We start from the raw sequence: 1,153,433 nt of genomic DNA, 5'->3' as shown, positions 1-1,153,433 counted from the left end.
GGCACAGATCATCTCATGCAGACCCAAGTACTATTAATCAGGAAAGAGCAACAGGCTTTCATACTCAGCAACACCTTCAGACTTCAACACTCGCTTTTCAGTGTCAGAGGATGCTCGGGCTGCTCTTTCATTTAATCATAGGTACCACAATGTAGTGTCTTTTGCCGGTCTTGGATACTCTGGTGCACTGCCTTTCCGTTGGAGCAAAGAAAAGGGGTGTGTGGCCAAAACTCAGGCCAAGGGGCTCAATGGACTGCCTACTGTCAGAGGTTACCAGCACATGACAGGTGAAAAACTAAAACCTTAAAATAACTGGAATCCTTCTCTTTCGCTCTTTTGCACTGAAACTGGTTCTGTGATGTCCAATGCCGTCTGATGGAGCAAGTACGATTCTTTGGAGATACCATGGATGGCGCTCTGGCGATCACTGTCCAGCCTTGCTGCTTTTCTGGGTGCTGAGACTGTCACTGATGGGAATTAGCTTTTCATCAAAGGTCCGCAGGTTATCATGACTTAATCCCGCAGAACCTAGTGACGTAGGAACTGGGACACATTTGTTATTTTCCTTCAATTTAGTAGAAAAACAGTTTGTTTTTAACAAGAGGATTGCAAGCAGGTGGCCTGCAATCTGCGACGGAGTGGCCATACGCCATGAGACAATTCTGGTCTAGAACACACTGTCATTCTCATAGAATACAAAGACAAAGGCAATAAGCAAAACAGTGCCTCTAATTTCTTCAATTGGGTTTCCATGTGAGAGCATATCCTCTACCATCTAAGGGTAGATAACTATATGAGAATTTTATCTAAATGGATGTCCTCACACATAGTGACATCGTCTAATGGGGTAAACACATTTTTTCTCTCAATGATTAAGTCTAGGTGTTCCTAAATTCCTTATCTAGAACATCTCAAAAAAGAAATCACATGATACAGATTATCAGGGACATGTAGATACCTCCCTTTTAATAACTGTGCATCAAGTGCACTATGCAATACACAGGCTAATGATCAAAATGTGGAAACTTGTCTTATAATAGCATTGAGTCAGTTAACCAGTCCATCATTACCATGACGGTCAGACTGGAAAACATCAAGGTAGGCCTAAAGAAAATTCTTAAAAACCAGTCTAGTCATATAAAAGGGAATTGTACATAATATAGGGGGTTCCTAGTACATTACTGCAATCTGGAAGTGTGAACCTGAACAATACACCTACAATAATAAAGGCTGACTAGTGAAAGGAATATGGAAAAGAGAAATGGGACTAGGTCACAGTTAAAATCCCCAAACGCTAGGCACGATGTGACATCGGTCAGGGGAGAAAAAGAAAAATCTATAGGAAGAACAAGAAATTACTTGAGTGAACAAAAAATCAAAAATAGTTCAGAAATGTTAGCTCTACCGCTGGCTGCTAAACCATATACGGTAATCTCAGCTAATGTTCCAGTTCCTTTCTTCAGGGAGAAATGAAACCTTGTTTCCTTTATGGTACAAAGCCATGCACTACTTAGGAAACCGAACAAAACTGACTAATGTAATATAGAAATTAGGTCACCATGTACAAGAGTCACAAATCTATCATTTTATCCTTACGTCTAATCAGGATACATAAATGTAGGGCTGCCTGTTCCTTAAGGGGAGGGGCAGTACATGACTAACAGCATGTGACACACTTTGATTCTGTATATCTCTTTTTTATTTTCCTTCAAATACCATTAAGGCCAAATTTGACATACACTGATGAAGTGTTGTCTGTCTTTCTGTGAAATTTAGTGTCAAAGCAAATCTACCCAACTGTTTGCAGGATACACATTGTCATATATATCCCTTCACAACACAGGTAAACTTGTAATCGTATCAAAAACAACAACATAAAACAAAAAACATGCAAAAAAAACGCACAAAACGGACAAGTCAAGCCATCAGATATACTTGCTGTATATCAACCACAAAAAACAGAGACAAGACAATAGCATATGTAAATGAGCGGCGACACACACACTTCAAGTCCTTTACTTTATGCACTGTGAACCTGCAGCCCAAAACTCAATATTTGGGCTTGCTTAATTTGTCAGGTTTAAAATCCTCACCCTCCTTTTGACAGCAAATCACCATTTAGTGGACATTTGGCTGTCAAATACAACCCACTATGTCTCTTTTGACACACAGGACCCGCAGGAACAATTCATGAAAGGACCAAATACACAAACATTAAAAAAAAACACATGAACATTTCTTCCCAAAGGCTACGCAAAAACACATCCCTTTTTGACCAACCAAACTCACGTGTCTTGTCAGCCTTAAAATCACCCAGAACAATCCATGAATGATCTGTGGGCAGAAGCAAAAAATAAATAAATACACAACACACAAAAGAGAGACATTTCTCATAACAAACAGACATCAATTATAACTTTTAATCAGAATACAAAACATAATACACATGAACAGACACAAAAATAAATTTCCATTACTTTTTTTTTTTTGCAGAGTTTTATATAGCGCGAACTAGAACTGAACCGAATCAGTTATCAGAGCGCTTTACATAGCACCAGTTACGTTACATGAGGATACACTTTCATTTTAGGCACGGGGAGATTAAGTGATTTGCCCAGTATCACAGGGGGGTTTTGGCGTCGTTACCGAGACTCGAACCAAGTTCCCCAGGTCCGAGGTCGAGCGCCTTAGCCGTTAGGCCAACCCCTCTCCCATCCCGTTACCATCTTGTCAGTCAGCTTGCAACATTAAGCCTTTTTAACTTTCCAAAAGTAAAATTATTTCACTGGGCCACAATTTCCACTGTAAAAAATAATTCTTAATTGGAAAATCGTTCTCACTTAGGCATGTAGCCTTCAAAATTTCAATAAAAAGCTTTGTCTTATTTTCTGTCTAAGACTTAATGCAATGCTTCATTTTCGGTCAAATAAAAGCAACTAGCAGAAATTATTTTTTTAGAGGCAGAGATACAAATATATCATTTCTGCAGAGCATTTAGCATGTGTTGGGACTTTCAAAGAAACCTTTTTCATATTTTCCCTTTGGAATTAAGTTCTTTAATTTTGTGGAGAAACCAGAAACCCTTCCTTTTAGAGGCCTGTTTAGCATGGTTATTCTGCATTTCACAGAGACAAGGCCCTAATTTAAAAGGTCACAAATGTCAACATGACAGCCTCCTTCCATTGTTTACAGGGAAACTAAAGATAACACCTCAGCACTTGAGCAAGCCTCTGCAGCTCTACTAGCCCCCACCCTCTGCTCATTCTGAGGCTGACAAAGGCAAAAGGCCTTCCTAATTCCTCCTAACCTGCAATAATTCACTCTATTTTGAAAAATAATGTCTCCTTTTTAGGCGCTAAAAAAATTATCTCCGTTTCCAGATTATTAAACAACATTTACTGTGAATAATTCACAGAACCTAATAACACACATACCAGTTTTTAGAACAAATGCTTGTTGCAAGGTACTTATTTCATCAACCTTAAATGGATCTCACCGGGTCATTTAAAAGCAAACCCCAAATGGGGACAGCCTGCAAATTTGTATTATACCTAAATGTATACATTTACTGAAGCCTAAAGCACTTTAAAGCACTTATAAATGGCAAAAATACCCAAATTCGACTTTGATATTTGGGGCACTTAAAAATAAATATCCTATAAGTATGTTACATATTAATCATCCTCAGAATGTTCTTTACACATTACAGATATTAGACATTAGACATATCTCATGTAAATCCTTAGAAACATGAGATTTTTACGGCTGCGCTTAGTGAGATGTCATATGCTAATGTCCTCATTATGCAGTGCAACACAACTCAAATTAAATTATAATGCTAGGAGGTCACAGTATGAGCATTAAGCTTCATGAATAGTAAAAAACGAATTTTGTAGCACTTATTTTTAATAATTATTTTTCATAATTTAATCATTATTTTTAATAAACCCAATCATTTTTGATAATACCACATATAAAAGCAAGCTGCATCCCTTATTTCAGACATAAACAGAAAGGGGTGAAACACTCAGGACACACAAGACGGCGCGCTTTAGCCATGCATTTCATAAATAGCGCCAACGCTATTCACTTACAGAAATTGCACTAATGGGAAAACCACATAGACATTTAAACACACATTTAACCCACAAACCAATACTCCGAACAAAAACAAAGGACAGCCCACAGACTGTACTTAAACCAAACCATTTGTAAATACTAGTTGTAAGTCATATTTACAAGAAACGCTTCTCAATTGTCTTTCAAAAGACTTCAAAAACAGCCCTACAGACTGATGTATGTCCAAGAAGCGAAAATACACTCAATGCACTAGCTTTGGCTAGCAGAACACCAAGAAATCGCTCTGCATATCTTCCTTCATAACATTGCGCAGAACAAAGGATACTTATATGTATCATGTCATATTTTAAATCCCTGGGGATACAAAATCACCAAGGAAGAAATATGTTTGTAAATCTAAACCTATTTAGATATTCCCTCTAGGGAAGCCGGCTAATTTACTTCACATCACACTATGGTACCTTCCAAATAAAGCAACACATTCTCATGTGAGCTTTGAAACAGGCATGCCAAAAATATTGCAGAATATACAATATTATAATCAAAGTAGTGCTTAAGGTACTTTTCGTACGTGCACCGTTCAACTAAACCAAATAGAGACAAATCTCCTCATTACCTGTTCTACACAAATTGCAATTCGCATATACAAACCTATACAAATCCAAAAGTTGGCCAACACAAATTCCAAAGTTACAGTCCTAAATTTGCTAAGACCAGGCATCTTATAGCTCACTAATCTAGCTTCAAACTTCAAGGGGTTATCAAAAACGATGTACTCGCAAATATACGAGACCCTCGGCTTTGGTAATTGCAATAACCAAATCAAAACCAAGAAACCAACCCCTCGGCTTTGGTAATTGCAATAACCAAATCAAAACCAAGAAACCAAACAAAGTCGTGGGAGCGACCCACTTGTGCTTCTTATTCTTACTAATCAAAAGGTTATCCAAATTCTAACTGTCAAGTTCTACATGACCTAATGGTCTTTTTTAGAATACTCATGCCAAAAAGGTTCTCAGTCAGGAGTGACATCATGTGGAGGATCAAAATCAGGAAGAGCAGAAATATACTGGGATGCAGAAACAGAGAATCTCCAGAATTCCTGTGCACAGAGTAGTAGAGTCCCGTCCTGTCCTCCTCAGTAGATTTCATTCTTTTGACAAGATCACTCCCACAGAAAGTCACTTCTCTGATGAAGCCCCCCGTTGGGAGCCATCTGAAGAAATGAAATCTTCATTCTCAGGGAATACTTACTAATAGAAAGAAGAACTTGGCACAGAAGCTGCAATATGAAAAGACATCTTTATTAAGTGAAACTACGTCACACAGGAGCCGTAGCAACTGAATGAGGCAGTCTGAAGAGTACAGAGAACAGAGGCCTTTTATATGCTTAGGGTTACAAACTTCAGCATACAAGTAAGGGGCAGTCCTAGCTTTTGCAAGCATGCAAAATACCTAACATGGACATGCAAGGTCTGCCAAACATTAGCCAATAGGACAAACACCCACTATTTACAATTGTCCAATCATAGGTATTATTACGCAAGGTATCGCATGACGACAAACCCATTTTACAGTTGTCCGGCCCATAATCAATCATTGAACAAACCCAACATTCTTCTTTAGACAAACTGGAAAAACCCATAATAAAAAGGACCACAACCCATATCGTAAATAGACCATAAAAGAAGAAACAGAAACAGATAGAAGTAGGATAAGGGATGTTTGTGTGCAGTAAAACTTTATGATGTCCTGTGCTCTGATCCTTAATCTTGATCAGCTAAAGGGCAGGAACTGGTTTAACAAGGTCAGCTTCAGGCAACAGGTTCAGTTCACTCAGGTCAAACAGGAGTCAGCACGTACTCGAGCTAAGGTGTACATGTCCTTAAAAGACTAGTTCAGCCACAATCATCAGCCTATGTGAGGGCAACCACAAAATGGCTGCCATACACAAAATGGAACCCACGGGTTCAGAATTCACAGAACCTCAAAATGCTGTACATGTGCTAGAGGCTGAGGTAAAATATTGTCTCTAGAGTTCCTAAAATAGAAGCTCTGTTCTCTAAGAATAGTTCTACTTTAAGCAGAGTACTTTGTGCCAGAAAAAAGGGTAAATATTTTGGAAGTGAAAAGAAAATAATTGCGCTTTCAGGGGAAAAATAGTTCCAAATGTTTTCAGTAGCTGTGTTTATCAAAAACTGAAGGCCGAATTCAGAGTTCAGGGAACGCTGTGTGCTCATTGTTTTTCAAAAAGTTATTCTCGTTGTTCAGGGGAGAACATCATATCAGACAGACTTGCAAAAAATTGGTCTACAACATCAGGTGAAAGTTCGACCAAGTTTGAAAATGCTGTAATTGTGCATATGTGAGAATGATTGCTATCATCGATGTCAGGATCAGCAATGCTCACAGAAGGTTGTACCTGTTTGGTGCTGCTTTCCTCTCGTACTTCACCGCCACCTACTCGTAGTGGTGAAGTATCAACGAATGCCGTCATCAGAATAGGTAACCACTGGGGACAACACGATGCATGAGTCGTTACCGGACCTAGGAAAGTATCGATATCCATTGGTACTGCTGATGGTAGTGTAAGACAGACATCCAACACGTATTCTTCTCCGCATAGCATACATCGAAGCACAGGTAAGATGCAATCTTGCCAGATTGGTCTGAATGAAAGAAACCAAGTTGTACTTAGATCTCTTAGCCGGGCAAATCCGAGGACTTTAGTGATGCGGTTCCGGTAGCGTATAGCTAGGATCGTTTCTCCCATCGTTGCTGGAGTCTTGTCTGTGGCTTGGCCTGCCATATCGGAGCAGAAGGATCAAAAATAAAATTCCTGCTACGAGTCCCAAAAGAAGAGGCAGACCGCCAAATAACGAATGCACAAAATTCGGGATAATGCCCAGAACTGTTTCAAATGGTGCTAACAGTCCCGAAAAAATTGTCTTAAATACATGTGCGATGCCACTGGTATCAGGCATGTTTAAAATTTGACCTAACTTTTCTACGAAATGTACGGGGCAATTTGTTGATAATAGGGAATGTATCTCTGCCGCTGTCCTTGCAACTTGCAGTTCATACGTCTCTTTGGACGAGGTTAAAGGCACAGTTGTCTGTAAAATAATAGACTTCATTCTGCTTAAAGTATTAATTCAAATAGAAGGGATATTCAAAGAAGGCCATATTGCCGCCTCCATGTCTGGATTGCTGTTTGGATACAATACTTGCATACAGCAAGTGACCATGGAACTAACGCACACGAGATAGGCTTTTCCTGGCACCATGCCACAACAGCTGTGGTCACTTATTAGAACGTAGCTGCTGTTGGAAAGCGGTCTAAAGAATGGCTCTATCTGTGTTGCAGGAGTGCCGTGCAGGTGACATGAAAGGTTATTTGAAGACCCTTCCAAGGATCCATGCAAGTTAATACCTTGACATAGAGGTGTACCGCTTAGTGATTTTTTACAATTGTTACCACTAAGAAATACCTCCTTTTTTCCTTCACTTTAACATTTGTGTGTATAAGGTAATTTCCATGTTGACTTGATGTATCCTTTACCCAACCTTTCATACAGGCCCGCTGGTATATATTTTTGGCAATACTTAAACTGGAAAGTTGTTATTGGGATTGTAATCATTCCATGTATTATCCATTCAGTGACAGGTCTTTCTGACATTGTCAATGGTAATCTCTCAAGTTTTTCAATGCTCAGAATTGTATAGTCTGCTCCTTTCTGTGCCAAACTGATTTGTTTATCAGTAAGGTTAAAGATAGAGAATAATGACGTTGTGTTGATTAAACACCATGGCACGTAGCCTGAACGCAGATTTTGCAACGTCCAGCCAAGCTGTACAATAGAACGTAATTGGGACTGACCATGTTGTAACATTAGCAAGTCCTGCCCTATTATATCAATAGCAAATGATACAATGCTGTCCAGTGAATATATTCTGGAGGACAGAGTTGTTAACCCATTGTCCACTACAGAAAGTGATTTTTCCAAATGAATACGATCAATTTCTTGTATTTTTTCAGCTGTTTCAATTTGTGTTACTTTCCAAGCCACGTTGTAAGCAGCGAATATACCGGCGTATATGAAACGTTTTTGACGCTGTTTGCGTGGTCCCAGTATGAAATCACGCAAGTCAGCACCGTCTTTAAGTAAAGTCAAGTGTTGCTTAATTTCAGCCAGCTTGGATTTTTGTAGCCACTCAAGGCATAGTTTCCCTACACTGTATGTTGTAACTATCCCTGGATGTTGTCTCTGGGAATATCTTGGGTCTGGCCTGTTCTGTTTGAACCCCTGTATTTTGTTCAGTAATCTATCTTGACAGTTACTTGTGTCTGTCGGCCAGTTCAACCATTTTTTCCAATCAGGTTTTGTTCTGTTTTGGTGTAAAATATGGGATATGTCTATCTCCACATCTGTAGTGCTATTACTATCAGGTATGGGCTTCGGAATAGACGGTTTATTTAAGTCTTTTATCTTTGCTAGACCAAGACAGGTTGTTTGCTGAATGGTGTCATTCAGGAATATTAATTGTTCTGGGATCATGCAGGCTCTAAATAATGCTTCTAAACCTTGGACCTGCCATTCTTTTGTACCCCAGATGTTTTTTGTTTCAATGTTGTTTTTCCAGAATTCAAAACTAAATGTAGTCATTTTTTCATAAAATGTTTCAGAATAAATCAATTTAGTATTTGTCAACATTGTTTTTATTCCTGTCTTATTTAACATTTTAAAATAAAACGTGTCTGCATCACTTGTGTTAAACCCTGAGAAGTATGGGAATTTCTCATAAAATGTTTTCGAGCTGCCTTTAGGCGGTGTTGTACAATGTTCCCATTGGTTATAATTAAAAACATTTCTAGGTTGAGCAGTTTTATGCAAATAGTGATGAGCATAGTGATTATAACAGTACATTTCTTTATAATTTGATGAACCCTGCAAATAATCATGTTCTGTTAATTTAGCTGACATTACTAAATCTGACATCATATTATTAATATTTTCAAAGTCCCAATCATCAGAAACAGTACTTGGTTTTACAAAGTCACTTAATGAAACCTTGAACTGGTGTGGATATTTCAAGAGCTCAATCGGTCCATAAATTTCATAATCCGTTTTGTCCCATGCTACCCCACCGGGTATTGGATTGGCTGTGATGTTCACTGATGACAGTTCTCTTTTCTCGATGTGAGATGACTGTTGAGGCTATAGGACCAAGTTGATGTTATGACTTGCTGTGTCCATTGAACTGTATTTTCCTTCAATGAATTTTCCCAAACAAAGAACCATGATGAGCCAAAGCAGGAGGAAAAGTACACCTAACACAATCCAAAATTCAATCCATGGAGAAATCAGATAGGTTTCTTTGAGTTGATGAAAGAGTTCAGTTACTTTGTCTTTGAAAGTTTTTGTTGCTGGCGTTTCTTCATGTTCACTTGGATCATCAGAAAAGTCATCGAAATTGATGAAGTAGCCAGATGCAGTTCTGTCAATTGTTGGAATTGCTTCCGGATTTTCTTTAGTCTTTGGATCTTTCTTTGAGACATTAGTATAGTCCGATGCTACATCATTGTAGACAGGTGTTTCTTGACGAACTGTTGCAATTTGGGTTTCATGAGGCACAAGTTCCATGGCTTTGTTGCATAGTCCTTTTTTATTCACTGCAGGTTTATCAAAAGTGATTAGTCTTTCAGTTTGAACCTCTTGGATTGTAGCAAGATTTGGTCTTCTGCTATTTCTTGGGAGTCCACTGGGCCTACTACTTATTATTGGCCACATGATTGTGGTTTTAACAGGTCGATGGATACAACTCGGTTCTCCTTTTTACCAGGAAGGGGCGGTAGTACTACTGATCTTGTTCCGCTGGCAGCTAGGACAGGTACTGCTTTTCTGTAAGAAGGCCCAAAGTCCTTCTTCACCGCGGTCTTTTCTCTGACCAGATCCCCAATCTTTGGAATTCAGACAGGTCTTGCTGGGACAGGTGGTTTTTCTTCAGTGGCTGTTGGCTTTAGCTTTATATCACTCAGACTTCTTCTTGTTTCATTTAAGTCCTGTAAAACAGCCAAACGGTCTTTGATATCAAAGGCTTTTTCTTCTACCACTGAAGTGTGACTGTCTAAGTCCTGGATATGCATTCTAGTACCGAACAATAGTTCGTAGGGAGTGAGACCTTTTAGAGAATTTCTTGGCAGATTGTTAAGACTACGTTGGACACTTGTTAAATGTTTGACCCACCCATCACCCGAACCTAATACCCTTGTCGTTATAGATTGCTTTATGTCCCGGTTTTTTCTTTCCACTACCGCATTTCCCTCGGGATGGAATGGAAAAGAGTACCGCAATGCAATGCCCATGCTGGCCATGGCCTCCTTGTAAGCTCGAGAGCTAAATGCAGGACCCTGGTCAGAATGTAGCATGCCAATTGCGTATGTGCCGATAAAGACTCGCAAATCTTTTATAACAGTTCTGGCGTCAGCCGTGCGCTGGGCCCACATCCAAATGAATCTCGTGCAGGAATCCACTGCGACCATGATATATTTATAGTTGCCATCCCTTTGTAAGGGACCACAGTGGTCCAGGTAAACACACGCTAATGGTTTATCTGAGATTAGAAGGGGCGTCTGTGCTGGTCGTTTCACTGTTGATACTTTCATTCTTTGGCATATTTCACATTCTAGAACATAGTTCCTAGTTTGTTTTCTCATGCGCGGCCACCAATATCTCTGTTTTAATAACGATATTGTGGCTGAAACACCAGCGTGTGCAGAAGTGAGCCCTTCGTGTGCCGCTAAAATTAGTCCTAATCTGTGTTCCATGTTTGGAATTGCCCTATCCCCCACTCCAGGGATTCGAGCAAAAGGAACATTATTTGCATCAGTTATGTAAGAGTACTTTACTGGAAAGCCTTTCGGGAGTGTTTTTCTATCATCTTTTACTGAAGCACTGACAGCTTTCATTATATCGCTGTCTATTTTTGTTTTTGACCGGGTGATAGCAGCTACGGAAGCCGTTTGCACAGCTGCCTTCGCGGCTTCATCAGCCAATGAATTCCCCGCAACGTGACCGCCATCACATTAATGACTCAGTGTATGTATCACGTGAGTCTTTTGTAGTTCTTTCTGTAAAAGAACTACTTGTTCCCAAAGCGTTTTATGCTTGATTGTGCCACCTTTCGCATCTTTGAAGCCGTTTTGAACCTAGTTCTGCAAGTATTCATTATAAGACTGAACACAGTAATATGAATCGCACACTATTAGTGTGGGGAATTCGCAATCGGTATTTTCAAGCGCCGTCTTAAATGCTAGTAGTTCAGCTCGCTGAGCTGTACAATCTCCTAGAGATTGGGTTTTAGTGACCAGTGCTCTAAATTTTCCTTCGTGCCAACTACCTTTAACAATCGCGCACACAGCACTGTAAGCTTGTTTACCCCCAACCGCGGGTTGTGCTGACCGTCTGTATATATTATACAGCCGTAAGGTTCTAGAGGCAGGATTTCGGTCGGCAGAGGACATTCATATTCATATTGGAGAAATTCTTGTGTTTTTAAATTAGGATCAAATTCGTATACTACGTCTGTTGCAGCAAGAGAATTAACCCATTGTATCCATCTCGGATGTAGTGCTTTAGCATTTGGAATGCTTGCCTTTGTCACTGCTTCTAGGGCAGGTATTGGTGTAACGATTATTATTCGTTTACCTTGTGCTAGGGCTCTTTCTTTTGCTACAGCAGTCTGAACCGCAGTTAGAATTTTTTCAGTAGAACTGAATTTCATATCAGCTTGTGTATACAAGTGTGATTTGTAAGCTATTGGTACCATTTCTCCCTCATTAGAGGTTAGGTACGTGAATCCGCATCTTCCTGGGATGACTCGGATTACAAGGTTGCGTGCGTTTTCGCGAGTTTGCAATTTAGTTTTAGCTAACATGTCTGTTTGCAATGATCTTAAAATTTCTGTGTGTTTCTGAGTCCAATTTATTGGTTTGAAATCAGGTTTTATTAATTCATAGAGAGGTTTAACCCTCTCTGCATAATTTAGAATGTATGTTCTTCCGAAATTCAGGAAACCTAGTATTGATTGTAAGTTCTTCAGTGTTTTAGGTGCTTGGAGTACAGCACACTTCTCTAAGAAGTTGTCTGCTAGGCTTTTGCCTTCACTTGATAATTCATATCCTAAAAATAGGACAGTTAGATGGGCAATTCATGACTTTTTAAAGTTGAATTTGTAACCCTCAACTGCAAACCGAAGTATTATGGTGTTCACTCTTTTCAAGTGTGTCTCCAGGTCATCATCTGTGAGATAAATGTCATCGACATAAGATAATGCCTCATCATCATATATTTGTAGTAACCCTGTTACTCTTGCTGAGAATAATCCTGGGCTATTCTTGAATCCCAGTGGGAGTCGACAGAAGTGTTTTTGCGACCCCATTATTGAGAAAGCAGTCAAATACCTGCTTTCAGGTGCAATGTTTTGACAAAAGAATCCATTAGAGATGTCTAATGTCATTTTATATTTTTTGCGCACGATGTTATTCATTAGTGCTGCACTGTTTGAGTTTTGTACTGCAAATGTTTTGCAGCAGGAGTTCTGGTGTCTGTAGTCCAAAACGAATGTTGAGTTGTGAAGAAGCATATTGATAAACATCGATATTTCTGGGGTTTACTAATGCAGGTAATGTGGCAAATTCTTTTAAACCAATACCTCTTAAACAGTGTTTTAACAGAGAGAGTTTTCTTTCCGGTTCACAATCATCACTCTCTAATACGTCCACATAAGCTAAAAACACTGGTTCCCATATTTCCCATGCCATAGGAGGATCACCTGGAGCAAAAAGAAATGAAGGAGGAGGTAATATGCCTGGCATGGTGGGCTCTAATTACAGTAACATACACTAAATGAATGAAAATGACAGTGAAAATGCGAAAGGTCCAACAATAATAATGAAAACACGCTGTGTGCGTATCACCATAGGATTGCTGTAGGAAAGAATATAAATATGAGTAAACAATTTGTTACTGTGCCTCAAAAGTATATAAACTCTAAAATTATTGAAATAAAATCTTCCTTGAGCTATTAGTTCAAAGGTGTGCTTGTCACCGATGTGCAAGCAAATTTAGTAAGCTGAAGAAAAAAAAACAGAACCTTGAATTTTAATGGTGTGCTTGTCACCAATGTGCAAGCAACAGAAACTAGAATGAAATAGTGCCTTGAATTCAATTGGTGTGCTTGTCACCGATGATCAAACGCCAATATGATGCTGATGTGATTGAAAAAAAAATTAACAAAATGGTTGTCTTGATGTTGCACGCAACAGTGTGTTATGATGTGATGGCGTGATACGTTGAAGCAAAGGAAATGCTTACAACGCTGCGCAGGAACGATGAGTTGATGACGGAAGCAGCTGGATAAAAGGCTCGCGTTCTGGATTCGAGAATGGATGGCGATCAACACAGATACAGGAATTCAAATTGGATCACTGACATAATATCGACGGACATAATATCGAGTATCAAAAATATCGTTGACGAAATATTGACAGACAGAATATCGATTTTGTATCTACAAACAGGTAAGTACAAAAATATCGAGTACAAAATATTGTTTACAAAAAAATAGTTTATAAAAATATCGACTTTATTAAAAACAATGTTAAATTAAATTAATATTAAAAATTAATTACTAAAATATACTTAAAAATACTTAAATTACCTTATAATAATTAAATAATTAATGAAAGTTATAAAAACATAATTTTACAATCATATTTGTTAAAACATATATATATATAGTAACATAATATAATTAAATAATAATCAATATTATTACCGTACGATAGCGGAAATGTCAAAATTACTATTCCCACTCCAGAGAGTGCAACAGTAGGGAAAGCGTTGGATAGCGTAGGGGTAAAAATTACTATTCCCACTCCAGTGAGTGCAACAGTAGGGAAGGCGTTGGATAGTGTAGGGGTAAAAATTACTATTCCCACTCCAGTGGGTGCAACAGTAAGGAAAGGGTTGGATAGCGTAGAGGTAAAAATTACTATTCCAACTCCAAAGAGTGCAACAGTAGGGAAAGCGTTGGATAACGTAGGGGTAAAAATTACTATTCCCACTCCAAAGAGTGCAACAGTAGGGAATGCGTTGGATAGCGTAGCGGTAAAAATTACTATTCCCACTCCAAAGGGTGCAACAGTAGGGAAAGCGTTGGATAGCGTAGGGGTAAAAATTACTATTCCAACTCCAAAGAGTGCAACAGTAGGGAAAGCGTTGGATAGCGTAGGGGTAAAAATTACTATTCCCACTCCAAAGAGTGCAACAGTAGGGAAAGTGTTGGATAGCGTAGAGGTAAAAATTACTATTCTCACTCCAGTGGGTGCAACAGCAGGGAAAGCGTTGGATAGCGTAGGGGTAAAAATTACTATTCCCACTCCAGTGAGTGCAACAGTAGGGAAAGCGTTGGATAGCGTAGAGGTAACAATTACTATTCCCACTCCAGTGGGTGCAACAGTAGGGAAAGCGTTGGATAGTGTAGGGGTAAAAATGACTATTCCCACTCCAATGAGTGCAACAGTAGGGAAAGCGTTGGATAGCGTAGGGGTAAAAATTACTATTCCCACTCCAGTGAGTGCAACAGTAGGGAAAGCGTCAGATAGCGTAGGGGTTAAAATTACTATTACCACTCCAAAGAGTGGAACAGTAGGGAAAACATTGGATAGCGTAGGGGTTAAAATTACTATTCCCACTCCAGAGAGTGCAACAGTAGGGAAAGTAAATACTTCTCATATTATTTTAAAAATTATTAATTAATATCTATAAAAAATAATGAAAAGTAATTACCAATTTAAGATAATATTGTATTGTATTGTATTGTGGCATACTTATATAGCGCAACCTGTCACCACCAAGGGCATCCTGGCGCTTTGACCCGTACTCAATGAAAACAGTAGCTCAGCCTATCCTGGGAAAAAGATGAGTTTTTAGAGCCTTTCTAATATAATAATATAATAATTAATCAATTAAAATTACAAATTACAATTAAATGTTACTATTAGTTACCTATTCAAATTAATTACAAATTAACAATTAATTAATTAACAATTATTTTACATTACTTACTTCAAAACGATATATTTGATGACTATATTCTGTCCATTCGATATTTTGTCCAGACTATATTTTGTACTCGATATTATGTCCATTCGATATTTTGTAGTCGATATTATGTCTGTTTACCATTCAAATTAGTACAAGAACTGATACTTCCCGAAGTTGATAATTTAAAATCCAATTTTCTCGTAAATCGAAGAATACATCTGCCAGATCCGCTGGGTGAGTAACAGAATATGCTTTGCCACATCCGTTGAATGGTTATGAAGGTATCCACTCCAATAGGCTTCACGGAATGAATAAAATAAGAAATAATAAGAGAATCCTCTTTAAAAAAAAATAAAATAAAATAAAGTGGTTTAAGGGCAATAGATCCGTGCCCGCTCGTCGCCAGTGTAGGTAAGGAAGATTCTCTGTAAAAACAATCCAAAGAGGCACTTGAACGCAGAAGGGTTTATTGCAAGTTGTAAGGTCCAAGGTAAATACCAGAATGACCCAACGGCCTCACAGGCTTAACTCCTCCAACCACTCCACGTTTAAACAATGCCCACTCTTCATTTACACAATGCCCCATGATACAGAACGTAATAACACAAGGAGTGGAACGAGGCAGTCACGATCTGCGATAAGAATCACACTTGTGACAGCCACGCTCCAGGAACAACGCTCCGAGCACCCAACACTCCCCACCTCAGGCTCTCCCTATCTCTGACATAATTCAGGAAGGATCTCAAGACCTGGCTCTTCGAATGAACCATAGCGCCCAGTCAGACCTGCTACCCTCCACCCCCAGTGCCTTGAGACCCTCGTGAGTAGCCGTGCTCAGCAAGCACTTATTGATTGATACTTTGAAGATGTTACAAATCAACTCCCACGTTAGCCTATGGGACAGGAAGCCTTTCAATAGTAAAAATTAAACTGGAAGTCTTTCACTATCAGGACATGTAAAGCACACCAGCACATGTCCTACCTTTCACATGCACAGCACCCTGCCTATGGGAGTACCTTGGGTCTACCTGAGGGGTGTCTTATATGTAAGAAAAGGGACGTTTGGGGCCTGACAAGCGGGTGCACTTGCCTGGTCGACATAGCAGTTTAAAATAACCGTGGCCGGAGCACTCCGCTCCGCCCGTGGAGTGTGCGGAGGGAACGCGGAGTAGGTAAATCTCTGCACACTCCGCAGCGGAGTGGAGTTGTCCCATCGCCCGCCTCCACCCCCCTATTAAGATATAAGTTAATCTCTTCCTCGGCATACGGGTACTGTTTGACAGAACTGCGCATGTGCGGGCACCCGCGCATGCCCATTTTTCACGAGAAATACGTATGCCCAGTTCTATCAAGCTGTACCCTTATGCCGAGGAAGAGGAGGAGCGCAGCCCGGGTATGTCGCAGTAAACAGGTAGGTGTTTTTATTACTATTTTTAAATTACTTTTAACTTATATCTTAATTGGGGGTGGATGTGGGCGGCGTAGCAGAGCTCCACGGAGTTTGTTTCTAACTTTGTGGCCCTCGGCGTTGCCCCGTCACGCACACTACACCCAGGGTTAGTTTAAAACTGCATACGCAGACACTGCAGTGGCAGGTTTGAGATACCTTTACAGGGCTAATCATGTGGGTGGCACATTCAGTGTTGCAGGCCCACTGTTAGCATTTGATTTACAGGCCCTGGCACACCCAGTGCACTAGGGACTTACCAGTAAATCAAATATGCCAACTTGGATACACTAATCATAGTAACAATTTACACAGAGAGCATTTGCACTTTAGCACTGATTGGCAGTGGTAAAGTGCCCAGAATACTGAAGCCAACAAAAACATGTCAGGAAAAATAGGAGGAAGAAGCAAAAAGTTTGGGAATAACCCTGAAGAAATGGACATTTCATACAGGTTCCCTATACTTCACCAAGAGAAGGCAGAGGCACCACTAATGCAGAGCAAAGTGCTCTAGAGGTTGAAGAAGTGAAGCCTCTTCAAACAGAGCTCTCACACCAACTACAGATGTCACACTGTGTCTCCAAGAGGAGTCATATTGATGAGCCAGGCAGAGGCTAAGAAAGGTTTCAAGCACTCCTGGAGCTGGAGATTTGGTTTAGAGGCTCCGACTTGCTGGGAGTGTGCACTGTTAGGGGGTGTCATCAGAGGTTTTTCCATCTGCCATCATAAGTACATTTGTAAATTAATGCATAGTCTTGAGTAGTGTGTGCGTAATAAAGTACATTTCCTTTTTAGATGTAAAAGAACTCACTGAGCAATGATGCATTGGGTAATTTGTTGTGTAGCTGCGAACTGGGGTACTAGCACTCAGTGCCTCCCCTGAGTAGGCTTTGGATTGCTCTGCCTCGCTACCCTGAGAGAGTCAAGCGCTACAAAGGGGTACTTCATTCCCAGTAGAGAGAAAGTTGTAGACTTATTGCTTGTAAAGGGTCCACATCCTTCACAAGTAACAGCCCATGTTATTTCAATATTCTAGCCTCAAAACTATCTTCTGGATTAAAATGTGACTGCTCAGACTCACTACTCCAAGAGAGCCAAGGCCCAAATAGGAGGCTCGGCCCTTTTGAGAAGTACAACCGTCTCAAAGTCTCTGCGGTAGCAGTGAAAAATGTCAGGGACTCCCTTGGGAACTACTGAGGAACCCCTGACATTCTAAGAATCTAGTGAAAGGCCTGACAAGATCTGTTTCTTCGTTATCATCTCTGGCAGTGTACTAATTTATGTAATTTCTGGGAAAATATCATGTACCTCTATGTCCTTTTATCAATGCAGCAAGTGAGGACTCCATGCCGAGATGTTTTAAGGCATGGAAGAAGTGGGCAATTACCCAGGGATCCCAACTTTCAGGAGGTCCCCTAGTAAAATATTCTCTCTTTCTCAATCTTGCTCTGTCTCTTTCTCTATCTCTGCCTCTGTGTCTACCTATTCCTAACCCACCACTCTATACCTTTCCACCTACCTCTTTTTCTGTGCCTCACTTATATCTTCTAGATCGCTCATCCTCTTTACCTCTCTCTAATTCTCTGTCCACCCCGTGTAACTTCTGCTGTCTTCTGTGTGTCTCTCTCTCTTCTCCCCTCTCTTGCGACCTAATCTTTCTATACTTCAGCTCTCTACCTATATATATTGTTTTCGCTCTACTTGTCCCCCTGTATTTACTACACCTCTCTCAAATCCACCACTGATGAGGAATTAAATTAGCTTAAAAATGAGTAATAAATGAAATTTTGCTCCTAAGAGGGGTCCCAATAATATGTCTTGTCCAGGACCCCCAAAAAGCTTAAGATGACACTTGCTGCATACAGTTTTCAGTTCTTGTGGCACCATGAAGATGATGACAACATAGCTGCTTGGGCAGTAAATGAAATATACATGATCCCACTAACACTACTTAACTGCACATGCAAGTTGTTGGACTCTGTATGCAAAATCAGGCAGACCGGTGTGTGTGTGTGTGTATGTGTGCGCACGCACGCGCCAGCGCAAAGGGGATGGGACCGGGTGATGACGCAATAATATATTGTCTATTCTTTCCCCGATGTAAAAGTAACTACCCTCTCTATCCGTATTTCTGGAAGATATTTCAGTCGGTGTGAAATGCTTGGGCACATGGGCACTCCCTGGCATAGCTGTAAACTCATTCACACATATATATACTGCTACCAACTTAAGAATCATTGCTTCTCTCTCTACTTGCCTTATAACATATCATGAATTTGTAAAGCACTTGCTCACCCGTGGGCATCTTGGTGCTGAATAACAGATGTTTATTGTTACTCAACTCAATGATGCTCATTTGATCGACCTCACAGGGATGGTAGGCTGGGTGGAACTCGCTTAGATTTGAACCTGTGACCATGAGGTCAAACACAGACCCCTACAGTCCACCAAGTCACCAGCCCCGGCTGGTCTATCCACTCACTTCAGTGGGTCCATGATGATCAACCCCACCCTTTCAAAATGATTCAGAAAAGGGGGTGGTGATGAACAGAGTGCCTGAATTAAGCAGACCACTCTTACCCAGTCCAAAGATCAGGGCTTGATCCATCACCGTTTTTTAGCTCACTGCACCATCCCAGCTCAGAACTTGGCTATATGCAAATTAGTCTGCTCCTGTGCCAGTGCATGATGGGAACAGGGCAAACCAAACTACCAAGCCAATTCTTATACTGGGAAGGAAAGAAGCTTCCGGGGACCGGTTTCTGCCATTTCAGGCGTCGTCGGCCAGGCTTGCTTGAATCCTGATGGTGCAATGAGCAAGGGACTCACATCTGAGTATACCCTTCCACGCTTATGGTGGACAAAATGATTCAGAAAAGGGGGTGGTGATGAACAGAGTGCCTGAATTAAGCAGACCACTCTTACCCAGTCCAAAGATCAGGGCTTGATCCATCACCGTTTTTTAGCTCACTGCACCATCCCAGCTCAGAACTTGGCTATATGCAAATTAGTCTGTTCCTGTCCCAGTGCATGATGGGAACAGGGCAAACCAAACTACCAAGCCAATTCTTATACTGGGAAGGAAACAAGCTTCCGGGGACCGGTTTCTGCCATTTCAGGCGTCTTCGGCCCGGCTTGCTTGAATCCTGATGGTGCAATGAGCAAGGGACTCACATCTGAGTATACCCTTCCACGCTTATGGTGGACAAAATGATTCAGAAAAGGGGGTGGTGATGAACAGAGTGCCTGAATTATGCAGACCACTCTTACCCAGTCCAAAGATCAGGGCTTGATCCATCACTGTTTTTTAGCTCACTGCACCATCCCAGCTCAGAACTTGGCTATATGCAAATTAGTCTGTTCCTGTCCCAGTGCATGATGGGAACAGGGCAAACCAAACTACCAAGCCAATTCTTATACTGGGAAGGAAACAAGCTTCCGGGGACCGGTTTCTGCCATTTCAGGCGTCGTCGGCCCGGCTTGCTTGAATCCTGATGGTGCAATGAGCAAGGGACTCACATCTGAGTATACCCTTCCACGCTTATGGTGGACAAAATGATTCAGAAAAGGGGGTGGTGATGAACAGAGTGCCTGAATTAAGCAGACCACTCTTACCCAGTCCAAAGATCAGGGCTTGATCCATCACCGTTTTTTAGCTCACTGCACCATCCCAGCTCAGAACTTGGCTATATGCAAATTAGTCTGTTCCTGTCCCAGTGCATGATGGGAACAGGGCAAACCAAACTACCAAGCCAATTCTTATACTGGGAAGGAAACAAGCTTCCGGGGACCGGTTTCTGCCATTTCAGGCGTCGTCGGCCCGGCTTGCTTGAATCCTGATGGTGCAATGAGCAAGGGACTCACATCTGAGTATACCCTTCCACGCTTATGGTGGACAAAATGATTCAGAAAAGGGGTGTTGTATAGCTCCTATATATCCTTATATCGTGTTAAGTTAGCATAGGTACATTTCGGATTTAAACGCCATTTTTCCTTTCTTGCAACTTCTGCACACGACCCTTAATTGTTGACTTAGCTTTCAACCTAGTGGTTTGCCGTGGTGTATGTGAGAATAATATGTTATTGCTCTGATATCAGTTTTGTTTAATAAACCATGTCTGCACGGAGAGTGCTGAAGTTTCAGGAGCAACACGATATGGAATTGTTATGAGGTCTGATCTCCACGCCTTCATAGTCATAACACAAGTGCAGCCTTTGCCAACTTGGGCTTGAGGCGGGATTGATATTGCTTTGCACGAGAATTGTTAACACACTTGATGCGGTGCACATGCAGAGAGAGCTGGTGTATGCTGATGTGATTCCTTCATGCTAGGACACTAAGGTATGGGCCCGCCCTAAAACAACCCAAAGAGACCTTCTTAGATAATAATATAATATATGTGTTAGGGAGGGTGAGATATAAGTGTTGTTAACTCTTATTCATTACAGCATGTTAACATGCTGTCACCATTCGCTTTTTATGTCTTAGTAACTATGCTGATAATTTTGCTACTGATAATAAGTATACTTGTATTATCAAAGATACTGCGCCTGAGAAGACGGCATTAGTAAATAAACATTTCAAATGCACATGTGTCTTCTTTACTCCATGTTCTGGTTTGTAATGATAATATAACGAAAGAGTGTTCATGAGTCCCACGTACCCTGAGGTACTGTAAGTTCATGTTCTGGTTTGTCTAAACATTGGGTGTTTGATATGTCCAATGAGACACTGTAGCTAGCTCGGTAAGGGGTGAGTTGGTTGCTAAGGTAAGTTTTGGGACACCCTAATTTGCCGAGGTTCCACTCCTCTGTGCACAGTTCTGTGTGAGTACAGAAACCCTGCAACATGGCGCCCAACGGTTTCGGTGGTCTTATATCATGACACTCGAGTAGTTTATCGTTCATGCCTTAACCCCTTCACGTCCGTTTCCGGAAAACGGGGTGTCGGTGAAACCTACCTATTTTTTGAAATAGGTCTTTATTCAAGCTTGATTCTTTCTTAAACGGTTTCTTTGAATTACTACCCAGTTGTGCTACAAAGTATTCTTTGTGTTTTCTTATTTCCAATTCTGTAATGGCGGCAGCGGTGGCTATTGCGCAGCATAGTCGCGTAGCGGTACGCAACCATCTTCAGACGTACCAAGTCCCAGTAGATGGGATGGCTGTGATTTTCGTGGTATGTGCAGATCCGGCGTTTCCTTACGAGTTGTTTTACTCTTGGGTTACGTTTCCGGCTGTGGACGCTAATTCTGGTTTGTTCCACTCCTACACCGCCTCAGATGTCCCTGCTGAATATACGCCGTACAGGGCATTGGAAATACCTATTGATCATTGGCAGCATCGAGTTTGGTTTGATGGCGCCCTCCCCCACTCTATGTCCCCTGCGAGGTTAGGCCCACTCTCGATTCCAGGTACTAATTGGCCTGCGTTGGGTGGCTTTACCCCGCACCCGAATCACGGGGCTTGCACCCTGGCTGAAATTCGCAGGCTGCATGTGGTTTCCATTTCCGTGATTCGTGCTTTAGTGCAATACATCGGTCGACATCTTCCTGGTGGTCCCCAGGGGGGTGCGGCCGCTCCCATGGAACGAGGCGGTATGCGTCTCAATCCAGTGATGGTAAATTCGGTTTTTGGTGCGCGTCCGGTTGACAACGATGACTTCCCATTCTGGCTAGCAGAGAAGTTTGATCAACTGGAGGCGGTTTTTCCGAATTCTACTCCTGCTGATAAACATAGAATGTTAACGATTACTCTACCGAAGGATATTACTCCTGAACTTGCTGACTGTGACAGCTGGGGAAAAACATTTGCGGCAGTTTATACAAGGTGTTTCGGCACCCCGTCTATGACTGCCCTGCCTGAAATCGTTAGACGTGTTCAGAATGATCACGGTCCAGAGGCAGCGGTTGAATTGGGTATGCGCCTGTGTGGTTCTTTTGAGATTGTAAGTGATCTCATTCTCTCCAATGTTAAAGGAGATGCAGTTAACTTTCAGGTGTCGAATGCTTTGGCTGCTCTGCCCGATGCCGACAAACCCCGCCAGTTAGCAAAAATTGTGGTGGCCGCTTATAAAACGATTGGCCGCACAAGTAGGGGTCTGAAATATTTTCCAGTGAAGGAGAAAAAACAACCACAGGGACAATCTGCAGTGACAGATGCCCAGCCCAAGTCCAAGAAACAAAATTGGCCTAAAAAACAGACACAGGGGAAGCAGACAACGCAGACTCAGGGTACTTTTCCTGCAATACAAGCTCCTGCGCCACCCGAAAAAGTTTATGATTTGCGCGACCGCGCGATGATTAAATCGCCTGATCGTTTTCAGGGTTCTGATCAACGCTCTCCTCGTTCCTTTCAGGACACATCGGCCCCGAAGACCGGTGGAGGTGGAGGGGGTGGACGTGGACGTGGTGGCCAACAAGGACGTGGCCAGTCCCGCCAGACGGACGGCGCAGTGAAGCAGGAGGATTCTACGCCTAGGCGTCCGCAGTTTGCGAAAAAGAAAGTCGCAGCCTTAACAGCGCATCGATATGCCACAGATAGTGAGAACGCGGCTTCGGAATCTGACGTGGGCTCTGACCTTGCTGGACAGCGCGGCGGAGATAACCATAGTCAGAGAGGCGCTGCGTCCACTACTGAGGGTGACAGCGACTGATGTCTACGTTGTGATAGAAACAGCGGATACGAGACTTGCTCCCCCTGAAAGACTATATGAAATTGTCCTGTTAATTGAAGGTGACATACAGCGTACCGTTAAAGGTGTATTTTGGGAGAATCTGTCTTCTACATATGATATTTTACTTTCGGAGGCTGACTGGCCCCCACCTTTTGTGCTCGCGGCGCCGCGAGGGGAGGAGGTAATCCTACCCAGTTTCGCGAACACTGTCTCGAAAGAGCATGCGCAGCATTTTGCAGAAGAGTGGGCTCGGGCTCTCGCGCCGGCTCTGTACCGTAACCAATGTGGTTGGGATAAATTGTCGCCTTGCCACGAAATTCCGTTGCGGTCTCAGCCGCAGCCTCAACCTCAATATCCCATTCGGCGTGAAGCAAAATCTTCCGTCGCGGAAATCCTTGAACAATTGGAATATCAGGGAGTTATTGAAACGTGTGTGTCACCGATGAATAATCCCCTTTTTACTGTGAATAAACCTGACGGATCATATCGTTTGGTTTTGGATTACCGGCATTTAAACTCGCATTGCCGTAACTGTGCAGTACAGAATACCCACGGCTCTGCCCTAGTGGATAGTCTCGTGCGTAAGCGTTTCAAGACAACGCTTGACATATCCAATGGTTTTTATGCCCACAGATTGGACAGCTTTAGCTCCCAATGGACCAGTTTTACAAGCGCTGGAGTGCAGAAGCAATTCCGGCGTCTTCCAATGGGCTACAAGAATAGTCCTGGTGTATTTACCGCTCGAATAGTCTCTATTCTGGAGGCACTCGACCCTGATGCTTTTTCGTATGTGGATGACATATATCTCACAGACGACGATATTTGGGAGCATCTGTGTCGTGTAAATTCTCTTGTTTGCAACTTCGCAGACATGGGTTACAAATTCAACTTTGCAAAATCGCACATTGCTGAACACACAGTGTTGTTTTTGGGCTATGAGCTCAACAATGAAGGTAGAGGTTTGGCTCCTCACTTCTTGGAGAAGTGCGCACAATTGCGCGCACCAACAACTCTGAAAAAATTACAATCCTTACTGGGCTTTTTGAATTTCGGCAGAACTTACATTCCGGAATATGCCCAGCGTATCAAGCCTTTGTATGCTTTGATACAACCAACTTTCTCAAAATCATGCTGGCTGCCTGAGCATTCGGCCATTTTGCAATCCTTGCAGGCTGATCTGCTCGCTTCTAAATATTTACTGACTCGTGATAACCACACCAACCTGGTCATAAGAATAATTCCTGGGACGGTGGGTTTCACTTACCTCACTTTTAATGAAGGTGACACAGTACCTATTGCTTACAAGTCACACTTGTACACCTCGGCTGAGATGCGGTTTCCCACCATAGAAAAGGTTTTAACTGCTGTACAGATGGCTATTCTAAAGGAACGAGCTCTGTCACAGGGGAAACGCATGCTAGTGGTAACACCCTGTCCTCATTTGGAGGCAGTCACGAAAGCGAGTGTACCAAATTCAAAAGCTTTGCACCCTCGGTGGATTCAGTGGGCTGCGTCATTGTCATCCTCGGATGTCATGTTTATTTTTGACGCTTCCTTACGGTCGCAGGAGTACTTGCAGTATGAATTCGTTCATCCTGCTCCTCTGGCGATGCGACCTTTGGAGGACTTCCATTGCATCATTTACACTGATGGGTCGGCGCAGGTTGCGCATGGCTCTAAACATGCCTACGTTTCCGCATGCGCCATTGTGGTCGGTGCTATGTTGAATGATGAGTTCATTTCCAGGGAGGTACACACGTTGCCCCTGGGCGATTGCACCGCACAATTGGCAGAGCTTCGTGCTCTCTTACTAGCTTTGGAGTACGCAGATCCAAGTGTTACTACTCTAATTGTAAGTGATTCTTACTACTGTGTCCAGTCTTACAATGAAAACTTGTTCTTTTGGATTCAAAATGATTTTCATGATTCCAAGGGTAGCACAATAAAACATAAAATGATCTGGGTTCGAGTGGCAGAGCTTAAGGCTTTGTTGCCACTCGTTTATGTGATTCATACTCTCGGTCATCAGCGCGTGGGAGTTCACGCTGTTGGCAACTCGCTTGCTGATGAAGCAGCGAAATCAGCAGTATCTACATACTTAGTTGCAGCAGTTACTAGGTCGAAAACCAAGATTGATAGCGACATCTTGGCAGCGATTGCTGCCTCTGAGAAGGGAAGTAAACATCCTTCGGGATTCCCTTCGAAGTATAAATACCACTTAAGTCCCGAAAAGGTTCCTTTTGTGACAATACCTGATGTTGGGGAACGGCTGATTCCCAACTCTGATCGCAGAACAGTCTTGATTACAGCGGCTCATGAAGGTGTGGCGTCTGCGCATGCGGGCGTCTCAGCCACTGTAACGCAACTACAACAACGTTTCTGGTGGCGGGGACTGTACAAACAGTCGCGTGATTATGTCCTTCTTTGTGACATATGCCAGCAGATTAAACCTTCAACTGCTACGCGTCCGCCTCAGACTCAGTTGTACATTTCTAATAAACCACTAGGCTGTGTTTATTTAGATCACTGCGGTCCATTTTCATCTGATACTGCGTATAAATACATCTTAGTAGCAGTTGACTCATGCACACGCTTTGTGTGGTTATGGCCACATCGCAGCGCTGATTCCCGGACTGTCATCAGAGATTTGCGTATCTTTATAGGGATTTTTGCCTGTGGTACCTTCCATTCGGATCAGGGTCCGGCTTTCGCCTCTAAGGCGTATAAGGATGCCATGACTTCGATGGGGGTCCAAGTCAAGTTTTCGTCACCCTACAGACCCGAGGGTAATAGTGTAGTTGAACGAATGAACCGTGATTTAAAGCAATCTTTGACAGCCCGAGTTATAGGCACTGGCAGAAATTGGCTGGCTCACCTCTATGGCGTGCAGCGTGCTCTTAATAATCTCCCTAGAAGGTCTCTGGGTGGGCGGACCCCATACGAAATGCTCTTTGGCATCAAGATGTTCGTCCCTGACCTTGACGGTCTAGACTCGGTGGTTCGCGCCACTTCCTTTGACGCAGATGAACATTGCAATGTTTTACAGAATCTACAAAAGACGAGAGACACTCTTGCAAAGGAACATTTGCCCTCCACATCGGATGATGCGTTGCAGATCCCGGTAGTTGGCTGGCTACCCCAAGTTGGAGAACTGGTTCGAGAGAAGATCGACAACAAGAAAGAGTTTGGTCCCTACTATCGAGCTCCGGTCCCAGTGCTTGGAGTGAAGGGCACAAGAACAGTCATTTTACCACCACTTCCAGGTCGTAAGGAAAACAGGTTTATTTCTATTGACAATGTCAAGATACACAGAGTGGCCGATTCTTCTTAGCATGACACCGGCTGTTTCCTGTCCTTCCATTGTGAGAAATTCAATTATGCCCACTGCTTCTAATAATGAACCTGAGGTGGCCATCGATTTACCTGCTGTTTCCACTCCATTATTGACTACTTTACCAGGAACTAACCTTTATGAGACAGACTATACATACCCCACTGATTTGTCCATGCCTGACCTGCAAGCTCGTTTAGCCACGGAATCCAGATTTTCATTTGACTCTGCTTCCCTTGCCTCGAAAAAACCCTCTAAAATTGCATTATATGCTAGCCTGTTTAAAAAACATTTTTTGATACCTCCTTGGATATACATTTGGCTGGTCCTTTTTTCAGTTTACCTTTTTATGTCAATTGGTTTTGTGTTTTATTTTTTTCGGATTATGAATGGACACTATGTCGAGGAGAGAACTTGCATTACTCATTTGAATGGAACTTTGGCCCCACTTTCCTCTTCACATTCTACACACAGATTAAAAAGAGACTTGACTTTGGTTAACATCACAGCGTGGCCTGTTCTGGATGGAATCGCGTGGGATGCAGTTCGTTTTCAGATTCATGGTCCAACGGAAGTCGTTAATGTCCCTAATGTACTGAGAGTTAATATGGGGGATGTGGTGAAACAAAACATTCGTTCTGATGATTGGGATGTGAATGCTGTGGAAAGTTTGTTTTCTGATTTGAAATATTATGCTGCTTTTGATGCTGAGGATTTATATTTAGAATCTGCTAATTATGGTGAATTGTTCTGTTACCAACATTATGGCAATCACTTCTTACACAAGACATCTTCCCGAAGGGATGCGGTTAATTTTACTCAGTGGGAACATTGCCCAGCACCAACACAAGGGAGTTCAGAAACGTTTCTTAAAAAGTATACTTATTTCACTGACTTTAATCAGTCCAATCCCGAGTCCTTTTATTTTAAATTTCACAAACAGCCACTGTCCAAGGTTCGACTTACAAATACAAAATTGTTATATTCAAAGGCCTTCCTGGATCAATTAGTTACTGGAGGGTATGAGTTATGGAAGGATACCATAGACCTTAAATCAGTTTGGGGCTCAAGGGCCTGGCAGGTACAAGGCACTGAGGCTTTGCACCGTGCATGTCTCATCCCAAATCATATGTGGTTTTTAAATGAAACCATTTCCCAGACCACGTGCTTTGGATTGGCTACATCTAAAAGGTTAAACACCCCGTCTTTCCCGGAGTTGGAGGAATATGAGAATTGGAGTAATTTTACTAAATTGTCCATTAGAGATATACAGGCTCTGCTTCTGAATTCCTCCTTTAACATTTCCAGTATGACTCCCAAGGGTTGGCTGCTTTGGCACCGTAGTGCTGATTCTTGTCAAAAAAGATTTTTAAATATAACTGACGGGTTTAAGACTGTTAGATCTGATCCCCGTTTTGATTTGAGTCATACTGTCACCTCTTACTCTGTTGGCAAGTTGTGTCAAGCTTGGCTGAAACATTCAACTTTACCTGCGGTTAAGTATCACCTTTCCAAACTGAATGCAGACGTGGATTTGAATGATTTCATTAAGGGCCCAGCTAGTGGCAGGTCGAAAAGGTGGTTATATGGTGTTTACAATGAAATTTGGAAACTCTCACAGATTGAGGCTGCTTCACGCCTTAGGGCTATTGATCAGGCAAATCTTGAGAAAGTGCTTGCAGTGGTTGACAATAGCATTAACGTGCTTTCCTCTAGAATTTACACATTAGATAATATTGTGTCGTCTGTTGTTGATATTGTGCATGATGAAGTGTCTGTATTATACCATGGTCAAAATCAATTACGTTCAATCATGCAGTTTGCATGGACACTACAGACTCTAAAAATGGGTAAAGTTCCCTGGGGATACATGAACGTTTCCTCTTTATTTGCACCATTTAATTTGACAGACAAACAACGCTTGCTTTCAATGCGTGATGCTTCCTTTTCTATGCTCCATATTGAAAGATTGGAATCTTTACCTTTTTCTGTGGCAGAGACCACTGCTGCTACGTGGCTTATCCACGGATTAATAACGCTGCCTTTTGCTTTATATAAGTTTTCAAATTGTATGAAATATGTGCCAATAGGTCGTTTTGAACCCTTAGGTAGCGGTTTTCTTCATGAGGTCTGGTCACTCCCATACACATACAGATGTTTCAAGGATGAACAAGAGGTTTATCTAACAGGGGATGAGTGTACTGAGACGCCAGATCATTCTTTAATGTGCAGACATATACAGTTACACGGTTCATGTAACAAGGACCGACCGAATATGGCTTGCGTTTTACATGGCACGCCAGTTCCTGCTATCATCCCCACATTTAAATTGTTAGAGAATGGTAGTTATTTAATGCTCAATAATGAAAACTGCTGTGGTTTAATTAAAGGTATAGCTTTCATAGTAACGGTTAGTGAGCGAGTTATTTGCTGCAGAAATGTTCTTTATCCTCCCACACGTGAACATAGGGAGTCTTCCATTTGGCCACAGATACCGACCTTGGGAGCAGAATTCAGCGGCATGGCTAGAATAAGAGCTCTATTGTCCCAGAAAGAGGTGGCCTTGAGCTCGGCCCGTGAAACTTTCGTGCTTCACATTGCTAACACCCGCACGGAGGTTCAGGCTCTTTTAAACACTGATTTGCCCTTGCATTTCGGAGCCATGGTCCGTTCTATCTTTAACGCATCCTCCACAACGGGCCTAGCACATTTTTTTAAAGTTGTTAGCGGTGGTCTCGTGACTTCCTTTGAGAAGATTTTTGGAGTCATCCCTGCTTTCTTCCATTCTATTTTTTCATCCTTGTTTGGAGGGTTCCCGTTTTTGCTTGCATTAGCGGCTGGCGCATTGGTGGTTTTCTGCCTTTTTAAATATGGATGCCCTTCCTGTGCAAGACCACGCACAGTTACTACTGACGCGGTTTCGCAACCGCATGCTTGATTATTATGGCACACTGCCGTTGGCGACTCTAAGCACGGCGTTTGGATTATCTTTTCGGTTCTCCTATTTCACCTGTGTCCAGCCTGTATTTCACTGCCTGACCTGTGATTTCCTTTGGGCCATTGATTTGTGTCTCTGCGGACCAATATCTTCTGACGTCGATTTTGATCAACTGATGAGTCCTATCATTGCTCACGAGTTGGTTTGTTCTGACGAAAGGATTATGGCCTTGGCGGTGGCACATGGACTAATGGGTCCCTGGGATGTGTTGTCGGCAGCGCAAAATTTCTTGGAACGGAGTTTTCTTGACAACCCACCGAGCTGTCCTCTGATGGTTATAGAGGATGCGGTGCTGGAAGATCACGTATGTTCCTTTCATCTTTTAAATTGGATGGCTGAACTGTTTTCGGATGAGGACAGTGACTTCCTCCTGGAGGCTGTTGCAGCTTACTTTTCATATACAGTCTTATCATAGACACTGCCTCAAATTGACATGCTGATTGATAGCATTTCCTTGATTTTATTGACTTTTGGTCAAGACATTTTATTTTTTGCTTGCCTATTGGCTTGGGCCACATTATATTTGTGGGCTATTTTTTGGCATTAATTTTTATAATTGAATTTTTATTCATGCTCGTTTATACATGGATTCTGCTCTCATGTGATGGCACTTCTGTTACCTTATTTAGTCCGTTCTCGGATCATGGGGGGGTGTTGTATAGCTCCTATATATCCTTATATCGTGTTAAGTTAGCATAGGTACATTTCGGATTTAAACGCCATTTTTCCTTTCTTGCAACTTCTGCACACGACCCTTAATTGTTGACTTAGCTTTCAACCTAGTGGTTTGCCGTGGTGTATGTGAGAATAATATGTTATTGCTCTGATATCAGTTTTGTTTAATAAACCATGTCTGCACGGAGAGTGCTGAAGTTTCAGGAGCAACACGATATGGAATTGTTATGAGGTCTGATCTCCACGCCTTCATAGTCATAACACAAGTGCAGCCTTTGCCAACTTGGGCTTGAGGCGGGATTGATATTGCTTTGCACGAGAATTGTTAACACACTTGATGCGGTGCACATGCAGAGAGAGCTGGTGTATGCTGATGTGATTCCTTCATGCTAGGACACTAAGGTATGGGCCCGCCCTAAAACAACCCAAAGAGACCTTCTTAGATAATAATATAATATATGTGTTAGGGAGGGTGAGATATAAGTGTTGTTAACTCTTATTCATTACAGCATGTTAACATGCTGTCACCATTCGCTTTTTATGTCTTAGTAACTATGCTGATAATTTTGCTACTGATAATAAGTATACTTGTATTATCAAAGATACTGCGCCTGAGAAGACGGCATTAGTAAATAAACATTTCAAATGCACATGTGTCTTCTTTACTCCATGTTCTGGTTTGTAATGATAATATAACGAAAGAGTGTTCATGAGTCCCACGTACCCTGAGGTACTGTAAGTTCATGTTCTGGTTTGTCTAAACATTGGGTGTTTGATATGTCCAATGAGACACTGTAGCTAGCTCGGTAAGGGGTGAGTTGGTTGCTAAGGTAAGTTTTGGGACACCCTAATTTGCCGAGGTTCCACTCCTCTGTGCACAGTTCTGTGTGAGTACAGAAACCCTGCAACAGGGGGTGGTGATGAACAGAGTGCCTGAATTAAGCAGACCACTCTTACCCAGTCCAAAGATCAGGGCTTGATCCATCACCGTTTTTTAGCTCACTGCACCATCCCAGCTCAGAACTTGGCTATATGCAAATTAGTCTGTTCCTGTCCCAGTGCATGATGGGAACAGGGCAAACCAAACTACCAAGCCAATTCTTATACTGGGAAGGAAACAAGCTTCCGGGGACCGGTTTCTGCCATTTCAGGCGCCGTCGGCCCGGCTTGCTTGAATCCTGATGGTGCAATGAGCAAGGGACTCACATCTGAGTATACCCTTCCACGCTTATGGTGGACAAAATGATTCAGAAAAGGGGGTGGTGATGAACAGAGTGCCTGAATTAAGCAGACCACTCTTACCCAGTCCAAAGATCAGGGCTTGATCCATCACCGTTTTTTAGCTGACTGCACCATCCCAGCTCAGAACTTGGCTATATTCAAATTAGTCTGTTCCTGTCCCAGTGCATGATGGGAACAGGGCAAACCAAACTACCAAGCCAATTCTTATACTGGGAAGGAAACAAGCTTCCGGGGACCGGTTTCTGCCATTTCAGGCGTCGTCGGCCCGGCTTGCTTGAATCCTGATGGTGCAATGAGCAAGGGACTCACATCTGAGTATACCCTTCCACGCTTATGGTGGACAAAATGATTCAGAAAAGGGGGTGGTGATGAACAGAGTGCCTGAATTAAGCAGACCACTCTTACCCAGTCCAAAGATCAGGGCTTGATCCATCACCGTTTTTTAGCTCACTGCACCATCCCAGCTCAGAACTTGGCTATATGCAAATTAGTCTGTTCCTGTCCCAGTGCATGATGGGAACAGGGCAAACCAAACTACCAAGCCAATTCTTATACTGGGAAGGAAACAAGCTTCCGGGGACCGGTTTCTGCAATTTCAGGCGTCGTCGGCCCGGCTTGCTTGAATCCTGATGGTGCAATGAGCAAGGGACTCACATCTGAGTATACCCTTCCACGCTTATGGTGGACAAAGTGATTCAGAAAAGGGGGTGGTGATGAACAGAGTGCCTGAATTAAGCAGACCACTCTTACCCAGTCCAAAGATCAGGGCTTGATCCATCACCGTTTTTTAGCTCACTGCACCATCCCAGCTCAGAACTTGGCTATATGCAAATTAGTCTGTTCCTGTCCCAGTGCATGATGGGAACAGGGCAAACCAAACTACCAAGCCAATTCTTATACTGGGAAGGAAACAAGCTTCCGGGGACCGGTTTCTGCCATTAAAGGCGTCGTCGGCTCGGCTTGCTTGAATCCTGATGGTGCAATGAGCAAGGGACTCACATCTGAGTATACCCTTCCACGCTTATGGTGGACAAAATGATTCAGAAAAGGGGGTGGTGATGAACAGAGTGCCTGAATTAAGCAGACCACTCTTACCCAGTCCAAAGATCAGGGCTTGATCCATCACCGTTTTTTAGCTCACTGCACCATCCCAGCTCAGAACTTGGCTATATGCAAATTAGTCTGTTCCTGTCCCAGTGCATGATGGGAACAGGGCAAACCAAACTACCAAGCCAATTCTTATACTGGGAAGGAAACAAGCTTCCGGGGACTGGTTTCTGCCATTTCAGGCGTCGTCGGCCCGGCTTGCTTGAATCCTGATGGTGCAATGAGCAAGGGACTCACATCTGAGTATACCCTTCCACGCTTATGGTGGACAAAATGATTCAGAAAAGGGGGTGGTGATGAACAGAGTGCCTGAATTAAGCAGACCACTCTTACCCAGTCCAAAGATCAGGGCTTGATCCATCACCGTTTTTTAGCTCACTGCACCATCCCAGCTCAGAACTTGGCTATATGCAAATTAGTCTGTTCCTGTCCCAGTGCATGATGGGAACAGGGCAAACCAAACTACCAAGCCAATTCTTATACTGGGCAGGAAACAAGCTTCAGGGGACCGGTTTCTGCCATTTCAGGCGTCGTCGGCCCGGCTTGCTTGAATCCTGATGGTGCAATGAGCAAGGGACTCACATCTGAGTATACCCTTCCACGCTTATGGTGGACAAAATGATTCAGAAAAGGGGGTGGTGATGAACAGAGTGCCTGAATTAAGCAGACCACTCTTACCCAGTCCAAAGATCAGGGCTTGATCCATCACCGTTTTTTAGCTCACTGCACCATCCCAGCTCAGAACTTGGCTATATGCAAATTAGTCTGTTCCTGTCCCAGTGCATGATGGGAACAGGGCAAACCAAACTACCAAGCCAATTCTTATACTGGGAAGGAAACAAGCTTCCGGGGACCGGTTTCTGCCATTTCAGGCGTCGTCGGCCCGGCTTGCTTGAATCCTGATGGTGCAATGAGCAAGGGACTCACATCTGAGTATACCCTTCCACGCTTATGGTGGACAAAATGATTCAGAAAAGGGGGTGGTGATGAACAGAATGCCTGAATTAAGCAGACCACTCTTACCCAGTCCAAAGATCAGGGCTTGATCCATCACCGTTTTTTAGCTCACTGCACCATCCCAGCTCAGAACTTGGCTATATGCAAATTAGTCTGTTCCTGTCCCAGTGCATGATGGGAACAGGGCAAACCAAACTACCAAGCCAATTTTTATACTGGGAAGGAAACAAGCTTCCGGGGACCGGTTTCTGCCATTTCAGGCGTCGTCGGCCCGGCTTGCTTGAATCCTGATGGTGCAATGAGCAAGGGACTCACATCTGAGTATACCCTTCCACGCTTATGGTGGACAAAATGATTCAGAAAAGGGGGTGGTGATGAACAGAGTGCCTGAATTAAGCAGACCACTCTTACCCAGTCCAAAGATCAGGACTTGATCCATCACCGTTTTTTAGCTCACTGCACCATCCCAGCTCAGAACTTGGCTATATGCAAATTAGTCTGTTCCTGTCCCAGTGCATGATGGGAACAGGGCAAACCAAACTACCAAGCCAATTCTTATACTGGGAAGGAAACAAGCTTCCGGCGACCGGTTTCTGCCATTTCAGGCGTCGTCGGCCCGGCTTGCTTGAATCCTGATGGTGCAATGAGCCTGTCTCTGCTGTCTTAAAGAGGATCACCTTTAATATACATCTGCATATGCATCTGGTTACTTGCCCCTTCCAGACCGAATGGGTCAAGATATGTAATCCCCAGGAGGTACCTTCTTCCCTAGTGCATTTCTGCTCTAAGGACGATGATGGGTAAACCATCATCCTCTGCGACCAATGTCCCATGAGTCCACATTAAAAACCATTCAGTGTGTTATCCATCTGCAACAAAAAAGGCAGAGGAACATAAACATGGCCACATGGAGAGGGAGACAGACCAAACATGGAAACACAGAAACATAAATGAAGGGCAGGAAAGAAACTGTGGCGCAGATTTACAAGCCCCATGCACCTTCGGTGCACCACGTTTCGTGACGCACCGGTGGCGCAGCCTGCTAAGGGATATTTAAGGGATATTTACAAGCACAGGTAAAGTCACCCTGCGTGACTTAACCTGTGCTTGTAAATATCGCCCCTGTTCACGCAGCACTTTGTGTGTTAGGGGTGGGACATGGGTGTTGCTGTGGGTGTTCCCACGTAACACCCATGTCCACTGATGCATTTCCAGATTTACAAGAAATTGTAAACCTGGAATTGCGTCAGTTTGCTACGCCACCCTAGGGGTGGCATAGCCAAGCGAAACGAAGAGAAAAGTTTTCATTTCTCCTCGTTTTTTCCTCTTTCAATGCGCGCTACATTCTACAGCACACATTGAAAGAGGAAAATGCCAGCAGTGATTGCTTTTGTGCAGGAAGGTGCCCCTTCATTCACGAAAGCAATCTCCCCATGGCGCAGGCATCCTTGCACCATGGTGAAAGGGTGACTGCTCCAGCGCCGGCGCATGGCTGCTGTTTATGCGCCAGCGCTGGCGAGAGCACAGGAATGCGACATATCATTGTAGATATGTCGCATTCCTGTGCTATGAAAATGCCGCAGCGTAGCGCAGCCAAAGTGCTTGCGGTGCCGCGCTGCAGCACTCTCTTGTAGATCTGCCTGTGTGTGTAAGGGTGGCGACGAGGAGAGAGACCAGGCATGGTAAGGTGTACTGCTTGTCCTGCGCATAGGCATGCAGCAGTGGATTTAAGAATACACAATCCATGCAGCATCTTGGGGTGGATGATGCGCAATACATCTTGCTGGAGGACGTGAGCTAAAAAGATGCAGGTGGCCCATTTCAATCGATGCGGCTACCACAGGCACGTTAACGGCCATTGCCAGGAGTCCACAATCACACAAAGAAGGCAACACCCCCAGGCCCTTTCACCATATGAATGAAATGCTCCCACATTTTCTGCTTGGTTTGTAGGGTTTCACACTAATCAACCAGTACATAGTCCTGAAATGCACAAGGCATTCTTTTCGGCAGTTACCCCATGCACATACATAGTTTTATATGTCTTGAAGATCAAAAATTGCGACTTAATGTGTGGACAGAGTATCACACGTTTACGTACATCTACTCTTGTCACAAATGCATGGATTTCTTGTGAAATCCTGTTGTCGACAAACCTACAAACAAGTGTACGTTTGTAAAATGTGTAAATTCTGATTTCATTTTTATGTCTGTGTACATAACTTGAATTCGCATGGCTAGAGAAGTACATAACATCAATTTCATGTTGCTTAGTAAAAAGTAGAATTTTTTAATCCAAGAGACAAAAAGGTCAAAAATGTTATCACTTTTGCGTTTTGTGTTTTCATCCCACAAATCTGTGTGAAAGGTCCCAAAAATCTCCACTATTGTTAAAATACAATTGAAATACTCCACGGTCTTGAGTTGAAATGTACTGCATGCTGTAAGGCCCTGAAGACAATCAGCTCAGGGTGTTAAGTTCTTTTCACAGTGATTTTCCCTGATAGTAGAGGCTGCCCCAAAAAGTGGGAGCAAATCTGGGGTACATGGACTGTATATAGGGTAAGCCCATGTGTGGTCTGGTCCCCCTTGGGGGGATCTAGAGATTGTACAAATTTGCAGGCGAGGGTGTTCATGGAAGAGGCTGGTGGGGATGAGTAAAGAAAGGTAGATGCATTATATCTGAGTGAAAGAACATTTTCCAAATCTCTAATAGTCTCTGCATGTTATGATGTAATTGCTGCTACATGCCTTGTTACATTGATAATAAAAAAGATTTTAAAAAATATATACTGTGATTTTCTCTGACTTTTTACCAGAATAGTCTACATGCAAAACTTAAGCTGTTATAGAAAATGTAAGATCACACAAAAAATGAATACTGCCTTCTCTGACAATATCCTTGTTGCCAGTTCCACTTCCTGGATTCTGCTCAGAACTCACCCAGAAGGGGATTACAATTGAATGCATTATGGCCTCCACCCAGGTATGATTCCCCGGTGACCTCTGACTCGTTAATGAAGGAATATTTTCAATGTTTACTGATATGCATAAGCACAAAGGTTCATCCATGCTTTGTTGACGTGTACGTTTTTCCCCAGATGCGCACTGTGACAGATAGCTGTATCAGTCATTAAGACGGGTGCACAGCAGAGTGATGCTGGCAGAGTTCGAGGCATTCCTGGGGGAGTGAACCCTCTTACCAACGGTTCGTGTTTGCAAAAAAACCTCTGTGGAAACCAGTGTCACTGCGGGAAAACTGAGCCTGCCAATCAGGCAGCTGCTGGGTCTGTTTGAGGTGATTGACAGGTTTCCAAATGCCTCGAAGCAGGCCCCTTTATCTTCATTCCGCCTCTGTGTTACAGTTGGTGACGTTAACCCCGGCCATTTATCTACTGGTTTGTCATGTCTGTCAAAAAATAGGTTTAAACTTTTAGCCCCTGTCGAAGTAAAGGACACTTTTTTAGTTATACAACCCTGCTATTTATTTACTGGTACCTGTATCTGTGTCAGATAGTGGCCATGCTTTCGATTTACAAGTTTATCCCCTGTCAGCTTGGAGGATATCCTTGTTTACACAAGGACCCATGCCCTATACTGTTTTCTGGATTTCAAAGGTTTATTGAATTTCGCATAAAAGAACCAGAGTACTGGGTTACAAATAACCCTTTTAAAATAATGAGTGCTAGTATATCTTTTTTCGCTTGGACAGCTTGAAATGGAAGGTAAAACATTGCAAAATATTGACCGAAATAGAGAGTTGCATTGCCCTTATGAATTAAAGAATGAATTACCACTTGTAAAGAGCAGCAGGTGCCCAAAGTGGCATCCCGGGGGTCACGTCAGTGGTAGAGACCGCATTAAGGGTTGAGATGAGTCTATGTTTATAGAGCCTGTGGGTGCGAGGTAACCCTAAAAGTCTACAACACAAAAGACACCTCAATAGCATATCCATGAGTGGGTGGATCTTAAACGGCGTTACCCTTAATAATATGAGGCAATATTATCCAAAGATAAGGTAAAAACCAGCATAACAAAAATATAATCAAATAAAAAAAGCCTGATTCCATTAGTGAGTTGTAGGGTGAAATAAAGAATTCAAATCGATTTGTTACAAAACAAAATTTAAAATGAAACAGCACAGTACAGGATGTTAAAATGCAGGTGCATACAATCATTGCTATAAAGGCTTTCAGTGATAACTGAAACAGAATAAAAGTTAGACTGTAAGGGGCATATTCTCAAGGACTTATCGCCGAGTTATCTGCACTTTAGCGCAGGAAAAGTGGCGAAAGAATTATCACCCCATTCTCCAGCTGGTGCAGTAATAGCTTCTGCAAAAAACATCGCCAAGGATGAGAGCAACAACTAACGCTAATGATATGCAGAGTAGGCGTTCTCGTACAAAAAAAAAACGAAAACACGATGCTATCCAAAAAACAGGCAATGCCTGCCTTTTACTGTTATTAAGCAGGACGACTACCTGCAGTATGAAAGGGAGACCAGCCCAGAGCCACATCAGAAGACCAACACTTGTCATGGAGACACTAATCGTGCGGCTTGGAGACCCAACAGGGACACAACACCGACCACCACCACCCCCATGCCCCCCGACTATCACCGAGGCAGTGCAGGACAGGACAGCGGACGTTCTGAAAACGGCATGGCCCCTTCGCCACACAATAGCAGAATGTGGGGAGAGGTGGGAACCAAGTATGTGTGAAGGAGGCAAGTCAACCATGAATAAGAATGCACACAATGCCAAGTGTGGCGGTGATGTGCTGGACAGACCTCAGTATGCAGAGCACAGACCTGTCCATGTGGACATATACTGCTGGTGCTTGTAGTGTTGTGGACAGTGGGCGCAACCATGTTCGGCGTAGGAGTGTGAATAAATAGGCCCGGGCTCTGGGCATGGTTCACTTCCGGGAAGGCCAACGCGTCTGCCAGGGGGGCTTCCCTCATCCTGCCACAAGGCCACCGTCGTGACCACCGGCCTCCTCGACACAGGCCCCCAGCGAACCCAGTGGCACAGTACTGCAGAGTTATGTCTGTGTTGACTACTGCCTTCGACCTACACTGTGGGCAGCAGGGCTCACAATTCAGATCGAGTCGTTATTGCAAATGACGCAGAATTCAGTAGGCAAAAGACATTGCTCCCAGTGCGGCCCGCCCGGATGACGCATCATCGCTGGCTGTGCACCCCCTGAGCGCTTAAGGTACCACTAACTCTGTGCATCACAAGTCATGCCACATGGCCTTATTGTGGCAGATTCAGTAGGCAAAAGACATTGCTCCCAGTGCGGCCACCCGGATGACGCATCATCGCTGGCTGCGCACCCCCTGAGAGCTTCAGGTGCCACTAACGCTGTGCACCACAAGTCAACACCACGTGGCTGTGGGCCCCTGATGACCTCTGCCTCCGGTCTTCACTGCAGTCAGCAGGGCTCACACACATCCAATCCATTCCTGACCTTCACTGGAATACGCATCATCGCAGGCTGCGCACCCCCTGAGCGCTTCAGGTGCCACTAACTCTGTGCACCAACAGTCAACGGCACGTGGCTGTGGGTCCCTGCTGACCTCTGCCTCTGACCTACACTGTGGTCAGCAGGGCTCGCACACATCCAATCTATTCCTGACCTTCACAGACGACGCATCATCGCTGGCTGCGCACCCCCTGAGCGCTTGAGGTACCACTAACTCTGTGCACCACAAGTCAACGCCACGTGGCTGTGGGCCCCTGCAGACCTCTGCCTCTGGCCTGCACTGTGGTCAGCAGGGCTCACACACATCCACTCCATTCCTGACCTTCATGGATGACGCATCATCGCATGCTGCGCACCCCCTAAGCGCCACAGGTGCCACTAACTCTGTTCACCACAACGCATGGACCCTTTCTGATTGAGTTACATACTGCGGATGCTACAATGTCACCTCAGGCAGTGTGGAAGACCTGGCATGATGATGATGAAGATGAGGCAGGTGTAACACACCCCATTGCAGCTGCAGCAGGAATATCCTGAAGGGGCACAATCATTGACAATTTCGTCACATGAGCATGCTCAGCTCTGGTGCCCCTACCTCAGTGCACCACAAGTCATGGCCCCTTCTGATTGAATACTGGGTGACCTCTGTACTTGCTCCGGCTATCTCCACAATGCTTTGCAGTTGTTTGTGTTATGTTGGTGTTTTCTGTTTCCGCTTTAATAGTGATCACTGTTCAAGTTGTTGCCAGCACCAACCAATTCCTGAGGGTTGACTCACACTCACCCCACACCCATCCAGCACAGGCTTCACTGGATATGTGATCCTGGTAATAAAAAGGGGCCGGTCGCATGTGCCCATAGCCAGTCCACTACCTATCCAAGGGCCATATTATCAAGAAAGGGAAATACATTATCACTGCTTTTATCGGCAGTAAACTGCAGCTAAAGTGGCGATAATGGGCTTGATAATACGCCCTTGTGAATTCTCATAGAAGCCCGGGTTCTGGTGTTAACCTGGGCTTCTATGGGAATTCACAAGGGCCTATTATCAAGCCCATTATCGCAGCTTTAGCGGCAGTTTCCTGCTGATAAAAGCGGCGATAATGTACATTGCATTGAGATGGGCTGTGGAATTCCCCCTCAGCCTTCACCTACCCAGCCGGACATTGGGCAGACATTTTCCTTCGTCTCGCCGCTGTATCTCCCTCCTCGTTTCCCTTTTACCCTTACCCATCCTTGTGCCAATAATCTTGTCTAATATGCTATTTAAATGTTCCGAGCAACCAATGTAACCTGTAACTGATGTAACCTAGAGACCTAGCTATCTGACCGCTGCCCGATGGAGCTACCTTGAGAGCTAAAGGGGAGACTGGCTGTGGATTCCCTCCTCTGCCGTCACCTACCCGGTCGGTCATTGGGCATATTTTCCCTTCCTCTCTCATACCGTCTACCCCCTCTTCCTCTCCCTTCTCACTCCCCCTCTCCCCCTATCCTCTCTATTTGTCTCCCCTTCTCGCTCTTTTAATGTGTCGCATATATTTATCTATACCCCCTTACCCTTCTAAGCTCCATTTATTTGGTCTTCTAGTCTCTTGAAATGTTTATCTAGTAACTGATGTAACGTGTAACTGATGTAATTTTGTAATTTCTGTGGAACCTTATGTAAAACGCTCTGATACCTCCGGGTCTAGCCAGCGCTATATAAAACTCTCAAAATAAATAAACAAAATAAAATTGTGCTGTGTACAGCGGACACAACCATGTCACCTCAGGCAGTGGGTAAGAGCTTGGACATGTAGCTAGGCTGTCCCCCACTGTAAGCGACAATGTTGCAATGTAGCATGCACCTGGAGGGTGGGCTCGCACAAACAGAGTAATGAAGGAGTGCAAGACGGCTCGGGGTCCAGGATCATACATGTCAAGTTTTGTTTGTATCTGTATTGTCGCGGCATTAGCCAAATGCCTAGCCACAATAGTGGGACCAGTTCAGCCAGGCATAAAATCTACATCTGTGTCTGCCCTATCCTTACCATGGGCCTACACTCATGTGGCCCACCACCTTCAATGGCCAACATCACAGTATCATTGTCAGTGTTGTCATGCGCAGACAGGCATGACAACACTGTGCTGTAGGAGTGCAAGTGATGCAATAGTGCAGCACACATTCTTAAATGGGTTTGGGGGAGGGAGGAGTAGCTGTGAGGCAATGTAACACACAGTGATGCCACTCATATGCCACATGCAAAACATGTCAAACATGAATCCCAAAGTCGCACACATCCAAAACCCCACCCCCAACAAGCCACATTACATTTCCTGAATGCAAGCAGATGACAAACTAACATTAGGGATGAAAGCTCCTTTGTTTGAACTATTAGGCTGGAGCACATCTGCACCCCTGACCTCGGAATTGCATGTGCCCGGCACCCCCTGGGAGATACCATAGCAGCTGATGACGACTCCCACACTATGCACAGCCCAAGGAAGGAACAACGTAAACACACCCCACAGACAGAAGTCCTTGCTCGAAGTTATCTTGCATGGAATGGCCTTCACACTTACTCTCACAGCATCCCAGGCGTACAACAGTTGCACACTAAAACAACTCATTGATCCGAGTTGTGGCATTTCATCCACAGAACTGGTGCAGGTCAGAACAGTGCCGCTTCAACCAGAGTGACTGACGCAATGGCAGAACATCCCGGACACATGTAAATGTAAATGTAAATGTGGGATACTTGTAAAGCGCACTGTTACTCTACCCGAGTGTCCTGGCGCTGTAGACCACTGGGGAACCCGTCCTGGCTTTCCCTGTGAGATGGTCCCTTCTGGGTATCTTCAGGGTGAAGCCAGGCATCCCCGGCGTCTATGGGGGGCCGTTGTAGAGATGAGGCAAGCTTAATGCCCAGAGTTACCGAGTGTGTTCCCTGGTTAGAGTAGGCACTGAGGTGAGAATTATCGAGTCCGTTGACCCTGGTCCAAGACCCTGCCGCGTCGGGAATTGAACCCTGGTCCCGGGCCGTTCTCTGCTTACAGGTCTGCCGCCTCTAACCAGTGAGCCACACCACTCCACTGCACATGCACAACCCCTGTCACATGGAACTGTACCTTGCACGTATGCTGTATTTACTGGGGGCACTGCCATTGGCAGTGATGCGGATCAGTTACTGGCAAAGCTTCCGCCTTACCAACGTCAACTGCGTTCAGCTTGTGTTGAATTGTCGATCGTGCATATTTGAGTGGTACATGGATGTCTGCCTATCCAAAAGGATGGTAGATTACCTTGATTTTGACATGTGTGTGCGCTCCCTGTTGGCACATGACCGGGAGTGTCACCGTGATACCTGTTTATGAGATGCCTTGATACTTGGCATACATGCTGGCAGCTGGACCTGGGAGATTGCACAAATCCTCATGTGCAGTGACCACATTGAACCGCTCCCCTATTGGGCTGTAGTGCAAGTTGGTGAAAGAGGGTGGAAGCAGCACATCTGTCCGGATCTGCTAATGGATGGACTTGCCGTCCTGTTTGATGAAATCGACAACAAACTCATGTTGAAAATATTAGCCTATGAAGCTACAATCGCTTTCCTGGAAGAGTAACTACGTACCTGCAGATGAAACACATTGCACATGTCCCGACACCTTGTTGCATCTTGGAGATCTGGTCACATATCCCATGACAACAGTGGACATGGCTGCATTCGCCTGGACTCCGAATACATGAGCGGTCAACAAAGCGGCGTAACACACACCTGTGAAAAGTGAGGCACTCCCCGGGAGTGGACAGCAGTGCTTGGCAACGTTCCTCATTCTGACATTCTGCTGCATTGGTCTGCATGTTGTAGCACTTGTATTCAGCTGTGATGAGTGTTGATTTGAATGACAATGTGTGTCTTAATGCCTATCTGGGTCTCGGCCATACCTGCGCATTGATAGAATTACCCAGAGAGTACCTTTTTGTGGAATCACTGTCCCTACATTCAACCTTACATCCATTCTTGATTGATCATGGCCATGACACATCTGTTTGAATTGGAATGTTTTATTCACATTCAGTGGAGTGTTGAAGCTGGACCAGTACAGGGCCATGCAAACCCCACTTTACATTGTTGGCCCTTGGAGGGCCAGCCAGAGTCCTTTCAGGATTGACAAGTTCATAGGAAGTGGAAGACTACAATCCACAGTGTGATTGCTGTGTCATTGGTAACCAAACCAAATATGACAGCCCATGTCGTCGTCCAAGATGAGTGTCACTCAGTGTATAGGGGACAGTGGGAGATGTTATTCCAGGGTATGATGCAGAGGGCAGAACCAAGCTGAACCCGACCATACCGCGGAGATGAATGCTACCACTTCATTCTTACCACAAAGTCAGATTCATCATCATTTTCATCCTCTGATGTGTCAGGTGCCTCACATGCAGGTGTTGGTGTTTTGTCTGCATCACTGTGTGGCAGTGACACATCAGGGTCCAGCGATGGAATGTCTGCCGCACTGTGTGGCACTGACACTTCAGGGGGAGGATATGTGGATGTAGTAGTAGCACCAGAATCCATCCGTGCCAGGCCTTGTGGTGGCAATGCCACGATGAGGATCTGCAGGGCATGGAAGATCACAGCTACGTCTCACTGGTGTGCAGCCGTGGTAGCCATTTGAGAGGCTTGCATCCGCTCGATGTTCTCCATGATCATTCGTATGTGACACGACTCTTTGCTGACATCGCTGGGGCCACTCTGACTAGACAGTTGTCAGTTGTCAGTTGACAGCAGAGTGATGTCTCCAGCAATGTCAGCCATGGCTTGTTGTAGAGCAAGGGGCCGACAGTTGGTGTCTGTTAGGGACTGTGAGTGGTCCCTGATGGGACTTAGACACCCACAAATGGCATCTAGTTTGGCTGCCATGAGATCAAACCCAACCTGCAGCTGGTCCAACACTTTCGCCTGGCACCCTAGCACACGGCATTGGAAGGCCATGTGTTGGTTGTGGTGGTCCTGGGAGACAGCCGTGGTGGTGGGTGCTTCCTGCTGTGTGGTCTGTGTAGGGGGTGGGGTCTCATGGGTGCCGGAGCTGTCCCTGAGCTGTTGGAGTGCGTCAGTGTAATTGATGGGAAGGTCCTCTTCATCATCAGTGCTGAGCTGTTGGGTCTGCTCTGCAGGAGGTATTGATTCTCCCTCTGCAATTTATTTAATTATTTAAAGAGTTTTATATAGCGCTGGCTAGACCCGAAGGTATCAGAGCGCTTTACATGAGAATCAACAATGTAACAGAACAAGTTCAACAAATTACACAATACATCAAGAAATAGGCAATACAATTAGGAGGGGAGAGAAAGGAGAGAGAGAGGTAGTGGAGGGGGTAGGGGAGGAGAAAAAGGGAAGAGACCATAAGGAGAGACGAAAAAAAGTCTGTCTAAAGGCCGACTGGGTAGGTGACTACCAAGGAGGGTATACACTGCCCATCTCCCTATAGCTAAACCAGGTAGCTCCTTCGGGCATCAGACAAAATAGGTCAGTCTCAATACATTGAGAGAGGAGAGAAGGAGAGACATAACTAGAGGGAGGATGCGGGAGGAGACGACAGGAGAGACAAAAAGAAGTGCAACAATGTGGTTCAACAATATAACAGAAAAAGATCGACAATTACACATTACATCAGACAATCAGCAATACATTAGGAGAGGCGAGAACGGAGAGAGAAAAAGTAGTGGGGGTAGGGGAGGTAAGAAAGTGAGGACAAGGGAAGAGACAACTATAGAGACTAGAGGAAGTCTGTCTAAAGACCGACTGGGTAGGTGACGACCAAGGAGGGAATCCATGGCCCATCTCCCCTATAGCTAAACCAGGTAGCTCCATCGGGCATCAGACAAAATAGTTTGGTCTCAAGTGTTGAGGGAAGAGATTCACTGAGAAACAGGGTGGGGACAAGGGGCAGGGGTAGGTGATGGGAGATGACAGAAGCTGGAAAGAGTAGGAGGGGAGAGGGTTGGGGGAAGAGAGAGGGGGAAGATAAGGTCATGAGAGACGCAGGAGCGTTTGCTGGAAGTCCAGCTAGGTAGGTGATAGTCAAAGGAGGGAGTCCAAAGTTAATGTCCCACATGGTTCGCGAGGTAGCTCCACGGGCATCATACAAAAGTAGCTTTAGAGTTTAGGCCATAGAGTTGAGACAACCGAGTGTAGTGACGCAGGCTCCCGTCACCGCCCACTGGAGTGAACACTGTTGTTATGTCGTCTTCTTCACTTCACTGTGGCACCCCTTAGGCTGTCCCGTGTCAAAGGCGGTTTCGGTTTCACTTTTCCTCCCAGCTGCCTGTGAGGGTGTTCTTTTCTATTGCTGCCTCCGTCACCACTCCTTCAAAACCTCATATGTTGGACCCTAAGTCTGTGTGTTTATTGTTTTGAGTGAGACTGGCGTCACTTTGTATGGCCGGGTGTGTGACGGGTTGGACCTCAAGCACCTGAGCACATGAACCCCCCTTATGTACCGTCTTGCACACTTTCTGGTTGGAAGCCTTCTCTCAATTTTCTCGTTAAGACGCACACATTCAGAGCCCGCTCGCAGTCTCAGTCAGCCTCCCCCTCGCTGCCGCCACCATCTACTCACTGTTGCCCTCCGCGTGTCATACATCTTGCTGCTCAGAGGTGCAGGTGAAGGGGAAATGCAGATTGACATTGTTCACATGTATGTTCACGCATTGTACAAGTTTGCTGTCAGACTGCATGGCAATTTACATTGTGGCTGTTTATGAGGTGAAACCTATTTGAAGCAGGACACTTGGCATTTCGATGCCATCAGGGATGTGAGGTTGTAGTTGTACATTGTCATCTCACAGTTTCCTGCTATGCCAAATGCGAATGGCCATGTTCTAAACACAAGCGTCAGCAGTTGTATCCTCTGTTCTGTTGTGAAAGTATTACAGTTTGCACCACATTGTTGTCAATGTTGGGGTGCTCTGCATCTTCTGTGTGTGTGCTGCATTGTGGGTGAGTTGCCCCTTCTGCTCTGATTTGACTGGCCCTTATCCCTTTCAGGTCATGTGCCTTTCACTTCTGTGCTCATTCAGTGCTGAGATGTTGCAGACTTGGGTAAATTGGGCTCTTGGTCGGAGTTGTGACTCTTGGGCATGGTTTGTCCGCAGATGTGCTATACTTACTAGTGCATGTGTGCCATTGTGCCCATCTCCTCCGACCCCCAGTCCCTGGTCGTTACTCGTTACTCACCCTGTTGCTGTTGGCTCAGGTCATGTTGTGCAGTGTCCGGTCCCCCGACTCCTGCCACCGTCTCCCCAATGATGGCCCCAGGCCGGTCCTCAGTGGGGTTTGTGGGTTTCTGGTTGTCCTCTGTACTTGCTTCGGCTACCTCCATGGTGCTTCTTTGCATCTTTTATAGTGATTTTTCCCGCCTGACTTGTGGGACTTGCAGGCGTGGCGCTGCTTATCGCTGAATTTTTTATCAAAGTTGAGCCTATCGCAACTTTTTTCACATTCGGGTTTAGATTTTTATCGCTGTCCTGGTAATTTTATCGCGAGCATTTGACGCGTTATCGGGAGACTATCGCATGTTACCACCATGTTGTGAATAGGACGTAAACACAGAGTTATTTTCGCTCGATAGACGGCGATATGAAAGATTGCGTTAACCAATTTGGGTGATGATTATCACATGTTCTTAAGAATATCCCCCCCCCCATATTCTAAGCCTCCAATGCGCAACAAAATCAGTAAGACATTAGACATCATCCCCAGTAACTTGGGACTGTCTCTCTAGTGAATAGGTGCAACCCCAAATTCAAGGGTTTATATAGGAAATCGTCTCATAGAACAACATTGAAAGTGCAAATTTATCACGGTGTGAGCAAAAGAAAACAATTTCAGCACATCAAAAAACAGAATTATAGAGCGCTATTCTTTGGTAAGGCTGTAAGACCTAATCCACTTCTGAATATTAGTTCAGCCGCCCAGCTCGACATATTGTCATCTGGAGATGTCAAAACAAACTAGTTACAAAAACAACAGTGAATCATTATTAGTGAATGCAACACTGCATGCAAGGGGAAGAACGTTCAAGAAAGATGCAATATTGAGCCCATGCTGGAGAGTTTTCTTCGAGAACAGCGTCAATAGGAAATAAATAAACATGACTTTGCTTGACAGTGTGCACTAGAAGTAATAAACATTTAAAATGTCATCCTTTTTGAACAAGATAGCATCAATGCCTAGCTGAGGCCTAGTGAGCATTAGCCTAGGAAATGCACTCTAAAAGGTCACATCCAAATCGATTCAAAGGCATTGGCATCATATCAGTGCACACACGTGAATTTGTGTGTAGATCCATTTCGCACAGGTTGTTGATAATGTACAAATATAAAATGTACGAATGCTTCTACACAAACATAATCACTTAAGAGAAGAGGAGGGTGGATGGTGAGTACATCACGGTGCAGAGAGTGAATAGGAACTGACAGATAAGCATTAATACTGAAATATCAATAATGGTTTTAGCCTCTACAACACTATTGCAGTACAAATTAGATGTGACCTAATAGTTACTTTGTAAAATAAAAATAAAAAGTTAAGGCCCAAAGTTTTTGTTAGGACTCCGCTGCCGATGCTACTGATTGACCCGCTGACAGATACTTAGGCTGCTTAGTCTTAGTTCAACCTCTTGCCTCTTTCTACCACTGCCCAAAACTACTTGTTTTCTTTACCTCATTGTTGCAGGTACTTTTACAGCCCTTCTTTTTCACAAGTCACTCTATTCCCTCTTTCCTCTTTCTTCCTCTCTTTCCTGAATTTATATCTTTTGCTCTGGGAGAAAGTATGATGATGAAAAATATGTGCTAGTGCCCAAAACTGAGTGCTGGTGCCCACCACCTGCAACCACCAGAATACATGAAACACCGAATGGTAACCAGGCCTGTAGGTATAGAGGTATGGTTGATCTATGCATTAAATATATGCAGTGATATTAGCTTTTCAATTTCCCCACATGAATTCTAGATCTGCACATGCTTTTAAGAAACCTTCTAGTTCTTTGTAACCTTTGAGGTCATCCTGTGAATGACATGTGGCCTTTTCTGCTCAACCGTGTCTCAGCCATAGGCATCGGACTTCAGGCCATAGCCCTCTGTCATCTTTCTTATCCAATCGGACCCAGTCAGTATGGGTGATTTCAACTCACCAGTATTTTCTCTCCCTTGTGGTGTTCCGCAAGGATCCTCCCTAAGTCCAACTTTGCTCAATATATACGTGACAGACTTAGCACGAGTAATTACATCTTTTGGGATGGGTCTCACATCATATGCAACTGGTGCTTGCAGTGCGTAAAGACGGAGAGGCAGTTGCGGCAAGATTTCATGATGGCATGTTGGCCATTAGTTCATGGATGTCAAATAATAGCCTTAAATTAAACTCAGACAAATCTGAAGTAATGGTCTTTGGTAACCTTGCCCCAGGATGGTCTCAGACCTGGTGGCCAGCTCTGCTGGGATCACTCCCTATCCCCGTCAAGAAGGTCAGAAACTTAGGTGTCATATTTTAAGATAACTTATCCGTTACACATCACGCCAATGTGGGAAACATCCTTTACAACGCAACTTTTACAACGCACTACCATTACAACGCAACTTTTACAACGCAAGTTATTACAACGAATTGCGCTGGGGGGCGCTCTAGGATAGGGAATAGTTTAATTACTATCCAACACCTTCCCTACTATCCATGGGGACTGGAGTTGGAATAGTAAATTAAACTATTCACTATCCAGCGCCCCCCAATGTAAGTCGTTGTAACGACTTGCGTTGTTAAACCTGCGTCGTAATGGCATGCGTTGTAAAAGCATGCGTTGTAGTGACATACATCCCGCCAACGTAGTGGTCTCCTCATCCTTTTACTTACTTTATGTTTTAAGGATGATAGAGAATTGTTACCTTTCCTCCCAATCAGTACTGGGAGAAAACTCATCAGCGCTCTGGTTATGTCTAAGGTTGACTATTGCAATGGCCTTTTAATCAATGCCCAAGAAAGGGTTCTGGGTAGGCTGCAACTGGTACAGAACGCAGCCACCAGGATATTGTCAGGTACCCCGAAGTTTAAGCAAATTTCCAATGTGGTGCAACAGCTCCATTGGCTGCCCATAAAAAGAAGAGCAAAATTTAAGGCGCTATGTATTGCCTACAAGGCAACTCACAACATAGGACCTGAATACCTGAAGAAAGCTTTTCTGGCTTACTCGCCCAGCAGATCCCTGCGCTCAGCAGACACCAACCTTCTGATTGCCCCCAGAACCAAGAAAGCCAATTGGGGTGATAGAAGATTCATAGTGGCTACATCTAAACAGTGGAACTTGCTCCCACTGCAGATTAAGGCCAGCCCTACCTTTCTATCATTCAGAAAACAAGTAAAAACCTGGCTCTTTAAGCAATAAGCGGCCAGCTCTCTACATATCCTTACAGTCCATAGTGCCGAGACACCTATGGTTATTATTTGTGCGCTTTAGAAGTTGTTCACATAACATAACATAACATTTTCTAGTCTATGGTTATGACCAATAACGACTGGCAGCACTAGAGTGGTGGTGCGGGCAAATGGGTGGTGGGTGGGGGACACATTAAATAAAGGAAGTAAATAAAACCACACTTCCTGCACAAACGTCCTCCGCACTCCAGTCTGGTTTTCATCTTCTCGTCTCTGCCTCCGGTTTGGGACCTTCAATGGCTCCCCTAATCAATCCTGGCACTGGTCTCATGCTGTTAATCAGCATGAGAGCAGCAGCAGGATTAGAGGGAGCAACCTCTCTCGGCATTCCCGAGGGCCCTAGAGGTCTGGGCTTAATCTTACCCGGCTGTCTCAAGACAGTTGGGTTAGAGGTTTCAAAGTGCACATGTCTCGCTGACTGTCGCAAGACAGCTGGCTAAAGAGTCATGCGCACTTTGAAGAGCCCAGGCAGCCTACCCTTGTTCCAGCTGTTGTCACTCAGCAGGCCCCGCCTCGTCCTGACGCTCGGTTCAGGATGGATGGGTGAAAAATAAAATGGTAATAAATTAACTTTATTACCAATTTATTTTTTATCTCTGGGGCTTTTATTGAGCATTTTGGTTAGTGGGGTGAGGCTACTCCGCTCAAATGGAGGAGCCACCTTGGTTACGACAAAGAGATTTCCACCAGTTGTAATGTGCAATTTAATCGCAATTCTAACAATCTGCTGGAAAGGTACTAATAGATGTTTCTACCATAAACCCTGTAGGGCAGGTGTTCTCAACCTGAGGGCTGGAAACGTGTGGGGGTTCGCGATGCTCACTTATGGGGTCCTTGACAGTGTTTAGACAAAACATCAAGTTTAAAATTTCGTGAGACGTAAACATCGGAAATGTAATATTGTGACACAGAAATACCATGGTGCACAAATATTGTACACAAGAATATCATTTCTTTGAGACAATCAATATTGTTTTAAAGAATATAAATGTTTTTAATATTGATTTCAGTAATATACTTGTTAAAAATATTGTTATTTAATTACTTTAATGTGTTTTAGTTGTAGTTTTATTTTTAAGTGTTACTGTTGTTTACAAAATGTCATTAATGTTTTTAAAATATAGCTTGTACTTTTGAGGGATTTCGAACTTTTTATTTAATTATTAATAGTAATTTGTAGTGTTGTAGAGACTAGTTGGGTTTGAAGGGGGATAGGGTGGGAAGTTAATTTGGTAATAATGAATTATGAATGAGTTAGAACATTTTATTTGATAATATGATTGATTTTTATTACCCAAATTACATAATACTGATCTATTTACATTATACAGTATTTGCGGGCAGTAAGGTTTGTAGGGCAATAGTGTCGCAAGTTAAGTAATAATTAATTAACATTTAATTACTAATTGTTAACAATTATTTGTATTGATTTTGAGTTATGAAACTTATGGAATACTAATTTATTTTGCTTAAATTCTACTTACAGGCTGCTAGATTTGTCCTGGCTTAGGGCAGGAAGGTAAGTAACAAATAACAATGTATTATTAATTGGAAATTATTTAATTGATTTTAAATATTTAAATTATGGAATAGTTCTTTTTTTGTTATAATTTATGTGTGGGCTGCTAGGTTTATAGAGGTACAGTGTGGGAAGTTAAATAATAATTAAATAACAATAATTTATTAATTGGCAATTAATTATTTTATTGAATAGTAATTATGTAAATTAATTGTTTTTGAAAACATACATATTTATTTTCCATGCTAATTACTAATTTTATATTAAGAGTTTCATATTTTTTGTACATTCACAGGCGTACTCATATGTAATGTGTACTTTCCCTACTCTTGCTTAGGCAGCAGTAGGAATAGTAAAATTAACGGCTTCGCACTTCAACATTTTCTCTACTGTTGCACTGTATGAAATGAGAATAGAAAATGTAACCTCTCCGAATTACAATGCTTCCCCTCTTCGGCGCAGATTGAAGAATGTCCATAAAATATTTAATAAAGAGAGGCCCAGTGATTATTATTGCGTCTGGAACGTTTCAGGGCAATCAGTCAAATAGGGGCTGAGAAAAAGGCGGGGTCCAAAAAAGTGCGTTTCCCATGGTAATTCCCATAGAGATTTTAGTCTCAACTACAGCCCGAATCGGGGAACGGAATTACACCAAATTTGGCAGAAAGGTAGCTCTTTGTCCAGAAAGAACCCTTTTTGTTATTTGGTGTAAATCGGTTCGGTAGTTTTGAGATTTTAAAGGGAATGTCAATTTGTATATAGGGATGCAGATCCTCCGAGGATCCAACAGTCCCTGTGCTGTAATGTGTTTGGCTGGCAACACTTCAAGCAGTTGGTGGCCATCTTGGGACTCCGCTTCAGCTGAGACCCCGCAAAAAAGCAAAAATAAGAGAAGGGGGCAGGGTAGGAATACCCTGACCCCCAGGCCTTTTGGAGGTGTCTCGCAGGAACCGCCACCTGGGGCGCTTCTGTACTATTTAGCCCTTGGGTGGGCCAGGTCTGGGGACATGTAGGCGTACATAAAAATGTAAAGGAGTGGGCACAGAAATAGATGAAAGGATTATTTCTGCACATAGGTAGCTGCCTTTTACAGGCTCCCTCTGTGCAGGAGCAATGCCGACTCCCCCCTTGGTCCCGGTGAAAAGAGCAGAAAGGGGCAGAATAAAGATCAGCAACGAGCCGAAAGAGGCATGTACTCTTTATGGCTTCCCTGTGCACGTACAATATCCAAGAATGGCTCAGATATTGAAGGGCATATCTGCTCATGCAGATATGTCCCACATGGGATAGAGTGCAGCCTGACTTAGGGCTGTAAGACATGCAGTAGGGATGACATACCTATATTTTATGCAGGGTATGAGGGCATGGCACACATGTGTGCCATGTCGACTCTTCAGATATTTCTGCACCAAGGGTGGCATAATGCCTACTGTGGTGTGGTTCCCAGGAATCCCCAGGACCTGCGCATATTGGCTGACCTAAACTGAGGGCTTGGTGTCCCAACCGTTTCCGGACAACCCCACAGGATGTGTCAGCCATTAGACCAGCTAGCTCTACAGTGTCACTACCACACCATATATCCTACAGTGGGGTAGGTAGTTTCTGGCATCCACTGAACATGACAACCCTGATACCTCAGGGATTGTGGAAAACAGTACAGTACTGTTCGCTCAGACACTCATGCTTGCTTACTCTCAGAAAATACACAGGTTGGCAATTAGGACGTTTCAATAAGTATTTATGGGTCCAGAGTCAGTCTTGTGTAAAACATATTACATTCATATAGTGAATAGTAGCTACATTTCTTCCATAGTGCTAACAAGATGAACATAAGGAGGTCAGATAAAAACAGTAGCACTTGCATATTCCTAAAATGCGTTCCCTAAGTATTTTTCCTAACTGTACCTACCCTAGATATGTATGTGTAGCATGTATATGCGTGTGTATGTGGCCAAGAATCCCCTAGGGAAGAACCAGCTCCCTCACATGATGGTTTAGAAGTAAGGACCCCATCTCTGCATCGAGGATGACACCCCTCAAGGGATAACACATAGCATAATCCATAATAACACATAACACGCTTTTTATGCCCCCCTGCGTACATCCACATGCGGTGGAGGCACAAGGGACCCTGTAGGGCCCCCTTTGTTGCCTCTCTGCAAGAGATTTCTTGACGGTGGAACCGCCATGAAAACCCTTGAAAACCCTGGCAGAGGGGAAACTCGTAATATGTTTGGCGGGACCATGGCCCACCTCAGGGGAACGGCGGTTCCCTGGGAGCGGTGGTGGTGGTCCCAGGGCGGTCCAACTGCCCAAGTTGTAATCGAGTGGCCGGAACACCGGTGCAGGAGTGGCTGGGCTGTCATCACTGTGCCTCCTCGGACCACCAGACTCGTAATCAGGCCCCTAGTATTTTCACTGAAAAGTCAACAACATCCACCCGGGACGGACTCTTGGTTTTTTGAGTCTCCCTGAATTATATTCTGTATTTTTCAGTGGTGTGTCTAAAGCTCTCAATCAGGGTACCCTTTACGAGGTCATACTTTTTCCTGAGAATAGTTCCCATGAGAGAGGAGCCCACCTTCTTTTGGCTCCTCTTCTAGCTATGCAGGCCCTCTCAAAAGCAGTGAACCATTTGGCGATGTCCTCACCAGTTGAGTTTTTAGGGATAATCCCTTTTGGGAGTTTTGAATCAAAGGGATCTTCTCTCTCCCTAGGTATAAACAAGCTGCCAACAGAGAAAGGTCCTAGGCTTATCTCTTTTCTTTGTCTTTCTATGTCCAGGAGTTCAGCTTCTAAGTTCATCCTCCTGGTCATTCTTTCAAGCATGAGGTCCTCCTCTGAGGGACCCTCATCTGGTTCTGAGTGGACAGACCCAGCCACCTCCTCAACTTGATCTTCCGAGTCATCCCCAGCAGTCTCATCTTCATCAGATTGAGCTACTAGTTCTGGATGATCTCCAGTTCAAACTCTGAAAATGAAGAAATTGCTTTCTACGTATAATCGTAGCATCTCTAACAACATCATCGAGTGATCATACCTGTGTAATGGTTTGCCCCAGAAAAAAATGTTTCATGCCTGTATTCCTAAGCCATGATCTATGCAGGTTTACAAAGAGACCACATTTAAAGCAACAAATATGTAACTGGGCTGCCATGGTATATTAGAAACTTTCATAATAAAATCAGTGCTGTCCCTGCTGTATGACAGTAAGGCAAGTACATAAGAGAAGGTGGAAATCAAGGTAAATAGACGGGTTTTTTCAGGGACAAACCATTCCACAGGTACAATCCCTCCATGATTCTGTTAGAGATGCTACGCTTTTGCCTAGAGAACAATTTCTTCATTTTAAAAGATGAGTGGTATTGCCAACTTGTCGGGACTGCTATGGGAAGTTGTTTTGCTCTAAGCTATGCCTGTATGTTTATGGGATGATGGGAGGAGCAACATGTATGGATAGAGGAGAATGAAAGGTGGACTAACCAAATCGTTTTCTGGACCAGATATTTGGATGATTTGTTTGTGGTATGGGAGGGTCCAGTAGTGGAACTTCTTGATTTTCTGAAACATATTACACCAAATGCTCCAAATTTGGCTTTCACACAGAAAGTTTATAAGACTCAGGTGGACTTCCTGGGCGTCTCTGTCACAGTGGAAGAAGGTAACATACATACCAGTCTATATCGCAAAGAGACAGCTGGTAACAGCATTCTCCATGCTAAAAGTCACCACCCGCAAAAACTGAAATGGAGTATTCCATATGGTGAACTTCTGAGGTCCAAACGGGCATGTAACACACCATCAAGGTTCAGTGATGAGGAAAGTATGATGGTTTCTAGGTTTAGAGCAGGTGTGTATCATTATAAAATCCTCAATTAATCTAGCAGTAAGGCAGCCCAAACTCACAGACACATCCACTAGTCAAGAAGAAGAAGAAACAACAGGACCCTTATATGGTCTAGTTCATCAGTACGTATAACAGCGAATCATGTGCCTTGAGAAATATCCTCAATAGACACTGGCACTTGGTCAAGACAGATCCAGGTATTGGGAAAGCCATGCCTCCACACCCTTCAGTTACTTATCGAAAGTCAAAATCTTGCTGTCTCTGTACTGACAGTTATGTGGTACTTCCTGTCTCTCCAGCTATTATGTCTGCTGAATCATGATGCCCTTTTTTCCTGTAGTTTTTTTTCCTGTAGTCTCTTCATATATCTCTCCTCTTTGTATCTGGTTTACCATTATCCCTTTATGGGGTAAATACAGTATCAGAGGAATTCTCTTCTGGTAAACCACAGGAATTATGTTGAGTCCTTGATCTTGTATTTTTTTATTTTGTTTTTATTTTATTCAATACATGTTTGTAATGGTCTTTAGGTGGTATTTCGCATGCGCACACATGGTGGAAGTACAAAATGCTCTTGATTGGTTGAGTTTCTGACTGGAATTGTCTACTGTTTCATAAAAGGCTCTACTACATGATTTAGTCTGATTCATTTCATTTCATTTATAGAATGCACTTTAATGCAATCTCAGCCACTTGGCATCTATGGTCTTTTCAATTAAAATTACGTGGGGCACTCTAGCAAAATGATAATTTGTCTGAATATATATTTGCCAATCAAAAAAAATGTCATAACCTCAGGTAGTATTTAAAAAATACCGCCTTGCTATGATAAAAGTTGCTTATTACACTTATTGTGTATGAATCAAACCAAATGGCAGCGAGGACAGGGGATACAGCCTTTAAGCTTTGACTGAGCTTTCACACTTCCCCAACAAATTAACCCACTCAGTTGAAAACTTTTATTATTAAGTGTAACTTTGACTCACCTTTGGTAGCTTGGCCTGAGCAGCTAGGCAAATGCCATTTAAGATCAGTGAGGTGTTAAATGTAAACATTCAAGCAATAAAAAGATACACATATTAAATAAGAAACATATAAGTCCACACCAAGTTTAAGTGAAAGGAAAATGTAAATGTGTTAAGTAACAAACACTGGTGCAGCAGCGTACAAGAATACTGGCCAGAGACCTCATTAGGCCTGTGGGCAGGGGTACAGTTAGTTGATGCATTCTATTTCTCTGTGGTGATGCGGGCTTTGCAATATGTAGTTTTTAAAATATTTGTATTTATTTGTATTCATTTATGTTACTTGTGTATCAGAAAAGCTTGACGCGTGGCAATAAAACGATATATGGAAATTAGAAACAAATTAATATTAATAACGAAAACGTTCTGCCACAACAATATTCAGTTGTTATTTCAGCAAAAGCGTATTCAATTAGCAATGAAGACACTCAACAAAATGTGAGTGCCCCTTTTGGCTCTCGCTATTGCTTTCTCGAGACAAATAAGTATACAATGGCCAAATGTTCTATTACACATAACTTTATAAAAGCTCATTATCTATAACATAATGTCATTTTCAATCCAAACACTAGTCAAATCATCTCTGACAATTTCTTCCAAAAACCCTTAACACTATCACAGCTGGCAAGCTGTCTGACTAAGCTAAACAACAGCTGCTGAATCATGCATTGATTTTAAGGTTAGAAGTTTGAATCTCATGGCTGACTCATCATTTCAATATTCCGAGGTTTGTAAATTGAGTACTATTAAATCGAGTAATAGCTACATCCAATATTTGCAATGATTGGAAACTGCAGACGTTGGCTGAAACAATTTATAATTTCACAGTACGAGCCCTTCTGTAACTTTTCTTTTCTACTTGACATCTCCCACACAGGTAAATTAATTATATTTGACTTTTCCATATTCACAGAAGTCCAATATATTTTAATATATTCTAAAACAATGCTGAGTCTACCGAACATATTCACATACACTTTTAAAACGTATGACAAATTTCGACACCACGTCTTCTTTTAAATATCCTCTATCAACTCCTATCCAGATATTTGAGGTATTTTAAACATAGAATCTTGCCTAAGGATCCATTAACATTAGAAACTGTATAATATTGCCAAGACTTGCTCATTCACAATTCCCTTCTTGTACAATTTTAATTTCACCTACCCATTTACTCATGACTAAGTTCCACTTAAAGCGTGGCAAGGTAGGGGATCAAAGCATATTTGGTGTTGTAAGTTTGGAAACGTTCGTGACATTGCCATATTTGTGAGTCTGTGGCCATTCAAGAACTCTTTTCTTCACCCTAGAAATTATTCGAGATTTACTCCTGCAATTAGCTTGAGTAAAACCCCTGCATTTGTGAATAGGGGTACAGTGTACCCCCACACTTTGTAAAAGTGTAGAGAAGAGGTTGCTTCATCCAAAGAAGGCTGCCACACATGCATACATGGGCAGCCATCTTTGAGTAAACGAAAAAACATTGGTCCAACACAGTAGCGGGTGGTATTCAAAGTATGAAGAGGCCTGGAGAAAATTGCTGCTGGGGCTAGTTTTTCTTGAGCATAGAGTGCGGGTATGGAGGTGGAGACGGGACAGAGAGAGAGAGAGAGAGAGAGAGAGAGGAGAGAGAGAGAATAGTCTTTCATCTGCTCCACATACCAAGGTTAAATGATATACAATCAAAGCATGGTGAGATTGTAATGCCCCTTGGTCGGGACTAATGTAAGAATAGGGAAGAAATACATAGCAGCTTATTGCGACGTTGTGTGGAAACTTTTCGCCTGACACTGTCTCGGATTTGGGACCGACCAACTCCCGCTTCCACCCGACCGATTACGATGCGGCCTAACACTGTTCGGTCGGAGTCCAATTGTTTCCTATGGGAGCCTGTGTTCTGCCTGCCAACTGGTCGTAACACAGGCTCCTATTGGAATATAAGGGGGGTGTGGAAAACACTACACCCTGTTGCAGGAACCCCATTGTGTTAGCAACACAGTGCAGGATTTTACAGGGAGGTCCCTTAGGTACTGCTAGGGGCACCAGAGTCAGTTTCCGACAGCCTTTCTGTGTCAGACAGGCCAACTGGAAAAGGCTGTTGGAAATTGACATCGTAATCGCGAGGTCGGAAACGCTGTCCATAGAGGTGTACGATGCAGTCCAGACCGACACGGAACCAATTCGGAATAAACACGCGGTTTACAATCCGACCATGAACATCGTAATTGGTTGGGCGGATTGTAAACCAACTGAGTCGGTTGAAGGGTTCCGACACATTAAAGAAGATTCTGACTGTTGGGAGGAGGCTTTCCGCCCGTCATCATAATCGGCCCCTTAATATCAGAAAACCGTGAATTGAGATAAACAAATAAAGCAATACAGTTATAAGCAAAGGGCTGACCCAAAGCCCACTCCTTGTATTGTATTGTTCGCAATAGTTCTTCAAAAAATATAAGCGCAACTTAAAAATGTGCTCATGGGAATGTCTCTGAAAAATCCTGAATCTGCACCTGAGTGCTAGATTGCTTTAAAGGTTAGGATTCATTGTGCCCTTTGTGAATTGGACAAACCAAGCTCATCATTAGACAAAGATGTGTAGCCTTAGATAGTGGGCCAATCACTAGACTGTAGGATGAGGCAGACTGTTCCTGACTGGTTGGCACTTCACCCCCTGCTGCTCTAAGCAATTGACATTTCTATTGAGTGGTGTTTTCGTTTCAGTCAGGAACTAACAAATAAAGTGCATTTTCTTTCTGCAGTATAGATTTTTTCTGTTCTTCTCTTTTTCTTTCACTGCTGCAAGGGATTTTGGCGCGTGCCCGGGAGTTGAACGTTACTTGCTGACAGTGCATGGTAGTCTGTTGTTTTCCTGCAAAGATTCCCTCTGTTGTCCCTCTGAAGTCTGGTTGTTGCTATTTCCCTATTCATTGTGCTTGGTAAAAAAACTGATTATGACTTTGGCGGTCATGGTACCACCATTGAAACGGCGCCAGAATCACCGCCACACCATTGGCGGCCCGACCGTCCCATTAAGATGCATGTGGTGAAATATTTACCAAATTAAATACCACCCAATTCAATGTCAGCCCCGGTTAGATTTCATCCCACATATCCATCCATTGAACATTTCCCCTTGTACTGGTTCGAAGGTCAGATAATACTAACCACTTCAAATGGAGCAGCAATCAGGGTGAAACAAACACAACTGTAGTCACACATCAGAAAGTATCCAATAACATCAAATAGTTAGAAAAGTAACGGCAGGACTAATGTGTACCTATGGTGTGCATGATTACATATCTCGCCAGCCAACACAAGATAGTGAATTCGCATCTACACGCATATTGTTTAAGCCTGTGTCCAATTTGCAGACTCGGGAGGGCACACTGGCACCACTGGTGCTGGGAGCTTTTCGTCCCTCATGGCCATCGTGGGTCGGGGTGCACAATAGTGCATATGTACCAGGTAGTGAGGATTAGCTATGAGGCCTGCTCTCCCATAAGTCAATATGGGGAGATAGTTGACAATACTTCGCACTGCAATGATGGATTGCAGTGGAGCAGCCTCATATCGATGGATCCGCTGTGCCAGACCCTTTCCACTGGTAAAGGGTTTTTTGGCATAACCCTTTTAGAAATGCCATTTTTACAGTATGAAATTTCTATGCTCCAAGAGTCTCGGAAATGTGGTGTCTGTCTGCAGTGGACACTTGGAGTCAGGGGACCACATCTGTGCATTCCCCAATCTACAGCCATAAAACATGAGCATCCCACGGGAATGGCAGGTCTCTGCCATTTGAGGGCCGAATTCAATAGACTGAAGAAAGAGGTTGTGGCACTTAGGGGCTGGATCATAGCCCCACTTAAGATTAATATCTGCATTCCAAGGCCCAATGACAGATAGGCCTAAAATGTAGGGGAGACATCTGTGGTTCAAACGGAAAACACCTGAACCACCCTGAATTCAAAGATACACAACAGTATACCTACGGGGGCCATCCTCCAGCAAAGGGTGGGATGCACTTGTGAGGACGTGGGACATGAGATCTCGGTCTGCGTGGTTTACATTTTCAGAGGACTCTGTTGTGCGCTTGGAGGATAACTGACCAAATAGAAACTTGCCTGGGCCACGGACCTGCTGAAGTATGGCCCCCTGAAGTGTGCTCTACAAGGGTCCAACGGCGGGCCTCCTGTTCTTCCAGAGGTCTCAGAAACATCAAAGATCTCCCCCGAGGGACCTACACCATCTAATGGTGACACTTGGAGAGTGATACCCTCTCAAGTGCCCACCTTGTCTACTAAATCCAAACTGGTAGCTTGGTGTGAGCATAGGAGTACGACTTGTGTCTGGAGACCTAATCGTCTAGTGAGTAGCCCCAGAAATCTAGACCCACATTTGAAGCATGTGGTTCCCGTAGTGCAGGGACCATTACACTCATAAGCATCTAGTGATGGTGGAGTAGATTCACCGGTGCGGGACCCTGTGTGGCCCATTTCCTCGATCATGTCGCATTTCTCTCATGTGACACACTGACTGCATGCTCATTGGGCGCGGTTTCTGACTCACAGGGTGCGGCCATCGGAGGTGGGGGTGTACCCAGATGTAGTGCCTCATTTTATCTCATGTGGCTCTGCTGGACTTGCAGCTGTTTGTGTGTGACCGGACTGGTCTGGTGCAACCTGTATCATCATGCACCACATGTTGTTCCTCCTTTCCAGAGAGGTCCAGAATTGCAAATGTTCACTGTGTAAGTGAATGGAATTGCTTGGTACAACTCAACTTGACGTGCACCGGTGATTGTGCCGCCCTACCAGGGAGGTACAGAATTTTGCAACTCATCGTGTTTGACATCAAAAGAGCCTGGTGTGACTCATCCCTAAGCACCTCAGTTACTGTGCCTGGATTGCCTGGACGTGACCCGGATCCTCATGTACAGATTGGGGTGCCTCATCCTACCAAGAGGCTCCCCTGTGTTACTCTCCATTCATTGGTTGGCCCCTTGTTGACTCTCATTGTGCAGACCAACTGCCCTCTCCACACCTCGCCCCTCCTGAACACAACTTGGCACCATGTAGTAGGGAGAGATATTGACTGCATTGAAGAAACGCTTTCGAGACAGTTCAAAGGTGGGTCAAGAGACTGCGTAACACCTTTGTGGCTTGAGACTTGTGGGTGAACTTCCCTAATGGTTTCTAACCTCTCCCTTGTTTACATCTAGCGCCTAGTTAAAACTGTTACATTTGCCACCTGCTTCCTGAGGACCCAGACTAAGTCTGATTTCGGGTGCGTGCGGCCCAGTGTCTGGGAGTTGGGGTTGGTTATCTCCCATCCGGCGGTATAGGACAATAGGTGTGAACTGGAGTATGGAGGGAGGCTTGGGCCACAGAGCCTGCAGAGGGTGAACCATATACTCACTGGGTACCAGTGGCAACACGTTAGGGTGCTAAGTTCTTAAGTGCTTAAGTGTATGTAAGAGCATGCCGTATGGACTGGCTGATACCTGTCATGCTGCTTAGTGTTGTAGAGTGAGTGTGTGTGAGTGGGAGTGATTGTGTGCAGACTGCCTGTGATTCTTTAAACTGGCTGGCAGGGCCTCCTCATACGTTGATTGGTGCCACAAGCACAATACCTTTTGACAATGGGTTTCTTCCACGTGGCTTCAGCCAGTGGTGCTGCTAAAAAGTGTCCTATGTTTTGTGTATGTACATAATCTGAAAATAGTGCACCACATAATGGTGGCTTTCTCATTGTGTGCATACTAGTCAAATCATAACAATACGAGTGGATATAGTAAAGCTAGTAATATTTCTGATTGTGTTTTATGCCCAAAAGTATTTGATGGTCATGTTATAATATAGTATATGTGTGTTAGATATAAACAGTTTTACATAGAGCCTGTGTGAAGTCTCTTTTGTGATGGTCAAAGCATTTATCGCGAGGGACTGTTATGCCTATGGTTTACACATTGCCTCTGTAGTGAGCCTGACTGCTCAGTGCCAAGCTACTCAGTGTTAAGCGGCGTGTGTAATCACCTGCCCTTGATGGCAGTGGTAGTTCTGCCTGGCTGAGGGCATCCCTTTAGCCAATGAGACACTACCAGTTCCAACACTCCAGCACTTGTTCCAAGGTCAGATCCTACTAACCACTTCAAATGGACCATCAATCAGGGTGAAACATACGCAACTATAGTCACACATCCCAAATTATCCAATAACATCAAATAGTTAGAAAAGTACTGGCAGGGCTAATGTGTTGTAAACAAAGGAAATCTTTAACCACATCGCTGCTTGAGAGTTTCCCCTGCTGTGCTGGACAGCAATAAAAACGGGTGTGGTCATGACGAGCTCAGCTCGTCATAAGCACACGAGCACTGTGCTGCATGACGAGCTGAGCTCGTCATGAGCATGGAAGGGGTTAATTTAGCAAAAACAAATAGATGTAGTAAAGTAGAGGCCAATGTGGTCCAGCAGACTGCTGTGCCAAAAAACCTGCCCTTCAGGATGCTGCCAGAGAATCTCCTCACAAAGGGGCATCCATTGGGCATGGCAGGCACCTCGAAGATGTTACTTGGGAGGGGGATGTTTGGGAGGGGTGTCCTTAGGTGTTGAAGGTGGGGGTTTGGAAGAGGAAGGGGGTGGACAGAATTTTAGGGAACGGTGTGGGAGGCAGAAGGTGTGGACTGACATTTTGAAGTGGGACCCTTGAAAGGGGTGGGTGGGTCTGGAATAGGGGTGGATTTGGGGGTGGAAGTGGCCGGTTTGGGTGTGGTAGAAGTTAGAACCTTTGTAGAAAGGTTGAAAGATAGGTTGGGAGGGCAGAGGGTCAGATGAAAGTTTGAATCCTCAGTGTGGAAATTGGGAAGGGCTTTGGGAGTGAGTGGGGTCTTGGAGGTAGAGGGAGTGCCAGTGTCTGAAGTGGTTGGAAATGCTGCAGGTGCATGTGTGTCAGTTGTAAGTGCTGCAAGTATGGGTGTGTTTGGTTCTCAGCTGTCTGTTGGGTATGTGATTGTTTCTGTCTGTGTTTCTTAGGTGTGTATAGTGTGACTGATGTGTCTGTGGATGTTGGTGCAGGGGAAGCGCAGGGTGTATGTGTTGTCACTGCAGATGTGGTGATGATTGTGGGTGTGGATGTCTGTGTTGACTGTATGGATGTGCTGGCCATGGGTGTGCATGTGTCTGTGCTGGGCGGGGATGTGGTGGTGGGGTGTGTTGTGTGCATGTGTTGTTTTCTGTGCTGTGTGAAAATGTGATTGTGAGTGATGTGAGTATGTGGATGTGGTGTTGTCAGTGGTGGGTATGGTATCTGTGCATGTGAATGGCCGCAATTTCTTTTTGTGTTTGGGTGCTTGTGTGTGTGTGTGTTGCTTGGGTCTGTATGGGTGGGTGGGTGGCAATATGTGTGTGTGCTTTGGGCAGGTTTGAAAATAGGGTATTTGGATGGGTATGGGTCCGGGGTAGGAACAAAAGGTTGGGGTGGACGGGAGGCTATGGCAGTCAAGATTTGGACTTGCACCTGAACTCAGGACTTTCAGAGTGACTCCAAGAGCTAGTCTCCTGGCCTCCTGTTCAGAGCCACGGGGACATAAAAGGCTCCCAACGACCCAGCAAGCAGAAGAAATACAGCAATTGACTATAAATAAAGACAACAAATCTGTGTCTTTATAAAGATGGAAAACTATACCTGAAACCATCGAAACGCATCGATGCCGTTAAGAGCACAATCGAAGGACAGACACGAAAAGGGTTAAATACTGATGAAAGCAATGTATTAACTGACATGTTTTTGAGTCCTACCCGATGTGCATTTGTATACGACAAGGATGGTGTCTTACACTTTGTGTTATCTGAATTATGCTGGTCATAATTGTAACTTGTTGGTCATTAATCTCCCTGTGATTTATATGTATTGTATGTGCTTTTTATGGGGGTTTTATCTTTTATAGTGTGACAGTATTGTTAAGCTTCAAGCTGTTTTAACTGGTATACAATGGAATGTGAAGGAGAAATGATTTTGTGATAATAAAGGGTTCTTTTTATTGATTTGAATATAGTACTCAATATGTTGATGTATTGATAATTATTGCACTTGAGCATTCTGAAACTAGTGGGTCAAGGGAATTTTGTGTTTGTTGGTTATAAGTACCTTATTTCCCTTGATAGTCTTAAGGGGTCCCTCTCTACTTTTTTACGTTTTACACTGCATACAGGCTGCAACTTATCAGTGGGACTTACCTGGTTCCTGTCCCTCCCAGTCAAAAGAAGAATAACCTTGAAACTCCTCACCCATGCATACAAGGCTCTTCACAACACCGGACCTGCATACCTGAACAGCCGCTTCTACCTACACGCACCCAAAAGACACCTCCGATCAGCCCAGCTCTCACTGGCCACAGTCCCAAGCATTAGCAAGACTAGAACGGGAGGACAGTCCTTCTCCTACCTAACTGCCATGGTGTGGAACACCCTCCACCTCTGGCAATGTCCCACATTGCCCCAGTTCAGTAAGGACTTCAAACCTGTCTTTTTTGGGTGACCTCAGCACTCAACGGAATAGCCCCCCTCCTCCCAGTGCCTTGAAACCCTCACAGGTGCGTTGTTGCGCTTTGCCAGCCCTGATTGATTGATTGTATCCAACCTGTGCTTCATCAAAGTTGGCCTGAACTTGTGACATTCTCCCGGTTAGATTTCTGTAAGTGGCGCTTTGGGCTTTTTGCCACTATTTTCAAGTGAATCTTTAAAATTGCTCCTCTGATTGGATTTTTGTATACCATATTTTTTATCTGATGCGTTTTTATTTTCCTACTGTTTGAAGTGTTGCACAAATACTTTACAAATACACATACTGTAGAAGCTACCCTGAGGTAATGGTCACGTACAAAATGTGACCCTACAAGCACTGAATAGATTGAGTACTGGGTATCTCAAAAAATGTTAAGGGCTGTCCTCACACAGCACGAGCTGTCATGCTTCATCATAGGTAGTCCTCACTCTCTAAAACCCCAGTTTGATAGAGAGTGAGCCTACACCTGAAGACAGGGAGGCACTTCTAATTTTATAAGTGGGGGCCCGTAATTTAAAAAACAATGTATTACCCCAAACTATATTGAAATCATAGAGTATTACTTGGTATTAAAAGCTGGAATGTGGGGATTAGTGGAACAATGACCTTATCACCACTTTAATCGTCAACATGTTTCTGCCGTTGGATCGAGAGGCTCTGCGGCATTCATCAGGACGAGTCTAGGGCTCCTATCCTACCAGATTGGTTTCAGATATTGCCACTGTGTTAGGGTGACCTTTGTCAACCTCTAACTTAAAACTGGTGTCCTCAGGTACCTGTAAAATAAAAATAAATTCTCTTATTCAAAATGATGTGCTTTTTCAAAAAGTAGGGAATATGAAACATCATACACACAATGCATATGCAAAATTGCACCTGGTTCAGCTCTTGAAGCACAGGTAAGAGCCCTGAACATGTTTGTTACGTAAATCAAAAAATAAACCTTATGTAAAATATGATAATGTCTCTTCAAAATATAAAAATAGGTGTATTTCTTTAACACGTGAGAGATTTGAATTAAACACGTCACATTATAGCACTGCATTGAGGAGTACTTATAAGAAGTGATCATTTTTAAACACGAGCAACTGATGAACTAAGAGGCAAAAGGGTTGTCATGTAAACCTTGTACGTGTCCCAGATTATTATACGGCAGCATCATAGTCTATTAAATCCCACACAATACAGTATTCTGAACTCAAATATGTTAAAGTGCTCTCCTATGTAATAATGAAGAAAAACGAGTTTTGGTGGAATAAATATTTGCCTAAGATCACGCAATTTAAGCAGAGAAGCCATGATTTGTGCAGGTTTTCTTGTTTGAATTTGTACTAATCAGCCACTAAATGGGTATCTATTTGTCTTTCCTTATGATAATGGTTTACTTGTGGCTCTTTATGCATTTTTTCGCAGTTTTTGTAAAGCAGGAACTCAACCTGAAGGTATTGGAGTGCTAAGAATTTTACCTGAGTACCACCTACATTACTCAAGGTCATATTCATTTTTATATGCACAAGGAGATTAAGTGATTTGCCCAGAATCACAGGATGTAGAGCTGACACCAAGACTCAAACCTAATTCTCCAGTTCTAAAGGCTCAAGCTATGGTCGTTTTGCCACATCATGGTAAGAGGGAGGTTGGCAGGCAGAAACCACTTGAAAGCTTGCCTCCTTATGGACTCAAAGTTGCAACAGTACCTCGAGCTGAGCCAGCGCCAGGCTTCAGGCTCAAGCCTGGCTCGAGCTTCAGCTCATAAACTTAAACCTTGCTAGGCAAGTCATCACAGAATGGTAAAAGGCAAGGCCTACAATAAGCCAATAATGCACTTGAAAACTGTTATTAAATACAATGTATTGGTGCTTCAAATAAGCAAACCCTGAGAGAATGTGATGATAATTTGAAAGGACTAGTTGTTTGCAAAAAACAACTTTTTTAAAATCTAAATAAGCCTCTAATTAAGGTAACTGTAACAAACTATGAGAATTATGTATGAAAGTTACAATCTGACCAACATGCAAACCCGGTGCATCCCTATTGGCCAATTCCACACTCATGGAAACAATGACTTCAGGGGTCACAGTATTGATATAGTGATCCAGTCCTAGCAGCGCAAGCCTAAAGTGCCACATCCTATTACTAGGTGCCCTGAGATTAAATAAGAGCAGCTGCAATTCATTACAAAGGCACTGTAAAGTGGCTGCAATATTATTTTGAAAATATTTATTGAGGTAGACCTGACATAGCTGAGATTGGAGTCATCGTTTTTCCAAAAAGATACACTTAAGAAGGACCATTTTAGCTTGTACAAGTGACAGTATTGTAGAAGGACTACAATAGCACAGTCAGCCTCATAGAAGAAGGGCAACATGGCACATAGAAGTATTGATATAGAAGGAAGAACAAGGCATGACATGCAACAAGCAACATCGAGGAAAGGCCACAGCGGCATATACATGTGACAATGAAGAACCAAAATGTCATATTCAACCACATACATAGAAGAAAGGACTGTGATGGCAAATGCAGCTGCCAACATGTAGAAAGACCGGAAACACATCCAACCGTTGAGCAACCAAAATGGCACATGCCACATTTCGGATTTATGTGGGACTCTGAGTGAAGTATTGGCACACCACATCAACTGAGGTATACTGAGGTATGTAAAGTTTGCCAAATGTCATTTTTAATTAACATTCTTTTAGTATGTAGATTATTTTACAAGCCACAAATAATGTTCTCAAAATAACATATTGTGCATTGTTATGTAGTATTCACATTATTATTTAGATTATACTTCGAGTATGAATTTGCGCATAATACAGGAACCACAATCCTTGTCAGGGAAAGGCATAAGCAAACCCCAAGTCAACCTATGCTCAACCCTCTGGTAGATTGGCAGTCGGGTTTAACTTAGATGCAATATGTAAAGTATTTGTGCACAAACACAGAGCCCGTAGAACTATCCAAGGGAGGGAACTAGAGGCTACGGGGTCTTCAGGGTGAGCTGGCATCCAAACCTATCAAATACACACACTGTAGAAGCTACCCTAAAGTAATGGTCACTTACAAAATGTGCGGGGCATCTCAAAAATGTTAAGGGCTGTCCTCCAACATCACTGGGTGTCATGCTTCATCATAGGCAGTCCTCGCTCTGCAAAAACCTGGTTTGATAGAGAGCGGGCCAAGACCAGAAGACAGGGAGGCACTTCAAATTATAAAAGTGGGGCCCATGCAGAAAGTGATTTAAAAACTAATGTATTACCCTAAATTACATTTAATCATAGGGTATTATTTGGTATTAAAAGCTGGAATGTGGGGCTTAGGGGAACAATTACCCAATACCCCACGTCATCAAGAGCTGAATCAGGTGATTGACTCATCCCTCCCTTTTAGTCTGTTGCCTCGCCTACCTCTACTCCTAGCATTGCAGCATTTTCAACTACTTTGTGGGGTTCGAACAGCTGCGGCCCCCACCCTCCATACAAATGGTGAAATACCCCGCATCAGTGCAGGGAAAACAGAAAGGGGCAAACCTCCAACTTCACTTTCAGGACCCAAGTCACAGCCCACCTGGACTCTGGGGGCCCGATTCACAGCACTAACTTAAGACAAAATCCTAAACGTACTACTTTTAGTATTCACAGAAGGCATTTAGTAGTAGTAAAGTTAGGATTTTGTCTTAAGTCTGTCGTAAGTCTATCCTAAGTTTGTCTTAAATCTGTCTTAAATCTGTCCTAAGTCTGTCTTAAGTCTGTCTTAAGTCTATCTTAAGTTAGTTCTGTGAATCAGGCCCAGGTCCCCTATCCTGACACTACTGCTGGAGTAAGTCACAAGAACACTTAGCTTTTGGTCCCATATCCTGACTGCTGCTGGAGTAAGTCACAAGGCCACCTGGCCTCCGGTCCTATATCCTGAAACTGCTGCTGGAGTAAGTCACAAGGACACCTGGACTCTGGTCCCATATACTGACACTACTGCTGGAGTAAGTCACAAGAACACTTGGATTTGGTCCCAAATCCCGAAACTGCTGCTGGAGTAAGTGACGAGGCCACCTGACCTTTGGTCCCATATCCTGACACTGCTGCTGGTGTGAGTCACAAAGCCATCAGGCCTCTGGTCCCATATCCTGACACCAGCCACGCAGTTGGGTGGAAAGAGTTCAGCTACCCCGCCCCTGTCGTGCTTCGTAGCCTGGGTTGCAGGCCTGCAGTTGTGTGGGTGTCTGTCCCTAGTAAAGCCTGGGCAAATTACTGCTTGAGAAGAGTGCATCAGAATAAACATTTTCTTTTCTCTGACAGCCAGCTTATCTTGCTGCTTGCTTGCAGTGTCCTGGAAGGAGGCGACGAGGGGGTCAAAGGTCATTCACAACATTTAGAACAAAAATCTCACAGTGGGGGTTCTAATTGTGCAAGGCAGTGTGCTTTACTAATCACCTTTGTTTTAAAGAGAGAAAATGCTTACCCATTAACGTTGGTATGTGAGACCACAACTGCACGTTAAAGCAAATTTCTGTCATCTTCCTGTGCTTCCAAGCAAACAAAACTGAAATCCCAAATTGTCTTGATCAGTAATTGCATTTAAATAGTGCTTTCTACTCATGTGAGGGGTAATAAGCACTAAATAAATGCTAAAAAGGGAAGAAAAAGTATTTTGGGGCATATTATCAAGGACAGGCGATACATTATCGCCGCTTTTATCGGCAGGAAACTGCCGATAAAGCGGCGCTAAAGGCCTTGATAATATGCTCTATGAATTCCAATCAAAGCCCATGTTAGATGTGAACACATCTAACATGGGCTTCGATTGGAATTCATAGAGCATATTATCAAGGCCATTATTGCCGCTCTTTATCGGCAGTTTCCTGCCGATAAAAGCGGCGATAATGTATCGCCTGTCCTTGATAATATGCCCCTTTGTTTTTTAAATACAATGACCACCCAGAAGTCCATACTATTCTGTCAATAGTAAGGGGCGTGGGGGGAATTTCTGGTTTTGGTTCTAAAAGTTCCAGGTACTGACTAAAAAATAGAACATGCAAAAAGATTATGGTAAAATAGGGATGGGGTAAAGATAGCAAAAGAGGGCCCGCAGGTAGCAGTCCTGATCCTCTGGGGAAATGTTCCTGGCTGCCTGCCATTTTCATTACTTTAATAGAGCAAACCCAGCCCAAAGGCAGGAGAACCAGATTACATTACACAAAATCAGATTTTGTTTTTTTTAGGCACAGGAGAATAAGTATTTTGCCAAGAATCACAGGATGTTGATCAATGCTTGGATTCAAACATCGTACCCCAATTCCAAAGATGGCAGCTCAGGCCATTAGGCCAAATCTCATCAGTTAGTATTGGGGTCAGGGGCGAGTGGAGATCTTTTAAAGTGCAGGGGTGTTCTACCGTCCCGGAGTTTGCCCCATTTTTTTCAAAATGTGCCTCACTCATTCTCATCTCCGCTCATATTTTGACCCAGATTAACAATCATTTTGCACTAGGTTTACATCACAAAAGAGGCGCAAACCTGAACAAAATGTTCTATTTAATTTACTTTCACCCAAAAGTTACCTGAAAGTAACGCAAAGCAGTGCCAATCACTGCTTTGTGGTAATCTGCAACAAGGGGGGCAATCCATAGGTCATACACAGGCGTTTTCATGCAACCATCCAAGGTTTTTGACATAAGACCTTAACTACTAACAATAGTAGACAGTGCTTTGCATAAAAAAATAAACAACACATGAAAGCAGGCATTAAAAAATGGATTTTTTTTTTATTTCTTCTAACTTTTCCCATTTTGCATGTGTACTGGACTGTATAGCACAAATCAGAAGTAGTAAAAGTTTTAAAGTTAGTCAAAGCATAGTATTTTGTTCTGGAAGGGCACACTTCCAGTACGAAACAAATGCTAGACTTTCGTAGACACTTTTGCACCATTGCACAAAGGTGTGTGTGTGGTGCTCGGTAGCCTAATTATGTGCCAGCTCTAGGGAGAGAGAGCAGGATGGTGCCATACCTTTGCAGATATGGTGATTTCCTAATCTCTCTCTCTCTCTTCCAACGCATCAACTTTGAGTGCTGTGCTGCGTTGTGTGAAGGTTTAGTCTCTTTCCCTCACTCACTCTAACTCTCATTCTCTCTCTAATACTCCCTTCTACTCACTGTTACTCCCACACAAATGTACTCATTCTCATTGATTCTCATTATCACTTACTAAGACACTTACACTCACTAACATGCAACCCTCATGCAACAGCACTTGCTGCACTATTGGTAGCTACACTCACAATTCACTTCCACTCCCTCTCATAACGAACAATCAATTACATGTTCGAACACACTAGTACTCCTTAAATCACTCCCTCAAACTCACTTCACTTAATCATGCACACTCCCAAACTCTGATCCTGACTTTCACTCTCATTGACACTCTCAAACACATACACTTTCACTCAATCACTCACAAACGCATTCAGAAGCACATGCACAAACACATAGAGAAATAATCATTTTTTGTACTTACCTGGCTTACTTAGCTGGCAACTTGGAGGCTCCATGGCAGGAGCAGAGCAGTAATATGGTGCTGGGCATCATAACATGCAAGCCATGATTCCCAACCAGGAACCAGGTCAAGCAGCAACTGCAGGATTTAAAGAGGGAGACCCACCTCAATACCCCTCTTAGCTTCTTAATAGGCAGAACCACTGAAATTATGCATCAGGGAAGGGCCAAATTATGCTGCAGGGTTGACTAAATTAAGTGGCATGAAAAGGCACATTATGCACAGGAAACCAGCACATTTTAAGATAGTATCATTTCATTATTTTGCCATTTTACAAATAACACTTTCTGGGCAAAGGTTGCACCTCATTTGTACCAATGTAACACCTAAATATAGCAAGAAGCAGCAGAAAGGTGACAAGTTAACCTTTGGAGTTCTGCTATGAGACATCTCACAGTCCACCGCCCAGAAGGTTCTTGTGGGCCTATTGCCCTTTATTGTTTGGTGGCCAGACACCTAATAGACAGAAGCGGTGGATAGACAATAGACAATGACACTGTGGATAGACAGCACATGGCACTTCCCTCATCAAAACTTTCAGCCACAGCTGCATGGTTTTCCCCAGATTGCTCTGCCCTCATGTGTTCTACCTCTTGATCATCCTCACCGTCTCTGCAAGTGGCCGTTGGTGGTTGCAAAACCGGTAGCCAAAGGGATAACAGTGCCTGCTCCAAACCCAAGACACGTTCACATTTCAAAGGATTCATTCCGGTAAGGGTAGACCCATGGGTTAACACACCTACTTCAGAGGGGAAACATCCTTTACAACGCAACTTTTACCACGCAGTGCTTTTACATCGCAACTTTTACAACGCAAACCATTACAACGCATTGCGCTGGGGGGCGCTCTAGGATAGGGAATAGATTTAATTTACTATCCAACACCTTCCCTACTATCCACGGGGACTGGAGTTGGAATAGTAAATTAAACTATTCACTATCCAGCACCCCAAAGCGCTATGCGTTGTAATGGTATGCGTTGTAAAAACTGCGATGTAAAAGCATGCGTGGTAAAAGCATGCGTTGTAATGTCATACATCCACTTCAAAGACATGGTCCACCTGACTCCGTCCTTTTCAGCGTCCACCTGTTAAAAACTCCCACTTGGTGCTCACAGACAAGAGTTTAAAGTTTACGCGTTTTCTTTAACTTTAACTCTGCTCAGGACAACTCTTTCTGCAGTTGAATTTCTATTTCATTGCCCATAGGTAGCCACCTGGACCTCAGCACTGTTCATCCTACCCTATGTTCCTCTAGTCGCTCTCTCCACATGTTGCTGCCTTCTCTCCTGCTCCCCGTCATCCTCCCTTTTCATTTTTCTCAACTTGCCCTTTTCCACCCCATACATTTCACCTTTGTCTTGTTTCATATTTATCATTGTCTCCTTGTCCCAGCCTGATGTCCCCTGCTCTTTCTATATTTCCTCACTTCAAATGTAGACCAAAAGCACATACCAAAATGGCATAAAAGCAATAAACATCAAGAAGACGTTCCCAAAAATCGCACTCTGAGGAGGAAGACGGGGTACCAATGAGAGGGATAAGATGACAGGGTAAATAGAGTTCAGCAGAATGTGTCCAAACTCTTACAATGCAAAGTCAATTAAACACTTACCATTCAAAAAGGGTAAAGACTGCTCTGTATCAAGAAACTCATTTTGGTGCCTATTCTATTAAGAAGAGGAAATTGGTTGTGCTTTTGGCGTTAGAATGAACACTTTGAAGACATAAATTCCACAGAGAAAAGTAGGTTCTTGTGCATACAGAGAGAGTGAGACTCTGCCAAACTTACCTTATCATCTTTTTGAGCTGAACTCACTCCTCTGTAGATAGAGCTGAGCTCCAGCAGAGGCACATCCAAGCCCGAGCATACATAGTGTGGAACCCATGGAGCACAGACAATGTACACGTAGGTAATTTCTTTTATTGAATTGGAGATGAGTTCCTCCATACATAGCACTGCGACCCTGGGCAGACAGAACTAAGCTCTTCCAAGTATGCAGCTGAATTTGATTGCAGACAGTGGTGAGTCCCTGCGCAGACATAGATTGATGTGAGGCAGTTCACAGCCAGAATTGAGCTCTTTCACCATTCATTCCTATGATGTAAACCCGAGGTTCTGTGGGAACTGAGAAACCAGGACCAGCTAATATTATGTGGGGGTATCACACATCTCTCACTCAGGTAAATCTTCCTGATGGAGAGTGAGGAGGAGAAGGTAGGAGGGATTATGAGAGTGAGAGACAAGAGATTAAGAGAAGTGATTGAAGAGAAAGAAGGACAAGCTAGATAGTAGCAAAACAGAATTAAGAATGTGTCTGAATATGGACCGAATGGTAAGAAAGAAATGAGGAGAGTCTTGCGGAGATAGAAAAGAACAGAGACAGGGGGGCCGATTCCAATCCGGTAAAATTCTCGTCTGTACGATTCGCATCTGGAGCCGTCTCCGTACGACTCGTACACACACCGTACGACTCGACGAGTACGATCCGGACCGGGGTATCAGGACGCGATTTGCATGGTCCACGTCAGGTAAGGGCGATTCGCACCGTACCCCTGTGATCATGGGGGGTACGCACCGTACCCGGGGGGCCGTTCCGTACCTTTTTCGGGGCGAACTCTGCTTTTACGGCTGTTTTCAGCTCCCGTATAGAAAGGGTCGTACGGTGCGTACCCAACACGAATTGTACTTGCCGGTTCAAAAAAAGCAGCCGTGAACCGTACAGATGTCGCGTACAGCGGGTTCCGAGGGAGATTCGTAGGGGGATTTCATTCGTACGGTTCCTGTACGATTCGTACGGAGTCCAGCTCCTGGTAGGAATCGTACTTCGTCGTACGTACGGGGGACGTTGCAGGGTACGATTCGTACGGGAAAAACGCTCCGAACGGCAATTCGGAGCGCTTTTTACTGGATCGGAATCGACCCCAGAGTGTGAAACAGAAACCACCAGAGTGAGAGACCTATGAGCAGCACCACTACAATAATGCTAAGGCAAACTTTGTTATGTTAAGGGTACTTGTAAAGTTCATCTATTCAGGTGAAGGTACGTGAGCTCTGCACTGGCTGGGGGTGCAGGCATTGTGCACTGGCTACAGTTACGGGAGGCCTTTGAGAGTGGTACAGCAGGGTTATGGGGACATACTTTTCCAGAACAATGGGTCTACTTACAAGTCTCCTTCTGACTATATCAATTGAATCTAGTAGATTGATTGACACTGATGTGTACAATGGAGATTATTGATAAGTCATTACATCTTCAAGTAAAAATGCATGTATTACAAGTGTTGGTGCTTTTATTTCACAAAAAGCAGTGGAATTAAACTCACATAATTTTAAGGAATTGTGGAATATGGAAAATATATCAAGGTCAAGTGTGCAATACAGATGTTGAGCCACTGTGAAAAGGATGTACATTGTCCATGCTACTAGGATTATGCAGCTCGGAGGATCAAGGTTATCAAAACCATGCGACAAAAAATGCAAATTATGTGGCACTTTTTCAGGCAGTATTATTTTCATCTGTTTGAGCTGGAAAGAACACTTTTGGTGAAACCTGTATATTTTGGAGATTATGGGGCAAATTCAGTAAATCCATAATTATGCGGAAACTCTGCAGCCACAGAGTCACATAAATCCACTGATCTCACCATTGCCTACTGTTTTATCAAAGGTTTATTTGTGACAGGTAAACAAAACCGCAACATTTTAATTCCTGTCAATACCCATTGTTAGCTGCACATTGAATAAAACAGCTAGTAATATAAAAAATACATAACCGGTAGCTTGTTATTGCCATCTCAGACTTCTGGTGACATTTACAAACCACGGGGCCAAAAATATCACCAGAACCCCTCAATGGCAACATTGGAACACATTACACAGCTACCTACTACGCATGCTCTGATTGTACTTAGCTTTAAACCATTGTGTATAGGCAGATAGGTCATCATCAACCTTAAACAAGCGACAACTCAATTAGGTGCTACCCATGTATAAAACATAAATACCAAAAAAATCACATTTGATCCACTCACTAGACAGCATGAGGAATGTGGCCTAATGGCTATGTCTAAACATCAACAGACCATGAGTTTTCACAAGGAGTGGTGAAATTGAACATTTGAAGCTTTTTTGAAAGTTCTAGTTCATCAACTAAGGAAGGAGATGTCTAGTTGCCAAGCTGGCCTTGATTTCAATCCAGCTTGGCAGTGACTGAAAATTGTGCAGTTCTGGAAAATCTCTTAATGACAATGGGCCATATGTATCAAGGTACCCATTTGCAATTCTGAAATAGCGATTTTTAAGAAATCGCTATTTCAGAATCGCAAATTGGTATGTATGTACAAATTCGCATTTTTTTGCGAATTCTTAGTATTCCTTAATTGCGATTCGCAAATTGCGAATCGCAATTAAGGAATACTTTCCCATTCATTTCTATGGGCCAGGAGGCCCATAGGAATGAATGGGAAGGTATTCTCAATTTTGCGATTCGCAATTTAAAAATCGCAAATTGAGAAGAATTTCAAGGGTGCAGGGGTGTCCAAAAGACACCCTGTTGCACCCCTGAAATAAGCATGGCTGCATATGTGGTGTACATACATGACCTAAGGGCATGTATGTGCGTCACATGGCACTTTGAAAAATGCAAAAATGGGCATTTTTCAAGGAATTCGCAAATTACCACCAACTCGAAGTTGGTGGTAATTTGCGATTCCTTAGGCCAATTTGTATTTTTTAAATGCTTCTTACATTGCATTTAAGGAATCGCAAAATTTGCGATTCCTTAAATGCAATTGCAAAATATGGAATCGTAAATTTTGTGATTCCTTATGTTGCACGCAGATTTGCTTAATACATACCATTTGGCCAAATTTGATTCGCAAACGCCGAAATTCAGCAAATTTCGGCGTTTGCGAATGCAATTTGGCTTGATACTTATGGCCCAATGTGCCTAAAATGTAAAATGTGTAAGATAGTAGTGCAAGTGTGTGTAACAAAAAGATATAAGCCGCCACTTGATGAATACAGTCTTGCATCATTATCCATCACCTCCCATAATGGGCCCCCCCTTCTTTTGGAGCTGTTGGTGAGCTCACCTCATTTAGTGACAACCGGATGGAAGATCTCACGAATTTCTTTATCCTGGTTTATTCCTCAAACCTGTCTATTTCTCTAAGTCTGTGGGAGCCCTTTATTTGGCACATTGGGTGATTCCTTCAAACACATCTTCTTTTCTCTGGAAGCATGTTATCATTATGCAGTTCATGCTACTTTTCATCAGAAAGACACTTTTCCAGTCGGCCATCAGTGCTTTCATTTCAAACATGCACAGGACAGGGTTGGTACCAACCATCTTGCAGACCTCCGATGTTCGCAGGGCTGGTGGACTCTCCGAGCTCCAGCAGTGCTCGGTGTCTCAGAAGAATGCATTTGACGAAGACAAAAGATCTGGCTTTAAAGTGCCACTGCAGGAAAGAACAGGCATTGTCATATGCCTTTTCCATGCGTTAGCGCATTAAACCCAGACCTATTGACCTTCCAACCGTGTAGTCTAATACTGTCGTGGCCTCCAGTGTGTGAAATGGTAGCCCCACCAACACTGTTAAGTACTAGCCCCTCGCTCCCGAAGTTCGGGTCTAGTTGTGGCCCGGTCTTACACTGCTGCTAGAGTAAAGTGCCTCTGCTCAGGAGCTAAAGTGCAGTCTAGTTGTGGGGTGAGCTGTGCAAACAGTGGATGCTTAGGAGTCCTTAGTTTTTGTGGGTCTGTTTTTTTCAGCCTGGAAGCCTCGCTGGGTACAACAGATATCACACTGCAACACGTGGCTATAGATTGGAGTCACAGCAAATCCAACATCAGGTAGGTAGGCAGTGGGGTAACAGTGCCCCCCCACACCCCACATTGCAGTGGGGCTCCAGGGAGTCTCCTCAGCAAAAGTGGCAGTAAGTGGTGGGCTGGAGGTGTGGGAGGTCCCTCCCTGTGCTTTGCGGGGAAGGGGGGGTCAAATTTCGTTACGTCACTGTAGGTAGGGTCAATATTCGCAGCAGCACTACTATTTCGTCATATGCATTTGAAATATTCGCGAATACCCAAAGTTCTTCTTCATAATGCACAGGTATCATTGGATTGTTACCGGCACATTGAATGCAACAATATATGTTTTCCATAATGGGTACCATATTAGGGAACTGTTTTACTACCCTTGACAACACCGCGTTTCAGCATGTGAGCCCTGGAGCCCTCGGCTATCAGCATCAAATGTGAAGTCCAGGAGGGGGTGAACTTTCGATCTGGGGGTCACCGAGGTCGGTTCTCTTTGCCTCCTCCACCGGCTGCCGCCTCTAAGGGTTCCTCTGCTGGGCACAGCACGGAGGCCACCTCGCACCTCGGCCGGCCCCACACTGACAGACACCCTCTCACAAGACTGCGTCCGGAAAGACCCCGGACAGCCAGTGCTAATTGCTGATAGAAAGTAGCCTGGGGCGCCGCGCACCAAGCACACTGTTCGTGAACCACTGCATGGAGCTCGATGCAAAAAATAAAAGCTTAGCTGAGGAAAAAAATGTTTCGCTCAAAAAGGCAATGACTGTGAACAAAGCGCAGGCAGCTTCGACTTCACTATACACACTTGCTGAACTAGGAAGCGTTACCAAACCATCTTCCAGCGTGATGTGCATAACCAGCGCCAAGTCCACGTTCACTACACTCCTCACTGAGGTTTGCATTATGTTTATCCTCTCTCTGACTGCCAAAGCTATTGAAAACGCACGAAGGTAGGATTGACGTAATGCCACAGGCTGTCTTTTGAGCCAGGTATGCCATAAGTGGCAAATAATAAACAATTTTCCAATCCTCGTGCCGAGGTGTGCTGTGGGGGGCAGGGGAGAGGGGCATGCAGGTTTCGGAATCTGCTGAAACCCCTATGTTCTTAGGAAATGTCTGCCTTTTTTAATCTTCTATTTCTTTTACACTGAATAGCAGGTGGAACCGCTGGTTAATCTGACTATAAAATTCAAGTACATACATGCCAATATCTGGAAAGAGATAAGAGGGAGGTTTAGATAAAATCCCGGGAAGGTATTGTCTCTGTTGGGCTTCTATTGAACAGGGGGATCTTTTTGGCTGGGGGACATGTAAAACAGTCTGATTGTTGGGTTAAACAGTGTGATGTCCCACCATAATCAGAAGTGCTGGAAAGAATGGTGGTTCTGTTATTTTACTTCTGGCCTTTAACATTAAAATAAATGTTTACATTGGCTGCATATGCTCAGGTTGTGCATCTGTTTTGTTGCTAAGGATTGGCAGGGATTTGCATTCAGTTTCATTTAGTGATATACAGGGTATGATGCAAGATGCTGCCATTGAAGGCTTCAAGGCCTGGAGTTTAAAAGTAGAAGAGGGTAGGCGAGTATTTGTTGCTGATAAAGGAAGTGCTTGATTACGGCACCAGTACGGTGACACAATAAATGCTACACAGGGCATTTAAAGGTATTTGGCATTTATGTTTTTTGTGGCTGGCCTTCCTATATATCATGGTAAATAAGTAGCACGTTAAAACGCATTGGCTGTAAGCTATTTCCTTAGCTGTTGTATTGGGATCTAATGGGATGAAAGGGACAGTGCCTGTGCATGGGTGGGTTTTCTGAGTGTATTGCACAGTGACAGGGCACAGTGACAGGATAAGCCACGAGAGGGGCTTGGGAGGAGTGAAAAAAACACTCCTATAGAAAGGCAGAATCGATAATTTCACTCAAACTTTTTCATATACCTCCTTCCATGATTTCAGCATCTGGCACACAAAACAGTTTATCAGCAGCCATAACATGTAGCACCCATGCATATACCTTTTAGAATTAGGTATTGTTAGGGGTGGAGCCTAGCATGAAGCATTCCTTCACAGTTCCCTTATCTAAGAACCCGGTATCCCTCCAATAAGTCACTGACACCCCATGGGGCTCTGCAGTGAATAAGATAGGATTACATCTGTGATTATAAAAGCATCATCCCAATTATTTTCAGGAAGAAAAACGAAGTACACCTGAGGCCAGGCTTACATTCCCCCACACGTCAAGAAAAGTGACATAATGGGGAGCTGTAGCTAACAGCCAATAGGTCAAGGGAGCCATGGGTCGAAAAAGTTTGGGAACCACTGGATTAGGGCAAAGCAAGCTGTAGAAGGGGATTTCGGGACACACAGAGAAGTATACTGCAAACTTTGAGAAAGAAAAGGGCACCAAGATCGAACACCTCAATACTAGGTGCTGTTTAATTTATTTTCAACTGTTGGGTGGCAAGCGTTGGATAGCCACTTAGAAGTTTGGCAAAGAGCATATAGTCCTCCAAGTTTTTTATCCTACTTTATGGCACATTATGCAAAAGTGTGCAATAGCGCCATAAAGGTTTGAGTGAGCACAGTTTTGTGTCACTTCAGCATACATTATTGGATATTCTGATGTTTTCCTTTGTTTGATTAGGAACTTCAACAATTTGTTTAGAAACTTAAACTTTCTTCTGCAGTATTTTTTACCAGCTTTTTTGTATCTCCTCTGATTCCTACATCTGGCATTGCCACCCTTTGACATGAAGGTGTAAATTTTCATTTATGTACCACATTACCATTTAATTTTGGTAATCTCGTAATAGTGCCACCTGAAAGCAGAAGTATTAGATTTGTTTTCCTACAACCTGAGGAGCCATTTTGTCCATCAAGTTCTGGCCTTCTACTTAGTCCTCACATTTGTTTTTGTTGCGGTCTCATGTGCTTTCTTTGTTGCTCTTTGCTGTATTTGCATATAGCCATGTCTGAACTGGGGTGGCTGAGTGAACTAAAGAATGGTGATGGATTAAACCCAGATCAGTTGACTGGGGGTGAGTGTTTGATTTGTTCAAACGTTCCGTCCATCATCCCCTTTTGTATTGCTTTGTTCGTCCTAAGTGTGGCAGGGTATGCTCAGACGTGAGTCCCTTGTTCACTTGGCCACTGGATTCAAGATAGCCTGGCTGATGAGGATTATGAATCCGAAACCGGTCCCAGGATGCTTGTTTCCGGTCCAGGGAAGACATGGCTTGGCAGTTCGGGCTGCACTGTTCCCATGAGGCACAGGGTCAGACTGATTTGCATATAGCCGTGTCTGAACTGGGGTGGCTGAGTGAACTAAAGAATGGTGATGGATTAAACCCAGATCAGTTGACTGAGGGTGAGTGTTTGATTTGTTCAAACGCTCCGTCCATCATCCCCTTTTGTATCGCGTAGTTGCTGAAGTGGCTGACACGCCAGATTTTGTGGGGGCAGGACTGGAAGCTTCAGCCCGCACCAGCACACTTGAGGCCAGAAAGCAGGGTCCTGAAATTTGCACCAGTCGGGCGCATAAACAACGGATCTTTCACCCGCTGCGCAGGATACTCCCAGGCAAAGACTGGGCCAAAAATGGGCCTGTTTGCCCCTGGAAGAGGCTGCGCTGGGCCATCGCCCGTGGTTTTGCTGCTAGGGAAACTGTAATTTCGGACTACAAGCCTGTAATTAGCGTGACCTGCGACTTTAATCAGATGTCATTGTCTATTAAAAGCACCCTAGCTAATCTTGTTTTCTGCCCACTAGCATTGTTGGATGGCTAAGCGAAAGCTAGGTCCTAAGATGGAGGAAGCCACTGCCAAAAAAAAAAAGATCAGTACATAGATTGGTATATTAAAAAGGATTGAAGATTCCCTGACTTAAATATATCAAGCTGGAACAGACGAATCTTGGAAGGCCGGCCCTCTTCTCTAATCCAACCGCCATGACTAAATCAGATATAGTCTGGGCTAAAAAAAATTTAAACGCACTGTGCACTGCCAAAGGGAGGAACCCGAAATCTCAAAAACTACTATTAGGGAGTATGTTATGTTACAAACCTCACCATCCTTGGTGCCGTATCTTGAGTGGGTGGATAAACCGAGACAGATTGCCCTTAATTTGGTTTAGACTAGGCTTTGTGAGATGGCACCTCGGTGTCCCCCTTGGGCAGAGAGTTCATGTATATTACATAGAGTGGAATCCAATCTCATATGTAATGATATGCCCTCTGTGGTGAGGGGCGATATGTCCTTTTTGTTGAAGGGTCATAAGAGGTACACACATCCTAGCCCCTTGCAGTACATTGCCGCTGATTTTCGGTGGCACTCATCCTGAAAGGCTGCTATGGTCTCGCAGCACTCTCTGGCCTTTTCCTCATATGTCCTCTTTTGTATCTCTCCGCTGGCATAGTCAGTGCTCGTCCAGACAGAAATTCACACTAGTTCACACAGGTTTTCTCTCCCTCAGTCGGAATCCATGGGCTGATAATGCCATTCTGGAGTTCATCCTCATCTGAATTATTTACTTTTACGCGACCTCCTCTGATGTGTCTGTAAAACTTACTTTTTGGCCCAATTTTTTTGTCCTGAATTTTGACCTTTTGTCCTAAATTTGTGTCCTGAATTTTGACCCTTTGTCCTGAATTTTTACACTCACTGTCCTGAATTTGCACCCATGCCAGTTGGTCACCCTAACAGCCACCTGACAGACCACGGACCAGGGCCGGCGCTAGGCATGGGCAGCGTGGGCGGCTGCACAGGGCCTCGCGCTCAGCCCACCAGCATGGGGCCACGCACTGATGATGTGTCCTGTTTGTTTCCCTGGAGATATATTTTAAAAAAAAGGTGTCGCCTTGCAATTAAGGTCCATTGGAGGGGGCCCCCTCCCTGGGCCTCTCAGGGATGGTGTCTGTCTGGAGGCAGAGTGGAGGGAGACGCTCCCTCAATTGCAAGGAGACCATTCACAGACACTGTGGGGGGCCCATTGTCCAGCATTTTGGCGCCCCCACAGTTTTAACTTTTAGACCACAATCAATTCTCACACCTATCGGGCTGAAGGTGTGAGAAATGCTTGTGGAGTAAAAGTTAAAACTGTGGGGGCGCAAAAATGCTGGACAATAAGCCCCCCACAGTGTCTCTGAATGGTCTCCTTGCAGGGGGCCACTTATCTACATTAGAGGGGCCTCGCACGTTGCCTTTTAGCCCAGGGCCACGCAAATCCTAGGACCGGCCCTGCCACGGACACACCGGCCTTCAGGAAGGACCTGCTCAAAATAATTGCACGTGGGAGCAAGGCTTGGGGGATGTAAGGGGGCCGGCCAGGGCCCTGCCCCCTCCTCCCGCCGTCCAACATCTAGCCGCGAGCCCCAGGTAGAGGCGCGCCGGGGAGGGTATTGTGTCTCGCCTGCTCCGTGGCTCAGAGAGAGGGGGGGGGGGGTGTGAAAGGAAGATAGAGGGGGGGCTGCTGCTCCTCCAGGCACAACCATCATCAAACGGTCCCCTTCCCAGAGGCAGCTCCCGGAGGGCAGGGAAAAAAAGCAACAAGACGGGAATTAGTACCTCACCCGCGCACCCGGCGCGTGAGAAGAAAGGACCTCTCTGATCTGGGGTTTGGAAAATATTCCGCGCTTTTCTGATGTCTCCCTGTCTCTTTCTGTGCATCTCTCCTCATTCCCTCTTTCTCTCCCCCTCCTCCTGTTCCGTCTCTCTTACTTAAATTCCCCTCTTTACTGTTTCGTTTTTCCTCCCCCCTCCACTCTCTCCTGTCTTCCTACCGCCCTCTGTTTCTGTCTTCACCGCCCTCGCCGCTGTGGCAAAGTGGACGGAGCACACAGGTGCCGCGAACCCCTCCGAACCGCGGGGCGAGGCGGCCGGGGCGCACGGTCCGCGCACCTCTTGGAACCGGAGGTTTTTCCAGCCATGATGCTTTTTCTGTACCTTCTCTCCCGATGGAAACGTGGATATGAGCCGCTGGAACAGGCGTGAGCCGGCGCAGAGGGGGGCCAAACAGGTGGCTGCCAACATTTTATATTTTACTTTTTTACCTTATTTCTACTATGGATAATCTGGAGACGCTCTGAGCGCAGGATGACAACCTGGAGCCGGCAGTCCCGGGTGACGCGGTTCACCTGCCCCCCGTGCGACACTGTGAGGATTACAAATGAAGGGGGCCCCGCAGGCTCCGCGGACCCCTGGAGGCCGGAGAAGATGTAGAGCCCGGAGTGCCCACGTACACCAGGTGAGGCTTTCAACACCCCCACTCCTCACGCCCGTTTTCTCGCGACCCCGATTGGTGCAACAGATCGCATCGCCTCGCGCCCTCTGCTCGGGGGCACGCACATTGTGTTAACGAGGCGATGTTTGGCTCATGCACGTGAAGTGCTGTTGGTTTCACGCACAATGTGGTCGTGCTGCGGGGTGCTATGCGGTGAATAGACGCTGGCTTCATGGGACGATGACGAATTGATGATTCGCGATGTTTGGTCCTTGTAAATTGGGTTAAAGAGGCGATGTTTTGTATATGTTCAGTGAATAAGATACTGTTTTGTTCATTCGCATCGTGTTATCGATGCAATATTTTTCGGGCATACTGTGTTAATGAACCGGTATGTTGTTGGTGCACATTGTATTACAGATGAGCTGGTTTTTTTAGTGATGCATGTGTTCTGCTCAAGAAAATGCACATTCTTGTTGACGAAATTGCGCGTGGTTCTGTGACGAGGATCCTGGCTATGCTTTGGACATGGTGCAAACACGTCTATGCAATAACAACTGTGCCGGCATCTCGTGTACATCCGTTGTTGTGCAAGAGAGGATGTCTGCATCAGCCAGACTCTCGCACTCCCCTCCCCCCCTCCCTGCACGCGCACCGGGTAGGAAAGCATGGGTGGGCAGAGAGCAGGCAGAGCCGGGCAGTGGTGCTGAAGATAGCACGGGCTCTGTGACGCATCCAAGGGCTGAGAAGCACAGAGGGGCAGAGAGCAGGGTAGTGGTGCTGAAGCTTGCACAGAGAGCATGGGTGGGTACAGAGCAGGTAGAGCTGGGCAGAGGTGCTGAAGCTAGCACGAGCCCGTGCTGCTGTGACGCATCTCCGGGCAGGAGGTGGTCTCTTGCGGGTGGGCAGAGAGCAGGCAGAGCCGGGCTGTGGTGCTGAAGCCTGCACGCGCTCGTGCTGCTGTGGGGCATACACGGACGGGAGAGCATGGGTGGGCAGAGAGCAGGCAGAGCCGGGATGTGGTGCTGAAGCCTGCACGCGCTGGTGCTACATGACGCACCCGCGAGCAGGAGCGCATGGATGGGCAGAGAGCAGGCAGATCCAGGAGTGGTGCTGAAGCTTGCACAGGATCTGCTGCTGTGACGCATACAAAGGCAGGAGAGCAGGGGTGGGCAGAGAGCAGGCAGATCAGGGCAGTGTTGCTGAACCTTGCACTGACTCGAGGAGAGGAGGACGGGTGGGCAGAGAGCAGGGCAGGCAGAGCCAGGCAGTGGTACTGAAGCTTGCACGGGCTGGTGATGCTGTGACGCATCTATGCCATGGGCAGGAGAGAATGAGTGGGCAGAGACCAGGGCAGAGGTGCTGAAGCTTGCACGGGCTCATGCTGCTCTGCCCGCCTGGAGGAAGCCCCTTGTCGCTCTGTATGACTGACGCCTCCTGCAGGCTGTGCGAGCCCCCACGCCCCCTCCTGCTTTAATGATGCACCTCTGACCGGCGCGAGAATAGACCCCCACCTGCTGCACTGGCGGCCGGGGAGGGGGGCTGACACTGCATCCTCGGCGCGCGCTGCCCGTGTGTGCATCCATCTGTGCCCCAGAACATGGCTGCACTGCAACAGCGGGCGTTAGTTCGCATTGATGGAGAAGAGGCTCTCGCGTGACATCCATGCGCCGTGTGTCTGTTTTAGGTCGTGTGCCTGCGCATCTGTGCGCAGCTGCCCCTGAGCTTCTTTGATGGCTGGTGACTGTACTGCATGCTCGGTGGGGGGCCGGCCGAGGGCCTTCATTTGCACCGATGCCGGCTGCAGACATGGTGCAGCATGGCGGGGAGACGTGTGTGCATAGGGTGTATTGACACCAGGAGCATGCTTGGCAGGACACTGACAGCCCGTGTGTTTATTATCTGGTGCATTAGCAGACGCTGTGTGTGTTGTGCACTGTGGTCGGAGGCCTGGCACAGGTGCTGTGGCGGGCGACAGACATGACACCTTTAATCTGCGCCTGTGTAACCTTTCGTGGCGCTGAACTGAGGGCATAAGACACGCACAGTGTGCAGTAGAGTCGGGTGACAGCCCACTGTGCCGCTGGCCGGAGTGGGGGCTGCAGGAGGTAGAGGGCGGTCGCCAACCTGACACCTTTGATTTGTGAGTGTGGAGCTCATGTCTGGCGCATCCCATGTGCTCCTGTCCAGACACTGCACGGTGTGAAGTAGGGTCAGACATTGCGGCTCGAGGACCTGTGCGTGTGTTTGTATCCGGCCCGTCTCCCCCGTGGCTTCACAGAGCCCCCAGACCCCTCACTAAGTGTGACAGGCGCTCCTGACCTGGGCACGTCACAGTGGCGGGAGGAGGGGTCGCTGCTGCAGAGCGCGTCCGACTGACCTTATGTTTGTTTGAGTGCGCGCGCGCGCGTGCACACTGCTCCGCACTGCCCGGGGGTGACACCGTGACAGACAAGTCCAGGAGGGGTCACCTCACCGGGGAGGGGGCACCTCACCAGGAGGGGTCACCTCAGGAGGACCAGGGACCAGCATGCCTTGGTCACAAGCATCTCTTTGCTGTCAGACGAACATCACATAAAAACTTGGTATTAAAAAACTGCAATCTTTCTCTCGCCTAAAAGCGCGACGTTAGAATATAATCTGAGTACGAACATTGCCTGTCTCTTACATAACACGAAATCCATGTGATTTTATATTTAAACGTTACATAACGGGACGCGAATATGGGCACCCAGTCGAACGTGCAGGGTGAAGTGTGTGTATAATATTGGTTTCTGTTGATGTTTCACATCTGCTGAGGTGGCGTTTGTCCGGTGGAATGCGCCCAGGGCATGTGATTGTTGGCAAAATGTAACGAGTTGGCAGTGCATCTCGGCAGGAAGCGGTGGCTCTGGGGCCCTCGGTGCGGCGCCGGCTCTGGTGCGTCCTGTGGACTCTCCCTGGATGCCTGGCACTACCCCCTGCCCCCAGCCTCAGTACAGCGCCAGCTCTGGTGCGTCCTGTGGACTCTCTCTGGATGCCTGGCACTGCCCGCTGCCTCTGTGCAGCTCCAGCTCTGGTGCATCCTGTCAGCTCTCTCTTCATGCCTGGCACTGCCCGCTGCCTCTGTGCAGCTCCAGCTCTGGGGCATCCTGCGGGCTCTCTCTTCATGCCTGGCACTACCCACTGCCCCCAGCCTCAGTACAGCGCCAGCTCTGGTGCGTCCTGTGGACTCTCTCTGGATGCCTGGCACTACCCACTGCCCCCAGCCTCAGTACAGCGCCAGCTCTGGCGCGTCCTGTGGACTCTCCCTGGATGCCTGGCACTACCCACTGTCCCCAGCCTCAGTACAGCGCCGGCTCTGGTGCGTCCTGTGGGCTCTCTCTTCATGCCTGGCACTACCCACTGCCCCCAGCCTCAGTACAGCGCCAGCTCTGGTGCGTCCTGTGGGCTCTCTCTGGATGCCTGGCACTACCCACTGCCCCCAGCCTCAGTACAGCGCCAGCTCTGGTGCCTCCTGTGGGCTCTCTCTGGATGCCTGGCACTACCCACTGCCCCCAGCCTCAGTACAGCGCCAGCTCTGGTGCGTCCTGTGGGCTCTCTCTGGATGCCTGGCACTACCTGCGGCCTCTGTGGAGCACCAACTCTGGTGCGTCCTGTGGACTCTCTCTGGATGCCTGGCACTGCCCGCTGCCTCTGTGCAGCTCCAGCTCTGGTGCATCCTGTCAGCTCTCTCTTCATGCCTGGCACTGCCCGCTGCCTCTGTGCAGCTCTAGCTCTGGGGCATCCTGCGGGCTCTCTCTTCATGCCTGGCAGTACCCGCGGCCTCGGGCCTCAGACCAGCTCCAGTGCATCCTGTAAGCTCTCTCCGGACGGTGGCACTACCCGCTGCCTCCACTGGATTTGGTAATTGAAGTAGAGAAGCAGTTGGCACCTCGAAAGGTGGTCACCCACCCGAAGGTGCAAGCACAGACCTGGGACAGTCACCCTGCAGTGCAGCCCCAGCCTCTGAGGGACCTCTGAACCGTGTGGCTAATGCCCCAAGCCCTGGCCTTGCTCCATCGCGGGGGTCACTCGCCACAGGAGCAAAACCCCGGGGTCGGACTGCCCAAAGGGTCAATGTGTCACTGCTCAAGGGAGGAGTGTGACATGCCAGTATATGGGCTGTTTTTGGCTTCTTGTGGCCTGTTTTATGACCTGGGGCACCCGTTTTTACCACTGATTTCACTAACATTATTTAGAAACATTGCCTCCAGCAAGCTCAGACACATACAGGTTCCCACACCCCGCAAGACACCTGTATAGTGTGTCTCTACAAGTTCAAAACTATCATTGATTGAACATTTGGGCAATGTTGTTAGCTCCCTGATTCGCTAATGGAGCCCACTTTAATTTGGTGAGTGGGCCTACTTTTTTGTCTCAGTCCAGGCATGCAAAACCCCAGTCCTGGGTCTGAGGGGGACACACAGCGTAGAATAGGGGTGAGTAGGGAACTCCCCCACGGCTGCACCGCACGCGTTCCTGTCCTGGACAGTGTACAGAGAAATCTTAGTACCCTGTCCGGGCGAAGAAGGGGCATTTCCTGCTTCAATAATAAGGTGTGCAGTTTTATTTATATAGAACTTTCCATACCATTTGTAAGGACGAAGAACTTTTCAGAGTCTGGTGTAGTTCAACTTTACCTTTTTTGCAGCCAGGTATCTAGCGCCCAATGTAGATGCAAAGTCAAGCTGAACCCCTTTCTGAGGGCAGGAGTTACTGGGCCCTCCTGTGGGGGTTGAGACCTGTTACTCCAGATGTGCCTGGGCTTGACCTACAATGGATCCTCAGCAACTGGGCCAACCTTGGCTCTCAGTGGTAGTGCAGGTTGAGCAGTCCAACCATTCTCAGGGGGAGTGAGATACAGGGCAGTGAACACAGACTCACCACTCAAACTACTGTCAATAGCAGCGATACATTATTGCCCAGTCAAATACTGTATGACAAAGGTAGTATTTATATATGAACACAAAGTGAAATACTGGCATACTAAAACAATAAAACATGGCTACCCAAGATCGGGGCTCTATTGTTCAATGGGGAACATCGTTTACAACGAAACTTTTACCACGCACTACCATTACAACGCAGGAATTACAACGAAAGTCGTTACAACGACTTTCGCTGGAGGGCGCTGTTGGATAGGGAATAGTTTAATTTTCTATTCAACACCTTCCCTACTATCCACGGGGACTGGAGTAGGAATAGAAAATTAAACTATTCCACTATCCAGCGCCCCCCAACGCAAGTCGTTGTAACGACTTGCGTTGTAATACCTGCGTTGTAAAGGCATGCGTGGTAAAAGCATGCATTGAAACGTCATACAACCTGTTCAATAGGCAGGGCTCTGAGCCCCACTCCCCTTTCACCAGCGGTAGTGGTTATTCCCCATTCACTGTAGGCAACATTCAGGTTATGCTCCACTAGAAGTCCAGAGTCTCAGGATCCCCACTTCTACTCTGAAAGAAAAGCCAAAAGTGTTCCAGCGCCAAAGCTCTATCTGGAAGAAAAGTTCTTGGAGGTTTGGGAGACTCCAGTTTGGTGACATAAACTTCCTTTGTCAGCACAAAGCCCTCTAGGCCGTGACAGCACATTGGAATGAATTGGTGCCAGTAAAAACCAAACCAACCTTTGAAGTAGGGTTCAAGGCTTGTCACTCTGAGGATTTCATGAGAGTACAGGCAGTTCAAATTTGTCGAAAACATGTGACAATCCACAAAAATAGTTGTACATTTCAGTGAGATAAGGGGGAAACAAATCCTGAAACGATGGTAAAAAAAATCATATCTGTGCATGCGCCCAGTGCCAACAATAACCAGAAAAGAACATCAAATCGCATTCATCCATTTTTACATTTCTGAAGGTTTAACAAATACGGAAATAGAAATGTATAGAATATCTCTGCCTCCACTGAACACACATCTCTGTAGCTAACAATATGTGAACCCCTACATTTTCGTTTCTCTTGCATCTCCACCCTCATTCATGACTGCAGCCTTTCTGTATTCTGACGCCCAGGGTCATGTATCCACATACACCTTTCGCCAGGCTCCCTCCCATGCTTCTGCAACTAGCAGCACATATGTGCTTAATACATTCAGTTACAGGTAATAGGAGTCCCTGGGAGCCTGAGTGATTTGGATGGGGGACCTGCTTGCCCAAACTTACAATGCAGGTATCCAAAGCTCTTCCTGCTCTGTAACTTGTCTGAGCTCATGCTTAAATGATTGATTCAGTGCCAGCAGCATTGCAGGCCTCTGGAAATAGCTGCCACCCTGGTCCCTTCTCGATGGCACCAACCATCCCTCCATCCTTTCTTATATTTCTACACACATTTGTCCTACCAGAAAATTCAGCCAGAAAAGAAAATATATGGGCAATTACCAAAATGTAAAAAAATCCATGAAAAAATGACAAACCACCCAAAATGCTAGGGAAAACGAAGACATATATAGGAAACTAATACATTTCTGCTTTGCACAGAAAATTCGGTGTCACAGATTTGGACTTTCCTAACTTTAGGTTAACCAATAATAATTAACCTGTATTCTCTAATTTAAAAAAACCAGAATTTGTCTTGTTCTGTGTTAATGAGCTCAATAGGAGGCCACATATCTTAGGGCGCCACAGTTATACCTTCTGCACTTCTGTGAAGAGAGTCAACCTACTGGAAACATGAGCCTGACTGCTGCCTTGTGGTCTCTGGTATTATGTGAAGGCTACCAAACAGCACAAGCTGTCTGGTTATGAAAAGCCTATTGTGGGCTTACCAAGAGGAACTTAGAACCTGCCCATCGCTTAACATTGGTTGGTTTTATTGATACTCTCATTTGCTAGTTTATTGTTTGATAGTTTTCCTTGTCCAGCTTGTGTTTGTCCCTCCCTTGGAGCATAATCCATTTACCATCCTCTTGACGGATTGACTTGGGTCTTTCCAATACTCAATTTTGTGGAACCTACTTTTTCTTTTAGTTAAGCACTCCATCAGATTGATATCTGCCGCCCACTTCCAACCATGACGAAATTGAAATTATACGCCAATGATATCATGCTTATTATAAAGCCCATGAAGGAGGTCCAAGTAAAAACTTTTAAGATTTTGGAGGAATTTGAAGCATTAGGTGAATATAAAATTAATTTAAAAAAAACAAATTATACAGTGTGGCGGAGCATCTATGGATTTACACCCCGATATTCTTTCTTGCTTAAATACCAAACCTAAGAGGTATCTGGGGGTTTATTTTTCTGAGCAAATAGCTGATTTATATGACCTTAACTTTGCTCCACTTTTACGAAAAGTTCAGGATTTATTTCTTCGATGGAGCCCTCTTTCATTAACCATCTTGGGTAGGGTTGCATTGATTAAAATGTCCATACTTCCACTATTCAACTTCCTCTTCTCGGTGATCCCTTGTCTTTTAATAAGCTCCTTTTTTACCAAATTAGAGTCTATGTTTACAACCTTCCTTTGGGCAAAAAAGGCCCTGCGAATTGCACTTAGCACTTTATATGAAGAACAGGAACATGAGGATTAGCTCTCCCAAATCTTAGGGATTATTACTTCACATATTTTGCACAATATATATCCAGATTTAAGCCGCAACAAAAATCGAATCTTTTTATTATATATTTTATGAATTTAATTTGCAAGGAAAATCAGATCCACTCTCCATTAACAATTTTTAAATCACCCAAATTGGTACGATATATGCTTACAGTGGTTTTTCCAAAAGATGCAGTCTATCTATAGAAGATATTCCATCCCTGTTATCAGTTCCTCAACCCCGCTATCTGGCCTTATCTCATTATCTGGGATCAGAAAATCTTCAGTAGTAACACAAAAATGGGGCAACGCTGGATTACCGAAAATCTCAGACTTTTTGAGGAATGATAGATGGCTTAGCATAGCTGAAGTGTCACATTTAATCATTAATGACTTCCTTCTTCTTGGGTCATATAATATCTTCAGCAAATTCCTCAGTAAACTTGATCTGGCTCAGATATGTGAATGGAAATATGTAGCAGATGAATTATTAGGTGACACTGCATTTAAGAAACCGGGGGAATGGAAAATGGCGTTTTACGCGGTACGGGAAGGATTACCGGATACTTCATTTTCCTGATTGGGAAGGTTGGTGGCTTATCACGGCCACCGCGAACATCGTGCCTCTTTACAGTTAAAGTTGGGCTGTTCACACACTCACTTATAGATATCTTTGGTGTTAGTCTGAACAAATTATTGACGCATGGGAGTTAAGAACCGGGCAATCAGATCGGAGTGATTTAGTATACTCCCGGGAACTAATTAACTTTGTATTACCCTGGAAGAAATAACATTATCAATAATTTGTGCTTTGAGCCATTTTTTCTTATACTGAAGGGGGTTATGACATTCGGTTTACGCGATACTCCAGCAGGAATTTGGCCACAATAGTGTTTTGACAATTTTGATTCATTCAGACGCCATTAGTTCCGATTACCTACCATTGGGAACCTTATTTGGTTTACTCATCATACTTTCTGCCCTGACGAAGTTCCTCAGGTAGGAACGAAACGCGTTGGCTGTTGTTCCATTATTTATAAAGAAGAAAAATAAAATAAATTTCAAAAAGAAACTTTATTGTTTGGTCTGTGACTGCATACCTGGTGCTGCCTCCACGCTTGTTGAAGGGGAATGGAAAAGGTGTTTAACCTCAACCAAGGGTATTGATCTCAAGCAGAAGGGTATCATGAAATGGGCTAAACACGAGGAGTTGGATATTCCAACAAGTATGTGGTCAGCAGTTAACAATCTTAATTTTAGTACATTAAGGGGAGCCAATTGGCAAAGGATGTTGTGTTTTAGTAAATGGCAACTTTATAGAACTCCACTGTTCTTATCTAAAATTTATACCAACCAATCAGCGCAATGCTTCCGCTGCTTTATCCATCCTTCAGCCAATTGGGTGCACATTATACTACAATGCCCCTTGATTCAGGGGTTTTGGAAGGATATTTTCTCTTATTTGGTACATCAATGCAGTATTCCAAGAGGATTGAGCACTTGGCTAATAATAATAGGCTTTGACCCAGACCTTCTTTTTCCAGACAAGCTAGTTAAAATATTATACATTACAATGGCTGTAGCTAGATAACTTCTGCTTCAGAGATGGCGATCAGACCATATAACATCTGTTCATGAATGGGTCCGGAAATGAAACTAGTTAAAAAAAAGCAAACAAGCTTATGCTTTACGAATTGGGGGACCTAAGAAATTTGAGAGAACTTGGGAAGGCTATTTTGATTAAGATCTTTAAATTCAATGTAAAAACTTCTTAGGCGATACCTCCATTATCCCTGATATTTAGGTCTGGCAACCTTAGGATTTGGATTTATTATGTAAACCTCAGACAGGTTTTCTCTGAATCAGTTATATCATCGAATTTTGGAGGATTGATTATGCTCTACATACTTGTTGAGTTTTATTATTATGTTTAGATATCCAAGGTTTAATCCATTATTCAGTTTTCAGTTTTTATTTAAGATTGGAAGTGGATACTGTGTTATTTGTCCTTCATATAAGAATTTAAATATTTATGCTGCTTATCTTTCTGGATTTTAAGATGTCTCTCTCTTGGTAAATTTTGGTACTATTTGTTAACTCTGTGCTATTATCATCACATTTAATGAATTATTATGAATGTATTTATGGATACTAAAATGTTTATTATATGGATTTCAATTTTAAAAAAGCACTCCATCAGAGAACATATATTTTCCAGTTCTCTCCCTCTTGTGTCTCTCTACCTCTTCCCAAAATACTTCCCATCCTGTGTTTTCACTTTCTCTTTCTATCCTGTGTACTTTTCCCTCTGCCATTACCCCATGCTCTGTGTTGCTGCCTCTACCCACTTCTTGTTCGCCTCTCTCTTGTGGGCTTGTCCCCCTGCACCCACTTCTTGTTGGTGTCTTCCTTGTGTGCTTCTCTCCATGTGCAGATCTGTAACCCATATGTTCATGAATCAGTCAGGAAAAGAGCAGGCATTCATTAAAGTAGAAACACTGTGCAGAGTATAACAAATGTACATGTATTAATGTGCGAAAAGACTTTAACAAAGAACCTCTTAGTTCAGACATAAACAACCGGAGACTTGTTTTGTGTTGAGAGTAAAAAATGTTAGCACTATTCATTGAGTACCAAAGCAGTAAATCTTTTGAAGGCAAGCAATCTAGACATAAACTGTGACTTAAGTACCAGGATAGGGAATCAGGGCCTACACAACCACTCACAGGAATGAAAATGTTTAATGGAAAATTAGTGTTAAATTCTGGTCTGCATGGGCCTCTTATGCTCGTGGGACACACGGGCAACTGCCCACCGTGCCCATGCATTAAGATGGTTCTGTAGGGAATGCCATGAGCACGTTTATAACTACTAAAGAGTCTCCTTATTTCCTTTCTGATAATGTTTGTAACATATCTTTTTTAACTGTCATAAAATAATACCAGCTGGGATACCATATGTTAATAATATATTATTCAGTAGGGAATACAGCATCTCCTTCGAGAACTGTTGGAAACAAAGTCACCGCTGGCCGCCATTGGCTCTGGGATGCTTACAATATAAGAGCTCATTACTCATTACAGGCTTCCTGTGGAACAAAAACACTGAGGTCTCAAAGTGCATAGCTTCATGCATGTGCAGCGTATCCAGTCCAGACTGTTTTCCCTTGCATACTGGGATATGTATTACTGGCCAACTTCCTCTTGCATGGAATAGGGAAACCCGATAGAGTGTTGGAAATAGGAGAAATGTTACCCCCCCCCGCCATATATGATACAAGGTGCTATTTCACAGTAAGTTAAGTTTGGATGGGCATGTGTGCATGAGAGATACTGCCCACCCACAGCCCCACTTTCCTTTAGACTTCACTAAATCATGAACGTGAATTATACAGGGCTTAATTTCGGCTGGTGGGGCTCACTGGCACTCATTTTTGGGAACCTGCACTTACTTTTAGGTCTCGCGTAGAAAGTGTATGAGCATGAGACATTTTGTTAACTGTTAGTGGGCTTGTGGTCCTCCAATTACTTATCATTGGTGGGCTTTAATGCCACTATCAATTGCTTACTTCCTGCTGGTCAGTTCTGCAGTCAGCACTTTCCTCTTCAAGCATGTGACCTTCCCTTAGAGCATGGTCCAAATACTTGTGCCCTTATATTGCTTGCACTTTTGGGATCTATTTTCTTTTTTTTGTTGAGCCACTCTACAGAGTGCATCTTTCCTAGCTGTCTCTGCCTTTTGCTTGTTTTAGACTGTCCAGCTTGACTTTGTCTCTCCCACGAGTACTCCCTATCTGTAAACATGCCTTTAAAACCTGTTCATGTCTCATTTTCTGTGTATTCAAAGTCAGAGGTCAACTTTCAGGCTTTATATTCCAAGGGAACTGGGTGCTTACTTTTCTTTCACTGACTTCAAAGTGAGAAAATGTATGTGATAATCCATCCTGCTGAGTACCCATTCCAGAGGACAGACTGTAAAATGTTACCTTGCCAAGCACACAACAAAAATGAACTCTGTTGACATTTCAGAATACCTCAGAATGAGAACAGCAGAAATAAAGCACACATTTTTGTAATTCTGAAGTGTAGTGAAAATAAATATTTTAATACAATCAAAATAATTCAATACACTTGGTGATGACATTTCCACACATTATCATTTGTGCTACAACACTCTACGCCACTTTACTCTTCAACACTCTGCTCCACTCTAGGGCCTTCCACTCTATGCCATGCCACTCAATCCCACTCCACTCCACTGTAAGACACTCTCTACAACACAGCTCACCACTCCACTCCCCATTACTCTACACCCTCCACTCCATTCTACCATTCCAAACTACCAAACTCTAACCCAGCCAATCTACTTCACTTTAATGTACCCTACTCCACCCTAATGCACCCCCACTCTACTCCCCTCCAATCTACCCCACTCTACTCCACTCCAATCTATCCCATGCTTCTCAACACCAATTTACCATATTCCACTCTAACCCGATCTCCTCTACTCCACTCTACCCTATACCAATCCATCCAATCTACCCCAATTTACCCCACTCCACTCTACCCTACTCCAATCCAGTGAATCTAACCCACTCTACTCCACTCCAATCTAGCCCATGCCAATCTACCACACTCCACTTCCATTTAACCCGGTCCACCCCACTCCAGTCTAGCCCAATCTACTCCACTACAATGTACTTCACTTCAAGCTACTCCACTCTACTCCACCCCACTCCATCCTCCCCTACTGCACTCCACTCAACTCCAATCTACCCACTTCAAACTACCCCACCGAATCTAATCTATCTACCCCACTGCACTCTACCCCAATTTACCCAACTCCATTCCAATATACCCTACTGTAATCCACCCAATTTACCCCACTCCAAGTATCCCGCTCCACTGCACTCTACTCCTCTCCACTCCAACCTACCCCACTCTAATCCACCCAATATACATACTCCAAGTACCCGACTCCATTTAAATCTGCCCGCGCCTCCCCACCCCAATGCAACGTTCCCCAATCCACCCCTCTCCACTCTTCTCCACTGTACCCCATTCCAATCTATCCCAATATATCTCACTCTACTCCAATATACCCTGATCTACCACACTCCTATCTACCCCAATCCACCCAATATACCCCACTCCAATCCAATCTACCCCACCCCATTCCACTCCAAACTTCCCCACTCCACTCCAATCTACCCCACATCACTCCAATCTACCCCACTCCACTCCAATCCATCCCACTCGTATCCACTCAATCTACCCCACCCTACACCACTACAGTCTACCCCACCCTACACCACTACAGTCTACCCCAATCTCCCCACTCCAGTCTATCTCACTCTTCCCCACTCCAATCTACCCCATTCGACTCTAAACCAATCTACAATACTCCACGCAACTCCGATCTACCCCTTTCTACTTAAAACCAATCTATCCAACTCCAGGCTACCCCAATCTACCCCACCCCAGGCTACTCTAAACCAACTTACCCCACTCCACGCGAGTCCAGTTTACCCCACTCCTCGCTACTCCAATCTACCCCATTCTACTCTACCCCAATCTACCCCAGCCCACACCATGCACTAACGTTTAGCCATGCTAAACTGCAGACACAATAGAGTACAACATAGTTAAAACCAGTGGTTAATTTGTAAAAAAAATTGGTTCTGGGGCTCTTGTCAGGAGGCACCTTGCACAAGACCATTTCCCCTGTTAGTGCCACCTAAAAGGGAACCTACTACTACCAATAAAAGTGGGGGAGGATGTGGCGCAATGCCCAGAGCTGCCGGCTTCCAAACTGGGGACCAGGTTTGAGTCTTGGCGTTGGCTCAACATGCTGTGATTCTGGGCATATCACTTAATTTCCCTGTGCCTCCCATAAATGAATGTGACCTTAGCTGGTGCTCATGAAAAGTGTTGGTGTTGAGGATTAAGTGCCGGTGCTGAGCAGGAGCAAGTAAGAGTGAGATAAAGGGACAGGCAGTGTTTGAGAGCAGATTAAAGAGTCCTACGGTGAATTCAAGCCTGCCTGCCTCGGTTTTCTGAGCGCCATCATTTAAAAGCACTGGCCGCGGGTTTCTGAGCAGAGGTTTGAGCACCACTACTCATTCTTTCACAAATTAAGCACTGCATTGTATACTCATTTTCTTAAGGCAGGTGTTCACATGTGACAAGACTAGTGGCGCCTAGGCATAAAGGTAAAATGCAGCACTTACTTCTTTAACCACACATTCGCATCTCAAATCATCACTTCGCATTGCCATATGAAGCAGAACACAACTAGCAGAAACCTAGACCTTTGCCGTTAGGCTGCGATTAACCAAGAATACATGTACAGGAAAAGATGAATGTCTGCAAATTATCAACAGTTGTGCTCAGATGAATAAAATAATTTAAGAGCAGCACCTCTGTAAGCAAGACTGTGCCAAACCAGACTGTTCTCAAAGATGCTAAGCAATCACAGACACGTTTTGTTCCATTTACAAGTCATTCCAAAGATGTATGTAAAGTGTGCTGACTGATATCTGCTTCTCCATGGCATTTCTGGAACACCACATGAATAGATATTGGCATTATATTTATTATTATTCATATTATCGTTATTACTGACAATAACGATAACCTAAAAGCACTTCCTGTTTTTTTCATTGGAGCTACGTGTATCTATATCAGTTAATTATAGAAATCCGAGGCAACACCTTTGGAACAAGGCCCACCTTCCTGTCAACCAGTCTTGGATGCACTCCTCACTAAAAATGCTAATGTGATAAAAATAGATTTACACAAGCTCATAATTGCAATATATACCCAGCATTGTGCACCAGGAACTTGCAAGTCCCAGACTTGAAATGTGAGGTTGGAATTAAATAGTAAAAAGCATATTTAGGGTCAGTGCCATGAAGCTGGAGTTCTTGGGCTTTAGCGGCACATTCTTGTGAGGTCATCAATTCAGGCCACTGCTCCATTAAAGCCATATAGCAAGAGCCCTACGTAGTCTCTTGTTGGCATGCATTAGACTGCATTTCCATGTAACATATGGCTTCACCAGCAAGATGGAAATAAACTGGCTTTCAGGCCAGGATGATATCAATTTCTTTAAATAGTATCTTACTTATATTTCATAATTTTTAAAGTTTTAAGCCTTACATATAAACAGCTTCAGCTGCCTGTCTAAGACCAGTTGTCTAAAATAGAGTATAAACAAAGTGGACCCCCCCCCGCTCAAGTTTATATTTAATGAGTTTCCTCTCTATTCTTGTTTTTGTGCCACCTCTGCAGCATTCCTATTTTATCATCCTTTTAACCCACTGAATTGTATCCTTCCAGTGCTGGTGATTTTTTCATTTAGCTTTAGCACTAAGTGGCAGTGCATGGCATTCCTAACTCTTCCCTCTCCCCCTTATTTTTTATTTATAAACTTTTTTAGGTCGAACCTGGGCAGCGCATGCACTGCTCTGCGAGGCATGCTGTATTCAGGTAGGGACTTGAAGCTCCACCCATATTTTTCATTGGCTTGTGTTAGACGGACCGGGAGGGTCGGCCGAGGATAAGGGGAGAGGTCTCCGGGGAGAGCCGTCTCCAGCGAATCGTACAGACAAGTAACTTCCCCCCCACAGACGGACACCACACAAGGATAAAGTTCAACGATACTTTATAGGGAATTCTTCAAGTACGGTAGAATGGTACAAGGAGGTCTGGACTCAGGGGTCCCCTCTATTCTGGTCTCTGTTTGGGAAGAGGGTAGCGGGACAGTCTTGTTACCAAAAAGATGGCAATAGCTCTCAATCCTCGAGCTCGGGGGTGTAGATGAACGGGCCGCGGCGGAGCCAGCAGGTCCCGAGATGGATGAAGGAAGACGACGGTCCGCGGCAGAGCCAGCAGGTCCCGATGAAGGTGGTGGTTACAACGGTCCGCGGCCACACCAGCAGGTCCCGACGACGATGAAGGATAGGGTAGTTCCAAAAGCCGCGGCAGCGCCAGCAGGCAAGACGAAGGTGCACAAGACAGAGCTACGGCAGCGCCAGTAGTCCGTCAAGGATGAGTTCTTCTTTGCGTCTCTCGACTCCAAGATACCACTCCCGTCCTGCTCTGGAGCTGCCCCAGTTATAGGGCTGGTGTGCTTTGATGTCCGGACCCTCGCACTTGGAGGTCGGGAGGTCCGGGATGAGGGGGTTCAGACACCCAGCAGGGGGGTGGAGCCAGCGCCCGGGGAGGCGATGGGCGAGCGGTACTTGGCGGGGGAGAGCCATCGACACCTCTTGCTCCCATTGACTGACCAAGTAGCCCGCTCACCTCCTGGGTGGATGTTGGTGCCGGAATGTCTGAGGCCTGGCCAGGCCCAGGGTTGAGGTCGATCGGGGGCCAGGCGGCCTCGTGGTGGAGTGTCCAAGATGGCGCCCAGGATGGGCGCGCAGGCCGGTAGTGGGTCGGCCTACGCGGTCAACAGGTTCGAGGGTAGGGGTCCCTGCGGGGACGGTGGACGTGCAATGGTGGTGTGTGGTACTTGCATGGCTGGTTCGGGCCTGGTTGGGCCGGGGGAGAGCGGCCCTTCATGTGGCCTGTCCAACATGCGTCCCCCCCAGCTGAAGGCGGGGAGAGTTACCCATTCTCTTGGGGACTCTTCTCGTCGAGGCGGAAGAACCGGGACAGGCCATCTGCGTTGGCGTGATCTGGCCCAGGCCGATGTTCAACTGTGAAGTCCATCCCTTGTAGGGAGATGGACCAGCGTAGTAACTTCGGGTTTTCCCCCCGCATCTGCATCAGCCACTGCAGGGGTCGGTGGTCGGTCTGTACCCGAAAGGGTGTGCCAAAAAGGTAGGGCCGGAGCTTCTTGAGGGCCCATACCACCGCGAAGGCCTCCCTCTCTATGGTGCTCCAGCGTTGTTCCCGTGGTAGGAGTCGCCGGCTGATGAAGGCCACCGGCTGATCACGGCCTTCGGTGTTCACTTGAGACAGGACTGCCCCAATGCCATGGTCGGAGGCATCCGTCTGGACGATGAACTCCCGGCTGTAGTCGGGGGCCTGGAGCACAGGGGCGGAGCACATGGCGGCTTTCAATTGTTCAAATGCAGCTTGACACTCTGGGGTCCAGTTGACTTTCTGGGGCTGATTTTTTGACGTGAGTTCTGTGAGGGGCCTCACGATAGTACCATAGTCTTTCACGAACCTTCGGTAATAGCCCGTGAGGCCCAGGAAGGCTCGTACCTCGGTCTGGGTAATGGGGGGCTGCCAGGACTGGATGGCGGCAATTTTTAGCTGCAGAGGGGCCACCAGGCCGCTTCCCACCTGGTGCCCGAGGTAGGTTACAGACCCTTGCCCAATTTGACATTTGCTGGCCTTGATCGTGAGGCCAGCTTGCTGAAGGGCGTGCAGCACTGCTCGGAGGTGGTGGAGGTGCTCGGACCACTGGTTGCGGAGGGTTAGGAGGTAGCGGAAAACATCTGGGGGGTCCTTTAGAGGGGGCATCTCCCAGCCTTCCTTAACTAGGCTGAGCGGCCCGCGCACGGGGTGTCCATATAGCAGTTCAAATGGGCTGAAGCCCAGGGACTTCTGGGGAACCTCTCGATATGCGAAGAGGAGGCACGGCAGCAGCACATCCCACTGGCGACGGAGGGGCTCTTCCAACCCCCCGATCATCCCTTTGAGCGTGCGGTTGAACCGCTCAACGAGGCCGTTTCCTTGAGGGTGATAGGGGGTCGTGAACCGGTAGGTAACCCCGCACTGTTGCCAGAGAGATTTCATATATTTCGAAATAAAGTTCGTGCCTCTGTCACTGACGACCTCCCGGGGGAAGCCCACCCGGGAGAAGATCCCCATCAGAGCCCGGCCGACTACCGGGGCTGTCACAGTCCGCAGGGGAACAGCCTCCGGGTAGCGGGTGGCGTGGTCCACTAGCACCAGGATGAATCGATGGCCTTGTTTTGTGCGCGGGTCCAGGGGCCCTACGATATCGATTCCGACCCTCTCGAACGGGGTGGTGACCACGGGAAAAGGTTGCAGGGGGGCTTTCAGTTTGCGGCCGCTCTTCCCACTGGCTTGGCACGTGGGGCAAGATCGGCAATGCTGGTGTACATTGTCCCTCATTTTGGGCCAGAAGAAGTGGGTCACCAGGCGGCTATAGGTTTTGTCTTGACCCAAGTGTCCTGCCAGGGGGACATCGTGGGCCAGGTTTAGCAGAAAGTCTCTAAAACGGAGGGGTACCACTAGGACTCGGCTGGCCCCCAGCTCCGCGATTCTTTGCTCACTGTACAGCAGATCATTGTCCCAGTAGACCCAGTGAGTTCCGGAGGTATCCCCTGCGCTTTGGGCTAGCGCTTGCTGGCGGAGTCCCTCGAGGGAGGGACAGGTCTTTTGTTCTTGGCGAAATTGTTCTTGCGTGGGCCCCCCCTCTTGAGGCCACTGGTCGAGGTTAGCGAGGTCTGGAGGTTGAGCTGGTTCGGGGGGGACGTCACGGTCGGTGGTTTCGGCGGGGGCGACCGGAGGCGGTGGCGCCGGCCATTCGAGTTCCTCTGGGCGGGTGTTGGCACGGGCGGTCATGGACCGGGTGGTGACGCACGCCCAGTCCGGGACGCCCAGCATCCCCAGGTGCTCTTTTCGTTCGACTGCTGCCCATGGAGAGCTTTCCAGGTCATTACCCAGGAGGCAGTCTACGGGGGCATCATCTCGGACCGTCACCTTCAACATGCCGGAGACCCCTCCCCATTCGAAGGGGACGCAGGCCATCCGACACAGACTTTCTGAGTTATCGGCTGAACGTACAGGGCAGAGAATGTTTGGTAAGTATTGTTCGGGGGTCACCAGGTGACAGCGGACGGCTGTTACACTGGCCCCAGTGTCACGAAGGGCTTCAGCCCGGCGTCCATTGATGCCCACCCATTGGCTGTACTTCTGGGTATTAGCGGGTAGGGGGACCCGCGGGACCATGTCTCTCCCCCCTAGGCAGGCGAGAGCCATGGCGGCTGGCTCCCATTCTTGGTGTTCCTGTTCATATTCTTCTTGTTCCTCTGAGATCTGTTCCTCCCCCAGGGCAGCAGCGGCTACTTGGCGGGGTCTTGGGCTCTGGTACTGGGGGCAGTTTGGGTCGTTTGCATAGTGTCCGACTCGTTGGCATCGATGGCAGGTAACATTGGCTCGATGTCCCGGTCGCGCTGGGGTGCTGCCCCGGTTGGCCGGGGGGGTGGGGCTGGTAGTGGGGGTGACCGGAGCGTTGCTTCTTCCGCGTCCTTGGCCTCCACCTCCTCGGGGACGGTGCTGACCATTGTTGTTCCGGTTCTGTTCGGAGGACCCATTTCGACTCACTCTGGTGATCTCCCACCGGTCTGCTTCGGCTGCGAGCTGCCGGGGATCCGTTAACTTGCTGTCGAGGAGGTGCTGGCGAAGTTCAATGAAGCAATTGTTCGACAGATGCTCCCATACCATAAGATTGAACAGTTGTTCGTAGGTTGTGACCTTGCTTCCTTTGATCCAGCCCTCGAAGGCTCGGCTAAAGTAATTGACATAGTCCACCCAAGTTGTACCTGGGATGCGGGTGCAGTCTCGGAACCTCTGACGGTACATCTCGGGTGTGAGGCCATAGCGGGTGAGGAGTGCAGCTTTCATATGGTCATAGGAGGTCATCTGGTGGTCCGGGAGTTGCAGCAGGGCGTCGCGGCCCTCATTGAGGAATCTCCCCCACAGACCGGCCCCCCAATCGCTTCTATCGATCCGGTGTGCAGTCATAGCGATTTCATAGGCCTTAAACCATTGCTGGATGTCGTCCTCTCGGAAGTATTCTCGAACTACATCCTTGGGGATGTGTACCTTCTTCTCTGTTGCCCCTGGAGTGTGGGGTTGCTCGGGCACCCCTGCTTCTTTATTCTGTTTGCGTAGGTCGATTTCAGCTAATTTCCGCTCATGTTCATATGCCAGTTTCTTTTCCTCGAGCTCCCTTTGTCTCTGTTTCTCCTCTCTTTCTTCTCGGAGACGCAGGTGCTCTAAGTTGATTTTCTGTTCGGCCAACTTTAGTTCAACGTCCATTTTGAGCCGGGCCATTTCCAGCTCGTGTAGTCGGGTTCTTTCTCGTTCCTGGATCTCGTCTGGCGAGAGACCCGTTCTTCGTTCTTCAGGGGCCATGGGGGTTTGTGCTGCGATGTCTTGATCGGGGGTTCCGGCAGCCCCGGTTTCTGCCCAAGATTCCAGGGCCTGCTTAAAGTCATCTTTGGTATTTAATCCGGTGGTAGCGATACCTAATTCGATACAGAACTGTTTAAGTTCACGATGGCTGTACTCGTCCAATTTCTCCATCTGGAATTTCTCCGTTGATCCGCTGTCTTTAGTTGACATCGTGATTCGCCGTGGGGTGAGCTACTCTCTGTACGGTTTATGCGGTGATTCGGATCCCGTCGCTGGCCACCAATGTTAGACGGACCGGGAGGGTCGGCCGAGGATAAGGGGAGAGGTCTCCGGGGAGAGCCATCTCCAGCGAATCGTACAGACAAGTAACTTCCCCCCCACAGACGGACACCACACAAGGATAAAGTTCAACGATACTTTATAGGGAATTCTTCAAGTACGGTAGAATGGTACAAGGAGGTCTGGACTCAGGGGTCCCCTCTATTCTGGTCTCTGTTTGGGAAGAGGGTAGCGGGACAGTCTTGTTACCAAAAAGATGGCAATAGCTCTCAATCCTCGAGCTCGGGGGTGTAGATGAACGGGCCGCGGCGGAGCCAGCAGGTCCCGAGATGGATGAAGGAAGACGACGGTCCGCGGCAGAGCCAGCAGGTCCCGATGAAGGTGGTGGTTACAACGGTCCGCGGCCACACCAGCAGGTCCCGACGACGATGAAGGATAGGGTAGTTCCAAAAGCCGCGGCAGCGCCAGCAGGCAAGACGAAGGTGCACAAGACAGAGCTACGGCAGCGCCAGTAGTCCGTCAAGGATGAGTTCTTCTTTGCGTCTCTCGACTCCAAGATACCACTCCCGTCCTGCTCTGGAGCTGCCCCAGTTATAGGGCTGGTGTGCTTTGATGTCCGGACCCTCGCACTTGGAGGTCGGGAGGTCCGGGATGAGGGGGTTCAGACACCCAGCAGGGGGGTGGAGCCAGCGCCCGGGGAGGCGATGGGCGAGCGGTACTTGGCGGGGGAGAGCCATCGACACCTCTTGCTCCCATTGACTGACCAAGTAGCCCGCTCACCTCCTGGGTGGATGTTGGTGCCGGAATGTCTGAGGCCTGGCCAGGCCCAGGGTTGAGGTCGATCGGGGGCCAGGCGGCCTCGTGGTGGAGTGTCCAAGATGGCGCCCAGGATGGGCGCGCAGGCCGGTAGTGGGTCGGCCTACGCGGTCAACAGGTTCGAGGGTAGGGGTCCCTGCGGGGACGGTGGACGTGCAATGGTGGTGTGTGGTACTTGCGTGGCTGGTTCGGGCCTGGTTGGGCCGGGGGAGAGCGGCCCTTCATGTGGCCTGTCCAACAGCTTGTGTCATTGTTTACTGTAAACTGTGGTTGTTCATTGGTCAATAGGCTTAGTAGTCCCTACTTAGTACAGCTGTGTCTTATTTTGTAACCTCCCATTGACACACCCCCTGTTACGTTTGTTGCTACTCAGTAGGTTTTAATTACAGCCTCCGAGCACTATTTTCTCAAATCGCTTTGTTCTGCCTCGTTCTGTTGCAGGCAGGACACACTCACTCCTAACGCTTTAAAAAAAGATTAATTGCACGAACGCATTTGCAATGCAGTAGGTCTCACATTTGCAAGATTTTAAACTATTGGCATTGTAAATGACGATGCCTTTTATTTATCTGTTTTAAAAACAACACATCAATAAAAAACATTGTCATTTACAATGGCAATATCTCTAACTCTCGTAAATGCGAGATCTATTGCATTGCAAATGCTTGTGTGTGAGAAGTCAGCAGCTGTACACCGCGGGGCCGCTCATTCGTTGTTACTTGCTCTTGCACCATCACTTTTCCATGTGCCCCTCTCGCTGTGATCTTGCCCATTCGTGTATCTGCATTGGTTACTTTCTGACAGAAATCATGCGAAGACAACTGCTCAAGTGTGCACGTGTGTTCAGGAATGGGCAGTCACATTGAGATTTCTTTTACTAAACAAAGCACAAGCATTCCAAAATGGCCCCTGGAGAGTGCACATATAAGCTTAAACTGCCAGACATCTTGGATTTTTTGTTTAATATACTGAGGTGCCACTTGAATTAAATGTGAATGTAAAATTATTTGAAGGATACATTTTTTTTTTTTTTTGAAGACCTTTATTGGCATCATTGGGAAAAACATACATGGGCCTACAACCAATCCGGCCGGCCATAATTCAAAGACGAGCAAAAGTCAAATGAAGCGACACAAGGCCAGTCGGCAAATAAACAGACATAATTAAACAGTGCTAGAAATGGAAGAAGCGGCAATAACAGCCCAGTATCAGGATCAATTAGGTCATTTTTATAATAAGGGGGCAAGGCTCATGGCTGAGTCACAAATATGGGGAAATCAAGAAACAGAATACACCCACGCCAAAACAAAGGAAGGGGGGGGTGGGGGAGAGGAGGATGTAAGAACACGAATCACCCGTAGCACAAAATAAACGCAACACATATTGAAGAAGCATACAAGTGCTACCAGAATCTCATGTCCCCCACCCGATAACACGCTAACAAAGGCAAGGGGAGCGGAGAACTATATGGACAAAACCCACTTCTCTCAATACGAGCCTGGGAAAGAGGGGGGGGGGAGGGGAGGGAAAAAGGGGGGGAAAGGGTAAGGGGGAGGGAAAGGGGAAAAAAAGGGGGGGGGAAACAGAGGGGAGAAAACCAAGAAGGGACAAAAAGAGGGGAAAGAAGAAGAGGAAGAACAAATGAAGAAAAAATTAAAAGGAAAACACAGTCGTACAAGATGGGCGCCACCCCGGGCCAGGCAACCCGCGGCTCATAGTACAGAAGAATTAGAGGCAGGCGAGAGGAGGGGTATGGCAGTCGCGACGAAGCATCGAAACCAAGAAAAGTGACATAGCAACAGACTATGACCCACTCATGCCTGAGGAGCGAGGACAGAAGCGGCACCGCTATATAGGGATAGAAAAGGTCCATAGAACCAAAGGAAAACATCCAAAAGACCCCGCCCACCCGTCCCACCCCGCACCCCTGCAGAAGGCTACGGCCTACCCTCCAAACAGCGTGCCTGTCGCCCTAATCCGAAACCCGAAATATAGTTAAGAAAGAAAGTAGAAGAGGGAGACAAAAAGAGGAGGAGAGGAGATATGAAACAGAAAATAAAATGTGAGGGAGGAGCCAGAGGATATGAACAGACACATTCGGCTATGACCCTTCCCAACCAACAAATGAATAAGTATCAAATCAGTACTACACCTTCACATACAGCAAAAACCCACAGGGAGGGGGAGGAGGAAGAGATTGTAACATTTCCCCATGACGGGAATACAAGCATCAGTGCAACGGGCGAGTAAACTAGCAAACGATCATGTCATGCAATTCACCCCCAACCCTTCCTAACCACAAAACCAACCCAATAAAGGATAATGTGGAGCGGACCACCCAGTACAAAAAAAGCGTAATGTTGTCCAGAATCACGGCAGTGACATAAATCAAGGAGAGCCTTCGTACGGAGAGAATACAGGAAGTCAATAATGCAAGTCAATTGTAGTAACAACGACAGGGAAGGCAAATGTAAGCCGGAGTCCAGGTGTGCAGGTCGACAATACAAAGGTTTCCCTCCAGGACAAGAGTCCGAGTCCGACGAAGCGGGGGCAAACGGCGGCCCACCACAAGTCCCAGGTGCCCGGGAAGGAGCTGATCTCCGCGTCGTGTGGAAGCCCTCGAAATCCAGGCGGTGAAAAAGCAGAGGGTCAAAAGTCACCGGCCCATCAAGCGGCCGAAGAACAACAGCAGCAACTCCTGGCGCAGCCGAAGGGGGCGAAGAAATGGCGGCATCAGGACAAGAGGGGTGCATGAAGGAGCGGCGGCCCAAAATGGCGGGGAGCCGCATGGAGTCGGTAGAGGCACCGGGGGCCAAGACAGCGTACAGTGACATCAAAGCATCCAGGACATCTCCGGGCGTGGGCGCTCGGGTACACACCCAGGCCTCCGCACAGTCCGGCCGGGAAGGAGCGTCGGCGCAGAGCGGAGCACCCCCAGCGTTATCGGTAGCCATCTTGTGAGGTTCGCCGCCCCACACTCCACCGTGGGCCCCCAAACAGTCTCCAAATGTAGGACTTTACAGATCTCCGGAGGCTCCCAACAACGGCCTCACCGGCACAGGATGGGCAAGCGCCAGATGGGGGAGGGGTCCCCTCCGAACAGAGGCAGGCCCCAAAAGCGGGAGCAAGGCGCGGGGTTCAGGGCCGCCGGACAGGACAAATGCGAAGGGACCCCCTCACACAGTCAGCCCCCATCACATCTCGTCCCCCTCCAGCCGCACGGTCCAGTCATCGGGGCCGGTTCAGGATCTTCGGGGCATACGCACAACGGTTCTCACCAGTGGCTCACTCTCGCGGCCGGGGCCGGCAATCTCTTCTCCGCCGGTCGGGTCCCGCAGGCGAGGTCCCGGTCTCGAGTGCCCGGAGGCCAATTCTCACCGAGGGCACAGCTGCGGACCCACAGCACACCTGATCCTCCAGACCAGACGGTGAGTAAGAGTGGGTCTTTAAATTTCAAATTCTGTATGGAAGTTGTCACGGAACAGGATATAGTACAGGATAGTCGAAGTTAGCTGGAGGGCCGACGGAGCCGAGCTGAAGGATACATTTTTTGCACTCAGATATCACACTACGTGAACCGAATCCTTCCTAGGCACTGGCGACATGATTTGTTATAACCCAGCTCAATGGTGCTCTCTCTACTCACCTCAGAATGAAGAGATGCTGAGTTGATTCTGCGTCCGCTATCTTCTTCCTCTCCCTATCCACGACTGGTGCACAGTGCGCAGGCTCCCAGATGCCAATTCCTATGCTGCGCTCATGCTGGGAATGCTATTACCCAGCATGAGAGGAGTGCTGGGATTGGTCTAAGCAACCTGGTTTGCCACTCAGACAAGGCCTAGGAGCCAGTGTGTTCTCCACTTGGCTGTGCAACACAGCTCAGGTTCGACAAATGATAAGTGCGCATGTCGGATTGGCCTTCTTAAGAGTGGTGGCCAATCCGACATGCGCACTTAGCATTGCCCATCACTCCTCCACCCTGAAGCCCAAGATGGCCCGGCCCGCCCTGTGATTCGGCTACCCTTCAGAGGCAACAGTGAAAAATAAAATGATAATACAATTGTTTTATTATCATTTTACTTTTCACTGTTGCCTCTGCTGGGCAGCAGCAGCAGTGAGGCGATGCTCCTCCGCCATAGTGGAGGAGCCACCCCTGTTTACAACTGTCTCTGTTATGAGCTATTATAACATTGTGTGTTCTTGTGAGTGTTTGTGAGCTGGAGGTGTTGAAAGTGGTACAAGTGTGTCAACTCACCAGAAGGGATATGGCCCATTTTCTATCAGAACAGACCCATTGCAGGGTGGACTGTGTTGGCACTAAATGGATACAAAGGTAAAAAGGCCGTTGATGTGCACTGCAGTGCCAGAACATGGATTCAGAAGTAACAGGCATTGGTGAGTCCAACATGCCTGTGCTGGCTGACAACTTCTTGGCTTTGTTTTATTTTGTCATAGTTTTTGTAAAACCTTACTGGTTGGGAACTGCTGAACCTTCAACCATATTTAAAAATTATATTGGCCAAAAACAAATATATTTTGTTTGTCTCAAGCACACATTGCCACAGTAGCCCTTGAACTGAAGGGAACTACTTTGTGTGTTAATGTGATCCTTGTTAAAGAGCATAATGTTGTCACCCACAGTGAAGTTAGCCAATGAATGAAGTGGGCGGACCCATTGCTCCATGCTCTTTGATGTAGTGGGTGGGAGTAAAATATGAATGACAATACAACAGACAAATGGAATCCCCTATATGTAAAAAAAATATATATATATATATATTTATATATACATAGATATCCTCTTTTTTACTCTCCCCATGCATGTACTTCCTCTCATCTCCTTCCCTTCACCATCCCCCTCACACACACACATGAAACTCATGTACTCACCAGCGCCCGTAAGCGTCAGCTGGACTGCCTTTTCGTTTACTTTTGCCCTGTAAATATTCTGACAGTTTTTGACCTCCTTCACACACTTTTCCGTAGAATTACAATAACACTTGGAATTTGTGACCATTATTCTGTGTGCTCTGCAGAGAGGCCAAAGATTGGATGAACATATTTCCCACTCAAGGGAACTTTGAGAAACTCACACTGCCTTCACGCTCAACGTGCGAGCTCCAAATATGCATGTTATAACGACCCACTTTTGAACTCACCCATACACCTGGAGGTGACTCAGTTAATCGTACCCACGATACGAGTCATCTGTTGAAAAAAACTACAGGAACATAACATTCTGGAAAAAACAAATACTCCAATGGAATGCCAGATTAGTGTAACCATGTGAAATGTAAACATGAACTTCATATTCGACTTGGAATACCTTTTCACAGTTATTGGTGAGAAAACGATCAGTGATTTTGCCTGTAAAAGTTAAGGGCATTGAAAAGGGCCTGATGGGGACCCGTTTCAAAATGAGTTTTTTATTACTGGACAGTCTCAGACCCGTTGGGACCTGGTCCACCTAAAGCCCTGCAAAGAGGGGTCAGGCACGTGCATAGTGTACGAGTTACCCAATTTGCAGTTTGCTTGTTCAAAGTTTTTTTTTTTTCATTTTTCTCTGCATATTGAGATCATTTTTTCATCATAGCGACATACTTTACTTCCTACTAAATCCAGCCAGGAAGGAATAGGTATGCAGATGTTTTCTATGCAAATTTACCTTTTTAGGTTCCACGCTAAAGGCATATTTTGTAAGCATTAAAGTAGGATATAGGCACAAATTGTCTCAAAAGCACAGATTCTCCCATAGATGTAGAACGATAAGGTTTCCAATGACATTTATTTACTTATTTATTTATTGATTTAAAGAGTTTTATATAGCGCTAGCTAGACCCGAAGGTATCAGAGCGCTTTACAAGAGAATCAACAATGTAACAGAAAAACAATTACACAATACATCAAAAAATAGGCAATACAATTAGGAGAGGAGAGAAAGGAGAGAGAAAAGTAGTGGAGGGGGCAGTGGAGGAGAAAGGGAGGATAAGGGGCGAGAAAACCGGAGAGACAGAAGGAAGTCTGTCTAAAGACCGACTGGGTAGGTGACGACCAAGGAGGGAATCCACGGCCCATCTCCCCTATAGCTAAACCAGGTAGCTCCATCGGGCATCAGACAGAATAGTTCAGTCTCAATACATTGAAAGAGGAGAGAAGGAGAGACATAAATAGAGGGAGGATGCAGGAGGAGACGACAGCAGAGACGCAAGGAAGTGCAACAATGTGGTTCCACAATATAACAGAAAAAGATCAACAATTACAGGTTACATCAAACAATCAGCAATACATTAGGAGAGGAGAGAAAGGAGAGAGAAAAGCAGTGGGGGGTAGGGGAGGTAAGAAAGTGAGGATGAGGGAAGAGACAACAGTAGAGACGAGAGGAAGTCTAACTAAAGACCGACTGGGTAGGTGACGACCAAGGAGGGAATCCACGGCCCATCTACCCTATAGCTAACCAGGTAGCTCCATCGAGCATCAGACCGAATAGTTCAGTCTCAATACATTGAAGAGGAGAGAAGGAGAGACATAAATAGAGGGAGGATGCGGGAGGAGACGACAGGAGAGACAAAAAGGGCAACAATGTGGTTCAACAATATAACAGAAAAAGATCAACAATTACACATTACATCAAACAATCAGCAATACATTGGGGGAGGAGAGAAAGGAGAGAGAAAAGCAGAGGAAGGTAGGGGAGGTGAGAAAGCGAGGATAAGGGAAGAGACAACAGTTGAGACAAAGGGAAGTCTGTCTAAAGACCGACTGGGTAGGTGACGACCAAGGAGGGAATCCACGGCCCATCTCCCGTATAGCTAACCTGGTATCTCCATTAGGCATCAGACAAAATAGTTTGGTGTCAGAAGGCGAGGGAAGAGGTTCACAGAGAAACAGGGTGGGGACAAAGGGCAAGGCAGGTGAGGGCAGAGTACAGAAGCTGGAAAGAGCAAGCAAGCAAGTAAGGACAGTGCATTCTTTCTTTGGTTCACTGTCCTTCTGTACTCCGGTAAAATCTTATGAGGTGATTGGAAATTAGGGGTTGAGGTTGAGGTGGCCAGCGGGCGAGCGGAGAGGCAAACAGCAAATAACCCAGGCGGACGTTTGTGGCCATTAGACGGTCAGGCAGGGCACATCATGAGTCAATTCTCATTCTCAAGATCGCTGTGGTGTTCCAGGTTGTTAATCTCCTTTCAGCTCTCTGAAAAGATTTAAAGTAAATCCCAAGTACGTAAATTGTTAGTTGGTCCTCCCCCCCTGGCCATTGCAGATGCCAGCCAGTTTGGTCATCTTCAAGGGACAAAAAAAAGGGAGAGGATGTTGTGTAACTGCTAGAGCTGGCAATCTTGCAAATGGATTCGAGTCTTGGCGTCAGCTCAACATCCTGTGATTGTGGGCAACTAACTTAATTTCCTTGTGCCTACAAAAAATGAATTTATCCTTGTGTAATATAACTGGTGATCATGTAAAGCACGCCAATACCCTTGGGTCAAGTTCGTGCTATATAAAACGGCAAAAAATAAAAAACGCAATCTCCTTGTAGGATATGTTCAAAGTTGGCAGAGACATGGCATATCCATTTAGAGCAGAGGTCTTCACCTGGGGTGGCCTTAAGTGATCTCAGATGGGGCTCCAGTCTCTGGCCAAGAGAAGCATCATGCTTTGTTTTAAGTGTTAAAAACATGAGCGGCGGTAAGCCACCTTGTAATGGGCCATCACAAACAACTTTTGTCTTTTATATCATGACTGGGAGTATATGTAAAAAGGGGTAACAGAGCTTAACTGCAATGTTTACATATGTTTAGACATATTTAAAAATTGTCAATTTAGCAGAATACTTGTGAAAAAAATTGAGGGGGGCCAGAGAATTTCTTTTTGACCGGGGGTGGAGATGGGGCAGCCTTAGGAAGTTTGAAGACCACAGCTTTAGAGAGTGAATGATTACATCTGCTGTGGGCAGCACCGTTGTCTGGGAAGGACATGGTGGAGGTGTGGTGCCTGGTGGGCCTGACGCTGTCTGCACCTGGTTTAGTGCACGGTGAGTGTGGTGAGCCTGCTCAGTTTGCCCAGACCGCTGACAGATTGTCAATCTGTTACTAAAACAAAGAAGCCTGTGCTGGTGAAAATGGCAGAATTGTTTGGTTAATTTTCTGCATCCTCAAATATCATTTATTCACAAAAAGACAGTTTACATGTCTGTTTTACCTATCCTCACAAGCCAAAGTTTGCAGGTGGTTGGCACAGCACTGATTTTTGGGAACAAAGGGGCATATTAGCAAGAACCTCATTAAAATTATCGCTCTTTTAGCGGCAGAAAACTGCCGCTAAAACGGCGATAATGGGCTTGCTAATATGCGTTATAGAATTCCAACAGAAGCCAAGGTTAGATGTCCTGCACATTGGTCAGTGTGGTCCAAAAATGACCATTTCCAATCTGTCCTTTCCAGTCCCCAGACACAAACTGTGAGTATCACTGTCTTAGGAGGATATGCAAGCATGTGTGCCTGAAAAGATGAAGAAGCAGGGACACGAATAAGTGTAAACATAGCTCAATGTGAGACATACTGTGGAATCCGAGTAAAAATGACCGGAGCTGCAACTTTGGAAAATGGGAAAGCATTTAATGAGAACATGTGTGTAAGGCAAAGAGAAAGAGGCAGCATTTGGGGCATTTGTGTATGTCTGAGAAAAATGCAAAGGGTATAAAGATTATGGGGCATGTGTGTACGTCTGAAAGCATGTAGGAGAATGCAAAGAGGATTGAGAAGATTATGGGACATGTGTGTATGCGTGAGCGCGTGTGTGCGAAAGGTAAATATAAAGGGGCAGAGTATAGCATGACAGTGTGTGAGGACATGTGTGCGCAAGACAAAGAGAAATGAACAGAGTTTGGTGCAAGTATATATGTGTGCCTGTGCGTGAGAGATCATGTGTGTAAAAGGCAAAGAGAAAGGAGCAGAGTATGGCACAAAGGGTGTATGTGAGAGCATGTGTGTGAATGGAGCAGAGTATGGCACAAAGGGTGTGTGTGTGGAAGAGGTGTGGCGCCTCGGCCAGGGCGACTGACTCCGGAATCTGGGGATCACGGTTCGATTCCCGGCTCCGGCAGCAGATTAACCCAGCACCATGTGACTCTGGGCAATAGCTTGCTTAATCTTCCCGACGGCCCCCAGCGCCTAGAGACCCTTACGGGTGATTGTGCGCTTTACAAATGTGGATTATTATTTGTGAGAGCATGTGTGTGAAAGGCAAAGTGAAAGGAGCAGAGTATGGTACAAAGGAGGTGTGTGGGAGCATGTGTGTGAAAGGCAAAGTGAAAGGAGCAGAGTGGCACAAAGGGTGTGTGTGTGAGCATGTGTGTGAAAGGCAAAGTGAAAGGAGCAGAGTATGGCACAATGGGTGTATGTGAAAGGAGCAGAGTATGGCACAAAGGGTGTGTGTGAGAGTATGTGTGTGAAAGAAGCAGAGTATGGAACAAAGGGTGTGTATGAGAGCAAGTGTGTGAAAGGAGCAGAGTATGGCACATATGTGTGAGTGTGTTTTTTGTGTGTGTCTCTGTGTGCTAAGTGCATGTGTGTGAAAGTCAAAGAGAAAGGAGTTGAACAGTGCTTTATTTGTAAAAAAATAAGTGCTGGGGTCCTTGTCAGCTGCCGTCGCAATTTACACCACACATTGCCACTGTACTTACACAACTACTAACCCTCACACTGCTACAAGTGTGACAATTCAGACTGATGGAGGTCGCCAAAGATAGTTAAGTATGAGCGAAAGCATCTGTATGTGTAGGAAAGGCAAAGAGAAAGGAACAGAGTATTGTGCATGTGTATGTGTGTGAGATCATCTGCTTGAGATCCGACACGAAAGGAACAGATTATGGTGCAAATGTGTGTGTGAGAGCGTGTGTATGAAATGTAAAGAGAAAGAAGCAGAATTTGTTGCAAGAGTGTGGGAGAAGGCATGGAGGGGATGCGGAGTAGCGATTTTGAGTGCATGTATGTTTGTGGAGAGACAAGAGAGTGAGTATGTGTAAAAAGGAACTTTAGCCAGGAAAACAAGTGAGTATAAATGAATGAATGCGGGAAAAGGATTGAGAAATAACGGGAATATGAAAGCATGTTAATGAGAGGGAAAGCTAATCTGAAACAAGTAAACAAAGTGAGTAGTGTGTGTGAAAGACAGAAAACGAACGAGAGAGAGTCAATAGGCAGTTATCACTAAGGCGTTTATTATACTTTTGTTAAAGCCCCAAGTGATGTAAAGCATTGCATTGATTCACTTACCATGATAAAAAACTTGGGACAGAGGGCAAATCCCTTAGTATGCAGCCTCCTGCTTCGTGATACAGTGCTATTAAATGAGCATCACATACTTTTTTATACATATTATATGTATCTTATTTTGTATACAGTGCCAAACACAACCCCAGCCTTCCTCAAGGCACTGAAGTAAGAGGTAGAGCAACAGCAGAGAAGGGAGGGGGCTGATCACCAGCTGTCCATGATCAGAGCCAATGACCACATCCTCCTGTTCATGAGAAGGAGGCAGGGTGAATGTGAGCATGTGATGTACATGTGGTAAAGGCATCAAGAGTGAGAAGAGTATTTATGAGAGGTAAACAGAGAGGAGATTCAAAGACTTCAGCCTGTAAGGGTTTGCAAAGAGCCTTGTAGTGGAGAAGTGTGGCTCAATGGTTAGAGCGGCAGACCCTGATGCAGAGGTCTAGCCCGGGACCAGGGTTCAATTCCCCGCCTTGGTGGGTCTTGGGCTCAAAATTTCCACAGACCTGATAATTCTCGACTCGGTGCCTATTCCAATTATGAGTCCCACTCTGCAACTCTGGGCAATACCTTGCTTAATCTCCACAACGGCCCCCACAACGCTAAGGATGCCTGGCTTCACCTTGGGGGTGCCCAGGAGTGGACACCTCACAGGGAAAGCCAGGATGGGTTCCACAGTGGTATTTGTACAAGCGCCTTGAGACCCTTGCGGGTGAGTAGTGCGCTATACAAGTATCAATTTACATTTTGTAGCTTGAACCCGGCACTGTGGCACAGGACTACCTGGGGTTTGGCCCAATATGTGTGGCCAGGCTGTTTTCTTAGATAAGGACAGCTTGGGAGCTCTTCCAGGGCCTTTTACTGGGATGTGAAGTCACCGGCTCCTCCTCAGTGCAGAGCTCGCCAAGGCCTCATTCATAATTCAAGCCCACTTGATAAAGCGAGTTAAGTACATAAAATATATCTCCTGTGGCAGAGGAGCACTGGAGAGCTGGGGCTTGGAGATCCTACAAGCCAGGGACCTTGAGAGGAGGCTGGGAGAGTCCAGCCCAGATGCAAAGAATAGCACATCTGTGATGCACAATGATTGCTAATTTCAAGCATAGGTATTACTACGTTATATATTGATGTCATCTGAAGAAACATCACGAGCCGTCGAATCTTTCATCTCTATAATGCTATGAATACCCCAATTTATGATCCCCTACCAGTGGGCACGAGTTAAAGGTCATAGGTGGAAAGGCACGGGTCACAAATGCACTCTGAAATAGAAGTAACAGTATATAATTTCCCTTCGTTATTAACATACCTGTGCTGGCGTGTATAAAAGGCTATGGCAAAGTATTTCCATTTTCTATAAACATTGCAGTGATGTACTCCATAATATCTTTTCAACAAATAGATGAAATTCAAAATATATCAATAACTAATAGAGAATATTTATTTTAGTTCTCTCTCTCTATGCCAGCTAATACTGCAGACTTTAAAACGCTGTTCCTTTCCCTCTTCAAACAGATACGCTTGCTGTTGGATATTTGTCCTTTTGTCTGTAAGTGATCCGCCATTTCTTTAACCATTTCTCTAGGGCTGCCATTTTTTCCAGTTTCCTATATATGGCTGTGAGGGACATCCTTCTCCAGCACCCCCGCGAGTCCAATTAAAAAAGTGGCAATTTTGATGCGCGTGCTTCTGGGACGCGCTCACGTTGTACGTACAGATGCATATTTCGGGTTTGACTTAGTACTGTGATACATTTCAGTCCCTCTGAGCCAGACGCAGTATGGACCGATTGGAGTCTGACACCATGAAAAGAAAATGAGCCCATTCAAGCCATGAATATAGATTTTTACACAGAGACGCTCCAGGATTTTGATTTAAGGAGTGGAAGAGAAAGTGAAAAATGTAAGGCTCACAAAAGAGAATTTTAGCTCAAGGGGATGTTTCATTCAAGGCAATGATTCATGAAAAGCTAATATACTCGCTCACGGCTTCGCACAAAAACATAGATTCTGTAAAATGTAAATCTTGAATATTCACTTATCTATATTCCTGCTTGAAGAAAATTGAAATACTATTATTTAATGGTTGTCTGAAGAATGTAACATGAGTATGTTTGATTTAAAAAGTACGCAGCTTTCAATAAATTCCTTTCCCAAGCATCGAGTCTTAACAAAGTCTTTAAAGATAAGTTATAAAATGGGGAAGAAAGGGCCTTCCAAGGATATAAATTGCACACAATCTTGCCACTGTTATTATTACATTTGCTTTGCACTTCTAGATTTGATATTTTAAGCAAGGTTGAACTGGAAATTAGTCTCATCCTTTTGAGGTAGAATAAAACAACGTTTCTTTTATGAAGGAAAATATGAATATTTATTTTACAATCTTTACACTTTTTGTCATGCCATATTATTGCATGTACTGTGTTCAATAAATGTACATGTTCTTTACAACTTCTTTTATTTAAAAAAAAAAAAACTTGAATACCATATGTAATTGTACGGGCGAGCTTTTAATTTGGACTCGGGGGTATATGTACAATGCAGTGGCGGAGTGTGTTGTTAGCCTCCTGGGCTTAACAACACGCTCTGCCAATTCAGAAATGCAAGGCTGCACCATATTTACAAGAATGTGGTGCAGCCTTGCGGTTCCCCCTGCAATGGCGCTAAGTTTAACAACTTAGCGCCAATGCAGGCACCCTTACACCAGAGTGCAAGAGTCTGGTGCAAGGGTGTCTGTGTGCAGGGGAGGATTGGTTAAGTGTAGGAAGGTGTCCCTTACTGCACATAAACAATCCTACAATGCCATTTTGTAACTTTCATGTGTGCTGCCCGATGCTGCACACATAAAAGTTACAAAATGACATTTAAAAAAAAAGGTTTGTTTATGTACAGAAGGGGACACCTTCCTGTACATACACAAACCATGGCATTTTGCTTTTCCCATGTGTGCTGCACAAGGCAATTCTCCTCATTTCGCCAACTTAATGCCAGGATTTTCTTTTTCTTAATTGTGGCGCTGTGTCCTATGTATGCCACCCTTGTACATAGGGGGCAGCGTCAAATACAATGGGTGTTGCAGTTGAACACCCACCACAACACCCACTGCACGCCCCTTTCACGCTAAACATAGCATGAAAGAGTGCCTTATGTACAAGGCAGCGTTAAACCACGTTAAGTGGCTTAACGCTGCCTGTACATAAGGAAAGGCCCCTAACTCCACGGGAACATCACAAAAAGTGACGTTCCCATGGCGATAGGGGCTTGTACATATGCCCCTGTATGTCTCTTTCTGCGACCACAACTTGTTGTCCCTATAGAGAGAACTCTGTCCAGTGCAACATCTGTCCTATGATACTTTATAGAATGTTTTCGGCACCTGTGAGAAGAAAGGGTTTACAGTTTAACTTGAGACTTAAATATACTCTGCATTGCAACTGAATAAAGACTTTGGGGCAGATTTACAAGCCCCTGGTGCCTCACTTTTTTTGACACAATGGTGGCGCAAACAATGCGGCCAATTCACAACGTGATGCATCTAAGGAAATGCATCATGTTGTAAAGCGCTGCATCACATTATACCTGCACCAGGTATTATGTATGCAGGCTAGGCTTTCCCACGCAAAAAAGCCATGTAGAAATGACACAGTGAAATTTACATTTCACTGCATCACTCTATCCATTCACTGCGTCAAAATCCCTACGCCTGCTCAGGCCAGGTGTAGGGATTTGACGCAGGGCTTTTTGTATGGGACTCACCTATCTGTTGTGGCACATTGCAGGAGTTGTTTCACTTTCATAAGCAACTCCAGGAATTGGTCACTTTTGTGCCAACAGATGCGTCAGTGTTTCTGACTCATCCTTTAATCCTTGCGCCATGGAGCACTGTATTGTAAATACAGCGCATCTATGGTGGTGCAAGGACATTTGGCTCTGGTGCAAGGAAACTGACGCATCTATGCAGATGCGTCAATTCCTTGTAAATCTGGCCCTTTAAGTGGACAATAGGATAAACGGGCCAAAGAGTGGTACATCATATTTTCTAATCAAAGTGAATATTTTATCCTAAATGGGAACTTAATAGTCCTTTCATGTGCCACAGCAGACTCACATAGATTGATTTAGGTGTAATTCTGATGTGGGTGAGCAAAGGGTTCAACTGAGCATAACTTCCGTTTCCATCTGAAGACAGTACCTCGTTTGAGAGTGAACACTACTCATTGGACAATAGTACCTAAAATAATTATGTAACTCAGTAGATAAAAGCAAGTATCACAATGTAAAGGTCTAATCCACATTTTATGCCTTAAATATGTCATCACAGCGATGAGTAAATGTATCGGGCGGTATATGTCAAAATTTAGTAAATGCAAATAAAGTTTATGTTTAAAACGTGAAGACAATACCTATCCTTGAGGAACACCAGATCAGGCAGACAATAGTTGTGATATCCCAGCTAAAACTGAGAGCTGCACACCCAACCCCAACCCCAATGCAAGTTTTGGAGAAATTGAAAAGAACTCTAAGATGTATAATACCAAACGTTGTTAAGTGAGTCAGACACTTTGAAAGATCTTGCTCCCTCTAAGCACTACAGAAGGGAGTAGCCAATCAGCGTGGGAGCAGCAATGAAAGGACTGCATGAGAAACAAACATACAACTGACATGTGCCAGGCATGTGCTCTAGAAAGTAGGACATTTACTTCCAAAGTTAGTGTTTCTTGACCATGCCTAGAACCCAGTAGACTGTGATTGGGGAAAAAATCTATGATATCCCGAACGAAATATGTGATTTTTAAAGAATGAGGTAGCCTGAGCAATTGAACGAGAGTCTGGAAAAATCTGTAGACAGAGAAAGAAAATAGCGCTATCCATCAAGAGCATAGTGATTGGCTGAGCCATGAAGAATGCTGAAAATGCTACCAAGCACTACTGTTGTTTACCTTGATTAACAGTACATTCAGTGAGAGGGCGAAACAAGGGCTTGGGGCACACAGAAGCCACAGGCATGTTTATGTGCCTGTTGTGAGTTAGATTAGGTAATACAGGGGCATATTAGTAAGGGCTGGCGATAGAATTATTACCGCTTTAGCGTCCGTTTTCTGACGATAAGTGGCGATAATTATATTGCAATATCATCATGAACCAGTTCACCATACGGCTTTGCTCCTTTACATGTCATAGGCGCCGGGAAACCCTTTTTGGGTAGCTGAGCGCCATATAAGTGTAAAAAATAAATAAATAAATAAATCAAGGACAGACTAGCACGTGTTTCTTTGTTGTAGAGCCCGTTTTTTCACAGCCTCGACTCGCTAATGAGATGCAAAGAAGGCGTGGCTGTGAAAACAACACATGTAAATATCACGAAGGCAGCTTCGCGAAATTAACAAGGAGGTGCAGCGATAAAAAAAATCGCGCTACCTCGGCCTTAACGCTGGAATTTAACGTCTGTTAAATTCCAGACTGAGACATACTAATAATGGTAGGTGGATTATGCTGATACGACCAAAGGGTCCTATCAGCAATGTTATCACTTTTTTCCATGGAACATCGCTGGAAAACCAGCGATGTTCCATGGTAAACACCGCTATCGCTGAAATATTATCGCCATAGCGCAATGTATTGTTAATATAGCGTTATCATGGCGATAATTTTCAGCGATAGCCGGCGATAATATTTCTACTGCTATGTGGGGCCAGCGATAATTATCGCTGGCCCTTGTTAATATGCCCCACAGTTTCATCCTCCTTTGTGAAAAACTCTTATTCAAATAGGGGTAGGTTTACAACGACAAATTATTCACTGCACAGAACATGTTGGGGTGTCTGTGGGCATTGTTTTCTCCTTCAAAGCACGTGGTGGAGACCGCTGTAACCTTCCTTTCTAGGGGACGTCTCTATCATCCAGCAGTGACTTTTAACTCAAATGTAGGTCTCAGATATAAAGCAATGGCAGAGGTTTCTTTCTGAAACATTAAACGTCATCCTATAAAAACTGGGCGTTTAGGACAGTATTAGCCATTGCAATGGGCTCAATGGGGTCATTGAAAAAAATCACAGATATGACGTCGACATAACCTGTGGTTATATTACAGGAAACTACATCACAATATCATAGGCTTTCAATGATGAGCTGATGTACTTTAAAAAAATCTTTACTGAACATCAATTGATAATGAAGCAACATATTAACAGTGTCTGATTGATCAAATAATACGCATCGCAGCATAGTGTATTTGATCATGTTGAAATATTGAGAGTGCGGCCTGTGAAAGCTCTAAAAGATACTCCTTACATTGTTTGAAAGCAAGACATGGAGTTAAATAATGGAGGCAGGACAGGAACTAGGGAAAAGCTATTCTAGGCATTTAGCTAGTGTGTCAAGATTGCTCCTGATCTGTCACCCAAGCAAGAAATATGTTCAGTGTTCAGGGTGCTGAAGGTATCAAGTTAGTTTTTTTATTTAGGGTGGAATAAACCCTACTCCAGCTGTAGTTGGAATAGTCGGCGTGAAGGCGCACACAATGAGTAGAAAAATAAACTGTATACTGGTTGAGCAGGATCTCAGTTAAGTTATTGGTTTACCAGGAGAAGAATTTACAATTCATCCATGAGAAAATCAGAGAAGAATTTACAATTCATTAAGAAGAAAATTCCCGCTGAATAGGCCGAATGGATCTTTGACGTTGGCCGAGATTAACCAGGAGCTGTATAGTACATGAATATAAACATTTAAATATCTAATCTATTTTCTGTCAATAAAGAGATCATGGTATGAGTTAAAGGATTTTATTAATCAAATATTTTAGTATATCATCTTTATTTAGATCCAAAGCACAGTTCATCAATCTCAATTGTTAGAATCTCATTAGAAAATCATTAAACAATAAATAGGTAATGGATACTTGCACTAAAAGTGCATTGAGGGCATTCCATAAAGGAAAGAATCCCTATTCTAAGAATCAGTCAAAAGTCATAAAGAGTTCTTGTACGAGAGAGTCAGAATAAAGCAGAAAGCTTCAGCATTGAAGTTAGCTAAATAATCAATAATAACAGAACTTCTCCTAAAGACAGATCCCAGAAACTAAGGAGGGTCTCAGAGCAAGTATAAATGGGGAATGCTGAGCCTGGTGTAGCATAGCATGGATATGGACATGGACTGGAGCCGAAACTACTCTAGGCACATGTACGAATATAAACAACACATAGGGGCATATTTTCAAGACCCTATCTCCAACACGTCACTTTCAGTGACGTTGTGATGGCGATAGGGGCCTCCCCATATTTACGAGGCAGAGTTAAGCCACTTGACATGGCTTAGAGCTGCCTTGTAAATAGGGCACCCTCTCAAGCTGTATTTAGTGTGAAAGGGGAGGGCAAAGGGTTTTGCAGTGGGTGTTCCACTGCAACACCCATTGATTTTCTTACACTACTCCCTATTTAAAAGGGCAGCGTAAATAAGAGGCAGCGCCAAAATTGAGACCGGGGAAAATCTGGCCTTAAACAGGCGAAATGAGGAGAAATGCTTTATTTCTCCTCATTTATGCTGTTTCCATGTGTGCTGCCTTGTGCAGCACACATGGAAACAGCAAATTGCCTATGATTGTTCATATGCGGGAAGATCCCCCTTCTTGCACATAAAAAATCATTAAAAAAAATACAGTTTTGCAACTTCTATGAGTGCTGTATTAAGCAGCACACATAGAAATTACAAAACGGCATTTAAAAATAATTGTTTATGTGCCGAAGGGTGACCTTCCTGCACATAAACAATCTTCCCCCCAAAGCAGACACCTTTGCACTACGGTGCAAGAGTGCCTGTGTTGGTGGCAGGCAGCCGAACTCAGCACCAGCGCTAGGGGAAATGCAGGGGTGCGCCGCATTCTGTGAAAATGGCACTTCCCTGTGTTTTCAGAATGGAGAAACGTGGCGTTAGCAATGTTTGCTTAAAGCCACACTTCTCCATTCTGCTGTAAATATACCCCATAGTTTCAAACATTGCACTCTGCAGTCTTTTCTTCTTCAGTCAGCCAATAATCTGCCAATGCTTTCCTAGGAACAGGATCACTCCTCGTCTTCTCACACGAAAACAACAGTCTTCAGACAACAATGTTAATTTTACAACCTATTTTTATCAATTCTAATCTCAAGTGGGTACTTCGTCCATTAAAGACTACTTTCCCAGGTACATTTCTAACCTTCTAAAGAGCAATTCGATTCATTAGCTAACAATGATCTATGTAGAAGTGAAAACATCTATATAATGATAAGAAAATATTTTGTGTAATACACATTCCTTAGAAAGAAAATACAAGTTAGTTGAAAGGGTCAAGATCAAGTTTTAAATGCTGAATCTACATGTATGAACTCTTCATTTCCTCACTAAAGAATACATCCCTGTTCATATGGTAACAGTGTTCTTTGTGTAAGTAGAAATATTATGTGGATATATATAAAAGCAATTATGGAAAACAGGTTCATGGAAAGGTCAAGAAATAAACATTTTAGTTAAGTCTGCATTCTTTAGCAATGTCAACTTTTGATCAAGTAATGCCATTTCAGGTCTAGTTATGTAAGTATGACTGCTTATTACAGTTTCTCACAATTAAATGCATTTATTTTCTTAAGACTACATGTTATTACATTATTTTTCTCTTGACATTTAAACGCTCCTGCAGCACTAACACATATATTTTCTTTGGATGTTGAGCAAACCATGAAGTCGTTTCTTGTGCCAAACACACTTCATATGTTGCATTAAGGTCTTCTTTTACTTAACAATCACCAGTAAGGTAAATTAGCAGCTAATTTAAATGCGTCTTATGAAATGAAATGAAATGAAATGAAATGAAAACAATATTTAATAAAGCGCACTGCTGCCAAGCGGCTTCCTGGCGCTGGGGGACCTGGATCAGAACTCACAGAGGGGAACACAGGGGAACCTAAGGAGGGAAAGCCAAAGAAAAGAGAAAAGTTTTTAAGGCTTTCCGAAAGTGGCTAAAAATAGGAATGGAGCGAAGATGAAGTGGGAGACTATTCCAGAACTGGGGAGCCAAGACAGAGAGACGAGTGCCCCCAGATCTGGATTTACGGAAGCGGGGAATGTGAAGAAGGGAGAGAGAAGAAGAGCGGAGGGTGCGACTGGGGACATAGGAAAAAATGAGGGAAGTGATGTAAGCAGGGGCAGAGCGAGAATGGGCACGAAAGGCAATGCAAGCAAGTTTGAAAAGGGATCTAAAGCGGATAGGGAGCCAGTGAAGGGATTTCAAAGCCGGGGTAATGTGAGAGGATTTGGGGAGGGAGAAAATGAGACGGGCAGCCTGGTTTTGAATGGCCTGTAAGCGTCGGGACTCGTGGGAAGGAATGCCCACGTACAGGCCATTGCCGTAGTCGAGGCGGGAGATGACTAAAGCCAAGATTATGGTTTTAAGCGCGTCGATGGTAAAGAATCGAGATATTTTCCGAATGAGACGGAGGGAAAGGAAACATGAAGACACAACAGAGCTGATCTGGCTGTGCATGGTTAAGTCAGAGCTGACTTTGATGCCAAGGGTACGAACAGAGGAAGAGGGCGTGGGGGGGGGACCGAAAGAAGGGGGCCAATGTGCAGGGGACCAAGGGTTAGAAGGGCCACCCGTGAGGACAAGTTCCGTCTTATCGGGGTTGAGCTTAAGATGGTTAGCGCTCATCCACTCAGAGATAAAGATAAGGGTGGAACTGAACTTGGGAATAGAATCAGGAGAGGCAGACAGATCAAAGACAAGCTGGAGGTCATCTGCGTAATTATATACAGAGACCCCCAGCTTGAGAAGAGAGGAAACAAGGGGACAGATGTACAGATTAAAGAGGAGAGGGGAAAGAGAGGAGCCTTGAGGAACACCACAGGTGACAGGACAGAAGGGGGCAGAGAAACCGGAGAGATGAACAGCCTGATGCCTATCCTGAAGAAAGGATGAAAGCCAGGAAAAGGCCACGCCCTGAATGCCCGCTGCGCAGACACGGCCGAGCAGAATGGAGTGGTCGACCGTGTCAAACGCTGCGGACAAGTCGAGAAGCACCAGGGCTTGGGGAAGGTTAACATCAGCCTTGCCCTTGAGTTCATCCAAGACCGCTAGAACCACCGCTTCTGTAGAATGGCCAGGGCGGAAGCCCGCCTGGTGGGAAGCTAAGAGACCATTGTCCTCGATGTATGAGGAAAGGCAGGAGGTAACGTGGGTCTCTAAGATTTTACCCAAGTAGGGGAGGAGGGAGATAGGACGGAAATTAGCAAGGAGGGAAGGATCTAGACCAGGTTTTTTTAGAATGGGGAGCACAACAGCAGATTTAAAGGAAGAGGGAACAGTGCCAGAGGCCAGTGAGGAGTTGAGGAGAGAGAGGGGAGGACCAGGACAGTTAGTGAAGAGGATTTTGAGGATACGCGCGGGAACACCGTCCAAGGGAGAACCAGATTTGACTTTAGACAGATAGTTGTGAAACAAGTCAGGGGAGATAGGGGGAAAAATGTCAAGGGAAGAAGAGGGGGGAGTTGCAGGGCTAGTGAGGATAGGCTGAGGCACAGAGGGAATGTTAGCTTTAATTTTCGCAATCTTGTCGATAAAAAAGTTATTGAGTGAGAGACAGAGGGGTTGGGAAGGAACCAAGCCAGGGGAGGAACGATCAGAAGTGGCAAGATTGCGAACCAAAGAGAAGATTTCGCGGGGTTTATTCACGGAGAGCGATACTCTCTCCGTGAAATAAGAAGTTTTGGCATTAAGAACTGCTTTTTTATAGTTGGTAAGGAGTTGCCTGTACTGAGCTCGTAGAGGGGGGGAGTACTGACTTATAATTCCCATTGCGTGATTGGTGCTGTTGGACATGAGAAGAAATGTGTAAATGCCCTTTGCTGGCATTTATGCATACATTTTTGATTTACCACAGCAGAAATCAAATCTGCCACAAATTATGGCCAATGAGTAAAGCTCTTTATTTTCCTGTTCCTCTGAAGCCTTGTTGTTTGGCAGCAAAACACCGGTGTGGGATAAGCTTGAGAATTGTGGTCCCGGGCCTTCACAAGGATTGATACCTGGGTTCTGCTACCCATGACCACCATGGGGAAAAAAACCTCTGAGAGGGACAAGCCAGGAAAAAGGGCGTGTCTTTCTGGGTAGCCTCAGAAACTTGCCTTGGTGTTCAGGAGATCACAACTTCAAAGTCTCAACTTCAAAAAATGCTGAATATCTTTTTCCAGTCTACTTCCAAAGTTTCCCATCTTTCAGGAACCGTTTCTATCATAGAAAGCCACATACTGTGGTTGGGGTCAGCCACTTTCTTCAGCTGGGGATGAGGCCAAACTCAAGTCCCAATAGCCTGCTGGTTATTCTTGATAGATGCCTTCCTTCCTCTTTTTCTGATGTGTTTTATGGATGTCTACCTATGATGTCTACCTACGAGAATGGCCTTAAGTTCTGGAGATTTTTTAAGAAAGCAGATCCTCCTTGTTTAGGTGACTGAAGTACGTATTCTGCAGTCTGTTCCCATTTTCCAAGCTTGCTGCAGCTTTCCGAATTCCAGGGAGTGGAAGCCTTAATTTATAAACAAACAATTCAATTCAAATTAAGCTTTATTCGATTACATTATTGATGATACACGGACTGGCTTTTGGCCGATACACAGTACAGAGTCGGTATTAACTGCAGCATTAGATAATTTTCACAGAGCAGCAGATGAAGGGGAAGCAGCCATTTTAGTGCTCTCGGATTTGTCGGCGGCAATCAACACTGTCTCCCTCAGAAGTATATCAGAGAATTTCATGGACGCTGCAGTAGGAGTCAAGTGGTTTAACTCTTTCTTTGCAACACCACATCCAAACAGTCGAGATGGGTAGCTATACTTCAGCACCTAAACAGCTTAGATGTTCCTCTACTGACCCTGCATATTTATTTTTATATATATATATATATATATATATATATATATATATATATATATATATATATATATATATATATATATATATATATATATATATATATATATATATATATATATATATATATATGTGTGTGTGTGTTTGTGTGTGTGTGTGTGTGTGTGTGCGTGCCTCATTTGGCCTGTTTGACCTGCACACTTGGGCTTACTCTTTCCAGTTATGTAGATGGCATGCAGTTGTAGTGATGCTGTAGCAGTTATTTGGTGACAGCGCAGAATAACCTTCAGAGCAGTATGTGAGCCACTGCTGGGTGAATGACAGAAAATTTCCTTCAACTGAATGCCAGGAAAACATAAAATATTTGGACTTCTTCGTTGTGGCCACGTTCTACATTATGAATCAGAATTTCTCAGCCCTTTTCTTTAATGGGCCAGGCATCCAACAGTGGCCCACCCGGCTGAGCAAGTTAGACATCTCAGCTTAGATTTCAACTTGTCTCATTCTGCACAAGTCACCAAGCTAGACAGCACTTGTTTTGCAGCTAGGAGATCTCTGAGGAAGATTCTACTCTGTTGCCTTCTGACTGCAAGAACACTCTGGTTCAGGTAGTTATAACCTGTGGACTCTATCATGGCAATTTGCTATAGGTAGGTTTGCCAAACTACCTGAACGGCTGCCTTCAGGTTATTCAGAATATGGCTACTAGCCTGATTTTAAGGCTCAAGAAGAATGAACTGGTGTACCAGCACCTGGTGAGCATCTACTTGCTACCTTTCTGGAAATGAGTATGGTTTAAATGCATAGGCACAACTCCCTTAGCTTTTATGATTAAAGGCTTTTTTTTCTCAGAAAGAATTTGTCAAGTGTGAACTCATGCATCAACTTTATATCAGGATCAGCATACCTTCTAAAGATCCAAAGGCACCATAGGTCAAATACCGGTGAGAGATCTTTGTCAGTTCCCTCTGCTATGGCCTGCCCCAAAAGAGGCCAGTAGAAGGGTCTAGGGTAGGTCCAGTTGGACCTGGTCACCTGGGCAGTAACAGGGCGAAAGGCCTCTGAAAGCTTGTGCCCTGGGTTCAAGGAGGTCCAATGATCCTCCAGGATTCAAACAGTATGACATTCCTGTTTCTGAATCTTCACAGTTCCAGGAGTGTTCTCATGGGAGGTTCTTGGACTACCAATTTTATACCCAGTGCCAGTCTGTGGTGGAGGTATGGAAAACAGTGGTTCTGTTGGGGATATCAACTGATTTGTACTAGGTACTTAATCCTTGGAAAGTAATATGTTTTAGTCATATAACAAAGTAACACACCAAGACGAAAAACAATTCCTGACAAAACAACTAAATTCCTTTACTTGGTATTTGTGTATATACAAATCAATAAAAGGCAGTCAAATACATAAAACACATACGGCTCTGTGGTATAGTTAGTGACTGTTTGTGATATGTGACAGAGTGCTCTACAAGGGTGACATAAAGTCAGGGAATTGCATAGACCCATTAAGACCAGCCGCGTCCGGCAGTGGGAGGAAATGCAGGGCGGTGACGTGGGGAGGGGGAGGGGCAGGGTGGGTGGTAGTAATGTATGGATTACGGAGTTTTACAGGTAAGTAAACATTTAAATAAATAAAATGAATTTCGTCGCGCGCACTGCATCGCATTTTGGGATGCAGTGTACTCCGTCGGGGCCAGTGCTAAATAGTATCAGCAAAACCCTGTGATGTCACAGGATCTGATGTGTGCTTCGTGGGCAGACAATGTACACGTCCAAAAAGTAGTTTAAATAAGATACTCGCAGCTGACTTTTAATAAAGTTAATTGTATGAGCATCATTCCCCCTCCCACCCTCGAAAGGCCTCAGCTGCAGTGGAAGCCACGGAGGATCCTGTGCGGTCAAACCGAAAGTGAACAGACTTATTTTAGGAAAGCAGATGCCCTCTCTGTTCCCTTTTACTTGCCTGTTGGTGATGTACAATGTTCCGAGGCGAGATCCTTCAGAGCGAGGCAGCAGGCAAAGAACAAGCAAAGAAGAAAAGGCAGCAAGCACGGGGCAAACAGCAGGAGTGAAGAAGCGCCACACAATCAAAAGTAGTATGCAGGAGTTTATGCACCCAAAATTTCGCCCACTTCCTCCATTCTATAATGCTGCCCCCCTCATTGGTGGAACGTCAGTGGTGACGTTCTACGTGCTGATTGGCTTTTGTTCTCCAATCCAAAGGCTCCATTTGAAATGGCTGAAGGATTAACGGAAGCTAATGTAGTTGCGACATTGGACAGTGGTAAACAAAGGTTTTACGGTGGAGTGCGCACCCCCCTGAGATGGGGTCGCGCCCCCCAGGGGGGCGCGCCCCACAGACTGAAGAACACTGCCTTGAACTGAATGTATTTCTTATTAAATGTAATAGTGTAAAACAATGTTAGCCATGTCCCACATTTCCAGTACCTTCTACACTGCCTTTTTTTTCTAAATAGGGCCTAACTTAGGGGTGACTTATAAGTATTAAAAATGTATTTTCAGGCTTGCTAAAAGGTTTACTTTGCCAGGCTGAACTGGCGATTTAAAACTGCACACCTAGTCTGCAATGGCAGGCCTGTCAACATGCATGACAGTGTTGCTTTGGTAGGTGGCACAATGAGTGCTGCAGTCTACCAGCAGCATTTAATTTACAGGTCGTGGGTACATGTTGTACCATGTACTATGGACTTATAAGTCAATTAAATGTACCAATTAGGCGTATGCTATTTGTAACATGTTAAGAGAGGAGAGCACAAGCACTTGACCACTGGTTAGCAGGAAAAAAAGTGCAAAGAGTTCTATGGCCAACAAAACTGGTTCAGCAACAGGTGGCAAAAATCTAGTGTAACCATGCAGAACGGGCACATTTCCGACAAACTCGAACTACACAATTGTCCAAGATGTATGGTTCTGTCTAAGACAGGCCTTTCTTGCTGGTTATACGAGGAAAAACCCTTTTCCCCAAGTTCCCCCAAAATAGTTCTATCCATTAATGTATAGTATTACTCACTTTTGATTTAGTATAGCATAGCACATGTTTGCAGTTTCTAAGCACTGTAAACTATAAGTGCTGCTCTTAAAATATTATCCAATGTAATGTTACCCAAACTGCTGACCTCAGAAAGATGGACTTGTAAATTGGCTTTGCTTGTATTTGAACATGTGATCTGACAACATATGCCATTGCCAAGGTTTAACTCACTGAGCCACCTTGTTGTAAGTCGTTAGTCAGACAGAGCAGTTCAAATTGTACTAAACGCAGGGGAAACTTTTAATTATACTTTGGTGTGCCAGACATGCCTTCTAGGATATGGATTATGGCAACACGGGTGGAATTTATTGAAATCAGAGCTGTAAAATGATTCAGAGTCAACTTTTCCTTTCTTGCCATATAAGACATTTACTTCACATTATAATCAAATAGAGTCTATGAAAGCAAATTCTCACTTGACAAATCTACTTGCAGTTTCTGTCATATAGCTAAGAAAACCTCAAAATCATTGCTTAGGCCCTTTTTTTTCTCACAATTACTCCCGGAGACTGCTGTCTGACTATAGTTGGTGGTCTGTGGCTTGAGGTCAAGCAAGGGATTCAAAGCAAAGTATGTCTGTAAACATACAGAACTCATGAGTACAATTTAGGTGCACCTCTTCAGCATCAGGTGCCACCCAGTGCCTATGACATTTTCATGGGTTAAGATGTTATTACTCTGAATGGACTTAACCCCTTCAAACCACGTGTTCAGGATTAAATTTTTTAGGACCTGTCAGTAGTATAAACTGCAGTGAAATGTTCTTCCTCAGTGTAGCCAGTGGCGAGTTTGGCTCAAGTTTTCAAGATGGCGGTCCTTCAATAACAGGTAGGTATGGAAGTATATATGACTTTGCACTGCCATGAATCGTACACGCACTCTTTTACCAGAACTAAATAGATTGATCTAAGGAGACCACATGGGAGGGAACAATGTATATGCCTTTGTATTAAAAGGAAAGACATATATGGGCCTGATTCACAAAGAGCGTCCGCACTCATGGCTGAGGCCCGCAGTCACGGAGCAATCTCCGCACTTGGAGTTGAATCTCCGCAATGAGAACATTGCGAAGATTCCACTCCTAGTGCGGAGATTCCCCCGCGACTGCGGGCCTCCGCCATGAGTGTGGAGGCCCTTTGTGAATCAGGTCCATAATATGTAGGCACACATATGCACACAAACACCATTCGGGGAGAGGATGTGGCATAATGGATAGAGTGGTCGACCTCGGAGCTGGGGAACCGGGTTTGAGTCTCAGCAGGGACACCCAACATCCTATGATACTGGGCAAATCACTTAATCTCCCCGTGCCTAACAAAAATGAATGTGTGCGTCTGTAACGCAACTGGTGCTCATGTAAAGAGCTCTGATACCTTCGGGTTTAATTTGCGGGATATAAAACTCCCCCAAAACTAATAAATACAAAAAATTATGTCAGCTTTCATCTTCATCTGTGCATTTAGTTATGCTCCTGAGCGTCAGGCAGTCTCTGCATCTCCACAACTGAAGCACTTTCCCCATGAACTTGAATTTAAGTGCTGATCACTACCACAAATGCAATTGTATTGGCAGCCTGAACTTCTTCTACCTCATCATGTGGTGCTGACTCCGACTGTACTTGCTGCTATGTCACTTCTCTGGTTGGTCCCCTGCTTGGTGGGAGCACTTCTTCGCAAACGATTCTTGTCATGGAGAAAGCTTTCCCAAATTAAGTGAAACCCCTGCCCTCTTTCACTCTTCACTGAGAGGCTCCTGCTTTAAGAGGAATGGGGACAGTCCAGCTGAGGGTCCAGATTGGAGATTTGAAATAGGGGTACCCTAAGAGTAATCACCTTGGCACTGGCCGGTCCATTACATACTGTAGTGCAACACGTACAAAACGTTGGCAAAGACAATAGACCTCACATAGGCTTTGCCAGTGCTTGTTCATGATGTGCGGATATGCGAATTGCGTCGAGAAAACATATTGCAAAGGTTCATGGAAACCCGCTAAATAATCTTGTAGGTGTTCACCAACTTCTAAGTCTCCCCAACCCCTCCACTGGGGTCTCACACATTTTTATTGTTCTAAATTACATCTGCAATAAATCAACATTCAGGATAGATGCTGGCAGATAACCTTTTCTGGGCACCTATTTTACACTTAGGTAACATTTTTGTCACACAGGATCCCTGCAGGAGGGCATTTTCCAGACGAATGTAATACCTAATACCAGTTTCCTTTGTTTAAAAAATGTACACAAGAATGAAGGCCCAAGATGCAGTGGCGGCCGACACACATAAAGAGTGGTGTGGTGGGCGAAGGGGGTGTGGATGGGTCGGGGTAGAGGGAGCGCACAGCGGGAGGGGGCTGAATAATAAAAATAAATAAATAAAAGCCTTCCCTGGTGCTGCTGGCCACCGCAGGCTCCTCTGCTTTCAGTTCCTGTTCCCAGCAATCCCTGGGAGAGTATCATGGGCGCTGCATTCCATCCCGCGCACTTCTTTCAAGCAGGGGAGTAGCGTGGGGATTGGCCTGAGCGGGCTGTAGTAATGCTCATTCAGGCACAGGGAGTCTGTGCTGTTTCTCCAACCTGGCTGTAGAATACAGCTGGGTTGGAGAAATCTAAGTGTGCATGTCAGTTTGGCTATCCTAAGACGGCCGGCCAAACTGACATGCGCTCTTAAAAGTGCTCCTACCACTCCTCCTACCCCCTCTCATGGCCCAGCACTAACATTCTCCGAACACGCCGGCTCAGCAAGCAGCTGAAAAATAAAACAATAATAAAATATTGTTTAATTTTTCATCTGCTGGCTCTAAGTCAGTGGGGCGATGCTCCTCTGCCATTGTGGAGGAGCCGCCGCTGCCAAGATAATGATTGGAGTTTGCGAAATTGAGCACAAGCATAAAACATGATTGCAGTGCCATTAATTCCCTATCTGACAGGCGGCTTTGTACATTCTCTGAGATGAATTATGCTTAAGGGTGACAAATGCCGAGCTATTTAGAATTAAAAGTAGGTTAAAAAAAATGATACAAAGTCAATTGCAATGTGCAGTTAGCTATTTTACCTGGATGGTTCACAGTTTTCAGGTGTTTACCAATTAGGATCCTATCCCAACTGCAATGTGAATAAAGGACTGCTTTTGGGTTGGTGGCATTGGTGCAATAATCTTTGTTGGCACTTTCCCATCCTCTAATGACCTCCTTCTCCACGGATTCCTTCACCACCATGCTCCAAAAGTGCCCCTCATCTGTTATGTTATGAGTTTTGTAAAGCGCACAGCTGCCCAAGTTATGGGGCGCGCCAGGGCCGGACTGGGAACCACAACCGGCCATGGCAAAGTGCTGCCGAGCAGTTTCCCAGGGCCGGTGTTGGGCCGCTTTTGGTACACAGGCCGATTTTGCAGCAAACTCGGCCCTGTACCAAAACCGCCCCCCAGAGGCCCAAAACCGGCCCCCCACCCATGCGGCGCACCGGGGGATTGCCCGGTGCCCGCTATGGCCAGTCCGGCCCTGCCCACCGCTGACTGCAGCTGTTGAAGAGGCGACTGAGAGAGAGAACACCGGGCCTATAGTGTCAGTAAGAGATGAGTTTTAATTGCTTTACAGAATGCAGTGTGATTGTTGACTTTTGATACAGACAGGAAGAGAGTTCCAGAGTTTCGCAGCGAGGGCACGAAAAGAGCGCCCTCCCACACGCACTTCTCTCACCCGGCGGATAACAGAAAGATGCTGGCTCATGGATCGTAGTTGACGGGTGGGTGTGTAGAGTGAGAGGAGATTCGCCAAGATGTCAGGGGAGTGGAGATTCCGGATTCTGTGAGCGATGCAGATAGACTTAAACTCTCTGCGGTTTGCCAACAGCAGCCAATGTAGTCTGCGGATGGTGTTAGTTGTAGGACAGGCTCTTGGTAGGCCACGTAGAGTCCTGGCAGCCGCATTTAGTGCCTTTTGCAAGCGGAAGATCTCAGCTTTATTTGCCCCTAGATAAAGTGAACTGGTGAATCTCATCCTTAGTTCCTCTCTCACATTTATTTAAAGTCTTATATAGCACTGCTTGGTGCATAATTTGTCAAATAATGAGTGTTGCTGCCCAGAGCAGGCGGCCAGCGCTATTACATGTCAGTCCTCTGAAAACCTAGACTGCTTAGTCCTAAATCCCACATAGGCCTCTTTAATCCACAGCCAGATACTTCCTACCCTTTTATCTCACACTTGCAGGTTCCTGCTTTTTCCTTTGTAATTTTTTTTTCGTATTTCTCCTTCTTTCCCTTTTGTTTGATTTTCCCTGTCTTGTATAGGAGAAATATCTGATGAGGAAAGCTAAGTGCCCTTTCCCAAAAATTAGTGTTGGTGGTCCCCACCAACAACCACTGGCTCAAATTAAGCACTGGCACTGGTCCTCACAGTACAGGGTGTCAGAGTGCTTTACGGCATACACAAGAATACTGTACAAAGATAATGAAACATACAATGTTAATGTTAATGTTAATAAAACGTATACAGCGCAACGAATACCCTCAGGTGTCTTGGCGCTAGCGGACCAAAAAGTGCTGAGCTCAACTATACTACTACTGGAATAACCAGGATTTAAGCTGTTTCCTGACTTCCAGATGGAGTGTTCTCAATTCAGCTCTTACCGATTGGCATTTTGGAATATCCAGGATCAGTCTTGCAGCCGCATTTTGTACTGCCTGCAACTTCCTGAGGAGGGCAGACTGAACCTTAATGTACAAACTATTACAATAATCAAGTTTGGACAGAACTAGGGCAGTCACTACTGATTTTCTGCAGGATTTAGGAATGAATGACAAAACTTTCTTAATCGTCTTAATCATATAAAATGAAGACGACACTACTTTAGAAACTTGGGTCTTATAATCCAACTTTCCATCTATAAAGACCCCAAGATTTTTTGCTTTATCCACAGGTGTAGGGGGAGGTCCAAGATTGTCCGGCCACCAGGCAGGAGACCAGAAGGGGGAGATATTTTCAAACTATATCATCTCTGTCTTACTCGAATTCAACTTCAAGCAATGGGTGCTCATCCAGTGGCTAAGAGACAGCATACAGTTATGAAGATTAAGAGAATGATTAGTGTCCTTATCCACTGTAGAAATCACCAGCTGAGTATCTTCAGCATATGACGTTGAAATAAGATTGAAGCTTCTAATCAGAGGTGCTAGGTCTGCCACATAAATATTGAAAAGCGTAGGCCTTAATGAGGAGCCCTGTTGGACCCCACATGGGAGAGAAAAAGGTGCCGACCTAAAATTTCCCAGGTGCACTGATTGAGTTCTCTCAGATAAGAAAGATGTCAGCAGGACCAGGGCTTTGCCCTCAATTCCAATTTCTTTTAAAAGATGAACTAAGAGAGAGTGATCCATTGTGTCAAATGCAGCGGATAGGTCGAGCAGCACTAAGGCTGCTGAACCCCCGCTGTCCAATGACAAGCAAATTTCCTCTGTGGTCTTAATCAGAGCAGACTCAGTGCTATGGTTCGGTCTAAAACCAAACTGGCTATGATGTAAAACGTGATTATCCGCAATAAAAGTTGCCAGTTCGGCAACTCAAAACCCATGGGTGGATCCCTTGGGTGGAATGGCCCCTTCATGCAAAGTAATGTAAGGTAGCGCATTGCGTTACTATGGGTTACAAAGCAATGCACATTCCCATTTATATTGCTTTGTAAATACCGACCTGCATTTTGTGCCGGGTCTACATTAAAAATCAAATGCAAATCTGAAGCAAAATATTTGTAAATTTGGGCCTGAATCACTGTGGGGGGCACTGTGCTTAAACTAGTTAGTGTGAGAATTTCTTTATATATATTAAACAGTCAGTCCTATGGACGTACAAGGAGCATTTTAGGGGTGACTTAATAATATATCAAAATAAGCTTTCCACCATGGTAAAGGCACTTTTATTTCCCACCTTTCATGGGGGGCATACCCATTATATTAAATCTGAAACTGATATGGGGTTGCTTTTGTTCCTGCTCAGGAAGGACCTGGCCTGGTAGTTAGGGCTGAACTATTACTGTTGGAGCAGGCTCAAGACTGTTCTGCTTATGGTTGTTCCTGTCCGAGGTGAGATGGTGGGCCAAAAAATGATGGACTGTATAGCGGCTGAGAGTAATTACTATAATTACTAGCCACTGAGATTAATTCAAGCAGTGAACCCATCGCTTTTTTTTTGTTTTCCTCAGTAACCTCTTAGGACCAGGGTACACCCAGTGTTACATTGATCAGCAGTATAGAAGTACACATAGACATGATAGGGTAAAGGTAATGGAAAAGTTGCTCATGTAAAGTGGTCTGATACCTTTGGGTCGAGTTTGCGGTATATAAAATCCCCCCTCGCCCGCCCCCGTACTCAAAGGTACATTCTACACAAACGTTGCAGTAACTGAAGACTGTTGGATTGGGAGATGTCCTCCAGTGTTTGGAACTGCCTCATTTTTTTCAACCAAGTCTTCTGCTTGTCTATTACTCTGAAGTAATTGAAAGGTAGCCCACATCACGTTACTCACATAGACATAAACCCTTTAAAAGCCCAAACCTGGACTGTCCAGATACACAATCATTTATGCCTGGGTGAAAACGTGTATCAACATCTCCCTTGAATATGATTACAATACACTTGTGCACAGCCTTATGCAAAAAGAGCAATTGATGGACAGAATGCAGAACAATGTCATACATTCACCCCAGTACAGAGATCTGGCCTAAATACATTGTTGTTTTGCTCACCATGCCATTCCAGTTTGAACCCAGCCATATGCAAATCAGTCTTGACCCTGCGCCCAATGGGAACAGTCCATTATAGTTATAGTGGGATCACCGTCATCCGCAAGAACACAATCAGTTGTACCACCTCCATGGACACAACATCCTCCAACATGGAACACCTGCCATTCAAGCTCCACAGAAAAGCCAATTTCACCCTATGTGGCACTCACATCTACAGACCAACGGGACTGCGCATGAACTTCACAGACACCATCACAGACTTTGCCCCATCGGACCCCTCTCCCCACCAGTCCTACTCCATGAGACCGCAACCCGTCTTTGTCATGCTCACATCCATTCTGAATGCCTCCACCTCTTCAGCGACTTTCCCAGATGCTTGGCAGATTGCAACTTTCCTCCCATTGCTGAAGTGGACCCTTCAACACTCACCAACTATGGATCGATCTCCCTGCTACCCTTTCCAGCCAATTTCATAGAGAAAACCATCAACAGATTCCTCACCGAATACCTCAATGATCATTATCTCCTCGACACCACTCAGTCTGGTTTCAGACCCAACCACACCTCGGACACTGCTCTTATCACCATCATGGATGACATCCGCTAGACTCTGGAATGAGGGGATATATCAGCCCTTTCTCAGCAGCTTTTAACAAGGTTTCCCCTCCCACCCCACCTCATCCTAATCCAACGCCCACATGACAACGTAATCCAGCGACGTGCAGGCTGAAGGATCTGTCCCTTCCTGGCTGGAAGGATCCCATCAGTCAGCCTGGCACCATAGACCTCGGACGCGTGCAATCTCATCTGTGGATTAGTGCAAGGATCCTCCCTGATCCTCTTTAATGCACACAATCCATCTGGCAAACTCTCCCTCTGCTCTCACAACATTAACGTCCTCTCCTGTGCCAATGACATGCAACTCATTCTCTCCACCACATACAAGATGCTCAGTACCCAGATCAAGTTCAAAGATTGCATGACTGAAATCGGCAACAGGATGAAGACTAACTGTCTGAAGCTGAACAACGACAATACCAAGACCATTGTCTTCTGGAAGAGCACTTCGTTGTGAGGCTCCGACTGGTGCCCAACAGAGCTAGGACCGACACCCACCGCCACCACCCATGCCAAGAACCTCAGTATCATCATCTACAGCAAACTCAACATGTTTCCATGCTGTTACTGTCATATGCTTCTAAACTCGAAGATTTTCAAATAGCTCCCAATCAACACCTCGAAAATCATCATGCATGCCCTGGTCACAAGAACAATGGACTACAGAAACACCCTCTATGTTGGGATCAACAAACAAATCAGCAGCTGCAGACCATTCAGAACTCGGTGTCCAGAATCACTCTGAACCTCCCACGCTGCACCCATTTCACCCCACATTGGAAGGAGCTCCAAAGGCTCCTCATACACAAACAAGCATAATTCAAACTTTTGCAGCACACATTCCATGCAGACAGAAAAACAGATCCAGCAAATGAGCCTTCTACATCGATCCTAAAATGTGGAATGACCTGCCACTACATATCAGAGTCTCCCCCTCACTTCTTGAATCCTGCAGGCAGCTGAATACCTGGCTTTTTGAGTAGTCCCACTAAACCCAAGGTTTGGCTAGGCTCACACCTGCTCAGCACCAGGCTACCCTTCCAGGTGACAGTGCATTCTCTAAATCTGCATAATGTAAGGGCCCCTAGTGGGGAGCCGGTTTTGCACATACTCCATCACCTCTGCAATGAGGAACACCGATCGTAAACAAAGCCTCTATACAGTCGTTTCTATGGTGTCTGCTCTTTCCTCCTCTCCTTCTGGCTTCTAAAATGTCAGTATGAAGTCAGCAATCAGGACAAATGTAGGCACAATTCTCATGGTAATTCCACATTTTTCAGTGCACTTTTAGGGGCACTCTTGAAATACCATGGCATTCTGACGTCCAGAAATTACTGACACCCACATGAAGGGTAATTCCAGGTGTACCAATACCAATGCTGCATTCCTGTTGAACCTGTGAGGAGAGCCCTTTTGTTTAACACTGTTAGTTTGTTAAGTATGTTGATTTCTTTTTCGCTGAAATGCAGCAGGTGAGATCAGTGGGGGCCACATCAATGAAAACGAAAAGCAGCCTCTTGAGAGTTACAGCGCCGTTCATCTTGCAGGCTAATGCTTAATTACCTTCAATTTTGCCAATGCACTCTAAAACCTAATCCACAAAGCGAGGGATTGAAAACACTTTCTGTTCTAAACCCTTCTGTGGGATTTCATAATCCCCCTTCCGGCTTGATTGCATCCTACAGATATGCTTTTTTCCCTGTTTGTTCTCGTTTTCGAGGTGTTGTAGACGTTTTGAGCGACCTTTGCAGATCTTTGCACTATTGTGCTAGTGCTACGCCACCTTCTCTTATGTAGACTAAGTGCCATGAAATGGAAGTGCCAGGTGAAACACTGTCCGCTTTACTAGTAACCTGGGAATGAAAGCCCACTCTGGTGTGGGTCCTGGTTCTTAAATGTAGTCAATGACGGCAAGGCAGCTGCAGTCGATTCAAAGATACCGGTGACTGTAATTATTTCAGCTCAGGCTCCATGGCAGAAGTCACTGCATCCGGGTCCCCCTGCAGGTAAAGATATCACTCAATCAATCAATCAATCAATCAATCAATCAAGGCATTTGTAAAGCGCACTACTTACCCGTGAGGGTCTCAAGGTGCTAAGGGGTGGGGCAAGCTGCTATTGTTCAAAAAGCCAGGTCTTGAGGAGTTTTCTGAAGGTCAGTAGGTCTTGGGTCTGGCGTACGCAGATGGGAAGGGTGTTCCATGCCTTGGCTGCAAGGTGGGAGAATGATCTGCCGCCGGCGATCACTCTTCGGGTGCGGGGGACATGGCGAGGCCATGGTCGGCGGAGCTGGCGGGTAGGGGTGTAGAAGCTGAGTCGGCTGTTGAGGTACACTGGTGGGATGGGGGTGTAGAAGCTGAGTCGGCTGTTGAGGTACACTGGTGGGATGGGGGTGTAGAAGCTGAGTCGGCTGTTGAGGTATACTGGTGGGATGGGGGCGTAGAAGCTGAGTCGGCTGTTGAGGTACACTGGTGGGGGTGGGAGTGTAGAAGCTGAGTTGGCTGTTGAGGTAAGCTTTAATGCTCAGCTTCTCGACAGCACTTTGCAGGTTTGCACGCGGTACTGACTTCATATGCGCGCCCTTTGCCCTTGCAGGCTGCCCCATTGCACGGCATCTCCAAGGTTACCACAATAAACACAGGAAGGCTCATGCCACAGTTATACTCGTCCTGTGGCCAGAAACGTTTTAAGGCATGGGCAAAGTGGGCTCTGGCTGGGGTGGGGGGAGCTGCTCTGTTATGCAGAGTCTTGCCCTGATGACCTTTAATATTTTTCAAGCTGCTTGTTTTAAATACCGTTTTTCCTCGAATTCTTTTTCGATATGGGCGATATCTGAGAGCCTATTACCGAAATTTTGCAGAGAATTTTTGTGTTTATGTTTCATGCAACATCCATACCAAAAAATCACGTATAGAGCAAAACAGGACCTCACACATGAGAACTGGAGTATATCACAGAGATTATTGGCAGCAATATTAGTGAGCTACTGCTGTGTTACAATATTGAAAACACACTTCACTATCTCTGAATATCAGATGTAAACATATTTCGAATTTGGAAGAGTGTGTCTGTCAGTGACCTGGCTAAAGAGGGCATAAAAGAGCTGAAACTGGATAATAAATTCAAAAGTGTTCACAAAGGGGTCCCCCAAAATACGTTTGAGCCAGGGCCCCTCAATCTTTAAGATGTCCCTGCATGTGGCTGATTGTTTCTGTAACACATTATACACATCAGTTTCTTAGAAACATATATTTTTCATAGGAAACAAGTACCATTGTTGGGTAACGCATTTCTGTGAGACAGGCCAGTGAAGTGGATGTGACTAATGAACTGTGACTGTGTTCCAACACAAAAAGTACATCCTTGACGCATCTCAGATAATTCTTTCTCTTTAAAACGTGTATTTTTTTTATTGTTGCATGTCAGAGTGTGCAGGGGAATGGTGTACCCCAGGCAAAATGAATAACACATATATGACTAGTGTGTGTTTGGTGCTGAAACCACAGAAAAAATGTGCGGGCATGAAGGGTCCAATCCAGCAAAGGCTCAATGAATGTGATTAAGAGTTTAGAAAGTGCCACTTACACAAAAAAGTATGCTATCAGCTGAAGATGATGTTTAACACGCCAGACAGCATTTAGAAATCACACCAGAGAACAGGGTTTTCGAATATAGGAAGTGATGGGGCTCAGCTCATTTACGTTGGTATGTAAGACATGCAACAATTAGGTATGGTGCTAACTGGGAAGGGGAGACCCTAGATACCCCTTAATTGGTGGAGGGAAATCCTACCACCTACACAAGTAGAAACAGTCCCGTACACACATACAATATAAAGACAACAATGTGGAAGTAATTTGAAAGCAATTGGAACAAGATTCCATGTTGGTATCCTGGTTTCTTTAAAGAGTTATGATACAAAAACAGCTAGCCGACACGTGTTTCGTCAGAGAAACAATGATCTCCGACTCTTCAGGGCTTGTTTGGTATGTTCCAAGGTCAGTCCTGTCCCCGTACCGGTGATAATTCCAACCCAGTAGGGCAAAAGTCCAAAACACAACAGTAAGTACTGTTTAACGTGCATCCGAGTAGTAGTCTGTCAATTGAGACCAAGGGTGGCGTACACGTGGAGCCAGTGATAATTCCAAGGCCGGCATCAACGTTGGTATTGTATAAGAGGAGTTGACAAATAGTGAAAGTAATCTTAAATGGAAATATAAATTCTGTTGCCGCCAGTACAGACGTACAAAGGGACAAATCCTCCCCACAGCGTCAATATCATTAATGAGTGCGCTGGAGTCCGCGCTACCCTCAATCCAACACAGGTTCGTGCTTTTTAAAAAACTGAATCCAAATGAGTCTACACGTCCTGGCGGCTCTGACTCCGAGAAATCACTTCCCGCACTTCCTGTCCAGCTACTGTCGCCTGTCCACACAGAAAGAGTAAGATGACAATAGTTCAAAAGGAAAGACAGCAAGGTGGAAAACATGGCCTCACCAGTAAAAGACAGAAATAGCGAACTACATTTGTAAGCTAATTATAGTCAAGGTAGAAATGAACTGAAGAGATGATCACATACAGAACAATGAGGTTTGTTGATATATTTATAGGCATGTAAAGAGAGAGAGAGAAAAGCCATGAAGGGTATTGGAAATTGGGTTTTTGGTCCAAGCAGGAACCAAAATAATACTCAGGGTAAGTCACAAACGCACCATAAATTAACCTGTGCTCACCCCCTGGTAGCTTGGTACAGAGCAGTCAGGCTAAATTTTAGAGGCAATGTGTAAAGTATTGTGCAACAACAAACAGTAACACAGTGAAAACACCACAAAAAGACTCCACATCAGGCTAGAAAAGCAGAGCTTAACTTTATGAATATAACAAGACCAAAAAGAGAAACCTCCAATAAAATAGAACCTGAGTTATCCATTTTAAAGAATAAACTGACATGTAGTACTTAAAATCATAAAGCAAAAGCAAAGGTTCAGGCCGACCGCGATGGTGGCAGGTCGGAAACAGGGAGCAACCTTATCCTGCTGTAAAGTACCTTGTGTGCATTGCTGATGAAGACTCGATGCAAGGAGCAGATGAGGCAATGCATGGTCGTCGATCCTTTGGATGTAGGCAATACCTCGGTTCCAAGCCACGCAAAGTTGGAAATGTGGCAAAGATGCATCGAAGCTGTAGAAGATCCACTGCGCCAACGGGGAAGTGCTGTACTCAATCCGTGCAGCAGCTGCAATGCGTCGTTGTCGATGGAGACGCACACAGTTCTGGGCGGCACAACAATGGCTATGTGCGGATTTTCAAAGTTGCAGCACTTTATACCGACTTCCAAGTGCCCAGGCCTGGATTGGCACCACTTGGTAGGGCAAGACTCTCAGATAACAGAGGCCAGGTGCTGTAGGTAGATGGATTGAAAGTCATTAATGTCCATGAGACTTCACACAGGAGGCAGGCCAGCAAGTCTTTGGAGTCAATGGTTCTGGGTTGGAGAGATGCAGCTCCAGTCCTTCTCACTCCCAGGCAATGAGTGCAGCAAGCAACAGGTCAGCACAGCAGAGCTGGAGTCCAGCAGAGTAGCAGTCTAGCAGAGTGGCAGTCCTTGTAGCAGCACAACAGTCCTTCTTCCTGGCAGAGAATCCACAGGTCCAGAAGTGTACTAAAGTCATGGTGTCAGATGTCCAGTATTTATACCCAGTTGTGCCTGTGAAGTGGGGGAGGCTTCAAAGAGATGCCTTTGAATTGCACATAGTCCCTGCCCTGGCTCCATACTCACTACAAGGGGTTATGCAGACCTTGGTGTATGGAGAGGACACAGTTTCTTCAGGTGTAAGTGTGCCGCCCCATCAAGCCAATTAATGGCCCATTAATGCCCATCAAGTCACACCTGAGCTCTCATTGTGTGTGGCTGTCTAGAGGGAATGCACAAAGACCAACTGCCACCCACCACAGATGTGTATTCAGAGACAAGAGAGCACCAAATGGCTCAAGTAAGAAAATTGTAACTTTTTTAAAGTGCCATTTTAAGATTATATTTTAAAAAACACCCCCACCATAAGTTTGGATTTTAAATTGTGATTCCAGAGACACCAAACTTGGGGGTCCAATCTCTTTCCAATTGGAAATTACACTTATAAAATGTAAAAAGGTAATCCTAATTAAAAAGGGTGTAAAAAATATTTGGATACCAACCTCAATATCTCTACCTGCTCTCAATTGAAAATTATCACTTAAATGTAACAAGGTAACACAATCTTATCTTATGGGAGAGATAGACCTTGCAGTGGTGAAAAACTAATTTAAAAGTTTTTCACTACCAGGACATGTAAAACTTCACACTACATGTCTTACTATTTAAATATACTGCACCCAGCCCTTGGCTGTCATTGGCCTACCTTATGGGTGACATATATGTATTAAAAAGGAAGATATGGGCCTGGTGAGAGGGTTAACTTGCCAGATTGACATGGCAGTTTAAAACTGCATAGACATGTTTAAAGGGCTACTTAAGAGGGTGTCAATGTACATTTTATTGTATCGTTAATAAAAACCATAACAATGTATGTTCGTACAATAATAAAAATATGTATACATATGATAAAATTAAAAATCACGACTTACTAATACATTCAAATGATATTGCTTCCATTGCAAGGAGCGAGGAGAAGATAGCAATAAATATTATGGACCGCTAAGGCTAAAGTGCATAACCAGGAAGAGGGACTTCGCCGTCCCCTTTGTCTCAATATAGACTCAACTCCTCATGGCACTTCCCGTTTGTGACCAGACCCCTTAAGCTAAAGTGCATTAACGGCTGGAGTAACAGAAACAAAGGTCTTAAGTGGGTGGCACAATAAGTAGTGCAGGTCCAGTAGTAGTATTTAATTGACAAGTCTTGGGCACATGCAGTTTACTTTGCCACTTGTTAGCAGTGGTAAAGGGCCCAGAGTCCTAGAGCAAACAAAAACAAATTCAGCAAAAAGTGGAGGAGGAAGGCAAAACATCTGGAGGGACCCTGCAGAATGGGTCATTTTCAAATTAGGGCAACTCTGTAATATGGTCTGGTATTGCATTAAAAAGTGAAATCATAAACCACAAGGCCGAAGATGATTGTTTTTTAAATGTCATCAGAACCCTGAGTACATTACCTGTTTTTTTAAATTAATCTATATGTTTATTTAGGATTAGTTCGTTTGAAAAGGCTGTTTTATTTCAATGTGCAGCTAATAATAAACACTCATCGGAGTTATAATGTTAAATCTTTGTTTACTATTCATTAATAATTATTTATAAACAAATAGTTCCATAGCTGCACTGTTTAGTGCATGATTATTTATTTACTGCATTAGCTGCATAATTTGCTCAATTAGCAGATTTCACAAAAAATGTTACTTCTAAATCAAATGGAGTAAAATAATATTGCCAGCAAATAAATGTGGCACATATTTTGCATTATTTGTGCATGGTTTAGTTAGCTTCTACATAATTTGCTCCTTCATGTCCCATAATCCTAGTAGCTCTGACTATGGTAAATCTTTGGAGAGTCGTTTAGGGGTTGTCATTATGATGATGTAATCCATATTTCACTTGAAACTGTGAAGTGTTTCACAATTTTTGTGGTTCCCTGTAAGATCTGAATTTTAATACCACTGTATTCTGTTTAGGGGTGTATGAAATATTAAATTTTGCGGAATTGGTGGAACATTGGTGATTCTTTTTGTCACATGCACGCCAAAGCGATAAGTTGGCAAATGGGAGTGATATTTGGCGTCCCCTAGTGAGATTTTCAGTCAATAGGAGAACATTCAGTGAGATTTTTCCAGCGCGGATGGTTGTGATCATTCATGGTGAGAAGGTTGGCACTCGGGTGGAAAACAACTGGAGCAGCAGCAAAATCAACTTTTGTAGCTGAGCCCTCAAGTGCACCACATGGTGTGGTTTGTGCTGATTTTTCTGTGTGGAACACGCTCCCGGTCCTAAATCATAGCTCGAGCAACACAGCATGCCTATTTCCATCCATTAATGGAACTCCGTGCATTCTTGTGGAGTTTTTTTGTAACTCCACAGAATTCCATGGAGTAAAATTCCATTGGTTTCTGCCCATCACCTAATTCTGTGCAATACTGTGTGTGTGTGTGTATATACACACACACACACGCACACATGTATGCTATACTTTAACCAAGAAAACAAAAAAAAGGCCCCTCTACCAACCTTTCTTTTTAAGTTTTATTCATATTGTTTCGAATTGTGGCTATTGCTGACACTTATCAGTTTTGCTGCCTTGCTGTTGCATAATAACTTGGCATGGTTTGTTGAAATAGCTCCACTTATTGTTTTCTTCTCTCCTATGGTGCACACAAAAGTGGGCATTTGATTTACTACACTCTTTGAGCACCACTCTTTAATTTCTCCAATCACTCTCTATAACAACATTAGGGAGTCAAAATGTCACCAGAGCTGCTCCTGACATCTTGTGGAATTTATTGACATCACTGAACTTTTTTCAAATCTTTCCTTTCGATGCTGATGAGACTGGCACTTGTAATGCATATTGTTCACTCTTCTGTGCTATGATGGTCTTTCATCTGTGTACAGTCAGTGTTTCCTACAATGTGTACTTGATGAACAGGATAGACCAGTGTTTCCCAAACTGTGGGTCGTGACCCACTGGTAGGTCACTAACCAAGCAATAATAAAGATGTTTTATAGTCTGTGTTTATTGTGTCACAAAGACAGAGGTGAAATATCAGGCCATGTCTCCTAACAAATTAGTGCTTACATTCTTTAACATGGAAATTCGTGTTTACAAACTACTCTCACTTTGCAGCCAGAGAAAGAAAAGTAAAGTTAATTATGTGACAATCTTCCTGAGGAACAGGGAATGTGACAGGAAAGGTTGCAGGATGTCATTTTGTTAAACAAGAAATGTAAAATACCTGTAAATGAACTGTACACATTCAGCAGTTTTGAAAGTAAACATGACGTACATCTTCTTGTAATTCTGAAGTGTGATGGAAACAAAGATTTTAATAGGATTAAAACAAATCAAGACACTTTTCTTGGTGATGCACAAATGATAAATATTCAATGAAACACGATTCCACACATTATCATTTTTGCACAATATAGTTTTATCAGTAAACTGTCTGTCTGTGCAAATTTAGTGGACATTTCATTGGAAAATGTGTTGTTTGTAAAATGTGCTGTCTGTAAAATATGTTTTCTGTAAAATATGTTTTCTGTAAATGACAGTGTACTAACCACACAATACTTGAGTAATATTACTAAATGCCCTGTCTCATGTCCATTAAAGCTTTGTTTTGAATTAGATAATTTGCAGTTCATTATTTACATAAAATATCATAATGATCACTTCATGATAACTCAAATCAGCTTTAAAAGTTTGGTAAACTGAGCAAAGTTTAATTGGGTAATATCGAAATCTGTTATTTACAGTTGTAGAGAAGCCACTAAAAGATGATATGTTATAACAACGAATGTCATTTAGAAACCTAATTACAAAATATGGAGTTATTCCTTACTCAGTATATACATAGCCCGTTTAATAATCTATTTTTTTTTAAATAGTTTTTTTTACGCTAGACTAATTCATGTAATTTGGGGAATTTCATGTAATGTTTCTTGCACAAAATTCTTGAAATTACGCCATATACCATTTATTGTAATTTTGCAGCACTTGCAGTAAAAATTTACCACTAATGCCTCAATTTGTGGAAATTTACCATAAACTCACGGGAACAATTGGATGAGAGCAGCTGTTGTTTGTGGTGGTCTTGTTTAAATGCCTACTTGTGTCACAAATTGAAATGAGGATGCATTTCATGATAAAATATAGTGCAAAATGACAGATTTACATTTTGAAAAATTACGAGTAGTTTTATATAAATTTGCCATAATTTCACGTAGTTACACCAAAAATGAGGCGAATTCCGCACGTCCTTAATACTGACAGATGGGAGATGAGAGGTTAGGGATTAAATAATGAAGAATACCATTGAATCACTAAAGATGTATAACATTAAAAAGGAGAGCCAAATCAGTGCATTGAGGGGCAATTAATATTATGAGATCCATAATACTTACTAATGTATTACAGCTGCGTAAAACCAGTGAAGATAGTTTCATCTTCATTCCATATATAAATACTAATTTAGTAAATTAAACATTTGTGGTAATTTTTAATTTACAACACATTTTAGTACACAGCTGTGATCTGCTGTGCCCCTCTTGACTTAATGATTATGTAAAAATAAAAATCACAGCGTCTGTTCTTCTGCTGCAGCATGTTCTCATCTCTTTGAAAGCTGATGTGTTTTCTAAACTCTGCATGAGTGAAGTCTTGCTCTAAACTATGAAAGATTGAAAATCGCAGTATTTCTTGAAGCTAAACAAGACATTTCTAATCCTCTGATTTAATACTATGTGGTTCCCCTGGTGTGCAAGGATTTCACATGGCACTGGTTGCCCTTTGTGAGGAAGATGTGCCTAAGGCAAGATGATTCAGACAGAAAGCAGGCGAGTCTTTCTTAATAAGCACACCATGGTTAGGTTTCAACACAAGCTCAAAGTGAAAATGTGCTCAGCCTGTGGAGGCTACGTACAAGCAAGGAAATGTGTGCAAGGTTCAAGCACTGTCAACAATTTAAAACAGCACCATAAAAGTCCCAACACCCAATAAGAAAAGAAGAGTAACAATTCACAAGTAAAAAAATACTAAAATGATTACTTTGGATGAGGGATCCAAAAATATGAATTTTTTAAAATGTAAGGCAAAAAGCACCTAGAAAAAGTAACGTATCATTGACAAATATCAATTTGAGGTTCCGGGATTCTAGGCTTGATTTCAGGCTGACATTGATGGAGCAGAGGTCATGTCTCCAAGCGGGGTATCAAGGTCAAAGCGTTTACCTTTTAACTCATGGCCTACTTTAGATCTTGGTGAATGGGTTACTCCGTCATATACTGCCCACCAAAATATGAATCCCATAATATATAATCGGATTTATATTTTGGTGGATGAGATTTCCGTCACCATTGTGATGGAGTAAACCGTCCGCCAAGATCTAAATCGGGTTCTTAGTCTACTTTTTGGAAGTCAGATTCCACTAGCCTGGAAAGATCTTAGGGGCTGATTACAAGTTTGGTGCAGTTGAGTAGGCTTTCCGCCGGCACAGCTGTACCGAAACCACACAAGGACTGCCTGCCATATTGCGAGTTCAACTCGTGCGCGGCGGAAGGTCCTCCTCCTTTCCCATGGTGGTCCCTGAAAAACAGTCTCAGCAATGGGAACAGCAAAAAAAGTTCCAGCATAGCATGGACAGTGATGTCCATGCCGTGCTGTAATTTTGTGGGAATACAGACAGGGTGGCTCATGTTGTGTCCCCCTGAATGTATCCCCCATGGCGGGAGGCCATGGGGGCCCTGTAGGGCTCCCTTTGTTCCTCCACTGCCTGCCTTTTCATGGCGGGGCTCCTGTCATGAAATGGCTGGCGGAACTTGTAATATGCTCAGCGGGACTGGACCAGTCCAGCTGAGCATCTTACACTGTGGGACAGCTAGCCACCGCCAGAGAACAACTGTTCCCCGACACAGTCAGTGGTCCTCTGCAGCAACGACTTTCAAAGTCATAATGTGGCAGACGGTGGCCCGCTACCTCGAGTCTGGCGGTCGGAAGACCACCAGACTCACAATCAGGCCCTAAGGCAGAAGCTGGCAAGAGTAGTTACGAACTTGACAGGCAGACACATATCTTTTGATGGCCTGTTCTTGTATCTGTCTCAGCTGAACCATAGGCAGCTTTTGTGCTTGGTTCAAGTGGTAGGGAAATGGTGGTTTATGAAGAAGGGCAGGGGACACACTCTCCCCTTGTTCTACTCGGGTCAAAGGACTTAAAGCCCTGTTCCATTTGTCCAGCAGCCCTGAGGTAATACAGGTGACATACCGTCCGGTGTCCATGGCCTTCCTGTTTAATGGGTTGCAGTGAACAGACACAAAGGCTCTTTCGGCATTTCCAGCATCAGACCTGTTGGCCTGATGCTACTTGGGAACTCTATGCCTACTGCTCCTCTGTTTCTGCAAATAATATGCTTCTGCTAAGGTAAGACAAATTATTGAATGTGGGCATAGCTATCAATAATGAATCAGATGCGGTGGCACCAGGGTGCATGCATGAATGTGAGCGGCCCTTTGATTCCTGACAATAGCTCTCTTTTGCTACTGAGTTCCACATGCAGTAGTGCTGTTAGTGTGTGGTGTGCAGGATATGGTGTGTGTCTCTGCTCGTTTTGATGCACTACCACAAGCATTCTGGCGTATATGGCAGGTGAAGAAATCTGTGACAGACTATGCATCTAAAGGCTGATGAGGCCAAGGCGCAGATTGGGGCACATCAGAGAGAGTGTGGACATATGCTCAACAGGACCAGCACCAACCGAACACTTAGAATGCTGGAACTTGTAGTTTTTGTTTTGTAAGACTGTTGGAAAATGCCCCTCTTTGAAGTTTCACCTCAAACATTTTGCCTTCATCTTCTTATTTGTCTGACCTCGTTTTTGTTGGCTACACTTTGTGCATTCCCTCTAGGCAGCCGCAAACACAGGAAGGGCTGGATGTGACAGAGCACTCATCTACATTCATCTTCATACTGATGACCTTCCTGGGCAGGAAGGGGGAGAGGTAGCTCACACTTCTGAATAGGCTGTGTTCTGTCCTCACACAAAGCACTGATTTACACCCCAGGATTAACCTGGCAGACAGGACTGGGTTGAAAGGGATCCTTGTGCACTTCAGAGAGTTCTTTTGAAGTCACCCTCTACATCAAAGGCACATGTGGGTATAAGTATTGTGTCTCTGACCCCCTGAAATCAGACCCTTTATGTACCTGTAACCAGATGCTCTACATCTGTTTATTGCCAGAAGAAACTGCTGCACTGCCAGGAGGGACTGCCACCCTTCTAATTGCTCTGCTGTGTTTGGCCTGCTGCTTGTTGAGCTGCAGGAGGGACTGCCACTTTGCTACCTGCCTTGTTGTGCTTGCCTGCTACGTTTGTGCTGGGCTGATTTTAAGGAAAAACGAAGGGGGTTTCATCCAAACAACAGATGCCAGGTTGGGCGTGTAAATGCAATAAAAAAGAGAGGGAAAACCTGTCTGTCAATTTATCAGGCCGCTATTTATGTAAGCAGGCAAAAGCTTAGGCCTTAGGTTCTTAAGCTTAGAGTGTCTTAATCACAATGCTTTATACTGTTAGACAATTTTGAAGAACATTTTACTCATCTCTGAGTTAAAAACACATCTATTTCACAACAACTGTGATACTTATAAAGTGCATACATAATTTAAACCAATGTGCGACAAAATAAGTGCAATCATAAATAATATACAAATCTTTAAACAGTATACAAAATTGCACCAGCTGATTGTTAATACAAATAATATAGAGCAGTTCCATAAGGCCATGCAACTGGATCTAAACGACTATCTAGTCATGTGATGTCAACAAGACGCTTACTTCCATGTCCTTATCTATCTAAAGAGTCAGAAATATCTTTGATTTACTGTTGGAAGGGAGCACATTCAGTTCCAGGTCTTGCCTTTTGAGCTGGCAACTTCTCCACGTGTCTATTAAAGGTACTTGCCCCATTGGTGGCCCTTTTTCATATTTAGTGGGGGTGTTGGGGAAGGGGATTCACCATAGGGTGAATATTTTCCACATGGGGAAACAAAAATAGTAGAAAGTGCGTCAGATTTTCCACCTGGTGGAAATTTTGCTTGCGTAAATTGTATGCTAGTGAATACTCCTCGAAAAATGCATTTATCATAATGCTCCATAAGTAACCCTGGAAATCTTTGAGAATTTGCGAAATGTGCTCTATTAATAGGATTAATGCTACTGAACCAAATTTCCAACTCTTTTCCATACCTCAAAATGGGTTGTCAATGCTCGGTATTTAACACAGCCTATCTAAATACATCTACAGCACCACTTCCCACCAATGCCTGCAATACAGCGTCCTTTACTGATAAGCATAGGAGAAGAATCTTAGAGAACTGAGCACAAAACATGATCTGAACAAACACTGAACGTCAGGATGAAATTCAATTAAACCATCCCTAATTGTGACTCTTATGGCTGACAGAGGATTAATTAATGCATATAGGGGACTACATTACAGCCCAAGACCCATGTGTAAACATCACTATCATCACTGCCAGCCTACTGCAAATTAGTTGTAAGAGTTTTTTTCAACCACTGTGAAGCCTTTTCTTCAAGGTGAAGAATAGTAAATCCTACAATATTGTGGCTGTTACTACATTTCTGCTTGCCGGAAACAAAGTATCGTATTGCACACCAGATGCTGCACTTATAAAACAGCCAGAAGCACAAAGCATGTTTTCCCAGAAGGTGTGTCTTCTCTTTTTAGTGTTAGGCGAAATTGTAACTTTGACACAATTACCGAAAATTGCACGATTATGAATGCTTGCATTATTTTGAGTACTTTGGGGCAAAAATTACTATCCAAGAGCATTCAAACATAACACATCCATTATCAATCGGATGTGTTATATTTTCTTTCTGAATGATTTTGATGCATTACAGTTCCTTTCTGATATAAGCGATAGTTAAGGGTTTATATTTTTGTGCATTATTAACAATGAGCAGAAGGCATTTTGGCACTCAAATTTACATGTGCACACTGATGTAGTACTATTGCTCTTGAAACGAGCTTCTTATGATGTGTAAATGTGCATTTTTCTAGTGTTTGTTAAATAAGCCACATTATAGTGCAAGTGTCCTCTTGTCTCTGATGGAAGTAATCTGCCATTCATCCTGATCCCCCATGGCCCATCTTCTCTCCTCGGAAACTCTGCAGCACATGATGTAATGTTTTATTTCGCTGTTATGTTGTCCTGCTCTCAGTAAAATATGATTTGAAACACGCATAAAGCTTTTCCGTTGAATCATTGTGCTCTATTCATACACATAATATATTATTGTTAATGGATCTAGTTATGTTATAGCATCTCTAGTTGACATTAGCATAGAGGGTGCTGTATAAATATTCATGGGGTTGGTTAATGCTTGGGTGTGTGGCATTTATTTTTCACGTGCTCTGCTTTGCTGATGAAATGATACATTTGCTCGCACAACAGTAAAATTGTGATTTCTGTAATTCCATATGCAAAGATAATCTATAATACTAGGGCTACTGTCTGATTCTTTCCTGATTTTGCAGCCCATTTTAGAATAATTTCAGATTTTTACATATTCTGCACTTGAGAGCCTTCATGGCATTGACTCTATGTCGCCTATATTGAATTATGTAATAAAACCCTTTAACTTTCCATTGATTTAGAACTCAGTTATTGAGTGGACCCATTTGATCAATCTCTTTTAGCTAATGAATTGCATTCTGATTTTTGATGATTTGGAAGGTGCCTTAACGCAGGGACACATTGCCTTGTGAAACTGAGCTTTAACACTGTCTCAAAACTAGTGTTTTGTGGAAAATCTGAATGAAGTAAATTTTTGGGTGTCTCAATTTTAAGGCACCATTTTGCTCCCATTCTAATGGATTGGTTTTGGATGTGTGGTAGAACTTTGATATGAGACTTACCAGGTTTCTGGATATATTTGTGAAGTTTTCAAACTTTTGAAGAGAACAATACCCTACTCAAGCCCTTGATAGTCTTTCTGAGTCATCCCACTTGAGGCCTCAAGAAGTGTTCTAATACGCAAAGTGTATGTGGGAACAAAGAGAGCTTCAAATCAGCTCACAGATTACAAACGTATATGATTATGGATTATGAACTGTTAAAATGAGCCTGAGACAAGAAAGATGCACAAGAGCATTGGAATGATATAACAAATGTGTAGACACTCACTAACTTTTAAGTGGAACTTTCAAATGCAAAAGACTATTAACCCCATTGATGATGGAGACAGTCAAATGTGAAGTTGCTTTTAATGTATAGATATATTAAGCATCTATCTATATATTTTTTTTGTAATAAGAATTACATTTGATAGTTTTATAGGTACTCTTCGAGTTAAATGTTTTAACATATTTTCTGATTTTGTGAACTTGGAATTGTCCATAGCTACACTGTAATCTCCCCAGAAATGATAAATGAATTATCATTTGGAGAAATGGTCGGTTCTTGTCCTATTTGGGTAGAGATGCGCTGGGTCATTGAGTTCTGCAATTAATCCATATAATGTTTGTGCATTTGTGTGTGTGCCTGCATATGTTCATAGAGGAGTGTGCTCCTTAGTATGTGGAGTTGTGTATATTGGAACGTGTCTTCACATGGTCTCTCTGCATGGAGGAGTATGCACATTAGTGGGTATGCAGATTTTGTATGCGTAAACAAGTTTGCATCTGTGCGTGTGTCTGCATGTGTGTCTGTGTGCATGGGTGTGTGCACATTAATGTGTGTGTATATGTGCATGTATCTGTGTGTTTCCATATGTGTATGTGTGTGTCTGCGTGTGTGTGTGTATATGTGCATGTGTTTGTGTGTCCACATGTGTATGTGGGTGGGTGTGGGTGCACGTGCGAATGGTGTGTGTGCACATTAGTGTGTGTGCAGGAGTGTATATGTGCATGTGTCTATGTGTATCCATGTGCATGTGTGTGCACATGGTGTGTGCGCATTAGTGTGGGTGGATGTGTGCATTTGTATATGTGTCTGTGTGTGTGCCTGTGTCTGTGTTTGTGCATTAGTGTGTGTGCAGATGTGTATGTGTGAACGTGTTTGCGTGTGTTCGTGTATGTCTGCATTTGTGTCTGTGTGCAAGGGCATGTGTGCACATTAGTGTGTGTGTGTGGGTGTGTATATGTGCATGTGTCTGTTTGTCCACGTGTGTGTGTCTGTGTGGGTGTGTGCAGGTGAGTATATATGTGCATGTGTCCGTGTCCACATATGTGTGTGCTGGAGTGTGTGGGTGCCCATGTGCTTGGTGTGTGGGCACATTAGTGTGTGTGCGGGTGTCTGTGTGTGTCCATGTGTGTGTGTGTCTGTGTGTGCGGGTGTGGGTGTGTGTGCACATTTAGCGTGGGTGGAGGTGTGCATCTGTATATGTGTCTGTGTGTGTGCCTGCATCTGTGTCTGTGCATACGAGAGAGGAAGAGACGCCCGCTGAAAGGGTTACAGTGGAATTAAATGCCTTTTCCCATTGAAGACACTCCTGTGTGAGTGAATGCACCTGGGACATCCTGCGGCTGCATTTCATTTATAGCTGCTGCCGCTTCGCAGAGGACTGGCAGACAGTGCTTTCTGTTTATAATTATGCGGTGCATTGATCCTGCTGTCTCCATTCTGTATTGTCTCGGGACATCGCTGCAAATGGATGATTATACCACAAACCGATTTCCCCAAATAATACAGATAGATGTACTCTGATGTGCTGCATCAACAACGCTTACTGCACAAAGATGTGCTGAGAACTTGCCTCCCACGTACACATGCTCTCGTCAGAAGTAGTGGGATGTCCTTAAAGCACCAGTCAGAAGTAGTGGGATGTCCTTAAAGCACCAGTAGGGGTGCCTCTCCATATATATCTTTGGTATGGCCACTATACTCAGGTCCTTCTCCGGCTTGTCACATGCTTGAGTTTGTCAGCATCCAAGCCGGGGCTTTGATGCCTGGATCTTTCAGAACTGACTCCAACTCCTTTGAAATGCAATAGAAACAAAAATTGTGAATACTATGACTTGCAGGTGCTCCACCACTCCACGGCCCTCATCAATGAGTATTATTTCAGTTTCAGAACGTATTGCTAAGCAGAATTTTTTCCTGGCAGACCCTAATCTGTCAAGGACTTCCCCGGTCAATGCCACTTCTCAAATTTGAGTTTTTCAACTAATGTCTCTGTAGTCCCTCCTGACACTCGGAGATCATGTCATCATTAGCAGGGCCAGACTGGCCATAGCGGTCACCGGGCAATTCCCCGGTAGGCCGCACGGGTGGGGGCCGGTTTTGGGCTCCTGGGGGCCGTTTTTGTTACAGGAACGTTTTTGCAGCAAAATCGTCCCTGTACCAAAATCAGCCGAAAACCGGCCCCAGGAGGAGATGCTCGGGGTGGGGGCAGCCGAGCACTTTGCCAGGGCCGGTTGTGGTTCCCAGTCCGGCCCTGATTATTAGGCCTGGGCAAAATTGTAATTATGCTGGAGTATTCGAAATAATTTCAGTACGCATTACGCTTGGGATGTCAAGTTACCAAAATTACGCAAGTGCACCAGCTTGAGTAATTAAGAGTAATTTAGAGCAAACATCCTACTGCTGGAGCACAGGAACAACAAACTGAGAGAGCTTGTGGCTGCTGGCTAGTGCTGTTCATGTCCTGAAGCATTTAGAGATATTTTTATAACTCAAAATGCACCCCTGGACTCATTTTGGACACAAGGGTGAATTTTATACTAATAAAATAGCACTAAATCCTGGATCATTCATTTTATCACTCATAATTACAAGCAATTTGAGGTAATTCTGCTACAGAGAATTACGCCAGTTACACCTACCCTAGTCAAAAAACTCAGGCGACTGCTCCTTCCAAGTTGCTGGCCTACACAGGGCAACGGCCCTCTTCTTGATATAGCGCTGCACTACGGCGATGGCCCTCACTCTTCAACACTGCCCTCACCAGGCATATAGGGATCGCAAGGAGCACAAATATGGAGTCGGCCCTCTCGAGGTCAAGGCACTGCACAAGGCAGCAACCCTTATTTTTGACTCAGTGAGGCTCTGAGTACAGTGACCCATGCTCTTCCCCACAGCCCTCACCTGGCTAGGTTAGGGCATGAAATCCGCACATGGGCAACAGCCCGATCTGTGTGATGGTGCACAAGAGTAGACAGTCTGATTGATATGGCAGTCCCGATGGACCGGAATCTTATGCTACCCTCCCGGGGTCCACTTGGCAGTGGGGACTGGACATGCTTCCTCCAGTTGGTCTGCATCTCTCACAAGGTCCTCTGGTCTTGGGTCAGACAGAAGCTTGTGCTCCAAGATACAGGTAAGTGTTCTGGATTCTCCTGGGTGATGTCCCTCACCCAGCATGGGAGACTGGCAAACCCTTAGCCCCCAATCTTGGTAATAACAGGCAGAATTCATGCTGAGCTTTGTCTTGCTGATTTACAGCTTCAGTTTGACAATTTGGGAGTCTCAAGATGCCCGTTTTATAATCTGTTTCCAGACATAAATGTGATTTAGTGTCTTTGAAGTTCTTGTTCAGTGGGTTGCTCACTTTGAAATGTTTATTCCTCTCTCTTGTTGTTCCTCCATAGAGTTGTCTATCACAGCAGGAGTAAATCCAACTCTAATAGCCTCAAGCACAGGCCTTCACAAAGGCCCCAGCCCTACTCTGTCCTTCACCTAATTCTGCTCTTATATGGCCGACCTGTCTTGGCCCTGCCCCAGCTCCAAAGGAGCAGATCAAGAGCTTGGGCATGTGGCTCGATAGCTCCCTCTGTTTTAATCATCAGGCAACTAAGCTTTCGGCTACCTGTTATGGCCTGATGAGAATGCTATGAAAGATCCTTCCCCTGCTCCCTTTCCAGATGAGATGGATTATGGTACTAGCTCTCATACTCTCGCACCTGGATTACGGGAATGCTCTGTACCTGGTAGCCCCCCAGTCCACCATTCAGAAACTGCAAGTGATTCAGAATTGTGCGGCCCTCCAACTTCTTCAGATTCCTCGGAGACACTCGGCAAAACAGGCATTAGGGAGCCTTCACTGGCTCCTATTCTCAACAATGATACAGTTTAAGGCCATGTGCCTGGCTCATAGAGCCATTCGGAGGACTGCTACTTGCTTTTTTACTAAGCCCTTTTTGAGTTTTTTTCCGCATTGTGACATTCTCCAGCCTAATCCTTCCTTAGTTCCCAAGGTCCCTTCCTCGTTGCACTGCTCGAAGGATTTGGTTCTGCCCGTTTTCTGTCACGATCCTCTTGCGGAGGATGAGGTGTGCGGCTGCACTGTTTGGATGTTAAACAGTCTCTTGGGGTGTACTTGGTTCGTACTAAACCATTTTGTAAGGTGGAATCTCTTTTTGTGCCCTTTGGCCTAGTCAGCCAAGGTCTGAAGCCTTCTGGTGCGACTCTCAGTCGGTGGCTCAGGTGGGCTGTGGGGATGGCATATGAGGCTAGTGGGGTGCTGGGGCCTGGGTCAGTTCAGGGGAGATCGACTCGTGGTGTGGCTGCTTCCTGGGCTTGTTTTCAGGGGGTGTCTATGGCTGAGATCTGCAAGGCCGCTTCTTGGAGTACTCTGCACACCTTTATGTCCCATTATTGTTTGGTGGTGGGTGGGATGGGGTCTGCTGGTTTTGGGGATGCTGTGTTGCGTTCTGTACAGGTGGTCTGACTTTCTGCCTTGTCCTAAAAAAGAGTGTTAATTGCTCTATGGCGAAGCCGATTCTAGCTTTGGTATCTACTCATGCATTAATGACTGTGACAGGGAGGCCTGACGAGGAGGTAATGACCGGTTACTTACTGGTAATGTTCATTACTCTGAGTCGTAGACCTCCCTGTCACAGTCCTGGTCCCCATCCCTCTCTCCCTGTTGGGACTTCTTGTGCTTGGTGATACAGGAAGTGCTGCAGTTATAGTTATGAGCCGCAGGATGTGGGAGTGGTCGAGAGGGTAGGGATGGGGCCAAGGGAGTTTTGCTTGGCAGTTCTGTGGGGTGGAGCTAATACTCATGCATTAATGACTGTGACAGGGAGGTCTATGACTCGGAGTAATGAATACTACTGGTAAGTAACCGTTCAATATACATTCTAAACAAGTAATTCCTGCCACCATGCAAGCCGTTCTTATAGCTTTCGGACCCTGGTATAGTCTGAATAAGCACAGTTGTTGGAGTGTATGGTTATTAGTTGCACAGGTGTTTTTGTTGGCAGCGCTGGCAGGGGCAATGGGTGGTTACAACTGCAGTGGCCACCTGACAAGGGCACTGGCACATATTGTATTACAAATTAAGCACTGATTTAGTGGAATGTTCTGGCCTGTCTTCTTGCACAGCCTGGTATATTTTTTTAACAAGTTAAAATGTTAACTTTTTTTTTGATTAGACGCACTTCTCCATTACTGAATAATTGACTGCCTGTAGATCTCTCATTGAAGCTGTTGCATGAAAAAAACGTGCAAATATAACCCGTACACCAGGTGGAATAGGAGATATTTTGGTGATGTACTGTACTGCTGGGTGATTGACTCCCTATAGTGGACATAGAAAGAAAGGCGGAAAAGGAGTTAGGGAGAGAAAAATAGGAAAACAGTGACAGAAAGAGAGAGATGGGGTGAAAGGGGACTTGAAAGAGTGGGATAAAGAGACAGGAAGCGTAGGGTGGTGGAAGAAGGCGAATCAAGACTGGGCATACTAGCGATTCAGAAACCTTGCATTCGACAATTCGAGCAGAGGAGTCCTATGAAAAACATGCGAGCCCTGCACTTATTCTTTTACGAATAAAGCAACAGGTGTAAGGTAAGACAGGTGACTCAGTCGAGCCTTTCCGAATGAAAGCTGCTGACTGTCCTGGGGCAGCAGTCGAACTGGACTCTGCTGCTCACTAGTGGTTAGCCATCTTAATGCCACTGCTTAAAATTAATGGAAAAGACAGAAATATGTTAGAGGGATGTTCAGGAGATAAAGGGGGCCAAAAACACACCCAGATGAGGTATTGGGATTTCTGTGCTAGAAAACAAGGAGCTATCATTTTAAAACCAAAACAAGAGGATCACTTGAAGAACAGAACAAGATTTTTCAGCAAAAATCAAGTGTGCTATTGACTGTGATCCTCTGCAAATGTTCCACCGCACGTATGAACAAAGTGGTTGTGCTTTATAAGAAAGGTCACACCGAATATTTACCGCCGCGATTTCAAAATATAGGAAACATAAAAGTATCATATTAATATTATATGAAAGAGCAATGTCACAAGCTTTATTGCATCACAGATGCATTGTATAATTATTGAAAAAGGCGATGGTTATTTTTGGTTCAGAATCCAGTCCGGAGGGAAACATGATTTTTATTTCCCCATAAAACGGTGAAAGGACAGTAAAGGAAGAGATTTATATTCCAAAATAGGATATTCCGAGACCTGCAGAGTCCTTGCACTGCCGTCGCAGTACCTGAATCTTACCTCGGTGCGCTCTGACAGCAAACATTAAAAATAGGAAATAAAAACATTTCTGTAACTGAATACAGATTTTCCAGGACCCGACCTGCATGTCCATAGCAAGTTGTGATTCCCGCGTTTCACTTCGCAGGCATACTTTTAAATGTAGTATCTTTTTAAATTGTGTAACCTTTTAAACTGTATATATTTTTTATTCCTGCCTACTCCTGAACCGCGGCATTACGGTAGTGAGATAGCGCCTTCCGTATCCCATGTTCTACTGCAGTTTTGTATGCTAATTTAATTCTTAGAATGGAGTCACCTTGACTCAAGGTTTAGAAATTCAGCTTATGTAAGCGCCTGACCTTTGCTGCACAGATGTGGTAATATTTATTCATATAATCCTGGCGAGGGCAAACAAGCACAAGTTCATTTTCAATCACGTAGTTTTAGAGCCGGCTGATCCCTGGCCACGAGCCCCGGGTTCTCATAAAGCGTTAAATAGAATGCTCTCTCCCTTGGCACGCGAGCAGCGTTTGTAAAATGGCCGACCGTCCATCAAGGCGCGCTATTATTAACAGCGTATGTGAGCAACTGTGTCATAAAAAGTCGCACGTCACCGCTCTAAAGGAAGTGTTGTTGGCAGAGCTCAAGATTCAGTCTTTCAAGGTGGTGGTCTGCATCCCAAATGGCTGAGGCGGAAATGTGATTTATACACAAAAAGTCCATTAGCTTCCTTAAGTAGCAATATTCATCACCTTCTCTTCCCTCAAGGAAAATGAAGAGAAATACAGTTATGAGAGCAGAGCTCATATATTGTGGCACCAGATGATGAAATAAAGTGTGTTGGTAAATTTGCACTGTGGCGGGAACAGAGAGTGACCAGCGTGTGTCCTGGTGAAGGCGTCACTGGAGTTGTAATTCGTGGTTCAGACATGTTAAAAGGCGTAAGGCTATTTTCAAGGTTTCCTTTCCTACATTTGCCTGCATTTTATGATGTTTTTCCCGTCAACATCCAAGTGCAAAGCTTCCATCTTCGTGAAACTTAATATATTTCTGGACCCACCAGAAGTAAAAATGTGCATTTTGCGTCACTTTCTTCCTCTTGGAGAAATATTGAATTAAAATCCAAAAACAAATTGAAGTTAAGTGACAGAATTATCTTAGTTGATCACATCGTCTCGGAAACTGTGACCAACAGTCCCTCAGCGTTGACCTTTGAACTCTGGTGTAGCTAGCGGTTGTGTTATAAACTGAGAGGGCCATTTGAAGATTGGTTGACTGGCTGGTGTTTGGCAGGCAGCGAGGAGACGCTGCGTCAGTTGCACCACCCTAGTGCATCTTGCTTGGCACCCGGTTGGCGGTCATGTTTTTTTCATTTTATCTTCCTTCAAAGGAAACAAACACTGACGAAAGCTGGACATTGGTATGGCGTCTTGGTGGATATGTCAACATTTTTGTTTCTTCTGAAGATGCAATTGGGGAATTCTTTCTGTCTTTCTGAAAAGTCACACAATTAGGGGTCGGAATTTGCATAGTCTATGGTTAGTGTTCAAAAACTCACAGAGTACAAACAGTAACCCCAACTAAAGGATACTGAAAAAAGGCAGGAAGGAGGAATGTTTTAGGAAGTGTATAAAAGTGATTGGAATTTTGTAGTATTCTGAGTTTAGTGTTTATGTTACTGCACTTCTCTGCATCTAGCTACTCAGCCAGTGTGAGTGTTCCAGGTTAGAATGTGAGTGTGATTGACATGTATGGAATGCTTGTGTGACTGGTATGAGGATTGGCAGTTGGAGTATGGGCTGAGTAGCTAAGAGGCTGCTCCTGGTGGGGCTGCTTGTTCCAGCATAATTCTTCCTGTGAATCTACTTATGGTTAAATAAACCTACTTCTCAACTCTACCTCATCTGCCTCGGCTACATCTCTTCATGTATGTATGACTAAAATACTACATTATTCTTGGCGACGAGGGTGGGATGTCAGTGTTAGTATTTACTGTCTCTTTCTTCCTTCTTTTCTGGTTTTTGTCTGTTTACCCTCTCGTGGTGTGAAGTCCTTCTCATCACTGGGTTCACGGAAAAATATTACTACTGTATACTTTGATTATGAATAGTTTTCTTCTTCGCTCTCTGGTTCTCTTTTGTTTTTTATTTCGAGAGGGAGAGGATGTGTAGTATTCTGAGTTTAGTGTTTATGTTACTGCACTTCTCTGCATCTAGCTACTCAGCCAGTGTGAGTGTTCCAGGTTAGAATGTGAGTGTGATTGACATGTATGGAATGCTTGTGTGACTGGTATGAGGATTGGCAGTTGGAGTATGGGCTGAGTAGCTAAGAGGCTGCTCCTGGTGGGGCTGCTTGTTCCAGCATAATTCTTCCTGTGAATCTACTTCTGGTTAAATAAACCTACTTCTCAACTCTACCTCATCTGCCTCGGCTACATCTCTTCATGTATGTATGACTAAAATACTACAAATTTGCCATGAGCAGTGCAGTGCATTCCACAGAGTGGATTCCCTGCACTGAGAAGTCTACCTCTAGGGTAGGCAAAGAGGGCAATAAACCACACTCAAAATATGAAAACAAGTTAACATTCAGAAGCAGGTCTGGTGTCAATTCCATAAAATGAGGTATTTTTATTTATTTATTTAATGAATTTTTATATAGCGCAAACTTTACCCAAAGGTGTCAGAGCGCTTCACAATGGATACAAGTACGTTACATGAGGAGAATATTACATATTTACATGTTACAAAAACAACGAGAAACAAGAAAAGGTAAAATAAAACAATAGATGGCAGTTACACAAAAACACATTAGGATGAAGATTGTACAGGTGAAGATTACAAATGTACAATAATGAAAGAACTTCCTTGAGAGACATGAAAAGGGGTGTATTAGTTCTGGAAATGTCTTTGGAAGAGCAGAGATTTGAGGTCAATTTTGAAAGTCTGGGTAGAGGTGGTGGTATGGAGTAATGGAGGTAGCAAGTTCCATATTCTCACTGTTTTTTACTGAGAAGGAATGAGCCATCGATCTTTCCCTTTTGAAGCTGGGGGGCTCAAGCAATACATTTTCCGCATTACAAGACGGTCGATAGCCTCCAGAAATTTTCAGTTTATTCGCCAGGTATCAAGGGGAGGAAGTGTGCAAGGCTTTGTGGGTGATATAGGCAGTCTTGTAGATTGAGCTTGCCTCGATGGGAAGCCAACAAAGAGAAGACAAAATGGGTGTGATGTGGTCACTTTTTTTGATCCCAAATATAAAACGAGCCGATGAATGGAGAATGGATTTAAGAGGGGAAATGTGGGATTTGGGGAGGCCAGCAAGAAGAGAATTGCATTAGTCCAATCTAGAGAGCACCGGAGATTGGACCAAGGTTTTTAGGTCATGCTCTGGAAAGAAACGTTGAATTCCCCCAGAGAAGGCGTAGTTGCTATCGTGCGTTCCTTGCAATGGAATTGATGTGGGAGAGTAGATTGAGCCTTTTGTCAAGTATGACACCAAGGGATTTTGATCTGTCGACAACTATATGTTTATTGTTGAGTAAATTCTGTTGATCCATCCAAGATTGAACAGGAGGAGGAGAGAGTGAGGTAGAGAGGAGGAGGTATTCAGTTTTGGAAGGATTCATGAGTTGATGAGCTAACATCCAGTTTTGAATAGAGTTGAGAGTAGAATTGAGGATTGAGATATTGTGTGCGGAAGACACCTTAAGGTAGATTTGAGTGTCATCTGCATAGAGATGGTAAAGGATCCCAGATTTACTTAGGAGATTTCGCAATGGTTCCAAATAGAGGTTGAACAAAGTGGGTGCAAGGATAGAACCTTGAGGGACGCCTTGACCTACCGCCAATGAAGACGAAAGACTGTCCACTATTTTGATCATTTGGCATCTGTCAGAGAGGAATGAGGCAAACCATGTAAGCACTGTGCCTTCCAAACCCATTCTCTGTTGAAGAGTGTTAAGGAGAGTGTTGTGATTAACAGTGTCAAAGCCTGCAGAGAGGTCTAGAAGAATCAGAAGACAAGACTCCCCTGAAACGAGTATACGCAGCGCATGGTCGATCACTTGCAGCAGGGCTGTTTCAGTGCTTCAGTTTTGAATGAAACCAGACTGAAAATTGTCAAGAAGATTATTATCTTACATATGTAGGGAAAGTTGTTTCATTACACATCATTCTGTGATTTTCGCATGAAAAGAGAAATTAGTAATGGGGCTGTCGTTGTTGAGGTCATTTGCATCAGTGGAGGGGTTTTTAAGAAGTGGGTTAACCTGTCCTGTTTTAAAAGCAAAAGGAAGGGAGCCTTGGTTGAGGAAGAGGTTAACCAGACAGGTCTAGTAGGAAGGAGTATGGGTGTGGCAATGTCACTAGGGATCGGGTCAAAAGAATGGTTGGAGGGTTTTATTTCGAGGATACATTTAAGGAGGGCATCTTCAGAGATGACGTCAAAGTTCTGCCAAATGACTAAGGATTTGCGCTCCTCCAGGGGGGGTAGGATGAATGACCTGATCCACCAGTGATTTCACTTTTTCATCAAAGAATAAGGTAAGCAGCAACGTTAAAGCATGTCTGAGAGGAGGGTATTGAATTTTGCAAAAGGCACAAAAATGCTCTTTTACAAGGGAATGGTGAGTACAGCAAAAACATTAGTGTTTGGTGTAGAGTTCTTCTCTAAATTGTATTGTATTGCAGCATTTATGTAGCACTTACTTTCCCTATGTGGGGCGCTGAAGCACTTCCCTACAATGCAGTGGCGGCCGGCACAGGTAAGCGGGGTGAGGCGGGCAGGGTGCAGCAGGGAAGAAGCTGACAGATGTTTAAATACATATCATTTATTTATTTAATTAGACCTACTCCGTTGTCTGTCGACTCACCGTCTAGGGGCTATTTGAAAGGAAAGGCCAGGCAGCAGTTCGAAGTTTTAGGGCAGGGTCAATTTTTCTGTTACACAGCAGGATTTTTGAGATTGTAGGTAATCTGATAGTACAAAAACTGTCAAAGTAAACACAATTATTTGCATGTGAGACAGTGCGATATTAGTCTCTTTTAATGAGCAGTAGAATCAGCAAACATTCCATGCTCTGACAGGCTAACGCCGGACCACTGCTTCAAAATTCTTGCACCGTTTCTGTTCATTTGCAGTGTGAAGCAAACACCACCAATATTTTACCTTTTATTCCATGCCTCCCTTCTTTCCGAAAAGATATCCAATCAATAACTTATCAATTTCTTATTGGCTGGGCGTTAAGGAGAGTTAGTGCATAAATTGCTACATCAATGTATGAATTGGCAAAGAGGTACAATGAGTAAGAGAGGGGAGAGCTAAGAAGATGACCAACAGGTGGCGCAGTGAGTGAAAGAAATTGTTGTGAGTTGCATATAACTATGTGTTGCTGCACGTCATGATGTAATTTGTGCATGATCTGCTTGAGTCCTGAAGTTACATATGCAAATACTCCACAGCAAGGAGTAGTTAATAGGTACAGAATGCCAGCTTCTTCTTTATACCAAATAAATAAATAATAGAAATCTACGGTTTTGCTCTTTGAAGTGAAAGCATTGCTCCAGAGTAAAGTAATAAACAACTCTGCCAAACAAGACATCCATCATAAATATTGCACTGCAAGAGAGCTATATCTGCTGAAGAGTGGCCTTAATGTACATGACAGGGGCTTAAGACACAAGTCAGCTGGGTTCAAAACCTTTCATAGGCACATTAAACACAATGAGCGGTATAAAAAGAAATTAGAACTTTAAATAAAATACACACATATTTATGTACTTATGAGAACTATCCAAGTGATTTATACAGGATTACACTCTATTATTACAGAAGCATTACGAACAAAAACACACTACTCCTTACAAAGTAGCAATCGCCATTAACTGCCCCTGTGCCCTTTGTGCAGTGCCATGAGGCTTCACAGCCAGGTTGGCACAAAATGAATATCCATACACATAAAAAAACAGAACAATATGCCCCATCAAGTTCTAGAAGAAGTACCCCTACAGGCATACTCACATGAAGAAGTATCACTACACGCATATAGACGTGAAGAATTATCCCTACATAGATATACACACAACAGTCTGCTTCATCGTGTTCTAGCAGAAGTATCCATACACGCATATTTATTTATTTATTTTGAAAGTTTTATAGAGCGCGAACAAGTTCCTCACAGATATCAGAGCGCTTTACACAAATATGGGATATAAAGACAAAAGAATACTTAATAAGGCATTTTGTGGACAGAAGAGCAGAAGGTTATCAATAGAGCACAATGCAAGGTAACAAAGGTGCATAGGTGGTCAGGCCAGTCATTTGTAGTATAAGGAAAAATAACGTGTCTCAGGATTTTCTCTTTCTAAATTCATGTGCATTTAGCCAAGAGGATCGATTTTACTTCTTTTTTGAAGGATGCCGTGGAGGAGATAAGTCTGGTTTCTGGAGGGAAGGCATTCCATATTCTGGGTGCCATCCCTGAGAAGGAGCGTTATATGTTTTGTTTTGTGGAATCTTTGTGGTTTCAAAAGAAGATTTTCTGCGCTTCTTGTGGCTCTTGAGCCACCCGAAATTGTCAATTTCTGAGCGTGGTACCTGGGTGAGTTGTGGTGTATAGCCTTGTGTGTCATGCACGCAATTTTCAGGTGTATTCTAGCTTCGTATGGCAGCCAATTCAAGGATTTTAAGTCAGGAGAGATGTGTGATCATTTTTTTGATCCAGTGATGAGTCTCGCGGCAGCATTATTAGAGGCTCTTTGTCGTGTATTTCTATAGGTTCTGAATCAGTCCCCCTATTCCTGACCCTATTCTGGTAAAACTAACTATCAAGTTAACTAACAGTCAGCCCATGAGGCAAGAAAACCCCCATGATGCAGATACCGTTATCTGACGCAGTCACACTACGGCACAGAAACGTGTTATCTGATTAGGTCATAACGCTTGAGATCTAATTAGACAAGCGACATTCCTCCAGCCCCTGATAAGGCATACGACGTTCTCATAACAAATCAAACCTATGACAACCTGGACAATCCGTGCGGCCATTGTTTTGATTTCACAGAGAACTTTAGTAAAGAATGTGCTAACGAGCAAGTCGTATGACATCTTTATTGACGTACCTATGTCCATCCTTACGTCAATCTCGGCACCTTTAAGGTATAAATATTGCCGACCTTGCCCTATGCAAACACACGCGTGGTGACAAGACGGAGCAGCCATACTTGCCGAAGCCGAGAGCAGAAGCAGACCCCGCTGGCAGCAGCCCCGCCTTCCTGACGCGCTGAGAGACGCGCTGCTATCTCAAGCCGAGAGACCCAGCACCGGCGTTTCTGGGCAGCCCTCGCAGGCAGCCTGGAATATCGAGAGCAGAGAAAGAGATACCATTCCTCATTCATCCTAACTTCCAGGTACAGAACTGAATAACCCCTCACAGAGAATTCTTTAGTTATTCACTTGGCAAAAACAAACTTAACTTAAACTGTAACTTTCTATTCCCGCCCACGCATTAGACTTAGGTCAGGTACACGGGGTAAGCGTATTTAGAAACACCAGTTGAGTACGCTTAGTCAAATGTATATGTGTATGTAAATATATTTTAATAATTTTAAACATCATATGGCTCAGAAACCATATCAATGTTTTTACAGTATTATTTTATACTATTGCTTTTAATGTATGCACTTTACTTAACGATAAGTATTGCAATAATATCGATCCATTTCTCTTGTACGAGAAAAGAGACTGATCAATAAATAACATCTTTTATTGAACACGCCCGTCTCTTCCTTTTCTCTACATTCTGATGAGACTAAGAATGCACGTACTGACTGAGTAAAATAATTGCCTTGTGCTCACACGACTCTTGAGATTGACTCTTGATTAGGGGAGAGCAAAGTTGTCATGTTCTATGGTTGTCAGAAACTAAATCCCTTCTTGTCTAATCAGGGGAGTTAATTCCTTCCTTGAACATTCGAGAAAGTTTCTAGCGAACTCTGAGCTTAGCTGGCAAACCCAAAAATTAAGTCTAGTATCGACAGTAGTAGACCTAGTTAACGTCTGGCCTAGGCCTTTACTGCTGTAGGTACTATTCCAATGCGCAGAGCCTATTGGGAAAATAGGAGCTACACTACATGGCGCCCAACGCGTTTGGAAAGGGCGATAAAACTAACATTTAGACATTTAGAGTAACTCAGTCGTGCTTTCTCACTCAGACCCCTTTTTCCATTATACTCCAAAGACGTCTGGAGTGGGTGAAAGGTTATATCCTCCAAAACCTCGCAGGAGGGAACTCCTATGTATGGTTCTTGGTAAAGTCAACGTTGAAGGATAAAAACAGTTCCAAAATATTGTGCATCTAATCTCTGTTTCCATAAAGAAACCTGATCTGCAAACAAACATAATACCATCCTGTCTGTAAAATGGCAGAGAGTGATGATGAAAGAGAGGCAGTTAGATTAGCAACTGAACTCGCAGATGCTGATGCTACCATGCAAGCAGCAGACCCGAATATAACACTCATTCCGGTCATTAAAAGGAGATCTATAACTCTAAAACTTATAGAAAATGGACTGACACCTAGAGGTGGCACAGTCATATTCGTAATCGAAAGCACACGAATATCGGCAGACAGAGGTATACTATTCATGGATACATTTTCCAGCAGCAAATGCTGTAACAAAGTACTTCCACTATTACAAAGTAGAGGAACCTCCTGAAACGTACACTCCTTTCGAGGAGGTGGAAGTACCACTCAAATTCCAAGAGCATTCGCTCTTATTTGATGGCGCCCTAAAACACAATAATCACATTACAAGGCTCGGTCCTTTAGGTAGACCAGGAGCAACGTGGCCGGTCTTGGCCGGATACACACCACACCCAGACATCGAAGGAATGTCTACAGCAGAGCTGTTAATACAGCTAAAACAACTACTAAAAATTCATAGACAATTAGTTCAGTATGTAATGCGGACTTCAACAATTCAGCCAGCGATTAAACTTCCACAGCTGACCCCTCACCAGGGGAACACAAATAAAATTACACCACAGAACATCCAATCCTGCCTAGGTAAAGTTCCAGCTAAACGGGAACAAATACCATTCTGGTTGGCACAGAAAATCACCCAAATAGAGGCGGTGTTTCCTGACACCACCCCATTAGAAAAACACAGGATTCTGACTATATGTCTCCCAATGGGAATCGCACCACACATAGAGGACTGTGACACTTGGGGTACAGTCTTTGCTTCCATCTACACAAAAACGCACGGTGTTCCATCCATTTCGGTAATACCAGATGTGCTAAAACAAATTCAAGATGAATACGGTCCAGAACCAGCTTTAACTCTTGGTATGAAATTACTGAAAGACTTCAAGCAGGTCTCGGCTATATTATTAGCCAACATAAAAGGTGAAGCAGCAAACGTGGCGATCCGCCAGAGGTTAAAAGAGACAGATATAGCAGACCAACCAGCTGAAATTGCCAGAATCATAGAAAAATCCTATGAAGAACTAGGCAGAGATAGTCTAGGTGGAATACCAGTAAAACCGCAACTGACTACAAGTCCAGAAAAAATATTTTTTAATAATAATAATTCACCAAAAAAGAACTGGGATGGAAATAAACAATCCAATCCTAAAGAAAAGAAATTCCAGTCCAGAGGAAGGTCTCCCAGGCGAAAAGAGAAATCTCCAAACCAAAGACACAGGTCACCGCAGAGTGACCCCTCTGGGAATAGATATAACCTTAGAAATAGGGATAATATTAAAAAACCTGATAGATATCAAGACATTGATACACGTCCCTCTCAATCTTTTCAGAATTCCTCGCAGAAATCGGAAAGAAGAGGACGATCAGAAGAGCACGCCAAGTCCAAAGACAAGGAACCTGCTCAGCTAAAAAAGAAATTACAATTTCCAAAAAAGAAGGTAGCCAGTATCAAGGTAGTTAACAATGCCGAGAATACTGAGGACACAACTGAAAAACGGAGAGTGGGCTCAGACAATGCTAGACAGCGCAGCAGAGGTGAGCATAGCTCGCAAAGTCCTTATGAATCATCTGGAGACAGTGGACACGAATGAATACCTTCAAGTGGAAACTGCAGACACCAGAGTTAGCAAGCCCCACAAGATATACGAAATAACATTACGTATAGAGGGAGATAAGACTAGGAAAATAAGGGGACTATTTTGGGATAACCTCTCAAAGGGTTATGACATCCTTCTAGCTGAAAAAGACTGGCCACCAGAGTTTGTCAGGGGGTGCCCTCATGGCGAAGAAGTAATTATGCCTGCCTTCTCGAATCAAATCCCGATTCATAAAAAATACACACTTGCTAGAAAGTGGGCAGTGGCCTTAGCACCTGCTTTATATAAAAATCATGTAGGATGGGATGAGGATTCTCCTCCTCACAAAATCCAGTTAAAATCACAACCTACTGCACAAAGGCAGTACCCAATTAAGCAAGAAGCTAAAAAACAAGTAAATGAAATACTAGATCAGCTAGAATACCAGGGGGTGATTGAAACTTGCACCTCACAAATGAACAATCCTTTGTTTCCGGTCTCCAAACCAGACAATTCATGTCGTCTAGTTTTGGATTACCGACACCTTAACACATGTTGCAAAACCTTTGCAGTGCAAAACTCACACAGTGCTGCACTAATGAATAACATAGTGCGCAAAAAATACAAAACAACCCTGGACATCTCCAATGGATTCTTTTGTCAAAACATAGCACCAGAGAGCAGATATTTAACTGCATTCTCAGTAAATGGCACTCAAAAACAATTCTGTCGGTTAGCCCAGGGGTACAAGAACAGCCCGGGGGTATTCTCAGCGAGAGTAACAGAATTACTACAACTATATGATGATGAAGCATTATCTTATGTCGATGACATTTACTTAACAGATGATGACTTGGAGACTCACTTGAAAAGGGTGAACACCATAATACTTGGGTTCGCTGCAGAGGGTTACAAATTCAACTTTAAAAAGTCCAGAATTGCCCATCTGACAGTCTTGTACGTAGGATATGAATTATCAAGCATAGCATGGTTGACAATTTTCTAAAAATCTAAAATATGAAAAGACGTATCCTCTGCCAATCGACATTCTGCCTCTACGACATTACGCCTGTGTAATCTATACAGACGGACATGCTCAACCCTCCGTTTGGGGAGAACATGCATACAATCCCACATGTGAGATTACAAAAGAAGTGTGGCGCGGAGGTAAACTAAGACCTCTATTAACAAAATCACACTCAGTAGAAACTAATTCAGAACAACAAACTGAAATAATCGCATTGAAAATGGCGCTAGATAATGCGGATCGCGAATTCCCGACACTTATAGTGTCAGATTCATATTACTGCGTCAAAGCATATAACAAGGATTTGCAGACATGGATTCAGAACGGTAACAAGGATGACACAGATGCACCAATAAAGCAGAGACTGCTCTGGGAACAAATAGCTCTTTTACAAAAAGAACTACCAAAGACTCACGTGACTCACTCACTGAGTCATCAACGTGATGGCGTTCACGTTGTAGGGAATTCATTGGCTGAAACAGCCGCAGCGGCAGCCACTAAATCGGCTCCCGTAGATCGAAAAAAGCGTACATTAAAATACATTGACGGTGAAACATTGCTGGCGGTAAAAACGTCATCAAAAGGCGACTGCTCAGCGTTACCGATCAACTATCCACTCAATTATACATACATAATCGATGCAAACTCCGTCCCTTTTGCTCGAATCCCTGGAGTGGGGGATAGAGTGATTCCAAACATGGACAGGAGAAGCTTGTTAATCGCAGACGCACACATGGGCGAGGGTCTCAGACACCTTAAATTAAAAGATTCTCTGGAAGAATTACAATCACGGTACTGGTGGCCAGGCATGAGCCTGCACTACACCATGTTTGTAAAAAACTGCCCAAACTGCAACAGAGATCGCAGTGGGGAGAGAAGCAGTTTAATACCTCGTCGTATCAAGGCAGATAATATCACCAGTAAAAAGAATGGCTTGCGATTAACATATACAGGCTAGTTTCCACTTATAATGTAGATCCACAGCACTCGGCTGACGTCCGGACTATTATACAAGATTTGCGAGTCTAAATGGCATATACGCTAAGAGCATGCTACGTTCGACCATTGTTTTCACTCAGGCAATCCAGCCTGGGGGGGAAACATGGCCGAATGAGCACAGCCCAGCGGTAATCTTCTCACTTCCTTCCTGAGGGTACGGGATGGTGTAAAGAAAAAACCAAGGCAGAAAGCAATCTATAATGGAAAGGATATTAGGTTCGGGAGCTGGGTGGGTCAAACATCTAATAAGTGTCCAACGTAGTCTAAATAACTTGCCAAGAAATTCTCTGAAGGGATTCAGTCCGTACGAATTATTATTCGGAACTAGGATGTTGATCTCTGACCTTGATAGTCAGACTTCAGTGGTAATAGAAAAAACCTTTGATGTCAAAGACCGTTTGGCTATTTTGCAGGACTTAAACAAAACAAGAAAAGACCTGAGCAACATACAGTTGAAACAACAGCCAACAACCACTGAAGAATCACCACCTGTCCCAGCAAGACCTGTCTGGATTCCAAAAGTCGGGGATCTAGTCAGGGAGAAGATCGCGGTAAAGAAGGAATTTGGGCCTTCTTACAGAAAAGCAGTTCCTGTCTTGTCTGTCAACGGGACAAGATCAGTTGTACTACTGCCACTTGCTGGAAAAAAGGAGAACCGAGTTGTATCCATCGACCTGGTAAAACCACAACATGTGGCCGATAACAAACAGTAGGCCAAGTGGACTCCCAATAAGTAGCAGAACACCAAGGTTTGCTACCAGTACAGAGGTCCTAACAAAGAGGCTCATCACATTCGAAACGCCTACAGAAGAACAACAAGGACTATGCAACAATGCAATAGAACTAAGACCTCTGAAAACCCAAATAAAAACATTTAGCAGAGACACACCAATCTACAATGAAGTACCAAGTGACAATGCAAGAAACAAAAATCCTGAACCAATTGGAACAATTGACAGAACTGCATCCGGTTACTTCATCAACTTCGATGATTCCTCTGAAGGCTTCAGTGAATCAAAGACACAGCCATCATTAAAATCCTTTAAAGACAAAGCGAAGGAACTTTTGAAACAACTGAAAGAAACATATCTGGTTTCTCCATGGATTGAATTTTGGGTGGGTTTTGGTGCATTTATCCTCATACTTTGGCTCATCATGGTATTTACTTTGGGACGCTTCATTGAGGGAAAATATGCTAAAATGGACACAGCAAGTCAGAACATCAACTTGATCCTCAAACCACACACATCTTCACACGTCGAGAAAAGAGAACTTTCTTCAGCCAACTTCACAGCCAATCCTATACCTGGTGGGGTAGCCTGGGACAACACTGACTATGAAATTTATGGTCCGGTCGAGATCCTGAAATATCCACACCAAATCAAGGTCTCCTTGAGTGATTTTGCAAAACCAAACTCATTTGCTGATGATTGAGACTTCGAAAGTATTAACAACATGATGTCTGACTTAGTAATGTCTGCTAAATTTACAAAACATGATTATTTGCAAGGTTCTACTAATTATGATAGTATGTATTGCTATAACCATTATGGTAACCATTTTTTGCATAAATCTGCACAACCTAGAAATGTTTTAAATTATAATCAATGGGAACATTGTGCTACACCTCCAAAAGGGAGCTCTAGAACCGTGTATGACAAATATTCATATTTTTCAGGTTTTAACATAAGTAATGCTGAAACATTTTATTTTAAATTGTCAAACAAGACAGGGATGAAAACCATGATAACCAACACAAAATTGATATATTCAGATTCTTTCTTCGAAAAAATGAATACATTTGGATTTCATTATTGGGACAAAAATGTTGATTTGAAAAGTGTTTGGGGTACAAAAGAATGGCAAGTACAGGGTATAGAAGCTTTGTTTAGAGCCTGCATGATCCCAGAACAAATGATATTTTTAAATGACACTGTTCAACAAACCACCTGTCTTGGCTTAGCCAAAATCAAAGATTTAATTAAACCGTCTATTCCAAAGCCAACAATGTTTAGCAATAGCTCTGATACAGATGAAGAAATAGACGTAAACCATATAATAAACCAAAACAGAACACATCCTGATTGGAAACAATGGTTGATCTGGCCCACAGATACAAATAACTGTCAAGATAGATTCCTGAATAAAACACAGGGTTTCAAAATGACCAGGCCAGACCCTAGATATCCCCAAAGACATCACCCAGGGATAATAACAACCTACAGTGTGGGCAAATTATGCCTTCAATGGCTACAAACTTCCACACTGCCTGAAATTAAGCAACACCTAACTTTACTTACTGATGGTGCTGACTTGCGTGATTTCATAATGGGACCACGCAAACAGCGTCAAAAGCGTTTCATAGCAGCCTCTGTATATGCAGCATACAATGAGGCCTGGAAGGTTACTCAAATTGAGACAGCAGAAAGAATACGGGAAATTGACCGTATTAATTTGGAAAAATCACTTTCTGTAGTGGACAATGGGTTAATGACTCTGTCCTCCAGAATTTTTTCATTGGACAGCATTGTGTCTTCAGCAATCGATATACTATCGCAAGACTTACTGTTATTACAACACGGTCAGTCACAATTGCGTTCTATTGTACAGCTTGGCTGGACGTTACAAAATCTGCGTTCAGGCTATGTGCCTTGGCGTTTAATCAACACAACGTCACTATTCCAAATCTTTAACCTTACTGATAGACAAATCGGTATGGCGCAAAAGGGTGCTGATTATACAATCTTGAGCATTGAAAAACTAGAAAGATTACCAATGACAATGTCAGAACGACCTGTCAGTGAATGGATAATCCACGGAATCATAAATATTCCAATCTCAACCTTCAGGTTTCAATACTGCCAAAAATATATACAGGCTGGCATGTACGAGAAATTGGGAAAGGGGTACCTTAAAACAACTTGGAACCTGCCCTATTCACATGCATGTGTCAGTAATAAAGGACAGAAGGTGTTTCTTAGTGGCAACAATTGTGCTATGTCACTAAGCGGCACGCTTCTGTGTAACGGTATTAGTTTGCACGGAGCCTGTGAAGGGAATTCATACAACCTTTCATGTCACCAGCAAGGCGCACCTGCAACTGAAATAGAACCATTCTTTCAAAGACTCTATAATGGGAGTTACATTCTTATTGTAGACCGCAGATGTTGTAGTCTTATGCCCGGGACTCCTTATCTAGTCACTACGACGGCGAAGGTCAAGTGCTGTGGACGTTCTTTATTCCCCAGCTCCTTTCCAGACAGGGAGGCAAGGGCATGGCCCAGTTTGAAAATTACTTCTATTCGAATAGACACTTTAAGCAGAATGAAAACAGTGCTTCTTCAGACGCCTACAAGGCTCACGTCATCAAAAGAAACGTATGATCTACAAGTCGCAAGGACGACTGCAGAGATACATACATTATTATCAACTAATTCCCCCGTACATTTCGCGGAAATCCTGAGCGAAATCTTAAATATTTCTGATACCACTGGGGTCTCAAAGGTATTTAAGACAGTATTTTCGATGGCATTAACACCATTCAAAGCCATACTGGGTATTTTTCCAGATTTCGTCCATTCGATTTTTGGCGGACTTCCCCTGATCCTGGGACTAATTGCAGGAATCCTATTCCTAGTCCTTATTTTTCGTTATGGCAACCCATGTCACAGATCAAACTCTCGCGACAATGGAAGATACGATCCTAGCCATTGGATACCGGGACCGGATATCAAAAATCCTGGGACTCTCCCGGCTTAGAGACCTAAACATGACTTGGTTGCTATCATTTCGACCAATGTGGCAAAGGTGTGTTTTACCTGTACTAAGGTGTCTGCTATGCGGAGAAGAATGCGTGTTAGACACCTGTCTGACGCTACAATCGGATGCGCCAGTGGATGCAGATACACTGTTAGTTCCTACCAAGGTTCACGCTTTGTGCTGCCCTCAAAGGCTGCCAATCCTGATGACGGCATTCCTGGAATCTTCACCACTACGATTGAAGAGTAGTGAAGTTCAAGATGAAAGCAACATCGAACAGGTACGACCTTCTGTCAGCAATGCAAATCAGAATGTCAATGGAGACAATCATGCGCATGAATGCATGGTTACCCCTATTTCCGACTTAGTGGAACTTTCCCATGAAGCTGTTGACAGTTTTTTCGAAAGCCTGAATGATATGATGTTCTCTCCGGAACAGAAATAGAGACTTTTGAGTAAACTCGCACACGGCGTTCCCTGAATTCGGCCTTCAACTTTAAAAATAAAGTCACATGAACAATTTCACTCCAGTTCACGGACAGCAATTTTTTTCAGCAAGCCCCTTAAAATATTTTTCTACATATTTTTCCCGGGACACTGATCTTCTGCTTAAAGTAAGAAACTATTCCTAGAGAACTAAAATTTCTATTTTTAGATACTTTATAGACTTTAGCTGCCCGCTGTGATGTTCACAAATATTTTATTATGTGATGAAATGGTCTCGAACTTCCTTTCTGTATAGCCATATTAAGAGCCATTTCATGTGTATTTCTCATATACCAATAAGCAATAATGCATAAAAATGCGTGTTTACTTTTGCATTTAATTCATAGCTTAAGTGCATACAATATATATGACTGCAATTTTTCAGTATATTTGAAAATTTCGAAATGCATTTATGTATTTTGGGGTGGTAAGGTATACACTATACTCTATAGTATGTTGTACTATGTTATACTATGCATAGATTAGTAGATATGACCATAGTTAGCGTGGAGTGGGTGTCGTGTATTTCTATAGGTTCTGAATCAGTCCCCCTATTCCTGACCCTATTCTGGTTAAACTAACTATCAAGTTAACTAACAGTCAGCCCATGAGGCAAGAAAACCCCCATGATGCAGATACCGTTATCTGATGCAGTCACACTACGGCACAGGAATGTGTTATCTGATTAGGTCATAACGCTTGAGATCTAATTAGACAAGCGACATTCCTCCAGCCCCTGATAAGGCATACGACGTTCTCATAACAAATCAAACCTATGACAACCTGGACAATCCGTGCGGCCATTGTTTTGATTTCACAGAGAACTTTAGTAAAGAATGTGCTAACGAGCAAGTCGTATGACATCTTTATTGACGTACCTATGTCCATCCTTACGTCAATCTCGGCACCTTTAAGGTATAAATATTGCCGACCTTGCCCTATGCAAACACACGCGTGGTGACAAGACGGAGCAGCCATACTTGCCGAAGCCGAGAGCAGAAGCAGACCCCGCTGGCAGCAGCCCCGCCTTCCTGACGCGCTGAGAGACGCGCTGCTATCTCAAGCCGAGAGACCCAGCACCGGCGTTTCTGGGCAGCCCTCGCAGGCAGCCTGGAATATCGAGAGCAGAGAAAGAGATACCATTCCTCATTCATCCTAACTTCCAGGTACAGAACTGAATAACCCCTCACAGAGAATTCTTTAGTTATTCACTTGGCAAAAACAAACTTAACTTAAACTGTAACTTTCTATTCCCGCCCACGCATTAGACTTAGGTCAGGTACACGGGGTAGGCGTATTTAGAAACACCAGTTGAGTACGCTTAGTCAAATGTATATGTGTATGTAAATATATTTTAATCATTTTAAACATCATATGGCTCAGAAACCATATCAATGTTTTTACAGTATTATTTTATACTATTGCTTTTAATGTATGCACTTTACTTAACGATAAGTATTGCAATAATATCGATCCATTTCTCTTGTACGAGAAAAGAGACTGATCAATAAATAACATCTTTTATTGAACACGCCCGTCTCTTCCTTTTCTCTACATTCTGATGAGACTAAGAATGCACGTACTGACTGAGTAAAATAATTGCCTTGTGCTCACACGACTCTTGAGATTGACTCTTGATTAGGGGAGAGCAAAGTTGTCATGTTCTATGGTTGTCAGAAACTAAATCCCTTCTTGTCTAATCAGGGGAGTTAATTCCTTCCTTGAACATTCGAGAAAGTTTCTAGCGAACTCTGAGCTTAGCTGGCAAACCCAAAAATTAAGTCTAGTATCGACAGTAGTAGACCTAGTTAACGTCTGGCCTAGGCCTTTACTGCTGTAGGTACTATTCCAATGCGCAGAGCCTATTGGGAAAATAGGAGCTACACTACATCTTAGGGGTGCGGTTGTCGATATGGCGGGGCCACAGAGGGCGACACTTCCATAATCTACCCGAGGGATAACTAGGGCTTGGACTGTGGTCCTGAAGTCATTGGCTGGGAGAAAGGGTTTCAGCTTCCTCAAGGTATTGATTTTGAAATTAGCTCCCATCGTTGCATTGCTGACATGATGTTGCATATTAAGATTGCAGTCGAGGGTTATGCCTAAAGATTTTGCTGAATCCACGATGATAGGTTGAACGGTGAGTGCAGTGAGATGTTTAAGTCAAACCTGAGCGATGGGGACTTTGGCTGGAGGTGCTATTAGGAGGAATTCCGTTTTTAGAGCGTTAAGTTTGAGATGATTCTCTGCCAGCCCTGTCTGCGTGTTCCTAAGCGTTGTGTTGAGTAGTTTGATGGCATCAGGGGTTTGTATTTTAAGGTAGAGTTGGGTATCGTCTGCCCACATGTGAACTTGCACATTAGATGCTTGAAGCAGTGTGGTGAGTGGTTCCATGACTAGGTTGAACGATGTTGGGGATAGGGAGGATCCTTGTGGGACACCTAGTGTTAATGGAACGGATGTGGACATAGTGTTGTTAATCTTGAATTTCTGAGTCCGGTTATGAAGAAAGGAGGTAAACCACTTGAGTACTGTCCCTGATAGACCCATTCTGATATTCAACAGATCAAGTAAGTTCTCGTGTTTGACCGTGTCGAAGGCTGATGAGAGGTCGAGTAGGATGAGGAGGCAAGTACCGTTCTGATGAAGAATTTGAAGGGCGTCATCAATTATGTGTGTCATGGCTGATTCCGTGCTTTGGCCTGCTCGGAAGCCTGATTGGTGTGAGTTGAGGAGGTCAAAGTGCTCGATGTGTTTTGTCAGTTGGAGGTGTACACATTTTTCTAACAATTTGGCCAAGGTAGGGATATTGGAGATAGGGCGATAATTGTTTAGGTCGGTAGGGTCTGCTGTGGGTTTCTTTAGTATGGGCGATACTTGTCCCACTTTGAGGAAGTCCGGGATGCATCCTTGTTGAAGTGAGTTGTTAATGATTTTGGTCCAAAGCGGGAGAAGCAATGGGATAAAGTCCTTTACAGCGTTTGCAGGTAGAGGGTCAGTGAGGTGATTGGAGGGCTTCAAGGTACTGAGAATCTTGCCTATAGTTTCTTCCGTGTAAGTATCAAAGGACGACCATGTAGCCTTGTTTTTTGCTACGTAAGCAGGAAAAGAAAAGGTTACGTAGTTGGATGCAGCGTTAAAGATCAGAGATTTAAACGGCACATTCAAACAGGACTTCTGACGAAGTGCTTCATAGCACGAAATGCATTGAGTTCACACATGTACGGTTCCCAGGATTCAATGTTAATTCTTATGAGTGACAGAATAAGGCCTGGATTGGCATTTCTGGGAGATTTAAATAATGGAATTACATTGTGTTCGAAAAGGGATTGTTGAAACTTTGGAATAAACATGGATTAAAAATGGATAAATTGGTGTAACTATTGTTATTTCTGGAAAAGAATCCATGAAACTTCCCTTTCGCATAGCAGTAGCAGCTTGAGTCAGAGGGTAGCCGTCCCTCCAACATGGTTTGTGAACTAGAAGTATCTCAATACACATACACACATAAAAGTCTGCTTCATCATGTTCTAGAAGTATTCCTACATGCATACACATAACGGTCTGCTTCATCATGTTCTAGAAGAAGTATCCCTACACACATACACACATAACGGTCTGCTTCATCATGTTCTAGAGGAAGTATCCCTACACACATACACACACAACAGTCTGCTTCATCAAGCTCTAGAAGAAATATCCATACACACATAACAGTCTGCTTCATCATGTTCAGGAAGTGTCCTTACATGCATACACACATAACAGTCTGCTTCATGTTCTAGAAGACATATCCCTTCACTCACAACGTTCTGCTGCATCATGTTCTAGAAGACGCATCCCTAAACACATGCACATATAAGAGTCTGCTTCATGTTGTTCTAGAAGAAATATCTCTACACATACACAGATAACAGTTTGCTTCATCAGTCTGCTTCATCATGTTCTAGAAGTATCCATACACACATAACAGTCTGCTTCATCGTGTTCTAGAAGATGCATCCCTACACACATAACAGTCTGCTTCATCATGTTCTAGAAGACGTATCACTACACACACAAACATAACAGTTTGCTTTGTCAGTCTGCTTCATCATGTTCTAGAATTATACATACACACATAACAGCATGCTTCATAATGTTCTAGAAGTATCCGTGCACGCATACACTCATAGTCTGTTTCATCACCTTCTAGAAGAAGTATCCCTATACACACACACTCACACATACATCAGAGCCTGCTGCATCATATTCTAGCAAGTTGCATATTTTGTGACTGGCAGAATTGCTACCTGGATTAGATTTTGTACCTGAAAATATTTTAGGCCAGAAATTAATCAAATAAACCTTTCTGTTACAGATGCTATTTAAAATGTGTCGGGTGCACTAATACACAGTTTCATGAGCACAAGTAAGGATGATGAAGTAAGGTTGTTTCAATATGTTAGATTTTGTTAGCAACATTATAGATAGTTGCACAGATAATAAAGAATCATGCCAGTCCACATGGACGTTGCACTCCTCATTAGCTGCAAGAAAGGACTTCTTTGGTGTTCCACACTGTGAGAAAACCTCCAGGAATAACCGCACTTTATGCCCTACACCAGTGTTTAATTTAAGTCGGTTGTTGCCGGTGCAGGTCACCGGCATTCATGTTTGTGGACGGGCACTAATGTTTCTGCAACAGACATTTACCGAAAGCAAGAAAGGGAAAAATAAACAGAGCAGAAAGACAGCCACAGAAGGAGAAAGCAGAAATATGTAGGTGTGTAGTAAAGAGATAAAGAGCCAGGGGGTGTCTGGTAGGGAATTAAAGAGGCATGAGGTAGATTTGAGAGGATGCAGCCATGGTAGCAGGTGGGCTGACATTTACTTGCACCGGCTGAGGGATTCTGAGCAGATGTTTGGGTACCGGCACTTATAGTTTTACAAATTAAGTACTGCCGGACACTTCCATGAGGCTGAAAAAGATACTTGAGCTTAGAACGGCTCTCGTTGGTGGAACCAAATTGCTAAAAAAAACGGAAATTTCACTCTTTTAAGTGCATGGCCAGCGCTAAAGCAGCTACATTACTCTTTTGTATGTAACTTTGAAAATCCTTGCAATATACCTGCAAGAACTCATTCCACCGGTTCAAGCAGACCACCCAACTTCCTAATGCCTGTGCTTCTATATCCCTCCACTATGCTTTCCTACCCGGGAAACAACCTTTACAACGCAACTTTCACAACGCACTACCATTACAACAAAACTTTTACAACGCAACATCCATTACATCGCATGCCATTACAACGCAACCATTACAACGCATGACACTACAACGCATACCGCTACAACTCATGTCATTACAACGCATACCAGTACAACGCATAACATTACAACGCATAGTACCCTTAAACTATCCAACACTTACCCTACTGTTGCACCCCCTGGAGTTCGAATAGTAATTTTTACCTCTACACTATCCAACACTTACCCTACTGTTGCACCCCCCTGGAGTTAGAATAGTAATTTTTACCCCTACACTATCTAACACTTACCCTACTGTTGCACCCCCCGGGGTTAGAATAGTAATTTTACCCCTACACTATCCAATACTTACCATACATGCAATGTTATGTTATGCGTTGTAATGGTATGCGTTGTAAAGGTAGTATGCGTTGTAATGGAATGCGCTGTAAAGGTAGTTTTTAAAAATTCGTTGTAATGGCATGCGTAGTCATGGAATGCGTTGTAATGGATGTTGTGTTGTAAAAAATGCGTTGTAAAGGTATGCGTTGTAAAAGTATGCGTTGTAACATCATACATCCTTCCTACCCTATCAGCATATACCATGAACAATATCATGAACAAAACAGGCGACTTGCAGAGAGACTGGCTACAAAGTGGAAGCTTTTAAGAGGATGCTCTGCACCAAAGTGTGTCCGGATTTACTTAACTGTGGCACGTAAATGGCCATTATTTGGTGCCCAGTTGTTTACAACAAAGGTTTATGTAGTGTATTGTACTACAGAATTTATATAGCCCTGCTTACACCGGGGTCAGTTCTCCGATTTGCATCCGGAATAGTGTAGTTAACTACTTCCGGATTCCGGAGTAGCATGCTACTCGCTCGAAAAACGCTTCAATACCCCATCAGGTATAACAAGCACTATATAAATGCAAACTTTTTTCCCTCTGCTATCCTTCTGAATCCAAATAACTTACTAACATATACACCACTCAAATTACTTTCATATTTCACTGTACCAATTCACCACCAATCCTTTATGTGTTCTGGAGTAGCATGCTACTCGCCGAAAAAGTGCTTCAACAACCCATAAGGGGTAGCAAGCGCTATATACATGCAAATCTGTTTCCCTCTTCTATGCCTCCACTATCCGTCTGAATCCAAATAACTGACTAACATAACCACCACTCAAATTACTTTCCTTTTTCACTTTACTAATTCACCGCTAATCCTTTATGGGTTCCGGAGGAGAGTGCTACTTGCCAAAAAAGCACTTTGACGCCTCGTCAGGGGTAGTAAGCGCTTTATAAATGTACTTACAATACAATACAATACCAAAACGAAGGAGACCAGGGCAGAGCTCTTAAGCTGCCACATGCAAGGCACGAGTGTCTGATGCAGCCCTGCATTTTAGCTTCGCATTCTGGGTCTTGGAGTTTTCTTTTTTTCCAATTACAAGTGCAGAACAACTGGATTGGATGAGTAATTTACGCCTGAAATAGGAATACCTCTGCATGGTGACTGTTGTAGGTCTTATGAAATGCCTATGATTCCCATATAATTGCATGTCAGCAAGGCACATAACTTTCATCCTGGGTTTTACTTTACCACATAAGTACCTTCTGCGATTGTAGTCTTTGTGTAATTCCATTAGACCAATGAGTTTGTCACATATGAAAACAATGATTTGTTAAACGGAATCCCAAAGGTGAAGATTATTCTTTCTTCTGACATGAAGTGATATTTTAGATATACTCAAAATCAATCGATCAGGATTTGCAAAGCGCAACTGCTTCACCCGAGAAGGTCTCCAGACGCTGTGGGATCATGCTGATGGATCATGCTGCCTGTACCTATTGGTTGAACATCCAGGTCTTGAGGTCCTTCCTGCAGCAACAAGTGTGTTTCTTTATACACCATGGCATCAAATGAGTTCTTGTTGGTGATAAAAGGAAAATGTGAGAATAGTTCTTGTTAGGTCTTTATCCTGCTCAGACTTCAAATTCGAGCGTATAAATGCCGAGGTGAGGGTGCAGAATTCTAACGCTGGTTTGCAGCCAACAGTGATTGTGTTTGTATTCTGTATATAAAAATATAATAAAATAAATGAATAAAATAATATTTCTTGTTAGTGCGCCAATTCCAGTTCCATCCTTGTTTATTTTACTGAAGAGAGGGAGAGTCAGTTATCCCTGAGGCTTTCACCTCCCTTTCACCTATCATGTATTTTCCATTATTTCCCTTTACTAGCTTGCTTTTCCATCATTTCACTCCACGTGTGTGTACTGTTAATTAATCAATCATCTGTCTCTTGTTTCTGGAGTGCATTCAATCATAAGATGATGTATGCTTGCGCATGGTCTCATCCTAGCTGTGGTCTAATACATTTTTCATTAGATTTTTAACAAAAAATATAAATGGGCCCATGTTCAGCACAATGAGTGGAGCCCATTAGCATTAATTGGAAGGCAAGTTTGTGGCTCAAGAGGGTACGCCTGTGGCTGGGCGGCGCAGCAGATGAACCGCACGGTCTGCCTTGGAGGTAGGCCGCGCACGCGGCTGCGTCACGTAGACGGGGAGCTGTGGGGAGGGTGTGATGCTGATCTCCCAGCTATCCCTTGCTGTCACTACAGTCCCATGAAGGAGCATAGAATTCTCTGAGGGGACCAGTGAAAGGAAGCTGCCGCATTCAGTGTCGCTCCAGCCCATTGCGTCTGGATGTGACTCTGCCCCTAGTCATCGGCTACACATCCGCAGACGCGGCAGAATCTTGAGATGTGTATGCCTGCTATCAGTTCTATGAAATGTACATACTATATGTCCATGCAGAGGCACGCGGTTCAGAGAACAAAGTGCTGGGTGGAGAGGAGGGGGAAAATAAGCTAATAAAATGGCGAACAGTGGGAGGAGAGACAGGGTGCAGGAGACTTATGTGAAATGATGCTTCCCCCCCCCCCAAGCTGAATCTCACTGCAGGAGAACTCAACCATAAGCTTCTCAAATCACAAAATTGGCTCCATTTTAACGTCCGTGTGGCTCTGACTAATAAGTAGTGTCTGTCTCCTATTTTCACTACGCTAGGATGGTTTTTACAATTTTCCATAAACCCCAGATGGATAGCTCTGTATTGCTATAACTCGTGCATTTCAATCACTGCATGTTTACTTGCAGTGCATTACTTTACCATTCAACATTCCTTTCAAGTCAAATGTATTAGCTTGTTCAAAATGTACAGTTCCTAGATGGCAGTAGCCAATTTTGGTGCATTAAATTAAAAATATATATATGTGCAAAAGTGCATGAAAAAAGAAATGAGTTACCCAGTAGTAAATTGAAGTTAATCAAATAACAATGTTAGTTACTTGTTTGATTTAAAAGGAAGGTGAGATTTGAGTGCTAAAAGAAAAAAAATATATCGTTTCCTGAATGCAAACAGTTGAATGACACAGTCATCCAATCAGAATAGGGGAGGGACAAAGTAAGAATATGGATGCATGCCACTGAATAGAAAGTAAGAAGCAAGGAAATGTGACAGATTTCCACCGAGTGAAGAGCAAGGGACTGACATTAAACCAACTATATGAATGTAATTTAATGATTGAGAGACAATAGGTCGTCAGCAATGACCAGAGCTGTCTGTAGGCGAGGCCTAATCAATCAGGAAGGTGGCTGCCTAATTTAGTTCCTCTGCTGCTGTAATAGTCCCACAGCTAGTATTACAAGCTCTGTTTTTGATGCACTTCACTGTATTTTCAAATACACAAAATCGTCTAAGCAATTGACAGATTTTTATCATTGCTTTAAAAATGCGTTTTGAGATAAAAATTTCTGTTTCAGTATCAGAGAAAATATTGTTGCTGTTGTGTTATTATTCAGTTGTCATAGTTGCAGCAGTCTTGAAAAAGAGGGACAATATACTCAACACGTCTCCTCTGGAAAGAGAACTAAACAAATGAATTTAGTTTGTTTTTACTGTAAACAAATGGAGAGAATGTTTGGAAAGTTATCTAGACAGATATTGATGAATGTATCTAAGAGTGGACGCCCTCTTTTGAAAGGAGATCTTTGGGAGAGGGAGGGCCAGACATGTTTATTACAGGAACAAGAGAGACAGAAGCCTGTGGAAAAGGAGAAGAGGTTGTCAAAGTAGGAAGTAAAATGTTCTCGCTCAGCAGCAGAGGAGTGAGTTCAGCTGCTTGAGAGGACTGAGTACAGCTGATTGAGCCGACAGGATAATAACAGGAGCTAATTGGATGTGCCTATGAGCTTGTGCCCAAAAATCATAAATATGGAGTAAAATCTAATTTTATAAACAAATGTAACTAAATAAAGTGCACTAAGGGAAAATAAACAACGAGGCATATTATCAAGACAGGCGATACAATTATCGCTGTTTAAGTGGCAGAAAACTGCCGCTAAAACGGTGATAATGGGCTTGATAATATGCTCTATGGAATTCCAATAGAAGCCCATGGTAAATGTGAAGAACATCTAACATGGGCTTCAATTGGAATTCCGTACAGCATATTATCAAGCCCATTATCGCCGTTTTAGCGGCAGTTTTCTGCTGCTAAAATGGCAATAATTTTAACGCCTGTCTTGATAATATGCCCCAACATTTCTTTGATAACATAGTTGGAGGCACATCACAGAAAATATGATTTAAAAAAAGTGTAATCTGATATGCATTATACATTCATTACGTGTAATGTGCACGTTTCCCAACCGGATTCATGTCCCTAGGTATGCAGAGGGGACAGGAACCACGAACGCCTACCTAGAAACACAATTAATAAAAATTGTTTTCAATGATTTCCTAAAAACACTCTGATTCTGTTATTCTTAGTTCTACGAGCAGACTGTGCCAAACGTTAGCGCCAAGAAGTGAAATGCCCACCTGACAAGCACTTACGATTGTCACTGTAGAGCTCTGATCTCTCCAAGCCATATAGATGTAAAACAGAGGGACTTACATTTAATGTGCTGTTCCACAGCCAGTCACTCTGAGTTCTCTCATATTCTGACTCCTTCCTGAAGAGGGAGAAGATGTGGGCGCCTGGGAAGGTGGGACCTGCTGCTACAGGGGCTGCAGAGTTGTGCTTTATAACCACAATCAAGCAAGGGTGCAGGGGAAGTAAAGGAGCAGAGGGTGATCAAATAAATCTGAAACGTATCCATTCTGTTCTGCCTCAGTTTGGTTAGTGCTTAGAAGTCTGTGTAAGACCACATCAAGCAACACTATGGGGGATATGTACAATGAAGTGGCGGAGCGTATCGATAGCCTCCTTGGCTTAACGACACGCTACGCCACTTCGGAAGCGCAAGACTGCACCATATTCACAAGAATGTGGTGCAGCCTTACGTTTCCCCATGCGATGGCGCTAGGTTTAACAACTTAGCGCCAGCACTTGCACCCTTGCACCTCAGTGCAAGGGTGTCTGTGTGCAGGGGAGGATTGTTTATGTGTAGGAAGGTGTCCCTTCCTGCACATAAACAATCCTAAAATGCCATTTTGTAACTTCCATGTGTGCTGCTTCGAGCAGCACACTTTAAAAGGTGTGTTCATGTACAGGGACACCTGCCTGTACATACACAAACCATGGCATTTTGCTTTTTCCATGTGTGCTGCACAAGGCAGCACACATGGTAAAAGCAATAACAATGAGAAATAATTAATTTCTCCTCCTTACGCCAACTTAAGACCAGGTCTTAATTTTGGCACTGCCTCCTATGTACGCCATGCTTGTACATAAGGGGCAGCATCAAATACAATAGGTGTTGCAGTGGAACGCCCACCACAACACCCACTGCACGCCTCTTCCACGCTAAGTTATGACTTGTACATAAGATAAGGCCGTTATCGCCACAGGAACATCACAAAAAGTGATGGTCCCATGGTGATAGGGGCTTGTACATATGCCCCTGTATTTCTATAGCTATGATAAGTTTAAGAGGCATATTTAGAAGATAATGACACCGTGCCGCATAGCAAGCCATCTTGCTGCGCCAAGCTGCGTCATTCGGAAAGTGCAGAGATATCTCGTATTTACAACAATATGGCGCATCCCTGTCCTAGCCTCTGCACTGGTGCATTATAGGCTGCGCTGCGCCAACGCGGGCACCCTTTCACAACGGTGCCAGGGTGGCTGCGATGCAGGGATGAATGATTTTGTACAGGAAGGAACACTTACCTGCACAAAAACAATCATTGATGGTATTTACTTCCTATTTGTGCTGCACAATGCAGCACACTTAGAAAGAGGAAAAAACAAGGAGAAATAAAGGCCTTTCTCCTCCTTGCGCCACTTTCACGCCTTCCTAAGGCATTAGACTCTGACGAATTCCTAGGTTTGCAAAACCTTGTAAATCTGGAAATGCATCAGAATCCATGGTTGTTGCATTGGAACACCCACAGCAACACCCATGGATTGCCCTTTTCACGCAGAGTAATGCGCGAAAGGGGACCATATCTACAAGGCCATGAAAAGCCACGCAGGGTGGCTTTGCATTGGCCTTGTAAATATGGGCCATCACACTGCACCACCAAAGCGTCAAAAATAGTGATGCTCCAATGGAGCAAGGGGCTTGTAAATATGCCCCTAAGATTTTTGGGCTTGTGGGAACAGGGCCAAAGAATGATATATGTATACCAGAACATGGGATTGTTGAGAGCTCCATCAAAGGCAATGTGGCTCACGGCTAATAATGGCTGGTACAGACCTTCTGATCCAATGTTTTACTTGTTGTTTTACTTGTTTTAATTTAGATCAATCGAACCCTAGAGACTAGAATGTTCTAATAGCCTTACTGCCCAGCTTTATCCATTGTTAAAGCCCCTATCCCTCGATGTAGCACCTGGCCTGTGACTTGGGCCTTTAACGCAGATTATAACTCAGATTCAGGGCCTTTATCAGCTGCGGTATGCTCTATTATGATCTATTAGGAGCCGAAAGGTGAAGCCAGGACCTCTCACGTTGTTTATTATGCCTAAAGCTTGACGTCTATACAGGCATCTACTTTTTAAAGAGCAACTACTTTCTGCAGCATATCAAAGGGCTACTTCAGGGTCATGAAAGCATGAACAGTATCTTTTGAAAGCCATCTATTTCTTATCAGAGCATTATCACCAATGTGTGTATCGCATTAAACGCAGAACATTTGATTTACTCCTTAAATAAATTTACTTTTCGTAATCTTGACCCCCTTTAGTTTTAATATGTTGAAAATGTGGGATCTTTATAAAGGTTGTTTGCCATAGATATGTGGTAAAGATGGATGGGGGTTCTTTTCACATTTCCATTTGTGGTAATATGTACTTTTATTGTGTGGCACTCACATTGGCATCTACTTGAAGTCAAGAAAAACATAGCATCATAAAAAAACGTTGAGATCCCTGCATGTCTGAGTGCATTCACATCTTGTTCCACACTTCCTATAGTGTATCACATAAAAGCGTATTTGACATGATGCGTCATCGATGATATTAACCTGCTGAGTTCCAAGAAAAATGAATAACACCAGAGCACAGCTTCCTAAAGCCAGATATTCTTTGCTTTTTACTCTATTGCATGATGGAATTGCTGATTTCTTAGAGATGCAAGGATTATTCTTACCAATAGGCTCTGGTTTTTGCTCCAGACATAAACTACTGTGCAATGACAGGTACATTAACATGAAGGTGTGGGTTACCTATGAAAACAAACATTGTAAATCATATATTTACATACATGTGCACTACACATTGCACAGTGGGTACATGAGGTATGACTGAAAAAAGTATAATAATACACTGATTCGGAAGGTGTGACCTCATTGCCTATGCTAAACTTTCTGCTACTATGTTTTAGAACTCGTTAGCTGCTTTCCAAGTTCAAGGGAGGATTCCGTGGATATCGAGCATTGATTGGTTGGAGCGATGCCACCTTAATAAATAAGTGATTTATATATTGGCTTGGATCTGGAAATTATTCCCAGGTCTTCTCCTTGGATCATGACCACGAGTCAGGGCAGTGAAGGGACCATGCTCAACCGAACTGGTCATATGACCTGGAGAAGACACTACAAATAATTTGGTGGATCACAACATGTAGATTCACCTTGAAATAATTTAGTTTACAGGGCGATTGACTTGGTGTTCTCTCTTAAGCTGATAGCAGTCATGCCTTGTTCCAGTGATGCAAGCATGCATGCTCAGTACCACGAGAGGCACAGAGAAATTCAGAGCTGGGCAGAGATTGAAGAAGAACCAAGTAGAGTTTATGAAAGAGTGAAAGTCGCAAAGTTGGATACTGTCAGAGAGAATGCATGAAATGTGCCAAAATACTCAACTGACCAAAGGTGGGAGAGAGAGTGTGAGAGGGAAACGACAGAAGAGATAAAGAGCGATGAAGAGAGAGTTTGAGCGTGGACGAAAGGTAAAGCTCAGTCTGGCTATCTTAGTAGTGTGTGCCATTTGCACTGATGATACACCCCTATGAACACCCCCTTCGCAGAAAGGATGCAAAGAATTTACTCTGACCGCGGTGCGCCTTTCCAGTTGCAACAGCTTGTGGGTGTCGGACAGTGCTTAATTTGAGCCGGTGGTTTCCTATGCTCAGCTCCCGTACTTAATCATCAACACAGATGCTTAAGGACACATTCAATTATGGTAGGCACGCAGAGATTGATTTGCCCAGAATCACAGGATGTTGGGCTGATGCGGAGACTCAAACCTGGTTTCCTAGCTCTGAAGTCGGCAGCTCTGGCCATTGCACCACATCCTCTCCCGCTTTCAGGGTTAGTAGTTGGTTCTGTTTTAGGCAGCGCTCACAGGAGAAATTGGCTGGTGCAAGCTGCCTCCTGATGAGAGCCCAGCACTTATGTTTTTTTTTTACAAATTAATCACTGGTGTCGGATGGTAAAATGCGGTTTAGAGAAAGCCCTACTCCGAGCCTAAATATCATGTGATATGTTTCTTGCCAGGTTTTCTACAGGCATATTCTAAGATTTTTTGAAAGGGCTAAGGAAATCTGAAGCCAATTAATATCATAGTATTTAAGAGAAAGTATGTGGTATATTACTCAAATATATAATATGTTATTCTAGTTGGTGAAAGGCAAAGTACTCCTTTATATGCGGTGAAAGGAAGAGGGGTGCTTGTTTAATAGAACACTTCCTTTATTGTGCATTAACTTGACGACCAATTTCACTGAAACATTATACATGTTGTGATAACAAAAATAGTACATTTATAAAGTAATCGGAGCTGCTCCCCTTGTAGCAGTGTCCTGAGCAGGGCACAAGTCGGGGATACACACTGGTACACGGCGTCCACCCACTATTTTCATAGAGTGAGCGCTGTCCCCCCTGCCAAGAAGTTGGGCCCCACAGAAATATGCTGAACTTGTCCCGGTGTACTTTTCAGACACCAGGACATGTTCAGCAGTGCCTGCACCTTGTCTGCTTTCGATTCCCAAAAGCAACGTGCAGGCAGCAAGGGAGCTTTTTTTCACCTCCAGCTGGGCCGACGTTAACTGACTGGAGGTGGCCTGGAACCTCTCACTTAAATGTAAATGCCAGGAGGGGAGGCACACAGCTTGTTACCTCTTCACAGATACTTAAGGGAGGCATGCTTTTGCCTTTGCTCAGTCCCGGTTCATAAGAGATGCATGCACTGTAAGAATGTCAGATGTGTTGGTCTGTCCCAGTATTTACACAAATAATTTTAGTAGCACTATTTTAATTCTTTTATAGCACTACGCCACCCAATGTAGGATGTCAGAGCTCTTTACGTAACATACACATTATGCATTGATAATAAATCATGTACATGTGCAAATCAATGTACAAGATGAGTTGCATGAGACAGGGTTACAAGGTGTAGGAGTCATGTCCTACATTGCTCACTGTGCTATATTACAGGGATTACAATTTATGAACTGCAGGAAACAAAAGGATCTCTGTGTTAAAAGCAGTAACCCACTTTACTATCTACAAAAAATAAAAATCTGTCATCCCCATGTTTGCAGGAGACACAATAACCTCATACGACTTTGATTCAAATCGGGGACTTCACAAAACACAGGCCTCTCCAACAAATACGATAAACTCCAGAGTTATCTCACCATTATTACTATTCCCTGAGATTCACTGGGCACCTTTAAAGCAGATGCCTTAACTCAATCAAATATTTTAAAATATAGACTTTGCAACCAATTAAGCATAACAGATCTACTCCCATGCTTCTCCTTGTTGCCAATTTCTTTGTGGCAGTAAAAAACATAAATGTATTAGTTGAGGCCCAGATTTTGGGTCAGGAATGCACCACTTTTTTGGCACAACCCCAAAGCCAAATCTCATTTGTTAAATCTCATAATGCACTTAAATGTACCCATGAAATACCTGATAATCATATGTGTGAGGTCTTAATATCTGCTGGCACTTCCAGTGATGTCACATGCAATATCACGCTTTGTGACATTATGCGCTGTGATGGCATGCGTCATTATTTCACTTGCATACTGCCTAACCAGGCTAGTCCTGCCACTTCTGTTTTTTAGGACTTGTGCCCTGGTCCTGAACACTACTTTATTTCAATACTCAGGTCCAGAATTTGGAACCAATGTTTATACTGATTTCTCTCGAGGGGTGCTTTCGTTTTTCAATGTCCAATTACTGCACTCCTGTCATTGTTTTAAGTTGTGCCTGACAAAGAGGTGAAAGGTGTCACTGGTAAGCATTGATATTCTCTATTGCTGTCTTTGGACTATAGCTCGCTGTGACGTCACAGACTTCAAGGTATTGCAGATGTGATGCCATCAAATGTAATTTACCAACCTGCTGATGCCCATCTCATACCACACCGATGTTCTTCCTCGCTATCTAGCAATTTTGGAAAAGCTAGATACTGTACCAACATTGCTTGTCTCTTCTCGCCTAGGACTTCCCCCTGCTCAACGACCAGAGTCCGGCGGGGAGGGCAGGCATTTGGGCAGTGGGCATACAGTCTATAGTTAACAGGTCTACGAATGAGGCTGAGCTGTAGGATTTTTTTTTCCTTTTGCTCGAAGGCACTTTTCTCTCAGCCCAACTGCCCATACCGCATCATGTAGCACAAACCAAAAATCCTGGCAGCCCCTTTTCACAGCAGACAATGACATTATGATGGCTGGGGTTGCCAGTCTATGATATGAGCCCTCGCCCACTCTGGATCATCAGTGACCTAGACCCAGAGAACTTGGAATAAGTATCAGAGAGGGACAGAGGCTCTCAGATCTGCTGCTTGAAACTTAAGAAAGAAGAAGGGTCCATGCTGATAACTTTGATTTGCACCAACCAGGCCCTGCATGCTGAAGACTGCGCCTGCTTCACAATCCAGAACTATAGCCCTGTGGACTACCTTGCTTTTGATGGACTAAAGAGTGGACTCCCATCAAGCTACAGGTTAACAGAGCTCACCTGGAACATCACCACCAAGAATCCTTAGTCGTGAGTACTACCAGTGGATGAGTATGGGGTCTGTCCAAGTGCATTGTGGGAATTGAAGTCCCAGACTTTCAAGGACCATCTTAGAGCTTCCAGAGCCTTGGAGTACGGGGTGGAAACTGTGGAACCCCTAAAGGAACTTCAAGAAGAAGTTCCAAAAGTTTGGAGACATATGGAGCAATTTTTGAAAAAAGCTCCATAAGTGGAGCGACTCGACATGGGCAGACAAGCCGGTGACCTTGAACTGGGAGCCGGCCTGCCGTGCAGGTTTAGCCTGCTGAAAAGCTCCGGATGTCTGAGTTCCAGAGTTTGACAGGGAGTGAATGGAAACCCAAGCCAGAGAACCCTTAACGAAGCTGGCCTGGTATAGAGCATCCAGAGACCCCTGAAGAAAAAGCTCAGTAAAAGTTTCTACGTCCGAAAGTAGAAAAGGTGACCGGGACCAAACGCGAGAGCCAAGCTGCCCACCTTCAACAGCACGCTGGATTGGATCCTGGTTTGTCCCGCTGGGAAGCTCTGGAGGTCTGACTTTCATAGGCTTGACCAGGAGCTCGCTGCAAGGCAAGCCAGTGAAGCCCCACCGAATACGGACTGGCTGAGAGCTTCGAGGGACCCCAGGAAGAAAAGCTCCAGAAACGTTTCTAAGTCAGAAGCTAAAACCTTTGACTAAGACCTGTTGCAAGGTGTACCCGCGCATGGCTACATCGCGGTCGGCCTGAAACTTTGACCCAGTCTAGCGTGACCAGATGTCCTAATAGGCACTATAGGTTTCTATGTACTATATGTAGGAATTAGCACACAGCGATTTCCATAGCTTATTCCCTAAATCTACATTGGAGTATGTCCTCCCCAAAGCTAGCAGTGAGTTAAAATCACGCCGAAATCTGCCCTACTCAGAATGGAGGATTGAGGACATTAGTGCCTCGACCCTCAAGCATCCAAAGCCAATACTTGTCCTTCTTTTAGCTTGCATAAATAAAATCTCAAATATATTTTTTTGTATCTCTGTGGCTGAATGGGAGTAATTTTAATGTTATTTTGAAATTAGGAAAACCTACATTTGTTTATATGTTGAATGCAAAATCACAAAGAAATGCAGTCAATATTAGGAATGGTATTATCCCGATAGGTCCGTAATGGACAAAGACAAGGCTCAATGTAGTCATGCTGGATTATAATCTGGGTGATATGAAAACGTGTTCCACAGCTAACACTGTTTTTTGCTCTCAATGCATATACATACTGCACTGAGTCGGCCATTCATCTAGAAGAGGTTGAAGACATTTACCTCTATTCTGTATCCCTTCTAGTCTAGAAGAAGCTCACTCTCTTCTGCACCTCCCTTCACCCTGCGTTTATCCGACCTTAATTCTCGCCAGAATGTCCAGGTTCACGCAGTGCCAGATCAAACCCTGAGAAGGCCCCTAGTCAGTCGAAATTTTAGGGCCCCCCTGCAAACTATCGCCAAATACGTTTTTAATTTTACCAACCAACAATTTTAATAAACTAATTTTATTACACAAAACTAAACATTAAAATTCATTGTTTCTAAACAAAAATATATATTTTTTTATTTTAATAAACCAATAAAACTTTAAATATTCACTTTCCTCTATTTGTTTGTGGTGAAATCTATCAAGATATCTTGGAAGTCTACCTTTTGCTAAACGTCATATTCAGTGGCCAAGTTTTCATACCAATGAGTTTATTTTTTTCTATCTTTCAAAAACAATTTAAGAAAGCTTGATTCTAATTTTCTTTCAAGATCAAATCATTACCATTTCGATCCATTGTCGTGGGGCCCCTAAAATTAGTGGGGCCCATTGGCCGGTGCCTACTTGCTAATCCGGAACTAGTACAAGGTGTCTTCTTGTGTCATTAGCCCTGCTAGGGGCTGTTAGGGCCAAATAGGGACTGTGAGCTAGAACTCTGCCCTATTCACACCTCCACTTCACTCTTCTTTTAACAATGACCCAATCTATCACTCTTCTGTTACGTAACCTATATGCATTCCTTCCAAGGAATCACTAATCAACACCACTTGTCTTGGTTCCTTGATGCCACCGTAATTGATGGGCCGTATTATCACCACTTGCAGGTGGTCCTAGAGATTGATGTTTGTGTGGTTTCTTTTGATTCATTGGGTTGTACTTCAGCATTTTCTGGGTAGATTCTTGGTGTAACTCTTGATTCTTGGATCCTGGTCCCACTCTTGACCATTCTCAATGACTCATTGAGCAAGATGGTCGTTCCAGAAGTGAAACTAACAAAGCGTCAGTGGCGTAACATCTGCCCCCGCAACCCTCACGGTGTGGGCGTGACAAGCTCCAGGGGGCCCCCTCAGCACAGTATCCTATCCTGAGAGCTCCTGATTGAGTCTGGATGGGGCTTCTTCATTTAGTTTGCAGGGGGCCACCTCAAGTGTAGTTACACTAGTGCAAAACGTGAGACTAATTTATGCTGTGTGGACCACGTACAAATAGTGAGGCTGCTTGTCACCCTCTTTTGTGCCTTTGCCCATTTTGCTCCCACTCTTCCACTATGTTACTCTCTTGTGTGTGTTATTTTGCTCTGTGTTCACTTACCATGTGCTCCTCTTTGTAGTGCACTAGCCATTTCTAACAGAAACAAACAAGCTGACAAACAAATTAACACAAGAAGCCCAATGTAACAGAACATCAAAAATGTAATTCTCATTACAAGTCTCACACTTCCAATTCAATAAAGAATCACCAAAGTAGTCGCTACAACATCACAAGTATCTAGTATGCCACTGAATACTATTTTCTTGTTATATCTTTTTATTTTACCAAAGATTTTTGACAATCTTGAGTCTATCATACAAGCAGCAGAGCTCGTTTTTAAAAAGGGACATACAAGGGTAAATAAAAAGTTTGCTTGACATCAGTGGCAGCTGCTGCAGATACGAAGTAGGGGGCAGTGCGGGGACAGCGTGGGGGAAAACAATTTTTTTTAAAGTACACTAACCTTCCTGCTGCCATCCGCCGCCTATGTGATGCTCTGCTTCCACACCTCGCCACAGTGCGAACTCCAGCCCCCAGTTGCACAGGCTCCCAGACTCCTCTATGGCCAATCCCAGGGCTAATAGAAAAGCGATGGGATTGGCCTGAATTGGCTTGTTTTCTGCTTCCAAATGGGACTGGAAAATCAAATAAAAATAATAATGCCTCTGGATAGATAACCACAATATACAGTAGGATGAAGGGATACTTCAATTATCTCTTCCTATAGATATTAATCTCTAGAGAAATCTATACTTTTTTTCAAAAATCAAGAGTCAAATGCAGTTCTATATAGCTTCAAGTGCTCATCATTGAAACACACTTTTCTGTGTTTATTTTACTTTTTTCAAACTCTGAAAGGATGTATTCTTTTTTTCACATATATACAGACATTTACATCACATAAACATATATATATATATACATAATATTTACATAAAAACAAACAAAAAGTGCATTTTTTACTTTTTTTCTCTCTCGTCGCCCTTCTAATCAATAAGGATGCTCCTTAAAGTGCTCCACAATGAGCATTCCTTGATAATAGATCACCCTACAGGAGAGACTGAGAGGTTTATTACTCCAACCTCTGTTATTTATAGTACTCCTAACTAATTTCATGCTGTTTTAATTTTTTAGGGTATCTTCAAATTATCTGTCAACGCATTTCAGCCCCTTTGCTCTCGGGCTTCATCAGGACTAGGGCTCTTGAGTGCACAGTTTTCCCAAAAATCCACCAGTTAGCAGTCGTTTTCCATATACTTAAACATCATCCATTTCTATATTTTTTATATACCGGGAAATTTGAATGAGCGGAATGTTCAAAACACCGTGGTCTCTTCCAAGTTGACCGCATTGGCTATAACGTCCCCTCTTATTATCGGGTTTATTCTGCCATGAAACAATCCGTCGCCATGCCGCATCTAAAACATGCATACTGGAATCCTTCACCGGCTGTTCTCTCCACTCAGCAATGCCCCTCGGGTTGGGGAGAGGGCAATGCATATATCGGTTTGGCTGCCCTGAGACAGCCGGCCAAACCAACATGCGCACTGACAACAGTGCCCTGTGCCCTACCACTTCTGCTGCTGATGAGCCCGCCCTCAAGACTTGGCTTACTGCTCCGTCAGGTAAAATAAAACGACGATATAGGAGTTTTGATAATTGCTTTATAATCATTTTATTTTACGTTTTTATCTGCTGCCTCCAGCAGTTAGGCGATACGCCCCCCATAATGAGGGAGCCGCCCCTGCTTGACATACTTTGTGGTGGTAAAACTGTTGTCAAGTCGACTTTTTGTTTTATTTGCTAATAACAAAATATTTTGTTATCTACTTTGCATGTTGCCTAGCTCGTATTTACAGATTCTTCTTACAGGCTGATTCTCACTTTAGAGGCAAATGAGCTCATAAAAGCATGCTGCTTTTATAGGAAGAGTGATTTTATGTGTCATCAGCCCCCATCTTTTCTCAAGAGATGAAAGAACCTTTGTGAGAGCTCATTAATCAGGAAGACATCCTGATACTTAGGCTGTCAAAAATCCTTTTATGGCCAATTGAGAAGAGGTGAGTCACATTGAACTGTTAATTGATTTCCTCTGACATTAGGTAACTTTGATTGACTCTATACTGTTGATTGTATAGATTGCAGAATGCAGAGTCAGTGTCACTTTTTTTCTGCAGAATGAGCTCTCAGTGCAAAATTCTTTTTCATCTGTTGTTGAACAACTTTCTTTCTTTTTGGGTTGCTTGCATGAATACCTGCTGTTGCAAAAGGTTGCAAAATGTTTAAGTGTTAAAACTCATATCGTTTAGCTAGAATCATTCATGAAAACTCATGAAAAAACCTGCAAACATTGATTTGAACAGATACAAAGTGAACATGCTCCCTATTCACCAGTGCCCAAGTAGATATCGTATCTTGACAGAAGAGCTGTCACTGTTTCTATTGTTTGCCCATCCTCCTTCATAGTCAGTGGCTTTTATCTTATCTTGTTCTGTGTATACTGAAAAAGTGGTTCTTCAAGAAGGCTATTCATTTGCAGTAGAGTGCGTTCGATTTCTCCTCGTGCCGCAGGCATTCGCTTTCCTTTCACTTATGTCTACTTTATATCATGGGGTTTGGGGATGTTTTATGGAATACTTTTGTTGCATAGTTTCCCCTGATCCCTGACACCATCTACATACGGGGCCTAAGCTCCAGTGCTTAGTTTGTAAAATAATAAGTGCCAGGGCCCTCATCAGGAGACTGCAGCAGCTTGCACGACCCATTGCACCTGCCAGCGCCACCAACGACAGTACCAACGCAATTACTATCCATTACACTCTTACAAGTGTGAGAATTCAGAATTTTCCAGGCCTCTAAAGCAATTAGAATGGCTTGGGCAGCAGCTATTAGTCTTTTTCAGTGTATATTGAATTAATAATCAACTTTTGTGCTGTGCTTGTCTCTAAATTAGACAGACATTGCCATCATGTGGTAAACTGTCATAAGTGCTGGTGTTGACAGATAAGTACCCGTGCTGCGCATCAGAACCCACTGCACCAAATTAAGCACTGTTCATCTCCAAAACAAATGCAAGAGTAGAGGCGAAGAGTTAGATCTGTGCATCAATGTACTATTACATTTGTAGGACTCATCAAAAATCCCTGAATTACGCCTGGAAAGCTCAGTAGCTCAACCAGGTGCAGCTTTCCAGGTTAATGTCTGGGACAAATCTTGCAGACTACTATTCTCGCTGTGTGGTAATCTACAAATCCTAGATTTGGTCACATGGAGAATGAAGGCCCCTTTCAAAATGCATGTATTTTTTTCACCAAGGGGTAATCTCTTCTACTACACTCAGTAAATCAGACGGTGATCCATTCTCTTGTCTATTCGAATGGAGGGGGGGTTACGCCAGTGTGGCCCTAGCTAAACTAACAGCATACAGTCCTTAACCTGCTTTTGTATATCAACCTTTACATTAGTGGCACAGAAACCAGTTCTGTGTGTGCAGCTACTTTAACCACCCTGGGCCAATGAAAGAGACGTCGGAAAAGGTTGAAAATGTACTTCTTTCAATTATAATTCCAGGAGACCAATGAGCTTGTAAATCTCTGTAAGTCCTGTTCTACCATTACTCGTGTGGAAAACCGCATGAGCAAGCATGGTTGGTTAGTGCATCAGCCCATTACTTTTGTTCCCAGGAGGAAACATGTGTTTCCTAAAACACAAAAGGTGTTGATTAGAATGCTTTCTAGTGTCTAAATCAATGACAATCAAGTAGGCCACTTTTGGGTTCATCATTTTGTTGTCCTTTATCCACTCCAGGCACGGATCAGCCACATGACAGTATGAAGTGGTACTACTTCACTAAAGATAATCCTGAATTAACTTCCAATCCAGGTCTCCCCTAGGCAGGAACATAAGCAACCTGAGGAAATTGGAAAACTTTACAATGAATTTCCCACTCATTAATATAGAAATGTGACTTAACGTTAACATAAAAATGAAAAATGGAATAGGCGCTAGGAAAACGTGCAAAAGAGAAAATGCTTCTTATTTCTGCAGACATCTCCCATTTCTATTGTTCTTGCACTGCTAGGCCTCACTATTCTTTTAAGAGTAGTCCCTTTAAGAGAAAAAAAGCTTTTTGTAAAAAATTATCAAATGTTATAACTCTAGCTGCGGACCTGGCTTCTTTGTGAAATGTGCTGTTTCCTGAAAATGTTCTTTTTCTTCATACCATATGATTTCACTGTATTTAGATTGTTTCCTCTGCCACATATTCATAATGAACAAGTGTATTAATGAAAGAAAATGCTTGCAGTAGCTTACATTTTGGGATCCATCCAGGACATACCAGATTTAAATGTTTCATTTCATAAACCAGCTCACTATTACAAAATGGGACAGTAAACAGCTAATAGAATAGGCTTGAAAAAAGGTTCTCATGAGAACCTTTGTAGATGTATCTTTTTGTAGTAAGCTGTAGCCACATCTGAGTGTCGTCACGATGACATGGGTATTTACCGTCGGAATCGATGACGAAGATGACATATCATCGGAGGATCTTCCTCCATTGGACGTTGATGACATATTCGCCTGTTTTACAATATGTTTAGTGACTTTTCTATATAGTACATGTTCCTAGCTAGAGAGTTTATGCATTCTATGCACTCAAACCCTGCCATGCCCCTCAGCACTTTATGGTGCTAGCTCTTATAAGCCTAAGTTATTGCGAATGGTGGTTTTCTTTGATTACCCATGCTCTAAGTGAGGGTGCTTTCTATTGCTATGTCAATCATAGCTACGGCTGTGATTCATTCCTTTTACCTGTCTTAACGGTTGCTACAGGAGCTGTTTGGAGAATTGGATGAGTCTCCGGAACTACCCTTTATGGGATGTTCAACCTTTTTTTAGTTCTCTGACTTTGCTAGAGGAATTGCTTGCTCTTTTCGAAAGGGAACTCTTTATTGGTTCTCATTAAGCTAGGATTGGTCCTTTAGTTTAGAGTAGGGACTAAAATTCTGAATGGCACATGCTGTTATTTTCTATGCTTATTCTAATCAAACTTATTTCTGATAATTTCTGTAATTGGATATATTTTGACTAATCTCAACAAAAGAACAAAAATACCGACTAATCTCTTTAAGAGATAATAAACTTGAAACTTCACCACACCTTGCTTTATTGGCTGAACATCAAATGCAAATAATGATGTCTATTTTGTGTGATTCTCCATCCTAATATGGTGGAAAAGATTCATCAACTTAGGAAGGCATGGCAATTCTAGGTTCTCTAAGTAGGTTTTAAGGTGACGCTACTTACAAAAAGTGTTATACAATTTCTACGCTGGCAAATCCCACACCAGTTTGAGTCTTGTTGGCCCTCATCAGTGCACCCTTAGTGCCGAGTTTTGTCTGGCAACAGACATTTTCCAACCAGGGACATAAACAATCACCACCTTAGATGCAGGAAGCAAAATACCACAGCAGATAGTGTGTACACTAGGGGAAGCATGGCCCCCTGCCCCCAAAATAACAGAAGAACGGTAAGGGATGCACTCATAACAAAAAAAAAGTAAAACACAGAAACCGAAAATGAACATCTCGGTCATAGTCTGCCCACAGATAAAAACATACTTTATTTATTTATTTTTAATATACGCCACTCGCCAACAACAACACTGCAATAAAACAGCAAGGTACAGAGGGAAAGTAGCAAAGAAAATTGCAATTTCACCACAGAACAAGCACCTGCAGTCAGTGTGCATTAGCGGATGTCCAGCGGAGAAATTTCTGCGAATCATCCGAAAGGTGCAGCGTGAAGTACCTATTCCTGTGTACAGAGACCTTCACTTAAATTAGCAAAAAAATGTGGTTGCATCCTCCCCTTCCTTACCATAAATATACATTTACTTCTCAAAGCATGCAAAATATGAATGTACGTAAACCTACAAGTTTGTGCCTAAACCTAACTGTAAAGCTGACTGTCGAAACAATGCCATGATGGCTGTTTTTTTCTCAGTCATCAGCAATATGCATCTGGCCGCAGCACAAAGTAGGCTGGGCGACATCTACACATATCTTTGTGCAAAAGAAGTAATGAAGAGCTGTAGAGATTTACACCTGAAGTTGGAATTTAGCAGAGTATCCTGCCAGCGCTGCTTTTTCCCCACAAACTTAGGTTGAGAATTGGGACAGGAAGGGAGAGTACGGGAGGACATGCACAATGAATGGAACATTCACAAACTACATGTTTGCAGGCACAAACACACATTTTACACAAATGTTCCCATTGTTGACATATGGAAAGTAAAGCCAAAAGGAATGTTTTTTGCAAATCACAGGCGATAGAAGTGGTTTGGTTATTTGCACTTCTTAGGAAACAGTAGTTTACTGTGGGTATATTTTCTTAGAACAGTAGTATTCGTATAGAATAAATGGTGCTGCTGGGTTCGAAGAGCACCCTACTACCTTAGGTGCTATTTACAAGTTAGGTCCTAGGACTCCAACTGTGCAAAATATTAGAAAAATGACAAACCCCAGCACTCATAAAATGTCATAACCATGTAAGAGTCAAACAGTCAGGATATTGTATTGAAGAAACAATTTATTAACACATTATAGAAATTGTGTTCTTCTGTACAATCAACTTCTACAAAGATTCTTGCTTCGAAATACAGCCGACACGTGTTTTGTCACTTCGTGACTTTATCAAGCCTGAAAATATTTATGACAATCAACATGAAATTAAGATTGAACATATAATATAAAAGGTAAGATACTAGAGATGTGAGAAGAGAAAGGAAAAATTGGTGGGCGGTAGTAAAAGACATAAATCTCAGAGACAAGCAAAAGTCTTGAAAAAATAAAATGCCAAGAGCATCTGTGATGTGAAAGAAAAATAGAAAGTCGGAAGGTCTTTGGCCATAAAGATAGTGATATGGGCGCCAAACTGCTCTATTCCAGGACAAAATGGAGTCTCGCGAGAGAAGCATGATGATTACTCTGACCAACCTTAAACTCCCCCATCGAATTCTGGTAAAATCTATCAAAGCTACAGTAAAAAAGAGAAGAATGTCCAAGCTATAAATTAGGTGTCTCAAGTCTTGATGCAGATTCCTATATTACTCTATGACGTGATGAATAGGACCAACCTTTGTATCGATAGATAATGTTCAATAGTTATATATTTCCAATAAATGTGTAAAAAAAACTCTTCTAAGGACCCATTGATACTGGAAAGTCCACAGGTAGGGTTTTATCAAGTGTTCATCGGCTAATAAAAGAAAATATCCCCAGTTAATAGAATTCAACCAAATGTATATATAAGTAAGGCTCCATAACCTGAAAGTTGTAGCGGTCGACCAAAGTATGTCACTCACATACTTAAAAATTCAATATAAAGCAATCTTCCACTTCGTACCATAGTCATAATTAATACGAAAACCCTGGTAATGCGTCTCGCTGGAGTATTTAGTAAGAGAAACAGATCTGATACATATATTATTGTCCAAAAGGCATCAAAGCCTACACCAAATGTTATGTGAAGCCTCTTACTCCTGACAGAAGACAACCAAGGAAGCCCTTCAATGGGTGTATCTGTGTAATTTATGCCTAATACCAGTTGCAGTTATCCAGCATAGGGATTCTACCATGTATTATGTGAATATATATGCACCCAAGGGGATGGCTTCTGAAACATGTCAACATTGTAGGAGGTGACTCATTATAGTACACTTCTACACCTCCCCACTTTTACTATTCTCAGCCAGGGAAGACAATAAAGTATTTTTGATCCACTAGCCAGAGAATTTTTAACCATCTCACATTTTCTTTTCACGATCCCACGCACTACACATACTCACCAATCACTTAATAAAGTGCTCCTGCGTCTACGTAAGTCGTAGCACGCCCCATCCCGTAGAGGGGCAGGAAGACCCCAATGATGAAGCATGACACAGAATCAGGTTTCAGTGTGTTAAGGGTATTTTACCATTTTTTTAAACATTCCCCTTCCCACAATTAGAGAGAAGGAGCTCTGATCCCTTTGCACCATTTTCAACGTATGACTACACACTTCTAATAAAAATAAAAATAGCAGCACACACATGGGTGCATATATATTCAGATAATAGATGGTAGAATCCCTATGTTGGATAACAGTATGAAGACGATTCTACCTTTTTCCTCTTCACTCCCTCCTTTGATTTTTTGATAATACCAGTTGCATTCTAGTGTTTGTGAAATTTAGAGCTTCACTGGTCATGTGACTATAGCTTGATGGGCAAGAGCCTGAGATGTTGAGTACAGGCTGAGTGGATTTTGTGTGAGAGTGTCAGGTTCCATTAAGTATCGATTTTTTTTATCAGTGGGGTAACCCATTGGGGTGATTGATCATAAAGCTATTTTTTTAAAGTCAGAAATCTTCTTCATGACATTGCAATTTCTTTCTAGGGTTTGAGCAGAATTATGGTTTTTTGTTGGATTCACTTACTCTTGTGGATTGTCCTAAGGTAGGCTATCCGCAAGACTAACTGTGGCAAAAATAAACAATAGCATATCAATTAATGTTCAATTTTATTCCTCCTACAGCAATATATTTTCCTTAGTTGAGAAATTCCTTGGAATATAGTAATTTGACTCTAAAACATTTTTCTTCAAACTTTACAATTCATTCTTTTACTTAATTTTCTTTTACTGCCTCTGTGTGTTTTGGGTCCAGCAAAGGTTGGATGACAGCCTAAAAACGAGAACATACAATTCGTTTGCATCCAATTCATTGTCATGCCATTGCTTAATGGGCATTTCCTTGTACAAAATGTAATCGATTGTTATATCATTGCAAATCATACAATCAAAAATATATAAGTAATCTGTGTTTTTTTTTAAACTAGTGTTGGGGTGAAAGATAAGTTGATAAGGGTTTAAAATAAAGGGTTACGAGCAAACAATGACAAGGGTTAAGGTTTAAAGGTAAAGGTATGGAAATTGGGTTTGGGAATAAGGTGTTTAAGGTAATGGTGAGGGGTAAGGGCAAGGTACTGGTTAAAGGTAATGGGGAAAGCACTTAAGATTAAGAGTAAGGGTGAGGCCAAGTAATAAGCGGTAATAGATAAGTGATAACAGGATAAGGGTAAAGGGTAAACGATAACGGGTATGGTTTTAAGAGTAGGGGATTAAGGGTATGTATAAAGGTAAGAGGTTCAGGTAAGGGACAGGAAAAAGAGGATAAAGGGGAAAGGGTAGGGAGTTTAATGTAAAGAGTTATGAGTAAGATGTATAAGATAAGGGGTACAGATTAGCATAATTTGTTAAGAGTAAGGGGTTACACAACCATCCACCCTTTTTCAGACAGATTATTGTGAGGCCTCTTATATTATATTGCATTTCTTACTGATGTAGAGGACTTTACCAAGCCTCCTCCATGGGGTTGCAGAGACTGCCTACCCTCATTTACAAAGACGAAAATAAATCTGGGATCCCCTCCAAAAAAATGTCACAGTCGTGTAACCACCACCAGACCTGCACACATTAATACTTTATCTATGAGAATTGTTTTTAGTAGTTAATGAACGGCCAGACATATGTCTCAATTGTAGCATTAAAAATGCTTTCATAAGGGTTTGGGGAAGACATTGGAATCCAATGAAATGGGCCAGTGGACAGAAACAGGGAAAGATATTGCATAGAAGCGGATATGGAAATGTTCCTTAAAGAGTCAGGTTCTATGCTTTCTTCAGAACAGTAAGAGACATGGCTGGTCTAATATGCGGGGGACGCTGTTCCACAGCCCCGATTAGATATTGATAGGGTAGACTGCTGGGCTGTTTCTTTCCTGCAGTGTTTAATAGAGTCTACCAATGACGTGGTTGTGTAAGGATTATGGGTAAATGGTTCCGGGTAAGCGGTTAAGGGTAGGGAGTTATGGGTTGGGGGACAAGCTGTAATGGGGACAAGAATATGGTAAACGATGAAAAAACTGCAAGGAGATGGTAGACAAACAAAAAAGAAGTGAGGAAATGGTAAATGTCCCTCAAAACTTAATGTGGACTGTCTCAAAATAGGATTATGTCACTTTTCATCAAATCATAAGTAATTAGAATATTTGAATTAGACAATTTTTTAGAAAATAGAGAAGTAGCAATTAGGAGTAACAATTGTAAATAATTTACCACTGCACACCTGGGCACTATTTAATTATAGTTCTCAGCGACCAGAAACGATAAACTCTATTGATTTGCATTTAGACACAAGAGAAAGCTAAATGGCCAACTTGGCAAGCATTCAAGAAAATAAATGATCAGGTTCCAGCATGGAAGTAAATGTTGACATTGAAAATGATTACTGCTGTTATGGAATAGGATGTGTAAAACATGCAAACCACTGACAATTACGCTAATTTGTATTGACACTGAATAATTGAGATGCGGCCCTTGTGGCACTGCCCTGCGCCGAAATGTTGTAAATGACAGCCTTAGTCTGTCCATCTTCATTTCCTCCAATGACACACAGCCACCGATCTCAGATGTAATGTATCATTTGCTATCATTTTGGTATCTTTCAGTTGTTACGCCCAATAACCATCAACTTGTGAATATATCAGCAAATGTAATTCTCTTGAATTTTAACTATAATGCAACTATGAGATTTATGGATTGGTTTGACGAATTCCTGCTGCTGTGTGGTTTAGGCATGCAGGGCCCTTCAGAAAAGAGGGGGGTACATTTATTTTCTGATTTCTGCACTGGAAATTTTTCTGTTTTGATCAGTATCCCATAAGAGAAAGTGATTTTCCCTCTTTATTGTGTAGGCTAGTAGTGCACTTCTCCGCAGTGTCTTAGTTTGCGACTGAATTATAGCATTAATCCCACATGAAGGCCCACAGCATGTTTGCATATGGTGCTAAAACATTGATGATTTTCTTTTTTGATGCGGCGTGTAGAATCATTGAAAAGTATTTATCATTGATTACCAAAAATATGGACCTAAGGGATAGCCCTATTTGTGTTCTAATATATTTGACAGTAAATTTAAATGGCTGTTTGTGTATAAAAAAAAGTGTGCGCGCACTGAAGGTAAACGGTACACGTACCAAACATTGATGGTCCAGAATGTGTAAAAAAACAGCTTACAATTATTTGAATTATCTCTCGTAAATACAGATGCAATTGCCCATTTTGATATTTTTTATTGTCTCAGTTGGACACCCCTGCGTCCAATGGTTTTCAGCCTTCTTCATTACAGGCTAAGTTTTCACATAAGGGTTATGAACAGACATTTTTATCCTGAAGACGTTGAGCAGGGAGATTCACTGAGGCTGGCAGAATATACAGCCTTTTCTGCTTTTTTTTCAGGGTTAGAGGGGTGAAAGTCTTTCTAATGTGTTCTAAAAATGTCGCTTCCAGCTTGAGCAGCCCTGGCAGTAATTTTGTTAAATGGATCTTTTTGCAATAAAAAACTGCAGCGCGGATTATCCAGCTCAGTGCTGTTTAAAAAAAAAACAAGATATGTTAAAATTGGATGCCTGCCCTGGTGCCTTTATAATCTGCATTGACTCTCCTGCTGTGACTCAAAGGGAAACAAACGGAGGCAGCGCCATTAATCCACAACATTAGAAATTCGTCTCACAGTGCTGCGTGCAGAACGAGGCCTCGCGCGCTCCGTGGCATGTGACCAGACTGGAAACAGGGGCTCGCGCTCCGTCCGCTGAGGGGGCTGTGAGCTGTGAGGAAAAGAGGAAGGAGATGTGAGGAAAAGGGGGAGAAAAGAGAGGGAAAAATGTAAAGAGGCAGAAGGAAAGAACCTTGGAAATGGAAGAGAGAAAATGGTTAGCCAAGGGAGTAGGGACGGAAAGAAAAAGAGAGGGAGATAGAAAGGGAGAGGAGGGAGGGAAGGGGGGAAGGTAAAACAAATAAGTACGTAGAAGAATGAAAGAGAGCATGGACAAAGTATGAAAGGAACGAAGGGTAAACGCCATGAAGTGAACCTGCACGGTGGAAGGAGGGAGGGTAAACAAAAGGAAGCAAGTGAGCGAAAAACAAAGAAAAGGTCAGAGAGAGGAAGGATAGATGGATGTGAGGGAGCATATGGAAGGGAAACAGGAAGTGAAGGAGAAGGAGCAAAGGAGGAAGAAAAGAAGAAAAGGAGGGAGGTGGAGGGAGGGAAGCAGAAAGCGTAATAAAAGGTAGGAAAGCAGAAGGAAAAGACGTAACAAAGGAAGGAATAGTGTGGCAAAGAAAGAATCCGTGGAAAAATAAAAAATGAAGAATGTAAGAAAGATGTATAGGAGGCAGCAAAGGAGAAGAGGAGACAAGAAAGAGGAGGGGAGATTATGGGTTGAATCAAGGAAGGAATGAGTGATGGAGAAGGAAGAAGAGAATGGGGAGAGAAGGAAGGGAGGAGTCCTGGAGGTAAACTAGTTGTAGACTGGTGTAGCAGCCGCAAACAGAGGAGGAAAGGGGATGTCGTAAGAGGTGAGGGCAGGGGTGGGGCAGGGAAAGATTTTCATATACTTGGAATTTTATTTATTTATTGGTTTTGTAGAGCACCTGAATCACCCCCGAAGGGGTATCTCTGCTCTTTGGGCGAAGCTGCTGGCGGGCTGATGAAATATGTTAAAACAGGGTGGCCTTAAGAAGTTTCCTGAAGCGCAGATAATCAGGGCCTTAGGTGTGTGGGAAGCTGGTTCCAGTACAGGAGAGCGAGGTAGGAAAAGGATTTCCCACCTAGTCTTGCTTTCCTAACCCTGGGGACTTGGAGAAGGGATTTGCTGCCTGACCTAAGAGTACTTGAGGGGGGCATATAGCTTAAGCTTCCTGGAAATGTAGGAAGGGTCTTTTTTAAATCAAGGCTTTACAGACTGTGCAGCAGAACTTAAATTGGACACGCTTGAGAATTGGAAGCCAGTGAAGTTTTTTTAGCAAGGGAAGGGACGGGGTTTTGAACGGAGCATTTGTGATTCAGTATTCTGAACCACCTGTAACCTGCTGAGGGATGACTCATTTACAGAGACCAGGGGCCTTATTTATGAAGGCCTTGCGCCGCCGATGCGCCACTTTTAAAATGGGAAAAAGTGACGCACCGGCGGCGCAGGGCCTTCATAAATAAGGCCCCAGGAGAGCATTGCAGTAATCAAGATGGCTCATAACCATGGTCTGAATGAGAGTTTTTCGAGTATAGTCTGGCAGGAAGGGGAAGACTCGTCGTAGCAAGCCCAATAAGTAGAAGCAAGTGCTTGCAGTATGCACAACATGCTCCTTTAATGTTAAGGCACGATCAAGGCGAATGTCCAAGTTTTTGACTAGGGTTTTGGGGTTAGAGGAAGGGCCGAGGACTGCCGGCCACCAATCCAGGGATCAGAGAAAAGGGGCCTCTCCAAAAAGAATTATCTCCATTTTTCCTGTGTTAAGTTGTAGAAAATTACTTTTCTTTCCAGTCTGCAATAGCAGTCATTCCTTCAGAAAAGGTGGACAAAGCAGATGAGGAAGATTTATTGAAGGAGAGAAGAAGCTGGGTGTCATCAGTATAAGAGATGGGCAGGAAGCCACGGGACCTGAGAAGGTTGGCCAAGGGGGCAATGTAGATGTTGAACAATGTAGGGCTCAAACAAGAGCCCTGAGGGTCACCCTTGGTCAGATCCATCGTGTTAGACCAAAAAGGTCCCAGATTGACGGTCTGAGTGCGGGAGGACAGGAAGCTAGTCATCCAGTGAAAGGCAATTCCACTAAGTCCAATCTCCTTCAGTCTCCCAAGCAAAATCTGGTGTGACAATGCTGCAGAAAGGTCCAACAGCACAAGAATGGTGGAGTGGCCACTGTCTAAGGTCATTCTGATGTTATCCGTGACCTCTAGTAGGGCCAACTCCGTACTGTAATTGGGCCTAAAACCTGATTGAGAGAGGTACAGACAGCCGTTGCTTTTGATATGGGCGGATAGATGTTGATTGATGTATTTTTCCAGGATTGTGTTGATGGATGGTTGTTGATGGAGTCTTCCCTAGTAGGGAAATAATTTGGTGGAGTAGACGTCATAGAACTAGTTGACCACAAGTATTGGGAATGTAACCTAGCATACAGCGATGTATCTCTAATTCTTCCTGCTTTCAATAACTTTACTAAACCCAGTAAACACAAATACTGTACAGCTCAAGGGCGTATTGTCTCATCACTAAACTCTGGGCCAGATGTGCTAAAGGATTTTGTAATTGCAAACTTTTATTGAGCGTGCAAGCCTCTCAATCATTCCTGTGTGGCTTTGCATGGCCTCATAGATATGGAGTAAGACAAAGCAGAGCAAGTCACTGCCTTGACTTACTCCGCATCAAGGAGGTGTTCTTTGAGCATTGCAGTGGGTTTTCCCACAGAACACCCATGGATTTTGACACTGCCCCAGATTTACTTAGTCACAAGAACCTCGGGCAGTGCCAAAACCTTATGCGTCCCCAGAGCAGGCGTAACGAGGAGAAATATTTCATTTCTCCTGATTTTTTCCTCTTTCTATTTGTGCTGCTTTCTGGGTTGTTTATGTGCAGGAAGATGCCCTTCCCTGTACAAAAACAATCCTGCCTGAAACACAGGCACCCTTGAACCATGGTGCAAGGGTGCCCACATTGGTGCAAGGCAGCAAATTGTGCTCCAGCACAGGGGAAAAGGGCAGGATTGCACAGTATTTCATAAACACAGTGCATTCCTGTCCTTTCTCATTGGCGTAGGGCAGCGCAGCAAGAAGACTTGTGGGGCTGCCCTGCGTCAATTCCTCAGAAATAAAGCCCATTGTTTGTGATCACAGAATTCTTTTTTTTTGTAATTTACAAAAACCAATTAGTCAAAAACGTTTTTCTTACTCATAAAATGGATTGTGTGACTCGCACCAAATTTCACTTTGGAAGGGAATTGAGAGAGGTGCTCCTACTAAATTGCAATTCAGTAATGTATATGTCAATAGTTTGCAACTATAAATCCTGGTTGCAAGCCATTGACCAGCTTCCGACTACTCAAAGGAGTAGGTAAGTAATTCACAAAGGGGCAAGGGATTCCCTTCAGGCCTCTTCCCTTTGCAAATCATGTTCCCAGCTTCCACTGCCTGCTCTAACTGATGTTGTCCCAAAAGTGAAAGTATTATTTTTTTAAAGCAGCACTGGACTCTATAAGGACTTTTAACTGCATAAAAATAAGGTTTACAATCTGTGAATGCAAACACAGGGATGGTGGTCAGCTTTCTGTTGCAGGCCACCATGCTTGTGTGTATAGGTAATCGCATGGAGTGCAAATTGAACCTGCCTAATTATTATTTATTACACGGGTCATTTTGCGATGCCCGTGAATGGTAATTTTGCAAATCGAAATATTAGTAAATAGGTTGGTTTGTAAAATCAGCGTCCACTCACAAAAAGTTGATATGCAGTGTGCAATCAGTGAATGAGAATGGACTCTTTGCACACCAGACTCTGCACACTACACAATTCATTTTATTGAGTTTTAGCCATATATCAGAGCCAAGTTGGCCTGCATATATATTCAGGCCATTGCAAAATAAAACGCTAAAAGCAACCAAAACACGGGAATATGTACAGTATATATCCCTCCCCAGCCACCCCCCATCTCAGATCTCCAACAAAAAAGTAGTTTTAATTTGTCCAACAAGGACCACATTCTGGAATTACAGAAAACACCACTTTGCTCCTTTCACAATAGAGAAATTGTACTTCTTGTTTCAATAATCACAGTTTTAAAATGAGGAATAACCTGCTTGCATTGGCATATGCTTATGCAAAACTATGAATTTGCCCTTCCGTTCTTCCTATTAGTCTTGCACCAATTAAAGACATCTATCAAATTGTGGCAATAAATATTGAAAACCCAGGAGGTGGTCTTCATTTTGGTTTCCCCTGTCTGGGCACTTTCATTCAGGGAGCCCTGCCCCTTCATGGCCAATCTGGGGTTTTATGGTGCATTAGCCGGCAGCGTGACCATGGGTCTGGATCTGCACTAGTGATCTCTTCACTTCATCTTTAAGGGGGCACACTCAAGGTTTGCACCCACCCACCTTTTTGGTGCCCTCAGATCCCCTTCAAAAACAAGGACACCTTCAATCCTGCACACAACCCATAAAAACGTTCAACGCCACAGTCACAGCTATACATGTAGCTCAAGTTTCTTAAAGAGCCCAAGTATTTTAAAAGATAATGAAAATTATTTACACATTTATATTTACATTCACGGACTTCAAATGTTAAAAGAGGTGATCAGGAAGGTGGAAGGACCCAAAATCATACCAACATTTACCTTGGATAATCCACAATGAGGGAAACATGAGCAAGTGCACACACTTATATGGGCGCTGGGGAAAGTTGCATTACTTATCCTATTATGGGTTCTGTCATAGAGAAATCCATATCAACTAAGGGTATTGTCTCTTCTGGGCTCTACAGCCGCAAAATCCACAACAACTGAGGACAGACTCTACTGTACTGAAATTGTAAACAACTGAGGACCTGTCCTTTTACAGACTCTACTGAGTGGAGATCCACAACAACTGAGCACAAGGATTCATATGACTCTACTGTAAGGAACTCCAGAACAATTATTCACATTGCTTCGTAAAGTTCTGTCAAAGATTGTCCCTTGTCTGAGAATCTAGGTGCCTGTGGTTAACCAGTGTAAGATGCTGTGTGTTCACTGGTGGGCATCCTGAGAAGTTTGGGGGGCAGTGTGATAAGTTGATGTGCGCTGTGGTCGCAAGAGTAGCAGCACTAGTGGACAGTGGAAGACGTTTAATGCGCATGTGCGCCTGTGAGCAATAAGTGCAGTTTAGGTACACTTGGGTGAGAAGCGTGAGACAACTGGCACTGATAGACAGGAAAGGGCAATGCTATGCTCTTTTTGCTGCCTTGGTTTCATTAATGCACTGGGAATTCAATCCTAAAAATTCAATCTGTCCTACATGCACACCTTTCTTTCAGATTGAGGAGGAGACCCTCCAAGCTCAAGCAACATCCTACACAATAATAAATGCCCAGCCAGGGCACCATTTCCTCCTGCATAGCTCAAGCAATTTTTCAAACTTGCCTGATTTATAGAGAAGTAATATGGCATGCCATCACTCCAACACTGTACTAACAGAAGATGCAATGACATGGTAGGCGCCATGCAATGCCTGATCCACAAGTGCATTGAATGCCCATCGAGTAGGCCCCTATTCAGCAATGTGGGGATTGAAGGACAACAACATCACTAGCTCACTGCATATCACAGTGGATGAGATACTACTTCTCTTACTACTCTTAATAATTATATTCACAGAAGAGGGAACTCCTGGCTGCAAACCACATACTAAGAAACTTGGATGTCTCAGTATGGAATGTTGAAAGTTTGGTCACAATTTCTGAACCCGCTACAAAAACAGAGCCCCCTGAATGGGTAGTTTGTTAACATTGTCACTGTATTTGGAGTTCCACGCAAACTCTGAACCCCAAACAAACGCAAAGTTATTAGAAAATAGTTGAAAGTGCACCTTGCAGCTTTTAAGTGAGCAACTATGTCAGTGGGAGGAAAACTACCATGTTCTCACAGCCATGTGACACAACCGTGCAGATGTTTCACATGGGGAACCCCCAATCCTGGTACATCATTATTATTCATCACTATGGCTTCTCCGAATAATAAATGGAGCATAAGCATCGTGCTTCAGTACAACGGCATTGTAAGACAATTGGCTATTCTCTGTACGGTTTCCATTGCCTGATCCCGAGAGAGGTAACCCAGGTCTTGAAGGGTCATTGCTTGTGTTGATGCCCTCAATAGCAATACAAGCAATAATAGATCTGTCCTATCTTTTTATGCGCAGAGTTCACTTCCCAACTCTCTGCAGTCGTAAAATTACCATTAGTAAAATTAAACTCGTAGTTTGTGAATACCAAAAAATAGTAAACTCACACAAAAGTGTAAGTTTAGCTGTGTGAATCAGACCCATAGACTTCAGTTATCAGTGGGCATCCACAAATGCATGACCTGTGATGTAGAACATTTGTGGCCTCACTATGGGGTCCATTATGATGACGGGCGGACTTAGTCCGCCCGCCATCACATCGGGACCCGGGACCGCCCGCCTTAAGGACGGGGGTCCCGATCAGGGCATTAGGATGCGCCCGCCACAGAGGCGGGCGCATCCTGTATGGGTGCAATTGCGGCGGGCGGAGCAGAAATCTCCGCCCGCTGCCATGTGTAAAGTGCACCTTTTGCTTTTCAAAGTGCAACATGACAGGCACCACGCGGCACTTTGAAATGCGGGGGTACCCCCCATGTGCAACCCCCCAAGCCACGGACTCCCAAGCCATGCACTCCCAGGGGGCCCGCAACGGGCCCCGCAGGGAGTCTCCGCATGCCTTGGTGAAAGCCCATTGTAATATGGCGGGCGGTGTCTAACAGACACCGCCACCATCTTACAGGTTTTCCGCCCCGCTAGGCGACCGGGGCGGAAAACAGGCGGGCGGTGTTTCGCACCGCCACGGTCCCCTCCGCTATCCTAATATGGCGGAGGGGAATTGTGCTGATGATGTCGGGCGGATTTCCTCCACCAGGCTGGCGGTAGCCACCGCCAGCCTGGCGGAGGAAATCCACCCGACATCATAATGGACCCCTATGAGTAGAGAAGTTATTTCCCACAACAATACTGCATTAACCTTATCGATGCTCATGACGGCTCTCGGCCATCATGAGTCACAGTAGACGTGTGCTCATGATGGCCAGAAGCCGTCCGACCGTTGCCACTCCGCCACGCGGGGTTTAAAATAATTGGTGGGCGGAGTTTGAACGGCTCCCAGCCGTCATGAGCACATGCCCACCATGATTTATGACGGCCGGGAGCCGTCCTGCGTACATGAGTGTAACAATTAGACAAAAAGCACATGCCTCTAAACATATTCCAATTTCCACATGAATAAACATGAGTTTGAGCTGCAAAGCTCTCAGCTCATAAAATTCATGGCCGGCGAGCATTGCTTGCCCCGTGGTGTCTGTACAGTCGTTACTGCTTTGCACTGTTATCGCAGGAACCCTTTGTAGTTCTGTCTGGCAGTTACGAAGATGAAAAAATGAGAAATTTCTGTCTTGAGATTGGCATGTGTAAGTGACTAAGGGCAGATGTGCAAAGCTTCCTGTTGGCATTTCATAAATAGCGACTCTGTATGAATCTCTATTTAAGAAATGCAAAAGGATATGTACTAGATTTGCGATTCCCGGGTAGCGATTCCTGATCGCTATTAGGGAATCGCAAATAGGAAATGGCATTGCCTTCCGGCCTACTTGCAAAATAGGAAATGGTTTGCATTTCATAAGTTGCGATCTCCTGATAGGAAATTGCAATTTAAGAAATGCCAATCCAAGGGTGCCTCTGGGCTTAAGGCTCCCATGGAGGCACCCCAAATTTCCTATTGCACATGCAAGCGCATATATGCCCTAGTGGCATATGTGCACTCCATGTCACATTAAAAAATGCATTTTTAAAATTTGCACATGGTTACCATCGACTTCAAGTCAATAAGCAGCATTGCCTAAATGCCTGTTTCACATTTAGGAAATGTTAAGTGCATGTGCTATAGGAATCGCACATTGGTAATCCCTATTTGGGATTCCTAAATCACAGTCGCAATCTGCAATTGCTACTGGATAGAAATCGCTAATTGCTACAAATTGTGGCCCTTTGTACAGCTGAAAGGACCATTTAGCATTTCTCAATGGGCAGAAATAGTGATTTGGCCTGTAAAGAAATGCTAAATGAATTTGTACATCATGGCCAAGGTCCTGTTCAAACCCATCACCATTACAGTAGATGACACACAAAGACATATCTGTCTGATAACTGTACACATTCTTCCAATAAGCCATGCTCTATCATAATATTTTGTTATCCTCTGAATTTGCTTGGAAAAAAGGATACTGGCAACTTGATTTCACTCGCAGTGATTGCAGTGTCTCATCTATATTATGCATGAGCCTCACTCAGCTGTGCTTTCTCTTTTCGTGTACTTTGCATAACTCTCTGATCAATGGCTTAGGGGTGAATTGAAAAACCCACCCCATATTAAAATATAGGGCTATAAAACATTCCTAAAGACCCAGCCTATCCCTAATTTCTTGGACCGAGGTGTCCGCTTTCCTCCAACTGGACCCTTTCAGAAGAGACATCTGCTGGCCACAATAACATAGGTTCGGCCCGACGCGCCACCTTTTTCCAGCTAAGGCCCATATAGAGCCAAATACCATTCTCTAGACCCAAAGTACTTTGAAAGACAATAAACGTACAATAAAAACAGTAATACAAATCGATATAACATAAAAGTAATAAAACATAAAATGCATCTCCCTAGCTCCATGACCATCAAGAAACATCTCTCTTAATACTTCTGCATTGAAGGATAATTTTAAAGTTGTTGTTATAATAATGTTAGACTCTTTCACAGGAAAATCATGATTTGTTTACTTTTACAAGGACCTCTTTCAATCCGCATACCCTAAATTGTAGTTCAGGGAGGACACATTTAGCTTTTCTGCTTGCTCAGAATATCCATGACCTCATCATAGACCACACCCGTCATTGAAATTGTCTGACATAATTTTGCTCTTTAGAAATGTATTTTATCTTTATCAATATCGTCATCATCACTTATACAATCAAGAGTTTTGACAGAGAAGATCAAAGGGGTAAAGTGTGTTAGTGATAACAATAAATGTAATTATGTGATTATTTATTACTTTACCCTCTAGCCACCCAGCAGAAACCCTGATTGCCAACATCCAGACATGTACAAACAATGGCATAATAGTGTATTACGTCCTTGAGTGCAGTATACTATTAAATTAGATTTGTACAAAACCTGGATGTTCACAAACACTTTCTGCATTATGCTCAGCTGTGGCTAATCTCACTACACCCTCTGCCAGCTCAAAAGATATTTTAATTTAAGAGAATTTTAATATGCACATGGATTCACCTGTTCCTTCAGTTTCACCTGCATCTTTGGAACACCTGTCCGAATTAGAATTTCACCAATTGCTTACTATGTCAACTAATCACTTATGAAAGAAATGACCATCTGGACATTAGAATTCCTAATCATTGTTCTTTCTTCAACATCTAATGCCTATCATTGCTTGCACTTGACTATATTGACTTAGAAACATTGTGCTAAAAGAATATTGTATCAAAGTATTAACAGTCAAAATATCGCAGAGCTAAGTATATATTAGTGAGGGTTAAGTTACTATTTTTAAATTCACATCTACGTACATTAACAATACATATAATGTCATGGTTCATAGAAGTTAGTAGCAGTAGTTAACCTATATGTACCTATATAAGCTATCCTTTCACATTTTAATCATTGTTTTTGCTATGATAACCTATGAATTATATTTATACTTATATAGTCCAATACTACAGTCCAATCAGTATATGCGATGCGGGATCCTTCTGTGGTCTCTTCTCCAGATCCCTGGACTGATTATGTCCTTTGAAAAAATGCATAAAGTAGATTCATTCCTCCTTTCAGGTTACAACAGATCTTAAAACCTGAAAATGAAATGCAGTAGCTCATTGAATTAAAACATAGACAAGAGGGGCGTGGCCACGATGGCGTCGGAGTAGGACGCTTTCTCGAGCCTCTCCGGCGCTGGATCTACATAGCACCGAATAGCGGGGTCCCGGTGGTGCTGCCCGGTATCAGTGGACAGGCGGAGGCTGCCGACCCCTGGAGGAGTGTTCCGGTGCCGCCGACGGGTTGAATTAGAGCCTGGGGAACCCGTCGGAGAGGAGGAGAATCGTGGCCTGCGAAGCGGCGGCCTTGCGTATCCCGGGGGCCGCCATAGCAGTGAGTGGTGCCTGCAGTGAGAGGTGACGCCAGAGGCGGGTGATCCCGCGTCCCCTATTGCGGGGGCTGGGTGCTGGCCACACCGGTCGTGCTACTAGCAGCGGGAGTGGATCGAGGGCTGCATAGACGACCCGGCTGGGTGTGGCGGGAGCGCGCCGGAGACTACGGAGCGGAGCCGACCTGAGGCCAGTGCAGCCGCGGTCTTGCATGACCGGTGACCGGCCCGGATTGATTGGACGGCGCTCGGCCTGGCGGGGAGAGTGTTGAGAGCTGGTGGCCCCGCATCGCCGCTTACAAGATCAGCGGAAGTGCCCTGCCTATTGTGGCCCTGCCTCCTGAGGAGTTGCCTGCCGAGGCGGGTCAGTGGACGATCCCGGCGCTATTAGCCGGCGGCGGCCAGGCGTAGCGGTGGCTCAGTGGGCCGGGACCGGCGGGGGGTCCAGTCAGGGAGCCCCTGAGTGGAGCAGCTTTCGCACCAGTGGGCGCAGGATGTAGCGGTGCAGTGGCAGTAAGGCGAGACGCTACCCATACGGAACTGGCCTAGTGCGGGCCCTGGACCTCGGAACTGCTGTGGTCCTCGTCAGCGGCGCCCAAGGCGACGAGGCTACTGCCCGCCCGCGTGCTGGACCCCCCTTGCGACTGCGCAGGTGGCGCCATTTTGGAGGGGCCTTGCAAGCGGCCTTTGGCGACCAGGTCCTAACAGTTCTTGCACTTGGCTTCTGCGGGGGCACTTGCTGTGGAGGGGTCACGCTCCTTGGATTGGGAAGCACCCCGGGCACTAGCGGCACTGGCGGGTTGTTGCTCGCCCTGGGGAGGGTGAGGCCGCTTTGCTGACGGGCGTACCGGAGTGGAGAGACGCCGGTCGGAGAACTATCTCCCAGCTGCGGCTATTCGAGCCTTGTGACGGAGGAGCTGCGGCCACTCGCGGCCATGTCCAACTCACAGCGGAGGGGGGGGGGGAAACGCCGAAGGATGGAGCCTCCAAGTCATCGCAGCAGCCAGCGTCGCCGGGGGCCAGCGGTTCCTCGAGACAATCAGACGACGAAACGCCTGCGACTAAAGCATTCATGAAGGAGCTCTTCGCCTCTATTAAGGATGACATTTCTGAACTCCGTACTCAGTTGGCCTCGGACCTCCGGGAGGTGCGGAGGGACGTGGATGGGATTGGTGAGAGGGTGGCGACGCTAGAGGATCACAACCTCAGCATGGCGAGTGATGTACATCAGCTCCAGCAGGACGTCCTACGCCTCACGGAACAGAATTTGGATCTGCAGACCCACGCAGAGGACTTGGAGAACCGCTCCAGGAGAAATAACATTCGTATCAAGGCGGTACCGTGGGACGATGGGACGGAGGACCTGCGTGAGTATGTGCAGGCCTTGTTTGTCCAGATCCTGGAGGATGAGGAGGTGCGTGACATTCAGATGGACGGAGTGCATAGAGTGGGGTTGCCCAGACGGGGCGGGGGCCCGCCACCAGATATCCTCGTCTGTGTGCATGACTTTCAGGTGAAGGAAAGGATTTTGAGGAAAGCTAGGACCGTCACTACGTTGCAATTTAGAGGCCATCACCCGCAGCTCTACCAGGATCTGGCGGCGACAACCTTGCAGAAGCGGAGGGCCATCCTTTCCGGATTATATTTCGCTGGGAGAATAGACTGAGGCAGCTCAATTCCCTGCAACTGGCGAAGGATCTCCTGGGCATAGAGGACACCGGTCCATCGCAGGAGGCGCGCGGCTCACCATTCCGGAGGCGGCGTCGCTCTTCTTCCTGGCACAGAGTGGGCCCATCCCCGGAGCGGCGGCGACCAGACCCCGCGGCTAGGGAGCAGGAGAGGGGAGCAGCAGTGGCATCGGTGGCCTCCGCCACCATGACGGATTCCCAGACGAGTACTGGAGCAGCTTGACCCCGGCCTCATTGAATGCCGTCGGAGGGGCTCTTGGCCTGAGGTCCCCGGGGTATGATGGTACTTTTGGAGAAGACACCCCGGACCGTGGCCCTGGGGGTCACCAGGTTGACACCCCTGCCCCGATTCCAGACCAGTGGGGGACTTCCGAACCGTGACCTGCTGGAACTGAGGACTACGAGGTTCAGGTTCAGTGCCTTGCACTGCAGTTTGTTGTTCTACTTCATGGTGCACTGCACTGTTCTGGGATGCTTCGATGACATCACGATGAGTATCGTTATAACTGTTATTGTTTTGCATGTCTTTTTCGATGTTATGGTTGCTCTTGTGGGGTGGGGGTTGGGATGGGTGGGACAGTGGTGGCGTCTGTTTGCGATGTATGTGGTGTGTTATCTTCCCTAGACGAGATAGACCTTGGCTTCTCTCACAGGTGCCTCCGTTCGGGCCCCCTCGCTGTACTGGGGCTAGTTGCGAACTCTATACTTGCTGTGCGTTGCTTGAATGTAGATCTGGGAAGGTGGCTGGGTGGTGATTCCCCCGGGAGGGTGGCATCCTGGCTCTTGCGACTGCTGCCTCCGCGCAACTGCTTTCAATTTGTCATATTTCACAACACTCCTTATGTGCCTGGCGCTGGGAGCTTTGATGCTGTGGTGCGATGGGGAGGGGGAGGGGAGAGGGATGAGTGGAGGTGGTTGTTTGGGGCGTGGCCTGGTCCGGGGATGGTCGGTTATTCTAGTGGTCGTGATCAGGGGAGTGACCGGATCGCAATGGGAGACATACAAGGCGAGACTCTAATACGTCAGTATGCCTGTTAGTGTGGGTACATGGAATGTGAAAGGTCTTAATTCTCCACAGAAACGCCAGAAGCTTTGGAAATACCTGACAGACCATCATCTCGATGTGGTAGCCCTCCAAGAAACCCATTTAGCTAAGAAGGATGAACTTAGACTCCGACACAAACATTTCCCCCTCATATACAGGGCATCTGCATCCACCAAGCATAGGGGGGTGGCCCTCATGTTCAAGGCGTCCCTTCATTTTCAGCCCCTGGGAGTGAGCACTGATAAGGAGGGGCGTTGGTTGATGGTGAAGGGATCGCTGTATGGTCGACTCTGCACGTTTGTGGTTGTTTATGCCCCTAACGCTGGACAGAATGGTTTTTTGCAGGGCTTGTTGGTCAAGGTGGGTGATTTTGTCGAGGGGCACCTGTTCCTCCTGGGAGACTTTAACATGGTGTGGGACAGAAGCCTGGACTGTTCAGGGTCACATAGGGCGGACTCTGGGATCTTCTCTGGTGAAACACAAAGACAATTAGGTGAGCTGGGGTTAGTGGACAGCTGGAGGTTCTTACACCCACATACCATGGACTACACATTCTTTTCAAATGTCCATCGCTCTTACTCCCGCATAGATCATGTCTTTATCAGCCAGGCCCTTAGGGGGGATGTCCGCATGTCCAGTATCTTCCCTCTATCTGTCTCGGACCATAGCCTGGTGGTCCTAGGGCTGCATTGGCAGGTGGGGGGGGACGGATGGAGGAAATGGTACTTCCCCGCAGCGCTGGTGCGTGATGAGACGTCCTGTAAAGAACTGCGGAGAGCTCTGAGGGAGTTTATGGCCCTTAACCCTTCTTCCGACACCTCGGTATATGTCACTTGGGATGCCTGTAAGGCCACGATTCGGGGCACTTGCCTCGCTCTTAATGCACACCTCAATACTTTACGGAGGAAGGAGAGGGAGGATCTAGAGGCGGAATTGGCGAACCTTGAACAAGCACACAAGTCTAACCCCTCTAGGATAACCCTGCGGCCGCTGACGGTGGTGAGGGGGAAATTGCGGGCCCATTATAACAATCGTGCTGAGTTCACCCTCCTCCGGCTCCGACGCATATCCTACTCTCAGGGGAACAAGGTGGGGCGCCACCTGGCCCGGCAACTTCGTGATAAACGTGAGAAAGACTATATTGGGGGCATACGAGACCACGCAGGTACTATACAGCACAAGGACGCGGACAAGGCAGCTCTTTTCGGCCGCTTTTACGCGGATCTCTATTCCAGTGACACTCTTGCCCCGGCAGCACAGTCTGCATTCCTGGAGGGCCTCCCGATCCCTCAAGTGTCCAGGGAATGGAATGACTTGCTGTCCTCCCCTATCACTAGGGAAGAGGTGTTGGACGCTATCGGGGCTTTGAAACTCCACAAGGCCCCCGGTCCTGACGGCTACACCGCCTTGTTTTACAAGACGTTTGCGTCGGACCTCTGTGATTATTTGGTCTCCCTCTTCAACGCCATGGCATCTGAGGGGAGAACCTCGGAGACTATGGCCGAGGCCCTGATTACTGTCATCCCCAAACCGGGGAAAGACCATTCAGAATGCGCGTCCTTTCGCCCGATAGCGCTCCTCAATTTGGATGCCAAGCTGTACTCGTCTATTTTAGCTCGTAGATTGCAGAACTTAATGCCGGTCCTTATACATCCTGACCAATCCGGTTTCATAAAGGGCAGGCAAACGCATGACAACCTGAGGCGTGTCCTCCACCTGATTGAAAAGGCTGATAGATTTCATGTGCCGGCAGTTTTAGTGGGGCTTGACGCGGAGAAGGCCTTCGACCGTGTCGATTAGGGCTTCCTCCACCGCACGCTGGTGGCCTTCGGGTTTTCTCCCCATTTCATTAGAATGGTTGAGGCTAATTATAGCAACCCCACCTCTAGGGTGATAGTTAATGGTCATAGATCCGGGTGCTTCCGCCACTCGCGTGGAACGCGGCAGGGCTGTCCTCTCTCCCCACTCCTCTTCGCTCTCAGTAATGAACCACTGGCGCTTGCGATCCGGAGGGACGATCACATCCTGGGCATCCCCTTCTCTGGCGAAGAACATAAGATCACGCTCTTCGCGGATGATGTGTTACTCTCGGTCAGAGATCCCGCACTGTCACTGCCCCATGTCCACACGTTGCTCTCTGCCTTCGAAGAGGCGGCGGGCTTCAAGGTTAACCTCTCCAAATCGTATGTTTTGAACCTCACTCTTCCTCCCGAGGATGTACAACAGGTCCGAGCGATTACTCCACTGTCGTGGTCGACCTCCTCCTTGCTGTATCTGGGAGTGCGATTGACTTCTACCTTGGGTGCGTTATTCCAGGCCAATTTTCCGCCGATGATGACGGCGATCCGCGCGGAGCTGGAGAGGTGGAAGCCGAAGTTCATCTCTTGGTTGGGCAGAATTCACGCGCTTAAGGTGGTCCTCCTCCCAAAACTCCTATACCTCTTTCAGGCGCTGCCCATACCGGTGGACTTGACCTACTTTCGCCAGCTCAAGACCATGATGTTGAAATTTGTGTGGCAGAACGGCCGGGCTCGGCTTTCCTATGCAGTGTTGCGCCATCCACGTGTGGATGGGGGGGTGGGTCTCCCTGACATGCACCTGTATTATAAAGCTGCGCAACTGCGGGTATTGGTGGAATGGTCCCAGCAGCTCTCGGAGAAGCACTGGCTTCACATGGATCGAAGTGTAGCCGGACGATCCATCTGGGATTTGGCCTGGAAACCCAAGGCTGACCGCCCCAAGAATGCGTATGTTAGTACTCCCACCAGCACGGTTTTAAAACTCTGGGACACGGTTAGTAGCGATGACCGGTGGACCACCTTCCCATCTCCGTTCACTCCGATTCATTTTAATCCGGCCTTTCCCCCGGCCTCGACCGTCGGTCCTTTTGACATCTGGAGGAAGGGTGGTTGCAGAGCCCTTACTCATCTGTTTCATGGTGTGTCACCTCTCACCTTCCAGAATTGTATGCGGGACTACGATGTCCCCCCCACTGAACGCTATCGTCATCTCCAGCTCTTGCACTGGGCGACCTCGGCGGGAGTGGTCGACGCTGCTACTAGGCCACTGACTAAATTTGAGGCTTTTATTCTCCGCACTTCTACTATGAAGGGGACGATCTCCTTTCTCTATGGGTTGTTGCTGGACACCGCGGTATCACCCCGCCCCCGTTACATGGGCCACTGGGAAACCACATTAGGTAGGGACATCACTGATGCAGAATGGAGGGCCCTCTGGAGGGACGTAGCAACACATAACCACTCGATTGATCTCAGAGAGGCACACTTGAAAACTCTGTATGATTGGTACCTCTACCCATCTAAGCTACATCGGATCTTCCCGACCACCTCAGACAGGTGCTAGAGGGGCTGCGGTATGCTGGGCGACTTCCGCCATATCTGGTGGGACTGCCCCTCCATCCAACCCTACTGGGCTGAGATCCTTTCTCACATCAAAGACGTGGTGGGATACCCGATTCCAAATTCGATAGAGTATGTCCTGCTGGGGCTCAGAGACCCGATGTTGGAGCACCAGACCAGAGCTGATCAACGCATTATATGGCTGTGCTTGGGAGCGGCTAAGTTGACCCTGGCGGCCGCTTGGAAAAGCCCGTCAGCGCCGGCTATCTTGCTGTGGCATGCAAGGTTGTGGCGACTCCTCAGTATGGAGAGAATGTCTGATATCTTTTTGGGGAATTTTAAAAACTTCATGTTCAAGTGGGGACCGCTGGTCAGGTTCCTGTCCAGGGGCCTGCCTTCTGCTGTTTGCCCTTCAACACTTCGAGCACTACACCTTTTCCAGGTCTGACCGCCGTCACGAATGTTGATGTGAGGTTTGCCTGTTGGTCGCCACCACTGGGGGAAGGGTGGGGGGTTGGGGTATTTGGGGTTGTTGGGGGGGGGTCTTTGTTCTCCACTTTTGATTGCACCGCACATTGCGGATGGACCAGGGGGACACAGCTTCCATATGCGTCTGTATTCTCCCCTGGGGACTCCGGATTCTGCACTATGGAAGGGATGCTGCGAACTGGGCGCTGCTTCGCCTGATATTGACTGATGGACAAGGGCATTGCCCGAGACATTCCATACTGTGATTCCCTTCTACCGTTATGTTCCCTTGGTTCCACAGCAATGCTCTCTGCGCCCCCTGTGTGGGGTAATTTGGCGAATTGTTCCTCTTTCTATGTCTCTTTCCCACCTATCTCTTACTTCCTTGTTTTTCATTCCTTTCTTTCTCAAAAACAAAAATTTGAATAAACATATATTTAAAAAAAAAAAAACATAGACAAGAAAAAATCTGCGTAAAAACTGCAGCTATTCCTGGGAATAAAATCATATTCTAGCAGCATAATGTCAAGAGAGATTAGTCCTTTACTAGACAATTTTCCAGTCAAGTTTATTTGATTTCACCACCAAATGTGGGAGTGAAACGTTCCCTTTCACATCCTGTAATGGAAGTTACTCCAGCCCTTGGCTTGGTTGGAGAAACTTTCTGATAATTTCCACAGTGGGAAGAGGTCAATATGGAGTTTTTGAACGCCCAGAAATGCACATGTTTGAGTAAGTTCACACTCTTATGAATCAAATGCTGTCTTGTACAGCCCACTAACCACCTCTTGCATGGCATTTATGTCTCTGAAATTCTTTCCACTTGTGTTGGAGAAATCTGCAGTAGTAAATTTGTTTACGCCTGCCAGGAATCCTTTTGTAACCGATGTAAAGGAGGTTGTTTTGTCGTTAAATGTTCATGTAGGACCAGAAATACATATTTGAAAAGGGCCTGATGTCTTAAACATTTTCAGTTGGGATGTGGCTGACCATGTTGGCCATGTTAGATTAGTCTTCTGCATTTCAGAAGACGGGCCACCCGCTATTGTGGCTCTGTGATCAATCTGTAGTTTAGTATGAACATTTGTGATCATACTTTGCTTCCTCTTTGAGGTTGGATACATTTTTCTCTACCAAAAGGCCCATGACCCTTTCAGCCTGTATATTTAGCATTTATATGAATGCACTACGCTGATTAATTTACAGCTGGGGTCTTCGTCTGCAGCACTACACAATTGCCCAACGAATATTGATTTACCTTACAGCATTTCTGATCAATACAATTCGCTCTGCTCCTGTCTACGAGATAATGACGATGGATGATCAAGTGGCATTCTATTCAACGGAGCCAAACTGACATCATTATGTTTGAAAGCAGAACCCACATTTATATTGTCAGTTTGAACAGAAATATTCCATCCGTTTTTGACAGAAAGTCACCTGATCCATACAGACAAAAATACCAGGATCTGTTTTGTATGACCTTTGGCAAATCAGGTTGCAAAAACAAAATCATTCTTTTTCTATTTAAGCGATGTATACTTATGTGGAAAAGAGTGGACTAATAGATAATTGTCTCAAGAAATGTGCTTATATTTACAGTGACAGTGGTATTTGCTTCCAATAGAAAGTGGTTGGCAGCATGGGGTGGGTGGGGGATTAATTATATTAAAAAAAGACTTACCTGATGACGCCAGGGTCCAGCTTCTTCCATGAGCGCAGTCAAGCTCCCAGACTCCCCACCCAATCTAGATGCTACTCTCATGCTATTACCCAGCATGAGAGAACAACGAGGATTGGTCTTAGCGGGCTGGTTTGATGCTCGCTCTGGCAAAGGGAACCTGGTCCTCTTCTCCACCCAGCTGTGCAACACAGCTGCGTGGAGAAATGTAAGAGTGCATTTCGGTTTGGCCATCCTAAAATGGCCAGCCAAACAAACATGCGCACTTACAGTGCCCACCACTACTCCTTCCTGCTGCTGTCCCTAGAGGATGGCCTCACTCCCGCCCTAGACTTGGGCCAGTCAGCAGACTGGGCTTAGCCAGGGAAAAACAAAATGATAATATATATTTTTTCTTATCTTTTTATATTTCATCTGCTGTCTTTTAGTAGTGAGGTAATGCTCTCCCGCCATTACAGGGGAGCCACCACTGTCTATTTATCTGTAAAATGAACTCTCATCTCCTGAAACTATCAGAATTCTTCGAATATCCAGAATTGAGATTTTTCTTGTGCATCTTTTCAATGCACTTGTTTTGGAGCCACAGATTTGCCTAACATACCACTAAAAACTGTAACTCCCATTAATTAGGCATGTGAAGGCAAATGACTGTCCAGTGTCTAATGACTGTTGAGCAGATCAAAAACAAGCACACCATTGAACAGGTTAGCAGAGGGAATTAGATTGGGATCAAGGTACAATATGCCAGTTTTGATGGTTTTAAAATGTATGACTGGGTGAACTACAACTCACTAAATGGTTTAAAGACTAAAAGGGCATGAGTAAAACATTGAAAACAACAGTAGGGCAATGGTGAAAAGTTACTGCAAAGAAGATGCTCCTGTGACTCAAAGTATTATTAGAACATTGGAATGTTGAGTGCTCCATTGAAGACAATGGAGTGCTCCGGCTTCTAATTGCTGGTAGAAGCCCGGAGAGCAACATTCCAAAGTTTTTTTTTCATTTCACAGCTGTTGATGTGAACAAAGGCCTCTAGGAGCCCAAGGGGATTTCAACTTCCCTGGGCTCCGAGAAGCCTTTGGTTTTACAAATTAGAACATTCTGCCCTCTAGGGGCGGAATGTTCTAATAGCCTTAGAGCCCTCCATAGCAGGCTCTACTGGTCATTAAAGGCCCGCTCCCTTGTTAAAGACCTTTGCCTTTGGCTCAGGCCTTTAACACTGGAGTGGGCCTTTAATGGCCGCTAGAGCCCGCTATATCGGGTTTTAAGGCTATAATAGACACCTTCAGTATAACTGCAACTGCTGAGTGTGTTCCCTCCACATTGATGAGTATGATGTTATAAACTTTCCAGACAACATTAGCAAATATATGAGAATGTGAGCCATCTGCCCCTTTTAGAGACTTTGGACATTGTTCCATGTACCTGTTACAGACAGGAAGTGTGGGTTATGTGAGATGCTACAGAAACATTATAAATTGGTCTGTTTGTGATATGCATTCGGAGACAAAGTCTACATTTTGGCTTTAATAAATGATCCTGGCAAAATTCAATTTATGTTTTGATTTATTGCTTACAAGGTGAATAAATCAAAATGTCCAGATCGCTCACCCTAATGGTGATAGATCACATTGCAGTACCCGTTACACTCACCCCGTGCTAATGCACCTTTTTGCATCTGACTGCAATGACGTTTTGCTGTCTGGCAAACTTCATTTCACAAACACGCAACAGAGAAGTAGGACTCATAAAACCAGATCGCTGTGATCTATTGAGGTACCGGGGGAGATAACCAGGTATCTAGAACTGCCCTCACACACAGCAAGCCATGTCATGCTTCATCATAGGGCTGCTCGCACACCTCCGCACTAGCCAACGCTTGAGCAATAGTGGGGGGGGGGAGACAATACAGCACATAAAAGAAGTACACAGAACAGGATCAAAAAGTGAATAAAAGGTGCAGAAATAGTGATAGAAAACTAGATCAGGGATGTCCTCTATCCAACTTTAATTATGAACTCCCTGCCCAGAATAAAAGGAAAAGGTCAAAAATGTGACCAGTGGATGGAGGGATGGTAAACTATAATGACTCAACTACCCCTCCACTCTGCAAACAAATGTCGATATGTTTCAACCGAAAAAGGATCTGGGATAGAGCTCGGAGCTCTATCATACGCACGTGTATTCATGCAGGTCACAGCTGGGCACCTGTTTTAATGCAATTGCCCTTTCTAAAGTACATACATTTAAGTCTGAATTGTCCAAAGTCAGCGCGTTCAATGCAGACAGCACCACTCAGGACCAGGGACAGCTGCCTCTCTGTTGCCAAGCTGTGCTTTCTCCAGCACTAGCTCAGACGACGCCACCTTCATTTTGTGCTGTGGCTTGTCCAATTTAATCATTACCCAGGCTTTCTTCAAGACTTCACAAGGAAATAAAGATCCCATGGGTACTAATCCTACCTACTTGGTCCGGGAAATAGGCAACCCTTTTTAAGGAATACTCCCTACAAATGTGTCGGGATGATTTCCATGGGGAACCGAGTTCTTTGTAATTCAACACTCGAACTGGCAGGGGAGTGAGAACAACTCACTATAGTCAAACTTCCATCAAGGTGAGTTGTTCAATACCAAGTTGTTCCTCCCGTCTCCGTGTAGGTCTCCACATTGATGAGTATGATGTTATACACTTTCCAGACAACATTAGCAAATATATGAGAATGTGAGCCGTCTGCCCCTTTTAGAGACTTTGGACATGGTTCCATGTACCTGCTACAGAGAGGAAGAGTAGAATACAGAAACATTATAACTTGGTCTGTTTGTGATAGGCACTCCGAGACAAAGTCTACATTTTGGCTTTAATAAATTATCCTGGCAAAATGTTATTTATGTTTTGATTTATTGCTTACATGGTAAATAAATAACAATGTCCAGATTGCTCGCTCGCCCTAATGGTGATAGATCACCGTTCAGTACCTGTTACACTCACCCCGTGCTAATGCACCTTTTTGCATCTGACTACAATCAGGTTTTGTTGTCTGGCAAACTTCATTTCACCACATAACACATATGCCACAACACACAGACATATGTATTAAGAAAGCGGCTTTTGGTCAGACCCTTTAGCCATTGGCTCCTTTTGTTGAGACTCCTGCTGGCATTAGGACTGTGCGCTGTCCGTCATGTTTAGAGAGCATCCCATGGGGTATCGCAGGTGTCTACATAACTATTCCAATTATTCTCTTGTTAAAAAGTAGTAAAGTTGTGCTTTTTTAAAGCATTCACGAGAAATAGAATTTCTAAAAAAATGGCAAAGCTGCAGCTACAGTGCATGGAGTGCAACCGCTCACTCACCAGCACCGGTAACAGTGCCTCACCCAACCAGAGAACCTGGAAGACCTGCTTTGACCCCCAGCTCACCTTGGACCAGTGGCTTAGCATGGGTTGCCAGTGCCCAAGTCCAGTCAAATATCCTTCCACTTTTCTTTAAAAATGTTGCGCCTCCATGAATGCCCCTAAGAATTTTGCACCTGGGGCAACCGTCCCTGTGACCACGCCCATGCTACGCCACTGCTTGGAACGCATCATCACATTGGTTCAACAGTCACTAGTAGACAGAGTTGATGCCACTGACAACTTTCACTCGCATCCTCGTGGACAGTTTAAGGTTGCCTGCTGGTGTGGCTCCTCATCTGGAGAAGTGTGGCTCACTGGTTAGAAGAGGCAGACCCTGATGCAGAGGTCAGACCCGGGACCAGGGTTCAATTCCCGACGCGGCAGGGTCTTGAGCTCAAAATGTCCACGAACTCGATAATTCTTGCCTCGGTGCCTCCTCGAATCATGGGTTCACACTCTGCAACTCTGGGCAATAGCTTGCTTAATCTCCACTACGGCTCCACTGCGATGGGATGCCTGGTCTTCACCTTGGGGATGCCGAGTAGGGGTTATCTCGCAGGGAAAGCCAGGACGGGTTCCCAAAGCAAGCGCTAAGAAACCTGTCGGTGATTTGGTGCTATATAAATCGAAATTAACATAACATCTAGATTTTACCTAGGACATTGATCATTCCCATGCAACACAGCTGATCAGTTCCGGCAACTCGGAAGGAGTATGATTAACTGACATTTGATTAGTGTCCTCCTACTACCGCCTTCCTAACTGAAATCACGTCCTTTGGTGCTCTAACTACCATTTCAGGCTCCATGGGCCACAGACGCCGCCCAGATGAAGTTGCATCACTTTTCTAAATTCATTGGCAATCTGGTGAAGCAATATGTTTTAATATATTTCTATATATAAATGTGAATAGTGCTACTCTTGACTGATACTCTCTTTGGAAAAGTAGTCTCTGTGCTGTTATGAATATAATTTTACAATATTACACCAAAAGGTTAAGGTCAGTGGCATAGCAAGGTCAGGTGGTACCCGGGGCGGAAACTTTCTTGTCACCACCGGCTTGACAAAATGGCAAAAATATGTGTTTAAAACACATATTTTTGCCATTTTTTCACCCCCCTCAGTGATGACACCCGGGGTGGCATGCACCCACCGCACCCACCTTCCTATGCCACTGGTTAAGGTACTATGGAATTTTCCTATATCATGACCATCCTGGTAGAAGTATAGCTCTTACATTCCAAGACAACCACTGTGCTTGTTGTTAATTCATAACAACCGTGCCCATTTACCCCAAAGAACAATGGGGCATATTATCAAGGGATTAATCTCCGCTTTTTTGGCTTTAAAAGCCAAGAAAGCGGAGATAAAATTATCTCCCTATTACCTAGCTGTCGCTAACACCAGTTAGCGACAGCTAGTAGGAGATAGCGACCATCTTGGGCCCCGCTTTGCATGTCAGAGATATTTATCACTAATGACATGCAAAGTGGGCGTGCCAAGATGTTAGCGACTGGAAACAGTCGCTAACATCGCTATCTCCTATTACCAACATTTGGAGATAGAGCGCTAAGCGCGAATATCTCCAAAAGCTAACACCTGCCATGAGCACTTCTTAGCCATGTTATCCAATGGGAGATGGATAACATGGCTAAGAGCATTAGCTCGGTAATGCATGAATATGGCTGACTTTACAGCGATATTCATGCATTTCGGCCGATTTTTATCGCTTAGGAGATAAACCTTGATAATAGCAAGGCTCCTAAGCAATAAAAATCGCCGCAACACGGCGATAAAATTATTGCCGCTAAGCCAACATAGCGATAATTATCGCTAGTTGTTGGTAATATGCCCCAATGTTTTAAAACGCTATCCAGAGTGATTGCCAGTGTTTAGACTTATCGCAAACATTCCCCCATTACCTTTTGTGTTAATGATCAAAGTAGCAAATGGTACGCACAGACATGGGCCACTTGCTCACTGTGCTACTAGAACCAAGCTACACCCAACTGAAAAGGCCCAATCAGCCCAAAACTAGTCTTCAGTTGCTTGTGGTCCAGTTTGGAGAAAGAGGACCTGTCTTGGCAGCTCGGGCTGGACTGTTTGTATTGGAACAGGACCAAGACTGATTTGCATATGGCTGGGTCTAATCAGAGGTGGCATGGTGGACAAAAGAATAGTGGACTTGAATGCTGCCCTGACCAATTGCCAGTGGTTAGACTTACCACAAGCATTCCTCCCATCACCTTTTGAGTGTTCAACCCAACTCCGCTATGCCTTCACTACATTTTTGCCAGCCTCAGTTGCAACCGAAAACCGAGTCACAGCACATGACATGTTCTAAAATGAATAGATGGCAATATCTGCATTGTAGGTGTCTCTTCTACTAGTATAAGTTTAAGGACTTGAATTAACCAAGTGTACACACTCTGTGTAAGATGTTAACCAGTTCTTCTGAGCACCCACATAGGGCATATTTCTATTTTCGCTAACACCCATGCTAAGATCATTTTTTAAGGCTCTACTTTATTGTTAAGAAACTGAGGTACAGGGAATTGTGTTTTGGCCAAGATCACGCAGTGTGTCTAAAGAGTCAGCTGGAGGTACCTGCCTCCCCTCTCAGTGCTATTATGCCTGAAACGAGTGGTCTGCCATTCTGTTGCTCTGGGGATGCCATAGAAGCATTTGCCTGGTTAGGGAGCTGTTGGTAGCGACCCACTGCAGCCCTCCTTCCTCCTCCATTTCTGCACAGCTCACTCTAACCATCTAACCAACCTTGTCCTACTGTTCAACTGAAGCTTTGCAAGGTAAGAGGCTCTGCAGAGCTCGGCGCTCTATCATACGCACGTGTATTCATGCAGGTCACAGCTGGGCACCTGTTTTAATGCAATTGCCCTTTCTAAAGTACATACATTTACATCTGAATTTTCAAAAGTCAGCGCGTTCACTGCAGGCAGCACCACTCAGGACCAGAGAGAGCTGCCTCTCTGTTGCCAAGCTGTGTTTCTGCAGCACTATCTCAGATGATGCCACCTTCATTTTGTGCTGTAGGTTGTCCAATCAACTGCAGTGCAAAATGTCAATTCCATGGGAAACGCAAAATCTCCTGCCTATCAACATTTGTGAGGCAAGGTCTTTTTGAGACTCCCTGCGAATGGCTGCAGGGAAGGAGGCCTGAGGGGGAAAGCATACCTCCCTCCCTGAATTTTCATTTATTTAATGCCAAACAATGTAACGCGCATTTTCCAAGATGGCACCGGGGCTGCATATAAGCATAAAAGTTGCCATTAAATAAATGGCATTGGGGGACCATGCAGTGGCCCCCTGAACTACTGTCTACTCCCCCTGAAGCATGCAGCTGCTGTTTACAAAGAGGAGGCCAACGAACAATTGTAAACAGCAGGTGGGGGGGTCTTGCTGGGGTTATCGCGTGGGGTAACTGCGAGTGGGAGGGTGGAGGGTAAAATACATTTTTTAATAAAACTTACCTGACCGGTCGTGCGCCGCCTCTGCTCCTGGGCCGGGTCCTATGTTTTCCTGCTTCTGAACAGGAACAGGCATGCTCCCTCACTTGCTGTAAGTCAATCACAATGCTGCAATAGCAGCGTTTTGATTGGTGCGTAGTCTCGGACAGCGCCCAGCCGGGCACCTGTAGGGAGGCCATTTTCTCTATGTAGGAGAGAAAATGTAGAGTGTGCATTACTGCTTTCAGGGTACTCAGAGTGGGGCAAGCCCCTCCTCCCTGACCCCAACCAGGCATATCCTCCTGCCCACCCCCAACTCAGTGATGCAGTGCACGCAAGGTAAATTGTTTTAATTATTTAATTACTTATCTTACTCCTGTCTGTCGTATGTTGGACTCCACTACCCCCCTTTCTGCCCCTCCCCCGCCCCGGCCCACTACCCGCAGCACTCCCTCGGCGAGCCGCCACTGTGCAAAGAACATGTATAATACACACATGCACTACATATGTATGGCACACGCATGCACGATTAGATGAAATGATAAGGAAATGGCTACCCTTATTGTGCAAATGTTGTATGTTCACTTGCAGAATTTTCTGGATCATGCCTGCTCAGCAGTTAATAAGCAAGCACATGCCTGACTGTTGTGAGTGACGTTTGGGTCAGAAGTTTTTTTACTTGTGCAGACTTATGTTACAGTTTGTGATGTGATGTTTGCTTAGTAGTGATTTTACACGTGCGGTCTTAGCTTCCAAACAAGTTGATCCGGGTAAGGCTGGACTAGTCAACAGCTGCTGAAAAGTTAAGCTACATGCATGTTGTCATATTTGCAGAAGTGCTTAATTTGTAAAAAGTAAATGAGTGTGAGGGCATTAGAAATTGGGTTGTAGGTTGACAGGGTTATGAGCCACAGTCAAGCAACAACCACAATTCTAGTCATGGTAAGAAGCAGGCAACCCCTAACTTAGCCTGTCTTCACCCTCTGATTTCTTTTTACCCTGGGTTTCTCCATACAGTTGGTTCACTGTTGAGACTAGCACTGGGACTATACACATTTTTGAACATAACATGACTTAGCTTGGCACAGAGCAATCAGGCTTAACTTAGAGGCAAAGTGCTTGTGTAGCACTTCAAACAGTAAAACAGTGAAAACACCACACAAAAAGATTCCACCCCATATTTGAAAAATAGTGCTTAATTTAATAAATAATACAAGACCAAAACGGCAAAAGTCCAATAAGTGAAACATGAGTTATTCATATTTATAGATTAAATTGTAAAATAGTGCTACAAAGCAATAAGTGCTTGCTTGGGATAACCGGCTGCCCCAGACTGAGGCATAGTCAAAGGTTCAGGTTTACAACCATGGAGAATGGGCCGGATCCAGAAACCCAGTTGAGTGGTGAGCTGTGATGTGGAGCTTCATCGAGGCAGTCTTCAACAGGCTTCAACAGGCAGGTGAAGTCCTTGTGCCGGGGAGAGCGTCGTGCAGTGGAGGTTCCAAAAGCAATGCATCGGTTCTGATCCATACAGCAGAGGCAATGCACTGGTTTTAATCCACACAATCGTGGTGATAAGTCATCTCAGGTAATAGGGTGTGCGTCAGTCCTGGTGATGGAATTGAGTCTGCAGTAGTCTGAGCAGAACCGGAGTTCTGGTGTGGAGCCTGGTGGGGAAGCCTTTGGTACCAGCACCACAGGGCTGGGCCAGGGACTGTTGGAGGGCCTGATTACACCCAATGCCAGGATCTTGAAGATTTCCACCTTGATGCTGGCACTTACCTTCTGAAGGCAATGGGTTTGATCTGATCCATGCAGCAGAGGCAATGCGCCTGTCGTGGCCCATGCAACGGTGACAATATAAGTTGATGCGCCGGTTCAGATCCACAAAAATGAGGTGAAATGCCAGCTCTGATCTGTGCAGCAGCAGCCATGGGTCAGTACGACAGAAGGTACATGGGTTCTGCCCACTTCCAAGGGTCCAGGCCTGGGGTGGCACCACTTGGTAGAGCAGACTCACAGATGGCAGAGTCCAGGCGCAGAGCAGGGTAGAGTCTTTTAGGTCTCTGAGACTTTAGATCAGGAGACCAGCCAGCCAGCCCTTGGAGTCACTGTATCTTCAAGTGATGCATGTACAGTTCTTCTCACCGTGGTAGGGGAACAGCAGGCGGCACTGCAGCACAGAAAGGCAGGAAAGCAGCCGTCTAGCAGAGTGGCAGTCCTTCAGCAGCACAGCAGTCCTTCTTCCTGGCAGAGTCTTCACAGGTCCAGAGGTGTACTGCAGTGGTGTCTGAGGTCCAATACTAATACCCAGATGTGCATTTAGAGTGGGGGAGACTTAAAATACAGGCCTTTGAAGAGTGCAGATTTCTTCCCTTCCTGCCCTAGCTCCAGACTCACAACAGGGGGTATACAGCCTTTGTGTGGGGACAAGACACAGCTTATTCAGCCGTAAGTGAGGCTGGGTCCAGCTTCTACCTCTCATACTGCCAGGATGGCCCATTAAGTTACACTTAATCTCGCGTTCTGTGTGGCTGTCTAGGGGAAATACACAAAGCCCAACTGTCACCCACCCCAGACGTAATCAGAGACAGGCAGCAGGCACCAAATGGGTAAAGTAAGAAAATGCAAACTTTCTAGTACCATTTTCTGAATTTCAATTTAAAATCCAACTTCACCATAAGATGTGATTCCAAAGACACCAAACTTGACAGGTCTATCTCTTCACAAATGGGAATTACACTTATAAAATGGAAAAGAGGTAATCCATCTGTTATCTTCTGGGGGAGATAGGCATTGCAGTAGTAAAAAACGAATTTGAGAGTTTTTCACTGCCAGGACATGTAAAACTTAAAAGTACATGTCCTTCCTAATAAATACTATGCACCCTATTCACTCAGTGGTCCAGGGTCTCCTATAGGGGTGACTTACATGTAGAAAAAGGGATGGTTTGAGCCTGGCAAGAAATGTACACTGCCAGGTCAAAATGGCATTGTAAACTGCACACACAGGCACTGCATTGGCAGGCCTGAAACATGGTTAAAGGGCTACTGAAGTGGGAGACACAATAACTGCTGCAGGCCCACTAGTAGCATTTAATTTACAGGCCCTGGGCACATGTAGCACAATTTAATAGAGACGAAATAAGTAAATTAAATATGCCAATTGGCGATGGGTCAATATTGCCATGTTTTAGGGAGAGAGTACATGCACTTTAGCACTGGTTAGCAGCGTAAAGTGCTCCGGCTCGTAACTTAGGCCAGTAAAACTGAGGTCAGCAATAGTGGAGGATGAAGGCAAAAAGTTGGGGGAAGACCACCCTAAGGGTGTCAAGTCTAACACAGGGCCGTCGTCAGGAGGCCACCTCAGCTTGCACCATCCATTTTCACTGCCAACGCTGCTAATGAAGGTACCTAGACAAGTACTACGCATCACAGTGCTACAAGTGTGACCATTCACACTGTTTGAGGCCCCGAATGGTGTGGGTGATATGCATTTGTTCTTTTTGATTATTAAACAACTGTAGTGCTGCTCATCTCTAAATCATTACACAAACAGCACCACCCTGAGGTAGCTGTCATAAGTGCTGTATTGACAATTAATTGCCTGAGCTTCCGAAACCACCGGCTCAAATTAAGCACAAATCGCAGTCTGTTTTATATAATCTTTGCTAAACAGTTCTTGTAAATGCACAGACTTTATATAGCGCCCTGGTCGTGCTGGGAGATGTTTACTGAGCAGTTAATTAGATGCACTGGCTCGGTTTTGCTCACAGACTGTTCTGAGTGAGGTTTGGGAAGCAGCTTATTTACAAGCACATACTGCTCTTCTTTTCTGGGAAATGTTTGTAAAAACAGAAACATTTTCGTGCTCAAACTCGAGGCGAAATCGTACATTAATTCTGAATTCACTGCCTGGAGACTGTTTGCAGGGAACGACTCCCCCATATAAGATGGCGCCGGTATCATCTCGCATCACATTCTTCAAAATAAAAAAAGGGCTACACATTTTTCATGTCACCTTCGAAAGTGAAATTAGAGGTCACATTTCGCAAAGCAGAGTGCGCAGGTGCTAATGGACGCCTGGCGTGGCTCCTGCGTTGGAGCTAATGCAGTCCAGGGACTTTGCCCAGCGCCATGTTTGTGTCACCGTTGTTTATATAATATTGATATAACTGTAAAGCATTATGTGCTAACACTTGCACACCACGCGCCAGTTGTTCAGTTTTCCCGAAGGTTCTCCCCGTTGCATCTCCGCACAAAACAGCAGCTGTTTTTTACCTCGGCAATAAGAGCTGAATCCGTTTAGTTTTTCCCGCTCTTCCACAAGAAATCTTTTATTTTCTGCTATTTAGGTTCCCCTGATGCGGCTGATGGATTCCCTGTGGTGCTGGCTTCCTTGCAGGTAGCTCACTTGAAAACAGGACAGACTGCGACAGTTCGCTGCGCGCAATTGGCCAACTTATGAATTTTGGTCAATGTTTCAGTAACTGATTGAAAAACAATGATTGTCGCTCTCGTCAAGTGTCCTCGACCAGAAAGAAATCCCATTTTGCAGCCAACAGCAGAACAAACAGCTTGTGAAGCAGTCCAACGCTCGAGGAAAATGGAAGTGTTTTAAGCAAGCCGCGATCCATTAGTAGCATGGAAACAGATCAGGCCTGCACTGTTTTTTTTGTTTTTTTGCAGTTTTATATAACGCAAGCTCGACCCAAAGGTATTGGAGCGCTTTACACGAGCACTACTTACATTACACAAGGACACATTCAGTTTTGATAGGTGCAGGGAGATTAAGTGATTTACCCAGATTCACAGGATATTGAGACGACGCCGACTCGAACCTGGTTTCCCCAGCACCAAAGTCTGCAGTTCTGGCCATTAAGCCCATCTACTGATACGTTTCTGGTGAGATGCAAAATGCGCCTCCACCCAGAACTGATGTCAGTAAAATCTAATACTTCAAGTCCTACCTTATTAGTATTTCTTAAAGACTCATTTTCAGTTACGGTAGTATCTAAATATAATACATGAGATAAAGTACCCCATAGTGTACCTAATAAGCACATTACAAGTCATCAAGAAGTACAGTGCTTATATAGAGCTGATGACTGAGTTCATTTATAAAGCCATGGAACCCTGAGGGGAATTGCAATTCCCTTTCTTTGTGTCAAAGTTTTTTATTAGCATTTCATAAAAACAGAACAGAAATAATATCATAAAGTAGCAGATTCTATAGCACTTTGCAGTATAGAAATATTGATAAATACAATTGTATATAAAAAACGAATGCATCAACATATATAGAGTAATGTAAGTGAGGAATGTCTAAGGATAAAAAATTATATTTAGTACAATTAAAACAATCATTAAATATTAAATATGAGACTACTAGAGTGTCAAGCTTACGTAATGCAAAAAAGGGTTAGAATCTGAAATTATGAAGGTATTAATTTGCTGATACATTAAATTAGACAGTTCATTAAATAAATACATTTAAATATCAAAAAGGTAATATATGGATAAAAATACAAGATCATCCAATTGAAAGTAAGAATGTAATGGTATTGGCTGAGAAAGGCTTATCAAGTGTACAAGATCTTAAACTTTGTAAATGCCGTAACTTGGCCATTGAGGGAGAGGGATAGAAAATAACTAATTATAATTATGCAAAAGTGGCCAAAGTAAAATAAATAGTGGAAGTAGTTGCGGAGACATTTTCTATATTTAGGAAAGGATCCCACACTTGTAAAAACAGCTCCCTTTTAACCCCTTACCTTCTGCCGTCGCCCGTTGGCTGTCGTGAGCACTACCTCCGTAGTGCTGCGCACGTCCAACGGCCGATTCGGCCCCGCCCGCGCAACAGAACGCCCGCACTGCGGCGGAATTACCGCCGCGGTTAATGGGTTAAAGTGTGGCAGAGAGTGTTTCATTACTTATAACTCATGCTCACAACAACATAACACTAAAATCCTTGGTGTCTTGCTCTTTTTATGGTTGAGATAGTATGGTTGCAGGCATGAAGAATAAAAACAAAATCCGTAGTGTGAAATCAAACAGATCAAAAAAGCACGGAGTAATTTGTTGCAAAAATATATTAGAACTAGTTTAATGCAAGTCATGTTTAAAAAAATCTGTATCTCCGAATGTGTGGAAACACATAGAGAGATTCAGCCTTTCTTGTAATGACCCACAGAGTACGTCAAATAAAGATATAGCACATGGACATCATTTAGGGACCTCCAGGGGTTGCAGGTGCAAACCTTGCCATGACCTTTGACCCCTGGCAATGGTTGTGCGAATCCTGGTCTCAGGTGGCCAAATTGTTTCCAAGAACATCAGGGCAGCCATTTTATGCTCACATTTTGTACACTAATAGGGAATAATAGACTATTATTATCAATAGTGTAATAAAAAATAGAGCACCGGGACTTGGTGCAAGACCTACGCTGGTAGCTAAAGTATGTAAAAATGCCTTTAAATGTTAGTTGTGTGCACACTTACTTGCAAGTAAGAGTGTGTTTATGTGAGAGGGACAGCCTTCGTATACATGAACACATGCGCCTTTGGGAGTTTGGGTGAAAGTAAGTGAGAGTCAGTGAAAGATAGCTAGTGAGAATGACTGAGACTGGGTGTCCGTAAGTGACTAGGAGTTAGAGTGAGTGGGAATGAGTAAGTGAAAGAAAGAGTGCAAATAAGTGAGAGTGCGAGTGAGGATGCTGGGTTTGAAAGAATGTAAGGCAGTGTTAGAGAGTGGTAGTAAGAATGACTTGGAGTGAGAATTAGTAAGTGGCTGTACGTTAGTGTATCTGTGAGTGAGAATGAGTGAGTCAGAGTGAGTGAGAACCAGTTATAATGAGTTAAGTAAGTGATTGCAAGTGAGTGTGACTAAAAAAGTTTGAGCGAATGAGTAAGAGTAAATGTGAGTGAGTATGAGAGTGAGTTTGAATGAGTAAGAATATTTGATAGAGTGAATGAGGAAGTGAGAGTGCAAATGAGTGAGAAAACCTGAGGATAAATATTATTCCCTACGACTCTCAAACTGCATGTCAGTAAGAGTTATCTAAAATAGACATTTGTTTGTGTTATATTTTTCATGCAGTTATAATGGAACTTCAACAGTGTCAATTATTATAGTGATTTCATTGTTAAAATGGCGCACTAACTGAGAAGATTTGGGGGTCATAGGTTAAATTTCACTTTCTGTTCTGTCATTAAGGTCAAAGGGTATGTAATGTTACTTCTGCTACCCTCAGCATTTTGGTGAATTGTAGCCCATGATATTGCTGTGTTTTCTCGTTAATTCTTATCACTGTTCATTCTAGAAAAACAGATGAGCAGAAGGAAAGGCCAGTTCTCCTTGTCATTATCTACACTGCAGCTTCAATTATGCTCTGTGACCTGCCTTTCATCTTGGCTGATGGTTCTGTCAACAGTCATCATGATATCACAACTTATCTATAATAAGTTGGTACAGTCGAGCATACGGTATGTTTTTAAGTGGACAGAGGCGTCACAATTTGATTGTAGTAAGGGAAATAGACAGGCTGGTATACAGCGATTGCTTGTTCCCACGTATTCTATGTAAATAACAGTTATTAGATACAAAGGTAGATATTTTTTAGTCTGAACATGTCCATATCATAGATATCTGTATAGCTATTTATATAGATATACATCTACACAGACAGACAGATTACATGCTCAGGTGCTTTGCAAAGAATGCTGTGTTATACAAATGCAGATTTCACATTGATGGTGTCTTGCAGGCAAAATATTTTGCATATTTCATGAAAAGAATAGCATTGAGTGAAGTGCGGATTTCATTTAATGGGAAGCCTGGCCCCAGCCTAATTTCCTCCCGCCAGCTAATTAGTCTCTGTGCATGACAGTGCATGTAGATAATGACAGTGGAACCCCTGTACAAGGCTTCACCTCTGCTGTTTGTTTAATAAGCATCCTCTTTGTAAATGTAAATAAAACTTGAAAATTCAAATTACAGTCAGGACCCCTTTTACCCTTACAGACAAAAGCTTCACAAACATCTCCCTTCTAGAGGATCTGTTTTAACAGAGCAAAACATGTTTACAGTAATCCAAGCTTCTTCATTGCATATTTAATTTTTTTTATTCAAAACTTAACTCATTTTTTTATTCGAACTGCACAACAAAATGTAATATATCAAAATGTATGACATTGTATTTCAAATGGGCCTACATTACCATCCCAGGGCTCTGGGGATGTTTACAGTAACACTTATCCTTCGATTTGATGGTTTATGATGTCACCAGAACACCTAAGTGGCAATATAGAGCCATGTCACATGGTTAGCTAATGTTCTTCCAGTATGTTCCATGTTTTGGTGCCGCACATGTTACATGTTTGGGTGCTACACAAATAAAGTGCCACAAAAACCCATGTTTCACAGGGATCTGTGATTTTTTTTTCAATATTTTGCAGAGACTACTTAAGCAGAGCTAGGCAGAACCTCACCGCTGTTCATTGTTTAATTAGTTTAATTAGTAACCTCTGCGTGAAAGCTAAACCAAAGCCAGAACATTTATTTTGCCAATCAGAGTCCACTGTTACCGCAATACTGCACAGATAGCTTCAAAAATCTCTGAGCACAGCAAAGCATATATTTTTTTTAACATCTCCATTGTTAGCTCTCCCTTCCTGCCAGAAGCTTAACAGTCACCGATTTATATAGCCATAATGTATACATAAGAAAGTAAATTCTATTTTATCTGAACCCCTGTATTCCAAACTACATATTTAAATACTTTGCTTTTTTCTTACAACACACAAAATGTAGGTCAAGCATTTCTCGTACTGTTTTCAATTCTACCCTTTTAGAAAACAAATATTGTTTCGATGATAACTGCTCCAAAATAAAAATGTAATATATAAAATAATTACTGGGTGACATGTATAATGTATTCCTATATTGCCATCTTGGGGTTCTGGTGAAACTCACCAAACAACGTTCGACCTTGTGGTTAATGGTGTCACTAAAACCCCTCAATGGCAATATTGGACCATATTCCACAATTTCTCTTTATGTATCCTCCATACAGACCTATTATAATTTGAACAAGTGTACTAATCAATGCATAGCAGAATAGTCAGACTAATCTGAGAAAGCACTGTAGGCAGCATCACCAATTGCATGTTACAACGAGGGATACAACTCTGTTGTTCCACACAAACCTATTTAAAGTGACTTTAAATCATTGCATGGATCCATCGAGAGCTGCCTCTATGTAAAAACCTTTGATTCAAAATTTTGCACATAAAAACATTGCATCAATTTCATGAGAGTCAAGAGTAGGGAAGCATCCAGTGGGTTGTGGTGCATCCTTAAATAGAGGTCATAAATACCATTACAGCATGTCTCCACATGGTCCCGGCAATGTTTTTTTATAACGAGGTCTTTGAACTCTTAAAGATTGAGTCTGTAGGCTCACACCGGTGCAAAAATGTCAAACTACTTTGCCAGTCAGAGACCTTCTGGCACTAGTAGCTGCTGCTACTGGGCAGAAGTGGTGAGGCGAGAAGAAAAAGGGGCAGAAAAAAATTAAAAAGTTACCTTCCCGGCAGCTGCTTTCTTCCGTCCTCCTCAGGTCGACAAACCAGAAAGCACCCAGGCTCCCAACTCCCCTGACAAATCACAACGCTACTGTGCGGTTTTGCGATTGGTCTGAGCGCAGTGGCTGGCGCTCAGCAAAGGGAATTGGAGCCTGGGCATGTTCTCCACCCGGCTGTACAACACTGTCCTTTGGAGAACATGCCAAGTGCGCATGACGGTTTAGCTGGCCAAAGATATCCAGCCAAGCAGTCATGCGCACTTAGGAGAGTGCCACCATTCTTCCACCTGCTCTGCGGGAAGCTCTGCCCTGCCCCACCCACACCTTCACACTGGCAATAATGAAAAATAAAATGATAACAACATTATTATTATCATTTTATTTTTCTTGTGGGGCGACACTCCTCCGCCTTAGCTGAGGAGCCGCCACTGCCATCAGGTTTTTAAGCTAGGTTGCAGTGTGACACGTGCCTAATGAAAAAAAGACATATCAGCTAATCACATTTTTCTTATTTCATTCAAAATTCCAGTTAACGAAATTAGGATGCATATGATTTGCTATCATTTCCTTATATTTGCCTGAAAAACGGATAAACAGATTTACAGCAAACCAAGTAAGCACTTTTAAGTTGAATCCAGATATTTATTCATCCTCAGTGGTGTAGTTATGTTCAACAGTTTTTACATTAGTACTAGGGAGCAAAAACTCCAAAGGGATTTTGAAAGGGAAAATCAACTTTTAATGTCAATATAACTTTACCTTTCCTTGACCCTTTCTTTATATATTTTTTGTTTACATATGTATCCTAGGAATGCCACAAAGTGGCTTCGTGGTGGTTGATAAAACACACTTGTAAAAAAAAAAACAGACAATGCCGCAATTTCCTGGATCTACCAAACAAAACATTTACAAGAAAGGTTTCCATGGCTATCTCTAAATCCTGCCCTGGTTCGTGAAGCCAGACGGGGAGTTAATTCCACAATTTGGAATCTACACCTGAAGAGCTGAGCACTGCCTTAAATATAACCAAAGAGTTGACATCATGTTGTCAGAAGACTATAATGCCAGAGGAAATCCCTTGGACTTAGAAGGCCTTGTGGGCTACATAAAGTCCCCTGAACACCATTCTCTGTTGAAAAATCAATCTAAGTTTTTTTTTTACATATTTGGTAAAATATTTGGAAATGGTAGTCAAGTAGGTCCACATTTACTAGTTGTACAAAAAAGGTTTTTCCAATGTATTCTAATTTGGTGATCATGTAAAGCACTCTAATGCTCTCGGGCCAAGTCCGTGCTATATAAGAAAATTTAAATGAATGTACAATGCAACATAACAATAATGCCCTGTGTACAACCATCTATCTTCTTTACAATTGTTAATGAAAATTATTAAAATTGCTAAAAATATAACTCATTTTGTGAATTACAAGATTGCTTTTAAATGGAAATTGTTTATACACCTAAAGGCATATTTACGAGCCCTGTTGCGTCGCTGTTGCACCACGCAACGTGGTGCAAGAGCAACGCAACTCAAAAATGAGAATTATGAAGCTACGGAAAGCCACCTTGAGTAGCTTCATTGAGCTTGACTAAAGCAATGCAGTGCAAATCCCTGTCTTGCCTTACTCTCCACCTGGGAAGTGTTCCATGGGCCCTGTTTAAGTGTTCCTACGCAACTCTTTTATTTTTTTATTTTTAACCCGGCGTTCCCCTCCAGCACTCGTCACATGCTCCCCCCGCCTGCCACACCACTTTTATTTGGATTGGTCGCCACTGTAAGTTATCATCGTCAATGGAGAAAATGCTGGCAATTGTTTTCTAAAATACATTACAACATTTTCTTCCATTTGTATAGACATGTCTTGCAAAATAATAGCGGTCCTATAGAATGTATTACTTGAAACAAATGCACTAATAAACATAAATTCACTCTTTTCTCACTGCAGTGGAAAGGCCAAATTCTGTATTATCACAATGTTACTTCTTAATTAATCTGAGAAAGCACTGCACACTGACTCACAGGGTTAACATTTAAATGACTTTACAGAGGAAACAGTATTTTACATTCTGCACAGCTGAATATATATCGTATACAGAACCTGAACAAGAGAAACTATTTTTTAAATAGCATTGCAACTAGAAGGGACATTTAATTTAATTTACGCCAGTGTAATTGAATTAATTTCAGAAATCATGCATTGCTCTTGTAATGTGAAATCACACAGATTATTATGTGATTACTCCAGCTTGAGTAATTAAGAGTAATTTGGAGCAAAATCATACCGCAAGAGCACAGGAACAATGGCCTAAGAGAGAGTGAGCGGCTGCTGGCTACTGCTGGTCATGTCATGTAGCATTTAGTGCTTTTTTCATAGCTCAAAATGCCTACTGTGGCCCATTTTGGATGTGGGAGTTTATTTTGCACACAAAAAATCGTGCTAAATAGTGGTTTACATCTCTTACACAATTATGCTTATCTAGGAGTAATTTTGAGGTAATTCCACTAGAGAGAATTATGCCAGTTATGCCAGCCCCTAATGGACATCAGAAAAACTTACAAGGAATGTGGAAAGTTATGAGTATCAATGTAGTGAGTGTTCCGAAGTGTTTCATAACCGTAACGATGCTGCTAATTGCCCCAATTTGCTTTGGGTTTCTGGGTGCCCTTGTGGACTGGATATTTGATTGTCGCGTGCCCTATGTGGTTGATGCCAGATTGACGCATAGCGTTTTGAAGACATGCCATTAATAAGGTGAGCTGACCTGGCAACTATGTATGAGCATGAGGTGTTGCAGAAAGTGTGAGAGCGCCATTGGCGTGATTGTTGAAAGTGCTCTTTGATTCAAGCCCATTGACCCAATTCAAGTGCACTTGTAAAGAGAGTGACAGTGCCAATGACCTGTGAAACCAGGCTGCTGCTAAAAAGGATTATCCATCATGTTGTTGTGCCCATTCATGTGTGGCGTGCAAACATGTTGGATAAAGTGGATTGCCTTCAATGGAAGCCAGGGTGCAGTGAAATAAATCAAAAAGCACTTAGACACTGGTCGTCGGTCACCCAGGAATGGCTCAATTGTCATACTCAACGGTGCATGGACACAACAGACACAGCTGCAAATACCCCTTTTCTCGACTGCTGCAGCTCTTTTATAATAGATAATATTTGAACGAAAGCTAGAATGATAAAAAAAAATCTTCAGTTGCAAGGAACATACAATTAAAAGAAAGATGCAATTCCAATCAGTTATGCAAAACACATGTATGCCATTCGCATGAGGTAATGCATTTAAACCACAGATGTGTGTGCTTTAACAATAACCAAAAGCAATAATAAACGTGCAATATACACGGAACATGGATGAAACAAGGGCCTGAGTGTATTATGATGGTAGAGAATATTATGTGTAAAAATCTTACCCAAATATGCGTGCAGCACGCACAATACACCAAAATAAGACATGCAATGATTTCTAATGAGTGTTATGTTTCTTAAAAAATATTTTTTTTTATATTTGGTGAAAATAAGAGTACATGTTGTGGATATTAATATATAGAACATTATTGAGCATCTCTGCAGCAAATCGTTTAGTTCCCTGAGCTAATGTGCCAGTTGCACATACAAATTAAAGTGGTGACCTGCTTCTCTGTTGCCGTCCTTACGTCTTTTAAAGTGTACGGCTAGCTGTGTATTTTGTACCTGTAAGTGTTAGGATCTGTAACCATCTGCTGTTGCCTGGCAACAGGAAATTGCCTTGGCTGGAAGCTGTTGGAATGTCACAGTTCCTGGTCCAGCTCCCTTGATTCCAGCTGTTTTTGATAAAGGCGGCACTAAAGAGGAGAGGTTTAACATTCTGAATGATGTCCACAGAAGGTTCATTCATGTTGCATCTGACTGGGGAACTGACTGAGAGGCATCACACTGATGGTATAATTAAGCGTAAGACATAACTGCTACCAGAAAGTCTGACATTTCGTAATGGTAATGTCATCAATCGTTCATTCACACAGAAGGAGCCCTTGTTTAGTTTTACTGTCCCCCCGTTGGCCACCCAACTAACGCTTGCATTGTGCCTCCAGTCCCCGGGTACAAGTGTGGAGCAGGGCACACCTCAGTCATCTTAATATACAGTTGAAAACAGAACTTTCGTCTTTCTGGAAGGTCTGTTTAGGATGGTACACAAAAGAATTCTGAGTAACCCAATAAACCCTTGTAGGCTTGGGCAATGAATAATGTAGCGTAAGGGATTTTGTTTGTATATTGCTTCAATTAATTCGTTTGCAAACAGTCTTGAGAGTTGGTTCTTAACAATCCAGCCCAAATGTATCCGTAGGATAACAGTGCTAATTGTTAATATTGGTTCCAATAAATGAAAACAGAGAGAAAAGAGAAAAAGCACACGGTAAAGTCAATTCATGAAAAAATATTGTTTTCTGTTATGAACTGATTTGCTGATTTGTACACACTTCTGTTCGTGACTTTTTTGCTCACATTGATTTGTATTGTATATCCCCATTAATTCCTTATCCTCTGACTTACAAAATACAATATTTTTTCATAAATTGACTTTACCGTAGGCTGTTTCTCTTTTCTCTCTACGCTACATTGTTTAGGATGGTGGCAAGAAGCCGTTTAGTAACAAATCGAAATCAAATTCCAAAAGAATTCCCACAATCCAACCTGTCTACTTTTAAGGGGTCTCTGTTTGCTTTCCTGCAAAGTATCCCAGAGCACCCTGCTCTTGAGTTGTCCAAAATGTCAGAACCCTTTTCCAAGGATCCAGAGATCCTACATTTCACTGAGGAACTGCCTTATTGAAATGAGCATATCCTCCTGCTAAGCCTTCTGGGACTGGCACTAGAGTCAGGTTTGTCCCAACCGCGAACAGAGACCGGATGACTGTGAAAGATCCCAGTTCCACAGTATTCCTCACACTAGTCCCTGTTTAGGATAATCCTGTGAAAATGGGCAAGTGTTAGGAGGTATATCAGGGGGCGTGGCTTTCTGTTTATGACTTGGTAGGTGTGAGGGTACAATACTCCAAAACCGTTCACCAGAGTCCATTTCACAGACGAGAAGCTGGTTGTGTTCCACATGGCCTGGTGTAAGTCTTCAATGTGTGTAAAATGTACTTAACAGCTCTCCAAAAGTGAATTCCATTTTCAAGTATTCCTCAAACACTTCTGGTTTTGAGACAGTAGCGGCCATCTTAGATTATCAGGTATAACTCTCCTCATGTTGCACTCATGTCTGGTTTCTCTGGTTGTAACCTTAATAGTCTAATGCAAAGCATACGGGGCCCAATTCACAGAAGTAATCTGAGATGAAAGTCTAAATGTTACGACTTTCGGTATTCACAAAGGGCATTTACAAGTGGTAACGTTAGACTTTTGGTCTAAGTTTAGACCAAAAGTCTAACTTCGACCAAAAGTCTAACTTTACTACCACTAAAGTTAAACTTTTGGTCTAAGTTTAGACGAGAATTCTAACTTAGACCAAAAGTCTAACTCTACTATCACTAAAGTTAGACTTTTGGTCTAAGTTTAGATCAAAATTCTAACTTAGACCAAAAGTCTCACTTCACTAATACTGCCAAAAGTCTAACTTTACTACTACTAAAGTTAGACTTTTGGTCTACATTTAGACCAAAAGTCTAACTTGGACCAAAAGTTTAACTTTACTACCAAAAGTCTAACTTTACTACTGCTACCAAAAGTCTAACTTAGACCAAAAAAGTCTAACTTGACTACTACTAAAGTTAGACTTTTGGTCTAAGTTTAGACCAAAAATCTAACTTAGACCAAAAGTCTAACTTTACTACTACTACTAAAAGTCTAACTTAGACCAAAATTCTAACTTTACTACTACTAAAGTTAGACTTTTGGTCTAAGTTTAAACCAAAAGTGTAGCTTAGACCAAAAGTCTAACGTTATTACTACTAATAGTAGTAGTAAAACTAGACTTTTGGTCTAAGTTAGAGTTTTGGTCTAAACTTAGACCAAAAGTCTAACTTTAGTAGTAGTAAAGTAAGAGTTTTGGTCTAAACTTAGACCAAAAGTCTAACTTTACTACTCATAAATGCCCTTTGTGAATACCAAAAGTCGAAAAGTTATACTTTCGTCTCAGATTACTACTGTGAATCGGGCCTAAGTAATTTTTTTACTATACATGTAATACAACTTTCACAGATTTTAAAACTATGCAAGTATTTGCACATATGCAAACATAACAAGCAAACAGAGAAAATTTCAGTATAAAAATCTTTTCACATTTACTTGGTTGACCAGCAGTCTCAGAAGATTAGGTATTAAAGGTGCATGCACTTCAGAACGTCAGGAATAAGCCCCAGCTCCAGGAGTGCTTGAAAATGTAACAAAAATCTCCAGTGGTCACTCTTCCTTGACCTCAAGAAACTTAGGATATCGCAATGCATATTGATCATAAGACATCTGTTGGGGCTTGTCCCTTTCCTGACAGCCTTCCTCAACAAAGACAGACTCTTCCTGAGGTGCCCCTGCTCCTCCTGGAGTGCTCCCAAATTTTTGGAGCACAGAAAGACCTTCTGGATCTGGCCCTTGTTTTTAAAGTGCAAAATATTTCCTTTCCCATTTATTTCATTTTCCCACCGACGCTCTACATGGAGCACCCACACACAAATCACAGCAGGGTGCCAGAAACCACGCGGTCAGGCCAGCTTCTGGCCCACGCACATCTGCTGATGCTGGTGGAAAAGCTGACAGCTGCCTCTGAGCTCTGCTATTATTTGGGATGGGGAAGAGGGAGGAGCCACACTGGCATGCTGGATGTCTGAGGGAGACCCTAAAATGGCCACTCCTGACAGGCTTGGGAGCTCCCAGGCCTTTGAGAAGTTCTTCTGGCAGCCCCCACCTCTAACAGGTTAATGAAACCAGCAGAATGTGACCAAAAGAGTGCTGCCCTCACGAGGGTGGGTGCGGTGGGCGCTAAAAGGCAGATAGATTTAGTCAGTGTAAGGTGGTACCATCCTTAGTGGTTTTAATGGTGTTGCATTGGCTTATTTTGAAATATTTCTGCTTTTATTAATGTGGTGATACCTTGACAAAGCCAGTAGGCTTGTCAGTTCATAGCCTCATAATATTGTATAATATTGGGGGGTATTGTGGCTATAGGATTTAGGGATTGCTAGGGGTGTGAATTGTTAGGAGGGTGTCTCTCTAGACATGACATTTCCACCTGCCAATTTGTACATATTTGTAAATAAATGAATAGTATTGATTAGTGTGGACATAGAAGTACCTTTCCTATTTATAGGTAAAAACAGTGACTGGACCTGATTTATTGGGAGTTCTTTGTTGTGTGCGTATCAAATGTGGTACAGGCCTTGCCTGTACCACAAGGCTCTGCCACTCCACCTTGATAGAGTCAAGTGTTACACCTGCTTACTTAGTTCCCAGTAGATAGAAGGTTGCAGACTTATTACATATGAAGAACACATATTCTTCACAACTAATAACACACTTTCTTACATGTAGTCTAAGTTTTAGTGCATGGATACTGAAAAAAATCTTTCAGTAGGAGAAATTAATAGGCTTTTACGTATGGAATAGGGGATCACCGACAGAATATCAGAAACAAAAATATCATGTTGCCAGAAAGTCGTGCCAAGAGTACCGAGGACCAAAGTATCAAGAAGGTAAATGCAAATAGTTAAGAATAAATTTACTATTTTTAACTCCACATCTATGTACCTTGAAGATACATATATTTCATAAAGTTACATATTTTTGGAATTATATATTGTAAACTTTTGCTTACCTATAAAAACTTAACTTCACTATATTTTTGTTCGCAATATTCTTGACATGATATATTGTCCCATGATATTTTTGATTTCTGATATTCTGTCTAAATACCCAATAAAGAATGGGGACATTGTAAGATTGCAAGCTTCAAAAAGCCAGTGAGGGTCACAATCAAGAGGCTACAGAAGAATCATGAGTTTAAGAGGCTACATGCATTTATATTCAACTGAGCAGTTGGGGGCAACTCTAAAAATTCCTCTCCGCTTCACATCAATAACTGTAGATCACCTGGTAAATCCGTGCAAGCGCCAACGCACCAACATGTAGAATTGGAGGTAAAGACCCCGACATAGGGCTGAGTACCAGTCAGCAGGCACAAACCATCCGGTTCTTTTCTATGGTGGTTAAGACAAAGAGGTCATTCTTAGTAGTGTGGGATAGGCCAGCTCCCACCAACCACTAGGGAATGCTTCCTGGTGTCTGAGTTTCACTACACCTCACTAGCTTTGCTGTAAGTCCCCATCAGACAGACCACTGTGTCAGTTTCACCAACATGTGAAGTCTTTTAAATGCACTGCGTCTAGACATGCCAAATGATACTAATTATTAGTCCATGCAATCAAGTGCATGAAACAAGCAAGAACCATCAACCTCATTAGAAGGGGCAGAGAAAACCAACTTACTAAGAATTTCGCTCCCACCATCATTCTCTACTTGGCGACGAAACTACATCATTAATCTGCCAAAATGGAGAAGGTTGAGCCCTAATCACCATGACATTCAATTACTGTAGCCTATTTGTGACTAAAATACTTAGCCGTAATAAGCACATTAGATCGCTATTCCAGTGTAATAATGTTTTACATTCCAGTTCTGATGTCACAATTAAGGGTGTGAAATAATGTCTAGAGGGGTAATATATTCGCTGTACCGAGAACCTAGCTACTCTCGGTACAGCGAATTTTAAAAAAAGTGATATTTTTCTATTTGTGTTCCAATTGAATAAACTCTCTTTTCTCGTCAAGTGTCTAAAAAAGCAATGAAATATGTTTAAGAAAATCTCTGCAAGTTTAGCTTTCCACTTCCAATGTCACTCATTCATTGCGACCTGCCCTGGCTTCTTCACTACTCATAAACTTTTAGCAAGTGCCTAGAGGTGATTTCATTCAAATTGAATCAATGGCTGTATGATGTATCATGAAATATTACAAGATCACAGAGTTTTTATTTTTACTGCGGGGCTAGTAAGTGCATATATTAATGAACAAGCAGGAACATATAGAGGAGACCGATTGCCCTTTCAGACAACCATAAAAACCTACCTTTAATGTATTTCCAATTCAATTTGAAACTGTGATAATTCTCCCTGAAGGGAACCCATAATTCCTAGAGGCCAGACATTTCTCTTGCTCTAAGTGCAGATTTTTCAAACAATGAAAACTACTGAGCCCTCTAAACCATTCATCAGTGTTGCTGCCATGTTTTCCTTTCACCTTTTGACAGTGCCATTTGTAGCGACCATCTTTACATCAATTACCAGTGAACCATGAGTGTGCAAGGGGCGTGCAAGGCAGCGTGAGCCTTGGCCTGAGGGACATCTCTTTCTTTGTTTCTCCAGACTACTAGAAACATTTATGGCCCAACACACTCTTTCTCCATTTTTTGTCTCCTGTCAAATGTAGTTCTGAAAGTACTGCCAATGCTCATAAGACCATGTCACAAAAAAATCACTGGCAATTTTGCACTGGCCAATTCATTTAGCAGTGCCTTTTCTATGGTTGACCAATAGACGTCATTTAGGGGTCGCCAAGGGTTGTAGCTGCGACCCCTGGCTTGCCCCTTGCTACCCCTGGCACTGCTTTTGTGACCTCTGGCCTCAGAATTGGCAAAATCAGTGACGTGTACACAGGGTCAGCTCTTCCTAGTGGGTAATTGTTGGAGCTCCACTCGCCTGGTTTCTGTCAATTTGTTTTATTATACAAATAGTGAATAATATTATTCACTATTAGTGTAAATACAAAATGGAGTACATTAGCTGGAATCTGACCCTATTTGGAAGTGAAGGGAAGTAAAAAAATGCTGTTAAATGTATGTTGTATGTATGCTTGCTGGTGAGAGTGTGCTTAAGGGCAAGAGTGTGTGAATGTGTTAGTATGTGTAAGCATGTGTATGTGAGTCAAAGTAAAGGTCTAATGCGATGTAACTTCGGCTACCCATGGCGTTTTGGTGAATTGACATCCATAGGTAAACCAGTGGAAAACAACCTTTGTATGTCCAGTGCAAAATACTTAATCAGTGGATTGGTATGAATTACGTTTCAATATTGGTACCAATTTAACTGCAGTTAATGCAAAATTGCCTGGAAGTAGAGAAAATTGATCAGCACCCAGGCAATTTCTCTGATATAGACTGAGACATTTGCAATAACATGGGAAGGCAAAGACGTCAAGTAAATTTAATGAGTATCATAGGAAACAGCTAATTTGCGTTTCTGAATCCTAACATTGAGCCTAGCTTTCCCAGTCCAGATTCAGTTTATCACTTGAAGTTGTCAAAAACTCCGTCCATTAGGTTCTTCCAGTAACCAAATATTTCTTTCAGGGCCTCTTTCATTGTAGGTGCAGGTGAGATGTGATTATGATGATATCGTTCAAAGGAGTTCCGATGTTCCATGAAGGTCCTTCGCGACCTTCACGGAACATCGGAACCCATTCACCGAACATTTTCAACTTACGAGTCAATTCCGCTTCGAAACGAATACAGCTCCTTGAAAAAGGGCATCCACTGCCCGAAATGCATTGGAGCATCGTTCCCCGAAATCTGTTTGTATTGATTCTTACGATTTGAATGAAAAATCGGAATTTATGAACTTATCAAAACCTTGAAAATCAATGAAAGAAAATCCTTTGAACCAATAAATCAAATGTTGTAATCTATTTTGGAGTCTGTCCCTTTCGTGACGAACCCAACGAGTGTGCCCAATTCCAAGGATGCGTTTACTTCTCTTGTAACGCACTCAACCAAATCGTTCAAAGGACGCCATGTTCTCAAGGGATTTTTTACAGACGCCGAACCCTAGAGTTTTGAATGCCAAAAATGAGCACTGCACCCTTTTCATTGTCAATGTTAGAGCTCCTGGGAAGTCTAAATGGCCATAACTAATGGTTGGAAGAAGTTTGGCTCATATTACCCTCCGATGGCTTCTGTAGTAGGACTGTGCAGAATTGAATTGAGCTTGCATAGAGGGTAGGTTGCTGCCTTTCCTTTTTCACCCACGCGAGTGGCGTGCAGCCTTGACCCTCTATTAGCGCTAAACCAGATGCCTAAATAGATGTATTTCGTGTCATTTATTATTTTTAAATTGCCTAGAGCCCATTGTAAATTGTTCCTGCTTGGGTATTGTCCAAAAGGTATTGAGGGCGTCCAGTGCTTTTTGCATCCCCCTCTTGGTGTGGTCCATGATGCCCATGTCATGTGCATATTACATGAGAAATAGGCGCTTCTTGCCACTTTTCAGTATGGGTAGGTTTGTGGCTTTCAATGTTTGCCCAAGGTCTGCAGTATATAAATTAAAGAGCATGGGCGCCAGTATGCAGCCTTGCTTTAGACCCCTATCGATGTAAACTTTAGGTGTTTATGTGTTGTGTGTCACCTTGACTCACACCCGTGTTTGTGAATAAAGGAAAATTATTGGCTGCAGCAATTTATTCGATTGTCCCAGGTGGGTAGGTTATTCCAGAGTATTTGCCTGACAACCCTGTGAAATGCTGCACTGTAATCGACAAAGCAAGCAAAGAGCGGGGGGGGGTTACTGGGCTGAGAAGCCTGATCTACCAAATAAGCCAGTGCCTGAATATTGTCAGTGTTAGATGCTCCTTCCTTGAAACCTGAAAGGAAAAACTGCAGAATGCCTTCATCCCTGACCTTGCTTTCCAGGTCCTGAAGCATAGCACTGGCATATATTTTAGCATATATTTTAACTTCAGTGTCTAGGAAAGCGATAATTCTTTAATTAGCTGGATTTAAGTTGACCAATTTTAAAACAATTGGGTGTAAAATTGATCGGCACCAGGAGTCTGGAACAGTGTCAGTTATAAAGCAGTATTGCTATAGTGGGAAGATCCAAGACTGGCCTGTCAGTCTGTGAGTGCCCTCAAACCTTAATCGGTATACCTTTGGGGTGAGCCCAAACTTAGTGATAAGGGCTGCTTTCAATGGGGTGTAGGATATCTGGTCAGTCACCTAAAGTCAACAGGGTATACTTCCCAAAGCTTGTATGTGCCTCAACAGATTGGCCCCCAATATCTTCGATATCATCCTATACCTCAAAGCTGGGCACCTGGGCTTTAGTTATGTGGACTCCTTAATCTCCTTTGGAGACTGCAGCATCGCTGCCGCCATTTCTGCTGGACCTTGACGGCTGTTTGGCCTTCAAATCCAGCTCCCTTAGACACAGTTAATGAGACACATCATTTTTCTCTCCTCCAAGGCTCTCTCTGCCTCAGCCTTTCTCTCCTCTACCAAGGCTTTTTCATCCTCACCTCTTCTCTCTTTTGCAGTCAGTCTGGCTAGTTGCAGCTCCAGTTAACTCTAAGCCTGCTTGTCCTTCAATTCTCCAGGAGTCACAGTGTGGAAGGATACACTGCTTCCTGCATTGGCTCCAGCAGGGGACTCCTATTCTGTGGGCCCTCCTCTCTCCTCTGGAGCCACTATCATTTCCGTCCTCATCATCCTTCTCAGGGCCATCACCCTCTTGCTCCTCTGGGATGTCCCCCACCAGTGTCCTACCTTAAATTATACAGGGCATCCAGAAGGTCCTGCTGTGTGGACCCCTTCTTCACAGCCAGCTCCCTCTCCTTGCAAAACTCATTGAGTTCCATCATATTGTAGTACGATAGGCAGTTGGCATCTATTTCCACTCTGGCAAGGTATAATATGTGCAACAACAAAAGATTCCATCTTGAAGGTGACGTAGGAATCAAATTTGAAAATTGAGAGAAAAAAGGAAAATTTGAAAACAGCTTGAAATCGTCTCAAATAATTTATCTAGGATCTTTAGTGTAACACAGTATCACAGTATGGTACTACACAAACACAAGACCAAATCCCACCTCTACCACCAATGTTGGAAATTGGGTTACTAGTTGAGAGGGTTGAAATCTTTTTCAGGCAGCAACCCCAATCTCTGTCAGGGTGAGACACGAGCAAACATCAAATGAATCTGTGCTCAATCATCTAGTATCTTAGCACAAAGTAGTCAGTCTTAACTTAGAGTCAACATTATCAATTATTAAATGTAATAAGGTAACCCAATGGTATCCTAAGGGAGAGGGAGGACTCATAGTAATGACAAATGAATTTAAGAGTTTCTCATTACCTAAAAATAAAAAAACGTAAAAGTACATGTCCAGGGTTTTAAATACATTGCACCCTGCCTTCTAGACTGTGTCAGGCTAACCCTAGGGGTGACTTATATGTATTAAGAAGGAAGGTTTGGGTCTGGCAAAAGGTTTATTTTCCTAAATCGACATGACAGTTTAGAACTGCGCACACAGGTTTTGTAATGGCAGGCCTGAGACATATTTAAAAAGGCTACTTAAGTGGGAAGCACAATAAGTGCTGCAGGCCCAGTAGTAGCATTTAACTTAGGGGCCCTGGGCACAGGTAGTGCACTTTACTAAGGACTTACAAGTAAACTGAGAATGCTAATTGGGCATAAGCCAATTACACTTTGTTTAAAGGAGAGAGCACAATCACTTTAGCATTGGTTAGCAGCCGTGGAGTGCACAGAGTCTTAAAGCCAGCACAAACGAGATTTAGCAAAAACAGAAGGGGTGAAGACAAAAGGTTAGGGGGGAAGACCACCCTAAGGTGCACAAGTCTAACAGACTTACATTACATAATTATTAAAATAATGAACATTAATACGCTGTATTTTGTTGAGCGTTTGCTACATTTTAGTATAGAAACAGAGAATCATTGTTTCAGTCAGCACACAGCGATTTAACGAGAACTCAGAGGGCCTATAAACAGTAATTACATACTTAAAAGCTCTCTTGCACTTTATCAAGAAGAAGGCCAATCACATAAAGTAAAATCAGTAGTTTGTCAATGCATACACAACATAAAAAATCATATCTTTAAAATAACCTCTTTACTGCATATACTCTTTGAAATATATAAATAGGTCTTCCTGTCTCTGGCGAGGTGTTTAGATTTATTGGCTATAATAAAAACACTAACCACATTGTACTGAAAAATGGAAACAATGAGATAGAAGTTCACCATGCTGTATATTTTGTTTGGTCATCTCTGTTATGATGCTTTGGTCTGAATAACTATTCATATCAATCATTTGGTTGATTAGTAGTTTGGCTGTTGATTCCCTTTATAAAACCATGAAAAGCGGTAGTGGATAAGGGATAATTACTGCCTTCCATCAAAAGTAATCCTTTGAGGCAGGCAAGTGCATTCAGAAGACTGTTCAGGACCCTAGCATCTCGAAAAGACAGCCTACAATTTCATGCTCTCTGATTAAAGTTGGTGGTTGGGCCCAGTCAACGTTTTTGACTTCACATTTGTACATCTTTTGGGAACATAAAAAGTAACCAGGGAATTATTTTGGGCGCAAAGAAGATTCTTGAGCAACCATTATGCATTTTGGACTGGTCATGGCTCTAGTGGTGCCAGATGTGTGATGCAGGAGTCCTCCGTTGATTGTGGTTGTCATGTGAAAAATGCTGAGAGTTAGACGAGAAGGCAAAATGATGTAGGCTAGTTTCCACTAGGTCCCAACTTGACCCAATAAATGCTTCTGCTTTACCTCTGTATTTTATAGTCTGCATACATTGATTATTTCTTCTCAAAACAAAAATATATCTTGCCCCTATTTAGACACAATGGCTTGTTGGTTAAGCTGACTTTTCTATGCTGGCCTCAGTTGTCACAGTCCTCTTTAAACCAACTGTAGAGTCGCCCTACCACTAGTTCATTTATTTCTTCTGTAGCCTTCCCAGAACCACATTTGTTTATGGGCATCTTCTGAACAGGTCAGTCGAACTTTCAATCCCGTAAGACTTCAAGCTCCCCTGAGACATGCTTCTGCACCATGCAGACAGCATTCACTGCAGGACTCTGGCAAATATGTTTGTTAACCAGGAGAAGAAAGTGACTGACCCACTTCAAGATCTGAAGGGAGAAAATAAGGCAGAGACTGCAACAGCTTGACCAGTATTTATGTGGCTGGCAGGTGAGCTTTCTTGTAGTGCAGCTGCCAGCAGAAGGTTTTATGTTATTTGTGATATTGTAGTGGGCAAAGCATTAATGCTCACATTTAGAACGTCCATACCATTTACTGATTATCCTAATCTAACCCATAAAATGGTCCACACTTTATGTTTCCACTTTGTCTACAGTGCAGTGTACATCATGTCCTGAAGGAGTATCTGACAGTATCAAAATCCCACACAGGTGAAAATATGACATTGCTAAGGACAGGGTTTTCAATAGCAAACAACTTTGTGCCTTCCAACTCCACTTACTATTAACCAGTTTTTCCCTGTTCCAGCACCTTCTGCCAGCCCATCACCACTAAGTCCTATGAAATGGAATAGGCCAAGTAGAACAGACCCATTCTGGAAAAGACTTAGATGATACCATAGCTACTGACATGGAAATGTCAACCTAACAAGCCAATACCAGCCCATAACACTGACCTCCAAGGTACTGTGTGTATTCCAAGTGAAGACCTGGGCTGGTAGAAGTATTCTAAGAACACTCTAAGTAGCCAAGGGTATGTTCAGACGTGGGTCCCTTGCTCACCGTGCCATAGGATCCAAGCTATACCTCAGTGACGAGGCCAAAACCAGTCTGGGGTTGCTTGTGTTCACTTCTGGAGCTAACCTCACCAGGCAGTTTGGGACGGACTGTTTCCATAAGGAGCAGGATGAGAACTGATTTGTATATAGTGGGACTTTGTCAAAAGTGGCCCAATGGGTGAAAGACAATGGGTTGAAATGATAACGCAAGTGATTGCCAGTAGTTAGACTGCTTACAAGCATTCTTCCCATCACCTTCGAGGGATTCCAGTCACAATGTGGGTATCTCCGTAATTCACTTAATCTGGCTCATGCACACAGTTTTTCATACTTACTTATCATCTAAGGTAATATGAGAAACTGTAGTCAGTCTGCCGCTTGGCAGCAAAATTTGTAAGATCAAATAAATAAAGGGTTAAAATGTAAAAGCAGGAGCAAACATGTTATTCAAATAGCATTATTTCCCTATGTGTATGTGTATGTGCAGGATCTGACCTGTAAAGTATCTAAAATAATATCTACATGTGTGACTTGGGAACAATTGTCTCCAGCGGAGCCCTCCCCTGTTCTCGCCCTACCCTGTGCTGCCCCATGACTGAAGTGGTCGATACTGGGTGTCAATTGGGTTGTGTGGTGAATGGGTAGACAGATGGGTAGAACTGGAGATTAAAGTTTATATCCGAATGCACCATAGTATCAATCAATCAATCAATTCGGAACTGTAGAGCAAGACTTAACAACCCGGGGGTATCCAGGCGCTGAGGATGAGCCGATTAGTTGAATAACCAAGTTCTTGAGTGCTCGCCTGAAGTCAGCGAGGGTGGTGGGGGTCCGGGGGATGGGTGGGGTGGATCGTTCCAGGACTTGGCCCCCCTTCTTGGGCTCACAGTTGCGTGGGACGTGTGCAAGGGCTAGGTGGGCTGAGTGGAGTTGCCTGTCAGTCGGTGGTTGGCGTAGGCTGGTTCTATGTTGTGGACGACCTTGAACAAGTGTGTGAGTAGTTTGAAGAATGAGGTGGCAATGTCTATCTGGAGTAGTGTAACTTGGGATAAGTGAGCAGTAGAGAGTTCCTATGTTCCATATACAAGGATGAAGTGGCTCGAGATACCTGTGTAAGTACCGAAGTCAAGGGGTAATGAGCGGAATACCACAGGCTTGTGGAAAACCTTCTGAGAAGGGAGGTGGCACTTAGGTTTTTACAAATTAAGAACTGGTGTTAATGGTGTTCCTTGCATTATAGTCCCAAACGTGTTTCACAGAGACAATTAATAAGTATATATCACCAGATCGCTTCTTCCCGTGATTCATTAAAAATTAAGTGAATGTCAAAAAGAAAGAAAGGGCAAATCCACAAAGGCCACTTGCAGCCTTTCATATTTCGGGAAGGTTTTTATAATCCTGTTTTTGCCCCTGCTCTGTTGTTTTAGTGGGCCCCTGTACAGACTGTGGCCTTGTTGGTCTATTCACAAGAGTTCGTCACGAGACCTGGGCCTGACAGTGGCATAGCCAGCATGTCATGGACCCTAGTGCAAGGAAAGGAATGGGTCTCCTGGCCACTGTTTGAACTGTGAAATACAGCAATAATCAGGGTTCAGCAAGGCCGGACTGGCCGTAACGGGCATCGGGCGTTTCCCCCGGAGGGAAGGGTGGGGGGATGGTTTTGCAGTGGTGGGGGGATGTTTTTGTTACTGGGGGCTGGTTTTGCAGTGGTGCTGCAATATCAACCCACATTAACCCCTTCGCTGCGGGGGGGTAATTGCCTCGCTGTGCTGGGGGGCGGGGGGCGCGCACAGCACCCCCATGCTCATGACGAGCCCATCTCGTCATGAGGCACGGTGCTCCGGTGCTCATGACGAGCCGAGCTCGTCACAGCTGCACCCGTTCCCGTGGAACGCTCAGCACAGCAGGGGAATTATCCCCGCGTGTGAGCGTTCCACGGCTCATGACGAGCTGAGCTCGTCATGAGCACTGGAGCACCGTGCCTCATGACGAGCTCAGCTCGTCATGAGCATGGAAGGTGATAACAAAAGCAGCAAGCAAGCGTTTCCCCAGGCCTGGTGTGAGAAAATTGCAGTGGATGCTCTGCATTCCCAGTCCGTCCCTGGGGTTCAGTGGGCCACTCAGACTTCTAGGCCCCGGTGCCACTGCAGCTGCTGCACCAATGGAAGCCCCGCCTCTGGCTCCTGTTTGGTATGCTGGTTTAATTGTGATATTTTGGTTGTAAATTGATGAACGGAAGGCCCTGGTCTCAATCAGAGTCAGGCTTGTTTGTTCATTTATTTATTCACGATGGCTACACCCAGCTTCTGTGTTCAAATTACAGATTTGATACCTTTGACTGTCTATATCCTGTGATAATAACTTTTTTTTTTGTACACCGCTTCATACTGCGCTTTTGCCATTTCCAAATGAGTCAAATACCAGGTGCTATCATTATCAAATGTAATGGCACTCAATGTGCCAATGTTGAGAATGATGGGTGGCTGAGTAGGCCTCGCTGCGGTTCAGGCTTGAGACCTGCTGATTAGGTCATGGTTAAGTAGTGATTATTCAGCTCACTGAGCCATCCTGCCAGATAAGCTACGCTCTGATTGATTCTGACATTCCTGCAGTGTCGAAGAACGCTTTGCTTTCTTCTTGGTGCTTCTGTGATAGTTGCGAACCCTCTGGAAGCAGTCACTTAATCCATCAGGGATCCTGATGCGTAACTGTTGAGAGAATCATCTGTTATAGGCAGACGTGGCAGAGTTTTTATGATCACCCTTCCTCTCAGGATCAAACGTTTGTCATATTTTTATTGCTGAGACGTCCATTTTTGACAAATGCAAAAATGTGCCCATCGGTTTTTCGGTTTCAATTGCATGAAGTACAATGCGGTAGTTCCCATATTTTGAGTTCAGGTGCCTTGTATCATGCAAACTATTAGTATCATTCATCTGAACAAAGAAGACATCATCAAAGTAGTTCAGCTACAAAAAGCATTCAACTTTCACCCCTACTGCCCCTGCCCTCTCTCCGTGTGAAGCGCTCTGATATCTGTAAGGATCTTGTTCGCACTATATAAAACTTTGAATAAATAAATAAATAAACTGCATTCTTTTATGATCAAGCATTCAGCATTCACCCCTACTGCCCCTGCCCTCTCTCCGTGTGAAGCGCTCTGATATCTGTAAGGATCTTGTTCGCGCTATATAAAACTTTGAATAAATAAATAAATAAACTGCATTCTTTTATGATCAACACATCACCCTGTCAGGCAGGTTCTGCACCCCTTTTGTAGAGTGGGGGCTTTCTCTGGAAAGCCATGCCTGGGAAACCCTGGGGTGCAAGAAGGTTTGCAACTACTAAATGATCAGTAAGATTGTCGATATCATGGTATCATGGTTACATTGTCGATACCCTGCAGTACAAGAATCGGTAAGATTCTCCATACCCTAGAGTATAATAAAGTGTGCTCCTTCTAAGGATCGGTAACATTGTCGATACCCTAGAGTACAAGAAGGTTTGCTCCTTCTAAGGATTGATAAGATTGTTGATCCCCTGGGGTACAAGAAAGTGTGCTCCTTCTAGAGGATCGGCAAGATTGTCGATACCCTAGAGTACAAGAAGGTGTGCTCCTTCTAAGGATCAGTAAGATTGTCGATACCCTGGGGTACAAAAATCTGTAAGATTGTTGATACCCTGGGGTACAAGAAAGTGTGCATCTTCTAAAGGATCGGCAAGGTTGTCGATACCCTAGAGTACAAGAAAGTGTGCTCCTTCTAAGGATCGGTAAGATTGTCGATACCCTAGAGTACAAGAAGGTTTGCTCCTTCTAAGGATCAGTAAGATTGTCGATACCCTGGGGTACAAGAATCAGTAAGATTGTTGATACCTTTGAGTACAAGAAAGTGTGCTCCTTCTAAAGGATCGGCAAGATTGTTGATACCCTGGGTTACATGAAGGTGTGCTCCTTCTACAGGATCTGTAAGATTATCAACTCTCTGGGGCACATGAAGGTGCGCTCCTTCTAAAGGATCAGTAAGATTGTCGATACCCTGGGGTAGCAGAATCAGTAAGATCGTTGATACCTTGGGGTACAAGAAAGTGTGCTCCTTCTAAAGGATCAGCAAGATTGTTGATATCCTGGGGTACAAGAAGATGTGTTCCTTCTAAAGGATAGGTTAAATTGTCGATTCCCTGGGGTACAAGGAGGTGTGCTCCTTCTACAGGATCTGTAAGACTGTTGTCAAGTTACATAACTATCTCTCACACAAGTACTGAAAAGTGTGTATTCAGTGCTTAATAAAGTGAAACATAAAATAAGTGCAGGGACCCAAAGTTTTCTCAGGAACCTGCCACCAGCACTGCTGAATGTCAGCACTGCCAAACACTAAGGGTGCCTAATATTAATGATACCTCATGCCTCTTTCTTCCATCACCCTTTGTTTATTTATTTATAAAGTTTTATATAGCGCAAACAAGATCCCGAGGGATATCAGAGCCCTTTACAAAGGAAGGAAGGAAGAACATAAATTATTGACAGGTAAGAATGCACAACAGGAATACTTGCATAAATTCCAGACAAATAATCGCATAATTCCCAGACAAATGAATCAAAGAAAATAGTACAAGAAACAAGTATGTAGAGGAGCTACGTTAGCAAACGAGATGGTTGCTTAGGGTCACGGCTCCGCCGACCTCCGTATCCCGCCGCAATATCCTGCACATTATCCTGATTTTACGCCTAGCCTCTGTGTACATGAACTGTTCCGCACTCCGATGGTGAAATCCGGGAACTTTTATCGGCCGGTTTGACGAAGTTACATCGAGTTGAAGATTGTGGCCTACTCCAGCGGTGAAACCGGGGCCTCGAGTACTTTCACAGCCGGCTGCAGTGCAACAACATCGGCCGGGAGACCCAGGCTGGGTCCGGTCAATCGGCGTGGAGGCTTTGTTTAAGCCCGAATTTGGCAGCGATCGTTTCTATTGCTCAACATCGATGGAGGAGTGACTCTGCTCGCTGTTGGCTGCGGGTGGGGGTCCCCGTCCCGCGGACCCGGTATTGGGCCCGCCGGGGTTCGGTGGGTCGGGGTCTCTGGCCTGCGGCCCTAACCGGGTTGACCGTGGCTGCGAATAAAGATTGGTCACCCTCCGCATCTGCACGTTCGTGACCCTCTTTGTCCCCCCTGAGGATGCCAGATTCACCCGGGGAGGTGATTGTGATTGGTGTCGGGTGTAAGATTATGGATCGAACGGTGCTTGAGCCATCGCTGAGGTCAATATTGGCAGAAATTAGGGCGTTTCATTCACATGTGGATGTCTTATTGTGCAAATTGGACACGCGCCTATCTGAGATGCTCCTGGCAGAACCGGACCCAGCCTTACTGTTGGAACAGCAATCTGCAGCCATTCAAACCACGGACATTTTGCCTCTGTGCGAGAACCCCGTGAGGAAGTTAGTATTGAAACCATCGGATGGTGCCCTGGAGGAAGGTGTTCCAGAGGTCGTCAGTTTATTGCCGAACCTTCCACCACTATCGACTTTGGAGGTATCGAAAGGCGTTCCCCTCCTGGAGACTTTTGTTCTTGACTTTCCATTCATTTTGTGGTCGTCTTCTTCTTTCTTGGTGACTTTATGACTCCTGGGCAAGATACATTGGGACTGTCCATCTAGGAGGGAGAGCTCTTCTGCGTCTGAAGTTCTTGTGGACTCACTGCATACGAGTTGCCATAGCTTGATTCTTGATGACTCCCTTCTCCTCTATTACTCCTTTGTGTGCCTTTGGGTCTCGCTGGGGGGGGTTTGTGTGCTGATTCGGAAGGGCCAAGGTTAAGATCAACTAGGTCGGGACGGGTTGGAGTGGCTTTTACGGGTGTTCGACCTGCAACTGTTTGATCTGTTAGGCTGGGCGGTGTATTACGGTGCCCCCTAATTTCTTCTATAAGTGTTGTCATACGTTGGTCTTTTAGTGATAGGGAGTGTCTGTTTCTGGTGGGGGGACTAAAGGGGCTAGGAGCCCAAACGGATAAGCCCTCCTCCATTCTTTTTCCTACTTTTAGGATTTTTAGTTATTAGGGGCAACAGGCACGCTGCTAGTGGGGTTAGGCTGTAGCCATTTGCAGGGGTGCAGGGTGGGGGGTTGGAAAGGGTTTTTTATTTTGCCCTTTTTTATTTCTATGGCCTTTTTTTTCCTTCCCTTTCTCTTACTTAAAGGATCAGTATAGCTTGTGAATCATTCGGATTCTTATCTTGTACTTGTATTTAGTGCTTATGCTTTTTATGATATCCTGATTCCCGGGTGGGCAGGCCCTGAGAACTGGCGCTCAACATTGAATGTATATTGTATTGTCGTTTGCATCGATCCATATGCTTTGCCGCCAATGTTCCATTATAGCGGTTCTTACGTGCATATCCTGTCTCTTGCCCTGTCCCCCGTATTCTTCTGTTTGATTGTATGGCACCTGATCCTTTCTTAAATAATATAAAATGGAACCTCTGTCTCATCCTGGGACTCAGTTGTGCATTCTAATACAAGTTCTATCCTGAATCGCTGCCGGACCTCAGGGCTGTCGGCTGATGAGCTGTGTCATACTGGGATATAGGGGGTCTTAAATTTTGTTTAGCGGCCGGCCCCTGCGGTTGTAGGCGCATGCTTGTATTTTTATTGAATGCTACAATAAAGGTTTTTCACAACAAAAAAAAAGAAACAAGTATGTAGCTGGCTGCGAAAGGGGATACACAATGTGGAAAAGAAGTGCATAGATCCAATATCAACATCAAGTAGGAATACACAACAGGAATACTCACATGTTTCCCAGACAAGTGAATCACGGAGAGTAATATGAAAAACATGAATATAACAGTCTACGAAGGGGGACACTACCATCCCGCATATAGTCACTTCTATTTTGAAGGACTATATTGCTTCCCTCATCAGCGGGCTTGATTATAATTTGGTCGTTGCTCATTAATTCTTTCAGGGCCACTCACTCACCACAGTTTCCTGTCTAGTGATTTCTCTGTTCTCTTGCAGGGTATTTTTGATCCTTGCTTTCCCACTTCGGGTCTGTTTTCCTAGCTTTCTCTTCATTATTCTTTCTCCAGTTTCTCTCTCTTGCTCCAGGTTAAAGAATGATTATGTAAACAAGACCCACCACCGGCAACCACTTGTACCAACTAAGCACAACTGGGAGGTCTCAGGCATAACCCGTTATGTACTATGGTTGCCTCTGAGTTAGCAACATAGCAGGCTTATATTTGAGGTACATCAGCTGTACACAAGCAGTCACATCAGTATCAATTCTGACATGGTCTGTATGGCTGGGGCAAATTCAGTCACATGTCTAGTTGATGGCTCTAAATGGGTGTGAGGATGGATATTAGCCTATAGTATGGAAAACAACTATAGTCATCATATGTTAACCAGTGCCTTAAGAAAGCAGGCAAATATGGGGCCGAGTCAGTCATGTGTTATGTTATGTTAATTGTATTTGTTAAACGTGTGAATGACCGAGGGCGTCTTGGCGCTGACTGCAGAGTGCAAAGAAAAAATGGTGAGGGGTTAATCTGTATTAAATAACCAGGTTTTGAAGGTCATTGGTCCTGAAGCAGCATCTGTCCCATATATAGTCAGCATTTTTAACAGCTCAAAGTGTCTGGGCAATGTGATCCACTTTAATACTCCAACCCCAGATCACACTGCTTTAGTAGATCTGGCTTTGTTCCAAAATCTGCAGCCCTATGGCACAACATACAAGCACCCTTTGCATACCTTGCCAGGGGTATGGCACACAGCAGTTTTGAAGCTGTGTATGAGACAACTTTCAGAATAACGCTTTAACACACAAAAGTTGATCATGTCTGCAGTTTGCACCATTTTGCGTCGGTTTGTATCATTCGAGCCTCATTGCAACCCCTTTCAGAACATCTGGGCCTGAGTAACTATCACTGAGACTGCAATCTTCCATTTGTTTAAAAGTCTGTAAATATGTCTGGTGCTTGTGACTGAAATTGCTGAAGTTTTTCTTCTAGAACTTTGTGAGAGTACATCCCGATGATAACAGTGGAATGAAAACTATTCCATTCCATTTCATGTCTGAGAATTTCCATTATCCCTAAAGTAATAGAATTGGCAATGCGGCAGCCTTTAATCTCTGTGTAATCTGTGTGAGAATAAGCAGTAGCGCAGCAGCCATTATGCTCCTTTCAGTCTCCCGGAAAACACGTGTTCAGTGCACCTGTGGCCTTTTCGCTTAATACACGCTCTATGAGAACATCCTGTGGTGACAGTGGTACTGCAGCTGCAGTCTCAAGGCAATCTCTCTAAGGATGTTTGCTCGTTGGAGCTGCAGCTTCATAACCCTCCTGAGGAATTATAATGTCACCAGTGATGTCCTCTATGATGTCATCATGCCTTGTGACTGCTTCTTTTTTCCATTGCTTCTCAACTGACCATGTGATGAGTGATGTAATATGTGTGGTCATAAGCAGTGCAAGGCGGGGGCGTAAGTTATAGTTAGCTCAGGTAACTATAACAGCTGAATCTCACTGGTTTGATACAAGTGAAATCTGAGCCTATTTCCTAACGCCCTTGTAACCTTTGGTTTCTTTTCAGTGAATTTCTTTGGGGTTTTTCTTATTTTAATTGCTAACTATACCGTCCCTATAACCTTTGTTTCAGTGCATGAGTGCCTCAGTGGATGTGTGAGTAAATGTGTGATTGTCTGAATGGGTGTGTGAGTGGGTGTGTGAGTGTCTGAGTGGGCCTGGTAATGGATGCATAAGTATCTCACTGGGTGTCTGAGTGGGTCTGTGAGTGCGTATTTGAGTGCCTGAGTGGGTGTGTGAGTGTCTGAGTGGGTCTGTGAGTTGGTGCCACAGAGTCTGAGTGGGTTTTGAAGTGCCTCCATGAGTGTTTGAGTCAGTCTGTGTGTGCCTCCATGAGTGTATGAGTGGATGAGTGTGTGAGTCTTTTAGTGGGTATGTGAGTGGATGTTTGAGTCTCTGAGTGGGTCTGTGAATGGGTGCATGAGCCATTGAGTGGGTGCATGAGTGTCTGAGTGGGTGTGTGAGTGAAAGTGTGGGTGTCTGATTGAGTCTGTGAGTGGGTGTATGAGTCTCTGAGTGGGTCTGTGAGTGGGTATATGAGTGTCTCAGTGGGTGTGTGAGTGGGTGTGTGAGTGTGGGCCCTCTGCTTTGCCCACTTTTGCTTTGTTTGGTCTTCTTGGCTCATTTTTCTTTTCTGCTAGTTTTTCTGTCCACGGTTTTGCCCTCTTCTGCTCTGTTTTGTCTTTTGTGCTAATTTGTCTACCCTCTCTTTTGCCTTTTCAGCTCATTTTTCTAACTTCTGTGTTGCCTTTTCTGCTCATTGTTCTTCTCTCCGGTAGGCATTTTTTTTCATTTTTCTGCCCTCTGTTTTGTCTTTCCCACTCCTTTTTCTCAGTTTTGCCTTTTCTGCTTGTTTATCTGCCCCTTTGTTTTGCCCTCTTTTGAATATATATATATATATATACTAGCAGCCCGCCCCGGCTTTGCCCGGGGCAGAAGGGGGCTGGGGGCAGCATTTTAAGCCTCTGTGCACCCCCCGCCCCGACATTGCCCAGTCCGCATCCCTCCCGCCTCCCGCCCCGACATTGGCCATACCGCCTCCCGCCTTGAGCCTTGAGCCTCCCGCCCGCCGCCCCCCGCCCTGACATTGGGCATAGCGCCTAGCGCCTAGCGCCTCCTGCCTTGCGCCTTGAGCCTTCCGCCCGCCTCCCGCCTCGGCTTTGTAACTCCCCCCCCAGTTCCCGACTTACCTCATCCGCCGCTCCTCCCTACGCTGGAGTGTTTACCTCTCCACTGCTTGACCGCTTGTCAGCTACCTCATCCGCTGCTCCTCCCCGCGCTGCCACTGCTCCTCCGCTTCTCGCCGCTCCTCCGCTCCTCCCGGCGCTCATGTTCTCCCCTCTTCCTGTTGCTGGTGAACTCCGCTCCTCCCCTCATGCAGACGCTCCTCCCGGCGCTCATGTCCTCGCTCTTCCTGTTGCTTGTGAACGACGCTACTCCCCTCACGCATACGTCGCGGCCGGCGCTACTTGCAAGGGACTACTTTATTTTTATTTCTAAAGATTTTAAACAACGTTTATTTTTTATTTTTACGTAGCTTATGTCCTTCTGCTTGCCCTGAGGTTTTCTAAGATGTCTTGGGTGTTCAGATTGGTGGTGCAGTTTTCGAGTTTACCTGGCTCAAAGTGCAAGTTCTCTCTTTATAATAGTAGTATAGATATATATATATATATATATTTTTTTTTTAACGATCACCCAGTAACTCCTTCAATCTATTTTATCCCAAAGATACACAAAGACTCTGAGAATCCGCCAGGAAGACCAATTATATCAGCCCGAAATGGATTTTTAGAACATACCTCGCAATATGTGGACTATTTTTTACAAGGGTTTGTCCAGACACTACCATCTTATGTGTGGGACACCAATGATTTCTTAAACAAATTTAATAACTGTACTTGGCAAGATAACTACCTTTTATTAGCACTTGATGTGACCTCGCTTTATACAAGCATACAACATTGTGATGGGCTTAATGCACTAAAATACTTTCTGTCTAGAAGAGCAGAATCACAGACACAACACAGTCAGATGGTAGCAGAAATAGTATCATTCAGATTAGACAATAATGTATTAATGTTCAAGGCGGGATTTAGAAGAGGGGTCTCTACTATGGACCAGATATTCCGCCTGAATCTCCTTTATTGGAAGACTGCGGTCATCGAGGGCGGCAGCTTGTAGACGGTATTCGTGGACTTGCGAGCCGCCTTCAAACTTGTACCTAGAAACAGATTATGGACTGTATTGAAGGAGCTGGGTATCCCGCCTGAGATCCTGACCATCCTGTCAAGACTACATCATGGAAATTTCGCATGTGTCAGGTGTGGTAGAAATGGGTCTCTCTCAGACAGGTTCCCCGTTGACAGAGGGGTGAGACAGGGTTGCATGCTTGCACCGACCCTGTTTTGCCTCTTTGTCAACGGGGTAATCGCGCACCTGACCGGGATCGGCGACATTGATGCCCCGAAGTTAAACAGCAGCAGGGTGCCTGCTATTATGTTTGCAGACGACACCCTGCTGCTGTCTAAATCCCCAATGGGAATCCAAAGAGTCCTGAATGGTTTCTCAGCCTTCTGTGTAGAGCGGGGACTTGAATTAATGCGTTAAAAACTAAATTCATGATTCTCAACCCCCCTCCCTCAACACGCCCTAACCCCTTCATAGGCCAAATAAGACTAGAGAGGGTTTTCACATTTGAATATTTGGGCTTAACCATTAATCAGGACATGACGTGGGACACACACCGGACCAGGGCTAACATGAAACTGGCCCAATTAACGGGGGGTATTTCTAGGATGGCAAACAAATCGACCTATAAACCTCTAGGTGCCGCCCTAGAAATTTACAAAATGCAGGCTAGAGGTGCAGTTCTTCATGGAGGGGAATTATGGGGGCATATTCCTGCCTAAAACCTCCAGACCACGGAAAATAACTTTATTAGGCAGTTGGCGGCGCTACCTGCAAGCACTCCGCTTCTTCCGCTGAGACTCGATCTGGGTCTAAGACCTATATCGGAGGAACTGGGTCTAAGACCAGTTATTTTCTGGCGACGCATTTGGAGCACGCCTGAACTTATTGACTACAGGAACAAGCTCCAAGAGATCCTTTGCTCGCCTAAATCAAGAAAAATTCTATGGTTAAGGTATATTAAGCAAACATGCGAGACACTAGGCAGACCCGATCTATGGCTAGATCCAGCTAACATATGCACTGGGATCCCACGGAAACTTTTAGTGAAGGACTTTCATGAGTTGAACTTAAAACTAACAATAGGGAAAATAAGAGAGGGGTCACTGGCAGACTCGTTTATTAAACTAAAAGATTCGTATCTACTAGAATGTGTGCTAGATGACATTCAACTGACTTCACCAGGAAACTTTTTATGCAATGGCGCTATAGCACACACCCCATAAGGTCCTTTACTATTCACTGGGCCCAGTCCATATCTAGCAGTGCCCGTCCTGCCCCCACCATCGGGAAGACGACCTGCATATTTTATTTTTCTGCAAGGCGTACCAAAGACCTAGGAAGTACTGGCTCGTCCCTCTCCTTAAAAACTTGGGCTTTAAACTAAATCTCCCTGCCTATAGGATTTTAAAAACTGACCTCTCACCTCACATTGTGTTCGCGGTAGCTAAATGTTTGACTGCGATGTGGCACATCCGTACCCGCTCTTTGAAACAAGAGCAAACAATGGGATAAATGAACTGTTTTAATGAATCATAATTGTAATGTATAGTGTATGAATTTTCACAGTTTGTGGCCACAGAATGCGTCGACAGAGTTTCGACCACTGGAGACTATGTGGTCATCATCAGGACAGACAGTGGTTTGAGCGTTTTCAGTAACAGTTTTAAAAGCAAGCCATTCAAATTTTGAACGGTAGATGCAGTGCGTTAAAATTTCCCGCAGGTCCTTATACCACCAATCAAGGACAGATAAATCAGCTCGTGTAAAACTATATCTTCATTATGGCAGGAAATCCAACCGGAACCTTTAGTTGTAGCCCAGCGTATGCCCAATCAATCGGCAGAAGTTTGCGGGTCAAAACAGAATAATGTCCTAGCGCTGTTGCACACAACAGATTTCCACTGTCTGTCCTGATGATGACCGCATACTCATCCAGCGGTCGAAACGCCGTCGACGCATTCTGTGGCCACAAACTGTGAAAGACACACTATATTTGTTTTTGTTGTTCTTTCTGTATGTGTAATGTTTGTATGTTAGCCACGTGTTTGGCAATATGAGTTTGTTGTTTTAATTTTGCCAACACGCTTGTTTATGAGCGTTTTATTGGATCTGTAATGTGTTTAATCTGTAAATCATATGTTTAATAAATTATGAACACTTTTTTGAATTGGGTTTGAAATATAGGTTTCTTTTTTCCTTTTCTTCCCCCCCTCTTTTTTTCTTTCTCCTCCCTTTTCTAACCCACATGGATTTTTTCAGTCTTAAATTGTAGTTTGTCTTTGAAACTGTGTACCTGAACCTTCGTTAGGTGTTACTATAATTTGTCCCTGGTTCAGGGGTATTGGACAGCCTCTGTCGTTGTTAATGATTACTAAATCCATGTCAATGGATTGCTCAGATCTGATACAGGGCAATCACAAGAAAGCAAGGACTGAGATCGAACAACAGACCCTCTCACTAGTACCTAAACAACAATAATTTAGAGTGATTATGGAATTTAGTAAACAACACAAGGAAATACGTAATATCAACAAACGTAATTGGCCCTTGGTATTGGATGATCCCATTATAGGAATCTCTTTACCAAACAACATATCAATCACCTATAGTAGGGCACCATCAATGAGAGACAAACTGTTTAAAACAAGCCCAGAGATGATTGAAAGATGCAACTGGCTATCTTCGCATAAAGGGTTTTTCAAATGCAAGGTATGCAAAGCGTGCCAAAAGGGAGTAAACCCAACAACATACACTACCCCTTTTACCTCTAAAAAACATAAAATCCAGAAACTTCTAACTTGCACAACAGAATTTGTGGTGTATGTCCTGGTAGGTCCGTGTGGCTTACAATATATAGGAAGCAGCAAACTCCAAGCCCACAAACGCATTTTACAACATATGCAAGCTATTAACAACCAGGATTACACCTATCCTGTTGCCAGACACTTCAGGGCTCACCACAAATCCATGAGTGAGGAATTGAGATATTACCTCATAGACTCAGTACCAGCGAGTCGGAGAGGTGGCAAAAGAGAGGACAAATTATGCAAGTTAGAAACACGTTACATTCTGGAAATTAATTCCAAACAGCGAGGGGGGCTTAATGTCACAGATTTCTAGAGTTATATACCTGCATCTGGAATAGTACACTAATATACAAAATCTAAATATTGGTGTCACCGCAATAATATCATTATTAGAATAGCTTTTAACTTTTGTACCGGATATTTTAGGTTATTTATATATTTATTGATCTATATGTATTTATATATTTATAATATGGACTTACTCTATTCGAAGTACAGAATAGCCACTAACAATATCTACATATTTTTTAGCAAGATTAGTCAACATCAACATTTTTCACCAAATTTATTTGCACTGACCCACCATCATGACAACAGACCTCTGAGAACCGTTTAGGTATTTATACCATAACTAATTAACTGAACATATATGCTGTGAAAATGCCTGTTTTAATTTCTACAAAGACAAACATATTTTTGAGATTTTACCATTGCAGATGAGCGCGAAATAACTGACTTAGGCCATTTTTGCATCTTTGGTTGAAGCACTCAGTCAAATGATATTAACTCTTTTTAATAATATACTTTGCACAATGAATATTTTTGTGATGAGCGTAGACGACTAGACTGCTGAGATTTGCACATAGGTAACATAGGAATGCATTGATACATTGATTGCTGCTAAAGAATAATCTAATATGTGCAATACAACTTCCCTTAGGATACATTGTGATTAAATATTTATATCCAGTATCAACAGAAGGTCTATGTGAGCAAATACAATTGATTTTACATTTATGTACCTATTTTATCAAATGTTGCTCGGCATCTGAGATTATTGGTTTTAATTTTAATTTTAATGTTAATTTAAACCATTAGGAAGATTGCATTGAAATTATGAACTATGAATCTAGTTACCATCTTTTTATCCATGATGCATTTTATCGTATGTATTGTACCCGACGCACTCTCCAACAAATTTTAAACTACAATAATTGACTATTTTCTCTATTTCCTTCACTGTCTCATCATTTACGTAATTCACAATAAGCACACTGGCAATTTAAAAAGAAAAAAACTTACCGTAATGCTGTCATGTGATGTTGAAACGCATTATGGCGGCATCCAAATAAAACATCAGAAGTAGTTTGAATTTGTGGTCCGTGTCTGTGCTTTTCTTGGAACAATCCGGAGTTTTGGCGGCAAGTGAAATATATATGTCTATATATACATATAGACATATGTGTCGAATAAAATGTTACTATTTTCTGAAGCACCTGGGAAGATGGCTAGGCTGAGTAAAGCAAACACAAGGAAATGATGGACGGAGCGCTGAAACTTTTCAGACACTCACCCCCAGTCACAGATCTGGGTTGAATCCATCAACGTTCTTTACCTCACTTCTTCACCCCAATTCACAGCCTGCTATATACAAATCAGTCTTGACCCTGTTCCTCATGGGAACAGTCCAGCCTTAACTGCTAAGCCAGGTCTTCCCTGGACCCAAAACAAGCATCCTGGGACTTGTGTTGGGGTAACACCCCTCATCAGCCAGGCTAGCTTGAATCTAGTGGCAATGTGAGCAAGTGACCCAAGTCTGGGCCTACCCTGCCAACTTAGGGCGAATAAGGCAAACACAAGGAGATGATGGATGGAGCGCTTAAACTTTCCAGACTCTCACCCCCAGTCACAGATCTGGGTTGAATCCATCATCAATCTTTAGCTCACTTCGCCACCCCAGTTCAGACCCAGCCATATGCAAATCAGTCTTGACCCTGTTCCTCATGGTAACAGTCCCGCCCGAACTGCCAGGCCAGGTCTACCCTGGACCGGAAAAAAGCATCCTGGAACTGGTTTCGGGGTAACACCCCTCATCAGCCAGTAAACATTCTGGTTTAATGCCTGTATTAACATCTCAAAGCTCATTTAATTCAGCCTGTTCTTCAGGAAACGCTTTAAATTCAACAACTTCTATTACAACAAAATGGTGCTCAGGCATGCCAAGCTTTTATCGTTACTAAAAGATGTTAGGACTCTAGTTGTTCATCAGATCTTTGTGGTGACGCTGCAATTTATTACTATGGAGTTAGCTAACAGACTGCTGTAGGTGTTGGAAGTACTTATTTTTCCTGTATTTCACAAAGTTTCCCTGAAATAGAAAGAATCAAGGAAGGTGCCCTCCTTTTATCTTTCTGGAGTATCAACTATAATTGCTGTGACAAAATAAACTCTCTCATTTTGTTAATTTCTACAGGTAATGCTTTAGGTTTTACAGCTATGGGTTAATCAAGATGGCTTCAGGTGCACCACAGTATTGTCATGATACAGAATTTTAGCACTCTAGTAGTTCATTACAACACGGTGGTGAAGCTGCAGTGGAACATTGGGGAGCTAACTGACAGACTGCTGTGGAATACAAGTTTTACTCAGAATATCAGACTTTATTCTAACATGCCTGAGGAGGATAACTAGGGGTGGGTGACAAATTCCGCTCCGCCGGTGAAATTTGTGGAGTTTTGCACATTCTGTGCAGAAGCGGAGCGGGGCAGAGTTTTTCCTTTCGTGAACGATAAGTTGGCAAACGAGAAAAATCATTTGTAAGACCACCTCCCAGTGAGATTTCCCAGCATGGGTTGCTGCAGCTGATCGCTATCGCTTGCGTTGAGAAACCTGCTGCTCACGATGAGGGAGCTACCGCTCGAGTAGAACATCTACTCGAGCGACAGAAAGAAGCAGAGCTCTCTTGCACTGTGAAAGATGCTGTTCGCGCTGATTTTACAGCATGGGACAAACTCCCACACCTAAAAATCAGAGCCAGCAGCGCAACTTACTGCACTTCGCAGCTCAGGGAGCACGGCGGAGTTTTTTGGGCTCTTCGCTGATATCTGTGTAGCAGAACTCTGCAAACTCCGCCTAGGCCTAAAGAGAACATGAACTTATAGAAAATGTGCTCTTCTAGAGCACCTCCCATAACCTCTATTAGAAAATCATGAGGGAAAACAGTTTTCTCTCAAACAATTCTTCAAATCCCAATAGGGGATTAACATTTTTCACATGGTAAAATCAACTGAGCACTCATGAGAATTCCTAAAATAACTATAACACCACCAAAACATGATTTGTCTGTGGTCCTTTTTTCTGACACTCAAAACCTGTCATTCACAACAATGCAATGAGGACCATGACCCCAAGTCCTGCATTGGCTGCTACATCATATGGTCCATGTTGTGGCCAGCTAAGCCAGTAGGACCCTGTGGCATCACTCTGATGTCCCTGGGGATCAGGGTGTGCTCACCCTGTCCCCATATGTTTTTTCATTCATGTTTAAGATACAGTAATCATGTCCCTAAATCCAGTAAATGGCTGGTCAGAAAATACTGTCCATGTAATGGCCAGAAAATCAGGATTAACCAGTCCCCTTTAAGCTGGCCAGTCAGAGCAATATATTTTTACCAACAGTCCAGATATACCTATTTTTAACCCTTCATGACAACCTTGAGCACCTCATTAAACACAAATGTATCTTAAACAGCTGAACATACTTACACCAAATCACAGAATGCACGCTTTCTGAGTAAAGTTCAGATTTTTTGCCAAAGGTGGTCTATTTATATTCAGCTGTTTTTTCTGTTTCTGCGAAAGAATATCATATGGAAATTAACATAAGAAATCTGTGTTTGCTGACCCCTGTTTTTCTTGGACTCTGCTTTATAGATAACACCAAAACTTTTCAGTATGGAAGGTGGAGCAACTTTTTTTCAGAAAGTTTGTTCAGATTAGAAAATCAAAAAATTCTTCCTATGGAAACTCCGACCTATCTATAACTACGCAGTGACAGATATGTAAATCATATAGAGGTGATGATGTTATTCCAAAAATAAAAAAGTCACAGATTTATCCTCAAGCCCATGATTTATGAGTACATGCAGTATGACAACAAGTCTTAGGTCCTGAATGTATGAATCAGGTAAATCGTGGGTGCAAATTGTTTTCCCTAGTGGGTTGTACTAATAAGCAAGTACACAATTTGGACCCGATTCTGATTTGCATCCCCACTTAATGCGAAATAATGTGAACATTGTGTGTGAATTCCCCTGTCCGCAGGTTTGACACCAAAAGTGTGAATAATTTTCACTGATGATCATCAAGCATGTTTTGCTGCAAACTCCAGAGTTGGGAGCTAATTAGAATCCTATTTCAGGTGCAAATGTGATCTTCTGCTTGGAATGGAATTACCATCCCATTTATAATCATTGCCACTGTCTAATGTATTTCTCATCAGCTAAGCAGCTTTCATGTATGAGAATGCTTTTAGGTAATAAATTTATCCTGAGAGACTTCTCAGAGTCATCAATGAAAACTGTTTAATAAGCATTCTCTCTGTGAGAAGTGAAAAGCTCTGAATATTTTACTGCAAACAAGTTTTCCAAGTGGAGAAGAAAGAAGACAATGGTTAATGTGAATTTGCAGTTCCCCTTAACTCATCAGCGGTGAATTGTCCACTTGTACTGTTACTAATTTATGGTTTAGCCTACTTATGTAAATTTCCTTTTTTGGAAATTTCCACGATGAAGGAAACTTTTTTGGGGAAATCCCTAATAATGAGTGTCTTTAAAAACATTCCATGCACACAGCTACCACTCCTAAAGTTACTAATTTTATGTGTGCATTTAGACTCATCAAAACTTTGAGCAAATTCAACCTGAGCACACAAGAGTATTTGATGACTTAGTAATTTCTGTCTGTGTGCATATTAAATATCAAAATCTAAATTTAGAGGGTTCTAAATATCAAGGACAAAATATCGAAACAATATATTGACAGGTTTTAGAAAGGGGGTCTCTAATTGGCAGAGGTAGGTACCTTTGCCCAAATTGGGACCCTTGCTCCTAGTCAGGGTAAGGGGGATGCACACTTTAACTAACCCCTGCTCACCCCCTGGGTAGCTTGACATGAGCAGACAGACTTATCCCAGAGGCAATGTGCAAACTATTTGTACTCAAAACAGACAGTATTACAGTGATAAAACCAGAAATCGATACCACACCAGTTTAGGAAACATAAAGTAGCTTTATCTAAACTCAACAAGAGCAAAACAACAAAAAATCCAACATGCATGTAATTAGAATATGACTTTTCAAAGGTTTCAAGTAACTGGGTCCATAGAACACTATGGATGCATGATTCTACACAAAGTGCATGTAGATGCGTCAAAATTCACAAGGCCAAAGAGGTGCAGAGAGGGGAAGTGTCAAGAAACAAAGAGATGCATCAGGTCCTGAGTCCTTGGGGAGGCGATGCAACAGTTCTGCTGCACGCACGAGAAGTGATGCATCGAATCCGGACTGTAGGGGGAAGTGATGCATCGACTCCAAGACAGTGCTGATTCGCGGGTGATGCGTTGAGAAAACTTGCCGCACAGATGCATTGCATGGAAATCCAGGATGCGGCGGCTATCGATGCGGCGGCTATCGATGCGCCGGCGACGACCATCTGCTCTGCTTCAGTTACTTCAGCTGTAATCCATGACACGTCGGTTCTTGCAGCCGTAACAGGTGCTGGGTCGACTCGGCAGCGGCGCAGTGATGTGGGGATATTTTTCTAGCACGGAGGTGCTGCGTGGGGAAAAACAGCAGCAAGAAGAGCGATGCATCGATTTCTTCAGTTCTTTAGGCTTCTTCCAGCTCCCAACAGCAGGAACAACCTGCAGAGGCCTTCAATTGGAATCGGCACCTCCGGGCTGGTCAGAACTCTCAGTAGCAGTGTTCAGGGGAGCTGGGGGTATAGTCTTTGTGTCCCTGAGACTTCAGAACAGGAGGCCAGAACACACAGGCCCGTGGAGATCTTCTTCAAGCAGGCTCACAGCAAAGTTCCAGTCATTTTTCTTTCCTTGGCAGAAACAGCAACTGCAGGCCAACCTCACACAGCCCACAGCAAAGGGGCCATAGTCCTCCTCACGGCTCTTCAGCTCTTCTCATTGGCAAAAGTTCATCTTGAGTCCAGAAGTGATCTAAATTTCTGGGGTTTAAGGTCTACTACTTATACCCCATTTTGTCCTTGTTCTCTTTGTGGAAGGGTCTCTGAGCCCAGTCCAAACCAGTTCTGTCCTCACTGGTGCAGTATGACCATAGGGGATAGAGACCGCATTGTGCAAGGGAGACAGGCCCCATTCAAGTGCAAGGAAATCTCCTCCCACTACTGTAAATGCAGCCAAGCCCCATTCAGCTCAGTTCTGATTTATCCAGTAAGGGCCTGGCACACCTCAACTCCCCTCCAAGTGGCTGTCTACAATAAATGCACATCCCCAGCCCCTGTCACTCCAAAACCAGACAGTCAATTCACAAACTGGCAGAGTCACACAGAATAGTTAAATAAGAAAAAATCTTCTTTAGTTAAAGTGGCATTTTCAAACACAAAATTTAAAAAACATCTTTACTAAATTATGTGTTATTAAATCGTGAGTTCAGAGAGCATAAGCTTTATTTCTCTATCTTGTCTCAATGGGAAATTATACTTGTAAGATGTTACAAAGTATCTCCTATTCTATCTTATTGGACAGATAGTGAAAAACGAAATTGGTAGTATTTCACTATCAGGACATGTCACACACACAAGTACATTTCCTACCTTTCACATACACTGCACCCTGACCTTGGGGGTACCTTGGGCCTACCATAGGGGTGTCTTACATGTAAGAAAAGGGAGGGTTAGGGCCTGGCAAGTGAGTGCACATGCCAGGTCGGCATGGCAGTTTAAAACTGCACACAGACACTGCAGTGACAGGTCTGAGATACCTTTTCAGGGCTACTCATGGGGGCGGCACAATCAGTGCTGCAGGCCCACTAGTAGCATTTTATTCACAGGCCCTGACACACTCAGTGCACTTTATTAGGGGTTGACCAGTAAATTAAATATGCCAGTCATGGATAACCAATCATGATAACAATTTACACAGAGAGCATATGCACTTTAGCACTGATTGGCAGTGGTAAAGTGCCCAGAGTCCTATAGCCAACAACAACAGGTCAGGAAAAAATAGGCGGAAGAAGCAAAAAGTTTGGGGATGAACCTGTAAAAAGGGCCAAGTCCAACAACAGGTAAGTCAGTCTAGATTTATTATACATAAATCCACATACCACTATGTGACACATATACCTTCAAAGTATGTATATGTGGAGTTAGGAATAGTATGTTTATACTTGCCTATATGCACTTACCTTTCACTATTTTGTTCCTAGACATTCTGGCCTTGGCATTCGTATTTGTCGATATTATTAAAGTCCATATTGAGAAGTACAATCGTTTCTGTTTCTGCATCTGCTCTGCCAATATTGTAACCACATTTGATATGCTAGTGTATTTTCAGGTCCTGAAAGACATTTGAGTAGCTAAAAATCCAACCTCTCCTCTCATTTGCTAACCCCCATCAAAAATACATAAATGGCATATAAAAGAAAGCCAACCTTGCATTGCACATATGCTTCTTTCAATAGTAATTTCAATCTGTATGCATGTCTTTGACTTAAAGGCATGGAGAAATTACATTTTTTCATGGAGGAGAAAAGCTTTTATGTTTATATCTTACGGGTAACTGGAAAATTCATTTGTTGCTCTGTCAGTCATGTCTAATGTGGCTGCCCTTCAAGGCTCTTACAATAAAATTTAAAAGGGAAATATGGCTTTGGACTTGCAATGCTCTAGACCCACTTTATATTTTGTTTACTAATGATTTCTGCATGACCTATAAGAACCACCCTTTTTGACTGAGGTTAAAATGGACCCTATCAGAGTATTTTCAGTATTTTGTGGTGTACCAAAATACTTGGTTGCATGAAAAAATTATGATTTTGGCTACAAAATACCTGGCTCCTAAAATGGCATGGTTCTTCATGTCAAGAAAGACCTAGAGCCAGATTCATCAGTCTTTGACACAACACAAAACAGCAAGACAACTTGCAGTGTTGCACTGCATAAAAGGGAGAGATCGGGAATGCACACAATTTACCAGTATATGGTGCATTTCTGCTCTCTGACCGTGCTGGCACACAATCTGCTGCTAAGGCCAACACAGGCCCCGCTGTTTCATGGTGCACGGGTGCCTGTGTTGCAAGCAGGATTGTTTTTGTGCAGGACAGAACGTGTGTTACTCCGGACTCACCAAGCACTCCCGGGACACTCTAGGTGGCCTTGTGCAGCTTGGTAAATCTGACTTTAGTTTTGTGTTACCCTGGCGACATCTTGCATGAGGCAAGGTCAACACAAAACCAAGATAAATCTGGGCCCTAGTTTTCTAGTGACAGCTTTTCAGCATATTTTTCTGCCCATAATGCATTTGTACAGCAGTCAGCTGCCAAATGTTCCAGTAGAGTTTAGGATCCAGTGATATATGAGAGTGTCATTAAAAACATATACTTCCCAGACACCAGTGACTTTATTTAGGGGTCACAGCTGAGACCCTTGCTTCCTCTTTGAAGCCCATGTCACTGCATTTGCGACCTCTGGCCTGGGGTGGCGAAACCAGTGCCAAGGACACACAGGACTCCGCGTTCCTTATTGTCTGCCTGTTTTTCACTATACTAATAGTGAATAACACAATATTATTCACTTTTAGAGAAATAAAAAATGGAGCACACTTAGGACCTATGGTGGTATCTTTGGTAAGTGAAAATGTCTTTAAAGGTATGTCATATGCATGCTTGCATGTGGTGGTGTGCTTAAGTGAGAGAGAGAACGTGCATATATGTGAGAAAATGTTTCTGTGTGTGTAAGAAAGTGTGTGTGTGTGAGAAAGTGAATGAGGGTCAAGTGGCTATTCTTTGATGCCAGGCAAAGCTCCACCAAAGATGCTACACTGCCTTGCATCCAAGCGGGAGAAATAAAATGCACCATTTCTATTAAGTTACCTTTTTTTTTTTAACTCTTTCATGGTCATGAAAATAAGATATAGCACATTTGCACTGGAGCACTTTTGGTAGCCACACGCCCACGCATATACCCTTGTTTCAGATTGCAAGGTGTGTGCATTCTATGTAGCACAGGTATTGTACTGGAAGGGGTCGCTTACAGTACAAAATCTACGCCTAAAGACATTTTGCACTTCTCTTGTGTGCTGTACAATACAGCATACATGCAAAGTTAGAAAAAGGAGAAGAAATTAAAAAGATTCTCCTTGTTACGCCTGCCTCGAGGAGGTATAGGATTTTGGTGCAAATTCATATCTACCAATATTTGTAGATAGGGAACTGCATTAAAACCCATGGGTGGTTGCGTGGGAACGACCATGCACCATCTATGGAATGCCCCCTTGATACAAAATAATTTGAAGCATTGCGCACCTTTGCGTTACTTTTTTATACTATCCAACACAAAATCTCATTTGTTGTGATGTTAGGTTATGTGGCATGCCTTACTGGAAAAATCACAGTCAGGGGCCATATGAAGTCCCTTCCTGTGATGACTTCGATGTCAAAGGGTATGTGATGTCACTTTTGCTACCCCTGGCACTTATTCGAAATGTGTCAATCACGAGGGTGTACTTTGCATGGAATATAGAATGGATTTTGGAGTACTTGTCTTGTTCTAAATGTAATCGTAGCGAGTGACGGCGCAGTTGATGGAGCTGCGATGAAGATGTATTTAAGCAGGTAGTATTTGGATAGCACAAACCTTGCTAAAAGGCAGAGCAGCACCATCTAGGCTCAAAGGCAAGCATACAGTCATTGAGAGGGGAACCGTGCTGCTACTGCGTCGTGAAGTAGGGTTCTTTAATGAGGTGCGTCTTGCGCTATTCCCTAAATTGAAGCAGGGGTGGGACAGTAGTGGTGGAGAAGGGGTCCTTGGTGAATAAAAGGGTGGTTGTTTTTTTCTTTGCTTACCTTTCTTCCTCCCCATATTCCACACTGACGGTATCTTGCTTGAAGATGTATAGAGAGCCACCAGGGATGGTGAGCTTGTCAGCCAGATAGGTCAGAGGTGTCGGTTGTGATTGCTTTGTGTATATGCCTATGGTATTTTTATAGCGCTAACCTAGGGAAAAGTCAAAAGGGCACGAACATGGTCAAAGCATAAAGTCACTGAGGTAGGTGGGTTAGGGCCAGTTAATGCATTGTGATGTTGTTTTCTTTAAAGAGGTGAGTCCTGAATTCTTTCCTAAATTGGAGCTCTGTTGGGGTGGTCTTGATAGATATGGTGATGTGGTTCCAGATCCTGAACGCATAGATGGAAAAGGCCTGCTGCCTAGTCTGTAGTCGGATAGCTGCAGGTGTGCATAGAACCACCAGAGATGGCGAGCTTGTCTGCAAGATAAGCGGGGTACTGATGGTTTTGTGGGGAAAGTGAAGCCAATGGAGTTCCATCAGGATGGTGGTGATGTGACCATATTTCTTCAGTCCCCGGACGCATGCTATGGTCCTCCTCACTCCAGCTGCATGTTCAACACGATAGATGCTGATAAGGAGTTGTCACAGGTGCCCACTAGAGGCAGGGTGCACCCTTAATGTGGCCCTGCCACTCATAACTGCTTAGTCAAATTACAAGATATAATGCAAATTTTAAACTGATGTATTTGAGAAATTGGAAGCCAAGTCTGTAATAAAAAGGTCCTTACTAACATGGAAAGTTAATAAAGTGCATCAAAATATGTAATAGTTTAAACAGAAATCCATAAAACACTTAAAATGACAGATCTGTTCATAAAATGAAAGTTGATATTCAGCATTAAAATGTGTAGTATTGTTAAAACGAAAATACAGCTATCCTTTCCAAATAAGGCACTGCACTTAAAAGAGATTTCCATGTGTTCTTGAAAAAATACACTAATATATTGTGAACAGGCAATGAGGGATGCATAATATCTGCAGTACCGAATCCATGATATTTCTTATTAAGCAACTGACACTTTTCAGATTGGATATAAGACATTTGTAAGGGGACAGCATGCTTCTAGTTTAGAGGTACAAACTGACTGAGTTGAGTTTCATAAGGAATGAGGAAGTACAGAGCTCACAATTTGTCCAGGTCCAGGACTGAGTAACTTACACAGTCCAGGTTTCTGCTTTGCACTATGGGACTTGTACTCCTGTTTTTATAATTGACTCAACATTCCCCTTGAACAGGCACTTAGCTTGCAAACTTGTAGCTCTCTGTGGGCTTGAAACTCCCTGGTGACTTGCAATATCCTTTTAAAGAAGACGTGTGGGTATTCCATTTGATATAGTATTACTAAACAAAAGATTGCAACATTGGCTATTGCTTACCCACATTTTATATTGTACATGTTCATATTGTGAGACACAGAAAGATTAAGCACACAATCGCTAGACAACAATCAACGCTCGACCGTAATGTCAGCGATTTGAACACTAAAACGCCTCACATTCCTTTTGAGTTTGTAGTGCAACAAAAAGATGTCTGGAAGGTGGTGCACCCGGTTACCAGACGCACATTTTGTTCACATTTGTGCGGAAGGCGGAGCAGGCTTGGCACAGAACGATTTCCATCACAACCAAAAAGTAATATTCTCTAAAGAACACTGGGCCAGATTTATCAAAGTTTAGCGTTGCCCTTGCGCCACGCTAGGGGGCAGAAGTACGCTGCAAAACCTACACCAGGCCATGCAAGGCCACCTTGCATGGACCTGCATGACTTTATAAATCTAGAGTAACGCAAGGCAGAGCAATTAACTTCCTTGCATTACTCTGCGGCAGGGACGCATTCCATGGGTGGAGCATGGAGTTCCTAAGAATCCACCAATGGATTTTGGTACATTCCTAGATTTACCATCAGTTGTAGACCGGGAATGCGTCAAAATGCTGTGCCTCCCCAGGTGAGGCGTAACGAGGAGATATATCTTTATTTCACCTTGGCTTTTCTGGGCCCGGGGTGGACCCCCACTACTGGTTCACAGAACCAACACTCAGGGAATTTTGCTCTCACACATAGGTTTACTTTCACACATTTTGCCACTGTGAAGGAATTTTCAGGTGAGAAACGTGTTCAGAGAAACTCGTACGTAGGTAGGCCAGGGTGGGTCCACCAGCAAATGTTGAGAAACCCATAGTGGTAATCAGTATGTGTGTAATGACAGTTATTGGGCACAGAGTTCTTCATTTGCCAGGTAGTTTCTCACACTGAAAAGATTTGCTTCTCCCAAGGGATGAAGTAAATCCACCATTTCCCTGTGAATGGGGAGTGTCTAACTGCAAAATTAATGGGATCAAGAGGAAGTTGCTTCTTTAAAGGGAAACATATTTTTCCACATGAGAAGCAAAAAGGAAAATTAACGATCTTAGCACAAATTGACTTATGTGTCACATTTCCTCATGCTGATATTTACATCTGTACATACTGTGTGTAAGAATGTACTCAATGGAGCATATTTACAAAAAAATGGCGGAGCGCGGTGCTACACCAAATTGCTATGCTCCAACATTTTTTAAATGCAATAATGCACCGTATTCACAAGAAAACGGTGCACCCATGGGTACCCTAGCGCTGGGGCAAAAAAAAGCTGCCTAGCGCCAGCGCAGGCACCCTGCCGTCACGTTGCAAAGGTGCCTGCGCTGCAGGGGCAATTGTTTATGTGTAGGAAGGGATACCTTCCTGCACATAAACAATCAATAATGGTAATTTGCACATTCTATGTGTGTTGCAAAATGCTCCTCGTATCGCCATTCTAAGACCAGGTCTTCTCTGGTGTTAGTTTTTGGCACTGCCTCAGCCTTTTAAATCTGGGGCAGCGTCAAAAAGCAATGGATGTTGCGGTGGAACACCCACTACAACACCCATTGCATGTCCCTTTGCCAGAGAGGACTGCGGCAGAAAGGGGCATATTTACAAGATGGCGTTAAGCCACGTTGAGTAGCTTACCTCCACCTTGTAAATATGGGAAATGACTCTAGGTCACAGAAGCATCAAAAAAAGTGACTCTTTAGTGTCGATAGGGGCTTGTAAATATACCCCCGTGTTTCTAAATTTGCCAATTGCACTTTGTGACTCGGGCACTATGGGGCATATTTACAATAACTGGCGCATCCCTGCAAATCAGCAGGGATGCGCCAGTTATTGTGCGCCACAGCTCCCCCGTCATGGATGCGCCGCGGTGCAAAAACGGCACAGATGCGTGACACATCTGTGCCGGAAAAGTGACGCATTGCTGGAGTTGCGTCGCAAGCGCGACGCAGCTCCAGCAATGCTCTGGGGGCCCTATCCAGTTAATGCTGCGTCAATCCTTACGCCTGCTTCAGGCAGGCGCAGGGTTTTGACGCAGCATGGGCCTTAAAGTGACTGAGTGAAATCTTGTAGATTTCACTCAGCCACTTTTAGGAGGAGTTCCTGCGCCGGAATGCCCCCCCTTCACAGGAACGCCTACATGTGGCGCAGGGCATTACAACGTGATGCATCTCCCAGATGCGTCACGTTGTAAGTACCCCTGCACCATGGAGCAGGAATTGCGCTGCCGCTGTGTCACAAAAGTGACACAACGGCGGCGTTAATGAGGCGCAAAGGGCTTGTAAATCTGCCCCTATGTCTTTGTTTGTGATCCACATTTGATGGATGATGCCACACACTGGCCTACCATAAACCTGTGTTGGTTGTTTGCAAGACGCCCAGTGTTGCAGTGCATTCTGGTATCAGTAACAGCGTCTCCAGTGTGTCACTCTTGGCATTGTTCAACCTAGGCTGAGAGCGTGCAAAAGAAAACATCCGTGTGCTTCAATGTTATTTAGTGCAATTATATTGGACATAATCAAAAAATACAGATTTTATATTTAGCGCCTCGTACTGCCCTTCTGCCATTTCTAGGCACTGCAAATGACAGGTGTTTCCATTACAAAAATGTAAAAGAACTCGATTTACCGACTGAGAAAGTGAAAAGACTGAGTTGGCCTTGGCAGGATTTGATTGCCCGACATAAACATCACTGCATACGTGTCCAGCAAGCATGCAACTCAAACCGCAATGCTGCTGATGATTAACTAGGGATTTAAGGCTCCTTTTCCGGATCAGGTGGTCAGTGAGGCGTTGTTTTTGTGGTCGAGGTTCATCATGCCGGCGGCCTGCAGACAGAAAGGCTCCCAGCATCCGGGCGCTGCTGTCACCGGCACGTGCCGCCTCGTGGTGGACGGCCTGTCACAGACCCACAGGCCATTTTATGAGATAGGCGCGAGCCTGCCATTGATTGCATTTCATGAAGCCAGGGCCATAAAATGGAGAGGAGGCTGTATGTTTAATCATAGCGCGCGAGCAGCTCGCAGGAGTGTCATCTGCGAGGTGCGTAAATTACTTTGAAGCCAGGCACGGCGGCGCGCGCTTGAATCTGCAGAAAAAAAATCATACTCCAAAGAGAGGGATGCAAAAGCAAGCGATATCTGGCTTGCACATAAAAAAAAATAGTTTTTTTATCGAATGAAGAATGAATAAGCATCGACGCTGTACAGCACATGTGTGGGAGATGACAAATATAACAAATAAAAAAGCGGATGAGGAAATCATGAAACAGAAAAACAATGCTACAAATGACTCATTACTACCGCATTTTAGAAAATCCGTCCAAATAGATGTAAAAGAAAAGGAGTAGATGATTTCTGTAAGAGATCTTTCTCTTACAGCCCAAAAAGACATAACATAACCAGCTGTCAATGCCGTTTTTGATTGTCACTAACCCTATTCAGAACAAGATTTGTATGGTAATTTTGCAATCCCCTCTCACAGGTAGTTCTTTCAGGAAAAATAGTGCTGCCAACATGGGCATATGCTTTATTTGAAGTTTTAAGTCACGTAATGGAGTTTGTGCCTGTGATAGCAGAAGAAGACATCAATAAATAGATGAGCGGAAGCCTCAGAGGATAAACAATATTAGAACATTGGAATGTTGAGCACTCAATTGAGTGCTCTGGGCTTCAAATGGCCGGTAAAAGCCCGGAGGTCCAACATTCCAATGTTTGCTCACAGTTGTTGCTGTGAACTAAAGGCCTCCCGAGGGCATTTCAATCCCCTCGGGCTCCGTGAAGCCTTTGTTTTACAAATTAGAACACTCTGCCCTCGAGAAGCGGAATGTTCTAATAGCCTTCAGCTCGGGCCTTTAACGCTAGAGTGGGCCTTCAATGGCAGGTAGTGCCTGCTGCGGCGAGCTTGAAGGCTATATTGTCACAGAACCAGCTTATGCAACAAGGTAAAGCGGAGCCTATGCAGATCATAAAATAGAAAATAGAAAAACCCAGAGAGGGTGGGAACACACAGGAGACAGGGAATTATTTATCGGAAGGGAGAAGTCTCAAAAACTAACCTGAGACTGAATACCAAATAATCTAAACCTAGGAGCTTTTTTTTGCCTCTCAAAGTTGTGATTTGTAAAAAAAAATGTGCACAAAGTAAATGTTTGTGAGGATGTGCCCTTAAGGCTAGATCTACCGCATTTGGAATTGGGTAATAAGATTTGAGTCTTGCGAGGGCCCAACATCTTGTGATTCTGGGCAAATCACTTAAACTCCCAGTGGCAGAAAAAACAAGCATTTACAATGCAATGGTCTCGGCATTCTTAAAGTTAGAGCTATTGGCATTGCTCATGACATTTTTATTTATGAATTTGTTTTTAAAACATAAATAAATGGCATTGTCATTTACAATGCCAATAGCAGGGCAGGAGAGCAAGCACAACGAACGAGGGCAGGACAGCAAGCACAACCAACTAGGGGGCAGGACCGCAAGCACAAGCAACGAGGGGGCAGGACAGCAAGCACAAGCAACGAGGGGGGCAGGAGAGCAAGCACAACAAACGAGGGGGGCAGGAGTGCAAGCACCACCAATGAGGGGGGGGGCAGGAGAGCGAGCAAGCACTACTAACGAGGGGGGGCAGGAGAGCGAGCACAAGCAACGAGGGGGCAGGACAGCAAGCACAAGCAAAGAGGGGAGGGGGCAGGAGAACAAGCACAACCGGCAATGGGGGGGTGGAGAGCAAGCACAACCAGTGAGGGGGGCAGGAGAGCAAGCAAAACCAACGAGGGGGGGGCAGGAGAGCAAGCACAACCAACGAGGGGGGCAGGAGAGCAAGCACAACCAACGAGGGGGGGAGGAGAGCATGCACAACCTACGAGGGGGGGCAGGAGAGCAAGCGCAACCAACATGGGGGCTAGGAGAGACAGCACAACCAGCGAGGGGGGGCAGGAGAGCAAGCACAACCAACGAGGGGGGGGGCAGGAGAGCAAGCACAACCAACCAGGGGGGGCAGGAGAGCAAGCACAAGCAACGAGGGGGCAGGACAGCAAGCACAAGCAACGAGGGGGCAGGACAGCAAGCACAATCAACGAGGGGGCAGGACAGCAAGCACAAGCAATGAGGGGGCAGGACAGCAAGCACAAGAAACGAGGGGGCAGGAGAGCAAGCACGAGGTGGCAGGAGAGCAAGCACAACCAACGGGGGGCAGGAGAGCAAGCACAACCAATGAGGGGGGGCAGGAGAGCAAGCACAACCAACGAGGGGGGGTAGGAGAGCAAGCACAAGCAACGAGGGTGGTAGGAGAGCAAGCACAAGCAATGAGGGGGGACAGGAGGGCAAGCACAAGCAACTAGGGGGCAGGACAGCAAGCACAAGCAATCATTTGAGGACATACCTGTGTTTGGTGTTTCTGTGGCAAGGTCATAGGCCAACCTGTGTTCCTCTACTCCATCAAAGATGTGGATTTAAGCTATACATCTGCACTCTGCTTCACAAAGACTTTTAGGGGAGGTGGGAGGCACAGGTCGGGTACTTGCATGTAGGGGAAGAGAAGACAGGCACTGACCGCAACTAAAACCAATGGAGTTGAGCCACACATAAAACGAGAATCCAGCATGATTACGCCACTACTTCTATGCCCACGCACTGTCCTGCACACTTCACCTGCATGAGGCGGAACCGGGGGTATGAGGGGGCTGGTCATGTCATGTTGTTGCGATTTGTATGGCGTGCTAATCACCGAGGAGGGTGTCCAGAAGGAGAAAGCTGTGCTAAGAGGAGCCTAGGATTTCCATCTCCTTCTGAAGTGAGGGATGGAGCTGGCAGCTCTGAAGGGGATGAGGAGCTCGCTTCAGGTCTTGGGGGCAATAAAGGAGAAAGCTCGTAGGGGCGCGGATCGTGTAGCACCAGCAAATGTACTGTCATTAAAGCGGTGCGACGGAGAGCCACCTGCGAAATTGAACAGGCGGGCTTCTGTGACTGGCCCCCGGTTGGCAGTGGCTTAAGGAGCACAACCCCTATGGATGCCTCGTTTCAGTGAGGCGGTAAGAAGTAAACCAGGAGGCGAGGAGTTGCCCCGAAGATACCGGAGGCGACAGGTGGCGCTGGCCAAGTGGATCCTGGGGGCGCTGTGGGCAATTGAGGCGCACAGAATGGGTCTGGTCCAGCAACTCAAGCGCTAGTTGCGGCACAGTGACAACCAATATACGGTCGGAAGACAACTGTGAGGTGCGAGTGCTCCGGTGGCCTACAGCAGGCCGGAAAAGTGAAAAAGGTACCTGGGCGTGCCCTACTGTGAAGGAAGTCGGGCGGCTCAAACTGCAGAGCCTGGCTGAGAAGGCATCCCGAACACCTTCCTGAATGCCTGGTCGGAGGCTGAGTGAAGTGGTGTGCAGCAACACTGACACAGAGAGAAGGCAGGGGCCAGCTGTTGCTGGATGTGGACTATGTGGGGGAAACAGCTGCGCATTGGCCTGCCATGCCCTGGGAGGTGAGAGAGACATGATTGGTTGGGAGAGCTGCGTGACACCTTGGTACCTCTGTGGTCGCAGAGGACATCACTGGTTGGGAGCGCTGCATGACAACTTGGTGCCCCTGTGGTCGCAGAGGAGAGACACTGGCCAGGACTGGTGGCTGTAGCGGGAAGGAGTGGTGGAAAGCTGCACATGGCCTACGTGTAAGGGCAGGACCGGAGTGATGGCGATGGGAGCCGGTGGGCCCCTGGAAGCTGCGTGGAGGCCTCTGACATGGGTGAATATCAGCGCTCGGCCCTCAGTTAGGAGGAATACGCTGGGGGAGCTGCACGGCATGTTTGTTTGACAATATAGTGACCCGAGGGCTCTCCTGTGTCACACTGGGGAATACTAACTGGATACTGAGGTGTTTGGTATATATACGTGGCCTGCCAGGAGAACAGGGAATCTGTGCCACAAATCTAAGGCGATGTGTCTGCTCATGCTGCCTGCACGCCCAAGTCGTCCCTCTGATTGGTTAATAAGGAACACCAATCAGAGAGCTGACTTGGGCGTGCAGGCAGCGTGATGAGGGGCTGCTCTCTCCCGATGACGCCAGGGAGAGAAAGAACAGCAAAAACACACCCCTCTATCCCAAAAAGACAGGGTTTGAACGGAGTGATGCCCCTCTCCTCCAATGGCTGGCCTCCGTTTAGGAAGCCAGCCAATGGAAAAGAGGGGCGGGTTCAAGCCCCACTCTAGGAAAACATAAAATCTGGGCTGCGTGACACTGCTGCGCAGTGTACGCTAGGCCGAGACCTAAAAAGTGAATTTGTGTTATGCTCAGGTAAAGGCCTCCAATACCTTTGGGTCGCGTTTGAGCTATATAAAACTACAAAATCACTTTTTGTGCAACCAGTCTCTCACTTAGCAAAGTTTGCCCAAATTGTGAAACTGTTAATTTTGCAAATATCACCAAGTCCAAAGCATGACTGTTTCCCTCAACTTGGAGTCAAAGTTTAAACCAGTACCACTCCTAATTTAAATCTTAAACAGAAATTATATGTCTTTGTAACATTTGTAGAAGATAAAAATGATATATATTTTCTTCATGTCAGAAAAAAAGCTCCTGTTGGACATAAGAATGTTCATTATGTATGTACGTATGTATGTGCTATACATAACCTACACAAAGGGCAATGGAGCACTGTACAGGGTCAGCATCTGATTCTAACACTTGTTTATGGAAAACTTCATTGCCTGGATTAAAGACACTGGGCCTGATTCACAACAATTTCACAAGTGACACATAGGTGCAATTCTTAGAACCAGTATTATTCAGATTTTTAGGAGTACAGACTTATGGTTAGTTCAACAGATGGCTAACTTTGCAGTAGCTGAAATATCTGGTCGATGATGGGAATATCGGAACTCTCCTGGAAAGCCTGTGACAAAAATGGTGAAAACCTTCAAGGTTACACCTTTGTGGGCATGTACAAACATATGCAATATTCTTCTCACCACAAACTGCACTTGTAAACCTAAAATTGGGAGGTATTAGTGGTGCAGAAATGGTGGAAAGTGGCATCGTAGACCTGAAACCCCAGGTGCCGGGTAAAGAACCTAGCCAAAGAAGGAAGGGATTTTCACTCAGTTAGAAAATCAGCAGGAAAGAAAAATTTCTTTCTTGAGTCCCCTCACTCACCATGGTTTCCCCTTGGTGACATGATTCATCATAGGGGCCATCTCAGTTCTCTACGAACTGAAGCGTGCTGCGACTTGCAATATTACGTAGGAGCACTTTTGTGAAGACTATGTGTAGTGCAAAAGTGTAGGGGAGTGGACAGAGGTGAGTTAAAAATACCTTGCTAGTGGGCGAAATATTTTATTGTTGCACCTAGTTTGGTATGTCTAAAAACAGGGTAGGATTCAAGATAACCTAGCTATAATGGGTTAGGAATCCTTAGTATTCGTCAACATGTTTTGAGCATTCCTCAGAGCTCTTCGTCAGGACTACACAGGGACCAGCCCTGTGTACGCCACTCCTAATTGGCCTGAAATAAGGCAATCTAGAAATGAAAATTAAAAAAAACACTGCAACTTATAAGCATGCGTAAATACATAAATATGATCAAGGTATTTTTCACGCAGTATCTGTGAGATAAAGAGAAAAAAAAGTGGCATCGAACATCTCCATGGTTTGTTGTGGGGATGTGGGGTTATCTGGTTGCACTAGACCGGGTCAAAGTCAAAAGTCAATAGTTAAGGCAGACCCCAATGGAGCATGGGAAAGATACAGGGACCAGATTCGTCCTGGGGGAAACTTTACCTTTGCACTTAGGGAAAGTTTTATGAAGAAAAAGTGGTTGGCATAGAGTTGGATCTGAAACAAAGCTCGACAATGGCAGGCTGTTGAAAGTTGTGGTTGTCAACGAAGGCGGGAAAACTCAGAGCAGCCGAAGTCTGAAATCTGTGACCAGGAAGGCCTCGACATTGATGGGCTTCTGTTCTGCATCGGTACTGATGAAGACATCTACATTCGAGCTTAAAAAAATTCTGAAGATAGCTCTCCTTCTGTCGGTCAGACCAGCAAGCTGAGGCCGACCGGAGATTCGATGGCGCGGCTTCGAGGGTGATCCCAGTTTCCATTAGTTCTCCCAGCACCAAGATGACAAAAATTTTCCTAGTCCCCGCTTTTGCAGTCTGGTCAAGAGAAGTGCACTCTAACACCAGCCAAGGATCCAAGACCCTAGGGGCAGCAAGTGGGGGTTAGGAAACACTCCATCAGAGGATGACAGCAAGGTCAGAGGTAGGTCCAGTTGGTACTGGTCAGTGGACAGTTGCAGAAAAAGGGCCTCTGAAAGATTGTTGTGTCTCGAATTCAAGGCAAGCAAGTCCAGTCTTCCTACAAGTATTTCAGTAAGCAGGACTGCCCTTCTTCTTATTCCTCACAAGTCCAGGAGTGTTCTGTGGGTTCACTTTTATACCCAGTGCCAGCCTGTAGAGGGAGAGCAAGTCTTTGTCCACCCCCTGAACTAGTTCTGGCCATTTCTTCTACCCCGAGTGGATTTGGTGCTATCCTGATTTGAGGGACAAAATGTAGAAAGACTTAGGTGTTAGCTACATCTGCAAATGACAAGGTAGTTATTCTTTATCCCCTCCACTGCCGCCATGACGTGTACATTTGTTATAAAATGCATTGGAATACATAGAAACCATGGCAATGAAACGGTTAAGTTGAGGAAGGAGCTGGGCACAGCCCTGCAAGCCTTCCTGTTAAGGAAGGAGTCCTCCTTCCCACTACCAAGGCCCTTTGTCCACTGTCTGGGAGCAATCCACTTCTCAGCACGGGGAGCATCTGGCTTCAGGTGACAACTGGACACTGGCAGGAAAGCCTTTTGGTTTTAGGCAGGAAAATGACAACTTTCTAACAGTGTAAGTTCCAAAATAGTAATATGAAATCTGACCTGACCATTAGGTTGAATTTTAAATTACTATTAAATGTCTCCTTGAACCATTTTTTTAGCTACTCCTAAAGTGAATTCAGCATTTATTAAAGGTAATAGGGTAAATCAATTTTAATCTATGGGAGAGCCAGCCTTGTCACAGTGAAAAACCACCTTGTCGGTTTTTCTCTGGCAGGGCATGTGAAACATTAAATATACATGACCTACTTTTTAAATAACATTTACTCTGTCCTATGGACTTTTATGACCTACCTTAGGGGTGAACTGTAAGCATAAAAAAGGAAGGTTTATGCCTTCCAAGAGGTTTATTGTGCTATATTGAAATGACAATTGAAAACTGCACACATTGGCTGCAATGTCAGGTTTTACGACATGTTTTATAGAGCTTCTTTAAAGCATGGCCCAATAGGTGCTGCATTCCACAAGTAGCATTTCATTTACAGCCCCTGTGTACTCATGGAGCCATATACTAGGGACTTATAAGTAAACTAAATGTGCCAATTAGGGGTATATTAATTCCTACGGGTTTAGAGAGTAGGGCACAAGGCCTTTACTACTGGTTAGCAGGAGTAAAATGTGCAGAGTCCTATGACTAATACAAGCGGGTTCTGCAACCAAAGGCAACACATCTGCGGCGACCCTGCAGAAAGGACAAATTTCCAACATTAATGAATACATTTTTATGTAGCCACTTAATTAATGGGTCTTTCAATTACCCAAATCAAGGGAACTTATTGTATTCAAATAATTAGTCAAACAAAATATATTATATTCAGATTACATCGGAAAACTGATAATCAATTCCAAGTAATATCACTAGAAATAGAAATAATATCGAAGAACTTATAAACACATTAAACTTGCCATAATGTGAATAATGTCACAATAATTGTCAAACCCCTCTCTGACATCATTAAGCAAATAAACATTTTAGATCAGAAAACATGAACATGACTGTTCCAGACATGATCTTCCAGTGGTAGGTAGTCCTCAAGCTTTGCAGGACATTTTAATTGGTATAATCGAAGACCATTGCATCATCATAGTAGTATCCAAGAAATACAGACTAGAGTTATCCGCATCCACTGGTGTTTCCAGCTTCAGATGAACAAAGTGGCCGCAGGACAAGATCAAGAGACGTGCATTCATAATCAATCCACAGGAATTATTGAACAACAAGGCTACTGCTCGAGTTCCTTTCAGAGAGAGTGATCAGTGAGTTTACCCACATGGGTTTTTAGTGGAGAAGAACACCTTGGGTTCAAAACTATAAATAGTATTCAGCAAGTACAATTCTCAGTTTCAACATTTCATTATTTGATTTTAAGATGGAGACATTACAGCCTTTCATTTCTTCAGACTTCGAGGAGAATTCATGACATCCTTGGATCTAGAGGATGTGATCCCAAGTCCTCCCTCACTGCATCTCAGTATTTGCAATCAATCAGAGAGCCTTTCAAAATGGATCTTGGGAAGGATTTTCTTCCAGACTCTGGAATCGCCACATTAGATTGACAGCTTCTTAAGCTGCTGACGACAGAGTCAGCTCTTGCCTGATACTGGCTGAGAGTTCACGAAGATATGGCAGACAAGATTGATGTTTATTCCCTAGACTCTTCTATATTTACTTTGATTGAGGGTGTTTTTCTCTTTGTTCTAGACACCAACCCTATTAGTTCTTACCAGGGTCAGAATACACCTATGAATGGTGACCAACCACATTCTGACATATTGGAATCCTGCTTCTCTTTTCCTAGAGGTTCCAATCTCTCTGACTCCTGAAGTACACAAGGGTTAACAAGGTGGATGACTCCCTTGAATTTGTCACGGAACGAGACTTTGAATCTTCCAGATCGTGTTATCCTTACTAAAGATGCATGTGGTCTGGGGTGGTAAGCCACTCTGGAGAACCTCTCTACTCAAGTGTGCTAGGTGAAGGCACTGTCAAACAATTCTTTGAAAGGAGAAGAGTTAATAGCTATTTTCTTGCCTCTCTTTGTGTTATCTCCCCAAGGACAGTCAGTGGTTATAAGGACCGACAATACAATTTCCAGACCATCAGGTAGGGAACAAGATGGAAGTCTCTTGCCTCAGCTTCAATGCAGAATTGTTTCTGGGACGATGATTATCTTATAGCCCCCAGAGCGATGCATGCCAGGAGGGTATCTATGAGTTGTGTTTTGCCTCCTATTAGAACTCTGGTCTTTTTTCAGGAAATTGTCCTCCCATATGTAGGAAGTTTAGGAATCCTTCGCTAGATCTTTTTGCTTTTGTGAGCAAATTCTTTGCTCCCTCTGTTCCAATCAGGAGTTCATGACAAGGGAGTGTGGGAAGCGGATGCCCTAATTTGTCCTTGGCCCCCAACTCTCCTATTTGCTTTGCCCCATTTTCCTCTGATTCTCTGAATTCTCACAGCATTCGGAAGAAAAACAGCAACTACATTGCAGTGGTTCATCACTGGAAGAGGATGGGTTGCATTTCCCTACTTCATCAACGTTTCATCTCCACGTAGTCGATTTTCCCATTAGTACCTTCTCCTCTCTAATTTCTAGTTTTTCCTCCAGAGGTTGTTTTGAGAGTTCAGTTATCGGTCTGGAAGTTGAGAAGTTGAGGCTTCAGCGATTAGCTCTCTCTTGGTGTATATTGATTGCAATTCCGTCCTTTTGATGCCCTGCTACTCTAAAGTCATACAGCCATCATTTATCCTCTTTTCGTTTTTTGGTGTGATTCCAAGAACCTCACATCTTGTGCTTGTTCCTATTTTATGTTCCTTCCAATACCCCAAGAACGAATTGATGTGGTTCATCACTGTCTACATTAAAACTATAATAAGCCCCCATTCACACATACCTGCCTTGGGTGGATTGGAGGAAATAAACGCTTTGGTCTCTCGACTACTGAGAGTGTTTTCTCTTTCTCATCCCTTTCAAAGATCCCCTGTACCACTGTGGAACTTTAATTTTGGTTTTGACGCACTACAAAAAGCCCAATTTGAGCCTTTACGTTCCTCTTTAATTGGGAATAACATACAGATGTTGGTGCCTATTTCATAAAACTTAATACCCACCCTGTGAAATTCAAGCAGGTTTGACTTGCTGAAACTTAATTGAGGGAGGGATCTTATTGCACACTTATAATTGTGAACTCTGTGAAAACAACTGTTTCCACAGGGATCAGCATTTACCGGGGCTCGTCTAGTCTTCCAAGCAGACCCTTAGTCCATTTCTTCTGGAGATCCTTAGTTGCAAGACACAAGAGTAAACTACTGAATGTGTCATCTATTTCCAACTATGCTTTCATTTACTGATACAGTCAATAAATATTTCTATACAGTGACTACTTTTTGTTCATTTGTACAAGCCCAAAAAATCTATTTTGTCCTTAGACACTTTCTCCAAAATATGCCTGAGTAAAAACATGCCAGATGAAGTTTACCGCTTTTGAGTTTTTTCATGTAAATGTTAATTATCATTACGTTATGTTATGTTAGGTTGTCTTGTAAAGCGCATGGCTACCCCAGCAATGGGGCGTCCCAGCGCTGTAGACCACTGGGGAACCCGTCCATGGCTTTCCCTGTGAGATGATCCCTGCTGGGTATCTCCAAGGTGAAACCAGGCATCCCCGGTGTATGTGGGGGGCCGTTGTGGAGATAAGACAAGCTAATGCCCAGAGTTGCCGAGTGTGATCCCTGGTTAGAGTAGGCACCAAAGCGAGAATTATCGAGTCCGCTGACCCTGGACCACGGCCCTGCCGCGTCGGGAATTGAACCCTGGTTCCAGGCCATCCTCTGCTTCCGGGTCTGCTGCCTCTAACCAGTGAGCCACACCACTCATTCCCCTGCATTCCCCTGTTCTATCATTGCGACAGTAGGCACTTCCAGTCCTCTATCCAAGAGCAATACAGGTTGCTGAAAGAATCGGTTTGCCAGTGAAAAATGTCATTTGTAACCACTGGTGATGACGAATTGTATTACTGACTGGAATGGTCTAGCTAGCAATAAATCAACCTATTCAGCCCTGTAACTGCCTGCCCAGCTGAAGAGCAAATCCTGCATCTAATTCTTCTCCAATGGGAGTTACCTCCCAGCCAGAACATTTTCCCTTACATCAGTCAAGGTTAATGTTATGCACGAGTGATTAAAACAGTATATCACTACCTACAATTAAATATTAAATGAAATGGGTGAAATTCCTGAATCCTTAAGCATGTTGCTTGATGCTATAAAATGTTAAGCATGTTTTTAGGTCTGGTGTTAGCCATGAACTTTTCATCTTACTGAAATTATACATATGAAATACTTATAGGAGCTTTCAGCCAGCAGTCTTCATCCATTGGTCTGTTGTTGTGTAATTCACATATTTCTTCCACCTACTACCGCAAACAGCATAGGGAAGTAGGGCAGCTACTATGAGTGTCTACATGCCTCTCTTGCACAAGGCGCACATCCACACCCACAACTGTTCCCTTCAGTGTTAGGCACTGCTATGGCAATGTGTGGTTTTTGTGACAAAAAATATTTCAGCATTTACCCAATTTACTTTCAATATTATTGATCACCTGGCAGGTCTCCCAACAATAAAGTTTTGCAAAACCAATGACGAAATAAAACAAGTATTGACCAAGCCAAAAGTCTGCCAGCCAGCATTGTACATATTGCCTTTCCAGTGTTTGTTTTTTCTGTGCAGGGAAGGGTTAGTTGATAATGTCATTCTCTTCTCCCTTTATGGTCATCAAATGATCATTGTTGGAAATGGCCCTTTCTAGGGTGCTTTCCCTCAACTTTTTTGCTTTTCTCCCTCCCACTTTTCTGCTGATCTAGGTGCTAGCCTTTGGCCTTTTAGGGTGTTTGAAATTGCCATTTAGTTCCAAAGCGATGTGCTCGCCATATACATTCTGGTGATTGGCATATACAATTGGCTGATTCGAGTTAGCTGTAAGTTATTTGTCTAGGACTAAGACATATACCCAGGGCATGCACCTTTAATGCTCCTCCATGGGCCTATCGCGTTGGTTCTGCCATCCACAGAGGTAGCTCATCGATTGTTTCCACAGGTTTGTCTTGGTGGGCCCTGCATGCGCAGGTTACATTTACTTGACTTGGCATTTAAAAAGCTGCATGCCAAAGTTCTGCATGGCTCTTGCTATATAGTAGGTCTCCCTGGTGAAAAGCTGTGGTGTTGGGAGGAGGTAGGACATGCGTGCGTGTGTGTTACATGTGAGGGTCTTGAATGTGAACGGATGTTGTGTTTGGTACAATGGGGCCTGAATTAGCATGAGGAATGCAGGGAAAGGCTTTTGAGCAGTATCTCCTACGTGCAGAATAGTAGCAGTCTAGTGCTTGATATGAATGAGTTCGTAATGGTGAATCCTCTCTGGTAGTGCAAGTGGATACGGCATTACGTCTGTGGAAAAGTAACTTTGGGAAAGTGGGCATTTCGATGCTCATGGCTCTGGGTGCCTGGTGGCCTGTCTCCAGTTCACATCTGGGTGCTGTGAGGACAGCTACATCTGTGCATTCCTGAAAGATGGCCTTAAACTAGGGGTCAAAGGAAACTGAGGACCCCAGACTCTCGTTACGTGGGTGTGGAATTGGCACCTGCATTCCTAGGGGCAGGGTCTTGGCCCCACTAAATATAGTGATTAAACCTCCCGGGGTAGGATGGCACACAGGATAAAATTTAGAGAGGGCCTGTGCATTTCAAATGTGGCCTTTTGAACTAAGTGTATCTTCAAAAGCCATTGTGGTTATAACTACTGGGGCTCTGGCCTTTGAAAGCAGAGCCACATTTGGAATCATACTGCGTTGGTTTGATGCTGGGACATTGGCACAAGGAATCATTAGGGCTGGAGGGATTGCAACTGGATTATCTGCAGACTTGTGGTAGCCCGAGCTTGTCATGCTCCAGGAAGGGGACTATCACTTGGTAGATTTTGTCTGGACATTGCTGGCTTGCAGCTAAGTGCCAACTGTCGTGGCCAAGGTCCCTGAGTATGCTCCATGGTTGGCTGGTGGACATGTTGGCTGGCCTCCTGTCCACGAGATCCCTGGGACACAAAAGATCTTCTCATTTCCACAAGATCGTAGGGACCTCACAGGGTGCAGCGGAGACGGTTGGAAGTGATAGTCGGTTGGAACAAGGACCGTCCTGACGTACACCATCATCACACTGTGCAGAGGAGTGTGCTCATAAATATCAGCAGCTACCTGAGGTTGCAGGGACATGAGGAGTTTGAAGTGCGGGCGAAGCTTGCATAGTCCGAGGGACCCATGCTTGCTTCCAAGCATGTGGTGTCCAAGGGGTGTTTGGGGATCCTGAGCCAGGAGCTGAGACTGTCTTTAACCTCCAGATCAGGAGGACGACAGTGCGTAACATTGCGGCCTCTGTCCGAAGTTGCTGGCTCCTTCTCCCTGGACAAGGTACTTTCTCCCCACAAGGTACTTTGTTGCGGAGAACATCGTGACAAGGCCGGAGGGGTGTTGTATACCTTGTGGGCACCTACAGCTGCCTTTTGGGCGCTATGGCAGTTCACACCTCCTTATGAGGGGAAACATTTCTCCAGACTTGGAAGAGCGGCAGCTTCCTGGGTTAAAACCTTTTGTCTACAGGGGATCATGATCCTGCCATTGTGCAGGTGCCACTGGCCGGACAAAACTAAGTAACTGCTTCTTTCTGTGTTAGGTGGTTCCGCCAGCAGGTGCAATATGTATCATTTGCTGGTGTAGTTGAATGACTGAGGGTATATGTCATGAGGCGTAGTTAAAGACCTGTGATTGCTTGACCATTCTACTAATAGGAAAGTTTGGCAATTGCATATAACTGTAAAGTGTATACACAATGTGTATCTGATTTTGATTTCAATGGGAAAGCTCTTCAATTGCATAGAAATGTAAAGTGCATATACAATGTGTATCATATTTTGATTTCAGTGTGTGTAATATAAAAACCAGTGTTTTATGCATGTGGTGTGGAGTCTTTTTTGGCGTACGCAGTGTGTTGCGAGGGTGGTGTTGTGCCACTACTTTACACTTGGGCCTTGAGGATAAGCCTGTCTGCTTGGTGCCAAGCTACCCAAGGGTGAGCACAGGTTATCATGCATGTGTATCGTACTCATCCTATCTAGAGCGGTGGGTTCTAACTAGCTTCAATGCGTCTAACAATCATGACCTTGGTTACAGCTGTCTCAGCAGCCTTTGTGAAATAATTCTTTATTAGATTATTATATCCCAGAATTTATAAATGGAAAATGCTGACATGAAGGACATCAGGCTTTGTGGCATCCTACCAATGATGCTGTATGTGGTTACTCACAATTTCTTAGAAAGAAACAGGACATTGACGCCATATCCATAATTTGTCAAGTGATCTGGAAACAAGTCTGACTTTAGGCCTGGGCAGAGTTCATGGAGTTCTTGTCAAGTGACCAAAAAACTTTGCCACGCTCCACTGAGTTCCTCAAGGGGAAGAGTGACATAAGTCGCACTGCTTGTGCTGATTTTTAGTACCGGGTGATTATCCATCACTGTAAAATCAACACAACCTGCACCACGCACGGCTCAAGAGGGCGCAGCTTCTTTCTGCCACTCGAGTTGAGAAACTCGCTGTGAGGTGGTCTAGCATTGCATTTTCCTTGCTCACACTCGCCAACTTAACATGGGCAAGCCACAAGAGGGGACAAACTCACTACGTGCCACTATGCTGAGTTTTTCAGAACTCCGCGCTCTACGCTGATTGTGAAAAACTCTGAAAACTCTGAGAGCGGAGAGGAGTTTACCACCTGGGCCTATCTAACTTCAATCAATCATCATTCAGTGTTCTCCTAAGTACTTCAGGAACAAGGCATTGACAAAATAGGCCTATTATGCACCCTACATGCCAGTAACCAAAACCTGTACAGTTTCCATTATGAAACAGTAAGCTATATCATAATGAAAACTGGGCACAGGGTAAATTCAGAGGACAATGATAATGACATACAGTGCTTTCTCACAAGTGGTCTGCCATAAATAACATTAGAGACATGAGTCTTTACACCCTTGTTTAAAAAAGATGTATGCAGTGATCACGATTAGTATCTGGGACTACTGTAAAGAGCCGAGTAATTGTCAAGAATTACATTTGTTTATTGGTTTCAACCCAAGACTAGCATTTAGCATTTGAAGAATGTATTTTTGATAGCTGATATTTACAGTCTCCAAATTATTTCTAGAACACAGCCCAGTTCTTTAAAATGGCAAACTTTACACATTAGAGTACAGGCATATTTTTTATTTTTTTATAAAGATCTGATCATTGGGCGATTGATGGGGAATACAACAATACATTGCAGTACATTACACATAATATGTATAATTTATAACCACCTTTTTTACATTACAATGTCAGTCACAGGGAGATGGCATGACTTGCCTGGGTTCCACAATGATTGTTCAAGTAAAAAAGCTGGGATTAGAACCAGGTCTTCAGTTTTTTTTTGATTGGCCACATATCTGTTATACCTCAGCTCCTTCCCCTCTTGCATTGGAATTAAAGTAACTGGGTCTGGGTCAAGAATTTACAGTATGATTCATATTTAGTTATTTTACAAAGGAGTGGGTACATTGATATGCAAAGCATATTGATGTAAGTGGGGAACCCTCATACTGGTGAATGGGAATATCCATGAGACATCACCTCTTCCACATCGTGTGAGCTACTGTTTGGCTAAGTCCTTGCCCTTGCACGTGTCCTTGTCCCAACTCGCAGGTTCCTCTCAGCACATTGTTTCTTAGTGCCAAATCCCACCCGTCCTTGAAATGGAGCCAGAGAGGAGCACCGATTAGCATCCTATGACCCCGTTGGAAAGGAGCAACATGCAGGGGAACAAGGTGGTCCTGCTATAGCACTTTGTCACCAGCCGGCAACTTTGCCTTGTTGGCTTCCTGCATCTCCCACTTAAGTAAAAAAGCATAGGATTATCAGGGTGACCTTTTGCAGCAATTGTCATTTAACTCAGGGAGGCACATGGGGTGTTTGACTAGTGCCCTCCAATTTGGGAGACTCATGAAGGGAAATATTTAATGAGGATCTAGACAGAGGTGGTGGTGATTTAGAAGCAAGCAATGCTCCACTGTATTCTAAGGCACTAAATCCAACCTACAGGAACACCAGACAAGGATTTGGTATCTCGTAAACAGACTTGTATGTGTGCTATTTGAATGTGCCAGGGTAATCCATTTGAGCAGCACTGTAACATGACAAATATTACTTTTAAAATATGAAGGTAAAGGCATTAGGCCAGATATGTTTATTGTGAAATGCATATGTCATAGGGATACGCACAAACTACGGGGATAGAAGATATGCATTACAATGAGCCTAATAGACTGTCTTAGGAGGGATAGTGTTTTGCTTTGCGAACGGTTATTGTGTACACATTTGTACTTTTATGGTTGCATTACGGATGGTCGGGCTTAAATTGTCTGATTGTTTATTATGAAAACGTATGATAAAGGGAGTAGGCCTGACATATTTATTGCGAAAGGGCATATGTTAAGGTCAATAGGCATTAAAGATGGATTGTTAGCTCTCAAACTTAAAGCATACAGATACTTTTTTTTCCATGGAATCTCACAGATTGCCTTAGTAGACAAGGGTTTTGGTGTTGGTTATCCACTCTGTCAAACCAAGCGGATAGAACATTTGCACCATAGGAATCCTTTTTAAGCCCTGTTAGGAGAGATACTATCTTGTGTTGCCAACTTTAATATTGTACAATATGTAATTTTATAACTGTATGCATGGTAGTTGCCTTGTGGCAAATCTTATGCTCAGTACTGGAGGCCTCAGTTGGTTATGGTGTTAAGCCAAAGGATAGCAGCTATGGTTGTTTCAAAAGGAAAAGATATTTCTATTGCCATAGGTGTGATCTGTTTATTATGAAAAGTTATGATGAACATTTTAAGCTTCACATTTAGATTGTGAAAAGCAAACGTTAAAATCAACAGACATTTAAGAGCGGATTCTTATTTCTCTGGATTGATTTTCGGGAATGTAATCATCTTTAGACACACAAGCCAGGCATCTGTTCTGGTTTACAGTGCAGAAGCAGCAGCCTTTTTAGTGCTAAACAGCAGTCTCTAAATGTTGAAATGGAGGCACATTGGGATGCCTAGTGATACCTTAAAAACCTGAACGGGTTTTGAGGTAGAACATTGGGCAGCTTTTATCATTCCTGGTTTGTGTTTACTAACTGGTCCACATAAGAAGAGACTTGTTCAAGGGCGTAGTGAGGTCCCTGCTATTCTAGCATCAGCGTGGGTCAGAATTACTTTTTTATTGCACGTTATTGTCTCTAACAGTGATTTGCAGGTCACAAGATGCAAGCTGAAGCTAATAAATATTAAAGGAAAAGAAGGAAAGGAAGGAAAGAAGATACATAACAAAGCTGTGGGGTCAAGCAGAGGTATGCCAAAGGGGTGAAGAATGTGACAGAAAGAAAAGAAATTACTGCAATAACAAGAAAATAAATGAGGGGCTAATGGAGAGAAGAAGAAAGAGAAAATGAAATAAGACTGCAAAAAGGAAAAAAGGGTAAGAAAGCAAGCTCGGTTGAAAGAAGGCACAAGTGAAGAATGGAAGGAAATGAAGTTGGAAAGTAGAAAAGAGAAAAAGAAATGGGAGAAAGAAAGGGAGATAGGACGATATAAAATAGAGGGAAAGAAAGTAAGAAAGAAAAAGTGTGGGAGCAAAAGAAGTAGCAGTAAAGTTTTAAAAGAAAAATAAAGGAGAAAAAGAAAGGTGGAAAGCATGTAAACAAAATGAAATATTGAAAAAGAAATCTGGAAAAGAGGAATTGGAGACAGGGAGCTTAAAGGAAGGAAGGGCAATTGAAGATAGGAAACAGGAAGGGAAAGAATTAAAGAATGAAATGCATAATGAAAGAAGGGGAGAAGAAAGGGCAGGATTATAAGTACGGAATACAAAAGAATGAATGAGGAAAGAGATGAAAGAAGCAAAGATGGAGATAAGGAAAGAAAAATAAATGAAGGGCAGAAAGGTGGCAAGAAAGCGAGATAGGAGGAACAAATAATGAACAGAAGGAAAACAAGATAAAAAGAAGGAATTAAAGAGAGTGGAATGAATTCAAGAAGAAATAATACGAAGTAGAAAACAAAGAATGATACACAGAAAGAGAGGTAACATGATAGACGGTATGAATGAATGACAGAGAGAAATAGAAAAGTAAAACATAAATGAAGAATAATAGGAAGAAGGACCATAGAAAAAAGGATAGTGTAAATTTAAGAAGGTGACATGAGGAAAGGCGGAAGAAAGAAGGAAATGCTGGTAAACATGCCGCTGTTTGGCCAAATTCTGTTAAAATCATGCTCTAAAAACATAAGTTTGCACTATTTGTTCCACGGGTGAGGGAACGATTCTCACAGGCTCGTATAGAAATCGTCAGTCTCTCTCACTTTGGTCACATGTTTAGAGTCATGTGAGTGGCATGACATAAGCCCCCGCAGCCCCCAAGGTGCAGGGTAGCCCCCGAGCTCCAGGGTCCCCTCAAGTTTCGTTACGCCACTGTACCATGTGGTTCTGAGTGGGTGACATTTTGTTTTTTGGCTACTCCTTAGGATGTGCTACAGGATCTCAGTGCTGCATACTGCCAAAAGCGTGTGTATAATGTATACATAAAGCGATATAATCTGATGCATTTATGCCTACTTTATAACTGAGAAAAAGTTTACATTCAACACAGGTTGCAAAATCAGCAAATACTCAGTGCTACTTGGAACCTGAGAACACCCTCCGTTGCTACTGAATACAATGGGGCAGATTTATGTTGGGAATGCGCGACGTTTGCGTCACGCAACTGCGGCGTAAACGTGACGCATCCCTACGACCCATTTACAACGTGACGCATCTAGGCAGATGCGTCACGTTGTAAAGCCCTGCGCCACTTGTGGGCGTTGGCGCAGAGTGGGCGTTCCGGGGCAGGTGCGCCTCGCAAAAGTGGCTGAGTGAAATCTATAAGATTTCACTCAGTCACTTTCAGGCCAATGCTGCGTCAAAACCCTGCGCCTGCTTGAAGCAGGCGTAGGTCTTGACGCAGCATTGTAAAGATGGGGCACCCCCGAGCCTTGCTGGAGCTGCGTCGCGCTTGCGACGCAACTCCAGCAATGCGCCACCTTTACGGCACAGATGCGTCACGCATCTGTGCAGTTTTTGCCCCATGGTGCGCCGCATTGTAAATGCGGCGCACCATGGGTGGCGGAGCAGCGGCGCAAAATAACTGGCGCATCCCTGGGGATGCGCCAGTTATCATAAATCTGCCCCAATGTATTTCTTTTATTAATTTGTATAGTATTTCTACAGCGCATTAGACCGCAAGGTATCAACGCACTATAAACGGAGGACAACAGGCGCACCAGTGGCAGCCCTAGATAAGCAAACCCGAAGTCATACTCCCTAGGTGAAAGCCTAATCTGCATAGAGCCAAGTTTTCAGTAGTTTACAAAACAATAAGTGCGAGCTCAGGCTCCTAATCTGTTCCGGAAGAGAATTCCACAGCCTGGCCGCCGCCACAATAGTTAAGATATTGGCCCTTGTTATATTTAAACTAAGGGTCACAGCTAACATTCCACGCTTAACTCTTGCACCTCGGCACAACATACTCCCGCCTTTATTACCTCCTAGTGTTAAAATAAGTTTGTGTCATATACGGCTCACATAGTAGTTCAACAAACACAATGGTATAAAAACATATGGGGGTGGTCAGAATACCACTGAAGCCACAGCATGTAAATATTGGGGTACGTGATAACTCAATTAAGGCAAACTTTAGCATAATTCATCAATGGAGTAAATGTAGTGCTTAATTTGAGCAGGTGGTTTCTGGAGCTCGGCACCGGCACTTTATTGTCAACACCGGAACTTACGACAGCTGCCACATGTTACGTTAATTGAATTTTTAAAGCGCAACGTTTACCCTAAGGTGTCCTGGCAATGCGCACTGCCTGCTAGTTAGCTGGGAAATTATGTTACTGCCATGTTTTTTGCCCCCTTCTAAAAGAGAGGAGATCTGCTGCATTCCTGAAATAGAACGGCAGAGCATTCCAGGCACTAGATGGGCTGGTGATAAAACTCCTACCTCCCCAACTAACTTTTTTAAATGTGGGAACCTGGACATGTTTTGCTCCTGTGGACCGAAGTGTCCTACTAGGAACATACCATTTAAATCTTTGCCTCAAATGGTCGGGCCTATTCCATTGAGGGCTTTAAAGGTCGTACAGAGGGCCTTGAAGCCCACCCTTTGTTTCACGGGGAGCCAGTGTATTTGGATTAGTTCTTTTTTGACAAAGACAAATTTAGATATCCCTGACAGCCACCTAGCCGACGCGTTTTGTGCGATCTGAATCCTGTTGATATGCTGTTTTGGGGCATTCAGATAGAGGCTTCTGCAGTAATCCAGGCGTGCATAACAAGCACCGTAACCACCATCCTAAGACATAATGACGCTGTTTGTGTAATTTAAAGATAAGCAGAACAACAGTTGATTATTATTTAGATATGCATTTGAAACAACTAATACCTGCTGCCAAGTCATTCATGTTGCTTTGGGGGACTTGAACAGCCTGAACTGTCACACTTGTGTGACAGTGTGATGGTTAGTAGTTTTGTAGGTACAGCGATTGGGAGCGCTGACAGTGGCAATGCATAGTGCAAGCTTCAGAAGGGAGCACCCTGGCACTTATTTTTTTTACAAATTAAGCACTGAGTAAATGTTACTAAAATGCATGTAGTCCATATTGAAATTATATTTAACTGTGTCATCATTGTTTTACGTGATATATTCTAAAAGAGAACCCAAGGATGGTGTTTGTGCTCTATAAAAACAATAAAAAAGACACTCACAAGATAATATAATGATATACTTGATAGAAGAGAGGGGATTATATTCTTAAACGGGTAGGAGACATCTATTATGTTTCCATAGCAGTTAAGAATATGACTCACAACCTAAAAATATAGGGCCAGATGTACGAATGCACTGGTCACAAAAAACATCGCAATTGCACACTGACTTTTTGAGACCAGTAAATTATTTTGGATACCAACCTATGCACTAATAAGTTTTTTACTAAAATAAGTATTCAGAGGGGTTTGCAGAACAACCTGACTAATGAATATTCCTTAGGCAAATTGCAAATTGCAATTTCCTCACATTGGCTACCTCCACAGGAACAGCGGCCTGCAGGAGACAGTAGACTTCTATCCCCGTGGATGTAGTTCAAAATGGATTTTTTTTTTTCAAAGTTGCTGAAAGGAAACAGGACTGCTTTAAAAAATAAAAAGGTTTGCCATTTTGAAAAACTTCAGTGAGAGTTGAGAGTGGTGTTTGGGACCACTGCCTGGTCTCCCTGAAGTCTCCAACATAATTCACAAAGAGACAAGTGGTCCTTCCCCTTTGTGAATCAGTTACCAGCCCAACTTGGAAGACAGTAACTTTTCAATGGTGCGTGACCATGATACGCCCCTTTCAAACTGCAAATCAGTATCCATTTCAAATCCCAATGAATGATTCAGAAACATTTTCAAAATTAGTAAATGGGTTTCATACATTCTGAAAACGTTTTTAGCACTCATAAACTCTCTGATTTAGAAAGGGTGCAGAGTTTCCGCACACCCCAATTTTCCCCATTGGAGCCTGTGTTGTCGGGTGGAACACGGGCTCCCATAGGAGCCAATAGGAATCTGACCGAACAGTTCGATCGCACCGTAATTTGTCGGGCGAAACCGCAGTCCACGAGTCAGTCGGTCCTGATTCCGAGACGGTGTCGGGTGAAAAGTTTCCCCATGACATCGTAATCGGCCCCTAAGTGATTTGCCCAGAATCACAGGATATTGAGCCAAGCTTTCATCCCTACAATATACAAAAGTATCAGTTCACAAATATAATAATGTAGAATTTAAAAAAAAGCTAGAATCTCTTTAAAACTGGGTTGTTCCTTTCTACTTAACTCCCAGACTGTGCCCCCTACTACTTTGCCCTAGATACTACGACCAGTAAGGCATTTTGATTTGCACAGGGAGTGATTTGCCGTGATTTGCCACAGTGCAAGTCTGGAAGGCGAGGTACTTTTACGAGCCTTGAAAATCACTGGACGTGTTGAAGTTGCACAATGTGTGAGTCCGCATACGTCACAGCTCAGAGGCCTGACCAAAATCTGGCCATGGTTTTATTTAGCTGCACAAATAAGTTTGTGAGTAATACCCGAGATGTGCACACAGCTCACCCACGCAAACATTACGTACTCTCCCTTCCCCCTGGTGTGTGTATAAATAGTCTGTGACAGAGGTTTCAATGCAGGTGTGCTGGAAAAATAGCTCAGCCGAGTTCATCCTTTTGTGAGCCAGGCAGAATTGCTGCAGATTACAGCTATTGACGCTAGATGAAGCGCGCCCTACAACTGGATTAAAGCCCCATTAGCCCAGTTTCCAGTAAGACGCTTTCAACATGATTTGTGGTTGTGGTTCTTGCTCGCTGCCAGTTCTTCCTACATAGTGTGTTTACAGAAATTGCTTCTTTCTGACATTGTTATGAAGAATGGTTCTCCATTTACCAGCAGAAGTTTTGATTACAAAAGAATACTATACCTTTGAATTAGTAATTAAGTACTATGTACATCTTTGTTAGACCTGGCACCTTGGCGTGAGTTTCCCTTCCCCTTTTTGCTGATGTGCCTCAGATGTTTTGCTGGTGTTCGATGCTCAGGGCACTGCGCCACGGCCAATCCATGCTGCAGTGCAAGTGCTCCCAATGTAAAGTGTATGTGTAATTGATTTCCCCGATTGGCTTATTTGGTTTACTGTTAGTCCCCAGTAAAGTGCACGAGGAGTGCCGGGGCTTGTAGATACAAATGCTGCTAGTGGGCCTGCAGCGCTGGTTGCGCCACCCACAAAAGCGGCCTCGTAAGATATGTCTCGGGTCTGCCATTGCAGACCCCGCGTACTGTCTCGTACTGTCACGCTGACTGCGCAAGTGCCCACACTTGCCAGTCCCGGAACCTTCCCTATCCTTCATATCAGTCACCCCTATGGTAGGCCTACGGGCAGGGTGCATTGTAAGCGTAAGGTAGGACAAGCCAAGAAGTGTGGCATGTCCTAGTAGTGAATTACCGCCCTTTTGGTTCTCCACTATTGAAGGGCTACCTGTTCTCTTAGGCCAGATGAGCTGTCGGAGCTATTTCACGCTATAGTCCCGGCAGGCTCAGGGAACACGGTAGCAGGTCGAGTTTAGTATGCCTAACCTCAGAATAATAAAATACTTCCTTTAGTAAGGTTTATTTTAATATCCTGTGTTTGCAAATGCTACTTTTAGAAAGTTAGCCTTTGCTCGCCTAACTGTTCAGCCCGCCTCTGCCAGAATGTGTATCTGCTGTCTGGGTTTGCGTGAGTGACAGGGCTGGGATAGTCGGGTGCTCCAGGTGGTGAATGGGGTGCTTACACCAGGATGGGTGGGCGGAGTAGTCCTTGACTCTGAGTAGGGTTGTGCTCCACCACCACAATGCTGGCTCCACCTCCTGCGGAGCGTCTGATGCCTCTGCCCTGCACACTGAAAGAAGACCGCAGCGTCCTGTCAACAAAGTACACCAGAACCGGGTTGAACCAGGCTCAGGCCCCCCGGCCTGCAAAGACAAAGGAAATGCAGTATAAATATAGGATCTCCGCTCCTTACAAATCAGATCCAGTTTTGACCACGACGAACCTCTGCCCGACTAGAAGGACCAAGAGAAGCTGAAGGACGGAAACCAGTCTGTATCCTGTTAGACTGGCCTGCAGTGGTGCCTTGCTGAGAACGGAGAGGAAAGGACCAGAAAGGACTTTGTAGACTTGTGCCTGAAACAATCTCCAAGGGCTTGATCGAGAACTTGCCCCCTGAACGGAACCCCAGGACCATTGGGTTCTATCTGCTTGTGCCCGTCTGCTGTTGGGCCTTAGTTCTTATTCCCTCGCCAGAGTTGTGACTCGGGTGCCTTCGCCCCCTCCCCGGTTGTGACAGCTCGGAACCTGGTCGCCCCGCCGCAGAGAGCCCCGCTCATCCCTGAGCCGCTCTTCGCTTCAGTGCCGGGCCGCCCGCTCTCCTGTCACCTCGCCGCTAATGGAGCGCGTTGTGTGCCTCTCATCTTCTCTAGCCAGAATCTGCACGGAGAGCATTCCATAGCCTCGGACGGTCCGTACGTCGTAACGTACCCGTACGTCATAACGTGTCCTCCTGCATACCAAGGCTCGTGCCGCACCTCAAGAAAGGCCTCCCCATACAGTGGTACCGGAAGCCTGGTGCTGCACCCGTCTGCCCGAGAACGCGGTGCCCCTCACAGATCCACGAGTACGACCCGGCGTGGTAAGAAGTAGTGCGTCCCGCTGGCCTGAACGGCGCCTCGCCCCATGAGCTGCATCGATCCCGGATCGCCGCAACCCTCCACAGTCTAGCTCACCCTGCCTCGCTCCTCGAGGGGGACCAAGCCGGAGAGATCCTCTGGAGAACCTTCGGCCTCGTCCAGGGTCCGCCCTCATCAGTAGCCGCGCCTGAAACGCCTCGGACTTCCACAAGCAAGGTACACTTGAACTTCGTCCGGAGTTCATATCGGATCCAGGGTCCACAACGTTCTTATTTCTCTGTCATCGTACTTTGCTGAACAACGAACATTTAGAGACTAAGTTTGCCTATTGTAATCTGGTGGCCTCCAATCGCTAAACGTTATTTTGGTCTTGTGATAATCCTGCTTGAATCTATCTTTTATATAAAGTTTACGTATTTTTGATACAACCATTTGACTGGTGTCCATTTGTGGTGGGTCAGTGGGTTTACTGTGTATAATCATAAATGCTTAACTTACTATCGCCCTGAGGATTAGCCTTGTCTGCTCACGCCACACTACCTAGAGGGTGAGCAGGGGTTATTCGAAGGAGTAGTTCCCTTGCCCTGACGTGGAGCTGAGGGTCCCTGCTTGTCACAAGTGCATACCTGTGCCAACCAGAGACCTCCGGTTCCAACAATCTTTATAAGACGTATGTGAATCTTAAAATTCCCCGAAATATATAAAGTTATTTTAAGAGATTTTGCAGTGCAAGCAGATAAGCATTGTTTTGCAGTAACCAGAGTCTATTCAGACTAATAGTATAATAATAGGAAGCTATATGCTGAGGAAACGTACCGGGCAAACTCCTAATCTCTGCTGGGGGCTCCTTGGCAGCCCGATCCACCCAGTCTCCTCTGGCATTTGGAGATTTGTCTTGCACAGGTAGCAGCAGAAAAAGCTTCCTAAGACTCCTAAGGAGAGAAAAGCAAACCCTTACTACTCCATTGACGTGCTTTTCAAGAGAAAGATGATTGTCTAGAGTAACGCAGAGGTTCCAAACCTTCTCTGAAAAAATTAGCAGAGTCCGCGTGGGGAGGGGCCAAAGACTGGAGGGCAGAGGCCCAGGAACCTTCCTGGGTGAGAAGCAGAGAAGCTCTGTTTTACTTCCATTTAGTTTCAGCAAATTTGCACTCGTCCAATTTGAAATGTCCGTTCCATAGGCCTGAAAGTTGTTGGTAGTGTCACAGTGGCTGTTATTGAGTGACAGAATCAGCTTAGTATCATCTGCATCATTGATTACAGTGGTCTTATAGGTTTTGAAAAGCAAGATCAATGGCATGATATATACATTAAACAAGACTGGACTGAGTGAGGAGCCCCGTGGTACTCCATGTAGAATATTTCTGAAACCAAAGCAGAAGGGAGGTAAAGCCACGGCTTGGCAGTGGTCTTCTATACATGATTTTAGCCATTTTGACACAAGACTACCAACGCCTACCGAGGCTAATCTATTGAGCAGGGTGTGGTGGTTCACCGTGTCAAAGTCTGCTGACAGGTCGAGGTCGATGACCAAAACCGACTGGCCATTATCCACCATCCTACAAATTCCCTCAGTGGCACATAGTACGGCAGCCTCGGTGCCGTGGCCTGGTCTAAATGAAAATTGCTCATCTTCAAACAGTAAGTCGTCTTCCAACTGATGGGAAACGATTTTACTGACATATCATTCCAATATTTTTATTGGGAATGGGAGGGAGGAAATTGGCTTATAATTAGCTAAGATAGTCAGGTCAGCTGAAGCTTTTTTTCATCAGTGGCTTAACTATAGCCTTTTTCCAGTATGCGGGAACCACACCTGATTCAAGGGACTGGTTACAAAGTTGTAATAGTGGCGGCAGTAACTCGTCCTCCCATTATTCCATTGATTGGGAGGAAAAGGGTCCAAGGAAGATCCGGACCTGATGGATATAAACAGAGTGTGAAAGCCTTCCTTGGACATTAAATCAAAACTGTCCAACCTAGCTTTGGGGATTTCATGAGGCTGAGATTTGTCGTTCTAGAGGCTAAGAGATTCAGAATTAAACATTGTTGGGTGGAATGGTGTCAGAAACAGCATCTCCGCCTGCTGAGAACTGTTAGTATATTTTATGATCGTCCTGATCTTATCCTGGAAGAAGAATGACAAATCATCACACAGCTTCTATGAAGGTGTGATTCTTGCCGCAGACAGGATGGATTTGAAAGGTCAAGAAGAATGTCAAAGATATTTTGAGCATTATTCAAGGCAGCTGAGACTAGACTTCAGTAATAATCAGCTTCTGCTTTCCTGACTTTGTTTTTATAGTCATTTAAAGTAGTCTTCAGGTAGTGCTTATCTTCAACTAAGTAGCGCTCCACCATTTCATTTCAAGCTGCCTACAGACTAATTTAGTCTCCTTTAAAGATTTGTTGTACCATGAGGCAGATAGGCAGGTGCAAGGTTTTTGGACCGTAAGCGGAATCTGTTTTTATCCAGTATGGCTGTGATTTTGCTTTCAAAGAGTTGGTCTCTAAATTCTGATGAGGCCGGTAACAATAGTTAACGACCCTATCACAATTCCCTAGTATTACCCAGAGTATTCAGTGAAAGCTTGACACAAAATAAGAATTACCAGAATTACCAGGGCAATGGGGCCCAGAATTACCCATTCCACTGACACTTACTACAGTTCTAGCAAGATCTGCCTGTGGGGAAGTACATCTTGTCCCAAGGAAAAAGGGATACAAAGAGATTACAATCAAAGAAAGAAGCGCAAAAGGTCAACTGCCTAAATGAAACAAAATCCAAAACTCTAGTAGGAAAATCAATGTGGTAAAGATCGTCTGCCATAAACAATTAGTTTTGAGCCAATGAAAGGTTTCCAGAGCAGAGATGTATGATCTCATTTCTTGAACTTAACACATGGTTTTGCTGCTGTGTTTTAGTTTAGTTTTAGGGCTTGCTTTTTGCAGAAACCTGCCAGGACAGAATAGTGGAAGCCCTTTTGATGGAGGGACAGAGACTTGGCGATGGACTGTCTGTACCTGACTAGGTTGTTGTTATTGTTCAGCAATCTGAGGAATACTTTTCATATGTGTAGCGCTGGACACTAACCTGGAAAATCGCCAAGATGTATTCTAACAACAAGATGCCATGAAGGGAGGAATTCATTTGAAAAAACAATGTTTTTAGACTGAAGGAGCCAAGAAATTATCAGACACTAGGTTATGTTTATTCAACTCTTGGAGTATGGGGAAATATATTATAGGGAAACATGTGAACGGTTCATCTGCTTGCAAAGTTTGCCAGATAAAACTTCCAAAATTCCTAGCAAACCTTTAGAGCCATTCTGTATTTATCTGCTTTGACATTAGTGGCGTGGTCTCACATTTCAAGTTAGTTGTCATATCTACTATGATGAAGATCAATACAAAATGGTCAGGCGATTTAGTCGATGTCTCTTAAGTAATTTTGCCCGGCGTTCAACGCCTCTAATACCTTATGAAGATTATCAAATAAAGAGGCAGGCGCTGGAGACAGGAAGACAGGAAACACGTTTTATTCCGACGGAGCAGAACACATCAGATCGGACAACAAGGTATCGTCTCGAGGTGCTCTCTAACAGCCTCTCTGAGACCTAGCCTTTTATACACTGGTTTACGACATGTGACCGTTCTTTATTACAATAAAGACATTGTGAAGTAGCGAAAGATGACATCCCCGGTACCCCCCCCCCCCCAGTTCCGGCTCATTCCAACACGTGGCTACAGTAGAGGTCCTCACCCCCCATACAATAAGAGGAGGCTATCACGCAGCTGAGTGTTCCGCCGATTCCTTTGGAATGTGTGCGCCTGATCGAATCTCAAGGGGTGGGGAGGTCATGATCAATAGTAGCTCCTTTGAAAAGGGTCGAGTACATACAGTAGTGGGCAATAAACTGCATCCTCAGGCCAAGGGATGACCAGCGGTTCGTACAGACAATCGGGCTCAGAGGAGGGGGTCATCAAAAGAGGGGTATTCATGGAAGCAAAGGAGGTGTTGGTCAGGCGCGGGGTTTGATTTCCAGAGACAGAGTCATGTGGAAGGGGAAGTCATGACTTGTGCATGTGAGAGCGGGGGCAGCCAGGGTGCATGGGGGATGCTTGCAGGGTCAGGGAAGTGCACTGATGATCGATCGTGAACAGGGAGACCATGGTACCTAAAATGGCTATCGTGTATGTTCATACGTGGGTCTGAGGAATGGACAAGATGCGCAGATGATGTTCAGTTCACGAACTAAAATTCCACAGTCCTCCCTTTTAACATGTCTCGCCAGCTTGTCAATTCGGATCTATCCCCATAAGACCACGTATTTCTATCTCATAGAGGGGACTCATGTGTTCAGTTCTAAAGTCCAAAGTCTTAGGGCACATACAGTTAGAAATGAGTGAACACAAAGGTGGCAGACATTGAATACCTAAGCAGCACCCACACAGTACCACGACTGGTATCAGTATAAATGTAAACAACCTCCATCCCCAGTCCTTCAAAGTGTCCCAAAACCAGCTTCCAAGCGACCATCCTTCTTGCTCTTGGTGAACCTCTGAGGATAGTCTGTGGAGGTGTTCAATTGCTTTGTAGACTGAAGGCGAGTTATCTGGCACGTAGGTGCAACAGCTGGAGCCGATGATGCGGCATGCTCCTCCACGGTCGGCCAGAATCACATCTAGAACAAGGCGGTTTTGGAGAGCCACCAGGCGGACTGCCTGAAGCTCAGCCGTGTTTGTTAGCGAGGATGCCAGCCGTGATGTTAATGGTTGTTTCTACTGCCTGAGTCAGGTGTCGGATAGCGCGGCTGTTTGCCATTGGTCCCCACAGAGGAACAAGTCCCTTCGCTGCATCCAGGAACTGTGCTCCAGTGGAGTCGGCTTGTCCAACGTCTCTGGCGCGCTTTTGCCGGTGATGGTAGGCTGAGGCCACATACGTGGGAGGAAGAATGAAGGCGATGTAGCACGTGCCCCTCCAACCTTTCGGGAGCCAGGTGTAAGCTTTGGTGCCACAAACAAAGTACATATTCGGAGAAGCAACAAAGGAAGGGGGATCAACTGAGACCAATGTTCTGGTGATGCGGCAGGAACTGTGACCCACCAGCTGCGTTCCCTGGCCTTCGAGACACACGAGTCCTGTGACATTGATGACAGACAGGGCCACGGTCAGGGTGGCAGCCGTTTGCTTCCGCAGGTGGGAGAAGGTGGGTCTGGCTGGATTGTGGAGCACTTGCATTTCGACTCTTTCTTTGGCAGGGATGTTCATAAGGAAGGCGGAACCTGAGGCCATAGGACAAACGGGGGCAGACGTTCCTCCTGTTTTGTTCAGCCAGAACCCATAGTAGAAGTGTGACACTGTCTGACCAGAAGCGGCGTTGTCCTTGTGGCTCTCCTGCAAGAGGATCAACCAGGCGAGGCAGGAGCCGTGAACTGAGAAAGGAGAAGGGATGAAAGGTATGGAGTGTTCAGTGGCATGCGGGAGCAACCCGCAGATCCAGCAGTTCGTGGCATTAGTAGCAAGGTTGTGCTGGTGCAACAGTTGCACGAAGGAATTGTTCCAGAACTCCTTACGCCTTTCTCGGAGCTGAGGCGAAAGGGAGATCAGGTGATGTTCCTTCATGGTGGTTGGCTGTGCAGTGGTCGGCAACATCTGATGAGCGGGTGTGTTGTCCTCCAAGATCCAGAAGGAAGTCATGAGGAGGAGGCAAAAGAGGAAGACAATGAAGAAGGTGATTGTCTTTGATCTGTGCAAATTGTCAGCCTTTGGGTTCCTATAGTGGGTATTTCCGGTTGCGTCCATCATCTTCTTATCTGGCGCTTCCATCATCTTCTTGTCTAGCGCTTCCATCATCTTCGAGGTGCTCGGTAGTGGGCAGAACCACAGACTCTGTTTAGCTTCTCTCCGGGTGACCCTTGGTTGTTTTAGGCCACCGTTCTGAGATTTTAACTTAGTCCGTGGTCTACTCAGCCGAAGCTCCCCCCTTTCGACGCAGGAAATACCCTTCCCGGGATGGCACAGTGGGATCAGAGAATTTTGCAAGTTCAAGTGCCTCGGTATCAGGATAGCAGTTCAGTGATGGCCGGTCTTTGTTCAGGAGCTCTTCTTGGGCGTCGACGTTTTCTGTCGTGGCCAGGGTCGAGGAGACTTTCTTGAAATGGTGGGCGTGCAGCCAGTGCCTTTTTCCCTCCACTCGAAGAGCCGTCCGAGTGGTGATCAGTACTTGCCAGGGGCCTGTCCACCGGGGTTCCAGACTCTTCGCCCGTTGAAAGTTCCGGACTAGAACATAATCTCCCGGTTGGATATCGTGAACGGGGCCCCTGGAAGCATCGGGGATGGCCTGCTGCACCTGTTGATGAATGACAGACAACGTTTTAGTTAATTTGCACAAATAATGTGACAGCAGGACGTCGGGGACGTCGTGAATGGAGGTTGGTTTGGGGGCAGTCCAGAGGTTTATTGGTCGCCCAAACACCACCTCGTAGGGGGTCAAGTGGTGCTTAGTGGGAGTGGAGCGCATCGATAGCAATGCCAGTGGGAGGGCATCTGGCCACTTGAGTCCTGTGGTGGCCACTATTTTTGACAGTTTCAGTTTCAGTGTAGCATTGTGTCGCTCAACTAGGCCAGCGGATTGGGGATGGAAGACCGCATGGAACCTTTGCTTTACTCCCAGCCCCTTCAAGATTAGTTGGATAACTTCAGCTATGAAGTGGGGGCCATTGTCGCTCCATAAAATTCGACAAAGGCCGTAACGAGGAAAAAACTCTTTCAGTAGTACTTTGGCAGTAGTCATGGCTGTGTTATCACGGGTTGGATAGGCTTCCACCCATTTGCTGAAGGCGCATACAATGACTAGAACATACTTCAAGCCTTGGCATCTCTCCAGCTGGATGTAATCCATCTGAAGGACTTCAAAGGGGTGGTCGGGGGTCCCAAACCCTCCCCGGGGTGCCAAAGTTCCTTTCCCGGGATTGTGTTGTAGGCAGATAAGGCACTGCTGGACCAGGCGTTTGGCTGAGTCAGGGATTTTGTTGTTGTGCCAGACTTTGGAAATGAGTTCAATCATGGGGGCAGAACCTATGTGTGCAGGGGAGTGTGCCATAGTCAGTATGGGGATCAAGTATGAGTCAGGCAGCAACCACTTGTTTGTGTCTTTTGTCCGCCAGCAGCCTTCGTCGTCCTTTAAACCCACCCGTGCCCACTCAGTCTGTTCGTGAGGTGTGCTGGCCGACTGGATGTCCCTAATCGTTTCCCTAGCGTCAGTCCATTTTTCTGCTTGTGACCTGGTCACATACATGCGTGTCGTCGTCCTATTCTCAGCTGTGGTTCGGGCAGTGGTGTGCTGTGGTTCGGGCAGTGGTGTCGGCCAATGCGTTTCCCTGTCCGACTAAGTCCGTCACCTTCTTGTGTGCCTGGCATTTGATCACTGCTAATCGTTCGGGGAGGAGAACTGCTTCAATCAGGGCGGAGACTAGATCTCCGTGGAGAATGGGCGTGCCGTGAGACGTCAGGAATCCCCTTTCCCTCCACAGGAGCCCAAAATGATGAACCACCCCGAAGGCATACTGGCTGTCCGTGTAAATGTTCGCTGTGGTTCCTGCTGCTATGATACATGCTCGTGTGAGGGCAATTAGCTCTGCCGCCTGTGCGGATCGTTGTGTGATGCGGGCGGTTTCAACTACTGTTCGGGCTGTCGTCACCGCATAGGCAGCTGAGGTGGTGCCGTCTGGGAGTTTGATACAAGAACCGTCTACCCATAGTTCTCCATCAGGGTCTGTAAAAGCAGTGTCTCTAAGGTCAATTCTAATTCTGGTCTGTTCGTCCGTGAGGGTCACACAGTCGTGTATAGGGGGTACATCGGGGTCATTTTCAGGCAAGGGCAGCAGTGTAGCAGGATTCAAAGTCGTGCATCTCTTAAGAGTGATATGGGGTGCAAGTAGAGTCAATTCGTATCCCGTCAGTCGTGCACTAGTCAGGTGTTGAGACTTGGTCTGGTTCAAAAGGGTGTCAACTGCGTGGGGTACTAACACCGTGAGAGAGTTTGAAAGTACAATTCCCTCACTCTGACGGATAGAGACAGCAGCGGCGGCTACTGCTCGAAGGCAGGCAGGTAAAGCTCTGGCGACTGGGTCAAGAGTGGCAGAGAAATAGGCACAAGGGCGTTGTTTGGAGCCGATGGGCTGAGTTAGAACAGACAATGCACATCCCTCCCTTTCGTGAGTGAAGAGAGAGAAGGGCTTGGAGTAATCTGGTGTTCCTAGGACGGGTGCCGAGCAAAGGGCATCTCGCAACTCCTTAAAGGACGCTTGGCATACGGGGGTCCAAGGGAGTGGGGAGGGAACATCTTTGGCCAACAGGGAAAGTAGGGGTTTTATGATGAGACTGAAATTTGGTAACCATTGTCGGCAAAAGGAGGTAAGGCCCACCAATGAACGGACTTGCTTCTGTGTTTTTGGGATGGGGGTGTCTAGGATGGTTTGGATTCGGTCGGGTGTAAGTTTCCTCCCTTCTTTGGACAGGAGATGGCCTAGGTATGTCACTTGAGGTTGGCAGAACTGCAGTTTCTTTTTGGAGACTTTGTGGCCATTCTCCGCAAGAAAGTGCAAGAGTTGGATTGTGGCTGTGATTGCAAGAGGAGTGGTGTCGGCCGCCAAAAGGATATCATCGACATATTGGATCAACACCACTCCATCTGGTAGCTGGACGGCGTCCAGCTGTCTTTTGAGGGCCTGGCTGTAGATGCTGGGACTTTCAGTGTAGCCCTGGGGAGCTCTACAAAATCGATACGAACGGTTTTGTAAGGTGAAGCCGAAGAGATAACGGCTGTCTGGATGGATGGGGATAGAGAAAAATGCATTCTTGAGATCAATAACGGTGAAGGTGGTGGCAGTGGACGGGATGAGGGTCAGAATGGTGGTGATGTCTGAGACTACTGGGTACTGTGGCACTACCACTTTGTTGACTTCTCGCAGGTCGATGATGAAGCGGTACGCTTTCTCATCTCCCTCACCTTGCTTCTTAACAATGGGTAGAATAGGGCTGTTGCAGACATTACTAACCACTTCCTCTACCACTCCTGCATCTACCAGGGACTGAATAATCGCTACCAATGCCTTCTCGCCTTCGGGCGATATCCGGTACTGTGGGAGTTTCGGGAGTATGGCGTCTGGTCGAACAGTTATGTGCACAGGATCGATCATCATTCGTCCTACATCCGAGTCGTTTCTGGCCCACAGGTACAGGGGTAGGGTGTCAAGCAAGGTTAGGTCAGCATCAGTGATAGAGTACATATGTCGTGCAGGGCAGGATCTGGACATGCTTGGGTTGTCGTACAGGATGACTCGAACTCCATCTGGGGAACACCTAATAGTAGCTCGGAAATGTTTTAGTAAGTCAATACCCATAATGGCGTCAGGGGAGTTGGAGGAGAGCAGAAATGTTGTGTCCGTGGGGTTGTTTCCTAGGTCAAAGGAGATAGGTACAGACAGGGGATTAGTGGAGGGCGTTCCATCGAAACCTATCGATGTAATGTGTGAGCCAGACAAGGGTGCCCTTGGAATCAGTCGCTTTGATAATACACTACGTGTCGCTCCAGTGTCTACCAAAAATGGAGACTTTGTACCCAGGACCTTAGCGGTGACGTAAGGACCTTGCTGGTCAACACAGAGCTCGACTGGATCCCTCCCTCGCCCTTGGCAGTCCTATGCAAAGTCATGAGCATTGTCGCAGCCGGACTGTTGGCACTGATTCTGTCGGGGGCGGTCAAATGGGTTCGGTCTGTCAGGTTGGTTACTGTTGGTGTCGTGGGTGTGCCCTCGTCCCTGCCCTCTTGTCCTGGGGCCATTTGCCATGTCCCTTGCCTCGTTATTCTTAATCGTTTCTCGGAGGACCGGGCATTGAGACTTCCAGTGGCCAAATCCTTTGCAAAACGCACACTGGTTCTCATCGAGGTCTGTTCGTGGAGCGCCGGGTGTGGGTGTGCGGTCTCTAGGGGGTGGATTTCTAGGGGCATTCGACCGGTAGTTTCTCCTATACTGCTCCCTTCCTCTAGTCACTCCCTGTAATTGAGCAATCATCACTCGTTCTTTTAAGTCCTTTTTCTTTCTCTCAGTCGCCCTCTCGTTCTCGTTCTTTTGGTGTTCGTAATACTGAGCCATCTGAAGGATAGCTGCAGGTTTGGAGGCCCCCCAACTACTCTCGCTTGTCTGTAACTTCTGGGAGACCTCTTGTAATAGCCCCTTTACGTAGTTTTGCACGAATAGGTGTTGTCCGGTTGCGGTGGTCATGTCTTGGCCACTGTAGTCGGAGAACACTGTCTCAAATCGGGAGAAATATTCTGATACGTCTTCCTGGGGTTTCTGACGGCAAGCCGTGACTATCGACCAGTCTACCTTTCTCTCTGGGATCAATGTCTTTAACTTCTGCACTATTTTGTCCGGGAGTTCCAGTATGTCTTTTACAGGTTTCTTACCGGGCTCTCGCTGCCTATCTAGTTCACCGAGTTGATTCCAGGTATGTCCAAACAGATCCGTGTGGTTGGCCTTCCGGATTTGCTTCCACACGTCAGCCGGCAGACATAACCCAAAAAACAAATCAATGTCCGCTAGAGTCATTATGGTTGAGCCCAAGGCTGTACTTAGTTCGGTGTAAAATGCTGTCGGGTTCTTTCTTAAATCGGGCAGGGTTTGCCTAAAGGTTAAAATATCTTGTCGATCCCATGGTTGATAAACCCAGTTGTACACAACCCTCCCTTTTGCATCTGCGTGGTTAATATCGTCGTTTGTTCCCTGACCTCTTGGGGGAACCCAGTAGGGGGCGGCTTCTCTGATAGGCATCATAGTGTTGGCTACTTCTAATGGGGGCTCAGCCGTTTCAGAGACTGTGATCTTAACCTCTGGTTTCTGTTCAGTGAGGTGGCGGAAGACCTCAAGCGTTTGCATGAAGAGGTCCGTCACGTCATGCTCAGTCCCATCTCCAACATCGATCTTTCTATATAGAGCCGTCAGCTTAGCAGGACCCTTAGTTTGATACCTATCCTCATATGCGTTCAGGGTGTGGAAGCTGAACCGTAAAATGAAATGCCGTTTGTGGCTACCGGCATGTGAATTGTACATATCCATCGCATATTCTTCGCTCTCTTTCCGTTCTACCAGTGTCTTTGCTATCTTATCAATCCCATCCCGTTCGTCTTTGCTCAACCTATTTGGTCTTGCCGTTAGCTGCTTGCTAGTCTCGAGTTCATCTGATGTTGTTACCGATGTGGCCGGTGCGAAGGCCGTAAGGGCCGGGGCACTAGCGCTAGGGTCACCCTCGCCCGCACTCAGAACTGGTAGGTGCTGTGCCAGTGGCTGGCAGGGGGCATAAGGAGCGGGCATGTAGATGATCGGAGGACCTAGCAGTAACTCGTCGTTTGCCCGTTGTTTGGAGGGCATCTCTGGGTAGAGCGTAGAGGGGGTCCTAACAGGGCATTGGCCTGTCGACCCTGATTCTTGCGTTTGTCTAACTTCCTCTCTCCTTTTTATCTCTTCATCTAGTTCCTTCGCTGCCAGGTGGGCTGCCTTTCGTAATTCTTTCCCTATTTTTGTTTCTTCTCTTTTCCTTCGTTGCTCTGCTGCTTTGCGCCACATGCCGATACTATCGAGCATAGTGGGTGTTGTCTTATTTATTCTAACAGCTGCTTCTAGCGCTTTTATTTTATGATCCTCAAAGGAACCTATCAGTGGCCACTGACTTTTGGGGTCCTTTTTCGTATATTTATGCCATAACTTACTATAAGCTATAGCGACTAGTCCTTGTTTAATGAACATGTCCTTATTAGGGGTGCCTTCCAATGGAGCTGGATGGTTCATCTCTAATAAGCGGTCCGGGCTGATCCAACTACTGACCAATGGGGAGAAGATAGGCATGACGGGTTACAACGGGGACAAAAGTCTGCACTACCTATCCTTCACTACTTCGCGAAGACTAGACAGAATTTTCTATTCTACAGTATTCGCAAATAGGGAATACCCACAGAGAGAACCAATATCGAACAATTAATGTTCGTTCAATCAAACAATCAGTGGCGAGAAAGAAATAGGCACGACGGGTTACAACGGGGGCAAAAGCCTGCGTTACCTATTCTTCACTATCTGCAAAGGAGGACAGAATACTTTTTACCCTTCCCCGTTTGTAGACAGAGAATTCTCGAGAAAACCAATCCTCGAACAAACAATGTTCGGGCAAACAATCAATCAGTGGGGGAGAAAAGATAGGCACGACGGATTACAACGGGGGCAAAAACCTGCGTTACCTACCCTTCGCTGCATGCAAAGGAAGAGAGAATACTTTTACCCCTCTCAGTTTGCAGACAGAGAATCTCCAAGAGAACCAACAATTCGGAGAGTAATACTAGTATTTTCTAATCAAACAATCAAATATTTCTTAGTTTGTCGTGTTACACGACCTTACCCGGACCGTATGGACAGTTTCTCGTCTTCCGCTTCCAGCGCCCGATCGTCCTCCACTCTCTGTTACTACCGTGGCACTCCTGATGGTTCCCAGTCAGGACCGAAGATCACTCGGGGAGAGGTCTGCTCGGAACCAGTGAAGTTCAGATAATCGGCTGTCAGACGAGGGTCTATCTGACAGGAGCTCTTCCGATCGTTGCAGTCGTTCACTCTGTCGTTGGGACCTCTCCCACCGGATCCACATGTCGCTGATGGGCCCCACACGTTGGGACGCCAATTGATGAAGATCAATACAAAATGGTCAGGCGATTTAGTCGATGTCTCTTAAGTAATTTTGCCCGGCGTTAAACGCCTCTAATACCTTATGAAGATTATCAAATAAAGAGGCAGGCGCTGGAGACAGGAAGACAGGAAACACGTTTTATTCCGACGGAGCAGAACACATCAGATCGGACAACAAGGTATCGTCTCGAGGTGCTCTCTAACAGCCTCTCTGAGACCTAGCCTTTTATACACTGGTTTACGACATGTGACCGTTCTTTATTACAATAAAGATATTGTGAAGTAGCGAAAGATGACATCCCCGGTACCCCCCCCCCCCAGTTCCGGCTCATTCCAACACGTGGCTACAGTAGAGGTCCTCACCCCCCATACAATAAGAGGAGGCTATCACGCAGCTGAGTGTTCCGCCGATTCCTTTGGAATGTGTGCGCCTGATCGAATCTCAAGGGGTGGGGAGGTCATGATCAATAGTAGCTCCTTTGAAAAGGGTCGAGTGCATACAGTAGTGGGCAATAAACTGCATCCTCAGGCCAAGAGATGACCAGCGGTTCGTACAGACAATCGGGCTCAGAGGAGGGGGTCATCAAAAGAGGGGTATTCATGGAAGCAAAGGAGGTGTTGGTCAGGCGCTGGGTGTGATTTCCAGAGACAGAGTCATGTGGAAGGGGAAGTCATGACTTGTGCATGTGAGAGCGGGGGCAGCCAGGGTGCATGGGGGATGCTTGCAGGGTCAGGGAAGTGCGCTGATGATCGATCGTGAACAGGGAGACCATGGTACCTAAAATGGCTATCGTGGAACCAAGATGGCGACCGGAGCAGACGTGTAGTCGCCCGGCTCCACCGGCCCTTGAGCTCCGTAATGGTATCCTGCTTTCCATCCTGGTCGATCCCGTTGGCGGACCGTGTGTGACGCTGCGCTGATTATTTCGATCCTTTCCCGACATTTCAGCCTGCCCGGATACCGGAGATAGTTGTAATGCTGTCCCCCGCCCTGGACCCTCGCCTGCAATGCCGCTCGTCACCGGCTCTTGGAGGCTCAGTAATGGCCGGACCAGCCGCGTAGCGCCTAGGACTTAGATGTGGCGCCTTTTCACGAGATGCGGTCATCTCCGCGCTAATGCCGAGGTCCACCGCAAGCTGTGCCTGGAACGTGATGGCCGAGAGGGGAAGCCCCGAGGGAGCGGATTCCGTGTTCTGAGTTGGAGGTGAGCGGCGTGGGGGACGCAGCGGTCCGGCTCACCGCTGGCTGTCGATTTTTCATCCGGTGCCCTGCCTGATGCGAAGCGGTTCTATGGGATGGGCGGTCGACTGCTTTCGACCCTGGTAGCATCGGAGTCCTGAAGCGGTGCGTGATTGTGCTACACCCTCCCCGGCTACTCTACCGCACTACCGGAACCATGGCCTCGTTTGACCACCCGTGGCTTGGGGGAGTTCGCCCATCCCTGCCCGTGGACGGTCTCATCCTGCCTGCGTTGTGCACCAGATTGCAAGCACCGGCTCTGGAAACTGATACACAGAGATTGCAGCCTCCACCATCTTATGGATCCATCCTGACCGCCCTCCATGAATTCCACTCGGAGGTGCGTGATGGCCTCCGGGCACTGTGTGAGCAATTTGATAACATGAGGTCCGATGTGGGTCGCGACCGTAACGTCTGTTTCCAGCGAGGTGTGGATCTGCCTTTGCCGATTTATGGAGATACAGTGTTTCTCTGTGACTATGGTGACTCTGTACTTGCTGCTGACTCTATCGGCGCCGACGGCCGGCTGCCCTCCAGCTCCGCGTCTGATACATTGTCTCCCCTTCCCTCGGAGCCTGACTCATTGTTGCCTGTAACATCACGTTTGTCTATGTATCCGGCTGCACAACTTTTGGTCCCTTTGTCGGCTTTTATACTGTGGCCTTCGCCTTTTCCCCTGCGGAACCTCTATCTTCCAGATGCCCTGATGGAACTATGTACGGTGAACAAAGGACTCTTTAACGATTGTCGGCGGCCATTTTGTGCTCCTGTTTTGTCTTCTTCTTCCAAGCGGCCATGCTGTCCCTTTGTGCACCGGGGGATGGGCTCTCATGGGGTAGCACGCTTAGAGTTACATCCGCGATCGGGTCAGGGCTAGACTGTTTTTTGTTGCTATTGATTTGCGGGCTGAATGGGATGGGGTTGGAATTGATTATTATGTGTCATGTGCACGCATCGCACGATAAATTCTTCCAGCTGCTTTGATATTGCTAATTGGTTTTGTACTGGTGTTCTCGTGATGGAAGATATATAAGGTGTGGGAATTTGTGGATGGCCGGTGACTCCGGGTGACCTGATATCGAGTGGGCTCCTTCCCAACTTCTTTTGCCCTCCTCCGGTAATATATGTCTCCTTTCTCTTTCTGTTCTTCTCTTTCTTCTTTATTTCGGGTACTCTTTTGGGGCGACAGACACATTGCAAGGGGGGGGGGGGTAGGCCGTAGCCTTTGCATGCTTGTAGGGTGGGGGGATGCTCTTTTGTTTTTTTGGTTTCTATGGGCCTTTTTTTTTTTTTTTTTTTTCTTTATGTTATGAATCTTTTTCTTTCCCCTTTTTCTTTGTGTCCTGATGTTAGTTGTGAGGGGGTGGGTAGCATCTGGCGCACTACGCGTTCTGCGGTTGTCTATCCTTATGTACTGTTATGGTGCCGCCATTTTGATGATGTCTTCATGCCTGTTGGATTCTTGGCTGCGCGCTGCCCACTTTAATTCTGATTGATGTGTTTGGTCCTTGATCCTTTCTAGTCTTTCCTCTCCCTTTCTTACTACCCTCTCTTCTCGTTATTATTTCCTTTCTTCTTTCTATATTTCGGGTGAATCTGGGCGACAGGCACGCTGTTAGTGGGGTAGACCGTAGCCATTACAGTGATGTAGGGTGGGGGGGTGTTTGTTGTTTTAGTTTGTTTTATTCTATGGTCCCTTTTTGCCTTCTTCAGGGGGTGGGCTGTGTCCCTTGGTGTTTACTCCTTTGTCTCGTTAGCGTCTGCGCTTTCTCCTTTCTCGGGGCGGATGGGCTATACGTATGGCGTCCACTTTATTTGTTTGTTGGTATTCTTGTCTATTTTGTACCTGATGTGGACGTGTGTTGTCTTTGGGCTCTGCCCTACTGTGTCATTGGCTTGCGTGGGGGGCTGATCCCTTCCGCCCCCCCCTGTCTTTCTTTTCGGTATATGTTGCATGACGCGCTGGTAGATATGGTTACTGCCTCCTTTATATAATGTAAAATGAAACCTCTTTATCCTGGCGCTTGGCGATGTTGGATTGATGCTTCCATCCTGTATTCATCCTGTCGTACACATTGCTATGTTTTTTGACTCTCCTGACTTTGCGGCCGGCCCCTGTGGTTGTAGGCCAGCGCTTGTACTTCTACCTGTTTTTCAATAAAGGTTTTTAAAAAAAAAAAAAAATGGCTATCGTGTATGTTCATACGTGGGTCTGAGGAATGGACAAGATGGCGCAGATGATCTTCAGTTCACGAACTAAAATTCCACAACTAAGGAGTAGATATGACAACTAAGATAGTTATAAATATTTTTAAAATCCTAAAAACTGTGGCTGAAATCCCTTACCAAGTCCACTTTCCACTGCTGCTACATAAGCATCTCTTGGGTCCTACCTCCTTTAGTAATGTACTGTGGTAATAATTCTGGTCCTCCTTTGAGCTCTGCCCACACTGCCTAAATGCCCTATTTTAATCAGGTTGAATGTAAATAAAAATAATATGTAATCTTTGATTTTTGAAAAACACATTTTATCAGGCATAAAATTTTCACAAAAAACGTTTCCTATTGTCAATTTTGCTTTACAAAGAGAAATCAGACAAGTTATAGGCATTTTTGTTGATTTCCAGATTCTGCCCAATGGTTGGTAGAATCCCAAAAGTCAAACTAATCCTTCCTTGGTTCTATTAATCCACTTCTTTAAAAATGTATTAAATGGACATGTGCTCATGGTAGACGACCAATGGAAAGACTGCCGAATGAAAATGCTAATATTGAAAGAAATAGCATAAGAAGGTTTTGTTGCAATCGCCAACATCTCAGGAGATAAACTTAAGGTCTGGAGAAGAAAGTGATTTGATGGACTTCTTAGTACCACAGAGCAGGGAGAACTATTCTCTACAAAGCCAGAACAAGATGCTGGTGGCAGAGGAAGTGGTCAGATCTTACGTTAGGTGGCATTACCTCTATTTGTTAGTAATTTATGTCCCAGATGCAAGGTTTTACCACCTTGAAGATCAGGAAATAAATATGGCTCTTCCTGTGATGCTGCAATCAAAACTGAATCACATCATCAAGACTTCTAAAGTCCTATTTAATTTCTATTTGTGCTGTAGTGTACAAAGTATTAAGTGAACGGAACTGATGTGCTGAGAGCATTGTATTTCACTTTTGCTGAGTTTTCTGTCCCAAAGCATCATTAAAAGGAAAGCATTAAGACATATTTCTTTAGATTTGTCCTTAATGAAATCTTTGCAGCAAAGTACATCCACAATTCCATTTCGGGATAATAAATTAAATTAGAAACTGGAGAAATTAGGACCTTTGAAGAAAGCTGGGCATCTACAATTTGTAGGCATACCTTACAAAAATCCCTTGGACTACTGATGGAAATCAATACAAAATGTGTCTGTCGAGTTAAACTCTTCGTCTACCCTCACTCCAGAGGATTGTCCCAAAGGCAGATAATCTGCTTGAGTAAATACAACAGATGTATGCGCTAGCATTAAAAAAAACATTGTTGCTCTATCCAGTTTCACAGGGAAAAAAATCCCCTGTGGAGCAACCCCATGCTCTGAAATGTGGGCATCCTTCCATTCCTTATTACCTCCATCAACAAATGTACTACTGCTTTTAGTATGAGTAGTTTTACATGTGCTTCCAGAGTGGCAAACACAATGCAATATTTTTGTAAATATCCACAAACATAAGAGTTTGTGGTGTGCCCCTTGACTCAACAATATTGATGGGACAGAAAATCTAAGAGAGTATATTGAGAATAAAATATCAACAGGTAAGTCTAGATTTTCTATACAGAGGCCGACATGCATGTACCGATGCAGCACATATAGCTTCAAAGTACGTAGATGTGGCATTAGAACTTGTAAATCGCTACTTCCCTATAAGCACTTACTTTTCAATGTTTTGTCCCTTGATATTCTGTCCTCGATAGTATTATACTGCTATATTGATGGTGTAAATATTCAGTAGTGCAATCAGTGTGCAACAGTGCCATTCATTTTGCATGACCACCTGCCCCCTTCCCTGTTTCTAAACCCAAGATTACCACTGTTGAGGGTATACTTGTAATATTTCTGCTGTACTGCAGTAGGATGAATGTCTACAGATGTAAGGATCTCAGAATTTGAAAGTGCACATACTGAAAGTTTGCAAGTGTACTAAATGTTCATAAATAGAAATACATATTACAAAATATAGGTGAGTGAGGGTCTTGGTGATTTCATGAAATATTGAGATTGTGCTTTTCTGGAGGTACATTTGCCCAAGAGGGTAGAGAGATAATATGCTGCATATGTGACTACAGGAAGCATGAGGCAGAGTATGTTTTACACCTTGAAGGGAGGGTTCCCCAGACTAGTTATAGTATTAGCTTTCACTATACTCTAACCAGGCGTGATACCCTTTACAAAAATGAAACAGTGACATGCTCTTGTCTCAGAATGTGCTATACACAAAGGGTTTGTAATCTGTAACAGCATTGAACTCAGCTTTACAGGTGAAGAAAAAGCATATTTTTGGGGAAGAGTCTTGAAAGGACCCCTAATAAAGGCTGCTAGATGTTCCAGGTGGCTTTAAAGTGGACCTTTGCCTAGCCAATAGATATCCTGACAGCACCTGAAATAGTTGGAACACATAGGGGGTCACACGTCCATATGGCAGCATCCTTAGCGCGCGCGTATCAAGAGAGAGAGAGAGGACTAGAAAGCTAGTCCGAGTCCCCGTAGTTTATATGTGTTATCAAAAGAGACTAGCTTAAATATGACCAATATTGTTAGGACTCTGATTAGATTTGTCATGGGCACCTCGTTGGTGAGTTCATGAAGCCCTCACCTACCAACCTGGTTGGTGGCATGCTTCATCATCGGGCCCACCCAGTGACACCTAATGTGTCCCGGGTGTGCTGCGACGCCTGATTACAGCTGAGCTGGAATTTTACTGAGAGTGCAGTGTGAGGTGTAAAATGAAGTGCGAGTTAAAACGGCTTGGCGAGGGTCCCAGTACCCGAGGGTAAATTAAATTTTAATAACTGGGCCCCCGTCAGCGGTTAAAATAAGGCTTGGGGATGTTTAAGGGAGGCGAGTTACTACCTCCTACATCCATCAGTTGGTCGACATGTTTCAGCCAGTGCCTTAAACTAAATCTGGCTTTCCTCAGGACCTTTTTAAAATAGAGTGTAGTGAAGGTTAAAAAGGAGTGTAATCCAGGCTATGTGTAACACTCACTAAGGTGTTTCTCTAAGTGTGAGAGGGGGGATTCCCTTCTCATATATGCCTGTACCGACAACATTGAAGACATAGACAAAACATGTAAGAAGAGAAGAGTCAAATAGGCGTCTTCGCCACATAGTCATATACATAGAATGCCGAATCTTTCCAGCTCTTTCTACCGGAGTACGAGGACGGTGCAACAGGTACAAGGCAGGCTCTGACCAGAAAAGCTGTGAGTATGACAACCTCCAAGCAACAATCTCTGGGTAAGCGCTTTTCCCTCCTTACAGGTCTCTAACTCCCAGTGTATTTCCCTACAGGGTCAACCCCGTACCGCTTCACTCCTGGAAGCATTGGCTGCAAAATCTAAGTGTACGAGTGTTTACTTACGCCCATCACACTTTGTATCTCATGCATATGTGTGATACCCGTGTTTTAGCGACACCACCCCCAATTATTTGCGATAATCACAATAATGGTACCACCAGTGCCATTACACTTTTGCCGACTGTAGTCTACCCACTGAGCACTGTAGATACGGCATTCTATGTATATGACTATGTGGCGAAGACGCCTAAATCGGCCGAAAACTGGCCCTGGCAAAGAGCGCGGCCGGCCCCCCCTCCCCCAGGGGCAGGGGGGTGGGGGGCCGGCCGAGCACTTTGCCAGGGCCGGTTTTGGTTCCCAGTCCGGCCCGGTCTGTGACCCGGACTCTACAAAGGCGAATGGCTTGCCGGCCTGGGAGCAGAGCCTGGGCTTCTCTTCTGAATGTACATGCTGGATGGAGGGGCTCATAATGGAATGTAAATCAATCAATCAAACAGAATTTGTAAAGTGCTACACTGTCAACCCTCGGGGTATCGGGCGCTAAATAATAAGAATGCAGTAAGAAAGGCTGGGCTGTTTCAGCTAAATTCGGGGCTGGCGAGAACCAGGCCCCACACTTCACAGCGGTGCCCTAGCTCACCGTCAAAGGCTGTCTCCTAAAAACTGTGATACACTTTTAAAACAATTTACTGAAATAAAAAAAAGATGTATCTCTGAGTTCATGGCTTGAAGTGGTCCGGGTCCCGCCGGTGTTCAGCACCAGCAGTTCTGAAAAGCAGCTGGTGAGACAGGCCTCTATCGGGATCTCCATATTTGCCTTCCCCTCATGGTGAAAAAAAGTCTTAACTCTGCAGCTGTACCACCCTTCCCTGCCTTTGATGTACTTCAAAGAGACTTGTTATAGTCCTTTTACAGTCTCATCATTTCAGAACTGAAGCGTGTCCAATATTCTATATAATGGAGCCATAGTTGTTGCATATTGAACTTATGCAACTAACAACCATTGACAAAGCCAATATTCCTGGCAGTTGTAGGTTTAATGTTACTTGTTGCATAATGTATCTGGATGCAATGACAGAAGCAGCAACATACAAGTCAGGAAGGCACTATGCTAAGCACAGGTTTTTAGCTTACATGTTCTTAAGCCACGCCCTTAATTAAATCAGCCACACCCCTTTGAGAGACTCCCCAGTTTTTTCATCCCACTTAAAGCCCTGTCTGAGGATAGCTCACAACACCACAGTATCCTGCTGACCAACACCTGATCCTACTGTTCAAGAGCAGTGCCGGCAGAATGGCCCAGTCAGGTAAATTCTTGTAACTCAGAAATGTGGCGATCTGCAGGTCACAAGTTGTGATCCTAACAATGTCAACTCAGCCTCCTAAACTTTAAATTGTGATAAATGAGTACCAATATATTGGGTAATAGTAACATCGCTTGGAAACATCAGTAGTGTGGTGTGAAGTTCTATAGTAAAATCAAGTTATAAGTTTTTTAGATGTGTCGTACAGCTACAAAGGCAAACGTTTCCTACAGTATTCCCAAACTACTGTTTGTTGTATGCAGAACTTTTCAATAAAAATGCTATTTTCAGAATAAAAATGTTCAAAGTTATGAGATTTTTTCTTAGCACTTGTTTCTTAGCTACAATGGGTCCCACCACATTGAAATTCCATGCACGTGAAGGTGAACGCCTAGACCTTGCAATATTTCTGACTTAAACTTTCTATAGGCCAGGGTAAGTCAGATTGCCTTAGTGCTATGGTGCAAACGGGTATTCCCTTCCTCTTCGTGTGCACAGTAACCTCATCAATTCAGATTTATGTTTGGTATTTTCCATGTGAGATCAACCCACCTCCAATTCAACCCATTCATTCAGATTGGGTGTTCCATTACTTTACCCGTACCTATGACTGCGTCAATAGAGCATAGTTCCAGAAAGGCAAGTATGTCTGGAAAAGGCACCGCAGAGGTAACCATACAATCCTGTGACTGTTCAACCTATCCACAATGACCAACCCCTGATGCTCCCCTGGGAACACACATGATCCCTCCCCTGATGGACTGATGTGGGGCAGGATTTTCCATGAAGAATTTCATTTTTTTCCTGAATGCTGATTTCCTCAAGGCGAATGTTTAGAGGATCAGACATGTTTGCCTTCCATGACTCTCATAACTTTATGGAAGCCTCCAAAGGTTCACTAGTAATAGAAACTCCACCTATTTCCGAAGCGAGTGCTAAATAGAGGGTATTCCATCAGTGGAATTGCTGCCAAATGTAAATGTAAATGTAAATGTATAGGCATTTATATAGCGCACTACTTACCCGTAGGGTCCCAAGGCGCTTCGACCGCTGCGAAACCCTTCCTGGCTTCCCTGAGAGATGGTCCCTTAATGGGTATCTCCAGGGTGAGACCAGGCATCCCCGGCGGTCTGGTGGGGCCGTTAGTGAAGACGAGGCAAGCTAATGCCCAGAGTTGCCGAGTGTGATCGCTGATCAGAGTGGGCACCGAGGCGAGAGAATTATCGAGTCCGCTGACCCTGGTCCAGAAACCTGCCGCGCCGGGAATCGAACCCTGGTCCCGGGCCGTCCTCTGCTCTCGGGTCTGCCGCCTCTAACCAGTGAGCCACACTACTTCATAGTGAGCCACACTACTTCATGTGCCACGTTCCTATCCGTATTCTGGTGGAAATTCCACCAGAGGATTTTGCAGAAATTAAACAATAGGAGGATTTTCCGATATAATGTACTCGTAATATTTATTTATTTTATTTTATTTTATTTGTGCGATTTTATATAGCGCGAACTTTACCCGAAGGTGTCAGAGCGCTTTACATAAGAACCAGTTGAAAACATAAGGACTTAGGATTACATGCGTTACATAAAGGATACAAACAGAAAACATTGCAAATGTACAAGAGGTAAAGTCACACAAGGAGGAGATACAAATGGATATACTCTAAGAGTCCCATAGGAATGGTAGATAGTACAAAGGTCTGCTGCATATACTAGTGATTAGAGTTATCTCTATCTACATAGGGAAGGGATACACATGGATATACTCTAAGAGTCACATAGGAATGGTAGAGAGCACAGCGGACCACTGCATATACTAGTGATTAGAGTTATCTCTATATACATAGGGAAGGGATATGACTGGATATACTCTAAGAGTCACATAGGAATAAGGCAAACGGGGTATAGCTCACTTTTGTGATGGCGTAACCAATCTGCCGAACTCTATCCCAGGCCCACATTCTCTATGGCCGTTATTTCCGGGCAATCAGACAGTAGCTCATACCCAATTAAAACAATGGAGGGAGTAGAGGCCGTTTATGGATGCATTCCTGAAGTCAGGTCCAAGTGCATTGTCGGAGAACATTTACTGGCAGCTGCTGCTGTTCCGCTCTGAAGATTCCACATGCACAGTCATGTTCAGTGCTTGTAATTGCTTGTAGCTACCTTTCCAGGAGGATGCCTGCTGTTTCATGCACAAAAGAAGCAGGTACCGAGCCCTTTCATGCTCCATCACATGTGCGCGCCTCCATTTTCTAGAAAGTGTTCGATAAAATGGAGGGTGTTTTTTGCAGCGGAGTGAGTGCTCTGGAGGACGTAAGCGTGCCGCCATTGGAAAGATTCAGAATTGTTAGTTGGTGCACGTACAGGCGAACAAACCTGAGCAAACTTTACTGCTGCATTAAAAACGTTTGGCAGCTTATTTTCTCCTTTTTAGCTGGACATAAACAGAGCTGTCTCACTCATGCTATTCCAGACTTTAATCACCACAAACTAACTCTACCTGAGGGGACCACTGGAAAAACAATAAAATTAACATAAAAGTATAAATTAGGCATCAAACATGGAATCTCATAATATATAGACAGAGCAGTTCAAATACCATCAAAAAGGAAAACCGTGTGGAAATGGTGCCTGACCACACATTTTACTTCAGTAAAAATGCAAAATTAGTGTAGCGCAACTTAAAGAGCTTACAAACGGAATCACTAAGTGCTTAGACAAAGGGGGTAGTACTTGCATTTTATTTGCACTCTTTGTTTGCTTAGATGTACACTTTTTTTATTTTCCAGGTTAGTACACTTAACATAAAAATTAATACCCAGTGATGATTTGCTACCCTGGGTTTTTGAGCAACCATACAGTTACAAAGGCATTATTTCTATGGTTGTTGATTGTTGATCAGTTTATCAATACTCACAATAATACAAAAAGTATCTTATTGTAGAAAATTGGGTTACTGGTCAAGGGAGGTGAAACCCTGCTCAAGCAGCATCCACATCCCTTGTCAGGGTGAAGTCACAAGCAGACCCCAAATTAACCTGTGCTCAATCCTCTGGTTGCTTGGCACAGAACAGTCAGGCTTAACTTAGAGGCAATGTTAAAAGTATGTATCCATCACTTCAAACAAGATTAAGGTGAAAATATAACACAGGAAAAATCCCACACCAATATTTAAAATATTAGTCAATTTTATCAAATAAATCAAGACAAAAACAACAACAATTCAATCAGTAGAACCAAAGAAATGCAAGTTTAAAGATTTCAGTGAAAATATCGCCAACTGTAATTATCTGGTTGCGCTGGACAGGGACAAAGTCAGAAGTTCAGACCGACTATGATGGAGCACAAGCCGGCTACAAAGACTTGGTTAGGCCTGTTGAACACAGCACCTAAATCCTTGTAGCAAAGTGATGCGGAGTCCCTTGTTAAGGATGCATCACATATCAGAGGCGATACGAGATCCAGGAGAGAAGGTACATTGCTCAGCGGCAGTTCCAGGGAGCTGCAAAGTGCGATGCGATGCCCTAGCATGGAGATAAGTCACACAGCGGTGGTTCAGGACTTGCGTTGGGCAAGGTGATGTTCTTGTGTGCGGATGCATCGGCCCTGATGGGCTGCCATGACGTTTCAAAGTCCTTGCTGCAGGGAGGTCCACGCAGCAGAGACAATGCGTCCGTTCTGAGGGCGATGCGTCAAGTAGCAAAGTTGATTTGCTGGCTCTGTGGGAGATGCGCTACTGTGCAGAGAAGAAGCGTTGGTTCTGCTGGATCCACAGAGGGCGGGCAAAGCAACTTCAGGCCCCCTTCAAAGGGTCCAGGACTAGTATGGCAGTACTTGGGAGGGCAGGGCTCACAGATGGCAGAGTCCAGGTGCTGGGTTCAAGGTTGTTGGAAGCCTATTATGTCCCTGAGGCTTCTGATCAGGAGGCCTTCCAACTAGTCCTTGAGTCACTCTGCAGTCCTGGATTTAGAGATGCAGGTCCAGTCCGTCTCACCCAGGCAAAGAGAGCATCAGAGGAGTAGGTCCCAACAGCTGGGCATCAGACCAGCAGAGTAGCATTTCTTTCAGCAGCACAGCAGTCCTTCTTCCTTTCAGAGTATCCACAGGTCCAGCAGTGCACTGAAGAGTTGGTGTCTGAGGTCCAAAATGTATACCCAGCTTTGCCTTTGAAGTGGGGAGAAACTTCTACAGGCTATCTCATTATTCAGGTCTCCTGACTTCATTCAACAATACCGTGAGCTATGGTTGTTGAACACACCCTCAGTTTATTACCACCGTCTGCTCTTTCCCTCACTGGGGTATCTACCCGATACAAGCTGGGAGAGTCTGCCACCTCTTGCCAACTTATACTGTCTCCTCTGTGAGCACACCTCGAGGCAGATTGACAAAGTTTTTGTGGCAAAGCAAAGGGACACAAAGTACCACAAAGCAATAGAAAGTACCATGCATTTTCCTTCATTTGAATGGTAGCTGGTGTACTTCTGTTCTGGGGTTGGTAGAGGAGAGTTGCAAGCAGTTTAATTAAACTTGAGGGTGCGTCCCTACAAAGTACATGGAGGGGTCCCCCTTTGAACTCTCTCAGGAGCTCTCAGGCCAGGTTACTGTGCTGAGGGGGGCCCCTGGAGCTCGGGTCCCCCGCACTGAGAGCCTTTGTTACGCTTCTGGTAGCAAAATGCAAAAGACACATAATTGATGGACGGAATGCAGAACAAATCAAAACCATCACCCCCAGTCGAGAGATCTGTGTTAAATCCATCATTCTTTTGCTCACCATGCCACCCCAGTTTAGACCTGGTCATATACAAATCAGTCTTGACCCTGGGCCTGATGGGAACAGTCCAACCCGAACTGCTAGCCAGGGTAGCATGAATCCAGTGGCACAGTGAGCCCGGGACCCACGTTTGGGCATACCCGGCGCACTTAGAGCGAGGACGCAAAAGACACAGAATTGAAGGAAGGAATACAGAACAAATCAAAACTTTCACCCCAAGTCAAGAGTTCTAGGTTAAATCCATCATTCTTTTGCTCATTTGCTCACCATGCTACCCCAATTTAGACCTGACCATATGCAAATCTATCTTGACACTATGGCTTATGGGAACAGTCCAGCCCGAACTCCTAAGCCAGGTCCTCCCTGGACCGGAAACAAGCATCCTAGGGCCAGTTTCAGGGTTTCACCCCTCTTCAGCCAGGATAGCTTGAATCTGGTGGCACAGTGAGCCCGGGACCCACGTCTGGGTATCCCCGACACACTTAGGGCAAGGACACAAAAGACACACAATTGATGGAGAGAATGCAGAAAAATCTAAACATTCACCCCCAGTCAAGAGATCTGGGTTAGATCCATCATTCTTTTGCTCACCATGCCACCCAAGTTTAGACCTGGCCATATGCAAATCAGTCTTGAACCTGTGCCTAATGGTAACAGACCAGCCCGAACTGCTAAGCCGACCAGGTCCTCCCTGGACCGGAAACAAGCATCCTAGTTTCACCCCTCTTCAGCCAGGATAGCTTGAATCCGCTGGTAGCAAGATGGCGGGTCATATATTTGTTAGAGATGTGGAGGGGAGAATATTGCCATAGGTGATGGAGATAGTGTCAGAATGACTAGTATTTTATAGCCTTGGGCTGGTTATGGCAAGATTATCATAGACTGATGGGGCTGTGGACAGGAAATCATGTACATTTACTATTTAACTGTACAGCACTGGGCTTGGAGGGCTGAGGGAGATGAGCCCACTGTTTGCATGGCCCTCTTTCGACTCCCCTACACCTGCGTGGACGGTCTCAACACAAGAAGGGACATATGCCATATAAAGGAGCTGTTATAACATGGTGATTGCTATCTCTTGTTGTCTACCCGATGCCCCTTGGACTCCTTGGTGTAAAACAGCCTTGTGATTGGCAGCTACACCTCCCTAACTCTATTGGTCACTGCTCAGCTGTGACAGTCTGAAAACCATGGCCACAGGAAGCAGTGCGGCACAAGCATTTTTGTAGCAGGTGGTGATTCCAATGTTTGGCAAATTGTCCGTCAAAGGCCATCAGAACTCTGCTTGTGAAAAGGCTGTCTGAGGGGCTTCACGCCAGCAGAAAAGGGAGTTCAGAACACCCATTGCATTCAAATAAACGCAGCCAGCTGACCATAATCAGAAGCACAGACCGTCTGCCAACAGGCCATCACATCATCAATTAGTAGGAGAGCCAGGGCTTCACAGCGCCAATGCTCTCGACACTTGCCTAGAGATGTAATCAGATGAAAGCAAGAGTCCTATTGGCCAGGCTCCAGCACACTGATTATATCTAGTCTTGTTAGGATGTGGCATAGTAGGTAAATGCTCTAAGTGATGTCAACTTTTTCAATAGGTTTTAAAAGAAAGACAAGTCTGTGGCTATATGACTTTGTAGAATTGTCTTTTGGCATGCAAGCAGACAAATTAGATAAAGAGATGTTTAGGAGACATTTAAAGGCTCGATCACAGAGCCCAGGACAAAGGCACCAAGCTTGTAGCATCAGAAATGATGTAATGAGAAGCCCCCCACCACCATTGTAAACTGTGTTTAATAAATGTCATCACGTACTACTCTCATGTGTAGTACATCAGTGGCATGATGAAATACTCACCAGCCATTTTCGAAACCCCTGCAGAAGATCAATGCCCAATGTTTACAAGATATATAGTGATTATTCACTGATTGTACAATCTCAATTTTAATAAATAATAATGAACGTTCGAAAGCTCTGAAAGTAGACAAGGTTGAATGATCAAAGAGCTAATATTAATTACCTTTCTTCAAATGCTATTTAAAATCCAGGCATTAATGGAGTACCTTTCTATCTACCTATTGTGGATTTTTTAATGGAGCATTAGAACGTTAAAGAGAACATGTAGTAAATTGAAGGCATGGTGTTTGTTGTGTTCCTGGTTATTATACGCTCATGACGCCCCCGGCGCACAACGTTAGGTCATGTGACCTCCTATATTAAAAATGGCACGCACGCTCACTCGGGTGCGGAGCGGAGAGCCAGCAACAACACATTTAGTGTCCGACCACATTATTTCTAGGCCACGTGTTAGGCCTGTAGTCAACCTAGGTGCCCCTGAGAGTAGGGTCCTAGCTGCAGCCCCTAGGGTAACCCGATCAGCCCTGCTAAACAACACCACAATTGGCGACGAGGGTGGTTGATCGAGCCCTCGCCACGTGTGGGTGGCGCCAGCCCCTTTTGTGCGGCGGCCGCGAGCGTGTGTCTCCGCTCGCGGTGCTCGTGCCACACGGCCGCCTACACGCTGTGCGTGCACTCGGATGCAGACTCTCACCGATCGGGCGTGCAGGTGAGCTGGATCGCCGCCCCTGTTGTGGGACTGCCGCGCTCTTCCTCCGTCTGGGAGCCCCACGTGGAGCGCGCCCTGTGGTCTCTCGGTCGGTGGGCCGTCTGGTGGGGCCGCGGTGCTCCTGGATTGGCGCCGCACTCGGCTTCCCGGCCGGTGCGTGAAGCGCGCTCTGGTCTGCCCTGTCCGGACGTCACTCCACCTCTGAGCCGCGCCCTGCCTTCTCACACGCATTGCGCGGACGCGGCGCTCGGCGTCTGTCTGCCGCTGCGTCTCCGTCCTCTGTTGAAGGGCTGCTTGTGGAAGGCCAGAAGGGCCTGTGCACACATTACCCCGGTGACACGGACGCTCCGGCTGGGGGGTGCACTCCCACGTGTGGCGACGGGCTGTGGGGTCCATCACACGGCACGAAGACTACGAGTGACGCTCGACGCCCCGCCTGTCACGGAGGGCCCCACTTATCAACAGTCCCGACATGGCCACAATTCCACCGATCAAACCGTTTGTGGTGGAAGGATCGCCGTCGTCATTAGCCCCCAAGTGGAAGGAATGGGTGGATAGACTCTTGGTGTTTTTTGAAGCCACGAAGGTCCACAAGGAGCAGAAGTGGGCCATGGTGCTCCACTTAGGCGGGAAGGATGTGCATTCCATTGCTAGAACGCTAGTAGAAGCTACTCCCAAAACTCACCACACACTCATCAATGCCCTGAATGCTCATTTTGAACCCATGGCTAATCAGGACTATGAACGATTTGTATTCAGGCAAGCGCGGCAATTGCCCAAGGAGTCGTTGGACACGTACCACACCAGGCTTAAGAGGTTGGCGCTGTCATGTGGGTTTGCGGATGCCACCGAGGAAATACGGGGTCAAATAATTCAAGGTTGTGCATCAGCCAAGCTGAGAGAACGGATTTTAGAAGAGTCGGGTAAGCCGCTAGCTGATATCCTGACCCTTGGGCGTACCAAAGAATTGTCCAAAGCACGAGCTGCTCACATGGAGGCAGCCCTACAAGCACCGGTCAAGGCTGAACCAGTCAACAAGCTCCAAGTACGAACGCCGGCCAAGTGGAACAAGAAACCTACGAGGACACAGGCAGGCGCCTCTGGTTTCCCGTGTGGGTACTGTGGAGGCTCGAATCATCCAGCACCGGAATGTCCCGCTCGAGGGAAGCGTTGCTCAGGATGTGGCAAACTCAACCACTTTGAAAAGGTGTGCCGCTCGAAGAAGTTTCGCAAGCCCCGACAAGTAGTGAACGCGTTGCCGGAAGGCGATCAGAGTCAAAGTGATATGGACGAGGATAAGGAGGAAGAAAGGACGGTACACAAGGTCCACATGATTGGAACAGCCGCACGTCGTGACAGGAAACTTCCACAATGCTCACTCAGAGTGGCAGAGCAGGAAATAATGGCTGTAGTTGACACCGGGGCCACCATCAATCTTATGAGTGCCGCTCTGTACAGAACAATGACTCACCCTCCACATCTACATCCCTCACCCATCACGGTTTTTGCATATGGTCAGGAGACACCCCTCAGAATCAGGGGAAAGTTCCGGACATTCATTACTCATGGGGACAAAACCATCAATGCCAATGTATTTGTTTCAGAAGATGGGCAAGGCATGCTACTGGGATGTCGAGCGGCTGAAGACTTAGGCATTGTCACCTTTGCGTTTGGGGTCCATGAAGAATCGGTGCAGCAACTGATAATGGACTTCTCTGATATCTTCCACGGTATAGGACGCTTCACAGGGCAGGAGATACATCTCCATGTGGACCCGACAGTGCAGCCAGTCGCATTGCGACACCGCCGCATAGCCTTCCATCTCAGGCCTCTGGTGGAAGAGGAACTCAGAAAACTGGAGGCAGCAGGTATCATTGAAAAAGTCACAGGCCCCACTCCCTGGGTATCGCCCATTGTGGTAACAAGGAAGCCAAAGCAACCAGGAGCTGTTCGGATCTGTGTAGACATGCGCCTCCTTAATGCTGCCATCAAACGGGAACGCCACATCACACCCACAATTGATGATCTCATTGGAGAAATGGCCGGGGCCTGTTGGTTCTCAAAACTAGACCTTCGGTCTGGGTACCATCAACTGGTGTTGGACAAAGAGTCGAGAAACATCACGACGTTCTCCACACACGTAGGCGTCAGACGATACACCAGACTCAGTTTCGGAATATCCAGTGCGGCTGAAGTATTTCAACCCCAGGATTGCAGACATACCTGGGGTGATCAATGTCAGTGATGACATCATGGTACATGCGAGAACCATCGGGGAACACAACCAGCGACTGGCCCAAGTGTTCAGAAGACTAAGAGAGGCTGGATTAACCCTACATCGAGAAAAGTGTGAGTTCCTGAGGCGGAAAATAGGGTTCTTTGGGTACACATTCTCAGTCGATGGAGTTCAACCGGACCCAGAGAAGGTCAAAGATGTTAAGGATGCCAAACCCCCCACCACGGTCACGGAAGTCCGCAGCTTTCTAGGGATGGTCAACTACTGTGGAAGGTTCATTAGAGATCTGGCCAATCTGACACTTCCTTTGAGAGAACTTACGAAGGACTCCACTCCTTGGACATGGGGACCGGAACAAGAAAAGGCATTTGAGAGCATCAAGGCAGCTCTATCGGACAACACCACTCTAGCTTTCTTTGATCCCCGAAATCTCACCCTGGTGGCTGTAGATGCCGGCCCCGCAGGTTTGGGCGCAGTACTGATGCAAAAACAGCGGGATGACTTAGATTGGATGCCGGTGGCCTTTGCGAGTCGTTCACTCACGGACACTGAGCAACGATATTCCCAAATTGAAAAGGAGGCCATAGCTATACATTGGGGTTGCAGACATTTTCACCTTTACCTGTATGGAAAACCATTCACTGTCGTCACAGATCACAAGCCGCTGGTGGCCCTGTTCTCGGGGACCTCGACGAAACCACCACCCCGCATAGAAAAGTGGATGCTACAACTACAAGACTACAACTGTAACATTGAATATCAACCAGAAGCCAAGAATCCGGCTGACTATCTTTCACGACACCCCCGGGCTGCCACGCCCGACGAGATAGAAGAGGCTGAAGAAACGGAAGCTTATGTCAAGTGTGTCATGGCCAGGTCGTGTCCACGCTCCATCTCTGTCAGTGAAGTGGCAGAAGCCACCACCCAAGATGCTTGCCTTCAAAGGGCCAAGGAAGTCATGCAGAAACGAAACTGGCACAGGGCAAAGGAGAGCTGGAAGACACTCACACCTGAAGCTCAACGAATCATGGAGAGTCTATACCATGTAAAAGATGATCTGAATGAAGACGATACTGGTTGCCTACTACGAGGACACCGGTTGGTAATACCCTCAGCATTAACGGAACAAGTTGTTCAACTGGCCCACGTTGGTCACCAAGGAATCGTCAAGACCAAGGCACGTCTGAGAGCCAAGGTGTTGTTTCCTCTCATGGATGAACTAGTGGAGAAGACGGTAAGATCCTGCCCTGCCTGCCAGGTCACGGGAGATGTACCGCGGGAAGCACCAGTCATAGTGGAGCCCCGTCCGCAACAACCATGGAGGCAGGTCAGCATGGATTTTGGCAGTCTTCCAGATGGCCGACACACCATGGTGGTGATTGATGATCACTCAAAGTACCCGGAGGTTGAAATCATCTCCAATACAAGCGCTGCAGAAGTAATCCCCAAATTAGAAAAAATAATAGCTGCTCATGGAGTAATGAGAGAAATGCGCACTGACAATGGACCACCGTTTCAAGGCCAGGAATTAGCCACCTATCTGAGATCTCTTGGCGTGCGACATCGTCGGATAACTCCCCGCTGGCCGCAAGCGAATGGAGAAGCGGAACGGTTCATGAGAACTCTTAACAAGGTGATAAGGATTGCGCATGCTAAAGAGCAGTCAGTGGAATTGGCCATATTCACATTTCTCCGAAGTTACCGCCAAACACCTCACACCACTACTGGAGTGGCTCCGGCGCACCTCCTCATGGGACGTGTGGTAATGGACTCTATTCCTCATCACCCAAGCTGGATGCCGAAACAGACGGATGAAGAGAAGATTGCAAACAGCCGGAGGAGAGCGTATGCCCAAGTCAGCCAAAGACGAAGAGCCACAACAGTGAAATTCCGCAAAGGAGATGTGGTGCTATTGAAGAACAGAGTGACCAGTGGCAAGTTCAGGCTAACTTATGAAAGAGGTCCCTGGCGAGTGATCAGTGTAAAGGGCACCCGTGTAATGGCCACCAGAGGACGAGAAACAGTAACTAGGAATGTGTCTCATTTCAAGCATTTTCACGCGGAACTGAATCCAAGGGTGACCCCACATGAAGCCACAGGGCAAAAAGAGAATGACGGATCAATCTGTGGAGATCCCAAGGCCAGCATGGAGGACTCTTGGAGAGATGTATCTTCTGATGACTCTGGCAGTGAAGTAGAAGAAAGGGCCAGTGATGTTGGAGCTCAGGAGACGGTGGATGAGGTACCGAACAGCCATCCACTAACAGATGGGACTAGTGAAGGAACTGTCGCAGGGCGGGAGAGCTCGCAGTACAGCCTGAGACGAAATCCAGAGCCCTCCTGTCGGCTGCAAAATTATTTCACGTAAGAAGGTTCCAATGCGTTTCAGTGACTAGTCTGGTACTTTGTGTCACCTTGAACATGTTGTTACTATTAAGTTGAATCATGCTACACAAGTATGCCAAACGTGCCTGATCAAGTTTGAACTGTTGAACTGAAGAAGTGTTTGTTCTTTGTTTTTCATGTTTTAGGAGGAATGTTGTGTTCCTGGTTATTATACGCTCATGACGCCCCCGGCGCACAACGTTAGGTCATGTGAACTCCTATAATAAAAAGGGCACGCACGCACGCACGCTCACTCGGGTGCGGAGCGGAGAGCCAGCAACAACACATTTAGTGTCCGACCACATTATTTCTAGGCCACGTGTTAGGCCTGTAGTCAACCTAGGTGCCCCTGAGAGTAGGGTCCTAGCTGCAGCCCCTAGGGTAACCCGATCAGCCCTGCTAAACAACACCACAGTGTTGTCATTAAGAATTCCTGATTGGTGTGATGTCCATTGTTTCATAAATACTGTGCCACACAAAGGCTGCCTGACGTTTTATCACCTTTAGTGATGCTTAACTCTGCTCCTTCCTTTAATAATGCTGGCCTGTTGGCTGGCTTGCTGGAGACAGATGTGTTGCTGGGGGACTGGTAAAGAGTGGATGCTGGTCCATTCCATAAATGTCAGGATATGGAACAGACAGTGACAGCAATGGGAAACCGATAAAGGAAAAATACATTATGTTGATGGTATTGCTCCTCATGTGATACTTGTCACATAAACTCAAGCACAAGCTAAAGAAATTAAGTGAAGGTGCTAGGGTGGTGAACTAAGGGTGCCTGTGTGGTGAACTAAGGGTGGCAGGGTGGTGAACTCAGTTAAGAACAAGCAAAATAAGTGCCACGTGTTCCAGTTAGGCCTAGAGGGACACATTGCCATTTTATATATACACAGGTCTTTCCTAAAGTTGCATTCACTTTTACACAATGACTTCTGAAACACATTTGCATCAGTGACAGTCTGGATTAGTTTCTTGGAAACTATACATGCTTACAGAATCAACTTTTTAGGAACACTATCATGCTGCCTTGACACCATGTACTGGGTTTATACATACGTTGTGCAAATGTGCTTGTTGTTGTCGTACACATGGCAACATACCTAACTACTACACACAAACAATGGCAGCCTGATCAAGATCTCAGCCCAAGGCAAGGATGCCTTTTGTTACAAATAAAGAAAAAATTCCGGGTGTTGGCAGAGGAGCGCTTTGTTCTAATTGGCCAGGTCTCTACATGCTGATGCTTTGACCCAGCAGCCTGCTGATATCTCTAGGAGGGGTGTCCAGCCCATGACAACGATGGAGACCTACATTCTTTCCCTTCATGTAACAGGGATTGGATCATTCAGTACGGGGATTCTTGGCAGAACACACACATGCCCTATACACTTCGGTGAGGAGACGCATAGTAGGAGTACACCAGATTCCTATACTGTTTTATATGCTTGCATATGTGCATTGTTTCAGCACAATGGTGATACTTTTCATTCTGTTCACTATCCTAGTACTTCTTGCAACTTTCATTTGCTTCTGTCTATTGATCATTCCAGCACATATATTGTCTACAAGAATCACATTGGTTCAATACTGACACAAATCAGCACATACTATAGATTATGACCCAAACAAACCCTATGGAAGTTTTCAACAACACTTCATCGCAAGACTCATTACTTCATTTCAGTTCACTCTACACCTTTATCCATCCACCACCACATCAGTCCTCCCTGCACACTTCACTCAAAACGTATAAAAATTAAATACCAGTTCACTCTCCAGCAAACACCCCTATCCAAGGAGTCTTCTACAACACAATCGACACACCATTCAACTTCGACACACCACTCCTGCCTACTCACCACAATACACTAATACTACAGACCATCAGAACTGATGAAAGCCATAGGTGCGTGCTCATGCCCCAGCTCTGGTTCTGTTTTCATTGACTGCTTCAAGTCCACAATGTAGCCTGCTGTCTCAAAGATGTTCCTGGCTATTGCCTGCCAGCCAGCATGCCACTGCTCTGCTACTCCAGCTCCTGCTAGGCCAGCCTTGATGCTGCTGTTGAGTGTTGTAGCATGTGCCTCTTAAAGCCCTGGTCTTCTCTGCCAGATAGGAGGCAGCTTGGTGCGGGACTATGAGTTGTATGGCAACAGAGGGAGCAGGCATTGAGGGCTTGAGGTGTACGGGTGACAGAGAGGTACATAAGTTCTGGAAGAAAGGGTGCGAAGCACCCCAAAATAACCACGCTGAAGTCCCCAAGGTCACTGAGCAATTTAAATTACAATTTTTATTTTATGTATGTTCAATGAGAGAGGTCAAATATCAGACTACGGGGGAAATTAGCAAGAACCTCGTTAAAATTATTGCTGGGCATCTAACCTTGGCTTCTACTGGAATTCTATAATGCATATTAGCAAGCCCATTATCGCCGTTTTAGTTTCCTGCCGATAAAATGGCGATAATTTTAACGAGGTTCTTGCTAATATGCCCCTATGTCTTCTGATAAATTGCTGCCTATTCATGGAGCTTGGTGTTTATTTTTTTCTCTCTGACTTCAGTTTAGAGGATTTTTATATAGGGAACTATCTGACAATCTTGCTTCAGTACAGGTAATGGAAAAGAAAAAGAGGTAGGATGTCAGTTTTTGTAGCATTCAACATTTAAGTACCTGTAATGTAAATGTACAAATATTTCAAAATATATCAGCAGTTAGGAAAGCCCAAATGAAGCACATTCTTTGTAAGTCTGAAGTGTGATGGGCACAAAGATTTTAGTTGGATCAAAACAAATCAAGATATTTTACTTGGTGATGTGCAAATGGTGAATTTTTGCTGAAGACAGAATTTCCACACTTTATTATAATAACTGCATGTCAGTTTGAATTTTGTGGCCATTTCTATGGATAATGTGCTGTCTGTAAATGACGGTGAGCTAGCGCACCATGCTTTAGTAATATATTTGCGACAGTGTGCTCCCCGATGCATCACCGAATACTTACCACACCATTAACACTCTCTTGCTGAGTGGGTGTGACTCATTTGCTATACTTGTTCTTTGTGTGTTGCTTGGATTTTTCACAATCCCTATACCTTCAGTAATTTTACATTGGGGCCAGCACGCCAACTCTGAAAACTGTTTCAGCACCACTGGTGATGTGGTGCCCGGTGCAGCTTGTGGACCAGATCCGTAATGAGCTGAGAATTGACGATTCTGTATGTCTGTAAATCACTGGCGGGAGATGCTGAGCAGCCAGCAAAACATGCAAAGTCCCAAAGCTGTCACTCCTATGCACTGGCACATGCATTGTTTTTTTTAACTCCTAGTGGGCTTTTAACATGCCTGATAGAGGTTTGTAGGCCTGCAGATCTAGAATGGTAACTATTCGTGGTCTTGGACTGGTAAGGCAGTTCATACCACTGCACATCCGTCTAAATCTTTAAAAAAACAAAGCTGCTGTTATGTGCAAGTCTTAAATGTTGTGACTGGGCTGACATGGTGATGACATGCTGATGTGAAACCGACTGTGTTGTGCTGTTATTACAAACATCAGTGCCAGGGCCGGACTGGCCATAGCGGGCACCGGGCAATCCCCCGGTGCGCCGCACGGATGGGGGCCGGTTTTGGGCCCCTGGGGGCCGTTTTTGTTACAGGGCCGTTTTTGCAGCAAAGCCGGCCCCGGCAAAGAGCTTGGTGGCACCCACAACCCCCCCGAGTGGGGAGGGGGGGCCGGCCGACCACTTTGCCAGGACCGGTTGTGATTCCCAGTCCGGCTCTGATCAGTGCACTTGCTTGGGACCTAACTGTTTCCCCCAACACCCAGTTTCCCATTTGTCCATGACTTGAATTATACCAACAGATATGCACACTAATTGCACCATATTTTAAGATTCTCAATGATTGTTTAGAATACCCGGCTTGCTTTCGTTACCTCCACCTATTTACTTTGTAGATTACTGCTGATTATTGGCTACTAATCAAGCACACTTTCTTGTACCTCAATACTGTAGTGTAATCATCTATTAGATTGTGCCAGTAGTCATATGGACCTTCGATTGTCGACTGAAAAATGATTAAAGTAGCTGGCATCATCACAAAACTTTCATTACAGTGAAACCAATTGGGCTCCACAAAAAGACAGAGAGGATGGTATTTAAACCATTAAGGTTTAGTAACAAAGTTAGTCAAGATTACAAATAAATCAATTAGTAAATCAATATATCAAATACACATGTTTAACAATTTGATCATGCGGTCTAAATTTGCATAATATGAAAAGGAAGATGCAAAATATAACAAGATGCAAAACACAAAATAGGAAATAGATTGGTTCCATAAAGGAGCTTCCATACTCAAAATAAAGCATCAAAAGAGGCATGGGGAAATATAAGAGGAAGGTGTCAGCATCTGTTGAACCAAGTGAAGGTACAGGAGAAATCAGCGCATGTGTTCAAGCATGAAGTTCAATACTACAAGTAGGGGAAATCAGCTGAGTTCAGGAAAGCCTTTCCCTCGGCAAAGTAAGGTCAGGATCTGCTAAATTATACTAAGATACACACAATTAATACACTTTAGAAAGTTCTGTCCCAGCAACTCCCTCTGGTTCAACCAACCGTGGAGCAGCATCTCCTGGCAGCAGGTACACTCCCCACTTTCCCATCACTGAACAATGAAGCCCACAGCTGCACGGCCTTGAAAGTAGCAATGATATGGTCTTCCTGGTCTCTCCCATCCCCACACTCCTCATGTCCACAGCAAAGTTCCAATTACTATTCCCTAATTGATCAGTTCTCATTGCCTATTCTAACTAACGAAGTAGATAGGACACCTGAAATTGAAAGAAAACATGGGAACAACTCAAAAAGAACATTTTATTTTGAATAAAAGGAAAACCTAAAAAAAGAATCTGGTCAGGTTTAAGGCCTAACCATAGTAACATTAAGATAGAAAATGGCAGTCACGTGAATACAGTTAGCATAATAACGTTGTTTTCAGTTAGCATAATAACTTAATTATAATTCGATTATATAAAAGTAGCTTCTGCTAGCCACTTGCTAACACTCTGATTAATACATTTGCACACTGATTAATATTTTGTTATGCAGATGATTTTTTGATGCATACATATATGGGGCACTAAATTATGCTGCTATACTACCATCCCAGTCTCAGCCACCAACAGACCATCCTTGACCTACACAGACTCCACAGACCTTTGTAGACTCTACTATATACTTGTAAAACCAACCAGAAAAATGTTGCAGGACGACGGTGCAGAAGTCCCGTTCCTGTTCAGTAGTCGCAAGAAGGTTAATGCGTATTTATAACAGCCTGTTCAATATTCTACACAAAGTACCTAGTGCCACCAAAAAAAGCGATGTTGTAAACGACTGGAAGCTCTATCTATGAGCATCAAAAGAGTGTCAGCTAAGCTGAAATCGATCAATTGGTCTAAGTCAATTACCGACTTCTTCTCTGTGGGCATAAGAGCTGCAATACCCAAAGGCAACTTGTAAGCTGTGGTTGATCAAAATATTAAAACTATAGTCCAAATCTCATATGCCGATGAGCAATTAAACCCAATGTTAGATAGAATGCCCACCAGAACTATTATCGATATGGCATCAAGCACATTGATTCTGCAAACAGGCAGTGGACCTGTTGCAATTGGAATCAACCAAGTATTGGCTGCGTAGCCCTCCATTCCTGGTAAGAGCCTTACCCATCCTGATGTTCCTATTTATAATTTTTTTCCAAAACTAGGGTCCATGCTAAAGGATCTGGTCTGTAGGAGGCTAGCTTAGTGTATGGTGCCCACTGATTTAAGTGTAGCACATTGCACTAATCCAGACAACCCTTTTGGTAATTTTAATGGTCTTAGACAACCTTAGAACGCTCTCAAAGTGGTAGCGGTGGCAAGCAGCCTTCAGGCTTATCCAGAAGGAGTGTTAAGCAGCTTGTTTTACCAGATCTAATCATTTAGTGCAGCTAAACTAAAAAGAACCGCACAGTGTATTTATAAAAATATGTCTATTTATTGCACAACACTCACTAACACCTTGGTATATTTCCTACCTGGAGATATAAACACAAGCACACACAATACTTCAATTGCAAATACGTAAGTAAGCACAATACACAGTGGTCTTCATGGGAGGACCAAACCATATACTAAAAAAGTGGAATGCGAACTGCATCCAAAGTCGGGGCTTGGACTAGGAGACTCAGAAGGGGACACAATTAATCACCCAAGGTAAGTGCCCAGGGACCCCACGTAGGCTGTGTGCAGAGTGAAACACAGCTGCATACCCAATAGAAGCAGTGGCGTAATGAAACTTGAGGGGGCCCACCTGCATGGTACATGGAGGGGCCCCCTCCGGTCTTATTCAGGAGCCCTCAGGTCAGGGTACTGTGCTGATTGGGCCCATGGAGCTTTGGGGGCCTCCCCGCACCAAGGGGCTCTGGGGGCCTATGTTACGCCCTTGTCTGATGCTTCTCTAAGAAGTCCGAACGTGGTGTGGGTCACGCACACCTCTATTGAGTTTCAATTTGTATTGATGTGGTGTGCTTCCAGGATATCACCCCCTGACGGAGAGGTGTCGTAATCCAATATGGTCCGTGGTACCTAAAATAGGAACCAACTCCTAGAGCACAACCTTCCGGAGAAATAAATTCACGTTTTGTACCAAAGATGTATGAATGCAGTATCTATGTTTAATTCACATATGTCCATTCATGACCATTGATCCATGTTCATTCAACAAATGTTGTCTATAATCCAATAGTCGTATTCAAATATTTAAACATTTCCCTCCCGATGCATTTCGGACATCTGTCCTTCGTCAGGGGATTCCTACAAGGCAAAAACACGGTCTAAGCATTTCACCCCCGAGGTTCAGAGAATCAATAAGCTGTATGAGTCAGGTGCGTCAAAAGTAAAAAATAAACTGAACGTGCTCAACTAAAATTGAAACGTGACCCTAATTATCGTTAATATTAACCGTGCAGTTAACGTAATCGCTGTGTTTGCTCAGAGTGCTCTGTAAAACAAAAATAGATTGAAAATAGTTCTAGCCGATTCTAAAAACACCCGGTGCTCGGTCAAAAGTACACTTTGAAAAATATATACGTAAGTCATCATCCAGTGTTCAGTGTCTGAACTGATATCTAATATACCTCCACCAAAGACTAAAAAAGTGTTCAAATGAAACTTACGAGAAAGTGATGAGCGTGAGCACCCGCGTCCCACTCGTGCACTAAACAAGCGTCTGCCGGCTGTGTTTAAATAAAAGCATAAACATAGATGACGGACGTGCTGGTGTGTGAAGACCTCCAGAACTATGGCGGCCATATTGTAAGGGTCTGAAAAGGTGGCCAGTGTGTACGTGCAACTATTGTACAGTGAATTGGGTGCTATATGCGTTTCTAACTTTCATGCAAAATATCATGAGAGAGCCTATGGGCCAACTGTAACAACATTGCTTGTACTCAAAATGCAAATGGAAAATACAAACAATAGTCAACATAACCATAACGTTAAAAAATGAAATACAGGCAAGTAATCAAATATCCTCAGGTCATTTACAGGTCACACGTAAACTCCATCCGATCATTGAGACCGGACGGCTTCATGGATTGAAGAAACTTTATCCAGTGGTTCTCACGTTGCAGTAAGAAATCATTATTGTCTCTGCCATCCCGTTTTTTCACCACTTCCACAGCAGCGAACCTCAGTTGACTAATGTTATGTCGGTTGTCTTTGAAATGTACAGCGAGGTTCGATTTCAGGTTAGCTGTTCTTATATTACTTTTATGTTCATTAATCCTCACTTTAAGTTTCCTTGATGTTTTGCCAGTGTACACCAAGCCACACGGGCATTTGATAATGTAGATCACATTCTCGGTGTCACATGTCGCATTCAGTTTGAGGTTGATGTTGGTGCCCTTCAGGGGGTGTTTCAATGTGGGACCTTTAATCATATTGTTGCAGATTTTGCAATTCAAGCATGGCGTATTGCCCTTATACGCGATTCGCTCACGTTGACCAGGATGAGTGATAATCTCTTTCAAATTTCTGCCTCTTTTGTAGGCGAATAATGGTTGTTGGTTAAAAATGCCATTAAAATCTTGTTCTCCACTAATGATGGGCCAATGCCGCAGAATTGAAGCCTTGTATGTTTTAGAAACTTCAGAGAACTTGGACACTATGACTGGTCTTTTGGTTTCTTCTTTGGTTCTCATCGTAAGTGTATCCTGCCTTGTGAGACTATCACATCGTTCCTTGGCATTACTCAGAATGCTCTCTGGGTATCCTCTCTGTGCAAAACGTCCAAGCATTAGTTGTGCTTGTGATTCATATTCAGATTCATTGGAAACGATTCTTTTCACCCGGAGCAGTTGTGAGAAGGGTAGATGGTTCTTTAATGATCTTTGATGATAAGACTTATAATGCAAAATGTTGTTTTTATCTGTCTCTTTTCTGTACAGATTGGTTTCCAAATGGTCACCAACCCGTGTCACCCTGACATCCAGGAATGTGATCGTTGACTGGTTCACTTCATGTGTGAACTGAATGCGGTCATTGATGTTGTTTAAGTTAGTTAAAGCTGATGATAATGAATCTTGCTCTCCATGCCACAAGACGAAGATATCGTCTATATATCTCAGAAACATCACGGCATGTTGTATCCATTGGGTCTGGTTCAAAATGTAATTGTTCTCAAAATATTGCATGAATGCATTAGCGTACACCGGAGCCGCACAGTTGCCCATGGATGTCCCAGACAGCTGTGCGTACACTTGATCATTCCAAGCAAAATAGCTTTGATACAGTGTGAAATGTATAAGCTGCATGATGAAAATCTGCAAGTCTTCTGATAGATCTGATTGTAGCAAAATGCTTTCCACTGCTTCCATCCCCAAATCATGGGGGATACTAGTATACAAGGATTTTACATCAATGGAACATAACCAGATGTTGTCAGTTTGCCCAAACTTGATTTCCTTGATCTTTAGCAAAAAATCAGTCGTGTCTTTCACATATGTGCCAGACTGCTGTATGAAAGGTTGCAGGTACCGATCAATGAATTTTCCAGTGTTCTCGTGTATACTTCCACGAGTCGAAACAATTGGTCTGAATGGTGGCGATGTTAAATTCTTATGAACTTTAGGAAGCATATACATGCTAGGGGTACGTGGATTGATGGTGGTTAAATACTTCTTAGTTTTGGAATTAATCGTCCCCTTTTCCTCGGCCATTGAAAGTATGTTCATAAGCACCTCATTGTATTGAACAGTGGGATTGAATGTTAACAAATTGTAAGTGTCAATATCTGCAAGATGTTCTTGGACTTTGTCATTGTAAAATTTGGTATCCATTAGGACAAGAGCCCCTCCCTTATCCGCTGTCTGATACGTGATGTCTTCCTTGTTTGCCAATCTGCTCAGTAAGGAATACTCCTTGTTGGTTAAATTCACGTGTTTCTTTTTTCTGGTAAAATTGATGTTGCTAATGTCATTCTTCACCAATTTCTCAAAAGTATCAAAGGACTTATGACTGACAGGTGCCATAAAAGTACTCTTAGTTCTTAGTCCTCTCAATTGATCTGTATGTTCACTCGCTGGTGGGGGTATCACGTTCTCAAAAAAGTGCCTTAATCGCAAATTGCGCATGAATTTAAACAAACTAATTTCCAATTCTAACTCATTGGTGTGACTGGTCGGAATAAACGAGGTGCCTTTTTGTAGAACTTTGGTTTCCTCATCAGATAACGTATATGATGAGATGTTGATCACTAGGTTGTTTTCTTGGTTTTCTCTACCCTCTTGTTCAAGGTTGAACTCCTCATGTCTCTCCCCGTCTCTAAGAAGTCCACCACAAGATTATTCAAATTTCTCCATCACTTTAGTCTAAAAGGTAGGAGAGAGATGGTTCCATATCTGATGCCACGAATCCTTGAGTGTTTTGCTTTCCCATACTTATTGCTATTTCTAATGCTTGTTTGCCATTTCGCTACTCTTCCTAGGCCCTCAAGTCTGGCAAAGTCAATAGGTCTGGTTTTAATATGTTAGACAGAATTTCATTTTGCAAAGCCTGCAACCAACATATATCCATGCCTGCGTTTACATTTGATAGCCAGACCTATGTAAACCAGGCCTATTGAGTTTACCAATGTTTCCTTTCTGTTTAAAAAAATTAATCAAACTACGCAGCAAAACGAATTATAAAATGAATAAATCCAGCAAGATGGCTACTTGTGTTAATTTTATCATTTGACATTGAATGTAATTTGCAAGTCCCCAGTTTGAACTGTACTAGGATCAAGACCACTTTCCATCCTTCTGACATTAAACAATTAAAAACGATTGCATCAGGTAATGTAACATCTGTTATCCGCAGTGTTTGAAAATGGCACTTGTGGTATGAGGTGTTCTGCAAAAACAAGTTATGTTTGGAGTCTGTGCAGCCCAACAGTCAGGCGCAGAGAGTTAATACCCTTGACACTACCGTGTGCCTTAACCAGGGTCGGACTGGGAACCACAACCGGCCCTGGCAAAGTCCTCGGCCAGCCCACCTCCCCACTCGGGGGGTTGGAGGTGCCACCGAGCTCTTTGCCGGGGCCGGTTTTCTGACGATTTTGGTACACAGCCTATTTTATAACAAAAAAGGCCCCCAGGGGCCCAAAACCGCCCCCCCAAACCCCCCGGGTGGCGCACCGGGGAATTGCCCGGTGCCCGCTATGGCCAGTCCGGCCCTGGCCTTAACTGTCACCGGTGATCATCATTTACCTACACAGAGACCAATGTGGGGCTAGTTTAAGTCTGGGGGATTTCTCGACCTAGAGCCTACAATATGTTTCCAATTTGAAAGCAAATTTGTTGTAATTGACATTGGTTGGCGCTATACCAACCAATAAATGAAGTAAACCAAAGTCTGGAATTGTTGAAATCACTGACGCACATGGGCTTCGATGCCTCGTCAGAGGTAGTAAGCGCTATATAAGTGGAATTTCAATGCAATTCATGTGCACAAGTGCTCCCAGAGACATCCTATGTAGATTAGTTCTGACTTCAAGACTTCGAAGCAACGGACATCATCTGCTCACAATAATTCTACCCCAAGACTTGTTACACTTTTACTTCAACCTTCAAGGGTTTAAGCTATTAAAATCATTAGGGTGGCCCCCAAATGTTTGTTGGGAGTGGGGGTGGGGGAGAGCTGCTCTTTTCGTCAGGCCCTCTAATTGCAAAGTTTGCCCACAAAAGCTCCCCTCTCCCCCAGCCCGCGTGCTTTCCCCGTGCCTTTCATGTGTGGTTAAATATGTAAAAATACTTGTAAAGACACCCTTCAAGGCAACAAAGGGGACAAAGGAAGCCAGGTGGAGAGACGCCATAAACCTCCCTCGTCGCCATCGTGTGTGCCAATGCAAGGCAGTAATATGTGCATTAGCACCAAATCTTTTTAATGACTAGAGAAAGGATTTTTACCTGAGGAAATGGAAGGAGGCGTGACCTAATAGTTGCTTGCAGGCTGCTTCAGTGATGTCCATGTGAGCAGGCGCAGATGACCGGTGCTGAGGCGCGCAGTTTTCTCTGCACACATGACCCACCCTGCAGAGCAAGGGGTGCAGGCGGCGCACTAAATGTGAGCATGCGGCACTGCGGTCACGTGACCCCAGCCTTTAAGGCTGATGGCCCATTTTTATAATGTCCTGCTGCCCGTGTACAGAGCCAGCGTTTGCAGTGCATGGGCGGCAGGTCATTATCATTATCAAAATGCCCCTCTGCCTTGGAGACTCTTTCCAGGCGAACCGTGCCATGACACTGACTGAGAGTTAATATTTGAGGTATTTGGCCACATAGTCAAGCCAGTCTGCATTGTGCTGTGGGGGCCCCCAAGACTTCGGGGCCCCCGCACTGCGGGGGCTGCGGGGGCCTGTGTTACGCCTCTAAAAAGATGTCAACGGGAAAGTAGCAGTGGCAGTTTTGAAAAAGAAGGACCCTTCCCAGTGGACCCTGAAGAAACCCCATGGAAGACAGAAGGTTGGAGAGTCACCCCACCCATGGACACCCCAGGAACCAGGATACCTACATCAGCGAAAGCCCAGTGCATAGGTGCGCAGTGCCGTCAGAAACCGATGTAGACCACACTGGAGGACTTCAGTAAAGATGCCACTGGAGAATACTGTGCAAGGATTGTGGGATATAACAATGCATGCCTCAACAACACATACCTGAACCACGCAGTCTTAACCACGACCACGCCTTTACCACGCACGGCTTTACCACGCAATTTCATGGCAAAGACATGATTGGTGAAGACATGTGTGGTAAAGATCACATTCTTGCCCCTAGCCCTAAAATACAGTCCTCCAGCGCTCCATTCTACCCACCCCAGCCCTATAACATCCCCAACCCCCTATCCTGAACCTTAATACTCGACCCCTAGCCCCTAAAAATTACTCTGACCACAGCCCACTCCCTGAACACTAAAACCAGCCCCCAACCCTAAAACCTATCCCCAATTCTCCCCTAGACCGCGCATATGCCTTAACCACTCATATGCATGCCTAAGGCTTATGCATGGTGTGGTTACGCTTGCAGTGTTGAAACACGCGTGGCTGAGGCCACGTTGTTCTGACTGTTTCTCCTGTTCAAGAGTCCGGTAAAATCCAAGGGTAGATTCTTGAAGAATAGAACCGGCAAGCAGAGGGGACAGAGTCTATGCCACTCGGAGAGGACCAAGAGGCACGGAAGAACAATGCCCAGCGATGACAGATGGTTCAAAGGAGTTGACGATAAACTTATCACTGCAGCTGTGAGGACCAGGCGACACTGAGGAAGACCAGGAGCCGTGCACGAGCTGTCCCACGTTGGAAGTTGAAAACCAGTGGGGCAGTGTCCAGCTGGAGCACCAACAAGCCTTGGCAGCTGCAACAGGCGTGGAAAGCGAAGAAGGAGCAACGTTGGGACCAGCAAGGTCCAAGGGACTCACCACAAGCAGGAAAGTCAGAGCAAGCCCCAAGCAAGTAGAGGAGCCCATTGAAGCAGGAGAAACCCTCGAGAGGACCCACAGGCCAAGGGCAGAGGAGTTACAGGAGGAACCAGAGCAGCTAATCAAAGATGAAGGCCCATGGTGCAGAGGATGTGGTGAGAATGCTGATCTTGGCAGGAAGATATGCTGGAAGCCAGAGCTTCTTGTGGCCCAAAGATCTCTGGAATACAGAGCTAACAAGCCTTGGCAACAGCAAGCCGACACAGTACACAGAGGTTCAGTCGCAGAGGTTCTGACGAGGGATACTGGACTCAAAATTTCAGAGAAGACAGGTCAGGCTTGGAGGGAGTTGTAGAACTACCACCTTTGTTGCTGAGCCTTTTGAAGTCCGTGAGACATCAGGAGCAGCAGACGGGTTAGCTTTGTTGCGGTGCCAGCAGGTGCAGGGGAGTGACTCCTTCACTCCAAGGGAGATTACTTCCAGTGTCTTTGATGCCCACAGATCTGTTGAAGATCCTGGAAGAAGCACAGACACAGAGGACGAAGAAGACTTGCAGAACAGTGAGACCAGGGGCAGCAGGATTCTGCCTTGGTACAGTCCCGGGTACAGGCGAAGTCCAGCGAAGTCCAAGTGTCCAGATGGTCGATGAGTGACGTGGTTTCAGGCTTGAGTCTTGTCCCCAACGAATCTGAAGACCCACCCACAAGTAAGCCCTTTTGGATCCCAAGAAAGGGGTAAGAATGACTCAGGGGTTGCTCTCAGTGGAGGGCCTGGACAGAGGGGAGGATACTCCCATGTCCTTTGTCCAGTTTCATGCCAGAGCAGGAGCCAAAGACTCCTAGAACTGGTTCCAACTGGAGTATGTAAGGGGGGCACCAAATGTGCCCTTCAAAGCAGTTTGGTGGTGCTGGCAAACGCTCCCACCACAGCCCAATGCAATACAGAAGTCCTGTGTGGGACATGGACACACCTCCTGTGACAGGAAACCTATTGTCCTACCTTCCCCTGCTTGAGCACAGCTCAGAAGCAGGAGGGCAAAATCTTGTCTGGGGTCATCAGCAGCACTAGCTTGCTGGCAGACCCTGAAAGGCTGTTCCAGGGAGCGCTGGGGGCTTCCCAGAGGAGACCCCCAGTGCATGGAATCATACCTTCAACACCGGTAATGGTGTTGGGGTATGATTCCAACATGTTTGACACCAAACATGCCAGGCCACTCTATAGTTAGCCATCGTGTAGTGACGAATAGCCACTATATGTATCAAAATGGCTGACCGCACTTAAAAAGGCTTAGAAATCGACTACCGGGTTTGTAGTGGGATCCTGTTAATGCAGGAACACCCTCACACTTATAAACAAGCACACTGCCTTCAGGATTGAAAGGTCTGCCTTAGGGGTGACTTTTGGGGCCTGATTCACAAAAAGTAATCTGAGAGAAAATCCTAACTGTACGACTTTCGGTATTCACAAAGTGCATTTAGGAGTAGTAAAGTTAGGAAGCCCTGGGACATTTGGAAAACCTGAGATTACAATCTGAAGCAGGCAAACCGTCTGTTCAACACGCGATAATGGTCCAATCCACTCTTTTAATTCAGCCCTATCTAAATCTCAATATCGGTATTTTTGACCGTTTCCTACTGATAAGATTCAGACTAAACATGTTTCACAGACTGGTAGCTTTTCCAACACCAAACGTTTGGGATCCGAATCCACCCTTATGCCCCTGTGACGAAAAGTCAACACAAACCACCTTGCACACTGTCTTGTTTTGCAAGTTTTATCACGATCACCGCAAGGTTTGGCTATTGACTTTATTAAAATCCTGGGGTCTCAGACAATGTCGCCCTGCCATGTTGAGCTTACAGCTTTTGGACACTGAAGTTACCTGTTACCATGTGATCAATTTTCTGAAGTGTATATACAGACACAGAAAAAATCTTTAAAGTGATTTCCTTAAACAAATCAATGTTTTTATAAGTCAGACGTGGAACTTACCAGTCACATGTAATTATTTTGCATTTTTTTTATATATAACTGTTTTAGTATGTGTTGTTATGCTTTTATGGATTTCTAATTTTGAAACTCCGAATAAAGATTATTATTATTATTACTCCTAAATACACTTTGTGAATACCGAAAGTCGTAAAGTTAGGATTTTGTCTCAGATTACTTTTGTGAATCGGACCCATATTTTTGAGGTGTAGTGACCTCAGATAAAAGAAAACTTATTGGTTGTAAGTGGTGCTAGCACCAACTCACCCAGGCTGCAATGGCAGGCCTGTAGTCACAGTTTGAGTGGTCTCTCAATACATGCTGCAGTCATGGGTGTATCTATGCCCTGGGTACCAAAGTACCATATACTAGGGACTTATAGGGATACACCAGTAGCCAATTGTGGAGGTACAGAAGTACTTACCATAGTCAAATGTAGGGAGGAAGTACAGTGACTGGGGTCCTGATTAGCAGGACCCCATTAGACTAGTCAAAAAACATACTGACGCCAGCAAAAAGTGGGAGTAACCATGAAAACAGATCCTACTTTCTTACACTATACCACCAGCATACTTGTCAACGACAAAACCCAGGATTGTTTATGAAGTTCTATCTTGGCATGTGAAGCCAGAACGCAATCACTCACTGAGAAATCTGATATTCTTTTAAGTGGACGATCAATACAAAATGTCCTTCAGAACAGGTGACCAGGACACTGTAATCTCCAAATCGCTTGAGCTTTTTGACAGAATATTTGGTTCCATATTGTAACTTCTCGTGATATCCTTGGCAGGCTCCAAGCATTCCTCTAGCCGAATGACCTTAATCCTGCAAACAATAACCAAGTATGACCTTATGATCAGTGTAGCAATGCAAACCGACTCAACACTCCACCGTCCGAGATACATCTAACCGACTGAGCTGAGGTAAGTGGATCTCCAATAGATGAGACCTCAAGGAGAAAGATGATACAGAAAGAAAAACTCTATCAATGAGCAGGACATTGGAATAGGTAAGTAATACCTCTAGTGGCAATAAGGAACTAACCTTCACACTTACTATATACAAACGCCACATCCATGAAGGCACCAACCATTAGCAATAAGGAAAATAACAATAAGGAAAAGCGAATGGGAGTGATCTCAGCAGAAAAAATTAAAGGCACTGCAAATTGTGAAATGCAATTGCATACTGCTAGAAGAATGTCTGTATAGAATCTAATCTGTTCAGAGTAACACCTGCCACTGACGATTGACTAGGTTGGTACACAAGTCTAACCGATATGCTTAGGTGGCGAGCCAAGTTCCTCTTATAAAATGCATGCAAACCAAACCGCCTTGACCATTAAAATCAGAGACTAGGAGGAAAAAGGTAAGATTACATAGCATGAGAATTGACAAAGTCTTAAAAATAAGGTTCCAATGCAAGTGTTATCTCAAACTAACCAGCAAACCCAACCATCTGTTGCGATACCTGAGTCAGACCCATCATCTACTGTCTAACATCAACTATAGAATTATCATTCTCGAGGACTAAGGATATCATTAGTACCACTTTCAATATATCACATTAGAGGAAGCCGGTTGCGAAAGCTCAGAGTCTATCATTCAGGTGCACTGGCACCAACTTTAAAAAAAATTACAGTAGGCTTTTATTTCCACATGGCTGACAGAGGCCTGCAGACCTGGAATGACAACTGTTCTTGGTCTTGGACTGGTAAGGAAGTTCATATCACTCCACATAACCTGAAATCCCGGAAAACAAAGCTGCTGTTATGTGCAATGCTATATGTGTGACGATTGAGCTGACATGGTGATGACATTTAGCATCCCAGTGCCAAAGCTATGGAGGTTCTGATACTAAGTCTGCGGAGACTACTCAACTACACACCACTGCTCAAGCACCTAGATACCCTCATGGGTGATAAGGGCACTCCACAAATCGACATAGCATAACAGAATAAAACATTGAATTGGCATTCTTTAGTAGACTAGGTGTTACCAAACCGTAGACCTCCTCTGAAATAAAAGGCATGTGACATGGATATCACATCCCCGAAGTGCCAGGAAGTAGTGGCTATGTAATATCACAGGGTAGACACTTTATTTATGTATTTATTTATGCATTTATTTATTTATTTAATGCGTTTTTATATAGCGCAAACGTTGCCCGAAGGTGTCAGAGCGCTTTACAAAAGAACCAATTACATTTACATAAGGATTTCAGAGTATATGAGTTACATAAAAGATACAAACAGAAAAACTCTGAATTCACATGAGAATGATAGTAAGTACATATTTCTACTACACATACTAGTGGTTAGAGTTACATTTATAAAAGTTGCAAATTAACTCAATGACAAAATACAAACAGATAAACTTCAAATTCACATACGAATGGTAGTAAGTACATAAGACTACTACAGATACTAGTGGTTAGAGTTACATATATACAAGTTGCAAATTCACTCAAGATTACATTTTAATGAAAGCTGAAGCTGTAAGGGTTGGACATATTTAAAATACAAGTTTACACAGCATGATCTTCATGATCTGACCCTTTCTTCCATGTGTTATTCTTTAACAGTTGAAAATACTGAACGTAAAGAGATCTATCTCTTAGGGCCAGATGTAGGTAAATATATTTTACCGACTCATAAATACCGAATTTTACCGATTCGGTATTTATGAATCGGTAAAATATAAGGAGGGAGATGTAGGTAAATCCAGATGTGGATTTACCGAATCTGTAAAAGTCGGTATTTACCGATTCGGTAAATACCGACCGGTAATGCCCATTCATTCATATGGGCTTTGAAGCCCATAGGAATGAATGGGCATTACCGATTCGGTATTTACCGAATCGGTAAATACCGAATTTCACAACGGTGCAGGGGGTGTCACTTTGACACCCTCTAGCACCCCCAAAACAGGTTTGGGTGCCATGTGGCAGGCATACCTGCCCTAAGGGCAGGTCTGCCTGTCATATGGCACAGGGGTGCATGCACACATGTGCATGCACACCGGAATCGATATTTTACCATCAAATTGAATTTGATGGTAAAATACCGATTCGTTAAGGCTTGTGGGACTCAGAAGAGTCCCACCTACATATCAAATTTACCGAATCGGTAAAAATACCGATTCGGTATTTTACAGAATCGGTAAATTTACCGATCGGTAAATTTACCGATTCTGTAAAAATATGCCCCCTACATCTCAAATTCCATTTACCGGTCGGTAACGGCCGAATTCGCCCGTTACCGACCGGTAAATGCCTACCTACATCTGGCCCTTAGAGCCTTGGCTGTTTCCTGCACCATGACCCCTGAGGTCAGGGGAGGCAAGAGGATAGAAGGCACATGTTCTCCCTGTCATGGTTTAAAAAAACACGAAAAGTATCCCCTCGGGAACCAGAGCGGTTCCTGTGGAAGAAAAAAGGGATGGTTAGTACGCCAGGGGGCAGCGCACCTGCTATTGAAGGTGTGACGAAAGAAGGATTTTTTTTAATATAACCCTCACTCACTCTAATAGTCACATGCTTCATCATCGGGTTCACCCCAACTCCTGAAGGTCGGGGTGGGCTCAACCGTATTTCAGGGAGCACTTATGAAGACTTAGTGTATGGGGGCATAACCTTAAAGATAAAATTCCTTTCCCACTCCAAAAGTATCCTTCATTCGTAGCGTTGGAGGAAAGATTTTATACATATATATATATATATATATATACATATATATATATATATATAAATGTATATATATATATATATATATATACATATATATATATATATATATATATATGTATATATATATATATATATATATAGCTAGCTAAAAGGATGTGATGGTCCTATGGCCCTAAAGCACCGATATGTTTCAGCCCTTACCTAACGGCCTACCTAAGGTCACGGTGGGTAGCGAAGAAGTCACTTCCCCCAAAGACGTGAATGATGTGTGCATGCAATTTGCATGTGAGAGAAACTTAAATTTAACCCCTCCCATGCTGGTGATGGAACGGCTCCGTCACCAGCCTCGGTCGCGCTGTGCTGGTGACGGTGCGGTTCCGTCACGGCCCGCTCGGCGCGGTGCTGATTTCGTGCCTGCGCTGGACGTTCCATTGAGCGGGCGGGGCCGTGGTTAACAGAGGGCGTATACTTGCCACAGCGTTTTCACAGGAATTACCCAATGTTAAAAGGGGCAACTGCTCCCACGGGTGGGCATGAGATGGAGGCCCTGTAGTCACACATGCGTCATGGTCCCTTCCTTGTGTTCAACCTACTGTTTGCTCTGCTCCCCTGCTTGCGGTGCCTCCATTTGACACCAATGGCAGGTCTTGTGTGACTTGCTTCTGCTGTCAAGACACATCATTGGTTTTCGCCTTCATGAACCGGAAATGCTATCACCCTTGCGCAATCCCTCCCAAGTGCGCATTTCAGTATGCGGAACTGGTATCCTTCGAATGCAGCCGAATGCACTTTTATTATCCCACATAACTTCTTGACAGTGGTAATAACCAGAGCGTCGTGAAAACGAACAACAGTCGTGCATAATTTTTCCAAGATGCTCTTTCTCAGCAGACGTTTCTGAGAAGCGATGAAACTGTGAGTCTGGAGAGCGTGGCGGGAATATATTTGAGAGAATTACCGAGGGCCAGTGTTAAGAGGAGGCGCACACGCATTAACAGCCCTCGTAGCAGAAAGCTGTTCCTTCCAGCACACAGCCCATGACGATGCCAGGCCCTGGCTCTGGGAGAACACGGGAATGTGTTCTCATCAAATACCCAGATGCTGCCTTCACCTGGCGCCCCCTGCTGAGAGCCGCTTGGCCCACGTCCGCTCCCATCGGGCCAAAATGGACCCCGGCCGCTCTTTAATAGTCCATATTTTGGTTCCCTTGGAAAGGCAGGTGCGCGCGGCAGCTGTGACTTGGCGGCTCGCGAGCTTTCTGATAGTAATTAAATGAAAAATGATGTATCGTGCGGTACATGAAGGAAACATAATTTTTGTCATCAGGATTCTGTTCTTGTGCCAAACAGCAAGCTTAACAACAATGGTTAAAAAACAGCAGAGCTACAGGCTTCGTGATTAAAGCCTGGCAAAGGACACAGAGAGTGCCTGGAGAACATTTAAAGCCAATTTATGCGCTATGTTTTTCACTTACTGATTGCATGTCAGAATATTGGTATCACAAACATTGACTGCACAGTATTTACTACCGCAATATAGTCAAGTCAAATATATATTGGCATGTACAGATATAATATTCTTAAAAATCATGTACGTCCCTTGATTTCGGGGTATGCAGATGGGGACTTAAGGATAGTAACTCTATTCTTACCAGTGCTTAATTTGAGCTGGTGGTTTCCGGTGGTTGGCACTGCACTTAATTGTCAGCACCAGAGCTTATGGCAGCCTGCCACGAGGTGGCGCTGACTGGCTAATTTAGAGATGAACATAGCACCAGCTAATTATTAAAGCAAACTACTTTAAAAATGACTATTACTTGCCAGCTCAGGTCCCCATTAGCTCTGGGGGCCTGAAATTGTCCAAATTGTTACACTTGTAGGAGTGTGCTGGTTAGTAGTTGTGTTGTTACTGTCATTGTGTGGTGCAAGCTGCAGTGGCGTCCTGACGAGAGCCTTGGCACTCTTTTTTTTTTTACAAATTAAGTAGTGATTCTTATCTGTATATCCTACCCCTGATGACCCTCATTGTAAGTATGTGACAGTGAGAATAGAGTTACGAATAGCACATTTAAATGCTCCTGTGCTTACATTCCTTCTCCTTACTGTTAGTCGAGATTCTGGAGTCGATAATTGTGTAGGTCGCAGTGAATAACTCAATATTCTGGCAGTAGACCCGCCCATTTAGAGAACCGCCCTCATTAAACGGGATATAAACAAGAACAATTCCCAACAGGTATCATTTAAAAGGCAATTTCAACAGTGTATGCAATTCGCATTACATGAATAAACAACAAGGAGTCTCTAAGGTTTTTTTGAGAAGGGGTATTATTCACCAATTAAGAGAAAAGGGGTCTTTCACATGGTAATACAGTTGGACAGCACTGTACAGAACAAATCACGTGACAACCCAGTGGCACTTGGTGAGTAGTGATATATACAGTGGGTGATGGTGAAAGTGCAAGTGCTAAGGTGAACAGCGTGGTCGGCGCATAGTGACAAATTATACAACAGTAATGGCTCCAAAGGATCAAGTTGTAGTCACTTAGAACATGATTAAAAGAATTTTAACAGGAGCACAAAACGTAATATGCGCCATAAAGTTAGGCTGTGAAGTCGACGGCGTTTCGATCCCCGTGAGTCGGGATCGTCATCAGGACAGGGTTGTCGATGAAGACAGTGATAGTCACCCAAGCGGAGGCGCGTGGGTGGCTAGGGTCCAAGCGGTCGCTGAAGGGTCCGCGGCTGATAGTTGGTTTGGTAGAATCTGGTCAGCGGGGACGGGCGGCACCTGTGTGAATCAGGGCGGCGGAGGGCGATTAGGGCTCTCAGGATCTGATTTCTCTCGCAGTAAATGCAGGAGCTCCTGCCCTGTCCTGATGACGATCCCGACTCACGGGGATCGAAACGCCGTCGACTTCACAGCCTAACTTTATGGCGCATATTACGTTTTGTGCTCCTGTTAAAATTCTTTTAATCATGTTCTAAGTGACTACAACTTGATCCTTTGGAGCCATTACTGTTGTATAATTTGTCACTATGCGCCGACCACGCTGTTCACCTTAGCACTTGCACTTTCACCATCACCAACTGTATATATCACTACTCACCAAGTGCCACCGGGTTGTCACATGATTTGTTCTGTACAGTGCTGTCCAACTGTATTACCATGTGAAAGACCCCTCTTCTCTTAATTGGTGAATAATACCCCTTCTCAAAAAAACCTTAGAGACTCCTTGTTGTTTATTCATGTAATGCGAATTGCATACACTGTTGAAATTGCCTTTTAAATGATACCTGTTGGGAATTGTTCTTGTTTATACTATACACCCATCCCAACGTGGACTATGGGTTTTCTCCTGTTGTTCTTACACTCATTAAAACGGGGCCAGGAATCACGACTTGGGCAATAATTTGGATTACTTTGTTCACAAATTTCACATTGATCCAGGCTAAACCTCACAAAGTTAGTGCAGGGGTAAAACACACGGGGGCAGATTTACAAGCCCCGTGCATCACTTTTGCGTCACTTTTCCCATGTTAAAAGTGACGCAAAAGTGACACTAGGGGCTTGTAAATCTGCCCCACGATTCTGAGTTTTCCAGAGAACGGGAAACCTGGAGTACTTTTGAGATTCCCTTCATTCTGGGCTTCAGCGCTTCAAGGCCGTAGGTAATGCCACACAGGGGAAATGCCAAACAGGATGGTTCAGGTAGCTTCTCCTGTGGTGTTTACCACTGGCATTAGCTTGAAACGTAGAATGAGGGACACAGTCCTCCACATCCTGCAGAGATCTCTATTTAAGATGGGTTGCCTGACTTTCATGCCCCTTGCTGGCTCAGCCCCAGTTTTCATTAACTCCATGATTTCCCCCTACGCCCCAAGCCGTACCCTTCGCTCCTCTACTCAGGCTCTTCTTAATGTACCCCGCTTTTGGAGGTCTAAGCTGGCTGGCATGAGGTTTTCCTTCCTTGCCCCTCGCTTTTGGAACACTCTTCCTCCTTCTATTAGGTCCATAACAATCTATCTGGACTTCCGCAAAGCCCTTAAAACTTACCTCTTCACTCAAGCCTACCCAGTGTAATAACCCTCCCGTCGGTGCTCCCCCCGTTTCTTTGCCAACTCACAGCGCCATGAAACCGCTTGGTGACCGAGCGCTTTACAAGTAATTTCAACTTCAACTTCAACTTCATTAAGTCCTTGACCATCAAGGCCCTCGTAGTGATCCGTAAAGTCCTTCCAGTGCATTGCAAATCAACCGTAGACCAATGTAGAATGGGGCAGTAGGCCAGAGAATAGAACATAATATGAGAGAAAAGTTCAACCTGCACAAATACAGGTTTTCATTGCTTCAACCTACATGGATGATTAGAGAAACGAGGCACATTTAGGGCTTAATTCCCTAGTTCAAAATTAGTCTTCAATTTACCAATCATAGTTGTTCTCTTACTGTATGAATAATGTTTTGATCTTTTGGAGATTTTAAAAAACTCCTGGGATTACTTATCCGTATCTACACAAGTTACTCATTCTCTCGCTGCTGCTTGCATGCGGCGGAGTTGTGCATTAAGACATTAAAACTTTTTCATTTTTTTTTTCTTTACCTGGAAAGCATTTTTTGTGATTGTGAAAGCCCTTCCCTATATACACATGAATCACAGGGGATATGGAGTGTTTTCAATTGGAACACATTCTATTTTTTTTGATACACAGGTTTGAAACTAAGTTTATGTGTGTATATTGTGAGTGGTGATCTTACAAAATGTTCTGAACATCCATTTTGTGAGTACTCACAACCTTCTAAATGGCAATTCTCTGCATCTTCCCTGAAAATGCAATACTGGTAACAGGGGCTGCTATAAACCCAGTCCGACAACCACTGCAGGCACCCCCTCGGGATGCCTCCCACAAAAGTAAAGGTCTTCCTGCATCCAGGAAACCTTTACAGCAGAAGAGGTGCCTTAAAATGGTAATATTGATGGATGTTAGGTACCACCACCCGTTTGACTGTAGATGATGCATATCAACCGACATATATAGAACTGAACTGCATCCTTAGCTGAGAGTAGTAAAACATGCTTCCTCGCTGTCTGGGCTTGGTGCGTATAAGGACCTAAAAGAGATCCCTAGGAAATATGCATTTACACCTCAGTTTACCCCCTTCAGCTTTCATCTTGCCTACTTGTTCAATTCAATTTGTATTCTTTATCTCTCTGCCCTGTGGAAGCTACATTTACCAACTCTGCACAGATATTGGACATAGAACAATGCAACTACATTAGCAGCATACTACGCTATATGTATGAATGCAGTGTGATCTTTGTAGCATCAGCATTGATGTTATCTTAAAAGCAAGAATTAGTTTAATAGGACTATGCAGACATTCGTGATGGCATTGCAATACTGCCTGATGCTAGACAATGTTGTGAATGATTAGACCTTAATTGACTGGGATGAAGGCTTCTCTTTTCGCTCATTGAATATCCCAGATGACAGGCTTTAATGTACATCTGAGCTTTGGAATTTGCATTCTGTGATCAAGTGTTAAGCCTTTGCAGTAGTTTGGCCAGAATTAAGACCCTCCCTAGTTTTTAAGAAATACCATTGTTCAATTTTTGGTATTAGGAAATGGGCACTTGGTAATGTGCACAAAATGTTGCTTTCCCCTGGCAGTGTCTTCTTATGTTTTTGTAACTTTGTAATAAACACATTTAGAAAACACACATTTTTTTGTATGAGATCTCAGGGAAACGACAAGAGGAAAAGCAGTTGTAGTTGTAGTGGTGTACTACCGTTACATTTCAGAAGTGACATCAGGAGTTATTACATTCCGTTTTTTAGGTCAGGAGTCATTACATCGCCAGTAATTATTTAAGTATTTTTTCTTAAAAAATCAGATTAAAATAATACCATTTGAGTAATTTTAAGTGAAATTAATGTAAATGTAGTTACTTAATGTAAATATTGTTTTAAATGACTAACTTAATAAAGAGAATAAAATACGGATTAATGATTTACATTTTTCTATTTTAAAAAAAGAGTAGTAACCTTTTTAGGGTCTGGGGATAGGTAGTGTGTATGAGTAGAAAGGAGTTTATAGAGCTCAGGAATAAGTAGTATACAGGTGTAGAAATTTAGCTTAGAAATTCCAAACAACAGTGAGGCCCTCATTATGGAAAGCCTAGGACACTATCCTTAAGTAGATTACGGTTCAGGGCCACTCTGAGTAGCTCAGTGTTTTTTAGGCCTGGGATTACCCAGGAACCCAGCAATACCAGAGCTGTGAACACTGGACTCGAACCTGGATGTGTATCTGCTAAAGTTGGGGTCATTTGTGAAGCTTAATCCTGCCACACTCTTCCTACACAATTGGAGGCTGCAAATGTCTCCCTCAACACATGGCAGGCTCTACAGGTGCTGGACAAATCTGATGACCCCAGCCCTGCAACATTCTTCAAACTGCAATTTATGTCCTGCTGAAGCAGGTGGTGAATTGCAACGAGAAAGGGCCCAGTAATTGGACGAGATGTTGGAATATCATCAAAAAAGCAACCAGGGGAAATTAGAAATATTGGTTCTTTACTATTTTTGGTTTAATAGCTCATAATCACTGGATCCGGATGCAAGGACACTTAATCCTCTCCCAACATCTGCATTACTTGTCACGAGCATCTTAATGTATTTCTCATCAAAATGTATAAAGTTCTCAGAATTATCAGTTTACCTTTGTTCGGAAACCATTGATATTATTTTTCAGCCTGTCCACAGTGCTGCCTCTAACAGGTTTGCTTAATAAAGGAAGTCATATGTGTCTTTTAACTGAGAGTGATAGGCTAATTTTATTGTACTGAACTATGGAGTCTATTGTTTTCAACTCAAAGTCTGCAGCATTCTTAAATTTAGCCTATTTCTACACCTTCATTTTTCATGTTTGTCTGGGTTATGAAGCCCAAAATAAACACTTTTCAGCACTTACAGGGATCTACAGGTATTTCATTTTAATGCCTGCATAATCACAAATGTATGTATTAATATATTTATTATTCCTCTATGATGAGTTTTGTTTTGTGTTGAATCCATACTACAGGTGGCCAAAGTACACTATAACGTCACTACAAGTTTACAGTAGAGACGGAGGAGATGTGGTTTAGGTGGTTATCTGATAAACAAGTTGTTCAGTTGATTTGGGAAACAAGAAACCAAAAGCTGAGACATGTCCTTTAAACGGATAATTAAAAGGATGTGTTTTTTATTTGTTTTCTAAAGTGCCAACAAGTCGCAATGGGCATTTCACAAAGAATGTAGGAATGGAGTCGGTTACAGAATTAATTGATGAGATTTAAGCTGGCATAGGAGACAGTGGGAGGCTGGGAAGGAACTTTTACAACATGAAAGGGTTTGTTTAGCAATCAGGTGTGTTGATGTCACTAGAGTTTGATTATGGGTCATGGGTCTCTTGAACAGCCTTGTCTTTGGTGCTTTTCTGAAGCATGGTCAGGAGGGAAGACAAGAGGAGAAACTCTCCCAAGAGAGGGTAAACGAAATTACAGAGAAGAGCCACTCAACTCTGACTCTTCTTCAGGTTTTATCCCATGTATTTTGGCATACTGATCTATATTTTGGAAGGGTAGTAGAATATTCAGTTCTTGAAGATTTGAGTTCATGCTTTGTGGGGTACCAGCATATCACGTTGGGCAAATGAGCCTTCCAGATCCTAAGTTATACCACATACAGCTGGATGAACACTCTTGACAACACACTCTCTAGCAGGGTCGTGTCATTCTGAGGTGTTAGCTTGAGTTGGTGTTGAACAAATTGACCTCTACCCAGTGACGTAACACAGACCAACTGGGATCCCATGCAGAATGTGATGTGGGGCACCGGAGTCTCCCAAACCAGACAAATATTCATTTGTTTTGGGCTCAATAGCCCCCCCCCCCCAGGTGTGAGGCCCCCTCTAGAGTGGTGGTGGAGGCCGTTTCGCTCCTGCCATGTACTTTTAGTGGTTTTTTTTTTCTTTGATACACACACGCCCTAAGAAACAACATATTAGTGGGCAACAAACATTATGGCACCTCCCCCCAGTAGTCGGACACTACCCGTGCGGTGGCTGTACAGTATGTCCCCAGTCCAGACAATGTAAAGAGATCAGACTTACGGACTCTTTCACTTGGAAACTCAATAAACACACTAACTGTCTTAGCACGAAATGCATTTATCTACTGATCTGCCCCTGTGATAAACTATATGTAGGTATGACCATGAGACAGGTGAAATTGAGAATAACGGAGCACAAGAGTAACATAAGGTGCTCCAGGACCCACACAAGACTGTACGAACATTACCAACAACACAACCACTCTGCAGACAGTCTCCAGTGGTTAGTGCTTGAGTCCCAACCAGGTATGTCCAGACAGACATTATTTAAATTGGAACAGAGATGGGTGCATCGCCTACAGCTGGACACAGTAGGACTCAATGATTCAGTCCCCTGGGCTGCCGTGTCTAGGTGAACCACTTTCTACCCCTGGCACACCCTGTATCGATGCCCTCCTCACGTGAGTAGACCTGAGGGAGGAGTGGCGACCTAACTCCCATTTCCTAGCCAATTTAACCTTGCACCCTGCCCCATTCCCCTTCCCCCTTCCCTCCTACCCCCCCCTTCTCTCCTCCCCCCCATTTAACCTTGAGTAACGTGCTGCATCCTTACATATGTGGTTTCCTGGTTGGACCATAAACCGACCACCTTAACTAATTGAATAGGAGCCATCAATTAATGCGCCCTTAATAGACCACATAGCAGACTACTGAGTACGCTATTCTCTTGCCTAATACAGCCACTAGAGCAATATGCAACATTCAGTACAGTTAGCCAATCAATGGTAGTAGCTTTGCTCTCTCAATCATGGCCGTCGCAAAATCACCATTGCTCCACATTGAACCCCCTAGATCCGGTGTCGTGAAGGCGCATGCGCATAACGCACAACGCTGATCGCCTCACCACTCCATCATGGCCGCCACGTTTGTAACCTACTCCACAACCCGGAGTTCCAACCTGCCGACGCGCTTGTTAATGACGCGCGTTCAATCGAGACAGATGACACCACTGCCCTAGAGCTTTAAATGCCGTCCCACACTTAGACCCTCTACCAGCTGCTCCGCACCCTGACCAGGTGCCGCGAGCGTGAGGGGTAGGTCTCTCTGCGTCCCAGCGCCCGTACCAAGGTAAGCCTGCGAGGGCTCTCTGTGTTCTCTCTTCCTGCCTCCCCTCCTCTCCCTCTCTCTCTCTCCCCCCGCCCCCTCCTTCTCACCCCTTGTCCCTCTAATATACCCGTTCTGTGTTCTGAAAGGTATACTACACCCTAGTACCCTTGCGTGTAGTTGAACGCGGATCATACCTCGCAACCCACGCAATCTCCCTCTCCCTGTCAGTTCTAGGCACAGTCATCTTTTGACTGTCTCTACATCTCTGCTGGGCGATTCACCGGCCGCCACTCTATACCATAGATAGTGCCGCTGAGTGCAGTGAGCTCGCTTCTGACACCATTCCGACCTAGTTCTGACTGTGGGAACCTTGCCATCTCTATTGCCTCACCAGATTACTAGGACATTATCATGCAGCCATGATCAATGGTAGATTCAATTGACATTTGCTCTGTACAATGAAATACGTCCCCGCCCCCATATTTTGACCGTGCCTGGGCTCATTCCACCTATCTCTGTGAGGGAGCCCTCACTCACAGGCACCCTTGTCCTATCATACACCCTTGACATTTCAACCACATTCCCTGCTCCTTTACATCCTACAGGCACAATCGCCAGACAGCGCTGGCCTCACGGGAGCAGACTGCGAGGCCCTTTTAATCGCCCTTAGGGTAAGAATCTGTTGGATTGTCTCCCCTGGTGTTCCCCTGGATGGGGTGCTGCATGAATGGATTCGGCTACTTAGCTTTTTTATTTACAATATTCTCCATTGAGAGATTATAATCGTATTTACAATGAACCGATTATGAATGAGTTGTTTTAATGCACCTCCTGCACGTTTTTGCACCCTGTATCCTACAATGTGGAGAGTAATATATCTCAGAGTGACCGAACACTTTATCAAAGTATTAATCATTATTGTGAGATATGTTTGAACCTGTTGTTGTTCTTCTGTTTTCCTTCGGTCGGTCGCATAACTAGAGCAGGACCTTAGGCCCTCTATTCAACCGACCCAGTGAGGTTGTATTTGTGTTTGTTTTTCCTCTTGTGTTTGAACCCCCCTTTTTCACGTGTAGTACTCTGTTCTGGTCCTGACGAATCGCCGGACGGCGAGAAACATGTTGACCACATCAGGGGGTAGAGTTAGGTTCTGATACTCCCTACAGTCTCTAGCTCCCCTCTCACCCCCTTTTAATCAGGGAAGCAGCCACGCCAATAAATCCTATTGTGGACTGGCTACCCTTTTTAATATTCACAATTTCCACACCGACTACACCATCTTCCCTCTAACTCACACACACCATCGGCAAGGAATAAAAGACCTCCGTTAAAAGGGTGCCTCCGAGCACCCCGTCAGACATTGCAGCGCCGGTCTGACGAGGAGCAGTGAGCCAATGATGACACTGGACACCCTACGGTCAGGGTGTGTTCCACATCTAAACGCCCTGGGTGTGTGAGGCTCTCTAATTCCGACAATGGAACCTCTCAGTTCCTTGATTGAACACTCTGTATGAGATTCTCTCTCCACTTAAATACAACCTTTTAAAACCCCCCATCTCCCCGGGGAACTTTGTATCTTTCTGTGCGCTCATGTACTTTTAGTGGGTCAGCAATACTTACCAGATTTGTAATTCTGTTTGTTGTTACTCTGGAAAGTAGAGTGGTTTTCTATTCTGTGCCACTGCATGCGTTCTGCCAGCATGAAATGGCAAGGCTTAAGAGCCGAGGGGGCCCTCTCCAAAAGAAGGAACCTTTGGGGGCCCCCCACATCATGGGGTCTTCTGAGGCCTCCTCTACGCCTTAAATTTAGGAGCGAGACAAGCCAGTCCTCAGCCTTGACAAAAAATCCAGTTTCCTTGTCTAGAAAAGTAAGCAGACCACTGTGATTAATGGTTTTGAACCTGAAATACTTTGAAAAACAAGATGCGTTTGGCAAAACAGGAACAGTTCATTTAATAAGGGAGCACAGTCACAGTGATAGGGGCTGAAGACTGTCTCAATTTACTGTCGGTTTAACAGACTTTTGTACCGTTAGTTGAATGTAATAAAATGTTTCCGTCATTCCGTTTTTGGTAAGGAATGTGTACCTCTGTCTTTGGAGCCATAAATTAAGGTATTGGATGAGAAATCCAGGTGGACCTCAGCCTTGGGTGGACACAATGCAGCCAGTGGGTAACGTGTCCAGATGTCCGACATGGGGCGTGTGTAATCACTGCATGTACAGTGTGTGCTGTGTCTTGATTTGCTAAGTGTTCCTAACTTCATGTGGCATCTGACTTTATGGTGTTTTGGGAACGCGCGAATGTGTGATTTTTTTGGCCTATGTCCCTGGACCATTGTGGTGTCACTGCGGCTATCTGTGGGATCGATCTGGGATTTCTTGTGTGCACGTTTGTCTGCTGGCTACGTGCCACCCCACCGGTGATCTGTCAATCAGTGACCTTGGGCTTGGGCATCAGGGCCCGCCTAACTATGTATTTCTTAGTCAGAGTTTACATGAATTTCTTTTTTTTTTTTTTTTTTTTTTTCTTATAACAAGAAAGAAAAAAAAAAAAAAAAAAAAAGAACAAAATAATAGTACGTAACCTGACACTGAGAAAAACAACATATTTGGCATCAGCAGGCATAAATAAATGAACAAATACATATACATAAAGGAGGCATATTCTAAATATATTTCCGAGTTGTTCACCATAAGTGTAATCAATCAAAGTTACCTTTTCCCTAGAGTTTTCCTGCAATAAAATAATTCCCTGCCATTATAGCCAGCATACCAACTTATATCTTTTATCTGCGCCTTCTTTTAACCCTGTTATAACCAAAAGTCCATATTATGCTGTTAAATTGTGTTTCCAGCGCGTTATTGGATCCCATATTATGTTACCCAGCTTCCTCCCCTTTTTTCCCTTCCTTGCATATATTTCCTTCTCAATGTTATATGTTAATAATAACTTAGCCAGCCATTTATGGAAGGTCGGCGGTATAGGGTCAATCCATGCAGAAGCTATGCATATTCTCAAGACAGATATTGCAACAAAAAGAAATTCCCTCCCACAGTATGGTCTTGCATCCTCAAGATTAACTCCTAATAGTATAGTTCCGGGAGTTAACACAATATCAATTCCTAAAACAATGTTTATAAAACATTCGATTTCTTTTTTTAAAAGGTCTAGATGAGGACACGTAGCGAATACGTGTTGTAAATTGGCATCCAGGCTTCCACACCTATAGCACTTAATACCCACTGTATTTCCCCATTGTGCTATTCTTGCAGGTGTGTAGTATAAATGAAATAACGTTTTATAATGTTGCGCCTGCAATGGTGCTGAACATAACAAAGAGTAACCCTTTTCCAGGGAGATACCAAAACTTTCGCGACTAATATTAAGCTTCTCCTTCCACTTATCACTCCAAATTTGACAATCATCCCGTTTTAGTTTTATCAATTCTGCATAAAGCCTTTTAATTGTACAGTCTTCCCCGGATTGGATTATCTCCATAATTTGATTCCGCCTAAATCCCAAAGCTCCTCCTTTTTTGTTCAACAAAAAGCTCCTAACTTGTAAATATTTGAAGAATTGCCTTGTTTCTAAATTAAATCTATTTTGTAAATCTGAAAATTGAAGAATCACCTGTTCTCCCATTACATCCCCTACAGTTTTAATTCCCTTATTTTCCCACTCCGCAAATGTCGGTCCCGAAAAAATCTCTTGTGGAAGATTTTGATTATATATGAGTCTAGTGTATACATTGTATTTCCCCAGACCTATTTTTTTGGAGAAACTTTTCCAAATGGCAAATGCTGCTATAAGCGTCTTAAATTTCGTCCTCTTATAATAGCTAGCCTCTGTAAATTTCAACAAAACATCCTTCACACCCAATCCCAAAGTTAATCCATAAATTGCTAGTGAACCAAATTTACTCCATTCTTCTGATTCTTCCCCGCCCAACATACCAATCATGTTTTGTAGGGCCGCCGCCCAGTAATAAGATTTTAAGTCTGGAACTCCCCAGCCTCCCCTTTCTCGCGGCAGTGTCATGTACCTAAGGGCCCTTCTTGTTTTCCCCTTTGCCCAGATGAATCTGTTAAAAATACACTCTAGTTTTTTGAATATTTTAACATCAAATGATAAAGGGATCGCTCTAAATAAATATAAAAATTTTGGGAGTATCAACATTTTTAGTAAATTTGTCCGCCCCACTAGCGACATATGCAAATTGTCCCATCTATCCAAATCTTTTTCGACTTTCTTAATCAACGGTCTAATATTCCTTTCTACTAGAGTATCCAGGTCTGACCTTATAATTACCCCTAAGTACGTACCTTCCTGGACCACCCGATTATCTGCACATTGAGTAAATGAATTTTTAATTATCTGCGTTTTGGATGTATTTAATTTGTAGCCCGATATATTTCCAAATTTCATCGCCTCAAGTTCAAGATGCTCTATAGATTCAGAGGGTTCTGGAGAGATTACAGCGATATCGTCTGCGTAAGCTAAGATTTTACAATGCCCGATTAGTGTTGTTAAAGGTGTAATCCTCTCGGATAACTCTATCCTCCGTATTAATGGATCCATATATATGGCGAACAATAACGGAGAGCAAGGACACCCTTGTCTTGTACCTCTTTTTATTTGGAATTGGCCCGTATTTCCACCATTCACCCTTAAAGTTGCCACCGGTTTTAAATAGAGAGTTTTTAAGGCTTTTATAAAACCGTGCTTAATACCTGTTCTTTCTAGGACATACCAAAGATAGCCCCAGGAGACCCGATCGAATGCTTTTTCTGCATCAAGTAACATCACAGCCATCGGGTCTCCTGTAACTGAAGTGACATCGAGTAGTGTTATCACTTTTCTTATATGGTGAGTAGTTCCTCTCCCTGGTATAAAGCCATGTTGGCAGCTACTGACTATTTTATCAATGATACCTGCGAGCCTTGATGCTAGTGCTTTGGAGAAAACTTTTACATCCGCATTTAGTAAAGTAATCGGTCTGTATGACCCTGGGTCTTCTGGATTTTTCCCTTTTTTTAATATAACAACTACCTCGGCGCTACCCCATGACTTTGGTACTGATTTGCCCAGCTGTGCCATTTGCATAACCTTCATTATTTCTTCTTTCAGGAGGTCCCAAAATACTTTAAAAAATTCTATAGGAATCTGATCGGGGCCTGCCGCTTTGCCAGAGGGCAGGTTCCATATTGCCTCCTTAATTTCTTCTGTCTGTAACCCTGCCTCTAATCCATCTGCTTCTTCCTCCTCGATTTTATCTAAAGGGATCTCTCTAAGGTACTCCTCCATTTCCTCATTACCACTTCGTGAATCTCTGCCCTCTAGTTCATCCTCATACAGGTTCTCGTAAAATAGCCTAAAAACTTCCCTTATTTCATTCGAGTCTGAGTGAACCGTGCCCGATGTATCCCTGATTTCCCTAACTATACCGACAGCTTCTTGTTGCCTTGTCCGACTGGCCAAGATTGTACCTACTGACTCACTTAACTCGTAACACTTCTCTCGCCTAGTGTTATAAATTTTTGCTGCTTTACTGGCAATTTCACCCTCGGCGTCGCCTTTTGCTTTCACTAATTCTGTCAGAGCCTTTTCCAAATCCCTCCCCGTCAAAACGCTATTTTCTAGGTTCTCTTCTGCCTTGAGAACCTTCTCAGCTAACTCTAAATTCCTCAATTGGGCTTGTTTCCTTCTATAGGAATTATAACTCTTAGTTTCCCCACGTACTCCAGCTTTAAATGTATCCCAGACTATTCCCACTTCTGCCGTGTCCCTATTAAAAGTGAAAAAATCCCTAATCCAATTGTTCATATGTTCTATATATTGTTCGTCTTTCAAAAGGTCTCTTTCAAAAGTCCAATTGGTGTATTGTCTGGTATTTGATCTTATTGTCATAGTGAGTACTAAAGGGTTGTAATCACTAAGGATCCGAGGGAGCCTTTCGATCTTTAAAGCTGGAATAATAATGCTTGAGGTAAAAAAGTAATCTAGTCTTACACATATTTGGTGTGGTGCAGAATAATATGTAAAGCCTTTATTATCCATTCTCTTTTTCCCCCAGACATCTGAAAGAGCGTTATTTAAAACTAAGCTATGTATTGCCTGGTTTACTTTCTTTTTTCTACCTTTGTATTTTCCAAAAGAGCCCAATCCTAGTCCATCTGCTCCATTAATGTTAAAATCCCCCCCCAAGATTATTTTCGGTGCCCATGTTGCTAGCTCAACATCTAAAAATTGAAAGATCTCAGGATCATCCTGTGTTGAGCCATAAACCGTTACCAACGTAATCCACTCCCCATCAATAAAGCACTCGATCATTGCCCATCTTCCCCATTTATCCTGTGCTTTCTTCCTGGTTAAAATATTGTTATTCCTAGCTAGAATAGCTACCCCTCTTTTTTTAACCCCTTGGCTTGAGTGAACTAAGAGATGAAATCCTAACTGTGTCATAAGATGTGCTTGTGTCATCATAATATGCGTTTCCTGTATAAATACAAAATCTAGATTCATTTGTTTCAGAAACAAGGCAACTTTAGTTCTTTTTTGGGGATCGTTTAAACCACATAGATTCCATGTTACAACCCTAATACTCATTATACAATTTGACACATAACTTATTCCTCCCGGAAACTCTTCTGTATACCAGCCATTTTGTTATCCAACATATTATCGTTATTCGTTTACCATACATTTCTATATTGCCTCCCTTAGTTATTTGCAACTCGAGCCTTTCCCCCATTCTTATAAGTGCCCTTTTCAGACTCCATTTCTTTATAGCATATCCTGCCGTGCCCTGTTTCCCCCCTAAGACCCACCCAACAGCCCCCTTGCCCTCCCCCCCTTCCCTTACTGGCAAATAGGTCAATCCTGACCTATGTGTGACAGCCGCACCCCCCAGGGGAGTTTCCCCCAGCCACTCCCCCTTGATACATCATTTTTCAAAAATTACTTCATACTGTTTAAGAGAAAGCTCAGTTATTTCTTTGTAATAAGAGCTACTTGTTTTAAGCTTTCTACGCGATCAGATTGTATATTCCGATCCCTATGTGATCTTTCCTCTCGAAGATAAGTCAAATAGTCCTGCGCAGTGATTTCAGAAAAGAAAACTCTGTACTGGCCATTAAAACCTACTTTGAGGCGGGAAGGAAACAGTAAGTAAACCTCACATCCTATGTTTTGAAACGGCACTATGAGTTGCCGCATGCGCCATCTTCTTTCCACTGTTGTGTGGCAGAAATCAGGTCGAGCGAAAAAAGTTATATCCTTATAAGTTCGCTTTTTCAAGGGTTTAGCCTTCATTATCACTTCCTCCCTTAATAGGTAGTTTCCGACGTACACCAGGATTGCCCTTGCTCTTATGCCCACACTACTCTTTTTCTGTGTGAGAGGAAACCTGTGCGCACGTTGCACCTCTTTGTCCCAGTCCCATGCATCCATCTCTGGGAATGCACCTTTCAGCAAGTCTACGACAAAAGCTCTTGTATCTCCTCCCTCCTTGCCTTCCTCCACTCCAAGCAGCCTTATATTGTTCCTCCTCTGCCGATTTTCGAAGTCTTCCAACTTCCAAAGTATGTCGGATTCTGTTTTCTCCTGAGTCTGCTTAAATTCCTGCATCTTTATCATATCGTCTTCGATTTTGCCAGTCCTCTGTTCAACCTCAGTCAATCTGCCTGCGGTTTCAGCACACATTTCCTGGACTTTGTGGAGAGATCTCTGTATTTCCTTGTTTGCCCGCTTGGCTCTTTGGCTCTCGAGCCGGGCTTCACCTTGGATCTGCTGCATTGTAGAGAGTATAAGGTCAAATCTGTCCTTCTGTGGTTCTACATCCAACTTATCCTGCTCAAGTTTCCTAGTTATCCGCCTCCGTGGCAGAGTTCCTTTCTTGTTGTTTCTTGCACGGGATCTCCCCCTGGTCTTTTGAGTTTTGATTAAGGGTTTCGTGTTCATTTTTGTTGCTTTCACCACACTGCCCTGTCCTTTCCCTAAAGAAATGGAGCCAGTCTCATACTCTTCGGAGTCGCTCATTGAGAAATCCTCTGAGTCTGGTTCTGACTCTTCCAAAGAGGTTGTTAATGCTTCTGTAGTCGATGACTCCAGCTCGTTCCTTACGCCCTTCTTATTCTCCTCGCGCTCCACCAATACGCTATCATCGCTGTCCGTATCAGTGTCATTGCTATAGAGCAGGTTTTTATTTGAGGTTTCGTTGTGGAGAGAGCGTCTTGGGCTATTTAGCATAACTAGTTTTTTTTCCTGCTTTCTCTTTTGAGAGTCTGCTGTTGTAGCCATGCCAGGTATTTTAAACAGCTTAGTTCCATCCTTACCATCACCCTTACCCTTGCCCTTGCCCTTACCCTTATCTTTAGGAACTGCTCCCTGGTTTTTAGCTCCAATTACTACAGAGTTTGATGCAAAGTTTGATGTTCTAGATTGCGAACTATCGGCTTTGCCGGCATACAGGTCATCTCCTGTACTAATATTGGTTTCGGTAGCTTTAGTCAAATGCTCAGCACCACTTTTCCTAGTTTCAGGATCCGGCTCTAAATCGATTGCAGCCTCTCTTATAAGTTTACCTAAGTTTACCCCCTCTACGGGTTCTTGTTGGATACACTGTGCAGTGCGCGCTGTACATGTAGTTTGCACTTTCCCCACAAGATTACGCTCGTCCAATTTTTTAGGCGACTCAGTTGCCTGATGGTGTAGAGTTTTACTCATACTCATGCTCATGCTCATGCTCATGCTCGTACTTTTGTTCACAGTTACTGTGTCTTGTGAGCCTGAATTATCATCATTTCCATCATCTCCCAGAATTCCCAAATTTTCCACGTTATCCCCGTTATCCATAGTACTGTTCCTCATTTTTCTAGTTTGCTGCTCATTACCTTCAGCTTTTCCAGTCCCAGATCCAGCCTCTTGGGAATCCTCGCCCCTGTGAGCTCTGTCACTCTCCTCCACCCGCTCCGTGGCCTTGACTCCAGCCCCGCCTCTACCTCCGCCTCCAATAAGCTCCCCGCCTACAATTGAGCCTTGCTGTGTGCGCTCTGTAACATCCGGTAAAGCCGGTAAAGCTCCGATCAAGCCGGCTCCCGTCTCTGCTCCCGTCTCCGCCCCGTCCTGCCATCCATGCCGCGCAGCCCAGCATCCGCGAGCCCGCCCTCTACGCCCTCCGTGGCTGCTGCGCTCTCTGCTGCCACAGAGCCCACCGACAGCGACTCTCCTGCTACGGGCCCAGCTGATGCAGAAGGCGAAACAGATCCAGATCCAGACTCGGGCAACGAGACCGGCCGTGACTCCAAAGACGGAGCGGGTTCAGGCAGCAGCAAGTCTGGCCCTAAGCCCGTGGAAGCAGATACGCATCCAGATGACTTCCGTGGCGGGTCCATCACAGGTGCCGGGTCAGTCGAGTCATTCGGGTCGGCCCCCGCTCTCATCGTGCCCAGCACCCCCCTCGCTGCAGAAAAGGTAGAAGAAGGTGACAGCCCGCGTGCCTGAAACGACTCAAAGATCAAGGGCTGCCGCAGAATCGCTTCCCTCAAAGACTCCGCAGCAGAGTCCGATGCAGGTAAATCCATATGCTTCTCTGCTCTCCTCTTCTGACTTGCCAGTAGTCGCTCCTCTTCGCGCTTCCTAGCCGCGTCTTTGCGGGCCTGAGCCCTATGCTGCGCCTTAGTCCTCACACTTGGTACCGGTACCGGGACCTCAGGCTCGCTAGATGTCTCTGTTTCTTCGTGCCTCCGGTGGGTCTTGGTAGCCCTCACCAGCTTAGGGGCCATGACACGCTTCACAGCCAGCCACCACAGGTTGATCCTCCTCCTGGCCTCTGACACTCGCAGGATATAACCTGATGCTCTTAAGGGCTCCTGCTTCTTGCTATGTAATGCAAGTACCTCGACGAATATCTCCACCTCCGTCGCTAACGCCAAAATCGATGCGATGACCAGCATCTCTAGGAATATAGCATTATATGCAACATATGGTACTGTAGATCAGCTCTGAGCCATACCAGCGAGCATTAAACAGCGATCAAACAGATATGTGGAGAGTGGTTAGAGGGCTGCTACCCCCTACGGACTGTCGGCGGCCATCCAAAAAAAACAGAGTTTACATGAATTTCACAATGGCCAAATTCGTCAATAAAGATGCGATTTCGTTTTTATACATGAATGTATCATTATTCATATTGTCATCAACATTTTCAATATTAACAACCACAAGTAAGAAATGTAAGTTAAAGAATGCATTGTCTCTACAGTTCTCTTTTCCATAGTTTGTGGGGTAGCAGTTTATGTTATGTAGGGCTGGATAGGGCCTATAAGTGTGATGAAAAAGCCCTGGCTAGTAGTATTAGTACAGGAACATCAATGGGCATATGTTAAAAGGCAAACCGTGCATTGACTCGCAAGGTCACTCAGGAGCTTTTATCTTATTATTGGAGAAGGTCATGAACGTTTACAACAAGTCTGTAGATGTTGAATGTTATTTTATTTTGGTCTTTAAAATGTTAAGCAGGTTTTGTACTATTCAGCAAAGGTGTCCAATCAGGTTACATGCGAAGATTGTTTTGGCCTGAAAACAGCAAACCTTGTAATATTTTTGCGTTCTCAAGGACTCTACCCTCTAAACAGTGGAGTTTATGCCAGGATTGTCAAGCCCTACACTTTTCTTATTGTGTTGGCACTCAAGGGGCAGGTGAATCAAAGGACTTTAGAATCAGGGCAAAGGGCCAAATATTTATGGGATGACTTTGCTTTAGTGCTGACCAAAGTTATCCTTTGACAGGGCTGGTTTCAATTTTTAGGAGGGGTGAAGACAAGCATTTATTAAAGTAGTTTTTAAATGCTTTCTATCAGAATGTCTGTGAATTTGCATTGATCCTTGGTGAATTCTTGGGTGAAATCTTTTGCAGATGACTAAGAGGTTCTATCAAGTAAAACGTACATGACTGACAGGGACTACAATGCTTCTGGCAAAAATAAAACCTTTAGCCTTTCTTTGAATTGCACAGAGGATTCATTCCAAGTAGCAGTGGGAGGACAAGGTTCGGAAATCAGGCAAACGTTTTTGTGAGTGCATGAAAGAGTACTTCTGTAGTGCTACTAATAAAGTAACATGTAATATAAATTGCATACCAGCAATATATACACTTTGGTGGTCACTTACATTAGCCACTTATTTCATTCTGAACTCATCATAACCCTTAAAAATAAAAATAAAAATCTACATTTTCAGAATTTAGGGAGAACAGAAAATCTAATTTTCAATAATTTCTCTTAATTTCTCGGATGTCATACTTTTTAAACTATGGTTTAAAAGATCCTTTCCTGTCATCTAATGCAGATAGAGAACATAGCAAGATATGCAGAAAATTATCAGGTGTTCCTTGTGGACAACTATATTTATACAAAGTGGAGCTATGATTGACATCCTCAACTTTAAGTGGAAACTCAAAGCGAAAGAACCGAGGATTTCTACACGTATTTGTACATGGTGGAGTAAAGAGATAGTTTGTGAAAAACATGTCCTCCCATTGAATTCTAGGAAATACCATGTATTCCTGATGCAATCTTTGTTGGTTTTGCATGAAACATCCCTTGCAGATATTTCGTAGAGATGGGTATCACTTCAGCTCTAAAGCCTGCATGAATATTGAAGTTAAGATCATCATATTTTACTAAATGAAATGCAAAATGCATGCTTGGCGCCATGGCTTGTTGTAAAGGCATTGGGAGCATGTGTGGTTTCAGTTCCATGGTTGACCAAGTGGTTAAGACTGTCTGATAAGGTGTAGATCATTCCTCAAATATCTCATTACCAGTCAATGACTGCCATCACAGGCAGAAAAAGAAAGGGCTTGAAATGCTGCACTTTAATTTAATTGCTGAGTTGACAGTTGCAGATGATGTTAACTAAGGCAGCTTCATTTCACACACCCCGTTGGCTGTGGGAGGAGGCATTGTGAAGTCACAGCCCAAATGTTATAATTTAGTAGGGTACATTAGTAATGCCTCTTTCTTATTGGAGGGGAGTAGTGACTTCACAATTAGACTGAAATAGTTAAATTAGAGACAAGATTTTATATAGGGCCTGCAATATATCGAGTACAGGCATCTCGCCCAGAAGGCTTTTGGAGGCTTTGTGTAGTTCCACCCACCCAGGATGAGGAAGTCGCTGAAGAATGCAATACTGCACACTGGTCTGTTGCTCTCCCACTGACTAGTTTGGTGTTAGAAGTGAGGAAGGCTGGCATTCAGACTCAAACTGGGTATGTAAGGGGTGGCACCTTCAATTATGCCCCAATCTCCCATGCCTAGTGTGCTTGGAAGAATACAGGAACTGTCACAAGTGACATTTTGTCCTAGGTTCAGAGATAACAAAAACTTCTCACCCTGATTCGTCATGCTAGATCAGCACAGCACAGGGGGCTCACCTTCTCCTCTGAGTGACAGAACAACTAGAGGGTCTATCAATCACACAAGTTGACAAGATCTGGGAGGGACAGAATACAAAGCAGCCAGAGCTGCCTTTACTAGTTCCTGATGCTTGTTCTAACCAGCATTTCCCCAACCAACTTATTTTTCCAAAATGGCACTTTTGTAGATCATGGATAAATGTTTGTATTTTCAACACAAACATACTAATAACTGGGATAAAAAACGTACATTTCAGCAATATTTTAACATCTGACATTTAAGGAAAGATTCATTGTTGGTTCTGGGGACTTATTGATAATTTGGTTTCTTTGTAGCATAGAGCACTTACTATTATGACCAGCCACAGTTCCTCTGCTATGGTGGAGGAGTGTTGCACCCCCAGCTAACCTCAAAATGTGAAAAATAAAATGATGATAAAACGTGTTTATTATCGTTTTATTTTTCTTCCATTGAATGAGGCTTGGGGTGGGGCCATTGCGGGGCAAGTCAGGAGGGGGAGTGGTGAGCAAAGCCTTCAGTGCGCATGTGGGTTTGGCAGCCAGCTCAGGATGGTCAAACCCGCATGCGCACTGAAGCGGTCTCTAACCCAGCTGTGTTGCCAGGTTGCAGACAGCAGGCGCAGGCTCAAGTCTCCCTGGGAGCGCAAATCGAGGGCGCTCAGGCCAATCCTGACGCTGCTCTCATGCAAGAGAGTAGCATCAGGATTGGCCGGAGGAGTGGCTGGGAGCCTGTGCTGCAGCGAGAAAGAAACAGAAGAGCAGCTTTTCGGTGGTTGTGATGTGGCAGGTAAGTTCTTTTTAATTTACTGTTAATATTTTACTGTTTTCTTCGTCTGTCTTTTATTTTATTTATTTATTCAAAGTTTTATATAGCGCGAACAAGATCCTTACAGATATCAGAGCGCTTCACAGAGACAGGGGTAGGGGCAGCAGGAATGAACAGAGATAATGGGAGCAGTATAATAGTCACTAACATAATAGGATAACAATAACGTACAGAAAACATATCAATATACAATCAGGTAAACAAGTAATATAAGACGGCACAAGTCATTGATCCCACTACAGAAGGGTTCAGGTAAATCTTGGATGTGTGGATGGCTTATACCAATTTCTTAGGATAGAGAGAACACGGGGTGGGGGCATCGGGAGGGTGATTCAATAAGCCAAAGTGTATCATATATTGGTCGGTAGTAAGAGAGTAGCGTAGTAGTGTCACCATCAAGTAGGAGTATAGTGCCAAAAGAGAAGGTGATCAATGATACAAAGCGATGCAGAGTCTCTGATCCAGCACCTATAAAGTTCAGGAGATCTTGGCCAGAAGGATGGTTTTCACCTCTTTCTTGAAGAGTGCAGTGGAGGAGATAAGCCTGGTTTCAGGAGGGAGCGCATTCCAGATCCTGGGTGCCATTCCTGAGAAGGAGCGCTTGTATGTTTTTTCTTTCCGGAATCTACGAGGTTTCAGGAGTAGATTTTTTGTACTTCTATTGGATCTCGAACCTCCTGATATAGACAACTTTTGAGCGAGGTAGTTGGGTGCCTTGTGGTGCACGGCCGAGTGTGTCATAACTGCAATTTTTAGCTGTATTCTGGCTTCAAAAGGTAGCCATTTTAGAGACTTTAAGTCTGGGGATATATGCGAATGTTTTCTTGAGCCAGTAATGAGTCTCGCGGCAGCGTTCAGGGAGGCTCTTAGGGGTGCTGTTGTGGATAGCGGGAGTCCGCTGAGGGTCACAATTCCGTAGTCTATGCGAGGGATGACTAAAGCTTGTACAGCAGTTTGGAAGTCTTTGGCAGGGAGGAAGGGTTTAAGTTTCCTCAGTGTATTGATTTGGAAATTAGCTCCTTTTGTGGCTTTGCTAACGTGCTGTTGCATGTTGAGCTTGGCGTCGAGTGTGATGCCTAGGGATTTCGCAGAATCCACGATGGTAGGTTGGACATTGAGTGCTGTTAGGTTATTGAGCCAGGTTTGGGTGGTGGAAATTTTCGCCGGAGGTGAGATGAGTGGGAACTCAGTTTTCAGAGCATTTAGTTTGAGGTGATTATCGGCCAACCAAGATTGAGTGTTACTAAGTGTGGAATTCAGAAGTTTGATATCTTCCGGGGATTGTAGCTTTAGGTAAAGTTGTGTGTCATCGGCGTACATATGGAATTGAACATTGGATGCTTGGAGCAAGGTGGTGAGCGGTTCCATGATGAGGTTGAACAGTGTGGGGGAGAGGGAGGATCCTTGTGGAACACCTAGATCTGCAGGCACAGGTGTAGATAGCACATTGTCGATCTTGAACTTCTGAGACCGTTATGAAGGAAGGAAGAAAACCATTTGAGAACAGTTCCCGATAGACCCATTCTAGTGCTTAGCAACTCCAGTAAGTTCTCATGTTTGACCGTGTCAAATGCTGAAGAGAGGTCAAGAAGGATGAGGAGGCAGGACTCATTGTGATCAAGGATTTGGAGGGCGTCATCAATTATGTGTGTCATAGCTGTTTCCGTGCTATGTTTCGCTCGGAAGCCTGATTGATGAGGGTTGAGGAGGTCAAATTGGTCAATGTGTTTTGTTAGTTGGAGTTGGACACATTTCTCCAGCAGTTTGGCCAGGGTGGGGATATTGGTGATAGGACGGTAATTGTTCAGGTCAGACGGGTCAGCTGTAGGTTTCTTGAGTATAGGCGTGACTTGCCCCACCTTGAGGGAGTCTGGAATGAGACCTTGTTGAAGGGAGCTGTTGATGATTTTGGTCCAAAGTGGGAGGAGCAAGGGGATGAAGTCTTTTACAGCATTAGCAGGTAGGGGGTCTATGAGGTGATTAGAGGGCTTCAAGGTGCAGAGCAGTTTGTGTATTGCTTCTTCCGAGTAGGTGTCGAAGTACAGCCATGATGCCTTGTTTTTAGGTTGAGGTGTTAGACATTCTGGTGTGGTTGGGGAATCGGCTTACATCCATGATGAGGTCATTTCTTATGTTGTCGGTCTTTAGCTTAAAGAAAGCAGAGAAGGCTTCACAGTGTGGGGTGTCGCTTGTTGTGCTGTTTGATTGTAAGGGTTGTGTCTTTGTTTGAGTCTTGATTAGTTCGAACAGCTTTCTTGGCCTGTTTTTTGCTTGGTCCAACTGGCGGCTAAAGAAGTCCGACTTTGCGCGCTTTATTTTCCTAAAGTAGGCATTTCTCTTGTTCTTAAGCGTTTTGAGATGCAGTGATGAGGGGTCAGATCTCCCGGTACGCTCTGCCATTCGCATAGTACGCCTGTCATCATTGAGTCTGCCGTCATACCAGGGGTTAGAAATTTTGGTGGAGACTCTCTTCATTTGCAATGGGGCGACTTCATTGACTATTGAATTCATAGAGTCAAGGTAGTGATCGGTCAGTGATTGAACATCCGAGGCACCTGAAGGGGGAAGGAGATGACTGCCGATGTGGGGAGGCAGGGTAGTGGGGTTAAGATTCTTCATGTCCCTTTTCCAGGTTTTGGATTTGGTGGGTTGAGCCGGGTTAGGTTTAACTTTTTCGTTGATAAAGAAGGTGATAATGTGGTGGTCTGACCAGTCGCAGGGTTGGATCGCCTCCAGTTGGGTAGAGTCCTCTTTGGCGATGATGAGATCGAGTATCGAGCCTTTGTCGTGTGTTGGTCTATCGCATATTTGGGTGAGGTCAAGCGCATTAAGGAAAGTTTTGAGACTATTCACCACTGTGTCTTTCTGATCGTTCCAGTGGAGATTAAAGTCACCCAGGTAGACTTGGGTGGTCTGCCGACCGGCATTGGATGTGATCGTGTCCATGAGTTGTTGGGTGAATATGAGGTTGTCACCAGGCGGGTGATAGATGAGATGTAAAGCACAAACTTGTTTGCCCTCGCTGGTGATATCGAGGCAGAGGAGTTCACAGGAAGTAAGGGAGTTAGTTGGAGTTGGACACATTTCTCCAGCAGTTTGGCCAGGGTGGGGATATTGGTGATAGGACGGTAATTGTTCAGGTCAGACGGGTCAGCTGTAGGTTTCTTGAGTATAGGCGTGACTTGCCCCACCTTGAGGGAGTCTGGAATGAGACCTTGTTGAAGGGAGCTGTTGATGATTTTGGTCCAAAGTGGGAGGAGCAAGGGGATGAAGTCTTTTACAGCATTAGCAGGTAGGGGGTCTATGATGTGATTAGAGGGCTTCAAGGTGCAGAGCAGTTTGTGTATTGCTTCTTCCGAGTAGGTGTCGAAGTACAGCCATGATGCCTTGTTTTTAGGTAGAGTGTTAGACATTCTGGTGTGGTTGGGGAATCGGCTTACATCCATGATGAGGTCATTTCCTATGTTGTCTCCCCTTCCCCGCCCCGCTACTCTGACTGCACACCAGCCGCTACTGATTATGGCTATTATTTTATGACCTCAATTGAGGTACTCCATCATATTGACAAAGCACTGTATGAGCTGACCACTAGAGGTGGACAAAATTTTTTCATGTGAAATATATGCAGTTTATGCACAAACTGTATGTGTTACAAGAAAATATATCACTGCTCATCTGTGTGAAAAGTTTGTACGTGGTGATGTACCTCTCATACAAAAGCAATGCAAGATTCAAACAGGAGACTGGTCTTATTGAAAAATGTATCTCGGCTCATGGTTTGTGAGACATTATTTACTCAAATAAGTCTTTCACTGGTGAAAACGATGTGAAAATTACATAACCGCCTCCAAAGAAAAAATAGGCATAGCCCAAAAGACATGTTATTTTGCTTGTGTAATATATATTACTCATAGGAACTGCTTAGTACCTGAGCACGTAAGACTGGCTATCCGGTCTGGTATATCATCCCATATGTTCTATGTATTTAACTAGTGCATTGTTGCATCAAACTGTAGAGCCTGTCTAGTTCAGCTTTGGAAAGCTAGTAAGTATGAGATTTGAATAGCTTTTGCTTTTCTATCCTGTCCTTTTCCAGTAATTCTCATTCATATGAAGTGCATGAGCGAAATTAGATGCTATGAACATTTTGAAAAAGGGGTCGCCCTTATAAACATATTTGTTTCATTGTCTGTTATGCATATATATCTTTAGCAAATTGTTGAGTTGATTGTGCTGAAAAATGCACTGCCTCTCAACTATTATGTTAAATATTTCTGAAGAAGTGTGAAAAATAGCAATGTGGAAGGTAAGGCTTGCCTGGCAAACCACAAAACTATTTAAATATTTCATTTTAGCCAATTTATGTGGAGGTTTTGAAGATTGTGCAGTGCAGTAACATTTCAAATCTTTCTCGAGAGAGAACCCTATGGCAGGCTAACTCGCTTTCCACGCTCCTGTTAGTGTTAGGAATTTACTCCCACTCCCCACAACTTTCAAAGCTTATCAACCACCTCTGTGATGTGTAGATGCCCCTCTTTAAAGATTTGTGGGATTTCCATGGTGCTCAGAGATGTATTCTAGAGAGGTGTAAGTCAGTTTGCTTTCCATCAAAAATAGTGAGTGGAAAACCATGAAAAGACTTCTTTAGCGGAAGAAGTTGTCCCTCAAAAATGTTTTTGTTGGATGTTTCGCCTGCAGGTGTATTCTTGCAAGCTGACACACCAACATGATCTTGATACCTTCACACGCTTAGCAGGATAAGTCGCTTTTTATGGCCTATGGTGATTGTAATCTATGTAAGGCTATGGGGTGGCCGATAGACCTTTACCTGTGTCCCACAGACCTAACTGAGTCTCCCATGGAAAACAGCAGGAGAGAAATAAAACTACTTGAGTTCTGTTTTTTGTATGTTTTTTGTTGTTATTGCTGCTAAACAAGCGATATCGTTTTCTTATTGTGGGTGGTTTCTCTATAGTCGGATTAGGTCGTTTTATTAGCAGGGTTTCTGTGCTCATAGAACAAGCTGGAATGAATGTAGAAACAAAGCTTAGAACTAGAAAAAAAGAGAATTACGTTGTAATGGTACTTTTTTGTGCTCCTCTGCTTATGGGCTTTCTTTCTACAGCTAGTTCAACTGGTGCTGTCAACAGTGCGTATGGGTGAAAACTTATCAAAACGGACAGTGGAGAAGTGCCTGAAAAATAAATGGGAACTGTAATCATGGGTATAACGAGGCAAGGTCAGTGGGTGTGAGGAGGGGGTCAGCAGCTTGCTAAAAAGAACATTTTCTGTAACTTCTTTGTTGGCCTTTAACCTACAGGTAAACTGCATACACCTTAATGCAATGTAATATTTAATTAAAAATAAATAAAAGTGAAACCACATTGGAAGAAACCAAATCATAGAAAATCAGTTTTAACCCCTTCTATGCTGATGACGGCCCCCGTCCGTCATGCACCGTGGTGGGCGTGTGCTGATGACGGCTGGGGGCCGTCATGAACCCGCCCACTCATTAAAAGGGCCGCACAGGCGCAGAATCGCGGCCGCGCCCAAAGGGTTAAGGAAATACTTTTTTGAGGAAATACACAGGGATCAACATTAAAAGCAAATCTTTTAAAGGAATTGTAATTTTAAGGATAAATTCAAAATTACATTAAAACATGGTATAGTTCAGGGGTAGTGAAGGGTTTTTTGGTTCAGGGATGGGTGTTGTTTAGTGGTGATGAGGGGGTTTTAGGTGTCAGGGATGACTGGAGCTCTGAATAGAAAGGAGTTTTTAGGGTTCAAGGATGGGTGGAGTTTAGGGGAGGTTAGGCCTATTAGGGGTCAGGAATGGGTGGAGTATAGGGGTGTTGAGGGCTCTTTAGTGTTCACAGATAGGTGGAGTTTAGGGGTGATGAACAGATTACGGTGTTAGGGATGGGCCAAGTTTAGTGCTAGAATGGGTTTTAGGGTTCTGAAAAGAGTAGGACTTAGGTGTGTTGAGGAGGTTTAAGGGTTCAGGGATGAGTGGGTATTAGGCATAGAAAGGAGGATTTAGAGTTCACAAACAGGTGGAGTTTTGGGGGTAGTGAGGTTTTAGGGTTCAGGGATAAGATGAGTTTAGGGCTATAAATGTCTTTTAGGGTTCAGGGATGGGTAGAGTTTAGGAGTCAGGAATGGGTGGTGTTTAAGCATGGTGAGGGATTTTTAGGGTTCATGGATGGGTGGAGATTAGGGAGAAAGGGCTTTTAGGGTCAGGGATGGGTGGAGCTAAGGGGTCAGAGATTGGTTGATTGTAGATGTGGTGAGGGGGTTTCAAGGTACAGGGATGGATAGTATATATGCTTTGGGAGGGGGTCAGGGATAGATGGTGTTTAGAGGTGGTAGGGAGTCTGCGAATTACAAGCCTACAAATTAATTCTTTGACAATATTAAAGATACATATAAAATCCTATGTACTGTGCCCTGAAGTGAAGTACTGAAATAAATACCTCAAACAGAAATGTTTCTGAAAGTAAGACCTGCAACCATTGAAGTTACACCTTGAAAAGTAAGCAAGCAAAAGCCAATTTCGAAAAAAGAGACATTCTATGAATGTATTCCTCTAAAATGGTAAATTACATTCTTCCTGTAAATGTCCATTAAACAGTTTAGGTGAGATGGTTTCTCAGTATTGAAATTTCATGAAATCATTTTTCTATGAAATTACACACAAACAATGCACAAACCTTAAATGAAAGAATGAAATTAAAGGAGATGTATCCAGCACACAGCTACCCATAGAAGTGTCCCTGCACTCAGCTCATAGATTAGACAACTAATTTATATCAAAACGCCATGTTTCTTTTCAACCTCTTTTCAAAATTGGAGATTGATTGCACTGAGTGAAGATATTGAGAGAGATTATTCCAGGCTAACAAACCCCAGCTAAGAAAAAGTGCACCCTCCTGCTCTGGTGCATCATATCTTGGGTACCCTTACCAGAAGCCTGTTGGCGGGATGCAGTTGTCTAGTGGAAAGATAGAATCTGATTCTGGAGCCCAAGTAGCCTGGCCCGGGGTGATGAAGTGCTTTGAAGACCAGGACCAGATTTTAAATAGAACCCGCTTCCTCACCAGGAGCCAGTTAAGAGAGTGAAAATAAAGGGATCACGTGCCTTCTCAACAGCAGGTTAGGGAGTAGACAGGCTGCATCTTTATGGACCACTGGGAGTCTGTTGACTAGGTAGTCAAGCACACCCAAATACGGATCATTCGTGTAGTCCAACCTAGATGTGATGAATGCATGAATAACTGATTTCCTGGCTGAGAAGGAGAGAAGATGCAAAAATGTTTTCAAAATGCCCAGCAGTCTGAAGCAGGTGTCTAGTACAAAATATTTTTATGGTTGGAAGTATAAAAGGTTATCAAATTTGACACATATATTTTTGACTACTCCCACCTAGGGGACTGGCAGGGTGGCTCCATCCAGCTAAAAGGACAGCCAAGTTGAGGGGAACTTTGGCCAATAACAAAATTTTGGTTTTAACTGCATTACATTTAAAATGATTGAGAGTCATCCAATAAAATCGAACCACTAAGCAAGATTTAATTGACTCCCCTGCAAACTCTTCTCCCTTCTTGGAGGAGAATAGCAGCTGTGTGTCATCTGCATGGGAAACTAATATTGCCCAACAAGCTTCAGAAAGCTGTGATGGTGGAGTGAGATGCTAAATAGAGTGGGGCTCAGGGCAGAGCCCTCAGGCACCACCACTGCTATCTTCAGGGACCCAGAAGATAGTAAAGGGACCTACACCTCCTGTCCTCCACCACTCAAAAAAGAAGCTAACGAGTTCAATGAAATATTAATGCAAGTTAAACTAAAAAGCAGGATTGCATTTGTTTGTAGTAAAGCTCACTTTGAGCAGGACAGACTTCAGATGTCTATGTGAGTAACTGGAGGTTCACTGGCTTCAATTCTGGTTGGTGCAATGGAGAATAGGGATGTGTATTTATAGTATTATTGGGTCCCGGTCTGTGACAGTAAACACTGTGAATATCCAAGCCATTAGTTTCAAATTGTATTTCCCGCAGAATAACATAGGCTAAAAGATTTTTAAAGCATATAGGCTACACACAATATGAGACAGAAGGTTGCAAAATGTGCAAAAGAGATTTCGAAGAAAGTGTTTTTTTAATGAAAAGTTTGTGTGTGTGGTTTTTGTCACCATAATCCTCCTCCCGCCCCTGCCACCCAGTCTCCTTGGGGATGCCCTAGCATCGATGCGGCCCTCGGGTACACCCTAGACAGTACTTTTTGGCTCCAGAAAAAATACTTGCGAGTGCCCATGGTCTAAACAAAGAAAGTTCTGGTCATCAGTAAATAAAGTTGCCATCACCTGGCCGTTTTTTACCAACATGACCACTATTTTAATTTCTCCTGCCCTACAAACATTAGAAACATGTTCTAAAGCTGGTATTTTTCCCATCATAAGTACACATAAAAAACAGTAAATGTAAGAACAAAGCACTTGAAATGTGTTCTATAGCTGCCTTAATGATCCCTGACTGATAAACTAAACAAAGAGAGAGAGGCAATGTTACTAATGAATACAGGCACATTTTTATACAGTGTATTTTAAGACTTTGTAGTTTGATGAACCAAGAAGTAGCCTTGGTTAAGATACAATATCACAGCTTAAACATGGATATTGAGTTCCACAGAATTGATAAAAGAGTTACAAATAATTGAGATTGTTTATATCGCTTGCAAGGAGTCCATGTAGAACTTATTTATTATACCAACCCTATCCTTATCAATACTGCCAGGGTTAAATTTTGAAAAGTGATAATTATTAAACTTAGGGCCCGATTACGATGACGGTGGGACCGAGACCGGCAGCCCGTTGGTGGGGGTCCCACCACCATCGCCACATTAGGATGGCTGGCAGATGGGGGGCAGTCAGAAAGACAGACCGCCACGGATCTGACGGGCTCAAGGAGCCCGGTGAACCATCAGAGGGAACTTGAATCCCTAGAATGTTGGGGGTTCCATCCAGGCACCACTGTAGGGATTGTGATGTCCCTCCCCGCCAGCCGTTTCATGGCGGTTTATCTGCCATGAAAAGGCTGGTAAAAAGGGACAGTGAGGGTCCGTGGCGGGTCCCACTTTCCCCCTGGCCCTCAGTTTTGATGGGCACCTATGGTACCCCCCTAAATATCCCTGCACATTGCGGTGCCTGCCACGTAGTGCAGGGATATGTGTGATGCTTTTTTCTTGTACTGCGGCGTGTGCTGCAGCCCGCAGCACCCACCGCAATACAAAATATAGACATTGCAACCGCCATGGTGGCGGTCGCATCCTAATTCAGCTGGCGGCACTGCCGACTTGTAGTCGGGTGGTCCCGTTTCTGATTGAATGGGGGTCGGATGTAAGTCATACCGCCATTCTAATGAGGTCCTAACTGTTTTTTAACAAGCAGCCTTAAGACGGAAACCTATCCCAATTATTTGACAGTGTTTAGTGACCGAAGACTTGCAAAATTAATTTGTTAAACACCTTTATGCAAATCCCACAAAGATGTTTTGTGATTCACAAAACAAGTGCAAATTGTTTGCTTATGTTAACATCATGTTCAACAATTTTACAACCTGCCAAATGTCAGGGGGTCCTGTAGAGACCATAGGAAGAAATACATAGTTTATTTTTGTCGTGAAAATGTCTTGATGATAAGCACTTTATCTACTAATCTTCGTAGTACAGAGGTAGCAAGAAGGTTTTAAATTTTCTTTCCTGGGACCTTGTCAATGACAAGGTTGCGATCTTGAAATTTGCAATCATATCTGATATCATACTTCACCAGATATAAACCAATTCACACATATTTTCATGCACATTTTGCTCCAAGCTAATTTTTAGCCATGCATGGTCTCAAGTGGATCAGATAGTTGTATATGCAACAAATGTAAAAAGTCTTCTACTACACTGTCCTCAATCTATTTAATTAACTGTGTTTCCTGATAATCACAGCATGGGCAGGTTTAGGTGTAGATCACATGATAAGGAAGGGTGTCTTTATTTGTCTCCCAAAGCTACTGTCCCAAATTAACTAAAAATGGTCAATTTATGTCACGCATAGAAATACAAGTGGACTCTTAACTGGAACATTCTTATTTACACTGATATGTTTATAGCACAGTAGAGATGCTGAGCGCTTTACGGAGAGCAATAACAAGACAAGGACTTGAAATTAAATTGTAAGGCCAATAAAAGATGAGAAAAGCAAAGATAGATGAACCTGCAAGAGATGTGCTATGAATTCCTTGGCAAAGGAGAGTAGAATAGAGAAAGGACTTCTGGAGTCAGGCTTCAAAACTAATGTGTTTGCTTGTTATATAATCATGGCTTTCAATATTTGCTTTTTGCTGAATTAGATGCTGGTAAAATGTTTGATAAAGCATTATAGTCTTATTTGTGATGGAATAAATCTTAAAGTTGGTGCCTTCTTCAGTATGTGGCCAGTGGAGAGGAAATAAAAAGAAACAGGACTGCTGTGGTCAGACCTATGTCAATGTAGTAGTGGTGAGCTGCAGAGTTAAAGAGGGATCTAAGACCTGGCAGCATCATGTCTGTATCATCCAGCTGTGAGGAAACAAGAAGTTGCTCTGATCTGAACCAACATAGAAATGGAATGAGTAGTCAATTGTAGTTTACTTTTAAGACCTGTTCATAAAGTGTAAAATAATATTTGTGTAAATCCAGGTATCTAGATAAGGCAACATGAATAGGTGAAATGCCAAGAAGATGCATTCTGTTTTAACCAGGATTGGAATATAGAAGGAGTGGAATTATTTGTTTGCAGAATTTCAAAGAAATATAGGCCATTCCATCAAGATGGGTTAGAGTCAAGCAACTTCCTCAGCTGCCCCATCCTGGAGCTACCACTTCATAGGCACCACTGCTTCAGTCTAGCATTGACCCCTAAATCTAAATCTCACCCCAATCCTTACTCTGACCTTAACATCAACTACCCTACACCTCGCAATACCCTAAATCATTCTACCTAAGTCCCTGTAGTAGTATGTTTGGGTAGTGGAGTGTCAATATAATGACATCTTTATAGCAGCATATTGATGCAGCGAGGCTGCACCAGGCAGAGAAGAGTTGCAGCCTGATTATATCCTCCAGTGATAACACGCTAAGCACAGAGTAGGGCTGTCTCCGTAGTGATGATGGGAAATAGCATAGCCTGCTAGAACACTTCATAATAGCTACGCATACAAGTTGTAAAGAGTAGGCAGCCTGATCAGTCCACGTAGAATTCCACATAGTAGTGGAAACTAAACATATCTAGAGGATTTATTCTATTCAAACCATACTCTGCCAATGAGGAATGTTTGAAACCAATCTAAAACTTCCCGTGCCCATAGGACTGGCTATTGAATTCAACAAAAACAATAAAATTATATCAGATACTGATGATAGTTTAGCAAGTACATACATATATCCATTAGCCACAACATGTATAAGGAGTTCATCACCAATAATCTACAGAATTAGTGCTTATTTTACATCATGATCAGACACCTTACTCATAGGATTACAGACACACACCAGTTTATGGGTATGGTCATACAATTAAGTGTAAACTACTTTTCAGCTTCATGTTTCATAAGAGGCATGTTAAGAGATTGGCTCGGATGAGAATAGTCTTTTTGAATTCCACTTGTGTCTTTCCCATTCCTCACACAAACATTTCCATTTCCTTTACCTATTGTAGAGTTACAGAGACATGCATATAACAGAACACCATGTTAAAAATTGCCTCACAATTGCCTAAGTAATAATTTTGGTTTAGTAGATGGTTGGAATAGAAGTACTTAACTGTTAGGAAAAGTATGCTTTGAAAATTATTTTAGGCGATTCACACAAATCTCTACAAGAATGTAAATGAATGTAAATTGTGAATATCCTTGCGTAATGCCTACTCCTGTAGATGTTCTGCAGTGTGGACAATCCACAAGAGTATGTTTTGCTGACATTTATTTTCCTTTACCTGGAAAAAATTTCAGGTGGAGATAGGCCTTTTTATACAACCCCTAAAAATGTGAGAGTGCTTCTGTGTTGTTAAGATCAAATTTACAAACCAAATTCAGCCTTATATGGAAGTAAATTTAAGTAGGCAAACTTATTATTGAACACTATTGAAAAGGTGTTTAAAAGTATATATTTTTATATATTGTGTTTTTTTATCTTCTGCAGTTTTAAAAAATGTGTGTAAATCATGTGACTGTGGAAGCCTGTTCTTTTTTCTTAAATCTGACTCCATTTTGGGTCACATGTTTCGTCTGTCTTGTACCACCTTCTCATAGTTGATTGTTTGGTGTTGGACTGCATTTTGCCTGTTAACCATTGTGTGCTCATGGATATTGTTTGGTTTTGAAACAGGTTGAAAAGTCAATATGAACAATGGCCCAGCTATACTACAAAAAGGTTAACTACTCGCCATACAGAGATCGGATCCCACTGCAGATTGTGCGGGCGGAGGCGGAGCTCTCGTTGGAAGAGAAGGCCTACCTCATTGCTGTGGAGAAGGGGGACTACGCCAGTGTGAAGCATGCCCTGGAAGAGGCGGAGATATACTACAACATCAACATTAATTGCATGGATCCGCTGGGACGCAGCGCTCTTCTAATAGCCATAGAGAACGAAAACCTGGAAATTATGGAGCTGCTGTTGAGCCACAGTGTCTATGTGGGGGACGCATTATTATACGCAATACGGAAGGAAGTGGTAGGGGCCGTGGAGCTGCTTCTGAGTCACAGAAAGCCAAGTGGAGAAAAACAGGTTTGTGAAATATTTCCTTAGTTCAATATAAGTTGATGTTATGAAAATATTTACACCATGATGGCCAAATAAAACATTCAGTTAGGAGCAAGGGTGGACAAAATATTGAGTCCAAAATATTGTGTGGATAAGATTTTGTGTCGAGAATATCAAGTACAAGAATATTGTGAAGGGAAGTTTTTATGGGTATGCAAAAGTTCACTACACTTACCTTCTTGATATTTTTATCCTTTTTTTGACATTATATTCTGTCCACATGATACTTGTGTACACAATATTCTGGCAGTGATCCTAGCAAGGGCACAAATAAACATCGATTCCCTATAACGCAAATTTAAAATTTCGTTTCACCACACTCATGTAGGCAAGATGGAGCTATAAGTATTACCATTGTTACTGTTTGCTAAAAGTGGATCCTGAGAAGGAAAGGGTAAGGTAATTTTCCTCACACTAATGGATTTTATTTCCTGCAGTCAAAAGCACTTAAGGGCACCACCCACTTGGGCTCCAACTGATCATAAGTTGCCTCTTATTTCCGTAGCATAACACTCAGAAACTCTTTGTTGAAGGAGGCATCAGGGAAGGCGGAGGGGCTCAGGGCATTTGGTGTGTGCTAAAAGACTTCCTTTTTCCACAGGCCCCAGAGCCTGGTTCTATCGGGTCATAAGCAGCCGCCTACTGATGAGCCCAGGCCAAGGGAAGACCCATCCCTGGCACATCAGAGACCAGAAGAAGTTGACCTGAGCCCTGTCTCTGGGCCTTTTTGTGTTTTGTGTTTCATTTGAACAACATTGGCGCAGGATTCACACTCATGGCGAAACGGAAAGCAGTAGCACCACTCTTTAACTCCAGTGCAGATAAAAGATGCCTTTCATCGTTCACTCATGATATTGTCTTAGGAAGGGTGCTAAGCCAAGAGCTTTAGCACCACACCGTTTACTGCATTAATGCTGCACAAGGAGTGAACAGTATGGGGAACATCCTTTACAACGCGGATGTTACCCCGCAGTGCAGTTACGACGCGTCTTGTACAACGCAAGACGTTACTACGACTTGCGCTGGATGGCGCTGTGGGATAAGGAATCTTGTAATTTTATATTCCAACACCTTCCCTACTGTTACAGGGACTGGTGTTGGAATATAAAATTATATGATTCCGAAATCCGCACCCTCCAACGCAAGTCGTTGTAAAGACTTGCGTTGTAAAATCTGCGATGTAAAGTACCGCGTTGAAAACAACCGCGTTGTACTGACATACATCCGAACAGTATTGTGGTGTCTGAAATTATTGAGATGCTCAGGAGAGAGCAATCCTTATGTTGTAATGATAAGAGAGGGAATCACAACTATAGCTGATGTACATAGATCAGAGACTGCATGGCTAGAGAGGCCAAAGTCCAGCACACCATCACCTCCCACAAACAGCCGGCACTAAAGCCTAGGTGAACAATCAACTAAAGATAAAAGGGTTCCTTGTTTTTCACTTGCTTTAGATAAGAGTGCAAAGAGACTGATTTATATAGAACGTTGTCTCACCCACTTTTGCTTAACAGTTGGTTCCACCAAGACTCATGACCAAGGTACTGAAAGTGACATTTCATCAGATACACTGAAACACAAATCATGAACATTTACAAAAGAGACAACGCAGGTGCAGTCCTCTCTTCCAAAACATATCATCATAGTAAGGATAGTAACCACACCACATTTATCTCTATTACTATAGCCTTATAGCCCGCCGTAGAGGGCTATACCAGCTATTAAAGGCCCTCTCCAGCGTTAACGGCCCGAGCCGAAGGCGAGGGCCTTTAACAAGGGAGAGGGACTCTAATAGCGGTATAGCCCAGCTACGAAGGGCTATAAGGCTATTAGAACATTCTGCCACTAGAGGGTAGAATATTCTAGCAAAAAAGAACAAAGCCTTTTGGGAGCATGTGGGGAATGGAATCCCCTCAGGCTCCTTGAAGCCTTTGTTCACAGAGCTGTGAACAAAGAAACATTGGAATGTTGGAGCTCCAGGCTTATACCAGCCATTATAAGCCCAGAGCACTCCATTGTTTTCAATGGAGCTCCCAACATTCCAATGTTCTAATTTAAATTATAGTGCTACAAAACCTAGTGATGAACATATTAAACACTCTATCTCTGACATTCTACAACTACCCCCCTTAGTTCACGCAATGCGTTATGATACTAATGGTGCTAAAAATTTATCCTTTTAATTAATTCTCATACTGAAAGCTTTATGCAATTAGAAACAAGGTTATTTATTGGACACATTTGAACATTTGTATAAGGGGAAACAAGGTAGTCACAATGATATCATTATGGTGAGAAGAGTGGGATGGATAGGAAACTTGCCTAAAACATCTCCAGGTGATTGTATTGTCATCAAGTATCGGCATCTTATTCTAGTTGTCAAATTGTTTGCTTACTCTCAAGAGTGCTCTGGTCTTCAGACTTCTATTCATGCTGTTCCATTCAGATAAATCTACTAGTAAATGTCTCATAAGCGGTTGTCAGATTATTCCAGTACAAGAAACAATATGGTCCTCAAATCCCAAGATTTGCCCTATTGGAGTCAATGAAAGATCTGCCTGCTTCTCAATGTGTAAGGCTCTCATTACCAATGGTTATGGTTTGGGTAATCCTCCTAAAGATTGCAAGAAACCTAATGGCATTGATCTATGTTCTTGGAACATTGTCAGTCTAGGTACAAAGTATGGCCCAATTTCATCTCTCAATATCCAACAATAATTCTTTGGGAAACTTGGTATGTGCTCTACAATTGGAGGGGTATGCTTCACATGTGCTCCAAGAAATATCATCTTCATATAAAATGAGTGAAAGCTGGCTTCCTACACAGATAGCATTATCTTTTGATTGCACTTTGACTGACAGGTAATCAAGTGCTACAAACGTGTGCGTTTTAGAACTAAAATGTAGAAAACATGGGAAAGATGTTACTTATTAACTTCTACAATTAAATTTTTATCACTTCAGATATCACTATTTTCCTGACATTATCCATTTCTCAGATCTTTTCATGAATAGTGACTTAACTTTGCCCAGAAGCAATGTTTCTGTTATTCTTGCTGGGAATTTTAACATCAAACTAGATTACATGTCATTAGATTTGATTGATTCAGCAGAGGTAGATTAGTACAGCATACATTTTTCTTATTTGGTAGCATGGTAAATCAATGGACTGCCCTTCTTGGTTTGCGTACCACTTAGAATTTGTTTATTGCCCCAACCTTTTCCTCATCATATGATGTTGTTCCTCTTACTAATGTGGCTGGAGTTTCCTCTAGCACTGTTGATTATAATGGTGTTTCTAGATGCCTGCTGGGTCGCGTACCAAATTATAGTGTTAAGGAGAGCATTTACTGTGATAACAATCCATTACATTTAATGTTGACCTACAATATCCATTGGGTAATAACCTTAAAATTAGTATGCAAAATGAAATAGTAATAGGCGGCAGAAGGTAGCTAGGGAAGTGATTGACCCCTCTACTGTTTTAAGAAAGATTACTACTGCCTCCTATATTGATGTCATTATATGCTTGCAAGATACATCTGTGACTCTGAGGCTACAAATGCGTTTAATTCTATTGTGCAGGTGATTGATTGCGTACTACATGCTCCACCACTTAGCAGACACTGTCTTATACATGAAAAAGGATTTGATGAATCTTGTAGAAGAGCTAATATTAATCTTAGGGTTGCTCTATATCATATTCCCCCAGGAGGTGCTGAATTAATCACAAGCATGCTAATGAAGACCATAAGATTGCAATGCAAAATAAAGCTTGGGAGAGTTTAAGCACAAACTGTAAGGCCAAAGATACTGCTGTCTAGTGGAGAGTGATCAATGTGAACCTTTATTGGGAGAGTATTGGTCATTCCGGATGGAAGGTACATGTAACGTCAGAGTTACTCATTACAGGTTTTAAATTGATATACAGCTAGGGCGGTCCTGAAAACTCACTTGAGCATCACAAATGCAGACTAATTTGAATTTTGCTCTTAAAGATGTCTGCGCTGACTTGAATAATAGTGCATCTGGGGAACGGTCAGGAGCCTGAAAGAGTTCCATTGGACCTTTAAAAGCACAATGTGGATTAGTGGGCTATTTTATTGATGACTGTTATAACTTTTGTTAGTGTTAATGATATTCCTAGTTCCTGGACCAAGTCAATTAAGAGTGATCCAATATGCAGTAGAATTTTGATAAAAAAAATTTCGATGTGGGCTTTTCCTAATAGGATCTTGGAAAATCAATAAAGATTCAGGTTTGGTTTTGAAACTGTGGAACAATGCCTCACTCTCCATCTGTCACCTTGCAAATATGTGTCTGCATTTGTGGGCTCTATAGATATAGCAATCATGGACCTGAGCTCGATCTTCAATAGAGTAAATAGGGTCAAGTTTTACTCGGTCTTAAGCAATATGGGAGTAGAACCCTCCATTACTGAGTTTCTCAGACTGCCAAAGTGAAATATGGCCAAGGAGGAGAAGGACCAGAATGTTTTAACATGATGAGAGGTGTCTTAGAGGGCTCTGTTTAGGCTCCAATTGTATTTTGTTTTGCATCAACCAGTTAGACGACCACATAAGAGAAGCAAGACATGACACGCGTAGGTTGGACTCTAAACTCATCCCAGTGCTCTTATAGGCTGATGATGCAGTTTTAATGACTCAAACAGCTTATGGATTATAAAGACTGGATCTTACCACTAATGTTTCCAATACATTTTCTTTATCTATGAATCCTAAATACACCGCATCTAGAATTTCTAGAATGTTTACCATTAATGGTCAGGTTGTACTGAAAGTGACCTGTATTTTACAGCAGAGTGTCATGTTTAATCATTCTAACAGAAAGACAACCTTTCTTTTTTTATTTAGAGTTTTATATAGCGCAAACTAGACCCAAAGATCTCAGGTATAAGAGCGCTTTATATAGCACCAGTTTCGTTACAGATGGATACATATATTTTTGTTAGACACAGAAAGATTAAGTGATTTGACCAGAATCACAGGCTGTTGAGCGTTGTTGCCGAGACTCGAACACGGTTCCCCAGCTTCGACATCGACTGCTCTAGCCGTAAGGCTACATCCTCTCATACATGTAAGAAAGTTTTCAGTTATTCGATTTTTGGGAGCAGTATATAACACTTCAGCAAAGATCTGGAACAAACATCTGCAGTGTATTTATATTAGCAAGTGTGTGCAGCTGTGACCTATGGAGTGGGTGTCTGCGGCATTGCTAATGGATCTAGTCTGCAATCTGAAGAAAAAAGTTTTGCAGGTGTTTGTTTGGCCCTCCTCAAAGCATCCATCATGTATCCACCATGAGGAATAGGAATTTAACTATCTGGAAGACACTATCAAATATGCACCAATTCTACTCTAGATATCAATCTGGATGAATCCAGCAGCATTATTGACCCTAGAAATCCTACCTGACTGCTTGAATTTGGAATGTTTTAGCAAAATGATGTGGCTGAATTACATTAGGGACTTCTGTAATACTTTAGGCTGACTCAATTTATATAGTGGGTCAAATATCTTGAAATCTGATGAACTGTGTGCCAAAAAGTCTTTATGCAAGAAAGCTACATTGTGGGAGGTGTCCCAACATGTTAAGCCATCAGTTAGGTTTTTGTTTCAGTTATATCTGTTGTTGGACAAGAGTCTTATCTGAATATAATCTCGAACAACTATGACCGTGAACTCGCAACCATATTTTCAGGTTATTATTTGATAACACACAATGACTTCTGTGAAGTACGTTGCCAGACACGTTTATGGTTTTAATGATAATTTTATATGTTGATTGTGGTGATTATTTATTTATATATATATTTATCATGTAAACATATATACATAGATACAGATACAGAGGTATAGCTAGAGTTGTATAGATCTAGGTACAGATGTATATGCGGATATAGATATACATATGGATATACATATAGATATAGACAGATTCATTAGTGCATATTGTTGAGTCTAGATTTTTGTGGCTAATGCTTGCACATAGAAAAACCTCACTAGATGAATGTGGAAGTAATGGACGTGATATGTAATGGAAGTCACAGTAAAGTGGTTCAGTCCTGCTAGGATTTTAATAACTTATTTTTATTGTTCCTGCTAATAATGCAGCTTGCATGAAACGTAGGAGGAAATATCTGAGGATGATACAGGTTCCTTCTTTCCACTGTGCTGAGAGAATTGTGGTTATCCATAATGAAGGACCCTGAAAGAGAGAAAATGTAATGATAACATTGTGCCATTTGTAATGTTTAGTATTTGGCAGATAATTATCTATAGCTGTGTTGTAGAAATTAAATCTTCACTCTCTGAAAAATTGGTTAAGTTGGTTTATTATCTAACAGTAGTGGATGGAAGATTAAGCTAAAACGTATAATAAAAGGGGACAATATTTATAAGAGCCGGCTCGGCTGGAATGGATTTACACCAACTCTGTGGGCGAAAAGTCCAAAAAGACTATGTGGGACAACTCATTGTCTTCATCAGCCTCTGTTACAAGCATGTCCTCCTGTGCCTTCAACATCCTTTGCTTTCATCCTTATCACCCCTCAAACATATCACACCTTCTTAACATCCAATAACAACTTTGCTATTGATATGCATGCAGAATTCTAAGCATTACAAAATATTTCAGCTAATCACTTGTAGTTCAAATCCAACTTCTGTTTCTTTACTAATGTAAGACACACATTCAAAGATATGATTCTTAGCCTCCCTTCTCCTACTTTCCCCACACCTTTACTGCACTGCATTGTACATGGGGTCTTTGTTGTCAACAATCTTCTACCCTCCCCTGAAACTGAATCACAAAATCATTTTTAAATAAGTGTAGCTATAATATTCAAAACATCCCTTGACAGCACCATGCTCCTTTGCTATATCCATCTGCACAGATTAAGCCTGATTCACAAAGCTTTTTTCTTTCCGAACGTACATCTTCCTCGCGGTAACACAGACTCACCCCAAAAAAAACTTTACAGTGTCGCTCTCATGAATCCACACAGAACAGTGTCCTATGGGTTGTTTCTTTGATTTTACATTTTATTGTAATATTGTATCAACTTGTTATAGACAGTAATGTTTAGTTTTTTTTTACAGAATAAGTTATACGTTTATGTTAAATATAAATCACAAAGCTTATTTCAAATAAATATGAATTTGAATTCAGTACATTTATGTAATTCTTGAACTACGTTGTTTTAATATTTGCAGTGCAAGCAGTATATTAAATTGTAAACAAAAAATAACAGCCGTAATAAATAACACTTAAAAGACTACAGATACGATGAATTATGACATCAGTGAACATAGAATTGTTAATATCCATGCTTTGATCAAGACCAGCTAGGCCTGAATGTCCATTATGGAAATAGGATATTCTAAGTGCAGCGATGGGGCTCTAAATGAACATTAGTCTTATTAAAAACGTCCAAAGGTAAAACAAAAATCATTAGATAAAGTTTCTGAGTAGTAGGAGCAGACCTTGAAGTTCAGCTATTAAATTTGCTGAAAAGATGTTAAACCGTTCTAAATATAGGTGTCGGCAATAAGGGTAACCTTCTGCAATTGAATGCATTCCAAGATGTCATATAAAACAAGAAAGATGGTTGCTACTCACTTTAACAAACCAGAAACCATGTCATATGTAAACAACTGTTCAGTGTATCTAAGCTTTTGGCTGTCTGTAGGACTTAGGAGTACTCACAGAATATCATGTTGTGTTGGCCTTTGCCAGCACACCCAGAGTGGGTGCGCCATGGTGCAAACCTGACCCTTTTCTCCGTGATGTAATGTAGCCCATGGTGCATCATTTTTTAGAAGGCATGTGTTTGACAATGCTTTTTTTCTAGTAGAGCATCCTGAATCATACAGAGACTGCTCTTCTGTGGCAGAAATGATTGCATAATGCGCATCCATTTTTTAATCAGGTACACTTTTTTAGCCATATACATATTTCATGCTACAGAAAAACACTGATCCTGGGTACATTGTCAGGCCCTCTGGTATTGGAATCTTTCACTAGTTTCCCATCAAACCACTTGTAAAAACGATTGCTTTTAGCTAGTGAATTGTTCTTTAAATGCATTTTGCCCCACTATTTCCAGATTTTCTGGGGGTCTAAGAAGATTGAAGCCCAAGATGGTGATGTTTTGGTCATTTTTTTCAATTTTTACAGTGTTATTTTTTTTTTTATTCCAGTGCTGTCCATAGCATAGAAGCATGTCTATATACTGACTTCATGGAGATTGTTTCAAATAATAATTAAAGATTTCATCTTCTTAGCATAACTTGCGGTGGAAACAGTGCCCTTTTGAGAAGTAGATTTCCCATTAGTTTCCATGTGTAGCCAATGGTATCGGAAATCACATCTGGATGCTAAACCAAGAGAATGCTTGCGCCCAGTTGAGAGCTTCTATTTTCATGCGTCTCTATGCTTCTTTAGTGAATAGCATCTTTCTTTGTTGGCACATATTTTTCTTGCCAAGCATAACGATCAGCACTTTGTATGTGTGTATTCGGAGTGATATTAAAATTTAAAATAACATTTGAAGATTCTATGTAAAAGTAACATAACTAGAAAAAAATAGTTAAAGAAAAGCCACTTTCTGTTAGAATCATGTGGATATTTATCAGAGTTGCTTTAAAGTAAATGCCTTAATGAAAACCATCTCTGTTGGGACCAGCGTGCAGCCATATTTGCATATCCCTTATGCTGGCTATGGAGACGCGCTAATTGATTCTGAGAGATTACTTTAGAAAACCTTTAAGGACTCTTTTTCAATCCCGTCCTCAAGTCATCATTGGGGAATCACGCCCCAGAGATGTAGAATGATGAGACGCTATCTCTTTGAATTATCTGTATTCTTGATCAAATGGATAAATAGATAATGAGAAAAGAAATTGAAAGCTGGTGGTACAGTAGAGTATGCCTTTCATATAAATCAGCATGTATGTTTGTTTTTTAACTTCAATTAATCTTCCTTATCACATCTCCCTTTTCAATACTTCTGCAAATAGGCAGCAAAAAATCTCCAGAGGCAGGTCACCTAAATTCTTCACAGATTAAAAGTCTTCGTATTCCCACTTTGGCTGCTTTAAAAACCATTTTAATTGCTTCATTCAAAAGGCCCGCCATGCTAGCCCTTAGCAATGTGTGTACTTAGCAATGTGGTTAGAGTGCATGATAGTCTTTCTTCTATGTTGGTTCTTTGGGTGCTTTGTATTGTAAGCTTGCTTCGAAGCCTAAATTGAATAATTCCATTTAGTTCCTGTGCTGAGGCTCCTATAAGTAGTGCAGGTTTAGAAGGAGACAAAGCAAGAGTCCCAAGTACCAGAAGTAAGAACTGACAAGCAAAATGAGGCTGAGTCACAAAGTGGTTTTGGTTAGAGAACAGCGTCTTAGCGCGTATGTATTTTAAGGAAACAATGCACAAGGAAACAAAAGCATTTGGAACAACAAGCCCCACCGAGAGCACTAAGGGACAATAGATCGTATAGCAACACCCCTCATGCACATTGTAGAAGGAACCCTTAGACCACGACACATGACCTTATGAGATCGATGAGGGATACTCTTAAGGAGTGTTACGAAGGTTGTTCCACTTGAACGGGGGTAGGGAGTTTCATATCGGGCATAGCTGCCCGCTGAAGGGCACAGAAGATTAGGGGGCGAAGTGCCATGGCAAGCTGCATTAAGACGCATCCAGTTGCTTATGATTGTCTCCTAAAGTTGCTACAGAGCGGGGAGTTGTTGGGGGGGAGGGGTTTCCGAAGAGGGGTTGTTCATAAATAGAAAAGCGGACTTGAGGTATTTCCACTAGACGGCTGCGATTGACTCTTACTTTGAGTCCTTTATTTTCTCGTGGTTAACGCCGCCCGACCTCCGGGATGTGGGCACACGGGCTGTGTAACGAGATTCTGGAAGAGGGGTAATTGGCAGCCACTGGGCTTGGAAATGTAAAAAGTGATTACATGTTTTTGCACAAAACATAATACAAATATCAACAGCATTTTGAAGTCCCATGCTGAGTTTTGGTAGACAGCAATCATATCTAACAATCCCATCCAACAATGCTTACATCTTTTGTAAGGTCATGTTCTGACTGCTCCGCCGGTCCTTTCAGCATCACAAAAAATGATCTCAGAGTTCCCACCCCCTGTAGTGTGGAGGTCTCATCAAAATCGTGTCAGCTGACTCACAGATATGGAGCAAGGGTCATGATGCCATCCAGAATGCAGCAGTATTCAATTGAGTACCCCCTAGCACCCACCAGGGAGATGCCCTGGGCAACTGGGCCATAACTTGATCCCCTCATCACACCATTCTTTCTCCAAGACTGCCCCAAAACCCACACTCTTAGCTTTATCTGTAAACATACCAAGTTCCTGGCTTGACACGGGGATGGGGTGGTGGTCAGACTACAGAGCCATTGACGTTATCAATTAAAGGAGTCGAAAATGACCTCCACTGACAACCTCACCCAATGATGTTTTGCCTTTCCAATATATCTTGAAAATGGTCGGTCCATAGGAACAATATGCAATGCAAAACCTTTAGCTGACCCACTAGAGCATGTAGTGATGGAATGTGATCTCTGTTCTCCAAGGCATATCCTGAAAAAAGCCTCTAACGCCACAGCTTTCTCTTGCGGTAACCCATATAGAGCACCAGCATTCCTGTGGGGCCATTGGTCTTCTCCGTCACCAAGGTACCCGTAGCCTCACAAGTAAATCCATTAATGCAGTAAGGGACTGATGTCAGTGGACACTGACAGGAAGGCACATGATTAACAAAGCACCAAAGTAATGCAGTGCTAATAAAGGACCAGAATCCCTCTTAAAAACCCATTCCAAAAGGTACCAAACCTTTCAAAATAGTCAGAAGATACCGATACCTAGTCAGCATACATTTGTGAACGTTTTCTGGTTGGACCCGAATGAGTCCGAGGGGTGACTCGATGTATTCTTTTGCCAGGAGCCTTGGATCCAAGGATCTCAGCAGTATTTGACCAAGCATAAGGCAGGATCAATGGTATCATTAACAGATGGGTTTTTTGACTATGGCATAATTCACCAGGCTCCTTGCCACCCAATGGAGCGCCAAGCCCTCTAACGGTATTGAGCTGGACGGACCAGCAACCCTCCCAGCTGCTTCTCGTTTACAATCTTTTTCTTTTCAGTTTCCTTATTTGCCTATGATGCCTGCTGATTCCTATATTTATCATTGCAAAAGACCACTATGGCAGGGATCCTAAAGCCAAAACAAAACCCAAGTACAAGTGCTGTGCACCTTGGGATTCAGGATAGATCTTCAACTAGGAGATAATTGCCTGTTAAACAACTGGAGATGGTGATTTCAACTTTAACCATTTGCTCTTGGTTCTTCTGGGGATATCTGTCTTTTGCATTCCTTATGCATTTAAATTCAGGGTGTTCTGGCAGGCCACTGAAGGAGCAATTCAGTTTAAACTTACATGCTCCTGTTGGGCAAAAGCCCGCTTCATAGGACTGAGCAAAGCAGTCACATCCTCCTGACCATGTAACATATTTGGATTATTAGTCTTGTTCTATTGTACTCCTTACAAGAGTTTCCCCCAGACCCATTTAGGGCCTAGACTATTTATTTTAGTAACAGGCAAACTGGAGGCGAGGTCAGCACGCTTCTCCATCAGAGCCACCTGAAAATGGTAAAATTTGTATCCAGTTAGAAAGTACCTCCTCCACTTTAGGTTTAGAGTGCGGCCTCTTCACCTGCTGCTGTTTCAATCATCAACTCACGGATCTCAATGAAAGCACCCTTGGTGATCTTCCTCACCTTCTCAGAGGGGGCGGTTGTCCCTGCGTTTCCTTATCTTTTTTAGAAACATCACTTGTTCTGATATTTTGCTTCCCAGTGGAAATAGGTTAGGGTCTGGGCAAATGGCGACATGTCACTTGTAAATGCCAGCATTTGTAAAGCGCACAGCTACCTTCGGAGAGGTGTCCGGGCGCTGGGGGCCTTTGGGAAGATTAAGCAAGCTATTGCCTACAGTCACATGGTGCTGGGCTAACCTGCTGCCGGAGCTGGGGATCGAACTGTGAACCCTGTGGTCCGGAGTCAGGCACCCTGGCCGCTGTGCCACACCTCTTCCAATAGGCTCACAGAAGTAATCGTGTCAGCAAATCGTGTTGACTGACCTAGGGTTGTTAACCACCGAGAAAGCCTGCTGACCTAAGCCCCCTCCAGCCAGAGGCTGACGCAAGCCCGGACATGTGGGTGCCCCACCCTGGAATGGCGTCTTGACATTGTTCTGATTTACCCCCAAGCAACACTACCAAATGCCTGGCCATGGCCAAGGTGTCCTCTTCTGTACCTTCTGATGACAAACTACTTCTGACGGTGACTGACTATGCCCCAACTTTAAACAATCATGGCACAACCCTTGCAAACTTCTCCTGGTAGTGTAGACACAGATGTGCCATGCACAGAAACCCTTCCCCCAAAACCTGCTCCAGTGGCTAAGTGAGACGTGGACTAAGAAAGCTCTACCCTGCAAGGCCCTGAGTTATAGCAGCAACCGAATAAGAAGCTAGCAGAGGAGCCAATACTAACAAGGGTGTTTTGAGGCCCCCTTCCTGCACCAAGCAGCTGGGCATGGGATTTTACATGGGCAGCCCCTGCTCTTTTGGAAGGCGCTGCGTTTTCTGCATTCTTCAGAAAATGTAAGAAAGTGGCATTGAGGGGAACCACAGCCCTCCTATGGCGCTGATCTGCCATTGCTGGGCCCCCCCCCCCGCATGTGCGCTAGCCTTTTCCACACTTCCAACTAATTAGAGGTGCAAGAGAGAGAACAATTCTTCAGTGGACTCCAACCTTCCCATCACTCTTGCTTTATATTCAGCACTGCTAGATTGTTGCAGTCCTATTTGCACCCTTTGAAGGCATGGTCCTTCACTACTGAGTAATCACAAACAATTGGATTTCTTGGCTCAACAATGCCAAAGCACTGAAATACTTCCTCAGCAGCAAAGTTGGGGCCAAAATAAACGAGAAACTCAAGTAAGGCACCTAATTGAATCACCCAAAAGACAGACTTCTAATTAGCACACTTGACAAGATCAGAAAAACAACAGAGCTGCAAGGTTAATGATAATGCACGTTCTTCCCTATTCCCCTCAACCACCCAACTGTGTGCCCCTAAGCAAATTACAAAAAAAGGAGAAAAGCCGAAAAATGCAATAAAAGCACCTGTAACAAACGGCTCACCTCTGTATTCAAAATGATTTGCCTATTTTAATATTATGCTTCACGTACTACATTCTCACTTGTATTAAGTGAAGGCAGCAGAGTTGAGGCCGCAAAAACGGCCTTTAAATATTCGCTGTGTATGCTTAACACTAACACTCCTTTGGTTGAAAAGCAGGCAATAGAAGTGAAAAAGACCCCACCCATAGACCCCGGTACCCTTACCTGAGAACAACTCGCCTGTACTTCGACCTGAACAAGGAGCCGACTAGCCGCTAGTTGCACTCAATATTACAGGATCCCCGACAGCAAGTGCTAGGAACTCATACCAAAATGTCAGTTTAGGACCGTAGAAACTTTCTTTCTTCTACTGTGAGCCAACAGGACCCAGAAGAAGTGACTTTGAGATATATGCCTTAAGAAAGCCCTTGGCGGGATAGCCAGATGAGCGAAACACGTGTCGGTTGTTCATTCGCTATACTTTTTGATCTTGTGTTCCCGTACATCAATTAAATGAGGAACCTTTAATACATTGACGTTGCAAATTGTAGAATTTATTCTAGGAACTATTACATAAATTGCAGAAGCTGTCCTCTCTCTGACAACGCATTTGGTGGACTGACACCACTAGGTTAAATAGGGGCAGGACCAAAGAGACCGCCATTGCCCTGTGGTGCCTGCATCACCTCTGGGCCCACATGTTTACCTATGCTTCTCCTATATTGGGGTGTCTCGTTGCAATATTGTTAAAGATGACTCCACTTAAGTTTTATTGCCCATAATGAAAAAAACACATATACCAGTAGTGGGATCCACTGAGAGCAGTTAATCCAGCCACAATGAGGTGATCAGTGGTGATAGGAGTGAATGCCAATGACATTGCTGTCAAGATATCACTAAGAAACCCCGTGCGACATGAAAGAAAGAGAAGACTATCTTACTGACACGCATGAGTACAAGAAACCGAAGAAGGCTAGACAAGTGAATTGATTGGAATTCTGAGAAAAAGGAGGAATAAGGGTGTCCAAGAGGAGGAACAGAATACTGATTAGCTAAAGAGTTAACTTGGTTTGGCTCTGTTTCTGACAGCAGCATGCAGCATACTGTCAATGTAATTTCTGTAAAAATACATAATTTGCAGAGATTATTTAAGAATTATGATATGTTTAGTCGTATTCCTCTTGCGGTAGTGCAATAATTTTCATTGGTCTCTTTTCTTTACCTTCTTGTTTCTGGAAAATCTAAAATAAAAGTCAAAACCATTTTAATTATAGGAATTGTGGACTACACGGAAGTGAGTGAATGAGTGAGGGAGTGAGTTTGAAAGGGCTTACTATATATAGAACACTACCTGCTCTAAGGCAGCCTCTACCTGTTGGTAGACAAGGAAAGGAGAACTGTGTGTCCTGTTGTCTGATGCTTAGGTTGGCTTATGAGGCAGTGCATGTTTGACCAAAGTGATTTGATGGGTCTCTGACGCTGGGTCTTAACTGCTACACAGAGGTGTGACAACCCATGCATATACTAAAAGATCAGACACCATGCACATAAAATAACAATGCTAGTGGCAGAAATCTAATGGAAGGACATCCTAGATGAGATTGGTGTCCTCTTGAGTACAGGAGGCATGTCTGGATAACTCTGGGACTCAGTGATGGCCACAAGGAAGTGGCAGAGATATCCTGTCAACACCAAAGGGGATAATGGACGGGGTGTTGAATAATGCAAGCACTCACCCCCAGTCAACAGATCTGGGTTAAATCCATCATCATTCTTTAGCTCACTCCGCCAGCCCAGTTCAGACATGGCCATACGCAAATCAGTCAGATATCCTGTCCCCATACACTAACCTGGTATATTATGGATCACTATCAGTAGTAAGCTGCAGTTCAGTATGTAGGTGTGTACGCATGTATGTGTTATTTACATAGCACACACCTAGTCGAAGTAGTAGAGCACCGTGCAGGGTCAAAGGCAAGGATACAGTCAACAAGCGATTATAGAGGTAGCATCATCATAAAACTTTAGAGGTAGCATAAGAGTACTGGTATTGCATTATAATGCAGTGTTCTTTAGATGCTCTTCCACTCTTTCCTAAATTAGAGCATGGTTTGGGTGGTCTTGATGGACACAGGTATGTTCCTGGGTGCACAGATGGAAAAAGACTGTGGTCTTTTTTTCTTTTTTATATTTCTGTATCTTCAGTCTTAAGGGGTCCTCACTGCAAATGTGCCAAGACCTACCACAGATGGCGAGCTTGCCAATCAGATGGTTGTGATAGTTTCCATATGGAGCAGCGTTTTAAATCAGAAACACATTATAATTCTGTATACATTTTGCAATTGATAAAAAACTGTTGCGCTAACATGAAAGCAATTTGATGGATATTCATTGTATTTCCTTCGCTCTGGCATTCACATTGATCTACTGATCACTAACCTATGGGTCCTGGTGAAGTCTAGGATAATGCCAGCTCATGGGTCTCTTTCGTCAATTTATGGTCAAGTTTAAGATCCGTAGTTTAGGCAGTACAGACTTATGGGGGGGCTCTCTTTAGTTTTGAATCCGCCTCTTCTTGTATGCAACAAAGTGCAGCCCCTTAATTCACAGACCCCTAGCTTACCATGTGAGAAAACAACTGTGTAGGCGACACAAACAAATAGATTCTGACGTGTTATCAACAGGTTTGACAATTTCTACATATTTCGATGATGACATGTTTGCTGCTAACTTGTGAAAAATCTGTGCATGCTTGATTCCTTGGTACTAGGTCTACAGATTAATGGTGACATCACCGCTGACGACTAGAAGGACTGCTGTGACTTGACAGATTCTGGTTGATATGGCATCTCCTCCTCAAAACGGACAAGAATGTGATCATCTACCTTCAATACACATAATAACTTATGTTATCAACATCAGAAGGACGGACAACTGAGTCTGTCGTGCCAGGATTTAAGCTCCTTACCATGAGACCATTGCAGATATCTGTGGTGAGCATTGTACTCACGGAAACCATCTTGCCAGTGCCAGAAACATTAGCAATCTTAGTGATTCTGCGATGTGCTATTTTTTCTGACACAGCCCTGCGTCTATCGCCTACTCCTACTATATTAGTAATTAAGTCGATAAGTTGTTTTGGCCGAGTGTTACATGCTCATAGAGCATCAGACATGTCAATGTAAGAATGTTGGTTGTTGACCATTCTGGAACCCTTCTTCATGAAAGATTCCACGCAACGGTTCCTTTGGTCAGTTGCTCTGGGACTTTCATGAAGAGGGTCCTCTTCCAGTGGGTTCCTCTTTTGATAATTAAACTTTATTTGTTCATACCTTACTGTCCTGTATGGTCATGCTTAATATATTGGCGATGAGCTGTATCGAGCTGTGGCAGAGGAGCCTACGTTGTGACGCTGTTGCAGAATTCTGCTGTCAGTGTGCGAGCACTGCCCCAGACCTCGTTGTGTGGTTAAGCGTCTGCTGAGACCTCTCCAGTGGACAGCAGGCGAACCCTTGAGATGCTGCGGCACTCGGATTGAGTGTGGTGAGGCTGATTGACTTGGTGAGAGGAAAGCGGTTGGCTCGAGCGCAGCAGCCTAGTGCGCCTGCACAGTTTTGAAAACATGGACGCCATCTTGACTTTTCAAGCAGTGAAAACTTAAAGCTGAGGCCGCAGCGCCGTCTACTCACCACTTAGCATTTTTGAGGTGATAGAGCGGGTATCTTTGTGAAGCGGTGGTGGGAGTGGACCAAGGCAGTGCCGCCCTCCACCTCGTCAAGACTTGCAAGCGTCTTCCAGGCCCCCTAACTTCCAATACTTATTCTAAGCATTTTGCTGAAGAAAACCTAGTTTAGGTAAAATGAAGATTTCCCAAATTCAGTTTGGGAGGAGTGGCATTTTGAGGCAGAGATCTGTGTGCCAATTTTGAAGGTCCTCCATAGGGTGCAGAAATGTACAGTACGCGGACGCACACGAAGCAGATTTAGGATGAAACAAGTATTTATTCTTTGCTTAAAAAGGAAACAGTAGTTTGATTAGTTCTAAACAGGCGAGGCCCGCGCATGTAAGAGCAGTGGGGCGGGGAGGGGGGCAGGGCGTAAGTTGACAGACGACGACAAGGGAGCTTAATTTTTTTTTAAAGAAAACCATATACCTAGCGCTCGCCACATCGGCGATGCAGAGTGGGCAAGAAAAGTGTTTTAATTTTTTATTTAGGTTTTCCTCGTCATTGGCAGTCGACTCCCCCCACCCTGCCCTACCACTCTAACCTGCATGGGCGTGCCTGGTTCTAAAAGAATCTAAAAAGCGTTGGGCAAAGTATTATTAGTAGACTGGCCACGTTCTGTCATCTGGAGGCATCTAGGCACTGCAAGAATTAAAAATAATAACTATTTAATGAAAACGAAATATAACATTTTGCCATTTGTACGCGCTGTGAAGAAGGGTTATTATAAACAAGGTATTAATACTAGGCCGGGGCATAATTTCAATTACGCTAGAGTATTCGGAGTAATTTTGTTAATTCAGCGTTACTCTCTGACGTGGAATTACTGATAACTATGCGAATATTCCTGTTCACGTAATTATGAGTAAATTGGGGGGAGAGCTACCGCAAGAGCACATTTAGCAATCACAAGCAGGGGCTTTCGCACGCTATTGGAGTGCTCCTGCATTTAGCGGTATTTATTAGTACAAAATGCACCCTTGAATCCAAATACGTTAAGCAAATAGCACTAAGTGCTGGGAGTAGGTTGGTGGAAAATCCTACCCCAAAAGCACATTAATTGAGCAGCTTCTCACACCTGCTAGTTGTGTCCTGTTGCATGTAGCGTTATTTCTTAGTGCAAAATGCATTCTCGCACCCATTTTGGATGCGAAGAAGCATTTTTCAACCCAAGAATAGTACAAAATGCAGAATTACTGTTCTTGCCTATTTAAATTTAATCATGCAGAATTCTCTGGTAATTCCACGTGATAATGCTACACCGATTTACGTGAATTACACCCATACCTAATTAATACTCAATCTATCGACCCTGAAAAGATGAAAGTCCGAGTTCGCCCTTCTAAGATTTAAACTGTTACTCCACAGGTCACAAGTGTGAGGAGCCAGTCTTAACTCAGTGAACCATTTTTCCAGTTCATCGGATGGCTAAAAATAGAGATCAGTGGAGTAGAAGAAGGATTGCTTTTATTCAGCAACACAAATGATTAATTTTAATTACTCAGTTACAAAAGCAAAGATTAGCCCCACTGCTCCGCGCCTCAGTCCCAGAGCTGCCTCTGCATTTCATTGCCATTTTAGGTCTCTGGTGCTTTCTCTGAAGTCTGAATGTAAATATACTCCATTTTGTTTCTCTTGGAGAAGTGGGGATTAGAAAACTCAGCCACATGGTTACTGTTGTTTACAAAGACAGATCCTGGGCTGCTAGACAGGTGTGTAGAGAGAGCACAGATGGAAAAGACATCTTTCAGGACAAACCGTGTCCGCATTAAATGATACCTTAGACTTCTGATAAAAGTAAATACCTTCAGACAAAGCATGAGTGTTCTGTACGTTATTGAAAAACCAGAGAGGAGTGCATTGCAGACAGTCTTTCCATACTACCTGCTGCTAAACAGAGAAATTGATTGTAAGATATGATAAAACACCAGGGGCCCAGAGCCAGATGTACGACCCACCGATTTTCGACTCGCAAATTGGGATGTCTAACAGTGTCTAAGACACTGTTAGCGATTCCTAATGGGGTCGCAAATTGCAAGCCTCGTGAATATCAATGAGGCTGTCGTAATTTGCGACCCCATTAGGAATGGCTGGCACTCTCAGGGCTGGTGGCCTGCTGGGATCAGCAGACCACATTGTCTGGGACTGCTTTTAAATAAAGCAGTCTTTTTTTATTACTGCAGCCCATTTTCCTTCAAGGAAAACGGGATGCATTTAAAAAAAGAAAAATGAAACTTTTCAGTTTCATTTTTTTAAGGGCAGGCAGTGGTCCCTGGGAACGTTGCCTGCTTTTAAAAATATTTTCTCACATACTCACAAAGTATCCCGTTTGCAAGTAGTTTACCACCTACTTGAAGTAGGTGGTAAAACAATTGTACATGGCATGGTGACTTGTTATTAGGAAGGGACGCCCCTTTCTAATAGCGGGAGTCACAAATGCTATTTTACGAGTCAGTGACTCGCAAAATAGCATTTGTGCATGCCATTCCTTTTTTGCGGTCGCAAACAGGAGAAACTCCTGTTTGCGGCCACAAAACAGGGTTGTACATCTGGCCCCCAATGTACTAATTCCTATTGCAAACCAGGATGTGGAAAGTGAACACCAACTAACTGGGTGGCTGGGATGCAATTTGTGATGTGACCTGTGTAGACAGAAGTCGCATTGGAAATTGTCAATTCACAAATTGACCTGCCTGATGAATATATAGGTGGTTCAGAATTCATGACAACCTCTGAGGTCTGTGAATCTGCTTATGTATGGTAGACTACAAGGCATAGCAAACCTCAAACCCTGGATTTGCATTCCTAAAGGTAAATGAAAGTATTTTTAATCAGCCCACGTTCATTAAAGGAACAGGTGTTGCTTTAAAAAAATGTTTTCTATTTGGGAAGGCAAGGGAGGTGTCTGCTCGCCGAAGTTGGGTGATGCAATTTACAACGGAGACGTAGCGACATCTGGACAGCTTTCCATTTGCAAATCAGATACTACCCCACCTCTGGTGTCAGTATTTGATCAATAGTTTGCAATCCTACTTGTGGTCACAAACCATTAATACGTCATTGCAAATCACAAACCACAATTAGGAGAGGAGACCCCTTTCACGTCTCCTTCTGATTGGGAGTCGGAATGAGTCGCAGACCCCTCTAGTGAGTCAGATAGGTGGTTCTGACTCGCAAAAGAGGGTGATTCTGCGAATCACACTATCTGCATTGTAAAAGTGTTTTGTACATTGGGTCCCATGTGTGGGCACTCATGGCCAAGCAGGCTATACATATGAAATTGACACTCTGCACTCCTTTCGGGAATCTATTTCACTTGAGTAAGTGCTGTGTTTGTATGGGTGCTGTCGCCTGGCCTGACGGGCTCACGTCAGTAACAAAATGTAAACACAAACAGATGCTGTTTGAAAGCGACGCACTATTCACATGCCCCCTCGGGGTGCTCTATATACCGTAGTGATACATGTTTTCTCGGTGGTTTAAAAACATCTCTCAAAACAACCCTATATCAGGTTCATTCAACAAAAAATACTGCAACAGAAAGGTATCGACAAATCAAATGAAGGACATTGAATGTTTAATTGAAATATTTCTTTTTTCTTTTCCTTATTTTCTTCAGTCAGATGATACATTACTTCATGTACATCCCATCCTCTGTTTCAGTTAATCCCAATGCATTTCGGTATGATTATACCTTCATCAGGGGAATACTGTAATTGAAATGAATACAATGACAATAATCAGACTTGGAAATAGGGGAGCCCCAAACTCCACCCTGTGTACATTTTGACTATAGTGCAAGTTTGTCAAAACTAGTACCAGCTTAGCTCAACCCTCACCTGCGTGCAAAACAAAAAAGTGCCAACACCACAATCATTGTATTGTCATGCACAGTGTAATCTCATGTACACATGTACCTGTCTTGCCATCTAAAATATCCATGGTAGAGACAAAAGTGAAGTAACTCTAAAAGGAACACGTTTGTACCTTCCTCATAGTCATGTTGTAATAGCATCCATTCTACTGCCTCTATGCCCTCCTGGTGAGGAATGGAGGTGTATAGGGCTGCTATGTCGACAGTGCATAACAGTACATTGTCTGTTGGTGTGATCTCCACTTCCCTGATTCTTTTTAAACACTCTGTGGTGTCCTGTATGTATGTGCTCCATTGTTGAACCAGTGGCTGCAAGTAATGATCTAAAAACTTGCCTAATGGTTCGTGCAAGGACCCACACCCTGCCACAATTGGCCTGAATGGTGGATCCGTAGGGCTCTTGTGCATTTTAGGCACCATGTAGATATGAGGTCTTTTTGGGTATTGGACAGTCAAAAACCGCCGGGTTTGCTCATCTATCCAGCCCATCTCTTGTGCTCTTTCAAGAATGGTATTCAAAATGCTTTGGAAACGGGCTGTGGGGTCAGTATCCAGTTTGATGTGATAGCGATAAAGTGGATCAGGGTTACATTGCATTACTCGAGAGGACACGCAGTGACTAAGGTAGGCGGCGGTGGGTCCCCATGTTGCCATGTGTTGTGGTAGAACTTTTTCGACAGTGGTTTGGACAGGAAGTCATTTTTTGTACTTTATTTATCTAGGACAATCACCTTTTAGAGAGGACAAGTCGTTCAGTGCGCAGATTCAGGTACATGTGTACATGAGATTACACTGTGCATGACCATACAATGATTGTGGTGTTGGCACTTTTTTGTTTTGCACGCAGGTGAGGGTTGAGCTAAGCTGGTACTAGTTTTGACAAACTTGCACTATAGTCAAAATGTACACAGGGTGGAGTTTGGGGCTCCCCTATTTCCAAGTCTGATTATTGTCATTGTATTCATTTCAATTACAGTATTCCCCTGATGAAGGTATAATCATACCGAAATGCATTGGGATTAACTGAAACAGAGGATGGGATGTACATGAAGTAATGTATCATCTGACTGAAGAAAATAAGGAAAAGAAAAAAGAAATATTTCAATTAAACATTCAATGTCCTTCATTTGATTTGTCGATACCTTTCTGTTGCAGTATTTTTTGTTGAATGAACCTGATATAGGGTTGTTTTGAGAGATGTTTTTAAACCACCGAGAAAACATGTATCACTACGGTATATAGAGCACCCCGAGGGGGCATGTGAATAGTGCGTCGCTTTCAAACAGCATCTGTTTGTGTTTACAAGCAGGCTATACCTCATGCCAAACATCATATATATCTACACAGATGCATGTACCTAGCTTGAGAGCAAGGGATCGCTGAACGGAAGCATGGCCGCCTTTATGATGGAATCTGTGTTCGAAAGTCAAGAGCAGACTGTCAGATCATGGGTTGTCTCTACAGTTTGTTTCTGAATTTTAGGAGAGTTGGGGATGGTACCTTACATGCAGACCAGTTCTCATCCACAACCCTGGAAAATGAACACTTGAAAGTTCTAGCTGTTCTAGCTCAGGTGCAACAGCTTTGGAAAATTAGTCATATGAGTTTATCGTTAGCTAGTTAGTCCTATGACTTCTATCCCCCCTAAGATATCATGAAAAATGATGGTTGCCTTTAGCAGAGGTAGGCATGACTTCATTCTGGAGGGCCATTCTGGATGAACCCAACAGAAACACTGATACTCCTTCAGATCCCACTCTAGATAACTTGCAACCAGGTCACCACCTGAGGTCTATCACCCAAAACAAAGTTTACCCCCAGTCACTAACATTTGCATTTGTCAGTCTCAAAGTTTTGTGCATCAGATATAGATCTAATGAGATGAGAGCTCCCACACTGCCTTCATGCCGTCAGATATCACTACTTGACGCAAATACTTGACACCAACATTGAAACTAAACATATTTAAAATTATCATGTGCAATTCTAAAAACCATTTACTGATTATTTATCTACTATTAAATTATTAGTGTTACTTAGCCAATTTCCAGTCCAGCAAAGTCCTGCGTCTGTAATAGGAAGAGCATCGGAGGCAGTAACGTGATACCCCACGGGTGATTAGTCACGCTTTACAAAACCATTTACCATAGCATAAAACTTACTGAATACACTGGACCAGACGGTGAGCTATTCACAGACAGATGGATTGTAAGTGAAAAGAGTGAAATAGGGGACACCAGAGAGGAACACACTGGATAGGTGTTACTGGTGGACAGTGAACAATGAAAAAGATGGGAACAAGTACAATCTCACTTACTGGGTGTGAGGCACGGACCTTGAAGTACAGATACCTCACTCATCATGTGCAAGTCCCAGTTCTTGGAGCTGGCCTCCCTTTTTTGGAGCTCATTCCACACATTGGTACAGTCTCACTCATTTGAGAGTGGATTTGACACCTTGTTGCATAGTCGTTCTCACTGGGTAGAAATGTCACCTATTGGAACACGGCCTTACTCACTGGTCTGAGTTTCAATTCTTGGAGCACAAACCTCATTCAATATTTCCCGGCTCACACTTTCTCTCACTTTTTGGAGTGAGGTCTCACTTATTTCGTGTAAGTCCTACACTTTGGTGGACTGCCTAAGATTTGGTATGAGTCCCACAAACATCTTTGAATGCTTTTCCCTTTGCTTTCAGACAAAAAACATTACAATACGAGATTGGTGAAGCACATGCAACATGGCAGCCATCTTTGAATGTGCTTACTTAAAGAAAAAGATAAAGAAGTGCAGGATGGCTGTGGTGCATGCATGCATACTCACACATGTGAACTCATGGTCAGCCATCTTGCAGTGGTTTGAGAATGATTCAAAGATGGCAGCTAGCAATACAGCGGCAGGTGACAAACAGAATGAAGGGGTTGGGGTAAGAAAACACGGTAGAGCTACTTTTTAAATAAAAACAGATGGAATGGAGGGGGAACGAGGGAGAACAAGAAGAGAGGGAGAGGAAATAGACACTCATGCACTGCAGTATATGACGTCAACAGTGGAAGGATCCACTCATCTATTCTAAACGCAGTGAGACCAAAAGGCTCCTTCGTAAGGACAGAGACAAAAATAGTAAGAACATCTAGAGAATCAGTAATAGCACATTTAGATACAAAAGATATCCATTGAATTACGAGCAAGGGATGGGCACAAAGCTCACTCTAAATCTATATTAGATATATTGGTTTGTTGTCAATAGACATCTAAAGCGAGACAAGACCTACAAAGAAACAGATGAAAGCTCAAAGGACTAGTCCTTTTAGAATATGAATACATAAGGCACATTAGTTACCTCTGAAAGATGAACTCTGGCATAAACTAAATCATGATGAACCATTTGTCTTGGATAATCTAACCTCTATTATTGACTGAGAGGAATGCAACGTTGGCTTTTGTTTAAAAGGTGCTCTGAGTATAGAATACCCACCTCATCATATTACCGAATTTTCAATAAATACAGGAATAAAATAAAAAATTATATTACTGTCATCAAATTCTTAATTCTCATAAAAGCCAGCAACAATCCAACTAACTGAATACACTCTAAACTCTTTACCAAATGCCTGTCAATACATTGAGGAAACTGCTAATTTAAAGGATTAATGTGAAGCAAGTTGGCTTATGAATGAGTTATCTGATTCATTTTATTATTAGGGAAACGAAAGCTAGTAGACTAGCGATTTTGTCAGGACTATTTGGAAGCAATTTGGTGCTGGTGGACCAGTGTCTCAAGAGATATCTCATTTTAGGAATCTAAGACTGGTATAACTTATTTTATTCTTATCAGAATTAGAGAAAAGAATATTATCGGCCGTCCGTCTCTTTCTTTTACAAGGGACTGTAAAGACAACCAAAAGTTTTGTCAATGGACCATGGTCAAAGGAAACTGTTGGATATTCTCGTACCGTGGCATATTACACAGTTTTAATCCTTGAGCTACTATTGCTAACACAATTAGCTAGTAGGCTGCAAAGCTGATAGAAATAAACACTGATGTAAACTTTCCTTAGCACTTATACATGCTGATTTTTTCCCATAAAAGAAAAATATAGGACTGCTAACAAGGCATATAAACAAATTATCACCACAAAAGGCACATTATCACATGTCCTATGAACGTGGTTGGCATGCATGGAAAGCACACATCTCTCCACGGCAGGGTCCCGCGAACTTTCAAATAGATGGGTGTATATGATCCATGCCAACCTTCACAGTGTGAGTGAATCTGACACCCTCTTCTTCGCCTCCCCGCACCCTCTTTCTGGTCCTGGGAAGGATTCTGTACAGTACAGGGACAAACCGGGTTCTTTACAGCACACGTTTCCTGGTGGTGGTAGGGGCTTAGAGACAGTTTACCAACCTGTTGCATACACCCTTTGCCTGCAGATGCAGAGAGACAGCTGAAGGTGCCCCAAGTCCATCATTTTTCAGTGTACATGAAAGATCAGGGAACTAAGTTGATGACCCAGTGGTCATGAGGTAACTGAAGGGCCGCCCCAAATCGTTGCTGCAGTATCTGAAAATAGTCTATTAAATCCATTTCTTAACTCCATGTATGCCCCCCGTGGTGCTTCTTACATATGGAGATAAAAGTACCAAAACAGTCAGTGCCACATGGCAAGCTGTCCGAACATGATCCTAATACTGCCAACTCCAACTCGCCTATCGTGAAATGAATTACCAAAATGACCCAATCACTAACTCACCAAGATAAACCATTCTTAGTTTTCTACTACCTGAGAATAACCCATTCCTTCTACCCCTCCTCCATTCTCTCCCATATTATACAACTAATCACCAACCTAATGGCATCACCCACATACACTGTTCTTTCTTTTCTTTCGTTTACACTGTGCTTCGCTTCTCTTCGTTCCTCCCTTATCTTATACAACAAATCACAATACCAAGGTGAATCAAAACAGAAATCACATCACACCACCAAATAACCTGTTATTACTTTTGTGCATTCTGAGAATACTCTTATGAATAAATGTGCCTGTTTCTTCTCGTCTATGTTTTGAAACTGGCCAACAAAATATACCAAATACCACCATCACCAAAACCATCATTCCTTTTAGGTAGTACTCACACATTTATCCCCTTGCCCGTGAGTATCAAGAGGCTGCATGATCTCACCCTAGTCTCTTTAATTCCTCTTCATTAGATACCTAAAAGCCATCTGCCTCTGTGGATCTCTGCAGGTCCTTTCTTCTTAGATCAGAGGCGTTCTTTCACATCCCTCAGTCTCTGAAGGCATGTCAGCCTGAGCAGCTTTCATGCATACATTTTAAATCTTAATAAAAGGAATGTCTCAACCTGTCATAAATACTGCCTGAGTTACACACGGCAACAGATTCTACAAGGGGAATGTTCTTCTCCATTTCTAGGGGATCAATCTTTTATAAGTTACAATCTTGGTTCAGCCTGCAAGGTGGGCAGAGAGTGCCTATTCATCAAAAGTTAAAGAAGATTCAAAGCAGAGTGTGCACTGGAGAGGATAAACCATTTCTAAATGGGACACAGCTTCAGTGCAGTATGAAGCCGGCAAAGACCTGATACCGCTGTTATTCAACGTAACGCTCCTCCATCCCTTCGCAACCTCCACTGTGGTCGGTCTGTCCTAGAAGAGGCATCTAGTGAAGTACATGAACCAGACATGACCCGATACCGCTCTTATCCAAAGTAACTCTCCTCCATCCCTTCGCAACCTCCACTGTGATCAGTCCAACCCTAGCAGAGGTATCTAGTGAAGTACACGAACCGGTCATGACCTGATACCACTGTTATCCAAAGAAAACTCTCCTCCATCCCTTCCCAACCTCCACCGTGGTTGGTCCGTCCTAGCAGAGGCATCTAGTGAAGTACATAAACCGGACAGAACCCGATACCACTGTTATTCACAGCAACTCTCCTCCATCCTTACCCAACCCAACCTCCACTGTGGCCAGTCCGCCCTAGCAGAGGCATCTAGCGAAGTACATAACCCAGACAGAACCCGATACCACTGTTATTCAGAGCAACTCTCCTCCATCCCTGCCCAACCCAACCTCCACTGTGGTCAGTCTGTCCTAGCAGAGGTATCTGTGAGCTACAGGAAGCAGCAATGACCTGGTACCACTTTTATGCAGAGCAACTCTCCTCCATCTCTTCCCAACCACTATTGCGTGTGGCCCCCTCCTAGCAGACATGTCTACTGCAGTACATGAAGCTGGACATGGCCCAGTAACGTTGTCACCCAAAGTCTCCCTAACCCCCTTCCCATCCACCATGGTTAGTCTCTCCTAAGAGGAGCATACTAAAATATTAGTGAGTTACATGGGAAATTTAGAAATAATTATGTTAAATGACCACCTGAATCACTGACATTCACTCGCTCTTTGTCTTGTTGAGGGTAGTGTTCCTGTTATCCTCTTATCTTCAAATTAACTTGTTCCAACTTTTAAATAGGCATTCTTCAACTTTATAGTGGCGATGAAAGTTCAAATGTGGAACCAGTTGCAGATTCACACAAGTACTACCCTTCTGCAACCAGCACTTGTGTCACCAGCAGCCTAGTGCCACCTTATCAACATGCCAGGATGAAACAAGTTGCACCAGACTGACAAGCCCCAATCAAGAAAAAAATAGTCTTGGATTGCTTGTGTTCTGAATCAGAGAGGTACTGGCTTGGCCATACGGGCACGACTGTTTCTATCGGAGCAGGATGAAGGTGGATTTGCTAACGGCTGGGTCTAATCCGAGGTGGCATTATAGCAAAAAAAAACAAAGCAATGGACTGGAATGCGACCCAAGTAATTACCAGTGGTTGAGATAATTCAATTATCCTACCCATCACTTTTTTATATACATTCGATGAGCAGCTGTGACACACTGCACAGCAGGCAGTGGCTATGCCCCCACATCCATGCACTGAGTTGCTGTGTTGTTGGTCCTGTGATATTTGGGAGATGTAAAAAGGACAGGTTACCAATGTGGTAGTCAAGCCTTGCCACATCGTCACATGGCTGGCCATTTTGTGCTCACATCAGCATGTGCACGCGCTCCATGTCAGCAGCCATCTTTGAGCCACGTTGCATAGCATATGCCGCTGAAACTGGGAACAATGGAAAATGGGGGATCATGTTAGGAAGAGTGTTTCGCGCTTCCTTGCACCTGGAGCGGTAGTTCATATAAAGGAGGATGTGGTTGTGTTGAACGATGGTTGAGTGTGGAATAAGGATACGTTGTCTGAGGCACCCAAACACATGTGCGATTTGGTGCACAGGAAGAAACCAGGGTTCGAGCCTCGGGGTCGCGTCCACATCCTGTCATTCTGGGCAAATCACATAATCTCCCTGTGCCTGAATGTGTAAGGTAAATACAATGCTCATGTAAAGCGCTCCAATACCTTCTGGTCGAGTTCGCGCTATATAAATATGCAAAAAAAAAATAGGTGAGTCATGAGTGTTGTGCACAAGGTGCGTTCCTGTGCGTGCAATGGTCCTTGTGCCGAATTACTCGAAGGATCTTGTTACCAAATTATATGAATGTCCTAATGAATATTTATTGTACTGGTGCTTAGGTCAATCATGAACACATACTTTAGAGCAGAGGTCTTCAAACTTTTCCAGGTTGAGCCCCCCCAGCTGAATTCCCCCAGATGTTGGGCCCCCCACCACCCGACAGAAACCTCGGGAATCCGGCACACCACATGATCGACTGCCACGCGCACACCACGGGCCAAATCCGGCAAACAATGCTCAACCCAACAAGAGTGCCTAGCAAACTGCAGGCCTGTGAGTGGGTGTGGCGAAACGACAGAGGCGTACCACACAGCTCAAAACGCAATCCTACAAGACAAAATGTGCGCAAATTCTCCCCACTAGGATGCCCTGCCTTACACAGGACACAGATCAACAACAACACCACCAACATGAATATGACGGGTGTGCCGGTGCCCAGCCACACCTAGACTCTCAATCTGTGGGTGGATCCCTGCCACTGCCATCCTCAGGCTGTGCTCCACATCCAGTCCTGAACGGTACCTAGTCTTCAACACCGCAAGTGCTGAGAACCCAATCTCACAAACTCCCCAACAAATAAACAAATACATTGTAGGATGAAAAGCACCATGCACAAGTGAACCAAAGGGAGGACCGCCGTGATGAACCCACTATAGGGAACACACCATGGGTGCTTCACCAAGGGGAACCCAAAACATGGAACCTGACCTTGCCCATGGGAGCCCTGCATTCAAGTAGCAGCTGGACGTCACGCAAAATGTCACACGCATTATGCATAGATCCCACACATCAGCACACATAGAATACAGAACAGTAACCCATAGGCAAGGGAGCAGCCAAACAATTCAAATACCTTCCACTCTGAACCACAGCTCCCATGGCACAAAGGAAGCCATCACAACCCTCCCCATCCATCATGTACACCTTGTCATCCACCAACTCCCCCACCATTCATTCCGTCCCTCCATCTGAGCCCCATCCACATCCAAACCCCTTCAACCACTTGCAAACCCATCCACCATCCATCCCTCCATCCATCATCTCACCCATCCATCCCTCCATCCACCCCATCACCCATCCATCCATCATCCATCCATCCCTTCACCCAATCCATCCCCTCACCAATCCATCCACTCTTCCACCCATCCATCCATCCACTCATCCATCCAACCATTCACCGAAGCTATCCTCCCACTCATCCACCCACTCCTCCACTCATCCATCCACTCCTCCACTCATCCATCCACTCTTCCACCCATCCATCCACTCCTCCACCCATCCATCCATTCACTCATCCATCCAACCACCCACCCTCTCACCCATCCAGCCATCCCCCCACCCACTCATCCATCCACCCAGTCACTTATAGGTCCACCCACTCAACCCCCCACTCATCCATCCACCCATCCATCCTGCTCTCCACCCTCCCCCCCCACTCATGCATGCACTCTCTGACCCATCCATCTCCATGCTCCTCTCCTCACCCATCCATGCACACACCTCCCCATCCACTCTGACAATCATTCATCCATGTCCTCACTCATCCATCCATCCATCCATCCTCCCCCTCTCTCTCCATTCCCCCCTCACCCAGCCACCCATCCCTCCATCCACCCTACACCCATCCACCCACTCATCCATCCACTCATCCACTCATGAATCCATCCATTGAACACTCATCCACCCCTTCACTCCTCCATCCATCCCCCGTCCATCCACCCTCCTCAATCACCCATCCATCCCCACATCCACCCCTTCACTCATCCATCCATCCATTCATTCATTCACCCCTTCACCCATCAATACATCAATCCATCCATCACCTCTCTCATCCATCAACCCACCGACTCGTCCACCATCCACCCCCCATCGATCCATCCACCATTTCACTGATCCATCCACCCCTCCACCCATCCATCTACCCTTCCAACCATACACACACACATCCATTCACTCCCATCCATCCCTCCACTCATGCATCCATCCTCTCTCCCAACATCCATTCACCCCTTCACTCACCATCCATACCCTCACTCATCCATCCACCCCCCACCCATACATCCACCATGTCACCCACACATCCACCATGTCACCCATCACCCCACCCATACATCCACCACTCCACCCTCACACATTTGATTATTCAAATTCGAATCTGCAGAACAACATCCCTGAACACCGACACTTCGGTGCCCACACAAAGATCCTCATGAGTTTAGGACCGCAGACCAGAGCCCACTGTCCCGATTCATGGCCCAAACCCGGATTGCAACCTCTCCCTCCCTTCCCAAAATAACTAAAGGACTCCCGCCCCCCCCCCAACTCCCCCTCACTCCCACCCACCTTGAAAGGCTGGGACCCTGGACCAGAGCCCACCCCGCCCATGCCTCAAAACCTCTGCGAAACCTTATCTCCCTTCTGGAAGAGCTATCTCCCAGGAGGGGGTTAATTCACGGAGTTGACAGATTCAGCTGCAGTGGGAGACAAGGGGTCTCCTCTGCTAAAATTGAAAGCGTGTCTGTTTGTTTGCTTTCGTTTTTAGCAGAGGAGACCCCTGCCTCGCACCGCAGCTGAAGCTGTCGACTCCGTGAATTGGCCCCCTCCTGGGAGAATCACCCAGACAAAGAAACGGGCACAAAGATCGGAGTGGAGCCAGCGCCCCCCCTGGGATGGTGCCACGCCCCCCCCCCCAGGGGGGCGCGCCCCACAGATTGAAGAACCCTGCTTTAGAGTTATATAAGCAATTTAGAAATATTGAAGTTTGTTTAGGGCCTATGGACCTGATTTACAAGAGGTGTGGCGCAGCGGGCAGGGCGACTGACGTTGGACACTGGGGATCACGGTTCGATCCCTGGCACCGGCGGCAGGTCAGCCCAGCACCATGTGATTCTGAGCAATAGCTTGCTTAATCTTCCCGACGGCCCCCAGCGTTGGGATGCCTATGGGTAGCTGTGCGCTTTACAAATACTGGATTTACATTTACAAAGGGTCTCCGCAATTCTCATTGAGGAGATTCTGCCCCGATAGCATAATGCTATCAGTGCAGAGGCCCTTGGGAATCAGGCCCTGATAGTTACAAATCGTAGACATACGCCACTGATTTGCATAATACACCTTATGTGGGCCTACATTTTGCAACTGCACACTGTGAGGTGGTCGACTCTTATTTGAATGTGGCTTATGCAAATGTGGGAATTCTTTCTCCATGTTATTACCAATGAAGAAGCATTGTTGCAGGGACCATTCACAGGTGGGATGCAGTCATAGAATATACACCTTAGCAGGGTCTCATTGGCCTCCCTCACAGACAAGTAAAGGCTGTGTCTGCAGAGACACTGACAGCACAGCAGAGGTTGTCATGCTATCACCATATCTACACATGCATCCTTAATCCCAGCTTATGAAATGGGGGACAGAAGATTCTCAAAAGAGTGGGGACAGTCTCTCTGACTGATTCCAACCTCTTGAGGGCCTTCAGAGCCACCCCCCCCCCAAAGACTTGAGGAACCCTGGAAGAGAAATCCATTGAAAAGGGGGTCCTTTGCCCCTGCTGCACTCTCTCCAATGCACACACTAGCTATATGAGTTACTGCAAACTCTGGAGGGAGCACCTATTTTTCTATGATTGGGTATATGTCCACGTCAGCACTGTGGCATCATACAGAAGTGAATTATAAGCAGGTCAATGGCTGGTTGTTAACGACATGGAGCATATCACGTGAAAGATGAAATAACATGGGGTGGGCGGAACTTGCGGAGTTTCACTCCACAGAATTCTGCGGAGTTACATAAAAACTCAGGGAGACTCCGCGAAGGTTTGCAAGTGGGCGTAATTTGGCACATTGCGCTGCTCGCGCTTATTTTTAGTGCCAAAAGCTTGTTTTGAGCAGTAAAAACATCATAAACAGCTAGAGGGTGCTGCTTCTTTAAGACACTCAAGTAGATTTTCTTCTTGAGTGACAGCTTTCTCAACACAAATGGTTGCGACCTGCCTTGACCACCTGCGCTGAGAAATCTCACCGGGGACAATCTAATACCCAAAAATCAGGCTAGGAGACACAAATTCTCGCTCGCACTCGCCAACTTAATAGTGGTGAGTCACACGTGAAAAAAAAACTCTGCCAAGCAATGGTGGAGTTTTGCAGGAACTCCACATTCCAATCAGCTTGCAGAGTGGGCAAAACTCCACAAACTCTGCCGATGGAGCAGAATTATTCGGCCACCCCTCATCTAGCATACATATATTGTATCCGTCGTATGTTGATTCAATACTAACTGTGGGTTGTCTTACGTAACCAGCGCAGTGGCTAACAAGAGATCTTTTGCAATGGGTGACATAGCACGGCTAAGTAAGGCATCCACTCTAAAAACCTCTGCGTCGTGGTCCTGATCTGACTCAGCCTTTCATTGCTGTGATGTCAATAAAGATGTTTGAATCCAGTGGGGTTCACTCTTCTGTCAATACTGCACTTGGAGACCCAGGTAGGCTTTGAGCTCCAGGTACATCTGTGTGTGACACCTGTGCATGCTAGGACAAACCTAGACACAAAATGGGTTCATTCAGCACCACAGACTGTGAATCAACAGCAAAGTTACACATTGTCTCTGTGGTCATTCCTTCCATCATCAGGCCGAAGATGATACATTTGATCATCGAGACGGCTGGATGTATCGAGGGAAAGCTTTTGGGATACATGGTTATAGTTATAATTGCCTAAATACAAAAGTCCAAAAATATTGTGATTGTATGTACATTTAAGTATAGATGTACTCTTTTTAACGTCACAACAATATACTTTGAGCAGATATATATTGTCAAGGTACATGTGCATGAAGTGAATTAAAGGAAAATATACTTTTACCTACCCACTTTTACTTTTAGCTTCGTGATATTTTTTTTACTTCATATTTATAGGCTACAATATTTTTGTTTTACAATATTCTGCTCACTATTTTGGTACCGGCATATTAACTTGTGAGGGAACACTGTCCACATCTTCTTTTCCTGTTTGCCAGTGTCACCGAATAACGTGACCCATAATACACTGCAGTCAGGGACATCTTAAGGATTTTGGGGGCCCAAGCCAAATGTATTTTGGGGACTCCTGTTCAGATCAGCTTTGAATTTATGATCTAATTTCAGCTCTTTCGTGCCTTCTTTGGTGAGGTCACTTGCAGTGCACAGGCACACTGGGTCAAATTATGAATGTGTTTATATCTAATATTTAGGGATAGTGACAATATTGTAACACAGCATCAGCATCAGCTCACTAACATCACTGGCAATAATCTCAGGGACACCCTCCCAATTCTCACATTTGAGTGAGATCCTGTTTGGATCTAAACGAAACTTTTTTTATGGATGTTGCAGGAAACATTATCAGCAACATGTCTGTAATAGACCCACACACTTCACCCACATTAAAAATAAATTAATGGAAAAGGCTATTTGCAATAATCTGTTTAACAATTATTCAAGGTCATCAGGACAAGACTCTCTGCAGAACAGTGCTTGCTCTATTTGGGGGGGTGGGGGAGTGGATGGTAGGTTGGGGCCCTGGGCCAGAGGCCACTTTGCTTATGTCGTTAAACGTCTCTGACTGCAGTTACATCCATAGCAACATATTAGTGCAAACCCAGATCGTTTTTAATAACTATTGCACACATACAGAAAAGTAAGGACAGCTCCTGGTCCACTCCTTCATTGCTGTCCTTTGGAAGCCTGAGGACGTCACCTAGATGCACTCCCAAATATTAGAGCCCACAAATAATCCCTCTTTTCAGCAAGTCAATGACGTACGCAATCACTGTGGTCATGTGGGACTTGTAGTAACAAGACAGTGAAAACTGATGCCTGTGTAATTTGCTCCACTGGCCCTCTCCCACTCATGTTCCAACTTACCCAGGTCTCTGCCTGAAACTTTAAACTGATACACCTACCTATTGTTGTCGTGAGCAAGAGCATACGTCCGGTGCAGCAGTGTCATCACTGTGAGGCCACCTACTGCCCATTCTCCCACAGTACTCCCAGGTTGAGGCAAACTTTGCACCTCTTGTTATTAGGGTGCTTATTTTGTGCTTGCTTCAGGGTGATGAGCAGGACCACAGAAGGGTCATAGAGACTACATGCACATAGGGAAAGGTCTTTTGTGGATGAGGATAAAGGGAGAGTCGATGTACCAAGGAAGGGATAATGTCAATACCACTTTTTCATGTAACCTGTATCTGAGGACCTGATTGGTCACTCCGTCACGATGACGGATAACTCGTCTGCCGAAATATAAATCTCGTCACCGTTGTGACAGAGTAACCCGTCTGCCGAGATCTAAATCAGGCCCTGAGACTGAATGCTGGTAAATACCAGAAGTGAAGTGGACAGATACAACAGGACTTCCATGGGATTTGTATATATATTTTTTTATTTTGGTGGTGTATATATTGCAGACCTGTTTCCAGTGGTGCTGGGGAGTGTTTCACATGGTAACAAGGGATCCCATGAAGTGAAGCAGATTGGGGTACATGGGTACTTCAAGATGTGGCACACGCTGGATTATGCAATGTGGTTGAGTGGGAAGCTGAAATGTTATGGCCCCACTATCACCACGACCACCCAAAACTCTAAGTAGCATCCCTTCCCTAAACCAAACTGTTGTTGGCTTTAATTGGACTGATTTATAGTGATATGAGCAGGTCTGGGTATTTGTGGGTGTTACATAATGCTCTGTAATGACAGAGAAATAAAACCAAAGAGCAGGGATTATGTTACTTGCCGTAAACTGGAAAAGTGTTTGAGTGCATTTGTGTGTGCATGTAAAGTTCCATTTCTATACCAGTATGCATGTGTGAATTTGTATCTGCATGTTAGGTTATGTGTTTGTGGCTGTATATTTCTGCATACAGGTGTGTCTGTGTATGCACGCATGCGTGTATGTTTACGTGTCCCTGAGTGTGTGCATGCATTTGTAGTTGCGTGTATGTGCATGATTGCGTGTCTGGTTCTCACTGCACATTTCCCTCGTTAGCCAGAAAACAAGCCTTGTTTATATCTAATAGGGTTCCACACTGGTCACTTTTACACAGCATCTGCCCGGGAGTGCAAGGTGGAAGTAATATGATACAAAGACTTCCATTTGTTGTGCTAAGTGCTTTGTCTTTTTCTCTCAGCTGCTTACCCTGCTTTGCTGTGCTTAAATTGTTCTCTTGGCCCACTCACCTGCCTCCCATGCACAGAGGTCTTCCATTAGCCGCTCTGCAGACAGCATTTCATTCCCTTCTCTCTTTGAACATGCACTCCGCCACTGATCCCCTTGCTGATCATTTATTCCTGCGGTTCCTTTTAAATTGTCAGCACAATTATACATTTCAAGATACATGGTAACAAGAGAAGCCTTGCCAAATCCAGCTCTAGGGAGGGTTTCAGGAGGCAGGCGTGCCCAAGTGACTGCAGAGACAACAGGAAGGTGTGCCCTACTCACTGCAGATACAGCAGGGAAGTGTGCCCCACTGACTGTAGATACAGCAGGGAAGTGTGCTCCAATTACTGCAGATACAGCATGGAAATGTGCCCCACTGACTGTAGATACAGCAGGAAAGTGTGCTCCAATTACTGCAGATACAGCATGGAAGTGTGTCCCATTGACTGTAGATATAGCAGGGAAGTGTGTCCCACAGACTGCAGATACAGCAGGGAAGTGTGTCCCACTGACTGTAGATACAGCAGGGAATTGTGTCCCACTGACTGCAGATACAGCAGGGAAGTGTGTCCCACTGACTGCAGATAGAGCAGGGAAGTGCACCCCACTGACTAGATACAGCAGGGAAGTGTGCTCCAATTACTGCAGATACAGCATGGAAGTGTGCCCCACTGTCTGTAGATTTAGCAGGGAAGTGTGTCCCACTGACTGCAGATGCAACAAGGAAACGTGCTCCACTGACTGCAGATACAGAAGGGAAGTGTGCTCCACTGACTGCAGATACAGCAGGAAAGTGTGCCCCACTGACTGCAGATGCAACAAGGAAACGTGCTCCACTGACTGCAGATACAGAAGGGAAGTGTGCTCCACTGACTGTAGATACAGCAGGGAAGTTTGCCCCACTGACTGCAGATGCAACAAGGAAACGTGCTCCACTGACTGCAGATACAGCAATGAAGTGTGCCCCACTGACTGTAGATACAGAAGGGAAGTGTGCTCCAATTACTGCAGATACCACATGAAGTGTGCCCCACTGACTATAGATACAGCAGGGAAGTGTGCCCCATTGACTGTAGATACAGCAGGGAAGTGTGCCCCATTGACTGTAGATACAGCAGGGAAGTGTGCTCCAATAAGTGCAGATACAGCATAGAAGTGTGCCCCACTGACTGTAGATATAACAGGAAAGTGTGCTCCAATTACTGCAGATACTGCATGGAAATGTGCCCCACTGACTGCAGATACAGCAGGGAAGTGTGCCCCACTTACTGTAGATTCAGCAAGGAAGCGTGCTCCACTCACTGCAGATACAGCAAGGAAGTGTGCTCCACTATCTGCAGGTACAGCAGGGACGTGTGTCTCTCTGACTGCAGATACAGCAGGGATGTGTCCCCCACTGACTTCAGATATAGCAGGGAAGCGTGCCCCACTGACTGCAGATATAGCAAGGAGGCGTGATCCACTGACTGCAGATACAGCAGGGAAGTGTGCCCCACTGACATCATATATAGCATGGAAGCGTGACCCACTGACTGCAGATACAGCAAGGAGGCGTGCTCCACTGACTGCAGATACTGCAGGGAACCATGCCCCACTGACTGCAGATACAGCAGGGAAGTGTGCCCCACTGACTGCAGATACAGCAGGGAAGTGTGTCCCAATTACTGCAGATACCGCAGGGAAGTGTGCACCACTGACGGCAGATACAGCAACGAAGCATGCTCCACAGACTGCAGATACAGCAGAGGTGTGTTCCCCACCAACTGCAGAAGCAGCAGGGACGTGTGTCCCACAGACTGCAGACACAGCAAGGAAGCGTGCCCCACTGATTGCAGATACAGAAGGAACATGTGCGACAATTACTGCAGATACATCAGGGAAGTGTGCCCCACAGACTGTAGATAGAGCAGGGAAGTGTGCCCCACTGACTGTAGATACAGCAGGGAAGTGTGCTCCAATTACTGCAGATACAGCATGGAAGTGTACCTCTCGGACTGTAGATACAGCAGGAAAGTGTGCTCCAATTACTGCAGATACAGCATGGAAGTGTGCCCCACTGACTGTAGATATAGCAGGGAAGTGTGCCCCACTGAATGCAGATACAGCAGGGAAGTGTGACCCACTGACTGCAGATGCAACAAGGAAACGTGCTCCACTGACTGCAGATACAGCAAGGAAGTGTGCCCCACTGACTGTAGATACAGAAGGGAAGTGTGCTCCAATTACTGCAGGTACAGCGTGGACGTGTGCCCCACTGACTGTAGATACAGCAGGGAAGTGTGCCCCACTGACTGTAGATACAGAAGGGAGGGGTGCTCCAATTATTGCAGATAGAGCATGGAAGTGTGCCCCACTGACTTCAGATACAGCGTGGAAGTGTGCCCCACTGACTGTAGATACAGCAGGGAAGTTTGACCCACTGACTGTAGATACAGCAGGGAGGTGTGCTCCAATTACTGCAGATACAGCATGGAAGTGTGCTCCAATTACTGCAGATACAGCATGAAAATGTGCACCACTGACTGCAGATACAGCAGGGAAGCGTGCTCCACTGACTGCAGATACAGCAAGGAAGTGTGCTCCACTGACTGCAGATACAGCAGGGACGTGTGTCTCTCTGACTGCAGATACATCAGGGATGTGTCCCCCACTGACTTCAGATATAGCAGGGAAGTGTTCCCCACTGACTGCAGATACAGCAAGGAGGCGTGCTCCACTGACTGCAGATACAGCAGGGAAGTGTGCCCCACTGACTTCAGATATAGCAGGGAAGCATGCCCCACTGACTGCAGATACAGCAAGGAGGCGTGCTCCACTGACTGCAGATACCGCATGGAACCATGCCCCACTGACTGCAGATACAGCAGGGAAGTGTGCCCCACTGACTGCAGATACAACAGGGAAGTGTGTCCCAATTACTGCAGATAAAGCAGGGAAGGGTGCCCCACTGACTTCAGATACAGCAAGGAAGCGTGCCCCACTGACTTCAGATACAGCAAAGAAGTGTGCTCCACTGACTGCAGATACAGCAAGGAAGCATGTCCCACTGACTGCAGATAGAGATGGGGCGTGTGCCCCAATTACTGCAGGACATCAAGCTCCACTGACTGTAGATACAGCAGGGAAGCAAGCCCCACTGACTGAGAAACAGCAGGAAAGTGTTCCCCACTGACTGCATATACAGCAGTGAAGTGTATCCCACTGATTATAGATACAACAGGAAAGTGTGTCACACTGACTGCAGATACATCAGGAAAGCATGCCCCACTGACTACAGATACAGCAAGGAAGTGTGCCCCACTGACAGCAGATACAGCAGGGAAGCGTGCTCCACTGACTGCAGATACAGCAAGGAAGAGTGCCCCACTAAGTGCAGATACAGCAGGGAAGTGTTCCCTGCTGACTGCAGATACAGCAGGGAAGTGTTCCCTGCTGACTGCAGATACAGCAGGGAAGCATGTCCCACCGACTGCAGATCCAGCAGGGAAGAGTGCCCCACTGACTGCAGATACAGCAGGGAAGTGTGACCCACTGACTGCAGATGCAACAAGGAAACGTGCTCCACTGACTGCAGATACAGCAAGGAAGTGTGCCCCACTGACTATAGATACAGAAGGGAAGTGTGCTCCAATTACTGCAGATACAGCGTGGACGTGTGCCCCACTGACTGTAGATACAGCAGGGAAGTGTGCCCCACTGACTGTAGATACAGAAGGGAAGGGTGCTCCAAATATTGCAGATACAGCAGGGAAGTGTGCCCCACTGACTTTAGATACAGAAGGGAAGGGTGCTCCAATTATTGCTGATACAGCGTGGACGTGTGCCCCACTGACTGTAGGTACAGCAGGGAAGTGTGCCCCACTGACTGTAGATACAGAAGGGAAGGGTGCTCCAATTATTGCAGATACAGCATGGAAGTGTGCCCCGCTGACTTCAGATACAGCAGGGAAGTGTGCCCCACTGACAGTAGATACAGCAGGGAAGTGTGACCCACTGACTGTAGATACAGCAGGGAAGTGTGCTCCAATTACTGCAGATACAGCATGAAAATGTGCACCACTGACTGCAGATACAGCAGGGAAGTGTGCCACACTTACTGTAGATACAGCAAGGAAGCGTGCTCCACTGACTGCAGATACAGCAAGGAAGTGTGCTCCACTGACTGCAGATACAGCAGGGACGTGTGTCTCTCTGACTGCAGATACATCAGGGATGTGTCCCCCACTGACTTCAGATATAGCAGGGAAGTGTGACCCACTGACTGTAGATACAGCAGGGAAGTGTGCTCCAATTACTGCAGATACAGCGTGGAAGTGTGCTCCAATTACTGCAGATACATCATGAATATGTGCACCACTGACTGCAGATACAGCAGGGAAGTGTGCCCCACTGACTGTAGATACAGCAGGGAAGTGTGCTCCAATTACTGCAGATACAGCATGGAAGTGTGCTTCAATTACTGCAGATACAGCATCAAAATGTGCACCACTGACTGCAGATACAGCAGGGAAGTGTGCTCCACTGACTGCAGATACAGCAGGGATGTGTACCCCACTGACTTCAGATATAGCAGGGAAGTGTGACCCACTGACTGTAGATACAGCAGGGAAGTGTGCTTCAATTACTGCAGATACAGCATGGAAGTGTGCCCCAATTACTGCAGATACAACATGAAAATGTGCACCACTGACTGCAGATACAGCAGGGAAGTGTGCTGACTACCAACAATATAGTCGCGAATGCTCCTCACTTACAGGCGATACAACAGGGAAGTGGTCTCCAGTGACTTTGATAACAGCAGGCAGGCATGCCCCACTGACTGCAGAGACAGAAGAGACGAATGACTCACTGACAACAGGCACAGGATGGAAGTGTGCCCCACTGACACATTAGTCAGGCAGGCTCCGCTGACTGCAGGGACCTGTGTCCAATTGATTGCAGGCCCTGCAGAAAAAATTGAATAATGCTGACAAAAAAGGGGAGTGTGCCCCCTGACTGCAAAATACACCTAATCACACAGTGTGGTCTTCATGGTGTATTTTTATAACCCTATAAAACGATAATTGCATTAGCACGATTAGAGTTTGAACAATTCGGACACATCGACCACTGAATACATATTTTCAGAGACAGAGTAGGAGCGGCTTAATTGCATTGTCGTTTCTTTTGTGCAATGCTTACTTTTGTAAAGATAAGTGCTGGTGTCGATTATAAATACATGTTGGCGCTCCAAATGGCAATGCTGCTTAAATCCACCTCACGGCGCTTTAATCCACTACCAGACACACCCCTCATATCTCTCTTATTGGCTCCTGCTTTCTCCCTTTGTGACAGTTTTTCCAACATTCTCCTTCTCCGTCTCTTTTGTTTGCTGTATTTTCCCCTCTTTTTCTCTCTGTGAATGTCTGGAGCAGAAAAATAAATACCGGTCAACAAAAATAAGGGCCAGTGGCTCCCAGTAGCCACCACCGGCTCAAATTAAGCACTGCTTCGGTGATGAAAAAGTTCTCACTGCACATAATAAAAAGAAGCTAAACACACTCACATTCAATGCCAAACCAGGACAATCAATGGCAATGCAAACTCTTTACAAAGATGCAATCAACCTTAATTAGCTGTTGTCATGTTTCCTGTCTGGCTGCCAGTAAAACTTGACTGCTGTCATCAAGCAGCTCCTGAAATAATCATGCGAAAAATTAAAATGTGAACAGTCAGTAAATCTTTCATGAAAGTAAGCCATCCAAATCCGCGTGGAGGATGCTTTGCAGTGGGCTGTGCAGAGCTCTAAATGCACCCAGTCCCTTGTCATTCGTCCTAATGGCTCTCAGAAGCTCTGCTGGGGATGCAAGGGTGGCAGTGCGGAAGGGAGCGCAAAATAATCCCTGCTCTTAAATGCCAATGGAGCAGTTGAGCAGAGAGAGAACATTTAGTTGCTAAAGCAGATACAGCCTTGCATATCACTTTTATCAGCAGTAATAATGAGAATACTTAAGATAGATTTGTTTTAGATTCTCTACCAGAAAGGAACACTGCATAAGCAAGGAATCAGTCCTGAGCCAAGCCTACCACCTTAGAACAAGAATTTGCAATGCAATAGGTCTCACATTTACGAGAGTTTGAGCTATTGGCATTGTAAATGACAAGGCCTTTTATTTATGTGTTGTTTTTAAAACAGATAAATAAAGTCATTGTCATTTACAATGCCAGTAGCTTAAACTCTTGGAAATGCAAAACCTTTTGCAAATGCGTTTGTGCTATACAATTTTTTTTAAAGCTATTTGAGCAAATAGTGCTCAGAGGCTGCATTTAAAGCCTACCGAGTAACAACACACGTAACAGGAGGTGTCGCCATGGGAGGTTACAAAATGAGACAAGACGGTGCTAAGGAGAGACTACTAAGCCAATCGACCAATGACCAGCCACAGTTTACATGCGAAAATGACACAAGCTAATAAAAATATAAGCGGAGAGTGGGCGGAGCTTCAAGTCCCTACCTGAATACAGCATGCCTCGCAGAGCACGCATGCGCTGCCCAGGCTCGACCTAAAAAAGTGTAAGGGCCTGTTTTCATGTGCCCCATAATGACTGGGTGTGATAAAACTCGCAAACCTTCTGAAATTTAACGGGTGTAAAATGCTTGCTCATTGCAGGGACATGTAGATTTTGGTGGTATTTATAAAGCGCATGGCTACTCCACACAGTGGCCCGGCGCAGAAGGACCACTGAAAGACAGGCACCAGCGCCCGAAGCCGGAAAGAAAATAGAAAAACTGGAAAAGGCAGGTTTTTAGCTGTCTCCTGAAAGTAAGCAGATCCTGGACCTGCCTAAGGGGTTGAGGGAGACAGTTCCAGGAGCCGGCAGCCAGCACTTGAAAGGAGCGACCGCCCACACGAGAGCGGGCAAACTTAGCAATGGACATCAGAAACTGCACTAATGACCTCAAGGCTCTTTGTGGCACATAATACTGGACCTACCTCCTAAGATATACGGCGCCCGTACCATGAAAAGCCCTGAAGGCCAGAACCAGAGCTTTTAAATTGGATCCTCTTTCGGACCGGTAGCCAGTGCAAGGTCTTCAGATGGACAGTCATACGTGCTCTGGGTCCCACCATGAGAATAGCTCTGACCGCCGCATTCTGAACTACCTGCAGGCGATTAAGTAAGTATTCAGGTACGCCCGGGTACAAAAGGGCTGGTGGGGAAACCAGTCTTTGCCTCTAATATTAATCACACTGGACCTAGTGGTCTCTGTCGTTCTTGTACCCGCGAACCACTTCTATGGGACTCACGCGCAAAATGGTCGCGCATCCCAATAATCACTGCAAGGGTCAGTATCACCGCAATCGCAGACTGCCTCCACTCGGTGCTCCGTCCCAATGATCATCAGCCCTGATGAAGTTGCCTAAATACGTTGGAAACTAAACATGTTGGCCAATTGCTCCTGAAATTGGTCAATTATATGCCATTTTAATTGAGGACGCTCACGGCACCAATAAAGTTACGTCTTGCAAGTGAGTCGTACCCCATTTTAATCTTTGAGAACTGCATTTTGTTTCTTTTCTCACGGGGACCAGCGGGCACTGAGTGATACATGCACTGAAAGTGCATCTACACATGTTTTTATGATTTATTTTTCCTTGTGATTTCTCACCTCTGAGAAATAAGAACACACACACTCTTTCTTTTTCTTTCTCGGTCAAGAAAGCTACTGATGATGGTAAAGCGGGCAAGTTGGTGAGTACCAGCTGGCATCCCTCCATGGTGATGCTAACGTGAGGTACTTTCTGACCTTTTCCACACTTTTGTTAGTTAAACATGTTTGTGATTGAAAAGATTGCTTTTTGATGTGTGTTTGGACTGTGGTCTATTGACGCTTTGTTTAAAAGTGAACAGTTGGACTAACAGGCCATTGGTAGTGAACCTAGAACGCGAGGGAAGTTAAAAGGTTTTCCTAACGAATCTCAGATGTTTTTAAAGAAATACAGTTAACTGTTCAGAACAAGTCGGGTCCTAGTGTGATTATTTTGAAATGTAACTGGTACACTGAAAAACAAGAGTGAGCTTCCATGGTACAAAGGTCTCAAGTGTCTGCAAGTGTAATTCAATTCCAGTACGCTTGATGTGATGTCAAAAAATCGAATATTCTATCCCTGCACTCAGCTGCTGGTTCTAGGTCCTTCACTGCAGAAAACTGACTTGGTTTAAATACCTACTGCTGCAATGGTGGGTGTAGATAGTGTTGACGTGGGGGGCTTTTGGAATCCCCTGGTGCATCCAGGCGCTCCTCTCACTGCCCCTAGCTGCTGCATGTAGGTCCATGCTGTGGGGAACTTCAGGTAACTTAACCCCTTTGCTGCGGGGTGTTTTCCCCCCGCTGCTCAAGTGGCAAGGATTCAAGCTGCATAAGAGACAGGGGTAGGATGCCAAATATTTTTGTTAGGTCCCGGCTAGAAGCGCGCGAAGCGCGTTCTCGCCAGAGAACTATAGCTGTCGGCTCCGCCGACAATGAGTGGAGACAAGAGCTGGCCACGCGCGCAGCATTCTGGATGGCAGAGGCAGATTCAGATGCGCACCTTCGGATTGGGTCGCGCGCGTGAGCTTGTAACATAGACAGCTCACGACGAACGGCTGGTAAGTTTCGGTTTCGCTATCAATTTCTTTACCTCTTCTGTTTCCTCTGCCCATTCATCTGATCCTCCGGACAGTTTCCCGCCCCATCCGTCCCATCTTTCTACCCCCGCGCCCCGCCCTTCTTTTCGTGCATCAATATGTACCCTCCTAACAGCCAGAATAAACTCCCTCGCACCTCCTGGCCTCGGGATCTCGAAGCCCACTATAAGCTCGACCGGGCATCACCTCGGCCAATGGAGGACGGAGGAGGAGGTGTGAGGGCGGGGCCCGGTGTCCCTGGGTTCGGCTCCACCCTCAGCAGAGGGGGCGGTCACGGGTACAAAGCATGGCCAGACCCTCCCCGGCCCGTCAGTCCATCCCTGCTCCAACAGACCCAGTGCCTAGGTAAGAGTCTGCTTTCACTAGGGGCTAGGGAGGGAGGGGGGAGTCACGCGCTCAGGGTATGTGGGGGTCCCCGACTTGTGTAATTCGCTGTATCCTAGTAGTCAGAAAGTCTGAGAAATAGAGAAGAGTGAGAGAGTCGGGGTACCCAAGACCGTCCTTCGAATACCTTTAATTGTTTTTCACCTCATTGCTGGTAGGGGTTCTCGGTACCCACGTTCCTGCCGCAGGACTCAAGACCCTCAAAGCAATCACACGGCCATGGGGAGGCCCCACCTGCATATTAATAGCAGAGACTGAGAAATTGCCTTCACTATGAACCCGACCTTTAAAGGCGCTGCGAGAGTAAAGCCCTCTTGTCTAAACCACCAACGGACAGCTCTCCGCACTCTCCACCCTTCCATACTTTGCCCCATCCATCCATGTCCTCTTTCGTTATCCATCCACCCTTTCTCTTGTACATCTATCACTCCTTTCATGCATACATCTACGCATCCCGCCATCCGTCTTTTCACCCTAGCAGTGACCTAAGCATCTCCCCTGTGGTTGGCACAGGGATCCAAAGAGCCTTCGTCCCCCTTGGATAACTGAGAAGGTCCTTCCTTAAAAGAGTTTCACGATGCAGCAGGGGAGAGTATTTTCAATGTCAAATGTAATCATGCAAATGTCTTTGGCAACAGCCCCTAGGATTACCCTCTGACCAGCGAGCTTCTACTACAGGCACGCTTTGACTCCTGGTGCTTTACGCATCTCTGTGCCTCCCTATGCCCTCCAGTGTCCACCCTTACACCCCTGTGTCTTCACCTCTATGTGCAAGAATCTGCCCCTCCTGCTGCACCTCTTAGCCTCACTTGTGTGCACTCCTCTCTGCCTGCCGCTCTGTGCACCTCTGCGCCTTCCTATGCATTCCTCTGTGCACCTGTACACTCCCTGTCTCTTTCATGCTGTGTGCATCCATGTGCCTCCCCATCCCCGCTTGCACCTCTCAGCTTCTCTTGTGTGGATCCCTCTGCCTCCCCGTGCCCCACGTTTATGCGTACCTCTGTGCTTCCATTGTTTCATGTGTGCACGTCCCTGCTTCCTTGTGTGTGCACACCTCTATCCCATCTCTCTTTGTGCATGCTTCTGTCATAAGAACGGACGTGGTACAAGTAGGCTGTTTTTTATTTATTTGTTTTCACTTTTATATAGCGCAAACTTTACCCGCAGGTATCAGAGCGCTTTAAATCAGCATGCTTATAACAAGCAAGACTAGCACTCTATATTACTGCCAACTTAGCTTAGCATAAGCAACAGCTAACCACTCACAAACAATGTTATATACCAATTGCAAATAAAAAAAAATTAATGCAAAGCATTGTCATTTACAATGCCAGTAACTCAAACTTTAATGCTGTGAGACCTATTGCATTGCAAATGCTTGTTTACTTGAGCAGTGAACACAAAATGGTAGAGATTCTGTTGAGAAAATGTGGCCTCCTATCTCATTAGAGAGAGACAAAGGGAGTATGGGTGAAAACTGGGTGCAGAAGCAAAAGAAAGGAGGAGCACAGGAGGAGAAAATAGAAGAAGACCAAAAAAAACTCATAGGAGGAAGAGGAGTAGAATAAACAAGCATTTACAATGCAATGGTCTCGGCATCATTAAAGGTAGAGCTATTGGCATTGCTCATGACAATTCTTTTTTTTTCTTTAAATCATAAATAAATGGCATTGTCATTTACATTGTCAATACACACCACTCTGCACTCAACTGCACTCACCTGCACTGCACTCACCTGCACTGCACTCACCTGCACTGCACTGCACTCAACTGCACTCACCTGCACTGCACTCACCTGCACTGCACTGCATTCACCTGCACTGCACTCACCTGCACTGCACTGCACTGCACTCACCTGCACTGCACTCACCTACACTGCACTGCACTCATCTGCACTGCACTGCACTCACCTGCACTGCACTGCACTCACCTGCACTGCACTGCACTCACCTGCACTGCACTGCACTCACCTACACTGCACTCACCTGCACTGCACTCACCTGCACTCACCTGCACTGCACTCACCTGCACTGCACTGCACTCACCTGCACTCACCTGCACTGCACTCACCTGCACTGCACTGCACTCACCTGCACTGCACTCACATGCACTGCACTGCACTCACCTGCACTGCACTGCACTCACCTGCACTGCACTCACCTGCACTGCACTCACCTGCACTGCACTCACCTGCACTGCACTGCACTCACCTGCACTGCACTCACCTGCACTGCACGCACTGCACTCACCTGCACTGCACTGCACTCACCTGCACTGCACTCACCTGCACTGCACTGCACTCACCTGCACTGCACTCACCTGAACTGCACTCACCTGCACTGCACTCACCTGCACTGCACTCACCTGCACTGCACTGCACTCACCTGCACTGCACTCACCTGCACTCACCTGCACTGCACTCACCTGCACTGCACTGCACTCACCTGCACTGCACTCACCTGCACGCCACTGCACTGCACTGCACTCACCTGCACTGCACTGCACTCACCTGCACTGCACTGCACTGCACTCACCTGCACTGCACTCACCTGCACTACACTGCACTCACCTGCACTGCACTGCACTGCACTCACCTGCACTGCACTCACCTGCACTGCACTCACCTGCACTGCACTCACCTGCACTGCACTCACCTGCACTGCACTGCACTCACCTGCACTGCACTGCACTGCACTCACCTGCACTGCACTGCACTCACCTGCACTGCACTGCACTGCACTCACCTGCACTGCACTCACCTGCACTGCACTCACCTGCACTGCACTCACCTGCACTGCACTGCACTCACCTGCACTGCACTCACCTGCATTGCACTCACCTGCACTGCACTCACCTGCACTGCACTGCACTCACCTGCACTGCACTCACCTGCACTGCACGCACTGCACTCACCTGCACTGCACTGCACTCACCTGCACTCACCTGCACTCACCTGCACTGCACTCACCTGCACTGCACTCACCTGCACTGCACTGCACTCACCTGCACTGCACTACACTCACCTGCACTGCACTCACCTGCACTGCACTGCACTCACCTGCACTGCACTCACCTGCACTGCACTCACCTGCACTGCACTGCACTCACCTGCACTGCACTGCACTCACCTGCACTGCACTGCACTCACCTGCACTGCACTCACCTGCACTGCACTGCACTGCACTCACCTGCACTGCACTCACCTGCACTGCACTCACCTGCACTGCACTCACCTGCACTACACTGCACTCACCTGCACTGCACTGCACTCACCTGCACTGCACTGCACTCACCTGCATTGCACTCACCTGCACTGCACTGCACTCACCTGCACTGCACTCACCTGCACTGCACGCACTGCACTCACCTGCACTGCACTGCACTCACCTGCACTCACCTGCACTCACCTGCACTGCACTCACCTGCACTGCACTGCACTCACCTGCACTGCACTACACTCACCTGCACTGCACTCACCTGCACTGCACTGCACTCACCTGCACTGCACTCACCTGCACTGCACTCACCTGCACTGCACTCACCTGCACTGCACTGCACTCACCTGCACTGCACTGCACTCACCTGCACTGCACTGCACTGCACTCACCTGCACTGCACTGCACTGCACTCACCTGCACTGCACTCACCTGCACTGCACTCACCTGCACTGCACTCACCTGCACTGCACTGCACTCACCTGCACTGCACTGCACTCACCTGCACTGCACTCACCTGCACTGCACTCGCCTGCACTGCACTGCACTCACCTGCACTCCACTGCACTGCACTGCACTCACCTGCACTGCAGTGCACTCACCTGCACTGCACTGCACTCACCTGCACTGCACTCACCTGCACTGCACTGCACTCACCTGCACTGCACTGCACTCACCTGCACTGCACTGCACTGCACTCACCTGCACTGCACTCACCTGCACTGCACTCACCTGCACTGCACTCACCTGCACTGCACTGCACTGCACTCACCTGCACTGCACTCACCTGCACTGCACTCACCTGCACTGCACTGCACTCACCTGCACTGCACTGCACTCACCTGCACTGCTCTCACCTGCACTGCACTCGCCTGCACTGCACTGCACTCCACTGCACTGCACTGCACTCACCTGCACTGCACTGCACTGCACTGCACTCACCTGCACTGCACTGCACTCACCTGCACTGCACTGCACTCACCTGCACTGCACTGCACTCACCTGCACTGCACTGCACTCCACTCCACTCACCTGCACTGCACTCACCTGCACTGCACTCACCTGCACTGCACTGCACTCACCTGCACTGCACTGCACTCACCTGCACTGCACTCACCTGCACTGCACTGCACTCACCTGCACTGCACTCTGCACTCACTACTCTGCACTCACTACTCTGCACTCACTACTCTGCACTCACTACTCTGCACTCTGCACTCACTACTCTGCACTCTGCACTCACTACTCTGCACTCACTACTCACTACTCTGCACTCACTACTCTGCACTCACTACTCTGCACTCACTACTCTGCACTCACTACTCTGCACTCACTACTCACTACTCTGCACTCACTACTCTGCACTCTGCACTCACTACTCTGCACTCTGCACTCACTACTCTGCACTCACTACTCACTACTCTGCACTCACTACTCTGCACTCACTACTCACTACTCTACACTCACTACTCACTACTCACTACTCTGCACTCACTACTCACTACTCTGCACTCACTACTCTGCACTCACTACTCTGCACTCACTACTCTGCACTCACTACTCACTACTCTGCACTCACTACTCACTACTCTGCACTCACTACTCACTACTCTGCACTCACTACTCACTACTCTGCACTCACTACTCTGCACTCACTACTCTGCACTCACTACTCTGCACTCACTATTCTCACTCACTACTCAGCACTCACTACTCACTACTCTGCACTCACTACTCTGCACTCACTACTCTGCACTCACTACTCTGCACTCACTACTCTGCACTCACTACTCAGCACTCACTACTCAGCACTCTGCACTCTGCACTCACTACTCTGCACTCACTACTCACTACTCTGCACTCACTACTCACTACTCTGCACTCACTACTCACTACTCTGCACTCACTACTCACTACTCACTACTCTGCACTCACCACTCACTACTCTGCACTCACTACTCTGCACTCACTACTCACTACTCTGCACTCACTACTCACTACTCACTACTCTGCACTCACTACTCACTACTCTGCACTCACTACTCACTACTCTGCACTCACTACTCCCTACTCTGCACTCACTACTCACTACTCACTACTCTGCACTCACTACTCTGCACTCACTACTCACTACTCACTACTCTGCACTCACTACTCACTACTCTGCACTCACTACTCACTACTCTGCACTCACTACTCACTACTCTGCACTCACTACTCTGCACTCACTACTCTGCACTCTGCACTCACTACTCCGCACTCACTACTCTGCACTCACTACTCTGCACTCTGCACTCACTGCACTGCACTGCACTGCACTCACCTGCACTGCACTCACCTGCACTGCACTCACCTGCACTGCACTCACCTGCACTGCACTCACCTGCACTGCACTGCACTCACCTGCACTGCACTGCACTCACCTGCATTGCACTCACCTGCACTGCACTCACCTGCACTGCACTGCACTCACCTGCACTGCACTCACCTGCACTGCACGCACTGCACTCACCTGCACTGCACTGCACTCACCTGCACTCACCTGCACTCACCTGCACTGCACTCACCTGCACTGCACTCACCTGCACTGCACTGCACTCACCTGCACTGCACTACACTCACCTGCACTGCACTCACCTGCACTGCACTGCACTCACCTGCACTGCACTCACCTGCACTGCACTCACCTGCACTGCACTCACCTGCACTGCACTGCACTCACCTGCACTGCACTGCACTCACCTGCACTGCACTGCACTCACCTGCACTGCACTCACCTGCACTGCACTGCACTGCACTGCACTGCACTCACCTGCACTGCACTCACCTGCACTGCACTGCACTCACCTGCACTGCACTGCACTCACCTGCACTGCACTGCACTCACCTGCATTGCACTCACCTGCACTGCACTCACCTGCACTGCACTCACCTGCACTGCACTCACCTGCACTGCACTGCACTCACCTGCACTGCACTCACCTGCACTGCACGCACTGCACTCACCTGCACTGCACTGCACTCACCTGCACTCACCTGCACTCACCTGCACTGCACTCACCTGCACTGCACTCACCTGCACTGCACTGCACTCACCTGCACTGCACTACACTCACCTGCACTGCACTCACCTGCACTGCACTGCACTCACCTGCACTGCACTCACCTGCACTGCACTCACCTGCACTGCACTCACCTGCACTGCACTGCACTCACCTGCACTGCACTGCACTCACCTGCACTGCACTGCACTGCACTCACCTGCACTGCACTCACCTGCACTGCACTGCACTGCACTCACCTGCACTGCACTCACCTGCACTGCACTCACCTGCACTGCACTGCACTCACCTGCACTGCACTGCACTCACCTGCACTGCACTGCACTGCACTCACCTGCACTGCACTCACCTGCACTGCACTGCACTGCACTCACCTGCACTGCACTCACCTGCACTGCACTGCACTCACCTGCACTGCACTGCACTCACCTGCACTGCACTCACCTGCACTGCACTCGCCTGCACTGCACTGCACTCACCTGCACTCCACTGCACTGCACTGCACTCACCTGCACTGCACTGCACTCACCTGCACTGCACTGCACTCACCTGCACTGCACTCACCTGCACTGCACTGCACTCACCTGCACTGCACTGCACTGCACTCACCTGCACTGCACTCACCTGCACTGCACTCACCTGCACTGCACTCACCTGCACTGCACTCACCTGCACTGCACTGGACTGCACTCACCTGCACTGCACTCACCTGCACTGCACTCACCTGCACTGCACTGCACTCACCTGCACTGCACTGCACTCACCTGCACTGCTCTCACCTGCACTGCACTCGCCTGCACTGCACTGCACTCACCTGCACTGCACTGCACTCACCTGCACTGCACTGCACTCACCTGCACTGCACTGCACTCACCTGCACTGCACTGCACTCACCTGCACTGCACTGCACTCACCTGCACTGCACTGCACTCCACTCCACTCACCTGCACTGCACTCACCTGCACTGCACTCACCTGCACTGCACTGCACTCACCTGCACTGCACTGCACTCACCTGCACTGCACTCACCTGCACTGCACTGCACTCACCTGCACTGCACTGCACATACCTGCACTGCACTCTGCACTCACTACTCTGCACTCACTACTCTGCACTCACTACTCTGCACTCACTACTCTGCACTCTGCACTCACTACTCTGCACTCTGCACTCACTACTCTGCACTCACTACTCACTACTCTGCACTCACTACTCTGCACTCACTACTCTGCACTCACTACTCTGCACTCACTACTCACTACTCTGCACTCACTACTCTGCACTCTGCACTCACTACTCTGCACTCTGCACTCACTACTCTGCACTCTGCACTCACTACTCTGCACTCTGCACTCACTACTCTGCACTCTGCACTCACTACTCTGCACTCACTACTCACTACTCTGCACTCACTACTCTGCACTCACTACTCACTACTCTACACTCACTACTCACTACTCACTACTCTGCACTCACTACTCACTACTCTGCACTCACTACTCTGCACTCACTACTCTGCACTCACTACTCACTACTCTGCACTCACTACTCACTACTCTGCACTCACTACTCACTACTCTGCACTCACTACTCACTACTCTGCACTCACTACTCTGCACTCACTACTCTGCACTCACTACTCTGCACTCACTACTCTGCACTCACTATTCTCACTCACTACTCAGCACTCACTACTCACTACTCTGCACTCACTACTCTGCACTCACTACTCTGCACTCACTACTCTGCACTCACTACTCTGCACTCACTACTCAGCACTCACTACTCAGCACTCTGCACTCTGCACTCACTACTCTGCACTCACTACTCACTACTCTGCACTCACTACTCACTACTCTGCACTCACTACTCACTACTCTGCACTCACTACTCACTACTCACTACTCTGCACTCACTACTCACTACTCTGCACTCACTACTCTGCACTCACTACTCACTACTCTGCACTCACTACTCACTACTCACTACTCTGCACTCACTACTCACTACTCTGCACTCACTACTCACTACTCTGCACTCACTACTCACTACTCTGCACTCACTACTCACTACTCACTACTCTGCACTCACTACTCTGCACTCACTACTCACTACTCACTACTCTGCACTCACTACTCACTACTCACTACTCTGCACTCACTACTCACTACTCTGCACTCACTACTCACTACTCTGCTCTCACTACTCTGCACTCTGCACTCACTACTCCGCACTCACTACTCTGCACTCACTACTCTGCACTCTGCACTCACTACTCTGCACTCACTACTCTGCACTCACTACTCTGCACTCACTACTCACTACTCTGCACTCACTACTCACTACTCTGCACTCACTACTCTGCACTCACTACTCACTACTCTGCACTCACTACTCACTACTCTGCACTCACTACTCTGCACTCACTACTCACTACTCTGCACTCACTACTCACTACTCACTACTCTGCACTCACTACTCACTACTCACTACTCTGCACTCACTACTCTGCACTCACTACTCTGCACTCACTACTCTGCACTCACTACTCTGCACTCACTACTCACTACTCTTCACTCACTACTCACTACTCTGCACTCACTACTCACTATTCTGCACTCTGCACTCACTACTCTGCACTCTGCACTCACTACTCACTACTCTGCACTCACTACTCACTACTCTGCACTCACTACTCTGCACTCACTACTCTGCACTCACTACTCTGCACTCACTACTCACTACTCTGCACTCACTACTCACTACTCTGCACTCACTACTCTGCACTCACTACTGCGCACTCACTACTCTGCGCACTCACTACTCTGTGCACTCACTACTCTGCGCACTCACTACTCTGCGCACTCACTACTCTGCGCACTCACTCCTCTGCACTCACTCCTCTGCACTCACTCCTCTGCACTCACTCCTCTGCACTCACTACTCTGCACACTCACTCTGCACTCACTACTCTGCACTCACTACTCTGCACTCACTACTCTGCACTCACTACTCTGCACTCACTACTCTGCACTCACTACTCACTACTCTGCACTGACGAATCTGCACTCACTACTCTGCACTCACTACTCTGCGCACTCACTACTCTGCGCACTCACTACTCTGCCACTCACTACTCTGCGCACTCACTACTCTGCGCACTCACTACTCTGCGCACTCACTACTCTGCGCACTCACTACTCTGCGCACTCACTACTCTGCACTCACTACTCTGCACTCACTACTCTGCACACTCTCTGCACACTCTCTCTGCACACTCTCTCTGCACACTCTCTCTGCACACTCACTTTGCACTCACTACTCTGCACTCACTACTCTGCACTCACTACTCTGCACTCACTACTCTGCACTCACACTCTGCACTCACTACTCTGCACTCTGCACACTCACTCTGCACTGTGCGCGCGGCTGATATCATGGAATCTTCCACCACACTTTCTAAAATTCTATAGTCCGAAGCATAATAGGTACAGAACCAAAAGAAGGGTAGACATTGCTTAAAATAATCTTATTGTATTTATGAGAAGCAAAAGCGAGACTGTGAAATGTGCTGAATATCAGTTTGTTACGAATCAACAGAGTGGAGTTAGAGAACCAAGAAATAGTAATTTAGAATCTGGGTTAGAAGGAGTAGTAATCACAAGCTGAGGATCAACGGGCGCGAAACAGCGTGGTGGGCGCGCAGGAGACGCAGCGTGAGCGTGCACATCAGCTGAAGATCGCCGGAGAAGACACTGAGCCTGCCTGCTGCCGTGACTGACCCCCTGCAGAGGGAAAGAGTCCGGTGAGTGGGGGTAGAGGGGGAGGCGGTAGAGAGGGAGTGGCCAGAGAGGGAGGGTGTGTGTGTGTGTGTGTGTGTGTGTGCGCGTGCGTGCGTGTGTCTGTCTGTGTCTGTGTGTGTCTGGTGTGTGCCTGCCTGCCTGCCTTTGTGTGTGCGCGTCCACAGACCCTGGTCGGCTCGTGCACCGCTCTGTACTCCCTTGCGAGCTTACTCGGCGACAATAGTTCTCGTTGCCGAGACCTAAAAAGGACAGGGGAGAACAGAGAGGGAGAAGAATGAGAGAGTGGTGGAAAAAACAGAGGAGCAAAGAATAAAATGTGACAGTGGTAAAACCATTAAATGTAAATGTAAATGTAGTTGAGCTTATATAGCGCACAGCTACCCGCAGTGGGTTTCCCGGCGCTTGCTTAGGGAACCCTTCCTGGTATTCCCCTGTGAGATAGCAGAGTATCCACAAGGTGAAAGTCAGGCATCCCGCCGCGAGGGGCCGTTGTGGAGATTAAGCAAGCTATTGCCCAGAGTCGCAGAGTGTGAACCCGTGAGTCGAGGAGGCACCGGGGCGAGAATTATCGAGTCCGTGGAATTTTTAGCCCAAGACCCGCCGAGGCGGGGAATTGAACCCTGGTCCAGGACCGATCTCAGCTTCCGGGTCTGCTGCCTCTAACCCCTGAGCCACACTTCTCCACTAGAGGTGAAAAATCAAATGACAATGAAGGACAGCAAGTGGAGTCAAATAAAAAGAGAGTGGGAGAACATCAGTTTGGGGTGTAAAGGGACAGTGCTGGAATCAAAGTTGCAGAGCATGAATTGAGACAGCGGCAGCCACAGAGGGGAGAGACTCACTATAATCAGCATTTTAATGCTTTCAGATGAAGTCAGAAAATGCAGTAACGTCGTACACTACAAGGTCGAAACTAGTTGCCAGGCTGGATCAAGATGGCAGCAAGAGAAACAAAGAGTTGTCCCAGAGGCATCTGAAGAACAGCAGATAAACCAACTTTGGAGGGGGCAGCGTGGCAGGGAGGGGGCCGCGTGGCAGGGAGGGGGCAGTATGGCAGAGAGGCAGCAGCATAACTGGGTGCTTTGCTCTGGAAAAATCCAAAATCCTTGACTACCGACATAACTTGGTTTGGTACATGGAACAAGCAGCTGATGTAGACGGTGGAGGGTGCTATGACTAGGGCTGACTTTAGGGCAGTGCCACCGCTGACCTGGAGGGGGAGCGCTGTGTTTAGCAATCACATGATTTAAAAAGCACCTGCTGCAGAGTTCCTTGAGCATCTAGCTTTCAGGCAGCAATAAAAATGTCACGATAACTCTTGAGATTATGTACCTGCTACAGAAAGAGGTCGGAGTTTCGTCTAGTGGCAGTTTTGACTCGCCATGATGTAGCGCATAGGGCTACTATGCCTGCTGCACAGAACGTGTACTGTGCAGAACTCAGATCTGTATTTTATGTGGATAGCTGTGTGGATTTAGTAAAGCCAGCCATTACCATCGCTTTAAAACAAATTAAATGAAATGTATGCGAGAGAGGGGCTATGGAGAGAGGAGGGGCACTTCTGCAGGGTGGTAGTGAGGGAATCCAAGGAGGAGGTCATGGGGGAAGGGGAGCCAAAAAAGATTGTCACACCGGACACCACCAGCGCTAAAGCCGGTCCTGGCTACAACACAGTTCCGGACAGATGAATGTAAGAGGCCACAAAAAAAAGCAACCTGTTATCAGCAATAGAACATGGGGACAAGTTGTGCAGGAATGCGCAAAGACACCTTTTGCAGAGGGTACAGACTGAATGAATGTATGCAGAGAGTTATAGAACTAAGCAAGAACTGGCTAGTGTGACAGCATGGATGCTACAGTGTTCAGGAAGAGGCAGACTATAATGAGTGTACAAGATGGTGAGGTATATAACAGGAGTTTTGGGTACTGTGGCACAGTAAAATAAATCGTCCCACGACCGCCAATGCAACACAACATGGTGGCCACTTTGAGAAGGAAGAAGGGGCAGCCTAGGCAGAGGATGCATGGTTATGGGGATGCCTGAGGAGAAGCAGGGAGACCACTGCAAATAAAAACATGATCATCAATACAACATGGTGCCAACGGCAATAACAAAACAAGCATTGGCAGAGACACTAAGTCTGGTCTTAGGAGGCTGGTGCAATGATTAACTTTTTCCATTCTTTAATGCAAGAAAAGGAAAAATGAAAACACGTGGTCCCCTAAACACGGCTGCCATAGGCTTGCATTTAAAAATTTTAAAAAACGTCACTGGCATGGCTATTCTACTAGTGTTGTATTTGATATATAAAAGCCTTTCAATTGTGCCTTGCATTTTATTACTATTCTTTTTTTCTGAAGGAAACAAGAATAAATCACAAGGGAACTAAGCAGTCAAATCACAGGCAGCTACAATGTTACACTGTTCCCTAAACACTTTATAACGTTAAAAAGGAGACGGAAAATAAATCACCATCTAACTGCAAACTGAAGTGCTGGCAAATATATTGCCACTATTTAAATTAAAAAGCCACATTGGAACCAAGTTTATCACTGACGAGGAAGGAACTATTTAAGGAGGATTTGAACAATGTGTGCAAGCTTTGTACAGTCACTCAAAGTGCCAATAGGTAAAGTAGGCTGACACATTGCTCTGTGCTGTATGCTTGGAAGCAAATTGTGAATGACAATTCAACACACCAACAGAGGAAACCTGACAATCAAAAGCCCCCATATGGTTCTGGAACAGAGGCTGAGGGATATTGGAGTCGAAGGGCCCGCCCTGTCCCTACTGTCCTCCTTTTAGGAGGCAAGGGAGCAACAGCTTTTTTGGGACGGCATGCAGTTCAAAAGCTTTCATCTTCCTTGTGGAGTTCCGCAGGGATCAGCATTATCTCTGACTCTTTTTAATCTTTATGTTACCCCTCTGGCAGAAGTAGTAAGAAGACATGGCTTTGGATTGGTTTCGTATGCTGACAATTCTCAGCTCATCATTTCCATCACCAACCAACCAGAGACCACAGCAACTAGGTTCCATGCCTGTCTTACTGACATTATGACCTGGATGTGTCAGAGCTATTTAAAGATTAATACAGAGAAGACAGAGGTGATGGAATTTGGACCAGGCCCACCTCTTTGGAACGGATCACTGAAATAATATCGACTGCCAAAATATCGACTACCCAAAATATCGAGGAAAAAATATCTACAGCCAAAATATCGAGTTTCTATGTACAAACAGGTAAGTACAATGTTACACTGTTCCCTAAACACTTTATAACGTTAAAAAGGAGACGGAAAATAAATCACCATCTAACTGCAAACTGAAGTGCTGGCAAATATATTGCCACTATTTAAATTAAAAAGCCACATTGGAACCAAGTTTATCACTGACGAGGAAGGAACTATTTAAGGAGGATTTGAACAATGTGTGCAAGCTTTGTACAGTCACTCAAAGTGCCAATAGGTAAAGTAGGCTGACACATTGCTCTGTGCTGTATGCTTGGAAGCAAATTGTGAATGACAATTCAACACACCAACAGAGGAAACCTGACAATCAAAAGCCCCCATATGGTTCTGGAACAGAGGCTGAGGGATATAGGAGTCGAAGGGCCCGCCCTGTCCCTACTGTCCTCCTTTTAGGAGGCAAGGGAGCAACAGCTTTTTTGGGACGGCATGCAGTTCAAAAGCTTTCATCTTCCTTGTGGAGTTCCGCAGGGATCAGCATTATCTCTGACTCTTTTTAATCTTTATGTTACCCCTCTGGCAGAAGTAGTAAGAAGACATGGCTTTGGATTGGTTTCGTATGCTGACAATTCTCAGCTCATCATTTCCATCACCAACCAACCAGAGACCACAGCAACTAGGTTCCATGCCTGTCTTACTGACATTATGACCTGGATGTGTCAGAGCTATTTAAAGATTAATACAGAGAAGACAGAGGTGATGGAATTTGGACCAGGCCCACCTCTTTGGAACGGATCACTGAAATAATATCGACTGCCAAAATATCGACTACCCAAAATATCGAGGAAAAAATATCTACAGCCAAAATATCGAGTTTCTATGTACAAACAGGTAAGTACAAAAATATCGAGTACAAAATATCATTTACAAAAAATATCGTTGTAAAAAATATCGACTTTAATAAAAACAATGTTTAATTATATTAATATAAAAAATTAATTACAAAAATATAATTAACAATACTTAAAATAACTTGTAATAATTAAATAATTAATGAAAGTAAAAAAATAATATTTTTTTAATCATATTTCTTAAAACATATATATATATAAACAAAATTCAATTAACTAATAACCAATATTATTAACGTACAAATACAAAAGAGTAAAAATTACTATTCCCACTCCAGTGGGTGCAACAGTAGGGAAAGCGTTGGATAGCGTAGGGGTTAAAATTACTATTCCCACTGCAAAGAGTGCAACAGTGGATATATGACATTACAACGCAACTTTTACAACGCACTACCATTACAACGTAAGTATTGGTAAGTATATAATAATTTTTTTAATTTAAATTATTTAAAAATATTTTAATATAACTTAATTTCATTTCATTTCATTAAATAAAATTAATGTAAATTTAATTTTACTTTATTTTTACATTGTACCCGAGTACCACAAAAACCCAAAACTGACCCTGAACCCTAAAAATACCCCTTTACCCAAAAACTAAAAACTGACCCTGAACCCTAAAAATACCCCTTTACCCAAAAACTAAAAACTGACCCTGAACCCTAAAAATACCCCTTTACCCAAAAACTAAAAACTGACCCTGAACCCTAAAAATACCCCTTTACCCAAAAACTAAAAACTGACCCTGAACCCTAAAAATACCCCTTTACCCAAAAACTAAAAACTGACCCTGAACCCTAAAAATGCACCTTTACCCAAAAACTAAAAACTGACCCTGAACCCTAAAAATACCCCTTTACCCAAAAACTAAAAACTGACCCTGAACCCTAAAAATACCCCTTTACCCAAAAACTAAAAACTGACCCTGAACCCTAAAAATACCCCTTTACCCAAAAACTAAAAACTGACCCTGAACCCTAAAAATACCCCTTTAATGTAACATAATTAGCAATTAATCAATTAAATTTAATTAATTACCAATTACATTTTAATTAATTAACAAATATTATTTAATTACCAATTAATTAAATATTACTACCAATTAATACATTTACATATTTAATTAATTATAATTAAATTACTTCCCACCCTATTCCCCTATAAACCCATAACCAGCTACAGGAAATACATTATTTTAATTTGCATAATTAGCAATTAATAAATTAAATTAAATTAATTACCAATTAAATTTTAAATAATTAACATATATTATTTAATTACCAATTAATTAATTATTACTACCAATTAATAAATTTACATATTTAATTAATTATAATTAAATTACTTCCCACCCTATTCCCCTATAAACCCACAACCCGCTACAGATTAAAATTACACAATAATTAAAAAAAATAATTAATTAAAAATAATTATAACAAAATGACACTTTTCACACATATTATAACATAAGAACACTATAAATAATTAAATATTATTAAAAAAACGACATTTTTTACTATCTAGATTATATACTTGGATATTTTCACTTTCTATATTATTTACAGTCGATATTACTTCACTTACCTTAAAAACGATATTTTGGCTGTCGATATTCTGTCCTGTCGATATTTTCTCCAAACGATATTTAAAACTTGATATTCTGTCCAAACGATATTTTGGAGTCGATATTATGTCTGTGTACCCTTTGGAACCAGACCTGATGGCCACCTGAAGCTGGAGAATGACTCCGTCCAGTGGAAAAGGTTAGAAATTTAGGGATCACGTTTGATAACAAGCTACATTTCGGCGCACAGGTGAACAATCTCATTTCTTCATGCTTTCTTCTTTTGAAGATTCTGAGAAAAATATTCCCATTTATACCTAAAGAGCTCCAAAAATCAGTGATGGTTGCGCTACTCCTGTCAAAACTGGACTACTCAAATGCACTGTTTTTAGGAATTGATAAATTCTAACTGCAAAAATTACAGTATCTGCAAAATGCGGCAGCTAGACTCCTTCTGAGGCTACACAGAGGACAGCCAACGTCAGCAGGAATTAGATCACTGCACTGGCTGCCCATTCGACAGCGCATCGAATTTAAATCTTTAACCTTAGTCTACAAAGCTATAAATGGAGGGAGCGCTGAGGATCTTCAAAAACTGTTCATACCATATGTCCCCGCTCGGGCCATCAGATCGGCCACTCAAGGTCTTATAGAAATCGTGAAGTATAAACGAGCCAGATGGGGTGGCCGAGCAATTACATACTGCGCGGCCAAGCTCTGGAACAAATTGCCTCTGTCCCTGAGACATCAGCCGAATCTTCAATGCTTCAGAAAGAATTTAAAAACCTGGCTCTTTACAACTACATAGGCTATGCTTTCACGATTGTCCCAGTTCTTCCCTTTCTACCCCTACATCCTAGCGCCAAGACGCTTCGGCATTTGAACGCTTTACAAGCATCTAAACATAAACATAAACATATGTATATTACGTGGTTGTATATTGAAACCATACATGCAATGAGTACGCATGCCTTAACAATACAGCCCGAACCATAAATGCGCTTTAAACGCAACCCATCACCACGCAAGTCGTTACAACGATTTGCCCTAGGGAAAACGCTGGAATAGCGAATAGTATAATTTACTATTCCAACTCCAGTCTGCACAACAGTAGGCAAAGTGTTGGAGTTCAAGTCCAACATCAATCCAACAACGCTTTCCTTAAAGCAAGTTGTCTTGCGTGGTTAAGAAATGTGTTGTAAAGACGCATTTGTGGTTCGGACTGCGTTAAGGCATAGCGTGATTCAATCCGCATTGCAAACGTTATTTTCCATATTAGGTATGATTTGTTTTTAAAACAATAGTTCTGTATCGCAGCTAAAGCTGTCTCAAAAGCCAAACCTAAAAAAAATGTGAACAGCAGAAAAGGGGGTGGAGTGCCAATTAGACTCCCCAGCCTGGGACTGGTAAGCAGAAGCCAGGGTTGTTGCTTGCTGCCGTACCTCCAGTATATCGGTTACCAGGCTGCTGTGGAGCAAAGGAAGTGTGCCAGCAGGGACAGCAGAAGCCGGGTGAGTGGTAGTTCTTAGACCTAGTATCAGCCTTCACAATGCAAGCAAAGGGGCTGCGAGCTGATACTATTCTAGTACAAGTCAGTAAAGCAATGATTTTAACATATGACTCTCTAGCCTGCAGTCTCCCTTCATCGACACAGATTTTTCACTGCATACCCAATAAATTACAGTACATAGGTCTGTTGTTTGAAAGACTGATATGCAAGAAACCCAACAGCTATAACAATTTTAAGACAGTTGAGGACAGCCCAAAATATGGTTGGATCTGACTGGAAAAGAGTCAGCACAGAAACCAACCCTGCTGGAAATTGGAAATGCCAGTCTTAAGTGGTTTCATTGTTTCTATTGCAGCCAATTGTTGATATAGCTTTATTAAAAAAAATGTGTGTGTGTGTGTGTGTATATATATATATAAAATATATATATCATCTTTTTAATTTTTGTATTTATTTCATTATATTTTTGTAATGGTCTGCTGTGAAGGAATTGTCAGTTGCTTGTTTGGTATTTGCTACTGGCGCCAGTAGGTTTTTTAGTTGTTTTTTATTGTGGGACAAATATACTTCATTGCTTAAAACGCACATTAACTGCAACTGAATTCAGTGGAATCAATTTCTAATGGTCCCCTGGAGTTTCCTCTAGGGAGGCCAATCCTGAGGTGAAATACAAAGGACAGAGCCTGACCCACTGGGCTCAAATGCCCTGGGCAGCTTGGAGCAATGGCGCTTGAGGTGAATTCAGTGCAGGCTTCAGACTGGAATTGAATTACCCCTGCTGAGACCACGAGCGCTACCATATAAATAACACACATTAATAACTAAAGCGCCATGTATCCGTAAATACTAAATATGTATTGAGATATTTTGACAGGGTGGGCTCATTTTTCAATCCTCACTGTGGCACCCAAATCCCTGAAATCCACTCTCTTCTACGTTTTATAGGATTAAAACCTTAGCGGCAGTAATCCATTTAATCCCCTTTGCTCTGATTTCACAATGTCTAATATGTATGTGGTCGCTTCTTCCACGCGATGCAGGCGCGTGGCCCCGCCTGCGGTATAAAAGGAAGTAATGTTTTGCATTTTAGACACACCATCATCTAAATAGCCTCAGCATACATTAGATCCGGGTCACGTCATGATGGTGTTGGGCTCAATTCTCTGAGTGCTTCCAGGTGCCACTTACATGGCGCAGGCATTGAAAAATACGCTATTAAATATGTACTAATGCGTGTACTCTACACTGAGCCCACAGGTTTCTCCTCTTTCTAAGGACACAGCAAAGGCTCGGTCAGCGAATATTAATCAAATTGGCAAAATGCCTGAAGATCAAATTGGCTGTGGTTAGCGTGCAGAGCTTAGTCTTCCTTGGTGCAGTAGGGTAATGACGCAATTCAAGATGGCCGCCAACAAAAGGCTGCAAACTCATAGCTGCCAAGGTTTCAGATTGCTATGTGTGACATTTTCATAGTTTTGGTGTAACTATGAGTGGCATTTCAATGACTGTGAGTGACATTTTCTCACGAGCAAAATCAAGCAATGAATTTGATGGAAACATACAAATATTAGAAATTACTCCCTACTGAGCAACAAAAAACTCTGAGAATACCTTAAAACTGCTGCAAAGCACCAGAAATGGAAGGACACTAATGGGACACAGACTGTGTGACTGCAGTGCTCAGCAACAGAGGGCAGGCAGGCACTGCAGCTGCTCAGAAGATGATCTCAGTCGCACCATGCAGATTGTGTGATATTGATATTGAGTTCACCAGGGTGGCTGGTGATGGAAGTCGTTCAGAGCAGTTGCCGCTGGAGGAAGCAACGCTCTGACTTCTGGCTGGTATGGGCATAGCAGCCAGGTTTTCAGTTTGCCCATGTGTGACATTTATAGGCTTTCAGGGTATTTAAAGTGACATTTCACTGCCTTATGTTTGACACTTTGTACCGAATTAAAGACAGCTATCAGTAGCTTTTTTGTTTCAAGTTTCAATTTTTCATAACTTTTTTTGTAACCAGCCTTTCTCATAACCCAGAGACTTAGGGCAAAGTGAGAAGGCGTTGATAATAACTTTCACCAATATCTTCTCCTTTACAGACCCAAAATGTGTTAAAGTTCTCGTTGGCTGCAGAAGTAGTTACCAATTTAAATCAATGCCACTCATTAAGACGAAGAATATAACTCAATTCCTATAACAATTCCATTAGAGGTAAATATTTGGCAACAAATGCACAGTGCTGGTCTTAGGGACATGATTATTTTTTACTGACCTCTTCGTTATTGCGGTCCCATGATGCCAGCTGTTCCCGGAGGTGCAGCATTACTCTGGTTTGCTGCTGATGACGTGGTACAGAGGGGGGCTCTCGGCTCCTTGGGTGTCAACAGAAGGGCGGCCAGCGGCGTCAGAGACACAGACATGATGTTGTCTGAGGGGGTGGAGGGGGGGGGGTGGAGGCCTGGAGTACGGGAGCCATGTTAAAGATATGCTCTTGCCTGACTTCCCTGTGGTACCCGCAGGGCCGGACTGGCCGTAGCGGGCACCAGGCAATCCCCCGGTGCGCCGCTCGGGTGGGGGCCGGTTTTAGCGGCAAAATCGGCCCTGTAACAAAATCGTCCGAAAACTGGCCCTGGCAAAGAGCTCGGCGGCACCCCCAAACCCCCCCTCCCCGTGGGTTGGGGGGAGGCCGAGTACTTTGCCAGGGCCGGTTTTGGTTCCCAGTCCGGCTTTGGGTACCCACCACAACGAGAACAAAATCATCTACAACCTGCACTGTGCCCGCTTTGCTACACAGGGGCTGCGAGGCACAACGGCTCCAACTTGTGCGAGCAGGCCCAGGAAACCAGTTTCCACTTAGTTGGACCAGGCGAGCCTTTGTTTCCTGGCCAAGATAAACAAGAAGACGCTGGTTCAGACTACTTGATAGTTCCGATGAGCTTGCTGATGACGAGGGATCCATGTGTTTGCGAAGGTCTGGGGCTGATCTCAGGAAATGTGTGTTTTTTTTAACCACTCTCATGGCAGGCCGCGCTACACAAAACTAACTTAAACTCATTAATATGAACAATTTAAGGTGTGCATGTGTTTTCTGTGCATGGCTAATGTGCCTGTGAGTCAGATCAGTGGCTAGGCTGGGCACTTGGGGGCTTATTTACAAGCCCCTTGCATCACTTTTTAACGTGGAAAAAGCGACGTACGGGTGTCGCAAGGGGCTTGTAAATAACCCATTTACTTTTTTGCTGGATCAACAGGGTTGGCGAAAACCAGCTAGTGGTGGTTGGCCGCCGTAAACCGACTCGGATCCCACCTGCCGCAATGCCAGCACCGGGTAGCATTGAAGCTGCCTCAGTCAAGCAGGTGTGTTCTAGGAGCTGTGTACGACCCCGGCGGCTGCCAGGCAGTCCGTGGTACAGACAGCCGCCGGTGGGGTCAAGTTGGCATCCCAGGACCTCATCCATTATGTCAGCATCAGAAATATGCCACGGCTGTGCAGTGGTTGATGGCATGTCTGTTACATTGTAGCAGTAAGAGCTAGAACCCAAGCAGCTCTCAAGCCTGCTGGGACCAGCGCACTGCCGCTCCAGCTTTCTCCAATTGACTAAATGGTGTATTAGCAGCCAGCGCTCCACACAGCTTGGCAACTGAGGAGGAGCAATGTGCATGACTGTGCATTTCAGTGCGGTGACACGGGCGACCACACTGAAATGCGATAGTCTAACGCCTGATGCGTGGTACTTGGCAGGGCTGCAAACTAGAGTTTATCTTCAGGAGGGAGAGTGATTGGCTGGCCCTGAAAGCAATTGCACACATGTAACAACATACACACGATATGTAAATACCATGATAAAGGATAATGCCACAAAGAGATACGAAAATAAAGAACAAGTATGCCGGAAAGAATTATCAAAGCGAATTATCATGGATCAGCATTATTCAACTTGGCCTCACTAAAGTTTCACATCTATTTGTCCCAGTGGTGAATCTGTTGTGTTTGCTCCAGCTAAGCAATGGCCTCGCCTTATTATATTTCACATAGCCAGGGAAGTTTTGGTGCCTGCCTCTAAAAGCTTTAAGAGCCCAGCAGTCAGGACATCAATAAAAGGCAGACCAGACAGAGGAACAGCTACATCAATTGCAAAACAAATTATGAAGCAGTGGAGAAAGTAGCCTCCAAACACCTTGGGTACTGGGATTAATAATAAAACTAAGTAAGATACCGGCTCATTTTAATCACAACCAAATAAAACATTTTTATCTAAACCTTAGCTCAAAATCACTTTCGACCATTTGATTCAATATATACATTTACGAAAAGATTTATAGAATTTGGCCTTTAGCATAACATACGATTTCAACTTGAAATGTATGAACTGTCACAAGAAACAAGATTGGCTTAAAAGGAAAACTCTCTTATGTGTATACCAGAGGCTGAAATACTTAACCATCGCAGTGACAAGTAGAGTGCGGTGTCATCAGCCTTCTACAACATGGGTCTGCAAGCCATAAACAGCCGAATTTCAAATGCCAATCCAATAAACTACACTCACGGTATGATATCAAGGCTACCAGTTTTGGGAGACACATTTGTGTCCATTGACCTCTTTAGACAATTTCACGACTTCAAAATGTTAGATCAATTGGAAGTGGTCACTTTCCTCAGAGTATAACTTTAAACATCAGATTAAATGTTATTCCTAAATCTCTTGCAACAGGTCACTTAACAGTAAGTGCCAAAACAGAACACACCAAATGGAACACCCATAACTTCAAGAACTGCAATCATGGCAAGAGAACAACTAACCATCCATATTTGATGCTATGGATGGTAACAACCTTAAAGGATTAACATCACCACAACAAATGTGAAGACATATTACAGGCGCATTATTAACCACTTTGTTTGACTAACCTAAAAAAATAGGTACTACCAAGAAACGTTTGGTACTGCCGCAATATAAGAGATAACAAAGAAAATGAAAATTAAATAAAGCAATAAAAGCTTTGAAAAATTCAGGACAAGAAAAAGGGTCAAATTGGGGCAGGCAGCGCCAAAAGGACCAAAGTATGTTTTGGAGGATAACATTTCAAAACAAAGAAAAACAATGGAGAGGTATCTATGTGGCTAGTACCTCTGGGAATCAGCAGTTGTTTAGGAATTAAATAAATAAAATTGTAGAAACAAAAACATATATGGAAAACAAAAATATGAACGTGACGTACTGAGACAAATGTCTTAAAAATCTGTACTATTCCAAGATTATGAAGGCCAATGATGACACAAGCTGAGCGAACCAATTTTGGGGCTCGCAGACATTGAATATTAATAGCCCTGACTAGCTTAACCAAGACAAAATAGTAAAGATCATTAAGACTTGGAAACAAAGATGAGGCATCAGGCCTAAATGGGATTCCGAGCACTACTTTTAGACAGAACATTGGGCTACCGTACTGCACCCTGTCAATGCGGCAAGTAACACATCTGGAGTAATTCCCAAATCCAGGGAAGGGTCACTAATACATCCAATTGACACAACTTGATCAAAGTTCTATGCAATGCTACTTTTTTTGATGAGCTGAATAAAAGAAAAGAACAAGATGATTCTCTGATTCCAAATAGGATTTAGGGGCATAGCAGCATAAAAGATAACATTGTGGCTCTTCGAAGCAGCAAAAGAATAACCTATACGCCTGAATCATAGATTTCAAAAACGCTTTCAACTATATTGACAGGGGTAGTCTATGTAGCAATCTTCAAAACATGGGTATTCTACCAGTGCTGCTCAAAGCCAGAATTTCACTATATGTAAGCAATTGTATTCAGGTGGAAACAGGATAAAATTTGTCCCAATTGGAGAAAATTAGTATCATATTTCAGATATTGAGCAAGAGATAGCAAATCAGCACTCACGTCCTTAAACTTCGCCACAGGCAGCTTTTCTTAATGCGGTGCGCAGACGCGGATGAGAAAGTTGTGCTGGACCCTATTAACCTATGTTTCCAAGAATATAAAGGCTCTCAAAAAATACTGCCAATTAAATAAACCGGAAATCAATAATAGGTAACCAAAGGTTTAAATAACAGCTGCTTCAGCTTTCTGTGGGCCTTGGATGTCAAAAAATTCGGAGTAGTCTGCAGAAGTTCTCAGTGCTGCACCGCTTTTACCTACATCAGGAAGATGTGTCTCAAGGAATAACACTGTTAGACCCCATCCTATGTGCGGTGCCAAATGTGCAAACTAAGAAAGCCTGTGTTTTTTGGATGGAGAATGGATCAGTAGGGTGAGACAGCTGTGGAGACCCAATCAAGCAGACTTCAGCATGTGGAGATGTAGGCACCTTGATGGGGAGATAGAGATAGGCATCCATCTTAAGCTACAGATAACCCGTGTTTTGGCATGGACAAGTGGCACCTGCGGTCTGGGGGCACCCTACTCTGCTGGAGTTGTGGTATATGCCAAAGACTCCCCAGTGCGCTGTTGACTTTCAAAGCTGCAATGGACCAGTGATGCAAGTGTTCTGAGCATCAGATAAAATATTTGAATGCACGGTCGCATGTAGAGTCACACGCTGGTGAAGCGGCCTGAGAAACCAAAATGTTTGTACTTTAATTCAAAATTATTTCGAGTGCATCAGTTACCTATTTATCGGTTTTTGTTGGGAAATTATGACAAGAATGTGCCTCGAATTTTAGGGCTACCTGATAATTAAGTGAGGATTTTCCGATTCTGTCCTGTAGCCTCAGCTGTGTGGCATTTTCTTCTACAGTGAGTGATTGTCAGAATGATCAGCCGTATTTTAGATTTTAGATTTTATTGGGAAGAGAACAGAGTAAGGTTGTCTGCATTCTGGGCATTTTAGGTGATATATTTTCTGGCATTTACGAAAGTTACATTGCCTGTACCTGGGAGCACTACGTGTAACTTCAATTAAGCTACAATGCATGAAGTGGAGTTTCTGCTGGATGAGCCCCTTCCGAAGAATGGATTCTTCCTGGTATGCACCATCTACATATAGATATTACATTTCCATGCTTGCATGAATCCTGAGAGGCTGGGCTCTGAACATGTACAGTTCTTTACTGTGTGCAGGTTTGCCTCAAGAGTTCTTTGATGCTTACTGGTTTGCAACAAGATTAGAAGGACAGGACAATACTTTTACTGGGAGTAATTTCTTATTTTGAGCTTCGATGTGCCCATTTCCCGATGTCTGGTAAACTCAGTGTATTTCCAAAGGTGCGTAATCCAGCCCAGCATGGTGGAAGGCATTCTTTCTATTTTATGTATAATGATTGTCCCTTGAGTTACATGATTCCTTGTGGAACTGTGTTATATCTGTGAGGGAGATACATTTTTGTGTGGGGTTTGCTTGCCTTATTCTTGCATGAGAGAGGTTTGTTTCCTTGTACCGCATTTTTCTCTCTTTCTATACACGTGTTGTATCTCGGTGTTGAATGTGTCGTGTGTCTGCATGGTTGAGAATGCATAGGTCGCTGCTGCTATCTGTTAGTCTTTGATTGGGCTAAGTGGCCTCGAAGGGTGTGCCAATCAACTAAAGCAACATTTGCATTCCGTAGTTTGTGTTCATTGAATATGTATAGATGCATGCATTAGCGTCCAAATGTATGCTCGTGTATTACCATGAACGCTTTTGCTATGCCGGTGTGTGTTTAATATTTGAATATATACAAGACACACCATATACTTAGATGCATATGTCATACACAATGCAACCCGTAACCCGTCTATGACTGAAAAGGATGGTATGATAAAGTTGTGACAGCCTTTCTTATGATGAGGTGACATCACTGTCTATGCTGAATAGTCTCTGGCTAATATTTCTGGATGTCGTTTTCTGCTGCAGTTGTAGATAGCACGAACTCGACCCGAAGGTATCAGAGCGCTTTTCATAAGCACCAGTTCCATAACAGACAGACTTTTTTTTTTAGGTTTGAGATTAAGAGATTTGCCCAGAATCACAGGATGCTTTAGACACCCTCCAGACTCGAACCTGATTCCCCAGCTTCAAAGTCGGCTGCTCTGGCCGTTAAGCCACAAGCAACGTTCGGGGTTCAATGGAGAGCAGCTCGAGTGTCCAACCAGAGCTGGTTGGCACTGCACAAAGTTTACAAGAGTGTGTGATGCATGGCTTGGGAGCTTGGCGAATGTGTTCATTCTTGGGTCTTTTCCATGGACCACCGCGCACATGAGGCTGGGCATCCTGGGGGCGACCCTCTGACCTGGTGGTGACCAGCCAGGCCTCTGGAGAACCTGTCTTCAATGATGCGACGCGTTCTCCTCCAACGCACGTCTGCCCAGGTAACATCTCCGTCTGGTGCCTGTCTCCACAGCCGCCTCGTTCCAACCTCGCGTGCCATAAATGTACCGCCTACAAACAAGTGTTTACTTCCGCCCAACACATTACACGAGACACCCTTCACAGGCTGTATGGTAACACTTCTAATTCACTCAGTGCGAGGTATTTAAAGGAGGTGGCATGGGGTGGGCGGTATTGACAGGCTTTTGCTAAGTGGCACGGAACGCTCTATCTGCAAACTGTTATCCGCCTCTCCGGTTGCCATGGCGACGGGGCGTTTGTATACTCCTGCACGGAGAAGTGGAAGCCATGCCATGCGGCCTGCATCGCACACATCTGTTAGGTGGAAAAGCACATTAAGAGTGGAGTAGGAAATAAATGCATTCTGATTTGTGTTGATTTATTTTACCATCCCGAGTTAGCCTTTTCCAATGAAATATCTCAAAACAGGTCATTTTATAATGTCTAGATTTCTAATATGTTTCTATTTTCGCACAATTTCTTGTGTTTTGGGAGGTACCAATGGAGAAATGTCAACATTTGCGGTCTTTAGACAGTTTTTACCGTGGTCTGTCATTGCATTATGTGCTTTAAATCCACCCATTTTCATTGTGTAGACTTTCCATGAAAGAGGACGCGTGTTGTGTCTTTTTTTTTTAAGCTAAAACCTCTCTTGAGGCCTGAGTCGTTATGCAGTCAGGCAGAATACACACACAGAAGCTGTGAGGAAAGAGCCGGTGGCAGGGTTTAGGAAGAGAGCTGAGATTGCAAATCCTGAAACGGAAAGAAGGCCTTGCAGGGAGAGCTGCTCGGCCAACAAACGCTTCATTAAATGTTAACAGAATAAATACCGCGCGCCAGCCTCCATCAGCGGGGAATTCCGTCTTGATGCGGGAAGGCACTTTGCAGTTTTGTGGGGAAAAACAGAGCGCTGTTGAATAACCTAAAAAACATAAATTAACTATGCAACATTTTACAATTTCGACCTCGCAGAGATATATTGCGTTAATCCGATATGGATAGTCAAAACAGTGTATGGTTAATTGCCTCACCGTGCAATATCGGATTCCTGCGCGATGATTGGCTGCTGGCTGGATAATATCCACCAGTGAGTTACACCCACACAAATAAATATCCACATTATTTATGCAACTTCCTTGTCAATGAACACTTTATTTCTTAGCAGAATATTTGTATTTCCTCCGTGACAAGTAGTGAAGTATCATTGTATACTGATTTCTTTGTTAAGGGGTGGACAGCGTAATATTCTGCTTTCACATATTTGGTGTCTTTATTTATTTTTATTTTATGCCACCAGTATGCCCATAATCAGGCCCTCTGGGTGGGGCCAATACTTTATCCACACTGTAAAACAGTTTGGGGGACCCTTCACCTGCAAAGGGTTCTGAGCTAGCGTAGCTAGAAAGACAAAATGGAGGCAGACTTAGGTTTGAGCTAGATCTGCCAGTGACAGGTGGGAATCAGTTGAAGCGCAGGAAGGGGCTGGGCGTGGCCCCCCAGCCATCATGTCAAGGAGGGGAACTCTCTTCCAACACCCAGAGCCCTTTGTCCACTGTCTGGAGCAATACACATCACTGGGAAGCCATCAGTGGGCAGGGGACAGTTGGGCACCGGCACAAATGTCTTTTGGGTCATGCAGAAAAATGACAACTTTCCAAAAGTGTAAAATAGTATTGTAAAATCTAATCTTAGCATTAAGTTGGATTTTAATTACTTTTAAAATGAGAACTTGAATTCTTCTTCTAGCTGTTCCCAAACTGTAGTTAGCTCTTATGAAGTATAATAGTATAAACCAGTGTTCGCTTATGGGAGAGCCAGCCTTACCACAGTGAAAAACATATTTGGAGATTTTCACTCCTTAGAGATATAAACTTTAAATATACATGTCCTACTTTTAAATATAATACTTAAATGGGCAATAAAGGCCTACCTTATAAGTATAAAAAAATGAAGATTTATGCCTAACAAGAGAATTATTTTGACATGTGGAAATGGAGGCTTAAATGTCCATAGCCAGGCTGCAGCAGCAGACCTCGAGACAGGTTTTTTCAGTGGGTGGCACAATGAGTGCTGGTAGTATTTAATTTACAGGCTCTGGGCACATGTAGTACCACATATTAGGTCTTACAAGTAACTTAAATGTGCTAATCAGATGTATACCGATTGTTATATGTATGAAAGAGAGAGGAGAAGCACTTTACCAATGGTTTAAGAGGGGTGAAGTCCACAGAGTTTATGCCCAGCCAAAGGTGGGTTCAGCAAAAAGCAGGCAGAAACATTGGGGAAAACCAGGCAAAAGGAGGTAATTTCCAACAGTTATATTATTTTTTGCGTATTCGTAAAGTGCCCTATGACCCGGGAGGGTTTCTTAGCAATGGGCCAGTGAGAGTTTAGCCTCACCAAGGGTCTGTGGGATGGGCTATTCGAAGAGCCACAACATCAGCCTTCATATGCTACACAAGAAGTGAGGAGGATTTTCTGATGTGTAGGAGTGATGTAGTGTAAGGCCCAACTTTTGTATCTGGTTCTACGTATAGATGACATTGGTGCAAGTAGGGGTACAGCAGAACGGAGATGTCTGGATGGTTTGTGAATGGAGATTAGACTATTGAGGTAGGCTGGTCCAATGTTGCACAGTGCTTTGAGGTGTGAGTAGTTTGAATTGTCAACACTTGTGTAAAGGAAGCCAGTGGAGTTTCCTGATGTGTGTCTTCATGTGTGCTACGTTGGAGTTTGTGGGTGATTCTCGTTGCCGGGTTCTTGGTGGTTTATAGTCACTTGGTAAGGTGTTTATTGATCCCCGTACAGAGGGAGTTACTGTAGTCGTTTGCTGGTGACTAAGGCATGACAGTTTTGCGGGTGCTGCTCAAGAGCCATTTGAAGTTTGTCCTCAGCATATTCAGGATGTGGAAGAAGGAGGCTGTGAAAGCATTGAACATGGCCAGTCATGTCCAGTTTCCTGTTGATGACGAGGTTCTTGGTATGAGAGCTGGGGGTGGGCGTGAGTGCTGGTGTGGCCGGCCATCAGGTGGAGCCTTTATGGCAAGGTATTCTTCCCAAATATCACAACTTCTGCCTTGTCGGTGTTGAGTTTGAGACAGTAGGTCTTCATCCCGTTAGAGACCTCGGTTATGAAAATAGTGAACCTGTTCCAGGTGCTGGGAGTCTTGTACAAGACAAGAGGGGGAGTACAAGTTCAATATTGTCGGTCTAGGAGGAGATGATGTTACGAGAGTGGATAATGCTGGCCAAAGGAATCGTGTAGCATTTAAGATAGATGGGCTGAGAGACAATCCTTGCATTACTCCACAGATGAGCTTGTAAGCATCCAATAAGTAGCAGGCAGGCTGACTGCTGGAGAGGGGGCCATTGGATTCTAGTCTCATAAAGGTGTCAGATGAGGATTGGGTGGGAGATCATGTTGAATGCCATAGAGATGTCCAGGAGGATGAGGCCTGGCTCATGCAGGTGTCACCTGTAACTGCGATGAGGCCTATATCTCTCCTGTCGTTGGGTCTGAAGCTGGACTGTGTGATGTTGAGGAGTTGGTGGACACTGAGATGGTTAGTGATGTGTCTGTTGATGCGTATCTCCAGGACTTTTACCAGGTAACATAGCAGGCATATCGGTCTGTAATTGGTGAGTATTGATGGGTCCTCAAATGGTTTCTAGAGCAGTGAGAGGTCTGTCGTGTATTTCTATGTGTCTGGGAAGGTATCTGATGTAATGGAGGCATTCACGATGTGTGCACATGCTTCACTGATGGGTTGGAGTCTTCTGGTGAAGGTGTAATGGGGCACGTGTCCAATGGGGCCCTGAGTGGGTGGACTTCATGGTGGCAGTGGTCTCTTCTGGGATGATGGCGAGCCATGTGGACAAAATAATTTCCCTTGGAGAGACAGGAAGTTGTGGTGGGAGGTCTGCCTGGTCCGGTTGAGTTTGTTGCAGAGGTCCTCTGAAGGGGTGATGCTGTTGGAGACGGCCGAGGGTGGAGTGAAATCTTTCACAATGGCGAAGATCTCCTAGGTGTTGTTGGAGCTTGGGTCAATGGGGCCTGCAAATGTGGTGCATTTGGTGTTTTGTATCTGTTGGTGGTAGCATCTTAATGCAGAATTGAAGGTTTTCTTGTCCCACCCAAAATACGTTTATATTACGCAATAGTCATTACAAAAAGTAGAGTAGAGAATTAATTAAAATTAATTAAGTATTTTAATTTTAAAGTTTGATATGTTAATTTTTAAATTCAAAATAGAGTATCAAAATAATCTATTATAAATTATAAATCTGCACAATTTTATGAGTTTTCACTTTTTTTAAAAACTATTTTAAATAATTTAATTTAACATTATTTCTATTGGGTTTTATTTTAATTTCCTACCCCCTTTATTTCCTATGGAATGCTGTTACAGTACAGGTGGATGGCCTTTTGTGATGCTGGAGTTACTACTGTTTTTTAGTAGTAACTTACACTCAGATTTTGTGAATAAGCAAAATGTATTACACTTACGCAAAAGTGTAAATTGCTCAAAAGTTTAAGTTACCTTTTTAAGTAAGGCCCTATTTGTGGTACTAGAATGTCCTGCACCTCTTAAGGATTCCTTGCTAAAACATGTTACTAATGGCTTGACCATTGGAATAAACCTCTTCTCTAAAGAAAGCTAGGGATGCAGTCTTGGTGCTGCATTAGCAGGTATCAGCAACAAATTATCCACTCAGATACACTATTGTGCATAGGGAAATAAGCAAAAAAATCCCAGTAAATGTAGAGATGATAGGAGCTTGTTTGATGATACCTCCTTTTCAATCAATAAACAGTCTGGCATTTGCTCTGCAAGAAATCTTAGGTGATGCTCCTGCCCTAAGGTATTTTTTAATTTATTCTAATGATTCAATCATCCATGGCCTTTCAGCTTGAATTACTAAGTACAACACAACATAATTTCTGGAATAGGTTATTGTGCTATCCCAAAGTAACTTCCACTGCACTCATTAAAGAAAATTGGGTATTTATGATTAATATTTCTTTAAATCCACAGTCAAATGTATAAATGAAAAATTTGTTGGTTAGCAGTGGAATCGAGGAAAAGGGAAGATATTCGATATCCGTTATGATTTCCATTCAGCTGTGAAGTAACTTCAATTGGTTCATAGTTTGTATCTAAAGAAAAGAGAAAGATCTTTAGTCTATTATGAATCTTGTTACATGGTCTAATATGTTCTATTACAAATGACATAGTTTGAAAGTGTTTCTAACTCTCGAAGTTCTGATTGAACTCTGACATTTCCGAGAACTAAAACATAAATATCATCTATAAAACTAAGGTCAGAAATATTTGAAATTATCATACTTCTTTTACTAATAAGGTATCTGCTTCTAGATATAATCAGAATTATAAAGCTCATCTGGATAGCAAGCAATGTTATACCTGACCTATAGCATTCATTTTATACAATATGTGGATTAAGAGAAATATATTCAAGTCTTTGAAATTGATGAGGATTCTCCAAATACATCAAAACAGTGTGAATAAAATACAAGTTAAAGAATAACTCTGTACCAGTACTCTAGCAAGAGTTTGTCTCATGGATACATAACATTGGATTTTAAGAATACTTCTTTGTCCTCGGTTCAAATGTCTGTCAATTCCTAAAGATGATCATAAACAGTCTCCAAGGCTATCCATACCTTTAGCAATAAGATCCTGATTGCAGCAACAATATATCTTGATTGATAAGCAAGGACACTCTGAAGCACAGGGAACTTAAACTTGATAACATCAAAATAGCCTAAGCTACGTAGAACCATTGGGAGTGTTCTGTGGCTTCATGAGGATCTAGTTTCCTTGACTGTACTTGGGTATCTCGTATAGTGCATCCTGTCAAGACGAGAACCCGATCTCCAAACCGTGCCAACACTCTGCATGCCTCTGAATCCACCTACCTCCTGACAGTTCACATTATTGTACTGACTTGCTTACCAAGTGCTAAAGGTAAATTTAAGCCATAGATTATGACACTGTACACCAGATGCCTTTGCGGCTAGTAGTGCCACCTTATGGTACACCTTCAAAAGGATCACTGCTCAAGGGAACACTGTGATTGGCCAATGCTGGGCTGAATTAGTAGAAAAAAGCTGTGGGAGCTGGAAGACTGATGGACTCATGGCTGAAGTATTTTAAAAATAGGCCTCTGTGAAAGAGCATTGCTGCCATCAGAGAATCAAATCATTAAGACATTGTTGCTTTTTTTTACAGAGTTTTATATAGCGCGAACTTGACCCGAATCGGGTATCAGAGCGCTTTAAATAGCACCATTTGCATTACATGAGGACACATTCATTTTTTTTTTGTTAGGCACGGGGAGATTAAGTGATTTGCCCAGAATTACAGGATGTTCAGCGTCATTGCCGAGACTTGAACCCAGTTCCCACGATTCAAGGTCGACCGCCCTAGTCATTAGGCCAACTCCTCTCCTCAACCCCTGCTTAGGTTGCTCAAAAAATCTTACTTTTCCCAACTATAAGAACAACTGGAGCAATAGCTGAGTGCCTTATGGCATAGAGTATGGATGGAGATCAACAAGGACATAGGTGCCTGAAGCATCACTTACCCACTTTAAAACTAAGAACAAAGGGCCATATGTATAAAAAACGAATTTTGAGAATCTCTAATTGCGATTTTTTGTGAATCGCAATTAGAGAATTGCAAAATGCAATGTATGTAGGATTTCCTAAAAATTTTGCGAATCCTACATATTCCTTATTTGCAAATCCCAACTTGAGATTCGCAAATAAGGAATACCTTCCCAATCATTCCTATGGGCTAGGAGGCCCATAGGAAGACATTCTCAATTTGCGATTAGCAATTAGAGAATCACAAATTAAGAATGCAATTTCAAGGTTGCAAGGGTGCCAATAGAACACCCTGTTGCACCCCTGAAATATGCATGTGCGCACATTTTGCGCACATGCATGCCATAGGGGCATATATGTGCGAGATATGGCACTTTAAAAAAATCTAAAAAGTGCTTTTTGAAAGAAAACCGCAAATTACCACCAACTTGAAGTTGGTGGTAATTTGCGATTCCTTAAGGCCAAATCGCACTTTTTTTGTGCTTCTTACATTGCATTTAAGGAATCGCAATTTGCAATTCCTTGAATGCATTCGAAAAATAGGGAATCGCAAATTTTGCTATTCCTTATTTTGCAAGTGGGTGTTTGTGTGATACATTGCACACTGCTAAATTGCGATCGCAAATGCTGAAATTCTGCGAATTTCATCATTTGCGATCACAATTTAGCTTGCCACATATGGCCCAAAGGGAGTTAGTGGCCACTGAAAGATTGAGGCACTCAATTTAATTAGCGGATCTGTGTATGTTATGAATGAAATACATTGGATACATTAGACATATTGTTGCCAGATTAAATCAGTGAAAAAGTTCAGTGTAAAGAGTCTGTGAAAACAAGATGTTGTTAAACTTGCGGAGAAACTGCTAATTACACAGATTCCACTGAAAAGTGGCAATCTAACAAATAATAAGTTCTAAAAAAACAAGGAAACTTGGATAATTTCTTGCTGCAAATGTAAAACATTGAAAGAAAGATGCTGAAACTTTGAAAAAGGAGTAGGTGTATTTGGGAGAATACCACTGTTAGACCTGTCTGGCTTTTTGCGTAGTCCTCCCAATTCATTATTTATTTTGTCCCCTTTTTGCCCCTCATACCTTTATTAATTTTTGTGTCCACTAGCTTTTTCTAGGCGTTGGTCAAGGGGATAGGTGTTCTTTTCCCCCCTCATAGTTTTTCACCTCAGGCCTAGAGGCCTTTTCTGACAGGGAAATAGCTGGAGTCACAAAATGGTGGCTACCAACTGTCCCAACTGTCATACCCAGAACCTGTCCCATAGAGTAGAATAGGGCGTTCCAGAACCTTCTGGTCCCTTCTGGACTTCTGAGGGTCAGCCTTTAAAAGGCGGAATGCTGGTCAGCCATTTTGTCTAACCAGAGAGAGTCAGCTGGAGGATAGGCTGTAGCAGAAGGTGGGGGTAGGATAGTCAGAGGGTTGACCTATTGATTCACCACCCTTCCTCCCTTGGGTTACTTGACTTGTCCCCGCTACATGGGATTCCTGGAGACCCTGGGCGCCTGACCAACCTCTAGTTTGGAAGATAGGGGTGTGAGAAGGAGAAGGAGACTGCGGCGCTGTGGAGCGCAGTCCTCTGCCCAGTTGAAGAGACTTTGGAAGAGTGTTCCTCATCCCCTATCACCAGCCTCCGTCCAGCACTGTGTGATAATAGGACCTTGGTAGGGATAGAAAGGGGGAGCTGATGAGTGAGGAGATCTAGCGCTGTTTCCCATCTCCCTGGGAATTAGGGAAGGCTAATGCCCTTGTGTCCCTGAGGGCCCTTACCGGACGTGCAGTCGGCAAATCCCCTGTTTCCCTTGTGAGTTGGAGAAAGGAGAGGGGTGCCGGTTTCCTTGAGGCAACGCCGTCTCAGCCGTGTGCGAGACCCCGGAGACTCCGGTCGCGTTGCTGTGGTAGCGCCACTGTTGTGAGGAGAAGGTTGGGGCTAGACACTGACAAAAGGCGCCATCGCGCATGCCCCAAGTAATTGCAGTTATCCCTGGAAGGAGGGGCCTGGAAGTGAGCAGGCCCGTGTAGGAGACGCTGCTAGCGTCAGGTGATCGGGGCCGACTCCCGCCTGGTGCCGCTAGTCTCCCGCACTTGCGCAGTTGCACCGCGGTGAGAGAGACGTCCCGGACCGGCGAAAGGAAGAACGTCGAGGAAGCGGGCAGGAAGCAGGTACCGGCGCTTCTCCGCTCCTGGAACCCCTTTCCCTGCTTGAGCTCCAACACGGAGGAGCGGTAACGAGCAGAGGAGAAGGGGCGGGGGCCCATCACGAGTGCCTGTAAAGTTTGGTGTTGTTTTTCCTCACGCCAGGCAGAGTCACCGGCCCATGAGAAGGGGGCCCAACAGTAAAGAAGTAAGGAGGTTGAGTGGGGGACGTGGGAGGCTATAGAGTCTCCATCAAAGAACTCAGACTATCACTTGGCTACCTGAGGATTAGGCTGGCCCTGGGGAAGGCGATCCAGCTATATAAAGGAAACCAATAAGTCTTAAGCTTCAAAGCAGGAAGTTTCTCTTTGGTAACTGTGTTTCTTGATACTAATGCCTCCCCTTACTTTTGACATCTCTGGAAAGGAGGGGGTAAAAGGGTAAAACTTGTCTAGCGAAGTGCAGACACTGCCTCTCTGAACTATTGTACTGAGATGAAAGTTGTAGAGTCTCATAGAAGTTAAACCTAACCAATTTTGGAGTCTATTGTAATGTACTATTGATGCTGATAATGAAATAAGTTAGCACTTCTGAAAGTATTATTATTAATAATTTCATGACAACTGTATGTACTAAGCGGTGATTTCTAAAGACATAAGAGCAAGAAATATTTTTATAAACAAGCTCGTATTTTTCCAACCATGGTGTGGTGTCCTTTTTGTGTGTTATTGCGTTGATTTACTGCTGGGTGGTTTGCAACCTTCACACATGTGCCTCTAGTATTTGTGTCTTACCCTAGGCCAGGCTACCCTAGGTGACCTGACATCCCAGGTTCCAACAAGTTGGTGTCTAGCGGTGGGATCTTGACTGTGGTTGCAGCTACTCAGTAGTAATTAAACGTAATACACTAGCCTACATCAGGAGTTTTCTCCTAGCGGCCCTCCTAATTTGTCCTTTTGTTTTTCCAAATTTGTTCCTGGTGGTGGGGTGGAGGTGGCTTTAGGTTGCCCTTGCAACTCTAATTTCCTGGTGTGTATAACTTGGTATTTCCTGTTGTAAAATGGAGTTTGCACTAGAAAACTTAGATACCTATTCTGTGGCTCAGCTGAAAGATTTCTGCCAGAAAATGGGGGTATTTTTTAAGCATGGTGCCAAGAAGGGGGAACTCCAGACCAGTCTCAGGGCTTGGGTGGAGGCACACAAAGAAGGGAAGGAGGAGGATGAAGGGGCAGACCGGGACACGGTTGTGGAGATAGAGGGATTATTCCACTCTGAGGGGGAAAACCTACTCCCAGGACCAGTGTCCTACTCCAGCAAGGGCAGTAGCGCCTCTGGGGGAAGCTTAACTGAAGCCGAGCTTACTGACAGGAAGGAAAAAAGGCAATTGAGATGGGAGTTGGCTAAGCTGGAGCAGGAGAAAGAGGAGCGGAGGATGGCTCACGAGTTCAGGTTGAAAGAGTTGGAACTCCAGGCCCTGCAACGGGGGCCCTCTCCTGTAATAAATGGTGGCAGAGAATCCAAAGAGACAGCCAGGGAGTCCAGACCCTATTTGCCAAAAGACCTTATTGCTAGCTTTAGTCAGGGAGATGACATAGCCAAATGGTTGGCTGCCTGTGGAGAAGTGTGGCTCACTGGTTAGAGGAGGCAGACCTGGAAGCAGAGGTCAGCCCGGGACCAGGGTTCAATTCCCGGCTCAGCGGGGTCTTGAGTCCTAAAATGTCCATGGACTCGACAATTCTCGCTCCGGTGCCTACTCGATTCACGGGTTCACACTCTGCGACTCTGGGCAATAGCTTGCTTAATCTCCACAACGGCCCCTCGCGGCGGGATGCCTGGCTTTCACCTTGCGGATACCCTGCCGGGGTTATCTCACAGGGGAATACCAGGACGGGTTCCCTAAGCAAGCGCTTAGAAACCGCTCGGTGATTTGCGCTATATAAATTCCTGTACATTTACATTTACATTTGCCTATGAGGTCTCCTTAAGAGCCCATGGGGTGCAGGAGAAGCACTGGGGGGGTGGTTTGTATAAGTACATGCCTCCTACTGGTCGGGACACCTTGCTGGCCCTGGAACCAGAGGAGCAAACCAACTACCCCATCATGAAACTAGCATTGGTAAAGAAGTTTGGGCTTACCCCAGAAAGGTATCGTCAGAAGTTCAGGGGGAGCCACAAGTTAAGCACTCAGAACTGGGTGGACTTCCTTGATTATGCAAGAAAGGCATTAGAGGGCTGGGTCAAGGGCAGCGAGGTGAAGGATTATGAGGGGTTGTATGATCTATTTTTGAAAGAGCACCTCCTTGAGAAATGTTTTCCCGAGCTGCGCCAACACCTGGTGGACAGCAAGCTGACCAATCCCCGGAAGCTTGCAGAGGAGGCGGACATCTGGGCAAGTACCCGGGTGTCCTCAAAGGGGACTGGAGGGGATTCCCAAAAGGCCGGACAGGGCGCCCCCCAGAAGAAGGAGGGGGGAGATAAAAAGAGGGAGTTCACTAAAGGTCCCCAAAACAATTTCCAAGGGAAGGGAACAGGTTTCACCCCTAGGGCAAACCCGCCCAGAAACCCTAATCCTGGCCAAAGCCAGCAGCCAAGGGTTCTCCACTGCTTTGAGTGTGGTGGTGTTGGACATTATAAGGGAGATGTCAGATGCCCAAAGACACCACCCCCTCCCACCGGAGGAAAACCACCGGGAGTAGCTAGTGTAGCGCTCGGGGAGGAGTTGCCCTTAGATAAGGGGGGTGAGTGGGCGGGTGTCACCTTAGTGTCCCTGGGAGAATGGGAGATGGTTCCTAAGATCCAGGTGCCCCCAAATACTGCAAAGTATGGGCAATGGGTCACCATCAATGGCCAGAGAGGGGAGGCTCTGAGAGATACAGGAGCCAGTATGACTATGGTGAGAAGTCAACTGGTGTCTCCAGAGCAGGTGGTTCCCCATGTACTCCACCCCGCCGCGATGGCTGACGGCAGAATGGGCCACTATCCAGTGGCTGAGGTTCCCTTTGAGTGGGAAGGGGTTGCAGGTTCACTTCGAGTTGCCGTAAGCCCTGCCGTGCCAGTTGATTGTCTGCTGGGGAATGACATGGAGCACAACACTTGGAGAGAGGTGGAATACCGGACGCACTCTGCGATGCTGGGTACACCTGACTGGGCCTGTGTGAGCACAAGGTCTGCGACTGCCCGGAGAGGGAGTTCGCCTGGGTTGGAGCCTGGAACAATGGCCCAACCCGCTGCCAAAAAGGGACAGATCCGAAGACAGGAGGAGCCTGCTTCGGCTTCCGCACCCCATGTGACGGATCGGCCACCTGCAGTGGTGGACCAGGAGTCTGTGGAGGGGGAAGTAGACTCTCTGGAGGATTTACCCATCCCTGCTGAGTGGCATGTGGAGGGAGGACCTACCAGAGAGGAATTCTGTAAGGGGCAGAGGGAGTGCTCTACCCTTGAGGGACTGAGGCGTCAGGCTGAAGCCCAGGCAGGAGGTGATGTTACGGGATACTACCATATTTACTGGGAGGATGGACTCCTCTACAGTGAACCCAAGGTACCCTTACCTGGCTCATCAAGGGCCTTGGTAGTCCCGCAACAATACCGAGCCTTTCTGCTGGAATTGGCTCATGCTATACCCTTGGCAGGACACTTAGGTCAGGACAAGACCTTTGCTCGGCTTGTCCTCCACTTTTATTGGCCTCAAATGAAAGTGGCGTCCAACACTTACTGTTGGACATGTGTATCCTGCCAGGCCAGTGGGAAAACAGGGGTGAAGCTGAAAGCTCCCCTGGAACCACTTCCAGTCGTTAGCACCCCCTTTGAAAGGGTGGGCATCGACATTGTAGGGCCATTGGATCCACCAACAACAGCTGGTCACAGGTTTATCCTGGTTCTGGTGGATCATGCCACACGGTATCCAGAGGCCATTCCTCTGAGGACTGTCACTGCACCTGTGGTGGCTAGGGCCCTGATGGGGATCTTTACCCGTGTGGGATTCCCCAAGGAAGTTGTGTCCGACAGGGGGACCAACTTTATGTCAGCTTACATGCGGGCGATGTGGAAGGAGTGTGGAGTGACTTACCGGTTCACCACTCCTTATCACCCCCAGTCCAATGGACTGGTAGAGAGGTTCAATAAGACCCTGAAGGGCATGATAAGAAGTCTGCCTGAGAGCCTACGGAGGAAATGGGACGTCCTCCTGCCCTGTTTGCTGTTCTCCTACCGAGAAGTGCCGCAGAAGGGAGTGGGCTTCAGCCCTTTTGAACTGTTGTACGGGCACCCTGTGCGTGGACCTCTTAGCCTGGTGAAGGATGGATGGGAAAAGTCTCCCAGAAAGCCTCCTCAGGATGTGGTGAGCTACATGCTGGCCTTCCGGAGCCAAATGGCAAAGTTGTGGAAGCAAGCTTCTGACAACTTGGAGGCCAGCCAGGCAGTAATGAAGGAATGGTACGACCACAATGCTCACCCGGTGGAGTTGGAGCCTGGCCAGAAAGTGTGGGTGATGGAACCTGGAGAGCTAAGTGCCCTTCAAGATCGTTGGACAGGCCCATTTGAGGTGTTGGAAAAGAAGGGTAAGGCCACTTACTTGGTGGATCTTAAGACCCCTCGACAGCCCCTACGGGTGCTGCATGCCAATCGCCTCAAACCCCACCATGAGAGGCCAGAGGTCATCCTGATGATGGTGACTGATGGTGCCGAGGAAGCAGAAAGCGAGCCTCTCCCTGATCTCTTCTCGTCTCAAGAGAAGGATGGGTCGGTGGAGGGAGTGATTCTCTCCCCATCCCTAACTCCTGAGCAGCGCGAGGATTGCCGCCAGGTATTGGAGCAGTACTCTTCGTTGTTCTCCCTTGTCCCGGGAAGAACCCACCTGTGTACCCATGATGTGGACACAGGAGACAGCCCACCAGTGAAATCAAAGACCTACCGGCTGTCAGACAAGGTGAAGGCTAGCATCCATGGAGAGGTTGCCAAGATGCTAGAGCTAGGAGTGATAGAACCTTCCAACAGCCCTTGGTCCAGTCCGGTGGTGCTAGTGCCAAAAGCCGCTCCACCAGGCACCACACCAGAACTGAGGTTCTGTGTGGATTACCGGGGACTGAACTCAGTTACAAAGACTGATGCTCATCCGATCCCTAGGGCGGATGAATTAATTGACCGGCTAGGAGCTGCCCAATATCTAAGTACCTTTGACCTCACTTCAGGGTACTGGCAGATCTCCTTGACAGATGGAGCAAAGGAAAGGTCAGCCTTCTCCACGCCTGAGGGACACTTCCAATTTTGCGTGATGCCCTTTGGGCTCAAAAATGCCCCTGCCACATTTCAGCGGCTGGTGAACCAGGTCCTCTCTGGGATGGAGAGTTTCTCTGCTGCTTCCCTGGATGACATTGCTGTCTTCAGTAGCAGTTGGGAGGATCATTTGCAACATTTGCAAGCAGTTCTCCAGGCCCTGAAGCAAGCTGGATTGACCATCAAGGCCAGCAAATGTCAGATTGGGCAGGGGTCGGTTGTGTACCTTGGACACTTGGTGGGTAGGGGGTCAGTGCAGCCCCAGCAGGCAAAGATTGAGGCAATCATGGCCTGGGAACCCCCCAAGACACAGACTGAGGTCCGAGCTTTCCTGGGCCTCACAGGCTACTACCGTCGCTTTGTGAAGGGATATGGCACTATTGTAGCACCCCTCACAGAGCTCACCTCAAAGAAACAACCTCGACGGGTAGTTTGGACGAAAGCTTGTCAGCAAGCTTTTGAGAAACTGAAGCAGGCAATGTGTGCAGCACCGGTCCTGAGGGCCCCAGACTTCTCCAGGGAGTTCATTGTCCAGACAGATGCGACAGAACATGGCATTGGGGCAGTGTTATCGCAACTAAATGAGGAGGGCCTGGATCAGCCTGTGGTCTTCTTATCCAGAAGACTGCTTCCCCGGGAACAGAGGTGGAGTGCAATTGAGAGGGAAGCTTTTGCGGTGGTGTGGGCTCTGAAGAAGCTGCGGCCATACCTGTTTGGCTCGCACTTCCTGGTTCAGACTGACCACCGACCCCTTCGTTGGCTGATGCAAATGAAGGGGGAGAATCCCAAGCTGTTGAGGTGGTCCATCTCCCTACAGGGAATGGACTTCCGGGTGGAACATCGGTCTGGAGTGGACCACGCCAATGCAGACGGTCTCTCCAGGTATTTCCGCCTTAGTGATGAGGACTCCCAAGGGGTTGGGTAGTTCTCCCCACTTTCAGCTGGGGGGACGCGTGTTAGACCTGTCTGGCTTTTTGCGTAGTCCTCCCAATTCATTATTTATTTTGTCCCCTTTTTGCCCCTCATACCTTTATTAATTTTTGTGTCCACTAGCTTTTTCTAGGCATTGGTCAAGGGGATAGGTGTTCTTTTCCCCCCTCATAGTTTTTCACCTCAGGCCTAGAGGCCTTTTCTGACAGGGAAATAGCTGGAGTCACAAAATGGTGGCTACCAACTGTCCCAACTGTCATACCCAGAACCTGTCCCATAGAGTAGAATAGGGCGTTCCAGAACCTTCTGGTCCCTTCTGGACTTCTGAGGGTCAGCCTATAAAAGGCAGAATGCTGGTCAGCCATTTTGTCTAACCAGAGAGAGTCAGCTGGAGGATAGGCTGTAGCAGAAGGTGGGGGTAGGATAGTCAGAGGGTTGACCTATTGATTCACCACCCTTCCTCCCTTGGGTTACTTGACTTGTCCCCGCTACATGGGATTCCTGGAGACCCTGGGCGCCTGACCAACCTCTAGTTTGGAAGATAGGGGTGTGAGGAGAAGGAGACTGCGGCGCTGTGGAGCGCAGTCCTCTGCCCAGTTGAAGAGACTTTGGAAGAGTGTTCCTCATCCCCTATCACCAGCCTCCGTCCAGCACTGTGTGATAATAGGACCTTGGTAGGGATAGAAAGGGGGAGCTGATGAGTGAGGAGATCTAGCGCTGTTTCCCATCTCCCTGGGAATTAGGGAAGGCTAATGCCCTTGTGTCCCTGAGGGCCCTTACCGGACGTGCAGTCGGCAAATCCCCTGTTTCCCTTGTGAGTTGGAGAAAGGAGAGGGGTGCCGGTTTCCTTGAGGCAACGCCGTCTCAGCCGTGTGCGGGACCCCGGGGACTCCGGTCGCGTTGCTGTGGTAGCGCCACTGTTGTGAGGAGAAGGTGGGGGCTAGACACTGACAAAAGGCGCCATCGCGCATGCCCCAAGTAATTGCAGTTATCCCTGGAAGTGAGCAGGCCCGTGTAGGAGACGCTGCTAGCATCAGGTGATCGGGGCCGACTCCCGCCTGGTGCCGCTAGTCTCCCGCACTTGCGCAGTTGCACCGCGGTGAGAGAGACGTCCCGGACCGGCGAAAGGAAGAACGTCGAGGAAGCAGGTACCGGCGCTTCTCCGCTCCTGGAACCCCTTTCCCTGCTTGAACTCCAACACGGAGGAGCGGTAACGAGCAGAGGAGAAGGGGCGGGGGCCCATCACGAGTGCCTGTAAAGTTTGGTGTTGTTTTTCCTCACGCCAGGCAGAGTCACTGGCCCATGAGAAGGGGGCCCAACAGTAAAGAAGTAAGGAGGTTGAGTGGGGGACGTGAGAGGCTATAGAGTCTCCATCAAAGAACTCAGACTATCACTTGGCTACCTGAGGATTAGGCTGGCCCTGGGGAAGGCGATCCAGCTATATAAAGGAAACCAATAAGTCTTAAGCTTCAAAGCAGGAAGTTTCTCTTTGGTAACTGTGTTTCTTGATACTAATGCCTCCTCTTACTTTTGACATCTCTGGAAAGGAGGGGGTAAAAGGGTAAAACTTGTCTAGCGAAGTGCAGACACTGCCTCTCTGAACTATTGTACTGAGATGAAAGTTGTAGAGTCTCATAGAAGTTAAACCTAACCAATTTTGGAGTCTATTGTAATGTACTATTGATGCTGATAATGAAATAAGTTAGCACTTCTGAAAGTATTATTATTAATAATTTCATGACAACTGTATGTACTAAGCGGTGATTTCTAAAGACATAAGAGCAAGAAATATTTTTATAAACAAGCTCGTATTTTTCCAACCATGGTGTGGTGTCCTTTTTGTGTGTTATTGCGTTGATTTACTGCTGGGTGGTTTGCAACCTTCACACATGTGCCTCTAGTATTTGTGTCTTACCCTAGGCCAGGCTACCCAAGGTGACCTGACATCCCAGGTTCCAACAACCACTATAGGCACAGTAGAAGAAAGTGGATAAAATACATTGAAATCAGATGTTTTCCTCACGCTATGTTTGTTTTCAATACTTTCTATTATGTGCTTTATCGTAGCCTAGTGTATTTTGTTGTTAGCTGCCCTGGGGGAATACATGAGTTAAAAGATCGCCTTACAGAATTTTGAAGGATGTTTTCTAAATTACAAGTACATAGCACATGCTTTCTCCCCTTTTATTTATGGAATCAACTAAAATTCGATGCCGTCTCTCCTGCTAAGCATCCTCAATCTATCCCTTCTGTTATTAAATCTGTCTCTTCTGAGTAATAGCTCAATCTGCATTAGATTATTGAGGGCATAAAGACCATTTTCGATGTAACATATGCAAAATTATATCAGTCATAGATACACACTAGTTCTGTTTCATTTCCTGAATGAGAGACTTTCCCTGGCTCCACTAACTTGTTACTGGTGAGGATATCTCAGTTTTAAAAGAAAGTTATAAACAAGAATTATCAGCACTCCCCCATTTACCTTCACCTGAGGCAGTCATTTATTAGGACTTTTTGGCCGATGTAGTTTCCTAGCCGAACTATTATTTGTTGGGTGTGAACTTGAATGAACGATTGGAGCCACTAAAGGCAGTTCTTGAGAACTTCGTCAGCTTTTTGCTCAGAATATCATGTTCTATTATATCGGAAGATGCCAAATTGCAAAGATGTATCAGCACCACCAGATTTTCTCCATCTTAGATTAGGCAAATATGAACCTATCCTTGGAGTTAGTCAATGATTTTTCTGTTCTCTTCATTGGGTAGACTTGTGACGACTTGAGAGAAGATTTAGATCAATTCAGTTTTAGTGACATTGCTGGTTATGGAAGGTTCAGTATTAGTCAATAGTTAGTGAGAACTTTTGTATTTGCAGCTGAAGAAACTGAAGAAAGATTCAATGGCTTTGTGCTTTAATTAAAGAGTAAATATTTTCTTTGAGCAGAACATGTTTATGTTATGTTAATTTATTTTATAATGCGCACAGCTACCCAACAAGGGTTTCCCAGCGTTTATGATGTCAGAGCAAGGATTAAAGAAAAAGCTTGATTTATGAAGCTTGTCAAGGCCTCACAGGCTATGTGGCTGCTTCTGTTGTATGAACTAGAAATGTGACCTCTCGCTCCTCTTTACATTTCCTCGATGAGAACTGTCAGAAGATCAAATGAAGGAAAGAAAGTATGGGTAGTTTGAGTTTGTTAGGTACATCCCTATTATTTAACATCAGAAAATGAACCACATGTTTTTGAGGTGAAAGTGGAGCAAACGTAGGAGTTGACGAGTTTCAGTGGGTTTCTATCATTTAACCACCTTCTTCAAGACAACAAATAAGTCCTCCCACACAGAATACACAAAAAGCTTTTCCTTAACAACTTGTTGAGAGACATTTCACATTTTAAACTTCTCATCCTTCTATGTACGATATTACAATTGATTATACAGGTGAGACAGCCAAAATAGCCCTCTGCCCCTAGCTCTTCCCATACTAGAGTGGTACTTTGGGAATAACCTCATGTTTAGCTTGCATCCTTCCAATTGTTGCATACACTTCAATATCCAGGTGTCTCACAATCGCATATTGTGCTACCCTAAAGTATACTCAAACTCTACACCAAGTTTTCAAACAAGCATTCTTTCATTCCTCCACAGTACACTCACCATCCAGTGGTGAAAAATGGGGTTCCTCGATGTTCCACCTCGACTCCTGTTTGTAGCTGTTCTACAAGATACCACCACGTCCTGAATAAAAACAGACATATCTTGCTTTACAATGGTGTGAGAAACATGTGGAATACCCATCATCCTCTTTATGGGGGTTCAATATTGAGTGTTGATTACTACTCACCCTAAGTATTTTGACTTAATGTTGGTCCAATCACCATTTGATCCACAGTTATTGGACTATGTAAGTGGAACAAGGGAACTTGTATAGATTGGTGTAGTCCTACTTTATTTTATGTAGGGAGGATTTGTGGTGGACAACGTCTTCTCTAGGATGAATGCAAAACTCAATTAGACCTTTGCATAATTGTGGAATTACCATATATGTTACACTACGATTAACTCAGTAGTATAAAGGCTGCCGTTATGGGGGACTTTCCAAAATATCAATCATTTCATAGGCAATCTCCGAATGATCCTCCAATCTCACCTACTGATCAGTTATCGCTGCCTTTTCTACATCATATTGACATACGCTGACAGTTTGCAACACAACTGTATATCACGTACCCCTTTTAATTGAAGAAAACCTCTATCAATACTGACCACCTATTTTTGTCAGGCAAGCTGGCCTGGACCTATAACCGGTTGCCATTAGGTCTGATTGGGCAGTGTATTGATTGGTGCATGCATTGGTGGTACTGCATCTCCCAATGGGAAAGTTATTTACTACTGGTCAAAGAGAAAGCCAATATTCTTTGACGTATGAGGGAAGGGGATGTGTGCAAGGAGAAAGAGTTTAAAGAGGAGGGTTGCCAAAGTGGTGTGTGGTTGTCACGGCAGTAACATCAATGTTTAATCATTGAAATGTGACCATTTTGAGTTCATCAGTACTCTTGGGAAATACCCTTTTTGAGTCTATTCGCATCACATTTATCTGACATCAGACCCCCAGTCATGAATCACCCTATACAACTGTTGTAAACCATTCTTTAAGCCCCTGCCTAATCCCATCATTGCCTTTCCTAAAGACAAGCTTTTTGCCATCTTAAATCAACTCGTTTTATATCAATAGAACTGAAACAATATGCATCAATATTCTAGCTAAAACTACAAGGCTTTATGTATTGTCTCCCTTGAGCTCAGATGTCTCCGACTTAATTTTCTGTCCTAGTAGTCCTGGAAACCTGCATTGATTATGAATACCTACTTTTCGGAGTTTGTGCTTCTGCTGCCACAAGTTAAACAGCTTTATTCTTTATTGTTTCATTGTTGACAAACTATTGTTTGTAGTGCTTTTGAGGTGCACCACGATACCCTTGTGGTTCTGCACCGTGCACAGTCCAGGGCCGCCTTAAATGTCACTAAGACAGAAAGCCTACCGGTGGTTTGATGTGTCAAATGGAATGATTGGTGAAAGGGTGTCTGTGTTCCTATTCTCAACATTTTAGTAGTTTTTTCATGGTCAACCCTAGGGTTACAATATCAAATTTAATGTCAAACATGTATATTGGTGGCCTTCAGCACTTTCCAACTTTTCTGTCTGATCACACATTGTGAATTCAAAATGTTGCATGTTTTCCACTGCAAGAGACCTAGAGTCATTTTCCTCCCTGACTCCTCCGACTTCTCTGTTGGCCACTTAATAAACGCCTGCTTCCTGATTAAAACCTGAGGATCAGTGGGTTTAGGATTCTGCTTGGAGGGAAGCTGATAACAATGAAGCCAGAATGCAACGTGGCCACCTCATACAAGGCCACAAATGTATATGCAACTCTTTACAAGTTCCTACCCAATTAATAAATCTACTTGCAATATGCATGTGTCATATTTAGTGTTATTTCAAATCTTAATATTTTTGGTAAATTCACAAGAAAGAGAGTGAGATGGAGTACCTCATAAGGTTGTAGGATTCCTTCCCTGGGCTAAGGAAAGTTAAAAAAAATATCAAAGGCTTCAACCCCTATTACCTTATGCCCGCGAGCAAGTCTCGAGTCAGTCAAGAATATATAACTGGAAAGTTGCCTTGTATTCAGACTGTTATTTGCTCTTTAAGAATTTGCATCAGTTGATTCATTTTCCTATGCATTTTCTCATTCATCCTTATCAGTTCTAGTTACATACATGGAGACCAACAAAATGCAGGTGCATGTCAATTTCCTTTACTGTATTATACTACTTAGGGAGAAACTATAAAAGAATCACATTATAGGCCACAGAGTCTTAATGAACGCTTCTGACCCAAGAGGGCAATGAGGTAGGCAGAAACATGTCAACAGATAAAAATTCCCTCACCTATGATATATTTCTTTTAATTTTGTTTATGTGGGAGGCTTAATTAAAATTTGATAAACCCTCCACAGCACAATTTAAAAAACTAAGCCTATTATAGAAACATTAGATTATGGCCATAACCCTAATCATTCAATTAGCTTATCTAGGCAGGAAAGAGAACCTGAATAAGGCGTGTCTCTGCTTTCATCCATGACGAGGAGCGACATAATAATAAAGCATGGCACCTAGTGTTGGTGAGGGTTTACGTACTTTTAAATAACAGACTGGATCCAAGACAATTTTCCATTTACTTATTCCAACCAGACTCACAAGGTGCTGTAACGGCCTTAAGGTAATAGGAATTAAATATGTGTGTGCCCTATGCAAAAAGGAAATAATAGCTTAGTGGATAAATACAGAATTCCTGTTTTGGCAATACTATGTAGAAAATTGAAAGATATTTGTTCAACCAAGAGCACATACCTTTAGCAATAGGATATCAAATGTTAAGATTTGGGTGGTAAAACAGAGGTGGTAGCTCAATATATTAAGGATGAAACCGTGTTCATGAGAAGACACTTCAGATACTGCCAAAAATAATAACAGTAATGTCGTGATGGGTGCAAACGACGTGATTTTTCTTATCCTTGGACACATGCTTGAACTCTACAGAGTCAGCCATGGACCCTGGAACTGGTGCAAACCTCACACATGGTCCTAACCTCAAATTTAAAGATACTACAGCAACATTTGAAATACACATTCAGATGTGAATAGCAATAGAATGCTGTTTTATATAACTATTGACTATGTTACAGTCAGAGGAGTTGTGTTTTAATTATGAATCTCTTTGGTGTTTCTTTGCTGAACAATCTATTGTGGTTATAAGAAGAGTTTACACATGTGTTCTGTGAGGCAATAGGCTATGCTATGCCAACCCATATTTAATAACTTACAGTAGAATAGCCAAGACAACAGGACTACAGATGTAGCTGTTGGGGTGGCTGTCAAAGAGTAATCTGCAGAGTAAATGAGCCTAGCCGTATATATCAAATTTCAATATATGTACATCAGTTTTTCTCTATAAAAAAATGCAGACAGTGCCTGCTGTGCAAATTCTTACATTGCAATCTTAACACTAAAGCTTCAAACTACAAAAATACAAGCACACTAAGGAGAAAGTTTATCAAAGGTTTTGCGTCACCCTCCCGCCATGCAAGGGTACGCAGGGCGACGCAAAACCTAAAATGAGATCAACCAAGCCATGTACGGCCACTTTGCGTGGCCCCAACTGGCTTAGTATATCTGGAGTGACACAAGGCAAGGCTAGTAGCTGTCTTGTGTTACTCTGCCCCAGGGAGGCGTTCCATGGGTGGAGTGTGGGTGTTCCCACGCATCCACCCATGGATTTTGGCGCATTGCCACAACTACCATGAGTGGTCGATCTGGGAATGCGTAAAAAATGCTGCACCTTCCTAGGGAAGGCATAACCAGGAGAAATATGTTTATCCCCGTTTTTGTCTCTTTCTATGTATGCTGCATTCTGCAGCAAACGTAGACAGAGGAACACGCTTTAGAAGATTGCTAGTGCACAGGAAGGTATCCCTTTCTGCACAAAAACAATCATGCTTGCATCACAGGCACCCTTGCACCATGCTGCAAGGGTGCCTGCATTGGCGCTAGGCAGAACATAGTGCGCCAGCGCAAGAGGAACGTGCCATGTAATGTAACATATGGAGCATACCTGCCCTCTCCCCGTCACGCAACGCAGCAAGGGGTTTTGATGCACTGCGTGGCATGACATTTTGATCAATCTTCCCCTTGCGTTGTAAATGCTTTATTTAAGAGGGATCATTGATCGTGCAAGAGCATCAGTGATGAATTGAACCTTCCAAAAGAACCTTTGAATTGCAATGGACCTTGTGAAGAATAGAAAAATAATTGAACACCTATGTTTTGGGAACAAACAGCATTTCATGCTTATTATACTAACAACCACATACTGGGATACACGGAATTAAAATGTGATGTATACTCTGAAATTTGGAGCGAATAACATTTGCCAATTTTTGCATATAGATATTTGGAATCATTTCTGAAGGGGTCGAATGTGAAATATACCTCCTTCAGACACGCTTATCTCTTTAGATTGCTGCATGGGTCTGGAAAAGTGAGCCATAATGGACTACAATAAAGCAAGCCCTCTTTAAAATTAATCGTGCAAACCTATATGAAAAATGATGTCCATTATTTTTGTAACTAGTCGCAGGGATTTCTGGAAACGAACATCAGGAGATAAAAATTGGCGGGAAAGAGGTCAGTAATGATGCAGGTGTCACTTAAGCTAAATGTACTTCAGAAACGCCTCGTGCTAAGGTTATTTACCACTGCATCGACTTTTCGCGGCTTTTACCGGGATGTCACAAAGGATGTCTCCAGACCCAGAACGAACCCGTTTTTTTTCCTTTTAATTCAAAGATTCTGCTTTGTTTTTCTGCCTTTTTTAATATAATTACGGGAACACTGCTAATGAGTAATTACCACATGTTTGTCTCTGATGAGAAGCATAGCGCTGAGTAATACAGCAGCTTTTCGTCGATTGAAGTTCACCTTCTGCAATTGTTTTGGTCAGGTTGATAAGTGTGAACGCCAAGTGTTGTTTACAAGGCTGTGCGCAGCTCTTGCATGATTGCATTAGGCAATGTGTGTCATTTCATCTTCCGTGAGGCCGAGCCTGATCAAAAAACAACCCTCCACGCTGCTTCCTGAGAGGTCATCTTGGGTAAACAGCAGGCTCTCCAATCAACGCTTGACTGCTGCCTGCATAAGGACAAATGTGAGTTGCACAGGACGAATCACATTCTGACAAAGTTTGCAAAAATAGTCTCCTGAAATTGTTGACTCTTCTGATGGCCAAAATATAATTCAGGCGCAAGGATCATTTTGTGACTTGCCTTAGTGGGTGATTGGGTTTTTCCACTTTGATTCGGATTCTTAATTTAAAGGAAGGGAATTAATATAGCCTTATAGCCCGCCGTAGAGGGCTATGCCGGCTATTAAAGGCCTTTAACAAGGGAGAGGGACTTTAATAGCCGGTATAGCCCAGCCACGAAGAGCTATAAGGCTATTAGATCATTCTGCCACTAGAGGACAGAATGTCCTAACAAAAAATAACAAAGCCTTATGGGGGCGTGAGGGGATTGGAATCCCCTCAGGCTCCCTGAAGCCTCTGTTCACAACCAGAGCTGTGAACAAAGACACATTGGAATTTTGGAGCTCCAAGCTTATACCAGCCATTATAAGCCCGGAGCACTCCATTGTTTTCAATGCAGCTACCAACATTCCAATGTTCTAATACCTAATAATTAACTCAACATAAGGCAAAACTCTAAATGTATGTTGGTTCATAGATTAAAGTGTGTCTAGCACTTACCATGAAACTTCCGGGGTCAAATCTGTTTATGCCTTGAAACTACAGATGGGCGTCGCGGTCATCCAGGGGTGCGACCAGCAGAATTCCATTGCATCCCTCACCTGGCTGGTATGTAGAGTCCTTTGTAATGTCCACTCTGTAGAATGAAAAAATTCCCATCTGCAATTGTGGCATTGTACCCATACATGGATTGGTTGGTGTAACTCCCACAGACCTACAATGGGGGCTCAGACCATCCCTTCCCACCTTGAAGATTGGTCAAGGGCGTTTCACTCATCAATAATGTTGACAATTACAGAGTAACAACCATCTACTGAATGTGTTTTGTTTGTAACTCCTACCACTATTTGCTTATCCAGTTAGCTGGTCATCACCCTCCTTCCTAGGGGCACAAGCAAGTACCCTATGCAATAAATTGACATTAGATTTGGAAAAGGGTTTATTTAAAACAAATAATAATAATTAAGTACCATGGCCCTCGTCAGATGACCACTTCATATTTCACCACTCATTTCCACTGCCAAAGACAGCACCAATTCAACTACTAACCATCAAACTCCTACAAGTGTGACAAGTCAGACTATTCCAGGCCCTCAAAGCTGTAAGAATGACATGTGTGCCAGGTAGTAGTCATTTTTAATGTATATTCAATTAATAAACCACTGTTGTTGTGCTTATCTTTAAATTAAACAGACAGTGAACCATGTGGCAATAAATCAATCAATCAATGGCAGACTGTCATAAGTGCCATGCGGAGCACTGGAAACCACCGGCTCAAATTAAGCACTGATTTGGAACAGTATTCATAAAGCTCTAACAGCAATTCATAAGAAAAGTGTTTGGGGTGGTATCAGGTCTTGTAATGTGATAGGCGCACGGATGAAAATCTGATGTGCATATCCCTGACTTGTATTATCATCCACCTGTTCTCTCTGCCAATAGGAGCCCCACATTCTCTGTCACCCCAGTAAACAGTTCTATCCTGCAGCTCCTCAGTAGTTCCACTCTACCCATAACAACCATAGCCTGTCCTCTTTCTGCTCCCATTCTGCCTGCTCCTTGTTCACTCACCACTGTGCTGTATATTTCTTGCAAACTAGTCTTGCAAACTGCTCTGTTGCATTAGAGCTAGGTTTGTGCATGTGTTACTCAATCTTGTCCTCAAGCTCACTCTCATTAACACTTGCTATGGAGTACCGCAAGTTTAACTCCCATTATTTTCTCAAGTGCTGTTTCCGATACCACCTGAGCAGATAACAGGAGAGTGCAATATTTATACAATATCGCATGTTTAGAACAACATGCATTTTTGTTACAGTTCTAATGACCAAAAAGTACTGACGCACAATAGGCAAATGTTTCCACAGTCAGCACTGGAGGCAGAAAGCATGTCCTTCGCATGTACCTCCCTTCCTGGTCTATCTCACATCAAGCACAGATGACATGGGGACTTTCTATTCAAAGCGCAAAGGGCTCCATCATTTTCTGTAATGGGGGCTACTTCTGATCAGTGAAAATCATTGTGAAATACTGAAGGCTAAACAGCTTGTGCATTGTAACCAGACCTCCCCCACACCCAGCTACATTGACTTGAAGCCTAGGTTCATAGAGCCAGATACTATGTTTTGAACTAAATACTATGACTTAGCCCTATGAAAGTGTTTCGATGTGTGTCAGTGAGATTGTGGTATTTGGGATGTATGAACATGTGTGCGTATGAAAGGGATATATTTTACGGGTGGCTGACAGCCTGTGTCACATGTACTTGCAGCACAGGACATACCTTTCGCCTGTGATAACGTTAACTCACAAGGACTTATGCAATTCCAGTCCTAACTAGCACTTTCAAGAAAATATTGGCCTTCAAATGGAAATATTTCTAGTTTGCATTAAAAAAACAACATACGTGAGGAGATGTAGGTCCAGCTAGAGAAACCACAATATGGCCAGTAATCAGGATCTACACTAGACTATGCTCGCTGTGAGGCCTGGCATCTTTTGGCATAGTTCACCCAGTCTTTTTGCCTCTGACCTCCTATTTTTGACTGTGTGCTAGATTTTGTTTTTGCTGACTTTAGGACTCCGGGCACTTTACCTTTGCTGATCAGTACTAACGTGCAAGTGCTCCCTGTCTAAACTATAATGGCATTTGGCTTCTCCATGATTGGCCTATTTGATTTGCTGGTAAGTCCAGAGTACAGTGCACCAGGTGTGTCCAGGGCCTATAAGTCAAATGATACTAGTGGGCCTGAAGCGCTGGTTATGCCACCCACATGAGTAGCCCTACAACTATATCTCACACCTGCCACTGCAGTGTCTGTGTGTGCAGTTTACACTTCCATGTCGATCTGGTGATTCCTAATTTGCAGTCCCAAACCTTCCCATTTATTGCATGTAAGGCACCCCTAAGGTAGGCCGCATGTATCCCCATGGGCAGGGTGCAGTGAACTCAAAAGATAGGACATATACTGTTGTGTTTTACAGGTCCTTGCAGTAAAATACTGCTAATTTCGTCTCTCACTAGAGCAAGGCCTATACCTCCCATAGGTTAGCATCGGAGCTGCCTGGTAACATTATACTATTGTATCTTCTACTTTGGAGTGGATAGAAAATTGGAGTTGGGTGTCGCTGGATACGCAATTTCAAAATACATCTATTATTGAAGGTGGTTATTAGATTGTAGATCTGCAAATGGCACTTTTAGAAAGTTGCCATTTACTTACTTTACCATTCGGTGCCTCTTCCTGCCCTAGAATACACATCTGGGTTGGATGACAGTTAGGCTTTGTATATATGTATATATATATACTGGGACAGACCAACACATTTGACATTCTTACAGCGCATGCATATCTCTTGCTTACAGGAGGACCTGACACTTACATCAGAATAGAGCTGTACCAGTCCTCAGACAAAGAAGTCGCCACCCCATGTAGTGTGTTTGAAGTCAGTGCAAGGAAGAGCTGGGTCTTGTGCACCACAAAGACCTTTCTTTGAAGTTTGCTACTTCTTAGGTTGAGGTGGGTAAAAGTACTAGACCTCTGACACTAAAGAGGAGGAACACTTCTGGAATGAAGACATTCTGCCAGGAAGAAGAGCTGTTGTGCTATCAGTAGGGACTGCCACATTGTGTTTGCTTTGCTGGGCTGGCCTGCTGCTTGCAGCTTCTGGCCTGGGAGTGAAAGGACTGGACTTTGCTTTCTATATCCTGCTTTCCAAGTTTTCCAAGGGTTTGAGTTGTGCTTGCCTTATGTTGGAAGTCTCAGGGCCATCAAAGACTTCCCGTATAGCACCTGGGCTCATCTGCTGAGAGCCCTACTTGCGAAGTGGAGCCACTTCTAGTTCCTGGACCCTTGGTAGTGAGTTGTCGTGCTACCAGAATGATCCAACATCGAGTGACTTCGGAACCGGTGCTTGTCTGCACTGAAGCTGCGTTCCCCGCTTGATGCAACAACTGCGACTTACAACACAGGCCCGATGACACTGTGCCTCCAAAGAACCGCCACTGTGGGAGAGTCCCTATCAATGTGCCACCAACGTCCATGATGCACTGCTCCGACTTCGAGTCTGCAGCTGTGGCCCAATGGTTCGACCTTGACGCTGTGAAACTCACACCTCGCGGCTTGACCTCCAACAACTTCATCGATACTACACAGCAGTAAGGAACAGAGGAAACGTACCAGCAACTGATGCATCACCTCCCCAGCACCATGCATTGTCACCGGAGGTTAGCGGCTTAATGACCCTACACCACCTCCAGCTACCGCTGCATAACTTACTACAAGCGACGGATCAACTCCATTGGGCAATGCACCATCAGTGAGCACCAACGCGCCACCGACCTGTATAGCAGTAAGGAAAGGACACATTACCTGCACTGTATTCTCAAAATAGATTTTGTGTCAGAATTGTGTCAAAAAGGTGATGCAATCCAACAAAAATATGGGCCTCGACTTCTATATTTATTTTTAAACTCTGCCGCAAAGAAGTTGGCAACAAGGAAAAACGTTACAGTTAATCTGTACTGCTTAATTGGTTGCAAAGTCTCAATTTTAAATCTATCTTATGGGGTTAATGGTTGTGCTGCAGAGATCTTTGTGTGCACAGTAAATCTCAAGGAATAATAATAATTGCAAGATAGTTTTGGTGGTTAAGACATTTGCTGGAGAGATCTTTGTTTTGTTTCGTCCCAGTTTTAAATCAAAGTTGCATAGAAGGTTAAGGCCTCTCCTGCAAAACACACCATGTAACATGCAAATAATAGATTTTTATTTTATGTAAATAGGTAAGAGGGTTACTGCTTTTAAAACAGAGATCCTTTTGTTGCTTACAGTTCATAAAGTGTAATCCTTCCTAAATAGCTCAGTGAGCTATGAAGGACGACATGTGACTCCCTTTAGCCCTCACGGTCTTATGCAATACATCCTGTACATTGATTTAGACACTTCTATGATTAACCGTCAGTGTATGATGTGTAGGTGTGATGTAAAGTGCTCTGACACCCGAAGATGAGTAGCACTATAAAAGAAATTAAACAAAATAGTGGTATTTAAATGTTATTTGTGTAAATACTGGGACAGACCAACACATTTGACATTCTTACAGCGCATGCATATCTCTTGCTTAGAGGTATTGAACAAAGTCAAAAGCATGGCTCTCAAGTACTTGTGAAATGAGTACAAGCTGGGTGCCTTGTTTCCCACTCGGGGTATTTTTTTTCAGCCTGGATAGCTTGACTCCAGTGGTGTGGAGAGCCTGGGACTCAAGTCTGAGCATACCCAGCCCACTCGGGTTTTTTTTGGGTTTTTTCAGCGTGGATAGCTTGACTCCAGTGGTGTGGAGAGCCTGGGACTCACGTCTGAGCATACCCAGCCCACTCGGGGTAACCTTGTTTCCAATTCATTGAATTTGCATCTTGGTATGAGGCTCCAGATAGGTCCCACCCAGGACACAATGAACTAATGGAGGCCTGATGGCCCCTAAAGGAGGCCTTTGTTATGGGCTCAGCTGGTGTCAGAAATAGCAAAGCTCCTTCCCCGCCTGCATCTTTCTGCTCGGAACGAAAGCAGACAACATACAGGCTCTGTTGAACGTGTCCTGGTGTCTGAAAATTACACGGCTACAAGTTCTGCATATTTCATTTGTGCCCTTAATGTATTTTAGTTACATTAGATATTGAATGAACCACAAATCATTTCATTGTGCAGTGAAGCATTCCAAGAAACACAGGATGCCCTGCAGTGGGTACCCTTGGTAAGTCAACGCGTACAAGTATCTAACATTAGCAGAAACAGCTTCATGTCCAGTGAACAAAGACTTTTCGCGTGTTCAGACACTGCAGACAAAGTGCCTACAATGCAGCTTGGCCAAAGATTTTCTAAAATCTTTGAAAAGCACCATATTACCTTTTAATATGAATTTCAAACAAGACATGTTGGTGACCGCATGAGGAAGAGAAAACCGTACATAGTACGTATTCTCATAAGGTTACCGTGTTAGGTAAATCAGAATCTCCTACAGGCTGTCAATGATGTCCGCAAGGAAGTAATTTGCTGATTTTGGCTCCAGTGCAGCATTTTGCCGCATTCAATTATCAAATGGAACTCGATTGAGTGCTTCAAGTGCAAATCCTGGCAATGCAGCTTGACTGACTGCCAGCGGTTCTTCTGGCCATTGACACAGTGAAATTTACAGCTTTCGGAATGGCTGGGAGGTGGTTGGGAAAGCCTCCCTATTGATTATTCTTTGCCAGTCTGAGGACAGCCCATATATCTGTTAGCAGTAGAGTTGCCCGCCCAAAGTAGCGACTTCGACATAATGTACCGCTGAAAAATTGAGCACAGATAAACGCGGCCATTTTCTGACTCCCTGTGAAACCCAAGGGAAATTATCGAACGAGTGGGCCAAACATGCCACCAGAACATTTCAAGAGTTTTAAAGTTTGATTTAGAGTTGGCTGATGGGTTACTCTGTCACAAATATGCCTGTCTTATACAAAGTGCATTGTATCTTATGGAACTTGTAAAAAGGTGGACTGGATATCCGTCACATTTGTAACCTGTCCGGAAAACTCCAATTTAGGCCCTCAATATTTTATGCCAAATAATTCTCATCACCCGTGATGGACGACTGGACTGGTTTGTCCAACTTCTATGTCCTTGTTCAGGACAAATTGCTGAAGTTATTGGTCAGAAGGCAAAGTGGGCATCCATTTGCGTCTGTCAATCAAAACACACCCCACTCAGATTTTAAAAGAAAACAGTCAGGCTGTTAATCAAAAGACCACTCTATGATGCCTTTACGACCCATCAAACCCCAGGTTCATTATATAGTGTCTGGCATAAGCAAGAATGAGTGCGAGAGGGACTAAGTGTTACTAAACGAATGTAAGGGTGTCATTTTAAATGCATAAGACGGCATCCTTTCGCCATTGGTATGCATATCCCTCCTTGACAATTCTCTCTGCCCCTACAGCAAAATCACTGCATACATTTCACACAGATACCGCCCTGCAGCCTGCCATTCTAACCCTCCTCTTTGCTGTCTGAGACATAAAGAAAAGCAATACCGATCAGCTAACATTTGTTTGTCCAAGGATAAGAGTAAAATGTGAATCAATATGGAGAGCTGCAGAGTGAAGGAGAAACACAAAAGGATTCTGTTCAGTTTAGTTTGTGATTCATGGTTTTTTAAATGGAACAAGGAAGCCTTTTGTGAGGTGGCAGAACATTACAATTTTTAGCAGCCAGTCCAGTGAAGGGTAATTGATTGCATCCTTTTCCTTGAATCATGAGATCTGAGGATTAATAGCAATTTGCTTCTAAGTGTTCTATTGTAGCGAATTCTTTCAATATCCAGTGGAAGGTCGGTGAGTGAGCCTATGGAGAAAACATTGGGGCAGATTTACACGAAACTGACACATCTGAAGAGATGCGTCAGTTTCCAAGCGCCAGCCTGTAAAACCCATGCCCCACCATGGCACACAAATTGACAGATGCATCAAAAATTCTTTTGGCGCAAAAGTCCAGCATTGCTGGAATTGTGTCGCAAGCACAACACAACTCCAGCAATGCATGGGGATGCCTATACTCATTCTACAGCATCGCTCCGTACCCCTGCTTCAAGCAGACTTAAGGTTTTGACGCAGTGGCATCCTAGAGGTGACGCAGTGAAATCATGTACATTTCACTGCGTCAGTTCTACAAGACTTTCCTGCGTGGTAACGCCCACCCTGCATACTTTATACCGGACGCAGGTATAATGTGACACAGGGCTTTACAACGTGACGCATCTCCCTAGATGCATCACGTTGTAAATTGGCTGCATTGTTTACGCTGCCGCTGCATCACAAAAGTGACACAACAACTGCGCAAAAGTGTTGCAAAGGGCTTGAAAATCTGCCCCATTGTATCTGTAAGGCTGTTTTGTAGAGTGTGGGCCTCAAGAGGAAGCCAGAAGAGACATTCAAGAACTGAGGAGATCCTGTCAAAGTTTCTAGCATGCTTGATCAGCTTAGCAGTGGAGTGTATGATTGCTGTAAGAAGGGTTGGACTTGAATTAGGGATGTCCAGTATGTGGGACATTGCCATATAGAACATGAGAACATTGTAATTAACTTTTGGGTGAATTATTATGGTTGGAAATAACTTTAGGTTGTGCTAAGTTAAGGAGTCTATCAAATACATCTTTATGTCTAGATAGAGCATTGCAAATGGTGCTAAGATGAAATTGAAGGTAGTGGGCTTTCTATATAGGGTTTCAGTGTTATATGGTAGGGAGGCAGGGCATGAGAATCATTAGGCGCAGTGTTTGAAAAGTAATATCTAGTGATATCACCATGAATGTCAGGTGAGGGACAGCTAGTGATAAGGGTGTCAATGGTATTGAGATTAATGAGGTTCAAAGATTGGGATTAGTAGAGTGAAGAAGGGTCAACAAGGAATGGCAGAACAGAAGGGATGTAAGATTAGGAGCCTGTTTGGAACCAAATGCAGATTTATGGAGTGTAGTGTATGAAAGTGGGGGTTAGAGGGTATGTGAAATGAGCAGGCTTCTTCAATTTGAGGGGGAGAAACAACGAGAAGATGTGTAGCTTAATATGATTGGATCATATTATCTTCCCATTATTTTAGATGCTGGAATGTAGATACCATTTTTGGCTGTGGGCATGATATTCAAAGATAGCTTCCAGCTCAGTAAAGGGCTTTAAAGGGCCTCATTGATTGTGAAAAACTTGCCCGAAGATTTAAAATGAGGTATAAAAGAGTATGTCTGATTTATAGCACCCTTCTTAGGACTGTGGTTTAGCTGGTAATAGGTAGCTCCGGGTAAACTGATATTGTCTTTGATTTTAGTCCCTGGTCAGATTTTTAGCGGCCAGAGCAAGGATCAATCCATGGCAGGATGAAGCAATGTCCAGAACCCAATTAACGATTGCACAATGTCTGTGGGCTGCCATAGGAACCGACTTGCAATGGCACTCGCTTGTTCAGTCTGAAGGATTCGATCTAAGAGATTTAGGGTAATTTAAGCTGGAGGCTTGGGTGGGCAGTGATCAATCCATGACGGGAAGAAACGATTTACCCGCCCAAAATGGCAAATGCAGCTGATTCTGGCGGTGGATATTAACCCAACCATCTATGGCGATGGTCTGTACAAGCAAACGGATCAGGCCTCGGAAATTCAAGGTTGCGTGCTTTCTGGGGACGATGCGCTGACGGGAAGTCAATGGCTTACAGCCTGCAATGCAACAGGACACAAATGCCTCTTACATTTGTAATCTAACTCATTGCATAATGCACACATGAAATGGCGTAATATATGTAAAATTATGGCATTTAGTCTTCTAATGTATCCCTCTTTTCTCCACTCAAACAATTCCCAATGCATTCATAAAAATCGATTCAGAAATCACGATTAATTGGTTAACTTCAGACCACTTATCAAGCCAATTATACCAGATTAATTTAGGCCTGAGTGAAAATGTATCCCAATGGATATATTTTCATGTTAAACCTAGTCCGAAAGCTCTTCAAGTCTACTACTTTGTCAAAATATCTGGTATATATATATATATATATATATATATATATATATATAGAGAGAGAGAGAGAGAGAGAGAGAGAGAGAGAGAGAGAGAGAGAGAGAAAGAGTGATGTACTTCTTTAACCGTGATTAATGGATATTTTTCGCAAAGGAGACAAATAATGACAAGAGTGAAGCTTGAATTGTCTGTGATAGAAAAAGGCTAAAAGATCCATTTTGTCTCTTTGTTCACAATTGCCTGTTTGAATTTCATGTTATGTATTGCCCTCTCCTGCTCTTAGCACCTGTTCAAAAAGCAGTCACTTCATGACCTTTTTTGCCTTAATACACCTGCCTCATGTTAAGCACGGTGTCCTGCCAACACACCACGCCACCTTCTGCATATCATTCCCACCCTCCACCCTAATTAAGAACGATATATGGTAACCTGTCACCTTCCACATTACACCTCCAAATATTCACAAATAATCCAACTAGTGTCCTCCCACCCACCACACTTAGCAATTACCTTTAATTTATCTGCCCACATTTGACAAATAAACTGGCATGCTGCCAGTTAGCCACACGAGCCTCTCTTCACTAACTCCCTGCCGAAGAACTCTTCCATACCACACTATGTGCCTTCCCTCTTCCACCCTACCTAATGGGAAGTTGACAAAGTATGTCTGAGAACAGGACGATTATGGACCATACCACCACTTTACTCAGGACTCTGGAGACTTAGGCGATATGTGGGAACACTGGGGGAGATAGCATGTCCCCATGTGATGTAACAGTAGTGGAAAAAAACTTTGGTTTTTACAATCTTTTTGCATCATAAATGTGAATGACTTGATTCAAAATATGGGGTTGAGACAAGTTCCTCTGAAAGAGAACCATACATAGCAAGTACATTACGCATGATTAACTTGTTTTCACTTTCCTAATGCCTAATTTAGATGTTTCTGTGGATAATTTTTAGATCTCGCCTTCCAGGCAGCACAAGCTGTCTGTTGGCCACTAGACCTATTGTCAGCTTACAGTGGCCTTAGAGTCCGCCCATTGCTTTACAGTTGGTTGGCTTTATTGTCACTCTCATTTGATTGCTATGTATTCCTTAGCTTGTGTGGACTTTCCTTCCTGTTTTTTGCATTGTCCCTCCCTTAGAGCATGGTCATATTACTTATGTACTTCCACTGCTTACTTTTCAAGCACTGCTTTATTCCCTTTGGTTAAGCACTCCATGAGAGTGTATGTGCTTTCCAGCTGTCTCCCTTGTGTATTTATCTTGCTTCTCTTTTTGCCGCAGTCTAGGGTTGCTCTCTTTCTCTCTCCTGTATCCCTCTCCTCAGAACTTCTCTGTGATGCTCACTCCCCAGCATGCTTCTCCTCCTGTGATGCTTTTTCTCCCAAGTGCTTCTGTTCCCCATGTACACCATGTTGCTCTCTCTCCATGTTGTGTTATTCCACCAGCCTCCCTCTTACGTGTTGCTTCTGCCATTTCAACGGGCCTCCGTATTGTTTGTTCCCTACCCACACCCTCTGTGTTGCTTCTCCCCCACCTCCGCAATCTGTATTTCTTCCACTCTATGCTCCATGTACCTTTTCCAATTCCCCACCCAGTTCATAAAATGCTGTAAAAAGGGTTTGCATCATTTTGTAGGAGCACGCATGCGTGGTGTGGGTGCCTCTAAAATGATGTGCGTCCATTGCATAGCAAGCTATAGTTTTCCTACCCTAGCCCTACTGCACAACCGGCAGGGACTCTGTACAGCATTGCTAAAGACCATTCACAAAGCCAATATGTACTATAGACCAGATGTATTGGCTTTGCCAATGCTTTTTAAGTTTGGCATTAACGTTGATTAACCAAATGACACGGGCAGTGGGAGAGACACCGTTTGGCATTGGGTTACATGCCAGAGAGGGCCTCCTTGAACCGCCCTTCCGCTCAAGGGCTAGGGGAAGTGCAAGTGATGGAAACTACAGAAAGTAGGAGGACTATGAGTGCATTGTTCACTTTCAGTTCAAGCCAGGTGTAGAGGCTGTTACTACTGTAGACTGTTGATTGGTATCTACAGAGGTAGGCATCCATGGGATCCCACTAGCTCCTGGAGCAAGTCACAGCTTCATCAGTAAAAAGCTTTGTGAACCGAGGACTGATTATTAAGCAACATACAGAAGGGAAAAGCAAGAACCAATCCCCCAGCACACATCCTTGAATTCAATCTTCACAGACGTGCCCCAGAGCCACCACCAAATGAGGGCAGTTCTCAGAAACATAGTTATTTCCTCGCATCAATTTTATCCATATGTATGTAAAAAGAGGAAAAACAATTGGGCACAAAGAGGTCTATTTAAAGATGTAATAAAAACAAGGAGGTTGAACTTTACATGACCTAAAGAAACAATTACAGCTAAACGAGTATATGATGCACAAATCCAAGCACAGAACAACAAGCGCAAATGTCAACAGTGTGCACAAAATTACGACAAGTAATTCTGGACACCTATCACAGCAGAATGATAACTTTATTTCTATTGGTTTGTTCCTGCTCAGACCTGGATTAGAATAATGCAAGGTCAAGACAATAATATTAGTATCTCTGAGCGCAGCCCTTTGCTGATTAGATTGTTAGTCACAGGTGCATTCACCCACCTATGTGAGTGAATAGGTAAATCTGGGCCCAAATTAGGTTTTTTACTATGAAGCTATTTGAATCATGTTCCCTTTACTTTTTTAGTATAGGATCTTACTATAGTCACGGTGATGAGCCCCCATAGCTTAATTGCAATAGTGAACGTTGTACTTTGTTTTTAATATTTCATTTGTGGATGTCTGAGTGACAGATCTATTTCCCTTTTTAGGTTTTTTGTTCTGTCTGATCCCCGGGTTCTGCACAAAATGATGAACAAGGTCCTGATGAAGGTGGCTTGAACCACCGAAACGCGCGTAGACCTGCTACAAGGGCCGCTATTCCTCCTCTAGAGCCCTTGAACAATTTAGCTGTGTGATCTGGCTAATTGTTAACCAGTTCCTTTTTCATCTATGTATGAGGTTTGATTGCAGTATGATTGGTAGCACGAGAGTAAGTTGGTTGTATGTCTGACAACATGGGGTTTATTTATTGATTTGTTGGTGATTTTTATGATTCTATTGTGTTGTTCATGAATTTGTATAATTAATTGATGTGTTTTCTATAAAATTGTCTGATTTATAACGATTTTTATATGAATTTACACTTACAAAAAAGAGAAATAATAAATACAATGTTTTGAATGATTTCTGTTTAGTATTACCTTTTTTCTGTCACTAGTTGTTGATATGTATTGATGTATGCACATAATTGAAGTATTTGGCCATTGAAGGGACCTCTTCTTCTTTTAGTTTAGTTGTTTTTTCCCCTCCGTCCCTTGGCCACATTCGCTCCTTGAGGGGGTCCCATTGTACATGTTACCTTCACCCACCTATCGGCCAGTTCCCGGTTTTGTGCAAAGGGCCACCCTTGCAGGAATGGCTCCTGTATGTGCTCCAAGTGAGTAACGCGAGTGCAAATGCCTTTTCTCATTTTGCAAGCTCATTTTACGCTTGCCTTTCCTATTTGCATGAACTCAAACTATACCTAAAAATAAAAAAAAAATTCAGGGAATTGGCCCCAGTTGCTCGAACAGCCAGAGAGGCAAATTGCACGATGCCATAACTTTCTTCCTATAAGAAATGCATTTTTGTTTCTTTAATACATTTGGCGCTGTTTGACATATGCATGAAACTTTCCGAAAAACAGAAGGGCCTCACTTTAGCTCTTTTTTTTCAAAGTTTGAGTTTATTGAAATACAAAGAAGCAAAGACAGAACATGAAGAAACAATCAAAAGTTACAACCAAATGAAATATGTCATATAAATGGAATTATATAAAAAATATCATCAAACAGCAAGAAAAACCCAGGGCAATGACAGTCAATTAATGCATAAAGAAAAACATCACAAGCATAATAATGTAAGTAAATAACAGATTAACAGTTAGTGAGATTAGAAAAAAGGCATTGGGAGAATCATGGTGGTTTTTGAACCTCATCAGCTCTTGTTTGGGAAGAAGTTGTCGAGGAAGCAACCAAGGATAAATAATTAGTTACGGGGAGCCATAGAAGATCTCGTTTGATTCTCAGGGAAATGGGAGAGACAAAATTAGTGTCGAGTCGGTGGTGAAAACACACCGCATTCCACCAAGCACGAAAGGTGACATCTTTAGCTTGTTTCCAATTGGAGGTAATGAGATGAAAAGCAATAGCTATTAAAAGGTCTATCAGTGTGTATTGTTGCGGGGATTGAGGGTAAATAGAAGAAAGAGAGCCTAAAAAAATATCGGTAAGGGGGACTGAAGTGTAAACATTTTCTGGATTTGAATCCAAACCAGCTTCCAAAATTGGAATATGGGTGGGCATTCAAACAACATATGTTTTAAATCAGCAGAAGGGCATGAACAAGACCAACAAGTAGAAGGAGTGTCCGAGGAAAAGGTCGATAAGGCAAGTGGAGTGAATAAAATACGATTAGAACATTGGAACATGTGAGCTCCATTGCAGACAATGGAGTGCTCCCTGCTTCTACGGGCCGGTAAAGGCCCGCGGAGCAACATTCCAATGTTCTACAAAGGCTTCTCGAAGTTCGAGGGGATTTATATCCCCTCGAGCTTCGAGAACCCTTTATTTAATTTGTTAGAACATTCTGCCCTCTAGTGGCAGAATGTTCTAATAGCCTTATAGCCCTTCGTAGCAGGGCCTTCGGCTCGGGCCTTTAACGATTCAGCGGGCCTTTAATAGCCGGTATAGCCCGCTACGGCGGGCTATAAGGCTATATTATAAATGAAAAATAAGGTTTGAGTAGTGTTGGCAGCCCTAGATGTTCTATGAAATTTCGACCACATCTTATCCCATAAGGGGATTGACCAAACTTGTGAACAATCCTTTTCCCAGGCCAATTCAACTTTAGACTTCACTCTATCCACTGCATACTGAATTGATTTATAGAGAAAAGAAGCAGAGGGAGAGTGATCCAGTGCAGAAGATATAAGATGAAGTGGATTGGGAATGTCATTGGTAGCAGGAAGTGATTGAAGATATCTAATAAGAATAGGGCAAAGTGAATTATATTGTGAACGAGAAGAGGAAGGTAAAGAAAACTGCGATTGAAGATCCTTGAAGGAAAGAGGTTGATTATGAAAAATAAGTTGGGAAATCCATTTCAAACCATGAGAGTACCAAGTCTTCCAGAAGATGGAACGATTTCGAATCTTAAGATGTTTATTATGCCAAATAGGTTGTAAATGAGTAGAATGAATAGAGGGGTAAGAGGAGGATAAATAAGGAAGAAGATGATTACGAGGATGGGAGATGATGGGGTTACGGAGGGAATTCATGGTAGACGTAAAGGATAGTATTTCATGAAATTCAAAGGGAGTAAGAAAAGAAGATTCTATTTTAAGCCAAAGAGGAGGGTAAAAAGGAAGGTCAGATGAAAGCCATCGAGTGGCCTGTTTCAACGAGAAAGCTTTATGATAAGTCCTAAAGTCAGGGAATTTAAGACCTCCAGTGAGTTTATCTTTCTTCAAAGTAGCAATAGCAATCCGAGAGCGCTTACCCTTCCATAGAAATTTGAGTAGAATAGAATCAATTTTCTTAAAATAATGATTATGAATATGAATAGGAATCATAGAAATGGTGTATAAGATAAGTGGCGCTAACATCATTTTAATAGAATCGTGACGGCCCCACCAAGAAAGAAAATGAGGGTTCCAACGAGTAATGGCGGCATTTAATTTTTTAGAAATATGTTCAAAGTTAATTTTAAGAGTATCAGACAAAAGAGGGGTAAACCAAATTCCCAAGTATTTGATCTTTGACAGTTGCCAAGAGAAACCAGAATGTTCAAAAAGGTGTTTTTGACAAAGAGAATTTAAGGGCAAAATTTCACATTTATCGACATTAAGACGATAACCAGAAACCTGGGAAAAGGAGGAGACCTGTTGTAAGAAGAAAGGAAGAGAAGATTGTGGATCAGAACAATATAAAAGAATATCATCGGCGTAGACCGAGAGTTTTACTTGGTGAGAGCCAAAATGAAAACCAGAAATATTAGCATCTTGTCTAATTTTAGTGAGAAAGGGTTCCAAAGCTAAAACAAATATTAAAAGGGGACAGTGGGCATCCTTGGCGAACACCTCTTTGTAATGGAAAATAATCCGAAACCATACCATTTGCGAAGATTGATGCTTGAGGACTCGAATAAAGTAAAGAGATAAAAGAAATAAATTTAGGCGGAAAGCCTGCCCACCTGAGAGCCTGAAACATAAAATCCCAACCTATCCTATCGAAAGCCTTCTCAGCATCAAGGGAAATGGCGGCCAAAGGATGAGACAGCGAAGAAGCTTTACTTAAAATATTGAAAAAGACACGTGAATTATCCGACGAAAGTCGACCTTTAACGAAACCTGATTGTTCTGGACCAATTAAATCAGGCAAAAGAGGAGCTAAAATGTTGGCAAAAATGTTATAATCGGTATTTACTAACGAAATAGGGCGATAATTCTTGCATAGAGTGTGATCTTTATCGTCTTTAGGAATTAAGCAAATCAAAGCTTCCTGAAACGTCCCGCGAGAAGAGCCTGAATCAGAAAAGGATTGAAATAACAGTAATAATTTTGGTAAAAGAAGAGAACCAAAATAACTGTAGAATTCGATGGTAAAACCATCGGGGCCAGGAGCTTTGCCACGTCTTAATACTGAGACAGCATGTGAGATTTCTGTAAGAGAGACATCCGAATCCAGGGAATTAAAATCTATGTGAGCAGAAGGAGGTGAGGGAATACTTTGAAAGTAAGAGAGAAGATCAGCCGAGTCAGGACAAGTTTCAGGAGTATAGAGAGTTTTATAGAAAGCGACAAATTTGTTTAAAATATCTTTATCTTTAAATAAGGATACACCAGCAGGGCCCTGAATAGATTAAATTTTTGTTCTTTCCCTCCGTATTTTAAGGTAGTTGGCTAATAATTTCCCCATTTTATTTTGAACGCCATAATAACGAGAATTACATTTCAATAAAGAATTCAAAGCAGCGGTCGTGGTAAATTTATTGAAAGTAAATTTAGCGTCAATAAGATCTTTATGAGAGGATTCAGTATTGGATTGATAGTAGATATATTCAAGTTTTTTTATTTTATTCAAAACTTGAGTTGATTGGGATTCTAAATGTTTTTTCTTTTGGGATACAAAATTAATAATAAAACCAGCTGCCTTAAAAGAATCCCACACCATCACAAAGGGAGAATCAGGGGTTTGGTTAATCTAAAAAAATTCTGTAGCAAATGCAGTAAATTTAGTACAAAAAGTAGGGTCTATAATAAGGAATTATTAAACCTCCATCTTCCAGGATGAGGGGAAAAGGGGATGAGGTCAATAGCAACAAAAACAGGTGCGTGATCTGAAATGAAAATAGATCCAAGGTCAGAATGAAGGGCAAGTTGAGCTAGGGATTTACTGAGAAAAAGATAATCAATACAAGACTGTGAGTGATGGGAGGGAGAATAAAAATTGTATTCTCTAAGGGCAGGATTACAAAGTCTCCAAATGTGAACTAGTGCATTATTGGGAATAGAGGCAGTGAATTGAGAGTGCATTTTGGAAGTGGAAAATTTAACTTTGGAATTTCTGTCCAAGATAGGATCTACAATTTGGTTGCAATCACCACCAAAGATAATATAGTAATCATTAAGTGTAACCAATTTTCCCGAAATATCAGGCCAAAACATTTTATCAAGACCAGTAGGTGCGTAAACATTAAAAATAACTACAGGAATCGTATCTATATTTAGCTTAACGAGCACCCAACGACCGTCAACATCACATTCTTGAGAAACAACAGAAACTTTTAACTTTTTATGACATAATATCACAACTCCATTTTTCTTACCCATAGCCGGTGAATGGAAAACATAACCCACCCAGCCAAGTTTAATTTTCAAGGCTTCAGCTTCTGAGAGGTGGGATTCTTGGAGAAGGGCCACATCTGCTTTAAGCCTAGCTAAATGGGATAAAACCCGTTGCCTTTTAATAGGATTATTTAACCCTTTAACGTTCCAAGTGACATCTCGGAAAGTGAAACAAAGAAGTAATATGTGGAAAAATTACGCTTACAAGGTTTAGAAAGAATAAATATGGAGAATAAATAGGAGCGAAAAATGTAAGAGCATAGGTGTAGAAAAAAGAAAAAATATAAAGCTGAGCAAAGCCGAGAAAAGAAGGAGAAAGAAACGAAGAGAGAAAGCAAAAAGAAAAGTAAGAAAATCGGAAGACAGTAAATAGTATAGGTCAAAGGGAGACGACTAAAAAACATACCTACAGATACAAAACGAAGAGCGGGGGTGACGACGCCAGAAGATGACGACATCAACAATGAGAACAAACATCACCGAACATCCGAAGAAGTACAGCATATCACGTGATTTATGGGTAACATCGGGGTAAAGAGGAAAAGAGCACATTTGTAAAGAAAATGAGAGGAGAAAAAGAATTAATCAAAAGAACAAACCATGTTAGTTACGTAACAATACAAGGGTGTAAATAGAAATGTATAAAGGAGAACATAAGAGGAAGGAAATAGGACAAAAGACAATTGAGTAAGCAAGAATTTAAAATTGGCTGTTAAACAACTCGAAGTGTCCATGACATCAGCTCCTTGTTGTCGAAGAAATTCTTGCAAAGCGAGTGGGTCCTCAAAAGTCGTGGTTTTGTCTTTATAGGTAACCTTCAATAGGCAAGGATGAAGCAAACCAAATTTGGCGTTAAGAGCACGCAGTTGTGGGCGCATATCTAAAACTGTTTCCGGCGGTCTGCTGTTACCTTAGCCACATCTTGGGAAAGATATAGGCGGTGACCTTCCCATACAATCTGTTTTTTAGACTTGGCAGCAGATAAAACCTGGATAAGGTCGGTATATTGTAGGAACAACATGATGACGCCTCGGGGTTTGGTAGATATTTTTGGGCCCAATCTATGTGCTCGCTGAGTATTGAAAACAGAGGAAGTACGAAGGTCTAGGATTTTTGGCAGAAAAGATTGAAAAAATTCGGTTGGGTTTGATCCTTCAGTGTGTTCAGGAAGTCCATAAATTCGAAGGTTATTCTGCGATTTCGATTTTCCACCTGCCTCTTCAGGAGTGATAAGTCTTTTTCCCGTGTTGAAATCCGGGAGCGCGATGTCTGAAGGGATTCTGTTGATTTTTCCATGAGGAGAACACGAGATCCTAAAGAGGACCATTTATCGTGCAAAAATGGTAAGGTTTTAGTAGTTTCAGTCATAAATGGTTTCAAAGCACGAATTTCCTCTATAATAAGGTCCATGGAAGCAGAATTTGAAGGAGGATCTTTCTTTAGCCGTTTCGTCGACGCAGATTGTGGAAGTTTACTTGAAGACTGCGTTTTTGGAATTGCCCCAGTTGTCAATTCAGACTTCTGTGATGTAATTTCTTCCATGTCTGGGGGTGTTGAGTCGGAGTCGGAGCAAGTGCGAGGCTCAACAGAGGTAGAGAGTTTAAGGGTGCGTAGTTACCCCATAGAGATGAGATGGAATGATGATGGGAAAGTAACAAACCTCTCAGAGCCTGTAGTAAAATAAACAGCAAGTGTGTCCAAAAGAGAAGCCTCAAGAGCGTTAAATACGCAGCAAAAATCTAGCTATAAAATAAATGTCATTCAGAAGATATAAGAGCACTTTGTCTCTCTCAGTAATAAAATGGCGGCAATAAGAACCATGAAGAGAGAGGGAAATGACAAAAATTAGAAGACAACATCCTTACTGAAGATTCTCTTGCAGAATAAAGAGAAAATTGTGATTTTGTGGCCCAAACACATTTTTAAGGGCATTTGCACTGAAAAAACGGCAATCAATGCGAGTGAGAAGAAAACAAAATAGCGGGCGCATCAAAAACGGGCCGATTTGCGGCGAGTTTCAGGGCATGAATGCGTTGTAAAATGAAATAGAGCAGCGTTTTCTGCTCACCTCATGTCCCCACAAGTAGATCCAGCGCCGTATATAGGCTATGTCCGATGTAACCGGGATTTCCTACCCGGTTTCGGAGCTCGGATGACGGAGCTCCACAGCTAAGCTAAGCTCGTGCGGCGTTCATGCCACGCCCCCTCACTTTAGCTCTTTCATGGAAAATTCAACATTGATCTTTCAAGCAGGGGACAAGAAAAAGGAGGGAGGGGAGGCACATTGAGAGGGATCCCAAAACATAGATTTCCCATTTTAATTCCCCTAGGAAAAGTTCCACTCTGATACAGAAAAGACGGCTAAACAAACTTATACCACATTTAGCAGAAAGTCCCAATTTTTCTCAGAAAGTGTGATTTTGATTATATGTTGTATATCTGTCCAATAGTTTTTAAGAAATTACCAGTTTCTTGGGGCGGTCATGATGAGGTCAACTACCTAAAAGTGTGAGTGATATCTGGACCGTTATGTACCGCGTGACTCCCATGGACTCAAGCGCACCGAAAATGTAAAAGATACTTGAGTGCAGTGTGGGTTTGGCTGCATACGGGGTTGGTCGCATGCTTTGCTGCCAACTCCTGCTGCACATGACTATGTGCAGTGGAGGTTGTGCACTGGCAGGGGGTTAAGCATAGGGCCTGGTTGAATTCCTGCAGCGCATGGCCAAAGGTCATGTGCAACTTGGATTGTCTGTAGGACCTGGCCACACACCACTATGCACAGCCAAAAGCCATGAGCAGCGGGATTGGTTGCATACGAAAAGCTAACCGTTGGCCCAATTTAGAATATGATTTTTTAACCAATTCACTGAAAAAGGAAAGGTTAAGGTGATGTCATTGTTAGGTTAGGTTTTTAGTCCCTAACTTACATTAAAAAAAACACGGATATTCACTGAAAAAAACAAAGGTTAATGTGACCTAATACTTAGGTGTTGGAATGAGACAGGAGCTAACATTAAACTAAAATCCAAATACACCAGCCATAGTTTAGTCAACTAACTATAGCTTGTAGCCCTTTCATGCACTCTAATTACAATCCCACATATTACATCACTTATAAAATGTTAATACATTTTTTAAAAAGGGACAGGAATGTGGGTTGGGTGTTTGTGGAGGGATGGGTGCAGGACCTGAATGTCAGACCTGGTTGGTAACTCGCACACAGCTGAAGTCGTGAACGTAAACGTAAAAGGGGGCTGGGCACAATGCCTGCCCAAAGGCCAGTCCCTGCAGCTAACACCTGCCTCTCATGGCCAAAGCCTGTGTGGAGCTGGGGTGCGTCATACACACTGGGTTGGCCATACTTGGCGGGTTGGGTGCACGGCCTGGCTGAAGGTCATTTACCGCAGATGTTAGCTGCATACTGAGTGTTGGGTGCAAAGCCTACGGCCAATCCCTGCAGATGACAGGTGAAGGCCATTTGCACCAGGCGATGGCTGCACAACAAAGGTTGGGTGGCTAGCCTACCTGTTCAACCATGTATATAGGTTTCTGTATTACCCCTGCCTTTTGAAAGCCCATAACCACTGTGAGAATTATTGAATGGTCTCATTGGTACTTCATCGGTTTTGTTATTTAATTATAATCAGTGGTGTCAACAACGTCATTTAACATGCCATGAGTGATGTAATATGTGAAGTCATAAGCAGTGCATGATGAGGGCGCTGGTATAATTAGTAAATACAAACATATGCACACACACACACACATGCACACACCCTTGGAAACAGTCCTAACTCTCTACTTGCATCAATAGTCACATACACAACATTATTCCTCATATCATGATCAGTTCACAACTCAATCACCTTTCACTTCCTGTTATGTTAATTGGACATTCACCAAGTCATTATCTTTGCTGCTGCATAGCTGGCCCATACCACAAATGTACCCTATAGGGCTGATGTTCTCACCAAACACATGTAAATAGCAGACGCTCTTGACTTGGCACAGACACATGAAAGGGGAACAGGAACAAGCAGTGCAGGACTGGTGGTAGCGGGCACCGGGCATTTCCCCGGTGAGTCGGATGGGTGATGGCCAGTTTTGTGCTTGTGGGGGCCAGTTTTGCAGTAGTGCTGTAATATCGGCCCACTGTAACAAAAGCTGGGGCGGTGCTTCTTGCTAGCACCCCTGCATCCCCCTCCCAAGGCCGGTGGAGCAGCAATCTGTCAGGGCTGGTTGCAGTTCCCAGTCCGGCCCTGGGAACAAGCAGGGCTTTAAGCTATGAATACTTAAATCTGATTTCTCCCTCCAGACATGTTTGCAATGTGTTTGTATCACAAGTGTAAAATTACACTATCCCCTGTGCCTGCTGTATTCATGAACACATTTCCATCTTAGACATTCCTTGTATGCCTGTAACATGGCTTCCATGGCTGTTACATAGGCTGGCTAAGTTCTCCAGCATGTGGAAAGCTGTGAAGTGAGACAAACTCACCAGTAAGCTTCAGAAAGCCCAGATAAGTTCATAAGTTATTTATTGAAGTAGAAACTCCATCAACATAAGCCCAGATCCACTGCACCCCACTCTAACTGTAACATCTTCAAGACATAACATTCTCTACATTACTTTTAGAACACACCAACAATACATCAAAGGGGATGCAGAGGAGCAAACCAATTTAATACCCTGAGGAAATTCTATATCACGGAGGGCTACATCATACCAGACTGTTAGGGCTTGACTCGCGGATTCAAGCTTACTCAGGTGGGCACCTTTCGGGTGTACACAGCCATCCGCTTAGCTACATGATGTAATATGTATTTTGCTCTGTAGCTATTCATAATCTTTGTCATCGAGTCTGCACATATGCCTCAGATGTTGTGATGGTTTGTGTAGCTGGTTTACTTGTGCAGGTGGAGATTTGTCTACAGTCGTGTATCCCAGATCTTTTATCAATTAGGTATCTGTCATTACTGCTGTCATATTCTATCATCGTTTTTTGTGGCCATTGACCATAAATGTTTATTTATTCACATAATTATTTTATAAAGCGTAGACTTGTTAGCGTTTAGTCACTACACAGGCCTTGTAGACATTTTGTTGGTCCTCTAGGATGGATTATAGATCACTGGTCACCATGTTAGAAGCGAATCCTGTCTGAAATACGGTTAATAGTTATAAGATTTCTTGCAATGAACATTGAAGGGGCTCTTCCTAAGAGGGGGCATGATCCCGGATCTGACTTGGAGTGCGTCAAAGGATTTTATAATAATGGTTGAGATGCAAGACTTGCTTGAAAACCAGTAAACTGAGCCATCTATTATGCACTGACAAAAGGCATCTCTGAATTGTGAGCACCAGTACACTGACAAATCTCCCTTTGTGTTGCTTTTTGTTGGGTGATCAGATTTAGCTCCCCAGACCTAAGGTTGCAGCCAGGGATGTTGTCAGGACCCACTGCCATTCCAACAAGAGTTCCTACACTGCCCGGTAGTTTAAACTTTATAACTTGATCCACTGATGGTGGTGAGGTTGCTCTCCAGCAGGTGAGATGCCAGCAGTTCTCCTTTTTTTCAAGAAGAAACTTTACTCTCTGACCCGAGAGGTTTGAATTTGCTTCTTCTGAGTTTCAGCATAAATTATATTGCACAAGCCGGCTAGAACATAACCAAGGACCTGGTAGGCACTGCTTTCATTCATCTGAAAGAATAGGAGTACCCTCCTCAGCATCGTAAGTAGGAAGCTGGATAGATTTATTTGTAATTAATGTGGTCTGAAGTGTGAAGGAGAGCTCTGGGTCCAACCATACCCTTAAATTTGGTTCTTATCGATGGAGGGCTTCAGTCAGTCTGAGTTGATACAGTCAAGGAAAACTGAAAGTGCTCGTGAGTTGACCACTGATTTTCAAGATCTTGGTTTTTGACCCCATTTGGAACATATTACTCTTCCTCATCAATGGCTATAGATTTCTCATGCACTTGGTGTTGTGGTTTCTGTGTTCCACTTTCTCAGTCTGCCATGGGTGCAGCAGAATGTCACCTTTATACATTTCTACATGTAACATCAGTTGACCTATTGTCTGTGCCAACAGGCCCAGGTAGATTTAGGAAAACTTACTGTATGAGAGGAGCCTGGCAGAATGCTGATTGATGGTGGTGTACTGCTTCAAGAAGGAGGTAATATGTATTCTCATCTGATAACTCTGATATGATAGGAATAAACACCATAATTCACCTTTGCCGGAGAAGGTGGCCCAGTCTTTCTGGTGTTTATCCTGGGTGTTCATGTCCTATGGTACCAAAGGCCAATGAGAAATTGAGGAGGATCTGGATTTTTAGGGTAGATGTGGCAACCCAGAGTTGGCTGACATCCAATCGCTGGCCATGTAGGAGGTTTATGCCTTGTTATACTGATTGGTACAATTGGTAGATGGCCTCATTCTCCACAATGTTTCATACAAAGGGGAGGTTGGATATGGGTCCCTGGGAGCAGCTGTTGCTTAAGCAATAGGGGTTTTAGGGCATTTAAAGGGATGTGTTAATAATTGATGTGATATCAGCTCAAAGCATGTGTGATCCTTGGTTTTAAGCACAGGCCAAGGCATGGGATTTTATGTTTCAACAGTTGCATGTCGTTTTGTGCTGTATCCATCATGGAGATTGTGAAAATGGTTGTCTTGTTGTGGGCAGTGAGAATGGGAAAGGAGAATGTGCCCCAGCTGGCTGAGATATCCACCAGTATGTTTAGCTCTGATGTTAGCTAAGACCTTTCGATTGTACTAAAATTATATGTAAAATATACCTACTTTTAGGGGCTTTCACCAGTCTGCTTTATTCATTGGTCTGTTGTGGTGTCATTCACATGTTTCTTGAGCACAGTACAGCATACTGTATGGAGCAGTGGGTCAGCCCTCTTCAGTCAATATCTAACTTTTCTCTGAGTGACGGCATGCTGCCCTTTCACAAGGAACACATCCAGAGGGTAGTTCCCTGCAGTACCAGTGTTCTTGTTTTTACCTTATTATTTCTTTAGTTTTGCCTTTGTGTTTAGTTTCGGATGTTATAGCAGGGCAATTTTCACCAGCTCTTCATGTTGTTTCTGAGGTGAGCACATGGCACATTAAAGCTGTACCAGTTTCTGTCTGCTGCTCGTGCTGTTGTAAGTTCCTTTTTGAATGGCCTTTATTTATCTTACTGCTGCTATTTCACAGCATTGCAGATGGTGTCCATTTCAAGCAGCTCTTTTTGAAGTTGTCATCTTTTTAGTATGCATAAAGTGTAGTGCATTTATAACCACACTCCCACATATCACGTGGTATGGATTTTAATGGCAGACTACAGTATACTTGTAAACCAACTTGGGGACATATTTACAAGGGCTTTATCTCCGCTTTTTTGGCTTTCAAAAGCCAAAAAAGCGGAGATAAAAATATCACCCTATTTACAAGAGGGTGCTAACATGCATAATCGCATGTTAGCACCCTTTTGCACTACGCCTACCTTTGTATCTCTAATGAGATGCAAAGTGGGCGTTCCTGACATACACTACATATCAGGACATCAATAGCGCAGCTTCGCGCTATCAGCAAGGATGCCCTAGCATTTTAGCAGACGTTAGTTTTTGGAGAAAACTGCTGTTTTCTCCAAAAACTAACGTCTGCTAAATTCTTGACTTAGCCACCCCTAACATGGGGGGTGGATTGTGCTGATACAACCTTGTGGGTCGTATCAGCAAGGTTATTGCGCTTTTGCAGGGAACATCGCTGGCAAACCAGCGTTGTTCCCTGCAAAAGGGAAATAACCTCGCTATCTCTGGAATTTTTATCACCCTGGAGTAACGCGTTGTTAATTACGCGCTACCAGGGCGATAAAATGCAGAGATATCCTGCGATAATCTAATTATCGCTAAGCACGGCCAGCGATAATTATCGCTGGTCGTTGCTAAAATGCCCCTTGGTTTGGTTTCAGAGCTCCTGTACGTCCTGCTTCTGTCTTTTTATATTGATTTCAATGATCTATCTATCTATCTATCTATCTATCTATCTATCTATCTAATTATCTATGTTGCCCTTGAGAGCTCTGCAAGCCTATCAATCTAAGCAACCCTGTCTATCTTTGAAAATGTATCTATACTCATCTTTGCAATGCTATCCATCTTTGCAAACCTAACTATCCATCTATGCAATTCTTTCAATCCATCTTTGCATCCTATCTTTGCAACCAGATCTAACTTTGCAACCCCTCTATTTATTTGCAATAAGAATGCATGAAACATTACAAAATAGCATTGACAAAGGCAGTGGGATACCAGTCAATGCCAGACCAATTAACCTTGCCAATGCTTGTTAAAAACGTGTAAGAAAGAAAGGCTTATGCACTATTCCCTTGAGGTATGTGGAGCATCCCTAGGTTGTCTCAAGTTTTGACACCTCTCGGAAAGTGTCAACAGCTTGGGGGTTCATTTTTTACTTGACTGGTTCAAGCTGCATAATTCACCGTTGTCGTCATGTCAGTGTTTAATTTGTAAAATGATAAGTGCCAGGGCCCTAGTCAGGAGAAAACTCAGCTTGCTCCATCCATTGCTCTTGCCAGTGACAGTACAGACACAACTATTAACCGTCTCATGCAACTGTGACAATTCATATCATTCCAGCCCCCAAAGCTACAAGAATGGCTTGGGTGGCAGGTCTCCGGCATTGTTAATGTATATTGGATTAATAAACAGGTGCTCGTTCCTAAATTGGGCAGATGTCGCCACCATATGGCCGACGGTCATATGCGCCGGTGCTGTCAATTGAGTGCTGGTGATGAGCACCGGAAACCATCGTCTCAAATTAAGCACTGCGTGTGTGCCACTTTGTGATAGTCTCTCAGTGGGGCGTTGTATCAGTTGTGTGGCATGTGGTATGTCTGTATCATGTAGCGCAGCTGCGACACTGTGTTGTACCCACCATAGCGGCCTCCATGTTAGACTGGTATTGTCACCCTTTCATGAAGTGTGACAAGTGCTTAGATAGTGGCTGCAAGTTCTGTTCAATCCAAGGTCCATTCTTCCAAACAACGACACCTGACTGCACTGTAAACTGCTCGGGGTTCGTCCCGTGGTAATGCTGAGCTTGTTTTTTATTGCTGGAATACTGGCCGTACCATTCCAAAATGGAGTTCACTTCCTTAATTTTAGGTCGAGATTCAATGCACAAATTCATGCATTTTGGTTTTTCATATTTTTGTGCTTGCCCATGTGAGAGCACTTTTTGCACAGCTCTGCGCTTTCATTTTCAATTTATGCGAACATTCGTTTGCTGCAGTATGCCATTTCATGCGATTTAAATCTCTTATACTGTTCTCATGCATGGTTTGCAAAATGCCTGTGGCCGCACAGTCTAATCTTCAGATACTGTGTCTTAAAGATCTCATCTCGTTGGCGTGGTGTGTGTGTTTGCATATATCCCTGTTGCTGTTCGAGTGTGCAGTGGCTCTGCTCATGTGCTGCTTGCACGATCAATCCTCTCTCTCAAAGCCTGTGCTAGTACTACTACAAAGGGTGATAATTAGCCGACTGTACACTATGTTCCCTGTCTGTATGTATTAAATTAGCATTTGCATCTAGCAGAAAAGCTAGCAGTGGCAGTAGCAGCCTTTTCTATCACCACCGCTCTCCTTGTTCCCTTCCATACCAGATACATTCTTGCAGGATATACAGAAAAACCTCCCATTTTATTGCCCCACAATACAAAAGATAGTGCATTCAAGTATATATTTTCGAAATAGTGGCGTCATATCTGCGGCCAACATCTATGATTGTATGAATGAGATTAGAGATTTTACGTGCAAATTTTTCATAAAGACCTGATCCCCTACGGTGCTTTGATGCGAACAAACAAATAGATAGAAACTCAGTTAAAATGAAATCTTTGCAACCACATACTAGTTTATGAGTGTCTGCAAGGATGATTTATTGGCTTTTTGGGTGGTGTTCGTTTAGTTTGTCTGGAGAAGCGGACTCTGTGACTTCTCTGACCCCAGAGAAGACCAGGTAATACCGAGTTCGGATTGATTCATAGCCCATGACTGGCTGCCCAAAGTCAAATATTGTTGTGATCATCCTATGAAATTACAGCCTAGATTGATTAAAACCTTTGCTGGGTTTGTGCTACATTTGTAATGTAAACTCTGTTCAAAGCATTTTGGAAATATTTACTTTGTAATGAAAAGCAGGATTCTTGTTGGAAATCTGGCCAATGTAATGCAAAGCAGCCTTCTTTTACATCAAGGGGGCGTTCCATGGGTGGCACATTGACGTTCACATGCAACTATCTATGGGTTTTCACACAAATCCCCATCTACTTTAACACCAACATTTTATGCCTCCTTGAGGCAGGTGTAATGAAGGAGAAATGTTTTAATTTCTCCACATCTTTCAAACTTAGCATGTGCACTGCATTACACAGCACACATGAAAAGTAGGAAAAGAATTCAGCATAACTTATAGGTTTTGCCTGCACAGCACGTGCAAAATCGCTTGTAAATAAAAAAAAAGCTTAAATAAGACTTGGAGCCTGCCCATTACTTACCATTAGTTGGTTCCGACGTCACACTTCTTTCCTTGCTTCTTATTGGTCAGAGCTTCCTACTTGCCTCAGCTTCCTCCTAGGGCTTCATGTGCGCCCCTGCCATTAAGCATGGACCAGCTTCCTGTATGTAGCTATTGTCCTTCCATTGGTCGCAGGCTCCTGAAGGCACTGTTTTTTTAACTTTGTATCATAGTCTTATAGAGTGCAAGTCTCTGCAGTCTGTCTCCTTCCCATGCTGTCCTCCTGCTGTTACTATTCCCTCTCTCGTGTTCCTTTACCCCACCCTCCTCTTGCTGTCGTTGTTTCTTAATTCCTCAACCTCTCCTCCTGTCAATGATTTGTTCTCCAACCTCGCCCCACCTTTGCTAATAGTTTGTTCCCCACCCCGGCCCTTCTACTACTGTCCATCCATGGTTTGTTCCCCACCCTCGCCCTCCTCCCTCTATCCATGGTTTGTTCCCCACCCCATGCCCTACTCCCTCTGTCCTTCCATGGTTTGTTCCCCACCCTCCCCCAACTCCCACTGTCAATGGTTTGTTTCACAGCCCTCCTCCCTTGTGATGCTTGCCCCACCACACTCTTGCACTGTTTTTAAACGTATTTCCCAGCAGGGCAGACTGCTATGCTATGGCCTTGAGGAAAAACAAAAACGATTGAACGTGGTCAATGCTGGCTACGCAATAGCTCTTTTATTTGTGTACTTTGAAAGCATGATGCACAGCAGCTCGCTATGCTTTGCAACATGTAAAAAAAAATTGACAAAGTCAACATGTCAAAAAGAAAATTGACAAAGCCAAAAGATCACGCATAGGAGAAGCCCACTGCCTTTGCCAATGATTGTTGTATTGGAAGGCTACCTTTCCCGTACAAAAAAACTACGCTTAATAGAACAAACACACCCTTGTACTTTTGTGCAAGGTGTGTGCATTGGCGCATGTAAGTCAGTAATACACCAGGGCTGAGGGAGATAAAAACAGTATTTTATCTTGGTAAATATGGTACTGTTTGTTACTGTCTCTTATTTATTTTATTTAAGATATTTGTAGTGTACACAGCTACCCCGAGGGGTTTCCCGGTGCAGGTAGAGGCAGAAGGTCCGAAAAATTATTTTACATAAAAGCTGCTAGAGTGAATTGGTCCACATGTATTAGCCACTGACCTTTTCCTCTTAATAGGAAACTTTAATTGCCATGCAGAGATTCTATCTGACCCAGCTCATTACCAATATGAGCACTCTGGGGCTTGACAAATGTAAGAAAGTCCCACCCACTCTGCAGGTCACAAGCTTGATCTAATACTTACAAACTCCCCTGGCATCATGATAGAAGCTCCATCTTCGCTACTATGGTCAGACCATGAACTACTGAAATTTACCATCCGAGCCCATATCACTAAAACCGAGTTCAGGAACAAACTAAATGGCGAAGGTCAGGGCGGAAAGTTACTCCTATCTCTTTCTCAATGCATTTGAATCCTCCGCCTAAATGTCAAGCAGATAACATTGATCTGGCAGCAACCTCCCTTGAGGGAGCTATAACATTCGCACTAAATAAAGATGCCCCCCTTACTAAAGTTAAATTTGAACCCAGAACCACACCCTGGTTCACAGAGCAACTGAAGATAGCAAAGCTCTCCTGTAGGACGGCGGAACGGAAATGGAGAAAAAACAAAAGTCCGACTGACCCCAAAAAATATGGAAGTATCCATTGTAGCTATCTGCAGAACATCAGACAAGCTAAAAAAAAAAATTCTCCTAAATCAGATCGAAAAGGCAGCAAACTCCAATAAGCTTTATAAAATCTTAAAAGAATTCACGCCGCCTCCAGCCCAGTCATCCGCCTCTCTCTCACAGAACTGGGCGGATTCCCTTTCCAAATATTTTTATGACAAAATCAGTGTAATTCATAGCTCCTTTCCATCCCAAGAAGACAAACATCCCGGGAAATCATTCCATCGTTTTCACGGGCTCTCCTTCCATTCTAGAAGAATTATCTTTGTGCAACTCGGACGATGTGGCCACAGTTATGCTAAAAATCAAATCCGGATCACCTGTGAATCCTGTACCACCGCGATTCCTTTCAACAATTGCGCCAGTGTTTCTTAATCATCTCACCAACCTATTTAATAGCTCACTGTCACAATCTGTTGTCCCAAAGATATAGAAAAAGGCCGCTAGAGTCAGGCTCATCCTAAAAACATCCACCACAGACCCTAAACTTCTAACTATCGACCAATCTCGCTACTCCCCTACTTTGGGAAGATGCTTGAATCAGTGGTCAACCAACAGCTCATCAGTCATCTGGAGAGCCATGGTTTACTGGACCCATCACAGTCTGGTTTCAAGGCCGACCATAGCACCGAAACAGCATTGGTAGAGGTCACAGACAACATCAGGCTAGCATTAGACAGAGGACAGTCATCTATTCTCGTCCTGCTAGATCTATCTGCTGCTTTCAACACCATCTCCCACCGCATTTTAGAACTACGTTTCTGGGAGATTGGTGTCCGAGGGAAGGCCCAAAAATGGCTCAGGAGCTATCTAACTAATTGAGTCACCGCTGTTCAGATTGGTGACTTCGTTTTCTGCAATAGGCTAGTCAGGATGGGAGTGCCGCAGGGCTCCATTTTGAGCCCGATGCTCTCTAATCTATACGTGACCCCACTGGCCAAGTTGATCAGATCCTATGGCTTTGATGTAGTGTCATATGTCGATGATACTCAGGGTCTGATCACCCTTGGCCCAGATCCAACAGACACAAATGTACTTTTTAAAGACTGCATGATCCATATCGATAGGTGGATGAGCTCAAATCACTTACAACTAAATAGAGGAAAAACTGAAATAGTTCTCTTTGGCAAGGCACATGAACACTGGTCTATCGGCTGGTGGCCTCAAACCCTCGGCCCTTTGCCAGTGCCAAGACAGTTAGTTCGGAACTTAGGTATACAAATGGACAACCAATTGTCAATGAAAGACCAGATCAATCACCTAATTGGCTCCTGTTTTGGCATCATGCGATATTTGCGCAACGTTTTTAAATGGCTCCCGAAGGAAGCCAGGAAGCCATTAGTCCAGGGACTGATTATCAACTGCATGGACTATGGAAACGCTTTGCTGTCTTCAATAAATGAAGATTGTCTCACTAGGTTCCAGGTGCTGCAAAATACTGCTGCCAGGCTAGTGTTGAATCTCCCATCGGGATCCCCTTCGGCACCCAACTTGAGACTTCTGCACTGGCTTCCGGTTAGGAAGCGAACTTGTTTAAAGATTCTCTGCCTAACACATAAGAACATGTACGGCAGTGATCCCGATTACTGGAAAAAGAAGCTCAGTTGTTACCGGCTTGCAGGGCTCTGAGATCCAGCAACAATTCTCTTCCAACCCCCCTCAAAATTCGTGCCATACGAAAGGGAGGAAGATCTTTTTCCTTTCTTTCTCCCGCGCTTTGGAATAAACTGCCTCTACACTTACGTATTACATCTGACCACAATTGTTTTCGCAGGGAGTTAAAAACATGGCTGTTCGACAATTGACTCTCCTCATCCAAACCAACTCCTGAGTAATCCGCAAGCACCATGAGGCTTCTGGGTGATATGTGGCTAAATAAATATTCCTGATTTGATTTGATGACTAGTCATTAAAATGACCAAGTTTTCAGGTTTTTACAAAAAAAGCAAATAGGGAATTACAATTCCTAAGGTCGGCAGGCAAGGCATACCACTGTTTTGGGCCTAGATAGCAAAATAAGCGCTAGTTGCGTTTCTCTGACGCAACGCAGCACAGTGCAGCAACTTCCGTAGCTGCACTGCTTTGTGTCACATTTTAGTAAATGTCCCCTGTTAGAAATGGGATTTCCGGTTGGCTAAGGCTGATGCCAAAACCAGGCAGAAACCACCAGTCTAGCCAGGGCAAGGGAGTTACACACCAAGATAACCCCTGCTCACCCCCTTAGTAGCGTGACACGAGCAGTAAGGCTTACCCCGGAGGCAATGTAAGTTAAGTATTTGCGCACGCACCCATCAGCAACAACATCCAAGGCCCCCCACAAAAGGAACTTAACACAAGGTTATCTAAAAATAGCCTTTGTATTATCAGAACACATCAGAATCAGAATCACAGGATGTACATTGTGCCATAGGCACGGGCAGAATTTACAGGGGATGTATGTACAGGACAGGGCCACATGGACCACTGTCAGGAATAAGCACTTTTAGAACTAGAATACTTGTTAGAAATAGCACTTTGTAGAACAGAGAACAATAATAACTGTAGCACAAAATAACAAATGTAGCACACAACCAGTAACCACTGGTAAAAGGTAAGTACCACCTACGCATGAAAACACATTCAGAGGTATAGGTCAGAAGCTTTACCCATGAGGCATGAAAACCCATTCAGCGGTGTAGGTAAGACACATGATGCATAAGAACACATTCAGCGGTGTAGGGAAGACACATGACGCATAAAAACACATTCAGCGGTGTCAGTAAGACAGATTATGCATAAGAACACATTCAGCAGTGTAGGGAAGACACATGACGCATAAAAACACATTCAGCGGTGTCAGTAAGACACATGTTTGCATAAGAACACATTCAGCGGTGTAGGGGAGACACATGATGCATAAAAACACATTCAGCGGTGTAGGTAAGACACATGATGCATAAAAACACATTCAGCGGTGTAGGTAAGACACATGATGCATAAAAACACATTCAGCGGTGTCAGAACAGGGTGCGCAAAACATTTTACACAGTACATTGTCTAGCACCCTAAGAAGCACATAAATCATAATTAGCACAGAACTCACATTGAGGTCCAGGTTGCGCCACTGCGCCAAAACCTAAACGTAGCAGCTGCCCACTACTTGCTGGGCAGCTGAGGGACAAGAACAGGGCCTAAAAATCTGCAGCTGGCTCTAAGTGCTGCGCAGCTTTGGGAAGGCCAAAGTAGTAAGTCACATAGAGCAAGTCCCTAGGAAGCAAAATACCTAAACGGTGCAGCTGCCCACTACTTGCTGGGCAGTTGGGGACAAAACTGCGACAGGGGCTCTTGCCAGCCCTCAGGGACAAAGACTGCGCCCAAATGCTGGAGCCATCTGGCTCTGAAATAAACATGTGCTCCAGGTGGGAGCCATCTAGGCTCAAGCGACACTGGAGCCTCGTGGGCTCTGCGTGAACAACTGGGGTCTCAGGAGCCTCGTGAGCTCTAATGAAATGGGGCCGGACGTTGGAGTCCCTCTCGGGGGACTCAAAACCAATGAATGCCCCCAGGAGCCTCTCGGGCTCGAACAACAATGTGCCCAGGAAAAACAATGCCCCCTTTGGTGGAGTCTCGTGGGCTCTAGAAACATAATGCCTTCTAGACTCTACATAACAATGCGGGAGAAGAACAGGGGAGTGGCCCACTGCCATCCGGGGCCGCTCTACCACTGTCTGGGGGGCCCACCGAGACGCCTGCACTCACCGGCTGCTCAGGGAGGCGGCGCCTCCGCGGGGCTTCTCTGCTCCTCTTCCAGGGCGGCCGGCGGGGCTCTCGGTCTCCGGGGCTCCCTCCTCTGCATGGAAGCCCCGCAACACTGGTGCTGGGTTGCTGGCGGCCCTGGGGTTCTCCCTCACTCCTGGGAGCCCGGGCCGCGATGACTCGGCCGGCTTTGCTTCCTTTTTCCCGGCAGCGGTCAGCATCTCCGGTCTTCCTCTGGGCACGAGAGACCGGCAAGGCAGAAAATGGCTTCCCCCAGGCAGGGGGAAGCGGAAGGCATGCACTCCAGACAGGCGGGTGCGGGCCTGGCTTCCGGTGTTGCCGCGGCGGCGGCGCCATTACTGTTTCGGGGGCAATACCGAGGGGTAGGCACCCTCGAAGTATTAAATAAAAATAGAAACAGGGTGGGCACCCGTTAAGGCACACATAAACGGGGTGGCACCCTTAATTAAAAAAATAACCAAATAAACCGGCATAATGCAGGGTGGGCACCTGCGAGGAGCACAAGGCAGGGGGGATCTCCTCGCCTGGGAATCCCTCAAGACAGCGCTATTTAGCATGGGGAAGCCTTTTAGGAAGCAGGAGGGACAATGTAGGGCCCAGGGGCCAGCACATAGGGCACTACAGCCGGGAGACAGCCCCCATGGCGGTCCCTCCTGGGCACCACCATCAGCAAGGCCCCCTCTGTTAGGAGTCAAAAAGAAGAAGGGTCCCCAAGAAGTCCATCAGCAATCCAGGGGCTGGGCAGGGCCCAGGGAGGAAAGTCTTCCCCTGAGCCCCAGCAGCAGCACGTCCGGAAACAAGAACCTTTTATAGGAGGTCACAGCCTCTTTTTATACAGAGAAATCCTTTGTTGTCAAAAGGGCAGGAAAGGGTCAAACGAGATGTAACTGGGCACTTTGTTTTGCTCAGCCCCTCTACCTATTCACAGGATGGGCCAGGGACATCAGACACACAACAGGGGGTGGAGCCAGCATTGTGAGGGAAAGCCAAGCTCTATTCAGGTCCCAGGTGCACTCCTCCCTCACATCACTCATGCAGATCTCCCATTCACCACCGGGGCAGACCCATCCTGACTCCTGGAGCCAGGCTCACCAGCCAGCTCCAGCCAATCACAAGCCAGCACATTCACTGCACAGGCACACCAACTTCTAGAAGTGGCACTTCCACACTAGACACAATAACGCCGCACACATCATTGCGTAGCTTTTAATCACACGAGTCCGCACATACCAAACTAGAGCCTGCACTCCCCTCACATCAGGAACTATCATGGACACATACAATCCTCATGCATTCCTATGGGAGGGCAGGCCAATCTCACACACGCACTCAGAGAGCGCATGCACTTTACACTGCGCCACAGTGTCAAAGTGCGCAAAGACCAGAAAACACTATAATTATCCAATAATACAAGGCAAAAAGTTCAGGGGTGAACTTGCCAGAAGAGCCAAGTAGAACACCCCCCCCATACCTTTTAATTTGTCTTTCAGTTTAGTCCATTTCAAATTCAATCAATATCTCTGATTAAAAATATAAAAATATGGGTTAGCAACTAAAATATTTCAAAATATTTACAGTTTTTTAGGGAATAAGGGGAAGAGTTAGTGTTTACAATCAGCTTAGCGTTAAGAAGAGTGAAAATGGGCCAGGGGCAAAGGTTTGGGTAAGTTTTAAGTTTTCTGCGTAAGTTATGGGTACATGAACAGGACAGAGTAGGACCAGAAATAGGCTTGATTTTAGGGTTATGACTACTTGGTGACGGCCATTCAATTCACTATTTATTTTTATATTTGCTACACTTGCACAGAATATTTAAGTGTAGTATTTTAATTAAATAATGGCAATTTAATATTTAGTTCATTTTACTTTTAGTTTGAATTGCTGTGGTTGTTACGCCAACCACAGCAATTCAAACTAAAAGTAAAATGAACTAAATATTAAGGGGGCCGATTAGGATGGCGGACGGACTTGTGTCCGTCCGCCACCCCTGAGTAGGAGGGACCGTCCGCATGGGCAGCGGCGGTCCCTCCATGGCAATTAGGATGTGACCGCCACCCTGGCGGTCACATCCTGTATGTTTTACATTGCTTGAAGCAGCACCCGCCGCAATGTAAAAAACGAAAGCTGTGCATTTGCATGCACAAAGCGGCAGGCACCGCGCGGTGCCTGCCGCTTCGTGCACGCAAAGGCAGGGGGGTACCATAGGTACCCCCCTTGTGCACCCACCACGCAACCTTCACCCAGGGGGCCCGCAAGGGGCCCCCAAAGTGAATGTCCGTATGCTTTTCCACGGCGGAAAAGCCGCCGCGGAAAAGCATTACTTTCCCTACATCCTAATATGGCTGGCGGTGTCTGATAGACACCGCCAGCCATGTTAGTGCTTTTCCGCCGTGGTCGGCTTCCGACCGCAGCGGAAAAGCGGCGGACAGATTGTGAGACCCACCAGCCATCCTGATTTGGCGGTGGGTCTTTCAGGCCTCCTCGGCGGATTTCCCGCATACTCCGGGCCGGCGGTGGTTTCCGCCGGCCCGGAGTATGCGGGAAATCCGCCATCATAATGACCCCCTAAATAGCCATTATTTGAGACCGTGCTGAATGCTGCCACAGACAACATCAGAACACGCCGCGACCGTGGAGAAACGGTGGCCCTGATCCTCCTCGCCGTCTCTGCGCCATTCAACACAGTTTCCATTAGGCCACAGCAACTCTGCATTCGACACAGTCTCCCACAACACCCTCATCAGCAGACTCTACAACATAGGCACACAGCAAGACGTCCTCAAGTGGATCACCTCTTTCTTTACAGGATGCACCCAGGTCATCCAACTGCCTCCCTTAGCCCACACACCTAAAGACATCATGTGCGGCGAACCACAAAGATCATCCCTCAGCCCCGCCCTGTTCAATCTCTACATGACACCCCTTGCATACGTTGTCAAATCCCACATATTCAACATAATATCCTACACAGACTACACTCAACTGATACTCGCTCACCGAGGACCTGCCAACACCAAAACCAAATTCTGCACGTCATGACCAATGTAGCCAAATTGATGAAAGACAACAGCTTCCAACTCAACTCTGACAAAACTGTAGTACTAATCTTCGGGAAGAACACCTCTGCATGGGACCACAGATGGTGGCCTGCAGAACTCTTACCCACACAACAGACCACCCATGCAACCTCTGCATCATCGGTAGTCAACTGACCATGAAAAGTTAACGCAGTCGCCTCCTCCTGCTTCCACACGATGTGCATGCTTCGCAGAATCTTCAGATGGATCCGAACCAACACCAGAAAGACCATCACTCAGGCCCTCATCACCAGCCACCTCGACTATGGCAATGCCCTCTACGGCAGCATTCCCATCTAGCTCCTCAGAAGACTGCAGACCATACAGAACGCCGCTGCCAGACTCATCCTGGACCTCCCCAAAGAACCCACCTCACCCCCCACCTCAGAGACCTCCACTGGCTACCTATCCAGGAAATATTCCAATTCAAGATCCTCGTGCACGCTTACAAAGCCCTCCATGACCTAAGATCTGCCTACCTCAACCATCAACTGTACATCCACCAAGCCACTGGACACCTACGCTCCTCTTCAGTTGCATTCGCACACACCCCCGCATCAGCTGCACCCGCAGCAGTGGCCGCTCCTTCTCCTACATCGCAGCCAAGAGCTGGAACGACCTCCCCTTCCAGCAGTGTACCACCCCCTTGCTGGCAGACTTCAGAAAGAGACGAAAGACCTGGCTCTTTGACAGAGACACAGCTCCCAGATACCCCTAGGAGAGACAGAGTGTGCTCTACAAATGCTAATTGATTGATTGATTGTGTTATCCTTTTTAACCACAGGAACTAGATTTTTACAAAGATGAACATGCATCTTTAGTTTCAAAAATAGATTGTATTTATTTTAATACGCATGTATATATTAGTCAATTCCTCTCATAGTTATTGTGATGCTTTGGGAAGCTTTTCTCTCTCAAACAACCTGCTAGAAGGCATTTTTATTCTTGACACACAGTGCTTGGAACCATCACTTCACACTGCACTGAATGAAGGCTTTTCACTCCTAAGTCAGGTTTCAGAAATGCCGAACAGCCTTGTTCCTCTCACATAGGGAGAGAGGAAACCACTGGTATCCCACCATGCCGACAGTCCACAGGGCAGTGGTGAGGCTGAGTTCAATCCCACTCAAAGGCAGGGTGGTAAGGCTGATAAAACGATTTCAGAAGGATAAAAGGTTCACACCATCTCACCCCACCACCATCCCACATAATCTTCATAGTCTGCGGCATCACCTTGAAGGCAGCAAACCCTGCATACATGGCAAGGAAGATTAAGATCTCGTGTGGCCAACGCAACACATGCATGGGCAACAGAGTTAAGAAGAAAGCATACAAAAGCACGGAAAAATGCAGCCCTTCACCTGCTACTCCTTGATAATACAGAACCCAGTTGCTATGCCGATCTACCAGGTTGTGTCCCAGGGCTCAGGTCCCAAAAATAGTGTGGGGGGGAGAGCTCACCAAGTTAGGCAGAATGGGTGTGACATCACTACACGTGACATCAGAGAAAGTGACTTCATAACATGTGACAACGGATGTGGCATCACAAGAAGTGGCATCACAACCCCTGACCTCACAGAAGTGCCATCAGATCTAAGACCTCACATTTGTTTAGCAGGTCTATCATTAGTACATTTGAGTGCATTATAATATTTAACAAATTAGACTTTGCATTGGGGTTGTGCCAAAATATTGACACAATCCCAACGCAAAATCAAGGCCTCAACTTGTGCTTTTATGTTTTTTTAAATGCTACCACAAAGAATTTGGCAACAAGGAGAAATGTGTTCTCTTAATTGGTTGTAATGTCTTTAATTTAAAACATCTTGTGGGGCACCTGCAGCAGAGATTTTTGTGTGCCAGCTAAATCGCAGGAAATAATAATAATGGTTAGATAACTCTGGAGCATAACATATTTACTGGAGAGATATGTGTTTTGCCTAGTCCTAGTTTTGAATCAAAGTAGCATAGAAAGTTAATACGTCTCCTGCAAAGCACATTATGTAACACGCAGATGACAGATTTTTATTTTATTTAAATGGACAAGTGGGTTACTGCTTTTAAGACAGAGATCCTTTTGTTACTTGCAATTTATAAATTGTAGTCCTTCTAATATAGCACTTTGAGGTATGAAGGACATGTGGCTCCTAATCCTTGGAACCCTTAATGTATTATGTAACACAGCCTTTATATTGATGTAACACATGATTTATTGTCCATATATAATCTGTATGTATGATGTATAGTGCTCTGACAACCTGCATTGGGATGATTTGTTTTGATACAGCGCTATAAAAGTAATAAAACAAAATAGTGGTATTTAAATTGTTATTAGTGTAAATGCTGGGGCGACCCACACATCTGATATTCTTCCAGTGTATGCATATCCCTTACATGCAGAGACTGAACAAAGTCAAGATATTTTCACATGTGAAGTGATTAGATGTCTTTATTTCCTCTCTATTGCATTGGTGTGAGGCTCCGAAAAGCTTCCAGCCAGATACGCCAACAAAAAGAGGCCCAATGCCTCTTAACTCTGTCTTTTGTTATAGACAAAGCTGGAATCTGACAAGCCCCTTCCCCACCTGCACGCTACTGCTCCAAACAAAATAAGACAACATGCAGGCGCTGCTGAAAGTGTTAGAAAATGACACCAGTCAGGGCTTAATTTTTGCCTGTGGTTTCCGGTGCGCAGCACCTGCATTTAATCATTGACACCAGTGCTTTTTATGAGCACCAGTTAAGGCACATTTAATGTAGACACAGGGAGATTACATGATCTGCCCATAATCGCAAGATGTGGAATCAATGCTGAGATTCGAATGTGGTTCTCCAGCTCTGAAGTTAGCAGCTCTGGCCATTACACTACATCCTCTCCCCACTTTAATGGTTAGTAATTGGTATTATTTTAGACGGTACTAAGAGGAGAAACGGGCTGGTGCAAGCTGCCTCCTGACGAACCTGGCGCTCCGCTGAAAAATGACCAGCCTTGCAGCAGGTTAGACGGTGTATACCCACATCTAACCTCGACTCGAGCCCCTGCTCATACTCTCAGTGCGAATTAAAGATCCATGTCTTAAAACTACACGTTAACCGTTATCAATCAATGTTGGACACCTATTGAAGGGATCCTTCCAACTTGAAACAATTTCTACAGGGGCCTACCTTCTTTGTACAATTTGTAGTTGCTCTGCAGCTCGGTTTGCACTCTGTGAATCCCCTTAATAAATGCATACAGACTTGTCTATATGCAGAGATGCTTTGACCCCTTCGCTGCGGCAGCTATTCCGCCGCAGTGCTAAGGGGGAGGCGGGGCCGCGCGGCGCTCCTGTACTCGTGACGGAACCGCTCCGTCACGGCCCTCGGGTGAGCTGTGCTTGTGTCCGGAACGGATCCGTCACGGCCCCGCCTGCTCTTTAGAACGTCAGCGCAGGCGCGGAATTTGCGCAGCGCAGGCGCGGCGAGCGGGCCGTGACGGAACCGTTCTGACACCAGCACAGCCCACCCGAGGCTCGTGACGAACGGTTCCGTCACGAGCATGGGAGGGGTTAAGGCATGGGCAAAGTGTGCTCTGGCCCAGGGCCCCAGAGTTTCCGGGGCTCCCTTATAGAGCCAGCCATGTGCTGCAGAAGTCTTAACCTGATGACGTGGGTAATTCTTCAACAAATGTTTTTAAATACCGTTATACTTTAATTTATTTTTAATGTGGGTGATGTGAGAGAGCATATTATTGACATTTTGAAGAGAAATGATGCGTTTAACTCTCAGGCAACATCCATAAAAAGGATTATTCTAGGTTAAAACAGGACTTCACATTTCAGATATTCGAGGGCATCACAGAGATTATTGTAAGTAATATTAGTGTGCTGCTGTGTGAAATATTGAAAACACAAGTCCCTATCCCTAAATATTAGATGTAAACACATTTAAAATGTGGACGAGTGTGCCTGTGCGCTGTCAGAGACCTGGTCAAAAGGACATGAAAAATTTGAAATTGGATCTTAAAATCAAAGGGGCAGATTAACAAGGAACTGACGCATCTGCATAGATGCGTCAGTTTCCTTGCGTCACCTTCAAATGTCCTTGCGCCACAATGGATGCGCTGTATTTACAATACAGTGCATCATGGCGCAAGGAATTAGGCCAAAAGTCAGGGGAAACCACGCCAAAGATGCCAGGTCTAACATATTTCAATTGGCATATGGTGACTGGAAGGAAAATGTCATCTTTGGGGGGCAATCTGGCCGATCCCAGTTGCAGTCTCACTTTAATTGAATAAATAAATACACAATTAATGAAAATTGAATAACTGCTGTTGCCTAAAATAGTTCTACAAGACTGTTGCCCATTTCAACCACTGGCACAGCTCACTTACACAACTTGCGCCAACCACGGCGCCATGGACTACTTGCTCACTATCTAGACCCGCTTTTCAAGGGTATAACATAGGCCCCCGCATCCCCCTCAGCACAGCACTCTGGCTGCAGAGCTCCTGATTGAGCCCGAAGGGGGCCCCTCCACGTGCCTTGCAAGGAGGCCCCCTCGAGTTTCGTTTCGCCAGTGCCGCTTTCAAACAGTGCCGCATGGTGAACCTTTAAAATAGTGGAGGAGAAATACCTACCTTGTATAGGATAAGTGAGCAAGCCCAACTTATTTCGAAGGATTCATAAAGTTACTTCCCTGAGAAGTTTAGAAAATGGTGAATTTTACTTTTCAATTTTCACATACTTGGACAAAAAATCCAAAGGCCCTGAAGGGGCACGAATTAAATATATCAAGACTTTTGTGGTGTGTTAGGTAAGCTTTTTCATACCTAGAGTTTATTGGGGGTTTACCCTGCCGAAGAAGCCTTTGAAAATATCAGCAAAAAGTGGGGTTTTCAACACAATTACCCTGAAAATTGGCACAATAACTGCATGTATTGCAGGAGCTCAAAATCAACTTTCATGTGGCTTATTATTAATTAAAGTATAAATAGTAACTTCCTTCTTACATTACATACATCCTACAATCTCCTGCTTTAGACAGAAGTCCTTTCCAGTTACTATCAAATCCTCTCCAAAGTTCTGTTGATTAAATTAGATCAGTTTCTTTTATTATCCTCTCTCACTAACCTTTGGTCCATCACAGGCATCTCCAGGATCCCTGTAACTTGACTAGTAACCAGACCTACCAGTGCCCCTTGACACTACATTTGTGACTATGGAGTTAGCAATTATATCTTCCTTTCTTCATCTAATATCTATATCATTTCCATTACACATAATATTATCAATAATCATCACATCCAAAGTGTGCCAGTGAGCAGCACAGACAGCACCCTCAGTCTAAATTACCTTATTCTTGATGCAAAGAATTTGTGGTTGAGTAGTTCAAATAAACAAATACAAATAAATTTAGAAAGACTATTCCTCAAACCTTAATAATGCTAGCTCCTTCTCTGAAGTAGGCAACCGCAGAACTCAGTGGCGAATGATGATCCCTGAAAGTGGTGTGTAATATTGGCCACGGGTTCACATCATCGTTTTCAAAATTTGCTCTCAATGCTCTCTATAAGCTAAGAGTTACCTCAAGTGTGTCAGTGCCAGAATCTTGTCATGGGTCCCCCTAATGCTAAGAATTACAAGCAAAATGTCAGTACTAGAATGCGGCAGCGTGGTAGGTCAGGAAGCACCACACAAGGCGACAAACCCCAACAAGCAGGGGAACAAAAGCCTGATGTGTTGACCGCCGGGTACTGTTGATGCCTGGATACTTGACACTATTAGGTAGATCCAGATCATCGCAGGTATATTAACACATTAGACACCTTTTCGACTGTGATTTTGATAAGCCTTCAATAAGTTTTTATAGTGTAGATAGTTTCCTTTCTCATGGTCCTGAAGAATTGCAAGTTAATTGACACAAATGCGAGAAACATGTTGACCGTTATTTTTCACAAACTGACACATAAATAGGAGACATTACACTCCAATGAGTGCCGGTTTCACTGCTTTTAATTAGGGCAGGAGACCCCCAGAATAGCATTTATTTCAGTTACTCCTAGCCCCATTTTAAACTCACTACCACATCTACACTTTTCTGGCCCCTCACCCGCACTTTACCATCCGACAAAGTGCCCCTCTTCGAGGTGAGCGTGTTGGGTATTGCACCACCGACCCAACGAGGAGCAGCCCATATGATGAAGCATGACACCTGAAAGGGTGTGTATGGGCATTAAAATCCAACAAATGGATTCCCAACTGTATTTATTTATTATTTATTTTTACAATTTATAGAGCGCAAACAAATGCCCGTAGGAGACCCAGTGGTTTCCAGCCTTAGATTGACTCCTTCAACTCCTCCCATTTACGGAACAGCACAACACACATTCCTTGACAGTACTAGAATGTTATCACAGCTATTGTCCATATACCATAGGCGGCCCATTTGTCAAAAATGATTCCTCCTTCCTGAGTATGTTAGAGCCAGTATTTTTTTATGGGTAGCTTCCCCCAACCAGACCTCTGACCCCAATGTGCCATGGTTACCCAGTATTATGTTCAGTATGTCAGCACCATTCTTTATCCCTCACAATCGGGTTTTCGCACTGGGTACAGTACAGAGATGGGGCTTCTGGCCGTGACCGACTCCTTAAGATTGGGGGTTGACGCAGGAATCCCTGTTATACTGATATTATTCGATCTCTCTGCAGCCTTTGATATCATCTCTCATCCAAGACTCTTGGAAAGGCTGCAGAGAATCGGTGTACAGGGTGTGGCACTAAAGTGTCTTCAGCATTTCCTAACAGATAGACAGCAAACCGTCATCCAGGGCCTGTACTCGTCACATGAAATGAGCTTGGAAAAGGGTGTTCTGCAGAGCTCATGTTTGAGCCCCACCCTGTTCAATATCTATGTGGGCCCATTAGAAAAGATTGCAGAACATTTTGGCTTTGAGATTATATCCTATGCTGACGACACCCAGCTAGTGTTTTCTCGAGGCCAAGACCTGATAACAGCAAAAACACGTTTTTCATCAGGAATGCTAGCAATCTCCAACTGGATGACGGAAAACTGTCTTCAGCTAAATCCAGAGAAGACAGAGATCATGCTGCTGGGTAAAGCCTGCTCCATTTGGTCAGATGAATGGTGGCGACTCCAACTGGGCACCTTTCCGTTGCCCAAATTAACTATAAAGAATTTAGGCATAAACCTAGATCAAGCTCTCACGATTAAAGGTCACTAATACACACAGACCAAGCTGATATCCTTCAGACTCACAAATGCAGTGATAATACAAAGGCAAACTGCCATATCAATATAGGTTGGTGGAGAGGAGGAGACGTTGTGCTGCTCTTACTTGATGTCGAATAAACATTCAACTGAGTGGAGTGAGGTGCTCTGGTAAACATTCCTTCAACATTCGGGTTTGGTTGGCACTATGCGGGAAACATCCTTTACAACGCAACTTTTACCACGCAATGCTTTTACATCGCAACTTTTACAACGCAAACCATTACAACGCATTGCGCTGGGGGGCGCTCTAGGATAGGGAATAGATTTAATTTACTATCCAACACCTTCCCTACTATCCATGGGGACTGGAGTTGGAATAGTAAATTAAACTATTCACTATCCAGCACCCCAAAGCGCTATGCGTTGTAAAGGCATGCGTTGTAAAACTTGCGATGTAAAAGCATGCGTTGTAATGTCATACATCCGTACTATGCAGGCATGGTATTCACTGGCTACCAAAGACCCTGGGGGAAAGGTAAGGTAAATGGGCAACTGCCAGAGGATGTGACAATTTGCATTTTCACTCACCAAGTCTTCCCCTTTTGCGTCCTCGTTCTAGAGCCATTAATACAGAAAATAAGGAATAATTTGTTATTTAGGGGAGTCAGGTTTGGACAAGACAGCATGGAATCATACCTGGACAGCTGACTGACCTGCAGCCTACGAATATACAATGTGTATCATTTTGCAGCACTGATCAAGATGGCAGAAAATCAGGCATTCTAGCTCTGCCATATCATATCAAGAGTGGTAAGTATAGCTGCATTAAAGATGATGAGCCTCCCAAAGATACTGTAGGTGTTCCACACTCTCCATCTTCCTGTTCACTATAGTGATAGTAAGTGGTTACAGGAGAATTGCAATGTCTTTTTTGGGGGAAAGAAGTCTGTGAGACTGAACTGAAAGTAGTGTGTCTGCCGCACCAAGCTGGGTAGGTTTGGAATTTAGGTGTCCCTGCTGAGGTATTTCACAGAATGGCAGTGAGGGGAAACTGATAAATTACGCTGCTTCATAGATCAAAATCTTGTGGGGCACCTCCTAGTCAAAGGCTCTTGCGTTCCTAAAGTGCAAAGGGGCAACAAGGTGTATAGTACCCCTGTCACATGCTCCATCCTCAGGGTCTGGGACAGTTTGACTAAGAACAAAAGTCATCAAATCCACTATTTGGCAATGCAAATTTTACTTGAGTATTGATATGAGTTAATTTAGGAACTGGGTATAGGGAGGAAGCTATTCTAGAAAGTGTTTGCTCTAGTGGAATCTGAAAGATTTTAGAACTAGTAACAAAGTTTTTTGGGGCCTACAACCTGAGGTCAGAAAAGGACCCACAGAGGAATTCACTCCATTCGAGAAATTCCTTTGTACATGGACACGAACGAAATGGTCTCCAGACTTGTCCACTTCCTTAATTTGCAGCAGCTGAGAAGTTAATATCCTTTTCAACTGCAATGGGGGGCCGGGTTGGGCATTACTTTAGATGCAAAGCAGTGGGGTAGATATATAAGAGAGCATTTAACTTTGTCATGCCCACGAGAGGGGAAACAACTTCTACGATCTTGTATAGATGGCACTCCATCCCTGCCAAGCTACACATAATTGATGGAGGGAGGTTTGAGGTTTGCTGTTAGGCCTTGGTGGAATGCCATGATCGCATGCTTTTTACGGGTCTGTCCTTGAGTCTCAGCATCGTTGGATAGGATCATGGAGGGACATGGATTGATAATGGGAAAGAATATTGAGAGATGCCCTGAGGTAATTTTGTTGGTGAGAATAGTTGTAAAGGATTACCCACAACACTCCATTAAAGAGACTACTATTTCTTCAGTGTTGGTAGCACCATTTTGGGCAAAGGACTAGATCCTGTCCTTAGAAATGTGGCTGCAGAGGGTATGAACACTTTTAGACCATGCAGAGCTGGCCTATAGCATCCTAGATATGAACCAAAACTTTAGCAAACTATGAGGCCCAGTACCTGTTTACCTTATCGAGTACCACAGAGGTCTGATATCCCCGAAAAGATTATGTTGAGGAAGGAATGTGCACCAGGAATGGAGTCAGAGTCATCCAAGTTGGTCGAGCAATTTTCTTTATTGGTATCAATATTTTAAAATGGCCTTCAGCCAGCGCGTTTCGTTCCTATGAAGGAACTTCATCAGGGCTGAAACAATCAAATACGACATAACATAAGTCATGACATGGGACATCTATGGTAGTGACATAAATACTGATCTTAGACACTTACATACAATAACATTGTAAGTCGGCCCACCGAAGGGGGCGTGGCTTGCCGCTTGAAGATGGTGGTCGCAGCTTGAGCGAGCTCCGGCCGGCCCGCTACTTCTCCTGTGATTATCCTGCCTCTGCCCTGCTTTCAGGCGCCCGTTGCCAGTGTACGGGGTCTGGGGCTGCCTGTCGGCGATCCGGTGCCCTGAGCGGAGCTCCCAGAGCCGGGGACGCGACGCGAGCCGACGTGCCATCTGGAGGCCTGCACCAGTGAGGTGGAGCCGGGGACCTAGAGTTTCGCGCCCCCGGACCTGGACACCTACCGGGCGGCCTGGGGTCGCGGACGACAACCGGCGACCGGGACCCGCCGGAGGCGCCCGCTGCCGAGCGCTCACCTGTACCCCTGCCTGGGTTTAGGAGGGCCATCGCTGGCCCCAATTCTGCGGAGAGTGGCGCGCTGACCGAGGAGGCCTTGACACAGCGCCAGCCATTGTGGGCGGCCTGGGCGCCCGGCGGGATCCCCGGCCTCGCGTGTGCGAGCGGCTGACCTGCGGTGCGGGCTGCTCGGCCTCTGCCGCCCGCGCAGGCCGGCTTGGCGGCAAAACCGCAGGAACCTTGTCGGACGGACGCGGTGGTGCAGGGGCGGCGGCAGCTGGTGGGACCCCCCCCCGGAGAACTGATCGGACCAGCGCTGGTGCTGGCGGGGGCTCTCAGATCCGCGGCCTACCCCCAGGAGGGGGCATTTGCTGGTTGGTGACGTTCCCCCCACTCCTCCTGCCTGCCTTACTCGGTAGATGCTCCGGGGCTCCGACACTGGGGGGGGCCACTGAGGTATCTCGACCGGGAACGCTCTGCTGGGAGCTGTAGACCTGGGGGCTGATCTACTGGGGAATCCTCTGCACTGGGAGCCTTAACTCCCGGGACTGGTGCTGGCTGACTATATACTGGGACTGGCCCCCCTTTTGCTTTGCTTTGAGACACGGCTTGCCCGCCTGGAGGGGATACACATGCTTTGATCGCCTGAACCCCTGGCTGAAAAGTGCTGGGCTGCGGTGAGGAACTACCGGGATTCCTTCTGCGCACTCTGTGCCCTCCGGGAGGTGGGGAGTAGTGGGGCCTTGTGAACCATGGGGCGCCCTCGGAAGCCCCCGACGGACGTGGAGGAGGGGGCGGCGAGCAGCCAGAGCTCTGCCGTGAGTGAGGGGCCGCCGTCGGGCCTGCCTCAAGGCCAACTGGAGCAGATTCTACAGGCCATCGCAGACACCAGGGAGGCCCTGCGTCTGGATATCGGCCAAGTGTCCACGGGCCTGGGACTTTTGAGAGCGGACCACGGCAAGCTAGCGGACCGGGTCAAGCAGACTGACGGCCGTCTGGACGCGCTGGAACCGACGACCAAGGCGAACGAGGTTGCCATAGGGGAGCTGCAGCGCAGGGTACGCCTCCTGGAGCAGAGAGCGGAGGACGCGGAAGGGCGCAATCGCCGCAACAACATCCGCGTGGTTGGCCTGCCGGAGAAAATCGAGGGGACTGACATGGTAGGCTACCTGGAGCCCTGGCTGCGCAGCGTGGTGGCGCCGGAGGGCCTGACCCAGTTTTACACGTTGGAGCACGCCCATCGGGTGCCAGCTCGACCCCCGGCGGAGGGCAGGCCACCACGCCCAGTGGTAGCGCGCTTGTTGCACTTCAGGGACCGTGATCTTATCCTGCAGAGGGCGAGAGCACTGGGGCCCTACCGGGTGGACAACGCTCAGGTCTCTATTTACCCGGATTACTCCCTAGAGGTGCAGAGGCAACGCTCCACATTTCTGGCAGTCAAGAGAGCATTACGGGAGGAGGGCATCCGCTACTCGCTTCTGTTTCCTGCGCGTCTGAGGATTATGATGGATGGTAAATCTTCTTTCTATGACTCTCCAGATGAAGTGTGGGACTGGTTGGAGCTCTATAAAGCTGGGACGGATGGTCCCCCTGCATCTGACGAACAACGGAGGAAGCCGCAACAATCCAGGCGATCCCGGAGACCCAGGAGGAGACCGCCGAAGGCTGGAACACCTTCTGTCTCGCAAACCGAGTTAGAACGCAGGGAGGCCCTTCAGGCGGTTTCAAACATCTCCAAGGCGGTGGCGGTGCTCTCTGCAGCGGAGACGGGCTCCAAAATGGGCTCGGAGGAAGCAGTGTCGGAGGAATCGAGTGTTGGTGATAAGGGACTACCTTCGGTCACGCCTGGGACGGCTGATGATTTATTGGATGAGTGACCTTCGGGACCTGTCCTGCTGGTATCGTATTTGCTGTGGGACAATTGGGTTGGGACTGGGGCGGAGGCACGTGGCTGGGAGTGTTGGGTTGTTACGGGGTGCTGGGGGGATTCCCTCCCGCTGCTGGCGATCTAGACCACTACGGTAGCGGGGATATGGGGCATCGAGGACACGATAGGGAGGGCTGGCCAGGGGACACGGTTCGCTCACGCCCTATTGGAGGTAGCGACAAGCCGCCCCTCCTCCTCACACCTATTGTGGGACTCTGGTAGTTACCGGAGACGTTTCAACTGAGGTTATTGACATTTGGATGGGACTCTGCTGTTTAGGGCCTGTTCTGGGGATGGGTGGGTTAGGGGGTTGTTGGGTGATGTTCTGGGGTTGGATTGGGGGTGATGTCAGTGTGTCCAGACTCTGGGTTATCGACGGAGCTACTTTTACTGTTGTGAATGGGGACCGTACCTGACCTCAAATGTGTGACCTGGAATGTACGGGGACTGAACTCCATGCTGAAACGCCACAAGGTGCATGCCTATCTTGTCCGTAGGGGGGTACACATAGCCTTTCTGCAAGAGACGCATGTTGACCACTGCGAAGGGCGGGCTTTACAGCGCAGGTGGCGGGGTCAGCTGTTTCACACGAGCTACTCGGCATTTGCGAGAGGGGTCCTGATCTGGGTGCGGGCGGGGGTCCCCTTTCAGCCGCTGCAGACGGTGCTTGACCCTGAGGGGAGGTTCGTGGCTGTACAGGGCCGATTGGACGGGAGGGATGTCACACTCTGTTGTATATACGCCCCCAATGTAGACCAACCTGCCTTTTTTGCGCGTCTTTCAGGGAAGCTGGCGTCTGTATTAGCCAATGCAGTCATATTAGGGGGGGACTTTAATTCGGTCCTTGATGTGGGGATGGACAGGTCTCACCCTCCACTGGCGCAGGCAGCGGCGCACAGGCTAGCGCAGAGTAGGCGAGCATGGCAGAGTGGCTGGGGCCTGGTTGATGCGTGGCGTACCCAACACCCAACGGAGAAAGACTTCTCGTTCTATTCCCCTCCGCACGAGCTTCATGTTCGCCTTGACAGCATTCTCTGCACGCCAGATGTTCAGTGCCTGGTCCGTCATAGTGAGTACCTGGCCAAGACAATTTCTGACCATAACCCTTGTCTGGTAACGTTCCACTGGACGCGGCAACGCCAAGCTATACCGACGTGGCGATTGAACCCGCTGGCGCTTGAGGACCCGGTATTTCGAACAGAAGTAGGTATCGGGGTGGAGGGCTACTTTGGCGATAACGCGGGCACGGCTTCTAGTAGAGCGCTGGAATGGGACGCTTTTAAGGCGGTGGTTCGGGGTCTATGCATATCGGCCACGGCGGGAGTCCGGAAAACTCTCTTGCGGGACCTCACGAAGAGCGAGGATCGCTTGCGTGAGGAGGAGAGGCGCTTCCACGCAGCCCCGGAAGCTCGCGAGGCGGTTTCATCGGCGCGGGAGGCCGTGGCGGCAGTGATGGAAAAGCTGCGCTGCTTTGATTATAAAGAGTTCCTGATTCGAGCTCATGCTGAGCGCGACAAAGTGGGTTCGCTCCTGGCTTGGCTGGCCTCTCCAGGAACTCGTGGCACCCCGATTGTGGCTATCGCTACACCGGAAGGGACTGAGGTTTACTCCCAATCGGAGATTAATGACCAGTTTTTCACATACTACGCGCACCTTTATAAGAGTGCGACACCGTGTATGCTAGAGGACTTGGACGAGTTCCTCCGGGTGGCGCAGCTCCCCCGACTAGACCCTGACCATGTGGCCACACTGGGCGGTGACATCTCTGAAGGTGAGATTCGGGTGGCCATTAAACAGATGGCTCGCCGGAAGACTCCCGGTACAGATGGGATACCGATCGAGTTTTATGCAGCTTATGCTGACGTGTTGGTGCCGCGCTTGCTTGTGGTGTACCGAGAGGCGTGGGACACGGGGACTCTCCCCTCGTCGACCCGGGAAGCTTTGGTGATTCCCTTACTGAAGCGGGACGGCGACGCCACCTCACGCTCGGCCTACAGACCCTTGTCCATGCTCACAACGGACTATAAAATATTGAGCAGGGTTCTTGCGACGCGATTGCTGCCCCACATGCGAGCATTGGTACACCGGGACCAGGCAGGGTTTATCCCCCAGCGCACTACCGCTACCTGTGTGCGACGACTGCTTCGGGTCATGGAGGGCTATGTTGACGGCCTGCCAGGACCCGCTGTTCTGTCAACTGATATTGAGAAAGCATTTGACAGCGTCGAATGGCCGTACTTGCTTCGCGCACTGGAGACCTTCGGCCTGGGTGAGCGATATGTGAAATGGACCTCCTTGCTCTATGCTGCGGCCACAGCCCGAGTCAAGACTGGGGCCACTATTTCGGCCCCTTACAGGGTAGAACGTGGAACTAGACAGGGCTGTTCCTTGTCCCCTCTCCTGTTTGCGTTAGCTATAGAGCCATTGGCAGCTCACGCCCGTCTGGGTCAGGCATATGAGGGCTTACAGCTAAGAGGCGACACGCACTATATCTCCCTTTACGCTGACGATTGCCTACTGTTTCTGGCCGATGCGGACGCCGCCCTACGCGGGGCTAGACGCCTGTTATCGGATTTCGGCCACCTTTCGGGACTAAGGGTCAATTGGAAGAAGTCATGCCTCTTCCCGCTAGGGTCAGGAGCGGACGACTCCCAACCAGAGGATGAGCTGCGGTGGGAATTTCACTGCCTCCCTTATCTGGGTACGCGTATATACCGGTCCCAATTGGACCTCTTGGAGGGTAACATCGAGAGAGCGATCCGGAACCTGCGAGGCTGTATGGGGTTTTGGCGGACGCTACCGCTGGCGATCGCGGGGCGAGTGGCGTTACTCAAAATGGTGGCGCTGCCCCGCCTCTTATATTTGTTTCGCACTCTACCAGTCTGGATCCCGGCTTCCGTGTTCGCCAGATTGCGATCCTTGGTCACCGAGTTCCTTTGGGGTGCGGGCAGGAGGCGAGTAGCGCTGACCACACTGATGCGCCCTAGGTCGGACGGGGGACTAGCCGCCCCTGACTTTGAATGGTACTACTTAGCGGCCCAGCTGCAATGGCTTACTCAGGAAGTGGCTCTTGAATTCAGAGGCCCGGAGGGGGCTGCAGGCGGCTTCCTTCCGAGACATGTCATGTCCTTCGTTATACTGGCCCAGAAGCTGGACCTTTCCCTACTCTCCAGCGAGGAACGGACGATCCGCAATTGCTGGCTGCGATGCCATAGACGAGCCGGCGTCGCTCGCCCATATGCCCCGGAAATCCCACTGGGGATGTGCACTGCCTTCCCGCATGGAGGGGATTGGTCAGCTTTGGCGACCTGGGAGGACCTAGGCCTGCAAATGGTCGGTGATCTGTACAAGGAGGGATCGCTGCTGTCATTCCAGGAGCTGCGTGATGTCTACGACCTCCCGAGGGGGGATTACCTGTTGCACGCCTCGCTCGTGGCTAGCATCCAGCGCCACTGGAGGAAGGGCCTCTCTGAACCGCCCACGTCTGAGAGTTGTCAGTATGTGGTTATGGCGGCTGGTACTTACAAGGCCGTCACCTGTCTATACCGGAGGCTGTCGTCGGCGACGCTGCAGCCCCTGGACGGACTGAGAGCCAAATGGGAAGCGGATATTGGTCGACCGATTCCCGACACGACTTGGCCGCAGCTTTTGCGGCGTGCATGGAAAGGCACGAGGAATGCCAGGTTCCAGATGATCCAATTCTTCTCTCTTCACCGAGCTTACCTGACACCGGTCAAGATCTCGCAGTACTTTGAGGGCGCGCCTTCGCTCTGCCCTAGATGTGGAATGGAGGAGGCGGATTTCGCCCATATGTTCTGGGCGTGTGTGAAGCTGACCGATTACTGGGAGGCGGTGATGGCCTGCCTGAATGCTGTCACGGATCGGAATATTGGAGCAGATATGGGCGTGTGCTTGCTGTTGTGGTTCCCTCATACCCCCCGCACCCGCGTCACCAGCAAATTCATCGATTTGGGCCTGATATTGGCCAAACGGGAAATTACCATGCACTGGAAATCCAGCCAGGGCCCCAGCTACTTGCGCTGGCGATCTACACTGGAGAGGTGGGCTACGGCAGAGGGCGCACTGCAGCTGCGACAGGCCAGGCGACTAGATACTGACAGGGCACTGGACACAGCCAGAGCGTGGGAGGCCCTTGTGGCCGAGCTGCGACTCCCTGAGGGCGACCGGGAGGAGGATAGTGAGGCGCCGACGCCATAGGGGGCTGTAGGGGTGAGGTTCCCTATTCCGGATACGACACACACCTGCCATGAATAAAGACAATGTTTGTGAGGGTTCAGGCCCCCCACTGGGAAGCATCATCTACCTCCCCCTCAATTGCCCGGAAGGAGGGAGGGATTGTGGAGCATTAACTGTTGGACGGAGGACACTGGCACACTGACTAGGGGGGTGGGATCCAGGGAGGGACCGGTTGTGGGATTGTTTTTCAAAATGGTATGTTCTCAGAAAAGACTCATCTGCCTACACTCTTCAGTGTGCATGTAAACAATGACCAGTATCTTGAATGTCTTTCTCTGAAACGCCAATAAAAATTGTTTTTGCAAAAAAAAAGTCGGCCCACCGAAGGAAAAAAACTTACACATACCCTACATATATATACATATACCATTTTGGACAAATAAACACTAATATGTAATCTTAACTTAAAGTGTGAATTTCTATATTATACAAAATGTGCCTTTTTATCTATCCATCACTAGTAAATTCATTTAAAAAGTTAAAGAAAAGTCGGAAAAGATCTTATATCAATGCATAAATACCTAAACATTGTCCATATACATGGCTGAACTATAAGTCAAGAAATTCTAATCAAATGTTACAGAAAAGTAAAGAGAAAAGAAAGAGGAAGGAAGAGGGGAGAGGAGCAAGACATCATGTATTAAGAGAATAAAGGACAAAACCGTCCCAATATTACAAATCATCAAAGACAGTTAGTTAAATCTCACCTTTGATTATAACGTGAAGAATTATGTCTCTGTACTCATATGAAGCAGCACAGGAGAAAAACCTCTCAATAGAGGTCAAAATGTAACTCATCCAATCTCCTAATATATAAAAGGATGGTGAGACTCATGTCAAGTATTGACATCTTAAACGGCTCCTTAGAAAAACCACAATAAGCAAGTGCCAAGTTAGACCAGGTAATCCACCCCAACAATATCTATTGTAAATGGGCATTAGACAGCACAACCATAATAAGTTGAGACAATAGCATATAAGAAACATATGTACAAAAATATCACATTGTGTAGAATCGTCAAGGGAATATACATCAATTCTCATCTGAATTATCAGGTAGGTGGATATTTCTCTAGTGGCACACGTTGCAACCTGGGAAGTACCCCACAATAAGGGTTGGCAGTATCCCGTCCAATATCCTATTATGAAGACATATTATCATATTAGTCATTGCGAATAAGAAAAGTGAGAAAAAAAGAGGGCATGTCGTGTACATCCTATGAACGACGCTGGGATGTAGCGCTCAATGTAAACGCTCATGCCAAGTATGACAAAGACAATCACTAAAGAACAATGGGCCCGATTCACAGAACTAACTTAAGAAAAAATCCTAAATTTACTACCACAGAAGGCACTTACTCATTTTGGTATTCACAGAAGTTAGGAGTCCTAACTTTAGGACTCCTAAATGCCTTCTGTGAATACCGAAAGTCATGAAGTTAGGAGTTTTCTCAGTTTAGGAGTAGTAAAGTTAGGACTCTTAACTTCTGTGAATACCAAAATGAGTAAGTGCCTTCTGTGAATACCAAAATGCTAGTAAGTTTAGGATTTTGTCTTAAGTTAGTTCTGTGAATCGGGCCCAAGAAAATCAAAACAACACCACTAAATGAATGTTAAAAAACAAATAAATATCCGTTCAAGATCTACTTGAAAATCAAAAATCCAAGTAAAAAGGGGGGAGGGGGGTTGTTGTGTGCCATGCTCCAAGTAAGGGCATAGATGTTTGACATATACTGCAATGCAATGCACCTCAAGACACCAAGGTGTCATGCGCTATACCTAAAAAGAGATAACCTGCATTCTAATCCGGTAGACACAGTCCCCAGCATATATATTGTGTATAAACTGTAATCAGGGCTTAATCTTGAGAAACGTGATCCAGAGTCGATGCGCCCATTATACTAGGCATAAAAGCTAGCCATCGTAGAGGCTTGATCGTATCAGATGTTGCATGGCAAGAAAATACCCCATCCTGTGTAAATCAGTCATGCACGGCAATATCGGCATATACCTATCAAAAGGAAGCAGCGCAAGAGTAAATGACCCTGAGTCTAAAAAACTATGCCCCATAATGTGTATCAAAAAAACAACCACAAGACAGCATACTAGCAAGATATCAACCCAGGCTGGCATGGCCAGCAATGACGCAGTTGGGTGAGAATGTACCCCATGCCGTAAAATGAGACCAGCCATTACGGGATACCATGGAGAATAAAAGTAGGTCCACTACATATAACAAATACATAGAGCCAATATCCTTACCTTAGTAAGATGTGTCTGTGCGTGGGTCAATCCGGTATCGATATTCAAACCGCGCAATGTACCGTTCCACATTTTAAGCAAGTGCGGCGTAATAGGTTAATGTGTCATGAAGTCACCGCTCATAAGAGTTTGAGGCCTTCTTGAGAAGGATACCTATCTACCTTGATTTGAGAGGGATTCTTAATTATTGTTATTGTTATTGTTAAAAGATTTCTTGAGCGCATGGCTGCCCGTGAGCGTCCCCACGCTGAATAAGTACAGATGGAATCTGAGGGGGAAGCTTTATGGGAACAGCCAGGTTTTCAGAGATTTTCGAAATGCCAGCAAGTTGGGCTGTGCGCGGATGTCAGGGGGGGAGGGAGTTCCACAATCTGGAGGCGTTGTAGGAGAAACGCCGACCTCTTGATCGTGATCTCTTGATCTTGGGTGTTAGCGTTAGGTGGGCGTTAGAGGATCGGAGGGGTCTGGAGGTGGTGTAGGGAGTCACCAGATCTCTGAAGATAGGAGGGGCTTTCCCGTTGAGGATTTTCTGCGTTAAACAGAGTGCCTTGAACTGCACTCTTTCCAAGACGGGCAGCCAGTGAAGCGCTTTAATGGCTGGCTTGGCCGAGCAACGGCTTTTGGTGTTGGTAAGGATCCGTGCTGCCGCGTTCTGTACTACCTGTAGTTTAGTAGTTACTTTCCGCGGGGTGCCCAGATACAGTGCGTTTCCGTAGTCCAGCCGTGACAAAATGAGGCCCTGGATCAGGAGTTTCCTTGAAAGGAAAGGGAGCAGTGGTAAAATTTTCCGGGCGGACAGCATAAGCCCATAACAGACTCCGGCCGTTTTCCTTGCCTGGGTATGCATAGTAAGGTTTTGGTCCAGCCATACTCCGAGGCTTTTGATCTCGGATTTGGGGATGGGAGGTTTACCCATGCATGGGGGCCATAGAGAGTCCGGACGAAAATGGGATTGATTCCCCATCACCAGTATTTCCGTCTTGTCACTATTTAGCTTCAAGTGAGATCTGTCCATCCAGCTAACTATGTCTCTTAGGCAGGAGTAAAGGTCGATGGTATGATTCTCCTGCTGGGAGAGAGAGACGACCAGCTGTGTGTCGTCCGCGTAAGTTAAGAGTTTGATACCATGGGGGGGGTGACTATTTATTCCAGAGGGGACATATATACGTTGAAGAGCGTAGGGCTCAAGGAGGAGCCCTGTGGCACTCCGCAACGTATAGGGGTCTCTTTAGATGTGTAACTACCCTCTATAACCTGGAAGGAGCAGTCATGCAGAAATGATATCAGCCAGGACAGGGCAACATCTGTGATCCCAAGATCTCTGAGTCGCTGGGCCAGGATTTGATGGTTGACCGTGTCGAAGGCCGCGCTCAGGTCCAGGAGGATCACTGCCACTGATCCTTCAGCATCTATGATCTTCCTAGCCTCCTCGACCACTGTCACCATCGCTGTTTCCGTGCCCTGGCCAGGGCGGAAACCTGTTTGGGAAGATTTGAGTAGTTCGTTAGATTCGAGATAGTTTGACAGCTGGGTATTTATACATTTTTCTGTCATCTTACTGATGCAGGGGAGGAGGGAGATAGGCCTGAAGTTGGCTAAATTGAGGGGGTCTAGATTAGGCTTTTTAAGTAAGGCTCTGACCTTCGCATTCTTCCAACTGGGGGGCACTACTCCGTCTGCTAGGGAGGTGTTAATTAAATTTACCAAAGGTGCAAGGATGGTAGGTGCTACTTGCTTTAAGATTTTGACTGGGGCAGGGTCAGAAGGAGGGCCACTTTTGAGAGATTGGAGAATGGGGGACAAGGTGTCCTTACTTATGGGATTGAATGTCTCAAATCTAGTGTTAGGATTGTGGGCCTGTTTTGGGGGCATAGATGGTGGGTCCATAGGGGTGATTGGCGGGAGTTGCTGAAGGATATTTTGAATTTTTAGGTCAAAATAGGTGGCTATCTTGTCGCAGTGATTGTCTGAGGGATCGATCGGGCATGTGGGCTCTGGAATATTCAAAAGTTGTCTTACAATTCGGAAAGTCTCCCTTGATGAGCAGGATGCAGCACTAATTTTCTCCAGGAAAAAGGCAGATTGAGCATCTTTCAAGGCTTTTTTGTAATTAAGTATAGCTAGCCTGTAGTCCTTCTTGCTATTAGGGTCGAAGTCTTTCCACCACGCTCTCTCAGCCCTTTTAGATCGCTTCTTCATAAGGCGGGTCTCCTGGGTGAACCATGGGGCGGAATTTTTTTTTACGAGTTATCCAATACGTTTTTTTTGGGAGGATGGTATTAAGAGAGCTTTCAATCCAGGATCTAAACTCTGCATCAGCTGTTACCTGGTCAGTTGCAAAGCTGGGCTTGTAAAGATCCAAGGCTTGCTCCCATTTTTCGGTGTCTAGTTTGGCCCAGGGACGAGCCGGTCTACCGGGAGGATGGTTGGGAGGAGACGTGGTCGGGATCTCCCATCTAAAGGGGATGAGCATGTGGTCCGACCAGAGCAGAGGGAGCGGGACATTTGTTTTCAGAGCATTGATGTTACAAAAAATGGGATCGAGTAAGTGTCCAAGACTGTGTGTGGGTTGGTCACTTTGAAGATGAAGATGATGAGTGGCTAGGTCTAGGAGCAACTCTGAGGGAGTTTTGTCATCCCTATTATCAAAGTGGATATTGAGATCCCCTAGAATTAACAAATTGGGCAGAGTGCTAGTCATGGCGGTTGAAAATTCCACTAGGGAGCTACAGAATTGACCCAAGGCGCCTGGAGGGCGATAAATAAGGGCTCCTGAAAGTGAGTAACAGGGGGAGAGTTGGATGCTAAAATGTACGTTTTCACAGTCCAGAAGGGGGCTGTCATGAAATCTGCATGAGAGTTGGTCCCTGTAGATGATAGCTATCCCTCCTCCCTTTCCCTTCACTGGGTCTAGGTGTTGCACAAGGTAGCCCTGAGGTAGCGCCTGAACTATGTCATAGTCCGAGTCTGGAGTGAGCCATGTCTCAGTGAGGAACAGAATCTCGAATTGCTCTTCTTCCAGGAGCATATGAATTTCGTGACTATGTTTGGGCAGGGATCTACAGTTTAACAAGGCCATCTTGATAATTGTCCGGGGTGCTTGATTTTTCGTTGCTGGAGTGAATTTGAAAGGGCAATGAGGACAATGGGCATGGGAACTCTCACCTTTGAGGGTGTTCGTGCAGGAAGGCTGGAGGGGCTGGTTAAGTAGGAGCAGGGAGTCTCTGGAGTATGAAATCGTAGGTTGGGTGGAAAACTCCAGGGTGTCTGGCCCTAGGCCCACCCTGGCGCGGACGGGCGCAGACGGGCTTGCCTTAGGCGCGCCCGCTGCGCTTCCGCCAATGGCACATTTTTTGTCTTGGAGGAGGGGGCGGGGGGGGCATGGGCTGGAAGGGGGCATGGCCTCGGTGCACGCCGGCAATGGCGTCAGCCAGTGATTGTTTGTTCAAGGTCCGCTGCAGCGTTTAAGATCCACTGCGCGGGTTACCAGGATTCAGTTACTGTCCCAGGGGTTTTGCCGAGGTAAGGAAGGTTTAAAACACAATTTTATCAAACAGTGACACTCAAATGTTAAAACAAATAATGCTCCCGGCTTCCGCTTCAGGAGTACAAATTCTAAAAAAGCGCTAGTACTCAGCGCCTTTTAAGCTGGGCGGGGGGGCGTGGCCTGGAAGGGGGCGTGGCCTCGGTGCACGCCGGCAATGGCGTCAGCCAGTGATTGTTTGCTCAAGGTCCGCGGCAGCGTTTAAGATCCGCTGCGCGGGTTACCAGGATTCAGTTACTGTCCCAGGGGTTTTGCCGAGGTAAGGAAGGTTTAAAACACAATTTTGTTGTAAACCTTGACCTTTGTTTTAATTTAAAAAATTATGAAACCTTATTACGCAACACAATGAGACAGAAATGATTAGACCATCAATGGGGAAAGAGGGCTTTCTGGTAGTCTCGTGGGACTGGGATGAGATAGATTCAGGTATGCGGGTGAGGCTGTTGGATTGAGGGGGAGATTAATTGGTACGCCTACCTGTGGTTGTATTGTTTCCTGAAAAAATACATAAAGATTGATTGACTTCTCAAATGTATTTGTCAAAGCTGGAACGACCTGCTAGAGCGAGAAGTAGGCTAACTATTGATAAATTGTCCTATAGAGTGTATCTTATAGACAAGGCAGTGCAGTTTGATAATTGACTGCACAAAGGAGCTGGATCGAAGAGAACAGCAGCGGCTAACCTTCTAAATCAAGTCTCGAGCTAGGTAGCCAGTCTCCGAATAGATTCTTGCATTTTTTGGTTCAAACAAAAAAAATACATGTTTTTTTCTACATGATGATCACAATATTTCATTCTGTCTGATTTCAACACAAGAGACTGAGGCAAAAGCAAGTGTGGTTTCTTGACAAACAAGTCAAAATATTTTATTTTCAAATAACTGAACCATGTGAAACTGCAGTTCTTATTGCCGAGAGCCATATGCGACCACAGATTAATATCATTTAGCACTCATGGAGTGGGAAGAAATTTTAATTGTTTCTGTTTTGTACTTTGCACTCATCAGAGTAACAGGGGGATGCCACTACAGGTATAATTCGTTCATATTCCATTCCAGCAACTTTCCATTAGCTTCTCCTGATTGCACCAATCCCCATTACCTAGCCAATCACAATCTCCCCCATTTATAGCTAATTTTATGGACGGAGAGGTCATTGTGACGAAGTTAGGCTCTTTCCCGCCAATAGGAATTGTCCACTTAAACACTAAGGACAAGTTACAATCTAACAGGCACATGCATCAAAGGATTTTGCGATCTCAAACGGTGCAAATAGCAAAAATCGGCCTTTTGCGATTGCAAAATCCTCTTTTGGAATGCATGAAGGGTCCAGGCCCTCGCAATTTAAGAATTCGCAAATATTTGTGAAATCTCAAATTGCGATTTCATTTAAGGAATCGCATTTTGCGATTCCTTAAATGTTTCATGCAAGGCATTAACCTTTAAAAAATTGCGATTTCGCAAATTAAGGGGAGCAAATTACCATGAGGTTGAACCTCATGGTAATTTGCGAAAACTTTGAATAATGCACTTTTGTGCATTTTTCAAAGTTTCATGTTGTGCACACACATGCCCTAAGGGCATGTGTGTGCACAACATATGTGCACAGATTGATTTCAGGGGTGCAACAGGGTGTCCTTTGGACACCCCTGCACCCTTGAAATTGCATTTTCAATTTGCGATTCGCTAATTGCGAATCGCAAATTGAGAATGTCTTCCAATTCATTCCAATGGCCCTCTAGGCCCATAGGAATGAATGGGGAGGTATACCTTAATTGCGACTCTCAAATTGCGAGTCGCAATTAAGGAATAATAAGAAATCGCAAATTTTTTAGCAATTTCTTGATGCATTGCATTTTGTAATTCCTTAATTGCGATTCCCTATTTTTCGCAATTAAGGAATCGCAAAATGCAATATTGATGCATGTGCCTGTAAGAGTGCTACTTTAACTGTGATATTGAGAAACTTCAAACAACCTCACGCAATCATTTGAGGAGACCTTGGCTTACACTACGTCTACCAATCTAAAGTAGAAGGAGCGCTCAAACTGCAGCCTGAATCTTGGTGACCCTGGTTATAAATATGTAAGCAAACATGGCTGCATTCAGTCCCCAAGAGGCACAAAACATGTATGATTACATGTTATATCTGAACGGGCAATTTATTATAATTTTGGCACATATTTGATGTGTTTTTACTGCACTTTAAAACGGCAAAGACTGCCCTATTAGTAAAAATGTAGAAACAAGTTATTTTAATTTATTTTGTTATCATTTTTATCATTATTATTGTTATGATTATTATTATTAGTAGTAGTAGTAGTAATAGCACCAGTTTACTCTTGTTATTATTTATTGCTGGTATTAACAAGTTTGAATTAAGTGCTTCTTTCTCTGACCAGTGCACCTTTGCATGCTTGTCAATTATACTTCGACAGCTCGATAATGCTATATTATCAGTTCTCCTCCCCCATTTGAAGTGCATAAACCACTTGATCGACTCTCTCTTCATTGCATACTGAGCAGGTTTCTGAGCTAGACACTTCCTCAATAAAACATTGTCAGTAATTGTTACTATTTAAATTGATGTAGAGTGAAGTTGAAGAATATTGTACTTTAATAAGAATTGGAAAAGAAAAATAGTATTTTGACATGCATCTTACTTATGACTTTAACTTCCATATTGATTATAAATGCTGACCCTGGTTGCATTCTTTTACAGATGCCTACATTAATGATGGACACCCAGTTTTCTGAATTCACCCCTGACATCACTCCAATAATGCTGGCAGCTCACACCAACAACTATGAAATAATAAAACTGTTAGTCCAAAGACGGGTAACAATTCCACGCCCACACCAAATCCGATGCAATTGTGTGGAATGTGTCTCCAGCTCCGAGGTGGACAGCCTTAGGCACTCCCGGTCAAGGCTGAATATCTACAAGGCGCTGGCCAGCCCGTCTCTGGTTGCCTTATCGAGTGAAGACCCTATCCTGACGGCCTTTCGGCTGGGGTGGGAGCTTAAAGAACTCAGCAAAGTGGAGAACGAGTTCAAGGCGGAGTATGAGGAACTGTCTCAGCAGTGCAAACGCTTTGCTAAGGACCTTTTGGACCAGGCTCGAAGCTCCAGGGAACTGGAGATCATTCTCAATCACAGGGATGATCAAAGTGAAGAACTGGATCCTCAGAAATGCCATGACTTGGCGAAGCTCAAAGTAGCAATAAAGTATCACCAGAAGGAGGTAAGCCCAGCCTACTGCTTCATCTTTATCTGAAATTACTGTGTTGGTGAATGCGTAATCAAATTATTGTGGTCAATTTTCAGGCATTTACAGACACTGGTATTGAGAAATCCAATCAATTCTTGGTACTTCTAGTGCTTGGTTAATCATGAGGTCTGTTAAGTGAAGAAGCCAGTGTGGTTGATATGCAACGGTATGAGCATCTCGGCAGTATCTACTAACTTCCAGTGTACTACTTAGTTCTCTTCACTACCATTTGAACCCTCTTTTACATATTAGTTACGCACTCGCCTCATACCCTGCTGCAGGATTGCCGGTCTAATGACTCTATAGTCTGGCATCTGAAGCTGTTGTGTGTGTGCTTGGTTCAAACCACTTTTCTCATGTGGATTGGTATTTGGCTGGTTTATCCGAAGACATCTAAATATTAAGTTTACCAACTGTCTAGTTGACTTCTATATGATTTTATCTATATATGTGATTACTGTTGTTTTCAAGAACAAGTAGGTCCACTGTACGTCGGCTTGCTTATAAAATTCAATTGAGTAATGCATACGAAGAGTGACTGGCTTGGTAGAAAGCTGGGAAAATTGACCAAAAGGAGAGAAATGAAAAGTAAAACCAGCCTGTAAATGCCTCTTAAGAGAAATATAGATACAAGGCAGTTCTTTCTTTGGAACAATAGTGCTTGGAAATGCAGTGTTACAATTCGAGAACAGATTACACTTTCTGAATTGGAAGGTTAATTTGAGAAGATTGTATTTAAAAAGGATTGCTTTAACCGCATGTGTGCTGCGATCATTTTTGCGCTGTGCGGCTTTTTTCCAAAAGCCGCGTTACATGACGAGCTAGCATGGAAGAGGTTAAACAATCCTCTAATAAAAGAGCAGCTTGTAGAATTTGAATCCATTTTTTTCTTTTTGGTTTAGTTATTGAGATAGTTTTGCATGCATTTGGTATTTATAAATAGCCCAACAAACATTGGTCAGCTTCGTTAGGTAAATGTCAAATTGACTCTCATAACAACTGAACTTTAATCGGGTGAAAAGCCACATTCTCATTTGTTAAATGATGCCAAGGGATGAGGATTTATTGACATTGTTGCCAAGAATGCAATAACTAACTGTATTAACTACTAGATTTATAAATCAAAGTGACTGCTTTTAGGTGGACAAGCGACAAAGAAATTGCTGTGTGTGCTTGAAGCTAGAATACTGTATAAGATAGCTTCAATAAAGATATCTCTTTAAAATCATGCAGTCGCTTTTACTAGGCACTAATTATGAGCAAAACTTAGAGTACATAGGTTTAATTTTGTGATTTCCTAATAGCACATTTTTGTGACTTGCTATTAGGAAATCATAATCAACTACGGACTAATGTGTCCTTGACACATTTAGTGAGTTCTAATGGGGTCACAATTGACCTACCTCATTTATTTTCATGAGGTAGGTTGCAATTTCGCGACTCATTGCTAAAAACACAAGGATGGTGGCCTGCTGGCAACATCAGACCACCATGTCGATATTTGCTTTTAAATAAAGGAAGGTTTTAAAAAAAAATGCAAAATGGAATGCATTTCAAAATGAAAAATGAAACATTTCCATTTCATTTTCTAAGACTAGGCAGTGGTATGTGGGACCACTGCCTGCTCTTGAAAAACATTTCTACATGCATTCAAAAGGGGAAGGGGCCCCGTAGTGACTCCTTCCTGTTTGCGAATGGGTTACCACCTATTTAAAGTAGGCGGTAAAACATGAATGTTTTATACTTGCATTTCAGTCGCAAAACATTTGTACATAGCACTGCAAGTCGCTATTAGGAATGGACTCCATTAACCCACTCCTTTCTAATACCGAACCGCTAACCCATTTTGCGATTCGGTAATATGTTATTGAATTGCAAAATGAGTTTGGTACATAGGAAAATGCTTTTTTCCGGTCACAAACAGCCCAGTTCTGCTAAGTGGGCCGTTTGTGACTGGAAAAAACCTATGTACATGTGGCCCTAACTTTATATTTCATATCAATGTTTGCTATTAAATCTGCAGTTTCTTTTGTGGGTATACGTAATATTAATCTACATACCTTTTGTCTTCTCAAAGGTTTTATGTAATCCGCTATCCTCCATAAAGCCAGATATATTGGATGCCTTACTCTTAGGGCACAGTTACTGGTACAAATCTTGATACATTAACTTTGCCCTGGTTATCACATTAGGTCCCTTTAGTATTCCAAAACTCGCATCTTAATTATAGAAAGGATGATAGTTTTACCACTAATATTAAAATAGAAATACTGCCAGCAGTTATATACTTCAGAAAATAAAATGCTACCCACCAGCAAATCACACTTCACATGATTATTGCTGAAATACTTCTGGATTACTGCAGTTGGTTAAATTATCCAGGCAGTAAATGTATTACCATTGATATTTGCATTACAGGAAATAACACTGTATGAAAATGGCAGTAGTTGCCAGCGAAAATAAGGTCATCTCTGACCGGATCTAAGGCAGTTGACACTACTGGAATTTGAGTCTGATTAAGGTCACCACACATATAGATAGCGACAAGGTAATATTTATGCTGCAGCATTCCTATTATTGCCTACCTTCGATTCACACTCATATTTATAGATTTTGGTGATTTGTTTATTGTCAAGGTAAAAAATACAGCTGGTGGTAAAATAAAAAACAGCTATTTAAACTGCCAAAAACAGAAAAAGACGCAGTCTGTCAGTAGTATTTTACAATCAACACTATTTTACTATTTGGCAGGAATACAAAATATTGATATTTACTATAAAAATAACACCACACAGAATGGAAATATTGGCAGGTTGGTGATGCACCACTCCACCTCCGTCTTATTGGTTTAGTGCTCCATCAACCCCATAAGTACTTCAATGTTTGAATCTATTCTGCTCCATGTCAGAAAATACCTGAAGTTTATGTTACAACTATTACTTGAGCCCCTGCCATGCAATGCTAATTTCCCCACATATTATATCACTCATGACATCTTCAATGACATCATTGGCAATATCACTACAGCATTTGCAGTGAAATTATTGATCAGAAAACTGTACATAGCGGGGGCACGAGTTATAGTTACGTTAGAGCATGAGTTATAGTTACTTGAGTTATGTGGATATTAGTGTTTAAAACATTACACTGTTAATGAACATTTCACCTAACTATAAAGTTAGTTTAACCTTTGGTTTTTTTCAGTGTTGTTGCAGGGTAACTAAAAAATGAAGAAAAGACTGGCTCCTCTTGGCAATGTAAAAACAATTCTCTACTTTCACAACAGGGAGATTGACCGTTCTCACACAGGCAAGCAGCCGGTCTCAATATGCAAATAAGTCATCTACATAGTTACACAGTAGTATATACTAGTCATAAAAGGTTTGAGGTCACCTGTGACCCTCAACTCAAACCTAATTCTCTACATATTCTTTATTACAGTTTCTAATAATGCTTAACAAATGAAGCATTCTTCTACTTCTGAATGCATGTATATTTGTGTTAACGGCATTTTTTGTGGCTTGTGTGCTTTATCATTGTCCGCCTTAATCCTCTTATCAGATTCCGTGGGTCCTTGACTAATTGAATCTCCTGCTCCTATTGTCTAATAAAGTTTAAATCTATTTGAAAACACAAAATGTGTGCCTGTGCATCGGTGTGCTAAGACCATAAATTCCTTCAAGCTTGCTAAATAAGAGTTGGCCTTTAACTGCAACCCTTTCAAGTTATTCATTCTATTATGTCCTCAAGTGAACTCTTCACCTCTCTTGTCAGCACAAGTTTGTGGCCTGCACTGCTCTTTCACCATGTAAAACTGTGTGACGCTTTCTTCTGGTGTCTGCTGTTGCTTTATGCTTTCATATTTCCCATTTCCCATGATATTCACACCTCTAACTGATATTTTAACTACTGGATCTAAACCTTGGTCTAAACTTGGCACTAAATTATATTTGTTGCCCTGAGAATCTACTACTTGTGTTGGCGTCTTCACTGGAAACATCTCTCCCGCCTTTGCATCTATTCTTCTCCAACATCTTAAGATTAACTGTACAGCACAATACATTAATAATAGGACCACAATTGTTAGCAACAAGGTGCCTAACAGTCCAGACATTCAGGATGGCAGTAATGATAGCCACCCACTAAACCAATTATCTGAGTCACGTCCTTCATCCACCTTTTTTTTTCTTGTAGATTATGTCGAGTATGTATGGGCTCTGACAAAGTTTCATTATCTTCATCATTTGCTGGGATAAAAGTACAACATGCAGTTCCAATTATTCCGCTTACCCCTCCTTGAACAGCCATCATAAGATCAAGTACATAGCAGTGCTGCATTACCATTATTCACATAGCATTCAGGTGTTCCTTTATGGCATCAAATCCATTCACTGAGTTATCTGCAGCCATCTAGCTGTTGCCTTAGCATGAACAAACGGCAGAATGCTACCAAGGAATAACTGTGCATCATCGAACAATCAGTACCCTTGAAGAATATCGTTTCATGTGGTGGTGCCATAATACTCTGCAGTTCTCTTCCTTCAATGATGATGTAACAAAGTTGTCAGACGGCTCATGGGGTGTTCATGTAACGTTGAGATATAATTCCTGGAATTTCCAAAACAGGGGCGTGCAAGTTGATGATTGAACAGAGGCCTCCCCAGTTTGGTGGTAACTGTGCATAAAATAGTTCTCCAGACATTAAGTCCTACAATTAATGTTCCATCATACTTCAACAGTGCCATTTCCACGGAAACATAAAGAAACAGAAGTTAGTCTCATTACTGTCTGAGGACTTATTGTATATCTAAGTCTAGCATGCACTGTTCTCAACCCAAATATGCACACACATTTTTACTGCATCCTGACTAACATCAGAGCCATTCCATACAGACGTAACCCGACAGGAAAATTCAATATCAGAACGCCATTGATCATGGGAAAATACTGATACAGTGACTCTAAATCCTGGCTTACAGTCACAATCTGGGGGTAAAGGGTTTACTAAATAACTATTACACTCAGTCGGTGGGCGTGTTACTCCTAAAAGTCCGAAATCTAAGACCATTTAGACCCATTCTACAGTAGTAGGACGACCTGTCTTCTTCATGCGTGATGTCTCATCCTTAATATACTGTCTATCTGTAAGAATATATAAAACGTCTTCTGAGCAGTCATATTTCGTGGCGTTGACTAAAAAACATACTACCTTCACATGTTTTAGTTGCATTTGGGCCTTCATCCTACACAAATAGAGAGGCAATAGAAATAAAGCTGTGCTGTACCCCGCAGCCCCCCCACCAGCACTTTGAGACTCTCTTGGGTGAGTAGCATGTTTTATAAACCCCTGATTGATTGATTGATTGATTGATTGATGGAATGTAGCCTATCTGACCCTGTGGCATGAAGAATTAGGGAGCACACAAAACATGATTCATTGGCACTTTCTGACATACATCGATACCACATATTAACTGATAGTCTGATATGAACATTATGCGACACATTGTCATGAATAGAGCGTTCTCTTTGCAGGTGCATAATGTCAGGAATAAACGACACATTGCTAAATTAGAGCAGCAATAGGATAAATAGCATTTAGAGGCAAAAATAAACATAAAAATAGACACATAACTTTTGTGCTGTGTTTCCAAAACAATTGTCAGGTACTGTCCAGGACTATGTCTGGAACACAGTCAGGGACTTGGGCAAGGACTGGTACTGGGTAGAGAACGTAAGCAGAAAGAAGAGTACAGCGCAGGCCAAGATCACACAGGAAGTCAGAGGAGAAAAGGGATCCAAAGGGGAGGCCTACACAAGTGAACAAGATGGCTAAGAATCAGAAAGGATAGGCAATTTAGCATTCAGAATAACTACACCCAGAATGGATGTGGGAGATATATATATATAGGAGCCACAGCAGAAAGTTTGAACAGCCTTTACCCAACGGGTTTCAAACATCGAGGTGTTCTTGCTCATGGGCACAGTAACTGGTTCTGGCAGTCATGATGAGAAACACCTTGATAAGTATGACAGGCTCCGCCTCTGTGATTGAATGCTGCTAGGCATGCATGGTCACACTATATGTTATTGAATCGATGCTCCTTCCATTTTTTAACAAAGTTTCGTATGAAGATCTGATCACCTATGTGCACAACCAGGAGGTCGACCTCAGTGATGGCACGCTTCTCCTTATCTTTGGTTACCTGTTTTGAAATGCATTTTGCAGCTTTGATTAATTCAAAAAGATACACATGTATTTCATCATTCAGGATTTTCACTGTGTTTTCTACCTGCACATTAGTCCTAGTGGCTGGGATCTCTACATTCATGGATTTAGCATCATAATAGCTGCATGGTCCTGCTTCAATCCATCGGGAAAAAAGAACAAACTACAACTACAAGGTACTGATAGTTTTTGCACCTGTCTAGCATATCCAATATGGAGGGCTTTAAAAGAACCTTGTGGTAATGGAATCGTAGAATTTATCACTTTCAGTGAAGGATTAGGAGAAAGTTGTTGGCAGACAATGCAGTTACGCAGATGCATGGTGAGCTTGTCATGCAAATCATGAACGAACCAGTCTTGTTGTATTAACATAAACAACTGATCTCTTGAATCGTGAGCTGGTAAATGCAACTGATCAAGAGCTATTTGTAAGTAAATACTGTGGCATCACAGGCTTACCTGTAGATAATTGTCTATATATTAGGTCAACACCTGACTGGGTGCATCCTCTATCCTCCCATAACAGTGTGTTGGAGCAGCTTCCTGCAATTCCGCAGATGTAAGTGTGCTGTCTCAGCATCATGGGGCATGTCGTTGTCTGTGGCAGGATTAGTTTCAGCTTCAGATGGTGTGGCAGTCTGAGCCACCAGAACAGGGATAAGTTGTGAGCATGATGACACAGGCGGGGGGGAGGTACATCTTTAGCTGCCCAATCTGCCATTGCATTACCCCAAGATACAACATTCTGTCCACTTGTATATGCTGAATATTTCACAACTGCCACTGCTTGTGGTAACACAAGTGCCTCTAGAAGATTCCTATGCAATACAATAATGTGCTGGTAGTGTCAACTGCTGTACTACATGGAGTGTGTCACAGAATCATGTAAATGTAAATGTAAATGTGTGGGACTTGTAAAGCGCACGGCTGCCCGTAAGCATCCCGGCGCTGAAGACCGCTGGGGAACCCATCCTGGCTTTCCCTGTGAGATGGTCCCTTCTGGGTATCTCCAAGGTGAAACCAGGCATCCCCAGCGTCTGTGGGGGGCCGTTGTGGAGATGAGGCAAGTTTACTGCCCAGGGTTGCCGAGTGTGATCCCTGGTTAGAGTAGGCACCAAGGCGAGAATTGTCGAGTCCGCTGACCCTTGGTCCACGACCCTGCCGCGTCGGGAATTGAACTCTGGTCCCGGGACGTTCTCTGCTTCCGGGTCTGCCGCCTCTAACCAGTGAGCCACACCACTCCACTCATGCTGTTGTACTCTGACTACTGTTGCACCTGTATGTCATACACCTGTATCCTGGTCAATAGTAGAAGAACTATCAACAAAATAGACAATGCTACCTGGTATAGCATCCTTTGTTGCTTGACTAGATTCATTAGGAATATAAGTTGCACAGGCATGCGCATCATCCTCAGAGTCTAAAACAGGATGCGCAAAGAAGCTCACAAGATTTTCTGTATGACATTTATTAACTTTCAAATATGGTAGTGACAGGATCACCTCATATCCTGCAACTCTCTGTGTAGTGAGGATAGTTTTAGCCTTCGGAATGACAGCAAATAATGCATGCTCTGACATGACAATGGGGGTGCTCTTCTGCACTGCAAAGGCTGCAGTGGCGAGACCTTGCTTACAAGGATAACGTACTCTCATCCATTGAATCTTACCCGGTGACCTGGGGATCTTTTTCACAGACTTGCTGCTGTGCTGAGAGGAAGAAGACGCCCGTTCTCACTCGCCTGACACCCTGGTGGGAATTGTAGTCCCAGGGTGCACCGCACTGCCCTTGCTGCCCAATTGACCACAGCTGCTGCTGCTGGGGAAGGCGCTGCCATCGCGCTTAAAGCGCTGCCTTCTCCCATGCAGCGCGGGGCCCTTTGAATCTTTCCCGGTGACCTGGGGATCTTTTTCAGGGACTTGCTGCTGTGCTGTGCTGAGAGGGAGAAGACGCCCGTTCTCACTCGCCTGACACCCTGGTGGGACTCGTAGTGTCAGGGTGCATGTAGTGACCCCTTTAGAAGACAGGATACAACTCGGTAGTTCTTGAAGGTTTATTTAGGTAAATTCATAAGCAGAAAAGTGCTTGCAGCAGTTCGGTCAGGTAACAGCAATATGAACTGACAGTAATCTAAACTCTACAGAACACACACAAAGTAAGGTTCTATTACATACAACGATTCCATTTACAGTTAAAGAGACATGTAATCACCACACATCCCCCTTCTTTAAAACTAAATAAAACAAAGTAACCACAAGGTTACAAACGCACAAAATCATTAAATTTACTTGGGATATGAATAGGTCTTCCAAAGCTGCTAGACTTAATGACTCCAGCATTCTGTAACTCAACTGCAGCTGGATCAGGAGAAACCTCAGATGCAGGAGTTTCCAGTACTTGAGTGGAACCACTAGCGGAGGTAACAGGAGCAGAGATAACACCACCCATAGTGCTACTGTCAGGAACAGGAAAGTCGGGAAAACCAGTGGCCCTCTCAAGATGTGAAGAACTGACACAAGGCATAGCTACACCTTGAGAAGAGTCTGCAACACCCTGCACACCTTCTCCCTCCAAATTTGACAAAGCATCCAACCACCAATAATCTCTACAAACATTCTTCCTGTTCTCTGAATCAAAACCTGTTTTAGATAAAGCTATACGACTCATGTGATGTATGCCACCATCCTCCACTTGAACAGTATTTTTCATCACTTTGGTGATCAATTTAGGATCAGAAAATCTAGCTTCCAATTTCCCTGGTCTTTTTCCCAGTTTGAACCTGGCCCATTGTCCAACTCTCACTGAAACTTCTTTAGTACCATGCTTGCTATCAAAGAATTCTTTGTTTTTCGCTTGGGAAATACCAATGGACTGTTTAACTTGATCAACATCCCAATCATACCTTTTGCTTCTATTCATCCAACCAGGATTGATTTTACAATGAGGAAATCTTCCTCGCATTAAACCAAAATGGCTTTCACCAACTGTTTCATGCAAAGTTATCCTGTAAGACCAAACGAGTTTATTGAGTTCATCCTCAAAATTCTTATTTACCCTCTTCGCTAATTGCAGAACTCCCTTTATAACTCTATTTACTCTCTCAACAACAGATTTACCTCTAGGATGATAAAGCGCGGTAAATTTTTGTTCAATACCAATATTGTTCAAAAATGCTTTCATTCTGTCAGCCTTGAACTGAACGCCATTATCTGTCAAAATTGAGGCTGGAAAACCTTCTCTCAAAAAACACTTTTCTAGAAAACCAATCACAACTTTTGTGCTCACTGTCATAACTATTTCAATCTCCAACCATCTTGAAAACAGGTCAACAAGTACCAAAATGTACTTACAAGAACCATCCTGCCAGGTTACAGGTCCTAAAATATCTAATGCGACACATTCCCAAGGCAAATTCGGGCAACCTAAAGAAGATAAAGGAGGGTTAAGAGTCTTCTGCGTCTTGTCTGCACATTCACAACTGATACAAGAACGTACATTCCTTTCTATATCCACATCAATTCTTGGCCAGCAATACAAGACTTATGTTCCTCTTTGTGCGAGAGATTCAAGGATGTCCCTCGTGGCCTATGTCAATAATTCTATCTCTAATGCCAGAAGGTGGTACAATCCTTCCTCCCCTGCAAACCCAATCCATTTCCAAACTCAATTCATCACGCACCTCCCAAAATGGTCTTAACTTCGGATCAGATTTCGCTTCACTAGACCATCCGTTAGCGATTTTATGCTTTATTAAAAGCAAAGTTTCATCTTTCTCGTATTCTTCCTCCCAAGTTTGCTTAGAAAGGCCAGGAATGTCATCAAACACCCCAGCAACACAATAATCCTTCCATGGGTCATTGTCAATTTCTTTGAGCGGTAGCGAAAACCTACTCAGGAAATCCGCTATTACATTTTTAGCACCTGGAACATATTGTACATTATAAACAAAATCTTGTAACCTCATTGACAATCTAGCAATTCTAGCGGAAGACCTGGAAAGACCCTCCGTGGTTAGCAGTTTAGTCAGAGGTTTATGATCAGATCTGAGCAGAAATTTCTTTCGCCACACAAATTTCCTAAAGGGCTCCATGGCCCATACACACGCCAATGCCTCTCGTTCAATAACAGAATACTTCTCCTCTGCAGGAGATAAAGAACGAGAGGCAAAAGCTATAATTACTTCATTGCTATTAGCGGACAGTTGTGTAAGAACACCCCCAATACCAGTGGCACTCGCATCTGTTGTAATGATAGAGGAAGCATGAGGATCAAAACCTTGTAATGAAGGTGCCTGCGCAATATCCCTTTTTATGTTCTCAAATGCCTGTTGACACACTTCATTCCACTCAAACGTTACCTTATTTTTCATCAAAGGACGCATTTCATAAGTCTTTTGGGAAAAATTATTCACGAATTTTGCATAAAACTCCGCTAACCCCAACTCTCTAAGAATGGTATCATGGTGAATCTTGTCTCTTCCCATGATAAGTATATCGACTTGGAAAAAGACAACTTCAGGAATATGACTGAACAAATTAGACATCAACCGCTGAAACACTGCCGCGGCCGACGCTAACCCAAAAGGCATTCGCTTAAACCTGAAGCAGCCAAAAGGTGTACAGAATGATGTAAGATGTCTACTGTTCTTATCCAACACAACCTGATGATAAGCGGCTGAAAGGTCGAGTGTGGAGAAGCATTTTGCATTACGCGTTAAAGAAAGCATTTCATCAATCCTAAGAAGGGGAAATTGGTCCACCAAAATGTTATCATTCAGATACCTTAAATCAACACACAAGCGGGCCTTGCCATTGGATTTTCGGGCTACGACCAATGGCGAAACCCACTCAGCTGCTTCAACAGGCTCTAGGACCTTATTTGCTAGCATTTTGTCAAGTTCTCCTTTAACCTCATCACGTATTATGAACGGTATGTTCCTTGCTTTGTGAATTTTCGGAATTGCCCCTTCTTTCAAACGAATCTGATGGGTAAAACCTTTCAACTTTCCCATATGACTTGTGAATACCTCAGGAAATTCTTTAAGCACCCACTTCTTGGTATCCTCAGATTCACAGGAAACTAAAACCTGCTCTTTACTATTAGGATTAAGAATGATATCTAACAATTTCTGGTCCTTCCACCCTAACACAGATGGACCAATTCTGGCTACGTACAACTTACCAATGGCTTTACTTTCTTTAAAACGAAAGATCAGGGTTCTAAAACCCAAAAAATGTATATCATTGCCTGTGTAGCTTTCAGCGGACATGTCATTGGTTTCTAACCAAGGTCCTATTTTGTCAATAAATTGACTCTTCCAAACATCTTGAGAAATAATAGTAAAAGGGGACCCTGAATCTGCAGCCAATTGAATTACAATACCTCCAACTGAAACCAAACACAAAGGTTTAGAAGAAGAGGAACCTGAGATATTCACAACTATGTTTTTCCTTTTTATAAGGTTGACCTGTGACTCACTTTCCGATGACGAAGAATTATTCTCACTCTCTTCATGCACACACGATACTTTCCCTTTAGGTTTTTGTTTAGACTTGCGGTTGCAAACTCTTGAAAAATGACCAATTAAACCACACTCATTTTGCAGATTTATCTGGGCATCTTTCATAAGTGGCAGAATGTGCATAACTGCCACATCTGTAACATATTATGTTGCTGAACGATTTTTGTTCCCTACCCTCAAACTTTTTTCTCTCAAAGTTAGTAGGTTTCTTTTTCTCAAATTTTTTTTGATTGTTAAAGAAACTTTTCTTTTCTACAACCTTCCCAACCACCTCATCCGTACTCTTCTTATCTTGTGAAAGAGTGACTTTAGCACAACGTTCTGACAATTCTGCCTTTTTTACCAAAGCTATTATGTCCTTTAAGCAACCTTCACCTTCCACCCACAATTTTTCTTGAAGAGTTCTATTTTTAGTATACATGACAATTTGATCTCGAATCAAATCATCAAGCAACTGTGCAAATTTACATTTTGCGGCCAATTTCTTCAAACTAGAGACATATTCTTCAATAGATTCGTGTTTTTGTTGTTTCCTGTGGAAAAAAGAATGTCTAGTAACAGCAATGCAAACTGCAGGGGAAAAGTGATCATCAAGGTCTACAATTGCCGCCTTAAATACATCTAAATCTCCATCAGCAGTTTGATGTTTGTGCATTTCATTGAATATACGTAAACCTTCAGGTCCTAAAGAATATAACAACATTCTTTTTTTTCTTTCAGGAGAGAATACACCATTTACATCCTCCAAGTTAGCTATGTAATTTAAAAAATACTCCTTCCAGTCTAACCATGCTACAACTGGTTCACCAGGAATGGATACAAATTCTTTAGGAGAGTTAATTTGTAAATTCTGAAGATGAATGTCTCTTGTAGCATTGGCGTCTCCTGTGGGATTGGATCTCGAAGCTGTTCATTCAATAATGAAAGTCAGAAGAGAAGAAAAAAAATAAGGTGGTAAACAAAAATAAATGAAATTGTCTTCGAGAAAGAGAAATGATATGCCAGTAAATACTTCAGCTTCAAGAATGAATCATGTGCTGCATGCACTAGTAAACGAAAATTGAATAGTACAGTAATGCTTATGTCAGTGCTGTTAGACCGAATATACTTCGTGCAGAAATGCGCTTCAAATAGTGAAAAGATAAATACCAGAAACTGACTTTGTAGAAAAATACATTCGCCGTGAAGACGCTCTTCGTTTCGGTGATTGCGTTGCCACGACAACCTCAAAATGGCCGCAATGCGGGAGCGTAATGACGATCAGTGACGGTGACGTAAGCGCATTGTTAGTAGAATGATGTGAACGCGCTTGGAGCTTTGTACAAGCCTTGCCGATGCGTGATTTGAAACGGTGAGCGCGACTACAGAAATCCGGTAAGCGTTGAAGTCGGTTATTCAAACATCCATACTGCTTGATAACATTGAAGAGTGCTGTTTAGTGAAGATAATTAAAAAAAAAAAAACTTTCACCGATGTCACAAATAATGAAAGGCAAAATTAACAGCTGCGCTCAAATCACACAGTTAAATGCGCGTTTGAAGAGACGATGGCTTCTTGCAATCATACATGATATGCACACATAGATTTCGGTAATTGGGCCACAACGATTATCTGGATGCACCAATCCAAAACGTGAATCTCCCTTAGATGGATTTAAAATAGTCCGGTACTCACGATTGAAAATTTGGTGATTTCAACAATAAGTAGTATAATCGTACTGTAGAATAAGCGCTGTGCCCATGCTCGTCGTCAAATCTGTAGTGACCCCTTTAGAAGACAGGATACAACTCGGTAGTTCTTGAAGGTTTATTTAGGTAAATTCATAAGCAGAAAAGTGCTTGCAGCAGTTCGGTCAGGTAACAGCAATATGAACTGACAGTAATCTAAACTCTACAGAACACACACAGAGTAAGGTTCTATTACATACAACGATTCCATTTACAGTTAAAGAGACATGTAATCACCACAGTGCACCGCACTGCCCTTGCTGCCCAATTAACCACAGCTGCTGCTGCTGGGGGAGGCGTTGCCATTGCGCTTAAAGCGTGGCCTTCCCCTACGCAACGCGGGACGCACGCGGGCGTCGCCGGGAGAAGCCCGGGACAAGGGTGGGGCCGTCTGCGGCCGACTGAGGCCGGGCTGGGCCACCCCTCTAAATACTCACTCCTGATCTGTCTATATGGTTCTGTGAGTAAAGCCTATGGGCATCTTGAACTTCTGAAACAGTATAAGGATCAACATTACATGTTCTGCTGAAAATTGGCAATTACGGACATTTTGTAAATACTGAAACAGACTATTAACGGTCTACTGTTTCAAAATAATTTTACTTTTTTCTCTTAAAGATATCATTGTGGAAATGTAGTATTTACTTTTTAGCTTTCTTATTTTATAACATTGTTACGGTATACACGTAGTATCATGGTATAATACCTTGTGTGTTCTCTACAAAAGTCAAGGATTGTGGCTTTGTATTAAACCAGCTAGGTTTTATTCTTCTATCTTGGTTAATTAGTCTTATTAGTCCATGATTATTATTCGTATTGGGGTATTTATTGTCCTAAGTATTTCACCAGGATCTCTTGAATTGACTGTACCCTATAATGAGCAAACGGAAAGTAGGAGTGGGCTTAGGAGTGGTTGGAACTTTAGATGCCTACTTGACTAGGCAGAGTCAGTTCTTAATAAGGAAATTCTAAGGACTGAGCGTAGGCTATCCCTGGACCCCTCATTCGGTAGACTTTCCACTACCCCTGCCCTACCAGAAACTCTGAATCACACTACCTCGCCCCCAGTTCAACAAAAGATTCCTCAGGCGGAGGCTGACACATCTATACCAAATGGAACTAGGCTCTCTGGGTCCCCGGAACTTATACTTAGCCCCGTTAAGTATAAATTACGGGGAAGGGCGCAGAAACAAAAAATAGTATCTACCCGCCCTAAAAAATTAGTGTAATTCCCAAGAAATCCCGGGGAACCAGACATCCGGGACACACAGCACCAGGGAATAAAGGGGTGACAGTGGTAGAAATACATGACATGGGAAATGAGACTCAGAGAGATTTAATTTATAATGCCCAGTGTGATGGAGGGATACCTACTGCTGGCCACGCTGATGGAGATTTTTGGGGAAAATTAGAGACCATGGTAAAAACCTTGCTAGAACCCATTGTACAAAAATTATGTGGGGTAGAATCAAGGCTATTGAACTTAGAATCTTCGCTGGTTAACCTTTCAAAAGTCACAGTTATAGCGGACCCCCTTAAGTCTAAAACCCAAGTACCCACCATGAAGGACAGAGCAGGTGGTAATAGTGGCAAGGAGGAGGATCCAGTTTTGGCTAACATAAGGCCCCACGCCATAGGTGGCCCAAGTAATCTTAGGGTGGACACGAGAGATAAAATGAATTTAACAATCCTCCAACATTAGTAGGACCTCTCCCTTGCCGGAATTAAATCACAGGTTAGAGGAGGGGCCTTGTGTGACCCAGGGATCCTCAGTCATTGACCTCCCGTCAGAAGCCACCCTATATGTAGTTACACTGGGGCATGTTCCCGCCCTCCCACCAGGAAAGAATGAAAATTATGGGCAACTGCTGAATAAAATAGTGCATTGGTTCTCCCAGAATACCCTAGATGGCACGCAGGGTCAACTGGATTGGTTTCCAGTAAACAAGGGACTTGTGACTGCATTATTATTAACATTGACAACCCCCATACTGCGGGTCGTTTACTCTCAAGGGGTCTAAGTCTACAGCCAACAACGGGTACCGTAATTCAACTATTGCCTCTGGGGTTTTTCTACAGGCCATTACCGCGGAGGGATCCAGTGAGACCCGGCCGGGAGGAAGATCATCTGGGGGATGGTTGGTCCAGGGCGAGACCCTTATATCATCCTGCTCTCCCTATGCCACCACAGATATCATCAATTAGACAAAATAATACTGGGTACCGACTATCAGTACACAACAGATACGAAACCTTGTCCGGCTTGGAGGCTTGTGATTGACTTAGGGAAACTGGTATCCCAGGAGGGGGGGAAGGCCACCGTAGGAGTTGTAGAGGAAAAGCAACAAAGGGAGAGTCTGAATAATTTTATTTCTTGGAATATAGCAGGGCTGGCTGCCAAGTTAGGGAACCCCAGCTGGACAACTTATGTTAAGCAATTCTTGATAATCTGCTTACAAGAAACTTGGTCGGCAGAATGTGACCTTTTCTTGGAAGGATACAAGGCTTATTTTGTTCCAGCGACTGTATCCAACAGGGGAAGACCAAGGGGAGGAATGGTCATTTATGTTTCCGTAGCTGTGGCTTGTAAAATCTGTGTAGTACCCACCTCTCACTTGGGCATCCTTACATTAATACTATATAGTGGGAACTGTATATTAGGACTGGTAAACTTTTATAACTCATTCTCATCTTGTCCTGATCAAAGTAATATACTTGCACTGAATGATTTTATTAATAACTCCATGAGTCAGACTACATAATCTTATGGTTGTAGGTGATTTTAATATTCACCCCTGTGGTAACCCCTTACTGTCAATTATCTCGGAGTTGAGTTATCCACGAATGCATGGATTTCACTTTGAGCACTCGGTCGAAGGGGATCGGCTAAATGACATGATTAATGACTTAGATCTGACATCTATCATGGCCATGTCAGACCCATATATCCGATTTGGGGTGCCCACGTTTAAGGGTCATGGGAAAGGGACCTTCATCGACTTTGTGTTAGTTTCATCCCTAATGCAATTATTTGTACACTCCTTTTTAATCCATGAGAGCGAATTTAGCGATCACAAACTTTTATCATTACATCTAACTGGCCCCTGGTTAACAAAAATAGGAGAAAACCCTAAACTGGGTGTATTGTGCCCAACTGATGGAAAATGTAGATTAAGATGGTCGCAAGTAACTCCGGAGCTGATCTTTAACAACATAAAAGCTCTATGTGCAGATGAAATAGTCTTTTGCACACAGGGGGGGGGGGGGGCACCCATCTAGCAAGGTGTTAGCGGCCTTCCAGACCATTACAGAAAAGGTTACGGAGTTGTTGCCAGCACCAGCCAAGAAACAGACAAATATGGGCCCCAGATGGTTTGATCAGCACTGCTCAAAGACATCAAAAAGACTGAGGGAAGTCCTAGCCATCATCCCTAGAGTGCAAGCTGACGTTATAGCGTGTCGTAGGGATTAAAAAGTAGCGCTAGCTAAACGCAAGGGAGCCTTAAGGGATGAGGCTTGAGAGGAGCTATTGGATCCTGAAACTCTTAAGAATAGCTCAAAGTTTTGGAGCGTACTAAATAAACCATTCCTTGTCCAGGAGGCAGGAGGAGGCCTCGAATGTTATACATAAGGAGGAATGGGAGGCTCATTTTGAGCAGATGTATGCCTGTCCCTCTGAACAGAATGATAGGCTGGTACCCGGTCTTAATGTTGCAGAAGTCAAGTTTGGGAGGGGCGAAATACTGGAAGGAATTGTAGGCTTAACAGCTGGTAAAGCCCCTGGTCCCGACGGGATCCCCCAGATCTTTTTAAGTCTGACCCCTCCTTTTGGGCACCAATATTGGAATCCGTTTTTAACGCTGCAGCACAACACGGCTGCCCACTGTCATGGGCGACTTCTACTATAGTCCCCATTTTTAAAAAAGGGGACAAAAGTAGTCCGCACTGTTACAGACCCATATCACTTATAGATTCCATGGTGAAAGTAGTGGGGAGGGTTCTCCTGCAAAGGCTTACTTTGTGGGCAGAGAACAATAAGATCATGTCCGACTCCCAGTATGGGTTCTGCAGGGGGCGATCCACGACCGCCAAGTGCCTTAATCTCTCTCTGATATTAAGTAAGTATACAGTGGCACACAAGGGGACTATTCATCTTGCCTTCATGGACTTGTCCTCAGCTTTTGACTGTGTGAAGAAGGAAGAAGCTTTGGCAGTCCATGAGGGCAAAGGGGGTCGAATGTGGCATTGTAGATTTTTTTTAGAAGATTTACATAGGTCCACCAGAGCAAATGTCAGGTTTTCCCAGGTCCTGAGTGTGACAAAGGATTTTAATATTAAAAAGGGAGTCCGACAAGGATGCATTTTGGCTCCCTTTTTGTTTAATTTGTATATTAACGACTTAGATAGCGTTTTAAGGGAGGTGGGGGCTGATTGTCCCAGAGTGGGATACCGGGGTATCCCGGTCCTGCTATACGCGGACGACGCTGTCGTCATATCCAGGACAGAAAGCGGTCTACAAGCACTCCTATTCGCCTTTGAGGCTTTTATGACAGACAGGGATTTTACAATAAATAACTCCAAATCATATATTATGCAGGTAGGAAAGCCACCAAAAAAGAACTTTCAATTTAAAGTGGGAGATGCTAAAATTCCCCTCACTAGCACGTTCTCGTATCTTGGAGTCCTTTTTGATAATAAGCTGATTTGGGGCCCTCACGTTCTGAAAAAGAAAGGGGACGTTGCTAGGGTGAATGCAGCAATTTTTAATTTTACATCCAAATTGGGGAACAAGCCTACTGGCGCAATGTTGCAATTATATACGGCTAAATCAGTGGCTACCGCAACTTATGGCAGTGAAATGTAGGGGTATATCGCGGAGGCCGCTTAAAAATTGTTGAGAGAACCTTCTTGAAACGCTTATTGTGTCTCCCACGAGGAACATCAAACCTAGCTGCTCATGAGGAACTGGGGCATGCATCAGTATGTCAGTGATGCATTCTCCTTACGTCCCCTGACCTGCTGGTTAAAAATGTGGTTAAACCCCGATATTCCCTTGACCCACATGATTTTAAAAGACTGCCTGTCAATGGATAATCCATCTGCAATACCGTGGCTGAATTACATCAGGAAAGGCCTTATAAGTCTAGGGCGGGGTGAGTTATTTGATAGCCCTGAATGTATTAACAAGGGGGATGTGGAGGCAATAAAAATGGCTTTCCTCCTAGAAAGAAAATTGACAAGGGAAGCTAAAGAGGTACAGAAACCTAGTGTTAGGACATACATTATGTTAAAAACAACACCAAACACAGAGCCGTATCTTTTGGGTACTTTGTCCACGCACGAGAAATTTTTACTAACCAGGTTTCGGATGAACCTGTTTCATCATTTGCTTGTAAGGCCACAATGCTCTGTTTTTAACAAAGAGGCAGCTCCCTGCGGCTGCGACGGAAAGTCGCTGCAGGACATGCTGCATTTTATGTTTGTATGTAAATTGTATGAATTCCCCCGCCAATGCTATCTGGTCCCTCGTTTAAAAAAACTTAACTTTTGTCAGATCATGATGTATTTACAATTATTATATAGTGATTGTATACTTTTTATATTAGAATTTTTAAAATCAGTTGTTAAATACAGAAAGTCCATGGACTTATAACGAATTTCTTTAAAAAAAAAAAAAATGTAAGTATTTTAATAACTGTATGTTGCTATATATATATCATCTAAGAATGCACTGTCACTTTTTTTCCTTCCATACATTTACGTCCCAATGTAACGTAACAATTAATTAGTCTGTGTTTTGAACTAATTATTGATTGTACTTTGATGTTGACATTTTTTCCACAATGAATTTTTATCCCGATGCATTTGCTTGTGTAACTTTTATGTTTTGTAATTCAAAACCGAAATAAAGTTTCTTGAAATTTAAAATACTCTCATCACTAAATCCAGCAGTCCACTAAAATATGCAGTGGGTTTGTGTCCTAATGGACACTTCTGTGTAAGGATAGTTGTCATCCCTTGACCATTGCAATGGCAGAATTAAAAAAAAGAACTCCTTGGTATAATGCGGAGTACCCAAAACTATTTCAGTTTTTAATTTCTGAAAAGTCTCCCTCATCTCTGGTGTCCATGTTATCTCGTAATTTCTTTATTTTGCTTGTTTGATAGCAGCTAGCAGGGGTGCTATTGTAGTGCTATAATCAAAACGCTTAGGAAGGTAGGATCCTTCTGCATGGTTATCCCCACTTTTTGCCAGGTGCTAAGCTGTATTTTGACTAGTCTGACTGGGCTCCTGCTAATCAGGACCCCAGTCTATCTGCTTTCTCCCTAAATTGTTTTGTTGAGTACTTGGGTACACTCCAGAATGGATACTTGGGTACCCTTATCAGTCTCTAGTATATGGTACTAAGGTACCCAGGCAGGGCCCGACTGGCTGTAGCGGGCACCGGGCCCTTCCCCGGTGGGCCGCCAGGGTGGGTGCCGGTTTTCGGCTACAGGGAGGGGGGGTGTTTTTGTTGCAGGGCCGTTTTTGCAGCATAGCTGCAAAATCGACCACTGTAACAAAATCTTCTGAAACCAACCCTGGTAAACAGCTCAGCGGCTCCCCCAACCCCACAGGTGGCCAGCTGAGTACCTTGCCAGGGCCGGTTTTGGATCCCAGGGCCGGTTTTGGATCCCAGTCCGGCCCTTTACCCAGAGCATAGGTACCACAGAGGTCTCCAATGGGCTGACGCATGCATTATGCCACCCAGGAGAGACCATGTAAAATGGAACTACAGACCTGCCATTGCAGCTTGTGTAAGTTGGTGAATGCACCACTCACTGCAGATATAGGTTTCCTATATCTAAGCGTCACTGCACTTAAAAAGGTATAAGTCACACCTACAGCAGGCCTTTGCAATCCTGAAGGCAGGGTGCTTGGTTCTAAGCGAGAGGGTGCTCCTGCATGAGCAGGACATCCCTGAAGCTTACGGAGTCCATTCTCCCAGGTTGTCAGTGAAACAGCATTTACTATATAGAGGGGCACTGCGTAATTATGCAATGACTATCTCGAAAACAGCTGCAACTAATCCTATCATGTTTGGTAGCAAACATGTTGGAATCTTAACCCCCACACCATATACGTACGGTGTGGGGGTATGATTCCAAACGCTGGAAGAGCCCTTCATTAGGCTCTCAGTGTTCCTGGTACCAGTCTTCTAGAGCCTGACTGACTGACTGACTGTTCTTATAAAGCGCACTAATGCCGAGGCGTCTTGGCTCTGTGTTAGAGTTAGGCAATATCTTAAAGGCATCTTACTATTGCTTGGGAAGCCGGACAGCACAAAATGGTTGCTGCCGACCAGAGACACATTTCTGTCCTCCTGTTGCTGAGCCAAGATCGAGCAGGGGAAGGCAAAACAATAGGTATGCTATCACAAGGAGCGAGTGACCACCTCCCAGACAGGATTTAGTATATTGGGACCGGGTGGGTGCGCTTGCCAGTGCCAGAAAGTCTGTATGAGGGGCACACTTGGTGTCCCCATGCATAGTCCAGTTCAAACTAGTTCTGGGAGCCATTGGCTCCTATTCTGGTGTGAAACTGGACAAAGGACATGGGAGTAACCTCCCCCTTTCCAAGCCCTCTCTGGGAGGGTCCCCTGAATCTTCCCAACCCTTTCACTAGGGTACTTAAGGGCCTACCTGGGTTTAGGTCCCTAGATTAATTGTGGGATAAGATTCAGATCAGACACCACTGCTCTTCTACTGTCTGGGCACTCTGGACTTCACTGGTCTTTGTTTGGGCCTGACTCCGTCACCCTTCCAGTCTGCTGCATCGTTTGTGTGTTTGCATCATACAGGAACCTTCCAAGGCCTAGGAAGCATCAAAGACACCTGAAGAAATCTCCCTTGGATTGAGGGAGTCACTTCCCTGCATTTGCAGGCGCTGCAACTAAGTTGACCGGTCTGCAGATCCTGAGCTGCTCCGGACTCCGTGGGTTCTGCAACACAGGTGGCTGTTTTCCATGGCTCCTGAAGCCTGCACTACCCTCTCACCAAGTATGAGGCCAGTATCCCTCGTGGAGGTTGCAATAACCGAACCCCTGTGCACCGTATCCAACTTGCAGTTGCAAAGGCTTGTTGGTTTCTTACCAAGAAGATCATCAGGCTCCAAGTAGCCCCAACCTCAAGCATCTCCTGTGACGAGAATCTTCGGCCACACTGCATTATGGCCTGCATCTTTTGGTGAGCTGCTTGGGGTCCTCTCACGACTCCAGTGCCTTCAGCCTGTGGGTCCACCTGAGGGTCACATTTCTACAAAAGTCTAGGCACACATAAGAGTAATCAAACCGTGTGTATACGTTCACAAGATCTTAATTAAAAATAGAAACAATGATCCATATTCTTGTAGGTAGAGTGTCGCTTTATCTTTAATTCAGTTTTCATTGAGCCCAGACAGAAAACAGCCAACAATTTCGTTGCATGTGGAAATTAATTCCACAACTTCCTCAGGGCTGTAAAATGGAATAAGAGTCTCTGTAGTCGCTCAGCCGGTGATAATTCCAACCCGGTTGGGCATAAGAATTTCAGGAGTAGTTACTGTCTTGTAAAAACGCCGCTCAGCTGGTGATAATTTTCACCCGGCTGGCCCAAAATGAAGTCCTGAAGTGCTGGACTTTATCGTCGAGTAACGCTGGCGACGGTGTTCTCAAGCTCCTCAAGGCAGTACACTGTGTTCCGGGTATGGACATAACCGGAACACAGTGTACTGCCGCAAGAAGCTCTAGCCCACACGCTACGGATCTCATACTTGAAAATGAACGCATCAGTATACTGAATACTCTCACAGCACACCTGACGCTGAGAACACCGTCCCAATGGTTACTCGACGCCAAAGCTCTCCTTCTCTAGTTTTAATGTGATTAGGCCATCCCCTTGCACTCTTTGTGTGATTCAAATCGATAAGGGATCTTTCTTGAATATTAACATCATAAGTCGAGTGCCTAGCCTTTGAGGGTTGAAGCATTTCGCCCACTATTTGTCATGCTCCCAAAACTTCTCTGAAAGCTCATCATAACAGCCTCCTCTCCTTACTTCTCTTGCATCTCTCACTTCATGATAGCCATTTTTGGACTCTTTCTGGTGAAACTGTTGTGTTGCCCTTCTCCCTCTGCTAAGATTCGAGACTATCTTCAGTCCTTCTAAGATCCTCTCCTGTTCCTGTAGATACTGGACATCATGCCATACCTACAGCCCTATACACTTAGTCGTTCCATCTAGCATCATTTGCATCTTTTCGCTGTGGGGTAGACATTTGTTCTCTAACTACCCTTCCTGTTGGGAAACAGCCTTTACCACGCTCGTAATACCACGCAGGTAGATAACAGTGCGGACGTTACATTGTCTGCATTGGTACAATGCATGGCATTACATCGCAAGTCATTTCAACGACTTGCGCTTGATGGTGCAAAACACCAGGGAAAGTGTTGGATTTTAAATCCAACTCATTCCCTCCTGTTGCGCTAACTGGAGTAGGAATAGTAATTTATACCATTCCTAAGTCCAGCGCGCTATCTAGCGCAAGTTGAAACGACTTGCGATGTAAAGCCAAGCGCGGTAACAACGCGGACGATGTAACGTCCGCATTGTAACCTACTGCGGGGTAATAGATGGTGTAGTAATGTCATACATTCCTTCCTGTTGTGTCTCTTCTCTGCAATAAGTGTGAAGTTGGTAATGAAACATGTGATTGGTCATCACTTTCTCCTGGACTTTACTCTTCCCTTCTAGCCTCCTGGGGAGGGGTGAGAACTAGATGTAGTGTACACTGTGCTGATAGTTGTCCTGAAAACTGGGATGTTATGGCATTTGTGGGGCAACATAAGAGATACCTTTTGGAGATTGTGAAGGGGTCTCAACTTTGGGGTTCTCAAACTCCACTGCAGCTTCCTGTAGCTGCATAGTGGGTAAATAGTAGGTACCTTGGGAGAGGTAATCATGGGATCATATGGGGTGGGGTAATAGACAGGATACTAGGGGTATCGGCTTTGGAGGAGACCTTAGACTTCTCACAAAAACTCACCATGAAGCTAAAGCGGTTTCTTGCTTCTGTAATTCGGCTCCAGCATATTTACTTCTAAGATACTTAATAATATGCTCTAATATTTTGTCATCAAATGTCCCTTCTTTTGGCCAGGGATAAGTGTGTTTCAGAGTATCATTAAACCATTCGAAACATAATATTTTTGCACGTTTTTCTGATCATTTGGAAAGGTCTTTCATATATGCGCAAAGGGAGTCTCCATAATTTCTTGTATTTCTAATACTTCCTATAATTTAGTTTTTACCTATCTGGTCAAATATGACTATTCCTTTATAACGTACACAAGTCTTTATAAACAAGAAAATTCATCAACTTTGTCTTTATCGCTTATGCATTGCACATTAAAATAACATTATGCAACATTACAGAAAATCATACTGTGGCCACATTTCATTCATACACAAGCACTCACCATTAGCATAAGAAATATGAAGACTTCAACCACTTCTAAATATTAATCTGCATTTTTCTACTCTACACGGTAAATGCAACTGGATAACCACCGTGTTATCCGTGTTATCCGATAAGCACTCTAGGTTACTACACTGTACGCCACTCAAATGTATGACAAACCACATACAACGCGCCATTCCACTCTATGCCATTGTAACCTATTCCCTTGGATGACACATCACTCTGCGACACTCTACAATATGCTATTCCACTCTATCCCATTCCACTATACAGAAATGCAGTATTTGCATCTCCACTGTGCACAACTCCACTGTATGCACTACAGTGAATGCCAATCCAGTCTATGCTAAACCACTGTATGCAGCTCCACTGTACGCTACTCGACTATACGTTATTCCATTGTATGCCACTGCACTGTATGCCACAGCACTCTAGGTTACTACACTGTACGCCACTCAAATGTATGACAAACCACATACAACATTCCATTCTACGCTATTCTATTGGACGCCACTCCTTTGCACACAACTCCACTATATGGTACTCCACGTTATTACAGTGCACTATACATAACTGTGCACTATACACTGTACATCATTCCGCCGGTACCATACTCCACTGTATGCCAATCCATTGTACGCCACCCCAGTGCACTTCAGTACACTGTACGCTATTGCATTGTATGACACTCCATTCTACGCTATTCCACTTTATCTTCTACACTCCACTGTATGCTATTCGACTGTACGGTACTCCACTTCATGCCACTATAGTTTATGGCACTGCACCCTACGCAGCTCCACTATACAACACTCTGCTCCACTCTCTAGAACTGCACTCTATAAACCTATACTGCACTTTATGGCACTTTACGAGACTCTTTCTGTCCACATACACTCCTACTCTAACTCTACAGTCCAATCTATGTCTGTACACTCCATTGTACAACACCACTAAAAAACACTTTACTGATACAGTGCTCACTCTACTCTATGAGATGCCACTCCAGTTTATAAAAGTTTACTCAACTATAAGCTACGCAACTTGACTATAATCAACTTCACACAATTCTACTCTACGACACACTTATACACTGTATTATACTCTACTCCACCATCTGTTATGCAACTCCACGAACTCAACTCCACTGTACGCCATTGTATGAAACTTTATCTCACTCTATGCCACCGTCCAATCATCCACACTATTCAGCTCCACTGTACAACACACTATTGTAGTCTATACAACTCCACTTTACAACACTCTACTACACTGTTTCCCACTCTACCCCACTGCATTTTACTACACTGCAATCAGTTCGACTATACAATACTCAATTCTACGACACTCTACTGTACAACACTTTCATTCATTTTACTGTAAGACACTCCATTTAATGAGACTTTAATAAATTACACTCAATACTATAGCCCTCCATAGCGGGTTATACCAGCCATTAAAGGCTCGCTCCGGCATCAAAGGCCCGAGTGAAGGAGAGTGCCTTTAGCAAAAGAGAGTGCCTTTAGCAAAGGAGCTGCCCTTTAATGGTTGGTATAGCCTAGCTACCGTGGGCTATCAGGCTATTAGTACATTTCGCCCCATCAGGCCAGAATTTTCTGATTAGTAAAACAAAGGCCTCATGTAAACCTGAGGGGGTTGAAATCCCCTCAGGCCTTGTAGGGCCCTTGCTCACAGCTTTTGAAAGACAAACATTGCAATATTGGAGTTACAGGCTTTTACCATCAACTAGAGCGCTCAACATTCCAATGTTCTAATATAGCCTTAGAGCCCTCGTAGCGGGCTCTACTGGCCATTGAAGGCCCACTCCAGTGTTAAAGGCCCTTGCCAAAGGGATACCGCTATGGAGGTCTCTAAGCCTATTAGAACATTCTGGCCCTAGAGGGCAGAATGTTCTAATTTGTAAAACAAAGGCCTCACGGAGCCGTAGGGGATTGACATAACCTCATGATGCAGTTTGTTCACAGCAACAGCTATGAACAAACATGGGAATGTTGTAGCTCCGGGCTTCTCCTGGCCATTAGAAGCCAAGAGCACTACATTGTTTTCAATAGAGCTCCACAAATGTCGATGTTCTAATATGATTTGAAGCCCATTTTGATTCAAAACATAAAAACAATGAAATTCCATGAAAAAATGAAAGGTTAGCGATAAGTTATAGTTAGGAAAACTTTATTTACTTTTTTCCATACAAACCATACTTAAACTCCCCAAACGCTAAATTTATAGTTCCAACTTATATTTAGAATTTACACACCACCTTCAAATTGCTATAAGTCACACAGCTACGTACACAGTGCCGCTTAGAATTACACTGTAGCTTAACACACCACCTTTAAATTGCAATAAGATGTCCACCTCCGTACACAGTGTTTCACCTAACTCGCCATTGCACATTAACTATAACTTGTGCCTTCTCAATGTACTGGTTATACCGTTGCTTATGACATCACTTATACGATGTCAAGTCATAGCTTTCATAACAGAACTTATGACATCTTGAATTGATATGCTTTATCAGAATACAGTGCATGGTAGAGTTTAGAATGAATACTTAGGTTCCAGAGAATGCCTGACCACTGAATGCTTTAGCATGAAATTTAGATGAGGTCCCATTGTGGTCAAGACTATGACAATAAGATTGCCTGAATTCCTCCGCACTTGTCCCTTTCAGCACATAGTTATAAAGACATTTGACTTCTCCTGATTAACCGCCTGCCTGAGGTAGAAAATTGGAAATTGCTCACGAAGTTGAACAAAGTTCCAATTTCCTCGCAGAAAGATCCAGAACAGATGCCAAGTTGTCTCCACTCAAGCAAACAAATGTATCAATTTGAAACCATGGGTTCTATGCAAATTGCATTTGTAAATATTTAATCAGCTAACAAACATGCCGACCTTTAATAATGCTAACCCTCTTGTTTGATGAAGGAGATAAATCTTTGGCGATGAGAACTTATGAGCATGTTGGATAAGCGCGGGCACAGCAAACGATGTAAATTGCTTTTTCACAGCAAAGCCACACAGTCAATTATAGTGTGCAGATTAAAATGCACCCAAGGTGGCTTCCATACCATATTTCTTTCTCGTTTTTATTTATAAGGTTGCGTGTCTGCAATCTAATGTTCAGCGGCTTCTCAATCTTCCTGGCAATGGGAACAGTTGCATGCGCGGCCGAGGGATTGCCTTGCATAGCAGAACAGTAACCGGCTCTTTTTATGGAGAAGTCAGCAGACCACAATGTTAGATTTATGCGCAGTGTGCATGAAAATTTCATGTCGACAGGAGAAAACCTGTGTCAAGTTGTACCCCAACTTCCTTCATATTTGTCCTTCAGAGAGATGAGCTCTGTAATATCAAAGTAATAAAATTTTAATCTAGTTACTAGATGGCAACGGCTGCCTTAAGAAGTGAATCAGGTACAAGAAAGATATGTTCACCATCTGGCTGTGCAATTCTTATTAAATCTGATTTCAAGAAATTCAATAAAATAAATAAATGTTAGCACAGCCTCATGGATAATTCCTCATTGATGTGGGTTTAAGTCACATGGACGTAGATGGCATTGTATTTGCCTTTAACAGTGTACCAATGCCTTATATGAGCAACTTCTTATAAGAATTGTCGATTCCTGGGAGCCAACACTAAAGCTATGGGATACCTTACAACTCTTTAAAACTGAGGAATTGGAAGCAGTCTATGCAATATTGGCTTACGCATTTCAAGAAAGTCTTAGTTACAAGGATTACATTTATGCACAGTTATGTTTGCCTCCTTAACTTCTCTAATCCACAATCTAAAAGGTTCCTAATCCATGCCATTACCAGGTGTATCCTACTCCAGAGAGGAATAAGTAGCATACAACAAGTTTCTGACTCTGGGCTGTGACAGTGTTGGGCACCAGCACTGATGCTCAATTCCAGGATATGACACCCCCATGGATGCCCCTTTCTGTACTATTGGTATCACTGTGAGACACCAATGATGAATAGTACCACAGAATGACAGCTATGTGTGTGTTGCCAACCGCCCAGACAAACTGCAACTCAACTAACAGTGTTATAACCAATCAGCCTATACAAACTGCAACTAACTATACCACAACCAATCATTCTCTTTATTATGACAGTCTAACAAAATTTCAGTTGTGGTCTTCATAATTAAATTAGCTTTGGGAAGGAAAATGTGAGTGCTACCCACCAATCACTGCATTGGGTCAGGAAATATTTCTGTCAAAAAAGGAGGTGCAAGTGAAAACAGTCCAAGTGCTGAACTACATCATTTTCTGGAATTGGCAAATCATTCTTTAAGAAAACTGAAATGATAAACCAATAGTGGTGAAGAAAAAATAGAAATGACCTATTGAAATAGAACAAAAAGTACACTCCAACAAATGGGAATAGCCACACAGATATGCCACTTTGCAGTGGGGTGAACTTCTGCTTCTAGTTTTGAACATCAGTGTAGACATTTTACTATGCAATTTCCAGACTTCTGAAAATCCGCTACCATAGACAGAAGTGACGTAATATTATCTAAGCATTAAACAATGCCAGTGGAAATTTGGGTGATGGTGGAACACCATAAGTGACTCTTATCACTTGTTAATTACAAAAACATTGTCACATTCAGAAATCACATTTTGTAAAAATTGCCATTGTGGAGCACACGCCCTGGCTGGTAATAATGAAATCATAATACAATATAATTGTCATCTAGAAGAATTCCCTTTACCCCCCTCCACTACTGGTCGCCATTCTCGCAATCTCGCAACTCTTTCAACCTCGCAGGCTGCTTTATAAGGACTTGCCTTGTACGCCGATGGATTTCTGATTCCAAGGGGGTCTGCGTCATAAAGCATGCTATCCCACTCCCTCTGGGACAATACCCTGCTCCAGCTGAGAGCTGGATGCCCGACTCAGACTCTCCACATATGAGCGATATGGGCCCCATATGTCTTTGGGACGTGATGAGCTAGGCATTACGCTAGCATAGTTTTCGCTATTAACATTACAGTAGGCCAAGCTGCTCAGCCAGCTCCGAACAGTAGGTACTGATTTGCGGCCCCAATGTATCGCAACCTCCCGCTTCGCCAGCAGCAGACCCAGAGACGCGAACCGTCTGCCCTTATTGGGGAAGTTAACTGTATATCCTAGTAGGGCCACTTCCGGGATTGGAATAAGGGGCAGATTAATCATTTTCCCTAGAGTGTTGTGTATGCGCTCCCAGTAGGGCTGTAGCTTAGGACATGTCCAGGTAAGGTGTGCAAAGTCAACATGAAGTGTCGCACACTTCCGACAGTTGTGGGGTCTGGACAGATCTATTCTGTGCACTTTAGCAGGTGTAAAATAAATGCGGCGTAAAAATTTGAAATGAAGGAGTTTGTGCTTGCTGTTGAGTGAGACATTTTTTGTGACTGCGCAACACTTGGCCCACTGCTCATCGGTAATCGGACGGCCCAAGTCTATTTCCCAGTCCTTGCGGACCTTTTTGTCGTTTACAGGCCTCATGTTTGTGCATGTTTTATAAAATTTGGAAATTAGATGCACGCTGTTCGTACGCTCTATTATCAACGTGAGTGGGGAGAACGTTTTGGGTTAGATTGGGATGCTGGACAGAGTGGCACATAGTGCGGACCGGATGTTGCCCAGGACAAACCTATCCATAACGCTACTGTCTTGAAAATGTGCATTATCCACGAGCGAAATGATGTGGCCCCCAGGATATAAATCACCCACTTTGTAGACTTGGAATGTTGTCAGGGTGCGCTGCACCAGACGTTCACCAGAGATCGGGACCCAATGGGCATTTGGGATAGGTAAGGCAGAAGAATATAATATTTTGGCACCAGTCAATCGTCTCAGTTAGTCCCATGCCCAACTTGTAGTTGAAACGGTTTGAATGTCGTGGGGGTCCCTAGGAACGCTTTTGGGTAGGACAGTGGAGTGCCTCTCCAGAAGCACAAAGTCAGCTACATGCCTAAGATACGGTATCCTGGCATCTGGATGAAACCAGGCGTGCGCGTAGGAGCATTGGGCCACTAAGTAGTACAACTGGAAATCTGGGACACTATAACCGCTTCTGTTATATGGTAGTGTGAGCACTGACCATCGTACACATGCCTGTCTCCCACCCCAGACCAGATGTGTAAGGAGTGTGCGTTTATCCGAAAAAAGCCATTGGTGAGGGGTATTATGATATTGTTAAAAAGGTATAAGAATTTGGGAAGTACCACCATCTTTAGGATCGCCACAATGCCAGCAAGCGATAAAGGCAGTCGCAGCCACTTTTCCACCTGCGTTTCTAGTGTGTCAATGGCCCGCCCATATTTTAAGCGGATGATCTGTGCCACGTCCAAGTGAACAAGGATCCCTAAATATTTGACCGAGTCAGCACACCATTCCAGTGCGAATTCACACTGACAAGGCTTCGTGCTCGAATTTAAAATAAATATTACTGATTTGTGCCAATTGATGCCTAGGCTAGAGGAGCAGCCAAATCTGAGAATCTCTCTGATCAGTGGGTCCAAATTCACCTGGGGCTCTCTAACATAAAGGATCGTATCGTCCGCATAAAGCGAGACAAGGAGAGGGCCGGTATGGAATGGTAACCCCCGCTACAAATGTCGCTCCTGAAAATGGCGTATTAATGGATCCATGGCCAGGATAAACAAAAGAGGGGACAGGGGGCAGCCCTGATGGGTACCACGGGGAAGCCAAAAGGGCCGGGAGAGCATGCCATTCAAACAAAGTCTCGCCGTGGGATTGCTGTATTTTAATGTGGTGGTGGCAATAAATCCCACGGGCATGCCCATGCGGCGCATTACCGAAGTAATGAAGGGCCACTCCAAGGAGTCAAAAGCCTTCTCCATGTCAAGGAGGACTGCAGCTGCAGGGACTTCAGGTTTAATTTGATGTAATACTGCAAAGAATGTTGTAAGATTAAGTGAGATGGACCGGTGAGGGACGAAGCCAGACTGGACCGGTGATCAGATAAACTCCATTAATTGGGACAGGCGATTGGCGATAACCTCTGCTAAGATTTTATAGTCCAAATTTAGGAGGGAAAAAGGTCTGTACGACCCACACAGTGTGGTTTGGGGATTAGGATTATAACAGCCTCTCACATTGTAGGGGGAGTAGCTATTTCTCGAAGGTCTCAGCATATACCTCAATAAGTTGCGTTGCAAGCAGGTCCTTGTACTCCTTATAGAAGTCTCCTGTGAAGCCGCTGAGGGTGTTGATGGCACCAAGCACGTCTGCCAGGGAAATGGGTTCCGCTAAAAAATCTTGCATGTGCTTTTCAAGGTATACTAGTGTGATCTCTGCCAGGTAGCCTTCCTGAGCCTTGTGGTCACTCCCTAACTTAGTGCTGTATAGTGCCGAGAAATGGTCCAGGAATTCCTTATGAATGTCCGATGTGGAGGTGAGAGTGCGATTGTCAGCAGAGCAAACCTCGGTGATGTACGCCTTGTTGAATTGTGGCCTCAGCATCTGAGCTAGTACCCTGCCAGGCCGCTCACCCTCCCCGTACCCGCGGGCTGTCTGGTATTTGCCCAGATACAATATTTCCTGATCTGCTATTTCCCTGTATTCGGCCAAAAGGGACAGGCATTGTTACTCCGCAGCAGAGTATTTTGAGATCTTTGAGTACCCTGGCATGTATAGAAATACAGGTGCCCCTAATAACTGCTTTAAAACCCTCCCCGAGGACTGTCCATGAGTCCACCTAGCCTGTGTTAATGGCAAAGTAGTCCTCAATATCCTTGCATATTTCCGCCTTAGACAGGTCATCGCCAAGGGCGCGGCTTGGGAAGCACCATTGTCACTCAAATCCCTCGGGGCGGGGGACTTTCAGGTGTAGCAGGACCGAGAACGTCAAAGGGAGAGTCTCGAGTGCGCTGAACCAACTGGAAACATCTGGGGAAAGCAGCCAGAAATCTATTCTCGTCCAGGTTTTTTGTTGGCCTGAGTAGTGTGTAGTCTGTAAGAGTAGGGCTGCGCTCGCACCAAATGTCCAAAAGCGTAAATTGTCCGTAGAGTTTTAAAAGGGTGCGGCGCACACGTGGTTTAGTGTTGTGAGATGTGGAAGTGCTGTCTAACCTGGGGTTCAGCAGCAAGTTGAAGTCCCCGTCCACTAATGAGATCTGCAGCTTCAGCTTCGCTAGTTGGGCGTGTAAGGCGTGAAAAAAGTCTGGGGAGTCAGAATTCGGCACATACAGGCACACCAGGGCAGTGCTGTAACCCATCAGAAACCCAAGCTAAAATGGACTATTGCATGGATCAGAATGGCTGTCCCCCTGGCATAGTTGCTAAAATTGGCAAAGTATCTGGGCGCGCCCCAGCTGGCACCAAAGCGTGCAGTATCTGTTCTGGGAAGGTGTGTCTCCTGTAAGTAGGCGATGTCCACTTTATGTCTCAGTAGATAATGGATCACCTGCCTTCTTTTGCGAGTGTCGTTGAGGCCTCTTACGTTCCAGTACATTAGGGACAGGCAAGTGGGGACCTCTGTATTACCCAGCCGGGCCATCAAAGGAGTGCGTCCAACTCATCATATGAAGATAGCGACAGTAAGAAATGACTTGCGACAGTGAACATTTCTGCAGACAGCAATACACGCATATGCAATCATGATCAACCCCCCCAACCCCTCACAGCCACACCCGAAATGAAGTAGGGCCAATCCCAACAGAAAGGCAGAACACGAAGTACCAATCGACTTTGTACTTAAATGACGAACCCCAAAAACGGTACCCCAGGGTGAGCAAAAACAAATCCAAGGGATACCCCATCAGGGGTGGCAACGCAAAGGCAATCAACCAGCTATTTGAAACAACATAACAGGATGTAGAACATTTTCCTAATACTGTATTTCAGCAGCGAAGCATGAGCCTGATAACAATATTAACCAGAGGTCTGCACTGGCGTCTTAGCCACTATGCGGGGGAGAATGCCCCCCTCCGGCCACCGAGGCCTTAGTTATTCTGTTTGTAAACCTGACAAAATTCCTTGACCTCAGTGGGCGTGCCAAAAATGCGAGCCCTACCATCCACATCCACTTTCAAACTGGCGGGGTATAGCATACCCTATCTTAAACCCAAGCTCCTATCGGTGGCATGAGCCCCATTGTATTTACGACAGGCAGCTATTACCATTGCAGTAAAGTCTGGGTAAAATGACAAGTTAGAGCCCTGGCAATCAATGTCCCCACACTCTCTAGCAAGCCTCAGGGCCGAGTCCCGGTCCCGGAAGTTGATAATGCGTGCAACAATGGGTCTAGGTGGGAGACCAGGGTTAGGCCGGGGCCCCAAAGATCTGTGCGCTCTCTCTACCACTAAGCCAGGGGTGAATGAGTCTTTGCCAAACAGGTCACACAACAGAGTCTCGACAAAAAGGTCTATGCGGCCACCGATGGCAGTCTCCGGAACCCCAAGGATGCGGATGTTGTTGCGTCGACTGCGCGCTTTGTGGTCCTCATTCTTGATAGCCACTTCTTTGAGGATACGCTCTATACGCTCCAGTCTTTTAACGGATTAGGCAGTTCCATCCTCAATGTGAGAGATGCGAGTCTCTGCTACATCAAGTCTCCTGTTGTGTACCCATAGCTTGGCCCCTAAACTGGCAATATTTTTATCAAGCAATTCAAATCCACTGTCTAGTGCTTTGGAGGCAGCCCTATAAAACCAGCTTTTCAAATGGGAGTGTTTTTTGCTTGGGGTCTTTGCGGCCCATGCCACGGAAAAGCAGGACTGATGATGAAGTGCAATAGCAGCCCTCCAGCCAGTGCCACGGGGTCAATGCACACGGTCACCGCGTCATCCCCAAGCAGCGAGGAGGCAGAGCAAGAGTTGAGGGCTCTAATTGAAGAAGCAAGCAATCACAGGCAATCCGGTGGAGATGCAAGCACTAATGCGCAAACGTGACAAAAAACAAGAGACGAGCGCATTGCAGCAGAAAGGAAGTTCATGCAGGACTGCACCAGCCTGCCTGCGATGGACCCACTGTGGCGCTGATAATCGCTTGCTATAACAAGGGCCAAGGGTTAGTGGGCACAGGAGATGTTTAGTTAGTGCAGAGGCACGGGGACCTGTCCGCGGGCGTTATCACAGCCCAGGAATTATTTTCCGGGAGGAGGGGGCATCGCAGTGCTGCGTGCTCATTTCAGCCTAACAACCTTATACATTATGGAGGGCCAGTAAGCAGTCAGCGGGCATGCCCTGGGAGTGCCGGCGCTGATCCCCGCTGACGCTCCACGCTCAGCACACGTGGCAAAGGTGATGGGAGAGAGTCCGCCTTTCCGCCGAGGCCGCAAATGATCAGTCAGAGGTGTGTGCGGTCTTTCCCCGTGGTCTACCAAGCACAGTGAGCGGTAGGTCCTCGCCAGTCTACCCCCTGGCTTGCGTCTCACCCTGTCCGGATGCAAAATGATGTGACCTGCAGGAGGGCCCTGTCCCCACCGTGCCCTTGGGTGTGAAAGGAGCGAGCGGTCAATACTTGGATAAGCTCCGTTCCAGGCGCTGCTGGGTTGGGGGGGATGTGCCGTCGTCCTGCGTCCAGCGGCTGCTGGCTTCAATCTTTGGCCCGGGTCCGCTCACCTTAGACAGCCATGCTCCGGAGTCCTCAGGTTAGCCAGTGCGCAGATCGCAAGGTTGCACTCCACTGTAAGCCGCACCCCTAGCCCCTCCCGGAGCTGTATCTCCAGTGCCAAGGCTTCTCTCCGTCCCGTGCTCAGGCAGACCGGTGCAGGATGTGTTCAGCGCTACGTCGCTTCAGGTCCTGGGGCTTTTTCCCAGCTAAAATCAGGGGACAATGTCACTGAGCTGGAATGCCTGTCGGAGCTTCAAAGCCAGGCGCCATCTTAGTCGTCAGCTTAGCCACGCCCCCTCCACAAGTGACTCTTAGGGATGAGATAATGAAATCCCATTCTTGACCATGTGTTGTCTATTTATTATTCAAGAATGAACAAACCATTTTTGCTTCATGCCTGCCACTCTCACCACCTCAACAGGTCAAGACAATAGGGGCAACTGTCAACGGGGTGGAAAAAAATCAAGAAACATCAGCAGTGCTGCCCCACTTCCATACCATGTGTCTAAAATGGCTGATTGTATGTTTTAAAAAGCTGTCTCTAGTTCTATTCACCCTAAAACCTGACTTCAAACTCCCAGACGTTTCTACATCTCTGAGAACCTATGCAATTTTACCTCAGGAGTTTTCACAGGGAACTTTATTAACAAAGATATATTGCAAATGGGGTACAAGTTCTTGAAATAGAAGAGATCTGGAGTTTTACTTTAGTTAAACAATTTAGATTTGAGATTTATTCGCTCAAGAACTTGTTTATACTGTATTGTTTTTAATTACAGTGATGGTTTTTAACAATTGATGGAGGATAAACTGACTGTGATAACACGCAATAGTTAAATCCTTCCGATATACTGGTGGAGTTATGTGGAATGGTCCATGACTGTCCAAATTGTATTTTTATATTATAAAATAAAATAGTAATATCTTTGTACATGAACATGAATAAATATTTTTGAATAGGAGACGTGTTGATTTATAATATTGACCCCTGTACTATACCATTTACAAACGTTCAATGCATGCTTACTGGATTTAAAGTTAGTGGCTACAGCACAAAAGGGAATCTGTTTTCTAGATTATCCAAACTATCATGAAATAATAATGAACTATATTGCAATTCCTTAAGGATCAGGGAAGTCGGTGATATGTAAAGGCAACAGAAGAACACAACCCCTGTATCTTGGAAAATAAATCTCACTGCGTATGGGCCTGATTTAGAGTTTAGTAGACGGGAGACACTGTCACAAACATGACAGTTATCTCAACTACCTTAGGACCATACAATATAATGCATGTGTAGTAAGGCAGATGGAATATCTGTCACATTGAAATCAAAATCAGGCCGTACTTAGCAGTCTTCAGTTTAAGGACCTAATTTGGCTCTCTGCAATATAGAAATATTTTTTTAAAGAATGTGGCAAATAATATAGCCAACAAATGTAGAAAAACTGTAAATGAAACCTGGAAAATGATTTAACACCAGACAGTTCTGTACTGAGCGAAGGACCACTGCAAGCTAACCAAACCATTTCTTGGGGATATAAAAGGGTTATATGTCTAAACAATTTATAATAATATAATGCAAAACTTCAGGGTTTAGCAGAGATTTCAGATTACAGCATGTAAGAAATGTGTTTTCACTTCCGTCAGGCGTCTTTAAACTGGATGGGATGTGTGGATTACCCAGGAAGTAGCTGCCTGTTTTCGATGTTCAATGTACATAAGTGCATTAAACTTTTGTATATTAAGTTTGTAGAAAACTCTGTCCTGAAGAAGGTGATCAATCCGAATCTTACCGAAACGCTGCGTCGACCTTTATGTAGTTTTCTTATTTTAACCATTCCTGATTTATTTATTTTTGTATGATGTTTTAGAACATGCTTTTAAATATGTGTTGAGTATCTTTTTACTAAAAATAACTATGAATAAAAAGTGATTTTGTACATTTGAAAATATTGTGTTGGCATTGCTGTTTTTTCGAATTTAGATATGACTGTGATAACCTGTAACCACTATAGGGAAGTGGGGCTTATGTGGACATTAGGGCTGTCATAAAAAAAAATGTGTCAATTGGGTTTTGTTTGCGATCCTACCATGTTTGTACATATCTAGAATACAACATTTGATCCACATATTCACTTAGGGACTTGTTGTTTTTTGCTTTAGTTATTCTGAGTAATAGGGTGGCTCTTGTTGTTGACTTTATATAAGGAAAGAGTTCATCCAGCGCAGTGCTGAGCACCTAACCCCACATCGGCTTAGTCTTTGAAGAAGTAAGCTGTGCGATATGGTGTTGAACGCTGCGCTAATGTCCAATAGGACCAGCGCAGCAGTTTGTCCTTTGTCATATTTCCTCAGAGTTTTAATTGCAAGAAGTAGGGCTGACTCTGTGGAGTGAGCAGCTCTAAAACCAGATTGCAAAGGATGAAATAGATCATTCAAATTTATATGATTTACAAGTTGGTTACTCACCACTTTCTCTGCAATTTTGGCAAAAAATGGTAGCAAAGAGATGGGGGCATAGATTTTCTAGCAGCATTGGATCCGCTGAAGGTTTTTTCGGTAGAGGAAGTTCTATCCTTGCTTCCATTTTTGTGGGATTTCGCCTAAGCGAACAGATAGGGATATTAACTGTTGGACATAGGGGAGAATGTTCTCTGTTCCTTGCATTAGGATTTTAGGTGGAGCTGGATCAAGAGGACCTCATGATTTGATGTTTATAGCCAGACCCTTCAGATCTTCCAACGCAGGGATCCTAAATTCATTGAGGGTGCTTCCCCCAAATGTTTCGCCAGAAGAAGTGCCAGAATTTATACAGCTACGCGCTTCTGAAGGAATGGTATCCTAAATCTTTGCTACTATAGATGCAAAAAAGTTGTCAATCTTGTTACAGTTCTCAAGACATGTTGAGGCAGAGGCCATTGTGCGTTCTAGTGAGCATAGAGATTTAAGAATGGAAAAAAGTTCTTTAGGGGAATTAGTGGCTATCTCTATTCTTTCAGTATAAAAATCACATTGCGTTTTCCTAGTGAGCGCATGGTATTGTTTGAGCTCATCTTTTTTTTAGTTGGCTCTACTAATAGGGCAATAGTCCTTCCTCCACCTACGCTCTAGGCCTCTACAATTTTTTGGGCTATAATTAAAGCTTCTTTCAACCAGGGCACCGAAATCCGCATTCTCTGCGCATTCTGAGTGGTCGAGGGTGCTATTTCATCCAAAGCGTCTGATATCCAATTTTCAAACTCCATGTTTGCCCTATTAACATCCTCCCCAAGTTGGAGACCAGTACTCGATGGAGTATGAGAAACAATTTCAGAGTTCAACCTAGCACAGTTCCTATGAGTAATCGTCTGACTAGGCTTACTAATGTAGGGACGTTTCGCAGAGAGGTGCAGAGAAAGCCACCAGGTGGTGGTCGGACCAGACAACTTTTAACGAGACGTCCACCTCAGTCATAGTGAAATTGGCAAATATTGGGTCTAGGATATGTCCTAATTGATGGGTTGAAGTGCTCAGGTTTTGAGTCAGATTCATGGTTCTGAGTTCCTTACATACACAGCCGAGGATGAGCGTCGAGCTCCTTCAGCTTCCAGCGTGGTTACACTGCTCTCCCTCAGCCCCAGTGTGATCATGTTCGGGCTGGGGATAGATGCGTAGCTACAGGGTTGTGTTTGTGTCACGCTTCTGAGGCAATGGTGTGCCCAACCCAATGTGAGACTCGACAGACCCATGTGCACCAATCACCTTCTTCAGGCTGGAGTGTGCAATCTGTGCACGCTTTAATTTCTCCTTATGAAGCTTTATGATAGAGTACATGGACTGCACCGGGGAGAGACAGACAAAGGCTGCTGCCATGCCACGATACTCTCCTGTGGAAGTGGGGTCCTGCTCAGAGCCTAAGGGGAGCTGTTCAATTAATAATTGGCCTCACTTTTTGCCAAAACACATTTTCTTTTTGAACTATGAATGTGCTGCTGAACACTGATGCAGGGGGATTCGCATCCAGGAGCCACACGGATGTATGATGATACAACGCGTACCATCACAACGCGGTATGTTACATCCCGGTTTTAGCAACACAAGTCGACTTGCGCTGGAGGGCGCTGGACTTAGGAATAGTGTGAATTACTATTCCAACTCCAGTCTACGTACAGTAGGGAAGGTGGTGGAATAGTACTTCACACTATTCCTTAGTCTAGTGCGCCCTCCAGTGCAAGTCGTGGTAACGATTTGCGTTGTTAAAACCATGATGTAACCATACCGCGTTGTAATGGTTACGTGGTAAAGGATGTTTCCCGGAGCCACACACACCGAATTGTACGTCAGCTGAAGATACTCTCAGCACAGCTGGGTAGGAAGTCGAGGCGCGTGGTTGTGCCATTTTCAGAGCACTTCGAATGGAAGATCGGGGTCAATGACTGCATGCAGACGACACCAGCATGGTGTCTCCCAGCGCCTGCGCCAACATAATCCTCTCCTCATTTCCACTCCTGCTGGTGCTCTTTTGACTTGCAGTATGAAGGTAAGATATTAGAATGCAGGATGTGAGGCGGTGGTGCTACTGGGGCTGCTGGGTCGTCCTGGATAAGGAAACGCCAGATACAGTTGCTCTTGGACAAGGTTGTTACAATACCTATGCTATTTCAGAGTCATCTGACACAGGGCTGTCATCTCCCCCCTCCCATCTCCCCCAAGCATCTTTCCCAAACCTTTGCCATTGCTCCATCTTTAACTAGGTCTATTTCTCTTTCCAGTTGCCTTTGCGGCCGTTTTCCCACTTTCCCTCTCAACACTTACCTCGATTTCCAACGCAAAACAAACAATGCACTTCATCGGCATGATAAGCGGTATGGTCAGAGAAAAGGCACTCAGTATTTTTTATCACTTTTTTGGGGGAGCACATACTTGTAAGAAAAGAGCGCGTTACATTTGATGGGAGGATAAAAACAAAATTGTGCGCCGATTTTACAAATATACATTGTGCGTTAATGCATAAGGGATGAATGAGCATATTAAATGTTATGATGACTTTGTGTGTAGAAGTGAAGAGAACATTGTATTTGCTATGTAGAACTAGAAGGCCTGCTTTTTTGGGGAACTCTGTGAGGAACCTGTGTCCTTACTCCACACACATCAGCAGGAGAGAGCGGTGTACCGGGATAAACGCGCCTTCTGCTATATCTTTGTCAGCGGTACGGCTTTGGCATACGGGGGAGGGCAAATGTATGATAAAGCGGGGGCCGCGCCCCAGTCTTGCTCTGGTGTGGACCTTGGTGCAGAATACAACGTCTGCGATAATTAACGAGCGATCTAGAGTTTCCAAGAGCTAAAGCACTCCCAGCGACTGCTAATGCACTTCTTCGCCCCGGGGCCAACTCCCAACAAACACGGATGTCCTGGCACACGGGACTGGAGGCTATTATCATGCTACAGGCAAATAATGGCTTTCGCAACTCGTTTAAAAATACTCCTGATAAGCGATGACCGGGCTGGTTTGGGATTGGGAGCGAGCGTGGGTCAGCGGAAAGGGCGACAGCGGGAGGGGGGTGGGGGGCGGGAAAGGAAACACGGACAGCGGGAGGGGGGAGGTGGGAAAGGAGACACGGACAGCGGGAGGGGGGGCGGGAAAGGAGACATGGACAGCGGGAGGGGGCGGGAAACATACACGGGCAGAAGGCAAGACAAGAAAGAAAAACACGAGTGCAATCAGGAGGAAGAAGGCAAGAGGACAGCGAGGTACAGCTCACCTTCACTGCGAAGGAAACAAAATGGCGGCCTCAAGCTTCTGAAATTTTTCGGATTGTGGGCGTGTTTTGCTGTTTTGAGTGACAGGCAACGTCACTGTCTAAAGAACAGCAAAACTTACGCCCCCAAATCCGAAAAAAGACGGAGCTTCTTTGGAGGGACGGCTCTCTCCTCCAATGGCTGGCCTCCATTTAAGAAGCCAGCCAATGGTGGAGAGACAGGGCAGGGAGGCGGGTTCTGAAGCCCTACTAAGTAACATTAATTCTCCGGACCGGAAGCTGCTTCGCAGCTTATAGGTCCCTCGACCTAAAAATGGAGAACGTAGCTGCTTAGTGAGTTAAAAGCCCTTATTCACGGAATAGAAATGATTGTATTCCGCTTTAAAGTCGAGGTTTGAAAGGGATGTGTCTAGCTCCTTGGAAGATTATCAACATGTGCAGAATATCCATCGCTTCTCTACAAAGAAGCACTTCAGGGAGTGTAAGATTAAAAGTACGGTGTGGAATTTGTAGCCCATCCCTGGTTTCCAAAGACTTGTCGTCCACTGCAGCATCTCTCTGAGCCTGCTTCCATCACTGTCCTGCTCCAGTACGACTCAATACAAAGGATTTCATTGTCTGGAGAAGTCAGCAGGTATTGGCAAAGTAAATGCAAGCAGTACACAAGGTAATGCTTGTAGACCAGCCCCCCTTTCTCTGAGGCTAACCGCTCTCTGGTGACGTGCAAGGATGTACTTAACTTCATTTCACGCTGCTTCCGGTATCACCCGAAGACAAGGCCGACCTTGCGATCCCTCGTGCCTTAAGTCGGACCCCCCTTTCCCCTTTCCTCACTCTTTTTAATCTGTTTGCTGCCCCCTCCCCACCCAACCTCCCATTCCAGAGAGCCAGTTTATCAGTAAGGATGGGACATCCACATGGAGCACACTTTATACTATCCAAACAACTGTTAATTTTTATAATATTTTAACATCTTAAGAACAAAATGAATGTTTTATATATGAGAATATATGTTTTTATGTTTTTTTTAACTTCTTAATCTTTATATGGCCCTGAAGCCCTCGAACTCCAGTTTTGAACTTTTATATATATGCCAAGTACCACGGCGAAAAGGGTGTATACACCCTCAATCGATATGACGAGTGTATCTTTGTGAATGACTTTTGTGATCTTGTTAAAGATTATGAATTGAGAATGGGTGGGGTTGCAGGCCCTTAGGAGGCATGACCTCACATCTACTCTTCTGATTTCCCTCTTGGTCTGTTCATTTCCGCAATTTAAAGTCAGTTCTCGTGCTATTAAAAACCAGCTTGTCCTGAAGGCAGCACAGCGGAAACATCCTTGTCTGACATCATCAGATCTGTGGAAGGAAATAGGAGGGCCGGGCGGCACAATGAATGGCATTCTGCGCATGCAGAACTCTGTAGAATCTCACAGAGTTTTTAGATAACTCTGCAGAATTTAATGGAGTAGAACTATGTGAGTTCCGTACCCCTATTTGCACACACAGGCTCTGCAATGGCAGACCTGAGACATGTTTGAAGGACTACTAAGGTGGGTGGCACAATTAGTTCTGCAGGCCCGCTAGCAGCATTTAATTTACAGGCCCTGGGCACATATAGTGCACTTTACCAGATACTTACAAGTAAATCAAATATGCCAACTGGATATGAGCCTTATATGACAACGTTAGAGGAGAGAGCACAGGCTCTTTAGCACCGGTTGGCAGATGCTAAGTGCTCAGATTCCTACGGTCAGCAAAATTGAGGTCAGAAAAAATTGAGGAGGAAGGCAAATATTTTGTGGTGGGGAGACAACCCTAAGGCTGACAGGTCTAACTTAGGGGTACTAAGTTACAGGAAATATACTATTTTGTTAATGAACCAGCATTCTCAAAGACCTTCAAAACAAAAGACGGGATGATAGAGAGTTTATCTGTATTTAAAAAAGCCAGGTGAAATCCGACAAAAGTACTCACCATGCCAGACTAAGAGCACCTGTATTTACTACAGAATACATGTATTAGGGCGTGTAACACGTCAAACAATCCCCTCCCAAATGTATGCCTCTGTAAACATCCATCTCTATGTTAAAAGAATAAGCAACAATTTGACTGTAGACAAAACCTCTACGTTTGTCTTTCAACGCACCAAAACGATCGACATTTGTCTTTCAGCGCACACCAGATATGAGAAGGTGAAAAATACGTTTAAATACATCTTTATTGCTCATTCACCATCTGAACTCCAGCATGGGTATTCTGTGGGTGCTGCTGCACCCCTACTTCCAGAACCCACGGGCTTGAATGTCGCATGTGATCTCATGTGTGCTGAGTCAGGTTGGACTATCGGCTCGAGCACTGACAGCGAAGGTCATGGATGGGAGTGGGACGTTTAGCCACTCTGGGAGAGGATAACACACTGTTTGCCCCAGGGCCCTATTCCACACTTTGCACATCAAGCACAGTCAATCAATATCATCCAAAGGATGATCCCAAAGGGCCAGATGACATGGCTAAGAATATCTCCTATAGAAAGGAGAGTGTGCCATGAATAGATTATCAATATGTGCACAGATGTTCCTGAGCATCTTCCATCATAATACATTGATGTACATGATAAGTGCTTCAGATCCTCTGGCTAAACATTACTGTGGGTAATGCTGAACTAGCGTTAGGCTATAAATAGTTTTCAGTGCTTTAACCCGCACATATATGATTAACTCATACACCAGTCTAAGGTAGCCAGGGATTCATTCTTTTGACTGCTGAAAAAGAGAAAATTTCAGTGGTACACATGAAACCACAGCATTTATACTATAAGCATAAAATCAAAGCACTTGTATGCTGTATTGATATAAAAGCATGTTAACCCCTTACAAAGTGAAGTCACAGCGGAAAAGGAGAACAGGAGCAGTAGTGTAGTAAGGATGTCATGGGCCATGGCGCGTCGGATTGGAGTGAGGAGAGAGTGCCGCGGCCGGAGATTCTGTGTTTTGCAGGTCTGGGAGAAAAGCGAATAATAAGACAATTGAAGATATGATATTTGCCGCCAGAGGAAGAGTCTTGGTCGGTGTTCGCTTTCCCTTGTATTGAGCTTTTGAACCCATGAAGTATTCGTGTGGATTTACCATCCAGACTTAAAGTTGGATGACAGAGACTTTGATTTCACCCTCGTCCTGAGGAGGCCAAGATATCAGAAGGCCGAAACGCGTTTGCGTTGACATGCTTCAAATCCATAAGAGGAGTCTGAGGATATCACTTTATTTATGAGATTTTGGGTCATCACAATGGTTGATTTGTTGTTCCTGATTGAGTACAACTTATTGTGTTGAGACAGGACTTCCTCTTAGTGGACGCCCTGAATTAATAGGGGGGGCACGTTTCTTTTTTGAATACATCTTTTGGGTGAAAAGTGTTCATGTATCTAATGACAAAAATGTATGCCTTCTTGTTTATTGTTAGCTGTACAGATTGTATGTAGATATTTGTGTACATATGTGTAAATGAATTGTTATTGATTGAATCTTATAAAAGCATTGACTTGCTAGATGGATTATTATAAATAAAATTGATAATCCAGTTTTTGTATTAGGTATACAATTATTGATGTATATATGTACCTGATGGAGAGACTAATGTTCGCAATATAAGGGAATTTGGAGTCCCTTATGATTAAGTATTTGATGATTTATCCCCCCCGACCCACTTCCACTTTTTGCAGTATGGGCCATGTTGCAAGCAAGGAAAATGCCCCCTTTGACTAATGCTGGGGTAGTAAAATACATCATGGTCTGGGTTTCAATAGGCCCCTCAATGCTCAATGTCCCTGTGCAACTGCACCGGTTGAACTAATGGCAGCTAGCCCTGAGTAGAAGAGAAACCCAAAGCAGCAGTTCAGAAGCAGTCAATGCGCCACTTTTACTTGGAAAGTTGGGTGACATGTTAATATTAAAAGCTATGCCAAAGCGGGCTAATTGCTACTTATCCGGGTCGAGGAGAAGGAAAGGGGCTGTGAGGAAGTAGGCCCCAAGCCCCTCTACTTACTGCGCATATGTCACCGAGTCCACCCGCTGACTCCCGACACCACTGGAACACCTATAATAGAAAGAGAGAAAGTGTTGAACCAGGAAGCATACAGCAATCAACAACACTAACAAAGGGCCACTGTTTTTGGGACAGAGAGGCATCGCTTCCACCAGCAAGGACCAATCCCTTGCCAGTGGAGGAAAAGAAAAAGACACCATGGCAGGACGGAGAGAGAGCGAGTGGTAAACCGGAAAAGAGGAAGACTGAGGTAACAAGCAGCGACCCAGGTAGAAGCCATCCAGCGAAGCAGGCGTGTTGGAGGACGCCGCCAGCCAGGACGAGACCCCTGCCTCCTGGAGTGAAGAGTGGTGGATGCTGCCGGAGGCGCTTGAGCGCCACACCTCCTCCGCGCCCGACATCGCCACTGCCATCCCCGATGGATACAAGATCCAGAGGGAGGACCGCCCCAACCGCCAAGGAGGAGGACTCGCAATCGTACACAAGAGCTCCCTCTGACTCTCCACCTCCACCACGAAGGACCCTTTCCTCACCACCGAACACCTCCACTTCCAGATTCAGACAAGCCCCAAAACCTCACTCTGCGGCACCCTCGCCTACAGACCCCACGGACCCGCCGCTTCATTTGCCACTACCCACGCCGACCTCATTGCACTCTACGCCATCGCCTCCATGGACTACATAGTCATCAGAAACCTGAACTTCCACTTCGACAACCCTAGCGACCCCAACTCCACCTCCATCCTGGAGAACTTCGCCAACATTGGATTGAAACAGCTCGTCACCACGCCCACCCACAAGGCAGGACACGCCCTCGACCCCAACTTCGCAGGAGGTAACAACATCCACTCCAGCCACACCTGGCAACCCCCTTCGACAGACCACCACTGTGTACACTTCCACGTCAACAAACCCACGCCGCCCAAACCTGCATCGCACCCCACACCAAGGAGCTGGAGCAAAGTCACTGAGGAACTACTCAACTCCACCCTCAACAGCGAAGCCCCCACCACATCGACCAAAGCCAATCTCGCAGCCAAAAAACTCCACACATGGATCTACAGCTGCACAGACAAGCTTGCACCACTACGCAACCCTACCAGACAACGCCCAGAAAAGCCACCTGGTTCACCGTCGACCTCCAAGAATCCAGACGTACCTGTAGACGTCTTGAGAAAAACTGGAGAAACAGCAAAACGCCAGAAGACCACACCACCTACAAAAACGCCATGACGGAATACCACCAACGCATCAGATCCACCAAAAGGACCTACTTCCAAAACAAGATCCTCGCCAATGCCGGCAACTCCGAGCAACTCTTCAGCATCATCCAGGAGTTCACCAAGCCCCCCAGCGAAACCATGGTCATCACCCCTTCCCAGGACCTCTGCGACAAGCTCAGATCGTACTTTAATCGGAAAATCAAGACACTCTACGACAACTTCATAGACCAGACACCACCGAAGACACCACTTCCACCATAAAAGGCATCCACTCAGGAGCCCCCACAGACCCCTGCCCCCGCACATTTTCCACAGAGCCGCCACCACCATCGCTCCCGAACTACGACACACCAGCAACACCACCTTCAATACCGGTACCTTTCCCGATGACTGGAAACGCGCAGAAGTCAGACCCCTGCTCAAGAAGCCCTCAGCAGACCCCACCGACCTCAAGAACTGCCGACCCATCTCTTACAGAGAAGACCATCAATGCACAACTAATCAAATTCATCGACCCCTTCCAATCATGATTCCGCAGCAACCACAGCACCGAAACCACCTCCTCGCCGCTACAGACTACATCCACACCCTCATCGACCAAGGACACACCGCAGCCCTGATCCTACTCGACCTATCTGCAGCATTCAACACCATCTCCCACCGCACACTCACCACCAGACTCTATGATGCCAGCATACAAGTAACCGCACTCCACTGGATCTGATTATTCCTCACTGGCAGCTCCTAAAGAATCAGACTACCACCCTTCCTCTCCGAACCCACCGAAATCAACTGCGGAGTGCCCAAGGATCATCGCTAAGCCCCACGCTCTTCAACATCTACATAGACCCCCTCACCGCTATCGTCAGACAGCACGGACTCAGCATAGTATCCTATGCCGACGACACCCAGCTCATCTTCTCCCTCACCAAGGACCCAATTACCACCAGACTCAACTTCTAGGGCGGAATAAAGGACGTTGCATCCTGAATGAGCAGAAACTGCCTGAAGCTCAACTCGGGGAAGACAGAAGTCCTCATCCTCAAACCTCCCCCTCGGCATGGGACAACACCTGATGGCTTACCACCCTTTGCAGCCCCCCTAACCCACGAGCCATGCCCGAAACCTCGGCATCGTTATCGCCTCCTCCTTTTCCACATGTCAATGCCGTCGCCTCCAGCTGCTTCAACACCCTGTGAATCCTCTGAAAGATCTTCAAGTGGATCCCCCATGAATCAAGGAAGGCAGTCTCCCACACACATCACTAGCAAACTGGAATACGGAAAAGCTCTTTACGCCGGGATCAACACGTCTCTGATCCGCAAGCTCCAAGCCATACAGAACACCACAGCCAGACTCATCCCCGACATTCCTCGACACGAACCACCACCCAAAACCTACTGAACCTCCACTGGCTCCCCTTAAATAAGAGAGTCACTTTCAAGAGACTCACCCACGCCTGCAAATGCATCCACAACACTGGACCCCAATACCTCAAAACAAGAGGATCTCCCTCCACGTACCCAAGAGAAACCTCCAATCTGCCGATCTCGCCGATCTCGCCGATATCCCTCGCATCCGCAGAGCCAGAACAGGTGGAAGAACCTTCTCCTACATCGCAGCCAAGACCTGGAACAAGCTCCCGCTCAACATCAGACGCGCCCCCTCCCTGAACATCTTCAGGAAGATGCTCAAGACCTAGCTCTTTGACTGAACGGAGCTGCTTACCCGCCCCCAGCGCCTTGAGACCCTCATGGGTGAGTAGCTCGCTTACAATTCCCCTGATTGATTGATTGATTGACAATAACTCAGGAGAGTTACGGCATAGCGGGTGAATGTTGATGGGGAGGGTGTGTGAATGTTTGGGGAAGGGCGGGGAGAGTCCAGGGTGTGGAAATGTGTCCGGCTTTGCACTGAATTTTTCTTTATCTTGGGCCAGTTGTGAGGAGCTTGAGTGTCCCTATATTTTTCACCTGCACACCGGACCTTGCATTACAAAAGCCCTGTCACGGACAGTTCCAAAAAACAAATCCTCAATTCCAGGTGAAGTTAACCTAGCATGAATCCTACACACCAGGACATTGTAAAGGAAGGGGAGGAAACCTGAGGTCTGTAGGAACGGGGGCAATCATGGACCAAACACTCAAAACCAAATAGGTGCATGCTTACCTGAATCCCAGGTGCACCCCTTACCCTAGCTGTTAATGCACAAATATGGGTGTGGTGGTAGATAAAATGGAAAGGAGCATTTTCACGTGTATACTTACCACTGTTTCCATTTCTTTGATACACCGGGTGGCGCCATCCTGAAAGAAGACCCCTGAAGAAGAAAAGAAGACCAACCGCATTTCAGTAAATGATATAGACTGACAATAGAGTTGTCTATCGGCTGCCATCCCTATCAAAACCTTAGTTTCCTTACGCAATATTATAAATAAATGTCAACATTTTGAAGGCTATCCAGCCTCCACGTATATATATATTCACCCAACCATCTCACAGATGTTCTCTCAGTTTTCTCTAAAAAGTCTCCAATGCCTCTGAAGAAGAAAGTATCACACCTCTCCCCAAGTTCCACCCTCAGCCTTTTAGCATTCCTCATCAAGGCCAGCGCTCTAGGTCTAGTAATGCTCTTCTCAGTTCCCTACCCCACATTGTGTTTGCTTATCTACAGTCTGAAAAGCCCTGTACATTTTGACTGCACTTTTAGTTCTTTTAGTACTAACTCTGTCTGCTAAAAAAAAAAAGGCTCAGCCTTGGCTAGGATGTTTAAGGTGGTGAATCCAAGAATTTGAAGGCACACTGCTCTGCGCTGGCACTGTGCCTTTAAAGGAATCGCCCTCCTCTGGTCTCACATCATGCCCTTGGGGTGTCGGGTGGTTCAATTCTCTTTTCCACCTCCTGAAAACAGGATTCTGGAACACTGAGGTCAGCCCTTTTTGTCTTTGACTTCTCTTTTAGTTTATTGCATTCTGCTGAAACTGCCTATGTTGCTTTGTAGCACCATTCGTTCTAGCATCTCCCCTTAGGGTCAGTGGTGTCCAGTTTCAATTTTGATTTTATACATACTGAGGTCTTTACAACAAAAGAAAGACATGTAGGTTGCAAACAACTTGTGCTGTCAGTTTTTTCTCCATACATGCCCATGATGCATGGATGGCGTCTCTAGTTAACAGCAAAATCGGATGAGAGAACTGCCACCATTGTGTCCACTCTCATCCTCTCATACTAGGACTCTCAACTGCACACCTGAGACTTTCATCTACAGAACTCATCTGCAGGTGACACTGTGGCATCCTCCATCTTGACATCCCAGTCTTCTGTATCTTGGTGGTGGGTGTTGAGAGGCAGGTGGTTCCAAGTTCAATCATGATATTCCTGCAGAGAAACATGCACTAGTGTTCCTGCCTGTCCAAATGCACCCAGATGCCACTCCCTTCTGTAGAAACGTCAACTCTTCTGGTGATTATAAGACAGTTTGGAGCCTGACATGCTCCACCCATCTCTGTTCCAGTTTGGAGACTAAAGCCAATGTATAAGTGGAAACTTAATTTATAAAAATGAGAATTAACATGCTTTTTACATGTGAAAATCCTGTAGTCCATTTGTGCCACATTTTGTCCTTGATGGTTCTGGCAGGCATCAGTAAGGCTGGTCTTTATTACCACGCATTGTAGGACTCTGCAGAAGGTGGGTGGCACCAGGGACTGGGAAGTCGAGGCGGCTGCTGTGCAAAAAGTCTTCGACAGCCCGCGACAGGCCGTTTCACTGGTCGAACTCCATAGGAGAGGAAACAGTCCAGCCTGTTGGGAAGATGAACACTTCCCCCAGACAGAGTTTACATGCCAAGTGTTGTTGGTCAAGAACTACAAGAAGAAGTGTTGGGGGGTGGGATATACGGGACTTGTGCATTTGTGCACAGACAGCAAGAGACAAATGACCTGCCCCTTGCAGCCCCAGAGGGGGATAGGTGCTGGAAGGACAGGACAGGAGCAGGCATTGTGTGCGACCATGTAGAACTAAACTCTTTGTGTATGCTTGAATTAAGCAGTAGGGTGGAACATGGTCAGAATGGGACAGGAAAATATGCGGGGGCACCCCAAAAAAAGTGGTACCCATTAGCGAGCAAGACGGCTGACAAAGTGCCCCACATTTGCAAATCAGGCCACTTTAGAACTTGCAAAGCCATGCTGTCTGGGTATTGTGCAAGCTATGGGAGACTGTAAGCTATGGGAGACTTTTGTGTTTGCTGCAGGCAATGCTTGTGGCAATATCAGTGAAATCAACAGGAAAGAAGCAAGCCACCCCGATCTGTCATATAAGTACATTGGGCACAGCCTGACTACCCTATAGGCCAGTCAATACCTGGGTCGCAATCATCACTGGATAGCCCTACTGCCTTCTTTCTACTTTGCTGTAATATCACTGGAGACTTGCCAAGAGGGCCGGACTGGCCATAACGGGCATCTGGTGTTTACCCGGGATACTGAAAGGGTGGGAGCCATTTTTACAGCAGTGGGGGTCGGTTTTGTTACAGGGGCCAGGTTTGAAGTGGTGCTGCAATATTGGCCCCCAGTAACAAAAGCAGCAATGCACCCTCTACCCCCTTATCAAAATTGGGCAAACAATCCACCAATCCACCCCACAAATATGAATGACTTACAAATCCGATTGGCAAGTAGCATCCCAAAATAATGCTAGAATCAGATGTAGATGCCAAAAAGCATGCGACTTCGAGCATGCAGACCCTCCATTTCCAAACGCATTGCAGTCTCTATTTAATTCCTGTCAAATCAGAAATTAATTCAGCTAAATAAAGCTGTGATGACAAGACATGTACTAATGTGCCTTAATTTATTCCTTCTTGCACATACTCTGTATGAAAGCTGCTGTGCAACCAATTGATGGACGGAATGCTGAACAAATGAAACGTTCACCCCAAGTCAAGATATCTGGGTTAAATGCACCATTCTTTTGCTCACCATGCCACCCCAGTGTGGACCCAGCCATTAGCAAACCAATCTTGACCCTGCTCCTCATGGGAACAGTCCAGTCCGAACTGCCAAGCCAGGTGCTCCCTAGACTATAAACAAGTATGCCCGGACCAGATTTGGGGCATCACCCCTCATTGGCCAGGCTGGCTTGATTCCAGTGGCACAGCGAGTAAGGGACCCACATCTGGGCATTCCCATCACACTAAGGGTCCCAGGATGCTTGTTTCCGGTCCAGGGAGGATCTGGCCTTGCAGTTGGGGCTTGACTGTTCCCATGGGCAGCAGGGTCAAGATTAGTTTGCGTATGGCTGGGTCCAAACTGGGGTGGCATGGTAAGCAAAAAACGGATGGATTAAACCCAGATCTGTGACTGGGGTGAATGTTTGATTTGTTCAGCATTCTGTCCATCACCTGTTCTTTTTGCTTGTGTCACCTTAAGTGGAAAGGGTATGCCCAGACGTGGGTCCGTGCTCACTGTGCCACTGGATTCAAGCTAACCCGGCTGATGAGAGGTGATACGCCGAAACAGCTCCCAGGATTCTTGTTTCAGGGAGAACCTGCCCTGGCAGTTCAAGCTGGACTGTTCTCATGGGGAACTGGGTCAAGACTGATTTACATAAGGCTGGGTCCAAACTAGGGCGATGTGGTGAGCAAGAAAATGATGGATTAAACCGAGATCTGTTACGGGGGTGAATGTTTGATTTATGATAATGATGATAATGATGATATTTATAAAGCGCGCAAATCCCAAAGATGGTGTCTCGGCGCTAAAAAACCGTGAGCAGACCCCGCATAGCACCCCTCACTGGAACAACCAGGTTTTCAAGCTTTTTCTAAAGCTCAGAAGGGAGCTGGCCTTCCTGATCTCGGGAGGCAGCAAGTTTCACAGCTTCGATGTACCATACTGAAAACTCCGCCCCTTCCCCCTAGTGCATGGTTCGGATTTTAGGCACCACCAGTAATTTTGCACCCATAGAACGGAGCTGTCTGGCTGGCTGGTACCACACAAAAAGTTCCCTAAGAAACAACGGACCCTTCTGTGTCAGGGCTTTGAGGCCACACAGAGCACCTTAAATTTGATCCGTTGCACCACTGGGAGCCAATGCAACTTCCGAATTTCCTCTGAAATGGACTTATGCCGGGGCAGACTCAGCAAAAGGCGAGCCGCCGAATTCTGCACCACCTGAAGTTTCTTCAGGCACTACTTCTGGGCATTCAAATAAAGCCTGTTGCAGTAGTCCAACTTGGCCTGTATGAGGGAAGTGATAACCACTTTCTAAGTCTCCACAAGGATGTAAGGAAGTACCTTCCTGATTTTTTTTATCAGGAAGTGAGAGGCAGACACGATGGCATTGGTTTGTTGAGTAAACGTCATTCTATTGTCAGTCAGAACGCCTACATTTTTAGTCATTGCCGTTGGAATGGGCGGAGAGCCCATTTCTGCTGGCCACCCGAGATTACTCCAAGAGGGTTGTAAATTGCCGAAAATCAACACTTCCGTCTTGTCGGAGTTTAATTTAAGGCAGTGACTGCTCATCCAGATGTTGATTGCGGCCAGGCAGTTATGGAATTGCACAGCGGGTAAACTCTGTTTTTTGTGTGCTGCAACCACAATCTGTGAGTCATCTGTGTAAGATGTTAATGAAAAAACATAATCCCTGACCAGCAGAGCAAGTTCAGTGATGTAGACATTAAATAACAGTGGACTCAACGAGCTTCCCTGCGGAACTCCACAAGGCAGGACATAAGGCTCCGAGTTCAACCCGTCAAGCGACACTGTTGATCTCCTCTCCTGCAGAAAAGAAGCTAGCAGGGCCAATGCCTTGCCATCCACACCCAAGATTTTTAATCGGTGAGTCAGGAGAGTACGATCAACAGTGCCAAATGCAGCGTAGAGGTCAAGTAGAATTAATGCAGCAGTGCCTCCTCCGTCCATAACCACTCTGATTTCTTCGGTCGCCTAAATGAGTGCTGTCTCAGTACTGTGTTCTTTACGGAAGCCAAACTGAGAATGGTCCAGCAGCCCATTGTCATCAATAAACTGAGTCAATTGGACATTCATAATCTTGTCCACAATTTTGGCCGGTAAAGGGAGGCGGGCAATGGAGCGGTAATTCGACGTAGTGGTGGCGTCTAGGGTAGGTTTCTTTAATAACGGGAGAATAGAGGTCTCCTTCCAACTGATAGGGAAACTGCCAGAGACAAACATCCTGTTGAAGATGTCTGACAGCACAGGACTCACCAGGTCCACCAGCTCTATCAAAAAAGCTGACTCACATGGGTCCGATGGTGAGCCTGTTTTGGAGGCCAGTATGTAGTGGCTCACCGTGTCGGCTGACACAGGGGAAAACTCAGGAATCCTCCACATACCGATGTCCAGAGCCTGCATCTTAAGTGCCGACTGAGGACCTTGGCCTGTCTTTAAAATTGCTGAAAATATCCAACACTTGATTTTAAAATTGGAGGCCATATCGTCAACAAATTGTTGACACCCCAACTTATTCAGTGCTTTGGGAACAGTACGTTTATTAATAACTGCAAACAACTCTTTCACAAAATATTTTGCAGACTCTATGTGAGCTTTAAAATATTTGCTTTTCTCTGCAATCACAAGAGCTTTATAGGCCCTAACAGCTGTCCTGTAAACCTGTTTGTCGGAAACATGATAGTTCAAACGCCAAAGGCATTCCATACAATGAAATTTCTGTTTCTCCTTACGAAGGAGATCAGAGAACCATGGTGCCGATGGCGCAGCCGGTTACGGGAAATGCTTTTAATAGGGACCGCTGCACTAATGGCATCGGACAACCAGTTGTTATAGTTGTTAACTGCATTGTCCACGTTGTCGCAACCCAGAGGAACGGAACACTCCAGTCTAGTTCGAAGAACTGTTTTGTCCACTTTACTCTTCAGGCAGCCTCCTGCAAAGCCTGGAGTAAACTTAATGTCCTGACGGAAAAAACTCCTAGGGAAGGTAAAGCTAATGAGGGAGTGATCCGACCAAGGAAGTGGAATCCCTTCTTTAAATTTAAGCCCATGGAAAGGTGAGAAGATCCCATCCAGCATATGCCCCGCCTCATGGGTGTTGTTTATGTGTGTGAATGCTGGGCTGCTAAAAGTTAGTTCACTCTTAAATAATATTCCTGTGCATTACAAAAAAACTATGACACTTTTAGTTGCTCCCAGTGATAATAAGGGATTGAAGTTACCAGGGGATTTGCTTCGAATCGTAGAAAAGGTTGCACTAAAAACACTTCTCCATAGCCTGAAGTCAGGTAAGAGCTAGACCAAATCTATGCTTCCAATTTTCCTTTTATTCCTTTACCAGATAAAATTAAACGAATTACAACGTCGGTCCTTATTTAGAGTATGGTAGATGTCTGCCACATTTGTGATGTAGTAGCTCATCTGTCAAAGTGTAAATAAGGCCCTGTGTCTGGCGTATATGTGGCAGTGTGAAAGTGTCATTCATTACTCTTCCTGGCACATTATTCCTAGGGGCAGTACTTCAGCCACAGTGAGAGCTTATTAAAGATGCTTTAAATATGCCCTATTTGTTAGTGCCAGTGTAATAATTCTGAAATGGTCGCCTACATTTCCCACTTGACCATATAAACATCCTTGCTGGTACATATAAATAACGATGAAGGAATATTTGTCAGAAACACATAACTCAGTTGAAAACACAGTTCTCATCTTTGAAACAGATCTGTCCTTCTCCTCCCAGGTCACCTCTATAAAAAATTGGCTTGTCTAGCCCCACATCTCCAGAGGATTCTTTCTCTTCTTCAAACCCTGACCTATCTGTAGCCTTATGACATATCAATCACTGCATTGCAGTCTTTACCAGCCAAAATATTAATCAAGCTACAAAGAGGAAAAGCATTGTCTCACCTGAGGTTTCAAATTGCATAACAGCATCATTCTAACTTTGAGAATGATTCTTTGTCAAAATATTAGGCAAAACAATATTGTGGGGTCAAAATAGTGAGGCCTAAATAATCGAGAACTAAAATACTGTTACGGTAATTGCATATAGTTAGACTTACTATTCTTAACTCCACATCTATGTACCTTGAAGATATATAAGATAAACAGTAAACCTCAGGCAGGGAGACAGGCATCAAGTCAGTTCGACAGACAGGAAGGTAAATAGATTAGCAGACTAGCAGAATGAAAGAATGCATTAAAGTGAAAGGATGTGCTATATAAATACTCATATCATACCATACCTTCAGTCTTACGTTTTCTTTAACCATAGAAATTACCGAACCCTGCCACACAGCAGCCCTCCATGAAATTCCTCATGCTGTCAGTGTCACACACTAAATCCTTTGCTCGGGCATTAAGAACTTGATTGCTTTGTTTTCACTTTTATCTTGGCTGACAGTTTCAGGCACCTTCAGTGTCTCCGATGTTAAGTGATTTCCTCGCAGCCTCACTCCATCCATCTTTTAACTGGCTCTCCATCGACGGGCTGTGATTGCATTGTACAGATAATCAACGCTATGGCCCCTGTTCTGGCTCCAACCACTATATCAGTAGCCGGGCAGTCATTCTTTAAGTACAGCGGTAGATTCTCATTTCCAGTGAGCAGAAGTGGTCTGTCTTACAATAAGTCAGAAGTCATTTTGAACAAGGGTTTTTTTTCCCCCTAAAAAACAGATAGCTGACAAAAACAGACACTATCTGAAGTGCAGCTCTTAATGTTACCAGACTTTATGAATTAGTTATTGTGAATAATATTACTGTAATGGAATGATCAAAGCCATAAAGAACATGTTTTACATATGCATGTGCAAAGTTTTTCTTACACAGATCGCAAATATTGTCCCAACCACTGATCACAAACCTTTCTGCATTTGCTAAGTTTTCTCCATGCCCTAGTTTTCCTGCAAGCTGACATTATGTTCTCACAAGTGCTAGTTTGTACTGACAATTGATGTGCTGCTTTCTCGTGAGTAAAATTCAAACCATTTTCATCGCAACTTAGAAACTCAAAAGATGTTGGCGAGCTCTTTTTTTCTCAGGACATGTCCAGATGTTATCATAAAATTGTGCATGCAGAAAATGACACGATTTATAGGTAATTGTAATTATATAGTGCTTAAGACCCTGATGTGGTACTGAAGCACTTTTCAGCAAGTAGCACACTACTCTGGAATCCAAAGGTAGATTCTTGGTGGATCAGTGGAGGGAAATATAAATTGTTATTGGAAGTGTAGGCATGTGAGTCTGTTAGTTGGATGAATAGGATAAAGGATGGATAGAGAAGGGAAAAGTTTAGAAAGGATTACTAGGGAGTTCATAGCAGTAAAAGAGCTTTGGGAGGAGTTAAAGAGCCTGTTAGTTGGATTAATAGGATAAAAGATAGACAGAGGAACAAAGAGTTTGATATGGGTTATTTGGGAGTTCATTATAGTAAAAGAGGTTTGGGTTGAGTCAGAGAGTGGAAGTAGGGGATATTTGGAAGAGGAATAGGATGAGTCAGACTGGTGGTTTGGTGAGGTTTAGGGAGATTGGTAAACTTTTTTTTCTGCAGTGGGAATGTTAGACCGGGCCTATGCTGGTGTGGTCTCCCTTAACCTTTTTTGGCTGTCGACCTCATATCTTGACCTTCTTTTGCTAGCCTTAGGACTTGAGCGCGTATGGCGCTGCCGGGCTTCCTCAAAGCGATATGCTCATCATATATATCCCGTGGATCAGTGTATATATGATTGACTCATTTGAGTTAGCTGTAAGTCCCTTGTCATGGGGTCAAATCTATGCATGGGGCTTGTATCTAAAATGCGCCTCTGGGGGCCTGCTGGACTGGTTGTGCCATCCATGGAGGTGACTCATCGATTGTGCCAAAGGTTTGACCTGGTGAGGTTACTTTTACTCGGTTTGGAATTTATAAAGCTACATGCCAAGGTTCTGTATGTCTCCTTCCATATTGGGTTCTCCCTGATGACAGGGTGCGGTGTTGGGAAGAGGTTGGGTAGGTGTGTGTATGTGTTACCACCATTCCAAATAGGTTGAGTATTATAGACTTGTCGGATACTCAGTGCACGCCCTCCGGTAGCTTGGTGCCGAACAGTCAGGCTTATCCTCAGGGCTCTACTGTATAGTATTGGCACAACACCCCCCTCGCAACATACATTGTACGCTATAAAAAGACTCCACACAGTATGTATAAAAACACTTGTCTTTGTATTACACAAAAACACTGAAATGAAAAAGGGATACACATTGTATACACACTTTACAGTTATATGCAAGTATCAGACTTTCCCATTAGCAGAAAAGTTAAACAGTCACAGTTTTTGAATACACCTTGTGACCCAGCCCCTAGGTCTTCAACTACACCAGCCAACGATACACATTGCCCCAGCTGGCGCCCTGTTGACTAGACAGTCAGAACCACCTAACAGGGAAAGAAACAATTACTTAGTTTCATCCATCTGAATTAGACCTCCAGTTGATGGCACCTCATAAGTGCAGGATCGATATCTACCCGCAGACAAAAGGTTGTGGTCTAGGAAGCTGGTGCACGCCCAAGTCTGCAGGAATGCTTTCCCCTCAAGTGGAGGTGTGACCTGCCGTAGACCCCCGACAGCCAGTTGCAAATGCCCACAGGGCACACCAAACCCATCGGATCTCATCACAATGTTTTCCAAAACAAAGCACCCTGTGGATTGGGTCCAGAGAGAGGGAGCCAATGACCTCGTATACAGGCCACAATGTCAGTTACTGTCTTCCTCCTGATCTGGAGGACGAAGACAGTCTCAGCTCCTGGCCCAGGTTCCCCCAACACCCCTTGGACACCACAAGCTCTGGATCGCAAGCGAGCTCAGGTCTCCTGGTTGCAAGCACTGACCTCTCAAACTCAGCAAGCTTCCTCTGCACTCCTCGAACTCCTCAGGTCCCAGCATCTCAGATGGCTGTCGATCTTGTGCATACACTCCTATTGTACAGCAAGATGATGGTGTTTGTCAGGACAGTCCTTATCCCAACCAAGATCACTTCCACCATTCTCTGCCATGCCCAGTGCAGTCCTCACCATCTGGTGGAGACAGTGAGAACCTGTGTGCCCCTGGGATCTTGTGGACAGGAGGCCAGCTCACCGGACCTTAGAGGGTATTTCAAGACCCAGTCCATGGCAGTTGCAACTTAGCAGCAGGCCAGCAATTTCAAGACAAAATCGACAAAGTGATAGCACCCTTCTTGGAGCACGGCAAGTACCAGGCCACTACAAGTCTACAAATAATCCAGATGCAGTCCCTCCTGCCCTAATAACTACGCATGTCAATGTCCCAGTGTTGAACCAGCGTAGTATGGCTACAAAGTATCTCTACTATCAGGGGCCAAAGCCCCAGTAGTTATATCCATCATGGCTTTGAAATGCACAGGCCCTCTCTAAATGTTGTCCTGTCTACCATTTTACACCGGGAGGTTTGATCCCAATCTTTAGTGGGGCCAAGACCCTGCCCCATGGAACTCAGGTGCCAATTCCGTCCCCACCGTATCATCCCAGAAAGTCCCCTTAGAGTCAGAGGTCCGCAGTTTCCGGTGAACTCCTAGTTTATGCTCCTTTATCAGGATTGCACAGATGTGGCTGCCCCCCACCGCCCCAGCTCCCAGTTGTGCATTAGGAGCCAGGCACACAGAATCCGAGCATCGAAATGCTCACTTTCCCAAAGTGACATTTCTAGCCCTGTAGTGTCGAACCCTTTCCCACTACCAGAGAGGATTCGCCATTATGAACTCCTTGGTACCAAACACTATACTGTTACCATTCTGCCCGTAGGAAATAATGCTTGACAGCCTTTCCCTACACCCCCTCAAGCTAATCCAGTACGAGTAGCTGGCCCAATCATACCAAATCCAACATCCAGTGTCCTTCACAACTCTTGCAGGTAGCACATACACATACCTGCTCAACCTCTTCTCAACACTGTACCCTGTCGCCAGGGAGATCTCAGATATAGCAGGAGACATGCAGAATCGTTGCACATAGCTTTATAAATTCCAAACCGAGTAACAGTAACCCATACACACATACCCCACCAGGGCAAACCTCTGGTACAATTGATGAGTTACCTCTGTGCATCGCACAACCAGTGCAGCAGGCCCACTGAGGCGCATTCGAGATGCATGCTCTGGTATAGGTTTTACCTCATGACAAGAGACTTACAGCATGGGATTGAAACGGACAACAGTATCATCCAATAATATGCATGTGGCAAACCCAAAGCCCACATATCCTGAAGTACTAGTTACAGTGATGCCTGCGCCAAGTGGGGGCTGTTTCCCATAGCTACAAATGGCTGCTGAAATTGATTGTTTTTGTCAACCTCAGTAGGATTATTACAAAAAAGAAATACAAAATAGCAAGTCAGAGGACTTTCCTAGCTGAAGCCCACCTCAAGGTAAAAAATCAGAGCGTGGCTGTGCAGGAAGTAATATTAGGGGTTAGGAATGGGGGCCGCTGAGGTATCCTGCTGAGCCATGTACTTACATTAGGTTTTGAAGGAGACCACACAATACACCTGAAAGATAGTTATATTACAACTATTAGGGAAATAGACACCTGCTGCATTAGAAATGGAGACCTAATGCATGGGAATGTGGGGTGAGGAATAAAAAGAGGAAAGTGTTAAAAAAAAATCAAATTATCTGAGGCAACACTAGAGGATATGTATGGTGCCTGTAGAAGGGTCCACCTTGACAAACATGAGGGTGAATATATATAGGCCACACATGCAGTTTTTCTACAGATTCAAGGGGTGGGGATCTTTATCAGAAAATTGATGCAGTTCCTTATCAATCAGGCTTGGGATGTTTCAACGGGGTACTACATTGGGAGAACCATAGATGGTGAGAACAATCCCAGTTGATGTATTGGTAATGGCAGGTGACTAATCTTGTTAATAATACCAGGTTGGATACTTCTGATGAAAGGTCAGATGAGAGACAGGACCTCCAGACTAGGAAAATACATGTTGGGACTGGGGTTTGTGGACCTCTGGAGGGGAATCAATACTGGAGTTAAGCAATTCTCATTGTGCTAAGAGCACCTTAAAAGTACTCAAGATTAAAATATATATTTGCACGAGGCACACTCTCACTTAGATTTGTTGAAGCAGAATATTTAACCGGGGTGGGGAGAGTCTCATAACACTCGCCAATGGGGATAACTCTACCAAAAAGAGGTGTAAGTTCAAAGAGCTAAAAGATGAGACATTGATGATTATCATGAAAAAGATTACCCAGCAATATGCTAAATAAAATCAGAGTATTGTTGACTCTTATGAAACCCTATAGGAGTTATTCCAGGCTGTAATTAGAAGACAGATTATATCTCAAACAGTGAGGAAAAACAGAAGGAAACTAAAAAAGCCATAGAGACGGAGAGAGATATTCTAGCGCTGGAGAGAGAGCAAGGTCCATCATTGGAGGGGAATATATAGATATATATCACACCAAACCATGACTTGTTGGAATACTTTGTGGCTGATCTCCCATCCCGTGTTTGGTTACAATAGATGTAGAATCCCTAGAGGCAGATGTAACCTGGAAAAGATACAATAGCCAAATCAAAAAGTAGTAAAACAGTTTCTGGATCAAATAGTGTGCCAAAAGACTTGCCAGTACACTTACAGGTACCCTTAAATGCGTGTATGAAGCATCCTGGGAAAAAGAGAGCCCTATTCCCAGATATGTGACACGCCACATTGATCATGATCCTTAAACCTGGTAAACAAACAGATCAGTGCTCTTCATAATTCCTATCCTGTTGCTGAATGTGGAAAATGAAGTCTTTGCATAGATCCTTACAAACAGACTATACAAGGTTATAGGAAGCGCTATACTTCTTGACCCGCATGGCTTTATGCCAACAAGATCAACAAGGCACAAACTTAGACAAATGCAATGTATAGTGGAGAAGGTACAAAGAGTGACTGAACTGGTGGTAGTTTTCTCACTAGAAGCAGAACCCACCTTTGTACTCCGTTGAATTATCTTTCCTACACTTCAATGCCCCACTCTACCTTGCAAATAAGCTGGAACTTTCTGGAGGCTCCCGGCCCACAAGAAGCACCGGCACCTTGCTACTCAAACCAAAGAAATTCAATAAGCTTAAAACCTACAATCGTACATTCTCGGGCACTGCCCCGAGAATCTGGAACGCCCTGCCAGTGGAGACAAGACTTATTCCATCCACTTTTACCTTCAAAAGGGAAGTTAAAGCACTACTAATGAACAATGCACTGATCTAGCAAATTTGCTCCACTTTACGCAAGACTTGTAATATCCCTATTATTACCTATTGCAATCCACTGCTGCCTACCAAAATGTCCCTTTTGTTCTTGATGCTTCTTGTACTTATCGTCTGCCACATAGCCTGCTCCCTAGTTATCTTTGTTATGTATTTCTGTGTGCTTATTTCTTCTACGACTTATGTAAAGCGCTCTGATACCCACTTGGGTCATGTTCACGCTATACAAAACTTATAAATAAATAAATATTCAAGATATTACAAAAAATAGGATTTGGCATAAAGTTCAGAGAATGGTTAGAAATTCTAATACACCAACAGCTAGGGTCAGTATCAATGGGGTACTACCAAGATCAGAGGTAAGCGATAGCGATTCCCTCTTTCACCAATCCTGTTAGTGGTAGCAATGACACCCCTAATGTGTTAGATATGTATGTTGAGAGCCCTGTGATAAGAGGGCCTACATGGACAAAGGAATGGGAGGGTCACAAATCGCTATATGTGGATGATCTCATCTTTTGAACGCTGTCATTAGAACGAATAATTTACTAATCCAACTCCAGTCTGTACATCAGTAGGGAAGGTGTTGGATTTTAAATCCAACACCTCTGCACCAATGCTATCCCCTAAAGCAAGTTGCAGTAATGACTAAACGAATGAGTGTTAATTACAAGCTTGTTCAATTGGCGGCGCTGTAAAGGCACAGCGTGATTTCGGCGTCGTGCTAAAGGCTGTTTCCCGGCCACTACTCAGGGTTCAGAGTGTACTGGGGAAAATCTGTCATATTCCAGTTGGTTGGAGGAGCACAATGAAGCTATCACAATACCCACTGCAAATCACAACAACATTTAAATAGCTAAGTATACATGTCAGAAAATTCAGGCAGGGCATGGGACATTGGAGAAGATTGCCCAATTCAGTACTGGGTAGAGCGGTCATTTTAAAAATGATTACGTACCCTAAATTCTTGTATGTGCTGCAAAACATTTTGTCCGGGATCCTTGAGACAGGTTAGGTAGATAGATGAACAATATGCATTATATTGTGGGACATGAAGACACTTAAGATTCCCCTGGAGACACTTAGGAGAGGGGTATATGATGAACGAATAGCACTACCTGACATAAGTGCTACTGAGCCGCCAAAGTTATGGCTTGTGAATGATTGGGCTTTTATCACACAATATGAACCCTATGTTAGAATAGACAGAGAGGCTATGTGGCCAGAATATATGACAATAGAAAATGTGGCAGCTGCCAGGCATTGCACAGGCAACCATTAAAGGGTGGTAAACAACCATGGTAAAGTGGAAAATAAAGTTTATACTAGAAACACTGCTATTTTAAAGATAGTAGATGTATGGGTACAGAGTCCTCTCGAACCTGGCCCCCAAAGCATAGGACGGCCTCCCACAACACATCAGAGCTGCCTCCTCTCTTCCTGACTTTGACAAGAAACTGGGGACCTGGCTTTAACCGCATCGCTGCGGCGGCTATTCCGCCGCAGCGCCAAGGGGGCAGGGGGCCGCGTGGCGCGCCCATGCTGGTGTCGGAACCGCTCCATCACCAGCCGTGGTTGAGCTGTGCTCATGACGGAGCGGTTCCGTCATGGCCCCGCCCGCTTAATAGAACGCGCCGCGCAGGCGCGTCGGGCGGGTCATGACGGTACCGCTCCGTCATCAGCACAGCGCCACCGCGGCCGATGACGGAGCGTTCCGTCATCAGCACGGAAAGGGTTAAGAGCAAACCCCCAAGGCTGGTCTCACACACCTGCTACAGAGTGGGCCGGATAGCCTGCCGGATGTTTAGGAGGCTATAAAAATACCGATAACACAAAAACAACATAACAATCCTCGACCCTTACCAGCTGGCGTGGTCCAAACAGCTGACAATTTAAGAGAAGAATTGGGGATTATATGTTCGCGCTTTACAAATGTGAAAAATTATTATTGTGATTTGGAGCATGGCTAGCGCCTAAAGGCTGGAAGGAGCACCCTTACGCAGACCTGATGTCTCCTCCATGAGCTGGTCCTTGAAGGCCCTCTTTCCTGCTTTGTGTACCCAGTTAGGGCTGGACCACTGGAATCTCACTCTGACTAAACACGATACCTTTGAGGGTTCCCTATTCCATGTGTGAGTAAATCATCCAGGTAGTCCTAAAATCTGAATAAGGAGAAATACAGATAGCAGAATCTGCAGGGAATAAAAGACTAGCGCCTTGAGTCACAGAACTTGAACCTGACCTGAGTGAGATACTCACACCTGGAATCTGGAAACCTGAGATCTGGGGAGCAGAGGATCTGTGCCACTTGCGAGGGCCCTGGCCTAGTGTCAATTCAGGAGTGGGAGTATCTATCAGATTTGGGGAACACATCCATTTATGGGTTGTTTAGGACTTGTTGCATTCAGAACTTGGGGATTCCTAAATGCAGAAGATATTTGATGTGCTGAGAAGAAACTTTATCTGTTCCAAGACAGACCTTTAAAAAAACTATGGGGCAGATCTACAAGAAACTAACGCAGCGCGGTGCCGCAAGTCATTTTGCTGCGCCGTGCTGCGTTAGTTTCAAAGCACAGGGATGCAACATATTTACAACAATATGTTGCATCCCTGTGCTTCCCCCTGCGCTGGCGCACTAACTGCACCCATGCGCCGGCGAAGGCACGCTTGCACCATGGTGCAAGGATGCCTGCGTCGTAGGGAGATTGTTTTGGTGCAGGAAGAGCACCTTGCTTCACAAAAACAATCAATTGGGGTGATTTCCTCTTCCAATGTGTGCTGTAGAATGCAGCACGCATTTGAACGGGAAACAACGAGGAGAAATGAAAACATTTCTCCTCGTTACACCTCGCTACGCGACCCCAAGGGTGGCGTAGCATTCTGACGCATTTCTAGATTTACGATTTCTAGTAAATCTGTGAATGCATCAGTGGACATGGATGTTGCGTGGGAACACCCACAGCAACACCCATGTCCTGCCCCTAACACGCAAAGTGTTGCGTGACGAGGGCGATATTTACAAGCACAGCTTAAGTCACGCAGGGCGACTTTACCTGTGCTTGTAAATATCACTGCACCACTGGTGCGTCACGCAACGTGATGCACTGGCGGCGCATGGGACTTGTAAATCTGCCCCTATGTGCCTTGATGCTGTGCTAGAGGCGCTCCAGTGATGACTTTCAAACAGGTCCTGCTGCCAGAAACTGGCAGCAGGGACTCGTCTACACCTCGAACAGCCAATAGGTTAGTGTTGGCTAAAATATTAATTCATTCAGCAGTCATATTTGTACTGACAAAACACAAAATAAATTGGCGGTAAAAACAGTGCGTTGTATCATTACTTTGTCATTACCACACATCTGCTTTTCATAAATCCATAAACGCCTTTCATCACAGTGTAATAATTAGTCTGCCTTTTCCAGCCATTTATTTACAACAGTGTCATCTCATAACTCAGAGTTAATTAGAATTTATTGTCATTGTTAAGTGAACTTTAAGCAGAGAGCATATTTGTGTTTCAAATCACATACAAGACTGTCCTCAGGGTGGAATGTAAATGAGGAATGTTCCCATTGAGGCATTTGCTGTGTCCCAGCTTTAGCATCGGCTTCTCTACAGAGCTGCCTCATGACTAATCTTGTTGGCATTCTTGTCCCCTGTAATGAGCCACCAGCCTCCTTGGGCACGTGACCCTACGAGTGGCTCACTGTTCTTTGCACTGGCAGCAAATGCCACAACACTACAGTGTGTAGGGGCGTATCTACCATTGGTGCAGCAGGTGCAGTGGCACCAGGGCCCGTAGCCTAGGGTTCCATTGAACCCTGATAATGGCTGTATTTTACTACCTTAACTGCAGCTAAAGGGGGCCCATATCTCGTGCTTGCACCAAGGCCCAAGGCTTCCTACACTAGTGCTATGTGTGCGGTAGGCCATAAAGTCAATTCACCTGAATGCAAGGGGCACCCTTCAACCCCACTTGCATCAAAGGTTTGGCCCTGAATGGCCTCCAATTTGCTGAGAGGCGAGGGAAGGGCAAGCAGTGGAAACTCCACAGAAAGTAAAAGGAGAATTGGTCACTTTTTTTTGCTGCCCCTGCCACCATCACCTGTAACAGCCAGGGTAACACGACTGTGTGCCAGGGACTCCAACTGGCAAGACAAAGGCATCTTTTGCTACTCTGGCAGTCCCTAAGGCTCCCATCGGCTGTTTATCTGCTCAAAGCTAGGAGTTCCACCGCCCTTCTAAAGACCCATTTCTGTCTCATCCAGTGCAGGTCCTCTCTTGCGCTGACATTCTCCCGCAAGTGATGAAAAGGTAGCCCTAAGAGAAGTATGGGCGTATGTATCAAAAAAAGAGTTTTGCGATTCTCAAATTGCAATTTTTAGTGAATCGCAATTAGAGAATCGCAAAATGAAATGTATGTAGGATTTGCTAAAAATTTTGCGAATCCTACATATTCCTTATTTGAGAATCGCAAATTGAGATTCGCAATTAAGGAATACCTACCCATTCATTCCTATGGGCTAGGAGGCCCATAGGAATGAATGGGAAGAAATTCTCAATTTGCGATTACCAATTAGAGACTCGCAAATTGAGAATGCAATTTCAAGGTTGCAAGGGTGTCAAAAGGACACCCAGTTGCAACCCTGAAAAATGCATGTGTGCCCATTTTACGCATATACATGTCCTAAGGGCATGGGGAGAGGGGTTGGCCTAACGGCTAAGGCGCTCGACCTCGGACCTGGGGATCTGGGTTCGAGTCTCGGTAATGACGCCATAAACCCCCTGTGATTCTGGGCAAATCACTTAATCTCCCCGTGCCTAAAATGAAAGTGTGTCCTCATGTAACGTAACTGGTGCTATGTAAAGCGCTCTGATAACTGATTCGGTTCGGTTCTACTTCGCGCTATATAAAACTGCAAAAAAAATAAAAAAATATGGCCCTTTTAAAAAAATCCCAAAAGTGCTTTTTTCAAGAAAATCGCCAATTACCACCAACTTGAAGTTGGAGGTAATTTGCAATTCCTTAAGGCCAAATAGCACATTTCTGGTGCTTCCAGAATTGTATTTAAGGAATCGCAATTTGCAATTCCTTAATTGCATTCGCAAAATAGAGAAACGCAAATTTTGCAATTCTCTATTTTACGATGGCCTTTTGGGATGATACATCCCAAAAGTCTTTTTCCAATTCGCAAACGGGCCGATTCTGAGAATCTGCCTGTTTGCAAATGGGAAAAGGCTCGATACATATTGCCCTATGTTTCCTACACGTGAATGCCAAAAACACCCCGCACATGGTTGTAGTTTTATACATTTTCACTGCATCAATATTGACTAGTAGATTACAATTATTGAAGTGATCAGTATATTGGTGTCTCTTCAAAGTGACAGTAGGCGGTATTTAAAAGTTATAATTTGCTGAAGTTGTGAAGTTAAGGGGTGTGATTTTTTGGCATTTGTTTTCCAAAGGTCACCGTCACTTGCTCTGTAAGCACGTGCATGTGGACGACTTCAGCCAGGAGGATGGAAGTTCACTGCAAGGATCTCGAGAACGCATCCTGCCTGATTCACAGAAATCCCAGCTGGAGAGTGAGACATTTACTCGTGCATTGCCCACGATGTGTCAAATGTACACCTTTCATTATAATCACAAGGAATTCTTTTCCAGATTGCCATTGAATTCCCATTACTATTTACATAAATGGACACATAGGAAGTCTTCATTACCACAAGCATCCATTTCCTCATGAGAACCTATTTTTCTTGTTTTTTTCAGAAGTTCCGTATGTCTATATCATTACTATCCTTTATTATACCTTCATGTATTAACAAATAACTGCACATACGAAGTATTATTTTTTTTTATGATCATATTATTCTCTTCAATAAAACCTTTTCTGAACTTAAAAAAAAAAAAGAAGTTCCATATGTCTCCCTGTGGATGAACGGCTTACCATACGCTCACACAACCTTCTGGGATTGTCCCCGCCCCTTGGACAAAATGACTGCCCTTGACAGGAGTAATCTTTCACCATATCCAGGGTGGTAACACCTCGGTCAATGTTTGAGTGCGCCCACAGATCTATCTACACGTTTGCAGGAGCCCCAGCTTTGGAATACCATTTTAAGCAGATTTGCTCACAAGGGGCAATTTTTCGTCAATTGTGGAATTCTAAACGTATGAGTAAATCCATATTAATATGCAATTTCAAGTATTGTGAATTTACACTTCTAAACGGTGATGTTTGGACACCACATTGTGACCGTACCCCCGGAACCTGTTAGGTAGCCGCCGTTCTCTATGGCAATTGTGAGCACAAAGAAGTGAGGATGTAGAGCTGCAGAATCATTGGGCTACTAAAAATAGAAAGGGATGAAAGCAGTAAGCTGCTGAGACAGAGGGCTACTAACACACACAGGGAGAAGAGCTCAGAGCTGCATAGCATTATGAGTGAGAAGATGGCTCCCGGGAGAACACAAGAAGGCAGAGAACTGCCAACAGCCCCAACATCCGCATATAAAAGTAAGAGATGAACATGAGCCCGACACGGAGAGCTGCAGTGGATGCAGACCATAGGAAGATGCAGCCTGTCTTCTTTATGAGAGCAGGAAGAAAGGGAAGATGCCTGTGTAAGCCCCTATTTCATGTCTAGTTCCAGGCTAACACTGGGCCATCATTGTGAAGCTGATGCAGCTTGTAAGGAGTTGGAGATGCTGCACTAGCTCCATGGAGTACGGTACACAGCCACCCTGAAGGATGCTGTTGTGAGTTCCTTTCATGCCGCAGTGTTTATGTGCGCGAATCAGTTGTGTGTGTAAGTACATATAGATGTGAGTGTCCAATGCCAGCAAGACACCCCCAGGTATCCCCATCAAGACTCCCTCTCTTAACACCTAGGTATTTTTTTGTATGTATGTGATTTTTCTATAGTGTTAATAATAATAATATTAATAAAATAATGTATAAAGCGCCTGGTTACGCCAACCGGCGTGTCCCCGCGCTGAGGTAAGAGGAGGAAGCAGAGCCGGGAAACATCGGCCTAAATCAATACAACGTTATTATCATGAAAACGGATGAGTTTTAAGATCCTTCCTAAACTTCATCTCGGTTGGTTCCATCCGGAGGCTTATCGGGAGTTTATTCCAGCTCTGAGCAGCCAGCAGCTGGAAGGACCTGCTTCCCATCTTGGCCTTCTTAACCTTAGGGACCAGCAACAAGCCAGTCCCACTCGATCTAAGGAGCCGTGCGGGCACATAGCAAGTAAGAAGGTTCCTCAGAAAGGAAGGATCAGTGCCCTGGATGATGCGATGGCATATACAGAGTGCCTTAAACAACACTCTCTTCCTTACTGGAAGCCAGTGCAGGGTGTTCAAGGCTCTTTCGGAGGCAGCCCTCCTAGGTTGCATAATGACCAGCCGTGCGGCTGCATTCTGCAAAACCTGGAGTCTGTTTAAACATTTAGCCGTGGCACCCAGATAGAGTATGTTGCCATAATTATAGGCAAGATGTCACAAGGGTATGCACCAGAATCTTCCTGGCATCTGTAGGGAGGAGATGTATAGTTTTCCATAGGCCTTTAAGGACTCCAAAACACGTACCCACTACACATCTAGTATGATGTTCATACCAGAGATTGGAGTCCAGCCATACACCCAGGTTCTTCACCTGGGTGCATGGTATAGGAGTGGGACCCAGGCTCCAAGGCCACCATGCCGACGACCATACTGACGGAACACCTCCTACCACAAGCACCTCGATTTTATTTCCATTAAGTTTCAGGCAGTTATTAGCCATCCAGGAGGCAAGCTCCTGCATGCATGCCCTGAAATTGGAAGCTGCAGAATCCGGTGCCTGTGATAGGGAGACCATCAGTTGGGTGTCATCGGCGTATGACACAACCCTGATTCCAAAGCCCTCCACTATATCAGCCAAAGGGGTTACGTGTAGATTAAACAGCGTAGGACTCAGGGCTGATCCCTGTGGCACACCCTGTTCCAATTTGATGGCTTTGGAATAGTAGGCACCTTGTCTAACTTGAAAATTACGCCCTGCCAGAAAGGATTGCAACCATTTTAGATCCGGGCCTGAGACACCGCCCTTATTCAGACACTGCAGCAAGGTGTAATGAGCTACAGTATCAAATGCGGCGCTCAGGTCCAGAACGACCCGGGCCATTGTTTGCCCAGCATCTGCTTCTTGTCTAATGGTTTCCGTGACCAGGAGTAGAGTGGACTCAGAAGAATGTAAAGCACGGAAGCCAGATTAAGAGGGGTGCAGAAGGCTGGATGTCTCGACATGAGACATCAGCTGTTGGCTTACAATCTTCTCTGTCACTTTAGCCAAGTAAGGCAGCAGTGAGATGGGTCGTAAATTTTCAAGTTGTCAGGTCTGATATTCGGTTTCTTCTGTAGTGGAAGAACAATTGCATTTTTCCAACTACCAGGCACCGTATGCGTTCTAAAAGATACCTCCAGGAGATGCCTTATATAGGGCTCACTGATGGCAATACTCTCACCCAACACTTTACGTGAGGCAGGATCTCTGGGCGAGCCAGACTTGATGCTCAGACAAATTCTGCTGAGCAACTCAAGGGGAGGGATGGTGATACTATCCATCCTCATGCCTTCCCCAGCTCCTCCGATCTGTTCCACAAACTCCGGGCCCGTATTTACAGTCTCAGGAAAAGAGGACTAGATTTTCTCCACTTTCTCTGAGAAAAAGTCCGCAATACGGTTGCATGGCTCAGCTGAGTCTGCCGTTGGTGCGGCAGAAGCTGCAAGGGAGGAGATCTCCTTACAGATTTTAAATAGTTCTTTCATAGAATTTCCAGTTGCCCCAATTCTACCCTGGTAGCGTGTGGCCTTGACCCGTCTGATAAGCCCATTATATTTTTTCCGTTTTTCAAGGTACTCCAATCTGTCTTGACTTAAAAATCCCTTTCTCCATCGCCTCTCAAGGCGTTTACACTCAGCTTTAGTCAAACGCAAACCAATATTATACCAAGGTGCTGATTTATGTGCCCTACCCGGAATCTTATTAGGCAACAGCGGGGCCGTACTGTCTAGTGCTTCTGTTATGCACCTCTCTAAATTATAGCAGGCGTTTTCAATATCTGTGCCCCTGGGAGCCCACCCAGAGCCAGAGCTCTTTTAAATTTATCCCGTGAGAAACCTGCCCATTTTCGACAAGGGTGGTTCAACACAGGTTTTTCCTGGACTCCAGGCTCTGGGGCCTTCACCACGAAGGGAACCAGGAAATGATCTGACCATGGGACAGGGAGGGGGGTGGCTACTCCTATATCCTCCCAATTAGTGAACACGGGATCAAGTAGATGGCCGTGCTGATGGGTAAGAGCATATGATTTCAAACTTAGATGGAGCATCAATAGTTCCTGACATAAGTCAGCAGCCCCCCTATTCAAGGGATCGTCCAAATGGAGATTCAGATCGCTCAGCAGTAAAGGTTTATCATGTCTTAGGGCCAGATGTGTAATACCCTCCAGCAAACTGGGCGAAAACCGTGTTTGTGGGCCAGGTGGTCTGTAGACCAAGAGCCCCTTCATTCACCGTAAGGTTAGGACTAACCTTAATCGTGAAAGAGCCCCCTTCACTATGAACAATATTGATAGGTTCAAGGAAACATTGGAGGGGGTGTTTGAAAATGAGTGCTATCCCTCCTCCTCTACCTGTCACCCTGTCAATCCTAGTTAACCCAGCCAAAAGGGAACAGATCACTGTACAGGGTCAAAGGCAAACTTAAGTCTGTGAGTAATAGGAGAGGAAGCCGAGTTGTTAATGGTTAATGCATTGTTGTGATGTAGTATTCTTCCACGGGTAAGTCTTCTGCTCTTTCCTAAATTGCAGCAGCGTTGGGCGGTCCTGCTGGATATGGGGACATTATTCCATTTCCTCAGTACATAGATGGAAAAGGCCTGTTTTATATTTGCTTTATATTTCTTATGTGATATGTGTGAGTATGATTGGCTGTTTCAATGTCCTTACACCAAGTCTGTTATTTTGTGTACTGGAATATATAACCATAGCTGTCCAGTGGCTCTATGTCATATGTACCACCTTCAGCAATCCCAGCCTTCTAAAACAGCTGCACATTGTATGGAGGTATTACAATGTACTTGCCATAACAAGAATAAAAATACAAGTACCATGATGCAACAGGCTGTTGGCTAAAAATTCAAGACTAGATGAAAGTGTCTTAGATGGCGCGAGTGCACTGGCATCTCTGCTTATCCTTTGACTCCTGTTTTTAAAATCCCCTTCATTGTACTATAATCTATCATTAATGAGAAATTATAAACCCGTTAGCCCATTTGCTCCAGTTTGAGTGTAATTATTTCGGTTGCCATCACTCCGGCCCGGGAGACAACCTTTACAACGCAACTTTTACTACGCAGTGCCATTACGACGCAACTTTTACAATACAAACCATTACAACGCATTGCACTGGGGGGCGCTCTAGGATAGGGAATAGGTTTAATTTACTATCCAACACCTTCCCTACTATCCACGGGGACTGGAGTTGGAATAGTAAATTAAACAATTCACTATCCAGCACCCCAAAGCACTATACGTTGTAAAGGCATGCGTTGTGAAAACTGCGTTGTAAAGGCATGCGTTCTGAAAGCATGCGTTGTGATGTCATACATCCCTCCGGCCCTGGACATAATGCGTCTGTAACAAGGTGGACAGGATATCTGTTGTGTTTGTGACGGAGCACCCATCTGCTAAACGCTAAATCAGACCCTAAGTTGGAAAATATTTCATTTGAAAATAGTTTGAAAACAAAAGATTTGAAAAGTGCTGTTTCTATAACCTTTACTTGGCAATATCTTCAACCTATGCCATCTTGTCTTGTCATTAGTTCACCTGAGTAACTTTTCTATTTTAATTCCATGTTTAGAAAATTTGTACTGAAGACTCCTGCCTCATAATGGTGTTCACTGTCCGTTGGATGGGGTATACATTAAGTGTGTGATGGAGTACCTGCCCGCCAAACTCTGAATCTGGCCGTAAATGTGTAATACATAGAATATTAACATGTAAAGGTGAAAGTCTCTGACAACTTGTGCAGCAGTGCCATGTTTAAACAATTTTCCTTTATACCTGAAGGTTAGTGTTTGTTTTTATTTTTGGCAACAGTTTGTGGGGCCCTTAGCCCTGAGGGACCCCCTCAAACTGCACGGTGATGCACATGGGTGGCTTGCAAGCTAGCCCAATGGAAGAAGACATCCACAGTCTAGAGCAAATCCATTTTTACCAGTGGTCTAACACCCATTGCCGTGGGTCAACCTACCATCTACCTCTCTTTTCTTCAATGCCCCCCCCCACCCAAAGAGCTGCTGACGCATAACCACTAGGTCCCCCTGTCGCAAGATATCCCTATTTTAGGGACTAAAGTCAACCTAATCATAAGCCAGTGCATATCCTGATCTTTGTGGCCACATCTTGGCTGCAACTCACTTACACAGAATCTGCGACACTGTCCCTTTGATTTGCAGATTGTTTTTACATTGTTGCGGTTTTTTCTCATTACTCATGAGTATTAGTATCATGGTCCAATTTGCATACATTTAACAATGTATACGGGGTGTCATATCCGCATACATTTAACAACTGCAATAAAACTCTTTGCACAACTGCCCATTGTACTCCTATATATGTTAAAAATAGAAGAGAACAGAGGGCTACTGATACTATTTTTGTAATTGTTAACAGATTTTATTTATTACAAATTATCTCTGTTGCGGCAGGATGATTGCGATTCTCCAATTTAAAGCACTTTATATTACAATCGTTAGCAATTACCATCGGTAAATGTTTACAACTATTGTTAATCCATTTCAGCATTCTTTATTGTTTGCACTGTTTTAACTTTATGGGTTGTGCCAGTATTCGTGATGATTGGAGTCAATATTTCATGTGGATATTCAGAGGCCATGGTTTTCCCACGGTACTGTTGTGCATTATCATTTTAGTGTGCATTGTGTGATTTCTATTGGTCAATCTGATTTGCATTGTCTATATTTTTATATATTTTGAGATATAATTAAAGTGCGGTCTTCTGATAGCTGGACATTCAGGACAGAATTTATAAAGATGTGATGCAGCACAACGCAGCAAGATAACTCTGAGCTGCCTTGCGTCACATGGACAGGGCAGGAATGCACCATATCTACTAAGGTATGACACATTCCTGAGCTCTACCTGGCAACGCAGGCACCCTTGCACCATGGTGACCGGTCGTGAATGGAGGAGTGGCAGCGTCAGGAAATAGATGTTGATACAAAGTTCACAGTGTCAATGATCATCAGTGATCGGCAATATTGCAACCGTCTAAAGTTCCTGCAGGCAGAAAACCGTTCATGGTGACACTAATTTTCAAGATATATGTTTTCCCTGATGAAGTCCTTGTTGAAGGGCGAATTGTGTTGGCTGGGCTGGATGTTTTTATTTTGCGAATAATAAACTTTTTTGAAGACTCACCAATGGAAGAATTTCGTGACCCATCAGGATGAACTTTGTTATGATTGAACTATTAACTAGGGAGGATCCAGTTGCGAACACAGGTGAGGGTCCACAGTGGCAAAAGCTGCAGAGGTGAAGAAGTAACTCCCTCATGATCTATATTTCTTTCACCAGTCTAAAATTATATACAGCATGGGCTAACCAACTGTATCAAAACAGCAACAAAATACAGGAAAATAGCTATTAAATTTGAACATTGTTTATTTAGCTTCTTTGTTATGTATCAAAATCTTTTTACTTTTCTTCTTTTTTAAAATATAAAAGCATTATTGTAAACATGTACAGGTAAATAAACAAAATTATTACATAGAATACAAATACAAAATATTCTTAGATCAGTGACCCCTGAATGCAAAAGTAAAACAAAAGCTCATGCATACTAAATCACAACCTAAAAAAGATTTTGATACATAAAAAAGAAGCTAAATAAACAATGTTCAATTATTTTATATTGTGTAGTTGTTTTCCCCTCTCCTCCCTGACCTCAAATTATTTTGTATAGAGGGGGTCCTCAACGTTTTGCTGAAGAAGGTTGATGATCCATAAGAGGGGATTGTCGTGGGCTGAGATATAACCCTAAAGGTGTCACTTTATGTAGATAATAGACATAAGCCTATTATTGTTTACCACGTTCTTGTGCCCTTAAGTTGATACAGACAAAAATGTATTCTGGCATTTTCTGAATCAAGGCTCATCTTTACTCTATCATTGCTTGCACCTAATGAACTGGTATTGTGCTGTAAGATGATGGTTCATCAGAGCATGAGATTAGATACAGTGGATGGCTGCATAACAGTTTCCTATGGGTATTACGTTAACATTACCATTTACCACATTCTCTCAACGGTCATCAGCTATCTTCGTAATGCAAAAGTACTCTTTTGCCCAGGATGGCACACTATACCCTGCTAATATTTATATTTTCTTTCACCAAGGTATGCACAAAAAAACTAAATAGCATAACAGTTTGGAGAATATACTGACCAATGACATATTTAGCCATAGCCTGTCATCAATTCAAATCTGATTAGTAAGTTATTCTGCTTTCCAATCAATCCCATCAAATACTCCTCATGCATGCAAAGTATGACAGGGAAAGGCAGCCCAGGAGAATGGTGACCGCTAGGCTCGTCTTGAACAAAAAGAGAGGGAGAAGCAAGTTTCCTTAACAGGAGAGGTCTTAGGGAGGGGGAAAGATGCTCTCCTACTATTATTTTTGTTTGTAAAAATTAGAACAAATGATTCGTTTTTCAAATGCATTTGCTAATAAGAAATTAGTTTTACTGTGATGTATTGTCATGTAGTTTCCACTTTCCGGTAGGAAGTCCGTGTTTGTCGGACAGTATAAACTTTGGGACGGTGCCAGAGTGATACTGAGCACCCGCCAGAGGATATGTTGTCCTAAAGACCAGCTAGCTCACAGTGCCACCATAACCACCCCTAAACCTAGAATGGTTTTGGCAACCACAGAACATGACAACCCTGATCCCTCCCAGGAATCATGGTAACGGGTCTAGAGCCCTTTTGGTCAGTCACTTGTGCTCTCTATCAGAGAGAAGTTTGCAAAGAATGCACAGAGGGGCGTTTTTCAACATTTATTGAACCATCATGATTCTCGTATAGAATATATGTGCTGCAGTGATCAATAGAATTAGCAACATAAGGACAGTGAACAGAATGAAGAGTTTCACCACCTTGCTAAAACAATGTATATATGCAGGCATATATAAATTATATGTAGTGACCTCGCAATGACAGCAAGTGCTCTTCTGCCTAAACGTGGCAATGCTTGTTTATTTACAGCAAAAAGGCTCCTTGCTCTGAGCCGAGACCTTAGTCACGCCGCTATTGTTTATGATCTATAGATGGCTGCATCACTGAATATACGGACAACAATCACATTTTGCATAATGTATGTTCAGACCTTATTCAAGGTGTCGTGATAGTGTTTGTACAAAGTGAAATTTGTAAGCAATGTAGTTTCAGAGAAAGTAATCCTACTCTGTCACACATGCAAATGTGTGTTAAAAGTCCTCGTGTGAAAGAGAAGTCAACTTGGAAAAACGTGTACATTTAAAATGCATTCTCTCTCACTGGGCCTAACACATCAAAGTCAAAGTCAAATGATCTTTATTCGGAATAAAAACATCCATAAAAGTACATACAAAATACAATAAAAACAATATGATACAATAATGACATCTGGAAAACAAGTCTAAGAACAGTCAAGCATAATCAAATTTCAATTTCATATCTACACGCAAATTTGTCCCTTCATATTATAATAAAAACAGCTTTATACACAAGTTAAAAATATGCAACTAAAAGATTCTCTAAAACGCATAAAAGAAGTGCAGTGTGCAATTATTCTAACTCAATATTTAAAGTGGCTCGTGATCTGACGGCAGCTTTAAGGAAGCAGCTCACCCTGAATATAACTTCATCTGATCCCAGTAATAAAAAAGACCTCAATGCTAATTTAAAATTAGTCAATTCATGTTTTCTACAATAAGGCATTAAATAATGGGCGGAAAGTTTTTTATAAAAACCACAAAAGAACAAGAAATGCATAAGGCTCTGTTTCATATTAGGGTTACATGGACAATTTAGAGTTTCTAGATGTTTATTGTAACCCAAAGGGAAATTTAGTAAATTTACTATACTCCCATCTCGGAAACGAAACAGTAAACCCCTATTCCACCTACCAAGGTGCAGACGTAAATACCTATATGGTGGGCCAGGATGTTTAATGTGGGGTTCAGAATAGCCCATATATTTTGTAACAGTGCATTTAGTCAAGTTCTTCCTTTCCCGCTCCTCTCTATACAAGTCATATAGTGCCCTAAGAATAATGGTCTTATGGGAACGATTTATTAGACTTGGTGTAGTAAACAGAGAACCCTGCCCTACACTTTCAAGGCAATCTTTTACCGCTTTTAACCATGGTATACAGGATGCCCTATCGCATTTTAAGCAATCTAAAATTATTTCACGGGTCAAGATGGCAGCCGGGTTATTCCATATCCTTAGCCAGAAGAGTGCTGGTCTGGATCTTACAAAATCCTCTATGTATGAGATATTTAATTCGTTATGACACACATAGTTAGGGGAACAAATGACCCCACCCAGCACCTTCCGGCAGAACCTATTTTCTTCCATTTGGATATGGGAGCAGTTTGTGTAACCCCAGACCTCCGCGCCATAAGTGCCAGTTGGCATGCATTGGGTTTGATAGATCTTAACTAGTGGTGTGATTACGTCTGCGTAGTTGGGTTGTCTCAAAGAAATAACACAATTTATGGCTTTACCCAACTTATTCCTAGCATAAGATACATGTGCATGCCACGAACCAGTGTTTGAAAATAACAACCCCAAATAGGGGAAAGTACTGGTACTTTTCAAAACATTTGACCCTGATTTAATCTCGGCGATTTTATAATTTTTAGGGCCACAGCTCATGATTAAGGATTTTTTAAAATTAGTTGTCAGGCCTAAATCGGCCATAAAAAGAACAAATCCTGAGATGAGAGTCCGAAGTGCCTTGGGGGTGCGGCCCATCAGGACCGCATCATCAGCGTAAAGAAGGGTAGGTATAGGGACTCCATTTACGTGGGGTACATCTTTTGTTAAAATACCCAGAGAGCCGCTTAAATTATTAATATACAAAATAAACAGGAGGGGGGCCAGCACACACCCTTGTCTGACCCCCCTACCAATGCTGATATCGTCAGAAACTTCACCAGATTGATTTATACGCACACATGCTTTTAAATCACGATGTAAAAAAGCTAAAAAGTGGACCAAGTAATCATCTAGACCATACTCAAGGAGGGTGGACCATAGGCGGGAACGATTAACAAAATCAAAAGCGGAACTCAAATCCATAAAGCCAAAATATAAAGGGGATTTCTTAGCAGTGTTATATTTCGCCATAATTAGGCTCAGGTTTAAGCATTGTTCCACCGTTCCAACACTACTACGGAAACCAAGCTGGCTGGGATGTAGGATCTTACTCTCATCTGCCCAAGTTCTAATCCTTTTAAATATAACCCGCCCCAAAACTTTCAAAGTATTATCAATTAACGAAATGGGGCGGTAACACCCCGGATCCAGCCTATCACCCTTCTTAAAAATGGGAACGATTATACTGCAAGACCATGTTTCTGGAATTTGCCCGTTTGTTAAATTATTAAAAACATTGCATAATAGTGGCGCCCAAAAATCGGGCTCACACTTCAACTGGTCAATCGAGAGCCCATCAGGACCGGGCGCTTTATTTCCAGCACTTTCTGATATGGCATCCTCAACCTCAGATACAGAAATATTAAGTGGGTTTAGGGGGGGTAGAGTCAAAGGAGGGTTGTCTGGTGTTGCATAGATTTTAGCAAAATGTTCAACCCAGATAGGACCGGTGATGTTACAATTAATTTCCGTTAAATTAGAGCCTATAGATCTTATCTCCTTTACTTCCTTCCAAAACCCAGTAGTATCTTTCAATTCGGCTGAGCGTGCCAAGGAACCCCAGTGAGTGTTAAGCAGTTCATTTGATCTAGTACGTAGGGTATATTTGTACTCTGCTCTGAGCAGCCTTATTTGTGGTATGTCCCTAGGTTCGGCTTTTAGGGCAGCTCTCAACTTCCTGTTTGCTTTTGAACAAAGGGCATCAAACCATCTAGGTGTTTCCTCAGCTTTACTAGAAGCTGGTCTGGAAATTTCGCCTTTTATTACAGAGCAGAGTTCTGAGAATGATGTAATTATTTTAACCCCATAGTCATCAGAACTCAGACAGTTTTCGATCAGAACTGGATGTTTTTTAATAGTTTCAGCTAGGATTCCCCTATTGTCTGCGCCCTTCCAGATTACCCTCAATTTATCAGTTGATACCTTCAAGTTTTTAGCACCTATTTCATTTCGTAAGCACTTGCCCCTCACAAGTGATAGGTGAATGACAATCGGGTAATGGTCGCTATAAATTTTACATACCACTTCAGCCCTTATTAGAGCATTAGCGACTAGAGGTGAAATGAAAACATAATCAATTGTAGTGCCGCCCCCATGGCCAATGAAAGTGGGAAATGGGGCGGCGCTGTTTTCCATACCTACATATTCCATACAATTTACAAGGTCTCTAGTTGCGAGAAGATTTGACAGTTCTGTACCTCTTTTGCATGGGGGATTTCTTGAATGTATATGAGCATTAAAGTCCCCTCCTAGGCAGATGCCATCAAATTTCCCGTATTTCTGTCCATCTACAATTCCGTCGATAAAATCAAATAAAAGAATAAAATTATGATTAGGTTGGGACAAAAAGTCATTGTTATAGAAATTGATCAGACATAACCTTGTCCTCCGGGTATAAGATAATGCCATGAAGCTGGGACAATTGGTTAGAAGTGTATCAACTTTAAGTTCCGCAGTAATTTTTATCCAAATTGATAATCCACCGCTTGGATGACCAAACGGGGGGGCTAAGACAGTCCTATTATGGCAGCTATACCCCTCAAATAACAAATCATCGGTACACCAGGTTTCCTGGAACATTAGTACATCATGACAGTTGACCCAGTCCTTCCAAGACGTGATATCCATCTTGGCCTTCAAACCGGCAATATTCCAGCTCAGAATTTTTAAAATGTTATCTAGACTCGGACAAGGGCCCTGATCAGATCCTGAAACAAGATTTACTATAGTATGCCCCTGTTGTTCACATGGTGTACTAAGTAAAAAAGTCTTTGGTGTTAACGGAAATGCCTCAGGAAGTATTTCCACTGACTGGCCGGTAGCAGAACACACAGAAACCGGTTCAGTAGTAGTGGAGGGCAGTCAATCCAATGTTTCCAGATCGTTGAATATTGCAAACCTATTATGTAACGGAAAAACTGGAGGGGGCTGCATCATTTTGTGTGGGGGACGGTAGAAGTAATTTAGCGGTAAGGGGGTCACCACTGAGGATATACCATGTCGAGCAAAGTTTTTATTCAACAAAAATGTTGCAGTGCCCGGGTTTCTAAAGTTAATTACAATACAGTCCCCATTAATATTTTTAAAGAGAGGACCAACCCAGGTTACTCGCCTTGTGGATAAGATCTCTTTAGATATGTCATAACCCACACCCTTATGCTTTGTTAACCAGTCTATACACTTGTTGTGCAATTTGACCCACGATTCTCCTTGTCCTTCCCTAAGGGGTGGAATACCGGCCAGAACTAAAACATAAGGACAAGCCTCAGGTAAAAGATGTAAGGCAGGGCCTTGATGTTTCACAGGCCTAGTGTCTTCATGTGAGATCTTATTATAGCGCTGGCTAGAATCCAAGGGGGCCTTCTGCACTGTATTAGTGCATGTCGCTAAATTACTTTTATTATTTTTCATTAGTGTTCCATTTGCAGCGGTAGAAAGAGCAGAAGATTTAGTCGAGGAATTAGAAACACTGATAACGTTACTTGGAGGCAAAAGGGGTTTGGTTAACGAGTCAGGCGGGTTACTACCTCTTGTACTTTTGCTTTTAATGACCGCAGATGTAGTAGACGGTGATAGGATAGTAGCAGCCTGTGGTTCCTTAACCATATTATTGCCGTGATCTCCACCAGTAAGAACACGGGTGGTGGATTCCAAATCCTTTAGCAGACGTTCTACTCTTATTTTGTCCAAGCTCACAATGCCTTTTCTCTTGGCATCATCATTTTTAATTAGGTTTTCCAGTCTGTCAAGTCTTCTAAAAATATTATTAAATTGTTTGTTCATTTGACCTTCAAGCTGTTTAAAAATAGTATCTGCAATGGTCTCAATGAGATTCCCCTCTGATTTAGAATGGTAACTGTTGATATTGGGGAGTTCAGTCTGGGTGGAAATTGACATAGAATTTAAGTCCTCGTTATTTAAGACTACAACATCACCCAGATGAGATTGATGAGATTGTTCCTGCACAGATACATTATGTTGAATCAACTTATGTTTCTTCCCCCTATTCCACATACTTTGTGGTGTTGGTTGGTTTACGCTCCTTAATGGCTGCTTCCTTTTGTTATGTGACAGTTTTACAGGGCCCCTCTTTCTCTTCGCTACAACGTTCTCAGACGCCTTAATAGTAGCCTCTGTGGATGTTAATAACGAGTTAGGGTCAGGAGCTACATCTGAGGCTATGTATATGACAGTATTTTCATCGTCCAGAACAATGGGCACAGTAACAACAGGATGTGATGGTTTAACCACAATAACTTCCGGAATTACATGAGTGTTGACGTTTAAACTACTCGTGGCATTTTGTTTGTTAATATTCATTGGACCCATAGAGAACCTCCTTTCAGTTTCGACAATCTCATTAAACGCGGTATCTATCAATGTCTCAAAGGATGATATCAATGATACCGAGGTCTCTAAGTCCTGAGTAATTACATCAGCAGTTGTACTATTGACATTGTGGTCACACATTGTATTAACCAAAGAGGAAACTGACCTTACGAGGGAAATGTTAGTGGGGTAGCCCGCCCGACCACTTAGACCTCTGAGGGCCTCAGAGGGCCCGCCCTTTGCCCAGGCTTTGCGCCCCGGGCGTCCCGCACGCGTCCCGCTACGCGGAGGGGGCGTTACTGTTTTAATCGCCTCAGGGCGCCTGCTTGCGCGTCACACCGGCGCGCCCCCGCAAAGGCTCCTGGGGGTTGGAGTCCCCCCGCTCTGCAGCCACGTCGATGTTAGAACGTGGCGGCGGGGGGGGCTCTATTCCTGCTGGTGCTCCTTCGTTCGTCCTGCTGGCAGACTCGTTCTCCGCCAAGCTCCCAACAGCGTTACACTCCTTCAGCTGAGAAAAGGGCTCCCAAGGCGCTTCGGGAACGCCACTGTTTTAATCGCCTCCGGGAGCCTGCTTGCGCGTCACACCGGCGCGCCCCCGCAAAGGCTCCTGGGGGTTGGAGTCCCCCCGCTCTGCAGCCGCGTCGATGTTAGAACGTGGCGGCGGGGGGGGCTCTATTCCTGCTGGTGCTCCTTCGTTCGTCCTGCTGGCAGACTCGTTCTCCGCCAAGCTCCCAACAGCGTTACACTCCTTCAGCTGAGAAAAGGGCTCCCCTGAGACACATGATATTATAAGCAATTCCAAAGAGAAGAAAATAGTATTTGAATCCAGTTTCACACAGAACCCAGCAATTGCTTCTCTGCATCACCAAATCATATAAGCATCTTCAAGGAAACTGGATGCTGATCCCTCAAGGTTGCCATAGGGCGTGTACGGGGCCCTTTAGCTCATCTAAACACTGAAAAAAGTCCATTGGCAACCAGTCCTCTCAGGCTTTTCTCAGCTCTTGTCAGTGTATCTGTGGTTAATGCAATTTCAGCTGAAGCAAAGACTGTGCGGGTTATAAACAGGATACAACTGTAGCATATTTAATCTAGTAACCAATTGTGAAGAAGCAGGACTTCAATCTTAATACTGTGTCATCCAGGTCACCACTCAAACACATGAGCACCGTGTACCACATCTAACAACTATGATCAAACTCTTTGACAGGCCTAGCCATGTAAAACATCAAAGAGAAAAAGGGATTCCTGGGCCTAGCCACCAAACATGTTCTTAGGTGTTGATTTAGATGGATGAGAGGAAACTGTTTGAGAGTAATCCTTAAAAAGATATGCTACGATAGTTGATGACTCTACGTCTACTCCTTCTTCTTCCTTCAGTGCTATACCTACTTAACTTTTCTTTACTTAACTCTTGTATATTTCTCTACTCTATATATTCTTACCCTACTACTTTTTTCTTAATTTTTTTATTTCTGTTTCAGCTTCATTGTTACTCTGGTACTTTCTTACTTATTTGTTGCTTTTCTTCTTTTTCCTTCTATTCCGTTTTTTAAAAATTTTTTTATGTATTCTTTCCCTTACTCATTTTACCTTGTATCGGATTATGGAATATATACTGTTGCTTCTATACTTCTTACTTTTTCTAATATTTGTTTTGCTTTATATCAGATTTAATATTGCTTATATTTTAGTTTTACTGCTTTGTTCTGTATTGCCTTGTTATCACATCTGCATTTTATTAAAATTTCAATAAAAAATGTAAACACAAAAAAAAAAGATATGCTATCCACACCCATTCTTTTGCCTGATGCCAATTTGTAAGAGGTTTTCCAGAAGAATTGTGTCCTCCTCTGTGTTGAAGGCAGTGAGGAAAGCCAGCAGGACCATAAATATGGGACCCTTGTATCCACTTCTCTTCAAAGGTCATCCAGAGCTGAGGTGATGATACATTTAACCAACCTCTGGGGCAAATGTGTCTGAAAGCAATTACATATCTCCACAAACTGATCGAGCTCAGCTACTGCAGCTCTTTCTAGATTATTTACTGGAAATGAAGGCTGGGCATAAAATGTGCTAGGCATTTGTTCTATACATATGTTTTTTAGCAGTAAGAGAATATGCTTTCCTCAGGCTGGTTTTCAATGCACAAACCAAAAGCTTCACATGAGCTGTTCTGAGAAAGATTGCCAAGCATTCCAATATACAGATAACAGGCTACAATCTGACAAATCCGATTATCCACATTTCAGCAGGTTTATCAGTTGGGGCTTTTTTGCCTGCCAATTTTACGATGGGGATTAGCTGAAAGCACCAAGGCTGTTGTTGTCCTCTAGTACTGAGAAACTATGGAATCTAGTGTTTGCTGATGCACAAACTATCCTGCAGCATTAGAAAAGAAACATCCATGTAAATGTAATTCACATGAATCATATCTGCAGGTATTTGGGTTTTGGTTACTAGGAAATCCTGTGGTGTACCACACCGATAGCCAGAAGACAGGTACGTATTCCAGCAAGCTCGGTTAATTTCAGCATGCAGGTCAAAGTCCGAAGTCCAACGAATCGACCACAACGGTAACCCATTATCTTTTATCTACCCCAAAACTGCCAACCCATGCTCCCATCATTTAAATAAACACAGAAGGACCAAGGAGCGAGCACGCATCTTTCTATATCGGCGCTCCACAGTTACTATAATATGCTTTTTACAAACTGGACATGAGCCCAACACATCACGCTCATGTGCATTTTAAGGTTAGAACTTGAGCGCAACACAAACCGATGTCGCACTTGTGTTAACACGCTGCAATACATATATATGTAACACACCTTCCCCCTTTACATTTGTAATTTTTTTAATGTTAATGCATAGTCTCAGAATCTTGTTGGAAGTCTCAGTGTCCTAATGCTCCTAGGCATATCAATAGTGGACTCACTAGGAAAGTTGACACTTTCCACACCAGTACCTTTAATGCAGTCATGTTCATCTACATCTAGAAAGACATTGTCTTTAGGTGAAAGCTTATTTTCTCTATAAAATACTGACACACAGCTAAGGTTCCAAACACTCCCTCCGTCCACTCTCAAAGCATTCTTAAAAATTTGAACTACCTAATGGAGTCTGATCAACACATCTCACCCTTGCTATCCATTTTATTCTTCTTGAGTCTAACCAAATCTCCTGCATTCAGACACTGCTTGTTGACAACTCCTTTCATTTTCACCAACATACCTTTCATCTTTAATTTGTTTGTCTAATCTGAAAGCCAAAAGATTCTTTTTTTTTTTTTTTTTTGTATATATTTTATTTGGAAAACCACAGACATGTCACGTTGGAAAGCACAGACAAATGATTACAACCCTTAGGGCCGGCATTAAAGAGCAAATCATACAAACCAAATGAGCACAACACAGTATCTATCAGTCCTAGGGTTTAGCACATCATAAAATTAGGATTTACATCAAAGTGCGTCTGTGAAACAACCGGATGTGAGAGGATTCCATTTTATAATAAGGGAATGAGGATCTTAAGAACATACAATCTAGCAAGATCTAAATTGAAGCAGATTATGTAACAGGATGAAAGCATTCAACAGGAAACGATAGGGAGGTAATTCAAGGACACTAAAAGCAAGAGATGTAAGCATATATGAAATGCGCGGCAACCAAGTGCTCCCCTCGATAGGACGACAATCAATATAAAAACAAGCAGCACGCAGTGCAAAAACCTCCCAGATCGGACTAAACTCAAACCCCCAACTGAGCAAAGATACACAATAAAGAAGAAAAGGAAGAAAAAGGAAAGACAAAAAGAAGAAGGCCATAGAAATAAAGAAGAAAACAAAACTCCATCCCCCCACCCCGCATACCAGCAGAAGGCTACGGCCACCCCCCCCCCCCATAGGCATGCCTGTCGCCCTAACAAAGAAAAACCCCAGACTATAGAGAGAGTGGAGGAGGAGCCCTCGCGTCCGCCCCTTGTGCCCGCCCCCTCTCCGACCCATTAGTCACAGAAGAGAATGTAAACCCTCCCAGAAGAAAGCAGCCATTTCAACATTATTCAACACGTCCCCCCCACAGTTGCAATATCAGATCAGGTCCCGCTTCAACACCGGAATCACCAACATAGTAGAATCATCCTGCCCCGCTCATCCTTGGCCAGTTCGAGCATGAACAAAAACCGTCCCCAGCTCCCCGGTTCCACAGGCAAACAAGTCAGGTGGCCGTAACTGCCCCCCATAAGCCACGCCAGTAGTCTGAACGGACAGCCCCACTGTAACGACTACCATATTCCAGCGTTCGCAATCAGACACAGGAAGTATCTGGCTCTGATGGTCAGCAGCAATCAGTTCATTCAGGGAAACAAAGGAGCTGTCCTCCGTGCAAACATGGCCGATGTGCGCACTGTCCTCAGGGTGCAGTCCACAGTACCTCCGATAGTCTTCAACCACTACCAATGGAACACAGCCGTCCAAACAGCCCATCCCTGTCTCCTCCACGGCGTCCGGCACCATATCCGAGGCAACAATCACCCGGGAGTCAGCGACGGCCAGCAGTCCATGGCACAGGGAGGTACAACAGTCCTCAATAGCCAGGAGAACGTCCCTCGGGGTACAGTCCCTCTCTCCGCCTTCAGTGGTTGTCACACTCCTCACCCCCGAGGGCCCCCCAGACTGGAGGGTACACATCCTATCGTGCGCTCCGGGTCGCATTACCCCTCAGCAGTAGACGTTGCAAGTTATACTGGAGCCATGCAGGACAGTACGCATTTCAGCGCCCCAAACATCCAAGCAACCGTGTAGAGGGAGGGAGTCAGAACCACGACACTGGAGACTGCCAATCACACCGAGAACCAGGTCTCCTCGGGGCAGCCCAACTGTCCCACGCCTGCGGCAGCCAGCAAAATCAAGCGAGCCGCAACTCCCGCCGGAGTTCACCGGTCTTTGTTGCCCAGCCACTACCGCCGCAGTACGTCTCACCACCGGCAGCGCAGCCACTGGAGGCCCCGGACTACAATCGATTCAGGCCACAGCCCTTGCGTCGACCTTTCTCAGTCATCCGGGGCGAGCGCGAGCTCGGAATTGCGCGGCTGGGCACCGCTTCGTCTGAGCAGCAAGGGGATGGGGGTTTAGCGCAGGATAGATGCCAGGATGTTAGGGAGGGAGAGGGCGAGCGGCGGAGCCGGGCACCTATGCGGCCATCTTGGTCGACGTCTTGGCTCCTCCTCCCAAAAGATTCTTAATGAGCAAATTCCTACCATAAGGGGTTGTGGCACTCATAAGGTGGCTACCTCTTGGTTCCTAGCTCCATGGCACAACTAACAGTCACTGACTATATCGTCTGTTTAATATTGCACCTTTTATGTGTACCATTGCTTAGTGTTTACCATTTCTTTTTCTTTCTACAATTTGCCACATGCTTCCTGTTTAGGTAGAATAATAAATGGGCCAATAATATCCAATCCTAATTTTTGCTTCAGGAGATTCAATTGTTTCAGGTTCAGGAATTAACACTTATGCAGATTGGTCACTTGATTCACACTCACTGCAACTTCTTACTTGATAGTCAACAAATGTATCTATTCCTGGCCACCAAACATTCACCCTGACGTGCCTTCTAGTGTTTGATATATCCATGTGTTCCTCATGAGCAATACCAACAACTGTTTTCCTTAAATTTAAAGGTGGTTTAAATTTGTCGCCTCCTACAGCTATGCCATTCTCCACAACCAACTCTTCGCACACCTCAAAAAAAACATTAACTCTCCTGAAAATGTTCTCTCATCTGACGAACCATTCTTGATAAACTGATTCACTTGGTTAATTTCAGAGTCTTTTCCCATATGATCTTTCCATATGGTTTCCTGTACCACTGGATGCTCCAAAACCAATAAATTGATATCCTGTAAAGTGAATGCTACCTCATCGCTATCAGCATCCATCTGATCACACTCTGGTAAAGGTAGCCTGGACATGCAACCCAAATGCACATTATTTTCCCAGGAACATCCTCCATACAATATTAAAAATTCAACAACCTAAAAGCTAGGCTAGCTAGCCTTACCGTTCTGGCACATCCACCCCCAGGTGCCATCTTAGGCACTAAAGGTTTATGATCTGTTTTGATAGTGAATGTTGTGCCCCACAAGAAAGCTCTGAAATGCTCTGTTCCTCACACTTACGCCAATAGCTCCCTCATAATTACAGAATTATTTTCAGCTTCACACAAAGTGATTGACGCATACACTATAAATCATTCCTTTCCATGATCCTTTATATTAAAACACTACACAAACCACAATTGCTGACATCAACCATCACAACACATTCTTTGCCTATGACAAATGGTTTGAGACAAGATGCCTCAATAATCAATATTCCAATCCTTGAAAGTGCAGTCATGCTGTCATTCCATTCAAACTTTGCATTGTTTTAACAGGCATCTGAAAGGATTCACCTTGGACCCATAATTAGGAATAGACTTTGCACAAAATTCTGTTAGACCCAGAAATGCAAGTAACTGTTCTTTACAATTGGGAATAGGCACATTCATAATATTTTCAACATGGTTGTGCTTTGTTTTAATACCAGACCCACTAATAAGGTGTCCTAGGTACTCCACTTCATGTTTAAGTTTGCACATCTCAGATCGTAGCGTAAGTCCTTCCATAGCTAATGCTGCCATCATGTTCCTATGCATTTTTGCCAAAAATAAGAATATCATCTTGGAAAGCTATTGCACCATCTACGCCTTCCAGCATTTCTTTCATCAGCCTCTAGAACAAAGATGCTGTACTAGCTAAACCAATAGGGATTCTACAAAATCTGAATGGACCCTCTGGCTGTGAAATTCTTTCATTCATCATCTAATTTGACTTAATGTTAAGCACTAGCCAAATCTAGTGCAAAACACTTTTGCACCTGCTAATATAGTGACCATCTCATGCAGATTTAGAAGACAGAGGGCATCCACTCAGATAACACTATTAACCCCTTCGACGCGCATGAGAAAGCCAGCTCGTCATGGGCGTTACGAGCTGGCTTTGTCACGTAACGCGCGATTTTCAAAATCTCAGCACGCAGCGGGAAAACCCGCTAGCGCGCATGCGGTTAAGACTGCACAAATCAATATATAATCTCAGTTTGCCAAAGAGTTTCACTGAAATAGCCACCAGAGAGACCCATTGAGATGATTGTGAGGGTCAATAATGCCTTTTTGCACATGGCCTGCAAAATGTCTTTGAATTTCCCTCTGTAAGTAAGGGGTACATTCCTAACTCTGTGTTGGGTTTAAACAGCACTACCACACAGCCTGATGCAATGTTTAAAATGTTGTATTCTCCTAACTTAACTTATCACTAAAAACATCAGGAAATATTCCTTCTAGGCCTAGTATAAAATCATCTGATTCTGCACATTTGTTTTCTCCTCCAACGGCTTCATCAGAGTTTCTAACTATGTACACAGGAGGATTAGTCCTAGGATCCAATTTAATATCCATCTCCTCTTGATGCGGCCAGCCCAACAAGGATTGTCCATTCCTTGCCACCTTACCATAGGTGAGTTCCAGAAAAAACAAGATCCACCCAAAAGTAACCCACTAAATCTATTTTATAACCTGTGTACCCCACAGGCGTAACATCAGGTGGTAATACAATGTTTGTTAGGCCATCTCTCTTTCACTGTAGTCTGTGAAATGATTGTGTACCACACACAACATTCCATTAAAACAGTGGCTCTTTCCCTATCCATAACTAAGTTACATAATAGAAACTTCCTCTTGTTCCTCCCATCACTTCTATTTAGTACTATATTAGGATCCTGATCATAACTATCATAGTCACATTCGCTGTCAACATAGTCTTGTACAATTTTGACCATTCTGGGAAAGGATCTGCAAACTTTGTTGAAATGTCCTTACTTATTGCATTTAGAACACATTTTATTAGAAGGAGGACACAATTTTGAGTTACCTAAATGTGACCAACTGCCACATCTATAACACAAAGCTACTCCACTCTATGAATCAGTTTTTGCCACAGTTTTGTAGTTAAAGCGCTTCACTGCTTCATCAGGGGTAGTAAACATTATATAAAAGCGATTTCAATTTCATAGTGTACTCTTTGGTTACAGAGGTTGGAAATAATAAAAAAAGCTTTAAATAGAAATTATAATAATGACATCAAAATCACAAAAAAAACTTCAGTGCAGTTTTTAAAGCATTAGTGTCGTAATTGCTAAGCTCATGCTTGTATCCTTATGCTCTTTGTATTCTTTGTAGAAGACACGCGATAACCCCACGTGCCATCGCATGGCATTGTGTACTTACAATTGTGCCTCACGTGTCCCAAGCGATGGTTGGGATTCCACTGCAGTTCCCGCTGACCTGGTATCCTGACCGGCTGCTCCGGGCGCGGCTTGGGCTCATGGAAAGGATTAAACTTCTTCTTTGAAGGTGCATCATCCATGTATGATCCATTCTCACAATTAGCCATGAAACACCTTGAAATTAAGTACTTCAAAGTGCAGAAAAAAACAACAAGGTAAACTGTTTTTCCAGTAAAAAACAGGTTTACATTGCATATTGCATTCATTAAATTCCCAACTAGGTCACAAAAATTCTTCAAAATAAACGATGCCACTCGTTACAAGTGAATCATGGATTTTGACTGTTGCTCCGCTCTGTCGGAGATCCTAAAGTGCATATGTAACACATCACAAAGAGGATCTTTCCTACATTCGAAAAAAGAAAATGCGTCCTCTCTTCAGTTCTAGCAACCAAAGTTGTCTCACAATCACCACTCACCCAAGTCAAATCAGCGTGCTGCTCTGCCGGCTGGTTTCAGTGAAGACTGCAGACAGCCACTGAGCTCGAAAAATTACATACACACCACTTGTATTGCTTTCAAATGAAAGCGAAAGTATAATCTACAGGAGAAGGACAGGTGTAACTAAAGGCAGGCACTAGCGAGCTTTGGATCCATCTACACTTAGCACATCGTGATAAAGCGGTAATTGCACTGTAAGTTCTCAATGCAAAACCTCATCTGCCTCTATTTTACCTCTGAAAAGGTGTTGGGCCCTTGACAACATGTATTACCTTCAGGAGACTTTATATAAACATGAACAGTCAAAAATGCAATTATTATCTAAGCCAATAAAGAGAGTTGTTGAATATTTTAAAGGGTTTTATTTTCTAGTTAACAGTTAAAGTTCTTTGACTCTTTATACATTAGTCAAATATCAATCAGGTTACAGAATTTGGAAATTAGGAAAAATAGCATTAATACAGAACATATTACAGTCTGCATATAAAGCATCACATGTAGAAAGAAAATTTGGCGCAAAATTGTCAGTCAAAACTCAAAGAGTTTCTAAGAAAAGAGTGAGTCTTGCAAGGCTAATTAATAATTATTAAATGGCAAAAATCTCCCATAAAGAGTAATAGATGCATAAGACATATACATTGTTAAATTCAGTAAAATAAAGATGATGGGTCCTTGTTGTAATGTTCATGCAGTATATTTATTCTTGAGATTAGATAGAAGGTACAGCATTCAAGTAGGAATGTAATATGGTAAGAAACCCCACCGGGAGCAGATAACTTCCTGCTCAGCCTCCAGGTAACTGATAAATCCCTTGAACGGCAACAAGTAGAATCCTGGATGACATCACAGAGACATCACATAGACAAGCAGACACTAACACTAAGGAGGGACAAAGAGAGAGGAAGAGCCCAAAGAGAGAGGAAGAGCAGGATATAACATACATCCTTTAAAAAACTAGATAATTTGTCAAAGTATAACTTAGAATTTTAGCATCTAAATTCTAAACCTTCTGCATCTGTTGCTCTATCTGCCCTGATCTTGATCAATCTGTCTGTCTGTGCTTAGGAGCAAAACAGCCCACCCTACACAAGTCCACAGAGGAATGTGATCTACCTTGCCAAAAATATGACATGCAAGGACTTCTCTAAAATAAATATGAGCAAGAAACCCCCACCTCTCTCTCCTCGGACGCAATCTCCCAGGCTGCACCCGCGAGGATCACATACCTAACCCATATGATGTCTGGTATAATCTGCTCCCTCTCAACAGCACACACGCCACCCTAAAGCCTAACAGGCCTACAAAGAGGTCATTATTTATACTCTAATTCTTGGCAGACAACAATAATAATGTTTCAGATTCAGAAAAGCTTGTACCTGATTCGTTAGCATAGATGGCATGAGGGTTTCACCATTCTGTTCTCATTGCAAATTACAAACCATGCCGGTTTTAACAAAAGAAGCGTTTATATGTTTTAGCAACATTTACTAGGAAAAATGTTTCAGTCTATTTCTTCCTTCCTGTCACATCGCACGCAGGACGGGCACATTCCACAAACACTGATACATTTGCAGGAGACCAAGAATGTACAGTTCACATTGGCCTGGACTCCTTCTGTACTTGAGGCACTTGGCAGTCCTGCGCATGTGTCTCTTTTCTCAGCACGATTCTCAGCCATGCTGGATTCTTAGGCAGCCATTTAATGGTGGGCCAATACACAAAACAAACATAAAAAGAGTATTACTTTTTTATGTAAATAAAACCCATTATGTTTTCCCACCCCATACTAGTACCCTGCATAAATGATTACTTAGCAAAAGCTATTAGTTTAAAGCAGCTTTTCGTATTATTTGTGCACAACATGCAACAAAGTGCAATGTACAACATAGCATAATACATGCACTCGTGCACATTTCACAGTGCACACAGTTAATACATACTCATAGCAACATACTCTAATGTTTTTAGATAGCTTTTCATGCAAAATGCGTTTTCCCCCATGTAGTGATGGTGCATGGTTAATTAACACACATTAGAAAAAGATGTGTTATGAACTGAACATGTATTGTCTAAATATGCAACAAAGCCAACGTCTATTAAGACAGGAACAGGGGTGTACAGTACAAGAAAATGAGCTGGGAAGAGAGAATATATTCCATGATTATCTTCAAAGCTAAAGAGGCCACTAAAATAAAGAGGTTTCTTCTACACTGCAAAAAACACATGTTAATTCAGCACAAGCACTTCAGACTGACTAGTTTTCATGTGCACCAAAATGTGCATCATTTTAAATGCTGTCTGTCTGAAGCAATGTCTGACTCCAGATTAAATCTGAGCTCCATCAATCCACCCTTTTGATGATATCAAATCATAATACCTCAAATGATTTGTAAATCATCACACTTATTTAATTTCACAGGTGACATTTTTATTGCAAAAGCTGAGCATATAACATGTTTACTTCTATTTCTCAGGCAGACACAAGTCTTGTCTGTAATCAGATCATATATAGCCAAGTTCAAATGTTTAGTGCAGAATTCTGTAAGTAGCTTCTTGGAACTGTTAGTCTTCTCTAAAATAAGTAACTAAAATAATAAAAGGAGAATTCAACAGGACAGTTTCAGCATTTCTTTTCTCTTTGTCATCACCTTACCATCAGTATGGCTCATACAGTGTGGTATTCTGTACTTTTTCCATGCAAATTTAACCACTTAGGTGCTGAGAAACTCTGACAGAGCACCGTCAATCCATTGCACTTTTTCAACCTAAGCCTTTCACTCTTATTTTCACTTTGATCAGATTTGGATGTTTCAGCACAGCATCTCTCAGATCAAAGTCGTTGCACCATCCATTATGCAGATCTTGTGTAGCAGCTGCAATATGGTGAGAAACTGCACACTCTACATCAACCAGACCTACACAGCAATGGCTAGTGTTATCATCAGTGTTTTCCACAGGTGAATATGCATATGCATTTTCACACCACTTCGGTGATGCTTAAACACAGTCTTTTGCAAAAGGTAACTCTGTGCTCCCTTTGTGTTTCTTTTTTATGCTTGAAACTTCAGGCAGATAGCTACAATCCACTCCTTCTCCAATCTGTTGTTCTGCACTCATCATCTTTGAGACCTCATTATGATCAGATTTTAGAGAAACTGGCAATCTATACCTGGGCATCAGTTTTTGCAATAACACATTTGCCACAATGCAGTTGTCACTTTTCTCAAAAACAGTTCTGATACAACCCTGTTGTTCTGCTTCTAAAACATTTTCTTTTAATTCACTTTGAAGATTCCATTGAATGTATATGCTAACTAAACATAATTTTGTGCAACTGAATTAGCATTTCTCTCTCCGAAGACAATAGTGACTCCCAATTGAGCAGATATACTTCATGTTAATTTCAAATGTTGGGCTGAGGTAACTACTGAAAGCCATGCCGCTTTGACCACATAATGCATAAGGAGCACAGCAGGTGCTGCCTTTTAGTGTGTCATTGTTACCTTTCAAACATGGGACATCTACAAAATGGACATTGTTGAGTTGAATCAGACGTTCATCCTTAAAGTCTTATCTTGGCTTTATGCATATTTTCATGCCATCTAGACACTCATATTCAGTTTCATCATGAACCAATTCATTTGCTGACATTTCTGTGAAGTTAGAGTCAAAGGTCATTGGGAAATACATCACAGCCCCTTGAACACATTCATGTTTTGAATAGGCACTGAGAGAGCGCAGCCCTCTCTCTCTCACTGCAATTTGATGTATTGTCCTTCAAATAAACTTTTATTCCTAGTGCTGGGGTGCGATACTTTTTCTCTTTCAACTCTAGGAATGCTTTTGTGCAATAGTTGTCCAATGAAAGCGGATCAAGCACATCCTTGTGTGTCAGCCTAAGTAAAAGATTAGCCATTAGGGAAATGTTTAGTAACCACTCTCTACAGCAGCCAACCATTCCCAAAAATGTCCTGACTTCTTTCTGAATTTGAGGTGGATTCATCTGGTGAATTATTTCCACTCTCTCTAGTGACACCTTTCTACCTCCCTTTCCAATTTTGAGTTCCAGGTATTCATCTTCTTTTTGACAGTACTCCTGACTATTCTCATACAATGGCACTGTGACATGAACTTGACAAAAATCAATAACAGTAAGCCATTCTTCAGCACATGGAATGTGAAAAAATATATTGGCTGGATTCGGTACCAAAGGACAACATGAAAAAGTTATGCTTTTAATCTCCTGCACTAATCTGTTCTTTTCATTTAGTTTCTGTGAGCCTGTAATCAGAAAGTTACATACACTTCCAATCAATTCCATCAAAAATCCTTTTATTGGTAGCGTTTCTGCAACTGATGATGTTCTTGAATACATGTCATCTGGTTCTAATTTTAATAAGACGTGTTCTGCACATTTTATTAATCTGGCATCCTACTCTGTGAACTCTCATATATCTGTGTTTATTATTTCTTTCAAATCAGAAGGTAATTTTCAACTGTCTTTTCTGAAAACAATGCTACAGCTGTCTCTTGTTGGGCCATTTTAAAATGTACATCCTCATCAGGAATCTGAAAATTAACATCTGGTGTACAGTAATTTGTGCTGTTTAATTTACAACACAATTGTTTTCCTGCTAGGCCTGAGTCACAAACAACAACTTGGCAATTTTATTCAAATGGGCCTATTTTTGGTGCAAAATCTTCTAAAAGTGGGTTTGTAAATATTTTGTTTAAAACTCCTACAACTAAGTCTGGACCTTTCTCTGCTTTTACAATGGACTTGGTAAATTCAGAATTGTGAGGGTTAAAACTCTCATTTTCAAACACAGTAACCTGTTGGACTGGGTTCTGATTATGTCTCTGGAAATCATTCACATTTGCTCTGGATAACTTATTTAAATAAATTTTAGCATGTTCCATATTTTGTGGGAACATCTGTGCTTGAATAATTCCTGCCATTGCTACCTGTTTCTGAACTGACATTTGCATCTGCTTAACTGGCATAATTTGCATCTGCATTTCTCTATGTTTTTGTGCATCATGTTTGAATTTACATTTCTTATTCCAATGCTCAAAAATACCTGAATTTGCACAGACCAAAACACCTTTACTTCCATCCTGTGTTCTTTTAATCTGCACACAATCAACATCCTTTGCTGGCACTCTGCCCTTCAGGAAAGTAATCACTGCTACGTTTTTCTCCATAACAACAGAAAATTATGGTGTGTTCATGCAAACCCTTTCCATTGTCTCCTCACCTGGCCTTTGCACAACAACTTTAGATTCAAACTAAGGGTGGGCAGAATTTGTGTAATCACGTTACGCAAATCTCTGCGAAACGGTAAAAAATCTCTGCGAACACGCAGAAATTCCGCGAACATGCGGAATTGCTTGTTCGCAATGCTTTTTTCCTGTCCGCAACTGCTGTTTGTGTGCTCGGGGGAAAATATCTTGCGAACACGCATTTTGAGAGCGTGAACAAGCAACAATTTCGCGAAGTCGCGGAACGCAGCATTTTGGGCAATTCCGCATTATCCGCGGAATGAGAAATTACCCAAATTCCGCGAGCGGAACTGAATTTACTGCCCAGGCCTAATTCAAACCACAATTCAGTTTGCATGGCAATGTAACATAACATTTCCAAATTAATGCACAGCTCTTTTAAAATTTCAACAAATCCATCAACTTGTGGGTACCACAACATAAATTTGTCTCTCAATTGTGGGAATGTGTTCAGAAATGCTGCAAGTTCACTTTTATTCTGTGGCCTATGAACATGCACTTCTCCCATCTTTTCTCTCAATGAGTAAGCAAAAGCTTCTCCCTCATCCTGTTTATTATTTTCCCTAACAAGGTCTGGTGGTTTCTTTTTCTTCTCATGTTTTCTTGCCCATTTGACTCCTAATTTCTCAAAAGCATAGCACTTGAAAATATATTTTATTTTTTATGCAATGTGCAAATGCATTTCTGAAGAACACATTTTCTCATTTGCTTCATCATCCAAAAGCAGTGGCGGTTCCTTCATGAGGGCGTTTGGGCGTCGCCCCCTTGAATTTTTGCCCCCCACGGCCTTAATTAACTGTGCATATGCATGTACAAAAAAAGGGAACATTACAACTTAATCTCAGCCCACAGCGGTCAGCTGTCTCAGCCGCGGGCTATTTCAATTTCAGTATTTGCGTGTGGCAGCAGGCAGGCTGAGGGGTTGTGGGTTAAATCGATGATGGTCTTTGAGCAAAAGCTGCAATTGAGCATGTCGAGTTGGGACAGTGCCTTTTTCCGGCCAGCCCGACATGCGCAGCCTTGTGAAGTCTCGTCTGTAGAATTAGGGAGCTGAGGGGGATAGAAGCCGGAGCCCCAATCCTCCTAATGAGCGTCAAATTGCCCTGCTCAGGCCAATCCTGGCGCTATTCGAGCAGCGCCAGGAGTGGCTGCTTTAGAGGAGAGCTCAGTGGTTCGACTGGGCATTTCCATTTCCACAGCAAGGGAGAATAATCACCAATCACTGCATGGCTTTATTGTGTAAGACATGCAGTGATTGGCAATTCTGCTCAAACTGCGTCAGCCTCTCTCTTCCCCCCTCCCCGCTTCGGCACACAACAGCGTGGAGTGAGAAGAGAGCTGCTGACCTCGTGGCCCGCATGATCCTCGGAGACTGATTGTGAGGCCCCGGCCCGCCTCGCACACAACTTGGCTTTTGGAATCGGCAAATGATGTGTGAATGAATGCCCTGCCCTTTCTATCTGACAATGAAACTCCGGGCCTCCGTGAATGTGATGATTGATCACAGCGGCGCAGACAGGAATGTGTTGTGAGTATCAACTAATCATCTACTACCAATTTAATTTAATTAAATGGGTGTTGTTGCCACTTGCCGCCTTCGAGGCCTATTCTTGTTCGTTCCATACTTATGGGCTGCCTGGCCTAGTTGTAGTTTTCCGTTACAGATAATCATGTCAGTTGTGTTTCTACACACTGGGACTGCAGGGTAAAAGACTAAGAGTCTTACTTTTTTCCCCGTGATTTGCCCAAATTGCCCAGAATCAGATGAAAGTGATTCTGAATTACAGGATGTTGCACCAACAGGACACCAAGGCCGGAACTTGCTTCCCACTGCAACCCCGGCTGGCTTTCTGGTCCAAATAAATATACTGGAACTTTCTGAGCCAGGAAGTTCAATATATGTATTTGGACTAGATTGCCAGCCAAGATGGCACCTATATAGTAGTCTACCCGCTATGGCCAGAGCTCTCCATCTGCACTCCCGTTCTTTTTGAACCCCAGACAGTGACCGGCAGACTTAGGACTGGGAGACCGGCCTGTTGAGATCGAGGGACACCCTGGATATGTTTGTAATAGGCCGGTGGCTGCCAGTGCTGCGCCAAAGGCCTTTTCGAACTGTAAGTAGTGGCTGGGTAAATGGGAAACACGAGAGGGGGGGGGATAACCTCCAGGATTCTGCCTGGCGCCATGGCACCACCACGTCATGAGTGCTGTGCTTTATCGCACTCAGATCGGAGTCACGCTTCCCGGCATTGACGCCTCATCTGGAGGTGAGGGTCGCAGGTGGGAGCTGTGCCTGGGTGAGAGCCACATAGAGGAAGGGGCCAGGTTGGGGGCCGAGCCCTTCATTTAAAATAAAGAATAGCCCCAGAGGGCATAGTGCATTAAAGTCATATAAAATATCGTGTTGTGGACTGTGTTTATTAGTGGCAACTGTTAAATTCGCAGCTCCAGTGATCTCGCTCCCAAACTCTCCCTTCCTCTGGTTTCTCTTGCTCTTCCAATGTTTTTTTTTCATTTGCTGTCCAATGCTCTTTCTATTTCACTATACCTGCTCCGCCTTAGATCCCTGCCCCTTAAAAGTCCTGCTCCCAGTTATTGAAGTAGTTCTGCCAGCTATCACTGCAATTTGTAATTCCATGTTCAGCACAGGCACATACCCAGACGCCTTAAAAAACCCCTCATCAAACCGCTGCTTAAGAAACCAAATCTTGATATGGAAGACTTAAAAAGTTACCGCCCTATCGCCTGCCTCCCTGCCCTGGCGAAAATTGTCGAAAAAGCTTTACATCTCCAACTATCAGCTTTCATCGAGGAACATAATCTACTCGATGAATCTCAGTTCGGCTTTCGCCAATACCGTGGTACAGAGACGGCCTTAGTTAAAGCGGCGGATGATATAAGATCCATCCGGGATGCTGGAGGTACAGCAGTCTTGATACTGCTTGATCTGTCGGCGGCTTTCGACACGGTCGATCATACCATCTTGATCGACCGTGTCGAGGGCATGGGAATCCAACATAATGCCAAAAAACATCCAGCCTCTTTTCTGACGGACAGGACCCAGGTGGTTACTATTGGATCTTCCCACTCATCCGCCCTGTCACTGCCATGTGGAGTGCCTCAAGGCTCATCCCTTAGTCCGACACTATTCAACATTTATGTGCCAGACCTTGCCAACGTTATTCGCGCACATGGGATGAGCCTGACCTCCTACGCAGATGACACCCAGCTGGTCCTCGTCGTCAGGAAGGATGGCCATAAAACAGCAAATGCTTTTGATCTGGGTATGCAGGCAATAGGGAACTGGATGGCTGCTAATTGTTTGAAATTAAATTCTGACAAATCTGAAGTAGTCATTTTCGGACACTTGACCCCAGAATGGTCCTCCCTTTGGTGGCCGATATCACTGGGTCCCCCGCCGGAACCAGTCAGTAAGGTGAGGAACCTGGTAGTTATGTTCGACGACCGTCTTACCTTTCTCCCTCATGCTAATCAGATCACTTCCTCTGCCTTTCATAAATTACGACTGATAAAAAATGTTTTGCCATTCCTCCCTGAGACAGCTGGTAAAACCTTGGTTAGTGCCTTGGTACTGTCCACATTAGATTACTGCAATGCACTCTTTCTAAACGCTCAAGAAAGAGTACTAAATAAAATGCAGACTATTCAAAATGCCGCCGTAAGGTTACTAGGTAGAATCCCCAAACACCAATCTGCGTCAGAAACCATCAGAAATCTTCATTGGCTCCCTATTAGAAATAGAATCAAATTCAAAACCCTCTGTATAGTGTACAAGGCTCTGCTCAACATGGGACCAGCTTTTTTCACCGAAAATCTTATTCCCTACTGTCCCCCCAGAAACTTACGTTCCTCTAGTTCACAAGAACTTGTGGTACCCCGTACCAAAACTGTTTCATGGGGTGACAGAAGATTTCTAGTGTCAGCGCCCAAGCTCTGGAACACTCTGCCGCACTCGATTAGAACAAGCCCCACACTCTGGTCTTTCCGCAAACAACTTAAGACCTGGCTTTTCAATCTGTAAACTCGGTATCCCCTCTTGGGTTAAACACTGCAGATACTTTAGCGCCGAGATGCCTTTGGGCCTTCGCTTGCGCTTTATAAAAGCTCAAAATAAATAAATAAATAAATAAATAAATTGTTCAGTAGGTCTTAATATTATCATGTTTTAAAGCAATTAAATGTGCTCCAGTAAATTATTGTAGCACGTTTAATAGCTTTAAAACATTTTAACTTTCACTCTCTGTTTGAATCGACCGTCCTACATTCAGCATTAGGTCTCTGGGCATTTTGTACTCCATTACAAAGGTAACTGAAAGAATGACATTTATGTACTGAAAGCACATAAATGTTTTGCTTTATCCCAAGAGGAAACTCAAAATAGTTTTTGAATGTATGGATTATAACTTCTAAAATGTATTCATTAGGCAGGATGGGCAGAGTGGGATTCTTACGTTGTGACACTGGTATTAGGAGCAATATTCCCAAATTATTGGACTTGTAAAAATGGCATAGATTAACCGTCAATGTTTCTTTACAGATTTTCTGCCACCTCCAAGTACACAACATACTAACTAGTGTTTATTTTACGAACCCTCCCTTTCCACTCCAGTGCATCCCTCTCCCCCATCGCAATAAAAGCATGCATGTTGTGTCTGTTTATAGCCTCACAAATAGCTTGCAGCCTTCGTAAAGTCATTTGATGAAAGCAGGGTTTTCAAATGCATGGAGCAACACAATGCAAGCCATTTGTCTGGGCATAAACAAACACATATTCCATGGTGGGATGGCACTATTGCCTTGAGCTGAAAGGAAATCCCAGTCCAGAAGGCCCACTTTCTTGTCTCTCAATTAGACGTACAGTGCCTTGTAGGGTGCCCTACTACCGTTTTAATGTTTATTCCTTGCTGTCTCACTGTGTCCAATCCAGCAAATTACAATAGATTGTATTTCCCCAGTCAATTTTTAATTTCTAAAGGTGTATCGATAAATAAATCTGTGAGGTACTCAGCAATGTTATCGCGAAGCCTGTTATGAAGTTCTGTGGTTAAACTGCAAAAGCAGATTTGTATATTTTTATATCTCTTTATTGATGTAAAAAGTACACTTTCACAACTGCTTCATTAAGTTTCTTGATTTCTCAAATGTGTTTAAAAATGCACCATTTGCCCATTCGTTTTACAAAAGTTTCCCGGGAGAAAAAACCTCCAGAACCATCCTTTTGCCATTCGGGCTCCCACGCTGCGCTTGCTCACCGCACTGCTCTCCACCACAACTTTTACCCCCACCACTATTAAATATCACCAGCCGCCACTGTCCAAAAGTACCCTGAAACTTTTCTGAAACAGAAAACTTCCTGAAACATCAATTTTCATATTTTTGAGTCAAATCTGTCAGTCCATCATGTGTAGTTACAGTAGCTGTTTCCTTACTCAGGGAAATACATTCTTTTTCTTGACACTGGTTCACGTTTTCATGATTTAAACAGCAGGGACTGTAAATTTCTTCATGTTCAAATGTTGAATTTAAAACTCTAAGCTGTCTCTCTATTTCAGGGTCTGGGTTAATTTGTTATTCTATCTTTTTAATCACTGCTGCTTCCTAAAAGCAGGGTTCAAAATCCCAATTTCAAATATATTCATTTTATCCTGGGCTGCAGATGTTGTAAAGATCATTCTTTCCCCACCTTTCCGTGCTTGGACTGTCTGGGGTAATTTCTGTTCAATAATCTGTGAATTCTGAGTTTCTGAAATAAGCTGACAAAATCACTCATTCTGCAGCTCTTTGAACCCTTTGAGTAGGGACCATATTAATTGGGACAGTCATAATTTTTATAGGCATTATCTGTGCATCTGCAGTTTGTAATTCTTGGACTGAATCAATCACATTTGAAGCAGTAACACCTGGCGGTATCACTGTCAGTACTGATTCAACAGATAGTGGGTCAATCTGAAATATCTGCACAGTTCTCTCAGTCTGGGTTTCTCTCTGTTCAACAGAAGCAGTAGCCACTGTAGTACTTTCTGGTACACTATTTTCAGTATTTTTAATGGGAACCACATAAAGTGTGGACACTCAGTTAACAAAGCATCCAATATTTCATGCCCTGAATTATTATTTATTTGAAGTTTTTTGTCATAATTAATTCCCTTCTCCTGCATCTGGTGCTTAGCCTTTTTATCCTCACTTGCTTTGCCTCTTGCTGTATTTTCCCACATGCTTAAGACCTCAAATTGTGCAGCTCTAAATGGTGTCTTTATTTCACATAACACATAACACTTCCCTTAATTTGTCAATAATTTGCAATTCAAAAGTACCATCTTTTGTAAACCTCAAAGGACCATCTTTTTCAGTAATCTTGCACCATTGGTGAACCCACATACATGAATTTTGTCCCAAATTGGTAGACATAAAATGCAAGGGTGTTCCTTCAGGAGCATCACCAATTAGAAACACTTTACCTCCCAACAGTTTCTTTAAACCTTCAAACAATTTCATTTTTGCAATAGTTCAATGCAGTTTCTTTTCTCCAATGCTGTCAGTCTCAATTTCAGTCAGTTTAACTCTTTACAACTGACCCTTCACAAAATCTTACTGCAATATTTTTCTGAGTTTTCTTAATCAAAATTCTGTTGTTAACAACATAAAACATTCGCTACTCTGACTGTTCCACTAAATAAAGGATAGATTTATTTTCACTGCGAGTAAGGCATTCCGCTCACTCTTCACAAAGTAAGAACTTCTATTTACTCTTCAAACACTGCAAGTAAATCCCTTCCGCTTAACCTTCACTAAAGCTCAGAAGAACCTGCTATTCCTTCAGTGTTACCCTTTCTAGGTGATATAACACCAAAGTTTCACCAGTAAACTCTTTGCTATCAATCACGCTCACTTTTGCACAGAAAATAGTCCCTAATTTAACACTGTCAGCCCTACCTAGCTTCTCAGTGTTATTCCAACAGACGAGTAACCTCACTGCAGTGTGGCTTTCATTTACCACCCGCTGTTCTTTCCCGGTATTTCCAGACAACATAAAACAAGACACTAACTTTTCATGTTAAGAATATATAATAATAAATCCAGTATTTGTAAAGCGCAAAGCTACCCGGAGGCATTCCGGCACTGGGGGCCGTTGGGAAGATTAAGCGAGCTATTGCCCAAAGTCACATAGTGCTGGGCAGACCCCTGCTGCCAGACCCGGGGATCGAACGGTGATCCTCAGCGTCCGGTGTCAGTCGCCCTGGCCGCGGTGCCACACCTCTTCCCTGATAATCAATCATCAAAAATGTTGTCCTATGAAATTACCAATATAATCAATAACACCATCAATTTAAAATGATCAAAATTTCACCAACATTCAAAACCCTTAATATTTTCAACACTTCAAAAATACATCCTAGCACAGTAACAACATTTCACAGCCCTATTGATACTCACGCCACTCCAGCAATCGCCTTCTTGCATCACCTTCCAGTACTGCTTTGCCAGTCTTCAGGTTCTGAGCATTGGAATCAGGACTCAGGACTTGGACATTTATCTAACTTGGGCAATTATTTTACTTCCCTCCTAAGGTCAATGATCCATTAGTTGAATAGTTGATGGTAAGATCAATAATCCTTAATCACCAAACTACTCAATAATGACCATCCTATTGCTATCAGAAACTGATACAGAGGTAATTTCACGGTAATTTCTCAATGCAAAACCTCATCTACCTCTATTTAACCGCTGAAAAGGTATTGGGCCCTAAACACCATGTATTACCTTCAGGAGACTTTACATAAACATGAACAGTCAAAAATGCAATTATTATTTAAGCCAATAAAGAGAGTTGTTGAGTATTTTAAAGGGTTTTATTTTCTAGTTAACCCCTTCCATGCTCAGCAGTACACTGCTTGTGTGCTCATGACGAGCTGAGCTCGTCATGAACAATGGGAATCATGGAGCTGCAGCACAGAGGATGAATTGCTGTAGCATTGGTAGTGTTAAAAGTTCTCTGACTTTATTCATTAGTCAAATATCAAGCAGGTTACAGAATTTGGAAATTAGGAAAAATAGCATTAATACAGAACATATTACAGTCTGCATATAAAGCATCACATGTAGGAAGAAATGTGGCGCAACATTGTCAGTCAAAACTCTTAAAGAGTTTCTAAGAAAAGAATGAGTCTTGCAAGGCTAATTGATAATTATTAAATGGCAAAAAACTTCCATAAAGAGAAATAGATGGATAAGACAAATAAATCCTTTAAAAAACTAGTTAATTAGTCATAGCATAACTTAGAATTTTAGCATCTAAATTCTAAACCTTCTGCATCTGTTGCTCTCTCTACCCTGATCTTGATCAATCCGCCTGTCTTTGCTGAGGAGCAAAACAGCCCGCCCTTCACAAGTCCACCGAGGAATGTGATCTGCCTTGCCAAAAATATGACGTGCAATTACTTCTCTAAAAAAATATGAGCAAGAAACCCCCACCTCTCTCTCTCTCTCCTCGGACGCAATCTACCAGGCTGCACACGCAACGATCATGTACCTAACTCATATGATGTCTGGTCTAATGTGCTCCCTTACAACAGCTCACACGCCCCCTAAAGCCTAACACGTCTCCAAAGAGGTCATTATTTATACGCTAATTCTTGGCAGACTACAATATTAATGTTTCAGATACAGAAAAGCTTGTACCTGATTGGTTGGCATAGATGGCCTCACCATTCTGTTCTTATTGCAAATTCCAAACCATACCGGTTTTAACAAAAGAAGCGTTAATGATTAATACATTTATATGTTTTAGCAACATTAATTAGGAAAACAGTTTCAGTCTATTTCCTCCTTCCTGTCACCTTGCACGCAGGACAGGCACATTCCACAAACACTGATACATTTGCAGGATACCAAGAGTGTACAGTTTACATTGGCCTTGACTCCTTCTGTACTTGAGGCACCTGGCAGCCCTGCGCATGCGTCTCTTCTCAGCACGATTCTCAGCCATGCTGGATTATTAGGCAGCCATTTAATGGTGGGCCCATAAACAAAACAAACATATGATTTTAATTTTTATGTAAATAAACCCATTATGTTTTCCCACCCCCAAACTAGTACCCTGTATAAATGATTTCCTAGCAAAAGCTATTAGTTTGAAGCAGCTTTTATTTTATTTGTGCACAACATGCAAAAATGTGCAATGTACAACATAGCATAATAAATGTACTAGTGCAAATTTCAAAGCGCACACAGTTGATACATACTCATAGCAACATGCTCTAGTGTTTTAGATAGCTTTTCATGCAAAATGTGTTTGACCCGTGTAGTGATGGTGCATTGTTAATTAACACACATTAGAAAAAGATGTGTTAGGAACTGAACATGTATTGTCTAAATATGCAACAAAGCCAAAGTCCCTTAAAACAGGAACAGGGGTGTAGATTACAAGAAAATGAGCTGGGAAGAGAGAACACAATCCATGATTATCTTCAAAGCTAAAAAGGCCACTGAAATAAAGAGTTTTCTTCTGCACTGCAAAAACACACGTTAATTCAGCACAAGCAGTTCAGATTGACTAGGCCTCATTTCATGTTTTCATGTGCCGTGTTTTCACTTGCACCAAAATGTGCATCATTTTAAATGCAGTCTGTCTGAAGCACAAAATAAAGCAATGCCTGACTCAAGAAGAAATCTGAAGTCCATCAATCCTCCCTTTTGATGATATCAAATCATAATACCTCATATGATTTGTCAATCATCACACTTATTTGATGTCACAGGTGACATTTTTATTGCAAAAGCTGAGCATATAAAATGTTTACTTCTATTTCTAAAAAACACAAGTCTTGTTTGTAATCAGATCATATATAGCCAAGCTCAAATGTTTAGTGCAGAGTTCTGTAAGTAGCTTGTGACGGGTGCCACCCATCCAACCCCTCAAACAGGCCTGCACATAATGCTTGAGCCTCTGAGTTGCACTTTTATAGTCCGCACAATGTCAATAGCGCCTTCCTTCTCGTGTGTGCAATGTCAGCACCTCATGGAAATGAGACAGGTTTACATTTGTTTGTTTCTCTGAAGGAGAATTCCCCTGGCACCGTGACTCACATTTACAGAATGCGAATTTACTATAAATGGTAAACTTATGGTAAAAGTCTGGCAAGCAGAAAACAACTTTGTATGCTTTTGAGCTTCTGTTAGAACCATATTTATGAAGTTGGACGCTATGATAGTCACCACTCACCTCTGAGGTACGTTAGCGTGCTGCTCTGGTGGCCGGTGCAGACTGCTGAAATCACTGAACCTGCCTCCCCATTACATGCACACCAAGAGAGTTGCATTCTGTTGAAAGCGAAAGTACAGTCTTCACGAGGGGGTACGACTAAATTACAGGCAAACTCCTCCTGTACTCATGTTTATTTCTGTAAGAGCTGCCACCGCTGATATACACTAGGAAATGGGTAGTCAACAGAGGTAAACGCTCCTTGCATCTGTAGTGTTACTGGCTTTTAAAAAAATCATTGGTACTTAGGAACACACACAGGGAAGTTTTGAATGGCACAATTGTTTTTCCTTCCTATCAGACACAAGTGGGAGGGTGTGGCCCCAACGCTCTTGAGCAGCATCGGCTGCTGGATACACATCAATGTTGCCCAGAGTAATTAACAGTACATTTTTTAATTCTTACATGCCCCCTAAACAATGTTTTAAAAGTGCTAGCTTCCTTTCTGGACCAAAATAACCCACCTCAAAAACTTCTATGTAGGCTAAAAACACTGCCTTCCATGTCTCCCAATCCATTGGTGGTTGTCCTGGCACTGTAAGAAATGAGGGAGGTTTAACAATTACTGACCTTGTTTAAATGGAAATAAAACACAAATAATCCAAGAAATATAGCAATTTTAATATAAACATCATGTACCCACTGTCGTCATACGTTACATAGAGGTGTGCACATCACAGCGTTGGAATGCACTGTTTGTCAACGGTTTACGGTCCATGCGACCGGTCCAGGATACTGTGAGTGTACACCCACCGAATCAATAGAACCCGATATGCCGCACATCCCATTAATTGCACCAAGAGTTGTGCTGTTTCCCCGGGAGCTGCAACTGCAATATAAATGTAGTCGCATATATTCCATAGTGCATGTGGTTAAAACAGCCAATAAAAATGCAGTTTCATCAGTACCAGTCGGCAGTAGACATGTGGAGAAATGCCAACTAATCCCCACTCGATATAGCCCGATGCAGCCAATGTACAACAGCGATCCACATCTCCAATAGGCAGAGGCGACAGGCATAGCAAATAGAAAAGTTGCTACGATGTCTGAACGGCAGAAACACAGAACTGCAGGAACTGCTAAGATTCCAAAATTTCAGAGATGTCCATGCCAATCGGCGCCCGCTCGTTGTCAGTGTAAGAAATCCTGCCGTGCACCACATAAATAACCAGAAGACAGGAACATATTCTAGCAAGCTCCATTTATTTCAGCACGCTGGTCCAAGTCCAATGAATCCACCACAAAGGTAACCCACCATCTTATGTATCTCAGCAACATGCCAATCCACACTCACATAATTTGAATAAACACAGCATCACAAAGGAGCGACCATGCATTTTTCTAGTTCCACGCTCCTTGTAACCACAGCATGCATGTTACAAACTGGACACGAGCGCAACACACGTCGCGCTTGTATGCATTTTACGATTAGAACTAGAGCGCTACACAAACCAATTCTGCACTCGTGTTAACATGCTGCAATACATATATATGCAACAGTTACAAGAAATACCTAAGTGACATTAAAAAGAAGTCCTTCATGACAACCTGTACATAATGTGTCAAAACCAAAATATCGGGCTACTGTTCTTAAAGAGAAAGAGGCGATATCGACAGGTTGTGCAGGACTTGGGCATATGCACAGTGGCAGTCCACAGGAGTTTCATGTTGCCCTCACACATCCCAAAGGGATGTCATGCTTCATCATAGGGCGTTTGCTCCTCATTGGGCTGGCTCTGAATTTCCCAAAGGGTCCCTCGAAGGGTCACTTTGGCAGAGATCTTTTATTGGTATGCCGTATGATAAATGCAAGGTACAGTCTAGGTGGGGTGGTATCTCTTGTGTGATGATGTGGGTTAAAACTGGTCAGGGATGTCACCAACTACTTTTAATAACTGGACCGCCCTGTCAGATTAAAAACCTTTACAGGTAAATGCTATCAATGGGGTCATAAAGTACCCTAGTAGTCTGATGTGAGCTCCCTCTTTAGGGTCCAACTCTAGTCAGTCAACATGTTTCGCGCCCAACCATTGTCCGCTAAGGAGGTCCTTTTGTGTAGTTTTTGCAAATCATACTTGCCAGCATTTATTAGCACTGTAAATACTGGGGGAGTGAGTTGCCTGCACGCCACACATAAGATATGTTCTTTAGGGAAACCTGTACTGACCATGACGCATGATCTGACCTGGGAAAGAACCAAGGGTCCAACGTAGGTTCAAGAACTACCCCGTTTGACATCACAGCCGGTGTGAATGAATATTGCCTTTTTGCACTCCTGCTTCTGAGTCTGCATCCCCTCTGAAAAAGGAGTGGCTTAAGCAATAGGTTAGACTTATGAGCAGAGACGACAAATTCATGAATCCAGGCAGAAATATATATGGATGGTTACTTTTTACTAGTCAAGTTAACTCCATTCACACACAATCAGACCAGCCCTGGTGATCGCTGTGCAAATTAGGCAATACCAATACTCACTTGTTTTAGCAAGATGGCTCATCATGAATAAAGAAGAAAGAGATCTCAGTGTGTACCAAGGACAGCATTCGTTAGTATTTGCATGCAGAGTGTTCCTCTATCTGTATTTTTGTGCAAATAATCTTTGTGCTGCCTGTTCACTCCATTTCTAAATCTTTGGACTAACTGCAGCACCAAATTTCTAAATCTTTGGACTATCTGTTGCACCCACTTTCTAAGTCTTTCTACTACCTGGTCAACTTTTTTCTTTCACAATTATGAACGGGTACAAGAATATACTGATTTGTGTTATTTACGCTGAAGCTGGAATAAATACAATTGGCCATACTTTGTATTAAGACGTATTTGACCGCAATACATATGTTGGCTTACTTACGATTATCGTAATATACATTTTGTCCATATTAAGGAGAGGTACACTAAAAATGAATTAATTTGTTCCCTCTTAAAAAAAAATCATGTTTTAAAATACATTTTTCAATAAATAGTGTATGACCTACCACTGAAAAACATATATTGCCAAATTTCATGACTCTCATATTTTAAAGACTATAAATAGGAATAAATATAAAATATGGTTGTGTTGTGGGCTTCAAAAATAAGAAATTAAGCTTAGAGCTCTAACAACAGTATGTGGGATAAAATGGTACCATTTCTTTATTCTCCTGCAGAAATAAAAACTGCAACAGCAACCCTCTCTGATGATAATATTCTATCAGAGCAGGCTGTAAAGAATGTTTAACCATTACAATTACAGAGTAACAAAGAGGCTGGCTGTTTGTTCCCCAGAGCTACCAAATGATTATGATTTAGCAAGGCAGTGTTCCTTTAAATACTGGAAGCGAATGCATTTTTGATTAAGAATGTCCAGTATAGGTATAAACAGCACCTGCTCTTCCTGGCCCTCACTATCGCTAAGCATAACATCACCCAGTTATGGAAGGGGGCTTCCACCCCGACATTGGGAAAATGGCAAAAAGAACTAGATTTATGCATGTGAGCAGAGATTGCGGTATTCCAAGCGTAAGGCTGCCCCCAGAAACACAGGAAAATATGGTCCAGATTGGCAACATATTGGGGTATCGATCTTCCGCCACTTCCCTCTCAGACCTCCTGATGGGTGAAGGTCCCTGCACTTCCTCAACCACAGCATGCCACACATTATATCTCATCATTGCCTATTTGGGTACTCAATTATACTTACTAAGATGCACGGGTACAGGAACTGTCTGCACAAAGTTTTTGTTGCTATATATGCAAATTGCAGTGAATAATGTATACAAGCTGCTTGGTACATCCGAATTATTTTGTTTTCAATATGTGTATGTAGGGCTGCTGCCCAGATGGTACCATAAAAAGTCAATAAAATGCGTTATTAAAAAAGAATGTCCAGTATAGAGAATGGGGATTTTGTGGTCTTGACTTGTGTCTCTGTAAAAGGCAATGCAGCCCACATTTTATTGGGCAAAACTATACATTAGTGCACCAAAAGAGGACACCCGGAGATGGATCAACTCAATTGAAATGGTCAAGGGATATAACGAAGGATACAGTATTGAATTTTTAAGGAGACCCTGAATTATAATGAATATGATACATGCACTGATAGCCTTTTACCAAATAAGGAATATCTATTATGTGCAGTGGCGTAACGGATATGAATATAACCCATAGTACATTCAAAGAATTTGGTGGAATTCATGTATGGGCTCTAGAAGTTTAGGGACATCAACACCAGAATTATTTGTCAATAAGAAAGCAATGTTTCATTTTTTTTTGTCAATTAGTTTCTTTTAGTAGCTCTAGATTTCCACAATATCCCATGTATTCTAATTCTTCTCAACTCTTTCTTTTGTAGTTTGTTGCTCAGCCGAACTGCCAGCAGTTACTCGCTACCCTCTGGTACGACGGTTTCCCTGGATGGCGGCGCAAGCACTGGGCGGTGAAACTCTTGACCTGCATCACTATTGGACTGCTTTTTCCAGTGCTTTCTGTGGCCTATTTGTTTGCACCGAAGAGCAGGCTGGGACTGTTCATCAAAAAGCCATTTATTAAGTTCATCTGTCATACCGCTTCATACCTGACCTTCCTCTTCTTGCTACTCCTGGCCTCCCAGCACATCGTCAGGACCGACCTTCACATGCAGGGACCTCCTCCAACCGTCGTCGAGTGGATGATCCTACCATGGGTCCTAGGTGAGTGAGTCAATGGCGCACCTGTGGGATTTCCTTCCAATGTAGCCTTACGACCAGAGCGATCGACTTCGAAGCTGGGAAACGGAGTTAGAGTCTCGGCAACGACGCTCAATATCCTGTGATTCTAGGCAAATCACTTAATCTCCCCATGCCTTACAAAAATGAATGTGTCCTTGTGTAATGAAACTGGTGCTATGTAAAGCGCTCTGACAAAAGATATCTTTGCGTGTAGTTCGCGCTACATAATACACTAAAAAAAATGTGCCACAAACAGTGCAAGTGAAGTCAGTGTCTTTGATTTAAATAACACTTACCATGAAGTAGATTTAGTTCAACAGTCCCTGTGGTAACAAGAATGCATGCATAATACTCTAATTCTTCATATAAATTAAAGCAGTGGAGGCATTAGGGATCCTAACAATGGCCCCTGACAGCTAGATACATGGTAGATCTTCAGGAAAAAAGCGGACTTCTAAAAACACTTCTCAGTTTGAGTCTGTGGCCCAATTCCTAAAGACTGAAAGACTGGTGTGTGAGTGTGTGTGGTTTACCCATTAGTACGCCTGACTTGTTAATACATTTCTGAAGTACTCCAGGCTCAGTCCTGAGTCTCTCTTGGGTTTTAAGAGTTGTGTGAGAGTCATTCACAGCAACGTCTGTGTAAATCGAGGCCACTGTGTGTACTTTTATTTCATCCATATAACTCTCATAAGTGGCAGACATCCAACTCTCACTGCTGGAAGACGAACACGACTGCAATGGAGAAAAGACAATCTAGGTCTAGTGGGGCCTTGCACTTGGCATTCCCTTATATTGGGTGTCTGCCAACTCTGAACAATTAGAAGCCCTCTGTTTCTAGGAGAGTAAGGAAGATTTTTGACTCAATGGCAACCGTATGCCTGGTGTGCATATCTTTCACATTCATTTGTGTTACCCACAAGTCACTTTGCAGCATTTTCTCAGCATTATGTCAGCATTTATTTTTGTCAAGACTGCACCGCCAACTCTGCAGAAGCATCTTTGAAGAAAACTGACAATGCTGGCCGGTGTGCAATGCCAGGCGACGGGTAGTTTAGCATTCAGAAAATGACAAAGTAATGTCCCTAGACTCAGGAAGTTTTCTCCAAGCACATGAGGAAAATGGTTATTGTTTCCTGCCTGGACTGACTTGCTGTGCATGGCGGCCCCAGACAGGAATCAATACGGCCCCAAGACGCCTTCCCAAAATACGGCAGACGTCACGTCGCCAGCCGCAAGCGCTGCATTTGTGAGGGTGTTTTCAACAGTGGAGCCAGATCTAGGCTCAAGCTCCAGAAACAATGCTTCCCTTGCCTCTAAACGAAGGTTTGTCACCAACCTCTAAATGAGCAGTATTCTACTAATTAAATCCTTTAAAAATACTATTTTACTAATTTCAAATAATATTATTAGATTTTCCGGTGTGTACTCCTTTAATTGGTTTATAGTGAGACCACCACCTCTTTCTATGGAGCCATGGTATATGGCATCAGAGTACTTTTTTTTGTTCTAATTTCGACCTCTGAATCTGACATTGATGCAGTTCACACAACTTGCTGATATTATCAAGCAGGGTGAGGCTGCATTTGTAGTGAAATAATTAGGAGCAGGTGAGAGTGCTACAGAGCACAGAGCTTCCCTATGCCACCATGCTAAGAATCAGCGTAAGTTGTCCTATCAAAACAATAGAAGTCACATACTCATTTGTCAATGTGCTGTGCTGCAAGAAAAATCACAGGGGCTGAGCCTATGCGTCACTTTTGCACCACTGATGCGTCACTTTTTGTGATGCACCGGCAGCGTATAAAATGCACCATGTTGCGCCCTATTTACAAAGTGACGCAACTAGGCAGATGCGTCACTTTGTAAACCCATGCGCTACATTATAAATGCATCAGGTATAATGTATGCAGGGTGGGCGTCCCCCCACATCCAAGCCTCGTAGAATTGACGCATTGAAATCTATAAGATTTCAGTGCACCACTTCTAGGACACCAAATCCTTACGCCTGTCTCAGAGCAGGCGTAAGGGTGACTCATTGCTATATTCATTGCCCTCCCTCTTTATTGCTGGAGTTGCGTCACGTTTCCGACACAACTCCAGCAAAGCGTAAGGTTTGGGGCCGATAGACAAGTCAGTAATACTGACGTATCTGTAATTCCATACGACATGAAGCCTCTGATAGTAAATATGACACATCCATCATTTCGCAAGGAGGGCTCACTTAGAAGTGACGTATTGCTGTTTTCACTCAACGATGCGTCACTTCTCATAAATAAGGCCCAATGTACTAGTCTCAAGAAAAAGAATTTATGATTATGGGAAGAATTATTACAGGAGTACTCTTTTACATGCCTTTGTCAATTGACTCAAATACAACCAAATGCCAGTTGGTAGAAGGGCATCTTTGGAGGACCTCTGTTTGTCTCTGTCCCTCAGTTATTCAGTCTTTTCTTTGAAACAAGTGCTCCAGACCGACATTTCAGCTTTCCCTCGAATAATCTAATGAAATACCGCTCCGCTTGGGTTTCGATTGAGCACGGTCTGTGTACTTTGGATTGATACCAGCTCCATTGTTATTTCTTGGCTAGCAAACAAGGACATAATCAAATCAAAATATTGTTATAAATATTCCCACTCATTCGCTTTGTACACATAGTACATTCTTCGCTCATTGGATTCACTTTATGTAAATAAACGCATTATGTTTTGACTCTATGCAACAATATCAACCTGGTACTCAAAACGGTGATTTTAGTTTTCTGAAACTCATAGTAGAAGCTTACTGGCCATGCTGCGGGAGGATAGTCAAGAACAGGACAACAATTCCGGTTGGATGGTCTTTCTAAGAGCTCCCAGAAAGGACATCTCACCACATTATCTTGTTGTGGAACTGTATGGTTTTATAGGGTTTTCTATAATTGTGAGATGGGCAATTGGCCACTGGTAAAAGTGGAAGGCAATAATGCTTAGTTATACCACTAGAGAGCATGATTCTAGGGGCAGTAGGAGAAACCATCCAAGTTACCATTACTTTGTTGAATTGTAGATGGTGTTCTATCAGCCACAGTATGGCAAAGAGACATTTCCAGAAGGAGATGTTGCCATTTACAATGAACAATGCAAGCGACAAGTCAATTCTGTCCTAGGCAGTTTTACCTTTTTCTGTTGCCAAAATATGACCTCAGCGATCTGCTTGAGCCTTAAAATTATATTCCCAAGGGGGCATTGGCCTAATGAAGTCTTTTTTGCTTCCTAAATAAATAAGATCATGCCTTTGGATGTTCTTACCGTGGCATCGTACATCTTTCTCGCATAACTCCGCTCAGTGATACAGTAGCAGCATTTCTTATATTTCCTGAAGTTGGTATAAACTTTGAACTACAATTGTACATTTTAGATAAACTAAATGTCAGTCGTATGGCGATTTGACTTGTGGGTAAACTAAATCCCATTTATATTATTCGACAATTTTGCAAAGTTTCAACCAGCCAGTGTTTCCAGCGCGTTGGATCAATGCCGTAAAGTGGATAGACCAGCCGAAAATCACTTGGTTAAGAAAGCACTCAGTCTATATTCAGCCTATATTGAATTAAGGAAAGGAACAATATTTCCCTGTTGATGCTCCACTCAAAACAAATTAATTCTACAATCCAAATTATTCTTGTCTGTACCTATGTATTATTTAGGTCTGTTATTGGCATTTTATTACACATATTATTTTATTGCTATGGGCTGACAGCACCAGAAGGAATAGCATAATTTTCCCTACTAAGACAAGACTTCTTGATCTCCACTTGGGGGAGGTGAGCTAGGGACATTAATCTATCATAGAGGCACCTCAAAGAGATGACATTTTAAGGAAATATCAGCCCTTTGTCACAAACTGGGCCTGGACTCCCAGGTGAGGAGAACTGTAATAAGCAACTTCCATGTAATGCAAAGATCGTTTAAGCCAATAATATGCCAAATATATGATACGTTGATAAAGCATAACCTACTGTTCTTTCTTTGCATTTTATTGTTATTAATAGTGTATTGGGAGGATCGGAATAATGTATACGTCTGTGTGAGGTTAGCAATTGGGTAGCGGGTTCTAATTATCTTATTACTCATATACTGCTGCTGGTCTTAATGGGCAATAATTGCTGTGTCTTCTCAATATGTGCCTTTAACATACTGGTTGATCTATACTTGTTGGCTGGGTTATTAGCAGCTTTGAAAAGCTTAAGGCATTAATACGTATATATGCCACTAGAGAGCAGGGATGTCCTCATCACTGTGTAGGGGAAGCCAAAACTGAAAGCTTCAGTCAGAGCTCAACAGCAACGCATCAGACTTCCAGCGACACTTGCTAGCTTATTGTCTTGCCCCACTGGCAAACTTGGATACCCAAAAAGTAGACTAAGGTGGAAGGTAAAAGCTTAGAGCAATACAACCCACTTGGTCTTTCCAGCATCCACTCCATCGCAGTTGGCCTAAAATCACACCTACGTCCTGCTTGTTGCTTGTTTCACTGCTTTGTTATGTTAGGGATTTAGTTAAGCACAGCAAATACCTGAACGCACTCGGATGCCATGTGGGTGGCAGATGAGGTGTGGCCAGAAGGCAGCAGCAGGAGCCTGAGATAAAGATTAACAGCCAAGGTTAACTAAAAAGATGAGTTTTTAGGTTTTTCCAGAGCTTGGAGGGGCAAATTATGGATTTGAGTGAGAGGGCAAGATCGTGCCAGAGTTTAGCAGCCAAGTAAGGAAACAATGCCCCCCATATGAGCCACAGAAATGCGAGGAATGGGCAATCGCTTGGCACAGGTGGAGCAAAGGGAACACGAAGGAAGGCAAGGCGTGAACGTCTACATCAATTAGATGGGACCCGAGTTGTTCGACACATTATGAACCATGCAGAGGGCCTTGAATATAGTACGCTTTTTAATGAGAAGACAGTGGAGTGATTAAAGGTGAGTGGACAATGGAGGAGAGCCTGAAGATCATTTGCATCTGAGTTCTAAATGACTTGGACACCTAGAGTGAGATTGTCTGGAATCCCTAGGAGGACAGAATTTCAGGAGTCAAGGCAGGAAGTAATTAATAAGTAAAAATAGTTCTGCTGGTCAGTGGTGTGATGAAACTTGAGGGCCCCCCTGTAAAGTGGATGGAAGGGGCCCCTCACACTCCAGACTCAGTCAGGATCTCTCTGGCCTGCCTGTGCACAGTGCCAGTGGAGTACCGTTGAAGCTCAGGTCCCCGACCCCGCGGAGGCTGTGGGGGTTATTGTTACGTGACTGCTGCTGGTGTCTAGTGAGGAAAACAGGACAATCTACCTAAGCAATTTTAGAATAGTACAGCATGTTCGGGATACCCGACTGATTTTCTTTCCAAAAGGGTGTTGATTGTCAATTATAATGCCCAGATCTTTGGCTGAAGAGACATAGGTGTCAGAAAGATTGTAAGAGGATAGCCATTTGCATGTTACCAACTTACAGTGAAGTCTAGCACATCAAGATAATAATAATAATCCACATTTGTAAAGCGCACAATCACCCGTAAGGGTCTCTAGGCGCTGGGGGCCGTCGGGAAGATTAAGCAAGCAAGCAAGATCTGCATATTCCAGGAGACCTGGAGCACTGAACCACTCCACCGGGTTGGGTTCGTAACCTATTTTGTCCCAGCTGAGAAACCCAGACATGGGAAGGGGCGTCCCTCGGGGGGCCTCATTATCTGGGTAAGCATTTCTCTTAACTGCCGAATAACATCTAAGCAGATAAACAACCCAGATATCTTAGGTATTCTATTGTCCAACCCTTGTAGAGGTTTGTCTCTAGCTCTTTATAACGTCTATGCTAGAGGCACAAAAAATGGGTGCACCTCATCTGTAATATCTGATCTTGAGGTGCAGCTTAGGGACCAAAAGGAAGCTAATCATACACTAGTAGCAGGCGATTTTAATTGCACCTACGAGCCACTTCCTTTAGATGGTATCCCTGACCTGGGTGAAGAAGATAGTAGATGGGGTATCCCCACACTCTCCATCCCTCCGATTAAGCGTTGGACTCGTAGTGCAGTGCAGTTAAATGCACTGACTTTAGAGTTTGGGCTAAGAGCCACCAATGGCCGCACGTCTTCTGACCGGATGGGTGCTCCTACGTTCAACAGAGTTGGTCATACCTCGAGGATTGACTACATTCTGTTGGACTTAAAACTTTGGAGTTTGGTCGAAGATATGGTAGTTACACCAACTGTGGAAAGCGACCATAACTCGCTTTCCCTATCTATCGCGAACCCCTGGCCCAATGGTGCATTGTTAGCACCATCCATACACAAGATTACTGTCTCCTCCTGTGGAAGACGCATAAAGTGGAATAAAGTTGCCAGTAATGCTGACAAACTTTCCAGCATAGACGAGGTTCTTATGGCCTCACAAACAGAGCTTGATAACATTAACTTAGCCTCGCTAGCAGATAAGGCAACATCCATCTTTGAAGCAGCTGTCAAGGATATAGGCGAAGCTTTCTGGGTAAAGGGCTCTGCAGGGAGGAATATGTCCCAACATAAAACCAAGGGCATGTATGACTGGTATACCACAGCATGTAGGAAAGCTAAGTCTCGCCTAATTGAGGCTGTTAAAGGCAAATCTCAAACCCTGATACAGATAGCCAGGAAGGAGCACAAGAGAACACTGGTACAGGCGAAAAAGGAGTGGGAAGAGGCCTATTGGTCTACCCTTAAAGAAGCTAGCTCCAAGAAAGATTCAAAATGTTTTTGGGACACCATAAGAGCTAGAAATAGGCCAGATAGTGACTTGATTACTTGTAATATCCCAAGTCAGGCGTGGGTTAACCATTTCTCAAAGCTCTATACCCGCCAAGATGTTCATTCTACTCCCATTGCTTCCAGTGATCCTGAAGGGGGGGTTATGGTTCCAGTATTGTTCCCTCCAATTTGGGATACCCATCCTAAAGATTTTGACTTCACAATTAAAGAAGTGGAATATGCAATAGGCACTATCATCCCCCAAAAAGCTGCAGGCCCGGACGGTATCCCTGGTGACCTTTTGAGATTTGACATCCCGAAGTGGGGAAAACTGATTCACTCCCTACTTGTCTCCATCTGTAGGGGTGCCCCTATCCCCTCTTCGTGGAAAGGGGCGGAGGTGGTCCCTATTTATAAAAAAGGCCCCAGAGATGATCCATCAAATTATAGGCCTATTAGCCTCCTAGATATTAGCCAAAAAGTAGTTGGAAAGGTCCTACTGGTCAGAATACTAGACTGGGTAGATGAAAATAAAATCCTCTCTGACTACCAGGCGGGTTTTAGAGTGGGCACCGGGACAATCTAACAAGCTTTTAGATTAATGATGGTGTATTGGAAAGTCGTGGTTATAGGCAAGGGCAGTCTTTATCTCGCGTTTATCGATTTAAAGACTGCCTTTGACCTTGTACCTAGGGAGACCCTATGGAGTGTATTGGCTGACATGGGGTTGCCCCACTACTTGCTATCACTACTCATTAGGCTACATGAAAATAGCTTTGCCCGGATTAGGTGGGGCCCAGGGGGGGAAAAAACAAGTAGCATCCCGGTTGAGAGAGGTGTCCGCCAGGGATGCGTGTTAGCTCCCACCGTTTTTTCTCTTTACATCAATGGGGTGGTTGAGCATCTCCGGGAACATCCTTCAGATGAACCATCCCTGGCTGGTGAACGCATACCTACCCTCCTCTTCGCGGATGATACGCTTTTAATATCAAAAACCCCAATAGGCCTCCAATGGCTCTTAAATAACTTTCAATCCTTCTGCTCCAAACGAGGCCTGGTAATCAACACAAGCAAGACAAAATACCTTGTGTTGAATCCTCCTAAAAAACCAGTCCGCTCTCCTACCCTGAACGCTGAACCCCTGGAGAGGGTAGAAGTCTTCGACTATCTTGGTATTCGCCTTTCACACAAAATGGAATGGTCCCCACATTTGGACAAAATGTTGTTAACCCACAAGAGGACAACAGGAGCTCTTTTAAAAGAACAATGCTCCTGCACAATAAGACCAATAGCTGTAGTCCTTGAGATCTATTCGGCTAAAGGGGTTAGTTCTGCTCTTTACGGGGCTGAACTTTGGGGCTCATCCATCACTGACGATTTACCAAGATCAGAGAAGAAATTTTGTAGAGCGATTATGTCACTCCCTCAGGGTACCCCCACGGTACCGCTAATGTTGGACCTAGGATGTCGCCCAATTGATGATCTTGCAAGACTCCGTCCACTTTTGCTATGGGCACGACTGTGGCGTGTGGAGGAACTTGGCAAATACGCGCAAGGTTTAGCAGAAATCATGTCATTACCAGGGTGGCATAAAATTAAATGGCTGAGAGATATTAAGACATTGCTATTAAATCTGGGCTTAAATGAAGCGTGGGTCAACAGATCCTCACCCCCGAAGTCAACTCTTAAGAAACTTTATTGGGACTGGATTTTGCTACAAAGGAACACTAGCACCACTATGGGCAGACTTACGGAGGACTTCTTGAAGTTTAAGGACCAACCCAAACGGGAAGTGTACCTTGATATCATTGAAAAACCCTATGATAGGGCTTTGTACTTCAAATTTAGAGCAGGAACTCTTCCTTTGTACCATCTTACTTCACGTTGGAAATCCCCTGCACAGACTACAGAACTTTGCCCAGTATGCCTATGCAAACCAGAGACAGTGGCACATTTTATGTTTGAGTGTGGAGAGTATGCCCTTCCCAGTTGGGCACTAGGAGCCACATGGCCGCAATTCGGATATTAATGTCTGACAGTCGAGCCACCTATGCTTGCGCCCTAGCTAAATTTCTATCATGGGCTTGGTCAATTCGAACCAAAAGGCTAAAATTAACTGTTTAATTCTTTTTTTAAACCAACTGCTAAATGAACTTCTTTGAAAATTTGTAAACTTTTAACTAACTTTTTCTATTGGGTCAAACTTTTCCTGTATGTTCATGTTTGCTTTTAGCTTTTAAACTTGATGTATTTGATTTATGTGCAGCTTTTATGATAACTTTTTATCGAAATAAAGCCTTTTGACTGACTTTGACTGACTGATTAAGCAAGCTATTGCCCAGAGTCACATGGTGCTGGGCTAATCTGCTGCCGGAGCCGGGGATCGAACCGTGATCCCCAGATTCCGGAGTCGTTGCCCTGGCCGCAGCGCCACACCTCTTCCACAAGAGGGATACAAGGGAGCACTGTGGTACTCCACATGTGCTTTATGTGCGGAAGACATGAGTTCTCAAAGCGCCACCTCCCAAAATTTACTCTTGTAGGAAGGCATTGAACAGCCTTGAGGCCTGGTTTGAGATGTTCTCTATTGTTTGTAGTCAGCAGAGAAGGATGCTGGCATCGTCCCTATATGAAGATCAACATTCTAACACTATTACCATGGTGAGGGACTTCTTTCCTGCTAGCTAGGGTAGAACGTCCTGCACGTTCACCAGGGCAGTCTTGGGTTCCTGGGTTGAATCAGAACACGGATTGGACGGTATGTTATGAGGATGTCATGTAACTCAATGCGTACGTGGATTTGGCTGGTGACTTCTTTTAAAATATTTTGAGAGTTCTATTGAAGGCTGGATATAGAGAGGTAGTTTCAGGGGTCCAGAGAGGTTTTATGAGGGACTGTTTTAAAGTGACAGGGATTTTGCAGTCGGAGATGCTGCTGTTAACCATTATGGACACTTTGCTGGATTGCATGGCTGCACAGATGCATCAATGGCACCTGGACAGGGGTCCCGTCTATCTTTGCCACGACTGAGGCCTTGACATAGCTGAAGCTTAAAGGAGGTTGCCTCTGTTTCTTGCTCCTCAAGAAAGGCATGCACATATTTTTGGTAACTGCTCGTAAAAAACATTATCTTGGAGAATTAAAATGGTTTAATATGAAATGAAATGACGATGAAATGAATTTGTACTTGTGTAGCGCACTTATACCCTGAGGTGTCTTGGCACTGTACGCATACCACTGTGGAACCCTTCCTGGCTTTTCCCTGTGAAATGCCCACTCCTGGGCACCCCCAAGGTGTAGCCAGGCATCCCAGCGCTGTTGGGGCCGTTGTGGAGATTAAGCAAGCTATTGACCAGAGTTGCAGAGTGGGACCCATGATTAGAATAGGCACAGAGGCGAGAATTATCAGGTCCGAGGAAATTGAGCCCTAGACCCGCCGAGGCGGGAATTGAACCCTGGTCCCGGTCCAGTCCTCTGCATCAGGGTCTGCCGCTCTAACCATTGAGCCACACATCTCCACACAGCTACAAAATCTCACTGTTGAGCAGAATCTGTACTGTTAACATTGAGTAAGTGAAGAATGAGAGTCTTTTTTCCGATGTTGGTTCTTGCATGTAAACCTGTGGCTGTAACTTATGTTTTCTTACTATTTGAAGTATATTCTGTTTGGCTTGTCGATTGTGACCCCAGCACATGTTGGGTTGTACCTGGAGATCGACCAGCTTCCATCAAAGAAGATTCAAAGGTCTCTCAAAGATCTTTTAGAGAAGCAGGATTTAGGGATGTATGCCATCGGTCTCATTGGCCTATTACCTCCCCTGTTCTAGAGACGTTTCTTTACGGAGGTAGGATTTTGTAAGAATTAAAACCACTAATTAGCGTAAAGGTGTCACTTAAAATAACATCACACAACCACATTAAATGGGTTCCAGATCAGAAAAAAATGGGCAAGTGCAGTGTGACCTTGAATTCATCAAGCTAAAAATGTGGAGCGTGCCCTTTGTATATTGTAGAGTGCATAGAATCCATAAGGAACGACATGCCCATACTGTTGTAAGTTTACAGATAGTTACCATACTTTTGTTAAAAATCAATTTGATGCTGACCTTCATATGCCTCTGGCTGATAGCAAAGGGAAGAGGGTATCCTGGGCTGTGAAGCTGAGGGAGGGGCAAGGAGATAAAGAAGAAACAGCAATCCTTCTGTAAGGGGGCCATTTGCCTGAAAGACATGTATGTAACTTGATAATCAGCAAAAACTAAAGATAGCTTGGGAATTATAATAGGGTTTAATTGATGAAGTTGTCTGAGGCTTCAAGGTGACGAGGATTTATTCATTTTGAGAGGTAATAAAATGTGTACCAGCTGAGTTCTGCAATTCATCCTTTTAATGGACACTCGTAAAAATGTTTGCAGTAGGTGCAGTCTGGTTATGTGTTACTAAAATATGTATTTTGAAAACACCTCTTTTATTTTAAGCACTTAATCGTTTTGCAAATTGTGCAGCAACCTATCTTGTACTGTGTGCAATGCAATTTAAAAATGATAACTTATTCACAGGGCTTTCTGTCACAGGCTGCCACCTCACAGCACTTTAAACATGCAAGCCACTATTTCCACATTGTGCCAATAAGGAACTCGCTATTCCCGCCTTCTGCCTATAAGTATTCAACTCTGTGGCTGCCGGGTCAGCACACAGACCTATGCTGTGATTTCTTTAGCCAATTGCGGTTGCTTAACATTAAATTGATCGCTTCCCACCACTTTAACTTGTATTAATATTCATTTACGGTGTGTACATTATGTTTTATTGTAGGTAAAAGGTCAACAAACTCGTTATAGAATATTTTGTTCTTCTAGCTACATCTCTGACCCCTTCACCACACTCTCTGACCCCGTCTCACTAGACCAAGTATCACGCTTCCCATGCATTTTTAATGCACTTCAACTGCTGGTTTAGCATTATAACTGGCTATTTCTCTGCATAAAGGCTTCCACCTTTTCTATAGTGTCTTTTCTTTTATACAAGATCAAAAAGTACTTTATTCGGTTAAAAAAGCAATAACCATAAAAGCAACAGAAAATCACAGTTCATTTAGAATTTTGAATAGTGCAGCAATTTACAAGGAAAATATTAATATAGTACATAGTATTTACACTGTTACAATTCGTTTAAACAAATTGATTTCCGATATTTAAAAACCTGTTTAAAATACTCAGATAACGAGGCAACAGTAAAAACATTGTCCATTCTTTGCAATTCTAAAAACGCTGGGCGACATCTGTACAAATTCATCTCCTTTAGGATAGGGACGATCAGTTTTCTGCGGGGCAGTGTGTAAAATTTACAGAAAAATAAAACATGCATGTTAAATTGTACAGATTTGTCATCGCAGGGGCATACTGGCAATTCATTGGACCACGAGTTCATTTCAGGGAAGGTAAATAATCTAAAAACAATATTGGATCTGAAACGTGTTAAAAGGAATCTGTCATAATTGGACATATGTAGGCTTAAGTATGTCTGTAGTTTGTCTCTGGTTAAAATTAACTGATGTGAAGTCACAGAATTTTTCTTAGTTTCTTCAAGCAGTCTTTTTTCACTAAGGCAATCCATACACAATTGTTTCAGTGCTTTTCTGGGGATATGTGCCATAGTAGACGGATCGTCATAGTATTGTGAACGGTCAATATCCTTCAGGAATGTTCTAATATAGTTTAGCCATTCGACTCCCTTTACTCTACCAAGTTTTAGAACATCCTGTAATATAGCACGATTTAATACACATTCATTCACAGTCCAGACTCTGTGCCAGAGGAGAATGGGTTGTACTCTAATTGTATCTGAAATATACGGCAACCCCAACTCAGCATGGCAAATAAAAGTCGCTGTACTTTCTGGTAGTGATAAGATGTGCCGTAGAAACTTCTTTTCAACTGTTTGGAGTGCTTTTGTGTTAGAATAACCCCAGAGCCCAGCTCCATATATTGCCACAGATACACACGTTGCATTATAAATAGTTAAAATTTCCCTGATCGGTTTCATTCCCAGTTTTCTTATAAAGCTCTTCAGTGCCATAATTGTCTTGGAGAACAAGAGCGTTCTTGCCTTTACCGCACTTGTCCAGGAGCCGGTCTCGTGGAACAAGATTCCAAGGTAGGGGAAGGTGGATGTTCTTTCTAAAGGGGCGTTATTTATGTACATCAATTTCATTTCTTTTTTAATGCGTGTGCCACAGTTCATAGAGAAAGTCTTACTGCAATTTATTTTTAAATCAAGGCTGAGCATAAACCGGTTAAAGGATGTTATCAGTTTTTGCAGGGCCATAGGGGTACGAGCCATTAAGACGGCGTCATCTACTAAGCAGATTTTAAAATTACCGGCACAAGTGTTTACCAACTTTTTGAGAAAATCTTCCGGTACCACCTTACTCCACTTGAGAGTATACCCGTTCTGCCTCCCTAGCGTAACGTCTGGGGCAACCTGTACATGATCATTACCACGAGCCAAAAAAAATTCTCAATCTCAAGTATTTGGGGTAAGTGGTCACTCATTGGTGCATCCAGAATTTTAAAACTACCTATCTTGTGACCATAACCGTTTGAACATAGGCTAAAGTCTATAGTAGTGGATGCTCCCCTCCCAATAAAGGTTGGTACAAAAGGTGCTGGTTGCGGAGTCATTTCATTGACAAAACCCAAGTCATAATCAAACAATAATTCATTCAATAAGTCCCCGGTCTGTGTATGTTTAAAATGTGAAAGATTAATGTCCTGCTCCAACATTAAACCACAGATGCCTTTACATCCTTTTGTGCATAATGGACAATTAAAATCACCCCCCCATAAAATCATAACTTCCTTTTCCTTGCTGTCTAATTCACATTGTAAGTCATTAGCTAACATTTTCAAAATGTTTCGTGACATATTGCCTGGAATATTGTTATAAAAGTTTATAATTACAAGGCACAATCCAATTTTAGTATCTATTGCTAATTTATGGTAAAAATCAGATTTAGAATAAAAAGTACCCTCTCATACCCTAGTCCGTTCGAGACGTACGTGATTAGACCACCCTTAGGTCTTCCATGTGTACCACCTACTGCTGGAGTACAAAATGTTTTATAACCATTTAAATGTATCTGGTCTTTAACCCAGGTTTCTTGGAAGGCCATAATGTCCAAACCATTTGTAACAGTCTCCCAGGAAGGATTAGTAATTTTTGTTTTCAATCCTGCAACGTTCCAAAACATCATGGTACATATATCTTTGTTTAAGTCTGTACCACCATTATTCCTGGTATCCGCTCCATTGGTTTTTTTTATTTTCCTTCTCCAAGATATTAAACACATTTAAGGTATCATTTGTATTTAATGAATTTTTTCCGGTTTCCTGCCTTATGCTCATGTCGGGTGGTGAAACATTTCCAGCACTATCCATTGGCTTACTGAGGGTGGGTGAAAATAAGGAGGATTGTGATGCCTCGTTGTCTAACTGTCAATCTACTGCCTCCAAATCGCTGAACCGATTGAAGCAGGGGATGGAAAACGGAACATATTGTGGATCCCTCCATTCTGCGTGTCGATTTTGATCCGCATAATGTGTTCTCCACCCCCCTTCGCTGAATTGTAGTCCATCCATCATTTACCCCTTCTCCCCATGTGTTGTGGGCTGGATCCCCACGCATTTCATGACCCCACCCTCCCCGAGGATGATTTGAACCCCTCATCCAACTCCATCTATTATCCGTGGTCTGTACTGGCATATAGAAAAAAGAGAGTGGTCTTGCCACATTTGTTGCTCCATTATTTCTCTTAGCCCTTAGACAAATATGATCCACTGATCTGGGGTCATCAAAGGTTATCACCACACAGTCTCCTCGTAATCTCTTTTTAGTTTTCCCCACCCAAGGAACCCGCTGCACCATTAAAATATTACTGGTTATATTCGGTGGGAGGGGGTGGTTAGAATTCAACCAGTGGAACACTTTATTTTTAAGTGCCCAAAATGATTCTGTAATCTGGGCGGCTAATTCGGGAACCCCAGTTAGGATTACCACGTATGGACAGGCATCTGGTGGTAAATTGATCCCTCTACGTTTTTCCATCTTGTCTTGGGGAGGTATCTCAGCAGTGTGGATAGAGGTATTTAAGATCTCTGGCTTGTTTTTGTTAACCTCAGTCGTTGGGGTAGGTTTAGCTGGGTTTTTACTTGTCACGAGAGGGCAAGCATTTTGCAGAGGTGTTTTAGGGGCTGGTTTTGTGATTTCAGCTAAAGGTTTATTTGTTATTTGTAGTTTATTTACAGGGAGGGTTAGATGAGCTAATTTTTTTAGTCTGAATCGGACGCAGGGCTTCTATATCCTTATGCAGAACATTTAGCTGAGTTTCTATTGCCAGGAGCTTATTTTCCAAAGGAGACAACAAGGATTTAATGATGGTTTTTAATGTTGATATGAAAGGATCTTCCCTATCTATATTAGTGGCTGTACTATTGGGTGTGGAGCTATTATTAAAGATATCCGCCAGAGTATCATCTAGAGTAGAGTCATCAATAGTCAAAGGCATCGTTAAAGGGCCAACTACTTCTTTCCTAGTGTCCTCTCTGGAAGCTCCCCTCGTTTGCTCTATGCTGTTTACGGGTCCCAATTTGTTTGCGGGTGTCACGTTTTTCTTTTTAAGGATGGGAATGTTTTTAGTGTGCCTGTTCTATAGGATTGCTCCCTCCCTTTTCCCTTGTAGCTCAGTATTACTTCTTTCCACCTGGGGATCTATTTGTGTAGAAATCAGGATGTTCCCAGATGGTGCCAAATACTGTGAATCAGAAGGAATAGAGTCCCGGAGTTCTGGCTGGGTAGTCATATTGTTATGGACCTCTACAAGTATCTGCTCAGAGATGATCTGGCCCGCAGTGTTTTCAGGGCTGCGAGCCTCAGCAATATGACCCATAGAGGACCTCTTAGCAAATGCTAGATCCTGGGACACCCTTCCCTCCATAAGCACAATTCCCTGATCTATCAGTGTGTTTGTGCGTATGATGAAGTCATCGAGGGTCCCAATCAGCTTTGTCCCTCCAGCTGCAGCCTTACTTCTGGTTTCACTAGGCATAGTATAGGATTTAATAAATCTGAAATAGTGATCCTATAGTCAGGAGCAAAATGTCATGGAAAACAATATAAACTAGGTCATAAATAAATGCCTACCGGACCGGGATACAGCAGGCAAAATGTGCAGAGTTTCGGGCCCAGCCCAGCCTCCTCCGGCCTCTGACGGCCTAAGACGGCCCAAACTCTGCCCGGGCTCAGCCCGGCGCAGGCCCGCGCGCGATCCCGCGACGCGGGGAGTGCGCGCAATTTCAAGCGCCTCCGGTGGCGGGAAATGGCGATGGCGGCTCCTGCCGCAATGCCCCCAGGGAGTTGTAGTTCTCCTCGCTGTGGCCGCTGAGATGGTGTGCGGCGGCGAGGGAACCAGCGGCAGCGATGGCAGACTCTGCTGAGTCTCTGGCAGCAGGATTACGGACTCCTAGATTCCGCCCCAACAACAAGGTAAGCAGGCTTCCACCCGCTCCACTGGGAGTGCGCGCAATTTCAAGCGCCTCCGGTGGCGGGAAATGGCGATGGCGGCTCCTGCCGCAATGCCCCCAGGGAGTTGTAGTTCTCCTCGCTGTGGCCGCTGAGATGGTGCGCGGCGGCGAGGGAACCAGCGGCAGCGATGGCAGACTCTGCTGAGTCTCTGGCAGCAGGACCACGGGCTCCTAGATTCCGCCCCAACAACAAGGTAAGCAGGCTTCCACCCGTTCCACCGGGAGTGCGCGCAATTTCAAGCGCCTCCGGTGGCGGGAAATGGCGATGGCGGCTCCTGCCGCAATGCCCCCAGGGAGTTGTAGTTCTCCTCGCTGCGGCCGCTGAGATGGTGCGCGGCGGCGAGGGAACCAGCGGCAGCGATGGCAGACTCTGCTGAGTCTCTGGCAGCAGGACCACGGGCTCCTAGATTCCGCCCCAACAACAAGGTAAGCAGGCTTCCACCCGCTCCACCGGGAGTGCGCGCAATTTCAAGCGCCTCCCGTGGCGGGAAATGGCGATGGCGGCTCCTGCCGCAATGCCCCCAGGGAGTTGTAGTTCTCCGCGCTGTGGCCGCTGAGATGGTGCGCGGCGGCGAGGGAACCAGCGGCAGCGATGGCAGACTCGGCTGAGTCTCTGGCAGCAGGACCACGGGCTCCTAGATTCCGCCCCAACAACAAGGTAAGCAGATTTCCACCCGCTCCACCGGGAGTGCGCGCAATTTCAAGCGCCTCCGGTGGTGGGAAATGGCGATGGCGGCTCCTGCCGCAATGCCCCCAGGGAGTTGTAGTTCTCCTCGCTGTGGCCGCTGAGATGGTGCGCGGCGGCGAGGGAACCAGCGGCAGCGATGGCAGACTCTGCTGAGTCTCTGGCAGCAGGACCACGGGCTCCTAGATTCCGCCCCAACAACAAGGTAAGCAGGCTTCTTTTATACAGTTTCGGTCTCCTACGGACAGAGATTTGCTGTATACTGAGGACCAGATTCATAAAGATTTTGCATTGGGCTTGCATTACTTTATTTATAACCAATGGAAATGGTGATTTGCATTGGTTTGAAACCAAAAGTAACACAACTTTGTGTCAAGAGGGGCGGGGGTGAGGGGTTCCGTGGGTGGTGCATGGTCTTGCCCATACCTCAAAACATGGAGTTTGGTGCTAATCTATATCTATAAAGAATTGTAGACATGAATTTGCACCAAAATACTCGTCCCAGAGGCTTGCGTAACCAGGATAAATATTTTGTTTTCTCCTTGTTTTGTTCCTTTTAGCATCTGTGCTGCTTTCTTCAGGACACATACAATGGGCCCCCTTCTGCACAAAAGCTATGCTGACCACAACGCAGACACACTTGCACTATAGTGCAAGGGTGATTGTGTTGGCACATGGCTGCAAGCAGTGCGCCAGTGCAGGGAGGGAGATGAATGTGCCACATGTTGGTAGATATGGTGCAGTTCTGTTCTTTCCCTTTCATGCAGTGCAGTGCAGAAACTTTACTTGCAGCACTGTGTGAATTCTCTATAAATCTGGGCCTGAATCTGGAAGCTCATGTGCACGGGCCGGAGGCCAACAGAATGCACATCTGTAAAGCTACCTATAAATCAAGGTGCACATGCACACAGTGTGGAGACCTGTTGTCCTCTCCACCCAGTCTGCTGCTGGTGTAAATTATCAACATGTAGTGCATTCAGCTGATCATTACACAGGAGCGAACAATCCAGAGTTTATGGATGGCTCAATTAGCTTACATGATCTGTGGAATAATAAAACTGTTAATAGCGTGAGAGTGCATGACGTCCACGGATTTGACAAATAAGCCCTCCAACTCCAGCTGTGAGACTAGAGGTTGGCATGGTAAATGTGTAAAAAGGTCTTCCAGGAGGAGCACTCAAGCAAACAACAAAACCATGCGGTCAAAATTGAACGCAATTATTAAAAATATGCGACAGTTTCACATCTGTATACTGACAGTTTAAGCTGCACAATTCCAGGCTGGACACAGTATGGTGTTGTGTGCCAACACTACGACTTAAGGTGTTTAGTATTACTGCCCACCAAGAGGGAGGCACACAGGCAGAGATACAGCCCTGCCAAGTACCACGCATCAGGCGTTAGACAAACGCATTTCAGTGTCATAGTCCGCATCACCGCACTGAAATGCAAAGTCACTCATATAGCGCCTTCTCAGCTGTGCCTGTCAAGCAGTTCAGACAGCGCTGGCTGCCAATAATAATGATAATAATATAACCATTTATAAAGCGCCTGGTTACGCCTGACGGAGTGTCCCCGCGCTATGAGGCAACCCCAATGCAAGCCCCAACATTGCATGCTAAACAGGCCCTAACTTTGCCTGAAGACCCAAGTCTTGAGTTACTTACGGAAAGCTGGTTCAAACCTTTCCTGTCAGATCTAAAGGCAAGGAATCCCATAGCTTGGGAGCCAAAAAGCTAAATGAACACCCTACCATATGAACATTTTTTTACTCTGAGGATAGCAGCAAGCAATGTCCCTGTGGACCTAAGACTTCAGCAAGGTTGATATAACCTCACCAACTAATGTAAATAACCGGGTTCTTTCCCGTTTACTATTCTATGGCAAAGACACAAAGCTTCAAAAGAGACTCTCTTTCACACAGGAAGCCAGTCCAGTCTGACGAGAGCCAGCCCCATCGATGACCGCCTGTGAATTTTCAGCAGCATCCATGCTGCCGCATTCTACACTCTCTGCAATTTCACCAGACTACCCTGAGAAGCTCCCAGGTATAGCACATTACAATAGTCCAGCCTGGACACAGCCAAAGACTGGACTACTGATTTCCTGTTGCCTCTCAGAGAAGCCCAGAATTTAGCTCAAACGTTTAAAGATTCCAAAGGACATACCTGCCAAGGAGGACCTTTGACTGGGGGAAACAACCTTTACAACGCAACTTTTACAACGCACTACCATTACAATGCAGTCATTACAACGCAACATCCCTTACAGCGCATGCCATTACAATGCAACCATTACCGCGCATAACACTACAACGCATACAATTACAACTCATGTCATTACAATGCAGTCATTATAACGCATACCATTACAACACATACCATTACAACACATAGTACCCTTACACTATCAAACACTTACCCTACTGTTGCACCCCCTGGAGTTAGAATAGTAATTTTTACCCCTACACTATCCAACACTTACCCTACTGTTGCACCCTCCTGGAGTTAGAATAGTTATTTTTACACCTACACTATCCAATACTTACCATACATGCAATGTAATGGTATGCGTTGTAATGGTATGCGTTGTAAAGGTAGTATGCGTTGTAATGGAATGCGTTGTAAAGGTAGTTTTTAAAAATTTGTTGTAATGGCATGCGTTGTAATGGAATGCGTTGTAAAGGATGTTGCGTTGTAAAAAATGCGTTGTAAAGGTATGTGTTGTAAAAGTATGCGTTGTAACGTCATACGTTCTTGACTGGCAAGTGATTGATTAGCATCAAACCAGATTTCACTGGAGTCGAGTGGCAGGCAGCGCACGGTGCCTACAATGGTCTCGCAGTGTAAATCCATTCGCAACTGACGCCAACCAGTGGAGCCCACTGCGGGCAGCAACCAAACACGGAATCACTGCGGCAGCCGGAGTGGTTCGTTCCCAGTTGAGCTGCCCAGAACACCGGGAGTCCTGAGTGTGCTGACCCCAGCGAGCCTCGTCGGCCACCAGGCACAGAGAGAGGCAAGTCAGGCTGTGTTAATTGTAGCTGCTCTACCCGCAAAAGTCAGTGTGCCTAAAAATCATTCAGTTGCTGATGGGGCACAATGCTGCTTAATAAAGTTTAAAATGTGCTTGTACTCAAACACACGACACACCTGGAGCCATATACTTGTCTTCCACATAGCCTGTGAGACGCAGAGGCAACACGCATGGGCATGCAGTCACCTGTCTCAGCTGTGTAGAATTATCGCAGCATGTTGTAATTAAACATTTGCTGGCCTAAAAACGCTCACTCTCTGACAATTATTGCCACCAAACACCTTCACATTATTGCCCACATCATGCACATAATGTGCATTTAACTCATGGAGAGCGTGCACTGGCCATAAGTTTGCGCAATCACCCTCTGGTCTACTCTGCAGCTGCAGTATACATGCGTCGTGGGCTGCACGGTTTGTGTGTGAAGACAACGTGTGCACGGCATCGCCTAGACACTAATTAATACAAGTGCTGCAGCGGCCAACAGAGTGCACAGTTGACCTCTCCGGTGCACAACATACATCTGCAAAGTGTATTCATCGCCTGCCTATTCATTGTGCGCATGATCTAATTATCACGTGAACAAAGGAGCGGTGGTCGGAGGAAGTGGAGACGTGTCTAGAAAGTCGAACTAAACCTCAGTTTATGTTCATAATCTCTACAGTCAGTGTCTGCAAAGCCAGCACCAGCCACGTGTCTGCAGACAGAGTACAGGTTGAGCAGATGCAGGTAAAAATTGGAGCCTTGCGGGGTCTGACACTGAGGAGCGTATGGTGGAGAGGGGTGAGTGCCGAGGCCACTTTTACAGGAGTGCAAATGGAACTCAGAATGAATGTTAAGCTCACTTGGGCCACTGAAATTGTATGTGAAGCGCTCAGTGTGCAACATTGAGGCAGGCCTGCATGCCTGCCACGCGGTGACGCCGCAGAGAGTGTGGAATATCTTTTACGGACCGACTGTGGTGAGTGGAGCCCTACTGCTAATGCTGAGCAACCAGGAGGCACATAAGGGGGAGTGACACTGCCTGGGGAATAGAAGTGGGTCACTCTGGGGCCATAAAATGATGGGTTGCATGAACCCTGACCACAGTAATGGCAATTCCTGCCGACCCAGACTCCCAGAATTGCTACTGCCGCCCTCAGATGTTAAATTATAGGACAAAATGTCTCCTCCTTAACCTTGTGCTCCCCTGTTGTGTGCATGAAGGTGACTGGGGTGAGTGACTGTGTCCTGTCACAGTGAGAGCAGGCGCTGAGTGCCTTTAACAGGCGCTTGGCTCTCGAGTCACTGTGCCACACCGTGAGCTCTAATCATGACATCAATCTACAGCAGATGCAACGCAGTGCTGTACTGTACAGCCTGCAGAGGGTGTCATGTTGTTATGCCTGACTCTGCCTTGAGACAGAGCAGGCAAGCAGGAAAGGGCGGTTCCGGGAAACAGGAACCGGAAAGACGTAGACGTTTTAGTTTGTAAGCCAGTTATGACCTGGCAGGGAATAAAGAAGGAAGCATGAAAGTCAGCTCTGACTCCTGTGTCTGATTTGTCAGGGCAAAACGCGACATTGGCGACGAGGGTGGGATCCTCATGCTCCCACAAACAGAGTCGCGCAGCCCAGCCGCATGCACGCGGCCCAAACGGCGAGTCCGCAGTCTACCCCACCGGCGGCGCAGGAAAGGCACGAGAAACGGAGCCGGCGCCGGAGACTACTCGAAGCTGAGACCTGGCCAGACGACACCGCGCTGTTGCTCGAGGATCACGGAGCAAGCAAGAAGCTCGCGCCTCACCGAACAAACAATCCAGGAGGAGCCCAAGTACCGAGCAGCGCTACGGTGGGCGCGAAGATCCCGCCCGCTCGCGGAGACGCGAAGGACAACATAAACGCGAGGGTGAGTCCCGCTGCAGCAGAGAAAGGAAAGCGCAATTGAGGGATAAAGAAGCGCGACTGTGGCGGCCTACAGAACGAGCAGGCGAGTGGGTAGAACATTTCTGGGCCCGAAGATACGGTGTCCCACCCGGCGGCCATCTTAAGGTCAGGCGCTGGCCCTTGAACAACCCACGTTTCAAATACGGCGGCCATCTTGGAGTCAGGCACAACCTGGTCCAAGCCATACAAACCAACAGAAAGTGCGGAAAAAATAAACTCTGCAATAACCACAAAGCAAGAGAACTTACATACAGCTACAACAAGCCCCTGCAGTAACAAAAGAGCAGGAAAGCAACAACAAAAGAGCGAAAAACTCGCAGATAGCCAAATCAAGCCACGACTCTCACATGTCTGACACTGAGCCTACCAGCACCTCCGGGGGAAACACTGTAGCAGGTCCAGCAGCACAAGTCAACGCAGCCATGATGCCTCAGGCGCCCGTGGGGGCACCTTTCATGCGACAACCACAGCCGCCGACGCCTGGCAACACCATGGGGCCGGCGTGGAAAACCTGGAGTGAAGACTTCGAGGATTACATGGAGGGATCCTTGGTACAAGACCCCAAACGAAAACTAGTAGCCTTAAGAAATTTAGCAGGCCAAGAAATAGCACAAATCATCAAAGAAATGCCAGATGCAGCGACTGCCACCTATGACGACGTAAAAACTGCCCTTGATAGACGATTCCTCCACAAGCGCAACGTGGACTATGAACGATACGTGTTTAACCTGGCCACCCAAGAGAAGGAAGAGTGCATGAGTGATTTCATCGTGCGTATCAAAAGGATGACACGCTACTGTGAATTCGAAAACTTCAAGACAGAAGATGGGCTGCGACTCCGCATTATTGATGGATGCCAATCTGAATCACTACGTAGGCGACTCCTGAAGAAACCAAACACCCTAGAAGAAATTGAGGAACTAACAAGAATTAACGACCAGGCAGAAGAACATGCCAAACGAATGGAAGCTCACAAGCCCGACCGTAAAGAACATGCCCTCCGGGTGCAGGCGCACAAGACCACCCGATCCACGACAAGCTCACACAGATCGAGCAAACACAACTACAACTCTCGGAGAACATCACCCAGACGAGAATCACGACACAACAGATCTACCAAACCAGCACCTGCATGCTATCGGTGCCATCGCTGCGGGAAGGACAATCACTTCGAGGCAGCATGCCAGGCCAGACAGTCTACACGCCGGTCATCAATCCCGCGACGTGGCACACGACACCACGCACGTGCCGTAACTGGGAGAGAAAGACGCTCATCCAGCTCCTCAAGATCGAGCAATCAATCAACAAGTTCCCATCAAACACGAGGCCGATCCACGAGCACGCATTACTCACAACGTCAAATGACAGCCTCACATCGAGCAGACCGATCCACGTCCAGTGACTCATCACCACACACACCCGTGTCACGATACAGTGACGAATACATTTGCATGGTATCTGACCCTGACCGATTGAAACGGTACCCCAAACTAGACATCATGATAGGGGATCACCCAGCAAAGTTTGTCCTGGACTCAGGAGCGTCACTGAACTATATCTGCGCGCTGGAATACTACAACATGAAACAACGGCCCAAACTGGAACCAGCAGCGGTTCGCATATTCACATGGATGTCAAGAAAGCCATTGCCATGCCTGGGTCGTTTTCACACAACCCTAACGTTCAAGGACAGGAGAATGTCTGCTTAGTTTACCAACAGCCGAAAGACTAAAACTAGTGGAACTTCTCTATATGACTGAGGATGCCCCTGACATCGTGGCAAAGTTCCCGAAGCTCTTCAAGGGCTTGGGGAAACTGAATCACTTCAAGGTGAAACTACACATTGATGAACGTGTAACACCCATCGCTCAACACCACAGGAAGGTGCCTTTCCACCTACAACAAGCCGTCGATGACGAGCTCCAAGATCTTTTACAAGCAGATATCATCGAACGCACGTCGAGACCCACTCCATGGGTATCCCCGGTCGTAGTGGTCCCTAAAAAGGGACAAGACAACAAGGTCAGATTATGTGTGGACATGCGCGCACCCAACACTGCCATCGAGCGAGAGCGCCACCCGGGACCACACATAAGTGACATGATCACGAGACTCAATGGTGCCACCGTATTCTCCAAACTCGACCTTAATAAAGGTTACCACCAGTTGGAGCTTCATGACAAATCGAGATACATCACGACATTCACCACGCAACAAGGCCTCATCCGCTACAAACGTTTGAACTTTGGCATCTCGTCGGCCGCTGAAATTTTCCAGGAAGCCATCCGGCGAGTCATTCAAGGAATTCCCAACGCATTCAACTACAGCGACGACCTACTAGTATTTGGTAAGGATCAAACTGAGCACGACACCGCTCTGGACAGAGTATGCCATGCTCTGCTGAAGGCTAACCTGACACTCAATGCCCACAAGTGTGAGTTCCACAAGGACACCCTGAAATTCTATGGACACATTTTCTCCAGAGAAGGGATGACCCCTGACCCCGAAAAGGTAGCTGCACTCGCCGACACCCCGACTCCCCGAGATGTGATTGATCTCCGCTCATTCCTCGGAATGGCGAGCTACTGTGCACGTTACATCCGTGACTACGCCACAATCAGCTACCCGCTATGAGAACTCACACGTCAGGGACAACCTTTTGAATGGTCACATGCCTGTGAACATGCATTCTTGGAAATCAAACAGGCTGTCGGCTCAGCCATCAACCTTGCCTATTTTGACACAAATAAGAGAACAGAGATCACAGTTGACGCCAGACCGGTGGGCCTGGGTGCCATCCTGGCTCAATACCGCGAACAGTCTGACCAGCGCCACATCATCGCGTACGCGAGCCGCAGCCTCACAGACAATGAAAAGGCGTACTCTCAGCCAGAGAAGGAAAGCCTGGCTGTAGTCTGGGCGTGCGAACACTTCCACCTGTTTGTGTACGGCAAACACTTCACTATCGTCACCGACCACCAGGCACTGATCACAATATTCGTCAATCCTAACGCCAAGATGCCGCCACGCATCGAACGGTGGGGACTGCGTCTCCAGGACTACATATACACCATCGTCCATAAGCCTGGAAAAGCTGAATCTTGCTGATTATATGTCCCGGCATCCCCTGATCAGTGCTACGACTGCCCACTCCCTGGCTGATGACTATATCCATTTTGTCGTCGACGCTGCATGCCCCCCTACAGTTCCACTTGAGGCCATTCAAGAAGCATCGGCTCAAGACCCACTCATACAAGTGGTCATGGCCCACATCAACACGAATTCCTGGCGACATGTCAAAAACACGCCTCAAAACTCGGAAGAACACCTCCGTGATCTCACGGCCTTCCAACGTATACATGATGAACTCTCCATCAGTGACAATGGACTCCTTTTGAGAGGAGGGAGAATTGTGATTCCCCACAAGTTACGCCAAGGAGTCATCAACCTGGCCCATGAGGGTCACAGGGGCATAAATGCCACTAAGAAGACCTTGAGAGAACGAGTCTGGTTCCCCACTCTAGATCAGATGGTAGAGTCAACTTTAAAAGACTGCATGACATGCCAGCTGGTCAGTCGTGAGGAACCTCCCGCCCCGCTCCAAATGTCAGAACTACCAGACGGGGTGTGGCAACAAGTCGCAGTCGACTTCTTTGGACCACTGCAATCAGGACAGTACATCATAGTCGTCATGGACGAATACTCGCAATTCCCTTTCGCGCACCTGGTGCCATCCACCAGAGCAACGGCAGTCATCCCAATACTGGACGAGATCTTTGCAGCATGGGGCATTCCTTCACGAGTCAAATCTGACAATGGACCCCCGTTCAATGGCCATGAATTCACAGATTTTGCGGAACACCTCAACTTCAAACACCAAAAAATCACACCACTATGGCCCCAGGCCAATGGCATGGTGGAACGATTTATGGGGACCCTAAAAAAGGCGACCCAGCAAGCTGAGCTAACACACCGAGATATCCAGCAGACCCTAAACGAAGTACTGAGGGCATATCGGACCACTCCGCATAACACCACCAATCAGTGCCCAGCCACAGTAATGCTAGGGAGGGCACCCCGCACTCGACTACCTACAATGAACGCTGCATCTCAAGCACGGACCATCACCATTGATCATAACACTCTCGTCGAAATGGATCACGAGAAGAAACAGAAAATGAAAATGTACGCGGATCGGCGACCGGCGAACAAAAGCAGACAGCCGGTACCTTGACATTCCCCTACAGGTCAGCAAAAGGAAAGGAACCATGATCACAGCGAAAGCTGACCACAAGCAGATAACGAGGAATATATCGCACTTCAAGAGATGCAATCCTCCCAACCACCGAGGAGCCTCCTCGAGCCAAACTTCAAGTGACTCAGCAAGCCAAAGTGACAGCAGCAACCAACGCCACCACAGCCCTCTAAGAATCATCAGTAGTTCTAGTCAACATGTTCAAGCACCAGAACAGGAAAGCCGCCCAAGACGCAGATAAGGAAACCCAGGCGACTCGTCGAGGAAATGTGATGGCTCTTGAGACTTTGTACAAAAGGGGGAGATGTCATGTCGTTATGCCTGACTCTGCCTTGAGACAGAGCAGGCAAGCAGGAAAGGGCGGTTCCGGGAAACAGGAACCGGAAAGACGTAGACGTTTTAGTTTGTAAGCCAGTTATGACCTGGCAGGGAATAAAGAAGGAAGCATGAAAGTCAGCTCTGACTCCTGTGTCTGATTTGTCAGGGCAAAACGCGACAGAGGGGAGCATCCTTTCTTTCGCTGTGCCAGCCTGCACTCTTCGAACAGGCACCTGACTCCTGTCTCCACATGACAGCGACACTGTCTGAGCAGCTGTCTGCAGCCAGGCACTGACTCCACATACAGTTCAGCTACTGTGGCAGTCCAAAGCAGCAGGCTTTATTTTCCAGCACCGGATTAATGTTCCTGCTGGAGAAAGGTCAGAGTTTTGTCTTCTGGCAGGTTAGACTCTCACCATAAAGTAGCATAGTGGGTTAATGTGCCTGCTGCAAGGAACGTGTATAAGCATAACATAGAACTGTATTTTATGGGGCTAGCTCATTGAGTTACTGCTTTTGTCACAGAGATCCCTTTGTTACTTGTTGTTCAGCCGCTCCTGGCACTGAGGTGGGGGTTTGGAGGGTGCTGTATATTTAGATTAGTAGGTTTAACAGCACCTGCTACAGAGTTCCTCATAGTTTCCTGTTGATCAAATGGGAGTCATTTCTGATATTTGTCTGTTTCCAGGGACTTTATTGCATGATTTTGCTCGTGAGAAAGTGCCACTCACAGTCGTTGAATGTCACTCATAATTACAGTGAAATTATGAAAATGTCACACATAAGCAATCTAAAACCATGGCAGCTATGGAGAGAGCACATATACATCAGGAGGCAGAGAGTGCCTGTCATAAAGCTAGAGAATCCTGGGTCATGAGCGGGAGAAAAGGGCCATGATACACTTTCAGTAACTCAACAGTAAACGCTCTGGGTACCATGGGGTGTCTTATTAGCCTTACTGCTCACGCTGGTGCCCAAACCAACATGCTAGGGTGCATGGTGGACCTTCTCTGGTGTGCGCCCCTGAGATCTACATCCCACAGACATCAGCGGCCCGGCTCCATACAACCAGAGAGCGATCTGACGGGGCAATAGTAAGATCTGTCATTGTTCAGAATCGGCCAGCCTCTATATTTATAGTTGGACAAATTGTACATAATTGCATAGGATCAGATCATAGTTGATGAACGGTTTTAAAAAGCCATAGAGTAGCAGTCTAAAATCGGTAGGCGGTAGGACTTGCAAAAAGTGTTCACGTATCGCCTAAATCAGCAGAAGTTTGTCACTACATAGGTGGCAATGTATAGGGATATTTCTAATGCATTATTTTGAGCTTTGTGGGGTTTTTTATGGACAAATGCCCTAAAGAAATAGAAATTCTCTAAAATGGACCCCTTCATTCATCACTGAGACCCTAGTGTACCAAATTATGCAGCAGGGTTGACTAAATTATGCCATATAAATAATGCATTATGTGGAAGTATGCAGAACTCTCTTTGGCACTGTTTTCTCATTATTTTGTCATTATGGTTGAAAGTCATATGAAAGGGGTTCAAATGCTATGCAAACATTCAAGGTTTTTCGAAGAGAGAAAGGCATACCCATTTATCAGATACTATTGAATACATTAATCGCAAACAAATACTGATTTTTGTCTCAACCTCATAGCAATTGAAAAGGATAGGAAGGATAGGATCACAAACAACATATATTAACATATTGCATTTTTCCTTTGAACAGTCTGTATGATCTACTGTATCAGGATCCCCAACTTTGAAACTCAACAATTTTTTTTATTCTGGACTCACGCCATCATCTATTGCACTGTTGGTGAAAGCATGACATGACTTCATGTTCATTGTTTTTTCTGATTTGAAATAATGCAGGTGTAATTTCAGATTATTGATAATCTTGCTTACCCTAAATTGTGCATGGCTCATCAGTTCTGAGTGGTTCAATGTCTACTGGCAAGTAGGGTACTGTCAGTGGGGTACGAGCTATGCAGGGTAAATGAAAGGTTTATTGTCAATTGTTGCCTTGTACCCTTGCATGTTAAGATTACACAGTCATAGTTGGAGCCTAGGAGTTAGTTGAACTCTGCATTTGGGAAAAAAGCCTGATATTTATTTCTTCTGAAAACAGTAACCTATGTTTTTTAAGTGAAGTCTGTGTGTACCGAGTGTGGTTTGTATTTTGGAAAGTTGGAATAGAACGAGAACTTGCAGAACTCAGAGTGGCAACTAAGAAGACACAGTTGTGGCCGTTATAAATGGCAAGTGGAAAAAAATATTTATAAAAATCAAACCTAGCTGGAAGCAGTCTAAATAGGCAGCGAAAATGTGAAATACTCTCTACCTCATGATCCTCTATGGGTAAAGAGTAAAAGGGAATTTGGTCAGATTGTAGGCTTGCCATACAAAGGTTAGTGTAGATGAGTGCATCACACACAGATTTATTTTTAGGGAACTGTGCAAAGTTACGCAAACGTGCTAATTAATACTGGGAATGACATATAGGTGAACAAAAAGTGGTGCTCGTACTTTGTAGACAACATCTACAATGAAACAGGCAACAAAGTAGTACCTAATATATCATAAAGAAATCACATGAAAATAAAAAGTTAAAATGTTTAACTCATGATTTGGTTTGTTTTTAGCACGTGTTACCCTGATGTATGGAGAGTTGTTCTAAAGGTAGCATGATGTTCTAGCCTTTTTCTTAACAAACATTATGTAAGTTGCATTGCTTTATTGGCAGACGATTTTTTTTTTTTTTTAAAGAAAGAAGATTCTGGAAGGTAATGAAAAAAGGTTATGAAAGAAAAGGTGTAGTTTCTGCAACAAGGGGCTCTTCGGTAATATTACATAATCTGGATGATCAATCCCTTACTATTGGTACTGTAGGTCTAGCACAGAGTAGTATCCCAGATGGGCCCATTGCATGTATAGTAAAAGATTGTGGTATACCATATATTGAGAACCACATTCCACAAGTGGTGGACTTTTTCCCGCTCAGGAGTAATCCAAGCCTCTATGAAAGTACCACAGAAATGGTGACTCAACCTGTGGGTCTAAGTATTGGTTCCTGGAATGTAGCGGGATTGATAAATAAGACCGCATCAAGTGAATGGTCCTCTTTTATTGAAGAGTTTGATATTCTGTCTTTTCAAGAGACATGGGCAGTAGACCAGATTGTTCGCCCTGGTTATATTAATTTTCACAAAAAAAGCAGTACAGGGAGAACGGGGTCACCCCAAGGAGGCTTAACAACATGGGTCAGGCAAAGTTTGAATTGTAGGTTGGATGAGATATGTTTTGATTCCCAGGATATTCTCATCATTAGGGTTAGTAAGTGTATATTTCACGATTTTCTTTTAATCCATGTTTATTCTAGAGGCCTTCAAGGGGGGAAGGCCACTAACACTGTAGGTGTTCCTTGATGATTTTTTAGCTAACCACGGAGGTGGAACTCATATACTAACGGCTGGTGACTTTAATTGTACTTTTGAACCCCTGGATTTTCATGATATGTTTTTAACTGTAGAGGAGGATGATAAATGGTCAATCCCCCCTCTTGATCTTGAGCCCATTAAGAGGTGGTCCGGTGCTGCATTACAATTAAAAGTTTTGTGCCTGGAACATAGTTTGAGAGCGGCAAACGGTCGCTCCACATCAGACAAAAAGGGGTTGCCCACGTACGTTTCTGGCTCGCGTAATAATCGTATAGACTATTTTCTTTTATCTATGGAGCTGTGTTTTTTTTTGATAGATATGAAGGTCCTTTCACGCCCGGAAAGTGACCACAACCCACTACTCCTTTTTATGCAGGTGAGAAATCTCAATATTGGATTATTCCAGGAACCATGGGTTGACTCCCATGAAGTGTTTTTAACTAATGACACTCGCTGGCTCAAATGGTCCATTGTATCAACTAAAGCCGACCAACTGAGCAAGATGAGTAGCATGTTAGGTGTAGCCATAGCTACTGTTCAAGACGATAAAATACAGGGTTCCCTCTCACCTACTGTTACACAGGTCCACGACAACTTTTTTAACAGTCTTAAAAGTTTTTTTTACAGCAAGATCCAAACCAGTGCATGCTCCTATTGCCCAGAAGGCTGCTGTCTGGTATAACTCTGCTTGTCGCTCCGCCTATAAACTCCTAGCTTCCGCTATTAAAAGCAAGGATGGTGTTATGATACGTGAGAAAAGGATGGCTTATAAGGTTGCTCAATCTCAGGCCAAAAGGGACTGGGACGAAGATCACTGGAGGGACCTGCTAAAATTCTGTATGGGCAGAGACATGACTGCGTTCTGGCACTTAGTTAAGTGGGGAAATAGGGATCAGTGCAATATACCAACAAATAACGTGGTGCCAGATCAATGGATAGACCACTTTAAGGGCCAGTTTGCAGGTAGCCCAACAGATTTAGAGATTTTTGTAATGCCTTCCTCTGCTCCTGCAATATCTTTTAGTAAAAAGGAAGTAGAAACTGCCCTCCTTCAAGTTCAAAGAGGTAGAGCTCCGGGGCTTGACTGTATTCCTGCTGATGTATTTTTGTATGATGTTGATTCCTGGGCACAGTACATTCAATTGTTACTTAGTGCTATTGCTCAAGGTGCACCTCTGCCTAGCACCTGGGCAGGAGCGGTTATCCTACCGGTCTTCAAAAAAGGTGATCGTTCAAACCCTGGCAACTACAGGCCCATAAGCCTGACAGATTGTATTCAGAAAGTTATTGCCAGGGTGGTGCTAGGCAGAATCCAGGAATGGTTGGAGGATTTCAATATCCTCTCTAACCTTCAAGCAGAGTTTCGACAATCAATCAGCACTGTGCACCAGGTTTTAAAATGTATTTTAATATATTGGCGGACTGTTACTGTGGGGAAAGGGACCATCTATGCTGCCTTTGTTGATCTGAAGTCAGCGTTTGACCTGGTTCCGCGTCCCAAGCTGTGGTCTACGCTTCTGAAACTGGGCTTACCGCTAGAGCTCTTGGCTCTTGTGGTAAAACTACACACTGGTAACTATGCCCAGGTTAGGTGGGACCCAGCAGGTCGGACCACTGATAAGTTCCCGGCGGAGAAGGGGGTGAGACAGGGTTGCGTCCTTGCACCAACCCTCTTTTCCATCTATATAAATGGGGTTGTAAATTATTATAAAGACTACCCCACAGATGCTCCCTGTTTAGCTGGAAACAAGACCCCCCTCCTAATGTTCGCTGATGACGCTCTTATATTATCGAAAACTAGGCAGGGCCTCCAACGTGCCCTTACAAGATTTGACAAGATTTGAAGAGTTCTGTGCAGACCATGATTTAATTGTAAACGTTTATAAAACCAAGTACATGGTGCTGTATAACTCGAAAAAAGTCATTGTTGAAGTTAAAATGAGAGATGGGTCTTTAGAACAAACAGAGACATTCTCATACCTGGGGGTACTGATCGATAGGAAACTAAATTGGAAAGCACAATTAGATTGTCTCTCAGCTAAACATGCCCAACTGTCAGGAGTTCTGCTTAGGGAACACAAACATTCACACACCAAACCAATAGCCCCAGTTTTACAGATATATAATATCACAATTGGCGCATCAATTTTATACGGGGTTGAGTTGTGGGGTCATGCCAATCTGGACAAACTAGAGTTGGGCCAGAATAAATTTCTGAGGTCTCTCATTGGTCTCCCCCAATCCACTCCTACTGTTCCACTCCTTCTGGACCTGGGCTGTCAATCAATCAGAGATATGGCCAGATATAGGCTTTTAGCCTATTGGAGGCGGCTTTGGGTCACTCCCGAATTCGCCCATTATGCCCAGGCTGTCCTGGAGGTGAGGGATCTTGATACTAATCATAAAATTGTATGGTTTGGTGCCCTAAAAAACATATTACTTGAGTTAGGGTTGGAACGTTTGTGGGCTACTCCTTTGGGAAGCACTTTCCCCAGTAAAACGGAGTTGAAGGTAGCCTACTGGAACCTGGTTAGTATGACGCGATTTTCATCATGTTCATACAGCTCTTTGACAAAGGCATTTATTGAAATAAAACATGAAACCAAATTGGAGGGTTATTGGGATCTCATTACATCTACTAGAGACAGGAAACTTTTCCACCAGTTCAGGGTAGGCTCCTTGCCTTTACACTCTTTCACCTCTAAATGGTGTGTAACAAAGTCTAGTGTATGTCCTTTTTGTCCTGATGTAATTGAAACAGTGACTCATGTTTTCTTTGTCTGCCACGCATACACTATACCTAGACGAACATGGCTTAAACCTATATGTGCTAATTTGGGCACTAGATCCATCCGAGAGGCCTTCAGAATTTTAAAATCTTCTGTTGAAGGCCCGATAGTGGTTGGAACTGCTAAATTCCTGGGATGGGTGTGGGTGATTAGATGGAATATTGTGAGACCTATGTAACCACTCATGTCATTGATTTCTTTTCATCACGTAAAACCTTTTTATTGTTCATGTAAAACTTTTTTCCTGATTTGTGGTCTAACTTTCCAGATTTATATAAAAATGAAGCCAATATTAATTTGTAAAATTCTAATCATGGACTCTTTTTGAACGGTTTTAAACTCCTCTTTTTTAATGATTTACTTGTCGCTTCCAGGGTGTCTTATGTATACTAAGTTCATGCTATTTATAATACATGTCACTGTCACTTGCCCATTTTTATATTTTGTTCAACTTTTATGTTTTTTTTAACAAACCAAAATAAAGTTTATAAACTGAACTGAAAAGGTGGTTGCATATAGTACAGTCAAACACAAAGGCAAGTTTGCATTTGTCTAGGAATATTTATAAAAGATAAGATTTGTATAATTTGAAAATTGTATATATTCCATGAGGTAGTAGTGCAAAGGTATTCGTTACAATAGGTTGGTAATACGGTGTTGTAGAAGGAGAAAATTGTTGCTTAATAAAGTTAGTGTTTGTGGAAAGTGCATGGTATGTGTGTGCAGAAAGAAACAAATGCTCAATGTATGTTCATTGTTAGTAATTACTATTTTGTTGTTTTTGCTAGCAAGTGAATTTTGAGGGATTGTATAATTTGGAAGCTGCAATAGTAGTGGAACATAGACAAAATCTATTTTAACAAAGCCTATGTGCACAGAAAGATGGATTTCCCAAATGGCAAAACTAGTGGAACATATACAAAAGCCCAGTCATTTTGTTACATCTTTAAGAAATCCAAAGTATGCACATCTTTACTTTTTGAACCACAACTCTCCAACAGTGCAATATCATGACACAATGAAAACAAATTAATTGTTAAGATACACTAACTTTTGGGTTCAAAACCCAACAGATAGGTTTCTCACCATCTCCACCAATGACCATATACACAGAGCTAGGAGGACCTGTGACAGAAATAGGGAAAGATGAATGAGATAAGAGAGAGAATAGAGTCACTACGCGTCTACGATAGGGAACTAAAGGCAAAGAGGTATCTTTCTGCAGTTAACTGTAACAGTGCATGAATATACCGTAGCAATATCCCCCTTTTAACCAGCACTCTGTACTTTGTGCAGCTTGTAATTACCGAAACTAAACGTACAAGAAATGTGTACCTTAATGTATGCTCACTGACACATCTCCCTTTGAATGAAATAACTACCTAAAGCTTTGTCATTATGCACTCTCTGTGGACGTTTTTTCTTAACCCTTGTTGATACAAGTGTTAAGAAAAAAGTCCACTCAAGCTTTGATATTCATACATAGTGTGAGAAATTGTGTTGTTGGTTGACTGGGGTGTGAGCCCTGGTCAAGCAGTAACCCCAAATTAACCTGTGCTGAACCCCTGGTAGCTTGGCACAGAGCAGTCAAGCTTAACTTAGATTAGAAGCAATATGTAAAGTATTTGTGGAACAATTCAAACACAAAACAGTGAAATCACCACACAAAATGATCCCACGCCAAGCTGGAAACATAGAGCTCAATTTAATAAATAAGAGAAGACCAAAATGGCAAAACTCCAATCAGTAGAACCAGAGTTATGAATTCTTAAAGAATAAAGTGTAAAATTGTGGCACTAACCTAAGCTCTCTGGTCGTGCTGGACAGGGTCAAAGTCAACAGTTCAGGCCGAATGTGACGGATATAGTCCCAGATTAGTCCTACTGAAGTTTTACCTTCTCATGTTTTGTGCCAGGAGTCCCGTTCACGTTGGAGAGGGCCACAAGGAGGGCGTCACATGAGGCTGGCAGTGTGGTGTGAAGAGCAGGCCGAGCATCATTGGCAGGCTGGTGCATCGTGTTGCCAGTCCCCTGTGACTGTTCAATGCTGCAGTGCAAAGAGAAAGGCAGGTGGCAGCTTGTGCTGATTTTTTATGCGAGCAGCAAGATCTCATGCAAAAGGGTATGTTTGTGGTCGTGAAGAGGTTAAAAGCTTGATTTTAGTGCCCGTTAGCCAAACCAAGGGGCGGATTCACAAAGGTAATCTGAGACAAAAGTCTAACTTTACGACTTTTGGTATTCACAGAGATCATTTACAAGTTGTGTCTTTACGTCTGCTGTCGGGCCGTACTCTCCGGCTTGGGCCGGATGAAGTATAATCAATGGGCCAGAATGCAACTTTTACAAAAGGGAACAATAGGAATGTGTGATAAATGGTAGAAGAGGTCATGAAAAACAGTTTGGGCAAGGAAAAGGGTGTGGCCAGACACTACATTATATCTCAGAAAAGTTTGCTCCTTTGTATCATGGTACAATTTGCGCACAGCTCAGTGTTGACTGTAGTGTTAACACTACAGTCAACACTAAGGCTGCTCCCCTTAGTGTTGAATGTAGTATTGATGATACAGTCAACACTGAGGGGAACGCACATTGTGCACTGTGTGTACCATGATGCAAAGGAGCAAACTTTTCTGGGATATAATGTAGTGTCTGGCCACACCCTTTTCTTTGCCCAAAATAAGAAAACAAACTTACCTTACCATTGCGTCTCTCCCTTTCCTCGGACCTCAGGAAGCACATCCAGGCTCCCCTAAGCCAATCACAATGCTGCAATGCAGTGTTGTGATTGGTCTGAGCACCATGGTTCGGCGCTCAGCCAGGGAATGGGAGCCTGGACATGTTCTCCTCCCACCACCCAGGCTGCAATGCGGCCTGGGTGGACAACATGCAAAGTGTGCATAAACGTTTTGCCGGCTTGAGACGGCCGGCCAAACATTCATGTACACTTACAAAGTGTGCTCACCACTACCCCCTGCTCCTGTCGTCAGAGCAGCCTCGCCCACCCTGCAAAGCTGCAGCAGGAAGACAAAATAAAATGATAATGGTCTCGAGTTATTATCATTTTATTTTTCCTTAATTTCATGGCTGCAAAACAGTGAGGTTGCCCACCTCTGCCTTAGGGGAGGAGCCGCCACTGAACCGGAGGCCATCAGACTAGCCTTTGGAATCACTCTGTGGTCCTGGGTTCACAATGAAGTTTCGGGGCAGTTCTTCTTCCCTAGGCAAGGGCAGCAGGTCAGCACAGCAGGATAGCAGTTCCTTACAGAGCAGCAGTGCAGCAGAGTGGCAGTCCTGGTAGCAGCACAGCAGTCTTTGTTCCCGGCACAGTATTTACAGATCCAGAAGTGTACTGAAGAGATGGGGCCTCTGGTACAGTTTTATACACAGTTTTGCCTCTAAAGTGAGGAGAAGCTTTCAGAGTCATGCCTTTGAAGGGCACAGATGCCCTGCTTTTCTAGCCCTGGCTCCAGACTAACTACAGGAAGTATGCTGCCCTTTGTGTGGAGGCAGGACACAGCCTATTAAAATGTAAGTGGGGCTGAGGCCAGCTGCCCTCTCCCATTCTCCCAGTGAGGACCATCCACTCACTCCTAAACTCCCCACTGTGAGTGGCTGTCTAGGGGGAATACACGAAGTTTGTCTGTCAGCTACACCCAGTCATGTGACCCAGAGACAGGTTGCAGACATCAAATCGCTAGGGTAAGAAGATGCAACTTTTCTAAAAGTGGCGCTTTCATAATTGCAATTTAAAAAAACTGATTTTAATTTGTGATTCAAGAGACACCAAACATGTACTGGCACCTATTCCCATTTAGAAATTACACTTATAAGTGGGGAGGCAAGATGGCTGCCGTGGGGAAGGCTGTGTAAGCAGCTTGCTCCCTCGCTCCTGGCGTCCTATCGTTCTATCGTCAGAGAAGGAGAAGGAGAAATCTAGCTATTCTGCGAGTTTAAACGTATGAAAGCCGGCTATAGGGCTCTCGTAAACGGGCTCATTTCACCTGGTGACGGTGACCGTGGAATAGCACAGATCAGCTGCTGCCATTACCGCTGCTGTGGACGCCGCCGTGGACGCCGCTCGAGCTGAGCTGGGCTGGACTGCTCAGAGAGACGGAAAACGGAGCACCGCGGAACCTGAAAGGCGGCTTTTTTTTTCATTTTCTGACCGGAGGGCTGGATCCGAAGCTCCGCGCTGGAAGAGAGGCAGAAAAGCGTCGACCACTTCCGAGCAGATCCCAGCAACGGCGAAAAACATCCAACAATTGATTTTGATCTTACCGGAGTTTGACTTGTGCAGGTCAGAAGAAGCCACGGAGTCACGGTGACATAAACGTAGGAAAAAAAAAAACGGGGAAGAAAATAACTATATCGTGTTATTTTAGCACATAGCAATAAATTGCTACAAACTATCCTTGCATCAGACGAATGTTGCTAAATTTCTTTGAGATCAATCGGCGGTCTCCGCTGTGGCGTGCCACACTTTGTCTGTGCTGGGCACAGAGCAGTGTTTTTCCCGGCAGAGGTGGCTCACGGAAGAAAAAGAGGACGCCACTTCCACTTTCTATCGCCACACGCAGCAACAGAAAAACTGGCCCTGGGTCTGAACTGAATAACGTGGAGCGAGCGAACGAGGAGATCGAGATGGCAGAGGCAACTAAACCCATCACCAAACAGGGTAAGAACTTCAATAAGGGGGCTGCTGTTAAATCTAATGAAACACTCGGTACAAAAAGCTCTGCACTACAAACTTTACCAGATTTATTTGAAAAGCATGCTGCAAAAAAGAAAATAACTGACAATGAAAATCAAAGTACTGATATAACTGATATAGCCGCAGCACAATCTGCTAATCAATCATCTGTAAGCGGTGATAATCAGCATAACTCTAATAATTCCTCTACTTTGACACCCATTTTGATACCGACCGACTCTTCAAGGAGGGGTATTATGGGATTTGCAGTTCCAGTTCTGGGTGGAGCTATCACCAATAGAGCGTGTTCTCTTCCTTCGCTGGTATTACTATCAGATGAAGCGCCAAGCGAATTACGAAATGTAAAAGAAACCATTGTACAGCAACATAATCAAGAGCTCCCTGAAAACTTTTATTCATTATCTGAACTCTCATCCGACGAGGCGAATAAAGACTGGGCAGACTTTAGAGGTGAGAGCCTATCTTCTGAGGGTGAGATCAGTATGAGTTCTGATAATACTAATGCAGCAACCATTATAAAAAAGAAGCGGAGAAAGAAGAGATCTTCTCGTACAATGAGCCAAGAGGTTGCTTCTAATTCTCCAAATAATACGGATCCCTTGTCTTCAAATCTAATATCCACTGCTTCTGTTGCCAATGATATCCCGGGGTCTAGTCATAGCGTTATACATGGTCCTAGTATACAGCAAGAGAACAACAACGAGATTACACTGAAAACAATATTTGATACTATGATGTGCCATAGAGCAGAGAGCAAGGCCGAGAATCAACGAACGCAAATGACATGCGCCAAAGTCAAAAACGCAGTAAGACGTGCAATCAAATTATGTTCAGAGACTGCTGATAGGGTCACTGAAGCTGAGGCCAGGATATCCGTATTAGAAGAAGAATGTATGGCCCAAAGACAAGAAGTGGGAGATTATAAAATACAAAAGGACGATCTATCTGACAAACTAGCTAGTTTGGAAAACCAGGCCCGTAGAACCAACTTGCGTTTTTTGGGGATCCCTGAAAATAAAGAAGGAGGGGACCCGAGGAAATTTATCATTAATTTACTAAACGATGCTTTTCCTGAATTTACTGATTGGGATTGGGCTCGGGAAGTACAACGAGCACACAGATTCCCATTTACAACAAGGAAACCACGACAAGGACAGGAAAATTATCCTAGGGCCATCTTGGTGTCATTCAACAATTTCCTTGCTCGCGAAGTGATATTTCTAAACGCTAGGCCAGATAAGAAAGCGGATGGCCTAGGTTGTCAGTTTTTTGTGAGACCAGACTACTGTCAAGCTACTGTGGCTCAACGATGGCAACTGAAGCAACTAATTCCTGATTTTCAGAAGAAGCAAGTAGCAGTATTTCTTCAGGGTCCCGCAAAATTAAAGACTATATACAAGGGCCAAACAAAATACTTCATTTCTATTATTAAAGCTAAGGAGTACTTGGATTCTCTTTGAATAAAAAAGAGGAACTTTAATGTATAGTATGATAAATTTAGAATTTAGAATTTGAGCGTATTAACTATACCGTTTAATAACTATTTGATTGCAGGACCATTATGTTTCTCTATTTCTATATTCTCTTTCTTGCTTTCTTGAACTTTTTGAACCTTCTCTCTCGCTTACCCTTCTTCTTCCCTTCTTTTTTTTTTCTTCTCCTTTCTTTATCTTTAGTAGGGACGCCATGGGCTAGGGACACGGCATCCATACGCTACAGGAACTGAAAGTTCCTGTGCCTCATATGGTGGGGAGGGTGGGGGGAGGGGTTCTGGGAATAAGGGTGGGGGTGGGCAAGGGCAAGGGTTGGTGGTGGGGGTGTAAGGCAGAGGTGTTCAACGCAGGGATGATTATAATGCATTTAAATGATAACATTGAAGAGCAAATACTTGTGATGTTGGTCGATGATTTTTTTCTATTACTTTTGATATGTATAAAAAGGTGAAAATATGTACCATAAATATCAATGGTCTTAATGATTTAAAGAAGATTGCTATGTTTCGAACAATGCTCCAAGTGTTGAATATTGATTTGCTTTGTATACAGGAAACCCACATTTCATGGGATAAACGTTTTCTTTTGAATAACTTGGGATTGGAAGTTTTGATTACATCTAAGCAAATGGGTATCAAAAGAGGTGTAGCCATTTGTATGCGAAAAGGAGTAGGGAAATGTTTAAAAACACTCTCTGATAAATGGGGCAGATGGGGACTGGCTGAGCTAAAAATCGGAAGCTGTAAATTTACCTTATGTTGCATCTATGGTCCCAATCTGGATGATGCCAAACTGTTTAACACTATGAATACAGAATTATCCACTTGGACACAACCGATTATAGTCTGTGGAGACTTAAATATACACATGTCAGCCGATTGGAATATTAGATCAGAGAAGAGATATATGGGTCGGAAGGTCAAAACTTATAAAGCACTTAGAGACCTGGTACTTAGTAATGGGTTAACTGATGTCTGGAATAAATTTCATTATAATGACCCCGGATATACTTTTTTTTCTACTCCTTATCATAAATTTGTTCGTTTAGACTATTTTTTTGTATCCTCAATTTTTTTGGAGAAAATTCGTATTGAGATACTACCACAAGTCATCTCAGATCATAATCCCATAATCGCTGAGATGCAATTTTCTACTGATTGCCCAAACTCCACTAGATCCTGGTCATTTCAAAGAAATGTATTATTAGATGAAGAATATCTTCAATTTATGGTTAATATTATTAAAGATTACTTTCTAATAAATAACGATACTGCCTCTCCACAAGTAGTTTGGGACTCTTTTAAATCCATTGTACGGGGCGAGACAATCAGCTTTGCAAATTATAAGAGGAAAAAAAACCAAACAGATTTTAGGGACAGGTTAAACAAGATTAGGCAGGTCGAGTTGGATTTATCTACCGCATGCAAAAATAATGCTAACATAGAGGATGTACAAACACGATTAACTATTGAACGCTCAGGTCTTCGAACACATATTGCTGAAGAAGTAGCCGCAAAATTTAAACAATACAAAACGGAACGGTACGAATTTAGTGAACGTACAGGAAAAATTTTAGCACAGCGCTTACGACAAAAATCGTCTTATAACGAAATACAATGTGTTAAAGATACAAATGGAGTCCTCCACGAAAGTAGGGAAGGCATATTAGAGGCATTCCAGGGTTTCTATAAGATGCTTTATAATGATTTTAACAATGAAGTTGACAAGACTCTCAATCCCACAGATTATTTTCAAACCATTAACCAACTTTCTTTGAGTACAGATGATATAGATTTATTTGCCAGGTCAATAAGTTGGGAAGAGATTGAAAGGGCTATCACGAGCCTCGCAGCTGGTAAAGCCATGGGGCCCGACCAGATTCCTCTTGAATTTTATCGGACATTCAGATTCTTGCTGAAACCAGAGCTGCTTAAAATCTTCAATATAGCATTCCAAGACAAAGCTCCTGATTCCTGGTCTACGGCCACTATAGTCGTTTTTGTCAAAAAGAACAAGGATCCAAAGGAATTAGGCTCGTATCGGCCCATTTCCCTGATTACAGCTGACAGCAAGATTTATTCTAAAATTCTCGCAAATAGACTAAACGATGTTATGCCGGGTTTGGTTTCCAATATTCAACACGGGTTTATTAAACACAGGGACACCACAGATCACGTTAAACGTGTTATTGCACTGTTGGATTGGGCTCAGGCAAAGGAATCCCCAGTCGGAGTTATTCTACTTGATGCTGAAAAAGCGTTCGATAGAGTCGATTGGGGGTTCCTTTGGTCTGTGCTAAAATGGAAGGGTTTTCCACTACAATTTATTCAAGCTGTACAGTCACTTTATTCAAATGCAAAGGGTGTAATAAGATTAGGTGTGGATATTTCTAGTCCATTTTCAATCACCAGGGGGACCAGGCAAGGGTGCCCCTGCTCTCCACTTTTATTTGCACTTTATTTAGAACCTTATTTGAATAGATTAACTACAGAACCTGGTATTCTACCTGTCCGACTCCATGAGATTGACCACAAAGTCCTAGCTTACGCAGACGATGTGGCCATTGTAACCCCTGATTCTTCTTCCGCCTTACCTAAAATAATAGAAATTGCCAGTGATTTTGGAAAATTTTCTGGATACAAATTAAATATCTCAAAAACCCAAATTGTACATTCTATAACTGGTACACCCACCGATATCCCAATAAACGATACTGCTACATACCTTGGTGTAACTATATCATCCAAAGTAGATGACATCGTTGGACTAAATCTGGATCCTTTACTTATATCCACTAACAGAACCTTAGAAAGGATAAATAATCTACATCTATCTTTATTTGGACGGACCAATGTTATTAAGATGTTGATTTTTCCAAAATTTCTTTATTTTTTTCGAACCATTCCCCTATTTTTCTCTATGTTTCTTTTTAATAAAATAGATAGGATGTTGTCTAGATTTCTTTGGGGGTACCGCCGTTCAAGAAGATCTTTAAAATGGTGTATCTTACCGCAAGGGCGTGGTGGGTTGGGAGTTCCGAACTTTAGAATGTACTACTGGGCTATAACTCTTAAAACAATTAAGGTTTTATTATTTCATGATCATGTCAATGAAACCTTCTTGTCACCATCCATTTTTGAAATGCTTATGGGAGCTCATGTGCGCCAATGTTTATTAATATTTATGGAGCCGAGCTACTACAAAAAAACAAAATTTAAGGTTCTTCTTTCTGCTTTTTTGGTTTGGAGACAAATTAATAAAGCTTTACGGGGGAGGAGCCTAGCCTGTGATCGAGATGGCCGCCTAGTTTCTCGGCTGCGCCGATCCTAGCGCTTTTCACTATCATCCTGTCCCTGATCCTGCTCCTCTACCCAGCGACTGACATGCGGAACCTATCCTGATTGCGCCGGTGTGTCTCCCGGCGATTTCTGTGATGTATTGGCGGTGAATCGCCTTTGCTCCTCTCCCGGCCCTGTGTGGCAGTGAGACCGGGGCTTTGTTTGCGGAGCTGGCCGGATGCGACCACGGCAGCGGCGGTCATCACGGAGGAGGAGGAGCCGCTCAACTGGTGAGAGGCTGCCTGAGTTGTGTTTGTCGCTACAGCACCGCATCCCGCTCTGACATTTTGAGCGCCCGGATACATTGTATCTGCTGGAACCACCCTGCACTATCGCCCGGCTTGGAAGTGGTCGGCGCGGTTTCTTTGTTCTCTCGACCAGTGACAGACGCCATTTTCTACACTGCACCTCGGCGACTGACGGTGTATCCTTGGCACTCAATTGGGGTCCGGATGTTGGCTGAAAACGTAGGAGCCGGCACTGCGATGTCCACAGTCTCCCCCCTGTCTCTGACCCGAGGGTCACAAGTGGAGGGTCGGCATAGGGGTCAGTGGGCTGTGAGTGAAGATGGCGATTGGCTTCCCGGGCGGCCATTCTTCTGTGAGCCTGGTGTGGAAGACACTGAGGTGCCCTCCCTTTCTGGGAAACCGCTTGGGACCCGTGCTGTCCTGCGTGCTCTGGAGGCTGTGGGAATTGCTCTTCGTGCTCATGCCCGAGATCTGGGACGCCAGCTCGATGCTATTTCTACTACGGGCTGTGCTTGCCCCCCAGTGCTGTACACTGCGCCACACCCTGAGCCGGCTCCTGTTGCCTTCCATACCGAGGTGCCTATAGTGCGGTTGGCGGATGGTTCTGATTTGGCTGCAATGTCGACCACGACGGTCGGGGGGTTATCTGGAATTCGTGGTTTCATAACCTGGCTGGTGTATCATCTCTAGGCGCCATGTTCGTCATCTCCTTTATGTGCTGGTGGCGTGACTTTTCATCCTTTCCGGAGACTGCTGTTGTCGCTCCTGCCTGCTGCTTCCGACATGCAACCACACTGCCCTGTTTATGTCTGTATCACTCTTGGACCTGTGACTGTGCTTTGCGTGGACTTTCGTGGGCGACCTCCTATCCTGTGTTGGCCGTTTCATGTGCCCCTTTCATCAGCGGCACTGGCCGGACGGTTGGACTCCATCGACTTATATGATCGCAGGGGGCAAGGTTAAAATGACTTTTTTGGGTCGCTATTCTTTCCACTGCTGGGATTGTGCTAAGTGAGCGGGACATTGATTGCATCGACCGTTGGTATCCTGTCGGGTGTGGGGCCGGGAGCGGGCGGCCGGGTACATGTCTGTTGTTGTCTTCTTTATCTGTTGATCCTTATCTCCTTCCTTGTTTCATCCTCTCCTCCTCCATTTCTTGTACTTGTTATATTTTTCCCTTCTTTGGGGCAGTTCCGGGGCGACAGGCACGCTGTTTATGGGCTAGGCCGTAGCCATCACAGGGGTGCAGGGTGGCGGGTGTGGGGGGGGTTTGTTATTTTAGTTTATTTTGTTCTATGGTCCCTTTCGCTCTTTTCTAACTTTGGGAGGGTTCTTTCCTCTTGTAGGGTTGGCTGTCCCTTGGCTTTGCACCTTCTTTTCTCGGGCGTCTTCTTATGCCCCTGTCTTTCTCTTTTCTGGGGTGGGACTTCTGGGATGGTACCTGGACAAGTTGTTGAGTCTATCATGACCTGTTCCTCGATATTATTGATTTGGTTGTCTTGCTTATTTAGTTGCTATAGTCTTTGCCTGCCTCAGTTCGCCATTGGGGTTTGTCCCCCGTGTCTTTTGGAATTTTGTGTGTGGTGCTATTTCCTTGTTGTGACAGCCCCTACTCTCCTTTGAACATTTAAAAATGAAAACCTCTTATCCTTTGTTACGATGCCCGCGCCCTTGTGTGGTGTACTTTCACATATCCTGTTTGCCGATTGATATGCCTCTCTCCTGGTTTTTTGGCTTACTGTTTTGCGGCCGGCCATGTTGGTTGTGGGCCTGCGCATGTATCTCCTTGTTTTCTCGAATAAAGGTTTTAAAAAAAAAAAAAAAAAATAAAGCTTTACGGATAATCCCAAAATTTAACTTTTATACACCCATCTGTTGTAATATCTCGTTATCTGGCACCCTTCAAGATATCCCCACGAATCGATTCCGCTTAGGACAGATTCATTCAATTGGACAATTGTATCAAAATGGGGCTCTAATGTCTTTTTTCGAACTTCAAGATATATTTGGTCTCTCCAGAAACGAATTTTTTAAATATCTACAAATTCGCAGTTTTTTGGAAAAAAAAAATCTCTTATATAGCGATGAAATGGAGACCAATGTTGTTATGGAGAGCGGTAGGAGGGATAGCCGCATTGGCACAATTTATCAGCTAATGGTCAACAGGTTGCATGATGATCTCGACCAACAAGCCCAGAAATGGGAAAGGAAACTGTGTATAGAAGGGATAGATCTGGTAAGGGCGTTTGAGATCAGCAATAAAACATTAATTAACAGTTCTCTTAAAAGTCAACATTATATGGCATCTTTAGATCTTTACTATACACCGGCAAAACTGGCCAAATGGAAAGCTACGAAAGGTATTAACTGTAGTCGATGTGGTACTTTAGCAGCAGACTCATGTCATATGTTTTTTAGCTGTTCTAAACTATCTGTATATATAGATAGGATAGAAAAGTTTTTGACTAATTTGCTTAATACTAATATCAAGTTATGTCCATCTGTGATTATTTTTGGCTTATATGTTCCTCCCGAGAGTTTATCTGTTGATCAAGAATATTTTCTGTTTATCGGAATGTCTATCTACCGTTTTTGTATCACCTCAAGATGGCTAGATGTTGACCCACCATCATTTGAGCAATGGTTGGGAAAGTTGTTAAACGTATATAGAATGGATAAAGCAGTGTACAAATTGAAAGGACATAGAAAGAAGATATTTGCTAGGAAATTATGGTCTCCTATTGATAATTGGTTTTAATTTTTTAACGACCACATCTGTAAAAAGAGATATCTCATGTTTTCTATATCTCACCGGTTTATTTTCTCTTCTTTTTCATCTAATTCCTACTTGGCTTTGTTAATAATGTATTAGTAATCATGCGAATGATTGTCATTGTTTAAAATGTTTTTTTGTTGGTTTTTTTTTTCATCCTTGTATTTTGTATGCCTCTGCCATTGAAAATAAAAATAAAAAATAAAAATATATAAAGTGTAATAAGGTAATTCCAATGTTATCCTATGGGAGAGTTAGGCCTTGCAGTAGTAAAAAACACTGCACCCAGTCTTCTGGGCTGGCTAGGGCCTACCCCACAGGTGCAGTATATGTATAAAAAGGGAAGGTTTGAGCATAGCACAGGTTTATTTTACCAGGTCGCATTGTCAGTTAAAACTGCACAATCAGACTTCACTGATAGGCCTGAAACATGTTTAAAGGGGCTAATTAAGTGGGTGGCACAATCAGTGCTGCAGACACACTAGTATCATTTAATTTACAGGCCATGGGCATATGTAGTGGCACTTTAGTAGGGACTTACAAGTAAAGTAAATATGCCAATTGGGTGTAGGCCAATTCTATCATGTTTTAAGGGGCTTGCAGAAGCACTTTAGCACTGGTTAGCAGTGGCAAAATGCACAGAGCCCTAACAAAAATAAATTATTCAACACTGGAGGATTGAAGGCAAAAGGTTTGGGGATGACCCTGCAGAAAGGGCTAAGTCCAACACTCAGCATGGGCAACATTGTTTGCACTAAACAATCCTTCCTGTTCTGTTGTATGATGATAACCCTTAAGTGAAGAGCAAAATCCCACAGTCTTCAAATAATTCCTATCAAATGTCAAATAGTTACAGATTAATTTTCATCAATAAACAAGACATTCAGAAATATTTCTCATTTTGAAGGTCCTTCAGTGCAATCCAAAGAAGCATCTTCTCTTTGCAAATGAAATACTTGATCCTCATAACAGTTACTGACTGCAGCAACACTGAATCACAATTACCTTGCAAAGACGCCCTGGGCCACCAGGGACATTATATTCAGATATCAAAGATGGTTGTCGCGTCTCCAGTCTAGTTCATGGTCAGCTGGGAAATGTAGCCCGTTGTCAGTACGCTGTTCTGTAATGCGCTCTCTGCATACGTGAAGCCTCAGCACAGACAGCACCAAAACTCTGAAGAGACTGCTAACCTCTCTTTGGCTGCAAAAAACTCAGCACAAGAATATTTAGAGTAATGCTGCTCCACGTTTGCCAAATTTCAAGCAGTAAGGAATAACCCTGCCCTGTTTAATGACAGTGCTGCTCCCACTCAAGGCCACTGTCTTGGTGGGGGGCTTCTGATTTGTCAGGATGTCCTGCATAAAATCCCCACAGCATAGGTGGAGCATAATGAGTAGAAGCAAGTTCCCATGATTGCACCTTGGGTCCAAAACACTTGTAATCCTCCAAATATTGCAACTTTTTTCTTACAATACTTGAGTCAAAAATCTTATTTACCTCATAGAGTGAGGCAATTACAATTGTACAGTAACTGAACTCGGGATCTGCAAATCACAAAAGGATGGACAAGCTTACATGTACTTGTCAGCCTCAACTCATTGGGGTCATGGGCATCTTACTCCCAGAATAAAAATTATTTGCATTCTTACCCTTTTCAGAGGCGTTTAGGGCTGATTTCTGACTACCCATTAAATTAGTTAGGTGCATTGATGGTTCTGGGCAGAGGCTGAAGACTGCACCGCTCAGAGAGCAGATAATGTTTCCCCACCATTGCCCTGCCCTGCTGCATTCAGAACTTGCGGAAAGCAGGTGAGTATGGACAGGGGGAATGGGTCAGTTATTGTGCCCGTAATCCTGCTTGAGAGGTGGAAAGCAACCAGTATTCCTGGGTCAATAACGTGTAATGCCATGCATTTGGTGCAGGGATAATTATCTGAATCAGGGACTCCCTTCCCCTTATCCCCCTCCATATTCCCACAAAAAATAATGAGGAACCTGTAATGAGGCCTTAAATGTCAGAGCTGCTTGGTATCGCGGGATAAAACCGAGCATTCCTGGCCAAAAAAGGATTTTTAACTACTAGTCCACAAAATGAATTCTCATGTTTTCCCGTGCATCATTCACATTGTGTTTGTGTTGTATTCTACTACACATAGTCGTGCGTCTATCAGGACAAACAAGCAGTGGAAAAGTCAGTAGGTCTGGCCCTGGAAAGCTGGTGCATTGATTACATTATTATTATTTTTTTATTGCAAGCATATGCCACACAAAAAAAAAAGCTGCTGCCTAAACGTGGTGGTTATATGCATGCAAAAACCATTTGAAATAAAAGTTAAACATTGCTTATAATGTAAATAGAACACTGTGTGCTTCCTAGAATTTAGGTGCATTTACATCACGCATAGACACCCTTTTTTGTTTTAATACACATCACGGAAAAAATATGGCACACAGAAAAGGTACTATTAGCTTTAACCTCAACAAGCAGTTTGAATATACAAAGAATATTAAAAATTATTTAAAATAATTAAATAATTGGTAATAAAACATAATTGGCCTAGTAATGTACTGGCTCACCAGTCCTGGCACTGAGGTTCCTTCCTTATGTGGATGTGCACATGTTACCGGGCAAAATGCTGTTGCTCAAAGTGCAAGACATCCTGTGGCTGAAGTCGCCCCATGCTGCATACTGTGGTGGACAGAAGCAAAATGCGAATGACAGACTAAAGGATGAAGAGGGCTGACCCAAAGCCCCTCTATACAGTTATATATGCATGTATTTGTTTTATTACATGAAGGTGGCCAGACAGCAAAAACAATATCAAGGCCAGACCTACTAATCTACAACAATGTAGAATAAAAGGCTGGTAAAGTGACAGATTGCATCACATCTTCTGTCACACATTTCAGTGTGTAGCCTGAAGTGGAAATACATCAAAGCCCTTTGTGCCGCAGTGCCGATGGACTCACAATAAACATTAAGGGGTCAGTTCACAAAGGTATTTCTGGCCGTAAACATAAGTTTATGGCTGAAATACCTCATTTACACCTTCCCAGAATTCACAAAAGGATTTCTTTCAGGCGTAAAAGGATTTACTACTATGGATAGCTCTGCCTCGAATATAGACAAGTCTGCAGTAGTAACTCACATGCAACACGTTGAAAGTCATGGTTTGTATTGTAAGCTTGTTAACATCCCCAAACTGAAATCCAGCCATATCCCACTGTGGAAAGGTTAGAAAAGTGCTCCAGATAAAAGCTGAAGTAACACTTCTTCCAGCACGGGAAAGGGACTGGGGCACCCCTAGATCTGCTGAGGATATAGTCAGATGGCTACACAGAAAAAAATATTTCCATGAAGAGCTTTTGCACATGCGCGTTCTCATTGTGCAGAATTGTACAGTATGTGCAATGACACAGCCAGGGCCGGACTGGCCGTACAGGGCATTGGGCGTTTCCCCATTAGGCCGGATGGGTGGGGGCCGGTTTTGTTACTGGGGGGCTGTTTTGCAGTGGTGCTGCAATGTTAACCCCAGTAACACAAGCAGCAAGCACGCGTTTCCAGCCTCCCTTGGCCAGGCTTCCCCAGCGTCTGGTCCGAGAAAACTGCCGGGGTTGCTTTGGGTTCCCAGTCTGGCACTGGATACACCAAGAATAGGCAGCCTGTAAAAAAGTTGCACGAAAGGTGGATTAAACTTGGTTTTTAGGATGTATTATTGCACTTGTTTTGAATGTCAAAAGAGTTAAAGGAAGTTTAGGAAGAATTTTAGGACTCCACCCATACTCTTACACTTCTGTAAGTGAATTGAGCCATTATTATGAGTTACAAGGAAATGGTGATTCCTGAGCAAACCATAGTTTGTGCATGGATCAGAATTAAGAATTGTGTAACACAAACTGCACAACGCTGTTTTCTCCTGACAGTCAAATCTGGTAATTATCTGATAAAATCTGAGACATATATTTCGCATGATGCTCACTGTTTTGGTAGATCGTATAATTTTTAATTTCCTGCTGCCTGAGATACGCTGAGACTGATACTTGCGAGTGTGTTTACTTTGGTTTTGGTGGCTGGTCGGGTATACTTTGACCAAATTCGCAGCCTCTTATCAATTTCTCTCTCTAATTTCGGCCATCTTGGTAAGGGCTTCAGTCTCCCCAACGGGCAGTCTAGTGCTGGGCATGTGCAGCACTTTGGAGGCCTATTCAGAGGCGGCGGCTGCGCAGATGTATCGAAGGCATGCCTTTTTAAGTCCGCCTGTGAAAATCTGCGCCTTAAATCCACCAGCCACCATCTCCAGGCTTAAAACCAATGCCAGAAACCGCCAAATGGTTGACAGGTGCTACAATGCTTTCCCTAGTGCTCCATCAAGACTCAACCAAAGCTGGTACAAATGAGACCTACTGTTACAATCTCAGAGAGTAACACGCTCTATTCTTTCAACACAACACATTGAGAAAGCAAAATTAACACTGAAAGGATAACTAACTGCCACATGCGTCAACAGAAGGAATTGCGATTCCTAAATAGCGATCTTTAAGGAATCTCTATTTAGGAATCACAAAAGCCTATGCATGTAGGAATCGCTATAAAAATAGCGATTCCTACATATTCCTTAATTGCTACTCGCAAATTGTTAGTCGCAATTAAGGAATGCTGTCCCATTCATTCCTATGGGCCTCCAGGTCCATAGGAATGAATTGGAGATTGCATGAGCAATTTGCGAGTACCAGTAGGTACTATCAAGGTAATATCAAGGGTACAAGGGTGTCAAAATGACACCCTGTTGCACCCATGAAATTGATCTGTGCACATATGTTGCACACACACATGCCCTTAGGGCATGTGTGTGCGCAATATGAAACTTTAAAAAAAAAAGCACAAAAGTGCATTTTTCAGAGTTTTTGCAAATTACCATGAAGTTCAACTTCATGGTGATTTGCTACTCCTATTAGCGAAATCTAATTTAAGGAATCTCTATTTGGGATTCCTTAAATGCAATCGCAATTTAAGGAATCGCAATTTAGGAATTCCTTAAATTGCAATTTTTGCATTTGGGATGATGCATCCCAAATGCAAAAACACCGGTCGCAAAGGGGCAGATTCTGAGAATCTGCCCGTTTGCAACCGTTTTTTCCTTTGATGCATGGGCCTGTAAGTTCATAAGGGGCCCCTTTACCAAGTTCACTTCTACAGGTCCCTAGAAAAAGTTGATGTAAGTTCACATTACCAAGTTAAAGCAGTGCACCTCAATGTCAGATCTGATTCTAAACACCACCCTAAAATAAATGATCACTGGGATTCATATGCTGTAGACCACTGTCGTCTTATTAAGCCCTGGAAAAATGGCAGATCCAATTATTTGCTAGATGAACTTTTTGCCAAAACCCTAAAAATCAAGTTCCAAGCAGTTCTACATAGTGGAAAGATATGTTGTGGATCATGTAATCTCTCAGAGGCATCCTACTTAGCCCTGTCTTTTCTTCACTCCAACAAATCAGCAAATTGTAGTACAGATGCTGACAAAGCTCTAGCGGACTTCAATCCAGATAGGATAGATCTGCTAAATGCCATGCTGGACAGCTTAGTAGCAATGAATTAGTCATAGCTAGTGCATTTTATGAACTTTGAGACATTATATTGATTTTAAGTGATATACCTTATTGAGGTAGAATAATACTGCATATGTATGAGGAATAGGCACTTTAGAGGCTCAGGAGCATATCAAAATTGATGAGGTGGTCACTGGCTTGTCTAAGCTAACTGTGCAAAAATCCCATGGGCTGGATGATTTTACTGAATTCAATGTTGCAAGTGATACTTTTGGCGATCCTACAGCCAAGTAAAGATAAATCACGATCTAACTCTAAGAGACTGATATCTTCACTGAATATCAACCTTAAAATATACACACAGGAATCTAGGCAAAAGATTGGGAGAGATCCTGTCAGGGGTAGTGAAATGGATAATTCGGGCTTTATTCCTAGCAGATGATAGAGACACAACTCTAAGAAGCTACCTCACCTGATTGACAATATCCATAGAACACACTGGTTTCTCTTGACGTTATTAAGGCGTATGATCGGGTCCACTGGCAGCACTGGACTGTATGGTCACGCTAGTGACTTTTTGTGCTGTCACAAGATTTAGAGGCGTGGGTATTCAGTTGCTAGAACACCATGAAGGCTTCCTTTGGAGGGAACAATAGCACTTCAGCCTCATAGAAAGTGGGAATAGGAAACAAATTCTGGTGTGCCCTCTCCTAAAAGCTTTCTTCTCTGAAAGTCAAAACATTAGAGGAAAAGGTTAGTAGAAATGCCATCGTAAAGGGTATGAGCATGATTGGAAAACACAAATTGTCCGAGCACTGAGGTTATGTAATGCTTACACTGATGGATATGTATGGTTTCATCTCAATGCTTAAGAATTAACTAACGAACTGTGCTAAAGTGTTGTTGTTCATAATTGATGGTGCCAAATCTCCAGTGCTGCATCCCTCCACCCTCCCTGTCAAGTGGCGGAACTGAAGAGGAAGGTCCTGTTTGTTTCAATGAGCAAAGGCCTCAGGGCCAGATGTAGGTAATTCATATTTACCACTTCTTAAATACCGAATTTTACCGATTCGGTATTTAAGAAGTGGTAAATATGAAGGAGGGAGATGTAGGTATTTCCAGATGTGGAAATACCGAATCGTTAAGATTCGGTATTTACCGAATCTGGAAATACCGAATCTGTATTTCCTATGGATTCCTATGGGCTGTGAAGCCCATAGGAATCAATGGGCAATACCGATTCACAGAATCGGTAACTACCGATTTTAGCAAGGGTGCAGGGGGTGTCACTTTGACACCCTCCGGCACCCCAAAAATAGGCATGTGTGCCATGTGGCACACAGACATGCCCTAAGGGCATGTCTGTCTGTCACATGGCTAGGTGTGCATGCACAAATGTGCATGCACACCTGATTTCGGTATTTTAACACCCAATTGGATTGGGTGTTAAAATACCGAATTTGTAGGGCCTTTGGGACTCAGAAGAGTCCCATCTACATCTGAGATTTACCGAACTGGTAAAAATACCGATTCGGTATTTTACAGAATCGGTAAATTTACCGAATCGGTACATTTACTGATTCTGTAACATTGTGCCCCTACATGCCAAATCTGAAATACCGGTCGGTAACGGCCGACCTACATCTGGCCCTCAGTCATCAACTAAGGAGTACAGCTAGTTCCTACCTTGGAAAGAGCCTTATAGGCTAATGCCCCCTTCTGCAGTCAGTTCAGCGAGAAGTGCAAGCATGGAACATGGTTGAACGACCTTCATGAGAAAGGATTGTGGCAATTATAATGGCAGCACTTTCTAAAATACTGTTCCTTTTGCAAATCTTTGCGCTGGCAGTATCCCCACCTTGGCACTTCATAAACTGTGAGGCATGATTGACAACTTTGTATATGCAGCGGTGGCGGTCCATCAGTCTAAGCACTGGGGCTACGCCACCTTCCCATTTCCAAAATGTGATGAGTCTGTCAGGCAGAGCAAAGGTCAGTCTAACAGACACTCATTGTGTCAGGGTCAGGCAGCCAGGTGCATTACATGCGCTAATGTGCAAGCGACTGGCAGCCTGAGTCAAGATTTTCTAGGCTGAAGATGTCACAGCCCTGACAGTAGTGACATCATCAGCCCGGCAATGTGCTGCAAGATTCCTCTACATAATGATGAGATGGAGCGTCACTAGTAGAGTTAGCCCTGAGCACTTCAACATTTAAAGCCGAGGGTTGACTGTCTTTCAACAATGCCTCACACCACCCTTTGCCAAATTGTCACAGAGTGTGGTTGGATCAGCAAGTCTCACTGACCCCGCCCCCCTCCATGAGAAGGTAAGGAAGATCCTCCTCTCATTGGCTTACCCATGTCAAAGTTAGCCAATGAGAGAAGGTGCTTGGATCTTCAGTTTCTTCCTTCCTTCCCTTCCTGAAGCCTCCAGGCCCTTCATAGGCCGTCATGCTTCTGCCTCCCACCACCCACTGGGCCTTCCTTCACCACTGCCACCCAGTAAGCACTTTATTGAATGTTTGGGTGTGTGTGTATCTATGAATGATTGTGTATTTTTGCATGTGTGCTGTGAATGGGTGGGTGCAAGTATATGTTCATATGTGCTTGTTGTTGGGACTGGCACTTTCTGGTTTGGTAAGGCAGTACCCCAGCCAGGCAGAACCTACCATTCCCGTCAGGGGAGGGTGATTACACACACTGCTTAACCTGCGCTCACCCTTTGGTAGCTTGGCACTGAGCAGTCAGGCATATCACAGAGGCAATGTGTAAAGCCTTGGCCAAGTACTCACTCATGGTAAATACCTTGAGCGCAACAAAAACAACTTCACATGTGATTATGTAAATAACGTTTGAATTCAACACACATAGTAATCAACACAACATAAGCATCAAGTATTTTTGGGCATAAATCACAATCGGAATTATTACTAGCAATGCTAGGCCCAGTCGTGCTCAAATGACATCAGATCAGTAATGTGCACACTTGAAAAACATCCCTAATCTACACCACCAACACCCTTATTTGGAGCAATATTTTGTCCACACCAGGCCCACCCTAGCAATTCTTATAATTCAATACCACACAGTTAGGGGTGTACCCCTGGCCACAACGATATCAGAAATATGTACATACCACAAATAAGAACACTTTTTAGCAGCACTGCGAGACAAGGTTGCGCAGGTAAAAGCATTGTCACACGTAATGCTATTCTGGCAAGAAATCAACATATCAGGCAAACCTCCCTCCAGTGTCATGAATCACGGGCAGTCCCTACTGTCACTCCCACACACACACTCACTCTGCACAGCGGTGCAGCACCTATCAGGCAAGTCCATTTGGACGTGCTCACACACAAATACACTCAATACCCTAAGGCAGTACACTAATACACAGCAGGTGAATTGGTTACACACACTGCAGACCACGTGGCCCCAAGTCTCTCTTTCTCCCACCAACTCATCCTAACTATCCCACACCCACAGATTGGAGACACCCAACCCCTTCCGAGGCACTAGTCACAACGCAGTTGTTGGCACTCTCAGTCATGGTCTCAGGCAATACTACCTGGCAACACAGTGTCGTCGGGGAAGGGAAGGCGATGAGAGGGCAGGTGGTCCGCTGCACTGGCGGCCTAGTAAGGGAACAGTAAATGAATGGAGTATGAAGCGGGGGGGCCTCTTGGAAGGAGGAGGCACCCCGTCAGGTTCATACTGATCGGAGTCACACCCAGGCAATCTGGGCACAACATTGGGTGCGCGATGATACAGATCACACCAGACCATTCCGGTCAGGCACAATTAAGAATTGCAAAATCTGTACATCTTTGTAAATGAGGCGCAATGTCCTGTGCGCGTCGATGTTTGCCACGCCAGACAGCTCCGGTCACACACACAATGAAGAGTTACAAATTTTGTGCCTCCCTGGAAACAAGGCACAACATGTAATGTTATGTTATTAGCATTTGTAACACGCTCGGCTTCACAAGAGTGTCCCGGCGCGGGAGCCAAATGATAACAGGAGCTAAAGGCAGAAACTGCAAACTAAATAAACAGCAGAGTTTTAAGTTGCTTCCTAAACAGCCTAGCGTCTTGGGTGCTACGCAGTGCATAAGGAAGAGAGTTCCAAGCTTCTGCAACCTTAAAGGAGCGGGAGCTACCCCCCATCCTTGTCAGATGGAAACGTGGGATCGCAGCCAGACACTGTGAAGCTGAGCGCAGTTGTCTCCCTGGCATGTAAAAACTAAAATGTTTCCTTAGGTAAAGTGGGCCAAAACCATAAAGGGCTGCATGGGCCAAGGTCAGGGCCCTGAATTTAACTCATTGGGCTACGGGAATCCAGTGCAAATCACGCAAATGTTTTTTTACGCTTCCCTTCTTGCAACATTAAACGGAATTCTGGCCGCGGCATTCTGTATCATTTGTAGCTTCCTAAATAAGTATCCTGGAAAGCCAATGTACAGAGCATTGGCATGGTCAATGCATGTGAGAATGAGGGCGCAAGTAACCATTTCCTTTGCTGCCCTGGGTAACAAGGGTAAGAACTTCCTCAGAGATTTCAGAGTTCCAAAACATTGAACTGCTAATTTCTTTATGTGTGTAGCAAATCGAAGATCTTCACTAAACCAGACACCCAGGTTCTTGACTGGTGAACCCACTGATTTAGGTAGAGGGTAGTCTGTTGGCCACAGTGCTTCCCTAAACAGCAACGGGAATAACCCATACAAGAGGATCTCTGACTTATCCTCGTTACACTTGAACTGAGCAGCTGCGAGCCATTTGAAGACAGCGGTGAGACAATCTTTGGCCTGAGCCGGGTCCGTGTCTGTATCCCTTCAAGTAAAGAGGAGCTGGGTCTCATCCGTATAGGCAATGATCTTAGCTCCCAGCTCCTCAGCAAGATGTACCAAGGGGGTGACATATATATTGAAAAGTAACAGGCTCAGGGTGGAGCCTTGTGGCACCCCAGTCGTGTCCTTCCAGTGCATGTCGATATTGGTAGCATCAGACAATTCTGGTCACACACACACAAGTTCAGCAATGCTTCATGAGGTAAAATGAGGCAGTACTACTATTATGCCCCCACCTTCACGGGTTGCAACCTGTGAATCAGACACAACAGGCATTCAGCATGAGGTCGCACAAGAGAGATGCAGCATGATCGACGAAGAGGGCTACGTGGGTTCCTCAACCGGTGAATTAGCTCACCAACAACAAGACACTTATGTGTGCCAAGGTCCCTATGAAAAGGGGGCTCCACGCCTTAGATGTGGTCCAGACTTTGGGCTCCGCAGAAGGCAATCAGGTCTCCAGCCACAGCTCTTAATTCCATGCCCACACAGAGCTACCAGTCAGAATCCAGCAGATGATTGGGGCACTTTAGAGGATACTGCGCTTCAGGTGCCACAGGTAGATGGTGTTGGCTCCACTTAGGAGATCTTTGATGTCCCTTAGACCTCCGAAAGAACTGGGAGAAAGCTAAACAAGCCCTTGGAGAGCATACTTCAGGGTGCCACACAGCAGCAAGTAGTAGGCCCAGGCCAGCCACTATTCAGGAAGGGCATGCAGTCCCTTTCAATAGCAATAATCCTCCTCATGCACAACAGAGGCCTGCTTTTTGATTGTCAGCAATGTGCACAAGGTAGTCCAGGTTCTCCAGTCCTATGTCACCATAAGCGCATTTCACTCCATGCTGAAGTATGGCAACAGTAGTTATACTGGAGTGTGCCTTTGAAGTTGGAGGTTGTTCACACGGCCTCCCATTGAACCACAGATGCATACCTTAAATTTCAATCCTGCCTGTCATGAGGCCGTGGAAAGTTGATCTTTATCTATAGTGTGGCCATGATCTGGCTCCAGGGGCCAAGTGTCAAAACCTCTTCCTCCAATCTCTCCAGCCAGCCTGCAAATGGCAGAGATCTGTCGTTTCAGTTTTTTGTAGCTGCCCATCTTCCAGTGTGGACTGGAGCCAAAGCACACAGAGTTTAGAGCATAGAAATGCATTTTCTAGTAGTGGCATTTCTGCACGAATTACAACAAGGTCACCTTTACCCCTGGCAAGGGGTTGTCACTGCAAATTCAATGATATGAAACATCATTAGCCTGCTCTGCTGCAATCCACTATTGTAGTCTGAAGTTATTTTTACCATTTCCCCATGTTAGATTTTGGCAAGAGCAAACATCATAGGCAGAAAAAACCCACATGGGGATTCCTCGCTACCGGGGCAGGGGACTCATATGGGTGGATACCCTGCCTTTCACCTTCCACTCGCTTCAACCCTTAAGACGTACCCTCGCGGTACTTGGGTGGAGGTGAAATGCTAGTGACTTAAACAGGCCAGTCTGAGAGCACAGGCAATTGCAGCAGTCTCCCTGCAATGGCAGGCTTGACATGTCTTCAAGAGCACAATTGGTGCACCGCACACACCATCCTACAGCTGCAGGCTGGACATGTATTTAAAAGCACCATCGGTGCGAGGGCACACACTAGCTTGCAAATGTAGGCCAGACACATTCTTACAACCCCAGTTAAGCATCAATACCTAACATGTGTAGGAAGGGTGTGCACACTTTCACACTGTATATACAGTGGGAAAGTACCCCAGGCTCTAAGGCTCTAACAAGAGAATCACCAAAACCCGGCACGAGAAAGCAAAAGGTTGGGAAAACACTACCTGAAGGATTCGGGTCTAGTATGTACTCCCTCCAGCCGAAAGTGGGGGGGGGGGGGGTTCTACCCAGCTTCTAGGTAGTCCTCCTCACTAAGGAGGAAGAACTGATACAGACCATCAGCATTGGAGTGATCTTCCGCTGGTAAATGCACCACCCTACAGTCCATCCCCTGTATGGAAACGGACCACCTCAACAGATTTGGATTCTCGCCCCTCATATGTATTAGCCACCTGAGGGATCTGTGTTCCGTGTGAACCAAGAAGTGAGTGCCAAACAAATATGGTCTCAATTTCCTCAGGACCCAGACCATTGCAAATGCCCCTACTTTCTACCGTGTTCCACCTTTGTTCCTGGCGGAGAAGCCTCAGGGAGATGAAGGCTACCCGCTGGTCTAGGCCCGCTTCATTCAACGGAGACAGCATTACCCCAATACCGTGTTCAGAGGAGTACGTCTAAACAATGCATTTCCAAGAGAAGTCAGGAGCCCGGAGCACAGGAGCTGGGCACATGACCTGTTAGAGGGAGTCATACGCTATTTGTCAGGCCTCGGTACATATTATATTTCGGGGCTGTTTCTTCGAGGTCAGCTCCATCAAGGGGACCACGATAGTGTCATTTCCCTAGCTGAACCTCCGGTAGTACCTGGTGAGGCCCAAGAAGGCTCTGACGCCAGTTTTGTCTTGGGAGCTCCCAGGCCAGGATGGCTTCCACCTTGGCGTGGAGGTGTTGCACCTTACTTTAGCTCACCCGATGTCCCAAGTACACCACGGACCCTTGCCCTATCTGGAACCTACTGGCCTTGATGAGGCATACTTGCTGCAGGCCCTAAAGTACTTCCTGGAGGTGAAAGAGGTGATCCCCCAACTGCTACTGAAGATGGCAATGTTGTCCCGATACGCAGCTGAGAATGCCTTCATGCCCTCAAGGACCTGGTTCACCAACCTCTGAAAGGCGGGGGGGGGCATTCTTCAGCCTGAAGGACAAGACCCTGAATTGGTAATGATCTTCCTCTGTGAGGACAATCTGCCAGTACCCAGAGGGGAGGTTGAAGGTCCTTAAATACTGGGCCACCCCCAACCTGTCGATCAACATGGGCAACCGTCCAGGTCACCAAGTTCAGATGGAACCGGAGTTCAGGGGTTGAACCTGCCAGAGTGGCTTTTGGTACCAGAACCACCGCGCTGGACCAGGGGCTGCTAGAGGCCTCTATGGCCCCCAATTCTAGTATCTTCGGCACCTCCACCATGATGCTAGACCTCACCTTATTAGTCAACCTGTAAGATTTACTCTTGTTAGGGAGGTTGTCGCCTGTGTCCACATCATGGGTGCACGGGCAGTTGTCCCTGGGAGAAGAGAGGGAAACTGTCCTAACACTCAGTGGCAGTCCCTCTGCTGATCAGAAGTTAGGGTGGGGGACAGGATTACCCCTTCTACTGACCCATCCATCTCCTGAGAGTCCAGGAGGTTGAAAGAGGTTCTCTCTCTTCTTCCTTCTCCCCATCCATCACGATAAGCATGGTGACCTCAGACCTCTCAAAGTGTAGCTTGAGGCGATCGATGTGCAGTACTCGGAGGGGCTGCCTCGGGGTCTTGAGATCCACCAGGTAGGTGATCTCCACCTTCCTCTCAATCACCTCATAGAGCCCGATCCATTGGTCCTAGAAGGCCCCTGGCTCTACAGCCTCCATCATCCACACTTTCTGTCCAGGCGTCAACTCCATAGAAGTGGCATTCCTGTCGTACCACTCCTTCATGACATCCTGGCTGGCTTGTAAGTTGTGGGATGCTAGCTTCCACAACTTGGCCATTTGGCCCCGGAAGGCCAGCATGTAGCGTACTACATCTCTGTTTTTTTTTTTAGGAGACTGGCCCAGTCTCTTTGACCAAACTTAGAGCTCCCCTAATCTGGTGCCCGAATAGAAGGTAGAAGGGGCTAAAACCCACTCCCTTCTGAGGGACCTCCCGGTAGGCAAACAACAGACATGGTAAGAGGACATCCCACTTTTTCCTCACGGCCTCTGGCAGGCTTTTGATTATGCGTTTTAGGGTCTTTCCTAATCTTTCAACAAGCCCATTACTTTAGGGGTGGTAAGGGGCGGAGAACTTACATGTCATTCCACACTCCTTCCACATGGCCTTCAAGTAAGCAGACATGAAGTGTGTGCCCCTGTCAGACACCGCCTCCTTGGGGAACTCTACCTGGGTAAAAATCACTTTCAGGGCATTCGCCACTGCCGGTGCGTTGTGGTCCTCAGAGGGATCGCCTCTGGGTACCGAGTGGCATTCCTCACCACTGTCTGGGCAGGGGACACATATGTGTATCTACCCTGGCTTTCACCTTCCACTTGCTTTACCCATTAAGACATACCCTCGTGGTACTCGGGTAGAGGAGAAAGGTGTCAGGATGGCTAGTGACTAAAACAGGCCAGTCTGAGAACATTCGTAATTGCGTGCGTCAGCCTGCAATGGATGCTGGACACATCTTTAAGAGAACCAAATGGACACGAATTTAAGAGCACCATTGGTGCGAGGGTGCACACTAGCCTGCAATGGCAGGCTGGACATATACCAGCAACCCCAGGTAAGCACCACTTCCTAACATGTGTAGGAATGGTGCACGCACTTTCGAGCTGTATTTAGCCCTAAAGACCTAAAAAGAGAATCAGAAAAATCCAGGAGGAGAAATCAAAATGTTTGGTGAAACGCTACATGGAGGGTTCAGGTCTAACACTTGAAAATGGATGGGTGTGGGTATGAGCATACATGTTTGCTTCTGAATGGATGGTTGAGTGTGTGTGTGGAGGTAGATGTGAGAGTACACATGTGGGCCCACCCCACTAGTACTCTAATTAAACCAGTCAGCAATCATATAAAGGAAAAAGTCGCACCTGGATTGAGGTCTATTGAAAAATTACAAACACCTAAAGAAGGAGGTCAAGGCTTTTATGATGTTGTATGATACTGTCCGGTGACACAGTTCCATACCTTGGTGGAATGGGGATGAGAAGAATCTAAGTCGGGGCTTGTATTCCTCTCTGGTCACAAGGGCTACTATGGCAGTGTTGGACAAAGTGGTGGTCAAGCAGGTATTAACTACATTTCCCTTTCCACTGATTCCCTTTTAGGTAGATTCTGAATTTACCCATGCCACAGGCAGATAATCCTTTGAGGTAAGGAAACTCCAGGGATGTAAGAAGATAGGAGAGCTCTATGACAGAGAAGGTTGTATACCAATTGATAGGTTTAATAGTACCTTCAGTCTTCCTAAATCTGAACGTTTGCATCTCACGCATGCCTACCACTGGGTGATGTACCCTCCGGACACCAGTTCGAGTTTGTAATATATATAAACTCGGTAAGTGAACTACACAATATACACCACCTTGAGCGGGGACACCTAGATAGTAAGAGATGTAGGTTGTAGTACAATGATGGTCCCTCGTACATGGAGGGGGGCTAGGTACTAGGTACGAGTGATTACGCAATTATAAGGACATGGACAATTGTAAGGACTTGTTTTTTGCATATATCTGGTTATACATTGGCAAGTGACAAGTATAGCATGAGCAGGATTCTGGGCATAACATGCCATCGTGGTTTTTGGCTCAACATTAGACGATGGGTTCTAATGGGTATAGAAGAGATATGACATGAAGAGAATGATAGAAAGAATATGCGAATACTAATAACTAATAACTAATAACTAATACTAATAACTAACAACAAGATCGCAGACATACACAACAGCTTCAACAACCAACCAACGCACCCCAGGACCGAACAACCACCCCCCACCACCACCCTCCACGCCTGGACCCCGATCAGCACCGAAGACACCATCCAAACGATGAACTCCATCCACTCCGGATCACCGACTGACCCCTGCCCTCACTACGTCTTCAACAAGGCCGACGCTGTCATCGCACCCCACCTGCGAGACATCATCAACACATCCTTCGACACCGCCACCTTCCCTGAGAGCTGGAAGCACGCCGAACTCAGCGCTCTACTCAAGAAACCCACAGCGGACCCCACCGAACTCAAGAATTACCGCCCCATCTCGCTCCTCCCATTTCCAGCCAAAGTCATCGAGAAGACCGTCAACAAGCAGATGGCCGCCTTCCTCGAGGCGAATGGATCCCTCGACCCCTCACAGACCGGCTTCCGAGCCAATCACAGCACCGAGACCGCCCTCATCGCCGCCACCGATGACATACGAGCCCTGATGGACAACGGAGAAACAGCGGCCCTCATCCTCCTGGACCTCTCCGCGGCATTCGACACTGTCTGCCACCGCACCCTAGTACAGCGCCTCAGCAACGTCGGAATCCAGGACAAGGCGCTGGAATGGATCATCTCCTTCCTCGACGGAAGAACACAGAGAGTCCGCCTCCCACCGTACAAGTCAGAGGCATCCGAAGTCATCTGCGGCGTCCCTCAAGGATCCTCTCTGAGTCCCACCCTCTTCAACGTCTACATGAGCCCCCTCGCGGCCATCGCACGCCAACACAACCTCAGCATAATCTCCTACTCCGACGACACCCAGCTGATCCTCTCCCTGACCAACGACCCAGCCGCCGCCAGAGCCGACCTGCACGAAGGGATGAAAGAGGTAGCCGAATGGATGACGACCAGCCGCCTGAAACTGAACTCCGACAAGACGGAGGTCCTCATCCTGGGCTCTTCACCCTCCGCCTGGGACGACTCCTAGTGGCCTCCCGCCCTGGGCACCGCACCCAAACCAACAGACCATGCACGCAACCTGGGCTTCATCCTGGACTCCTCCCTCTCCATGACCAGGCAAGTCAACAACGTCTCCTCGGCGTGCTTCAACATCCTACGCATGCTACGGAAGATCTTCTGGTGGATCCCCACCGAGACCAGGAAGACCGTCACCCAGGCCCTCGTCACTAGCCGACTGGACTACGGCAACGCCCTCTACGCCGGTACCACCGCCAAGCTCCAGAAGAGACTCCAGCGGATCCAGAACGCCTCTGCCAGACTCATCCTCGACATCCCACGAACCAGCCACATCTCCGGACACCTGAGAGACCTCCACTGGCTCCCCGTCAACAAAAGAATCACCTTCCGCCTCCTCACCCACGCACACAAAGCCCTACACGACCAAGGCCCGAGCTACCTCAACAGCCAAATCAACTTCTACGCTCCCAAACGCCACCTCCGATCAGCCAACCACGCCCTCGCCGCCGTCCCCCGCATCCGAAGAGCGACTACAGGAGGAAGGTCCTTCTCCTACCTGGCCGCCAAGACCTGGAACTCCCTCCCGACCGACCTGCGCCTGACCCAAGACCACCTCTCCTTCAGGAAGAAGCTGAAGACCTGGCTGTTCGAGCAGTAGCGGCACCCCCCCTCCCCCAGCGCCTTGAGACCCTACGGGTATGTAGTGCGCTCTATAAATGTCATTGATTGAATAGGGTGGCTGCACTATCTTCTCTTTTATTGCTATAGTGAATGTTCTCCCGCATTTGAGGGGACAATCTTCACACACAATACAAGAGAGGTACGGATCTAATAGACCTACCTCACCCTTGGGGTACCATTATCCGAAGTACGGAGGAACCCAGAGTGGCACCGAATGTGACGGTCCTGAAGAAGACCGGAGTGACCTCACAGGCACACACAGAGCGGTCGAAACATGTTGACTCTGGCAGTGGTAGGAGGGAAGCCCTGAGGTTCCTTATTATCTCTTTGAGGCTTTTTCCCATCCTCTTTCATCTTTTAATCCTGGTAGGGGTGTCAAGAAAAGTTCAATAAAGGTTGTATTCTGGTTGACACCTTTAATCAGTTTTAATCACTCCTCATACGGCACTTTTCGTCGCACTTCTCGGTTTTGATCACTTGGTGTTTGCACGACTCTCACCAATTTTTGTTACGTGTTGTCTATGTCCACTTGTCCTGACTATATGTCGTGTTAAGAGAAATTTATTATTTTTTCCCCCTCCCTTATGCTCCGCCCTGTGTGGGGATACACTAGGGTGTATTGTAAGCAGGCCCGATGATGAAGCATGTCACGTACCTTGGTATGTGAGTGAGGGCAGTTTTTCCAAATAGAGTGATTTGCCTTATTGGGGCTCTCTCTGTTTGTATATTTTGTATGTGTTACCCACTCTATACACCCCTCATGTGCGTATATTTGAGGTTCTTGGGGGTCTGGGATGTTAGAGTATAAACTGATTTGACCCTCGCCCCTCTTTCGTGTTTAAACGATGTACCCAACAACCAGGCCCATGGCTAGCCCCAGTTTTCAAAAGCAAGCAATAAAAAAATTATCCCGGAAACATACAAATTTCAGTCAGACACTGAAGTAGGTCCGATCTCCCTGTACAGAGAACTTGGGAATCCGAGACTGGTCGACTGCTATCAGACACTAAATGGAGAGAGATACACATTAGAACATACACCATGGGAAGAGCCAATTTAGCAAGAAAAGCATCAATTAAGATTATGGCGCGCTGATACCACACATCGGTGAAACTCAGGGATTGGGACAGACGTAGATCACAGAGGTGCTGGAGGGGCTGCTTAGACCAGGCACCCAAATACATCTGCTTTCACTATGTCAAAAGCTCCAGATATATTGCAAAGAGATTCTCAATACAATTGATGACGTTGCGTATCGCTATATTGAGGATCCTGTTGTCTTTAAAACACGGCCTATCCAATGATCAAACATATGTCCTCTGCTCCCGATGGGGCACACAGATGTTGCTGTCACTCTCAGGTAGGGCACAATACTATGAGGATGATTAGAAACCTTTCTTCTACAAAATGAATGGAAATAACAATTAGAGTCCTAAGACTAACACATAAGAAGATATTGTAAGTGAATGATCTGTAGACAAGCAGGATGGATATGGAATGAAGGCACAGGCTTTGGCACAAAAGCTGCCTGGATCTTTTCTGATTGGTCTCCCTCAGATACTGGTGATGGCAAGGCTGGGGGTGGGGTCCCAAGGTACTGTTGTGGTATTCCCCAGCTTGGGTATTGGTTTTTCCATGCCACCCCCCCCCGATGGTTGGCAAGCGTATGTGCTCCGTTTCTATAAATACAACAAAGTTGAAACAGGAATCGTATGAATTGCCACTAAAGCGGCACTGAATTCTTAATGTGTTCATTGATGCAGCTCTTTATTGTGGGGAGGGAAGGTCTATGTCCTCCAACCATAACTGGTTTCTGTCCACCCAGGTGTTCCCTGCACTGAACTGTAAAGAAATGATATATTTCCTGTGTGTTCATTGTATTCCTTCTCAGTTGCACTGTATTGGGTTACAGGCACTGCACCATGTGAATGGCTATCTATGTTTTAAACACTGGCCAATTCTACAGAGTAGATACCGAAATAACTTAATCTGGACAGGAAAGGTCAAAGAAATAAGCTGGTCCTGACAGTGTCAGAATCTGTGCCGTGCAGGTCAGGTCACACCCAGACACATCTACACCTTGACCATCCCTGTCTGACAGTCCTAAGGGCCAAAATGTTCCCTCGACCAATGCCACCGAAGCCTCTCACTCTGGCTTCCACCGGAACCTGACCAGGAACCAGGACCTGGCACAGAGTAGGAAGGAAAGCGCATCCGACCCTCACAGCCCTGGCTCAAGAAATAATGCTGTGGCAGACAGAGGAGAGGCAGCCAGTATCCCTCTGGAAACCCACACGGCGGCTCCTGGCGATGCAGCGCCAGGGGACCTGTTCTACAGTGGGGTGGGTTTTGGAGCAAGCAATGCTTCCCTATGATGTAGATTAAGCCACCAAGTCTGTACAGGGCATGAGAAACCTACTAAGAACATCATTTTGGCTTAAAAGTGGCTCCTTACCTTTACCCCTACTTAACATTCCAGTCCAATGCATTGCAGTGAAAAGCTGAGGATGACCTTTGTCTCTTGCAAACTGAGTCGATTCGCTGATTTCTAAATCTAGGACATGTGAAGCGGTGTCAGTTTGAGCAGGGTGAGAATATTGTAAAAAAATGTCATGTTAGGCCTATGCAGTCAATATAGTGCTACGATTAATCAATCAATCAATCAGGGGTTTGTTAAAGCGCATCTACTCACCCGTAAGGGTCTCAAGGCGCTAGGGGTGGGGGGTGCAGGTTCCATTCCATCAAGGAGGGGGTCTGTCGAAGAGCCAGGTTTTGAGGTTTCTTGCGAAGATGGGGAGCGACGTTGTCTGTCTGAGGTGGAGCGGAAGGGCGTTCCATGCTTTGGCAGCGAGGAAGGAGAAGGAGCGGCCTCCCGATCTGGTCTTTCTGGTGCGGGGGACCACGGCGTAGGAGAGCTGGGCTGATCGTAGGGTCCTTTGGGGTGCGTGGAATTTGAGTCGGCTGTTCAGGTATGCTGGTCCGGTGCCGTGGAGGGCCTTGTGTGCGTGGGTGAGCATCTTAAAGGTGATTCTTGCCTCGACAGGGAGCCAGTGGAGTGTGCGCAGGTGCTGGGAGATGTGGCAGTGTTTTAGCAGGTTGAGGACCAGTCTTGCGGCGGCGTTCTGGATGTTCTGTAGCTTGCGGATGAGGTTTTTGTTTATTCCGGCGTAGAGTGCGTTGCCGTAGTCGAGTCTGCTGGTGACCAGGGCGTGAGTGACTGTCTTTCGGTGTTCGAGGGGGATCCATTTGAAGGTCTTACGAAGGAGGCGGAGGGTGTGGAAGCAGGAAGATGAGACAGAGTTGATCTGGCGGTCCATTTTGAGCTCGGAGTCCAGGATGATTCCCAGGTTGCGTGCGTGGTCTGTGAGGGTTGGCGGGTTTCCGAGGGCGGTGGGCCACCAGGTGTCGCTCCAGGCGTCTGGGTTTGGGCCCATGATGAGTACTTCTGTTTTGTTGGGGTTTAGTTGTAGGCAGCTGTTTTTCATCCATTTGGCGACGGCTTCCATGCCTTCTCGAAAGTTGCGTCTGGCGGTGTTGGGCTCGTTGGATAGGGAGAGGATGAGCTGGGTGTCGTCTGCGTATGACACGATGTTGAGTCCGTAGGTTCTGACGATGGGGGCAAGTGGAGTCATGTAGACGTTGAAGAGCGTCGGGCTGAGGGAGGAGCCCTGGGGGACTCCGCAGGTGGTAGGTGTGGGGTCCGAGAGGAAAGGGGGGAGTCTGACCCGCTGCGTCCTGCCGGAGAGGAAGGCGCAGATCCAGTCGAGGGCCTTGTCCTGGATTCCTGCGTCATAGAGTCTGCGTATTAGGGTTTAATTCCAAAACAAACTTCACCAATCACCAGCAGCCAATGTGGGTGATGCCAGCAGCGGGGGTGGGAGGTCGGTCAGCAAGCTCCTGAGAAAAAACCCTGGCCGTGGGACTTATATTGTCTACAAATCCCATGCCATGTGCATGCCACATTCTGGTGAAAATGTACGTACTTCTGTGCAGCAGTGTTTTGCTTCTGCTGAGGTGTAACTTGGTTTGATGAGGAGTGAAGTAATACGGAATTGTGTTGGATGCTGTGTAGAAGTGGTGGGTGGTTGGTTGTGTGTTGCGTGGTTGCGAAAGATGCAGTGTTATGTGATTGTGATGTAACATGTGAGTTGTTATGTGTGTCTTTCTGTGGGTAAAGAAGCTGTCATTTGGTGGGAGATTATGTGGTGGTGATTGTTGTGTTGATGTGTTTTGTAGTTTGGTGGTGGGTGTTCTGTAGTGTGGAACGGCGTGATGGCAGTGATATCTATGCTGCCAAGTAGTGCGAAGAGGACAAGTTTAATATTAGGTGGGATGTAGGATTCGGCGAGGTTTTTTTGTTGTCCACACTAAAGAAATTCAAAACTTCGGACAACACTGCCCTGTCCAGCACTGCCCGTGGCCAGTCAAAGTAATTAGCTTAATGGAAATTACATTAAGTTAATGACACTACTTAGTCCCAGAGAGTGCTGGAAAGGCTGCTACCTAGCAGGCGATCCTTTTTTGTCCACCTCCCTGGTATGGTGCTTCGAGGGCCCTGCAGGCAGGCTTGCTGCACACACACGCCCCTGCTTCGATAGCACGGTCAGGGGCCCCGACATTGTAATTACCTAAATGCAATAAACAATTAACATAATTACATTACCGACAGTGCTCCTAAAAACAGTTGTGTTGCGCTTTAGGCTTAGTTTTTTTTCACCCCTGTTGCATACTTAAAACTGGTGAATTTCGCCTGTTTGGTACTTTCATCCAGGCCCTGTGGAGTGGGATGTTGCAGCAGGAGAGGCGCAATTGTATGGCTGAAGAATGACCAGAGCTGTTGTGGGGCTAGTGAATTCTGACTGCTTTCTGTATTGGTTGCAAGATGTGCTTATGCATGTTGTGAAGGGTAACATGGCATGAAGTGTTAGATTGTGTTGTAACTGGCTAGTGTGATGAGTGGTGTATATAGGTGCTGGATTATTCGGTGTGTTATTGAACTTGTTTGGCAAGATATGTTGTGATAAGTCAGTCAGTCAACAAACTTTATTTCGCATCAACAAAAATGCATAAAAGTACAATAAATGAATAAAAGATTTCTTAAAGTAAACAGAACATATTTCATTAAAAATCTGGTTAGTAAAATTCACTGGGCTCCCAAGAATGTGCAAATAATAAACAATGCCCCAAGCAAGCAGCCTATTGCAGTCCAAAATATAATTCATCTAAATCCTGTCAGAAGGATTCAGATTTTATAAAATAGAATAAATGTCTAAGCCCCGCCTTTCCTCTAGTCACTTAAAATTGTACGCTATCTCATTATAGTAGGCTGTTTGCAAAAGTGACAGGGCTAAAAAATACTTATCCTAGTGAGAATCATCATGACTAGAACAATCTTCAGCGTTTAATAACTGCCCATAAAAAATGAGCAATGGTGTAACAGACAAACATCGTCTAGTTGCTGTATAAAAGATAGAGTTGGCAGACACTGTCTAAAACCATATTTGCGTAGAAAGGGAACAATATATTTTTTCTCTCTCTAAGGTATACAAAAAGCAAATAAGTAAAAAAAAATGCATAATAGTTTGTGTAGATTTTCCATCACAGGGACAGGGCGACCGCTGATTGAAAGAATATGTATTTTCAGGGAAGCCAATCATAAGTCGAATAAGGTTTAAACGGAATCGTATTCAAATAAATTGATGCTGTAGGTTTTGAACAAAGCCCAAACACGAAAGTGCTGTGCTTTACGGGAGATGGCATCTGATCTAAAATGATTGTGCTTTTAGATTTGTTTTCGACCGCTCTGTCATTTGGTGCCATAACCAAGAACAGTTATTTTAGTTTGCGCTTCGGGAAGGTGACACACAATGATGCGGTATCATACAATTCACGGAGGCCTAACAATGTCAAAGTGGTGTTTATATAACTTAATGATGGAATTCCAAGTGCATGGTCCATATTTAAAATATATGTTACCGCTGATTGGTTCAATTTGACACTTTCCCTTTTCCATATTGAGTGCCACAATAAATTAGGGTTTCTAGGGAAAACAAGGGGGACCCTATAGGTGGCCGTGGACCAAGGGTTTAAGTCAATTTCAAAAGAACAAAGGTCCAGAGCAATTAGGAGGATATACAATAATAATAACAAGACAAACCGTGGTAGGCTGCTATATATTTATCCAAGTCCAGCCGGACAGGGATTTTATTTTCAAAACAATAGTTGAATTTGATGTGATCTTATTGCATAGGCAACATTAGACAATTAGAGAGCACAGTCCTGTGCTTCACCTCAGAACAGAGAGAGGAGTGAGGAATAAGGAAAAGTTGAGAGAAAAAGGAAATATCGCAGGCAAGAGAGAAATGAGCAAGCTGGACACTTTTAGATCAGTGTTTACAAGTGTTTTGCCAGAGTAGTTCATACAGAATTTAGTACACATTGGTTTCACTGTACAACTACTATACAAGATCGACGTTTCGATCCTGCGCTCAAGGGTACAATGGGATCATCATCAGGACTTTACAAAGTTACTATGCCTGGTAAAAACAATGGTGCGCCTGTATGAGGAAGAAAACAGGAAAAAAGAAAAGATTTTCAGATTTTGGACAGGGATTCTATTCAGTTAGTGGAGGGAAAGAGAGTCAGCAACATACACACAGTGCACACATAGAGAACAGTTCCTCGGAATCGCAGTGAGATTCAAGTGAAAACTAAGTTAGGAGACGTAGCTGGGGGAATCAGGCACCGCTTGAAGGCTAAACCTTTTCGATTGATGCACATTCGGCTAAATGGTGATTGTCTACCGCGGCGTGCCGAGCAGGGAATTACCGCGGAAAAAGTTGTGGATGTGGAGCCAAGGATGCATTAATCAAAGCCAGTGCGTGAAAAAACTGGTGCGGATACTAGTTGCCTTAGAGCGAGGTGAGACAACTAATGAATGTGGGTTCCTGTTTTCATTTTAAATCGTCTGCTGTAATTTGTAATTTTAATGCATTGCAATGCCATCAACCAGCCCGCTTTTACCATGTCACTGCTTGCCACTATCACCACTCTAAGATGGCCGCCGCTTTCAAACATCCCCAGCACTACTCCCTTCACTGCACTCCTCCCGCCCACTGCGTCACGTGACTCCGCCCCCCTGTGCGATAAGCATCACACGCCACCACAGGACACCACTACCGGGCTACCAGCGCCTGCTAGCCGTGTACGCGTGGACATCGTTCCCTCACGCCGATAAGTCGTACGCCTCTGCTGACCCCTTGCCCAGATTGTTAACCCCTGTAGGCTTTCCTAAAGCGCTTGCTTCCATTCTCTCCACAGCGGATTCCACCAAATTTGAGGACCGCTGGCTTCCAATGCAACAGTTTCAAAACTACCCTGGTATGTACATAACGACCCAGCGGTTTTTCTCAAGCTCACCCCTCTTGTCACAACCCTGACTCCTCTGGTCTCCTCTCTCCCCTCAGTTCGGTCCACTGCCCACCAGGATGCCGGCCCATTAAACTGACGAACTGAGCCACCGGAGATCGATCCATACTAGACCGTCTCCATTAAGGTAATTACTCGAACCCTCACTGCCCCTGGTTATTGCCCGGCAATACTAGGCAACCTTGACCTCTTATCTTTGACGGTCTATCCCACTGAATACACCGTTTACACCCCAGAGGCCATACGCATCTGAACCAGATGCATTGAGGATCACAGACACGCTGCCCCATATTATTGAGGTAAATGTGTTATTTCTTAAGCTCGTGCTCACGCCGATCGCACTCCCGTCACGGACTTCACCTCGCTCTAAGGCAACTAGTATCCGCACCAGTTTTTTCACGCACTGGCTTTGATTAATGCACCCTTGGCTCCACATCCACAACTTTTTCCACGGTAATTCCCTGCTCGGCACGCCGCGGTAGACAATCACCATTTAGCCGAATGTGCATCAATCGAAATGTTTAGCCTTCAAGCGGTGCCTGATTCCCCCAGCTACGTCTCCTAACTTAGTTTTCACTTGAATCTCACTGCGATTCCGAGGAACTGTTCTCTATGTGTGCACTGTGTGATGTTGCTGACTCTCTCTCCCTCCACTAACTGAATAGAATCCCTGTCCAAAATCTGAAAATCTTTTCTTTTTTCCTGTTTTCTTCCTCATACAGGCGCACCATTGTTTTTACCAGGCATAGTAACTTTGTAAAGTCCTGATGATGATCCCATTGTACCCTTGAGCGCAGGATCGAAACGTCGATCTTGTATAGTAGTTGTACAGTGAAACCAATGTGTACTAAATTCTGTATGAACTACTCTGGCAAAACACTTGTAAACACTGATCTAAAAGTGTCCAGCTTGCTCATTTCTCTCTTGCCTGCGATATTTCCTTTTTCTCTCCACTTTTCCTTATTCCTCACTCCTCTCTCTGTTCTGAGGTGAAGCACAGGACTGTGCTCTCTAATTGTCTAATGATGCCTATGCAATAAGATCACATCAAATTCAACTATTGTTTTGAAAATAAAATCCCTGTCCGGCTGGACTTGGATAAATATATAGCAGCCTACCACGGTTTGTCTTGTTATTATTATGGTATATCCTCCTAATTGCTCTGGACCTTTGTTATTTTGAAATTGACAATAATATAGGGGCCAGTTTAATCACATCACTGATGAAAGGTAAACCTACTTCAGTGTGGCAGATGAAATTCGAGCAAGCGCAGGAGGCAGATAATAGTCTTTTACAAAAAGCGTCCTCCACGCGCTGTAGCTCTCCAACCTCCGTCATACCAAAAATTGCAGCCCTATACGTGGCAATAGACTTTGCTTTAGCTGAGTAAATCTTAAGCATCTTCGGGAATTCAGCCTCATTTTTTTGTGAATCTAAAAATTGCTGCATAAAACTGGGTTTGTTTGTCACCATGTCCTTCTAATTTAGTTTACGATCAAAAAGAACTCCCTGATAAGGGAACTTATCCACCACTTCTAATCTTTTGTTAAAGAATCTCTGGGATTTTTTAAAGCCCACTCCTGTAATTAAGACAAATGTTTTAGTCTCATTAACATGTAGGTCCAGGCTTGCCATAAAGGGTATATACTCCTCTGAGTCTCTGAAGTGCCCTTGGAGTTCTAGCCAAGAGCACAGTGTCGTCTGCATAGAGGGGTATTGGGAGGGTGACAGACTCTAGGTGTCGGATATCATTCGCACTCTCCGTCAATACCGATTCCAATTTATTACTATAAAGGGCAAACAAAAAAGGGGCAAGGACACACCCTCGTCTCACGCCCTTTTCGATATTAAAGGTTTTTGTACAATCCCCTTGTTTGCCATACCACACACTTGCCGTGGCTCGCCCGTACAACTGCCTTATGAAAGTGATTATCGGTTCCTCCACTCCGATGCTCTCCATGATGTCCAATAGCTTGGTATGGGCCAGGAAATCGAACGCAGCGGAGAGGTCTATAAAGGCAAAACAGAATTTGACCTTGTTTTGCCATAGTATATTTAGCAGTCACCATCATTAAATTCAAACCCTAGTCAATTATACCGTTACCTTTCCTGAACCCATTTTGAGCCTGCGATAAAATCTTCTTTTCCCCGGACCATTCTTCTAACCATATTGGTAGCAGGGGTCCCATGGTACTTTCATCCAGGCCTAATGGGGTGGGATGTTGCAGGTGGAGACACACAATTGTATGGCTGATGTAATGACAAGAGCTGTTGTGTGCCTAGTGAATTCTGACTGCTTTCAGTACTGGTTGCATGACGTGGTTATGCATGTTGTGAAGGGTAACATCGCATGAGTGTTGGATTATGTTTTGACTGGCTAGTGTGATGAGTGGTGTATAGATTTATCGGTGTGTTATTGTACTTGTTTGGCGAGATGTGGTGTGGTAAGTCAGTGTTGCTCAGTCAGTTTGATGAAGGCCATTATGGAAAATTGTGGTGTTGTGTCTGGAATTTAGGGCCAGATGTACAAAGCTATTTTGCAATCGCATATCCTGTGACTCACAAAATCATAGGGTTTGAGACCACATAATGGCTTTTAGATTTGTATTAAAGCTATTTTGCAAGTCAGAAAAGCTTTTCAGATTCATAATGTGTTTACAGTTAAGAAGGGCCATAGAAGGTGAATCTCCTCACAATTGCAACTCGGTGCAGCGTGTGTCAATGGCTTGCAACTGCAGCTGCCATCGCCATCACAAAACATTGATCCGTTACCGATATTTCAGAGGAGGTGGTAACAGATTCTCTATTTTAAATCTATTTAATATATTTTAGCAAGAAACAGAGCATATATGCCAGCGAGTGCATTAGATATTTTTGAATGCATACCACATAGTATCCTAATATGAAATGCTGGTCTACAAAGGGATGCAAAAATTTACAAACAGTGGATTCCCTCTTTCACCATCATTAAATACAGAGAAAGAAAACCAGAACAGGACATTGTTGTCATTAGTTCAATATACCAATGGCTGATCAAATGATGGGTCGTGTTACCAAGTTATAAGCAAAATACATAAATGCTGTGGGTCACCTTGGTCAGGAAACATCTCTTAGTGGGTCCTCATCTCGATTGTCCTCAAATGTATGACAACCGGTGCCTTCATGGTCTGCTAGGTGATCATTCAGTTTGCAAATCAGGCGTTCGTGTAGTGCCTCTGACCAGTCTTCAAATGAAGAGGGAAGTGATGATTTCGAGTGCCCCAGATCCTATCCCTTAGCCAACACTAATGCCGAGTCCAACCATCTCTTTTTGTGGCTCATGAGGCTTGCAATATTGTGTGTATCCTGCAAGAGAGCTAGATCTGGGGAGGGGCCAGTCCTTAAATCGTTTGTTTCCCTGAGCTTTGACTATAACAAGTAAAGCTGTGGGCATGACCAAAGGAGGTGTGTCATATGACTTGTCGCCTTCTGGCACCTCCAGCCTGTGGAAGTGTTTGAAATCTTGGCTCTGTGGAGTTCCTCTGGAGACCAATGCCAGTGATGCAAGATTTTGAAGAGGCCGAACTCCATTCTGAATTCTCTCAAGCTTTTATTGTGGTTGTGTAGTAGATCTGCCCTTCCCGCCTCCGTGTATTTCTTTAGAGAGTTTCCTCTTCTATTTGTATAACAAGAATTTGTAAGTTGATGTAGAACAGAGGCCATCTACCAAAGTCACAGACCTTCTTCCTACAGCCACCCATTTTATGAGATGGAAATGCATAGTAGAGCCTTGTAAGTTGGATGGTTGTTTCCCAAGTGTTACGGATATAAAATAACAGAGTTTTAGATATTACAAATTCTGATTAGGACCCAGAAGAAACAGATTGGAGCATCGAGAAAGATTTTAAGGAGTTGCCCGTTAGGAGGTGATCCAGGTTTTTTACACCGCACCTCTGCCAGGTGAGCCAGCTGAACGTGGGGCAGTTTATGGACAGATCTGTGTTGTAACAAACGGGGGTCTGTAGACTCCATCGGTCGTTTTGACCCAAATATTTATGGCCTTGAGCCTACGTTTTGATGGCTGCAGCTATGGTCGTGTTGGACGGATTGTATTTTGTAAGCCTTCAGGTATAATGTTCCTGAGGGCCTTTCACGCATTTTTGAATGTGGCTTACAGGAGTTACCCAATCAGGTGTTTCTACATCTGTGCCAAAATGGTGTGCAAGCTGTGAAAGATGTTGGGCTGTGTAATAAACTGCACATTTGGCAGATGGAGGCCTCATGCAGTAGCAGTGCCATGAAGAGGCAATAGTACAGTAACTGATTCTCAATGAGGACGGTGTCCTTTGGGACACCTCCCTTTAACCTCTTCCAGGCATGGTTGAGCTGCACTCATGACGAGCTGAGCTCGTCATGACCGTTGGAACGTTCACACGCGGGGATAATTTCCCCGCTGTGCTGAACGTTTCAAAACGGGTGAGGCTGTGACGAGCTCCGCTCATCATGAGTGCAGCTGCACTGTGCCTCCTGACGAGCCGAGCTCGTCACAAGCACAGCGGCGCCCGCGCGGCCCCCCTCCCTCCCGCACAGCGGGGGGAAAACACCCCGCAGCGAAGGGGTTAATGAATGGTGTAAGTGACCTCGGGGAAGTAGCTTTCCAGAAAGTTTTACATGAAGGTGCTCTTAAGCAGCATTGCCTCCTTTGAGGGCCTAAGACTGCTTAAAAAAAAGTTTTTCCGTTTATAGAGCAAAGACAGGGATGGTGCTCTATTGTTCCTTATAGGCCACCACCCCTATGTGTCAGCCAATCACATTGGGTCATAATTAGCAACCTACTTAAGTAATAGACTTTGAGCAGGTCATTCTATCAACTCCCGGGGCACGAGATTTTGCTTTGTGACCCACTAGTATATAGGTCACATCAAAGAATTAGAGACTTGTCACAAATAGCCCAGCAGCAGCCCCTGCAGTTAAGAGCGGTGGGGCTGGGTAGGGGTGATTTCGACAGATGACGAGGGAAAATTAATGAATTATTTAATTTTCCCTCGTGGTCGTCTGTCGAAACCCTCCTAACCCGGCCCCACCACTCTTACTTGCACTGGCCGCTCCTGAAAAAAACAGTGTTCAATTTAGGACCACTTTTTACGACCTGTTCCTTAGTACATCAGGGTATTTTAGGCTTTTGTAAGGAATCTTTTCGATTGCAGTTCACACATGGAAAAAGAAAACAAATGACTTACCGTGGATTTGAGGTTCAAAGGTAACTGTATTTCAGTTAATAAAAACCATAATATATTGCACAGATAAAAACATTAAAAAGTCTGCTAATATATTGTGAATCAGTTTTTAACAATTTCATTTAAGCATCACAGAAGTTCATATTATATTCTGTTTGGACAGAATCACTATGGAGCCATCTTTACGTAACATTCATCAAACCTTTTGCGGTCAATAGCCGTTCTGCTTTAAGATAAAATGTTTATGAAAGCAGCTATTATTTGTGGAGTCTCCCCTTTCATACAAAATAGTAAAGCGTGCTGACATGATCTAATACCATACGTGTTAAAAAATCTTTTCAGTAAGATTGTTCTTTACGTTAATAAGATCAGGCAGATTGATAAAATGTGAGTTAAACTTTCTTCATGTAATAGGCAAAGTCTGCACTTTGGGGGTCATTAGGATGTCGGGCGGATTGCCTCCGCCAGGCTGGCGGTAGCCACCGCCGGCCTGGCGGAGGCAATCCGCCGACACTGTTTCCCAAATTCCCCCGCCATATTAGTAAGGCGGGGTGGACCGTGGCGGACGGAAAGACCGTCTGCCGCTTTTCCATCCCGGTCGCCTTGCGACCGCGCCGGAAAGAGCATAACATGGTGGCGGTGTCCAATGGACACCGCCAGCCATATTATGATGCCTGCAAATAGGTGCCTTTCCGCGGCGGCAGGCAGGCGGTCTTTGCTTTGGGGGGCCCCTGCGGGCCCCCCTGGTGAAGGTCGAGGTGGGGGTGCAGAGGGGGGTACCATTTGCATGTACAAAGCGGCAGGCACCGCGCGGTGCCTGCCGCTTTGTATATGCAAATGCATAAATGCATTTTTAGCATTGTAGCGGGCGGTGCAGAGTGCACCGCCCGCCACAATGCTAAAAATGAAGGATGTGCCCGCCACTGTGGCGTGCACATCCTGATTCCCCCAACGGGACCCCCGCCCTTATGGCGGGCGGTCCAGAATACCGATAGGGTGGCGGGCGTCATCTTAATGAGGCCCTTTGTGTTCAAAGGTTGTGGTTGCTATTTGGGGATATATTCTAGTGTTTGGCATAAACCCAAACTTATCTGCAGTAGCTTGCTTTTATAAAATGATCTAAGTAGTGTTGTAAGGTGTTTCTGGGGGTGAGGCTCCCTGTAAGTGTCAATCGTTATCCAGGCGTGCCTTTTTGTCCTGAACTCTTCTTTATCATCAACCATGAATGCCTCCTTGTTTGCTTATTAATTACTTTTTTTAAAAGAGTCGTGTGGAAGTGCCATGTCCCATAGCTCTTTAGCTTTCAGCGTTGTTGGGGCCAAGATGTTCGAATTTTGATGCATGTAATTTTGAATTTTATTCCATATCAGAGCTCGCAATGTGTTTCCATCAGAGGATCTTACTAGTGACATGTATTTGATCAATGCACCTGTTTGTGCTAGTTTTTGATTTATTAGCGAACATTCTAGTCGGATCTGAGAGGGAAATGCACTCTGAGGAAGCTGAAATAAAAGTCTAAACAAGTTGGGCCTCATTTATGAAAAGTGATGCATCGCTGCATGAATACAGCGATGCGTCACTTTTCATTGCGCCCTCTTTGCGACATGCTGGATGCGTCATATTTACAATATGACGCATCATGTCGCAAGGAGTTACAGATACGTCAGTATTTCTGACGTATCTGTGGGTGCAAAAATGACGCATTGCTGGAGTATGTCACAAAAGTGACGCAACTCCAGCAATGGGTCATTACACATGGGCAAGTCCCCTTTCAATGTGCCTGCGTCAGGTAAGATATTGACACATTTGCGTCCTAGAAGTGACGCAGTGAAATCTCATAGATTTCACTGCGTCACTTCTACGAGGCTTACTTGCGTCAAAATGCCCACCCTGCATACATTATACCTGGCGCAGGTATAATGTGGTGCAGGGGTTTAAAAAGTGACCCGTCTACCTAGCTGCGTCACTTTGTAAATATGACGCAACATGGCGCATTTTGTTACCCTACTGGTGCGTCACAAAAAGTGACGCACCGGCGGGGCAAAAGTGACGCAATGGTTCATAAATTAGCCCCCTTCTTTTGTGCTAAATTGAGAAAAGGCCCTGAAAAGCATCAGTGCCATATCAGAGAGTTGGAATGAACTTGGCTTGTATTACAGTTAGCAGTGGATGAAAGGTCGGGCTGTGTAATTTCCGATATATTCGCTGGAAAGTTGAGATTATGGAAGCAATTCTTGGTTTTAGTACACTCTGATGTAAGTTGTGTGACTGCCAATCTTGTAATCATACGGCTAGATATTTGTATGATGTAGATCGGAGAATTGGTTTCCACCTCAGTGACCAGCTGCCTTTCTTATATATTTTCCTGCCAAAACTCACTACCTGTGTTTTTGTGAAATTAACAGCCATTTCATTCTCATACAATAGATGTTTAATTTTTTAAGTAGCCTCTGTAAGCCCATCCCAGTTAGATTCATAAGGACAAGATCTTCAGCATATTGTAGTGAGGGTACCTTCCTGGTTGCCAGTCTTGGTGGATGAGAATGAGATGTTTCCAAGTAAGCACTAAGATCCGCCAGAAACAGATTAAACAGTACAGGCGCCAAGAAGCAGCCTTGCTTCAGGCCACTCTTTATGGCTATTTTTTCCATTTGGTGTTTTGCCCAAGTTTAACCTGGGTCCAATTATTGGCATACAAAAGTTGAATTGCATGCAAAAATTTTGAGGGAATTTCCCAACTGCACAGCTTTTTTCATATTAGATTTGCGGTTGACATGGTCAAAGGCTTTTGAAAAATCCACAAAACATGTATGTAGTAACTGTTTCTTTGACATGCATTTGTAGACAATCATATTGAGTGCTACCAAATGTTCTAAAGTACTAGCTTTTGATCGGAAACCTGTCTGATTATATGGAATCACATTTTTCATTTCAGCCCATTCTTCAAGTTCTGTCAATATAAGTCCAGTAAATATTTTGGAATTGGTGTCCAATAAGGGTACCATTCTGTACCTTTCCGGAGAGGGGTGAGGGCCCTTCTTGTAAATTGACTGTGGAAGTGAGCCATGCCAAGTGTCCGGGATAGTTTCTGTGGCTAAGCAATAGTTGAATAAGATTTGGAAGCAGCTACTCCAGAATTCCCTGTCTGCTTTACATATAACTGCTGAGAGGCCATTGGGGCAGGGCGCACAGTTCCCCCTGCTTTTCTCTATTCTTTTTGTGATTTCGCTTTGTGTGGAGGCCTGCGTTGTTTCACATAAAATGTTAGTTGTATTTAGGGACCAATCGTCATGTGTGGATTTGTGATTCCATTCTTCTAGAAAATTATTTTTCAGATTGCTTTTTAAATAATGCATAATATGGAGGCAAATTATGGAGTATTAATATCCTTTATGCATGTATATATTGAGTATTTATAAAGCGCTCATACACCTGAAGGCAACTTGGCACTATGTATAAACTATTAGGCAGAGAGAGCACAATCAGATGGTCCATTATGTGGAAAAGCGCCACATTTATGAAGTCTTTCTAGATTTCAACAATGTGTTTTCTTCTCGGATGGTAGTCAGAAGCTGGCTTCAGTGGAGGGTACAGATGAAAAATCTCTTCCTCCTACCTTATTTTTTTTTTTATTTGGATATTTGCAGCACGTTTTTATACACTAATCTAAATGAATGGACTGGACAATACCACAGATAGCAATATCAAAGGGTCTTATGGACAGGATACATGGATTTAAAGACTACTCTCTGTTTATTACATAGCCAATGGGAAGATATCAAAACAGGGATGATGGAATTAATAGAACTAGCATCATTCTTGCAGAGGCATTTTGAATTAGCTGGAGTTTAGAGAGCACGCCACCTGAACGAAGAAGGTATTAAGCGTTGCCGTATTCAATGAGTGTAGATATGATGGCTTTCATGAACATTACTTCATGGAAAAAAGAGAACAATGAGTATTGTGCATATGAAGATAAAAAGCAGGCACCCATTACTGTACTGATTGGGCTGTGAGATTCAGTCATTTTCAACTTGACTCCTAAGTTTGACACCTGAGCAACTGATTCCGGACGCGTTCTTAACTCCGGCAACCACAATGGATGTCACAGTCACTAGAAAGATGTTTGGGCAAATGTGGCTTGTATCTCAGCTTTATCCCCATTGAGCGTCTGTTGGTTACTGCTCATCCAGCTCTTGACTTGTTGTAGACAGATATATAGATGATCAACTCTGGCATCTAAATCATTGGATATCTTGAGGAACAATTTCATGTCCTCTTCATACATAACAAAGGAGTAGCCAAATGATTGAATTAAGCACGCCACTGGGGGGCTATAGATTAAGTATTAAAAGGAACAGGTACTTCTGAGTGCTGAAAGGAAAGAAGAATAGTACTTCCTTCAGGGTTCGCAAGGTACGGAAATACTGACACCGGGCTTTTACAGTGTTCCACACACCGAGGTTCCTTCCAGAAACAGCTAAAAACCCACCTTTTTAGGGAAGTATTAGATACAACCTAACACTTCTAAGTATCATGGAGATCTCCCCACCCGGATGCGGTTTCTTCTCTTCCAAAGCGCTAAGAGACCTGTCGGTGTACATGCGCTATACAAGAATACAATGAGTTATCATTGTCTGGCGGTCCTCAGAACCAAATACCATCAATAGGTCCAGTAATATCAGGGCTTCAAGGATATCTGTATCTGCGGTCTGAGTCCTCCTTGCTGGCCTGAGAAGGTAGCAAAATGATTCTTGTTTCCACAAATTCCTGTAGCTGATGAGACCAAATAATAGAACACTCCCCAAGGTACTGATCAATTCACAAAAAATGTATCTATTTGAACACTTATGCGCTCCCTCCTCTCATCATTCAACTCTGTGATCACTGTGCAAAAACCCTTATGAATATCATGTGTATAGGACATTATACATTAATTCCAAGGACCGCCTTCTCCGTAAGTTTGGATAAGTATGGAAGCTGCTGGATCCTTTATAGGGGGCGCTATTTCTTTGCTGCAGTGAAGGGTTCTGAACCTATCCTATACATTATCATAGTGAACATTTCTGATGCCAGTCGGAATGGCAGTAACACACTTTAAAGAGCGATATTTAAATATTCTTATTGCTATTTCACTCCGTATCAAACACCCTTTGCTTCACAGATATGTACTTTAATATGATTTCTTATCACCAGATACAGTCTCAAAGAGCCTGTATCTGCTGTCATCAAATCAGCATAAAACAAACAAAAGCAAGCACCAGTATAAAAGATATCAAGGGCTCCACAATGAAGAGCTTTCTGCTGTATCACACAAATTACACGACTGCATGACTCATAAAACCAATCAAACAAAAACTATAATAAAGCACGTCGTACCATGTCTAGAAAGTACATTTTTAGTTCATTGCATAAATCATAAGTGCTCAATCCTAATGGTATATGCGCAGATTAATTAAATGATAGTCCCTTTTTTGATCCATCCAATTTTTAAGGCTGAGAAGCTCGTATTTCATTGTGCAACGTTTGGAGGTTTGCCAATTTATTTATAAAACTTCTACACTATTAAATATAGACTTGAATTTAATGTCTTACACTCAGGTCAGTGTGCCCTATAAAAGGCAACAGCATATTTGTGAGTTTGAATGTGTTGGGTTCATCTTGCGCACTCCTAGATACAAAGCACCAGAGCGCTGTGCTTTTTAGTAGGATACAATACAGAGGGTTTATGGATGTTTATTTGGGGTTTCAGCTGGCTCGGGGGATGAGGGGAATACATGGGTTGAAGCAAGTCACAGCATTGTGGATTGCTGGGTGATAACCTGGAAGAGGCTGCTGGGATTGGGCGTAGGTAGGGTTAAATTGGTAGGGGCAGCATGGGTAGGCAGGGGCATGATGAGCAGCGGGGTCCAGGAGTGGCCAGCAGGTTTTTGGGGAAGTGGGCTCTTCAGATCACCCTACTTTTCCTGATTTCATATTTCTGTTGGTAAATCTACACAGAAGAACGCAGGGTTTTTCCCTGTATGACTCTACTGGAAATCAAGCGTGTACTGTAGTTGAAAGTGTCACTTCTAGGATTGCCTTTTTCCTCCTCAGTTCTCATAAACATGGACCTTTGTCTTTCAGGCTTCATCTGGGGTGAGATAAAGGAGATGTGGGACGGCGGATTCAACGAGTATGTTCACGACTGGTGGAATCTGATGGACTTTGCAATGAACTCACTCTACCTGGCAACCATCTCCCTCAAGATAGTTGCTTATGTCAAGGTAATCTCATTTATGAGCTTGTTGTTCCCTGTGCATGTGATTGGCTTAGGGCTATGGCTGGAAGAGAGGAAATGGGTCTTCAGAGACGTTTTAAGGAAAGGACAAGGTGGACAATTGCCCAGGGATCTCACCTGCCAATGTGCCCCTTTTCTATCTAGCTCAACCCTATTTCCTTATCTCACCCTCTCTCCTCTCTGCCTACCTCTACCTCTGAGTCTGTCTCTCTTTGCCTTTAGGATTTGTGGAGGCATTGGAAAGACATTTCAACTGTTTTTGTGTGAACTCTATTTCTGAAAGTTTGGTTGGTATCATGCGGGCCTCAATTAGCAGAAAATTGGTAATAAAATTCAAAGTTGTTACGAACAGGGGGCCCTAAAATATGTCTTGCCGGGGCCCCAAAAACAACTCATAATATGAAAGCAGGAGTCGCTAGTGAGTCTCTTTTTTTGCTAGGTGCCTTGAATACATGGAGACAGAACCCAATAATAGTTCATTTGAGTGACACATTGGTTCAGAAGTCTGGGGGTGAGATCACACAAACCACCCACATAAAGTACCTTAAGTTCTGCTTCACATCTATAATTAAGATGTCAAAGATCTTCATTTCAGTGACTTATAATACAGATATTTATCAAAAGGTGACTCATAAAAAATGATCTGCTGAGTGCCATAAGGTATTGTAACCACTTAGATCTCATTTTTTTAATGGTTTTCAGTGAAAGTTTTGCAAAAGGCAAAAGATAAAAAAGAACAAGCCTGTAGGGTGACGAGTGCAATGTTTTATTAAATTAACTCGTTAAACGCCAGCACCTGAATTAAGAAAGTCAAGTCCAAAATTAAGAAGATAGAATTTATTTTCTTCTCAATAACAGAGATGGTTTGAACCAATCTCTCGGTAAAAGATCATCATTGAAAGGAAATGAGAGACTATACAACATAAGTATAAACCCACCCAAGAAAAAGGAGCCCACGAAGGGAAGGAGATCACTCTACTTACCATGGCTCCCCAGTAACTCGAGAGTACACCCTAACAACTACTTCACATATCAATGCTTTTAGAACAGAACCAAGATTAATTATATGTTGCAACTCCTTTTATTGAACACGTCCAATTCAAGACGTGAGATGATGAAAAACACCTTTCAAAAAAACAAGAGGCATGGCTTGCATTTTCAGTACTTACTAAAGCATTATACCATGTATGCAATGCATCTATGAGCAGGCGAGGCATCTTCTGAGACTCTGCTGCTGCGGCGCTTGGTGTTTAAAACCATTTAGAATTACTGCCATTGACTGCTACTGACCCGGGGACATTAATTGAATTGAGAACCTTTTTAAAGTGCGCTACATGTTCGGCGCTTGCAGCGCGATCTTGTGCGTTTTTATGTGCGTATTATTTTACAGAAGTCTGGGAATGTGTATATGACTAGCGGGGCTCTAGGACATACTCACATTTAATTTGTGTAAGTTGCACCGCTGTTTGGCGGCTCATTAGCTGGGGATTAGACGCCATCGCCATCTTGGGAGGGGAAGTGCCGGAAAAGGGACGCCATCTTGGTTGGCGGTTTAGCTCTTGCTGTTGCAGAGCCAGAGCACGATTGGGTACTATTTAAACGTACCCTGATGACGCGCAGCGGTAACGCGCAGCGGGCGCGCCATAGGCACGCCAGAGGCTCGCCAGAGGCGAGCCCATCTTTGCCCATCAGTGACCATCAGGGGCCCGGGGCCAGAACCCCTGGTCCAATTCGGTCGTACACCAGAGGTGAGCTAATGGAGCTTAACTGCAGGAAGTCCCAACTTGTCCAGGGCTGTATTCATGCGCTGGCTCGCGAGGGCTTGCTGCATTCTCCCAGGATTACCACAGCGCGGGCGCGCCACGTTAAAGCTCAGGTGTTAAAGTTCGGTCTTCTGAACACGCGTTCGTTGCAGGGACACAAGCTGGAGGTCTTCTCATTACTGGAAGACGGAGAGCTGGATGCCCTTGCACTCACGGAAACGTGGCTGGAAGATTGCTCTATACCAGATTTAGTGGCGGCGCTGCCAGACAATTATTTGGCACTCCACTTCAATAGGGAGGGAGCCAAAAAAGGAGGGGGAGTAGCCCTCCTCTATCAAGCTCGTCTCCGCGCTGAAAGATTTCTATCAGAAACCATGGGGGGCGCTGAGATCTTAGGAGTCAAACTTAGACTGGGGGCGGCGTGTGTGGCGTTCCTGGTGGTCTATCGCCCGCCTGGGGCTTCGCAGGACTTCCCTGTGTTGTTTATTAGACTACTGCAGGATCTGCGGTCAAGATACGATAAATTGATTGTCGTCGGTGATTTTAATTATCACTGGGAGAAATCCCCTAAAGAAGGTCCAGCACTACTGATTGAGGAGGCAATCTCCTCCTTAGATTTCACTCAGCAGGTGAATGGACCGACCCACGAGAAGGGACACATGCTAGACCTAATTTGGACCACCATGCCAGCTCAGGACGCCACAGAGATTTTGCCATGTGTTTGGTCCGATCATTCATTAATAAAATGTAAAATCCTTCTGAACGGCCATCCGCCCAAGCTGGGTGAAGGTTGGAAAATGGCCCGAAAATGGAGAAATCTTGACGGAGACAGAATGAAGTCTTTCTTACAACAGTCTCCGCCACTTAAAGAGCAGGGCGCCAATGTCGATGCCCTTTGCGGACATCTCCACCATAAACTGGGGAGAGCCATTGAACTGGTGGCACCCCTTCGTAGGGTGAAGAAGGTGGATAGGGGAGTGGGGGCCCCTTGGTATAATGATTCCCTACGTGATATGAAACGTGGGGTGAGGAGGAAAGAACGTGCGTGGCGGAAGCAATACGACGCCACTGCTAGGAAAGATTACACGTCCTCCCTGGCGTCCTACAAATCTGCAATTCAAACCAGAAAGGCGGTCTTTTTCGAGGAGAGAATAGTGGCAGCTAGGAATCCACAGAAGGAAATCTTTCGGGTTTTGTCAGAACTCAGGACAAACAAGGAACAAAGCACTGAGTTCACCCAACAAGATTGCCAGAAGTTCCAGGACTTCTTTGTGAGTAAGATCTCCGACATTCTGGGAGAAATCGCTGCAACTACAACCCTCGATTGTCCTAGCCCACCTGGTTATATTGCTCCGCTAGTTCTCACTCCGCTAGCTGAGTTCCCTTTTATTATGCAGAAGGAACTGACCAAGATCACGGACCGAGTTAAATCCGGTTCATTGGTGGATCCATGCCCGCCGGAAGTATTTAAGCTAGCTCTCCCGGGCATGGAAGAAGAAGTTTTGCATTTATTGAATACTTCTCTCCACACAGGACAGGTCCCTTTAGCATTTAAGGAGGCTCGATTGATCCCTTTGTTGAAGAAACCTGGTTCGGACACTAAGTGTCTAAAGAACTTCCGTCCTATTTCCCAGTTGCCTTTTCTGGCTAAAGTAATCGAGCAGCATGTGCTGATATCGCTCTCCAAACATCTTGACAGTAATAACCTGTTGGAAGCCAATCAGGCAGGGTTCCGTGCTAATCATAGCACGGAACTAGTCATGCTATCGATTCTGGATGAATTGAGGAGTCGGGCTGATACTAAAACACCTAGCGCCCTGGTACTATTAGATCTCTCCGCGGCGTTTGACACCGTGTGTCATGTACAACTTTTGTCGCGGTTGAGGTCTTTTGGTATCAGAGGTACAGCCCTGGCTTGGCTTGCATCATTCCTGCAGGGCAGGACACAAAGAGTCCAACTGGGGGACATGCTTTCCACCTCCGCGCCTATTACCTGCGGGGTCCCACAGGGTTCTGCTTTGTCGCCCCTGCTCTTTAACATCTATCTGCAGCCTTTGATTGCCCTCCTGAATAGGATGGACTGTTTAGTCTATAACTACGCTGATGACACCCAGATCATTATCCGGCTTGAGGAAGGGCCAGGAGCGTCTACCAGGCTACAGGACATACTTAAGGCCACGGTTAATTGGATGTCTAAAAACTCCCTAAAAATTAACCCGGAGAAGACGGAAGTGTTGCCCATTTCCATCACGGGCAACCCCTGGAACGAGAGTTTCTGGCCGGTAGAGCTGGGTGTACCACCGAAACCAGCGGTAGCAGTCAAAAGTTTGGGTCTGCACCTGGATGGGAAACTATCCATGGAAAAACAGGTTACGTCTGTAGTAGGTACCTGCATTGGTTTAATGCGGCAACTGAGGAAAATATCGGCACTGCTATCGTTCTCTACCCTGAAACAGGTGGTTTCAGCGACCATCTTGGCCAGATTGGACTATGGTAACTCCCTGTACATAGGGCTACCCCAGCGGTTGCTGGATAAGCTACAGGGGGTTATGAACGACGCGGCCAGGTTGATCTATAAGAAACCCAGGATGACCCATTCATCCCCGCTGATGCAGGAGCTTCATTGGCTCCCAATTCGGCAGAGAGTAGTTTTCAAGGGACTGTGCATAGTGCATAAGACGCTGTACGGAAATGCACCAAAATATCTTAAGTCCAGAATTTCACTCTATACTCCGAGCAGGACTTTACGCTCTTCGGATGCTTCTCTTCTATCCCAACCCCGATTTAGACTGGCCACGGTGGGGGGACGTGCTTTCTCTAAAACACTCCCGGCTCTGTGGAATAAATTGACCCCAGATCTAAGGAAGGAGCGCAATTTGATGACTTTTAGGAAAAAGCTAAAAACTGTTTTATTCAAACAGGCATGGAGCAGCCACTAAGTGCCCACCAAGATCAAGTAAGATGCTCAGCCCCACTGGTTAATTTGGACATCCAGCGCTTAGAGGCCCCGGTGGCTATAACGCGCGATACAAATCAAATAAATAAAATAAATAAATAAAATAAATGAGAAAAATAATCCAATTTGTGATTAATAAGTGCACTTTTGAGATGAAAAATACTCCCTCATGCTTTGCAATACAAACACTTTGTTAAAGGCACAATATGTTAAACAGCAGTGTTACATATAATCACAGCATATAAATTAGAGAACAAAAGACAAATGCAATAACATTGATCACTCAGGAGTATTCACAATTTTAGAAAAAGCACTCACAAATTTGCAATTTTCAGACCAGTTGAGCCTGAAATTAAGTGATGTTTAATTTGTGTGATAACAATCACAAATTATACTGAAATTTTCATAATTATGCTTAATTTGCAACTATATGCTCAGTTGACTCAAATTATTACTACACAAACTATAACTGTAGAACGGGGGGTTACTGTTCCACACTGAATATGGCAGACTCGCAGTAGAGTCTGTATGTAGCCACTGGATGCATGATCTTATATGAGCAAATGCCTTCACCCACCCAAAGGAGGCATACTTCATCATTGGGCTTGCTTCTCGATGGGCTGGCGCTGCAGTACCCAATGGGCCCACTGAGTAGGTGCTCTAGTGGCGATCTTTTATTTGCCAGTGGAATACTAGAGGTTTGAGTGTGTTTCCAGTCAATGGGTAAGTAGATTGGAGAAATGAGAACTAAAATCGACCATTGACTTCGTGAGACTATCAATTTAATAGGTTTCCGAGTCTATGCTCAGGGTAAAAGCAGAGTGAGTGACTACAAGACATAGTCTCTATATTGTAGAGATATACGTTGTGATGTAAGATCTAGTCAGTATATCTAGATCTTAGTCTGTGGTCAACATGTTTCACGCCTTAATTGTGTTGAAAAAAGAACAGTTGGCATGCTATCAGGAACTACATATTGGCATACTTAATCTTCTGTGAGGGAGGGAACCTAAGTGTGTGTCTGGGTTTTCTTACCCCGGCGGGTTGTGTGGTAATCAATCTTTAATTAAATTTGTCTGAAGGCACTCACATCAATGCATGTGTGTTTCATGTTATAACAGTGACTTGCATAAATAAGAAATAGAAAACATACATACTGTACTTACATATCCAGTAAAATTACAATTTCTTGATTTTTTCTAAACGTAAATTAAGAACCAAACCTCACTATAATGTTCAACCCACATTGTCTTCTCCTTTTTATTTTCCTAAAAGATCTTTATAACTTTCATGGTACTCTCACGGTACCCATCCCGCAATCTTCTGCCCCATGGTACCAAGCTTACATGGTAAAGCAGTACCATGTAGTGGAAGCTTGCAGGTTGAGTACAGAAAGAGTACCACTGTACTTCATGGAAGGGCCGCTCAGGGTCCCATGAGTACACTGCAGTACCCCCAACTCAAAAACCTTTAAAAAATCTTTAATCACTGAGGATCCCCTTGGATCCCCCAATAAAGCAGTCGCTGCAGGTAAGAGCAGTTGGGCGGGATTTCGACATACAACCACAAGGGAAAATCAAATAAATAATTAATTTTCCTTTGTGGTCATATGTCGAAATCCCCCTTCGCCCACCAACTGGGCACCACAGCTCTTACCTGCACAGCCCGCAGCTGAAATAAATTCCTGTGAGTTAAAATGTCATTCTGTACCTCCTTTTGCCCTTTGTAAAAAAAAATTAAGATATGAGGAACAAGTCCTGGAGTCTTGTAACACCTGCTGCAAAACCTTCTGTAGCTGTTGCAGGTGGCCAGTCAGACTTCTAGGTTCTGAGGTATTGCATTGGCTGATAGGAGAAAAGTCTCCCCCAATTAATGGGCTTCAAATATATATATTTTTTTTCACATTTTACTGTACCATGGAAGCCCCACAGTCCATAACAATCCAGATATCACAATATTTTCCAGGAGATAAACATCTTCACCGCTCCAAGCACAGCCTCAGACTGATTCATGGCAACAGTGTAAGTGCATCATATAGAATATAGTTTGGCCGATGAGTGGCCTCAGCTGAATTTATAAAAACGTCAAACTTCCTATTAAAAGTAAAATCTTGATTTTTTTTATATTTGTTTGTAAATAAATAGAATATTTAATCATTTGTATATTGGCTTGATGAATGCTTGTTTCTCAGATTTTTGTGTATTGTTTTGTGGTTCAAATCTTCAAAAAAGCTTAGGCAGGGTCCCGCCTTCCAGGCATGTGGGTCATGCCTGGAAGGCGGGACCCTGCCTAAGCTTTTTTTGTGGGGGTCCCCGGATTCCAATGGGTCCACAGAAGTCAAAAGGTTAAGAACCACAGATGCAGACCAATGTATCCCTCTCATTTCAAACTTTATGTTGTGTAAATGCAAAACTACGCTGCAGAGCAAAGCACTCCAGGAAAACAACGCGGCATGTTTAAAGAGGTTTCACATTACGGCCATATTATGATATTTTCTGTTTAGTGATAACAGAAGGTGCTAAAGTCACATTTTCACAGGCTTTCCCCTGCAGACACAGAGCGCTGAATAAAACTCGTTAAGTATGGAGCTTTCATTCAAGCAATTTCCTTTCCAACTGGAACTGACAAGCTTATGCATGCTATCTGCGCTCTAACACCGCAAACTGTTGTCTGCTGAAGGATTCTTTTATTTAGCGAAAAGGAAATCAAATGCCAGCATGGGAGTTAATCCTGCGCTCCTTGACAAGTGCTCAGGTGCTCAGAGAAAAAACAGCTGACAAAAGACCCAGGGAGCTTGGCAGCTCAGGGAATGTTAGCGATAGAGGATGGGAGGCGGGTGTATTCATGGTGGTAATGGAGCCCGCCCGCCTGATACAGAGCCTAGGTGGAGGAGGTAGACACAAAGAGAAAGAGCAACCTCATATTATGAACCTCTTATTAGGTTTGTGAATGTTTACAACATGGATGTTCAAAACGGGGTCACGCGGCTGCGTCCAGTTCACATGTTTCGTATAACCACTGACTATGTAAATTAAGGCCAGGTGTAATTTCAAAGTAATTTTGGTATATCTACGTTAGTCTTTGATGCAGAATTATAAGTCATAAAGAAATTACTCCTGCTTGCGTAATTATGAGTAATTTGGGGGGGAATAAATCCTACTGCACGAAAGCCCAAGCTTTTTTTGTTCTGCCAATTGCTCTGATGCCGTTTGATGAATTTTCACAACATTTTAAAAATTAATACGACACTCAGTTTAGCTGCTACTTTGAAAGTTTTGGGGTGATCAATCAAGTGGGGGCCCAGAACCATGGGGTGCTTAAAAGCGAGTTTGCCTCATGATAATTCTCATAGGACCTTTAGAGACGGCTACAGCCCAAACTGCTTAACCGAATTACACCAAATTTGGCAGGAAGGTAGATGTTGGTTCTAGGAAATGCCTTTTTGTGATTTAGTGTAAATCAGTTCAATAGTTGCTGAGAAATTTAAAGAAATTCCCAGTTGTATATATAGGGACGTGGTGGATCCGAGACCCCTCCCGATCTTGCACTGAGATCAGATTGGCTGCCAACACATCAAACCAGGAAGTATTGGCAGCCATTTTGTGACTCGGTTGAACCCAGTCACAAGAAAAAAACATTTAAAAAAAAAGAAAAGAAGGCAGGGTAGAAACACCCTGACAGCCTAGGCCTTTTTGAGGGGTCCCATAGGGATCACTCAGGGCAAGAAAAGCATTTTATTTTTAAAACATTGACGGGAGTCGCATGGGATCTGCAAATCCCGTCAAAATTTTAAAAAAGAAGCGCGGGCTCTGCGCTTCATTTGAAATCAGCCCCCAGGTCGACTAGGTCCCAGGTGCATTATGAAAATAGAGGTGGGGGCGCAAGGAGCCCCCTCCTCGGGCTAGGCCAAGCCCCTGGGACCACCACCTCCCTAGGGTAGTCACATAATTATAGGCTGTGGAGCCACGCAGCTCCCCGCTGTCCCGGGGACAGCCACTGTCCTGGGGACTGTGGGGGAGGTCCTACGGCCTTCCCCAGTGCCACGGGGCCACCACTTCCCTGGGGCTTATTTGGTTTTTGATGGGGGGTCGTCTCAGACTCCCCCAGCCCCGGGGACCGCCACCTCCCTGGGAAATCAATAACAAATAATGTGGGAGGGGCGCACAGCCCCCCCCACGGTCCAAGGTACCGCCCCATCCTTGGGGCACACAAATTCTTTTAAAAAGAAATGTAATGTGGGTTAGGACTTATGGCCTTCCCTGCAGCCCCGGGGAGCACCACCTCTCTGGGGCACAAACACAATAATGAAGGGGGTCCATTTGCAGGCCCAGGGTACCACCACCTCCCCGGGGCTAAAGTCAACATTGGAGGGGGCTGCGTATATCAGCCTGCCTGTATTAGGGTGCCACGTGAGCCCCCTCCCCTTTAAAAAATAATATTAATGCCGAACCCCAAGGGATGGGGCCCCGGGCTCCGTGGCACCCATCCCCTTTGTTTAAAAAATATATAAAGGCCTGATCCTGAATGATATTGACCCCGAAGTTGAAATAGGCCTCTAGCCCCCTCCCATGTAAAAAAAGAAAAAAATAAACAAAGAGCAGACCCCGGGGGATGGTGTCCCTGGGGCCAAAAGTTGCCCAGGGAAAGGTGGGGTCACACAGCCCCCCTTCCTTGTTTAAAAAAGAAAGGCCTGCACAACCTCTTTGTATTTTTATAAAATTAAAAATAAAAAAAAAGAGGCAGGGCCTCGGGGATAGGGTCCCTGAGGCCCAAAATGGTTCAGGGAAGGGGATCCTAAAAAATAGGAAGGTAAAAAAAAGCAGCAACTCGCCAGAAGCACCCCTTTCTCCACCACTCTGCAAGCAGGCCTTATGGCATGCCGCTGGTTGGGGGATGAAGTCCCTTGGCTGCTGAAGATCCTTAGGAGCCAACAAGACCTCCTGTTACCTCCAGTAAGCCCCACAGAGTGAGACTGCTGAGAGGTGGTCGGAGGCCACACCCCCTTTCCCCACCACTCTGTAAATGCGCCTCTTGGCGCACTGCTGGTGGGGGGATGAGGTCCCCTTGCCTCCTGAGGGCCTCAGGACTAAAGTGGACTTCTTCCCCCAAGCAGCAGTGTGCCAGGAGGCGCATTTGCAAAGTGGTGGAGAAAGGGGGCGTGACCTATGACAACCTCTCAACAATCCAGCTGTGTGGGTCTTACTTGAGGTAACATGAGAGCTAGTTGGCCCCCAAGAATACTCCGGAGCCAAGGGGACTTCATCCCCCAACTAGTAGTTGCACGGCTTATGACCTCATATATTACATCACTCATGACATGGTAAATGACATCACTGATTGCATTACTGATGACATCATCCACAGAACCACTCAAGCACCTAATCACGCCCCATACAACCTCTTACGTCCACTCTCACACCCGTACAACCACTGACATACCCATTCACAGACCTATAGCAGTACTCACACACCCACTCACTCCTCCATAGAGCCACTCACACACCCACTCACTCACTCATACAGCCACTCGCACAACCATTCACTCACCCATATAGGCACTCATACAACCAGTTATTTACTCATATAGCCAGTCACATAACCACACACTTATCCATGCAGCTACGCACACACCCATGTATTTACATGCAAAGTCACACACCCACTCACTCACCCAATCAGCCTCTCAACACAGCCACTCACTCACCCATACAAGCCCTCATACACTCACTCACACAACCACTTACATAACCGTTCACACATCCATACAGCACTCACACAATCCTATACTCAACCCATACAGCCATTCACACACTTACTTTCCAATATAGTCACGCACATACAGCCACTTAACTTAACAACTACTCAAACAGGCATTCACTCACCCATAAAGCCACTTACACACCCAGTCATTCACTCATACAGCCATTTAGACACCCACTTACTCACACACATAGTCACTACACACCCACTTACCCACTGATACAGCCACTTACACCGTCACTCACCCACCCATTCAGCCACTGACAAACCCACTCGCTAATACAGCCACTCACAGCACCTCACTTACCCACACAGCTACTCACACAACCACTTATACACCCATACAACCACTCACACACCCATACACACAATGATACATACAGTCACAGCGCCACACACATGATATATATTAAAAGTAGTATCACTCATTAGAGGTACACCTAGTATACTACTTTAACTTTTGTAGTGCCTTAGTATATATGTTTAACAATCAAACTCTTACAAAATACTTACACTCACTGGATGGTGTTATCAGTGATGTCATTGGAGATGTCATGAGTGATGCCATTGACCATGTCATGAGTGATGTTATATGTGAGGTCATAATACATGTTGGGCATCCAGAGCTTTTAACATATGTATATGTTCACAGCCCCATCATTCTCATATTCCTAAATACCAGAAGTAGACGTTTTTCAGTGCGCTTGTCCAGATTTGGGACATTCGGACTATACAGTCCTAGCTGCTGGAACATCAACAGGCCTCTATAAAGGACCGTCCCGAACCAAGAGCATTAATAAAGGGCAAAGCTTAAATAAAGACTGAATAACCAAGGTGTCTATAAAGGACTATCCCGAACCACAAGCATTAATAAAGGGAGAAGCTCAGATAAAGACTGAATAACTAAGGTGTCTATAAAGGACTATCCCGAACCAAGAGCATTAATAAAGGGTGAAGCTCAGATAAAGACTGAAAAACAAAGGTGTCTATAAAGGACTATCCCGAACCAAGAGCATTGATAAAGGGAGAAGCTTGGATAAAGACTCAATAACCAAGGTGTCTATAAAGGACTATCCCGAACCAAGAGCATTGATAAAGGGAGAAGCTTGGATAAAGACTGAATACCAAGGTGTTTATAAAGGACTATCCCGAACCAAGAGCATTGATAAAGGGAGAAGCTTGGATAAAGACTCAATAACCAAGGTGTCTATAAAGGACTATCCCGAACCAAGAGCATTGATAAAGGGAGAAGCTCAGATAAAGACTGAATAACGAAGGTGTCTATAAAGGACGATCCCGAACCAAGATCATTGATAAAGGAAGAAGCTCGGATAAAGACTGAATAACCAAGGTGTCTATAAAGGACTATCCCGAACCAAGAGCATTGATAAAGGGAGAAGCTTAGATAAAGACTGAATAACCAAGGTGTCTGTAAAGGACTATCCCGAACCGAGAGCATTGATAAAGGGAGAAGCTTAGATAAAGACTGAATAACCAAGGTGTCTGTAAAGGACTATCCCGAACCACGAGCATTGATAAAGGGAGAAGCTCAGATAAAGACTGAATAACCAAGGTGTCTATAAAGGACTATCCCGAACCACGAGCATTAATAAAGGGAGAAGCTCAGATAAAGACTGAATAACCAAGGTGTCTATAAAGGACTATCCCGAACCACGAGCATTGATAAAGGTAGAAGCTCAGATAAAGACTGAATAACCAAGGTGTATATAAAGGACTATCCCGAACCACGAGCATTGATAAAGGGAGAAGCTCAGATAAAGACTGAATAACCAAGGTGTCTATAAAGGACTATCCCGAACCAAGAGCATTGATAAAGGGAGAAGCTTAGATAAAGACTGAATAACCAAGGTGTCTGTAAAGGACTATCCCGAACCAAGAGCATTGATAAAGGGAGAAGCTTGGATAAAGACTGAATAACCAAGGTGTCTATTATTGCTCTTGTTTCTGGATAGACCTTTTTAAAGGTAGCAGCTTAGGTTCCCTTTTGGCACAATACTGAATAACCAAGGTGTCTATAAAGGACTATTCAGAAACAAGAAGCAACATAAAGTGACAACCTAAAATTCCCTTTTGGCACAAGACTGAACAACCACTCTGATCCTGGTGCTACAGACAAATCTACAAATGATTAACAGTGTCCCAGATGTTTCCAAAGTGATGGAATATAAGAAAGCACTGTTTGTTTGTTTAAGATGGATGTATCTCTGGCATGGGTGTGCTTGGCACTGAAGAAAAGATGTGTTTTTTGATCTAATAAAGTGCATAAATGCTATTTACATAGCTTTAGGGTGTAAAGTGTTGTCTGCAGGTTACTGGTTTTCCTACTGTGGGACCATGTAGAGGACAATGTCCTAGGATGTCCTCTCGCCACAGTGTAGGTGGGCTCCTTAGATCATGAGTATAGGGTTCCTCTATAATAGAGGTATTCTTGCGACCCTCTCCAATACCTGTATGTCCACGGGCTGCGTAGCTGTGCATTTCACTGTGATACACAATGCTTAATTTGTAAAACAAATAAATGCCAGGACCCTCCTCAGGAGGCCATCAAAGCTTGCACCAACCATTTCCTTTATCAGCGTTGCCAATGACAGTACCAACACAACTAACCATCACACGCCTACAAGTGTGACAATTCACACTTCACCTGTTCAAGGCCCCCAAAGCAATGAGAATGGCTTGGCGGCAGGTATTAGTTGTTTTTAATGCATACTGAAATAATAATAATCAACTGTTGTTCTGTTCATCTTTAAATTACACAAACCGCGCCTCCATGTGGCAGCTGTCATAAGTGCAATTGTTGACAATGAAGTGCAGGTGCCGAGCACCGGAAACCATCAACTCAAATTAAGCACTGGCGATACAGCAGTAAAGCCTGTTCTATGACCTTATTAAAATGCAGATGTGACATGTAAATGTAGTGTAGGTGAAACGTATGGACAGCAAGGCACAAGGTATGAACACTGGGATGCAACACTCATAAAGAGTAGTAAGATTGCAGGAGTCACAGATGTAGTGCCAGAGGTGCACTGGAGACTAAGCTCTCATTCATTGTTGAGCTGTGCAGCCGGCAAACGGGGCAGTGTGGCAAACTCACCTTCTCTACTACCCCAGCTGCAGTCAAACCCCCTCCCACCCCCCACCCCCCCGAATCTAGAGTCCCCTACTCATTGCAGATATTTTTCCCCAAACGGTTCCTGCCTACATGGCAGGAACACCTCCTGAGGACAGAGCCTATGTACAACCATTGATTGAAATGGAAAAATGAAAGTGCAGGTACTCTGTCCCAGAGTACCTGCTTGTTTCCGAGAAGTGCTGGTACTCTCCAATTTAACGTATTACATTTCCCCTTGAGAAGAGCCGATACTCTCCGTGTCAAAATTAAAAAATGCCAGTACTCAGTACCGGACAGCACTGGCGCATTTAAAGCACTGAGTACAACAGGTTAAAAACAAATGAATTTCTGGCCTACCAAATCGTTTTTTTATAGAAAAACATAGCTCTTGCAGCCCATCAGCTGGGATGTTTTTTCTCTCACTATGTAAAAAAAAGTTCTGGACTTTCTCTACCTGGGACTGCCATTTTTGGCATAGCATAACTTGACATATTAAAAAAAATAAGCTTGAAACGTGTTATTCTCCACTTCCATCAAGGCTTACAATTGGGGATCAGGCAAGTTTTATCATAATAAACGGGACACTCAGCTGACAATTTGAAATGCTGACGAACTTATTAAATATTGTATCAACCCGATCTAACATAACACCCTTCGATGCTTGATTTTCGACCAGGGTGTCCATAAATAAAAAGACACCGAGCTAAAGATTATTTATTCATCTGTCCTTAAGAACAGTGTCAGAATTTCCGATACAGCTCGGGTACCATATACCCAAAATAGAGGAAGTGAGAACTGCTTGTGAACTGGGTGAACTTGGTGCAAAATAGCATAATGTGCTCAACAGTATCTTTTTCCACCAAATCCGCAATCACACTTCTCATTTACCTTTTCTCCGCTACCGCTCAGGACTAAATACAAATTCCCTTTTTGGGAAGGTCTCCAAACTAAACCCTCAGTTTAAGAAGTATTGTTCTGGATAAATCAAATCCATACACTTCTCAATCCTAAATTCTGTTTTAAATACAAGGTACCTTGCTAGCAGGTTACCTTCGAGTACTTTAAATAAATGTTCTTCTATTTTAGGGAACCAGACCTTTTCTTTCCACTGCTAAAGCTGCACTAGGGTCTCTATGCCAATGAACCTGTATAAAAGAGGTTTCTATGCAGCCTGACCTGCCATGGAGGAAATGCCTAGCTTGAATATAGGGACATCATTCATCAGGGACCCTATGCAATTATTCCCTAACACTTAGAGCTTGTAATATCGGGTCTGGTGGCTTAGTGAACTAATGCATCCCCTGTAGGGTCCTGTGTTTGACCTAATGGGCAAAAGTTCAAATTCCAGCAGGTCCACTCAGCCTTTCATCCTTTTGAGGTTGATAAAATGAGTACAATTGAATTGTGTAACAATAAACATCTGTTATTCAGTGCCAAGATAGGTGAACGTGTGCTCATAAATACACGTTATGTTACTTGTATGTAACTTTGCAATAAACAAGTTTTCCAGTCTCATATTTTTTTAACTTATACACCAGTTCTAACTATGCTATTGACTGGGTGTTTTGTGATGTGTTCATTATTTCCAATATAGTTTTTATATCTAATATTCCTATGTAACAAACAGCGTCCTGCTATGTTGTTCCAGTGAGATGCGTGCAAAAAATCAAGGTTTTCAGTTCTCATCTGAAGCAGTGTTCCTTTTGAATTTGCTTGTCAGCCAACCTATTACCTCTTTGAAGCTTTATATTGTAATGGTGAGCTTTGATTTTTGTCCTTTTCATAATGTTTTTTTTGGAGTGTACATCATTTGCTATTTTTATTTATTTATGTTGTTAAGATTTGATTTGTCCTAGTGGTGGTTTGTCCTAGAAGTCAACCTGCAGCACTGCTATAGCTGAAGAAGGCAATCATAAAACAACCTGGTTCTGGGGCAAGATACATGATTGAGGTGTGTTGTTGATGTCCTGCAGTTTAACTCACAATCGGTTTTCCTCAATCGCCCTTGCACTAGAAGTGGCGAGATCAGTGCTTAATTTCAGCCGGTGGTTACGGGTGCTCGGCACCAGCACTTAATTGTCAACACTGGTGCTTGTGACAGTCTGCCACATGGTGGCGCCGTGTCTAATTTAGAGATGAGCACAAATACAGTTTTATTAATTCAATATATATTGAAAATGACTATTACCTGCCGCCTAAGCCATTCTTATAGCTTTGGGGGACTGGAATAGTCTAAATTGTTGCACTGTTATGGTTAGTAGTTGTGTTGGTATTATTATTGGCAGTGCTAGCAGGGGCAATGTGCGGTGCAAGCTGTAGTCGTCTCCTTACGAGTGCCCTGACACTTTTTTTTTTACAAACTAAGCACTGGGTGGGTTGTAGTTCCGGCCATCTAGACTAGATTATAGACAGAGAAGCCTCCTTGAACAAGGTGTTCACAATTTTCTAGAACATAATCGTACTTGGATAATTACTCAGTACTGGCTGGAAAAACATTTCTTAGCTGTGCTTCCAGAATCTGCTCAAACTCCCTGTGAGCTTCTAACAATTGAATATGGATTGAGGAACCAGGTTTGCCTTGTCGGATCTCAAATTGCTATTTGGAGCATAGGAAAGGAACAGAGCCTGAAGATATTTCAGACCTCTGCCCTCCTGTGCCTTGAATATGGTGCAAAACACTTTAATTGTATCATTTGTGCCGCTGGGAGCCAGTGTAGTTCTGCGAGAGCTGAGAAGATGTGACCTGACTTTTTAAATTATAACAGAGCCTGTCTGCTTAATACTGCAATCTCTGTAGTTTTGCCGTCTTTTGCTTAGGGCTTCCAGCACAGATTAAGTTGCAGTTACCAGGTTCAGTAACACCGGGTTAGTACAGTGCAATCTGCTACCCGGGGCAGAAGAAGCAGCTTTGTTAGACACATTAGTTTGAAAATGGTTTTCTTTACCCCTGAATTATTTATCACCTGTACGATAACGGTTGTTTATGATTTCATACGTCCTTACACCCCCGCATAGTAAGTCTTTTTTTGTTGATAAACACATTTTTATTAGTTGTAAACCACAATGAGTGGTAAAGGTGAAGCAGTGGACACACAATCACAGTACAGGAGAAGAATCGACATTTACACAATAGAGCGGCTCTCATGTCATACATCGTTCATAAAGTTTGCGCCATTTGATTCACTGACCCACATACAATTTCAGATGGATTGACCCAACCATTTCCCCCACACCCGTCCATGTTTGTGGAGGCAGCCCCTTGCTTCATAGGCCATTAGCTCCTGATGCATGCACAAATCGACTCGTCGCCACCAGCCTGTCAAAGTGGAAGGAGCAGAGGACATCCATCAAGCAGCGATCTCATTTTGGCAACTAGGAGAGCAGTACGCAGGAATGATCACTCAGCTCTCGTGCCCCCAACGCCTTCAAACAACGAAGCAAGAACATCAGGGGGAAAGGGGAGCCTCGCCCCGAAGGATGTCCGACACATCAAGGGTCACCGTGGTCCATTAGTTTGCCATCACACAGCAGGGCCATACCATGTGATAAAAATCCTCCAGATCCATACCACATCGGAACAGGAGGGCCTGGGGCGGACTCCCGCTCGGTGCATTTGAGTCGGAGAAATATAAGCGTAATAAAGGTAATATATTTGAACCAACCACAGTCTGGTGGAAATAGTAAGCTCACTTGTGGCCATCTGAGCGTCTAGCCAATTCTCGCCCTCAAAAGGACTCAACCAACCCTCCCATCGCAGTCTAAGATGCTGCAGCGTTACCCATAAGAAGTTTGGCTTCAAGAGGGTTAAATTCAGGTAAGGAGTCAGATCCTAGGACATGAGTGTGAAGTACATGTCGGAGTTAAAGATATTTGTAAAATGGAGTATATGAGGCTTGAAGATCCTGGAAGGAGCGTATGTGCATCCCAGACCAAACGTCTTGCAATTGAGTGAGACTAATGATATCCAGGCTTTAAAGCCCTGTACCTTGGCCGTCTCCCCCAACCAGGTACCATGCCAGAGAGGTGGCTGTCGCATAGGTTTGTCATCCCATTGCGCATGTTTAAGCGCAGCTCTCCAGGCAAGGAACACCACTTTAGTTATTGGAGGCAAGATAAGGGGAGTGGGGACCCGTAAAGCAGGGCCTGCAGGCACGGAAACTCCAGTAGGGATAATTCTAATCGATAAGCAGGGTCCGACCATCCTACATTGAACTAATCATGAACAACAAGAAGGTGGGAGTCCAAATAATAAAGATAAAGATTAGTCATCCCAATTCACCATCGTAGGGACTTCGCTGACAATGCACGAAAGCAAGACGGGGTCTGGACCCTTGCCACAAAAGCATTGTGGCCTTTGTGTATAAAGTCCGAAACCACGTTCACAGTAAGTGAATTGGTAAGTTTTTAAAGAGGTACAGAAACCTTGGAAGAATCATCATTTTATATAGCGCTATGCGCCCCATAACTTTCAAGGGAAGTGATTGCCATCCAATTAGGTCAAACTTGGCTTTCTGAATCTGGGGTTGGAAATTGAGGGCCCAGGTGAGTTTGGTAGGAAAGCGACCCAGATAACTAAGTATTTGAAGCTGAACCAACTAAGAGGAATGTTCGTCTGTGAATCAAAGCAGCGTCTAGATGAGGCCAAGGGTACCAATAAAGACTTGGCGGGATTCATTTCGAGACTCGAGGTCGACTCAAAGCAACACAACAGATGGACACTGGGGACCGCCCATAGCGGGGTCCGCTAAATATAGGAGTATGTCATCGGCATAGAGAGCTAAGCGATCCTCCTGGTCAGCACTCCAACTCCATCCCCCGATTTGGGGATCCGCACAAACAAGCTGAGCCAAAGGCACAATTGCAAGTGCAAAAAGGAAGGGGGACAGTGGACAACCCTGCCTGGTCCCCTGCCTAATGGAGAAGATGCAGAATTCAGAGAGGACCCCATTAATCTGCACCCATGCAGTGGGATTGAAATAGAGAATACAAACCATTCCACAAAATGGAGGTCCAGCGCTGGCCGGGGAGAGCACTAATTACATAGTAAGTATTAAGCAGGCCACATGTTCCCCAATACTGGGACAAGGATATTTTAGGCATTCTTGTGTTTATGTCTGTGAAGTCTACTTGTCTAGGGTGTTGTGCCACAGAACGCTACATGTCTTGAACACTCTTGTCCCTGAAAGGTGAGGTTTTCACAGCAAACCTGTACCTCATTTTATCAGTCCTTCTCCCTATATGACTGCTTATCCTTTCGTCTCTAGAATATCTCTGCATCTGTATTGTTCGTCGGTATCAATGCATTAATCATAGATTTCTGTTTCCATATTTCTTCATCAGTCCATCAATCTCTTTCTCAATATATACTCATCACTCCATGCACCTCTGTCTCTTCTGTTCTCACTGACATTATGTTCATAAAGGAAGCTAGCTAGCACATACATACACGTGTATATATTCAACTACTCCGCGTCCATCTGTCAACTAGGTCTTAATCTAAAAATGCTGCTCACTATGTATCTGTGCATCACTATTATCAGACTCTATTCCTATCCCTACCGATCTACCTAGATATGCAGCATCTTAGGGTCATCTGAGGACACAATACTTACCTATTTGAATGCTTCTTGAAGTTTACAGTAGATGTTGTGCAGTACAAACATGCAAAACAATAAAAATAGATGCAGGCGTATTGATTCCTTATGCACTGTCCTAAGAGCCAAAGACAGCTAAGCCTCAGTAAAAAGAAAACATATTTGCTGATTTTTTTGGCAAGAGTATATAGGCTGTCATCCACCATGGCTCATTCTTGAACAATATGTCCGAGCAGCTGACACCGATAGAGTTGGAAGCTACTGGCGAAGAAACATCTTTCCGCTCTTCTGATAAACACAGTTGTTGACAAACGATGTTTCTTGGAGATCTATCAATTTGGAAGATGTGAAATGTTAAGAGCTATTCGGAAATGAGGCCTAATTAGAGAACCAAAAATGCCATCAAGGAACCATTGCCAAGGTATTGACTTTTATTTTTGTGTTTTTCCTGGCAAACAAATGCCTTCCTCAAAGCCCCTTCTGAGTAATCCCCAGTCTCCCTTAAAGTCAAACTCTAGTTCCAATTTTATCTATTTACTTAACTGTTTAATAAAGCGCCAGCTTGTGACTATTTGCCACTTTACAAAGCTAATGTGGCTGGTGATCAGTCTCCAAGGTATTCTGGAGTAGGCCTTCTGGGTAGTGAAGCCCTGTGCCTGAACCCTGGCCATCGCTGGAGTGAGGAAACCGACATGGGTGGTAATAGTGGAGAGGAAAACCCGGGTCAAATGTAGCTGGTTCTACGTGTCAAGTTGCGGTAAATTCTAGACCGGTGCACCTAGAACCCTAATTGTTTGGCCTCCTTGAGTGTACAGCGGTGTGCGTTTTAAATATTCTGGATCTAAAGAAGCATATTGCACTTTATTGATGTATTTTTGCACCGAAATTTAATTTGCACATTTAAACTGTACATATCTTTTTGGGAAGCATATGACATTTAATAGTGGTATCTTGTAATGATGCATATTTTTGCACAAATCTCCTGTATTTTTGCATTAGCAACTCTATTAAGTAAAGAATATACTAAGAGAATGAAAGCTATCTAAGCTAAAGTCTTTTGAGAAATGCATGGTAAGGTACACATGTATAGTACTAAGAAGAAATGTACAGCATTTCTAATGATATCCTTTCTCTTTTTAATGTGCTTTAATTATGAGTTGTTATATGAAACATGTAACTGTGATGTTTTATTTTAAGAATGTATGTTTTGCGTATATGGATTGTTCTGACAACTCGAATAAAAGCTTTTTGAATTTGAATTTACAGCAGTGTCTAAATAAGTTTGCTCTGCTTGATCTCAGGACTCGACTGAGACTGTTCTTCAGAGTCAATGTGGTAGATAGATATGGCTGAAGTCTCAGCAGAGGAGCTTATAATATACTCGTGGTCCCAGTAAAGCTCTCAGATTACAGGGATGATGTGCAATGAATTCCTTAAGGTTCTCAGAACCAGTATACCTAATTTTGCAGAATTTGGATCTTTTGGGTAGCCTTCTTAAAATAAATCAGATGATGTTGCTATAGCCTACTCTCGAAAGCCCCACAGCTTGGGTTAAGTCGTGTGTGAGTTGCATAGCAGAAGAATGCTTCTTTTCATTATCAATAGACATTTATTGTTTGAACCAGATATTAGTGTCGAACTACACTCATTTGGAGCAGTATTGGCATCGTCTCTAGTTGTACTTGAGCCATAAGACTGCTTTTCGGGGTCTCTCCATTAATGTGAATTTAGGATTTCAGGTCGGTCCCTTGGCAGAAATTCTCCTTCATCCAGAAGTAGATGTGTGCCAGGTAAGTTAATATGTGTTCAGCTTCTTTGAGTCAGGACCTACTTTGCTTCGGGGTTGAATATCATCTGCATACATTTGGAATTGAATGTTGTAAATGCTGATTATCTACACCAGATGCCTCATACATTTATTGAAAAATAATGGTGACAGTGGAAAGTAATGTTTTTTGCACAAAATATGTGAAGGCCGAGATTGATCTTTTCGCTTTCATTAGAAAGGCAGGATGGCACCATCAAAAAGCTGATCCAGTCACTCCACCTTCTCCCCCACACACTCCCAATGACTTTTTATGGCACTCCTTGGGTATTTTGTGGTCTACATTATGATAAGCCACATACATAGGGAGAAAAGGGAGGATAACAAATGTGCCGGATTGAAGGTAATAGAGCAAATCTTTTCTGTTGTCAGAGATTGTTTTTTCCATCCCCCTGCCTAGTCTGAATAGTGATTGTCCACCATGCAGGATGTTGTTAGCCTCAAGAAAACTTTAGGGTTTTCGTGTCAGCCTTCTCTATTTTGCTTTAAAGGGGAGGTTTGACTTGTATTTTTTAAGGATCCAGTGGGTTGGAAGTGTACTGGCTGCAAGCACGAGTTTCATTCTAGACTAGGAGTGATTTGATCACTAATTCAGATCCGCATTTTGCTGATTTGATCATCCTTTTATATGCATGTGGACTTAAAATGGATTATGGATGCTGGTCACAGAAAAAGAACATCTCTCACTTCTTCTCATCAACTCCTGGGACTGCTCCACCTAAAAACATCCCTACTTCCTACAGGCTGAATATAAATACGGCAGTAAAACTAACCCCAAAGGGATTGGTTATAAACTTCCAGGATGTGCTGACTGTGATTGGCAGAGGGCTGCTGCCGAAGGCCCCAGGTATGAGTTGTGTGGAGCAGACTTTGTGTGCAATTCAACTCCGCTCAGTTGTAAATGGCCCAATGTTCACACACCTAGATTTCACTGGTGCTGGACACAGAACCTGATTTTACCGGTCATTACATTGGGAATGGGCTGCAGTGCAGCCTGGTGCCAGGCCCCTGCTTGACTTGCTACCAAAGCATGGGGGGGATTTTGCCTACGAGGCACCCACACCAGCCCCTCCACCCCACCTGCTCGCAGACATTGGACACCTGCTCAGGGTACACAGCACTAGCTACCCTTCTATGCCCTTCAACTTGACCCTTTATTAGTTAGTTTCCCAGCTTTTCATTCCCAAAAATATCTGCTAGCACATCTATGATTTATTGTAATAAACATCTGACCAAATAGATAGTGTTCCAGACTACCAGCAAAGAATACCACCTATGCCCTCCGTAGGAAATTTACAGCAAATTGGCAAATATCCTGAAGAACCGAATACACCCATGCGTTTCTTGATCTTCTGAATATCTTCTCACATAGTATCGTCTGCCACATGCATACAGAAGTTCAATTACCAATGTACAATATTAGGACAGTACGGGACCCAATCACAAAGGCATTTTGGAGAATGAAAAGAATACTCCTGTAGGAGTGTATTACAGACTATTACATGTCTTTGGAAATTGTTTAACCTGTCAGTCTTAGGGTGCTCTTCCCCGAATTTCTAGCCTTCCTCTTCCGTTTTTGATGATCCCGTTTAGTTGGCCTTAGGACTTTGCACACTTTACCACTGCTAACCAGTTCTGAAGTGCATGTGTTCACTACTGGAAACACGGCAACATTAGCTTATCCCCAATTGGCATATTTCTATTACTTGTAAGTCCCTGATAAAGTGGCACTATATGTGCCCAGGGACTGAAATTTCAATGCTGCTAGTGGGCCTGCAGCACTGATTGTGCCACCCACTTGATTAGCCCCTTCAAAGATGTCTCAGGCCTGCAATTGCTGCTTGTCTGTGCAGTTTTAACCACCATTTTGAACAGGAAGGGATGGGAGCACACTGCGTAACCTCCCAGCACAGTTTCCCCTTAGCATTATTTATTTATTTTTATTTATTTCAAAGGTTTTATATAGCGCTGCTGGACCCAAGAGTATCAGAGCGCTTTACATGGAGGTGAGAATCAACGAATGTTTGTGCGAGAAATAGAGAAACAAAAAGCAAAATATACGTAATGGAAGCAAATATACATAATATAGCAAATTACATAATGAAAGTTTAGTCTGTAGAGCTTGCGTTTTTTACCCCAATATTTGTTGAGAAGAAGTACTTCGAGTTCTTTTTTGAAGAGAGAGTAAGAGGGGTTGCAGCGAAGATCTTTGGGGAGAGAGTTCCAAATTGTAGGAGCATTGCCAGAGAAAACACGGGATTGGGTCTTTTGACATTTGAGTCTAGGAGGGTGTAACGGGGTGTACAGGAGGTCCCTAGCATACGAGACGTCCTTACCGCCTACAACTCCCAGAATCCCTCGGGACGCCTCGACAGGCATGGAATGGACTGACCCTGTGTTACCTTCACCCCTTCTGTCTCTCTCTCCTCATCTCAGGACATGGACTGGAGCAGGTCGGAGACGACCGAGGTGGAGTGGCCCTTTAATTCCTGGAAGCTGACAGAAGGGGAGGAGCCTGCGGACTACGCATTTCCGACAAAAGGTCGGGACCCGGAAACAAAGGTGTGCTTGTACACCTGGAGGACGGAGGAGCGGAAAGCGTGGAGTAAGGAGTGGGAGAAGACGAAGAGTGAGACCGGAGAAGGAGGACACGGGAGACGAGGGTCGTCGGAAGGAACATCACGGGAGAAGGAGAACGACGGAGAGCGGCAAATACCACCAGAGGCCGGGGGAGTACAGGAGGAGAAACCACAGAGGGAAGCTGAGTCGGCGCCAGCTGAGGACGGCAGAAAGCCAGGAGGCCACCGTTCCTGTGAGCCGCCCAGCCACTCATCCAGGAGAGGTGCGTGGCTCACTCAGGTGCGTGATCGCTTGCGGGGCTGGCCTAGTAGTAAAGGTACAGTAGGTACCAAGCCACGGGAGACCTAAGTCCCGGTACCCTATTCCTGTGCACTACCCTCCAACCACACTGTAAATAGTTTGAGCACCGGTGACTCCTCCCTCACTCCCTATCCCCGTATTCTCGTGAGTATCCAGTATTCTCACACAGTCCCTGTTTCTTTTCTGTTTTTCCCGTCCGGGGAGGAGCAAGAGCCAGCCGCGACGGACTCCGAGGAAGAGCCAACCCCACGAACCCCTGAAGTACTCCGGAAGAAGGAGAAGGTCCGTAGACGGGGAAGGAGTCGCAGCAGGTCACCCCGGAGGCCCCCCTCAAGTCGAAAGAGCTGTACTGATCATTTGTTTTCCCTAATAAACCCACAAGTAACCAGAACTCGGTTGTTGCCTATTTCTGCCGCGGCCCCACTCGGCCCCGCTCTTACAGAGGGATAAGGACAAGGGAGTTTGTGCTTCTCAGGGACCTGGAGCATCCTGCTTTGTGTAGTTTGTTTGAAAGGTAAGATGGTGTGTTTTGGTGGAGAGCCTTGTGTGTGATGCAAGCGATCTTATAGGTGGATCTTCCTTCAATTGGGAGCCAATTGAGGATCTTGAGGGTAGGGGAGATGTGATCAAATTTTTTACAGTCGGAGATGAGTCTTGCAGCTAGATTAAGGACAGATTTGATCGGCGCAAGATGGATTTTAGGTGTGCCGGCCAGAGTTGCGTTACCATAGTCGATCCTAGAAAGGACAAGCGATTGGACAACAAGCTTGAAGTCGGCTGCTGGTATAAATGGTTTAATTTTCTTGAGTTGTAGAAGCGTGAAAAGGGCACTTTTAGCTGCATTTTTAATGTGGGGTATGAGATTGAGGTTCTGGTCAATACTGATGCCTAGGGATTTAACGGAATTAGAAGTGGAGAGTGAACAGTTTAGAGCTTTAATGTCATTGATCCAGAGTTGGATGGGAAGGGAATTGTTTTTGGGGGAGAACAGTATGATTTCAGTTTTTTTCGGGTTAAGTTTGAGACGGTTTTGATGGAACCAGGTTTGAACTTTAGTCAAGGTGTCATTGAGGTGAAGTATGTCTTTGTGGGATTTGATCTTGTAGTATAGTTGGGTGTCATCGGCATAGAGGTGGTAACTGATATTGGCTTGTTTGAGGATGAGAGTGAGTGGTTCCATGAACAGATTGAATAGGGTTGGGGAGAGGATGAATCCCTGAGGGACGCCGAGTGAGACGGGTTGGGGTTTAGAGAGGAAGGGGTTGAGCTTGATTTGTTGTGATCTGTTATGAAGGAATGAGGAGAACCAATTTAAGACATTACCTGTAAGGCCAAATCGAGCTTTAAGAATGTTGAGAAGGGTGCGGTGGTGTACAGTATCAAAAGCAGAAGAGAGGTCAAGGAGGATTAGTATTGAGGATTCCCCACTATCTAGTGAGCGATGGATGTCGTCAGTAATGTTTAGCATAGCAGTTTCGGTACTACATCCTTTTCTGAAGCCAGATTGGAAAACATCAAGTAGATTGTAGGTGATGATGTGTTTATCTAATTGTAGTAGGACACATTTCTCTAGGGCTTTAGAGAGGAATGGAAGGTTAGAGATAGGGCGAAGGTTGCTGAGGTCATTAGGGTCAGTCGTGGGATTTTTTAGAATAGGTGTGATTTGGCCAAGTTGAAGAGAGGCGGGAACGCAGCCAGTGGAAAGAGAGGAGTTGATGATTTTGGTCCATATAGGTGCGATGATAGAATTAAGTTCTTGAACCAGGTGTGCGGGAAGAGGATCTTTGGAGTGGGAGGAAGGTTTGAGTTTGGTAATGATATTAGTGATCGTAGATTCAGATACTGGACTAAAGTCACTCCACGAGGCATTGTTTATAACCGGGGTGATGAGTTCCAGAACGGGGCCAGGTTGGGAGAGAGCCGGGAGGGCTTGAGAGGGATTGAGAGGAGTTGATATAGAGAACAAAGGTGAGTTAGAGGATGGGGCGAGGGTGTGTTGGGTGGGGGGAGGTTGGAGTGAGAGCGGGAGGGAGGAGAAGGATAGTTCGATCAAGTTGATTTTGTCAGTAAAGAATCTAGCGATTTCTTCACATCTGTCGGTAGAGGCTAAAATTTTGGGAGGGCCAGTGGAAGTTTGTTTTTTTACAATGTTAAAGAGTTCTCTTGGGCGGTTTCTCGCCTGATCAAGCTGAGTCCGGAGAAAGGAGGCTTTTTCATTGAAGATATGTTTTTTGTATTGGGCTCTAGCGGCTCTGAGTAGAGCCAGATTTTCAACGGTCGGATGCTTCCTCCAGACCCTTTCAGAATGTCTAAGGGATCGTCTTTGATTATTTAGATCGGTATTGAACGAAGACTTAGGAGGGATATTTTTTTGTTGTTTGAATTTGATTGGAGCAATTTGGTCGAGGGCTTCACAAATAGAGTTATTATAGTGGTTAGTTAGATCGTTGGTGCTATCAGAGAGTGGAGGAAGAAGTAAGTGGTTCTTAATTGTCGATTTCAATTGTCCAGGGGGAATGAGGTGAAGGTTGCGTGTGGGTTTTTTAGGTAAAGTGATGATGGGGGTGCTGCGAGGAACAGATCTATTCATGGTAAAAAGGATTAGGTAGTGATCAGACGAGTCGACCGGAAGTATGTTAGATAGGGAGGCCAGATCACTGCTGGTCATGATAGCATCAAGGGTGGCACCTTTGTTATGGGTAGGAGAATGGCAGATTTGGGTCATATTGGTGACATCCATGGTGTCATTGAATATGATGACCGCAGGGTCATCCTTTTTGTTCCAATGGATGTTGTAGTCACCGAGAAAGAGATTGTTAGGGTGTGAGAGTGACGCTTGGATAATAAGATCAGTCATCTCTTCCGTAAAGGGGATGTTATTACCCGGGGGGTGGTAGATCGAGTGCAGCCGGATGGAAGGGGAGTCAGGTATCGTGAGATCGGCGCAGAGGTATTCAAAGGATGAAGGATCTTGAAGGGGGACAAGTGAGATGTTAGTTCAGTTTTGAAAATTAAGGCAAGTCCACCTCCTGTTTGTTCAATTCTATCTTTCCTAATGATAGAATAGCCAGGGGGAATAAGTAAGTCAAGGATGGGGGTAGAGTGTGCGGTGAACCAGGTTTCAGTTAAGAAAGCGATGTCAATGTCTTCGCTGAGAATGGTTTCAGCAATCTCAGTGGCATGGCATGAGGCGGAGCGGCAGTTGATCAGCATTCAACATAGGGGAGTTGGGTCGGGTGATTGTGAGGGAGGACAGGGGGGGATAGGTCTAAGTTGTTGGGGAGGTCTCGGGGAGGTCGAAGGAGGGGAGCATTCTTGTCAATGCAGTTCATGGTACATGCTCACTTCAAATTTCAATGGTGTAGTCCACCAAGTTGGTGCAGGTTAGTGCTGTAAATCTGTAGACATGTGTTTTTGGATATCATCCGTCATCGGTACAGATAAAAACAAATTTTATTTGGGGTTGCTGAGCAGGCTGCCACAATCTTTTCAGGTCTCAGTAACTCTCACAGGCGCACAGGTGCATCTCCACAAGCTCGTCAGCTCAATGGCTCTAGGGAGCCTTTTCAAACAGGAAGGGGTTGGGAGCACACTGCTTCACCTCCCAGCACAGTTTGCCCCTTAGCATTCTGGACAATGCAGTTCATGGTACATGCTTACTTTAAATTTCACTGGAGTATTCCACCAAAGTTGGTGCAGGTTAGTGCTGTAAAACTGTAGACACGTGTTTCTGGATATCATCCGTCATCAGTACAGATATAACTAATTTTATTTGGGGTTGCTGAGCAGGCTGCCACAATCTTTTCAGGTCTCAGTACCTCTCACAGGCGCACAGGTGCATCTCCACAAGGTCGTCAGCTCAATGGCTCAAGCGAGCCTTTTCAAACAAGAAGGGGTGGGAGCACACTGCTTCACCTCTCAGCACAGTTCACCCCTTAGCATTCTGGTCAATGCAGTTCATGATACATGCTTACTTCAAATTTTGACCTGGCAAAATTCACCTGATATACCTCATCACTGGGGTAGGACCTGGACAGCCCAGAGGGCAGGGTGCAGTGTATTTATAAGGTAGGACATGCACTTTTAAGTTTTACATGTCCTGGCGGTGATAAACACGTAAATTCGTTTTTTACAGCTGCAAAGCTTACCTCTTCCACTGACTAACATTGGGATTACCTTATTACATTTAATAAACTGTAATTTTCAAATGGGAAAAGATACCCAGTTCATGCTTGGTGTCTTTGGAATTGTAATGAAAAATCTTAACTCATGGTGAAGTCGGATTTTAAATTACAATGTTGAAAATGCCACTTTTAGAAAGTTCACATTTTACTGCCTTAGCCATTTAGTGCCTGTACTTGGGTCACATGACTAGGTGTAGCTGACAGATGAGCTTTGTGTATTCCTCCTAGATGACCACACACAATAGGGAGATTAAGTGTGCCTGAAACTGTGACTTTGTCCTGGTCTGGCACAACCAGTTATTTTAAGGTGTGTTTTCACTGTGTTAGTGTGTGACTTGTTGCACAAATACTTTACGCACTGCCTCTGAGTCAAGCTGACTGCTCTGTGCCAAGTTACCCAACTGTTGAGCACAGGTTATTTTAGGGTTGCTTGTCCCCAATTAGCTACAAATTGGGATTACAACGGGAATAGTCAGGGAATATTTATATACAATAATTGTAAATAGAAAGGACTGTACCCTTTATGCACCTTTACTACTAAGATGTAGGTAGTTTCATGGTTTATTCATAAAGGAATTAAAGAGTATGTAAAAGAATACTCCTGTAGTACTATTTCCCCTACTCATAAATGAATTTGCGAATCAGAACCTAAGTGATTGGAAGGATGTCTAAAAGGTTCTTGATCATTGTGAGAACAACAGAATTATTTTTCTTTTTTTTTTTAACACCCATGTTTTATTAGCCTCTATTTTGGACTAAGGTCTATATGAATGATTGAAGCTGAATGTGCAGTGTGCACTGTTTTCAATTAAAAGTGCATACTTTTATTGTATGTCAGGCAGATAGTTAGCAAACTGTGACAGCCTTGTCATTCTTCATAAAAGTAATATGAAGTTCCTTTCTCGTGAACTTTGACACAACACAGAAAATGCTTAGTGACCCTGTACCACTACAGCAACTTCTGCATAATAATTATAAGTAATTTTAAATATATTCCTGTAACATCTTAATACAAAAATGTAAAGGTGTATAGGTGTATGTCATTGCCTATTTTAATGAACAAATCTGTAGTTGTTTGTCCAAAATCTTCTTTCTTATTTAATCCGCTCTAGAATATGCTGCCATTGATTTGAAATGGAGTATACGTATGTTAATGATATAACAGGAATCACAAGAGGAGATTTTAAAACGTGTACCGATGCACTATATTAATTGAATTATAGGAACTGGTGTGGCCTTTCCTTTCTCTTCCCTCTTCTCTGATATACTCTATATACGCAATTTATCTTTCAAATTACTAAATTTTACTGTTTTTCTGACACATCTGGGGCTATAAATGCTTGTATATTGAGTTCCCCTTGCAGGTTCGTTAGTGTGTTTATGTTGTTCAAAGACTAGTTGTCACAGGGTTTCAGATCTTCCCTACCTACCCATTATTGTGACAAAGCACGGTGCTACTATAAATGAAGACAGTTCAGGAGGATTGTACAGCAATACATGTTCCTTATGCCAATTCAGAGTGCCGGTATTTGAAAAATTGGGCTATTCAAACAGCAGCCACAATTCTTGTCAGAGTGAAACACAAGAAAACTCCAAATTACCTGTGCTCAACCCTCTGGTTGCTTGGCACAAAAGCATTCAGCCTTAACTTAGAGGCAATGTATAAAACATTTATGTTGCACTTCAAACAGTAATAAAGTGAAAACACAACATAAGAAAAACCCTGGCCTCCGCTTGTCTGGGGGCACAAAAGGCAATTGTGAAACTCTTTGTATGTGTGCAGAGGCAGAGCCTTTGTGATGTGTAAGTGTGGTAGGTGGCAGCTCCTCTCCCTTATCAAGTCAGAGATGGTCCATCCTGCCAACACCTAGTCTCCCTTTGTCTCACTGTCTGGGAGCAATACACAAAGTCTAACTGAAAGCTATACCTAGTCATGTGGCCCAGGATACAGGCTGAAGGCACCAAATTGTTAGGACAAGACTATACCAAATTTTTTAATGTGGAATGTTCATAAATGTGATGTAGAATCCGCATTAACCATTAAAGAGGGGGTTAAATTACAATTCTTTAGATGCCAAACTCCTCAACATTCCTACTTGCTCCCATTTGAAAGTTATCACTTATTGTTAGAAATGGGGTTTAAATTACAATTCTTTAGATGCCAAACTCAACATTCCTACTTGCTCCCATTTGAAAGTTATCACTTATTGTTAGAAATGGGGTTTCTGGTTGGCTAGGGTAGGCACCTAAGTCAGGCAGAACCTCCACTCTAGTCGGGGAAAAGGAGTTACACATCCAAGATAACCCCTGCTCACGCCCTGGTAGCTTGGCAAAGCAGTCAGGCTTATCCCAAAGGCAATGTGGAAAGCATTTGTGCAGACACACAGAAACCAGTGACACACTATGCACACCACAAAAAGACACTCCACACAAGGTTATATAAAAATATCCTTGCATTATACATAAAAACAAATTAGACCACAATCACATAAATCACTGTGCCACTAGGCACTTGTCATAACATCACATAGATCATAATTCACTTGGTAGTATGTAAAGCACATTTAGACCACAAATCACATAAAACAATAATCACTTTACCAGCTGGGAAATTGACAAACATTCAGTACAACTAAGGCAATACTTGTAAGTTGTACACGTCCTCTAAACATTATGACATTATCACTGTGAACCTCATATCATCCCCATACTTCCTTACACCAGAACCTGAAATGCAGCAGATTATGGAATCCCACAAACGGGAAAATACCATCAACAATATATTGGGGGTTCATAGAACAACCATAATGAATAAGGCCCTGAAAGTACCCACTTCCTTCTGAACACAGAGCTGTAGCGCACTTGCGCTTCTTTTATAGGTTATACGGTAATTCATCCTTGCTGTGGGACCAGAGGCCTCCGTTTATGTCTTCCTCCACAGGCCAGGAGAATGCCTCCCAAGGTGCGTGTCAGGACAGGACGGAGGGGTTGACAACCTCCCTTGGCGGAGCAACCTCCCAGGGTTCACCGCATATGGCCAGAATTGCCTGGTCCGTTTAGGGCGGGTGCCCACTACAAGGCAGAGCAGCTGCTACACCCGACAAATGGAGCTGCCCGGACTCAGCTCCTGGGCTGGCCAGACACATTGGTCGTGAGAGTGCAGGTGGATCTTAACTCCAGGCCTCACCCGTTCCAGCGATGACTCCGTGTTGCCGGGTCCTCGTGGAATCCGAGGCTGGGCAGTGTCGGCGAACCCTCCAACTGCAGCTCCCGCTGGATAGAAGCAGGACATGGACTAAAGTCTCCATTGGATCCGCTCCCTGCTGTTCTCACCTTCGTAGGAACGAGGCACGGCCTGCCTGGCCAGCCCCCGCTGCCCCGCCCTCCCGGCAAGTCACCAGTAGAGGTCCTCCACTTTGCCAGCATGTTCTGCCCCGCTCCCTTCACCGCTGCGCAGCCTTCCTGGCTGACGCTGGGCATAGACTCCTCTTTGCTGGAGCGCTCCTCATGCCGGTTCTTCACAGCAGGGGCCAGCCAGCAGAGACCAGTACGTGTACTGGGTAGCTCGGCACGCATAGTGCTGTAATCTGAAGTGAAGTGAAGCATTCCCCACATGCGCTGGTCTGCAGAAGCAGCTCTTCTCATGAGCTTTCAGTTTTAGGCAATAAAAATGACTAAGGACACATGCTCTTCCAAAATAAACAGGGAGCAGTGTTCCTCACACAGTGCTGCAGCTTTTCCCCCTTGACAGGTTACTTAGTTTGAAGTCTTTTATCTCCCTGAGACTTCCAACAGGAGGCAAGCATACACAAGCCCTTGGACATTCTCCACAAGCAGGATACCACAGCAGGGCAAAAAGAGTCAGTCCTTTTCCTCCACCAACAACCCCTCGTGACTGTCTAGAGTGAATGCACATGCCCAGCTCCTGTCACTCAAACACCAGATGCTGAATATACAAACAGCCAGAGGCACACAGAATGGTAAAGCAAGAAAATGCCCAATCTCTATAAGTGGCATTTTCAAACACAGAATTTAAAAACCACTTTTACTATAAGGTGTGTTAATAAATTAGCCACTCAGCAGTGGCACAACAGAGGGACTACACATCCCACAATGCCTAGGGGAAATATCAGGTCACATGATTGATCACATGACCCTATAGAAACAACACTTTGAGCAAACACTTGGTGAAGGAGTAATGGCGTTTTTGGCAGGAGAGACTGATTACCAGGAAAACGAGCGCCTAAGTGCGGTGAGTTTCTCCAGCCTAAATACACGCAACTATGATACTATTAGGAGAAGAGATTACTCAAAATTGTGTTGTCACTTTATTGCAGACAGCAATTGAAGTATAATCCCTCTGGCCAACCGGGTGTGGTTAAGCGATCCCCAGCAATGTTACAACTTAATAACGACTAATCCAGGTACCATTGCGCCGTACTCTATCCTTGTGGTTCACTTATAACGATGATTAAGGAATGGACATGTAATCAAAAACCAAAACGTTTTTGAATTTCAGATACATACAACATAGTCCCCAATTTTTTGATCAACTTCGTGAGTAAATCAAGGTCCAGGAGCACCCTCTGTCGGTATGTACTCTTCCCTGCATGCCTCATAAACATTAACTCACAGAAAAGAATCAAAACACTGAGAGTGTTTTAAATATGTTCCCCTGCAGGTGCTTGTTGGATGGCCACAACGCTCCTAAATTACATTGAAAGACGAAACCATTCATTCAGGTACCCCCCTTTTTAACGTAACGGTAGTTAGTGCAGTAATCACAAAGAGAGGTTCCGTCCTAATGTTGTCAAAACATTTCATTTTGTAGATCAGAACAATAAAGCCCTGATGAGAGTTTGGCGATTGATTGTCTGGACTCGAAACGCGTCGGCACAAGCCTAGTAATAAAACGAGGCGCACTGATTTATGTCTGTTTTAAATAGACAAGTTGGTCTTTCACTTTGAGTTCTTTCAAAAATAACTTCATTGTTCGCAATGTACTAAATTGTATAAAAGCGGTATATGCTTGATTGAAATCATTATCTTGCATCGTTGTTTTGACAAATATCATCACTTTTTTGTCACTGTACATAAATCACATATTGTTTAATTTTTCACTGTATAAAAATCACTTGTTTCTTATGAAATTCATTATTTGTGATATATGAGCAGAAGTTGGAAGTGCAATTGTTTCTTTTTCCACATACATACATGTTCAAAAAATAACGAAAATTTTGTATGAAATGACAAATAAATGTCTATGATAAACAGAAGAAAAGTGTTTATCATTGTTGCCTTAGTAATTGCAAAACTCAAAATATATGAGGGGTAGGCAAATCTTTTTTTGCAACTTCATTTGGCCCAGCCAACCCTTCTGTCCCATGGGCTCTACTCCCCCTTTTTTTCAGTATTTTGAGCGGGTTGTTACTCGCGTGAGTTGGGACAGGTATTCATTCCACTAACCTTTGAGAGATATAGCAACTAGTGGCAGCAGGGGTGTAAGCTCCTGCCAAGTATGTCGGAAAAAGAGACATTGTCTTTCACGGAAACTCATATACAGAATCTAATTGCTTCTGCACCTTTCTCTACCGTTAAATTAAGTGTATCTGCTAAACAACAGAATGAGTCTGAGAAATTAACACGTCTATTCAAAAAACATGTACGCACTGAGCTCCATGGGTATTTTCTATTACAACATTTGAAAGCTGGTACTATACCGTGGGGTTTACAGGTAAAAAACATACCAGTCATTTTTACTGAGGATACTGAATACAAAAAAGGATTCAGTTACATCAATACGAAATGTAGCCGTGATCTCATGGTACATACAATTGAGACTGCCCAGAGAATTTGCAGTAAAGAGGAAGGTGAGATTGATGAACTGATAAAGGCAATTAATGACAATCAGACTGTCACGGATGCCAAGGCTTTACTAGATAAAATCGAGAAAGAAATCCAAAGCTTCAGGGATTTCACCATCAACTCTAAAACCACACAGTTTGAGAAAGATTCAAAGTCATTTAACATTGAACAAGTTTATCCCTTCCTCAAAGAGGATTTTTACACTTTACCTGAGTCACGACGAGCGCTAAATACATTTCAAGGAAGATCAAGGAATAGGTTCACTACCTTCTCTAGTGCCTCCTCTTCGGAGTCCTCAGGGTCTGACTCAAGAGATACTAACCCTAAAAAACAAGTCTCTTTTTTAGAGAAGGGAGGACAATCAAGAAACCGCTACAAACAGCCATGGGAAATGCAGACCCGCAGCCGGGTCTACAAATCCTAGAGGCATCCGCAATAGTGAATTTATCAAACAAACAATTGACTGAAGATGAGGAAAAGATTTTAAGTCTAGGTCTCAAATTTGTCCCCTCGAGAAAGACTGATTTTACTAAATTAAAACTTGAGGCATTAGATTTCTGTAGAAAAATTAGACTAAAAACTTTTTTTGCAGGTTCTGAGATTCCTGCTGGAACAGAAACTACTGGACTCAGAGTCAAATCAAAATTCATGCCTTCCTTCAATATACCAAAGCAGGTTTTTGCCTATGAACAAGCGGTATTATCCTCAATCTCAAAACTTGAAAAGGCAAAACATTTTAATCATAACAACATCAGTAAAGACCAGATCAAAGCAATCCAAAACTTGAAACAAGATACGTCCGTGGTCATTAAACAAGCAGATAAGGGCGGGGCAGTTGTCATCTGGCCTCGTGAGATGTACCTTGAGGAAGGACGATTACATGTCAATAATAAAGAATGGTACAGGCTAGTCAACGCTGACCCAGTTAAAGAAGTCCAAGGAAAAATCTTGAAAATCACTCAAGACGGCCTAGATGAAGGATACTTGGGTCCTAAAGAGTTCGAATTTTTAAATAAGAAATCGCCAAGGACCCCCATACTTTATTTTTTACCCAAGTTGCATAAAAACAGCTCTAGACCACCAGGACGCCCGATTGTTTCGGGGTGTGACTCGGCATTGGAACCAGTGTCGAAGTACATCGACTTTTTTCTTAAGCCTTTCTTACACGGGGTGGACTCTTATTTAAGAGACACCACCGATTTCATCATAAAGATTGAGGACACAGTGTTTAATGAGGAGACCCAAGTGATGGCAACACTGATTGTTGCATCACTATATACACAAATTCCCCAGGAGGAGGCACTTGAGGTTATGGAACTTTACCTTGACCAACGAGAACGCCCTCATCGTGTCCCAACTCAATTCATTATTCAGCTGGCAGAGGTGACCCTTAAAAACAACTATTTTAAATTTGAAGATAACTTTTATGTTCAAATCAAGGGCACAGCTATGGGTTGTCCTTATGCGCCGGAGATGGCGGTGCTCTACATGGCGCAATACGAGAAAAGATTTATCCAACACAATAATCCCTACAAGACACACATCCTACATTGGTTGAGGTACATTGACGACATCTGGCTCCTGTGGCAGGGGAGCCAGATGGAACTCAATGAATTCTATGACTGGCTTAACACCAGACATAGGGATATAAAATTTTGCATTCAGTCTAGCAAAATTAAAATGACCTTCTTAGATGTGGAAGTCAGCATACATGATCAGAAACTAAAAACATCATTGTTTAGAAAGGACACGGATAAAAACACCACTTTACATTACAGGAGCTCACACCCAAAGAGTTTAAAAGATAACCTTCCTTATGGGCAGCTACTCCGCATTCGGAGAAATTGCACTGAGATATCCGACTTTGAAAACCATGCCTCGGTTTTCTGTGAAGCAATGAGTAAAAGGGGTTATCCAAAGAAACTGCTAAACCACTCTAAAAAACGAGCCAGGTTCACGCCTAGAGAAACATTGTTGCAAGTAAAAGAAAAATCGGAACTTGAAAAATTGGTATGTGTAACTACTTTTGGCCCCCAAACAAATCAATTCAAAAAGATAGTGCTGAGAAACTGGCACTTATTGGAGAATCTTGAGACTCCCTTACAAAAACCAATATTTGCAATGAAGAAGAACACAAGTATTGGCCAGCAAATAGTGAGAGCCGATGTCTCGATTCCCAAACAAAAATGTGATTTGATTTCCCAATGGAATTTAAAACCTATACAAGGCCATCGCAAGTGTGGGAACTGCGTGGCTTGTAGCCAGACTATTGAAGGTATAGAATTTGCCCACAATGGAATAAGGTGGAAACATGAGCAATTTACTAATTGCAGAACGAAAAACGTTGTGTATGCCATCCGCTGCCCCTGCAGTCGAATATATATTGGCAAAACTAATCAGCAAGTGAATGCAAGGATCACGCAGCACAGATCACGCATAAAAAATAAGGTGTCCACTGCACCCATGGTGGAACACTTTATGGAAGAAAAACATGGTGAAAACGAATTTCAGTGGACTGTGCTGTCAGTCATAAATGCTCCCAGTTCCACAGATATTGAATCTACATTATTGCGCAGGGAGGCCTACCTAATAATGAAATTTGACAGTGTACTGAGTGGATTGAACAGCATGAGCGAAGTAAATAGGTTTTGAATACTTGAAACTCAGCAGTGGCACAACAGAGGGACTACACATCCCACAATGCCTAGGGGAAATATCAGGTCACATGATTGATCACATGACCCTATAGAAACAACACTTTGAGCAAACACTTGGTGAAGGAGTAATGGCGTTTTTGGCAGGAGAGACTGATTACCAGGAAAACGAGCGCCTAAGTGCGGTGAGTTTCTCCAGCCTAAATACACGCAACTATGATACTATTAGGAGAAGAGATTACTCAAAATTGTGTTGTCACTTTATTGCAGACAGCAATTGAAGTATAATCCCTCTGGCCAACCGGGTGTGGTTAAGCGATCCCCAGCAATGTTACAACTTAATAACGACTAATCCAGGTACCATTGCGCCGTACTCTATCCTTGTGGTTCACTTATAACGATGATTAAGGAATGGACATGTAATCAAAAACCAAAACGTTTTTGAATTTCAGATACATACAACATAGTCCCCAATTTTTTGATCAACTTCGTGAGTAAATCAAGGTCCAGGAGCACCCTCTGTCGGTATGTACTCTTCCCTGCATGCCTCATAAACATTAACTCACAGAAAAGAATCAAAACACTGAGAGTGTTTTAAATATGTTCCCCTGCAGGTGCTTGTTGGATGGCCACAACGCTCCTAAATTACATTGAAAGACGAAACCATTCATTCAGGTACCCCCCTTTTTAACGTAACGGTAGTTAGTGCAGTAATCACAAAGAGAGGTTCCGTCCTAATGTTGTCAAAACATTTCATTTTGTAGATCAGAACAATAAAGCCCTGATGAGAGTTTGGCGATTGATTGTCTGGACTCGAAACGCGTCGGCACAAGCCTAGTAATAAAACGAGGCGCACTGATTTATGTCTGTTTTAAATAGACAAGTTGGTCTTTCACTTTGAGTTCTTTCAAAAATAACTTCATTGTTCGCAATGTACTAAATTGTATAAAAGCGGTATATGCTTGATTGAAATCATTATCTTGCATCGTTGTTTTGACAAATATCATCACTTTTTTGTCACTGTACATAAATCACATATTGTTTAATTTTTCACTGTATAAAAATCACTTGTTTCTTATGAAATTCATTATTTGTGATATATGAGCAGAAGTTGGAAGTGCAATTGTTTCTTTTTCCACATACATACATGTTCAAAAAATAACGAAAATTTTGTATGAAATGACAAATAAATGTCTATGATAAACAGAAGAAAAGTGTTTATCATTGTTGCCTTAGTAATTGCAAAACTCAAAATATATGAGGGGTAGGCAAATCTTTTTTTGCAACTTCATTTGGCCCAGCCAACCCTTCTGTCCCATGGGCTCTACTCCCCCTTTTTTTCAGAATATACAAACAGCCAGAGGCACACAGAATGGTAAAGCAAGAAAATGCCCAATCTCTATAAGTGGCATTTTCAAACACAGAATTTAAAAACCACTTTTACTATAAGGTGTGTTAATAAATTCTGAGTTCAGAGAGCCTAAACTCCATTTTTCTATCTTGTCCCTATGGAAAACTACACATGGAAAAGGTTACATCGCAGCCCCAATGATAAGCCCATGAGACAGTCAAACTTTCAATAGTGAAGAACAAAATATACAGTGTTTTACTATCAGGACATGTCACAAACACCAGTACATGTCCTACCTCACCGCAACCTGCCCAAGGGGGTACCTTGGGTCTACCATGGGGTGCCATATATGAAACTGAAGGTTTGGACCTGGCAAGTGGGCGCCCTTGCCAGGACAACATCGCAGTTTACAACTGCGCGTGCAAACACTACTGTGAGACTTCTTTATAAAGCTACTCATGTGGGTGGCACAACCAGTGCTGCACGCACAGTAGTAGCATTTGATTTACAGGCCTGACACACATTGTGCACTTTACTAGGAACTTACCAGTAAATCAAATATGCAAATCATGGATAACCAATCATATAATTTATACAGAGAGTATATGCACTTTAGCACTGATCAGCAGTGGTAAAGTGCCCAAAATCCTGTAGCCAACAAAAACAGGGTCAGAAAAATAGTAGGCAAAAGGCAAAAAGTTTGGGGATAAACCTGTCGAAAAGGCCAGGTCTAACACATATTAAATGTAGTAAGATAACTCCATGTTATCCTATGGGATAGGTAGGCCTTGCAATAGTGAAAAACAAATGTAAGAGTTTTCAATACCAGGCCATGTAGATGTTAAATGTACATGTTAAACTTTTTTAATACATTATAACTATTATTACATTTAGGGCTTACCTTAGATGTGACTTCTCTGTATTAAAAAGGAAGGTTTAGGCCTGGCAAAAGGATTATTTTGTGAAGTCAAAATGTCAGTTTAAACTTGTATTCACAGGCTGCAATGGTTGGCCTGAGTCATGTTCGACAGGCTTCTTAAGTGGATTGCACAATCCGGGTGGTGGGCCTTCTAATAGCATTTCATTTACTGGTCCTGGGTCTTGTGACAACACTTTACTAGGGAGTAAATTAAATGTGTCAAATAGTTTTAAATTTTAAAGTTCTGGAGTTTCATGAAATCAAGTTACCAGCTTCCTTAGACCGCAAAGCTACTCATAAATTTGGAACATGAAGCCCCAAGAATCGCCTGCCATAAATTTGGCTCATAATGTGGAGATGTTTGGTGCAGTAAGGTGATGGGCAATGCAGGGTTTTAGCAAGAGCATAGTGGCATGTAAGACAGAACCTTGTTGTTTTCAATGTGATTCTTAATTCAACCAGGAATCAATGGAGAGCTTTCAGCGGTGGTTCAATGTGGTCATGTTTCTGCAAGTGCAGGCATTTTCTGGCTACACCCTTTTCAGTCTGTTGAGGTCGAAAGGTGTTTAGACAGAATATTGGAGCCAAAAATATTGTGGGACAAAATATTGTGTTAAGAATATCGAGGACAACATTTTTGTGAAGGTAAGCAAAGTTTTACTATATATGACTCTACATATATGTACCCTGACAACATATGTATCTTCAAGCTACATAGATGTGGAGTTAACAATAGAAAATCTATACTTATTTGCACTTTCCTTCTCGATATTTTGGTCCTCGATATTTTTGTCATGATATTCTGCCCACTTGATATTTTAGGTTCCGATAGTGTGGCCAATAATCCATTTGGAAAGCGATTGTAAAAAGATAAAGTTCTTCCATGGTCATTACGACTTTATCTATTAGTTCAATTCTGTCGTTCGTTTGAACGAATTGGAGGATTATCTCGAGGTCAGAAGGTTATAGGTTAGTTCCTTTAAGCACTGCGTTTATTTGTGGGGAAAAGCTGAAGTCAATAATTAATCCAAATTTCTGACCTTTTGGGAATGGGTTTGTGGGGTTCCCATATCCTAAAATCAGTAAAAGTAGGTGACTATCCTTTCTCTATGATTAGGAACCCAGGGACATACTTACTAATGTTTCATCCAACACAGTGCAGCAAGCAAAGTTGTGCTGCAAATTGTCGCGTAAAGCAAAGAGATCAGAAATGCACCATATCTCCTAAGATATGGTATAATCCACTCCCTCTTAGTGCTGGCGCACTGTGTGCTGCCAGGCGCCAATGCATTTAGCATCGCGCCATGCTGCAAAGGTGCTTTGTTATGGGCAGGATTGTTTTTGTGCAGGAAGGGACACTTTCCTGCACAAAAACCATCCAGAGATGCATTTTACTCTTTCCATGCGTGATGCAGCATGCATTATGCATCATGCATAAAAAGAGGAAATAACTTGGAGAAAAAAAAGATGATTCTCTTTGTTACGCCATCCTCTTGGAGCCGTACTGATCTAACGCAATCCCAGACTTATAAACCTTTGTAAATCTGGAATTGCATCAAACCATCAGTGGGAACTCCAAGCACCACCCATGGAATGCCTGCCAGCTTGAAATGTACCGTGGCACAGTGCAAGCCCATGCATTGCATAAAATTTCTTTACAAAGCCACGTAAGGCGGTGCAAATTGCCCCTTGAGTGATGTCGTAAATCTCAATGAAGAAATTGCACTGTCTTGGGTCACCTTGCATGACGCAAGGATAATGCAAGTCCATGATAAATCTGCTCCCTAGTCTTTAATCCATTCAGATAAAGATGACGGTCTTCATTCAAAAGCTGACTTGATCTAGGCACTTTCAAAGCTAGCATACGTCTCCCTGACGTTTTCTGCGCAGATGTGCACCTGGGTGCGACAAGAGTACATATTGGGGTTTATCTGATGACTGCTTAGTACTTAATTCAAGGGGAGCAGGCAGATATTGCAGAGGGGGAGGTTTGAATCCTGTGGGACTCAGCATTGCACTTTACGGGAGGATGACACTAATGATCCTCTTTATATTTGATGACTTTGGTTGTGAAGAAACAATCAAATCAATTCAAGAACACACTCAGATAGGCCCATCATTCATTGACTACAATGTGTTGCTACCAGTGGCTTTTCACATATTAGAATACTTGGCATCAATAATGTCCACCACATCTTCACAGTATTGATAGGATGTGGAAGTGAATTGTTCAGCACTTCAGGGCTGATAGCTCTTGAAAGATGTAACGATATTTTGCTGGTAATTTGGAGCCTGGTTAATGGGTTTAGTGAGGTTAGCAATGTTTGCATGCTGACTGGAAGGTGTGATATCCCATCCTCTGGATATTGAACCTGACTTTGGTGTAAAAGAAAATGTTATAATTTTTGGAGGAAGTGTGAAAATCTGTGGGAAACGTTTACCTGTGCAGTTTCATTGGTAGATTCTCCTCCGCATTTAATACTTCTTATTTGACATAAAGAGTTTTCACTACTAATCAACTCTAAATCGGGCCCAGACTATTAAACTGGTAGTCGCCATTTTCTGAAGATGAAAGAAATAGAACTCTTTCTGAATATTTTGTAGCCAATTTGCATCTTTATAATCCGTCTTTGAAAAACTATAATCAAATTATCTGCATTGATCAGAATTACGGTCCTCTAATGCTCCCATTTCCCATATGTGTACTGTGCAATTTCTGGGCAGTTTTTCAGATTTTACTTCAGACGTTACAATTTTGCAGTTTCCTCTACTGTGCTGCCAAAAGAGCTAAATAATAGTGTTGCTTTTTGGTCACAACTTAGAGGATCCACGTGTCTTTAGCTTTTTTTGCTAACGTTCTTTGATATATTCAAATCTGTCTTTGGGGCTTTCGCCTCATTACATTAAGGATAGTGATGTGCTGTCAAATAATGCAATTATTGACTTGTGAATTTGTGTACAAGTCAAGAATTGCATTAAGACTCACACTTGGGTGGTATGATGGAGGTATAGGGCTTCCAGATATTGGAAAGTGCTATTGGGCAGCCCACTTGGCAGCCGTAAACCACTCCACCTATCGTCTCGGAGACGACCCTGGATACAGGATGGATAGATGGCTACTCCCTGGATGGAACTTCAACAGAGCGCTCTACTCCAAACCCCACAGATATTTATTAACGGGACCAAGAAAGCACTCAGTCCAAGTCTGGCACGCAGTGAACAGTAGCTTATGGTGGGACCAAAAACTCGCACTGGCCACCCCGCTGTGGGACTTGGAGCAACTTGGCACCCTGGGGAGGACAAGGGGTTTTGACAAATGGGATCTCATTGGGTTGTCACAGATCGGCGACCTGTGGGAGGCAGGCAAAGTGGAGTCTTTCGCTTCACTCCAGCATACACATCAGTTGGCAGACACTGAATACTTTGATACTTGCAAGTACGACACACCCTCCAATCGAACCTTTCAGAGGGGTCCTCACCCCCAGAATCCTCTCAACTAGAGGACAGATTGCTTGATGGCTACCTGCCAAATAAGGTTATCTCCCTTACCTATCAAAAACTCATCAACAACACTCCAGATCCTCTTGCACCACTACGGGAGCAATGGGAGAGGGACAGGTTGGAGTTGGATGACGAGGAGTGGCAGGAGGCAGTTGCCTCCCCACGGGAAGTCTCGATTTTGTCCAAATGCGCCTTGTTCAACTAAAAATTCTTCATAGAATTTATGTCTCTGGACCCAGACTTATGCAAATGGGTAGGGCGACTAATGGGCAACGTAAGAGACTGTGTGGCCTAGGGGGCTCATTTATGCACATCATATGGGAGTGTGGGTGTTTCCAGAAATATTGGAAGAGGGTACATGAGTGCATGAGGAGTATTGGAAATTGTGATTAGGCCTGAAGCCAAGAGGTGTCTCTTGAACGTGTGGGAACCCACAGATCTTAACAGTAAGGACAAACTATGGGCAACTCTGGGTCAGATAGCCAAAAGAAATATTGCACGACTGTGAGGGGCAGTAACATCGCCTAAGCTTGAAACTTGGAAGGTGGACATGGACTGGTGTATGGTCAGTGAACAAAAACTGTCTATGTTGCATGCGGCTGCCCTCAAAAATGGACTGCTATTTGGGACAAATGGAATGCTTATCATGGATACATATGTGAGCCCCCTGTTCTTCCTTCCCAAGATGATCCAACATCACCATAATTAGAATAACTTATTATGTCAAGAGGTCAAAGTGAGCGGGATCGAAAGGGCACGGCATGCCCTTACTTTTTATATTATAAAGATTCCGTTCCCCTAGTTTTTTCTTTTCAAAACTGTATCCAAGGATGGCAGAAATAGCAAAGGGATTTAGATAAGGCTCGGCCTGCTTTCGTGGACGTTCGGGGACGGGTAGAGAAGGAAAAGGACTCTGTCTCTTCCTTACTGCACAGAGAAGACACAGACAATGTCCTCTTCTTTTCCGTGCTGGCAGCTGCCGCCCCCCCTCTTCCTATTATTTCCTCTCTTTCGGTCTTGCTCCTCACTTACTGAAAACCGTGACTTAGAGACCTCTCTTTCCTTCTTTCATTTAGTTGCTTCCCTGTGAAATGGATCCAAAACAGAAAAACAGTCTTGCTGGAAATGCCCTTTTTCTGACATTTTTCTATTCCAAAGTGCAGCCTAGGGATGGAGAGAAATAAAAGGTTTTAAATATGAAAAATAAATACATAACTAAATAAAGCAATACAGAGTGGTTGCAAAGTGGCCAGATTGGTTTCATTCACATCCAAACACATCAGCCTCACTTCATAGACTTTGCAGTGAAGCGCTACTTTTGTTTTCTCGTCTTTCTTTGAACAGCATTGTTGTACCCAGGTGGGGAAGAGCACCATTCCTGGATGTATTGCAATACCTGGTTGATGGGTGGATTGGAAAACAAAATGTGTATCATAGCTCTGTATTTATGTATGTGGTCTTTTTAAACCATACTCCTTAAGGATATAAGTATTGGATATTGAAACGGTTCCCTTCAGGGCCCTGTAGTCATGTCCTTAACTTTTCAGGTAAAACCACTTGCTGATTTCTGAATAGTGAGTGAGAGATCGTTAAGGTAACCATGTTGTTTCTGCTTACATTTCACATGCTTTACTTAATTGCGCATTCCCTGTGAGTGTTTGCTTTAAAAAAAATTTTTAGCCAGCATATTACTCTTATCAAGTGCATAATTTAAATTGAGCGACAGCCAAGTGTTTATAGCGGGCACAATTAGGTTGTAGCTGAAGGCAGTGCAAGTTTCTCTCAGTGGGGCAGTATGGTGTTCAGTGGGGGAGAGGATGTGGCACTATGGCCAGAGCTGTCGAATTCGGAACTGGGGAACCGGGTTCAGCCTTCATGACCAGTCCACCGGACCACTCTACTGAGGGAGCATATTCCTATGGTAGACCTCAGAAGGACCACTAGACCTTAGAAGGTCTGATGTCTTAGCACAAGCAGGTGTAACCTTGTGCTGTCAATTGTGGGTTAACCTTGAAGGCCTGTCCACCACAATCCATACTGAAGTTCATCTCCAGTCTTGCGGGCAGGCCTACGAAGCAGCACACCCTAGAGCAACAGTGATCCAGTCACTGTGACTCTGTCACTGAGGTCCCAGGAACCCTGAGCAGGTTAGGGCAGGTCGAATGGTGTGACTGCACTGGGTATCTATTTTGGGTGGGTGCCTAGTGTTTAAAAAAACCTGCTGCCTCCTTCCTGGCCTCCAGCAATTTTCAGCAACAATGGGGGGTGTGGCTTCGCCGAGCAGCGATATGGCCGCGCACTAGAGCGGCTCCGCTGGCCAAACCTCCAAAATCCGCACATCAGACGCGGACCCAGGGTCTACATACAAAGAAACAAACGGTAAATAAGGCTGGGTCACCGACGCTGCAGTACGAAGTCACAGATTGGAGGAAAGACGGACCCCAAGAACGGTGAAGAAGCTGCGCTCATAAAGGGCCTAGACACGAGGCCACATCCGAAAAGCCGGGACCTTGAGTGAACGCCCACCCGGTGTTGAGAGTAGTTGAGCTTATATAGCGCACAGCTACCCGCAGTGGGTTTCCCGGCGCTTGCTTAGGGAACCCTTCCTGGTATTCCCCTGTGAGATAGCAGGGTATCCACAAGGTGAAAGTCAGGCATCCCGCCGCGAGGGGCCGTTGTGGAGATTAAGCAAGCTATTGCCCAGAGTCGCAGAGTGTGAACCCGTGAGTCGAGGAGGCACCGGGGCGAGAATTATCGAGTCTGTGGAATTTTTAGCCCAAGACCCGCCGAGGCGGTGAATTGAACCCTGGTCCAGGACCGATCTCAGCTTCCGGGTCTGCCGCCTCTAACCCCTGAGCCACACTTCTCCACGAGAGTGAGGAACGAGGCCGGGAGGAAACATCGGAGTCACCCACACGGGAGCAGCTCCTACCAAGTCAGTCGGCGCAAATTCCCCACGCACAATATGGACTTCTCCTGAGGGTGACACAACATTCTCGGAATAATAAGATTGTTTGACAAGGCACCCGACAAAGACGGCAGCTGCGGGCCAGCATAGTCCGAGCTGCCAGTGGAGAGCAGACAAAGATATCGGAGCACTAGACTGCTGGCGGAGTGCCGCACATTACTACCGGTGCCCGAGGCTGGGTGAGTCCGTGCGAGTGAACACAGCAACAAGCAGCAGCAAGCAGAGCAATATCAGCAAGAGAGGGTGGAAGAAGTCGGATTCGCCAGTGGCGCAGCCACTATCAAACAGAGGAGATAGAGCGCAAAGCGGGCTTGGATGGGAGCAGCACCACGTGAACATTACGCGAAGATCACGCTATCCACAGGAAGGGAGCATTACTGAGTGCTCAATTTAGACATATATAAACAGGCATATATAAAACTGAGGTGATCGGACAAAGTAGATCCCAAGACACTAGTGAACCCATACTGGCCACGGATGCTAGGCGAAGGAGAATATCGTAGGAGGTTATAAGTCTGCAGAGGATTGAATGGCAGGCAGTGGCAAAACGCAATAGTTGCTAGGTTCCAACACCGAGAACTGAGAACCCCGTCGGCAAGATCGCACACAGCCCGGCCGTAAGAAAGGAGAACATCCACTCGGGGGGGAGAAGCTTTCAGGCAACCACAGCAGCCATGGGGAAGCCAGACACAAGACAGCCCCGGATAAACTTTGACAAAAAGGCTACCAAGTCTGCATAGGGGGATACCGGTCAGCAGGAGCACACAGATGAAGCTGCAACAAGCCAATTACCGGACGATGACATTCGTGCGATGTTTAGAGAGTTGAAAACGAGTCTCCAAGGAATAGACACGAAAATGGACACGCTTGTAGAGCGCATGGACAGGATAACACAACGGGTGGAAAAACAAGAGGGTCGTTTAGACACACTGGAAATGAGAGTGTCAGAGATGGAGGATGGCCAGTCATACCTGAGCAAGAAAATGAGGGAAATGGATGGGCTACTGAATGGCATCAAACAAAAGAATGAGGATTTGGAAGCCAGGTCGAGGAGAAATAACATAAGAATCACGGGATTTTCGGAATCAAAAGGCATCCAAAACATGGAGAAATATGTTGAAACTATGATGAACAAACTTTTTGGTCCTGACCTCTCAAAAATGTTTCTCATCGAAAGGGCACATCGTACTTTAGGCCCTAGGCAGCAGCCAGTCACACCGGCAAGACCAATACTGGCTAGAGTGCTGAACTATAGAGATCGGGATACAATTCTCAGACTAGCCAGGGAGAAAGGGAACACTACACTACCAAGGAAACACCACTGCAATGTACCCTGACTTCACGATGCAAGTACAAGATGCCCGCAGGGAATTCCTACCGGCAAAAAAATATTTCAACAGCTAGGAACCAAATATGCGCTCATTTATCCCGCCAAGCTTACAATTCAAGTACACAGAAAGCCCACTTTCTTCACAGATGCGAAAGTAGCCCTGTCATATGCGAAACAAATGGCAAAAGAGCGACAACGACTGAATGGGAGAGAACTAACACGCTGGAATCGCAGATAAGTGACTGCTGTTGTACTGTACTACAAGGGAGGGTGTGTAATGATGATGCAAAGGACATTGACTCAAACTTGTAATAAAATGACTGCCATTCACTCGGACGATAGCAGTCCTTCTGAACACCAACTGGGGATACAGTAAATTGATTGGTCCTGGGGTCCAGGATAGTCTGTTGAGCGCTCGGCCACCCTGCTACAAGAGATGGGGTGTTTGCCGGCGGCCCCACGTACCCCCATGGGATGATTCACTTATGTTCTGTAAAAAGGGTAACTTTGTTGAAATTAAGGGGTGCAGGGGAGGGAGGACCACAACCTAATTGGGGGGTTGGTGTGGGGGAGGGGAAAAGGGAATGTCTTATTCTGAAACGCCGCCAACACATACACAACTTAAACACACTCAAGAAGAAATGACATGCACATTGGTGTACATGCCTACACGACAAGCGATAGATATTGAATTGTTCGGACATGCCACAACAATGTTGGGAAACTACTCCATACCACAAAGCTGTAGTAGACCATTCTCCACAACCAAAAATGTCACAAAGTAATGCCTTGTATACACTTACCTGCCTTACCTGGAACGTCAGGGGATTTAACGATCATAGGAAGACCAGACTGATTCACTCTTATCTCACAAGACATGCGGTAGACATATGTCTGCTGCATGAAGCGCACATGATACACGCGTCAGCGGGAGTGCTTAAAACTAACAGATCGGGGGAGGTGTTTGAGTCTGGCTACTCAAATTACTCAAAAGGAGTAGTGATGTTAATCCGTAAAGGCCTTCAATGGAAGACACACCACACGATAAGGGGCAGGGAAGAGAGATTCATTATGATACAGGGGGAGGTTTACAACATGATAGTGATAGTGAACACCTACGGCCCAAACTCAGATAGCCCAGCATTCTTTCAACGAATATGGCAAATGGCAAAAACTATGATAAATATGGCAATTTTGTGGGGTGGGGACTTTAACGTGGTACTTTCAACGATGGCAGATAGACAGGGAGCGCCCCGGGTGCATCACCCGAAAGCAGCAGCACTACACTAACTGATATCATGGAGGATCTCCAATTAGTTGAATCCTGGAGAGCACTACATCCTACTGTCAGGGAGGGCACTTGTGTAACACACCACTGGAATGCGTGGTCGAGACTAGATTACTGGTTAACATCTAGGGAATTGCATGCCTGGGTAACCGACGCAACACACCATTCATGTACCTTTTCCGACCATGCGCTGGTACACTTAAAACTAAGCATACCCAAACCATACATCCAACCATTTACATGGAGATTCCCTTCCAGTGCATTACTTGACCAGGTATTCCGTGAAGAACTGTGAGGTAAAATCGCAGAGTATTTCACTTTAAATGAGGGCACGGGGGAGTCCCCGGGAAAACTCTGGGAAGCATTTAAAGCGGTCACAAGGGGAAACTGCATAGCACTTAAAGTAGGAGTCCTCAAAGTTATACGCAACACAATTACCCGACTAGAGCATGAAATTAGGGAGTTAGAACAACTGGACCTCACCAACCCCTCCCCTGAAATAACAGCACAAATTAGAACCAAACTGACAGCATTTCAAGAGGAAGCAGAAAGAGAAACACGCTATATGCATTTATATATCACAGGCACGACAATATGGGGAAGGTGAGCGTCCAGGGAAAACACTAGCGGGTTTGCTCCGAGCAACAAGGGGGTCGGCATACATAACAGAACTTCAAATGGGCGGGGGAGAGACTGCCAGAACGCATTCAGACATATTACGCACAATGACACAATTTTATCAACAACTATACACCACACAAACACACCCGACTCAGACCAATATCATTGATTGTCTAGACACTTTGGCGTTAGATTGGTTTAACAGAGGGACCCAGGAGTATATGGAGCTACAATTCACAGCAGACAACATCAGGCAAGTAATAAATAGCATGCAGGCAGATAAGGCCCCAGGTGCCGACGGCTTAACTGCAGCGTTCTACAAAGAATACGCAGATATACTGAAGGTATATTTGGAGGCTCAGTAAACAAGTAGTTTGCCCCCAACACTGCGTGAGGCCACTATAATAACATTGCTGAAACCAGATAAAGACCCGGCACAACCAGAATCGTATCGCCCACTGTCCTTGATAAATCTGGACACTAAGATCTATGCTAAATTAATTGCGAATATGCTCCAACCGATGCTCCCAATGATAGCCCTTCCAGACCAGTCTGGATTTATACCAGGTCGTTCGACGGCACACAATCTGAGAACGATCTTTGGTTTACTACACTACTTGGCCCCACAAGTGCAAGCAGTGGCGGCACTATTAGACGCCACAAAGGCATTTGATTAGTTAGAATGGAAGTTTCTCTTTACCTTATTGGCACGTATGGGACTAAGTCCTATATTTATAAAACAGATCCAATTACTATCCACAAACCCGACAGCGAGAGTCAGAGTGAATGGCCAAATCTCTGAACCATTTACGATAACAAGAGGAACGAGATAAGGCTGCCCCCTTTCGCCGTTATTATTTGCGATAGCCACTGAACCACTGGCCGCCAGACTACGCCCACATCATACACAAAGAAGTATTGGGTTCACATCTAGAGGTTTATTAATATCAATATACGCAGACGATATGACAATTTACTTAATGCATCCCAAATACAACTTTGCCAAAGTGATGAGAGAAATGATCCGATATGGTGGAGTAACGGGTATTCATATCAACTGGACCAAATCCATAATGTTACCACTTACGGATAATACAGAACAGTTTGAAACAGAATTCCCCATACAATGGGCCGTAGGTGAAATTAGATATTTGGGGATATGTATCAGCAGGGACATGCAGGAATTGTGGCTGGCTAACTATGGGAGAGTAATTGACTGGTTAGGAAGCAAGGTACAGCGATGGAAAAACTTGTTGCTGTCCCTGATCGGCAGTATAGCAATAACAAAAACTGTCATTTTACCTAAACTGCTCTACTTATTTGTAAACATTCCAATGCCTCTCACTGCACATTTTTTCAAGAGACTTCACACCAGCATACTGGAATTAGTCTGGGCCGGAAAACCTCGGGTCTCATGGAAATTATTAACATTACCATTTACGCAGGGGGTTTAGGTGCACTTGTTTTGAGTTATATGCATACTCCGCACAGGCACAGTTTTTGTACTTTTGGCAACACCCAACCCCATATCCACTCAACGTTCCAATAGAAAGTGATAGGGTTGCCACCCTCCCATTGAAAACGGCCGTATATCAACCCTATAAGCGACCCCATTCAGAAATCGACACAGCTGAGACACTACGCTGGGCTTGGCGGGGGATGGCAAAGAAGGCACGCCAGACGGTCTTATATGAGCTATCCATGCCAATAGGCGGCAAACCACTCATTGCCCCATTGCTAGATAAGGCAACCACATTGCGAGCGAAATCCCACGAGTTAGAGAAAGGGAGTGATCTGTTTCCAGATGGTACGTTTTTAACACTTCCACAGATGTGCAAACTGGAGACAGCTACTGCATCGGACATGCTGGTATACTATCAGATTAGGGCGGCATGCCGGTCCAGGTTTGCAGAGTTTCCCCAAACACCTCCTGCGTTACCAGCCCTAGAAAATATTCTATCTACACCAGCCCCCCGCAAAGTGATAAAAGGCATTTATAGCACTACCCAGAAGCAACCCCCAATCATAACAGCCACATCTAAAAGAGACTGGGAGACAAGACGCAGGTATCATCATTACAAACAAACAATGGCTGTTTTGCTGTGCCCAGCTCGAACACCTCTCACCAAACTATCAGCTGCGACTTATTAATTTTAATTACCTGCATAGAATATATTGCACACCACCCCAACAACACCGAATGAGATTACACCCCGACACACGATGCTGGAGGTGTGGAGCTCAAAGTGCCACATTCGTCCACCCAGCCTGGGACTGCAGACCCATAGCACAGTTTTGGCTAGAGGTATTTAGACACATTGGTCGTATGATCAACATTCCCTTGACCTGTACACCGTTGATTGTATTACTGGGATATGTACAAGAAGTGCCGAAAGGTCAGTGCAAACTCACGGCAATGCTGTTACTCTTAGCGAAGAGACAGGTGGCAATACATTGGAAGAAGCAGAACCCTCTGACTATCGCCGAATGGGTAGGAGCGGGCACCTACTGTAGGGACCAGCTGTCCCATTACTGGGAGCTACTGCCGACCAGATCCAGACCAAAAGACATATGGGAACCCTTTGTCAACTGGATGAGAACGGGGGGATAAATATTCGAAACGATCAGGGCGAGTAAGGAAAATACCTTGACAAGAACGAAAAGGTATATTTAAATATGGAGTCGGTCATGTTGGCTGAAGGCTCCACTACACAACTCAGCAGATGTGGAAATGTTCCAGTTGTTGCAATCATAGATTGGGACTTGACGATGTGGAATTTAAGATGAAATGTGGATGTGTATAGGCATATGTCAAAATGATTTGAAAAGATGACGGTGTTTTTTTTCTTCTTGTTTTAAAGTTAAGCAGTTCTATACCTTGTTGATAACGACAAGTGGAATGTATACATGTGAGATCTTCTGTATAAAACATTAATATTGTTATGCCAGCAAATTATGCATATCGGTAAACGTGCATGCGCTTAATAAAACAAATTTAAAAAAAAAATTTAATAAAAAAAACGAATTTTCAGCAACAATGAAAATGTCATGATAACTTCAGTGATTAATGTTCTTCCTAGAGACAGATCGGACTTTTGTCTAGTGGGAGGATTGACTCCTGAAAAGGTAGCATAGAGGGTTAATGTGCCTGCTGCAAAGAACATGTACCATGTAGATCACAAAGTGCACATAATGTTAACTAGGTTAGTAGGTTACTGCTTTTGTCAGAGAGATCCTTTTGTTACTTGCAGTTTAAAAGTTCAAATCCTAACATAGAACAGTGAGCTATTAAACTATATTGCCTACTAGTATGGTTGTCATGTGGCTTCTACAACGTGTAGGCCTTTGTCTTAGGTAACATTTCCTATACAGTGATTTACACACATATAAATTATTGTCTCTGTGTAGTGTGTGTGATGTAAAGTGCTCTGACACCGTACACTGGTATGAGTGGTGCTGTAAATCAAATTAAATGCATCTGAGAAAGAGTGTGGTTATGGAGACTTGAGGGGGACTGTTAAAGGGTGGTAGTGAGGGAGTCTGAGGCGTGGTGATCATTGAGGGCACCAACAAACATTGTTGCAGAGGGCGCCACCAGCACTAAAGACGGCCGTGCCATCGAGGTCAGTCCGTCTCACCCATTGATACCGCCATTGGCCTTGTTTCAGCAGTAGTAGCTGCAACTCACCAAGGATCGGCAGTGTAGGATTTGCACACACACCAAACTAAGTTTGAAAACTTCACAGTCTCTCTGCTTCATGTACAAGCACTTTTAACATGTCCTACCTGCTCTGGAGCCACTGGAATTATGCAGCAATGGGGGACAAAATTATGCTGCAGTGGTGACTAAATTATGCAACACAAAAAAGGCTGCAGCCTATTGCAATACATTTTCTTATACTTTAATATTTAGACATTTTTACACATGTTAAGACTCTGCAAAGATTCTGCCTCATTAGGATCAGTATAACATACAAATGCAGCGGTGAGAAAGATGGTCAGTCAACCTTTGCAAAGGGCCGCCCACTTTGCAGCAACTCAAGTCACGTTTTTTAGTAACTGTTTATCCGTTTGAGCTACAAAAATGATTAGTTAAAACTGTAAGATTATGCAGTGGATGATGTATTATGTGGCACATATGGCAGAGCCATAATTATATAGAAAACATTTGCAAACTAGGCTATTTTGCCATTCATGTTTAAACTGCTCTTGTTGAAGAAGGGAGACGTTCTAATGGGAGAAACTGCATGGCTTTGGAGACAAATGGCTTGTGATTCCTTTTTTAAGAGTATTTGGGACATTGTGTGATTGGAAATATAACCCACTTTGTGAATGTATTTAAATGCCAATAACGCCTATTAAACTTTAAATAATCACGTGTATCCATTGGTTGAATTAAATAACACAACAAGCTGTACCTGGTCGGTGAAATGCCAAAAAATACTAAAAATTGGGATGTTTGGCACATTCTGGCTACTCCTCTGACTCCACCCACTGATCCAATCCTTGGGTTATCCCCGTCCTCGGAGTTTCCGCCCACAGTTCGCCAACTTTTTTCCCCCACTTCGACCACTGATATTGTCTCACTGAATAAGGTGTTTTATAAAAATGTAACTGTCATGTCCCCATAGTTGTGCGTCCCCATAATTGTACAACTTGATTTAAGTGTGTTGGTGTGAAGTTCTGATCCGTATGGTTTAATAAAAAAGCATTAAAAAAAAAAGAATTGCATTAAGACTATTTTACAAAAACTTTGCTCTGATGAAAAAAACAAGTAATAGGGCAAATGCATGTGCACTATTTTGCTGCTTGCATAATATGGAAAGGAGCAGAGAGTATTTTACACGAGTGCAAATCTGACAAAAAAATGACTTCCCATTATTTTTTCTGTGTTTACATGATAGGCAGTAGAGAGAAAAGAACATACCTCTAGTTTGAAAATGTGAAAAAAGGAAGTAATTTTGAGTCCTGTCATTCAACATTTGTTCCATTTTTTATATTGACGTGTTTCTTCTTTAAATGATCCATTTTACATTCAAAATGATTAATCACCAAAGGTGATACAACTAATTTTTAATTGTTGTTTTGGGGAAATTATCCTTTATGCAATATGGGCAGGGTGCGTTTTGTTCCCAATTACACAAGCAGAAAATAGTGCAAATTGTCATTACCTTGTTTTTTCACCAGTGCAAGGTTTCTATATTTTGGTCCCTGGGACTAAAGTTATTTAGTTAACCAGATTCTTCAACAATATGTTCAACCATGTAGGGTTCAGAACACAGATGAAGGATATAGGATTTAAAGGTCCCAACTCTGTATTCCTGGACCCCACATTTAACCTTGCATGCTTAAGTATCATTAATAATTATACAGCCCTAGGCATCGCCCCTATGCAGTTCACCGTTTGTGCTAGTCTGTGCACAATTATTGATCACCAGACATAAGTAAATAAATACACGTCTAAGTGCTATCAAATAAGGTATGCTCTGCATATATTTTTTAATTCCAGCAACATCTCATTTGAAAAGATTGTGTGTTCTCAATATTTGCAAATTTACAATTACTTTTTTCTTTTTGTAGTATAATGGCTCGCGGCCGAGAGAGGAATGGGAGATGTGGCATCCCACCCTGATCGCCGAAGCCCTCTTTGCAATATCCAACATTTTGAGCTCCCTCCGCCTCATCTCCCTGTTCACCGCTAACTCCCACCTGGGCCCCCTGCAGATCTCCCTGGGACGCATGCTGCTGGACATCCTCAAGTTTCTCTTCATCTACTGCCTGGTGCTCCTCGCTTTCGCCAATGGACTGAACCAGCTTTACTTCTACTACGAGACCAGTGCCTCAGAGGAGCCCAACAACTGCAAGGGAATCCGGTGTGAGAAGCAGAACAACGCGTTCTCAACGTAAGTCTTCTCCAGTTATCAACAGATGGTTTTATTGCCAAAGGGACCCATTCACAAAGTTATTTATGCAAATATGTCAAACCGAGGTGCACAAACAGCATCATTTTGGAGTTCCACTGGCAGTGCTTAATTTGAGCCGGTGCTTTCCGGTTCTCAGCACTGGCACCTAATTGGTTTCCGGTGCTCAGCACCCACACCTAATTGTCAACACCAGACTTAGAACAGTCCACCAGATGGTGGCGCTGCTCATATAATTTAGAGATTAGGAAAACAATGGTAAATTAGGACTACAATATATATTCAAATTGCTAATATCTGCCTCCTCAGCCATTCCTTTAACTTCGGGAAACTGGAATAATATGAACTGTCACATTTACATGCGAGAGAGATGGTTAGTAGTTGTTTTGGCAGCGATGACAAGGGCGATGGGTGGTGCAATCTGCAGTGGCTCCTGGTCAGAACCCTGGTACTTAATATTTTACAAATTAAGTACTGACAGTGGCGGCTGGCATCTACCCGGGGGGTGGGGGTGAGTGGACGCGCAATTAATATATTTGAAAAAACATGCATGCAAATAATGTATTTTAAAACAACACTTACCTTACACAAACACAGCGTCCTCCTTTTTCCCAGGAATTCAAACTGGATTCAGCAGCTCCCTTGGCCAATCCTGGTGTTGTCCTTACCAGCATGAGAGCAGCGTTAGGATTGGTGGGAGCAGCCTCACTGGGATCTCTACAGTGCCCTGGAGGCTTTGGCTTGCTCTAACCCAGCTGTCTTAAGGGACATGTGCACTTTTTTTTTAGTTTTGTATAGCGCAAACTCTGCCCGAAGGTATTAGAGTACTTTACATGAACCCCAACCAGGTTCGGAGAGATTAAGTGATTTCACAGGATGTTTAGGGTCGCTGCCGAGACTCAAAACCAGCTCCCCAGCTTCAAGGTCGCCAGCCCTAGCCATTAGGCCACATCCTCTCCCAACAGTGCACAGCCAGTCCCCCCTCCACCCTGCTGCTGTCACTGAGCAGCTGCCCTGCCCCGATGGTCTGTTCGGGGCAGGGCTTTGGGGGGGCGACGCTCCTCCTTTCCAACGGAGGAACTGCCCCTGTGGAGTTCAAAGTCAAGTTAGTTATTTTCACACTTATAAATGAATTTACCCACCATAAAATTACAACTGAGGGCCTCATTATGTGTTGCCCAATAATTCTGATCAGTTCAGTCACAGGAGTTACCCGGCCCATTGGAATTAGAAGTTGTTTGGGTTTCCCTTGCATATCTCAGCAGATGAAAACAGCCAAAATCTCAGAGTAAATCAATGCTGGAACTAGTGTGGAAACACGGATTCCTGCATGTTATTCCCCAGAGTCTAATAATCTCTGCATTCTCTCCCCCCCACCACCCCGCCCACCCCCCATTACGATTACCTACACCCTGCTAAAGCTACTACAGAGGGGTGGACATTTTAGGGATTTTAACTGGTCTTTATAGCATAATTTGTAATGGAATAAATCTCCTCGCCCTGTGTTGAGGGTGTTCCATGGTGGGTACACCTGCAAATGGTGGTGAGATACCACAAGTGTGTAAGTTTGTTAATATTCACAAACCATTTGCAGTTAGCTTCTGACCTGGATAGGGCACTGTCCCAGGCATATGCACTAGAATAGGTGCAAGGGTAAAAGTGTATAATGCTTTAAAACGACATTTGATTTTGTGTGTTGCCCTCACCAAGTGCATCATTTTATATTTATTGTCGTTCTATAAAAACCACGTAAAATAGCTTCACACATTATTGAAATAGTGAACTCATACAAGAAATAAAAGTGCAAAGCAGCTCTTTGTGGCCATCCAACTGTACCGCACGCAAGTACATGCTTTTTTGGAAACCATTTTGTAAATACCAGAAGACAGACTATTAGTGGAGAAACAGAATAAGTCTGGACTATTCTAAAATGATGAACTTGTGATGGAGAACTTCACTTGCATATTTTGACTACTATGAATTAATAATGCAATAACTAGAAGGAGCATGGCTTACATTTCCAACTAACTCTTAGGCTGGATTACATAAAAACAACATCAATGGCTGAATGTGGTGTGGGAGGAAAAACAACCATAGCAAAGAGGGGCTGATTCAAAGCCAATCAATCAATCAATAAGAGTGCTTGTAAAGAGCGCTACTTACCCGTGAGGGTCTCAAGGCACTGAGGGGAGAGGGTGCCGCTACTGCTCGAAGTGCCAGGTCTTGAGGAGTCTTCTGAAGGCGAGTAGGTCTTGGGTATGCCGTAGGTGGGTAGGGAGGGTGTTCCAGGTCTTGGTTGCGAGTTAGGAGAAGGATCTGCTGCCGGAGGTTGTTCGTTGGATGTGGGGAACAGCGGCGAGGGTGAGGCTGGCGGGGCGGAGCTGGCGGGTGGGGGTGTAGAAGCGGAGTCTGCTGTTCAGGTAGGCTGGTCCGGCGTTGTGGAGTGCTTTGTGTGCGTGGGTGAGGAGCTTGAAGGTGATCCGCTTGTCGACGGGGAGCCAGTGTAGGTCTCTCAGGTGGGGGGTGATGTGGCTGCGGTGGGGGACGTTGACGATCAGGTGGGCGGAGGCATTTTGGATGCGTTGTAGTCGTCTGGCTGGGATTCCTGCGTAGAGTGCGTTGCCGTAGTCCAGTCTGCTGCTGACGAGGGCCTGTGTCACCGTTCTTCTTGTTTCGGTCGGGATCCACTTGTAGATCGTGCAGAGGGTGTTGTAGCAGAAGGAGGAGACGGCGTTGACCTGTTTAGACATGGAGAGGGAGGAGTTGAGGATGAATCCTAGGATGCGTGCATGGTCGGTGGGTGTCGGTGCTGTTCTCAGTGTGGTCGGCCACCAGGAGTCGTCCCAGGCTGAGGGGGTGGGTCCGAGGAGGAGTACCTCCATCTTGTCCGAGTTCAGTTTCAGACGGTTGTTAGTATATGTTTTTGTTCATCAATCGAGCTCTGGCAGATAGTGGAAGTCGGCTCTTCTTACACCTAAAATCTGCCAGTGCCTCCAGAAGTGCTTAAAATGTATCTCTGCGAGTTGTAGCCTGTATATGCGAGCTGTGGCCAGTAGAAGTGAGCTGTGGCCAGTAGATGCGAGCTGTGGCCAGTAGATGTGAGTTGTAGCCAGTAGATGCGAGCTGTGTCCAGTAAATGCGAGGTGTGGTCAGAAGATGCAAGGTGTGGACAGTAGATGCGAGCTGTGTCCACTAGATGCGAGCTGTGGCCACTAGATGCGAGCTGTGACCACTAGATGAGAGCTGTGGCCACTAGATGCGAGCTGTGGCCACTAGATGCGAGGTGTGGCCAGTAGATGCGAGCTGTGGCCATTAGATGTGAGCAGTGGCCAGTAGATTCGAGTTGTAGCCAGTAGATGTGAGCTGTGGCCAGTAGATGCGAACTGTAGTCAGTAGATGTGAGCTGTGGCCAGTAGATGTGAGCTGTGGCCAGTAGATGCGAGCTGTGGCCAGTAGATGCGAGCTGTGGCCAGTAGATGCGAGCTGTGGCCAGTAGATGCGAGCTGTGGCCAGTAGATGCGAGCTGTGGCCAGTAGATGCGAGCTGTGGCCAGTAGATGCGAGCTGTGGCCAGTAGATGCAAATTGTGGCCAGTAGAGGTTTCCACAGTTATAGCACAAAAGAGCACCAACATTCAAGGCTGGCAAAACCTGTTAGCTGGAAGAGGAGTGGTTTTGTGGATCTGAGCGATTTGCTGGATAAGGGCAAGAGAAACCAGTCTACAAGCAAACAGGGTCCAAGGTTTGCATCATTTTGTGAGCTATGGGGACCAACGTCAGACTCCTGATTTTAAAAAACAGCCAGAGGCATGCTCAGGGAATGTGAGCACTGCAGTAAGTAACCTGCATCAATCCACAGCCATCTTCAGCGCTGTAGTCAGTTTCTGGAGCACTTAACTCTCAATGACGCTTTAAAATGAAAATACTGTGTCAGCTTGCTCTCAGTAAACGAAAGATTCCGATCAGTGCAGAGTGCTGAATTATCCTTGGAATGGCTCGGTTCATGGAGAAATCTAAATGCAAGGTAAAGAAGAATGTTGATAATCTATCCAGACTCTGTCCTTTCTCGTAAATGCAGGCTTGCACTCAATGACATCGCTGCCCAGTTCAAATGTATATGTTAGCAGATATATCACACAACCTGGCAGTATAGCAACAGAATGCTGTATTTTAATAGGGATGCTAGGAGAAGATACAAGATTGTGTACATCAACTGAGAAAGTTCACATTTGAATTGCATTATGACGTATTTCACATATTTTTTAATAAATTACATTTCAGACACGTGTCACAAGTGTCACAGTCACAACTTAAAAAAGCGGGAGAAGCACATATGAGCCTAATCCTACAGACGTATACATTGAGAAGTATACAGTGGGAGAGAGAAAATATGCGCAGGTTGTTAAACTGGGAATGTGTGGTAATCCTTATCCTGTCTAAACTTTAGATTTCATTTGAAGTGTCCTTGTTTCTTTAATACTAATGTGCCTTTAAGGCCCTCCAACAAATTTGGATCTCGTTGCACTATATCTACATGACTAAGACAGTGATGCAACATTAGCTGGAAAGGAAGAGACCAGCCTTCTACAGTCCATAAAGCAAGGGGATCCTGCTGGTGAATGGATCTAGGAATGACCCATTGGAAGGAGGAAAGAGCTAACACTAGCCGACCGGGGACGTATGGAATGAATATATGACGTTACAATTCAAACAATTACAACGCGGTTTTCACATCGCCACAATCATTACATCGCATGATTTTACCATGCATGCCATTACAACGCATTTAGAAAAAACTACCATTACAATGCATACCATTACAACGCATAATACTTTTAGGCTAACGTCGGGTAAGTGTTGGGTAATGTAGGGGTAAAAATCACTATTCCTACTCCAGTGAGTGCAACAGTAGGGAAGTGTTGGATAGTGTAGGGGTTAAAATTACAATTCCCATGTACCCCAAAACCCATATCCACCCTAATACTAAAAAATCTATTTACTTACCTTATAATGCTTTGTAATGGCATGCGTTGTAATGGTATGCGTTTTAATGGCATGCATTGAAATGGCATGCATTGTAATGGCATGCAATGTAAAGGCAATAGTGTTGTAACAGCTGCGTTGTAAAGATAGTGCATTGTAATGACTGCATTGTAATGGTTGTTTACTGTATGGAATAGTGTAGCACCCAATAACGGAAAGCACGTGCCTCGATTACTCATTTTATGACATCATAGCGGTAGTAGTAGACTGGTCTGCAACAGAAGTCAGAAACACTGGGACTTGAAGAACTGCCATTCTGGACAGTGTTAGCAGGCACCACGTTCTTATTATCCTGGCTTTCCTTGGTTAGTATGCGGTGACCTCATTTCAATTCAGGTTGGTATGCGATGACCTCATTTCAATTCAGGTTGGTCTGTGGTGACCTCATTTCTGAATCCTGTAGGATCTTTCCCAAATCTCTACTAGGTTGGTTATGTAATTGGCATCTCTCTATTTCCCATGGGCTCCATCACGCATCTCTTTCCCTTGAAAAAAAAACATTTAAAAGAGTTGCAGCATCTAAAGTTACCAATTATCTTTGTTGCCAAAAAGTGGCTGAGAGTCTCCCAAGTACACACATTCTCAGACAAGCACAACACAGTCCGTGTAGGTATTTATTAGGTGCTTTTACCCAAGGCCACACAAAAAGTAATGGATTGAAATGTCCCTCCTGACCGGTGAACACAGGCATTCCTCAATGCTCTTCAGCCCTATTAGGTCTTATCTGTGAGCTGCAGCCTGCATCCGCACTACACAGCGATTTATGGTACTAACGCCCGCACCCAGTGCCGCTTACAATGGTTAATGGAGAGAAAGAAAAGGATTTGGATTGGAAAATGTCTAGAATAAACATAAGTGGTTAAGGTTCATTCAGGCATTTCCCTTCATCACTTTTATACTGTCTACGTCACCCTACGTGGCACAGATATGGCCACATTTGCGCAAAAAGGTCGTTGTGGCATAGAACAAGACTAAAATGCAACTGAGGCTGCTTGTCATTCTCTGTTCATCTAGGGCTTAGCCAAGCAGTACAGAGGTCAAAGTATCCATGAGCGCTGGGACAAAGATTGGCGTCTGTTTATAATAGCACAGATGAGATAAATACGGTAGAATAGTATACATCAAATTAGTTTCCAGTAGCTCAGATTACGTCAAGCTTTCTATCGATGACTTTTAGTTTTTCTCAGGTTTCACACAACATTCTGAGCTTCCTCCTGGAGACATTAAAACAGAAAAGGTGACGGCACTCATTACAACTCGCATTAAGCACTCTTTACAACTCACATAAGCACTCATTACTACTCGCATAAGCAACTTCATTACAACTAGCATAAGCAACTTCATTACAGCTCGCATAATCACTCATTACTAATCGCATAAGCACTCATTACTACTCGCATAAGCAACTTCATTACAACTCGCATAAGCCCTCCTCTTTCGGTCTATTTAAGAAACCGTGAATATGAAGGGACCATGGTGAATAATAATTTTCTACTGTATTGTGCATCACAATCAATGCCCGTGTTTGTCTTGGCTTCTGCTCACTTCCATTAAATGACTGTTTTTTCGCACTGAAAGGCTCCTAACCGAGTAAAATGCACCAGTGGCTCAGCTTCAATATAATTTTTTTTCTGGTTGACAAAATTGCACTTAAAGATGGACTGTCTAAAATATTCGCATTCTTCCGAGCGGCTGCCTGGAGCTGTTAAAGCTCAATTTTTTTTATTTATTTTTTATTTTAGGTTATCATACAGCGATCCTGCAAAGCAACGTTAAGAATTGAAATTTTAAAAAAAGCTGTCAGCAGATTGACCGTATACACAAATCTGAACTTTCAATTTCTGCCAACTTACATGTTTATTACTTTATCTTAGCCTAGCGCAAAATATTTTCATCACATTATAAAATATGCCATTGGCATTCCCTTTAAGTGTGTTTGCTGTAATTGCATGTCAGAATATGTCATGACATTTGCTTAAGTCAGCTTAAGAGCACCGGGGATCTATGGAAAATAAAACAATATAACCTCAGCCTATTGAAGGAATTGAGTGCAACTGAAGACACAACTCAGCGGCAGATTTACAAGCCACTTGTGCCTCTTTTACGCCGCTGTTGAGTCACTTTTGTGACACAGCGGCGGCGCAAATCCAGCGCGATGGTGCGGGGTACTTACAACGTGACGCATCTGGGAGATGGCGTTCCGGTGCAGGAACGCCTCCTAAAAGTGGCTGAGTGAAATCTATAAGATTTTACTCAGTCACTTTTAGGGCCATGCTGCGTCAAAACCCTGTGCCTGCTTGAAGGAGGCGTGAGGATTGATGCAGCATGTTAGAGATAGGGCACCCCCGAGACTTGCTGGAGCTGCGCCAATCCAGCAATGCGCCGCATTCCCGCCGGGGATGCGTCACACATCGGCCCATCCGAGCGCCACGGTGCGCCACATTGTAAATGCGGCTCATCAGTGGTGGCGCACGGGTGGGCAGATGCGTTGCAACTCTTCTGGCGCATCTCTGCTGATTAGCAGAGATGCGCCAGAAGTCGTAAATCTGCCCCTGAGTGTGATAATTTCTCTGCTTTAAGATTTGAGAAGCGAGCTCTTAACAGCAAACATATTTATATTGAAGCAGAGTGATGTGATGTGGCAAAAGAGTAGTGTAGTTAAATGTGACAAGTCCTTTGCTATGTACATTAACACCCTGGAACAAGTGACCAGGGCCAGCCTTAGGGCAGGGCGGCTTTAGGGCAGTGGCACCGGTGCAGCCGCATTGGGGCCTGACCGGGTGGGGGGCACTGACCGCAGGGGGGAGCGCTGTGTTAGCAATAATTCAAGATTTACCAACACCTGCTGCAGAGTTCCTTGTACGTTCAGCTTTCAGGCAGCAATAAAAATGCCAAGATAGCTCTTGTGATTAATGTTCCTGCTAGAGAGAGAGAGATCGGAGTTTTGTCTAGTGGCAGTTTCGACTTTACCTGCTGCAAAGAACATATCTGTATGTTATGTTGAGAGCTGAGAGGATTAGTAAAGCCAGCCTTTACCAGAACTGTAAAACAAATGAAATGTATGTTAGAGAGGGGCTATGGAGAGATGAGGAACAATTTTGCCTGGTGGCAGTGAAGGAATCAGAGGTCATTGCGGTTTGGGGCACCAAAAAAGATTTTTGCACGGGGCGCCACGAGCACCATAGCCGGCCCTGCAAGTGAGTGTAAAAACCTGATTTCAGATCTGCAATTGCAGCTCTGCCCTTCTGTGGCCAATGCAATCTACAGAAGCCACAGGTCAAAAGTTTTTTTTACAGTTTTAAAAGTCTACTTTTGACAATAGTAAGCCACAAATAATCAGTGCCTTGAACTCCACAGGGTCTGACAGCATCATGTGAAAAATAGGGACATGCCTGATATTTAGTTTGGCATATCTCTGTAGTGACAGGATGCACAAATTTCATTGCACAAAGTAACTTTCGCTTTAGTGAAAATCAGCTTGTAAATAAAACTTTTTTTCAGTAGTCAGGCTAAGAAAATAGCTAGAAACCATATCTACCAAAAACCAAATTCAGTGGTGAACATAGAATTTTGTTAAATATACTGGAAATATAACTTCATATAAATATTTTGCCTGTACCTAAGAGACCTGGAAGTAGTAGACCAGACCTAATAGCTTCTCTTCCTTTCAGTAACAGTAATTAGCATGCTGACTAGGTGTACAAAAGCCTGCCTAGGGCAGGACAACAGCTGGGACTCTGCTGGCGAGAAGGCTGGGGAGAGGTATCAATGTCCACTTATCATAAAATCAGGAGTGAATAGGAACAAACACTATCGCAAAGTACCAGGCTAGAGCCGGGCTGCTTACACAAAGCAGGACTGCAGTGTGAGGATGGCGTTCAAAGAGGGTGGTGGGGGGAGTCCAAGAAATCTTGTCACTCCTACCAGCAGAAATGGGCTTGGCTGCAAAACCACCCAGGATTCGTTTCCGGTGAGTGTTTACTCAAGTCCCTAGGACACCTTTTGGCCGGGGATGCAGAGGTATGTCCAGTGCCACAAAGGTTCTGGCATTTTGGGGGAACTGTGATTTCTGGGAGTGATGAGCAAAAAGGCAAGAGAAAGAGTTGCAAAAGAAGGTAAGCAGGACTTAGTGAATTTTGTTAGGATCAGACCAGGAGTCCTCACTAATCCCTAGCCAGCATTCATGATAAAGAATAACTTCTTACCACCTGTTACCAGATGTGAGGAAGAGGGGCTGAAGAAATTACTTTGAACTTGGCGAGTGCATGGGAGTAGTATTTCAAACCCACTTGGGCAATGCCAGCAGAATGTCAGCTCTCTGTGGACTAAGGTTCTGCATGTGTGGAGAAGACAATATACAACAGCATCCTGAAATCTAACTTCAATTTCCAGCAAAGTATGAACTCACATAGTCTGGAGAGACTGCAGCAATTTTGGAAAATACGGAAGAGTGCAGCGCTCCTGTTGGATTCTGAACACATGTTTAGCACATCCTCACCCTAGATCATTGGGTAGAAGAGAAAAACAGAAGGGGAAGGAGTGAGAAACTGAATTCCCACTTCACCCTTGTATCCTGGCTCTGGAGATGATCCCATGAGTGAGACCATGTAGCCTCCTGTTTCCACAGGGACTGAAAAGGCTGAAGATGGGCACCTGGGTGAGGGGGGTGCAGAGAAATGGACAATGGGACTCATGCAGCCTTGGCTGGAGTGAGTTGTTGAGCCTGCCTCCCACTTCTGAACTGTAGCCTGGATTCTAGGAGGCTAAACGCTTCTTTAGGGGCATCCAAAGCGACCAGAAAACAATTAGCAACCTGTAGTTCCATAACCTTCCAAAGGAACTTCACCTTCAGTCTCGTTCCCTTATATAGTTCAGGAACTCCTCTGTGCCTTGCAATGTCCTTATAATGTACTGAAGGGGTACTTTATTCCTTATATTGCATTTCTATAGTGCTCCATTCCCAGCTGAGGCTGCTAAGAGCTTCTATTTGCATCAGTATCGGACCTTCCTCTGAGAGTGGCTGGTTGGATGGGTATTGGATGTAGCATGCAATGCAGCAAAAGCTGAATAAGGAGTATGAGGTTCAAAGACATGCTCCAAACATGGTGCAATGCGCACCCCAGGGGGTAAGCATGTAATGTTACTGAGAATGATATTTTTTGTCCAACTGGTGCAATGTGGCTTTTAATTATTCCAACACAAAAGAGCACGTACAGATTACCGTGAGGAGCATGAACATATCTGAGAACGATGCTTCTGGACATCAAAGCAAAACATTTGGAGTGGTCTGAAATTGCTGCTAATGTACCCTGCATTTCCCCTCAGTTAGCTTTTATTTTAATTTTCTCAGAAAGAGGCTCAAATGGCCTTGCAGTGCTCATGCACAACCCTAGATGCTTTGAAGGGCTAGGACGCCTCCGGGTAACTATCGCGCTTTATAATCGTCTTTCCATTCCATTCCATTCCAAGGGTGCATTCAATGAAGCGGATCTTTCAGAAAATTAAAAATAGACTACTACTAGATTCATTTTGACGTCCAAATTTAGGCCACAAAGCATACTTACTGCACTATAAATTCGTATAATTCTAATTCTTCCCCAAAGTTGGGCTCAATATCCTTGCAGAGGTATTCCGCACGCTCAGCCTACTGAAAAGTAATATGCCTTTGAGACAGCTAGATTGTGTGCAGACATTTATAATTTAACTCGCTCATCTACAAAAATGAATATTCTATGAACCCGTTGGAATACTGTATGTGAAAATCCACTCAGACGCGGAGCCTGATGCCAAATTTCTTTAGTAACCAGAAAAGGCACTGCCCCACTAATATTTCATCTCTTACTGTGTACTCGTTGATCCTTTCTGTACTCCAACAGTTCCTGTAGTGATCTTTTAGACCAATAGAGAACCACCTTCTTTTGTGCCCACGACACCTGTGCCAGTCTTAACACCGGACTAAGAATCTCAATTTCAGTCAATGACGATCCAAAGAAGGGAGTGGTGATAAATATCAAAACAGGAGGTACAGCAACCATAACTGGCCAAGAAAGTGAAGTTTACAAACCAGTTGTAAGAAAGTGCATTATTATTTGGAATAGGTGACTGACCACCTCAAGGAATAACAGCACTTCTTGTAATGGTGAAGACTTAAAGTCACAAAATGAACCTGAGCTCAACTCCCCAGTAGCTGTGGAAACAGAGCAAAGAGGCTTAATTTAGGGCAATGTTTTAAGTATTTACACAGTGCCAAAGCAATAAAAAAATCACACCAATCAATACAAATCCTAAATAGAATTTGTGAAACAGAGCAAACTCTAATTAACAATATGATACCAAAAACAACAAACATCCAAAGAAATCCAATAAGGAGAACCATAGGTATAATTCAGAATGATTTCAGTCGAAATAGCATCAAAGAATACGAAGTGCCAATGATAGTCCATGGAAGTGATAGACTCAGAGGGGCTGGAGCATTTTTCAGACAAGGGCTGCTGCCAATAATGCATCACTATACTCAAAAGGATTCCTAAAAATCAAAGCATCACATAAAGAACAAGTGATGTAAATGAGATACACCCATTTAACAAGAGATTCATAAGGGAGTATATAGAGGTGTTGCATTTTGGAGCACACTGTCACAAATATATTATTAAAGCATGCTGTTGTAGCAGATTGTCATTGAAAGACAGCACATTTTCCATTGAAAGTAGGACTACATTTGCACAGACATACAAAAGCGAACACATAAATGATATGTCAAAATTAGGTTTCAGCAAATATTTTTCATGTGTGCATCACCATGAAAAAAGTTTCAATTTGTTTAGATTCTAGTAATATCTTTGTTTCCATCACACCAAAATTACAAACTAATATGCTTCATATGGGCATTCCTAATCGTTTATTTATTTTAAAATGTGCAAGTTCCAATGCACAAAGGGACGTTTTCACTTTCTAAGATGAAAAATCCTACAGGGGAAGGCCACTTCTAAAACTGTAGCCACTGATGTGGAACTGAAAGCTGGATACTTGAAGCATGTTTGCCCCATTCGAGCTCTGGAGATTTCTCACTGAAAACATTTTACGTCCCAAAGCAGAATGGGGCTTGGTCATTTTTTCAGAGGTGCTGGGAGCCTTGATTGCAAGCAAGCTAAAGTTCAATGCAATGCCGTGGAACAGCTGGTGAGTATTTTTACCCACAGGTCCCTCTGGATCGCTGGAGGAAAAGTTTTCAAAAGTTTCAAAACGTTCTTCTAGTTCACAAATAACTACAGGAGTACACTTCTAATGCACCCAGGAGAGGGCACTTAAAGACGGTCAGGGTGTCAGGAGGGTGTGAACAGGTCCCACCAGACACTAGAGGAGGCGTGTCCAGTCCTTCAGTGCTCCTCTCAGGTCACAGACACCAGGTGCAGTCCTCTTTTGATCTCCCACAAGTCCAGAAAGTGATCTAAAGATGGTGCCTTGGAGTGCCATATTTATGCCTTGAACCAGCTAATACATGGGGGTGCCCGTTTGGGCAAAATGTTCACTGGGACAACCATACCCACTTTTACAACAGTTCTTGTTTGCCATATTGTAAACAACCCCACGGTGTCCTCTCACTCTCAAAATCCAAGATGGGACATCCCCGCTCTTCTTGTTCAGAACCTGTGTGCATACCCAGCAGTTTGGCCAGGGTAATGAGTAGTACTGTCCTCTATGGTCACTCAAAATGGATTCTGGGGTAGCCTTCCCCCCACTGAGGAGCAAAGGATGGGGCATTTCCAGATATCACATAAGTTACTTGTGACAGTGCAGGCCCTTTTAAGTTAATGGAGTTCCTGGGTACACCTTAAACGGTCTTCCAGTAAGGGAAATAAAAAAAACTTTCCACACCCAGTTCTCGGTCTCTGCTCTGTGAGCATTTTTAAATACCTCATTCAGGCCAAGTACTGACTGAAAAAGGCTTCTTCAAAGGTATGGGAACTACCACCAACATATTAGCTCTTTCTCTATTAATCAATGCTGCCTTCGAAGCAAAGCAACCCCTATATCTGTGCTACATTGACTACAGCTCAGCATTCAACCATGTCAACACAAACCTTCTGTGGGAAAAATTTAAAAATGCTGAACATCCCCCGTTGCTCTTAAACCAACTAATTCTTCTGCACAGCAAGACATGGGTGCAAGTCAAGTTAGGCTCTGGCGCATACCTAACAAGGATGATCTCAACAAGCACAGGGGCTCCAATACTTTTTAATCTTTTCATAGGAGAGCTATCAACGCTGCTAAATGAAAGCAACTCGCATGCACCAAAGCTAGGGGGCTCCTGGATATCACGTCAAGACTCGGCAGTGGCTGAAAAGTGAATGCAAATTAATCTCCAGCAACTTCAGGCAGGGTAACGGTAACTTTCTAAAAGTTAAATTGCCAATGTATTTAATAAATATCTGACTTCACCATTAGTTTGGGTTTTTATTAATTATACAAATATGTCTATGAATGGAGTCTGTAGCTGGTACAGGTCAGAATGTATGCATTATAGTCACGGCCACTGGAATTATGCGGGAGAGGAGGGTCAAATTATTCAGCAGGGTTGAGTAAATTCTGCATCAAGAAATGGCAAATTAAACGTCGAGAAATGGCAAATAATGCAGCATTATGTGACACATTTTGAGATAGTACTACTTAATAATTTTGTAATTGTTATACTTGTTAACACCATATGGGCTTTGGTTGCACCTCATTAGTACCAGTTTAATGCCCAAATATAGCAATAAGCAACACAAACAGCAAAGAACCTCCCACTGAGCACAAACATGTTGTTTAGTTTTTAGTAACTTTTGGATTCTTTGTGCTAGAATGAATTTTTTTGTTAGATTCTGCAGATTCTGCAGCAGATGATGGATTATGCAGCAAATGCAGCATATCTATAACTATGCACAAAAAAACGCATCGGCTGCACAATAGTATAATTCCAGTGGCCCTGATTGTACTGCATAATCTATACTTTGGTTTTCTATGTGCCAGTTACGGCCTGACCATTGATAATGTCATTTTGGGTTATGGAAAATAACCATGCTCACTTTACCTTCCATGACTTACTCACGGCAGGAGGAACGCAGAATGGGAGTTGACAGAAACAGAGCTGCTCAATCAGTGTGCAAGGACATTGTCATGTTGAAGCTGCATTCCAAGCCTAATGCCGGGACAGCAGATTCCACTCCATATGTTGGTTGGGAAGGGAGCCAAACATTACCTATTTCAGTAATAAGAGGTAAGAAAACCCTTGCAGGCACTAAAACCCTCTACAACCGATACCCAATGAAGGATCAGGATGGCGCCTCGATTAAAGGGGACAAGGCCCATACCTCCTCAAAGTTCTACTCAATCATTGCTCCACATAGTGAAATAAACAACCAACCCCACACCCAAGCAACAGACAGGTGGTGGAGCTCATACATTTCCAAAGAAGTATAAAAAGAGAGGGAAGAGAGTAGTACTCGAGGATGCCTGGAACGAGAGGAGCCTCAAATGACGACTTCTCTCTTTCTCTTCTGCTCTGCAGAGTAGATTTTGGTGGGAAGGCAGCCTCTAAGAGATAAAGGGAGGAGTCGACTGGTACTAGACTGCTTTCTTTCTCTTCTGATCTGCAGGTGTTCTACAAGGAATTCTAAAGGTGAAACCACTCCTACTCTATAACTCCAGGGAGACCAACAATTGAACATGAAGAGCCTAGGAATTAAATGAAGGGTCCTTTGTGTGAAGAAATGTGTTAGAACTATATGAATATGATGTCCAAAATCCATCATATGGTATGAAGTTGATACCTATTCAGAAAAAGGGCCATATCTCTGGATTAGAGAAATAATAAAAGACTCTTTACATGATAACTCTTCTCCTGTCATCTTTGACCACCAGTACCCACACATACCTCTCAAACTCTCCCCTGTTTCAACTACTCTTCTCATTTTCCAAAGACTGAATTAGCCTATCCACTGTGGGATAGTCTACTACCTGAGACAAAGTGATCCAGTTAGTAACAGCAAAGATTACTTAGGACAGACTGCCCCTAATGAAATCCTGTTGAAGAACAATGCACTGTTGAATGTGTCTCAGTTCATTCTTGGAGGGCTTCAGAATTGTTTTTCTAGAGTTATACCAAGAAAGATGGCATTCAGGGCAACATGTTTATTTTTTACACACGCTTTAGATAAATAGTGGAAAGGGAGAATGTCTGCATGTTTCTACACATCCTAAGCAACAGAGTTTATTTTTTTTTACCTGACTTGTATTAAACCGATTCTAATATATTTTTGCAGCAAATATCTAACTGCTTTTCAATGTGTTTATTTTACACTACACATTCTAAGTGTATTCTTTATGTTTATAAACACCCTGTCTCTTTCCTTTTAAGGAGCACTGAGCCAAGTATTCAAGTAGTTTATACGCTGCTAGACCTGAATAAGTTAAGAGTGATAGCTTTACTTTTTTTGTCTCACTATCTCGACAGCATTCTAACTAACACTTAGAGTGGGCTTTGGGTCTGCCTCTTGTTTATGATTGGAAGTATTTCTTGTCAGTTTTAATTTCTGGCGGCAGAGGCAGTGGCTGTCCATTCTATTCTTATGTTTGACCCACCCCTGAAGCATTTTACATCTACAATATGTTTTGATTGGATCAGTCTATCCTTCCACTGTTGACATCAGAGAACTGTTTTTCTATATGCATGTTTTTGTGGCATGTGGCTTTTAATCATTTTTGGTAGTGCGTCATCTCCCACTTACCCTTGCGCCTTGTTCTCCGTGTCCTTTGACTGCTCACTTTATGCCTTATGTTACTACACACCTGCTCAGATCCTCATCAGCGAATCTCCTAAAATCTCCCCCTTTCGGTGCAAAACAAAAGGTGGAAAATCTTTAGCCATTCTCTGGGATAAAGCCAGGAACTTGCTCCCCTGCCTTCTCAGATCCATGCATTCAGAACTTTGCTTTAGGAAATTGCTGAAAACCTGGATTTTTGCAGCCCCAGATTCCCTTTGCCTCTCGCTAATCTGATTCTTCGCATTAGGCTGCAGCAATTCTGAGCATTGTCTACGTTTCCGCACAAGATGCTCCTTTGGAGCGATAGTCACATTTTACAAATAATATATACAATACAATACTTATGCCTATTCCTCCCTTTGTTTCCTAAGTTTCAATGTTTTTCTTCCAAACACTTGTCACCTGGTGTTATGAATCAATTTCAGATAATTTATCTGAAATCCACAAAATGACCAGGCTTGCTGTCACTCTCAGAGAGTACAATAGTTTTAAGTATGTTAAAATTCCATGTGGGATGTTTGTTCTACATTGTAGAGAGCTAAGAAGCAGATATGAACCCCGCCCTCCTGAGACCATGAGCAGCAGCTTAGCCATTGTACAACTACTGATGCTCTTTTCGGTAGCACTTAAACTGTTCGTCGAGTATGCTTTGTGACTCCAGCCATATTCCAACTCACTCAGAGTAACATGGAGAGCAGGGGGAGAGAAGTACATGAAATAGATGGAAAACACATGCACTCTCATGAGTACTTAACCCAAAAGAAAAAAGCAGCGCTGGGAAAGGAAGCATTGGAAGCAAAGCAGCCAGCCAACCAAAGGGATGGTAATGTGGCTATGCTCCACTGGCGGGACATACACAAGATTGGCAAGCTGGGTCACGAATAAAAAACAGGCAAATAAGAGTAACAGGAAAGCCAACCAAGGGTAAGCAATTGGCAGGCTTCAAGGCCCTATATGTTTTTGGTAAGCCCACAATATATATTTTGGAGCGTAGGCTCAACCTAAAAATGCCTCATAGATTTATACATCTAGTTGAAAAAACGTTTTCCTATAATATTTATTGTTTTGGATTAAATAGCATTCTGTTTACATACCATGAACCAAGAGCGCTATAGGAGAATTGAAATATTTAATTTCTTTCTAGTAGAAATGTAGACTTTGAAAAGCCTCAATCATGTGTAAGATAATTTTACAATACTCATTATTCACTAAATGGTTGCCACCCTTTTTCAGATGTTCCCTAGACACTATTTCATGATTATGTTTTTGATTTAGGTAAATATTTACGTATTCTTTCTTTATTTCGGCCGATTTGGCCATCAAAGATAGGCAAAAAAACACGTTTGAAACAATATAAAACATCGCAAATATGCAGGAACACATGTTATACAGTATAAAATCATTTCACCTTGAGAAATAGATACTACTAGAGTGAAAACAGATAAAAGACCATACGTTTAAAATTTTGATCTTATAGTTATGTGAACAACTGCGACTTTAAAATACGGGTGCGAGTATGCCATACATTTGTTAGGAATTTAGCTAATGCAAACACCGTTGGACCCGAGACATCAGTTTTTAAAATTCTGTACATCGGGAGGTATGCCCTACAACCAAAGTTTCTGATGAGTGGTAAGAGCCAGTATTTCCTTGCGGCTTTGTAAGTAGGGCAAAACAAGACCACATGTAAATCACTTTCCTCAGCACAAATGCATGCCGGGCATTGCTTGGTAGAGGGCGGTCTTGACCAGGAGCTAGTAAAGGCCCGCAGAGGCAGTGTGCCATATCTCCATTGGAGGAATAGTTTCCTGGCCAGCATGGGTGTCATACCATCCAAAACCCTCTCCAACCTGTATAGATCCTTGCTTTGCATGAATGCAGATGTTAGTGACCCCTCACCCTGGCATTCCATGACCCTAGCTAGTTTCTGCTCGTGGTAAGCGTTGGCCAGAACTCTTCGTGGAATCCCTAGTGAAGCATTAGCTGGATCGGACCATAGGTCGGGGAACCCTAATCTCACACAGGACTTTTTTATATATTTTATCCATGGGATCTGTAGAGCTTTGGGGTGGATTAGAAACTCCCTCAGTTACGCCCTGTAGGTAGAAAGTTCTTCACTACTCCATAACCTTCGCCAGAAGGCTATGGGCCTGAGACCCAGTTCATCTGCTATTGGTCTCAGTCCCAGGTTCATCCTCAAGGGGACAATCGGTGTACTAGACGGGAGTGCAACTAACTGTCTAATAAAATTGTTCTCAGTTGTAGACAAACTGTGGGAAGATGTATGACCCCACAATTCCGCCCCATACATGATCGCACCCCTGGCCTGTGCCTTATAGATCTGGATGACCGGCCCCAATGGACGATATGTGGAATTTTTCATCATGCGTGCGATGCCACCTGTGGTCTGCACTAGTTTAAGGTTAGCCCTAGTCTGATGTGTTCCCCAGGACATGTTTTCATTCAATGTTACACCCAGGTATTCAAAGGTGGAGACTCTCTCTAAACGTGATGATCCCAGTATGGGGTTCGGGCGTGATCTTTTGGTTGGGTTCAGGACCATGAACTTTGTTTTTGTAGCATTAATCTCTAGCCCCCTTTCCTTGCAGAAGGACACAAACAAATCGAGGATTCTCTGTATCCCCATGGGGGTTTTGGACAGCAGCAGGGTATCATCTGCAAACATGATTGCAGGGACCCTGCTGCCGTTCAGCTTCGGAGCATCAGTGTATTCAATGCCATTGAGATGGGCGATTACCCCGTTGACAAAGAGGCAGAACAGGGTCGGTGCCAATACACAACCCTGCCTAACCCCCCTGTCAACGGGGAATCTGTCCGTTAATTCCCCAAGCTTCCCGCATCTGACCCGGGCGTAGTTGTTATGATGGAGTCTCTGTAAAATTGTCAGAATGTCCGGGGGGACCCCATCTCAGCCAGATCGCTCCAAAGTTTCCCTCTGGGCACCAGGTCGAAGGCGGCCCTCAGGTTCACAAATATTGTGTACAAGCTGCCACCTTCGAATATCGCTGTCCTCCAAAAGATAATATTCAAACGGAAGACCTGGTCCACTGTAGAGACTCCCTTCCTAAAGCCCGCCTGGTAAGGACTGAGGGCGCCTGTCTCCTCCACCCAGTCCTGCAGGCGATTCAACAGTATCCTACCGAACAGCTTCTGGGGCACATCAATTAAGCTGATTGGTCTGTAATTGGCTGGGAGCAGGGGGGAACCCTTCTTAAATATAGGAACCACCTCTGCCCCCAGCCAAGTGCTCGGGACTTCCATGCCATGCAGGACTGCGTTGAACACAGTGACAAGGTATGGGGCCCACACATCGGGCTCCTGCTTGAACAGGTCCCCCGGAAGACCGTCCAATCCTGGCGCCTTCCCAGATGCCAGTCCTGCAATTGCTACCTTAACCTCCCCCACTGTTATCAAGTCCCCGTCATACTCAGCCAGTCCATTACCGATGTCAATTATAGTTTCTCCCTGCTCAGAACTATAAAGAGACTGGAAGTGTGCCTGCCACGCCCCTGCTGCAATATTTGGCTATATTGCCAAAAGGAGACTCCCTGATCCCCCGTTTACCACTCGCCAAAACATTCGGTAGTCTCTTGTTGCGAGGGAACTAGTGAGCTCCTCCCATTTATTCTCCTCCCATTCAATTTTAGCGTGGGCAACTAATTTTTTGTATGCCCGTCTACATTCTCGTAGCTTCTCTCCGCCTGTTCCCTCCTTGATGCATCTGAGGAGATCTCCCTTTGCCTTTCTACAGGCTGCATTAAACCATGCGGATTTGTGGTGCTGCCCCCTCTTGGGATTCTGTACCTTACTAAAAAGTTCGGAGGCTGCTCTCTTGATTAGATCCTCATGTGCCTGGTATAGTTTGTTATGGGTATCTTTATTGCCCACATCTTTAGCTAGATCTCCCACTTTTTCCAAAATTGGCATTAGTTCTGCGTATAGCCTCGGGAGTTTAACTTGGCTCAACACTAATTTTTCCCACCTGATTCTTCTCCTGTTGTTACCCAGTAGAAGTTCAGGTTTGTTCTCCTCCTTGGTTGATCTGGAGGCTTCTAGGCCGGGGTGGATGAGACCTAGTTCTAAGGCATTATGGTCACTATCCAGTCTTTCGGTGACCCTGAAGTCCATGATATAAATATTTACACATGCAATAAAGATATAGGTCAATATGTATTTATATTTATTGGACTCAAAATATTGCTTTTTCAGTTGATTTTTCTTTAAAGCAGTTATTTTTGCTGGTAGTCGTCCAAGTGGTTTTCAAATGTACCCGTCATAAAAAAGTACATGATTGTGTTATACCTTCGCTGTTTATGTACTCAGCTGGATAACTTGTGTGTTAGTGTTCGAAAAGTAAGATGTTATTAAGAGGCCCATTCACGTAGAGGTCTGGGTATCCTTGTGTGAAGTTGTAGTTGAGTATTTCTGACCTGAAGGTGTTAGACGAAGAAAGTATTTTGGTTGGCTGACATATGTGCAGACTGGTGTGTGTGTCAAAGAGTGTGGGTGCATGTTATGGGGTGTGAGTGTGCATGAATGTTGATGAAAGTGTCTCCGTTAGACTCACAAACCTGCGTTGGTTAGTTGTAATGCAACTGGTGCTCATGTAAAGCGCTCTAATACCTTTGGGTCGAGTTTGTGCTATATAAAACTCCCACAAAAAAAGAAGTTGTTATGAATATTTTGAAAACACACTATCATCCGTGAGGGTATCCTGGTGCTTTGCAGATAAGAGTCTAGCCTCGATTAGACTTACCCGAAGACCCAGTTAATCAAATTCTCAGTGGACATGGATGTCTGATGGCATGTATAGTAGGTTGCCTGGCAGTACTTAATTTGTATATAAAAAAAACAAAGTGCCAGGGCCCTCCTGAGGAGCCCACTGCAGCTTGCACCACCAGCACAACTGCTAACCCTCACACTTCTACAAGAGTGTGAATTCAGTCTATTCCAGATCACCAAAGCTATAAGAATGGCTAGGGCAGCAGGTATTAGTCTTTTTAAACGTTTATATAAATAATAAACACCAGTTGTGTGCTCATCTTTAATTTAGACAAACAGCGCCACCGTGTGGCAAACTGTCATAAGTACCGGTGTGGGCAATTAAGTGCTGGTGCCAAGCGCTGGACAGAACCCTCCAGGATTTCGCAGCAAACCGCGAAATCAGCAGTTTTGTAAAAATGCCGTGATTTTTACAAAAGTGCCCGCGAAATTGGCTCTTTGGTAAAAGTCAGATTTTTACAAAAGTGTCCAGGAATGCAGGGAAAAGGTTTATGAGGGCACAAATCAAGCCCTGCTGCCTGTGCAGCAGTTGTTACCCTTTTCTGATAGAGGGTGTCATGCTGTATGCATGCCTGCCGCGTAGGTACCAGACAACCCAATTGACCCTCTCCCATACGTTCACCAGTATCAATTTATACCATGTCATTACGATGTCTGGTGCTTCATGACACCAGTATAGTGCCTCAATCTGCACCAATATTTCTCACCGCTATCTTCTTTCAAAGCAGCATTGTGCTTCTGTTCTGCACAGCCACGGGACAACCCATCTTAGCTAAACTTCTTTTAATGGGGAGAGAATGTGGCCTAATGGCTAGGGAGGTCCACCTCGAAGCTAGGGAACCGGGTTCGAGTCTCGGCAGGGACACCCAACATCCTGCGATTCTGGGGAAATCACTTAATCTCCCCGTGCCTAAAATAAAAACATGAATGTGTCGGTCTGTAACGCAACTGGTGCTCATGTAAAGGGCTCTGATACCTTCGGGCCTAGTTTGCGCTATATAAACCTTCCCCTATGAAATGTACCTGCCTACAGCTCTACTTTATACAGCAAACAAACCCTTCTCAGCCCCTTGTTGCAACAACTCCAGCCCCACTGCCCCAAGTATCATACACTGGCCATGTAAGTGCAGTTAAGAGGGACTGGGGGTACTTCAAGCACGCTCGAGCCCATTAGATGCTTATGACACCCATGTCATACTTTCAGAATTCCCAAGCTTTTCAGACAATCTTTGCCTCAGCTGGGACATGGAGCTGTTAGACAACCTCCTCATCTCCCCGCTATTACTCCTTCCTCCCCTCCCTCCTACGAATTCTTGCAACATTGTTTATGTGTACTGTACTTTACTATGCTCTTGTAATTGATGTAACTTTTAACGCAACGACCCGAACTGTAAAGCTCTGATACCCTCTTGGGTCAAGTTCGCGCTATATAAAACTCTATAAATAAATACAGTCTCCTATCCATATGCCATGCAGAGCACAGCTGCAGACTGGCACCCACTGAGCTCTTTATCCCTCAAAGGGCTTCCTTGGTAACATCGAAAATGTCAGCCTTTGTTCACTCTAGCCTTCCTCTCTAAAGTAAGGAAATGTGGCGTGCACTGTGTCAGGAGCGGCTGTCGTGTGGTGTCACGGGTAACAGTGTTACACCCCCAGCCAGTCTCTTTAGTGTACTGGGAACCTGCAATCCCTGCATACAGTTTAGTTTCCATATTACAAGGGGCAAAGGCAGGTTACAGTAAGGCTTACCTTTCTGCTTTGTTTTTCTAGAGTTATACCCAGAAAGATGGCATTCAGGGCAACATGTTTATTTTTTACACACGCTTTAGATAAATAGAGGAAAGAGAAAATGTCTGCATGTTTCTACACATCCTAAGCAACAGAGTTTCGTTTTTTTTACCTGACTTGTATTAAACCGATTCTAATATATTTTTGCAGCAAATATCTAACTGCTTTTCAATGTGTTTATTTTACACTACACATTCTAAGTGTATTCTCTATGTTTATAAACAACCTGTCTCTTTCCTTTTAAGGAGCACCGAGCCAAGTATTAAAGTAGTTTGTGCGTCAAAGGGTGAATGAGGGACCACGTAAGGCGTCACTCAAACAGGAAGTACGCAAGTCCTGTCAAGTGTGACAATTCATACTATTACAGGCCCCCAAAGCCATAAGAATGGGTTGGGAGGCAGGTATTAGTCATTGTAAATGTTAACTGAATTAATAAACAGCTGTTGTTGTGCTCATACTTAAATTAGGCAGACAGCTCCACCATGTGGCAGGCCAAGTGCTGGCAATGAAGTCCCAGTGCCAAGCACTGAAAACCACCGTCTCAAATTAATCACTAGAGACAATGCTCCAAATATGGGTTTGTATGCGAGGTTGCGAGCTTTGACAAGTGTTTCCTTCAAGTGTCTTACAGGATTTCACTCAATTTATTTATTCAAAAGTATTCACACCATTTTTGTCAAATTTGTGTCACAATGTATATACTAGTTTAGTTTACTTGCACTACTGCCACAATCAAATCCTCAAATACCCCAGCCCTTGAACTCAATGCAATGAGACTGTGAAAGTACCGGACAATTTACTGAGCGCTATTACACAGCTTGCAGCTTTTTAGTAAATTTAAGTGAAAATAGGGCTGTAAAATGCACTATTTGACGTATTTTTTCAAAACTTTCTCAGATGGGCACGCCCCTGAAACATCTGTTGAGCAAGGTTGGCTCACTGACTCCAATCGTATTTTGAGCACTATCCATGCGGGCAGCTGGTTGTGCCATGTGGATGAATGGACTAAGAAAGGCAGGTCTATGCAACACAGTTGTGTGTTACTTTACTAATGCATTATGTGCACACGACTCTCGGGAGGGGGGAGGGGGCTAATCGGTTGCCCAGTGGAGTTACCACTTGCTCGTCATCATGCCATGTCTGTGTGACCTGCAGTTTACAGGTTTTATGCATTTAATATGGTCCAAAGCTACTCTGGATGAAAAGAATGGCATACGTGCACTCTTTTTGCCTGTTAGGTATCAGGAAAATAGAATAGCTATCCAGAGTTATGATGCCGCTCAAGCCACTGTTACAAATTGATAGGGAGCGGAGACTGCATTACTTATATCTGTCAAGTGGCCTCATGTCATGTCAGCCATTCCTGGCTTTGAGGCCAATAGCAATTTGCTTTCGGGGATTTGCAGACCTGTGGGTATAATGGGACAAAACCTGCAAGACCCAGACCGTGGACTCTGCTGCACAAACTCCATGACTAAAGTCACACACAGCTCTTAATGTGGAGAAAAAATAAAAGCAAAGAAAAACGAGTAGTTCCAGGGTATCCAAGGGTGAGTGTGATTCCACTCTCTTCCTATCTTTCTCCCTTTCCTGCCTTTGTATCAGTACCTTGAGTGAAAGTTTGATGATGAGAAATAAGTTACATGCTAGTTCCAAGCTTTTGCTTAACTATCTGCACACCTCATGAAAACAATTGTGCGTTCAGAACCTGGTGAGATATTTACACTTGATTAAGTCAGGTTCCAACATCAAAACTTACTTGGAACCCTGGGTCGACAGATCTTTTATTACCTGCTGAGAAGTTTAAAGGGGAGTATCATTCATGGCAACAATTTAGCAAAACCAATAACTGTAACACGGAAAGATCACAGATTCCAGATTTTAAATGAGGGGATTTATTACAAAGCCAAAAACAACTGAATATACAAGCACCTCAAGACGAGGTGGTAAAAATACATGGGAACTAATACAAATCTATATCTACGCAGACGTCTAATCCGATGAATCATGAAGAGGATAAAAAGTTCCAAGAAGAGTACACAAGCCAGGATTGCTCCAATATTCAAGTCAGACTTCATCTATGTCAGAAATAGATTGACATTAAGCTATCCCTACTCTATCTCTAACACCTTCACTGCGGCGGCTATTCCGCCGCAGCGCTAAGAGGGCATGGGGGGCCGCGCGGCGCTCACACGCTGGTGACGGAACCGCTCCGTCACCAGCCTCTGGTGAGCTGTGCTTATGACGGAGCGGTTTCGTCATGGCCCCGCCCGCTCAATAGAACGCGCCACGCAGGCGCGAAATCAGCGCCGCGCAGGCGCGTCGGGCGGGCCATGACGGAACCGCTCCGTCATCAGCACAGCGGCACCGCGGCTGATGACGGAGCGGTTCCGCCATCAGCGTCGAAAAGGCTAAGGTGACATCCCTACTTAACATTCCCCAGACAAAGTCAGTAAAAGGTGTCAGCTTGTGAAGACTTCCTAAGAAGCACATTCACAAAGCAGACAGTAGTCAAAGCTACAGAGCTTGTTCTAAGATGCTCGTTTCCAAATCGATCTTCTGACCGCCATTCCTTAACTCATCCTGTCTCCTCCCCTCTCTCGTTCTCCTTCCACCTCTCCTCCCTCGGGGCTCTTTCCCTAATACAAAAACTCAAAGATGTAGAACACGCCCACAGATCACCTCATGCTAACGGACACCTTTCCTAGGTAGTTTTCCACCGCCCTCTCCAGATGTAGTCTGATGACCTTGGTGCCCAGGCCTCCTCAGCAAGAAAGTACACCGGCTACCTAATTATCGACCTTCTGTTTACAATGTTTCTCTTCGCCTCTATGCCTAACTCCTAAAACAAAAGGCATTAGTTCTAACTAACAAAGGCAGCTTCTTCCACCTGCAACTGAAACGTGATAACAGAACATCCTTGCACACACATGAAATTCGCTGACTTCCTCCAAATGCGAGAGCTTACCAGGGAAATTACATTTGCAGGTCTACACAATTCAGCCAACATAAGAATACATGAACAGGTCTTTCATGAGCACAATGTGAACATTTCACTTAGGCCTTTAACCTCAATTAATCACACATTTTATAATGCTGCATCTGCAAGCAACTACATTTCATTATGTTTTAAGCATAACTCATTATTTCTTCATGCATTCTTTTCTTCATCATGGTGCACGTTTAAATCGAATGTATTTCACTACACATGAGCTTTTCGCTAAGCCATTGCAATAGACATCAAAAGGTTACAGTTTCTAATGCAAGCGCCATTTCATTTCTCTTTTGCATGGCATGAAATACTTTTCTATTCATACACTTGCACATCTTTGTTATTACGACACATTTCTATCCATGATTATGATGCACCCCTACAATTTTAGAGCACCATCGCGCTCCATGACAATGAATCAGTTAAATGGATGAAGCCGGTACTTTTAATTACAATATGTCTTTAGTGGTTTATTTATTACATTTAAGTGAAAAACGTTTTGCCCTCTGTGCACTCCCATGGCAGAGGCCTGCAAAGCAGACTGGTTCCTGGGTATTTTACTGCTCGAGCATGGTATATCCCACCAGGGTTTATCTTGACAAAGTGAAGAACTGTCTCCACCAGCACTTAAGTTCGACAGGGACTGGGACAGTTCCTGCACATTGTCTCCGCTCTCGTCCGGTGCTGTACATTTTCCAAACTACTAATCATGAGCCACAGAGGATAGCGCCATCCAGCGCAGATCCAGAGCTCCATGCCTCACATCTGTGGCATCTGGGAGAACCCACCATTTCCCACAGCTCTCTAGTTAAAGATCTAGCTTTCTATTCAGCAGTTTTCTCTGTATCATTGTCTAATTTATCCTATGGAAAAAGCATTGGGAAAAAAGGGTTTTGAGACCCAACGTTTTTCTCGATCCCCGCTTGACCGATCACCCCGAAACTTTCTACAAAGGAGCTGAGGTGGATGAACTTCTTTGGGAGAAAGGTCTGTAAAGATTTGTCAGAGGGCAGCAAAGTTATTAGCAAAACAAAAAATGTGCTTTCCATGGAAACTGTCTTACATGACTACGCAGTGGATAATATATATATATATACACACACACAGAGGATGGGTGCATGCGTGCAGACAGCAGGGCAGCAGGGGCCCGAGGCTCCCCTCATGACACTGAGTGGTGTGTGAAGAGGCAGACCCAGGAGGGCATTGAGGCACCCACCTAAGTCCCTGAAGGATGGAGTCCTGGGGCCGTAAAAGCTCAGGGTGAAGGGCCATGTCCCCCCCCCCTCCCCTTATAGAAGTTAAAGGCAACAGGGGATGTGAGCCCTGGGGCACGTAATGGTCAGGAAGGGGGGCTGTGTGCTTCCTCCTCACAAAAAATAAAAGGGCTATTAAAGGCTCAGATAGGGAGAGGGTGCACACTTCCCTCCCCTTAAAAACACAATAAGTCCCGAGGTTGGGATCCGTGGGGCCTGTAAAGGCTCCGGAAAGGGGGCCGTACCCCTCTGCTCCAATAATTATAATTAAAAAGGGTGTCCCAGGTAGGCACATCACGTATGAAAGTGACTCTTGTGGGAACATCAACTTTTCTTTTTTCCCTTTTCTAAGGACTTCATTTATCCAGAAATGTCACTGTGTCCATTTTCTGAAAAACATGCACTGCCCACCAGTTACCACCATCAAACCCCACATTCCATCCAATGAGAAAAATGTGAGGAGCGAGAGAGAGCACCTCACTGAAGAACCGCCAAAAGGGGTTACTGGCTGATGATTTACCAGTTTACCCACTTATCATCATCGGTAACTCTCTCTCACTCTTGAAATGAAGAAGAAAGGAAAGAAACAGAACGTGTAGTCCACACATCAATTCACCCCACAGGAACAAAAATTATAATTCCCATTTGTGCACAAGTCTACATACACACCCCTCGTGAGAAAACAACACAAAAAGTGATTCTCATCAATAAAATTGAGAAGCTCACTTAGCCACTATGACCTTTATTCTGGGCCGTGAGCCTTACAAACTAAAATTGGTTTGTGTTTTAACCAACCTACTATTCAATTGCCAACATGTTTCGTTGCTGTTAATTGGCGCAACTTCATCAGGGCTTGTAGGGGTGTATCCTTTCATTCATTACATGGTGTCTTTCAATTCGACACCTGTAGTGGTAAACAATGGTTGACAGACAAATTTAAAAACAGAAAGACAAATGCTGTACAGGGCAACAATGATCATAATGTGTTGCATGTAGTGACACACCAGTCACTTAAAACACAATTACCTCGAGGTGGCAATGTGCCAACATACCAGCACACCTCATGTCCGGGTCACCGTGTCAATCGATCACGTTTCCCTGCGAACACCCACCGCACTGTTAGGGTTCTATACACGTATGCCAGGGAGGGGAGACACAAAAGATTGCACATATCAATGCCTTCAAATTCCAGTACCTAAGTATCCGAACCATAGCAGGTGTTCACTTAGTGTGAGTGATAGTAGATGCAGTTATCTTATCACTGCGAGGCAAACTTGCCCAGCTTTAAATCTCTAGGGGAAGGTCTTTTTCTCGTGGTATACGACTGTGCAATTAAAAGGATGTATACGTAACACCCATCTCAATCTCCCACCATCTGCTATCATTCAGGTGATATATGCGTGCACTCGAAATAATCGCGATGTGACAGAGAAGGGACAACCCTCAAATCCAGCCCCCGAGTGAGTCAGTCGAATTTCCAGACTGCCACGGTACACGGCGCATTTCGTTAATATTGAGAGCCCGCCCTTAATGATATTAGACCGCCTTACCGCTGCCGCGTCCCACCGGCGTTCAAGGAGCACCGACTGCGGGTGCAGCGTTCCTGGATCATTTAACCAGCCAAGCACGTCACGTCCGCCCATCACGCACATCCGTGTGCAGCTGCAGGCGGCAGGCGGCGCAGAGCGGCACTGTGGCGGCCATCTTAGAGTGTATAGCTCTCCACAGAAAAGATATAGTTTTCATTCAATTCCCAATCTTAGGGGAATGTAAATATCGTTACTAATTGTCTCCACTCGGTACATTCGCCTAAAGAGAGAGATGCATCGAGATAGGACAATTTCACGACCCATAATGTAGGACACAAAAATTATGAAAAATCTTTATGACATATTTTTTTGGAGAAGATGGGGGATTGTTGTGTTTAAAACAACCCTTATACATAAATAGTACGTCCATTATGAGCCATGGGGTTGTAACAACAGGTTGTTAGATTGAAGCAACCCTTCTGCAGGTATAACGCATTGATTCTGGGCAACGCGGCAATTACATAATTTGTACCCCACTCGGATCCACATTAGATAGCCCCGAGGGTGGGGGGAAAAAAACCTAAGCCATATTTCTAAGCAATCTTTTGAGCACCCCATTACAGAAATTGCAAGTTAACACAGGGCAACAAGGTTGTTACAGCATTTGTCCCCCAATCCAATCCACAATGAATAGCAACAAGAGGAATGGTATAAGCCAAGGTTGTCCACCCGAACAAAGGGGCGATCTGTCCTGGATAATAATCCTCACACATGCCTATGCTAGATATATATTTCTAAACTCTGCTTATTGCATAGGTAATCGTTTACTATTGGAATACAGGGGGTCAGTACCTGCTAACCTTATTCCATTCAATGTGGTCATTGAGACCCTCCTTGTCCGCTTTCTCGGAATAAATCGATCTTGCCTCCTTCCTGGCCAGTATGTTTTCAATGTTGTGAGACTCACCCAGCACTCTTTCTAAAACCACCCATCTCAGATCCCTGGGTTCATGTTTTTTCTCAACAAAGTGTTGTACCAGGCGTGTGGAGAGTTTTTTGGCTTTGAGTGTGCTCAAATGCTCCTGAATGCGTATCTTTATCTTACGCGAAGTTAACCCAATGTAGTGCAGACCACAGCTGCATGTGAGTCTGTAGACCACTTGCGAAGTATTGCAATTGCTAAAGCGTCGAAGCTGCCAGGTCCTCCCATCATTTAAAGTGACTTCCTTGGTGGCATCAGTGAGGGAACACACTGAGCAATTGGCGCACGGGTAATGGCCAATAGGAACAGAGCTAGTCACTGAAATTTTTGGGTCACGAGTATGAACCAATTTATCCTTTAAGTTGGGTGCTCGCTTAAATGCAAAGCGTGGCGGTGGCATTTCATCTGAAGATGTACTGAATAGGCCCCAATGTTTATGTATAATTTGTCTAGTTTGAGTAGACAGGGGATCAAAAGTGGTCACTATTGGAATGCACTCCTGCTTGGTTCGAATATTCCTTTCCAGTAGTGCTTCACGTGGAGTATTTAGAGCCCTTTTGCGCACTCTTTTCACAGTCTTCATGGGGTAGCCTCTCACTGCCAGTTTTCCCATAAACTCCTCAGATTGATCCAGGAAAGTATTTGTGTCAGAGCAGTTACGTCTGTACCCCTCAGGGCCCGGGGATGGAATGACTGGTAGTGAAGGAGGGAGTTTCAATCTGTTGGCTTGTGGTGTACACTTGTTGTTAGCCCAGTCCCTTCAGCTTTAATATCCACGTCCAAATATACCGCAGTGGTCGCGCTAATAGACCACGTAAACCGAAGGTTGTCATCTGCCTGATTGAGCCATGTCAGGAAGCTAGACAAACGGTCCTCTGTACCTGTCCAGATACAGAGGACGTCGTCGATATATCTCTTCCATAAGGTGATGTTGTCCTTGTAAGGGTTGGAAGAGTGGCGGACCACATTGGCCTCGAACTGGCCCACAAAGATGCAGGCCAGGTTCGGAGCAAATGTGGCCCCCATGGATGTCCCAGACACCTGTAAGTACAGTTGGTTCCTATACTCAAAAAAATGTTTTGTCTGCGCTATTTCTATACATTGCATGACAAAAGAAGGAGGGTTATCATAGAACCACTCCAGTTCCCCCAGTGCCCGCGCCGCTGCCACCAGCGTGGCGTCCTGGGGGATACTGGTGTAGAGTGACTCGATGTCAATAGTTACCAGGAGCTGGGAACCTGGGTCAAACAACATCTTTGAAGATGTTCAAGATGTCGGTCGTGTCTTGTACAAAGGAATCCTGGGTGATGACAGCTTCCCTCAAGAAAAAGTCCGCGAATTGCGACAGAGGTTCCAAGACTGATTGGATGCCCGAGACTATCGGGCGTCCGGGAGGAGGGCGCTGGGGCTTATGGATTTTCGGCAAGATGTAAAATGCCGGTATGCGTGATTTCCTGTTAACAATAAAATCAGCTCTTTAGGCGAATGTACCGAGTGGAGACAATTAGTAACGATATTTACATTTCCCTGAGAATGGGAATTGAATGAAAACTATATCTTTTCTGTGGAGAGCTATACACTCTAAGATGGCCGCCACAGTGCCGCTCTGCGCCGCCTGCAGTTGCACACGGATGTGCGCGATGGGCAGACGTGACGTGCTTGGCTGGTTAAATGATCCAGGAACGCTGCACCCGCAGTCGGTGCTCCTTGAACGCCGGTGGGACGCGGCAGGCGGTCTAATATCATTAAGGGTGGGCTCTCAATATTAACGAAATGCGCCGTGTACCGTGGCAGTCGGGAAATCCGACTGACTCACTCGGGGGCTGGATTTGAGGGTTGTCCCTTCTCTGTCACATCGCGATTATTTCGAGTGCACGCATATATCACCTGAATGATAGCAGATGGTGGGAGATTGAGATGGGTGTTACGTATACATCCTTTTAATTGCACAGTCGTATACCACGAGAAAAAGACCTTCCCCTAGAGATTTAAAGCTGGGCAAGTTTGCCTCGCAGTGATAAGATAACTGCATCTACTATCACTCACACTAAGTGAACACCTGCTATGGTTCGGATACTTAGGTACTGGAATTTGAAGGCATTGATATGTGCAATCTTTTGTGTCTCCCCTCCCTGGCATACGAATATAGAACCCTAACAGTGCGGTGGGTGTTCGCAGGGAAACGTGATCGATTGACACGGTGACCCGGACATGAGGTGTGCTGGTATGTTGGCACATTGCCACCTCGAGGTAATTGTGTTTTAAGTGACTGGTGTGTCACTACATGCAACACATTATGATCATTGTTGCCCTGTACAGCATTTGTCTTTCTGTTTTTAAATTTGTCTGTCAACCATTGTTTACCACTACAGGTGTCGAATTGAAAGACACCATGGAATGAATGAAAGGATACACCCCTACAAGCCCAGATGAAGTTGCTCCAATTAACAGCAACGAAACATGTTGGCAATTGAATAGTAGGTTGGTTAAAACACAAACCAATTTTAGTTTGTAAGGCTCACGGCCCAGAATAAAGGTCGTAGTGGCTAAGTGAGCTTCTCAATTTTATTGATGAGAATCACTTTTTGTGTTGTTTTCTCACGAGGGGTGTGTATGTAGACTTGTGCACAAATGGGAATTATAATTTTTGTTCCTGTGGAGTGAATTGATGTGTGGACTGCACGTTCTGTTTCTTTCCTTTCTTCTTCATTTCAAGAGTGAGAGAGAGTTACCGATGATGATAAGTGGGTAAACTGGTAAATCATCAGCCAGTAACCCCTTTTGGCGGTTCTTCCGTGAGGTGCTCTCTCTCGCTCCTCACATTTTTCTCATTGGATGGAATGTGGGGTTTGATGGTGGTAACTGGTGGGCAGTGCATGTTTTTCAGAAAATGGACACAGTGACATTTCTGGATAAATGAAGTCCTTAGAAAAGGGAAACAAGAAAAGTTGATGTTCCCACAAGAGTCACTTTCATACGTGATGTGCCCAGTAGGAGGAGTCTCTTTGTGTTTAAATAGGCTTTGAGTGGGGGGCAGTCTCCTCCTTTTTCTCCCCCTGTGCTCCTAGTGAAGTGATGTCCCAGGTAGGCACCAAAAACACCCATAATAAAAGTGAAAACAATAAATAAATAATAATTGACTGGCAGGAGTTGCTCTTTTATTACTCCCTGCTCCTCGAAAAGAGTGCCCCATAACACCCTGTGAGGGCTGTTTACACTTTTTTCTTTCAGATTCATGATATCCCTAGAAGGGAAAGTGGCACCACCAAGCATTCTTTTCAGTTGTAGGGGAGTTGCAGGGAATGCAGCAGCCCCCCCACATCATTTTATTTTTAAAATCAGTAAGTCACCTGGGTTAATAAATCCATGACCCCAAGAGGACCCATTATATTTTTCAAAAACATTCCTAGCTGGAGCTTTATGCTCTTTAGTGCATAGTGCCCCAGCTAGGAGTGTTTCTGAAAAATCTGGTACATTTTTCCAGGGTCATGGATTTAATGACCCAGAAGACTTGCTATTTTAAAAAAAAAATTAATGGGAGGCTGCAGTCCCACTTTTTATATTTTGGTGTTGGTACTCTTTGGCAAAGTCAGTAAGTCTGCCTGTTTGCAGCCAGGACCTGCGAAAACAACCGCACGCTGCGCATATCAGATGCCTTATGCTGCAGAGGTAGGGTGCTTATAAGGGGTTGGGCGCACGCAGGGCCTGAGCTAGGCTTTGCGCTAAACCCAATGCTGCGAATTGCCAAAGGCACTGCACGGTGTGGGGTCAGCGATACATATGGTAATAAAATATTACTTAATTTAAAAAAAATAGAAATCTGCTGAAAAAAGCAAGTTAAACTTTTGCTATATTTTGAATTTGTAATTATATCTTACTTTACATTAAAAAATTATGCCAACGGTGGGTTCTGTAGATAGTGATTCCGATGCCACCAGTGCTGAGCTGTTCACTCCACAGGGGTCGGTCTCCGGGGAGGAGGTGGACGGGAGTGGGGATGAGGGGATTGCTCCGAGCTAGTGTCGTCCTAATACCGCACGCATACCCTCTGTAAATAGGTGATTTACTTGCTATCCCTAATGGATCTGTGTTTGACTTTGATATGATACCTGCGCCCGGATGGGCCCTGTCGACCTGCACGGAATGTATATACCTGTGTTTTCATTGATGCCGAGTTTGTGGGGGGAGGGGGGAAAGTTTTTCCATTTGTTCTAGGAAACAGAAAAGAGCACAGTGATGATGTATTTTTATCTGGCTGTAATTACGACATGTTTATTGCTTTGTCATGAATACGGAGCCCCTGTTTCTGGTACCTCACTGCCGCCCAGCTTCCGGGATGTGGGCTGATTGGCTGTGTCTGTTGAGAACTCTCCGACTCCTTGCGTTACGGATGAGACATGTGCTGGTTTGCTCAAATGTATGTTTTTACATCACGCTCAAAATAAACTATTTAAAAAAAAAATACAATTATGCCAAAAAGTTTCCAGGACCTGGGGGAGGGAGGGCACCTTTGGGGGATCAGAAATCACTCCAGCAGAGGCCAGGGCTCAGGCTGGTCGAGTTGCAGGAGCAGCTGCTGGGCAGTAGCAAGGAGGTTTTTTGTGTCCCTGTAGTTCACACAGAATGTCAGCCAACTGCCCTTGGATTAACTTTGGGTAACCTGGGATGAAGGCAAGCAGGTCCAAACTTCCTTCTCGGATATTAAGGCAGTTTTTTAGGCAGGCCATCTTCTGTGTATTATATGGACCCAGTCCTATTCTGATGAGTGGCTCTAGAGGTCCAATATTTATACCTGGTGCCAGATTTGGTGTGTGGTGGGGCGAGAAGGGGAGGACTCCCAGTCCTACCCCCACATCTGGGTCTGGAAAGTTCTTCCCCTTGCCATGTTAAGGATCCAAAGTATCTGGGGTACAAAAGGCAGGGCAGGCCTGGAGCCAGGTTCCTTTGTTTGCGCAGGAGGCAAAGCAGTTTGAAGTGCAAGTGGGGCTAGGTACAACCCCTCTTTAGTCATTCTGTCAGGATAGCCCATTATTTCACACCGAAGTCTCTTTTAGTTTACTGTCTGGAAGAAATGCACAAACCCCAACAGCAGCACATTCACAGTCATGTGACCTAGGACACTGGCAGAAAGCACAGATAGTTAAGACAAGAAAATGCCAACTTTAGTAAAGTGTCATTTTCGGAATTATATTTTGAAATCTGACTTTCCCATTAAAGAGGGCTTTACATTACAATTCATTACAATATAAATAGCTTCTTTCTGCTCCCAATCTAAAATTGACACATAAAACGTAATAAGGTAACCCAGTGTTAGTCAATGAGAGAGAAAGGTCTTGCAACAGTGAAAAACAATTTTTTTACTGCCAGGATAATGAAAGCTTAAGTACACATGTCCTATTTTTTAAATACAATACACCTTGACTTATAAGCATTAAAAAGGAAGTCTTAGGCCTGGCAAAAGGTTTATTTTGGCAGGTCAAAACCGCAGTAAACTGCACCACAGCTGCAGTGGAAGGCCTGAGACGTGTTTAAAGTGCTACTCTAGGGGGTGCACAATGAGTGTTGCATGCCCACTACTAGCAATTATTTTACAGACCCTGGGTAGATGTAGTACCATTTACTAGGGACTTAGAAGTAAACTGAATATTCCAATTAGCTGTAGGCCAATTTGACATGTTAGAAGGACAGAGCACAAGCACGTAAGTGCGGATTAGATAGTGTACAGTCGTAAAACAAACAAAATCTAACTCAACTAAATGGAGGAGTGAATTCTAAACGTTTAGTTGAATACCAAGCCAAGGATGTGAAGTCTAAGAGTTACATACCTAGAAGAACACTGTGATAAAGCTATATTTGGCCCATGTTTATTATGTTTTTGGTTCTGCGGCTTGCGTGACTCTAAGCAGCACTATCAGATACAAAACATAGGAAAAAAAGCAAAATCATTCAACGTTTGTGCAAACAAAGCTTTACTGTGTCATAGGTGGAACACAGCGCCAAACCCCAGTATAATAACAAAAGGAGTTACAAAGCGCAGGAACAGCGCCAACAAACCTAGGAATGCACACTAAGCCAGATCCAACAAACTAGCAACAAATGTAACATAGCGCAAACAATGAGCAAGCATATTCACTGATTTCCCATTTGCAAAGGACACCTTTTATGCAGATTACCCTTATCCATTTGACACAGAATTGACATTAACATGGCAGCTCTTAGCATCGCTCTAAATACAGCATTTTTACAACAGTTCTGTCCCTTACATCAACACATGATCCCTTATAAATGTTGAGCAGCTCATGTGCATTTATGCGCAGGTTATGTATGTTTATGCACAAAATACATATGTATGCCATCCTGTGTAAATGTTATTACATGTCCGCACACACATATATGTATACATATGTAAGAAATTGGGTTGTTGGTTGACTGGGGTGTGAGCCCTGGTCAAGCAGCAACCACAATCCTTGTCAGGATGAGGCACAAGCCATCCCTAAATTAACCTGTGCTCAGCCCTCTAGTAGCTTGGCACATAGCAATCAGGCTTAACTTAGAGGCAATGTGTAAAGTAATTGTGCAACACTTCAAACAGTAATAAAATGAAAACTCCACACAAAAAGGATCCCACACCAAGTAAGTAAAATAGAACTTTTTAAGTAAATAAAATTAGACCACAACAGAAATCCAATCAGAAGAACCGAAGATATACAACTAAAGATTTCTGTGAAAATAGCACCAAAAAGCGCACTAACCACCAACTGTGGATATCTGGTTGCGCCGGACAGACACAAAGTCACAAGTTCAGGCCAACCGCAATGGATTGCGGGCCAGCTACAAGGACCCAGTTAGGCCTGCTAAACAGAGTCGCTTAAGTCCTGGTATTTGAATCATTGCGAGGATCTGCGTCGAATATGTGTTGTGCAGCCAGAGCGATGCGTCGTCGTTGAGGATCTCATCAACAGGTCTTGCGATGTGAAGTCCAGCATCAAGGCTGCCATCAATGAGGGATGGGAGGGCTTGCAGTGAAAATGCGTCATACAGCGGCGGTTCCGATGGGCTGCGATGCGGGTCTTTGCAACAGGTCAAATCCATGCAGCAGCAGAGTATGCTTCGGTACTGCTAGGGTTTGCACCGCGCAGCAGAGGATATATGTCGGATCCGCAGAGGCTGGCAGAGCACCTTAAGCACACTTCCAAGGTTCCAGGAATGGGGTGGCACCACTTGGCATGGTAGACTCACAAATGGCAGAGTCCAGGTGCAAGGTTTGTTGGAAGCCTGTTATGTCCCTGAAGCTTCAGATCAGGTGCCGGCCAACAAGGCCTTGGAGTCACTCTGGGTTCTAGAGATGCAGGTCCAGTCCTCCTCACCCAGGCAGCAGGGCAGAAGGTCAGCACAGCAGGGCAGAAGTCATTCAGAGAGCATTCCAGCAGAGTGGCAATCCTTTCAGCAGAACAGCAGCCTTTCTTCCTGGCAGAGTATGCACAGGTCCAGAAGTGGACTCAAGAGTTGGTGTCTGAGGTACAGTTGTTATAATCAAAGTTGCCTATGAAGTGGGGAGAAGTTTCTAGAGGCCCTGCCTTCCTGGCCCTGGCACCAGACTAACTACAGGGGGTATTGAGCATTTTGTGTGGAGACAGGACACAGCATATTCAAGAATAAGTGGGGATAGGCCCAGCTCACATTCTGCCAGTGATGGCCCATTCAGTCACCCCTAAGCTCACCATTGTGTGTGGCTGCCTTGGAGGAATACACAAAGCCCAACTGTCAACTACACCCAGTCATGTGACCCACAGAAAGGCTGCAGGTAACAAATAGCTAAGGCAGGAAAATTACAATTTTCTAAAAGCGTAATTTTCAAAATTACATTTAAAATCTAACTTCACCATTAATTAGGATTTTTCAATACAATTCCAGGGACATCAAACATGAACTGGTTACCTGTTCCCATTTGGAAATTATACTTATAAAATGTAATAAGGTAACTCCAATGTGTTATCCTATGGAAGAAACAGGCCTTGCAGTAGTGAAAAACAAATGAATTAATTTTTCACTACCAGAACATGTGAAACTTGAAAGTACATGTCCTTTTAAAAAACATTTCACCCTGCCCCCTGGGCTGTCCAGGACTTACCCTTGGGGTCACTCATATGTATTAAAAATGGAAGATTTAGGCATGGCAAAAGGTTTACCTTGCCAGGTCAAAAAGGATGTTTAAAACTGCACACATACACAGACTGCAATAGCAGGCCTGTGACATGTTTAAAGTGCTACTTAAGTGGGCGAAACAATCAGTGCTACAGGCCCACTAGTAGCATTTAATTTACAGGCCCTGGGCACAGGAGGGGCAACTTTACTAGGGATTTACAAGTAAATTAAATATGTCAAAGAAATATAAACCAATCTAATATATTTTAAGGAAAGAACACAATACCTTCAGCACTGATTAGGAGTGGTAAAGTGTGCAGATTCCTAAGACCAGCAAAAATTAAGTCAGCAAAAACAGGAGGTCTGAAGGAAAAGTTAGGGGGAAACCTTGCTAAGGATGATATGTCTAACAATATATATTTATTTTGGAAGGGATGGATATACATATATATGGGAAGGGATGGATTTCTTTTAATGAACGAACACACACACACACATATATAGATTCCAGAGTGGTCTCCCTTGGGACAGCCTGGTCTCTCCGCGACTGGGTGAATTAGCATTTACGGACTGCCTGCTGGTAGATTTCTAATATTTTGTATTACTTGCAATTAACTTTTGCTTAGCTATTGGGAATTACGCTTCGCGGTTCTAGGTTTCACCTACCTGTATTCTCTTCTAGGAACCATCCCTTGATGTCTTGTGACTCTTCTTCTTGACGCAGTGTTGTTTACATTTCAATAAATTAACCCCTTCCGTGCTCCCGTCGGCCTTTGGCCGTCGCAAGCACTACCTGGCTGGTGCTGCGAACGTCCAACGTCCAACTCGGCCCTCCCACTCCTAAGAAAGCCCGCACTGCGCCCCGGTAAACGGGTTAAAGTTGCAAGAAAAAAAAAGAAAGCACAGATTACTAACCTATCATCTATTTACATATAACCTTGCTTCTCGTTGCAGTGTCTCATTAGGGTGAGGAAGCACTATACAAATAACATTTACAATAACAATATTTTAACCCACTGAAGAACACAGCACTACATGCATTATAGTTAGTCTGGGCTTAATGTATTACAATAGCTCATGTGTTTGCATTAGGCCTCTCCTAGTTAAAGGTATGCACCTAATTCCTTGCACGCTTCCCATCAATAGCTGATGGCATGAAGGTAAGAGAAGTCCTTCTGGCAGAACAAATATATAAAAGAGTATGAAGCACAAAATAGAAGAACAGCCTGCATGGTCTAAAAGGAAGAATTCCCACTCTCCTGTTTTTGTTTTTTTATACAGTCCAGAGTGCATTGTAAGTGCTTGATAAATACAAATTACCATTGCTGGCGAGCCCTGGGCACTTTGTGATGAGAGGAGCCTTGTTCTGTCTAGTGTTCAGCGGAGCCATTTTGTGACAGGGCTGACATTTCATTTTGAACATAACTGCAGCTGCTTTCCGAGGTTACGGCTCTGCCTGGCTCGCTTTGTTGTCAATAGTTCTCGGCTCTTCAGGTTTGAAAACACATAGTTTACTTGTCAGCGTGGAATCTATTATTTCGTCTTTGAATTTGTAAACGCAAGGGAGAAAGGCTGTGGGAGCCTTCCCCTTGAACTGCTTTGAACCGCATGTCCGCGTTCGAAGGAAGACAAGGACGTCTGCCTCCGTTCACGCTCCGAGGCTGACGTGCCGTCGTGCGTCTGTTCAGTGTCACGGCCGAGTCACGTTAATACAATGATCATTGAAGAGGCCATTTCACAGCAGTTCTTGTTGCCCTGCAAAAAAGAAAACACTTGCTGGTGCACATGTGAGAGTCCTTCTACCCTTGTAGCCCACATCTTGCGCCAATCATTCCGGGTGGACTTTATTACAATATTATAGCCTGATGCTCAAGGCTCCGCTGGGCGCTCTACTGGACTGATACACCCTCGGCTGAAGCTTGTTCCAATTACTTGGGGGTTGGGGGCATTAATACAGCATTAGAGCTTGCTGCCAAGGGTTACAATTGGTCGGTAAAAGCCATTATATCGGAGTGTAGGCCTTTTTCCAGTACTGGATCTTTCATTTATTCATATGCTTGAATCATCCCCGTTGTAGTGGGAATCCCATGGTATACATGTAATAGCAGTAGATAATACTACAATATGCTACAATGCAATGAACAGTCACTGCAATAGCCTATCCATATTCTTTTGTGAAAAAAACCCAAACTTAAGTAGCAGCCAATCAGGCGGCGGCACCCTCTAGAACAATCCCAAGAGAGGCTAGGTTCCTCAGATTGTCTCCCTGAGCTCTGCTCAGTTTCTCTTAAAAGTTCCAGATTTGGCTTTATAGATGAACAATAAATCGGACGTCGTCTCTGAGGATGAGGAGAGCTCTACCTCACAAGCTTTTCAGGAAACATCAAAAAAGAGAGAAAGAGATGTTGAATCTCCTAAAGTTAATAAGAAAAATACTTCTAAAATGTCTTGTGAGAGAGATGCAAGCACCTCACTAAAAGGAAAGCATTCATTTCCGACAGAGGAGAAGAGCTTTAAACATGAAAAACAATCTTCAGAACCTTCCATGAAGATTACAGTCTCTAGCAAGCTTATATCATCAATGACGTTATCATCTGGGTCTCCGTCGCCACAAAAATCACCTTCTGAGCATGTTTCACCTACCTCTTCGTCAAAGACATCATCTTCGAAATCGAAAACGGATACGACTAAATTATCGACGACCGCCCCACAGACGACGCTTCCAATGACGACGAAGGCTGAAACACCACTGACGACCTCCTCGTCGTGGTGACTCGGACAACAATGATGACAATCTTTCCTGTCGGCGTCCTCATCGACGACATTGGTTACATAGACGACCTCCTCGTCTACGACGACAGCTTCTTCATCCGTGCCTGTCATGTCCTCATTGACGACACATACTACACTACCGTCAACAAAGCAGGCAACGCTGTATCCCATGTCGGGTCGTAAGTGTCCGTCGACATTGCAACTCCGGCCTACGTGTGCGTCGATGACGTTCTCATCAATGACACTGTTGACAAGGCGTTTTTTTCCAGAATCCTGCAATAGTCTCACCTTTTCCACCTTCAACATTTTTAGAGGAGTCTGATGATGATGGGATGTTTGGGCTTCTCACAGTCCGTCTCAGCTTCATGTGAAATATCAAGATGAAGATGATGATGACTATGAAGGTTACTATCGGCAAGACTATCACCCTCCACATGCAAAAATTCAACATGTGGAAACTGTTAGTGAGCCTGTGGTCCACATTCCTGTGGCTTTGGTTCAGGACCTTTAAGGCTTGTTGCATGACTACCGCCCACGTTTTCCTTCAGCAGCTGCTCCTCCATCTCCACCATCACCTGCGCCTTTGCCACTAGCTTCTCCTCCATGTAGGTCTGTGCCCTCTCCTGCGGCTTCCCCTGTGAGTGATACTGTTTTACCACAGCAACATTAGAACACTTCTGATGACGGAAAAATTGAGGAGAGTCAACCTCAGAAAGATGGGCAAATAGGTGATGAATGAGACGACTATGTGATATCAACACCTGCTTCACAGTCTCCTCAAACTATGCATTCTCCAAATATTGGCAGCTTCCACGTACTAATAGAAAGAGCAGCTTCTCGTTTTCAATTGTCATTGACAGTCAAGCAATGCGACTGTTTTCTCTAAGATTTCAAGGATTTATCCAGAAAGAATTTGAGATCTTTACCCATTGTAGATCACATCTGGGAGGAAGGTGTAAACGTAATGAGGACACCAGCTACAGTTATCATGGTCTTGCCCAGGATTGACAAAAAGTATAGAGAAACTACCAGTCCGCGTTGAGAAAGCTGCCGCTCGAGTAAAAATGTACTCGAGCGGCAGTAAAAGACAACTCGCACTGTGCGAACAGCACACTACGCAGCTTGCGTAGTGCTACGCATAGCTCGCGTAGTGCACTTTGCATAGGTACGCGTAGCGCTACTTTGCGAACTACGCCCAGGCTTACTGATAAGAAGGGAAGGCACCTCGATAACATAGGTAAGAGATTTACAACCACTTCAGGTGCTATGGTTTGCGCGGCTAGCTCTCTAGCGATTTTAGCAAGATACTACCACCAGATGTGGTCCGACATTGCTCATTACATGGATCTCCTTTCGCAAGATAAAAGAATAGAAGCAAGAAAGATCGTTCTAGAAGGAGAAAGGTCTGCATCAGAAATTATTGATGCTTCTATAGACATGGCGTCCTTGACCTTTCGTCAGCTCGTTGGAGCAGCTGTCCTCAGGCGTCAGGGTTGGCTGAAGGCAACAACATTCTGCCCTCAGGTGCAAAGCAACATTTTTGACATGCTGTTTGATGGTGAGAAACTTTTTGTGAAACATATTGATGACACCTTACAAACTATTAAGACTTACACCGACGCAGCTAAGGTTTTGGGTACACTGCAATATAGAAAAAAAACCTTTTATGGAGCGCGTGGCAGAGGAGCCTATTTTTGTTTGAGGTGGTTACCAGAGATACCAGCCTCAGACTTACACCTTTCATCCCTCCTACCAGCATTAATAGCAATACCGTGCGCCATCGCAGGCTGCTTACTCCAGACAGCATAGGCGGAAACAATAAGCTCAATCCAGAGATTCTGTCAGAAAACAGTGATGAGGCCTCGCTGCCTGCCGCTCTTCCCTTGATTACTTCATTAGAGAAAATTCCCCTCTCTTGATGCCTAGGCCAGTGGCAGAAAATAACAACAGACAAATAGGTCCTGGATATAATAAAATATGGCCATATCCTAGAGTTTACCACAGCACCACCTCCTCATCCACCTCAAAAATCAATACCACCCCATCTTCAATTGCTAAAGAAGGAGGTATTGATTATGCTCCAGAATGGAGCAATAGAATGTGTGCCATGCTCTCAGAGAGGAAGAGGTTTCTACTTCTGTTTCTTATGGTTGAAGAAGAAGTTAGGAGAGTGGCGTCCCATTCTAGACCTCAGAAAACTCAACAAATACCTGCAAAAGAACTCCTTTTGCGTGGTAACTCGTGAGGAGATATTGCAGCTTCTGAACCATTCGGATTACCTGGCAAACCTGGATATACAGGACGCGAAGTTCCATATCCCTATTCATCTCAAGAATCAAAAATTCCTCTGCTTCTCTGTGGCAGGCACGCACTATCAATTCAAAGTGATTCCTTTTGGCTTTTGTTCAGCTCCTCGGGTTTTCACCAACTGTCATGCTCTCATGGCAGCATACCTACAATTAAAAGGCCTATATATCTTCTCATATGTTGACGATTGGTTTGTCAAAACTCCTTCTCTGTATCAGGCCTCGGAGGCCATCTCCTCCTTCCTACAGCTCTTCCGCTCTCTGGGGCTGGCAGTCTATCATCAAAAAGCCTTTCTAATTCCTTCTCATTGGATAACATTTCTAGGAGCAACATTGGACACCCTCCAAAACAAGGCATTCTTATCAACAGAAAGACAGAACACCATTCTATCTCTGGCTCACAATCGCTACAAAAGTGAGTTGTTTCTGCCTGTCTCCTCAAATCCTTTCTCGGCATGATGTCTTCCGCCATCGTCATGGTGCCTCACGCATGTCTAAGGATGAGACCTTTTCAGGAGCAATTGGACAGGCAATGGCTTCAGATAACTGAATCATTTGACAATATCGGTCGGATACCACCTATCATGAAAGATGCACTTCCTTGGTGGCAGTCCGCCAATAATCTCTCTCTGGGACTGTCATTCCTCGCTCCTCTTCCAGAGTTCGTTCTGACCAAAGATCGTTGGAAGGATGGGGAGCGAATCTTCATGATTTCCAAATAAGCAGTAAATGGAGTCTATCTCTATCTAAAATGCATATCACTTTTCTGAAACTGGGGGCGATTTTTCTAGCCCTCCAGTCATTTCTCCGAAGGATAAGAGCATCCTCAGTCCTCATCCGTACAGACAATACCATCTGCATGCTTATTCTAAATAAGCAGGGAGGTACAAGATCCCCAATCCAATCTTTGGAAGCTCAAAGGATATGGAAATGGACACTACGGCATAACATCATGAAAGATGCACTTCCTTGGTGGCAGTCCGCCAATAATCTCTCTCTGGGACTGTCATTCCTCGCTCCTCTTCCAGAGTTCGTTCTGACCAAAGATCGTTGGAAGGATGGGGAGCGAATCTTCATGATTTCCAAATAAGCAGTAAATGGAGTCTATCTCTATCCAAAATGCATATCACTTTTCTGAAACTGGGGTGCGATTTTTCTAGCCCTCCAGTCATTTCTCCGAAGGATAAGAGCATCCTCAGTCCTCATCCGTACAGACAATACCATCTGCATGCTTATTCTAAATAAGCAGGGAGGTACAAGATCTCCAATCCTATCTTTGGAAGCTCAAAGGATATGGAAATGGACACTACGGCATAACATAACCATGAAGGCGGAGCATCTCCCAGGAGTAAAGAACAACCTGGCAGACATCTTGAGCAGATTATGTCAAACATATCACGTGGGGGAACTCAACCATCTGATTCTCGATTCCATCAAGTAGAGAGCACCCAACTTAGACCTATTTGTGTCTCAAGGGAACCAGAAATGATGGTCCTTCGCCATCCGAGAACCTCACAGAGGGTCATGGGGGAATGCGGTTGGTCAGGAATCTTTGCATACGCTTTTCCCTCAAGACCCCTCATCTCCAGAGTGCTGATGAAAATGAAACAGGAACCATGCCAACTCATCCTCATTGCTCCATGGTGGCCCCTCCAGCATTGATTCACTGAGCTACTCCTGTTGTCACAATCCAAGCCTTATCCCTCGCCAGTGTCAACCACTCTGCTAACCATGAACAAAGGGCAGATCCTGCATCCACACCCAGCTTCTCTTTGATTGCATGTCTGGAACCTGAGTTCAATGAGTTCAAAGATGTATTCATTCCTCAAGACTGTATAGATATATTGTCGAGAGCTAGAGCTGAGTCTACTACAAAAATGTACGGACTAAAATGGAAACGTTTTGTTCTTGGAGCCTTCGGAAAGACATTCACCTTCTTCTCTCAGCTCCAGAACAAATCTTGCCTTATCTCTAGCAAACTCAGTAAAGGTCCACCTTGCGGCCCTCTCCCAAAACAGACGCACGTACGACACTTCTTCTCTCTGCTCTTTTTGCATTAAAAAGCAGGGATTATTCATGACTCCCCCCCCCCCCATTCGGCCTCCACCACCAGAATGGCACCTTAATGTAGTCCTGTCTCATTTGATGAAACCACAGTTTGAGCCAATTCACAAAATTGAGCTGAAGTTTCTCACATGGAAAGTGGCTTTGCTTCTCGCGCTTACTTCTGCAAGGAGAGAAAGTGAAATTCAAGTCTTCCCTATAAAAGAGCCTTACATACGCTTCACAGAGGACTATGTTATGCTGAGAGCAAACCGTAAATTCACACCGAAGTTCTCAGCTGAGTTTCACCTTAATGAGCCAGTTATTCTGCGTACCTTTTTCCCCGCATTCTTCTTCAACGGCAGATAAATCTCTCCACTCTTTGGATGTCAAACGATGCCTTAAGTTTTATTTGCAACAGACAAAGCAGCTGCACAGAACGGATCAACTGGTAGTATCTTATGGGCCTCTAAGACAGGGTTCTGCTCTCATAAAAATAACTATTGCACGATGGATCGCTGCTACTATTCAATTCTGTCATACTAAGGTGGGTAAACTGCTTACGATCAAAGCCAAGGCACATTCTACGAGAACAGTTTCCTCTTCTACTGCTCTTTTTGCTGGTGTTCCACTGGACCAGATTTGCCATGCCAATACATAGGAGAGTGTTCATACTTTCATGCGGCAGTATTGACGGGATATGGCAACTTATAGCGAAGCAGCAGTGGGGCAGGCAGTCCTACATCATCTATTTCAATAAGGTAAGCCTCTACTTTTAGAGGTGTTTTTTCCTTCGCATTGTGTGATGTATATATCGATTAATGGTAGTTTACTAAATTATATCGTATATATGTTTCAGTGTTTGCATGTATATTGTTACCCTCCATCTTTTAAGGATAGATATGTATATATTGGATTCTTTCTATACATGTATGTCTATGGAATGCTAGCTACTCTGATTCAAGCATGTGAATCTATGAAAGATCTAATACTGGAGAAGGAAATGAGGTACTTACTTGTAGCTACAGTTCTCCGGTATTGGTATCTTTCATAGATCACATGCAACCCACCCTCCTCCCCTGAGAGGCTTCTCTTATTTCCTCAAGGTATAAAGTTTCACATTTGTGCTTAAAACAAGCCTCTCTTGGGATTATTCTACAGGGTGCCATCGCCTAATTGGCTGCAACTTAAATGTGGTTCTTTTTTACAAAAGAAAATGGATAGGCTATTGGAGTGACTGTTCATTGCCTTGTTGCCTATTGCAGTATTATTTACTGTACGGTTTACTGCTTTTATTTGTATACCGTGGGACTCCCACTACAGCGACGAGGATGATTCAAGCAAGTGAATCTATGAAAGATACCAATACTGGAGAACCGTAGTTACAGGTAAGTAATTCATTTTCTTGCTGGCAACTTGGTCCAATAACTCGGGGATGAAAATGTGATATAAGAATTATAGCCTGCACTAACGTTTGCACTGGTTGTTAAAGCCCCTTCCCACCCCCTTATTGGCCCTCACATGGCTTGTATCAATACCTCCCGAAGGATACTATGAAATAGACTTTTAGCTTGCTGCTGAGGGTTACACTGGTTGTTAAAGGCCCTTCGCCTGAGTTATAGGCCCTTGTTTGAAGCCTATTACTTTTTCATAACCCGCTGCAGAGGGCTATGACTATTGTTAAGAGCCCTCCGGCTTAGTTGTAGGCCTGAACAAAATGTGATGCCCTATAATGAGATAGAGGATCTTTCATGTCTGGTCTAGGCAACAGCAGAATGACTAGAACAATATTAAAACAAATCAACAGAATATTGTACATCAAAGGAGGAGAAACGGAAAAACAAATGTTGGAAAGTTTGATCACAAGGTCTGTGCCCATCATTATTGTCTCAGTGCCAATAAATCTTCTTCAAAGGAGGCATCACATTCCAATGGTCTAAGCATTACTACACGCACATGCAAGCAATAATGGTTAATTAACAACCACGGCAATTGCCCACTGCAGTCATAGGCCCGAGCTGCAGGTGAAGGGAGTCGTTTACAGCTGTTGTGTCCACTGGTTAGAGGAGGCAGACCTGGAAGCAGAGGTCAGCCTGGGACCAGGGTTCAATTCCCAGCTCGGCGGGGTCTTGAGTCCTAAAATGTCCATGGACTCGACAATTCTCGCTCCGGTGCCTACTCGATTCACGGGTTCACACTCTGCGACTCTGGGCAATAGCTTGCTTAATCTCCACAACGGCCCCTCGCGGCGGGATGCCTGGCTTTCACCTTGTGGATACCCTGCCGGGGTTATCTCACAGGGGAATACCAGGACGGGTTCCCTAAGCAAGCGCTTAGAAACCGCTCGGTGATTTGCGCTATATAAATTCCTGTACATTTACATTTACACAGGCAAGGACAATAAGACTAGCACCCACCCCCCCCCTCCCCAATGCAGCTTGGAGCCACATATCCCCATGTAGCAAATCCACGTCACCAACTGGCAGCCTTATAAAAACGGTTTCTCAAAAACACAGCACCGCTTTGGTTTTCTCTCCCGTGGACTGGCCACAGGAAAGAGGCAGTCTCTTCGCTGGCACGGTATGCCCCCTTTACCTAGGTGGAACTCACTGCCGTGGGGATCTACATGTCAGGGGTCCTGGATGTGTGGGGTGGCACCACAGATTACGGTCTGCCAGCCTGTGGTAAAGTTAGGTGTAGTTTGTTGGGTTGTGGTTTGTCGGGAGATTGTCATCTATGCCACTTGATCGATATTTCACAGTATTGCTGGAAGTGCCAAGCACAAAGGAATGCCACATAATTGTGTTAAATACACGCCAGTGAATTGCAGGATTTACAACTACACTATCAATTATCAGAAGTGTAACACCTATGTGAGGGATTAATCAATCGATGTACTCAAATTTTCTAAACTTTGTAAAGCTCACAAAGATTGAAAAGGTTTTTAAACAAATTGCATTGTTGTGGAAAAAAAAAACATTTGCAACTTCGCGTATTGTGCTCGACATGCATATATCAGGCCTTTAATATTTCTATGGCTAACCTGCTTCACACCTAATGATACCTTTTCAGGCACATGGCTTTGGCCTCCACCAATCTCTATTGCATGTCCCTTAACAATTCACTTAGGCATATTGGTTTCACTTCTTATATTCCTGGGAAGATGAGAAGAGATATGTAGTGTGTTTGGACGATTTGGGCTCTTGAGTGATACATACTTGTCCAAGAGAGGTCTTTTAATGTCTTACCTACGGCTGTGCTGTGTCTTGAGACGCTTCCTTTCCTAATTTTTCACTTTACCGTCTTTGCTTGTGCACTGATTTTGTTTCTTTAGTTCACTGGTTACTTAAGATTAAATTTAAGGTTTGTGTTTCTTCCACCTAGATCCCAGCTACCAATAATACCGGCTCTGCTTTTCTCTTTGTGGCACCTTTATATTGGAGCCACTTTAGAAGCAAGCATTTAAAAAAAACATGAATAGGTTTAGTTTGCAGAAGTGCCTCCAGTTTTATGTAGTACAGTCTTTGTCTCAAATATTAATCAGCCTTCTTTCCTCTTCTGGTAGGAGGGTCAAGTATGATTGCATCTCAGAGACCAATTAGAACATGTTGGGTCTAGGAATGAATTTCTGTTTTTGTTCAAATCCCCTCAGGTACTCGGTCGGGAATATCCATGCTGTCTTTTAACAGCCTTTGAAGCACAGCTAATGAGTGGACTTAGCTGCTTGGCTCAGTGGTTGAAGTCTTAGATCTTTGAACTTAGATCTAAGGGTTCACATTCATTCTTTTTCTGACACAACCACGTGTTTCCCAAGACACAATTCTAGAATTCTCTCTAAATCCAATCTTTCAAATACATGTGCTATAAGTAATCATGTTTGGCAGCATGGGGTAGTGGAGGTGATCTAATTCCCAACTATGTTGAAGGTATACTAACTCTGTCAAGGATAAAATCACAGGTTGGAATATTAGGTGGATGGCGTGTACTTTAAGCGTTAGAAGCCATCAGCATTGTGCCCAAGGCTGTTTATGGCCAATACACGATGTTCCTCGGCTCGATGAAATAAACTCCACATGTATCATTACTTCTTTGAGTGCCGTCCCTTGCTTTTACTGGTGAGACGGAGTGGAGTTATGTGAGGAGATGGAAGCGGTCGTGCCAGTACCAGGCACCTCTAGCATGCAGGAGCACACCAACAACCACAGTTGGCTTTCGGAGGATAATACCCAGTGGTGGACTGTGTTTTCATAGGAAATAGATTTTTTTAGTTTGCTTATAACTTTGATGACATTTGACAAATCTCCACAAAACATCCTAAAAAAATAAAAAGACTCCTCCACCTCAGCTCCTTCCTGGCAAAGTTTCTAGGTGATCCATGAAGCGGGGGCTAAGAACTCGTGGGTTGGCAACACGTGTTTTCACCATACAATTTTTCATAGGAAAATTAGGCATGGAATTCGATCTAGATCATATTTGGCAAAAAGCTATACCTTGTTCCAGAAAGCATGCATTTTATGATTTGGTTTAGATACGGTCAGTAGATTTGTAGAAATTATGTTTTTAAATTTAAGTACATTTGACGATGTAGACGATCCGTGGAGCCAACACATCTAGAGACAAGATGTGATTGACTGTCACCACATCAACAAAGATGCAACTGCAGGCATTTTAGGACTACATGACTCAGTCCACTGTCCCGAAAATAAGTATAAAATATAGGGTCTGGGTAGGGGAATACCCTGCTCTCCTAAGTCTAGTGGGTGGGCAAAAATGTATTTAGAAAAAAAGAAATTACAGCCAATTGCTGCACATCCATGGTAATTCTGTGTGTTTTTTTGTTTTTTTTTTTAAATCGGACTTTAAAAAAGAGAACACCCTGGGTGGGCCAGGGCCCAGGGGTGTTGATGCAATATATTTTAAATGGGGAGGGGGCTGTGTGGTGTCCCTCCCAGGGCCATTTCTAAGGCCCAGGTCCCCCATCCCCAGGGCTGATCATTTCTAAAGTGGAAGGGCCTTCCAACCCACTTTCTGAGCCTCATTAAAGCCATGGCGACTATCCCCTGAGACCGATCCCCGGCCCCCCTTATGTCTTCTTGTCGAAAGGACCAAACTCATCCTCTCACTCACCAACGACCGCACCACCACCAAAACAAACTTCCACAGATGCATGACAAGCGTTGCAGAGTGGATAAAGAACAACTGCCTGCAGCTTAACACAGGCAAGATGGAAGTACTGATCGTCAGAAACAGCAGCAACACGATATGACTCCTGGTGGCCATCATACCTAGGACCCGCACCCACTCCCTCTGACCAGGCTCGAAATCTCTGAATCTTCATCAAAAACAAGCTCACCTGTGGAATCACAGAGCAACACCGTCTCCTCCACCTGCTTACTCACCAGCCTTTCACTCCTGAGGTCAAGGAGCTTAACCTGCTATGGGTCTTGAGCCACTGGGCCAAATAGCCCTTCAGAAATTGACTTTCCCAGGTAGCGCAGGTTGAGCAGTCCAAAGCTACTCGGGGGGAGGGGGGTGACACAGAGGAGTTAACACAGGTTTACAGCTCAAAACACATGGAGCAGCCGCAATAAATGACATTCACAAAAAATACACTCTTGAGGTCAGAACTCTAGTGTTTCATAGGTAGGTCCCCGAGTACTATTCCCCTTAAGCTAGCGGTAGTGGTTATACCCCATTCCCTAAAGGTGATATTCAGGTTAAGCCCCACTAGTATTCTGATTCTCAGGACCCCTACTCCAACTCTTAATTGAAGTCAAAATTGTTCGATCACTGCAGTGCTATTTGGCAAGCAAGTTCCCCCCTAGGTAGAAAGGACCAAAATAATTCTTACCCATGCCAGCAGGAGTGGAGCGATGGAGCCCTTTAGCACACTACCATTGCGGGCGCTGAATTGGGTGTGGCTGTTTCAGGCAAGTCTTTCACATTCAGCCTAGGTGAGCCATGGTTAGCTGTCCTCGAGTTCCTCACATGCAATTCTCAGTGCTTAATTAGGAGAATAAAGAGTGCTGGGCCCCAAGCTACTCCACAGAAGACCACAGCCAGTGCAATTAAATATTGACACCCCGAATGCCAAGGCTGGTAGTCTGGAATCCACCTCATGCCTCTTTTGTCCACAACCAGAAACTCCCAGCCCCTTTATCTAACTCTTGCAGGTTCATGCTTTCTTCCTTTGTGACGGCATTTCCATCTTTATCTTCAACAGTCTTTACAATTGGTGTGTTTTTCCCTCTCTTGCGCCTAGGGAATGTCTGTTGTGAACAATAAGTGGCAGTCCACTATAGTAAGTGTATAATAAGTGCTGGTGGTCCCGGTTTGCTCAAATTAAGCACTGGTGGTCTTACAACATATATAGATCTATCTATCTATCTGTAGATAGATAGATCCTACTGACTTGTCTATATCTATCGTGCCGTTTGATGAATCTTCATTTAATTTTCCACAGAAAACGTGCAGCTACTTCTAGTTGTGAATGGAAAGATTTGCAGTGATTCGTCAAGCAAGGGCCGGGAAAAGGGGTTGGGGGGGGGGGGCAGGGGGTAAACAAAAAGTGTGTTTTCCATGTTAATTCCCATAGGGATTGTAGACTCGACTACAACCTGAATCACTAAACGGAATTACACGAAATGTGATAGGAAGGTAGATTATGATCTAGAAAGCGACCTTTTTGCAATCTAGGGTAAATGCATACAGTAGTTTTCAAGATATTAACTGAAATCCAAATGTGTATATCAAGCGACACAGATCTTCCTTAGATTCACAAATCTACATCCCAACACCAATGCCGTGGTTGTCTGGCCACAACCTGAGAGGAAAGCTGCGGCCACCATTTTATTCATTGTGTCTCAGTTCCCAGAGCTGAAAAAAAATGATAGAAGTGGGTCATGGAAAAGGTACCCTGACCCCATGGGACTAATAGAGGGGTCTATGAAGGACCCCTAGTGAGCAAGAAATTGTTTAGAAACTTTTTTTTACCACGCGAGGATCCATGGATCCTGGTGGCACCACTGACCCAGACCCCAAAAAAAAAACATACACTCGCTGTTGGACCTGGGTCTTTTTGCAGGGTCATCCCCAAAGATTTTTGCCTTCTTCTCCCTATTTCTTCTGGAGTATTTCTGTTGGCGTTAGGACTCTGGACACTGTGCCACTGCTAATCAGTGCTGAAGTCCATATGCTCTCTGTGAAAATTGCAATGGTGATTGGCTTATCAGTGATTGGCATATTTGATTTACTGGTAAGTTCCTAGTAAAGTGTACTGTATGAACTAAGGGCATATAATCAAATGACACTAGTGGACTTGCTGCACTGTTTGTGCCACCCACATAAGTAGCCCTACATCCATGTCTCAGACCTGCTACTGCAGTGTGTATGTGTGCAGTTTTAAACTGCATTGTCGACCTGACAAGTGCACACACTTGCCAGGCCCAAACATTCCCCTTTACTTCCTTTAATGCACCCCTAATAAAAGCCCAAGGTAGCCCCATGGGCAGAGTCAAGTATATTTAAAAGGTAGGACATGTACTGGTGTGTTTTGCATGTCCTGATATTGAAATATTTAAATACTGCTAATTTCGTATTTCACTATTGCAAGGACTATCTCTCTCATAGGTTACAATGGGAGCTGCCTTGTTTCATCTTACAAGTGTAACTTCCATTTAGGAAGAGAAAGACTTTGAGGTTGGGCTCCCAGAACTTACATTTAAAAAAAATACATATTTCTGTGAGGCTGATTTTTTCATTGTGTGTTTGAAAATGCCCCTTTTAGAAAGTGGGTAGTTCCTTGCTTTACCATTCTGTGTCCCTGCCTGCCTGTGGAATCCATGTCTGGTTCAGACCAACAGTTGGGCTGTTTGTGCATTCATTCTAGACAGTCGCACAAAGGGAGTGGAGGTGTGCCCTGCATATACTGATGGCCCATCACCAGGTTGGTGGGGCTTTACTGAGCTTGAGGGTGGGAGTAGTTATCACTGACACCTGAATAAGGCTTTACCTGTCCTCGTACAAAGCCTTCTCCACCCCCCGTAGTGTGTCTGGAACCAGGTCAGGGAAAAGCCGGGTCTTGTGCACTACAAAGACTTTCCTTTGAAGTTTGTCTAGTTCAAAGGCAGAAACTGGTGTAAAGACTGGAACTGTAATCCCCATATTTTAGAACACTTCTGGCCCAAGAGGAGATTCTGCCAAGAAGAGCTGGAGAAGCTGTAGGAGGGGAATTGCAACTCTGCTTGTTGCTGTGTTGGGCTGGCCTGCAGCTTCTGCCTTGGAGTTGAGTGAAAAGATTGGACTTTGCTTTCTGTATCCTGCTTGCCAAGGTTCTCCAAGGGCTAGTAGTGTGTGCTTGCCTCCTGTTAAGAAGTTTCAGGGACATAAAAGACTTCTTGCAGCTCGGTTTATGCTGCTAGACTCAGCCATCTGCAAGTCCTACCCTTGCCTGAGGTGCTTTTCTGCAGTCCTCAGACATGGGTTCTGCAGTTGATGTCTATAAGAACCAGAGTGGAGCAATGCAAAGCCTCACAATGCTGCCTCTTAGAACCAACACTAGATGACGCACAGCCTCACCAAGGCCTGCCGCAGAGCTGACAGCTCCTCTGAACTGACGCCAGACGACCCGAAGCCCATCCTGCAGCCCCCAGCACCGATGCCGGATGACGTTAAGCATTGCAAAGCAATGCGTCACCTCCAGTGCGCAACCCATTATCCCTGGGCGGCATTTTTTATCGGCACAACACCGCAGTAAGGAATCAACATCAACGCATTGTGCCGCAAACAACGCATCACCTCACCTGTGGCAGTAAGGACCTTCATCACCTCCCCTGTACAGTAAGGAACCGACGCATCATCTTCCCTGCACCAGTAACTTACCTATGCATCACCGGCTCTTTCCATGCCACATCTCCCCTGTGCCTTGCATCATTTTTGTTTTTGACTCAGCCAAGGTACTTTGTGCTAAAAGTGGCACATCCATAGATATCTATGGAATACATATGCGTAACCTTTAAAAAGTGATATATTTACTTGTGTATGTTGTATTTGTGTCACTTTGGTTTTTCTAGACTGGCAAGGTGTTCATTTGTAGGGTTTACACTGTGTTACTGTATATTTATGTACAAATGCTTTACACATTGCTTCAGAGATAAGACTGACTGTTCGTGCCAAGCTACCAAGGGGGCAGCAGTGGTTATCTTAAATGCGTGATCCCCTTGCCCTGATTGGAAGGAAGAGTCCCTACTTGTATAGGTTGTAAGCCACTGCCAAATAGAGACCCCATTTCTAACACTCATTCACAGATCCATACACCTACCCACACACCCACTCACGGACCCTCAAAACCACTCAAAGACCCACACAGCTATCACAGACCAACTCACAGACCATCGAAACCACTGAAACACACACACTGTCACTCTGACATCTATTTACACACCCACACAACCACTCACACACCCAAGTTGCAAGGACATTACAGTTAGGGAATAGCATTACACAACCTTAGAAATTCATTGAAAAAAAAACAGGTTTGAGGGACATTATAGACAGGAAACTAAATTTTAAAAAAACATATAAATTCACTGAAAAATACAAAGGTTAGAGCGGCGTTATAGTTAGGTTCAGATTTTACACACAAAATCATAGACATTCAGCAGTTATAGTTATCTTGAGAAACTATAACTCATGCCCTAAGGTAACTATAACTCATACCTTCTCATCGCACTGTTAATTACCCCACGTATTACATCACGCATGACATCTTCTATGACATCATTGATAATATCACTGCAACATTTGTAGTGAAATTGATGAGAAAACTGTGAATGTTGTGGGAGCGAGTAGAAAATAAACAAAATACAAAATAAGTGTTTGCAATCATAATGGACAACTCCTCGTGAAAAAAAAGCATGTTTAGATCTTTATACAAGTGTTGCGCTAGAATATTTCTGACTCCAGGTATATCTTGTTGACTTCCCAGAAAAACAGGTTAAAGAGATTCCAATTTTCGAAACAGCGAGTCCTATCTAAAGCAACAATGTATCAAGATTGCCGAGCAAGGATGTGATCGGCCACCAGGAACTTATAATGTAAGCAAGATGGACACCTCCTTTTGCAAGTTTTGTGAGCATCATGTGGCTCTACAGGACATGTAGTTCTCCTCACCTTCAATCAGGTGCTTAGTGTAGTGTGTCCATCAGAGACTCAAGGCTTCTGTCCAAGTGGCGCCCATACGTTGTATACGGCTCCATCCTCATCTGGTCCTGATGAGGCTCATGTTCAGGAGATTTGGAACGGTGTGTCCTGACATAACTGCACAGTGCCCTTGTGACGAAAAGTTTGTATAATGCATATACCCATGTATATAGGTAGCTGTTGTATGCATAGAATGACATGATCCTCTAAGGAGTCTGTAGATTTCTAGAACAAAATTATGATGGCAATTTGGGAATGCGGGGATGTGATGCCTGAGGAGATACGTTAATAGATATGAGCGCTTCAGATAAAATAAATGAAGTAATTACAGTTATCGTTCAAGTGCTCCTTGTTATGAAATTAATTTACATTGTGACATTTGGTGATGAGGCATGAGACTTATCGGGCTATTACCGCGCTGGAACACTACACTGCAGTCCTGAGAGCAGATAGACTCGGGTAAATTAAAACGGAGCCTCATTTGCCTTGGTGGCACCAAAGGAGGATTGTTTACATGGCTAATAACAGACTGCTAGGAATAATCAGAGCAAATGTCAATAGCTAGGTAAAGAACTACCAAGAATAGTTCTAGTTTCTCCTTGCACCCTCTTTCGTGAATCTTTTGTATATTAGTTCTTGTCTTCTAACAAACTTGCCATTTTTGTTCACAATTGTACATGCACTGAAAAGATGACTAGGATCATTTTCTAATCCGTGATCGTTGATGGAAACTGGTGGGAGCAATATATTGTTTCTGTTTTTTGAAGAAGTTAATTTATTAGGATCAACCCTTAAAACCTATGACATTTTCAAACAGTCAACTTGTGGGCTGTGAAAGTTGAGGGTCTAATTGATCAAAACATGACAATCATTCATAATTCTTTGGGATAATTCTAAAGCCGCTTTAGGGTACTGCCACATAAAAATGTTATCAATATGCCTCCACCATGTGGAAATATGTTATATATATGTGATCCTGGATGTATTTTCTAAGGAATATGTACATAAACAGTTTGAAATATATAGAATAAAGGAATCTACCAATGGCGACTCGATATATCAACACCAATAAAGAACAATAAGTAGTCACATCTACTGACCCGGAACCAAAAGATGAAGTCAAACACCAGCTCAGAGCAGGTATGTTTGACCAGAAGTAGATCCACGAAAGACTCACCTTGAAGGGGCGGTCAAATTTGTGGACTCATAACCGCGTTTGATTGGCATCATATTTAGTAATTCATTGGAGTACTTCCCAAAACACCTCGAGATTATCAAATCACAAAGAGCCAAAGAAATGCATAGGGAGTTGGGAAGAAATTACTAAACTACAATTTTATTTACATATAAAGATTTTTAAACAAGAATGTGTCCTCAAAGTTTCCGTGACTTACTCAGAAAGAAGTTTACATTAAAAACAGAAAGTAATATATTATTTAATCAGTCAGATTATTTATGCCTTTTCTGAAATAGTTTATTACATTAAAGGTGAGGCCATGAGCATCCATTTCGTGTGCGATTTGTGTTACATGCTGGAGTGCGTTATGAATTGAGGAGCTAAATATGATTGATGAATTTCAGAATGCTTTGATTTTTTTATTAAAAAATCTAACAAACTTAACAGTACTGTAAGTAAATAATTATACTAGGTGTGTGTGCTCTTATTGCACAACATGCAGTGGCATAAAGACCCATATCTGACACTGAAATGTGCAATATAGTGTATGTGTGTATGTTAAACACTCAGCAGTAGAGACTTAAGTTATGGGGATGACTCACTTTCCATTGACAGTCTGTTTTTTTGGTTTGCTTATAACTCTTTTACCCTTCTACAAATGTTTATAAAATTTAGACATTTAGCACAAGCGGGTGAGTTTCTGCATGGTAAGTCCATTCATGGAATTAAAAGTAGGGGGGGCCACTCCCACCAAACTAGGTAACATGGTACAGGGCATGGGATGGGTGGATACATGGCGCTACCTCCACACACATGAACGTGCATACACGTATGTTTCGGCGGTGCACGCCTCATTCTCAAGATTAGACTACATTTTTGTCCCTACCACCGCGATACACAGGGTCATCTCGGCGTCCATTCTACCGCGTGGGCTATCAGATCATTCCCCGGTCGGGATAGAGATCACTCTTGGCAAAGAGAGGCAACCGTTTAGATGGCGCCTCTCGCCTTGGACCCTACAGCAGGAGGACTACCAGCAGAAGATGGGGGAGGCTATCGCACATTACTGGAACGAGAACCTAGGTTCAGTGACGGACGCGAGGACGGTTTGGGAGGCCCTAAAGCCAACGCTCCGAGGGGTGGATATAGCTTGGTGTGCGGCAGCACGCCGAGGACGGAAAGAGAAGCTAGTGCAGGCCGTAGCGACCGTTGAAATGTTGGAGACCCGGTGCGGAGTGGCGGGTCGCCAGGAGAAAGTGGGTCAGCTCCTTCTGGCGCAGCAAACGTATGCGTCACTGCTGATGGACGAGGCTCGGCAGGTGTGGCTAGCAACGAGGAGCAGAATATACCAGGGGCGACAAGTCCAGCACGATGCTGTACAGACTCTGTCAGGCCACCTTCCAGACTCAGGCGCTGCCGGGCCTCAAAGATGATACTGGTGCCACGATCTCAGCCCCGAGAGACTTGGCGGAGAGCTTCGCGACCCAATATGCCCCGCGGGAACGTCTCCCAGCACCAGACGTTGACAAATTCATAGTGGACCTTCCACCTAGAGCGCTACCAGACGATGTACGGGAGCACCTTGAGAGCCCTCTGTTGGCGGAGGAGTTGGGTACTGCATTGGGGGAACTTAACACCGGTAAAGCCCCAGGACCTAATGGGTTCCCATGCGAATTTTTCAAACGATATCATTTCCAGCTCGGGTTACACTATAGGGCGGCCCTGGAGGCGGCGAGGGAGGATGGCCTACTGCCAGCAGACTGGAGGCATGCGGAGATAGTGGTGTTCTGCAAGCCTGGGCGACCCCCTGACCGCCATGAGTCATATCGACCGATTTCCCTTTTAAATACGGAGGCCAAAATTTTGGCCAAAGCGCTTGCGAATCGCCTCCTCCCCTATATCACTGACCTGATCCACCCGGATCAGGCGAGATTTATGCCTCACAGAGCGACGAGACAATATCAGACGGGCCCACGTGGCAATAGAGGCGATGGGTCGGACCGGGGATCAGGCGGCGCTGTTGCTGGCCGATATCGATAAAGCTTTCGACTCTTTGAGCTGGACATACTTGTTCGCTCTCTTGACGAGGCTCAACCTAGGACCACGCTTTCTATCGTACGTACGATTGTTATACACTGATTTGACCGCCTCTGTGAGGGTGGCTGGAGTGACTTCAGAAGCCTTCCCAATAGGACGAGGCACCCGACAGGGATGCCCGCTGTCGCCATACCTGTTTGCTCTCGCTATGGAGCCATTGGTGGCGTGGGTCCGGGTAGACGCGCAGCTGCGGGGCTTCGAATGGGAGGAGGGACCGTCTGATAGAATTGCGTTGTATGCCGACGACGTCCTGTTCTTCCTGACCAACGTGAATAAATCCGGGCCTAGGGTTCTGGAGGTAATGGAAATCTTTGGAGAGGTTTCGGGATTGTACCTCAACCCCCCGAAATCCACTCTATGGCTGCTAGATAACCGCGTGGAGGTTGGGCCGTGGACATCACCTCTGCAGATCGCTATAGGAGGTCTCCAATACTTGGGGGTATTCCTGACGGTCTCACCGACAATTGCATGGGAACGTAATGTTGCCCCAGTGTGGGATAGGATACAACAGGATATGAAGAGCTGGTCTCGTATGCCCCTTAACATCTACGGCAGGTCGGCCATCTTTAAGATGGTTGCCCTCCCGTGCCTATTATATCAACTACAGAATCATCCATATTCCATTCAGCAGCAATGGTTCCGACAGGTCAAATCGGCGCTGGGCCGATTCCTGTGGGCCGGAGGAGCGGCACGGGTGGCCTTGCGTACCTGTTTCTTGTCCACGTACTGTGGGGGCTTGCCGACGGCGGATATACTGTCATACTATCAGGCTTTCCACCTTGTCGTTTTGAATGAATGGTGGTATAATGATAGAGGGGACCCCGCATACGCCCTAGAGAGATACCTGATGGACCCAGATACACTGCACACTGTTCTGTACTCGGCGAGGCTGCGAAAAAGGCTACCAAGGGCGACCCAAGTGGTCTTCCAGATATGGCGGCAGGCACTGCGCCGTATGGGATGGTGGGGGACACTGACGGGTGAGACCCGACTATGGCACAATGGGCGACTGCCGGCACTGGCACAACTGCGGGGCTTCCAGGGATGGGACCTGATAGGGATATCCACACTGGGGCATGTCTTGAGGGGCACAACGCTAAAATCGTTTCAAGAACTTAGTGAGGAGTTTTGTATGCCCCGAACACAGTTCTTCAGATACCTACAATTCAGGCATGCCATCACACCCGCACTGGAGGGATTAGACACCCTGCCCGAATTCAGCCCAATTGAGGCGAAGCTGTTTATGGGGGACCTGGGAGAGAAGAAAATCTCCAGACTCTATCAGACCTTAGTTATACACTGCTCTTCTGACTTACAGCCACTGCGTGATCGCTGGGTGAGAGATGTGGGGGAAATAGAGGAGGAAGACTGGAGAGAAGCTCTTGAATCACCCAGGGGTGCAGCTATTGCCATGCGCCTGCGCTTTATACAATTTAAATATCTCCATCGTGCTTATTATACTAGAGAGAGGCTGTGGAGGGCAGGTCTGATTGAGTCCCCGACGTGTCTGAGATGCAACCACGAAATAGGGGATTTCTTGCATACAGTGTGGGATTGTGCTGGGCTGGTGAGATTTTGGACGGGTGTATGGAGCTGTTTGTCGGAAGTACTGGGTTGGGACCTTCCCCGTACCCCTAAGCTAGGCCTGCTTCATGGCCTTGAAGGGGTTGGGGGTAACATCTATAAGAGACACCTACTCTTGCTGGGACTTACGGTAGCGAAAAGGGATGTGGCCCAGGCATGGAAGGATCCCAATGCCCCCAAAGTGATTGTGTGGAAAAAGGACCTGGACTTCTGTATGGGTCTTGAGCGGCCGATATTTGAGGCCAGAGGTTGCCCCACAAAACATTATAAAATCTGGAAAAGATGGGCAGACTACAGGGGCCTGTGGCTGGAACCTCCGGCACCGACTAGAGACGTTGAAGGGGCAGAGGCGACGGGCACATGAGGGGGATGCTTAACATTTTCTGAACATGTATATACACTAGCTGCAGTACGAGGGAGACACCGTGCAGGAGGTGGGTAGGGGAGGGGGTGGGTCAGGATGGGGGGGTATGGGGCTTGGGGTTGGGGGTTTTCTTTTCCTTGTTTGAACATTACTGTAAACTGAATCGCTGATCGTGTTGTACTGTATTTGCCACAGTTCCTCCGGGGTGCGGAGAGCTGTATCTTCCATGCGATCTGTCAATAAAAAGAGTTGTAAAAAAAAAAAAGTAGGGTGGGGGAGGGGGACAGCAGCTTTCAAAAATGTTGTTTCTCATTCAAGCCTCTCGAGAAATATTTGCTCTCTGCTACAGGAAAAAGTACTGCACAAAGTTACATTAAGCACGGCAAGAAACTAGAACTAAGGGGCCCATTAGGATCGCGGTTTTCCCGCATCCTCCGGGCCGCCGGAAGCCACCGCCGGCCCGGAGGATGCGGGAAAACCGCTGGGGAGGCACAAAAGACCCACCGCCAAATTAGGATGGCGGTGGGTCTCAAAATCGGTCCGCAGCTTTTCCGCCGCGGTCGCCTTCCGACCGGGGCGGAAAAGCTCTAACATGGCTGGCGGTGTCTGTCAGACACCGCCAGCCATATTAGGATGGCGGAAAACAGATGCCTTTCCGCGGCGGATTCTCTGCCATGGAAAGGCATAGTGTGAATTCTTTGGGGGCCCGTTGCGGGCCCCCAGGGTGAGTGGGGGGTGCACATGGGGGGTACCTATGGTACCCCCCTGCATTTGCGTGCACGAAGCGGCAGGCACCGCGCGGTGCCTGCCGCTTCGTGCATGCAAATGCTAAGCATGCATATTTAACCTTGCGGCGGGTGCTGCTTCAAGCACCCGCCGCAATGTTAAATATTGAGGATGTGACCGCCAGGCTGGCGGTCACATCCTAATTGCACTGGAGGGACCGCCGCTGCCCCTGCGGACGGTCCCTCCTCCTCTAGGGTGGCGGACGGACGCAGGTCCGTCCGCCATCCTAATGAGCCCCTTAATGCGTAATAGGATAGGTTTGTGATTTAGTGTAAACCCACTGGGTAATTTTAAAGATATTTGTGTTACATATATATGTTTGACCCTCCTAGAAGTAGTAAAAAAAATTATTTCTTGACCGTCAGTGTGAGCGTGTGTGAATCAGGTGATCTGCCTGCCTGGCAGGAACTAAAAAGTTTGTTGCAGCATTACAGGATGCCAGGAACCCAAGCCTGCATCCTTGAAAAAGAGGATCAGAGGTTGTATATGGTAATAGGTGGGTTATCTGCTGCCCCATAAAGGAATTAACATTTGTATCTGTAATTTTGTTGTCTACTTTGTCTCAAATCCTGACAAAAATATAAAAATGAACATTTACAATGCAGCTATGCATGATCAAAGACTAGTGATCCTGCAAGCATGGACTCTGGTGAGGTGCTTGGCCATTGTGCAGGCCCTGTACCTAGATACTGCAGGTTTGGCAAGATGATGCAGGCCTGACAGTAGGCCAGGCACTGCTTCAAATGCTCGCTGCATGCAGCCAAAGAGGAAAATACAAATTGGAAGTAAGGGAAAGACAAGTCGCACCACCTCGCTATACACAATTTCTTAATAGATTATTCAATTACAGTTGCCCACCTCTTTGGTCCACTGCCACATGACCATAGACATTTAATACGCAAGAAAAGCACATAGAGAGGCAACAAAGCAATTATCTTTCAAGTGCTTAAATGCACAAAAAGTAACAGTGTCCTTCAAAGATGTGAAAAATGGTCTCTTTAATGAATCCTTGAGACATTCACGATACAAGTTGATCATATACAACAGCCGCCGTACAGCCAACGCATTTCGCCCCAATGGGGCTTCCTCAGGGCTGCAAGCACAACATGAATACAGTCAAAAAAAGACATTTCTTCAATATCTCATCAAAGCATACATGTTACAGCGTTGATTGAAGAAAAATTCATATTATCTCATATTATGACATTATCGCCACACAAGATGTTAAAAATACATCTCAACAGAATAAATTCTATTATTTGAGACCAAAGGAAAACCATAGAATTGAATATTAGAAAAGATAATTTTTCAAAAGAAGAAAACACCCAGTGAAGACTAAAAAACGTCCAAGAAATAGGGGATCCCAAAAAAAGGGGAAAGGTGAAAAAAGCCAACAAATCAACCAGTTTTGCCAAACATGGTTTAAGCTACTTTATTCAAATATATTTAGTTAGGGAGCTCCTATCTATGATCACGTCCGACCACAATCTCAAACCAAAGGTTACCATAAATGTGTGCATAAACAGAAAAACTGCCCCTTATATCCAGAGAGCAAGTAAACTAACAAAAACAAAAATCAATCCTCACCCTAAAACTGAGTCCACCAGTGTTGTGGTGATCTCATATATCTGGTCACTGTCATCTGGACTGTAAAAATGAACACAACTTGTAAACAGCACTATCATCGACATAACCTCACATGTATAGTACAACAATCATATAATAAAAATTAAAAGGCACCAATACCTTCATATAAAAAGAGACATTCCCTCCATACCAATTTCAATTTCTCCCAGATGGTATCCAATATAAGGTGTGGTGCGCACTTTTAGGCGAAAAGGTTCACAGTAGCTGCAATAGAATATCCAAAATCAACTGCAATATACCTATTGCTAAAAAAAACCAATTAGCTACATAGTCAGTACGCCATAGCCATCATTTACCTTCAATGCTACAGGTTCTTGGCCTTTATGACGCTCCTCAAATCGCTGGTGTTCGCTATGATATGCAACACTTCATATACTGCAACAAAGTTCAATCAATTTCAGATTAATTTAACATGATAGTCCAAACCCCTCGTGTCAGCTACCAGTATTTTACCAGTTCTGCCTGAATTATCAGACCAAACACATTAAAACGACTGTTAATGATAAATAAAATTGAATCAACATACTTTATTAAAATATCGATCAATACCATAAAAATGTCTTAACTAATTTATATATGGTTCATTACATCTTCTTCTTACAACAGCAGTTAAGAAAGAGAATACTCAAAGTAAACTCCCCAACATTGCCACTTGTTTATGAAAGTACACCATAAGCCTTTTCTTTTAGCACAGCACTAGTGGTTAGCAATTTAATGTATTAAAAATGGCAAAATGATCAAACTCAAACATCTAGGCCATCATTACAGCATCGGATGAACCTGCAATATTCCAAAATGTCACACTTGTTTACATGTGACGGTTAGCAGATCATGCTGGCACTGCCATTTGTTAGCAGTGTCAGGAGTCATAGGCGGTGTCACATGCAGTAGAATGCCTTGGGACCTGGCCTTTACATTTTCTCAAATTAACCACTGGGTTAGATGGGTTAGACTACTTGCCAACATTCCTTTCACCACCTTCTGTATGTTTGATGTGTTGTGGTTAACCATAACTTGCAAATACCAGATATTTTTCAACAACAATCATAACTGTGATTGTTTTTCAGTGAATTTCTGTGTTTTTAACCATTCAAATGTAATGAACTCTTTTAAGTGAATTTCTAATTTTCTTTATAACATACTGCATTCAGCTTCAATGTTGATATAATGTCCTGTATATACATCTGCCTGCCAAGGGTAGCTGCCACTGGGTGCTGCGCGTTGCCTGTAGCCAGGCCCTGTGCTTCTGCAAGTGTCAGTGTCTACAAGACCTTTAGCCATGGCCAAAGGGCTCTGGGTGCAAAGGCCCTTGGTCAACCCCTTGGGCCACCAACCCTACTGCTCATGGCTTTCAGCCATGCATAGTGGCAATGGACATGGGTTCATGTGCCATGGAATCAAACAATGTTGGTCAGCGGGGTCAAATATACGTTGAAGATCATGGGGCTGAGGGATGAGCCCGGGGGAACACTGCTGGTGATCTCTATGGGTTAAGAGGTGAAAGGTGGGAGTTGGATGCTCTAGGTACTTCTGGTGAGAAAGGAGGTGATCCATCTGAGCACGTCTCCTTGGATGCCAATGTGTTGGAGTCTTTCGATTAGTATGTGGTGGGATATGGTGTTGAGTGCTGCAGAGGGATCGAGGAAGATCCAAGCTGCTGTTTCTTCTCAGCTGAGAGTTCAAATGTCGTTGGTGGCTTCGATAAGGGCAATTTCTGTGCTGTGATTGCTGCAGGAGCCGGATTGGGAGGCGTCAAGTAGCTGGTTCTGCTACAGGTGCCGCATGAGTTGATTGTTGATCTTTTTCAGTACCATTGCAGGGAGTGGGAGCAGGAAGATTTGCCAGAGGTTTTTGAGTTTGCTGGGGTCGGCGGAGTTTATTTTTGAGTAGTGGTCTGACTTTGGCAAATGTCGTGGTGGTCATATAGTTGTTCAGTAGAGTGGCGAGTTCCTGGTCGATCCTTTGGTTTGGTTGAAATGTGGTACGATGTGTCTGTGAGAACTCAGAGTGGTTGGATTTCATGGTGGAGGTGGTGTCCTGGGTGGAGAGGATGTTCCAGGTGGTCAGTGTGTGGTTTGTGTCAGTTACGGTGGTTGCATATCTGTCAATATAGTCTGTAGGTGTGGGTTGGGATTCAAAGTTTCTGTATATGGTTGCGATCTTGACGTAGAAGTGGTCAAGGTTGTTGCACAGCTCCAGTGAGGGTGTGATGATGTTTTCACTGGCAGCCAGGCTGGAGAATTGCTTAACGATGTTGAAAAGTTTCTTGGTGTTGTTTGTGCTGGTTTCCATTCATGCAGCAAGGGTTGTCTTCTTTGTTGCCCTCAGGAGGCAGTGGTAGAGGTTAAGGGAGCTCTTGAAGGCTGCCCTGTCAGGTGTCCTTGCTGGTGCACCATCTCCAACTGTTTGCGGTCTAGTTTTGCTGTTCTGAGTTCTTGGGGGTACCAGCTGGCCTTTTTGGAGGATTTGCTCTGGGTGTTGCTCTTGATGGGGATGATTATGTCTGCACAATTGGTGATCCAGACATTGCAGTTTTGAACTCCCAGTTCGAGGTTAGTGGTGGTAGCAGGGTTGGAGGTGTTGAGGGCGTTCACCCAGCTTGTCTCTGAGATTTTGTTCTACTTCCGGTGGGGGGCATTGGTCATCTTGAGGGTGGTGGTGCGGGCTGGAGATGCTGAAGTTGACAATGGATTAAAGTATTTGTGCACGCACACAGACAGAGAGTAACACAGTAAAAACACCACAAAACTACTCCTCACCAGTTTAGAAAAGCAGCCAATATGTATCTGAGTAAAACAAGACCACAATGACAAAAAATCCAATATACATAAGTCAGGTTATGAATTTTGCAAGATTAAATCAACATGCAGTGTCTAGAAATCAATAGCTCCAACTGTGTCTATCTCAGACTGCGATGGAGTAAGGGGCAGATATGGGAGCCTTGCAGAACCACTAACAGTACCTTGGACGCATCAAAGCTCCGGGACGATGCGTTGAAAATGGTGAGGATGCATTGCTGTTGAAGGCTATGCTTCGGTTCCAAAGTCCAGGCAACGTCATTGATGCGATGATGTCAAGACCGCCAAGCGTCCAATTCCAAGGTGTTGATGTCAAACCACTGTGCTTTAGGCAATCCGTTGGCGTGAAGTCGCGCAGGGCCGGAAATACATTGGAGTCAGGGGTGGTGAGTCTCAGACATCGGCGTTGTGGTGTCGGAGACTTGCGCAGCAGCAGTGATTCAGAGATCCTGTGTTGACAGAGTCGGGCTTCGTTGTAGGTCGAGGTTGTTGCGTCACACAGTTGGCGAGCAGTGTCTTCAGCTTGGGTGCCAGCAGCAGTGATGTGTCGATATCTCAGGGTAATGCGCTGATTTAGAATGTTGCTTCGTTGTCGATGCGTTGGTTTTATCGGTTGCAGCACCAAACACTCACCTCCATGGGTCCAGGGCTGCATTTGGCACCATTTGGCAGATCAGGGCTCACAGCAGAGTGCTGGTAGCAAGATGCAGGAAAAGTCTTTGATATCCCCGAGGCTTCAGAAACAGGAGGCAAGCTAAACAAGCCCTTGGAGAACCTTTAGAGAGGCAGATGTATAGAGTCAAGTCCAGTCCTGTCACTCCCAGGCAAGAAGCTGCAGTCCAACACAGCAATGTATACAGCAAAGTGGCAGTCCCTCCTGGTAGCACCACAGCTCGTCTTCCTGTTAGAGTGTCCTCAGTTGCAGAAGGGTTCTCAGTATATGGTGTCAGAGGTCCATTGTTTATACACATTTCAACGTTTGAATTAGGGAGACTTCAAAGAAAGGTCTTTGTAGTGCACAAGACCCTGCCCATCCTTGCTCTGGCTCAAGATGTACTACACTACAGGGGGGTATGCAACTCTTTGTATGGGGACAGGCACAGCCCTATTGCGGTACACATGCCAGCAGACCCTTCTAACTTTAACTCAGGAAGATCCATCAGCATACTTCCATTCCCTTTGTGTGTTACTATCTAGAGGGAATGCACAAAACCCAGCGGTAACCCAACCCTAACGTATATTCCAGAGGCAGGCAGAGGCACAGAATGGTTAAAGTAAGAGAAAGTTAACTTTCTACAAAGTGGAGTTTTCAGACTTGCAATCTAAAAACCAACATCACTAAAAGATGTGTTTTTAAATTGTGAGCCTAGAGACACCAAACTCATTCTTCCTATCTTTTCCTAATTGGAAGTTACACTTGTAAAGTGTTACAAGGCAGCTCCAATGCTTATCTTAGGGAAATAGGCATTGAAATTAGCACTCTTTCATTACCAGGAAATGTAAAACTAGTACATCTCCTGCCTTTTGAATATACTGCACCCTGCCCATGGGGCTACCTAGGGCTTACCTTAGGGGTGCATTTGATGTAATAAAAGGGAAGGGTTGGGTCTGGAAAGTAGTTTAAATTGTCAGGTCGAAATGGCAGTTGAAAACTTCACACACAGGCTCTGCAGTGGCAGGCCTGAGACACGTTTTAAAGGGCTACTCATGTGAGTGGCACAATCAGTGATGTAAGTCCACTAGTAGCATTTCATTTACATTCCCTGGGCACATATAGTGCACATATAGTGCACTCTACTAGGGTCGTGTCAGTATTTCAAATATGCCAAGCATGAAGAAACCAAATTACATTACATTTTAGATAGAGAGCATATGTACGTTAGCACTGGACGTTTTTGCTGGCTTTAGGACTCTGTGCAATTTTTCACTGCGTCCTAAAGCCAGCAAAAACGAAGTTCAGCACACAGTTAAAACAGGTTGTCAGAAGGAAAAAAGTCATGGGAAACCATGCTAAAAGATGTCAGGTCTAACACTCCCAATGTGCACCTCATAACCGGATGTTTGCTACTTCAGGTAACACCCTAGAAAGAGTGTATATCTATATTTATGATGCCTGTGTATGGATATATCCACATTTATGATACCTGGTTCATTGACAAGTAAGTGTCACAGTGGTGATAAGTTTGAGGAAAGCACTACAGAGCGTTGTGACTACACACACACGTTGTATGACCAGTCACACTGATGAGGACACCTTAAAAAATGCCTTTAGGAGTCGGTGCCAGATATGGAAATATTTACATACTTTGGACAACTTTTGAACTCTGTCACCTCCATGCTGCCTTCGTCAACTGGTACAACGTTTTACATGCAGAGCTTAGAGCCTACTGCAATCATAAATCTGAGCCACAGAATATGTCCAAACATCCATAGGGTCGAAAGAAACTATTTACACCTGTGTAATGTCAATGTCCAACAAAAAATGTCCAGCTGAGCAGCTAAAATAAAAGTTCTCCTTGGGATTTCAATATTTCTCCTCTATTGCAAAGTTGAACGAGGCACTGAGAGAAAAACAATATCCAAATCCGCACATGTGGAACTGGGACTGGACACAAAAAGACTCAAGCACACTGCCAATGGATGCTGGTGGGCGCAGAGACTGGCATTCCTCCGGCCTTCACCCTCTCCATAATGGGCAGCGGCGCTGCAGTTTGCTGCCTGCATGTGGAGGTGCTAGAGAGGGAGGGAGATCTTCCCTGAATGGGTAGTATGGGGGCAGGGACTGGGCAGTTCCAGGGACAGCTTGCCTGCTATGAGTGGGGCAGGGACTGGGCAGCTCCAGGGACAGCTTATCTGCTATGAGAGGGGCAGGGACTGGGCAGCTCCAGGAACAGCGTATCTGCTATGAGAGGGGCAGGGACTGGGCAGCTCCAGGAACAGTTTCTCTGCTATGAGTGGGACAGGTACTGAATGAATGAATGAATGAAAGTGGATTTATAACAGCGCGATTGCTGCCCTGAGGCGTCCAAGCGCTAAAAAAGGAACCAGGTGAGGGGTAAAAGAGGTTAAGAACCAGAAAAGGTTAAGAACCAGAAAAAGGAGGGAAAAACTGAGTTAAATTAAACGGAATTGAATAGGTGTGTTTTTAACTGTTTAAGGAAACGAGATCAGGATTGGATCTCAAGTGAGACGGGAGGGAGTTCCAGATCTTGGCGGCATTGAAGGCAAACGTCCTTCCGCCAGATCTAGTCCTTTTAACTCTGGGGACTGCTGCCAAGAAGGCCTGACTAGAGCGCAGATTTCTACCTGGGTGATACTGGCTTACTAGATTACGGGTGATTAGGGGACCCGAATCCCAGAAAGCCTGGTGAGCAATACACATTGCTTTAAAAATGACTCTCTTACGCACTGGGAGCCAGTGAAGATTAGTCAGAGCCGCCTTTACTGACAATCTACGAGGAATCTGCAGCAGAGTACGCGCGGCACAGTTTTGTACCAGCTGTAATCTCTTTAAGGTGTACTCTGGTGCACCCAGATATAGGACGTTGTTGGAGTCCAGCCGTGATTGTATCAGGCCCTGTATGGCTATCTGCTTTGCCTCCATTGGGAGCAAAGGAAGAACCTTCTTCAGTGTCCTGAGTATTCCAAAGCAGGTGGCTGAGAGCTTTGTGACCTGAGTGTTGAGTGAGAGACTCCTGTCCAGCCATACCCCTAGGCTTTTGATGTTATCCTTCGGGGTCCGGAGGGGGACCTAGACAGGGGGGCCACAGTAAGTTGAAGAATGTGGGGTCGGCAGGGCCCAGGAGCATGAGCTCCGTTTTGTCACCATTAAGTTTTAATGATGACCGAGTCATCCAGGACTTCACCTCCTCCAGACATTCGGTTAGTCCCCCTGAACGTGGTTGGAGAGCCTCCTGCGCTAATGAGACCACCAGCTGGGTATCGTCCGCATAGGATATGATCTTGACTCCATACGGACGAACTACCTCAGCCAGTGGCCTCATATAGACGTTGAACAGCGCGGGGCTTAAAGAGGAGCCCTGCGGGACTCTGCACTTCAGGGGAATGCTAGAAGACACTGTCTGTCCATCAAACACTTGGAATGACCTGTTGCTCAGAAAAGATTTTAACCAGAGCCAAGCCTTGTCCACAATGCCGACATTCGCAAGACGGTTCAGTAGGGTGGCATGACTGACCGTGTCGAACGCCGCACTGAGATCAAGGAGGATCACTGCCACTGATCCTCCCTGATCAAGGATTTTCCTGGACTCCTCGATGACCATTAGGAGGGCGGATTCCGTTCCATGCTTAGGCCTGAACCCTGTCTGGGTGGTGTCTAGCAGCTGGTTATCTTCAAGGAAGCTGACCAGCTGGAGATTGACATACCTCTCCACGATCTTACTCACCCAGGGAAGCAGGGAAATCGGACGATAGTTTCCAAAGTCCGATGGTTCCAGATTGGGCTTCTTTATCAGCGCTCGGACCATCGCCCGTTTCCAAGCAGAAGGGACAATGCCCGAGGCGATGGAGGCATTTAGCAGGTTCCTAATGATTGGTAGGACAGTCTGAGAGACCAGCATCATAGCTTCAGGGGGTGCCGGATCAGATGGAGATCCAGATTTTACTTTCCGAGCCATGGACTCCAATACTTCGAGATCCATGCAAGGAAAGTGACTGAGCAGAGGTGGAGGGGCTGGAGCGGAGTCTAAGGTCTTAGTTTTATCCTGAATTAACGGAGGGGTGGGAGTGAGAGTGCAGGGGAAGGAGGCATATATTTTATTTACTTTCGCTGAAAAAAATTCAGCCAAGTCATTGCACTGGGAAACAGACTTTTCCCTCAAAACAATTGGAGACGGGAGTTTTGTGAGTTTTTGCAAGGTTTGAAAAATTTCTCTGGGTTTGGATTTTGCAGCTAAAATCTTGTCAGAGAAGTACCCTGCTTGGGCGGCTTTTAGTTCCTTTTTATAGGATTTGATCTCCTCTCGATATCGAATCTTTTCCTCCATGGAGTAGTCTATGCGCCATTTTCTTTCCATTTTCCGGCATTGGCGCTTTTTGTTCCTAAGTGCCTCTGAAAACCACGGTGCTGTTTTATGGAGGCGTTTTACCATTGATTTCTTGAGGGGGAGGATGGATACGAGAGAGTGCAGGATCCAGTTTTCATAGGCCTGGTTAGCCAGACATGGATCCTCGTTGTTAGGGGGAAGTTCTTTCGTAAGTAAGTTTTTCCAATCCTCTGTAGGTAACCGTGCCCAAGATCTGGCAAGTCTTATCGATGGTTTTACCGGACCGGATTTCTGAGTAGACCAAGTAAAGGGCACCAGAGAGTGGTCAGTCCATGGGAGGGGGAGCGGAAACCCAACCACAAGGTCCTCGCAGTTACTGAACACTGGATCTAACAGGTGACCCTTCACATGGGTCGATGCTTTTACTCGTTGGCCAAGTTGCAACGCAGCCAGGTCCTCGGCTAACGTGATAGCCGTAGAATCCAGCGGTGAATCAAAATGAAAATTGAGGTCGCCTAGCACGGTATAGTTGGCGGAGGCGCTAACGTGTGGCGCCATAATTGCTGGTAAGAGATTGTGAAATTGTTTAGGGGGGCCGGGTGGGCGGTATATCAATGTGCCCGAGAAGCAATGGTTAGGGGAAAACTCCAGCGAGAAAGCAAGGCTCTCACAGTGGGCACTGGGCAGCTCCAGGAGCAGCTTGGCTGCTATGAGCGGGGTCGGGACTGGCCAGCACCAGGGGCTACTTGCCTGCTATGAGTGGGGCAGGAACTGGACAGCTCCAGGAGCAGCTTGTCTGCTATGAGTGGGGCAGGGACTGGGCATCTCCTTGAACAGCGTGTCTGCTATGAATGGGGCAGAGACAGGCTAGCTAGCTCCAGGAGCAGCGTGTCTGCCATGAGTGGGGGAAGGGACTGGGTAGGTCCAGGAACAGCTTGTCTGCTATAAGTGGGACACAGCGTGTCTGCTATAAGTGAGGCAGAGACTAGGTAGGTCCAGGAGCAGCGTGTCTGCTATGAGTGGAACAAGGACTGGGCAGCTCCAGGAGCAGCTTGTTTGCTATGAATGGGGCAGGGACTCCGTAGCTCCAGGAGCAGCTCGTCTCTTATGAGTGGGATAAGGACTGGGCAGCTTCAGGAGCAGCTTGTCTGCTATGAGTTGGACAGGGACTGGGCAGCTCCAGGAGCATCTTGTCTGCTATTAATGGGGCAGAGACAGGCTAGCTCCAGGAGCAGCGTCTCTGCTATGAGTGGGGGAAGGGACTGGGTAGGTCCAGAAACAGCGTGTGTGCTATGAGTGGGACAGGGACTGGGCAGCTCCAGGAGCAGCTTGTCTGCTATGAGTGGGGCAGGAACTGGGCAGCTCCAGGAGCAGCTTGTCTGCTATGAGTGGGACAGGGACTGGGCAGTTCCAGAAGCAGCTTGTCTGCTATGAATGGGGCAGAGACAGGCTAGCTCCAGGAGCAGCGTCTCTGCTATGAGTGGGGGGAAGGGACTGGGTAGGTCCAGGAACAGCTTGTCTGCTATGAGTGGGACTGGGACTGGGACTGGGACTTGGCAGCTCCAGGAGAAGCTTGGCTGCTATGAGTGGGGCAGGAACTGGGCAGCTCCAGAAGCAGCTTGTCTGCTATGAGTTGGACAGGGACTGGGTAGGTCCAGGAGCAGCGTGTCTGCTATGAGTGGAGGTCATGTGCAAATAAGACACTGCTCTTGACTTTTCAACGTCCAAAGGTCTAAATCGGGTTATAATACACAGACCGCACAGCACCGGAGTACTTCTAGCAGACTCCATGACTCTTTCTGGGGCCCTTTCACAGCCGTCACAAGAGGAAGGGTAGCCGGGGCTCTTTTCGCCCAGGCCCAGTGCTTTGAGGAGCGCCACACTCCTGTTACAACATATATTTACAGAATAAAAAGCAGCCATGATTTATCCTTCGTTATACATCTAACACCACAGCATCACTGGGGAGGCAAAATGGCGCTTCCCTTTCCCCAGTTGTGCGTTTTCTTAATTACAAGATGCACTTTAGATAAGAAGGCAAAAAGGCCTATAAAATATTTGGGTCCTGGCCCCACATAAGCTTGTGACATGCCTGGGCACTTCAGCACTTAGTTGAACCTAATAATCTGCTCTGAATCGAGAAGTGCGCCCAGGCTCCATTGAAGCCCTGGATTCATGATCAGTTTAGAAGATTTTGGTCATGAGCAATGCTTGATTTGTACAATATAAATGTTTTCCTTAAGAGCGGGCAGGTGTGAATTCCAGGGTGGCCAATCACCAAGGCGGCCTATTATTCATTACACCTCATAGTCATACTTCATTCTTCTACACTTCTTGTCTATGCTCATAGGCTCTTTTTCATCCCTGCTTTCTCCCTTTCTCAATGTCTCCTATTTTCCTCCCTTCGCTTATGTTATGTCTTTCTCTCCCTCCTGCTCAGGGGAAACGACAGATGAAAAATAGGCATCCAAAGATTAGTGCCGGAGCCCTCCACCTGCAACCACCGGCACAAATTAAGCACCAGCTGCAGCTTTACAAACTACCCTACTTTAACTTGATAAAGAGAGACTTTTGGCGAACTGATTGCAATGGAATACACTAACGTTGTAAAACAGGACGCCTTCCTGTGCCCTAATTAGTTGCTTTCCGGGGGTCAGTAATTGAGGTCTTGCTACTGGGTAGTTTCTTCAAAGCGTTGTGCATAGCATGACTATTTATCAAGAATACATGACCATTTCGATCCGGTTTTCTTGGTAATCGGTGCTGCATTCTTAGAACAATCATCCTCGTGTGTTCAGTATTTGCGGTTTACAGCACAGCCAGCACACGCTGCTTTTGGTCTTAGTCATGTTTCTTTGACAGTCATCAAAGTCGGAAACTTTGATAGTCAGTAGATTGCTCGCTCCCCATGTGGCCTTTACCGGCAGATTGCATGGAGGGTTTTTCAACTATTTGACATACAGGGGTAATTGAAGGTTGAGTGCTCAACAAATGTGTATATTGGAAGTTTTATCCACAAATAATTCAGAATGTTTGTGCCATATCACAAATCAAACCCTCCGTCCTTCAGTGATCTGCAATTAAAAAAAAATGTTAATTTTAAATATGCTCTAAAATTCCACACAGGGTTCTGAAAAGATACAGATTTCTGCTTTCTATAACCTTCAGTCAGATCAGTAAGCAGTTTTGTGTAGGTGGTATTTGAAATTGTCAGCAGTGTGGGACACCGTGGCATTCTTGGTCAGGAGGTCTCAGGGCGGTCAGAAGATGCTGAGCCCTAATGGGGTCATCTGCAGCCTGTCGCTTGGGTCCTGGTGCCTCGTAGTCCAGACGAGTTAGAGCTGTTGAAGGATAACTCCGCAATGCATCAAATAATAGTCAAGAATGGAAGTACTTTGGAGCAGATTTACAATAACTGGCACATCCCTGCATATCAGCAGTGATGCGCCAGTTATTGTGCGTCACGGCTCCGCCACCATGGATGCGCTGCATTTACATTGCGGCCCACCATGGGGCAAACACGGACAGATGCGTGCCGCATCTGTGCCGTAAAGGCGGTGCATTGCTGGAGTTGCGTCACATACGCGACGCAGCTCCAGCAAGGTTCCGGGGTGCCCTATCTTTAAAATGCAGCGTCAATCCTTACCCCTGCTTCAAGCAGGCGCAGGGTTTTGACGCAGCATGGGCTCAAAAGTGACTAGGTGAAATCTTGTAGATTTCACTCAGACACTTCTAGGAGGCGTTCCTGCACCGGAACGCCCACCCCCCCACGCAGGAACGCCTACTTCTGGCACAGGGCTTTACAACGCGACGCATCTCCCAGATGCATCACGTTGTAAATACCCCGCAGCATGGCGCTGGTTTTGCGCCGCCACTGCGTCACAAAAGTGACGCAACGGCGACATAAAAGAGGCGCAAGGGGCTTGTAAATCTGCACCTTTATTTATTTATTTTGTTTTTTGCATAAAGTTGTCTCTCTGGAAAAACGTCTCGAGGGAGAGTTACATGTATTTCCATACAATATGTTTCTGAATACCCACAAAGTTCTGAAGCCACCCATTCTGCCCGTTACTGTAACATTTGACTCCAAATACAAAGCTCTATAGATTCTTTGTATTAGGATCTGGGAAATTATGTTTATAGAAATCTTGGGGTTTACGGACTTTTATGTGAAGATGGTCAATATTATTCCATTATTCGACCACAAAGCTCCAACATAAACACATGGGACAATATAGTAGCTATTGAAATAAGAAACTTTAAACCAAAACTGTTGTCAGATCATCTATGCCAGTAAAGTGTTCGTAACAGCAATTTTGTGATTCGACTGGGAGCAAAGCATAGCCAATGTGCCAAAACGAAAATTTAACTATTAACAATAACATGTAGCCCTATCTGCACTGCATGACATTATTACCTTTAAGTGACAACTCTGTGTTCATTGCTTTGCAGGTTATTCGAGACCCTCCAGTCCCTTTTCTGGTCAGTGTTTGGTTTGCTGAATCTCTATGTCACCAACGTGAAAGCAAGACATGAATTTACAGAGTTTGTCGGGGCCACCATGTTTGGGACGTACAATGTCATATCCCTGGTTGTCTTACTCAACATGCTCATCGCCATGATGAACAACTCATACCAACTCATTGCTGTAAGTACATGACTTCGCCTTTCTTTTCAACATTTTCTTGTCACCGCTCTATTAATGGTCTTACATTGCAAGTTTGTCTCTATGCAACCCATATCATATGTCTATTCGAATGTTAGTGCTTTTCAAAACTCCTGCATATACCCTTGCTCTTTGGTTTTTAGTCATTGCAAATTCAGAACCGGTTGTGCATGGGAAGAACAGTGATTAAAACCACTTGAAATTGCATTGTATTCTTCATCTCCGTGTGTCCTGAAATACATAAAGCATTTGTAAAGATGGTATTTGCGGGAGATTTTAGCTCTAAAGTATATTAAGCTGAATAAAGAAAAACACTTTTTACATTTTATAATGATTTCATTGGCTTAGGACAGCCTTATAGCTGTCTTGTTGATTGTGACTGCTGGTTTAGGATAATCTTGAAATTGTATCTTCTGACTTAAGACACTTTTAGGGGACGCCTTTAGTAGGGCATGACCTTTGTTCATGGGCTTGGCATTTGAAAGCACTGTGCAATCCATTGCAGAAATGATTATTACTCTATATTGGGTTATCAGAGTGAATAGGAATATCCATCATTGCTAAATGATCACCCATGTGTACTGTGGAGGTCATATTTACATTAACCAAAAAACGTATCTCCCTATCGGCTCTCATCTGAAACTAAAACGAAATTTCTAATCTGACTCCTCACATTCTGATCTCTTTTCGTTGCACTTATTGTGAAGCATTCCAAAGCACCCAGGTAAGACCTGTGCAGATAAATATATATGTCTATCTATTTAATTTTATAAATAGGGTCCGGTTCCATGCCCAAACTCCTCTGTGCATGAGCAAAGGCCATAATCAACAAGAGTAGGCTTTCAGTAGAGGGAAGGGGGATGGGCAACGCATAGCATTTGGCCTTGCAAGATTTGGCACCGTATGAGTTTGGCTGTAGGTGAGGCTATGTGGCTAATCGCCGCAACACATGGTCTTTGGCCATGCCCAGTGGGGGCTAGTCACCCTTGGATGGCTTGCCATATGACCTGGACATAGTCCAGGTGCTGTAGCCAACCTCCTTTGTGCCCAGTTGCAGGAACAGAGCTGGCTTCTGCAGCAGTTTCACGATTTGGCAGACAGGGAGGTGTGCCATCTTGGAAAAAATGCCCTTTTTAGACAGTAGGGAAAGGGGGGGGGGGAGGCCTGGAAGAATTTTTGCATGGCTCCTTCGAAGGAAAAGGACTATATAACGTGTTGTTGAGCTGAAGAGCCATGAAGCGACAACCCTTACCACAGAGGAGGATATCCTTTTTGAGTTCATAGATTTTTACTCATGGTTTCCCACCATGGCTAACACTAGATCGTCAGCTGACATACGAAATACCTTAATGAGGTTGCGCTGATATGGCTGGAGGTGGGCATCGCCAATTTCTTTGTTAGCCCCTCACACTTGAGGAGTTCATCACTGCTATTGATTCAGTGGCCGGTTTTAAGGCCCCAGGCACTGACAGGCTTACTGCTGAATTAATGAATTCAATTATTAATTATTAATTAATGAATGCAAGATCTACGTGGAGGTGCACCAGGATGGAGAGCGGCCCCCTCAATGAGCAAAGCCCTGGTCACCCTGCACCCCAAACGCGAGAAAGAACTCACACAATGTGCGTCTTATTGCCCTCTTTCATTGATTAATTGCGATAACAATATTCTTGCTAAAACTCTGGCTACTAGGCTTTCTCAACTCCTTGAATACATGATTTCCCCAGTGCAGTCTGGATTTGTACCTCATAGGTCCACGGCATTGAACATTCACATGTTTTTTGCGGTTTTCAACCAGATTAATCCTGAGGGTAAAGCTGCGGCCATGCTACTCCATGCCTAAAAGGTGTTTGACTGCCTTTAATTGCCTTGCCTCCAAGAAACCCTATGACAAGATGGTATACCTAATAATATTCTTGGCCTGATTCAACTCTTATATAAGTCCCCAACCGTCTACCTTACTGTTAACAGCAGGAATTCTGCCTCATTTGCGATAGAATGAGGGACCCGACAAGGTTGCCCCCCTCTCCCTTTCTATACTATCTATGGGCAGGTCCAACATATCCAAAGAAGGCTCTATTTCCTAAATGTGTGCCTGTTAGTGTCCATGTATGCAAACATATCTCTGAAGGATCCAGAGGTCTACTTGGTTTCATTAATCCGTGAGATTGTCAGTTTTGACACTTACTCCAGAGTCTCCGTCAATGGTCGAAATCGGACCTCTTTCCACTCACTGACAGCACTATACCTTTAGAATACCCTGTCAGTTGGGTGATTGACTCTGTTAAATCTCTGGGCATATTCTTGCATGGACAGCCGGACCAGGAAGTAAGGCTTAATTACGAGCCAGTAATAGAAAGCTCAGGGGCGGCCTCAGGCATGTGCAAGCTGTGCACCTGCACAGGGCCGCCAAACCTCGGGGGCCACCACGCCAATATATATCCTTAATATAATAATCCTCTGAGGATGGATACATATTTGCGTGGCGGCCCCTGGCAGAGATTTGGCGGCCTCCGGCTCTGTTCCACTTCCAAACATCCTGACCCCCCCTCTTCACTGGCCTCTGCGCTCCGCCCCGCCCGGACCCCCTCTTCCGGGGGCCCCTACCTACGCTCCCTGCCCAGGGCCGCCATGAGCCTGGAGCCGCCCCTGGAAAGCTTAACACACCGTGCGGATCTATGGCCCCAGCTTCCACTTTCGTTGGCAAAGTAGAGCAGCCCTGACTAAGATGGTGGTCTTCCCTAAATTACTTTATTTATTCACAAACATTCCCATTCCTCTGAATAAACAGTTATTCACACTACCATGTGCCCGCCTAAAACGGCTACTTTGAGCGAATAAACCAGCGCCTGGAACATGTTGGTTCTGTCATTTGATCGTGGGGGCTTTGAGATTCCAGACCCTGAAATATACTATCTAGTGGTGCAAAGTTAATTTGCAAAATGTTGGTATGACCCGGACGCATACATTCCATATCTGAGCCCAGAGCATGCCCAGACAGGTGTAATGCCGTTAACCTCACTATGACCATGGAGCTTGCCCATAACACATAGAGAAGTACTTACAGTCGGCACTACCTGCTGGACCTGGAAAGCTCTTTAAGACCGACATGGCTGGTTTTTAATCTCCAGCCATTCAAATACATTCTAATCCCATTCTCCCACTAACGCTCATGTGCACGGTCCAGAATGCACAATCAAAAAATGGCTCTGGTGGAAATGGGTCATCTTTACATTAATGTCATCTTTCAAAGCTACTACCCTGGATATATTAATATTTGCGCGCTTACGAGACACTGTGAATAAGGCATTGCCAGAGTTCCCGCTGGAACCTACTGAATTTATACTCTTAACATAGTTTATTACAACTGCTAACACCACTTGCTGGGTCACCAAGCTTTACCGACTGCGGACAGCCAAGGCCAATTAGGTCAGGGAGGCTATTTGCTGCGTGGTAGAAATACTATTGTCAACAAACAGGTGCTGGGGTCTATGAACTATAGACATAAGATGTTGCATTGTACTTTTCTACATAGGGTTTACATCACCCAAGAAAACAACATAGGATATACCCTTCGCGTACAACTGAATGTAGCTTGTGTAATATGCTCTTTGTCTATAACGCGTCGTTTGGTACTGAAAAGTATACTGCTAGAGTTGACTGGGAATATTCTCTCATATGACCATGTGTTGATGATGTGTTCGCTGTACACCTATAAATGCCAATCATTTTTTTATTTTTTTTAATCACACAGAAATAATTAAAATAGTCATGGGTGAAAACAAAGTGAAAATGTGCAACTGTGTAATTTAATACTAAAGTATACCAAAAAGTGATTGATGGAATGCGTGAATTAATCGCAGCCACTGGTAATAACTGGGGCCCCATCCCAGGCCATCGTTTTTTCTGGCGACAATGCCACCTTAAATTATGCAAATACAAATGAGCACGTAGGACATCACACTGAAGGAAACACAAAACGTGATGAATGGGAGGCTTGAATTAATGTCAGGTAATGGTTATTATAGTGGCTGCGGCTAATTCAGCATTCCATCCATCCTTTTTTTTGTATACTTCAGTGTGACACCCTAGGTGTGACGGGTTTGCCCAGATGTGGGTCCAGTGTTCAGTGTGCCACTGTTGCCAAGCTTCACCAACTGACGAGCCCCACTTGGGCCAAGACTGGTCTTGGGTCCCTTCTGGTCTAGGTAGGACCTGGCCTTGAGGGTCAGGCTAGACTGCTCCTTTTGGAGGAGGGTCTGGACTGATTTTCATACGGGTGGGTCCAACCCGAGGTTTTATGATGCGCAAACTGATGATGAACGTGGTTGTGGCCCACTACATACCAGTGGCTGAAATTAATTCAAGCATTTCATCCATCACTTTTTTACATACTTCAGACATAAGTTACGCACACTGTGCATTTATTTTCAATTTCAAGCCCCAGGGCTGTGAAGAGACATATGAGGCGAGGTTCAATAAATATAAGAAACTTTCAATAGCGATGGCCCTCAATGTCACCTCAACGTTCGTTGGTGTCACTGAGCACACATCCATCAACGGGGTGCATTATGATGTGAAAGAATGCCTTGTCTTTAAATTTGAAAAGAAAGAGGACCCGGTCACTGTTTTGTTCTGCCGCTTTTTTATTTTGAGCAGAATCTCACCCTAAGGTAATTTTTTTGGATAATACAAGTTTTCAGCACTTTTTTTCTAGAAATTTTGAAAAAGGTCTGAGGTTTGTTCGTTGCCGTACAGTGGACATATATTTACATTTACTATACACAATGTTTACAATACAACAAAACATTGAATATATTTCTCCATTACACAATACATTTATCAACAATACACTTGATCTAGCTTCACAATTGTACCCTACCAACTATTTCTACCAGGTCTATATATTGGTGTTTTGTTTTTAATTTTAAACCTGGTCACGCAAAGGCTACAAACTTAATAGACATTTTTTATTCCATTACACTCATGGAAGTGTTTTTAAAGCCTTTTGCGGGGAATGCATTCGTGTTATGACGAATGTACCAAAGCCGACGCGTTTCCAAGCCCGTATTTCATTTATCGGGCTTTTCTTCAGGGCTTATTAGTTGGGTACCTGTATAAAGATAAGGGGAGGACATACTTTAATATTGGACCCTCACATGGCGCGTCACTCCAAGGAAATTCTTAAAACTTATTTTTTACCTTCCTGTAGTATATGTACAAATCTGTTCTGGTTCTTGGCTGGCGTTTTTACTTTATTATGCAAAGTAAAACACAACAAATGTGTCTTTCTTTTTCTTAGGTGACATTGTATTATCGGTTTTTATGTGGGCAGAGATCGGCCCAATTATAACTTACATTTTTGTGGGATTTCTTTTCTGTCAATACATGTCACCATCTGATCTGCGGTTATTGCTGGTTTTACGCAGGGAAGCTCACCAGGTTCTGTAACATTTAGGACAGAGCAGTTTTAGTCTGGGGAACTATTTCCTTGTTCCTCTCACCCAGCTTTTCTGTTAGTAACTTTTACTTACTTGGACTTTTCAGTGTGCTGGCCGTACGCCGGATCGCCAGTTAAGAAAAGGCGCCGCCTCTTTTCTTTCTGTTTAATTTGCCGCATGCACTGCAAAATTTAAAGAAGATCGAGTTGGGGAATATCTATACCTTGCGCAACCTAAATTGGTTTTTTATCTGGTGGGACATTACCTGCAGAGTTCATCTTTTGCCGCTTTCGTCTACCAGGTTCTAGCTCGAGTGAGTGTTTGTTGAAGTCACATGACTAGTTTAAACTGGAACATATGATCAGGTGGTTGTGGGACATGTAGCCCATGCAGTTATTAATTGGATGCAGATTTATTGCTCATTGCAGTCCTGTTGGGTTTGGGGCATTTTGGGTGTGCGGTCTATTACAGCTGGCCCGTTTAACTACTTCTAGCATTCTCCATATTCGTTCAGTCCTGCACTCACGCAGTCGTATTTCATAATTAAATACGCTTCTCTTTTTAACAGTAATGTCTCCACATTACCCCCACGTGGAGGAGTCTTTATTCATGACAAAACAGACCATCTTAGGTCTTTTTCCGTATGTCCAAGGTCAATAAAGTGCTGGACCATGGGTGCGTTCAGCACTTTTTGTTTGATTCTCGAACGGTGTTGGGCCAATCTTTGTGTGATTTGTTTATTTGTTTTCGCAATGTATAGCTTGTCTCACGGCCAAACTATTACATAAACAATATTTTTGCTTTTGCAGTTTGTGAATTCATTATGGGTCCATTTGATGGTGTTATGTTCAAACGTGGTGCCTTCAATAGTGCTGGCACATGATATGCAGGTACCACATTTGTGGTGGCCTTTCACCGGATTTAATTTCCATAGGGTGCGTAGGTCACTTTTGGCTTTGGAAATGCCCAAATCTGCTCTAATTATTTGTTGGCCTATGTTCTTGTTCTTTTTGAGTGCGAACATAGGTTTGGCAAATGGGATTTCAATATTGGACAACAGATGCCAATTTTTAAGGACAACCGACTTGAATTTGTTGGAAAGTGGACCATAAGTTGAAACACACACCAGTTGTTCCAATGGTTGCTTGTCTTTTTTAGTCAGTAAAACTTCTCTAGGTGTGAACCATGCACGTTTAGTTGTGATAGAGATCGCAGGTCACCCGGCCAACAATTTTCACCATACACGTACCAGGCCCATATTTTCCAATTTATCATATACATTAATCGGTTGACCTAACAATTTTTCTACCAGCAACCCTGGTTCCTTCCTACTTATTAGGTTTCGTAACCTGGCGAGGGGCGAAGCCACTCCCAGATCGAAATCTGTTGTTTTTAATAGTGAGGTTAGGACAGCCTCTGTTTCCAATTGGCTAGCTCCATAAATGGAGGCTAGCCATTGGGAGGCAGAGGCTGTCAATCGCGTTTTCTCTCGAAAACGCGATTCGGGGGCGTTTCTGGTGCTTTTTTTAAGCCCCGCCCCTTTGTCCCGGGCCGCGCTGCGATTGGCTGCCAGCCCGGGACACCCCCGAGACGTCATTCCAGGGCCGCGCTGTGATTGGCTGCCGGCCGGGACACCCCCGTGACGTCAGCCAATCACAGCGCGGCCAGGGACCTGACTTGTTTTTTTAAATGCGTGGCGAGAGAAAGCAGGGTCTGTGCGGGCGCAGTGAGTCAGCACCAGAAAGTGCGTTTCGCATCTGCCAGCTTGGGGGGGTCGATGGGTGCTTTACTCATCCCCGTGTGGGCGTGGATTCAGCTATCGGGGGGGGGCAGGTGACCGTCCTTATTTAGAAGTACCACGCGTCACGTGACCAGAAAATGGTGGCCGCTCCGTGATCCCAACAGCTGCAGACGAGGGATGCTGTAAGTGCGATAAGGTGCTGGAAGATGCTTTTTTAACCGCTTGGAGCCCACATTATCCGAAACCTTCCGAGAACCTTTCAAAGGTAGGTGCGTGTGTGTTGATGGAGTCGAAGGGCTGCGTGTGGTGCTGTTCGAGGTGAATTGTTGCAGGTCGCTTAAGCGAGGGTGAGATGGGAGCGCAATGTTTGCCAGAGAGATGCAAAGCAGCAGCCGGCGCCGGGCAGCAGTATTCTAATTCCGCCTCAGCCCTTCGCACGGAGCCATATGTCCGCTTCCCAGAGTCGCTTTCAGGCATTGAGCACCGGGCGCACACAGTCTGAACCCCCACAAAGCCCCGCAGAGCTGCGCCTTGTTACAATTGCGTCTGCCTAGTGTAGCTGTCACAAACGAGAGACCAACCACGCAACTACTGTCTTTCTAAGTGTCGGGGTCGCAGAGCTCTCTGTACAACGTCAAACGTGGTCCGCGTTGTTTTCTGTCCTTCAGCAAAGATGAGGGCGTGTTATTCACAGCATCCTTCTGCTGCGGACTGCTTTTCGGGGTGCCTGGACTTTCTCAAGTTTGTGCCTCCAGCATATGAGCAGGCTTTTTCAAACGACAGTAACAAACGGGTTTATGCTTCTGTTCCCCCTCACCCCAAGCCTGGTTTTGCATTAGTGCCTCTGCCTCCCCTCCATCACGGCTGGTTTTGCATCCGTGCTTTGTGTCTAATTTTTCTTTCCTGAAACGACTCTCATTTATGAGAGGCAGAGTCCAACCCTCTAGTATCGTTTTAATGCTGACGGGTGCATGTGCGTGATTTTATGTTATTTTACTTTAACTCACGCGTTAAAATGTGTTCTGATTCCAAATATAACTGCAGAATGTTTCCTTCACGACATTATCCTTTGCAAAGGGGCCTCCGTGTGATATCTGTACAACATCAAAAAAGTCACCCAGGGCACTCTAAGGGTCACCAATCGGAAAGGTACATAGGCAGAAAATGCGCAGAAAGGAAATATCCAAAACCAAAAATAAAATATATATACCCAGACGTAACGGAATGGAAAGAGGTGACTTTCACCTAGATGTGAAGAAAAGTCAGCTAGAAGGAACTGGAAAACCCTCAGGGTTGTACAAACAGGCATGCCCTTCCTCATATGAAAGAACGAATGTCTACCGTGAGCCCCTCAGAGCGAGATTTGTGGGAGAGTCGTCCAAATATGAAGCGAATTTCCATAATCTTAATGGAAGTAAGTGTAAAAGCTGGCAGCAGTCATCTTTTGGCAGGCGAGTATGTGGGAGATAATGGTTCAATTATATGGAGAGGAAGTGTGTCTTGAATGGTCACATAGCAAAAGGGTCTTTGTGCTGAACTGAGCAAAATATATCCCAAAACACAGGTACGTGACTGTGTGTGCGCACACGACCGTAGCATCACAATCTGTGTGTGCTCGAAGTTTTCAGCAGTTCCTTTTCTTGGCTGCGAGGGGAAGTGGATATCAAAGGGTTATGTGAATGTGTTTGTGATTCAGTAAGGAAAGAGAATAATACAATTATATTAAGCCATGGCAACGCCAGAAGGCCTGGCTTTGGCCAGCTGGTGCAATGGTTCATTTTGTAAAAAAAATATTATAAGCGCATGACATAAAAAAAGTACAATAAAACAAAACATTCCGCACATGGTGGCTATATGTTGCCAATAAACATTATTAAACAACCAACCACTGTTTATCATTTTAATAGAATAATAGGGATACTTCCTAGCACGCAGTGCTACTTACATCAATTATAGAAACCCCATTTCAAGTGTTAATGTGTTATTATTGCAAAGAAAAATGCTATTGGTTTTGAATTACAAAAACTTGAAGACCTCATTTAAATACACACGGTTGCCTTTAAAAAGAAACCCCAAAAGTGTAAAGAATGGAAAGAAAAAGCATAAGTAAAGTAAAGCATTGCCCTGCCAAGCTTGGAGTTAAAATAGACTTCTTTTTAGGCAGATATTCACATGTGATCAGACACAATGCTGTCACTCACAGTGCAAGAAGCCAATGGCTGAAGTGGCCCGACCCATTGCCCCATGCTGTGCACAATGGTGGGCAAAAGCAGAATGTGATTGCCAGCTGGAAAGACCACGACGAAGAAGGCTGACAGAAAACCTCTCTATGTACATAGGTAATTTTCATTTATGAACCCTTTTGATTACATGAAGCTGACGAGGCAGTTAAAGCTGTCTCTATGCCAGACGTAAAATGTAATAAGAAACTGTAACTCTAGTAAAAATATGGGAGTTATTTGTCAGGCAATGCATGTGCTATAATGTAAACATAATTGGTATGGTAGGTATTGCAGTTAAAATGGAAGCTGAGTTGATGTTCTTCATCCCTCCTCCCAGTATTGTGACACCCACAGCAGGGCTCGGTAAGAAAACCTGAAATTACGGTCAGATCAAGAGAAAACATATTTCTCCAGTCAGCACTCTCACCAGAGGCCTGTGAGAAACTTGAACATCACCAGCTTTCAGAGTGGATTTTTAATTTATGTCAAAACCGAGGATGCTGTGAAGATACAGAAACGTGAACGTGGTGTGTTCTGGAGATGAGTGGTTATTCTGCAGTCATGTGCCATCAAAGTGGCCTGGGTGGTGATTGCTGCACTGTCTATGGAAAAGTCCAGGTTATGCTACTAAAGGCAACGTGAGGAAAATGGTATAGATTGCTCTGTGTAAAAAAGAACTAACTTGCTGCATTTACCCACACAGATTACAGACACCCATCTTCAGAGGACCAGTGAATGCCCATACAAAGGTTCAGTCATAATCAAGGCAATTGGAATTATGCTGCAGGAGAGGGCCAAATTACGCGGTAGGGCTGAGTAAATTATGCGGCAGGAAAAGACAAATTATGCAGCATATAGGGGACATTTAAAACAAGCATTTACAGTGCAACGGTTTCGCCTTTGGAAAAGTTAGAGCTATTGGCAATGTAAATGACAATGCCATTTATTTATCTGTTTTCAAAACCAACACATAAATACAAATTTTGTCATTTACAATGCCAATAGCTCAAACTTTTCCAAAGGCGAAACCGTTGCATTGTAAATGCTTGTTTCTATTGTACCCGACTTACCACTCCACTGTTATGGGTACCTATGATCCGCAATGGATCAGGGAGCTAGATGTAAAAGAAAAAGCAGGCAAAATACAAAACCCAACTTATATTCCTTTGCATTAAATGATCACAGACAACTGGGAAGTTTTAAAAGTTTATCTAGAAATCAGATTCGGAAATCATCAAGTTTACAGTTAGAAGGCAATCGATAATCAAGATAACGAAAAGAACATAACCATAGAGAAAAAGTGTCAGGGCAACCATTTGTGAATCTAATATGAGATGAGAATAGGGAATATGCTAAGCAGATTTCAGGAATGGAACTCCAGAATGGATAACTATGAATGGACAGGATTTATACACATACTAGAATTTTATTACTGGAAAACTACTTCAAGGGTTGGATAATAGTTTGCAGATCCTATACCTCTATAGGAAGGGGAAAACATGGAACACGCTATAGTTCTAGCAGCATTACGTAAAATCAGATTCTTAGGAGAAATGTATATACCACAGTTATGTTTCATACACAGCATGGAGAAAATGTATTCTAAAAGGTAGGGAAACATAGGAACATACTAAGGAAAAATGTACTGTGTGACTTTCATAGTAGGTTGCGAAAAGCATGGAAAATTAACGTATGCAAAGAAATGTCTTTATTAAAGCAAAGACAGGAAAATAGAAGATGCAGTGAAGAGTTTTCGCACTATATTTACCTAGAAAGGTGTGCAGACCAACCCAGGCCACGGATCAGTCAAGGACAGGAAATACCCCAAGGAAGGACAGTCATCTATGGGACAGCAGGTGCAGATTGGACACCCCAGGACAGGACAGGAAAACCAGATTAGGATCAGGACAGGACCACCAAGGCACGACCAGCACCCACAGTTCGGAAGCAACGCCTGCGCTCCACCCTCTCTGCAGCTATCAGTCAGAACCCCGATTGGGTTAGCGAACTCCCCAGGAAAGTGCTCCGCCAGCACTTAAGGTTTAGTAAAACCTTAGAGTCTATGGTCAAATTCGGACAGAGTGCTCCGCAGCGCTCTGTATTCAGTCACCTATTGAGTGCGTTGGGTCAGTGACAGGTCAGCTATTCAGACAAGTCGGACAAATTCTCCAGCTAAACCTAGGCTAGTTATACTGTTTTCGGGTCAGTGTACCACCCCCCAAATGTTGCAAGTGTCAGAATCCCCAATTTCGATTGGTCCCCAGGTAGGATAGGTCGACACACCAATCAGAACAAACTTCTACAAGCTCGTATTTGCATTTTATGGAACCGCCTAGTGAATTTGGGGTTCCCATGACCTATTCTACAGAATACAATAGCAGAGTATACAATTGTTGCGAATGCAGTACAAATTCTGTTTCTCCGGCTGGGTGAAGGTGCATCTTCCCAGGCACATCTTGGCAGGGACCTTCAGTTGGCATCTTGTCAATGCCACAGCTAGAGTTTGGACATGCGCAGACTATCCTCTTAATATGGAGTCTTGAGCCTTGCATCAGACCCTCAATACCGCGGTACATGAAAAGTAAGCGAAAACAAATTAAAACATAGAAATAAATGAATTCACCATATACCATGAAAAGCTACCTTATACTTCTCAAATCAGAAAAATATACTATTGCATTATAGTTAGTGCAACAGACGATAACACGAGAGCATCTGCACAAGCTTCACCACGTTATAACACTGACAGCCATTTTAAGTTGTAAGCACGCATGCGCACATTTTCCCACCAGAACTGCAACTACGTCACGTCACGTGAGTGTGACTAACGCATGCGCAGAAGCAAACCCTCAAGCGGCGGCCATATTAAGGACACGAGTTATTCGTATTAGTAAACACATAGGCAAGCATCACTAAGATACATGCATATCCAAAATAAAGGAAATTAGTAGAACATACGGGTTGTATTACAGGATTATAAATTATTCGAGGTTCATGATTTAAGCAAGTCGCGTAATATGCGAAAACTTGCTTCATCAATCCCCTCTTTGATGATATTTACTATCATCACAAACTAATGGAACCAGATGCCAACTTCTCACACTTTGTGCATTTCGATCTCTTCCAACATCCGATTTAATTTCTCTTTCACATCTTTGTTAGGGTGAGAATTTTTCACCCTTTTGTAAATCTGATTATTCAAGTCTTCCAATTCAAGTTCATCCACACTCCGTTTCACACCTCTTTTATTCACAGCGTATTTCTTTGTGCGTTTGCGGCATTTGCAACAGACAAATATGAGAAATATGATGAAACCTATCACTCCAATTGGCATCAGTACCTTAAACAATAAACCTTTACCTAAATTAGCAAACCAATGACCTACAGCAGAGAGACCATCAGTAAGTCTCTTCCAGGCACTATCAACCTCCAGTGGTTTAAGTTCCTTTTCCAAATTAGTAATGTTCTTTACATACTTTTTGATTTGTACACTTTTGTCCGGTATGTAAGTGCAACAATGTTGCGCTTTCAACATCCGGCAGACTCCGCCCTCTTTTGCTAATAAGGTGTCAAGCGCAAGTCTGTTCTGCAAAACCATTGATCTGATCGCAACCATTTCGGTATTGACCAGCAGGAATCCATGAGCTGTGTCAGTAGACAACACATCCACTATTGTGGATAATTTGCAAATTCTGTGTGTGTTCAGAACCACTCCCACTCCAGGTATCAGTGCACTAAAAATACTACCCATTATTTCACCTACGCTTTCTCCTTTACTACGCACTAAGCCATTAGTGTTTGCATTGCTTCCAGCAATTTCCTTCACATGGTATATTTTCGGGAAGACAATGCCAAAGTAGCAGCTTCCATACCAGTGATCAGGCAATTTGAAATAAGCCTTGTTTCCACATATATAATAAATTCCGGGAAACGCAGGTTCTGACCCATTTTTGAAACCCCAACCTCCAATTACCTTGTAATTGTGCTCACATTGACTGGAACCAATGAAAATGTTATTATAATAACTAGTCTTCTCGCGATGAAGACAGAGTTTCCCTTTTCTTTCGAAATCCAGCAACAAAGCAGGACCACTCCCACCATTTGAGGTGCTTTCCATGTTTTCAGCCCATTTAGGAGTTTTCTGTCTTTTATCATTTGCCTTTCTTTGGAAACTCTCCCTTCTTTTCTCTGCCATGTTTAAAAACATTTTTTCTTGTTCATGTAATGAACAGGTCAAGTTATCTCTGTGTGCTTCATTTAAGTCTATAGTACCTATTGTCAGGAAGTATTCTCCCATATAACGTGTAACGTCACTTTTAGTATGTACAGGATTCAGATTTTCACGTATGGGAAGTTCAGAAAATATCACGTCTGAGTTAGAATAGTAGTACTGTAACGGTCCTCTTTTGTAAAATAAACTAGCTAAAATGCTACAGGAAATTCCATAGGTCAAAGGTAGGTGATAAGTCACGCCTTCAGCTACAGAAGTAGATAGCTTCATGCAGACATAGCAGTCTTCTATTTCCATAGTTTCTACATAGTGCACTAAAAGATTAGCGAAAACATTTAACTGTGTCTGGTTTTTAACTCCATGATAATGTAGTCCTTCCTCATCTGATGCTTCTAAGTCTCGTTTTGTTTGTCTGAGTGCTTTTTCACGTCATTCTACACTTCGTGTTGTCAGTTCTTCAGTGTCAGTGGTCACAGTCTGAGTAGGGTCAATATTAGTATTTTTGCTCACCATATAAGGAATGAAAACTGTTAGTCCTATCCAAATTATTAACACTATAGCTATGCTACATATACATACTCTGCAGCATGTTTTGCAACAACTGCGTCTAGGCCTTCCATTCACATTTGAATCAGACATTTTCGTTCAGAAGAAGATTTCTCAACCCCTCTTTGTAACTTTGCACAGGTAGCTTACCCTGCACAACTTCAGGTTGGTTCGTCTTCCTCAGCAGAATAATCAGCTGTCTGTTCTTCGTCACTTTCGTCAGTAATATCAAGATCTTCAAATTCCTCCAACACTAAATATGTCTATTCAGGATCTTGGTATTTTTCGTTCAGTCTTTTTATTCGATCACTCCTTCTTTGTGAACTTTCTCCAACTTGCTCTGCAATACGAGGACTTTTCCTTCTTTCTGCAAGTTTCTCCTCTACTGTTTTTATTCTCAATCTCAATTTCTTAATATATCTTGGTTCGATATGTTTCTTTTTCTTGAGTCTTTTAGTTGGCACTGTGATTTGGCTGTCTTCTAATGCTCTTTTATTTTCGTTTGTTTGTGGCACTTCTGATTCTTCCCTTCCTGTCTGACTAGTTCAAGTCAAGTCAAGTCAGAATTTATATAGCGCACTACATACCCGTAGGGTCTCAAGGCGCTTGAGGAAGGGGGGGGGGGAGGTTTACTTATCGAATATCCATGTTTTAAGTTGTTTTCTGAAGGCTAGGTGGTTTTGAGTAAGACGGAGGTGGGTGGGAAGGGAATTCCAGGTCTTGGCCGCTAAGTAGGAGAAGGATCTTCCTCCCATGGTGGTTTTGCGGATGCGCGGAACAGCGGCGAGGGCTAGGTTGGACGAACGCAGCTGGCGGGTGGGGGTGTAAAAGGAAAGACGCGTGTTGAGACAATCAGGTCCAAGTTCGTATAGGGCTTTGTGTGCGTGGGTGAGGAGACGGAACGTTATTCTCTTGTTGACGGGGAGCCAGTGAAGGTCTTTCAGGTGAGCAGAAATGTGGTCTGTGCGGGGGATGTCTAGTATGAGTCTGGCTGAAGCATTTTGGATGCGTTGGAGTTTTTTCTGTAGTTTCGCGGTGGAACCGGCGTAAAGGGTGTTTCCGTAGTCCAGACGGCTTGTAACCAGTGCGTGGGTGACCGTTTTTCTTGTTTCGGTGGGGATCCAGCGAAATGTTTTTTTGAGCATGCGTAGAATGTTGAAGCATGAAGAAGAGACGGCGTTGACTTGTCTGGTCATCGAGAGTGAGGAGTCCAGGATGATGCCTAAGTTCCGTGCGTGGTCCGTCGGTATGGGGGCTTTTCCTAGGGCCGTTGGCCACCAAGAGTCGTCCCAGGCGGAAGGGCATGAGCCTAGGATGAGGACTTCCGTTTTGTCCGAGTTCAGTTTTAGACGGCTGTGTTTCATCCACTCGGCTACTTCTTTCATCCCTTCGTGTAGGTTGTTTTTGGCGATGGTTGGGTCTTTGGTGAGTGAAAGGATCAGCTGAGTGTCATCAGCGTAGGAGATGATGTTGAGGTTGTGTTGACGTGCGATGGTTGCGAGGGGGCTCATGTAGACGTTGAAGAGGGTGGGGCTGAGTGATGATCCTTGCGGGACGCCGCAGATGACTTCGGTGGCCTCTGACTTAAAAGGGGGGAGGCGGACTCTCTGAGTTCTTCCAGCGAGGAATGAAATGATCCAGTCCAATGCTTTTCCTTGAATTCCGATGTTTCTGAGGCGTTGTATAAGGGTGCTATGGCAGACTGTGTCGAAGGCCGCGGAGAGGTCAAGGAGGATAAGGGCGACTGTGTCTCCGTTGTCCAGTAGTGTTCGAATGTCGTCTGTTGCTGCGATGAGGGCGGTCTCGGTGCTGTGCTTGGCTCGGAAGCCAGACTGTGAGGAGTCAAGTGATTTGTTAGTTTCGAGGAAGGTGGCGAGCTGATTGTTAATGGCTTTCTCAATGACTTTGGCAGGGAATGGGAGGAGCGAGATGGGGCGGTAGTTTTTGAGTTCGTTGGGGTCAGCTGTGGGTTTCTTCAGAAGGGCGCTGAGTTCGGCGTGTTTCCAGCTATCTGGGAATGTGGTGGAGTTTAGGGAGTAGTTGATGACATCTCGGAGATGGGGCGCGATAATGGAGTCTGCTTTGTTGAAGATGTGATGGGGACATGGGTCTGTAGGGGATCCTGAGTGGATGGAATTCATCAGGCGAATGGTCTCTTCTGTGGTGATTGGGTTCCATTCGAGAAGGATATTCGGAGGGGGTGACGGTTCGGAGGTGAGTGGGGTGGATTGGTTTACAGGTGTGTTATCAAAGCTGTTATGGATGTCGGTGATTTTGTTATGAAAGAATGAGGCAAGGGAGTCGCAGAGGGCTTGAGAGGGGGTGATGTCGTTAGAGCTGGCGGTGGGGTTGGTGAATTCTTTGATGATGTTGAAAAGTTCCTTGCTGTTGTGGGCGTTGTTGTCTAGTCGGTCTTTGAGTGCTGATTTCTTGGCTGTCCGTATTAGTTGGTGGTGTTTGCGGGTGGCGTTTTTGAAGGCGGCTTGGGTGATAGCGTTTGGGTCTGTTTTCCAAGTTTTCTCAAGGGAACGACAGAGCTTCTTGGATTTCTTAAGTTCGTCGTTGAACCAGGGGGCGTTCTTGCTACCTTGCTTGGTTTGATGTTTTTTCAAGGGTGCTAATTTGTCGGCGGTTTGGGTTAACCATTGTGTGAGGTTGATGGCGGCTTGGTTAGGGTTCGTTGAATAGGCAGGGGGTTTTTGAAGAAGCGATGTGGAGATCTGGTCGATGGTGATTTTGTTCCAATTTCTTCGCAGAGTTGGTTGAGGGTGGTTGTGGGTCGAGGTCTTATTGTAGATAAAGTGGATACAGCTGTGGTCCGTCCAGTGGAGGGGTGTGGTATGAGTGAAGCAGATATGCTTGCTGGAAGTGAAGATAGGGTCGAGTGTGTGTCCTGCATAGTGTGTGGGGGTGTTAACAAGTTGTTTGAGTCCGAAATTGGCGAGATTGTCCAGGAGGGTGGTGGTGTTACTGTTGTTGCTCTTTTCCAGATGGAAATTGAGGTCTCCCAGTAGAATGTAGTCTTCTGAAGGGAGGGCGTGTGGGGTGATAAAGTCAGTGATGTCTTCGCTGAATTTAGTACGGGGTCCTGGTGGCCTGTAGAGGAGGGTGCCTCTGAGTGTTGTCTTGGGGTCGGTGTGGATCTGGAAGTGAAGGTGTTCGGCGATAGCGAGGTTGTCATCTGAGCTGGTTGAGACGCGGATGGTGTTCTTGTGGACGATGGCGATGCCTCCTCCTGTTTGGATGGGGCGGTCCTTACGGATGATCTTGTAGCCGTCCGGGATGGCTATGGTGATGTCTGGAGCTGAAGAGGCATTCATCCAGGTTTCTGTTAGGAAGGCGATGTCCGGAGAAATGGTGTCGAGTAGATTCCAAAGGTCGATGGCGTGTTTGTGAACCGAGCGGGTGTTGAGAAGGATGCATTTGAGGTGGTTGGTGTTGGCTCTCTGTTTGGTGTTTGTGGATTTAGTTTGGGACTTGACGCAGGTAAATTTGCAGGAGTGGCAGGTGAAGGGTCCATGGGTGTGTCCTGGTGCTGCTTGGGTGCAGTTAGTGAGTCGGCCGGGGTTGAGTGCAAGGAAGGAGGAGGCGTCGTATATAACGCGAGGAGGATGGGTGAGGCGGGGACCAGGGGGTCTGGCACTGGGCGCGGTCCAGGCGCGGACGGGCGTAGATGGGCTTACCTTTGGCGCACCTTCGGCGCGGCCGAAGGTGCGCCAAAGGTAAGTTCCAGGTCTTATTTCTATTTCTTCTGCCTGGTTACTAAACTGGCCTTGTTCAGGTGTATTCTGATTTTGATTTTCGAGCGTCTCTGTTTCTGTGTCCTGAACACGTTTTTCTAGTTCTATCTGATCCTGTTCAAGCACTTCGATCCCTTGATGTTCTTCTGCTTGAACCTTTCCACTAATTCTTATCTGTCCCTTTTCGATTTCAGGAGTTTGTGGAGGTGTGTCGATCACTTGCTCTGTCCCTGTCTGTCCTTCTTCCTCCTCAGACTTGACGTGAATCTCAATAATCTGAGGATCTTCGCCTGTGCCTATCTCTTCCTCTCTATCCCATTTTCTATCTGCATAGGTTTGACTTCTTTTTCGGATTGGGTCATTAGTCAGGTCGATTATGGGTATCCAATCATCTTGACTGGTGCTCGGTTGTTCGTCATCAGCTACTTCAGGACCAACTTCTGCAGACCCCTCAGCTGGACAACCTTCAGTGTCAGTTTTCTCATCTGGAATCACCTTCTGTGTATGGCTGGCATGGATCCACTTTGGAACGCCGGCACACTTCACCGCTGTCGTGGTCACCAGTATTATTTGGCGTTGTTTTCCCCACCTCGGTGCAAGGCAACTCGAACGAGTATGTTTCTTGAGTTTAACCCAGTCGCCAGGAACCAATTTGTGGACTGGAGTTGTTGGATTGGCGACGGCGTCTTCCCCAATCTGGCGAGAGATAGAACGCACTTGGTCACCCAGTTGCTTGCAGTACTCAAGTACCAAATCATCAGAAATGTTTAGCAGTTTATGTCCTGGTACCCATGCTTGTCTCATCACTCTTCCCATCAGGATCTCATGAGGGCTCAGGCCTGTTTTCCGATCTGGAATACTTCTAAGTCCCATCAGAACAAGAGGTAAAGCATTTATCCAGTTCATGCCTGTAGAGTCACACATTTTTCCTAATCTTGATTTTATAGTGCCATTTATTTGCTCCACCACTCCAGAAGCCTCTGGACGATATGCACAGTGCAATTTTTGGGTGATCTTAAATGCCTTACAGAGCTGATCGATTACCTCATTCTGAAAATGTTTTCCTCTATCTGATTCGATTGTGACTGGAACCCCGAACCTAGGATTTAATTCTCGTAGTAACAATTTAGCTACAGTTATGGCGTCACTCTTTTTGGCAGGGTAGGCCTCCACCCATTTTGAAAACAGGCAGACAATGACAAGGACATATCTCATTCCCTCACAGCGAGGCATTGTGATGAAATCAATCTGTACTCTTACAAAGGGACCTCCTGATTTTCCAATTTTTCCCAATTCGACTACTGTCCTTTTCCCAGCGTTAAACTCCTGACATGTTAAGCACCTCTGGCAGAGTGACTCTGCTACCTTCCTGAACTTCGTATTGTACCATGTTTGTTGGAAAACCAGAACCATGGCATCCCTACCAGTGTGTGAATCTCCATGTATCAGTCTGGCCATAGAAGCAAGCAGATGTCTAGGCAACACAGGCATACCATTTGGGCCCACGACACCATCCTCACTTCTCGGTCGACAACCAAGTTTCTTCCATTTTTCTTTCTCTTTTGCTGGCACCGCATGCTGCCAATATCTCAACTCTTCCCAGGTAGGCACCTCTTCAAACACCATAAGTTGGCAGCTGTTTCCAGGTCCCCCCAGTTTAATATTTACAGACATGCGATTTCTGGCACAATGTTGAGCCACTTCATCAGCAAATCGGTTTCCCAATGTTATAGGGTCAATGCCAGATTTATGAGCAGCACATTTGACCACTCCCAATTCTTTTGGTAATTGTATTGCTTCCAGTAAATCTTGTACGACTTTCCCATTTCTGATGGGAGTACCTGAAGAAGTCAGAAACTCCCTCTGTAGCCACAATTGGCCGAAGTCATGCACAACTCCATAACAGTACTGACTGTCAGTATATACTGTTATTCTTTTGTTTTTCCCTTTTTTACAGGCTCCTATCAATGCAATCAATTCGGCTACTTGTGCTGACTTTACTCCATATAAACAGGAAGCTTCTTTAATGGCGTCCATAGAGACTACAGCATAAGCAGCACTTAGGCCTACAAGTTCGTGTCTCATACATGAGCCATCCACGAACAGCTCCTCATCTTCTATAGGCAAAGGTACTTCTTTAATGTCTGGGCGTGGTTTAGTACTGAATTCTGTCAGATCTATGCAGTCATGTTCGTCCTCTCCCTCGGCTTCCATAATCATTGAGTCAGGGAGCAGGGTAGCTGGGTTCAGGATATTACACCGAGTAATGACCACATTTGCAGCACCCACGAGAATCCTCTCGTATTTAGTCAGCCGACTAGGGGTGAGATGTTGGGTCTTCGTGCGGGTCAGTAAAATTACAACTGCATGTAGAACATACACAGTTACAGGATGTCCCATGACAATAGACTCACTCTGTTCTAGACTCGTGCAAGTTGCAGCTACTGCTTTCAGACATCCGGGTAATCCAACAGCCACTGGATATAAAGTGGCAGAAAAATATGCCACTGGACGTCTAGTCAGACCATGCTCCTGTGTTAAGACTGACAGTGCACAGTTGTCTCGTGTGTCACAGAATAGTGCAAATTCTTTAGAATAGTCAGGCATCCCTAAAGCAGGTGCTGTGCACAGACATTCTCGTAATTTAGTGAATGCTGTTAGGCCCTCATCATCCCATTCCACTGGGTCCTTTGCTCCTTTCTTTGTCATTTTTATCAAAGGTTTCGCCAGGACTGCAAATCCCACAATCCATTGCCTGCAGTAACCTACCACTCCAAGGAACATTCTGATTTCTTTCTGAGTACGGGGTAACTGCATGTTCCGAATTATTCTGACTCTCTCAGAAGTGACTTTTCTGATGCCTTTTTCTATCTGGTGCCCCAGATATTTCACTGATTTTGTACAGAACTGCAATTTGTCAAGGGACACTTTATGTCCTTTTTCACCTAGGTGATTCAGTAAAGCAATGGTGTCAACAACACAATCTCTATGACTTTTAGACGCTACCAAAAGGTCATCTATATACTGCACCAAGACAGATTTTCCAGGTAACACTAAAGATTCAAGGCACTTTTTCAAAATCTGATTAAAGATAGAGGGACTTTCGGTGTACCCTTGTGGGACCCTATTCCAAACGTACACGTGACTGTCGAAAGCAAATGAGAAAAGAAATTTGCTATCTGGATGCAATCGGATCGAAAAGAATGCATGACATAAGTCTATCACGGTAAACCACTCAGCATCCCAGGGAATCTGATATAGGATCACTGCTGGGTTTGGAACAATAGGACAACAAGGAACCACTATTTTGTTTACCTTTCTCAGGTCCTGCACTACCCTGTACTTGCCACTAGGTTTCTTGATTCCAATTATGGGTGAGTTACACGGACTACTCATCACTTCTTGTATGATGTTTGCTTCTAGCAGTCGCTTTATTTCAATGGCAACTCCTGCTCTTACTTCTGCACTCATTTTGTATGGCTTGGTATTGGGATAAACTGCATTTTCTTTCATGGCTATTTGTATTGGGTCTACATTTGCCATTAATCCTACATCCTTTCCTGTAAAGTCCCATACTTCTGGTTTCACTGTCTTTTGGAGTTCTTCGGGTAAGTCCTGTATAGTCATTTGTTTAATTTCTGAGTCTGGTCTAATTAACATTAATTTGTATATGCCATCCTCGTCTGGGGTTTGAATTTCGACGCCTTTTGGTGTGCAAAAGATGGTGCAGTTCATTTTGCACAACAAATCACGTCCTAGTAAGTTTGCTGGACTGGTATCACAAACTACAAATCTATGCATTTCTTTGAAATTCCCTATTGTGATCTCCATAGGCTCGGTAACTGGGGTACTAATCAATTGATTAGACACACCCACAACTTGGATTGCTTCTCCCGAGAGGGGTAGGTTTGGAACGTCCGCTGTTCTCACAGTAGAACGGGTAGCACCAGTGTCCAATAGAAAGGTGACATCATTTCCATTAACCTTTCCTTCAATGTATGGCCCTGACTGGTCTACCGGCAAGGAGGCGCCAAGAACACACTCCTTGTCCTCCCCTCTCAGGCCCCGTCAGTATTGGTCGTCACAGAAAAAAGTATCATTCAACAAAAACTGCGAAGTTGCTGCATTTCTATTCTCATTGCCTCCCCAGATCTCTATGTCATCACCCTGTGGTGATTTTCCCTTATAATTTGGTTTTGGCGCTCGGGGCAATTGACTTGCCTTTACCTGATGCTGAGTCTTTCTTGGTTTTTTATTCTGCGTCTGTGGAGTTAAATCAGGGGTTTGGGTATTATCATGCTGTAAATATGGACACTCGTCTCTCTAGTGCCCGATTTCTCCGCACTGGTGGCAGGGAAATTTCTTTTTAGCTTCTTCTCTGCTCATTTTTACCTTGGGCTTCCCTCCACCCCCAGAGCCTTGATTTTGGGTATTCTTATTCATCTTATTCAACTGCTTTTCCTGTTGCTCTGCTAGCTTCACTTGTGCCCACATGACCTTTTCCTTGAGTGCCTTTTTCTTATCTTGAATCCGACGCTAACCTCTTCCACGGATGGATCACTCAAGAAGTCAATGCACGGGTCCCCCCAATCGCTCCCGTAGACCAGCCAAAAAACTTAAATCTAATGCCCCCTGGTTTACTCCCGATATAGCCACGTCACGTCTTTCCTGTAGAAGGGCCAAACGTAATTGGCGCAGAACGTATGATACTGCTGACCGTCTAGCATACATTCAACTAAGGAAAGAATACCATTCCAACATAAAATCAGCCAAAAAATCTTTCTACATCAAAGCCATCAACAACTCCAACCAAAAACAAAAAACACTCTTTTCCATAGTGAAATCTTTCACCCAGCCCAAAACCCTACAAACTGAAATACCCCCATCCCAAGAATTATGTAACAAAATAGCTGATTACTTTGAGGAAAAAATTGACGCTATTCAAAAGGATTTTTCACCCACCCAAGCTAGCCAATTCTCACAGGGTCACCCTCCAAAAACACCACCGAGTTCACTTTAAAAAAATTCTCGCCGGTTACCCTAGACTTAACCAGAGAGGTTATCCTGGCTTGCAAATCCGGGTCGCCCTCCGACCCCTGCCCCCCAAAAATTTTACACCAACTCATTGACGTGGTTAACCCAATAATCAATAAAATTGTCAATACCTCTCTAATCACGGGCTGTGTCCCTCGCTTGTGGAAACAGGGAATAGTCAAACCCCTGACGAAGAAAGCTAACAAACCCCCCTCAGATCTCACCAACCTTCGGCCAATCTCACTCCTTCCAGCCTTAGGTAAAATTACAGAACATATGGTTTACAGGGAACTCAAACAATATCTTGAAGCTAACAATATACTACATCCGCAACAATCTGGTTTTCGCCCCAATCACTCCACCGAAACTGCTTTGATCGAGCTCACTGACTCGATTAAAATGCTACAAGACCAGAAACTGAACGTCGTCCTCATCCTTTTAGACCTTACTGCGGCGTTCGACACCATCTCTCATACCATCCTGCTCAACAGACTGGTAGATATAGGGATCTCTGATGTGGCCCTGGCCTGGATAAAATCCTTTCTAACCGACAGATCCCAAACCGTCGCTCTCGGTCCCTTCCACTCCAACGAGAAGAGAGTCTCCTCGGGGGTCCCCCAGGGTTCCATCTTGAGCCCTCTCCTCTTCAATGTCTACCTCATCCCTCTCATATCCCTCATCGAGTCCTTCGGCATACCTGTAACATCGTATGCCGATGACACTCAACTCATCGTACCTTTGGAGAAGAACTCCACGAATGCAGAGCTGAACCTTAAAAACTGCTTGACAGCTGTCTTCCAATGGATGGACTTAAACCACCTCAAATGCAACTCCAGCAAAACTGAGATCCTCCCTATGGGAAAAAATACCACCTTCTGCCCAGCCCTCTGGTGGCCAGAAAACTCCGTTGCCCCCCCCCAAGACCGTAACCACTGCAAGGAACCTCGGCGTCCTGTTTGACAGTGCTCTCTCCTTTGACCACCACGTCAGGATCGTAGCAGGCCGCTGTTTCGGTATCATCAAGTCCCTGAAAAAATTCTTCGACTTTCTACCTCTTGACTCCAGAAAAACTGTAACGGTAGCCCTAATAATCTCACGCTTGGATTATTGTAATGGTCTCCTTGCAGGAGCCAAAAAGTCCACACTTAACAAACTCCAAAGTGTCCTCCATACCGCAGTCCGACTCGATTTGTAGCTGCCCAGAAAATCATCCATCTCCGCCGCTTTAAAATCTCTGCACTGGCTTCCCCTTCATAAAAGAATATTTTTCAAAATGCTGCTTGTCGCCTTCCGGGCCTTCAATGGCTCCGGCCCACGATACCTTACCAAACGTTTCCCTCATTACAACCCATCTAGATCTCTACGTTCCTCCCACGACAACCTCATCCTCCCTGCCAAATTCAATCTGAAGACAAAAGGTGGCAAAACCATACACCACTTGGCCTCTAAGGCCTGGAACCTCCTGCCCAAAAACCTGAGATTCGCAACCCACGAAAAACCTTTCAGAAAATTGCTCAAAACTTGGATCTACAGCCTCAAGGATCATTACATCAAAGCCGCCATATAACTCCTGTTCCTCCTATTACTTGCTTTGATCCTCTACCGGGAAATGTCAGCGCCAAGATGCTCCTTCCGGAGCGACCGTCGCGCTCTACAAATACCACCACAAATTACAAAATTACAAATCTGCCATCTCGTCCTCACAGTACTTTGCATACCGTAAGACCTCATCCATTTTCTTAGACTGCCAACAAATCCTTTTGTCTTTGATCCACTGGTAAATTTCGGGTCTTAAACCGTTTACAAACCTGTAAATGAAGTGGGTCATATCCTTCATCTCGATGTTATCTATTCCACTGTAAGTTTTGAATACCTGTAACAATCTCTCATAAAAGGAGTGCACAGACTCATCCCTTTCCTGCGTGGTTCTATCTATTTTGGTCCAATCAGTTTCCTTTGCAGGCACCTTCTTTTTCAGATGTAACATGACCTGATCATATTTTCTCATCACCTCATCAGAGGGAGCACCTGTTACCGGGTCCCTATCATATTCTTTGTTGGGCCAATCAATGGCAACCTTGCATTCGGTCCACAAATCCACAGGAACCACAATGTCGAAAAACCCATCCAGGTCTTTCCACAAGCACTTTTGTACCTTTACAAACCTTTCCACCTGCCTGTACCAGTCCACAGGCTTTTCTCGTAATTTTGGAAAGTCATTGGTAAAGGACACAATATCCTGTCTGGACCATGGAACGTGCACATATTTTCCACCTGGCACTTCACGCATAGGGTATAACTGCTCAGGTTTGTCAGCTTCCTTTAGAACGAACTCAGAAGACGTCTGTTTAGATCTGGCCTCATCTTTCTTTCCACCTGGCTTTCCACTTTTCTACGTCTCCCCATTTTTGCAACACAGTCAATAATTCTTTAACCTGCGCCTTTTTCCCTGACACATTCATATTTTCCAGATCTTTGTCTGAAAAATCAGCTCTATAGGGTTTCTGCAGTGGCTTTGATTTTGAAATATCGATTCCCATACTAGCTGCAGTGTCTGTTCATTTTTCATGGAGCACTCTGGTGTTTCGGGTAAAACTCTTGCCGATAAACAGCAACTCTTCTTCAGAATAGGTATTTAATCTGTCTAAACCTACATTTCCTGCCATTAGCTCTTCCATTTCTATTCTAAGCTTGAAAATATCTAAAGGTTTCAACTGAGGAGTTTGTTTTTCTAACTCTCGACTCCACCTTTCAATTTCTTCAGGAGTCACCAATGTGACACTCTTGGTACCCAAAGTCAATTCCATTTGAATCTCCCTCGTGTTGAAAGGATTATGTCTTTTCTGTAACCTTTTTCCTGCACCCCTAATGGGCAGATCCATTAGCGAGACCTCGGACTCACATTCACTGGTCTGGTCATCCACAATTAAAGGCTCCGGTCTTGGCTGTGCTACAACTGGAGTAATAACTGGAGTCTTCGGACTTCCCTGTCTATCCCCATACAGCGGAACCACTGGTCCAATAGTTACCGGGATTGTCAAGGCTTGAGGACTTGTATTTAACTGGGAGATCTTCTGAATTATCTCGGCTCTCTGCTTAGCTAGAGCCTCTCGTTCCCTGTCCTCCAGTATCCTGTCTAAAGAATTGTCATGTAATACCTGCGGGGTCAAAGTTGGGGCATAACTCGGGGCAGTGGGATGTGTCTCACTTGGTCCTTCACCGTAATTAGGTTTTGGGAACAGACTTCCTGTGCCTAGGGATCTTGGTTCCTCCTCAGACGGAGGTCTTGAGAACGGAATTCCTGACGTTGAAGGCCTTGCCTCACCTTCGTAGGGAGGTCTAGAGCAGAAGTCTCTCTCTCTCGAATATCTTGACTCCCCACTAAATGGTGTTCTTTGACAGATATCTCTAGCACCTAGGGGTCCTAAACCCTCATTATAGGGAGGTATTTGACAACCCTCCCCTACACTTATGGATCTGGCCTCCTCCCGAGGAGGAGGTCTCCGAGAATTATCCCCTTCACTAGAGGGTCTGTGTCCTTCATTATAAGGAGGCGGACTTCTCATAAACATGTCATCTAATAATTCATATTCCGACTCCCCAATGGGCACCCAATGTTTGCATTTTTCTGTTTTCTTCTCTCCTGCCGGAGGACCACCCATTGGCATCATGGGAAACAGCCCTTCTACAATCATATTCTGTCTCCATTGTTTCATCTTTTTATCACGGGTCTCTTGTTTTAACTTCGGATAAAATTTTGTTAACCCTTTATCCATTCGGGGCTTGTCTCTCTCAAAAGCTTCGATCTCCCATTCCTCTAAAGCTTCGTACTGCGTTAATCTAGGTCTGGGATGTAAGTCATTCATTCGGGTTCGCAAACTAAATAGAATCCTGCCATTAAATGTACCTTCTAAGGGAAAAGCCAAAATTCCGTAATCCTTGGTGTATTCCGCCCAGTTTTCCAACCATACACACGAGTGGTACCCTTTATCAAACATCATGAAAGATGCGGGAGTATTAGGTGGCGGAATGACAACACCTTCTCTGGTTTTAATCGGCTTGTCCTTTTTGAAATAATTCTTCACCTTATTTACAAGGGATAATTTTCTCTTATTTCCGTACATAATGTCGTATCTATTAGTCTTCCACTTATCTTTTCCAAACCCTAGGTATCTTGGATCAGGTCTAGTCTCCGGAGTATACGTGTGCCACATACGACTTCTGCGAGCGGCTTTTGTTTACAAGTCACTCCCAATCCAAATGCGTCTTTTATTTTCGTGCAACCAATAAAGTGCACGATTTCAAATAATCTCGACCAATGGGTGCGCGGCCTTTCGCGAGACAGGTTCTCACGCTTCGGCACTCACCCCTCCTTCACAATTCCAGCTCCGCTACACACCCGCTGCGTCTACCAATCCCAGCGCGGCACAGAGTGACGTCAGAGCAGCTCCGCAACTGACTCCCTCCCTCACAAGGTAACGGAAACTTAATTTCTCTCTAAAGTGCAAGTGCTTTGTTATTTTACAAACGAATACACATTCGCCACTGTACTCCAGTGTCTAGACAGTAATGATTTGTTTCACTGCAAGTAAACTACTTCCATTTACTTTTCATACCCTACGGATATATCTCTTCCGCCTACCCTTCACGCAAGCATTAGGGAACCTGCTACTTCTTTTGACTTATCCACTTCTTTCCGGGATATATACTAAGTCTAAAGTTTCACCAGCAAACCCCTTTGCTATTACCCAAGCTCCAATGAACCTGCTACTCCTTCCGGTGAGACCCTTACTAGGTTTTTTCTCACAATAGAAGTTTTGCCAGTGATCTCGTCGCTATCATTTATTCAAACATACATTCAGAAAAACCCTAATTAGTGCTTCCAGTTTTACCTAACCTGCACTAACCTTCCTGGAGTAAGTGACCTCACAGCGAAGTGGATTCTCTTCACCACTCGCTATTCAATTCCTCGGGGATTCCCAACAAACATATAAACACTTTACTAACGAGTGGGTTAATGCATATATCAGTACAATAATAAGAAAAACAGTTTAAAACATTTCATAATTTTTCAAAATAAAGCATTTCACGTGAGTGATCAGTTCACCAGAAATGTTTACCCTTGTAGCAGCAATAAAATGTTATCATAAAATTTTAGCAGCATCCAACCTATCTAGCTTAACTAGTCCTACCTAACTTTAACTAGTCCCTAAACCATATCTCTGCTACCAGAAAATTACTGATAGAGATCGCAGGTCACCCGGCCAACAATTTTCACCATACACGTACCAGGCCCATATTTTCCAATTTATCATATACATTAATCGGGTGACCTAACAATTTTTCTACCAGCAACCCTGGTTCCTTCCTACTTATTTCTATTGTACCCGACTTACCACTCCACTGTTACGGGTACCTATGATCCACAATGGATCAGGGAGCTAGCTGTAAAAGAAAAAGCAGGCAAAATACAAAACCCAACTTATATTCCTTTGCATTAAATGATCACAGACAACTGGGAAGTTTTAAAAGTTTATCTAGAAATCAGATTCAGAAATCATCAAGTTTACAGTTAGAAGGCAATCGATAATCAAGATAACGAAAAGAACAAAACCATAGAGAAAAAGTGTCAGGGCAACCATTTGTGAATCTAATATGAGATGAGAATAGGGAATATGCTAAGCAGATTTCAGGAATGGAACTCCAGAATGGATAACTATGAATGGACAGGATTTATACACATACTAGAATTTAATTACTGGAAAACTACTTCAAGGGTTGGATAATAGTTTGCAGATCCTATACCTCTATAGTTAGGGGAAAACATGGAACACGCTATAGTTCTAGCAGCATTACGTAAAATCAGATTCTTAGGAGAAATTTATATACCACAGTTATGTTTCATACACAGCATGGAGAAAATGTATTCTAAAAGGTAGGGAAACATAGGAACATACTAAGGAAAAATGTACTGTGTGACTTTCATAGTAGGTTGCGAAAAGCATGGAAAATTAATGTATGCAAAGAAATGTCTTTATTAAAGCAAAGACAGGAAAATAGAAGATGCAGTGAAGAGTTTTCGCACTATATTTACCTAGTAAGGTGTGCAGACCAACCCAGGCCACGGATCAGTCAAGGACAGGAAATACCCCAAGGAAGGACAGTCATCTATGGGACAGCAGGTGCAGATTGGACACCCCAGGACAGGACAGGAAAACCAGATTAGGATCAGGACAGGACCACCAAGGCACGACCAGCACCCACAGTTCGGAAGCAACGCCTGCGCTCCACCCTCTCTGCAGCTATCAGTCAGAACCCCGATTGGGTTAGCGAACTCCCCAGGAAAGTGCTCCGCCAGCACTTAAGGTTTAGTAAAACCTTAGAGTCTATGGTCAAATTCGGACAGAGTGCTCCGCAGCGCTCTGTATTCAGTCACCTATTGAGTGCGTTGGGTCAGTGACAGGTCAGCTATTCAGACAAGTCGGACAAATTCTCCAGCTAAACATAGGCTAGTTATACTGTTTTCGGGTCAGTGTACCACCCCCCAAATGTTGCAAGTGTCAGAATCCCCAATTTCGATTGGTCCCCAGGTAGGATAGGTCGACACACCAATCAGAACAAACTTCTACAAGCTCGTATTTGCATTTTATGGAACCGCCTAGTGAATTTGGGGTTCCCATGATCTATTCTACAGAATACAATAGCAGAGTATACAATTGTTTCGAATGCAGTACAAATTCTGTTTCTCCGGCTGGATGAAGGTGCATCTTCCCAGGCACATCTTGGCAGGGACCTTCAGTTGGCATCTTGTCAATGCCACAGCTAGAGTTTGGACATGCGCAGACTATCCTCTTAATATGGAGTCTTGAGCCTTGCATCAGACCCTCAATACCGCGGTACATGAAAAGTAAGCGAAAACAAATTAAAACATAGAAATAAATGAATTCACCATATACCATGAAAAGCTACCTTATACTTCTCAAATCAGAAAAATATACTATTGCATTATAGTTAGTGCAACAGACGATAACACGAGAGCATCTGCACAAGCTTCACCACGTTATAACACTGACAGCCATTTTTAGTTGTAAGCACGCATGCGCACATTTTCCCACCAGAACTGCAACTACGTCACGTCACGTGAGTGTGACTAACGCATGCGCAGAAGCAAACCCTCAAGCGGCGGCCATATTAAGGACACGAGTTATTCGTATTAGTAAACACATAGGCAAGCATCACTAAGATACATGCATATCCAAAATAAAGGAAATTAGTAGAACATACGGGTTGTATTACAGGATTATAAGTTATTCGAGGTTCATGATTTAAGCAAGTCACGTAATATGCGAAAACTTGCTTCATCAGTTGCATGTTTTAACATTTTCTTGGGATATCCTCTTTCTCTTAGCTGGTCACACAGCATCTCTGCATGTGTCAGGTAATCCTCTTTTCTGGAGCAGTTGCGTCTAATCCGCAACAGCTGACTGTAGGGTAAGTTTTCCTTAAGGCTCTGTGGGTGGAAGCTCCGGTAATGGAGGATGGTGTTTTTGTCTGTCTGTTTGCGGTGTAAAGTGGTTATCAGCTCGTTGTTCTGGTGGAAGACCTCAACATCCAGAAATGTTAGTCGTGACTTGCTGTGGGTCATGCTGAATTTTATGTCTGGATGCCTGTTATTCAGCCAATCGTGGAATTCAGTCAATTGCGCTTCCGTACCTCTCCACTGGCACCAGACGTCATCGATATAGCGATACCATCTTGCCATGTGTTCGCTATACGGATTATTCTGATAAATGAATCGTTCGTCATACAGGGTCATGAAGAGGACCGCCATCTCCGGAGCATAAGGACACCCCATGGCGGTCCCCTTCACCTGCATGTAGAAGGTATCCATGAACCTGAAATATTTCCGTTTTAATGCTAAGCCGGCCAGCTCGATTATAAATTTAGAGGGGACTCTTTGAGGTTTAGGCCTTGTGTCTAAGAAGAACTCGATAGCTTCCAATCCTTCCTCTTGGGGGATTTGTGTATATAACGAGTTCACGTCAAATGCCACCATCAACTCGTTGTTGTCATCAAACGGTAAATTTTCGATTTTATTGATGAAGTCTGCCGTATCTTTGATATACGACTTGACCTCACCCATGAATGGCTTTAAAAACACGTCCACATACTTGGCGAGCGGCTCAAGCATGGACTTACACCCGGAGACTATTGGTCTCCCGGGGGGGTTCAGTAGGTTTTTGTGAACCTTTGGTAGGAAATAAATTACTGGAACACGTGAGTTTTTCTTGTTCAAGTAATCAAACTCCTTGGGGCCTAATATGCCCTCATCAAGACCTTCCTTTAGTTTGCTTTGTATCTCATTTTGTATCTTATTGGATGGATCTTCGGTTAGCTTCCTGTACCATTCAGTATTACCAATTTGGCTGTTGGATTCTTCTATATATTTCTCTTTCTGCCATACCACTAGGGCACCCCCTTTGTCGGCCGGCTTCACCACTATTGATGTATCTTCACTTAGTTGTTTGATTGCTGTCTGTTGGTCTTTTGTGATATTTTTTGTGTAGAATTTTTTTTGTTTGCCTAACTGCGTGAGTGAGGAAAGAACGGCCTGCGGCTAATCCAGCATTCCATCCATCCTTTTTTTTGTATACGTCAGTGTGACACCCTAGGTGTGACGGGTTTGCCCAGATGTGGGTCCAGTGTTCAGTGTGCCACTGTTGCCAAGCTTCACCAACTGACGAGCCCCACTTGGGCCAAGACTGGTCTTGGGTCCCTTCTGGTCTAGGTAGGACCTGGCCTTGAGGGTCAGGCTAGACTGCTCCTTTTGGAGAAGGGTCTAGACTGATTTTCATACGGGTGGGTCCAACCCGAGGTTTTATGATGCACAAACTGATGATGAACTTGGTTGTGGCCCACTACATACCAGTGGCTGAAATGAATTCAAGCATTTCATCCATCACTTTTTTACATACTTCAGACATAAGTTACGCACACTGTGCATTTATTTTCAATTTCAAGCCCCAGGGCTGTGAAGAGACATATGAGGCGAGGTTCAATAAATATAAGAAACTTTCAATAGTGATGGCCCTCAATGTCACCTCAACGTTCGCTGGTGTCACAGAGCACACATCCATCACCGGGGTGCATTATGATGTGAAAGAATGCCTTGTCTTTGAATTTGTCATAGGTGATTGCTTGCACCTCTATCCTCTCCGCAAGCGACCGCGGCTCTGGTATCGCTGGCTTCGTCTGACAGCGCCCTTTATAAATAATAAGCACAATTTAAATGGAATTCATGCTCACTTGGGATTATAAAAAGGATAAAGTAATGTAGGCGATGAAAGTGAAGGATAAGATGCGTTCGGGCTGTGTGGCAAGTGATCCCACCTCATTATCTCATGGACCTCACTACAGTAAATGGAGCCTGGCTTCCTTTCAATAAACTGCTTACCCCAAAGAAAGATGCTATCTGGATGATAAATGCCGGCTTGAAGGAGACATCAGCATTGAACAGGTGCTTGTTAAGCTGTTTGTTGCTGTGTAGCACATTTTCAGGGCAGAAGGGACGAGCAATGGTTTTTGTACTTTTGTAATGTGTATATTGTGCGGAAATGTAAAGCTGGATGTATAAAGTTAGGGACACAAAGCAGGCGGTATATTTTGCATACTGACTGCTTTGCGACCTCATCTTCATTTTGCATTGCGACTGATGTAATGATCAGTGACATGCGCCGGGAGACACAAGAAGGCAAACCTCATTAATATTCATGCGGACGGTGTTTTTGTAATCCCGTGAGAGTGGCTGAATGCAGGGATGGAGGCTGGGGAGGGACATCTAATCTCAGACCCTCTGTTTGCATTCCCTCAGTAGCAGCTTTTGAAAATAAAAGTTTGCATGTGGAGAGGACCTCTGTGCCCAGGGCCAGCAGCCACCATTGTAATTGTATTGTATTGTAATTGCATTTATATAGCGCTTACTACCCCTGAGGAGGCGTCTAAGCGCTTTTTCGGCGGGTAGCACGCTACTCCGGGACCCACAGAGGATTAATGTTGAATTAGTATAGTGAAACATGCAAGTACATTTTAAGTGGTGGATAGGTTAGTCAGTTATTTGGATTTGGAATGATAGCAGAAGGATAGAGTAGGACAAAAGTTTGTATTTATTTATCGCTCGCTTGTTGACTCATGCTATTCAGGGAGCCTATAAAGGATTAGTGGTGAATTAATATGGTGAAATATGAGGTAATTTCAGTGATGGATATTAGTCTGCTACTTGGAGTGAGAAGGATAGCGGATGGATAAAAGGGGAAGAAAGGTTTGCATTCATATAGCACTTGTTACCCCTGATGGGTGTTGAAGCGCTTTTTTGGAGAGTAGCACGCCACTCCGGAACCCATAAAGGATTAGTGTTGAAAATTAGTATAGTATAAATATGAAGTAATTTGAGTAGTAGATATGTTATTCAGTTATTTGGGCAGTATATTAGTATAGTTGAATATGGAATATGAGAAGTGAACATGTTAGTCTGTTAATTTTGATAGAAAAAGGATAGTGGAGGGATAAAAGAGTGAAGGATTTTTTAAAATATTTTTTTTTTAAGTCAACTGATGGAAGGATCATTAGTGGTATAGTTTAGAGGTGTGTACTGTTTGTGGGTGATGGTGGATATGTGTGGTAGTTGGGATAGTAGGGTGTGTAGATGTGGTTTGGTTAGGTTGGTGGTGCATGCTGGTACATTAATCTGTGCATAGTGTTGTGCGTGGTGTATACTTGATGTGAGTGTGTTGCTCTGTTTGTGGTTGTGGATGGTGTGGGCTGGGTATTGTTAAATGAGAAGAAGGGCAGCATTTCTGGCCCTAGTCCCGACCAGTCTCGAACAGGCCCAGACAGGAAACTACCCTTGTCCTCTCCACCCTTAACAGGCTCAAACAGGCAACTACCCTAGTCCTCTCCACCCTTTACAGGCCCAAACAGGAAACTACCCTTGTCCTCTCCACCCTTAGCCTCGACGCCCGGGCTGAGACGCCCTAAGCCTGGCCTTTTTTGTAGCCCTAGTAATCAGGTAACCCCATCAGCCAATGGGAACCCTAGCCCTAACACTATCCAATCACAACACTAGCCCTAACATCTAGAACCAATAGGAGACCAGGACCTTGCAGCCAATCTTAACCCTAGTCCAAGCACCCTATCAGTTCAAAAACCCTGATCTCTACGTCCAATAAAGGCCTTAGCCCGACCACTAGTCCCAAGTCCAAGCAGCCAATGTACAGGTAGCCCTAGTCCCTACTTCCAATAGAAAGCCTAACCCTACTCTTAGTCCCACAACTGGTCCAACAACCAATCACACCAGAAGCCCTAAATAGCTACTTCCAATTAAAGGTCTAACCCTAGCCCTAGTCCCACCCTACTCCCAACAACCAATAACATAGGACGCCCTAGTCCCTACTTCCAATAGAAACCCTAACCCTAGCCATAGTCCCAACCATGCAATGATTGAATCACAGACCAAGAAACCAATCAGAACCCTCAAATACCCAACCAATGAGGACATTAACCCTAACCCAATAGAAACACCAGATACAACCACCAATCAGTGTACATATGTGCCAAACACTACCACACCATATAAGGTCCCAGCAACCTCAGACAAGGTTTGCTGGCCAGGGAGTTGGAAGCTGCTTGCTCCTGTTCAGAATGTCCTAGGAGACAGACAGGCTCAATCCACAACTTTGGACTTCAGCAGGTAAAGGCTTCACTAACTCGAAATCTAACAATACTGTTTGCATAAAGCTTTACTCCCCCTGCTGGCTAAAAAAACGAAGTGCACAGGCCCCAGTAAATACAGTTTAAACAGCTCATAGAAGCACACTCTGATGTAGAAAATCCCTGTTGCTGGGAGGGCGGGGAGGGGGGCAGAGGGGCTGGCCTCACTGGCTTGTGAACACAAAATAGTGGCTGGGGGTGCACTGTTTGAGCACACAGGCCTAAGCACAGAGCAAAGGAGAAATTTGGAGGGGAAACAGATTTGTCACCAAGGAATGAGAGGGACAAACTACAGAGGTTGGACTGCAAATCCCACAATTCAACACACTAAATGAAGGCAAGCATGGGCAAGGAAAACCACACATTTAAAAAACAACACAGGTGATAAAATATGCAATTACAGGCAGTCTATAACTACAATTTTTAACTGTAACAACCACAGGCATAGACAGTAAACACAGAAAGTGAAAATAGTTTTTAAACAACTTTTTGTCTTGGGAAGAGACAGCACTAGTCTGTCTCCTTACCACTTCCTGGACTCTGCTCACTGTAATCTTGGGCACATGTGGGCTGCAACTCACAAGATGGAGGAGAATGATTTGGGGTGCACCATGCAAGGCCTTAAGGGGCCTGGGCAGGTGTGAGAGGAGGCCTCAGACTTGCCTGGTAGCTGAATAGCCAATGGTCTGCTGGCCTGGGGGTGGGGTCTGGGCAGCTGCTTGCTCCTGTTCAGAATCTCCTAGGAGACAGACAGGCTCGATCCATAACTTTGGACTTCAGCAGGTAAAGGCTTCACTAACTCGAAATCTAACAATACTGTTTGCATAAAGCTTTACTCCCCCTGCTGGCTAAAAATACGAAGTGCACAGGCCCCAGTAAATACAGTTTAAACAGCTCACAGAAGCACCCTCTGATGTAGAAAATCCCTGTTGCTGGGGGGAGGGGGGCAGGGGGGCTGGCCTCACTGGCTTGTGAACACAAAATAGTGGCTGGGGGAGCACTGTTTGAGCACACAGGCCTAAGCACAGAGCAAAGGAGAAATTTGGAGGGAAACAGATTTGTCACCAAGGAATGAGAGGGACAAACTACAGAGGTTGGACTGCAAATCCCACAATTCAACACACTAAATGAAGGAAAGCATGGGCAGGGAGAACCACACATTTAAAAAACAACACAGGTGATAAAATATGCAATTACTGGCAGGCTAAAACTACAATTTTTAACTGTAACAACCACAGGCAAAGACAGTAAACACAGAAAGTGAAAATCGTTTTTTAAACAACTTTTTGTCTTGGGAAGAGACAGCACTAGTATGTCTCCTTACCACTTCCTGGACTCTGCTCACTGCAATCTTGGGCACATGTGGGCTGCAACTCACAAGATGGAGGAGAATGATTTGGGGTGCACCATGCAAGGCCTTAAGGGGCCTGGGCAGGTGTGAGAGGAGGCCTCAGACTTGCCTGGTAGCTGAATAGCCAATGGTCTGCTGGCCTGGGGGTGGGGTCTGGGCAGCTGCTTGCTCCTGTTCAGAATCTCCTAGGAGACAGACAGGCTCGATCCATAACTTTGGACTTCAGCAGGTAAAGGCTTCACTAACTCGAAATCTAACAATACTGTTTGCATAAAGCTTTACTCCCCCTGCTGGCTAAAAATACGAAGTGCACAGGCCCCAGTAAATACAGTTTAAACAGCTCACAGAAGCACCCTCTGATGTAGAAAATCCCTGTTGCTGGGGGGAGGGGGGCAGGGGGGCTGGCCTCACTGGCTTGTGAACACAAAATAGTGGCTGGGGGAGCACTGTTTGAGCACACAGGCCTAAGCACAGAGCAAAGGAGAAATTTGGAGGGAAACAGATTTGTCACCAAGGAATGAGAGGGACAAACTACAGAGGTTGGACTGCAAATCCCACAATTCAACACACTAAATGAAGGAAAGCATGGGCAGGGAAAACCACACATTTAAAAAACAACACAGGTGATAAAATATGCAATTACTGGCAGGCTAAAACTACAATTTTTAACTGTAACAACCACAGGCAAAGACAGTAAACACAGAAAGTGAAAATCGTTTTTTAAACAACTTTTTGTCTTGGGAAGAGACAGCACTAGTATGTCTCCTTACCACTTCCTGGACTCTGCTCACTGCAATCTTGGGCACATGTGGGCTGCAACTCACAAGATGGAGGAGAATGATTTGGGGTGCACCCAGCAAGGCCTTAAGGGGCCTGTGCAGGTGTGAGAGGAGGGCTCAGACTTGCCTGGTAGCTGAATAGCCAATGGTCTGCTGGCCTGGGGGTGGGGTCTGGGCAGCTGCTTGCTCCTGTTCAGAATCTCCCAGGAGACAGACAGGCTCAATCCACAACTTTGGACTTCAGCAGGTAAAGGTTTCACTAACTCGAAATCTAACAATACTGTTTGCATAAAGCTTTACTCCCCCTGCTGGCTAAAAAACGAAGTGCACAGGCCCCAGTAAATACAGTTTAAACAGCTCACAGAAGCACCCTCTGATGTAGAAAATCCCTGTTGCTGGGGGGGGGGGGCAGGGGGGCTGGCCTCACTGGCTTGTGAACACAAAATAGTGGCTGGGGGTGCACTGTTTGAGCACACAGGCCTAAGCACAGAGCAAAGGAGAAATTTGGAGGGAAAACAGATTTGTCACCAATCAGACCTCTGGTTCTCGGACTCGGATTACTTACCAGATGCACTTCAGTCAACATAAAATATTGAATGACTCGCATTGTCCTATCTCCACTCTTTCTTTCCTATCTTCTCTCTTTCTACCATCCTGTTCCTAATTTCCCTGCAAGACAACGTAGAGGGACTCAACTAAACACGTATACCAAAGTACCTGTAATTACTGCAACACCAACCACGTTTGGCTGGAACCTCATAACGGATGTACTTTGAAATAAAAAAAGGTGTTGCTTTTTCACATTGCTTCAAATGTATTTATTGAAAGAAATTAGTCCACAAAAACATATTTTGGGAAATACCAATACACATTTATAGCCATGTCAGGTATTAGTATATATGCATTTTTAGCTTACTACAATGAGCAGCTGCCAAGGCAACCAGTGAAGATGCATATCAAGGAGAAATTGGAATATATATTTAACCCAAAGTATGGTGCATAAGTGAGCTCTCCTAGAATCAATCACATTTGGACAAATTAGAAGTAAATGATACAACTCAGTAGTAACTTTAGAAATACATACACTGTTTTCCCTCCATAAGGGACCTGCTTCTTCTTTACTTTCAAACTCTGCGGCTTGTACAACCCTCCTTAAAAAAACAAAGTAAGCACTTAATAGCAGCCTATGACCGTTTATTTACTGTTATACTTGATATGATGGACCAGTGGTATATAAACTACATCTTACTTAAATGATAGCCTAATAGACATATCTCTACATAAAATGTATTGGAGTTGCGAATCTGAATCCCTTTCAACAATGGCCTCAATCTCTATGTAACATGGAAATTCTGGAGTGGGCCCAAAAATCCTCTGCACTTAAGATCCATCAAATAAAGACCAGCTATGGAGGGGGAAACTCCTCTTAACTGTCCGATGGTAAACATTAGCCCAATAGTTTCAGTCTCATTGTTGGAGAAGCACAGGACTAGAAAAGGTACCTTAACAAACCATGACATGTGGAGTTATTTACCATCACCTGGGATGACCTAATTGTGGTTATTGTGAATGGTAAAATGTGTTGTGAGCCTGCAGTGTGTGGACCTGCGCAAAGTCTGGTGCATCAGTGCACTACAGAACCCACACACCATTCCACTGCATTTAAACCTACAGTCTCCTGTCCTGATTTCATTTCTGAATGTGACTGAAGCACAGTTGTTGAGTCGTCTTAGTATTCAAACAATGTAAAACAGGGAAAGGTGCCAAATGGCAACACACTGAAAAGCTGTGACAGATATCGCAGAGGTCTTTTTAATGTGGCAATACAAAGAACACTATGTATGTGTTCTCCTTTTGACTAAAATGTGGATCCAGCTGATCTTCGGCAGGATTGCTCTAAATGTGGACTACCACCCCTGGGAAATCAAAGTAAAGTATAGACAGAAGGAGGGGGGGGGCAGCCTCCATTGGTTCATGGCTTGTAGCCTTCTGGAAACCTGCAATAGATCCTGCTGACCTCACCAACTTCATGCCCATCACTCACCTACCATACATCGACAAGATCATTGAAAAGACAATCTGTGTTCAACTCCAACATTACTTAAATAGTAAGGATATCCTGTACGACTACCAGTCTGGCTTCACATCACACGGGGGCTGTGACCGGCCTGGCAGAGGAGGCTGGACCAGGTGATCAGAAGGGGACGACACCCTGTGCTGGATAGCGGGAGAAGATGCAGTTGGCTGTTGTCCTATAGCGGACTCTCGCTCCTGGGAGATTCCCCTCAGTTCTACAGGATCATTATAAAGCAGATGGACCTCCGGGCCGGTCGCCCTGGAAATACCGTGCTGCTGGGGCTTGTATGCGCAGCGCCTGGGGACCACTTCTCAATGGTGGCACACTGGGGATGGTCCCAAATCATGCTTCTGTGCTGGCCCTCATGACTGCTGGGGAGTCCTCTCATTAGGTGGCAGTGCTGGGGTGGACCCCTGGTCATGGAGGCTGCTGAGCCAGGTATCAGTGCAGCTTGTGGCCAGGGGCTGTCCAGTCACGAAGACTCAGCACATCCTGGTACATCTTGAACGGACTGTACTGGCCCATACTCCCCTGCATGCGTTTTGTAGGTACTGCTGACCTGTCCTCGGGCCTGACTGGTCATGCGCCACCCTTGGAGCTGTGGACTGGGGGGCCCGGTGGGTCAGAACCCCTGGGACATCTAGAGACCAGTAGGCTTGGTTGGGGTGCCCGCACTGACTATACCATGATTAAGGACAAGCAGCCAAACTCTGCTGCCAAGCAGAGTGCCTTGGACATGTTCGCTGGGTTTGTGGCCATGGCAGCTGAGCCCGGCTGGGCCAGGAGGCCAGACTAGATAATGCGGCACTCTTAGCTACCATCACCCAGTCGAGGGATAAGCTGGGAGTTAAAAGGGTGCAGATGTGACTTTGCTGTGCCAGGATCTACGGAATGCAGTAGAGAGGATCACAGAGGCAGAGACCAGAGAATTCAGCATTGAGGAGATCGTGACTTCTAGTACAGAAAAAAGGCTCCACAGCGGATCAACCGACAAGCACCTCAAATTTCCAAAGTCCCTTAAAATATTCAGTCTTATTGTGCTGTCATCCTCCAGGACCTGCTGCGATTCGGTCCCACTGGAATTCCAGATAGAAAATTTGAAAGAAAATGGAGGCAGCACCAATCTTGAAGTAAATCAACAAGGCCAAAGTTTTTTATCAAAAATATATTTTTCTTTTTATTTTCCTATTTTCAAAGTGCACAGGACAGCCAACGCGTTTCGCTCCCCAACCATGGGAGCTTCGTCAGGGCAGTTGTAATAAATGTTTCTTCTCCAGTTGTGCAATCAGAAAAGAAGAAAAAGCTCGCCACTATAATGGTAAATGTACTGGTAAATGGTACCAAGTAGCAAAATAAGTATCCAAAATGTCGAGGACCGTCCAGTAGTTCATATAATTAACATGTCAGATTGTCCAAATAGGTAAATATTCAAATCCAGAGAGTTATTAGGACGTGAAGCGACGTATGTGCAGTCCTTGATAAGCTGCTAGTACACATGTGCTTCCAGGGTTATGTCCGCATGACAGTCCACGACGGATTTAGTCAAAATCTAAAGACTAAATCCATCGTGGACCGTCATGCGGATTTAGTCAAAATCTAAAGACTAAATCCGTCGTGGACCGTCATGCGGATTTAGTCAAAATCTAAAGACTAAATCCGTCGTGGACCGTCATGCGGACATAACCCTGGAAGCACGTGTGTACTACAGCTTATCAAGGACTGCACATACGTCGCTTCACGTCCTAATAACTCTATGGATTTGAATATTTACCTATTTGGGCAATCTGACATGTTAATTATATGAACTACTGGACGGTCCTCGACATTTTGGATACTTATTTTGCTACTTGGTACTATTTACTAGTACATTTACCATTATAGTGGCGAGCTTTTTCTTCTTTTCTGATTGCACAACTGGAGAAGAAACATTTATTACAACTGCTCTGACGAAGCTCCCATGGTTGGGGAGCGAAACGCGTCGGCTGTCCTGTGCACTTTGAAAATACGAAAATAAAAATAAAAATATATTTTTGATAAAAAACTTTGGCCTTGTTGATTTACTTCAAGATTGGTGCTGCCTCTATTTTCTTTCGAAACCGTGACTTCTATCCAGCAGAAAGTCACCACACACACAGCAGTGACTAAGAAATTGATGGCGCGGTTGAGGATGCAGAAGGCCTTGTCTGCCACAACAACCTCCAGTTCGTGGGGTTCCCCGAGGCCTGTGAGGGCGAGTTGATGGGCAACTTCCCCATCAAATAGAATTGTGCACTTGTGATCAAAGTCCCTCTCCTCTTGCTTCATGTTAGAACGTGCTCAAAGGGTGTTGGTGAGGAGGCCACCCCCTGGGCTTTGCTGCGGCTGGTCATAGCCAGAATCCTTCATTTTCATGATAGGGACACTATACTTCGGCATACACGGAATCAGGACTCTTCCCTGAATCCCACTGCATCATGATTTTTCTGGACTACATAAAAATGGTTCAACAACAGCACCAATCCTTCATTGAGGTAAACTCCTACGGGACCTGAAAATACCCAAATGCTTCAGTTTCCAGCTCATACGCATGTAGTCTAACTATCAAACCATTTTTTTCCAATACCTCAGAGGAGATCTTTGCGTGGACGGATGAGACTGTGCCTAGACTCAGATGTGTCATTAAGCGATATGCGTTTGTGGTGCATTGGAACTGACCCCGCTCATCCTGGCGTACCAAACCCGAGACGCCGGTAAGGTCATTAGTGGGATCTGGGCAATTTACTTAGAGGGCATTGAGCTGTTCACATTTTTGTAACTTTTTTTGCAGCAGCAGCAGCTTCGGGTGTTGCTTGTCTCCTTAGGGGTGGTTGGTGGCCCTGTTCTGTGGAAGTGGACGATGAAGTGGTCGTCCATGTGATTGCAGTGATGTGGCAGACGTTAACCTTGCCGCTGGAGGAGAAGATGGGGTCCAGGGTTTGTCCAGCGATGTGGGTAGGGTCTTGTATGAGCTCGGTGATGTTCTGTAGATTTTCGAGCAAGCCCGTGGAGTTGGAGTCCAGGGGATTGTCAAGATGCAAGTTGGGATCACCTAGGGGTATGAAGTCTTTGGTGCACATGGCGAGGGATGCGTTGGGGAGGTAGATGAAGTGGATCAAGGTCCTAGGGCTGGTAGGCGAGGTTGTGCCTTTAAAAGTGGTTTTACTGTTTGTCTGAAGCATGAAGTGTATTTGTTCTATAAAAGTGACTTCTGTATCAGTGTACGAGGTACACTTGATAGTGCGTTTTTGGCTGATGGTGAGTCCACCTCCTGGTTTACGGAGTCTTCCTGGTGCAGGATTTTGCATTCCATAGGAATGGCTGCAGCGATGTCCGGCACCAATGTGGTGTCGTTCCATGATTCGGTAAGGAGAGGAAGTCCGGTGCATTGGAATCAATGCGGTTCCAAATCTCAGCAGAGTGTTTGCTGAGTGAGCATTTGTTGAAGAGTATTCATGCGAGTGAGTGCTGCTGTGAAGGGTGAGTGTGTGGTGTTGTGTAATGGTGGGTCTCGGGTTCTGAATTGGTGAGGGATGTGGTATGTATTTGGGCAGTGGGAGTGGGTGTATGAAGGTATGTGAAGTAGAAATGCGAGAAGGAAAAGGGGCCCACTTTTGACTGAGGTGTGGCTCGGCAGCAGCATTTGTGGTGGCATCTAGGGTGGAGAAGGTGGAGTTTGTCTGCAATGTAGCAGTGGGAGGCATTTGGACCAGGGTTCTTGGTGCTTGGCGCATTTCAGGTGCAGATGGGCTTACTTTCGGCACTCAGGTAGCACAGCCTTTATTAAGTAGGGCTTCGGAGAGTTGGAGGAGCGCGAGGGAGTGGGCGGGTTCAGCAAGATCGGTAAAGTCCATGGGGAGAGGCAAGTTGAGAAATTACGATCAAAAGAGCAAGTTGTTTGGCAAAAACAGACAGAAGATACAAAACGAAGCAGTAAGAGAAGCAATAGTTGCATAAAGAGGCAGTTCAGATGAACAAAGGATGCAAAATGGAAGAGTTAGACAGAGACTGGGAAAGATAGAACAGACGGCAGAAACAAAGAAAGAGTAGTTACCGAGTTGAGGTCAGAATGATCAGCTAACAGGAAAAACAGTAGGAGACAGACACCCACACGAGTCAGGGTCGCACTAAAGCAGAAGAGAGATGCTTGGGCACCTGGGACAGTTGATGGCCATTTTGCTTTCGAAATATATATATATTTTTTAAACAGACTGTCATTTAAAAGGGCATGTTGCTACTTTAAAAGAAATGTTTCCCATTGGGAACACATCTGGGCGCACAGGCAGTGTTACCCAAGACCCTCCCCTGAGACTGCCTGATGGGATCCCTAAAGAAGAACCCACCCCCAGGGGAGAGCATTATCTTTGCACATTAGCAACCACCTCCGTTGAGGTGTTGGTAACTTTTCAATGGATAGTGACTGCACCTGCAGTTGCAAACCATTGATACATATTATTGTGAATAACAGTTGTGATGGGGCCCCTCTTTCTTGCCCTTTTTCTAAATGTAATTTGTAATGATTCATGAAACCCCTTTCGAGGGTCGGGTAGACTTTTCTTACTTGAAAAGGAGTTTAGTACATTGCCCAGCAACATTTTGCAGTTGCAAACCCTGTGATATTGTGAAACAGTCTGGGTACGAACATTTTGCTCTAAATCCTTTTTCAATAGACCCCTGACTGCACATGACCGCATTTGAGTGAAGGAAAACAACATTGCATGGTAATTCTTTCAGTAGCCGTCTACAGTGCTATATGTCCAGTTTTTTTGCACAGTACCCTCGCCTGCTATTATCATTATTATGATTGTCATTAATATTATTATAGCTCTTTAGCAGGATACAGGAGCTAAATATACAGCCTCAGACCGCCTTGATGGGCGAGACCGTGGTGGCGGGAGATGCACCACCATAATTGCATTTTGTTTTATTTCCAACATTAATATTAAAACAATCCTATTTTGCTTCTTGGCCTGCAATGCGTTTGGCACTCGGAAACGCATATGACAAGCCCATGGCCGCCTGCCCACTGGCAGCAAGTCAGCGCAGCGAGAGCCCCCTGTAACTACACAATGGAAGTCAAAATATCCAGATGGAGAACAGAGGTTGCAGCCCCTTCCATTATCTGCTGCCTGCTCTAAGCACGTGGGCTGCGTTAAAACCATCCCTCGCTGCGTTAAACGCGCTTTCATTAAAAGCGACAGCAAACAATGGGGAGTAAAGTGGCGCTTTCTCATTGTGGAGATTACCGGTCTCTTCTTAGCCTGCTTAATGCCAGGGCCCTTCTGCAAAACAACCCCCTCCTCCTTTTTAATTTTTAGAACACCCAACCACTGCAAAAAAATAATACTTTGATGTTTGCTCAGTTTTCACTTATACCTTGAGCCTTAACGTTTTTAATTGTTACTTTTAAAGATTTTTGAGCTATACCTGATCATGAAGCTATATTCTAATGTTTTTGAGACCGCATACATCACTGTAATCAGACATGTGAACTATGTAAGCCACAAGAAAGAAAACGGAGTTAAATCCTGGCAACGTCACCTCAACCTATTATCCTACTGAGGTTTATTAATTGTGCACCATTATACAGGTTATACTGCTTACAGTAAGACTTGTTATTTTAAATGTATAAAACATTATTTTTCGTAACTTAATTTTTTTGCGATTTTATTCAATCAGTTAAAGTCATCACAAGTAAAAGAAGGAAGGGCTGGATGTGTGGAGGAAAATGTGTTGTGTCAATCATACCTGTAGTGCACAAGTTCACTGGAGATTCATGGCCCTATGTAACCAAATTACCGGAAGTAACAGCTTAAATTAGAGATTGAATGAGTAGGCTTTCAATAACTTCCTAAATTGAGACAAAGATGATTCACTGTGCTAAGTCACTACAAGAGAATTCCTGGGTTTTACCACCACAATGGAGAAAGACTGATCAGCAGTGGTAGCTTGAGGATTTGTACCTTGTATGTTTGAGGCTGAAAAGTCAGTAGAACCCTGATAAAGAACTTTCTAAGCAATAACCCTTTCCCTAATTATAACACTATTCAATATACTTAGCTGATGCTGCTGTCTTAAGACTTGAGTGATGTGGTCTTCCCTTGCTAAGCCACAGAGAAGGCAGATGGACCAGGGCGTTAATCACAGGACGGTGAAATAATTTTTCGATACAAGGGAGGATCGACTGCACAGTCTTTAACTAGAAGAGACATGAGCCAGCCATCTTAGCTTCCCGAGTACCTAAGGCTAAGTGAAAATCAAAGTAGATGATTCAAAGTAGACAGAGAAAGCTGAAGTGGGGTGGATGGGGGCATAATAGAGGGCCAGTCTAAATCTAGTTACACCACAAGGCCCCTGTGAAAGAAGTGGAGGTTTCACCTGGTTTAATTTCGTGAACTTTTTTTGACATCTGTGAAATGGTCAAGGATAGACTCTCCCAAAGCAGAAGAATGCTGCATGGTGCAAAATAACATATGAATCAATTGTGGATCATCAGCATACATATAGAATCTGACTCTGATGCAATTGAGAAGTTGGGCCTGGGGACATGGAGATATTCAATAAAAAGGGGGTGGTTTCAACCCACGAGGGACATCGCAATTGAGAGTTTAGGGTTAGAATGTTGAGAGGTAAAGTACTGATAATGTTTTGTCAAAAATGAGATCAGCCTGCTGAGAACAATATTGATTCCTGCATTAATAAGCATGCTGGTAAGGATGGCATGATCAATAGTACCCAAAGCGGCCAATACGTCTAAAAGGAATACAGTCACAACACCACTGCCATCTACAAGCCTCTGCACATTATCAAGCACTGGTACTACAACAAGCTCAGTACTTCTACCTAAGGAAATCCTACTGGAAGACTGCTTTATTCCTCAAAACTCCACAGATGAGAAAACACAACTTTTCCAGAATCTTGGCCCAATATGGTAAGAGAGAATGGGTCTAAAATTAGAGTCCAATGGGCCCTTCTAAGTCTGATGGTATGTGTTATAATCTCCCACTGGGGTACCCTCTTTTCCTACTCTCTTCTGCCCTTTCCTCCTCCGCCCATTATTTGGTTCGTCCTGTTTTCCCTTTCCCTCTGGTTGGTCTATCCCTCTATTCCTAGTGAGTGCGACTTAGAATATTCAGTATTTGATGCTGAGGAGGCTTTGTGGCTGTTGGAAAACTGTTGTTATTAAACCCACCTGATTCTTCATTTCATTGCCTCTTGGAATTCTTTACTAAGCTATGCCGACACCGCGCACAATTCCCCTTAAGCATCCGATCTGCACTTCATCGAGGTCGACCATAACTTTTGACTTGGCCACGGTCTTGGTGACTGAAAACTGCAGTTGGTATTTTTATCTTTCAAGTGCTATTTTCCACTAAAAAAAAATCAAAATTCTAAATTCGTGTTCTACTGATTGGATTTAATAGGTTTGGGTGACATTTTATGTATTACATTTTACTCTATTCTTCTAAATTGGTGTGTGATTCTTCTTGTGTTGTGGTTTCACTTTATCACTGTTTGTGTGCTGCATAAACAAAGTGCCTCTAAGTTAAGGCTGACTTTTTTTTGTGCCAAGCTACCCAAGGGTTACCTAAAGGTTAATTTGGTGACTTTTTGTCTTTCACCCTGACAAGGATTGTGGTTGTTGCTTGAGTGTGGATTACTCCTCCCCCCAACCAATAAACCAATTTCTGACACCATTGTTTCCACTGCAAGTTTTGCTCCCAAATTTAATTTAAAAATAGTGGCGGTTTGGACATGGTAGCAGCAGCACATTAACCCCCTGGCTGCGGCCGGAATTCTGCGCCTGTGCGGTACATTCCGATCGCGGGCGTGGTCATGACGGCTCCCGGCCGTCATCAGCATGCGCCCACCGTAACTGATGACGACCGGGAGCCGTCATCAGCATGCGCCCACCGTAACTGATGACGACCGGGAGCAGTCATCAGCACCGAAGGGGTTAAAGGAACACCACTCTGGAGTGCAACTACAAAGCCAAAATAACAAGTTAAAATAAAAAGTTGAAATAACTAAAATAATGTAGGGTTAGGCAACATAGGGTTAAATAATATATAACTTAAAATAGTCTTCTCCTATTTAATCATTATCATGCCAGATACAAAATTGAGTAGTCATGAAATCCACCATTAATATAGCAATGAATTTTCTGAGAGATGTGGTGTTTTTTGAAGAAGGTATTTTGTAAGTACTAGATATGGATAATGGGGGTACAAAGAAATAACCTCTGGTCGCATGAAGAGCTTCCTCAGGAAATTGCCCATTAAGCATTATAGGGTGATCTTATATTGTCCTGGTGCAGTGAGCTTAATGAAAGAACTAACAGAATGATTAAAGAAAGTCTGCAACTAGCCCAATCCATCAAAGACTCACCCAGAAGGGCCCTTTGGGAAACCATTTGACCCTATTGTACGTTTCTAACTCTTAAGGGCAGACATCCTGGAACCAAATTGGCCCCTTGGTAGCTATGTGTAGAATAGGATGAAGTGACTGACAGAACACCAGTTCTTGAAAGAGTGCTGTCTAATCAGTAGGCCAACATGCACAACTGCTTGAATGGGGTAAAAAGATGGAATTGGTGTGTGGGTGATCTTGTGTTGTTCGTGAAGCTTGGAATGTTTCCAGGAGGATCGTTCAAATACATGGGTCCTTACAATATTGTGAAGGTGAGATATTTTCTGCATAATTCTTCTTTGTAGCTGTGTATCCGTCTTCACTATGGAAGGCAGTATTTTTGACGGGGGAAAGATGTATTTTATGATCCTTAAGCTCTATTATGATCCCCCAAGCCTTTTCAGAATGTGGTCTCCCATTCCACTTTCTGTCCTGCCCCCTCCTTCACATTAGAAGTCTTGAGTGGCCAATATTATACTGATGAGTTGAGACAATTTCTCTATAAGGTGACACATTTTTTTGGTATGCTATGCTACTGGACAAGTACATATTTACCTCAAATCCTAGGTATCTAATCCCTTAAATATAGCACTCTCTTTTGAGCCCCATCTCAATTCAGTAATCAAAGCCATCAACGTACAGCATAGGTACTCACAAACATTTTCCCAGGGGCTGCAGCGTGTGGTATGTGGTGTGCCCGAGGGCCGCAGTGATGCCAGCATAGTAGGAGTGGGGCTTTTTGAGGAGAGAGGCTAACATGGGTGCTATCGCTAACTTAGGAGATTTAAGTGTGAAAGGGAAGTAACTTGATTATTAAAGTGGAATGAAATTAAATTGCACAATGTGAAACCAGAATGCCTGTGATCAATATCGGCTTCCCTACTTGGACCAAAGTGTGTGATCCTAGACAATTGTCTAATTTCACTTTGCCTCCAGAGTTCAGGATATGCGCCGTAAAACATCCTTCTCTCTTGTGTTTAATTTAATAAACTATAATGTTCTCCATGTATAATAATAACTCAGACCACCCAGAAGGTTCTGTGTGACAACTGAATGGCCTCTTAGTTCGCTATTGGCATTGTTGTGAGGGTGGGCGGAGGCATGAATGTTTCTACATTCATTTTTGAAAACTATCAGTTTTAAAAATACTTATCAATGCACTGGTATAATCTGATTTACTAAGGTGAAATGCATCTGCATGTAAATGACATACATTTTTTGAGTTTTGAAGAGACTTTTTTGTATTGTTACAAGTTTGTTGCTTAAGGTCTTCAAAACATAATGCTTTCCAAAAGTTAAGTGGTGAAGGACACCTCATTTACGTCTCTTTTTCTCCAGTTGGTGTAAATAAATGCTTGCTGTTTATTTAGTATCTTTTTGAATGTTACTACTCGATCAAGTAAACAGCAGCCAAGTGTAGTCGTTCTTCAGGGGGCCACATGTGAAGTTCAGGAGGACTGCAGGTGAAAATCAGAAGGGTCGCAAGCGGTCCCCGGGCCATACTTTTAATATCACTGACATACAGCAACTCAATGCACCTCCAACTCAACCGCTGGTGAAGCTAATGAAAGACTTTGTGACAGTGACTAGAGTACGCCGACATCATCTAGATTGGCCCCCCTGCAACTCAATAAAAGTCTTGATGGGATTCAAATTAGGTTGCCATCCAAGTCTGAATCTGAGAAAAATGGCCACTTAAGTCAAGCCATGACACTGCTTCTTTGGCTCTCTGTGGACATGGTGATTTATTCAAATTCCTGTGCTTGGTTACTAGGGCAAACGTACACTATATCTTGAAATATGAATATCCCCAGTGCATGCTTATAGGATCCTGCGCTCATCAACAGCACATTGCATCACCTGGTAAGCCTTCAATCCAGTTCCACACGGAGGTGGCATTCAAAGGATCCAAGGTCCCAGCTTGTGGAATGCTCTGAATCAAAGCCTAAGTACAAAGCATCAAAACAGAATTGCTTCATGTTGCCTATAACTAATCTTTCATGCACTGGGAGTAGAGGCTGCAGAAGCTTGATTTGGAGCCTGTGTGTTACCAGCAGGACTCTAACTTCCTCCTTGATCATCACAGCGTATAGACTAACATCTTCAACACTCAGAAGTTATCGAAAGTTGGTGTGCAACGGGCGCTTAATTTGAGCCGGTGGTTGCAGGTGGAGCCCACCGGTACTCATTTTTGGAACCACCACAAGACAAGCCAGCTAGTACACCACCAAGCGCAACTGCTACCAACCACAGAAACTGTGGATCTGATCCTCCTTAACTGCTCTGCCTCTGGAGCCGCACCTTGCATAGAACTCCTTCCTCAAGACAAGGCCACCCACTTCTGCACAGCATGTCAGCCAAAGTTACTCAGAAAGTCGAGCCGCATTCAACTTATGCCGCCAGGAATCCTAGGCCATCTTTCCTGATCCCTGCATGTGATGCACGCTGTATCGGCTTATAACACCATAATTTTGAAATAAGGACTAAGAGTCTATCCTACTGCGGTGAACTTCTGTTCTCATCAGTCTTACCATACTTAATATACCCATAAAATATATTAAATATTTAAGAAGATACATTATAATCATTGAGGAATTATCTATCTTCCTTAGCCTTTGTTCCTTCTTTAAGATTACTATTCCATCATATACGTTTTGAAACTTGATTTTCTTCATTTGTAGCTCTTCTCAGATGGTTTTTCTGCATGATATACTATATCCTTGCTAATACTTTTAACATGCATAAAGTTTGAACAGCATCAATAAACAATTTGACCCATCAACTAAGTTCTTGCACAACAAAGGAGAACCCCCACTGAAATTGGAAAATGTAAAGAAGAATTCCTCACAGAGCTAACAGCAATAAATGCATATAAAAGACCTCTTGAAAAGAGGAAATGCATACTATTACCTTTATCAAGATCTGAAGGACAAGAGTTATTCAATCCTTACCCAAAATTGAAACATCTATGGACCAAGAAGACTTAAATGAGTTTGAGGAAGCCTTAGCAGGATTGAAAACACGTTTTAAACCCAAAATAAGCAAAACTCTAGAAAGATATCATTTTTACACTCACCTTCAAAGGGAAAATGAAAGATTTTATGATGTTCATACAACTTTGGACCCACTACTGATTAAATGATCAGAGACAAACTTATTGTCAAAACGAATTGCAAAAGAATCCAAGAACACTTTTGGGTCATTGGAGATCCTGCGTTAGAAGAAGAAGTGATAGAAATAGCTAAAGCTATAGAACAGTCATAGTCTTGGGCCAGAGAGGTAAATAAAATAGACAAAAAACAAAATGAGATGATTCTTTTTACTAGAGGAAGATCTTTCAAAGGAAAGTTGAGCAAACAAAATAAGAATGAAGCAAAATATGGATGTTATAGGTGTGGAAATGAGTTACACATAGCTGGCTTTCGAGGATGCCCTGCCATAGAAAAAGAAAGTTACATTTTGCAAATGTGAAGGACATTTTGCTAGAATGTGCAAAGATAAAAATAAAAATGGAAAAATTCAAGTCGCTCAGGTTACTCTAGAAGAAGAGAGCCAGTCATTTGCAACAGAGAAAAGTAACTCAAGCTAAAATGATGGTATTTGTTTATACAAGAAGACATTCATCACATTGAATCCAATTATACCAAACCACCAAGGTATACCTTAAATGTTCTGTAAAAATATTTCTACTTTTAAGTGGATTCAGGACTATTATATCCTAGGAAATGTATGGAAAATACTTTGCACAAAACATATCTGCTTTTGAAGTACCCAATGTCAGAGCAGTAATGTGTGATGACAATGCCATTCTCCTTAATGGGTACTTAGTGTCCATAGTGAAGTTTAAAACTAGATCAGCTAGAATTATAATTTATGTTGCAAACAAAGGAGTATGTATAGTTGGGTGGAGTGACTAGAGGTTGCTCAAGATTTAACTTGATCCTTGTGCCTTTGACTCGGTGTTACTTATCTCAGAATCCTTTCTCAGTGATTAAATAAAAGGCAATTTTTTGAAGTATTTAATGAAAAATATTAAAACATTAAAAGCTGTAATCACTGCATTAAGTTGAAGAGAAACGCATTACCTAAAAAACAAAACTTGAGAAATGTACCATTCAGTGTATGGAAAGAGCTGCAAATCTTACTCGAAAACCTTTTGAAAGATGAAGTCATTGAATAAATAGAGGCTACAGACTGGCTTTCTCCCATGGTTTTGACAAAGAAGGCTAATGGACACCTAAGGTTCTGTGTGGATCTTAGATCATTAAATGCTAACATCCTTGTAGACCAGAGTTCTTCAATCTGTGGGGCTCGCCCCCCTGAGACACCGTCTCGGGGGGGGGGGCGCACTCCTCCCTAAAATCTCACCTTTGTCCTCAACTGATTCTTCAAACAAACGGCAGAGTGGAGCTGCAGGGGCCCTAAGAAGGGGTGAAAACCATTAAAGCCTCATTAACAAGAAAAAGGTATTTTAAAGACCTGTGAAATACTCTGGTGCGGCTGTGTGCACAGGAATCTGTCTCATCAGGCTGCCACGCACAGGGTTTGTGTGGGGGTAGGGGCGCTATCCTGGTTAATTCCTACAGCTGAAATGCTTTAGCTGCAGTGTGAGGCAAGGAGCCCCCCTTGCTAAAACTGAAAGCGACGATTTCATAGCAGAGGAGACTCCTTGCCTCACACTGCAGATGAAATGAATGTCTGTTACTTGCTTTCAGTTTTAGCAGGGAAGGCTTCCTGCCTCCCACTGCAGCTGTAGCATTTCAGCTCTCGGAATTTAACCCCGCCAAGGGAGGGACAGCTCTTCCCAGAAAGGGGACAATGTTGCTTTTTAAATTACACCGGCAGGAGCCCAATGATCACAGGGATAAAAGGGTTTTAAGTTGCCAAAAGACAAATCCCAGTCAGGTGTTTAAACAGCCTGCAAATTGCTTCTCTTGACACTAAATATGGGTTATAAAGAAGTATGTATTCATTTATGATGTGACTTTTCTGTCTTTATTCCCTTTTATTATCAGTCATATCATTCAGGCAGCCCTAAAACACAATTTAAAGTGTTTTCTATTTATATTTGCTGTCTAGAGTACGCTGAAAATAGAGCTTTAGGTGACTACTTATTTTTGTACCACCTGGGACATCAAAATAATGAGCTGGCAACCCTAATCATAAAACTGGAAGTTTGTTGCAAGATCAGCCCAGTATTTATTTCCTCCACCCTCGATCCCTGGTTAATGCCATAATTGCAATAGCAATAGTTTAACATATCTGAAACCCTGCGCTGCTGTCAATAGCATGCTGAGTTACTGCAAGTGTCTGGCAATGCACCCTGCATTTAGACAACTTGCTCCTCATTCTCGCGATTCAATTTCATGCTCACCCTGCACTCACAGCGATCACAATTCCCTCATACTGACCCCCATGCACTCACACCATTAACCCTGCACTCAATGGTCACTCCGCTCTCACAATGCACTTCCGCGGTTTTCCCTGTACCTCAACCTGCAGCCACACAAGCACACTACCCACCCTGCACTCATGTGATACTTCACTCACCTGTCCCCCTCACTGTTCAATCTGCAATCTCACTTAAACAAGCCCATCACTAACCATGCATTCATTAGTCCCACTCTGCACTAACATGCACACCCAAAATCATATGACCACCTCACTCACCCTGCAGTCGCTCCAGTTACCTTACTCTCACACTGTCGCATACCTCACTGTGCACTCACATGAGCACTCCTGCCACCCTCACAGCACAGAGGGTTAATGTGCCTGCAACAAAGAAGGTGTACCATGCAGATCAAAGAACTGAGAGGCATATGTTCAAGGAAAGTGCGGAGTGAGGCGTTAGCAGTCATGGGTTAAGGCCTCTCTCTGCCACTTCAGAAACGGAAGGCTGCAACATATTTACAACAATATGGTGCAGCCTTGCGTTTCCCCTGCACTGGCACCATTGTGCCATAGTGCAAGGGTGTCTAGGTGCAGGGAAAAGATTGTTTATGTACAGGAGGGGGACTAATGCCATTTGTCTCACTTCCATTTGTGCTGCTTAATGCAGCACACACAGAAATCACAACATGTTTTTTTTTTTAAAGATTACAAATATAAGGCATGTTGCTTTTTCCATGTGTGCTGCACAAGGCAGCACACATGGATGAAGCAAAAATGAGGAGAAATAATGCATTTCTCCTAGTTTCGCCAGCTTAAGACCAGGTTTTCCCTGTTCTTAATTTTAACGCTGCCTCACTTTTACGCTGCGCCCTTGTAAATAGGGAGCAACATCAAAATCAGTGCCTGTTGCAGTGGAATGCCCACCATAACACCCACTGCCCACCCTTTCACGCTAAGCATAGCATGAAAGGGGGCCTTATTTACATGGCAGCGTTAAGCCAAGTTAAGTGGCTCAACTCTGCATGTAAATACGGCATGCCCCTATCGCCACCACAACGTTGTAAAAAGTGATGGTGTGGTGTCTATAGGGGCTTGTACATATGCCCCCTGAGTATGATGAAACTATGAGTAGCACTATAAAAAAATATAAATGTTTGCCAGAAAGTTGCTATAGAGAGATGAGGGGCATTGTTGGTGAATGGTAGTGAGGGAATTCATGGAGGAGGAAACACTCATTGTTTTGAACATTATTTGCCGGAAATGGCCCGGGATATGCGGGTGGCGGTAGATTATGTAGTGTACCAGATTCCAGAAATTTCTGTCAGGTGGTGGGGGGGCCCGACATTTAAAACAATTTAGCTGGGGAGGCTCAACCTTCAAAAGTTTGAAGACCTCTGTTGTAGACAGTAATCCCTTACCCAAAGTCAATGATCTCTTGACAATTTTGAATTGTGCTACTGTTTTTACAACCTTAGATTTACATAGTGCATACCATCAACTTGAACTAGCCGAGGAATTGAGACATCTTTCAAACTTTATACCACATTTTGAATTATACCAATACAGGAGAAGGCCATTCAATCTTGCCTCAGTATTCCAATGTGTTATCACCATATTTTTAAAGGTATTGGAAGCCCATGCCAGATGCTTCTAAAATAAAGTGTTAATATTCTCCAGAGACATAAAGGAACATTAAGTAATATTGGAAGAAGTTTTCACAAGACTCATGAGTGAAGGCCTTCTAATTTGTTCAAACGGCAGGTTATTTATCTGGGACATACCATCTCAGAGAAAGGAGATACACCTAACACCTAAAGAGTCTGTTGTTGATGCCATAAGGAAGGCACCTGCTCCAGATGACAAAGACAAGTTAAGATCTTTTAATGAACTTTGTGAATATTACAGACAATTTGCAAGAAACTTTGCAACATTGATGAAAGCTCGTACAAAACCACTCAGGAAAGTCACAGAGGTTGAGTGGGGTAAAAACAGAATAAGGCTTTTGAAAATTTAAAGAATCAAATAGTCAATGCACCTATACTTCAACCATATATCAGTGGCATGAATTGTGTAATCTCAGTAGAGACAAGTGCCAACGGGCTAGGAGCTGTTCTTCATCAACAGAATGGAAGAAACAAATGGACAGTAGTGTTTGCCTCCTAGACTTTAAATGAAACTAAAAGATGGTATTCAGTTACTGAACGTGAACTGCTGCTTGGGTTTGGGCAGTGAATCATCTTCGGCATCTCAAATGAGGGAGTAGATTCATTTTGTGCACTGACCATAAACCACTACCAGATATCGTCACCAAGGGTAAGAACATGCAATACTGCTCTGGTGGCCAGGTTATGTTCTAAGCGCCATGAGTATAACTTTGATATAATTCATGTTCCAGGAAATGTTAATCAACCATCTGACTGACCAGATTTCAACATGATAAACCTGAAAATGTAGAAAACTAGGATGATTAAATTTATGTGGCTGCACAAATTTGTGATGCATGTGCCATTAGCGAGGAAAGTGTGAATGAAGACAAATGTATGAATGAATAAAAAGAGGACAAAGTATTTGCTCAAGTAAAAAAAAATAGGAGTGAAGGTTGGCCGGCTCCAAGATCCTAAAAAGGTTTCCCTCAATTATTGGCTCAAGTGGCAAATTAATTGAGTGTAGATGGGAACATGGTTTTCTTTGCTGATAAAAGTATTCCCCCTGAAGGAATGAGAGATATTATTCTTAACGTGTGTTAGAAATGGGATCTCTGGTTGGCTAAGGCTTGCGCCAAAGCCAGGCAGAAACCACCACTCTAGTCAGGGCAAGGGAGTTACACGCCAAAGATAACCCCTGCTCACCCCCGTGGTAGCTTGGCACGAGCAGTCAGGCTTATCCCAGTGGCCATGTGTAAAGTATTTGCGCACGCACACAGCAACAACATCCCAGGTACACTACAAAAGGAACTCCACACAAGGTTTTACCAAAAATAGCCTTTGTATTCTCATAACACATCGGAATAGTAAACACATAATATATATGGTGCCACCTGGCACTGGGTCATAGCTACAAGGGATTATTATATACACCTGACAGGGCCCACTGGACCACTGTCAGAACCATCACAAAGTGAACTTAGTAAAAGTAAAACAGGTCATAAACGTACAACCAGTAACCACTGGTAATCACTGTACTTAGCATCAGCCTGTAACAAACTACATTATGCACAATATCACCTCAGGCGCGAATTACATTCTGCGCCAATCTCACCAGCATAACCACATTATGCAATTCTCTCATAAGACTAAACGCATTAGACCCTAATTTCCTAAGCATAACTCACATTAGAGGCATAAATCACACAGTGAAACAATCTCACTAGCATAAACCATAATATGTGAGCCAAACTCAATCATAAAACTACATTTAGAGGTATCAAAACAGGGTGCGTAAACATACTACATACATTACCTTTCCTAGCACCACATAACTCACATTTTAGCACATAGTCTCCTATAAATACCATAGTAGAGACATTACTCACACTAGGGCCTAGCACCCTATTTACCTCACAGTCCCCCTGCCGAACTGGCCATCTTGACGGGGCTCAAATTCCCCGTGTCCAGAATGTCAGGGCGCGCTGCCAATGCAGCAGAAGTCAAGGGTGCACATTTGCGCAAACCTAAACGTTGCAGCTGGCACTAAGTGCTGCGCAGCTGTGAATAAAAGGGGGGAAAGGAGTGCATTTCCCTCCCAACTTAGAAGACATGTCCCCAAAGAAAGAATGGCCTCAATGCGCAGCTGCCCACTACTTGTTGGGCAGCTGGGAATGTTAAAATGAGGCCTGGCACTCACTGTGCTCTTTAAGTCAATGTGCCCACGTTGGAGCCTCACGGGGCTCTAAAACAATCATGGCCACTACTTAAGCGAAAGTACGGGCCCCACTGGGGCCTTTAAACAAATATGGCCCACATTGCAGTTGCCCCCTGTCACGCGGGGCAACTGTGGAGAAATATGGCCAACAAGAGGAGATCACAGGCCCTTCTCAAGCAAGTATGCCCTAAAAATAACTTTACCTCAAGCGTTGGAGCCACACAGGCTCTGGAAATAAACATGCCCCTCTCCTGGGAGCGGTAGCGCAATACGGCTGTGTCCCCTGCCCAGCCATCACTCACCAGGTTCAGCAGGAGGACTCCTCCGGCCAGTCTCCGCCTGGTGGCACTCTGCGCTGCTCGGCTACATGGGGGCTGCACGCGGGGCTCCCTCTTCACCACGGGAGCCTCGTCTGGCATCGGCGACCTCTCCTCTTCACCGAGGCCCCCTCCTGGGACCCGGGGCTTTAACAGGAAGCCTGCACAGCTCCAGACGGGCGAACCAGCCTCCCTCCCTTCAAGACAAGGAGGGGGGGCGGAAATGGAGCCCGCAAGGCTCCCTCATCCCCTCGCTTCACCCAGGCCCCCTCCTGGGACCCGGGACATGTTCAGTGACACTCGAAGAGCCGAGGTAGGCTCCCGTCCTCCTCATCACGCAGCCAAGCTTCCGGCCGCACTTCTCTCCTGCTTCCATCCGTCCGGCCCCACCCACAACCAAGCAGGCCATGGCAGCAATTTCTGCTTGGTAATGAGGGGTAGGCTCTCTCTCAATTTAAAATATGAAGCGGGGTGGGCTCCCGCTACTCTGCATAAAAAAAAAGAATCGAGCGGGGTAGGCTCGGCTATCAAAGGCACCATAATGCGGGACGGGCACCTGCTCCCGGCAGCATCACGGGGGAATCCCTCCAGTGGGGATTCCCTCGGGCAATATGCAGCGGCGCGCTGCAGAGCTCCTTCTGGAGCCCAATTTCAGCACTACCAAGGCGCAAAAGCAAGAAGAAGCAATAAAGCGATCACCAGGGGCTAGAAGTAAATCCCACATTCCTTGGGGATAAAGAGAATAAAGCACAAGGTCCCAATTGTCCTTTAAGCATCCTGGGGCAATGCAGGGGCCAGCACACAGGGCCCTCCAGCAGGGAGGCAGCCCCCCTGGCAGTCCCTCCTGGGCCCCACCAGCAGCAAGCCCCCCTCCGTCAGGAACACTGAACAATGTCATGGGGTCACAGCCCCTATATTTATATGCCCTTTTCCCTTTGTGTTACAGCACAGGGCTTGGGGATACCAGTCAGATCTGGTTTGGGGGAGCTTTGGAACACTTTGTTTTGCTCAGCTCCTCTGCTTTGTCAGGTGGGGGCTCAGTGATTATACGCACCACAGGTGGCGGAGCCAGCTTAGTGGAGGGAAGGCACAGCCCTATTCAGGTCCCAGGTGCAACTCCTCCCTCCCATCTGCATGCAGATCTCTCTATTCACCACTGGGCAGACTCATCCTGGCTCCTGCAGCCACACACACCTCTCAGCTCCTGTCAATCACAAGCCAGACATGCAATTCACATTAGGCAGGCAGACACACAGTACATAGAAATGCCAACTTCTAAAAGTAAAAAGGAGATGGATGAACCAATCAATCCTTGTAGGCTTGGGCAATGAGCAATTGAGGTAAAGAGTGACTACAAGGGATTTCATTTATCTATTGACTTGTGATCAATTTATGAGTTAGTTAACAAAGATCTAAATCTAATGAATCCATAGGATAACAGCAAAACTTTTCTTTAATGGAAACAATCAATGATAGGTAAGGAATAAGGGAAGAAACACGGAGTAATGATTTTATCTGAAAAATATTGTATTGAATAAATCAACAAATGCATATACGGGGATATGATAGACAAATCAATAAACGCAAAAAATGTTATCGACAGATGTATGTACTAATCAACAGGTCAGTTCATAACAGTTCAACAGCTCCTTGAATTCATGGACAATAACCAAGTCAGACAATGTACGATGGTTAATTCTTGGTGCAGATGAATTGCTTTTGGAGATGATGGAGAGGTCGACGTTTCGGTCTTGGTTGCGGATGTCTATAAGACCATCATCAGGACAGTAATGTTTTTGCAATGAGTGCCCCTCTGAAATAAGGCGAGAAATGCTCGAATGAATGAATCACTAGAGGTGAGTCGCTACAATGCTCTAATCTGTCACAGTTTAGTTGCACAGATCCAAAATTCAAATCTGAAACCAGCAAAGTTGTCAGGTCAAAGAGGGCGCGATTTGTAGTTTGGCAGGAGCTTCTAAAAGGCAACGTGTTCCGTGTTGAGGCTAGATAACATCGGTCCGCAGCAACTTCTAAAAGTGGCATTTCTCCACCAGTCACCATAAATCTGCGCAGCATTTATTCTCACGCGTTCACACATACTAAACTAGACCCTGCACTCCTCTCATATCAGGAATTACCATGGACACACATATCCCCCATGCATTCCTATGGGAGGGCAGGCCAATCTCACCACACGCACTCAGAGAGCGTACGCACTTTACACTGGGCCACAGTGCTAAAGTGCGCAGAGGCCTAAAATCACTACTACTACGTCAGAGCTTAAGGCAAAAAGTTCAGGGGTAAACCTGCCAAAAGGGCCAAGTCCAACAGTGCCACAAGGCTTATATGGGAACGTTATACTTGAATTTTTAAAGAAATTATTCTTATTGACCTAGCAAGGACATTTAGGCAGAAAGATTAATTCAAAACTGTGTGACATTTTTTCTGAAGCTGATAAGTCCTTTAAAACGAATTTTACACCGATGCATAATGTACCTTGGTACAATGCCTCATGGCAGAAATTGGAGCTAGAAATTTCTGGACCCTGCAGGAAATTACCTTACAACATTAGATATACTGTAGTGCTTATTGGTTACCATTCAAAGTGGCCTGAAGTAATTTTTACTGATAATGTTTCCAAGGCCACTGCTATTTAATTTCTTATGGAAGTTTTTAGTAGAAAAGGGCACCCAGAGCAAATTGTCACAGACAATGAGATGCAATTCACCTCTGCTGAGATGTCTGAATTTTTAGCCACAAATATGATCACCTACACACATACTGCTCGGTACGACCCCAATGTAATGTCCTAGTACAGTGCTTAAACAGATTTCTCAAAGATAGTGTACACTTAGCCCTAGTTAAGGACATTCCACTCGTTGTTGCCATCAGACAAAGACTATGGGCATACACAATCTCTCTTAACTCGGTCACTTAGAAGTCAGTGTTCTGGTTATTAAGAGGGAGAGAACCTGCCTCCTCTGTGCGTCCATGGTGGCTTAAATCTAGATTTCCTTCTCACTATGAAGTGAATTTCCATTATACCATGACAGAGTAAAGTAAAAGTCCAACCCTGCCAGAAGAGACCCAGTGAATATTATAATAGAATCCACAAAACTAAGGACCCTGAATTTTGTGTAGGAGATATTGTCCATGTATACATTTCCAGAAAAGTGGAAAAGGGTACTTCCAATTTTTATAAAACCCATAATGATAGTGAAGATCATTGATAATAGCATAATTAATTCAGATGGCAAATGTTGGAATTTCAAAAGACTGTCTAAATGTAAGGGCAATTTCACCTTTTTTCAGTAATAGGTCACCTGACAGAGAGAACTCCGATTGGAATTCTGACTGTCATACTGACAAGTATTTTCAGGTTCCATTCCCTGAAATTGAAAGGTCAATGGCTCCCAAAAATAAAAATTGTGATGGGTCTGCTATGGATAGTGCCAGTTTTTCTGGGACAGACAATGGGAGTGTTGAATCAAGCTCTATTACAGAATGCATGAGGTATTCAACCCGGGTGAGCCTACCTTCATGCAAAGTTACCCAGAACTAGAGAGATTGATTTTCTCATGCCAAACAGGGATGTGTAGTATTTTGCCTTTATTAAATGCAATGTTATGGCTTCTCCTTCCTTTGCAATATGGTCAGATATTGTGCTTCTTGGTTCCCCTTTTTTCCTTCCCTTTTGCGACATTCCAGTCATCCCTCCTTCTTGTAGATTAATGGTACAGCCTCAGATGTTGATAGGTTGTTTCAGAATGTTGTGGTTTTTTATGCAATCCCAATCTCTTTGAGGAATGAAGAGTTCTCGTGCCTTCTGACAGCGTGATTTATTACGACTACAACAGCAGGCCTTGCAGCATTGAAAACCTAATGTAAGAGTTTTTCACTACCAGGACATGCAAAATTTAAAAGTACATTTCCAACATTTTAAATACACTGCAGCCTGCACTGTGAGTTGTTTAGGACCTACCAGGACTTACAATTATATTATACAGGCCAATTGTGTGTAAGCAGGGAGCAAGAGCACTTTAGCACTGCTTAGCAGTTGTAAAGTGTGCAGAGTCCTAAGGCAGAGTCCATAAAAAACAGGAGGATTGAAGAAGAGCCATTCCAAGAATGTCGGGTCGAAAGGCTTCTTGGGCTAAAAATCCCAAAACACTTCTTGTTTATTTATGTTTTTCTAATTTTAATATCATATCGCCACCTCTCGCAAATTATGGGACAATGTCCATAATCATACATCTGAAAGGTGCCGAACTGGAACTACAGATTTACCTAATGTGAGTGTAATAGTACCTCATTTATCTTTCCTGGATACATCCCTTCTGAACTGTGTTGGACACCCCGGTTTTTTTGTGTCTTAAAGAAAAATTATACTCTCTTGGTGTACAACACTATAAACATTTCTTAAATATCATGTCATACCTCTACAGCTACAATTTATATATTGCTTTACTGCCTGATGGGCTACTTTCCTTAAATTGCATTTCTGGCATCGAACCACGCCATCTTCACATCCCCACCCAGCATATCTGCACCAAGAAGCAGGGAGACCGTGCAAACGCCTGTGTGGCCAAGGACACGATGTGCATAAAAATAATGCATTTCTGCCTGTAGCACGGCGTGGCCCTAAATATCCTCTCAGACACTTAAATAGGGCATATTTAAATAAAAGCTTGATGCTCCCCTTTGCACATTAGCAGAGCGGATTACTTATTTGTGTGAAATACTGCGCATTTGTGACTAGAGCGTGCAGGTTGAGTTACAGTAGCTGCTTTGTTGACTCATCATAGCGCGTGCACCTGGGGAACCCGGCACAAGGATAATAAACGCACGAGCTGAGGCGGCAGGGGCTCGCGGTGGCAGAGCTGCAGAAAGAAGCAGGGGGAACGGAACGTGTTAGTGCGGATTACGCTGCAGCACTGGACGGGTGAGGTCAGCTTTTGTTTCAGGCTTCACAGCAAACCTCTTTAATGTGCATTCTACAGCAATACCCAAATTAGAATTGTCCATTTGGGGTTTCTGGCCGTTAAAAAAGAAAAACTTGACGTGCGTCTTTTGACTCTTTTCAGGTTTTACCAGTGCCAACAAATATCCGTAAAACTAGTGCTTACTTTGTAATAAAATAAGTGCCAACGCCCTCGTAAGGAGGCCCCTGCATTTTGCACCACCAATTGCCACTGCCAGCGCTGCCAATTACTGTACTAACACAACTACTAACCCTCACACTCCTACAAATGTGACAATTCAGACTATTCCAGACCGCCAAAGCTATAAGAATTAGTCATTTTTAATATATATTGAATTAATACAGAACTGTAGTGGTCCTTATCACTAAATTAGTCAAACAGTGCCACCATGTGGCAGACTGTCATAAGTTCCGGTGTGGACAATTAAGTGCCAGTGTCCATCACTGGAAACCACTGACTTAAATTAAGGTCTGCCTAGATCTTCTACTTTTGTATGGCGAAAGACTGGATTTATCCAGCAGTTGACTCCTGGCTCTTATTAATGTGGCTTGTAGGCTGTTAGGATAGCCCTGTGGGATTACACACCAGCTGCATGAAGGTGTTTGTCACATGCAGGTGATGGATTTGAAACCCCAGCAGAACCTGATCTGACCAGAGGCCTAAGGGGTTTAAATAATCCCAGAGTGTAGGAATATCATGCTGCACATATTCTTTATATGTTGGCTGTATTTTTAAGTGTGTGATGCTGGCCCTTCCAGAACATTAAAAAGAGTCGCCAACATGGACCTCCGCTGACTATTATCTTTCTACGAATAATACAACAATTGCTAACATCATGGCTTAGACACCAACCAAGTCTAAACCAGGGACACGAGTAACCAGAAATACCCAGTCAGCAGTTAATAAACCAGCTCAGCATGTAGTTGTGGTGCTTTCAGGCATGACTGTGCACAGAGCATTACGAGATATAGAGAGCTAGGTTGTGAGTGGGGAGGAGGTTGGCTAAGGTTAAATCTTATATGTGACCGTGACTACTACATAGAAGTCGTCCGCACCACCTCTCTGTATAAGAATGTAGGTACAAGTGGAATGAGTGCTAGTTGTTACAAGTTGTTGTTGGTACTGCACAGTCTTAATACACACAAAGCTCCAGAAATATTGATTGATTTCATGGTGGGATTGGAAATGGTGTCCCTGGTCAATGATAACATACTGAAAAGAAACCAATTTACACCCATCATTCATACCACTCAACTTGGAGCCTAACTTCACATCACCTAATCTTGCTGCCTGCTCTGCTTTTCTTTCACATCTACCTGCAGTTGCCACCTTTCCGCAACAATGTAATTGCATGGTTATATGATATAGCGCCAATGTTGTTTCAGGGAGCAATATTGAGGGAGATATATATTTAGGACCTTATTAGACAACCCACAGTCAGTCACATGTTTATATTACACATAATGCCACAATTACTCTTGGACATGGTTGTTTGGTCAAGTGAGCCCATGTCTCAGGGTCCCATATGCAGGCATGTAACGTCTAGACTGTCTTGTCAGGAGATATTAATGGTCTCACTTTTGTAGACTTGGGCCTGAAAGTGCAAATTCTCCTAATAGTGTAACTGTATACGGTCATAGTGTTTTATCAAACTGTCAAAATACATAGCAATTTGTACAGTAATCTTTTCTCCAAGCCCATTAAATAGGAAGGAACGTGTGTCAGTAAAAGTATAATAAATGGGTGTTACTTGTAGGGGCAGAGCTTCGACAATAATGTTAGGAGGTGTGCAAGTCTGAAATTTCCCAACAAGCAAAAAGGTGTACCCAACTAAATCTAATATGGCTGGCTGTCTGGGGCCACTGGACAGTGATGATGTACAGGGTTATGGAGTATTAGTTTTCAGTTACTTGGAAAAGTAACATAGGATCTCAGTCAGGAAGCAGGAATCAGGAAGGGCAGGCTAGTTGGAAACTGCAAATAGTATAACAAGCTGCAGAGGCCTAGCAGTATGTACGGATATAAGGCAGCTAATCTGCAGCTATGAAAAGTTTGAAACTTGGACTATATGGCACTCTTTAGCTCTCTCCCTGCGCTGACACACTTGAGGTTTCCAAACGCCAATGCAGAAACCGCCACGTACTATGATGCAAGGGTGCACACGCCACCCATAGAACCCCCTTCCCAACACAAGGGAAGGGAATGCAGTATGGGTTACTAAACCACACAAAGTGTCTTTTTATGAATTAGTAAATACCAAAAATGAGTTTGTGTCGGGATGAGCAACAAAAATGATGCAACCTAGAGGCAAAATTATAGTAAATCTGCCCTTATGAATTTAAGCCAAGAGGCCTTTAAGGGTGGATAGTTAATACACTGTATAAGTCCCGTCGACAGGTATTGCGTGACATGGAGTCTCATAGATTACTATAATAGGCAAGTTGCAGGGGCGTAACAAACACCCCCGCAGCCCCAGCTCATGGGTCGAGATCTGTGAGATGCTCTGAAGCAGCAGCATCAGCAGTGGCGTAACGAAAGTTGAGGGGGGCCCCACTGCAAAGTACATGGAGGGTGCCCCCTCCCCGGGCCAACACCTACCACTTTTGCAGAGGGCCCACCCTGCACTGAGGGGTCGGGGGTGGGGGGGGCTTATCTTACGCCACTGTGAAGATGCCAGAAATGCCTCTTATTTCAGTTATGGAGCTATCTCATTAGAAAAACACACCTACAACTTCGGGCCATAAGACATCCACTTTGACACCAGGTAAAAAACAGAACAAATTCATTTTGCACTGACAAAGCAACAATAATTAGCCCATAGTAAGCTTATTCTATTTTGGCCACAGCACAAAAATAGAAAAATGTGTGCCCCCGCGGTGAGGTCTGTGGGACTGGCAGGTTTTTGTGCCCTGGGAGGTCTGAAGGACTGACAGGTTTCTGTGCCCGGGGAGGTCTGTGGGACTGGCAGGTTTCTCTGCCTGAGGAGGTCTGTGGGACTGGCAGGTTTCTCTGCCTGGTGAGGTCTGTGGGACTGGCAGGTTGCTCTGTATGGGGAGGTCTGTGGGGCTGGTGGGATTCTGTGCTTGGGGAGGTATGTGGCATTGGCAGGATTCTCTTCTTGGAGAGGTATGCGGGGATGGCAGATTCTGTGTAGGTCTGTGGGACTGGCAGGTTTCTGTGCTTGCGGAGGTCTGTGGGGCTGGAGAGGTTTCTGTGCCCGGGGAGGTCTGTGGGGCTGGCAGGTTTCTGTGCCTGGGGAGGTCAATGGAACTTGCAGGTTTCTGTGCTTGGGGAGGTCTGTAGGACTGGCAGACTTCTGTGCCCGGGGAGATCTGTGGGGCTGGCAGGATTCTGTGCCTGGGGGGCCTGTGTGGCTGGCAGGTTTCTGTGCCTGGGGAGGTCTGTGGGGCTGGCAGGTTTCTGTGCCTGGGGAGGTCTGTGGGACTGGCGGGTTTCTGTGCCTGGGGAGGTCTGTGGGACTGGCAGGCTTCTCTGCCTGGGGAAGTCTGTGGGACTGGCAGGCTTCTATGCCTGGGGAGGTCTGTGGGACTGGCAGGTTTCTCTGCCTGGGGAGGTCTGTAGTGCTGGCAGACTTCTGTGCCCGGGGAGGTCTGTGGGGCTGGCAGTTTTCTCTGCCTGGGGGAGGTCTGTAGGGCTGGCAGACTTCTGTGCCCGGGGTGGTCTGTGGGACTGGCAGGATTCTGTGCCTGGGGAGGCCTGTGTGGCTGGCAGGTTTCTCTGCCTGTGGAGGGCTGTGGGACTAGCTGGTTTCTGTGACTGGGGAGGTCTGTGGGGCTGGCAGGTTCCCTGCCTGGGAAGGTCTGTGGGGCTGGCAAGATTCTGTGCTTGGGGAGGTTTGTGGGGCTGGCAGGTTTATCTGCTGGGAGATGGCATATTCTGTGCCTGTGGAACTGGCAGGTTTCTGTGCTTGTGGAGGTCTGTGGGGCTGGCCGGATTCTGTGCTTAGGAAGTTCTGTGGGGCTGGCAGGTTTCTCTGCCTGGAGAGGTCTGTGGAGATGGCAGATTCTGTACCTGTGAAGGTCTGTGGGACTGGCAGGTGTCTCTCCCTGGGGATGTCTGTGGGGCTGGCAGGATTCTGTGCCCTGGGAGGTCTGTGGGACTAGCTGGTTTCTGTGACTGGGGAGGTCTGTGGGGCTGGCAGGAATCTGTGCCTGGAGAGGTCTGTGGGGATGGCAGATTCTGTACCTTTGAAGGTCTGTGGGACTGGCAGGTGTCTCTGCCTGGGGATGTCTGTGGGGCTGGCAGTATTCTGGATTGGGGGGGTCTTTGGGGCTGGCAGGTTTATGTGCTTGGGGAGGTCAATGAGACTGGCTGATTTCTCTGCCTGAGGAGGTCTGTGGGACTGGCAGGTTTCTCTGCCTGAGGAGGTCTGTGGGACTGGCAGGATTTTTTGCTTGGGAAGGCCTGTGGCGCTGGCGGATTTCTGTGCCTGGGGAGGTCTGTGAGACTGGCAAGTTTCTGTGCCTGGAGAGGTCTGTGAGGCTGGCAGGTTTCTGTGGCTGGGGAGGTCTGTGGGGCTGGCAGGTATAAGTGCCCAGAGAGGTCTGTGGGACTGGCAGCTTTCTCTGCCTGGAGAGGTCTGCGGGTCTGGCAGGTTTCTCTGCCTGGAGAGGTCTGTGGGCTGGCAGGTTTCTGTGGCAGATTGCTGGGTGATCTTGTCACACCCACAGAGTCAAGGATTTGGAGACATTTATGGACCAGAAACATTGATCCTTTTACTGCTACTGAGCAGAGTACGACGGCTACAGGGCGGAAAAGTGCACAGAGCACCCCACAGTTCAAAGAGAAAGAGAAGCAAGTTACACGCGCTGGTGCCTGTTTCCAAGGGAGTTATGTGCAACCTCTGGTAGAACATGCTTCGTAACGTAGAAAGGCTGTAAATGTAACTTTTTTCCTTTCATTTCAATAGGGTAGGATTGGTGGCTCTTTGCGACAGTAGTAAACAGAGGGGAAGTACATGGTATGCAGTGCCATGAGAATTATGCTGCAGGTACTCAATTATGCAGCAGGAAAAGGCAAATTATGCGGTCTAATGCAGCACATTTTGTGATACTTCTACTTATTTTTTGTAATTTTTGCACCTTTTGAGACTGTTCTAGCAAACGTTTCACCTCAGTCTCAGTTTAATAACCAAACAGCAAAGAGTAACTGAAAGGAGGCCTGTCAATTTTAGTGAAGGGCATTCGACTGTGCAGCAATGCATGTTGCTGTATTTTAGTAACATTTATCAGTTTCAGCTAGAAACCATTTTTTTCTGCAAGCTGCATTTTGGTGGAGAAGCGTGGCTCAATGGTTAGAGCGGCAGACTCTGATGCAGAGGTCTGGCCCGGGTCCAGGGTTCAATTCCCACCTCGGCGGCTCTTGGACACAATTCCCGGACCTGATAATTCTCGCCTCTGTGCCTAGTCTAATCATGGGTCCCACTCTGTGACTCTGGGCAAAATAGCTTGCTTAATCTCCACAACGGCCCCAGCAGCGCTTGGATGCCTGGCTTCACCTTCAGGGTGCCCAGGAGTGGACATTTCACAGGAAAGCCAGGATGGGTTCCACAGCGGTATGAATACAGCGCTACGAGACCTCTGGGTAGAAGTGCGCTATATAAATACAAGCACACACAATTTATGTAGCACCACTGCCACCACAGCCCCAATCCTCACCCTCTCTGCCCCAACCCTCACATCACTCCACCCACTCACACCCTGATGTCCAGTTCAGCTGGACCTGCCCCTTCCGAACTGACATCACTCTGCAACTAGAAATCAGCTACAATAAATCTGGTCAGTTTTGGGGGGGGAAGTGGGTACCACTTTGCCTTGACAAAGTCGGGAGAAACTGGGAAACTTCTCCTAAAGTCACAGACAAAGGTGTAAATCCATAGGTGAAGGGTACATTTTCTTGCGCCCACAAACTTCAATGACAATTTTTGTGTTTTCTGTAAAATCCACAAATCAACATAAATCGCAGGTGAAACGGATTTTTTTTTAAACAGTTTTTATTGCAGACATAAAATAGAGAATCATACGACTATACAGACCGATGTGATTGCCCGTCCTCCCATCCATACAGTTCCCATCAATAATCATTACACGGCCTTAGAGCCCACATCCCGGAGGCTGTGCGGCACAGGAACCAGTAATCTTCATTCCTGGCAATGGCCCAGGGGATATCAGGATCTGCACTCGGTCAAGAATCCAACCTCTGCTTTTTGAATATTATCTCCCCCCCCCCCCGTAACTCCCAAACTGTGGGCAGTCCACGCTGCATTACTCCTTGTGGGGCCTTGCACTACACCCCTCCCTCCGTCTGCTACCTCTCAGCTAACTCCCAGATGTACCGGGGAGCTAAAAACCCCCGCGTGGGACCGGTGCGGCATGACGATACGTCCCTCCTGTGCGTGGCGACTGTTCCCGTGGCCTCCCTTTACCAGGATCACTTATAGCTGCATGTCGCCCCTTCCCTCCCTACCCTCCCCTCCCACTTAACTGCAACTGGTGTGGGCCTCGCTAATCTACATATCTGAACCAATGATGAGGTCTTCTCGTCCATCGCAGGTGAAACTGATGACACACTTTTAATCTTTAATGTCCAACATAACTCCCCCACCTCGTGTCCAAACAACCTTCATGTACCAAAGGCGCTTTTCTTTTACAAATGCCTTCACTCTAAACTAGAGACAAAACACACACAAGTGGCCGTCGCAATGAATTTTGGGTGGGGTGCACTTGCCTCCGGGGGAGGGGGTGGCATAGACTAGGGGAACAGACAGACTCACCTGCGCGGGCCGCAGTAGACAGGGCAAACAAGGCTAGCCAGAGAAATAATTAAATTAACGCCGGTCGTCGCCGTCGCACGTTACCTCTCAATTGTCTCCACTCTGGCCTCTGGGATGCCTCCTCCCGTCACCAGCCATTAATGTGCATGACAATTGGTCACCCTAAGGGTGAAGAGTAAGACTGTGCAGACACGGCGGCGGAGACATCTGCACGCTGTGCAGTGTGCACCATTACCATTTTTTTTTTTTTTTACATTTTACCATTTAATTCATGAAGAAAAGTCTAGAGCGAGCGTAAGTTACATAACCTACCTATATTAATGCATTACCTATCCCAGACGGTCACGGATGTGTAGTGCTTGCTGGCACCGCTGACGGGGCCCCCCACAACGCCCCCTAGGGCCTGTGTTACGCCCCTGCTTATAATTCCACACCACATAATTCAACTATAAATAATTTAACGCTACAACATTCCATACCACATAATTACAATCCTAAAAATCCCCATATTTCCACATCACAGAATAACATTCCACACAACTTAATACCACTCCCAACCACATAATTACACTCCACACTACTCAACTACACATAATTCAACTTCAAACGAATATAATTACACTTCACACAACATATTTACACTCAACTCAAAAACACAATTACCCTCCACAAAATACAAATCTGCAACATGTGGCATAATCCCACTCCGCATAATAATACATCACAAAATGCCACATAATTCCATACGTCACACAATTCATCCCCACACAATTTATCACATAGCATGATAACACTCCACATAATACCACTCAGCTCCACATAATTAACCTCCACATAATTATGCTCTACTCCATACTGCATATATACACTCCACATAAATCCAGTCTATGCCAAGTAGCAACTCCACATAGCTACACTTCACACCATGCCTCATAATACCTCAACATAATTTCACTCAACACCGCAACTTCAACGTCACACAATTCAACTCTACACATTTCCATTCCACACCACATAGCTCACAACAAATTTCATAAATCAGACTAACACCACAAATGCACAACACACCACATACATCCAATCTACACCACAAAATTACACACATACTAAATATTTAACAGCACACCACACAAGTAAACTCCACTACATACCATTCCACAACACAAAATACCATTCCAGATAATACCACTCCAAGACACACACTCCCACTACACTCAATACCACATAATTACACTGCACACCATGCCACATTATTTCACTACACAGATCCAATCCACGCAACACAATTCCACAAGTAACAATTCCAATCCAAACCATATATGTCCACTTGACACCACACACATTCACTCCACTCCAAACAGAAAACGCAAGGGTAAAATACATTGTCCATTACAACAACAATAGCTCCAACTCTCACCTTCCAATGCGTCCCTGCAGATCCTGTTTCTGGAGCTGCAAACTTTCTGGCCGAAGTCAGCTCTGTGCTGCCCCAGAGGAGCAGTGCCCTGTGGTGAATGTTGTCTCTGGGGCGCCCAACCACCATCCTTGTCCTCTCCCTTCTCAGAGGCAGTGCCCTGTGGGGAATGCTATCTCTGGGGCCCCCACCCCCATCCTTTCCCCTGTCAGCTCTCCTCTGTACTGCCACCCGGTGTCTCTGCCCCCCGGTGTCTCTGCCCTTCCCCATCCTTTCCCGTCAGCTCTCCTCTGTGCTGCGTCCTGCTGTCTCTTCCCCCATCCTTTCCCCTGTCAGCTCTCCTCTGTGCTGCCTCCTGCTCTCTATGGGGCCCCACCCCCATCCTTGTCCTCTCCCCTCTCAGAGGCTGTGCCCTGTGGGGCCCCACCCCCACCCCCATCCTTGTCCTCTCCCTTCTCAGAGGCAGTGCCCTGTGGGGAATGCTGTCTCTGGGGCCCCCACCCCCATCCTTTCCCCTGTCAGCTCTCCTCTGTACTGCCACCCGGTGTCTCTGCCCCCCGGTGTCTCTGCCCTTCCCCATCCTTTCCCGTCAGCTCTCCTCTGTGCTGCGTCCTGCTGTCTCTTCCCCCATCCTTTCCCCTGTCAGCTCTCCTCTGTGCTGCCTCCTGCTCTCTATGGGGCCCCACCCCCATCCTTGTCCTCTCCCCTCTCAGAGGCTGTGCCCTGTGGGGCCCCACCCCCACCCCCATCCTTGTCCTCTCCCTTCTCAGAGGCAGTGCCCTGTGGGGAATGCTGTCTCTGGGGCCCCCACCCCCATCCTTTCCCCTGTCAGCTCTCCTCTGTACTGCCTCCCGGTGTCTCTGCCCTTCCCCATCCTTTCCCATCAGCTCTCCTCTGTGCTGCGTCCTGCTGTCTCTGCCCCCCATCCTTTCCCCTATCAGCTGTCCTCTGTGCTGCCTCCTGCTCTCTATGGGGCTCCACCCCCACCCCCACACTCACACACTCACCCCCACCCTTGTCCTCTCCCCTCTCAGAGGCTGCGCCCTGTGGGGCCCCATCCCCATCCTAGTCCTCTCCCCTCTCAGAGGCTGTGCCCTGTGGGAAATGCTGTCTGAGACCCCCCCCACTCCCACCCTAGTCAGGGTCCTGAGCAGTGCTCTGTGCTGTCTTCTGCTCTCTGGGGTCCCCACCCCTATCCTCTTTCCTGGCTTTGACTGAAGAGAAACAATGTAACTTGTTACATTGTTTCTCTTCAGTTCTGGGTCAGAGCGAGGGGCTCAGAAGCAGGCTGCAGACACTGCAGCTCAGGGGCGTAACAAACACCCCCGCAGTGCAGGGGAGGAGGGTGGCGGGCCCAGTCTTCAGTAGGGGAAGGGAGCCCCCCTCAGCTAATCGGTTGAGATCTGCGGCTCTGAAGCAACAGCAGCTGCAGAGTCTGCAGCCTGCTCAGACCCAGGACTGAAGAGAAACAATGTAACAAGTTACATTGTTTCTCTTCAGTCAGAGGCAGAGCCAGGAAAGAGGATGGGGGTGGGGACACCAGAGTCAGCATTCCCCATAGGACACAGCCTCTGAGAGGGGAGAGGACAAGGATGGGGGTGGGGGCCCCAGATACAGCATTCCCCACAGGGCACAGCCATTGAGAGGGGAGAGGACAAGGATGGGTGTGGGTGCCCCAGAGTGAGCAGGAGGCAGCACAGAGGAGAGCTGACTGGGGAAAGGATGGTAGTGGGGGCTCCAGAGACCGCATTCTCCACAGGGCACTGCTCCTCTGGCATTAATTTAATTATTTCTCTGGCTAGCCTTGTTTAGCCTGTCTTCTGCTACCCTAGCAGGTGAGTGTCTGTTCCCCCAGTCTATGCCACCCCCGCAGACAATTGCACCTCACCCAAAATTCATTGCGGCGACCACTTGTGTGCGTAAGGTCTCCAGTTTTGAGTGAAGGCATTTAGTAAAAGAAAAGCGCCTTTGGTACATGAAGGTTGTTTGGAAAAGAGGGGGGTGGTTATGTTAGACATTAAAGATTAAAAGTGTGTGTCATCAATTTCACCTGCGATTTATGTTGATTTGTGGATTTTACAGAAAACACAAAAATTGTCATTGAAGTTTGTGGTCGCAAGAAAATGTACCCTTCACCTATTAATTTACACCTTTGACAGTGTCTTTGGGAGAAGTTTCCCGTTTTCTCCCGACTTTGTCAAGGCAAAGTGGTTCCCACTTCCCCCCCAAACTGACCCTATTTCTTTTAGCTGATTTCTAGTTGCTGAGTGATGTCAGTTCTGAAGGGGCGGGTCCAGCTGAACTGGACATCAGGGTGTGAGTGGGTGGAGTGGGTTAGGGCAGAGAGGGTGAGGTTTGGGGCTGTGGTGGCAGTGGTGCTACATAAATTGCAGCTTGCAGAAAAAATGGTTTCTAGCTGAAAGAGATAAAAGTTATTAAAATACAGCAACATGCATTGCTGCACAGTTGAATGCCCTTCACTAAAATTGACAGCCCACCTTTCAGTTACTCTTTCCTGTTTGGTTGTTAAACTGAGACTGAGGTGAAACGTTGCCAGAACAGTCTTAATAGGTGTAAAAATTACAAAAAAATAAGTATAAGTATCACAAAATGTGTGGCATTAGACCGCATAATTTGCCTTTTCCTACTGCATAATTGAGTACCCGCAGCATAATTCTCATGGCACTGCATACCATGTACTTCCCCTCTGTTTACTGCTGTCGCAAAGAGCCATCAATCCGACTCCATTGATATGAAAGGAAAAAAAAACATTTACAGCCTTTCTACGTTACGAAGCATGTTCTACCAGAGGTTGCACGTGACATCCGTGGAAACAGGCACCAGCGCGTATAACTCTTCTCTTTCTGGACTTTTTTTTTTTTTTTAACACCAGCACAACCTACCTCACTTGCGACCTTTGAACTGTGGCGCGCTCCGTGTACTTTTCCGCCCTGAAGTCGTCGTACTCTGCTCAATAGCAGTAAAAGGATCAACGTTTCTGGTCCATAAATGTCTCCAAATCCTGGACTCTGTTGGGGTGCAAGATCACCCAGCACCCTGCCACAGAAACCTGCCAGACCCACAGACATCTCTGGACACAGAAACCTGCCAGACCCGCAGATCTCCCGAGGCACAGAAAGTTGCCAGCGCCACAGGCTTCCTCGAGCAAAGAATCCTGCCAGTCCCACAGACCTCTCCAGGCAGAGAAACCTGTCAGCCCCACAGACCTCCCCAGGCACAGAATCTGACATCCCCACAGACCTCCCCAGGCACAGAATCTGCCATCCCCACAGACCTCTCCAGGCAGAGAAATCTGCCAGCCCCCTAGACCTCCCCAAGCACAGAAACCTGCCAGTCCCACAGACACAGAATCTGCCATCCCCACAGGCCTCTCCACCTCCCCAAGCACATAATCCTGCCAGCCCCACAGACCTCCCCAGGCAGAGAAACCTGCCAGTGCCACAGACCGCCCCAGGCAGAGCAGCCTGCCAGCCCCACAGACCTCCCCAGGCACAGAAACCCGCCAGTCCCACAGACCTCCCCAAGCATAGAAACCTGCCAGCCCCACGACCTCCCCAAGCATAGAAACCTGGCAGTCCCACAGACCTCCACAGGCACAGAATCTGCCATCTCCACAGACCTCTCAAGGCCGAGAGACCTGCCAGCCCCACAGACCTCCCCAAGCACAGAATCTTGCCAGTCCCACCGACCTCCCCCAGGCAGAGAAACCTGCCAGTCCCACAGAACTCTCCCAGACAGAGAAACCTGCCAGCCCCACAGACCTCCCCAAGCACAGAAACCTGCCAGCCCCACAGACCTCCCCAAGCACATAAACCTGGCCAGCCCCACAGACCTCCCCAAGCACAGAAACCTGCCAGTCCCACAGACCTAAACAGGCACAGAATCTGCCATTCCCACAGACCTCTCCAAGAAGAGAAGCCTGCCAACGCCACAGACCTCCCCAAGCACAAAATCCTGCCATCCCCACAGACTTCCCTAGGCAGAGAAACCTACCAGTCCCACAGACCACCCCAGGCAGAGAAACCTATCAGCCCCACAGACCTCCTCAGGCAGAGAAACGTGCCAGTCCCACAGACCTCCCCGGGCACAGAAACCTGCCAGACCCACAGACCACCTCAGGCAGAGAAACCTGCCAGTCCCACAGACCTCCACAGGCACAGAAACCTGCCAGTCCCTCAGACCTCCCAGGGCACAAACACCTGCCAGTCCCACAGACATCACCACCGGGGCACATGAGAAAGTTTTTCTATTTTTGTGCTGTGGCAAAAATCGAATAAGCTTACTATGGGCTAATTATTACTGCTATGTCAGTGCAAAACGAATTTGTTCTGTTTTTTACCTGGTGTCAAAGTGGATGTCTTATGGCCTGAAGTTGTTGGTCTGTTGTTTTTCTAATGAGATAGCTCCATAACTGAAATAAGAGGCATTTCTGGCATCTTCACAGTGGCGTAAGATAAGCCCCCGCAGCCCCCTCGGTGCAGGGTGGGCCCTCAAGCTCCAGGGGGTGTCCTCTGCAAAAGTGGTAGGTAGTGGCCTGGGGAGGTGGCCTCCTCCATGTACTTTGCAGGGGGGCCCCCTCAACTTTCGTTACGCCACTGCGTTTGGTGTTGGCTACCTCGCTGACAAAACCCTGGGAGTTGACTGTTCACACTGCAAGAGTCCTGGTAAGGCCCTTTTCGGAAGAGCCGTACATTGTTTTGTACAGATTTCTAATTTTGACTGTACACTTGATGGTTACTTTGTAGGAAAGCTAATGCTCACTATAGTAGGCTTGAGTTGCTTATGGTTTTATGAAGCAATGACAAAAGGTATAAGCCGGTTTGGTTCTTTAGGGAGGGTTATATCAGTTGCCATAGGTCTAAACTGTTTATCATGAAATATTACAACAGAAGTAGGCTTTACTTAATTATTTGTTACTGCCAATTGGCCTTAAAGGGTGGATTGATATTACACTGTTGAAAGTCATTTAGTTATACAGAATATCACAGATTATGGACTGCTTCCTTTGACAAATCTTACAGGTGGGATATTTGCACAGTGATAAACCATCCTTGCTGGACCTTCTTAGGAGGACCTGGCAGCTCAATTTGTCTTTCAGGTCCTTGTAAAAAAAACATAAAAAGTCTACATGCATATACATATATTAAGTGTCTTTCCAAGAGTCATTATTCTTCCCACCATGAAAGCGTGCTGCATGGGATGATGGGTTAGCCCATTTCTGCTATTCACTCTATTGCCCTGTGAATTGCTTAATTTTACCTGATCAGACCACATCTACCTAAAAATAATTGTGATTCCGTTTCTGGGCTTTAGTTGTCAATTTTCTTCCTTTTATAAGTCCCCTTTCTTTTCTTTCCTTCTTCCCTTTTCTAGCAGATCACCAGACAGTCCTACTGGGCTTACCCTTTACCACTCATTTCATCTGCAGTGTGCTGCATCCTGTGGAATCACTAGTTCTACAATGGGTAGCTATATTCGAATGGCTATGTCAATAGTGTATCATAGTTTCAGTGTTCCAAGATGACCACCATGTTTAAAAACATTATGTTGGCCACCGTGGAGCAGTACAAGAGTGATGCTCTGTACACTTTGATGTTCTCAGATGATACCTAGTGTAATGTTTACGGAGTAACCTCTTGAAATGGTCTTGCGCATTGTATATCACTCTTTACCACTCCAAGATGGCCAACATTTTGCTTCTAAACATACCAATACAAGGTGGCCACCAGCTGCTATGTCTAAGATTATTATTTTACAGCAAGCATATGTCCACCAAGTTTAAATGGTAACATGTTGTTTCTTTTTTCTACTTTTGTTCTTTTAATTTTTCTTTCATGTGCTTTTTGAGGTTGTGTGTATGTTTTACTACATATGGGTAATTCGGTTAATGCAAGAATGAGTCAGTGGGTGGATGAATGGATGCATGAGTGACAGAGTGCATGTATGATGATGTATTATTGAATGACTAAACTCATCAGTGACTTAAGAGACACTTTCAATTTTAAGCCTGTCCTACTGGTATTGCCAATGATTCTTACTGATTTTCACTTATACACAGGCAGCACTATGTCTCCATTATATTTACATGGAATTAAGTACAATATACTGACAGCATGAGGAGTTAAAGAAACAACCACTACTCAAAGCCCCCAGGGCCTTTGTTCTATAAGGCTGAGCTTTTAGCCTTGGCAATGCTTTTGAACTTGTTGTTCACATGAAAAATGCATCTCTTATGCCACTAATCTTGCACTGGATTTTCAGTTAAACAAACCCTTTCCTAGATTGCCACTGATGCATATGCATGTGTGTCAACACACATGTGCATGCGTCACGCTGCACAGTAGCCATTTTGTTATTTTTAAGGACTGTTCAAATATGTGAGACAAAAACATGAACAAAAGTGTGCCAGCACAAAAAATGAAAATGAAAAATGAAAATAAGCACTGAGTTTTGCAGCTACCAAATAAATTATTTAAAAGAAATAGCACACAGGCGGGAGCACTTGATGAGCCAGCACAAAAATGTGAAAAAAAGCAGTCCAACAGCACTTTGCAGCTTCCGGGTTAACTAAAAAATATAATAATTATGAAACATTTAACCATGGAAAGCACCGGAATTTAATAAAGAAAACAGTACACAGGGCAGTAGAGGAAAAGTGCTGGGGGGCAAGGAAACACATGCGCTTCCTGGGGCGATTTTGAATCCAAAAGTAAAAAAGCATCCACTCAGGTCAGCAGGGAAGGATACAAGCTATCTAATCAGAATACTGTTAGACTTAAATGTTCCCAGGATTAACAAACAATAGAATAGGGTGGCAAGCCTAAAAACAAGAATAGGGCTGTGAAAATGCTAACAAAACCATCCAATCAAAGGCCTCATCCAAAATGGACTGTAAATGAATCCAATATTTGAAACAATAGGTATGCCAAGAAATACCTAAAGCTGTGTGTAGCAGAGACATAAAAAATGATGAGATTTCTTAATGATGCTTAATTAGGTGCAAATGTGCATGAGTTCTGGTACTACAATGCTAATGAGTTCAGGTCATGGTATTGTTTTGTTCTATATGGCAACTGAGTGGATTAAAATCATTTATCAGTTAAAAAAAGTGGAGACATATTAGCTGCAACTTTATATTATATACCACCAAAAACAAATAGGGATAAATACTACTAAAAGGAAAAGAAAATATATACTGATCAAAACAAACGCCAAAACTGGGGGTGATATATATGGTGAATGTTACCATGTAAGCATCTGTTTGTGGCATGTACTGCTGTAGATTCACATGCTTAGCATAAGTCCGTCATCTAATGTTGGGCTCAAAAGCGTGCAAGTTGTTTTCTTTAAAGAAGTCTTTCGAGTCACAAGGTAGTGACTTCTCCTCTTGCTTGCAGTGCACTTGGCCCAACAACTCCAGTGTTAGACTGTTTTCGACTCAGCAGGTGAGGATGGAGTTAAAGGATAATGTATCCTATGTAGATGACCATGTAATAATGGAATGTATGATGTATAGAAATGCAAAAAGCACACATCACTGGAGAGGAGGGTGGGTGCATGTGAATATACAGCACTACATGCCACAAACTGATGCTTACAGGCTAAGTAACATTCACCGTTTGATGGCATGTGTGGCTGTAGATACACGTGCTTAGCATAGACTAAATAGCAGTTCTTCTTGTGAGGGGTGACTAAGTTGTGCCCAATACATTTGTTTGAAATAATTTATGTAGTACTGCTTGACCAACATTTTCTTGTTCTTGGGGCCAAAGTTAGTAACATCACATTGGGACATAATTCGCACTCTGGCGCTCATCCCCCCTCAGCTTAATAATGAGAATGGCACACCCCCTTAACACTAGGTCCCACCTATCGATTCTTTCATGGAACCTAAACGGACTTGGGAATAAGATAAAACAAAGTATGGTCCCCTAGTTTATCTGAAAACACTCCCCAAACATTGTGTCTGGGTTGTCGTTCTTCTCCTATGCTGACGACACCCAGATAATCATCTCTCTTTCAGCTGGAAAGACCACAGAGCCTTCAATTCTTAGGATGGGGCTCAGTAAAGTGGCAGCATGGATGCATGCCAACTTTTTAAAGCTTAATGGTGAAAAAAACCGAGGTTCTGGGCAAAGACAAAAGTCTCTGGGGTCCTCAACACTGGCCTACGGAAATGGGTGCGTTCCCGCAACCTTGCAATCATGTTCGTAACCTTGGCTTTATCATTAACGAATTACTATCTATGCATCAAGAAGCCACTAAGTTTAATGCGACATGTTTCACCATTTTGAAACAGTTGAGGAAGATTGTGTGGATGCTGCCTAACTCCACCCAGAGAACTGTAGTCCAGGCCCTTGTAACATCCAGGATGGACTACGGCAACATCCACTACCTGGGAGCTCACAAAGACGTAATTTGCAAGCTGCAGCGAGTGCATAACTCTGCTGCCAGACTTCTCTGACATGCCCCTAGAACCGCCTCGATCTCGAGTCTGCTGAAGAACCTCCATTGGCTCATGGTCGGAAAAACAGAGTCAAATTTAAGGCCCTGATTTATATGTTTCGAATTAAGCATAACAGTGCCCCCCTTTACCTGCAAAATCTGGCTCGTCCATACGTGCCCTCTTGTACTCTTCGATCTTCCACACAGGCCAAATTCCAAGTGCCCAGGGTCAGATTATCCCACACGGGCGGTCATGCTTTCTCATACTTAGGCCCAGTATTGTGGAATGATCTCCCTCTGTCCCTCTGCACTTAGTCTAACCTCTTACTGTTACGTAAGTCACTTAAAACCTGTTTTTTTAACCAGTAAGTCTCTCTCTATGCTCTGCTGTTTCCTTGAGAGCGCTGGGAAACCCTTTTTGGGTAGCTGTTGCACTGATATACAAATTTAAATAAATACATAAGATAAATAATTGTGCTAATACAGGAGACCCACTTACAAGGTAATTCGTGTAGAGCAATGAATAGGGAAGGTTATACAATGGTTACACACTCGGGATACACTACTGACTCCAGAGGAGTGGGCATCCTCATTAGATATTCCGTACCTTTTATCCGCCATAAAACATGGGTGGATCCACAGGGAATGTATGTGGTACAAACCAGCACATGGGAGGGAATCCCAATTAATCTATGCTCGGCCTATATCCCTTCGCGAATGCAACGTATCATACTGCCAAGGCTGAGCGAGCTACTGCTTCAAATGCCTGAGGGGGTTTTACTCCTGAGGGGAGACTTTGATGCATTACTCTCGCCGGACTTGGACAGACAAGCTTGTTACCAACTTACCCACTGAAACCCAGCACTGTCCGATTTTGTGATGACCCTTGGCCTATGCGGATACATGGCGCACACGCCAACAGACTGATCGCCAAATTACATTCCTTTCAGGAGCTCATTTAAGCCTCTCCAGGCTAGTCTATATTTTTATGCAGGTTGTTCACCTGGCCAACATAGGGGAGATACGACATCTCGTCCGGAGAGTCTCTGACCACTCCCCAGTGTGGATAGAGTTATGGGGACGAGCCACTGCCACACGGGGACCACGATCCATTAATGACTGGCATCTCCAGGATGCTAAATTCACTGATGAGCTAGACGAGGCAACCACTACTTATTTCAAACTCAATGAGGGGTCGGTGACATCCAACCTAACACTTTGGGAATCCTACAAGGCCTTCAGACGTGGAACGGCTTATTCGCAAATAGCGGGGGTAAGCAGAGACCGGGTGAAATCACTTCTCGCATTGGAGAATGAAATACAGTCCCTAGAAGGGGAGGGAGATAACACAAAGTCAGATTCATACCCTTTGTCTCTGACAAAAAGAATATAGAGACATAATGGAAGAGAGGGTAAAAAATTCACACATATTATCCCAACTGCATATTTACGAAGGAGGTAACAAGACAGGAAAGTTGCCTGCCTGGCTTAAGAAAAGAGACAGAGTAAAAGGCTGGATACCCCAAATAATGACAGAGCTGAGAGAAAAGATCTCCGACTCAGGATGGATCTTGGAAGCATTTCCACAGTATTATGAGCAACTGTACTCCCCCACCACGAAAGGGTCCACTGAAGAGGCTCATGACTTTCTCGGGGACATTAAACTTCCAACCCTCTCGGAGGAACACAGGGACTATATAGAAGCAGACATTGAACCTTCCGAAGTAGAACAGGCAATAAGAACACTGAACTAAGGCGAGACAATGGGGCCTAATGGCCTTCTTATCGAGTTATACAAATGTCTTTCGTCAAAGCTAACATCCCGCCTGCTTCATAGGTGGAAGGAGGTGCAATTGCTTCCACCTGATCAATGCCTGGCTACGATAGTAGTCATTCATAAGGCCGGGAAACGGCCGGAGAGATGAAATTCATACCGACCCATCTCTTTGCTTAATGTGGACGTAAGGGTAAATGTAATTGTAAATGTAATTCATTTATAGGGTCCTTGCCAAGCTCCTGGCTACTAGGCTATGCAAAGTCATAACTACTTTAGAGCATACAGACCAGTCGGGCTTTATGCCCAACAGAGGAACGCGTCTAAATCTGCGCAGACTATGGCTGTTTCTAGAAATGATATATTATCCACAACGATTCTGTCCATGGATGCATCTATGGCATTCAACACCCTCAAATGGATATATATGTTTGCAACACTCGAACTTCTAGGTTTTGGACCAAACTTTTTAGGATGTCTGACTGCTCTATATGGCCCCAGGTTAAGGTAAACAATATACCTTCATGCAGTTTCCCTCTGAGTAGAGGAACCAGGCATGGATGCCCCCTCTGCCCCTTAATATCCACACTGGTACTGGAGTCCATGGCGGCAAGAATACGGCAGGACCCAATTGTAATGGGAATCACATGGGGAGAAGCATGGGAAGAACGCATCTCTCTGTATGCGGATGACATCCTCTTCTATGTGTCCAACCCCCCACCACGATTAACCGTCTCACGCACATTCTCTGTACTTTCAGGCAATACTCGGGCTACAAGATAAATTGGGAAAAATCCCTCATGCACCAAATATCTGGTCCCATGTCCTCACTTCCCAGAAGCGTGGAGCTGCCTTTGTCGCAGGCCACTTTAAGTACTTAGGTATTCACATCACTGTGGATCCTGCCCTATTTTATCGATTGAACTTAGCACCCCACCTGGTATGCTTTAAGGCTGATGTGGAACACTGGTAGACTTTGCCGCTCTCACTATTGGAGCGAGTGGCGATGTTTAAGATGATGACCCTACCCCGTATGCTTTACATTGTGCAGAACACCCCACACTGAGTGCAAGATGGTTTGTTTCACACCGCTGACTCCCTTCTCCGCTCATTGTTATGGGGCACGCCCCCACCCCGGATTGCACTAGCCAAACAAATGTTGTGTATGACGGAGGCATTGGCCTTTCAGACATTAAAAAGTACTATTGGGCGGCACAATTGGCAATAGTGAATGATTGGGTGTTTGCCCCCTCGGACGACTCGAATTATAGGTTAGAGAGACTCTCCATAAGACCCTGAGGATATCTAACCATATTATAGAGTTCAACCGGGGGTAGAAACGTATTTCCCCAGACATTTGCAGTTGCTCACATATGGTGTACTGCCACTTCCTTCAATTGCCTTTGCAGTTTCATTGTATTTTTTTCTAGGAGTGTATCCACCTGTGGCCCAAAAAGATGATCTCCATCAAATGGAAGAGCAAGTAAATGTTGTTGAACATCTGGTTTAAAACCAGATACCCTTAACCAGGCATGTCTTCTTAATATAAGACTGGTATGTTTACCCCTAGCAGCTGTGTCAGCAGCATCAAGGGCACATCTTATGTTTGGGTTGGAGGTGAGTTTTCCCTCTGATGCAATTTGGTAGGCCCTTTTTTATGTTCTTCTGGGAGGTATTGTAGAATTTCTTCCATTTCATCCAAGTGTGCCCTAACATTTCTTGATAAAAGCTGATAGGGTTGGCAATTCTCCAGTGGTTGGAAGGTAATGCTGCTACCCTTTTCCCTGCTGCATCTATTAGTTTGTTCTTTGTCTGGTGAGGGAGCGTCACAAGTTGCTTGAGAGTTTGCTCGTTTACGAGCAGTAGCCACTACCAAAGAATCCAGTGTGAGTTGACTCCTAATGTAAGTAGGGTCCCTAGACTACCAAAGAATCCAGTGTGAGTTGACTCCTAATGTAAGTAGGGTCCGGTAGGGAAGATTAATATTTTTTTATCAACTCTAGGAGTAATAATCCTAGATCTAATTGGGTCATTAAAAATATCTGTAGTATGCCTAAGCATTTATTTAAGCATGAGAAGATATTGTGTGGAGTGTTGGGTAGAAGAGTTTCAAACAAAACAGCATCTTCTATTGCTTCAGTGTATAGTGGTACCTTCTGGAAATTAACCGCCCTATTGATAAGGTAATTGTAAGTAGTGGTCACATCAGGTGGGGAAGGTTTGGATGGATTAAAAACAGGATCAGTGTTATCTGGTGGGTCTTTTTCAAATGTACCCCAGTCATCCTCTGCGGCTAATGTATATTGGTCATCGCCCCTCCCCATCCCTTGTAAAAGATTATAGTGATTCTTCTGGTGAATCTACAGTGTCATGAATTGGGGACTGCTGTGGTGATTGAGTTTGTATAGCTGGAATTATAGGAGGGCTAAAGCGAAGTGGACTAGTAGCTTTATCATTTTTGTTCTTTTTTTGGCAGGAACAGGAATATCTGTTGTCTCTTGAAAGAAAGCTGTCTTTTTGCTGGTTATACAACCTTGAGGAGGGCATGGTGAGGATTTTTCCTGTATCAGGGTGAATCATTAAATGTTTTTGCAGAGAATCCAGCTTCTGATGTAATTTCTCAAGTACTGGCTGTACAGTCTCTGGAGAATGAGTGAATGTTTGTTTTTTCGTCTCCACCTCTAATTTATACCCAGCAACTTTTGTTGCCGAGTGTTTTGGTTCCAAAGCCATCTTTTTTTATACAGAGTCTTGAAACTTTTTCTGATCCACAGAATTTGGTTCCAAAGATGTGGAAGCATATGCTGCAGATTGTCTTGGTGCAGAAAGTTGGGTCGATTCCGATGCGGAGTGTTTCGGATCAAGGACTTTTAATTTAGGCTGTTTTTTTGGAGCTGAGCTGAAGATAGTCGGTGTCGATGATGGCCCTTAGGCAGTGGTGGCCCAACAGAAGACTTTTGGGGTGTGGGTTATTTGGGTGGAGGCGGACAGGGCAAATTACTTATGGTTTGCTGCCCTGCTGTCATGATATCTTGTTCTACATCTGAGTCGGAGCTCTGTTTCGGAGAGAGTTATCCGCGTCTCAACCAGCTCAGAAGACAACCTCACCATCGCCGAACACCTTCACTTCCAGATCCACACCGACCCTAAGACCACACTCAGAGGCACCCTCCTCTACAGGCCACCAGGACCCCGTACAAAATTCAGCGAAGACATCACTGACTTCATCACCCCACACGCCTTCCCCTCGGAAGAATACATTCTACTGGGAGACCTCAATTTCCATCTGGAAAAGAGCAACGACAGTAACACTACCACCCTTCTGGACAATCTCGCTAATCTCGGACTCAAACAACTTGTCAACACCCCCACACATTACGCAGGACACACACTCGACCCTATCTTCACTTCCAGCAAGCATATCTCCTTCACTCACACCACACCCCTCCACTGGACGGACCACAGCTGCGTCCACTTCATTTACAACAAGACCACGACCCACAACCACCCTCAACCAACTTTGCGAAGAAATTGGAACAAAATCACCATCGACCAGATCTCCACATCGCTTCTTCAAAAACCCCCTGCCTACTCAACGAACCCTAACCAAGCCGCTATCAACCTCACACAATGGCTAACCCAAACCGCCGACAAACTAGCACCCCTGAAAAAACACCAAATCAAGCAAGGAAGCAAGAACGCCCCCTGGTTTAACGAGGACCTTAAGAAATCCAAGAAGCTCTGTCGCTCCCTTGAGAAAACTTGGAAAAAAGACCCAAACACTACCACCCTAGCCGCCTTCAAAAACGCCACCCGCAAACACCACCAACTAATCCGGACAGCCAAGAAATCAGCACTCAAAGACCGACTAGACAACAACGCTCGCAACAGCAAGGAACTTTTCAACATCATCAAAGAATTCACCAACCCTACCGCCAGCTCCAACGACATCACCTCCTCTCAAGTCCTCTGCGACTCCCTCGCCTCATTCTTCCATGACAAAATCGCCGACATTCATAACAGCTTTGACAACCTACCCGTAAACCAGTCCACCCCTCTCACCTCCGAACCTGTGCCTCTTCCGAATAACCTTTCTGACTGGAACCCAATCACCACAGAAGACACCATTCACCTGATGAACTCCATCCAATCAGGATCCCCTACAGACCCATGCCCCCATCACATCTTCAACAAAGCAAACTCCGTTATCTCACCCCATCTCCGAGACGTCATCAACTGCTCCCTCAACTCCGCCACATTCCCAGAAAGCTGGAAACACGCCAAACTCAGCGCCCTTCTGAAGAAACCCACAGCCGACCCCACCGAACTAAAAAACTACCGCCCCATCTAGCTCCTCCCATTCCCTGCCAAAGTCATTGAGAAAGCCATCAACAATCAACTCGCCGCCTTCCTCGAAACCAACAAATCACTCGACTCCTCACAGTCTGGCTTCCGAGCCAAACACAGCACCGAGACCGCCCTCATCGCAGCAACAGACGACATCCGAACTCTACTGGACAACGGAGACACAGTCGCCCTCATCCTCCTTGACCTCTCTGCAGCCTTCGACACAGTCTGCCATAGCACCCTGATACAACGCCTCAGAAACATCGGAATTCAAGGAAAAGCATTGGACTGGATCACCTCGTTCCTCGCTGGAAGAACTCAGAGAGTCCGCCTCCCCCTTTTAAGTCAGAGGCCTCCGAAGTCATCTGCGACGTCCCGCAAGGATCATCACTCAGCCTCACCCTCTTCAACGTTTACATGAGCTCCCTCGCAACCATCGCACGTCAACACAACCTCAACATCATCTCCTACGCTGATGACACTCAGCTGATCCTCTCACTCACCAAAGACCCAAACACCGCCAAAACCAACCTACATGAAGGAATGAAAGAAGTAGCCGAATGGATGAAGCACAGCCGTCTGAAACTGAACTCGGACAAAACGGAAGTCCTCATCTTAGGTGCATCCCCTTCCGCCTGGGACGACTCTTGGTGGCCAACGGCCCTAGGAAAAGCCCCCATTCCGACTGACCACGCACGGAACCTGGGCATCATCCTGGACTCCTCACTCTCGATGACCAGACAAGTCAATGCCGTCTCATCATCATGCTTCAACATCCTACGCATGCTCAAAAAAACATTTCGCTGGATCCCCACCGAAACAAGAAAAACGGTCACCCACGCACTGATTACTAGCCGGCTAGACTACGGAAACACCCTTTACGCCGGTACCACCGCAAAACTGCAGAAAAAACTCCAACGCATCCAAAATGCTTCAGCCAGACTCATACTAGACATCCCTCGCAAAGACCACATCTCCGGTCACCTGAAAGACCTGCACTGGCTCCCCGTCAACAAAAGGATAACGTTCCGTCTCCTCACCCTCGCACACAAAGCCCTCTACGAACTTGGACCGGATTGCCTCAACACGCGCCTTTCCTTTTACACCCCCACCCGCCAGCTGCGGTCGTCCAACCAAGCCCTCGCCGCCGTCCCGCGCATCCACAAAGCCACCATGGGGGGGAAGATCCTTCTCCTACTTAGCGGCCAAAACCTGGAATTCCCTTCCCATCCACCTTCGCCTCACTCAAAACCACCTAGCCTTCAGAAAACAGCTTAAAACCTGGATATTCGATAAATAAGCCTCCCCCTTCCTCAAGCGCCTTGAGACCCTCTGGGTATGTAGTGCGCTATATAAATTCTGACTTGACTTGACTTGACCCCTCATCTGCAGCAGATGGATGTGCCTCCATTTTCACTTCCCCCGAACCGAAAATGTTCAGAATGTCTTCAATGCTGCTGTCGAGACATTTGTAATCTTCTGGCTTTGTGATCCCTTAAAAATTTTTTTGATTGGAACTAACTGCAGGCATCATAATGTTCTTCCTGATGATCAGGAGATAAACAGAAATTACACACTTTGTGTGAACTGTGTGAGGAAATTTTGCGTGACACGAAGGACAAAATATAAAAGGTGTCCGTTCCATTTCTTTTCGGTCGTTTTTAAGAAAAGAATGTGTAAGAGAATTTCCGTCCAAAGGGCTGAATATAATCAAGTCCCCAGGACAAATATGACGTTATTTTGATATTTCTATAACTAGTGATGGAATTTCAATCGAAAACAATACCGACAATATTAGAAAGAATCCTAATGACTGTCGACCGGCGCAGAGGAGCACACGACCTAACCAAACAGCGAAAAGAAAAAAAACAATGGAGTTGATGAGCATGCGGATTGCAAGAAAGAGGAGGAGTCACTATACCTCGTGACTCAAAAGGCTTCTTCGAAGAAAAATAACTTGCACACTTCCGAGCCCAACACTAGATGGCAGACTTATGCTAAGCATGTGTATCTACACCCACACATGCCATAAAACATGTAAATATATGTACATACATATGTGGAGGTAATTCAGCCTTTTGCAATGTTTCTCCTGATTTCTTTTGAGGGTGTTCTGTGGATGACAGGTATTTTCATCCTTAAGGATTTGTGGCCTGCTACACTAATTTTCCAATTAAATTGACATAGTTGACCCGTTATCAAGTCAACTACAATGTACACACAAGGGTACAAGCTGCACAAAAGTCACCTTCCAGACATAACACTGCAGAGAAAGTTTTATTCACCAACATCTAATGCAAAACCTGCAATATGGAATTAAACACAGCATGTGGCATCAGAGGTTGTACACGTGGCTTAAAATGAATGGCAAATCAGATTTACATTTAAAATGCCAGATTAACACTCTTGTATTAACCCCTTAGCTGCGGGGGTAATTCCCCCCGCTGTGCTGGGGGGCGCGCACACTGGCCGTGTACTCCTGACGAGCTGAGCTCGTCACGGCCACACCCGTTTCTTTGGAATGCTCAGCACAGCGGGGGAATTAGCCCCGCGTGCGAGCAGTGGAGCCGTTATGACAAGCTCAGCTCGTCATGAGCATGGGAGGGGTTAATAAATTAGCAATGCTTCCTACTTTGTAAACCCAGAAAGTACAATGTTTGCCCAACTCGCAACTGTAAAGCAAACATAGCATTCAGAATCACATTTTGTGCTGCTACCAGCTGTCTGTGAAATTTAACATTGTGCATCGAAAATTATTTTAGATAACTGATTGTGGAACATCATTTTTGAAGCATATAAGTAATTAAGTGAAATAAAATAAATGGATAAACTGTAGATTACCTACCTCACTAAAATTATACCTCTTTGCCAACTGGAAAACTTAAAAGCCTGCTCAGTGCAATGGTCTTCCTGTTAGTGATGCCCAAGTCCAAAGCTACATTGGCCTAACAGTCACCTCCCCTTCGCCTCATCTACCGAGCAGTTGCCGGGTGAGGTGAGGTATACTCCCACAGAAAGCTGGGAAAGAAGACTACATACTTACCTACCGTCTATCACAGATCATATTAGTTCTGGTAGGGTGGTTTATGACCACAGATGTACTTATTTTCTTTAAATATTCCATTGAATTATGGTAAACAATTTTTAATATTGCAGTAGCATACCACCTTGTTTAGGTCCTGACGAAAGCCGGTCATAGTTACCCTTATGGCTGAAACATGTTGACCTCATCTACTGCCAAAAGATAGTCATTTTTCCCATACTATCAGGTTGTTTTTAATCATGACATTTGGACGATCCTGAATAAACATATTTTTCGCCCTCATAGTCATTTTTAGTTTTCACATCCACTTCGCACTGCACACCACCAGCACTCACACATTTTGAGAGCACTTAGGCTGAGTCTATCAGGAGAAAAAAGGTTGAGTGTCAGAACAGTTAGCCTTTGGGCACTTTTGGTGACACAGACTTTACTCCAACATTTCCCAGATGACGATGCCCCGCCAGAGTGGTGGGCTGATGGGATCTATTCATAAGCCTGGTGCTAATCAAATTATCTGAGTTTGATGGACTTACCTTCTGAGCATATGTATTAGGTTTGGTAAATTGACCTACAATCTCCTATTTTATTATGTACTAACAGATTCCCTTACACTTCTTTCCTTTGAAGTGAAGGGGCCATCTTCAAGGGCCATCTGCATTTAGAAGGGCCCCCAAATCCACATCGGTGGGAACAGATGTGTTCAGGGGTGCAAATGTTCTTTCCTTCTCTGGAGACAGAGTGGGTGGACTTTGGGCAGAATTGAGAGAGAGGGAAACAGTTAAGCAGTGATACCATTTTAGAAATGTATACCACCACATAATGTGCATTTTTTTTATAGTAAGACACTTTAGTTAGACAACAACTGGGTCACAGAGCAGCAAAACGTAGGCAGAGAATATGAAAGATTTGCTTAAATACACTCACCAATCACAGCAGAGGTCACTTTTCAAAAACTGCTGCAGCTATCCAATGGGAAGACAGCCAACCAGAAATGAGAAGAGGAAAATATGCCTCCTTCCTGGAAGGCTTCCCATCAGCTTAGTGGTGAACCGTGGAGATGAATCTCTAGCTTTATCCTGAATTTCGGCTCATGAAAGCTGCTCTCAGGGTTAAGGGGGTTAGCAGGATGCTGACTGACAAGTACAAAAGTGGACCAAGTCCTAACTAAGGGTGCCCACAGTATGTTGAACTTCTCTTGTAGGGTTGGGAGAACACTTGGAAGAAAACCAGCAAACAAGTGATAACTGGACATTTGACTCTAGACATAACAGGAAGTTGTGTGGGCCTATGTCCAATGAGATGTAGCCTTGACTTGTGTCAGAGAAGAGTTTCCTGAAAGTGTGGAGTCTTTTGGGGAGAAGGGGACAAGTCAGAGAACTTTGAGGTTATTTTAAATTTGGTGAATGTGGAGCATAGAGGGTTATACTCTCTAAATCGAGCAGGTGGGACATCAACTTATTTTCTGGAGGATATCACACATCATCGAAACTATAAGTAAGTCCATCTGGAAAGTTTTTCATTAGCTAATTTTTAAAGAAGACAATTTGCTCTTGCAAGTGAGTAGCTTTTTTTGTTTTGAACTCTAGTCTTCTAAAGCCATTCCTTTTGAGAATGCATTCTGGAAAGGTCAATGCTTTATTGCATTTCCAGAAACAAATGCAGCAGTGCCTTCTACTCGCGATTTTTTAAAACTGCTAACACTTTGTTTTGTGAATCTAACTCCCAAAATGTGCTTTCCTTAAAAAAAACCATTCACATACATTTTTTCGTTTATCCCAATGTGGCGAGCACATCACCCGCGTTCACTTCCACTCTTGCTTTGCAAACCTTGCCTGCCATAGAGCTTTGCCCAAGGACAGCTGCTGGCCAGTGGCCTGTGTCTTTCCACTGGCTATGCACTTCGCAGGTACTTTTTTTCCCTTACATTTACGATCAAGCACTCCATACGAGTGCAGCTGCCCCCGGGTATGTATACATCAGATGTGCTGAACAACAAGATGGCACCGAAATCTTAAGTTGGGCTTACATCCTGCCCACTTGCTTTCCTTGCTTTTCATTGATTCCTGTGCCTTGCCACTTACTTTTCCACCATTTCTATTGGCTGTAGAATGTTCTTCCTCATGTGTTTGCTCTTATCAGTTGCCCGAGGCCCAAGTACTGTTTTAATTTGCTTTTGAAATATAACTTTTATGAGGTTTTGCCTACAAGCGCTTGTGCGCATAGCCAACAGTTTCACAACGCTGCTCCCCCCTCATTCGGAATTGCATGTGCACAGCGATCCATGTTAAATGACCAGTAAGTAGGAGTGTTTATTCAATAGCTACTTTTGCCGACGAGAGCCATCCAGACTTTAAATACATAACTAACATGTAGCTTTCAGCTTTTGCTTTATCTCTTCTTCCCGAGTATTGCAGCGGAGCTGCTAATGCTCTACACTTGTTTCGGTTAGAATCAGACTTCGTAGTCTTCTACTCCTTGACCCCACCTCAGTCACACTGCAGAGGTGGCCACAAGTATGAGGTATCTCTTCGTCCTTAGTACTGCGGCTGAGAAATCCTGAATTATATAATGGCGGTTTCACACACTTCTCCGCACTTTGTGATCTTATGTAGTATTGACTTTTCTTTCACTACATGAGGCCGATAGGACCCAGACCTAAACGGTGATTCCCAACAGGCACAAACAGCTACTGAAAGTAAAAGGACGTCTACCTTCTATAGATTACGAAGTTAGTTTGGTTACACGGCCGGGGTCACAAGCAGCTGTGTAGTGTAGTGACGTCCCTCTCATGCACTTGGCGTGTGTTGGAAGAGAATCACCACTGGACGCAGGGCTTTAAATGAAGCTAAAGCCAACAATGAGTAAACCTGATGCAATCAGTTTGCACAGCATGCCCCGCCCCAGGCTATCTGTGAGACAGTCATTCAGAGCTTGGAGTCTAGTGCTGCCTCCCCTGCAGACTGAAGCTGAACGCACTGACTGCTGCTTGGAGACCCGGAACCAGACTCTTTACAGGGAAGCACCAGGTCTAGAAACACGAGCGCCCCTCCGTTGCCAGGAGAACTGAGGACCTGCCCTCTCTCCTCCCAGTTTGGAGTGAGTGTGCAGGAGTGAGCTCTCTTCGGCTCAACACTCAGTGGGAGGGTCGCGCCACTGGTGGCACCGTCCCATACTCCGATGAGCGCAGATGCCTCAGTTGGTGGGCACCGTTGGCTGCCAGCGCCACCTTCCAGATGTGTAGCGCTGTTATTTATAGGCACTGGTGCCTAAGGCACGGTGGGGGCGCTGTTCAGTTGCCACAGGGCACCCTGGACATGCTTCTTTAATGGTAACACGATTGTTTGTGGTCTCGGACAGATTTACAGGGTTTAATCCCACTGAATAACAAATTATCATTCCATCAACATCGCTCGCAAAAATAATCTAAATTAAGAATGTTTTGTAAAACTGCACGAGGCACAAATATTTCAGCGGAGCTCTTGCTTTGTCTGTAGTTGTATTTCTTAGAACACAGGGACACTGTGTTCATCTTCTCATGGGTGAATCTAATGTTCAAGACTGAAGAGAAACCTCTGAACAGCTGTCGCACATCTGGAAGAGGCGCTGGCCTTTCAAACCCGAAATGCCTTTGTTTGCCATGGACTGGATGACCGAAATGTCTGCATTAAAACAACTGCAGCACTGAAAAGAAGAAAGTTGTCTTTCAAAGAAATACTTTATCAAAAAGAGTACACAGGAGAAGAATTTCTTAAATAGTAGTTTATCCTCTTAGCAATGAGTCATCAGCTGCGTTATAATTCTCCACAAAGCGCTTATGCTGCGCAGAGCTTTGCCTGTGCTGGTCGTCCAGGGCCAATGGAATTATACGGCACAACAGGGCCAAATTATGTAGCGGGAGTTGAGTAAATTATGTAGCATCTAAAGACAAATTAGGAGGCGTAAGGCAGCACATTTTGCGATAGTATTTTTTCATTATTTTGACATTTCTACACTTGTTACCACTGTCTGGCCGTTGATTGCACCTCAATAGTACAAATCTCACACTCAAATATAGCTATAAGCAACAGAAAGGTCACCAGTCAACCTTTACAAAGGGCCTTCCGCTGCGCACCAACACGGCACTGTGTTTTTGGTAACTTTTGAACCGTTTGAGCTAGAAAAAAATCTTTTTTGTTAAAATCCGCAGATTATGGCGAAGATGGTGAATTATGAGGCAAATGTGGTTTACAAAAAATGCTGTGGCCTCACAATCACATAATTCCAGTGGCCCTGCCTATGCTATGAAGAGCTGTGCTCAGGCAGTCTCTAAAGGGCCTATGCAATAGTGCCTTGTAAGTCTGAGGAGACTATGCTTTGAAGAGCATTGCTCTGGCAGTCTCTGAAAGGCATATGCTGCCGCGTGCTGTGCTCTATGCGTCTCTGAAGGATCTACGCAATGAAGAGTTGTGGTCTGAAGGGCCTCTGCTGCCATGAGTAATGCTCTGACAGTCTGTAATGGCCCTATGCTGCATTGTGTTGTGCTCTGTCAGTCTCTAATGGGCCTATGCAGCCATGATTTTTGCTTTGCCAGTCTCCGATGGGCCTATGCTGTGCGCTACGCGTCTCTGATGCGTCTACACAATGAAGAGCTGTGGTCTGAGAGGTTCTGAAGGGCCTATGCTGACATGAATTATGCTGTGTCAGTCTCTATAGGCCTAAACTTCCTCCTGTTATGCCGCCATGTGCGATGCCCTGACAGTCTATGGAGGTACTAAGCTGCCATACGCTATGCTCTAAAAGCCTTGGTGCAAGCAGGGAAAATGCCCTTTGACCGCTGAAGGGGCAATGATGCATTGCATCACTGTCAGGGTTCAAGGTGCCCCTGTTTGATGTAGCCACACTCAGCTAAGGTGAGTCTCCCAATAATCTGTGATTACCTGCGTTCACAATCTTAAATACTGTGAGATTTCATCACCAGTGCTAAGACATCTTGTTCATATTTGTGTTTTTTTCCGCATCCAAACCTCGATAGTTAAGCGAGTGCAAACAAACAGAATAGCCTTTTAAAGTCAAGAGTGTTGGTAGGCACCTGCAGCATGCCCGGGCCCTCTCTCCCACCTGCTTTGTTTTTTTCATTCTAAAACGTTTTCCTTGAAACGCTCTAATTCAAAGTGACTCTTGCAGAAAGTGCACAATGCAGAGTGCTCCTCGCTGAGGTCTAATGTCCAGGGTCGAATTTGTGTGCAGCTATTTTCAGAGGCTGAGATGGAGAATGATGTTATAATGCATCGGTTTCTCTCGAAGCACAATAACCACAATTGCCAATCAGGCAACTTTAAATGTAGAAATGGGGAACACCATAGACAAATATATGCACAAAATACACAATACACACAGACCATACACACACATACCCAACATGCACGCAACACAAAGATGCAAGCATTCATTCCACTCCCAGATCACTTGCCTCCGACTCGGGTTCGGGTCCCATGACCAGCCAGAGATTTATGAGGAATTAACAGCCAACTAATAATTCGATTACCCCTCCAAAGTATATATTGTTGAAATAGTGGATTCTGGTCTTTTCATCAGCTTATTACAGCCACATATCACAAAGCTATTTGGCATTATCGTTTTTTTTTTTTTTGTGTGTAAATGATGTTGCATTACAGCGGCTGCTGTTGAACATGGCTTAAAGTAAACAAAAGCAAAAAAAGATACAATGCAGCTATCGTTGCTCGCGCAATACCAGTTTGTTTTTTAAACACATTAAGCCATGTTGTACCTCCTCTGCAACACTTTAAAAACATTGCCAACGCCAAAAGGTCTTACCGGTTGGTTTTGCCAGTGTTTGTTTCCTTTGCACTCTCTCCCTACTCTTCTCTTGATTTATCATCCCACCCACCGCCCACTTTTTTTGTGTGCATATTTTATATAGCGCGAACTCGATCCGAAGGTATTGGAGCGCTTTACCTGAGCACCGTATTTATATTACACATTCGGGCACGGGGAGATTGCCGCCATGACATGGACGTAAAGCACGAGGCTCAGAGGTTTCACACAAAAGCGCAGTACGTAAACATAATCTTCCAAGACGCATCCTGTCACTGCAGGGGGAGCACATTTGTGTCTGTGTGAGTGCATCCCTCCGTGTTGTGTTGGCACAGCTGTAGGTGCCTGTGCACAGGTGTGAACACTTGTAGCGTCGCTTCAGTGAGGTAACTGGGGAGCTGGACGTGCGGTGAAGAATCAGTGAGGAGGGGTGTTTGTGTTACCACCCCTTTGCTGTACCACCATAATGGTTAGACCCGGTGGTCACGTGGGTCTTCGATATTGAGAGAGCGCAAACTGACCTAAATGTATGAGTGCACCACACTTACCTGTAGTAAGCACAAATCATGAGGAGAAATGCCATGAGTGCTAATAGTACCTGCAATTATATTCTAAATGTATAGCTAATATAGAGATTTAAGTAGAAGTGGAACTAATACAGAAATGTGTGACACTATATGATTTTATTAGATATGAATATTCCTGAATCCATGTCGTGTAGCTGTTTAAAATGTAAGATGGTAGGTGGTTAAACGCAGAATGTGGTAGGCCTCAGGGCCAGAGCTGGAGGGAAAGGGAAGGTGGTTCTTTTCACGACACAGATTGTATTAATGTTTTGGTCATTGCATTAATGGACCAGGATTTATAAAAATGTTTATTGAATAATAGAATAAGAGTATTAACATGCTTTAATTAAATGAAGAAGTTGAATGCTATAATCATTATGAGAAATATTGTAGGCCTGAAATGTTTTAACGTTGATTTACACGTACATGTCTGGGCTGAGAGATGTTGCAAGCCTTTCTTTTTGGAAGTCTATGAGAGTTGGGTTCTTGGCGGCAGATATCTGTCTGCAACAGGAAAGGGGGGATCCAATTATAAATGAATGAATAGAGGTCTGTTCAGTGGACGGCCCAGACATGGAGGAGGGTTCTGGAATGTTTAAGGGGTATCAGCGGGCCGGAGAAGAGTCTGAGAAGCAAGGTCAACTCTAACGTATGAGGCCCAATACAAAGCATCATGGAAAAAGCCAGAAGCTACACCACGTGAGGGGCGTCTCGCAAGGGGCGTCTCAAATGTTGTTGACTGTTTTGTATTAGGGACAGCACCCCTGGGTGGAGTTAGAGCAGATACCTGAGGACCCTTTAGAGAGCGGATGGGTAGGCAGAGAGGGGTCATGACTGGAGAACTATAGGTTTTCATCAAGAGACTTAGAGTGAGTGACTTCCCTTGGGGGTCATTCACTGCTGACACCTTTGTTAGGTTGGGGACTTGGTTAAGTAGGGATACCATCTAGAGCAGGGTAGGGACAGCCTAACCTGTGCGTTTTCCTCCAACTTAAATGAAGGAGCGATATGCGTCTATGCTGATAGCTTTATTATTCTTAGAACTTGTGTTAGTGATTTCCGTTGCTCGTCTGAGGGCTTTCCGAGAGCACATGTATGTAATTGGACCTGTGTATCTCGTGAATCTCATTCTGAGATGCCTGTATTTGCAGCTTATCATTTCCTTACAATAAACTTTTGAAAGCTAGAAGTTGTCTGTGATCTTTGGGAGTAGAGTCCTTTATTGGGTGAACTAACTTGGAAATGGATGTACTTTGTACCTTAAAGACAGGCAACAAAGGTTCAGTCGACCAGATCGAGGTTTAGATCAATAGTGCTAAGGTATCGATCAAAATCTCGCCCTTCCAGTTGGTAGCTATAGAGGATGGTTGCCTTCTTGAGGACGGTAACCTAGGCCAGGTTAGCTTACCCCAAGGCCCCTAGAAATCGATGATCGGAAGAACAGCCCGCCGAAGAAGATCCGGATGACGTGAGACAGAAAAAGCAGCAGTATCGGTCGAGAGTGAGTATAAAGGGTTATGCGTGTTAGATTGCGGTGTTTTGTATTGTATCTATGTTGTAATGTCTGGCGGAGTTGAATGTCTGTAGAGTGACTGTGGAACAGGTTGTGAGCGCGCGCAACCGGTGGAAATCTTAAGTTCAAGGAGAGCTTAAGTGGTTCGGGTGTATCGGACACCCAGAGTAATTGTCAACTAGTGTGAAGGGGGTCATGAGGTACCATTGATCACCCGAAGGACCGAGATAGGGGGACTGTAAGAGTGAGTGCGTGAGTAACGGACGCTGGTCGGAAGTTACTGTGTGTGTAAGCAACCTATCAGAGAGACGATAGACTTTTCGTCAGTTGTGTTGACAATTACAGATAGACTGTGGACGTACAGTCGAGAGAAGTGACCGCTTGGTCGGAAGTAGTCATTTTTCGGTGTATGAATGGGACGCATGCATAACCGGGAGACGAGTTGAGAAAGGAGGGGTGCTGCTGCGAAGCGGAGAAAAGTGACGTCAGAAAGTGTCGCGACGTGATTGGCCGACCGGAGAAAGACCGCGCTGCGATAGGCCAAGCTAGCAAAGCCGCGACAGGATTGGTGGATTGTCATCAGGAAGTAAACAGAGTAGCGAGGCTGGATATTGTGCGCATAATTATGAAGTGTTTTAAATGGCTGAAAGCGGTGTTTAAAAAAGAGAAGCGGGGATCGTATGAAGGGGAAGAAGCCCCGCCGGAGGGTACGCCAGCTCGTTATATGGCAGTGAATGTTGGGCTGCATACGATCCTCTGGATATCAGAGTGGAGTAAGATTACGGAAGGAAATGAGGAACTGACGTTCCCGAAGTACGGGACGTTCAGATTAGAGGTGTTACATCGATTGAAATCAGTCATGACCTCAATAAGACCCTTGCCTAGACCGACCCAGTTTGAAGCCCTTGAAGCATGGATCAGGGCAGCGCATGAAAAGAATATGAACAGACGACAAGAAAGGGTGAAACGATCGGTAAGGGCAGTGCAGGATGCCAGGTGGGATGCAGATGCTAAAAGATGGAGAGTGCATAACCTGGAAGTAAATAAACTGTACCCAGTGTTAGAGGTGCCCGTAAATAAAAGCCCCCTAGAAGAAGATGATGAGAGCGAAACAGAGGACAGCCTGATAAACAGATTATTGACAGACAGGCCACCCCCGTATAATAGAGCAGGGGGAGAGGTCGAGAATACGGAAGGAGAAAAGGGGGGCAATGCAGGAGAGCATAGACCGCCTCCCAGTTCAGAGTGGGATCCTGAGCCAAAGAAAGAGTTGTCCCAGCCTAGTCAGGTGCAACAGGTGGTCGGTAGGTTTGTGGTGCAAAGAGTGCCGGAAACGGAGAGAGCCACATCCTACCCATTACCAGATGCACTACAGGTACCTGTTACCATAGGTCCTATAATATCGATATATGACCAAGAGAGAGCAAAAGGGGAAGAACGGGTACGGAAGGACAGAGAAAGAGCAGAGAAGGCAAGAAGGAACGATACGATCAATTCCCCAAGTCAGATGCCGATACCAAGAGAATGGAGCACCCCGATGCACACAGCAGGGGACCCAGGAGGAGATCCTGGGGGCCCTAGATGGCCAATGGATCTGAGGGGATCTGGACGAAAATCCTTTCAAGAGCTAAATGAGTACATGAAGCAGTGGGATGAGGCAGTAAAGGCTCAAAAGTGCATCATAGCTGCGGAAGCTGAGAGGGAAAGTCAGGACAGCCGAGCTCGGACTCACTGCGGGGCTGGGGAGAGCAGCCCGGAGTGGGACTGTAGGGAGAGAGAGAGTAGGGGAGTCACCCATTGGGCCCGGAGTGGAGGTAGAACAGACCTGGAAAACGGGGGCCCCGGGAGTGGAGGGGTGGCGCGCCCAATACTCAGTGAAGAAGAGAGGAGAGCACAAGAGTACAGAAACAGCTTTAAGTGTCCACACTGTGTGCCTGGCACCAGAGAACTGAATGGGAGTTGTGAGAGGTCGCACCATAGACCCTGTGATGATGGAAATGAGCGCAGCCCAGGGAATATGGGGAACCAGGAAGGATCGTATCGGATACTTAGCGATACGAGGCAAAGAGAGAGTAGCGACCAGAGGGAAAATAACAGAGAGGTGTACGGTGAGAGGAGAGAAGAAGAAGAGAATGGGCAGAGCCAGAGTAGGGGTAACAGGCCCGTGTTCCATCACCTTCCAAGATCGGATGGCCGAGCATGGGACCTGGAGAGATGGGAGCAAGGGAGGCCACCCATTAACTCTCCCGAGCCCAAACGCAGAGCTCGAAGTTGGGATGGTAGGGAGACCAGTGAGCCCCCTTCAAAAGACATATTGCGAGCTGAAATAAAAGCCAAGAGACTTGATGTCGCCAGCTTAAGGTCAGATCTGGATGACATGGTAGATGGTACCCTGCCTTTAGAAAGAATGGAAATGTATGAACAGGATGAAATACTGTATATGGCAAAGGACATCACTCGAAAGGCGAGAGCAGTCCATGAGAAGTTAGTCGAACTAGCAGGCAAATATATGGTGGATCTGTCAAGAACCAAAGCATTACAGGGTAACCACAGGCTACATTACACAGATCGAGACCTAGATGAGAGGAGAACGATTGGGCTGAAAACGCACATAAGGGAACTGATCGCTGGAATAAGGACATGGAGGGCACTAGATAAGTGGGAAGAGAGGTGGTCCAAGAAAGGGACCGGCAGGAGAAGCACGCTTGGTATGACACCAGGAGGACAGCAGGGAATAGAAGCTTACCCTTTGCGTGAAGTTGCAAATGGGAACTATGTGCATGTCCCTTGGAGTAGGGGAGATTTAGCTGCTTTTACCACCTCCTTCCCCAAACTACGGGAAAACCCAGTGGAGTGGTACAAGCAAGTCGAGAGGTTTGTAAAAATCTCAAAGGTCCTATGGATAGATCTGAACACGCTGTTTGACATTGTAGTACCAGGAGATCTGTGGACAGCATGCAAGGTTAGCGCTGAGTGGCCCACAACGGAGCCAGAGAGAGATGCTAAGACTAATGGGCCGTCTGAGATTGTGATGGCAAAATTCGAGAGAGTGATGACTTGGCTGAAAGAGAAAGTGCCAATGCAAGACATAGATTGGGTCAGAATAGACCGAACCAGACAGGAACCCAAAGAGACAGTCCACGAATATTACGAGAGATTGCTGAAGGCGTTTAAACAGTATAGCGGCTTGGATGTAATGGATCCAAAGGACATAGGGCAATTTGTGTCCAAGTTCGTCCTGGGACTGAGACCGGATATTAGTTTAATGATTCAGCAACACTCGATTTGTTGGCAAAGTAAACCCCTAGATGAAATACTGAGATATGCCAGGTACTGCTGTGATGAGATAGACTCCAAGGCTAAGAAACTAAAAGAAAAGTTGATGGTGGTACAGATGCAGGCAGCAGGAAAGGGGGGACCGCAGCAACAACAGCAAGGAACAGGTACAGGAGGAAAGAAGCAGTACAGTCAGAACAAGGGTAATGAGGAGAGTTCTACCTTTAGACCTAGAATAGACATAGCTACCTTGAAGAAAACGACTAGGTGCCACCAGTGTAACGAGGTGGGGCATTGGAAACGCGAGTGTCCCTACAATGTAGAGATAGGAGAGCAAGAGATAGAGGAGGAAGAGGTCCAGAGCGCACCTACAAGAGGGGGAACGCCATACCAAGGAAAGGTGCTCAAAGGGGGGGGGGCTCCTCCTCGAGCCCAGTTCCCGCAGCCTCCTCGAGTAGGGACTGTGGGTAAGACCTATAGACAAATGCCCCTGTTTGTGGAAGGTGAAGAGTGCTATTATGTGGACCCATTAACCGGACAGAGAGTGGAAAGAGAAGACTGCACCCTTGGGGCAGCCTTAGAGGTGGATCAGAGGGGACCCTATGTCGAAGCAGAAGTAGCAGGGTGCCCTACGACATTTCTGGTGGACACAGGAGCCACTAGGTCCACGATCAGATCAGCTGCAGTTCCAGACCTGCCCATGTCTGGAGAGACCATACAAGTGGTAGGGGTCGCAAACAGGAGAATAACCAGCCAATTGACAGAACCAGTACAGGTGAAAATAGGGAAGTACAGCGATGAGCACCAATTTGTGGTTTGCGATTCAAGCCCTGTGTGTCTGCTAGGAAGAGACCTGTTGTGTAAATTGAATTGTACTATATATTGTACACCTCAGGGAGTGGAGGTATTGACCAATGATGATGACGCAGATTTTAAAGTTGCAAACTCAAGAATATGCGTGGAGCTGTACCCTACTTTGACAGTAGATGAGCTCCCCTGGGACTTGAGAGAGACAGTGGCACCAGAAGTATGGGATTTCACTGGGGAAGAGATAGGTTTGGTCAAAGGGGTAGACCCAGTGAAAATTGTAGTGAAACCGCATGCTGAGTTCCCAAGAACACCCCAATATAAATTGACTCCAGAAACGATTGCAGGCATAAAACCCGTGATCGAGTCCATGATTAAACAAGGAATACTGAAAGAAATCGTGGGTAGTCCATGCAACTCCCCGATTATGGGTCTGCAGAAACCAAATGGGAAATTTCGGATAGTGCAGGACCTTCGAAAGATTAATAACATAGTCGTTTCATGTTGTCCAGTGGTACCGAATCCATCAGTGATACTGTTTCAGATTCCATTCCAAGCTGAGTGGTTCACAGTGATCGATCTTTGTCAGGCTTTCTTTTCGATCCCTCTGGACGAAGAAAGCCATTTTCTTTTCGCATTTAAGCTGGAAAATCGCGTCCTAACATGGTGTCGTATCCCTCAAGGGTATACAGAGAGTCCATCGATCTTTAACCAGCTTTTGAAGAAAAATCTTGAAAGTCTAGTGCTGCCCCAGAAGTCAGTTCTGGTCCAGTACATAGACGACCTCCTCGTGGCGTCAGAAACAGAAGAAGCTTGCAGGGAGGACTCCATTGCTTTGTTAAATCACCTAGCTGCCAATGGGCACAAGGTGTCCCCGGGAAAATTGCAGTACTGCCTGACAGAAGTGCAGTACTTAGGACACAGAATAGAGAAAGGCAAACGAAAGGTGTCACCAGACAGGATAGAGGCTATCATGAAAATGAATGCGCCTAAGACACAGAGAGAGGTCAGGATGTTTCTAGGGATGGTGGGTTATTGCCGACAGTGGATCGCAAACTTTTCACTGAAAGCAAAACCCTTGCAAAAACTGACGCACAAGGAGGTGAGCGATCCGGTACCATGGGACAAAGACTGTTTGATGGCATTCTTACAGCTGCGAGAGGACCTGTGTCGTGCTCCGGCATTGGGAATGCCTGATTACAATAAACAATTTTTTCTTTACTGTTGTGAGAGAGAAGGCTGTGCGTTGTCTGTGTTGGTCCAAATCCATGGGAATGCCCGTAGACCAGTTGCTTATTTCTCGGCTACTTTAGACCCAGTAGCCGCAGCGTTGCCCGGATGTCTCAAATCCGTTGCTGCAACGGGTGTCAGCATTGAAAGATGTGAAAATATCGTCATGGGGCACCCGTTAGAGGTGTGCGTGCCCCATTCTGTTGAACTGTTGATGACCAGGACCAAAACACAGCATCTGACCAACAGCAGGCTCACGCGCTATGAGCAAGTTATTCTTGCTGCAGAGAATGTGACCCTCAAGAGATGCTCTGTTTTGAACCCTGCCACCTTGATGCCACTTCCAAATGATATCGATGATGATGATGAATGTACAGACCATGACTGTCTCGATGTGACTGAACTATGCACCAAACCCAGACCCGACATCGTAGATGAGCCACTGACCGACCCAGATGAAATTTTCTTTGTCGATGGCTCATGTGTAAGAGACGAGGTTGGGCAGTTGAGAGCGGCTTACGCTGTTTGTACAATTGCTGGAGTTGTGGAAGCTGGGTGCCTGGAAGGAGTACACTCCGCTCAGGTAGCCGAGATTATTGCCCTGACACGTGCTTGCTTGGCAAGCAATGGAATTCGAGTCACCATATACACCGACAGCCAATATGGTTATGGGGTAGTTCATGATTACGGGCAGTTATGGTCTCAAAGAGGGTTCATGACCTCTTCAGGCTCTCCCATTCGCAATGGAGAGTTTGTGCGCCTGTTGTTAGAGGCGTTGCAATGCCCAGCAAGTATTGCAGTTGTAAAGTGCACCGCACATACCAGAAATGAGGACTTTGTTTCGAAAGGCAATAGATATGCTGATGAAGTTGCGCGGTATTGCGCAGAGCAAGGGTACTCTTTCACAGAGGTGGAAGTGGGCGGAATAAATGTAAGAACTGAATTAGCCATGATACTGCAAACTGTTGATACTTGGGATGAACTGTCAAACATGCAAGAAAATGCTCCTGATTCTGAAAAAGAAACATGGGAAAAGGCAGGATGTGTAATGGGTGAGTCCCAATTTTGGGTCTCAGCAGACGGCAGAGCAGTGTTGCCCAATGAGATGGTGAGTCCAATGGCTAGACTCATACATGGTCCAGTACACTTAGGGAGAGATGCTATGCTGAGAGTGTTTAGACAAACTTGGTACAATCCTAAGTTTAGAATAGCAGCAGAAGCAGTGTGCCAGCGTTGTGTGACCTGCCAGCAGCTGAACGTAGGAAAAAGAACACCAGTTGCATTAAGTCACATAGGAAGGTCTGGAGGTCCATTCAATCGAATGCAGATAGATTTCATTGAAATGCCAAGATGCAACCGCCTTCGCTATGTCCTGGTGGTTGTTTGTGTGTTCTCCAGATGGGTTGAGGCATACCCTACACGTAGGTGCGACACCCTCACAGTGGCCAAGTTACTGCTTAGAGAACTCATTCCTCGCTTCGGGGTGCCGGCCTTTTTGGAATCAGATAGGGGAACACATTTTAACAGCGAGCTTGTGAAGATGATTTGTGTAGCACTAAACATAGATCAAAAGTTGCATTGCAGTTACCGACCAGAAGCCTCAGGAATTGTGGAGCAGATCAATGGCACGATCAAGGCCAGAATAGCGAAAGTGTGCTCCTCAACGACCCTGAGTTGGCCTGACGCCCTGCCATTGGTTCTCATGAGCCTTCGTAGTACCCCAGACAGAAGAACGGGGTTGTCACCACATGAGGTGTTAATGGGGAGAGCAATGAGGCTGCCATCTATCCCAGCTACTGCACTGTTAAATATCACAGATGATATGATCCTGGACTATTGTAAGGGGCTATCTGACGCCATTCGTTCTGTGTCCCTTCAGGTGCAGGCTGCCGAGGTTCCATCGTGCCAGGGCCCGTGCCATGACCTGTATCCTGGGGACTGGGTCCTGGTGAAGAAACACGTGAGAAGAAGCTGTCTGGATGTTCGTTGGCGTGGGCCTTTCCAGATCATCCTGATCACGAACACAGCTGTGAAGGTGGGAGGCCTGCCCAATTGGATCCACGCGTCACATACGCGAAGGGTTCCAGCACCTCTGGAAGAAACAGCTCCTCTCTCGGATAGACGTCCAGCTGGGGACCGAGAAGCCATAGAGGGGGCTAGCCAAGCTGTAGAGGTGCCAGCGGAAGCAGGGGAAGAGTCTGACCAAGCTGAGGACGGTCAGTACAACAGCGAAACAGAAGACGCTACAGAAGGAGAAAGTAGCTGGGAGTACGAGTCAGACCCTGACAGGTCTGAGAGAGAGCGAGAACAGACAAGAAGGAGAAGGAGTAGAAGGGCACGTGGAGAAGCAAATTGGCCGCAAAGAAGGAGCTCTAGCCTGAGGTCAACTCCAGAAGCAACCCTTCCTCCGATATCAGAAGACTCAGACCCGGAAGAAGGTGCTCAGGGCGCTGAAGCACCAGACCGAAGAAGGTCAAGAAGAGTGCGTGTGCCTAACAGAAGATACTCCACACCTGAGTGGACATATCTGGCGTCAAATGTCTGTGAAACCGGAGACAGGGAGGATCCGAGCGGTGGTGGTGTCCAGTTCTGAGCCCATTATCACCGTGGAAATACGACTGTTGGTACCCGGTGTCGAACAAGAAGGGTCACTAACATTCATGCTCCCCAGACCTCCCCGCCTCAGCAAGTTAAAACACATGTTTCTTTCAGAATTGCAATTCCCCGACTTTGGTACAACGATAACAGCACATGAAGAGCACAATCTTCGTTTGGAAATATTGAACTATGCTATTGAAGCAGCAACAACAAATCTGATCGTAGACTGTTAAGGACTTTGTAAATAAAGCAAGCAGAAAAAGAAGATTACCTAGCGCCCAGGAAGCAGAGAATATTAGGGAACTTCCCTTGAGTGGATGGAGAAGGGCTAGGGTTGTCTTTTGAACTGTTAAAGGACTTTTGCGAAGAAGGTTGTCAGCCTCCAGTTGTGTGGATTCTAAAGACAAAAGGATTAAAAAGAGACTGTAAAGGAACGAGAGGAAAAGAACTTTTTGCTAAGATAAGAGAGAGCCATATTGTCTGACGAAATGGAGGCCGGCACCCCGAACCGCAGAGCTAAATGTATAATAGGTACACTAATAGTAGGAGTGATAATATTAATAGCTTTAGTGGTAACAATTTCTTATGTAAAGGGACATGAGGAAGAGGCAAAGGTAACTGATGTGAAATCTGTAGAAACGCTTGCACCCACTGTTGCTGGTGAAAAAGGGGAAAACACTCAAGAGAAAGCGTTATTAGCTGCAGAAGCCCGCAGGTTACATGTAGACGAGTCCCAAGGAGACTTTAGGTCAAATGCTTATGCTAAACTCTTATATGAATACGTGGATGCCATGGAGGTTAAGGATTGCTACGTCTGCATGCAGTTGCCGGCGTCTGTAGATGAAGGAATTCGATATCATCACCTCCCGCTGACATATGGCATTACATGTAGCTTATTGCTTAGTATATTTTATGAGAGAGATAGTTTTGAATACTATTTCTCTAATTATGATTCAGTGTTGCCAGAAGTCCCAAATTATAAGCAGATGAACAAATGGGATTACTGGAAGAGTGAAGACAGATTGGCCAAGTTCTTCATTCCTTGGATTACCTTAGATACTTCACATGCCCGTAGAAATAACTTGACATGCAAGGTGTCAGAAGTCGAGAAGAAGTTCATAGGGCAGGTGGATGATCGATACAGGAGACAAAAGATTTTGAAAAAATCAGGACAATGGAAAACAGATTGGACCGAGGAAGAGAAGGCACACAAGAGAAAGGGTAGTAGTGGTCCAATAGCTTTAGATAAAACGCAGAGAGGAAAGCTATGTCTTCACCGAGCCAAAACTTATTATGAAAATGTATACGTTGGAGAAGTAGACTGTGAACATGCTTTCAATATAGAGTACTATACTAAAGATTTCCTGAAGGGAATGCAAGTGATTCCAAATGTGTATTTTGTATGTGGAAGAAATGCTTACGTGAGACTACCTGACAACTGGTATGGATCATGTTACTTAGCAATTGTCTTCCCCAAAATATATCATGCACAAGACTTAGTGATCATTGAGGGCAAGACATCATCGAGGGGAAGGAGAGATGTAGGAGATGCCGAAATGGTTGGAGATGTCTTTGGAGCTATGTTCCCTCTTTTAGGTCTAATCCTTAATGATGTGAAAATTAGACGGCTGGCAACAGTCGTCGACAGGTTGTCTGCCAGCACTGCTCAGTCCTTAATGCTGGTAGAAGGAGAGATGCAATCGATAAGGGCTATGGTTCTTCAGAACCGTCTTGCATTAGATGTCCTATTAGCAAAAGAGGGCGGAGTCTGTAAGGCTTTGAAGGTTCAGGAATGTTGCACTTACATTCCAGACAATTCAAAACCCCTTGAGAAAGTTATTAGGAACATAACTAATATTCACAAGGAGATCGAAGACTTGAGTAGAGAAAATGTCTGGGAAAAGGTGGGCCACGGAATGAGTGCAGTTGGTGGGTGGTTTTCCACCTTAGGCAAAAGCTTTGTGTGGTATATTCTAAAACCTGTCATCATAATATTGATCTGTGGGATCATATTGTGGGGATTGGTGAGGGTATTCAAATGGTACAGAGCAAGAAGGTCAGAAAGGGCCCAAAGAGAGCAGCTGCAGAGATTGGCTGCCATACAAGATAATCAGTACAGGAGTCTGAGGGCTCTGGAAGCGCAGAGACAAGTTATGATACCAATAACTGCAGTTTAAATGTTAGTGATGACCCCGAGAGGTCATCAAAGGGGGGAACTGAGAGAGCGCAAACTGACCTAAATGTATGAGTGCACCACACTTACCTGTAGTAAGCACAAATCATGAGGAGAAATGCCATGAGTGCTAATAGTACCTGCAATTATATTCTAAATGTATAGCTAATATAGAGATTTAAGTAGAAGTGGAACTAATACAGAAATGTGTGACACTATATGATTTTATTAGATATGAATATTCCTGAATCCATGTCGTGTAGCTGTTTAAAATGTAAGATGGTAGGTGGTTAAACGCAGAATGTGGTAGGCCTCAGGGCCAGAGCTGGAGGGAAAGGGAAGGTGGTTCTTTTCACGACACAGATTGTATTAATGTTTTGGTCATTGCATTAATGGACCAGGATTTATAAAAATGTTTATTGAATAATAGAATAAGAGTATTAACATGCTTTAATTAAATGAAGAAGTTGAATGCTATAATCATTATGAGAAATATTGTAGGCCTGAAATGTTTTAACGTTGATTTACACGTACATGTCTGGGCTGAGAGATGTTGCAAGCCTTTCTTTTTGGAAGTCTATGAGAGTTGGGTTCTTGGCGGCAGATATCTGTCTGCAACAGGAAAGGGGGGATCCAATTATAAATGAATGAATAGAGGTCTGTTCAGTGGACGGCCCAGACATGGAGGAGGGTTCTGGAATGTTTAAGGGGTATCAGCGGGCCGGAGAAGAGTCTGAGAAGCAAGGTCAACTCTAACGTATGAGGCCCAATACAAAGCATCATGGAAAAAGCCAGAAGCTACACCACGTGAGGGGCGTCTCGCAAGGGGCGTCTCAAATGTTGTTGACTGTTTTGTATTAGGGACAGCACCCCTGGGTGGAGTTAGAGCAGATACCTGAGGACCCTTTAGAGAGCGGATGGGTAGGCAGAGAGGGGTCATGACTGGAGAACTATAGGTTTTCATCAAGAGACTTAGAGTGAGTGACTTCCCTTGGGGGTCATTCACTGCTGACACCTTTGTTAGGTTGGGGACTTGGTTAAGTAGGGATACCATCTAGAGCAGGGTAGGGACAGCCTAACCTGTGCGTTTTCCTCCAACTTAAATGAAGGAGCGATATGCGTCTATGCTGATAGCTTTATTATTCTTAGAACTTGTGTTAGTGATTTCCGTTGCTCGTCTGAGGGCTTTCCGAGAGCACATGTATGTAATTGGACCTGTGTATCTCGTGAATCTCATTCTGAGATGCCTGTATTTGCAGCTTATCATTTCCTTACAATAAACTTTTGAAAGCTAGAAGTTGTCTGTGATCTTTGGGAGTAGAGTCCTTTATTGGGTGAACTAACTTGGAAATGGATGTACTTTGTACCTTAAAGACAGGCAACAAAGGTTCAGTCGACCAGATCGAGGTTTAGATCAATAGTGCTAAGGTATCGATCAAAATCTCGCCCTTCCAATATTATATATTGGAGTGGCAGGGCGTGGTTAGAAGGGGACCTGCCTGCGCGGACTACAAGTGAACCTCATCGCTCGCTGCCTTCGAGAGTTTCTTTATATAGGCCTCACCATCCACGGGCCCCAATCCCTCCCTCTCATGCTTCTGCGGGAGTCCGATAGAACAAAAATGTAAAACTACAAATACCAAAATGCTAAGTGCAGTTGGCCATACTCTGAGTCCAGTTACCGGAGGAGGGCTCGAGACAGAGAGCTCTGCGGCGGAGCAGCGCGTCTGGAAGCGCGTCGCGCCTACCTGCCTCGTGACGATCTGCGGAGGCCCGGCCGTGCCGGGGAAGTGAAGGCGGCGCTGAACTGAGCCGGTAAGCAGCGTGTGTGGAGCTGCATCAGGGACCGGCGCTGTCTGTGGAGAGCGAGTGTCGGGCCTGGGAAGGTCTTCGGCGGCCTCGTGTGGCTCGCGCATGCGCTGTGGAGTCACCCTGTGCGCACACTGGGCCTAGGAAGGCCTGCGTCTGCATCGGGGGAGGCGCGCATGCGCAGAAGAGACGGCTGAAGCGGCCCGGCGCCTGTGTGGCGCGAAAACGTCCCTGAAGGCCGCGAGTGCGGCGTGTGTCCTCGCTGAGAGGACTGGAGACTCTGAATCGCTGAGGAGAGCCCGGCTGAGCTGGAAACAGACTGTGGATCAAGCATTGGCCCATCCAATCAAAAAAAAAAAAAATAAAGTGTGAAAATTAAATGACATTTGAAAACGAATAAAAGAAACAAATAATTATAAATAATAATAATTCCCATCAAGCATTGGCCCATCCATTCCGGTTTCACTGAATAACGTTGGGTCAACAGTATCACAGGCGCAGGGGCCAACAAAGGACACGTAGTACACAGGGAGCAAGGCGACAGATAGAAGACGATCAGACCTGAAGGGGAGTACGTCACCAGTCAGACACCAGCATGTCAGGGCAAGAAGGGGGAGCGACAGGGGGGACACCACAGGCTGCGCAACTGGCAGCAGTGGCAGGAACAGTGGCACAGCAAGCTGTGGGGACGGTCGTCCTACATTCCCCACACTCACAAATCAACCCCTTGCCGCCATTTAGTGCCCACATTGAGCCAAACACCGCTGCACCGAGATGGGCGATGTGGCTACGCCGTTTGAACAATTATTTCACGGCAACGCGTGAGAAGGACGAGGAGGTGAAACGCTCCCTTTTACTGCATTTTGGAGGAGATGAACTCCACAAGTTGTTCACGCATCTACCAAATACAGGAGCAGCAACAGATTACAACGCAGCGGTACAAGCGCTGAATGACCATTTCGACCCCCAGTTGAATCCCCATTACGAGCGATTCAAATTTAGACAGTCCAAACAGCGTGAAGGTGAGACCATGGATGCGTTCCATGCAAGACTCAGAGAGATGATAAGCACCTGCCCGGACGACGATCAAACGAAGGAAGTGACGGCGCAGCTGATCCAGGGCTGTAGAAGTAAGCATTTGAGGACACTAATTTTGCGACAGTCGCGCATTACGCTGGACGAAATTCTGATGCTCGCCAGGTCACACGAACTGTCGGATGCTCGTGCCACCGCGATGGAGGAAGCCATAAACCCATCCACCAGCCATGAAGTGACGGTGAAGACAGAAAGAGTGGACGCGATGAAAAACAGCAACAACAGGGGCAGAGGAAGATGGCCTACCCGAACGCAGCGACAAACCCCGTGTGGAGCATGCGGATATGAGGAACACAGTCAAAATGGCTGTCCGGCACGTGGTAAAGCATGCGCCAAGTGTGGCGGAATGAACCATTTCGCAAGCGTCTGCAGAGCGGGTGCCAGAGGAACGTTCAGAGGTCGGGAATCGGCAGGGAAGAAAACTCCAAACAGAGCAGTCAGACAACTGACACTAGAAGATACCCGTGAGAAATCGGCTGCGACGGGCAACAGACCACAGCCTCGACATCCACAATATCCAGATGATTCGTCTAGTGATGAAGACGATGAGTGTTATTATGTCTCATTTGTCAGTGAGTTGAAGAGAAGACGGAGGCCACAACCCAAGTGCGAAATACAGATCGATGGATCAACAGTAACAGGTGTCATAGACACTGGGGCAACGATCAATGTGATGGGGTGTCAGCACTACAACGCTTTGAGACCAAGACCGGAACTACTGCCATCAAAAGCACGCATCCTCACATATGGGAGCACGAAACCTTTACCCCTCAAGGGAAGGATGACTGTGCAAGTAAGAGCAGAGGGACAGGAGATCACTACTACGTTTCACGTAATAGATCGAGAAGCGGATCTACTCATAGGAAGCCATACCGCCGAGGACCTCAAATTGATAGCATTTGCAAACATAGTGAAGGCGCTACACACCGAAGAGCTCCTACAAAGATTCCCCTCGCTATTCAACGGTCTGGGCACCATCAAACGACCGCCTGTCAAGCTACATATAGACAAAGCAATACAACCGGTGGCTCTGCGCCATAGGAGGATTCCATTCCACCTGCGGTCGGCAGTGGAACAGGAGCTGAAAAACCTTGAAGAACAAGGCGTGATTGAAAAAGTAACGGGGCCAACCCCGTGGGTATCTCCTATGGTAATTGCACAGAAGCCCCGACAACCTGGTAAAATCCGGATCTGCATAGACATGAGGATGCCGAATAGAGCAATAAAACGAGAAAGACATCTCACGCCTACAGTGGATGACATTTTGACAGATTTAAATGGAGCCCAATGGTTTTCTAAATTAGATCTTAATGCGGGGTATCATCAGCTCCGGCTGGCAGAAGAGAGTCGGTACATCACGACATTCTCTACACACTTGGGACTGCGACGTTACAAAAGACTCAACTTTGGAATAACATCAGCAGCTGAGATCTTTCAGAACACTATTAGAGAGATCCTGTCCGGGTTGAGCGGAGTATTGAACATAAGTGATGATATCCTGATACATGCGAAGTCGAGTGAGGAGCATCACAAACGACTAAAATTGACACTCCGAAGGCTAGCAGAGTACGGAATCACTTTGAACAAAGAGAAATGCCAGTTCTTCAAAAGGTCAATTGAGTTTTTTGGTTATGTCTTCGATGCGGAAGGTGTCAAGGTGGACCCCAGGAAGTCGTCAGCAATCAAAAACGCACCCGCTCCAGTGACGGCGTCAGAGGTGAGGAGTTTCATGGGGATGGCACAATACTGCGCCAGGTTCATTCCGCAATTAGCCACAATTGCTGAACCGCTAAGAAACCTGACGAAGACAGAAACGGCGTGGAGATGGTCGAGAGTAGAGGCGGAAGCATTCGAGAAAGTCAAGAAAGCGTTACTAGACAGCACGACAATGGCCTATTTCGACGTTGCCAGGGCAACAGAAATTTTGGTGGACGCCAGCCCCGTGGGGTTGGGCGCACTCCTCACCCAAGAATCAGAACCGGGGGTGTGGGTCCCGTTGGCTTTTGCAAGCAAGGCCCTCACAGCAACCGAAGCAAGATACTCTCAGATAGAGAGAGAGGCGTTAGCAGTTAAGTGGGCCTGCAATCATTTTCATCTCTACATTGCTGGACAGCCCTTCAGGATGGTCACCGACCATCAACCGCTCCTATCGTTATTCAGAGGGACCGCTCCACACCCACCGCCACGGATTGAGAGATGGGCCATTCAAACACAGCACTACCAAATGGACTTGGTGTATCGTCCAGGAGCCAAAAACCCGGCTGATTTTCTGTCGCGACATCCCTCTGAGAAGGAAGAACATGGAAATGAACAGGAATCGCAGACGGAAGAGTTTGTAGACATGATATCACAGCTGGCGTGTCCCCGTGCACTGGTGGCCGAAGATATTGTGAATCAATATGAGCATGACGCCACGATGGTGAGAGTGGCAGCGGCCCTAGACTCAGGATCCTGGGAAAGTTTCCTGCGCAACGTAAGCGACTGGAGTGAAACTGACCGAAACCGACTGTCTCAAATTTGGCGAGTGCACAACGAACTGAGCAAGGCCAGCAGTGGACTAATCCTGAGAGGGTCGCGGATAGTTATCCCAGCGACACTCCAAGACCAAGCAACCCTGTTAGCACATGAGGGACACCAAGGGACCAGAAGAATGAAGGCGAGAATGAGGGAAAAGGTATGGTTCCCTTACATGGACGAAAAGGTAGACAGCGTGGTAGAAAACTGCCGAGCGTGTCAGCTCACGAGCACACCAGAGTCGCCAGCCCCGGTCATCACGGAGGAGCCATCACCATCTCCATGGAGTTGGATCAGTCTAGATTTTGGTAGTTTCCCGGATGGGAGAGTGACAGTAGTGATGGTGGACAGTTACACCAAGTACCCCGTGGTGGAGCTGGCTGCATCCACGAGCTTCGCAAACATCCACCCGCTGCTGAGTAAAACGTTCGCGCTGTTTGGCATTCCCCGAAGAATCAAAACGGACAATGGCCCGCCATTCCAAGGAGCTGAGTTCAAGGAATTTGTAAAGGAACTGGGAATAAAACATCACAGAATCACTCCACAGTGGCCACAGGCGAATGGGGAGGCCGAGCGTTTTATGAGGACAGTCAACAAAACCCTACGAATCGCCATGGTGGAGGGCAAGGACCCAGAGCTAGCACTGCAGCTGTTTCTGCGAGAATATCGGAGCACCCCACATAGCACAACCCAAAGGTCCCCGTGGTCGTTGATGTTTGCCGGACCAAGGAGAGATCGACTGCCCATGGCGGACAATTGGAAAGTGGCGCCATACCGACCAGCGGCCACCCAAGAACGACGGCGACAGACCAATGAAAGGGCCAGTTACCGGAGGAGGGCTCGAGACAGAGAGCTCTGCCCAGGGGACACGGCGCTGATGCGAAACAGAAGACCGGGAGGCAAGTTCCGCACACCCTACGAGGTTGACCCGTGGGTCATCAAGACGACAAAGGGTACGGCCGTGACAGCACAGAGAAATGACGAAGTAGTAACCCGAAATATATCTTGGTTCAAGCGCATCCCAGCGAGCCAGGACACCCGACAAGATAGTGAGACACAGGAAACGGAGAGGTCGGAGCAAGACAACGAAAACATCCACACCACGGACAGAGAGCGAGCACCTGAACCGATGAGAGGAACACAGCCTGGGTCACAAACAACCAGGGGAGGTGAGAGCTACCATCTAAGACCCAACCCTAGACCCAGTGTAAAACTTGCTGATTTTGTGTGTTGACTTTTGACAGTCCTGTCCCAAGACTAAACAAGGAACCAAGTTGGAATGGGATGTAGCGCTCTAGTGTTTCACGGGTCTCGGCTGAGGCCCGGAAACACATCCACACAATGTAGCACCTTCTGGCCAGGCGTGGCCAGAAGGCTTTAAATAAAGGGACCGGAGTCGCTCGTGACTTCCGGTCCGTACCTGCCAAGCTGAGTGGAGTGTCCCCATCCTTGTGTGTGTGTTGACCGGTGGTCCGTGGCCCGTGAGTCTGGTGGGCCACGAATAGATAGAGTCCCTACACCTGGGTTAAGAAGGATCCAGTTAGCTGAATGGTTGCGTGTCGATAGGTGAAATCAACTAGATCTTTACTGTTTGCAATATTGGTAATATGCCGTCATGCGTTCAGAATTCTATTTTAAATAAGTCACATGTTTTTATGAAAGAAAACTTGTATTGGCGTGCAGGCAAATTGGAACGGTTGAAAGAAAATGTAACCAATTCAAGTTAAAAAACAAACAAATCCATAACAGTGCATGTGTTTACTTACAAACGGTGTCCACTACTCCCTCGGACTCCTTCAGCGTAAATACCTATTTTATTTACATTCTACGATTTAACCCTACACCGCCATCCCTTGTTGTCCCCACTGTACCTTAATTCGCTACTGACATTGCTGTCACAGTGCCTGCGTACCCTTAAATTATATTTTTTCATGTAAAATCCGATTTACTTTAATAATCAGAATGGCCACATCACGTATGGGACTTGTTCATGCAATATGATTATGTATACTTCAAATCCCCTAGGTTTTCATGCAGCTCTCACATGGCCGCATGCAAGAGCAGGGTGGGCACGGGAATGGGGTTGCCACCGCCCTCAAAACTTGAGCCACCCAGGGTGTTCACCCCCCGCAACCCTCCTTGCTATGCAACTGGGTAATAGTTAACTAAGAGGCACGCCAGCTGTTATACGCACCCCTTAGCTAACCAGGATTGCTAGTCTACATGAAAATCAGTATGGTTTATTAAATCAAACAAAGGAGAAGGTTTTGTATGTTGCACATCCTCTTATGTGATAATACAGGAAAAGTACAATAATTGCCTAGGATCACACAAATTGGTCAAGTGGAGAAGCCAGGATTGTCCCAGGTTTTCTAGTACCACATTGTGCAATTCAATTCAGACTATAGATGTACATGTCGTGTCACTTACACCAAACTTACTTCCCCCTCCTGCCATCAGTGTGGCCCTCTGTCACACCACCAATCAACATTTTTGGCCCGTGGGAATATGTTTGCAAAATCCCATGCTCTAGGCATTTCCCACTATTGTTGTCCTTCCGGATTCAGGTTTGAAGTTGACGCTGCAAGGTCTTCATAATCTACACCTTCTGTGCTCCATCTCTAGATGCCACAAGGAGGGTCTTACTGAAACCGACTTACCTGTTGGGGCGCATACATGCCTGGAGGCTTCTGCGGTATGTTTCTCCCACTTTGATGCACTATCCCCATTGAGGTGCAGAAAATGTGTTAAAATCCTAAAAGCTCGTCTTCAAAGTCACCCACCAACTCCTCAAACATTTTCAAGAACTCATAATGGACTAATGGGACAATCAAATCCAGAAACACCTATCCATACAGCGTGGACAATAGCCCTCTTGACAAAATAACAGTCAAGTGGCACTACCGCATTTTACTATTTTGCCCTTGGTGATTGTCCGTTTTAGCTCATAACGCACCTTAACGGACTTCCTTATAATTAATTTAATTTGCTTGGGTGCCTCCTAACCTTTTTAAAACTCCATAACTGTTGTCTGCACTAAGAAACCTGGCAATATCCAATAGCATGGCAGGACCAACTACCCACCAGGCTAATGATTCTCTAACTCTTATCCATGCCAGAGATCAGCCATCTGCACCTTTGCACAGTTACCACTCTGCCTTAGGTCATTATAATTCTTGATTTAGCTTTCCAGTATTTTAAATATTTTTACCATAATCAATCTTTATCATGCTTGGGTGACTGACCTGAATCATGTGCTTTTATAAAATATTTCACTAGTATAATGAAGTGCATTTTTTTCAGTAAACGTGTTTCTGAATGAGTGCTGTACCTACAATGTAACATTAAACATTATTTTGTTACGGTTTTTACTAACTAAAAAACAAAAGTTGACATTACTGGAGGTCTATATAAAGAAAGGCAATTTTTAAGGAAAACAATGAGGATTCTTCAGGGCATCAAGGTTGGCCGAAATGTGCCTTAACAAGGGCATTAATAAGAGGAACGACTTTTGCTGTTTTTTTTTGCGGTTTTACATAGTGTGATCGCAACCCAAAGCTATTTAAGCACTTAGCACGAGCACCAGTTACATTACACAAGTGCACATCGTTGTTTTGGTTTTAGGCATGGGTAGATTAGAGGATTCCCCTATAATCATAGGCAGAGACATTTTAAGACATGGGCAACGTGGGACCTGGCCAAGGGCCCCAGGCTTTCGGGGTGACCCCTTGATAGAGCCAGCTCTGTTCTGTAGAGCGTCATGCCCCAATGATCTTGAACAGTTCTTATCAGATTGTTTTACATTCTCTTTTCCTTTAATTTATATTTAATGTGAGTGATGTGACCATGCAATATCCATAAAAAAGCTGGTTTTAGATTAAACAGGACCTCACATATGAGAAATAGGAGGGGGGTCACAATGATTATTTGCAATATTAGTGAGCTGCTGCTGCATTATAATATTGAAAAAAATGTGTCACCATCCCTGAATATTATATGCAAACAGATTTAAAATGTGGACCAGTGTGTGCCTGTGCACTGGCCAAAGCGGGCATGAATGAGCTGAAACTGGATAATTAGTTCAAAGCTGTTCTGAACAGGAACCCCCAAAATACCTTTGGCCCGGGGCTCCCAAAACCTTTAAGCTGCCCCTGATCACAAGATGTTGATCTGACACTGAGACTCTAACCCGGTTCTGCTGTGCAGCACGCCTAAAAAGTAGAGCCATATCACAGATTTTTTCAAAGCCAATAGGTCTTGCATAGGCGAAATCTAATGGCTTTGCCAATGCTTGTTTCAACATCTGACAGTCATTGTATCAGTTCATGTTTGTGTCATTTTGATAATTTCATTCTGGTATTTTTAACTTTAAATTTGCATGGGAATTTGATCTTGTTTATTACATAAATGTAACTTTTTTTGGCATTGCGGAACACGTACCCCATGCACATTCCTCAAATAAAGGCCTTGGGGTTTATGCAAAACTACCAGGAATGGTTGCACAGAGGATTCCTCACAGTAAGCTAGTTTTTTTTAAAAGAATTTGTTTTTGCAATTGTAGATTATTTTGACTTTGAAGGAGCTTCCCATTAAGAATTGAGCAGCTCTGACTGACACCATATCTATTATTCAGCATCGCTCTCACATTGTAACAATCTGCTTTCCTTCAATGTAACAAAGATATCCAAGATTCATCAGTATGGCCTGGCTCAGCGAGCTGTATGTCACTAGGTGTAGGGGACAGTGATCACCACACATGAGCGCCGGGCTGTGCTGCGTTTTTAGGATAACAACTGAGCATCTAAATTATTTTCATGGAGATCAATTGTATGCAAATGACGTATGTGCGTTTCTTTAAAACCTGGCATGGTTCCAGTCCTCTTGTACTAAATATGTGGTAGAAGGTCAGTGGCAGTTGCAGCCCCTCCGTTAAGGCTGAGATCCATAATCACTTTTAATAAGCTGCAACCCCCGTCTGGATTTTACAAACCAGGGGATCCCCATCGCATCCTCGCCTTCAGCCTGGGACCATATATGAGGAGCGGGCGATTAATATAGCCTTATAGCCCGCCGTAGAGGGCTATACCGGCTATTAAAGGCCCTCTCCAGCGTTAAAGGCCTGAGCCGAAGGCGAGGGCCTTTAACAAGGGAGAGGGATTTTAATAGCCGGTATGGCCCAGCTACGAAGGGCTATTGGAACATTCTGCCACTAGAGGGCAGAATGTTCCAACAAAAATAACCAAAGCCTTTTTGGAGCGTGAGGGGATTGCAATCCCCTCAGGCTCCCTGAAGCCTTTGTTCACAGCAAGAGCTGTGAACAAAGAAACATTGGAATGTTGGAGCTCCAGGCTTATACCAGCCATTATAAGCCCGGAGCACCCCATTGTTTTCCATGGAGCGCCCAACTTCCCAATGTTCTAATAGCAGTTAACACCCTATGCAGAGGGCTTTAACTGGTATTAACATGCTGAGCTCAGCAGAAAGTGATAAACCGTATATAACTTTAAGCAGCTGTTGCGCGACGTGTCCTATGTACATAAAACGAAGTGTGGTAATGCTGGCGTGAAGGTGGCCCAATGGTAGCCCAACTTTGAAGGAAGGGTACGAGGTAGACACATGTCTGCACTTTGTTTCCGGGGTCCGACTGTTTTCTGCTGCACCAGCAATCCACCCACACAGAGCAAGTCAATGGTCAAAGTTCACCGAGGGATCACGCAGTGTCAGTATAGTCTCAGCACCCTTGTGAACCAATGACAGGAGCTGGGTCAACCCCACGGTCATCGAATGGACCCTAGATGCGGGCTCTCTGTTCTACTGAGTTCTTTCTATACGTTGTTCACTTGCATCTGGCCTCTCCCTCGCCTGAGGGGATCATGCCTCATAGAGGACATAGGAAAGAGGCAAATCTGTTTTTTCAGGTTTTAATTGTTCTCACATTAACACTGCATTGCTCACCAAGGACTTTCTTAGGCACCTGGTTTTCAAATACAACATTCATCTCATATTTCTCAGTGTAGGATATTTCCCTTGATTTTCCCACGTACACGCCTTTCAATTGCATGTCTGTTTAATCTGAAGTCAGCAAGTTAAACTTCGTGCTAGAGCTGCATTGTGTAATTAGCCACAATACGTCGTGGTCCAAGTTGAAAAATTCTCAAAACTGCAAACAATGTGCAAAATGATAACTGCGTGGGGCTGGAAATATTATTTTAAGAGGTTAATTTTATACAGATGCTGCAAGTTATTTTTGAGAAGTACGAAGTGCACCAGCAGCAATTACAAGTCAACATTCTCGCTCTAGGACGGATCTTTTTATATTAAAATACTAGGGCCGGGATTATGAGCAGGATCACATTCCATGCATTAATGCATCTATTTGGATATTTGTTAATATTGGCTAATCAGACATTTACACTGCACAAGATGCATAGGAGTTTTGAGAAATCTGTGTATAATATACTCGATTGCAATCAATTACACCTGAATAAAGGAAGTTTTCCAGGAGTACAATCAGCAAAGAAAGACATCAGAGAAGAAGATAAACTGCAGAACAGGAACCTCTTCAATTGTTTTCTAAATGTATTAGCAAAGCCAATAGTCCTGCCCATGGCTGCATATTCCATCCCGATTGCTGGCTGTTCACTCCAAGATCCGTGTCGCTACCAGAAAACAACGAACAAACTCATTATTAACCATACAACTAAATTTTGGAAGTTCATGAAACAAAAGAGAGCATGCTGCGCTCATAAACAACACATTACGGTATGTAGCACTATACATTAAGAAATAAATCATATTAGGGTTAGGTTCATATTACAAACTCAATGATGCCTAAAATTCGTCCATTTATTATTATGGTAGCACACAGGATTCATGCACGATAGTAGGATGCATGCTGTCCTGGACGTGCCACTTACAATACTTCACAGGCAGGATTTTGGGAGAGGATATGGCGTAAGGGCCTGAGCTGCCAACTTTGGAGCCGGTGGGAACCAGGTTCAAGTCTCGGCAGCAACCCCCTGTTTTTCTACTAATACACCTGTAAATCACCTAAACTCCCCAAGTATTTAATTTGCAACAAAAATAAATAAATAAGAAAAAGTGTTGGGCCCTCGTCAGGAGGCCACTGTAGCTTGCACCACCCATTACCCCGACCAGCGCTGTCAATAACAATACTATCACAAGTACCTGCCATTAGACACCTACAAGTGTGACAATGCAGACTATTCCAGCCCTCAAAGCTATAAGAATGGCTTGGGCGACAGGTATAAGTCCCTTTAATGTATAGGGAATTAATAAACAACTGTTGTGCTAATCTCTCAATCAGACAAACAGCCCCACCATGTGGCAGACTGTCATAAGTCAAACAACAGGCTGCAGCTACACTGTGCTGCAGACCCAATCGCACAGCATCAAAAAGTCAATTTACGCCTTTTTCGTTTTCACTGTGTTTATTCCATATTTTTCCAATTCATCCAACTTAGCTTTCTTAGTCACGATAACACTGTCCAAAGACCCATTTACTTCACATGAGGCAGTTGTGCCAATCCAGGCCTCTTACCACATCACGTAGGGAACTTAATTCATGTGCACAGCGGCCTAAAATCTCATTCCCAATGCATTTCGGGCTATTTTAATGCCCTTCGTCAGGGGTAGCTGTTTGAATATAAAAATAACATAAAAACCCACATTAGTTTTCTGTGTTTCAACTCTAGAATAATTTTTTTCTTAAATACATTCAACCGTGATATCATCAATGTGTATAAACATAACATTGACCATTACCCACTAAATCATTGTGCAAACAACAGAACCCTCAATACTTTCGTGATGTTTTCACCATCGCAAGAGTTTACCGCAAGCGGAGACCTCCCCCACTCCATCCTCGATGCTCAACCTGCCATTCTACCCGCATTACAAGATAAACACTCGGTTTGCCTAATGTGCTCTACATTAACCTTTACATTAACGTCATGCCAAACGTAACTCTAGCGCCTTCCAAAAACTAAACTTGAGTTATAAATTGACTGCGTGACCTTTTCCTAATGCGTTTTTTATTAAAAAAAAGGTTACCTGCTTAAGATTCGAATGTAGTTTTAACCATTCGGTACGCTCCTCTTTGAATGTCTGCTATTCAATCCAGACTTCACCTGAGAGCGATTTCAACATTTGCTCATTGCTAATTCAACCAATAGCGGTGTCACAATCTAAATGAATTACTTTCAAATACGCACTACAAGATCTAATTCGCCAAAACAGGTTCCTCCCTTATAACCTCATTTACTACGTCTCCCACAAGTCTTTGCACCGAAGCCAACCTTAACAAAAACCAGATGCTAAAAACCAAATATTGAAACCCTAAATCATATCACCAACCCCTCCATGCTATTGTCATAAGTGCCAGTGCTGAGCACCAGAAAACACCAGCACAAATTAAGCACTGAATTCTCCCCATGTCTACAATTCCGCGCCTTGAGACCCTCACTGGTGATTTGCCGCGCTTTACAAATCTTGGATTTATTTATCTTAAATATCCATATTGTTTTATTCAAACTTACTGAGAGCGAAACATTAAATTGCTTGGCAATGCAACACTTTCACACTTACCTCGGAGAAGTGTGGCTCAATGGTTAGAGCGAACAAGAACAAGTCCCAACAGGTATTATTTGAAAGACTGTTTCAATAGGGGTATGCCACAGGCATTACTAAGAACAGAGCACAAGGAGTCAGAGGATTTGAAAAAAGGTGGTATTATTCACCAAGGACAAGGGGTAATGCATTTACAGTTAAAGACAGCACTGTAAAGATTAGATCTTGTGACAACCCAGTGGCACTTGGTGCAAGGTGCTATATACATTTAGAAGTGAAATGAGAAGTGCAAGTGCTTTAAAAACAGCATAAGTGGCGCATATATGAAATTATGTACATCATTTAAAGCTTCAGTTACAGAACAAGTTACAATCACTTGGACAATAGTTTTCACAAAAAAGCTTTAAGTGTGATATGCGTCGTATGGTTCAAGCTGCGTGGTCGACGGCGTTTCGATCCCCTTGATTTAGGATCGTCATCAGGACGGGGTTGTCGATAGGTACAGTGCTGTGGACAAAGGAGGGGAGTAATGAGCAGGGGCATTTGACGGGCGGGGAGGGGTAGGTGAGGGGTGGGGGATAGGTATTGAACCGAATCTTGTAAGACCTATTGTGCAAAGGGGACGTGACTGTGGTGGTGGCCAGATAGGGAAGGAGAGTGCTGTTTGGGGTGACTAATGTGGAAGTTGGCCCGGCGGGGAAGAGACCCTTAAGTGGAAAGGTGAACCACACATAAGGGGATTACACTTACAAGGTGCCTGAAATGGAGGCGAGGCTGGCGGCACACACGATTGTTGATAGCGTCAATTTACTAAAAAGAAATATTGACGTGAGTATTTATTTTACTAAAAAGAATTATTGACGTGAGTATTTAATAATGATGTCACAGGAAAATATGCGGGGCGGACTGGCGATGTAATTACCTGGTCGCATTTCCGTCCTAGTACTGCTCGCAAAGTAGGGCAGCGTCTGGAAAGAGAGAGCGCGCATGCAGTCAGAGAGGCTGTTAGACGCTCAGAGATCGAGCTGGAGCTACATCCTACGTACGATCTGGAAGTCTAGACCCTACGAGATGTTCTTACCAGAGATAGTGTACAGCACAGAAGGCAGGCGCTCATCTGGCGTGGCTGGTCGGCAGTGAATGCGGGAACAGACCGCGCATTACCTGTGTTCTGGGTTATGTCCAGGTTGCCGTGGGAGGGCGGGCGGAGATTGGGCGTGAGTCAGGGGCGGGGTTCGGGATGTGTCGCGAAGTGATTGGTCAAGAGCGAGGGACGGGGGCGGGAATGGGACGGGCCAGGGAGGAGTGGTTGGGTGTGGGAGAGGGTTGCCATGGATACTCGAGTCAAACAGGAAGGAAAGCAGTATCTGAGCGCCGTCTAACGCCGGCAGACACGTAAAAGCGATTTAGTGCAACCAAAGGAAGAAGGTGAACCAACTGCAGTAGCGTGTCTAAAGCTGGAAACACACATAACAATGAGGAATGTATTAGCCAGCAAGTGACGGATTTTGTGGTCAGGAGGCACATATGATTCATAAACATGTATACAACAATAGAGCATATTTAGCCAAAACAACAAGATTTGTTTGGTGTAAAACCGGAAGGTTAATTTACAAAGTGTCATAGATGCTTGGAGAATAAATCACAGGGGCTTGGAATGGACAAGGGGTTCGTAATGTAATGATCGTATCGTTGGTACTATTTATGTACCTATTGCCATGAAGTGATCAAAACAGGGACAGGAAAAATAAACAATATATGAGCACATTAATTTTAACAGCAATGAAAAGGTGGTTTGAAACCAGGCGGTTAGTTTACAGAGAATTGTTAAGAAGGTACAAGAAGCCTGTTGAAGTCAAGGTCGAGACAGGTTTGTATTACGTGAGTAGCAGACTTAAGTGGTGATAGTGCTGGTCCATTCATCAAGGGTGTTGAGCCCCTGGTTAACAGAGTCAACCCTGGCGATCCATTTGCATTCAGCTCTGTTGAGCAACGCAGTCATGTTGCCTCCTCTCAGAGGTAGGGTAGGTTTCTCAATGACCTGCCATCTTAGGTCCGTGTCAGTATGGGAATGCTCAATGAAGTGTGAGACCAGGGGTGCTGATAATACTTTGCAATTGATTCTGCTTTTATGTTGTATGATCCGCTGTTTAATCATTTGTGTTGTCTGGCCGATGTAGATCAAATCACACGGGCATCTGATGGCATAAATCACATTTTGTGTTTTGCAGTTGGTTTGATGGGTGAGCTGGTGTGTTTGTCCCCTGAATTTGAATTCTTTAGTGTTAAATGTCAATTCGCATACACTACAGGACTGGCATTTGAAATGTCCAACGACCGGGGGCATGCCCCATGCTGCTGTGATGGTGTTAGTATTTCTCTCGGTGCTGGATGTCGGCCAAGTGATGGCATGAACGAGGTGGTTAGCGATGTTGTTACCTCTCTGGTAAGAGAACAACGGAGGTGCGCTGAATTGTTCCTCCGATCTTAGCACCAACCAGTTCTTTTTGATAATTTTAGCAACTCTGTTACTGTCCGGGCTGAAGACTGAGACAAAGGGAATCCTTTTCAAAGTTTGTTTGTTTTGGTTTGGCACTAGTAGGTCCTCCCTGTGGTTATACCATGCCCGTTTTTTGGCTTGTTTCACCAGGCGTCGTGGATAACCTCTGTTGATAAGTTTGGAGACTAGGATATCTGCCTCCCTGAAGTAATCCTTCCGCCACTTGCAATTCCTCCGGATTCGGAGGAATTGGCCAAAGGGGAGCCCATCGCGAAGGCCTCTGGGGTGGTTGCTAGAGTAGTGCAGCAACGTGTTCCGTTCGGTTGGCTTGCGATACAGGATAGTTCCAATTATGCCCTCCTCCACATGTATTGTGACATCCAAGAAAGGTAAGTCATTGGGTTTGGTTTCATATGTGAATTTCAGGTGTTCCTGGGAAGAGTTTAGCCAATCAACGCACGGCTGTAGGGAGTCAGCTGTGCCATTCCAGATTAATAGAATGTCATCAATGTACCGACGCCACAAGTGGATTTGGGGTCGGTACGGGTTGATGTGGTTGAGGAACAATGACTTTTCAAGAGCATGGACATAAAGAATGGCAAAATTCGGAGCAAAGCAAGCCCCCATCGCTACTCCCTTGATCTGCAGGTAGTATGTGTTTTTGTACAAGAAGTAGTTATTTTGTAGGGCCACTCTTAAGAGATCCATCACAAAATCGGTTGGAATTTTGGATGGTTGTGGTCTGGTATTCAGAAGGTTCTTGATTACGTTTAGTCCCTCGCTGTGGGGAATATTGGTGTAAAGGGATTCAATATCCAGGCTTGCCAATATTTGATTGTCCATGTCGAAGGGTTGATCCTCAATGGTGGTGATAAGGTCCATGGTATCACGGATGTAGGTGTCCGTGATAGGCACAAATTCTTTGATCACAGAGTCTACAAACTTGCCAAGGGGTTCCAGAATGGAGCCGCAGCCCGATACTATCGGGCGTCCGGGTGGATTTCTGGCGTCTTTATGTATTTTGGGAAGTACATACAGAATCGGGGTCCTGGGGTGTGGGTTGTTCAAAAACTCAAATTCTTTTTTATTGATCACGTCATTGTCCCTAGCTGCAGTTGTAATAGACAGAATTTTAAGTCTAATGTCTGCAAGGGGATCTTTTGATAGAGCACGGTAATTGTCGTGGTTGGTTAATTGTCGCTCCACCTCCCTGTCGTATTCAGTGTTATTGAGGACCACAATCCCACCCCCCTTGTCCGCGGGTTTGATAACTATTTCCGGGTTGTTTTGTAAGGTGGCAAGTGCTTCTTTTTCTTCCCAGGGCAGGTTGTAGGGGATGTATCGTGGCGTGGTCTTAAGTGCCATCACTTCCTTTAAAACAAGTTTTTCAAAAGTCAGAATTTCCGGTGGCATTTGATGCGAAGGAGGGTTAAAAGTGGAAGGCGGACGGAAAGGGGAAACCTCTAGTCCACTGTTGTCAGGTTTGTCTGCAAAGAAGTGTTTTAGTCGAATTCTCCTGAAAAATTTCAGAAGGTTGGACTGAAGATCCAAAAAGTTGGTTCTGACCGTTGGCACAAACGAAAGTCCACGTGACAGAAGTTTCGTTTCTGTGGGTGTGAGGTTGTGGTCCGACAGGTTGAAGATAGGGATGGACGTAACAGCATTTGTATTATCTTGATCCATCATTGGGGTTGGCCCCACTGGTAGTATCGGTTGCGGGTTTGTCTGTTGCCTGGTACTGGTGGTTGGTACTGTTTTGCCCTGGTCTGACGATTCTGTGGTTGTGGGTGTTGGCCGCGGCCTCGGCCTCGTCCTAAAAAACCGGGTTGAAGTAGTGGCTGTGGACCAGAGGTTGTGGCGTCGGTGTCGTCTCCTGAGCTGTTTGATGAGACAGAGAAGGTGACGCGTTGGTTGTTTCTGTATCTGCCCCAATTTTGGGATCTTGGCTGGTTCTGATGCGTGGTATAGAATTCGTCGTTTAAATAAGGGTACGTGTTTTCGTTCTTATAATTCTTAATATCTTTCTCGATTTTGTTGATCTTTTTATTGACCTCAAAGGTGTTGAAAGTGGCAATGGAGCTATATATTTTCTCTAGGAGGTTTTTGGCGTCTGTGATGGTTGTATCTTCTAGGATACGTTTTTCTAGTTCTTCAATTTCTTGGAGCTCTTGGCGGCTATGTTCTATCGCTGTGTCAATACCCAGGACCATCCAGTGACGGGAGCACGTAGTCGCTAGATGGCTGAAGCTGACTCGGAACTTTGGGTCTTGTGTGAAAATGGCAGGGGTGTTCCGGATTTGCAGGCCGAGAGGAATGACACCGGACCGGAGGTAATCCGTGAGCATGCGGGCATGCAGATCCGTTCTGATCTGCTTTTTCTTCAGTTTCTCGAGTTGATCCAAGAGAACTCGGGACGAGTTGGGGGCAGTGGAGGCGGATGTGGATTGTTGTGGGCCTGACAATAATGAAGGCCCAGTGAGTCTGGATTGAATATATTCCTCTGAATAGGTGAGGGACTCCTTGGACATCTTGTGCAGGCCGGCGGGTCCTGGACAGATGTGTACCTTAATGGATAAGGTATATTAGATCAAGTACACAGAGGTACTCCTCTCGCAGCGAACAGGCTGCACCTAATAGTTATAGGAAGTACAGGAGGTAACCCATAAACCACGTTGGGGAGGGTGCGTTATGTGAACAAGAACAAGTCCCAACAGGTATTATTTGAAAGACTGTTTCAATAGGGGTATGCCACAGGCATTACTAAGAACAGAGCACAAGGAGTCAGAGGATTTGAAAAAAGGTGGTATTATTCACCAAGGACAAGGGGTAATGCATTTACAGTTAAAGACAGCACTGTAAAGATTAGATCTTGTGACAACCCAGTGGCACTTGGTGCAAGGTGCTATATACATTTAGAAGTGAAATGAGAAGTGCAAGTGCTTTAAAAACAGCATAAGTGGCGCATATATGAAATTATGTACATCATTTAAAGCTTCAGTTACAGAACAAGTTACAATCACTTGGACAATAGTTTTCACAAAAAAGCTTTAAGTGTGATATGCGTCGTATGGTTCAAGCTGCGTGGTCGACGGCGTTTCGATCCCCTTGATTTAGGATCGTCATCAGGACGGGGTTGTCGATAGGTACAGTGCTGTGGACAAAGGAGGGGAGTAATGAGCAGGGGCATTTGACGGGCGGGGAGGGGTAGGTGAGGGGTGGGGGATAGGTATTGAACCGAATCTTGTAAGACCTATTGTGCAAAGGGGACGTGACTGTGGTGGTGGCCAGATAGGGAAGGAGAGTGCTGTTTGGGGTGACTAATGTGGAAGTTGGCCCGGCGGGGAAGAGACCCTTAAGTGGAAAGGTGAACCACACATAAGGGGATTACACTTACAAGGTGCCTGAAATGGAGGCGAGGCTGGCGGCACACACGATTGTTGATAGCGTCAATTTACTAAAAAGAAATATTGACGTGAGTATTTATTTTACTGAAAAGAATTATTGACGTGAGTATTTAATAATGATGTCACAGGAAAATATGCGGGGCGGACTGGCGATGTAATTACCTGGTCGCATTTCCGTCCTAGTACTGCTCGCAAAGTAGGGCAGCGTCTGGAAAGAGAGAGCGCGCATGCAGTCAGAGAGGCTGTTAGACGCTCAGAGATCGAGCTGGAGCTACATCCTACGTACGATCTGGAAGTCTAGACCCTACGAGATGTTCTTACCAGAGATAGTGTACAGCACAGAAGGCAGGCGCTCATCTGGCGTGGCTGGTCGGCAGTGAATGCGGGAACAGACCGCGCATTACCTGTGTTCTGGGTTATGTCCAGGTTGCCGTGGGAGGGCGGGCGGAGATTGGGCGTGAGTCAGGGGCGGGGTTCGGGATGTGTCGCGAATTGACATTTAACACTAAAGAATTCAAATTCAGGGGACAAACACACCAGCTCACCCATCAAACCAACTGCAAAACACAAAATGTGATTTATGCCATCAGATGCCCGTGTGATTTGATCTACATCGGCCAGACAACACAAATGATTAAACAGCGGATCATACAACATAAAAGCAGAATCAATTGCAAAGTATTATCAGCACCCCTGGTCTCACACTTCATTGAGCATTCCCATACTGACACGGACCTAAGATGGCAGGTCATTGAGAAACCTACCCTACCTCTGAGAGGAGGCAACATGACTGCGTTGCTCAACAGAGCTGAATGCAAATGGATCGCCAGGGTTGACTCTGTTAACCAGGGGCTCAACACCCTTGATGAATGGACCAGCACTATCACCACTTAAGTCTGCTACTCACGTAATACAAACCTGTCTCGACCTTGACTTCAACAGGCTTCTTGTACCTTCTTAACAATTCTCTGTAAACTAACCGCCTGGTTTCAAACCACCTTTTCATTGCTGTTAAAATTAATGTGCTCATATATTGTTTATTTTTCCTGTCCCTGTTTTGATCACTTCATGGCAATAGGTACATAAATAGTACCAACGATACGATCATTACATTACGAACCCCTTGTCCATTCCAAGCCCCTGTGATTTATTCTCCAAGCATCTATGACACTTTGTAAATTAACCTTCCGGTTTTACACCAAACAAATCTTGTTGTTTTGGCTAAATATGCTCTATTGTTGTATACATGTTTATGAATCATATGTGCCTCCTGACCACAAAATCCGTCACTTGCTGGCTAATACATTCCTCATTGTTATGTGTGTTTCCAGCTTTAGACACGCTACTGCAGTTGGTTCACCTTCTTCCTTTGGTTGCACTAAATCGCTTTTACGTGTCTGCCGGCGTTAGACGGCGCTCAGATTCTGCTTTCCTTCCTGTTTGACTCGAGTATCCATGGCAACCCTCTCCCACACCCAACCACTCCTCCCTGGCCCGTCCCATTCCCGCCCCCGTCCCTCGCTCTTGACCAATCACTTCGCGACACATCCCGAACCCCGCCCCTGACTCACGCCCAATCTCCGCCCGCCCTCCCACGGCAACCTGGACATAACCCAGAACACAGGTAATGCGCGGTCTGTTCCCGCATTCACTGCCGACCAGCCACGCCAGATGAGCGCCTGCCTTCTGTGCTGTACACTATCTCTGGTAAGAACATCTCGTAGGGTCTAGACTTCCAGATCGTACGTAGGATGTAGCTCCAGCTCGATCTCTGAGCGTCTAACAGCCTCTCTGACTGCATGCGCGCTCTCTCTTTCCAGACGCTGCCCTACTTTGCGAGCAGTACTAGGACGGAAATGCGACCAGGTAATTACATCGCCAGTCCGCCCCGCATATTTTCCTGTGACATCATTATTAAATACTCACGTCAATAATTCTTTTTAGTAAAATAAATACTCACGTCAATATTTCTTTTTAGTAAATTGACGCTATCAACAATCGTGTGTGCCGCCAGCCTCGCCTCCATTTCAGGCACCTTGTAAGTGTAATCCCCTTATGTGTGGTTCACCTTTCCACTTAAGGGTCTCTTCCCCGCCGGGCCAACTTCCACATTAGTCACCCCAAACAGCACTCTCCTTCCCTATCTGGCCACCACCACAGTCACGTCCCCTTTGCACAATAGGTCTTACAAGATTCGGTTCAATACCTATCCCCCACCCCTCACCTACCCCTCCCCGCCCGTCAAATGCCCCTGCTCATTACTCCCCTCCTTTGTCCACAGCACTGTACCTATCGACAACCCCGTCCTGATGACGATCCTAAATCAAGGGGATCGAAACGCCGTCGACCACGCAGCTTGAACCATACGACGCATATCACACTTAAAGCTTTTTTGTGAAAACTATTGTCCAAGTGATTGTAACTTGTTCTGTAACTGAAGCTTTAAATGATGTACATAATTTCATATATGCGCCACTTATGCTGTTTTTAAAGCACTTGCACTTCTCATTTCACTTCTAAATGTATATAGCACCTTGCACCAAGTGCCACTGGGTTGTCACAAGATCTAATCTTTACAGTGCTGTCTTTAACTGTAAATGCATTACCCCTTGTCCTTGGTGAATAATACCACCTTTTTTCAAATCCTCTGACTCCTTGTGCTCTGTTCTTAGTAATGCCTGTGGCATACCCCTATTGAAACAGTCTTTCAAATAATACCTGTTGGGACTTGTTCTTGTTCACATAACGCACCCTCCCCAACGTGGTTTATGGGTTACCTCCTGTACTTCCTATAACAATCAATGGTTAGAGCGGCATACCCTGATGCAGAGGTCTGGCCAGGTACCAGGTTTCGATTCCCGCCTCGGCGGGTCTTGGGCTCAATTTCCTCGGACCTGATAATTCTCACCTCGGTGCCTATTCTAATCATGGGTCCCACTCTGCAACACTGGGCAATAGCTTGCTTAATCTCCACAACGGCCCCAACAGCGCTAGGATCCCTGGCTTCACCTTGGGGGTGCACAGGAGTGGACATTTCACAGGGAAAAGCCAGGAAGGGTTCCACAGCGGTATGCGTACAGCGCCAGGACACCCCAGTTGGGGAATAAGTGCGCTTTCCAAGTACAAATTTCATTTCATTACCTGTAGTTAGTTTTCAAAGAAGAATGCTGCACACAATTACACTTGACTGTTTCCATAAACATGTGCTTATACAATAAGAGGAATGACTTCCCGCTTCTGAAAAAGTACAGCAACCCCAACCCACAATGTCGCCACCTTTATTCTGCATCTATGGATAGAACCAGGAATGAACAGTAGGTCTGAAGGTAGAGAGGAGAAGTATATCGAAAATCTCATCTGTACAATATCAGAAACCCACATGTCTGATAAATGACCTTCCCACATAAGCACAGTTTTGGATACAAGCTTCCACAAGTCAAAGAAACTACACCACAACCTTGGAGTAAGGGCCCGTGTTGGATTGGTCCAAAGGAAAGGCTGATGGGGTCAACATATTCGATCACAAGGCTGAGACCACTTTTACTAGATAGATCTGGAAGCCTTACAGAATTTCCTACCACACTCAGGTATTCAGGAGTGGAGAAGGAAGATACAACCCAATTCCTTGCAGCAAGGTAAGTTGAGAGGATTGGAAGTCCCACTTAGACATCAACCACAATCCTCGTCAAGGTGAATCATAAAAGTCACTAAATTAACCTGTGCTGAACCCTCGGGTAGCTTGACACAAAGCGGTTAAGCTCAACTTAGAAGCAATGTGTAAAGTATTTATGCAGAACACAAACAGTAATAAATTGTGAATGTAGCACAAAAAAAGACAAACCAATTTAGAATGATAGAGTGCAATGTATGAAATAAAATGATACCAGAATGACAAAAATCAAATCAGGGAAACTGAAGATACTGAAGCACAAGAAGCAGAAAGCTCCACTCGCAGTAATCTGGTCACGATGGACGGGGGAATGCTAGAAGTTCAGGCCAACTGCGATGGAGCGCAGGCTCGAAACAGAGTCCAGGTTAGTTACTTTCTCAAGTCTGGCGCAAAGCTCAATATTGGCGTTGGATGATGCCTTGAGGAGGAGGCTTTCAGCATGAAGAACAGGTCAAGTTTTTAAGTAAACTGATTCAATTCATGACCATTTTAGAGCGTGCAGCTGCCTCTGAAGAGGTGTCCCAGCACTAGCAGAAAGTTCATTGAAAAGAGAAGCCTAGAAAGGGTGCAGGACCACTTTGCCTACTACACAGGAGTCAAAAAGCACGGTCTTAAGACCCTGTCTGAAACAGAGTTTAGAAGGGCTGCACTGTAGACCAAGTGGCAGTGCATTCCAGAGTCTGGGAGTCAGATATGTCTAAGAACTCCGACCTCTTCTTGCTTTTTGAATGCAAGAGACTTAGAGCAGTTTCAGCTTATTGGATCTTAAGGATCTGGTTTGTGAACAGGGCTTCAATCTTGTCCTGAGGTAAAGAGGACCTTTATGAGTAAAGACTCTAAAGGCAAAGACAACAGCCTTGAATTGAATCCTCTTAATGACAGGGAGCCAATGAAGATGCCGGAGGTGATGAGAAACGGACGCATGCTGGGAATCTTGAAGGTTAGGCATGCAGCATAGTTTGGGATTTTTTGGAGCTGTTGAATTAGGGAAGCATGTATGTCAAGAAACAGTGGTTCATGTGGCAAAAAAATAATAAAAAAATAATGATAATCATACTGCGCAATGGCATTCAAAAAATGGATCATGTGCATGTCAGACAGAGAGGAGACCGAATACAGTTCGATTGAAAGTTTACAATTTATAACACTTTTTCAAATAATTTTCACATATATACAAAAATAGTGCTTTGTGTCCTCAGTGTGTATTGGAACCAAAAAGCAAAAGAGAGCGAACTTGTGAAAACAGTGATATATACAATTTGGTTTCCTTCATATGAGAAACGACCAGTTACAATAGTAGTTGTTTCTCCAAACACTGTATACAATGAACAATGCTGGTTTAGTGATTCGTTTCTCTTAAGTCGACGGCGTTTCGACCCCTTTGCTGTTGTGGGGTCTCTTCAGGACCTAATAATGTAGGGACATCTGAAAGTTTAAACAAGACAGTGGCATCAGCTACCTATTAACTGGAGCAAGTCTATATCATTTTACAAGAAATGAAGGACCAAGACGTTACCTGAACGGTTAAGGAACAGTATGCGCAGCCACTTGCATTCCGTGAAGAACAACGGTGTATGAATAAAGTAAATAGAATACTCACACTGGACCCAGCCGGGTGCTACATGTGTTAGGAGACAAAGAGTTAGTTAGAGAAGTGGTAGCAGAAATGGCGGCACTAGTCATGGGGAGGTGTGTAGAATGTTGCTTACCTCAGTGTGAGGCAGGAGAGGAAAGGAAAGGAGGGGCTGGCAACCAGGTGCGAGCGCGGATAATGCCGCTGCCCGTTAACAGTGCTTCTCCTGGAGAGTTGATGGCGCTGTAGTCTCAATGGATGTTACCCATGATAAAAAAATCTGCAGAAAGGTACACCAAGTAGCTGTAAGCAACCAATGAATGAGGGATGTATGCTAATACTGCTCTCCTGCCCCACACTGAGGTAAGCAACGTTCGACACACCTCCCCAAGACTGGTGCCGCCATTTCTGCTACCACTTCTCTAACTCTTTATTTCTCCTCACACATGTAGCACCCGGCTGGATCCAGTGTGAGTATTCTATTTACTTTATTCATACACCGGTGTTCATCACTGAATGCACGTGGCAGAGAATACTGTTCCTTAACCGTTCAGGTAACGTCTTGGCCCTTCATTTCTCGCAACATGATATACGCATGCTCCCCTTAATTGGTAGCTGATGCCACTCTCTCGTTTAAACTTTCAGATGTCCCTACATTATTAGGTCCTGAAGAGACCCCACACCCGCAAAGGGGTCGAAACGCCGTCGACTTAAAAGAGAAACGAATCACTACATCAGCATTGTTCATTGTATACAGTGTTTGGAGAAATAACTACTATTGTAACTGGTCATTTCTCGTGTGAAGGAAACCAAATTGTATATATCACTGATACCACAAGTCCGCTCTCTTTTGTTTTTTGGTTCCAATACACACTGGGGACACAAAGCACTATTTTTGTATAAATGTGAAAATTCTTTGAATAATTGTTATCAATTGTAAACGTTCAATCGAACTGTATTGTCTCCTCTCTGTCTGACATGCACATGATCCATTTTTTGAATGCCATGGCGCAGTATAATCATCATTATTTTTATATTATTTTTTTGCTACATAAACCACTGTTTCTTGACATACAGTAACTACACTGGTTCCTTGTGAGTAGGGTTCCCTTGTTTTTCTTAGTGAATTAGGAAAGCAGGCAGGTTTAAATACAAGCTATTGTCGTAGTCCAATCTGGACGTGACCAAGGCATGGACAATAGTTTTCCGACAGTCCTCAGGAATCAGGTGGAAAACCTTCTGTAGAGCCCTCAAGGTGGCAAAGCAAGTGGCAAATAAAGACTTAATTTTAGGCTCAAAAGTGAGATTAGAATACAATTTTATTCCACGGTTCCTTACAAGCGGTAGCCAGGGAGTGAGGGGCACCTAATGCCAATAGCCACCAAATGTTAGCATCCAGAGAGGACTTGGTGCCAAAAAAAGGATCTCAGATTTTTGGGAATTAAGTTTCAGACAGCTCGATCATAAGGCTGACCTTCTGTTTGGGTTAAAGGGCATTAACAAGCTACAAGTAGCCTTTTTACTTCATTCCCAACTAACTAGCTCAAACTGGACCTGCCCAGGACCATGCTGTTGGCCTTTGTTGGAGTGAGTCGTGCTGTTTCTAAAGGTCTTGGAGCCTTGCTGGTGTCAAAGTGTACTCCTCTTGAAGTTCACCGAAACCTGAAACCTAGCAACTTTTTTTGCACGGAGAACAGACAAGGCACTGGGACCAACCTGGCAAGCTGATCTGACGAAGGTGCACTGCCCGTGGGCCAAAGATCCAGGCCACTCCTGCTGCGTTCTTCCCTATAGCAGCAAACCTGATTCAGTGGGACCTCACGGAGGATAGGTTTAGCCTTGTGGAGCCCTCTTCAGATACAGCCTGCAGTCTTGCCCGCTGGAATCCGAGTCCCAAAAAAATGACTAAGTGCCAAGTTTGAAATCTTCACCAGGTAAAGGCACGAGAAGTATGCACCCAGAGAGGGACATTCTCTGGGTACAGTATTCACATTTCTCCCACCAAGAGTCAACACCTTCATCTAGACCTCGTCTGAGGATTTTTTACTGTTACTAAAGAGACTAAGTTTGAAGGTAAACCTTTTCAACATGACGAACCTGGTCTCTTTAGCCGCGCCATGTTATATCGCGGTCAATCTAAACTTTTGATTTTGTCCTCGTCAAGTGCAACTAGATAACTGTACTTAAAGCTTTTTGGTGGTATCCCAAATATTAAAAAGTCATAACTCTGGTTCTACATGTTTAATTTTTTTAATTTTGGTTTCAGTTTTTTCTTAAACTTTGCTCTATTTTCCTAAATTGGTATGGGATATTTCTTGTGTTTTCACTTTATTACTCTTTGAGTACAGCATCAATACGATATACATTGCTTCTAATTTAAGACTGACTGTTTTTTACTAGGCTACCTGGGTGTTAAGCACAGGCTTATTTAGTCATTTTTGTGGTACATCAGGACAGGGATTGTGATTTGAGGTGGTACTTCCCCCTCTCAACTAATTATCCAATCTCTTACAACCCAAGAAAATCATAGCAGATCTTACAACAAGTTAACAGATACTCAACGGTATTTATAGAGGACTTTGTGTTATCCAGGCATTGCTAACCTCAGCATCATCTACAGCCAACCACTTTGAATAAGACCTATCTGTTGCAATGAGGACACTTTTAAAGAACATCTACAGGACCTTTGTAAGGAAGGAACAGGCTGTTAGTTGTGTGGCCACTATAAGTAATCGGTTCACATTCACATCCACTGGGAACCAAATACCCCTTTGTAGAGCTTGACTCTCTCAGGGTAACTGAGTAGAGCAGTCCAAGGCCAATTCAAGGGAGGTGGTGTGGGCTAGTTAGTTATCGGTAAGAGAATAGAGAGGGACCCCTTAAAGCTATCAAGGGAAATAAGGTACTTGTAAGCAAAGCAAAAATAATTTCATTGACCCAGCAATTCAAATGTTTGAATACAGTAGTTAACTATACATTAAAATATTGAATGCTATATCCAATACGTTATAACGAGACTATTATAAAAAACATTTTGTTCACATTCCATTATACAAAAGATAAAACCGCATAAAACTTCACAATTAATACTCAATAAAAAAAATTCTTGCTTTGTCAAAAAAACATACAGTACATTTACATCACGGGGAAATTGATTATCAACAAATTACAATTATGACCAGCATAATAGAGACAAACACACATGTAAGACAAAACCCTTGTCAAATACAGATGCACATCAAATTGGACTCAAGAACACTGCAGTTAATACATTGATCCAATCAGTATTTAACCCGTTTGTGTCAGTCCTTAGATTATGCTTTCAACAGCGTTGCCGCGTTTCGATGGCTTCAATTTTATCCTACCATCTTTATCAACACACTATGTTTCTGTCTCTGTATTATTTCAATTGCTTTTTTCTCCCCTAAGTGAAACAAATGTACGTAATCAGTGACCAGATTTGTACATATTGAGTTCATCAGAACAATTGGAGGTGTAATCTTACATCAGATCAATGTCACCACTCTTCAAGACCACAATCAGATGTCAGGATAATCCTTAATTCCATCACTGACTTCAGTAACCATAATCCCTCTGCACTTATGAATAATCAGCCATTGCAATCATGTGCTCGCATTATCACTAATAAAGCATTACACCCTCCTTGCACTTATTATGGATAATCAAGCATTGCAATCAGGTGCTCCTATTATCATTAATAAATCATTGCAGCCTCTCAGAAATGTGTTCTCATCAGCATTAACAACCCTTTAAATAAATCATTGTAAATAACATCTTTGGATGAAGCACTGGTTAAAATCATGACGAATAATACTTTCAAATAAAACATTGTCAAACCATCATGAATCACTTTTCAATAAGGCATTTTTTCAATCATTATGACAATTATTTTTAAATAATGAATTTTTCAACATACAGCATGGTTATGAGTCTTTAACAACCATTATGCCACAGAACCTGCAGTCAGAATCAGACCCTAGAAAGTGCTGCACTTCCAGCTGTAGAGCTCCGGCTCCAACCTTGGGAGAGACAAAAAACTTTAGCAACGCTTATGGTGGTCACCCTTCTGTAGACCCTCCAGACTTGGGGTCAGTACGTTTGCCAAGGTCCTTAGAGGGGGCACTGATGCACTCCTGCAGCCTCCCCATACCTTTTTTTGCTCAATGGTGGTGCCCCTGCCATCCTGGGGCCACCACATTTACCAAGCTAAAGCGCGAAGGGCATTATGGGGCGTTCCCTCACTCGGAAACGTGCATATTTGATGAGCAGCTCTGAACCCTTTTTTTAGGTGTTCTGTGCGGCATCTGCTTTTTTTCTTCTTGAGGGGCTGCCCAGTCCCACCCAGGCACTCTGCCGGCCTCCAAGCACTAGGTGCAACCCAGGGAGCCCAACCCTGGCTGCCCCGCCAGCTACCCATGCAGGCACTTTCTCATGCAGCCATGGGAGCCAGCAGTTTTCGTCCTGTACCTGGGGGAAAATCGCTCCTCTTTGGTGGTGGCCGCCTGCACCACCCAGACACTGGCAAGGGGAGCGGGGCAGGTCCACCACCATTCAGGGGAGTGTGGCAGCATTCGCCCTTCCTCCTCTTGACTGTCGGGGCCTGGAGATGGGGATCCTGGGACCCTACTCCATTCTGGGGAGAACAGTGGTGCTCCCCCTGTTGGTATGCACATCAGGACCAGAGTTGGTGATCGTGGGCCCCTCTTTGGACTGTCAGTGGCACAACAGCGCTCCACACTTCTTTTGAAGTGCTGTGGCCCAGAAGGTGGGGATTCGGGATCGAGTAAATGAAATCCAACCCGGGAGGGGATCTCCGGGCCCTCAAAGCTCTGAGGAGGGAACCCCATGCATGCCCACTCATAGGGTTAAAAAACAAAAAAAAACTCATGCCTGTTCTTGCCACGAGCCCTGTCACATCTCAGAGTGTTGAAGTACTCCACGCGCCCCAGGCCTCACCGGTGGGGGGATCTGGGTGTCAAAGATCAAACCCTATATCCTTCCATATCTTGTGCTCTCGGCCACATTTGCCGAGAGCTGGGTCCAATGGCTTTCTGTGCCACCCTATCTCCTATTTCTCCTCTGTTGCTTCTCTCCTCCTTGGTGCAGAAGTCCAGTTCTTCCTCCAACTAGTCCTTGAGGGTGTAAGGGGACCAGCGTTCCTGGTCCTGTGGAGAGCCCCACTGTTCCTGGGGTCAACTATGGTCAGAGTCTTCAGTCCAAATGGCCTTCAGGTGGTTTCTCCTTCCAGTTACTGGAACCAAAAGTGTCATATTGACCAACAGTTTGTTATGTTGAAATAACCAAATTGGTCTGGTGCCCAGAAAATGTTCCAGGGCTTTAATGCAGTCTTTGTGGTTGATGCTTGTGAAGAGCATTGTAACATCCAGTGTCATTAGAAGATAATCTTCCCATGGACAGTTCTGGATATGTCTAAGGAAATCACTGGTATCCAGAATGTATGAAGATAGTCTTTGAACATGTTCTTGCAGGAAATAGTCAATGTAGCAGGATGTGTTTTCCAAAAGACTTTTGCATGCCGAAATTATTGGTCTACCGGGTGGCTTTGTAGAATTTGTATGGATTTTTGGGATAAAATAAATTAGCGACATAACTGGAAATTCGGCTTCAAGGTATTTATATTCATCTACACTGAGGAGGCCTGCACTTTTCCATGCTAGTATTTTGGAATGGTAACCATTGTATGTAGTACGAGCTATCTGAATGTTGCTTCTCTTATAACTGTCCCGGTCATTCAGTTGCTTCATGGCTTCCTCCATGGAATCTGGTTTGGGCCAGATTACAATATTACCCCCTTTGTCGGAATTTTGGCTAGCAATTTAATTATTGCCTTGTAATTTATCAACCAACTGATGATATGTACAATCCCGGTAGTTGTATTTTTTGCGCGCTCTTTGAACTTGATGATTTAAATTTTTTGCCTTGAGATATTACATGTTCATTAAATATGTCAATAGAGTCTCTTGGCATGATTGGTTGAAACGTCGATTTTGGTTTAAAAATGGTAGAAACTGACCCAACAGTGTTGAGTTGTTGAACTATAATGGATTGGGTAGACACTTCACTGATATTTGTTGTATTTTCACGAGTTTCTTAACTGATTCAAGGTTACATTCAGCCCATTGTTTAAGCATCGTTGGGTTGGGATTTTCGAAGCTTGGGGCGATCATTATTCTCAGTCCCCTTGGAATCCTGCCCACATCCAGATATGTATGAAGGGATTTATGCTCCCACCATGTAGCTTGCTCATGTTTCATGAGCTTTGTCGTATTTTCGTTCTGTGGCTCCTGTAGTTCACACAGTGGCTGTACACATCCGAGGCTGACAAAATGCTTGGACATTTGAGAGGATATATCCTGGGAAGTGTGACAGCTGTTGTTGCTTGCATTACGGAGAAGATAGTATTTTGTGAACTTTAGTTTGCCAACAAATTTATAAACACTCATTCTGATTTGTGACTAGTTAAAGTTGCTCTCTGGACAAAACAACAGACCTATTGATAATCGCTGCGCTTCTGCTTGGTTTAGAGTTGTTTGTGACAAATTGATTATTGTGTTCGTATTGTGTGATATGGATTCTACTTGCGCCTCCACCTGCCGGCTGTCTGTTTCCTGCTGTTCTTTTGTTTCCAACAACGTATGGGTCGTTTCCGCCGCCTTTTATTTGTCCTTTGTTTTGTTTGGCATTTTGAGTCCTGGGACGTAATGTTTGACCTCTGTCTTAACGTAAAAAATCAAGCTCTTCTGCCAAGGAGAGTTTCTGCAGCGGTTGCCCAGCCCTTAGTCTATTTGTTTCAGAATCCGACTCACTTTCCAATGCAGAGCTGAGATCCAAAACTTATGTAGCACCCTGTCTCTCTGTGCTCATGTTTGCAGCTTCCCGCTTATCATGTTGGGAAACATTTTTTAATTATTTAACGCATTGTATTTTCTTGAGAATGTAAACATTTGTCAGTTTTCGTAATCAGCCTTATTCCGCTGAAATGCATATGCTTTCCTTTTTTTGATCATATCCTCTTATTTGTGTAATTTTGAGATCACCTCTTCTCGATATTTGATTACTGTGTCTGGAATTTCCATTGTATTTGTTTCTTCGTTTAAATCATCCATTTGCTTTTGCAGTTCCATTCGGTCAGTCTCGGTATACTTAACTAAGATTTGCACGAGTTTCTTAGATGATTCGAGGTTACATTCAGCCCATTATTTAAGCATTTTTGGGTTTGGATATTCAGAACTCAGGGCGATCATTATTCTCAGTCCCCTTGGAATCCTGACCACCTCCAGATATTTATGAAGGGATTTATGCTCCCACCATTTAGCTTGCTCATGTTTCATGAGCTTTTCTAGTTTTCGGAACATATCCCCGATATTAGATGTTCCTCCTTTAGATGTGCCGCTAGATGCTTGTGCCAGCAAATCTACATTAGGGGAGTCGCTAAACATTTTGTCTGCTACTGCCTCCCGATCCCGCAGCGCATAGGCGGACATGTTTTTTCAGTGTAAATTTTCAAACTAAACAACATAAAAGTGTCTTCCCCTGCCAACACTGGTACAGCGCACACCTCTGTACCTGACAATCGCCTCACTCCTACCTTAGTGTTGCTGTTGACTCTTGCGTCCTCTGACTCGGGTTTTGCCCCTCCACAATCGGTGGAGAATGAAGCTGTCGGGTGGCTGCAGCGGCCTTCTCCTGCCAGGAGATTTTCACTTCTGACTGACCGTCAAACTTGACTTCCTGCCACCGGACCTGATTTGAGAGGGGGTCCATGAATACCAAAGAAGCCGTCTCAGTATTACATATCCTAAGAACTTCATTCACTCATTTCCTTGCTGCGGATGAACGAACACATACTCCAATTAACTAGTGCTGCTTATTTTATTGACAACACTCTGCCATGACGTGTTTCAGCCTGATCAGGCCTTGATCACATGATGAGGCTGCGGTAGGGATATTTAAAGCGACAAGTGCAAAATCACTCGATAAATAGATGGCAAAAACAGACTGTTATGTACTGATCATAAGAATGAACGCCCACTCGGGACCTGCACAAACTAAGGATTTATTTCAGACAGAAAACGTTTTGGCCGACATGGGCATTAATCGCATGATTAACAGTGCATAGACCCTAAGAGGCAATGTGGTTTAGTTGGTACATTTATGCATATAATGTGGGAGTGTGAACACATCATCACTTACTGGCGCAGCATAAATAACACTATACATGGTGTACTTGGAGTTTCACTGTCCCTGGAGGCCAGGAGATGTTTACTTAACATATGGGAACCCACTGACTTAAATACTTCACAGAGGCAATGGGTCACTCTTTGCTACATGATTGCCAAACGGAAGGATGGGAAGATAATTTAGATTGGTGTATGTTTAGGGAGAAAACCACGTATCTTGCGAGGGGACGCCCTCAGAAATGGTCTAAGATTTGGGGGTCTTGGAACAGTTACATAGGGGACATTTGTACACGACCAATGGACGTTGTCCCTGATGATTCCCCGTCCCTGTGAACATCCTATTTAATTTTGAGTATTGTATATCCGGTTGCCCCTTGATGTGTGCCTAGTTGCAGTGACTGACTCAACATAATGTAACTTTTTGCTGATGTTTGTTTCAATAAAAAGAAATATATTAAAAAAAACAGTGCATAGACCCACAATTAAGAGGCTCTGGAAACCGTGCATTAAAAATACAAGAAGGAATGGAAAAGAAACACCTGGTACTGCTAAACCGTCTCCATCTTGGAACAATACCTAGTGCCGACTAGTCAGTCCATCTAGGCACTTAAGTACATAAAAGACAATATACATGCATTGTAAAATACATCCAATATTTAAGTCTATGTGCATTCTATATCAATGGACCAAATGGACACAATCTAAGTAACAAGATCCTCATACATTGGCAGTGATAGTCAAGTTGTCATCGGCCAATTTACATCATAATATCACTCATGTTAAGATACATATACTATTAACAAATGATGATTAGTTGTCAACGGCCAAATTACATCATAGTGTCACTCATGCGAAGCTCTATAGTATCTCCTATGTTTATGTTGTAAATAGATGCAAGTTACCATCAATGCATGATAAGAAGACATCTATGCAGTATGTGTGATAATGCACATGATATGAAGACTGACAGAAATCTGACTGTACTCTGAATTAAAGATACACATCAAGGAGGCAAATCACACAGTGGACACCTATTCCTGCAATAATATAGCCCAAAAAGACAAACTACACAAAGGATATGCATGGCAGTCTCATGCACAGTCTATTAACCGATGCCATCGGATAAATGTCTTTAATATATATATATATACATGAAAATCTGATTATTTATAATGTGACCATAAAAGTCTAGTACATCTGTGGAGTTATGGGTTAAATTATGCGCCTAAGTGGGCTACTGCTTGCCCTCTTCAACACATCGACACTGATAAGCAGAATATGAAACAAAGTGAGATCTTACCTATGGAAGTATTCCAAGCACCCAAAGGGAAATTCAAAGAAAAGGAGTAGGGGGTCCGGCCCCAACGAGATTTCCATCTTTTTCTTCCTGTGGAATAAAATAAAATAAAAGATTTTCAAAATTCCGGATAAGGCAAATATCCAGAGATAGATACAGATATCTCCTAGGGCTCCAATTACAATGGAGGTACCCAAGGCAGCGCAATAATGGTAACCCCAGGAATCTAAAGAAAATATGGTTAAAATATTTACTCTCCACCTAAATGTACCTAAAGGTCTTCTTCTGTGTTGCAGCCCAGGGGTCCCTTTTCTCAAGATCTATAATAAACCTTGATTCCTCCCTTCTTAAGATAGATATTCTGTCACCTTCTCTGATATTACGTGATCCATGTTCTATAGTATAGGCTAATTTGGTCCTGTCACTGTGGTTTGGGTCTTTGAAGTGCCCAGCTGTAGGTCTTTGTTATCGATGGCTCTCATGTGTTCCAATACTCCTATCTTAACGGTGTGTATTGTACTACCCACATCCGTCTAGTACATGGGCAGACAAGAACATAGACCACGAATTGTGTACTGCATGTCAGGAATTGTTGGATAGATTTAGTACCCCCTCCAAATAGCACCTCCAATACTATTTTGCTCATGCAATAGTGACTAACTTTGCATATATGGAGGTAAAGAACAGTGTGTGTGTGTGTGTGTGTGTGTGTGTGTGTGTGTGTGTGTGTGTGTGTGTGTATATATATATATATATATATATATATACAGACAACACACAACTAATTCTAAATGTAAAGTAAAATCCAGGTAACAACTGCTGGATTATCTCCCATTTGGAAATCAGTCAGTACCAGGATGACTCAAAATTGCCCTAAATTAAACCCATCTAAATGCTGAGACTCAACCTTATGCCTCCTCCCCCTCCCCCAACGGGAGAATGCCCCTTTTCTATTCTTCTCAGAGAATTATCATTTCAAATGCATTTATACAGCTTGAAGTAGACGATGGCAATTTTTCCTATATCATCCTTGCTAAGGATAGGATCTATGACCTTCACAAAATCCAAACACTTTACCAAATTCAAGTTTAGCCTAAACGAATGTGATTGTGAGTTGAATTATCAGGGTCAACTTTACTAGCTACCTGTGTAGAAATGCATCCTTTTCAAATCAGCTTACACGATGTATAAAATCTTTCAAAACTCACTCTAAATTCTTAGTAAATAATATTCAGAATTAAGCCCCAACCTTAAAAATAATTCAGTGCATCAATCATCCCAAATGGGGAGGTAGAGCCATCCGTGTTTAAAGGGTTCAGTTGTGGAAGATACCCCCCCGTGGAAACCCATAATACATCTTGTCTGATTACATTCAGGAAAACCTTGCTTTTCTTCAATTAATCTACCTGCCCCCACCTAATTCATACAGCCAGCCAGCTGCACCATTCTAAGGTGCTAAGATGCTCAGGTTTGCCCTTTATAACTAACCACAAATAAATCATACAGCAACAAATTGGAAAGGCTTTACGCTTACACAGGGCAGCTCCCATTTATTACACCAACTGCGGAAACAACAATCACTGTCGTAGACTATGATCTTCTAATAAAAAAAGCATAGTACCAGAAACATTCCCATAGTGTCTATTTCTGAAAAACTACAAAAGGTGTTTCCGAATCCTCCAGTCATTGCTTATTGTAGCATTCACAATTTACAAGCAATTATTGTGACCGCAGAAGTCAACCTTGCGTCTACTTACATGATTTAGCAATCACAAATCAGCAAAAATGAATAAGAAGCTTCACCAGCCTGTAGCCTATCATTTTTAACTTGTACACCACATGCTAGCAGACTTGATGGTTTTCGCTATGGAACATGTTTTCTTAACCAAACCGATGGACTCCAGCGAAAACCCCTGGATTTACAATCATTGAATCCAGATCGACATTGATAATACAATATTATTACTTTGTATATCAGGAAATCTAATGAATGCACTGATGCTCCATTCTAAATGGAATCTTCACTGATAATACTTTTTGAAAATCCAGTGCCAGCCGAGCAGTCATTGACCAAGTACCCTTGTACTTCCAGAAGAAGTTGGAACCAGAAACCTTGTAATGAAATATCGAGCTGATGCAAGTGGTCCTAGCTGAATACCTCAAAGTTCCCCGCCAAAGTTTGTTTGTTTGTAGTAGGGCGCTACGCATTAAACGTTTCGGGGTTCCTCGGTGCATGACTTGCTTCCGAGTGTTGAGGATATGAGCACCAGGGTCCTCGCCAATTCCGAATAAGATTCAGAAAAGTTTCTTAATTTTGTGCAGTTTAACTGTCTGAAGAACTATTTACAAGAAAAAAATAGTACGTGAAAAAAAGAGGTTGACAATAAGTAGTGCGAGAGCCCTGATTGACCCTCGGTAGTCGGAGCCCTGTGATGGTCGGATTGAGTGAGAGCCAGCAAATGACATGCATGGCTTCTGAACGAAGGGTACAGAGGAACACTGTACTGTCCCTTGGCTGGCTTCCTATAGTAGTTTGAGTGACCAGCTGATCCAGGGAAGACAAGAGGACCAAGCATAAGTGGCTGCCAGAGCCTGATGGACACTCATCAATGGTAGTGAACGCCAGGAGCAGATGTATATTCACCAAATGTATTAGATTAGTAAATGCCAGGGCCACATGGCCACTCATCAATGGTGTTAGATCTACATTTTGAACTAAAAAGTGAAAAAACTAACTTTGAATTAGTAGAGTACAAATCAAAAATTAGAAAACTGAGATTAAGAAAACAATTAAGGAGTAGGTGAAAATGGGGAGAGGAGTTGGCCTAACGGCTAGAGCGGTCAACCTCAAATCTGGGTAACCGGGTTTGAGTCTCGGCAAGGAGGTGCAACATCCTGTGATTCTGGGCAAATCTCTTGATCACCCTGTGCCTAACAAAAATTAATGTGTCCTCATGTAAGACAACTGGTGCTCGTGTAAAGCGCAATGATACCCGGTACCCTCAAGTCAAGTTTGCGCTATATAAATCGCTATAAAAAAATAATGTGGGTGTAAAATATATTTAAATTGAGTAAGGGAAAGTATTATAGATAGATGTAGGGTAAGGGCGTGGGTACGGGTGTGCATTAGAGGCAGTGTTGTGGTAAGAGTAAGGGTAAAGGTAAGAATAAGTGCTAGAGTTCAAGTTAGGAAGGAAAAAAACAAGGTAAAGCCTACGGAACACTATTACGTCTATCTGGTTATAAGACTGGATACCATCAATTGTCCAATCTTGGGTTAATCCTTCTCAACACAATTTAATTGAAATGATTTTTAGATATAGAGTATCTCCAAACAGATAGCCATACGTACAAAACAATAAATATTAAATGTATGGTTCAATCTTTTCTTTTTATCAAACCACATACACCTTAATTATTGGTCTCTCACATTGAACAAAACTGTACACAATTCATATATACACACAAAAAACATACTTTTGATTTACATATATATACACACTTTTTTTGGAACCAAACTCACGGTTCTAATGCCCCACTTATTTGAACAAGGATGTCAATGTATAATTCCTACACATAACATTCCTTCACCTGAGATCACCAAAACAAAAACAAAAACGAAGACAAAAGGAGTGTATGAGGTTCAACCACTTTTGACCTCTCTCAAAATAGTACTCTCTTAAATAGTTATTTCATCCAAAATGCTCAAACAGATTTCTTGTTTTGGAGTCTTCCAATTGTGTGTGTCGACGCGTTTCAGCCTCTGTTGAATCCAGGCCTCATCAGGACTAAGAGGGCAAACATACTAGAACCCAGGTCCGAATTTACTGTAGCCAAAGATACAGAATCCACCTTCTTACACAAGCACTCTCAATCGTAAGGGCTTTTGATTTGAAATCCTTCACAATGGGCTAACCCCCCCCAACGGAAAAACAAGCCTCATTAAATCTTCCTTTAGGTTCTTTATTAATCCACGACGTCCCAAATCCAAATCCAACTAACTATTGACCTGAGCTCTATCACTAAGCTCAGGAAGCCGTTCGCGTTTCCTGTATGTATCAGAGTTCAAGTTAGGACCATGTATACTGTAAGAGCTAGATTGACGTGTTTTAGGACTAGGTTTAGGGATAGGATTAAGGCTAGGCAAGGATAAGAGATACGGATGGCATAATGGGCACTATTAGGGATAGGGTGGTATTGAATTAGAGTAAGTCACCGTATCTGAGTTAGGGTAAGAGATGTATGTATCTATGTGGTATTTATATAGGTAAAACCTAGCCGAACAGAAGCAAAGCAACCTAGCAGATTTGTGGACTAATACTGCATCATGGTTTTGGTGCTCTTTAAAGAGGTGCATCTTCAGATCTTTCCTGAAAGCTAAGTGCCATGTGTAAATAAGAAGGTTAGTGTTAGGGTTCATGGCTGCTTAGAATTAGAGTACACAACATGGAAGGGGAAAGTGATTGTTTTAATGTTGCAATTTCAAACTAGTTGCCAAGCACAAACAGTATTAAAAGCCTACAATTTACAATTTGTATTCATAATAATAAAGAACGTGTAATATTATATGTTTAATAATGATAATAAAAATAAAAATAGACATGTTTAATCAATACACATTGTCAACTCTGTTAAACATACACAACGAAAAGTAAAACCAAAGTGTTTCAATTTAAAAATAGAATGCAATCCAATATTTTTATTTAAAGACAAAAACATCTAAAACCTATTAGTATGCATAGGAAACTAAAACAGAACTAACAAAACAGAATGTCAATAAATCATTCACTGACTTTATCTCAGGCAACCTTTCGGCCAACTCTTAGGCCACAGGAGCAAACTCAGGCCAAACAGTCTATGCCTTACAGTCTTCCACTGATGCAGTGAACAGACATGGGGATATTACCCTTTACTAATGACATCTTAAGCACAAAGTAAGTAAAACATTTAGTATATCTCTCTTAAATGACACTACCATTGGATGGCTAGGATGTTAATTGAATATCATTTAATCGGATATTCATAAATGATAATCCTGAAATATTGTGTATGTAAAAGTTATCTTTATTAGAATGCCATGAAGCAAATGCAAAGACCGGCATATATTGTTTGAGATATGTATATAGTAGGTTATAAATATCCACTAATTAGAGTCATTTTCATTGTTCTAAGCGCAAACATCAATGTGGATATTATCAAAGCCTTCGTTTGAACTCTTTTAGCCATCAGCATTCAGGTCGTGTCCTTTTTTCTGATGAATCTTGGTCTTACTCTAAGTGCAGCACCTGGCCTCAGCTTCCTGCTACCTTTGACTGACCATTGGTATTACTCTTGGGCAACCCAGCGTGTCGTGGCAACCCGAACTGGGCCCGTGTGCACTGTGGTCCACCGAGACAGTACGCAAGCCTGGTCACCTCTTGTGAGCAATCACAGAGTCTTCTGAGGTGCCTTATTTCTGGTTAGATAAGGGAGGCTCAGCCCCTAACAAGCTGTTGAGCATCTGTGTCTCAGGCCATGAACGTGCTGAGTGTGCACTGAGCCATTTCTGTTTGTACCCCAAGAGTGCAATTTGATGAGTGTCTGTACTTGCGAGGGAAAACATAGGATCTTCAGATCACTGCAGAAGGCAGCATCGTGTGTTTACTCACAGTGTCACTGTGTTAGATACGAAAATTGCCTTTATGTCTATCAAGCTACACTGGCTAACAAATAAACGGTGCAAAAGCAGTGTAATGCCCCCTTACAGAAAAACAGTGATTATTAGCACCTTGGGACAAATTGCAATCAGGTCCCAGCTCTGGGACATGATTACAATTTGCACCAATGTGCTATTAAATCAGCCTTGCCAATCTGCAAGGGTGAACATACAGTCTCTCCCTCTATGGCCAACAGAGACAGATAGTTTTGTGGATGTGCATTAAAGCAGTCCTCGAGTGGTTGGCACGTCTCTTCTTGGTATGGTGGCATCTCTCTCTAGGGTACCAGTAGATAAGATTCGGAGTAAAAGCCTTCTGTTCACTAGACGGATATGGGTGCCTAGGCAAGGTGTCAGGCGCTCCACTGCTCCTTGGAGCTAGGCCTGCTCCTTTAGACTTCTAGTTCTCCGTGTTGCACGATTGGTATGGGGGTGAACATGACTGCAAAATTAAAGATGAATTCTATGATTTCTGAAGGAGCGCGCTTTAAATATTTGAATTTTTCCATCCAGCTGTTTTCTGCAGCTAGGGAAGATGTGCTTGATAGAAAGATCTCATTATGGAAGACACCCATCGCGTGCGGACAAGAGAACAGTTGAGAACGGTGCAATGATTCTGCAGTAAGAATTGATTAAGTATATTGATCTGTAATTAGCACAGGCAGGTCTATTCGTGCCTCTGAATCCATGGGTAATACCATTATGAAAAGCATCTTCATCACTTGAAAGGACAGTGAACTCTGTGTGAACCCATCTGCCTGAAAGGTGACTTATAAGAGATGCCACTGGAAAGGGTACATCCCAGGACATCTCCCATCCTTCCTCTCTTATTCTCCTTCTGACTTGAAAAGAGATCCGAGGAGAGAATAGATGGTAATTTGCTCCGATTGAACTTTTTCCTCAATGCATTTCAGCAAACGCCAAGAAACTGAATCATTAGCCTGATTGTCCCTATAAAGTAGGGGTCTGTACATTACAGTAAATAATGCTTGACTTCTTTCCCTGCGACAAAGAGGGTTTCTGGATGACAGGGTTTTGGAATAAGTTCAGTTACCCTAGCATGCTCACACATTGATTGCATTTTATGAGTAAGGTTATAAATCCAGCCACATTCAATGTTTGTCCCACAATACACATATCTGCTCTATAAATGTGCAGAAACCGACAATCATTACAAAATAACATGTTTTTTCTAAAGCTCTTAACCTTGCACTTCCGAGTACTGTAAATAACTGGTATTATTGTAGGCCCATTTGATGATAGTCAGAAATCAAACAATGGAGGGATGGGAGGGATTCTGAGTAGACTGTACCCGGATTAGCACTGAGCACCAGCCAAGGACATCAAAGGTCAGTGGTGAATACTTAGCTGTCTGAACAATGCAAATCATAAAAGCACATAAATACATACATTTCATAATAACATTATGACGTTAGGACCACAGATTGAAAAATATATATATATTGCATCTCAAAAAGATACAGGGGCAATATTTCAGGTCCAAGGGATGATGATCTCAGAGGCTTCTTCCATATGAAGAAACCATAGCAATCAATCCAATGAGGTCACAATAATGAGCCACTGATGCGCCAGCATTTTCTGAATCTTTTTCACAGGTTTAGATTAGGAAAGAAACAGTTGCATTCGTTCTTGTGGATTGATGTTGTAATCCTTCAGTCAAACCTGACCTGTCTCTCAATCCTTTGCCTGAATATTCAAAGGCAATTTGTAACACTCTTGCTGATGCTAGTCAACACAAAGAGGCAGCAGGGGCCCATTTTCCCACTGGTTAGTCTTTGGCTGAATAGTGAATGTCTCCAGATCTTCCCCCCCCCCCCAGCTCACCTAAATTGCCCTAGCTTAGTTGCCGCATGCTGAAGAGGGTGCTGTTGGTGTGTGTCAGCAGGGGTGAGAATGGAGGGCAAGTAAGGGAGCTAATGGAAAACAGTCTAGTGAAGGACCATTTTAAGTTTGGGAAATTTGACAGAGAGACATGCAAGCAGGGACACTGATAAGGCTGGAGCACCATGAGAGGGGTGCTGCTGTTGGCACATGCACACAGCTCCGTGCGCCTCTCAGAAGATTGGTGCCTACGCCCTCCTTGCCCATGCCAAAAGCTGGTCATGCAAGCACGAGAAGTTACTCTGGACCTTATTCAGAGTTTGGTGGATGTGGTTCATCTGTCAAAAACTGGTGCCTCTTCTGTTTACCTTATACGTGACATCTGCAACTTTTTGGTGAATATCCCGCCCCCCCGCCCCAATTGGAAATAGGGATCAAAGTTGTTTAAGGCAACGCCACCCCATCTTGTATCAATCACTGCAATTTCCCTGTGATTTCGGAGATACCTGCCAAATACCTGCAGAATTTCAACCCTAATGGGAAGGGTAAATTAACACTTATATAGATCATTACAACCCGGTATTTATTTAGCAGGAACTATTCCTGAAGAGCTAGAACTTTCAGAAACAATAATAGTTGTATCTAATTAATTCAAAATTTAGAAAAGATAAAACCAGGAAAAAAACCTTTCTTTAGAACTGGCTGGGTGGCCTGGAATAAAAGATTCACTCCCAAGTTTTCTTGAATCCTCCAAAAATACCAAAAATGCCTGGTTGTAAATTTATGTCTGCGTGCACGTACTAGCCTTAGGTTTGCATTGTGTTTTAGCTTAGTTTTATAGTATTCAAGCTATCGGCCTTGGTAGACAAGCAAGAAGGATGCTTCAGGCTCCTCATGGGTTCCTGGTGGCCCTGATATGCTGCAAGGCTCGTAGGTGTACTTTAAGGATTGTGCCTCCTACATACATCATGGGGCACGTACACCTCAGTACGTACACTGCATAGTCACTTTTGCAGTGTATTGGTTTGTTGATCTTTAAGGGAATGCTTGAGAGTAGTGAAAATACCAGAGTGATGTTTACTCCATGTCTACAGGCTGTACACTTAGGACACTTTCTAAAACCAGGGCTACCTACAAGTCTACTAATTTTTGTGGACATCCCTGGGCTACTAGAAGGCAGATGCTCCCTCTGGATTTGGTTTTACGAAATGTCATCAGGGGTTTGTCTCGCACCAAGGTTCGTGTAGTAGGATCATTTTTGATTGGGTGCCACTGGGTATTAAGTATGCACCTTACTCCCCGATGTTGTGTGCTGTATCAGGTGATCATGGGCATCTCTTGTTTCCCATCTTGTTTTTTGTTTTCTCAGAGAACAATGGTTGATCCTTGGCTTTCATGCTGGCTTTGCTTCTGGCTCCCTGCATTACTTTTTGGCTGTGTCCCCTATCTACAAATCTGCAGCCTAACTCATCCTGCACTTCATTTAGTTGCTGTTGATTGCTGCAATTCCTTTGCATATGCAGGTTTTCAGCATAGGGGATGCTATGCTTCAATTTGTCATGATGAAAACTGCGAGCGTGGAGTATTGTGTTGCACGCTGCAGGCTTTTTTAAGGTTTTGGTGTACAACTTGCCTTGCTCGACAAACAGAGATCCAAAAACTGCCCCTGTGTCTCGCTGATGTTGGATGTGAAGTTTAAGTTAAAATTGTTGCCATTCAACTTTTCAGTGATTGTTCTGTACCTTTCCATGTGACAAATAGTCAATAAAGCTCATCCACAGGATAATGTTTTCCGGCATTCCTGCATGAGCACCTGCTCCTCCCACCGGTGAATATGCAGATTTACATTGCTGTGGGTAAAGCAGGTGCCCCCATAGCTGTACCTCTCACCTACTTGAAGATGTTGTTTTCAAATAAAAAAAATATTATTGTAAAGACATCAACGCACCATAGAAAGCAGCATCTGTGTGTGTTTGTATAGGGTGATGGGTCAGGTACTGAGGAAATATTCTATGGCAGGAGGGATGTGATGTCCAATGTAATTAGGACGTAACCCTCTTCCCTTGTGATGTCATACACCATTCTCAAAAAATCTCCATTGTCCTAAATATAAGAGGACAAGTTCTGCATGTAATTCTGGACAAAGAAAGAAATATACCTAGAAGTACTCTCAAAGAGATCTCCTTTAGCCAAGATGATGGGCCTCACAGGTGGTGTGATCACATTTTTGTATATCTTGGGTATAAGGTATAGTATTGGCATGATAGGGGCATCCGTTCTCAAGAACTGATATTCTTCTTGATTGATCAGCCCAACCCTTCTCCATTTTGACAATTCTACATGATATGCAATTCTGGCATTCACTGTCTCAGATTTGCCAATTTTACAGTAACATTGTGCATCAGTCAATTCAATGGGTGCCTCCCTGGTATACATTTGCAGAGGTCACAGGACAATATTCCCGCCCTTGTCTGCCTGTCGCACAACCACATCTTTCCTTTTACTTATTTTCCCCAGCAGTTGGCCATACCTGGTCATCTGGGAATTCTTGTAATTACCGCTGGTTCTCTCTCTGTTAATCTGCAGGCATTATACATCTTGTATGGCCCAATCAAAGAGGTCGATCGAGTCCCTGGGTGACATTTGAACAAATGTGGACTTATGTTTTAAAGTGGTGATAGGGCAGTCATATACATTCAATCCTTGTATTAGTTCTTCCTTCGAGGTGATTTATCCATCACAAACACTTCCCCTCGCAATCGTTCCCACCAAAAAGATACTTATATAATATTTTTTTTCACTGAAAAAAAACAATGGTTAATATGACTCTGTAGCTAGGAGTTGGAAAGAGACACAAGCTAACACTAAACACAATCCAAAAACCAACTGAAACATACCAGTTATAGTTTAGTGACATAACTAAAACTGGTGTCCCGATTATGCACTGCTTAGGACCTCACACATTCAGTCAAGACACGATGAATTACATAATTGGTTCAGCCTTTTGCATTCTTTACAAAATTTGTATTTTGCTTGAAATAACGTAGATACATGGGGCCCGATTCCCAAAAGTAATCTGAGACATAATCCTAACTTTACGACTTTCAGCATTCACACAAGTCATTTAGGAGTAGTAAAGTTAGGATTCCTAACTTTACTGTTCCTAAACGGAGAAAAAATCCTAACTTTACAAATTTTGGTATTCACAAAAGACATTTAGGAGTAGTAAAGTTAGGATTATGTCTCAGTTTAGGAGTAGTAAAGTTAGGAATCTTAACTTTACTACTTCTAAATGTCTTTTGTGAATACCAAAAGTCAAGATTTTGTCTCAGATTACTTTTGTGAATCGGGCCCAGTAACTGTGCAAGGTTTTTCAGCACTCAAAACATAACAGCCTTTTGCCAGCTGGACCGTTCTCCACACACAAAAAAGTATTATAGGCCTTTTGCAATGAGTTGCTCCTAGGCGGTGCCCTACGGTTGTTGAATTACCTTGCTGTTGGTACTCTGGAAAGTGAATGCCTAGATACCTGTGACTGCCAAAAAGTTGCAACTTTGTCAGTGGTAACCAATGTTGCACAGTTTTGTATTGCCCTCGGCTCTGGCATTACCCTGGAAACGTCCCACTTGATACAATCTAAATTGGCTTCCTGTGTGCATAATGTACACATGAATTCCATAATGTTCACACAAAAAATCTGTGTACATTACACTTTTGAGAAATGTGCACAGACATGCAGACTATTTAAAAAGCAGTGTGAATTTCCACCAAAATATTTCAACAGTATTATTTCCTAAAATGAGAACTACAAAAAATCTTTTGTGGGCATTTATTGGTAAGCTTTGTTATTTAACCTCTCCATCTCATTTAGAATGCTGCTGTTACAGGAGGCATGGGGTTACACTTTACTGCCAGCTGAGCGCTGGTGACATTTCTACACACCTAGTTATAGAAAATCCTTCTGCAACATATTACAACAAATTAGTGTACATTTTTTGGCGAAAACCAAAATCTGGTGTTTAATTAGCAAATCTTGTCAAATGTGTATGTAAGTGCATGGGCCCAAAGTGTTTGTTAGGAGTTTCTTCAGAGTCCTGGAGCCAACCTGCTGCCTTTCCTTAAATTTAAGCGGGTCCAAATGGGAGACTGGGCCTTTTCACTTCTGGAATAAACGTCTGCGGCATCTTAGGTCTAAGGAGTGCTTCATACCTTTGCATAAAGCCTTAAATACCCTTTGATTTATTATGCTCAGTTCAATTCAGGAGCTCGCAGTTCATTCAGAGCGCCAGCACTCTTTGTAGGGTATCGGGAGAGGCCGAAGTAGGTGGGATCTGAGGCTGCACCATGTGCCCAAACAATTTTAATTTGCCAAAGGTAGTTAGTTTCCCAACTTTGTTAAAAGATAGCTATCCCAGGACAGATAATTCTGAAATTTGAGAGGCCTCAGCTGAAGTAGAGCGAGTCTCCAGTGCTGTGAAGCCAGGGAAGGATAGATAGCTAAACAATAAACAAGCCTTCTCACCAGGGTAGCTACAGCCTTAATGAAATGTAAATGTGTACAATTGGTTAATCTGCATTAACAAATAGAGGTTTCCTAACATAAAATAGTACATCTCTTGCTGATTGGTTTAACCTGCATTTTTTTTAAGGGTGCATTATTTTATATGCAGGTACCTTAAATTAAAACCGACAAAATAGTTACTGAATATATATATTTTTTTCACCTTTGACACTCTCCATTACTCTAACTGACCTGGCCCCCGCTGCACTTAGGATCATAGTTCCCATACTTTTCTTTAATGCACTTAGACCACTGGGTATCACTCGCACTTTACAAATGTTTAAATAAATAATGTTGGAGTTCCGGAGTTGCGCTACCTACATATAAGCTTGATTGCACCATATGAACATCGAGATAATAATAATTCCACATTAAGTATAGCAACTTGCAACATAGAAATAGCGATTTATAGAAACAAAGGGAGGATAAAGCGGAATAAGGGTCTGTTGATTTGGGCTCCTTTGCTAGATTGGATGCATGAGGAGTGAAATGCTTCAACCGTGCTGGTTTTATATCTAATGTCTCCCTCTCTTCGTGTTTATACCTTGTTTATACCTTGTTTTCAGTTTGTCAGCATAAATGTTCATTGTACAAATGTATTTACTTTTCTCCTTGTCTGCTAAAAATGAACAGTAAGCTAGATTGTGCTACCTGTTCTGTTGGGGTGGGGGGTGGGGGGTGGGGTGTAACGACGATGGTATATAAAATTTAAATGCAAATAAAAATTGTTAAAAAAAAAAATAAGTATATTTGGGGTTTGTACAATGAATCTGTATTCCCCAATGTATGCTTACTCGATATTGTGCAAGATAATGTTTTGTAGTCTGTTGTTGCAGGCCGTAAAAGTTGTGGTCCATATTTTGGCATGCCACTTTTGCCTAAAAACAAGCTTGCCTAGTCTTGATTCAATCCTCTGCCTTCCAATACCCTACACTTATGTTCTCTTTAATTCACTCTTGCATATTCCTTTACGTACATGCTTTTCCCCTTAGTCCCTGTTTTCCTATCTTACTCTGCCTCACTCTCTCTGACTTTCTCACTGTCGCCATAGGTTAACATCTGGTGATGAAACAGACGTCCAAGTCCCCCGAAATTGGTGACAATGCCCCCAACATGCACCAAATGTAACCCCCTGACAGGAATTATACTCTGGCCAAATCCAGCGGTAACCCACGGGTAGTTCTGAAATGGCTGGGGTAGAGTTATTACCACACCGGGGTAGTACTCTTGCTTTTACATGGATGGCTGGATGAAACTAAAGCTTTCCTACACCTTCCTTACACAAGAGGAATAAGAAAAGAAAATGATTTACGAGCAAAAGCTTAAACACTTGGGAGGGAGGGTCGCAGTACAGACACTGTGTGGAAAAGGTCGCTTTAATAAAACAGGTGCACCTCACATTTCCTGGCATACCACCTTCCAAAATTAATTCCACACTTTATATTCAGAGAACTAGCCCCTAGCCTATGCCCACCCCTATGCCCCCCAAACATACCTACCCTGCAGCAGAGGCGCAACTAAAGCTAAATTTCGGAGGGGGGGGCTACTGAAAATTTAGGGGGCGGGGGGCTGACTCTTCCATCAATATGCAGGGGCTCTAAGAAGGGGTGAAAAACAACAAAGCCTTGCTAGCAAGTAAATGGTCTTTTAAAGACCTGTGAAGTACTCGGGTGCGGCTGCAATAAGACGGTAGCCAGCCGGGAAGCTGCCTCAGCTAACTAACTGCATTGTATTTCAACATTTCCATCTTTCTATTCCCCCTACATCTTAGGAGTATCTATATAAATCTGTCAGTAACCAAATGTCCTAAACTGAACCTTTAACTACCTGCCTATCCTCTCCTTGCGCATGGTTCCCTAATTGGCAATACCAAGCAACTTCTGCAAACTCCAGTCAACCTTTCAGGCCCCCCGTAGTACCTGTTCCAAGTAACAACTTACACAAACCTTGCCCCTGCGCACCTGTCTCAACAACGGAGCCCGACTAATAATCCATCAATTTTTGCAACCCTGAATAAGGGGACGGGAAGGAGGGAAAATATTTTAAACCTACTCTCACACTACCAGCCACCAGGTCACCAGAACCTAAAATGGTGGCTGGTAGCCAAACCTCACCCCCTAAATAGATTATGTGCTACATTTGAGCTACAACCTACCCCAATACAAAATGGCAGTCGCTGAATCCTTCTTCATAGTCCTGAACACTAACCCTTTTTGTCTAACCAAGTAATTCTCCACAAGGTGAATAAGCAGCACATCCCGGCACTGTGACCCAACCATCATGTCATTTAATGTGTGTACAAGATCCCGCCAAAGCAATCCCTCTTTGCCTCTCCAGGTGACTCGAAAAAGTCAGTAATTGAAACCCAAATACACCCCCAACCTCTCTGTCCCACTTGTATTGCTGCCAATTTGATGAACGAATGACCCCCCTATCCTAATCACCAATTCCTCCGATGCAGTGCCCTCAACCACACCTGGAAGGAAACAAACAAGCAGTAAGCGTTTTACTGAGCCACATCAGCTGCGCTACCCTCATCCCCCAGTCCCCGCACATAACGCTAACAGCATCCCGACGACTTGCGGCCCCAATGCATTAAGTCCTCCTGTGCCCAACCTCTATTTGCGGCTTCCGAAGCAGCCCGATGCAAAAGGAATGCTTGCAATAGTCAAATGCCTATACCCAGAGTCAGGCTAATGCCAACTGGGGAGAGGTGTGGCGCCGCGGCCAGGGCGACAGACGCTGGAATCTGGGGACCACGGTTCGATCCCCGGCTCCGGCGGCAGGTTAGCCCAGCACCATGTGACTCTGGGCAATAGCTCGCTTAATCTTCCCGACGGCCCCCAGCGCCTAGAGACCCTTACGGGGTGATTGTGCGCTTACAAATGTGGACTTTAACTGGAGTATCGCCAATAGCTGGTACGCTGTCACCGTGCCTGTTGAAAATGGCAATGTATGTGTACATAAGCGGCGTTCATTTGTGATTCACTGTACCCCTTGTTGTAAGCAGAACAAATAATTACGAAACACTGACTGTGTTATCCCGCCAGCATAAGACCCATGCACACATGTACACGACAGCTATTTTAGGCACCGTGGCCTCTCTGACCGTTTGCTAAACCCCCAACACCCCTCCCCGCACGCACTGCTCATGCATCGACCACAAGACCCTCTCCCTCTGCGTGACCCTTCTCTAAAAGTAGCCCTCCTGCTTGACCCACACCCCCCATTTCCTCCCAAAGAACACCCTTCCCCTCAGCTGACAACCCCCCCCCGGCTGCACTTGACCTATCGACCCGGTCCCAAGTCCTAAGACCAAGCCTCGTGGATATACATCCCCCTTTTCTCTGCCCAGCATAACAAAACCCGTGATACACCAAACGAAGTGTCCGACCTTACCACCTGACCATTCTTTGACCTGATCATCCCCTCCTGCCCTCGTGTCCTGTAGGAATGTCCAGCTGAGAGATCACAATCTCTTGTTACATTTAGGAGGGGAGGATGACATCTGAGCGACTGATATGGGAATAGGCCTGAAGCTGGGATTCCAAGCATGCCTTTCCCCTACTTTGAAGCGTCTTATTGTAATAAGGAATATTTGTGTGCCATAAACATATGTATAAAAGACGAAGCCTCAGAGAACTTGTTAGAGCACCTCCTGAAGACACTATGCGAGTGTCCGAAATGACAGGCTCTCCTCATGAGAAATAAAACTCTATTCGTGTATTCCTGCTTCCAGCGCCCGTCTCTTTATTTGGTAATCGTTCAAGATGGGAACTAAGAGGCGTCCTGCGCCAGCAGCCTGGGCATCAGGTGTGATATGGGCTGACTTTTCCACAATTGGCGTCCCAACGCGGGGTCCATCAGCGACATAAGGTCCGGTAAGAGAGGTCCAGACGATGGGGTGAACATCTAAATGATTGGAGTATACCTGCCTTGAGAGGGCCCTCGTCCGGCTGCCGATTGAATGAACTTCACCGATTCTGAACGGACCTCTCTCAAGTGACCTACTGTCCTGACTGGAATCCCACAGGAATGCTGCGATAAAAACATAGAGAAAAGAGGCGCTGGAGGAAGGAAGACGAAGAATTGCCCACATGATCCGGTCCGGGTAAGGTTAAGTAGGACGTCTTTACGTCTGATTGGTAGGATGGCTTTATCCATCTGATTGATTGATTGATTGTTGATATTGGAAACGGTATTTAGATACTGGTATTGTTCATTGATTGGTTCATTTAGCCTCGGTTGCTACTTGAAGTATTGGTTCTCTTGGAGACATTCTCTGTTTGCAAACAGCGACGAATAGGAACGTTCCTCTCTCTTTTCAAATAGTGAAGGATAGGTAATGCGGACTTTTGTCCCCCGTTGTAATCCGTCATGCCTGTTTTTTTCTCCCCACTGATTGATTGGTTGCTCTGTTGCTCTTTGAGACATTCGCTGTCTGCAAACGGGGAAGAATAGGAATATTCTGTCTCCCTTTGCAGATAGTGAAGGGTAGGTAATGCAGACTTTTGTCCCAGTTGTAATCCGTCATGCCTATCTTTTCTCCGCATTTGATTGTTTGTTATCGATTTTTATCGATTATTGCTCTTTGAGATATTCCCTGTCTACAAACGGGGAAGAATAGGAATATTCTGCCTCCCTTTGCAGATAGTGAAGGATAGGTAATGCAGACTTTTGTCCCCGCTGTAATCCGTCATGCCTGTTTTTTTCTCCCCACTGATTGATTGTCTGGACATTTATTGTTCAAGGAATAGTTATTTTGAGGCATTCTCTGTTTGCAAATAACGTGGAATAGAAATGTTCTGTCTAGTCTTTGCAAATAAGGAAGGGTAGGTAATGCGGACCTTTGTCCCCCGTTGTAATCTGTCATGCCTATCTACTCCCCACTGATTGGTAAACCAGTTCCACCCGGACCATTTATTGGAGGTAGGTCATCTGGCTCGACCAGGAGGGTACCCCTAATACAAAAGGACAAATATAAAAATGCGGATTAGCCGCTGTATCATGCTAGCAAATAAAAGAGAAAAATATATATATAAACATCGTTAGGGAAAAGAAAAGGAATAGAGTGAAATCAGTAGGCCGCTGATGAGATCTCTTTTCAACCTCGCTGAAATGGAAACATAGGGAACAACCCCTCAGGAAATATGAAACTGGCGAGGAAAGCCGAACTTAACGCTATGACTTCGAGACAGCTTGGCTCCACCACCCACCCCGCCCAATTAACAACAAAACTTAGGCGAATAATAGAAAAATATATAACACTCTAGCGAAGTAACAGGTGAACACGTTTTATTTTTTTTAACAAACAAAAAAAACATTTAAGCAACTATTTGCATGACAAACGGCTGCAACGGCAAACGAAAACCCACAATGCATTTCGCCGTCTGCCTGACGCCGTTCCAGTCCTTCCTTCCCCAAAGTAGCAATGTTGGGCTACTTTGGGCTACTTTCTAGTAGTTTTTGGGCGTTTTAAAGTCTACAAAAACCGTCAGGGGCGGTGGGGTGGAAGGACCACTACGCGAATAGCCCGAAGGCGGCACCACACGCCAAGCGTCCGGCCGCCATCAACCGGAGGCCCGGCCCGAAACGTACTAGGCGCCACTTCTTTAATAATGGCTGCGACAACACTGGGGGGGGGGATGTCTTGCACATGCCTCTGACCCTCCCCTCGTCCTCATCGCCTGGTCCGGCCATAACAAATGTCAAGCGAGACGCCGTGGGGTGCACCCGGGAGGGAGAGGCGGCGCGAACGAGCCTCTCCCACCTCCCCAGGTGAAGGCTCCCCAGCTGCACCCCCAACGCTCCTCGCACCCGGCAAAGGGTTCATCCACTGTGGCGATGCTGCGACACCTAGCCCGGCAGGTTGGAGCCCGTCTGCTCATTTGACCCCGCGGTTGCCGGTAGCTGCCGAACTCTCAAAATGGCGGTCGACCTTGTAAGAGCGGGCCCAGCATGAAGGAATGGCCCGGTTGCTTGTTGATTCCACCATCATAAAAGTTCTCCTCGACCTTGAAGATTCTAGAGGAGCCGCGGGAGTCCCCGACTCCCGCAGATACCCCCGATGGGGAAAGACTGCCATGATCGCCCACGGAACGATGGAAATGTAGCCGCAGGACGTCGGCGCTCCCATGCTGACGCCAGCCTCAATTTGAATGACTAAAATCCTGCAGACTACAGTTCGGATCAGTTCCGGTGAAAACGCAGTATAACCCGGTAGAAAAATGCTGCTTCCCTCCCCCTTTGACTGATGGTTCAGACCACCGATCCCTTTCTGTTGCCCTTCAACTGAACTTTTTGGACTGCCGAAAGAGGTTCTGGGCCAACCACGAGTTGGTGGAGGTTTTTGACTATGCCTGGATCTGCCTGGCCGCACCCAAAATGGCGCTGGTACAAATGAAACTTTCAACTCCTTGTTGTACCCCGATTGCTCAACTTTGGTGTCAATGAAATATGCATACAGTTTTTTAAAAAAAACAATGAATTGATATGGGATGGGTACTGATTATGTGTTCGGACAATGAATTGAAGTGAGATGGGTGCTGATTGAACATTCGGACAATGAATTGTTGTTAAGTTTGGCGCATCATGATTATTGAAAGTTCGAATTTCAACACTTATGATACTCGCTCACACTGAAATTTCGATATGATTTTATTGCACTTGTCGCACTTTCATTATGAAATCAACGATCACCGACTCCATTAGGTTTTCCACTAATAAGTATCCCCACATGTACAGTTCTGGCCGGCCCACTGGGTTGTAGGCCCGTATTTATGCACCAACATTTTTTATTAAAGATTTTTGGAAAAAACGTACGTAGTTGTCACGTGTAAATTGGTACGTTTCGAATAAATGATCACTGTTTCCGATATAACTGAATTACAGGTGAAATGGCTCAGCTCGATTAGTTAAGGGTTAAAAAGTATAATACGCAGAAATACTGCAAATATGAATGGTCTAGGTTTTTGTTGTATGTACTTTGCACATTTTTGTGCAGCCTAAAGCAACCGCTAGAAAGACGCTGGAATTCAGCCTATACTTTATATGCTACCTGTATCAGGAAAATTGTGCTAAAATGCCCCTAAGTCGCCCCGAAGGAATGCCACTTGGCCTCCCTACATACGGTCTGTAATACCACACTTGGGTGACCTATGCTATCCACCGGCTTCCGATAATCATCTCTCCCACACTAAAAGGTCCATCTGGGCTTAAATGCCGAGTTGGCAAGAACTGCGTTCCGTGGAGATAGACCGAGTATGTAGTAAGTAAAAGCCTTTTCGGGTTTATGCGCGCTGATGTGTTTTTAAATGCTGCCCCCGCCCCCTTCTTTTTTCCCTCTTTCTGCAGGTCACTTTGGAACATCGATTAAAAATACGAAAAAGAAAAAGGTGATCTAACGGACGAAGAGACGGGAAAAAGGCGTTCGATTATGGTACCTACGCACCCCGAATAATACAACCAAAAATAATGTGCACTCATGATTAAGCACTTCACACTTAACTAAATAGGGAAAGGTTTAAAGAATATTTTGAGGTGAGGTTTAAACTCTAGTACACTCCGCTTGGAGGACTAGGAATGTTATCAGTGTATAGAAATTACTGCGTCCTTTCCACACCCTCATGGACCGGAAACTCAGAGCTGCCCTATTGTTCTCCCAACTGACACCAGCTGTTGTCTCAGCCGGGAAACACATTTACTAAAATGACTCGAAAATTCCACCGTGAGCATTAGCCCGACCAGGTTAGTTCATGACCAATTGCCAAAGGCGTAAGTGTGTAAAACAGCAAAGACCAGTAAAGGCAGCCGACAATAAAAGGAAAGAAAGGGGTAAAAAGAGCTTAGGATGCTAAGGATACGCAGCATACAGGAAGAGATCATTATGGCCAATAACGGTTATATGTCTTGTCTTGGATTTTGTATATAACACATGTACTGTCTCCCTCCCCTGAGTATGTGTGTACGTAATGTGTGGATCTACGTCATCCCTCTGCCTGTGTTTCCGTATTACTTAACCCCTGTTGTTCTGTGTTGTGCGCGCACTGAAGAACAAGTTACTTACCTTCGGTAACGATATATCTGTAAGAAACAGTAGTTAGTATTAGATTCCTTACCTTAGAATATCCCCAGGCTGGATCCGGAAACCGGAAACTTTTGCGTAGCAGTACCCCTGCGCGTCGGTAGGCGTCGTCTGCAGGCGTCCCCTGCGGCTCCGCGTCGTCGGCGCCGTGCGCCGTGATGACGTCGCTGGAGTATATAGACGCCGCCTCCGCGCGCTGACGTCAGTTCTTTGCACACAGCTTTTCCGCGCCAGAACACGCAGAGCCATGTGAGAACCAACACTGGTGCCATGTGAAACTAGGGCCCTGAAAGGGATGTCCTTAACCCTAGGTATCAGTTCGCAGAACGGGGAGGATGGGTGGGGCGGTAAGGAATCTAATACTAACTACTGGTTCTTACAGATATATCGTTACCAAAGGTAAGTAACTTGTTCATCTGAAAGAAACAGGTTAGTATTAGATTCCTTACCTTAGAATAGATACCCCAGCAATACCAACCCCGGTGGTGGGTCTGCGAACCAATACAACCTACACCAGAAAATCCTGGAGGACCGAACGGCCAAAGAAGCCATCCCTCCGGACTTGACTGTCCAGGCAGTAGTGCCTCGCAAAGGTGTGCAGCGAGGCCCACGTAGCTGCCTGGCAAATGTCCTGCAAAGGGACTCCCCGGCCCAAGCAGTAGTAGCCGCCGTGGCCCGAGTGGAATGGGCTCTCAGCCCGACAGGAGGTTCCTTCCGAGCCAAAGAGTAGCACGCTTTGATGCACAGGACGACCCACCGGGAGATGGTTCGTTTCTGTACCGCCCGTCCCTTCTTCTCACCCACGTAGCCAACAAACAGTTGGTCATCCACCCGGAACTGGCGTGTGCGATCCATGTAAAATGAAAGCGCACGTTTTGGGTCCAGACGATGGAGCCGCTCCTCATCTTTTGAAGGATGCGGAGGCGGGAAGAAGGAGGGTAAGGTGATGGACTGCCCGATGTGAAAAGCAGAAACTACTTTGGGCAGGAAAGAAGGTCTAGTTCTCAGAACCACCTTGTCTGGATGAATGGACATGAAAGGAGGTTTGACAGAAAGAGCCTGGAGCTCACTCACTCTCCTGGCAGAGGTGATGGCAACCAGGAAGGCCGTCTTTAAAGTGAGGAGACGGAGAGGGCAGGAATGAAGCGGCTCAAAGGGAGCGCACATCAATAAAGTCAGAACCAGGTTCAAGTCCCACTGAGGCATCACGAACGGAACAGGTGGATACATGTGCGTGATGCCCTTCAAGAATCTCGTTACAATAGGGGACTTGAACAAAGATGGCTGATCAGGTAGCCTTAAGAAGGCGGAAAGGGCAGAAAGGTAGCCATTGATAGTGCCCAGAGCAGAGCCCTGCTGGGCAAGAGAGAGAAGGAAGAGGAGAACCTCGGAGAGAGGGGCAGAAAGGGGATCCACAGCCTTTGCTGTGCACCATGCCACAAATCTGTTCCACCGGCAGGCGTATACCGACTTCGTGGAGGGACGCCTGGCTGCCAGAATCACATCACAGACTTCAGGAGGCAAGTCAAATGGCCTCAACTGTCGCCGCTCAATCTCCAAGCATGGAGGTGGAGACTGGACAGGTTCGGGTGGAGGACCGTCCCCTGCTGCTGCGACAGAAGGTCCTCCTGAAGGGGCAGGCGGATCGAGGGACCGACTGACATGCTGAGTAGCTCGGGATACCAGTACCTTCGAGCCCAGTCCGGAGCCACAAGGATAACTTGGGCCCGGTCGCGCCTGATCTTCTTCAGCACTCTGGGCAGAAGTGGTATAGGCGGAAAGGCGTACAACAGACCGCAACTCCACTCGCGCCGAAAGGCGTCGCCGAGCGAGTGCCGTCTTGGAAACTACAACGCGCAGAACTGATGACATTGCGCGTTCTCTTCTGTGGCGAATAGATCTAACCAAGGCTCTCCCCAATGCAGAAAGAGACCTTTCGCCACGTCCGAGTTCAGACGCCATTCGTGATCCACCGAGCACCGACGGCTGAGTTCGTCCGCCCTGGCGTTCAGAGAACCGGCCAGGTGTTGAACCGTCAGAGTCACGCCCTGACGTTCCAGCCATTGCCAGAGGCGCAGAGCCTCCTGGCAAAGGGTCCACGACCCCACTCCGCCCTGCTTGTTGCAGTACCACATGGCGGTGGTGTTGTCCGTGAACACCTGCACTACACTCCCGTTGACAAAGGGGAGGAATGCCTTCAGTGCTAGGCGAATCGCCCGCAGCTCCAACATGTTGATATGGAGCCGGGACTCCGCCGGAGACCAGATGCCTCTGATCTCCGCCTCTCCCAAGTGGCCTCCCCAGCCCTGGAGGGACGCGTCCGTCACAACTACGTGCTCCGGTTGGGGAAGGGAGAGGGATCTGCCTCTGACCCAATCGCGGTCCGTAAGCCACCACTGCAACTGTCTCGCAGTGCCCTCCGAGATCAGGACATGGTCGGATAGGTTGCCTTGATGCTGGGCCCACTGAAACTTCAGGTCCCACTGCAGAGCCCGCATCCGCCACCGGGCGTGATGCACCAGAAGGATGCAGGAAGCCATCAGCCGCAGCGTCAACCTGACCGAAACCCGGGATAACGGCTGAAAGATGGGAATCAAAGCCTGTAGATCCCGGACCCGCCGTTCCGGAGGATAAACCCGAAACTGCGCCGAGTCGAGAACCGCTCCGATGAAAAGGAGCTTTTGAGAGGGACACAGGTGTGATTTCGGCACATTGATGGAAAACCCCAGCTCGTGCAGGAGGTCTGCCGTCATCTGAAGGTGGTGGACGACTGTTTGGGGCGAGCCCGCCTTCAACAACCAGTCGTCGAGGTAGGGGAAGACTGAAACCCCTAACCGGCGCAGATGAGCTGCGACCACCGCCATCACTTTCGTGAACACCCGTGGGGCGCTGGTAAGGCCGAAAGGGAGCACGATAAACTGAAAGTGCTCGTGGCCTACCGTGAACCGCAGGTAACGCCGGTGGGCCGGCAGGACGGGGATGTGAAAATACGCATCCTGCAAGTCCAACGCCACCATCCAGTCTTGCGGGTCTAGAGCAGCCAAGACCTGAGCCAAAGACAACATCTTGAACTTCTCCTTCCGGAGAAAGCCGTTGACGTTCCGTAGATCCAAGATAGGACGCAGGCCCCCCTTGTCCTTCTTGGGTACCAGAAAGTAGTGGGAATAGCAACCACACCCTACTTCTGGCCCAGGAACGCGCTCGATGGCCCCCTTGGCCAAGAGGGCCGTAACTTCCTCCTGCAGAAGTGTCAAGTGGTCCCCCGACACACGGTGGTTCTGCGGTGGCATGGCTGGAGGAGTGGTCTCGAAGGGGAGGGAGTAGCCCCTTCGGACGAGCTGCAGCACCCACCTGTCCGATGTGATAGTGCGCCAGCGGGAGTGGTGATGGCGAACCCTGCCACCCACTGGCGTCACATGGGCCTGAAAGCTCGGACTAGGAGGATTTGGAGGCTGCTGCGGGGGGAGGTGTGGTCTGACCTCGCCGCTGTCCCCGACTGCCTCCACGGCGGAATCCACGGCCGCCACCGCGTTGAGAAGTGGTCTGCGGTGCGTGGCTGGCAGCACGTGTGGGACCGCCCCTTCCTTGGCAACGAAAGGAGCGAAACGAACCCGTTTGCTGGCGCTGGGTCGAGAGACCCAAGGACTTGGCCGTGACCCTGGAGTCCTTGAAGCGCTCAAGCGCGTTGTCCGCTTTGTCGCCAAACAGGCGACTGCCATCGAACGGCATGTCCATCAAAGCATTTTGGACATCCGGTGAGAAGTTGGCGGATCTCAGCCAGGCGTGGCGACGAATCGCCACCGTCGTGGACATCGCTCTGCCCAGCGAGTCGGTCGTATCAAGACCACACCTGATGGAATACCTCGCCGCGTCTCGGCCTTCAACCATAGCCTGGCCGAGCTTGTCCCGTACCTCCTGCGGGCATTGCGGCAGACACTCCGCGACCGTATCCCACAGAGAGTGGGTGTAGCGGCCCAAGAGGCATGCGGTATTGCAAGACCGCAGTCCCGCACTCAGGGACGAGAAGACCTTTTTGCCAAACTGGTCGTACCTCTTTGATTCCCGGTCGGGCGGGGCCGACGGGAACGCGGATTGGGATGTTGAGGCCTGGATCACCAGACTCTCAGGGGTGGGATGGGTGGACAGGAACTTAGGGTCGTCCGAACACGGACGGTGGCGCCTGGCAACGTTCCTATCAACAGGCGAACCTGAAGCGGGCCTGGACCACGTGCCCAAAAGAACGTCCGTCAAGGCTTCATTGAACGGCAGCTCCTGTGGGCATGACTGCGGTTTGAAGACCTCGGTGAGGATGTTAGGCTTCACTTTTGCGACGGGGAGCTCAAGGCGCAAGGCCTTGGCAGCCCTCATCAGCACCACAGAATAAGCAGCCCCAGCCTCCGACGCCACAGTGGGAGGCGAGACAAAACCAGGGTTAGGAGAGTCGTCCAGACCACTGGCATCACCCAAGTCACCTGTCCAGTCCACGTCGTACTGACACTCGCGTGACAGAGGGTCCTCAGACCCCTCCCAACCCTCTCCATAATCTTCATCACCATATTCGGATTCAACGATGTAGACCGGCTTCTCGGGGTCAATGGGCCCCATCGGCGTCGGACGACGCCGGTCCGACTCCGCGTCCGGAGTTGGAGAGGGAATGAGGGTGGCGCCGCCCGGAGCTGGCGCCGGAGCCCCGACGCCGGCCGGAGCCGGCGTCGGAGGCACGGCGCCGCGCGGAGGCGGCGCCACGGGTTGCCCCGATGGAATCGGCGCCGGAGAGGCCGGTTGACCAGCCGGCGTCGACCCTGAAGGGCCCAGCGGCGCCGGGGCCGGAGCCGTCGGGGCCGGAGCACCCGAACCGCTCGGGCCCCCGGACGGGACCACCGGGCCCGCAGGCGCCGTAGGCCCCGTCGGAGGAGACAGCGCCCTCATGGCCATGAGGAACTCCTCTATCTCCTCGCGCGACGCGCCTTGCCCAGGGACCGACAGGTATGGAGCAGGCAGCGTCCGCGACCCACGCGGGGCCGCGGGGGTGGGGCCACCCGAACCCCCGGCCGCATCACGCGAGCGTCGGGGGGAGTCGGGGGTGCGATGACGACGCCCCGACTTCTTGTGTCGCTTACCTGAGGAACCGGAGGAATGGTGACGACTCCCGGAGCGCTCGTGGCGGCTCCGCGACCGTTCTCTCGACCGCTCCCTCGACCTCCGGCCGGACCGGGACCGCTCCCGGCGCGGGGCCGACAGCCGGAACTCGAGCAGCTTGCGGGACCGCTCCCGTCTAGCCTTACCCGTCAAGGCCCGGCAGTCGACGCAGGACTCCACGTCGTGGTCGGCGCCCAGGCACCGGAGGCAGAGTCGATGGTGGTCGGTGACCGACATCAGGCGGTCGCACCCGTCACAATTTTAAAACCGGGCATCCTACCGGCACCTAAAGAGTAATCAAAAAACTTTGGTCAAAGACCGGAGTACTGCTCTTCGGATCTGCGCTAACTGGCGCGGAAAAAAGAAGAACTGACGTCAGCGCGCGGAGGCGGCGTCTATATACTCTAGCGACGTCATCACGGCGCACGACGCCGACGACGCGGAGCCGCAGGGGACGCCTGCAGACGACGCCTACCGACGCGCAGGGGTACTGCTACGCAAAAGTTTCCGGATCCAGACTGACGCCTGGGGATATTCTAAGGTAAGGAATCTAATACTAACCTGTTTCTTTCAGATTGACCCATTATTGTACACGTCTCTCTCTCTCTCTCTCTCTCTCTCTCTCCATGTCATACGTGTACCGAATGGACCATTAAGAGTGCGCTCTCTCTCTCTCTCTCTCACTCTCTTTTTCTCTCTCTCTCTCCAAAAGCCCCCTGTTCCCTCTTTCCTTGTATGATGACGTTGTGCCCCCCCGGCACAAAACTTAATTGGGTCTCCTCGAACACAAAAGTGTTCGGCAAAATTGACAGGAACTAAAACGATTGTGACTTGCCATATTACTACCTCTCCTTTCTGCAAAACGATAGAACCCGAGTTGGTAATGAAGGAAAGGACAGGTGACGGATGTCCCCTAATCTGGCCTTTTATAAGGGGACTATAACGTCAATGGCCTTCTGTTTTTCGGTTCGCTAAAAATGCAATTCCCAATGCACAGATTACTTCGCTCCTCTGCACTTAAGTGCGAATGTCCAGAGTACCCCACTTCTCCCGATCGACCCCAGCTCCCTGTCCAAAGTGTCCCCGTTTCCCCCGATCAACCCCAGCTTCATGTCAGCTACCCTCGAAGCGTAGTTGATGACCTTGATTAGCGGTCGCTCCCCAAGAAAAACATGTTTTACATCTGCCCCCTCCCCCTTCTTCATGACGATAACGCCCCTGCTTACAAGAGTTAGCCGACCCCGGAGGGAAATGTAAGATTGTCGATACTTGGGTTAAAGGGAAGGACGAGTCTCTACATAAAGACTCGATTTTGAGTTTGATATAATACACTGTGTATAAAGGTCCAATTTCTCTCCACTTACGTCACGAATGAACGCCAAACAGGTTTATGAATTCAATGGTAATGCCCTCCTACATACTCCATAAATAATGACTTCTGACTGTGACCGATGAACTTATCCCCCACCCATATAGGATTGGGGACGGAATTGAGATGTATAAATGTCTTCTCCTGCCAGTCTTTCTAAAACTTATTTTTACCCATTCAAAGATACAATCACCGGAGGAGAGGAGCTGGACGTGACGCACATCCTGGCCACAGATCATGAAGCACGTGTGACCGCGACCAAAGGTGGAGCCACCGAGCAACGAGACGCGGGACGAGGCACCACTCTCAAACTCGGCAGATTAAGGAATAAAGGGCTGCCTTGAAGCCCTCGATTTGCTGCCCCACTCGTGCCTGAAGTCCCCGTTCTCTTTGAGCCCGACCGATGGGCCTGCCTGCTCGTTATCCTTTGCTCCTTTTGGTCCCTTGATGTGCTCAAAGATCTGATCCCACTCCGCCCTCTCTTCCCTTGATTATTCAACAACATCACCCTTTTCGCATAAACTTTTTGACTATGGAATAAGGTTTTGCCACGGAAAAGGAAAGACACGCAGGTGCCCAGCATGAGGCACCCCTAAGACAATGAGTTAAGAAACAGGACTGTGATCTAACAGCAGAGGACTGATCGCACCCTGCAACGTTTAAGGATGAATCCGAGCTGGACCTATAGCTCCACCGCCGGTGCTCAACAGCGCCAACAAAAGAAGACGGACTCCGTTAAAAAGACATTGAGACGAAACCCCCCTTCCTGAACTTTCTACTCACCCCCTTGACCAAATTGCTTGTATCAACTCGAACTCCTCCCTCAGCCATTTTGTATTGCTTTCTAAAATGTTTCATCGGTCACCCATGTATCTAGTTTTCCAAAGCACTGATAAGGCCCGAAGGTATCAGATTACTCTTACTGTATGTTGATGTCACCGAAGAGAAAGTCTGAACTTGATTCTATAATGTTTCGAAACCTCTTTTCTTGATTGACTCCGACTAAGTATTATGCCGATCTCTAGACTTGTATGAAGAACCCAACAAATGTAAATTAACATGTATTGCATTCTGCCTATCGCATCGACTATGTAGAAATTGAACTTGCTTATGTAAAAAAGCGGCGACTGTTGAAAATGGCAATGTATGTGTACATAAGCGGCGTTCATTTGTGATTCACTGTACCCCTTGTTGTAAGCAGAACAAATAATTACGAAACACTGACTGTGTTATCCCGCCAGCATAAGACCCATGCACACATGTACACAACAGCTATTTTAGGCACCGTGGCCTCTCTGACCGTTTGCTAAACCCCCGACACCCCTCCCCGCACGCACTGCTCATGCATCGACCACAAGACCCTCTCCCTCTGCGTGACCCTTCTCTAAAAGTAGCACTCCTGCTTGACCCACACCCCCATTTCCTCCCAAAGAACACCCTTCCCCTCAGCTGACAACCCCCCCCCCCTGGCTGCACTTGACCTATCGACCCGGTCCCAAGTCCTAAGACCAAGCCTCGTGGATATACATCCCCCTTTTCTCTGCCCAGCATAACAAAACCCGTGATACACCAACCGAAGTGTCCGACCTTACCACCTGACCAACCTTTGACCTGATCATCCCCTCCTGCCCTCGTGTCCTGTAGGAATGTCCAGCTGAGAGATCACAATCTCTTGTTACATTTAGGAGGGGAGGATGACATCTGAGCGACTGATATGGGAATAGGCCTGAAGCTGGGATTCCAAGCATGACTTTCCCCTACTTTGAAGCGTCTTATTGTAATAAGGAATATTTGTGTGCCATAAACATATGTATAAAAGACGAAGCCTCAGAGAACTTGTTAGAGCACCTCCTGAAGACACTATGCGAGTGTCCGAAATGACAGGCTCTCCTCATGAGAAATAAAACTCTATTCGTGTATTCCTGCTTCCAGCGCCCGTCTCTTTATTTGGTAATCGTTCAAGATGGGAACTAAGAGGCGTCCTGCGCCAGCAGCCTGGGCATCAGGTGTGATATGGGCTGACTTTTCCACACGCCCTCCCCATACAACTAATGAACCCATATCTTTGAAGATAACCCGCTTCCTTTGGGCCCTCTAATCCATTTTGGAGTGGCAATCCATAACTTCCATCTCTCCGAGGCCTGTACCACTTCCTCCGAGTAGACCGTTATTATCCCTACTCCTTGGTAATGCTGATACTCTTTAAAAAAAAAAAAACACATCCACAACATTAGTGTGGAGAATAGACAAGTCTCCTCTGCATTTCGGCAAAATTCAGGCAATTGTTGCAACACATGACACAGCAGATTCAAAGATAAAAGTTTCTGCCCTGGCACCCATTCTGACCCTGCTCCTTTGCCCAACCCTCCAGTATCCTGAGACCCAGTTCTCCCCACAAGAACTAACCCACAAAGGCTAAGCCTGAAAACCTCTCCGAAATAGTCACCCTTGACAGACCCTTTTTAATCCACCCCAAAATATACTGTACCACGTCCTCACTCCGTGCCCGTCCAGCCACCCTGCACCGCTCCCCCAATGCTAAGAATTCTTTCGAAGCCTGGACATAAGCCCTGCACGATAAATCAGCTAATGACCCTACCACCAGTTGTACCATCCTGCGTTGCCTACGGACCAACATTTCTCCAGCATCGGCATTAGCTTTGTCCACATCCTTGGCGAACCTAGAGAATCTACCCCACTGTAAATGAGACAAAGCATCCGCAATGTCATTGTCCACCTCGCGTGTGTGGCATGCTCCGAAGGTGATGTCAGAATGCAAGAATCCCAAAACAAAAACCCATAACTTCTATGCACCACCTCCACCACAGCCATGTTGTCTACTTATTTATTTATTTATTTTATTTTTACCATTTATTGAGCGCACTGTTACCGGGCAGGTGTCCTGGCGCTAAAATGATGTACTTTCTCCATGCGGAATAACGCCATTCTGTGTGCTAAATCTGCACCCCAGAGATTTACTGCAACCACCAAAGGGAAGAGTTCCTGGGAAGCTATGCTCCTACCCCCGCTGACCCATGCATCCGGCGCACCATCTGCCCTGCCAATACAGGCTGACATTCTGGCCTCCCACCACATACAAAAAGAATGTGCACATCCCAGTCAATATCCACCTGTCTCGCCAAAAGAATACCGTTAAAGTCCTGCAAGAAAACGCACCACATACTCAAATCCTCTTTGACTCACTGAAAATTGCACATGATGAGGCAGAGCGTACCCAGATAATGAGCTCCCCAAACTCGTGCAAAACGGCCTCCCTGCCCATACCACCCAGCATGCAGCATTGACATATCCCAGCAAGACTTGAATCTCTTTCATCTTCATCTTTCTCCTTCCCAACATTCACTTTATCAAACCTAGCATTTTCTCCTTTTAGTACTGTGGTAGCATGGCTTCCATCTGCATGGAATCCATCGCTACGCCCAAAACGATAGCACTGTTTAAGGGCCCACCATTTTCTCTGGTGCCAATGGCACCACTTGTTAGCCCATGAGCTCTTGGAACCTTGCTAATAACATCTGACAGTCTGCCAAACCGGATGCCCACATAATGAACAAATAGTCCAAATAGTGCGTCACCAACTGATGGGCGTCTGCCATGTGAACACCCATTGCAAGAACGTACTGAAGGACTCAAATAAAGCACAGGAGATTGAGTAACCCTTTGGCAATGTTTTGTCTACGTACCATTTTCCCTCAAAGTGCAATCCCAGTAGATGGAAATCCTCTGGGTGTAACGGAAGGAGCCAAAAAGCAGACTTCACATCGTATTTAGCCCTAAATTATTACGGGCCCGCCGCCACCACCAGTAACATGGACACTTCTACCGAGGAATAGGACACCGACACTACTACCTCCATGATTAAATCATTCACCGATATAACCTCAGGCCATGACAAATGCTGTATCAATCGAAATTGACCTTCTTTCTTGGGGACCACTCCAATGGGCAACACAATCAAATTCTCAATACAATAATTAAGAAAAGGTCAAGCCATCCTGCCCTCAGAAACCTCTTTTTCCAGCTTATGCTTAACTACCTGTCTGTGCTTCGATGAGGAACTCGAATGGTCAGCCCACCGACGTGTCTTCGGACCTTCGTACCCCAACCGAAAATAAAAAAAAAAAAACGTCCCGCAACAAATGTGCCTGAAACTCTTCTTCATACTGCGCCCACGCATAACCATAACACCCCTAACCCCATGACCTGGGCTTTCCGTATCCCGTCCATGTACTTAAATATGGATACTCAGTGGTCCGGATACTTCTCGCAGTACACACTGGCATATACCTTCCTTCTTTTCTCCTTCCTTCACTGACCACCCTGTGGCTGCTCCTATGGCCTTCATTTTGCATGAGCCCCTGACCTGGCAGCGAGCACCTTTCTCTTCTGTACCCACTCCCACATCTGTCATGTACTTTCCTTTGCACAACCTCTGCCCTCCTTTTCAGATGAAGCGATAGCACCAAGGTCAGTGCCAATGCAGTTGCAGTCCGTCTCACCAATGTTTTCTCCTGCTTTCCGCTTTTGGTGGACTGTTCTTTGTGCACCTGTAAAACACTGGACAACTCATTAGTAGACCCTACGCCCCATTGACATCCGGCTCCTCCTCACAGAGCACTCCCTCCTACATGCTACCCTCTTCATAATCAAAATTGACCACTTCTAATGGGTCTTCCAAAAGGTCCTGGCTGAGCCCCACCACATTCCCTGTGCGATATCCACTCAAAACGTTACTGTACCATTGTGACGCCCAGCGGGGCCGATGTGACCCTGTCCTGCCGGTCTGCCGCCGTCACTCGCATACTCACTGCTTCTTGTGCGCCAGAGGCCATTCGAGACCTACAAAGCTGCTGAGGCCAATGAGGTTGTCCTGGATCTTCGTATGTTGGCTGCGTCGGGATCCTCCACCGGTGTCAGGCAAACCCCGCCAGGCCCAGGCTTCTCTTCTCCTTGGTGCTGTTAAGCCACCTCCAGCTCTACCAAGCCGGGAATGTTGCGTTGCTCCTGCACCTGAAAGAAAGAAGACAGGACTGGTGTGCTGGCGCCCTGCTCCTGACCTCTTCAGTGCCCCATAGTGTTCTCTCCCTTCTGCCAAACCTCAGCATGACCTGAAGGTGCCCTAAAAGCATCCTGAACCCGCAGAGCCCACTTATTCATCCTCTTCTAGAGTGTCCTCCCCTTCACTCCATTCTAGAATGGCCGCAACAAATGCATATGCTGGGTCCCTTCTAACCCCCTCACCTCTTTAAGAACAACCTTACCCTCCTTTCCTTATCCCAACGCTCCCCATTGCAGGGACCCTAACATGTCTATATAGGCATCAACTGGAGCCACAGTGTTCCCCTTCCCTACTCCCAATGGCCATATACATCTAGGCCAGACTAGTCTGTCCTCCTCTACACCCATGCTTCTATACTCCAAGCCCTACTCCTTCTTCCCTGCCTCCCACTACCGCCGGTGTGCTGCCCTCCCAGCCTCTCCTTTGGCTCTCTCTCTGCTCCACCAATGCTAAGCAAGAGGGAAAACCTCCTCTCGCCCCGCCCCCAACCAGCGACACCACCTCTTTCTATCCTCTCAACACTGTATAAATCCCCTAGGGGCTTCACAGATGCCACGTGCTTGCGGGAGCCCCTGCCTCATCAAATGTCGGAGACCCCTCAGAAGCTGCTCACTTCCTTCCGCCCTTCATGCCGGTAGCAGCAGCCCCATATTCACGCCTACCACGCTCGCGGTTCAGGCAGCACCAGCCTCAGCGACGCTACTTGATATGGCAGGCCCAGACGCAGACCACCCTCTTGGTGCTATCGCCCCCCCGCCCCCAATGAGGCCACTCCTCTTGACACGGAGTGGCCCAGGTGCTCACCTCACAGCCCCCGCCACACGCCATGATCCTGGAATTGACCATGCTATGAGAGCCACAGCCACCCCCGGTGAGGCTGGGCGAGCTAGAGCGGCAAAAGTCTCTGCCCACCACGAGGTCCAACCTCCCGGCCTCCTTAAGCAGTCTCATTACCTCAGCTACCATCCAGTCACTTTCTGCCATAGCCAGTACACCTTCCTACACGCTACAAAGGCTTTGAAACACAGCTATATCAAATGCGACAAAATATTTAGGGGCAGATTTACAATAACTGGTGCATCCCTGCATATCAGCAGGGATGCGCCAGTTATTGTGCATCGCGGCTGCACCACCATGGACAATGCGACACACCATGGGGCAAGAATGGACAGATGCGTGACGCATCTGCTGCCGTGAAGGGGCATATTGCTGGAGTTGTGTTGCAAGGGCGACGCAGCTCCAGCAAGGCTCGGGAGTGCCCTATACCTAACATGCTGCGTCAATCCTTACGCCTGCTTCAAGCAGGAGCAGGGTTTTGACGCAACATGGCCTCAAAAGTGAATCTTGTAGATTTCACTCAGCCACTTTTAGGAGGCGTTCCTGCGCCAGAAGCCCCCCACCCCGCGCCAGAACGCCTACATGTGGGCGCAGGGCTTTACAATGTGACGCATCTCCCAGATGATTCACGTTGTAAATACCCTGCAGCATTGTGCTGGCTTTGCTCCGCCACTGCGTCACAAAAGTGGTGCAACGGCGGCGTAAAAGAGGCGCAAGAGGCTTGTAAATCTGCCCCTTAAAACCTACTCTCACACTACCAGCCAAGGGTCACCTGAACCCAAAATGGTAGCCGAATCTGACCCCCCTAAATATACTGTGTGCTATATTCGGGCTATAACCTAGCCCAATACAAAATGGCAGTCGCTGGACTGCACCACCCTCCCAATCTGCCTGGGGGGCAGACATCCCTTTGGTCAGCTGCCACCCAAAACCCCCTAATACAACTGTCATTGATGTTTGTTTGGCCAGATAATCTGACCTGAGACGCTTTGCTGCAGCACTGCAAGCCCCTTGCCTGTACACAAGGAATCCGCAACAATTTCTGCCAGACTCGCAGATTTTGTTCCGTGGCAGAAGAAACTCACTTAGGAAATCTCCTGGGGGCTCCCAAATCACAAATAGTTCAAAGCTGCGATGGAACATTTATAGCCGGCTAAACCAATTATTATGACTTTATTTGATTTCTCATTCTCGTGCGCTTCTTACGGAACACAGCACATAAAATATTAAAATTGAAAAACCACTGATGAATACATTATGGCACTCGATGAATTCACTAAGATGGAGTGTGGAGAACCGCTTCGTCAATTACTGAACAAAGCATGAGAAGGCGCACATTTTTTACGGACTTTCAAGGAGCTACTGGAAATGGTAATTGGAAAAAGGAACAGCTATTTCCTTTTATTTCACCACAAATACAGATTCCGCCCAGCTGGTTCACCAAAATGTCAGTGGTAGCAGAAGTGACACCAAACACCCTTTGACATCATAGTTTTCAACCATAGCACTCTAACAGACTCTTGTTTGCTGCTTAGGGCGAAGAAGAGGGCAAAGATGTGAAACGGGAAGTAACCAGGACTTCTCTTTGTTGATGACCCAGGAACATCCGGCATTATTGTAAATGATCAAGAATGATCTCCGGGCTGTGGCCCTTCAGTTCTTAATTTGAAAAACAAAATTAATTGCAGCAGCACAAAGAATTTCTAGGTAGCCTGGTGGCCTGGATTAAATTCCACCCACACATCTTTTTTGCACCATCCTGCAATTACTGTCTTTGTCATCTTAACTTTCCCCTTTTGCCTTTGTTTTCCTTATTCTTTCTCCTTCTTATGCATTTCTCTATCTACATATCCATGTTGGTCCATGCCGCTGTCTTCTTGAACGTAACATCAAAGTTGTACTTGTCGAGTCACTGAAACCTCTTGCTCCACAGGTCTAAGAAGCTGAATGTGCTCCAAGAACAGCACTGAGTACATCTTTACAGTGTTTAATCCAAACTCCATTCCTTGGAAACCATCTGCATTTCTTCTGCTCAGTGATACCCTCACTCAGTTACTCTGGTACCTTCCTTGTTTTTGGTGCCAAGTGCTAGTTTTCAAATAGGGGCATAGCTTAGTCAGTAAGATGGGTGGGTGGTAAGCTGCAGATTTCCCAATAATCACGCTGGCATACCTTGGTACAGCACATTAAGAGCAGCAGGACACGAGGGGAGGGCTTAAACAGCAGTGAAAAGAGACCAGAGTGTGGATTGTTAGGGGTACTTAAAGCACAATAGCTTTCAAACTAACAACGTTTTAAGGCAGAGATGAGAAAAAGTGAGTGTTTTTGACTGTGTGGGCATGCAAAACTCCAGACCGAAATCTGACAGACAACTCACCATACCCGACTGAGAGCACCTGTACTCAAGTCTTTACTTTCAAATACATTTTTATGGGGGTGTAACACCCCGCCCCCCCACGCCCCCTCATCCCCCTCTTTCTGCCCCCCAAGCTACGCCCCTGTTTACAAACCGTGGACAAATCTTTACCTTGTGCTGTGGAAATCACTGTCAGAAAATTAACCACCAAAGCCCTCAAATATTTATCCTCACCTGCAAATTTCATCTCCACTATCTATGGCCAACCTGCCCAAGTTAACAATCAATTTACCAACAAGCTTTGTGCTCAAGGTGTATGCAGTTCCTTGCATGCACCTAGGCTTTAGATCACATATTTTACCAGATGGGCAATATAGCCTAGGTAAATAATGTACTACCTTCAGTTCTTAGCTTAAAAAAAATGATCACCGAGGCAAAAAGATGTTCTTTAGAGCATGTTGCCAGTGATGTTAAGTGCTAAATACTAGGATGGCCTTAGTTTTAATTCCAGCTCATTCCTCTTTTTCATACCACCACAGTATTATTCTTGCAGGTTATTTTTCATCCCTGCTTTCTCCTTTTGTGATTGGTTACTTTTTATTCTCGCTCTCGTTTTTTCTTCTTTTTGCCTTTCTCTTTCTTGCTGTGGATCAAAGTCTGAAGATACAACATAGATAACACTAAAAACGACCGCTGGTACCCACCACCTGCAACCATCTGCTCAAATTAAGCACTGCCGCCCTTGTGCAGCAGTGACTTTTTCTCCAGCTAGGTATGGGGGTCTACAAACATCTGTACAAAGATGCATAAAGACTCGTAGAACTCTGATTATTTTTTAGGTCTGGCTTGACTGCTTTATGTATCTACAAGTCTTTTGTGTACAATAACAGTGAGCTTTGGTCAGGCCCTTTAGCCACTGGGTTGTTTGGCTCAGCCCCATTCAGTTATTGTTTTAAACTTTACCAATCACATCTTGGATCAGCCCCAGGAGCATTTCTCGCTCACCACTAGCTTTTGACTACCGTGGTGTAATATTCAACCTTCTAGGTGCTTTCATAGCAATCATTTGGCATTCGTTTTGAGGGGCAGCTGTCAGTGACTATTTGCTGAATACAGATGCCACCCTGGAAAGAAGCCTTCTGCCTCTACAAGCAACACATTCTTCCTGATAAACAAATGCTTACCATATTGGTCAGCTATTATTCTTTGGTGCTTTTGTGATTTCTAAATCGAAAATACAAAAAAATATTTCTTTCAAAATCAACATTTGATAAACATTATACTATGCATTGGGTTATATGCATCAAGCTTGAAGTAGGTGCTTTCATTATTTTGGGCAGATTTTAGTGCGACAATCTGCTTTCCAAGGCCATATTTTTGGAGATTTGGAGAAGGCTTGATCCCAAGATGGACAACCCAAAGTCTTGAGATTGTTGGTTTTCTCATTGGGTCTCACAAGATTTTATTAAGCGGTAAGAAACCCCATACTTTGATCTTCAGTACTATTTGAACAGCTTAACTGCAGATCCAAGGGAAACAACTTCTGACCTTGATAATTACTGGGAAACATGTGACAGCTATGTGTGTTTTTATTGTTTTTAACACATATTTAGCAATTTCCTACCTCTAGTATAGCCTCTAAGCGCTGAAACAATGCTTTCTGAAGGTATCCAGATGCGCGCTTGAATGGAAGGTAAAAGTGTTTGTTAGCAAGACCTCTATGTATGTTATTTCCATCAAGCTGTGCTTAACAGTAAATTCAGTGAAAAGGTAAGGGAGAGTTTCCTCTTTCCTTCGTTCATGAATTGACAGGAATTGCTTTCTTCTATGGGTCAGGAATGGGTGCAGTAGACAGATTTAATTACCAACGCTGGACTGAAGGAAACTGGGGCTCAAAAAATTTCACTGTGATCACATGCTTCAGGTGTGAGCAGGCTAGCACCTGCCATCCACAGGTGTGCTTCACTCCTCAACCCATGCTTGGCCTGCAAGGATGGAGCCAAAGCAGTGAGCAAGGAATTCTAAGTATTTGAGTTTTTAGTAAGAGCAGATTGGCTTCCACAAAACCAGATATGGAACTGGAATGAATAGGAATTTCATAAGTGTCCAAGAGGCTGGAAGTCAAGAAGTGGAAGGTCCAGACGCTTATTTGAATCCTGGAAAGTCCCACAAGTAGACCATCTGGGCTGCCTACAGTTTTAGGATTCGAAATCAGTGCTCTCTACCTTACCTTGTGCCCAAGAGCAGTTGAACTACATCTGGCCTTAGCCACTCTTTCAGTCTGCGCGTGACCCTTTTGTGATGAGACGGATCAGGACAGAGCTGGTGCGGGGCCTGGCAGAATGCCAGAACGACAGGCCTGACCTGCATAGAGCTCCTTCAAATGTTCCTTAGCTGAAGCTCTCCCGGTGTCTGAGGAGGTTGCTTGAGGTCTCTAATGCCGATCAACCCTACAGGTTAGATAGAGGATATATACAAGATTTTTTCTCTAGACCACACTCGTCTGATTTTAACTTCTCCACATCAGGGGACTTCTATCAGGAGTATCGACATGCCGGTGGTATATGTATCAAGAGTCCATTTGTTCACACTCTTCTGATCTACATACATACATGCATATATGTATGTGGCATATACTATAAATACTTGATTTTTATTCTTCGATTGGACAGAAGAGCAGAGGCCCTCTACTTTAAGGCTCTGGGCCTGCACTCTGAAATTCCTACATCTTTTCTGCAGAAAAATATTGAATACCTAAATACATCGAGATAACATCTCAGATGTATACTTTGTTGCAAGTGTGTTCCGGAGGTTTAATTGTGCTTTGTAATGTTGAGTGTACAGTAGGTTTACACTAGCTGATGGACAAAGATGCCCTGAGGAAGAAAGCCTTTGTTAAGGTGAAACGCGTTGGCTGCACTTGTATTTTCAGATGAAGAACCAGAATAAAAGATAAACGTACATAAAAAGGATCTACTAGTTTTACTTTGGATCAAGCCTTGTACATACATGTTTACTTTGGATCAAGCCTTGTACATACATGTCTGTTGCCTCCTATTCCAGTTTGAACGTGGCTGTAAGTTGCTGGCCCCTTTAATGGTGGAGCTGCTGTATTTGTTCCCTAGTGACGTTGATCCAAAGGTTGTGGAGGGGTTTTGTCTGTGGCAAAGGGAATCCAAATAACCTTACCTTTTGAGGGAGTCGAGCGCAGAGGGAGAAATATGTCCGTATAGTGTCCTGATTTGTGGAATACCAGAAAAGTGCCAAAACCCATTAAATACTTGAGTATGCATGATAAGATTATGGCGTGCATGCTTGGTGCTTATTAAGGTCCCGATTTATTTAGATTGATTGGCGCAATGGTTCTAGAATGTTTTAGACCCACTATGTATAAGTTTTGATTTTAAAGAAGAAGCTGCAGCATGCTAGATGTTTGTAGCTGCGTAATGTTGGGGATCCTGCTCAGTAATAGTGCATTAAAACATTGAAACGGGTCCCTGTCGGGTCCCATATTCTTGCTCTCAACATTAATGCCAAAACCACTGACTGATTTCTGAACAATGATTGTTAAAAACGTTATGGTGATGCATGTTAGTGATTTAGGTCCTGTTTCTATTTCACATGTTTTAGTAAATCTTGCATTTTCTTAAGTGTGTTAGCCGTTTTCATTGTTGTGAAGGTATCTAGGACCCTATTTAAATAGTCCCGATTTATGCCCTCATGTGGTTATAACAAATCATATCCTTATAAAGGCATAAGAATCATATCCATATTAAGTCATAGCCAATGCAGTCCAAATATGGCAAGGCTACTCCCATAAACTCCTAGAAAGTACAACGCGTTCTTAAAACAAACCAAGCCTCCAGCAGCCCGGGATTTCCCCCTGCTTCTATTTTGATTTGTCAAAGAACTCCTGGAGTCCTGAAAGAACTGCGAGTTCTTAGTGACGTCTTATGTCCAACCTTACGTCAAACTCGGCACCTTCCAGGTATAAATATACCAGCAGCTGCCCTAGCAAAACACACGGTGGTTTGGAGCAGATCAGCTATCTACTTGCCCGACGCCCTGCTGTGGCAAGGGCCGAAGGAAGCCGACCCTCCCATTGACGCACTGAGAGAGACGCTGTCTTTACTCCTGTCGAGAAATCCAGCTCCAGTGTTTCCAGTCACCCTTGCGGGTTGCTGGGAGATCGAGTCCTGAGAGAGGGATACAAGACCTCCTTCATTCTATAACCAAGGTACGGAGCTGATTAGATCCTTAGAGAATTCTTGATTCAGATTCTTGGCAAAAACTATCTTAACTTAAATTGCAGCTCACTTACTCCTTCCCATGTACTAGGCTTAGGTTAGGTACACCGGGGTAGGCGTATCTTAGCAGCACCAGTTGAGTACGTTTAGTCATGGTTTTATCTATGTATATATTTTATCTATTTTAGATACCGTATGGCTTAGAAACCATACCATGCTTTTACAGTATTATTTTATAATACTCCTTTTACTGTACGCACTTTACTTTATGACAAGTATTGCAATTGTGGCAACTCACTTCTCTTGCATGAGAAAGAAGACTGTTCAATAAATAACCACTTTTATTGAAAACGCCCGTCTCTCTACTTCTCTGCGCTTCTGGTGAAACTAAGTATGCACGATTGACTGAGTGAAATAGTTATCTATTGTTTCCGCGACTCTGGAGATATACTCCTTATTCTGGAGGGAGCAAAGTTGTCATGTTTATGCGGTTGTCAGAAACTAATCCCTTCTTGTCTATTCAGGAAAGTTAACACCTTCCTGTTTACTCGAGAAAGTTTCTAGTGACCTCTGAGCTAGCTGGCATTCATAATTAAGTCTAACATATTCAATTAGACCTAGTCGACCTAAGTCCTACGTCTAAACTATCGTTTATGTTATTCCAATGCGCAGAGCCTATTGGGAATATAGGAACTACACTACATCATCATGTCCTATTTCTGTATGTTTTTTAATATATCGGATTCCTCTTCTGTAGAGCATACTTTGAACGTAGTTGTGCCAGGTGTGTATAATAGGATGTGATTGCGAGCTCTAGCGCGAAGGCTGAAGGCAGTGCGCGTTTCTAACAGTGCCTGCCAGTAGGTTGGCCTCTCTGCAGAGCACACAGAGCAATGGTCATGTATTCCAGTTGCAATTGAAATTCTGTGTAAATGTGTGTGAAGGGGGTACACAGTTGTCAAAATATTGACATGGCAAAAGGAAAATAAAATAAAGTGCTGACAAAATAGTGAGTGCAGTAGATATTTTGGGGCGGGTGAAGTGAAGAAGATGTGCGGAAGTGCATTCAGCGCAGTGTGAACAGAGTGCTGAGTGTGGAAAGAGATGAGGCTTAAGGTATGCAGATGGATGAGATGTAGAGAAGAAAAGGCTATACATGTGTAATGTGAGGTGCACATAACTGAGAACCAATTGACAAAGCCAACTGCCCTGGCACGTTTTAGGTATGTGTCAGTTGTTGTGTTATAGATCTGGATACAATAACAGAAAGCTCAGAAAATACTGGTCAAGTGGTATACTATGGGACTCTCAGAAATGTAGTTTACATGTTTAAGCCATGCACCTTTTACAGACTGTCGCCACACACTTTAGTTTGATGGATTGCAGCCAGCCACTATGGGTGCTTCCCTAAGACTGGTTAGAGCAATTTCTTCCAAAAATGTATGGCGCATGAAGTGCAAGACAGTGGGCACACACACATTTTAAAGGGCCTGAAGTTGTCACACTATACAATCTGCTCACTACAGTAACTGTTGGGCATAGTAATGCAGTAAGATATGGAGCAGTTTTGAATGTGCTTAAATATTTCAACACTACACATTTACATTTGTTATTTATTTAAATAAACTTTAAAATGCACTATTTGCTAATCCTTTTTGGTTTTATTGCGGGGAAGTGGGCGAGGCACGCCCCGAACACCATGTTTGCCCATCAAGCTAACTTGCTATGTAATAGTCATACCAAACTTTAACACCCCACCACAATCCAATGTAACCAGCTGCCACAGCAAGAGCGGCAAACTCAACGTGGGAACTCAACCTGGTTGGCAACATATGTTTGTTGGAGTGTGCTGTAAGAGGAACACGTACTTCCTTTGAACAACATGCCCCCCCTGAAACTTTAACATGAAGGTTACTCATAAATGCAGCTTGAAGCGGTCCAAAACTCCAAATGATAGTGAAAGCAGGCTGAAAAAGGGTTGCTGCACATTTAGATTTCAAATTAGGTACTTTGAAGAGCGATCCAGCTGGGGGTAGGTTTAAACTGTACTCTTAAAATATGTATGGATAATGCTGCTGGCTATTAATTTATGGTTGCATCTCAACATCCCACGAGAGGATTTATAACTGAGTTTACGCTATTTCTTTATAGACCCATTTATGTCGAGCCATGGGTCAAGATGAAGGGATACGATTTGGTGGCTTTTGCTTCATTTAAAACCATTATTATCGAGGTTTTGGTTACATCATGTCAGGTGTAACAGAAAACTATTTCCGACAGTCATGTTGTAGCATTGAGAAAAAGGGTGACAGAGAAATATGTACACATAAGCGGTAGAAAGAACGACAATCGTTGTCTGAAGAACATTTTTTGAAAATGAAACAATAGCCTGATTTGAGCTATGGGTCCTAAAATGTGAAGCAATGTGGATTTGTTCAGTGGGGCGTCAAAACCTATATATCTCAGGTGTCTTGTAAACATGAATACAGCAAAAAAGGAAGAGATAGGCGAAACCTTATCAACAATGGGGTGGGAGGTGGTAAAAGGCGGGGACAAATTGGGAGGAATTGAAGGAAAGGGGGGGGCACGAACAAAATCGTCAAGTGAGTATACAGAAGAGAAGAGGTGGAAGTGGGCTGCAAGTCACAAGGGATAGGAGGGCATGTGGGGGGACGACCACTTGAATGTTGCAACCTCTGTCTCATGGAAGTGCGGTGTATGCAGAGGGTTTGAGGGAGGGAGGGCATTGACCCAATTCAAGGTTGTCCTCTTCTTCCTACTTCAGCACGGCTCCTCTGTCCTTCTTATTACTACGTCGTGTATCTGAGGAGGCAAGGTTCACGGTCGCCCCTAAATACAAAATTTAGGGGTGTTACAGGGGTGTGCAGTTTGGGACCAATAGGTCCATTCCATGGGGTGAGTACACCCCCTATTATGCCACCCTCCTGTGGGAGGGAGCATGAGCCTCTCACTGATTGGCTGGGTCCCCTCCTCTTCAAGATGGAGGGGACTGAGATGTGTGCTTCACCTGGTCTCCCCCACCTGAGGGGTAGGGTTGGCAAAGGTGGGCACACCTCTCTTCCTAACTTGGTGTTCCCGCCAATTCTCCTGCCCAAAGTGGGGGTCAGAATCTGTCGGAGCCAGTTGCTGAGGGCGCCAACAGGCATGGTCCGCTAACAAAGGCGGAAGGCCTGTGAAGCTTCCCCTTCATGGACCCAGCCCATCCTGGGGGAGGAGGCATGGAACGGGCTTTATTTCTGGACCCAGAGAGCGGAGGCCCTCTACCCAGGGGGTCCAGAAACCTGTCTGGTGGTGGCAAATGGCAGGCAGCCATTCATTAACCACACCAGGGCTGGTAGTTTTTCAGGGGGCATCTCTAAGATGCCCTTTGAGTGTATTTAACATTAAATCCCACACTGGCATCAGTGTGGGTTTAATGTGATGAGAAGTTTGCTACTAAACATTCCAGGTTCAAACAAAACCATTAAGTAGCTGTGGAGTTCATTATGAACAGCTTCCAGACCATATACTCTTTATGGCTTTACTGCACTTACAATGTCTAAGAATGGACTTAGACACGGTAGGGGTACAGGACTAATGCAACTCTACCCTCACCTGGGGGCTAGTGCACCCGGCTAGAGGGGTGACTTACCTAGGCCACAGGCAGCAAGTTGCAAGGCAAGCATGGCACACAGGGATGTGTGTGTTATCCAGTATTGGGGTATCTTTCATAGATTCACATGCCTGAATCATTCCCCGTCGACGAGGCGGGAGTCCCACGGTAAAAAATATATACAATAGCAGTGACTAAACATTGTTTGTAGTAGGCTGGAAAGGACTATAGGCCCAACTAGGCCCAAAACTTAGCAGCCTATCTACCCCATTATGTAAAAAGAACTGAAACTGTAGCCTCAGCCAATCAGCTGTCCTCACCCTCTAGAACCTTCCCAGCTCAGGCAGTTCTCCTCAGATTTTCACCGCACGTCGTGGGTGATGGGAGTCTCCCTGAGCTCTGCTCAGTTTTTTCTTCAGCTTTACATCTTTTTGGAATTATACTTCATTTCTCGGACCCTTTTAAGGCAGTAATATGGCAGTATGGCAGTAAACAAGGTAATAGACTATGATATATGTCTAACCTTTTCCTCATTAACTCTCACGTTCTGAGAGATGAGGCTATTTTGGGTCAGAGACTTTAACCTGCCACTTCTGAGGAGGACAACGAGGATAAGGAGAGGTCAAAGGGAGAAGTCGCGCCAGGAGCTTATAGAGGGCGCGCATTAAAGCCATAAGATTCACTTTGAGTCTTTATAGGCATTTCTCGCAGAGGATGCAACTCCCTTTTATCCCTGACACTACATCAGGGAAGTCCTCTTGACCTGACATTAGGAGTTTATATCATAACTCCATGTCTACTATTACTGCCTTCACCTTTTAAGATCCTCATCTACGATGATCGTCGACGACAGCCTCATCTTCGAGGGACGTCGACGATGGCCTCAGAGAGTCGTTGACGATGGCTTCATCTATGATGGTCGTCTACGACGGGCCTCGTCTACGATGGTCGTTGACGACGGGCCTCGTCTACGACGGTCGTCGACGACGGTCCTCGACTACGGCGGTCGTCGACGACGGGCCTCGTCGACGACTGGCCTCGTCTCGGCGGTCGTCGACGATGAACTAATCTGCGACGGTCGTCGACGACGGCCTCATTCATCTATGTCGGTCGTCGACGACTATCTCATCTAAGGCGACCGTCTATGATTGCTATGATAGTGTCATCTACAATGGCAATGCCTAGCTACGACGGTAGTCTGACAGCCTTACCAAGGTAGCCTCCTATACATATGGCCTCATCTGTGAATGGCCTACGCTACACTTGTCCCCATCTATGAATGGTATCATCTATGAATGGCCATCATTCAATTGCCTCATCTATGAGTACCTCTTTTACGGATGATATCACCTATTTTAACCTCATCTATGATGGTTTTGTTACGACTGTCTTCTATGACAGCATCTTTCTCTACCACTGGCCTTGTCTACCAATGGCCTAGTCTACCAATGACAGTCTACAAATGACCTAGTCTACCCCAATGGCCTCGTCTACCAATGGCCTCGTCTACCAATGACCTCGTCTACCAATGACCTCGTCTACCAATGACCTCGTCTACCAATGGCCTCATCTACCAATGGCCTCGTCTACCAATGGCCTCGTCTACCAATGGCCTCGTCTGCCAATGGCCTCGTCTGCCAATGGCCTCGTCTGCCAATGGCCTCGTCTGCCAATGGCCTCGTCTGCCAATGGCCTTATCTTCCATTGCCCTCATCTACCGATGGCTTGATCTGCCAATGGCCTCATTTACAAAGGGCGAATGGTGTCATTTATGTTACCCTTATCTACGGATGCCCTCATTTAGGATTGCCTCATCTTCAATGGCATTGTGTATGGTGGTCGTCTATGACAGCCTCATTTAGGATGGTTGCTCTTGACGGTTATCTATGCCGTCGTTCTAGTCTGCAATAACCTCGCCTATATAACCATGTTTAAAAAAAAAGAAAGTCTATGTTGGGATTGGCTGCGATGGCCTTAGCGGTAACAGCAGCATATATACTTTTAATGCAGTGGGCAGCAGCTAGATTTTGACTGCCAGATACAGGTGAGGAGACAGAATATCTCCTTCATGGTTTCGAGGAGGCATGCAGGAAGATCATGAGAGTGGTACCTATAATAGACAAAGTCTATTCCAGCAGTGTTTCTGTGAATAAAAAGATATTGTGTACCTACTAGTAGCCCATCCGGTCTGATAGCCCACCGTTCGGCCACATCACAGGCCGTTCAACGGCAATCTAAAATCCTGCAGCGCCGATCACCACAACGCCTGACAAAAAAGGATATTGTCTTGGGCTTATGGGGAACAAATTCTCTGCTTTGGCAGCGGCCTCTAGTAGAGCTGGCAATCCTTTATCCATGATCGGCTGTTCTGACCGTCAAATGTGGTCAGACATAGCGAGTTTCAATGACCTCATTACTGAGGACCGAAGGCGGAATGCAGGAAAGATTCTGTTGAAAGGATGCAGAATCAGAAACTTTAGATTGCGCCTTAGACATTGTGACCACCAACCCCCGTCGCTTAGCAGGGGAGGCAATGCTTGGACACCAGGGATGGCTTAAATCCGCTACCTTCAGACCTGAGCAAAGATTCTAATCATGCCTATGATGAAGAGTTTTTTGGTTGGTAAACATTTTAATGAAGCCCTCTTAGTTATAAAATCTGGCACTGATACTGCACGATCATTAAGCACCCTTCAATATGGGCGCTGATCTTTCAGAGGAGCTAGATGAAGGGGTTTTTCATCAAGAGGAGGATACCAAAACCAACTGAATAAGCAGTATCAATCTCAATACAGCCTTGCAGCTAGACAACATGCCGTAGATAATCTACGTCTCGTTTCTCCCATCAGGGTGGTCGAAAGAGATTTCAGTATCAAGCCCGAGACGCTAACAGGAAACCATGATCTCCACAGGGCTCCAACCATTTTACCCTCTTCTCGCATGGGCCCGAAGATTCCAGGTTTTTGTTTTCAAGTGACAGGGAACTATGTCAGGCCAATGGGTTCTAACCTAGTAACCAATGGTCACTCCCTGGAATTTATCAAACGGTCATATGCTACTCCGCCCAGGGGTCCCCCTCCCCCTCGTTTTTCACAACAATTAAGTTATTTAAACGAAAGATATTTTAGGGCTTGCGTGGATAGAGAGGATGCGAATTTCCACATACCTATCCACCCCAAACAGCACAAATATTTTCGCTTTCAGGTGGCTGACGCACATTATAGGTGCAAAGTGCTCCTGTTTGGGCTGAGATCGTCACCAAGAGCTTTTCACGAAGTACTTGGTACCAGTGGCAGCAGTATTGAGATCTTAAGGAATGCAAGTATTCCCCGCTCTAGACGATTGGCTGTTCAAAGGTCTTTCAGAACACGAAACCAAGATTGCCACGGTAGATGTACCCATCTCGCCTTTTCTCTGGGGTTGATTCTCTACGACAGCACATTGCTGTTAAGTCCTCTCCGAGTAAATGTATTTTCGCGGAGCAGGGTTACACACCATCCAGAACAAAGCATTCTTGTCACACGACCGCCAGTTGCGTTTTCAAAAATTGGCAAGGTTAACTTCAAGGGTCAGTTTCAGTTCAAATATTTGCTTTGTTCCTGAGGATGTGCTCTTCAGCGATACGTCTCATACCCTTAGCATGACTCAAAATGAGATCTTCTCAGGAAGGACTACAGTCTATGGACCAAAAGACAATGGGTTCGTTCGACGACACCATCAAGGTTACACCGTGCATGATAAATTCTGTACATTGCTGGTCGCAGACAGGGAATATAACCCAGGGTCTCACGTTCCTGCAAACCCTTCCAGGGTTAGTTTTAATGACTGATGCCTCCATGGAAGGATGCGGAGAGCATCGGCAGGAATTGCAGAATTCAAAGGAAATGGTCTCAAAGGCAACAGCAAATCAACAGGCTTGAGCTCCACAACGCTGTTCGGTCCCCCCAAACATTCCTCCTGAGCTAGTCCAGGCCGACAATACCATCAGCATGTATTATATCAATAAACAATGAGGAACTAATTCAGCTACACTCTCGCAGGAGGTTTAGGAATTGTGAGAAGGTGTCACATTTCACAAGATGTCTTGAGAGCTGAACACGACAAGGCTCTCCACAATAATAATAATAATAAAAAACATTTATTAAGCGCCTGGTTGCACAAGAGCGACTTTGCGTCCCCGCTCAATGCTCTGAGCATGTCTCAGTCGGATTGTCACGAGTGGAAGCCGTACAAGGGTCAGGTGAACCCAGTGTTCCAAGTTTGGGTTAAGCCGGCACGGGATCTATTTGCATTCTGAGAGAACAAGGACGGCCGATATTATGCCAGCAGGTTCCCTCAACAGGGATCAAGAGGGAATGCCCTGTCCATGCAATGGTCTGGGATTTGTGCGTACGCTTCTTCCCCCAATACCATTGATTCCGAAGGTGTTCTGTAGAATGAAGCTGGAAGGTTACCGTCTACTTCAGATTGCACCCCGTTGGCCAATATTGGTTCTCAGAACTTCTGCTATTGTTTCCAGGCAAGTCAGGGGACGGAGGCCAAGTGGTTCGTCCGGACCCACAGGCACTGCACTTACAGCTTATCATTTGTTAGAGTTTAAGGGCATCAACATTTCAAAGGGCATCAACATTTCGAAGAACTGTTGTGAAATATTGGGAAAATCTCGTGCCCAGGGCACAATCAAGGCTTATCGCCTCAAATGGAAGCGATATTGCGGTTGGTGTGAGGTGAATGCTATTCACTCAATTACAGTTACTGCAGAACAAGTTCTCCATTATCTGCTCTTCTAGCCAAGTCTGGGCTTAGTTTTTCGTCGGTCTAAATGTGTCTTGATGCTCTTTCCAGATTTAGGAAATGTTAAGATTTCCTTTTTTCTGCTCTTTGTCACTTGCCAAACAGTTTATGAAAGGGGCTTTTCCGAGCCTTCTCTCCAGTGCGAGCATCCTTCCAGAATGGGAACTGAGCATTGCTAGCGCAGTTAATGAAGTGTACATTGGTCCATTCCTAGGGTACCAACACAATTTCACTTTAACGAACCGGTAAGATTCAAGACATTCTTTCCGGATCCATCTGCTCCAGCTGAAAGAGCAATACGCTCACTGGATGTTTAACGCTGTTTTAAAAATTCTAATTGTAGAAAACTAAGGATATTAGATGATCCAGCCAGCTGTTCGTGGCTTATGGTCAAGCAACTCTTAGAACGGCTGTAACAACGGCAAGAATAGCCAGATGATTAGCATCTTTTCTGCCATGACAAGGCTAACAAACCTTTGCAGAGGAAAGTCGAAGCTCTCTCCGACTAGAGCAGTATCAACGTTTGCAGCTTTATTGGCTGGAGTAATTCCAGAAGTTATATGGGGCTGTGACAAGGGAAAATGTCCACACGTTCACGAGACATTACTGCCTTCAGTCTGCATGTCAAGAGGGTTCGGCAGCTGGGCAAGTTGTCCTACGCTACCTCTTTTCGTTAATACCAGTTTCGGTGACCCTTTGGATTTTTAAATATTATCTATGTTTGCCATTATTCATGATATGCAAAAGGTTATGCGATTTTAACATGTTATATTTATATATACTCTAGAATGTATATCGGATGTGTATGAGACTTACATATTCACGTATGAACCTTACTATGCATGTCTCTTTAGTTCTTATAACTCATGTTTTAACTTTGAATGTTTGCATTTTCAAGCCTCTGTTAACAAATAATGGATGCAACTGAGAGTTTATTAGCACAAGTCTATAGTGTTATACTATTTTTCAAAGCTGTCTTATTTTACACTGTATTATATGAAGGTTTTTTATGCATATGTTATGAAACGTGTTCGTGCTCTATAACCTTCCAGGTTGTGTGGGAATATGTGCATTTTCTTTGTCTCCCACCTTCCTCTACCGACAGACATGGTATTACTGCTTGCTATTCCGATTCAGGCATGTGAATCTATGAAAGATACCCCAATACTGGATAAGAAAACAAGTTACTTACCTGTAACTACAGTTATCCAGTATTGGTATCTTTCATAGATTCACATGCACCCACCCTCCTCCCCGGAAGGGCAGTTTCTTTGTTATGGATACTACTTCTCACTTGTGCTGGGAAAATCTGAGGAGAACTGCCTGAGCTGGGAAGGTTCTAGAGGGTGAGGACAGCTGATTGGCTGAGGCTACAGTTTCAGTTCTTTTTACATAATGAGGTAGATAGGCTGCTAAGTTTTGGGCCTAGTTGGGCCTATAGTCCTTTCCAGCCTACTACAAACAATGTTTAGTCACTGCTATTGTATATATTTTTTTACCGTGGGACTCCCGCCTCGTCGACGGGGAATGATTCAGGCATGTGAATCTATGAAAGATACCAATACTGGATAAGAACAATAGTTACTTACCTGTAATCTGTGGTTCTCCAGTATTGGTGTCTTTCATAGATTCACATGCCTGAATCATTCCCCGTCGTCGGAGTAGGAGTCCCACGGTATATAAAAAAGCAGTAATAAGCCATTTGTACATAGCAAATAACAGTTACAATAAACCAGGAAGTGAAGTAGCCTCAGCTACCAATGAAAAAACTTCCACATTAGTGACCATCCAAGTCATTATGTTAGACCAAACTGCAGCCAATCAGGCCACAGCTCCCACCTAGGTATTCTCCCCAGAGACCCAGGCTGTCAGATTTTTGTAGCACTGGAGTGTACCAGAGTATATACAGCTATATCATAACAGTCTGGGTGAGACTCTGAGGGGAGGTGGGTGGGTGCATGTGAATCTATGAAAGACACCAATACTGGAGAACCACAGATTACAGGTAAGTAACTATTGTTCTTCTCCAGTATTTGGGGTGTCTTTCATAGATTCACATGCCTGAATCCGAGTAGTTAGCAGTAATACCATATCTCGCTCTTATACGCCAAAACATAGTTATCATGCATAAACAGAAAGCAATGCAACATCATAAGAAAGCGTAAAGAGTGGAAAGGAGGTGGGAGAGAACACCAGAGGCTCACCTTACTGAAACAGATTTCGCAGGACTGCTCTCCCCACCGAGGCATCGGTGTCGCTTGAAGAATCCAGACAGTAATGCCTCGTGAATGTGTGCCTGCTGGACCATGTTGCTGCTCTGCAAATATGCGGGAGAGGCACACCAGCAAATAACGCAGTTGAAGAGGAGACTGCTCTTGTAGAATGGGCTCTAGGTAAGGTCTGTAAGGGTTTACCTGCTTGTTGATGGCATAACCCTATCGTGGATGAGACCCACCTGGCGATAGTTTGTTTTGAAACAGCACACCCTTGTCTTGGTCTGCCATATGCCACAAATAGCTGATCCGTCTTCCTGATGGCAGCTGTTCTTGAAAGATAAAATTTAAGGCATCTCTTAATGTCTAATGTGTGTAAAGTCCGCTCAGCTGGTGACTGCGGATTGGGAAAAAATGTCTTAAGTATCACAGGCTCATTGAGATGAAAATCCGATGGTACTTTGGGCATGTACTTCGGGTTGGTGCGTAGTATCACAGAGTCAGGTGTGAATTGCAAGAATGGTGGCTTAATGGTGAATGCTTGCATGTCACTCACTCGTCTGGCTGATGTTAGTGCCAGCAGCAAAGCAACCTTCCAAGTGATGAACTTGAGATCGATCTTATGAATAGGCTCAAAGGGATGGCGAAGAAGCTGTGCTAGGACTATATTTAAATGCCAAGATGGAGGTGGCCGGCGTACAGGTGGAAACATACGAAATAAGCCTTTAAAGAATTGTTGTATTATCCTTGAGGAGTATAGAGAAGTCTTACCGTCCTGACGGTATCGTGATATGGCGGCCAAGAACACTTTAAGTGTTGAGTGCGCCAAACCTGATTTAGCGAGCTGCAAAAAGAAGGGTAATATCGCTTCTGGCTTCGCAGTCATTGGATGCAAATTCATAGTTTGGCACCAAACACAGAAACGTTTCCACTTTAGTTTGTAAGTTTTGTTTGTGGAAGGCGCCCTAGCATTGGCCAGGACTTCCTGACAGTCTTGTGGAATGTTCAAGTGCGCAAACTCGTGGTGTTGAGGAGCCAAGCCGATAATTTCAGAGATTGAGGGTCTGGATGAAACACCTTGCCTTCTTGGATTGTTAGAAGGTGTGGAATTCTGGGCAGTTGAATTGGCTCGCATTCTGATAGAAGGAGAAGCTGCGTGAACCAATATTGTCGTGGCCACCGTGGAGCAATCAGGATAATTCGACACGGTTGCTTTCTCATTTTCTTGATGACTTTGGGTATGAGTGGAATTGGCGGGAAGGCGTAGGCAAAGATCCGTTCCCAATTGAGTGAGAGAGCGTCCCCGCAAGAGTCCCTGTGGGGAATCCAGCTCGCAAAGTGAGTACATTTCTTGTTCTGATAAGTTGCAAACAGGTCCAGATCGGGGAGACCCCATCTCTGGAAGATCCGATCCAGCGCCGGCTGATGCAGTTCCCATTCGTGAGTGCTGTTCTTGGATCTGCTCAGCGAATCTGCCAATACATTGGCTACTCCCGGAACATGCACCGCTGACAAGTTGATGTCGTGATCCAGAGCCCAAGTCCAGATCTCTTGAGCCTGTTGAGACAACCGGGCTGATCTTGTGCCCCCCTGCTTGTTCAGGTAATGCATGCTCGTTGTGTTGTCTGTTCGAATCAACACTGTGGAGCCTTGTAGGATTGCCAGAAAGGATTTTAGGGCGAGGAAAATGGCTCGTAACTCCAGCAGATTGATGTGCCATTTCTTCTGTTGAGCGTCCCATTTGCCGCTGATCGTCATCCCTTGAAGGTGAGCGCCCCAACCTTCTAGGGAGGCATCCGTGGTCAAGATGAATCTTGGGACTTCTGCGAGGAAGGCACAGCCGATTTGTAGGTTGCGTGCCTGACTCCACCACAGGATTGTGTCCTTCATTCGAGGCGTCAGTGTGATGAGATCCTCGAAGGACCCCGATACCTGCACCCATTGGTGACTGAGTTCCTCTTGTAATGGTCTCATCCTCAGACGACAGTTTGGAGTGAGAGGGATGCACGAAGAGATCATCCCTAGGAAAGATTTGAATCTCCGGACAGAAACGTACTCTTTTCTGAGGAGTGTTGTTGCCATTGTTCTGATCTTTTGCTGCCTTTCGTTTGAAATGAAGACCTGGGCGAGCTTGGAATCCAGTGTTGCTCCTAAGAAGGATTTTCTTTGAGATGGAATTAGATCTGACTTCTCGAAGTTCACTGAAAACCCCAGGCTTTGAAAGAGGCAAAGGCATTTTTGGACATGGTCGTTTGCTGTGGCGTAGGAATTGGCCTTGATAAGGCAATCGTCCAGATAAGGGTATATTTGAATTCCCTGCAATCGTAGGTGCGCCGCTACGGGTGCTAGCATTTTCGTGAATACTCTCGGGGCTGAGCGTAGTCCAAAGGGAAGCACCTTGAATTGGAAATCCCTGCCAGCCACTCTGAACCTTAGGAACTTCCTGTGTCTGGGGAAGATAGGGACGTGGAAGTAGGCATCCTGAAGGTCGAGTGTTGCCAAGTGGTCCCCTTCTGCCAAAAACTGTAGGATCTCCTGGAGTGTTAACATTCTGAACGTTAATTTTTTGATGAATTTGTTCAGGGCACGCAAATCGAGGATTGGGCGCCATTCCCCTGATTTTTTGCGTATCAAGAAAAAACGAGAGTAGAAACCTGTCCCTCTCTGGTGTCGAGGTACTCTCTCGATTGCCCCTTTTCGAATCATGGAATTGATTTGGATGAAGAGTTCCTTGAGATGTGCTGGGGGCGGCCCTTTTGGAGGAGAATTTTGAGGGGTTTTTACAAATTCTAAAATGTGTCCCTTGGATACCACATCCAGCACCCATTTGTCTGTAGTAATCTTGGACCATTTTGAGTAATGTTGGGATATTCTTCCTCCAATTTGTTTTTGGCGGGGACACTTTGGCGGCAGGAAGTGAACTTCACTTCTTGTTGGTGTTATCTCTTCCACGATATGTTGGTTTTCCTCGGGGCTATGTGTAAGAGTTACGTCTTTGGCCATAAGGCTGTTGCTTGTATGGCTGGTACCTCTGTGTGTTTTGAGAAGTGGTGTAGTTACGCTGTTGGTAATATCCTCCCCTATTGGAGAAATTTCCCCTACCTCTTGCGCCACGAAAGGAAGATTTACGAAACTGCAGAGTGCCCAAAGATCGTGCAGTTTCAGTATCCTTTTTGATGGCCTGCAAAGCTTCATCCACGTGCGAGCCGAATAGGAACTCGCCATCATAAGGCATATTTAAGACCTTGGACTGTACTTCATGTCTAAAAGATGTAGATTTCAACCATCCCTCTCTCCGAAGGACTGCGGCTCCTGCCAATTGTCTGAAGCCTGTAGCTGCTACATCCACTGCGGCGTCAATGATCTCTGACGATGCACACTCCCCTTCTTGTAGAATTTTGATCGCCTCAGACCGGTCCGGTTCAGGCAGTTTCTTAATATAAGGCGAAATGTCAGACCACATTTGCCTATCGTATCGGCCAAGAATCGCCATAGAATTAGCAACCCTGACTGTGGTTGCTGCAATCGTGGAGACTTTTTTGCCAATGGTATCGAGTCGTCTTCCGTCTCTATCTGTAGGCGTGGAGATTTGAGATGATGGGTTTTTCGCCCTTTTTTGAGCTGCTTGTGCAATGACTGAGTCTGTCTTGGCCTGTCCAATCAGGCAAGCCGGTGAAGAAGCAGGCGCTCTGTATTTTTTATCCACTCGTGGCAAAACTGGAGGTAAAGAGTTTGGAGTGGCCATGATCTTCAGACCTTCTTTCCAAATAAACTCTATGATCGGTATCGACCAGCTCTGTCTTTGGGAGAGATTCTTGAAATCATACAGGAAACAATCATCCTGTTTTGTCTCCATGGTAATGAGAAATCGTTTGGTAGCGTTATCCATAATTCTATGGAAATTTGCAATATCCACCGGTGGTGATTCAGCCTTCGGCTGTTCATCTGGAGCAGGGGAGTCAGCCTGATAATCTTCATACTCCGACGAATCAGAGTCATCCAATTCTCCTTCTTCATGAGCCTCCTCTTCAGAGTTGTCGTCCACCGGTTGAGTAGATGGTACCGGTATGGATGGGGCATGTACCGATTCTTCCCTGTTAGGAGGGACTGAATGCGGAGTACCTCTAGGCGGGGGGGAAGTGATGTGTGATTCGCCCGATTCCGAGGGCGGAAATCGTTGGTAATAATCATCCAACATGGACATCAAATTTCTAAATAATTCCATGGGCATTTGTGTTCCTGACCGGGGTGCAGGATCCAACCCTGTGTGTTGCGTCACCTGCTCCTCTTCCTCTTGTTCCTTAACGTGTATGAGCAAGTCAGATGGACTTGTAGCCGCCGGAAACAAGTCTCCAGCAGAGTCCTCGTCGGAATCCAAAAGCCTGTCTGGCATCGTGAGTGGTGACATACATGCAGACTGTGATGGGCGTTGTAAAATCGCCGCAGTGGTGGCTGGAGAAGGCAACGATATGGTGGTGCTCTTTGCAGACCATACTTGAAGATCTGTGCAAGTTGACAGTTTTGGCGTCATTGGATTCCCTTGGGCCACCGAGAAGTCCTGTGGCATTGACTTTGCTGTGAGGGACGAACTCGCCGTCGTCGACGACTGTGGCTGGAGAGGTCTCGTCGACCATCCATTTTTCGATGTCGACGACGTCGTCGTCGGCGGAACAACTTTCGTCGTCGACGGAACAATTTTCTTCGTCGACGGGGCCGTCGACGGCGTTATCTTCTTCGTCGACGAGGCCGTCGTCGACGACGACTTCGTCGACGGGGCCGTCGACGGTGTCTTCTTCGTCGACGGTTGGATCGTCGACGGAGTCTTCCTCGTCGACGATGAGTCAGTCGACGGGTGCTTCGGCGACGGTGAAGCCGTCGACGGCAAGGCTTTCTTCGTCGACGGTAGTGTCGTCGTCGACGGGATGGGATTTTTCGACGCTGAGGAGGGCTTTGTCGACGGTGGCTCGTCGACGGTAGGTGAAATTTTCTTCGTCGACGAGATGGGACGAACTTGAACATGCACATAAGTAGGTGAGGACACCGAGGACACCACCAAAGAGGGTTTTGGTGAGGAGTAGGTCACAGTAGAAGTCACTGTAGTGGCAGCCTGATAGGAAACCGGCAGAGAAGGTGCTGCCTTGGTTGTAGGCCTCTGAGGTGACAATAAAGGCACAGTCTTATTAATGACAGGCTGTTTGACAGATTTTTGACAGGCTTTCTTCACCTTAGAAGTGGAAGGTTCCTCAGCAGCGTGCTGGGCCTGTTTCGCCACCTTAGCCTTAGGGGTAGTTACTGTACCCTCAGCTATTCTCTTCCTAGATCCCATAGAAGACATAGAGGCCAAACTTCCTACCTCAGAGAGTGGCAAGTCCTTGTCCTTATTCCGTTGTATCCATAGTAGGAGGCGACCCTCTCTGTCCCTGAGGGTTTTAGTTGGAAAAGTGCGACAAATCTTGCATTCCTTAGCCTGATGGTCTGGATACAAGCAGTAAATGCAGAGAGAATGAGGGTCTTCCTTGAAGAGCCTTGCCTTGCCACAAGAGTCACAAGCCCTGAAAAGGGACTTAGATGTGGACATGTTGGAAAGAAGAAACTTTCAAAATTTCAAAGTAGAAGAAGAAAACTGAGCAGAGCTCAGAGAGACTCCCTATCACACGACGTGCGGTAAAAAATCTGACAGCCTGGGTCTCTGGGGAGAATACCTAGGTGGGAGCTGTGGCCTGATTGGCTGCAGTTTGGTCTAACATAATGACTTGGATGGTCACTAATGTGGAAGTTTTTTCATTGGTAGCTGAGGCTACTTCACTTCCTGGTTTATTGTAACTGTTATTTGCTATGTACAAATGGCTTATTACTGCTTTTTTATATACCGTGGGACTCCTACTCCGACGACGGGGAATGATTCAGGCATGTGAATCTATGAAAGACACCCCAAATACTGGAGAACTGTAGTTACAGGTAAGTAACTTGTTTTCTTGTATGCGAGTTGACCTGCACACCGTCTGTGGTTTGTGCTTTTCAATCTAGAAGTGAAGTTAAACTAATCCCTTTGTGTTGTGTCTGCGTGCTTTCTCACTGGGGGGTATAGCCCTAACCCCTGTGTTACAATTACATATTTCAAGTCCTGGGATCACCCAGGTCTGTGAGATGCACTGCCTAGGTCCTTACGGTTTAAACAACGTTTCAAAAAGCTATTTAAAACATTCAATATGAATTAAACAAATTTCACACATGCGAATTTCAACAACATTGTATTTTTGAGTACAAACAGTTTAGTAACTCCTGCTGTTGCCTATGTGTAAACTTCAAAAATCAAAAGGTGCAAATGACCATTGCCAGTTCATGTAATTATTTTCAAATCATCCAAAAACATGAATTGCCATAAAATTATATATAAAAAAGTTCAAAAACTAAGACATTCCCAATGCATTTCGGGCCTCTAATGGTGGCACAATAGGTGCTGTAGCCTTGAGGACTTCCCTGGTCACAGTGCCCTTGGTACCCCCATGGTACCTTTTACAAGGGGCTTACCGGTGGCCAGATATGTGTCAATTGTGGGAACAAAGGTACAGTTTTGGGAAAGAACATAGGCTCTGGGAACCTGATTGGCAGGGATCCATGCTACATCTAGTCGAATTGCATCAAGTGTCAGGCAAAAAGTGAGGGGTAACCATGCAAAAAGGGACACTTTCCTACACACCCTATACCTCTTGGAGCCTGGGCAGGAGAAACTAGGGGAGGAACGTCCCAGAACCAGATGTAGGGGTGGACTAGACGTTTTCTCTACTTCAAAGGGTGTAACCAGATATAAATATTGGACCGCTTGAGCCACTCATTTGTACTCTCCTGGACCTGTGGACATTACAGGAGGACTGCCTTGTTCCCCAGAGGACAGCTCTCCTTCCCGAGGCCTACCTTGTTCCCCAGAGGACTGTCCAACTGCTTACGACCAGCCCTTTTCCCCAGAGGATTGCCCTGCAGCCTGAGGCCTGCCCTGCTCTCTGAGAAGGAAGACTAGAGCTGCTTCCTTCATCCCAGACTAACCTGAGTGACTCCAAGGGTCAGTTGGCTGACCTCCTTTTCTGAGCTGCAGGAACACAACAAGCTCCAAAGGCCTCCATGTAACTTCCCGGCAGACCTGCTGCAACTGGCCCTTTCTGGACCAGCAGCTGGACCTGACTGATCACTGCTGACATGAGTTCATGATTCCGAATAGGTGCCTCCCCATGTCCTTGACCCTTGGCTAACATCAACTTTGGGAACCAGACTTTTGAGATGGTAACTTTTTCCAGGAGGACTAACTTGGCCCCTGTATCTGGCCTACCCTCCCTTTCAAGCAGCCTCAACCTGTGACTATGTCCCAGTCTAACGTGACAAAATACACAGTTAGTGCTTTCTACTTCTTGGCCCAGCTTTTACTTTAAGCTTTAAATATTCATAACTTTGGTTCTTTTGACTAGATTTAATTTGTTTTGGAGTCAAATTATTTTTATTTTACTATACTTTCGAAAATGGTATGGCATTTTTATTGTGTTGTGTTTTCACTTCATAACTGTTTGAGTGCTACATAAATACTTAACACAGAGCCTCCAAGTTAGGCCTGGCTACATTAGTGCCAAGCTACCAGACAGTTAAGCACAGGTTAATTTAGTGACATTTGTGGTTCCCCCTAGGAAAGAATGTGGCTGTTGAAGGGTTTTCACCTCCCTCAGTAAAAACTCCAATTTCTTACAATCAGAAATTCAAGAACGTACTTTATGACCCTAATTATAAAAATGCAGTTTAAAGCTGAAATACACAAAAGATTTACTTCTAAACACAGTTACCTTAGGTTTTATGTTAACCAGACAAATCAGCACGAGCAATTAAAGTGACCTTGAATCTGCAAGCCCATTTGTGTTTATATAAAGGGTTATAACAACTCCTCCCTTCCTCCCATGCAGGGGCTATGAGACGATTTAGCCACATATTTTAAACAGAAGAACGACAAAATGTATAACTCATTTGAACCGGAAGAGGGGGCCCCGGCACTAACACCTACCCCGGAAGATCCTCTCTCCCCCAGTCTAGAGACCTTCTCAGCTATCACCTCCGAGCAAGTGCGTGCTTTGCTGGTACACACTAAGTCAGGCTTTCCACTAGATGTGGCTCCCCCTTGCATCATCTCAGATCTGGCACTGGTCTTGTCTAACCCAATTGTAGAAGTCTGCAATTTATCATTAGAAACAGCTTTGTTTCCTTCAAAATGGAAGAAGGCTTACATCAAGCCACTGCTTAAGAAAGCATTAGCGGACCCGTTAGACCTACAAAACTATAGACCCATTTCTCTTCTTCCATCTTGTTCAAAAATCAGGGAAACCTTGTTTAATCAACAACTTTCGGGTTATCTGGAACAAAATAACCTGCTCGATCCTTTGCAGTCAGGCTTCCGTGCTGGCCCCAGCACTAAGTCTGCTCTGACAGAGGTAACAGATGTTGCTGGATGAGGGAACTCCTACGATGCTAGTCCTTTTGGATCTGACTGCAGCCTTTGACACCATCTCACAGAGAATCCTGCTGGGTAAGCTGCGAGAGATTGGTGTCAGAGTATCGGCATTAAAATGGATGCATAGCTTTCTGACCGACAGAACACAATGTGTACAATTGGAGGTACCACAGGGCTCCATCTTAAGTCCCACCTTGTTCAATATCTATGTGTCTTCTCTGGCCCCCATCATCAGATCTTTCGGGTTCCAAACGATCTCTTATGCGGACGACACCCAGGTGATACTTCCCATAGAAAAGAACCCTGCTCTGACCAGAGAAAAATTTAAGAGCCACATGGATGAGCAAGAACTTCCTACAGTAGAACTCCAATAAAACAGATTCTGCTGTTCGGGAAAGCTGAGGAGTTATGGACCGCGGAGTGGTGGCCGGTGGAACTGGGGGAAGCCCCCCATTCCTAACAAAACATGCTAAGAATTTGGGCATTGTGATCAATAACAAACTCTCCATGGAGGAGCATGTAAAAACCATCTCCGGCAAGTGCTTTGGTATGATGCGCATGCTGAGAAAAGTCTTCCTGTGGATTCTCCTCTATACCAGAAAAGTCCATTCAGGTGCTTCTAGTCAGTAGTCTAGATTATGGGAACTCTCTACTGGTAGGGATGAGAGAAGATCTGTTATCAAGGCTGCAAGTCGTCCAGAATACAGCAGCGTGCCTTGCCCTTAACAAACCCGCACGAACATCATAACCGCTGTTGCAACAACTGCAATGCCTTCCTATTAGGAAAAGATTTAAACTCCTATGTTTGGTATTCAAATCTTTGCAGGGACTGAGACCAGCACATTTAACTAAAAAACTTGAATAGTACATTCCAGGGCGCCACCTGAGATCTAGCAGTCAAAAGCTGCTTCGCGCGCGTAGAATCAGGAAAGCCAAGATGGGAGGGTGTGCATTCTCTTATCTAGACCCCACCCACTGGAATAGTCTGCCAGAGGATCAGCATGTCCCAATTTGGCTCAATTTAGGAAGCGTCTCAAAACCTGGCTGTTTTGATTAAGCACTCTCTATGTATGTTGTCTGCCTCACAGCTGCCGAGAGATCCCTTCAGGGAGGATATGTCGCACCATATAAATAATAATAATATTGCACTTTGCTCTTTTCAGTCCCTAGAGTTACTCGAGTGTGACCCATTTACACATATGGAAATGTAGCAATTCTTCACTTTTGCATTCTTAAATGTAACCACTAAGGACATTTTTACTGTTCAAATGTATAATAGATTTTTTTTCGAAACCTATTCTCCAACAACCCTAACAATCGTTGCTTTGTTCCCTCCCTTCCAGTAACATAGCGAGTGTGTCATGGGCCCTAGTGCAACAAAGGAAATACCCCACATTGCTGCCGATTGATCCGTGTAACACAGCAATCATCAAGGGTCAGTTGTCCCCCAAGGCTTCTGAGCCCTGGTGCCACTGCACCTGCTTCACCAGTGTAAGCTACACCCCGCCTGCTTCCCCACTCTGAAAACGGATGCCCCTCTGCTCCTTGAGAGGAGCAAATCTCTGGCCACTTTGAGAAGTTGCCTGCAAATTACCTTTGAAGACCAACTTTGTGAGTGTGTGGGTGTTCACAGCTGTTGGAAGAGGCTTCCATTCTGGAGCACACACAACCTGTCCCTGTGACCAAATGTACTCACATTGGAAATTACACACTTACAGCCTGGGAATTTATTTCTTCGCCATTTCAGATTCTGTGACTCAGCAGCAGCTGTTTGTTCTGGTTAATGCTGCTACCTGAGCACGGAACTTGCTTACAGTTAGGTGTGCTAATGCCTAACGTTAATAATTGATGAACGTGTCGAACTTTAATGAGGCTTAGCAATAACAAAAATGCAAGAGTCAGTAACTCGCATGGCCTCTCTCCCCTGCAGGACCACGCGGACATCGAGTGGAAGTTTGCGCGCACCAAGCTCTGGATGAGCTACTTCGACGAAGGCGGAACGCTGCCCCCTCCCTTTAATATCATCCCGAGCCCCAAGTCCATCTGGTACCTCTGCAAATGGGTCCACCATCAGCTGTGCCCCGCCAAGGACTCCGAGGACGAAAACAAGAAGCACGAGAACCTGAAGACCTTCACGGTAAGGCTGCTTACTTTTTAATGACTCTTTCCAAAGTATGACTTATTTATTCCCCGCTTGCAAATGCAAGCTGTTGTTTGCTCTTACTAGCACAGCCGTCGGCCATCTTGCATTCTCCATCCTTTTAAGAGCCGGGGCGTTCTCCAGAGGGATTGTGTTGACGCTGTTCTAATGCGAATATACGTTTTGTACTTTCAGGAGCGGCACGCTGACAACCTGATTCAGAACCAGCACTACCAGGTGAGGAATCTGGGACACACTCGGGGTTATGCCGGTGCACAACACACTTTTGTGGTGTTGGCGGGTCTGTTAGGATACACTTTGACATGTGTAGGGCTTGTTTTAATTGCACTTACTCAGAAATAACTGATGCAAGCTTGGTTGACATCATGAACCAGGAAGCACTCTATGGACCAATGACCCCTTTAAATGTCTCTTAAAAACTATTGTCTACGTAACCTGTCACTAGTCTCCTTCACAACCCTATTTGTCCTCCTGCAAAAGTTCCAAACCACGCAACTCCACGTTCACATCTAATTTGCCAACACTACAGTCACTTTACTGACTTCAGCCATTTGCTCAACCCATAAATAGCTCTGATTTCAACTGCAGCTCACAGCACTTATGACTTACCAAAGTCCTTCACAACAACTCAGACTGTTTGTCCCAAGTAGTTTACAGCACCAACTAAAAGTCATTCAGCAATACTAGGCCCCAATATTCCCTCCCACATGCACTGTTCTTCGACCATCAGTTTAACTATTGATGACCGCTTTATGAAATCATTCACACCACATTCAACTCGGTTTCCAGTGTCTTACAAATGATACTTTTGTCACCAATTTCCACCCACACTGTCCCGGTGCACTAGTAATACATATTCACCATAGTCTACTTTCGCTAGGCACCTTCTCATGCAGTCACCCACTCAAAGTCACTCACAACTAAAACCTACTTTCCTTCACCCACATAAACCATGTACTCTTACTACACAAATAACGCTGTAAATCATCTACTCGCAACACATACACCACTTCAGGCAGTACCATTCATCAATTTTATTTTTAGCTCACTCACTATTCGCTTCTGTAATTTTCTGTGCCCCTCAGCTACAGTCACTTATACCTCCCTGGCTTTCATAATCACACCAAATAACTCCAAGCCCTACAAAACAATTCTCTCCACTCAAGTTCAAAGGCCACTCACAACATAATGAATCAAACCACTCTTAGTGACCGGCTCTTCTGCTTACATCCACAAGAGCAGACACTAGGCACAAACACTTGCCATCGGCTTGTACAGAATCTCTCAATTACACCACATCTTAATCACTCGGCCTCTCTGAAGACTACTGTGGCATGAAAAATGACCCAGATTTCCCTTATCTTTAGAGTTATCAATATCAGTGGTACCGGTAAACGAGGGGATGGGCAACGAGGGGATTACATACACCTTATGAATTGGACCATACGGTTAAATCCTGGTTTGAGATCCTCTGGTATTTCCTCATTCGCACAGATATACACACAGATATTTCACCTAATTTTAGCAGCTGAAATCTCAGAGTGAAAGTAAATAATATATAATTCTGATGGGGCTGGTAACAGCTGCTACTTGCCCCATTATAGTTTGGGGGGCACTTGTAATGCAGACTTTATGGGCTTACTCACAGACACCCAACAACAACTCATCACAACATGCCTCCTACAGTCTCAAACTCATGCAATGGCTCCCACCAAGACATCTGTCCTCAAGCAACCTTCTTGATAGGAATGACCACAAAAAAAATGAGAGAGTAGAAGAGGCTTAGGATTAAAAAGAGTAATAATTGTTGGTGGCCTTGTTGGTTTTCCACTCTGGGTAACTCACCAGTGCTAAGAAGATATCATATCAAAGCTGTCAAACTTTGGAACTCCTGAAATAGTAATCATTAGGGGCCATATGTATCAAAAAGTCATTTTGTGATTCTCAAATAGCGATCTTTTGCGAATCGCTATTTGAGAATCGCAAAATGCTATGTATGTAGGATTTGTAATACACTTTGCGAATCCTACATATTCCTTAATTGCGAATCTCAAATTGCGATTCGCAATTAAGGAATACCTCCCCATTCATTCCTATGGGCCTAGAGGCCCATAGGAATCGCAAATTGAGAATGCAATTTCAAGGGTGCAAGGGTGTCAAAAGGACACCCTGTTGCACCCCTGAAATAAGCATGGGTGCACATGTGGCGCACATACATGCCCTAAGGGCATGTATGTGCGTCACATGGCACTTTGAAAAATGCAAAAAAGTGTATTTATCAAAGAAATCGCAAATTACCACCAACTTGATGTTGGTGGTAATTTGCGATTGCTTAAGTCGAAATTGCACTTTTTTGGTGCTTTTTACATTGCATTTAAGGAATCGCAAAATTTGCAATTCCTTAAATGCAATCGCAAAATAAGGAATCGCAAATTTTACGATTCCTTATTTTGCACGCAGATTTGCTTCATACATACCATTTAGCAAAAATGCGATCGCAAATGCCGAAATTCGCAGAATTTCGGCATTTGCGAACGCATTTGTGCTTGATACATATGAACCTAAATCATCCCAGAGTAACATGAACTTATCCTTATGGGATTGGTCTAGGTGACATTTCTCTGTTACTGGGAAGTGACTGATCATGTTAATCTTTCTTTAACCACACCCTCTTCTGTTCACCACAAACAGATAAAGTAAACAGCCAACAGTAACCTGCAGTGATCTATTATTATCTGCTAAGAGATTTAACTGCCCATCCATGTAGTCACAGACATTCTATACCTGGATGTGCAGGGACCAGAACTAGAGTGAATGGCTTCTCAGAAGCCAACTGGACAGATCAAACCACTGATTGCCTTCCATCAACCAATCAGAATGTGTCTCTGTGGTTAGCTACTTGTTTCTGAACCCAGAAATACCATTCAGAAAACCAAAGGGGAGTCTATGCCTCCCAGGAACACTTTGCGAGTAGTTTTCCTGTGTCCAAACAAGGAATTTATCCTTTTTTTATGGATCACCCATAGAGCAATCCTTGGTGGTTTTGAAAAACATGGTGTGATCCACAGGCAAACTAAAAGAAAAAAGGCTTATTTCTAAATTATCTGTTTTCTCTCAAACGTTTGACCACTTCTACTTAAGAGACTACCCTGGAGGAATACAGACATTCTTAAACTCTTGTGGGATCATCCCTGGGGAGCGATACATCCCCATCCTAAAATCATCATGGAATAATAAAGCTTCATCCAAAAGTCATTCTGGGGTAGCAATTCTCATCCTGAAGCTATCATGGGGTAATACAGCCACATCCTGAAATCATAATTAGATCACTCTCCAGTAGTAAATGGGCATCACATGCTTTCCACTGAAGTACTCACTGGCACATCCTGCAGTAGTTATTCTCATTACTGAGGAGTCATCCCATTTAAATATTTAGGTCTATACACACACTTCAGGATGGTTTTGGATTATTTTCCAAAATCATTACTGAAATAGCCCAGATGAAGTCATCAGATGACTCAGAATGACTTCAGGAAGAACTTCCTTTCTGACTTGGCATTCTGAGAGCATGTTTTATGTTGCCAAATGTATTGGCTACGGGTTAGATGTCAACCTAAGCATTTCTGGGAGGTGTGATGTGGTGTGATGTGATGTGATAGGGAACTTTTATAGCGCACTATCACTCCGAAGAGCATCTTGGCGCTTATGACTTGTGTATTCCAGATAATGAGGGATGTAATACTCATGTTGGCGTTAGCTCCTAAACCAGGGTTTTACAGGTTGTGTCAGCCAAGCTATAAATCCAGGTTTTAAGAAAGTTCCTAAATTTACTTTCACACGTGATTTCCCGCATTTGGTGGGGGAGTTTATTCCAGGCTTTGGCTCCTCTAACTGCTAGAGATTTTCCTCCTCTCGTAGCAAGCCGGAATTTTGGGACAACCATCAAATTGGCTGTTGCCGATCTTAGTTCTCGGCTGGGGTGATAGCGGCTGAAGTTTTTAGACAGATATTGTGGTCCTTGTTTGTGAAAGGCCCTAAAAGTTATTATTAGGACCTTAAATAGGATCCGCTTTTGGATGGGGAGCCAGTGTAGCGTATCAAGTGCTGCAGAGGCTGAGGTTTTCCTAGGCATTTTCAGTACTAATCTTGCTGCAGCATGTTGGACCAGTTGTAGTTTATGTAGAGCTGCTTTATTTGCCCCAGCATATAAACTGTTACAATAATCCAACCTGGATATGATTAATGCCACTGCTACCGTTCTTCTGGCGGACAAGGGAAGAAAGGTAAAGAATTTTTTGAGACCCTTTATTATATTAAAGCACGATCCTGCTACTTCACTAGCCTGTTGTTTGAAGGTTAATGTCTCATCAAATTTAATTCCTAGATTTTGAGCCGCCATGATGGTGCTAGGCGGCGCCTCAGCTTCTATCGGCCAACAAGTTTGGGGGGAGAATAGGTTGTTTTTACCAAAGGGTAGAACAGGTACATGGAGTTTACAAAAAGCCCCAGTCATCTTACACTTGTGACTTCTGCCAACACAGAATGATCTGCCTTTGAGGCAAGACAACCCCAGTAGACTCTAAAAATAGCAAAACACAAATGACTATCTTCATAAACTGATGCATATAGCCACAGTATTGAAGCTGTGCCGACAGTGACCACCAGGAATCTTTCTCAGGCACTTAGACTTACAACCTAGTTCAAGAAAAAGAAAGGCAAGTAAGAATTAGCAAGCCCCTGACAAATGTAAACTAAAGCACTCACAAATGCTGATTGCATTCACTGTGTGCACAAATATTGTATATTACATTAAAGCCTGCCCTACTGCATGTGTCAATTCTTGGAAAAAAGAACAAATATTGCTTTCTGTGTAGAATGCATAAAGTAGAATAATAACTGAACATGACAAACAGCATAGTTGAGTTATTTTTCAGATTTAGAATAAACACTCATGCATTCTAATGGAAGAATGTTCTGGAAGGTGGATTTCTACAACTGCAGCTGATAGCAAGAGATGAGAGGATAATACGCCTCTGGGTGGGCCCAAGCTAAAGCCTATTCAATGCATATTTCAAAGAATTGGTACAAATATGTCACCCTGACAGCTGTGGTGTCGAGCCAGATGAAAAAGTAAGTTTATCTTACAGAAATAGGTCATTATTACAAAACAGAGTAGTCACGCTAATATTTGGTGTAATTTGTCATTTATGAACAGACTAACTTGGGGGTAATTTACAGTACGTGAAAAGCTGGAAATAAAATCCTGCAAAATGAGTGCAAATCGGTTTTCAGGGCATTTAGTGTTAGTTTTGTATTTGAAGAAAAGTGCTGCATTCCGTGCCTAATAATTCTGGAGCACAAGCAAAACGCTGGTGCTAATTTTACACTAATTGTTGAAGAAAAACAGACAATGCTTTCACATTTATCTCTAAATTTTGAATAATTTCATGAATACTGGTTGTAGTAACACTATTACTGATCTGTTCTATAACTATCTGGTTATAAAATATGACATTCGGTAAATAACTCCATTACATTTCTTTGAAAATGGCAAGGCAGCACTTCTGTACTGAAAGCATTCTTTTAACTATTTAGAGAGCTACTTTTAAAAATATATATTGCTCAACACAACTAAGGGTCTTGTAATGACATCCCTGATATCACTCCTCCCCGGGGTTCCTGATACTGGAGCACTGATAACTGCTGAGAAGGGAGCTGGCAATTGGAATAACAGATCTCAAGTGTGACCCTGAAGATCCCCATTAGAAATGAGGAATAACTGGGGAATCAGTAATTCAGTTCCCAGTTTTTCCCAGAATTACGGTATAGCTAGGACTTTGTAGGATTCAGGGAAGGGTAGTGTTAAGGGTTAGAGATTTTAAGGTTCAGGTTTTGGGTAGTATTAAGAGATAGTAAGACGCTTTTATGGTTTTGGTGGATCTGATGAGTTGGTGGTATTCTGTCATGGCTTGTAGGTGGTTTGGTCTTTCGTGCTTTTGCTGTTTCTCCATAGTATCTTGAGACGTCTGCAGGTGCCTCTGGGGTGCTGTCTGTCGGAGTTGCGGAGGGGGGCAAGCTTGTCTGTGCTGTTGGTGATCCATCTGTAAGGTTCTTTGGCTGCAGAGTTGGAGTTGGTCGAGGTGGGAGGGGGATCGTGGTTGAGGGAGGAATTGAGGTGCTCCTCAGTGATTTTGCTCCATTTCCTTCGCAGAGGACATGGAGTAGGTTTGTGAGCGGTGGCTTCGTCAAACGAGAAGTGTACGTAGTGGCGGTCCATCCAGGGGTGTTGCATGGTGTGACTGAAGTGAATGTTGTTACCTCCTGCGAAAATTGGCTCGATGGTGTGTCCTGTCTTGTGGGTGGGGGTGGTGACGAGCTGTTTCATTCCAATGTTGGCGAGATTGACCAGGAAGATGGTGGAGTTGGGGGTGGCTGAGGTTGTCAGGGTGGAAAATGAGGTCTATGAGCAGTATGTAGTCCATGGAGGTGATGGTGTGGGGTGCAATGAGGTCGGTGATGGTAGTGGTGAACACGCTTCGAGTTCCGAGAGGTTTGAGGGCGAGGGTGCCGCGTAGTGTTGTTCTGGGGCAGGTCTGGATCTGGAAATGGAGGTGCTCTGTGGGGGATGGGGAGTTGTTTGTGCCGGAAGTGGGGAGACAGAGGGAGTTCTTGTGGGCGATGTCGAGTCCTCCTCCTGGGTGGTCCTTCCTCTGGATCTTGTATCCGTCGGGGATCTCAGGGGCAGAGGTGGGGGTGTCGAGGAGGTCCCAGATTTCTACTCCGTGTCTGTGCAGGGAGCACTCATTGAGGAGGATGCACCTCAGGTCTTTAGGAGTGCTCGCGTCGGGCAGAGGGGCTGTGGCCGTGGGTGTGCGGAGGTTGGTGAAGGTTTGTCGGCAGTGTTGGCAGGAGAACTGGCTGTGGATGGTGTTAGGCATAGACAGTTGTAGTTCCTTTCAGCGTTGAGTGCATGGAGGGCAGCTGAGTCGCAGCGGTCAGAGAACCTGGTCCCTGGCGCTGGTCGGGGACGGACACAGAAGGGCTTGCCTTTGGCACGCCAGCGGCGCGCCCGTTGGGCGCGGCTGCCATTAAATTGGGAACAGGGAGGGAAAGGCAGGTGGGAGTGGGAACCGGCAGGGGAGGGGCCGCAGCGGCAAGAAAAAGGGCTGCGAAAATGAGCGCAGAGGGAATGCAGGACAACAAGAGACGAGAAAAACAGGCACAATACCTATAACAGTGAAAACAGACTAGCACAAATACAGTAAACACAAAATACAGTAAACAGACAAAAAGTCAGTCAGACAGAGAAGGCAGCAGAAGAGCAAGGCACTCCCACTGGACCACCACGGGTGAGGTGCAGGCAGGAGTCTGAGGGTAGGCCTCAAACACCTACCTGGAATAGAGGTGTAGGGGGCAGCGGCGCAATTACAGAGCTGCTGGGGCGGAGAGCAGAGTTCCCTGACAAGGTCAGAGGTCTTGCTCTATGGCCCGTGAAGCGGCTGTCATTAAATAGGGAACGGGGAGGGAAACGCAGCTGGGAGGCAAGTTCGGGAACTGGCAGGGGGAGGGGTAGCGGGGGCAGCGGAGAACAGGGCAGTGAAGACAGGCGCAGAGGGAACGGAGGACAAGAGACCAGAAAAACAGTCAAAAGACTGGCACAAATACAGTAAACACAATATAGTAGCTTAACTACATAAAGAGCCATGGCTTGCACTTCTTGATAAATATGTGACCCTAGTTGCTTAGAATTACGTACTGTTTCTGTGGAATAACCCAGCCTTAGATAAATCAAAAGCTGTACTCAGATGAACCAATGTGAAGGGCTGAGCCACCATCCCTCTCTGTAGTACCTATGATAGCACTTTTAAACATATACATATATAATATTAATCCTGGTGAAAAACTGCACGACCAAGCCAGACCAAAAATGGATGTTGAAGGAAAAAAGATAAAGATGAGAAAACAGTGTCTAAGAGAAAGTCTGGACCAAAAAAGTCCTGCAAGAGTTAAATACAGAGGGTGACATTTTTGGTTGGTGGAAAAAGGAGGCATGAAATGGAAATGAGAATATACAACCTTGGCATTCTGCATTCCCAGCATTAGGCTCATAAAAATACTTGGGGCCCTGCACCTTATTTAATTGAGCACTACTTGGGTGGAATGGTTTACTTCGCTTGCATAAAGTTTGCTGTGGCGTGCTTAAAGAATGCATAAAGAGCAAGGTTGAGTAGAGTTGAGTTGAGGGTTGAGTTGAGTTGAGTTGAGGGTAGAGAAGGGCCACGCTTAAACTTTATTAACTCCCATAATGTGAAAACTGTATAAATAAGACGCCTTTTGCTAGTAGTGTGCTATCATGTAAATATAGCTCAACAAAACTGGTATTCTAAGCAGAGCCTCAAAAATCCATGAGAGACGCGGATTTTCAAGAACTATTTTTTTAAATCATGCATCTTAGACAAACATTTACTTGTTTCTCTCAAAAAAAATCTGTTGATTACTTTTTTTCCTCTTGCATTCTAAAAGCAAAGCAGCGCACATTTAATAAACTCTGTACATTTTTCCACTGAGTTTCACTACATTTAGAAACAGGTTTCCCAGCAGTAAATGCAAAAATAAATATGTGAAACTACTTTTTACCCAATAGTATAGATTTTAGGATTATATATTTGTTATGAGCATTAGATACCTTTTCCAACACTACCAGAAACGCTGAAAAATAAACCACTCTGATTAGGAGGCTGGGAAATACTGAAGTGGTAGGCATAAACCATCTGTAGATTAAAGCATATTTAATAATTTCATCTGGTCTGTTATTTTGTTTTGCAGGAAGTTATTCGGAATTTAGTGAAGCGGTATGTTGCAGCAATGATAAGAAACTCTAAAACAAACGAGGGATTAACAGAAGAGAATTTCAAGGTATGTTTATAGTAAAGCATCTTACTCTAATGTCCTCTTCATATGTTACTTAGGATGGAAATCCACTAAGACAACGGATTTATAACGTGGGTCCAGTAGGGCCATATCCATGTCAGATGTTCAGACTAACCACTATGTGATATTCTTAGTATGTCAAGTTATCGTAAGTGGATATCGTCTACGGCTGAATGAAATGTAGCCATTGTGGATTTAAAATGGACACTGTTCCACTGAAACAGCTCAAAGGTCCAGATTCTAATCCACCAGCTACAACACAGAAGATTGAAGATTATAGTAATTTATTAAGCCTGGGGTGCCTATGGAGGGTCTGAAATGTATTGTCAATTGTGTGAGCGGTTATATCATGGGACCCTCGGCAGTCAGTGGTTACAGAGAAGTATGCTTTGGGGATGGTCTTTACCTCTCGCCACCAATATTATTCCTTTCACGGTGGAATGTGATGTGCATTTTAGTTTCTAACCCTCTAGGAGTAGGACGTTGAGTGGTCCAAGTTTACTCTAGGGGGTGGTAGTACTTAGAAACATCTCTCTGAAACCTTATCTGAGACACTAAGTAATACACAATACACTTACGTCCAGATATTGCTATGTTGTCAAGAAGAAACAGTGCTTTTTTTTCAAACCAGAATGTGTGGTGCCTTCTAAGGCCAAGATGGAACCTCAAACATTTCACAGCGTTCCGGTGCCAGGTACTAGCTTTTCCATAACATTGTTCTTGTGACCAAACTTCTGCTATGGGGCTTCGTTTGGTTACCCTTTAACCTTACTCTTATGCTTAAATATGGAATCTCAGACTATTGGGGAAGAAGTGCTACTGAAACGAAATGGAGTGTAGCCACTTTGGTATGGTCTGGTCGCAGGCTTTGGGTTCAACCCCAGGTAATGCACTCAAGCAACAGGTGCTTATTTTCCAGGGTAAATTAAAAGCATTCCTACACCCAAATCCCACCACTAAAGCCAGGAGGATTCCACGCAGTCAACAAGGCTGTCACTCAATCAGTAGATATCTCTGGGATGGTAATGGCAAGAAGTATAGTTATAATGGTCCAGGAATAAGAGTGGCCAACTCCAACAAACGAAGTTAGATCCCACGCTAAACTTGTGAACGTTAGGAACCTCCAGGTCCCTTGGAAGTGCAGAGGAACATAAATTAGCATTCGTAGCATCTCATTACTTCTGGGTGATCTTAGTTACTTTACTCGTCTTCCAGAAAGATTTTACGGCCAGCTGTGACTTGCAGCAATCATGACCTCTCTTCTCCTCAGAAGGCGGTACTACAGCTCTTTGTCTCCTACAGACCCCTGTGGCGAGGCATTTCTTGCATCCAGGATTGACCTAAGCCTGAGGGAGAGCAACCACAGACAAGGGTTCAGCTTCTCTCAATGAGTTTGTCCAACATTTAGGCGCAGAGTCTTCTTAATAGCCAGATGATGTGCAGATTACTGGTTGGAGGGCCCAGTATTAATCCCATATAGAAGGCGCACACACAGGAAGTCTGGGTGAACCAAAGTGCATTCTTTTACATATTTTGCTTGCTTATCCAAAAATCAATGAGGCATACATCTTCCTTCTTTATTTTTGTAGGATTCAGGAGCAGTGCTCCAAGGTTAGACCAGTTTGAAATGACAACATGTCAATGTGGATAAGTTCCAGCGCTAGCACAAAAAAAGGCAATAATGCTAGGCAACAGGTAGCGATACAGGAAGAGGAGTGAAGGGTGTGTTTCATTGTAGCCTCGAAAGCCATCTCTGAAGACGGGAAGTGCATGGTGATCTCCCCACCCAACAGGTATGATTGGTTTCAGGAAGGACAGCTTGTGTCTAGGGACATGCAGGAAAGTTTCGTCCACCCAGGACAACCTGCAGGAGAACCAGCCTCAAATTCAGCCATATACACTGCGTCCAAAGAGACACCGTCATTCTGTGAGGTTCAGTGAAACATGCATAATCAACACAAGCCATACACATCTGAAAAGACAATGGATCAGTTATGGGGTTCTGGCGGACCTTCACTAAGGTGAATAGGTAGGTTCCCCACAAAGGTACCGCTAGAATGGTCTGTGATCCTGAACTATACCGTTGATCACCCCTTTCTTTGAATAGAATGAGGAGGCAGTAGCCACCCCAACTCAAGTTAGGGGTCACCTTAGGAGATCCTGTTAGCAGAGCCATGTCATGCTCACAAGCTCCTAGCTCAGTGAGTGATATGCATGAAGCCACACCTACCTGAGACTTCTGTCAGTAGAACAAAGCATTTGTCTCAACATAGAGAGGAGGGCTAGTTTCTAACTATTGAGCTCATATTCTTTGTACCTGATTATACACCGAAGTGTTCTACCGTCTCATTGGTGGCACATTGGATACAGTCCTTTCCACCCTCTATCTGAATTATTCAAGCAAGCGCTCTTCTTCTCATCTCGATCATCAATGGTCCGAGTCCTCTGCAGTGGACCATGCAACTGGTATTGGCTTAGCGGATACATCATTGACCAGCACTATGAGAATAGAAATCAAACTAAAATTAGAGACCAATGTGTGTTGTAATCCGGCTAGATTTTGTTCAATTTCAATTCTTTGCTCTTTAAGCTACTGTCATCTCATTCATTAAAGAGCTTCCTGACCGACAACCTCTAAAAAGGTAGAGCCGATGTCGACCAAGAACCTTCAGTGTTTGCCCGGCGTTAGCCGCCTCTCATACCATTCGATATTACCAAACAAAGAGGCAGGCGCTGGAGACTGGAAGGCTAGAAACAGGAGTTTATTCCGACGGAGCAGAACACGTCAAATCAGACAACAGGGTATCTTCTCGAGGTGCTCTAACCGCATCTCTGAGGCCTGGCCTCTTATACACAGGTTTATGGCTTTATTACATACACTGCATCCGTAATGTTTCTTTGAAGGACAGAAAAGACATCCTCGGAATCCCCGGTCCAGGCCCATTCCCACACACATCTACAGTAGAGTTCCCACCCCGATCTCAGCATGTGGTGGTTATCGCGCAGCTGGACATTCCGCTGGGAACGGGGATGTGTGTGATCAGTCGGATCTTCGGGGTGCAAAAGCGTTGATTAATCCCCGCTCCTTTGATGGGGTGAGTTCCTACTGTAGGAGGCAATAAACTACATCTGCGGGGCCTGGCGGTGGCCTGGGAACAGCTTGGACAATCGGGCAGGGAGGAAGAGGATATCAAAGGCTTGTTCCCGTGAAGGGATGAAAGGGTTATATGGTTTCGGCTCGGGATATTGCGCTGAGGCAGGATCGCTTATGGTTCGTTTATGGTTCAAGGAGGATAGATCGGGGGTTGCCGGAGCGCGGGGGGGGGATGCTTGGGGAAACAAGAGAGTGAGGGGGGAGAGACGCGCTGGCTATCGGGAGTGGGCAGAGAGGCCATGGCAATCAAAATGGCTGCTGTTTACGCGCACGTATAGATCTGAAAAGGACAAGATGGCGCCGATAATGTTTACGCCACAATCCAGATTTTAACAAACCTGCCCTGTCTGCTTGTTTGTAGTCACAGACAACCGATTATTCACAGTCGACTGCCTCAATATCTCTTTTTGTGGATCACTGTTTAACCATCTACTTTGTCAGGAGAAGTGCTCCTTTTAGCCTAAGATGAGGCTTCATGGCGCTTGCACACAACCCCATCTTCAGCACTTATACACGATCCTTGATGGCTGTATCAGCTTGATAAATGAAATGACTGGATTGTTTATCGTCACACGCAAACTCCACTCTCTAATAAACAATTTATTCACCTTATCTGCACTCCTTTAAAAACCATCCTTTACAATTCATCAGGATTTTTCTAAAAAAACACACAAACAATTGGAGGATTGCGCAATCGTAAGATAGTTGTAACACTTTTCAAGCAAAATGGCACATTCATCTGAAACCTTAAGAAGGTCCAAACAAGCCACACGGAAGCTTGAAAAGAAATGGAGGGCTTCACGTCTAGATTGCGATAAACAAATCTACAAAGACTCTTTGAGAAATTATCACAAGGATATCCGCCTAGCACGGAAAACCCATATAGCCTCACAGTTACTGGAGGCGGGTAACAATTCCAAGACGCTATACCAGATCTTACTGACCTTTACTAAACCCACAGCTTGTGAGAGTCAAGATGTAGCCTCGCAACATCTATGTGACAACATCTCTGACTTTTTTAAACAGAAAATTGATGCCATTTACGATAAAATCCTAGCATCTAACTCCACAAACAGAAATGACAATAAATTCATGTTGAACTCTGATAAGTCATCCATCCCTGAAAACTTTCTTGCGGCATTTCCGCCCATACAGACTGAAGACATACTGGCATTTATTTCCCATATAAAGAGTGGCTCCCCCACAGATATTATCCCTGCACGGGTTATGCCTTCTCTAGCTTTGGAACTGGGACCTACCATCCAGAAACTAATAAACATCTTGTTAAGCACGGGGCAGGTCCCACGTGGATGGAAGAAAGCTCTGGTCAAACCGCTCCGGAAAAACACCACCAATTCCTGGGATGAGCTCAGTAATCTTAGACCGATATCCCTACTTCCCTTCATGGCTAAAATTGCTGAGAAATATGTAAATAAACATCTGTCTAACTATGCTAAATTGGCGGGAGTATTGGACTTTTCACAATCGGGCTTTAGGCCCAAACACAATACGGAGACCGCCTTAATGTCAGTCGCAGACGATCTACGTATGTACCAGGATAGAGGCTTCTCCGTTATCCTGGTGCTGCTGGATCTGTCTGCGGCATTTGACACCGTATCCCACTCCATCCTCATGGCCAGGCTACAGAACATCGGCCTGAAACATGAAGCACTTGCATGGTTGTGCAGCTTTCTAACAAACCGCACCCAGCAAGTAACTATGGGGAGTTTTCGGTCAGAGGAAGTTGAGATCTCCAAAGGGGTGCCACAGGGCTCATGTCTGAGCCCGACTCTGTTCAACATATACGTGGCACCCCTGGCTAACATCCTGAGAGCATATGGTTTTGTTCCAACTTCCTATGCGGATGATACTCAACTCCTCTTTCCTTTTAAAACCCTGACTACCGAAGTAAAGAATTCCTTCTCCCTAGGGATGAAAGCAGTGGCCAGTTGGATGTCTGCCAACTTCCTAAAATGTAATGTGGGAAAGACGGAGGTCATGTTGTTTGGGGAGGTAAAACGACTCTGGACTCCGGACTGGTGGCCACAAGATCTTGGCCCAGTACCGGAGCCTAAACTTACTGTCAAGAACCTAGGCGTACGTTTTGACCAGGAACTTGACCTCAAACAACACACTAATCAGGTGGTGGGATCCTGCTTCCACATTATCGGTATGCTATGCAAAATCTTCCCCCTTCTACCTGACGGGAGTAGAAAGATGCTAGTACAGGCCTTAGTCATGAGTCGTTTAGATTACTGTAACGGCTTGTTACTATCAGCCAATGAGGAAGTCATGACCAGACTACAGGTGGTCCAGAACACGGCTGCCCGTCTGGTCTTGAATGTCCCTCCTCGCACACCTTCAAAGCCTCTCCTGACGAAACTTCATTGGCTGCCCATAAGACAGCGGGCAAAATTTAAGGTATGCTGTGTCATACATAAGTGTTTGAATGGTATGGGACCTGTATATTTGGCAAACAAATTTGTTCCCTATAAACCTTCCCGCTCTCTTAGGTCTAGCGAACAAGGCCTTCTACAGGTGCCTAGAGCCAGGAAGGCAAGACAGGGCAGCAAAGCACTCTCAATTGCTGGCCCGTCCCTCTGGAACAGTCTCCCTAATACCCTTAGGCTCTGCAAGGACTATTTTCCTTTCAGAAAAATGTTAAAGACATTCCTATTCAGCATCTAGAAAGCTAGCGTACTCCTGATTGCATTGTGGTAGAAGTCAAAGCGCGGAGATACTCCCTCGGGAGTCGATGCCAGCGCGATACAAGCCTGAAATAAATAAATAAATAAAATAAAATAAGTGGGATGGACTGTAGAAAGTTTTTATATTTTCCCTTTTTCAATTTCCTTGAAATACACTAAATTATGTAACTGGATTCTAAATTAAATGTCCCATCCTGTTTCAACATCCTACATCATTAGCTGCTGTTGGTCCGTCGCAAAGAATAAGCATGTGCTGGAATTGTTCATAAAAATGAAGTGCAGTGTAATGAGGTTGATGTTTCTCTACCCCAATGAAGGTAGGTGACCCAGTTGAAGGGTGTGATGATCGCATACCTGAACCTCAAGACAACCTGTAAAGTTACACTGATAGTTTGTGAATCCTGCTACAAGATATCCATTACAACAAACTTCAAAAGAGAGACATTTAACCACTGCTTTTGCCCTATGTGTAAGCACCATTGCCCCATCTCAGGGTATTAAAAGTGGTTACAGAGAGCATTACCTGCTGTTGAACACCATGCAATATGGCCCAGAGCTGAAGATGGGTGCATAATTTGGTGAAAGGGCAATTGACTGATGTCGACTCTTGATAGCCCATCAGCAATAAGACTACGAGATACCATCCGTCTGCCCAGTTTATCGAGAAACAGACAAATAAACAGAACCTCTTCTCCATCTACTTGAGGTTCACGACACTGACCTGGGAAGAGGGCGACCATCAGTTAGGGACAGCACTGCAAGCATTCTGCTGGGCTGAGGCACAGTGGTACAAAAGGGGGTGGTGATGCTCCGTCCATCACCACCCCCTTTTGTACGGGCTGAGGCACAGTCACCACTTCCTACTGAATGGTAATAAATTTTACTATTCGGCAACTGCAAAAAAGGTCTCCACCTATAAATGATGAAACCATACAGGGCCCGATTTCTAGGTCGGATTGGCATATAAGGCAGTGAGCGAGGGACTGGTCTGACAGATCAGTGTGGGTTTTTATTTTTTAGTCGAGCCTGGGCAGCGCATTAACCTGCTCTGCGAGGCATGCTGTATTGAGGTAGGGACTTGAAGCTCCGTCCACTTTCTGTCCTCATTTTCCATCGGCTTGTGTCATTGTCCTCTGTAAACTGTGGCTGTTCATTGGTCAAAAGGTTCAGTAGTCCCTCCATAGTACCGGCTGGTCTCATTTTGTACTATCCCGTGGCGACACCTCCTGTTACATGCGTTGTTGCTCGGTAAGCTTAAATTACAGCCTCAGAGCACTATTATCTCAAATAGTGTTGTCAGTGTAGTCCTGCCCAAAGTTTTTCTTTTATTTTAAAAGCATGCATTTGCAATGCAGCAGGTCTCGTATTTGTGAGTTTAAGCTATTATTGTAAATGGCAATATCTTTTATGTATTTGTTTTAAAAACAGCACAAATAAAAGGCATTGTCATTTACAAGGCCAATAGCTCGAACTCTCGTAAATGTGAGACCTATTGCACTGCAAATGCTTGTTTTTGTCTGTTTCTGAGCCTGTTTTCTGCTTTGCTGGCCGGTTTTTAGTGCTGATTTCGTGATAGACATTGCCTGCAGCAGGTCAAAGCCACAAAGCCTTAATTTCCTTGAAAAACACTTATACAGTGAATCTTTTCAAGTTCAAAACCGAGACAACTTGAAAACATGGGGGCCACTTTTATTTTGGTTTCCCGTCTTATTTCCTGTCCCAGTCTGACCCGGACTGATATAAAAAGGCTATCCCAGGCGTAATGCATCTTAAACCTGGAAATAAATCCATTGCATCCTTTGTACTTGATTCACAAAGTCATAGTCAAGTCCAATCTTCATTATTTGTCTTTAATGTATGCATTCTATGCACACATTAATCATGTACCGTTAGAATAGGCGAACGAATATTAGCAATAATGGAGGAGTGCAAGATGCGAGCGAAGCAGATTTGCTGAACATCTAGAAAGAAGGACTTTGATATAATCTGGCAACATGAGGAGAGCACAGTCAACACCAGTCTGAGGGCTTAACTTGAACCCAAGAAGACGCATGCTGTATGGTGCACTTGACAAATCAATGAAGATTTATCAAAATACAAGTTTGAAGCAGTGGCAGATATATTCAAATAAATTGCTAGTGAAGAAAAATTGAATGCATTTGTGAATTTTTAACTGTTTGCAATTTGGGGTTTATACAATGGCAATAGCCACATTTTTACAATATTAGGAAAATGGCTATGGATACCGCGTGTACAATTTGGGTGCGTTTCAGACTTTTCACTGTCTTTGTAAGCTGGGTTACTAGGCCATGATTTGAGATTGGGTGGTTTGTAAGATTGGGTGTAATCCTCTCCAAGTATTTCTCTGTTACTAGCATAATGACCACCTGAATGTTCTCTGTTGTAGGAGCTGAAGCAGGACATCTCCAGCTTCCGGTACGAGGTCCTGGATCTCCTGGGAAATAGGAAGCCTCCCAGAAGAAGCTATTCCACCAGCAGCACCGAGGTCTCCCAAAAGGATGAGGTGAACGATGAGCGGTCCAAAGATAAAAGTGTCTCCTTCGGCGTCGCAAACAAAAAAAAAGACTTCAACGTTTCAGCGCTAATAAAAACGATGTCTGGTATTGAAATCGTGGAGGAGAAGCCAAAAAGCAATGGACTAAGCAAGCGATCCTTTATCCGCAATGGCAACAAGCTACAGAGGCTTTCCAACTCTAAGAAAGAGTCCTTTAAGAGACTGGGCTTGCTGTTCTCCAAGATGAACGGACACATGCCCGAGCCCAACTCAGAGCCGGTGTACACCATCTCTGACGGACTCATCCCGCCACACTGCATGTGGCAAGACTCGAAGGGGTCGGAAGCCTCCAAAAGTGAAATTAACCTCAATGAGGTGGGCTTTAGTGGGAGCACTTCTGGACAACAGAACAATGAATGTCCTCCCGTCTCTGCAAACTCCCTTCACTGTGCTTCCAGCATTTGCACCTCTAGCTCCAAGCTCCTGGACTCGACAGAAGACGTCTTCGACTCCTGGGGCGAGGCTTGTGATTTGCTCATCACCCAGTGGAAGGATGGACAGGAAGAGCAGGTCACGACTAGACTATAAATTGAACCCTATGGCAAGACTACTTTAGAAATTAGAAAAAAATATTTATATTCAGTTGCTATCACAGATGGATGGGATTCGGGTTGCATTTCTGGGCACCGGAAATGAGAGAGGAACTCAATTTATTTTGGCCCTTTTTGCAGCCATGTTCGCCATATTTTTATTTTTTACGCAGACGGGTGCTGGATAACTAAGTATATGGCTTTAATGAGAAGAAAGGTAACGAGCCAGCAGTGGAGTGGACTGGTGTGTGATTCTATTAGCTGTGATTTTCCTGCACTTTTCACTGTACGTCTCATGGCTGGCTGACAGCTCCATACAGCATTGATCACTGTAATCCACAAGGACTGCCCGATCGATCTGCTGCAGTGTGCGTGCAGATAGGAGCAAGAGCTTCTATCATTAGATACTTATCCTTTTTTCACAACCTCCACCGCTAGCACTGTAGCTCTCTGTTGCTGTGTCATGCATACTAATGTCTTACCTTGCGATTCGCTCACCGTTTGTAGCTTGGCGGTCAAGGGTAGGCCAACTTCAGGATATCTACGCAAGATAAATTTACATACAGTTAATTTAAAGAAGTTTTTGAAGTCAGTGGTTATCTTCAAAATCAGGCATGGATCACAGCCCTGTCCTCCCATTGCCCAGGTGGCACAACATTAGAGATCACGCTGGGTTAGGACAATATAGAGGCCATGGGGCGAAAAATAACTTTTAGCAGAGGTAACTTTAAATATCACCAGTCTCATAAGTTATATCTATTAGCACAAGGTCTACCTACTTTCTATGCTGTAGGACCTTTTAGTCCTCATCCTTGTCCTGGAGTGGAATTAAAATATCCTTGTTTATTTGAGGGGATAATTGCAACTTATGTCAGAGATAAGAGACTAGAAATGGGTGGAAAGTGTGTGCTGTGTGATCAGCTAATTATTAACGAGGTATGTGGCAGAAAGGGTTCAAGCCCGGTCTACGTGTTGCTGGTTTGCGCGGAGTGTTGAGAGATCTCCTTGCGTGTGGGTGCAGAGAATTAACGGGTGGGATCTTGTGAAACCAGGGACACAGGAGACTGACGTCAGAAGTGAATGCATGGATGCACAGTACTCCAATGCAGTCTCTCTGAATTTGTATTCATCTTAGATGCGGGATCTCAATTTACTATCAAGTGACCATCCCTTTACACACGAGTCTCACATGTCAGACCCTTATGGTGACCCCATTTTGAGTCCCAGGCTCTATTAATAGCCCTTGCAACAGAAAGAAATGTATCTATTTATTTATTTTTGAAACTTTTAAACTTATAAAGCGCACAGATACCCCCAATGGCCATTTAACAAAAACTGGTGTGTTACATTAATTGCACAGAATTGTAGATTTCCCACGAAATTATCAGACTGGGAGGCTATAATGAAAATATAATATGCCAGTCTGTATTGCCCGACAACCATGTTAGATTAAGGGTCATTTTGCGCCACAAATCTTATTGCTCATTCTGTCCAATGAAAACAATAGATAAGGTGTATTGACTCGTTCTGCACCTGCACACAGACAGAGAAACAAAGACGTGCGTAAGTTTCCAAGAATTATCGCACTGACGAGCGTGTGCAGTACCTGCAACTTTGCGAATCAGCTCGCACGCTGCAGCCAGACAGCCTCGCGCTGCGTGTTTATGAAAGAACATGTCCGGATCTCCCGGAACTTACAAATTAGAGTAAGGGGACATACGGCTTCATATCTAGAGAAAGAAAAAAACAGGAGTGTGCAGGGGTGGAGAACGAGCTCGTGATACTGCTCAAGAACTTTTGGGTCACCTGCAACCAGTAAAACTTGCAGCAGCACTATTATTGAGCAAGCTGGTTGGCATCGTTTTTGCTACTTGCATAAAAGTCAACAGTACACAGATTTTGCTCTGGCCCATCACACAAAGATTTTTGCTTAAGAGCAAAAATAAGGAAACCATCAATTTGCAAATTAATTATTTTCTGCGTGATGCTGCCAATAACAGAAAACCTAAACCATAAATATCCTTTGATCTAAAAGTAAAACAAACTGGATTTCTGAAAAAAGACAATAACAACTCCCCTGGCGGAACAATGAATGACTCCAGTGCAAACTGTGACCAAAAAAGGAATCTACGATAAATATGCAGAACAATATTATTTACTAAATATAATCACAATTGACTCAAATTATAAACACGAGACAACACAAAAAACTTCAATTTGAATATATATATATATATATATATATATATATATATATATACACACACACACACACACACATACACAGCTGCCTCTTTCTCTCACAAAACATAAGTAATTGAAAATGTAATCCAATCCAATTCTTTTGATTTCAAAGGACAAAGGTGTCAAGAAATGAGCCCGCTGTGCCCGTCGACACGTATCGGGGGATTATGCTTGGGACCACCTTCTTAGGATACGAAATGTTTTGCACCATTCATAACCACAGAGCCAACTGATTTTACTGTTTCAAATGTTCACATTTTAAGTACAATGCTAGACAGATTTATTATGAAAGAAGGACTGCCAAATTAGAGGAAATTTTGTTTACACCAGTGTTTGCCCATGGTGCACATAGACTAAAACAAATCCTCTGTTTCATTCCCTATAATACCAGGAAAAAACAGTCCAAATTAGTTTTTATTCCACTTTTTCCCTAGCTCCAGCACCATAAACCCACCCTGGTCTCCAGTTTTCCTATTCCATCCCCCCTCCTGAGAAAGTGCACTTGTACTGTTACTGTGCATTACATGGAACCCGTCTCTTTGCACTGGGCCTCCATTGCTTGCATCATGATGTGATTTAACCATTGATAGGCAATCGCGGTGAAAGGACTCTACATACAATGACATATTGCTCATTGGAGTTCTCCTCCTAAATATCAAAATTCCACCTCAAGTCTTTTGCTCCCATTTGGCACCACCCCTACCAGGGCCCTTACTTCGCCTTATAGAGGTGCTGGCCATGACCTTAAGACTCAAAGTGTATTTTTTTTTAATCGAGGATATCAAATAGAAAAGGAATACTGAAAACATAACTATGCTGAAGGTGAGCTTTATGACAAGGAACCCAGGGAGCGAAATGAGGACCCGCTGCACTCAATGAGAGGTCTGGGGCTTCAAGTCAGGAGACCTGAATTGGAGAATCTTGGAGCCCTCTCTCTGAAAAAGGGTTATTCACGGACAGGCATTTCTTTGTAAAAGTCCCCATTACTCTTTTAACTGATTTATCAGCAATATGTGTGCTACTTACGGCTTTACAATCCTTTGGTGTTTTTGACCAGGGAAAAAAACACCATCTACAGAATGGACAGGAGCAAAAATAAAACCTTTTGCCCCATTCAGTATTAAAGTCGGGAAATTGGGGTGAACCCATTTCCCCAAGTTTGCTGCAGGAGTTTCTTTAATATGGTCCATGGTTTCTGTTATGTTAACAAGCAGAAAAACACCCCTCGCCCCCTATTTGGAGGTCACACCAATGTTAGCGACACCTCGTACACACGATCTATATCTACCTCTGGTCACACCCATCAGTGGTACATCATGAAATCCAGGTGAGAAATCATTCACATCTAGAACTCTTTTTTCCTTATGATGTTTGTATGTCTATCATATTTCTTCCCACAGTCTCCTCCCCTCCAGATTACATAGTAATTTTGTATTCTCTCGCCTCATGAAGAGAGGGTATGGGGGCCTACAGGCAGTCCTGAACTTCTGGTGAAAACTCTAATCATTTTGCAAGCCCAGGTAGCCCTCTCTACACTCTGCTGATCTCCAGATAGGTTTGCAACACACACATACTTATACATGGTATGTGACCTGTACTCTGAGGTCACTGAGCACACAACTGTACGTTCCACTATGTAACAGACAACATGCACCAGCTATTAGAACACTTGGCACAGACAAGACACAGCTCAGATGCTCCTTATAGGTGGGTACAACCCAGCTCACAGCAGTACCAACCATGATAATGAATATTCACACAACCACAATGTGCCCAACAATTCACAAATAAATGGACTTAAAGGGTACGGTGGACCGCAACAAGGCACTATAGCCTATTATCACTACACATACCTCAAGCCAGGTCAATGCGCATAATCCTTTCGATGATACGTACCTAGGGTGATAAAGAGTCACTTAACAGCCCTAACACATCTGTAAGCAAACAAATAGATGAAATGTTAATAGCAGATAATCCAACAGAAAACAGGCTTCAGTTGGTGACAGAATCCTTGAAAACCAGTAAGTAAGGTACTCGAATCCTATAGCTCTTCAAGGTCATACACAAGGTAATAGAGCGCTATCCAAACGTATGCTATGATAACAAATACATTCCTTGAACCACCCATCATCTAACTTTGTTCAGAAGGCCTGACCTTCAGGGGTGTGGGCACAACATTGTAGAAACAACCTCTCTGAGTGGTATTAAAACTCTATTGTAGATATAAAGAAATATATAATTTACAAAATTGAGTTAAAGATTTGGCCACAATCTTGTTTTACTAAATCCTCAAAGGAAAATTAATACGGGCATATAATTTTGTGTAAGTGCTAAATAAACTCCCCCAAAAATGAAGTAATCAAGTAGCTTGTCACAACAATGGCAGAGAATATTTTACAAAGCGTACCACGTGATGGCATCTGAAGACCACCAAAAATGTTTATGTGCAGAGTCCACTTTAGAGATACACAGCTCACCTGCCCAACAGCCTCAACCAATAGTAAATTAAAGCCATCACAGGCAGCGGCCATATAGTGCCACCACAGATGGCTTGTAGAGGGCACAGATTGCAGTGTATAGCTATGATGCTATGAGAATGGAATCACCTAAATAAGAAATTTCTCTAGGGTACCGAATATTCTTGCACCGCAACTGTCTCATTACCCTAGTCCGTTCATTTTACCCTTCTGGACTTCATACCTACTATATAAGACTTTGGGTTTAAACGTGCAGTGGTTTTCCAGGTTTTTGCCTTGCATTAGGTCAACTGATATAGAATGTAATTCTCCAGCAATATTTTGATGGGAGGTAATGGCATCTTCTTCCGACACGTTTTGTTAGCATACATGTTTTGGGCCATTATTTCGTCCTGATTTTCCGCACTCTGTGCATCACCTTAACCCAGATTGTTGAAGATGTACATATGGAATTACACACATTCATGTCGCACAATTATTTCAATAACTGGTGTGAATGTGTCTAATTCTGTTAAACATACTCAATACATGTTGTAATTATATGGAGAGAAACTTGCAGAGGATCCATTCAGCGATTTCACAGTCCTATTCGATTAAATAAGACACTGCTTTTATGTGCTGAACAAGACTTCATTGATTATATACAAGATGCAGTTGTTTCGAATCCTTCTCAAAGGAAATTCCAAATGTAGTCCATTTTCATCAGCTGGATGAGTGACTACTTGAACCGTCTACATCCCATAAAATCTCAATACATTGTTTTCTTATTCTGAAAGGTAGCGGCCAAACTATGCATTGTTCTGAGAACTTTTTATTTGCAATGCATCTCAATTAGAAATATCTGAATAACCATTGGCTAAACTGAAAACCCAACCTGGTGTCCCGCACGATGACCATGTATGAAACACACAGGGGGGGGGGGACAACTCACAAGAACTCGTGGCTGTAAGAGTGGGTCGAAATAAGGTACTAAAACAATGCCGCACAATTATTTAAAAAGGAACATACACTCCCTGAATCCTAGCCGGCATTATAAAGAACACAGCCAAAGTAGTATTGGTGTGTATGGGGAGGGGGTGTCATTATTATGTAAAACTGTGAATCTTTAAAATAAAGATGACGTCTTCCCACCTGCCAGTGTACTTAACAGCAGCGTTCCTTGGCCAGCCTGGGATCTGGCTGCACACCCTGTTCTGAAGCTGCACTTCCGCTGTGGCTGCTGCATTAAGGGGATTAGTTTTTTTGAAACAAGACAATCTGTGCGCGCGCCAAGACGCACCGCTGATCTTACTGTAATTGACTGACCAAAAAAGCATCTCAGGAAATGAGGACGGGTCACGGATGACGCGGGGCTGCAGCCGACGCCGCTTTCTGCAGGTTTTGAGGACGCACTGCACAAACAGCTGCCCTTGCTTCAGTGGGACTATTCTCTGTCGAAAAGAAACTGGGGACGTGCGAGCTCAGCTCCTGCCTAAACCCAAGGAAACAAAATACACAGGGATGTCATTCCCAAGGGGTTTGAAGGCTCCTCTGTGATTATGGTAGGCGAGGTAGTATGTTTTTTTTCTCGCGTAGCAGAATATATGTTTTAGGCTTGCTACGCTGGCGGGAGGAAGGGAAGTGCTCAAGATAAAAATTCTGCAATTGTTTTCCTTGCAAAACCCACATGAAACACCATCTCCTTGCCAGATTAAATGACCTTAAGTACCTTTCCTGCATGGTGGTCCAGTGTCACGAGACATTTTAGCTCGAACTGCGTCTCCCACCAAGAAGAGTTGTGCAGATTTTAAACGTAAAGAAACAGTAAATTCCTAAAATGTAAGTAGCTGAATCTGATGTATGCCTCATTACCCTATTCGAATAATACAGGCCGAACTACAAATTCCATTGGCCATGGTGTCACAATCCAAGTCCAATGGCCTTTGGTAGTGCCAACTCAAGGTGGTCACCTACTCTGCCCCAGTATACTACAAGGGATGTTGGGAACGCGAGCCAAAGAGTGGTTTAAGGCCTGAATCCATCTCTCCACTTGATCGGGGTCTACACATAGTGAACCGGGCTGATAAGGTCCAGCACAAAATTGTGAAAAGGATATATATCACACTCCAGTCCATTGAAATATTAGGCATTTTCAGGCATTATAAACGTCTCCAGGTAACACACCTTGTTCAATGCCATGTTGTTGCTGGAGCTGCAGGCGAAGAGCTGTGAGCACACATTGAGCGGGTACATTTTGGGCCTGGCTTCATTCTTAGTGACAAACAAACAGCCCATACCTCTGGGAATAGGGCCATTTTTACGCCTCCAAGGGTAGTCTGGTGCCCCTAAGAATGGTGATGTCCTAAGTGCCTGCCAAGTATTTCTTCAACATCACACAGGTCATGCATGTACTAAACATACACCCCATTTCAGACTGCAGTAACTTACAAGGTAGAGTTGCCTGCATGTATCTCATTACCTGCACGGCATAAGATGCTGCTTCCACCAGTGACACTAATACTATCGCGTCAAGCTCTCCATAGTTGATGCTTTCGCTGTAGAGTTCAGGTAACCAATGGAAAGACATCCCTTCTGCCGCATTTCCTCCATCGCAGTCTGCCTCTTTACGTCCTCCACACTTGGGAGCACATTTACTGAAATTTTCTGAGGGCTTCTAAAATATGACAAAATATAGCACCTATTTAGTATACATTAAAAAAACGGTCTGTGCATGCAGTGCAAAACTATGTTGCACAACATGAGCACTTGCGCAAACTTTAGTAAATACACCCTATAGTATCCAAATGACGTTCTTTCCGCGCCACAACACAACACAACTTACTCCTGATCACAACTGGAACCTACAAGGGGTGCTCCCAATAGGCGTAGGAGGGTCGGATCCATGCCAGATTTTCAGGATGCTTACATAAGGTACTTTTACATAAATATATTTAAAGATGGCAGTTGTTATCATAATGATCCATCAAGGTTATTTAAAATATGCAGTAAAAACTGCAAATTTTGTGGCATACTCTCTAGCAATATTCTTTTCATCCATTTCAGCTAGAAACATTAATCCATTGTCCCTCATTCCATTTTTTTTAGCATCCATTTATTATTAAATGATAAACAAAACCTAAATATTCTAATTCCAATCAATGCCCATTTTTAATTATACTTTGAAGAAGTTTCAACCTAACTACTAAAAAGTAAACATAATATAAAAAACATAATCGGTTATGTGTAATATGGTCCTATATTGCCATCTTAGGGTGCTCATGATATTTACAAATTACTCGGCATTCGGACGTGTGGTTTACGAACACCTACATGTAATATTGGACCACACAGTGGATTACAGTTACCTGTTATATATGCACACACACACACACACACAACACCAAGGCAGTGACAATAATTATAGCTCCATAAATCAGGTTATTAAGAGCAACTCTACTAATAAATACATTATTACAGTGCAAAGGTCAAATTCTAGTTTATTATGACAGTATCTTGAAATTCACATGAGAAAATCATTGTTTACTGCCTACTTTACATGTGGAAACAACTCCTGAAATCCACACAAGGCCTCTTCAATGTGATTTTACCTTACTGCACAATTATAACCCCTTGCAACCAGGTATTAGTTAAATGCAATACCACCAAAATACCATTGCATTATATTTATAACACACACACACACACATATATATATATATATATATATACACACACACACACACATAGTAGAATGTAAGATGTCATTTATGGCAATTGCTGAGGTGGGTGAGTGGCATTATGTCCCACTGGAGGCCCTCTCTTGTGAGAGAGATATATATATATATTCCAAACATGCTATTTAGAACAACATATACAGAACTGTAAGAAGGTGTAGAGATCATTTTTACCATTTTTTAAAGGCAAACATCTCCGGAAGTCAACTCAGAACTTCACGATCCATTGACAGAACATCGATCTTTGATTTTAATCATTTTTTGTAACAACACAATACAATTATGCAGAACTAAAAATTAATCACTTTATAAATATTGTAAACCATACAAAATGACTCAGACATTAAAGACTTTGAAATATAGTCTCAATAGATAACATTTCTAATGCTAGCATGAAGCTTGAGTGAAGCCGCTCATGGTCAACGGTTGGTATACTCACTCACACAGCTCTGGGAATGAGGAACTAACATCATCAAACTAGGTTGAAACAGCAGGAGAGCTGCAGTCTGCTGGTGCCACTAATTAGAAGTGCTCGGAGCAAAGCATCTAAAGTCCAGGAAATTAGTCTGGCTAACATTCCATTCCATCAATTTAGCTCATTTGTGCTGTTGCAGAAGGGGATAAACATAAACAACTTGGAACGGACTTTGAAGGGGCAGCCCCTTGGAACGGACTTTAAAGTGGCAGCCCCAGACTGAACTGCAAAGCCAGAAAAAGACAATCGACCTCAGATGTTGACAAGTGCTGGTCCTCTGGTGAGAAGCGTTCTGAAGTCTGGCTTTCCGCGTTTCCGCTCTGGTCACATCCTGTGCATTACACAATCCCGGATATTGCATCACCAGCACATAATGTACAGTACCGCAACGAAGGTGTAAACTCGCATGCCAAGTCACGCAAAATGTTCTCAAATGGCATGTGATCCACCAGCAAAGTCGAGGCACTTTACAGGTTTACACTCCTCCGCGCGGCTTTACGGCACATTGATGCTTCAGAACACACGTCCATCAGGCATGCTCGCCACATATCAACATGATACAAATGTATTGATAAACACCTTTTGAGCTTTATGATATTTGTTTTTGATCCGTGCCTTAAAAGGGAGTGTTTTCAACACAGTGAATGAATTCTTGATTGAACAGAAGTAAGACCGGCTGGCAGCTCGGAGCCTGGGGCATCGGTGGTCCGGCAGTGAGGGCCACTGGGGCCCAGCAGAAGATGCAGCGCGAGCTGGGGACCTCACGAGAGGGGAGGTCCCGGCTTTCCCCTCCTCACCCCATCGCCAGTACTACTGTTAGAAAATAGGATCCTGCATAGTGTTGCATAGACTTGCACTTCCGCGTCACCTGCTGCCCTTTAAATGGGCAGTCCTGTGAACATCACAATAGGTCTCAGAACCCAAGCTGACGTCAGAAAACAAAGGCAGCGATTTTAAACAAACCGGGGTAAGTAGGTATGCCATACAAAGTGGGTGAACACCCTCAAACTTGTGTGTATGTGGGCGTTATTACATTTTTACTACCTGCTACACTCGAAGAAGTACTCCTCTCCTATCATAGGCTGGACTAAACTGCCAGCTAGGAGGGGGGGGTAACACCCCAAAAAGGAGTGGGTCTGGGGGGGAAAATGTTCCCCCATGGAGAAAACTAGTACCATGCCCAAATACACTTTTGCTACGCATTTGTGTGTGTATAAACGTACTCGTCTAGAGTAATGCATATGAAAATGCTTATGCATGCGACTAATACAAGAAACTGATAAATATGACTACTTCCCTGGAGTGCTGCTAGAATTCAACAATTCTAAAAAAAAATAATCAATTAACTCTTCTGTACACATAGGAGCACACCTAGAAACCTAGACAAAAGGATGTTTTTAGTAGACCAAACATTGGTGTTTTAGGAACACGAAAAACTAGTGGGGAGAAACACCTACTATCCGCATCTCTTAGATAGCTGAGGAATACTTTGTTAGCCTTTTTTTCCTTCTTCAATTTACCTCCGGGGTTAGGCTGAATAATGCCAAGAGGCTTCAATTGGGGGGTGGGATCATCTTTAGAAATACTTTTACCTTCTCAGGACTGAGGTGGCACGGGTCAAGGGGACAAGTTTCACCAGATATGCCTGTGTTCAGGATGACAGGTTCTGGTTGGCTACAGATGGTCCTATCAGAATAGAGAAGGGGGAGGGTTTGGTTGCATCATTTCTGTGACTTTTGGGAATGGCAATGGTAGGTGCTGCAAGCCTAGTGGCCCAAAAAGGCAAACCACAGCAGCAGAGAACAAATCTAATATGGTCAACCATATATGAAAATACCTTTATCCTAGTGTGAAAGGGAAGTGAATGTTGATGGCAACACCATCTCAGGGTGCCATATACAAAACCCTTAAATACATGCACTCAGATATTGACGACCGTGAAGATGCATATGAACGGTTGCAATTCGCTTATGTTGCGGGAGTCCAGCCCCTCTTTTCCTCTGGGTGCCGTTCAGCCCAAGGGACTTCTTAAATGAAGTCCTCTTTGCTCTCAAGGTATGGTCCACCTGACCCCTGGCATTGAGAATCATGTTATTTACAGGGTCACCTTAGAGGGAAGCTTGCTTTTCCTGAATCCACCCATCCTCTGGCATTAAACGAATGTTAGGGTCCAGCTCTTCTGGGCCGCTGAAGGCTCAGGGATGCCATTGAAAATGCACTTTGGCAAATATAGTTGTACCCAAAGGACTTCAATTAAGTTTTTGAACGTGTTTCGAAAGCACTAAGATCCAATATCCTCCCACCAGCTTCAATCAGCTTGCAGATGCCTGACTTGCAGCACAATTCTGTTAACATTAAATATGGGTGTCCACTAAGACCAAATCCATGCCAGATTTTCAGGTAAAACAACGGCTTTGTAAATGTTTTCTATTTAAATTAACTGCATGTGCATTTATCCCATAAGAATTTCTGGAAATCAGGCATGGATCCAGCGAACGGTGGGCATCCACACAGCAGCCCCTGTAGGCGTGCAATTGCTGCACCTCATCTGGGGGTCGACGTGGGAAATCGAGCGGAGACAAAATGACCAAGCTGGATTCAAAGGGAGGAAGCGTACAATCAACGAGACACTCACCTAACAAGGTTGTCACATTAATAAGAAACGTTTTTGTTAAGGGTTTTTGGTACAGCATATTTAACCTAGAAAGTGTGAAGCATATCTTGCATCTAAACTCATTCTTTCTTTGCATGCTTTATTAAGGGTAATGAGAACAAAAACAATGGCTCTAAAAATCAATTTCCCCATACTTCCTTGGTTTATTATGTGCACATCACAAATGGACGCCGATATCTGTTGATTCATTCACCGGAGCAATAATGACCAACCAAAGGTAGGGGCTTCATCTGCTCATCAACCAATCAGCGAATAATCAGCTGAGGGACGTCATCACCCTACCCAGATCTGGTTGAGTAAATTGAGCCTACTGCAAATTATTAACATTCATAACACATTTTTGACTGCCAAGAAATCTAACCACAAGATTTTTTTTTGGGACTGTCATAAGCCATGATTTCTATGTTTATGTACCATGCGATGACTTCTTATCCTTTGTGTGCATATAAACAAAACACTGTGATGTCTAAAAGTAACCAACACCGCTGGAAAGCAATGCAAAGGGTTTAGGGAAAAAATAAAAAAAACATTAATGTATCCCTGCAGACACAACGTTATTGACCAATGGTACTGTTCTATTAAAAAGTAAGCATAATATTGGTTGTGCAATGTTGTAGGAATATTTCTATTGAGTGAAGGTCAACACCAACAAACCCTTGCCATTGACGTATTTCCTCCCAATAGAATCTAACGCATAGTCTACTTTTGACACTCTACTTTTACAGTAAAATGCAGATAATGTATTATAGACCAGAAATGGGGAATTTAAATATGCTCTTTTTATCGATAGATATTTGCTTTCCTTTATTTCTTCTGCTCCATGGGTACAATTACTTAAAACCTTTTGCAATCATTCAGATTTTTCACAGTCGTAATTATTTAATTTAGGTAATGCAAAAATAGATGTCAGCCCACCATATAACATAAATGTAAAGATTAAGAGAGACTTTGTATATTACATAAAATATTTATTTTAAGTGTATTTTTAGCTTAATTGCAAACTGAAAAAATAAAGCATTTACTTTTTTTCAAAGATGTATGCCTAATGAAGTTACAGATATTTCTATCCTTTCATACGATATGTAAACATTACAGCTGACTATTGCTAATAAACAATTATGAACAAAATCCACATGTTCTCCAATGTTTCTCTCGTTTTCCTACATTTTTAGGTTTATTTTATAATCACGAAGAATGTCATAAGGAAGAAAAATGAAGACTACAAAGGAAATATACATGTTCGAAAAGAAAAACAATGTAACAGAAATTACAAAATTGTTAGGGCTCTTTAGGTTTCAAGTTGAAATTTAGGACTATAGAACGGGTTAATAATAGGGTTATGATTACTAGGTAAAGGCTTTTTTTTTTTATTTAATAAAGTTTTATTGATAAAAAATATAAGTGGAATATACATTTGGCAGATCTTGTATACAGTCCAATGTGATACACGGTTCTCTTTAATCTTTCCCAAGTGAGGGAGAGAGAGAGAGAGAGAAAAAAAGAAAGGGGGGGGCATTTTTTACTGGGCTTTCTTCAGCTGCGCGTCGAGTGGTTTCCACATGCCTTCTTTTGAGTTGTGCTCCTTTGAGAATTTCCCCGTGATGGTGTCTGCCCCCCATAGGAAGGTGACCCAATTAATCCATGTTTTAAAATTTGCTTTGGCAGTGTTATACCAGTTCGTCAGGATTATTTTTAGGGCCGCTAAGAGGAGCAGGTCTAGTAGGTCTCTCTCTTCTCTGCTGTTTAGGCTTGCAGTCACGTGTTCTGTTGCTAGGCTTACAAAGCTTATTGTTAGGTCTGTTTTGAGCATGTCGTTCAGGAATGTGTTGATCTGCATCCAGAACTTCTTGACTTTAGCGCATTTGAAGATAAGGTGCTCCAGAGTGCCCTCCTCTTTCTGGCAGTTCCAGCAGTTGCCAGACTCTATGATGCCGATCTTGTGGAGCCTAGATGGGGTCCAGTAGGCCCTGTGGAGGAGCCAGAATTTTGTCTCTGCTAATTGTGGGGTTATTTTGTTTGTTGTTGCTGAGCTCCATATTTTGCACCGTTCTTTTTCATTTAGCTGCCTGCCTAGGAGTTGTTCCCATGTGTTAGTTATTTTCTTGTTCAGTGACAACGTGGAGGGGCTCAGGAGCTTGTATATCTTTGCTGTTTGATGGCCTGCTGAGTTGAGCATTTGCATGTATTTGATGATGCTGGGTTCTTCTCTGTGTAGGTTTGCTTTGGTTATGGCTGTCTTAATTTTAAGAAAGTTGTAGAGTTCTCGGTTTGGGAGTCCGTGTAGTTGCTGCAGGTTTTGAAAGGTTAACGGTGTTTGCTTAGTTTCCAGTTGGTTTGGAAGGCTGATTCCTTTCTCGATCCATGTGTCGTTGTGCATTATTGCCCCTTGATAGATTACCTTTGTGTTGTACCAGATCGATTCCCAGGACGTGCCTTTCAGTTTCTGCGACATGCGTCTATCTATTTTTATCAGGGCTTCCCTGGTGTGCTTCAGTATTGGGTTGGTTCTTTGGGGATGTCTGTTTGCTGTTAGAAGAGCTATTGGGTTAAGGCCTCCCAGAGTGTCCTTTTCCACCTCTAACCAGACTGGTTTGTAGGTTTGGGTGTCATCTAGCCAGGAGATTCCTTGCCAGGCAGGTCGTTTGGTAGGTTTTGAAATTAGCCAGGTTGAGACCTCCAAGGTCTTTAGTTAGTCTCAGCTTCTGTAGGCTGATTCTGGGCTTTTTGTTTTTCCATATGAAGATGTTGATGAGTTTGTCTAGTTTCCTGTGGAAGGCTTCTGTCATCAGGAGTGGCAGCATGCTTAGCGTGTAGTTGATTGCTGGCGTTATCATCATCTTGATAGTTTCTATCCTGCCCCACCAGCTTATTTATTTTGGAGACCATAGCTCTAGTCTTTCCTTTATTTTTTTCAGGGTTGAGTCTACATTGTGTTGTAGCGTGGATGTTAGGTCTTTCCCAAACAGCAGACCTAGGTACTTGAGTGGTTTTGTCTGCCATGTCAGTCCAGAGTCCCCGAGAACCTCTCTTGTGGTGTGGATGTTCATCGGCTTACACTCCGATTTGTCTCTGTTGAGCTTGTACCCTGAGGCTTCCGCATATTCTCCTATTGTGTCCATGAGTGCTGCTATTGACGTTGATGGGTTCGTGGTTGTAATAAGGATGTCATCAGCGTAAGCTGCGAGTTTGACCGTCGTTTCTTTGACTTTGACGCCCGTTATTTCAGTGTTGTCTCTGATTCTGGCTAGTAGGGGTTCTAGTGCCAGCAGGAAGAGGCCTGGTGAGAGGGGGCATCCTTGCCTGGTGCCTCTGCCTAGTGTGAGCGTTTCCGATGTACTGCCGTTGACCACTACTTTAGCTTTCGGTCCGTTATAAAGGGCCATCACCATGGATATGTATTTCGCCCCCAGGCCAAATCTGCTCATGCAGTTCCTTAGAAACGGCCACGAAACTCTATCGAAGGCCTTCTCAGCATCTAGCGCTATCATGACTGCCTGTTCGCCGCTCTGTGTCGTGTGGTTGATTAGATGGCACAGTAGCCTTGTATTGTCTTGCGATAGCCTGTCCTTGATGTACCCCACCTGCGAGCTGTGGATGATGTCTGGCAGGACCTTGTTTAGTCTGTTGGACAGTATCTTCGCATAGATTTTACAGTCAACATTTATTAGCGAGATTGGTCTGTAGTTCTGCGGGTGTTGTGGGTCTTTCCCCTCCTTGGGGATTATTGTGATGTTTGCTTCGCTCATGGACTGTCATCTTGCCGTCCCGTATGCAGGCAGTGTATGTTTCTGCCAGTAGCGTCTTTACTTGCTGGCCGAAGGTTTTATAGAACAATGCAGTGTATCCATCCGGGCCTGGTGCTTTGTTCTGTTTTAGCTGGTTGATTGCTGCTTCAATTTCTGCTTCTGTTATGTCAGCTTCCAGCGAGTCTCTTTCGTCTTCGTTTAGTTCTGGCAGATTCGTGTCTTTGAGTAGAGCGGCACCTCCGTCTCTACTTAGGTTCTTGTCTTCGGTGTATAGTTGCTGGTAGAACTGTCTGAAGACTGCTAGTATTCCTTTGTTTGTCGTTTGAGACTTGTTGGTTCTGTCCGTTATTGCTGTGATTGTGTGTTGCCTTTGTTTTGCTTCTAGGTAGGATGCCAGTCGTTTCCCCGCTTTGTTGGCGGCACACAAGTTCACAGATTTGAACTTTGTGAGCCATGAGCCCGCTCTTTCACTTAAGATCTTGTTCAGCTCGTATTTCTTCTTTGTGAGCGTGGTGAGTGTGTTCTTGTCTGTTATGTTGGCGCAGTGTCCTCTCTCCAGTGCTTTTATCTCCTCCTCTATTTCGGTGATTTTTTTGTTCCTCCCTCTGTTCATCCTCGATTTGATGTTGATCAGTTTCCCTCTTAGGGTTGCTTTGAGAGCATCCCAGATGGTGCTCTTCCCTACTTCGCCATTATCGTTGTGTTTGAGGTAGTCCTTTAGTGCGTCTTCGACTTCCTTCATGTTTTCTTTGTTCTGCAGGATGTCGTCGATCAGTCACAAATCTTCTCGTTAGTTTCATTGTGTCTACCGCTCAGTGTGAGCGAGTCATGCGCGTGATATGAGATGGTTATCGGTGCGATTTCCGTTTCCTCTATTAGGTGTGTGTGAGTGTTAGACATCAGTATGTAGTCTATCCTACTGTAGGAGTTGTGTGGGTGCGAGTAGAAAGTGTATTTGCGTGCGCTTGGATGTTGTAGCCTCCACGGGTCCGCGAGGTGTTGTTTGATGCACAGGTCTTTCAGGGTGTTGTTGTTGTGAGAGTCATGGCTTGGTCTGTTTGGGTGCCGGTCTGTAGCCTGGTCCATCGCCTTGTTCATGTCCCCCGCTACTAGCACGAGGTCACTCTGCGGTATGTCGGATAGCTTTGTGTCTACCTCCTGCCAGAACTTTTTGTCTTCAGAGTTTGGTCCGTAGATGTTGGCCACGTGTATTCGGTCATTTCCTTTCTGCAAGCTTGTTACTAGTATACGTCCGTCTTCGTCCGCGTTTGTCGTTTGTATGGTTAGGTTGGCCCTCCTGCTCAGTATGGTTATTACTCCTCGTTTCTTGCCTTTCGCCGGCGAGCAGAGTACGTCCCCTATCCACCTAGCTTTAAGCAACTTAGCTTCTTCTTCTGAAAGTTTAGTTTCTTGCAGCGTGTAAATGTCGCCTTTTAGTTTGGCAAGGTGGTCCAGTATTTTCCTGCGTTTGATTGGGTGGTTTAGGCCTTTAACGTTCATGGACACCACCTTAAGGTTTGTGGTTAAGTTAGCTCTTGATGCGTTGTTCATAGTGGTCTGGTGCTATCGCTGAGATCTTTGTTTCTCTCTTGTCTTAGTGCTGACCTGTACGTCCATTTTCCGTGGTGCTCCTTATGAGCCCCCCCGGGTGTTGGAATGTGTGCTGCGGGATGATAGGTGGGGGAAAGATATAGTCTTGTTACACAATTGCATACTGTATCATTTGCCCTCCTGTCCACCTGTACCTCCCATCCCCCTTGTCCACCCCCTCCCCCCTCCCTCCCACCCCCCGCCTATAGAAAAATGGGTGTGCGACAGCAAGGGTCCTCCCACTTCCTCCTCCCCCAAGTCTCTGTCTTTAGGCCTTTAAGTCATTGCATAGTCTGTATTGGTGATTTGGTGCATACGGGGGGAGGCCAGCAGCAAATCAGGGAGAGATAAGGAATGGGAAAAAAAAAAGGATACGGCTGTTGTAGGTTTTCCCTTCTTTCTCCCCGTCGTTGTAGGTGGCTCGCCTGGAGGTAGATGCGGTTGAGGTTATGTGTGTTTGTCTGAGGTAGATATGTTCGTTTAAGTTCCAATTTTGTTGCATTTGCTCATTCTTCATTCTTCCTCTCCGTCGGCTCCGTCTGAGGATGCTCTTCGCTTTGCTCCTGGGCTTTGTGGCTCCATTTCCTCTGGTGCAGGGCCTTGTAGGTATCTATGTAGGTCGTTGGGGTCGAAAATTCTACTTCCGTGCCTGTCCGTTATTCTCATTTTGGACGGGCCTGCGAAGGTGAAGGTAATGTTTTTTTTGCGCTGTTGTTCTCGCAGGGCTAGGAAACCTTTCCTCACTTCTACTGTGATCCTAGAGAAGTCTTGGGTGATTGTTACCTTCTTCCCGTTGATCAACATTGGGCGTCCTTTCCTGGCCACAGCGAAGATTGCATCTGTGTGGTTATCTCGTAGCGGCTTGCATATTATTGGTCTGGGGGTGTTGCTGTTCGCTTGTTTCTTCGCTGGTATGCGGTAGGCTTTGACGATTTCGAACGGCCTGTCAAAACTTAGGCCGGTCAGCTTGGGGATTATGGTCTCTAGCATTAGGGCACATGCCCCTGGTGTTTCTTCTTCCTCTTCGGGCACTCCCAAAAGTCTGAGATTCCCTTTGCGGCTTCTGTCCTCTTGCTCCGCCATCGTTCTCTGTAATGTTGTAGTCCTCTTTATCACCAAACCCAGGTCCTTGTGTGTCATGCTAGCACGGTCTTCCAGCTGGCTTATTCTTTTCTCCGCCTCATCGATCCTGCCGTTGGCCTTGCTTTGCTCAGCTCCGATTGCTATCAGTTCCATCTGGATATTGTCTACAGTCTTTTTTGTGGCCTTCGTTAGATCTTTTCCTTCCGTTATCTTCCTCAGTAGTGTGTCTAGCGTTATAGTTTCGTTGCCATGGCCGTCATGTTTCTTTGTTGGCGAATCAGGAATGTCGTTCTTGCTTTTTTTGGGGTCATTTGCGACTTTTTTTCGTCTTTCCCCGTCATGGCGTCAAAGCCTCTTCTAACCTGGTGTGTTTGAGGCCTCCCTTCTTTTTGTTGATGTTTGGCAAAATCGGCTTTTGGCCCCTTCACCTCTTTGGCGCTTTGGTTGTTTGGTGCGGTCAGGGTACTATCCCTGAACCTGCACGGCCCCTTGACGACGCGTGTTCTTGTCTTGGACTCCGCCAGCCTCTTGAGGTCTCTTGCCTCTACTCGCCTTTGGTGCTTCGCGGCATACCCCCTTCCCGCGGCAGCTCCCCTGCTTATATGCTCTCCCCTTCTGGCGTCCTGCCTTCTCTGTTTGCTGTTCGCGGTTTGGTCCTGGCAGGCTGCCTCTTCCTTGTTGCGAGCGTTCGCAGTGGTTACTGTCCGTTGCTCGGAGGCTTCCCCGCCTTAGGTCGGTTCGATCTGGCGTGTTCGCTTCGTCTTTGGGCTTTGTTTGGGAGGGACACGCCTTGCTTCTTGTCGCCTCTGTTGTCTGTTAGGGCTCTCGCAAGATGGCTGCCCCTCGCTTCGTCACTCTGTTCACCTTCTTGAGATGGCCGCCGGGTTGCACGGTCTGCCGTTTAGCATGTAATTTAGAGGTTAGCGGGTTTCTGAAGTCTCCGCTACTTGCCTCGAGCGGGTCTGCTGTTGCGTGCTTTGTGCTCTCGGCTGACCTGCGTTTCAGCCCCTCGCTTTGCTATGGTAGTGGCAGGTTGGTTATCTCCTGTGCCAGCGTCTGGTTCTGCGGGCTTCTGCGCTTTACTTCCTGCCTTCTCTGTTGTCTCTGCTGCTGTTGGCTTGAGCTATCGCAGGGTGGCTGCGCTTTGCTACTTTACCCTATTCAAGATGGCCGCCGTCTAGCAGGGTTATACGGCCCGATTGTCGTTCTGAGCCCAGACCTCCGCTTCGCTAACCTTAGGGGTACCTTAGGGGTAGCTTGGGGTTATCCTTGGGGTTAGCGGTTTTTGTGGCCTTTGTTACTCTGTCTTGAGTGGGTTTGTTGCTGCGCGCGCTCTCTTCGTGACGATCCCGCCGCTGGCTTGCTATTGTTTTCCCAAGATGGCCGCCCCTGGCTTCCACACCTTTCCAAGATGGATGACTTTTGTTTTGTTCGTTCAGATTCAGATTCCCTCCTATACACAAGCGGCTGATATTTGCTGTCGGGGGTTTCTCTTGCTTAGGGCTTTCGCGTTATTCCGCCTATGGGAGCTCTTACTTGGGTGGCGGTGATGGTCTTGCGTTTTGGATTTCTCTCTCTCTAGGATCACTCCACCATCTTGCGCTTCCGCCTTCCTTCTCGACCCGTTGTCTTTTTCTCCTCTCACAGCCTCGTTTGCGGATTTTACCTGGCGTCGAGACTTGTGCTCGGTGCCCCTTGGGTTCATACACCCCTCCGTTGTCTCGTTTCTTGCGTTTTTTCCTTTCCTGCGCGCCGTTCGTTTGACTTGGGGGGTCGGGAGCTCCGGACTTAGGTCTGCTGCCTCCTTGCCATCCAAGCCACGCCCCCTACTAGTAAAGGCTTTAAAGAGTTGAGGGAACATGCTGGTTGGGAGCTCCTGGACCTCTTCAGTGTACAACAGTGCTGATGACTGTATGGCTCTGTGTGTAAAACTTGCCTCCTCTGTGGCCTTTCTTCCTTCGGCTGTGGGTCTGCTTCTGAGGGGTTGTAAGCCTGCCAGGTGGTCAGTGTTCTCCTGAGGATTTTGGTTGCCTCTGTTTTGAACAATTTTAATGTTACTACCCACTTTCTGCCTATTCAAGCCATATGTTTCCTAACACTATCGAGTTCTACCTTTATGGATGAGATATAGAAATACACAGAAATTAGCTAAATATTAGACTTACTTTCCAAGGGGGGGGGATTTGGATTGGAAGTTAAGGCCCTGGGCAACTGCCCACATTGCTCATGCTTTGAACACACACCGCTGGTGGTACTCGCTCCACTCGAACTCTGCTGTGAGCCGAGTCAGCACATGTGTCTCTGGGGAGCAGTGGTTTGCCAGCGCAGCTCCCAGCTACAAAGAAGTCTACTGGATTTTTGTATCCACTCATGTCGAGTGTTTCTGAATGTAAGACCTGCAGCGGGAAACAACCTTTACAACGCAACTTTTACAACGCACTACCATTACAACAAAACTTTTACAACGCAACATCCATTACATCGCATGCCACTACAACGCAACCATTACATTACAACGCATGACACTACAACTCATACCATTACAACGCAGTCATTACAACGCATACTATTCCAACGCATACCATTACAATGCATACCATTACCATCCAACACTTACCCTACTGTTGCACTCCCTGGAGTTAGAATAGTAATTTTTACCCCTACACTATCCAACACTTACCCTACTGTTGCACCCCCTGGAGTTAGAATAGTAATTTTTACCCCTACACTATCCAATACATACCATACATGCAATGTAATGTTATGCGTTGTAATGGTATGCGTTGTAAAGGTAGTATGCGTTGTAATGGAATGCGTTGTAAAGGTAGTTTTTAAAAATTCGTTGTAATGGCATGCGTTGTTAATGGAATGCGTTGAAATGGATGTTGCGTTGTAAAAAATGTGTTGTAAATGTATGCGTTGTAACATCATACAACCCCTGCAGCCATTGCATTTACACTTAAAAAATAGGCATTCAAAAGTCAAATTCAACCAAACAGACATTTTGTGAATTGGTTTCTACAAAAAGGTAAATGCCATTCATTCTGATAATTTCCATTATACAGTTCAGATGAAATGGTTTCTCAATAAAGGTATTTCATAAAATCGTTTTCTATGAAAACACATACAACCATATACATATCCTTCTAAAAAGAAATGCACTTCAGTGTCAGGGCTAGAGGGCCAATATTTTACCTTCCCAATGCTTTTCTCCTTTCTCCTTATTGTATTTTAGTCATTCTTTTGTCTTTAAACTAGGTCTTCAGGTTACAGTAATTTAGACAATCATAACAGCCCTTGATATGTCTCACACACCTAATTCTTCATACAAGGGATTCCCCCTATTTTACATTTAGGACAGGAACATTTTCTAATATCTATCTAGGACCACCCCCCCACTGTGCGTGCAACAATTAAAAAGGCAGGTCCTGTGCCTAGGGATAACCTATAAACATATGTGAAAAAAGTTAATGTAAAGATGTATAAAAATATAGGAAGTGCCTCACGTAAGCTATTCCCTGGAGCCAATGAACACGTTCTCACCAATATGCTCACTTTGTCATCATCAGCAAGTTTCCTATATATACACGGAGGAACCAACACCCAAACAAGATCAGAAGTGTGTGAGATATCAATATAACCCTATTGTGTATGGCACACATCTAAAAAAAAACAAAAAACAACTTCCCTGGGCCCTTATATAGGAAGGAGAAAATTCTTTCTCACAAGAAAAAGTATCTTGAAAATTAGTTTTGTGCAGCATGTAGAAACGGTCTTTAATTTATTACCCCGACATTCATGATTAAATTAACATGCCATGTTAGGACAATTTTGTGAAGAACGGCAGACTTATTTCATTGCCACCCTTTACTTACTGGCAATTTCATCAGGTCAGGAGGACCATGTTTCACCCATGTGTGCACCGGACCTGTGTATGAAAATAAAAAGGAGGACACACAACATAGTAGACATATAAGAGTCGAATCCTGTACATAACTGCCCAAACCCAGTACTCCAGGTGGAAAATCGGGAACATTACCATATGGCAACCGGGTGAGTGCATACCAGTTGGCCACAGGGAAAGGAGGAACAGAAGAAAGCTTTTGAAAATGCTATGTCATCTGAAAGACAAATGGTATACACCCATTTACTCTTTTTGAGGTATGCATTTTGAAAAGCCACAGAAAAAGTGACATTCACTTGGCTATTAATCGGGACAATGCCTCTTGACTCCAACACACATATGCGCCATCTCAACTGAACCGCGTACTTGTGGAGATCCCCTCACAGATATGTAGGGCCCCCAGGTGTCCCAACCTATCAAGCACACATCTGCTCTCGACATGACCTTATGAACAAGTTACTTACCTTCGGTAACGATGTATCTGTAAGAGACTTACGTTAGTTATAGATTCATTACCTTAGAATCACCCCCAGGCGTCAGACTGGATCAGGAGAATTTTTCTGTAGCAGTAGCCCTGCGTGTGGGTAGGTGGCATCAGTCGACTTTGCGTCCGTCGTCAGCGTCGTGATCGCCGGGATGACGTCGGGTGTCTACATAGACACTGCCCCTGTGTGCTGACATCAGTTCTGACACGCCACGCCACAGAGCCATGCAAGACACTCACCATTGGTGCACAAAACTAGGGCCCTGGAAGGGAGTCCCTATCCCTAAAAGTCAGTATGCAGAACGGGGAGGATGGGTGGGGTGGTAAGGAATCTATAACTAACATATGTCTCTTACTGATACCTCGTTACCGAAGGTAAGTAACTTGTTCATCTGAAAGAGACCATTAGTTATGGATTCCTTTCCTTAGCCAGCAATGACAACCCTGGAGGTGGGTCTGCAAACTAAGTTCACACTAGAATGTCCTGGCGAACAGAACGGGCAAAAAAAGCGGTCTCTCCGGCCTTGGCTATCCAGGCAATAAAGTTAAGGGAACTTGTGCAGGGATGCCCACGTGGCTGCCTGGCAGATGTCAAGCAGCAGAACTCCATGTCCCGAAGCAGTAGAGGCTGCCGAAAAGGTCGAAAGCTGTCAAATGTCACCGCTCAATCTCCACGCAAGGAGGTGGAGGCTGGTCAGGTTCGGTGGAGGACCGCCCCCTGCTGCTGTGACATAATATCCTCCCGGAGAGGCAGTCTGATTGGATTATCAATGGCCATGCTCAAAAGCTCGGGGTACCAGACTCATGCCCAGTCCAGAGCCACAAAAATGAGTTGGTGCCTGTAAATGTAAATGTAAATGTTTTTGTACTTGTATAGCGCACAGCTACCCAACAAGGGTCTCCCGGCGCTTGTACTCATACCGCTGAGGAACCCTTCCTGGCTTTCCTTGTGAAGTGTCCACTCCTGGACACCCCCATGGTGAAACCAGGCATCCCCAGCGCTGTTGGGGGCCGTTGTGGAGATCAAGCAAGCTATTGCCCAGAGTTGCAGCGTGGGGCCCATGATTAGAATAGGCGCTGAGGCGAGAATATCAGGTCAGAGGACTTTATGAGCCCGAGACCCGCCGAGGCAGGAATCGAACCCTGGTCCCAGGCCTGAGCTCTGCATCAAGGTCTGCCGCTTTAACCATTTGAGCCACACTTCTCCACATTTGAGCCACACTTCTCCACTTCTGTCACGCTTATCTTCTTCAGTACTCTGGGCAGAATGGTACAGGCGGAAAGGCGTACAGGAGGCCGAATAATCCACTTGTGACGATAAGTGACGCAGAGCAAGTGCTGCCTTGGAAACTCCAACGCGCAGAATTGCTGCCATTGCACATTCTCTTCAGTGGCGAACAGATCTAACCAAGGTTCTCCCTACTGCGGAAAGAGACCTTGCACCACCTCCGGGTGAAGACGCCATTCAAGGTCCATCATGCACCGGCGGCTGAGTTCATCCGCCCTGGCGTTCAGGGAACCTGCCCGGTGTTGAACCACCATAGATATGCCTGGATATTCGAGCCATGTCCAAAGGTGAAGAGCCTCTTGACATAGGGTCCATAACCACACCCGCCCCGTTTGTTGCAGTACCACATGGCGGTGTTGTCTGTGAACCCCTGCACTACTCTTCCTTGACAGAAAGAAGGAAAGGCTTCAGTACAAGTCGGATCGTCCAGAGCTCCAAAAGGTTGATATGGAGACCGGACTCCGCCGGAGACCAGAGACCCCTGATCTCCACCTCTCCCAGGTAGCCGCCCCATCCCAGAAGTGACGCATCCATCACAACTGTGAACTCTAGTTGGAGAAGCTAGAGAGATCTGCCACTGACCCAATCCAGGTTCATCAGCCACCACTGCAATGACGAGCAGTCCAGTCAGAGATCTGGACGACATCGGAAAGATTCCCTTGATGCTGCTTCCACTGGAACTTCAGGTCCCACTGCACAGCACACATATGCCTCCTGGTATTTATTTATTTATGCAATTTATTTAGCGCACAAATACCCTAAGGTGTCTCGGCGCTGTACAGATCATGTGCAAGTGGAGATCAAGATCTTATTGAATAAAAAGCCACGTTTTTAATTGTCTCCGAAAACTCATCAAGGAAGGACAAGATTTTATTTGGAGGGGAAGAGTGTTCCATAGCCTGGGAGCCGCAACAGTGAAGCGTCTGTCCCCCCAATTCACTTTTTTAGTACGCGGAATTTGTAGCAAATTGGCTGTAGCGGAGCGCAATGCTCTTTTAGGCGTGTTAACTAACAAGGCTTTTTTTTTAGAAATTCTGGTCCCATACTGTTCCTAGCCTTGTAGGTGATGCATAACGCCTTAAATTTAATGCGGCTCCTAATTGGAAGCCAGTGCAGTTGTCGGATCATAGGGGAAATGGATGAAAATTTTGGAGTGTTGTTCAGGATTCTGGCGGCGGCGTTTTGAACAAGTTGTAACTTGTTCAGTACTTGTTCTTGGGCATTTAGGAGTAATCCGTTGCAATAGTCAACCTTGGAAAGAACCAAGGTTGACATCAGGGTTTTGCCTGCACTGGCTGGCAAAAACTGAAGTAATTTCTTGATCATCTTTAAAGTATAAAAAGATGCTGAACCTACCGCATTGGCATGGCTTACAAATGACAACTTGTTGTCAAATAGAACTCCTAAATTCCTGACTTTATTGACCGGAGTTGGGGGAAGGCCTAATTCAGAAGGCCACCATACTGGAGACCAAGACGGGGTCAGACTCCCAAATATCATGACCTCCGTCTTGTCGGAGTTTAATTTTAAACAGTTATGGTCCATCCAGGAACTGATTGCCATCATACCATCCTGAAAGTTGGCCGCAACTGTTCCTCCATTATTATGAACAGCCAGTACCAACTGGGTGTCATCGGCATAAGATGTTAACCCAATACCGTATGATTTAATGACCCTCGCCAAGTCCGACACATAGATGTTGAATAACGTCGGACTTAGCGAGGATCCCTGGGGGACACCACAGGGTAAAGTGAAAACAGGGGAGAAGAAGTCACGCAGTTTAACTGACTGCTCACGGCCAGAAAGAAAAGACGACAGCAGTGATTTGGCTTTGTTCTGAATGCCAATCTTTCCGACACGGTCGATCAGAGTATTATGATTGACCGTGTCGAAGGCCGCAGACAAGTCCAGTAATATTAGGACTGCTGCACCTCCTTGATCCATGATCACTCTGATCTCCTTTGCCGCCTTTATTAGGGCGGTTTCAGTTCCGTGACCCTTCCTAAATCCGAATTGGGTCTCATCAAGAAGATTATTCTGGTCGATGTAATTGGCCAGCTGATGATTCATGATTTTTTCAAATATTTTTGACGGAAAAGGAAGGGAAGCGATAGGTCGGTAGCTTTTGGATTCTGAGGGGTCCAGACTTGTTTTTTTTAAATAAAGGTTTGATAATTGCTTTCTTCCAAACCGAGGGGTAGGAACCTGAACAAAAGATAACATTACAAATGTTTGTTAGGATGGGAGCTATCAAATCAGTCACTGGTTTTATTATCATAGGAGGACATGGGTCCAGTGGTGATCCTGACTTGATAGTGGTCATCATTTCCTTTAGCTGAGATGGGGTGGTTTGAGTGAATTCAGACATAACTGTGGAAGTAGGGGAGTGATTTGTGTTGGGACTAGGGGTTCTGAGGTTAGTTTTGAGGAAAAGTTAGCATAAATATCGTTGACCTTAAGTTTAAAAAAGTCTGCCAATTCATTGCAAAGATTTTGAGATGGTTCAATGGTGGTGCACATGGGTGGGGTGGACAGATTTGAAACCACTTGATAGAGTTGTTTAGTTGAGTTTTTTGCTAACTCTATTTGCTCCATATAATATTTTTGTTTTTCTATGATTAGCAGCTTTCTGTAGGAGGCTAGGGTTTTTTTGTAGGCATCTCTATCATTATTGTGATAGTGTTTTCGCCAACGTCTTTCTAGATTAGGACAACGTTGCCTTTCCAATCTGAGAGTTTCGGAGAACCAAGGGGCTGAGGGTGTATTGCGATTTGGCTGTATAGATTTTACAGGGGCCAGTACTTTGAAGGCATTATTAAGCCAAGCCATATAATTTTCTGAGGCGATATGTGCATCCTTTGTTTCCTCTGGTTGGGTAACGAGCAGAGTGGATTGTAGAGTTGAATCGTCCAATTTCTTCCAGTCTCTGAATTGTGTGCACCGGTTTGACAGGGTTGTATTTTTAACATTTCTAATTGTGATGGTAAACATTAGTGCAGCATGGTCTGTCCATGTTAGTGGTTGTAAAGAAAATGAGGTGATATAAGGGTTATTGGAAAAAATACCATCCAGTGTATGCCCAGCCTGATGGGTAGGAGCGGTCTTCAATAATTTGAGACCTGCAGAAGAAAGGTCAGACAGTAAAGTTAACGAATCTCTATCATTAAGATTTTCTAGATGAAAGTTAAAATCACCTAGTATGGTATAGTCCGGTGTAGCTGCTATGAGCTCTAGTAGTGTGTTGAGGGATGCTAGAAAGGGGGTTCGAGGGGAGGGTGGGCGGTAAATAAGAGTGCCATTGAAGGATTGTATGGGAGAAAGTTTAATGCAGAAGGTAGTGCTTCCGCTGACTCAAGGTTAGTTGGTTCTATCCTTGTTACCAATTTATCTCTGTATATAATGGCGATGCCGCCTCCTCTTTTCCCTAGGGGTCTGTCTTGCCTAACCACGAAATATCCATCTGGGACGGCAATACGAAGATCAGGACCGGATGATTGATCCGCCCATGTTTGTTATAAAGAGGAGATCTAGGTTCTGGGTTTGTATAACATCAAAGATATCCTCTTTATGTTTTATGAGGGACCGAGCATTAATAAGCGCACACTGTATGGATTTGGCCTTGGTGTTTGGTTGGGGCAGATGTTGTATTTGTTGAGGAGCTGGGAGTGTGAGTTTATACAAGCAGTTTGAGCATTGTACGGTTTGTAAGTTAATTAAAGAATCTGCCTTAAAGTGAGGACAGAAAAAACAAGGGTGGCTGGGCCCAAAGGGGAAGGAGGGTAGGCAGGGCCACACTAATATGAACAAAAACAATTGCCTATGCCTCCGAGCTAATTAGAGTACACACTGATTTATGTACAAGTAAACCACAGTTTATTAGTTTACCCAAAAACAGTTTATGTTTTCAATTGTTGCTCAATTTACAAAAAAGGGGGATATTCAGAAAAGACAGAAATAAGGCCACTATCAACCTCAAGTCTTAGCCATATACGATTTCAGAAAAACAGTTTATGCATATATACAGTGAAAAAACATGTATTAGACATTATACAACAAGGAAACTTTTTACCAACATGTATTGAACATTATAACAAAAAACGGGGGGTACTTTTACCATAAGAAAATATCACCATAAATACATTTACAAAGCATGGACCACAAGACCTTACACATTTCAAAATGATTTAGCCAACCATTATGAATGGGAAGGAAAAAGAATGTTTTCAACCAATTCAACTACCATGACCTGAACAAGAGACAATCAATTAAATATCAGGAGCATTGCCCATTTCTGCATCAATAACATTGGCCAACTGGCCAGTGAACGTGAAAAAAAGGGGGGTGCCGACGCGTTTCGAATCCTGATAAAAGACTTGCAGGATTCTCGTCAGGGCAGTGTGAATCTAGTCCATGGGAACTGTTTGAAAAGAAGAACAAAACAGGATGTTTACCAATTTTAGTCCAATCACGACGCGTGTGTAGGGTCCCCATCCACCCCGCCGGGCTTGACTTACTTTTTACTCTGTTGCAGCGTAAACCCTACAACATAGACGACATTCCCATGCAACACAGGAGTAACTGTGGGCAGGAATTATACAAGGTACGCAGTATTCCGTCACTCGCATTGTTCTGAGAGTAGTGGCTTGAGGACCCACTTTTTAGTAAACATCCTGTTTTGTTCTTCTTTTCAAACAGTTCCCATGGACTAGATTCACACTGCCCTGACGAGAATCCTGCAAGTCTTTTATCAGGATTCGAAACGCGTCGGCACCCCCCTTTTTTTTCACGTTCACTGGCCAGTTGGCCAATGTTATTGATGCAGAAATGGGCAATGCTCCTGATATTTAATTGATTGTCTCTTGTTCAGGTCATGGTAGTTGAATTCTTTTTCCTTCCCATTCATAATGGTTGGCTAAATCATTTTCAAATGTGTAAGGTCTTGTGGTCCATGCTTTGTAAATGTATTTATGGTGATATTTTCTTATGGTAAAAGTACCCCCCGTTTTTTGTTATAATGTTCAATACATGTTGGTAAAAAGTTTCCTTGTTGTATAATGTCTAATACATGTTTTTTCACTGTATATATGCATAAACTGCTTTTCTGAATATCCCCCTTTTTTGTAAATTGAGCAACAATTGAAAACATAAACTGTTTTTGGGTAAACTAATAAACTGTGGTTTACTTGTACATAAATCAGTGTGTACTCTAATTAGCTCGGAGGCATAGGCAATTGTTTTTGTTCATATTAAAGTGAGGACAGCACGAGCTTCTCATTGTATTTCTTATGTTCCTCAAATGATTGCTAGAGTATGAAATAGCCTTACCTCCTTGATGGGAGCTTGGAGGGCCAGGGGAGATGGCGTTCAGCGCGGTCTTAGCGCGGACGGGCGCAGACGGGCTTGCCCCGCCCGCTGCGCCGTCTGGGATGGTTGTTCATTTATAGGAGGAGTAGAGGAGGGCGGGGTTCAGCCAGCATCTGGAGCGTTGCCCCTGCCTTCCCCCAAGATGGCGTCCGCTTTCTCTCGCCCCAGCAAGTAATCTGCTGTGCGAGGAAGGTAAATGGATGTAGGGAAGAGCTTGGGGTTGAAAACAGTGCAATGTCAAGTTTAAAATCACAGGACAGAACACAGGACGTGATAAAACAATTTTTAAAAATCGATCGTGCAATAGGGTAAAAACGTGAATAGCAGCAAAGTTACCAGAGTAATATCCCTCCTTATCTAACAACCCCCGGCTTCCGCCTCAGGGGTGTAAATACACCCAACCAACAGGATGCAGGAGGCCATGAGGCCCAGCAGCCTCATGGCCATTCTCACAAAAATCCGGGATAGAGGTTGAAACATCAATATCATAGCCCGAATATCCCAGACTCGCTGTATAAGGGGAATAAGCCCGAAACTGCACTGTATCCAGAACTGCTCTGATGAAAAAGGAGCTTCTGAGAGGGAGTCAGGTGCGACTTCGGCACGTTGATTGTGAACCCCAGCAAGTGTAGGAGGTCGTCCGTAGTCTGGAGGTGGTCAACGACTGCTTGGGGAGAGCCCGCCAGTTGTCGAGATAGGGAAAGATCAGAACCCGTGATCTGCGCAGATGAGTTGCGACCACCGCCATCACTTTCGTGAACACCTGAGGGGCGCTGGTAAGGCCATAGACGAGCATGGTAAACTAAAAATGCTCGTGTCCTACTGTGAACTGCAGGTCACACCAGTGGGCAGGAAGGACGGGGAAATGGAAGTAGGCGTCCTGCAAGTCCAACACTACCATCCATTCTCCAGGGTCGAGGGCAGTGAAGACCGGAGCCAACGTGAGCATCTTGAACTTCTCCTTCCAGAGTAAGCGGATGAGGGCCCAGAGGTCTAAGATAGGATGCTGGCCTTTGTCCATGGGTACCAGAAAGTAGTAGTAGTAGCAACCACTACCGACTTCTGGCTCAGGGACCCTTTCGATAGCTCCCTTGGCCAAGAGAGCTGCAACTTCCTGGCACAGAAGGGCAAAGTGATTCTCCGACATGCGATGAAAGGATGGTGGTATGGAGGCAGGGGTAATCTCGAAAGGGAGGGAGTAGCTGATAGCAGATCCTACCACCCACTGGCAAGTGGTGGCCCTGGAAGGTCGGACTAGGAGGGTTTGGAGGCTGCTGCAGGGGGGTTATGGGTGGACTGGCCTGCCCGCTGGCTCCCAGAACCGTATTGCTGGGTCCCACGTTAGCGGCTACACAGAGGCTGGGTAGCTTGCGCAGCCCTGTCGCCAAACTGGGTGGAATGTTGTAGAGCAACCCTTCCGCAGCTATGAAACGGGTAAAAAACAGACTGTGTGGGGCGAGAGGTTGCTGTGAAGCCCAACGACCTGTCCGTAGCCCTAGAATCCTTGAAGCACTCGAGCGCGGAGTCCGCCTTGTCACAGAACAGGCAACGGCCATCAAAGGACATGTCCAAAAGGATGGATTGGACATCCCCAGAGAAACCAGACATCCTCAACCAGGCGTAGCACTTCAAGGCTAATGACATGGAATCCGTTCTGATTACAGAGTTAGCAGTATCCAGCCCACACGAAAGGTAGTCCAGCTTCTTGGATTACTTATCTGGGGGAGCAGTAGGAAATGCGCCCTTAGAAGTCGAGGCTTGGACCACCACGCTCTCAGGGGTAGGGTGGCATCAGCAAATCATCCTGTCCACAGGAGCCCCTGTGCTGGGCTTGGACCAGAAGGATGTCCGTGAGCGCTTCATTAAAAGGCAGCAGGGGCTCCGAAGAGTCCACTGCCCGTTGAAGTACCTCTGTCAGGAGGTTAGTCCTGACTACCACCGTAGGAACGCAAGGCCACAGCCGCCCTACACAACAACACTGCGTAAGAAGCTCCCACCTCTGTAGCCACGGTAGGGAAGGGGGAGCATACCAAGGACTGGGGAGGTATACAAACCACTGGCATCACCCAGTTCCTCTCGTCAGTCTGGCTCCTCAAGCTGGTTAAAGGGTCTCCAGACCCCTCCTAGGCCTTCTCACCCTCCTCTGGCTGCCACTCAGGGCGATAGGGAATGCCAGGGATGAACAGCGGTACAAGAGTACCTCCGGTGCCGGTACTGATGTCAGGCAATGTCAGTCCAGCACCAGGTCCAAGGCGGGGGTGAGGCTGGGGTCGATGTCAGTTGGGGGCACAACCGGTGTTAGGGTGTTGTCACTGGAATCGGTGCCGGGGAAGGTACAGCGAGGTTGACTGGCACCGATCCAGATCCAGGTTTGTGGCACCAGAGCCACTGGCATCGAAGGCCCAGGGTCCCCAGCCAATTCCGTGGGGCCCAGAGGCACTACTGCGGAATCGGGCCGCCCAAAAATGCTATGAAGAGCCCCATAAAAGTCTAGAAGCTGGGCAGGGGACGTTCCGGCTCCTGGAAAAGGAGGGAAGTGTGGAGCTGTCCCGGAAGGAGGCTCCGACGACTGAGCTAGAGTGCGAAGGCGCTCCGGGTCCCGGTGGCGTCAGCCAACGGACGGGGAGAAGGCGAAGAGTGACAATGCTTCTTCGCCTTCTATTGTGCTTGGACTTACCCAAGGAGTGCGAAGACTTCAATGACGAGTGGTGGTGGCTCTGTAACCAGTCCCCGGACCTTCCTCTCGAATGACGCGCAGTGGACTGCCGGGCCTCCAAGAGCTTTCGGGACCGCTCCCGCAAAGACTTCAGATTCTTGGCTCAGCAGTCAGAGCACGACTTTGGATCGTGGTCGCACTCCAGGCACCAGAGGCACACGAGGTGCACATCCGTGATGGACATCAACTTGTGACAGGAGTCACAAGGCTTGAAGCCTGTCAGACGATGGGACATGCTTCATGCTACCAGGAGTCGAAGATTCAAAAACAGACGTCAACAAAAGTAAAAAAGGTTTAGTCAAAGTGACTAAGGGCATACTCTCCAGATATGCGCTAGAGCGGAAAACGAAAGAACTGACATCAGCCCGCTAGGGCAGCGTCTAAGAAGATACTGCAACAACATCCCGGCAACCACAATGCCGACGACGGATGCAGAGTCGACCACCCGCACATACTAACACGCAGGGGTACTGATATAGGAAAATTCTCTGGATTCAGTCTGGGGGCAATTCTGAGGTAAAGAATCTATATCTAATGTTCTCTTTCAGATATACATATTCACACACGCCTCATAACAATGTAACGTGATTGCAGGCTCCCAGTCGGTGTTATATGTGGATATTTGCAGAACTCTTAGTACTCATGTCAGGGACTCGGATATTACAGGAAATGCATTGTGGTCCATGTGGAACATGAAGCTCAGACTCTCATAGGATATAGTCAGACAGATTAACTACAAAGGAGGGGGTCTTTGAGGATCCCTCCTCCTGCTGCGTGTTACTCTAGGAGAGTTGTTCTGCCATGCCAGGTTCTCTCTGCCTCTTCCCTCCTCGCCGGATTCCTCATTGGTCCTGTCCTAAAAAAAAAGTCTTTAGGAGGTCGCCTAGATTTCAGCCTATCTAGTCTGTGGGCCAAAGTGTACTCTGGAGTTCTTCGATGTTGATGATTGCTCGCTAGAGCCCTTGTCCTCAGTGCTCTTGTTATCAAAAGTCCAGTTTTGTGGCGTGGGCTTAGAACCAGTCAGTTTTTTGTTGGTTTTGTGCAGAACCTGCTTCTGCCACATAGTACTTATCCTCTATGTACGGGAAAGCACACTCATGGAATTACTTATCAAAGATCCTTTTGAGACCCCTAATTTTCTGGTTCACAATGTAGGTTTGTAGATCTGAGATCACACAGGATGCTAGCTAGTAGCTCCTTGACACCCAAAATGGTGGACTGATCCTTTAAAACCTCTTCTAAATCCATCTCTTTGAGAAGCTCCTCACAGAATCGTTGAGCAGTATTTATAATGAGATTTAACTAGTCTCTAGTGTAATTATTTGCAATACAGTAATTTAGAGCCAATAGTACAGTTTCAATACGAATCCTATTTTCTATTTTCCTGAGAGGTGCATTGAAACTTAAAGGGATTTCTAGGTTTGTTCTTAGCACATGTACCTGCTTTAAAAAAAAAGACCTAAATTGCTCTATTAAAATTGTGTGAATTTGTACTTTTTGTTTTAATTTAAAAATGCTATTGCAAGCAGGTTTAGGCAGCATTTTTTTTCTTTTTGAGGTGAATAATTAAAATAATTTTTAAAACTCTGACCAGCTTGCCAATGCCAGCCCTACTAGCTTTGAAAAAGCTTGTTTTTTTCACGTGTTCACAATCATCAAGCATGTCAAGTTAAAAAGAAATGTGCATTTCTTTTTATACTTTTCATTTATAAAAAGTTTCTACACATGTTCAAGTTGGAGCTGCAGAAAGGAAATTGGTCACCAGAGTATTGTTTACCTTATGTTCTTGAGGTTTAAGTTGCAAAAAACACAAATAAATCAATTAAAATAAAAGTGCCTACCACTGGTACAGCCCACTTCCGCAACACACGCGCAGACCGCTTTCACAACTGCCCTGGCCGGTGCCTAGTTCACAAAAGCTTTTAAAAAGTGCCACTGGTTCTGCCTGCAGCACGTTTACACCCCTCACTCTGCTAGTGTCACTCACACTACACTGCTGTGACAACACTCACAATGCATTTCTGTGACAGAAAGTGATTTGAAAAGGGAGCACCAAAAAAAGTCTACTCCATCCCCCTTTGTTATCAAGATTCCACTCAGAATTCATTGTCCATGCTTTGGGCCCAGCAGTGGTAATCTGACTGCAAAGCAGAGAACATGGCACTGTCCCAAACCAATTACTTTCATTGGCAGGGGGCCTCTGGTCAAGTAAGAGATGCTGGATGTGAACTGATTATATATCATATGAACAAGCCAAGTCACACCAAATGAGTCCCTCTGAATTGAGGGCAGATCATAGACCCCAGGAAGGCATCGAAATAATGCATAAAGAATAGAGATACAATATAACATAGCTGAGATGCAGCATGTGAAAAAAGACAAATACTTAGTTTGGGAAGAGTAGAGATGAATCACGTCGGCTTGGCCAGTCCTGGGCTTGTACACACTGCATCCCTGGCAGGACTGAGAACCCAGGCAGGAGTGCAGCAGGTTCAATCACCAGAGGACATACATGCACAGTAATGTTAGATTGAGGCACAGACTAGCAGGAGGTCACAACAGCTCTGGCCTGGAAGGCATGGCTCCAGTCACCACTGGCATCGGACGACGGCCCTCAGGCTCAATGTCCGAGTCGAGGATAAGGATGGCTCCACTTGGGGAATTGGACTCACTCCAGCAGAGGCCAGGTGCAGGGTTCAAATGCCTAGAAGCTTGTCATGTCCCTGTAGCTCACACTGGAGGCCAGCCAACTAGCCCTAGGAGTCACGGCTGGTGGTCCTGGTTTCAAGGAGATGGTCCATTTGTCCTTCAATAATCTAGGAAGTCTTTCAAGCAGCAGCAGGGCAGTCCTCTAGGGGTCAAGTTAGTCCTAAAGCCTTTCACAGATCCAGGAGTGTACTGAAGAGTTGTTCTGAGGGTCAAGCATTTATACCTTGTGCCAGCCTTTTAATTTTAGAAATTCCCTAAGCTACCTCCACACCCGGTTCTGGGAAATTCAACCCTTCCCCTGCCAAGGCTCCAGCAAGTCTGGGGTGACAAAAGGCTAGTGTCATGGTTCTTTGTTTGTGCTGAAGGCAAGCCCTTTGATGTATAAGTGGGGCAGGGAACAGATCAGTGTTTCTCTACGGGGCGGGACATGTAAAACTTAAACACACATGTCCTACTTATTTTTAAATACCATGCACCCTGTTCTTATGGGCTTTTAGGGCCTACCTTAGGGATGAGCTTATAAGTATATAAAAAAAAATTAAGGTTTAGGCACTCCACAGTTTTGCAGTATTCCAATAATGTATTCAAAGGCTAAGGGTTTCAAGGAGAGATGCTTCTTCATGCTCATAAAGAGAGAATTGTGCAAACACCTTATAAAACACATAGTAAACCACATAGAAACAGGAATAGTTAAAGGCTGGTCTGCTCTCTGGAATGCAAAGCAAACAAATTCCGCCCACATGCAGACAGACTACTATCTGAAATTAGCGTATGCTCAAAAATCAAATCCTTCGGAGTGGCGTAATCGCCCACGCGGTAGCAGCACAAAATTGTAATTCCTATCTTACAAGTCTGAGTGCGCTCGTGCGCGCCGTGTATCACGCAAACCGAGAGACAAGTGAAGGAAATGTGCAAATTAGGAAAATGCCGGTTCACTCGAGCAGCAGGCTGCCGTCAGTGTTCTGAATGACCACATTATTATTCAGCAAGCTGGTAAATTGCATGTAACTTGTCAAAAAGTGCTGACATACAAATTGTAATTATGTGTGCTGGTGCACTTGCTACAGGGGGAAAAAAGAGAATGTTAAATATCAACAAAGTGTCTTGTCAGAATAATGTCTCATAATACATTCAACAGTAATAATAGTAAACATATAAAAGTAAATCAAGCTTTGGTGAGCGTTTCTGATAGGTGCGGACAGGTGCAATTCTGACAAATTCAAGAGAAAAGAGGAAAAATTCATACAAGTGCTCCAAGGTGCAGAGTGGTTGTTGAAGGCTCCCCTGTAGATTAAGTAGATCAGTCACCTCCAGTAAATGTATATGACGTAAAGAGGGAAAGGCCAACAGCCCCTTGTGAGATAAAACCTGTGAGATGAAACCTGTAACAGTGACAAGATACAAAAAAATACTTCCTATATGAGCACACAAACTGTCATGCACTCCGGGAACAAACCCCCAAAATATATATTATATATATATATAGCCTGACATGAAAAGGAAAATAAAATAATGCTGGCACAAGAAGTTGGACTACGCTCGTGATTCCGCTTTCAGGCGGGGTTTTATGGTTGCGAGGTGATACATATATACACACACACACACACATATATATATATATATATATATATATATATATATATATATATATATATAAGAAACCAGATTAAAAACGATGGCTAAAGAACTAGTAGATCGATCCTTGCAGATGTATGCGCATGAAATCAACTGCATTCAAAGCCAAAGAGCGACAAATAACATCTCAAATATGCAAAGAAGCGAGCACAAAATATGAGAGGAAAGAGAAAATTCATAGGATAATATAGAGTATAGACTATTATATGCCAAAGACCAGAGGAAGGTGGAGTGGCGGGGGGAGGGAGGGGCGGGGGGTTCAGGATGAGTGCACACATGGTTGTGCAGTTTCTACCGAATCAAGAGTAAGAAAAACAAGAACTCTTTTCCAGAGTTCACATCAGCCAATGTGCACGTGCAGTTCCTCAATTGGGTTTAGGCCACCAGGGGACATGCTGCCCAGCAGCAGGACGCACGGACTCCAAAATCCTGAGCCTCTTCTCCGTCTCCACCACGTGGCATGTGCGCGTCACGTGGCAAGTGCGCGCCTCGGGACCCCGCCACTAGCAAAGACTGATAAAGAGTCACAGTTCCGGTTGTGCACCTTCGACCAGTGTCTAGCAACTGAGTAGCTAGCATTGCAATGCTTTATTGCCCTGTAATGCTCTAGTACTCTTCTTTACTGGAAAAATGGTGCTCCTCACATACCTATAGCCACGTGGACACATCAAAACTGACACAGTAGTCTCTGCCACATGAGAGGAACGGATTTATGTATCAAGTTTTGCCTGTAGGTATTAGGTGCGAACTGCGGTTGTTTAAGGGCAGCTCAACCCCAGGCAGATGATCAAATACTTCTGCTGCGCTCAAACAAAAGAACTTTATTTCTTTTAGCATTGTGTCTCTTGGCGTCAAGAGCTACTAAATAATAACTTTCAAAGCCTCTTAACCAAGTGCTACAATTAATTGAATCTCCTTAGCACTGTAGAAAAAGACTTTGTGGTGTCACACCTTGCTGAGTTGCCATGATGCAAGTAGACGGTCGAGAGATGTATTGTGCCACTGTGTGCCAAAGCTTCAATAACCATCAATAAAATCAAATTCCGTTCGGAGTCTGTTAAGTGCTCACTTGCAAGAAAACTCCAAAAGAAAAGCATGCACACGAAGTAGTGGTGCACATAAAAAGTTTTCCTTGTGTGCGAGCTGGGGCTTAGTTCAAATCCAATATGGCCTGAGAGTCATTATGGCCATTGAAACATATACTCTCCATGTCTAAATACCCTTAGGCAACTAGACAGCCGCCACGCTTCACTTATACGCCTTGCAGCGTCATTGTCCTTTGGAAGTCACTCAAATCCCTCCAAAGTCCCTCTGTGCATGAAATGCCGACCAAACCTCATGACCTACCTTTAATAATAAAATGGCTTATCTCTTTGTTTTGTAAAGATCTTTATTCATTAGTTAAAGGCAGATTGGCATTTTCTTTTCTAATTCTTTTTTATTATTGCAAAACTAAAAATAAGAAAACAGGGACATTTGACAGTGTTGAATATCACAGTCTCAGTATACAGTTACACATCTGACATCGTCAGGAAGACCATCTCCAAATTTACCGCATTATTAACCCTTTTCACTTGCATTGATTCCCCACTATTTCGTCGGACTCTTCCGACCCAGGGGAACCTCCAATCATCCGACAGCACATCTCTCTACTCTCATTCCACCCACCCCAGACTTTGGTCCATTTATGCGGGCATTTCTTCTCTTCGTACACCACCCTCTCTGCATGCATGCACCAGTCCATGTCAACTTTCTAATATTGGAGTGCGGGCCCCTCTCCTGCTCTCCAGTTTCTGGCAATATTTACCACTTGGAAATTATTAGGCCCAATGTGACCTATAATCTTTGCCCAACCTTTAGAGTAGTTGTCTCCTAAATCTTTAATAGACACTGTTGGGGTACGGCCTCTACAAGCGTCCCGCTAAGTTTCAAGTTCCCAGAATCAAACACGCACGTTTGGGAGGACGGTCCTTCGCTTACTTGGCCCCGGAAATCTCTCCCACTCCGCCATGGGCATAATTACCACAAGTTCCGTAAAGGCCTCAAAACGTGGTTATTTAACCTCTAGAGTCTGTTCTTTCTTTTCTCTTCCAGCATGGATCCGTAGGCACCGGGAAACCTCCGGGTAGTTGTTGCGCCATATAAATTTAACAAATAATAATAATCATCATGCGTGTAACAATCGCTTTCTAGTACCCCTGTAGTTGCGGGAAGTCCCACTACAAGTGTAGAAATGTGCCCCCTTGGCCACTCTTCTTAGGACAATGTGGAGACTCAAGTTTGCCCAACTTTACTAATTTGTGCATACATAGTATGCCCTGTGTAGGAGCTTTAGCTAAACCAATCTAAACATGAGACCGTATTGCCACCTCCTGGCCGGACGCAAGAGCCTCCAGCCACTCCTCGTCATTCAGGTTCCCGTAGTCATCCACCCATTTGGCCCGCACTTTCTCCAAGATATTGGGGAGAGGGGGAGTTATTTAATAGTTTACAATAAGTTAAAGATATAGCTTTTCCTTTCAAGTTATTGTTCAATAGCCTGTCCTCCAGTGGCGATGAGACAGGTGCCCTTTGTAATGGCCTCTTGTAAAGCTTGCCGGACCTGAATATAACGAAAGGTTTTAGTTGACGCTAACTTGTAATCTCTCTGCAGGTCAACAAAGGGCCGGACCCTCCCATTCAACCACACGTCGCCAACTTTTGCAAGGCCAATAAGATCCCATTTAGCAAAACCTGGGTGGCTCATCAGAGATCCCAACCACGTCGTAACCCATAATGGAGTCTCCACCCAAGCACCGACGCCATATACCATTTCTTGACTGTAGTGGATGTTGGTGTGGCTACAGGCATTTCACGTGTGCCATAATAGAGAGCTTTGAGATATCCCCCCATATTATACCTGTCCATTTTATAGGCCGGGTATTCTTGTGTTATGTGTACCCTTTGATTAATGACTAAGTTGCGCCGTCCAGTAATAATATTGGAGTGCCGGCAGAGATATCCCTCTGTTATCCTTCTAATCCTCGGAATCAGCATGATGTAAAATTAAGGCCGCCTCCTGATCTATCCAAGCTGTGATAGCCAAGGGTTAAGGAAGGATCAGACGAGGGCAATGAAGCCAGCGGGGAAGGAAGGGAACTGCGGGGAGGGAGATCTGAAACGACAAACAATAAAGATTGTTGAACCAGTTCTTTCTCTGGAATATCCACAATATAACCATGTAACCATGTAACATAAACCACTGATCTACCCCCTCACTCACTCTACCTGGAAAGGAAATTAAAGACACTGTACTGTAGAAGATAAAGACTCTTCACCAACATCAAAGCCTGGAAGACTAAGGACAGCGCTACTTCCCACCTGCAACACACAAAGGAATAACAACCCTTACCCACTGTCCTAGTATGAGGCTAACAAATCTGATATATATATGTATATATAAAGTTTGTACATACCACCCTTTGCTAGGACTATAGCTCAGAAGGGGAGATCAAGGAGTTGTCCGAAGTCAGTCTAAACAAATCTAAGAACTTAATCCAGCATGGGTTGCTTCACCCAGTAAGTAAGGAGAACTGTACAGTACCTTCTGTCAGAAAACACCGAGTCGCCTTAAACTATGCAAGGGACTGGAAGGTACGAGTGTTGCTGTAGCGCCAGAAACGATGTTCCATTGCCAGGGCCGCAAGACGCCAACTCTGTGCATGTTTTCATCCTCCGCATGAGCCTTTGCTACAGGCTCCCCAACGGAGGGCAAATGTAGCAAACAAAATCTTTGATAAAGAAACACAAGGGTCGTCCTCCGCATGAGCCGATCCTGGCTCGTCCAACGGAGGGCAATGCAGGATCAGATTACTTCCTTTGTGCTCATAAACAGCCGTCCTCCGCATGGGTCATGCAGGACTCGCCAACGGAGGACCCAACGGACACAGAAAATCGGCAGGAATGCCTTTCGTAAGAACCACACGAATGTGTAAGACCAGAAGCTTACAATTCCAAGAACAAGGATCCAAGGTACAGAGTCAGACTAACTCCGCTGCCGGTTGAAAGCAAAATCGAATAATCGACACAGAGGACAGGAAATGGCTCCCATATGAAACCTCCCATTGGTTCAATACCGCTATGAGTTCTGGGATCTGTAGTTTCCACAAATGCACCCACTTGATGATCCCAACGTTATACAGCGGAGAAGGCGCTCTTCTGGAGAACATAACACCCTCCATCATACAAGCTTTTTGTTAATTTAGTTAACCCGATGCGAGGCGCTCTCTCATCTTAGAGAAGCCTCCGTCTCTCTCTCACAACTGCCAGGAAGTATGCATGAGGGACCAGATAGGACGTGTTCTGCAAGATGTATAAGAAGCTGGGTAAAGCCATCATTTTGTATAGAGAGGCTCTGCCCAACGATGACAGAGACAAAGACCTCCAGTACTAAATGTCCTCGCAAAGGCGGCTCCTCGGGAGGCGGGGAGATAACGGGGCGCGCTGATTGAGTTCATAAAAGACTGCAGGGTCTCCAGTGACTTAGATACCCAAGTATCGGAAACCTTCAGTCTTGACTTTTGCTGTACACATTTTCGGGAGCTTTGGTTGTGGGCCATGTAGGACATATAAGCTTACCCTTCCCTTTAATGGCACCTCAGACACCCCTATGGTAGGTCTAGGATACCCCTGGACAGGGTGCAGAGCATGTGAAAGGTAGGACATGTACTAAGGTGTATGCCGCGTCCTGACAGTGAAATAATCTCCATTTCGTTTTTCACTGTTGAAAGGCCTGAAGGATAGGACTGGACACTTGCTAAAGTGTTCTGGGGCTGGCGTGCAGTTTGCTGTTTTAACCAAGGAAAGGCAAAAAGGGACTTTGCTGTGTGCTGTATCCCCCTGCTTGAAAGGACTTTGCTGTGTGCGGTGTCATGAAGTAACTTACCCCCAAGGGCCCGAGGTGCATTGGCTCTCTGTTTCGGAAATACAGGAACACAAAAGTTTCCATGAGAGTCACAGCGGCGGTGTGTGTGTGTGCTTGTTGCAGCAGGAGACCCTATTAAGGGGTACCCTGAGATCGTGGGCACCTGGAGTCCAAGCAAGGATCAGCGACGCAGTGCGTGTGTGCGCTTTGTGAAGCCTGAACCCCTTTGTGAGGTTTGTCCAGTGATCATGTGCACCGGAATCTAAGTGAGTCATTGACGCTGTGTGCGTGTGCACCGTGGGACCTTCATGAGGATTTGCCTTGTTATTATGTGCATCGGAATCCTAGTGAGTCTCAGCAAGGCTGTGCGCGTGATCTTTGTGCAGTCTGAGACCTGTGTGTGGAGTGCACACCCGAATCTTAAGGAAGACTCAGCAACGCTGTGTGTGTGTGCTTTGTGGCAGCCTGAGATCTTTGTAACTGTAGTGGCCCGGACCGGCAGTCCCGGAGGTGCGGAGTTGCCAGCCCGACCCTGCCGTTGCCAATTCACAAAGTTGCATTGGAGGCCCAGCCGCTGGACGAGGACAGGAGAGTGAGTTGGCACCCCCCAGGTAACGTCTGTCGACTCCTAGGACGGGGCGCGGGCTCAGAGGGAGATGCTCTTGGCCTCTCTCTCTCTCATGTTAGCAGCGCGATCCTCTGCTTCGGCTCGTATCAAGGCCCGTATTGCCAAGGGAGTGGCAGTACAGAGGCCAAAGTGTGGAGTTGCACTTTTTGATTACATCGTACCTGTGTTGGGGGCAACAGTTGAGAGGCTGACTGCAAGTCAGAAGAAGAGGTGGAGAGACCGCCTAAGGCACAGTGATAGGTGTCTGAGTGTATTACGCATTATTCAATTTCTGCATAACGGAGTACCTGACTGTCGTATTACACATTGTATCATGTCTGCATAACGGAGTACCTGATTAGAGTATTATGCATTGCATTATTCCTGTATAATGAACTACCTGATTGTCGTATGACGCATTGCATTGTTTCTGCATAACAAACTACCTGATTAGCGCATTGCATCATTCCTGCATAACGAATTACCCGATTAGTGTATTACGTATTGCCTTATGTCTGCATAACTACATACCAGGTGGGTTGTATTGCGCATTACATTATTTTATCTTGCAAAATGCCTGAATGTTGCATTACGACTTACAGTATTTTTACATTGCAAAAGTGCTTGATACTAGCATTACGTACTGTATGACAGGATATTAGGATTACAGGAGAATGTTTAGAAGTGCTCATTAATACCTCCAAATCTTACAAGGGCTGGCTGGCCTAACAACCGACCAGGAGAAATAGTACGCAACCTCGTATGTCGGATTTATATATTGTGGTCTTATCGTATATCTTTTTTTATAAAGTTTATACTTGTTTTTATATAACTTGTGTGGAGTCTATTTGTGGTATCATCATTGGGTTGTTGAGAGCGTGGTTCCAAATACTTTACACATTTGCCTTGAAGAGAAGCCTGGCTGCTTGTGCCAAGCTACCGAGGAGGTGAGCAGGGCTATCTAAGAAGGTGAAATTCCTTTCCTGGACGTTGGAACAGCCAAGGAGGGACCTCAGGTCGAACAAGGCAAACATGTGAAGCACCCTATGCAGGGAGGAATAGGGTATCGCCAAGTAATGAAGAATGTCAAATGCATAAAGGGAGATTCTATCCTCCCATTCTGCAGTCCCTTAATAAGCAGGGTGCCCCGTAGCCAGTGCTTTAAATGGGCCGGTACTCACCGGTACTGAGTATCAGCACTTCCAAATTTTCTAGCCCTCAGTGCCGTCACTTTTATTTAGTCAGGGAAAGTAGCGGTACCCTGATTGGTGGGTAGTCTCAGGTTCCGTATGCCCTACAAAGAAGGACAGATGCCGCTCTGCGCCTGGATCTCGCAATCACACTGAGCCAAGAAGTCGACTCTTGCAGAGACGCTGATAAAGTGCAGAGGCGCCCCTTTGTAATTCCTCACACTGCAGGGGTTTGAGAGGGCTTGTGTCACACGCTGTGATTAACAGAGCGGGGTCTAGCCAGACCTTGCACTGTGGATTAAGCTGTAACGACGATTCATCTACAAATGTTTTAGCCCCCCCAACTGCCTCTCCGTCAGGGCTGGTGCTGCACTGACCACACTTAAGTGAGTGGCAGTTCAACACAATCATCTACCTTTTCTTGTCATGTTTGTTTTTTTCAGCGCAGGAGCTGGTTCCCTTTGTGTGCCTCATCAACTAATGGCTGCATTTACATAACAGTGAGGGATCCATGGGTGTGAAAGAAACCCTGCCCAAAGAGCAATGCATAGCAGGGAACGCTGCAGCACTCCAGAAATGACCTCCTGTGACAACTGCCATTGGATCTGGCGTAGGGGGGACGGGGGACGGAAAGATGAAGTACACAGAAGGATGGGGAAGGAGGGACGTAAAAAGGTGCGGTGCCACTGAAGTTAGGATTGGCACTTTTTCTCAGTTAAACCAGCTATTTGTTCAGTTCTGAAATTGGGGCCTAAAAATGGCATTTTAACACAAATTAGGGCAAAGTTCAAAATCTGCTGTATTTCTTGTTAACGCACAAGTTACTACTTGTGTAACGATATATCTGTAAGAGACATTAGTTAGTGATAGATTCCTTACCTTAGAATATCCCCAGGCGTCAGACTGGATCCGGAAATTGTTTGCGTAGCGGTACCCTTGCGCGTCGGTAGGCGTCGTCTGCGGCTCGGCGTCCGTCGTCGGCGCCGTGATGACGTCGTCGGAGTACTTAGACGCTGCCTCCGCGTGCTGACGTCAGTTCTTAGACACAGCTTTTCCGCGCCAGAAGCGCTGAGCCATGTTAAAAACCAACACTGGTGCCATTGAAACTAGGGCCGTGAAAGGGGAAAACCCTAACCCTAGATATCGGTTCGCAGAACGGGGAGGATGGGTGGGTCGGTAAGGAATCTATCACTAACTAATGTCTCTTACAGATATATCGTTACACAAGTAGTAACTTGTGCATCTAAAAGAGACACGTTAGTGATAAATTCCTTACCTTAGAATAGATACCCCAGCAATACCAACCCCGGTGGTGTGTCTGCGAACCAATAATCACACCAGAAAGTCCCGGAGGACAGAGCGGTCAAAGAAGCCATCCCTCCGGACTTGGCTGTCCAGGCAGTAGTGTCTTGCAAACGTGTGCAGCGATGCCCACGTAGCTGCCTGACAGATGTCTTGTAAGGGCAGTCCCTGGCCCAGGGCAGTTGTAGTCGCCGTGGCTCGGGTGTAATGAGCCCGCAATCCAACAGAGGGCTCCTTTCTAGCCAAGGAGTAACATGCCTGGATACACAAGATGATCCACCGAGAGATGGTCCTCTTGTGTACCGCTTTCCCCTTCTTAGCGCCCACGTAACCAACAAAGAGTTGGTCATCCACCCCGAACTGGCATGTGCGATCCAAGTAGAATGAGAGCGCACGTTTTGGGTGCAGACGGTGGGGCCGCTCTTCCTCTTTAGGTGGCTGAAAGAAGGTTGGCAAGGTGATGGACTGCCCGATGTGGAAGGCTGTGACAACCTTGGGCAGGAAAGATGGCTTAGTACGCAACACAACCTTGTCCGGATGGACAGAAAGGAAAGGAGGAGTACAAGAAAGGGCCTGGAGCTCACTCACTCTCCTGGCAGAGGTGATGGCAACCAGGAAAGCAGTCTTCAGAGTTAGAAGGCGGAGAGGACAGTTGTGAAGTGGCTCAAAGGGAGCGCACATCAGAAATGTAAGAACAAGGTTCAAGTCCCACTGAGGCATCACAAACGGAACAGGAGGGAACGTGTGTGTGATGCCCTTTAGAAATCTATTTACAATAGGGGACTTGAACAAAGAAGGTTGATCAGGCAGCCTCAGAAAGGCTGAAAGGGCAGAAAGGTAGCCCTTGATAGTGCCCAGAGCAGAGCCCTGCTGGGCAAGAGAAAGAAGGAAGAGAAGAACCTCAGAGAGAGGGGCAGCAAGAGGATCCACAGCCTTTGCTGTGCACCATGCCACAAATCTGTTCCACCTGCAGGTGTATACCGACTTTGTGGAGGGACGCCTGGCTGCCAGAATGACGTTACAGACTTCAGGAGGCAAGTCAAATGGCCTCAACTGTCTCCGCTCAATCTCCAAGCAGGGAGGTGGAGACTGGACAGGTTCGGGTGGAGGACCGTCACCTGCTGCTGCGACAGAAGGTCCTCCTGAAGAGGCAGACGAGCCGGGGGCATCGACTGACATACTGAGTAGCTCTGGATACCAGTATCTTCGTGCCCAGTCCGGAGCAACAAGGATGACTTGGGCCCGGTCGCGCTTGATCTTCTTCAGAACTCTGGGCAGAAGTGGTATAGGCGGAAAGGCGTACAATAGACCGCAACTCCACTCGCGACGAAAAGCGTCTCCAAGCGAGTGCCGCCTTGGAAATTCCAACGCACAGAACTGATGACATTGCGCGTTCTCTTCGGTGGCGAATAGATCTAACCAAGGCCTTGCGCCACGTCCGAGTTCAGACGCCATTCGTGATCCATCATGCACCGACGGCTGAGCTCGTCCGCCCTGGCGTTCAGAGAACCTGCCAGGTGTTGAGCCACCAGGGTCACGCCCTGGCGTTCCAGCCATTGCCAGAGGCGCAGAGCCTCCTGGCAAAGGGTCCACGACCCCACCCCGCCCTGTTTGTTGCAGTACCACATGGCGGTGGTGTTGTCCGTGAACACCTGCACTACACTCCCCCGGACAGAGGGGAGGAATACCTTCAGTGCTAGACGTATCGCCCGTAACTCCAACAGGTTGATGTGGAGCTGGGCCTCCGCCAGAGACCAAAGGCGTCTGATCTCCGCCTCTCCCATGTGGCCTCCCCAGCCCTGGAGGGACGCGTCCGTCACAACTACGTGCTCCGGTTGGGGAAGGGAGAGGGACCTGCCGCTGACCCAATCGCGGTCCGTGAGCCACCACTGCAGCTGTCTCGCAGTGCCCTCCGAGATCAGGACGTGGTCGGACAGGTTGCCCTGATGCTGAGCCCACTGAAACCTCAGGTCCCACTGCAGAGCCCGCATCCGCCACCTGGCGTGATGCACCAGTAGGATGCAGGAGGCCATCAGCCCCAGCGTCAACCTGACCGAGACCCGGAATAAAGGCCGAAAGAGTGGAATCAGAGCCTGAATATCCCGAACCCGCTGCTCGGGAAGATAAACCCGAAACTGTGCTGAGTCGACCGCTCCGATGAAGAGGAGCTTCTGAGAGGGGCACAGGTGTGACTTCGGCACATTGATCGAGAACCCCAGCTGGTGCAGGAGATCTGCCGTCGTCTGGAGGTGGCTGACGACTGTCTGGGGCGAGCCCGCCTTCAACAACCAGTCGTTGAGGTAGGGGAATACTGAAACCCCTAACCTGCGCAGATGAGCTGCGACCACCGCCATCACCTTTGTGAACACCCGTGGGGCGCTGGTAAGGCCGAAGGGGAGCACGGTAAACTGAAAGTGCTCGTGGCCAACCGTGAACCACAGGTAGCGCCGGTGGGCCGGCAGGATGGGGATATGGAAATAAGCGTCCTGCAAGTCCAACGCTACCATCCAGTCTCCTGGGTCCAGGGCAGCTAAGACCTTAGCCAGTGTCAGCATTTTGAACTGCTCCTTCCAGAGGAAGCTGTTGACGTTCCGTAGGTCCAAGATAGGGCGTAGGCCCCCTTTGCCCTTCTTGTGTACCAGAAAGTAGTGGGAGTAGCAACCACACCCTACTTCTGGCCCAGGAACGCGCTCGATGGCCCCCTGGCCAAGAGGGCCGTAACTTCCTCCTGCAGAAGTCGCAAATGATCCCCCGATACACAGTGGTTCTGCGGTGGCATGGCTGGAAGAGTCGCCTCGAAGGGGAGGGAGTAGCCCCTTCGGACGATCTGCAGCACCCACCTGTCCGACGTGACAGTGCGTCAGTGGAGGAGGTGATGGCGAACCCTGCCCCCCACTGGCGTCACATGGGCCTGAAAGCACGGACTAGGAGGGGTTTGAGGCGGATGCTGCGGGGAAAGGTGTGGACTGACGTCGCCGTTGTCCCCAACCGCCGCCACGGCTGTTACCACGGCCGCCGCCGTGTTGGGTATTACCCTGCGGAGCGTGGCTGGCAGCACGTGTGGGTACACCCCTTCCGTGGCCACGAAAGGAGTGAAAGGCAGCCGATTGCTGGCGCGGGGCCGAGAGGCCCAAGGACTTGGCCTTAGCCCTGGAGTCCTTAAAGCGCTCAAGCGCATGGTCTGCCTTGTCGCCAAAAAGGCGACGGCCATCAAACGGCATGTCCATCAATGTGTTTTGGACATCGGCCGAAAAGTTGGCGGACCTCAACCAGGCGTGGCGTCTAACCGCCACCGTCGTTGACATCGCTCTACCTAGTGAGTCGGTGGTATCCAGCCCACACCGGATAGAATAACTGGCTGCATCCCGGCCCTCCACAAGGGCTTGGCCGAGTTTGGCCCGTACCTCCAACAGACACTCTGGCAGCACTTCCGCAACCGCATCCCACAGAGAGTGGGTGTAGTGGCCCAAGAGGCATGCGGTGTTGGAAGACCGCAGTCCCAGACTAAGGGAGGAGAAGATCTTTTTACCGTACTGCTCGTACCTCTTGGATTCCCTGTCCGGCGGAGCCGACGGGAATGCGGTCTGGGAATTGGAGGCCTGGATGACCAGGCTCTTGGGGTGGGGTGGATGGAGAGGAAACATGGGTCGCCCGGGGCCGGACGGTGGCGTCTGGCCACGTTCCTATCTGCGGGCGAACCCGTAGCGGGCCTGGACCAAGTGCCCAAAAGAACGTCGGATAAGGCCTCGTTAAATGGCAGCAGAGGCTCGGCTGAGCATGATTGCGGCTTAAGGACCTCAGTGAGGAGGTTAGTCCTCACGGCCGTGACGGGGAGCTCAAGGCCCAAGGCCTTGGCCGCCCTCATCAACACCACACTATAGGTTGCCCCCTCCTCCGTAGCCACGGTAGGAGGTGAGACAAAGGCAGTGTCAGGTGAAGTGTCTACACCACTGGCCTCCCCAAGTTCACCTGCCCAGTCCTCCTGAGACTGGCATTCAAGTGCCAGAGGATCCTCAGACCCCTCCCAATCCTCCTCATCACCCATCTACTGGTACTCAGGGTTAGCAAAGGATGGGGCCGGTTCATGGAAAGTGAACTCTCCGAACGGCGTCGAAAGCGGCGCCGGAACCGGGTCGAGGGAGGCATTGGGGACGGCACCGCCCGAGGACGGCGCCGGGGGTGACCCGGATCCAGAACCGGAACCAGCGGGGCCCTGCGTCGGAGCCGAAGCACCCGACGGCGTCGAGGCCGAAGCCGCCGACCCGCTAAGACCCCCAGACGGGTCTGCAGGGCCCGAAGGCGCTGCGGAGCCCGTCGGAGGAGAGAGGGACCTCATGGCCATGAGGAACTGCGCGGTCTCCTCCGGTGCCGCGTTAGGCCCAGGGACCGGAGGGTATGAAGCTGGACGCGGCACCTGCGACTTCGACGGAGCCGTGTGGGCGGTGCCACCTGAACCTCCGGACGCGTTGCGCGAGCGTCGGGGGGAGTCGGAAGAGCGATGACGTCTCTTCGAATTCTTGTGCTCACCTGACAACTTCGACCCGGAGGAGTGATGTCGACTCCCGGAGCTCCGATGGCTCCTCTACCGCGACTGGTCCCTCGACCTCCGTCCGGACCGAGACATCTCTTGGCGCGGGGCCGACTGCCGGAGTTCGAGCCGCTTACGGGACCGCTCCCGTCTAGCCTTCGAAGTCAGGGCCCAGCAGTCGGAACAGGTCTTGTCGTCGTGGTCGACGCCGAGACAGTGGAGACACCGACAGTGAGGGTCGTGACCGACATCAGCCGGTCGCAATCCTCACAGGGCTTAAAACCTGGCATCCCTACCAGCAGCGTTCGGTGTCGAAGACTTCGAAAAGGAAGATCAAAAGATCAAAAAAGTTTTAGTCAAAAAGTGACTAAGGTACAACTTTTTCCGGATCTGCGCTGATGGCGCGGAAAAAAGAAGAACTGACGTCAGCACGCGGAGGCGGCGTCTAAGTACTCCGACGACGTCATCACGGCGCCCACGACGTACGCGGGGCCGCAGACGCCGCCTACCGACGCGCAAGGGTACTGCTACGCAAAAAAAATCCGGATCCAGTCTGACGCCTGGGGATATTCTAAGGTAAGGAATCTATCACTAACGTGTCTCTTTCAGATTTTCATTATCGTTTATAAATATATAAATATATATATGTATGTATACGGAAATACTTTTGCACTTTTGAAGTGATTGAATGATTTATGCTTTCATTTACTGTTATATATCATAAAATGTATTGCCCCTAGCCCCGCCCACTTGACACACCTCTAGCTCCTTTTAATGAGTACCTACACTTATTTTTTCCCATTTAAAAAGCACTGCCCGTATCCACACCGCTAGTGGTTCTATGACCAGCGCAAATATCAGAGGAAACAGGGGACTGCCTCATCCGTCTTTGGAATTTGAACACTGACGATGGCCCCCTATTTACAGTCACTTTCTCTACTGGTTCAGTGTATAACAATTGGAACCCCAGCCCTAGTTTCTCGAGGACTGCGAATAAGAAGGGCCATTCAATCATATTGAATGCCATCTTAGGATCCAAAGATACAACCACTGCATCTTTACAAATGCTGTCCACTCTCCTTAGTACTCCTTTTAGTCCCCGCAAGTTGAGTGCAGTATTTGTGCCGGGCATGAAGCCAGACTGGTCTGGGTGAATTATTTTGTGAATCTTTGGAACAAGTCAGGTTGCCAACACTTTAGCCAAGATCTTAGCTTTTGCGTTCAATAGAGAGATTAGTATATAAGACGCAGTCTCCAGGTGGCTTCCCGGTCTGGTGTATCACTACTATGTTAGCAAGCCTTTGACTTAGAAGAAATCTCCCAGCTTTGAGGCTTTCCTGGTACAACTTAAGTGTGAAACAATTATGGATGCAGACAGCTTGTAGAGCTCAATTGGTAGGCCACTTGGGTCCATAGCTTTCCCAGTTTTTAATGCAAGGATGGCTTGCACCACTTCACTGTCTGTAAGGTATACTTCCAAACAGTCCTTGTCCGCAACCTCCAGTGAGGGCATGTTAAGAGTTGCCAGCAGTTCCCTTGCTTCTGTACAAGTGGGAAGCGCGGATGGTGTATATTGTTTGTACACAAAATTGGTTTCCCCAGCACATGCTACTGTCAACATGTATTACATAAATAACATATCAACAATTCTTGACTTTCTTTGTACTTGTTAGGTTTATCCTCATATGTTCTTATTTAGTTCTTTTTAGCCAACACGTGTTTCGCCACCCATGGCAGGTGGCCGCGACATCCTCAGGGCTGTTTTTCCGATATGGTTAGAGTTATCTTTTAACCAGTTGTAATTCCGTCCCAGTTTCCCCAAATAGTTCCTTGTCTTCGTTAGTTTTTCCCTCCCAATCAAATCCGTATTATCCCTTATTATTTTTGTCATCCGTTTAACCGCCTTTTCAGCGTTTGCTCGTGCAGCCTTCCGTCATCCCAGCGAGTACGCTTTATATATAGTTACCTGTAGTAGTCCACAAGGGTGTTAGCAATTCCCAGTCTACCTCACACTGCCTCCCCTGTACTCAGAAGTGGCTTCCAAATGGGTATTTGAAATCAGTCTCTCTTGTGCAACCACACCAGTAGCCTGCCTGCTGTCTCCCACCTTGTATAAGTGATAAAGGGTTGCTCAGTGACTGGCTCTAGCCGCGTCCTCAGCAATGTCTCGATACTCTTTTTGTTCAAGTTTTAGCCTATGTTGTGCATCTGCTGGATCTGGCAGTAGCAGTGCAGCCTCCAGTTTGAGGATATCCTATCCTATGCCCTCCAATTGCTTTCATTTGTCTTTTTTCTGCCCAGTAATCAAGGAGGTCCCTTGGCCAACGACAACCGTTTTGTAGGCTTCCCATAATATCTGGGATGATTCTACAGAGCCTACATTCTCTTCAAAGTAGCACGTTGTCACCTTTTGCATACCAGCAAGGATTAGTTGTATTTTCAAGTACCACAGATTCAGGATTAGTGGTATTTTCAAGTACCACAGATCACTGGCCAAGGGTTTACTGTCATAGCATGTGTATATCGGAGAGTGGTCAGAGATCCCCCTCAGGAGATGCACCATCTCCCCAAATCCTGGAAGCTATCCTGCCAGCCCAAAAATATAACCGATGCGGTACAGACTTCCATTCACCCCAGAGTGGAAGGTGTACTGACAGGATTGCAGATTCCTCATCTGCAATACATCCACCAGACCTATTGTCGATGGAAAATCCGACAGAAGTTTCCCCGAGAGGTCTTTCTGTTTTGCTGGCAAGCGGTCTTTTCCATTATTGAGCGCTGCATTGCAGTCCCACCCCTATAAGTATCTCTCCCTGCGGCAGGGTGACAATGTGAGAGCAGAGGTCTGCGAATGTAGGCACATGGATTCGCAGTAGTATATAAAGGGACAATGTTTAATTGTCGGCTCTCCCAATATACTGATAGTGTTACAAAACGGCCATTAGAGTTGCTTGTGACCTTTTGCATGATAAATGAAAAGGATTCCCACCCCCCTTGAACCTGTATTATAGGCTGCATGTGCCACCAGTTTATAGCCGCATCTACTTAATGCACTATAAGTTGACCCCTGTATGTGGGTTTCTTGCAGTAGAACTATATCAGGAGAATGCAGTTTCAAGTACCGCAGCACTATTCCTCTTGATTTTATCCCCCAGCCCATTCACATTCCAAGAAAGGATTTTAAAGTTTCCGGATACTCGTGACATATTCTAGTTATTATACATGAATAACATTTGGGTGTTCAGCCTGGAGGTCTAGCGACCTCCAAGGAGCTCCCAGTTTCAACAGTAAACAATTGAACATGCTAAAAGCTGCCAGCGGTGGGATGGATTTACGGATACGTTCGATGCTAACCTGGAGAAGTCTTGGTGAATTACATTTTGACGTTGAAGACATAGGTCGAGTAGCCTTGCCTCATTGATCAATACACTGTCCCATAAAACCAAACTGAAAACAATTCTCCTCCTTCCTGCCTCGTGAAGTTTCAGAGTGCCTGACTATCTCATCCCTTACCATCCATTGCCGGGGAGCGTGCCCCAATCAGACCTGTTGCGTCCCCCCCTAACACTACCTGTGAAAACATTTTAACACACAGCAACCGATTACTGGAGTTCACATAGAATCACATGCCTCCCTCATTAGTTCTTCACAAAATCGACCAATCTGTGTCACGGACCACAGCAACTGGACGTCTACTGTTCTACATATGTAGTGTCGTATTTCACATTACAGCACTTCCTGGGGGCTCAGTATGTCACAGGCATTTCCAGCATTGCCTCAGGTATCTAGGTCCAAGTTCAACACTTCAGTTAAGATCAATGTGAGCCTTTAGACCTTGACGGTAAAATCCAGAAAGAAGGCCATTGTGGTATTTTAATGGTGGGAGTTCTTTGCCAATATTGGACATGGGGGCACCCCCAGCGGGTGCTCTGGAACATGGAGGTCCCGCTCCACCGAGAAGTAGTTGGAAAGATTGCAGGGTTGCAATTGCTTAAGGATAAGGTCTTCAACAGACAGGTCCACTGCTGTGCCTTCCGCCTATTCCAGAACCCCCAAAAATTTTACGTATTTCTGCACACACGTCCCTCGAAATTCTTAGCCTCCAGGGCTGCGGACGCGGTCTGAAGTTTTTACTTGATTTTCAAGTACATTGGTTGAGGAATGGAGGCTTACTAGGGAATCTTACGCGGTATTCACATATTCACCTAATTTACAGAGGTCAGCGTACATCAGTGTTACGTCTGAGACGACCGTGTCAATCTTGCATTCCAGAGTGGAACGGACAGTCTGGATTGCCGCCATTATGTCCTGTAGTGTGAGGGCCCCATTCTCAACCACTGCTTTTTGTCACGTTTCACCTCCCCCCATCCAACCATCTTGGTTTGGGCTGTACGAATTTGTCAAGTTTCGTTTGGTGCTTTAATTTAGGTCCCTTGTGGCCTGGCATCACGTGTGACTTAATAGTGGGCGCTTGTGCACCGTTTCCTTTACTGGTGGTGGTGGTGTTCTTAGGCCTTTGTCAACAGGGCAGTGAATCTCACCCCCACTCTGGAGCCCACCTGTGAGGGACATTATTAGGTGCTCGATTCCTGGGGCCCTTGAACCTGTATCTGTGGCCCGTGGTATCTCAATTCAGGCACGAGAGAACCTCCTCCCTCCCCGAGGTCCTCAGGCAACTTCAGCAGCTCAGGCAGGAGAGGAGGGGGCCAGGGGAAATCGCCTTCACGCCGCTGCAGACATAGACAGTCCCCCCACCGCTGGGGCCTACCTTCTCACCTCCTCCTGCGGTAGGCCCCGTGAGTTGGCTTCGGAGTACGTCCTTTGCTTCTTGGCCTGCAACACAATCTCACAGCTCGGGCAATTCAGTTCGTCGCACCTTCTGCTGGTGTCTTCCTGCAATGCGCTCCTTATCATACGGCCAAAGCCGCCGCGTCACTCTGCTCCTAGACTGCCGCCCTCCGGTACCTGGAAGGCCGGGCCGCCGCGTCTCTTCCACCGCTGCTCAGACGTGGGTCCACTCCTCTGTGGCCCGGCCCCCAAGATAAGGACACATGGTCCTCCTCGTTCCACTATGCCGCTCTTCCAGCGTTGCAGAGTCTTCATTGGAGGTGAATCGTCATGGGAGTCAGGAACTCCGCAACTGCTGGAGTCTGTGACAGAGCTCCTTCGCCCGTTCTCTATGTGTGGCGAATGGATATTTCATCGAAATTAAGGGGGTTCAGGATAGGCAGCTGCCAAAGTTCGATCAAGGTGCAGCCATCACGATTTGCCCTTGGTCATGCCCCCCGCAGATTGGCATTTTCAATCCGGATATCCCCGATTTGGGGTCAAATTTTAAACATTTTCAGCATACTGGGCAACATGTCTCCATTCTTTACTGGATATTGTCCAAGAATTCTACCAGTCATTTGCAACAAAGCCATCTAAACTTACAGAGCTTCAACATCAGATATGTAGCATTATCCTTAACTATAAGAGCACCTACAGATTATCACAAAATTGCATAGCATAAGCTAAACAATTTCCCTACCTTTGGTAAACTCTTTCTGGGGAGAATTCTATGTAACCGCAGACTCGCCTTAGATAACTTCCCAGGTGCCAGACTTGATACTGAAAGCTCTCAACAGCAATGTTCCTAGGTGCCACTAGATGGCTCTGCTTTGACTCCATATTGCCCCGAAAATAAGCGGACACGCATGCAATCGCCACCACTATGCATCACCATCAATTGTTTGCTTCTCTCTTTCTGCACCCTCTGACACAGAGCATGAACAGTTTGCAGAACTAATGCGCAGATTTCTAACTTGGGATCTTTTTAGATACATACAGAACAGGGTGAGGAATGCAATTAAATAGAATATCCCCAGAAAGAGTATTACCAAAGGAAAATAAAATGTTCTTCTGATAGATAGTTCTAACCACAGACTCCTCACTTTGGAATAGATACCAAAGCAATACTTCACCAGGTGGAGAGTCTATAGAGTGGAATCAGGCCAAAACATCTTGCATGACTGAGCAGGCAAAATGCCCTCCCTGCCCGACAAGGAAATAGTGATTTCTGAAAGTATCCACTAACACCCACATCTCATCATGGCAGAGGACAGGCACTTATGTTATGTTATGGAAGCTTGTATAGCGCATGGCTACCCCAGCAACCAATGAAGTGGTAGCCACAGTAGCCCTGGAGGAATGAGCCTTCAGACCTACCGGTGGCTGCTACTTGGTCAGTACGTAGCAGATCTTGATTCAGAGGACTATTGATCTTGATAGGGTCCTCTTCAACAGCCTTCTCTTTTCTTGCCCCGGAGAACCACAAAAAAAGCTGGCCGTCCACTCAGTACTAACAATGTAAAAGCTCAAAGCCCTTTGGGGTTTAGCAGCTGGGGCTTATCCTCCACTTTTGAGGGCTGAAGAGGGGTGAAGAATGCTAGTGAATTAATGGACTGGCCCAACGTGGTAGGGAGTCACGACTAACCAAGTATGCCGTCTGAGTCCTCAGTTTATGCAGAAAAGAGGTGGTGTAGGATAGTACCATTACAGTGCCTGACATCCACTCACACAAGATGAAAGTGATCACAATGCGCACAAGTCTTTCAAGTCAGAAGACACCAGTAGCTGTGCAATGGCTCAAAGAGCGTACACACGAAAAACATCAAGACCAAGTTAAGGCCCCACTGTGGCATCACAAACGGATTGTATGTGACCTCTTTAACCAGCAGCATCACAACAGGTCTTTGGATTAGTATTGTAAATGAAAAAAGCCCAATGGGCAGACAAATAACCCTTTATATAGTGCCCATTGAAAGATCAAAAATAAAACAAATCGAACACCTGACAGACAAAAAAAATAGAATGCTATAAACTGTATGGAGTAAATAAAACATATACTTTAAAACCATTTCCAAATGATACACAACCTAGTCCTGAAGCACATACTTACAGTTGATACTACAATGCAGATGGTAGATACCAGATGTCATTTACTCAAACTGAATAAAATAAAGAACAAGTTACTTACCTTCGGTCTGGGTCAACTCTTCCCAGCAGCTCTGATGTGCCATCTCGGCGCCGCAGTCTCTTCACTTTCCTTCTGGTGAGGTTCGGGCCTGGTGTCTGCTCCGCTGCCCGATCCTGCCTGCCGGCCTCAGCCTATGTCCTGTCCCTCGCTGCAACCCTCAGCCATCGCCTGCTGTCCAGCGCTTTATTTATTTATCCTCCTTGTTTTCTCCCGCTTCATTTAATCTTTAACCTTTATTTTTTCCTGTGCTTGTACCCGCCGCCGCTGCCCCTCCACCCCGGACAGCCCTGCCTCTTGTCCCTCCCCTATTTAATGGCATCCGCTGTGTGGTCATGCTGCTGGCGCACCGAAGGCAAGCCCGTCTGCGACCAGCACAAGGGACCCTGGATCTACCACCACACAGTGCTACGACCCTACTACCCTCCTCGCACTCAACCCTGGAAGAAGCAACAACTGCCAACAAGCCACGCCGAAAACGATCCACAGCCAGTTCTCCTGCCACCACTGCCGCCAGACCTTCACCACTACCCCGCAGCCAACACCCTAACATCCTCCTCAGCATGCGCTCCATGCACAGACACGGCATGGAGATCTGGAACCTCCTGGACTCACTCTCACCAGACATCGCCTTCTTCATGGAAACCTGGACCAACGCCTCCTCCACCCCCCCAACATCGCCATCGCCATCCTGGACGGACACAAGATCCCCAACCACTCGGGAGGAGGCCTTGCCATAGCACACAAAAACTTCCTCCACCTCGCCACCTCCAGCGAAACCTTCCCCGCTGCCGAACACCTGCACTTACACGTCCAGACCAGTATCAACTTCACACTCCGTAGCGCACACTCCTCCAGACCTCCCGACCCTCTTAGTCGACACCGTCACCGACCTCATTGTACCCCACGCCATCGCCACCAAGGACTACCTACTCATTGGAGACCCAAACTTCCACCTCGACAACCCCAATGACCCCAACTCCGCCGCCCTCCTAGAGAATCTCACCAAAATCAGACTAAAACAACTCGTCCCAATCCACAAGGCAGGACACACCCTTGACCCCATCTTCGCCCGTGGAAACAGCATCCACTTCAGCCACACCACGCAACCCCCATGGACCGACCACCACTGTGTACACTTCCTCGTTGACAAACTCAAGACTGCTACGCACCCTTGCAAAGGAACTAGAGCAAAGTCACTGGTGAGCAACTAAACTCCACCCTTAACCTCAACACCCCCACCGCTGCAACCAATACCAACCGTGCAGCCAGAGAATTCCACACCTGGGTCTTCAACTGCGCAGACAAGCTCGCCCGCTACGCAACCCCAACACACAGCACCCTAGAAAAGCTTCCTGGTTCACCACCGACATCCAAGAAGCCAGGTGCACCTGCAGACACCTGGAGAAGAACTGGAGAAACAACAAGACACCACAAAACTATACCACCTACAAGAACGCCATGACGGACTACCACCAACGCATCAGAACCACCACCAAAAGGACATATCCACAACAAAATCCTAGTCCACTCAAGGAACTCCAAGGAACTCTTCAGCGTCATCCAGGAGTTCACTAAGCACTGCAGCTAAGCTACGGACATCAACCCCTCCCAGGACCTCTGTGACAAACAAGGATCCTACTTGCACCTGAAGATCAAAAACCTCTATGATAACTTCAACAACCTCTCACTTTACTCCTCCGCCACCCCACCCATCACCAGCCAGCCCACCATCTCCTCCTGGACAACGGTCATGACCAAAGAGACTGCATCAACCATGAAAAGCATCCACTCAGGGCTCCCACTGACCCCTGCCTACCACACATCTACCGCAGAGCTGCCACTGCAATTGCACACGAACTACAACGCATCATCAACACCACATTCGAGACCGGCACCTTCCCAGATGACTGGAAACGCACACAAGTCAGGAACCCGGGACAAGAAGTCCTCAGCAGCCCCTACGGACCTCAAGAACTTTTGCCCATCTTGCTCCTCCCCTTTACAGCGTAAGTAGATGAGAAAACAGTCAACGCAGAACTAACCAGGTTCATCAAAGCCAATGCCGCCCTCGACCCATCTCAATCCGGATTCTGCAGCAACAACAGCACTGATACCGCTCTATTCGCCGCCACAGATGACATCCTCACCCTCCTCGACCAAGGTCATACGTAGGCTGTCCTGTTTTCAGTTTCTATTTTTGGTAAATTCTGGTGGGGTTTTTTCAGTGTTTAAAATATCTTAAAAAACAGTTGTTATCAGTGGTTACACATTTTCACGCCACTAAAAAAACAACAGAAAAAGTGTTTTTCCGGTGTTTATGGAACGTTTTGCTTTTATCCAAAGAGATTTTTGCAAATTAATCTTATTGTAGTACACCATACAATACTTCTTCAGTGAGTCTTTGGTAATGTGCGCTCGTTCTTTCCTTCCCATGTAAACTTCTGTGAAAAGGCTCTCTCAGAATTCTTAGCCCCTTGGGCTGAGAACCGTCAGCTAAGGGACACAGTTGGGATGACTCCTTCTTTGATGCCACATAAAGCACGAAATGAAAAATATTTGCGTTTTAGTTCCTGGGAATAAGAAAACAGTGCACCAGAATGGACTAAAAAGTCAATAGCATCCCTCATTTACTCTGAAGATTGTAGAGATGCTTTCAGCATACCATCTAACAAGTGTCAAGGATCTCCTACAGGGAAACACTTCAGCTCGGGTATCAATTTTGACAGGTTACCACACAAATTTTTTATATACGTATCTGAATCACTACAAATACAAACGATATCACTCCAATCTTTGTTGAACTTGGAAAGAACCTTTTTTGCAGAGCATAACAAGTGACTCTGCATTCCATGTTTTCCAAAAGTCTGGTGTCACGTTTTCACCACTATCCCAGATGCTTGGTGATATATATACTTGTCACTATACCTTGCATTTAATGTTTAAAGCCTGAGGTGTTGGCAATTTACCTACTATCAATACTGACCCACTAGAAACTGGGGTCAGATGTATTAAGGGTTCTTACCCATTCTCTGTGGGTAAATGTGATGACACATATTAGGGAAGATTTTTATGAAACTAGCCATTTTACCTAACAGTGAAAGAATCAAATGCAGCCAAATATCAAATGTGAGTTTGATATGTCCTGATTCTCTACAGTTTATAAAATAATTAAACTAAACCTAAAATGTGAAACTAAACCCTGCATCTTTAGACCAAAGGCCATAAAACTGTAAAAAGTTAAAAAAAAGAAGAAACAATATTTTAGTGGCATCCCTAAAGAACAAAACTCAAGCAGAATAATGTTAGCCAGTCTTTCTTACTGCTAGCTTGTATAACATTTTATTGACCCCTTCAGTAAGAACAAAATGACTCTTTTACTTTCTTTTTCCTTTCTTTGAATGGCATTTAGTTTGTGGTTGTGCAGGTGTTTTTTCAGTGTTTATATGTTTTCACCGGTGAGGGCTATTTTTCTTTCAGTGGGGTTTTATCAGTTATTATAGGTTTAAACCTAAAACCCCACAGCCTAGTCATACGGCAACCCTGATTCTACTCAACCTGTCAGCAGCATTCAACACCCTCTCACACCGCACACTTGCAGCCAAAATACCTGCCGTCGGCATACGAGGAACAGCCCTCGAATGGATCCGATCGTTCCTCAACGGCAGAAGCCAAAGGGTCAGACTTCCACTCTTCCTCTCCCAAACCACTGAAATCAACTGCAGAGTCCCACAAGGATCATTGCTCAGGACAATCCTCTTCAACCTCTACATGGCCCCCCTCACCGCCATCGACCGACAGCATGGCCTCAGCATAGTATCCTACATCGACGACACCCAGCTCATCCTCTCCCTCACGAAGCACCCCACCACCACCAGACTCAACTTCCAGAAAGGAATGCAAGACGTCGCAGCCTGGATGGGACGCTTAAACAAAAAAAAGCACTTGCAATAGGTCTCGCATTTGCGAGAGTTTAAACTATTGCCATTGTAAAGGAAAATGCCTTTTATTTTTTTTAAAAACGCACATAAAAGTAATTGTCATGTATATTGCCAATAGCTCAAACACTCATAAATGGGAAACCTATTGCACTGCAAATGCTTGTTTCTTCAGCAGTACCCCTGCGCATCGTTGGGTGGCGTCGGTCAGCTCTGCGTCAGTATGTCGTTGATGGACGTATATACATGACGCCCATGCGTGATGAGGTCAGTTCTTAACACAAACTTTCTCACCAGAAGCACAGAGCCAAGATAGATACGGACCATTGGTGCGTCAAACCTGGGGAAGGGAGTCCCTATCCCTAGAAACCAGTTTACAGAGCAGGGAAGATGGGTGGGGCAGTAAGGAATGTACAACTAACATGTCTCTACCAGATACATCATTACTGAAGGTAAGTCACTTGTTTATCTAATAGAGAGTGTTAGTTGTCGATTCCTGACCTTAGAATAGATACACTAGCAATACCATTCTGAAGGGGAATCTGTGAACCCAGATCATACCAGAAAGTCCCGGAGGACCTAACGGCCAAAGTAACCGTTTCCTCCAGACTTGGCTGTCCAGGAAGTGCTGTCTGATAAACGTTTGTAAGGATCACCACGTTGCTGCCTGACCGATGTGAAGGACTGGGACTCCACGTGCTAATGCTGTGTTGCTGCCGTTGCTCTGGTGGAATGAGCATGCAACCCCACCGGAGAATCCTTCGCTAAAGCATAGCGTATTTTAATACAAAGGACAACCCAGCGGGGGATGGTCTGTATTTTAACAGCCCAACTATTTTTGGCACCCACATAGCCAACAAAGAGTTGATCATCCACCCAGAAGTCTTTTGTGCGATCAGGATAAAAGAACAATGGACATTTTGGGTCCAGGTGGTGGAGTCTCTCTTCCTCATTGGAGGGATGCGGGTGGAAAAAAGGTGGGCAGTGTGATAAAGTTGCCACATGAAAAGGTGTGACGACCTCAGGAAGAAATGAAGGTTTGGTCCGAAGCACCACTTTATTCAGCTATACAGATAGAAAAGGGGGATTAGAAGGTAAAGCCTGCGGCTCGCTCACCTTGCACGCAGCAGAGGTGATGGCAAAAAGGAAGGGATTTTTGAAAGTCAGCAAATGAGGGAACAGTTATGAATAGGCTCAAAGGGAGCGCACACAAGAAACGCGAGAACCAGATTTAAGGAAAAAGGGGTACAGAAGTGAGAGCCAGAGGTGGAAGAACCTCTGTCTGGAGGTAAGTCCTAACTGCCACCATAGGGAGCTCAAGGCACAGTACCTCCGCTGCTCTCCTCACCTTCACAGCATAGGAAGCTCCCTCCTCCGTAGCCATGGTAGAGGGTGAAAGCAAGCCGGTGAAAGCAAGCCAGTGAAAGGGGACGTGTCCAGACAACCAGCATTACCCAGGTCCATACGCCAGTCCGGTTCCTCAAGCTGGTCAGTTATTCAATCAAACAATCAGTCATTTTTGTTAAGTGCACTACATACCCGCAAGGGTCTCAAGGCGCTGAGGGGGGGTGGGGGGGGGGGGGGGGGGGGAGTTGGGTGCCGCTACTGATCGAACAGCCAGGACTTTAGTATCCTCCTGAAGGTCAGTAGGTCTTGGGTCTGTCGTAGGCTCAGTGGGAGGGTGTTCCGCGTCTTAGCAGCGAGGTGGGAGAAGCATCTCCCGTCGGTAGTTGTTCTTCGGATGCGCGGGACAGTGGCGAGTGAGAGGTCGGCGGAGAGTAGCTAGCGGTTGGGGGTGTAGAAGGAGAGCAGTCTGTTGAGGTAGGCTGGGCCGGTCTTGTGCAGTGCCTTGTGTGCGTGGATGAGGAGCTTGAAGGATATCCTCTTGTTGACTGGGAGCCAGTGCAGGTTTCTCAGGTGGGGGGTGATGTGGCCATGTCGTGGTACATCGAGGATCAGTCGTGCCGAGGCGGTCCAGCGGCAGCTTCCAGTCCTCTTCCTCACCTTCTGGTCCCAAAGGAACGTCAGGAATAAACACAGGGACCAAATTCCATTCCGGCATCTGAATAGACGTCAGTCTGGCGTCCACTTCGGGGTTGAAAATTGAGTTGTGCCAACCAGAGGCATAGTCAATGCTGGGAGCATCGTCGTCGGGATTTACTTCAGGGAAGGTTGATTGAGATCAACTGGTGTCGATCCGGATCCAGGCCGGGATCCATGGGGACACTTCGGGAGACAGCCCTGAAGCTGCCTGTGCAAGTCCCAGGGCCCCCGATCGACTCGGCCGGGTTGGAAGGCACGTCAGCGGAGCCGGGCTGCCTAAAGATGAGATACAAGGCCTCATAACATTTTTGAATATGGGCAGAAGATGCCACGGTTCCCGGAAAGGCATGGAGGCACAGAGCCGTCTCTGAAGTAGGTGCCTGAGACTTAGCCTTCAAGCAACGATGCCCAGGATCCCACTTTGCGCCTGCCGACCGGGGGTCTAACACCTGTGCTTCTTTGACTTCTTGTGTTTTCCTGACTTACCCAAAGTCCTCCCTGGCGACTTTGAGTGCAAGAGTGTGGGCTTCGTGACCATTCGAGATCTTCACCTCAAACAAGAACAGGAGCGATGGGGAGTTGAGCGCCGGGACTCAAGCAGTTTTTGGGACCACCCCCGCAAAGCCTTCAGGTTCATGGCCCGGCACTCGTAGCATGACTTTGGGTCGTGGTCGTACTCCAGACACCAAAGTCACATGAGGTGTGGATCGGTCTCGGACATCGTCCGATGACAGGAGCAGCAAGGCGTGAAGGCGGTCCAACGTTGGTACACCCCTCAACTCACCAGGAATTCCAAGACTTGGAAAAAGAAGTC

The 1,153,433-nt window shown here is 44.7% G+C and overlaps 1 protein-coding gene across 1 annotated transcript; it reads left to right on the top strand.

Annotated features, from left to right (window-relative positions):
• Positions 1-395,005: 395,005 nt before the first annotated feature.
• Positions 395,006-1,090,989, top strand: TRPC5 (transient receptor potential cation channel subfamily C member 5). Its single transcript, XM_078688815.1, has 10 exons — positions 395,006-395,386; positions 550,736-551,257; positions 660,693-661,029; positions 742,781-742,920; positions 797,107-797,429; positions 872,015-872,210; positions 1,072,863-1,073,069; positions 1,073,268-1,073,309; positions 1,081,920-1,082,009; positions 1,090,294-1,090,989. The coding sequence occupies exons 1-10, from the start codon at positions 395,009-395,011 to the stop codon at positions 1,090,987-1,090,989; spliced, it is 2,931 nt and encodes a 976-aa protein (XP_078544941.1). The 5' UTR covers positions 395,006-395,008.
• Positions 1,090,990-1,153,433: the final 62,444 nt, after the last annotated feature.

This window comes from Lissotriton helveticus, chromosome 4_1, assembly GCF_964261635.1.
Source record: "Lissotriton helveticus chromosome 4_1, aLisHel1.1, whole genome shotgun sequence".
NCBI lineage: Eukaryota > Metazoa > Chordata > Amphibia > Caudata > Salamandridae > Lissotriton > Lissotriton helveticus.
The sequence above is the reverse complement of the archived record's forward strand: the minus strand, read 5'-3'. Positions and strand labels throughout refer to the sequence as shown.

Coding starts and splice junctions, on each gene's coding strand:
- TRPC5 (XM_078688815.1), top strand. CDS start 395,009: ATGGCCCAGCTATACTACAAAAAGGTTAACTACTCGCCATACAGAGAT. Junction 1,073,070..1,073,267: donor AGAACCTGAAGACCTTCACG/GTAAGGCTGCTT, acceptor TTGTACTTTCAG/GAGCGGCACGCTGACAACCT. Junction 1,082,010..1,090,293: donor TAACAGAAGAGAATTTCAAG/GTATGTTTATAG, acceptor TCTCTGTTGTAG/GAGCTGAAGCAGGACATCTC.